At 42.6% G+C, this 1,096,701-nt stretch overlaps 7 protein-coding genes, 2 long non-coding RNA genes, 1 other non-coding gene and 5 pseudogenes across 15 annotated transcripts; 8 read left to right on the top strand and 7 right to left on the bottom strand.

Moving 5' to 3' along the window:
• Nucleotides 1–28,402: 28,402 nt before the first annotated feature.
• On the top strand, nt 28,403–35,549 carry MRPL33 (mitochondrial ribosomal protein L33). Its single transcript, XM_037812638.1, has 4 exons — nt 28,403–28,497; nt 29,344–29,362; nt 31,106–31,212; nt 35,324–35,549. The coding sequence occupies exons 1-4, from the start codon at nt 28,461–28,463 to the stop codon at nt 35,371–35,373; spliced, it is 213 nt and encodes a 70-aa protein (XP_037668566.1). The 5' UTR covers nt 28,403–28,460; the 3' UTR covers nt 35,374–35,549.
• Nucleotides 35,550–37,109: 1,560 nt separating this feature from the next.
• RBKS (ribokinase) lies at nt 37,110–147,044 on the bottom strand. Its single transcript, XM_037812637.1, has 8 exons — nt 146,213–147,044; nt 114,083–114,215; nt 104,954–105,017; nt 103,197–103,259; nt 100,421–100,585; nt 93,658–93,749; nt 87,251–87,439; nt 37,110–37,416 (listed from the first exon to the last, which is right to left on the bottom strand). The coding sequence occupies exons 1-8, from the start codon at nt 146,299–146,301 to the stop codon at nt 37,243–37,245; spliced, it is 969 nt and encodes a 322-aa protein (XP_037668565.1). The 5' UTR covers nt 146,302–147,044; the 3' UTR covers nt 37,110–37,242.
• On the top strand, nt 37,589–41,046 carry LOC119516337. The gene is made up of 3 exons (XR_005213278.1): nt 37,589–38,481; nt 39,276–39,320; nt 39,629–41,046. It is a non-coding gene; the product is annotated as an uncharacterized LOC119516337 (long non-coding RNA).
• Nucleotides 125,351–127,249, bottom strand: LOC119516335 (annotated as a pseudogene).
• LOC119516948 lies at nt 128,251–130,061 on the bottom strand (annotated as a pseudogene).
• Nucleotides 146,651–661,028, top strand: BABAM2 (BRISC and BRCA1 A complex member 2). 3 transcript variants are annotated; one of them, XR_005213277.1, is made up of 12 exons: nt 146,651–146,786; nt 150,086–150,237; nt 197,776–197,852; nt 258,111–258,205; nt 319,588–319,782; nt 339,000–339,074; nt 439,660–439,769; nt 552,214–552,313; nt 556,014–556,084; nt 558,665–558,747; nt 599,321–599,485; nt 628,259–628,389. XR_005213277.1 is itself a non-coding variant. In XM_037812636.1 (12 exons), the coding sequence occupies exons 2-12, from the start codon at nt 150,110–150,112 to the stop codon at nt 660,611–660,613; spliced, it is 1,152 nt and encodes a 383-aa protein (XP_037668564.1). In that variant the 5' UTR covers nt 146,651–146,786; nt 150,086–150,109; the 3' UTR covers nt 660,614–661,028. The 3 variants fall into 3 exon arrangements, 2 of the variants coding, with proteins under 2 accessions (XP_037668564.1, XP_037668563.1); XM_037812636.1 differs by lacking the exon at nt 599,321–599,485 and adding an exon at nt 660,550–661,028 and having other exon boundaries at nt 628,259–628,412; XM_037812635.1 differs by lacking the exon at nt 599,321–599,485 and adding an exon at nt 655,463–658,496 and having other exon boundaries at nt 628,259–628,412.
• A 1,873-nt stretch (nt 661,029–662,901) lies between these two features.
• LOC119516998 lies at nt 662,902–662,996 on the bottom strand (annotated as a pseudogene).
• A 35,897-nt stretch (nt 662,997–698,893) lies between these two features.
• LOC119516415 (wiskott-Aldrich syndrome protein homolog) lies at nt 698,894–703,453 on the top strand. Its single transcript, XM_037812767.1, has 5 exons — nt 698,894–699,066; nt 699,391–699,421; nt 700,230–700,479; nt 702,426–702,555; nt 702,822–703,453. Exons 1-5 carry the CDS (start codon nt 698,894–698,896, stop codon nt 702,931–702,933), a joined length of 696 nt encoding a protein of 231 aa, XP_037668695.1. The 3' UTR covers nt 702,934–703,453.
• Nucleotides 703,454–711,122: 7,669 nt separating this feature from the next.
• FOSL2 (FOS like 2, AP-1 transcription factor subunit) lies at nt 711,123–733,904 on the top strand. 2 transcript variants are annotated; one of them, XM_037812677.1, is made up of 4 exons: nt 711,123–712,127; nt 721,547–721,798; nt 726,285–726,392; nt 728,774–733,904. In XM_037812677.1, the coding sequence occupies exons 1-4, from the start codon at nt 712,029–712,031 to the stop codon at nt 729,290–729,292; spliced, it is 978 nt and encodes a 325-aa protein (XP_037668605.1). In that variant the 5' UTR covers nt 711,123–712,028; the 3' UTR covers nt 729,293–733,904. The 2 variants fall into 2 exon arrangements, with proteins under 2 accessions (XP_037668605.1, XP_037668606.1); XM_037812678.1 differs by lacking the exon at nt 711,123–712,127 and adding an exon at nt 713,163–714,146.
• On the top strand, nt 728,298–728,462 carry LOC119517015. Its single transcript, XR_005213443.1, has one exon. It is a non-coding gene; the product is annotated as a U1 spliceosomal RNA (small nuclear RNA).
• Nucleotides 733,905–805,837: 71,933 nt separating the features above from the next.
• Nucleotides 805,838–942,235, top strand: PLB1 (phospholipase B1). Its single transcript, XM_037813022.1, has 58 exons — nt 805,838–808,420; nt 830,057–830,115; nt 831,134–831,206; nt 832,452–832,510; nt 835,876–835,916; nt 836,490–836,533; nt 839,635–839,725; nt 840,114–840,165; nt 841,884–841,970; nt 846,583–846,645; nt 847,258–847,337; nt 848,279–848,354; nt 849,179–849,283; nt 850,344–850,382; nt 854,954–855,025; nt 855,892–855,966; nt 858,044–858,107; nt 864,996–865,054; nt 866,784–866,857; nt 868,208–868,251; nt 872,071–872,179; nt 881,972–882,023; nt 883,374–883,454; nt 886,208–886,273; nt 886,591–886,691; nt 888,665–888,746; nt 889,739–889,843; nt 889,965–890,060; nt 890,284–890,355; nt 891,338–891,376; nt 891,916–891,976; nt 892,799–892,857; nt 894,361–894,434; nt 898,430–898,473; nt 899,072–899,180; nt 900,582–900,633; nt 901,029–901,109; nt 901,637–901,702; nt 902,250–902,350; nt 903,340–903,421; nt 903,943–904,047; nt 905,068–905,163; nt 905,733–905,804; nt 911,576–911,641; nt 915,733–915,793; nt 916,766–916,824; nt 918,411–918,478; nt 919,494–919,537; nt 919,777–919,876; nt 923,386–923,437; nt 924,489–924,569; nt 926,752–926,817; nt 927,360–927,454; nt 928,817–928,898; nt 930,074–930,178; nt 930,688–930,783; nt 940,291–940,365; nt 941,868–942,235. Exons 1-58 carry the CDS (start codon nt 808,366–808,368, stop codon nt 942,069–942,071), a joined length of 4,371 nt encoding a protein of 1,456 aa, XP_037668950.1. The 5' UTR covers nt 805,838–808,365; the 3' UTR covers nt 942,072–942,235.
• On the bottom strand, nt 928,748–931,122 carry LOC119516640. Its single transcript, XR_005213338.1, has 3 exons — nt 930,918–931,122; nt 930,708–930,770; nt 928,748–928,987 (listed from the first exon to the last, which is right to left on the bottom strand). It is a non-coding gene; the product is annotated as an uncharacterized LOC119516640 (long non-coding RNA).
• Nucleotides 942,236–1,030,390: 88,155 nt separating the features above from the next.
• On the top strand, nt 1,030,391–1,092,273 carry PPP1CB (protein phosphatase 1 catalytic subunit beta). Of its 3 annotated transcripts, none has more exons than XM_037812577.1 (9): nt 1,030,391–1,030,525; nt 1,030,736–1,030,875; nt 1,056,838–1,056,969; nt 1,066,697–1,066,927; nt 1,068,619–1,068,723; nt 1,073,066–1,073,137; nt 1,085,662–1,085,813; nt 1,088,365–1,088,499; nt 1,090,481–1,092,273. In XM_037812577.1, the coding sequence occupies exons 2-9, from the start codon at nt 1,030,824–1,030,826 to the stop codon at nt 1,090,583–1,090,585; spliced, it is 984 nt and encodes a 327-aa protein (XP_037668505.1). In that variant the 5' UTR covers nt 1,030,391–1,030,525; nt 1,030,736–1,030,823; the 3' UTR covers nt 1,090,586–1,092,273. The 3 variants fall into 3 exon arrangements, with proteins under 3 accessions (XP_037668505.1, XP_037668504.1, XP_037668506.1); XM_037812576.1 differs by having other exon boundaries at nt 1,030,447–1,030,584; XM_037812578.1 differs by lacking the exon at nt 1,030,391–1,030,525 and having other exon boundaries at nt 1,030,687–1,030,875.
• Nucleotides 1,044,011–1,048,148, bottom strand: LOC119516949 (annotated as a pseudogene).
• Nucleotides 1,083,601–1,084,168, bottom strand: LOC119516304 (annotated as a pseudogene).
• Nucleotides 1,092,274–1,096,701: the final 4,428 nt, after the last annotated feature.

Below are 1,096,701 nucleotides of genomic sequence, written 5' to 3' on the forward strand. Positions count from 1 at the left end.
GGGAACCCGCCGGAAAGGAGCCGGACCCGGAAAGGAGGAAGAAAACGAATCCTTTGCCCAGGTCCTCCAAGCACGGCCTGCACCGCCGCGCTGTGTTCTGCGCTCGCAGACGGCTGAAAAGTGGAAAAGTTCACTTAAAAGTCTGGAGTTCCGATTTTTCTTCCTAAATAGATCTGGCATCACGGGCCCCGCATTCCACGTGGAGGTCTCCTGCGGACAGTTGGCCGCAGTTCCCACCTTTGCCTGCTGTTAAATCCTCTGCACCTCTTCCACTACCTGGCGCTCCCGAGGGCGCGCGTGCTCTCACTCAGTCCTCACCGCCTCCCTCCCGGGCGCAGGCCGGGCTCACTCGCTCATTCTGTACATGAAGGAAGCAAGGGGAGGGGTCGGCCTCCTTGCCCAGGGTCAGGAGGAGGGAGAGGCCGACCTGGGAGCTGCCTCAGAGGGGCCTGCTCTTTGCGCTCTGCTGTGTCCTTGTCAGAGATCTGCTAGTCACCGCCGCTGGGTGGACTGCAGGTGTAGACAGGGACGCCCAAGTCTGGGACCTAGACAGCCCTGGAGTTGGGCTAAACAGCTCTTGGCTGAGGCTCTGGAGAGGCGAACACTTGACCCAACAGTGGAGTGGGGAGGCGGAGGGTCCACGTCCAGGGGACGTGGGCACCTCCTTCCCCTGCCAGACTTCTGTCCACCTCGGTTTCCCCTTCCTGGCTTGGCAGGCTTCACTTCCTTGGCTGGGAGCAGGCTCCCTCTGGCAGTTGCTTTGGTCTGTATGACTTTTCTGCCCCCATGGTGGAACGTGATAGAGATGTCACGGAAGCAAGACCATTTTTGTCTGCTGATCACAGTCCAGGCCTGTCAGGCATCTCCCAGCAAATCCCTCTTCCTGGTCAGTTGTTCCTTCTCCCGGAAAGACTGCTAACTCTCTTTGTGGATGGGCTTGCCCATGACCCTCTGGCAGCTTCTAGGCCTGACTTGAGGGCTGGCACCCTAGGGTGCAGTCACAGAGTCAGAGGAAGTCAGGTAAGGGCTGGATGCTAATAGCTTAGCTGTCCATGCACTTTAGATTTTATAAAACCTAACATATCCATGTGTCATATTATTTGGCTCTTACAACTTTACAAGTTGGAAAGAGTAGCAGTTTGCAAATATGGATCATGTGGGAAAGGACACGGTTCTGAGTTCAATTCTCAGCGCTGCTACTTACCTTGGGCAAGTTCACTTTTTTTTGTTTTTTTTTGTTTTTTTTTTTTTTAGCTTCTCTTTCCTCATGGATGAAAAAAAGATAATCTCTCTCAGGCCAGGCTGCTCTGCTTTATAACTCCAGGGAATGCTATTCCCAGGGAATGCCATGGCTGGATCCCTTTGGAGTTGTGCAAAGGGCAGAGCGCCTCATATGCCCATCACGAGGATTAAGTGATTTGTATAGTAGCACAAAGCCTGGGAGATTGCGGGTGGTGAACAAATGCTTATCAAGTGAATGAGCTGCTGCCTCAGTCATGATGGCTTCTGACAGGAGCTCTGGGGAAGAAGGAAGTAGTACTGGCTCCCCGTGGTTGGTGTTGCATTTCCTGCCTCTTTTTCTGTCTCTTGCCAACTTACCCTTTGTCCTCAGCCTTGGGGCTCCCAGCAGGCTGGAGGTACAGAGTTATCTGTGGGGCCTGGAGAGCCCAGCCTGGGCTGTGTAATGACCAGCCTTCCGCTTGCTCGAAGTTTCTGCTCGGGGGCTGGAAGCCACGCAGCATCCAGATGGCTAATTGCTTTGTGCCTGTTTCTGCAAATCACAGTGATTCACTGTCCCTGCTGAAAACACACTCCCTTTTCAAAGATTTAATGGTTTCCAAAATTAATTTACTCTCATCTGTTATCCCCCTGTCCCTCTGCACTGTCCCCCCACCTCCTCCCCACCCCCCATCCCCAACAGGATGGAGCTTTCTGCTCCACAAAGCCAGCTTTCACCCTGCAGGGGAGAGTGGAGAGGAGTGGGGCGCACAGACCCCTTTCTGAGGGCAGAGTTTTGGGGTGGAAGCCCAGGAGGGAAGGCTGGTGTCCGTGGCACACTTCCACCCTCCTCCATGCTTTTGGTCCCCCAGCCTGAGTCTGACACCCCCGCTGAACAACTCCAAGAAGCTCCTCATTCCTTCTGCTTTGCTTATGAAACTCCCAAAGATCATCTCATTTTCTATATGCAGGACATGGTCACTTTTGTTTTTGACAGCTTGTTATGGGTCCCTGAGACCTTGCAGCCAGAGCACTGGCTAATAGACCAGAAGTTGAGGGACTTTACCTCCATCTGATACTGACTTGTTTCTTGACCATCTTTGGACCTCTGTTCTTCCCTAGTAACATACGGGTTATAAAATTCCTACCTCTGCCCCCTATTCATTTATTTAATAAGTATTTATTGAGCCCCTCTGTATGCAGGTACTGTGCTAGGTGCTCGGTGTACAATGGTTTAAAACAAAACAAAACAAAACCAAAAACCAGAAAGAAAAGCCACAATCCTTGCCCTTCAGGATCTCACAGCCTAGTCTAGAGTGGGGAAAGAAAAGGCCTGAGGCTGCGGGGCTGATGCTGTCTTAGGGAAGACTTCTCTGGCTTCTTGGAGGATATGATGCCTGAGTTGAGTCCGAAAAGTTGGGAAGGAGTTATCCTGCCATGATTCAACTGGATGGGGTAAGACTGGAATAGGAGGAACAGGTAAGCAGTGGCTACACTGAAAAAGTGTTCTGAGGCCCTGGGTGAGATTTTGCTAACCTTTATTTCTGAAACAAAGAAACAAAATATCTATTATGGATTTGTGAAATTCTGTCTGTAACTCTGTTGGTATTTGCTTCATATGTTTCAAGGCTGTGTTGTTAAGTATGCTTGAATTCCCAGTGATTATATCTTCTTGGTGAATTGTTCCTTTCATCAGTATGAAATGTCTCTCTTTGACTTCCCTAATGCTTTTTATCTTAAATTCTATTTTATCTTGCCCATCAAGGGGGGACTGGTTGATCCAATGATGGTGCATCTACAGCTTGGAGTACTATGCAGCCCTGAAAAAGAATGAGGGCCAGCTCTATATGTTCTTATAGCAGGAACTCCAGCATATATTGTTAAGATGAAAAAGCAGGGTAGAGGAAAGTATGTATTGTATGCTACTGTTTACCCAAGAAAGAGAAGTATCCATCTATGTGTGTGTTTGCTTTTATTTTAAAAGCCAAAGAATAAACTATAACATCAAAAACAAACAAACAAATAAACAATGTGATTTCCTCTGCAGAGGGCAAGATGGGGCTGAGGGGTCAGGGATAGAAGCTAGAGTTTTCTGAATAAATGATTTTATAGATTTGACTTTGGAAACGTGAATATTATACAACAGAATCCAACTAAAAATGGAAATAGCAATACTTAAAAAAAGACAAACAATATTAACTATGTGTCAACTTGGTAGCAAAATGGAATTATTTCATGAGACTTTTAAATGCAGTGATTTGAGGGTGCAACTACAGAAGAAATCTTGCAAAAATATTCAACTCTTTGGTAAACATTTGTTCGTAGTGTAATTGATGTGGTTATTCTGACACTTATATATAGGTAAGATGAAGCAAATAAGCAAGTATGTTAACATCCACAGGATCCATGATTTTCTGCATAAGGGAAAAGAGATAAAAGTTAAAAACTCACATAAGTTAAGCAAAAATCTAAAAGTCCTAGAGGAGGCCACTGAAAAGGCCTAGAAACTATGACCCATCTAGTGGCAATGGGCACCTCTATCCCCCAGATTGTGATTTCTAAATACTACGTTCCACTAAAAGGACCAGGTTCCTTGGGGGAATGGCTCTTTTGGGGACAGAATAATGTACAAGGTGAGTGTAGAAAAATTTGACAAACCAGATGGAAGGAAGTTATCAAAGACTGTTGGAAACTCTGGCTTCAGCTTGAAGAGGCTCCCATTGGCCAGAGATGGATCACTGAAATATCCTAAGACCCCTCCCAGAACATGAGAGGATGCAGGACTTGTAAGCGGCTGCTATGGCTCCATCTCCCCCTCGCCTTCTTGTGTCGCCCGGAAGGTTGTCAAGAGACAGTTCCTCAGTGCCTTCCAGGTTCTGCTGATGTGGGGACTTTCCACCCTGCCCCTGCCTCCCCCCACCTTTTTTTTTAAGTAATCACTTATTTCTCTCTCTCGACTTGAAGAATTTATCTTGAGTCTTGATGTTCTCTAGTTTCAATACGATGTTTCTATATTTACTGATTTCTGGAAAATACTTAACCATTATCTCTTTGGAAAATGTCTTTTTATTTTGTCCACTTTCTCCTGGAACTCTTCCTATGAGAATGTTGGCACTTCCTTCTCATCCCACTTTTATCTCTATGGCTGCGATCTAGGAGACTTTCTCACTTCTATTTTCCCACTCACTAAAGTCCCCTCCCTCAGAATAGAGCTGCAGAATAGAAAACTGCTTAGCTGCCATCTAGAATTGGCTCCTCAACAACAGGGTTTCCCAGAACTCGTGTCTCAAACAGCCCCTTTTGTTTCGGTCTGGGACAAGGATAATAGGGACTGGCACCTGTGGCGGTTTCTTTTTGTTGCCTGTGTAAGTGATAAACTGTCTAAATAAAAAAAGTGGCTTGTTGGATCTCTACTGGGTGAGTCAGCCAGGCCTTGGCCTTGCCTAGCCTCATATATGTGAGCTTGACAGATACCATGTATTGATTTCCTGTTTGGTAATTGAGGTTTTAGTTTTCTTATACTTTCTCTCCCCTATTCTCCCATAGAGCTGTAGAATGATTTTTTAATAACTCAATGGTCAATGTTTATATTATGACTTTGCAAATATTGTTCACCAGTTAGCAATAGCGTAGCAAATTTACATTCCCCATCTCCTATAACTTTGTGTTAACTGTAACTGTAGTTCTATAACTCCTGTAACTTGTAGTTCCTATAAAAAATGTAAATGTAGTTCCTATAACTATAGTTAACAGGGGCTGTAGTTTTTCTTTTGCTTCAATAGCTATGCCAATACTTTCTAAATGCTCTATATGTATCTGTTAAACACCTAGCAACATTTTTTCCAAATCTCAAACGCATCGAATAATCTATCACTTATTTATTTTTTTCCCAGAGGCCTCCCTCCCATACTCTGTCGTCTTGCTCCAATTTGGACGAGTTGATCTCTGGATGTGGGGCTCAGTTGTCATCTTAGGACTTTCTTTCATCAGTATTCTCCTTTCAATTGCTCTTCTGTTTTCTGGAGTCCCTTGTTCCCTCATTTTTGGCTTAGGTACTCGTTTCACTGAATCATATCCTTCGCTAACTTTCTATAAAGGGGTGTGTGGGAGGTAAACATTTTGAATTCTTACATATCTGAAAATATCTCTGTTCCACACTTACGCTTTTCCTTTATTTGGCCAAGTATAGGATTGTAGGATAAAAATAATTTTTATTCATAACTTTGGATGTTCAACAACACTATCCTCCGGCATCCTGTACTGCTCTGGGGATGCCTGATGCCACACAGATTCTTACTCCTTCATGATGACATGCTTTTTCCTCTGGAAGTGGTTAAGTTATTCCCTTATATCCTGGCATTCTGAAATTCACAATTATTGCCTCAATAATTTTTCTCTATTCTATTGAACACTCAGTGGGTATTTTCAAGTTAGAGATTAATGTTCTTCACTTCCAGGAAATTCTCTTCCATTATTATTATTATTTTATTTTATTTTATTATTTTTTTTTAATAATTCCCCGTCCATTCTTTTTAGCGTTTACTGAAGCTCAAAGTATTCAATGTTGGAATTTCTTAAATAATTCTCCAACACTCTTTACTCTTTGTTTTTCATGTCTTTACCTTTTTATTCAAATTTCTGGGACATATTTTCAACTTTATTTTCCTATTCTTTTACTGAATCTTTAATTTTAGCTCTTACATTTTTAATTTCTAAGAGCTCTTTCTCATCCACTGATTCTTTTTTCAAAGTATCCTGTTCTTTTTCATGGATGTGTATCTTCTTTCAGGTCTCTGAGACTAATAATTAAATATATACATATATTAAAAAATATTCTCATCTCCCTATATCATCTTTGTTTCCTCTGAGTTCGTTTCTTCCCTGTTTGTTGGTCTCTCTCTTTCATGTGGGATACTTTCTGCAAATTCCTGGTGATCTCAGGCTGTGTCACAGTGAGAAATCAAAACGACTGGCAACTCGAGAACACTGGAGGTGACAGAAGGCCCCACCAGGAGGTTCTTTCATTGGGAGACCAAGAAAAGTCAATACCTACAGGGCTTTCCTCTGGGGCTAGTAAATTTTTTCCAGTGAAGAATCCTCCAGTCTTTTACCTGGGGGATATATACCTGAGAGTCCCTTTCTTGGAGTGGAATAGGTCAGAATTTAGAATGTAGGTTACCAGGGGATGGGGTAGGAAGGGGGAATGGGGAGTTAATGCTTCAAATATACTGAGTTTCTATTTGGTATAATAGAAAAGCTTTGTTAACGGATAGCAGTTATGGTAGCACATCATAGTGAACCTAATTAAAGGCACTGAATTATGTATTTGAGTGTGTGGCTTAAGGGGGGAAATTTTAGGTTGTATTCATGTTACTAGAATAAAATTTTTAAAAAATCCATGGGACTATAAAGCAGAGAGTGAATCCTAGGTGGTTATATCATGGGCTAAAGCCAAAAAAAAAAAAAAAAAAAAAAAAAAAAGAATAGGTGTAACACAATTTGAAATGAGGAAATCACTTTATGCTTTTTATGTTGTCTCTTTTAGATATCTTCCTTTCTACTATTTTTCACAAAGTTATTTAGATGTAAATATACAATGAGTACTCAAATGTTTCTGTGCCTTAGGTTGATTAAGTTATGTTTCCCTGCCTATTAAAAAAAATTCATCAAGCAGAGGAAAAAAAAAACAACAGTAGGACAGAGGCCTCTACTATTTAGCATGTGGACGTATAGATACTAAATCCCCCTGTTTTCAGTCGGGCAGCTGCCGTCTACTGTTGTGTGTATCCCAGATTTCCAGGAAGCTCTGGTTCAGTTTCTCTAGAGTCTTGCAGTGTCTTGCAGGGATGTAGTTGCCTGATTGTGCAGGGTGGGGAGGAGACCAGGGGCTGTAACATCTCCATATAGCTCTTTGGACCAGTTGCCTGGGTTCCAGCCCACGCTTCAGATTCACTTCCTGCAGCGCCTGCTGCCTCCAAGTCCTGGGCTCCATGGGGGGAATCTGTTCACCTCTTATCCTCAGTTCCCTCTGCAGGACCTTCCTCCATTCTGCTAGTCACTTTAGGTCACCCCAAACTCTGCTGAACTCTCTTGTCCACTGATATCTTCACTTCCATTCTCTGTATTCTCATGGGTTTTTACTTTAAAAAAAAAAATCATTTTCTGTCATTTTTGTGGGATCTTTGGAGGGAGAGGAGATAAAAGTATATGCTCAATTTGCCATCTCTAATGGGAGGTTCATACGCACTTAAATGTTTTCTGATTTTATAAATAGTACATACTTTGTGGAAAATTTAAGCAATTCATAAAAGTATAACAAAGAAAATTTAAAACACTCATGATCCTACCACCCGCAAATAATCAGTATTAACATTTGGGTGTGTGATACAACCACCTACTTTTCTTTTAATACACTTTTAATTTTATAATCGTTTTAGATGTAGAAAAAAATTGCAAAGACAGTATAGAGAGTTCTCATGTACCACACACCAGTTCCCCCATAACTAATATCCTATATTAGTATTAATTGATACATCATTATTAACTAAATCTATACTTTATTCAGATTTCCTTAGTTTTTCCCTAGTGTCCTTTTTCTGTCCCAGAATCCCATACAGCATCCCATGTTACATTTAGTTGTCATGTTCCCTTTGGCTCCTCTTGACTGTGACCGTTTCTGAAGCTTTCCTTGTTTTTGTTGATCTTCACAGTTTTGAGGAGTAGTCAAGATTTTGTTGACTGTCCCTCAGTTGGGATTTGTCTGATGTTTTTCTCATGGTTGGAATGGGTTTATGGATTTTTGGGGGGAGGAAGACCAAGAGATGAAGTGTCCTTCTCAGGACTTCATATCAAGGATACAGGCCATCAACATGACCCATCACTGTTGATGTTGACCTTGATCACCTGGCTGAGGTGCTGTTTGCTTGGTTTTTCCACCCTGAAGTTACTACCCCCATGCCCTTTCCATACTGTACTGTTTAGAAGGAAGTCACCACGTGCAGGCAGCACACTGTTAAGGGGTGGGGATTATGTTCCACCTCAAGGGAAGAGTGTCTACATAAATTATTGGGAATTCTTCTACATTGGAGGGTTATCTAATCTCCCTCACTTATTTACTTAATTATTTACTTACATTAGTATGAACTCATGGAGATTTGTCTTATACTTTGGGTTATAATCCAATACTACTTGATTTATTTTGTTATTCAGATTGTTCCAGCTTTGCCATTGGGAGCTCTTTTCTTTGGCTCCTGTGTCTCTTGACAAACCTCATCATTATGAGATTTTTGAGCAGTTTCTTACTTTCTAGCTCCCAACTCATCTTGCATAGCCCAGTCCTAGAACCAGCCATTTCTCCAGATGCCCTGGTTCCTTTTGGTGGAGAATGGTGTTAGAAACTAAGATTAGGGCATTAGGTGTGCTCATTGTTATGGGGTGTTGTTGCTTCTAAGCCCTCTCAACTGGGAAAGCAAGGAAATAATATGTGTGGATACTAACCCATTTACATATGCATATCTATAAATATTTCTATGTGAACCATATGTATCTATATTAAGTTAAAATGAGTTCATACTAATGTCTTCAACCCTATTCCATTACCACATGGATCGCTCTAGCCCTCTGCCCTTGTTTATCTGTAAACGCCCACTCCAACAGTAAGAAAACTGGCTCCTGCCATCTGCCATCCATTTACTTAATTGTTCAATTCCAGTGCATATATATAGTCAACCACTCACTTTTTAAAGTAGGAATTTATTTTAATTGTCTCCAAACTACTTACTGTAAGTGTCCAGGATTCCATAAGGGACTTTAGGTCACCTTTTCCTTATGGTCCCTCATCTGTTAAATTTGCCAATCTAAAAAGGCACTTGTCACATGGGTGTCCTCTCCCAGTCCTCTCCAGTCTTGATTGTTTTTATCTGACCTCACTCCCATTGAGATCTTTTTCTGGAGGTCCACTGGATTCATCCCAGGCACTCCCTGAGTGACAAATTACTATCCTACTGTTCTGGCTTGCTAATGCTACCTTTTTGCAAAATACCAGAAGTGGATTGGCTTTTATAAAGGGGGTTTATTTGGTTACAAAGGTACAATCTTAAGGCCATAAAGTGTCCAAGGTAAGGCATCAACAATTGGGTACCTTCACTGGAGAAAGGCCATTGGCATCCGGAAAATCTGTTAGCTGGGAAGGCACGTGGCTGGCATCTGCTTGCTCCTAGGTTGAGTTTCAAAATGGCATTTTCCAAAATGTCAGTGTCAGCTTTCAACAGCCGTCTCCAAAATGTCTCTCTAAGCTGCAGAAGCATTGAGCAACTTCTGTCTGAGCTCTTATAGGGCTCCGGTAAATTAATCATGAGCCACGCTGAATGGACAGGGCCACACCTCCATGGACATAATCTAATCAAAGTTATTACCCTCAGTTGGGTGGGTCACATCTCCATGGAAACAGCCTAATCCAAAGATTCCAACCTAATCAGTGCTAATACTTCGGCCCCCACAAGATTGCATTAAAGAACATGGCATTTTTGGGGACAGAATACATCCAAACCAGCACATCCTACCAAGATCCATGTCCTAAATGGCTGGCCAGGCAGTGTAGAAGGCTGCAGTCTCTTCTCTGGGAGAGAGAAGAGGGGTCTCATGTTCTTTCTCACCACGGACAAAGCTGCCCTGAGTGATAGACGTGTGCTCCCATATCACCACATACCACCCTGCCAAGGCCACCCTGCTCTAATTAGTACTTTGGTTTCTCATCAGTTCACTGAAGCCTAGTGAACCAGATGTGATGGTGACTTGGTGGGAAGAGGAGAAAGCAGGAAAACTGAAAAAGCAGGAAGAGGAGAGCGAGAAGGATGATGCGGGAAAGAGTGTTAAAATTAACAATATGTTTATAAATCAAAGTGTATAATAGTTTCTTACATTTGCAAAGAACTTCCACATGCATGGTCTCATTTATGCATTAAATACAACAACTCAAAGAACTATACATTTAGTGCATTTAAACTATATTATGGGTTAAATTGGCTTTTGTGGCTCTAGAACTTAATTAGCAGCTGTAACTTTTGTTTGGAGAAACTTGCTCTGAGTTTCAAGTAATTAATAAATGGAAACCTAGACCATGGGGGAGTTTAGGATTCCCTGGGTAGTAGGTGAAAGCCTTCTACAAGCTGCCTAAAAGAGGAGGATTTATCCCATGGGTGTTGATGATGGATCTCCTCTGTCCCAGCCATGGTGCAGGGCGCTGGGTCAAAGGTGAGTAGGGCATGGTCCCTGCCAATAACGAGGGCATCTAAGAAGAGAGTGATGGAGGCTGCTGAGGATGTGATGGAAGGACTCACAGAGGAGGAGACCTTTGACATGGAATCAGTCCAATGGCCTCTGTGCAGAGAGCAGCATGGATAAACACAACAAGGCACAACGAATAATATGGTATGGACCAAGGGATATTCCTGTGGTAGACATGGGAATTGGGAATTATCACTGGCCTACAAAGAGTCCTCTTTTGGGTCTGAATACACTGATTTTCCCTGGGGGAGCCTCTCCTGCACACACAGCTTTCAGTTCACAGTGACTTGGGTGGGACCAGATACGTAACCCCGGCCGGACAATTCATCAGAGAGACTCATTCAGGGACAGGCACACTATCCGAGCTGGGCCAATGAGAGTTGGCCCTGAGACTTTTGTTAGAACTATTGGAAAAGAAGCGTGCTCTCGCTCGCTAGGGGATTAAAGTGTGGGTGGGTGTTTGCTCTATCTGTGTGCTTGTTTATTTATATGCAAGAGGAAGAGCTGAAGGAAATATACCAAAATAGTAAGATCAATTAATTTTTGGTGGTAAGTATGGTTTTTACACATTTATGCATTGTTTATATTTTCTATAAAATGGTTAATTATATTTATATTAAAATAGACCTTTTCCATTATAAATTATTATGTAAAATTATTTAATATATTTATATATTATAGACTAATGTAAATATGTTTATACTATATATTTATATGTTTAAAATATATTTTTGTATAAATAATACATTAGTACAAAATATATTATTGTATGAATTATACATAAGTGCACTGTATATATCACTGTAAGGTAGAATTTTCACTCCCAAATGCCCATCTATTCCTTCCCTTGGTTTCTGTCTGAAATCCAGCTCCCTACCACTGGCAGGACACACTACTTCGTCCCAGGTGATCCCATTTTATTTTTTCAAAGTAAAAAATTTTTAAGTAAAACATTTAGGACTTAATAGGTTATGTTCGTCTTGTCACATCCCATCAGACCTCCTTACGGCACTGCGTGGGAGGCTGGGTGGGACTCTGACCACAGGCAGAGGGGCTCTAACCCTGGGTGGGTTGTGGCAGGGGCCAGGTGGGGATGTGCCAGCTTTACCCAACTTTCCAGCCTTTGCAGAAAAAGTTCAGTGGGTTCTTGGACCAGCTTCGATACTCTCGGTACCCGAGCAGAGGGACAGATCACCACCTTCAATCACCTGTCACCTGCCGCAGGGCCACTGGCCTCTCAGTGGCCAAATAGGATCAGCCCCAGCCCTGATCTTTCCTGGGTTCCTTCAGCCTGTGCAAGGGAGGATGCCCAGGAGTTTGTACAATGCCTGGGAAACCCTCCCTGACGGTCAGCGCAGTGAGGCCAGCCTTTAACAAAGCTTTACCAAAGTCTTGGGGATTTCAGAAGGCAAGTGGAAAAAGGAAAAATAACAAAAAAACTTAAAAGTGAATCTTGGACATCATGGTCTCTCCCTAAGGGACTTGACCCGGCCATGTTGCTTTCCCCCCTCTGCTCCCAGGGACACAGCTGAGGGCCGAGGCTTCTCTGCCCTGGTTCTTGGTACCCCAGTTTCCTCTGCAGCCCTCCAAAGAGGCAGCCAAACTCTTTCCCTTCCCCATAAACCCCACGGAGATGCCACTTTCCCACTAGAAGACTGACCACATTTTACTACTACGCAGACCCTGGAGCTTCACACTGTCCTGAGTTGCTTTGTCTCCTTTCCAGAATAGGTCCAAGTTTGATCCTTGCATAATCCAAAGACTTGTTAAAATATTTCCCTCCAAACAACAGAGATTATTCCCACAAGAGCAGTTTGCTTCCACCTCCACAGGAGAGCAAGGAACTGGTATGAAAAAAACTCATGCCCTTTTCTCTTTTCCTGCTTTTGCATGTTTTTTTCAAAAATAGGAGAGCCCACTCTCAGCACACCCCATCATGTACCTATTTGGAAACAAAAGCCTGAGCATGAAGGAGGGCCTGGGCGGGGCTGGCAGGGGTGATGGGAGGGACCCAGGAGGGGTCACTGAGAGCCACAGACACAAAAATCACCCGTTCTCCCAAGAGTGGGATTTTGCATCTGGGAGTAAAATGTGGGGCAAGTGGTCAGAAGCCAGCTCGCCGTGGGCGCACGGGCAATACCTGGCCTCTGAACGGCCGTTAGTTTGTCTTTAAAGGAGGTGCCCTGAGCAGACGATTCCTCAGGCCCCTGCCAGCTTCAAATGCCAGCTCCGAAATGCTCCGTAATCAAAAGAGGTCAGTGAGGCAAGGGCTCCGATCCCCAGGTGTGGGTTTCCACCTGCCTCTTCCTGGGTTGCATCAGCGCTGCGGGTTCTCCCACCCCCCAGGTGCCTTCACCTGCCCCCCCCCACACCTTATTAGATTAGTTCTAGATAACATCCTTTTGTTCTTTTGTTATTCCCACGCCCATGGGTGCCAGAATGAGGAAACCTACCAGGAAGATGCAGCTGTGCCTGATGTAGGTAAGATCTGCCCATAAGCTCCTGTGCCTTCCAGGGGAGCTTGTTCCCAAGGGCCCCCGCCCAGTTCAGCAGGCGTTTCTGGGCTTGGCTTCCTGGCAGGGGAGGCTCTCAGGCATGGGGGTGGGGGGCGAGGGAATGTGGTGAAGGCCCGAGGCTCTCAAATCTTCATCTTGGGGATTCATGAGAGATTATTTCCAAGGAATTCTCCAGGGAGGTGTTGGGTGGCATCCAGTGGCTTCCCACCAGCCTCATAATCAGGCCCAAACTTCTTAGCTTGGCATCCAGGATTCTGCAGAGTCTTGTCCCAGCCTTCCCTGCCAGCCCCCTCTTCTCCTGCCTCTCCTCAGACCCACTGAACTCCAGTCATATGGAACTACCTGCTATTGCCCTGAATGTGTTGTGCTTTCATGCCTCTGTGACTAGTTTGTGTATGTTGTTTCCTCTGCCTGGAATGCCCATTGTCACTTCTCTTCTTAAAGAACTCCTATTTGTCCTTCAAGACCCTACTCAAATGTCCGATGCCTCTTTAAAGCCTTCCTTGACTCCCCAAACAGAAGTGGTTGCTCTGTGCTCCCAGGCACAAGGTTCCTTCCCTGGCGCATCACCCAGGAGGGTAATGCTTGTTTATCTTCTTCCTAGGAGCTCCTTCAGGGCAGGGACTGTGTCATTCATTTTTGTAATCCCAGCTCACAGTACAATGCCAGGCCCTTGTAATTCCACAGGCAACGTCTGAAGAAGAAACACCATTTCTTCTGGATTTGTGGTATTTTTGAGTAGCATTAAGAGAATGCTTCTGTTAGCACGGACATTGCCTGGCTCTCCAGACAGGGGCACATATTGGTGAGTCTGTTTTCATCCAGTGTCAGTATAGCACTCCTCAGGTAATTTGATACCTGATTTATTTCTTAGCCCTCTGGGTGGTTATTACTGTTACCATCACAGAACGAGGAGCCTGGGATGCCAAGAGATTAAGCATTTTGTTCATGGCCACAGCACAGGGGTGGCGAAGTGGGGACTTGAACCCAGCTATTCCGGCTGCAAGCTCCAGGCTCTTTTGCCCGCACAAGAGCATCTCTAAATCACCTGGGAGCTTGTTAGAAATGCACATTCTTTGGGGGCACCCCAGACCTTCTGAATCAGAAACTCTGGGCGGGGGGGGGGGGGCACCATCTGGGCTTTGAGCAGGTTCTGATACACGCTCAAGTTCAGGAGCGACTGGCCCAGGCCACAGCTGCTCGGTGGCTGCCCAGAGCCGGGGGGGGGGCGCTCCAAGGCAGGTGCACTCCCCTGGAACCAGCAGCTGCAGGGATGGGAACCTGGCTGGCAGGCAGTGCAGAAAGGGGGAAAAAATGCAAAGACAAGGCATTAGGAGCCAGAGGTCCAGCCCCACCAGTTCTGCAAATATTGGCTAAGTGATTTTGAGCAAGTTATTTATCTTCCCCGGGCCTCAGTTTTCTCATCTGTAAAATGAGAGTGTCAGACTCAGTGATCTCTAATTCCCTTTAAGTTCTATTTGTCTCTCCTTTGAATAATGTGTTGTCTGTGCCGAGAATGGAATAAAGACATAGGATAACTGCTCATTTTTAATGGATTTTCTCCATACTTGGAAATGAATAGCTCCAAATTCCAAATTCTTGCACCAGCCATCCCCTACCTTCTTCCTTAAGTGTAGAAAATGAGACCAAACATTTGAATCAACTCATGAAACTTTATTAGGCAAAAAATAAAAATTAAAAAAAAGTCATTTGATGATGATCTTGATTTGAAAGCCCCTCCACTGCTCTCTGGGACCTGCTCCCCTAAGTTTCAAGGCAGACCCTCTTGCCCATCCAGCCATCTCCTTGCACTTTCCCTGCTCCTCTCCAGGGGGGCTGCCCGATTCACAGGCTCTCGTTTACCCACCATTCTTCTGAGGGGGCAGACTTACGAGGTGTCCCAGGTGGCCTCATGGGGGGCCCCCCCTGCCACACCGAGGCCCTATCCCTCCTGCTTCCGGAGGACCCAGGACCTCCCCACTGTGGGTGGAGCTGTGCCCATAGGGCTCATGTGGGCCCCAGCTGGAAAACCTCCCAGCTACAGGGGGCTGAAAGGAAGGAAAAGCTCCTTCTTGCCCCTTTGATACAATCATGAAGATTTGAGAAAAGCACCCAAAAGGTGATTTGAAGGATTTTACTCACCCAGAAACTGAGTGTCAGCTCGAGGATGCGGTTGAGTACGGAAAACCCAGAGAGACTGTGAGAAGGTGAAGAGTTCCAGAAGTGGGTCAAAGAGTAAGTCGCTTTCAGCAAAACCACACAAGTCAAACAGCTCGAATGTCTGTCAAATCAGTATCATGATCAGGGGAAGACTTCCAGCAGGTTTCCAGCACCCAGGAAAAGCCTAAAATGCAGGATGTCAGAAAGCGCAGGCAGTCCTTGGGTTAAAAGCCAAAGAAGGTAGTTTTTTTTGTTTTTTAATTGTAATTTAATTTAATTTTTTTGTGTGGTTTAAAACAATGCAAATTTATTATCTTATAGTTCTGGAGGTCAGAAGTCCTAAACTCAAGGTGTTGGCAGGGTAGTGACCCTCTGGAGGCTCTAGGGGAAAAGTTTTCTTGCCATTTCCAACTTTTAGAAGCTGCCTGCATTCCTTGGCTCGTGGTCCCTTTCTCCATTTTTAAAGCCAGTTGCTAACACCTTCAAATCTCTTTATTGTTCTCTCTCTCTCTGTCTCAAGATGACCACTGTTTCTGACATCACATCTCTTCTGACTCTGACTCTTCTGCCTCCTTCTTATAAAGGCTCCTGTGATTACATTGGGCCTACCCAGAAAATCCAGGATAATCTTCCCATCACAAAATTCTTAACTTATCACATTCCTTTTGACATGTTAAGTAATATATTCACAGGTTCCTGAGCATCTGGACATCGTTTGGTGGCCATTATTCTGCTGAACACAGGAATGTTTCCAGAAGTTGGCTATTATGAATAAAGCTGCTGTATGTATTTGTACATTCTTTTTGTGTGAATAGAGAGCTTCGTTTCTCTGGGATAAATATCCAGGAGTGCAATTTCTGTGTCAGATGAGAACTGCATATTTAGTTTTATAAGAAACTGCCAATCTAGAGAGGCAGTAATATTTTTTTGATTAAACTCAGTTTTATTGAGATATAGTCATATACCATACAATCATCCATGGTGTACAATCAACTGTTCACTGTACATCGTATAGTTATGTCTTCATCACCCCAATCTATTTTTGACCACTAAGAAAGTAGTTCTTAAACAAGGGCTCTGGGAGGAACAGGGCCTGATGTCCACTCCTGATCAGGTGCAGCCACTGAGACTGCATCTCTCACCTGCAGGTGACTGAGGGAGGCTGCCACCCACGACCTGATCATCAGTGGAACGACATATTAATAAAGAATGTGCATGTGTGCATTTGTTTGCTGTTATAGTTTCTAATAAACCCCTTAAATCAGTATGCATTGTCAGTAGTTATTGATCTCAACGCAGTCCCCTGGAGGCCGGTGTTAACAGCTTCTGTAAATGGCTGTTCTCTTTGTCCATTGTGAGCCCCTCACCACGAGCCTGGCAGTTAGTTCCGCCCGGAACCTGCAGGCCTGCCTCAGTGATCCTGGGACAGCCAAAGGGATGACCCAGACAAAGGCTTCCTGGGACGCCTCCCAGGTGGGTCCCTCTCCTCCTGGACAGTTTCCCCCTGCCCTCATCTCGGCCTGCAGCTGGCCTGCTTTCCTCCAGGACTTGGGTTGAAGGATTCTTCTGCACGTGTTCTGGGTGGATTCACCCTCACACCGCAGCATCTCCCAAGTGCCCTACTGCCTGGGCTATATGACTTCACAGGCCACTGAGCACTCTTTCTTGGTGCCGTCTACCATCCAGCGGCTGGCCAAGTTTGGTTCTTCAGCTGTCCTAAGGTTGCAGGAGAGAAGAGATGTGGCCTTCCATCTGAGGATGTTGATGTAATCTAGCCACGGGCCCTTGGGCAATTCCCTTGACTTCACTCGGCCTCAATTTTATCATCTTTACAGATGCTCTGAGGTCTTCTAGCTTTAACATTTGGAGATTCTGGGGCCCACCTTGGCCAAAACAGAAGGTTTGGAGGTGCTGCACATCACCTCATGCTTGTCCAGGTGGAGGTAGGTGGGAGCATGTGCAGTCAGGACAGTGGGGCCCATGAGAACGTTCCCTGCATGGACCTGGCTTTGAGGAGGGCCTGTTGGCTGGGGCCTGGCTGGAATGGGTGAGACAGCCTCCCCCAGGCTCCCCTTACCTGAGCAGCTGCCTCCCAGGCTGCTACCTAACCCTCCTCCCCAGTTCCCAGAGTGGAGAAGGGAAGGCAGGTGGGGAGCAGCTGATGCAACAGGCAGACACCAGCTCAAAGACTAAGCAAAGGTCAGCAGGACTGGGCCAGTCTGGACTGCGGCTGCAAGGCCCTGCTCTGGGCCGAGGGTCAGTTTCTTCTTCTTGACCCTTTCTCCTTACAACTTCAAGGAGGCTCACTCTCTGATCACCAGCACCAATACTGCTGTTGATACTTTGTGTTAGGATTTATCTACATCTATTCACTTGCTGTGCTCTTTAACCTGTAGACAAAGAAAACACACTTGCCTGCCGGACACACACACATGTGTGTACATGCACATACAATGGGACACCCACAAGTTGGATGGGTGTTTTGTGAATCTGCTCCCACTAGCTCATGCTTCCAACAAGCTCTTCCAGGAGGAAGTGGATCAAGTCAGGAAGATCAGAGAGTATCAGAAGATCCAGAATTTTCCTCTGTATGGCCGAGGCTCAAAATATGCCCCAGTGAATGCCTTTTTCCATTCAGGGACCCATCTATCAAATAGAAAGAAAACCGTGGGCCACTTTCCCGTCTCCCAGAGATCTGAATGATTAGAACACAAGAATTTTTTTTTTTAATCTTTTTTTAAAAAAGCAATTCAGTGAGGGGGATGAGGACAAGGTGCATCCAGTCCTTGAGAAAAAGAAAACTGCTAAATACTGCACTCAAGCAAGACTGACGAGTAACCAAATGTTTTAGTTTCCTTGGCAGTTCAAGCAAATATCATGCAATGGGTTTCAGCTTAAACAATGGGAATTTATTAGCTCATGGTTTTGAGGCTAAGAGAAAGTCCAGTCAAGGTGCCATTAAGGCAATGGTTTCTTCCTGAAGACTGGCGTTCTGGGGCTGGCTGCCGGCGATCCTTGGCCCTGAGCTCCTCTGCACCTGGCCAGGCACATGGCAGCCTCTCCTGGCCTCCCTGTTCTCTTCCTGGTCTGTTGAATTTCAGCTTCTTGCTTCCCGTGGCAGGTCTGAATTTCATTCTCCTTACAAAGGACTCCAGCAATAGGATTAAGACATATCCTGGGCCACACCTTAACTGAAGTAACCTCATCAAAATTCCTACTTCCAAGGGGTCCACACTCACAGCAATGGATTAAGCATAAGAATTTATTTTTTTTCTGGGGCATATACAGCCCCAAACCATCACATCATACCTCCATTACAAATTGCAAAGAACTTTGTCTTGCTAATTTCCTGCTTCAAGGCTGCATATTCCCTGCAAAAGGCTCAAGAAGGGAAGTCTAAGTACAGTTGGGCCTCACTTCACTCATGATTAGCATAATTTATTCCAAGTACTTATATGAGGTGCTAGGGCCCCAGCTAAGGGATTTATATGAATCATCACATTTCCTCCTCCCAAGAACCCTGTGAGACAGAATCCATTAAATCATCTGCATTTTACAGTGCAGAAACTGAGGTACAAAAGTTTAACTTGCCCAAGGTCATGGAACTAGTCAGTGGTAGAGCCAGTGTGAACCCCTGATTTGGGAGTCTATTCTTGTAACCATCTGAAAGACCCACATTTACAAATAGAGAATGTAAGTAGGATAGGAGCCTTCAAATTACAAAAGGATTCACCAGAATAATCTCTAACTCCCAAACTCCCAAACTCCCCTATAGCATCAGTAAATAAAATTAATAATTTTAGTCTCCAAAGTTTGTTTTATGCCCAAATTTAAGGAAAAAATCTTTTGAATATAATGCATAGAATTTCTCTGTGGGAAGGGTCACACTCTTAAACCTTTCATGGAATGCAGTTAATTCTCATATGATTAATTCTGTTAATAATTAATTGTTGATAGACTTATTTTCTTAACAGCATTGAATAAATTCAGAAAGGAGCCTTGGGTAAGGTACTTTATAATCTACGTATGAGTTTTATAGTGCATTTGTTTGTCTATATTCATATATCATCAAGTTTAATTAAATGGACAGACTGAAAGTGCACTTATGGTGTTCAGTGGTAGAGCAGGAATCAGGAGCTTTTTTCTTGCATCAGCCATCAAATTGATTTATAGATGTTTTATCTCATTAACCTTTAAGTTATAGAGCTAATTAGTGGCTCTCAGAACTGAAAAACACACTTGAAGCAATCACATAGCTCTTTAACTTCACTATGCACCAAATTAAAATGGACCAAATTATTGCAAATCATAGAATACATCTTTTGAAAGCCTTTACCACCTTTATTTCAAATGGCTCACTGGAACGAAAATAAAATTTGAACCCTGATTCTCTCTCTCTTTATTTTTATCTTTTTTAAAAAATAAATTAAAAAATAAACTATTTTTTAGAACAGTTGTAGGTTTACAGAAAAATTATGCTGAAAGTATAGCACCCATATAAACTCCCTCCCCCACCACACAGTTTTCCCTATTATTAACATTTTGCATTAGTGTGGTACTTTTGTTATAAATGATGAACCAACATTATTAGCATTATATTATTATCTAAAGTCCATAGTTTTCATTATGGCTCACTCTTTGACTCTTGGGTTGTACGGTTCTACGTTTTATGTTTTGTTTTTTTTTTTTTAATTTTTTCTTGTATTAACATATATACTAACATAAAATTTCTCATGTTAACCACTTTCAAATATATAGTTCAGTGGTATTGATTACATTCACAATGTTTTGCTACAATCACCATCACCCATTACCAAAACTGTTCTATCACCTCAAACAGAAACTCTGTACTCATCAGACAATAACTCCTCATTCCTCCACCCCACCCCAACCTGCCAGTAACCCATAATCTACTCTCTGTTTCTATGAATTTGTATATCCTAGCTATTTCATATAAATGAGATCATATTTGTCCTTTTGTGATTGGCTTATTTCACTCAACCTAATGTCTCCAAGGTTCCTCTGTGTAGTAGCATGTATTAGAACTTCATTCCTTTTCATGGCTGAATGGCATTCATTATGTGTATATACCACACTTGGTGTATCCATTCATCTGCCAGTGGACACTTAGGGTTGTTTCCACCTTTTGGCTTCTGTGAATAATGCTGCTGTGAACAACGGCGTCTGGATCTGTTCGAGTTCCCCGCTCAGATTCTTTTTTGGCTGCTCACTGCATGGCATCAAAACTATTTGAATCCTTCAAAGGTCTTGCTTCACGGAGAGACAAACGTGCGGATTGCTGTGATTACCCCTGTCTGTGGAAAGTGGTCGCAGGCCCCTGGGGAGGTGCTGCTCTGAGGATCGCCTGTGGCGGGGGGTCAGGCGGCCACGTTGGAGCCAGCCCTGTTCGGGAGGCCGCCGTCTTGAGGACGCACCACTGAGCAACAGAGGTATCGTCTTCCTTTTGTTTCCCTTTCCCTGTCCTCGCTACCGGGCACAAGCCCTTACAAAATCGTGACAGGGACCAAGACCCCAAGGCATAAGAAGTTACAGCTTTTCCTCTCTCCCCAGGCTTCTAGGGGAGGATTTTGGGCTGCTTGGCTGCCCATCTTTTGTTGGCCTGATTAAGGAGAAGGGTAGGATGGAATGTTGATAGAAACATAACAAGCTAAATTAATTTATATGAGAAAAGTACATAAATACTTAGTAGGCATGACTCTTCTGTCTGGATCCAGAATGGATTAGGCGCAGCTAACGAGTGGGACTTTGGGTGAAAAAACGGCCACCTCTTCAAGAAACTTAGTAGAGACACATTAGTTTTAGGGCATTTGGAGTTAAACCTACTTGTCTATTGAACAAGACACCATGTAAAGATGGACCTTAAGAAAGGAGAAAGAAAGCTCAGGTTTATTCAAGTTACATTTTGATTAATTTTCCAAGACAGTGATTTTTCTGAATTCTCATGTCTCAGAACAGGACTTTGAACTGTAGGGAGAAGAAGGGAGAGAGCTGTGAGATGCAACATTATTCGGCGGGAGACCTTCTCCTGTATTCGTGGAAAAAGGTGAGGTTTCTTTTGAGGTGATTTCACATGAAGAGCAAACTCTGGGGCTAGAATCTGGTGACACCAAACTTCTAATTTCTTTCCTTGGTTTAGCATGAAAACAGACTCGATGGTTAACATTCAGAAGACTTTTTGCATGGGCTCTTGCTCCTCAAGTGCCTTTTGAAGTATCTCCTGGTGAGTGATTCAGCCTGGCCCCACAGACCCTCCACAGGCTCTCCCTCCCTTGGGGGTGCAGGTGTGTCCCCACCTCTGTCAGATGCCAGGAAACTAATGACAAGCTCCTGGCTACGAGACGGGGGCTCCTGCCCTGGAGCCAGAGCAGGGTGAAAGGGGCAGGCAGGATGCCAAACCACAGCGGCTTGTCAGGTCATCCCGTGAACATGACAACTCGCCGTCTGTCTAAGCAACACAAGGAAACATAGACTCGTTTGAATGTGGCTTTAGGAACCAAGAACTTGCATGATTATGGCGATTTGCCATCGAATGCTCTTCCAAAGCCTCTTAGCGGGTTAAGTTGCCATTCCTTTTTACACTGCTGTATAGCAGGAATGTTGAGTCCAGGGCGTTTAAACCTCTTGGCCAGTAGCAAATGAGAACAATGTCCTGCTTTCTTGTTTCTTGTTCCCTGGCACCTGGCAACTTGGGGCAACTGTGTGCTGAGCAGGATGAACCTTTTAAAGCCGCTGGAGAAGCTGAGGAGACACTCACAAGGCTGTCCCTCTGTGGAGTCTGGGACAGTCAGCAATTAGGCTGAGGACCAGGTCCGTAGGGAGAAAGGAAGAGTGGGAAATTATTATTCCATTGATAGTTATTCCCGGGGGCTCTGTCCAGCACTGACATGTCATGTGGTCACCTCATTTCACCTTAGACTTGGGATCTAGCCCACAAGGGAAAGGGGTCCCTGGGAATGCCATCGCCACAGACAGTCCACTTGTGGGAATCAAGCAAGCAACACTGCCAGACAAGGAACAAAACACCACTTTCAAAAGCACTCTCATGTTCACAATATATTTAAAATAACTATTAGGAAAAAGGGCCTGGCCTTTTGAAGACTCTGTCAGAGATCTTCATCCCAATCTGTTTCTGGGGCAGGATGAAAATGGATATATTTTGGCTGAAATCCTAATTTCAGCTATTTCAAGGTTATCCAGAAAGGCTGGATGATGTAACATACAGAAAAGCAAACACGTATATTCTTTTCCAGACTGGCGCCCCTGAAGACTAGGAATAATGGTTACTGAAATATGAGTTATTGACCCACTCTTTTCAGGCCAGTTAATAACAAACACTCTGTTTGTTCTTGGTAGCATTTAACATGTGCCCGACCTGCTTATATCACCTGGAATTTGGACTTAACCCTTAAGTGCCGTACCGATTGCCTTTAACCATGGGCTGTGTCTTAAACGAAGTATATTCTGAACAGAGGAAAGAGAGGGTGCTAGAACTGATGTCGAGGATGTTAGAAACATGTTTGAGGCAGCTCCGTGGAATCCCTCCTACAGGCCAGATGAGTCTTTTCTGGGCCTGGGGTTTCTCTGGCCTCCCATCCCCCATTTGCTGGCTCCGTCCCTGGTCCTCACCACAGAGACCTCCCTGAGAAGGCTGCATTTCCACGTAACCTTTTAATCTTCACAGATAAGACAACTTAACACGCCCCCAGAGCTGCCTGGCCTTGAGCTCCACCCCGTGACAAGATCAGACCAATCTTGTCCTGGGCGGGGGGCTAGGGGGACTTTTACCTGAAAAGTTCATATCTAATCGTGGTGGTTGCTGGCCCCGCACTGGCCTCGTGCCCCAGCTCTGTAAACTGGACTCTTACCTTGTCCACTCATTTGATAAATATTGACTGAGCACCTTCTGTGTGCCAGGCACTGTACTAGGTCCACGGATATGGCAGCAACCGAAACTGATAAAAGCCCAGCCCTCCTCTAACTTGTGCTCTGTTTTAAGGAATTATCTTGTCTTCCTATTCCCGAGTTTCTACCTTGGTTCCCTCATCAGTAAGTCTCTTCTTCTAGAACAGGGTTTATGAAACATTGAAGTTCTTGTTAAAATACAGATCTTAACTAAAATGAAAAATCTGACTCCATAGCTGAAATCTATGGATTTCAGTTATGAAATTCCATACCTGAAACTCTGCATTTCTAACAAGCTCCCAAACGCTGCTGCTGCTGCTGCTAGGGACACGGCCCAGGTAACACTGGGTAGCAAGGGTGTATGTACAGCCAGCAGCACTGACAGCAGCGTCATCTAGGAGCTTGATAGCAATGCAGAATCTCAGGCCTCACTTTAGACCCACTGATGTAGAATCTGCTCTTTAATGAGATCTCCAGGTGTTGAGAAACATTGTTCTAGAACAATGATCCCAGAAGCACAGACTACATCAGAAGCACCAGGTAAGTACTATAAAGAACCCTGGCCCCCATTCCCACCCACTGAATCATGTTATCTGGTGGTGAGCACCTCAGGTGATTCTGATGGGTAGCAGGTACAGAAAGTTTCATGTTTTAGGACACTTCCATAGGCTCATAGAACTTCACAATAGAAGAAGCCTCAGAGATGTTCTGATGACAATCATCTTGAGATTGATGGGTCCCTCTGAAGTTATCCCATCACACAAGTTCCAGGAAAGAAACTGAGGGCCAGGTTCTTGCCCAAGGTCACGTGGAGTGAAGCCTCCTGCACAAGCATGGGCACGACTTTACCACCGCTGCCTCCTGCTGCCAGGATGCAGTCCAGCTCCCCACCCATCCCAGGAATCCTTCTTCTTGACTAGGACCCAAATCTTTTCCTCCTCCAGCTTAGAGTTTCATCTCATTACCTCTAAACGTCCACACCCTTCAAAGTTGCATTACTTCAGCACCCCAGATGCCATCCTCTCCCTGCCCATGTCACTGACCAAACAAACCACATGCTTAATTGGTTGACTTTCCCCAAAGACTGATACTGTTAGCCTCTTGGTAAAGGTTGCGGCAAGTGAAGTATGTGGGTGGGAAAGGTGGTGTCTGCTGGGCTTCCATTCATCTGTCAGGAAGACAATTAAGCTTCCTGCTTTCAGTCCTCCATTTCAGAGCCTCTTCTTTCATTAAGTGTTCTGCAGCCTTCTGGAAAATACCAGGGTACCTCCTCCCTTTGCTTACAGCTTCAGGACTTCCTCATTGTTTCAAAATTGGCCACTTTCCTCTGTCCCCTCCTCCCCTGGTAGGTGCTGCTCAGTGCTGTTTGCTGTTTAATGAATACAGAGAATTAAACAGACACACCTGGAATTTATGGTCTAAGGGTCTTCAACTGGAGTCCAGAAATCCCTAGCCCAGTATTTTTCAACCTTGGCTGCACATTAGAATCTGCTGGGAAGTTTAAATTCCTGGGGAATTAAAAAAAACCCAGTGTCCAGACTGCACCCCAGATCAATTGAATCAGAAACTCTGGGGGAGGGACACAACCATCAATAGTTTATGAAGCTCCCTGGGTGATTCCAAAGTGCAACCAAGATTGAGGAGCACTGAAAAGTGCAAGCAAGTTGTAGATGGGCACATGTGCGCTTTTCTGGAAAAGCTCATCCGTAGCTTTTAGCAGACTCTCAAAGGGGTTTATGACCATTCCTCTTCCCCAGCCCTGCTAAAACGAAACAGTTTAATGACCAGACTAAGATAATAAAGAAATGGACAGGAAGAATTTACCAATTACTAAGGAAACATCAAGTAAATATAGCTAAATAAATATGCATGAACATGCAGATCAGGGAAAGTGCATATTGTTACTACCAGTGAAGGGAACTTTGGGAATGTGGTTTGGGGGTGGTGGGATGGGCGAGTCATCTCTCTCCCAATCAGCCAGGAAAATGGTGTGATTTCAGTTGCTGCATCTACAGAGATCTGATTGTGTCCCTTGCCTCCAGAGGCTCCTGAGACTGCAGTACCAGGACCAAACTCTGATGTAATATCCTGGGTCCTTCATTACCTAGACCCAGTCACCCTTTCCAGCTTCTCCGTCTCACTTCTTCCCACAGTCTAGCCCCTGCAGAGTGCTCGCTGTCCATCTTTTAGCCACTTTTGTGCTTTTGCTTATTCCTTTCCCTGGGTTCGGGTGGACCTGAGAGGAGCAAGTCAGATTGAAGAGGCAGAGAAAGGTGTGAGGCAGAGTTCCACAAGCCCAGGTGTCAAAAATGTGTAGGGCAGCCACCTTGTTGGGAGGGCTTGTTTTGGGGGAATAGGAGGGTGAGAGATGGAGACTCAGGAGCCCTGGACCTCAAGGGACTTAGAGCCTAAAGTGGAGGGCAGACCAGGGGCACAGGTGCTCTGAGAGAGGTCCATGGAGGGGAGGAGCAGGGATGGGGGTGGATAGGCAGGGGTTGCTGAGGGGAGAGTCAGGAAGGGTCTCACCCAGGAAGCAAGTGACACCCAGCAGGCCCCTGTGAAGAGAGAGCAGGCTGGATAGGAGGGTGAGGCCAGATTATGGAGGGCACTGAGCGTCAGCCTGCCAACACCCACTGCCGCAGAGCTAACCAGGTCGGCGCCCCCAGGGCTCGCCAGCCTTCAGTCTGGCTCCGCCTGGAAAGCCTCTGCCGTCCTAAGCTGTTGAGGTAGAGGGCCTAATTTTGAAGCTGCCCCATCGACTGGTGAAGGTACCGACTCTTTGCAGGGAGCCCCAGCCTTCTCCGAGAGAATAGTCCCCCGCCCCCCACCCATGTTCCCAGGCCCCTGGGACAGGTAAGGAACCAGGTTCAGTGACCTATCGGCAAAAACAGTGGCCGTTGGCTGGGAAACGGGTGGTTAGGGTCGTGTGCACACAGCAGAGGTGGCGGGGCACAGTCTTCAGACACTTGGGTTTGAAGCCCCACAGTAAGTGCTGGGAATACATTGTCTACCCTACATAACAGAGGCTGGGTATAAAGCCTTGACCCAGTGGAGATATTCAGTAAATGTTGTCTTCTTTCTCCATCCACTTCCCTGGGCTCAGAGTCCAGGCTAAACCTTCTCTTCGCCATCAGTAGTCCCCCTCCAAAAGAGGGGGGTGGTGCCTCTCCCCAAAAGGTCTGGACCCTCTGCCAGGCTGCCCTAATTGTTCTGCACTTTAATGAGGCACGGAGGGCTCATTATGTAAATTCAGGAAAAAACTCAAGTCTTGAATTACATCTGTATTAATAAACATTTTAATTAACACCGACTGCCAACAGTGTGTTAAGTGTAAATAACAGGTGGGCGCAGTATGAACTAATGAGGCTAGAAAGCCATTTTCAAGACTGCTTTCTTTCTACTCCAAGAATTTCAAGAAATAGTTCGTGTGATCTCTTTTTAAAAACAAGATTATAAATCTTGAGCCCTGAAACTATCGACAATAGACAAATACTTATAATTTTTGCCATTTTAAACATAAATATTTATTAATAACTTAACATTTGTTTGGTGCATCTCATTTCAGATTCATTCATTCATTCATTCAACAGATGTTTAATAGATGCACAGGCACTGTTCTAGGGATTCCAGGGGTATATCAGTGAGTGAATAAGACAAAGTCCCCACCCTTAAGAAGTTTACATTCTGGCGGACAAAGACAACAGATAAATCAACAAGTAAACAAATAATACCAACTGGTGATAAGTGCTACAGAAAAATATAAACCAGGGAAAGACAGTAGGGGGTGGTGTGTGGTGTGTGGTGCATGTGTGAAGATTGCTATTTTACATAGGCCTCACTGATTAGGTGACTTCTGAGTGACAGGATTTACAGATGGATTAGATACAGGGTATGAGAGAGAGGTGCAAGTTGACTCCAAGGCTTTTGACTTGAGCAACTGGAAAAATGGAATTGCTACATACTGAGATGGAGAAGTCTGGGTGGAGAGTCAGGGAGCAAGTTTTGGGGTAAAGCAGAAATATGATTTTGGGCATGAGATGCTGTATTAGTTAGGTTTCTCTAGGGAAATAGAACTGGTAAATATTATGGAATATATGACTGGCTCGCAGGAGTGTGGGGATGGGCAAGTTCAAATTCAGTAGGGCAGACTGCAAGCTGGGAACTCTTAGGAAGGTTTTCGATGAATTACCCAGGAGAAGCTGGCTGGTTGAAGTAGAGATGGAAACTCAGTTTTCTGACTGCTGAAATAATTTCTCCTTTTAAGGTCTTCAACTGATTGGATGCAAGTCCTCTCATTGTTGAAAGCACTCTCCTCAGCTAATTATAGATGTAATCAGCCATAGGTGCAATCAACTTACTGATGACTTAAATCCATGAACTATCCTCACAGTAACAACCAGACCAGTGCTTGCTTGACCAGACAATTGGACATCATAACCTGGCCGAGTTGACATATGAACTTAACCATCACACAGATGCCAAGCGGGCAGTTAAATTCATGAATCTGGAGTTCAGAGGACAGGTTGGGATTAGAGATATAAATTTGGAAATAGCCTGTAAACTTTAAAAAGCCACGAGGATATAAATCTGGATAGAGAAGAAAAGAGGTCCAAAGACTGAGCCCTGGGTGCGTCTCCATTTCGAAGTGGGTGAGGTGAAGACAGAAGAAACATCACTGAAGTAGGAGGAGAACCAAGAGACTGAGGCCTGGAGGCTAAGTGGAGAAAGTGTTTCAAGAAGGAGTGCTAAGAACTGTGTAAAGTGTTGCTGATAAATTCCTAGTAAAATGAGGCCTGAGAACCGAACATGGGATTTGGTAGTATGGAGGTCACCGGGGACCCTTACAAGTCATTTCTATGGAGTGATGGTGGGGGAGGAGGCAAAAGCTGGATGAGACTCTCGGAGAGAGATACTCTGTAAAACTTTGGTCCCGAATCGTTTAGGAAGGGTTGTTTCCTGTCCCTGAGGCAGGTCAGGTCCTGCGTGGTCGGTTCCTGCTGCTACTGCTACTGATCCCACAGGGCGCTCTCCTGCCTAACGCAGGCGGTTGCGATTATGTAGTGAACCAGGTATGGAAAGCGCCGAATTCCGACCCTGAACCCAAAATTAGGGCCTGGGGCGCGAACCCTCAGCGCCCAGAAAATCGGTCGTAGAAGGGGCGGGAACGGGGACCTCCACCACGAAGGTAAAGGAACCAGTGCCTAAGGAACTAGCTTTGAGGTTTTCCGGAGGAGAGGCGGCGTATTTTTACCGGAGGGGCGTGGTTTTGGGCAACCCCCCCCGAACGTCCTCTTCCGGAACGGGCATGTGCCCCGGAAGTGGTTGTGCGTAGGGGCCGTAGGATAGTACCGAGACTGTATGGGTGCAGTCGCCATGTTCCTAAGCGCGGTGTCCTGTAAGTGGGGCTGGAGGCGCCGGCGGCGAGGGTGGGAGGCCGCGACAGGCAGGCCTAGGCTGATGCGGGGGTGGGTGGGCGACCGGACGGGGCAGGTGCCGCTGCGGACTTCCTAGGCCTTGAAGACTACAACGCCCAGCATGCCCCGCGGCGCCCCTCCCCGAAGGGGGCCAGTGAAGTCTTGAGGGTCTGCGGTGCTTGTTCTCCGTTCACTTGCGGTTCGCGGGGTCTGTCGGTTCTGGTGAGGAGGCGTATGGGGTGCCTTCCCCCCTGTCCTCCATAGGGATGTGCCAGCAGAGTCACTGGACGTCTTACCTGGGAAGGACCGCAGAATTTCTAGCCCACCTGTTTCGAACTGGGAAGATGAGGAACCGGCTCCTGAGAGGGGCAGCGAAGAAATTCGCTGACCCCCCATCAGCGCGCTTCCCCGCACCAGGCTGACTTCCTGGTTAGATTTAGTGTCCCTTCTCCACCTGATGTGATGTTGTTGCAGTTTGCGTTGGTTAACTTATCAAGCAAGAGTTTATTCATGCAAATATTTGCACCTTAGAAGAGGAAGAGATGGAGCAGATGTCATTTTAGAAAGATTTAAAAGGTAGCAACTCCAACTGAAGTGAGATTGTGCAAAACATTGCATCCAGAATTGTGTTGGTCCGATTGGACCTTTTTATCTCTCTTCTCTAAAATCCTGATGGGATCCCTAATACTTAGGAAATGGTCACCTGAGTGACCACTTGTGGCATACTTTAAGAGTTTTGGTTATTACAGACATTTATATGAATTTTACATAAAAATAATGAACTGATATTTTTATTTTCTTTTTCAACCTCTCTTCTCTACAAAAAGTTGCCAAGAGCAAGTCAAAGTAAGTAAAGGTTTTTTCTTTCTCTTTTTTTAAATATATATTTTACAAGTTTATGTTAGATTTGTTAGTCAGCCACTACTAATACATCCTATTAAGCATTTGGTTTAGATTTTCTAAAAGTTGGTTTGAGGATAATTTACTTCTTGATATATTTTAGCCCCATGAACTTTTTCAGAAATTATTTTCCTTCTGTCCATCTAGCTTACTTCAGTGAGCATTCAAATACTTTGCTTCCAGGAGCTCTTGCTGTGTTATCTAGTTCCAGATTTATGTGCTCACTGTCATGTTCCTAAACAAACCATCCCTCTTAATCTGTGCTGTTTGGACTCTTGCCATATTTCTATTTCCTCAAATTGAGGACAAGGGGCTGTTTTTCTGGAGATTACCCCAGGAATCCAGCGGAACAAGTTGTGATTTGATTAAATCATAGAGCCTGTTTTAATGAATTTTGTGATCCTTTATGTTCTTGGTATATAAGCATTTCAAAAACAGCAAAGATGATGTACCAGAGAGACTAAAATTACCAAACTGTTCTCTCAAATTTTGTAGACAAGAACTGAAGTAAACTGGTGTTTGGTGCTAAAAATAGGAAAATTCTAAAGCAGTCTTGCTTACAACACAAGACATGTAAAAATCTTTAAAATTAGGCTTTTTAAAAAAATTAAAGTTAATGAAAAACATGCATTTTAGTGTTTTCCTCTTAGTATCTTTCATTGATTCCCACAGCTCTTTCTGCATTCCGATTATTTTTGTTGACATTCCGTATACCCCCATGTGAAGGAATCCCCCATGCCTTCGGTTTCTGTGAGCTGCTCCCTGCCTCTCATGCTCCTGGTGCCCTTTCTGTGACATTTGCCATATATGTCTTGACTTAAAGACCTTGTGTACACAACTCACCTTCCATACTACAGTGTTAGCTCCTAGAACCTTAGGTAGCTTTGTGTTTCCCATAGTGCTTTCCATAGAGTAAAGCACTTAATAGATATTTGTTGAATCTTTGTTGAATGAATGAATATTACCTATCTTTATCAACAAATAAATATCGTTTGTCTTTTATATGAGGCTCTGTGCTGAACACTGAAAGGCAAGTAATGCACAGATATATAATACAGTCTTAGAGACTTCAAATTCTTTTTGGAATTAGATGAGAAGTACAATAACATGGTCTAGATGGGGAGATAAGACACATGAAAAAGGAACAGTACAAGGTATTAAAAGGTAAGGGCCCAGTGAGGCAAATGTGAACTTTTTGCTTTGGAATGACTATAACTTGTCTTAAACAAAATATGAAAGGAAATGAGGTTTTGTATATTAGCAGTCTAAAAGTTTTAATCCCTTTATTTTGTCCTGTCTTCATTGTACTATTGCTAATGCCCTGGAAGAGAGGGCTCTTCAGAGACATCTGTCTTTACGTTTTCTTGACTGGTCAGTTGAGGTTACTGGTGCTTTTGTATTTCCCCCCTCCTGAGAGGTGAGTGTCGGAGTCTAGTCCTGCAGCATGGCTTGTTTGTTCTTACTGCGCTGTTCCGGTTAGCTCACTACCAAGTCATTCTGTGCATTAAAACAAACTGTTGACAATTGTGTTTTATGGAAAACACAGGCTGTTTTAGAACCAAACCTTCTTAGGGCCAAGTGATCTCCCACAACTGCTACTGCTGTATTGGATTCTCAAAATCTGCCAGCCCCCTGTGCCTGATTTTAGTCTCTGTCCTTAGCTTTTAACAGTTTATTTTTAAATCTTAGAACCATTCTGGTGAAAATGCTGAGCCAGGCTGGGACAGGTTACTGCTTCAATGCCAAGAGAAGCCGACTGCGAGAAAAACTGACTCTTTTGCATTATGATCCAATTGGTAAGATTCAGAGAATTTACTCCACAAAAGATTTAGATGCTTCCAAGGCCTGTTGCTCCATTTCCAAACTAATGCTGAGCATCCCTGGCAATTTTGTGGCCCCTCTGACACGAGAGCATCCATTCAGCAAGTAGGTATTGAGTGTTTACTGTATCGCCAGTTATTGACCCAGGTGCTGGGGTACACCGGGAAGCCAGACAGACTCACTACCCACACTCTTGGCATTTTTGGGGGAGAGAGAAATAGTTACAAACGATGATGAGTGTTATAAGAGAAACAGCCAGGATGCCAAGATGTAGGATAGAGTTGGAGGGAGATGGTGGGGAACTTACTTTAGATAGGTGTAACAGGGAAGGTCTTTCTAGGAGGGAATAGTTAACCAAGGCCCTGAAGGTGAGAACCCAGCCATGTAAAGAGAATAAGTGGTAGTGTTCTGGAAACAGAAAGAGAAGAGTGTTTTGAGAAGGAGTGTATGGTCTCCTGGGTCATTTGTCTGACAGTGACAAGTTTCTGGGTCACATTTGAGTTAAACAGGTATGGTGTCTATAGTTTAGTACAGGAAAATAGGAAATTTGATTTTCCATTTTGTACTGTCTGCTACAGTGCCATAATAAATGGTAATTTTAAATGGTCTCAGGAGATGGGAGAAGTATTTGTGCAAGAGAGACAAGCGTTCCCAAGGCCAGATTGCCTGCTTGCAGACAAAATAGAGTCAGCTCTCGACTGCTATTGGTGGAAGTCCATCCTATTTCTGGATTTCATGTGCAGATTTCTTTCAATTTTGTGCCCTTGCTTCCAAACAGCCCTGTTATAATTGCTTCTTACAAAGACGAGGTCTGTACTAACATGTGGAGGTATTTAAAAAAAAAAAAAAAAGGCTCTGAGAAGCACATTTATCAACTTAATTTACTTGAATTCCATTCTTTAAGAGAAATAAAATGCCCTGCTATTTTTATGGTGCTGGAATTTCTGGACATTCATTATCATAAAAAGGGAATTCTTGGTTTGTACCTAAGGATTAGGAGTCCAGATTTCAGGATGACTCCTCACAGTAGAAAAAATTCTTAGAATGAGAAGTTATGATATGGGATTGGTGTAACCTTTTCCTCCGATTTTTTTGTATCAATCAGCTGGTAAAACCTCAAAAAATAATGACTTTGCAATAAAGTAATTGTTTTTCTACCATTTAGCGCCTTTAGAGTTTATTTTTAGGAGTATTTTATAAGTACTAAATAAATGTTGCATGAATAATCTATGATATTTCAATTATGAAAATGTATTGGGATTTCATCCTTAGTATGGAGGTATTAGGAACTTACTATTTGTCAGATTTAAGTTTTGAGATTGGAAAAGGATAAAACAATAAACACTTGTCGTAAGTTGAAATTGGAGGAAAGATTCATGTATAAATTTCAAGCAGACAATTGGAACTTTTCTGATAAGGAAATGGTCTTAGCCTTGACAGCACAACTTTTATTTTTTCTGAAGGAGAGCATGTTCTGGGATAGAGTGCCTGGCTTTCTGCCCACCTTTGAATGTCCAGCAGGCTTGTGTGATCAAGGTGCTTGCCCTGGGGCCTGCCCCATGGCAGGATGCCAGACAGCTTGGCAGTTCTCCCAGTTTGTTTGTTTATACATACATACATACATACATACATACATACATACATACATACCTCAATGAGTAAATAGTTAGATTAAAGGGTGTTTTGTTAGCCTGCTTTATGATTAGCCTGCTTTATGAAGGAAATCAGGTAAGGAAATGTGGAAAATTTCCTAATGATTTGAGCATTTCCTAGTACACTCTGTGGCCACAGCCAGCCACACATGCCTCTCCCTTTCAGAACACCTTTTTCCCATACATCGTTTCTCATTTCCAAGGAGAAAGGTTTAAAGGCTGAGGAATAAGCTTATTAAACTTTGTTAAAATATACAAAGGCTTATTATAAGGAGAATGAAAACTTGTCAGTTTTAATTCCTTGGATGACCAAACAAGACAATAGACTTTAATTGAAGCAGACTAGATTTAGGTTAGGTCTAGGAAGAGAATTTGCCAGACTCATGCTTCTGTGAATTACACAGCAAATATTTTAGCAGAAAATTAATTTATGTTTATGATTGTGGATAGCAGTGTGTCATTTCCGCTCATGGGAACATGTACAGAGTGCTCATGGTGCATCTGGCAACGATGGTGTTGACCTTTTCACAGGGAAGGAAACTGAGGCTAGAGTGTTAAAGAACTTTGCCCAAGGACTCACAGCTGATAAGCAGCAGAGTCACGGTTTGAACCCAGCATTCCTGACTCCAAGCTCCCTACTTTTCTTTTCTATTACATGGAGCCAAATTAATCTTTCTAAAACTTTTTTTTTTTTTTAATATCAAGACCCTCCTTTGTGGTCAACCTAACATTCAAGGCCCTGGAGCCCCAATGACATTCCTGCCTCCTGCCACCATTCCCTACACCACATGCTATTGTCCTGGCTCAGTTCATCCCAAATGCTGCTGCTTCTGGGGCCAAGCGTGACCCTCTCCACGAGGCCCTCCCTCACTCTCCAGTCCATTCTTGTGGGCTTTCCATTCCTGTGGGGCTTACGGCATTCACGTGGGCCCCTCATGGTGTACTGATATGTTAAATCAGGGACTCTTACACTTTTGTAAACTCCACATAGCCTAGCACAGTTCTGTGGACTGAGACATTCTTTGAGTTAAGGGAAAAAAGGCAGTGAATCAGTCATACTTTTCCTAAATAAAACCTTGCTTTACTAAACTGGTCACTCTTGTCAGGGTCATTTAAATAGTCTCCTGATTGGGTGTCAGTGAGACAAGTTCCCTTTCTACCCATTTTTAGTTCCATGTAGAATAACATGGGGGATGTATTTCTTCCAGTTAATAATAGCATGTGATAGGAGACTATTTGGTTCTTTACCATCATCTTGTAATGCTTTGTTGTCTCCTTGGCATCCAGGAGGATCAGTTCTATTTATATTTAATTTTACATGATTTTAAGTATGTTAAAATATCCCTCATGAACAATGTAATATATGTTTTATTATTTTATTACTATTATGGATAAAATTCTGTTGATTAGCTAATGGTTCTTAACTCTAGCTGCCCATCAGAATCCCCTGAGGAGCTGTAAAAAATGGAGACTTCTAGTCCCACTCTAGATCTTCTGAACCAGAATTAGGGTAGGGATGGAAGTGAGAAGTGGGAATGGATTTTAAATAAGCTCCCTAGCTAATTGTTAACCAGACAGTTTGGGAATTTCTTTGGAGTCTCCATATTGACTGCAGAAGAAGAAGATAAAATACAGCTGAAGTCTCTTCATAGTATGATAGAGACAAGTGAGGAGTAGTTATGTCATAGTCATAGTCCTTTGAGGTCCTGGATCTTCCTGGGTGTGGTGTTTTTGGATTTTTGGCAAAGAGGAATTAGGAGATGTAGGTGGGGGGTGTTAGAGGTTAATGGAGTGTGTTAGAGCATTAGTTAGGAACTGTGAAAACCTTATTTCCCAGCATCCAGTCTCATCCAGGCAGTGAGCATTTTTATTCTGGTTTTATTTCAGAGAATTAGACTCTAATGGTGCTTGCAACAATGAGATTTTGGTTATAATATCAATTGTATTGCCACACTAAAATGGGTGTGTTAAACCATATCTGGAAAGCACAGGGTTTACTGTGTATTTTGTCTTGTCAGCCAGGCTGATTTTTCTGCTCAGTTCTTGCCTTCTCTTTTTCTGGAGTTCAGCTCCTGGTCTGTCCTTCTGCAAGAGTAGACTTTAACTAGGTGAACACACTGTTTTCCACTTTCGCCCCTAATTTTCTTTTTTAATTTGAATATTTCATACTGCTTGAAAATTGACCTTGTGATTTATCAAGGACACCACCGATTGACTGGTGGCCCTCCCCTTGTTTTTCCTACTATTTTCTCCAGTCTGCTCTGGCCTCTGGGACTGAGAAAACTGAGTTTAAGTCAGCTCCATCCTCATGTCAAAGGAATAGTAAAGTAAGAGATAAAAGAAAGGAGAGGGCTCATGGCCTGATAGGTATTTTTAACAAAAAAGGTGATGACATTTTATAGTTTTGCACTATAATCCTGTTTTTCCCCCACAGTGAACAAAAAAGTCCTCTTTGTGGAAGAGAAAAAAATACGTTCCCTCTGAACAATGGATTGAAAAGGAATTTGATTTATAAATGAGAAGACTGGAGGGCGGGGATACTGATTCAGAAATCCTGCAGTGTGTAATAAAAGAAGAGGAAATGCATGGAATCACTGCCTCCTGTGATTTGAAGGCCATTGTGAAGGAAAACAATGCAGTGAAAGGAAGTTCTTCATATTAGGACATATATCACTGCATCACATTTATTTATTTTTCTGGATATTTTATAGCCCTTAATAAAAAAATATGAAAATAGCCAGTACTGTTTTCTGTTAGTGATGTTTTTTCCCACTATTTGAAATTTTAAAAATCAAGCATATTACTAAAAAGTAACCATTGTTTCATATAATAGAAGTTAAAATTTTCCAGAATGAGACTCTGCTCCTCCTTGTCCTTCAGCGAAAAGGCAGAGTCACACTCGAAGTCATCTTGTCCCAACAAAGATGTCAAGGGCGAACAGGAGTGATAAGAAGGGAGCCTTGTATCACAGAAGAGACCAAGAAAACCTCTATTTTTGTGCCAGTATGCTTGGAAAAATGCCATTAATCCATATTCTCAAATCCAGGTCACCAAAACAATACCTAGGATTTTCTAGGAGAGCTTTATCCCCTAGATCTTTTAAAATTTTTATTTTAGTAAGAAGACCTATACTTTACGTCCACACAGCCAACTGCTAGGGCTTCAGGGGCCCGGTGGTACCACACAGCCAACCAGCCTGGAAATCCCTCTGATAATCTGCCGTGTTTGGGTTAGGACCCTTTCCCTACCCAGATCTGTACCCTTTCTCCCTCAAACTGTTTCCCACAAATTTTCAAAATTGTCCCCCTTTCTCCTTTCTTTGTCACGTATCTGGCTGAAGGTAAGAAAGATCTTTTTTGAGCTCTGCTGGCTCATCGTCTACCCCATTTGAAGCATTTGATAGAATGCCCACCATGGCCATAAGTAAGAACCTAAGGCTAGCTCTGAAATAACAGGTGTCTCCTCTCCATTGCTCAATCTGTGTCTCTGGAGGAAATGCAAGAGTAGCTCTCGGGAAGTGGAACTAGGTGGAGACAGTTGTCGAGTCAGGATTTTGGCATTCCACTCAATCAGCTATTTTTTAATGCCTTTTGTTAAAGCTCTGGTTCAAAAGCTGTAACAGGTGAGATCTTGACTCTCCATTTTAGACTGAAACTATACACAGTGATCTTGGGTTACAAGAAAAATCCTTCACCTGATACTAGCTAAGCCAAGGTAAAGGGTCTGTGACATGCATGAATGGCTTTTTTTTAAACTTAAAATTTGATTTAACAAATGACTTGTAAACAAGTTCAGCCCAAGGACTGTGGCCCACAGATGCTGTTTACATTTAAAAACAAAGCCAAAAAAATCAGTTGCTGGTTTTTAAGCATTGAAAGATTTTAACACATATCCAAATATCTGGCTTCTCTCGAAAAACTAGAAGCTTTGCAACACTAAGCTAAAGCTGAATGTCACCTGTCCCCTTAGAAACTGAGCTGTCCAGTTCACAAGCCCCCCCACCCCTATTTAACAGTCCTGCCCCAACTCTGGACATTTGTGTCCACCACCCCTTGGTGTGGTGCACGTATCATGTGACTGATCCTCTGGCAATAGAGTGCTGGTCCCTCAGTAGTGGGACTATTTGTATGGCTCCTCATCATGAAATCCTTAGTTCTGGTTGGCTCTGACAAATGCATGCAAAGCAAAAAACATTATAAGTCAACAAATGAAAGCTTGAGGAGACTGTTAGTAAATGAATATAATATTTGCAAAGAAAGGAGAAGAGGACAATTTATGGTAAACCACCAGTTAAGAGCACTCACCCCAAATACATTTTATTTCCATGTACATTTGTTTTGGGATTAAAAACAATCAAAACAGAGCGAATGGCAGGTCTTTTTTGTATGGGTAAGATGACTGTGTTCCTGCCACCTGGACGCTGACTGCTGCGATGAAATTGGATCTCTTGAGCATTTCTTCCAAGGACAAATTTGGATAGTAAGCCATGTAGAAGGCCAGAGCGCCTACAAAACTGTCACCAGCACCCTGTAATTAAAATTAGAGTTAAGGAGATAAGCATGTGGTCAATCAGTTGCCCAAACTGCCTTAAAAATATATTTCAATACGCTTCTTTATTTAGGATAGTTTCAGATTTACAGAAAAGGTGCAAGGATAGTACAGAGAATTGCCACACCCAGTTTTAACAGCTTACGTTACTATGGTACAGCTGTACAACTAGTGAACTAATATTGATATTTGTTATTATAACTGAATGCCATCCTTGTTTTGGATCATACTTGCTTTTACCTAATGTCCTTTTTCTTTTTCAGGATCCCACCCAGGATCCCATAGTACATTTAGTTGTCATGTCGCCTTAGACTCTTCTTGACTGTAAAGTTTCTCTGACTTTCCATGTTTCTGATGACCGTGATGGTTTTCAGGAGTGCTGGGCAGGTGTTTTGTAGCTTGTTCCTCAAGGGGGATATGCCTGATGTTTTTCTCATGGTTCAACTGGGGTTAAGGTTTGGGGAGGAAGACCACAGTGGAGAAGTGTCATTCTCATCACATCATACCAAGTACATACTGTGACCATAAGTTATCACTGTTGATGTTGACCTTGATCACTTGGCTGAGGTACTGTTTCTTCACTGTCAATTTACTCCCCTGCCCCCCATCTCCATCTTTTCATATTAGTCTCTTTGGAAGCAAGTCACCAAGTGTAGTCCACACTTAAGAGGTGGGGAGTTATGCTCTAAGATTGAGTATCTACATAAATTATTTGGAATTCTTATGTATGGGAGATTTGTCTCTTTTGTCCTAGTTATTTATTTATTCAATCACTTATTTATATTAGTATGAGCTCATGGATATTTATTCTTTAGGTTATAATCTAATGTTATTTATTTTGTTGCTTAAATTGTTCTAGCTTTGGCCATAGGGAGTACAAAAAGTTGGCTCCTATGTCTCTATGACATATCCTGATCCTTTTTATTTTGAGTGTTTGTTTTTAACTTTCTGGCATTACAGGATGTCCCAGGCTCATCTTGAATATTCCCTGCTCCAGCCCTAGAACCAGCCATTTCTCCATAAAAAAATGTCAAGTAGAGACTGGTGAGTGCCATCCAGATGTTATTTGCAAACTAAAAAGAGGAACGTATCTGGTTTCTTTCTTTCCTTTTTATCTGAAGCTCCAAATGTACAGTTGGTGAAGGCCATATAGGAACCCATGGACTTAGAAAGCACCATAAAAACACCTAATGACCTCTGTCTTAAGGCAGGACAATACCTAATCACATGTATGTCTAATAAACGAGTTTAAAACAATTTAAATGTGACTGCCCAATGTTGCTTGAAAAACCATTCTGGTACTAAACAGCTTGCAGGGTCATTCTCCAGTTTTTTTTTTTTTCCCAGTTTGCTGGTCCTTAGACCCAAGAGCTTTCATAACAAATCTTCAGACTATACTTGAGCCTTTAAAAAGAGCCTTGGCATGTAAGATTGTTCCAGTAGCAGCTGAAGTCTTTAATGAGTGATGTGCCAGCTCTGTGATGGGCACCAAAGAAGGAGTAAAATCTACCATGTATGAAGTGCTAAATAGTTTGGCAGAGCTCATAAATGCTGTTGGATTTCAACAAAAAGGATGTGAAGAAAGCCTTCCTGAAGAAGGGGGTTCTTATAGAATGAGACATTATGGAGAGATGGAAGGCCCAAAGAACAAAAGACACCAGAGTGAGCTCACGAGACAGAACCTGGACTGGATCTGGGACACAAACAAAAGAAACCGAAAACACAACTATAAAGAATTTTACTGGGATGTTATTGGGCTGTCTATAAGATGAGATTATTTCAGCGCTAAATTTCCTGAATTTGATAATTGTATTGTAATTTTATGTCCTTGTTGTTAGGAGATACATCCTGAAATGAATTAGGAGATAATCCTGAAATGAAAGGTAAGGAGTCACGATGTCTGCAACTTACTCTCAAATGGTTCAGAAATAAAAAAAGAGTATATTTATGTATTTTGAGAGACAGCAATAAACAAATGTGGCAAAGTGCTAATAATCGTTGAAATTAGGTGAAGAATATATAGAAATACTGCTACTTTTCTCTAAGTTTTACATTTTTTCAAAATAAAAAAATTTATTAAGGAAGTTTTAAAAATCAAAGTTGGTCACTCTGGATTTTCAGGTAGGTCAATTTCTGCCTCTAAATGATTTCTCTCTTTTCCTTAATTCAATTAAATGCACATGTGTGACAGGCCAGGCTGAACTGAATTGAGACGCTCCTTCCTGCATTTGAGAATGCCCATCTCATCGAGGCAGCTTCCTCTACAACTAAGGACGGACAGTGGTACCAGGATGCCCACTTTTCTGGCTGTGATGGAGCTTGCAGGAAACTTGAGGTCTGGGATGTTCATGGCAGCACCGGTGTGATGCATCCAGTGCCCGGGCTGGTGGCCCAGGTCTCAGCGGTGCAGGCTGGGTGCTCTCGCTGCCAGCACTGCATTTGGATTTGGAGTCCTGTTCACGAGCGAGTCTGGGGCTCCTGACCTCCCAGTGATTCTGTAAGCTACCTGACGTATATTCTGCTTAAATCATTCAAAGTTGATTTCTTTTGTTTTCAACCAAGAACCTTGACTAAGGCAACCCCCATGTGTTAAAATTTATGAGAGGTCAGAAATCTTGTCTTCTTTCTTTGACAACTTCCCAGAGTCCAGAATTCCTTAAAAGTAGTATGTGTTCAATAAATACTTGCTAACGGAGCAGTTCCCAGCTGCTCCAGGTGGTTGAGCCATGAGGGAAGCAGTTGGGCCACTGAGTCCCAAAACCCAAAGCAGGAGGAGGTTCCTGGCTGACAGGAGCCATTGGCTCAATGGTGTGAAGGCAACAAGTGCTGCCTGAAAAAGTCACATTACATCCAAGGATGGGAAAGATCCTTGAGATTTAAGAATGAGAAGGGTGGAAAAGGACGGCTTAACCTTCCCAGAGGAATGGAAGGGGAAGGAAGGGAGTGAAATTCTCTTGTTTGCTCTGTATCAGGAGGCAGCAAAGCTGGGTACTTCATATCCACATACACAACACTGACCTCATATCATCTTTACAGTGAGTCCCACTGAAACTTGAGGAAACTGAGTCTGAGAGACCATAAATAATTTGTCCAGGGTCACAAGGTTAGTAAATGGCTTAGCTGCACTTTGAATCCAGGACCAGCTGATTCCAGCTCTTTTCACGTAACACCACACAGGGCAGGGAGACAGGAAAAAACAAAGGAAATCATCAAGCTGAGAAGAATCTCTCTTCCTTTTGACTTTTCGTAATTCTTTGTATTTCTCTTAAGATGATACCTTGTACTGAATAGTTTTTGTTCAGGCTTAGAGTCTGGGCTACTTTTGAAAACTCTGAGGGCAGAGACCACTTCTCTGTCCCCTCTGTCTCTTCCATGTTGCCTCGTCCCGTGCTTTGAGCTGACCTGACCGCTGGTGCTAGTCCCACAGGGTTCTCCTTCTGTGAGCTCTCCCAAGGTGGCCGCATGTTCCTTGCTGAATTACACGTGACTTTCTTTTGCTTTAGTGAAAACGGAGGTTAGGTTGCCATGGCCGATTTACTTGATACTCTCATTGTTGAATCTATTTATACCACAAGGCTTTCAAGTGCCAATAAATTACTTGGCTGTTGATTCGCATCTCCAGTATAACTATTTTTATACATTGGTATGATGTTTTTAAAATGGAAAGTGCTTTAAAAGTGGAAGCTGTATTGTATCACTGTGATTTTCCTGTAAGCAAAGTACTTTCCAATCAATCATTCGTGGAATAATGGATGAGTTCTCATTGATAGAACCTGATGGTTTTAACAAAAAGCGGTGATGGCATAATTCATCTTCCTTTAATAAAAACACCCATGTGGCTATTATCCATTGCCTTCTCACAACGATTTCCTCTTAAGGAAGAGCCATTCTTACAGAATGGATGTGGCATTCTGAAATCCCTGCTCTCCTGATGGTCTTCACACACCTGGGCTCTGAGAAGTTCTGGGCTGCGATATGCACGCAGGCAGCTGGAATATCTATCAGTGAAGTGACAGGACAGCAAAACACACCCCATGGATCACCAGGCTCTTTGTGGGGTGGAGGCTCTCTGTGGGGCTGGTGGGGCAGGGGTGACACTCATGGGTAGATGGCCAGAGGACCCCAAAGGGAGAGTGGGAGGGAGCTCCTAGGGACAGCACCCCAGAGCTGGGGGTGTGGGCTAGGGTTGGGGAGTCACTGTTGTTAGGAACTGAGGCAGTGTGGCCTGGGGGAGGTTGGTTTCTCATTTTCCTTCTAGCTCTCAGAAACAGCCTCTCTACCTGTCCACACCGTCTCCTCCCCCACCTCTTCCCACGGCCCTTTGCCTTCCTGGGGCAATTGATTATGCCCGTGGGTCTGCTCCCTCACTGAACTTAACTCTGCTCGTGTCCCAGTTCCTCAGGGCTCTGCATGCTGGCAAATCCTGGGGCCCCAGCTGATGCACCCGCATGTTAATCCAAGTGCCGGGGGACTACATTAGCTCTTTTTTTACTGAGGTTCTGCAGTCAGGCTTTCTGAGGGGCGTGTTGCATGTTTTCACCCTTACTTTTCACAGGAAGCCCAGGAGACGGGTGTCGCTGGGGCTGCAGTGGATGGTTATATAAGTTTGCACGCACAGAGGTACCCAGCAGAGGGGGTGTGGGTGTGCCTACCAGAGAGGCACTTTATTCTGATTTGCACAAAGCGCCATAGAGGCTAATGGCACCCCTGGGCGATCCTTATTTTAAAGTGGAGGAGATTGGGATTTGAGGTTAAATAACTTGCCCAAGGTAAGAAGAAGAAGAAGAAGAAGAAGAAGAAAATGTGGCAAACGGCAGCCAGGATTTGTACCAAGGACTTGTGTGTGGAATCCAGCCACAGGGCAGGAGGAGAAGCTATTTGGAGGGGTGGGGCGGGGAGGGCTTTTGGCTACTGCTCAAGCGTTGCCATGTCACCAGGGGAAGAGCTCATGCTTTCTGCACTGATGAGGAACGACAGGGATGGAGGCTGAAGACCATGAACTTCTAGGAAGTTCTTCTAGATGGGGCCCTGTGTTCCTCTGTGGGCTTGGGGCAGAAATAGAGAAGAGAATGTGAACTAGAGTTGTCCTGGGCAAGTGTGAGGAAAGGGTGGGGGTGCAAAGGAATCAAAGTTTCAGGAAGGAATACTTCAGAAGAACAACCAGAGAATCTAGTCTGGACAAGGAAGGAAAAGAAGTCAGGAGGGAATGAACAGAGTGGGAGAAAATGGAGGGAACCAAGGAAAGGGGGGCCGAGAACAAGTGGAGGAGAAGAGGTAAGAGAGCTGATTTAGGACGTGCAGCTATGGCTACAGAAGTGGTTCCAGGTGATACAATGTCCTGGGAGTCATGGGGGGTGGGTGGGGGAGAGGTGACTGAAGTGGTGTGGAGAGGAGGGTCACTGAAGCTGTGGGCATCGAGGGACCAGGCGACTCAGTAATGGTTCATCCTCACAGCTCCGAGGCCATCCCATATGCTGGGAGCAGTGGGGTGAAGAGGAAGATGGTGCTGGAGATGCCACAGTCTTAGATAAACAGAGAATGATCAGGAAAGGAGGTTGAGGGTGCTGTCACTGAACTGCAAGGACCTCCAAGTTGCAGGGACTTTTTAGGAGGGTAGAGGAGGGGTGGCTGGAAGCTGCAGTGAATGGGCTTTGGGATCAGGAACAGCTTTCACTTGAGAGGGCAGTAAGGATGCAAGGGAGCTTATTTACAAGGCATAGGGCGGCCAGAGGGCTTCAGCAGAAGGTTCCAGAGGGAGAGAAGAACTGCAAAGTGGATCAGGGAAGAAGCACAGAGTGGTGAGGGACTCTCCTGGGTCCCCTGTATCTCTGACCCTTCCTGTCTCTAAGATGAGGTTCCTTGTCCTCCTCCCACCCCATTCATACTGGTGGACCCCTGGGTTCTGTCCTTGGCCCCCTGCCCTTCTCATCCTCCATAATTTCCTGGGCATCTCAACTACCGTTGTTGTTTCAACTGCTGTGACCATGAGGAGTCCTAACCCAGTATCTGTAGCCCAGTCTCCTCAGTCTTGGGATGCAATCCTGTGCCTGCTCAACCAGGTGTCGCTCGCAGGCATTGCTCACTCAACAGACCTGCACCGAACTTGTGATTCTGCAGGAACATGGGCCGATTTCTACCTTCAGCTTCGGTCTGTGACATGTCCATGCTGCAAACCCGGGGGTCTTCTGGAGGGCACCCTCCTACCTACCTAATCCATCACCAGTTGCAAGTTGAAATCCTAAATATTTCTCAAATCTGTTCTTTCTTCTCAATCCCCACGACCCTGCCCTACTACAGGCTCGCATCACCTTTAGACGACCGTGGTAACGCCTCACTCTGCCTCTGGTCTGGCCCCTCCTTGTCCCTCCTTGTCAGTCTGTCCATATCAGTCTGTCCATATCAGTGCCTACCTCCAGCCCTTTAACAGTTTCTCATCTCTCAATTTTAGGTCCTCGACATATCGTATGAGGCTCCCTCACCCACTTTTCCAGTTTCACCTCTTAACTTCTCCCTACTAGCTTAAGGAACTTTGAATCTGTTCATGGAGCCACCCTGGCTTGGACTTTTTCCCTAGACTAACTCCTACTCATTTTTTAAAAAAAATGCAATTTTATTGAGATAAATTCACATACCATACAAACCATGTGAGGTATACAATCACTGGCTCAAGTATCATCATATAGTTGTGCACACATCCCCATGCCTACTCACTTTTAAAGACTCAATTCAGACATTAACTTGGTCATCACATATTTATTGAACTAGTACTATAGTTCAAAGCTCTATGTGAAGCTTCTTCCAGGAAGCCTTCCCTGATCCCACCAGCCCTGCCCTCCCTGAGGGTGGGAAGACTGCCTCAGTCACCTCCGTATCCCAGGACACTGTAGTGCCCAGCTCATAGCGGAAATGAGCGCTGACTGCACCAAGGGCTGTCAGGAGGATGGGTGGCTGAGAGGTCAGGCTAGAAGCAAACATTGTCCCACGAATGCCCGGAGGAGGGATAGCAACGGGAAAGACTTGTGAAAGTCCTTGTGCCTCACATTCCAGTCGATAGAAAAGTGGGTGAGTAGGAAGGCATGATGGGTGTTAAGCGTGGTTGGGCAGGACACCCATGAAATCCCCAAGGTAAGAACCGTCAGGCAGCAGCCGAGGCAGCTCGCGGGCGAGCATGCAGGAATGATGTCATCGGCGGGCTTCACTCGTTAGGAGTCTGTGCCCACGCTGGGTGAGTCACCTCCCAACTGCCAAGGGGCCCTAATGGTTAAAGCCCTTGCATTCCTCCTCGATGTCTTCACGCATTCCCTCTGACAAGTAGATACCACTTTCCTTTCTTTTCAAAACCTCTCCCTCCACAAAGCTATTCAAAGCCCATACTGTGGACCTGAATTCCTCAGCCAGGCTTGTGGTTTTAGGGGCCAGGAAAAAGGCAAATGGGCTGAAACATGACGGAATCACGTCAATGCACTATTATTTCTTCTTTAAAAAAAAAAAAAAAGAATGTTGCAAGGAAAGGGAGAGAGCTCATGTAAAGCCACCAGGTTCCTTGTCTATGTCCCACCACCACGCTAGGTTCCACCTAGAGGCTCGGCCTGGCTGTCCGCCCTGGGCTTAGGTCAGAGTTCCATCAGGGGAGGGGGTCTGAAGGAGGGCTGCCCATCTGTGGAGGTCACTCATCCCCAGACTGGCCTGGTGGCAAGTCCTGCTTTGCTGTTGCTTCCATGTTGCAATAATGGGGCTTCTGCCTTGTTCCCATTTGCAGGAGGCTGAGGCACGAGCACCTGAAATGGCCTGAGAAAGGAAAAGCCATTCTTTGCCCTCTAGGGGCTACTCATCTACGTGGCAGGAGACATGGACCTCATGAGCCTTGGGGAAGCAGTACAGAAAGAACAAACCAGCTTGGTGTTAAATCCGGCCTCCTCCCCCTTTTATTAGCTGCGTCATCCTTTAGGAATGGTAAGCTCACTGCCTTGCTGCTTAGAGTAAAGCCCCTCTGTCACGCACAGTCACAGAACTGGGTCAAACGTTCTGTAGTTCTCTCAGCTGGGACAAGGCAGGCAGTGCTTTAGAGTCAAACAGCCCTGGGTGGAAGTCCCGATTCTCCCACCTACTAGCTGTGTGACCTCTGGCAAGTTGTTCAACCTTGCTGTGCCTGTTCACTGATCTGTCAGAGGGGAACCTAACTTACAGGGTGATTTTAAAGGTTGAATTAGAGGACATAAATGAGAGGCTTAGAGCTGATGTTGAACAAGGGTGGGTGGACTAGAAGATCCCATTGGGGAGGCCCCTTGCTTTGCAGACATTTTTGGCCCTGGAAGCTCATGAACTGGGTCAAAGGGGCTAGAGGGGGGTTCTAAGGAATAAAGAGGGTCCCAATAGCTGAACCTAGGCCAGGACTGGCTTTGTGTTCCCAGCTCAGAGTGGAAGGAAGAGGGCGGCCAGGAGTGTGTTGGCAGCCGGGGAGGGGCAGCAGTGACAGTGTCCCGCAGCCCCAGGGACGAGGAAGGCTGGCTGGAGAGAGGCCTAGCAGTGGTCATCCAATGTGCTGGGGGCTCTGAAAGTCCCCTGTAGGGGCTAGGGAGATACTTTATGGAGATTTTAGGGGTTGTGCGTAGACTAAAGAAAGGTAAAGTGGAAAAGGGGTAAAGGTCCCTTTGGTCATGCAAGACTGGGAACCTGGTAAATTTTGTGCTTGAATTTGGGGTGAATGAGCACAGTGAGAAGGATGAGGGGCTGCAGGGCAGAGGCCTGGGGCTGGAGGGCCACCTTCTGAAGCAGGTTACCGGGGAAAGCCCCGCACCTCCACCAGCTCCACCCGCACTGCTGCTCTGAAGGAGCACCGGGGTCTCCGCCACAGCGAGCCGGCCCCTGGGCAGGGAGGGGGCAGACGCCCAGGGAGAGGAGGGGGTGCAAGGGGCCGGAAGATGGCAGGCAGCTGAACATGGTGCAGGGGCAATGTGGTTTTAGAGGACATTCCCCTAGCCATGCTGGAGCCTGAAGGTGGGGCCTCTCCTGGCTAGTGAGGGACTCCGGGGCCCCTGGTCCCCCTTCTCTGTGTGACCCACCTCAGTACCCACACGGGGAGAGCAGAAGGCCCTGCCTGGACCCTTCATCCAGGGTGTGCATTCCCAACTGGGCAATATCTACCCTAAAGAGATGAAAACTCATTCCTGGTGGTGAAAAAAACTTAGCTATTACAATGGTTTGTGGCTCTCCAAAGGGCCACGGTATGTCAACAGACAGTAGAACTGGGACATTAAAATTTCACGAGGAGGAGGGCGAGTCATTAGGAAGAAAATGTCCAAGGCTCCTTGGGAGGGGTGTAATGAAAGAAAGTTGAGACACACTGACCCAAGGCCTCTCATCCCAAAGAACTCCCAGTGGCCCAGCCAGGGTCTTTTGGTGCCTTAAGAAGCCCTAACCAGCAATCTCCAAATTGCAAGGCACATTTGGCAGGTGTGGATCGCTCCCTTCTCCCTTCCACTGAGCCAGAAATTCCTATATCTCCCAGCCAACTCCCCTGTTGATCTCAATCTACAGTCTCCACGGATACCAGTAAACTCTGGGCAAGCCCCAAGCCCTGAAGTGAGGAATTGAAAAAGATTTGAACCCATCTGGTTGGGTCTATCTGCTAAGGCATGAAAGTGCAAAGGTTCTCTCTAAGGCAGACAGACGGGACTGAGTGGTCAGTCTGGGAAACGGACCAGGAGATAGAGGTTGCTTACACAAGAGCCCTCTTATCAGTGTATATTTACATCCTAAGGATGAGATCACATTCCTTCCCAGCCTCCACCTTCCTGCCTTCCCTAACCAAGTTAGTTTCTTAGCATCACCATGGACAGTGAGGATCCAGTTTTCTTATCATGATTGTATAAGAGCTGCCGATTTTTATTTTAAGTGAATCTGTAAGAAACATGGCAAATTATTATGTTGTAAATGTCCATGATTTTGGCTTCTATCATTAGCCACCTTAATTTATTACATTTACACTTCAATTATTAAGCTGAGATAGTTCACTTTAAAAATGCCCTGTGATTGAAAAAAAGAGTAACTATTTTCTGGCTCAATGAGATAATTTCAAATGGACACTGTTGGGGACTGAATCATGTCCCCTACAAAAGGCATGTTCAGGTCCCAACCCTGGTCCTGTGGGAGTGAACCCATTTGGAAAGAGGACCTTTTAAGATGTTATTAAAGTGCACCCAAACTGAATGTGGGGGGGGGGGGCCTTAATCCAATGTGGCTGACATTCTTTAAAGCAAAGGAATTTGGACTCGAAAGAAGCCCCAGGAAGAAGAGAGAAGCCGGAAGTCAACAGAACCCAGAAGAGAAAGGAGAGGAAAAGCCAAGGAATCCCAAAGACTGCGGGCAGCCAGCTCCAGATCACGAGAGTCTTTGGGGAGAGAGCCTTGCTGACACCTCAATTTTGCACTTCTCCTAGCCTCAAAACCATGAGCCAATAAATTCCTGTTGCTACGCCAACCCACTGCACAGTATTTGTTCTGACAGCCGGGGAACTAAAACAATCATTATTCCATATTAATCAATTGATATCATTATTATTTCAGATTAATCAACTATATGCAACAAAGTTCTGATATTATTCTTGTTTCTGTCCTTTAAATAGGCACAATTTCTACCCCACTCTACAATTTATTGTTTGATCTTTTTTTAAAAAATGGTTTTATTGGGATATAATTCACATACCATACAATTCACCCATTTAAAGGGTATAATTCAACGTTCTTTAGTATATTCACAGGGTTGTACAGCCATCACCGCAATCTAATTTTAGAACATTTTTGTCTCCCCTAAAAGAATAACACTCACTCCCCAACACTACCCCTTCCCCTCAGGCCTAGGAACCACTGATCTACTTTTGACTCTACAGATTTGTTAAATAGGCACACATTTTTGAGCAGAATTATTTCCTATTATTCCCTAATTAACCAATAGTTTATTATTTCACAATTAACCAATAATTTAACCATAATTAACCAACAAGATTCATATCTAATTTCTCGATTTTTAGCTAGCACTTTGCATGAAAAGCGAAGTTGATGTTGGCCTAGTGATGCAATACAACGGCATTCCTGATGAGCACTGAGGCCCCAGGTTCAGTTTCCTTACTGCCCAGATGCGTTCAGTAGGCAGTCTGTAAAGTTCTAAAATTAAATTAGAAATGTACCAGGTACTCACTATTTAAGAATTTCTATGGTGACATCCTTTGTAAAAGCCAGCCTCTAAGGTAAAATCCACCCATCTCCTTCTCAAACACAGACACATTAATCTGTCTGGTTTGTAAATCTCAATTTCTATAGATTTGACTTGCTGAGGGATTTTTTTAAATCGTTTTTTTTAATTGTAGAATATAACATATATACATAGAAGTGATAACTTTCCAAGTACAATTTAACAAGTAGTTAGAGAGCAAAGTTCAAAGAATGTTATGGTCCTTGGGGATTTTCTTTTGGGTGCTCTCTGCAATGACTAAGGTGTGGCAAGGGACTTGGCTTCCTTCTTGCAGGTCAAGTCTCCCTTGCCTGGGGCTGAAAAGGTGTTTTAGGACAGCCCTTCCTTCCGCTGCTGGTGTGTGACGAGATTTGGGCCGGAGAACTTCGGTGCCCGCACAACACTGTCTACCCTTACCTGTCACCACAAAGCTTTCCTGGCACTGCCATAGAAAGCAGCATGCCCCCAAATGGATATAATTTTCTACTCCCAGGTAGGCACTAATCAGTCAACTGTTTTCCTCTCTTAACACCAGATGAATTGGTGGGGTGAAGTGGCAGAATCTGAGACTTAGCGTTCATCTATTATACAGACAAAAAGGTGGATCAGGCCAGGGACATGATACATGCAGATCCTTTTCCAACTCTCTGCTCTGGCATAAGGCTGGGACTACCAGAATCCCGGCTGCAAGTGACATGACTTTCACTTTTTCATGGCACTTCCTGGTTTAAAGAGCTTGTTTGTAGACGTGATTTGATTTGAATCTGATTTAAACCCATGATGTATGTAGAGTGGGTCTGTCATTTGCACCACGTCCAATGGCTAGCAGATGGCAGAAGGGGAGGCCTCCCGTGAAGGCCAGTCCCATTTAAGCAGTCCTCTGGGGAGGCCATAACATATTCCAACTTGCTCAAAAAGTTTTTCAGCATGAGTGACAAAAGAAAAAATAAATAGGACCTCATCAAAATTAAAAACTTTTGTGCATCAAAGGACTTCATCATAAAAGTAAAAAGACATCCTATAGAATGCGAGAAAATATTTGGAAACCACATATCTGATCAGGGTTTAATATCCAGAGTATATAAAGAAATCCTACAATTCAACAACAAAATGACAAACAACCCAATTAAAAAACGGGCAAAGACTTGAATAGACATCTCTCCAAAGAAGATATACAAATGGCCGAAAAACTCATGAGAAGATGCTCAACATCACTAACCATTAGGGAAAGGCAAATCAAAACCACAGTGAGATATTATTTCACACCTACTAGAATGGCAACTAGTAAAAAAATGGAAAATAACACCTGTCAGAGAAATAGGAACACTCATTTCTTGCTGGTGGCAATGTAAAATGGTGTAGCTACTTTGGAAGATACTTTGGTGGTTCCTCGAAAGCTAAGTACAGAATTACTTAGAAATTCCACTTCTAGCTATATAACCAGAATAACGGAAAGCAAGGGCTTGAACAGATTTTTGCACACTGAAGTTCATAATGGCATTATTCACAATAGTCAAAAGATGACAGCAACCCAAGTCTCTACCAACAGATGAATGGATAGTCAAAATGTGATAGACACACACACACACACACACACAAAGGATTATTAATGAGCTGTAGAAAGGAATGAAATCCTGATACATGTGACAACATGGATGAACCTTGAAGACACGTTGACTGAAATAAGCCAGACACAAAAAGACAAATACTGTGTGATCTCACTGATAGGAAATAATTAGAATAAGCAGATTCATAGTCAAAAATTAGAATACAGGTTACCAGGGGCTGGGGTGTGGGTAGGGAATGGTGAGCCAATGCTCAATTATTACATAATTTCTGTTTGGGGTGATGGAAAAGTTTGGATAATGGATTGTGGCGATGGTGGCACAATATTGTGAATATAACAGCACGGAATTATATATCTGAATGTAGTTAAAAGGGAAATTTTAGATTGTATATATGTTATTAGAATAAAAATCACAAACAACAACTTAGGATGGCACAACACAAAGAGTGAACCCTAATGTAACACACGGACTATAGTTAACATTACAATTATAATATTCTTTCATCAATGGTAACAAAGGCACCTCACTAATGCAAGGTGTTAGTAATGGGGGGGGAGGTATAAGGGACCCTATATTTCCTGCATGATTTTTGTGTAAACCTACAACTTCTCTAATTAAAAAAGTAAAATAAACTTTCTGAAACTTCTCTTTTGGCATACCTCCAAATCTGCAGCATATTTTTGAGTATCTTCAGTGGAGGCACAATTCATCTACGCCAGTGGTTCTCAAACTTGATCTTGCATCAGAATCGCCTGCAGGGCTCATTAAAACACTGATTGCTGGGCTCCACCCTCCAAATTTCTGATGCATTGAATCCATGTGGAGCCTGGGATTTGCATTTTTAACAAGTTCCTAGGTGATGCTGATGCTACCTCTAGAGGCCAAACTTTAAGAACTACTATCCCAAGGAGCTGATTTCTGGAAATAGTGAGTCAATTAAAACCAAGTCTAGTGATTAAAGTGGGGATCAAGCTACGCAATCCACGGCCACTAGCCAAAATAATAGGCAACTACAAAACCAATACTGGCTCTGAGGAAAATGTGAATAAAGGGCTCCCAGCAGGTTCTGACCATGGCGGGTCTGATTGGACTGAATGTGAAGCTTCCCCAGGAGACCACTTTAAAGGGAGAGAGCACACTTTTGGATGTGTGCTAAGAATTCTTCTCGTGACTGTATAGGAACACCTTATACAGTAGTACATTGTGTGGCAGAGATGTGCATTATCGTGAGACACTGTGGGATGTGCATTATCAACCTTTTATTTTCCAGCTGTAGAAAAAGAAACTGTGGAAGTGAACCTCCACATTAGAGAGAACCAGAATTAAGGGATAATCAATATCAGAATTATTTACAGCAGCTGAAGTAGTCAGACTGACATGGCAAGGGTCTTTCCCTGCTGCAAATGTGACAGGTGTGGAAGTTGAGGGGGACATTTTGACTCTTCCTGGCTTGGTTTTTCTGTTGAGATTAGAATAGAAAAGGTGAAAAGAACCTAATTTTGGAATGACAGAGATAAATATGCAATATTTTATGGGGAAAACACCCCAGCTGAAAATAAAAATTCACCACATTAGGTACTTAAGCAGAGAGAGGCAACTCTGGTTTCACGGCAGGGAGAAAGAGGTGGAGGACTGCCTAGATATTGGTTCTAATTTTATTTTCAAGCCTACATTACATTAAATCCTCCTCATACTCTTTAATTTACAGCACATGCTGGCACAAACAGGTGTGCCTTCCCTTCTTTGTCATCAATATTTTTCTTAAATTATGCATTACCCCCTGGAATGAGGTTGTTTGGGACCAAAGACTTCTTGGTTTAGACAGATGAAAACAGAGATGCATCAAAGAGGGCTGAGTGTAAAATCAAAGTGACATGGGGCCAACCTACATCCAGGGCAGCCTTTCACTGCCCCAAAAGGTATTAAAAATGACCCTGGCCTTTCAATATTTAATTAAATTGAAACTTCAGCTCTTAGAAAAACAAGAAAAACCCTACCAACCTTCCTCCCAGAACTGCTAGTCTTCATTTATTGGTACCCTATAAGTCCCTAAGATTATCATGATAACTGCATTATTTGGATTTCCCCTAAAATTGAATCAAAGACAAAAGAAATCATCTGCTTGGGGCAAACATGAGTGTCCAAGGTGCTCTGGTGACCTGGGAGGTGGGCATCAGCCCTGATCTGGACTCATTATGGGTGCAAACGGCTCCAGGTCCAAGTCAGCCGATGGTCTGTATCGACAGAGGCCATTTGCTGGCTCCGTCCAGGGCCTGCTGTGTCTCAGAGTTCGCTCTCAGCCCCTACATTATTATTAACAAATAATGTACACAAGAGACAGTGCGGGACCACACCCCTCTCCTGCACCCCGTTCCACCCTCAACCGAAACCTGAGCCTCACTTGCTAAGCAATCCTCAGCCATCTCTGAAAACCCTTCCTCTATTTTTAATCTTTACTCATCACCCACTCCACCCCTGGGGCGGGAACTGGGGATAAGGTGAAGTTGTTTGCTTTGCACATTGCTTGGCAATTTAAAAAAGAAGATAATCTCATGCGGATTTATAACTGTAATAATTAATGTAACAAAATGTTCCTGAATCAATATGGCCATGTCAAAGCAGCCGTGGTGTTCTCTGGCTGCAACTGACCCTGCCAGCAGCTGTGTCACGCTGACACTTTGCTGCTGGCACACCCTGTTTGACCAGTGATGGGCCAGCCTGAAGAACATGAGCATCTGTTGTCAACTGGGGACTCGGCCCCATTCTGGCAACCTGGGCTGGGGGTCCCTGAAGCTGGGAGCCCCCTGGGCACCCTAAGCCCCCTTTTAGGCTGAGAGGCAGGGCTGGGAGGCTGCCGTGCCCAGCCCTCCCTGCCCTTCTGCTTAGCAAGCCACGGACAAGAATGGCTTGTGGCAAGTTCCAACCGGTTAAAAATCCCATTCTGGCCAAAATGTCTGCGGTGGATTAATTTATTCTATAATTTAAAGCATTCCACATTAATGAAAGAGAAGTGGAATCCTGAGAGCAAGCTAAAAATGGAATGAAAAAGTCCCTTTCTTCAGGCAATATTAATGGAAGCTTTGTATATAAATAACTTTATATATTGGTGAATAAATGGCACTTAAAACTAAAATGCCTGTTAGTGATTCACCGGGCTCTGAAGATTGGCCTTGCCTTCTGTGGTCAGTGATTTTTTTTCTTTTTGACTCCACCATTCTAAACAGAAAACAGTTAATCCAGTATGATTTAGTATCTTACAAAAGATTCCGCTCAAGTGTTTTCTGCCAAATGTTCATCTTCAACAGCTGCTTTTTTATGGCAGTGAGAGGTACTTGAAATAAAATCATTGTTCTCTGTGAAAATTGCATGCTAAATAATGTACAGCTACCAGATTATTAAATAGCAAAGGCATTTGATAATATTAGCACCAACCACAGGTTCCACTTCTGCTGATGCACAAAATTCTGAGTAATTAGTCATTGCACAATATTGTATTTATATCCTTTTTGCTCAAGCTGTTAGGCCACAAAATCAGCAGGCAGTTGCTGTTATAAAAGGGTTCTCTGGGGGTATTTATGTTTCTGCTTCTTTTCAGTTGCTGCTTCACTCTTGGGTCTCTGGCCAGGTTTGCCCTGAGAAAATAAAGGAAGGAACAGAGCAGTTGTTCTGTGGCTCTGAGCTGAAAGCTGGTGTGGACGATTCACAACAAACTGGGCATACCTTGCCTGGAGTACCTGGTAAATTTGTCCATAGCACAAATTCATCACACACTGCATAGCACGGGAAGGAAGGCTGTTCTTCTATGGGAAGTAAGCCAGTGCCTCAGGCACCTGCGGTGGCAAAACCTCTCAACTAGCATTGTGTTGCAAAAGGGTTTCCTTTAAATGCAATTTACTTTAAATGAAGGACAGATTTCTGCTCCAAATGCTCATCTGTAGCAGCCATTGGTGATTCCCCACATAGGGGTGGGAGGTGGGTAAGTTTGCCCAAAGGCATAGGAACCACCTGAGCTTGTATTTAATTTGTAAATTACACAGGAGCCTTCTGGGCCCTTCGCAGAGAATCGCTGATGCTATGAACTGTCTCTGAAGGGAGTAGGTCTTAGCCCTCAGGTGAGTCAGGGCTGAAACAAGTGCTGAGAACCACTGAGGCCCACAGAAGGACCTGGGTCTGACCGTGAAGCAACCATCTCAGTTCTCCCTCCCTCCCTCTCTCTCTGGAAATGAACCACCAGTGTGTCCGGCAAATTCTTAAGAGCACGCAAATCCATTTCCTGACAACCCGCCGCAGGCTCCCTAGCTCAGGCTGCCTTAATCCCTCAACCATCCCAACGCAGCAGTTTCTGGACGGTTGCCCCTGCCTCCAGTTTTGCTAATCCCCAGTTTGTCTTCCCACAGCAGCCGTGATAATCTTTAATCAAGTATTGATCTGATCAAGTCTATCCCCTGTTGAAACCCCTCAATTGACTCCCCATCATTCTCGGGAGAGAGTGCAAATCCCAGGTGTGGCGAAGCAAGCCGTTCACCGCCCATCCCTGCTGCCTCTGCACCTCATCCCTTTCTGCCCTCCCTTGTACTCTAACCTCCTTTCCAGAGAACCACTTGGCAAGGCACAGATGTGCTGGGCTTTCGGGGCTGGCTCATGAGCAGCTGCCTCTGCCTGGACTACCCCTTACCAAGCGGACTCGGCCATCCTTTGGCTTACCTCCCTCCCTCACCCCCTAAACCCAGCCTCCCTGGGCTCCTCGGGCTGGAGGGGGGGGCCCTCCATCGCACCCCCAGAGCATCCTAGGTGCATCCCCACTGCAGCATGTCTTGCTCGTTCTGACCTATGGGCTGTGCTCTCTTCTGGATCTCAGGCTCCCCGTAGCCAGGGATGGGCGGATTTCCCCAGCGTGCCCCTGGTGTCCAGCCCCCTGCTCGGCCTGCAGGAAATTCCAACAAAGTGTGCTGAGTAAACTAGAGGCCAGTGGAGCGCTCCTGACCCCATTTTGTAGTAATTTACCACGGGGCTCTTTCCTGTTGCTTACGGACTGTCTTCAGTTCTGCAGGCTACTTTTGTTTCCTCAATGCTGGAACCAGCAGGGTGCTCTGAAAGTGAGGTAACAGGCAGCCTGGGATCCCGACTGTCATCACCAGCTGTTGCGAAACCCTCCTTAGGCTTCTCTTTGCAGCAGTGTAGTGGACTACAGATCCCCAAAGCCCCCCTTCTACAGGAGACTCAGAACTACTGCATAAAATAGAAACCCCATCATTATTAATGCATCCAAAAAATAGAAAGGAGATTACTCCAGAGGCCAAAAAACAGAGAATGAAAAACTGCACTGACTAAACCGTGGCTGCCTAGGGGATTTGCTGGTCTCCGTAATCTCGTGGCCTGGTTTTTAACGCCCACATTGACTCACAAAGTGGGTTTTGAGGAAAATGGAATGCTGGAACTAAGACTCCTAGATTAGGAGAAAAATGAGCCACCAGCTCAGGGAAATAACAAGGAATCCTGCCTTCACTGAGAACGTGGAACCCTGATCCTGTCCGTATGCAGGTTTGGATTTTGAAATGTATACTCTCAGTGTGTTTCAGAAATCCACAAGTCAATAAATTAAAATAAAAGTATTCCTCGGGCAGAAGCAGAGGCAGAGGTGCTCTGGCAAGAAACACCTTCAGTCTAGACCACCCAGAAGGCCCGCAGATGAGATGAGTTCACAGTACAGACACAGAAAACAAGTGACAGAACAAGCTCCCGTGAATAGAGTGAGCAGACAGAAATAGCAGAATTAGCCCCCACAATTCCAGATAATAGAGTCATCTAAAAGAAACTGTAAATATGTTTAAAATGATTAAAGATAAAAGAAGGAAGTGAAAAATAAGGAAAGAATATGACACTGTGAAAAAAGAATGGGAAGGTCTGAAAAAGAACCAAATAGAACTTCTAGAAATGAAAAATATGGTGTAACAGCTGCTAGCCTAACTTGGGGGAAACGGTGGTGGTGGTGGGGGGCAAGAAACTTAGCACTCAGCAGCCAGTGTGACCTAGGCCAGTTAATGTTTAATCTACCACCTCTGTGTCCTGAAAAGAATATGCAGCTGGACTATGTGGGTATAGAAACCAGACCTCACATGTCTATAGCTTATCCCCTTTCTGAGCCCCCTTAGAAGTTATCAATCTTATTGAAATCTACAAAAAAACAACGTATATCATAAGAATGTCTTTGTCTAGAAAGCCCTTAAAACCAGCTTGACCAGTTAGCTTGATTATGTGGTCAACTTCCCTGCTGAATGCTGTACCTGCCCGGTGAAGAGAAAAGCTGTTCGATTTTTGCTGATTTCTGCCTCCCTGTAAGTACGCCCTAAATAAAGCTCATGTCTCAGAATTTGCCTGGCTTCTTCTTTGGTCTTTCAACTGGCAAAGCCCCCTTTGGGCTGTGACATCTGGTGAGCCAGCCAGGAGACCAAAGGGGCCCCCACTTCCGCAAACATGAACCTCAGGAAGGGAGAGACCCAGGGGAGGATACTGGGGTGGACTGGGACTTTGATGTGGGGAAAAGTAGCTACCCTCCTGGACGAATGGGGCCTGCCGAGGGAACATGGAGGTGTGTGCACCTCCCCGGTGGGACTAACAGATATCCTGCAGCAGGCCACAGGAGCCTTGGGAATTCAGAAAGAGAAAAAGGGCCGTCATATTGCAGCTGCAGTGGGCTGGCCAGTGTTAGAGGCTGTATGTGCTGCTACTGAGGAAGCTTTAGCAGCAAAGGTGGCCATATGCCGCCTGGAGGATGAACTGAAACTGGAGAGCGATATGAGGCTGGCACAAGCTGAGTTAAGCGATGCTTTAAATGAAAGATTAAAGTGAGCAGATGAGAATTTGGCTACGCTTGCATGCTGTTATGCCAACGTGAAAGGGTGCAAGCTGCATAAAGTGCAGGTTAGATGCATTCTAACTTCACTTGACTGGGACCCCAAAGTGTGGGATCCCGTGGATTTCTCCTCAGAGGAAGTGTCCCAGTCAGACTGGGAGGTGGAGGAAGAGCTGAAGCTCACAAGTCCTCTGGTCCGATGCAAAGTTAAATCAGAGCAGCCTGCAGATTCTGTTGACGGAGAGGAGGGTGAAGCAGAACTGGCATCTGGTGAGCCGACAGTGCTTGTCTCATCACGGGACTTCTCTCCAGCAGAGCTAAGGGATATTGGGAATCAGTATAGACAGAAGCCTGGTGAGCCACTGGTGGATTGGTTGCTACAGCTATGGGACGGTGGGGCAGACTACACTCTGCTCAGCAGAAGGGAGGTGAGTAAGTTAGCTACCATTTAATCACCCCTCCCTACACCAGCGGTTGTACTTGCTTGGAACCAGCACGGGAATCCAGTTGCTTCTTCAGTGGCTAATTAGGCAATGCAAAATAGTGTGGCTACAGGAGGGGGACTTGCCATACACCCTGCTGCAGTGGAATAGTATAGAGGAGCTTCAGAATATCTTGCAGGGACTAGGCATGAAGTAGTGTATTTATGCAAAGGAGTCTGTGGGGCCAGATGAAATGACTTTTGCTCAAGGTTTATGTAAAATAATTTTACACACAGCACCTAATCAATGGTATGGAACTTTAATGCCACTCCTTAAGCCTCTAATAGGAAAACCTCTTGTTAAAGTTGCCCAAGAGATTGCAGAGTTGGGGGAAGTGGAGCATCCGCGAAAAAACAAAGCCAGAGTTAGAGCGACTGGGCGAGTTCCCAGAGGGCATGACGGGCAGAACAGAGTATCACGTAAACAAATGTGGGCAGACCTCATAGCAGCCAGCACAGAAACAGGAGATTAATGGACAGGCGAATGCTGTGTTAGTTAAACTGTGGAGTAAATTGCCTAAAGAACAAAGGTTCACTAAGCAGGAAATTAAAACTTCAAAGAAAAAGGTTGCTTCAGGTTACAAGGCATGCGATACGCAAACAGAGCCCTCTGCCCGGATGGCAGAGGAGGTTTGGGAAGCCCCATTTCCCCTGGATTTGGGGTGGGGCCAAAATCCCCAATTAAGAGCAATTTATGAGGGATACTAGGAAATCACAGCCACCATAAAGGAATTAGAAAAAGTGGGCATTATTGTTCCCACTCATAGTCCTTTTAACAATCCAGTTTGGCCAATGAAAAAACCTAATGGTACTTGGAAAATGACTATTGATTACAGGGAATTAAACAAAATAACTCCTCCTTTGTTTGCAGCTGTGCCAAATATAGCTAGCTTGTTGCAGAATATGAGAACTCAATTAAGCCAATTTAACTTTATGTTTAACCAAGCTAATACTTTATTTAGCATATCTTCAGATCCCTCTAGCCAACTGGCATCCACCTTCACAGGGGAAAGACGACGACGGACATTTGCTGTGCTTCCACAAGGAAACCTTCAAATGTGGAAACCCCCAGCAGAGCCTGACTACTCTATCAAGTTCTTGGGTATTGTCTGGTTGGGTAAAACTAAGGCTGTTCCTTCAGCTGTTGTTAAAATACAAAGTTGTACTTCTAAACAGTTAATAGATTTTCTTGGTTTATTAGGTTATTGGAAACTGTTTATACTCTAATTGGTATGAATTTAAAAACCTTTGTACACCCTAATTAAAAAAGGAAAACCATGGGAGTGGGACGTCCCCCAGCAGGCTGCTTTTAAAAGGTCAAAACATCCTGTGGCACATGCACAAGCTTTAAGGGGGGTGGACCCCGATGTGCCTTGCAAATTGGATGTGGCCAGTACCAACAATGGTTTTGGGTTGGGTTTGTGGCAAAGGCAACAGGCTAAATGTGTACCTATCGGATTTTGGTCACAATTATGGAAAGAAGCAGGACTCCAACAGAGCCCATTAGAAAAGCTATTGTGTGCTGCCTCTCATGCCCTATTACAAGTAGAGGGGCTAACTCAAAAGTGTCCTATGATCCCAGAATGGCAATACCCATACAGGGGTGGATCCGTGACACTATAAGCAAGCCCCACTCAGGAAGTGCTCAGCTGAGCACATTAACAAAACGGAAGGTTCACCTCTTGCAGCACAGCATTTTCAACAACAGCCCTTTACACGTAGAAATGGATGGAATTCTAGGGTCATCTCCTATATAGAAGAACAGTTTGTCCCGCTACCCGCTGGCCCTCCCAAGGTGGCTGCTCCTCTGATACCCACCGTTGACGGACAAGGGAGTATACCTGACTCGACTTGGTATACTGACGGGTCTGCACATGGGCAACTGGCCACCTGGACGGTGGCGGCCGTCCAGCCTAGCAGTGGCACCTTCTGGTGGGAGACAGGAACTCTGCAAATCAGTCAATGGGCTGAACTGTGAGCCATATGGATAGTAATTGTTCACAAACTGGGAGATGCTTTAACTGTTTGCACAGATAATTGGGCTGTTTACTGAAGCCTGACAGTATGGATGGCCACATGGAAACAAGAATGATGGACAGTGGTCAGTCGCCCCCCGTGGGGGAAGGAAATGTGGGAAGACATCTGGACTGCTTGCCAGAAATGTCAGGTAACTGTTTTCCATGTATCAGTCCACAGTGCTAATTCCCTGCCAGGTAACATAGAGACAGATGCTTTGGCAAAGATCCGCAGCCTGACACCAGTGCCTCACAAAGCGGCTAAATGGTTGCACTTAAACACTGGGCACTGAGGATATCAGACTTCATGGAAGCTGGCACAGCAGTTCCAACTGCCCATCATCCAACAGGAGCTGAAAGAGGTGGTAGACACCTGCCCTTCCTGCTCTCTGTGATGACACCAGACATTCCCTCACCAGCTTGGGCACAATCAAATCCCCATTACCTGGTGGCAGGTAGACTACATTGGGCCACTCCCTCTGTCTGAGGGTGCAAAGTATGCCGTCACGGCTGTGGACACGGCCATGGGACTTTTGCTGGCTTTTCCAATAGGGAAGGTCAACCAACAGGCCACCATATGTAGCCTAGAAAAACGAAGTGCCTTCTTTGGGGTCCCCATACATGTGGACAGTGACAGGGACCCCATTTACTGGACAGCTAACCCAGATTTGGGTCCCCGAACATAATGTTCTTTGGACTTTTTACCTGCCTTATAACCCCAGCAAGGCAGGATTAATAAAAAGGATGAATGGCCTTTTAAAGGAGCATTTAAGGGATAACAAAAGCTCCTTACAGCAATGGACCCGGCGACCGTATCCAGCTCTGATCAACATCAACTCCATGCCCAGGACAGTGGCTCCTACCCCTGTGGACACAGTAACTGCTGGGCCCACACAGGCCTTATGAATTCAGATAAAGGGGCTGGTTGCCTTCAAGCCGCAATGAGGCAGTAACAATAACTTACTCTTGCCTGTGCCACAAACACTAGAAATTGGGGAAAATAAGGTCAAAGGCCCTGGTCCTGGCCTATGCAACCTTGTTGACTGGGTATCTTAAGCCCACCGGGGGGGGGGGGGGGGGTTGGGATTGCCCAGAACTTAAATATTTGACCTCAGTTTATCAGAAAAATGTCTAAAGTTTTATATATTGTTAACCTTGCCCCACCCCCATACCCCAGGGAACTGTATGTATTACTCTGTGGATACTCATTATGCCTAAATTAACTTTGAATCTGGCCCCTGAAGGTTTTGCACAACCTGTTCATTCAAAAAATGTAACACAAGCCTTAAATCACATGCAAAATCATATACAAAGTATTGATCAATTGTCTGATGATCCTTTAACTAGATGGTGGAACTCACTGACTTGGCCATGGCATCATTTACTAATAGGCCTGTTATCTCTCTGTACTGGAATATTAGTGTGTGTTGCTTGGTATATTGTTGTTGTGGATTATGGATGCAATGCCTATCCTATAGTCAACGCAGATTGCTGTACGGGGTTGGAATGTAACAGCTGTTAGTCTAACTTCAGTGGGGGTGAGGAGTGAGAAACTTGGCACTCAGCAGCATGCATGACCTAGGCCAGTTAATGTTTAATCTACCACCTCTGTGTCCTGAAAAGAATGTGCAGCCGGACTATGTACGTATAGAAACCAGACCATATATGTCTATAGCTTACCTCCTTTCTGAGCCCCCTTAGATGTTATCAATCTTATTGAAATCTACAAAAAAAAAAAAAAAAAAAAAAAAACACACAAAAAAAACCTGTATCACGAGAATGTCTTTGTCTAGAAAGCCCTTAAAACCAGCTTGACCGGTTAGCTTGACTGCATGGTCAACTTCCCTGCTGAATGCTATACTCGCCCGGTGAAGAGAAAAGCTGTTTGATTTTGCTGATTTCTGCCTCCCTTTAAGTACACACTAAATAAAGGTCATGTCTCAGAATCTGCCTGGCTTCTTCTTTGGTCTTTCGACTGCAAAGCCCCCTCAGGCTGTGACATATGGTTACTGAATTTAAAAATGATTTAAACAAATTAGACATGGCTGACAAGAGAATTAATGAAGTGGGCAACAGAACTAAAGAAATAATCCAGAACACAGCACTGGGAGACAGAAAGAAACAGAAATCATGAGGGAGAGTTTAGAAGGCATGAAAAGGTCTGACATATATCTAATAAGAGTTCCAGAAGAAGAGAATAGAGAAAATAGGGAGAGGCAATAATAAAAGAGAAAATGGTTGAGAATTTTCCAAATCAATGAAAGACACAAATATTCAGATTCAGGAAGAACAAAGAGTTGTGGGCAGTATATAAAAAAATAAATTCAGATCTGGATCCACTGTAGTGAAACTGCAAAATGCCAGAGACCAAGAGAATTTTGCAGAAAGTAACACTATTATTCTGTTCAAACATGTTCCTAAAAGCCAAGTTCTGATAGAGGCTGAATTTTTATTTTATCATAAGCAAAGAGCCTACACTATATTTGTAATGTTTCATTTCTTTAAAAAACTATCTGAAATATAAATAGCAATATGTTAAAAATTAACAAAGCTGGGTGGTGGGTCCATTGGCATTCTTCATATTATTCTCTATACTTTCCAGTATAATTGAAATATTTCATAATTTATAAAGACAGAAAGAGAGGAAGGGAGGAAGAAAGGGGAAGGAAGGAAAGAAGGAAAGAAAAAAGGAAGGAAGGAAGGAGAGAGGGAAGGAAGGAAATCTGATGAACCTTAGAGTTACTGCGGGAACTAATGTAAGAAATCAGATTCTGACATGTTAAAACTAAAAGTTAAATCAAAGATCAAGTGGAGGAAAAACATTTTCCTAACTGGAAAAAGGACAATCACGGGCAAGTCCTCCAGCAAATGTTAACCATTATCTTTCTTTTTTCCAATTTCGTTTTTTTTTGACCAAGGAAGAAAAAAGATGTGAAACCTTCAGTTTTTAGAAGTTCTCTTAGGAGGGATGTAATTCACCTAACCTCTGGACCCCTTCTCCCTCCAAATCACACAGCCCTTTTGGGGTTGTACCATAGTAGAGTGCTCTCTTGGCTGTCCCTTTAAACTGTGTCTCACTATGGGAAATTCCACTGATGCACTTGCACACACAAACATATGACATTCATGCCACTACCATACAGTTTTTCACCCAGGGCACATACGTCATCAACATAGATAACACATACCACTAATGTACAACACATGCATACTCTTACAGAAATGGAAGAAAGACGTGCAGCAAGCCACGGACTGCACATCCCATTCCCTTGTCCACCTCCATTGGCAGCTACAGGCCGTGAGGGCAATGGACATAGCTCCAACTCACTGGCCTCTGGAGTTTGGCTCCAGATGGTTTTTCCACCTCCTCACACTTTCAAGTGTCCCCAGGAAACACTGCCACACAATGGAAATCACTAAGAAGATCTACAGGGTAGCCCCAGCATTCCTGCTCTAAATCTTCTGGGAACACACTATAGCATCTTAGGAAAACGGGCAAGGGACTGAGCATGGGCCCACTGCGATATCACACCGAAGTCTAGGAAGCTTGAGGAGAGGGAAAAGTGGGGCCTGTGTGTAGGAAGTGAGAGGAAAAGAAGTCCTAATCCTAGGTGGTACACACCCTCCCACAACCTCCTGCCATCTCTTTACTGGGCTCCTTGGGCAGCAGAGGGCCTATTGCCTGTCACTTCAGTTAGGGACTGTCTATACCCACAGAACACTCTAAATCCAGATTAATTTAGGTTTTGGTCTCTTGACTTTTGTTAAGCCTTAAACAGTTCTTTCTCCTCTATGTCCTACCTCCATCTCCAGGCCCCTCTTCTCCACTATCATCACGCTTCTTTTGGTTCCTGGCCATATTTGAGTTCTTAAGCAGGGCCAGGGACCCAGGTGCCCTGTGGGGACCCCTCAGATGTCTGGCACCAGGCACATGTACATGTACATCCAGTTCTGTCCATGGGACAGTATCTTGGGAAAATAGGGAAAAAAAACAAAAAAACAAAAAACAAAAACCAGACTCACATTTGGCCCTGGTCCAGTTCCTCAAAATGAAGGTGACCTTTCTGGTATGCAGTTACAATTAGATTTTTAGAGTCCTGGGTTTTCAAATGATCACAGGCAGAATTAAGCAAGCAAATTTAAAATACTTAATTCTGCATGATTAGCTCATATGTGATGTGAAATGCCAGTGTGGAAGTAATGTAATAGAGCTAAGGAGGTGGCTCCCAGGCATGACAAGTGTCTTGTGCCTTGTCCATCAGTCTCTCTAGCAATTATCTTGTCCGCTGTCCTTTCTTTACAGTCAATGAACTTCTTTTTGTCCCCTCATCTTTTCTGGTAGCTAGAGTCAGCAAAAGTTTTCATAGGAAATTTTACTGATATCATTCCTGAAGTTGATGGCTACTTCTTCAATCTATGATGCCAATTTCAGAGATGTCACTCACTCTGCAATTTAATTTTTTTTTTGGCCTGGACTTTGCATGAAGGTAGTTAAAATAATCTAAGGATATATATATATATATTTTTTTTTTAATTGAATTTTATTGAGATTGTTCACATACCATACAATATCCAAAGTGCACAATCAATTGCCCATGGTACCATCACACAGCTGTGCAACCATCACCACAATTAATTTTTTTCAATTTTTAGAACATTTTCATTACTTCAGAAAAGAAATAAAAACAAAAAAGAAAACTCAAATCTTCCCATACCCCTAACCCCCCCCACGTCATTACTGACTCATAGTATTGATACAGTACATTTGTTACCATTAATGAAAGAATGTTAAACTACTACTAACTGTAATACAAAGTTTGCAATAGGTATATTTTTCCAGATATATCCCTTTATTATTAGCTTCTAGTTATACTGTCATACATTTGTTCTAGTTCATGAAAGAGATTTCTAATATTTGTGCAGTTAATCATGGACATTGTTCACCACAAGATTTACTGTTTTATGCTTTCCCATAGTTTAACCTCCAACTTTCCTTCTAGTGACATACATGACTCTAAACTTCCCCTTTCCACCAAATTCACACACCATTCAGCACTGGTGGTTATTCTCACAATAATGTGCTACTGTCACATCTGTCCATTTCCAAACACTTAAGTTCAACCTAGTTAAACAATCTGCACAGATTAAGCAACCACTCCCCATTCTTTTGCCTCGTTCTATATCCTGGAAACCTATATTTCATGTCTGTAAGTTTACGTATTATAATTAGTTCAAATCAGTGAGACCATACAATATTTGTCCTTTTGTGTCTGGCTTATTTCACTCAATATAATGCCCTCCAGGTTTTTTCATCAACATGTTTTCTTTTTTTAAAGATGGTTTTGTTCACTCACCATACATTCCATCCTAAATAAACAACTGATGGTTCCCTGTATAATCACGTATTTACGCATTCACCACCATAACCAATATCTATAAAAGGACATCTCCATTTCTTCCACAAAGGAGGAAGAGTCAAAGAAGGTAGACAAAAGAAAAAGAAAAAGAACAAAAAAAGACAGCTAAAAAGCAACAAAAGGAGAGACAGAATTAAACTGAAGTATAATAAAAGAGTCAGACAACTTTACCAATGCCAAGAGTCCCATACCCCTCCCTTATGTCCCCCTTTTATACACATTTAGCTTTGGTATATTGCCTTTGTTATATTAAAGGAAGCATAATACAATCTTTCTGTTAACTACAATCTCTAGCTTGCAATGATTATATTTTTTTCCCCAATACCACCCCATTTTTAACACCTTGCAAGGCTGACATTCATTTGTTCTCCCTCATGTAAAAACATGTTTGTACATTTTACCACAATTGTTGAGCACTCTGGGTTTCACTGAGTTATACAATCCCAGTCTTTATCTTTCCTCTTTCCTTCTGGTGTCCCACATGCTCCTAACCTTCCTCTTTCAACCATACTCACAGTCATCTTTGTTCAGTGTACTTACATTGCTATGCTACCATCACCCAAAATTGTGTTCCAAACCTCTCACTCCTGTCTTTTCCTATCTGTCTGTAGTGCTCCCTTTAGTATTTCCTGTAGTGCAGGTATCTTGTTCACAAACTCTCTCACTGTCTGTTTGTCAGAGACTATTTTAAACTCTCCTTCATATTTAAAGGACAGTTTTGCTGGATATAGGATTCTTGGTTGGCGGTTTTTCTCTTTCAGTATCTTAAATATATCACAACGCTTCCTTCTTGCCTCCATGATTTCTGCTGAGAAATCCACATATAGTCTTATCAAGCTTCCTTTGTATGTGACGGATCCCTTTTCTTTTGCTGCTTTCAGGACTCTCTCTTTGTCTCTGACATTTGATAATCTGATTATTAAGTGTCTTGGTGTAGAACTATTGAGGTCTATTCTGTTTGGGGTATGCTGTGCTTCTTGAATCTGTAATTTTATGTCTTTCATCAGAGATGGGAAATTTTCATTGATTATTTCCTCTATTACTGCCTCTGCCCCTTTTCCCTTCTCTTCTCCTTCTGGGACACCCATGACATGTACATTCATGCACTTCATGTTGTCATTCAATCCCCTGAGACACTGCTCATATTTTTCCATTCTTTTCCCTGTCTGTTCTTTTGTGTGTAGGATTTCATGTGTCTTGTTCTTGAGTACCTGAATGTTTTCTTCTGCCTCTTGGGATCTGCTGTTGTATGACTCCATTATGTTTTTCATTTTTTGTGTTGTGCCTTTCATTTCCATAGATTCTGCCAGTTATTTTTTCAAGCTTTTGATTTCTACCTTATGTTTGCCCAGTATTTTCTTTACATCTTTCATCTCTTTTGCCGTATCTTCCCTGAATTCATTGACTTGGTTTTTGAATTGATTTAGCATATTTATTTGAAAATCTTTAGTTGATTGTTTCATTAAAGTGAAACAATATCTCAACTGTATCTCAACTGAGGTACAAGTTTTTTCCTTCGACTGGGCCATATCTTCATTTTTTCCTAGTGTAATTTGTAGTGTTCTGTTGTCTAGGCATCTGGTTTCCTTAGTTACCCCAATCAGATTTTCCAAGACCAGAATGGGTTCAGGTCTCAGAATGGAGCTATAGTCAGTATCAGGTCTCCCTGAGGGTGTGTCTTAGAATATTGACAGACTTTCCTGTCAGGTCTCTAGCCACTGTGCTTTTCCTAACCTGCCCAGCAGGTAGTGCCTGTCAGCTGACCACTCCCGACTGGTGTAAAGAGATGTGGCCCCTTTAATTCTCGGCTTAGATTGTTTCTGTTTTGACTGTTTTCCCCCAGGCCCTGGGGTCTGAGTTCTGAAGGGAGGGTTGGCACTAGAGCTGTGCCCCACCTCCTTCCTCTTAGGGAAAATAAACCCTCTAGGGAATTATCTTCTGCATTTGAATTACTCCCTTGTCTCTCCGACTCTGTTATCTCCACCCTTGTCTGGGTCAGAGTGCTGTGAACTGAAAATGGCTGAGGCTTTCTCCACTGAGCCACTCAGGTTGAGAGAGAGAAAACGGGAAAGAAAGCCCCTTTTCAGAGCCAGTCCACAGCCCCCCAGTTTTGCCTGTCAGTCAGAGAGAGCACCCAGTCTTCCAGGCTCCCTTTCCCAGGGCACAGGCGTTTTCTGGCTCTCTAAGGCCAGTTGTCTCTAAAAGCCCCTGCATTTTTTTTTTAATTAATCTTTTTTCTGTCAGCCCCAACTCCTCTCCACTGGGAGTGACCTCAGGGTACTTTGCTGCATGTTAGGGGTTTGTCTATGTCTGTAGCTTGTATTCAGCAGTCCACATTTGTTATTAAAACCCCAGTTGGAGCTAGGTTGCACCATATTTGCTTGTTCCAGGAATACTGCTTTCTGCCACAGCAAGGTCTTGCAGCAGCTCAGCCTGCCATGGGGTGAGGGGGCTTCTGGCACATTTCCACAGTTTTTACTTACAGTTTTTATGCTGCGATCTCAGCCATTTCACCCAATCCAGGTTGGTGTATTATGTATGGACAGTCCCAGTTGTCCCCCAGCGGTTGTTCCAGATTATTTACTAGTTGTTCCTGGTTGTTTATTAGTTGCGCCAGGGGACTAACTAAATTCTATACCTCTTTATGCTGCCATCTTGCTGGAATCCCTCTAAGGATATGTTTTAAAATGGAGAACTGGGTTTTCTGTTTCCAAATTTTTAAGAAAGAATATTTGTATGTAAGATTTATTCTTTCCTGAGGCTTATTAAGTGTAGAATTTAAGGAATATAAGGAATTCTGTAGAATTTCTAGTCCCCTGAGAAAAAGGGGGCTTGAGGAGGTGAAGTGACTGTCCCAAAGCCACACAAACTAGTTACCTTCCCAGAAGGAACCCAAACTTTCATTTATGGAAGGCCTGTTATTATATACCAAACATTGTGTTAATCATAAGGTTGTCCCAAAAGAACCCTGGGCTGGACTCTGAGGATGGGTAGGACTTTTCTAGGTAGAGAAGGAGGAGTGTTTATTTTTTCCCTAAACTAAAAAGCTAGTTTGGGAATGTTAAGAAAGAGGACTTCCATTTCACTAGTCTTTTTAGTTAGCAGTTCTGGCCCCGATTTAACGCTGTTTAATGCAAAGATGGCTCCATTATAGGCCCCAAGCACGGTGTGTTTCTCCTCCAGGTTTGGCCATTTGATGACACGGATGAACAAAAGTGAAAGAATTGAAAGCAGAGACTCAAAGAAAAACCTGTACACAAATGTTCACAGCGGTACTATTCGCAATGGCCAAAAGGTGAAAACAATTCAGATGTCCATCTACTGATGATGGCATAAATACAATGTGCTTTATCCACACTGTGGAATATTACAGAGCCATAAAAAGGAATGAAACACTGATGCATGCTACAACATGGATGAACTCTGAAGACATCATGTTGAGTGAAATAAGTCAGACATGAAAGGCCACATATTTATGCCTTGATATGAAATATCCAGAATGGGCAAATCTAGAGAGACAGAGAGCAGATTAGTGGTTGCCAGAGTGTCAGGGGACAGGAGAATGGGGAGTGACTGCTAATTGATACAGGTTTCCCTTTGGGGTGATGACAATGTTTTGGAACTAGATTGAAGTGGTGGTTGCACAACACTGTGAATGAATTAAATGTGCCTCTGAATTATTTACTTTAACATTTTATGTAATGTGAACTGTACCTCAATTAAAAAAAAAAAAAGGATGAGTGGGAGGGAGCTGTACCAGAATCTTTTACATCAGGACTGGGCACAGCCACCCCTGTGGTCCAGCTGCTGGGCTGTGTATGAAGAAGCAGGAATCAAAAGGCAGGAGGACCTGGGTTCTCTCTAGTAATGTACTGAACCAAAGTAGTCCTCCCTCTGCTTAATAGTGGGTGATGCAAGCTCCTGCACATGATACCTGGTACCCCAGAATGATCCAGTGAAGTGAACAATCAGACACATAGTGACTGACCAGTGGAGCTAACCGTTACCGAGCACTCAGGTATGCCAGGCACTGCTTTATGCGGATCATTTCATCTAAGTGAGGCCTCACTGAACTGTACAAATGTCTTTTCAAGATCTGGCAGCTCCTGAAGATCTAGATAAAAGGAACAATTATAGAAATCTGTACCATGACAAGTGACAAGAAGAGTCAGAGCTGGAATGCCAGGTGGAGAGACTGAAGATTAGGCAGACTGCCACCAAATCAAGAAGCAGAGCAGTGTGGTGGCAAATATGCAAATGCTGGAGTCAGGCAGGCAGACAGACAGACAGACAGACCTGCAGTCAATTCCTTGTTCTGCCAACTTTCCAGCTGTATGACCCTTGGCAGGTCATTTAACCTTTGGGAGACTTAGTTTCCTCCTCTGTAAAATAGGCATAAGCCCTGCGCAGAGAGAGACAAGCCCGATGCCCGGCAGGGAGCAGTGCCCAGCTTTCATCACTCACTCTAAGAATCCTCATGTTCCCACAAGTCCGTGAGCATCAAGGCCGGTGGTACATCAGCTATCACCCTCTCTGGCTGCTGTGAGTTTGGGTGCACAAGCAGCACAACCAGTTCACGGCTAAATCAGGACCAGAACTCAGAGCATCACCTGCTCTAAATCTCTGGGAGCAATGATTAAGTTTGAGCCTCTGCAAAACTCTCGAGATATTTCACCAGAAAGGTGAGATAAGCTGATCCCCTTAACTCATGTCAGGTTATTTTCTCCTCACAAAACAGCTGATTTCCAAACATGCACTTTAGGTCATCTCAAGAAGCATGTCCATCTCCTTCCTTGTGTCATCTATGTTCCTCTGCTCCCCATGCTCCTTTCCATTCAGGATTGCTTCAAATGGAAGGTATGTGAACTATGACATATGTGGAATACTAAGTTCATAAACACGAGGCATTGCCCATGGCCTGGTCCCTTTCCCTGCTATTCCAGGTCATCCAATGAACCACAGGCCCAAGAACTGTGGCAAAAGCAAAAGTTTGGAGCCTCCATTAGATGATCAATTGTGAGAATGAGGGCTGAGGAGCTAAACTTAGATAAACAAACAGACCCATTTGGGAAGAAATCTTGAACAAGAGGGAAGTTTTTCCAAAGATCTGCATTGCACTTGAGTGACGAAAAGAAACAGTGCAGCTTTGACATTTATTCTGATATTTCCAAGGGAAACTGTGTAAGAACATATTTTTGATGAAAAATGTTTCTTTAGAAAGATTTAAGGAAAAAAAAAAAAAGAAACTGTCAAAAGCATGTAGTGAAATATCCAGACTTTAGGAGGCTCCAGTGCCCCAGATAAGGAAGGCAATGTGGACTGTTTCTTTGACATCAGGAATCTCTCCATTCAGAATCCTTCTAAGTCAAAGGGCTACTCAGCCCTAGGGTATATAGAGATTTTGGGGGAATGCTTGAGATGTTCTGTGTCAGACGAAGAGCGAATTGTGGCAATACTCTAGTTTCTTTTTCTTTTTTCTTTCTTAAGAGTTCCTACTTGAAAACTTTAAATTGAAAACAAGTTTGTCAAATGATATAAACCATGATAATGGAGATGGGATGAAAAAGCAATATTTTTGTGACTTTGGGTGATGCATCTGTTTCTTGTGGTGTCGATGGAGGTCACTCAGCGGTCAGCTGGCCAATGGCAGGTTTGAAGGATCCAAGATGACCCACTCTCACAGCTGGTGCCGTGGCAGGGATGGCTGGAAGGCTGGGCTGGGCTGGGACTGCCCACCAGAGCACCTGCTGGGGGCTTCTCCAGCACAGTGACCGAAGGGTGGCTGGATTTCTCACACAGCAGCTAAGGCCTCCAAGAGTGAGTGTACCCTTAAGACTGGCTCCTTTTTGCAGATAGACCCCTAGCTCCTAGCACACTCTCTGAGAAATGGTATTGCCCATCTTATTTGCTCGATATGGCTCCACATAGCTTTTGGCTATGCTCCAAAGTCATCACTCCAAATTACTCCAAATTGCAAAATAATACATGAAAAATACAACATTATGGAAAAACTCCAACAATTCAGAAGAACATGGAGTAGAAAGAAGTCCTCCTTTGTAACACCTTCCCCACATCCTATTCCCCTTCCTGTGAATAACACTATCACAATAGTTTGGTGGGTTTTCTCCCAGATTTAAAAACACTCATTTACTTAAAGATAGAGAGTTACTTTTAAATAAATGGCAGCACACTTAGCCATCATTTACTTAACCTTGTCCTACTGGGATCAATCTTTGGTTGATCCACAAGGTGGAAATTGACATTCTTGTACCAATACTTGTATATGTGAACATTTCAGCAGGAGAGACTCTTAAAAGGAGAGTTACTGGGTCAAAGGAAAAGTCTATTTAGAAAACTGATACAAACAGCCCTCTCAAAATATTGTATGAATTTGCCCCAGAATTATATGAGAACTTGTGTTTTTCTCTCCATTTGGACTTCGACATTATCATTCTTTAATTTTGGCCAAATTGATAGGCAATGAAGGGGATCTCCCTATTATTTTAGTTTGCATATTCCTGCTGCCCCATGAGGCTGAGCAGTCTCATGTCTTCATTTTTTGTATTTCTTCTTCAGTGAAGTAATTGCCTATTTATATTATTCTAGAGACATGCTTGATTTTTTTTTTGAGTTGTATAGGCTTCTCATAATTACACATATTAATCATCTGCTACTGCAAATATTTAAATTTCCTGTTGATATTCAATAGTGTATGAATGTGCATAGAAAAAAATCTGGAAGAATTTATACCAAAAGGTTAAGAGTGGTTACATCTAAGTGGTAGGATCCTGGGCACTGGACCTTCTTTATACTTTCTGTGTTGTCTGCTCATCCCCCTCCCCCCTCCCCCGAACACTAAGCATCATGTATTCATTTCATAAGTAAGAACAAAACCCAGTAAAGTGATCAGTGGGGTAAAGGTAATGCTGAAGGCTCTCAAGGTGACTCTGAAAGAGAATTTCCAAGGGCACTTGGAGAAGTGACAGTATCAACAGAAGAGGAAACAGCAGTCACCTGGATAATAAATGCATGTGGACATTAAAAATTGGCCTTATTACTTTATGGTTACCTCTTATATTCCCCAGGGAAGACCTGCCCTTCTAGCTCCTCTCAGCATCCCTTACTTACTGTATCTTACCCACCCAATCCATTCTCCAGCATTGGCAACCAGCAGCGAGGGGCACCCAAACATCTTGACCATAACCGAAGTTTCTGCACAGAAATGTGCAAGGGCTCCATTCAAGGTCAGAGTGACTTCTGAACCACACAGACTTCCCTCAGAAACCCGGCTAAGTATGAACAAATCCAAAGGAAGAATGTGTTGCTCCACAAGAAGGGAGAGGGAGGAAGCCAGAGAGGTGTGCTGGGGAAACACAGTCCCAGGAGAGGCTCGGAGGCCAACCCTGGCCATGCCCAGGTAGAACCGCTGAGCACCGAATCATTTGGCAAGGCTATGGCCAAGAAGGCAACAGGATCGCAGGTCATCTTAGTTGAAAAACACCTCTTAAGATCACCTACATTCACTGGTCCTGATTACTCTGACTTCCCAAGGTGGGGGGGTGAGGATGGGGAAGGTCACTCCAAAGTGGACATATTGGCCTCTCACAAGCCGGGTTTTCACAGCCTGAACTGCCCTTCTGGATGGCATCTCTGTGGTAGACTAAACGAGAGCCTATCTTTGAGTGCAGCCTGGATGGCCACACTCAGGGGTGGGGTGACTACACCAAGGAGAGGATATCGTGGAAGTCTATGGGCAACCAGCGAGTCCCAGCAATCATCTTGCCTTCATAAGTGCTTCCATGCAAACTTTGAGCAAATTATCTCCACTTTCTACTGATGCAATCTCTAATTCAGGACTGATTCTCAAGTCCTAAGTAGTCCCTTGGGGCATCCATGCAGCTGGGCAGACACTATCCAGTTCCTCGTGAGCAAACTGAACACTATAGGACTCAAATTTAACACAGAGAGAGAAGGGGGAGTAAAGTACAAAGGAGATGAATCCCCCACGCCCCTGGCTTTTGTTTACTCTCACCTTAAATACCCCAAATTATGATGATTTATTACAAAGCAAATGCTTCTTGTGAAGACAGATTTAGTCTATGGGTTGAATTCCTGAAATGAGAGTGTTACTGTAAATTCTTGGACTATACCATTTACATGTAAGAAAAGCAATTTCTACATCAAGAATTTTACAGAGCATGTAGGTTTGGGATAATTGTTACTATATATTAACTCACACCAGTACAACTAAAACACTATCACGTGTAAATAAGTGTCATGCTGATGGTGGACTGCTCCTTCAGTGTAATCCTGAGCACAAAGAAGGCAAAGCCCTTCAGGTTGGAAGGAAGAGAGTGCGGCATGAGTGCCCTGTCATTTAAGGCTGAGATTCGGATAACACACAGAGATGGGAAAAGAGACACATCTATCATGACTTCCAAACGGAGCTGAGGACATCTGCAGCTACTGCCACCATCTCACTCTAGTACTTTGGGAAAAAAACGCATGTAAAAATAGAAGTGATATATTCATCTATTAACAGTGAGGCGAAACTGAATATAGCAGCCTGCAGAAATACTGACGTAGAATGGGAAATGGTTTCTCATGGGGCAGGCTGTCTCAAGAGGACAACGGGCCAGGTCATCACTGATTCCCTAATAAGAGATTAGGAGCAGGAGGAAGCGAGACGGGTGCAGACTAACCGAGAGCAAGTAATACCCACCTGACAGAGAAGAGAAGGAGCCCGTCTGTTCAGAAGAAAATGCCTCCGTGGGAGTCCCTCAACTCACCATGTGAATTATCTCCTCTCTGAGATTTACAAAGAGGCTGAAGAGTTTTGTTCAGTGGGCAAGGATTTTAATAATGAGAGTGCTGGATGAGAGTAACGAAGACAGCATCATACTGGGAGTAAAAAAGATGTGAGAGATTCTAGACCCAGAAAATAACTACCCTTGTTTCCTGTCAGTGTCAACTCTGCTCTATACTTGGTAGAGCCATTCAGTGATAGATTTTTTTTTTTTTAAATCACAACAGTCCTTTAATTAGTGAAGTGCCTAGATGGATCTTTCTGTTATTTTTTTTCAACCTTAAAAAAAATTCGAGATATAACTCACACACCGTGGAATCCACTCCTTAAAAGTGTACAATTCAGTGTTTTTTGTATACACAAGATTGTGCAACCATCACCACTATCTAGTTCTAGAATATTTTCATCATCCCAAAAAGAAATTCCTAACTCATCAGCCCTCCCAGTCTCCCTTCCTCCCAGCAATCCCCCATCTACTTTCTCTCTCTATGGATTTGCCTATTGTGGAAATTCCAATAAAAGAAATCATATAATATGTGGCCTTTGTGCCTGGCTTCTTTCACTTATTATAATGTTTTTGAGGGTCATCCGTGTTATATCAGGTTTCAGTAGTTCCTTGAAAAAAAAACTAACTTCATTTCTAGAGCAGTTTTAGGTTTACAGAAAAATTGCCCAGAAAGTACGGCACCCTTCCCCAAAGACACACACTTTCTCATATTACTAACATCTTGCATTTGTATTGATACATTTTCAGTGACTAAAGTCCACAGCTTACACTGAGGTTCACTCTGTGTTGCCAGCTCCACGGGTTCTGACAAATGTGCAATGTCATGTGTCTACCATTACTGATATCCCTCCCCCATTCCCCCTCTCTCTGGCAACCACTTATCTTTTTACTGTCTCTACTGCTTTCCCTTTTCACTATGTTAAATAGTTGGAATCATTCTGTATGTGGCTCTTTTGGACTGGCTTCTCTCATTTGGCAATACACATTTAAGTTTCCTCTATGGTTTTTGTTTTGTTCTGGTTTTGTTTTTTGTGGCTTGATAGCTCATTTTGTTTTATTGTGGATAACATTCCAATGCATGAATGTGCCAGTTTGTTAATCTAATTAATCTATGGAAGAATGTCTTGGTTGCTTCCAATTTGGGGCAATTATGAATAAAGCTGCTATAAACATTCATGTGCAGGTTTGTGTGTGGACATCAGTTTTCAAATCCTTTGGTGATGCAAATACCTAGGAGGCAAATTGCTGGATCATATGGGGATTCTGTTTAGCTTTGTAAGAAACCACCAAACAGTTTTCCAAAGTGGCTGTACCATTCTGCATTTCTACTAGCAATGAATGAGAGTTCCTGTTGCTCCACATCCTTGCTAGCATTTGTTGGTGTTGATGTTTTGGAATTCAGCAATTCTGATAAGTATGTAGTGGTATCTCATTGTTGTTTTAATTTGTAATGCCCTAATGATATATGGTGTTGAACATCTTTTCATATGCTTATTTGCCATCTGTGTCTTCTTTGGTGGGTTGTCTGTCCATCTATTGTGCTCATTTTTAAATTGAGTTGTTTGTTTTCTTATTGTTGAGTTTGATGAGTTCTTTGTATATTCTGGATACAAGTATATTTTGGATAAGATCCTCTGTCAGATAGGTGTTTTGCAAATATTTTATCTCAGGCTGTGGCTTACCTTTTTTTTTTTTTTTTTTTTTTTTTTTTTAATTCAGTTTTATTGAAATATATTCACAAACCATACAGTCATCCATGGTATACAATCAACTGTTCACAGTATGATCATATAGTTATGCGTTCATCACCACAATCTATTTCTGAACATTTTTCTTACATCAGAAAGAATCAGAATAGAATAAAAAATAAAAGTGAAAAGAGAATACCCAAACCATCCCCCCATCCCACCCTATTTGTCATTTAGTTTTTACTCCCATTTTTCTACTGATTTTTTTTCAATTTTTTAACTTTGTTTATCAAAAAATTAAAAACAAACAGGCAAACAACAACCAAAAAAACCCCACAACATTTCAAACAAAGCAATGGATTAAGGAAAACAAATAACCTAAAATAACTACTTTGCTTCCAATATGTTCCTACCATACCCCAAGAAAATTAATAAACCATGTCCAAACAGAGGAGTAAGAAAAACAAATAATCTAAAATAACTACATTGCTTCCAACATGTTCCTTCCATACCCCAAGAAAATTAACAACCCCTAAGAAAACAAAGGAATAAGAGAAAAAAAAAACCTAAAATAACTCTATTGCTTCCAACATGATCTTACTATATCCAAGAAAGTTTACAAACCATAATCATAATCATAATCTGTTCTTATTAGATTATCATTCCCCCTCCACTAATTGGTATCTCTAGGTCCCCTACATTCTACAGTATAAAACATTGTACATTTTTCACAGAATTCACATTAGTGGTAACATACAATATCTCTCTTTTTGTGCCTGGCTTATTTTGCTCAGCATTATGTCTTTTTTTTTTTTTTTTTTTAATCTTCATTTTATTGAGATATATTCATATACCACGCAGTCATACAAAACAAATCGTACTTTCGATTGTTCACAGTACCATTACATAGTTGTACATTCATCACCCAAATCAATCCCTGACACCTTCATTAGCACACACACAAGAATAACAAGAATAATAATTAGAGTGAAAAAGAGCAATTGAAGTAAAAAAGAACACTGGGTACCTTTGTCTGTTTGTTTCCTTCCCCTATTTTTCTACTCATCCATCCATAAACTAGACAAAGTGGAGTGTGGTCCTTATGGCTTTCCCAATCCCCTTGTCACCCCTCATAAGCTACATTTTTATACAACTGTCTTCGAGATTCATGGGTTCTGGGTTGTAGTTTGATAGTTTCAGGTATCCACCACCAGCTACCCCAATTCTTTAGAACCTAAAAAGGGTTGTCTAAAGTGTGCGTAAGAGTGCCCACCAGAGTGACCTCTCGGCTCCTTTTGGATTCTCTCTGCCACTGAAGCTTATTTCATTTCCTTTCACATCCCCCTTTTGGTCAAGAAGATGTTCTCCGTCCCACGATGCCGGGTCTACATTCCTCCCCGGGAGTCATATTCCACGTTGCCAGGGAGATTCACTCCCCTGGGTGTCTGATCCCACGTAGGGGGGAGGGCAGTGATTTCACCTTTCAAGTTGGCTTAGGTAGAGAGACAGGGCCACATCTGAGCAACAAAGAGGCATTCGGGAGGAGGCTCTTAGGCACAACCATAGGGAGGCCTAGCCTCTCCTTTGCAGCAACCGTCTTCCCAATGGTAAAACCTGTGGTAGAGGGCTGAACCCATCAAACCACCAGTCCCCTATGTCTGTGGTCATGTTAGCAACCATGGAGGTGGGGTAGGCGAATACCCCTGCATTCTCCACAGGCTCCTCAAGGGGGCACTACATCTTTTTTTTTTTTCCCTTGTTTTTTTTTTTTTTTTTAACTTGCCCTTCTTTTTTAAATCAACTGTATGAAAAAAAAGTTAAAAAGAAAACAAACATACAATAAAAGAACATTTCAAAGAGACCATAACAAGGGAGTAAGAAAAAGACAACTAACCTAAGATAACTGCTTAACTTCCATCATGTTCCTACTTTACCCCAAGAAAGTTACCTAATATAGCAACATTTCTGTGAACTTGCTCCTACTATATCCATCAGAAATTCACAGACCATAGTCATTCCTGGGCATCCCCAGAACGTTAAATAGCTTATCTGTTCTTCTTGGATTATTGTTCCCCCTTCCTTAATTGCTCTCTATTGCTAGTTCCCCTACATTCTACATTATAAGCCATTTGTTTTACATTTTTCAAAGTTCACATTAGTGGTAGCATATAATATTTCTCTTTTTGTGCCTGGCTTATTTCGCTCAGCATTATGTCTTCAAGGTTCATCCATGTTGTCATATGTTTCACGAGATCGTTCCTTCTTACTGCCGCGTAGTATTCCATCGTGTGTATATACCACATTTTATTTATCCACTCATCTGTTGAAGGACATTTGGGTTGTTTCCATCTTTTGGCAATTGTGAATAATGCTGCTATGAACATTGGCGTGCAGATATCTGTTCGTGTCACTGCTTTCCGATCTTCCGGGTATATACCGAGAAGTGCAATCGCTGGATCGAATGATAACTCTATATCTAGTTTTCTAAGGAACTGCCAGACTGACTTCCAGAGTGGCTGAACCATTATACAGTCCCACCAACAGTGAATAAGAGTCCCAATTTCTCCACATCCCCTCCAGCATTTGTAGTTTCCTGTTTGTTTAATGGCAGCCATTCTAACCGGTGTTAGATGGTATCTCATTGTGGTCTTAATTTGCATCTCTCTAATAGCTAGTGAAGCTGAACATTTTTTCATGTGTTTCTTGGCCATTTGTATTTCCTCTTCAGAGAACTGTCTTTCATATCTTTTGCCCATTTTATAATTGGGCCGACTGTACTATTGTCATTGAGTTGTAGGATTTCTTTATATATGCAAGATATCAGTCTTTTGTCAGATACATGGTTTCCAAAAATTTTTTCCCATTGAGTTGGCTGCCTCTTTACCTTTTTGAGAAATTCCTTTGAGGTGCAGAAACTTCTAAGCTTGAGGAGTTCCCATTTATCTATTTTCTCTTTTGTTGCTTGTGCTTTGGGTGTAAAGTCTAGGAAGTAGCCGCCTAATACAAGGTCTTGAAGATGTTTTCCTACATTATCTTCTAGGAGTTTTATGGTACTTTCTTTTATATTGAGATCTTTGGTCCATTTTGAGTTAATTTTTGTGTAGGGGGTGAGGTAGGGGTCCTCTTTCATTCTTTTGGATATGGATATCCAACTCTCCCAGCCCCATTTGTTGAAAAGACCATTATGACTCAGTTCAGTGACTTTGGGGGCCTTATCAAAGATCAGTCGGCCATAGATCTGAGGGTCTATCTCTGAATTCTCAATTTGATTCCATTGATCTATATGTCTATCTTTGTGCCAGTACCATGCTGTTTTGGCAACTGTGGCTTTATAATAAGCTTCAAAGTCAGGGAGTGTAAGTCCTCCCACTTCGTTTTTCTTTTTTAGAGTCTCTTTAGCAATTCGAGGCATCTTCCCTTTCCAAATAAATTTGATAACTAGCTTTTCCAAGTCTGCAAAGTAGGTTGTTGGAATTTTGATTGGGATTGCATTGAATCTATAGATGAGTTTGGGTAGAATTGACATCTTAATGACATTTAGCCTTCCTATCCATGAACATGGAATATTTTTCCATCTTTTAAGGTCCCCTTCTATTTCTTTTAGTAGAGTTATGTAGTTTTCTTTGTATAGGTCTTTTACATCTTTGGTGAAGTTTATTCCTAGGTACTTGATTTTTTTAGTTGCTATTGAAAATGGTATCTTTTTCTTGAGTGTCTCTTCAGTTTGTTTGTTTCTAGCATACAGAAACATTACTGACTTATGTGCATTAATCTTCTATCCCGCTACTTTGCTAAATTTGTTTATTAGCTCTAGTAGCTGTATCGTCGATTTCTCAGGTTTTCCAGATATAAGATCATACCATCTGCAAACAATGACAGTTTTACTTCTTCTTTTCCAATTTGGATGCCTTTTATTTCTTTGTCTTGCCGGACTGCCCTGGCTAGCACTTCCAGCACAATGTTGAATAACAGTGGTGACAGCGGGCATCCTTGTCTTGTTCCTGATCTTAGAGGGAAGGCTTTCAGTCTCTCACCATTGAGTACTATGCTGGCTGTGGGTTTTTCATATATGCTCTTTATCATATTGAGGAAGTTTCCTTCAATTCCTACCTTTTGAAGTGTTTTTATCAAAAACGGATGTTGGATTTTGTGAAATACTTTTTCAGCATCTATTGAGATGATCATTTGATTTTTCCCTTTTGACTTGTTAATGTGTTGTAATACATTGATTGATTTTCTTATGTTGAACCATCCTTGCATGCCTGGAATGAACCCCACTTGGTCATGGTGTATGATTTTTTTAATGTGTCTTTGGATTCGATTTGCAAGTATTTTGTTGAGGATTTTTGCATCTATATTCATTAGGGAGATTGGCCGGTAGTTTTCCTTTTTTGTAGCATCTTTGCCTGGTTTTGGTATTAGATTGATGTTAGCTTCATAAAATGAGTTAGGTAGTGTTCCATTTTCTTCAATGTTTTGAAAGAGTTTGAGTAAGATTGGTGTCAGTTCTTTCTGGAAAGTTTGGTAGAATTCCCCTGTGAAGCTATCTGGCCCTGGGCATTTATTTGTGGGAAGATTTTTGATGACTGATTGGATCTCTTTGCTTGTGATGGGTTGACTGAGGTCTTCTATTTCTTCTCTGGTCAGTGTAGGTTGTTCATATGTTTCCAGGAAATTGTCCATTTCCTCTACATTATCCATTTTGTTGCCATACAGTTGTTCATAGTATCCTCTTATAATTTTTTTAATTTCTTCAGGATCTGCAGTTATGTCACCTTTTTCATTCATTATTTTGTTTATATGGGTCTTCTCTCTTTTTGATTTTGTCAGTCTAGCTAGGGGCTTGTCAATCTTGTTGATCTTCTCAAAGAACCAACTTTTGGTGATATTTATCCTCTCTATTGTTTTTTTGTTCTCTATGTCATTTATTTCTGCTTTAATCCTTGTTATTTCTTTTCTTCTACTTGGTTTAGGATTGGTTTGCTGTTCATTTTCTAGCTTCTTCAGTTGATCCATTAGTTCTTTGATTTTGGCTCTTTCTTCCTTTTTAATATATGCGTTTAGTGCTATAAATTTCCCCCTTAGCACTGCTTTTGCTGCATCCCATAGGTTTTGGTATGTTGTGTTCTCATTTTCATTTGTCTCTATATATTTAGCAATTTCTCTTGCTATTTCTTCTTTAACCCACTGATTGTTTAGGAGTGTGTTGTTTAACCTCCAGGTATTTGTGAATTTTCTAAGTCTCTGATGGTTATTGACTTCTAATTGTATTCCATTGTGGTCAGAGAATGTGCTTTGAATAATTTCAATCTTTTTAAATTTATTGAGGCTTGTTTTATGTCCCAGCATATGATCTATTCTGGAGAAAGTTCCGTGAGCACTAGAAAAGTATGTGTATCCTGGTGATTTGGGATGTAATGTCCTGTAGATGTCTGTTAAATCTAATTCATTTATCAGATTGTTTAGGTTTTCAATTTCCTTATTGGTCTTCTGTCTGGTTGATGTATCTATAGGAGAGAATGATGTGTTGAAGTCTCCCACAATTATTGTGGAAACATCAATTCCTTCCTTTAGTTTTGCCAGTGTTTCTCTCATGTATTTTGTGGCACCTTGATTGGGTGCATAGACATTTATGATTGTTATTTCTTCTTGTTGAATTGCCCCTTTTATTAGTGTGTAGTGGCCTTCTTTGTCTCTCAAAATATCCCTGCATTTAAAGTCTATTTTATCTGAGATTAATATTGCTATACCTGCTTTCTTTTGGCTGTAGCTTGCATGAAATATTTTTTTCTATCCTTTCACTTTGAATTTCTTTGTGTCCCTGTGTCTAAGATTAGTCTCTTGTATGCAACATATTAATGGTTCATTTTTTTTTTATCCATTCTGCGAATCTGTATCTTTTAATTGGGGAGTTTAATCCATTTACATTCAACGTTATAACCGTGAAGGCATTTCTTGAATCAGCCATCTTATCCTTTGGTTTATGTTTGTCATATATATTTTTCCCCTCTCTCTATTAATATCCTTTATTGTACCCATACCGAATCTCTTTAGTACTGAACCTTTCTCCAAGTCTCTCTGTCCTTTCTTTGTTTCTCTGTCTGTAGGGCTCCCTTGAGTATCTCCAGTAGGGCAGGTCTCTTGTTAGCAAATTCTCTCAGCATTTGTTTGTCTGTGAAAAATTTAAGCTCTCCCTCAAATTTGAAGGAGAGCTTTGCTGGATAAAGTATTCTTGGCTGGAAATTTTTCTCACTCAGAATTTTAAATATATCGTGCCACTGTCTTCTTGCGTCCATGGTGGCTGCTGAGTAGTCACTACTTAGTCTTATGCTGTTTCCTTTGTATGTGGTGAATTGCTTTTCTCTTACTGCTTTCAGAACTTGCTCCTTCTCTTCCGTGTTTGACAGTGTGATCAGAATATGTCTCGGAGTGGGTTTATTTGGATTTATTCTATTTGGAGTTTGCTAAGCATTTATGATTTGTGTATTTATGTTGTTTAGAAGATTTGGGAAGTTTTCCCCAACAATTTCTTTGAATACTCTTCCTAGACCTTTACCGTTTTCTTCCCCTTCTGGAACATCAACGAGTCTTATATTCGGACGTTTTATATTATCTATCATATCCCTGAGGTCCGTTTGGATTTTTTCAATTTTTTTCCCCATTCTTTCTTTTATGCTTTCATTTTCCATTGTGTCATCTTCCAGGTCACTGATTCGTTGTTCAACTTCCTCTAGTCTTGTACTATGAGTGTCCAGAATCTTTTTAATTTGGTCAACAGTTTCTTTAATTTCCATAAGATCATCCATTTTTTTATTTAGTCTTGCAATGTCTTCTTTATGCTCTTCTAGGGTCTTCTTGATTTCCTTTGTCTCCCGTACTATGGTCTCATTGTTCATCTTTAGTTCTTTGAGTAGCTGCTCTAGGTGCTGTGTCTCTTCTGATATTTTGATTTGGGTGCTTGGGCTTGGGTTATCCATATCGTCTGTTTTTTTCATATGGTTTATAATTTTCTGTTGTTTTTGGCCTCTTGGCATTTGCTGAACTTGATAGGGTTCTTTTAGGATTTGTAGACCAATTGAAGTCCTTATCTCTAATTTATCAGATCTACAGCTTTGTGGAGTATACTTTCTCTAACTAACCAGCAGGTGGCGTCCACGAGCCACCTGTTCTCCACAAGCCAGTTCTACCCTGCTTAGCCTTTTTGGTGAGTGGGGGAGTGAGTCTTGTGGGGTCCAATTGGTGTACCAAGCTTGCATGTGTAGCTGGTGTTGCCCACCCTGTATATGGGGCGTGTTTCTGGGCAGTCAGGGAGGGGGGGTGGCTCTAACAATCAAATCTCCCTGGTGATCCTGGAGTTTTAAAGCTGCTGCAATAGTCTAATCCTTCAGTTCAGTCCTGCCACAGTTTGTCTCTGCCACTGACCCACAAGTCCTTGGTATTGGCGTATGGCTCCTGAGACTTGCAAGTGGGTCCCTCTTCCAGGCCGTGCATCCCCTGGTCCTCTGTTGAGGGATGACTGTGCTATGTCACAGGGTGGTTCTGGGCTGCTGGGCTTTGTAGGGAGGCTCCCAGTCTGCTGAAATGATGGCTGAATGGGGCTTTGTTAATTCAGAATGCTCCACCTTCCCAACTCTGGGAGAATCAGCTGAGGTTACAGGGAAGGCTAATGACCACACCCAGTTTTTTGGTGTGTGCCTGTTATTTGAAGCACTTCCATCACACTGGGTTGTCTGTGGCAGCTCTGGGCTAAGGGGCTGGTGATGGGCAGGAGTGTTTCCTGTCCACCAGGATGATGGCTGTGAGCGGACACCCCCCTTTTCTTGGGAAGTTGTGGTGTTTAGTGAATTTTCTCAGCTACTGGATTATTGCCTTTTGTCTCAGAGCTCTCTTAGTTCTGCTCTTGTCTTGACCTGCCCAAATTGCAAGTCTTTGAAGCTTTCTGTATTGGGCTTAGATTTCGCTGATCTCAGCAGTTCCACATTTTCATTTTCATGAGTGTTGTATGAAGTATGCCCAAAGTCAGATTGCTCTGTGGTGTCCAGTCCACGCAGTTTCTGGCTTTCTACCTACTTTCCTGGAGAAGTAACTTCAGTAGAGGATGGCCAGTGGCATCTGGAAAACCTCTGTTAGCTAGGAAGGCACATGACTGGCATCTGCTCCAAGTTCTGGTTTCAAAATAGCTTTCTCCCAGGATGTTCCTCTCTAGGCCGCAGCTCCTCTTCAAAATGTCACTCTCAGTTGCTCTTGGGGCATTTGTCCTCTCTTAGCTTCTCTGGAGCAAGAGTGTGCTTTCAATGGCCGTCTTCAAACTGTCTTTCATCTGCAGCTACTCTCTCAGCTTCTGTGCATTCTTCAAAGTGTCCCTCTTGGCTGTAGCCACCATGGTGTTTTGATTACTGTATCTTTGTAAGAATTTTTAAAATCAGAAAGTGTGATCCTCCAACCTTGTTCTTTTTCAAGACATTTTGGCTATTTGGTGCCCTGCACCCTTCCATATAAATTTGATGACTGGCTTTTCCATTTCTGCAAAGAAGGCTGAAGGAATTTTGGTTGGAATTGCACTTGTAAATCACTATGGCTTTGGCAGACGACATCTTAACAATATTTAGTCTTCCAATCCATGAATATGGAATGTTCTTCCATTTATTTAGTTCTTTGATTTCTTTCAGCAGTTCTGTAGTTTTCCATAAATAAGTCCTTTATTTGCTTGGTTAAGTTTATTCCTAGCTATGTGATTCTTTTTGATATTATTTTAAATGGAATTTTTTTTTGATTTCCTCTTCAGGTTGTTCATTACTAGTATATAGAAACACTACCGATTTTTGCATATTAATTTTGTGCCCCATCCCTTTGTTGAATTTGTTTATTAGCTCTAGTAGATTTATTGTGGATTTTTCAGGGTTTCCTATCTATATAGGAACTGCAAATAAGTTTGCTGCCTTGTTTGTAAATAAAGTTTTATTGTAACATATTACACTCATTCATTTATGTATTGTCTGTGGCTGCTTTCATGCTACCATGGCAGTTTGATGGCAGAGAGTACGTGCATATGGCCCACAAAGCCTCAAACTTACTATCTGGCCCTATACAGAAAAAGTTTGCTGATCCTTGATCTAGTGCCCTGCTCTACCTAACTCAAGTCTCTACCTTCTGCCCCCAGGCATTAAATGATCTCTGTCCCTCTTCTCTACTCTCATTGTGTTTTATCTGAACTGTTCTTATGGCACTTACCACCGTCTATCTTGCATTATAAAATAATGATAGATAAATAGTAATTTATGAACAACTGGTAGGTATTATTCCCCAACCCTTGATGTCTAGGTCCATTTTACCTTTGCCTTCTCCTCAGTATTTGGTACATAATTAGAACTTAATCAGTATTTGTTGAATAAATGAATGAAAACATTTTAGCCACAGAAGTATAGACTCTAGAGTTGAAAGGAATCTTAGAGACTACTCCCACCCCCCTTTTGAAATTGATGTAAAGCGCTCATTTTACAGGTGCAGAATCTGAGGCCGAGAAGTTCCCTGACTTGCCCAAGGTGATGGCAAATGGTCAGAAAGAGCAGGGACTGAACCCCAGTGTCTTGGGTCTTGGAGCCCACTCCACTCTGTCGGACTGCTTCCACAGAAAACAAAGGGCATTTATCTGAAGGAGATGGGGACTTTGGATCTTTATCCTTCAAACCAATTCAATTCCCAAAACCTAAAAATTAACTGCAATTGCTAAGAAGCCAAATGAAAGGGCATGTAACGTATCAAAAAGCTATAATAAATTCCTTAGAGCATACTGCTGTGTTTAAGATGCTGAAAGTTGTCATCAGTCACGATCTATGAAATCCAATCCTTCAGTGTGAAATTATTGAGGATTATTACTACTAATTCAGATTTGAACATTTCCAAGGCTCATTCCTTTATAATTTAGTACCATCCCCAGGCAGTTAATTTCCATGAGTGTTCTGTGGTGGGTAGGGGTTGTTTTCGTCTGACCAGGGTCTACTCTCATATCCTCTGATAACAGTTCTTTGATTTCTTATTTGACACCAGGGATGGGGACCTGACACAGGGGCACAGCATGGGCAGGGACTCCCAGGGACCACCCCCTTGAGGGGGCCTGTCTGAGCTCAAAGCCCACTACAAAGAAAGCAGAGCTCATAGATGGAGAGAGTGATTGCGTGAGCAAGCTTCTGTGGTGTCGTTTAGCCCCAGTATTCTGCTGTACCATTGGATTTTCTGGTTATGTGCACCAATTATGCCCCCTTTCTGCTCAAGCCTATTTGAGTTGTGCTCCTGGTGCTCGCAACCAAAGGAGTCGTGACTGACATGGACACTGAAGGCAGAGGCTAAACTACTTTTGTGTGTCCGTGTAGGCCCGGCATCTTCACGAGGACCCCTCACTTAATTTTAGCAAGAGAAAAATGAGCTTTTTAATTTTTGCTTTAGTTCAGGACCTGGATTAGCTTTAGCCTAATGAATGGTCAACTGATTTCAGAACTATATCTCCAATTCAGGATAGTGCCCTCCTTGACAAGGAGAAAAAAATGAATTGTTTCAGAAATGATTAAACATGAAGAGAATAACAAGACTGAGCATAATCTACCAAATATCCCTTTTAAGGCACTTTTTGAAAGGCAATCAGGATGTTAATCTCATGACATAAAAGAATTCCTTGCACTTACATATTTTGCAAAGCATTTTCATATCCATTACTTCAGTAATTCCCTTCAGGTTTCTTTCTGGATAAATGACCCACATTTTAAAGTTTTTTTTTCTCAGCATAAAAAACAAACCCAAACACATTTTATAATTAACTATAATTAATTAACATAATTAGTTACCAATCAGTTTCTTATAAATAAAAACCTTAAAATTTTGATTCTTCTTCACCTCTGGTTTCTTGTCCCTGAAGTTTACTTATTTTTCTTCTGAATTCCTTTACATCCTTATAGAAATCAGTATTGCCCCAGCTTCAGAAGAACCATGAACCCTTTCCCCCAACTTGTTTCTCTGTCACTCTACACTGTAGCCATGGCTTGTCTAGTCTTGATTTTCCTTAGCATGGCGCCTGCACCAAAAAATGTCTGCGTGGAGTCCCTACTTCTGAACTCCCAGCTCTGTTATTTCCTAGCAATGTGATCCTGAGCAGGCTTCTTGATCTGTAGTATGAGGATACTATAGAACCCACCTCATATAATTGTCGTGAAGATTAAATGAGATGGACACAAAAGAGACACAGGAAGCACACAATATGCGTGGGCTGTTATTATTTGTTGACTTAAAGACTGATGTCTGCTAACCAGCGCTCCCTGCTATTCGCTCCACATGAGACGCTTGCACGACAGGGTTACTTGTATATTGTCTAGAATCTAAGGCCCCGGAGGGCCGAGATTTCTTGTTCATCGTTGTATCCCCAGCATACAATGACTGGCATATAATAAATGCCAGTAAATATTTATTTATGGGATGAATGAATGAGTGAACGAATAGAGGAAGTACAGGTATATTTTTACTGACATCCTGAGTTTTTGGATAAGGAAGCTGGGTCTGAGAGAGGTTAAGTGAGTTGTCTACAGTCTCGCAGTGAGGTAGAGAGGAAGGAAGCTACAGTTCACCTGCCTGGTTGTTCTTCTCATCTACCACACCACCTCCGAGGCCTTTAACTCATCATCCAAAAGCTCAACTGCAGAATCTTAGTCAATAGATAACGATTTTCAAAGGCCATAAATGATCCTTAAATATTAAAACCTACCGTGGTATCCACTGCCTTGACCTTCTCTGTGAGAATGTGCTTCGGGACGGGGTCCGTCTGTGACAGCATCACGCATCCTGCGGCACCCAAGGTGATGACTGCCACCTGGCAGCCCCGCTGCACCAGCACCTGTGCAGCCTTCCCGGCCTCTGCAGGGCCACCAACCGCCACGCCAGTTAAAATCTCAGCCTGCAAGACACAGAAGGGAACAGAAACAGTGGTGAAATTAGTACGCTGGGGCCACCTCCAGATCAGATTGGTATTTCTAGAAAATGTCTCCCTTCTTTTTCATAACAAACAAATCGACCAACGCAGTGGAGAACCTCCTGGATCCTGGCTCAGGAAAATAAAGAAAACAAAACCAGCTCTAAAAGGTTTTCTTGGGACAACTGGAGACATTCGAATACGGCCTGGGTATTAGATGATTGCATGGAATTTTCTTAGATGTGATAATGATATTGTGGTCACTCGTAAAAGATGCACACAGAAGCAGTTAGTATCACTTTGTCTGCAACTTACCCCAAAATGATTAAACAAAAACAAAAATAAATACATATGAGGGAGAAGGGAAGCAAATACAGCAAAAAGTTAACTGTTTAGGTGGAAGGTATATGAATGCTCATTGCACTGCTCTATCATGTTTTCTGTTTATATGATAATAAAGAGTTAGAGAAAACAAAGAAAATTCTATAAAAGAAAGAAGGGAAGGAGGGAGGGTGGGAGGAAGAAAGGAAGGAGCCAGTGATCTTGATATAAATTGCACCTGTACATTTCCATACTTAAAAACCTAATTCTCCGGACCTCTCTTGGGCCATAATGCCTTTGTCATATGATGAGTTCTAGCTTTCCATGTTTGAAGACCACTCACTTCTTCTGTTCTTTTGGTTTTGCTGGAGAAGAGGGATGCAGTGCAGGAGAGGCAAGGCCATGGAGCAGAAAAAGCCATACCCGGGGCTCAGGAGGCCTCCGCTATTTGCTCACCCTGCGACCTTTGCCAGATTGCTTACGATCTGCAAAATGAGGGCTTTGGACAGCAACGGGGTTTCTGAAATAAAAAAGCTCTGGCTGAAGTAGGGGTGAGGGGCTGCAGCCTCTGGCATCTCCAGGGAACGTCTACGGTTCTGAGATAGACGGTTTAAAAACCATTGGACTAGATCACTTATAAGATACATTTTGGCTCAAAAGCTCTGTAACCAATTCTGTGTGTCTTCTGTATTATAGCTTATCTATAAGCCAGTTCTTCCCAGGAATGGGTCTGTTCCTCCCTCGTGCTTGCTCTGAACATGGCTAACCTTTGTTGTCTATAAATAATCCTCCTACAGGTGTCTGTTCATTCAGGGCTTCAGGTTTCCCAGTGGCACACATCACCTTGTCCACGTGCCCCCTTCCCACTATCTGCACAGGCTCTTTCAGTCCGAGTTGGTTAGGTCATTTTAGAAGTTTCGTAGAAGATTCTCATTACTGGGATCACTTATGTCTGTTGAGTTGGATGGTCTAATGCAGAAACACTGATTGCTTGTGGGCTAAAGTTTTTAAAAACCTTTTAAAAAACTATTCTTTAATGAAAAAAAATCTTTAACATGAAAAATAATGCAGCAAACACCTATGTACCTACCACCTAACTTTAACAAATCTTTTACTTTATTTGTGTCAAATATTGTTCTTTAAAGAAATTAAGTGGTATCTTCTGTGTATATTATTTAGCAATGACATTATTTAGTTCATGCTGATATATGTAACTCTACTTCGTTTTTCTTTCCTGCACTCCATATTGTAAGTATTCTACAGTCTAAATACAATCTAGTCTCCTTTTGATGGACACTTCATTTTTTTTCCGTATTTCCCCTTTTGCAAGCAATGATGTATAAATAGAACATTCTTGTATGAGTCTCTCCATGTACATGTATGAGAACTTCTCTAGGGTATAGCCCTAGGAATAGAATTTCAACCTGATTAGCTATTGCCAAATCCACTCTGCAAATTGTCTGTAATGATTTATTACTCCTATGAGCACAATATAAGGATTTCCATTTTTCCGCATCTAACAGTCTATAGTGATTCAGAATCTTCATCCTCTTCTGCAAAAAGATAAGAACTATAGCAATTTTAACTACTATAAACACCACCATCTTATTACTGTCATCTAGGGTTTTAGCTTTATCTTTTTTAAAACCCAAAGTTTAAAATATATAGGTTGATAGTTAAATTTATTGACATATTTTTGTCACTTTCTGTGCATGTCATTTTTTTTTTCTTAAATTCCTTGCCTTCATTTTTTCTCTTTTGAAGTACATCTTTTAATAATTAAATGAAGATCTGTGAGTGGAAATCTCTTTTGTCTTTGAATGTATGAAAGTGTCTTTATTTTGTCTTCATTCTTCAATGGGAGTTTAGTAGAGCATAAAATTCAAGTTGATGACATCCCTCAGCTATTCCAAAGCTATTATCCCATCGATTTTTGGTATTTATACTTGCTAATGAGGAGTTTGCTGTCAGTCTAATTGTCATTTCTTTGTGAGTAATCTGCCTTTTTCCTCTGGTCGTTTAAAAATATTTTTGTCTTCATCCTTGTATAATGTAGTATAATGTATGTAAGCAGAGATTTATATTTATTTACCTTACATGGTTCTTTTAATACACTTTTGATCTGAAGACTCATGCCTTTTTTCCAATTCTAGAAAATAGTTTTCCCTCTAATATTGCTTCTCTCCCATTCCCTTCATTCTCATCTTCTTTCACTCCCATTAGATGTATGTTGAAGTCTCCCAAGCTATTCTTTATTTCTCTATAATTTTCTGTAATGGTAAAAATATTTTTCCTTCCTGGGCTGCTTTCTAGGTGAATTGATCAAGTGTGTTTGTTTTTTTTTTTTTGCAATTCACAAATTTTTCATTCAGTTTCTAGTGAGTGTGTTTTAAGAAACTCTTAATTACTATTTTTAATTTTCAAGACTTCTAATTGGTTGTTTTTCCTATTCATATATTGTGGCTTCATTTCTGCTTTTCTTTAATAATTTCTCTTCCTCCTTTGTAAGAAAAAATTTATTGTGGTAACATATATAAAACATAAAACTTGCCATGTTAACCAATTTTAAGTGTTCAATTTAGTGGCATTAATTATATTCACAACGTTGTGCTACCATCACCACCATCCATCACCAAAACTTTTTCATTACACAAAACAGAAAGTCTGTACCCATTAAGCAGTAACTTCTCATTCCCCTCTTCCCCCAGTCCCTGATAACCTCTAATCTACTTCTTGTATCTATGAATTTGCTTATTCCAGATAGTTCATATAAATGGAATTATATAATATTTGTCCTTTCGTGCCTGGCTTATTTCATTTATGCTTTCAAGGTTCACCCGTATACTAGCATGTAGCAGAACTTCATTACTTTTCATAGATGAGTAACCCACTGTATCCATATATCACATTTTGTTTATCCATTCATCAGTTGATGGACACTTGGGTTGTTCCACCTTTTGACTATTGTGAACAATGCTGTGACAAGCATTGGGGTACAAGTGTTTGTCCCTGCTTCCAGTTCTTCTGGGTATATATCTAGGAGTGGAGTTGCTGGGGATACAGTAATTTTATGTTTAATGTTTTTAAGAAACCAGCAAACTGTTTTCTATAGTGGTCTTTTTCTTTCTAATTAATGAGAAAGGCAATCATACCAATTTTAATGTCTTTTTTACATTGTTCTACGATTTAAATTTCATCTTGGGTAAATTTGTCTTTTATTGTTGATTCTGTTGGATAACTCTCCCAGCATTATGTTTCTTCATTTGCAGGCTTACTTTGCTCACTGTGAGGTGGAGAATCTTCATGTTTCATCTCCCTCCAGGCTTATCCTTGCCTTTCCAGCCATTTTATAGTTGAATCCACCAGGCCGCCGAGGGTCTCTACATCAGCGCTAGGTACTACATTGGCAATAGAAGTTCCTGTTCTAGGGCTACTGGGGATCCAGCAGTCGGCTTGGAGTACTTCCTGGTTGGAGACAGTGTCTCTTGCCTCCTGTCTCCTCCCAGGTGGGAGCTTCAGACAGGGTACAGCCTCAGGCACCAGGGGTAGCAGCTCCCTCCACCTTTTTTCATTAGCAAGGGAGCTATATCCCACCATCCCTGGTTCTTAACAGTGGGCACTGTTCCAATTTCCCATGAGTGGGACACTTTTAGTGTCCATCATCCATAGGAGGTGAACTTCCACCATCTCTGCCTATTTCTAGGCTGGAACACGCACATCCAGGACTGAATGCTTTGCGAGTCTGATCGATTTACGATCTCTGGAGTTATTTATCTGGTTCTTGAGCTCATAAGTCTCTTTTCATTTTCTGTTTTATATGTATTTATCAATGGTTTGTTTAGAGCAGAGGAAGTGTCTTAAAGCACCACTTTACATTATTATCGTGATTAATAGTCATTTGTAAGAATGTTAAGCCATTAAATCTTTCTTTTCTCCCATTAATTTTTAGCTCAATTTCCTTGAAGACCAGAGTTTTTTGTGCATTCATTCATCCATTCATTCTCCAACTCAATAAGCATTTACTAGGTGACTACTGGGTTCAGGTACAGTGTAGCAGACTGTATTTTTCAAAGATGGTTGCATCAATACGTACCACATTCAATATGCTCTCCTTTCACTGTGACAATCTTCCATTAAGAGGTGGGGGTACCAGGGTTCACCTTCTTGCCTCAACCAATATAACGGGACAGAAGCAATGCTGTGTGAGACTCCCAAAGCTACATTATGAAAGTCAGCTTATAACTTCCCATGGCTTCCGCCTGGTGCTCTCTCTAGCGATGCTTGACCTTGGAACGCAGCTACCATATTGTGAGGAAGCCCCGGCCATAGGAGAGGCCATGAGTAGGTGTTCTAGCCAATTGCCCTGTTACACCCCCCACCCCCATCCCAGCCAAACAGTCAGCAGCAACTATCAAGCAAGGGAGCGGAGGCTTCAGGTGATTTCAGCTTTTGACCTTTGAGTCTTCCAGCCAAGGCATCAGACAAAGGCAGACACAAGTCATGCACATTGTGCCCTGTCTGAATTCCTGATGCCCAGAAACTGTGAGTAATGATACATAATTATTGTTCTACGCTACTAAATTTTGGGGTAATTTATTATGCAGCAATAGATAGCTATACACATAATGATAACCGCTGGGGATACAGTAGTGAATAAGACAAATGTCCCTGCCCTCAAAGGCCTAGTAATTTACTGGAGAAGACGGAAACATTGAGCCAGCCGTTTGAGTTGTGATGAGGATGAAGCATGGAAATCTAAGCCAGTTTGGCAGTTGAGCGTAATCTAACCTCTTATTGTGAAATGGTCACTCTCTCTCACAATTCCTTTTTCCTAGCACCATGCCTGGCCATGGCAGTTGCTCAAAAACATTGCATAACCTATCATGGGTTGTTAAAATTAGGCTCCCTGTAGCTGTCTTCTTTCTTGTTTCCTCTATATTCTGAGAGATGAAATTATCAAAAAGGCAGGTAAAGAAATCCTAGAAACCTCCATTTAGCCTTTGAACTCCATGGAAAATTAACTATTGCAGTCCACTAATCACTAACTTTGTCTCTGCACACTGGATGCTCCAACGCATATATGCCCTGTGTCCCAATGTTGGTAAAGAGCTTGGGTCTAAGAATGTCTGGCCTATAAAAAGGGAGAAAAATCGAAATTTTCTTCCTAAAAATGTTTAAGAATGAGTGGTACAATGTCAATATATTGATTGATATTTTAGGCAGATATGTGTATATATATGACCCTCAGATGGACAGGGAGGTGTCCCCTGAGGGAGTGGCCCCAGGGGCCTTTCCATGGCAGCATATAGAGAACCTATATGTGCCCACCAATGCTGTCACGGTTCACAGGGGCTTCACAATAGAAGGTGGTAGAAGCTCCAGGGGTTGTATATTAATTAGGGCTGCCAGGAAAAATACAGATTGCCCAGTAGAATTTGTATTTCAGATAAACAACAAATAATTTAATTTAAATATAACATTTAATCTAATTATTTGTTGTTTTCTGCAATTCAAATTTAACTGGGAAGCCTGTATTTTCACTTGCTAAATCTGGCAACCCTAATGCTAATTAGTCCACAGAATATGGAATAATGAGAAAAGAAAACAAAACCCTGATAGTGTGCGGGCAGGGAAGGACCTAAAATTAACCCAGGTTTGATAAGTGCCAGATTATGGAGCTGGCTCAGAGAATCCTTTGTTTCCCCCTAGGTCACACTAATTTCCTTTTCTCCACACCCAGAAAACAGAAAAATCTGTTTTCACTGTGGGGAAGAAGTCACTTGTGATCAGAGTGATGTGGTTTGTCTTGCCTCTCCGCTTTACCCACTTGCACAAAAGTCTTTTGGTTTCTCAGGGGAAAATCAAATATTTTCATCCTTTACCTCACTTTCATTGCAGCAGAACACATCGGAGAGGGTGTAGAACCGGGCATCCAGGTCAGCGATAGCAGGAGCTGGATTGAACAGCGTTTTCACTGCAAAGGAAAGGGAAAGGGGGTCAGTGGTTATCATTTTAAACATGGTGCATTTATAGGCATTCAGTAGGGGAAAATCCCTAAATGGATTCCTTTCGGCCAAATTTTTTTCCATTAAATTAAAAAATGAAAAGAGTTACAGATGTAGAAAAGTCTGAAATCTCAATCTCCATCTTAGCCTAAGTTCCCATTCCTGCTTATTTTCATTTGTTCTACTTTTTCACTTTACAACATTGTAGCTTCAACAGCAAGTGTCAATATTTACAACCAAGATGATACCAAAGTCAGGGCAAACGAAACAAGAACATTAGAGAAAACTAAAACTATTGTGGCACGAAAGGACACCTATGAATGTGAAGAGGCTGGTAACAATTTTGTGGGTTGGTTTAAGTGCTTCGTTGAGAGGTGAGTTCATAAATCTTTTTCAGGGAATCAAAGAGATGATATAAAAGAAATAATGAAGGGCTCAAAATATCCCTGGTAAGAATAATAAGCTGGGAAGTTCATGCATATGCATATTTTGTGCACCTATGTATGTTTCTCAAATGTATCATAATTACTCATGTAAATGTATACACTTACACAAAAGCTCACATTCTTGGCTTCTGTGAGCAATCTGGGAATATAAAGGGAAGACTCAGAAAGGAGGAGAAATTCAGTCAGAAGCTAAGTACTAGCTCAGACTAGGAGGCCATAAGAGAAAGATGGATGGCAGAAGCAGGGGAAATGAGTGTCACAGCCACTGCAATGGCAGAGTAATGCACTTTTCAGAGGAAGCAAGTGAGGCTCAGGGAGATGAGGTCATGTGTCAAAGGTCATGATTGGGAAATGGCTCCTCTGGTCTAGGGTTTGGTCCTTTCCAAAATAGTGGCCTCTCTAGGCCAGGACTCTCCACAGCAACACATGCTCCCAATCCCAATTCACAAGACTTTAAAATAGCCTTTGGTGTGGAACTTCATAAATATATACATATATTTGAAGTCTAATGATATTACAGCCACAGGAAGCTCCCCTTTGTCAAAACACTTACTTATCCACCAGAGTACTCAACTAGATTGGTTGGTCTTCTTTGTATGCACCCAGGTCCACTGACTTACGAGTTTAGTAGTCCCACTTTACTACAGACTCACAGAATAAAATCTTCTTGTTGCAGTTCTCAGAGTCTCTACAGGAAAATTGGTTCTCAAACTTGCTTGCACATCAGCATCACTTGGCAAGCTTATGATAATGCATGATTTCTGTGCCCTGCCTCAAACCCACAAGGTGGGGTAGGGGTATGTTAAGATCAGGGAATCTGCACACTGGCTCTTAGCTAGCTAGCTTGGCATTCCAAATTCTGGGGGAGCAGCTAATCAGAAGTGGCTAAGGCAAAATGTTCAGTACTTCAGCCGATGAGGCTATCTAGTCTACTTCTGTGGACATTTTGGTTCAGTCAGTGGATCTTGCCCCATGGTTTATAGCTAACACTAATCCCACATTTTTATTATTTTATAGTCCAGAATGTCCAGCCACAGAAATTCTGTGGTATATTTTTGGCTGCTCAGATTTTTGTACCAGGTTATTGCACAGCTTAAATTAGAAGATGGATGTAAAACTGGGTAAAGTGTTGCACAGATGTGAAGAATTATTTGTATTATATTGTCTTTTTACCCCACCCGCACCCCCACTTGTCCACCATCTCTTCTGACTTCTGCTGGAGTCTGTAGCCTGGCAACGGTCACACTGAGAGGTCTTAGGGAGGGCAATTATGCCTAATGGTCCTCATGGCCAAACATTCTCACATACCCTCTTAGTTTTTTTAGTGTTTCGATTAAGTACGGCATGAGAGCTTTCTCCCCATGCTAGCACATTACAAGTTCAATGCTGCTGAATCCTCAGAACCCTGCTCTGAGGCGGGAACGATTGCTGGGTCATCACGGTTCCTTCTCACCGCGGCTCTCAGCCCTCCGGGTAGTTTGCTGAAGGCCACGGGGAGAGTGCGAACGCTGCAGACAGGCCGGGCTTCATTCTCACAGTCTACTACGAAGCAGATGTTGACACATTTCAAAACATTTAATACAGACATTACATTCTTCTGTATATGTGGATATACAGAGGTGTGAAAATGAAATGATTTTTTTCAAGGAATTTTCCTGGAATAGTTACAAAAGGCTGATAAGAATAAAGCTGACTATAGATAAACTGTCATATGTCCTGCAAAGACAATATTGTTAAAACATACATTCTATCTTACATCAAAAAATAAGTACATTGTGAATGAATGATACAACATCTGGGTTTTGCGCTTCCAAATAATTTTGCAGTGGAGGCTGGGTGGGGAGTAATGAGTTGGGGAATGGACGAAAGAAGACTGGCCATGTGTTGCTAAGTGTTGAGGCCGGATGACAGTATATGTGGGTTTACCATACTGTTATCTATATGTCCATCTATTTTGGAAATGTTCCAAGATAAAATTTTTTTTAAAGAAACAATTATATTGAATTTTAAGCATCCATAGCTGGAATGAGGAGTTCTACAACTTAATTTTACCATAAAAATTGTATGAAAATAAATCAAATCATATCTGCCTATATTTCACTGAGGGAAAGCATTCTTACCAACAGTGACTGGATACATAGGCTTAACATTGACTAGTAACTAAATTTAGGGGAAAAATGAAATTGCCGTAAAGCAAGGACTACCCTTATCTTGTGCTACCACAAATAAACAGGACTACTTTACATGGATTAAAGAAACACAAAGAATTTGAAGTTGTAGTTAATCAAAGAAGTATGCAAATTTATAATAGCAAGGCAGGGAAAAAGTGATGTCATCCTGGCAGCAGGCAAAACCAGAGAACACAGAATGTACCATGGGGATATAACTTGGAGTTGCAGAGGTGATTGAGAGCACCAACAGCAATTATTATCAATTATAGTGTAAGACGGACTAAACTCCTGGTTTGAACAGGATACCTGTTTCGGGCACAGTAGTGTCACAGGAACTGGTGAGGGCCAGGGGAGCAGCGGCAAGGGCTAAAGGACAGGGCAAGGCAGCGGGAGCTCTTAGTGGTGTCACCACAGAAGGCAGGGGCTGGGCCGTTAAAAGGCTCTCATAACAAGCTGGGCCAAACAGGAAGAAACTACCCCCTAAGCAAAGTATAAGGTTTGGCCAGAACTGGTGAGAAGCTTGGGGTACCCGAGACCCTGGCATGACAATCTCTCGTCTTCAGGCTTCTTCTCTGGGACTTAAGCAGCTTGACATTCACAGCTCAGCCCACGTGCTGGAAAATGTTATTGTGAAAGCCCAGCGGCCAGCCAAGAAGTCTTATTTGCCAAATGGAAAAGGACTAAAGTGGCATTAAAAGATACTTTGCATCATACCGAGAATTTAATCTCGGCTATCTTATGCCTCAAGTATTCGTAATTGTTCCTGTAATGTTCCATTCACTTTGAAATGGTTACATAGACCAGAACCAACATGTGTAATTTTGCCACAAGCAGCTGCAGTGCCAGCTCTGCAGTGGGCCTCCTTCACAGCTTCGTGACCCAGTGGGGATGGGGATTTGTGTGTGATGTCACAGGGGCTGTCTCTTTAAATCCAAAGCTTTCATTTTGGTAAAGACAGGAAGAGAGTTCTGAGACAGTATATTCAAAGAGGGAAGGATCTTTTTCCTTTGTATTTTCATAACTGATATTTAATCAAGTTATCTCATGTATTTAATTGAAATGTCACTATCTGTAAGTGGTACAGATATGAGAATTGTGATAATAAACCAAAGAATAATGAGGCTTATGATGATGATGATTTTACCATCTCTCTCAAAGATGGACTGAGGTTGACTAGTACACATACAGCTGTCACGGGACAAAGGGCAGGGCCCTCAGTGCTCAACTGATCAGCAGGCTTTGCATATTCCACCCTGTGTTCAGTGCATTCATACACCGTGACATTAAAGAACAGTGAGATCTCCGCTCAATTCTCTTAGTTCCCAGGAGATGAAACTGAGGCCCAGAACAAGGAATTGACTTACTTGTCTGAGCTCCCTCCCACTGGTGAGTGATTGGAACTGAATTCAAAGCCACACTTTATAACAGTTAAACCAATACTCCTTTCATTATACCACTCTCCTCTCATGTGAGAACAGATGCATTACATTAACACACACACACACACACACTCTCTACTTATGGTGTAGAATCTCCGCAGCATCTATGTGGTAACTACAGAATGGGACCAGTTGATTTGACCAGAAAAAGCTGCCTGCCTAGAGGAGTTCCTGGAGGAGCCTGGAGCATAGTGCACAAGTGCTGTGTGTTTTTGTGTTTTGTCATGGTGGTGCATGCCCGAAAACACTCTAGGGACTCTTCTCTATGCCTCAAAGAGCAAAAACACACAAAGCTTGACTACATGCTGGACAATGCTACAATTTATGTGGTTTACTTTTCTAAAGGCTTTAGCTCATAAAGGCTCGGTTCTCTGAAATGGGACATGGCAGTTTCTTTGAAAAGTGTGGCCTAAGGGACAAAACTTGGGTCTTGGAGTCTGAAATCCTGGCTTCCACACTTAATAAAAGTGTGATCTTGGTTGAGCAAATTATTTAACTTCTCTGAGTCTTCACTTTCTTCCCATCACTCTGGGAGAATAATGCCTGCCATATCTTTGTCATAAGGTTTTTCTGAGGATCGAATGTATATGAAATGGCTTTATAAGCTGTAAAGTACCTATAAATGCAAATTCCCATTATTTCCAGTATTAGTATATAAATACAAAAATATAAAAAAGATTCACCAGAATTGCGACGTAGGCACACCGGTGCTTAGTAAAAGTGTGAAGTAGGCTAGTCGGTCTTTGGACTGCCATCACATGCCTCCCTTCCTTGAAGCCCAGATTGGAAGACTGCCTGGCAGGTGATGGGGGAAGCGTTTCTGACATCAGGCTGCTTGCCCACTCGGATGACTCTAGCTGCACCTGTGAAAGGTGAGCCCCTCAGATGTTGCTGCTGGACCCTTCTCTACTGCACAAGCCAGGGAGGTAACAGGACTAGACAAGGACAGAGGAAACAGTGGTTTTGGAGAAGCAGGGGACAGTAGGAGAAAAAGAGAAGTTACCTGAGAATAAGCTCTGACCCACACAAGGAAAGAAGGGAGCATGAGTGAAGTGGCAGGTTGTATTCACATCATCCGCTTAAGATCTGTGCAATGCAGAGAATGCTTACTATACGCATCAGACTTTATCTGTGATGCCCCGAGAAAATGTATCCAAATGCATTTTGGCTTAGAATTCTTTCTGACAGCTTCGAGTCCATTAAAAATACATTAAGTGTCAGTGAGAATTTGCCATGGCACGTTGTTTTCCCAAGAGGAAAGTTTTGTTAAATCAGGATATACATTTAAAAATTCTCCATGAAACCATTTCAGTAACTGAAATTCCATTTATTGCTATATAAAACACTATACACTTTGGGAGAAATCACTTACACACATGTACACACAGACATACACTTACTGTTCTTTTCCTTTTTTTTTTTTTTTTCTAGTTTTACATCTTGATGAGAAAGTTTTGTCTGGAAAAGTCAATGTGGTTCTTTCTACATTTTCTTCTTAATACAAATCACAGAACTGTTGCCACAATATGAAGAAGAATCCAGTGTCTTAGAGTGGCTGCTTTTTATTTGGACTTTTTTTGATCAAATGGAGCTGAGATCAGGATATTATACTGATATTAATTTAAAAAGAGAAGTGGAAGGGAGAAAAGAAAACTGGGATTTACTGAGAGTTATTTCATTATGCTTCACATCATATTTTATTTTACTCCATTCTTAGAATAATTCTGAAGGTGGGTATTTCTATAGGCAGTTTATAGACAAGGCTTGGAAAGATCAGATAATTCTCCCAAGAACACAAAGCTAACCAAGGAGAGAAATGGGATTCCAACAGAAGACGCTTCTCACTAGTCCAAGGGGAAAAGAAACAAAAAGACAGAAACTACCTGGACTTTAAAAAAATCTGTTATTTGCTGGGGGTGGCAGAGGGGGAGTGAGCGGGAGAACAGCTGACTCCGGATTAGACACTGATGACTGCTGAAGCCGGGTGATGGGAACCTGGTTTCATTATACAATTCCACCTGCTTTTGTATATTTTTGAACATTCCCGTTGTTAAGTCAAACCAAACCAAACAGAAGAGCTGCTAAGAGGAAAAAGGCAATGTAGAAAACATTACTTTTATAGATGATCTTTTGTTGTTTGTAGGAAAGGTGATAAAGTTTTACAAACAGGAGAAAGAAGTACTCCTCACTTCCTAGAGATACTAATCAAAATGTAACTGGGCAGAGATTATACATGACTTGCAGCTTCGTCTCTGCTTCCCAGAGTGAAAATCGTTTTACCCCCCTGGGATGTACCTTGGTTACTGGGCTGCTTCAGTGATTCTGGCTACTACTTGTATCATTTCTGCTCATTAGACTGAAGATTTCTACTGAGGGATGTCAGAAATGCAATTCATGTTATTTTTACCTTATCTGTAAGATTTCTAACATTATGAAGAACTACAAGAATTCAGTGATCTCACAGACTGGAGAATGAATATTTTACTACTGATAAAAGTATCACTTTGCTTTGCTTAAAAGGTTATCTTTAATTAAGACAGTGATAAAAGCTTTTACAGAATGAATGACAAATATGGAAAATTACCTCCACTGCTGCGAGCCATTGTCAGAGCTTCCAAAGAAGTTGCTGGAGTTATTTCCAGCTGGCAGATCATTACTTTGGCTCTGCTAATGACACTGGTTGCTTCCCTCAGGTCTTCTGTATTCAAAAGTGAATTTGCTCCAGCCACTATGACGATGATATTCTGGCCTATAAAGAAATTCCACATACTTATATCAAAAACTAAATAAAGTCAAGCAATGGTATTCTGCAATGCTACTATTGTCCTTACAAAATCATTGTATAAAATGTTTTATAAGTATTAATTTTAACATTTGTAAGCCATTCCAGTTAAGTTTTGTGTTCCAAAGGTATCTTTTGCAATATCTCTATAAGAGTCATATTCTGCCAATCACTTTGAGCAAAATCTTGAAAAGATTTTCCTTATCAATATTCTTACATACAAAAATATTAGTTGACAAATGATAAACAGAATACTTTTAAATTTTCATTTATTGTAAAGGACTGGCAAAGATTCTGAATAAAAAATGACAGATGTCATATTAATGAGTATAACTAGGAAGAAACTTGCATAATGCTCACAATGAATGCACCAAAGTTATGCAATCAGAATAGGGGTATACATATGGTATTCTCAAAAGTGATTTTGTAAATCGAAACATATTTTGTAATATCCAAAAGATAGAAAATTGTACTAGACAACTTAAACAAGATTAAACAGAAGCAGGACTAGAGAATCTAATATATTCTCAATGCTTGGACCCAGTCTCTATAATCCCACCTACATGGAGGAGGGGGCTGGTACATCTACCTGTCAGTCAAGGGCTGCACTGTTCAATAGAGAAGTGGCCACTGCGCACCTGAAATGTGGCCCGTCTGAATTGCGATGTGCTTTAAGTAAGTGTAAAATACACAGCAGATTTCAAAGACTTGGGATGAAGAAAAGAAGATAAAATATCTCATTTAAAAAAAATTGTTTACATGTTGAGATGATAATATTTTGGACAAACTGGGTTAAATCAGTATATTGTTAAAATTTATTTTACCTGTTTATTTTTACTTTTAAAAATGTGGCTACCAGAAATTTTAAAATTATATATGTGCCTTGCATTATATTTCTATTGGACAGCACTGATCCAGAGGGATGAGTTGCAGCGGTCCCCTTTGTGCCCCAGGCGGCCTGGGCAGATCTTGGATAGACATGACCTAAAATTATTTCCGAATATAGAACAAATTCTCCCTATCATCTTACGGCAGATGTGTTTGTTGGCCATGAGGAAGACTTAATAAAGCGGGGTTGGATTAGCATAAGCCCAGGCTCAGGACTGGAAGAACTCAAAGGACCCACTCCCTGAAGGACAGCATCCCTCCTGCCTTTTCTCCATCAATGACCTCATTTTCTCTGCTGGAGCTGATGGCTGCTTCCATGCCATTGCCCCCTGAATTGGTATCTCTGGGTTGCCCCTGGCTGCTGAGCCATAAGCCCAAGATGAAACAGCTGCCTGCTGGACATTGCCACACGGCTGGTTCATTTGTGCCTCAATGTTAACTCGTCAAAACTGAACCTATTACTTCACCTTCCCCAGGCTCACCTTCGTTTAAAGGAGCCAATCGTTTCTGGGTATTTGTCCTAACTCTTCTACTACACTCCATACTCTTTGAGGACGATTACTGTGCTCTACAAGCCAGGCAAAGCCTACCATAATAGGCACTCAATATAGAATAATAAATTATATCTTCGCATGGAAACTGAAGTATTTTTTTTCACAGATAAGGAAGAAACAGAACTTGAAGATATTCCTAGGATAAAAAAAGAGGTTTAAAACAAGGAATGAGCTGATGCTGGCAGTAATAATTATTGAAGATACAGCTTGCAGCAATGAACACACTCCATTATTGGATTGAGAACTTTCATTTATTGTCTTCAAGTGAAATACAGTTTTTTGTTGTCATTGCAACTTTGTGATCACTAAAGTAAAGCTAAAAATGCCATCTCTTCTCTAAGAAATGATTTTACGAGACTGCATTATAAGTAAAAGACAATTGTGATAAATCCTGACTTAACGCCTCACATACTGGTTGCCCACAACATGCTAGGTTCTGTGCTAGGTGCCTGAAGAAATGCTTGGTCCTGCTGAATATTAATTCTGATTTTAGAAATATTATGTAGATGTTTTATACTTAAAACGTTTGTTGGAAACTATGAAAGCTTTAGTTGAGGACAAACGGAAATTACTGTTTTTAGAGACAAATGTTTCAAAAATCACAAGGTCTTCTAACAGACTTAGTTGTGATGGCCTTTTGCGATTTGACTGCTGTTTAGAGAGCAGGCAGCGTGGAACACTGAAGGTAAGTTAGAAGTCATTAGTTGCTGCCATTTGCTCCATAGATGGTCTATAAATATGATTCATCAAACCTTCTATTGCACCTATCTATTTACATCTCTTTACCTAGTGTAAGTGAAATGACAGATGAATCCTTGACTGCTTTTAGAGACAAATATCAATTCTTGGCTCCCATTAAGGGTAATGGGACATTGCAGAAAATAAATGCTATTTTGACCTTCATATCTATGGGATGGACAATTTTATATCTGAATAATCAACCTGAGAAATAGATAAAGAGAAATAAATTTATATTAGGATTGGGAAAACCACGCTTTAGGCTTTGTGAGTGCCAATGTGGGAGGCGAGTGGGGCCAGAGGGCCTTAGAGTTACAGTAAAAACTGATGCTTCTGAAAAGGTTTGGAAGTGAATTGTTCATTTTGTGAAATGACACTTCCACATGCGAAACACATACCTTCATTATTGACAATTATAGAAGCAGCTCCTGTAGCAGCATCTTTCGTCTGATATGTAAATTCTAGAAGAAATAAGAAAATTATGATCATATATACACAGCCTGGCATGGATCTGCCTTAACAATTTCAATGCACTACTAATCCTTGGAAAAAGTTTTTAACCTTTAACCATCTGGAATGATAAAGAAAATAAGTAATCAGTGCTAATTTATACCCGTAACCTTTAAAATGAGGAAAAATAGAAGTCTTTACATCTACTTGCACCTTTTCTCTGCATTAGTAACAGCCCCAAATCACCCTCCTTCCAGTTTCCCCCAAATTATTCATAACTGCATACATTTACATTTTTTCAAGACCAACGCAGTTCTTTTCTTCAGTGAAAGAAATGACAGATTTGAGATAAGAGATAAAAGTTCAAATCTATACAGTGAACTTGTTTGATTTTCTTCGTTCTCATAAGCTTTGGGTTTCAAGAGTCATGGCCAGAAGCACAACCATTTCCAAAAGGAAAATTTTAATGAAAAGGGGTGGGTATGGGAGACTAACATTTATTAAAGTACCTACCACTCTTTGCCAAGTGTTGATGCTAGGTATTTTGCATCCTACCTCTTTTATTTTTCTAGCCTGCAGGACGGGCTATCCCTGTGTTCCTGAGGCTCAGGTGGAGGGACGTTCATGCAGTTCATGCAGTTGGCTTGTGAGCACACCCTTGCCTGCCTGCAGAGTCCCTGCTATCCTCCCTCAGCTCTGATGGCTCCCTTGGGATGGCCCGAGGAGGACACTCCTGCTCCTGACTTGTCACAGGAATGGGTCTCTACAAAGCGAGTTCAGGACTGCCCCGCTCACCTCCCTAGCCAGCCATGTGCAGATACAGGAGAAGTAAACAAATAAAAACAAAAACAGTTTGGAGGGCAAACTGTAGGTTTTAAAAGAGATTTTAAAGACATAGTACAGTATAGTGATTAGGCTCGGGGAGAAGTGGTTGTGATACAACATGGCAGGCACAGGGAGGGCTTCTGGTGTGGCTGGCAAAGTTGTTTCTTTATGAGAAAATGGAGGCAGCCCTTCCTTTACTGGAAACTGAGTTGTGCAACCATGGGTGACGGTTAAAAGGGTGCTTGCCTTATAGCAGTTCATCAAGCTTTACACTCGTTTTGTCTGGTTTTCCGTGTTTATGTTTTATTTTATAATAAAAAATGGTTCTTTTAAAGTAAAAAAAAAAAAAAGTCATGGCCTGGCATGTCAACAGAAATGTTGCTCGGGGAGCCGTGGGCAGCTGCAGTAAAGAGCTCTGAACTGGAGTCAGAAGACCTGCGTCCCAGTTCTGGCTCCAGCCCCAGCTAGCTGTGTGTGCTCTTGGACAAATCATGGAGCCTCTCCGGCCGTGGGTTTTCTCTCCTGTGAAATGATTGTACTGGCCTTAGTGGTTTTAAGATTGTTTCCAGCTATGGCATTCGTTGACTTTCTTAAAATATCTTTTGTGAATGCAGCATCTGCTTTCCCTTGTCACCTGCTTTTGAAACATTTCCATGTTCTGAAGGTTTGTAACCTCCTATCATGTCATTCTCATCTGGGAGACATGCATATTAAAGAATGAACCAAAGGACATTTAAACAAGACTAGACAAAGCTGTGCTGAGAAATTCTCTGGCCACCAGGGGAGGATCTTATAATTCTCTTCTATATTCAACTTTTCTTGTAACAAAATCACAAAAGAAAGTTATTAAAAACCAATTTTTTAAAAGATGAAATTTTACCTGTAGAAATACCATTCTGTTTTAAGTTTTCTATATAATCATTGCCAAAAGAATCTTTGCCAACCTGTACCAAAGAAATGATAAACATTAGATCTTTTACACTTAGTAAAATGTTACAATATAGTTTTTAGAATACTTAATACTTTAAAAGGGCATAGCTGTGAAGTATTTTATAAACATTAACTAATTAATCTTAATTTAAGACGGTAGTCTTGATTTCAGCCCGAAGAATTGTTACATATTAATGTTCCACTTATGTCCGACCTAAATTGTGAAGCAATTTAATGACTCACAAGTTTTCTAGCTTTGCTCTCAGTTTTAAAAAATTCAGTTTTATTGAGATATATTCACATACCATACAGTCTTCCATGGTGTACAATCAACTGTTCACAGTACCATCTTATAGTTGTGCATTCATCACCCCGATCTATTTTTGAACATTTTCCTCACACCAGAAAGAATCAGAGTCAGAATTAAAAAAAAAAAAGAACACCCAAATCACCCACCCATCTCACCCTATTTTTCATTTAGGTTTTGTCCCCATTTTTCTACTCATCTATCCATATGCTGGATAAAGGGAGTATGATCCACAGGGTTTTCACAATCACACTTTCACCCCTTGTGAGCTACATTGTTATACAATCGTCTTATTTAAGAGTCAAGGCTACTGGGTTGGAGTTTGATAGTTTCAGGTATTTACTTCTAGCTATTCCAATATATTAAAACCTAAAAAGTGTTATCTATATAGTACGTAAGAATGTCCACCAGAGTGACCTCTCCATCTGAAATCTCTCAGCCACTGAAGCTTTATTTCGTTTCATTTTGCATCCCCCTTTTGGTCAAGAAGATGTTCTCAATCCCACGATGCCAGGTCCAGATTCATCCCCAGGAGTCATATCCTGTGTTGCCAGGGAGATATACACCCCTGGGAGTCAGGTCCCACGTAGGAGGGAGGACAGCAAGATCACCTGCCAAGGTGGCTTAGCTAGAGAGAGAGGGCCACATCTGAGCAACAAAGAGGCACTCAGGGGGAGACTGTTAGGCACAATTATAAGCAGGTTTAGCCTCTCCTTGCAGCAACAAGTTTCATAGGGGCTAGCCCCAAGACAGAGAGCTCAGCATGTCAAGCTGTCAGTCCCCAATGTCTGTGAGAACATTATAGCATTGCTCTCATTTTGATCTGTTCTTGTGGTAATTCCCATTGAGACAGAGCTCTCTACCATTGATATGATACCATATCAACCAGGTATTCCTTAATATTAATGGAGAATCTCGGCTTTTTGTAGTTCACTATAAAATGAGGGTATCCTTGTAATGCCTTGGCTGGTGTTCTGGAACCATCTTATCTTCTTCCCTGAGCTTGAAGTGAGGGGTCAAAAAGGAGGGAATTTTAAAAACCCTAGCTAACTTAGGGATCTTGGTATAGAAGAACTGTGTTGCCTTTGCATCCTAGCATCCATTCCGTCTTCTTACAATAGGACTCTGATTTTGCCTTTGGGTTCCCATTTCTTTTCCATCTGTAGATTACAAGATTAGGGTGGGCAGAGGACCCAGACCTGATCAAACAGTGTGTTCCACCATCCTGGTCACATTCGTGAGCTTCATGAATGGACAAGAAGATTCAGTCCTGGAAATTTTATTGCAACTACTGGGAAAGACAAGTCCACTTCCCCATGAAATTGCTAGATGTAAGACAATGAAGCCTGGAGCTATTGGGGATCACCATGTGGACACAGGACACAAGAAAACAGAAGAAACATAATAGAAAGCAAAAGGCAGAGACAGAGACAGACAGACAGACACCAACAGACCCCTAACGCCCTAACTGACACCTAGGCTGCCTGAAGCCAGCTCTATCACAGAGCTTCTCAGTCACATTACATAAAAGGAATTAATACATTCCTTTTAGTTTTTATTTTTTGCTTAACATAGTTTGAATTAGGTGTCTATTGTATGTTACCAAAAAAAGACTGGCCTAAAACAGCCTCCAAAGCTAGTCAGCTTGGTCTGACCTGAGCCATAATTCAAGTAGTTTTGCTTCGGTCTGGATACTGAGATCAAGTTCCTGCTTTGTGGGTCACTTTTACCTCTAGATCTCTCTCTGTTTCGGATTAGTCCCATAGCTCCTTCAGAACTGGGGCTCATCTCTGGCTGGCCAGCCCTCTCCAGGGGTCAGGACTCCAGGCCTGTGGCTCAAACCCAGAAGGCTATTATTGCAAAGCTTTGAAACCAACTGCTTGTCTTCTCACCTACATCCCCTACTGCCCATTTCTGGCCTCCTTTGTGCTGTGGTCACTGTGTTAGTTAGGACACTCCTGGTATCTTCTGTCCTGCCTCTCTGATGCTAACCATTTGTCTGGATTGCCATGTTGGCTGATGTGGGGGCTTAAAGCTGAATGTACCCCAGGAAAACATGTTCTTAAGTTTAATTCATTCTTGTGTTTGTTTGTAAACCCATTGTAAGTAGCACCTTTTGATGAGGTTACTTCAGTTAAGGTGTGGCCCACCTCAACCAGGATTTGTTTTAATCCTATTACTGGAGTCTTTATAAGAGAGTGAAATTCAGACACAGAGAGAAAGCCACATAAGCAAGAAGCTGAAGGCAACGAAACCTGGAAGAGAAGGAGAGACCAGCAGACACCACCCTGTGCCTTGCCATGTGACAAAGGAGCCAAGGATCGCCGGCAGCTGGTCTTCAGGAAGAAGGCATCATGTTGGTGACGTGAAGCCTTGATTTAGATGTTTTCTCAGCCTCAAAACCGAGATTTAGACATTTTCCCAGCCTCAAAAGCAAATAAGTTCCCATTGTTTAACCCTACCCATATCATGGTATTTGTTCTGAGCAGCCTAGGAAACTGTAACAGCTGGTCCTTGGTTTGACAGCTTAGTTAAGACTGCAAAGTGGAGGGTTGAGAATTGAATTTTACTCCTAAATGCATTTCATTTGTCCTGCTATTTTCAGTTTTAATCAGTTATCAACATTTAAAAATTAAGAGGCTTCACAAAAATGAACACATTTCTAGTAGGTCTTGAAAATTCTGCAGTTCTGGTAACACTGGGTCCACATTCCTGCAAGGCAACCCAGCTGGAACAGAGACGTGAATGTCCATTAGGTGGGACACGCTCTCTAGCTCATCACAGCCCTTGCCTGGCCTACTGAACCAATTTGTTACCTGCTTGGCTCCTGCAGGCTTTGGCACTGCCACCCCTGACCTATACTTCTCTTTTTCTGACCTGCAGGCCTACAGTACTGCAGTGGATTATGGCTCTTTCAAGGTCTCAGGTGCTTGTCATATGCTCTTTCCTTCCACAGAAAACTGTTCTTCTATGGATCTCCCTAGAAAGAAACCTAGAGATTTACTTGGTTTGAGATCCCTAATGAGTGACGACAAAATTGCCTGGTAAGCTTTTGGACTGTTCTAGATCAGGGGCTGAAAAACTTCTGTACAGGGACAGATAATAAATATTTTAGGCTATGCAGGCCGCGTGGTCTCTTTCGCAGCTGCCTACCTCTGCCCTTGTAACTTGAAAGCAACCAAAGACAACATGTAAACAAATGGGAGTGGCAGTGTTCCAATAAAACTTTATCTACAAAAAAGACAGCAGGCTGGATTTGCCCAGTGGACCGTAGCTGAAACCCTGATCTAAGTGCCACTTCTGGTACCATCTTCCTCAAGGATTACTTTTCCCTTTGCTCCTTTTCTAGCTGGAATGCTGGTTAGGCATAATATCAAACAACGTGTAATAATTTATTAGCGAAATTTCTATCTCTATAATGAAGAGGGCCCAACAAAGTGTTTCCATGAGGGGAATTCCCAGATGGAAGGAGACCCTCAATCAAAGGTTTCCTTCACTGAAGGTCAGCCATTTACCTGCCAGGTAAGTGCCAAAGCATTCAATGTATTAGGTCAAGTACTCATACCCCAAACAATTCTTCATTCCCTAACTTCTTTTATATTGCTTAACTCTCTCCCACAGGAAATCAAGGTGTTATATAATTGGGAAAGTATTTTATAAGAATATTGTAAGAATTAAGAAAAGCCACTCCTAGGCATGTGGGGACTTTACAAATCAGATGGTAGAAACTTCTCTCCCCTTCTCTAGAAGTTTGATGCAGACAAAATATGTTTACGGTGAGCATCAAGTGCAGGCTTGATAAACAGAGGTGAGAATATCAATGTTACAAAATGCAGGAATTAGGACTAATTGTTGCAGTGGAAGAGGAACCCAAAAGATATACAGCTTTGCCTTCGAGAAGCTGATCAGACAGAAGGGAAAAAAAGACATACAGAGACAACTAGTATACCAGATGGAGTATCATGTACATAATAGCATCGTTCAGCAAGAAATTCCTGCTCATAGTAACTGCATTTTGCAGGCTTGCTGCAGTTGTATTTTAGAGGTTGAAATAGCTGCCTTTCTTCTTCCTGCTCAGGGAATTACCTGATTTGCTACACCCTTTGGTGATGCTTAAGGTTCCAGATTTATCCCAATAGCAATTTCTTGGCAAACCTGTTGGCTGGTCTTCTAAACTCTATGTGAGGAATGAGAAAAAACAAACAAACTTTGCTTTCACCTTCTTTGGTATTCTCTTGCTAAAAGTAAAAATCTGATAACTAAAAAATAATGGAAAAGTAACAGCATTGCTGACGATTAAGAGAAGACAACTCTAGCTCCATTAACTATGCAGCTAGGTCGTGGTGATATATTACAAAGCAAAAGCCTAGGATGGGAAGCCAATATTTGCCTTTTGTTATGGAAGCTAGAAGCCCTTTCACACTAGAGAGGCCTCAGTTTCCTTATCTGGAAACGGGAACAATATCTTCTGTTCCTTGCACGTTTGTTTGTGAGTATAAAATAAACTAATACCCATGAAAACACATTTGAAACTATAAAGGATTAAATGAAGATTGGGTGCTGTCACCATCATCATGGTCATCATCATGGCAGTGTTGATGACGAGGCTGTCATGCTGCTCTGGTGGCTCCTTCTTTTTGGGGGAAGGGACAAGGCAGCTTGGACCCAACCTTATAAACTACTTTCCTGCCCCCCTGGTTCCCCTGATTCTTTCAATTCTTGCTCTTGCTCCCTATTTTCAAACAGAAGCAGCAGAAGCAAGTGTGTGTGGCTCATTAAAGCAATTTTAAGTGAAACTGCATTAGTGTTAGTATTCTAGTAAAAGCATAACATCTCTATTAATGTTTTGGTATAACCGATATTGGTCACTTATCCTGCTTTTATAATCATTAACAATATAGATGTGAGCCAATCTGTGCCTTGGGAATAATTCTTTAAGATTTAAGTGGATCTAAATCACAACAAATGTAGACAAAAAGTAATAGAGATTTGAGTCCTATTTAAAATGGTCCTCTTTTTCATTCTGAAAAAGTCGCACAGATGACATGTGAAATGCTATACTAAAAGAATGCCGTCTTTCCTATTTCCCCTCCCTCAAAACCTCTTACACGTTCATTTATACTTCTGGATTTACTTAAAACATAATTTGAGAGAAGTGAACACTTCCCAATCTCCTTTGTTTACTTCTGATTCAAATTTAAGCCTCTTTTCCGGTTCTTGGGCAGAAGTCAGAGGGGTAGAACCCAAGCAAAAGGTTTCATTTATTGCCTGCCATTGAGAGCTGAGCGAAAGGCCACTGAAAAAAATCCAGGGGATTATATAAATGGAAGATCTTTGCCATAATAAGGATTATTATAAAGGAAACTTCCCAGGCATCTTTGACTTCTCTGTCTTACTGGTCACATTAAAATGAGAAAAAAAATTTAAATCTTGGCCAGGAGGCAAAGTGGTACATATTGGAGCCAGGAAACCTGGAACCTAATTTCAGTTCTGCCATTATCAAGCTAATTATAATTCTTTACATTTTGCTTCAAATTATTCCATCTGGGCCAGGCTGCAGGGCGGGACTGAAGTGAGTTATCTCTGGCAGGCAGGAAACCAAAAACTGTAGGAAAGCAATGGTTCTCAGCCTTGGCTGCAGATTAGAATCTCCTGGGGGATCTTACAAAAATCCTGATGCCCAGGTTGAACCCCAGACCAATTAAATCAGAGTCTCTGCAGGTGGGATCTGGCAAGCTTCCTAGGGGATGACGATGAGTGGCCAAGGTTGAGGACTGCTGGACTGGAGGAGTTAGCTGGGAGGGTCCGCAATGACTTGTCTGTGCAGAGGAGATGAAAATGGAAAAGAACAATCCTGGTTGGCACTGTGATGGCAAATCAATTAAATGGGAGAAAGAGTGTGACTGGCAGAATCTTCTGGGTGTGGGGGGCACATCAGGGGTGCAACATTGGTATTAAGATATTGTAAAGCCAGAAAGATTTCCTTGGATTGTTTGCTGACTCCAGGCTCATTTTCAAGTAGCCCAGGCTTGCTTCTCTTTTCTGTCTTTCAGAAACTCATATTTGGCAACAATAATTAGATTTCTCTGCCTTTCCAGGAAAATAGACAGCTACCTGAATTAGAAGGGTTAGACAGTCTCACGTTTGAAGGAAGCAAGACCAGATAATTTCCGGAAGGCCCTCCCAGTTTGCTGATTCTTCACCTGGTCCTTTGGGTCCAGGATGCTTGTGGCTTCTGGGCTCAAAATGGGTCACTGCACTGTGAACTCTTTTCTCCATCATGCTCCTCCTGAGCTGCCAATTTTTGATGATTACAAATAACTTCCTCCTCTCTAGTGTTTGGAGGAGGAGGAAGCACTTAAACAAATCAGGTACAGTCCTATGAGAGCTGTTCTAACAGGCTCTTTGCCCTGTGAAACCTTTCATTTTCTACAACATCTGTCTGGATTTTTAATCTCAAGATACCATCTTCAGTTATCACTGGACTGTAGCCTTGGCTCGTGACACAGTTGAATACTGACTACACAACTCTTAACTACTTCAAGTATTCATTATATATGTGTCATTGTACAAATATTGATGTAACTCTTGCTTAATATTCTCTGTCAAACTTGCTTGACAAAGATTTCTCCCTGGTTCAATATAAGATGTTTTCCATGTGACATCAGTCTTACTTCATCACAGCTTGAATTCCACTTTGTTGCAGTGAAGTAATAGGTAAATTAATGTTGCTAAGAAAATCACAGGAAATTTTCTGCCTGCTTTTCTTTTGCTCCATCTGTTCATTTTCATCTTGAGTAATTTCATGGTTTCTACCGGGAATTTATTATCTTTTGAAAAGTGCTACATGGCAAGTTTAGATAATCTGCTTAATAAAAAGTATTTCACAATGGAAAAAATCATGATTAATGGATAACAGTAACTTCTACTAAATAAAGATTTTTTTCTTTTCAAGAAGTCTAAGAATGTTATGCAATTTGTTGAAGCTTAAATGAATGCATATCTAAAGGTCCCAGATTGCCTAAGAAAAAGTGCCCTGTGTATGTTTTAGCTGAATACATGTTATCTTATCCTCCACTGTGCAGAGTCTGCCTAAATTCAACTGTGGGGTAAACATTAGATGAGTAAATCTGGGCCCCTGTAGGTGTATAGAACTTTTGAAATTGCACCGGTGCTAACATAAATCGTCATGCATGGATGAGAATAAAATAAATAGCATGTTTGCTCTAATTAACCTCCTAACTAGAACATATCCCCAAATGCAGCCCTCTGCCTTCTATTCCTCTCATCTCCACTCCTATAGTCTTGTGATTCATTTCCCAAGTTCAGTTCCACAATTCAAATATTTCTATTTTGCTTTATTCTCCTTGCTGAAAATTTAACATTCTAAAATAAAACCAATCTCAAAATCTTGGAATTGGAAGAGACCCCAGAGGACAGTGGGCTTTGACTTAATGGCTACATGAGTAGCCCCAATGCCTCCAGCTGCTGGTGGCGCACTAACTGCTCCTTTATTGCAGCCAGCTTTGGAGCCCCCTTCTTTCCAGGGTGACCTGTTTTTGGTATCTTGCTTCCAATACCAATTCTCTGCTCAGGTTTTCCCAGCCAGGAAATTCTATCATCTTCTTTCCCATTCCCAAGCCCCCTTACGTTAGTACCATCTGGTTATCCCCAAACACTTCATATCTAATCAAGAAGATGCTGGGTCAGGCCTGTAATTTTTAATCCCCCCCTCCTGGTATAATTCCTAGCAAGGCTTTTTGCATATAACAGGCACTCAGTAATCAATTGATCATTAATTATATTGATATTTTAAATTTATCAAGAGCTCAACTTTAGCAAATGAGGGTTTCTTACTTTAAATCTTGTGTTTCATGGGGGATGTTTTTGACCAAGTAGCTACATGAGAATTACCTCATGTTAATCATAAATTAGAAATAAAGCTACACTTCATTAGCAGATGAAGTGATAATTGTATGGCTTACACATCATTTAAAGACTCCTACGGAGAGAAAAGTGCTGTATATAATGGCAAGTGACATTTTTGAGAATTTTTGGTAAAAGTGCTACTGTTCACAGAAGAGAGCTCATTCTTTTTAAAATTTTTTATATTTTTCTCATCCTCTACTGTACAAATCTACCCTAGTTTCATTTAAAAATAAAATAAAATGACCTCTCCTCTTAAACAGGTAATGCTAGCACCTTAAAATTTCATTAAAGATGCCAAAGTTGAAACTTGTGCAGCCAATTTCATTTGATTTATCTTCAAATGATCTGGGTAGGATGGAGAGACAAAGGATTACTGTATTTTTCTAATATTTTCTTTACATAAATACCTAAAAACAGGACTAGGCCAAAAGATCAGTTATGTTTTGTTCAGTGAGGTCCAGATTCATTTCTGATCTAAGATATAGCAATAGAAGAAGAGAATTGAGAGATGAGTAAATCACTAGTTACGAGACTAAGTTCCCAAAAGCTGTGCTGCTGCAGTGAAATCTGCTAAAAACAGGCTGACTCATGCTGATGTTTAGAAGCTGGACTTCAGAAACCCATTGGGTAGGCTCACACTCCAGTTATACACTCATTAAATTCAGGGAATGTGGCATGAAGTTACTTGTGGACTGCTATTTCCCAGCGGATTCAGTGAAGTAGAAACTAACAAAAAGGACAAGGAAGAGCACTCTCCTTTATTCAGATCTTTAAAAGCAATGAACCTGAGTCTAAGCCCAGATTCTTGCCTCTAGAATCTTCTCCGCCATCCTGCACACTTACCTTGCACACTATGGCCGTCTTTGCCCCAAGCCTAGCAGCTTGGACACACTGGTTGGCACCTTTCCCTCCAAAGCCAATAAAAAACTTATGTCCATGGATGGTTTCTCCAGTTTTTGGCAAACGGGAAGTAAGGCTATTACAATTTTAAGAAAAGAAGAAAAAAGGCATATTGGTAACAGAAATCAATTTAAGATCTTTAGAAGAAAGAGAGTTAATCTAATGGAGCTCTAAAGAGTCTCAGCAGAGATGCAAGCAGAATGTTGCTTTAAGATGACATTCAGTAGTTTGCATCATTATTGAGAATGCATCTCCAGACAAAATTCCTCTCTTTCTCCAACAGGCCCTCCACTGCCCTATTGCAGCTCTATTTCAGATGATATTACTAGTCTCTGTACTGCATTAGAATTATTCTTGGGTGCCTCCATCTCCCCTCTTGGGGAACTCTTTGAGGGTAGAAACTCCATATTCCTGCTTCCCAGTGCTCAGATCAGAGTTTTGTCTACAGTGGGATTTAACAAATGGGATGAAATTAATGCATGTTCTTCTATGACTTTATCCGGTCACTTTAATGGGAAGCAGGAAGCATACTAGGATTCTGGGACTCATGCACACGACCTAAGGAGAAGAGAGAGGTTGCAAGTCCAGGCGCCAAAGAATCTTATTTGTTTACTTGAGGCAGGAACAGGGTATTTAGATGGTAGCATCAGGTTTTAGTTCCACTCATCCTGTATACCACATGGTCTCATATGCTGACTCAGAAAGAGCATGTATTTTAAAAAATATATCCTAAACAGCTAAATGTAGTTTAAAATTTTTAATATGGAAAATTAGTAGGAAAAATAGTAGATTGATCACCCTTCCTCCCAGGTAACCCTCACCCATATTCGACAATTCTCAACTCATGGTCAATTTTGTTTCAGTGTATAAAGTCACTGACTTCTCCAAGAGCAAAGGATTTTTACTGTAATGTTATTGCTTAATGATAAAGTATTATGCAGCACAAAGGTAAAAGGTATGCTCCAGGGTATGCGGGGAAACAGAAAACCTCTGAGGGACAGAAGGAGTAGGACTGACTTTAAAATGGGAGAAGAGTCCTGGGTGTGGGAGCGAGTGAAAAAGATAGGACCAAGTGGCAAGAAGACTGGTGGATTGGCCCAAGGAGGTGAGCAGTGGGCAAGATGGAGCAGGTGGAGAGAGGGCAGATGGACCAAAAGGTTAGTTTTGGACAGGAAAGACCAAGAGATAAGGTTTACAATAGTAAGTCAACTGAGAACCTACTCTGCTTTAGCAGCTTCTTTTAGTAGACTAGAAGTTTATAGTAATTTCCCAGATAGGCTGTGATCTAACTGAAATCTATGCCTTAGTATCTTAGAGTAACAGAGCAATGCCAATTCCCATAGGGCACTTGCAGCCTGTTTGCAATGGGCTGACACATGACTGATGCCAAGAACCCATGATTGCATGAATAAAGACCAGGTTCAACCTGCGAACCTCCTTTATGTAGTTCAGGAAGTGTCAATAAATTGGGCTCAACTACTCTATTCCCTAGCAGTGCACTGTCAAATATGGTTATTTTAGATTCAAAAAGAGATTCATCAATAATTTGAAAACATCCCACTCCTCCCCTTGTCAATTCTATTTTTATCTTGGCTTCTAAATGCATTTATAGTACTGATGAAAAAATATACCTCTAGAAGGTTCACTTCTGAAAAAGTACTCAATCAAGAGGAAAATGGTTTTGATGTAATGTTATTATCCTGTCATTTAATTTAGCAATGACAAGTGATTATAAGATTTTGATTTGCATCAGAAATCTTAAACATTTTAGGATTCTGTTATGAACAGGCAATGATGAGTAATCTGTGAGATTGAGTATGTGAATTCTTGGCTTATTGCTGCTACAAACAACATTCATAACTATCTTACAAAGAAAAAAAAATCCAATATGGCTAACAACAGGCCAAATAACTTAATTAGTAAGACTGTCACTGAAGAAACTTACGACTTTCACTATACTTATACTTAGATCTGGTTCACGATTCACTGGTTTGAATCATGTGAATTTTTTTAATCAACTGTGGGAAATCACGAAAAATATATCACCAGTCTACTATTGGGATGTGTATGTGTGTGTGTGTGTGGAAGGGTGGGAGGTAATCAGGGATACGGCATATGTGTGTTTGATGTGGAGCAGATGGCTGGGATTTAAACTCATTTCTAAAAAACTTATATTAACAAAAGCACCACAGCAATTCAGCGATCATTAAAATCCCTCAATCCTTTGGTATTCTGGTTTCTTTTCTTTTCCTTCTGCATCTATCCCCCTACTGTTACCTCCTTCTTCTCTTGATTTTTTATTCTCTTTGTTAGAATGTAAATTGCATGAGGGTAGGGACCATGTCTGTCATATCTGCCATTTTATCCATAAGCGTCTGGCACTCTGTATGAGGTTAACAGATACTTGCTGATTGAGTGAATCTTTGTAAGTTCCCCTTTGTCTCCCTCTGTCAAGTTTGCCCTGTACAGCATCCATTCTGGCTTCCAGGTTGAGGATATGGAGGTGTCTATGAAGGGAAGGAGGAGGAGGAAGCTGGTAGGGATGACTGCACCTGCCAGGCAATAACAATTCCATGTTTTACCAACTCTGGCCCCCAGTCACCCCAATATTAGCAGCATTCCTCTTCCACAAGCAAGAACTCTAGTATAACTCATGCCATCATTCTTTCATTCATGCATGAATTTAACAAATATTAATTCTGTGCTTCCCAATGTACCTCCTACAGGGCAAAATCAACTTGCTGACAATGGGATAAAACCTTACCCTGATGCAGGTAATACATGAGTGAAGAAAACATGTCACAGGACAAGATTAGTATCATCCGATTCATGTTTTTCCAAAGGAAAAAGACGTGTATATGCTCCCATATGATGTATATGAATGCACAGAAAACAAAATGTTAATGGCGGTTACTCATAGAGAGGGTTGGGTTTAGGGAGCAATTTTTCATGGTTTACTTTATATACTTCTGTACGTCTATATAACAAGAATATATTTATGTTCTGGGGTATGCCTTGTCAGTACCTCAGATTCTCCAGGACTCCCTTGAGTGTTTTTCTAGGTACTGCTGTGGTGACCAGTTCTTTGTGGGCTCCAGCTGGCTTCCTTTGGTGCAACCTGACAGAGCTTGGCTGGGTGTGACCCTCTTCCCAGGCCAGGAGCTTCTCTGTTTCTTTGTTACGGCTCTTTGGGTGGTCTGAGGGGTAGCCAACTTGAAAATGTAAAGCGTCTTCGGTTCTTCTTTCTCTGCTTTCTTGCTCTCTGGATCACAGTCGCGAATAGAATATTGAACCTACGGCTTTGTTTTAGCCTCTGTTCTCTGTAGAATTCAGGCAGACAGTTTATTGCTTCTTTAATTTTTTTTAAATAAATGAATCTAAGAGTGGAGAACGGAGCAGAACTTGAAAGTTAGTTACAAACAGGCAGAAGAATTTCTGAAATTATAAATCCTAATTTACTTTGAATTAGGTTTTCCTATCTTTTGTCCCCATTGAGGGTGTGAAATTATATTTAGGTTCAAGGAAGGACCTGCGTGAGGCACCAAATTTAAACACGAGGTTTAAAAGAGTGACAAAATAGACCAATTAAAGTGCTCAAGAGGGAAGACATACACTCTTGCCTCCGTTTAGAGTGGAACATTTCCGAATGAGGGACAGAACCGTACAGAGAAGACCAGGCAGGAGAAATATTTTGGCCAAGTTTCAAACAAATTCATAGCTTAAAGAATGTCATAACGTTTTAAAGATGTACAGAAGGAAACACTGACAGATGTTCACTATGGCCCAACAGTCTTCCCTCTGTGGGAGGCCATGTGGTTGGAGCCCGGGCGTGGGAGGTGGGGGGGAGGGGCTGAGCCCCTTACCAATTGTACTACCTTTGACAGCTTTTCCCTTGTGAACCAGCTCCTTCTCTTGCAAAACAGGTTTAATAACACCTGTCAACTCCTTAAATGCCTGGGTTTTGTGCTCTGAGTTATTTCACTGACAGGTGTTATCAGAACAATTATTAATTGCTTTTAACTTCTTAACAATGAAGTGGTTGTTACAGATTCTCAGAGATTACTCATAGCAGAAGAAGGAGTGACCCGGTGATGTGGGGATGAGAAGTCTTTCAACCAATGAGAACATGCTAATAAACAGCTCCCGCCCAGAGTCAAGGAGTATGTTGCTTTTTGGCTTTTGCATTCCATCTTCCCTTCCTCTGATTGCAAACTTCTGACACACTGCAAGCCTATGTAACAGGGGATCCCACTAGTAATTATTACCCAATTAAAATCATTATGCTTCTTTATTATTCCAACCGTTTGTACTTTTCAACCATTATCTATTCCTTCTCAGCACTTGTGTATGTCACATTTACAAGGATGAAAGTGATTTCAGAATCAAAGTAATGATATCTATTTCCTCTTTGTAAAAAGAACTCAGCCTCCCATCTAGAAATCCTGAGCCCTAAATTGGCAGATGCATATATTTGACTTATTTAAAGAAATGAAATATGAACTATGCTGTAAACAGTTCCTAACTGATTTTGATTTCTAGCCTGTATCTTTTCTTAGCTAAAAAGTCTCTGGCTAGAAAGTCATTCTGTCTGATGATGCAGCTACTCTTGAATTTATAGAAGAGAAAAACAATACACTAGCCAGAAATGGGCAGGCTTTCAGAGTGCCATATTCCTGATCCCTATTTCTTTCAAACTTACTTATGTGTAAACGAGTGTACTAGGCACTGAGAGAGACAACAAAGATGAATATGTTATGGGCTGCTCCCAGATTTTCTCTCCATTCACATCTCTGCTCAACTGTCACCTCCTCAGAGAGGTCTTCTGGGACCACCAGCAGACCCCCATTTCCTGATTTAATTTTTAAGAATTAATTAATTAACTGACAGGAAACACAGGAAAATTCTGACAAATTCTGGATCAGAGACAGTCTTCTAATTACTCATAGTTCTCCCTTTGCCAATTCCCCCATGGGGTGACAGGATGACAGAAGATGTCACCTGGGCCTGCAGAGGGGGTTTGCGTGACTGGAATGGAATCCCGAAATTATGAGTTTCAGAGCTTATATAGAACAGCTGATACAGCTGCTCCTCCTCCCCTGGGGGACAGGGGTGGTGTGGTGGAGAGCAGGACATACTGACCGTTGCTTTGTAATGGACACAAATCCTCCCTGGGGAGGGGAGGGGACCATCTCGAGGGGTACAGACCCTGGAATATAAACAAATGTCTCCAGGGAGATATCCCTATAACTTTCTTCATAGGTCTCTATCTTTAACTTCCAAGGTTTGCTCCCTAGTCAACTGTCTTTTAATTCAGGTGCCAGCAATTTTTGCTCAGAAAGCCCTGAACATGCAGAAACATGAAAACATTCATGAAGCACTGCTTCCCAACAATTTTCTTCATAGCACTTTTCACTACCTGATATTACAATACAGGTTATAAAAAATGTGTTAGTTGTCTAGATCCCCCACCACAACGTAAGATCTGCACAAGGGGCCACGTTTTATATCCCCAGCTGTCCCAATGTGAACACTTTGGTGTACAGTAATTTTTTTTTTAAACAACTTTATACTGAAAGTTAAGTTATACTGAAACACAACATACATACAGAAAAGGGTCCATATCATAAGTCAAAGCTTTTTAAATTTCACATTCTGAACACAAACCGACAACTTGCTTAGGACAAGGAAAATTGCCAGTACCCAATACCTATGTCCCCTTCTCATCCCCACCCTCCAGGGAGACAACTATCTTAACTCCTAATACCATAAATTAGCTTTGCATAACAGTCTTGATTTTGAAATATTTTAGATTTCAATTATAACTAAAATATGACCAGTACAGAGCACTTAGAAAATACTGAAAACAGAAGGAAGAAAAAAAAAATCTGGAGATAATCTCTTTTTACAGTTCCAACATAGGAAAAAAAGCAACCATTTTAAGTGTAGACTTAGATGCATTTTAACAAATGTATACTTAGGTAACCATTACCATAACCAGGTAATGGGGTATTTCCATCTCACCAAAGTTACCTTGTGCCCTTCATAGAAATGGTGAGATCAGGTGTTCTTACTTTGTTCCTGATCTTTAGGGAAGAAATTTTCATCTTCTACCTTTAAGCAACAGGTTAGCTGTAACTTTTTCAAAGATACCATTTTTTTCAGGTTCATGAAATTCTCTTCTGTTCCTAGATTGCTGAGAGATTTTTAAAAAAATCAAGAATGGATGTTGAATTTTGTCAAATGTTTTATCTCTTTTATTCTGTTCAGATGGGGAATTACATCGATTGATTTCAAATGTTAAATCAATATTTCTTTCTTGGTGTAAAATCCACTTATTCATAATGTATTATCCTTTTTATAGACTGCTGGATTCAAATTGCTAATATTTTGTTTAGGATTCTTGCATCTGTATTCATTAGGGATATTAGTTTGTAGTCTTTTCTAGTAATGTCTCTGGTTCTGGTATCAGTGTGTGTGTGTTTTTAAAATTCAGTTTTATTGAAATATATTCACATGGTGTACACTCAACTGTTCACAGTACCGTCATACAGTTGTGCCTTCATCACCCCAATCCACTTTTGAACATTTTTTTTACACCATAAAGAATAAAAATAAGAATAAGAAACAGAAGTAAAAAAGAAGACCCAAATCATCCCCCCCATCCTGCCCCAATCTTCACTGGTATCAGTTCAATGCTGGCCTCATAAAATGAGTTGGGAAGTGTTCCTCTCACTTCTATTTTCTAAAAGAGTCTGTACTGGATTAGTATTATTTCTTTATTAACTATTTGATAGAATTCCCTAGGGAAGCCATCTAGGCCTGGGGTTTTCTTTGCGAGAAAGTTTTCAAATATAAATTCAATTTATTTAATAGGTATAGGAGTATTAATATTTTAAGTTTCTTCTTCTGTTAGTTTTTAAAATTTGTTTTTAAAGACATTTTTCTATTTTTTTCAAAGTTGTTGATTTATTCTACAGTTTTTTTCATAATATTCTTTTATTATTTTCTGTCTGCAGCATCTGTAGTGATTCTTTTTTCATTTCTTGTAGTCGTCTCTCCTTTTTTCTTGAGCAGTCTAGCTAGATTTATCAATTTTATGGATCTTTGAAAAGAACCAGTTTTTTTTTTAAATTAAATTCAGTTTTATTGAGATATATTCACCTACCAAACAATCATCCATGGTATACAATCAACTGTTCACAGTGCCATCATATAGTTATGCATTCATCACTCCAATCTATTTTTGAACATTTTCCTTACACCAGAAAGAATAAGAATAAAACATAAAAGTAAGAAAAGAACACCCAAATCATTCCCCCAATCCCACCCTATTTTGCATTTAGTTTTTGTCCCCATTTTTCTACTCATCCATCCATACACTGGATAAAGGGAGTGTGATCCACAAGGTTTTCACAATCACACTGTCACCCCTTGTAAGCTACATTGTTATACAATCGTCTTCAAGAGTCAAGGGTACTGGGCTGGAGTTTGATAGTTTCGGGTATTTACTTCTAGCTATTCCAATACATTAAAACCTAAGAAGGGTTATCTAGATAGTGCATAAGAATGTCCACCAGAGTGACCTCTCGACTCCACTTGGAATCTTTCAGCCAGTGAAACTTTATTTCACTTCATTTCGCAGCCCCCCCCCCACCCCTTTTGGTCAAGGTGTACTCAATCCCATGATAATGGGTCCAGATTCATCCCTGGGAGTCAGGTCCCATGTAGGGGGGAAGGCAGTGAGTTCACCTGCTGAATTGGCTTAGCTAGAGAGAGAGGGCCACATCTGCGCAACAAAGAGGTACTCGGGGAAACTCTTAGGCACAATTATAAGCAAGTTTAGCCTCTCCTTTGCAGTAATGAGCTTCCTAAGGGCAAGCCCCAAGATAGAGGGCTTGGCATACCAAACTGTCAGTCCTCAATGATTGTGAGAACAGCAACAATCCAGGTGAGGAAGTCCAACACTTCCACATTTTCCCCCAGCTCCTCAGGGGGGCCCTGCATATATATTTTTATTCTCTGTCTAAATTATTTTGAGATGTGTTGCTATTTCACACTAACCTATACAAACCTACCAGATCTCACTTCCTAGTCAAAGTTCCATGTAATTATGGTGTTTGAACAAATGGACTGTACAAATTAAATTGTTTAGAAAATATAGATCCTGCACCAAATAAACATCTCTTCCCTTGGTCTCACGTGGAAGTTGAAGTTTTAAAACACTGTCAGTATCGACCTTTACTCTTTGGCCCAGTTTGCCCCAGTCCTAACCAGATCTGCTTCATTCATATCTCTAATTGAAGCCTGGCCTAAAAGAACCAGTTTTTGATTCCACTGATTTTTCTCTTTTACGTTTTTCTTTCACTGATTTCCATTCTTATCTTCATAATTTCCTTCTTTCACCTTACTTTAGGTTGAATTTGCTCTTCTTTCTTTAGCTTCTTAAGGTAGAAGCTTAGATCACTGATTTTGGACTGGTCTTCTTTACTAATACAAGCACTTAAAGCCAGATATTTCTGTCTAAGCACTGCTTTAGCTGTATCTCACAAATTCTGGTATTCTGTATCTTCATTATCTGTCAGTTAAAAATATTTTCTAATTTTACTTGTGATTTCTCCTTTGATCCATGGGTTATTTAAAGTGTGTTGTTAAACTTCCTAACATTTGGAGGATTTTCCAGATACTATTTTTTTGTTATTGGTTTCTAATTTAATTCCATTTTAGTCAGAGAATATACTTTGTATGATTTTGATTTAAATTTGTTGAGATTTATTTAATGGTCTACCTTGGTGAATGCCCCATGTGCACTTGAAAAGAATGTGTATTCCGCCTCTGTTGGGTGTAGTGATTTGTAAATAGTATTGATAGTGTAGTTCACGTTCTTGCATATCCTTAGTGATTTTCAGTGTGCTTTTTCTGTTCATCACCAAGAGAGGAGTGCCACATTCAGTCAGTTTTTTCTTCATGCATTTTGAAACCGTTAATACATAGAATTTTTGGATCTTCATGAATTGAGCCTTTTTTTTTTTTTTTTCATTCTGAAATGTCCTTCTTTGTACCTCTGGTAATATTCCTTGTCGTGAAGTCTACTTTGTCTGATATGAATATAGTCACTCCAGTTTCACATGAATAGCATTGCATCATGTACTTTTTCCATCTGTTTACTTTTTCTTAATTGAGAGAATTCACATATCATAAAAGTCACTATTTTCAAGTGTACACTTCAGTGGTTTTTAGTACTTTCACAAGACTGCAACCATCACCACACTAGTTCCACGACATTTTCATCACCCCACAAAGAAACCTCATATTAGCAGTTGCTCCCCATTCCTCCCTCCTCCCAGACCCTGGCAACCACTAATTTACTTTGTGACTCTATGGATTTGCCTATTCTGGACATTTCATATAAATGGAGTCATACAATATGCGGCCTTTTGTATCTGGTTTCTTTCACTTAGTGGTATGTTTTTGAAGTTCATCCATGCGGCAGCATTTACCAGAATTTCATTTTTTTTATGGCTGGATAATATTCCAATGTATGGATATGCCACAATTTGCTTATCCATTCATCAGTTGATGGACATTTGGGTTATTTCTACTTTTGGGCTGTTATGAATAATACAGTATGAGTTTTTGTGTGAACATTTTTTCAATCTCTCGGGCATTTATCAGGGAGTGGAATGGCTAGGTCGTAAGGTACTTCTATTTTAGCTTTTTGAGGAACTGTCAAACTTTTCCAAAAGTGCTGCATCATTTTATATTCCTACCAGCAAAATGAAAGTTTCAATTTCTCATCATCACTGTGGTAGGTTGAATTATATACCCGAGGAAAAAAATACATATTCTTAATCCTAATCTATTCCTGTGGATTTGAGCCCATTGCAAACAGAATCTCTTGAAGATGTTATTTTTAGTTAAGGTGTGGCCCAACCAAATAAGGTTGGGTCCTAATTCTATTATTTGAGGCTTTATGAAGAGAAAGCCACCTGGGGGAAGAGATGCTGGAAGGCAAAGGAGAGGACATCACCATGTGACAGAAAAGCCCAAGGAACCCTACGGATTGTCAACCTGCCAGAATGCTCCTGGCCACAGGAGGAAGAAAGCCTTCTAGTCTCCAAGACTGTAAGACAACTTCCTGCTGTTAAGCCAACCCACTGTGACCAATGATACTGCACATCTTTTCATGTGCTTACTGGCCATTTGTATATCTTCTTTGGAGGAATGTGTATTCAAATTCTTTGCTCATTTTAAAATTGGGTAATTAGTCTTTTTACTGTTGAATTGGAAAACTTTTTTATATGTTCTAGATAGCAGAACCTTATCAGACGATTTAAAACTATTTTCTTCCATCTACCCATTTACTATTTTTTTATTTTAGGAATTCTTTTTAACCAAAAGTTGAATATTAATATTACAAACAAACTGAAACAAAAGTGACTTTTTGCACAGTCTATACATGCTTACATAAATTCAAATATATACACATTTAAAACAATTTCCATTTAACATATGAAAGTTCTGAAATACATAAATGCATTAATACTTTCTATAAAACTACAATTAGAATATCAATTTGCTACAAGCATACAAAATATCAAGTGCTTTCTTGGAGTTTTAAGGTATCTCTTTTACAATCTTGCTTGTATAATACAGTCCTTCTCTAATAATCATTATGGACTTTTATTTTTTCAGAGATTTATTTTCCAGGTATATTGTAAGCTCAAGAAAATGGACTCAACAATTATGCAATACAATTATGTCATAGCAACTTAATTGCACACAATTCTTTAAAGTAAGTTTGGATGAAGTTCTCAAACAGTTTGGTATATGTCCCTCAGGGACTTCTACTAGATTTAACAGGAATTATAAGTCCCTTCAACTCCTATTTTGCCTTAAAATGGCCAAGTCTTTGGTTAAAGTTCTATACTTTGGGCATTTATTATCAATTAAAATGGTTCCCAAGCCAACAAATGGTGCTGATCTGTTATTAACTCACAAGATTTCATTTAACCTGGTTCTGATGCATTTATTACAGCATACTATTGATGGTTTCAATGTTCACGTATAGGCAGGGAAATCAATAGGTTTAATTGATATTTGCTAAATTTCTCTTTAAAAATCTAAACTGTACAGTAATTTCCAACAGCCATAGACACTATTCTTCAGTATGTGTGATTATGATTGGAAAGATCTAGAGCATTAAATTTAGTGGTAGCTTATGGTGGTAAGTCAATTAGACTGCACAACAATTCTGCATTAACTATAGCAAGTTGTCTGGTAATTTTTTTTTTTTTTAAACCAGTAAAACATTTATTCATTGCACTATTTCAGTCCCTGCTGGGTTCATTCACAATATTTGTTTTGACAATCCGTGAAATTCATTACACACTAAAAATAACACCATTTATGTACAAATAAATTCATTTTCCCAGTAAGAGCTAATCTTCTTTTAAGAAGATTTCCCACATACTCAAAGTACACAACATCACAGAAAACCTATATTTGGCCTAAATGTCTCTGAATTGTCGCATTACAAGATAGTAGTTCATTGTGCATGATAATCTGATTGAGTTTTGCCCAAATGTCTTCCAAAATATCTTGCAATCCTTTCAGTACAATTACTGCTGGGAATTGAGACACTCCAAGACCTCTTCAAGTGCTCTTTTTCTTTTTCCTTTTCCTTTTTCTGATTGTTTATTCATATTTCCAGAATTAGTCTGCTCATTCAGCATGAGACCAGATTAAGTGGTTCTTTATTTTCAAATTAGGTTGAAACTCCAATAGATGTACTGTACAATTATAACTCTGTGATTTAACATCATGTTCTGAAATGGTTAAGTACCATTTCACATCTTTAGCTGCCTCTCTAGAAAGCACAGGTGGTGATCTTTTAGTTTTTAGTGGAAGTTTGGACCCATCATGTGGAAACCAAGCAATAAATTTCGATAGCGGATGAGTAAGAAAGTCTTGAACTGCCTTTTCTGCAATTTTCGGCAGTTTTGTGGGGTCACTTTCATATGGTTGATAATGTAATATCGCTTCTGTGGTCATCCTGCAGTAATCTAGTTACTCTTCAGGAAAAGAAAATTTCTTAGTGGCGTTACTCAAAGCTAGAATGTAATTTAAAATTACAAGATCTGGCTCTTTAAATCGGGGGGCAACAGGATTGAGTAGAGTCTGTACATCAGCTTCTGAGGTTAATTTTCGTCTGGTGATTGCAGGAGTACTGATCAGAAAGAGTAATGTACCAGTTACCCATTCCATTCTAGACAGCAGTCTCAAACCTTTCAGCACCACCATGTGCTCCTGTTTGCAGAGATTCACTTCCTTCTTGACCAGCACTTCGGACCCACAGTCTTCGGGGGCTGAGGAGGTTCAGCCTGGTGCGGAAGAAAACAAGAAAGCGTGCATTTGGGAAAACCAAGCATCCAACTCTTCCAACAGCTTCTATGCCAGTGATGCCTTAAATTCTCCTCCTCCTATGTCCTTTGGTACCCAACGACTTCTTTCACCAAAATCATTCCTTGTCTTTCAGATGTCTACACATAAAATACTTCTCCATGTTCCAGCTACATTCGCACACCATGACTTAAACCACTTCCTGGTAACAAAACATGGCCTCCCCAAGTAATGCTTATTTAAAAACCCGAAGCCATTCCACTTATACAAGCAACTGTTGCAAATGTGTAAAACAGCAGATACACAAGGAGTACACCAAACATAACTTTATTAGCACATAAAAAGCAGCCATAATAAGGCACAGCAAGAAGAAACATACATTAACAGTCAAAGGGTTAGTGTTGCATATAAATACAGCTTTTCTTTTTTGTAGCCTTGGCAACAGCCATAAGGAATATAAAATAACATTCTGCAGTAGCAGGTAAGGAAACTAAGGAGCACTCACCAGTGGGACAGAGCACATTAACAAAACCCAAGAAAAGAGTTGACTACTTTAGTGCAAATGTCTAGAAAAGAATAGTAAATTCTGTTCAATACTAAGAAGCAAACACCAAAACTCAGGATTACTTTCAAAAGAAGCTGACTCAGGTAGTATTGCATAATATTCTAAGTGAAGAAAAGGTGCTAAGTTATTTACAGATACAACTATTGTACAATTATCTTTAAATCTGTAATTTAGTTCCAGATTTTCCATTAAAATTAACTGCACTGAAATTCTACAAATTGTACTTCAGCAGTTTGGCTACAAGTTTTCAACAGAGATAAATATCACCATCCAAATTATTAACTATACTTTAAAATAATCTTGACATCAGCAACCACTATAGTTGTTACCTGACTCATTTGGGCATCATTTAGCTTCATTTTTTTCATGGCTTACAACGTCATTGTGGGCATAGGAAAAGATCCAACTTTAATGAATCAACAATTAGATTGCACATGTCAAGTTAAAAAAAAATCACATGCAGGAGCTATTCCAAATGTCTGTTTTAAGTTAAAACACTCATTTAAAAAATTAATACTTAGGGCTTTTAAATAAATTTCTACTACTAACTTTTTAAGTCTGAAATTTTAAGTACTACTATTTAGAAAACTTGGTTTACTTAACAGCACCTTTTGCAGAAGAGAAAAGGGCACTGACTATAACCTATATCAACATTTAAGTGAACTGCACTATGCCTTGTGGTCAGAAAATTGCACAAAAAATAATGGCAGTCTTTATTTTTTGGACTTCCAAAGCTTGAGTTATAATAAATACAAATATCGCTACTTCTGGAAGGTTACAGAAAAATTCTTAGAAAATAATAATTTCAACCATTAGTGACACTGTTGAAGTACTCATCCAGTATCAATAATTGGTTCTTCAGTAGGAAATAGAATTCTTCATAGCAAATGCTGCAGAGTTGCTTCACTTGGTTACCATAGCCATTAAAAACCAAACCTTTAGCTAAATTGGCAAAATGTTTTTATAGGCCTCACTGAATACCTGTAACTCTATCCTTGCTTGTTTCAGTAGGCACCAAGTTTATCGAGTAAGTAATAGCAGACTGCACCTGCCAGATACTAGCACTAAGCTTACATATTGTATTGAAAACACCTCACACTTTGTGTACTTGCTATAGGTGAACTGTCTGATGCACCTAAAAGCAGACCTAGTTCATGCCCTTTGGGGACAGCAGAATTGACTTTGCCTTGACTGGTTCTCATTCTAACTGGTAAACCCTAACTTTTTATTGTGATACTTCCCTGTAATATTGATGGCAAAGGGAGCCCATCAATACCATCACATGTAGTGCATCTGCAGATTACCGCATGGCAGATATATATCGCAGGCTAAAAGGAAAAGTCCTATTTAATGATATAGTAAGCAATGGTTCAAAAAACATGTGATAATTGGGATCTTTGTAATGTTCCAAAGTCCTGTTACAGTGGAGGAATAAAATACACACGGGTTGTGCGTATCAAAACTAAAGTTGTGATTCCACTGTTGAATGTGGGCATGCAGGGATCTGTCATAGTGACGGAAGCTTAGAGAGAAGAGGTAGTCCTTTTGTGCGGGTTCCCTGAGCAAAAATGCACCTACACGTTTTCTTTCAAAAAGGACTTCTGCTTCATAACGGTCCATCACTCCCCAATAACAGGGATTACCTGTAATCTGAAGCAAATTGGGCACAAGGCAGTGTAGGTAACTGATCTGTGTATGGACCTTCCAAGCTCCCTGTCTGCTAAAACTGGCATGGCTGTCTCTGAAAGCTGGCATTATTCTACTTCTGGAGTGCAAACATGGAGTGGTTGTGTCCTCTTCTGAGTCACAATTAGCTTGTGGAATTGCAGAACTGCCCCCACTTATTTCAGTCTTTCCAAGAGCTAACTTTGATCCCAGTTTATATAGTAGATTAACCTGTGCAGTAGCTTCAAATGTATGTATTTGTGCATTGGGAGGGGAATCAACTCCTTCTTCAATATTAAGCCACTTTCTTCTCTAAGTCTACCTCCTTCATTTTCTGTAGAAACCAAAGATGGATCAAATGTATTTAAAAAATGTGGTATGTGGGCTCACAGGAGCTGTATGCTGTTTAATCAAATGTCATTCTTGGGCTAAATCTGAGCCAGCAGGGAAAGGGCATTTCTCAATCATTAATTCAAAAAGATGTATTTTTCTTTTATTAGAAAAGAGGAGTTTTGGCTGCTTGTAGTAAGTTCTCATGAGAATACATAACCCAACAGTATCTCGCAGGCTGTGTCTCAGAGAGTGACTTCCTATGGTTCTGCTGGGAACACTACCCATAGCGTGTACCGTTTACGCCATATGGCCTTTCTCTCCATTGAAGTCCACTTCAAGTCTTACCAAACTTTTTATTGGCATCCAATGAACTTTGTGTCTTTGTAGAACAGGAATGTGGACCTGTTCTACACCCCCCACCCCCTGCCATGGAGCATGTTGAGAGGAGGAGTCTCGTTGTACATGTCGTGTTCCCGGGGTGACACCCAAATCATCCTTTTCAGTGCTTATTTCAACAATCTGAGGGACTTCAGTGGCACAGTTCTGGTTTCTCCTGGAAGAATTCTTTGAAGGGCCTAAATCCCAGCTGTAAGGCCACATTTTCTCTTCAGGGACTGCTTTGCTGCTGAGGAGTTGGGTCTCCTACACAGATGTCCTTCTCTTGACAGACAAACATCTGTTGTTGCTCATGTCCACATTTTCACTATGGCTTCCTCCCTCAAGACTGAAGAGACTCTGACACCTGTATTTGAAGTTGTTCCACATTTTCCCCACTTTACCCACTGATTATAATATCGGTGGAGGCATGCGGGGCAGCTTCATCAGAGGCACGTGCGGCCACATAGGACCAGCTCAGATGGTGCAGTCACCAAAAGGTCCAATCCACCCGTTCTGCCTGCTGGCCCTGTTCTGTCCCCTCCACTGCCCTAGCGAGCGCTGCCTTGTTTCCTTCAGACAGAGCCCAGGGACCCCAGCTCCACTGGATGCCCCGCCAGGCCCCTACCCCCTTCCTGGGCCACCTCCCCTTCTTCATCATTTTCCTGTCCCCTCTCTCCCCACCCCCCACCAGAATCCATCCATTAACTTTTTTTTTTTTTTTCAAGTTGAGATTGTTCACATACCATACAACTATCCAAAGACCCAAAGTGTACAATCAATTGCCCACGGTACCATCATACAGCTGTGCATCTATCACCACAATTTTTAGAACATTTTCATTACTCCAGAAAAGAAATAAAGACAAAAAAAGGAAACGCAAATCCTCCCATACCCTTAACCACCCCCCCATTACTGATTCAGTATTGGTGTAGTACATTTGTTACTGTTGATGAAAGTATGTTAAAATACAACTAACTGTAGTATACAGTTTCCAATAGCTATATATCTTTTTCCTATATGCTCCTTTATTATTAACTTCTAGTTTAGTGTCATACATTTGTTCTAGTTCGTGAGAGGGATTTCTAATATTTGTACAGTTAATCACAGACATTGTTCACCACAAGATTCACTGTTTTATACATTCCCATCTTTTAACCTCCAACTTTCCTTCTGGTGACATACGTGACTCTGAGCTTCCCCTTTCCACCCCATTCACAGACTGTTCAGCAAGTGCTAGTTATTCTCACACGTGCTACCATCACCTCTGTCCATTTCCAAACATTTAAGTTCACCCTAGTTGAACATTCTGCTCATAATAAGCAACCACTACCCATTCTTTAGTCTCGTTCTATATCCTGGTAACTTATATTTCATGTCTATGAGTTTACATATTATAATTAGTTCATATCAGTGAGACCATGCAATATTAGTCTCTATGTGTCTGTCTTATTTCACTCAATATAGTGCCCTCAAGGTTTCCTCATCAACCCATTTTTTTTTAAAAGATGGTTTTGTTCACACACCATACATTTCATCCTAAGTAAACAATTGATGGTTCCCTGAATAGTCACCAATTTATCTATATAAGGACATCTCCATTTCTTCCACAAAGGAGGAAGAGTCAAAGAAGGTAGAGAGACAAAAGAAAAAGGAAAAGGAGAGAGAAAAAAAATCATTGACAGCTAGGAAGCAACAAAAGAAAAGAAAGCATTAAACTAAAGTAGAATAAAGAGGCAGACAATCACCACTGCCAGAGTCAGTCCCATACCCCTCCCCTATGCCTCCCATATGCATTTAGCTTTTGTACATTGTTTCTGTTACATTAAAGGAAGCATAATACAATGTTTCTGTTAATTGTAGTCTCCAGTTTGCATTGATTGTATTTTCCCCCAATCCCACCCTATTTTTAACACCTTGCAATGTTGACATTCATTTATTCTACCTCATGTAAAAACATATTTGTACCTTCTATCACAATCGTTGAGCACCCTAGGTTTCACTGAGTTATACAGTCCCAGTCTTTACCTTTCTACTTTCCTTCTGGTGTCCCACATGCTCCTAACCTTCCTCTTTCAACCATACTCACAGTCATCTTTGTTCAGTGTATCTACATTGCTGTGCTACCATCACCCAAAACTGTGTTCCAAACCTCTCACTCCTGTCTTTTCCTATCTGTCTGTAGTGCTCCCTTTACTCCCTTTAGTATTTCCTGTAGAGCAGGTATCTTGTTCACAAACTCTGTCATTGTCTGTTTGTCAGAGAATATTTTAAACTATCCCTCATATTTGAAGGACAGTTTTACCAGATACGGGATTCTTGGTTGGCAGTTTTTCTCTTTCAATATTTTAAATATATCACACCACTTCCTTCTTCCCTCCATGGTTTCTACTGAGAAATCCGCACATATTCTTATCAAGCTTCCTTTGTATGTGATGGATTGCTTTTCTCTTGCTGCTTTCAGGATTCTCTCTTTATCTTTGATGTTTGATACTCTGATTATTATGTGTCTTGCCATAGGCCTATTCAGATCTATTCTGTTTAGGGTACACTGCACTTTTTGGATCTGTAATTTTATGTCTTTCATAAGAGATGGGAAATTTTCATTGATTATTTCCTCTGTTATTGCTTCTGCCCCTTTTCCCTTCTCTTCTCTTTCTGGGACACCCATGACACATACATTCCTGTGTTTCATGTTGTCATTCAATTCCCAGAGACATTGCTCATATTTTTCCATTCTTTCCTCTATCTGTTCTTTTGTGTGTAGGCTTTCAGGTGTCTTGTTCTTCAGTTCCTGAGTGTTTCCTTCTGCCTCTTGAGATCTGCTGTTGTATGTCTCCACCGTGTCTTTCATCTCTTGTGTTGTGCCTTTCATTTCCATAGATTCTGCCAGTTGTTTCTTCGAACTTTCTATTTCTACCTTACGTACACCCAGTGTTTTTATTACATGTTTTATCACTTTTGCCATATCATCCCTAAACTCTTTGAACTGATTTAGTATTTGTTGTTTCAATTCCTGTATCTCAATTGAAGTGTAAGTTTATTCCTTTGACTGGGCCATAACTTCATTTTTCTTAGTGCAGGTTATTGTTTTCTGTTGTTTAGGCATCTGGTTTCCTTGGTTACCCCAATCAGGTTTTCCCAGACCAGAATGGGCTCAGGTCTCATAAAGGGGAAATATTCAGTATCAGCTCCCTGAGGGTGTGTCTTAGAAGACTGATACACTCAGTGAGGCCTCAAGCCACTGTGCTTTTCTGCCTAGCAGGTGGCGCCTGTCAGCCTGTGACTACAGACTGGTGTAAGGGGGTGTGGCCCATGGCTGTTTTCCCCCAGCCCTGGGGTCTGGTTCTGAATGGAACGTGGTAGTAGAGCTTGTCACCACCTCTTTCCTCTTAAGGAAGATACACCCCCTAGGGAGTATCATTTGCATTTGAATAGTCTCTCTGACTCTGCTATCTCCACCTTTGTCTGGGTCAGAGCACTGGGAACTGAAAATGGCTGAGGCTTTCTCCACTGAGCTGCAAAAGGGACAGAAAGCCCCCCTTCAGGGCCAGTCTGTGGCCAAACTCAGTTTCACCCATCGGCCAGAGATAGCACCTGGTCCTCTGGGCTCCCCCCTCTATTCCAGAGAGGTCCTCTGGCTCTCCAAGGTCAGTTATCACCAAAAGCCTCTGTCTGCTTGTTGGAGATTTGTAGCTTGTATTGAGCAGGCACCATTTATTAATTAAAACCTCAGTTGGAGCTGGGCTGAGGTATAGTCACTTGTTCAGAGAGTGCTGCTCTGTATAAGCAAGGCTTTGCAGTTTGGCCTGCCATGGGGTGAGGGGGTCTTGGCTTGGGTCCGAAGTTTTTACTTACAGATTCTGTGGTGCAATTTTGGGAATTCCTCCCAATCTAGGTTGGTGTGTGATGTGTGGACAGTCACATTTGTACCCCGGCAGTTATTCCAGATTATTTACTAATTGTTCCTGGTTGTTTATAGTTGTTCCAGGGGAACTAACTAGCTTCCACTCCTCTCTATGCCACCATCTTCTTTCCATCCATTTACTTTTAACCTATGTCTTTCTGTTGAAAATGTGTCTCCTATAGACAGCATATAATTGGGTCTTGCTTTTTCATCCAGTCTGATAATTTCTGCTTTTTAATTGGAGTGTTGTTTAGACCTTTACATTTAACATTTTTATCGATATATTTGGGTTTAATAGTATTTTGCTATTTGTTTTCTATTTCTCTCTCTTTTTTTTTTTGCATTTGCATTTGCTCCTTCTTTCCTCATTTCCTACTTTGTTTTGGATTAACTGCACTCTAAAATTTTTTAGTTAAAAAAAAAAAATGTGGCTTCAAATCCCAATACTGGGGCTAACCAGGGCTGCTGGGTTTGGTAGTGCATATTATTCAAGCACCAACAAGGGAGTTGCTGAGGGAGCAACGGGCTGAAATCTCAATGTTATTCCTCTTGCCCATCTGCCTGGAAGGGGTGGCTTTTTGTAATTTGTAAAAAATTAAGTGTAACTAACAGCAGCTCTGGAGAAAATTTCACAAGCCTCAGACTGGAGAATATAAGAAGTCTGATAATATCAAGTGTTGGGGAGGATGTGGACAACAGAAACTCATACACACTGTTGACAGTGTGAAATAATACAACTATCCAGAAAACACTTTGGCATGACCTAGGAAAGCTGGCGACGTGGATACCCGTATTCCCATGCCTTAGACTGTACACATGCTACAGAGACACATATAAGAATGCCCACAGCAACCTTACATATAATGGCAAAATAACTGAGAAAAATTATGACAACAGAAGGAAAAAATTGTTGTACACTTATACAATGTAATGTCACATAGTAGAAATATGGATGTTTTTTAAAATTGCTAAGCACTAAAAGCAAGCTCCACAACACCATGCCATTTACATAAAGATTAAAAATGAGCTAGGCTAAGTAACATTATTTAGAGGTTCATGCATAGAGAGTAAAACTATAATATAAAAGCAAACTGATAAACAGGAAAATCCAGAATAGTAAATATCTCCTGGGGGAATAATGTTACATGATTGAGGAGGGGCCTAAAGAAGGCTTTGAAGGCACTGGCAATGCTTTATTTCTTAAGACGGGCAGTGGTGGAAGGCTTTTAGTTTTAGTTTAGTTTTTTGTTTTTCTGTTATCCATTAAAGTATACATGTATGTCATATCCACCTTGTGAATGTATGATTAATTCCCATGAAAAGATTAACAACAACAACAAAAAAGTGAGTCACAATTGCTAACTTTTTTAATGACTTGCTCGGCAAGATGTTAAGGATACCAGTATGCCATTGCTCAAATTTTTATTTTGTACATTAAAAATAAATAATTTCAATCTCTTTGGCTGAGTTGAGACAGAATCTGCCTCTTGCACCAAACATAAGAAATAAATCACTTACAAAACCTAATCTGTTTTAACACTTTCCAAGATGCTATGCATCTCTGAGATGATTAATTTGAGAAGGAAAATGAACATTAAAATTAAATATAAATTTGAGAATAAAAAATAATGTTATGCTAGGGGGAAAGTCTATGCAAATGTCTATAGTTGGAAAGCAAGCTAGGCCAATTAATGAGAAAGTTTTATTTATACTAGTATCGATAAAAATAATCATTTGCCAACCCAAACTATAGTTGGAAAGCAAACTAGGCCAATTAATGAGAAAGTTTTATTTATACTAGTATCGATAAAAATAATCATTTGCCAACCCAAATAGAATTTTAATTAGTCAACTAATTAATATAATACTTATATCAAAAGGATGTTTGGTGGCATTTGTTAAATTAATTGTAGAGTAAGCCTCCGAATGGCAGCCATTCTCCTTTTCCCTTTCTCTGAAACACTGCCTCCACTAGAGTCCCTGCAGAAGGGCCAGTGCTATGGGGCATGGGACCTGTGGGCTCCCCAAGCTACAGCTGAAAGCACCTTGGGTACCTGACCCAAGAGCAGCCAGTGATTTATTCAGAGCCTGAGTCTAAAAGATAAGCTGGGTTCACAACATTCTATTGGAAATCTTTACTAACAAACCTGGTGAGAAGGAAGTAGTTCTTGGGGGGAGCTGAAACGGAATTGATGTCATGGGGTGTAAAGGAGGCCACAAAAGGCAAAACACTGGCAGGGCTGGGAGGCAGCAGGTACTACACTACTGGAGACTACCATTAGATAAGAGAGAGAATAGGATGTGGAGTAAGATATGTGGAGGGTAGCCAAGTCAAGGTAATGATGGAGCATTAGTTTAAAAATCCAAGAACGATCAAGTCTCTTGGGTCCAGGAAAACCTTCCTCTGGATCCTGCACTTCCTGAGACCTGGCTGTCAGCTATTTTTGGGCCACCTTACAAAAAAATTCCCCATCATCTGAGGTAACTTAAATAATTCTCTGCTCATTCCAACCTGAAGAGCTAACCAGTTAAGTAGCACACTGTCTTGGTTGCAGATGTCAGGGTTAAGGTTGTGCTGGAATCAGGGTCCCCCATAGACATTCTATAGTCTGTCTTCTTGGGCAACATGGAGTGCAAGTACGGTGCTGTTTTGAAAAGACTTAAAACAAACAAAGCTTAATCCTGATTAGTACAAATTGTCTAACTATTCTTAACTGTTAATACCACTAACTAGATAATACCCTGTCTCTTGTCTTTATGGCCTTGACATAATATCAAGGAATGGCTTTTGCTTTTAACATAGCCTACAGTACTTTCAAGTTGAGTTACTATAAGATTTTTGGCAGAGTATCTGGTTGAAAACTTAGGTAAGTGAAAACTTGAATCTGTGTTTCTCACTGGAGAATGAAGACTTATTTCAGTAAAAAAATCAATTTTATTTCTATAATACTCTACAGATACAACTTTTTAAACCAGAGTTAAAAAAACAGATGTAAAATGTTTTTGCTTTCATTAGTCTCAAGATATTTACTGATTTCCCTTGTGATTTCTTCTTTTTGACCCATTGATTAATAGTGTGTTATTTCACTTCCATAGATTTCTGGATTTTGTAGTGCTCTGCCTGTTACTGATTTCCAGCTTCAGTCCATTGTGGTCAGAGAAGATACTTTGTATAATTTCAATTTTTTAAAATTTATTGAAACTTGTCTTGTGACCCAACATGTGTTCTATTCTGGAAAATGATCCATGTGCATCCTGGTTTTTTGGGGTGCAATGTTCTGTATATTTCCGTTAGGTCTAGTTCACTTACATATTATTCAAGTTCTGTTTCCTTATTGATCTATCTATTGATGAGAGTGGTGTACTGAAGTCTCCAACAATCATTGTAGAGGTGTCTACTTCTCCCTTTAGTTTTGCCAGTGTTTGCTTCATGTATTTTGGAGCATCGTGGACAGATGCATAGTTATGATTGCTATTTCATCTTGGTGGATTAACTCCTTTATTAATATACAGTGTCCTTCTTTGTCTTTTATACCAGCTTTTGTGTTAAAGTCCATTTTGTCTGATACTAGTATAGCTACTACAGGTCTCTTGATTACTATTTGCATGGATTATCTTTTCTCTACTTTCACTTTCAACTTATTTGTGTCTTTGGGTCTAAAGTGAGTCTGTTCTAAACAACATCTAGTTGGATTGTTGTTTTTAATCCATTTTGCCAATCTGTCTTTTGATTGGAGAGTTTAAGCCATTAACATTCAGTGTTGGTACTGTAAAAGCAGTACGTACTCTAGCCATTGTGTCCTTTGGTTTTTAGGTCTTAAAAAATTTTTGTCTCTCTTTTCCTTTATTGCAGTCTCTTTTTCTGTATAGTTGTTCTTTCGTGATATATCTGAGTCATCCCATTCTCATTTCTGTTTCTGTGTATTTTTAAAATAGTTTTTTTTGTAGTTACCCTAGGGTTTGTATTATACAACATACATCTATACCCTAATGATTTGAAAAGATACCAAAACTTAACTTCAGCAGCATATATGTTCTCTGTTCCCAGATCCCTCCATTTCCCCTCTTTATGTTGGTTTTATTTGCATTACTTCTTTATATTTTATGAGTTCATTAGGAGGAAATATGATTATTTCTTATTCAGTTATAGTCTAACCCTTATATGAATTAAAAGATTAGAGATACATATTGAGGATTCAGTACTATTGGGTTTTGCATTTACGCATTTAGTTAACATTACTAAAGATCTTCACCTCTTCACATTGTTCCAAGCCACTCTCTCCTGTCTTTTCCTTTCAACCTGAAGGACTCCTTTTAGCAATTCTTGTAGGGCAGATCATTTTGTGATGAACTCTTTTAGTTTCTGTTTATCTGTAAATGTTTTAAACTCTCCCTCATTTTTGAAGGGCAGTTTTGCCAGATAAAGAAATTTTGTCTGGTAGGTTTTCTCCTTCAGTACCTCAAATATATCATACCACTGCCTTTTTGCCTCCATGGTTTCTACTGAGAAGTTGGCACTCAGTCTTATTGAGGCTCCCTTGAATGCGACAAATTGCTTTTCTCTTGTTGCTTTCAGAATCCTCTCTTTATTTTCAACATTTCACATTCTGATTAGTATGTGTCTCAGAGCAGTTCTATTATGGTTTATTCTGTTTGGAGTATATTGTGCTTTTTGGATATGTATGTCTTTCATAGGAGTTGGGAAATTTTTGGCCATTATTTCCTCAAATATTCTTACTGCTCCTTTTCCCTTCTCATCTCCTTCTGGGACACCCATGATGTGTATAGTTGTACACTTCATGCTGTCATTCATGTCCCTGAGATACTGCTTATTTTTTTCTATTATTTTCTCCAGCCATTTTTTTTTTGACTGTATGATTTCGATTGTTCTGTCTTCTAATTTGCTGATTCTTTCTTCTGCCTGTTCAAATATGCTATTGTATGCCTCTAAGAGTATTTTTAATCTCCATTATTGTGTCTTTCATCCCCATAATTTCTGTTAGGTTTCTTTTTAAGCTTTCTAATTCTTCTTTTTGTTCACACATTGTCTTCTTAATATCCTTTTGCTCTATATCCACCATTAGTTTATTTGTATCCATATTTTCCTTCATCTTCTTGAATTGATTTAGGAGATTTCTTTGAACTGCTTTGATTAATTGTTCTAAAGTCTGTAAGTCCTCTGAACTTTTAATTTGTTCCCTTGACCAAGCCATATCTTCATGTTTCATAGCATGGCCTGTAATTTTTTGCTGATGCCTAAGAATGTGGATACTTTGATGTGATTATTCTTCTGAAGGTAAATTTCTCCCTCTTGTCTAGGGTTTTATTGGAGATTGGCTATGTGTTAAGGCTCTTCTTTGACACTTGGTCCAACTTGTACTGGGCCTTTAGAATAGCCTAGGTTTGTTCAGATTTTCTCAGGTCTTCTCACCTGATTCTTGCCCTGGATATGTGGTAGAACATTTAAGATTGCCCTTTTAAGTGCAATTGTTTGGCCACCAGGAGAAAGCTTCCTTTCCTCTCTTCCTTAGTTATGAATCCTGATACGTTCTGCTTTTGTGCAGAAGTTTTCCCCCAGTTCCTATGATTTGTTTAATTTCTCTCCCTCACTCAGTGCCCCCTTTTTATTACTCTTCCCAGTTCTGGTGCCTGTCCTGCCTCACAGCAGTTTAGTTTTCCTCTTATTTTTATCTTGAGGCTTTTCTGCCTCCAGTTACTTCCCCGTTAGGGTATCCCACCCTGGGGAGCCAGACTAGGTCAATATAAAAAAGCCTGTTTTTTCTTTAGATGGTCCAGCAATCAGAGACTAGGCTGAATGTGTGCACCTCTTGCCAACAGTTCTGCTGTGGTCTCTTTTATTTCCTGGGGGCCTTTTTGCATGTTCATGCTAGTCAGCCGCTTGTGTCCTGCCCTGGGTTTCTGCTATCTTGGGTCCTTGTGCCTGGATGGGCATGGGGTTCTAACTCGCTGCTGTGAGTGGCTCTGTGGCCTGTATCCATGGCAGGAGGTCCCCGGCTGTGTTGCTTCTGTGTGACTCTTAAACTGCACTGGACTTGAAGGGGAGGGATCTGGACTGGTGGGTCCAGGTCATGGATCCTCTACCTTTTTTGGTGTTTTTTTCCTCCTTCTTCAATTCAGCATTTGTAGAGTCCTCCGCCAGTGTCTGTCATCCTCCAGATTTCCAAACAAAGTGGAATCTGTGCTTTTATTAGCTCTTTCTAAGGAGAGACTTTTCTAGGGGATGTTCTTTGACACAGATAATGACATTATTAGCTTTTTTCTGAGAAACTCATTCCTTATTAGCACTTTTGAACACCTTTTATCTCTTGCTAATAAATTTCAAACCTCTCAAATGCCACTTAAAATTTCACAATAATGTGTTAGTATTTGAGTCAAGAGATTGAATTTTAATTCTGCCTTGGACAGTAACTATGTATTTGCTGGAGACAAATCACTTAACTTTTGCAACCTTGTTTTTCCTAGATTTCTAATGGGCGGGATACAACACAAAAATGAACTCAAAGGTTCTTTCCTACTCTAAAAGTATCTAATTCCATAGTGTTTAAGTTCCCTGACAACACCTTTACTACATTATAAACATCTTTATTACACGGGTTGTTGAGTTTCTGTAGTTTCTGTGATTTTCTCTTTAAGAGTAAATGGAAGTTTTTGTTTTGTCTTTTAATATTTAATGTTATAAATATTTAATATCTTCTAACTGTAATTTATCTCCAATAAATAGTTGTGAGTTTCCTGAGCTAAATTTGTCATTGGTTCTCCACTATAATTATGGAAACGCATGCATATTTTTCTCAAGCCTCAAAACAAAATTTGGGATTTTATTTTATTTTTTTTACCTGGAAAGGACTTGATCACCTTTTAATTATTTGATAACATTAATTTATTTTGGTTTGTTAAGGAATATGATTTTTTTACAAGCAAAAAAACTGGAAAAGGACTGTTAAAGTGTCTGCTTAGTATATAGTAGGGTTAATACATGTAATTTACCTTTTTTTGCACATATTTTCATCAAAGGAACCAAATTTATCAAATCCCTCATGAATTATTTCCTTTGAAATTAGAGAATACAGTACAATTGACAGACACATGTTTGACTAGATACTAATTTAAAAAAATTATTGGTAACTGATAAGCAACTTTAAGACCAATCTAAGGAGCATAAAGGATGAAATATTGGCAAATAGTGAATATTAGGAAAGCATAATACTTTTCAGATCAAGAATACTTTTGACTTTTACTTTCCTGAAAATGTGACTGCAAAAGAGATTTTTCTGTTCTAGATATGACAAGTGAAGAGGCTTTTGGTAAGATAAGTTTGGAGTGTACTGTCAAATGCCAAACACATAACTTTTTCCAGGCACAGCGTAAAATGTTGACTTTTTTTTTTTTTTTTTTTTTTTTTAAAGTAATCTAGATCCAGTGCTTCATCCATTTTGGATTTAAAGGCTTCTAAATTCATTTATTCCACTATTCAATTAAAATCTCTTAAGAATTAAGCAATCATTTCCCCACTTGCCAAGGATTAAATTTAAATGCTTGGGTGAACAAGAGCCTTATCTCTCAAGTCATCACTTTTAATTAGCAGCATGTAAAAGGAAAATAGTGTTCTAGTTGACATCACGGTCTATTACCATGGAAATGCAAACACAGGTTTGTGTTAAGCTTGCCTCAAAGCAAGTTTTAGGGGTACAAAGAGACTGTAGGGAGACAGGAGATATTGTGAAATATGTATCATCTCAATGTTGGAAAGCCCTAGAAGCTCAAACTCTCAGGGTTCTCATCTTGTCTCATGGCTTTAAATACCATCTATACATGTATGTTTTTCAAATTTACATCTTCAGGGTAGACCTCTCCCCCGAACTCCAGACTCATACATCTTAACTGTCTCTTGATCTTTTCACTTGGATATCCAATAGCTTCTCAAACCTCATCTGTCCACCCTGTGCTCCTGATACTGCCCTCCCCCCCACCCATGTTGCTCTGTTACAATCTTCTGTATCTCAGCAAAGGTCAACTTCGTCTTCCAGTTGCAGAGGCCATAGAACTTTGAGTACTCTATCACATTCCTATCTCTTATTCTTCTCTTCTTTTATTCTTAAACCTCCGCAAATTCTGTCAGTTCTACCTTCAAAATATAATCAAAATATGCTCACTTCTTCCTTCTTGTACTGCTTTCAGGCTACCATTGTTTCTTGACTAGATTAGTGCAATTGACTCTGATCTGATCTCCCCACTTCTGTCTTGGCTCCCTTTCAGTCTATTCTCACCTAGTTCCCAGAGCAAGCCTATTAAAATTTAATTCAGATTATGTCATTTCTCTGCTCAAACTCTCCAACAGCTTTTTAATTGCCTTTAGAGTATGACCTTATGCTCTCGAATCACTAATTGCCCTTTCCTCTTCCCCCCCCCCTTCATTTGCCACATTGGACAACTTAATGTTCATTGAACATAACAGACATCCTCCTGCTTCAGGACCTTTGCATATACTCTACCCCCAGGTATCTGCATGGTTTCCTTCCTCTTTTCCTTCAGATCTTTACTAAAAATCACTTTCTCAGTGAGGCTTTCTATGGCTAGTGATCTAAAATGACAACTCCCACCCCCTTTCCTTGCTTTATTTTTCTCTTTTGCATTTCTCTAATATGCTATGTGTTTTACTTATTTCTATTGCTATTCTGTCACCCCTACTAGAAGGCATGCTCCATGAGACAGATTTTGTCTGTGTTGTTCATTGCTACATTCTCATCACCTAGGACAGTGACTGGCATACAGTATAAATTCAATAAATATTTGTTGAATGAATAATTTTTAAAAATGGGTGGGACACATTACAAGAAATAAGTACTATTAAGGAAAGGCATGACTAACCAAGGTCTGAGTCTCATGTCCAAAAAAGTTTGCGGCTTTTTGTTGTTGTTGTTGTTGGCTTCTCATGGAAATTGTCTTGGGAGGAACTTTGAGTTTATTCTCCACAAGAATAGGCTTGATTTCTCTTACCTTTGCAATGTGGAACTTCAGAGATGAGTATTTAGGAAGGAAGAAAATAATGGTATATACAGGTAGGGATCAAATAATGTTTACTCTTTGCCATGTCTCATTTTGCCTAAGCTAATGATTTTTTTTTTTTTTTAATATTACTACATAGAGTTACTATTCATGGTGGACTGAAATTAGAAATGAAAAAAAGTTGCTCATGGGCTGAATTAACAGTGCCTGGCACACAGTAATCTAATCTAAAAAGTGAGGTGGTCTTGGATGCTATCCAAGAGGACTTGGTTACTGAAGTAGTTTTAGTTCTGAAGTGATTCTACACCATGGGTGTCCAGGCTGAGTTAGAAACTTAGGAATACAATAAGGAACAGTAATGAAGAAACTATCCTTAGGCCTGAAAATTATAAATCCTTAATTGTTATTCCCTATCGGCTTACAAAGTTAAACCATAATTGCACAGGCTATAGGCTCTTAAATGAACTGCAGGTGACAAGGGTAATAAGTACTAGCTAGAGTTTGAGGAAGAATGATACAATCAAAACATCACCAGTTAGGAGATTTGGGGTCCAGCCTTCACTCTTCCATCAACTGGCTGTATGATTTGGGGGAAGTTGTTTAACCTCTTAGTTGCTTCATCTGTAAAATGTGGAGGATAGACTAAAAGACCTCAAAGATCCTTCCAATTCTAAGTATTATAAGAAGTTTCAATTTTAAGCTTAATCACTGTGGTAGGCTGGACAGTGGCCCCCAATGATGTCCATGCCCTAATCCCCAGAACCTGTGACTGTTGATGTTAAATGGCAAGGGGAAATTTTAGATGAAATTCAAGTTGCTAATCAGATGACCTTAATATAAAGAGATTATCCTGGATTATCCAAGTGGGCCAGTGTAGTCACAAGGTCCTTAAAATGTGGAAGACACAGGCAGAAGAGTGAGAATCAGAGTGTTGCAATGTGAGAAAGACTCAACCAACCATGGCTGGGTTTGAAGATGGAGGAAGGGTCCAGGAGCCAAGGAATGTAGGCAGCCTCTAGAATCTGGTAGAGGAAAGGAAACAGATTCTTTCCAAGAGTCTCCAGAAAGAAATGCAGCTCTGCTGATATCTTCCTTTTTTAAGCCCAGTGAGACTATTTTAGACTTTTGACCTTCAGGACTGTAAGATAATAAATCTGTGTTGTTTTAAGCCACTAAGTTTGATAATTTGTTACAGCAGCAATAGGAAACCAATATAATCACTATATGTACTGTAACTAGGAAAGTTGGATCCAACTTTATTACTGTTTCTGGGATTTAAATAAAGATCCTATAAGGTGTTCTGTGAAGATCTTCGGAGCTTTATGTAGTCAAAGACCATGAAAAGTTTATATATAAGCTGTGAGAATTGGTGGAGGGATATAAGGTTAATAAATTTTTTACCAATGATTTCAAGTGAAGGGTAGAAACCTGGATATTTTATGAAGGAAAGAAAATAGCACAAGAAGAGAGATTAGACAGGTTATCCACAATGTAAGAGTTTCTTACTTTTCTGAGTCTGTTTACTCATCTATAAACTGAGGAGCTGGGATAAATATTCTAGCCCTGAAATAATATTTTAAAATCCTGAGATTTCCCCCAAAATTAAACTCCTGAGATTCCCCCAAATTTAAACTCCCGAGATTCCCCCAAATTTGAAGAGTAATTATTTTATAAGATAATAATGATTATTTTTGGTGTCTGAGGGTCAGTTCACTAAAAACTTAAGACTAAGTTTGCTAAGCAAGAAAGTGGCTTGGAAATTTAGCTTTTATTCAACTGCAGTACATGGGAAAATTGTTTAATTTTCTTACTCTTCTGCCATTTCACCTATAAAAGTATGGTGAAAATTCAACTAGGTGTATTTTCCAAAAATTGCATTATTTTAAATGTCTGAGGGCTTACTCCTTCATTTAGACAAACTTAAAAATTTTTTTTTGATGATACTATTTCTAAAATGAAATACGTGCCCCATTTTTCTATGAAATTCAATGAGTGCTATAATAACTTTTCTTGAAAAGGGTCATCACTAGAAACACCAATTACTATAGTGGGCTATAAGGCAGTGATGACCTAATAGAGCTGTCAAACTATGGCCTGCTGGCTGTTTTTGTATAGCCTGGGAACTAAGAATGGATTTCGCATTGTTAAAAGGTTTTTTGTTTCTTTTTTTAAAGAACACAAGACCAAGACTCTCTGTGGCCTGAAGAGCCCAAAATATTAAATACCTGGCCATTTACAGGAAAGGTTTCTGACTGTTGCCCTAGGAGAACAAGGTATGTAGGCCTTTTCACCAAGTAGTCCTAGACTAGGTTGAACTTCATGCTGTGTCAGGAAAGAAAGCATGTTCTTGGCAGAGGATCTGACCAAGTTGCAGCTCAGATATTTGTGGGAAAAAAATGAAGGCTACTGGCATTTAAGATTCTTTTGTTGTTCGTTGTTACATACTCCCCTCCCTAACTCTCAGGGTTTCAACAATCACTGTGCCTGCCGTTAGCAGTCTCTTCCTCTTTCTACTCTCCACCTTTCTACTCTGGGTTGGAAACTTGAAAACCTAATTTATAAATATTTAAAGTAAGGTATGACTAAATCAGTCATGTGAAGACCCTGAAACTATTTTCTGAGTAAAGTACAGGAGGTTTGGTGCAGGGATTTGTTCTTATTTTGACTGCACCAAGGCCTTTCTGTTTACTTCCGGGATCTCTGCTATAGTTTGGAAAAGCAAGGTTACAGGACAGATGAGGTCTTCCTATAGTGCTCCTGATTATTTTTTATTTTTACAATATAACAACAACATAATAATATGTGAATCAGGACATATCTGAAAAGCCACTCACCAAAATATTAAACAGGTTAACCTGAGTAGTAGGGCTTTCTTTATACTTTTTGGGAATATCTGAGTTTTTTTTTCTTATAATAAGCACATACTACTTTTATAATCATTAAAAAAAAGCCATTTTCACTTTGGGAAAAAAGAAGATAAACAGGAAGAATTTCCCCAATCTCATCGACCTAAATCAACTATTTTCATTTTGCATATTTTCTTACATTATTTGATCATAGATTATTGTATTCCTGTAAATATTATGCTCATGGTTTTGTATTTTGACTCTCATTTGGGTTGCAATAAGGTCATAAATTTTAATTTTAAGCTTAATCACTGTAGTAGGCTGGACATGGCCCCCCAAAGATGTCCATGCCCTAATCCCCAGAATCTGTGAATGTTTATGTTAAATGGCACGGTCTCCACACTATTAAAAAATAATCTGTAAATATGAAATATTGCAAGAACACCGTCAAGTGGTGACAGTACTTCAAAAAGATGGTCTTTTTGAACTCTGTTCGACTCATTTTTTAAATACAACAAACTGAGACGAGTAATACCCAACTTGGATAGTGTTACGGTTTACAAAGCACTTGACCCCATTTAGTCCTCACAACAACCCTTTGAGGTAGGGACTTTATGGAGGTAAAATGACTTAGCCAAGGTTACTGGGCTAGTTAGGGAAAAGGCTCAGCTCCGTAGTCAAGAAAACAGGAGCAGGTCTTTGAAGGTGCTTCTAGTTAATTTAAGAGGGTTCACTAAACCCTGGACTTTATGATCCCTCACCTGACAGTTACTTTACAAACTCAAATTCTGTCTCTTTCCCACGAGGCAGGCAAGCTCTTGCAGGCTAGGGAAACCTGTAGCTCACACCCAAAGCTTAACACTCTCCATCTCCCAAAATCCAGCGCCAAGGTGCGGAAAGAGTACAGCCCACCCCTCCCCCGAGCCACAGATCCTGCGTACTGACCCCGGACTAACCTGACCAGGTCGGTCATGCAGGAGCCCACCACCACCACCGCTGCGACCTCCTCCTGCCACTGTCTCCCGGGTTCCCCGGATGCGGCCATTACTAACACGAGGTGCTCTCCAACCTGGACGCTGACCTTCGCCCTTTGCTCGACCCCGTAACTAGAGACGCGGCGGCTACCTTTCTTAACGACGCGGGCCTTTGGGCGCCCACCTGAATGCCCAAAATAACCCCGTCTACGAACTGCCCCCTATTCTTCCAGGAATTGTCTCCTTCTTCCGCCTGACATTACAGAGCCCTCTTCATTTTCGAGACTTCGTGCCCCTCGCTACCCATACGACAGGTTCTGAGAAAGGACGCTTCAGGCACGGCGCGGACACCTTTCCGAGCGCCGATGGGGGGGGGGGTAGCAGTAGCGCGGGGGCGCGCACGCCGCCGGCTCCTGGGCCGTCAAGGGGGCGGGGCGTTAGGAGAGCGCGCACGCTCGCGTCCGGTCCGCGGTGCGCGCGCAGTTCGGTGTGTCAGTCGGGGGCGCGCTCGGGTAACCCCACGTAGTCGCCGGTTACCGATCGGACTAAGTTCCAGGTACCTGGACCGGGGCTGGTGCGGGGAGGTTGGATGCCGAGTTGCACAGGTGGCGCCGAGAACCGTGGTTTAAATATGGACAGAGGGGTCGCCTCCTCTTCCTAAAGCGAAGGCCCCCATTCCAAAGATGCCCTGCTCACTCCCCTCACGCTGGTCCTGCCACGAACCATCCCGCAAGGCCAGAGTTGTCTCTTTTTCCAAATCTGGCCCGTTTCCTGGTCGTGGATTAGGCTCAGACTCCTTCCTCTTTCCCGCCTAATGCGGGGGCATACATTTCGGGGGAAGGGGGAGTGTCCCCTTTTAGAGGTGGTCATTCTTTGGATCTGACCTGACCTGTTTTTGTAGAACGTGGGCCCTTGGAGAAACTTCCCGCCCCCTGCCCCCCCCACCCCTCCCCAACTGCCCTCGTGTGCTGTATGACGTGGGCGTGATGCAGCAGGACGCCATCCCTTTCCGTTCCATTGCGTTAGCCGGGCACATGTTTCCGTGTTTGTCATCCCCTCTTAATCGCAAGAACCTGGACAGTGCTTTAGACGTCTGCGTGTTTTCCAGACCGCTCATCAGAGTACACTTAAATCACCCTCTGTAGGAGCAGCAGTCCACATTAAAAACTGTATTTCTGAATTTTCCATGCGTCAAAATCAGGAAATATAAATTGCACAATTAACATTCAAAGGGAGGCTGGCCATCGTATATTTGGCCTATCTGAGATCTCTTAAGAGTGCTGCGATACGTGAAAGTTATTCCTGGGGGGCGAAGGAGGGGTGGTGCCCTGTCCCTACCCCCAACTCACGGCACCTGTGGACCATCGTTTGGCTATTTGGTGACCTCTGATTTTGGAGTCAGTATATTTTTCCTCTCAGAGAAGTCACAGCACCTCAGAGTTGAGACAGCTTTAATACTGAATGAAATCTTGCACTGACAAGAAATAGTATTATGGATATCGTGGAAACAAAGACAGAAATTCATTCCCTCAGGTGTCATTCTAAAATCCTGACAGTTGCTGCATTCGAATGGGTTGTTGTCACCTTTTCTATAGTTTGGTTTTTAGAGCAGGTTTGTTCCCGTTAGCGTTTGACTGGTGAGTCACGTTGGGCAGTTTCAGCAGTAGGCTTAGTTTGTTCTAGTTGTGAAACTACCTTTAATTTGAATTCCTGATTTTATGACTGTTCATGAAACAAGACAAAAAATAAATAATTCACTTTGGTGCTTTTCTCTTTGGTGATTGAAGTTTTAAATGTTTATTTGAGAGAGATCTGGATTTGAATTCTGATCCTTCTGTTTGTTTGCGATCTGGAACGAGTTACTTAATCTTTCTGAGCTTTGGTTTTCCTATCTATAAAATGGGAACAATAATATTAACCAGGAACAACTTAGTTGGAGACAAGTAAATGAAATTGCAGGTCGGAGGTGAGTAATATGGTGCCTGATCCAGAGTAGATGTTCAGAACTTAATGTGCTGGTGCTGTTTCCCTTTTTTTAGAAACAAGAGGTTAAATAATAATCGGTGTTGTGGGGAAAAAACATGGAAGAATAATTTTGTAATGAGAGTGAGATCCTTTTGCTTTTTTTTTTGAGATGAGTATTTCTGGTTTTGCATGTGATCTAGATAAGGATCACTTCGGGAGCTGTGACATCAATAGAAACAAAGGTGGAAATGATGCAGAATAGACAAAAAAATTAGGCTTCAAAACGATAATATGGAATAGTATACTGCCCAAAGACTACTTATAAAATTTATCCATTTCATCTGTAAAGTGGAAATTATATCATCTGCCTTAACTATGCAGGGTTGTGAAGATCAACTGCTGTAATATATTTGGAAGCTTTTTAAAAGTGATAAACTGTTATAAAAAATAATTGCTTTATATGATTGATAATACAGTGTATTAGATGTTTATTACTTTGTGATGGCATATTGGGAGGGTAGAGGGAGCAGTTCATCTGCTAAGCAATCAGAAGAGGAGCTTGTTTTATATTTGCAGAAAGGAAGTGATTTGGGAACTAAAAAGTAGAAAGGTTTTCCTACCTCAAAGATATATCTGGGTGTCATCAATATACAGGGTCACAATTTTATTCTTTTTTTTGAAAGGCCTCTGCAGTCTGAAATAATAAATCAAAGCAGATGCTTGTTTTCAACATTTATTTTACCAAGGACCTGTAAGTTCTCATGCAGTATAATGTATGAAAACTAGAACCAGAATATCAGAACATCCTTTAGTTGTAATTGTAACTAGTGGAAATTAATTTGCCTTTGATGTGGGATTATCCTTTCAGATTGAGGAAGATGATCATTTAAATTGACTTATTCACTTTTGAAAATAGAGGCTTTTGTTTAGAAACCTATTAGGAATTCATGTACTCCCTCTACTAGCTCCTGAGTTTCCAAAGTAATGTAGATATGATTTATTGGTTTTACTTCTGTATTTGCAAGTGGAAGAACTCACTAGTGCCTTAAAGTCAGAGACATTTAAGAGCTTTGTTAGCCTGTGTTGCTTAATAGTATCTGGATAGGTGTATGTTTTCATGGATTAATTAACTAGATTTTTGCTTCATTTTTCAGATACTGTATACCCTACCACAGTTTTGAGGACATATTATCTTCTCTTCGTATATAAATCTCTCTCTAGCTTTTGTCTTTTTATTCATTTATTTATTAAAAAAATATTTACTAAGTACTTAAGATATGCCAGATACTTCTGTTAAACACTGGAATTTAAGACATAGTTTCTCCAGAGGAGAGACCACATAAGCTTGTAATTATAATTCCCTGTGGTGGGACATTTTTTAAGAGAGGTGTGTCAGAAGTAAATAATTCCGAGTAAGTAACAATTATAAGCAGGTTGTGCATGTTCTAGAGTTTTATATAGTATTATTAATCAAGTTCTTACTCCTCGTGGAGGTGCAATGGACAGATTTCTAACCCGGCCCTGTTGTGTTTTTGTATGTCAGGGGTAGAGGGTTGTCAGGGAAGGCCTCTGACCTCAACTAAAGTTAACCCTGCCAGTTGTAAGTAGAATGTGGCAGTGTAGAAAACAGCTTTAGAAAGGCAGAGGGAATTGAATTTCAAGGATTTCTTCTGTTCCTGAAAAGCAGTGGTGTTTGACCCATGCCCTCAGCAGTTGAGAAGCAGGGAAATATTTTTTTCTGGAGGATCACTGGAAGAGGTTGCTATAAAGGCAGGAAAGAAGTTATTTATTCATGCAAGAGAAACTTGTATTCTGTGCCAGATTTCAGGATGCTTGTTTTATCTATTTTCTTTGGATACTTTGATCACTATTCTTTTCTTCTGCTTTCAGTGGTGATTTGCAAGTGAAGTTAAAATGTCCCCAGAAGTGGCCTTGAACCGAATTTCTCCAATGCTCTCCCCATTCATATCTAACGTGGTCCGGAATGGAAAGGTGGGACTGGATGCTACAAACTGTTTGAGGATAACTGACTTGAAATCTGGGTATGTACCAGAACTAGTTCAAGTAATGTGCCATAGACAATTCAACCTTTACTTAAAACTTTTCTCACCCGACTTGTCAAAATGGAATATCACGGAAATCAACAAGCCATGATCTCCTCACTTATTGATTTGATTGGTTTTGTCCAGTTCTTGACCTTTTATGTTTCAAGTTATTTTATTTGCGTTGGACCATTGCCTTATGACCAGAATGTTCATATCTTTTTTTCTGCCATATCTCTTTGTTAACAATGAGCCATGTGGGTTTTTATCAAGCATGTTTTTCATTCATTGGCTTATTTTCTTGTTATGTCTGTTGTAATCCAGCATGTATATATATGCTGTAAGAGCTGAGTTTTGAGATTCTGCATCTGACATCATTTGATAGTCTCTTCTTTGAAAATTACAATAGGTAACCAAAATGAGTCATTGCTCACAATGGGGTCGAAACAGCTAGATCTCATGCCTGGAAATGTTGCATTTTTAAAAACAACTTTTTATTTTGAAATATTTTAGACTTACATAAAAGTTTCAAAAATTCCACAGGAAATTAACATTGCTACAATGGTATTAATTGATCTATTGGCCTTATTTGAATTTTGTCAGGTGTCACACTGATGTCCTTTTTCTGGTCCCACTGAGGATATCACATTGCATTTAGCTGTCATGCTTCCTTAGCCTCCCCAGTCTGTGATGGGTCCCCAGTCTTTGTATTTCATGATCTTGACACTTTTCAAGAGCATTGGTCAGTTACATTGTAAAATGACCCTCAACATGGGTTTGTCTAATGTCTTTAAAGTGTGAGTAAGCATGTTTTTCTAAGAACACTGAAGAAGTGATAGCCATTCTCAGTGCATTATCTTGGGAGTGAGTATGTGATGTTTGTGTGGCCCATTACTGTTGACATTAACTTTGATCATTTGGTTAAGATTGTGTCCACCAGGTTTTTCCACTGCAAAGTTAACTGATTTTCCTTTAGTGGTTGGTATCTTGTGGGGAAAGGCTTTGATACAATGCAAATGTCCTGTTTCTCATCATGCTCTTGTCCACTGAGTTTGGCATCCATTCATCGTTCTAGCTGTTACTCTGGTGCTTGTCTAAGAGTGATTTTCTCTTTCCCTTATTCCTTCCTCATTTATTAATTCCACTGTAAGGAAGATCTTTTCCTTCTCCCCAATTAATTATTTATCCTTATTAATTTCTGTCAGTATGAATTTTTAGATATTTATTTTATTCTGTGGGTTATAATCCAAATGCTGTCATCATTTATTTCATTGCTTGATCTAGCTTTTGTCACTGGGAGCTCTTTCACCTTGGTTTTTCTGTCTTTTTGAGTTGTCTCCAAAGAAATGTTACATTCTTGATTCTCTTTTTAGGCGTTCTTACCTTTCACCTTCTACAGATCTACAGATTGTGTTTTGACTTAGGTGAAAACTTGAAAATAAGGATATAGGCCTAGATTCGCTAGTAGTAAGATAAAGCAGACTAAGTTGGATACTTCTCTTGAATAGTAGGATGCGTTTTTAAAGATATGGTATTATCTTCAGTTTAACTAATAAAATATTTAGTTTTTATGTCTATTTTTTAGGCATTTTCCTACTCTTAGACATATATAACTCCTTTTTTTTTGATGAAGAAAAAGAATGCAGTGGAAAAAACACCAGCAGACATGATAGGAGGAAGGTTTTAACATTACATCTTGCTACTTTGAATCTAAAATTTAACTTTGAATCTAAAATTTAGAAATAACCTTTCATCCTTAGAGTTCTCAGGGATTAGAATTTGACTTTTTAATTTATTTTACTGCTTTGGTATTTATTTGTCATTTAGTCAAGCAAATGCTTAGACAGGCTTCCCAAGCTTACACATGGTGGTGAGAAGTGGGGACTGTGAAGTGGAAATTATGCATATAATTCATTCAGTTTGGATTTCCCAAATCATTATAGACAATCTAGATACAGATTGTGACCTTCTAAATTACAAAGTGCTTTCTTTAGATGGATTTCATGGATGGTGGCATAGAGAGGAGTGGAGGCTAGTTAGTCCCCCTGGAACAACTAATAAACAACCAGGAACAACAAGCAAATAATCCGGAATAACTGTGGGGGGACAAACGTGACTGTCCACTCATCATACACCAACCTGAATTGGGAGGAATGCCCAATATCGCAGCATAAAATCTGTAAGTAAAAACTGTGGATCCAAACCCGGAGCCCCCTTCCCCCATGGCCCGAGCTGCAAAGCCTTGTGGTGCTAGAGAGCAGCCCTCTCTGAGCAAGTGAATGCAGCTCTACTGAGCTCCAAACGTGGACTGCTTGATACAAACTACGAATCCCCAACATGCAGACAGAGGCTTTGGGTGATGACTGACCTTGGAGAGCTGGAGGGTGACCGCAGATTGGTCCTGAAGGGGGCTTTCTGTCCCTGTTTTGGCTCAGTGGAGAAAGCCTCAGCAATTTTCAGTTCCCAGTGCTCTGACCCAGACAAGGGTGGAGACAGAACAGACAGAAAGAAATAATTCAAATGCTAATGGCCTTTCCTTAGGGGGTCTGTCTTCTCTATGAGGAAGGAGGTGGGGCCCAGCTCTACTACCCACCTTCCATTCAGAACCAGACCCCAGAGCCTGGGGGAAAACAGCCATGGGCCACACCTCCTTATGACAGTCTGGAGTTACAAACTGGCAGGCACCACCTGCTGGGCAGAAAAGCACGGTGACCTGAGGCCTCACAGGGTGTACCAGTTTTCTAAGACACACCCTCAGGGAAACCTGATACTGAATAGTTTTTCTTTCTTGGACTGGAGCCCATTTTGGTTTGGGAAAACCTGATTGGGGTTACCAAGGAAACCATGCCTAGACAACAGAAAACTACAACCTACACTAAGAAAAATGAAGTGATGGCCCAGTCAAAGGAACAGACTTACACTTCAACTGAGATACAGGAGTTTAAACAACTAATACTAAGTCAATTCAAAAAGTTTATGGAAGATATGGCAAAAGAGATGAACCGTATAATGAAAACACGGGGTGTACATAGGGTAGAAATTGAAAGTTTGAAAAACCAACTGGCAGAATCTATGGAAATGAAAGGCACAACCCTAAGAGATGAAAGCTACGATGGAAACGTACAACAGCAGATCTCAAGAGGCATAAGAAAAGACTCAGGAACTGGAGAACAAGGCACCTGAAAGCCTACACACAAAAGAACAGATAGAGAAAAATACGAGCAACATCTCCTGGAACTTATGAACAAAACAAAAAGCAAGAATGTATGTGTCAGTGGTGTCCCAGAAGGAGAAGAGAAAGGAAAAGGGGCAAAAGCAATAATAGAGGAAAGAATCAATGAAAATTTCCCATCTCTCATGAAAGACATAAAATTCCGGATCCAAGAAGCGCAGTGTACCCCAAACAGAATAAATCTGAATAGGCCTGTGCCAAGACACTTAATCGGATTATCAAATGTCAAAGATAAAGAGAGAATCCTGAAAGCAGCAAGAGAAAAGCGATCCATCACATACAAAGGAAGCTTGATAAGACTATATGCAGATTTGTATTTCTGTGTGGTTGTGCCCCCCGCCCCCCTTTCATTTCTGCTTTTAGTTGTGTCCTCTCTCTTTTTGCCTTGGTCATTCTAGCTAAGGTTTGTCAATTTTATTGATTTTTTTTCTAAGAACCAAATTTTGTTGATTCTCTCTATTGTTTTTTAATAGCCTATTTCATTTGTCTCTGCTCTAATCTTTGTTACTTAACTTCCTTCTGCTAGCTTTGGATTTAGTTTGTGGTTCTTTTTGTAGATCCTTTGGTTTTAATGTTAGGCTTTGATTTTGAGATCTTTCTTCTTTTTTAATATAAACATTTAGAGTGATAAATTTCCCTCTTAGCACTGCCTTTGCTGCATCCCATAATTTTGGTATGTTGTATTTTCATTTTCATTCCCTTCAAGATATTTCTTAATCTCCCTTGTGATTTCTTCTTTGATCCATTGGTTGTTTAAAAGTATGTTGTTTAATTTCTACATATTTGTGAATTTTCCATTTCTCCCTCTGTTTTTGATTTTGAGCTTTATTCCATTGTGGTTGGAGAAGATGCATTGTATGGTTCCAGTATTTTTGCATTTGTTGAGACTTGTTTTGTGACATAACATATGGTCTGTTCTGGAGAATGATCCATGTGCAGTAGAGAAGAATGTGTATTCTGCTGCTGTTGGGTAAAGTGTTCTATATATGGCTGTTAGGTCTAGCTGGTTTAGAGTATTGTTTGAGTCTTCTGTTTCTTTATTGGTCTTCTGTGTAGATGTTCTGTCTATTAATGAAAATGATGTTTTGCAGTCTTCTACTATTAATGTAGAACTGTCTATTTTTACCTTCAGATCTGTCCGTATTTGCTTCATATAATTTGAGGATCTTGGTTAGATGCATATATATTTATAATTGTTATGTCTTCTTGTTGCATTCCTCCCTCTGTCAGCATAAAATGACCTTCTTCACCCCTTGTAACAGTTTTTGACTTAAAGTCTATTTTATTTGATAATTAATACTGCCATCCTAGCTCTCTTTTAGTTACTGTTTGCATCATATATTTTTTCCTTCCTTTTACTTTCAACCTACTTATGTCTTTGAATTTAAGCTGAGTGTCTTGTATACAACAGATAGTTGTGTACATTTTTTATCCATTCTGCCAGTCTTTGCCTTTTGACTGGAGAGTTTAATCCATCTATATTTAAAGTGACTACTGATAATGCAGTACTTTCTTATACCATTTTGCTGTTCTGGCAAGTCTTACACCTTCTTAACCCTTAATTCTTCCATTAATGCCTAATCTTATATTTACTTATTTGTTTGTATTATACTATTTTGAGTCCCTTCTCATGTTTTTCTAAATATATTTGTTACATATTGGGGGTTAAAATTTAACATCCTAAATCTATAACAATCTTATTTGTTTTGATACCAAATTATCTTTCATAGGCCGTACCTACACTGGTTCTCTGCCCCTCTGATCTCCACTTTTTTTTGTGCTTACTGCAATTTATATCTTTGTACATTGTATGCCCAAAGCCATCTGTTATTACTTCTTATGCATTTGCTTTCTAGCACCTGTAAGAAGTAATAAGTGGAGTTGCACACTAAAAAATACAATAGTGTTGCCATCTATAATTACCCTTATGGTTACTTTTAGTGAGCTCATTGTTTCTTTATGCTGCTTTGATCCACTGTCTAGCGTCCTTTCCTTTCAGTCTGAAGAACTCCTTTGTAGCATTGTTCTTAGGGCAGGTTTAGTGGTAAAGGACGCCTTCAGATTTTGTTTATTTGGGAATGTTTTAATGTGTCCCTCATTTTTGAAGGAAAGTCTTGCTGAATATAAAATTCTTGTTTGGGAGTTGTTTTCTTTCAGCGCTTTAACTATTTTGTACCACTGCCTTCTTACCTCCATGGTTTCTGAGGAGAAATCAGCATTTAACCTTATTGGGATTCCCTTGTTTTTTTTTTTTTTTTTATTTTTTTGTTGCAGCTTTCAGAACTCTCTCCTTGTCCTTGACATTATTAGTATGTGTCTGGGCATGATTCTCTTTGAGTTTATCCTGTTTGAGGTTCTTTGGGGTCTCGAATGTGCATATTCACATCTTTCCTTAAATTTGGGAAGTTTTCTGCAATTATTTCTTTGAATATTCCTTCTGTCTCTTTCTTCTCTTTTGGGACTCCCATAATGCAGGTATTTGTATGCTTGATGGTATCCCACAGGTCTCTTAGGCTTTGTTTGTTCTGTTTATTATTTTTTCTTTCTGTTCCTCAGCCTGAATCATTTCAGTTTTCTTGTCTTTGAGATCATTGATTCTTCTGCTGCTTGCAATCTGCTGTTGAAACTGTCTCAGGAATTTTTCATTTCAGCTATTGTGTTCTTTCACTCCAGTATTTCTCTGGAGAGAGTCCCATATTGTATATTCATTGTTTTTCTCATACCTTTTAGTTCTTTTTCTGTTTTCCTTCATTTTCACGAGCATATTTCAGATCATTTTCTTGAAGTCTGTCTGGTAAGTCTAAATTTTGGTCCTTTTAGTTGATGTTTTCCGGATTTTTCTCTTGCCCCTTTACTTGACCATCATTTCAGTGAATGCTTCCTCTTCTCCCTTTGAAAAAGACCTACCCCCCCTCCCCCAGGTGGTCCCTTGAGTGCCTTTATGCAGGTAGTCCTTTGCCCCATGCTGCTTCAATTTAATGGTTTCTCATACTGGTCCAGCTGTCTGCAGGCTGCTTCTCTGTCCTTATGTCAGACTCTGGGAAGGTGAGCTGCAGACAGATTCCTGGCTCAACCTCCAGCCTTCCACCCAACAGATTAACAGTGACATGCATGCACCCCAGCATGTGCACAGAGGCCATTCTGCTCCCTCTGGAACAGGACCATTGACCCACAAAGGGATCGCAAGCTGGCTCCACCCTGCTTTGTGGAAGGGTGGGGGAGGGGCCAGCAAGGGTGCCAAGAGCTTCAACTATGGCTTTCAAATTTATTCAACACTTGTCAGTTGGTTGATGCAGCCCTTTAGATGTTTTCTATAGTTTTGAAGATGCTTACTGTCCTAAGATTCCTTTGCTGTCCCTGCCTGAGGAGGGTAGGAACAATGGCCACCCTCAGAGCTGGCCCCCAGCAGTCTGAAATAATTGATCATAGGTAGAGTTCTGTGATCACACCACACACCCCAGGAATTTGGAGGACTAGGTCTTTATGACCCACCTTTGTACCAACAGACTGCCAGGAGCTAGAGCTCCAGTCCCCACTGCTGTCTGCTGGAGGCTGGGGGTAGGGGGTGGTAGGTGCTGCAGGGAGGGTGGAACTCATTGGTATTTATTGCAATTTACAGCCTCTTCCTCTTGCTCCTCTCTGGATTTTACACAGTGTTCCACTAGACTCTGGAGTTTCAAAGTAGTTAATGTAGATGGCTTCTGCTAGTTCAATAGTTATTTTGGTGGAGGGACTAATTACTGGAGCTTCCTACTCTACCATCTTTCCATAATCCCCTGTCTTGCTTTTTTTTTTTTTTTTTTTTGACAGCAGGGCTCACTGTTATGGGGCTTTGGATCCACATTTGTAATTTCTATTAAGCCAGATAGGTACACTGTATAGGACACAATATGAGGAAATTAAAAAATGAGACTTATTTTTAGGTTGTAAGAACCAGTCTTGTTACTGTATGTACCCACTTGCCCAATAAGAGATGAGATCTAATTATCTATATTCTAGATTTGGCTCTCAGGAATAGATAGTCAAGAATCTATTCTAAGCAAAAAATACATTTCATAGCAATTGTCCTTTATATCTATTTCTGCCTTATTTAAGACTATGCATGTTCTAAACTGCATTGCTATGTTCTTCATTAATTTGTCTTTATACTTTCTTAAAGCCTACCATGGTACTTTTCATTGAATGACTGAATACATTAGATCTTTTTCTAGAGAAGTTGCTTGGTTTGGGTATTAGAATTGTTTGGACTTGTAGCTTGGGAAAGATGTTTATTGGTTTGGTTTATTGCTTAAATTCTCTTAACCATAATCCTTTTAATGAAATTTCCTGATAATTAAATTGATGTTTTTGAAATTGCAGTAAAGTATATTTCATATTTCAGTACTGGGCTTATTCTTCTAGGTAGAATGTATTTCAAAATCTAGAAGGGCCAATTTGTTAATTTTAGGAGTTTTTCTTTGAGCCTACTGAATGTTTATTAGCAGTTCTGCTCTGGGTTAATTTGATCATAAGCACATGCCATTTGTAAGATGCCATATCTTGTCATTTTTAGTGATTTTTCAGATCTTGAAGATGGCTAAGTGTCTGTTCAGCATTCTGGAATGATTCCTGGTAAATATAACAGAGAGGAAAGCAGAGAGGTCTCGCTGCAACCTGTGGCAGCTGAGCCTTAATATCTTTTTTCAGCATATCACAGTGACTCAACCTTACTGGCACATGGCTGTCTTTGGGGCATCTGCTGTGACATCTCATCCACCCACAACTAACTGTTGCATTTTTTTGCCCATGTTCTGAATTTCATTACTTAGTTAAAAATAGATACTCAGTCTAAGTACTTGATTACTAAATAGATAGAGCAATTTTAAAAGATGAGTGCTGTAAGCTTTGAAGATTGATCTCATTTCGGCTGCATTAGTCTCTCTAGCTGGTGGGGTGAATCTTTCTGTATTAGCCTTGTTTCTTGAGGAAGCTGTAACCCTGGGAGGCATTAGTTTGTATTTGAAGATAGGGCAACTGTTTGCAATTTGTTAACTAGTTATTCACTTGGCTTTTCTATTTCATTTTTTTTTTCTGAACCGTTCCCTGATCTCATTCTCCCTTTGAGTGTCCTTATACTTTTTGCATTTACTATAGACAAGTGAATCCCTAAACATAGTATTATTTTGTATGTTTAAAAAGTTTATACAAATGATATCATACTGTATGTATCCTTCTGCAACTTGCTTTTTTTGCTCAGTATTAAATTCATGAGATGTTTTTATGTTACTTATAGCTCTTTCATGTGAAATGCTAGATTGCATTCCATTATATGAATATGCCCACAATTTTTTATTCATTTTCTTGTTGATAGATTTTTATGTTGTTTTAAATTTTTTATTTTTGACAAAGAATGTTGCACTGAATATTCTCCCACATACACACAAGAAGAAATATATGAGTATTCTTGGGAACAAAGGTTTTTAAACTGGGTCTGTATACACATTAGTATTTGTAAAAAAAAAGAAAAAATTAGAATGGAAACTATCAGAATGTATCACACATGGTAAGAATAATCACTACTCTGTGAAACTTTTGTTTAAATAAGTAAGTGTGTATGTGCTGGGTTACAGTGTAAAATATGTGTATGATGATCAAAAAAGCTGGAAAACTATCTCTCTCGGATGTATTCCTAGGAAAAGAATTGCTGGCTCATAGGGTATATGCATCTTCTATTTTATTAGATATTGCCTGATTGTATCAGTTTCTTTCCACCAGAATGTATGAAGGTTCCCATTATTCTCTATCCTTACCAATACCTGGTTGGTATTGTAAGACTTAGATTTTTGCCAAGCCTAATAGGTGTGAAATGGTATCTCAGTATGGTTTTAATTTTCATTTCCCTAATTGTTAATATGGTGAAGAATCTTTTCATATGCTCATTGGCAATTCAGATTTCTTCTTCTTGGAATTGCTATTAGTTTTCTTTGCCTAGCTTTTGATTGTTTGCATTTCTGAATAGATTTTAAAGCATTCTCTATATATTTTGGATGCTAATCTTTTGATAGTTACATGTGTTGCAAATACCAGCACTCAGTCTGGTGCTATTGATGTCCAGAAATTTTAATTTTTATGAAATCAGTTCATCAGCATTTTCCTTTTTGTTTGTGCTTTTCTGCATATGCACGTATACGTGTGCATAAGAGAAAGAAAGGGAAAGTTTTAACAAATCCTACCCAAAGGTCACACAACTTCCTCTAAGAATTGTTAAGTTTTTCATTTTCTGTTTTTTGTCTCTAGAGATATAGTCACACATCCCCCACCCCCTCCAATATGGATAAGTCCCAGCATCATTTATTGAAAAGGCTATCCTTTGCCTATAGTTCTGCTTTGTTACCTCTGTCATTATGTCAGGTTTTCATCAGAGGTGGATCTGTTTCTAGGCTTTCTGTTCTGCTCTGTTGGGCTCAGTGTTTTTGTGCCAGTTGCACACTATCTTAACTACTAGAGCTCTGTAGAATGTCATGATGGCTTGTATGGCAAATTCTCCCTAACCAGTTTGTTTTAATTTTAAAAATTGTCTTTAGCAATGTATTCTAAATATTTTTGTTACCTCTTTTAAATAGTTGTATAGTATTCCAAATACTAAATTTTTTTTTATTACCTCACTTAAATAGTTGTATGGTATTCCACCAGGAAACATATCATAATTCATTTAACAAAAGTCCCTCCTTTTTTATTATGGTAAAATATGTGTAACATAAAACTTACCATTTTGACCATTTTTAAGTGTACAATTCAGTGATGTTAAATACATTTACAATGTTGTGCAACCATCACCACTATCATTCTTCGGAACTTTTCTATACCCCAAACAGAAACTTTGTTCCCTTTCTTTTTAATTAATTGAGAAAAGTGTTATGAAGGAAAACTAACCTGGTGTAGGGTTAACTGAGAATTGATGGTCAGGAAAGATCTCTCTGAGGAAATGCCATTTGAGTTGAATCATGAAAGATGAGAATAATTCATCATGAAGGACTAGGTGATTTGGTGTAAAAAGGGAGTGTCATGTGCAAGGGCATAACATGAAAAAGCTTTGCATGTTCAAGGATCTACAAGACCTCTGTGTTTAGAGTGTATTGAGAGAGGGTGAGAGGAAATGAGATGAGATTCTACAGGTTGTCAGGGACCAGATTATGCAGAGCCTGGTGGGCTATGTTTGGAATCTTGGATTTTAATGCAGGATGGAATAAAAAGCTACTGAAGGATTTTTAAACAGCAGAGTAACATGATCTGATTTATATTAAAAAGAACACTTAATTGTTATATGGAAAATGGCTTGGTACATGACAAGATAGACTTAAGTTAGCCGGCTGTGGCAGGTGAGAGATGATGGAGTCTTATAATATGGTGGTAGCAATGGAGATGGAAAGAAGTGAATTGATTAGAAAGCTATCTAGAAGGTAAAATCATGAGGATGTTGAATTTGTGATTTGAGAGGGAACCAGAAATGACTCCCCATTTCTTAGTGGGTAGATGAGATGATCATGCCATTTTCTGAGATGGGGAAGATTGGTGGAGAAACTGCTCTAATCTGGATTGATTGCTCTCTTCATCTGCCAAACATCTGTCATTTAGGTCTTCCCTTTGCCTCTTTCCTGTGTAGATTCTATCTTTCTCTTTCTTTTATTACACTTTTGCTTTGTTGGAGCACATACTTCAATAGCATCCTAAGAAAGGGAGATTGATAATTTGGGCAGGTTCAGAAGTCTAGGTTGTACATTATCTGCCCTTTGAATTTTGGAGTTACTCTACTGCCTTCTAGCAGGTATTGTTTTTGTTGACATGTCTGATGCCATTATGATTATCTGCCTGTTCATTTTTTTTGTTAACTCATTCATTTAACAAAAATTCGTAGGATGTCTACTAATACAGCAGTGAACAAATTAGAACAAAATCTGTTATACAACTCACATTCTGGTGTGGTGAGAATGGGGGAGAGATAAAAATGAATAAAATAAGTAAATTTTAAATATATATGCTAGGTGGTCAAAGTGCTATAGAGAAAAGTAAGCAGATAAAGGGGATAGGGTGTAATGGGGTGGGTTTAAGCTATAAGTAAGGTGTTCATTTATGATCTGCTTTTTCTCTCTGGAAGCTTTTAGGATCTTCACTTTATTTCTGGTATCCTGAAATATTGTCCTGTTGTGCCTTGTTGTGGGTTATTTTTCATTCACTGTCTTAGACACTCAGTTGATCCTTTAAATCTAGACACTTATGCCCTTTAGTTCTTGGAAGTTTTCTTGTATCACTTCTGTGATTATTTTTTCTTCTCTGTTTTCTCTTTATTTCTTTAACTGTTGGACTAGGACTGATCCTGTGATGTCCTTTCCCTTTGTATTTTTATTTCTATATTTTGGGAGATTTCAACTTTTATCTTCTAATCCTTTTATTGATTAAGAAATTTAATCTCTTATTTTAATTTCCATTTTCCCCCTTGTTCTGTGATTATTTCCTTTTCTTTTTTAAAATGACAAACGGGAGGCAGGGCAAGATGGCGGCATAGAGAGGTGTGGAATTTAGTTAGTCCTCTAGAGCAATTAGTAAATAGCCAGGAACAACAAGTAAATAGTTTGGAACAACTGTTGTGGACATCCATGACTGAACACATATCATACATCAGCTTGGAATGGGTGGAATGGCTGAGATTGCAGCATAGAACTGTAAGTAATGTTTCACAAACTGCGGAGCTGGCGCTTCTCCCCCACTGGCATGGTAGGCTGCGCTGAAACATTCGCTGTGGAAAAAAGAAGCAAATTACCTGGAGTGAGGGAAAGTAACTCAACCAAGTTCTAATTGTGGTTTTAATTAACAAATCTGGACAACTGAATACAAGCTACAAGCACAGATAAACCCAGAGCAAGCAGAAAAGGAACCTGATGTTCCTCCTGGCAGAGAGGAGACAGGGCTGATGGGGGAAAAACATGCATAAACAAATAAAAACAGAGGCTTTTGGAGACAGCTGAGCTCAGAATACTGGAAAATGGCTGTGTACCAAGAAAAGGGACACAAGAGAACCAGGTACCAACACTGGTTGACCAGCGAAACTGTTGGGCTGGGGACTGGCTCTGAAAAGGAGCTTTCTCTTTTTCTCCTTTTTTTTTTTTTTTTCTCTCATTCTAAGTATCTCGTTAGAGAAAGCCTGAGGCATTTTCAGTTGTCAGTGTTGACCCAGGCAAGGGTAGAGTTAACAGAGTCAGAGAGACAAAGGAGGAATTAAAGTGTAGAAGATAAATCCCTAAAGGGTGTATCTTCCCTAAGAAAAGGGGGCCGTGCCCCAGCTCAAGTGGCTGCCCTCCCTCAGAGAATTCAGAACCCAGGGCCTGGTGTGGGGGTGGGGAACCAGAAACACCTTAAGCTTGGTTTCTGATACCCTTGGCCCCTGGCCAGGACAGAGTCGGCTGAGAAATAAAGGGACCTCACCTCTTTACACCAGTGGGGAGCTGTGAGCTGATAAGCGCCATCTGCTGGGCAGGATAGGGAACGCACAGGGTCTAGAGGCCTCACTGGAAAGTCTGACAATCTTCTAGGTCTCACCCTCAGGGAAACCTGATACAGAATACAGCCTCCTCGTGAGACCTGGGCCTGTTTGGTCTGGGAATATCTCATTAGGGTGATCAAGGAAGCCAGATGCCTAGACAACAAAGAATTATGAATCACATTGGGGGCTACCAAATTAGAAGGCCAAGCCCTCAACTTTGTGGCTTGCCCTTAAGAAGTTTGTTACTACAAGGGAGAGGCTAAGCCTATTTAAAATGGTGCCTAAGAGTTACCCCTAGAGAACCTCTTTTCTTGCCCAGATGTGGCCTTTCTAAGCCAACTCTGCAGGTAAACTCACTGCCCTCCCCCCTACATGGGACCTGACTCCCAGGGGTGTGGAACTCCCTGGCAATGTGGGACATGACTCGTGGTGATGAGCTTGGCCCTGGCTTCGTGGAATTGAGACAACCTTCTTGGACCAAAAGGGGGATGCAAAGTGAAACTAAATAAAGTTTCAGTGGCTTAGAGATCTCAAATAGAGTCTAGAGGTCATTCTGGAGGTTATTCTTATGCATTATATAGATATCCCTTTTTTAGTTTTTAGTGTTTTGGAAAAGCTAGAAAGAAATACCTGAAACTGTTGAGCTGCAACCCAGTAGCCTTTATTGTTGTAGATGATTGTGTAACTGTATAGCTTACACTGTGTGACCTTGTGATTGTGAAAACTTTGTGGCTCCTAGTCCCTTTATACAGTGTATGGACAGATGAGTAGAAAAATGGGAACAAAAAAGTTAATGAATAATAGGGAGGGATGGGGGGTATGGGATGTTTTGGATGTTCTTTTTTACTTTAACTTTTACTCTTATTCTTTTTTGTGCGTGGTAATGAAAATGTTCAAAAATTGATTGTGGTGATGAATGTAAAACTATATAATGGTGCTGTGAACAATTGATTGTACACCATGGAAGACTGCATGGTATATGAATATATCTCAATAAAATTTAATTAAAAAAAATGACACATGGTCTAGAAAAAAGTTAACATAGCAGGTTCTAAGGACTACTGTCCTTAGAATTCTAAGCCTATGTACAAAGTTGGCCCTTGGCTGGCATCTGGAAACTTGGATTTCAGGAGGGTTCCCACCATTCCCTGATAAGAGTGGTTTACAGTACCTAAACAGTTCGTACAAACAATGTGGTTTATGCTAATACTTGCTTCCTTCTGGGAGTGTGAAATTTTGGTTTGTGGTAGGCAGAGGGTGTCTAAGTGCCCAGCCCTCACTAAAAACCTTCAATGCTGAGTCTCTAATGAGCTTCCCTGGTGGACAACATTTCAGATATATTGCTACGATTGCATCCTGGAGGAATTAAGCTCATCCTGCATAATTCCACTGGGAGGGACTCTTAGGAGCTTGGCTTCCTCCAGACTTTGCCCAGGGTTTTTTTTTCCCTTCCCAGATTTTACTTGGTATCCTTTTGATGTAATAAGTCACAGCTGTGAGCATGACTATAAGCTGAGTCCTGTAAGTCCTCCTGGTGTATCACCAACCCTGGGGGTGATCTTGGGGACTTCTGGCACATGTTTTGTAGTTTCATGGCTCCTTCCAGAAAGAAAAAGCAGATCATAAGTGAACACCCTACTTAAAATTTAAACACCACCCCCACTACTCCCTATACCCTTCTCTGATCGCTGTGAGGATGTGCATTGTAATTTAAAAGGCATTTCTTTTTTCCTTAGATTATCTCTTATTTTACCTTTTGTTTTTCATTTTGGTGGCTTTCCTCAAACTGATGATTCTTGGCTGTCCATATCTGTTGAAGAGTGAGACTCTAAAGCATGAATTTGAAACCCTTTGCGCATGACTTATCAACTACTGAACTTCACTGTCGTGTGATCAGGCAGTAACCTGGCTTTTTTATTGAGTGACTACTAGATTTATTTTCTGGAGTTTTTTTCCTCTGTTGCTATAAAAAATATATGCTTATGTGGATGCATATATTCCTGTGTGTCAGCAAGAGTCCAGTTACTGTGCCAAAGAATTTACAAATTTTAAGACTTTTGATGTGTTTAATATATTAGTGTAGTCAATAAATATATAAATATTTATATATTAACTTCTCTTCAGAAAGATACCAGTTTACCCTTCCATGAGCAGTATACAAAGATGCTAATTACTCTACAGTCTTAATAAAATAAGTATTGTAAATTTTGTGAGATTATTTCCTAATTCAAAAGAAAGGTGGAAAAATATTTAATTGCTTCTTTATTTTACCTTATTAATATTTACATGTGTGTGTATGTGAACCAATTCATGCCCTTTGTCCATTTTTCTGGTGGGGAATTTGTCTTTTCTTATTGATTTGTAAAGCTCTTTATATATTATGAAGATGAACTCTTTGTGATATGTATTGCAGATATTTTCCCCCAGGCTTTCAATGTCCTTCAATAAATTAATTAATAAATTTATTATGCAGAAGCTCTTAAATATTATTCATTTTTGAAGTGGTAATAAGTACAAGTCATACAAAAAATAAAAGATATAAAATATTATAAGTAGTAAATAAGTCTCCCTCCTACTCCTTTCCCCTAATTTTCCTCTTTGGAGGCAACTACTCTTACCAGTTTATTTCCTTCTAGAGACATTTCTTGTGCACATAAGCACTGTTGTTCCTTTACACACAAGTAGTGGCTTGTATGTAGCAATGGTAATTTGTTATCGTAATGGCCCTGCTATGTCATGCCTCCCTTTATCTATTCTCCTTTGCAATATGACTTTGCCACTCCTCTCATTAAGAGGTAGTCTGTTTCTTCACCTCCTGCATCTGGGTTAGCTTTGTGACTTGCTTTTACCAGTAGAATGAGGCAGAAGTGATGTGTAACATTTGAGCTTATGCTTTAGGAGGCCCTGCAGCTTCCATCTTAACTTTCTTGGGATCCCTCTCTCTTGGAATCACTATGGTAGGGAGGCTCCTGGTCTAGTCTCCTTGAGAAGATTGCCCAGGCTTCCCAGCGGTCCCAGCTGAGCTCAGCCCCGAGGCCAACGCATTAGCTGAATGCACCTGCATGAGTGAGCCAAGCAAGGGAAGTCCAGCAGGAGAACTAGTCAGCCAACCCTCAGATTGATGAGAAAGAACAAACTGTTGTCTTATCCACTAAATTTTGAGTGATTTGTTATGCAGCAGTAATTGATATAGTAGCAGACTGTACATTCATATTTACTGTATATTTTGAAGATTGTTCCATATTAGTACCTACAGAGCTGCCACTTCTTTTTTAATTCCTGTATAATGTTACAATGTATGAATGTACTATAATTTAATCAGTTATTGATAGACATTCATTTGTATCCTGTCTTGCTGCAGTATGGGTTGTAAAGAATCTCCTTTTAAATTTGTATTTGATGTGCAGAAACTTTTGCTTTTATGTTGTCAAATCTTTCATCTTTTCCTTCATGGAATCTTCTTTCAACATTTTGCGTAATTAATATCTTTTTTACTTTGAGACCGCCTGCATTTTGTTCTGGTATAGTTTCATTTTTATCCGCTAATTAACCTGACATTTATTTTGGTGTATGATATGATGTAGGAGTGGAACTTTATTATTTTTCTAAACAGTCATCTAGTTGTCCCAGTGCCATTTATACACATTTAGTTATACACTAAAATTTTGAAATGCCGTCTTCTATGCTGTGCTGGTTTGAATTATTATGTCCCCCAGAAAAAGCCATATTCTTTGATGCAATCTTGTGGGGCAGACATATTAGTGGGGATTAAGTTGGAATGTTTGGATTACCTTGTTTGCATGGAGATGCGCCCCACCCAACTGTAGGTGATAACTCTAATGAGATATTTCCATGGAGGCGTGGCCCCACCCATTTAGGGTGGGTCTTGATCACTGGAGGCATATAAATGAGCTGATGGACAGAGGGAACTCAGGGCAGCTGTGAGTGACATTTTGAAGAGGAGCTATAGCCAAGAGGGACGCTTTGAAGAAAGCACAGGAGCCACAGATGAGAGAGTTTGAGGACGGCCGCTGAAATTAGACACTTGCTCTGGAGAAGCTGAGAGAGGACAATACCCCAAGTGCAACTAAGAGTGACATTTTTGAGGAACTGCAGCCTAGAGAGGAACGTTCTGGGAGAAAGCCATTTTGAAACCAGAACTTTGGGGCAGACTCCAGCCACTTGCCTTCCCAGCTAACAGAGGTTTTCTGGACCCCACTGGCCATCCTCCAGTGAAGGTACCTGATTGCTGATGTGTTACCTTGGACACTTTATGGCCTTAATACTGTAACTGTGTAACCAAATAAACTCCCTTTTGTAAAAGCCAATCCATCTCTGGTGTTTTGCATTCCGGCAACATTAGCAAACTAGAACATATGCTAAACTCTTGTATTTACTAGAGCATTTTTCTGACTTGCTGTTTCATTTCAATGATCTGTCTGCATTTGCCTTCTGCAGTTACACAGAACTTCAATTATTATAGCTTTATAATATATCTGAATATTTGTGTTCTCACATGCTTGGAGTTTGACTGGCATTGGATAAAACCTTTATGTTTATTTGGACAGAATCTTTACGATAGAGGTCAGTAAACCTGTAAAGGGTCACATGGTAAATATTTTGGACTTAGGAGCCTTGCAGTCTATGTTGCAACTACTGTACTCTGCTACTATAGCACAAAATATATGACAGTACCTAAATGAAGGACTCCGGTGATCCAATTAACACCCACCCTGAATGGGCGGGGTAATACCTCCATGGAAATTATCCAATCAGATGTTTCACTCACAGTTGATTGAGTCATATCTCCTTGAAAACACTCAATCAAAGAATTCCAATCTAATCAACACTAATACGCCTGCCCCCACAAAACTGCATCAAAGATAATGGTGTTTTGGGGGACATAATACATCCAAACTGGCCCATTCCATCCCCTGGACCCCAAAATGACATGATATTTCCATATACAAAATACATTCATCCCATCACAATATTCCAAAAGCTTAAATCATTTCAGTAACAATAGGTAAGTAGAAGATCCCATCAAAATCAGTTACAGGCTTGACCGGTCCTAAAGCAAAATTGCCCTTCTAACTGTGGACCTGTGAAATTTACAAGTTATCTGCTGTCAATATACAAAGGAGGGACATTCATAGGATAAACATTCCCATTGCCGTAAGGAGAAACTGAAAGGAAAACAGGGTTTAAGGGACCAAAACAGTTCCTAAATCCTGCAGGGCAAACTCCATTAGATTTCAAAGTCTAAAGGTCATTCACAGAACAATGTTGCATCCTTGGGGCTTGAGAGAGAGGCTGTCCCACACTTTCCAAGGGCCTTTGCAAAAAAGCTCTTTTCTCTCCAAACGCTGGGGTGAGTGCTCCAACATATCCACACATTGGGGAGACCACCTTTTTCTTGGCCCCACCCTCCTCAAACATCAGGGTGCCACTCGGACTCTGCCTCTCCGGGGCAAAGGCTCTCCCCTCTCCGACAGTGGGGTGGCAGCCAGGCTCTCCCCAGTCCCTGGGGAATGTGCTCCACCCTCTCTGGGTCCTGGGGTGGCAGCACTCTTCCTGAGCATAGAGGCGGAAGGCCGGCACTCTGCCTCCGGGGCAAAACCACCCTTTCCATGCGCATGGGCTGCTCCAATTTCCCAGCCCGAGACCTCTTGACTCCAGACCTCAATCTCCATGGCTCTGTCTTTGAAGAAATTTTTCCTTCAATTTGTTTCTTTTCTGTCTGCTCCAGTCCAGACTATCAATGGTTCCGTTTATACAGATTTTGCAAAAATTCTGTAGGCTTGGCACGCAGTTTACAGGGGTCAGAACCGTCAGACAATAGGACTTTCCACAGATCCTTTCTGGATAACTCCTTCTCCAATCCTGGCTTGTACTGAAATGGCTGTTGGGTTCCATGTTTGGTTAAATCCTCATGTGGGGCTGTAGCTTCTGGGATCTCACTTTTTGGAAACCCAGTTTTTCAAACCATCAATTTCTGGTTTCTTTGTACCCAAGAGTTCAGTTCTAAGTTTATCTCTGTCTGCTTGCATTTTACTATAAGCTGCAAGGAGAAGCCAGGCCACGATTTCGATATTTAGTGTCGAAATCTCATCAACTAAGTATTCCAGCTCATCATTTCAAATTCTGCCTTCCATCCAACACCAGGACTCAATTTTGCCAAATTCTCTGCCGCTTTAAAACAAGGATCGCCTTCCTTCCAGTTTGCAACAATACATTCAACATTTCTCTGCAAAGCCTCATCAGAAGTATCTTTAGAGTCAATATTTCTACCAACAGTCTCTTCAAAGCGATTTATGCCTTTTCTATCAAGTTCCTCACAATTCTTCCATAATTTTCTCCTTATCCATTTAAAAAGCCATTCTAACATGTTTGGTATTTGCAAGCTCAGTAGCACCTCACTTCTCTGGTATCAAAATCTGTTCCGGTCTGCTAATGCTGCCAGAATGTGAAATACCAGAAATGGATTGGCTTTTATAAAGGGGGTTTATTTGGTTACAAAGTTACAGTCTTAGGGCCATAAAGTGTCTAAGGTAAGGCGTCAACCATAGGGTACCTTCACTGAAGAATGGCATTTGGCATCTGGAAAGCCTCTGTTAGCTTGGAAGGCACGTGGCTGGCGTCCACTTGCTCCTAGGTTGTGTTTCAAAATGGCGTTCTCCAGAATGTTGCTCTTGGGGCATTTTGTCCTCTCTTAGCTGCAGCTCCTGTTCCAAATGTCACTGTCTCTTGCTCTGAGGTCCTTCTGTCTGTGAATTCCTTTATACAACTCCAGTGATCCAATTAACACCCACCCTGAAGGGGCGAGGTAACACCTCCATGGAAAGTATCCAATCAAACGTTTCACTCACAGTTGATTAAGTCACATCTCCATGGAAACAATCAAATAATTCCCATCTAATCAACACTAATATGTCTGCTGCCACAAAACTGAATAAAAAATAATGGTGTTTTGGGGGACATAATACATGTAAATTCTTATGAAAAGAACTGCTATAAAGAAGTAATTACATGACTGAAATGAGATAACCTGTAAAGCTCTTAGCATAGTGCTTGGTCATAACTCAATAAATGGTAGCTGTTGTTATTACTGTCATTATTTCACTATATTATTGTTGTTAGGCAGAGAGTCAGAATCACATTGGCGTTTCAGAATAAGGGCTTTCCAAAGAGTGATTGTCCATGCAGTGGTGTAACAGGAGCCATCTAATAAGGCCCAGGCAAGCAGAGCAAGATAGGTGTTCATCACATGTATAACAAGTCACAGAAATCATGGGTCAGAAAAGGAAGGGGAATCCGGATACTTTTGTTTATGGATAACTTTCTGTCCTTGTTCCTTGCTTTTTGGAGAGCTACACATTATCACTGTGGCTGACCTAGACCCAGCAGGTGGATGTAATTTTGAATATTTAATTAGGTTGAAGAACGAATGAACAGAGAGATGCCACCATTTTTAGTGGGTAGAACCTAACGAGTTTCAACAGTCATTAAAGATTGAACACTGGTTGTCTTGAACAGAGACATGCTACAACTATTAATGGAGGGTTGAGGGAGTCTGCATGCCAAGGCCTCTTAAGATGGTGTGCCGAGTAAGGCAGACTCGAGTAGGGAGTTCTGTCTGAAGGTGGAGGACATATGTGTGGGCTGTTGAGCTTTGCTCATGGGTGCAGAGGGACAGATAATACAGGACAGAATTTTGGCTAAGGCGTGAGAAAAGGGCATGCTTATCTAGGTACCAGAGTACAGTAGAACCCCAGTGTATGATGTGGATATTTTGAGTGACATTACTGAGTGCAGCTTGTCCTTCAGGAATTATTCCTTAGGAAGAAACACGAGATCTTTCAACTCTTTATGTCCCCTGCCCATTCTTTTTTCTTCTCTTAGATCTTTACTTCATGTAGCTGCCTCTGGAGCCTTCTTCTGATTATAATAACATAATATAATATAAATAATGTTAATTAGACAGTTCATGGGGCTTTTTGCAATTTCAAAGTACTGTCACAAATGGTCCTTTATCTTTTGTACTTAAGATTTTGGGAGAAAAAGTCAAAGTGGTAACCCAGTGCACCCAGAAATCACTGACCTCGGGAGCTTTTCCTAGGAATCTGTTATCTACCGAATAGTCTGTAGGTGGAAGTGCACAGAGGTGGTTGAGAATTTGGGGCTTTTCTTGGACTGCAGTGACTCCATTTCAGGGTTCCTTCATTTGCCATGGTTTGGTATGGAGGCTGCGGTAGGGCAAGTAGTGAAGGGAAGTAGTTAATGTGTTAAGAAAAAGGGGTAGAAGATTTATTGAATCTTTTCTTAGTTCTACTTCACATTTTTTAAGGGAACAAAAAAATCACTCCTACTATAGTCTTTTGTCCCTTACATTCTGTAAAATTAGGGTTGTATTTTTTTTTTTTTTTTGGACTAGTTTTTGTTTCATTAGGATGACAAATATGCAAAAATCTTTGAGTTTAGAAGATAGGTGAGGCTCTTTTTGTACATGTTAATATGCACATAAATTTGTTTTAGGGCTTCAAATTGATTATTCCTATGGCATCACTTATGTATTAAAGGACTCCTGCCCAAGTAGAACAACCCCTTTTCCTAGCTTTCCTGTTGCTTGAATAAGCTTGATTTTTGGTGCCAGGTTGCTTGAGAAATAATTTTGTGATCTTCCTTCTCAGGGCCATGTTTCCTGAGTAATTTGATTGTCTTTCTAAGGGCATGTTGTGAAAGTTAAGTTTATCCCATTGACCTTGCTTCCCTTGACTTTTTGATAAATGCATTCTTTTTGTTTTCTGAAAGATTTTTTTTTTTTTTTTTAATCTTTTAACCTCTGCTCTTGCCAACTTATTGATAACAGAACTTGATTCAAGTGCAAATTTTGAAGAACATTTTGATGTTCCACTTTTAAGTAGCTATAAAGCCTTCAGAATAATTGTTTTTGTCATTGACAGACTCCTAAGACTTTTTTTTATTTAAAAGCTTATTATTTTTAATTTTCGTGGTCATTAAATTATGAACATATAGGTTCAACTTGGGATTTAGGTAAATAGTGTGTTTTTTTTAATTCATGTTTTGATTCAGATCGTTGGTTGAGAAGGCAAACTAACTTAAGGTTAGTGAAGAAAGCTGAAACTGCTGAAATTGTGAACTTATTTTTGAACTGTAAATTCTTATGAAAATAACTGCTATAAAGAAGGAGGCTATCCTAAGATTCAAGCTGGAACACATAGGGGAAGGGAGAACACATTCATAATTTTAGAAGCAGCTGAGTTCCCTAACACTTATAGAGACTTTTATAGTCTATGGAAGCACGCAGATTTGCCTTCACACTTCATTTTATCCTTATAGTGTAAATGTATCTGCACTCATACTGTTCTGTGTAGGGCTGAGGGAATGGCAGTCTGGGAAGAATAGAGGGAACAAACATCTGTAGACAGTTTGGGCTGTTTATGAGAGGCTTTTAGTAGAGTTCTTCCTATAAAATAATCATAATGTAGCAGTAAAGCAGCTATGGCACCAGATCCTGTCCTTGGCACATCTGGAATATTACCTCATGGAAACCTCACAATGCCATATGAGGTGTAGACATCAGTATCCTCTTATTACAGATGAGAAAACAGTCTCTGAGAGTACAAGGTGGCAGTATCAGGGTTTTTTTTTTAAATGCAATTTTATTGCGATATACTCACACACCATATAATCCATCCAAAGTATACAATCAATGGTATGCAGTATCATCATATAGTTGTGCAGTCATTGTCACAATCAATTTTTGAGGATTTTCATTATGCGAAAATAAAGAAAAAAAATAAAAAGATATTATAAAAATTAAAAAGTAAAAAAAGAAATAAGAAAGAATATCCAAACTATCCCGTACGCCTTATGCCCCCTATTATTTATATATATTTTTGTCATTATTTTATTACTCATCTGCCCATACACTAGTTAAAAGGAGTGTCAGTCACCAGGTTTTCACTGTCACGCAGTCACATGCTAAAAGGTATATAGTTACAGGTTATCATCAAGAACCAAGTCTACTGGATTACTGTTCAACATATTCAGATATTTCCTTCTAGCTATTCTAATACATTAGAAACTAAAAAGAAATATCTATATAGTGCATATGAGTAACCTCCAGATTGACCTCTTGACTCTATTTGAGATCTCTCAGCCACTGAAACATTGTTTCATTTCTTTTCCCCCTTTTGGTCAAGATGGCATTCTCAATCCCAGGATGCCAGGGCCAGGCTCATCTGTGGGAGTCCTGTCTCTCGTTGCCAGGGAGACTTATACCCCTGGGATCATGTCCCATGTAGGGGGGCGGGTAGTGAGTGTATTTGCAGAGTTGGCTGAGAGAAAGAGGCCACATATGAGCAACAAAAGAGGTTCTCTGGGGGTGACTCTTAGGCATAATTGTAAGTAGGCTTAGTTTTTCCTTTGCAAGAGTAAGTTTCATAAGGGCAAGCCCCAAGATCAAGGGCTTGAGTTGTTATTTGGGATTCCCTAATGCTTGCAGGAATATCAGGAATTTCCCAGGTAAGGAAGTTTAATATTTTGACGTTTTTCCCCAGTCCCTCAAGGGGACTTTGCAAATAGTTTTATTTTCTGCCCAAAGTATTCTGGGATGCATCAGGGTATCATATTAACCTGTACAGAATAACAAGATCTCATCCCCATTCTAGGTTCCATGCAACCGTGTTGTTTAAGTAAACTGACCATATGGGTTATATTGGAAAGCATGCTACAGAGAATATAAATTTTGTACCAAATAAACATCTCTTAAATAATGGTCAAAACTCAGGAATAGATACATCTGCTGAGCTTACAACCAGCGAACCTTTACAACAAGCCCTGTTGAACACTGCACTCCTGCATCGTTGATTGCCCTATCTCTGTCCACATTTTATCCCCTGGTACTTAAGCTCTTGAATTCAATTCTGAGCATATGCTCAATATAGTAAGTTTATATTAGTGAGGACTTACAATATTTGTCCTTTCATTTCTGGCTTTTTTCACTCAACATAAGGTTCTCAAGGTTCATTCACCTAGTTGCATGCCTCATGACTTAATTCTTTCTTGCAGCCATTCAATATTCCGTTGTATGTATACACTGTATTTCCCCCTTCCAGTCACCTATCAGTGTACCCTTAGTCCACCTCCATTAATTGCAAATTGTGAATAGGGCTGCCATAAGTACCAGTGTGTAAATGTCTATTCTTCTATTGCCTGCTTTTAGTTCTTCTAAGCATATTCCTGCACCTTCTACTTCCCTACCGACAGTGAACAGTATATCTTTTCTCCACATCTTCTCAAGTACTTCTGTCTTTCTGTTTATTTTTTAAAGTGTTTTATTTGTACACCATGCAGTCCATCCTGAATGAACAATCAGTAGCTCCTGGTATAATCACATAATTATGCTTTCACCAAGTTAGAAGAATAAAGAATAAAAATAAAATAAACAAGGAAAAACAACAACAACAATCCCATAGCCCTCCCTTTTTTCCCTCTCTGTTGACATTAGCTTTGGTGTATTGCCTTTGTTACACCTAACGGAAGAATATTACAATGTTATTGTTAACTACAGACCCTAGTTTTCATTGACTGTATTTTTCCCCATATACCATCCCATTTTCAACACCTTGCAATGTTGACATTTGCTTGTTGTCCCTCATGTAAAAACTTTCTTATATTTCTATGTTTATTCACCATCATTGTCCACTCTAGTTTTTGCTAAGTTATACAGTCCCAGTTTTAGCCTCTATCTTTCCTTCAGTACCAGGATTTTAAACCATATTTCAGAATCTAGAGCTCAGTTGCTTTCCCTTAAATTCAATGCCTGTTTTGTTTGTTTGATTTCAATTTTGTAACCATATCGTAAGTGCCTTTAAAAATGGATCTTGATTTAATATAACTCTCGTGATACTAGGAAAAGTACTTGTCACTTACGATATTTTCTTTGCTTGGATAACTTGATCTTTCAGAAGCTGAAATCACTTCTTTAGCCTGTTTCTCTCTTAGCAGTGTCTTTCTTGCTTCTTTCTCTTTAAATGCTGATGAACACTGTGCAGAAATTAGCATCCCCTTCAGGAGAAGAAGATGGCCATTTACTGATACACAGGCTCCTTCCAGAAAAGAAGCCATTTAAGTGAGAATTAGTGATTGTGCCGGTTTGGATGGATTATGTCCCCCACAAAAAGCCATGCTCTTTAATTCAATCTTGTTGGGTGGAAACTTTTGATTGAATGTTTCCATGGAGATGTGACACACTCAACTGTGGCTGAGAACTCTGATTAAATTATTTTCATGGAAGTATGGCCCTGCCCATTCAGAATGGGTCTAAATTGGAGTCCTATAAGAGAGCTCACAGACAAGATGAGCAGAGCAGCTGAGAGAGACATTCTGGCGAAAACCATTTTGAAACACAACCTGGGGGCAAAGGACCAACAGGTGCTAGCCACGTGTCTTCCCAGCTGACAGAGGTGTTCTGGACACCATTGGCCATTTTTCAGTAAAGGTATCCTCTTGTTGATGCCTTAGTTGGGACACTTTCATGGTCATAGAACTGTAATTTGTAGCCAAATAAACCCCCATTATAAAAGCCAATCCATTTCTGGTATTTTGCATAATGAAAGCAATAACAAACCAGAACAGTGATCCAGATATTATTTATTGTTTTTAGTACAGTATTAGTGGATAGACCGTTGCCAAAACATGGTTAACTCAATGTTAAATGTCAGCTCTCTATTCAGCAGTAAGAACGATAATATAAAAGTAGCTATTATCGTTAATAATGCTGTTGATATAAGTGCTTTGAAAGATATTATCACATTCAATCCCTATAGTAACCTAAGGAAGACAAGATAACTGAATCTCAAGTTAGTTAAATGACTTGCTGAGGGTTGCATAGCTAGGCCATTCTATTTAAAGGAGATCTCTTCTGTTATTCCTTATCCCAGACTGTCATACTAACTTCAAGTTATAATAATTATTATTTTTAAAATTCAGTTATATTGAGGTATATTCACCTACCATACACTTACCCACAGTATAATCAATTGTTCACAGTACCATCATATAGTTGTACATTCATCACTACAGTCAATTTTTGAACATTTTCCTTACTCTACACACAAAAAAAAATAAGAATAAAAATGAAAGTAAAAAAGAACACCCAAAGCATCCCTCCCATTATTCGTTTAATTTTTGTCCCCAGTTTTTACTCATCTGCCCATACACTAGATAAAGTGAGTGTGAGCCACAAGGTTTTCACAATTGCACGGTCACACCATGTAAACTACATAGTTATACAGTCATCTTCAAGAATCAGGGCTACTGGATTGCAGGTCAACAGTTTCAGGTATTTCCTTGTAGCTATTCCAATAAACTAAAAACTAAAAAGGGATATCTATAAGCTATAATTATTTTATGTATTTGTATGTTACCTTCTTTACTGCTTCTCTCCCCTAGTATAAAGCAGAGGCCTCATCTGGCATCACAGCTGTATCCCCAGTGCCCAGTAAAGAACCCTCCACATAGTAGGAACACAATAAACATAAAGCTGGGGATCAGAAAGTAGATTTAATGGTTCTCAGTTCAATGCTATATCACAGTTGCCTGCTAGGGTGAAAAAAAAATATTAGAGGGCATCAGGGAGAAAAAAAAGTGGTTAGGTTTTGTTACTCCCTTCCACTGGACATTAAAAGTTTAAACCTATTGATTTTTTAAGAACTTTTTATTAATGTATAATATATATTCAGATAAGTATACATAACTTAGTGAATTTTTACAAACTGAGCACACTTGTAACCAGCATCCAGAAATACAGAAACTTACCAGCATGTCACAAACCCTCCTCACACTCCCATTTAGTCAGTAACCCCACTTCCCCAGCACCACCCCCCACAACAAGGATGATCACTACCCTGACTTCTAACAGCCTAGATTAGTTTTGTGTTATTTTTGTACTTGATATAAAAGGGAATTTATATTCTACAAAATTGAAGTTTATGCCTGGCTTTGTCCAGTGTTATATTTAAGACATTTTATATTGTTGTGGATTGTTGTCGATAATGCATTCTCCTGGATGAGCGAGGAGTGTTCTATTCTGTGAACGTGCCACTGTTTTTCCATTCTGCCATTGAAGGACAGTGGGGTAGCTCCCAGTTTTTGTCTATTATGGATTGTGCTGCTGTGGACATTCTAGTACCTGCCTTTTGGTGAATGCATGCATACGTGTCTGAACCCACTGAATTTTAAGTTAAGAACTGTTCATTAAGTAGAATAGATATTTAAAAATTATTTCACTCCCACATTGTCTCTGAGAGAGAAGGTGGGGGGAGGGAAGGAAGAAGGGGGTGTGTAAAGAGGGATTGGAGGGAGGAAGAAAAGCAATATGAAGGAGAGAGAAAATCAGGGGAGAGGGAGGAAGGTAAAGAGAAAGGGGAAAGAAAAATGGAGGCGGAGCATTCAACCATTGAAGGAGTTTTCTACATAAGGTGAGATCCTGAAACCCTGTCCCAATCTTGAGGTAGTATTATTTCTTGAAATGCAAATCTTTCTTTAAGCCTCACCTCCCTCCTCTCACACGCTCTTCAGCCTCCAATCCATTCCCTGCTCTTCATTTGCATTGTCAACACCACCATCTCTCATCTAAACTATTGCTGACTAGTCTTTTCATAACTGGTTTAGCTCTTCTCTAATCTGTTTTTCACCTAGCAATCAGAGTGATAAAGCAGATCAGAAAAAAAAAAAAATCTGATCATATCAGTTGTTCAAAATCATTGAAAAAAAATGATTACTATTTGTAGGAAAAAAATACACAGTGCGGTGCTGTAATAAATTACTCAATAATACCAATAATTACATCATTCTTTTAGCCAAGGTTTGAAATGTCATTCAAGTGTCCAACTCTTCAGTAGCTTGAATAATGGGAAAAAAACAGAAAACGAGTCTGAGAATTTAGGTCAAAGAGTAAATCAATGGCAGACAATGAAATAATTGTATGTACTTAATTTCTGCTCCAGTTTCAATAATGAAATTGCATTCCCTTCCCATACTCTTTAATTTGTAGACATTTACAAACCCTTGTCAAATTATCTGTTGCTCTGAGATCTAGCCCATTTGTGGTAAATTATTACCTTGGAACTGTTGCTATTGTAGACAGTTACTTTTTCTGAATCACTTCTAATACTGAACTGTTATTGAAGTTGAAGTTTTAGTCTCAGTCTCCTAACAAATTTATATCTGAATTCTATCCAATAATTATTTTTTAAGTGTTCATATGCAACGATGTTTCACAAATGTAGATGGATTAGATACCCATTTCACAGTGTACTATACAGGTATACCTCATTTTATTGTGCTTCGGGTTATTGCACTTTGCAGATACTACCTTTTTTTTTAACAAATTGAAGGTTTGTGGCAACCCTATGATGAACAAGTCTATAGGTGCCATTTTTTCCAATTGCATGTGTTCACTTTGTGTCTCTGTGTCACATTTTGGAGATTCTCAAAACATTTCATACTTTTTCATTATTATTATATCTCTTATGGTGATCTGTGATCTTTGATGCTACTATTGTAATTGTTTTAGTGCACCATGAACCATTCCAAACTCAGTTGATAAACGTTGTGTGTGTTCTGACTGCTCCACCCCCTGGCTGCTCCCTTGTCTCTCCCCTTCACCTCTGCCAGTTCCCTGAGACACAGCAATGAAATTAGGCCAGTTAATAACCCTACAGTGGCCTCTAAGTGCTCAAATTAAAGGAAGAGTCACACATTTCTCACTTTAAATCAAAAGCTTGAAAGGTTGAGCTTAGTGAGGAAGGTATGAGGAAAGCTGAGATAGACCCAAAGCTATGCCTCTTGTGCCAAAAGTTAGCCAAATTGTGAATGCAAAGGAAAAGTTCTTGAAGGAAATTGAAGTGCTACTCCAGTGAACACACAGATAAGAAAGCAAAAACTGCCTCATTGCTGATATGGAGAAAATTTTAGTGGTCTGGATAGAAGATCAAACCAACCACAACATTTCCTGAAGTCAAAGCCTAATCTAGGCAAGGCCCTAACTCTCTTTAATTCTAGAAAGGCTGAGAGAGTTGAGGAAGCTGCAGAAGAAAAGTTTGAAGCTAGCAGAGGTTGGTTCATAGGTTTAACGAAAGAATCTGTCTCCATAACATAAATGTGTGAGGTGAAGCAGCAAGTGCTGATGTACAAGCTGCAGCAAGTTATCTAAAAAATCTAGCTAAGATAACTATTGAAGGTGGCTACACTAAACAACGGATTTTCAATGTAGATGCAACAGCCTTTTATTGGAAGAAGATGTCTTCTAGGATTTTCATAGCTAGAGAGAAGCCAGTGCCTGGCTTCAGAGCTTCAAAGGACAAGAAAGTGCCACAGCCACCCCAACCTTCAGCAACCACCACCCTGATCAGTCAGCAGCCATCAATATTGAAGCAAGACTCTCCACCTGCAAAAAGATTATGACCCACTGAAGGCTCAGATGATGGTTAGCATTTTTTAGTGGTAAAATATTTTTTAATTAAGGTATGTACATTGTTTTTTTTAGACATAATGCTATTACACACTTAACAGACTATAGTGTAGTGTAAATGTAACTTATATATGCAGTGGAAAACCAAAAAAATTCATGTGACTCACTTTATTGTGATAGTCACTTTATTGTCGTGGTTTGGAACCAAACTTGCAATATCTCTGAGATATGCCTGTATTAATAAGTGTTTCCTATCTTTCTCTGGCCAGTGTTTTCTTGAAAAAAACACATCATGTAGAGAGGATCTGTGATCCAGTCCTGGCTCCACTACTTACATTTTATCAGCTAGGTAACCCTTAATGAGTTTCTTAACTCCTCTGAGACTCATGTCGTCACGTGTTTAAATTTTTTTAAAGGGGGGAGAACTATAAAAACACTCCTCACAGATTTGGGAGGATATTTAGCAAACTCTTTTTTTGCATAATAAAAATATCTTTAGGAATTGCTATTGGCAGTTTTTTAAATAAATACCTTAATTATATCCATATTTATACATATTTTATGTGAGAAATTAAAGAATGTGTAAGTCAGAATAGTATTCTGAGAACCAAAAGAGTTGTTCATACTGGAGGAGATTAGGATTGGGAAGCTGGGTTGATTGGCAGGATTGAAGAGATAACAGGTTTTTAAGCATGTGTGCAGGATGCAGTGGGTTGTTACTTTAGGTGTGGAGCATGAGTGAAGCAGACCGTGTATTTCTAGGAGAGAGGGCAGATGGAATGCAGATTTTGTGAGTCAGAAAAAGTAGAGGCCAGGATATCAGCAGGTAGAAAACTAGAATCCAAATGAAAGGGACTTAAGTCTTAATTGGGGTTAAGGTTTTAGTCAAGCTGTGTAAAGCTGACAGTAGTTTGACAGATGAGGACAGGCAGTTGACAGAGAACCAGTCTAGCAGGTAAGCTGTCAGCAGAGCAGTCCATTAGGTGATATTGGGGGCCCATATGCAGGAAAACTGGTTATTTATGGTCACAGATTAAGATACAAAGTTTGGAAACCCAGCCCTTGAGAAGATGGATTAAAGGATCAGAATGCAACCTGCGACAAGACTGACATGATACAAGCCCAAGGGAATGTTCCTTAAAGACCCCCTGGTTCCAGCTGGGTCTGATTCAGAGCACAGAACTGGTCTGAACCTGGAGGGTTAGAAACATGAAGGATATTATTAAAACATTATAGGTTATGTAATGGAAGTGCCTCTTAAAGTTACAAAACACAAACTTCTCCAAGGTATAAGCAGAAGACAAATTTGTGTACCATAAGCTAATAAAGAGGAAATTGCTCAACCTCCTTAACAGTTGGACAATAAAGGTCTATAATGAGGGTTGAGATAACAAACTTAAAAAAAAAAGTCTTTATGTTCTAGACATAAGTATTTTTTTAAAAATCAGAACAGAGCTATAAGTTTTTCTGCCCCCTCTCCTGTAGCTTTTACCCTTCTTTGATCTGTTTGTGGGGGACAGATGCTAAATTGCATGTTCTCTTATAAGAGGTTTGAGCATACAGGCTCTAACGTCCTACAGCCTGTATGCAGAGCTCATCTCTGCCACCTGCCGACAGTGTGATTTTGCCTAAGTTCCTTACTATCTCTGTGTCTCAGATTCTTCATCTGCAAAATGGGGATAATAAAGATTCCTGCTTCAAAGAGTTGTGAAGATTAAATGAGATGTTTGTATAAAGAACTCATTCCATTTCCTAGTATGGGGTAAACTTTGAATAAATGTTGGCTAGTAATATGATTATTATTTCTTTGGTGATTATAGAAAGCTCCAGAAGCCAAAAAAGTAATAAGTACACTGTGAAAAATAACTGTACAAATGACTTTTAGTCATATTTGAGATGGACATATGGAAATATGTACCTAAAGTACTCTTTTTTTTTTGAGGTTGTTCACATTCCATACAATTATCCAAAGATCCAAAGTGTAGAATAAATTGCCCACAGTACCATCATACAGCTGTGCATCCATCACCATAATTTTTTTTTAAATTTTTAGAACATTTTCATTACTCCAGAAAACAAAGACCAAAAAAAAAAAAAAAAAGGAAACTTAAATCCTCCCATACCTGTAACCACCACCCCCTCCATTACTGACTCATAGTATTGGTATAGTACATTTGTTACTGTTGATGAAAGAATGTTAAAATACTACTAACTGTGGTATATAGTTTACAATAGGTATACTTTTCTCCCTATATGTCCCTCTATTATTAACTTCTAGTTATAGTGTCATACATTTGTTCTAGTTCATGAAAGAGATTTCTAATATTTGTATAGTTAATCATGGACATTGCCCACCACAGGATTCACTGTTTTATACATTCCCATCTTTCAACCTCTAATTTTCCTTCTGGTGACATACATGACTCTGAGCTTCCCCTTTCTACCATATTCACACACCATTCAGCACTGCTAGTTGTTCTCGCAAAGTGATCCATCACCTCTGTCCATTTTCAAATACTTACGTTTAACCTAGTTGAACATTCTGCTCATAAGCAACCACTCCCCATTCTTTAGCCTCATTCTATATCCTGGTAACTTATATTTCATGTCTATGAGTTTACATATTATAATTAGTTCGTATCAGTGAGACCCTGCAATATTTGTCCTTATGTATCTGACTTATTTCACTCAGTATAGTGTCCTCAAGGTTTCGTCATCAACCCATATATTTTTAAGATGGTTTTGTTCACACCCCGTATATTGCTTCCTAAGTAAACAATCACTGGTTCCCTGTATAGTCACGTATTTATGTATTCACCACCATCACCACTATCTATATAAGGACATCTCCATTTCTTCCACAAAGAAGGAGGAAGAGTCAAAGAAGGTAGAGAGACAAAAGAAAAAGAAAAAAGAAAGAGAAAAGAAACCAAACAAAACATGACAGCTAGGAAGCAACAAAAGGAAAGATAGCATTAAACTAAAGTAGAATAAAGAGTCAGATAACATCACCAATGCCAAGAGTCCCGTACCCCTCTTTTATGTCCCCTTCTTATATGCATTTAGCTTTGGTATATTGCCTTTGCTATATGAAAGGAAGCATAATACAATGTTTCTGTTAATTATAGTCTCTAGTTTGCATTGATTGTATTTTCCCCCAATACCACCCTATTTTTAACACCTTGCAATGTTGACATTCATTTGTTCTCCTTCATGTAAAAACATGTTTATGCTTTTTATCACAATTGTTGAGCACTATAGGTTTCACTAAGTTATACAGTTCCAGTCTTTATCTTTCTTCTTTCCTTCTGGTGTCCCACATGCTCCTAACCTTTCCCTTTCAACCTTACTCACAGTCACCTTTGTTCAGTGTACTTACTTTGCTGTGCTGCCGTCACCCTCTTGGGGTGTTCCAAACCTCTCACTCCTGTCTTTTCCTATCTGTCTGTAGTGCTCCCTTTAGTATTTCCTGTAGAGCAGGTATCTTGTTCACAAACTCTTGTCATTGTCTGTTTGTCAGAGAATATTTTAAACTTTCCTTCATATTTGAAGGACAGTTTTGCCGGATATAGAATTCTTGGTTGGCATTTTTTTTTCTTTCAGTATCTTAAATATATCACACCATTTCCTTCTTGCCTCCATGGTTTCTACTGAGAAATCCACAAGTAGTCTTATCAAGCTTCCTTTGTATGTAATGGATTGCTTTTCTCTTGCCACTTTCAGGATTCTGTCTTTATCTTTAACATTTGATAATCTGATTATTAATTGTCTTGGCGTAGGCCTATTCAGATCTATTCTGTTTGGGGTATGCTGCGCTTCTTGGATCTGTAATTTTATGTCTTTTGTAAGAGATGGGAAATTTTTATTGATTATTTCCTCTATTATTGCTTCTGCCCCTTTTCCCTTCTCTTCTCCTTCTGGGACACCCATGACATGTACATTCATGCATTTCATGTTGTCATTCAGTTCACTGAGATGTTGCTCATATTTTTCCATTCTTTTCCCTCTGTTTTTTTTGTGTGTAGGATTTCAGGTATCTTGTTCTCCAGTTCCTGAGTGTTTTCTTCTGCCTCTTGGGATCTGCTGTTGTATGTCTCCATTGTGTCTTTCATCTCTTGTGTTGTGCCTTTCATTTCCATACATTCTGCCAGTTGTTTTTTGAAGCTTTCAATTTCTACCTTGTATTTGTCCAGTGTTTTTATTATACACTTCATCTCTTTTGCCATATATTCCCTAAACTTTTTGAATTGATTTAGCATTAGTTGTTTGTTTTTCTGTATCTCAGTTGAAGTATAAGTTTGTTCTTTTGACTGGGCCATAACTTTGTTTTTCTTAGTGTCGGTTTTAGTTTTCTGTTGTCTAGGCATCTGGTTTCCTTGGTTACCCCAATCAGATATTCCCAGACCAGAACGGGCTCAGATCTCAGAAGGGAGCAATATTCAGTATCAGGTTTCCCTGAGGGTGTGTCTTAGAAGATTGACACACCCTGTGAGGCCTCAAGCCTCTGTGCTTTTCCTAACCTGCCCAGCAGGTCGAAAGTACTCTTTTTTTTAAAAAAAATCATTTTTATTGAGATATAGTCACATACTGTTCAGTCATACAAAGTGTGCATTCTATTGTTCACAGTACCATTATATAGTTGTGCGTTCATCACCAAAATTAATTTTTGAACATTTTCATTACCACACACACAAAAATAATAAGAATAAAAATTAAAGTGAAAAAGAACAATTAAAGTAAAAAAGAACACTGGGTGCCTTTTTTTTTTTTTTGCCCCCATTTTTCTACTCATTCATCCATACACTGGACAAAGGGGAAGGTAGTCCATATGGCTTTCCCAATCACATTGTCACCCCTCATAAGCTACACTTTTATACAATCATCTTCAAGATTCATGGGTTCTGGGTTGTAGTTTGATAGTTTCAGGTATTTACTGCTAGCTATTCCAATTCATTAGAACCTAAAAAGGTTTGTCTATATTGTGCATAAGAGTGCCCACCTGAGTGACCTCTCGGCTCCTTTTGGAATCTCTCAGCCACTGAAACTTATTTCATTTCCTTTCACATCCCCCTTTTGGTCAAGAAGATGTTCTCCATCCCATGATCCCAGGTCTAGATTCCTCCCTGGGAGTCATATTCCACGTTGCCAGGGAGATTCACTCCCCTGGGTGTCAGATCCCATGTAGAGGGGAGGGCAGAGTTTTCACCTGCCAAGTTGGCTTAGCTAGAGAGAGAGGGCCACATCGGAGCAACAAAGATACATTGGGGAGGAGGCTCTTAGGTACAATTCTAGGCAGGCCTAGCCTCTTCTTTGCAGCAACAGTCTTCCCAAGGGCAAGTCCTGTAGTAGTGGGCTCAGCCCATCAAACCACCAGTCCCCAGTGTCTGTGAGCACATCAGCAACCATCGAGGTTGTGAAGCCCAACACCCCTGAATTCTCCACCAGCTCCTCAATGGGGCTCTGCATATTTTTTTCATTGTTTTTTTTTTTTTTTAAATTAACTCTTTTTTTTAAAAAAATTAACTATATCAAAAAAAAAAAAAAAAATAAAAAAGACCATACAATAAAAAAACATTTCAAACAAACCATAACATAACAAGGGAGTAAGAAAAAGACAACTAACCTAAAATAACTACTTTACTTCCAACATACTTCCAAACATACTTCCAACATACTTCCAATATGTTAATATTGATTTCACTGTTGGTAACAGCTGTGAAGATTTAGTACAACTAATACCTGGGATTTTGTTCATGTAGATAAAAATAAAGTTTTGCTTCAAGGTTAAGTCAGTAAGTTTGGCCATAATGCCAAATTTTTAAGACTTATTTAATAATACAAGAAATACCAGTATGGTGCATTACAGACATGCAGGGTCAGAGTATTAAGTCATAAATATAAACTAGCAGAGGCTTCATTTGAAAGGATCACTAGGCAATAAGAATACAGTGGGAAGAAGTGATTTTTAATGCTTACTGATTTAAAACTTTAGAATTGCTAAAAAATTATAGCTGACTGTCATGGATTATGCAAACTGACTTTGCACGATTACTCATAAAGCATGACCCCTCAGAACTGGATCATCAAAGTAATTAATATCATCTTCTAAAGAATGAATCCCAGAATATGTTGGAGCTACATCTATATGAAGATGAAGTAGTGTTAAAAGTTCTGAGCAGTCAGATAATCTGATTTGATAAATTTTAAGCAATGCTATTGTTGTCAAATTAGCAGAAATATTAAAAAACCACATGGAAAGAAATAAGTTGATAGTGTTTGTTACTGTCGTCGGGAAACCAAGGTGAACAGGGAGATTGGGGAGACATCAAAGAAAAGCAGTTTATCTTTATATCCAAGGACTAGCATCAAAAAAATCTTTAGAGCCATGTTTCTCAGACTGTCTGTAATGAAAGATCAGAGTTAAAAAAGTTTCGTATCTTTCACTAAAGATAGTTTCCTATCTTTCAGTTTTCTAGTAATTCATACAATAAAAATGAACTATTAGGACTGAAATAAAGATACAAAATTCAAGGCCTGTTTTTTAAAAAAAGTTCCTAGATTCATCAGACTTTAAATTACTCTTGCAAATTATTGTAATGGAGCTTTCATTCTAGCAGAGGTCTCTTAGTTTTGCCTCTCCTTAAGGATGATTGCAGGTAAACATTTCTCCTCCCCTTAGCTTGAGGCCAGTCCTCTTCTATTGATTACTAGCTCAAAGTGGTTTCTCTGCTGTCTCAATTCCTATTGTGCTTATTATCTTTAACCACAAATTTGGCAATTAACCATGTTACTTGCTGTGTGACTTGTATCTATTGTCTTGAATTGTGATTTAAATTGTCTTCTTTGACTTCCACAGGTTTTTGTCTTCCAAATACCATACAGGATTCTTAATAGTGATTCGTATAGCTGATCTCTAAACTTTTTTGACTATGCACCCATAATCAAGCATGGCTGCTCAATACATGCAAATTTATTTAATTATAAATATGTTTATATAATATAAAACATACATAAAATGCAAATTAAAAAATTATGTTGAGATGAAATAAGCAATTCTGTAAAAGTTTTGTTAATTATAATATGGTTTTTCACCTGTCGTACCTGAAAAAGAAATCTTAAAAGAATACGTAGACCTAAAGGAAGAGATGCAAGGTTGACTGCACACACTATGTCATAAGACTAATTTTCAGTTGTACCCACAAGTTACATGAAAGATTTTGTTGAAACTTTGTCTGGCCTTGCATTTTCGATATCTGCTATCCACAGATTCTTTGCACTTGTCCGTTTCTTACGGGTTTTAGTTTAGTTAAAACTAGATAATAGATTCCTTTTATCCTTTTAACTGGTCAGCTGAAGCATATCACAGTATGCCGAAGGCAACTGAATAAATGAAGGTGGCACCATCAACCGCTCTGGACTGTGGAACTCCCACCCTTTCCTCAGGAAACTTTAACAACTGTTTGGACACCAATTGAGGGTGCCAGGGTCAATTTGTATAGTACATATTGATAAGGATTAATTTCCCTTTCTCTCTGTTTATATGTACATACACACACATGCACACAAAGATTTTCTTCCTTCACCCCAGTGAATTGTCTTACTTATTCACTTGAAGACAGACAGACCACTGACCTGTAGTGTGTAGAACTATACCCATCATAGTTCACAGTTAATGCTTGTGATGGTTAGGTTCATGTGTCAACTTGGCCAGGTGATGGTGCCCAGTTGTCTGGTCAAGGAAGCACTGGCCTAACCATTACTACAAGGACATTTGTGGCTGGTTAATAAACCAGGTAGCTGTTTTATTAAATAATCAGTAAATTGATTGCATCTGTGGCTGATCACATCAACGAATAGACTGTCTTCTGCAATGCGAGAATTCAGTCAGCTGGATTTAATCCAATCAGTTGAAGACTTTTAAGGGAGAAGAGAGAGAACTTTCACTTCTTCTTCAGCCAGTCAGCCTCTCCTGGGGAATTCACTGAAGACTCTTATCAGAGTGTAAGCTCACAGCCTACTCTATGGATTTCTTCTTCAGCTAGCCAGACTCTCCTGGGGAGTTCATCAAAGGTCTCCATTGGAGTTACCAGCTCACTGCTTTCCCTATGGAATTTGTACTTGTGCATTCTGCCCTATGGAATTTGGACTTGTGTATCCCCACAGTCATGTGAGATACTTTTATAAAATCTGATATTTACAGGTATCTCCTGTTGGTTCTGTTTCCCTAGAGAACTCTGACTAATACAGTGCTTAACAAATACTTAAAAATTTGATTTGGAGAAAAGAAATGTGCATCCGCAGTCAAAAATTTCTGGGAAACTTTCTAGCTCACCAAAAATTAAGAAGAATTCTGTTAAAGAAGAGATGAAAATGATTTACTGTCATTGGAGAGGAAAATGTGAACTTGCTTATGCAGTTGGCTGTGTTGATACACAATAGAAAATCCAACGCAAATTACTGTATATTATTAATGATCATGACTAGGCTAAGACATAGTAGGCATCTAAGCAGTGTTTCTCAAACTTGAGCCATCTAAAAGCCTTGTTAAGACAGTTATCTCTCTGCCCCACCCCCAGCGTTGTTGATTCAGTTGGTATGGGGAGGGCCTCAGTAATTTGCTTTTGGAGTAAATTCACAGGGTTTTGTTGATGCTACTGGTCTGGGGACCATACTTTGAGAACCACTGATTTAATGAATTCTTGTTGAATGAATTATTAAGTTACTTTATCCTTCTATCCAGAATATCTTTTGAGCAGTTGTGTGCCTTTATGAGATATTCTTCAAAAATAGTTTTGGGATGAAATTTAACACACAGCGAAAAATACCTAAAACATTCATGTACAACTTAATAAATGTTATAATTTGAACATTTGTGTTGCCACCAGCAGTCAAGAAATAAAATGTGGTCAATACCTGAGGACTACCTGCACCCCATTTGTCTTTTCCCGGTCAGCACTCCTTTCTTCTACTATAGATAAATCACCATTCTGACTTCTATAATAATTACTTTCTTGCTTCTCTATTATACTTCTATCACTTAGTCCCTAAACACAATAGACTTTTTGTTTTTGTTTTTGGACTTTAGTAAATGGAATCAAATAGTATGTATTCTTTCATTCAACATATGTTTGGGAGGTTCATCCATGTTGGCATGTAGTTGTAGTTACTCATTCATTGTTACATGATGTTTTGTTTTATGCCTGTATCTTGCTTTATTTCCCTGTCCTATGGCTGATGGACATTTGGATGTTCAGTTGAAATTACACTAATTGTTGAGTTTGGGGCTATTTCAAAAAATGCTGGTATGAACCTTTTTGTATGTGTCTTTGATAAATTTATGTACACATATCAGCTGGGTTGTTTTGGAAGTAAGATTGCTAGATCGTAGGGTATGCATATTGCCTATATTTAGTTTTATGGATACTGTCAAATAGTTATTTTTTTTTCAAAATGATTATACCAATTTGTACTTCTCCCAAAAGTGTATAGGAGTTTCCAATCCTCTATGTCCTTATTAATACTTGGTATTGCCAGTTTAATTTTAACCATCCTGGTGGGTGTGTTTTGGAACCTCATTGTAGATTTAATTTGCATTTTCCTAGTGACTAATTAGGTTCAGCACTTTTTCATGTTTATTGGCTACTTGGATCTCCTTTTTTGAAGCATTTCTTCAAATCTACTTAGATGCCTTTCTTTTTGATTTGTGGGATTTCTTTATATATTTTGGAAATGAGCTTTTTATCAGTCTATGTTGCAAATATCTTCTCCTATTCTGTGGCTTGTATTTTCATTTCCTCGGTGGTGTTTTTTGATGAACAGATGCTCCAATATTAATGTGATCCAGTTTATCCATCTTTTCTTTTGTGGTTAGTGGTTGAATTTTTTTTATCCTAAGATCTTGAAGATATTCTTCTGTTTACCTTCCCCCCCTCTAAATTATCTTCTAAAATGTTTGTCTTTTGTCTGTCATATTTTTTAATCCACTGGGACTTCATTTTTGCATATGGTGTGAGGCAGGGGTCAAGTTTCAATTTTTTTTCCCTATATTTGTATCCAGTTGAACCAGCACCATTTACTGAAAAGAATTTCCTTTCCTTACTGCTGTGCAGAACCACATATGTCATAAATTAAGTGTCCAGATATGTGAGGATCTGTCTTTGAACTCTTTATTCTCTCTATTCTGTTCCACTGGTCTATTTGTCTATCTTTCCACCAAAATCACTACTTTAATTGCTAAGATTTACAATAATTTTTGTTATCTAGTAGAGCAAGTGCTCCTACCAAATTCTTCTTCTTCAGGAGAATCTGGTCAGTTCTTGGTTCTTGACATTCCATTCCATTCCATTTTAGAATTAGCTTTTCAGGCTCCAGATCAATTTGGGGAGAACTTATTTTTTCATTATGAGTCTTTTAATCCATGAGTATATCTCTGTTCACTTATTTGTGTTTTTTATTTTCTTCTTAATAATAGCTTTCTGCATAGAGATCTTGCACATGAATATATTTATTCCTATGTATTTGATATTTCAATGTCATTTTTGATGATATATTTCTAAAAATTTATTTTCTAATTATTGTTGATGGCATATAGAAGTATAGTTGATTTTTATGTGTGTTCTTTGTCTAACAGCTTTATTAAACTCACATATTAATTCCAATACTGTATATGAAGATTTAAACATTTTCTACATGAACAGTCATTTTATGTGAAATAATTATAGTTTTATTTCCAATCTTTATATGCTTTTCTTCCCCATGGTGGTCTGTATTAACTGGGAACTATAGTGCAATGTTGAATAATCAAATGGTGACAGCAGGTATCCTTGTCTTGTTCTCAAAGCATAAACTTTAACATTTTATTATTAAGAATCATATTCTAGTAGGTGTCTGTAACTAGCTTTTATCAGATTAAGGAAGTTTCTTTTTTTTTCTCATTTGCTAAGAGTTTTTGTAAAAATCATGAATGGATATTTAATGTTATCGAACGCTTTTCCTGAGCTTATTGAGGTAATCATATTCATTTTTCCTTGTATTCTGTTAAAGTGAATTAATGCACATATTGGAAAAGAAGAAAGGCTGAAAATGAATGAGCTAAGCATTTATCTCAAAAGTTAATAGCTTTTTTCCCCTCTGCTGTTAACTGTTAAAAATAGTGTTTGAGCCCATCATTGCTACTGAAATCATATTGTAATTTAAGCTATCTTTTTGTTATAACAACACCTACTAACATGTAAAAATACTCCTTACTCTAAAGTAGAGTTGAAGTTTATCTTTTATAAATGGAGATATGGCATAGAAGCTGGGAATAACAGTTGATGCCACATGAACTGGCAAACACATTTCCTTAAATATTTTAATTTGCAATTTTAAAAACATTCTGGGCTGAGTCACTTATTCTGGTAATGGCATTTTGGAACCATATACTAAGAATATATATACTAAGAATTAAATCCATCACTTTCTAGTAGGGCCTAGAAATAGTTTTTAGACATAGAAGATATACTTGGTATATCCGGAACATCATATGTCCTCAAGTAGATACTCCCCCTGCAGAATGATATAAAAGTATTATCTCACTGCAAATTTTGTTGCCTCCTTTTACCACTGTTAATTCATGAGTCTCCTTGAGGAAGGGCCTGGACTTGATCTTGGGGATTTTGATTCTAATTAACTAGATGGGACACAATTCCCTTCCAAGGCTGAGGGTTGTAAGATTCTGTGAATCAGAAGTTCAAATGTCTTTGCAGGAGCAGCTCCATTTTATGGATTATTTAGATAGCTATTAGGATACCCTAGGTCAATCTTGTAGCTTCTTTACTGCTGCATCCAGTCTAAAAACCATGATCATTTTGAAATTGATTTGGTCTGAGTGAGATCACTGATGTTAGATTTAATTCAGAGAAAATAAATTAATTCTGTAAAGTGAAAATGTAGTGAATATCAGGTAATAATATTTCAGCATAATTGTGACTTAATACTCATTTAGAAGGTCTTTGTGCATATTTTATTTCAGTCACCTGTTATTTTAGGTTGCCAAAGCTGAAGACTTCCTTCTCAGCTGATGTTAAATATTGTTGGTTAAGAACACACGTCACTATCAAGAAAACAGGAAGCTATGTAGGAGAACATGCCAAATGGTAATTTAGTAGTCAGGGTAAAGGAAACTGATGTAGATTTAGAAACCCTGGACTCATCTACTTTGTTCTTTTTGGGTGGATTGAAAAATAGAAATGGTTTAAATTATTATTTTTTCCAGAAATGTTTAGCATTAAATCAGAAAGAAGATATTTTGCTTATATTTTGCATTGTCTTAAAAATGATAATGTTTCAAAGGTTGTAGAAGATCTTTGTATAGCTTTGTTAATCCAGATTAATTCTTGGCTGTTACTATAGTCATATAAAGTGTAGCGTGAAACTGGCAGATGTTCCTCTTTCTCGTGAAACTAATAGAGTTCAGATGTCAGTAAATAACAAGAGGAGTCAAATCCAAATTTTTCTTTCACTATTTATTTAAAGAGTTTGCAAAATAAATCAATAGTGTCAGTATTGTAGGGCTTATTTTAATAAGTTACCAGGGCCTTGTTCCCACTCTTGCATCATTTATTTACATGCATACAATTCTTGTACTTATTACTGATAAATTTGTTTTTCTCCTCATTAAAGCACATGTGCTAGAACCTTTTTTTGGCAACATTTTGTCAGGTTTTACTTTTTGTTATTGTAGATACTTAAATTTAAAAAATAGCATTTGTTTGAAAAAATCTTTAATTCGCAATTTTTACTGGTGGTTTTCTTGATTATTGAGAGATGGTTTAGTGTAGTGGTTAATAGAATACCCTGGAGTCAGGTATCCTAGGTCTGAATCCTAGTTCTGTCACTCATGAACAAGTTACATCATCTGCTATATACCTCATGGAGATATTAATAGCGCCTACCTCAGAGGATTGTTGTTAGTTTAAATGGTTTAATCTGATTAAGAACTTAGAATAGTGCCTGCTACATGGTAATTGCTCAAAAAATGTTAGCTGCTGCTGCTGTTATTATTTATTATGAAAATACAGTAACGTTAGGCAATGGCTTAACGTATATTCTGGACTTCATGTACAACTCTGCAAAGGAGGACCTTTCACAAATAATCACATTTTACTTTTCACAAAGGCGAGGATGAGAGTGTCTTCCCAGTTCCAGTTAGATCAGCAGTTTTCATCATGAAAAGAGCAGAAGACTGATGATTAAGATTGATGCCTTTACTCAGCAAACCTATATCCCAGTACATAGTTGGAGTATTCATGGTCCAGGGCACCAGTGTTAAATGCTGGAGATTTAAAGATGATTTAAAGGTTCCCTGGCCAGACAGACTAAGATGTAGCCAGAGTGCCTTGGAAGTGGTTTCCGATCCCATTGCTCTCACTGACAGCTTGTGAGACTCAGGGTTGTAGTGTCATCATCTATAAAATGAAAATTTTTTGCCTTCGAGTTTATGATTATAATGTATATGCTAAAATTTCTTCAACACTGGGTTCTTAGCACTGTGCTCTGTGCAGTATTAGAAATTTAAAAAAAAATTCTAAATCAGTTCTTGGCATCAGGAATCTGGCTGGGAAAACAAAGCATGATTAGAAAATAGATTAATAAAAAAATACTAGGAGTCATGTATTAAATGTAAAATGTGGGACTCTAGGGAGGAGGGTATGCAAATCTTATTATGCTTAACATTCATTGAGTTAATGGTTAGCAGCAATTTCTATAATAAAGTGTTCGAGTAAACTACCTCCTTTGATGCCATTAAGAATTCTCATTTGATTAATTCCCACTTGTATAATCTGCAGAATGTGGTTGCTTAACTTCCTTTTTTCTCCCACTGTGTTAAACTTTAAAATAGTGCATTCCTACTGTATTGAGGTAATTAGAAATTGGTTAAAGGAACCTTTTTTGCACCATTAATGCCAAGGTTTGATTTTTGTTCTTGTTCATTGCTGTATTCTCAGAACCTAGCACAGTGCCTGATGTATAGTAAGCACTCAGGAAATATGGTTGAAGGACAAATTTGAAATTACATTTTTAATTGTCAGCAATTTTTTTATTAGCTTAAAGTTATTTTATTATTGAAGTTATTCAATTTGGAATATATTTTAAATCTTGGATCTAAATATGTGTTAGGACAAGTTTCCATTATACAAAGATAATTTTATGAAGCCAGGAAACCTCTTTAGTAGCTTCTTTATACTTGTGTAAGGAAAAGGCCTTCTCTAGCTGAATGAATTTCCCACTATATTAGATGACTGTTATGACATCTGACTGCAACTTCAGGGAGCCCTTAAGCTAGAACTGCCCATTCAGACCTCTCCTAAATTTCTGACCCAAAGAAACATGAGAGTTAAATGCTAGAAATGTGAAGTTTTGTGATATCACAAGACAAAGGCTTTTATATATTGTACTTGAAGATTGTTTATCAGTGAATCACTCTGCATTCTTTCCTTCTGAAAAGTTGTGAAGCACTTTAGAAGAAAAAAATAAATCAAGCCTTCATAGCTAAATTTCTTTAGTCATATATCAAAAGGATCTGTTTAGCCTTAGAATATTTTTTTTCTCCAATCTACAGGCTTTATTCAGATTTTGCCAACTGTCTCACTCAATGTCCTTTATAGAAAAATAAAAACCCTAGATCATGTATCTCTTTTTGTTTTATGATGTTGGCATTTTTGAAGACTACAGGTGTATTTATTTTGAAGCATGTCCCTAATTTGGGTTTGTCTATGTTTCCACATGGTTAGAGCCAGGTTCTGCATTTTTGGTAGGAGTAGCACAGAAGTGATACTGTATCCTCCTGAGTTCATCTTATCAGAAACCTCACAAGGTCGACATGTCCCATTACTGGTGATGTTAAGTTTGAGCACTTGGTTAAGTGGTGCCTATCATGTTTCTCTATTGTAAAGTTACTTTTTTTCTTTTGTAATTAATAAGTTATCTTGTAGGGAGATACTTTGAGATTGTTATCCTGTTACTCCTCAAACTTACACCTACTAGTTTTATCAACTGATGATTCTTACCTGAATCAATTATTATTATGATGGTTAGTTACCAGATGGTTCTTTTTTTTTTTTTTTCCATAAACTTTATTTTTGGAGCAGTTTTAAGTTTGCCAAAAAATTCCACAGAAAGTGTAATAGAGTTCCTAAATTACACCCACCACACAGTTTTGCCCATTATTAACATCTTGCATTAGCATGGTTTCATTTGTTATTGTTGATGAACCAATATTGATACATTATTAGTAAGTTGAGTCCATTTAACATTTTTTCTAATTGTAAAATAGTTCAAGTTTGTTATAAAAATCAAAACATTCAAAAAGTTAATCAGAACAAAATTGTAAAAATCACCTCAAATCCTTGCAATCTCTTGGTGACTCTCCTTCTAAAATCTGTTTGCATGCATAGATACACACACACATAGATGTCTTTTTCAGAAGTGAGATCATATAATTCTTATGTGGTTTTCAAATTTTTTTTTAACCCATGCATTTTTTGGATTAACAGAAAACGAATGCCTTGCTTGAGTGCTATTTGAAATTGCACAGTAAATTAAATAACATGAACAAAACCAATTTCAGACATAGGTAATTTAAGAAGGGGAAACATTTTAGTTTACTCTTAAAAGAACCTTCAGGTACATGACATTGGCTTGCTTCCCAGAAACCTGTTTATCCTAGGAAATATGGAAGATAGAGCATAACTGATATTTTCAGTAATTTGTTCATTCATTGGAGAAGCTGAGTGCTGCTTAAGGAGAAAGAGACCTGCCGATGGCAGCTTAGCCTTTCCTCTGTAGCCTTGAGCAATTCTGCCCTTGGCTCCAGATTTGCATATTCCCCTCAGCAAAACAGAAGCCCTGCAGTTAACTGGAGATTATCCATTTTAACAAGTATGCCTCCCACCTTTGGTCTTGGAATAAAAGCTGAATTAACTGCCACTGCCTGATCTTCCCCTTCCTTACACCTTTGTCCTAATTTTGCTGTTCTCTCCTTTTCACTCTGCCCCAGCTGCATTGACCTCCTTTTTCTTCCTCCCTTGTATGTCAAGCTTGTTCTTGCTTTTGTTCCCTAGCACCAGCTGTTTCCTCTGCCTGGAACACTCTTCCCAGAACTTTGCATGGCTGGCCCTTTGTGTTATTCAGGTTTCAGATTTCACCTCCTTCAGAGATCTTCTCTGATCTTCTAATGTAAAGTAGCTCCTATTTTATTATTTTATTTCTGTTTTCTTTGTTCACAGCATTTAGCAATCTGAAACCACCTTTATATATTTGTTTCTGTTTATTGTTTCTCCTTTCCTTGCTAGAATTTAAGTTCCATGAAACTGTAGCTTTTGTCTGTCTTGTCCGTTGTGTGTCCATAACACCTAGAAAAATGTTCAATAAATATTAGCTGAGTAAAAAAAATATCAGTGACTGAATCATTCAGATGGAGAAATGTACTTTTTAACATCCTGAAGCCACTGGAACTTCCTGGTAAGAAACGAAGGTGAAGTGGCAGAATCACAAAAATACTTTCCTACGCCTGGAAGTGTATAAAATAAATAATATATAAAGCAAACAATACAAAATGTGGCCCAGCGGTGAATATAATAATTCAAAAACAAACTAATTTCACACTGAAGAAAGAGTGAGTTATTCAAACAAACTAGAATCAGGTTGTCTATAGACTCCATGTCCAAAAAAGATACTTGATTGTGAATTATGTTTTTCATCATTTAAACCATTGCAGCTTGAATATAGTATAAGAAAAAATTCTTTTTCTGATATTATTGTTATTGTCATTAGATTATACTTGATTGTAGTGCTGTAATTTATGTGTTTTTCTGTAAGTATTTTCTAATTACTAGGCTAAAAAAGATTATACTGTATGGGAAATACTTTAGTACATTTTATAAAATGTTCCCCAAAGAAATTTTTTTTTTGAAAGGAAAAGGAAAATGTGTTCTTTAAACCTATGAAAAATTAAAATTTTTTTTGAAAGGAAAAGAAAAATGTGTTCTTTAAACCCATGAAAAATTAAAATAGGTTTTACTATTCAGTTGCTAGTGCTACTATGTTGTTTAGGTATAAACTGAAATTTTTACTAGCCCCTGGAGATGAAGAAGAATAATCAACCAGAGATTAACAGTATTCTCTGAGAATAGAGGAGAAATTTATTGCTGTTATTTTGGAGCTAGTGATTTATGTTAAATACATTTAGAATCTGAGATAAAGTTTCTGTCTGGCTGTTTTCTCTTTCACATTGGAATGGTTTTGGGGAAAAGTAATAGAAAGTCTAATATAGGATCTGAGCTAGTCTTTTTTAAACCAACATTTCTTGAATCTATTTTCAAATGATGGTTGCCCTTCAAAGTGGCTATCTAGGGGAGTTATGCATTTATTCCAACAGTGCTTCTATCCATTAAACTACTGTGGTAGATTCTTTTATAGAATTGCTTCAGAGCCAGTTTTGGAATTATGAAAGAAAATCAGCCTCCTTGCTTTACTTTACAAATTAAAAACCTCACTTTTTTAACTGAATGAAGACGTACCTTCCTCGGCTGACTTCACATTAATATTTTATTAACTTGTGAATCCAGTCCTGCTGTTCATGTAGTTGAGGGTATGATTTGTAAGATCCTGGAAGACAGTTTGTAAAGTAAATCTGGGAAAAGAACAAGGAACATGGCGTTGTGAAAACAACAAACTGTTTAGACCTTTTGGGTGACCAACTCACCCCCTTTGAAATTTGCATTGTATCTGAAATTGAGTGTAGTGCATTGTGTTCTGCAGATGTAAGTTGTGGTGTGCCAAATCGAGAGGAAGCGCTGTACCTTTGTGGAAAGAAAGAAAACCATCTGGTACCAGGAAAAGGCCAATAGTGGGCTTTTTTGGGTACAAATTTAGTGAATACTAAGATTCTGTTTTTAAAATATGACCATAAAACTACTCTTCTTTTATAATTCTTGGCATCAAAGATTACAGACCTGTTTTGGATGATATCCATAGTTTTAAAAGTTGAGATGTACTTCTTTGAGAGAAGTTGTTGAAGCAGTGATGGTGTTTGTTAGAAGGCATATAAATTTTATCATGTGATTCTATGTCATAGGGCAAGTCTTGACTGTCTTGGTCTACCTGACTATAAGGGCTTTTATTTTGTATAAGCAAGTATTTTTATATTTTATCTCTATGCATCACTTTTTATTTATTAAATATTATAATTAGATGGGGATTTTTGTTTTTAACAATCTTTTATTTCTTCTCTTTCTTTTTTCTAAGTTGCACATCATTGACTCCTGGGCCCAACTGTGACCGATTTAAACTGCACATACCGTATGCTGGAGAGACATTAAAATGTAAGTAAATGATGGCTGTTTTACCCAAAATAGAGTTTACAGTGTTAGTTATCAGACTTTGTGTTATAGTTTTTATTTCCAGTGGTTAGGTATGATCTCCTGAGATACTGATCACTGGGATTTACCTCTTTTCTTATCTATCGTGTAATCTTAGTTCTATTCCAAGTAAGGCAATTGGCAGGGAATAAGTTGCAAATATAGGTATATACAGATATTCTTAATTTTTAGGCATCCATGGTATTTCTTTAATTTTTTTTTCATAGCCAGCTTTTATGTGATGCTTCAATAAACAGAATTTACTGCTTTAAAATACCTATTTAGAAAGTTTTTGGGTGGGAATGACTGCTGATCACCATTGCTGCCAACCCCCTTCTGGAACCACTGCTTTTAAGAACCACTGTCACTAATGCACTCCTGATTGCCACCTGAGCAGAAGAATTCTCCCTCAAGGACTGTTGGCATGGGCTAGGAATGTTAATGTGTCACCTGTTTTAGAGCTGGGGTCAGAAATGCCAGTGGCTACCAGGGCCAGACTAGGAACATAAATGGGGGAAGTAGACAAATTGGAGCACATCACTCTCTTCTTTAGAGGATTGGCTCTGCTGATTTACTTAGAGAAGATGGAAATCTGAATTTTAGCATGAGTTCTATAAGTTCCTGAATGTTGGCTACTTTTTCAAAATTAAATACACTGTGTGTGCCAACATCATACAGGCCAAACCGAATGTATCCGTGGGCTGTGTTGAGCTCCTGGTTTGTGCCTTTACATAGATACTATGCAAGATCTACTGTTGGATTCTGTCACTATCTACACCATCTGTCTAGGTTGCATCAATCCTTCTCCGTCATTATTACCAGTGCTGAAGCTCTAGCCTAGTGTGGAAATGATGAGAGTGTTGATTGGTTAGTATCAGTGATTTCACCAGGAATTGTCTCTCTTGAACCTGTACTTGTGGCGAACAGGGTAGTAAAGTCTCTCTAATCTTGAAAAGAGGATTAAAGAACCTAGATATTAAAAAGGGGACAGATTGGTAAGCAATCTTTAAGTCCATGGACTGTGTGTCCTACACATTATTGGCCAGGAGGAGCCAGATCTCAGTATTTCATAGAAATTATATTAATTTACCAAATGCAACATTAACTGAGAAATGTCTGACATGCTGATTTGGTAACCTGGCAGTATTAGGCTATTATTTAGAATCCATTAAAATATAAAAGATTTCATCTGAGATAGTAGGACAGATTAGATTACTACTTTTTTTTTGAAAAAAAAAACAAAAAAAAAAAACTAAATAAAAAATGATCCAAGTAACTCATTCTCATGGCTAAAAAGTAAATAGTACAGAACAGTTCATATATGAAAGTAGTCTGTCCCATTTCTCCCTAATCATAGTTCTATTTCCTGAGGGAACTACTTTTAAATCTTTTTAACTGTTTCGGTGTTTAGTTCTTCTGGGGCTAATCTCCACATCTGTAAATAATATACTTATGCCTCTGTCATTTTATTAATTTTAGACATAATTACTTTTTGACTTCATGCTCTGATTCATGAGACATTAGCCTAAGTTCACTGTACCCTTTATTTCTTTCTTCTCTGTAATATGATTATGTCACTTTTATTTGTTCTTATATTGGTTACTCTGTAGCTTTAAGAAATTTATTTATTCTTTAAGGATTGCTTTGTATCCTTAAGCATTGTATTACACAGTTAAATGAACAGTGCCTGTAAACATTGTGTGCCTGGCCCACAGTACTATCATTACTTTTACTTGAGCACAATCTCCACGCAATAATGATGAACACCTCATATGCTTCTATTCAGTTTTTCAGCAACCATAGTGTCTCTTGGCTCCCCACTTTGTAAGTTATTAGCCCTTGCTCCTTCAACCCTTCCTCCTTCACTTCCCAGTTTTTGTATTCTGTTCTTTTCCTTTTGCATTGTCAAGGTTGATAACTTACTGGCTGTTCTAAATCTTTAATTGTCTTCATTGTTTTGTCTATAAATGGCTTATTTTGCTTCAATCTTAAATGATTGCTTTGTAGGCCTGCTTCTGTACAATTGTCACTGTGGGATTTGCTTTTATTATTCTCTTGGATATATACTTGTTTTGTCGAGTGTTATGTTGTCATATTTCTTAGTGAATAGGTTACACCCTTATCTTACTGGAAAATAGTCTCAAATAAATGTTCAAGTTTCACTGTTCCCATCTGCACCCCGCCTTTCCCGTAGCCCTTCTGATACTTTTTTATTACCATGGTCACAATCAGATGTCTTAATTTCTGAGAGCTCTTTCTTGTTCTTGGTTACTTTTCCACAGCATCTTGTTCTTATTTTATGAGTTCAGTCTCTTTTAAAATCTTTCAAAGGATAGAAAGTACAGGGTTTTTTGTTTGTTTGTTTTGTTTTAAGTTTTCTTCTGTTCCCTGAATTAGTTGTATTTTCTCCAGGGATTATTTTTGTTTATCATCAGTTTTTACTTTTACTCTATAATCTTTCCTCAAACAAATGGTGCTTTTGGTTGTCCATTTATATTTAAGACAGACAATAAGACACTGATTGGGACTTCTCTATAGGTGAGCAGGGCTTATCGAGGGTATGGGTGAATGGTGGGCCTGCCGTTAGTATGAGGGAACCCTATATGTCACATTTTAGAGTTCACCTGTTCTTGTTCTCCTCAGATCATTGATACTATTTCTTTAGAGAATCCCCTTTACATTTTTCCTGGGAATACAGACCTGCCCACCACGCCATTTTGTAGGGGTGGGTATAGAGCTTTTTTATTCTCATGGAGCTTTTTTAGCCCCATGTCTCATTCTTGTCTCCCTTTGCATTGAATGACTGCAAGTTTTTATGGGCTCACCAGGACAGATGTCAGTAGCCTTTCCCTCACTTGTATTGCAGGCTGAAGCTTTCTGTTCCCTGTATCATTCAGTTCTACTCTTCCGCCTGCATTCTGTCATCTAGAAATGTGTTGAAATTTCTCATTTACTGATTGCTACTCTCTCTTTCTCCTCACCTTGCTGTTGTTTTGGATTTTTATTGTTCTAGTTCTTCACTATTATATAATGAGGGGTTTGTCTCAGAGGGGAGAAGAAATGAATGAGTGTGGTCAGTCTGCAGTTTTGAATCAGAAATAATATGACATCACAAGGATCTTTCCAGGAAACATGTTAGGAAGTGTTTATTAATTTTCTATATTCTCTCATTTCTTAAGATTTATTTTATAGAAAATCTCTTGTAACATTGGTGATCAGGGTTTTGGGACTGGCATTCAACATGTCAGTTAATGATTTTATATGACGCTATTGCTGTATATATTATTACATATTAGGAGCATACTTTAGCCATATTATGCTTTACAGTAAATGAATAATAAAGGAGCTTTGTACAATGGGATTCTTGCACATTTGATTAAAACCATATTCTAGCCTTAAGCAGCCCACAGTCAAATAAAGGAAAAAGGCAAATGATCATAGAAACTGTACTTATAAAAGTGCATTGAATTGGGAGGATAAGTTGAGTATTTTTTTTTCTTCTGAAATTCTTGACTTTATTTAAGAAAGCTTTCTGAAGGATGTTGGGTGTGTGTTTAAATTTAGTGTTGGAACCAGGATGTAGCAGGGGGTGCAGAGCCAGGGAAAGATTTGATTTAACTGGAGGAAAATGATATTACATATAAATTCCTTCTAAGCCTTAGGAGAATATAATGTTTAAGATACCATTTCACCCCTTGCTTTAAAAAATTATCTTAAAAACTTTCAGAATGATGCCCTCTGGGGTACCTCAGTGCTGCAATTTGGAAGCCAAACTGTAAACCACTTTAAATTTCCAGATGGAAATTTTTAAAATGTCTGCTAAAAATTTGATAGAATCACCAAAAATAAATGAAATAACCTAAATGAATTATGAAACCTAAAACCCTGCTCTCTGAAAGTGTAAGAATTGAAAAATTTACATGAAGTTAGGAAATTAATCAATCAAATAAACAAACTCTTTGAAAATATAGGTAAAACTCAAGTGGCCATAAATTGAACCATTTTTACTGGACTCTTTAATCCTTCTCTTCCCATGTGAATTTTTTGATGTCAACACTTACATAGCGAGTAATTTGTATGTTATTTAAGCCATGGCATTTAAGATTTCTTTCACTTACAAAGTACTTATGGTGGAAAACTATTTAAAAATTAATTCTGTTTATAGTTTTTTCACAAATGTTTCTAAGAGTTTATTGAGTCAAATGATGGCATTGATAGTAGTAATTTAGAAGAGTTAAATATTTTATCAACCTCAATAATTAATAAAGTTTCAAGCCGGTTTGAATCAACCAAGATTCACTGAAAAAGAACAAATCATTCATGGCAAGTCATGAATTTTTGAAGAATCTGTTTTTCCCTCTGGGAGAACAGTAAGATTTTGCATTGCTTTAAATTTACTCTCTTAGACTTACTCCTTTATTTATTTATTTATTTATTTATTTTATTTTAAATTTTTTTGTTTATTGAGATTGTTCACATACCATACAATTATCCAAAGAGCCAAAGTGTACAATCATACAATCAATTGCCCCCGGTACCATTGTACAGCTGTGCATCCATCACCACAACTGATTTTTTTTTTTCAGTTTTTAGAACATTTTCATTACTCCAGCAAATAAATACAGACAAGAAAAAGGAAACTCAAATATACCCCTAACTACCCCCCTCCACTGTTGACTCATAGTATTGGTATAGTACATTTGTTACTGTTGATGAAAGAATGTTAAAATACTAGTAACTGTAATTAGTTTGCAGTAGGTAAATTTTTTCCCTATATGCCCCTCTATTGTTTTTTTTTAAGTTTCAGAATAGTATTTAATTTTCAGATATTTATAGTCATCTTATTTGATACCACAAAATAGTGTCCGTGTTATACATTTTACAGATGGGGATATTGTTGCACTCTTCTCACCATACCTAGATTGCAGAATAAATCTGAATGCAGATCAATACATCCCCTTCTTCCTCCTTTGTATATTTACAAACATGCCTACACATAACCCTTGCTATTCAAATTATTTTTATCTGAACCAAGGAACTAAATGCATTGAGATAATTTTGTTTTATTTATAGGAATTCTCACTGTAAACTATACAAGCTTAGGGATCAGAGAATAAATAGATTTTTTTTTTCCTTTGGACAAACTCTCTATCTGAACTCAGAAGCTAAAATTGTTCAGTATTTTCCATTAACTATGCAATAAATAGCAAATCTTGGGTCTACAATTAATGTTCTTTTGTTTCAGTGTATGAAATAGAAGTTAATAATTGCTACTTAAATTTAGTGGTTCAATGACTACAATAACAGATGTGTTTACATATATAAATAGACATTTTCACCAGCACTGCTCCTTACATGCCTTTGCTCTGTATATCCCATGCCTATCTCCAGACAATGACATCTAATCTACACCAACCAATAAAACATAATTGAGAATACAACTTTTTCAGTGGTCTCAAAAAGTGTAAGGGTATTCCTTTGGATTTTCAAAAGAAGTCTGTATTTTCAGACTTAAATTTAATAGTTTTAATTATTCTTAGTCTAATTCCTGTTTTATCAATTAGGAAACTAAGAGTCATCTTACAAGTTAAGTGAGATGACCACATTTATAATCAGCAAGTCAGAAAAGTGAGGCAAGTATCTTCATCTTCTGACTTCTAGTTTTTCAGAAAGAATGCCATACCATAAACCTGAGTTATCCATTTGAAATAGAGTGAAAGAAATGGTAGCACGGAATAGGATGTGATACCAAGTGTGTTTTCTCCTTCATAATGTCACCATTCTGCAATGTCTGTTTATTCCTCTCTGAAATATGGAATTAGAAATAATTTAATATAGGGTTGTGCCTTATGATGACGATGATGATGATAAACTTATATTCAGCGGTTAATATATGGCTTAAAAAATGCATCTTCATCTGATATTATGGAACCTTTCTCCATCTCTCTCTCTCCTTTCTTTGTTTCTCTGTTGGTAGGGCTCCTTTAGTATCTCAAGTAGGACAGGTCTTGTATTGGCAAAATCTCTCAGCATTTGTTTGTGAAAAGTTTAAGCTCTCCCTCAAATTTGAAGGAGAGCTTTGCTGGACAAAGAATTCTTGGTTGGCAATTTTTCTCTCTCAGAATTTTAAATATGTCGTGCCACTGTCTTTTCGCCTCCATGGTGGCTGAAGAGTAGTTACTACTTAGTCTTATGTTGTTTCCTTTGTATGTGGTGAATTACTTTTCTCTTGCTACTTTCAGAACTTGCTCCTTCTCTTCAGTATTTGACAGTCTGATCAGAATATGTCTTGGAGTGGGTGTATTTGGATTTATTCTATTTGGAGTTCGCTGGGCATTTATGCTTTGTGTATTTGTATTGTGTAGAAGGTTTGGGAAATTTTCCCCAACAATTTCTTTGAAAACTCTTTCTAGACCTTTACCCTTCTCTTCCCCTTCTGGGACACCAATGAATCTTATATTTGGATGTTTTATTTTATCTATCATATCTCTGAGGTCCATTTCAATTTTTTCAATTGTTTTCCCCGTTCTTTCTTTTGTTCTTTCATTTTCCATTTTGTCATACTCCAGGTCGCTGATTCATTGTTCAGCTTCCTCTAGTCTTGTACTATGAGTATCCAGAATCTTTTTAATTTGGTCGACAGTTTCTTTTATTTCCATAAGATCATCTATTTTTTTATTTACTCTTGCAATTTCTTCTTTATGCTCTTCTAGGCTCTTCTTCATGTCTTTTGTATCCTGTGCCTTGCTCTTCTTCATGTCCTTTATATCCTGTGCCATGGTCTCATTGTTTGTCTTTAGTTCTTTGATTAATTGCTCCAAGTACTGTGTCTCTTCTGATCTTTTGATTTGGGTGTTTGGGTTATCCATATTGTCTGGTTTTTTCATATGCTTTAAAATTTTCTGTTGTTTTTGGCCTCTTGGCATTTGCTTAACTTAATAGGGTTCTTTTAGGATATGTATGCTAATTCAGATACTTCTCTCTAATTTGTCAGATCTACAGCTTGGTGGCGTACACTTTCTCTAACTAACCAGGTGGCATCTGTGAGCCACCTATTCCCCTCAAGCCAGTTCTCCTCAACTTTGTCTTTGTGGTATGTGGGGATCTGATTCTTGTGGGGTCCAAGTGGTGCACCAGTTTTGCATGTGTAGTTGGTGCTGTCTGCCCTGAATGTGGGATGTGTGTCTGAGTGGTTAGGGAGTGAGGGTGGCTTTAACAATCAAACCTCCCAGGTGTTCCTGGAGATGTAAGGCTGTTCCAAGAGTCTAAACCGTCAGTTTGTTCTCGCCACGGATTGTCTCTGCCGCTGACCCAAAAGTCCTTGGTATTGGCGTATGGTCCCTGGGATTTCTGAGTGGGTTCCTCTTCCAAGCCATGCCCTTCTAGGGACTCTGCTGAGGGAAGGTTGTGCTATGTCACAAGTGCGCGCTGTCCCTCAAGGGAAGTTCTGGGCCACCGGGCCGTGTAGGGGCATTCCCAGCCTGCTGAAAGGATGGCTGAATGGGGCATGTTAATTTCCCCCTTTTCCCACTGCTCTGCCTTCCTAGCTCCAGGACAATTAGCTGTGGGTGAGTGAAAGGCTATTGTCCATGCCACATATTGTAGTGGGTGCACGCATTGCTGGAAACACTTCCTGTCACGCTGGGTTTTTTGGCGCGGCTCTGGGCTGTGGCTCTGGTGCCGGGCAGGAGCATTCCCAGCCCGCCGGGAAGATGGCTATAAGGGGCATGTTTTTCTTCCCCTTTTGGCTAACCTCTGCCTGCCTCGCTCCAAGACAGTTAGCAGCAGGTGCACGGAAGGCTATCGTCCATGCCAGATACTGAGGCATTCGCACAGCCCGTTCCTGCTGCCCTTCATGTGTGGTTCTCGCTGCTGTATCTGCAGCCGCTTTTGGGTTTTTAAAAAAGAACTAGTCCGACTGCAAATGCCAATGCACAATTTCCCCACACTGCAGTGTGTCTGCTGGGTATTGAGCAGGCTTACTCACTCGTTTCAGAATGCAGACTCCTGGTTTCACCACATGGTCCCTGTGGATTTAGCAGACCTTGTCTGGCCGGTGCATTGCTGGAACTGGTGTTCTGGGTGACTTTCTGGCTTTTATATAGTATTTTTCATGGAGGTTTTTTTTGTGCCCTGTCTCTCCTAACTGCCATCTTCCGGAGGTCTGGATCCAGTTTTTACTTACAGATTTTATGCTCTGATCTCAGGCATTCCTCCCAATTCAGGTTGGTGTATGATGAGTGGACAGTCATGTTTGTCCCCCCGCAGTTATTCTGGCTTATTTACTAGTTGTTTCTGTTTTTTTTCAGTTGTTCCAGGGGGACTACTTGGCTTCCACTCCTCTCTATGCCGCCATCTTAGATCCTCCTCCTTTATTTTACTTTTAAAAAATCTTGCAAGGATGATTACATATGTTCTACCCCATCAATTTACAAAAAAACAATTTTTATTGTGGAAATTTTATATAACTTGAAATGTACTATTTTAAGTATTTTTTATGTGTACAATTTAGTGGCATTAAGTACATTGACAATGTGGTGTGACCATCGCCACTATTTTCAGAACTTTTTCTTCCACTCACATGGAAACCTGTCTATTCTACTTTCTGTCTCTATGAATTTACTTATTCTAGATACCTCTTATAAATGGACTTATATAACATTTGTCCTTTTGTGTCTGGCTTATTTCACTTAGCGTACTGTTTTCAAGATTTATCCATGTGGTACTTGTATCAGTACATTCTTTTTATGGCTGAATAATATTCCATTGTGTATATACCACATTTTGTTTATCCATTCTTCTGCTGATGGTCTCTTGGGTTGTTTTCACTGGCTGTGAAACTTGGTGTACAAGTATCTCTTTGAGTCCCTCCTCTTACCAAGAAGGGGACTTGCCCAGTCATACTGTTTAATTCTATGTTTAACATTTTGAGGAACTGTCGAACTCTTTTCCATGATGGCTGTACCACTTTACATTCTTACCAGCAATGCACGACGTTTCCAATTTCTACACATCTTCGCCAGCATTTTCCATTTTTCAATAATAATCATCCTAGTGGGTGAAGTGGGTATCTCATTGTGATTTTGATTTGTGTTTCCCTATTGACTAATGATGTTGAACATCTTTTCATGTGCTTTTTGGCCATTTGTATATCTTCTTTGGAGAAATGTCTATTCAAGTCCTTTGTCTACTTCTTAATTGGGTTTTTTTGTTTGTTGTTATTGAATTGTAGGATTTCTTTATATTTTCTGGATATTAAACCCTTACCAGATATATAGTTTCCAAATATTTTTCCCAGTCTGTTGGTTATCTTTTCACTTTCTTGATAATATCCTTTGATGCAGAGAAGTTTTTCTGGATTTTGGTGAGAGCCACTTTATCAGTTTTTTCTTTTGTGGCTTGTGCTTTTGGTGTCATATTTAAGAAACCATTGCCATTGTCAAAATCAATTGACCATAAATAAAAAAAAGAAAAAAATAATTGATCATATATATTTGAGGGTTTATGTCTAGATTTTCTATTCTATTCCAGTAGTCTATATGTCTATCCTTGTGCCAGTACTATAATATTTTGATCACTGTGGCTTTGCAGTAAGTTTTGAAATTGGGAAGTTTGAGTCCTCCAACTTTTTGTTTTTCAACATTGTTTTGGCTATTCTGGGTTACTTGAAATTCCATGTGAATTGTTGGATGGGTTTTTCTTTTTCTGCAAAAAATGTTGCTTGAATTTTGACAGGGATTGCATCAGATCTGCATATCACTTTGGGTAGTATTATAATCTGAAGAATATTAAGCTCCTCCAATCCACGAGCATGGAGTTTCTTTCCATTTATGTTGATGTTCTTTAATTTCTTTCAGCAATATTTTGTAGTTTTCAGAGTACATGATTTTGCCTCTTTGGTTAAATTTATTCCTAAGTATTTACTTCTTTTGATGCTGTTGTTAATGGAATTGTTTTCTTATTTCCTCTTCAGTTTGTTCATTGCTAGTAGAAACAGAATTCATTTTTGCATGTTGATTTTGTGTCATGTAACATGTGATTAGCTGTTACTCTTATGAAGGATCCCTTGTACTTGGTCAGTCATTTCTGTCTTGCTGCTTTCAAAATTCTGTTTGTCTTTGTGTTTTGACTATAATGAGTCTCAATATGGATGTCTTCAAGTTTATCCTGCTTGGCGATCATTGATCTTGGATGTGTATATTCATGTCTTTCCTCAAATTTGGGAAGTTTTTTGGCCATTATTTCTTCACATAGTTTTTTTTTCCTTCCTTTCTTCTGAGATTCTAGGATGTGTATATTGGTGTGCTTCATTGCATCCCACAGGTCCCTCAGACTCTGTTCAATTTTCTTCTTTCCCCCACCCCCCTTGGCTATATAATTTCTATAGTCTATCTTCAAGTTTATTGACCCTTTCTTCTGCCGGCTCAAATCTGTTGTGACCCCTCTAGTGAATCTTTCATTTCAGTTATTACACTTTGCAGCTCCAGAATTCCTGTTTGGTTCCTTTTCATAACTTACAACTCTTTATTTATATCCTCATTTTGTTTGTTCTTCTTCCTAATTTCCTTTAGTTCTTTGTCCATGACTTCCTTTAGTTTATTGAACTAAGTTATGACAGTTGATTTAACATCTTTGACTAGTAATTCCAGTGTTTGGGCTTCCTTAAGAATAGTTTCAATGAAGTGTTTTTTGTTTTTTTTTCCTTTGTATGTGCCATACTATCCTATTTCTTTGCATTTTTTTTTTGTTGTTGTTGAGAACTGGACAGTTTCAGAAATATAATGTGGGTGACTCTGGAATTTGGATTCTCTTATTTATCGGGTTGCTTATTTAGTTTGTTGAAAGCTAAATGTGTCCATCTGGGACTTTTCCAAAGTATTTTTGCAAAGTATGTATTCCTTGTGTTTGTTCAGTAAAGTTTCTGTTCTGATATCTTTCTGGTCGGCTAGTGACCTGACAAAAATTTAAATGTCTGTCTCCAAAAGGAAAAAAAAGTATTCTGTCTCTTTAAACCTTCTAATAGGCTCGGCTAAAAAGTGCTGATGCAGCTCTATGGCCAAAACTGAGATAAGTCTTTCCACTGATCCTTCAGGTCACCACCACACATCAACCAAAAACACACAACCCCCCAATTTCTGGAGGACAGCATCCCCACAGTCTGCTCTGGCACCATCCAGCCACTCTTGGATAGTGGTCCCCTCACCTGTGAAGGGGCTGAGGAATATGAGATGGCCACTGGTTCCTACATATGGCTCATTTATGGAAGGCAGAAGCCTCTTCCTTCATCAAGCACTCTCCTGGTGGTTGTAAGTGTCCAGTCAGGTGCCAGAGTTTAAAATAATTGATTTCAATTGTTCTTTTTAGCTCAGTAGTTGTTTTGGTGGAAGGATCTACTCCTAGAGCTTCTTACTCTGCCATTTTGCCCCCATCAGTTTTTATAGCTTTGAATCTATTGTATGCAACATCAATTAGGCCATAGTTAATGGTTAATTTTTAAAAAGGTTTGGTGATTGAATTCACCCCTACCAACCAATATAATATCCATCTTTAGATTAATAAATACAGTTTTCTACAACAACCGTTTTTAATGAATGCAGTTTCCTAAAACAAACATTCATTATTACAAGGTTATATAGTTTAATAATTCTTAGAAGTTAACTCTTACAGCAAACAGAAATGCTGTTTGCCCCTTTGAGTAAATAGAAAGAACTTATTTTAGGTTAACAAGAAAATGAGTAAGGATAGATTTAAATTATACTCTATGGTAACTAATATGTAAAAATTCTCTGCCTTTCTCCTTTATCTTTTTAAGCAGAGGGTAATGGCTAACTTAGTGCTTTGCAGTTTCAAAAACTCTGATGTAAATAATTGATTTATCTAAATTTTCTCATCAAATTCAATTGAAAACTTGTGGTATGTGGTTTAAACTATAATGTTAATCAAGGGTGAATTCAAGAATTTGGAACTTACAGTAATTTTATTTCATAATTTTAAGCTCAGTGAAGTTAGACATTATGACTGTTTTGTTGATTAAATTATATCTCCATTCCCTAGCACAATAAAAATATTCAATTAAATACTTGTTGAAGGAACCAAAGTAATGCATGTCTGCTTAAATTAAGGAATCTTAGTATTCAGATTTTTGTTGGTTGAAGTATAATGTTATAAAGAATGTGGCATTCTGTTTCTTGTATCAGTCGTTTGCCATCTGAAATTTAGTCTTCTAGAAGTTGTTATACAAGATATTTGTAATTGGAACATTGCTTTTAACAATTCAAAAGAACAGGAAGACATATAGTACTTTGTAGATTTAGAGTCTATTTCAGTTTTGGTGTTAGTTGTATTTTATTGTGCCCTCTCAAAACAGATTAATGAAAATGGAATGTAACTAAAATTTAAATTTCTTATTTTTTATATCAGAATACAGTACTTTATGAATCTGTTTCATCTGTGAATAAAGGAAACTTAATGCAGTTAATGAGAATGAGAATGAAAGACAAAGGAGAGTGTATATTTCTTCCCATGAATTCATGAACTGATTCCTACAGAATCATCCACAGCCAAAACTGAATAATTGAAATGAAAACGACCCAGTCATTACAGTACATTAGAAATGAGGTTATTATTTCTTCAGCTCTTTTAATAAGTGAAGATAAAACTGTTGGGCAATTGAAGGAGTTGCCAGTTTGTGTAAGATACTCATGGGAAGTGTCAAAGGTTATCTTAATTAAAGAGAAGTCCTTGAATTTCATTATTGTAGAAGAGACAACTGGTACTATTTAAAGAGGATTAAAAAATGGAATTGCAGTGATCAAGGTTGGTTTGAATAATATAGGTGTTCAGGTCTACGATGGTACCACTAGACTGAGTAAAAAATTTACCAGCTATAGCAAAGTTCACAGAGGGAGAGCCATGAACTTCATATACACATACATATATATATATATATTTTAAAAACACGCTAGTCACACTCTATAGCATGTAACTCTTTTTAAAAAATATATTGTATGATTTTTTTAAAAATTCAATTTTATTGAGATATATTCACATACCATACAGTCATCCCTGGTGTACAATCAGTTGTTCTTAGCACCGTTATGTAGTTGTGCATTCATCACCACATTCAATTTTTGAATATTTTCATTAACATACACAAAAAAGAATAAGAATAAAAGTTAAAGTGGAAAAGAACACCCAAAACATCCCACTCCCCCTTCCTCCCTATTACTCATTTACTTTTTGTCCTCATTTTTCTATTCATCTGTCCATACACTGTATAAAGGGAGTGGGAGCCACAAAGTTTTCATAATCACACAGTCACATAGTTTAAACTATATAGTTATACAGTCATTGTCAAGAATCAAGTTCAGTGATTTCAGGTATTTCCTTCTAGATATTCTAATGTGCTAAAAACTAAAAAGGGATATCTATATAGTGCATAAAAATAACCTCCACAATGACCTCTCGACTCCATTTGAGATCTCTCAGCCACTGAGGCTTTGTTTTGTTTCATGTCTCTTCACCCCTTTTCGTCAATAAGGCTTTCTCTATCCCACAAAGCCAGGTCCAGACTCATCCCCAGGAGTCATGCCCCACATTGCCAGGGAGATTTACACCTCTGGGAGTCATGTCCCACATGGGGGGTGGAGGCAGAGAAGCAAGTCCACCTGCAAAGTTGGCTTAGAGAGACAGGCCGCATCTGAGCAACCAAAGAGGTTCTCTGGTGGTGACTCTTAGTCACCATTTTAAGTAGGCTTAGCTATCTCCCTTGGGATGTATTGGGGCTTCAGACTAACCTGCCCAAACCAACCAGATCTCACTCTCCAATCTATGCTCCATATAATTATGTTGTTTGAATAAAATAACCATGCAAGTCAAATTATATATAATGTGTTACAAAAAATATAGATCTTGCACCTAAGAAACATCTCTTCCTTTGGTCCCACAAAGAAGCTGAAGCTTCTGTTCTGCTTGGGGCATGCTGTGCTTCTTGGATCTGTAATTTTAAGTCTTTCATAAGAGATGGGAAATTTTCAGTGCTCCTTTCCTCTATTATTGTTTCTGCCCCTTTTCCCTTCTCTTCTCTTTCTGGGACCCCTATGACACGTACATTCATGTTCTTCATGTTGTCTTTCAATTCCCTGAGACACTGCTCATATTTTTCCATTCTTTTCCTTATGTGCTCTTTTGTATGTAGGATTTCAGATGTCCTGGCCTCAAGTGCATGAATCTTTTCTTCTATCTCTTTAAATTTGCTGTTGTATGTTTCCATTGTGTTTTTTATCTCTTGTATTGTGCCTTTCATTCCCATAAGTTCTGCCATTTGTTTTTTCACACTTTCGATTTCTTTTTTACGTCCCTTTACTTTACAGTGGACCCAGTCCTGGCCAGGCCTAGGGTGTCAGAAGCCAAGCTTAAGTTGTTTCTGGTTTATTTGTTTGTTATCCTCCTGGCCCATTTGAGTTCCCTAAGGAAGGGCGGAGTTCCCCAAGGGAGGGCTCTCACTTGAGCTGGGCCCTGCCCCCCTTTTCTTAGGGAAGATACACCCCCTAGGGAGTTCTCTTCTACACTTGAATTCCTCCTTTGTCTTTCTAACTCTCTTAACTCCACCCTTGCCTGGGTCAGCCTCTGTCAATTGAAAATGCCTGAGGCTTTCTCTAATGGATGGCTTAGAATGAGAAGAAAAAAATGGAAAAAGAGCAAAAGCCCCTTTTCAGAGACAATCTCCAGCCCCTCGGTTTTGCTGGTAGACTGGAATTTGTACCCAGTTCTCTCTGCCTCTTTTTTTTGGACACAGCTGTTGTCCAGCTCAACTGTCTCCAAAAGCTGGGAGGACCCACAGATTCCTGTTTGCTCAGGGCCTATCTGTGCTTGTATGTTGTATTCAGTAGTCTAAATTTGTTAAATTAAAACTGCATTTGGAGCTTGGCTGAACCACCCCTCCCTGCTCTGACAGGGAATGCTTCTTTCTCACACAGCAGAAGTTTTGCAGCTCGGCCTGCTGTGCTGGGGGGAGGGGCACTGGTCTGCAGTTTTTACTTGCTTTATGCTGCGATCTCAGCTGTTCCACCCATTCCTGGCTGGTGTATGATGTGTGAGCAGTCATGGATGTCCCCGAACAAATTGTTCCGGACTTTTTACTGGTTGTTCCTGGCTATTTACTACTTACCCTAGAGGACTAACTAAATTCCACACCTCTCTATGCCACCATCTTGTCCTACCTCCAGCACTTAACTCTTAAAGAAATTATTGTGTTTGTTTTGTTTACACTATTTAAATAGGGATAGGACAAGCAAGTGAGGCAGTTTTTGCTCATGTTTTATTTGTAATCTCTTGTTTTTTTGCCTGGCTTTTAGAGGGGCTCAATAAAGTATTTGTGGAATGAATGAATTGTGTGCGTTCTTTGGATCTGTCAGGGATTAGGTTTGATGAGAAAGTGAGAGAACTCTGAAGTGTTCTCAATTCTGTGGATTCTTTGAATAACACTATGCATCTATAAGAGAGATTACTGAAATATCTTAAGTTATATTGAGCATGTCTGTGGCTGGTAAATCAGTTTGCTAACATTGGTTTCAAATTTGAAATTATCTTTTTTAAAAAAGTTCTGTATTTCATACTAACAATTTATTTTAATCAAGGACTGTTTGGGTTTAAGAAACCTATTGGAACTAATATAAGTTAGAGAATTTGTTTGTGCCAGAGGGCAGGAAATATAGCCAGGCCTCAAAGGGACTAGAATCAGGGCCTGGAAAGCTGGCAGGAACTATAGTAGCCAGCCAGCATCTGTGTCTTTGTTTGCCTGTGTCTTTCTCCCTCAACATATTTGTCATGACATTCATTTTCTTCTTTTTCCCCTAGCTTTCTCTGTTTCTCCTCACATACAGTATAAGTGTCCCGAGTGCCCTACATGGTGACTCAGTTCCAGGCCAATGGGGATAGCCTGTGGTCACTGACTCTAAATTCCTGGTTCCTGGGAGAGAGGGTCTGATTGGCAGCTTGGGCCATGATCCAGACATATGGCAAGGAGTTCTGGGTCATGTGGTATCAGCCTGGTTACCAGGAGCCAGTGTCAACACCTGGGCTGGGCAGGTAGCCAAAGAGGTGTCTGTTATACTATTTCAGGAATTCTTTCTAAAGCGCTTCAAAATAAAGATATAGGCATTTTTCCTTTGTCTTTAACAATAGAAGCAATACCTTTGTTTATCATCTGAGAGGATTTTAAAGCCATTTGTGATGGGGTGAAGAAATCATGCCGAAAAATTATCTCCAAATGTTTTTTTTTTTTTTTAACAGTTTTTATTGTGAAATATAACATATATACACAAAAGTGGTAACTTTCGAAGTGCGATTTAACAAGTAGTTAGAGAGTAAATTTCAGAGAATGTTATGGGTCACAGTTCCACCATTTCAGTTATTTCCTGATTGTGAAGTATAACATACATAGAGAAAGGTGGTAACTTTCAAAGTATGATTTAACAAGTATTTATAGAGCAAATTTCAAAGAATGTTATGGGACACAGTTCCACAATTTCAGTTATTACCTTATTGTGAAGTATAACATATCTACAGAAATGTGATAACTTTCAAAGTATAATTTAACAAGTAGCTAAAGAGCAACTTTCAAATCATGTTATATGTTACGGTTCTACCATGTTAGTTATTTCCTTCTAGCTATTCTAGTACCCTAGAAACTTAAAAACATTTTTTTAAATATAGATTCAGTGTTCTTAATCTTTTGTTAAATCCTGTCTTGTCTGTTGCTACCACTCTGTCATTTGATCACTGTCTCAATCTTCAGGGATATCTGGGCAGTGACCACCCTAACTTGTTCATATTGAAAAAGGGTGTTTTGTGGAGAAGTTTGTTGCAAAAGGTGAAATAGACATTAAGGCTTTATTGATTGAATCTTTTTTTTTTTTTTTTTTTTTGGCTTTTATAAAAGGGGGTTTATTTGGCTACATAGTTCCAGTCTTAAGGCCATAAAGTGTCCAAGGTAACACATCAGCAATCAGGTACCTTCACCGGAGGATGGCCAATGTGTCCAGAAAACCTGTTAGCTGGGAAGGCACGTGGCTGGCGTCTGCTCCAAAGTTCTGGTTTCAAAATGGCTTTCTCCCAGGACGTTCCTCTCTAGGCTGCAGTTCCTCAAAAATGTCTTAGTTGCTCCCAGAGTATCTGTCCTCTCTTAGCTTCTCCAGAGCAACAGTCTGCCTTCAACGGACATCTTCGAACTGTCTCTCATCTACAGCTCCTGTGCTTTCTTCAAAGTGTCCCTCCTGGCTGTAGCTACTGTTCAAAAGTTCACTCTCAGCTGCACTGAGTTCCCTCTGCCCGTCAGCTCATTTATATGGCTCCAGTGACTCAACTTAGATCCACCCTGAATGGGCGGAGCAACACCTCCATGGAAACTATCCAATCAGCCTCATCACCCAAGGCTGGGTGGGCCGCATCTCCATGGAAACACTCAAAGAATTACACTCTTATCAACACTGATAACATCGGCCCACGCAAGATTACATCAAAGATAATGGCATTTGGGGGACACAATATATTCAAACTGGCATAATCACTGAGGCGAGAATGCCCCCTCCCTGATTCCCCTTGTCCCCAGGAACTCCCCTTGCCCTCTTTCCCCTTTGGGGGTATCTCTTGCAGGGCAGCCCCTGGAAGTTCTCCTGCCGAGAGGGGCTGTCCCTCCCAAGCACCCTGTCCAAGCGCCACCCCAGTAAACAGCCTGGTTCACAGCACTGCCATCTAGCAGTTATTTATTTTTTATTCGATCAGCCCCCAAAACCCTTGAACTCACTGCCCTCACCTCCACTGACTAGAGCAGGCCCTGGCCCCAAGCTCCACTCGCCTGCTCTCTTCCCATTTTTCTTTCATAGCACATTCAACTTGCTAAAATATAATGTAATACAATAAGCTGCTACATTATCTTATCCTGCACTATATGAGACCACACTCTATTACATATGATATTACCTTATGCTTTTTGCATGCTTGTTGACTATCTCTCCCCAACCCCCTTGCTAGAATGGGAGCTGTCTGAGAGCAGGGACGTGTCTGCCTCCCTCCCACACCATCCCCGGGGTCTGGAATATGGCAGAAGCTGAGTAAGTGAAGGGCCAGCCGAGGTTGCCTGTGACCTGCCACATCCTCCGGGCTCTGGGCAGGCCCCTGTCCCCACGACGCCCGTCACCCTCGCCCCGGGCCTCTGCCATGCAGCACACACCACAGGTTCTCCCCTTTTGGCTCTCACCTCCCACTCAACAGGAACAAAGGCGAACACCCGCCTTCCCTTCCCAGGCCTGCTACCCCTCCCGTGGGGCTATTCCAGCTCAGGGACACCCCACAGTTCACCCGGGGACCCAGGCCGGAAGCCAGGAGTCCGCCTCACACCCTGACCTTCCAGAGTAAAACGAAGGTCATCCACCCCCTCCTCTGGGTCATCCAGATCACCCAGGCAGTTAGGCCCCTCCCGCTTCCCAGAGCAGAGCACCGTGGGTGAGGTAGAGTCCTCTGCGTTACATCTGCCCCCCACCCCAGGTTCCGAGACCCCCGAGGGCAGGGGTCGGGCCCCGGTGCTGGCCCAGGGGACGCAGGAAGCCCATCCATAATGGGCTGAGTCTATCCTCCAGACACTGCCTGGCTGACACTCTCTCCTGAGCGCCCGTGTCGGGCTTACCACGATCGCTGTAGTCATCCATGAGTATGATTTCCTCCAGCAGGATGTCCGGGGACGTCTCAAGGACGCTGTAAACTGTCCGAAGGAGAGTCGACCAGGCTTGGTTGTAGTAAGCGATGACGACAGAGGTTCTGGGCAAGTTGTCATAATCGTATTTCTTCTCTTTGCACGCGAGGGGAGGAGAAGCCCGAGCGCCGCGCCTCCTCCGCCATCTTCCCGGAAGTCCTCTTGGTCTATTGATTGAATCTTATCTATAAGAATTTTTGCACTTTGGTTTGTTTTTAAATCTTACATTTTGATCTTTGGCCAATAGCTGTTGGCATTTTGTTGGTTTGATAACACTATTTTTTTTTTTAATTTTTTTTAAATTTTTTTTATCTTCATTTTATTGAGATATATTCACATACCACGCAGTCATACAAAACAAATCGTACTTTTGATTGTTTACAGTACCATTACATAGTTGTACATTCATAACCTAAATCAATCCCTGACACCTTCATTAGCACACCCACAAAAATAACAATAATAATTAGAGTGAAAAAGAGCAATTGAAGTAAAAAAGAACACTGGGTACCTTTGTCTGTTTGTTTCCTTCCCCTATTTTTCTACTCATCCATCCATAAACTAGACAAAGTGGAGTGTGGTCCTTATGGCTTTCCCAATCCCCTTGTCACCCCTCATAAGCTATATTTTTATACAACTGTCTTCGAGATTCATGGGTTCTGGGTTGTAGTTTGATAGTTTCAGGTATCCACCACCAGCTACTCCAATGCTTTAGAACCTAAAAAAGGGTTGTCTAAAGTGTGCGTAAGAGTGCCCACCAGAGTGACCTCTTGGCTCCTTTTGGAATCTCTCTGCCACTGAAGCTTATTTCATTTCCTCTCACATCCCCCTTTTGGTCAAGAAGATGTTCTCCGTCCCACGATGCCGGGTCTACATTCCTCCCTGGGAGTCATATTCCACGTTGCCAGGGAGATTCAGTCCCCTGGGTGTCTGATCCCACGTAGGGGGGAGGGCAGGATAACACTATTTTTTGAAACACTTTATTGAGCCCCTCTAAATGCCAGGCAAAAAAGCAAGAGATTCCGGGGAAGGGGGATGCATCTGGTTAATGTTCTTGGACAGGCTCTTGCCTCTGGGTTTTGGGACTTATCTGGCATAGGAACAGTCTGGGGGATTTAAGTTTCTGAAAGTAAACTTAGTGAGTGAAAGTTTTATAGAGTGTTACATAGGGACCTAGGTATTCTTTAAGATTTTCAGGACTATGTCCAAAGGTTTTGAAGTTGAAAGATTTTCCCTTCAGAGGAAAATTTCTGAAAAAAAAAAAAAGATTATGGTTTGGATAATACATTCTTATGTCCTCAGAGAAGCTGTATAAAATTGCTGTTAATTTCCAAGGATTAGACACTATATCTCTAAATTTAAATTAATATTTTTTGAGAATAATTACAACAAAATGAAATCAATCTAAGAACTGCTGTTTAAATGGAACATGCTCTTTAATTAAACAATGGCAAGACGCATGCAAAGGTTCGTAAAGACTGCAAACAGAGCTCCAGAACTTCTACTTTACTGAAGCTACTGGAAATTCAACCAGTTTTGATTCATATAATTTTGACTGCTATTTGTGTGTGTATGTCTGTGTGTCTGTTTTAACATAGTGCATCTTGTATCTCAGATCTATTAATTTGTCTTAGCGCATCAGAATTGTAGTCTCAGAGTAACCTTTTTTTCTTGTTCTTTGTCCTCTAAAAACTTACTTATGCAGTGCCATTTGGAGACACTAAGAGAGTTGGCACTTATGGCCATCAAACAAAAACCTGATAGCAAAACCAAACTGACGGCACCTACCCGGAGGGCCTGGTGGTTTTGTGGGGAAGTTTGTTGCAAAAGCTGAAACAGACATTAAGGCTTTATTGATTGAATCTTATCTATAAGAATGTTTGCACTTTGGTTTGTTTTTAAATCTTACATTTTGAACTTTGACCAATAGCTGTTGGCATTTTGTTGGTATGATAACACTATTTTTTGAAGAATTTCTTGTATTATTTAAAATAAATAATCTGGAAAATGTTAACCTTAGTCATCGCTCTCCTTAAACATTTTCCCTTTACCTTTATATTTTAGTAGACTAAATTCCGCAGCCTGGCATTCAAGGTCAGTCACATTCACCCATCTTTGCCACTCTAGCCTCCCATTCCCCACTGGTTGGAACTCGGGTAACAACAATCCACGTCAAAAGCTGGCACTTCCCAAATGCTCTGCCTTTCCTGCTTCTGCATTTGTTCACACTGGTTTGGCTTCTTGGAATGATACCTCAATAGGACAGACCATGGGAATAACAGAGGCAGTTCTGCATTGTGACACATTTTATTTTTTATTTGAACTCACAGATATACCACTCTGATGGATATGTTCTCTATTTAGGAGGCTCCTTGGTCAGCTCTCTTTTAGTCCCCAAGATCACCTCCAAGGAGAGTAGAAGTTAGCTTTTTTTACTATGTCTTGTTAACAGTGAAACTAAGTAAAAAGTTGGACACCATGTCCAGGAACATAGTATTTTGCATCATGCTGAGAGGCATTATAATTTCCTTGGAAGCACAGTCCATTTTACTTTTATTTTTATCTTTTTAAAAGATTCATTTACTTACTAAGGATTATTATTATCTAGCATTCAGGTATTTTTAGAGGCTAATTAGGGAGGCAGGTCACCTTTGATTTTAGTGAGTTATCTAGAAAATGCTCATTGAATGGCTAATTTTGGGGTTAGACATTATCTTTCCTTTAGATTTTGAGGATTCTTTGCCCTAATGTTTCAGAATATTTTATTTTCTTGGAATTCATGGAATATTATAAATATTTTCAGAATAGCAACTAATATTATTAACTTATATTTGAAAAATTAGTTCTACTTAACAGTATATATATATATGAAATATGGCTTTGAAGCTGATTATATTTTCTTAAAAAATGACTGATATAATTGCTAGACTAACTTATTGACATTTATTTGAGACAGGATTAGGCTTAGTTCTATACATGATCTCATTTAATCATACAAAAACCCTGAGTTAGAGATTTATATCCATAATTTTTTTATATCAGCTTTACTGAAAAATATATAATTTACCTACAATAAAATGCAGCTATTTTTCAGTATGCAGTTCCCTGCATTTTGACATCTGTTGTGCAGCCATACCACAGTGAAGATAGAGAACGTTTACGACCCCCAAAAAGGTATAGAACATTTCCTTTTGTGCAAAAGTCAATCCCTTCCAGCACCGTCTGCCAGATCCCTGAGCCTAATCTGTGTTCTCTGGCACTGTACAATAGTTTTGCCTGTTTTAGAATTTCATATAAATGGAATCATACAGTTTTGGTTTATGTATTTGGTGTATTATTTCTTTCACTCAGTATGATGTTTTTGAGATTCGTCTATATTATTTCTTGTATTAATACTTTATTCTCTTTTAATTGCTGAATAGTGTAACATTATATGAATATACCACCATTTTTTAATTCATTAATCTTTGAAGGACATTTGCGTTGTTTCCAGTTTTGGCTATTATGTTTAAACTGTTATTACATTCTTGTGTATATCTTTTTTGTGGAGATATGTTTTCATTTCTCTTGGGTAAATAGCTAGGACTGGTGTTACTATGTTGTAAGCTAAGTATGTTTAACTTTATTCATATTTGTCAAACTGCTTTCCATAGTGGTTTTACTATATTACATTCCTACTAGCAATTTATGAGAATTCCAGTTATTCCATATCCTTGCCAACATTTGGTATTGTTGGTCTTTTTTTTATTCTGAAGGTTTTTAAAATTAACATTTATTTTTTTTTCAAACTTTTAAGTTAATTGTGCAATGTAGAAAACAGAAAAACACAAGGAACAAAGAACACAGAAGTCGTCCAGGATCACAAGCAATTTACAGTTTGACGTATCCTTCTAGGTCCTGTGTGTGAATACACACGACTAAGCATACATTTTTATGTGGTTGAGATCACACAGAATGGATTATGCTTTTTCCATGTCATCAATATTTACTAATTCCGAGTTCCAGAACCAGGAGTACCGTGATAACCAAGAATATATGATACCAATTCAATCAGGGGAAAAAATGTATTCCTGCCTTTCTTGAGGACAGAAATTTCATGAAAGACAAAAATGGCAATATCCTCTGTAGATGTTGGCAGAAGTACAAATATTGCATTCCCTTAGTGTTCAATTTAAAATGAGACATAAAGCAATAGAGTACAATAAGTATAATGCTTCTAAGCAAATTTATTATCAGCTCTATATTGAAATATTAGTAAGAAGGTATGTTTCCATTGAATAATGTTTTCCTGTGGTACAGCCAAGAGATGCCCACATACATCAGTGGTTAGCATCGAAATGGAGATATGAACACATCTGCATACATTCCTGCCCCTGCACGTCCTTCTGCTCCTCTGCAGCCAACTTAATGAACAAGTCCTGACGCACACTGCTCAGAGGTGGCTTAACAATTCCATGTCAAAGATGCTTCTTTTCTATTAATTTAACAAAAAGATATTTATAAATTTGTTAATTTACTAGCTCTACTTTTTATCATACATTGTCACCTTAAGTTATCTAAAAAGCTAGTTGTTGTAAAATAAAGAATGAACATTATCTGTAACAAACACAGATATTTTACAAAAAATGCACATATAGAACTACTGTTATAATCTAAAACTGTCTTCTACTAGCAAAGTGCCCTTCCTTTGCCCTTCCTTTTCCTTTCCACCATTTCAATGACCAAGTATAGAAATGTATCTGGCTCCGAGAAGTGGCTTAATTAGCAAAGGTCAGTCCTGGAAGACAGTCCTTCCTATAAACTAACACAAGGACATTTCTATAGGGATTATTTTACAACCTCCATTTTTAACATACTTTGGTCATGGACTTGTCCTTTAATACACAGCAATAACTAAAATGTCTGTATAGAACAATGGTCAGACAATCTGAGCTTGTCTACAACTCACGGACATAGAACCCTTCCCTCTGCACTCCCTTCCCTATCCCACCCCACTTCATCACCTACTGCTCCAAGATACCTGCCGTTCCCCAAATACAGCCCTTCCTCTGTATTAACAGAAAAAATATTTAAAATGTTATTTTACACTCTCTCCTTTTAACATGTTATATACTTCTAAGCATCTAGAAAAACTAGATGTTTCAAATAAGGACTTAAGTTTGTCTACAACACACACAGCACTGAATAAACCACACACATGTAATAAAGGATATAATCTGAAAGTGTCTTCTAAGTAGGAGCATTCTGGCCTAGAACCCTTCCCCTTCTCACCTCTGTCAACCCAGTGGTTGCATCTGCAATGCTTAGAGGGGATTTTAACAATTTTGCTTCCACAAGCATAATTCTGTCTTTTTCAGAACAAAGTCTTTCCTATGAATCTTAACACCAAATGTACAAAATGTATTAGTTTACTAACTCTATTTCTGTCATACACTGGCAACCTCTTTAACATTTAGAAAGCCTAAATGATATAAAATTAGGACTCATTTGTCCATTATATGCACAGCAAAGTAAAACAAAATGCACTGAACATATAGGATGATGGTTTATCTTGCCCAGCTACAGACTTACTGGCATAGAGCTGTTGGCACTTTCTTCTCCCTCCTCCCTGAACCAGCACAAACATAATGTGTACTGCTCTGGACTATTCCATTTTCCAAAAGCTGTTTCTTATGGATTTTAACAAAACAATATCTACAAAATGTGTTATTTTACTACCTCTACTTTTAATATGCTTTGTGCACTTCTGAACATCTTGAAAGACCCAGTGTTTCAAATAAGGGCTTAAATTTGCCCACTATATACCCAGTAGTGTTGAATAAACTACACATATGTAACAAGGGCTATATCTGAAACTGTTTTCTAAACAGAAAACATTCTGATCCATAGCCCTTCATTTCCCCAAATTCCTTCTCTCCACCACAAACTCAATGCATGAGTTGCAGGTACATGTGTCACTTAGATGTGGCTTTACAATTCCATTTCTGAAAGTCATTTTCAGAAGATAGCCCTTCTATGAATTTTAATACAGAGTGTACAAGATGTATTAGGTTACTCACTCCATGTTTGTCATATATTAGCAACCTCTTTAATATCTAAAGACTAGGTATTATAAAATTAGGACTCATTTGTCCAGTATTTACCCAATATACAGAGTACAGCAAAGTTAAATGAATACATATAACATATAGGGCAATGGATAATCAGAAATTTTCTAGTATACATTAGTAAGCCACCTTCCACTTCCCTCAAACCAATTACAAAAGTACAATGTTCAGAGGTGGTTTAACAATTCCATTCCCAAAGACAGTATTTCCCATCAATTTTTAAGTTATTTAGTGTTTTTCTACCACCTCTATTTTTAAACACACCTAGCACTTCTAAACATTGAGAAAAACTAGATGCACACTCAGAACAATGGTTATAATATGAAAATATCTTTAAAATATGATCAGTCTGGCATAGGACCTTCTTCTCTTCCACCTTTCAGCTTTCTGCTCTATGTCCTCTAACCCACAGAACAAGTGTGGATCTATGTCTTTCCCAGTGTCACTTCCAGAAGCAGTCTAAATTCCATTTCAAAGTCATTTCTGGAAGACATTTCTTTTCTCTGATTTTTTTTTTTTTGTAACAAATGAACATTATGATTTTCTAACTCTATTTTATTATATGTTGCAACCACTTTACATCCAGAAAGCCTATGTAGAAAAAATTTTCTTTTAAAATGTTGGGGGGTAAGTTGAGAGCAGCTTTTTCATATTATATACACAAACCTTCTATAAACAACCAATAAATCTCCCCAAAGTGTGGTGGGCACTTCTTATTAGACAAATGTGCTATGTTATCCTGCTGTTTCTCTTTACCAATATCAAGCAAGTTCTGGTGGAATGAAGACTAGCCTCATAGCCTTCTAACGTTTTCCCCATCGTTGTCCAGGGCTCCACTCACCTTCCAGGCCTGTGATGACCTATCTTTGTTGGGAGGAGGTGGTAACTTGTCCAGTTGGAATGGAGCAGTCACCCCAGGTCCAGGATCTGCACTGCTCCATGGCCTGAGAGATGGCCGAGTTGAGTCCACGCAGACCCGCCTTCTGGGCACTGAAGGCTCCTGATGGCCCTGGTGCCTTATATTAAGTCCTTAAATCAGGTAGCATAAGGCTTACAACCTCTTTTTTAAACCTGTTTGGCTCGTCAAGGGCCTTTGTGTTTCCTCAGAAATTTTAGAATCAGCGTATCAATGTCTATAAAAATTCTGCTTGGTTGTTTTGAATCTGTAGATCAATTTGTAAAGAATTGACATCTTGACAACACTGAATCTTCCAAAAGCTGAAAATGGTAACTTCTCCATTTATTTAGATCTTCTTTATTTCAGTTGTGTTTTATACTCTTCTGTATACTCTTCAGTGTATGAATTTTGTTAAATTTACCTTTACGTCATATTTTTTGATGCTATTTATAAATGGGATTTAGCAAACTTTTTTTTATAATTCTTTGTTGCTAGTACACAGAAATATGATTGATTTTGTTATGATCTTTTATGCTGCTATGTTTCTAAGTTCGTTATTAGTTCTAGTAACTTTTTTTATAGACCCTTGCATATTTTCTTCAAAAGCAATCATATCACTTGCAAAAAAGACAGTTTTACTTCTCCCTTTCCAATCAGTATGACTTATATTTCTCATTCCTGCCTTAGTGCGCTGTCTAGGCCTTCCAATACAATGTTGAGTAAAAGTGGTGAGGTCAGACATCCTTGCCCAATTCCTGATCTTAAGGGAAAGGTGTTTAGTTTTTCATTATTAATTATAATTTTTAATTGTAGATGCCCTTTATCACTTTGTCCTTTATCTATTTTAGTTTGCTGAAAGTTTTTATTATAAACAGGATGTTAATATGTTAGAAGTTTGTCTCTGTTGGGTTGATTACATGGTTTAGCTCTTTTACTGCGTTAATATGAATAAACTGATTTATTTTCCAATGTTGAACAAATGTTGCATTCCTGGAATTAATCCTGCTTGATTAATATTTATTATGCTTTTTATATCTTGCTGGATATGATTTATTCATGTTTTAAAAGTATATTTGCATCTATATGAAAGGCTATGTACTTTTCTTGTAGCTCCTTGCTTAGTTTTGTTATCAGAGTAATTCTGGTTTCAAAATGATTTGGGATGTCTCATTTATTTTCTGAAAAACTTTTGTGAAAGATTGGTTTTATTTCTGCCTTAAATATTTGATAGAGTTTACCAGTGAAGTCATCTGGACTTGGGGTTTCTTTGTGTGTGTGCATGTGTGTGTGTGTGTGTGTGAGAGAGAGAGAGAGACAGAGAGAGAGAGAGAGAGAGAGAGAGAGGGAGAAAGAGAGGGTCTTTACTAGAAATGCAGTTTCTTTAATAGATACAGAGCTAATAGGTTATTTGTTTAGTCTTAAGTGATCTTTTGTGGTCTAGACTTCTAAAGAATTTTTGCATTTCACCCAAGTTGTCAAATTTATTGGCTAAAGTTACTCATACTATTCCCTTAATCTCTGTAGGATCTGTACTGATGTCTCTTCTTTCATTCCTGATGTTGGTAAATTGTGTCATATTTCCCTTCCTCCTTTCTTCCCCACTAGTCCCCCCTCGGATTAGTCTAGCTAAGAGATTTAACAATTTTATTGATCTTTTCAGAGAACCAGCTTTTGGTTTCATTGACTTTTCTCTGTTATTCTGTTTTATATATCATTGATTTCTCCTCTTTATTTTTTTCTGATAATATCTGCTTCTTAATTGGAGTCTTTACACATTTAATTTAAATATAATTACCTTTATGGTTGAGATTAAATCTATCATCTTGCTATTTATTTTCTATTTGTTGCATCTGTCTTGTATTCCTTATTTCTTCTCTCCTGCCTTCTTTTGGAGTGATTAATTTTTTAGGATTCCATTTTGTCTCTACTCTTGGTTTCTTATTTTTTTTCCCATGACTGTTCTAGTATTTAGATTATGCATTTTAACTTCTCACAGTCTAACATTAAAAATATTATATTATATATTATTATAACCTTTCACTTTTAATGTAAGAACTTTGTAACAGTATACTTCTTTTCCTCCTGACCCAACCCCTGTCGTTCATGGTATTGTTGTCATACATTTAATTTCTTCATATGTCATAAACCTCACAGTATATTGTCTTTAGTGATGTATCTGTTCACATCTTGTCCTATATTTTTTTCTGGATAGATTTTTTTTTATCATTAAGTTTTTTTTAAAAATTCAGTTTTATTGAGATATATTCATATATCATATAGTCATCCATGGTGTACAATCAACTGCTCACAGTACCATCATATAGTTGTGCATTCATTACCCCAATCTATTTTTTGAACATTTTCCTTATACCAGAAAAAGCAAAAATAAGAATAAAAAATAAAGGTAATCACCCTCCCCCACCACTACCCTCCCCCACCACTACCCTATTTTTCATTTAGTTTTTGTCCCCATTTTTCTACTCATCCATCCATACACTGGATAAAGGGAGTGTGATCCACAAGGCTTTCACAGTCACACTGTCACTGTGTACAATCGTAAGCTACATTGTTGTACAATAGTCTTCAAGAGTCAAGGCTACTGGGTTTCAGTTTGATAATTTCAGGTATTTACTTTTAGCTATTCCAATACCTTAAAATCTAAAAAGGGTTATCTATATAGTGCGTTAAGAGTGCCCACCAGAGTGACCTCTCGACTCCATTTGGAATCTCTCAGCCACTGAAGCTTTATTGAGTTTTGTTTCACATCCCCCTTTTGATCAAGAAGATGTTCTCAATTCCACGATGTTGGGTCCAGATTCATCCTTGGGAGTCATATCCTGCATTGCCAGGGAGATTTACTCCCCTGGGGAGTTAGGTCCCACGTAGGGGGGAGGGCAGTGAGTTCACCTGCCAAGTTGGCTTAGCTAGAGAGAGAGGGCCACATCTGAGCAACAAAGAGGTACTCAGGGGGAGATGCTTAGGCACAATTATAAGCAGGTTTAGCCTCTCCTTTGCACTGAAGAGCTTCATAAGGGCAAGTCCCGTGATAGAGGGCTCAGCACATCAAACTGATATTTGTGAGAACATCAGCATCAATGCAGGTGAGGAGGCCCAACACCTCTGCATTTTCCCCCTACTCCTCAGGGGGACCCTGCATATATATTTTTATTCTCTGCCCAAATTACTTTGGGATGTGTCACTATTTCACACTAACCTGTACAAACCTACCAGGTCTCACTTCCTATTAAAAGATCCATGTAATTATGGTATTTGAACATACTGTATGAGTTAAATTGTTTAGGAAATATAGAGCCTGCACCAAATAAACCTGTCTTCCCTTGGTCTCACGTGGAAGTTGAAGTTTTAAAACACAGTCGGTATCATCCTTTACCCTTTGGCCCAGTTTGCCCTAGTCCTAACTAGGTCTGCTTCATTCATATCTCTAATAGAAGTCTGGACTCTTTTTCAGCTGTTTTAGCAGTTGCTGTATACGCTAATACTGACATTCATATCTGCTGAGCTCTATCTCTGAGTTTCAGGTATCACACAGTTACCCAAAGTTCCAGGGATTGATTAGGTTATACACAAAGGGATCAGCATCTCAGAATCTGGAGATAGCCATTACAATTCAGGAATAGATGAGACTGCTGTAAGAGCTTACAGTCTAGGTACCATTATTAAGTGTTCCCCTGATAAGCTGTGCTCTAAGATTCAATTATGAATTTACACATTGTAGTTGGTCCTTATTGGTGAGGCATTATAGTGTTTGTCTTTGTATCATTAAGTTTTTAAAGGTCTTCTTATATTTTGGATACAAGTCTTTATCAGATGTAGGATTTGCAAATATTTTCTCAGTTTGTCTTTTCATTATTTTAACATTCTTTCAAGGAGAGGAAGTTTTGATGATTTCCACTTTACCAAATTGTTTTTATAATACTTTTGTTATCATATGTAAGAAACTTTGCCTCAACCAATGTAACTAATATTTTTTCTATGTTTTCTTCTAAACATTTTATAGTTTTAAGTTTAGGTCTCTGATGTATTTTGAGTTAATTTTTGTATATAGTTCAAGGTATGGCTTGAATTTCATTTTTGGGGGGTGGGGAGGGGTGGTATATGGATATCAGTTGTTCCAGGACAATTTGTTAAAGAAAAAATTCTTTCTCTTCATAATTGCCTTTGTACCTTTGTCAAAAATCAATTGTTCATATACGTGTTTGGCTCTTTCTGGACTTCCTGGTCTGTTCCATTGATATGTATATCTAAATTTATACGAATACCCGTATTTTGATTATTGTAGTTCTATAATAAGTCTTGAAATCAAGGATTTTGTCCTTTTTTTTCCAATGTTGTTTTGGAAATTCTGTGTCCTTTGCATTTCTGTATAAATTTAGAATCACTTTACTCAATTCCTGCAAAACAGCTTCTTGGATTTTTAATCAGTATTGCATTGAATCTGTAGATACATTTTGTAGAAAGTTGACATTTAATGATATTATGTCTTCCATGAATATCATTTATCTTTCCATTTATTTAGATCTTCTTTGGTTTCTCTCAGCAATGTTTTTTGAGTAGTTCATGTATAGTTCTTGCACTTCTTTTGTTACGTTTATTCCTAAGTATTTAATGTATTTTGATGCTACTGTAAATTGTGTTGTTTTGTAGATTTCAATTTCTAATTATTCATTGCTAATATAAAGATACATCTAAGTTGCTGACTTTATTGTTTATCATAATATTCCCTTATTATTTTTTAGTGTATGTAAAACCTTAGTGCCATCACCTCTTTCTTTCCTGATATGGATAATTTGTTTCTTCTCTTTTTTTTTTCCTAATCAGTGTAGCTAGTGGTTTATCAATTTTAGTCATCTTTTCAAAGAACCATTTTTTTGGAATCACTCATCTTCTCTATTGTATTTCTGTTTTCTATTTCATTGTTTTCATTCTGATTTTTATTATTCCTTTCTTCTGCTTACTTTGGGTTTCACTTGCCCTTTTTTCTGGCTTATTTGGGTGGAAGCTGAGTCATTGATTTGGGATCTTTCTTCTTTACAAATATAGGTGTTTAGTGCCATAAATTTCAGTATATAGGTGTTCAGTGCTATAAATTTCCGTCTACATTCTGCTTTAGCGATATCCTACAAATGTTGATATGTTGCATATGCTGGTTTGAATCAATTATTTCCCCCACAAAAGCCATGTTCTTTACTGCGATCTTGTGCGTGAGAACTCTGATTAAATTATTTACATGGAGGTGTGGACCCCGCTCATTCAGAGTGGGGCTTGAACAGTTCACTGGAGTATTTAAAAGAGCTGAGAGTCAACAGAGACACTGATGCATAGAAATGCTTGGAGACATTTGGAGATGCTAGCCCAGAGTATGCCCTGGAGAAGCTAAGAGAGGACCCCCAGATGCTTAGAGAGAAATGCCTTGGGAGAAAGAAACAAGGACATACCAGAGCTGAGAGCCAAGAGTGAAGACAGAAGCCCAGGGACATTTTGGAGAAAGCCGTTTTGAAACCAGAACCTGGGAGCAAAGGATTAGCAGATGCCAGCCATGTGCCTTCGCAGCTGATCGAGGTGTTTTGAATGCCATTGGCCTTCCTTCAGTGAAGGTATCCTATTGTTGATGCCTTAATTTTGACATTTTCTTGGCCCTCAAACTGTAAATTTGTAACCTAATAAACCCCCTTTATAAAAGCCAGTCCATTGCTGGTATTTTGTATATCGGCAGCTCTAACAAACCGGAACATTGTGTTTTTATTTTCATTCCCTTCAAAATACCTTTTAATTTCCCTTTTAATTTTCTTTTTTTGACCTATGGGTTTTTAGAAGTTTTTTATATAGCTCCCAATATTTTCTGGAATTTCAGATATTTTCTTTTATTCATTTTCAGTTTAACTCCCTTACCATCAGAGAACATACTTTGTGTGACTTGAATCCTTTTAAATATATTAGATTTCTTTTATGGCTCAGGATATGATTTATCTTAGTAAATGTTTCATGTTCACTGAGAGAATATTTATTTTGCTGTTGGTTGGTGGGGTGTTCTATAAATGTCAATTAGGTCAAGTTGGTTAAGAGAGTGGTTAAACTGTAATATACCATTACTGATTTTGGTCTACTTTTTGTGTCAGCTATTGATAGATGATACTGAAATCTCTGACTATAATTGTGGGTGTGTGTTGTTCAAGTCTATTATATCCTTGCTGATTTTCTGCCTATTTGTTCTATCAGTTATTGAGAGGGGTGTATGGAAATCACTGATTGTAATTGTGTATTTGTCTACTTTTTTTTTGGCTCTGAGTTTTTTCTTCATATATTTTGAAGTTCCCTTATTAGGTACAGACACATGTAGAATTTTTACATTCTCTTTAATTGATACTCTTTGTCTTTGGAAATATTCTTTGCTCTGAAATCTACTTTAATTGGTATTAATATAAGATGGTACATCTTTTTCCATTCTTTTAATTTATCTATGTCTTTATATTTAAAGTGTGTTTCTTGTAGGCAGCATATAGTTTGATCTTGTTTTTAAATCTGACAGTTTCTTCCTTTTAATTGAGATGTTTAGAGCATTTACATTTAAGGTTGTTATTGATTTGTTGGGTTTGAATCTATGCCATCAGTGAATAAGTGTGTATAGCATTTTGTGAGGGTACACAGTTGGTGTCAACAAATGCCTACATTTTTGTTAATTGTTCTTTGTATCTCAGGGTGATTCTCTGCTCTGTAAGCTATTAATTAACCTTGTATCTCAAGGTGATTACTTGCTCTGTAAGATTATGGCACTGCCAATAGTGTCTTCATATCAGAAAAGAGGGTACTCATACTGTTCAGAGCAGGTAAAGCAGAGATTTTATATTCTGGTCTGACCTCAGAATGAAGGGTACTTTAGTTTTTAGAGGTTAGTGGAAGCATCCTGAATACTCAGATGTGCTTCTGTATGTCCTGAACTAGTCCTTTTTCTTTATCTGGTCCTAATGACATTGAACTGTCTTCATCTCTAGAATATTTCAGACAGAAGTTGGCATAGACTCTTTGGAACATTTTATGACCATTTTAGATGTTACAGGCACTCCAGGTCAGTTCAGGTTGCATGGCAGGCTTTATATGGAATTATCTGATTGCTGATCTCCATTGATTTTCACTGGGTCATTAGTCTGCTTTAGGGAAAATAATTGATACTTTATATTTCTATTCTCCCAGAAGATATGAACCATTTTTTTAAACTTCTGGCATATGACATCATTCATATTTACTTGTGTATATTGATACTTTTTTGAAGTCTCCCTTTGATTTTCTTTCTGTTTATCTAAATTAAAAAGTAAGACTTTTTCTGGTATAAACAACCTAATTCTTTATAAAACTTTTTTTTTCCAAAGACTTTTTAAATATGGCTGACAAAAAGTCTACATGTTTATCTCCTTTTAACTTGTACGTTGCAACTAATATTTTGCTGTATTGCTAATAGCTTTTCATGAAGGTAACAGTTCTTTTAATATTGTTCCCAGGCTGCCTTCAGCTAAACCTCTAATTTTTTGAAATCCTTCTTCACATTCCAGAGTTGGGCAAGATAATCATCTTTTGATTCTTCAGCAAGTTCTGTAACTTATGCACATTAAGAAGAAAATCAGTAGATGGCTCTACCCTTCACTTTTCCCTTTTGATACCATCCACATTAATGCTGTTAGTGATAATTCCATCAAAAAAGTCTTTGTTTTTCTTTTCCCTTTGGCTACAGGGCTAGGTTGTAAAATGTTTTGGTAGGATCATGTTCTTTTGGTAGGAAATTGGGATCATTAAGAAAATAAACAGCCTAACCAAAAATATGGCAAAATTGGGCAATGGGTGCAAAATAGAAAGCTAAATATGACAGAATCAGAAGAGGATTTGGGAAGTTCCAAGGAGTTCTGTAGAAATGGGGATTTCAGATGAAGACCATACAGGTTTAATATGTGAAGGAAATGAAGATGTTAGGGATGACAGTTATAAATGGGAATAGATCTAGCCTGAGAAGATAGAAAAAGAGATTTTTCTTTTTAACATTCTTATGCAGTCTGAATAAAATTTGTTTTTCCCCTCCTTGGGCTTTAGAAATTAGGGTTTTTTCATATTATTTAATTTCTATATGGTAAGCTCTGTTTGATAGTGGTGCTGAAAGTCTCGGTGTAGTTTCATTTGGTGTATAAAAAGATACAATTCTTTGCTCATTAGTTCTCCCTTTGTACTTATGCCTAAACCTCTCCATCTGGAGAAGTGCCAGTTTGCCACTAAATTTAAATAAATAAGAACATTTCTCATCAATAGAGGTGACAAATTTAGCCCCTCTTTAGAGTACTGAGCAATTTATGACCATATGTTAAATACCATAAAACAGCTTTAAAGACTTGGTCCCTGGCCATTGCCAGATTGCACCGTAGGAGTACAGCAGCTCTGCGAGGGACTGGGAATGTTTCCTCCAGCTCTTAGAGGCCGCAGCAACTCACTGATGTCACAGCCAGAGAGTCCTGTTTTCAAACATTCCCTTTATAAAGGTGAAGTACCCAAAGATTCCATTTTGGCATTTGGGTGCAAGGAATCCAAGACTGTTTTTTTATTCTTAAGGGTCAAAATTAGTAAGGAAAGTGTTGTATGGGAGAATGACTAACTTGGCAGCAGTGAGTGCTGAAGGCAAGTCTAGGAATAGGTAATAGATATTCTCCTCATTGTTTTTCTTGGAGCATGAACTGGACTTCCATAAGGCGTAAGCAAACCAAGCATCACGTTTCTAAGTCGTTTTCCTTTTGCCAACTTTTATGGAATTAATGTTAAAAACAATTTTAAAAATTTCATACCAAAGGGCTACCAATTGTAAGGATTTTTTTTCTTCAGGAGTTATGACATTACTTGATGGACTTCAAGTATTAGTTTTTCTTCTTAGCATCATCACAGGTTGTGAATAGTTTATGGCATTCAGTGGGTTCATGGTTGGGAGAATGAAGGTATGTGCCAACAAAGGTGAGTTTTGGGCAAGTAGTGTTCTAGGACATCAGGTGGACTTTTAACACATATGAGGAAACCCCTGGTTCAGGCAGGGGGCAGTGTTATTAAGTAGGAGTAGGCACCAAGAAGCTTTGTGCAAGATGTTCTGACTGCTCTCTCTGAAGAATAACTCTTCCTACAAAAGAAGATGCTGCAATTGGGGCTGTCAAAGCTCCAGGATTTCTAGCCTTCTTGAATGTGTAGGTGCCACCCGAGGACTGATTTCCTGTCATTTCCTGTGTGGTTTGCACTACTTCCTCTTTGCAACAGATCAGTATTTAGGTCATTCATCAAAACTGCTATCCCGTAAATTCTTGGCAATTTGATCTCAGTTTGCAGAAGGCAGCTGGCATACTTCTCTAGGAAGTGCAGCTGGAGAACTCCCATCTCACTCTTGCCTAGGCCAGGAAGCACACTATTGTTACTCATTGCTGCTTTCTTCCTTTGAAAGAACAAAAAACAAAAAACTATGGCAAATTCTAAAGGTACTGTGTAGAACTTTGAAATTACCATTTCTATTTTGTTGGTCTGGGGCAAAAACTTGAGTGATCTTTCACATCATTTATGAGTCTTTTCTTCTTGTTTTCATGATGCAGTAATGTGCATTTGTAGAAGTTTATCCCCCTTAGCAATTGAAGTTGTGTTTAAGCCTGCAGGGAGCCATGTCAGGGTTTTTTGTTTTTGTTTTTGGCTTTGAGTGCTAAAGACAGTCCAGTTACATAGGACAGGCCAGGTCATTGCCCAGTTATTTCTTCTCTATGTTTCTTTCCCTTAACAGTGGGATTTTTCTGCTAGGGAATAATTCCTTTTACCAGCATCCATTAAGACTATTTACTTTGGATATGACTTGAGTATTTGCATGTGGGTTTTCCAACTATATGCAATATGGCGACATTTAAAACACATTTCTTTACTATTTAATGTTAAAGTAAAAGTGCCATTTTAGTTGTTCCAATTTATCATGCCATAGTGGGTGAATTTAGAAAAGTGAGTGATTTTCCTCCTTTCTTGAGTTTCACAGGGCACTTTTTGGCAACTTGATTTTATTTTTGTAGAATGAGAATTGCCTTTAGCTCAGTTCAGCTAAGAGGAGAACTTATTTCCAAAGAGAATAGAAACTCAAACATGAATTATTTTAAATGATGTCCTTTTCTACTTGATTCTTCTTTATAAAAACTCTATCTTCCGTAAGGTTCAACAGCATCATTAGTGTAGTTCTTGGCCCCTGTTCTGTTCTGGTCCCCAAGACGAATGAAGGGAAAGGAAAGATAGCTTGTACTGCTTTACAGAAAATAGTGCCTTTTTTGAAGGTGGATTTTATGTCACATTTATGGACATTAGGCAGTATCATCATAGAAACAGGCCAAATCCTGGTATGCATTAAAGATGTGTGAAGGAAGAAGTTTGGATTCCAGCCATGGGAGGATTTGATATCCAGATTATTTATGTCAAATCAAATCTGTGGTCCCTGATATAATGCATTGTTAAACTCTAAGGGCAGGAACTTTCTGTGATCTCTAAGGCCTGTTGCAGTGTGTGACCCACCCAGTAGAAGATTGGGAAATGTTTGTTCATTAAATGAGTGAAACAAAGGCACTGAAAGATTATGCCTTATATGGAAAGCCTTAATGGGAGGATACCAACTGATTTTGGGGATCTTTCAGTGGGACAGGGAGATATCTGAAGGGTTAAAAAGGAACAGGGTAGCATCTGTATTGAGGAAAGAGAAAGAGAACTATGAAAGGTTATATACATTTACAGGTTGATGTGATACTTAGAAAGAACCTGGAAAAAGAATCACAAAAGTTACTTGATTTTTCCTATTCTAGCCAAAGGTGAGCAGTTTTGATTTGTAAGCAACAACTCTTAAAAGATTAATCTCCAATTACAGAATGATGAATATAGTATATTGAGAAGAAAAGGATAAATGGAATTTATCCTGAGTAAAATAGGGCTTTTAATTCTGTCCTTGGGTTGGATTTGATAAGCAGACCATGAAATGATTAGATGTAGAATGTGTTCCTTGATAGTATTCCTGAAGTCTCTCATGACTAAAGAATGAATGCTGCTTGATTTCAAAATTTGGTCATCCTAGTGAAGAACAAATTGCAAAATCATTTATTCTCTAGTTAAATTTTTCTTTATTCTGTTATCTTGTTTCTCCTTTTTCTTTTTTCCTAAGTGTAATTTCACTACATTTGGGTAAGACAGGTTCCCAAGTAACCATACTCAAACATTGAGGTTTTCCACTTACGTTAGCAGGGCTGGCCATCTCCTCTAGAAAAGAAAGAAAATAATTTCTGCTTATCTCAGATCATACTTGTCTTCCCTTTCATCCATTCATCCATTCATTTATCCAGTCATTATTGAGCACCTACTCGGTCCAAATTCCGAAGCACAGTTATCTGGGGACCTCTGCAGTTTGGCACCATCGTAGCCATTCCAGCATTCTCTTTTCTTTTACTCCCTTTTCTACTGAGATTACTTAGACAGTCTGTTCCTAACCGTCCTTTTCAACTTTATCTATGACTCTTCCTTCTGAACATTTGTTCCTGCCAATGTAGTCTGCTCATTATTCCTTGGGCACATAATTTGCTTTCAAGCCTCTAAGTTTTACTATTTCTGTTACTCCTGCCCACAACTACCTTTGCATGTTTCTCTATTTATCTAAACCTACTGTAGATAGCACTGATGATAGGCATTTTAAAAAACAGTTGAGTAGAATGAGGATGATTTTAGAATGAAGGGAGTAGCTAGTGAAATAGGAGACTGTGGCATTGTATTTTCCAAAGGCAACCATTACAGTCTTCTGTCCCACATGTTCTTCTATGCTGTGACCTTGCCAATCCTCCAGCAAGAGTTGGAGTATGATTTCCCTCTCCTAGAATTGGCGTGGGCTTGTGGCTATTTTGATCAATAGGGTCTGAGGCCGTGAGGTAAGAAGTCTGACTGACTCCTTAGAGGTTGCCATGCTGTGAGGTGGTCACACGAAGAGGCCACGTGTAGGCACTGCAGTTGACAGTTCTTGTCTTTGAGTTGTCCCAGCTCAGGCACCAGACATGTGAGTGAAACCATCTTTGACCCTTCAGACCAGCCTGTATTCACTAGCTGAATAACCCTGAGTGATCTCAGATGAAACCATGAGGAGCAAATGAATAAACCTGCATTCTATCTATACTTCTAACCCAGACAATCTGCGAGCATAATAAAATGGTTGTTATTTGTGAAGTCCCTAAGTTTTGGGTGGTATGTTAAGTAATAATAGTTGGAACAGAGATGTTGAATAATGAGGGTAGAACAAGAACCTGTAGAAGTGGGGGAAGAGATGGGAATAGGGACAGAAATAAAGGCATTCAATCTCCTGAGGGAGGAGGAAAAGACAAAAGGGTTAAGAAAGAAATGGGTAAATAGTGAGGAGAAAGGGTGGGGAATTCACATCTCATGATGTGTTATTTTATGTATGTATGTAGGTATATATATGTGTATATTTATAGATATGTGCAACCATCACCACAGTCAATTTTAGAACATTTTCATCACTCCTAAAAGGAAACCCCGTTTGCTTTAACTATTGCTTCTCTATACCCCCTAGGTCTCCTTACCCCCACCCTGCCCTAGGCAACCATTTAATCTATTTTCTGACTCTATAGATTCCCCTGTTTGGGGCATTTCATATGAGTGGACTCATATAATATTGTGCCTTTTGTGACTGCCTTCTTTTACTTAGCATAATGTTTTCAAGATTCATCCATATTGTACCAGGTATCGGTACTTCATTCTTTTTTATGGCCGAATAATATTCCATCATATGGATATACTACATTTTGTTAATACAAATGTCCATTGGTTGATGGACATTTGGAAGGTTTCCACCTTTTGACTACTGTGAATAAAGCTGCTATAAACATTTGTGTACAAGTTTCTGCATGTTTTCATTTATCTTGGGTATCTACCTAGGAGTAGAATTGCTGGATCATATTGTAACTCTATGTTTAATAGTTTGAGGAACTGCCAAAGTGTTTTTCCAAGTGGCTGTACTATTTCACATCCCCACCAGCATGTGAAACACGAGAAATTTGTATTTCTCCACATCCTTCCCAACACTTGTGATTTTCTGACTTTTTGTTCTAGCCATCCAAGTGGGTGGGAAAGTGGTATCTCATTTGTGGTATTAATTTGCATTTCCCTGATGACTAATGATTTTGAGCATCTTTTCGTGAGCTTATTGGCCATTTGTATACCTTCTTTAGAGAAAGATCTGTTCAGATCCTTTGTCCGTATATTAACTGGGTCATTTGTCTGTTTAGTATTGAGTTGTAAGAGTTCTTTATATATTCTGGATACAAATCCCTTATCACATATTTGCTTTGCAGATGTTTTATCCATTTGGTAGTTTTCTTTTCACTTTCTTGATGGTGTTCTTTGGAACATTAAAGTTTTACATTTTTGTCAAGTCCAATATATCTCTTTTTCCTTTTGTTGCTTGTGCTTTTGTTATCCTGTCTAAGAATCCTTTGCCAAATCCAAGATCATGAAGGAAATCCCTGTGTTTTCCTCTAAGAGTTTTATAGTTTAACCCTTACATTTAGATCTTTGATATATTTTGAGTCAATTTTTGTATATAGTATGAGGTAAGGATTCAGGTTCATTTTTTGCATGTGGCCATTCAGTTGTCATATTATTAATAATATTATTTTTTCTTTTGGGTGGAGTTGGTGTTGAGGCTACCTACCAAGAAGTGGAAGGTCTGGAAGGGGCCTGCCTGCTTGGTGGAGAGGATAGAAGACAGTACAGATTGCTGGCCCTCAACTCTTTTTTTTTTTATCTTCATTTTATTGAGATATATTCACATACCACGCAGTCATACAAAACAAATCGTACATTCGATTGTTCACAGTACCATTGCATAGTTGTACCTTCATCACCTAAATCAATCCCTGACACCTTCATTAGCACACACCCAAAAATAACAAGAATAATAATTAAAGTGAAAAAGAGCAATTGAAGTAAAAAAGAACACTGGGTACCTTTGTCTGTTTGTTTGTTTGTTTCCTTCCCCTATTTTTCTACTCATCCATCCATAAACTAGACAAAGTGGAGTGTGGTCCTTATGGCTTTCCCAATCCCATTGTCACCTGTCATAAGCTACATTTTTATACAATTGTCTTCGAGATTCATGGGTTCTGGGTTGTAGTTTGATAGTTTCAGGTATCCACCACCAGCTACCCCAATTCTTTAGAACCTAAAAAGGGTTGTCTAAAGTGTGCATAAGAGTGCCCACCAGAGTGACCTCTCGGCTCCTTTTGGAATCTCTCTGCCACTGAAGCTTATTTCATTTCCTTTCACATCCCCCTTTTGGTCACGAAGATGTTCTCCGTCCCACGATGCTGAGTCTACATTCCTCCCCGGGAGTCATATTCCACGTTGCCAGGGAGATTGACTCCCCTGGGTGTCTGATCCCACGTAGGGGGGAGGGCAGTGATTTCACCTTTCAAGCTGGCTTAGGTAGAGAGAGAGTGGCCCTCAACTCTTTGCCTTTAATTCTTATGAGGAAAGATAGGCAGAGGCTTGGCATTTCATCAATACGTGTGATGTGTTCTGTCTTTTTCAGTAGAGTTTAATGTGTAGTATATATTTTCAGTAAAAATGTAAAGGTTATTCTCCCCAGAGGAGTGCCTTGGACCCACTGTGGCTCTCTTTTTATGAGTTCTGAAATTTAAGAGGGCTTGTTAGGATTTTGAATAGTCCCAAACTGCTTATGGTTTTATAAAATGGAAGGGATTCCACCATGAGAGTGGAGACTTTGATTTTAAGCAGCAACTTTCTTGAGGGCAGAGGGGAACAAATCTACGGTTGTATGTATGAAGCTTTTGTTCACATCAAGGACTCAGCAAGTGTTGTTAATTGAATGGCAGAATTGCTTCCATAAAAGTAAAAATTGTTTTCTGTAGCATCCAGCAGTCTGGCCACTAGTTTATTGAAGGATTTTAATCTTAAGAGTCTGGAAATCCTGCAAGTTTTAGATAGTTTTCCATTTAGTGAAATGAGATATCTAATTTGTTGTTGAAATCTTTTAATTAATGTTTTATGAGGAGAGATGCTGTAGAATCTCATTAAAATCTATTACTGGATAAAGGAATGGTACTTTCATGACAGGATAACCATGAGATATTAAACCTTTATTCATATATTATATGTCAGAAGACAGAATAATGTCCTTGTGTGAGAAAGGGATTATACTATATTTCAGTCAGTCTCTGTTAGATGCTTTTATTTCATCATTTCTTATTGTTTTATTTTTTTTTCTAATGTGTTGGAATGACCTTGGCACTTCTGAGATGTGATTTGTTTTGCTTTTCTCCCGCCTCTTCCCTGAAAGTTGCAGTACTTACATGTAGATAACTTGCTTTTACAGACCCTGCTTGATTTGTTTCTTTCTGACTTGTGTAGATTTCCTGGCAGGGGTGTGACTGTCTTTGTCCTTGGTTATCATCAACTCAAATTTAAGTTAACACACAGAAAAACTGCCATTGTGATGCCATTGCTTTAAAAAAAAAAACTGCTTATTTTTGGTTATTAAATTTTTTTAAAAATCTTTTTTAGTATTTTCATTGACTGTTGACTAGAGCTTTGTGTGCTCTAAGTTGTTTTTACTCTGGTGGTAATTTAATTTTCATTTTTAATTAATTGTTTCTGAAAAGCATATTCTTACATCTATTTTTGAAGAATTTTAATTTAATTATCCTTTTTTTTCAGCATCCTAATTTTTTCATTCATTTCATATTTTTCCCCGCATTAATTCTATTTATTATGGGGCTTAGTTTTGTCCATTGTTAGACATGTTGTTTGGATCTGTCGTGTGTGAACTCAAAGGATCCTTAATACTGTTTTTTTTTTTTTTTAAAATCTGTCTTGATCCAGCTGCTGGGTATTTCAGAGCTATTTGATAGTACAAAGCATTATTCAGTTTTTTTTTTTTTTCTTCATGAATTCCAGTGGCTAATGCTTGGTTTTCACAAAGTTTATGAAAGCGGGTGGACTTTTGCATGATTTTCCAAGCACTGTTTTGTGGGAGCTTCAGTTTGATGCCCAGTCTCAGATTGTCCTTTGTGTACAGTTTGATTCTGCTGCTGGTGTTCTGGTTTGTGCCTGTGTATGCAGTCAGCAAATGATACATTGTTAAACAGTGAACTCAGAACTGAAAGGATTCATGTGTTTGTGTCCTCCCATCTAGCATTATGTGGTTATTTCTCCTGATTTCTTGACAAGTGTTGTTTGTCTATTTCAATCTGTACCACATCAGCCAACTATTCCTTAGATTTCTGCTTTTTATGGCTAGAAATTAGAAGTATTTACAATTGTATAGTGTTCCAGTTTTCCAAAATATTGCTTATATGATTTCATTCCATCCTTTCAATAACTTTCTGAGGTCTGTCCATTCCTGCTTTTCATATTAGGGAGGCTCACAAAGGTTAAGTGACTAACCTAAGGTCAATTTACCAGAAATGAGGGACCTGGGACACAAATCCAGGGCTTCTCATTCCAAGCCCAGTCAGTGCTTTTTCCACTGTCACATGCTAGGAAAGAAATGTCATCTTTATTGCCATGCAATAATAATCTGCTTCTCAGTAGAAGAACATGAGAACAAGTCATTGTTAAAAATCAGCAGCTCATGGTGAGAAAGATATGCAGGAAATGAGAACAAGCGATAGCATTGCTGAATAGGAAGTAAACAAAGCATCAAATGCAGCCTTCTGCCATACATCAGCTCGGCAAGGTGGTGGCCATTTGGCTAATATCTGATTGGCAAGTTAACAGAAAAGCTCCCACTATTGTGTGAACATCTCTTGGACACTTGAGAAGTAACAACTTGTGGTCAGTTGTTTTTTGTTTTGTTTCTGAGGGCGGAAGTCACAAGCAGAAGTTGGTGAAAATAGGGTGAGCAGTTTATCAGATTTATGAGATATAAAAGTTCAGATGTCAGCTTTGCAATATTGAGAATAGTCTTAAATGCTGTGCTTTACTGTATATGTCTTTAAGATTAGTGAGCAAATGATCTTAAGTTATTTTCTGGGCCCTGACCTTAACATGGTTTTATGATTCAGGTCTATTATCTGGCCTGATACATCTTTAATTGTCTTAATTGTATCTTTAGTTTCCTAAAGTAAATGGCAGTTTTGAGCCATTTTCTAAAATCATTTGGATTTTTTTTTAATATGAGGAAGTAAACTTAAGGTCAAAATAATAAGATAGACTGGATATGTACAGATAAATTCTTCAGGCATCTGTGAGTAAAAATACTGGGTTCTTCTTTTTAAACGTACTTAACATTTATTTCAAAATAAAATTATCAAAGGATTCTTTAATCTCAGCATACCCTTTAAATACTAAGTACTCAATTTTAAGGTGCAAAACAAAAGGATCTGATACATGGGATATGCTCAAGAGCAAATTTAATTAAAATAGAATATTTCTTTGCTCAACCTAGTATTCCTGTTGCAATACCTCTTGAGAGATATGAATTTGTGAGAACTTGTGTCATACTAATAATTAACTGACATGAAAGAACTATATTTTAAGAGCTAAAGATAAAGACTGTTTGATGTCATTGAACCTACTACTTATTGTAGCAATTTCTTAGTTGTAGCCTTGGTAAGTAACTATATAGCTACTTTTAGTAATTGGAATCTTATCTCATGAGACAGCATTATAATGCTCATTCAACAAATATTTTTGTCATAGGGACAAAACAACTTTATTTCCCCTCTTCATGACTGTTTCATGGAATTGAAAGGAGTTCTCAGCAGAATTCTTGCTGGAATTAATTAGCCATACCCACATTCCTTCAACAGTGGTAACTTAAAAAAATAGAATTATTAGAATTACCAATTAATCATCAAGATGGAGAAATTGTGGATAATGGCAGCAGATTACAGATAAAAAACAAACAAACAAAAACAAACAAACAAAAAAACATGGTCCCAATATTTAAAGAAAAGAAAGGAAGGATATATTCTTAAAATTACAGTTTACTGTGATATTGATATTGGGTAGGATTCAAAAGCTGATTGCTAAATAAATGTTTTGATAGCATTTAAAAATTTTATATCTTTAGTAGCCAACATGGGTTATTTAGAAGTAAGTCATACCAAACTAATCATTTCTTTTTTGATGGTGGATCAGCTGGCATAGGATATCATTTCAGAAGAACTTTTGACAATTTCTTTGTTATATCTCTCTTGGTATTTTAATGTTTTGTACCAAAAATGGTTAAGTAGATTTGCAGTAAGTTGGATAGTCATTGGAAAGACTCTAATGCAATAATTGAGGGTTGTATTCTTGACTATGTTTTGTTTAACATTTTTGTGAATGATTTGGATATACTTATTCAACTTGTACAGGACATAAAATGTAAAGAGACAGCTACTATGATGTATGACAAACAAAATTTAAATTTATCACCAGAGACTAGAATATTGGATCAGAAACAACAGGATGAAATTTAACAAGATTAAATTGTATAGGTAGAGAATAACCATTTACATGAAAAAGGACCTGAGATTTATAGTTAAGTCAATCATTTGATGTGACCCTGAAAAAGCTAACACAATCTTGTGCTGCATTGACAGAAACATTGGGTCCACATCATAGAATGACATTGTTGTGATGTGCCTGTGCCACAGTAGCCCGTAGATCAGGGTCATGTTGACATACGGGTCTCACAGTGTAGGGGAAATATTGACAGACTAGTGTGTGCTTGACAGAAATCATGACACATAGGCAATGCTTGAAGAAACTAGGATTGCTAATTTTAAAAATAGAGAGGACTGGAAATGGAGGCTCAGGAGGTTAAGTAAATTGTCCAAGATTATTTAATTAGTTAATGGTAGATGCAGCTTTCAACTCCTAGATCAAGGTTCTTTCTCCTAATCATACTTTATTCTTTCTGAAGTCAAATGTGACCGCCAGGTAGAAGTTAATAGGAAGTAGTTTCGATTCTGCACACAAAAAAAGAGGTTTTAGTACTTTGGTGTGTCCTCAATTATAAGTAATTGCTTTGGGAAATAATGAGGTCTTTATTATTGGAGGAAATGAAACAGATATTGTGTAACTTCTTTATGGGAGATATGGTATGTTTCGAGGGTTAATTCTGAGCTATATGAGAACCTGAGCTAGATGACGTAGGTGGAGGGCAATCAACCATATCCCTGTTTATACCTGTTGTCCTGATTAATTATTAATAGTGCCCTCTTTCCTACTCTGGGTGTTCCAGTTTACATGATAAATTATATGGCTGCCCTGCTTATTAGCTATTTTCCAACTCTGTCAGTATGCTGAATGAAAATTATTTCAACATAAAATATATTGGTGTATAATCTGAGCTCAAGCCCTGGTAGCAATGTGTGGAGCCTTTGCAAAAGTCACTTAATTTTTTTTTAACAGAAAATTTCAAATGCTTACAAAACAGAGAGAATGGTATAATGAGCTCCTGTGTATCTGCCATCCGGCTTCACAGTTACCAACTATGGGGCAATCATGTTTCAACATGCATCCTTTATCAATGTTCTCACCAGAGTGTCATTTCTTATTCATAAATTTTTCAGGATGTATCTTTACAAGATAAGGATTATTTTTTATACATTAGCACACTTTAAAATAATCAACATTAATTCTTAAATCTTTAATTACTAGTCAGTATTCAAATTTCTTTGCTTGTCACACATACAAAAAACATTGTGTTTTACAATTTGTTTGGGTTCAGATTGTTTATTGTTGCAATAGATATGTAAATCTTTTAGGTCTCTTTTATTTTCAACCCTCTCCTCTGCCTCCCTTCTTCTTTTCCCCTCTTTCTCTTTCTTTTCTTTCTCTTCCTTTCCCTCTTCATATTCTTTCTCCTCCTCCTTTTTGCCTTTTACCCTCCTCCTTCTTTCCTTCTTCTTAAAATTATTTTTGAAGAAACTGGGTCATTTGTCCTTAGAACTTTTCACAGTCTGGATTTTGATGGTTTCACCCCCGTGGTGTTATTTAACATGGTCCTTTGCTCCTGTATATTCTGGATGAATTGGTAGTTAGAGCTAGAGGCTTGATTAAAACAAATGCAGACTATGTTTTTTTTTCTTTTTTTTTTAAGCAACAATACTTCACAGGTAACATTGTATTCTTTCACTAGGAAACGTTATTCTGGTTATCTTTTGATGTAGCAATCTTTAGTTGCAAAAAAGGTGATAGTTACTCATTCCTTCATTTATTAGCTGGACTACATCCATAAAGAGAAGTTTTTCCTGATCCACTATTTGGTAATCCTGAGTACAGTTACTTAGAAGGATGGCATAAATGTTTGATTATTTTCCCTTACTTTCTGGTTTTCAAAATAGTAAGTAGGTTCCTTTATGTCTTCCAAAGATCACTGGTGGTTTTTGGAAGTATCACTATTAACTATTAACTCATGCGTTTTTAAAATCATGTGATGTATTTTAGTCCATTGTACTTAATATTGTTATTGATGCTTAAATTGACCCATCTTTGATTAGTAGGGGCCTCTTCACAGTGGCTGCTGAGTCTTTTGATCTGTCCCCCAAAGTCTTTGACAGCTTCCTTGCTTTCTGGAATGACCAGATATTCCCAGTTCATCTTTTTCACTCTGGGTTTAAGGCTAGCCTTTTTCACTCTTTTATCCCCCCTGAGGCTGTAACACTTGTAAGAAATTGCTGCACTTTGCAAAATTGTCTGGCTGTTTCTAGTGAGTTTGCTGAGCCTGATACTTCCAGGGCCCAAGGTACATTTTGGTTTGATTAAGTTGGTATATCAAGCTGCTTTAAGAGTTGACCCTTTCCACTCTGTTTTAAGTAACTTTCTCAGTCTTTGTTCCTTTATTTGCCTTCTGGGCACAGGCATGCTATGCTGCCCGCCTTTACTAGTCTTAGAAGCCCTTCCTTGCGGCATGGATCTTTAGCATCCCAGCGTGAGTGCTGCCTTTTTGCAGAGCTGTCACTGAACAAGGATAACTGCTAGAGAAGTGATGTCAGAAAATCACACATGGCTAAGGTTGGATATTAAATCTCTCATTTCTCCAGAAGAAACATACATTTCTCCATTAAACAGTCAAACTTCCTGCCTTATTTGGATTCCCCAAACAGCAGACCCTGAGACCAGGATCTGTGTGCAGATAGTTTTTGGAGGAGGTCATCCCTTGGAAGCCCTGTGAAGGAGTGAGGAAGAGAATTTAGGGAGGGGAAAATGCCAAAGAGGGTGCCTTATGAGTGGGTTATTACTGTGGGCAAATGGGGCTAAGTTCCGCGTGCAACCCCTCAGTCTTCTGGAAGTTATTTCAGAGTTCTCCCAAGGAAGAGCAAGGAAGATGTTTATAAATTCGCTCCCCTCCTTCATTCTTGGGGTCATTCACTTCCAGGCACTCCAGCCTTTTCTGTACTGGCCAAGGCCACCTCTAGTCCAGAGAATGCTCCTATGCAGACACATGCAGGTACTTGAGCTATGATGGCCTCTGGTTTATAGCAGTAGTTCTTTCTTGGGGTGGGGTGCGGGAAGGGGATGCAGACAAGTGGTGGTAGTGGTGGCTTTGCTTCTCCCCCAGGGACATTTGGCAATGTCTGGCATTTTTGGTTGGGGATGGGGGGATGGAGGAGAGTGTTGTTACTGGCTGGCATCTAGTGGGTAGAGGCCAGGGATGCTGTTAAACATCCTGTGATTCACAGGGCAGCTTCCTACAATAAAGAATTATCTGGTCCAAAATGTCAGCAGTGCCTGTTAGAAACTCCAGTGCCCAGGAATTCAGAGCTGCGTGTGACCTCCGGGTACTGAGGGGCTATGCGTGGGGCAGCCAACAACACCTGCTGGGCCTTCGTAGATAGGCCTGGCATTCCTGCCCATCTGCTTCTGCTCTTGTTATTCCCTTCATGTCCTCATATTCAAATCCTTTCCATTATTTCACTTTTTATAAAAAATGTGTTAGTGTTTTATAAATATTTCTTTTTCTCCTAATCTTTTTTGTTGTCTAACACCTAGTTCAAGTGCCACATCTTCAATGAAGCCATCTCTTACAATTCCATAATAATTCCCCATTTTTGAAATTTCTGTGGCATGCAGTTTGTCCATTTCTTATGATACTAATCAATTTTTACCTTGTACTGCTGTTTCTCTCAAATTGTTATTTTAAAAATAATTGCTATACTATAGAAAAGTGAAAGAATGGGACAGTGAACATCTGTAAACCCTTCTACATTTATCTATTAATATTTTACCATATTTATTTTCTCTTTCTACTCACACATGTATATGTATCTATAGATATAGATGCATATTTATATTTTTATTGATATCTAAAGTAACTTTTTGCAGAACCATTTGAAACTAAGCTGCAAACTATGACAGTTTGTCCCTAAATACTTCAGTATGAATCTCCCAAGAAAAAGACATTTTCTCCTATGTAATCTCAGTTCCATTATCATACTCAAAAAATTGAACATCGATACAATATTTAATATTTCATCCATATTCATATTTCCCCAGTTGTCCCATTAATGTTCTAGCTTTTTCCTCTCTGATCTGTGATCCAAGGAAGGATCGTGCTCTGTATTTACTATTCATATCTCTTTAGTTTCTTTAATCTAGAACAGTTCTCCTTTTTTTTTCTTTTCGTCATTCATGGCATCAATAGTTTTGAAAAGGCTAGAACAGTTGTTTTGTGGAATGTCTCACAATTTGGTTTGTCTGATTGTCTATTCATGATTGTATTCAAGTTAAACATTTTTGTCAAACTTTCTAAATAGGTGATGTTGTGTCCTTTCCAAAGCAGCTCATCACAGGGCACAAGATGTTGGTTTGTCCCATTGTTGGTGCTGCTAAGTTTGACCACTTGGTTAAATTAAGGTGGTGTCTGCCAGATTTCTCCATTATAAAGGCACTTTTTCTTCATTGTAATTAATTAGTAATCTATGGGGTGATACTTTAAGACTGTATCCTGTTCCCCAGCAATCTTTTGCCTAAGGGTTTTAGTGTCTATTCGTGATCCTATCTTGAACCAATTATTTGTGTTTCTGTTTGTTTTTATAGATGTCTTACTTCTATGATCATATCTCCTAGATTGCAAGCTTTGTTGGACAGTCTCTTAACCTTGTTTCTGTCACAGGCACTAACTAGCGTATTGTATATGCTGAATAGTTTTTGTGGGATTGAGTGAATTAATAAGTGAAGATTATCTTCTTATAAAATGAAAAGAAGTCTTCTTTTATACACTATTTTAGCCCAAATCTTTATAATCACATATTCTTTTTCTTAAGCTTCCTAAAGTATAGGACAATTTGTTGCCCTTTTTGTCCCAATTGCTTTAACATTTCAGGATTTTTTCAGTCTCCCTCAAATGGCCATATTTCTTTTTCTTCTTTGTAAGTATGAGAGTGCTTATTCTGTACCTTTAAACCAACCTTTTTGTACATCTCTTTATGATATTTAGTTCATAGAAAATGAAATAGAAGCACATAATATTTTAGAGGAATGGTGTGTGTGTATAAAAATCAAACTTATTTATTGTCTTCCTTTATTTTTGTTTTCCTAATTTTTCACTGTTTCATTGCAGCAATCATTACTGATTTGTTTAAAAATTATATTTAATTCCTAACTACTTTTAAAAACTACAAACAGAATCATTGAAAGGTTGAGAAAGCTTCCTTTCTTTTTATGTAGTGCAGTCATTAAAAATGAATTAGTAATAGATTTCATTAATGAAACGGCTTGTGAATATGTATTAGAAAATTACTAAGACTAAAGTTTTCTCCAGTAGAATATTTATTGCTTAATAAGGTAATGCTAATTCGTAGCATCTGGCTTAAAATGTTGTTTTTTTATGCACTGAAATAAATATACAAAAATACAAGGTTAAAGGTTTATTTAAAGCACTTGTAACATCTGAAGATGGGACATTATATATCCTTTTCCTAATTAATCTAAGTTGCTAAGAATCATCATCATAGCATATTCCTTCTGATATACCCAAGCATTATGTAACTTAATTTCCTGAAAACTGTCTTTTGTTAGAGACCACTGAAAGAATGGGACATTTTTAACCTGAGAAAAAAGAGAAGATTAAAAGAAAAGGTGATATTCATCTACAGATAACTTAGGGACTACCTTGTAGAAAAATGCTGATTTTGGGTAGAATTAGCATTAATGGATAAAAGTGATTTGTAGGCATATGTTTTTGTTTGTTTGTTTGTTTTCAGTAAAAGAAAGAACTTTTTCCAGCACCTAATAACTGCCCAGCAACAAAATGTGCTGCCTAATGAAGTAGTGAGCACCCTTTTACCTGGAGGTTTTTGTGGATGGATGATCTTTCCTTCTTACCCTCCCTTCATTCTCTTTGTTCCTTCCCCTCCCAACCAGTTGTTCCCCTGGATCTGTGCCTTCCACCAGGTCACTACTTGCTACATGTGGCTGCTGTCAAGTACTTACTTAAAATGTGGTTAGTCTGAATTGAAACATGCTCTTAAGTATGAACTACTGAAAGACTTAGCATTAAAAAGAATGATCTTTTTAGATGATCTTTAGATATAAAGATGATCTTTATATTAATTACATTTTGAAATGATACTATTTTGTGTATTGGTTAAATAAAATATATTATGATCAATTTGACCTGGAGGTTTCAGTTCCACATAAGAAGTATCTTTCTCTCTTTTTATACTCTTATCTGTCTCACTGGTTATAACTAAAACCCCTAACATACCCAAAGAGTACACATATAGCAACTACCTGAGAACTCTGAAAAGTAAATAATAACAGATGTACCGAGAAGGAAAAGCAAAACTTGAAGAATGACCCATGGGGAGGTTTGTTCTCTGTATGGGTTTTTTCCACCCCTCCCATATCTCTTGGCTTAGACTCCAGGGCAGTGTGAATCCTGTAACTGTGAAGGGGGCATGGATAGAAAAAGCTCCAAGAAAAACCTCTCCCGGGCCAGAAGACCAAGAAGTGCCCAGGGACCTGCAGGATGGAGCTCTTTGAACTCTCTTGGTCCTAACTCTGGAAAACTCCAGGGATGAAACTGGGTGCTTGCGGCAGCCTCTCAGGCTCTTTTTCTTTCACTGCTTAACTCTAAGGTAGACACAGCCATGGGAAGTTCACAAGAGCACGGGGAGGCTAAAACTCCTGGTTTCTAGCCACAACACCAGGAAAAGGGGTCCCTGGGAGCCAGACAGTACAGGGGAAATCGCAAAGAGGATGGAGCTGGAGAAAAGGATCCTTGAATCTGTGTATGAAGTTTCAGGCTTTCAAAAATAAAACCATAGGCCCAGATTGCCTCTCTGGTAATTTCTAGCAAATATTTAAGGAGGAAATAACAATTCTACACTATATCCTCCAGAAATTGAATAGGACACAGTATTTACCAACTCATCTTATGAGGCCAGCATTCTCCTGATACCAAAACAAGACAAAGAAAGTACAAGGAAAAAACAAATAAACAAACACAACAACAGCTATAGACGAATATCCCTTGTGAACATATCCCTCATTTGAAGAGAGATGCAAAACTCTTCAAAAAAAAAAAAAAAATTAGCAAATTGAATCCAGCAATTATTTTATTATATAAAAATAATTATACGTCATGATCCAGTAGGTTTTATCCTATTTGTTGAGAAGACTATCCTTTCTCCACTGAATTGCCTTCACATCTTTATCAAAAATCAATATTTATGTGGGTCTACTATTGGACTATTTTGTTCTATTGATCTGTGTGTCTATTCTTTTGCCATACCACACTGACACAATAGTAACTTTTAAAATTAGGCAGTGTTCAACATTTGAAAATCAGTCATTGTAATTCTCCCTATTAACAGACTAAACAAGATTAACCATATGATCATATCAATAGTTGCAAAAACAATTAGGCAAAATAAAAAATCTGTTATGATAAAAACTCCTAGTAAACTAGGAATAGAAGGGAATTTCCTCAATCTGATTAAGGGAACTACACAAAGCCTACAGCTAATTTCACATTTGATGATGAAAGACCAAATGCTTTCCCCTAAAGGTTGAGAACAAAGCAAGGGTTTTCACTCTCACACTTTCTATACAACATTGTACTAGAAATCCTTGACAGTATAGTAAGGCAAGAAAAAACATATGGATTGGAAAGGAAGATAGAAAACCACCCCTTTTTATAGCTGTCATGATTGTCTATGTAGAAAATCTCAAGGATTCTCCAAAAAATTCATAGAGCTAATAATAAGCAAGTTTACCAAAGTTGCAGGGTAAAAGATCAATGTGCAAAAATCAGTTGTGTTTCTTTATACTAGCCATGAACAATTGGAAACAGAAATTTAAAAAATAGTACCAATTGTAATATATCTCCTACATACACACATACACACAAGTAAAGAAAGAAAGCCAAAAGAACATATCCCTCATTTGAAGAGAGATGTAAAACTCAGGCATATATCTAATAAGATGTGTTCAGGTTCTATATGCAGATGAAAGGAATTGAAGGCAACTTCAATAAACAGACAGACATACCACGTTCTTGGAGTGGAAGAGTCAAAATAATAAAGATGTCAATTTTCTCTAAATTGACCTACAGCTTTAATACAATTCGCATCAAAATTCCTGCAAGGACTTTGCTTATATGGACAAAATGATTTTAAAATTTATTTGGAAAGGCAAAAGAATTATAATAGCTGAATAATTTTGAAAAGGAAGAACAAAGTTGGAGGAGTCACACTGCCCAATTTTAAGACTTACTGTCGAGTCAGTGTGGTATGGCGAAAACAGAACAAAATAGAAAGTCTACATAAACGATGGTCAGTTGATTTTTCATAAAGATATGAGGGAATTCAGTAGAGAAAGGAAGTCTTCTAAACAAATGGTGTTGGGAGAATTGGACGTCCATATGTGAAAAAAAAGAACCTTAAACTGAGTACTCAAAAATTAACTCAACTCACATTCTTAAATTTCAAACTATAAAACTCTGAGAAGACAGGTAGGAGAACATTTTTGTGACTCTGGGCTAGGTAATGAGTTCTTAGATACGACATCCCAAAAGCATGATCTGGATAGGAAAACCAAATTGATAAATTGGCCTTCACAAAAATGAATTTTTTTGTTCTGCTGAGGCACTGTTAAGAAAATGAAAAGACAAGTCAGAGTGAGAGAAGGTATTTGCAAATCATACATCTGACAAAGGACAACTTTTAAGAATATATACAGAGCTCTCAAAACTCATCAGTAAGAAAACAACTGAATAAAAAAATAGCATCAGATTTGAACAGAAACATCACCAGAGAAGAGATGTAGATAGCAACTAAGCACATGCAATGATGCTCATTAGTTATTAGGGAAATGCAAATTAAAACCACAGTGTTTTAATTTGTCAAAAAACGGAAACAACCCAAATGTTCTTCATTGGGTAAATTGATAAACAAATTGTGGGACATCCATAACCCTGAAATGCTAGTCAGCTATAAAAAGGAACAAACTATTGATAACATGCAACAACTTGGATGAATGCCTTACAATGAGTGAAAGGAACCAGTCTCAAAAGGTTACATACTATATGGTTCCATTTGTTTGACATTTTGGAAAATGCAAGATTGAAGGGCTGGAGAAGAGATCAGTGGTTGCCTCGGATTAGGTATTGTGGAAAAGTTTAATTACAAAAGGGTAGCCTGAGGAAGTTTCTAGGGGTGATAGAATTGTTTGATATCCTAATTTTGGTGTTGGTTACATGAATCTGTGCATATGATAAAACCCATACAACTCTGAATAAAAAAAGATGAATTTTACTGCATAGAAAATTTTAAAAAATAATTAAAAATTTAATTTCACCTTTTTCCTTTTCCTTTTTACATGTGGCTACTAAAGTTTAAAAATGTATTTGCGACTTGCATTATATTTCTACTGGACAGCACTGCTTTAATTATTAGAAATGCAAAGAAGGATTAGATGTGGTCTCATCCTTTGTAGAGCTCCCAGTCTAGAGATAGGGATCTGATAGAAGAAAGTCTTATAAACAGAGGAGGCAGATTTAGATGATTTAAGTTTAGCCTCCCCACCCTCTTTTCCATCCTCTCTTCTACAGATAGTTTTTGAGGTTCTAATTTCTGTAAATTACACTAACTCTCAGATGTGATAATTCTGTACAGTCTCTTCCTTGATGTTGGAAAAAAAAAATTCTGCTTCTCAAGGTAAAAAGTATGCTGTACATTGGAATCATGGAAGGTATTCCCGAATTTGTAGGCGAAGTAGTGAAGCATTTGTTAAGTTCCTTCATGATATCCTTGTGATTAATGTTCAGGTTCCAAGTATTTTGGGTAGATATTATTGTTTGAATGATTACACAAAGAGGTATTAATGAATTGAATTGTGGCTCCCAGAAAAGGGAGATTTCCAGAGGGAGATTTCCTAGCCAAACTGTTTTTGACTTGAAGCTAGGAGTGCCAACCCCAAATTGGAGTAGAATCTAACAATACTATGATATGCTGTAAATAGAGAGGTAAATGTAACAAGATTGAAATGTAATAGGGATAAATTTAAAAATCTTGTATTGGATTCTGAAACTAAACTGTCCCTTTTTAAAAAATGAGAGATATATGGCTTAGCAGTTGTACATATATAAAATTCTTGAGGCTTTTAGTTGACAGGAAGCATAATATGAGTCAACTTTGATGTGGCTGCCAAAAAAGCTAATTCAATTTGCAATGGTATTAATAGAAGTTTAGTATATAAAGTGAAAGCATGAATTTTCTTATTCTATTCTGTACTGTTTAGAAGCATACCTAGAATTTTAGGTTTACTTCTGGATATTATCCTCTAAGAAGTATAGATAAATCAGTTCACATTCAGAGAAGAGAGAGCAGGATGATAAAGGAAACTGAGACCAAGACATATGAGAAATAGTGAAAGGAACTGGGATATTTAGCCTAGCCAAGAGCTGACTCAGCGTGAGGTTGAAGGGGAGGTTGTGAGAACTGCATTCAAATAATTGATGGGCTATGATACTGAAGAGAAATTAGACTTGTTCCATAAAATCCTAAAACCAGCAGATAGAATTTTCAGAAAGAAACATTAAATTTCAGTGTAAGGAAATACTTTCTAAGAGTTAGAGCTCATTAATCATGGAAATGTTACCTCTCCAGGTTTTTTTAAAACCTCTGTTGTTTGAACCTATTTTTCATTGAGAATCTCTTTCATCCTAGCATTTCCAAAGATTTCTTGTCTGACTCTCACTTCTGAAACCTGGAGTTTCCAAAAATGATCATTTAATGCAACAACTGGTAGGAATAATTCTTCTTTCATTGGCCAAACTCCAGTTATTTAGCATTTGAATTGTTTCTTTGAAACTATGTGTTCTAGTTTGCTAATGCTGCCAGAATGCAAAACACCAGAAATGGATTGGCTTTTATAAAAGGGGGTTTATCTGGTTACAGAGTTACAGTCTTAAGGCCATAAAGTGTCCATCAACAAAGGGTACCTTCACTGGAGAAAGGCCATTGGCATCTGGAAAACCTCTGTTAGCTGGGAAGGCACGTGGCTGGCGTCTGCTTGCTCCCAGGTTGCGTTTCAAAATGGTGTTCTCCGAAATGTCTGCATCAGCTTCCAATGTCAGTCTTCAAAGTGTCTGTCTCAGCTCCAGCTAGCTATGAGCTCCTTCTGTCTGAGCTTATATAGTGCTCCAGTAAACTAAACAAGGAATTATCACCTACAGTTGGGTGGGTCACTTCTCCATGGAAACAACCTAATCCGAACGTTCCATCTTAATCAACACTAATATGTCTGCCCCCACAAGATTGCATCAAAGAACATGGCTTTTTCTGGGGGACATAATGTATACAAACTGGTACACTATGTTTTCTAGGCAATTATTATGAACTTTAAGAAAGACAAAGGAACACAATATTTCACTGATGAAGAATAAAGGAAGGAGTCTGTGAACAGGCTGTTTCCTTCTATAACTGGGGAGCAGGGCACATGGTCTACACTGCAGACCTGGTGACTGGGCATTCCTGAGATGGTGCTGATACTTTCTAAAGATTGTCTGTTGCCAAGGACCAGCATGTAAATACTATCTTGTACATGGAATTCATGGAACTTCAGGCATATATTGTATTATAAAGCTTTATATATGTGTATTTTCAAATAGAGGCACTTCTATCCCATTGGTTCCACTAATATATCCTAGAAAATTTCAGGGGAGTGATGAAAAATAAAGCTCAGAAGTACCATTTTGTTGTTAGGTGGTCATAACATTTCTAACCGGACTATGGGTTTTCTTTCTTTCCTTTTTTTTCCTCACCTCACATCACCTCTGATCCTATTTTTATTTCTTTGTTCTCCTATCTACCCTTCCCTTTTATGAAAAGTTAAAGTAAGTGTTATCCAAGGAATCTGTACTTTGTGTTCATTTCATCTCCAGGTTGAAATAAAAGTAAAGTGATGATATTGGTCTTCTGTTTGATTTGTGTTGGTCTTTTCTCCACCATCTTAGCCTTGAGGTCAGGTACTATGTTTTGTACTTCCTGTATACCTCCCCAGATGTCCAATATGCTCATCTGTGCAGAGTGAGCTTTTAATAAATGTTCTTGACTGATTTACTGACTGTTCTCCATAGCAAGAAAACAATGCCTCTCCATAGCAAGAAAACAATGCCACATTTTATTTCAAAGAAACTATAGAGTATTGAGGCAAAGTGTTTCCAGAGTTCTTTGAGGTTGAATGTACCATTTGAGAAATTGTGAAGAGTTGAGATTTTGAAATATGTTTAAACTCACTGCCTTGTTTTGAAAAATACTTGTATGATGTTTTTACTATATGTAATAAAGTAAACTCTCTCTCTTTCAAAAAATCTTTTGAGTTGAGGGTGTGATGAACTAAAGAAAATGAGATAGATAAATTTGTTAAACGTCTTTTCCTGTTTTTTTTTTTCCCCAAATTTTACTGTATATTCTGATACTTTTGGCTGCTTAATTTTTTGAAAATCAATTAATATTTAACATCTCCAAGACTCTCCTGTAAAAGGACTCATTTGGCAAAACTTCTTGAAAAATGATAATATTTTGGCTATTCATCTTGTAAAAATATTCCTTTCTTTTTAAAAGAGCTCATTGCAGAATTTCTTTATATGGAGATTTCCTAAAATTCATTTTCAAAATGACATTATTTATTAAAATTAAATTTTTCCCATAACCATTCAGTAAATGCTGTCTAATTTATTTGTGTTTAAGTTCAGATTTTCTTAAAGTGAGACAAATTTTTGGATCAGATTACAAAGCAGTTTATAAGATATAATTCACATACCATGCAACTCATCCTTTAAAGTGTACAATTCAGTGGTTTCTAGTATATTCACAAAGTTGTGCAACCATCACCACTGTCTAATCCCAGATCTTTTTCATCACCACAGAAAGAAACCCTGGCCTTGTTATTAATTGCCCCCAATTCCCCTTTCCCCAAACTCCTGGCAACCATTAACCCACTTTCTGAGTTTATGGATTTGGCTTTTCTTGACTTTTCATATAATGGAATCATATAATAATCATAGCGTGTATAGCTTTCTGTGTCTGGGTTTTTTTTACTTAGCATAATGTTTTCAGGGTTCATCTCGTGTTGTAGCATGTGTCAGTACTTCACTCATTTTTATGGCTCAATAGTATTCCCCTGTATAGATATATGGAATGAGTGTATTGATCCATTCAGCAGTTGTTAGACATGTGGATTGTTTTCACATTTTGGCTGTTATGACTAATGCTGCTATGAACAAGCTTTTGTGAGGACATATGTTTTCAATTCTCTTAGGTATATTCCTAGGGGTGGAATTGCTTGGGTCATATGATAACTCTATGTTTAATATTTTGTGGAACTGCCAAACTGTTCTCCAAAGTGGCTGCAGCATTTTACATTCCCACCAGCAATGTCTGAGGGTTCCAGTTTCTTCACATTCTTACCAACACTTAACGCGTGTATCTTTTTAGCCATCATAATGGATATGAAGTGGTATTACATTGTGGTTTTGTTTTGCATTCCGCTGATAGCTAATGAAGTTGAGCATCTTTTTATGTGCATGTTGGCCATTTGTATATCTTTTTTTTGAGAAGCGTCTATTTGGATCCTTTGCCCATGTTTTAATTGGGTTGCCTTTTTATTCAGTTATGACTTCTTTATATGTTCTGGGTACAAGTCTTTTATCAAATATATGGTTTGCAAATATTTTCTCCCATTCTGTAGGTTGTCTTTTTACTTACTTGATAATGTCCTTTGATGGACAAGCATATGTTATTCCTTACAGTAGATTTTCTCAGTACTTAGATATCTAATTCATAAAATAGAATTACTTTCATTATTGAATATTACTTAAATATATTCTATATGTACTGAACTTTGCCCTGTCACAGACATGAACCAAGTATAAGAATATTTCTATTCTCTGAATGCTTACGGTATATTTAGCTGTTGTGTATTTGTGGTCCTGTTTATGTGTCTTGTGCTCCCTAAGTGTAAGCTGCTTGAAGATAGACATATTTGTATTGATACAGTGTTTATCATAGCACCTCAAAAGTAGTATGTGTTTATTAGGAATTTTTTTAATGAATGGAGCAGTACATCAGTATAACGCTATTTACAATTAAATACTTAGGTGAATGGTATAACCAATAGGTACCATTGAATTTCAGAAATAACAATGATCAGTGTGTACAGATTTATTAAGGAAGCCTTCATGCAAGAAAAGGTGGTTAAGGTGGTTAAGTGTGCCCTTAAAGAATGGGTCAGGACTGAACATAGGAAGAGAACACTTTAACTGGTTGCATAGTATTTGGAGGGCAGTGAGGAGATTGGTACTGGTTTGTGGACAGAGAGAAGGATGAATAGATAGGTAGGAGCATCAGATTTTGGAGGCCTTAAATGCCAATTTAAGTTTGTTCTTACATCAGTTGACATTAGAGAGTCATTAAAGTTCTTTGACTCAGGAAGTTTTTGTGAAGTAGTACTTTAAGAAGATTTATTTCGTGGTAGTAAGCGTTATTGGCTGGAGGGAGACTGCTGCTGGGAGACCATTTAAGAGGCTATGGTAATAATTGAGTTCTTTTAATCTGTGAGCTCTGTAACGGCAGGGTTCTTCATTTCTCCCGCTCCTGCTCCCGCTCCCTCACCATTTGTTGAATGGATGCATGGATGTAGGCACTAGGTGATATGGGCCTGGACAGAGCTGTTAGCAGTAGGAGATACTCATATGAGAGACATTTTGGAGGAAAAACTGAGATGACATATTGTCTAAGAGTACAAAGTGAATTGTTGTAAGGTAAAAATGATACCAAAGGTTTAGCATGGCGATTAAGAAATAACTGTGCCATCCCTAGAAACAGGCAAGTCAGGCAGGGGAAGAGGGGAGTGAGAAGGGACAGTGATGACCATGTTTTTAGACTTGCTATGTTTGACATTGAAATGCCTAGTACATGGTTAGAGATATAAGAATTCAAATGAGAACTGAAGCCTGATGGTTGAAATTTGGATATCACCTGTATAGAAATTATTGCTTGAGCAGTAAAAACAGAGGTTGTGTTCATGTACACAAGCACACGCGTTCGTATATACACACAATGTGCCTAGATATACTAGACTGGATATTCTAGACTAGACTACATGTACTGGACTAGATAAACTAATCTACTTGTTTATATTAACAGAAAGATGAGGACTGATTGTGGGGTGAGCAGAGGAAATAAAATGGAGCTAAAGAAGGAAACAGAAAAGGAACAGAGAGATAGAAGAATTTAAAACACAAATTTGCTAATGAGACTTTGTAATGTTTCTTATGTTTCAAAATGATAGTAGTAATAACAGCACTGTTACTCCTGTGTCACTTATTACATAAGTTCTGGGCATGCTGTGTCCTTTTATCCTCACAACAAATCAGTGGAGCCAGTAGTATTATATCCCCCGTTTACTGATGAAGAAACTGAAGTTAGTTGAGCTAATAAATAATGAGGAGACCTTGTGGATACAAAGCTAACTTTTGAAAGCCAAATGTTTTTTTCATTATAAAAAAGTATGTATATTTAATTTCTGTGAGGGAAGGACCATGTCTTTACACAATCAGTCCTCAGTAAAGACTTATTAATTATCATGATGGTAGTGATTAGACAATAACAAATCCTATAAAAATCAGCATGTACTTTGGGTGTGGATGTTCCTAATTTTCTGTTTGGATATTTATATTTATAATGTGTTAGGAGATAAATCTGTTTTGATTGCATGTTGTGGATGTAAATTTAAGAGAAGATAGCAGTTCTTTTAAATAATTAATTATTCAGAAAGTGCTTTTCAAAAATTTTTTTGTAAACTAATAACTTGTTTTAGAAGTTTTTCTGCTGCATTACTAAGAACACTTGTACTTTAGCAAGGAAATAAGAAGATCCTGTTACTGTCTTTTATTTCAGGGGATATCATTTTCAATGCCCAATACCCAGAGCTGCCCCCTGATTTTATCTTTGGAGAGGATGCTGAATTCTTGCCAGATCCCTCGACTCTTCATGTGAGTACTGCAGGCTCCTTTGGAGTGTCTCTGTTTGGTGAAAGGAGAACAAAATTGGCTTTTGACAATTGTGTAACAGATAAATTTGCCAAACGTGAATTTCTTCTTTTTCCTGTACTGTAAAATAAGTACAACTTTTTACCTGCTGAAATAGTCAAATAAGAGACTGTTTTCATTGCAGTTTTACTTTCAGACTATTTTGAATTAATGAAAGACTTTTATTTTATTATTTTATTTATTTATCATTTTATTTTATACTTTTATTTTAAAGAGACATATTAAAAATGTTTTTTGTTTCAATGTAGTATTTCATGCCTGCAATCAATTTTCTAATGTTTACTGACACTTCATCACAGGGCTTGTTAGGAGTGTGTTACTTGGCTCTTCAAGAGTTTTTTCTTTTTGGTATAGAAGTGAAAGGGGCAAATTTGGACTTGTATCAGCATTATCTCAGTACTATTATCAGAGGGTAAAGATCTGATTAAGTGTTCTTAAGCAAGACCAAAAACTTTGTAGTTGAAATAAAATGTTTCTGGAATTAAAGCAGGAATATTCACCACTGGGGAAAGGGGGGGAGTGGTTGTACTTGTCAGAACACATGCAGTTTTATATAAAAATTACATGTTTGCATGGCTGGTAGAGAAAAAAATATGTGCCATTTCATTTAAATGGTTCTGACTAGACAAAATATCTCTTCCTTTTCCCTTTTCAAATGCAATTTTGCTATACTGTCTACACTATAAGAGGTTTTACTTTTGTTCAAAACTGTGTTCTTAGTTTTTTTTTTGTTGCCTCAGTAAAGCTTTGTAATTAAAAGTTTTGATGACTTTGAAATCTTGCCTTTTGATTTTAAAAGAGGAAGTATTAAACAGGAAGTTTTAACCCAAATGTGAAGAATTTTCTTACATTTGAGAATAAAGCTGTAAAATACTGTTGGCAAGAATAGGGTAGGTTTGTTGTAGATTTTCTAATAATTGCACATAAGCTATTACTTCAGTTGCTTTTTAAAAATTTGTAAGTTAAAATATGGCCTCTTCTGTTGCTATGTTTTATTATTCACTCTATTTTAAAACTGAAGGGCATACCTGGAAGCAAATAAGGCAGAAGTATCACTGCAGACCATTCCTGTATTGAATGTGCCCAGTGGAGGGTAGCATATCCTTAATGCCAAAGGTGCATTACAGACTAAGTGCCCAGGAATTTAAAGAAAATGTACAGAAAAGTTTGTAGTGGAGGCTCCATTGTACCCCTATGGTGACAGAGGTTCTTGAAGAATGGAGCAAAAATGGGGAGTGTAGCTGAGAGTATTTTAAGTAGGGGGAGTGAGAGAAAAAGGCAGATTTGCCAGAGCTACAATTTGTGTGCGTGTGTGTGTATATATATAGTAGAAGAAGGTACTGATAGGTTTGCTGAAATGTAAGTTAATATGAGAAAGGACTAGAAAAGAAGTTAGAAAGATAATTTGGTTCAAGATTGTGGAATGCATCAAATGCTAGGCTAAGAGCCATTAGAGAAAGTGATAAAGGGAGACTGACAGCCAAGTGGTCAATGTAATGAAGGAGACACTGAAGACCAGAATATAGTTTAGCCAGCTGTTACAAAATCCAGGGGTGAGAGAAAGGGCTTTGAGTTAGGGTGATTCAAGAGGGAACACTGTGATGGAAAGAATAAGAACTTTTGTTTGGAATTGCCTTCAAAATTGATACTGTGTACCTTTACTACTGGCAATTATTATTAGAATGTAAAATTTAAAAACTGGGAAACACCTTAAGGTTTGTTTTATTCCACTCCTCTATTTTAGTGCTGAGGAAATTGACCTGGAATTACATAATTCTACATCAGAGCTGATATTATAACTCCACTCTTTTTATGTTTAATCCCCTAGTGAAGTTATTGTAAATGTTTTTGAGAAATTAGCTGAAAAAAATAATAAAAAAATCAAACCGCTAGATCTAAAAAAAAGATTGCAAATCTAAGGGAACATCCTCTCTTTAGTGATAATTAATCTGAGGCCCCCCAGAGGCTACACCGGGGCTTTTCCCTGAGCACCGTTTACCTTTGAATGACATTTCACTCAACTGTTAATAGATTATAGTTTAGTTCTTATATTCAGTTCAGACTTTCCCCGTTTCCTCAAGTGTTTAGAGCACAGTCACTAACAACTTGTCTATACATGGTCCAATAGGGGGGTTACATATTTCATCACCATGGAGTGGAAAAACAGAATGCCTAACTTCTCACATTTCCCCCCTCAAGTACTCCTAATTTCAGAAGAGAATGGATAGGTACCCTTAGAATCTGGGGATATAGTTCAAAGTGGTTCTGCAGCAAATATGGAATTTGTTTTGAAGTTTCTGAGTTTTATCTTAAAGATTCATGAACACTTTGCATTTGATGCTATAATATATTTGTGTTTTTAACATAAAATATATTGAATTATAAATATTTGAGAAAAAAGTGGACCCTCCAGTGTGTCCCAGTTAGAGAAATAAGGTTTTAGAGGATATATTTGATCTTATATTTATTCAATTTATTTATACCTGTTTCTTTTCAAAACAGGTTTGTGGTAGCTTAAATAGTAGATACACATAAGGTTAATAGAAATATGTGTGGTGCTCTAATCCTTCAGATGAGGCCACCTCTTTCTAAACTTGGGCTCTTTATTCAAGGAGTTGAGTTCTATGAAGGAACTTGAGATTCTCAGATAAATGGAAAATACTGGAGGGTCATAGATAATCATGAAATCATTTTAGTTGGGACCTAATGGTCCAATGGTTCTTGATTCTGGCTATACTATACATTAGAATCATTTAGGAAGCCTGTTAAAAACACAGATTACTGGACCCTCTCAACCTACTGAGTTAGAACCCTCAGGGAGCCCAAGAATCATTAAATTTCCTAAACAATTTTTACCTGTTAACCTGTGAATGACCATTGGGAACCATGGATTGTGTTTATCTGTTACAGTAACTTACCCAAGAGAAAGCTATTTTGCCTTTGCTTAACACTGTTTCCAAGGAGATATCATTTTTATTTTAGTGACAACTCTATTTATTAATAACAACTTTATTGAGACATAATTCACATACCATAGAATCCATGCATTTAAAGTATACACTTCACTGGTTTTTAGTACTGTATATTAATAGAGTTCTATAACCATTACCACTATCACTTTTAGAACTTTATGTTTAACTTTTTGATGAACTGTCAGTCTATTTTCCAAAGTGACTCCACCACTTTACATTCCCACCAGCAGCATAGGAGGGCTCCAATTTCTCATATCCTTGCCAAAAATTGTTCTTATCTTTTTGGTTTGGGTGTGAAGTGGTAATCTCATTATAGTTTTGACTTCCCTGATGGCTAATGATGTTGAGTGTCTTTTCATGTGCCTCTTAGCCACTTGTATATCTTCATCGGAGAAAGATTTATTTAGATTCTTGGCACTTTTTGTCTGGATTGCTTGTCCTTTTAGTGTTGAGTTGTAAGGCTGTTTCATATATTCTTTATGACTTATCGGATATATGATTTGCAAAATTTTTCTCCAGTTTTGTGGGTTGTTTTTTCACTTTATTGATTGTGTTCCTTGAAGCATAAATGTTTTTAATTTTGATGAAGTCCAATTTATTTTTTTTTTTTTTTTGTTGCTTGTGCTTTGGGATTTATATCTAATAAACCATTGCCTAATCCAAGGTCATGAATATTTATGCCTCTTCATGGAGTGGGGTGTTTTTCTTCTAGAAGTTTTATATTTTTAGCTCTTATATTTAGATATTTGGTCCATTTTTAATTAGTTTTTTATAGATGATGTGAGATAGGGACCCAGCTTCATTCTTTTGCAAGTGGATATCCAGTTGTCCCAGCTATTTGTTGAAAAGACTATTCAACCATTTGTTGAAAAGTGTATTCTTTGTTTATTGAATTATCTTGGCCCTCCTATCAAAACTTAAATGACAAGGTTCCAGTTGACCAAGATGGCACCTTGAGACACTAGTGTGCTGTTCTACCATGGAGTCTTGAACAATTAGCAAAAACTATCAGAGCTGTCTTCTTCAGAACACCAGAAAACAGTCAAAGGGTTGCAGTAACTGGGCGCATGCCGAATCAAGGAAACACAGCTTTAAAAACGGTATATGAAGCTCATGGTGCCCTTCCTGGTTTTTCTGTCTTACCTTACCTGGGTGCCGTGTAGAGTCAGCCTGCACTCCTGTTGTGAGTCCCGGGTCCTGTTCTGGAGGGAGCAGAGTAATCCATATACACATGTTGGGTGGGGTGTCTGTATGTCATTGTCAGCCTAGTGGGTAGAAGCCTGAAAGACTGAACCAGGACACTCCTCTCTAGCTGGAGCATCCCAGAACTTGCTCTGTAGGCAGAAACAACTTGCCGAGAGCTAAAGCAATGTAAGAAACAATTAAGTCAAAGTGGCCTGGGTCAAAGAATTATCTGCATTAAGTTATACAATAGGGTTCCCAGGAGGGTAAGTTATACAGTAGTTACCCAGGAGGGGGAGAAAGTCTGTTTTGTAGGGAGTTGAGAGGGCATTCAAATTCCTGTGACTAGGGGAATTCCTAAGGCCATGAGCAAGCACAAGCCCAGGAAAAGCAGCAGGCTCAGATAAGACAGAGAGGACACTGCACTATGCATTCGCCTCAGGCTGATCTTGTTGGTAGGAGGGCTAAGCTCTGAAGGAGACTGCTAGTCAAAGCAGAGCCAATTTGCAAAGACTATGAAAGGTACATTTTGCTTTGGTTTCTTTTTGTTAGCTCCTGGCACTCACAAAAATCTCTGTCATCTCACTAGCTAGATGCAAACTTAAGAAACAGCACAGGGACTCAATCCAGAGTTGACACTTTAAAATATTAAAATGTGCAGTGTGCAACAAAAGATTACAAGACAAAGAAACAAGAAATGATGGCTCATTATAAGGAACAAGATAAAAATCCAGGAATCTTCAACAAGGAAGATCAGACTTTGGACATACTGGACCAAGGCTTTGGAAAAATCATCTTCAATATGCCCAAAGAAATACAGGAAAACAAGGAGAAAGAACTAAAGGATATAGGAAAATCAATGAATGAACAATTTGAGAATTTCATTAAGGAGAAATTTTAAGAAGTTTCTTCTACCTTTTTTAAAAAAATGAGTTACTTGATTTGGCACTTGCCAATTTTTTGCTAGTTGTTCAAAGATTCTGTAGGGAACATAACCTTAGAGTGGCTTAGGTCACTGTCTTTACTGACCTGTAATAAGTTTTTAAATCAGGAAGTATGAGTCCTTCAACTTTGTTCTTCATTTTCAGAGCTGACTTGGCTATTTGGGGTTCCTTGAGTTTTCTTATTTTTAGGAAAATTCTGGGAGTTTTGAACAACAATTTCTTTTAACAGTGTTTTTTTTTTTAAGTTTTTTTTTTTTTTTTTAATTTTATTGATATTGTTCACAAACCTTACAATTATCCAAAGATCCAAAGTGCACAGTCAGTTGCCCATGGTACCATCTTATAGCTGTGCATCTATCACCACAATTAATTTCTTTTCCAATTTTTAGAACATTTTCATTACTCTGGAAAATAAATAAAGTCAAAAAAGAAAACTCAGTTCCTCCCCTACCCCCATAGTATCGGCATAGTACATTTGTTACTGTTGATGAAAGAATGTTAAAATACTGTTAACTGTAGTACATAGATTGCAATAGGTATATTTTTTCCCTATACACCCCTCTATTATTAGCTTCTAGTTATAATGTCATACATTTGTTTTAGTTCTTGAAAGAGATTTCTAATATTTGTACAGTTAATCATGGACATTGTTCACCACAAGATTCACTATTTTATACATTGCCATCTTTTAACCTCCAACTTTCCTTCTGGTGACATATGTGACTCAAAGCTTTCCCTTTCCATACATTCACACACCATTCAGCACTGTTAGTTATTCTCACAATAATGTGCTACCGTCACCTCTGTCCACTTTCAAACACTTAGGTTCACCGTAGTTGAACATTCTGCTCATAATAAGCAACCACTCCCCGTTCTTTAGCCTTGTTCTGTATCCTTTTAACTTATATTTCATGTTTATGTGTTTATATATTATAATTAGTTCATATCAGTGTGACCATGCAATATTTGTCCTTATGTCTCTGACTTATTTCACTCAATGTAGCACTCTCAAGCTTTCTTCATCAACCTGTTTTTTTTTAAAAGATGATTTTGTTTACCTGCTATACTTTCTGTCCTAAGTAAACAATTGATGATTCTGTGTTTAGTTACATATTTATGTATTCATCACCATCACCACTGTCTATATAAGGACGTCTCTGTTTCTTCCACAAAGAAGGAGGAAGAGTCAAAGAAGGTAGAGAGACAAAAGAAAAAGAAAAAGAAAAAGAAAAAGAAAGAAAAAAAAATGAAAGCCAAAAAGCAATGAATGGAAAGACAGAACCAAACCAAAGTAGAATAAAAGAGTCAGACAACATCACCAATACCAAGAATCCCATACCTCTCCCCCATATCACCCTTTTATAAGCATTTAGCTTTGTTATATTGCCTTTGTTACATTAAAGAAAGTATAATATAAAGTTTCTGTTAACTGTAGTCTCTAGTTTGCATTGATTGTATTTTTTTCCCCAGTACCACCCTATTTTTAACACCTTGCACGGTTGACATTCATGTGTTCTACCTCATGTAAAACATATTTGTACATTTTATCACAGTTGTTGAGCACTCTAGGTTTCACTGAGTTATACAGTCCCAATCTTTATCTTTCCTCCTTCCTTCTGGTGTCCCACATGCTCCTAACCTTCCTCTTTCACCCACACTCTCAGACATCTTTGTTCAGTGTACTTACCTTGCTGTGCTACCATCACCCAAAATTGTGTTCCAAACCTCTCACTCCTGTCTTTTCCTATCTGTCTGTATTGCTCCCTTTAGTATTTCCTGTAGTGCAGGTATCTTGTTCACTAATTCTCTCATTGTCTGGTTGTCAGAGAATATTTTAAACTCACCTTCATATTTGAATATATGAAGATATATTTGAAGATATAGGATCTGCACAGCTCCTGGAAACCTCACAGGAAAATCTGTCATTCCTCTAACATACACTGTGAATATAATCCCATTCTGAGACCTGAACATGTTCTGGTCTGGGAAAATCTGACTGGTGTAACCAAGGAGACCAGATGCCTAGACAACAGAAAAGTATAATCTATACTAGGAAAAACAAAGATATGGCCCAGTCAAAGGAACAAACTTACACCTCAATCAAGATACAGTTGAGATATTGTTTCACTTTAATGGCACAATCTATTAAAGATTTTCAAAGAAATATGCTAAATCAAATAAAAAACCAAATCAACAAGTTCAGGGAAGATATAAAAGAGACAAAGGCTATAAAGAAAACACTGGATGAACAAAAGGTAGAAATTGAGAGTTTGAAAAAACAACTGGCAGAATCTATGGAAATGAAAGGCACAACCAAGAGATGAAGAACACAATGGAGACATGCAACAGCAGATCTCAAGAGGCAGAAGAAAACACTCAGGAACTGGAGAACAAGACACCTGAATTCCTACACACAAAAGAACAGATAGGGAAAAGAATGGAAAAATATGAGCAACATCTCAGGGAATTGAATGACAACATGAAATTCATGAATATACATGTCATGAGTGTCCCAGAAGGAGAAGAGAAGAGAAAAAGGGCAGAAGCAATCATAGAGGAAATAATCAACGAAAATTTCCCGTCTCTTATGAAAGACGTAAAATTACAGATCCAAGAAGTGCAGCATACCCTAAACAGAATAGATATGAATAGACCTATGCCAAGACAGTTAATAATCGGATTATCAAACATAAAAGACAAAGAGAGAATCCTGAATGCAGCAAGAGAAAAGTGATGCATCACATACAAAGGAAGCTTGATAAGACTAAATGCAGATTTCTCAGTAGAAATCATGGAGGCAAGAGAGAAGTGGTGTGATATATTTAAGATACTGAAAGAGAAAAGCCACCAGCCAAGAATCAAGTGTTTTATAATATTTAGAGAGAAGTTTTGTACCTATTTTGTTAAATTTATCTCTAAGTATTTTCTTCTTTTTGATTTTATTTTAAATGATATTGTTCCTTAATTTCTTTTTCCACTTGACATCATAACTATAGAAATACAATCAAATTTTATACATAAATCTTCTCTCCTGGAATCTTGGCTCTAATTTTTGTGTTTTTCTTTTTATTGACCAAACACCTATTTACAAATTTATGTTCTTTATCTTTTTGCTTGTTTGAGATAACGGATTTGGGTGAAGAAGCTGGATGATATCCTATTTTGATATTGAGATGTGATTATATAATAGTGACATTGCTTTTCCCTTGATTATGTAAGCTGAATTTAAAGCATTTCCTAGGATAGAAATGGAAGCAGCATTGAAAAAAGCTTATAATATTCCTGGGATCTACTTTTAGCCTCAACACTTATCAGTTTTAGTGTGTTTGTTAAAAATATGTTTTATTGCTTTTCACTGTTTATGCTAATAATTAATTCATGAAACCATTTTAACCAACATTTATTGAATGTTATGTGTAAGCAGAGAGTTGGTTCTGTAAGACTTTACTAAGTATGCAAATATCTCCTTCAAAGAATAGGGAGGTCAAAGTAAGCATGATGTGTTTGGATTTTACTTGGCAGGGCAGAATGTTTCTTATGGAGGATTATGGAAGATTGGGCTTGAATAGGTGGAGTAGAGCAGTATTTTGGAGGGCCTTTGTGATGGCTGAGCAATTCCTGAACATCTTTAGAAATTAGTGATCTGTTACTTAGTTTTTGTCTTGCTTTGAGGTAGAGTTAGGAAAGGTGATTCCTGAGGGTTTCTAGTAATTATGTTTGCATGAGTAGTGGAATGCTAAGAAAATATTGTAAATGACTTTATAGAAAATAGGTGAACTCAACTTTGGTTTGAATGGAAATATTTAATATTTCAGTAAATAGATGTCACTGAAATGTAGGCAGCCCACAGTACATTCATGGAGACGGTATTTTAAAGTAGAGCAGTGTAAAGCAACATTTTCTCGTTGTGCATGCTCTTTTTGCCATTATCTGTTTAGGTCCCAGAGGAATGTGAAAAATAAGCAGGCATGAAGGGTAGATTTCCGGGTGCTGTGGAACAAGTGTCAGTGAAGAGTAGATGGCCTTTAAGTTATCACTACGTGGGTCATAAGTTATTATTGATTGCACCTGGCAAGTTAGGAACCTATCTTCAAATTTTTTGGTGCCTTCTCTCTTCTGTTTAATTTGTAATAGATCTTTGAAATCTATATCACAAATATGAGACTTTGAGAAGACTGGAAAGTTCTTCTTGCAAAGAATATTGGCTCTCCTAGGAAGGATTACTCTTATTCATGCCTGTGCTAAAGGAGATTTATTTGCGATTGAGCAAGAGTACAATTTCAGCTCCTGAATTTTCCCAGGTCAGTGTTCACTGTGTCTACCTGACAAGTTGTTTTGAAATTTCAGGGTTCTTTCTCTAATCAGTAATATAGATGAGTTTTCAAGCTTTATTAATATTCAGATCATCTGGGAATTTGTTAAAATGCATATTCTCATTAGCATGTTTAGGATGGGGCCTGAGATTCTATATTTCTAATAAGCTTCCCAGGTGTTGCCAGTGCTGTGGCCCCTTGGCCTGAGTTTGAGTAGCAAGGATGATGGAGAATTGGCATCTTTAACAAGAATTGTGCATTTTAGCACAGATTCACAAAAATGTTTGCTTATGTTTAACAATATTTGGCATTTGTTCAAGCACATTTAATACTATTTTATTTGAGAAAAGATAGTGTGATCGTCTACCCTTTTTGTTTTTAACTTAAATTTTGTTTCAGTAAGATGTACCAGCACAGATTAAAGCGCCCAGCCAAAATGATTTAAGGTCATTTAAGAAATTGACTTCATTAAATAACGATTGAACACATTTTCCCTTTGCTTTTATTGTTGTTAACTATAAGAACTATCAAGTTGTTGGGGGTTGGGGAGCAACATCTTTTACATAATCATGGTTAGAAAAAATCATTTTTCTACTGCATTACTCAATGTCCTAATTCATACAAGAACCCACAAAATATGTTTCTGCTTATGTTTAGTTTCAAGAAAGGTTTTGCTTCTGCAGATGAATTTGTGTGCTTTCTCTTGTCCGAAAATAAATACAAGGCAACTCACATTTCCCTTTTGGCCCAGGCTGCCAGAAAGCTGCGAGTCAAATGGATTGCTCAAGTGTTAGAATTTTGAATTTCATGGGCTTAAGAATGTCTTCTCTCTCTTCTTCCTTTATGAACTCTTTTTAGTTTTATCTTCAAATGCCATTTTCTTATAAAGCATTTTAATTTGTGAACTACCTTAAATAATTTTAGAACCAGGCACATTTTATTAAATTTTAAATAAGTATGACAATGAAGGGAAGTTTTCTAGGACTTATTCTGAGGAACTTTCAACTTTTATCTCTTTTCTTTTTATTTCAGATTATAGCTTTACTTTTTTTGCACATTATATATTTTCTTAGAAAGTGGTACGAAAAATCACTTTATATTTCAAATAATTTTCCTATTCATTTGAATCACATTTTATTTTTACAGAAAATAATTTGTTCTTAAGGTAATTAAAATAAGCACTTTAAAGGCCAACATTTTCTACACAATGTTTTTCTTTGGTAATTCCTAATAGAGATCATTCGTACCAGTTCATTTTTTTTTTTTTTTTTTTTTTTTTTGCATTGTCTTTATTTCTGTATAACCACTGTTCTGGCCCCTTTCTCCCATCCACCATGGCCCTGAAGAACATCCTTTAGAATTTTTTGTAGCAAAATTAGTGAAAAATCTCTGAATTTTGTTTGTTTGTTTATTTAAAGATTTCTTTAACTCTTATTTTAAAGGATAGTTTTCTGGATATGGAAGTTTAGTCACCTCCTTCTCCTCCTCCTCTTCCTCCTATTGTTCCCTAGTATATAATGTGCCTTTTCTTCCTGGCTTCTTTCAAGATTTTTTGAATCTTTGGTTTCAGCTTCTTGACTGGTGTGCCTAAATGTGGTTTTCTTTTAATTTCCCCTGCTTGGGATTTGTTGACCTTGTTGGATTTGTTAAATTGATGTTTTCACCAAATTTGGGACTTTTTCAGCCATTATTTCTTTATGTGTGTTTTCTGCCTTATTCTTACTCTTCTTTTCTTGCATTCAGAGTACACATGTATTAGGCTGATGTTGTCCCTCATGCCAGTGAGGTCCTAAACAGTTTTCTTCTCTTTTCTTTGTCTTCTTCAGATGGGATTATTTCTATTGCTCTGCCCTCAGGTTAATTGACCCTGTCTTCTGCTGTGTCCACTCTGCTATTAAGGCCATCCAGCAAATTTTTTCCTTCTGTTGTTCTTTTCACTTGTAGAATTTTTATTTGGTTCTTTATAAAATATTTCTATTTCTCCACCAAATTTCCCTTTGTATTCATTAATTAAGGCCATGGTTTCCTTTAAGTCTTTGAACATCTTTATTATAGAAGATTTAAAGTCTTTGTCTGCTAAAGCCAACATCATGCCCGTTTCACTGTTGGTTTCTATTGAGTAATTTTTTTTTCTTGATTATGGGTCACATTTTCTCTTGTTTCTTTGCATGTTTAGTAATTTTTTATTGTATATTGAATATTGTAGGTAAATGTAGAAGAACTTGATTTTATCTTTCTTGAAGAGTGTTAATTTTTGTTCTAATAGGCAGTTCAATTACTGGCTGGCATCTTGAACATGGGAAGACTCAGTTTTATTTGTTTTTAGGACTGATCCATTAAAAAGCCCAAGGTATATATCATGCCGTTCCAGCTTGGTAGGATTCAAACCCCAAACTGTCTCCCTTGTAGATCTTGTCAGGGCTTGGTTTTAGGCTATGTTAGGACAAATCTAGAATAGGCCTTAGTTTATGCCAGGGGTTGGCGAACTATAGCCCATGGGTTAATTATTGTCCACAACCTGTTTTGAAGTAATCTGCAAGCTAAGAATTGTTTTTATATTTTTTTAAAGGGTTGTAAAAAAGAACAACAGCAAAGAAGAATATACAACACAGGCAGTATGTAGCCCACAAATTCTAAACTATTTATTCTCTGAGCCTTTATAAAAAAGGTTTGCTCATAGAGTGGGTTTTTATTGTCATTATTGTTGTCTCAAATGTGTGCTTTGTGTTAGTGAGTTGTTAATGAGCTCTCTCCACTCTGGACCTTTAATATCTCCTGCCCTATTCACCTCTAGAATCTCTGTTTTGCTCTCAGCAGCACAACGGCCACTTTCTTGTAAGTCTCTTTTACCAGAGAGTAAGCCTCATTTAATCTTGCACTGGTGTGTGCAGCCCAGCCCTTGGCTGAGATTTCAGGGACATCCCCTCCTTGTAGAGTTTTGAACCCTCACTCTCTGCATCTCCAGCTTCTCCACTGTTCTCCCCAGCAGATTCTGGGCACTTCAGTAGCCGTGAACTCCAATGTCTGCTTCCTCTGTTCAGTGGAATCTATGTGGTCTTTGTGCTCTGGTCCCTGTGCTGTGGTGGGGAGGTTACCTTCACACAGACGGCCAGGATGAGCATAGATTCACCTCCTGAGTTTCTTTTCCCTGGTTATCACAGACCCGAAAATGGTATATAATGCAAGTAAATTTCATACAGTAGATTTTATTTTTTAAATTTTGTCTGACAGTCTATATTTTAACCATGATTTTAGCTCATTTGCATTTGTTTTAATAACTACTGCATTTGGATGTATTTTTTATTTTGTGTTTATTACATATTCTGCTTTTTCCAAGCTTTTTGTTTTCTTCTACATTCTTAATTGAGCTAAGTTTAGCCCTACTACTCTTCTATGAGTTTGAAAGTTTTACATCTATTTCTAGTCTTTTTGGAGGTTATGCTTAGAATTTTAATATACATAGTTGACTTAATAAAGTCTAAATTTAATCGGTATATCTGCTCTATTCCTGATCAATGCTTAGACTGTAGAATACTTTAAACTGTGGTTATCTCCTTGCTGTCTTATGTGTTACTCTTGTCCTTTTTTTTTTTTTTTTTGGTTTCACCTTGTTTGTGTACCCTCAGTTCTCCTGGAGTATTGCAGTAACTTTCAAACCACTCTCTAAGCTTCTTGCTTGTCACCCTACACTATTTTTCACATAGAAACAAGAGCACTTTCAAACATTCTACGCACGCTCCCACTCAGGACCTTTATATAGTATTCATTATTTTCATTCATTTCTGCCTGGAACTCTCTTTCCCCAGATACCTGCATGACCTGCTATCCTCCTTTATTCAAACAACATTATATCAGAGAGGCCATCCCTGATATTCCTATACAAATTAATAACACCCTCTTCTAGAGCTCTGTGTTCTTTACCATGCTTAATTTTCTTCATAGCACTTTATCACCATTTGATAAATTTTTGGCTGCTTGTTTCTTTGATAACTGCCTCTGCTGGGGTGACCAGCTACCAGGTTTGCCTGAGACTGTTTTCCTGGGATGTGGGACATTTAGTGTTAAAATTGGAACAGTCCCAGGCAAACTAGGGTGGTGGGACACCCTTGTGTCTTCACTGGAATGGAAGCTTCATGAGAGAATAGAATTTGTTTTGTTTACTACTCTATCCTAGTATGTAGAAGAGTGCCTGGTGTGTAGAGGTGCCCAATACATGTTTGTTAAATGAACAGTTTTCCTTTAAGGTTCTATATTCCAGAAGGGACTTAATGATTTACAAAGCTGGGAAGTATGCTTTAGATGGAAATTTCAAAATAGAAGGAAAAAAATCCAGATTTAGAGAAGCTTGGGGGACAAAAAACCGTTAACATTATTTCTAAAGCAGTGATTTTCAGCCTTTGTTTTGTAATACCTTGTGGTAAGTCCAGCTACCTCAGAGAGTATTATGAAATTCTTTCTCCCAAAAGTCATAATGATAATTCACTTTAATTTAAAATAAAGTTGCGTAAAGGAGGAAGGGTGGATCATAAATTTAAATGAGAAGAGGGTGTTGCAATTATAACAAGATTGGAAACCGTTGGTATCTGACTTCCTGGTTTGAAGAAGGTGAGGGCGATTTAGTGTTTTGGACAAGCATCTTCAGGCTAGTGAACCTATTGCAATTGCATATACTGCTCATTGGTTGTCTGACTGCTTTCTTGGCTCTGTTCTGCTTGCATGGGATGTAAGTGTAGAGACAAGTATTGTGCTAACACTTGTCATTTCTCCTTCTCTGTGCTTCACTGCTGCCTACTGAAAGACACCTTTTGAATGTGTCTTTACAAAATAGTCCCCATTCCTGTGTACATGAAATATATGCTAAGAATGTACTAAGCTGAGGTGAAGTACATGACATACCATTTAAAAAATGCCATCCATATATGTGTCTATTCCTAGTTACTTTCAAGTGCCTCAGCCTACAACTTATTTTAAAATAGAATGCTATGTCATTTTTCAGATACCTATTGAATGCCTCATGTGATACATGTAAAAGACTTAGCTTTAGCTCTCAGGCTAGACATAGGGCTCAAGACAGATAAGTAAATAGAATTGCAGCACAGAGTGATATGTGTAGAGATAAAGGTATATGCACAGGGCACTCTGGGAACTTACAGGAGGAACCCTCTAACCAGATCCATGTACAGTAAATGTCAGGGACTTACATTTTTATCACTTGATTGTTTATAAATAATATCTATTTTTATGTAACTGTTTTACTGAAGAATGACATACATACAGAAATGTGTAAATCATAAATGTACATTTCCAAAAAGTAGACACACCCATGTAACCAATACCTAGATCAAGTAAAAGAACATTTCTAGCATCCAGAATCCCCACTCATGTCCCTTTCCAGTACCATGACCACCTTGCCCAAGAGTAATTACTATGCTTACTTATGTCATCATTATTTTTCTTTTTTTTTTAAAAGATTATACAAATGGAATCAATCAGAATGTGCTTGTTTGTGGGTCTGGCTTCTTTCACTCAACATTTATTTGTGCAATTTACTCATGTAGCTTTTCCTTGTTGTTAGTTATGCTTCTTGCTATATAGTATTACAAGTATGAACATACCTCTGTTTAGCTGTTCTACCATTGGTTGGCATTTATGTTATTTTCAGTTTTTATTATAATGATTAGTGCAATGCTGAGCATCTTTTGTTTCCTTTATTAGAAAAGTTGTGGGTTTACAGAACAGTCATTCATAAAATGCAGTTAAATACAGGGCATACATGAAAAACTCACAGCCAACATCATACTCAATGGAGAAAGACTAAACAAGGCAAGGATGCTGACTGTCTGCTGTTATTCAATATTGTGCTGAAAGTTCTAGCCAGAGCAGTTATGCAAGAAAAAGAAATAAAAGGCATCTAAGTTAGAAAGGAAGAAGTAAAACCTTCCCTGTGTGCAGATGACATGTTCCTATATACAGAAAATCCAGAAAATCCACAACAAATCTCCCAGAGCTAATAAATGAATTCAGCAAAGTGGCAGGATGCAGATCAACACTGAAAAATCAGTAGTGTTTCTAAATACCAGCAGTGAACAATTAGAAGAGGTAATCAAGAAAAAAATTTCATTTCTAATAGCAACTAAAAGAATCAAATATCTAGGAATAAATCTAACCAAGGATGTAAAAGACTTGTACACAGAAAACTACAAGAATTGATAAAAGAAATCAAAGAAGACCTAAATAAATGGAAGGACAATCTGTGTTCTTGGATTGAAAGACAAAATATTTTGTTTATTCATTTGTTGATGGATGCTTGGGTTGCTCCCCTCTTTTAGCAATTGTGAATAATGTTGCTATGAACATCAATATGCAAAAATCTGTTGGAGTGCCTGCTTTTAATTATTTTGGATATATAGATGTGGGATTGCTGGGTCATACGGGTATTCTGTACTTAACTTTCTTAGGATCTGCCAAACTGCCACCCACCAACAATGAATGAATCTTCCTATTTTTCCACATCCTCTCCAACACTTGTAATTTGCCCTTTTTAAATAAATAGTAGCCATTCTAGTGAATGTGAAATGGTATCTCATTGTGGTTTTGATTTGCATTTTCCTAATAGCTAATGATGTGCCCAACACATTTTCATGTGCCTTTTGGCCATAACTGTGAGGGTTGCTGTCTGAGCTCTCAAGTTGATTCCATTGATCTATATGTCTATCCTTGTGCCAGTACCATGCTGTTTTAATTACTATAGGCTTGCAATAAGTTTTAAGATTAGGAAATATGAGTCCTCCAACTGCATTCTTTTTTTTTTTTTTTTTTTTTCCAGATGGCTTCGGCTATTCTGGGTCCCAGGTATAAATTTGATGATTGATTGGTTTTTCCATTTCTGCAAAGAAGATTGTTGGAATTTTGATTGAGATAGCATTGGATCTGTAAATAACTTTGGTAGACTTGGCATCTTAACAATATTTTGAGATGTTCCTGGGGTAAAAGCAGCTGCAGAGGTCAGCTCATCTCCCTGAGGTTCTCCCCTCTCTGAATTCTCAGCCCCTCTATTTCTTATTGCTTCAACAGATCTCGAATGCCTTTCAGTAGATCAGATAACCATTTAATCTGGCTTTCCAGTTGTTCTTACCATGAGTGCTAGTCCTTACAGAGCTACTCCATTCTGCCTGGAAGCAGTCGTCAGTCGTATTACATTTTGAGAACATATAATTTTACTCTTTCCTTTCAAGGAAAAAGTACAAAAAATCTTAGTTGACTATAAAACAACATGTGCCTTGTAGGTAAGAGAACAGAAACTTCTGGCGCTTACTAAAAGTTTTGGACACCAGTGTGCTTCTCTCTTTTTAAATGAAAACCTGTATTTTAAGTTCCAGTCGAGTTGTCTAAGGTAGAAATAAGGTAACCGGAGGTGAAATCTGTGGTTCTCTTAAGTTGAATGCAGCTTGTGTTCAAAAGATCCATCAATGTATGACCCAAGTCAGTGTGGAGAAATTATTGGAAATTTGGTTGCTGAAGTGGTTTATGTAAGATGTATTCAGAATTCTATTTGCACTTCTACCATTATCTATCTATTTTTACTTATCAGTCATGTAAACATCTTTATGGTATAGGAAGAAAGTTAATGTTACTCTTTTTAAAATGTCTTTCATTAGGAGATGCAGTGGAAGGCTCCTGGTTTAAAAACAGTAACTAATGATTTTATTTCTTCCTCCTAGTGGTCTTATTATAACCAATGTGGATTAAGGCGAGGAGTATTAATATCTATACCTATGCACACACACAAATAATTTTGAAGGCATGTGTTAAAAACAAGGCTTTAAAAGTGTAGTTGTAGAAAAACAGCATCTTTAAAGTATAAATGAGGGGCATTTAAAATGTTCACTCTTACAAGACAAATGAAAAAAGGGAAACCAAGTTAATTTTTGAAATCTAATTGTAAATACAACATTTGTAACAGACATTACCAGTTTTAATTTACTGAACTGATTTGGAAAAATTCTTTTGGGAAAATGAAGTACTGAACTGAGTGTAAATCCTTGTAGTTGAAGAATTTGCTTATCCGAAAGAGCTATATAAGGATCAATTTTGAAGATTATCCATTGTATTTGGTTGGTCCCCTCTATTTCTTATTCTATTTTTATTACCTCCTATTCTCTCTACCCCACCCCTCAAAAAGTTGGATTTCTCCATTATAATAATGCCTTTTTATTTTAACAACATAGGAAATACAGGCAAGTAACAAGAAAAATAAATCTATAATCCTCCAAAACTTATTGATGTGCATTGTTAACATTTTAGTGTGTTTATTCCCAGTTATATTTTCTATGTCTGTATCCCCTGCATATATATTCTCTAAAGTTTTCAGTTATTTTTTTCACTTCACAAATAAAAGTGCTTATAATATCATAAGCACTTTTATTTGAAGCATAATAAAATGTATTTGAAGCACCTTTTACAATTGGTTTCTTTTCTTTTGACCTGTCTTTGATTTTTAGTACCTGCCAGGAATATAAAAGATGTATCTTAAACCAGTCTTTTTTCTTTATTTTTAACTTTGATTCTCATAGAAAGTAATGAACCCCACTTCTGGTTGTTGACTAAATGAAATGGGGATTACTTGTAAATTCTTAACTCCCTTTTCCCTTACCACAAATAACTAGTAATTGATTATGGTTAATAACTTATGAAAAGAAGTCTAATTAATTCATTTTAAGTCCAGGGTCCATGAACAAGCATTCTACCTATGTTTCTCTTGGGAAGATAAGGGAGAAGTGAAGGCTTTAAAAGGAAAACAGTCATCAAAATTATTTTTAGATAACATGTACAACCTTGAGTAAGACACCTAGAATCTATCTTTCAAGAAGATTTTGGTTTCCACACACACACACACAAAAACCCCACAGAATTTGAACATATAAAGCAAATTATATTAGCAAATTGCTATGTAGTGTCATAGTACTTACACAGGCTTCCATAGCATGAGTATGCTATCCAGGAATTGTTTACCTTTATGTCTCCTCTACACTCCTGAGAGTACCTTGAAGGCAGAGACCATATCTTACCCATTAGTTTTCCTAACACTTATTTGTGGTACTAGGTGCCTAGTGAGTACACAGTTTTAGTTTCCTAGCTGCTAACAGATACCATACAATCAGTGGTTTAACAACAGGATTTTATTGGCTTGTTTCAAAGGCCAGAAGGCTTGTTTCATCCCAGAGTCAGTATCTTCTGGCTGGCTGGCAACCTTGGAGTTTCTCTGGTTTTTCTGTCACATAGCAATGTACAGGCAGCATCCTCTCCTTTCTTTTCTGGGTTCCCTTGACTTCCAGCTTCTGGGTGCTCCTTGAGGCTGCTTCGTCCATGCCCAATTTCCTTTGCTTATGAGGACTTCAGCTATATTGGATTAAGGCCTTCCTTCATTCAAATTGCACACACCTTATCTGATAGCGTCTTCTCGGGTCCTATTTACAGATGGGTTCACACCCATGACCAAGGGTTGGGTACTGCACATGCCTTTTGTAGACATGATTCAATCCCCAACAGTTAGCTAATTGCATCTACAAACATGTGTTGTGTCTGTACTATGTTTAAGCCTTTGTATTAGATGCTATCAGAAAGATGAATGATACATTGATGTCGTTACACTTTCTTCAATACATATTTTTTAATATCTCTTATATATCAGAAACTGTGCACCATGCTCACAGCTCAGTAGCAGAGAAAATCTAGCTGCAGACAACTTTGATATAAGGTGTAAAAGAAAAGTAATAACAAAACTCAGATGAAAGAGAAATTTACTTTAGGAAGGAAAATCACATAATGATTTGTATCTGTTAGAACCTGGTGGGATTTAAGTGACAGTAAATGTAACTCATACTGGCGTAAGTGAAAAGAGAACTTACTGATTCTCATAATGGAAAAATTCCAGGGGTAGACATGGGGCATGACTGGATTTAAGGCTCAAACAATGTCATTAGGGCTTTTCTCTGCCTTCTCATGCTTGCCTTGTTCTTAGGACCTTCAGAGCATCTCCCAGTACCTCATAGCCAACTTCACAATGGCAAGTCTCAAAGAAGAGAAAATCTGATTTACAAAAGTCTTAAAATCGAGACTTGTTAGTCTTCACTGGCCTCAGCTGGGCCATTGTATCCATGAACCAATCAGTGTTGTTCTGGGGATAGGATGTGCTTATTAGCTTAGCTTCATATGTGTGTTCCTAATTAGGGATAGAATACAGTTTCAGTAGAATGATGTATCCTAAATATGAAGGGATGGAATTTCAAATGCGAAGAGGATCTCTTCAGAATTAGTAAAAGTAGATATTAAGTGGTAAAAGCAAAATTAACCTTCCTTCCTTCCTCCGTTTTCAGGATTATAACTTGATTAGAATTTAAATTACACAATAAAAGGTGTAATTACTCTTTCTTCCTTTCTTTCTCTTGCTCTCTCTCTTCTCCTACCTCCCTCCTTCTCTTGCTCATTCTACGCTCCTTCCCTCCCTCCCTCCTTGCCTCTCTCCGTTCCTCCCTGTCTTTCTCTTCTGTCTCTAGAATTAGAATTATGCAATAAAAATGTTAATCTGGCAGAAGATATTGAAATAAAAAAAATAATTAGAAGGAAATTTCCTTGAGGTAATGGTAGACTTTGTAATTTGGACTAACCCTCTTTCTAAAGACAACTAAAAGAGATGGGCAAAAGATAAAAATTAAGTGACTTCTTAAGCACCTCCCAGACTACCAAGGTATGGAAGAATTACTTAGGTAGAATATAGGAGAGATCAGGAATCCAGAAATGTAAATCTAGGATTCAGAGTCGCATTTGTCCTGAGGGCATTTGTCTTCCCAGAAGAGGTGGATCAGAGATTGAGCCCTGGTGTTGATAGCCTCATGAAGTTTGGGGTCAAAACTCTGAGCCTAGGGCCTTTCAAGGGTAGAGATCCTAGTATATAATCTAGAGCAGAGTATATCCCTGTCTCAAGTCATCTGGGTTGTCCAGAAAATTATTAAGCCCTGAAACTGGATTAAGGTAATTCCAGATTACTGGTACTCCAGGTACCTGGTGGAGCCAATGAAAATCTTTGCAGGAGGAAGACATTAACCTAGGCCTCAAAACATTATTTTTTAGAAATAATTTTAAAATATAATGTCTAGCACACAATCATAATGACCAGGAACAAAATGAGATAAGACACCCTGAGCAAGAAGATAGAATAAACAGTAGACAAGAGTATCAGACTGATGGGGACCCCTGATATTGGAATTATCAGATATAAACCATTAAACCCTTGTGCTTTTTGTTTCCAAGGAGATAAAAACCAAATGTGAAATTTTCAGCAGGAGTTTGCAAGTATAAAAAGTGACATACTACATTTGCAAAAAGAATGTAGGTAAATAAATTCACTCTATACTCATCTATAGATTCAGTGCAATCCCACTAATAATCCTGACTTATTTATTTATTTATTTATTTTGGGTGAAATTTGGCTAGCTGATTCTATTGGACATTCATAGGACCTAGAATAGATAGGACTATCAATTTTGAAGAAAAAGTTGGAGGACTTACTTGACTGTTTATCCAGACTTATAAATATACAGTACTTAAGATAATGTGCCACTATGGGGGGGGGGATAATATTTTCAATAAAATGTATAGATCAATTGGCTATCTATATATTTTAAAAAGTTTAGATTGGCTGTTGCCTCATACCATACACAAAAATCAATTCCTGGTTTAATTGTAGACCTGAATGTGAAAGGCAAGAAAAAAAAAATCTCATAGAAGAGAGTATAAGAAAATATCTTTATATCCTAGTGTAGGGAAAATCTTTTTAAACTGGGCATCGAAAACTAACCTTAAAGGAAAAGATTGATAATCTTTTAAAATTAAGAATTTCTCTTCTTCAAAAGACACCATTAAGAGAGTGAAAATGCAAAGCACAGAATGGGAGAAGAAATCTGCAATGCATATAACCCACAAAGAGCCAGTACCCAAAATATATAAAGAACTCTGACAAATCATTAAGATATAGGTAACAATTAAAAGAAAAAATGGGAAGCAAGTTGAACAGGCACTTCATTTAAGATACCCATGTGTTTCAAAAAAGATGTAAAGAAAAAAAAAAAAGAATTCAGAAAAGATATCCAAGCATTTGAAAAATATGCAACCTCTTAGTTGTTAGGGCAATGCAAATTAAAACCAGCATGGGACTACACACCACCAAAATGTTTAAAATGAAATACAATGATGATAAATATTTTTGAAAAGTGTGTGTAGAACAATGAAAACTCATACACTTCTGGGAGTGGTGAGAGTAGTTTGACGTTATTTAGTAAAGTTGAAGATATGTTCCTCCAATAATTCTGCTTTTAGGTATATTTCCAATAGGAAATATAACCAGATGTATGTAAAACAATTTTGATTGCAGCATTATTCATAATAGCTTCAAACTGGAAAACAAACCCATATCTATCAACAGTAGACTGAATAAATTGTGATATGATCATATCATTTAATTTCATTCAGCAATGTCGGTGAATGAACTCAGATATATGGTACAAGAACATCTCAAATATATGGACACAAGATGTCAGAACAAAAGAATGCATATGATATATTCTATTTATAGATTCTATTTGTATTTATGATTCTATTTATGACACAGGTATAACTAAATCTATAGTGTTTAGAAATGCATGCATAACTGGTAAAGTATAAAGAATACAGAAAATGATTATCATATATATCAGCTTAGTGATTATCTCAGATATGGGGTGTGAGGGTGGATGGTGATTTGGAAGAAGCACAAAGGAGACTTCTGGGATTCTGGCATTATTGCATTTCTTGAGATCTCTGGAGGTTATTCCACAGGTGTTTTTATGTTAGTGTTCATTGAGCTATGCATTTTTGTTTCATGAGCTTTTCTATATTTCTTATATAATGTTTTTTAAAGTGCCAAATATATTTAACATATAAAAATTAATCAGCATAATTCGTCATATTGGTAGAAAAGTGGATAAAAAACCACCTGATTTGTCCCAATAGATGCAGAAAAAGCATTTGAAGAAATCCAACACACTTTTATGATAAAACATCACAAACTAGAAATAAAAGGGAATTTCCTCAAACTAATTAAGGGAGTCTATGAAAAACCCATGGCTAACATGATACTTAATGGTGAAAAACTGGATACTTTCTTCCTATGACCAAGGCCACTTCTGTTCAACATAATACAGGAGGTCCTTGCCAGGGCAATTAGGCAAGAAAAGGAAATAAAAGGCATCCATATTGGAAAGGAAGAGGTAAAATTATTTGTAGATGACTTGATCTCGCATGTAGAAAATCGTAAGTAATTAACTAAAAACTATTAGAAATAATAAATGAATTCAGAAAGGTTTGCATGATACAAGATCAATATCCAAAAATCAACTGTATTTCTATATTCAAGCTGAACAATCTGAAAATGAAATTAAAAAAAAAATTCCATTTATAATAGCATCAAAAAGGAGAAAATACTTAGGACTAAATTTAGCAAAAGAAGTGTAAAACTTCTACTCTGAAAATTACAAAATGTCATTGAAAGAAATTTAAAGGAGATCTAAATAAATGGAAAGTTATCTTATGTTCATGAATTAGAAGACTTTGAATTGTTAAAATGGCTGTACTCCCCAAATCAATCTATAGTTTCATTGCAATCCCTATCAAAATCCCAGCTGACCTCTTTGCAGAAATTGATAAGCTGATCCTAAAATTTGTATGGAAATTCAAGGGACCTGGAATAGCCAAAACAATCTTGAAGAAGAACAAAGTTATAGGACTCACTTCTCTGTTTCCCAATTTACTACAAAGCTACAGTAATCAAGACAGTACAGTACTGGCATAAGAATACACACAGAAATAAATGGAATAGAATTGAGATCTAGAAATAAACCCTCACATTTGTAGTCATTTGATTTTCAACAAGAGTGCCAAGACAATTCAATGGGGCAAGAAGTGTCTCTTCAACAAATGGTGCTGGGACAACTGTATATCCAATGCAAAAGAATGAAGTTGGAACCCTACCTCAAACCATATTCAAAAATGAACTCAAAATGGATCAAAAACCTAAATATAAGAGCTAAAACTATAAAACTTTTAGAAGAAAATATAGGTATAGATATTCATGATCTTGGTTTACATATGGTTTCTTAGATATGACACCAAAAGCATAATCAACAAAAGAGAAAATAGATGAATTGTATTTCATCAAATTTCAAACCTTGGGTGCTTCAAAGGACACTATCAAGAAAGCAAAAAGACAACCCACAGAATGAGAGAAAGTATTTGCAAGTCATATACCTGAAAAGGGTCTGGTATCTAGAATATATAAAGGACTCTTACAAATCAGCATTAAATGGACAACCCCATTACAAATATGCAAAGGATTTGAATTGACTTTTTTCCAAAGAAGATACACAAATGGCTAATAAGCATATGAAAAGATGCTCAACATGTATAGACATCAGGGAAATGCAAATCAAAACCTTGATAAAATACCACTTCAAAACCACTAAGATGGCTAGAATTAAAAAGAAGGACAATAACAAGTATTGGTGAAAATATGGAGAAATTGGAACCTTCATACGTTGCTGGTGGGAATGTAAAATGATGAAGTCATTGTGAAAAACAGTTTGGCAGTTCCTCAGATGTCTAAACCAGAAATTTTATTCCTAGGTATATACTTGGAGAAATGGAAATGTATGTCCATGCAAGAACTTGCACATGAATGTTAATAGCAGCATTATTCCTAATAGCCAACATGTGGAAACAACCTAGAAATGCATCAGTTGGTGAAGGTATAAATAAAATGTGATCTATCCATTCAGTGGAGCAATCATTGACCATAAAAAAGAGTGAAGTCCTGATATATGCTACAACGTAGAGGAACCTTGAAAATATTTTGCTGTGTGAAAGATGCCAGGAACAAAAGACCACATATTGTATGATCCCATTTATATGAAGTGTCCAGAATGGAAAAATCTATAGAGAAGGAAAGAAGATCAGTGGTTGCCAGGGGCTGGGCTGAGGGGGGACAGGGAATGAGGGTGATGAAAATGTTCTGTAGTTAGCTAGTGATTGTTTGCACAACTTTGTGAATATACTAAAACTCTGAACTATACAGTGTAAAAGGTGAATTTTATGGTATGTGAATTATGTATCAATACAGGACACTAAGAAAAGCAAACATGAATTCTAGAGTGAAAAATAACTGAAATTGGAGCCTCAAGGGTGGGTTTAAAAGCAAGTTATATACAGCTGGGTCATTGTGCTGGAAGATAGGTCAGAAGAAACTATCCAGAATGAAGCAAATTGAAAACAAATGGACGGGAAAGAAAAAAGAGATGGTAAGATGATAATACAGAAGTCTCATATATATATATATATATATATATATATATATATATATATATATATATATATATGTATATTTATGTATATATATATATATTTTTTTTTCTGTTTGTTACAGTCTCTAGTTTATGTTGATTGCATCCCTCCCCCAATGCCTCCCCATTTTTAACACCTTGTAAGGTTGACATTTGCTTGTTCTCCCCCGTAAAAGAACATATTTGTACATTTTATCACAATTGTTGAATACTCTAGATTTCACCAAGTTACATAGTCCCAGTCTTTATCTTTCCTCCTTTCTTCTGGTGTCTCACATGCTCCCCACCTTCCTCTCTCAACCATATTCATAGTTATCTTTGTTCAGTGTATTTACATTGTTGTGCTACCATCTCCCAAAATTGTGTTGCAAACCACGCACTCCTGTCTTCTATCACCCTGTAGTGGTCCCTTTAGTATTTCCTGTAGGGCGGGTGTCTTGTTCACAAAGTCTCTCATTGTCTGTTTGTTAGAAAATATTTTGAGCTGTCCCTCATTTGAAGGACAGCTTTGCTGGATATAGGATTCTTGGTTGGTGGTTTTTCTCTTTCAGTATCTTAAATATATCACACCACTTCCTTCTTGTCTCCATGGTTTCTGCTGAGAGATCCGCACTTAGTCTTATTAAGCTTCCTTTGTATGTAATGGATCACTTTTCTCTTGCTGCTTTCAGGATTCTCTCTGTCTTTGACGTTTGATAATCTGATTATTAAGTGTCTTGGCGTAGGCCTATTCATGTCTCTTCTGTTTGGAGTACGCTGTGCTTCTTGGATCCGTAATTTTATGTCTTTCATAAGAGATGGGAAATTTTCATTAATTATTTCCTCTATTATTGCCTCTGCCTCTTTTCCCTTCTCTTCTCCTTCTGGAACACCAATGATACGTACACTATTGTACTTTGTTTCAACCTTGAGTTCCTGGAGACGTTGCTCATATTTTTTTCATTCTTTTCTCCATCTGCTCCTTTGTGTGTAGGCTTTCAGGTGTTTTGTTCTCCAGTTCCTGAGTGTTTTCTTCTGCCTCTTGAGATCTGCTGTTGTATGTTTCCATTGTGTCTTTCATCTCTTGTGTTGTGCCTTTCATTTCCATAGATTTTACTAGTTGTTTTTTTGAACTTTCAATTTCTGCCTTATATATGCCCAGTGTTTTCTTTACAGCCTCTATCTCTTTTGCAGTATCTTCTCTAAACTTTTTGATTTGATTTAGCATTAGTTGTTTAAATTCCTGTATCTCAGTTGAAGTGTACGTTTGTTCCTTTGACTGGGCCATAACTTTGTTTTTCTTAGTGTAGGTTGTAATTTTCTGTTGTCTAGGCATGGTTTCCTTGGTTATCCAAATCAGGTTTTCCCAGACCAGAACAGGCTCAGGTCCCAGAGGGAAGAAATATTCAGTATCTGGTTTCCCTGCGTGTGTGTCTTAGAAAATTGCTCCACCCTGTGATGCCTCAGGTCACTGTGCTTTTGTGCCCAGCAGGTGATGCCTGTTAGCCTATAATTCTTGACTGGTATGAGGAGGTATGGCCATGTTCCCCCAGGCTCTTGGGTCTGGTTCTGAATGGAAAGGGCCCCACCCCTTTCCTCTTAGAGAAGATAGACCCCCTAGGGGGAGGTCATTAGCATTTCAATGGTCTCTGTCTCTGCTTGTGCTGTCTCCACCCTTCTCTGAGTCACAACCCTGGAAACTGAAATTGACTGGGGCTTTCTCCACTGAGCCATAAAAGAAACACATAGTCCCCTTCAGACCTAGTCCAAGGCGACCCTCCGGCTCTCCCAGGTCAGTCGTCACCCAAAGCCTCTGTCTGTTTTTTGGGGATTTGTACCTGTAGTGAGCAGTTCACACCGCTACTTAAAACCCCAGTTGGAGCTCAGCTGAGCTATATTCCCTGGCTGGGAGAGAGCTTTTCTCTGGCACCACGAGGCTTTGCAGCTCGGGCTATGGGGGAGGGGGTCTCACGACTTGGATCTGCAGGTTATACTTACAGATTTTATGCTGTGATCTTGGGCATTCCTCCCAATTCAGGTTGGTGTATGATGAGTGGACTGTCTCATTTGTCTCCCCGCAGTTATTCTGGATTATTTACTAGTTGTTTCTGGTTTTTTGTAGTTGCTTCCACTCCTCTCTATGCCGCCATCTTGCCCAAGCCCCTCATATATGTATTTTAATTGGAATCCAAGAATAGAGGAGAGAGAGAATGGGGCAGAAGCAATATTTGAAGAGATAAAGGCTGAGCATTTTTCAAAACAAATGAAAAACATAAATCCTTAGATTTGGGAAGTCTAGTTAATGTTAAGCAGGCTATCGATAAAGAAAGTCACTCCTAGACACATCAATGTGAGATTACATAAAACCTAAGACAATGAGAAAAATCTAGAAATATCTAGAGAAAACAAAAGACTATAATGATATCTTTACTGGGACAAAAGAAGACTATCGTTTTAGAATTCTTTAGCAAAAATACTCTTCAAGGATTGAAGTGAATTAAATACACTTTCAGGTAAACATAATGGAGAGTTCCTCATTAGGACACTTTTACTAATTCTTCAGGTGGAAGAAAAAAAAATCTCAATTAGAAGGTCAGAGATGCATAAAGGAATGAAGAGCCAACAAAAACACAATAAAAAGAGACAGCAGTAAAGATGGCATAAAAATTATAAATTATCCAGAGAGTGTTTCAACTAGAATTGTTTTGTACCTTTTGATGGGTGTCACGGGCCAAGAGGGCTTTTGTAGCTAAAGGACTAAAGAAAGCACTGGACAAGTTCTGAGATATGAGCTTTTATTATGGGGCTTACCTACAGGGTGGGAAGTCAAGTCAATTGCCCTGAATTCAAGAGCTTCTCTGAATGGATTCAGGAGCTGCTCTGAATGGCAGTAGGTTCAGAGCTCAAGATGAATATACTCATCCCTTGGCGAGGGCTGAATAAGCTGGTTATAAAGGCTTAGGACATTCTAATGGGTATGAGAGTATAAGGAGGGAGCGGGGGTCTTGCAACTTAGGGAGTGATTGATTATAATCAACAGGGTGGAGGGGAGGATTATAGATTATTTTGTAGATAATAGTATCTCAGGAAGTCTCAGGAAGGAGGCAGTTTTGGGTATAGATTACATTTAGCACCTGATTTTACAGGGAGAATAGGTCAAACCTTAACTGACCTAGGTCATGCAAGCTGCTGTGTGCAGTCTTCGGGGCCCTTGGGGAATGCCCTGGGCCTGGGGTTCCCACAATGAGTGTTGGTATTTATGTTCTCAATACACTTCACAGAGGCAAATATTAATGTTAATTTCTGTTTCCTGGTGTTTGCTGATTTTGGAGTGGGGAGGTGGGTGACTGTAGTATGACATTCAAACTTGGCTTTGCAAGTGGATAACTTAATATTGACCACATCTACCTTCCTTATTTCAACTTTTCTATTTTGTGTAGCTGTGTGTAGTGCTGTGATTTTTTCATGGGGGCATTTGTAAACATATTGCTGGCTGGTTATTCTGATTTTATTTATTTTGTGGTAGGGCTGGGACATGGCCAATTCTAATGTATAACTAGTTTAAACAAACTAGGGTAGTGAAAAAAAATATGAGCTTTGAGGTTAGACAGATTGGAATTCTAGTCTCAGCTTTACTGATTACAAGTTGGATTGTGGTGGCCAAGATACCAAGATACTTAGCATCTATACCTTTATTTATTGATAAAACTGGGAAGATTAGTACCTATTTCACAAGGCTGTTGTGTGGAATAAAGGAAGTAATGTTTGAATGTAAAAATCAAAGCAAAACTAGAGGTGCTGAGGCCAAAATGACTAAGAACAACTTATAACCATAACCAGAAAGGACTTAGAAAATAGTTTGTATTTTCAAAGAAGTCCTCTAGTTTCTCTTTATAATTTGAAGTGGCTTAGTTTGGTTTTATAATTTAGTATAGAAGTGAGTTTTTTTAATATCTGTTGAAAGTCTTTAGGTTTGGGATTATTTTGTTATACTTGAGTTATCTACAGGGATGGGCACATTAAAAAGGAAAAAAGTCTTAGAGCTTTTGAACTTAATTCTAATGTATGTTTTCTCCCAGCACTTTTAAAAAGCAAAATATCCTTAGCCATTAAAAAACATTTTTCAGAGAAATTATCTCCATCTATCTGAGAATTTTATGCCAAAATACAGCCCCCATGCAAGCTTTGGAGAGAACCAAGATATTTAAACCTTCGAAGTAAAGTGCCAGCTCATCCCTTACACTAGTCTGATGTAATCCTTAAACCACAGTGGTTTGTAGCCTTAAATTGACAATGATTCAATAGACTGTGTATACATTTAAGAAATGTTTTTAAGTTGTTGGGATTATGAGAATACCATAGAAGCACAATATTATTATAAGCAAAACATTCAACACATTTAATACAGTTTCTTGAATGTGTTTCAAGAGTGTTTATGAGGCAGCCAGATTGAAAAGTAAAAATCTGGATTATTATAGAATTTTTAAAAGAAATGCAGCTAATTACTTAATAGTATCTAAAATAGTCTACTAGAGATCACAGACACATTCTTAAATCCAGTCCTTTAGGAGATTAAAAAAATTGATAAAAATAAATTTATTGATATAATTGTATATTATGATAAATAATGTTATATAATTTATACACAATTATAATTTTTTATTTAAAGGTATATTTTTAAAAGATTTATATATTTTATTAATTAGGAGATGCTTGCAGGGTTGACATAAACTTTAGTTTAGTCATGCCCTGAGGCAATTATAAAAAAATTAGTCCCAATGAAGTTTGATTTTAATTACAAAGTAATTTTTTCTGTTAAAAGTATTAAGCTCACCATTTGTTTTACTTTCAGCCCCTCCAACGTACTATCCCTAAACCCAAATTCGCAAAGTTCACCCAGATTAATTGAAAGCATTTCAGAGCCAGGAAAAGAGGAAATAACTATTTCAAACGTTTGAATTAATACTTTTATATTGATATATGAATAGAACAGAATTGAAATAATTTTTGGAATAGCCATAGAGTCATAGATTACATATGCATCTTTTCTAGTTCATAGTGAATGAATTATAGGCAGCCTCCATAATTTACTGAGAAAATCTGTATTATTGACGTTCAAATGTTTAAGACTTAAAAGCAGACAGTTGACATACATACTATCTCTCAACCAAATGACTTTAACTTCCTGAAGGCACTGGAGCCTAGGCTCCATTTCTTATATTTTGTTAGTTTTTTTTTTTTAACCTTACTCTTTATAACTATTAAAACTGGGGTTCAAATTTTTGTGCTATTGTACAACATGCTCTATGAAAATTTATGTTTTCTAAGAAGGCAATGCAATATAAAATGTTTATAGCATGTAAGATAGAGAATTAATGAAGGTTTTGAATATTGACAAATTCTTTGTTTAGCCAGGTTAAAAAATGCCATGTCATGACTGTAAATTTGTATCTAACTGTTTTTAAAAAATGCAATTATTGAATTGCCTCAGTTTAAAAATCTTTGTATTGTGGAGAATTTCAAACATATACAAGAGTAAAATGTATTGTATAATGACTCTCTAAGGATCTATCACCAGCTTTAACAATTGTCAATTCATAGTTGATCTCGTTTCATCTATTCCACCATCCACTTACCCTCGAGCATATTATTTTGAAGCAAATCCCATACATTATATGATTTCATCTGTAAATATTCCAGTATGTTATCCAAAAAGCCAAGGAATCTTTTTTGAAAGCGTAACCAAAATACCATTATCTTGCCGAAAAAAATGAACAGTAATTTCTCAATGTCATCAGATAACCGTTTTCAGATTTGTAATTGTCTGAATCAGGATCTGTGTGTTGTGATTAGTTATGTATTTTAAGTCTCCTTTGATTTATAGGTTTTCTTCTCCATTTTGTCCCCCATCTTCGCAATTTATGATTGAAGAAGCTGGGCCATTTGTCCTACAAAATTATCTCAGACTATATTTTGCAGATTGCATTTCCGTGGCACATTTTAACATGTTCCTTTGTTCTTTTGCATTTTCTATAAATTACTGGGTGGATATATGTGTCAATTTCTTGCATCTTCGGTCACCTGGTAGTCACAAACCAAAAATAACTACATAACCCTGCCTCTCGCCCCGGCCCCATTGTAAAATATATGAAATAGCTGACATGGAGACTATGTGCTTTATTTTAAAACTGATATATAGAGGCACCTTAAGTCTTTATTTAGATAATTTTGTATAATGCATGGCTGAAGATTAAAAATGGCACAGACATGAGTTATAGCAAAATGAGACAAATCTGTTATAGGAAGTAGAAAAGAATTATCAAAAGCAACAGGATTATAAACAAACAGGAATCATTTATTTTATGGACAGATAGACCTATTCACTTTAAAAAAAACTAATTATATCACAGTTATAGAAAGTTGCAATACAACATGTTCTCATAATAATGACCTTGATTCATCAGAAGAAGTGGATTATATTGAATATGGTTTATTGTAAACATTAGTAACAACAACCAACGAGTCAGCAGTTTGGCTCTTTGAAAGACTGAAGCATTAATACATTATGATTGGAAAATGTGATAGTGTGGATAATCTGCCATCCCTGTTAATATATGTAATATGTACATACTAAAGATGAGTCATGTATTAAAATTAGATAAATATTACTTTATCGTGAATAACTGAGGAATAAGCTATACTGGTTAATCAAATATTCAGGCTCAAAAAAATTTACCATATAGCCATATATAGATCACCAACTGTTTTAAAATAATTTAATTTTGATAAAATACATTTTACACTAACAGTAGAACATTATTTGATCTTTCTTTGATGATTCAGAAGCTTTTAAGGGACTGTTCATAGCATCAGAATTATTGTTATTAACCTTGATTATCATTATATTTTAGCTGCATAGTAAAGTTGATTAATGCAGTTCCAAAGTAATGTTAGTTCCCAGAGAATTATCACTGAATTAAAAAAGCTCAGGTAGACTTTGTGATTGTGGTAGTCCCTGAGTCATACAAAGAGACTTACAGGAACCAGTATGTATGCATATATGTGCACGGTTGTATACATAGGTATGTGTTTGCCTGTATGCCTATGTGTACATATTACTCTTAAGTTTATAAAGTGTATTGTTAAATATATTCACGTATATATTGACTTGTGACATGTGTAGCCATTACCAGTACTAAGGAAGTTGCAAATTGAAGGAATTTGATCAAAATTTACCAAGAGGAAATTGGCTCCGAGGCATAACGATTTTGGCTGGAGAAGATAGTGATCCTGGCACAGTATACTCTCCATTTCCTTGTGAGAGCTCCAAGATTAAAAGAATTAGCTACATAGAGGCAGATGCTTGGTAGTTTGCTGGAAGCCCAATTATAAGGTTTATGAAAAACAGGAAGATCAACAGCTCATGTAGGTTTTTTGAACTGGGAACTGATTTAAATGTGCTATTTTGTACCCTTCATAGACCTTGTCTGTTGAGCCATGATAATTTGATTTTGTTTTTTATTTCTGTTTTTCTTTTCTTTTGACATTCTTAAGTGTGCTAGCCTTTAGATTTCACAGATTACCAAAGAGCATTTTGGAAAGAAATTATATCTTCAGTGCTTTTAAGATAATATTTTTAAACTATTCAAACTTTTAATAATTGATGACTATAATTAGTCATATTGCAATATTGTATTTTCAGAATTGATGTCCAATTTTCTTTTGCCTGCTTCTACTCAAAACCACAGATTAGCCTGGCTTCCAGTCGCCAGTATCTTTATTGACCCTGGAAATGTTTTTGGATCCTTTGATATCCTTAATTTAGTTAATAAAGAATTGAATAGTGGTGATCATTCACTTGACAAATAATTTGAGTGCCCAAGGTGAATGGCCCATAATGTGTAGCATAGTACTTGCAGAAAGAGAGTAAGATACTGTTCTTGCAGTTTGTGGTATAATAGAGGGAGGTGATGTGATGTAGTGGGTCACTGCATCGATTCCTCATGAACATTAGTCGGTGTGTGGAATCAGAGAGCTTTCTTTTTATCTTTAATTTTCAATGTCTGAAGAATTTTAGCTATTCTTTCTGCTGTATTCTGTTTATATGACGCCAATAAACACCTGATGCATTTATCATAAATGAAGGAAACACAGAAGGAACTAAACAGCCTCTTTAGGAAATGTCCTAAAATCTTAATTCAGGGATTACAAACTCAGATGCCTAACAGAGCCAGTGAAGCACCACACATGAGTGAAAACTGTAGATATAAAACTATTGTGATTGGTGGGGACTGTGACCTACTGACGTGTGTATGCTCTGTCTAAAAATTTTCAAATAAAAAATTTGTGTGGGCCAAAGAAAGCATGTCAGCAGGCTGAGACCACCAATTTGCAACCCCTCCTTAATTCCTTCACATTAATGGAGCCAGTGACAAAAATATTTGAGAGAAAGGATGATGATTTAAAATTAAATGCAAATAAATACATCCAATTTAAAAATATCACACCATTTAGTAAGCTATTTTGGTGCTTCGTTCTGGGGCATAGGTGACATTAAATCAGGAAAATGGGATCTCAGGAGGACCTGGAAGATATTACAGATATAGGCAGGTGAGAGGGTCAAGTTTAGTAAAATCCGCCACCATAGGAGAAACAGAAATTAGCAAGAATGATGTTGGCTGTCCACAGATGCAAATGTTTCTTTTTCTGGGTAAGGGCAGCCCTGAATGCCAGGTGTTAATCATTACTATGAGTAGCTCAGAGGCCTGGAGACACATTCTGTTGCTTCCTGGGAAACGTGTGGGACATCTCTGATGGAAAGCTCTAGTGGGTGGTCGTTAGCTATCATTCAGTTAGTGTATCTTATGTGAGAGCTTAATGAATTTATGTGAAAATATTTGGGTCTCTAATCACCATGAGAAAATCTGTCAGAAAGCACATCAATGTTTAAAAGTCTAGGTTTCTGCCTTGCTGTCTCTATCTGAATGCCTGAAGGTGACTCCAAGATCACAAAACAGTTTCTTTAGGGTCCAAGGAGTTGGTTTCTTTCCAGGCCTACTGAGTCAGTGTTTCTGTTTTTTTAAGATGCTTCCATGGTTATTTTGTTGATAACCAGGATGAGAGCTATGGCTGTAGGTAGGAAAGGTTTCATACACATGCTGGAAGTATCGGCTTCCTTGATCAATGATAATTTTGTAGTAATAGTCTTCTCCTAAGTTACTCCAAACTATTAGGGGCTTTTTTTTTTAAATTTTATTTTTATTTTATTTTAAGGAGTGTTTATTGCTGAAAGAACGCCATTCCATTTGATGATGGCAATAGAAATTGATAGGTTGGGATCTAAGGGCTTTGCTAAGGTTTTTGAGGAGCTTCATTGGAGGTGTGTATCTTCTTGATTAGGCTATTTGGATGGTACTGTTTGAAACAGATACTTTTCTATGGCTGACTGTGAGGAGTATCATAGTTTTAAAAGAACTGGTGAGGAATGGCTTTGAGAGCTTGAGAGGATGGGAAGTTTAAGACGTGAAGGGTAATTAAGCTGAGGGGTCCCTGTGTCCTGCTCAATTGATAAATGGTACAAAGGCAGTCACTGTGGTTGCTTTGTGGGGGCCCATTTTCAATCTTTCTGGAAAGAGAATGTGAAAAAGATATAAAGGTTTACTGCTCAAAGGCACACATTTCAAACATGGAATAGAGCCAGCATTCATAAAGTACTGTGGTACTGTTGTACGTGCTGAACATGCTCCAGTGTGTAGAGGAAAGGTGAAAATATCTCCTGGTTAAGGGACCATGAAGCCGATGAAGACTTCTTCTCTAAGCTCAGTGCTATTGAAGGGCCGGGGTGCTGCTGGTTGTATACAGTCTCAAGACACACATTAGTAAACAAAATGTCCTTATCTAGTCTGGAACAGTTCTTCACTTTTCTCCTTTACAGCTTTCAGTGGGGATATTGGCTTTTTCAGAAGTCTTGCTGTATTACTGCATTACTGTATAATTGGTGTTTGGAAATGTCTGGGATGGACACCATCTCAGATACTTATTTCAGTTCCATTTTAATTTAAGTCCATTGAATAAGTTGTAATGTACAAGAGTAAATCCTTCCATAATTCCTTCCTATTTTTTTTTTTTTCTTAAGAGAAATTATTATAGTCATTGTTGGGTTAGTGGAAATAGATTAATCCTCTATGTAGATTTTCCCTCCAGATAAATGTAAAAAGATACTCTAGTTTTGTCTCTGGCAGAAAGCATAGGATCCAAACCTAATCTATACTTTGAATTTAAGGGCTCTTGAATAGTTATATGGCCTAAGAGTTCATGCATCCCCTTACTCCGTCCCATGGAGGAAGTGAAATGATGACTTGGTGTTTTGGCATTTGGCACTCTTATTTTTTTTTCATTCTTTTTTTTTAAGTGACAGAATACCTATTTCAAAGTGACTTAATAAAGGAAATTCATTGGCTTACAGAGCTTAAAAGTCCAGAGGTAGATAATTACATGGAACTTTGAATAGGGAATGAGATCATGTTGGTTTGTACAGGTTAGTGTGAAACTCCAATACATCCCAAAGTAATTTGGGCAGAGAATAAAAATGTATTTGCAAAGCCTCCCTGAAGGATTGGGGGAAAATATGGAATTATTTAACTTCCCCACCCACCTTAGGAATTACTGATTTTCTCACAAGCATTGGGAACTAGCAATTTAGAAGGCTGAGCCCTTGATCTTGGGGCTTGCCCTTATAAAGCTTGTTACTGCAAAGAAGAGGCTAAGCTTACTTATAATTATGCCTAAGAGTCACCCCCAGAGAGCCTCTTTTGTTGCTCAAATGTGGCCTCTCTCTAAACCAACTTGGCAGGTAAACTCACTGCCTTCCTCCTTACATGGGACATGACTCCCAGAGGTGTAAATCTCCCTGGCAATGTGAGACATGACTCCTGGGGATGAACCTGGACCCAGCATCGTGGGATTGAGAAAGCCTTCTGGACCAAAAGGGGGAAGAGAAATGAAACAAAATCAGGTTTCAGTGGCTAAGAGATTTCACATGTAGTTGAGAGGTCCCTCTGGAAGGCATTCTTGTGCACTATATAGATATCCCCTTTTAGGTTTTAGTGTATTAGAATGGCTAGAAGGAAATAACCTGAAACTGTTGAACTGCAATCCAGTATCCTTGATTCTTGAAGATGATTGTATAACTATATAGCTTACACAGTGTGACTGTATAATTGTGAAAACCTTGTGGCTTACACTCCCTTTATCCTGTGTATGGACAGATGAGTAGAAAAATGGGAACAAAAATTAAATGAATAATATGGCAGATGGGGGGGGTGGTATGTTTTTGGTGTTCTTCTTTTATTTTAATTCTTGTTTTTATTTTTTTATTTTTTTGGAGTAATGAAAATGTTCAAAAATTGATTTTGGCAATGAATGCACAATTATATGATGGTACTCTGAACAGTTGATTGTACAATATCGATCATTGTGGGGTATGTGAATATCTCTCAATAAAACTGAATTAAAAAAAAAGAAGTGCAGAAGTGGGCTTCAGATAAAGCTTGGTCCAGTGGCTGAAATAACATCATTTGTGGACCTAGGTTATTACCATTTCTTTACTTCTCCAGTCTGCCTTCCACTCTGTTGACTTTATTCCTTGTCTTTATATAGTAACCACCCAGAAGCACAACTCCCCTTTCCCTAGTGAATACAAAATTGTTTCTCCAGTTCAGGCTTTGTATTTTCATACTATTGGAAGAAAGAAAGCTTTTATTTCTCAGAAACCCCAGCTGATGTCTTCTTCCATCTCACTGGCTTTGATTGGGTTTTGTGTCCATTATCTGTATCAATCATTGAGGCTATGTACCTAGGGAATTTTGATGGGACTAGGTAATCAGGATTTATACCTGATGCTTGAAGTGGGAGTTCTAAATCAAAGCCCTTGCCTGAGAATGGAAGGGCTGGTTTCCCAAAGGAAATTTGGGTTGGAGTTACCCGAAGGAGGGGCAATGGATGTTGGACATTAAACAATAGATATTTGCTAAATGTGGGTTTAGGCTGAGGGCATTACATGGACCTGGGGCTAGGAGGTGGAGTTTTCAAAGGGAAGGGTAAAGACACTGAAAGCTCTTACTATCCCATGTATTGTTTTTCGGGGATTTTTTTTTTCTCGTTGTTGATTGTCTACTATGCTTTGCTTTTTCTTTCTTGCTCTTTTAGCTCCTTGTGGCTGGTATAATAAGTGGAAACTGGGGCAGCGTCCCTTGCAATTGGAGTTTCCCCTGTCCATTTACACACAAATTGTGTTAGGACACTGGTAGTTTTAAGACCAACTGGCCAGAAAGGCCCAAGACTGGGATTCTGACCAAGAGGAGGAGGATCTGCCAAATACTGCAGGTCTGGGATTAAGTCCAGAGAGCTCGGCTAAGATGAGGAGAAGCAAGTTATGTAGTATAAATCATTGTAGCCCAGGAGCTGGATCTAGTTTGGGAAGCCATCTACGGCAGAGGTCAGAAACCAGGTGTCAGAGCCTGCAGGTGTTTCCCTAGTGAAAAAAGAACTTCACTGAAGCTATTTGTTCTCTGCCTTTTCCATACTGACCATTTCTCTGTGATTATCATAGTCAGAAGGAAATGAGAATCTACCCTGAGGTATGGTCCTGACTGAGGCAGGAAAACAGTTATTGTCTTGATATGGGAGACTGGATAGGACACCTATGATGTTGTGTCTCACCTAGGGCTATAAAACAGCCCATGTCAGTGGAGGATCAATAAGTTTGAATGATCTTGGCCGTGACTTAAACAATTTGCTCCAATTTGAGGTCTGTTGGCAGAAATTTGGACTCTTAGCTTTCTAAGTTTGAAAGACTCCTGAAGACATTTTCTAATGAAAAGTGAAATTCTAACAAAGTGTTTGCTTTAGCTAAATGGTTGCAGTTAATTTCTTGTAAAGAAACATAGAAGCACACATTAACTTAAAATAAGCGCACACTGTTATTTCTTGTAGTACAGCCAGGAAAAACAGTAACAAGCTGTCTCCTTTAAAATCACATCCCTGGATGATATTCGAGCAACCTGGAAAATTTAAATAAATCCCCAGGAAAAACAATTTGAGTTAAGTTGGAAATCATATTTGCTAATTTCCTTTCTGCTATTGCAACGTTGCTTTTTATTCTTAGGGTGTTAGAAGCATTGACTGAAAAGGTGTGTGGCTTCATGGCTTAGGTGAATATGAGCATTCATTTCAGAGCTACAGCTAACCTGGGGCCACAAAAAGTTTTTTTAATTTTTTTATTTTTTCATTGTTTTTTTTTTTTTTAGTTAACTATTAACTATATCAAAAAATTTAAAAACCATACAATAAAAAAAACATTTCAAACAAACCGAAACAAGGGAATAAGAAAGACACCTAACCTAAAATAACTACATTACTTCCAACATATTCCTATTTTACCCCAAGAAAATATAAAGACTATAACCCAGCAAAGGAATAAGAAAGACAGATAACCTAAGATAACAACATTTCTGTGAACTTGTTCCTACCATACCCACCAGAAATTAACAAACCATAGTCATTGCTGGGCATTCCCAGAACGTTAAATTGACCCACAGTAACTTACCTGTTCTTATTAGATTATCATTCCCCCTTCATTAATTGCTATCTTTCGCTAGGTCTCCTACATTCTACATTATAAACCATTTTTTTTACATTTTTCAATGTTCACATTAGTGGTAGCATATAATATTTCTCAGCTTTAGCCACTGAATACAGGTTGCAAACCACCATTATTTGCCACAGTGCATTTGATTGACTTCCTAGACACAGGTGGGTGTGAGAACTTAACCTAACTGTACTTCTGGGAATACTTTATTGGCCCATATTAATATCAGTAATGGCCTTAAATTTGTTGTCCTTAGTTATTCATTTGCATGTCAGAGATTTACTTTTCTTTCCAGTTAGCTTCCATGTTTCTCAGAATCCACTGGGTTTTCAAAGATTGTTATTAACAACACCTGTAGACATCATGGCAACAGTAGGCTCTGATTACAAGAGTGAAGAGAATTACTAGAATATTTGCAAATAAAGTCACTGAGGATCACAAAACTACTCTAATTTTCCACCTTATGTATTTTATCTACAGTTGTGATATTCTCTGCCGTTCCATCCATCTCATTTTGTTCGGAATCTTTTCAGGAATAAAATCTGAAACATTAACTATAAGGTAGTTAACAATATTGGAGGTGCTGTGATGTCTTTTTTCTTGGCCCAATGACTATAAATATATGAAGGATAGATATATGGAAGAGGGAATAGATTTGCTCTGTCTGCCCCCAAAGTTAATTTCTCTTAATTCAACTCTTCTCGCTACCTACATCCAAATTCATGTTACGTTAATTATACTTTAAGAAATTAAGAAGTTGCTGTATTTCTAGAAATTGTGAAAAATTATATATTTAAAATAATTTTATCTGAATTATTTTAGATGATATATTAGAGGAGTTATATAAACATAAGTCAATCCTAATGTGCAGTGAAGAGATTCATTGCTGATAATACTTGATCCTCTTATAAGTAGGTCAATAGCAAATTTACTTTTGTTGTTATTGTATATATATTCTTTAGATGAAGTGACAGTTAAAAAAATTATGTTAGAAGAATAAAAAAAGTTATGCTGATTCACTTACAATTCTGTTAGAAATCTAAAATATCATTGGTTATTTCTTAAATATTTCCCATTTAAGTGAGTGTAACACAAAAGAGTTTTGGTTTAGAGAAGCATAATAAATTTCTATAGCTGTGACCACTACATTGTAGCATATTACATTAACTTTCTGGAAATGATCTGTGGTGCTTGGAATTGAAGAAACAGTAAGTTCAAGATTAGTTTCAGCATATTTATTTAAGGTTAAATGATGCAAGATTTGTTCTCCAGAAGGCTATGGAATTGGCTAATGTTTTGTGGTTGGTCAGAAGAGACAATTGAAGTCTGACCTCATAAAATGTATAAACGGCAAGTGGAATTTCTTGAACTTTGAGATTGAAAAAGAGTTTAGAATGAAATATCTGAAGTATTCTATTGATTAAAAGTTATATTTTCCTATTATGAAAGTGTGCATGTGTTATGTATGTAGACATACACAAATATGCATGTACAAATATATACATGCACTTAGAATATTTGGAAAATATGGAAAAATAAGAAGAAGAATTAAAAAATTAACTTCTTAGTAGCTCCGACCATAGATATCCAGTTAACATTTTCTTCCAGTTTCTGTGTGTTCCGGTTTGCCATTGTTGCCAGGATGCAAGACACCAGGAATGGATTGGCTTTTATAAAGGGGGTTTATTTGGTTACACAGTTACAGTCTTAAGGCTATAAAATGTCCAAGATAACACATCAACAATCAGGTACCTTTACTGGAGGATGGCCAATGGCATCCAGAAAACCTCTGTTAGCTGGAAAGACACGTGGCTGGAGTCTGCTCCAAGTTCTGATTTCAAAATGGCTTTCTCCCAGGATGTTCCTCTCTAGGCCACAGCTCCTCTTCAAAATGTCACTCTCAGTTGCTCTTGGGACATTTGTCCTCTCTTAGCTTCTCCAGAGCAAGAGTCTGCTTTCAACAGCTGTCTTCAAACTGTCCCTCATCTGCAGCTCCTCTCTCAGCTCCTGTGAGTTCTTCAAAGTGTCCCTCTTGGCTGTAGCTCCTCTTCAAAATGTCACTCTCAGATGCTCTTAAAAATGTCACTCACAGCTACACTGAGTTCCTTGTTTGTCAGCTCATTTATATGCCTCCACTGATTTAATTTAGACCCACCCTGAATGGGTGGGGTAACACCTCCATGGAAATTATCCAATCAAAGTGATTACTCACAGTTGGGTGGGTCATATCTCCATGGAAATATCCAATCAAAAGGTTACACCCTAATCAAAAAGATTAATCAATCTGCCCCACAAGATTGCATCAAAGATAATGGTGTTTTGGGGGCCACAATACATCCAAACTGGCACACTATGCATGGAAGATTTTTGCTGTGGAGGTTTGGAAGAGGATGGGGGTGATCAAAGTTGTGATCATAATGTATAGGCAACTTTATATCTGTCTTCATTTATTATTTTAATGAAGATATTTTCTATGCTATTACACAGTATTTTGAAATGGAATTTTATTGAGATATATTCACACACCATTCAATCAATCCAAAGTACATAAATGACTATTTTTGTCTAGAAAGCTTTTTCCCTTTATTTTTGGTTGTTTTCTTAGAAAGGGAGGTTTAGAATGGGATTTCTTAGGGAGATTGGGAATGAACCTTTGGTATATATATTATTATTATTATTATTATTTTTTAGAGTATGCAGGCAGAAAATCTATTAAGAACGCATGTGAGAGAACGTGGGCACTCACAAAGACAACAGGGGTGAGAGGCGAGAGGCCCTGGCAGTGTGGGGCAATTTGCTTTTATGGATTAACTTTACTTACCCCCCTTCTTTATTTGGGGCACTTTCTCCTCCCTCTCTTCTCTCCAGGCCAATGCCTGGTGGTAGATAGTGCATTTGGGTGGGTTGGTTGGCTCCACCCTTCTCTGTAGATGACTCAGTTCAGTGGAGTTGTTTGACCTCCAGGTGCTGTTCATTGCTGTTTTTTTCAGAGATCTCTTTCTCCTTGAGGCCTGACCACTTCTGGGAGTTTGCCCTTTGCCCAGCCAAGCCAGTGCCCTAATTCTAACCCTATCTCATTTCCGCCTCAGAGATTTCCAGCTCCCTTGATCTTAAGGGAATTTGGGTGGATAGTTCATCTTCTATAGCTGCTTCAAGCTGTCAGTGGTTCGCAGACCCTACTTTTGGGAGCGTAGAAGTCTCTGGCTGTGCAATTGAGGGTGGCAGGTTGAGCATGGGTAACAGGAGCACAGCCTCTGACAAGCAGAAGTTTGTTGTGAAAGGCATTTAATCTGGAAGAAAACTATGTGAGATACCCAGTCTGAACAGAAGCAGGAGCAAGATGGAGCTCAGGGTATTTTTTAGGGTTTTTAGGAACACTTGTTGTTTGGGGCTTGGTAGCCTATGATGAAAGGGCTAGGCTCATCCTTGGGAGTTATGTTCCATGTTGCTAGGGAGACTTACATCCCTGGAAATCATGTCCCATATAGGGAGAAAGGTAGTCAGTTTATTTGTAGAGTTTGAGAGGGAGAGTGAACAAGAAAGAGTGAGAAAGAGCGAGAGAGAGCGAGAGAGGGCACATTTGACCAACAAAAGTAGTTCTCTGGGGGTGACTCTTAGGCATTAATTATAAGTAGGCTTAGTTTTGCTATTACAGAAATAAATTTCATAAGGGCAAGCTTTTAAGATTCAGGGTTTGACCTATTAAATTGGGAGCCCTTATTGCTTAAGAGAATAGCAGGAATTCCCCAGGTGGGAAAGTTTAGTAGTTACTTGTTTTTCTCTTGACCTTTAAGGAACTTTGGAATAACATTTTATTTTCTGATTAAGATTTTATTTTTTATTCTATATTCCATGTCAAATGAAGCTGAATTAGGCTGTTTTTATGATCTGTAACTTTTCTAAGAATAACTAAAACCATGACATCACAGATCAGTATTGAGATATAGCATGGACAGTGAGAACATTGTGAAGTTTTTAGGAATTTTATACAATTTTTTAAATATATGACAAATTTGAGTTTAACAGAAGGTTAGAAAATTATGGTAAGACTTCCTAAACTCTTCCTTCCTTCCTTCCTTCCTCCCTCCCTCCCTTCCTTCCTTCCTTTTTTTTTTTGTTTTTTTTTTGTTTTTTTTTTTGTGTGTTTTTTTTTTTTCATTTTTATTGAGATTGTTCAGATACCATACAATTATCCAAAGATCCAAAGTGTACAATCACTTGCCCCTGGGTATCCTCATACAGCTATGCATCCATCACCACACTTAATTTTTGTTCAATTTTTAGAAACTTTTCATTACTCCAGACAAGAAATAAAGTGAAAGATGAAAAAAGAAAAGGAAACTCTAAACCTCCCCTATCCCTAACCAACCCCCCTCAATTGTTGACTCCTAGTATTGATATAGTACGTTTGTTACTGTTTATGAAAAAATGTTGAAATACTACTAACTGTAGTATATAGTTTGCAATAGGTATATAGTTCTTCCCTATATGCCCCTCTATTATTAACTTCTAATTGTATTGTCATACATTTGTTCTGGTTCATGAAGTGATTTCTAGTATTTGTACAGTTGATCATGGACATTGCCCACCATAGGATTCAGTTTTATACATTTCCATCTTTTGACCTCCAACTTTCCTTCTGGTAATATATATGACTCTGAGCTTCCCCTTTCCACCTCATTCACACACCATTCGGCGCTGTTAGTTATTCTCACATCTTGCTACCAACACCCCTGTTCATTTCCAAACATTTAAGTTCATCCTAATTGAACATTCTGCTCATACTAAGCAAGAGCATCTACATTTCTTCCACAAGGCAGGAGGGAGAGTCAAAGAAGGTAGAGAGGCAAAAGAAAGAGGAAACAAAAAAAATGACAGCTAGGAAGCAGCAAAAGGAAAAATAACCTTAAACCAAAGTAGAATAAAGAATCAGACAATACCACCAATGTCAAGTGTCTAACATGCCTCCCCTATCCCCTCCTCTTATCTGCATTCACCTTGGTATATCACCTTTGTTACATTAAAGGAAGCATAATACAATGATTCTATTAGTTACAGTCTCTAGTTGATGCTGATTGCATCCCTCCCCCAATGCCTCCCCATTTTTAACACCTTGCAAGGTTGACATTTGCTTGTTCTCCCTTGTAAAAGAACATATTTGTACATTTTATCACAATTGTTGAATACTCTAGATTTCATCAAGTTACACAGTCCCAGTCATTATCTTTCCTCCTTTCTTGTGGTGTCTCACATGCTCCCCATCTTCCTCTCTCAAACGTATTCATAGTTACCTTTGTTCAGTGTACTTACATTGTTGTGCTACCATCACCCAAAATTGTGTTCCAAACCACACACTCCTGTCTTCTATCACCCTGTAGTGTTCCCTTTAGTATTTCCTGTAGGGCAGGTGTCTTGTTCACAAAGTCTCTCGTTGTCTGTTTGTCAGAAAATATTCTGAGCTCTCCCTCATATTTGAAGGACAGCTTTGCTGGATACAGGATTCTTGGTTGGTGGTTTTTCTCTTTCAGTATCTTAAATATATCACACCACTTCCTTCTTGCCTCCATGGTTTCTGCTGAGGGATCTGCACATAGTCTTATTAAGCTTCCTTTGTATGTGATGGATTGCTTTTCTCTTGCTGCTTTCAGGATTCTCTCTTTGTCTTTGACATTTGATAATCTGATTATTAAGTGTCTTGGCGTAGGCCTCTTCATATCTCTTCTGTTTGGAGTACGCTGCGCTTCTTGGATCTGTAATTTTATGTCTTTCATAAGAGATGGGAAATTTTCATTAATTATTTCCTCTATTATTGCTTCTGCCCCCTTTCCCTTCTCTTCTCCTTCTGGGACACCAATGATATGTACATTATTGTACTTTGTTTCATCCTTGAGTTCCCGGAGATGTTGCTCATATTTTTTCATTCTTTTCTCCATCTGCTCCTTTGCGTGTAGGCTTTCAGGTGTTTTGTTCTCCAGTTCCTGAGTGTTTTCTTCTGCCTCTTGAGATCTGCTGTTGTATGTTTCCATTGTGTCTTTCATCTCTTGTGTTGTGCCTTTCATTTCCATAGATTCTACTAGTAGGTTTTTTGAACTTTTGATTTCTGCCGTATACATGTCCAGTGCTTCCTTTACAGCCTCTATCTCTTTTGCAATATCTTCTCTAAACTTTTTGAATTGATTTAGCATTAGTTGTTTAAATTCCTGTATCTCAGTTGAAGTGTACGTTTGTTCCTTTGACTGGGCCATAACTTTGTTTTTCTTAGTGTAGGTTGTAATTTTCTGTTGTCTAGGCATGGTTTCCTTGGTTATCCAAATCAGGTTTTCCCAGACCAGAACAGGCTCAGGTCCCAGAGGGAAGAAATATTCAGTATCTGGTTTCCCTGCGTGTGTGTCTTAGAAAATTGCTCCAGCCTTTGATGCCTCAGGTCACTGTGCTTTTGTGCCCAGCAGGTGATGCCTGTTAGCCTATAATTCTTGACTGGTGTGAGGAGGTATGGCCATGTTCCCCCAGGCTCTGGGGTCTGGTTCTGAATGGAAAAGGCCCCACCCCTTTCCTCCTAGAGATGACAGACCCCTCAGGTGGAGGTCATTAGCATTTCAGTGGTCTCACTCTCTGCTTGTGGTGTCTCCACCCTTCCCAGAGTCACAGCCCTGGAAACTGAAAATGGCTGGGGCTTTCTCCACTGAGCCAAAAAAGAAACAGATAGTCCCCTTCAGACCCAGTCCAAGGCAACCCTCTGGCTCTCCCAGGTCAGTCGTCACCGAAAGCCTCTGTCTGTTTTTTGGGGCTGTGTACCTGTAGTGAGCAGTTCACACTCGCTACTTAAAACGCCAGTTGGAGCTCAGCTGAGCTATATTCGCTTGCTGGGAGAGAGCTTCCCTCTGACACCTCGGGGCTCCGCAGCTTGGGCTATGGGGGAGGGGGTCTCCTGACCTGGTTCCGCAGGTTTTACTTACAGATTTTATGCTGTGATCTTGGGCATTCCTCCCAATTCAGGTTGGTGTATGATGAATGGATGGTCTCGTTTGTCCCCCCGCAGTTATTCTGGATTATTTACTAGTTGTTTCTGGTTTTTTGTAGTTGTTCCAGGGGGACTACTTAGCTTCCACTCCTCTCTATGCCGCCATCTTGCCCGAGAGCCCCCTTCCTTCCTTTTTTAAGATATATTCACACACCCTATAATCATCCAAAGTATACAATCAGTTGTTCACATTGCCATCATATAGTTGTTCATTCATCACCCCAATCTATTTTTTGAACATTTTCCTTGTACCAGAAAAAGTGAAGATAAGAATAAAAAAAAATAAGAGTAAAAAAAGAACACCAAAATTGTCCCCACCCCCCCACCCTGTTTTTCCTTAAGTTTTTTGTCCCCATTTTTCTACTCATCCATTTGTACACTGGTTAAAGGGGAATGGGATCCACAAGGGTTTCACAATCACATTGTCACCCCTTGTAAGCTATATTGTTATACATACGTCTTCAAGAGTCAAGGCTACTGGATTGTAGTCCTAAACACTTTCTATGTAATATGTTGAACTATTTTAGCACTTCACTTTTACAAGGTGAAAGAACAAATCCTTTGTAACAGTTTTTCATTAAGAGGGAGAAGACTTGTCTTCTGAAATAAAGGATAAGTGTTTTGGTTTGCTAAAGCTGCTGGAATGCAATATACCAGAAATTGGTTGGCTTTTTCAATGGGGATTTGTTAGGTTACAAATTTACAGTTCTAAGGCCATGAACTTGTCCAAAATAAGGCATCAGGAGGAAGATACCTTCTCCGAGGAAAGGCTGCTGGCATCAGGGATTCCTCTGTCACATGGGAAAGCACATGGCAACGTCTGCTGGTCCTTTTCTCCTGGGTTCTGGTTTCAGTGGCTGTCTCAGCTCTTGTAGGTCCTTCTGGCTTCTCTGGGCGTTTCTCATCTCTCTGCCTTCTCTCTCTCTGTTTCTGCCTTTTATCCTCTCATAAAGGGCTCCCAATTGAAAGAACCTAACCAAAAGGTCCTACCCACAATAGGTCTGCACCCACAATAATGGATTAAAAGAACATGGCATTTTCTTGGGTACATAACAGTTCCAAACCAGAACAATAAGGTTAACATAAACATTAACAAATATATTATTCTGATATGACATAAAATTTTTATTGTTTAGACAGAGTACTCAGATGGTTAAGAAAAACTTATCACTTTTCATTAAGAGCAGACTGACATTATTTTAACAAGATATGCTTTTTTAAACTTTTCACAACTTTTTATATCCATCTAGGGCTTGTAGTTAGCAGTGACAACAAACAAAATTCACTTTCACCTTAGGAATATGTTAGGTCACCAAAATTAACACCTTGCAAGACTGTGTTTTGAGGCAGTTGGAGATCAGTAAGGTTTGCTGCTAAGGCATTCTTGAAGATCTAGGGATTATTTTGAAACCCTTGGGGCAGCACTGTCTAAGTGAGCTCAGTGGGAATCTTATTGTTAAGTCCCTGCCATTTAAAAGCAAAAAGGTATTGAGAGCCAAGGTGAAGAGGAATACAAAAAAAATGTGTCTCTAAGATCTGGGACTGAGAACCCGACTGCAGATGGCGGCTACTCAGCAGGCTCCCTCCTTTATTCCATACAGATGGGTCTGTTTGCTCAGTGATCTCCTTTGGGATGCTCAGAGGCCTCAATATAGTAGGGGCCTCCTGGCAAACAGGGGGTTAAACACTAGTAAACAGTAGTTTACTAGTTTTAAGGTGGCCCCCAGGGAGTGAAGAGGATCCCTCCCTAGAAGGAGGATGGGGCATTCAGGGACAATGAGAAATTGATGGGACGCTAGAATGTCCTCAGGCCGTCAAAGGAGAGGGGTAGTGAAGGTCTTAGTTTTGGCTTTGCCGTCAATTCCCGTAACTAGGCAAGTCCCAGTGGGGGTAGGCCCAGAGTGGCAGTTCAGGACAGAGTGGCTCTAATGTTAATTAAGAAATTAATAATCTTACCTGCCACATCGAGTGTCACCCAAGGCTCCTTTAGGTTGACGGTCAGATGTGAAGTCAGGAGAGCCATAAGCAGCCTCGGATACACTCAGTCTTCTTCACTTGCCGTGTGCAGGGCTCCGGGGGCCATCCTGCCCCCATTCAGTCCCTGGGCCCAGTGCTCATGCTGGTGGCACCTTGCGCAAGGCCCTGGTGGATCCCGAGGTCGAGGGTCGTCTTGAGGTTTCTGGCACCCTCTCTGCCAGTGGCCCTCTGACCCACAGTTGAAGCAAGGCCCTTGAGGCTTGGAGCCATGATTTGGGTGCCCTTGACGGGGCTGGGTGCTTTAAACAGAAGCTCCAAAAAGCTGAGCCTGTTCTCTGGTCTTCTGCTTACCACTCATTGCCTTCTTTTCCTCCTTGGTCTTGTCCCGATTTTTAAAGACAGAAAAGGCAGTTTCTAATAGGTCATTAGTGGGAGTTTGTGGGCCCATGGAGAGCTTTTGCAGCTTTCCCCAAATGTCAGGGGCAGACTGGCTGATGAAATGGGTGCCCGGCAAAATCTGACCTTCCCAGGAGTCTGGACATGCATTAGTATTATACTTCTCAAGGGCTTCCACTAACTTCCCTTGGAACAGGGCTGGGTTTTCCTCATTCTCCTGAGTGATCTCTTTTAGCTTATTATAATTAACTGGCTTGGTAGTACATTTTTTATGCCTTTTAGCAAACAAATTTTAAAAGGGGATCGTCACTAGTTTTCCTTTAATGGAAATTGAGACACGGGCACAACACAAGCCTCAAGTTCTTCTCAGGTCCTTGTTTTGATAGAGAGCCATAAACATCTGAGCATAGGGAATTTCTGACTACTTTCCCATCTTTTACAGACTGGAGGATAATATTGCAATTGAGAGTCCCATTGGAGGGCTTTGCTTCCCTATCTTTTAGCTTATACTGACTGTTGGCATTTCCCATTTTCTCTGGAAAAGGAATTAGAGGAGCCTCACTAGTGCCAGTGCGTGTCAGAACTGGGCATTTCCCTCTCTGCAGGCTCAATCTCTTGTGAACATGGGGAGTACAGTCACCAGGCATCCCTGGAACACCTTTCCTGAGAGATGGCTGAACCTGTGCTTCCGGGGGTTTTCTGGGGGCCTTCTCGGAAGAACTCCAGGACAGTGCTCTCAAGGAGTCCTTCCTCTCTGCTGCCCAATCTCTTGGGAACACAGGGAGTAAAGTCACCGGGCATCCCTGGGACATTCCTCCCCAGGAGATTTCTGGACCTATGCTCTTGAAGTCAGGGGCCCATCCCTCCTGAGTGAAGTCTAGGATGCCTGCTTCTGGGAATACCTTTGTCCTCTAGGTTTCCTGTTTCCTAAGGGCTAAAAAGTGATCATGCTCTAGAAGAGAGGCTTTATATTCGGCTGCAGTGGGTCTCAATAGAGACTAAACGATCAAGGCCTAGAGGGGAGACACTTCCATTGGAAAGTACCCAGTTCTCTTGAGCGAAAACCAGAGGTACCTCCCTAGAATGTCAAAGGTAGTACCTTGTTTGATACAAGAATCCTTAGCCCAGAATCCTGTGTTACAAAAGATGGAATGTCTCAGAAGGCATTGACAGCCAGGCAGAGGAGAAAGAAGGAGACCCTCATGAAGCCAGGGGAGAGGACTTCTGTCGAAAAGGTGAAGAGAGGAACAGATTCAGCAGGAGGAAGGGTCTGAGGGGCCAGGAAATCTTAGGCAAGAGAGGATCAAGAGATGGTCCCAGAGGGGAGGAAAGGAGAGTGTGGGAAGTCTTACAGAACTGAGGCAGGGTGGGGAGATAGAGAGAGAGATAGGGAGGGAGAGAGAGAGAGAGTAAAGAGAGAGGGAGATAGAGAGAGAGAGATAGATGGGGACTTGATTCGGCTTCCATTAGTCGCCTGATTGACACAGGGAGAAACCCCCAGTCAGGTCCCAGGGCAGTATCACCCCTCACCCTGAGCTTCCTTGGATCTGCACTGTGTGGAGACTGGCTCCTGCCACCTCTGAGGAGGGAGCCAGAGGCTCAGAGTGGACTGAATTTGTGTTCTGGGGGAGCCAGATCAGAGCCCCTGGATTCCTAGAGACACAGAGTTGCAGGAGGACATGGGAGATAATAACAGCGAGCCAAGCAAGAAGAAAAAGCAAAGCACGTGGTGAAGCCTCCCGGTCAATAGCCATGACTTACCAGTCCAGATGGTTGGGGAGAAGTGTCTCCTGTCTGGCCATGACTCGAGAAGGAAATCAAGAGCACAGCCCAGCATAGAGTAAGCAGGCGGGAAATTTATTAAGAACACATGTGAGAGAACATGTAGGCACTCTCTCAAAGAGAAGAGGGGTGAGAGGCGAGAGGCCAATATATATTCTTGATAGATATGTTCGGAAGTGTCCGTTAAATTCCATCCTCACCAGTATTAGCGATTTGCTTTAAAATAATTGGCTAATTTAAAATGCAAACTTTGTTTCTTATAGTTTTTGCTCAATTTTCTTCACTTGTAGGGAATGCGGGTTGAGGGGCAGGCCAAATCAGTAGAGTCCCATGAGAGCAAACAACTGTTTCTGGGGCTGAAAGAAAAGCTGCCAGAGGGCCTGTCTTGGAGTAAAAGTCAGCCTTGTGAGTTCATAGTAAGACACTGATCCAAGGGGAGCTAGCTGAAACATGGGAGGCATGGAGTGGAACTACAATGAGTGTGGGCACAGGGTGGGCAAAGCCACAGGTGATCAGAAGGAATAGAAGGTTCAGATGTTGGCAACATATGCAGTTCTGTTGTGGTTCCTTCTGCAGGGAAAGAGTAGTCTTCTTTGGGGAGGAGATCTTATTGTATAGGTGGGGAGTTGGGGAGACTAACTTTTTATATTCTTTTATGCTATTTGAAAAAAAATTCTTATACCGTGTGCATATATTACTTTTTTAATTAAAAGTAGTTCATTAAAAGTGAGAAAATTTACATTTCTTTGAATTTTAATAAGGCCATATACATTTCATAGATTGGTCATCAGTTTTGATTTCCTTTTATTATATCTAAATGCTAGACTGCCATGTAAAATGCTGAAGTAAGACGTTTCAGATAATTTTTTTTAATGTTTCTAATTTATTCTGGTGTTTTATCCTTTTATCAATTGAAATTTTTATTATAAGATTTATGTTTTCCCTTGGAGGATCCCCACACCCCCACCACTATTAGACAGTAATGGTCTGTTCTAGTTTGCCAACGCTGCCAGAATGCAAAACACCAGAAATGAATCGGCTTTTATAAAGGGGGTTTATTTGGTTACAGAGTTACATTGGCCATAAAGTGTCCAAGGTAACACATCAACAATAGGGTACTTCACTGGAGGATGGCCAGTGGTGTTTGGAAAACCTCTGTTAGCTGGGAAGGCATGTGACTGGCATCTCCTCCAAGTTCTGGTTTCAAAATGGCTTTCTCCTGGGATGCTCCTCTCTAGGCTTCAGCTTTTCTCCAAAATGTCACTCTCAGATGTTCTTGGGGTGTTTGTCCTCTTTTAGCTTCTCCAGAGCAAAAGTCTGCTTTCAAAGGCCGTCTCCAGAATGTCTCTGTAAACTGCAGTTCCTCTCTCTGCTCCTGTGCATTCTTCAAAGTGTCCCTCTTGGCTCCTTCTGTCTCCGCTTATATAGTGCTCCAGTAAACTCATCAAGGCCCATGCTGCATGGGTGGGGCCACACCTCCATGGAAACTATCCAGTCAGAGTCATCACCCACAGTTGGGTGGGTCACATCTCCATGGAAATACTGAAAGAATTACAATCTAGTCAACACTGATAAGTCTGCCCACACAAGATTACATCAAAGATAATGGCATTTTGGGGGACATAATATAGTCAAACCAGCACATGGTCCCAAGGGCTTATTTGCTGATTTGCTTATTTTCCTTGTTCATCTTTCCAAAGACGTGATGAGCCCAGTACAACTTTTTTCACTTAGTGGCATTCTTGTGTATGTCTAAATTTGTCTCAGCGTTGCTGAAAAAGCAAGGTTTTGGGTAATTAAGGAGTGAGTTTGGGGTGAGCTGGGCCTCTGAAGATGTTATCCCTTGCTATCTTTCTGACATAAGGAAGCACAGATAAGGAACTTGTTGGGTCTGTGGAGTCATTGATTTGGGAGTATAATATTTGTGGTGGAGTGTGTTTTTGAGAGAGAAATATGGGAAGGCTGAGGGCCACAGGAGCAGGAGCAGCCTTCACAGCAGGCAGCCTGGACAGGGAAGCCAAAGTATGGAATCCAGAATTGCCACCATGTGCAATTGGTCATGACAACAAAGAGGCAAGTGCCAGTTCTTTGGTTAGAAACTGATATTTTAGTGAACTGAATTGGGTGGATGAGGGGAGGGATGGCAGATTTCCATTCTACACTGTTTTAATTGTTATTTACACTTGAGTATCAGCAGTGTCATTAACCCTCTCTTTTTTGCAAGTCTTTACAATGAGCTAGCTTTATATCTTCCCTGATGTGCTTCATAGCTTCTTTTGCTGTTGTCTGTTTTCTTTGTCTGTATTTTAACTCTTGCTCTTGATACATTTTTTCATTCTTCTTTGTTGAACTTCCTTTTCTATTCTCTTTTCTTCATTAATATTTTATGTGCTCTATGCCTACTCTTCATGACCATCCTCATTTCAGATTTCTTCCTTTATGCATTAAAAAACTTGAATAGCATAAGAACTTTATGAATAGAGAGAGAAATATTTATTTGTCCCCCCTTCATAAAGAAGCCTGTTAATTTACTCTGTCCATCTTTCCCTGAAGGGACTTTGGATATTTTTCTCTACCTCCTCCTCAAGGGAGTGGAATGCTCCAATGTCCTGCATTGTTAGACCTGTTTTAAAAATATTTCCTGCCTTAGGAAGTGACCAAAACTTTGTGCATCTTCTGTGTTCTTCCCTTCCAGGCAAGGTGGTTGAACTGAAATCACGTAACAAGTAAAAGTGATTATGTAGTAATAGTAGAGGAATTTTTATCTTGTTGAGTGTGTTGGAACCTCCATTGTTGGAGATGTTTTTCAGTGAAGTCATTTCCCAATGAAGTGTGCATTGAATGGCCAAGGAGGTCAAATGCATTTCCATGTACTGGGAGATTGCATCTTAATGGAAGGTGCTGGTTAGCATGTCTTTACTATGTATTTAACAATTAGGTTGAATCACTTGAAATGAATTCAAATTGTTAAGAGATGCTTGCCAACTTATAATGCTTTCATAATTATCTTTCCTTATTTTGTGGACACAGGCTTGCAACTTGCCAAGAAACTCAAGAGAAATGATAGAATTAAAAACGAATAAGTATAAATTGAGGCAACTAAAACCTTTTCTTTTTGCTTCAATACTGGAGCATGGACTAGAAAGGAATGCTTGATCAAGAAATGGAATATTATATATTTTTCCTATTTATAAGCACTTGATTTCTGAAGTAAATGCATAGCAAGCTATGTAATGATCATTTTAATTTATGTACTATATTATCATATTCTGATGGTACTTTGAATGTGGCCTTAAGTAGCTCAAAATGAATTTTAGGCTGTTGAGGCCAAGAGATTTCTAGGGAAGATTTTGTACACTCTTCTAATCAAATCATTTTCATAGTAAGGGCCCTCTTTTTTCTCTGTCTAATGCAAAAGCCCTTACCTTTCTCCCTGTTTATCATTTTCTTTATTTGAACATCGGTTAAGACCCACTTTTTTCTTTCTATAAAGCAAAGAGCATTTAATGATCTCCCCATTGTCATTTATCCCTGTAAATCAACCTATTCAGTAGAGCAAAGTTGTTACTATCTTTTTTAAGGGATGCATTTCTTTACTTTTCATTTGTTTTCTTTTGATAGAAGCCATGATGCTTGGTTTGTCCTTAAAGTAGTTTAATGTAGTGCAATGGTTTAAGTGTGTATAGACCCCTGGGGATCCTTGAGACCTGTACATGTGAGACCTGTCTGCAAGGTCAAAATTATTTTCACAATAATAATAAGAAATTATTTGTCCTTTTAAATTGTGTTAATATTTGCACTTGGAGTAAAATTAAGACAGTGGCATCAAACTGTACTAGCAGTCATTGTAATTTTTCAGTGCCATGCATTCTCAGTAAAAAGGATGCCGGTTCACTTAAGATATCTTTGTTTAAGTAGTAAAAATTATTAATTTTAGTAAATCTCAACCCTTGGGGGTATATCTTTTCCATATTTTGTATGACAAAATGGGAAGTACCCATGCAGGACTTTTACTACATACTGATGTGTGATGGTTGTCTTAAGAAAAAACATTTGTGTGATTATTTGAGGTGCAAACTGAACTAGCTGCATTTTTCTTGGAACCACTGTTTTTTGTTTGACAGAAGGACAGATAGAGAATAAAATCAGTTTCATAGTAAGGAGCCTCTTTTATCCCCTGATCTTCATTTCTTTTATTTGAACATTATTTAAGACCCATTCTTAAATAATTCTATAAAATTAAATAATTTTCTATAAAATGTAGGAGTGTTTAATGATTTCCTCATTGCATTAAATGGCTATTTAAACTTGGGTATTTAGCACACATTTTCTTAAAAATGTACCAAGTTAGCTTGTTACCTCAAGGAAAACATCTGACAGTATTTGTTGCCAGTGATAAAATTCAAACTTTCAGTTTGAAAGTGAAAATGAGAATTTTGGAAAATGTATGTTTACCACTCTGAACTTGATGGCTTCCCATTATTTAAAGATTTTTTTGATGAGATCAGTTATGATATTATGAATGTGATATTTTGATATTTTGTAAATGAATTGTGTCAACATTTGGAAGATTTGCATACCTTGTTGAATCAGTATTTCCCATATGCCTGGGATAGTACAAAATCCTACCTGAGAAAAGATCCATTCAAAGTGCAGGATAGATGAATGGAATTTAATGTATGGGTATAATATGTTTATTGATTTTGTTTCAGATTCCACATTGCTGCTAACCTTTAAGAAAGTACTACTTGTCGAGTTTTGGTGTAGTATCCAAGAAGAATACTCACAATTATTTGAAAAGGCTATGAAAATAATTTTTCCTTTTCAAACTACATAACTGTGTGAGCTGGATTTTCTTCATATGTATCAGTCAAAACAACACATTACAACAGATTGGATGCAGAAGCAGATATGAAAATCCAGCTGTCTTTTATTACTCCAGACATTAAAAGCATTTGCAAGATTGTAAAACAATGCCATAATTACTATTTTTTTGGAAAATAGTTATTTCATTAACAATTTTGTTTCTATTATTGTGTAACTTATTATTTTTAAATGAATTAATAAATATTTTTAAAATTTCTTGTTTTATTTTTAATATAGCAAATATCAATCCATATAACCTATGTATTCAGAAGGTCTTTGGCATCATCAATAATTTTAAGAGTGTTAAAGGGTTCCTAACAGCAAAATGTTTGAGAACCTTTGGTGTAGTGCTTAAGTGCAGGGACTAGGAGCTAAATTGTTTAAGTTTGAAACCCAGCTCTATTGTTTAATACCTCTGTGACCTTAGGCACATTACTGAACTGCTTTTTTCCTCTGTTTCCTCTTCTGTATAATGGAATAATAATATAATTTATCCTATAAGGTGTTATAAGGTTTAACTTGAATATACAAAAAGTTCTTAGAACTTACATAGCACATGGCAAGTGCTATATAAGTATTACCTAACTGTTGAACATTTACAATTTACTGGTGGTGTTTTTCTTTTTTTCAGAATTATTATTATTTTTTTAATTAAAGAAGTTGTAGGTTTACAGAGAAGTCATGCATAAATAAAATAGAAGTTCCCATATACCACCCTATTGTTCACAGTTTTCATTAGTTATTACATTTGTTATACTTGATGAAAGAACATTTTTATAAATGTATTATTAACTATAGTCCATGATTTACATTAGGGTTCACTGTTTGTGTTTGCAGTCCTACAGCTTTTAAAAAATTTTTATTCTGTTAACATATCCAACCCCAAACTTCCCCCTCTAACCACACTCAGACACACAATTCAGTGCTGTTAACCACCTTCACAATGTTGCACTACCATCCACCACCAGAACTTTTCCATCCTCCCAAAAAACTCTGTACAATTTAATCATTCACTTTCCATTCCCTACCCCTTTCCTACCCCCAGTAATATTTATTCTGGTTTCTGATTCCATGAATTTGTATATTCTAATTATTTCATATGAGTGAGATCATAGGATATCAGAATTCTTCTTAACCTAGCTCTCCAGGTGACCACCACTAATTGCTTGGAGTTGGTGCTCAAGATTAAATCTGAATTTTCTGCTACCATAGCCCCAAGAAGTGTTTCTGGGATCCTAGATTTATGATAGGAGGGGCTCTGCTATCATTTTTTTTTTTTTTTGGTATTATAATTTTTTATTAGGGAAGTCATGAGTTTACAGAACCATCATGCATAAAATACAGAATTCCCATACACTGCCCCACCACCAAAACCTTGCATTGCTGTGGAACATTTGTTACAATTGATGATAGCACTTTTTTGTAATTGTACTTTTTTAACAGTCGTTGCCTGTGTTACAATTGGTGAAAGGTTATTAAAATAATACTATTAACTATCGCCCATAGTTTAAATTAGGTATATTTTCCCCATATACCACTCTATTGTTAATACCTTGTATTATTGTCATACATTTCTTATAATTCAAGAAAGAACATTCTTGTACAATTAACTGTATAATCCATCATCTACAATAGGTTTCACGATGTTATACGGTCCTATATTTTATCTTTTGATTTTTATTCTAGTAATATATTTGACCTAAGGTTTCCCCTTTTAACTACATTCACCTATATAACTCCGTGCTATTAATTATACTCACAATTATATGTTATCATCACCCCCATCCATTTTCAAACCTTTACAATCAACCTAAATAGAAATTCTGTACAAATTAAGCATCTACTCTTTCTCTACCACCAATTAATCCCCTGGTAACCTATATTCGGGATTCTAACTCTGTGAGTTTACTTATATATAATCAGTTTATATATAATTCTATTTTCTGGTAACATATTCTATACTTTTTTACTATAAGGTTACCTCTTATAATTAGTTCATATAAGTGAGAGCATACAATATGTGTCGTTTTGTATCTGACTTATTTCACTCAGCATAATGTTCTCAAGGTTCATCCATGTTGTTGCATGCATCGGACTTCATTCCTATTTTACAGCTGAATAATATTCTGCTGTATGTATATACCATACTTTGTTTATTCATTCATTTGTTGATGTATATTTGGGTTGTTTTCATCTTTTGGCAATTGTGAATAATGCTGCTATGAACATTGGTGTGCAAATATCTGTTCAAGTCCTTGCTTTCAGTTCTTCTAGGTATATACCTGGTTGCAGGATTGCTGGGCCATATGGTAATTCTATCCTTAGCTTTCTGAAGAACCACCAAACTGTCTTCCACAGCAGCTGCACCATTTTACAATCCCGCCAGCAATGAATGAGTGTTCCTATTTCTCCACATTCCCTCCAGCACTTGCAGTTTTCTGTTTAATAGTAGCCATTCTAGTGGATGTAAAATGATATCTTATTGTGGTTTTGATTTGCATTTCCCTAATAGCTAGTGATGTTGGGCATCATTTTATGTGCTTTTTAGCACATAATATCCTCTTTGGAGAAATGTCTATTAAAGTCTTCTGCTCATTTTTTAATTGTAGTGTTTGTCTTTCTATTGTTGAGTTGTAGGATTTCTTTATATATTCTAGATGTTAAACCCTTATCGAATATGTGGTTTGCAAGTCTTTTCTCCCATTGAATAGGCTGTGTTTTCACTTTCATGACAGTCTTTTGATGCACAAAAATTTTTAATTTTGAAGAGGTGCCATTTTTCTATTTTTTCTTTTGATGCGTGTGCTTTGGGGGTAAAGTCGATGAAACCATTGTCTAACACAAGATCCTGAAGACGTTTCCCTACATTTTCTTCTAGGAATTTTTTAGTCCTGGTTCTTATATTTAGGTCTTTGATCCATTTTGAGTTAATTTTTGTATAAGGTGTAAGCTAGGGATCCTCTTTCATTCTTTTGCATATGGATATCTAAATCTCCCAGCAACATTTGTTGAAGAGACTATTCTTTCCTAGTTGAATGGCCTTGGCAACCTTGTAAAAAAAGCAATTGACTCTAATTTGATTTCATTTGTCAACATAGCTAACTTTGTTCCAATATGATGCTGTTTTGACCACTGTAGCTTTCTAATATGCTTTAAAGTCAGGAAGTGTGAGTCCTTCAACTTTGCTCTTCTTTTTAAAGATGTTTTTCACTATTTGGTGCTTTTTACCCTTCCAAATAAATTTGATAATTGGCTATTTCATTTATGCAAAGTAGGCTGTTGGATTGGGTATGTGTTGAATCTGTAAATCATTTGGGTAGAATTGACGTCTTGATGATATTGAGTCTTCCAATCCATGAATATGGAATGTTCTTCCATTTATTCAGGTCTTTCATTTCTTTTAACAAAGTTTTGTAGTTTTCTGTGTATAAGTCCTTTACATCCTCGGTTAGATTTATTCCTAGATATTTGATTCTGTTAGTTGCTATTAGAAATGGAATTTTTCTCTTGTTTTCTTCCAATTGTTCACTGCTAGTATATAGAAACACTACTGATTTTTGAGTATTGACCGTGTGTTGCCACTTTGTTGAATTCATTTATTAGCTCTAGGAGATTTGTTGTGGATTTTTCTGTATTTTCTGTATTCAGGATCATGTCATCTGCACGTTGGAAAGGGTTTACTTCTTCCATTCTAATATTGATGCCTTTTATTTCTTTTTCTTGTCCAACTGCTCTGGCTAGAACTTCCAGTACAATGTTGAATAACAATGGTGATGGTGGGCATCCTTGTCTTGTTCCAGATCTTAGAGGGAAGGGATTTAGTCTTTCCCCATTAAGTGTGATGTTAACTATGGGATTTTCATATATGCCCTTTTTCATGTTGATAAAGTTTCCTTCTATTCCTAGTTTTCTTAGTGTTTTTCTCAAGAAGGGCTTCTGGATTTTGCAAAATGCCTTTTCTGCATCAATTGAGATGATCATGTGGTTTTCTTCCTTCATTCTGTCAATGTAGTATATTACATGAATTGATTTTATGTTGAACCACCCTTGCATACCAGGAGGCTTGCATACCTGGCTCTTCAGTGCTTCTATCAAGGAGATTATCATTGCCTTTTCCCTACCCCCCACACCCAGTTTAGAAACTCATGCCATCAGACAGTAAGACCCACCACTCCCTCCTTGTTGTTTTTATCTAGAGACCCCTCAATAATTCCCCTGATTCCTTGAAGATTTTAGCATATAGTTAAATGTCACACTCCCAGCATTCCTCTTGTCATGGTTTCTGGTGGTTTTAATAACCATATAAATGATCCTTCAACTCCCTGCCAACACCCTCTTGGTCCCTGGTTTCCTTTCCTCCAGTGATCTTGTCCTCTGCGCTCTGCCTCAGCCATTCATACCCTCGGTGGTACACCAGACCTGACTAATACCAGTTACAGATCACCTCCGTCATTTCAGTCACAAACACCCCATTCTCTGATGGCACCTTCCTGTCTTTTTAATTCATTCTTTTTAGTATCTCAACTCCAACAATTCTTGCAGTCCACCAGGTCGTGCAGCCCATTTGTCCTACCATCCTTTCACCAACCTTCCCTTCACTTATGAAATTACTTTGCTTTTAACTTGGCTTGGAGTCCACAGTCCATGATTATAATCATTCTTTTGCAAACCCTTTAAGATCTATTGCCTCTCCCTCCTTTGTACTTGTCTGGCAAACTCCGACCTTGTTAACCCTCTCCCCCTCCCCGCAAAATTTGCACCAGGTAGCTAGAATTTATGTTAACTGGCCTCACTTCATTTAAAATCAACCTCTAACTTCAGTGAGACTTTTAGTGCTATCTAGAATTCCTACTACAAATCTCCAGTCCTTTTATTCTTCTAAATTACTCTTCTTAATGACTGTTGTAGACTTTACTCTTATACTTCTGATAGCTCTTCTTTCTCATTCTCAGTTGATCAACTTCCTTCCTATTTCATGGAGAAAATATAAGCAATTGGAAGAGAACTGCCACAAGCTCCCACCACTGCATAGACCTACCTGCATTCAGATTAATTTAATTGGGCTTTCCTTCTGTTCATTTCTATGGCCAACCCTCTAGGAGATCCTATACCTATTTCTCTCTTTGGTATTCTCCCCTTTCTCTCTCTTGCATCATCAATTTTCCCCTCCTTACAGGACATGCTCTTCAGGATACAAAACATCTGAACAAAATTTTCCTATGATCCCCCCATAGCTACCAGTTTGAATTGTCTATACTATCAATAGCTATCTCTGATTTCTTTCTACCCATTCTCTCTTGAACCCTCAACAATCTTGCTTTCACTCCATCAAAATAGTACCTGTTGAGGCATTATTGACCTTTATATTATTGGATGACCCAGTAATCAATTCTCAGGCTTTATCTTACTCATGTTATCAACAGCATTTGATGCAGTCACTTATTTCTTATTGAAGTACTTCCTTCACTTTGTTAAGAATCAAAAGCAGTGATTCTTTGCCAGATGCACTGAAATCACCAATTCCTGAGACATCAGGGTTTCAAAGAGAGAAAGAGTGTGTTGCTAGGTGGGAAGGAGGAGGTCAGAGGGCCTATCAGCCTAGAACTCTGTCTCCCCAATTCGAAGGAGTTCAATGTTTTTATGGATTCAAACAAGGAGAGATGGAGTCATTACCAGTTCAATAGCAAGTATAAGCAGAAACAGTTCACAAATGGAAAGGCGTGGAACTGTGCTGGAACCAGGTCTGAGCTCCTTCAGGTTCCTCCATTAGCTTTAGGGGGTTGTCCTTGTAATTACAAGTTTCTAAAGGAAAAAAAAAATGGATAAAAGGAGTGCAAATGAGGGTCAGTCACCAGGTTTTCACAATCACTGGGTCACAAGATGAAAGTTCTACAGTCATCATCAGAGATCAAGGCAGCTGGTTTACAGTTCAGAGATTTCAGGTATTTCCCTTTAATATGCCAGAAAGTAAAAGAGGAATATCTATATAATTATTCAGTAATCACAATCATCCCCTAAATTCTAAACTCTTGGTTACAACTTGGTTTCTGGGATCCATGCTATGTTTTTCTCAGTAGCATCTATCACCATCCAATATATTTAATTGCTTATTTATTGTTTACTTTGGCCCACTAAAACATAAGCTCCTTTATAGCAGGGTCTTGCCTTATTTTCTTCACTGCTTAGCATAGAGGCTGACACTTAATAGGTATTTGGTGAATGAATTAGTGTAAGCTTATCAAATTTGATGTGGTTATCAGATCTTCCCTATTCCCAACTTCTTCCCTGGTTCTAAGATTGCACAGCCGTTTCCTTTATTTTTTTCTCTAAACCTTGCATTTCCTCGTTGTGTTTTCCCTTGTCTCTACTCTATCCCTATCTTTATAGGCCAAGCTATTATCATTGTGCTTACATTTCTGTGGGGCTCTAGTGCTTACAAAGCATTTACTTATATTTGATATTACAGATACAGATGGTCTGTGGGTATGAGTTGAGTAACTTCAGCATTAATGCTGAATTTAGGTGAAGATTGAAAAAAACTTAAAATTATAAAAGAATAAGAAATAATTAAAGTCTTCCAGGACTAAATTTATGTCTTCTAGAATATTTAGGATTCTTGTTTTATAACTACCCTTCTTTACTCTTTATTGTTTCTGCCTGGGATTTAAGAGAAAACATGAAGATCAAAGGACCCTAGTTAGGAGTAGTGCATTCCTCTTAGCTTTTCATCGATCCTTCCCTTTGTATCCATATGTGAATATTACTGGATTTGAATGAAAATCCATTTTGACTTGTCTTTTATTTATGGCTTCTACAGAATCTTGCCTCCTGGAATCCTTCAAATCCTGAATGTCTCTTACTTGTGGTGAAGGAACTCGTGCAGCAGTACCACCAATTTCAGTGCAGCCGCCTGCGAGAGAGCTCCCGCCTCATGTTTGAGTACCAGACTTTACTGGAAGAGCCACAGTATGGAGAGAATATGGAAATTTATGCTGGGAAAAAGAACAACTGGGTGAGCTAAAATAATTAATTGAGATGTCCGTTTATAGTAAACCCTAGTCATTCCCTTAAATGAACATGGTTTAGGTAGCGCATATACTTTCTCATAATTTAGAGTTTAAATGTTTATCTGCTTCATTGTGTTTCTCAAATATATCACCTGGGAAGTCTGTAAAATTCAGAGGCTCAATTTCCAACCCCAGATATTCACAAATCAGGGCCAGAGCCTGGGAACCTGCACGTGGAGGTTTCCACAGGTAGCCCACAGTCCACATTTTGAGACACTGATGAGTTTCTCCTTTTTTTCAGTGTAGAACTTCCCTGTTATCCCAGTCAGGTAAGTGAAGTCAGTAACTCTGGAGGTAGCTAGCTTATGTGGAACCTTTTATAAATTCCTTTTATAATTTCCTTGCATTGTATGGTCCTTTTAAAATACAAGTAAGTTCATCTCACTCCTCTGCCCAAAACCTTCATGTACTTTTTCTTTTTTCTCTTATGGTACAACAAGCCAAAGTCCTTTTAAGTGTCTTTAAAAGTTCTGTAGTCCCATCACCACCATCCTCCATCATAACCTCTCTCAGTTCATCTCCTGTCTTTGTCTAACTCAACTCCAGCCACACTGGCACCAAGTATGCTTCTGTCACAGGGTCTTTTTGTAGGCTCTTCCATTTTCTGGCAAGTTTCCTCCAGATACCAGTGTGGCTAATACTCTTCCTTCTGTAAGTTTTTGCTCATATGTCATCTTTTCAGGAGTACCAAATGTTAATACTCCTTTCCCCCCTTTTTACACAACTTTTTTGAGGTATAATTTACATGTCATATATTCACCAGTTTTAAGTATACAATACAACGATTTTTAGTAAATTTGCCAAGTTGTGCAGAGACTACTTGTATACATTTTTAGAATATTGGTGGACGCTGATGGTTAAGTATGTAGATGGACCTATCTGAAGGTTGAGGAGAGTGACTGGGGCAGGAAAGGGAGAGCTGGTGTTCCAGTTTGCGAAAGCTGCCATTATACAAAATACCAGAAATGGATTGGCTTTTATAAAGGGGATTTATTAGGTTACAAATTTACAGTTCTAAGGCCATAAAAGTACCCAAGCTAAGGCATCAACAAGAGGATACCATCACTGAAGAAAGGCCAATGGCATCCAGAACACCTTTGCCATCTGGGAAGGCAGGTGGCTGTTGTCTGCTGGTCCTTTGCTCTCAGGTTCTTGTTTCAAAACGGTTTTCTCCAACATGTCTCTGGGCTTTTGTCTCTCTTAGCTTCTCTGTCTCAGCTCCTGTGTATCCTTGCTTGTTCTCCCACGATGTTTCTCTCTAAGCATCTGGGGGATCCTCTCTTAGCTTCTCCAGGGTAAACTCTGGGCTTCATGTCTTAACTTAACATCTCCAAACATCTTTCTTTCTGTGTCCAACTTCTGGGTCTGTGTTGGCTCTTGGCTTCTCTCGGGGGCAAACTCTGGATTGCGTATCTTAGCTTCTCTCCAAAATGACTCTGTCAGCTTCTCTGAGCTCCTTCTCTCTGTGAGCTCTCATAAGGACTCCAGTAAACTAATCAAGACCCATCCTGAATGAATGTGGTCACACCTCCATGGAAATGTTCTTATCAAAAAGTCTCACCTACAGATGGGTGGGTCATATCGCCATGGAAACAACCTACTCAAAATGTCCCACCCTAATCAAAAGACTAATAAGTCTGCCCCCACAAGATTGTATTAAAGAACATGGCTTTTGTGGGGGACATAATAGATTCAAATCAGCACAACTGGGTAGAAGATAAGAAAACCTGATAAGATGGAAGATGAGGAGCCCCTTGAAATTCTCTAGGTGGAGAATAGGGATTTCAAAAAAGCAGGTGCAAGAAATGTGAGGTGTGACATTTAATGATTTCTACAGGGCACTCTCTTCTCTCTGCAGCATCAAAGGATATTCAGACCATTGTAGTACTAATGTAGAAGGTGCAATATTTTTGGGATATGATCCACTCACCTCTACTTTCCCTTTGTCCACAAGCTAAAATAAATAGCTTAGTGCAGGGGTTAGAATGCTATGAATCTGACCCATTGCCTGTTTCTAAATAAATAGGTTGTTTATGTGTTTCTAGATTGTCCGTTTCATCTAAGTTGTCTGATTTGTTGGTATACAGTTGTTCATAATATCCTCTTATGATCCTTTTTATTTCTGTGGAGTCAGTAGTAATGTCACCCCTCTCATTTCTGATTTTATTTACTTGTACCTTATCTCTTTTTTTATGTGTCAGTCTGGCTGTCAATTTTATTGATCTTTTCATAGAACCACATTTTGGCTTTGTTAATTCTCTCTATTGTTTTTCTATTCTCAATTTCATTTATTTCTGCTCTAATCTTTGTTATTTCTTTCCTTCTGCTTGCTTTGAGATCAGTTTGCTGTTCTTTTTCTAGTTCTTCCAGGTGCACAGTTAGGTCTTTGATTGTAGCTCTTTCTTCTTTTTTAATGTAAGCATTTAGAGCTATAAATTTACCTGTCAGCCCTGCCTTCACTGCATCCCATATGTTTTGATATGTGTGTTTTCATTTTTATTTGCCTGAAGATATTTCCTAATTTCACTTCTGATTTTCTCTTTAACCCACTGTCTGTTTACTAGTATGTTAATTTCCACATATTTGTGAATTTTCCATTTTTCCCTCTGTTATTGATTTCTAGCTTAATTCCATTGTGGTTGGAAGATATATATTGTATCATTGCAGTATTTTTGCATTTATTGAGACTAGTTTTGTGACCTAACATATATGGTCTGTTCTGGAGAATGATCCACGTACACTTGAGAAGAAAGTTTGTTTGCTTTGTAAATTTTGAGGCTTTGATGTTAGGTGCATATATATTCATATTTCTTAAATCTTCCTGTTGAATTGTCCCCTTCATCAGTACATAATGACCGTCTTTGTCCCTCATAACACGCAGCTTGACAGGGAGTGGACCCTGTGGTGGCCTACTGCTAGAGTAGGGGATGGGTGCCAGTAGCTCCTGTGCAGATGGAGCAGTTCACTGTTTTTTAGAGAAATCTGTCAGTTGTTTCCTCCTGCTTTTTCCTGCATGCTGTTTGGCCTTCGGAGTTTTGCAATAGTTATTTACCACAGTTCCTACCTGTTTAATTGTTGCTTTGGTGGAAGAACTGAGTCCTGGAGCTCCCTACTCCGCCTCTTCCCTGGAAGTACTCTGAAAGCTACTTTATTTGAAATAGGGTGTTGCTTTTCTTTCCAGGAGCAGTTTTGAAGGACTTCTTAGGATAGAAAGACAGATTTCAGGGTATCAGGAAGGAAGCTGGAAAAGAGAAAGTAATTTAGCAGATTTAGATAGTGGAGGAAGAAGGAAAAAGACACATTAGGTATGATGTCACCAACATGGTAACATAAACAGCTACAGAAAACCTCTCCCCAGAGTTTCAGTGGGAAAAAGGACAATTCTCACTTGTTTGGTACTCTAGAAGAAGGTATAGACTGGAGAAGGATCCCACAAATGCTGAATCAAAGAAAGAGAAAAATATCAACTTGCTGTTTTGGCTGAGAAATAAGATGACCCAACTGTCAAAGCAATGCCCTGAAACAAACCTAGGTCTTGCTGGCCAGCAAAAAGCAGAGCACTCCTGGGCCGGCTACTGGCTGGGGAAATTGAACTTCTAAGTCCCCCAGCCTGAGGTCTTTTCCACCCAGGAGCCTAGGAATCACCAGACACATTGTGCCCACAGGTGGGGTCTCAGCCAAGGTGCATAGTACCCATCCCCTACCCCTGGAGTCAAAAGCTTCCAGCACACATGGAGAACTGTGGCCCTGACTGGATTGTTGCCTGGTTGGGTTCCAACCTAGTGGGCTGCCACAGTCAGGGAGAGGCAGTGTTGTGGGGAAGAGGTGGCCCAAGAGCACCATCTGCTGGGAGGACAGGGAAAGTGCAGTCTCTTTGCCCAGCTTTTCTGCCCAGCCCCTAACAGACTCCCAAAAAGGGTGGTACCTCATGTGTGAGGTCCCAGTCATAGTTTGGCTGAGAATTAATGACAAACCAAGTGACAAAGGAGACATTCAACACAAACCCAAGCAACTACAAAATCTTAGATGAGTGAGGGAAATCGGTTTTCAGAATAACCTTATCGAGATTATCAAATGCCAAGAAATCAGCAAAAAAATCACAAAGCACATGAAGAAGCAACATATCGCCAGACCAAATGACCAAATTTAAAAGCTGGAGGAAACACAGAATTTGGAACAGCCAATCAAAGATGTGCATTAAAATCTCCTAAATAACTTCAGTTAGTTGGCTAAAAAGATAAAGAATATCAAGAATACACTTGAAAACCATAAAGAAGAATTTGAAAGAAAAAATAGAAAAATAGATCTTTCAAAAATGAAATATACTGTAAATCAAATTAAAAATATACTAGAGACACACAACAGCAGATTTAAAGAGGCAGAAGAAAGAATAAGCAAAGTAGAGGAAAGAGCAACTGAATTTGAACACACAAAAGAACAAATGGTGAAAAAGATAGAAAAATTTGAATTGGTGCTCAGGTAAATGATTGACAACACAAAGCTCACAAATATAAGAGTTGGTGCCCCAGAAGAAGAAGAGAAGAGCAAAGGGCTAGGAAGATTATTTGAGGAGATAATTGGGGATAATTTCCCAATCCTTATGAAAGACATAAATATGCAAATCAAAGAAGCCCAATGGACTCCAAATAGAGTAAATCCAACTAGACCCACTCCAAGACAAATACTAATCAGCCTGTTAAGTGCTGAAGAGAAACATCAAGTGCTGAAAGCAGCAAGAGAAAAGTGAATCACCACATGCAAGGGAAGCCACATAAGACTAAGTGCTGACTATTCATTGGGCACCATGGAGAGAGAAGGCAGTGGCATGATATATTTAAAATACTGAAAGAGAAAAATTGCCAGCTGAGAATTCTTAATCCAGCAAAGTTGTCCTTCAAAAGTGAGGGAGACGGGTGTAAATCTCCCTGGCAGTGTGGATATGACTCCCAAAGATGAATCTGGACCTGGCATTATGGGATTGAGAACATCATCTTGACCAAAAGGGGAATGTGAAATGAAACAAAATAAAGTTTCAGTGGCCAAGAAATTTCAATTATATTCGAAGATCACTCTGATGGGCATTCTTAGGTACTATATGGATTAATTCCTTTTAAGTTTTAATGCATTGGAATAGCTAGAAGTAAATACCTGAAACTATCAAGCTGCAACCCGGTAGCCTTGACTCTTGAAGATGATTGTATGGCAATGTAGCTTACAAGGGGTGATAGTGTGATTGTGAAAGCCTTATTGATCACACTCCCTTTAAACACTGTGTGAATGGATGAGTAGAAAAATGGGGACAAAAACTGGGTGAAAAATAGGGTGGAAGAGGGGGATGATTTGGGTGTTCTTTTTCACTTTCATTTTTTATTCTTATTGTTGCTTTTTCTGGCATAAGGAAAATGTTAAAAAAATAGATTGGGATGAGGAATGCACAACTATATGATGGTACTGTGAACAGTTGACTGTACACCATGGATATGTGAATATAGCTCAATAAAACTGAATTAAAAAAAAGTCATGGAGAGTTTAAAATTTTCCCAGATAAATGAATGCTAAGAGAATTTGTTAACAAGAGACCTGCTGTACAAGAAATACTAAAGGGAGTTCTGTCAGCTGGGGGAAAAAGAAAAAAAAAGACTGGGGGGAGAGAGGTCTGGAGGAGGGCACAGAATTGTAGAATATTATTAAAGGTAACTTAAGGATAAAAAGAGAGAGAGAGAGAAAATAGATAAGACAAATAAAACCAAAGTTTGATTGAATCAATAACTGCCTTTACAGTAATAATTTTGAAGTTAGTGGATTAAAAGACCCAGATGGGCAGAATGGATTAAAAAATATGGTCCATCACTATGCTGTTTAAATGTAAATATGTCAGAAGAGACAAGAAAGGACACTATATATTAATAAAAGGGGCAATTCACCAAGAAGAATTAACAATCATAAATGTTAATTTATGCACCCAATTAAGGAGCGCCAAAGTACCTGAGGCAAACACTGGCATAACTGTAGGGAGCAATAGATATTTCTATAATAATAGTGGGGATTTCAACATACCACTCCTTTTTTTTTAATCTTATTTTTTTTGTGGAGTATAGCATATGTACATAGAAGTGATAACTTTCCAAGTGCAATTTAACAAGTAATTCGAGAGCAAATTTCAAAGAATGTTATGGGTTACAGTACCATAGTTTCAGTTATTTCCTTATTGTGTAATATGACATATATGTAAACCAAAAATACTATGAATTATGGTACCATAGTTTTAATTATTTTCTTATTGTGAGGTATAACACATATACAAAAGGTTATAACTTTCAGATTACAATTTAACAAGTAGCTATCAAACAAATTTTAAAGAATGCTAGGAATTACAGTTCTATCACTGTCTTCTATAGATAGAACAACCAGACGAGGATCAATAAGGAAATAGAGAACCTAAACAATATGATAATGAACTAGACCTAACAGACATATATAAATTGTTGCACCCCAAAACACCAGGATATACATTCTTCTCAAGTGCTCATGGAACATTCTCCAGGATAGATCATATACTGGGGCCCAAGAAAGGTCTTAGTAATTTTAAAACGATTGAAATTATTCAAAGCACTTTCTCTGATCATAATGGAATGAAGGTGGCAATCAATAGCCACTGAAGAACCAGAACTTTTAAAACTATATGGAGGTTAAAGAACACATTCTTAAACAATCAGTGGATCAAAGAAGAAATTGCAAGAGAAATCAATAAATATCTGGAGACGAATGAAAACAATAACATAACATATCAAAACTTATGGGATGCAGCAAAAGCAGTTCTGAGAGGGAAATTTATTACCATAAATGCATACATTAAAAAGGAGGAAAGAGCTAAAACCAACAGCCTAATTGAATAATTGAAGAAACTAGAGAAATAGCAGCAAACTAACTCTAAAGCAAGATTAAGAAAAGAAATAACAAAGATTAAAGTGGAAATAAATGAATTGGAGAACAAAAAAATCAATAGACAGCACCATTAAAACCAAGACTTGGTCTTTGAGAAGATCAACAAGATTGACAAAACATTAACTAGACTGACAAAGTGAAAAAGAGAGAAGATTCAAATAAGTAAAATCAGAAATGAGGGGGGTTGTCATTACCATGGATCCCAAAGAAATTAAAAAAAAAATTATAAGAGGATGCTATGAACAACTGTTTGCCAACAAACTAGACAACTTAGATTAAATAGATAATTTCCTAGAAAAACATGAACAACATATACTGACTCAAAAAGAAATTGAAGACCTCAACAATCAATCACAAGTAAAGAGTCAATCAGTCACCGAAAACATCCCTACAAAGGAAGGCCCAGGACCAGATAGCTTCACGGGAATTTTACCAACATTTCAAGAAGAACTAACACCATTCTTGCTCAAAGTCTTCCAAAAATTGAAGAAAAGGGAATCTACCTAACTTATTCTGTGAAGGACACATCACTCTAATAACAAAACCTGATAAAAATACCACAAGAAAGGAAAACTACAGACCATTCTCTCTAACTAATATAGATGCAAAAATTCTCAGCAAAATGCTTGCAAATTGAATCCAACGGCACATTAAAAGAATTATAAACCACGACCAAGTGGGGTTTATTCCAGGCATGCAAGGGTGGTTCAATACTAGAAAATCAATCACTGTAATACAACATATTAACAAATCAAAAGGGAAAAATGTTGATCTTAATTGATGCAGAAAAGGCAACTGACAAAATTCAGCATCCTTTCTTGGTAAAAACACTTTAAAAAATAGGAGTTGAAGGAAACTTCCTCAGTATGATAAAGGGAATATGTGAAAAACCCGTAGTCAGCATGTACTGAGCAGTGAGAGACTGAAAGCCTTCCCACTAAAATCAGAAATGAGACAAGGAGGCCCACTGTCACCACTGTTAGTCAACATTGTGCTAGAAGTTCTAGCTCAAGTGGTTATGCAAGAACAAGAACTAAAACACATCCAAATTAGAAAGGAAGAAGTAAATCTCTCATTATTTGCAGATGTCTTGATCCTACATTTGGAAAATCCCAAGAAATCTACCACAAAGCTACTTGAGCTAATAAATGCAGCAAAGTGGCGGGATACAAGATTAATGCGCAAAAATCAGTGTTTTTATACACTAGTAATGACCTGAGGAGGGAATTAAGATAAAAATTCCATTCACAATAGCAACTAAAATAATCAAGTATCTAGGAATGAACTTAACCAAGGATGTAAAGGACCTGTACATAGAAAACTGTAAAACATTGCTAAAAAAAATCAAAGAAGACCTAAATAAGTGTGTTCATCGTTAGGAAGGCTAAATGTCATTAAGATGTCAATTCTACCCCAACTGATCTACAGATTCAATGCAATACCAAGCAAAATTCCAACAACCTACTCTGCAGATTTGGAAAAGTTAGTTACTAAATTTATTTGGAAGGAAAAGGGGGAATAGCCAAAAGCATCCTAAAAAGAAAGAATGAGGTGGGAGGACTTAACACTTCCTTACTTTAAAGCTTATTATAAAGCTACAGTGGTCAAAGCAGCATGGTATTGGCACAAAGATAGACATATTGATCAATGGAATTGAATTGCGAGTTTAGAAATACATCCTCAGATCTATGGTCCACTGAACTAGAACAGAATAGTCTCTTTAATAAATGGGGCTGGGAGAACTGGACATCCATATCCAAAGGAATGAAATAGAACTCCTACCTCACATCCTATACAAAAATTGACTCAAAGTGGATCAAGGGCCTCAATATAAGAGCCAGTACCATAAAACCCTTAGAAGAAAATATAGGGAAACATCTTCGAGACCAAGTGATAGGAAGTAGCTGCTTAGACCTTACACCCGATGTACAAGCAATGAAAGAAAAAAAAATAGATAAATGGGGACTCCTCAAGATTGAACACTTCTGTGCTTCAAAGGACTTTGTCAGAAAGGTGAAGAGGCAGCCAACTCAATGGTAGAGAATATTTGTAAACCATATGTCTGATACTGGTTTGATATCCAGTATACGTAAAGAGATCTTACACCTCAACAACAAAAGGACAAACAATTCAATTGTAAAAGGGGAAAAAGATATGAATAGACATTTTTCCAAAGAGGAAATACAAATGGCTAAAAAGCACACGAAAAGATGTTCACCTTCATTAGCCGTTAGGGAAATGCAAATCAAAACCACAATGAGATATCATCTCATACCTTTAAGAATGGCTGCTATTAAACCAACAGGAAAACTACAAATGTTGGAGAGGATGTGGAGAAATAGGAACACTTATTCACTGCTGCTGGTTATGTAAAATGGTACAGCCGCTATGGAAGACAGTTTGGCAGTTTCTCAGAAAATTAAATTTTGAGTTGCTCTACAGCCTGGCAATTCCACTACTCCCTATATACCCAGAAAATCTGGAAGCAGGGACATGAACAAACATATGCACAGCAACATTTATAGTGGCATTCTTCACCATTGCCAAAAATGGAAATAATCCAAGAGTCCATTAACAAGACGTGGAATATACATGCAATGGAATATTATGCATCAGTAAAAAGGAATGAAGTCCTGAAGCATGTGATAACATGGATGAACCTTTAGGACATCCTGCTGAGTGAAATAAGCCACACACAAAAAGACAGATATTGTTTGATTTTACTGATGTGAACTAACTAGAACATGTAAACTTAGAGTTTTAAAATGTAGAATATAGGGTACTAGAGATAGAAGCTAGAGAAGGGGGAGTGGTTACCTAATATGTATAGAATTGTTAACGAGGTTGAACTTAAAGGTTTGATAATGGATAGAGATGTTGGTAGCTCATTATTGGGGTTATAAGTGATAGTGCCATATTGTAGGTGAATCTGAAAGTGGTTGTTTAAAGTCATGTATGTAAATAAGTTCTTGCATGAATTACTACAGATGTAAAAAATAAATAATAGAAGGATTCATGGGAAAAACATAGCTATTGCAAACTATCGACTTTAGTTAATAGTAATATTTCAGTATTCTTTCATCAACAGTAAAAAATTTACTACACCAATACTATGGGTCAACAATAGTGGGGGAAAGGGGGTATGGGAGGATTTGGGGTTTTGTTTTTCATTCTTATTTCTGTTCTAGAGTAATGAAGATGTTCTAAAATTGATCATGGGGATAGATGGTCTTTCATTCCTGGCTGTGAGGATATAGTACATATTCTGGTGCTCTCAGTCAGCCATATTTAGCAGCGAATGCAAGCAACCTCTCTCATAATCTCGCTTTAGTTTATGCTGCTTCGGGGTTATCCCCTAATGGCATTTGACTTATGGCCATCCAGCGATAAACTTGTAGTCACTTATTTGAAAAGGATGTAGCATGGTAGTTGAATAAGTACACTCCAAGGACTTGGCCAGATTTATTTGTTTTTGGTTTTCACCACAACGGAACTATTATTGAATTGAACGTGATTTAAATAAATGAACTCATGACAGATTTTCACATTTTTTATGTTTTTATAGTGGGATTTTGTTATATTGAATTTTTACTTGTATATTCATGGATGTACTTAGAATCTTGCTCACAATAGTTCATTCCTCAGGTTTGCCTCATTCATAAAAAGTAACTGTTTGTGTATGTGTGTGTGTGTTTGTATACCTAAAATTGCTTTGTATTTCAAGACTTTAAAGGTGGAGATGATAACTTTTTCAATCTTACTGACATTAATAAAAACTTTATTATTGTTTTTCAGTAAATAGAGAGTAGAAAAACCTTTAGCAGTAGGCTGCATCAAGTGGAAAGGACCTTGTTTTCTGGAAGCTTATGAAAGCTTATGAAATCTTTTCCGTTTACTTTGCCTACATTTTACAAAGCAGCACATGCAGGAAGGACTAGCACTGTACCATCCACTTGTGTTTTGGGGGACACTTGCTTATTCTGAAATATTGGGTGCTTTGTCTCATTTCTCCAATGGCTGTTTGCATGTAGGGAGCATCTCTTGCACAGTATTCTTGGCATGAAAGGAATGTACAAGTGGCTTCAAACGACCAGCTGATTTGGACTTTTCAAGCCTTCTCTCCATGTATTAAAAGGAAAAAGATGAAAAATCCTGTATTTGAAGTGTTCCTCAAGAAGAGTCCTCAGATTTTTTGACTTTTGGGAAACATACTTTTGACTTATTCTGTTCCCCAAAAAGGTTTCACATTTTTCAATTATCTTCAGTGAATTTCTGGTACTAATTTATTTACTGCAAAGGACTGTGGATATGGTGCTGATTAGATCATGTACGCACATCAGCCAAACAGAATTCTTCCCTGAGAATTTGGAGTTAATGTTGAGAGAGTGAGATCAGGCTCTTTTTGAGTAACGGGACCTTTTTCTCTCATATTGTCTAATATAGAGAAGCAGAAATTGATAAATGCAGAGAAAATTGGATGAACCACACAGAGGAGGAGAGATAAGAGACAAAGAGAAAATTCTGTGGGTAATTGGAATCCTTGGACCTGACTCTGCTGAATTTGTATTCCTAGGTGTCATGCCATACTCCATATCCTTCTAATCAATTTTAATAAATTATCTTTTATTTGCTCAAGTTAGTTTGAACTGGGATTATGTCACTTGAAACTAAGAATCTTGACTAAATTATTTCCAAAGCGTATTTTGTTTAATTGTTTGTCTCAAGAAGACTTCAAGCAATTCAAAGACAGAGACTGTATTTTGCCTTAAGCGCTCCATTATTTGGCGCAGTAGGTGCTCCGAGAATTTTTTTAAAATTCAATTTTATTGAGATGTATTCACAAACCATACAATCATCTACGTGTATAATCAGTTGTTCATAGTACCATTATATAGTTGTGCATTCATCACCACAATTTTTGAACATTTTCATTACCACAAAAAAAGTATAAGAATAAAAATTAAAGTAAAAAAGAACACCCAAAACATCCCATATCCCCCATCCCTCCCTATTATTCATTTATTTTTTGTCCTTGTTTTTCTACTCATCTGTCCATACACTGGATAAAGGGAGTAGGAGTCACAAGGTTTTCACAGTCACACACTCATGCAGTAAAAGCTATATAGTTATACAATCATCTTCAAGAATTAAGTTTGACAGCTTCAGGTATTTCCTTCTAGCTATTCCAATAACTAAAAACTAAAAAGGGATATCTATATAATGCATAAGACTAACCTCCAGATTGACCTCTCGACTATTTGAAATCTCTCAGTCACTGAAATGTTATTTTCTTTCATTTCTCTTCCCCCTTCTGATCCAAGAAGGCTGTCTCAATCCCATGAAACCAGGACCAAGCTCATCCCCACAAGTCATGTCCCACGTTGCCAGGGAGGTTTATACCCCTGGTAGTCATGTTCCACATCAGGGGGCGTGCAATGAGTTTGCCTGCAGAGTTGGCTTAAAGAGAGAGGCCGCATCTGAGCAACAAAAGAGGTTCTCATGAAATGTTTTTTGAATGAGTTAATTAATGAATTGTGAACATCTCATTATACACACTTCTAATTTTAGTTCTTAAATTCCTTTTACTTAATTTTTTGAGTGGGTAATATACTCATATCTTTCAAAAATCAAAATATCTAAAAAGGTATATAGTAAAAAAAAGTCTCCCTCCCATTGTTGTTCTGTATGCATTCCAATCCCTTTATTTTCCTGCCCCAGATTAACACTCTCATTAGTTTCTAGTGTAGCTTTTCAGAGTTTCTTTATGCCAATACAAGTATAGCAAATACAAGTATATGTATTATTTTTCCCCTTTTAATGCAAATGAAACATATTGTACACTTCATTTTGCACCTTGATTTTTGACTTTCTGTAACTCTAGAGAGAGAGCTATATACATAGCTGTTTTACAGTTGTACCCATTATTACATTGTATAATTGAACCATAATTTATTAAATCTGAACTCTATTGTTTGACATTACAGTTGTTTCTAATGTTTTGCTATTGCAAACAATCCTGTAAGAAATAGTCTTACACATAGGCATTTTGCATGTATTCTAGATAGATACATTGATAAGATAAAATAAGTAGATAAGACAAATAACTGGAAGTAGAATTGATGGGACAAATACTGTGTTTATAATTTTATTGCCAAAATGCCCTTGGTAAACTTTTTATCAATGCATTAACCCAGCAGTAATCAATAGTATTGTTAATAGTTTATTAACATATTTGTAGATTTCGGTCAGGTTCTTCCTCTACTATTGACCAACTTACTCCTATTGATCTAATCTACAAATAATAACTATAAACTGTGAAGAAAATATAAAGCCATCTGCTTGAAGGCATTGGAGAGTGATCAAAAGCAGGCAGGTACTTTATGGATGTTGGTACTTGGAAGAAGGGGATGCATTAGCTAGTTTCTCATTTTGCCCCAGTTAGCATGGCCAAAATCCAGATTGGAAAACCCACAGTCTTGTTGGCTTGGAGAACAAGAGGACAGAGTTCAAGATGATCACAGCAACTGGAAAGGCGGGGGTGGGTGGGGGGGATATCCCAGGATGTTAATTATACATATACATGTAGGACATACAAATGAATTTGCCAAGGAACAATTTCCAGATGTAGTTTTTTGGTTGTCCAAATTCATTTGAAGAATCACCCTTACCAGATTGTAACCCGGCTAAGTTATAGTCACTCTTGAGTGTTTCTTAGGTTTTAGTTATCTAAGATACATGAGCAGTCAATTTCAGATAAAAAAAAAGATTGTTTATTGACAAGAGAACAATCTCCCAGAGAGGAAGTAACATTTCTTCTGATAGAAATGTTACAGTACAGCCTGGGTTTGGGATCCATTCTGCCCAAGATGTTTACCTGTCTCTTCTAAAAGGAGAAGAGATCTGTGACAGTTTCTATTGCCAGAAGAAAAGCTTAGACCTAATAAATTGCCAAAATGCAGTCTTGTTAGTTTAAGTTGCTTGCCAAGAGACTATAACTTGAAAAGAAGAGGGGATGCACACAGGTATTGCTAATGCTGGGGAAATTGCCATTAAGGCAGTTGGCAGAAATGCTGACATTTTAACAGTCATAGGTCAGATAATTTTCTACATCTCTCCAAGAGAAAATGTGACCAAGGATTGGCACACACACACACACACACACACACACACACACGCACACACACACACAAAATCAAATTATTCTGTTCACTTGGCTGCATTTGAATGTCTCATTTCAGCTTACAGGAAAGATTGCTATGGAAGCAGTCTTTGATATTTCAACAGAGTAACCGTAAATTGCTTTGAATAACTGTTGAAACTACAAATTTATAAACAAGGGACAGCCATCGTCTGAGGTAGAATTCAGAAAGGATTTTTCACTTGTATTTTCCTCTTCATATGTTGCTTGTAAGTTAACTTTTACATTAAGTTATGTTTTTAAATCACCATTTACTCAGTGTTACAGAGGAAGATTAGCTTACAGGTGGCAAGGAAAATCAGTGGCAGAATTGAAAGCTGAATTCTTGAGTCTTGGTTTCCATTGCTATTAGAAACAACTGCTAATTTCTTTATTCTTTCAATTGAAAAACAAAGAATGCACAGTGGCTGGCTATAATGTGCTATTTATGGTTTCCAGTTGATCAAATTCTTTTTACAGTCTTAATTTTGATTTTTTTAGATTATGAACTTAATTGTGTAAATCAGCATGTTGCCAATAAACACAGATTTATATTAGTCCAGGGATCAACATCTCTCTGTCTCTTTTTAAAAAAATAAATTTAGTTGTATAAATCAGCCTTTTGCCAATAAACACAAATTTATATTAGTTCTAGCTTTGAGAAGGGATAAAGTAAGGATTGTCTGAACATTTTTAAAAGAATGCTGGTCTAAAATAACTGGTAGAATAGAAATATATTGTACTAACTAAAATAGGGCAAAAGAGCTAAAATGCGCTGTATGGACTAAAATAACTGGTTAGTTCAAATGAGGCCAAGTGCTAAATATGTAAATATCTTTCCTATTACCTTACATGTACAAGTCTTTCTAATTTTTTTAATCCCACGTTTCACTCCTTTTGTTGTTTTTTCGAAACAAAATATAAGAGTCATTGAGTTTAATAAACGAAAAGTTTTGAGGCCGAGATTTTATATTAGTAGGTAGAAATCGCTGTTTATTGATTGGTAGGTGGTTTTCTTCTACAAATTGGAAATGAAGAAGAGATTAATTGAATTTGGCTTGTTATTGCCTGTCCAGGCTCTTCTAACCACATGGTGGTGTTTAAAGATCTGTTCCAACTTCCTTAGCAATGACTTGACACATGTAAATACATGTAATAGCCATTTTAGTGTTCACCAATTTTACCCTTGATTCTGTCCAGAATGACTGTCGCACATCCTTTAAAGGTCTATAAATTGCTCCCTATCGAGAAGAGAGTTTCTAGGTGACCCTTAATATTTTGCTTGTTTGCTCCAGCAACACTGGCCTTCTTGCTGTTCCTTGAATATACAGACATGCTCTTGCAGCAAGCCTTTTGCCCTTGCTGTTCACTTTGCTTGAGATGCTTCTCTTGCAGATTCATGTGGTTTGCTTCCTTTTCTCTTACGTATATTGGCTCAGTTGTCTCCTTGTCAGATTACTTTAAATCCCCACCATTTGAGGGTTTTGAGCAAAGGAGTATCATAATCTGATATGTTGAAAGGATCACTCTACTGCTGTGATGAGAATAAACTGCAGGCAGACAAGGGCTGAAGCAGTTAAGAGGTGCTTGCAGTGCCTCAGGCTGGAGGTGGTGATAGCTCAGACTGGGGTGGTGGTTGTGAAGGTGGCAAGAATGGTTGGACTGAGATATTTTGAAGTTAAAATCATCATTATTTGCTGAGACTTTGAGCATGGGGTGAGAGAGAAAGATAAGAGTCAAGGAGGATTCTAAGGTCTTTGGCTTGAGAAACCAAAAAAGTGGAATTGCCGTTTACTGAAATGAGGAATAAACACCGAGGAAAGAGCACAGAATTGGGAGTTGAGTTTGGTCATGGTAATTGGATAAATGAAATTTGAATTAGGAAAAGGTCTGGGATGGAGTTATATAATTTGGGGAGTATTCTGGTTTGAGTCTGTTTTGTACCCCAGAAAAGCCATGTCCTTTTAATCCAGCCTTTTGGGGACAGACCTATTGTTGGATGATACTTTTTGATTAGGTTGTTTCCATGGATGTGTAATCCAACCCATTCAAGATGGGTCATAATCACCTTACTGGGGTCCTCTATGGAAGGATAAAAGATGAAACTGAGAGAGCTCAGAGACCCTTAGACAGAATCTCAGAGACATTTTGGAGAAAGCCATTTTGAAACCAGAACCCAGGAGAAGAAGGACCAGCAAACGTCACCATGTGCCTTCTCATGTGACAGAGGAACTCCTGATGCCATCAGCCTTTCCTCACAGAAGGTATCTACTTCTTGATGCCTCAAGTTGGACATTTTCTTGGCCTTAGAACTGTAAATTTGCAACCTAATAAATCCCCGTTGAAAAAGCCAACCTATTTCTGGCATATTGCATTCCAGCAGCTTTAACAAACTGAAACAGGGAATCATCTGCATGGCAGTGGTATTTAAATTCTTTAGTGTGGATGAGATGACCTGAAGAGTGTAGATAAAGAAAAGAGCTCTTGAGGTTACATTCTGGTATACTCCAATGTTCAGAGGAACCCACATAGGAGACTGAGAGGGAGGCCCAATGAGGTAGAGAAGAGCCAAGAGAGAGTAAGACTCTAGAAACTAAGTGAAGAATGTTCTAGGAAAGAAGGAGTGATCAGCTATGTCAAAATGCTGCTGATACAATAAAACTAAATTTAAAAAAATGCTGCTGATAGAACATGTAATAAGATGAGGATTGAGAAATGACCTTTGGATTTGGCAGTAGGAAGGTCATTGGTGACCTTAATGAGATGTTTTGGGGAGAGATGGGGAGGAAAGGGCTCAAGTCAGCCTATTAAAAGAGGAAATATAGACCTCAAATATAGGCTAATTCTTTACAGGAGATTTTTTGTTAAGTGGAACAAATGTGATGGGAGCTGAAAGGCCATGTGGAGTCAAGGAATTTTTTTGTTATATTTTTAATGATGTTTGTATATTGATAGGAGTGAGGAGTAAAGAGAGGAAAGTTGGTTATACAGGAGATAATAGGAGAGACCAAATGGGGACAGTTGTTGGGAACATGTTCTTTTCTGATGAGTGTTCTTCCCTATCGAACTGGATACAGAACTAGGGGAAGACTTTTCTGTTCTCCTCCCCACATCCCCGTAATCCCACGGGGCCACGTGCCTCTCTTATAAGCTCCCACATAACTCTGAAATGTTAAATGTTGCCCCTATACTTACCCTTTCATGGTATGTCCCCTTGTACTTAAAAACTGTCTTCTTTTAGGTCTGTCTGAGTCTTGGTCCAAAGAACCACACTTAGCAGGGTATGCTAGTTCTAGAGACTTAGTATAACACCATAAACATACCTTTCTGGATTATAACAGAAGGCAACGATTGTATTAAGATCATTCACAAACCTTCTCATCCCCCCCACTGCCCCCTCCCACCATGCTGTTTGTGGGTCATTAGGTGACCCTTAACTCTTCCCTCAAGTATTGGGTTGTGAGCAGCCGGAACATGGTGGTGTTCCTTCCTGAGAACAGCTGCTCAGCTCTGAGGTCGGTCCTGTTTCTCATCAGTGTGGCATTCCCAGTGGTATAGTGGCTCCAGTGACTCCGGCTTGCCTCAACTTTGATCCTTTCCTTTCAGTTCTTTTGTTTCTGCCTTGTTTTACAGGGTTAGGCTTACTGTGATGAAGTGCTCTGTTCTTAGCCTGAGGGTTAATGTAAGTTAAATGATGTTGTAAACAGTAAAACAAAGAACAAAAAACCTTGCGGATGTTAGTTGTTATCTTCTAAGTTCAAGGTTTCTGTGTTTGTCTGTGTTTTCAAGGTTTTAGGTCAGAGTTTTAAAATTAGGGCCAGGACTTTGAAGTCAGTTGCTAGGATGCTTGGGGAAATGAAGGTGACTGTTGGGACATCATCTGTAAGAGATGTGCAGGCATGCTTAAGTGTGCAGTCATCCACTCATCCAGGTTTTTTTTTTTTTTTAATGCTTTCTGTGTTTAAAGATACATTTTGGGGAGTTTAAGTTGCTGATTTTTAATGGGGGAAAGTCGGTAGACATATTGACAGCTCTTTAATAGTCACAATATGATAAGCATGGAGAATCTACTCTTTAGAATAGTTTTAGATCATCCACAGAATTGTTTGTTCAAGCAGATGTCATAGTGGAAACTAATATATCAAAATCCCACCCTGAGCTGCACACTTGTAATGAGAGAGGGTGAACGACCCAGAGCCTCACCAGCTTAGCACCTATCCTTATCACTTTTGCAGAGGATCCTTGGAACCCCTATATCTCTGCACAGTCTAGTTGGAAAACCCCTCCTCTAGACCATGACTCAGTTTAAAAAAAAAAAGTGGTTCTCCAGCCTTTCCCATCATAAAAACTAAGAGGGAACCTGTTTTCTTTTACATGAGGTTTATCTTTTAAAAAATAAAAGCTATTATGTAGAGCTTCATTAAATGTTTTAAATTGTCAAACCTCTGTACATCTTTCATATAAAGATTTGTTCATAGAGGAAATTACTGGAATGTATTAGCTGATGATGTTGATGAGCTGCTAGGAGATAGGAATCTTATTTGGGGTGCCAGCTGATATACTGCTTTACATAGGTAGAAGGTTGACCTTTGTATGTACCTCCAGATAAACTATAAAGGATGGCAATACATGTCATCAACTTTGTGGGTCATTTATCAGTGAAGTGGTCTGACTGTTTTACATGAATCCAAAGGTCAGGTCTGTCTCTATTTGGATTTTTAAAATAATAGTCTTATAATCATAGATTCATGTATTCTTTTTATATTTTTAAGAAACAAAAGTAATACTACTGCATTATAATTTTACTGCACATTTAAAATGCAGATTTAAAAAATTCTTATTGTGTTTTTTAGTAACTAATAATTAATAATTCTTTTCTGATCCTCCCCTACTTCTCCAATCTTCTTTTCTTGCCTGATGTAAGGGAACCCAAATTGAAGATAGCTGCATCTTGAACAGGTTGAACTTGTGGCCTTACTGTAATTGTCACTTTCACAATCTATTTTTGATTCTAATCTTATTATACTTTTCTTTCTATAGACTGGTGAATTTTCTGCTCGTTTCCTTTTGAAATTACCAGTGGATTTCAGCAATATTCCCACATACCTTCTCAAGGTAAAAATGTATGGTTATCAGTATGAGAATATATATGAGCTTTTTAAGTGATTATTTAATTCTTAATATTTGTAGGGGTGGTTTCTGAGCATTTTGTTCAGATGATAAAATATATTAAAAATATTTATTGCATGAAGATCCATTGAGTTATTTTGTTACCTACAAGCTAAAATAGTAGCCTTAAAAGTTACTTAGAAATGAGCTTATACTAGATAAAATTAGCATACTTTTGGAAAACATGATTTTTATTTAATAATCTTATTGGGATGTAAGACTTTCGTAGAAATTGTCTAATATGCTCTCTGTTTTTAAGTAGAATTGCATATTAACCATGCTATATGCTAAAGGCCATTAAATTGTCTTTACTTATGTCAGCAATTGATCTCAGACACTTGAAAAGTTGGATTGTCCCACAGAGACTTGAATCTGTTTAGGCCAGTGTATATGGCATTCTCTTTGGCCTAGGGAGCAGATTTTTGAGAAGGGATCTGCAGATGTTATGCAGATGAGAGATGGAATCCAAGTGACCAAGCTATAGTCAGTGTGAGAGAAACTGAATGGACCAGGGAGCAAGTTCTGAACAGGAAGCCTTCAGACCAAGGCCCAGGTTCATCACAGAGAAGGATTTTGGTTGTGACTGAAGGTTTGGCTGACTGCCTTCAGCCCTGGTCACTTACATCCTGTGGGGTGTGAGTAGGCCAGGGTTGGTATGTCAGTCCTCCAGCAAGGCATGAGGTGGCTTTGTGCTCCCCAGGAGGTTGCCGTAGACTGGAAAAATATATTCCTTCCTTTCCGCTTTTAGAAGAAAATAAAGAAAAAAAAAAAAATCATAATCCCATCTCCTTCCCCAGTGATTCCCTCTTCATTCAGCAAATGTTTATTGAATACCTTTGCTATATCAGCAGGGTGCGCCATGCTTGGAATATAGAAGTGAACAAGAAAGATTTTTTTAATCCTCTGCTCTCATGAAGGTTACCATTTAGCCAGGAAGACACATGTTAAAAATGTTTATGATTGTTGGGATGCTGAAGTGCAGGTGCCATAGGAGTGTCTACGTGGGGGTCAGAAACAGGTTCATGGGGCAGTTTATGCTGAGATCTGAAAGACGAGAGAGTTACCTGGGTGAAGAAGGGATGACTGTTCTGTGTGAAAGCCCTGAGGTGGGAAAGAACAGAGCTTTCAAGCAGAATCTTTTGCCAATACCAGTCTTCTGATTAGAATGTCTTTTGTCCTTTCAAATGAGAAAAATAAAGACACTGTTGCCTGTTTTTTTGTGGAGGAGTACTTACTTTAAAAAAAATTTTTTTTATAAAAACAATATATGTATTGTAAAAAATTCCCTTAATATACAGAAATATGAAGGAGAAGTAACAAATGACTGTAAATCCTATCACCCACAAAGGATCGGTGTTACCATTTCAGATGCCTCATTCCAGATGTCTCTACGTGTATGATAGAAGAATAGATAAATATAGTGATAAACAACTTTTATAATGATGAAATTATTTTGTACATGTTTTACAAAAGAATTAATTTGAACTTTAATTTAATAGAAGAGAAGAAAATTGAGGGAAAATTGAAGGAATTACTGAACTGAAGATAAATATTTCTTCCCCAAAAGAGAGAATATTTTATAAAGGTTCACTCTAAAATTTAAAATAGATTGTGAAAAATATTAAAAGGTTATAGACATTATCTTTGTTTTACTTCATGCATAGTATTTTAGACAGGTTGTATTGATAACCTGATATAAAATCTTGACTTGAGACTTTTACACTGATAACGTTTACAATATTTATATACTATACAATAATTTTCTATTGTTTAGTTTGAGAAATCTGTATAAATGGATTAAATATTCACCTCTACTCCTTTTATCGTAACTTCCCCATATCTCTATTATTGATTGATTGATTTCTTATTTGGCTAGATTTCACTGTTAAACATTTTTTCAGAAAGACCTCATGGATATCCTTTTCCTTCAGTTCTTATTTGTGGTGTTAAATGACAACCTTGCTAGGTATACTATTCCTGGGTCATTTTCTCTTTTCCTTAGAACTATGTAGATATTGTTTCATCGTTTAGTGGTATTTAATATTTTTTTGGAGAGGTATAAAGCCAACCAAATTTTTCCCCCATTGGTTGATTTGCCTTTTCTCCTTGGATGTCAGAAGTTTTTTTTCGTTTTTTTTTTTTTTTTTTTTAATTTATCCCTAAATTTTAACCCATTTCTCACTCAGCAACATTCAGGATTTATTTACTTCCATGCTGGTTTCTCTCTTTTTAGGAATGATTTTTGTATTTTCCCATATTTCCATCTATAGTTATATACTTTTGGTCTAATGTAAGAAAACTTCTGCCTTCCTAATTTGATGTTCAGAGAGATAATGATATTTATAGATGTCTGGAAAGAAGATAAAATCTTTGAACAAAGGGCCCAGCATAATAAATCATGTTAATTTTAATAATGACTGGAAGTATGGTAAGGCAGAATATAATAGACTATAGAAAAGATTAGGGAACATTTTTCATACATTCAACCTAAGGGGGAAAATTTTTCTTTTCCACTAAGTAAAATATGGAATTTTTGTGCCTCATTAATCTTTCATTTTGAATTTCCAGTTGACTAGTTTTCCACTCTTTACTCAAGAGTTGTAAAGTCCAAGTGAGGATGGCGTTCAGCAATTTATATAAGTTTCTCCAAACCCCTGTTGTGGAAAATATATGTATTACATCTGTAATTACTAAGTATAATGAATTTGGTTCTGGCAATTACTATTCTCTATTAGAATAGCAAGCAGTTTCCTTGGAAACCCTTATAACTCAGACTTGCTGACCTCATCCATTTGTTCCAATTAAAACTTCATTTTGGCTTGTTTAAGACCAAATTCAGTAGTATGTGAATGACAATATACATGTAATCACTTTAATCCACGGTTCACAATAACATTCTCTGTTTTGATGTGTTGCACCTGGTCATGTTGAGTTGTCTTCTTGCTTACTTAAAATTGATGTTGCCTGTACTTATGTTCTTGAGGGTCAAAGGAAAAAAAAATGCTTCTTGACTCATAATTGATCTAATTTTGTTTATTTTAATTTCATATTTCCAAATTTTATGTTTTAAGAATTCTAACTCTAGATTATTATAGTCTTACTTTCCTTTCCAATCACTTAGTTGAAAGGTGGAACCTATTTGGCAAAATTGGAAAACTTCCACCCCCCAGACTGCTAGGAATGATTTCTCTCCTATACTTGACATGCCTGTATTGCAACACTGTCTGAATCTTTTGTTCATGAAAAGAGAGTAAAGCAACAATGACGAAAAAAGAGAGACATCTTTGTGTAACACAAAATAATGTCAAAAAGTTCCTAGCAGCAGTGTAATAATTTTAGGATAATAATCAAGATGGTAGAGTGAGATGCTTCCTGAATCTGTCCCACCACAGAGCTTTGAATAGCCAGTAAGAGCTTGCAGAAACATTTCTGAAAACTCCAGGAAGTAGTCAAAGGACTGCAGTAATAGGGTGAGCACCAAAAACAAGAAAAAGTCTACTTAAAAGTGGTTGGATTTCTTGGCACCCTGGCTGGCCCTTCCCACACCCTTCATCCACTAGGCATGGAGCCGCCTTTGCTCCCAGTGTGGATCCCCGATCCCAATACTAGAGGGAGCAGAGTAACCCTCGTGCACATAGTGGGAACATGTATGTCTGGCCCAATCTGTCTGGTGGTGGCCTGAGGGACTCACCATCCCAGAACTTGCCCTGTGTATAGAAGGTTGTTCACAGGGCTGAATAGAATGTTGGGGGAGAGCAGTCAAGTTGTCCCTTGCCTATGGCAAGGATTGTTGGCTGTAAGAAATACGTTGCGGTGTCTAGCACCATGAGGAAACTGTTTCCTAGGGAAGAGGGAACATTCCATACTGTGTAAAGGGGGGAATTCCTAGGGCCACACTTGCATGCCCAAGACAAGAGGCAGACACAGAAAGGACCAGGGAGACACCAATGCTTTGGCCTGGAGCCATTATCAAAACTCCTTGTGTGGTTGAGCCCTAAAGGAGAGCACTCTCACAAGTCAACCTGCAGAATGGGAAAGGTGTTTCTGTTTTTCCTCTTTTTTTTCTCCATTAGCTCCTGGCATTCAGGGAAAGCTCTGTCATAATGATAGCTGGATACAAGTTTAAGGAACAGATGCCTCAGAGTCTAAATTCCAGTGATCATACGCTAAAATATTAAAATGTCCAGTTTTCAGCAAAAGGTTAAAAAACATACAAAGAAACAGGAAAGTGATGACCTAGGCAAAGAAGATGAAAGCATTAGAAACCATCAATGAGGCAAATACCAGGCAGAAAGAGAGACTTTGAAAAAATGGTCTTAAATATGGTCAAGGAGCTAAATGAAAACATGGACACAGAATTAAAGGAAATCAGGAAAACAACAGATGTACCCAAAGAAATATTAGTAGAGAGATGGAAATTATGAAAAGGAGTCAAACAGAGATGAAGACCACAGATACAGCAATTAAAAATTCCCTATAGGGATTGAACAGCAGATTGCAGCTGGCAGAAAAAAGAATCCATGAACTTGAAGACAGTTGAAATCATTCAGTCTGAGGGGCAGAAAGAAGAAAGAATGAATAAAAGTGAACAGAGCCTGCGAAACCTGTGGGACACCATGAAGCTTATCAGTATATGCCTCGTGGGAATCCTAGAAGGAGAAGAAAGAGAGAAAGGAGCAGAGAGAATATTCAAAGAAATAATGGCTGAAAACTTCCCAATTTTAATGAAAGACATGAATATACACATAAAATATGTTCAGTGAACTTCAAACAGGATAAACCCGAATAGGCCCATGCCTTGGCATATTGTAATATAACCTTTTAATTCCAAAGATAGAGAATTCTGAAAGGTGCAAGAGAAAAGCAATATATCACATACAAGGGAACCTCAATAAGATTAAGTGCTGATTTCTTGTCAGAAACCATGGAGGCAAGAAGGCAGTGGGGTAAAATAATTTAAAGTGCTGAAAGCAAAATATTGCCAACCAAGAATTCTGTATCTGGCAAAATTGTCTTTCAACAATGAGGGAGCGACTAAAACTTTCACAGATAAACAAAAGCTGAGGAAGTTTGTTGCCACGAGACCTGACCTAGAAGAGATGCTGAAGAGAGTTTTGCAGGTTGAAAGGTAAGGACAATAGACAATAGATCCAAGTCATATGAAGAAATAAAGATATCCATTGAAGGTAACGATATGGGTAAATATAAATGTCACTACTATTGTATTTTTGGTTTGTTATTCCACTTTTTGCTTCCTACAGTATCTAAAATGCAAATGCATAAAATGTAATGATACATCAGTGGTTTTGGACTCCTAAACATGTAATTTGTTACAACAATACATAAAATACAACAGAGGATTATAGGAACATAGTTCATGTATACTATTGAAGAAAAATTGGTATCAAAGCAAATGAGATTGTGATTGGTTTAGGATGTTAAATTTAATCCCATGGTAACTACAAACAAAATATTACAGAATATGAAAGCTCATAGAGGCAGAAATTAGAGTACAGGTTGCCAGTGCAGGGAGTTAATGTGTAATGGGTGTAGGTTTTTGGTTTAGGGAAATGAGAAAGTTACAGTAATGGTAGGCAGTGAGGGTACCACATTACTGTGAATGTGGTTAATCCCATTGTATGATGTGTTTGGGAGTGGTTGAGATGGCTAAGCTCGCATTGTATATATGTTCCCACAATTTAAAAAAGAAGAAAGAGCAAGTAAGACAATGACAAAGGCAATGCGTAATCCTGGATGGGATTTAGAAAGGGAGGAGAAATGGCTGAAAGGAACATTATTGGGACATATAAAAAACCTGGAATATAGACTGTAAGCTCTATATCAATGTTCAATTCCTTGACATTCCTTAAGTGATAATTGCACTTAAGGTGGTTGCATAAGTGAATATCCTTGTTTTGAGTCAATGTACATGTCAGTTTTTTTTTTAATTATTAGTTTTTTCTTTATTAGAGAATTTTTGGGTTTACAGAACAACCATGCATAAAATACAGGATTCCCATATACCACCCCACCACCGACACCTTGCATTGATGTGGAACATTTGTTACAATTGATGATAGCACATTTTTCTAGTTGTACCATTAAGTATGGTTTAACTTACGGTTCACTGTATAGTATAGTTCCATGGATTTTTAAAAAATTTTTATTTTGTTACCATATATACAATCTAAGATTTCCCCTTTTAATCATATTCAGATATATATGTCAGTGCTATTAATTGTGTTCACAATGTTGTGCTACTACCATCCATTACCAAAACATTTCCATCATTCCAAATAGGAACCCTGTAAATTTGAAGCCTCAACTTCCCATTCCCTATCCCTACCCTATCTCCTGGTAACCCATATTCTAGATTCTGACTCTATAAGTTTGCTTATACTACTTCAAATCAGTTAAATCATATAGTATTTGTCCTTTTATGTCTGGCTTATTTCACTCAACACAATGTCTTCAAGGTTAATCCATGCTGTCTGCATGTAGGAGGACTTCATTCCTTTTTACAGCTGTATAATATTCCATTGCATGTGAATACTACATTTTATTTACCCATTCATCCCAATTGTGTAGTTTTTTATTTTACTTTCATGATAAAGTCCTTTTAGGTACAAAAGGTTTTAATTTTGCTGAGATCTCATTTATCTTTTGTTGCTTGTGCTTTGGGTGTAAAGTCTAAGAAAACATTTCCTAACACAAGGTCCTGAAGATGCTACCCTACATTTTCTTCCAGTAGTTTGATAGTTCTGCCATATCTATATATGGAAACTATATATTCCATTTTTAAACAACTTTATTGAGATGCAATTTATATACCATAAAATTCAGACACCGTCAGTAGACCGTTGCTTGGTCTTCACCCTGATCCAGTTCTTGAACATTTCCGTCATCCCACAAAGCTCCCTTGTGCCATCTGCAGCCAGTCCCCCACCTACCTCAGCCCCAGGGACCACGGGGCTGCTTTCTGTCTCTAGAGTTTCCTTTTCTTTTTTAAAAATTGATTTCCTGTAAATAGGTCTTTTGTGTCTGACTTCTTTCACTTCACATAAGGTTTTGGGGTTCCTCCAGGCTGTTTCATGAAATGGCAATTCATTCCTTTCTGTTACTGATAATGCCTTCTTGTATAAATGTACCACTGCTGCTTTTTTGAAACCAATTCAATCGCTGGTGGACATACGGGTTGTTTTCAGTTTGAGTTTTATGAATAATGCTGCCAAGAACCTTCGTGTATAGTCTTTTTTTAATGCAATTTTGTTGCAATGTAATCACATAACATACAATATTCAGTATTCAAAGTGTACAATCAGTTGTTCACAGTATCGTCATATAGTTGGGCTTTCATCACCACATCAAACTTTGAACATTTTCATTACTCCAAAAAATAAAATAAAAATTAAAATAAAAAAGAACTCCAAAACATCCCATTCCCCTCCTCCCCCCATTGTTCATTTACTTTTTTAAAATACAGTTTAATTGAGATATATTCACACACCCTACAGTCATCCACAGTGTACAATCAGTTATTCACAGCACCATCATACAGTTTTGTTTTCATCACCACAATTTTTGAACCTTTTCCTCACTCCAAAATTAAAATAAAAGCAAAAAGAAACCTAAATCTTTCCATCATTTCCATCCCACCCTATTCTTCATCTAATTTTTGTCCCCATTTTCCCACTCATCTGTCCATACACTGTATAAAGGGAGTGTGAGGCACAAGGTGTTCACAATGACGCTGTGCAATCTACATAGTTATACAGTCGTCTTCAAGAATCAAGGTCACTGAGTTGCAGTTTGACAGCTTCAGGTGTTTCCCTCTAGCTATTCCAACACACTAAAGACTAAAAGGTGCTATCTGTATAATGCATAAGAATACCCTCCAGAGTGACTCTCAACTCCATTTGAAATCTCTCAGCCACTGGAACCTTATTTTGTTTCATCTCTCTTCCTCCTTTTGGTCAAGAAGATCCTCTCAATCCCACAGTGCTAGGTCCAGGCTCATCTCCAGGAATTATTTCCCACATTGCCAGGGGTATTCACACCCCTGAGAGTTACATCCAATGTAGGGGGGAGGGCAGTGAGTTCCCCTGCCAAGTGGACTTAGAGAGGAGGGGGGCACGTCTGAGCAACAAAGAGGCTCTCTGGGGTGGGGCGGGGGCGGGGAGGCGGTCTCCTAGGCATAATTATAAGGGGCCTCAGCCTCTCCATTGCAGCAACTAGCCTCATAGGGGAAAGCCCCCAGATCAAGGGCTTGGCCCACTAAATTAGTTCTGCCATTTATATTTAAGTCTTTGATCTATTTTGAGTTCATTTTTGGATAAGGTGTGAGGTAGGTTCCTCCTTCCTTTTTTGGTATTGGAGATCCAGTTTTCTCAGCACATTTTTTGAAGAGGCTGTTCTTTACCAGTTGAATTGTCTTTGCCACCTTGTCAAAATCAGTTGTCCATAAATGTGAGGAATGATTTCTGAGCTCTCAATTTGATTCCATTGGTCTATATGTCGTCCTTGTGCTAGTACCATGCTGTTTTGTTTACTGTAGGCTTACAATGAATTTTAATAGTAGGAAGTATGAGGCCTCTAACTTCATTATTATTATTTTTTAAGATGGCTTTGGCTATTCTGGGCCCCACTTATAAATTTGATGATTGATTGGCTTTCCCATTTCTACAAAGAAGATTGTTGGAATTTTGATTGGGGTTGCATTGAACCATTAAATTGCCTGGGATTTTATTGACATCTTGATGATATTTAGTATTTCAATCCATGAACATGGATGTTTTTTAAGTCTTCTTTGATTTCTTTTAGCAATGTTTTGTAGTTTTCTGTGTTCAAGTCCTTTAAATCCTTGGTTAGATTTATTGCTAGATATTTGATTCTTGTGATTGTTACTGTGAAGGAAATAGTTTTCTTGATTTCTTCTTATGATTGCTCATTGCTTATGCATAGAAACACTATTGGTTTTGAGATATTGATCTTGTACCCCATCAGTTTGCTGAATTCGTTTATTACATCTAAGAACTTTGTTGTGGATATTTTAGGATTTAGTGTATATAGGAACATATCATCTGCAAATAATGGATGTTTTACTTCTTTCTTTCCAATTTGGATGCTTTTTATTTCTTTTTCTTGCATAATTGCTCTGACAGGAACTTCCACTACAATGTAGGGACAGTGGGTATCCTTGTTTTGTTCCTGATCTTAGAGGGAAAGCTTTCAGTCTTTCACCATTAAGGCAGTTTGAACGGTGGGAATTTCATATATGCCTTTTATCATGTCAAGGAAGTTTCCTTCTTTTCCTGGTATTCTAAGTGTTTTTATCATGAAGAGGTGCTGTATTTTGTCAAATGCCTTTTCTGCATCAATTGAGATTATTGGTGGGTTTTTTTCCCCACTTTGTTTTGTTAATATGGCTTATTACATTAATTGATTTTCTTAATGTTGAACTAACCTAGCCTACCAGGGATAAATCCCACTTGATCATGGTGTATAATTCTTTTAATATGTTGTTGGATTCGGTTTGCTAGAATTTTGTTGTGGATTTTTGCATCAGTATTCATAAGAGATATTGGTATGTAGTATTCTTTTCTTGTGGTGTCTTTATCTGGCTTTGGTATGATGGTGATGTTGGCCTTTTAGAATGAATTAGGGAGTGTTTCCTCCTATTCTGTTTTTTGGAAGAGTTTGAGCAGAATTGGAGTTAAGTTTTCTTGGAATGTTTGATAACATTCCCCTGTGCACCCATCTGGTCCTGGACTTCTCTTTATTGGGAGGTTTTTGATGATTGATTCATTCTCTTTACTAGTAATTGGTTCCTGAGATCTTCTGTTTCTTCTTGAGTCAATGTAGGTGGTTTGTGTGTTTCTAAGAATCTGTCCATTTCATCTATGTTATCTAATTTATTAGCATACATTTGTTCATAGTATCCTCTTATAGTCCTTTTTATTTTCAGTGGGGTTGGTAGTAATGTCCCCCTGTTAATTTCTGATTTTCGTTATTTGTATCTTCTCTCTTCTTTTCTTTGCCAGTCTAGGTAAAGGTTTGGCAATTTTATATCTTTTCAAAGATCCAGCTATTGGTTTTGTTGATTCTCTCTGCTTTTTTTTTTTTTTTTTCCTATTTCATTTATCTCTGCTGTAATCTTTGTTATTTCTCTCCTTCTGCTCACATTGAGTTTAGTTTATTGTTCTTTTTCTGATTCTTCCAGTTTTGATGTTAGGTCTCTGATTTGAAGTCTTCTTTTTTAGTGTAAGCATTTAGAGCTATAAATTCTCTCTCAGCACTGCCTCCACTGCATCCCATAAGTTTTGGTATATTGTACTTTCATTTACATTCTCCTGAAGTTATTTCCTAATTTTGCTTCTGATTTCCTCTTTAACCCATTGTTTGTTTAAGAGTATGTTGTTTATTTTCTACATATTTGTGAATTTCCCATTTCTCCCTCTGTTATTGATTTCTAGTTTCATTCCATTGTGGTCGGAGAAAGTACTTTCTATGATATCAAGATGTTTGATTTATTGAGACTTGTTTTTTGATCCAACGTATGTTCTATTCTGGAGAATGATCCATGTTGTGATGGTTAGATTTGTGTGTAACTTGGCCAGGTGATGGTGTCCAGGTATCTGGTCAAACAAGCACTAGCCTAACCATTACTGCAAAGACATTTGTGGCTGGTTAATAAATCAGAAGGCTGGTTTATTATCAGTCAATTGACTGCACCTGTGACTGATTACATCAACAAAGAGCATGTCTTTTGCAATGAGAGAATTCAATCAGCTGGATTTAATCCAATGAGTTGAAGACTTTTAAGGAAGAGAGAAAGAAGACCTTCACTGCTTTGGCTAGTCAGCAAAGCGTTTCCTGAGGAGTTTATCAGACACCTTCATCAGAGTTACGAGTTTGCTGCCTGCCCTGTGGAATTTGGACTCGTGCATCCCCACAGTTGCATAAGACACTTTTATAAAATCTTGTATTTACAGATATCTCTTGTTGATTCTGCTTCCCTAGAGAACCCTAACTAATACACATGTGTACTTAAGAAGGATATGTGTTCTGTTTTTGTTTAGTGAAGTGTTCTATATATGTCTGTTAGGTCTAGTTGGTTTAGACTATCATTCAAGTCTTGCGTTATTGATCTAATGTCTAGATAGTCTATCCATTATTGAGAGTGGTATGTTAATGACTCCTTCTATTAATGTAGAACCATCAGTTTCTCACTTCAAATCTGTCAGTATTTGCTTCATATATTTTGGGGCGCTGATGTTAGGTATATATATGTTAGTAATTGTTACATCTTTCTGTGAATTGACCTCTTCATCAGTGTATAAAGGCCATCTTTGTCCCTTATAACTGTTATGGACATAGTCTGTTTTGTCTGATATTAGTATAACCACCCCAATTCTCTTTTGGTTTTACTGGCATGATATGTTTTTTTCCATCCTTACACCCTCAACCTACTTGTATCTTTAATTTAATATGGGTCTCTTGTAGAGAGCATGTAGTTGGGTCATGCTTTTTTATCCATTCTGCCAATTTCTGCCTTATGACTAGAGAGTTTAATCCATTTATATTTGAAGTCACACTGATAAAACAGGACTTTCTTTTGACATTTTGCTATTTAGTCTTTGTAAGTCTTATACCTTTTTTGTCCCTCAATTTTGTTAATACATACTTTTATGTTTATTTGCTTTTTTGGTTGTACTATATTGAGTGCCCTCTCATTTCTATCTGGATATAGTTGTCATCTGTTTTCTTTGTGGTTACCATTGGGTTAAAATTTAACTTACTATATATATAGCCATCATATTTTATTTGATACCAAGTTAACTTCAATAGCATGCACATGTACTTTTCCTGTATCCCTCTGTCCCCCACCATTTTTTTGTACTTGTTACCGCTTATGTATTTGTACATTGCATGTCTAAAAACATAGATTTATCATTACTTTTTATTCATTTGCATTTTATCACCATAGTAAGAAAGAAGTGGAGTTACATACTGACAACAATGCATTATAATAATATTGGAATTTAATTACTCAAATGATTACGTTTTCTGCAGGTCTTTCTTTATGTTGCTTTGAACCACTGTCTGGTGTCCTTTCCTTTCAGTCTAAAGAACTCCCTTTAGCATTGCTCATAGGGCAGGTCTAGTGGTGATGATCTCCCTCAGCTTTTGTTTATCTGAGAATGTCTTAATCTGTCCCTCATTTTTGAAAGAGCCATCGTTAACTGTTTCTCTGTTTGTCCTGTACTCTTTTGTTGCACTCAGTATATTTTAGTATTTTAAAATGTTAATCCCAATTTATTCATTGAGATCTCTAGTTTCTTGGTTTTGTAATGAGCTGGTCATAAGACAGATTTTCTTGAATTTCAGGCCTCTTATCAGGAAGGTCTGCCCAAGGCAAATGCAGGGTTCAGAGTTTTCCCTTTCTAACTGGGCTTCTGTCTTTTCCTGGGTTTTTGCTTGTTAGTTATTTTGCAGTTCCTGTTTACTGGAGTTTTGTTGTCTCCTCTTTTTCCTAGGAGACAGACCTCCCTGTCCTAGGTGTTTTGACGCCAGCAGGCCCTTGTCCTGGACTGTCTGCCTCTATAAATTTTCATACTCCTTTCATTCTCAAGCTTTTACCTGGAGGGCAAATTCTGGGAGAAGGGTACACCGGAGAGGACTTTCCCAAGTCAGTCTTTCTCAGTCAAAACAGGGCCAGGTATCCATGAAAGGGGTGCAGAATGGCTCCAAGGTGCCATTCTTCCTCCAAGGATCAGGAAGGTCTCCACGAGCTTCTATGATGACACCCCTGAACTGAGCTTTCGTGCCCTGCCCAGAAAATGCAGCCCTTCAGTGTGGCATCTTTAATTCTCCACCGTTACTGCCCTAAGGAAGTGTGGCATCTCTAAGTCTCCACTGTCGCTGCCCCTGCCCTCGTCCAGGGAACATTGGAACAATGGCCAACACCACCTTTTTCTGGTCAGGTTGAAAAAATGGCTACTCTCAAAGCCAGGCCCACAGAGATCCAAATTTTCTAATCAAAAGCCATGATCAGTGATTTGCCATGTCCACCCATGTTTTTGAGGCAGAGGATTTTTATGTCCCTTTCTGTCACCAGTGAGCTAGACAGGGGATGGTACTATGAAATATGTTGACTTAAACAATGGGTATTTATTAGCTTACAGTTTTGAGGTCAGGAAAATGTCTAAATCAAGGCATCATCAAGGTGAAGCTTTCTTCCCAATGAACAGCTGCTGGCAATCCTCGGCTCCTCTGCCACATGGCAAGGCACATGGTAGCGTCTTTTGGTCTCTCCCTTATCTTCCAGGTTTCATTGATTCCAGCTTCTTGCCTCTATGGCTTCTTTCTTTGTCTGAATTTCAATCTCTTATAAAGGACTTCAGTAATAGGATTAAGGTCTATCCTGATTGAGTAGGGCCACACCTTACCTGAAGTAACCTCTTCAAAAAATCCTTCCTACTGTGGGTTTATATCCCCAAGCATGGATTAGACTTAAGAATATGTTTTTTTGGGCTACATACAGCTTCAGACCATCACAAGGAGTTTAGTAATATGCTGAAATTCTCTGTTATGGAGTTTGTGTTATTTTTGTAAATGTCCTATAAGTTTGAAAGTATTTCAAAATAAAAAGTTTAATAAATTTGAATTAAACTCCCTGATTTCATAGAATCAGCATACTCTTCATCAGCATGAAGAAATGCTAAGTTAAAGTAGAATCTGATGTGTAAATATTGAGATAGCATAGAGTTTCAGCATGTGCTGTACTGATTTTCTGTGGTGCAATTTCATTACGTTAAGATGAAAGCCATCATCAACTCATAAATTTATATTACCAAGTGTACCTATTTTATCCACTAAGAGAGCCCATTAATGTTATAGTGAAAAAGGCATCAAATTTTCATTGATTTGATTTGGTTTAATACTATATTCTAAGCGTATATGGTTCTTATATGTGATGGGTGAATTCATTCTGAATATGAAGCCTAACTTCAGAATCTGGATTTTACTCTTGATTAAGGTAAATAAAAGGATTATATAAATCATTTACATAGGAATTCTGTCAGTGCAGGGTAGAAACCCAACACAAATTGGTGTGTACCAAAAAGCAAAATAAGTATAAATCCTCTGCTTCCCTAGCAGGACACAGGCCCCAGATTTCATTGTCTGTAGGTCAGGCACAGGTCAGTTTCTCCACATTTCTCCCACTTGGTGTCTGTGGGGCGTATTTGGGGTCTGCAGAATGAAGGGGGGTTGCCGAGCTGGTAAAAGTGTAAGTATTCACTATAGTTAGTAACTAAAGATTGTTATATAATTGCATACTTTCTGTTAAGGAAGAGCTAGTCATCAGAGGATGCTGTTCTTTATTTTCTTTAGTGTGTGCTATAAATTGACTTATGTGTATTCTTGTCTTTATTTTTATCCTAAGAATTATTAAACCTAAGACTATGATGCTTACTAAGAAAACATTTTTTTTCTTTCTGGAAAATCACACTCCATAGTGAGATAACTAAGGAAGAGGTTCTAGTTGTCTACAAAAATGCTTATCATCTGAACAAGAATTACTCAGAAACTAAGAATACAGTATTTGGAGGGAGGGGAAACTTACTTGTAAACATGATGTGTGTTGTAATTATCCTCTTAAAGTAATAAGCCAACTTTACACACAATATAGTGAAGTTAAAATCCTGTAGTTAGGAATCCCTGCAGCAGCAGCATTTGAAGAAATATCTAGGAAAATCTCTGCATCTCATGGATCTGGAAGGTAAATAGCAATTATTTCCTGCTGATCGTGGATATGACAACCATAGCCTTTCAAAAAACCAATGTAAAAAAAGTTTACTTTTTTCATAAGATAAGAAAGGATCATAATTTTTATATAGTTTAAATAGTTGTTGGAGTGTCTCTTAAAGTAGGTACCATTGAGCCCCAGCCCAGGCCGGAAACAGTGCTGTGACCAGTTTACTAAGACTGAATGAAGTTCTTGGACTTCTAGTTTCTACAGGAACCTTGTTGGCATCATTTAACATCACACAGCGAGTCCATTCATCCTTATGGAGTGCTTGCTGCAATTTAGTTCCACTGTAGAATCTGAATCTTGATAGTATATGGAAATGAATTAAGGGAGAAAAAGCTAAAAATAGGCCATCTGTATCAGGAGATGAGGCTCTCATCCTTCTTTTGAAGCCACTATAGGTGTATTTATTAGTTGGGGCACACTGAGTACAGGGTAGTAGCATATAGGTCACTGTGCCAAACAGAGGTCAGCTTATTAAGACAGGTGCAGTAACCTAGCACAGGCAGACAGATGTAGTGATCTATCCAGGTTGTAACCACACACTTGTCTAAGGAAGTCACTAACATGAGAAGAGCATCAGAGGGTCCTTGTGTGCTGACGTTATCCTGTATAGATGCTGACTCCTCAGACTGACATTGGCTAGCAAGTTCACCTGCTTATAGTCAGTCTGCTTTCTGATCAAACTTAGGTTGGCAAACTCAGATGCTCACACTTGGGGGTAGAGGCGACAAGAGGCGCAGGCAGGCAAGTAATAAAAAAGAGTGAATCTGGAGTGATCCAGTATAATAGAAAGGGGTGAGAACTGTAAAAAACTAGCATGTGTGTGCTTTATTTAAGGCAACAGCTATTACTCAGCTAGAGTTGTCTCCATGTGAGAGTATGAAACTAGTGCTGCCAGATACACAGATGTTATTAAAAGGAGCCCAGAATCTTAGTGCTTTTTCTTTTTTTAAATATGAGAAACACCTGCTTTTTAAGTTATGGCAATGGATAAATATTTTTAACAAACACTATGCAGGCCAGACAGAACACCTCTGTATTGGCCATGGCCTGTGGGTTCATTTGGGACCCTTCCCCTAAAATCTAAGAGTCTGATAGCCAGGTGAGCAGCAGAAAGAGTGATTTGAAGAGCATCTCTGGTACAACTCTCCATAGCACAGGGTGGCTGGTCACTGATTACTGGAAAATGACATCAGTTGATTGATTGATACCATTTTACCTTTAGATGTAGAGACCCAGATTCTGAACAAGGGGACCCTTCTGTTCTTCAGGCTACTGAATCTGTGTCCAGGGCCACTCACTGGAAGATGGCTGATGAATAGATTAGGCCCAGGTGTTCCAGGGCAAAGAAAATAAATTTTAAAATTATCTCTTGACATGTATGCTCTTGTGTCTTTTGTTGTGATGTGTGAGACACCAAAATTCTGTTGGATGCTTATTCAACTTGATTGTGGTCACTTGAAGTCATAGAGAACCACTGAGGTGACTTGGTTCCCTGTGATTATTGTAGGAGGCTATTTTGGAGCCAAGGAAAATTTGGGGAGATTGTACCCATTCTACAGAGTCTTCTCCAGGGAATCTTGTAAACGGGGGCAAGGAGTTACCAGGCAACAGGGGCTACATTTAACCTTGAATGATCCTGGTTAATGCTAAGTTGGTTGTTCTCAACTTGGGCTGCTCTGGTACCCTGACCCCACCCTATTAAATCAGAATTGTGGAGGTGTGGCCCATGTATCTTTTTATTTTTAAAGTTCTTCAGGTGATTCTAATGTGCGGCAGGGTTGAAAACTTTTCCAAGTAGAAACCATAGAGTTGATAAACTGGGATACAAATGGATTTATTGGCATGAGAGCATGTCTGAAACTGTCCCTAATGCCTCTAGCATCATTTACAAATGAGTACTGGAAGTCATTAGCTTTGAAGGGTGGGAAAGGGGAATAGAACTAACTTGTTTTGAGTAAAAGCCATTTGCCTGGAACCAGGTTAGGTGCTTTATGTACATTATCTTATTTAAAAATTTCAACAACTCTGTGGGATAGGATTCCCCCGCTCCCTTGATAAGGGCTCTGGGTGTGCAAATACATTAAAAAAAAACTAGTTCAGTGAGCTACTAGTGGAATTTGGATGCAAGTCTCCCTGGCTCCAAAGCTAGTGGTATTTCCAACCCACCACTCTGCAGCAAGAAACCTCTGCATTACTATAGTATTTTAGCTTTAGTAGTGGAAGTGGGAAGCCAAGACTCCTTAGGTCTGTCTTGAAGGAGAGAAAATAAATGAGTAATAAGAAAAGACCTTGAGTTGATTTGAGGGCTGCAGTGTCTGTGTTCCAGTACGAACTTGTTTGGAGTTTCAGAGGGTGCAATGCAGATATGCTCTGAGCTTTGTGAAATGCTGACATGGCTCGAACAAAGAAAGAGGGTCACTGAATCAGGTGAGAGTGGGAGTTGCAGTTCATGAGGATTCTAGGAACAGCACAAACAAGAGAGAAAACCATCAGGAAGAAGAGAAGTTAATTGGTGAAAACGGAAAACGGGTGAAAGAAGAGGGAGATATGGGGAGCCTCAGATGGCCTTTTGTGGTTTTCAGTCCCAAGTTCACGTGACTGGAAATTGGAAACTACACTGCTCTATAGTGATACTGAGATTCTTTCCCACGGTAGGAAAGTTTAATTGTGTTAATACATCAAATCAGAAACCAAAATGAAGAGGCCAAGTAGGCTTGCACATGGGAATACTACTGGAGAAATTAGGGGCTGAGGAGATGGGCCATAGACTTCTTCCCTTTCCTTCTGATTTACACTATTGGATGGCATTAAGGGGGCAGCTCAGTAAGACCCAGTGGATGACAGGAGAACTGAGGTAACACAGCTCCTTCTTTTCACCCTGCTGTACTGTAAGCTACTGCTAACAGCCGTAATGGAGTGCCCAGAAATGGGCTTGGCTTGGGTTTTGAGTAGAGGACTGTGCAGAATTCCTAAGTATTGTTTTTGAGTTAAAGTGATACTAAAATCTGTAGAGGATTAGACAAACAAACAAACAAACAAAAATACAAGGATAATCATTGTCCCCAATTCCTTATGATATAGTTGATAAGATCAAGTTAAACAGTAATTGAAAACCAGTGAAGTACTAACTTGTATACTACATGTAGAGTAGGCATCTTTTTTTAAAAACGGTATATACTGTTATGGATTGGAATGGTTGGAAAACCTTTCTGACTACGTTTGGGCATAAGCTAGACCTCCAAAGAGGAGGAGCTTTTGAAGGCTGGAAGGGAAAGAAGGGCAGCTCAGATGTGGAGGATTCTGTGATCAGTGCTGGGACTAAGCAGGCATAATTGATTTGGGGAGTAGATAGTAATCTAGGCTTGAAAATAAATTTCCTGCAAGAGACTAATGAGAGATAAAACTGGAAAGACACTTTGGGAAAGTCCTACGTGCTAGGAGAATGATTTCAGACTTCGTTAAGCAGGTAGTCTTTACGCCCTTCTACATAGACTCTCAGGATACTAGTTTCCTATTTTATTTCCTTAGCTTCATTCCTTCCCACTTCTAATCCCCTGTAATTCATTGCCAGAGTAGAGTACTTTAATCTTCTCTTGAAACCAATAATGACTTCTTGTTGGATATTGCTTCCAGAGCCCACCCTCCCACGCTCTTAATGTGCTCTTAATCTGAAACAGGCAGCTTTCCTTCTTGTCCTGCCAGAGTTCTGAGAATTCCTATTACCTTCACTTTGCTCATACACTTTCTCCTAGCTCTGGAAGCCCGTATCCTTCAGTCTCTTTCTGGAGAATTTACTTATTTGACATAAGAGGAGAGTGAAGCCCAAAGAAGTTCAAGTTGCTTGTCTGAGACCTTAAGTGTCTAGTGGGAGCTGATGTCGGAATGTCTAGTCTTGATAGTTTATTGGCAGTTGGGACTAGAGAGAAGAAAAGAGGGGAAAAGGGTGCTATTGAAATCAAGGTGAGCTTTTTGAAAGAGGAAATTTAGTATACAACCATGCGAAAGCCAAGGTCCAAAGTTGGAGGATCCAGTAGAAGATAATGGTCATATGGGTAGAAGGCCCAGGAGCCCAGTCATAAGCTACAGGTTTTAAGATGTTCATGAAAAAGAGAATGTTCAAATGCCATTGAAAAACAATAATAGAACCAAGAAAATACATTTGATTTGGCAAGGAGTTGGTGAGATTTGATTTGGCAAGGGTTGGTGAGAGTAGACAGAATATTTTCAGTAGAATGGTCAGGATAGAAGCCAGATTGTTGGCGTCAGTGAGGATGTGAATGATTAGGAAATATACTCTGTGGATATTTGACAAAATGAGTTGTGGAAATGGCATGTGAACTTAAAAACTGGAATGATCAAGTAAATTTTTGAGAGGAAATAACTGAAATGATAGTGTAGTAGCCAAAATAATCATATTTTGGCTTTTTGTGAAATAGTGTTAATTTATGGTATACTTGAATACAATAATCTTACTGATGTTCTCTTTTTGAAAAGTTTAAAAAGCTGTTACTCGGGAAAATTCATTTCAAATGATGCTATTATTCTTTCTTATAGTAAGGGGAAATAGATAATGGCATGAGTTTTTTTTTTTTTTTTTTGTTAATTTCTTTTTTTTTTTATTAAATTCAGTTTTATTGAAATACATTCACACACCATACAATCATCCATGATATACAATCCACTGTCCACAGTATGATAACATAGTTATGTGTTCATCACCACAATCTGTCTCTGAACATTTTCCTTACATCAGAAAGAACCAGAACAAGAATAAAAAATAAAAGTGAAAAAAAACACCCAAATCATCCCCCCATCCCACCCCATTTGTCCTTTAGTTTTTATCCCCATTCCTCCACTCATCCATACACTAGATAAAGGGGGTGTGATCCACAAGGTCTTCACAATCACACTGTCACCCCTTGTAATCTACATTATTGTATAATTGTCTTCAGGAGTCCAGACTGCTGGGTTGGAGTTTGGTAGTTTCAGGTATTTACTTCTAGCTATTCCAATACATTAAAGCCTAAGAGGTGTTATCTATATAGTGCATAAGAATGTCCACCAGAGTGACCTCTCGACTCCATTTGGAATCTCTCAGCCACTGAAACTATTTCGTCTCATTTTGCATCCCCCTTTTGGTCAAGAAGATACTCTCAGTCCCACGATGCCGGGTCCACATTCATCCCCGAGAGTCATACTCTGCATTGCCAGGGAGATTTACACCCCTGGGAGTCGGGTCCCACGTAGGCGGGAGGGCAGCAAGTTCACCTGTTGAGATGGCTCAGTTAGAGAGAGAGAGGGGGCCACATCTGAACAACAGAGAGGTACTCAGGGGGAGACTCTTAGGCACCATTACATACAAGTTTAGACTCTCCTTTGTGGTAATGAGCTTCATAAGGGCAAGTCCCATGCTCGAGGGCTCAGCACATCAAACCGCCAGTCCCAGTGTTTGTGAAAACATATGCTAGAGGATCAGCATCTCAAAGTTTAGAGATAGGCCTTACACTTCAGGGATAGAGTTAACTGCTGTAAGAGCTTACAATCTAGGGACTATTACAATTATTGTGTCCACGTTAGGCTATGTTCTAAGATTCAATTCTGAGTTTACACATTGTAGTTAGTCCATATTGGTGAGGCATCATCCCTCTCACCATGTTTTCTCCAACACTTTTACTCCTATATATATATTTTCCTACAATTTTATAGAGTTATATTCACATACCATACATTTATCCACAGTGTACAATCAGTTGTTCATGGTATCATCATAAAGTTGTACATTTATCACCACAATCAGCACTTGAACATACTTATTACTACAAGAAAAATTGTTTTTTTTGTTTTTTGTTTTTTTTTTTAGCAATAAGAAAAAATGATAAAAAGAAAAATAACATGTCATACAATACAATATACTACTAAGGACAGCAAATAACACCACTACCAAGAATCCCATATTACTCCCCTATATCCCCTTCTCATATACATTTAGCATTGGCGTATTGCCTTTGTTACATTTAATGGAGGTATATTACAATGTTACTGTTGACCATAGACTCCAGTTTACTTTGATTATGTTTTTTCCTGAATACCATCCCTTTTTCAAATTTCTACATGGTTGACATTCATTTGCTTTCCCACATGCAAAAACATTTTTATATTTGTATATTTAGTAACAGTCATTGGCCACTCCAGTTTTTGCCACGTTATACAGTCCCAGTCTTTATCATCTATCTTTACCTCTGGTGTCATACATTCTCCTATCCCACCTCTTTCAGCTTTACTCACAGACATCTTTGTTCAGTGTACTTACAATACCGTGCTACCATCACACAGTATTATCCTGTCTATTTCTGGATCTATGCAATCAATCCTAAACATTCTGTAGTCCTTCAGCATCAAATGGCTGATCTCTGCCCTCTTTCTATCTCCTGGTCATGGCATGAGTTTTTAAAAAGTGTGTGTGTGGCAATCATATTTTCTGATTTGTCATTAAAGATTGAGTTTTAGTAAATTGACAGAGTTGTGAAATTTCTCATTTTTCTCCCTTCCTGTGGGAACAGGGAAGGAGTTTGCATTCTGTGGACCTGGAATAGAATTAAGTTGTTTAATCTCCCTGAAGTTTTCTTTTTAGAACAATTCTTGCATTGTCTTTTATTATTTGGAATTGTTTGAAAGTCATTTGGTTTTACCTGTCTGCTAGGAAAGAAACTTGTAATTTTCCCCACATTTTCTCTTTATTTAATATCTGGCAAGCTTGTTAGGGATGATATGTACTGGTTTTAATTGTTTTTCAGGAAGCATAAGATAGCAAACATTTAAACTAATATATAAGTGTAAAGTCAAAGGCTGAACTCACAATGGTTTTTCACTAAAACACAGATTAAATGATCCCTCAAAATTTGAGACCTCTTAGTTTAGGGAATTTTTTAATCCAAGAAAGTTGCACTTAGTAAGCAGCTTTTAGAAATAAAGGCTGTTTTAGCACACTTTTGAAATCTGTCTTTAAAGCAAAACGGTTGTCTGGTGCTTGAAAGATCATAAAGAACTCACAGGGAACCGTCATCTTCTTATCGTAAAGGAAATAGTTTCTGTCTAATCAAATAGGAGTGGGCATGCTTTTATAAATGTAGGAATGTATACCTGGAAGAAAGTACCATAAAAGGAGGGTGATTTTTATTTCTGTAACATATCAGATTGATCATTGCTAAGTTTGAGCCAAAATTTACATTTGAGACTTAATCACAAAGCAGTGAGATGGCCTAAAAACTTATTCTGCCATCTTAATCCTATTCTTTCATTTAACGGGGGACCTGTGACTGCTTTCGGTTCATTGCCCTTGTGTCCCCACCCCACTCCCATCCCCCTTGTAGCAGACAGCCTGGCTCCTCTAGGGAAACAAGGCTTCTAGGAAAATGCACACTCTAGATCAGGGTTTGGCAAACTTCTATAAAGGGCAAGATAGTACAGTTTTAGACTTGCAGGCCATATGGTCTCTGTCACAATACTCAGCTTTGCCCATGAAGCACAAAAGCAGATATAGATGATATGTAAATGAGTGAATGTGGCTGTATTCCAATAAAATTTTATTTTCACAACAGACATTGGGCTGGGTTTAGCCCTGTGGGCAGTAACTTGCCAATCCCTGTTTTAGATTATGGAGGAGAATATTTTTTCCCAAAGACACCTGGTACATTATAGATAGATAAGTAAAGGGATTTGGCTTTTTGAATGAGTAGTTTTATTGTAGCATGGTTTCTTTGTTTATATTTTACTAGCTCCTTCAAATTTGGTAGTGTCCCTCTGTCCCTCTTTTCCTTCCTTCCTTTCTTCCTTCTCTTATTCCATTTTCTCTCTTTTTAAAAAATAATGTTAGTAAAGTCTTAGTATTGCCAGCTGTTAAGGTGAGGTCAGTTATACACACCATGCAGGGTTGCTGGGAGTATTAAATGAGATAATGAATGTGATTACAGTTAATACATTTCTGAGCTTGGAGTAGGTATAGAATAGAAACATGTTTGATTTGATTTAGTCATTTAATTTTCATTTTAAAGTATTGAATTTATTGTGAACTAGGTAGAAAGTAAGTATTTTATTGAAATTAAGATAGAATTATATTCACTGATTTCTCTCTTTTCCTCTCTCCTGTGGTGAAAGACAAATTGGAGTCAGATTTGCAGGTTGTAGAAGTTTATTTGGGACATCAAAAGTTTTGATTTTTATAGCCATAAAAAGGAAGTTAGCTTGACTACTGTTGATTGCACAGGGGCTTGTCTATCTTATAGGGGCAGGTTTAGGGCAGGTGGACTTTACTTTTTGTTGGGTCAACTGTAATGAACCAGGGGCTTGATTGGCTATCTGGGTCAGCCACCTTGGTGGGGATTTCCAATTTCAAAAGATATCAAGAGGAAACTCAAGAGCAAGTTCGAAGAGGAAATAGGGCACTGATGTCTTGACTCTGAAAGTTACCCAGGACTTTCTTTTTATCTATTTCCCCCTTTTTGCACATTCCCTGGGTTATGAGTGCTTGACCAAAGATGTTGTTAGTGGATCATTTTAGGGACTCATGTGCTACTAGACGGCTGTCCTTAGGACCACCAGAGCCCATCAGAGTGGAGGGAACATCCAGCTCTAATCCTATTTTGTTTTTCAGTTTCAGAAGCTGATTGTTAAATTGTAATCAGAGACCCCTGAAAACCCTCCTCAATCTTGTTTACAGGTTTTAAAATCATGAGCTGTTGACCTGACATTGTTTGTGCTGGCTTTTTAGCATAGAGATCAGCCAAATTATTTCCTTTATGTTCTTCAGTGTTTTTCCTTGATTGAGCTTCTATTTTTATAATGGCTATTTCTCTTGAGTATTTTAGAGACTTAAGGAGGTCATTTACTAGGAGGCCATTTGTTTATGGGAGTCCCTGCAGATGTCATGATCCCCTTTGCTTCCAAAGCATGCCAAAGTCATGGACTACAGTGTGTAAAAGCATATCTTTAAGTGCATGAATGTTCACTCTTTGAGATAACAGTTTATTTATAAGCTCTGGTCAAAGCTGCTAATTCAGCCATTTGGGCTGACTTAGCCTCAGGTAAGGGTTTATATTCAGGAGGTTCCTGGGAAGTAGTTATTGCGTAGCCCCTTGGTAATTACTATTTTCAGTCCTAAGGTAGGATCCATCTACGTAAAAAATAAGATCTGGATTTTGGTGGGGGGTGTTTCTGAGATCTGACCCGGAGGTAGAAAGTTCATGAAGGTGGGACAAGCAGCCATAAGTCTCACCTTCCTCTGGGAGAGGAAGCCTGGATTGAGGGAATTACATCAGTGGATCGTAATATAGGAAGGGGTCAGTAAAAGGATTTCATATGAGGTCAATCTGCTGGCAGAAAAATGTTGGGTGTTTGCATTCAGAAGAAAAGTTTGTACTGCATGGGACACTATTAGATGTAGCCTTGGGAGAGCCTAAGAACGCTGTTGGCTGAAGTCTCAACCAATTTAGCTGTTGCAGGGACAGCCCTAATGCAAGGTAGATAGGCCTTTACAACTGTGTCAAGGTTTAGACTAATAAGTCATAGGTTTCTGCTTGTCTCCATGCTTCTGAGTTAGGACTCCCAGAGCATGCCCATCTCTTTCATGTGTAAATAGGAAGAAATTCTTATCATAATTTGGAAGTTCCAGAGAAGGTAGCTGTGATATACCTGTCTTTAGTTAAATAAATGCCTTTTTTTTCTGCATCATCAGTCCAGGGGACAAGTTCTAGAATACTAGTTTTAGTAAGGTTGTAGAGTAGGGGTGATGCTGCTGAGAAATTAGCTATCCATTGCTGACAATAGCCAGCTAACCCTAAGAATCCTCTAAATTGCCTCTTCATGATTGGCCTAGGGAAGTTTAGAATGGTGCTGAGCCTATCAGGAGTTAATCTTTTCTCCTCCTGAGATAGAGCATGACCTAAAAAAACATATAGTCCTTTGAAAGAATTGTAGTTTATCCTGGGATGCTTTATGTCCTTATTTGGCCAATGCTTCTAGTAAGTAAAGGGAATCTTCCTCACAAGCATCCTTAGTTTAGAACAAATTAGTAGATCATCCACATACTGGATGAAAGTAGACCTCTGTGGGAAGTGTAAGTCTCAAAGATCCAGACTGAAAACCTAAGAGAAGTAGGAGGGAGCCTCCGTAAATCCTTGAGGCATGACAGTCCAGGTATATTGTTGATTTTCCCAGGGAAAGGCAAATGGGTACTGACTTGCAGGATCCAGAGGGACACTTAAGAATGCTGAGCATAGATCTATGACAGTAAAGGAGGTGGAATCTGAGGGGACAGAAGACAAGATGATATTTGGATTAGGAACTTCTGGAAATCTCAGGATTGCTATTTTGTTTATAACCCTTAAATCTCGGACAAACTGGTAACAACTTTGTCCTTATCTCTTATCCGCAAATATGGGAGTGTTACCTGGGGTAGTGAATGGCACAAGGAGTTTTTTTCTGATGAAATTCTCTGCTATCGGTCGTAATCCTTCTTTAGCTTCTGATTTAAGGGGATATTGAGGCAACTTTGGTAAAGCTTTAGTTGGATCTTTCTGGACCTTTATAAGTTCAGCTCCAAGTATTTTACCCACATCATTGAATCTTCGGCCCACAAGATCCCTGGTACTAATTGCAGTGTTTGGAGGAGGACTTGTGTCAGGAACTGCCAAACCAAACTAGGGTAATCAAAGTCAGCTTTTCAAAGAGGCCTCTGGAATTTCAAGGAATAGTCCCTGAGGCTTGCATTCTATTTTGCAACGTGATTTGCTTAATAAATGTTTACTGAAGAGGTTAATTGGTGTGCTTTCACAGAGGAAAAAATGGGTGAGTATCTTGTAAGGGTCCTATAGTTACATTCAATGACAAAGGGCTAATCTGTGGATTGTTTGATAGTACTACTATGCTAACAGTTTGGTCACTCTGAGAAAGAGATCCTGGAAATGTAGGGGTTAATTATTGAGAGTGTGGCCCATGTATCAATTAAAAATAATTTGAGTTTCCTCTTCATCTAGTCCAAAAGGGACTCCCTCAGAGCCTCCTGAAGATTGGTGTGTTGGGAAATCCAATTGACATCTTTACCATTTTTTCTGAAGAGCCGGACTTTTTTTTCCCTATTGTCCCCTTTGTTTGCAATACCTACATATGTGTTTATTACAGTTACTGGCTGGATAGGGCAGAGGGGCATTTAGTTGCTTGATTTGCAAAGCCATGAGCTTATGTTTTGTAGAATCTTGTTTTTGTTCTAGCACCCTTTCACAGTATTCTGCCAAGTGTTGTAGTTCAGAAAATAGAGTTATTTCTCCTGTCTAGAGTTCAAACTCAAATTTTCACTTGCCTCAAATTTCAGATGTAACTTATGGTAGTTCTGACAATAGTGTATTTTACTACTAAAAATGAAGAGCAGTCACAGGTAGCTCCTGGGAACTTTCTCCTTTTGATTTTCTTGTACTGTTTTATAGTTTATTTTGCTTTTATTTTTTATAGTGTGCTCATGTTTTTGTTTTCTAAGTTAAAGTTTTAGAATTTAGCTATATCTCAAGTGATTATCAGTTATACTTTTATACCATGTCCCCACTTATGTGACAGTCCTTCAACTAGTCTATTCTACTACAAACCATGTTTTGGTAACATGAATTAGTTCATACATGATTAGTAAAATAGTGGAACCATGTCAGTATAATGCGGAAGTTGCTGTAGTTTAGAGTTGACTTTTGCTATCACATTAATGTTTTGTACTACTGAATAAGAGCAGTTGAACACACAGTAGAATAATACAGATGAACATAGCAAGCCGTGGAGGTCTGTTTCATTGTACACAATGTCCATTCACTCCAGATCCTTCCACTTGGCTCAGTTTTGCCACATGCTCTGTAATTATGCATTTATTAAATGGTTTTCCTCTATCTTTGTGGAAAAGAAACAAACACACAACAGTGAGCCAGAGCTACTCATCTCTGGTATTATTACAGATTGTTCAAAACCTGCTTCTTTCCTGCAAGTTCTGCTGATGGTGGCTCTCTTCTTTTCCCATTGCTTGGGTAGCAACTGAGTGTGGTGAAGGCAACAGGAATTATTGAGAGTAATCATTAGAGGTGGCCATTTTTAAAATCTGGGGATCCTTTTCTTGATGATGGTATTTTCTCCACCCACATCTTGAAGGCCCTGACTGGTATTTGACAGAGATAGTGTGAGTTTCTGTCATCTGCTAACATAAAACCATTTTCATCAATCACCAGACCTACAACTTAAATAAAAGCAAAATCTGGTAAGGGGCATGAGTTGACTACACAGACAATAGTAATGCAAATCACAGTAATTTAAGTACCATAAGAGAAGTACAGAGTTTTTTAATAGGTTGGTGAAAGAAGATTAATCTGGCTGGGAAAAATCTTTATGAAAGATTGTTAGCATTGATAGAAGCAAGAAAGAAAGGAGTGTTATTTTAGGCAGTAGCAATAGTATATTTTGAGAAGAGTGGAACAGTTTGGCTAAATCATAGAACATAGATTTGGGAATATGAGAAATAAGAAAGGAAGGGCAGTTTTGAGACATGATGATACAGACAGAGCTTTAATTACTTGACTAAGGGGTTTAGTGATTGTTTTTGAGAAGGGTAGTACTATGATTGGGATTGTATTAAGGAAGAGAAATATGGCAGAAAGCCATATATAAAATGATTAGGAAGGAAGTGAAAGGGAATGAGGCTGGAGTCGAGACGCAGACCTGACTGCTTTCATAGTCAGAGCTTGAGGTATGTAAGGCTGAATATTAAGGCTCCAGCTACTCATGTTTCAGACTTGCTCACGCTGTCACACACTTCAGCTGAGGTGCTTACTCACTTAGCTCTGTGATCAATCTGGAAAAATAAGGGAGAGGAAGGGGTGCACCCAGAACTTTCTAGCAGTGTTACCCAAAATGTGTTTGTTTTGGTCCGTGATGAATTAAGTACAAAATTAGACTGAACACTTTGACAGAATAATCGTTTGTCTGTCAAACCTAATGATAAAAAATTGGACTTGTGATTTGCATGTATTTTTAAATTTTCTTTTTCTAGTAACATTTTTAATGTAACAAAGTCATTGGTTTGTGATGGATTGGGAAACAAATAAACAAACAATAATTGGTCCTTCACTGTGGATAGCTTGAGAAGCACCGTTCTAGCCCACCATGTACCTTCTGTGTTCCCTGGCTGCCACTGCCTCACCTGTCCTGGGATCCAGCAGCATTTTTCAGTCTCCCTGTGGTTTCTCAGTTTTGTTCTATTTGCTGAGCAGGTTTTGCCTTCACTATTACATAATGTCTTAACCCCATTTTTGTTTTTTTTTCTTTATAAATGCATTCGCAGGATTTGGAGTAGGATGCATGCAGCCCTTGATTAGAATGCCCTTTAATATAGAACTGGGAGAGAGGATTTTTTTTTCTTTTATAAAATATTTTGAAATAATTGTTAACAGCATGCTTATACATTGACTAGTTTGACAATAAAATAATGTCACAGTGATACCCACCCTCTCCTCTCCATTTTTCTGAAGATCAACTTTCTTTCATGAATCCATTTATTGCAACTTTGTTTCTACATTATGACCATATTGTTGGAATTTGTGACACCCACAAACAGGATTACTTGATGAAAAGTTTTTGCTGTCTTGATGCATGATGGGATATAATGTAGGTTTTTCCAGCTTTGTGCTAACACTGGAAAGTACTTTGAAATACCTTGGATGTTTCTTTAACATGTGAGTGCTTCATGAAAATACTCTTTAGCATAAAATCCTGGCATATTGATGGTGGTAGTATTCTTAGTCTGTATCCCACAGGCCAGCACTTCACAAAGTTTGGTCCCAAGACACTTGGTATCCCCAAGACACTTATAGAGGGCCTGGGAGGTCAAAACTATTTTCAAAATAAAATTAAGAATTTATTTGCCTCAGTGGTGTACAGTGTAATTTTCCAGAGGCTAAATGATAAGTGATGATGCCATCACTCTGATGGCCAGTGGCATGTTTGCTTGTGTGTTCTTATGGTTTAAAAATGTCTCAGTTTTTACCAAAGCCTATTCAAGAAGAAATAGATAACCTGAATAACCTTAGGCCGATCATAGTTAAATGGTTAAATACTTACCAAAAGGAAAACTCCAGGCACAGATGACTTTACTGGAAATTTTACCAAACACTTATGGAAGAAACAGTAGACAAAGTCTTTCAGAAAGTTGAAAAGGTGGGAATACTTCCTAACTTGTTTTATGGGGACATGACTACCTGATAGCAAGATCAGACAAAAATATTACAAAAAAATAAAACCACAGTTTAGTATCTCTCATGAACTTTGCAGAATATCATTTCTTTCCAAATTGATGTATAGATTCAACACAATGCCAGCAGGCTTTTTTTTTTTTTGGTAGAAATTAACTATCTGATTCTAAAATATATTTTGAAATGCAAAGAGCCTAGAACAGCCACAAGAACTTTGAAAAAGAAAAAAATTGTGGGACTAATACTACCTGATTTCAAGACGTATTATAAAACTATAGTAATGAAGACAGTATGGTTTGGGCTAAAAATAGAGAAATAGCTCAATATAGAACAATGTAACAAAATAAGAGTATCCAGAAATAGACTGACATATATATGGGCAGCTTATATTTGACAAAAATGCGAAGGCAATTTGGAAGAGAAAGGATAATGTTTTCAACAAATGGTGCTGGAACAATTGAATATTCACACCAAAAAAAAAAAAAAAATCTTTGATACCTTGAACCATATACAAAATTTAACTCCAAATGGATCATAGAAGTAAATGTATAACACTTCTAAAATAAAATGTCATAATACCTCAATAAAGCTGACAAAATATATTTTGAAGAATCTCAGTTTTACTTTCTAATACACCAAACCAACAACAGATATTACACATAAACAAGAGCTCTTTGGGGTTCTCAGTGCTTGTGAGAAGGGATCCTAAGATCAAAATGTTTAAGAACTGCTGCTATAGACTTTATAGCCTGTTGTATTTTCTAGAGTATTAGGAGAAAAGTATAAACATTTCCAAGATTGTTTCATGGTTAATAAAACTTCTCCTGCATTATCAGTAAGGGAATTAAATTAAACAGGTTAGTATAAGCTCATACTATTTTAGAATAAAGCTGAGGTCTTCACAAATTGCTCATTGAAATCAATCCTACTTATAACCTGCCAGCATCTCAGGCTTATCAAAGATAACATCTAAGTAGGTGCTTTTGATGAATACTCAACTGTAGAAACTGAAGTGCTTGTCCCTTGAGTTTCTTATGTCTACCATTCTGTTTTATGATTCACAGCCACCTACTTATTCAAGGGGTGTGTGGTTTAATGTCACTGCTGGCATATATAGAGAGGAACTTTGGTCAAAATCTTGCCATTAACAGAGAGGGGCAATGCTGCATAGATTTACATTTAATTCTCACAGCACAGTGTGTGTCTATGGTTTCTCTCTGCCTAGCATTTTTCTTCCCCTTCTCTTGCAAGTATGCCTGCCCATCTTTTCCCTTCTCCATGCATGTGATTCTGGTAGGGCTGCCCATCACAGTGCACCTTCTGCCTGGCAGCGAGTGGTCCAAGGGCTGCTAGATACATGATCCAAGCGGGCCAGTCAGAGTCCTTCCCAGGAGATTTTAAAGCAGCACAGGCTTACTCTTTGCGTGATGTTCATAAGCTGGGATAAATGGGATAAATTGAGTCCAGGACTATCCACAGCCGCCTTCCTCACCATGTGGAGAAAGCCTCCATACCAGCGCTGACCAGTAGAAATATCATGTAAGCCACATGCGAGCCATGTTGGTAATTTAACATTTTCTAGTGTCTGCATTAAAAGAACTAAAAAGAAAAAGGTGAAATTAATTTTAGTAATGTGTTTTATTTAAACATTATATTCAAAATATTTCAATATCTAATCAAAATAAAAATTGAGTTATATTATATTCTATTTTTTTGTACTAAGTCTTTGAAATCTGCCTCTCAATTCAGACCAGCCAAATTTCAAATGCTCCGTAGCCACATCTGACTAGCGGCTATAGTATTGGACAGCACAATTGTATACAAAGGGAGTGAAGGAAACCAACATGGAAAAAGAAGCAAAGATGAGAGGCAGAGATTTAGAGAGAAAGAGCACTGTCGGTGGTGAGGTTTGTGGTTTCAGTTCTTGAGGTCTGAGGAGCTGCCTTGGCTCCAGGTCCTATAACTGGCTGTTCTTTTGAGACCTTGAGCCTCACCATATTTTCCAGTATAATAATCGGAACCTTTTCTGCTTAAGCTTCTGTGAGTTTGGTGCCTGTCATTTAGAAAGGTGTTATTATCCCCCATTTTTTAAGATGAGGAATCTTAAGCTGAGAGAAACTAAATGGCTACTCAGGTTTATCATAACTTACATAGATGGGCACAGATTTCCATCCAGATGTACCTCATTTTGAAAGCCCATGCTCTTTCCTCTAACTGAGATTGCCATGGTAGCTACTTCTGGAGCAGATTCTTTTCTCTGCCTGAAGGGATGGAACTTTATTCTCGAGGTCTAACATAGCTGTTGCTAGTTTCTGATGTAATGGAATTATGAAAATACTTTTTTTTTAACAGGAACTTTTTAGAGCGAATCTATGATTATCCTATCAACATATTTTACCTCTATCCCTATGTAAAAAGTGACTTCAGGAAGTCACTTGGCAGTGAATGGAACCCTGCATATCCTGTGTCACATGCTGCCTTGTAGACTGGTGGGGTAATCCAACCCTGTTTTGTTTGAAATATACTGTAGCCTGTCCAGGAAATTTTATTAGCACCTCTAAACAATTGCGTCATTAAATAGCAATACTTATGAGCTCAGTTAAAGCTGAGTAAGTCTGTTTTCGACCCTGAATAAATTAAGCAAGTTCTCATAATAAATTTAGAATGATTTAATCTTTGCTAGTTGCCATAACTGCTGTTGCAAAAAAGTGTTTGGAGATCAACATGAGACTCTTCTTTTCTGATATACAGAACTATCTTTCTGAATGATTATAATATTCTATAATATTCAGTTGATAGTTGAGCCATTATAGAAAAATTGTCGCAGACCCAAAATGCTTGAAAATTTACATGAATGAGGCTGGGGTTTATGCTGGGGCACCCAGGCAATATCTAATTGCAGAAGAAAAGTTTACACTTGAAGGCATACAGCTAAAAGCTCAACTTAATTTATTTATCTGACTAGCACACTATCAGAAGTTTCATTATTGGACTATGACATAACAAATAAAGGCAATTTAAACATTAGTAGGTAGTGTAATATCAAGCTACCCCAAATTAAAATTTACAAAGCAAAAGTGCTGTCTTATATTGTTTAACGTTTAAGGACTGAACCTACTACCACCATCACATTCTCTCACTTGAAAATTCCATCTATACCCCTTTTCAGCCATGAATTAAAAAAAGAAAAGATAATAGGTTCAGAGATTCACACTGAGAGCCTTCCTGTTCATGATCCTGTCATCTTGCTTCTCTGCTTTTTGCGCTCAAGTACTACTGCTGGCAGCCAAATCTCAGTGCCATAGGAACTCTGCTCATGAGATCCCAGCTACCCCTGCATCTGGTTCTCCTTTAATTTCTCTTCTATATTTTCTAAGCCTAAATCGTCTGGTTTTTTCGTTTCTTAGAGAGGAAAAGGAAACTACATCCATGCATACATCCAGCTTGGAGGGACTTGGCTTTTACAAGGGGGTTTGTCTTTTAGAATTCACTAAGCTACAGATTTTTTTGTGTGTGGTTTCTGTATTTGTATTTTCTTTTACATTAAAAATGTATAATAATAATAATAACAATGCATTGAATGTGGAGAGTTTTAGGGAATTCTATTTTTCTCTCCATTTGCCCTAGTCTCACCTTTTGTTAAAAAAAATCCAGGGTTATGAAATCTGTAATATTGTAAGAAAATCTTTTTCAGACACATCCTTGGAAAGGGGTCCATCCATCCATGCAACAAATATTTATTGAATTATTATTGTGTGTCATGTACCGTGCTTGCCGCCGAGGATACATATGGTGGTAAATGAGATAAATGCCATGTGTCCTCACTGTGCTCATTAATCATATCAGTGATACCAAAAGTTAGAAAGCCGTTTATCCTCTAATATGCTGTTTGGGGATACTAACCGGGAGATTTACATATAAACCTGATGCCACTGACATGCTTCTTGGTAGCCATTTATCAATAGGTAGACTATTATTTGTTGCTGCATGTTACCCCAAAATTCAGTGGCTTAAAACAATAAATATTTTTTATCTCATGGCTTCTCTGGGTGAGGAATTCGAGTGTGATTTGATGGGAGGTTCCAGCTCAGGGTGTCCGTGTTGTTGCATGTGGGATTTGGGCCGTTATAGCAGTCATCTGAAGGTTTGTCTGGGGCTGGAGGGTGCGCTTCTGAGATGGCTCGCTCACATGACTGCTGCAGGAGGGCTCTGCTCCTCACCACTGGGCCTTTCTCCGGGCTGCTTGAGTGTCCTCCCAGCACAGGGAGCAGAGGGAGCTGGCTTCCTCAGGGAGAACATAGGAGAACGGGAAGCTGCAGTGCCTTTTTTTTTTTTAAATTAGAGAAAAATCATGCATAAAATACAGAGTTGCCATGTACCACACTATTATTAACACCTTGCCTTAGTGTGGTATGTTTGTTAAAATTCATAAAAGAACATTTTTACAATTGTGCTATTAAAGGTAGTCTATTGTTTAGAATGAGGTTCACCATTAGTGTTGGAAGTCCAATGTTGTTTATTTTTAAAATTTTCATTCTAGTTACAGATAATGCAACCTAAAATTTTCCCTTTTTAACCTCATTCAAATATATAATTCAGTGCTGTTAATTATGTTTCAGTGTAGTGCTACCATTACCCCCATCCATTGCCAAAACTTTACAATCAACCTAAATAAAATTCTGTATGATTTTAACATTAATGCCCTATTCCCTACCCCCACCCTGTTAACCTATATTCTAGATCCTGACACTATGAGTTTGCGTATTCTAATTATTTCATCTCAGTGTGATCATAGAATATTGGTCCTTTTGTGTCCAGCTTATTTTACTCAACATGATGTCTTCAGGGTTCATCCATGTTATTGCATGTATCAGGACTTCATTCCTTTTTATGGCTGAATAATATTTCATTGTATGTTTATATCACATTTTGCTTATCCATTCATTGGCTGATGGACACTTATGTTGTTTCCATCTTTTGACAATTGTGAATTATGCTGCCGTGAACATTGGTGTGCAAATATCTGTTCAGGTGTCTGCTTTCGATTCTTTTGGGTATATACCTAGAAGTGGGATTGTTGGGCCATATGATAATTCTATACTAACTGTCTGAGGAACTGCCAAACTGTCTTCCACAACCAGTGCACCGTTGGGCATTCCTGCCAACAATGAGTAAGTGTTCTTATTTCTCCATGTCTTCTTCAACAGGATGTGTTGTGTTCTCATTTTCTTTCATCTCAAGATATTTACTGATATCCCTTCTGATTTCTTTTCTGGTCCATTGATTGCTTAAGAGTGTGTTATTTAACTTCCATACATATGTGGATTTTCCAGTTCTCTTTTACTGATTTCCAGGTTCATTCCACTATGGTCCGAGATATTTTCCATAATTGCTGTCTTTTTAAATTTGTTCAGACTTGTTTTGTGACTGAACATGTGGTCTATCCTGGAGAATGATCTATGTCCACTTGAGAAAAATGTGTCCTACTGTTTTGTGGTGCAGTGTTCTGTGTATGTCTGTTAGGTCTAGTTCATATATCATATTATTCATGTTCTCTGTTTTCTTATTGATTTTCAGTCTAGATATTCTACTTATCGATGAAAGTGGTGTATTGAGATCTCCAGCCATTATTGTAGAGGTGTCTGTTTCTCCCTTTGGTTTTGCCAGTGTTTGCCTCATGTATTTTGGGGCAAGTGGTTAGGTACATAAATATTTATGACTGTTATTTCTTCTTGGTGGGTTGACCCTTTTATTATTATATGTTTTCCTTCTTTGTCTCTTATAAAGAAGGACTTAAAAATCCAGCTTTTGACTAAAAGTTAAGTCTATCTCATATTAACATAGCTACCCCAGCTATTTTTGATTACTATTTGCATGGAATATCTTTTCCCATGCTTTCACTTTCAATCTATATGTGTCTTCGTGTCTAAAGTCAGTCTTTTGTAAACAACATATAGTTGATTTTGCTTTTTTGTCTCTTCTCCTAGCCTTTCTCTTTTGATTGTGGAGTGTTCCGGTTTGCTAATGCTGCTGGAATGCAAAATACCAGAAATGGATTGCCTTTTATAAAGGGGGTTTATTTGGTTACAAAGTTATAGTCTTAAGGCCATAAAGTGTCCAAGGTAAGGCATCAACAATAGGGTCCCTTCACTGGAGAAAGGCCATTGGCATCTAGAAAACCTCTTAACAGAGTGGGAAGGCATGTGGCTGGAGTCTTCTTACTTTGCTCCCAGGTTGTGTTTCAAAATGGTGTTCTCCAAAATGTCAGTGCCAGCTTTCAATGGCCGTCTTCAAAATGTCTCTCTAAGCTGCAGAAGCACTGAGCTCTGTCTGTCTGAGCTTTTATAGGGCTCTGGTAAACTGATTAACACTCATGCTGAATGGGCAGGGCCATACCTCCATGGGAATAATCTAATCAAAGATACTACCCACAGTTGGGTGGGTCACATCTCCATGGAAACAGCCTAATCTAAAGATTCCAACCAAATCAACACTAATACATCAGCCCCCACAAGATTGCATTAAAGAACATGGTGTTTTGGGGGACATAATACATCCAAACCAGCACAGGGTGTTACTACTGTAAAGGCAGTACTTACTTCAGCCATTTTGTCCTTTGTTTTTTATATGTCTTACACATTTTTTAATCTCTCTTTTCCTTTATTGAAATGTCCTTTTCCATATAATTGATCTTTTTTTATCATACTTTTTTATTGTAGACTATAACATATATACATAGAAGTGATAACTTTCCAAGTGCAATTTAACAAGTAGTTAGAGAACAAATTTCAAAGAATGTTATAGGTTACAGTTCTGCAGTTTCAGTTGTTTCCTTATTGTGAAATATAACATATATACAAAAAGGTATAGCTTTCAAATTACAATTTAACAAGTAGCTATAGAACAAATTTCAAAGGATGCTATGTGTTACGGTTCCACCAGTTCACTTCTTTCCTTCTAGCTATTCTAATACCCTAGCAACTAAGAAAAAGAAAATTATATAAAGATTCAGTATTCATCATCCTTTTTGTTAAATTCCATCTTTTCTGTTGCTATCCCTTCTCTAGTTTAATCACTTTCCCAATCTTTAGGGATGTCTAGGCAGTGACCATTCTAATTTGTTCCTGTTAAAAAGGGGTGTCAATTTTATGAGAAAAGGGGACACATCAACTTGAAGAGGCTGTTGCCCCTAGGTTTTGGGATTTAGCTGACATAGGTAGGAGTTATCTGAAGAATTTAATTTTCTGAAAAATAAACTTAGTGATTTAAACCTTTATAGAGTCTCAGGTAGGTATCTGGGTATTCTTCAAGGTTTTTGGAACTACTGTTGACTTAGACTTATCATACTGTGATCATTTGGCATAGCAAGGTGAAGCTTGCATAGGAGTAAACTCCAGGACAGCCTATTGACTCTGAATTCTCTTAGCCACTGATGCCTTATTTTGTTGCCTTTCTTTCCCCACTTTTGTTCAAAAAGGCATTCTAAATCCTCGATGCCAGGGTCAGGCTCATTTCCAGAATCCATGTCCCATGTTGCCAGGAAGACTCATTCATCTAGGGGGTCCTGTCCCATGTCGGGGGGAGGGTGATGAATTTATTTGCAGAATTGGACTTAGAGAAAGTCCACATTTGAGCAACAAAAGAAGTTCTCTGGAGGTGACTCCTAGGCATAATTATGGATGGGCTTAGCCTTCCCTTTACAAGCATAAGTTTCATATGAACAAGCCTCAAGATCGAGGGCTTGACTTATAAAGTGCGGGGTTCCTAAGTTCACATAACATGTGTTATGTCCACGAAAAAGATATAATTGATTTCTTGGTATGTGTCTAACTGATCCCTTTCTCTTTTCTGTTTCTGTATATTTTAAAAATACTGTCTTTGTAGTTAACCTGGGGCTTGTATTACATATCCTACATCCATAACCTACTAATTTTAAAAGATTTTAAAAGTTTAGGTGCTAAACTTCAGTGGCTATATGTTCTCTGTTCCCATATCTCTCTGTTTCCCCTCTTTATGTTGTTATTGTCCCATATTACTTCTTTATATTTTGCATATCCATTATTATGTACCCTGCCTTTTTGGGGAATATGACTATTTCTTAGTCAATTATATTTTAACCCTTATACGATTTAAAGAGTAGACATTTGTTGAGGATGCAATACTATTGGGTTTTAAAATACTATCTATCGTAGTACTGTTGGGTTTTGCCTTTATCAATTTAGTTACTTTACTGAAGTTCTTCACTTATTCATACTGTTTCAGGTCACTCTCTTTTGTCTGTCTTTTCCTTTAAGCCAGCAGAACTCCCTTTAGCAATTTTTGTTGAGTAGATCTTTTGTTGACAAACTCTCTAAATTTCTGTTATCTGTGAGTGTTTTAAACTCTCCCTCATTTTTGAAGGACAGTTTTTCCAGATAAAGAAATTTTAGCTGACAGTTTTTCTCTTTCAGTACCTTAAATATATCATGACACTGCCTTCTCCATGGTTTCTCATGAGAAAGTGGCACTTTGTCTTGTTAAGTTTCCTTGTATGTGATGAATCAGTTTTCTCTTGCTGCTTTCAGAATTCTCTATCATCGGCATTTGACATTCTGATCAGTATATGTCTCAGAGTGAGTCTACTAGGGTTTATCCTGTTTGGAGTAAGTTGCACTTCTTGGACATCATGTTTTAGTTTCCTTGACTGCTCAAACAAATACCGTAAGTTGGGTTGGCTTAAACAGTGGGAATTTAATTGCTCACAGTTTTGAGGCTAATAGAAAGTCCACATCAAGGTGTCATCAAGTAGAAGCTTTCTTCCTCAAGACTGGTGCTCTGGTGCTGGCTGCTGGCTATCCTTGTTCCTTTGTTTCTCTGACATATGGTGGTGCACACACAGGGACTTCTCCTGGCCTCTCTCTTGTCTTCCAGGTTCTGTTGAATTTTGGCTTCTTGCTTCCCATGGCTTTCTCTCTCTTATCTGTCTTAATTTCATTCTGCTTATAGAGGACTCTAGTAATAGGATTAAGACTCATTGTAATTGAGGTGGGCCACATCTGAACTGAAGTAACCTCATCAAAAAGTCCTACTTACAATGGGTCCGCACCTTCAGGTATGGAGTAATCTTAAGAATGCATTTTTCTGGGGTGCATAAAGCTCCAAACCACCACAGATGTGTGCATTTATTTCTTTGATAAGAGTTGGGAAATTTTAAGCCATTATTTTCTCAAATATCCTTTCTTCCCCCTTTTCCTTCTCTTCTCCTTCTGAGATTCCCATGATGCCTATGTGGTATGCTTCATGCAGTCATTCGAGCCACTTAAGACCCTGCTCAATTTTTTCTATTGTTTTCCCCGTTGGTTCTTCTGACTGTGTAATTTTGATGCCTTCTTTTCTATTTTGCTGATTCTGTTTTCTGCCTGTTCAAATTTGCTGTTTTATGCCTGTAGTGTTTTTTAAGTCTCTGTTGCTGTGATTTTCATCCACATAATTTTTTTGTCTCTTTTTAGACTTTGTAATTCTTATTTGTGCTCACTCATTGTCTTATGAATATCTTTTAGTGCTATATTCTTATTTAGCTTATTTCTATCCATATTTTCCTTCACCTCCTTCAATTCATTTGGGAGATTTGTTTAAATTTCTTGGATTAGTTGGTCCAGAAGTCTGTGTCTTCTCTGACATTTTAATTTGTTCCCTTGACTGAGCCACATCTCCTGTTTCTTAGCTTGGCTTGTAATTTTTTGCCGATGTTTAGGTATCTGATTGTTTTGATGTGCAACTCTTGCCTAGTTTTATTGTAGATTGGCTTTGTGTTATGACTTTTCTTTGATGCTTTGTCCAGCTTGTTCTGAACCTTGAGAGTAGCCCATGTTTAACTGTTTAGATTTTCTCATGTCTTCTGCACTTATTTCTTGCCCAGGACATGTGTTACAACTTTTAAGATTACCCTTTTATGTGCAGTTATTTCACTTCCAGGAGAAAGCTTCCTTTTCTCTGTTCCTTCTCTTGGAATTCTGATCCATTCTGTTTGTTTTCATACAGAATTTTCTCCCCAGCTCCTATGATTTGTTTAACTGCTCTCCTTCACTCAGTACTTCCTTTTCATTTACTTTTCAGTCCTGGGACTTGTCCTGCCTTAAAGCAATTCAGTTTCCTTTTTTTTTTTTTTCTGAGACTTTTTTGTTTTCGGTAACTTCCCCATTAGGGTATACTGCGTTGGGCATCCAAATGGGGTCAGTGTTCAAGCAGACCTGTTTTTTTGTTTAGGTGCTCTAGCAATCAGAGATCAGGTGTGTGCACCTTTTGCCAATGCTTCTGCTGTAGTCCCTTTTGTGTCCTAGGCCCCTTTTGATCACCAGCAGCTTGGGTTCTGCCCTGGTCTCTGCTGACTTGCGTCCCTATCCCTGATATGCATGGGGTCTTTACTTGGGGCTGTGAATGGCTCTGTGGTCTGCCTGCTGCCCCTTTGTGACTCTTATGCTGTGGGACCAAGGGAGGTGGAGGAGTCCAGACTGGCAGTTCCGAGTCGTAGATCTCGGTGTTCTTTTTTCTTTTTCTTCGATTCAGCATTTGTGGAGTCCTTTTCCAGTCTCTGCCATCCTTCAGAGATTCAAGCAAGTGGGATTTGTCCTTTTATTAGTTGTTTCTGAGGTGAGACTTTTCTGGGGGATGTGCTATGCCACCATGTTGATTACATCCTGTGGTGTCTTTTATGACTCCTGTCTGAAGTTACACTCTCACTTCATCTTTATTCACTTCCTTAGGAGTCAGTAACAGAAGTCCAGTTCTCATTTAAGGGAAGGGGAATTAGGCTCCACTTCTTGAAGTTAGGATTTTCGGTGAATTTGTGACTTTAAAATCACCATGTGTAGTAAGTAAGTAGGTAGACAGGTAAATAGAAAGATACAGATGCAGGACTCTGAGAGCTCATGGGCATACTATTGTACCTGGGTAAGAGGGCTGTTTACTGATCTCAGCCTTTCTTTTCAGCCATACCAAACATTTGGCCTGAACACATCTTATTCTTTCTTGCTTTTGTATCTCCCTCAATCTAGAATATTTTACGTTTGTTATGGATCGACTCAGGTCCCCCACAAGGTTGTGTTCAAGTCCTAACCCCCAGTCCTGTGGGTGTGAACTCGTTTGTAAATTGGATCCTTGAAGATGTTGTTAGTTAAAGTGAAGCCAAACTGCACCAGGGTGGGCCTTAGTCCATTATAATTAGAATTTTTATAGCAGAGGAAATTTGGGCACAGTAAGGAATAGGAGATTGGAGGAGACAAGTGACAGAGGTAGAGATTGAATTATGGACTGCCAGCAAGCCACCACGAGAGTGCTGCAGACTTCAGAGCAAGTATGATCCTGCTGACACTGTGATGTTGGACTTCTGGCTTCCAAAACTGTGAGACAATAAATTCCCGGTGTTTAAATCAACTAGTCAGTGGCACATCATTACAGTAGCCCTGGCAAACTAAAACAACATTACGAGTTCTACCTGTTGAAATCTTACCCGTCAGTTGTAGCCTTATACAACTGTCATTTCCAGGAGGAGTGAAAGTTTGTGTAAAGATCTTGAGGTAGACAAGTTTGATTTCTAGTCAAAGAAAAACAAGATTGTAGGGTGTGGAATGCCATCAGAAAGGGTTTGAACATTGTTTAGTGCAGACTAAAAAGTCTTTTAAGGTTTTAAAACAAGCAAGATACAATCAAAGTGGTACCTTAAGATTTTACTGGGATGGTATGTGGAGGCAGGGAGCATAGGTTAAAATGAGTGCAAAAGTCTAGAAATGAAGTGCTGTAGTGGTAGCAGTCCATGTGGGAAGAAGGGGGCGATGTAAAGAGTTTAAGCAAAGGGGAAATTTTAGGTTATATATATGCTATTAGAGTGAAAATTAAAACTAACAAACATAGGACTGTACAACACAAACAGTGAACCCTGTTGTAAATGGACTGTCATTAAAAGTACAATTATAAAAATGTTCTTTCATGAATTGTAACAAATGTACTATACTTAATGCAAGGTGTTAATAATGGAGTGGTATATGGGAATTCTGTATTTTATTCACAATTTTTCTGTAAACCCACAATTTCTCTAATTAAAAAAATGTAAAAAAAATAGTTTAAGCATCGTATACAATACCAGTCTAAACTGGACTAACAAGGAATACAACAGACTTCTGATTATGTAATAGCCCGCAATTATTTTTATGGGTATTGCATTCCAATTTTCTTATGCAATATTTACAGTGTGTATGTATAGCAAGGGCACAAAATACAGGTTCTAACAATCTCAACTGTAAATCAGAATCAAGTCAGGCAGTGTAACATTTGTGAACATTTTTGGCCAATTCAGGCAACCTTTATTAAGAAGACATAAAATACTAAGTTTTTAAACTCTGTGGTGGGGTTTTAAATTCTAATATTTAATTACCTCCCGCCCCCAACCCATGATTAAAGATTCTGCCAGGGCAATTTCATATTGGTTTTATTGTGAAGGTGGGGAAAACTCTTATATTACATTTTGAAAAAAACAAAATGTTTTAAATATTGTATGAATGTGATGAGAATTTCAGAAGATTATGACTACAAAAGATTATGATTCAGGACTCGGGCAAGATGGCGGCAGAGAGAGGAGTGGAAGCTAAGTAGTCCCCCTGGAACAACTACAAAAAACCAGAAACAACTAGTAAATAATCCAGAATAACTGCGGGGGGACAAATGAGACCATCCATTCATCATACACCAACCTGAATTGGGAGGAATGCCCGAGAACACAGCATAAAATCTGTAAGTAAAACCTGCGGAACCAGGTCGGGAGACCCCCTCCCCCATAGCCCGAGCTGCAGAGCCGCGTGGTGCCACAGAGAAGCTCTCTCCCAGCAAGCGAATACAGCTCAGCTGAGCTCCAACTGGGGTTTTAAGTAGCGAGTGTGAACTGCTCACTACAGGTATGCAGCCCCAAAAAACAGACAGAGGCTTTGGGTGACAACTGATCTGGGAGAGCCGGAGGGTTGCCTTGGACTGGGTCTGAAGGGGACTATCTGTTTCTTTTTTGGCTCAGTGGAGAAAGACCCAGTCATTTTCAGTTTCCAGGGCTGTGACTCAGAGAAGGGCGGAGACAGCACAAGCAGAGAGTGAGACCATTGAAATGCTAATGACCTCCACCTGGGGGGTCTGTCTTCTCTAGGAGGAAAGGGGTGGGGCCCTTTCCATTCAGAACCAGACCCCAGAGCCTGGGGGAACACGGCCCTACCTCCTCACACCAGTCAAGAATTATAGGCTAACAGGCGTCACCTGCTGGGCAGAAAAGCACAGTGACCTGAGGCATCAAAGGGTGGAGCAATTTTCTAAGACAGACCCGCAAGGAAACCAGATACTGAATATTTCTTCCCTCTGGGACCTGAGCCTGTTCTGGTCTGGGAAAACCTGATTTGGATAACCAAGGAAACCATGCGTAGACAACAGAAAATTACAACCTACACTAAGAAAAACAAAGTTACGGCCCAGTCAAAGGAACAAACGTACACTTCAACTGAGATACAGGAATTTAAACAACTAATGCTAAATCAATTCAAAAAGTTTAGAGAAGATATTGCAAAAGAGATAGAGGCTGTAAAGGAAGCACTGGACATGTATACGGCAGAAATCAAAAGTTCAAAAAACCTACTAGTAGAATCTATGGAAATGAAAGGCACAACACAAGAGATGAAAGACACAATGGAAATATACAACAGCAGATCTCAAGAGGCAGAAGAAAACACTCAGGAACTGGAGAACAAAACACCTGAAAGCCTACACGCAAAGGAGCAGATGGAGAAAAGAATGAAAAAATATGAGCAACGTCTCCGGGAACTCAAGGATGAAACAAAGTGCAATAATGTACATATCATTGGTGTCCCAGAAGGAGAAGAGAAGGGAAAGGGGGCAGAAGCAATAATAGAGGAAATAATTAATGAAAATTTCCCATCTCTTATGAAAGACATAAAATTACAGATCCAAGAAGCACAGTGTACTCCAAACAGAAGAGATATGAATAGGCCTATGCCAAGACACTTAATAATCAGATTATCAAATGTCAAAGACAAAAAGAGAATCCTGAAAGCAGCAAGAGAAAAGCAATCCATCACATACAAAGGAAGCTTAATAAGACTATGTGCAGATCTCTCAGCAGAAACCATGGAGGCAAGAAGGAAGTGGTGTGATATATTTAAGATACTGAAAGAGAAAAACCACCAACCAAGAATCCTGTATCCAGCAAAGCTGTCCCTCAAATATGAGGGAGAGCTCAAAATATTTTCTGACAGACAGACAATGAGAGACTTTGTGAACAAGACATCTGCCCTACAGGAAATACTAAAGGGAGCACTACAGGGTGATAGAAGACAGGAGTGTGTGGTTTGGAACACAATTTTGGGAGATGGTAACACAACAATGTAAGTACACTGAACAAAGGTAACTATGAATACGATTGAGAGAGGAAGGTGGGGAGCATGTGAGACACCAGAAGAAAGGAGGAAAGATAACGACTGGGACTGTGTAACTTGGTGAAATCTAGAGTATTCAACAATTGTGATAAAATGCACAAATATGTTCTTTTACGAGGGAGAACAAGCAAATGTCAACCTTGCAAGGTGTTAAATATGGGGAGGCATTGGGGGAGGGATGCAATCAGAATAAACTAGAGACTGTAACTAATAGAATCATTGTATTATGCTTCCTTTAATGTAACAAAGGTGATATACCAAGGTGAATGCAGATAAGAGGGGGGGATAGGGGAGGCATGTTAGACACTTGACATTGGTGGTATTGTCTGATTCTTTATTCTACTTTGATTTAAGGTTATTTTTCCTTTTGCTGCTTCCTAGCTGTCATTTTTTTGTTTCCTCTTTCTTTTGCCTCTCTACCTTCTATGAATCTCCCTCCTGCCTTGTGGAAGAAATGTAGATGCTCTTGCTTAGTATGAGCAGAATGTTCAATTAGGATGAACTTAAATGTTTGGAAATGAACAGGGGTGTTGGTAGCAAGATGTGAGAATAACAGCGCCGAATGGTGTGTGGATGAGGTGGAAAGGGGAAGCTCAGAGTCATATATGTCACCAGAAGGAAAGTTGGAGGTCAAAAGATGGAAATGTATAAAACTGAATCCTATGGTGGGCAATGTCCATGATCAACTGTACAAATACTAGAAATGACTTCATGAACCAGAACAAATGTATGACAATACAATTAGAAGTTAATAATAGAGGGGCATATAGGAAGAACTATATACCTATTACAAACTATATACTACAGTTAGTAGTATTTCAACATTTTTTCATAAGCAGTAACAAACGTACCATATCAATACTAGGAGTTAACAATTGAGGGGGGTTGGTTAGGGATAGGGGAGGTTTAGAGTTTCCTTTTCTTTTTTTCTCTTTTCATCTTTCACTTTATTTCTTGTCTGGAGTAATGAAAAGTTTCTAAAAATTGAACAAAAATTAAGTGTGATGGATGCACAGCTGTATGAGGGTACCCAGGGGCAAGTGATTGTACACTTTGGATCTTTGGATAATTGTATGGTATCTGAACAATCTGAATAAAAATGAAAAAAAAAAAAAAAAAGATTATGATTCAGCCTGAAAACATAACCTATGGAAATCATCAACTGTGCAGAATGAGCTCTTCCAGATGACAGATTTTACTAAGAAAACCTGCCAATAAAATATAGAGAATGCTAGAAGAAAAAGAATCCCATTGACTTTCAACATATGGCCCTGACACTGACATATCTTACAGTTTTTAGTGAATAGGAACCCAAAATAACTGGGTTGATAAAAACTAAAAAAGTGAATGCATGAATTTAAAAAATTCTACTCTGATTTTTTTCACTTTTATTGCAGAGGATGTTTTTAATGGAGAGTTAATGTGTATGTGTATGTGCATATATATGGGAGTGGTGAAAGATACCACCACTTACAATGTAATCTTAATTACATTTTCATCTTCCAGAAAAATAGAAACTCTTAGCAAACCAAAAATAAAGACAACTGTCTATGTAAATTAAGGCATTAGGAAGCTTCATCTGTTATCCTCATTATTGGTTCTCTCAGCTATATCCTCCCCATATTTGTTCTTCTCTTCCTCTATTCTCTCCAGCCACCCCTTCTTTCTATCCCTGTCTGTAGTTCAGCCTTATCAGCTGCTACTTAAAAAAGGAAGGGGTCTTAGGAAATTACCTGGCTTACTTCCTTGATTTTACACAGTTTATGCTATATTTCTGCATGTCCTTTGATTGTTCTTTCATGTATTAATTTTCACTTTGATTCAATAAGTATTTATTGAGCAGCACGTATATCCTAAACACTGTACTAGAAAAACCTACAGTTTACAGGCCAAATCCTGTCTGATGCATTTACAGATGTCTTTGGAATACAGTAGATCTAAGAGTTATAGCCAGTTAAGCTTTTTCCTTCCCTGAAATGAAACTGATTCAGATAGGCATTTTTTCTACAGAGCTCTTAGTTTCCTCTCAATTCCTTTAAGATTGCCACCACCATGTGAATTGTGGTGCTAAATTAGAGCAGGATTCACTCAGGGATCTTTAAGCAGAAGATAAATGCAAACACATGACACTGTCAGCACTGTCAATATTCCAGGTTTGCCACTTACTAGTTGTGTGCCTTGGTTTCCTCATCTGAAAAAAAATGGGGGTATATTGACCTACTTCTGAATGGCTCTGAAGATTAAATGAGTTAATGCATGTAACTGCTCAGATCAGTGACTAACAAGAGCACTTGGTTAATGTTATCTATTTTCATTGCCATTACCATGATTGTTGTAAAAAATAATTGTTAAAATAACAGAACAAAAATTTACTAATTACTGTGATTTACACAACAAATCCAAGCCTGGATGTTATATGGAATAAACTTAAGACAGACTGAGTTTTAGGCACATTTTCAAATAGCTTCATTAACCCTAGCTATAATCAAATTACCTTTTCATTCTAATTTTCCTTTATTTCTTTAAGAAAACTTTTTAAGTTATTATCTCTGTGAGCTCACTGCTCTAAGGCCCCACTTTCTCTTTTTCTATGGAGAGAAGCTTCTTAATCCATCTCCCACCTTCAATGGGTGAATTTTGGCAATCTTCAGAAGTCTCCAGGCAAGTTTTTATTTTGATCAGAAAAAAGAAAAAACATTAAAACATTAGATCACGTAGGAAGCATCATTCCTGACTGTCCTATCCCCAGTTTCAGGAAAAGTTTGCTTACTCTTGCAGTCTTTGAATTACCTTCTTTATGAACATTAATTGTTAACAACTTGGTTCTAGGCTGACAAAGATTTTTTTTTTTTTTTTTTTAGTTTACACGTTCCTCTCTATATATGGACATTTCAAACCTCCAGTGCAAAAGAAAATAGTGTTTCATATGTAAAGTTATTAAATTATATAACCTGGATTTGTGTGCTTTAGTTTTTGTAAGTTATGCTTAAAAAAAAAAAAGTGTTAAATCACAATTAAGTTCTGGACAAGAGTTCCAACTTGGGCTTGAAGTCAGATTGCTTGTGTCTGAACTGCACACACTAAGTAGGTAACTTTGTCAGATTACAAAACACATGTAAGCCTTAGTTTCCTTAATTATAAATTAAGAATAATAATATTTATCCCCAGAATCACCCTGACTCCATGTGCTATATCCCAGTCACACACAGCCTTCTCCCTCCCTCTGAAAGCAACCATTGCCTTGACTTTTAGAAGGAAACCCTTGAGTTGCATTCTTTATGGTTGCATCACCCCAATGTGTATCCCTAGATAATATAGTTGTCTTTTATTTTATTTTTAAACTTGTTATTTTGAAATAATTTCAAACATACAGGGGAGTTGCAAAAATAATACAAAACCAATACAGAGAACTCCAATATACCTGCTGCCCAGATACTGAGATTTTCCAATTTTTAACATTTTGCCACATTTGTTATATCATTCTGTTTATCCATGTATCTATATATCTGTGTGTCTATCTATCTATCTACCTACCTTTCATCTATCATCTATCTGTCAATCATCTATTTTCCAGACATTTGAGAGTAGGTTGCATAGATCATGATTCTTAAACATTTAATTCTTCTATGTACATTTCCTAAGAACATGGATATTTACTATGTAACCACGTTAAGTACAATTGTCGACTTCAAGAAATTTAACATTGATATAAAGCTTACAGTCTGTATTCCATTTTTTTCAGTTGTTTCAATAATGTCCTTTTGGGTATTTTCTCCTCCATTATTAGATCCAGTGCAAGATCATGTACTATATTTAATTGTCATTGTCTCTGTAGTTTCTCTCTCTCTCTTTAAAATCTTGGTAACATATATAATACATAAAAAAACCACTCCCAAGCGTGCAGTTCAGTGGGATTAATCATATTCACCATGTCGTGCTTCCCTTTTTTCTTTTGTTGCTAATCTTTACCAAAACTTTTCCGTCACCCCAAATAGAAACTCTGTATCCATTAAGCTTTAACGACTCATTTCCTCTTCCTCCAGCAACTGGTAACTTGTATTCTACTTTCTGTATCTATAAATTTGCATATTCTAATTATTTCATTTAAGTGGAATATACAATATTTGTTCTTTGGCGTCTTGCTTATCTCTTTAACACCATGTCTTCGTAGTTTACCTGTGTTGTAGCACATATCAGAACTTCATTCCTTTTTATAGCTAATTAGTATTCCATTGTACATATATACCATGTTTTGTTTCTTCATCAGTTGATGGACATTTGGCTTGCTTCCATCTTTTTGGAAATTGTGAGTAATCCTGCTGTGAAAATCGGCATACAAATGCCTGTTCCAAGTTCCTGCTTTCAGTCCTTCTGTGTATATATTGAGAAGTGGATTGCTAGGTCATTTGATAATTCTGTGTTTAACTTTCTGAGGAACAACCAAACTGTTTTCCATAGCTCTACACCATTTTACATTCCCACCAACTATACATACGAGTTCCTGTTTCTCCGCATCCTTGCCAACACTTGTTATTTCCCATTTGTTAAGATCATAGCTATTCTAGTGGACATGAGGGTGATACCTCACTGTAGTTTTGATTTGCATTTTCCTAATGACTAATGATGTTGAGCATTTTTTCATGTGCTTATTGACCATTTGTAAATCTTTGGAGAAATGTCTATTCAAATCCTTTGACCATTTTTAAATTGGATTGTTTGTCTTTTTGTTGTTAAGTTGTAGTAGTTTTTTATATATCCTGGATATTAAATCCTTATTAGATATATGGTTTCCAAATATTTTCTTCCATTCTTTGGATTGTCTTTTCACTTTTTTGATAATGTCCTTTGATGAGTAAAAATTTTTAATTTTAATGGCATCCCATTTATTTATTTTTTCTTTTGTTGCTAATGCTTTTGATATAAAATATAGCCCAGTTTTTTGTAATACATTAAACTTGTTTTGTTGTTTAAGCCTCTTGATCTACAGATTTCTCCTCTGTTGCTCTTTTCCTTACAATTATTTTGTTGAAGAACCCAGGTCATTTGACCTGAAAAGTTTACCTAAGTCTGAAATTTGCTGATTTGTTGTGCAGTTTAGCACGTTCCTCTGTCCTATGTATTTCCTGTACCTTGGCAGCTGGATTCAGAAGGTTAATCATACCTGGGTTCAATTCCTTTCGTGGTGGTGTGCTCTTTTATCAGGAGGCACATAATGTCTGTTTGTCGCTTTTTCTTGGGATGTTAGCAGCTGTTGGTGCTTAATAGCTAGATCTTTTAATTCTTTGGGGATTGCAGAATGGCGATACTATAATTTTATCACTCTTTTCACTTATTAGTTGCTTGCTGTCATCTATTATTTGGTTATCCAGTGGTATACAGTTCATATAGGAAAGGCAGAATAAATGTTTGATTCTTTAATTTGCTCAGTTTTCAGGATAATGAATTGGTCCATCATCTTTTTAAGTTGACTGATTGTTTATATGTTAAACTCATTTTGGACTCATGACTTTAAATATATTTGATGTGTTTCAATTCATTGCAGTTTGTACCCTCATTGAAATTCAAATTGTCCTGTCTTTAGCCAGAGGTTGCCTCATCAAGTTGGCTCCTGAGACCTTTTGATATGACCATAGTAGTCTTTGACATCTGGTATGACAAGATGTTTAAAATACATTTCGTGTATTTCCTGTCCCAGCTCTGAATCCAACCATTCTGCCAAGAAGCACTAGTTTCTTTTAATGGGAAATGCTATTTCAATATTACGCTCTAGGCTCTTGGGATTCTCAGTTCTACAGAGTTGATTATAGTTTCTAGGCCATTTCAGGGTGCAGAACTAGGAATTATATATTCAACATGTTTAAGAAACTTTCTTCTTGGGAAATTTTGGACATATACAAAGAGAGAGAATACCACTATTTAATCCATTACCTGGTTTCAATAATTATAAACACATGGCTACTCTATTTCAACTCTATCTCCTTCCACTTCTGATTCCCTGTACTGGATTATTTCAAAGCAAATCCATACAACATAAAATTTCATCGGTAAAAACTTCAGCTCATGCTTAATTTTTCATGCCTTCCACTGTCTTCCCTTCCCTTTTCCTCTGAGGTTGAGTCCTTTGTTGCAGACCTCGCTCTACCATTTACCAGCTGTGACTGGAACTCAGTAATCCTCCAATCCTCCGTCTTCTCAGTGAGGGGCTGTTCCAGGTGATCTCCACGGTTTCTCATACCTTCTCCATTCTTTTTTTTTTTTTTAATATAAATTTAATATTCTTTAGTTTACTATAAAATGCCTGCTCAATGAAAAAAATGTGAAGAGTATAAATGTCTATGATAGAAATGAAAAAAGCCCTGAAATACCACTCCCTAAAAATGACCATTATTAATTGTATGATATCTGTCAATTCAGACTTTCTTGGTAATTTTCTTAATTAGCTTCTTTTAATTAACCATGGATTGTAGGTCCACCTCATTCTTTAAAAAATAAGAGGTTATGTAGGATTCCATTAAATGTATCATAATTTAACTAATGTCCCAGTGCTAGATATTGAGATTGTTTTTAATTTGGGGGAGGGAGGTTTTTTATAAAGAATGCTGTGGTGAACATCCCTGAGCACATGTACGTATATCCAATTATTAATCCAGCATTGCTGGATCAAGGAATACTGAAGCTTAAAATTTTTTATAGATAGAGAATGGGAGAGAGATAGAGAGGGACACAGAGAGACAGAGAGATAGAGAGACAGAGACAGAGATAGAGAGAGATTGACGTTTTTCCAGAAGATTGCATCAGTTTGTATTTTGTGTAATTGTTATGACTGGTGCTTTTAGGCTTGGTTACGTTTGGGACAATTTGCTGGGACCATTCATAGAGGGTAGATATGGCTTATTTTGTGACAGATTGCCCAGAATTTGTCAGCCTTGGCACTATTGCCATTTTGAGCCAGCTAATTCTTTTGTTGGAGTGGCTGGGAGGGGAGAAGGAGTCTGTACTATGCATTGCAGGATGTTTAGCAGCATCCCTGGCTTCTATCCACTAGATGCCAGTAGAACTGTTCCCCCCACTTTTGGTTGTAAATAGCCCCTGTTTGTAAACCAGTGACTTTCTTTTCTCTATCTTTGTATCTATAATGCAAATATGTTGGTCAAATTTAATTCTTAAATGGTCAAATTCTTGAAAAGTAGTGAAGTATTTTCTCTTATGTAGGGAGAACAGTCTGAGTTCAATTCCTTGGGCAAGACTATAGGTATTTTTGCCTTATGCCTTTGACAATAAAGAAATCTTGTGTGAAACCTGAATATATTGAAAACTTATTTATGAAGCACAGGAATTTATAATATTCAATTTTCATCATTCTCAGCCTAACATGGTCTTTAAGGCAGTGTTGTCCTACCTGTGCCTTTTCTATGTGAAGCTGGATGCCAGAGTCAGTTTTCCTCCCTGTCTTCTGTCGTGCATCTGAGGATGCCCCATTTTACTCCAGTAGTGATGGCTCTTTGCTGCTGCTTTATATTGCCCTGATTTCTGTCATGGTTTCACTTGAGGTGTTTTTGTTGTTGTTTTTAATCCCCTGACTCCAAATCACAAATGAATTCAAAGAGCTTAATCCTGGAATTTTATACCAGCTGGAAAATTGGAAATGTGGTGTTTCCATTGGAGTTGAAGCTGGTTACATTGATAGAGACCAGATCTTGAATGAGTTTTAGAGAGTAGATTGCATTTTGTCAGCTTTACTTTTCAAATCTGCTTAAAGGGTGGTGCGTGAAGAAATAAAGGATCATTTATCTCCACATCTTAACTTTTGCGACAGGAGCCATGACAACAAACTCCATCTCCAACTCTGATTTTATCTCTAGGACTCTAGTACCTGCTTCAACTAAGTTCCTACCCAAGGCTTAGGACTGTCTTAGTGAATAGCCAATTAGAAACTTTGATGGTTGTTAAATTGGGTGAATTGATGTCCTTCTGATGGGCCAACTTGGCCTTCAGATTCTCCCCACTGTTGTTAGCATTCACTTTAAGAAAACTTGATGGACTGCTGTGCTGGGTGGCATGACATTTATTTATTTTTATGTTTATTTATTTATATGTAAACTCAAATTAAACTCTTTAGTTATATGTAAATGCAAATTGAACTCAGGTTAACATCTCATAGAGTTATACTGTGTTCACTGTAATCTCTACTTTAATGCCACTGACATCATTTCTATTTCTTCATTCAAAAAATATAGAGTATTATAATTCTGGGAGAAAAGGGTCTAGGACCAAGGCTTTAGGAGCAAAATCTGAAATTAGCCCTTTTTAGATTTGTGTGTGTGTTTATGATTAAAATGGGATTTTTACTTCTCTTACTCCTACCTATTGATAAATCTTCAGTAGACTGGTCTCCCTTTCTGCAGACTTTTGCATTCTCTTCTTTTGACAGGCCTCCCTGGCATTTGTAGGGGTGAGGAAAGATACACAGTCAAGTACTTATTGGAGGGAAGGGTCACCCATACATGCCAGGTGCCTGTTCACCACCCAGAGACTCTCCATTGATTGGGTGAATTTGAATTTTCAAGCTCCTGTTTGAAATGTAAATTTTCCTAGGGAATGGTAAGTTTCATTTATACTTTTAATGTATATTTTATTAAATAGATGATCAAGTCAGGTCTTAAAAATCTAAGATTTGGGGAGACTGGAAGCTTTCTCATTTCAAGGGCCCTTGAGAACACATCTGTATTGAACACTGAACATATTCTATACTAAAAAGTCTTTAAGCAGCCAGTTGTTATCCTTCCCTGCCCCATCTTTAATCCGCAGTGCACCCGATACAGCTAATACAAATGCTAACAAGCAAGCCTTTTTCCTTGATCACAATAGAAACCGGAACTTGTAGTGCATGCTGGAACACAATTGTCTGGGCTGGACCACACCTCTGTTTAAAAGCTGAGATGGCTGGATTTTTTTTTTTTTTTTTTTTTAAATGCAGATTGACTTGACCTTCAGGCTGTTAACAAGTTAGTAAAGGAGTTGTGCAATTTGGAGCCCCATCCCTGTGGCTCCCCATTACATAATGGCATTCCCTTCTAGGCAAGGAAACTTTGTTCTTAGGAAAGGATGAAAGTAAAGTTAAATTTGATCAAGCATTACACCTTCCTATTACCCTCTCAAATTTTAGCTACTATATACAATATTTTAAATATAATGAACAAAGCTGAGTGTGAGTGTGGTTGAAAGAGGAGAGCTGTGGGCATGAATGACGCCAGAAGGAAAGACAGAGGATAAAAGCAGGGACTGTATAACATAGCAAAACGTAGAGTGGACAATGATGGTGATTAAATGTAAAAACATAAGAAAGTTTTTACATGAGGGAGAACAAGTGAATATTAGCATAGCAAGATGTTGAGAATGGATGGATGGTATATAGGAAAAAATACGATCAGTGCAAAGTAGGGTCTATAGTTAACAGTAACATTGTAATATTTTTCTATTAGTTGTAACAAAGTCACTGTACCAAAGTTGAATGTCAATAGCGGAGGTATAAGGGAAGGGTATGGGCTTCTTGTTGTTTCTCCCTTTTTATTATTTTTTAAAATTCTGTATTCATTTTATTTTTTTCCTCTTCTTTCTTTGTGAAAGAAATGGAAATGTTCTTATATAGATTGTGGTGGTCAATGCATAAGTGTAATTATACTGGTAGCTATTGATAGTTCACTTAGAATGAATTGTATGGCTTGTGAATAAAACTGTTTAAAAAACAAACAGAAAGATACAAGTGCTGGAGAAGATGTGGCGAGAGACTTATACCTATTCGCTTTTATTAGGGAAGTAGAACCGTACAGCCCCTCTGGAGGGCAGTGTGGTGGTTCCACAGGAGGCTAAGTATAGGGTTGCCATATGAACCTGCAACCCTGTTATTTGATATATACTTGGAAGAACTAAAAGCAGGGATGTGACTAGGCATTTGCACACTGGTGTTTTTGGCGGCAGCATGCACAGTTTGCATTGGATAGAGGTGGCCTAAGGGTACATCAATGGATGAATGGAACGGCAAAGTGTGGTGTGTACGTGCAACAAAATATTGAGAGGTTGCAAGAAGGAATGAAGTTGTGAGGCATGTGACTAGGTGAATGAACCTTGAGGACATTATATTGAGTGAAATTAGCTAGAAACGAAAGGACAAATATTGTAAGGCCTCACTAACATTAGCTAACTATAATGAGCAAACGCTGAGAATTGAATTTGAGAGCATAGGTTATCAGTGGATAGAAAGTGGGCAGAAATTGGGCATTCAACGATACAGGAGTTCAGAATGTTCAGAAGGCTTATTGTAAAGATCCCTAGATTGTAAGCTCTTATAGCAGTCACATCTATTCCTGAGTTTTAAGAAATGTTTATTTTGTACAAAATTTATATTCTCTGTAGTGCACTATCTAATTTAACCTGTATGGTCAATTTATTTAAACAACATAACTACATGGAACCTAGAATAGGGAATGAGATCTAGTTATTCTGTACAGATTAATGTAATACCCTGATATACCACAGAGTACTTGGGGCAGAAAATAAAAAAGTATTTGCAATGTCCCCTTGAGGGACTTGGGAAAAATGTGGAAATATTAAACTTCCCCACCTGGGGAAGTCTGCTATTCTCACAAGCATTAGGGACTCCCAATTTATTAAGTCAAGCCCACAATCTTGGGGCTTACCTTTATGAAACTTATTCCTGCAAATTAGGAGCTAAGCCTGCTTATAATTATGCCTAAGAATCACCCCCAGAGAACCTCTTTTGTTGCTCAGATGTGGCTTCTTTCTCTCAGCCAACTCTGCAATTAAACTCACTGCCCTCTCCCCTATGTGGGGCATGACTCCCAGGGATGTAAGTTTCCCTGGCAACGTGGGACATGAGTCCCAGGGATGAGCCTGGCCCTGACATTGTGTGATTGAGAATGCCTTCTTGACCAAAAAGGGGAAAAGAAATGAAACAAAATAAAGTTATCATAGCTAAGAGATTTCAAATAGAGTCGAGAGGTCATTCTGGAAGTTATTCTTATGCATTATGTAGATATTCCTTTTTAGTTTCTAATGTATTAAGATAGCTAGAAGGAAATACTTGAATCTGTTGAACTATAATCCAGTAGACTTGATTCTTGATGATGATTGTATAACTATATAACTTTTATGGTATGTGCTGGTTTGGATGTATTATGTTCCCCCCAAAGACATATTTTTAAATACAATCTCGTGGGGACAGATTTCTTAGTCTGCTGATTAGGGTGGAAATGTTTGATTAAATTATTTCCATGGAGATGTGGGCCCTACCCATTCAGGATGGGTCTTAATTAAATCACTGGAGTCCTGTAAGAGGGCTCAACAGACAGAAGGAGCTCAGAGCAGCTGAGAGAGACTTTTGGAGAGATGCTTGCTTGCTGACACTTGGAGATGCTGGGAGACATTTGGAGATGCTAGCCCCAGAGTTTGCTCCAGGGAAGCAAAGAGAGACAAGCCCAGAGACATTTGGGAGAAAGATATTTTGAAACCAGACTCCAGAAGTAAAGGATCAGCAGATGCCAGCCATGTGCCTTCCCAGCTAACAGAGATTCTCCAGATGCCATTCGCCTTTCTTCAAGTGAAGGTATCCTCTTGTTGATGTCTTAGTTTGGACAATTTTATGGCTGTAGAACTGTAAATTTGTAGCAAAATAAATCCCCTTCATAAAAGCCAACCCTTTTCTGGTATTTTGCATGATGGCAGCATTAGCAAACTGGAACATGGTGTTACCGTGTGAATGTGAAAATCTTGTGACTGACATTGCCTTTATCCAGTGTATGGGCAGATGAGTAAGAAAACAAAGACAAAAATATATATAAATAATGGGGGAAGGATAAGGGGTATGGGATGTTTTGGGTGTTCTTTTTTATTTTTATTTTTTCTTTATTTTGGAGTAATGAAAATGTTCTAAAATATATTGTGGCTATGAATGCACAGCTATATGATGATAGTGTGAGCCATTGATTTTTTACTTTCAATGGATTATATGGTGTGTGAATAGATCTCAATAAAATTGCATTCAAAACAAATTTTAGCTACTATTAAAATAAAACTGCTCTGTATGTGTGTGTGTTTGTGTGTCTTTTTAGGGGCCTTCATGTGCTTTTCTTCATCCTACGAGTTTTCACGTTTTATGGTTTTTGACAGCTATGGAAAATCATTTTAGCTGATTGTTCAAACGCTACATACAATATTTGGTACTTGTGCTTCAGAAGTCCCTACAGTAGGCAGTTAACTCAAATTGACTGATCTTTGGCATTTATGAATCCTGTAACCCTTATAGAATTATTATTTTTACTTCATTTGAAAAAGACTCTTATTGCCATATTCTCATGTATTTTCTTCATTTATTGTAAAAATTCTGTTTTTTTATATTATGTAAATTGCATATTGTAGATTATTAGATTTAATTAAAATCTTTTGAGGTAGAAAATTTCATCCCTGTTTTAATAAAATTTTAGACTAAACTTTTTTTGTGGAAATAATTCTTGTGTAAGTAGTTCAGTATACAGTTTAGATTAGTTAATGCTAGATGATCATTTAACATTTTTAATAGAAATCCCTATAGTCTCAATTCTTTCTTTTAACTTTGTGTGAGGGTATTTCTACACTGTGAATTCTTCAAGGACAGAGTTCATGCCTGATTCATTTTTGTATAATCAGTACTTAATTTAGGTGATCAGCAAATGTTTGTCAACTTGACATATTCTACCATTAATTGGAAATTAGCAGTGGGAATAAATGACTTAGAAAATTCTAAAAAGATTCTCTCAAATGCTGTCTTCTTTTGTTTTCAGAGGCTGAGCAGACCTTGCAGCATTTAGGTATTGGAGACAAATACTAAAGTTGCCCCAAACTTTGTCTAGTTACTGACAATAGAATTAAGTATAATTAATAAGAGTAGAGAGACTGGTTAGTTATGAAAATACCTAGATGGTTGTAACACTGAAGCACAACCCCCTATAGTTGAATATCTTCATTTAAATTCAATTTTATTGTGATACATTCACATACCATACAGTCATCCAAAGTGTACACTCAATTGTTCACAGTACCATTATATAGTTGTGCATTCATCACCACAATCAAGTTTTGAACATTTTCATTACCCCCCAAAATAAAAATAAGAGTAAAAATTAAAGTAAAAAATAACACGCAAAACATCCCATCACCCCCCATGCTTCTCTATTATTCATTTAGTTTTTGTCTCCATTTTTCTACTCATCCGTCCATACACCAGATAAAGGGAGTGTGAGCCACAAGGTTTTCATGATCACACAGTCACACCATATAAGCTATATAGTTATACGATCATCCTCAAGAATCAAGGATACTGGATTGCAGTTCAGAAGTTTCAGGTGTTTCCTTCTAGCTATTACAATACACTAAAACTACAAAGAGATATCTATATAACACATACAAATAACACATACAAATGGCCTCTCGAGTCCATTTGAAATCTCTCAGCCACTGAAACTTTGTTTTATTTCTCTTCTCCTTTTTGGTCCAAGAAGGCTTTCTCAATCCTACAATGCCAGGTCCAGGCTCATCTCCAGGAGTCATGTCCCACATTGCCAGGGAGATTTAACACCCCTGGGAGTCATGTCCCACATAGTGGGAAGGGCAGTGAATTTACCTGCAGAGTTGGCTGAGAGAGAGAGAAACTACATCTGAGCAACGAAAGAGGTTCTCTGGGTGTTACATTTAGGCACAATTATTTGTAGGCTTAGCCTCTCCTTTTCAGTAAGAAGCTTCATAAGGGCAAGCCCCAAGATCGAGGGCTCAGCCTTCTAAGTAGGTAGTCCCTGATGCTTGTGAGAATATCAGTAATTCCCCAGGTGGGGAGGTTTAATATTTCCACATTTTTCCCCAGTCCCTTAAGGGGGCTTTGCAGATACTTTTTGTTCTTTGCCCAGGTTACTCTAGGGTGTATTGGGGCTTCACAGTAACCTGTACAAATCAACCAGGTATCATTCCCTATTCAAAGTTCCATGTAATTGTGGTGTTTGAATAAATTGACCACACAATTTAATTATAAAGTGTGCTACAGAAAATATAGATTTTGCACCAAATAAATATCTCTTCCTTTGGTCTTACACAGAAGTTGAAGTTTTAAAATACCCTCCATATCGTCCTTTACCTTTTAGTCTGATTTACCTTAGTCCTAACCAAGTCTGTCTTATTCCTGTCTCTAATTGAAGTCTGATCTCTTTTTCAGCCTCTTTAACATTTGCTGTATGGGGTAATGCTGATATTCATAGCTGCCAAACTCTGGCTCTGAGTTTCAGGGACTGACGAGAGCTCAGCATCTCAAAATTTAGAAACAGCCATTATAACTCAGGAATAGATGTAACTACTGTGAGAGCTTACACTCTAGGAACCTTTGTTATAAGCCTTCTCCTAATAACCTGTGCTCTCAGTTTCAATTCTCAGAGTTTGCACATAATTTAGTACATTCAATTGAGGCATTATAATGTTTGTCTTTTCATTTCTGGTTTATTTCTCTCAACATACTGTTCTCAAAGTCCATTCACATAGTTGCCTACCTCACATATTGTTGCCGCTCGATATTCTGTTGTATGTACACACCACAGTTCGCCATTCCATTCATCAGTTGATGTACTCTTAGGCCACCTCCATCCATTGCGAATTGTGAATACTTCTGCCATAAACATCAGTGTGCAAAATATCCATTCATGTTCCTGTTCTCAGTTCTTCCAAGTATATACCCAGTAATGGGGTTGCAGGACCATATGGCCACCCCACACTTAGCTCCTGTGGAACCACCATACTGCCCTCCAGATGGGCTGCCCCATTCTCCTTCCCCACCAACATTGATTAAGTATATCCCTGTCTCCTCATTTTCTCCAGCAATTGTATCCCTGTGTTTATTTTTTAAACAGTTTTATCCATACACTCCCTCCTAAATGAACAATCAGTGGTTCCCAGTATAATCACATAGTTATGCATTCACCACCACAATCTATATGAGGACATTTCTGTTTCTGATATTTCTTCTCTTTCTTCAGTTCGGCATTTACAGGGTCCAGTCTATAGCCTCCTCCAGAGTTTCAAATAATTCAGAATTGTCCTTTTTTCATGTAATCTCTGGAGAGAAGTTTTCAGTAGCTGCTTACATTGCCGTGTTGATGACGTCCAGGACCCTGAATGTCTTTTAATAGCATATCTAAGTCAAGTTTTTCCTCCTTAAGGACTAAAGTTTAAAAGAGAGGATTAGCGCTCTTTGTTCCTATACGCTTTATGAATTTAAAATATTTTTATAGAGTGTATAAGATGCTATTAAAATTGTGGTAACTTTTGGCTTTTACTTCATAGTATAATTAACCTTGATTACAGACTTGAGAAGAGGTAGTGTACAGAGAAGTTGTTTATCTCACAAAAATTTTTCACATAATGTTCTAAGAATAAAGGCTGTTCTTTTTGAAGCAATTTAAATCTAAATAAATGTTATTTCAAAGAAAAGTCCAGGCTTTTTTTCTTTTTTTTTTCTTTAAGGACAGCTATCTTTGGCTTTGATGAACAAAATTCTTCAGCATAGATTGTTGTGAACACCCCAGAATGTCTAGTAATGCCTTATTTGACCATATCTCTTCAATTCCCTTCCTAACCTCCCTCCCGCTCCTTCTACCCTACCCCAAAGAAAATGCTCAGGAGATACAACAAAGGCGCCGCATCATGTTATCAGACTTCCTGTCCTTAGTACTCTCGAGTGCCAACTCTTGAGAAGGTAGGACAGTATGAAATGTGGTTTTCATGAAATCCACTATTATGTCAAGCAGATGAAATACTAACAGAGGAGTCAAGGATGACAACTAGATGTTTGTCTTGAGTCCTGGGGTATATGGGGGTGCTGTTTGCTTAGGTGGGGAGGATAGGGATTGGGTGGGTACACGTTTGGGATGGGGTGAGCAGGTTGCAGGATTGGACATGTCCTGTCAGGCATTCAGGAGGCGATGTCCAGCGATAAAGTCTGGAGTTGAGAAGGGAGGTTGAGGTGGAAATATGAACTTGGAAGTGTTTCGCATGAAGGCCTTGCTTACAGCCACCGGAATGCCTGAAATCACCCAGGGAGCAAGTGTAGAGAGAGGAAGGCCCCAAGTCCTGAGGAATATTTAGAAATCAAGTAGAGGAGGAGTTAACCAAAGAGACTGACTAAGGGCAGGTGGTGAGATGGCAGAAAAACCAGGAGAGTCTAAAAGCCAAGAGGAGACGTTCCAGAAGTGAGCTTGGCAACTGTGTCTAATGCTGCCGAGCACAGACTGAAAGGAAAATAAAGGAATGTTGAAAGTATGGTGGTCAAACTTGCTTGTTTTTAATTCATTTGTTCATTAATTTGTTCACTCTTTAGTTAGTTCATTTTTGAACAATTGGTTCTTGACTTTATTTTATCTGACTTACAGTTATTCATATTTGCAGCAGTTAACCAATTTTTCATCTCTTTGTGTTTGTGTGTGTGTGTATCAGTTGGTGACATAAAAATTAAGATATGCTCTCAAACAAATCGGGGAATATTGATTTCAACTTCTCTGACAACTTTTTAAGTTTGATACGAAGAAATTTGCAGAGAGGAAAAAAAACGGAGATAAAAATAATTTCTCAGAAAGCCATCAGGTGTGCCAAAGTTTCCTCGAAAGACTTTTAAAAGTAGCCTATTACATGGAAAAACAGAAATTTCAGGATAGTGGATATTTGGGAAAGGGCAATAGGGAAAGGAATGTGAGGGGATGCGGGCTATACACGTGTTTCCTTTCTATTTAATGTTGTGTTTTTTTCATCTGCATGGTGGGCAGTTGGTATTCATTATATCAGTATCTGGACTGTTTCATTTAAGGGAGAAAAAAAATGCACACTTGCTCATAACTCTCGAGAAACCTTTTAAAATTTGATGACTAATGACAGTGTTTCTTCATTTTTCTTTTTGTTGTCATACAAGTCAGAAAGAGGTGACATAAAAGCTCTTTGCTTCTTTTGTTAGGAAATGTAGCTTACAAAGGAAAAGCTTTATGATTAACTATCAAATTGCATTATTAATCATGTTATTTCAACTTTATTCTACATAATAAAAAAGTACATTGTTTCATTTGATAAAGTATGACCATTGTGAATCTTTTAAAATAAAATATTGAGTTATAAACCCTTGGTCAGGTATCCTTTCTTCACAATTTCTTTCATGGGAAATTCAGAGTCTAATTACATTGTTTCAATTTACAGTGCTTATTAACAATGTAATTCTCCATAAATGTAAGCCCTACCTTTAATTTGAAGTAAGGGTGGGTGGATTTCATTTAATTGATTGAGAGTGTCAAAAACATTCGAAGGTACACTGTTTTTGTGTTCTTACATGGACCTTTTTTGACAAGGGCAGAATTTTCCTGATGTTTTATTGATAGTGACATAAGCAATAAATATTATTCTATACCATTTAAAAAATATATTACTCAAAAAAATCAATCTTGAATCTAGGCTTGTAGTTACTTTTGTATCATATGTATGTATATATTCCTACAGATTTAGTGTACATTTATTTTGTATGGTGAATTCTTAAAAAGAAACTACAGGATCTCATTATTTAGGAAACAATTTAATCAATCCTTCCATAAAGTGAGTAATCTTTCTATAGGTTTAAATTTTAAAATTAGATTTTCAAGGTAGTTAACATTGAGTAATATCTTTTATCCTATGTGTAACATGGTATGGCTCTGAATAAGATTCGAAACCTCTTTGACCTTCAACCTCCTCTGAGGTTCTGCCTTAAAATTCTGTGGTGTTCAGTTTAAGAATAACTGTACCATACAGCACTTTAAAGAAATTGTTCAGGATTTGTGTATCCTTAAACGAAAGCAGTATCAGCACACTGGGTTGGGGCAGGAAAGGAGGCAGGTTTGATCTCAGTAACCTCCGTTTATCTGTCTGTTGGGCAGACTACTTGGGTGAAGCCAAAGAATCCATGGACCACTTGTCTCTACATAAGGGGGGAAAATCTCCAGAATTAATGGGAGAGATGGTGTTGCTTTAGATGAGGGACCAGCCGGACATTAGCTTGTTGTGATGATGGTTGTTGAAAAACATGTGAACAAAACGTAATGACATTATGAGTCCAATCTGTGCCCTCAGGTTGTCAGTGCCCTACAGACCACGTTGTTCAGAGCACGGTTCAGACAGGTAAAAGAGAAAAGAAAATTGCTTTTAAACCACATCAAATTACCTAGGCATTCTCTCATTTTAAGTAGCCATCTGCAAGCATATTAATTTCATTATTTCAGTGAGCTCCCTATCTGATTTACTAGTGACTTGATTTAGTAATCATTTGTCAGGATACATCTTCTCTGGAGATATACTAAGCTTGGAGCATGGAAGGCATCTTTTCCTCTTCACATGGTGTTAAGTTAGGAAAGTGTTGTGGTAACAATGTGAGCACAATTGTCTAAGAACATTAAGAACCTTAGTCTGGATCTTTTGTAACCATAAAAGGCAATGTGTCATGCTTTCCTGTTTTGCATGGATGAGAAGGGAGTAAAAAACACCAAAAGAATTTTTATTGCATAGAAATATTTCCTTCCTAGCAGTTGTGAAGCAATAATGAGCGTAAGAAACAATCTTCATATAGTAGGGGAGGAGGGGGCAGGGAGACACAGTCCAGACGTCTGGTTCCAGCCCGAGGCCCTCTGCGGGTCTGTGTAGTACCTGCCAGAGCAAAGCACCTTTCCGTGCGTCTCTCACCGCCCTCTGAGGTAAGCAGGGCAAGTCGTAAGGAGCTTCCTCTCTTCCAGAAGAGGAACTTGTCAGAATTGGAGGTGCAGGTCATTGGTGAAGACAAGCTAGAGCCTAACTCCCCTAATTCCAGTCTGTGGATAAGACCAGAGAAGGTGCTTTCTGTGAAGCAAATTACACAGTGCAGAAAAAGAAAGCATTGCTGTCAGTGTATCCAGCGGCAACTTGAACACCATAGACGGGCGTCACTAAATAATATTGATGCACCTCAACTGTTGATTTGAGAACAGCTGAAAGTGGTTATTAAACTTCACATTTCCCAGCAGCCTAATTACATTGGACCCCTCTTCCAGTTCTTCATGCTACTCCCACTTCTTTCCTTACCATTTCCATCATTTCAGCCCTAAAACAATTTAAGTTGCTGAACATTTCTGTCCTATGAATCCCTTTTTAAGCCAAATTTGAAGAGATCTAGGGTTTCTTTAGTTTGTTTCAGGCCCATTTCCTTTCAGTAGCCCAAACTTGCTTTAATCTCTGGGCAGGAAAAACCATATGGTTATCTAAAAGATAAAGGAATAGGTCTTATAAAAATGTTTTTCTAAAGATGCTCTTACAGGTAGTTGTTTTTTAAAAACAATTCTGTTCTATGTATAAGAATTAAGGTAGTAATGGATAATATATTGTGCCTTGCTAATAATGGGTTAATAGCAACAAAATGGAGACAACTTAGAATTGTTAATTTTCTTTGAAGGTGAGGAAACTTGTCAACACTAAACAATAATTACTCCCTAATATTTCTTGTTATGATCATGGCATATTACTGTGGTGGGGGAAAAAAAAAACAACCAAGCCGTTCACCTGATACCAGTATTTTGAAAGTGAAGAGCAATTGTTTTTCAGCATAATGCATTTTTCAGTTTTAGGTTAAAAGTCTTGAATTTCCAGGAAGACACTAGAGTGCATCTCAGTACAATGCAAATAAATATGTAGTGTTAGTTCTCTGATGTGGTTGAGAATTGGCATTGGATAGCTATAAAAGAAATGTTTCAAAGATAAAAGAACAAAGAGCAGAAATATTGGAAGAGAGAACATTTTATGTCATCTGAATTCTGTTAGTGGTTGAGAACAGAAAGGACTGTGAAGTCCCAGTCCCAGCTTTGTTACTGACTGTGACCTGGGGCAGGTTATTTAACTTATTTGTACTTTTGTATCCTTTTCTCTAAAAATGAGTATAATACTTACCTCATAGTCTAGTTGTAAGTATGAAATGAGATAATGCATGTAATGCACTTCGTGTAGTGCCTAGTACATACTATATACCCTTGGAAAATGATAGTTGAAATATGTGATAGTTGTTATTTTCGTGGTACCTTACTTTTAAGGCTTTCAGAGCATTTTACCAGTAGACTCTAAGCTTGATGGACCCAGTCAACATCACAGTGCCTGGAAATACTGCTCTATGTCTTGAGACAAACACCCTCATTCTTAAGTCATTTCTCTGCTTTTTTATATAACGTCACCCTCTTATTCTAAGTGAAAACTGATTCTTTCCTCTTCTGTAAAGGTCTCACATTCACCACTTACTCTGGTTCATTAAGAAAGGAAAATATCATTATTTGTCCACCTGCCCCACTGTCTTCAAATATGTCTTCAACCCGAGGGCTCACTCCCATCTTGCTGGGTGGCCTTAGTACCTGCATCCTATGTTTTCTCCATTCCCTGCCATCATCCTTATCAGTTTCACACTGTAAGATGATAACACATTCATTTTTCTTCAGCCTTCTCGAATTTTTGCCACCTCCATCTCTAAGTCCCCATCTCTCCATTTTTGTTGTACCTTGTTCTTTGTCATCTCTGTTCTGCTCCTTAGATCACAGCATTTTCCTCCTCTGTTTCCAAAGTCCTGCCCTGCTGCCTCTCCCACTCCCCCATGTCTTTGCACCTGGAGCTGTGCCTTCAGCCATTCACTTTTAGACACTCCTGATTCCCTGCCCAGGTTTGTCTGGAAGACCTGCTCCTTCCATACCATCTCCAAGGCCCTCCTAACCACCTGCTCTGTCCACCTGTGAGAGTTGCTGTATGCTTTTCCCCTTTTTGCAATCTGATGGTAGAACATTTTTAGAAGAAACCCCCCAGAACCATACTGATCTGACCCACTAAAATTTTGTGATTCTAATTTCGGTTGGGCCCGGATTGTGGCTTGATAGTAATTTCTTGACAATTCTTGAAATGATTAGTAAGTATTTTACATTCTTCCTGTGCTTCCAGTCCTAACTAAGCCTCCCTTCCTCTTGGGAGATGGTCTTGCCTCTTGCTTTACTAAGATGGCTGATGTTACTCACTAGTGTGCATGTACTCTCACAGTCCCCAGGAGATAGATAAGCAAAATGCCACACTGCAACATTGTACCTGTGAGGTCTGATTCAGCCTTTAAGTAACCAGGCATCTAACTCTCCTCTTTGTCCCAGCTTTAAAAATGGACATCTTTGAAATAGTTGATATGTCTTTACATATTTGGTTATACAGTCATTTGCATTTGTTGAGTATAGTGTTCTGTGTTAGGTAGGTAGTAATAAAAAAAAAAGAGAGAGAAAACAAAACACATAACTGACTCTCTCTTTCTCTCGAATTGATAATGAAGACAAACTACCTAAGTTAAATAAAACTTCATTAGCAATGAATGGTTGACCTTAAAGGTATTTTTGACCTTTCTTGTGGTACAGAGTAAAGTGTGGCTTGAGGGGTAGCATGGCTGTCTTCCCCTCTGACTCTAAGTTTGTGATAGCTGTTATTATACACATGGGTGACAACAGAAATTTTACACTGTGCTAAAGACTTAGAGGTCTATAGGCAGAAAACTATTTGGAACTACAAAATTGATTAGAATAACCAGCCAGGAAGGCCCCTGAAGGAGGTGTTAAGAGGGAAGTCAGCAGATCTTGGAAGAAAGAGGTATCATTTGGTGAGGTTGTTGCCATCTTAGGGGTGTGCTTTCTTAGGAAATATGAGGGCAGGTAGGGCAGAGCATTTGCCTTATACACAGCATTTGCATATCACTTTTTTTGTGTTGAATAGTATTTGAAAGTAGAACTTGGATGGGGTCTATGTATCAGGCAATTCCTTTCCTCCTTTCTAGAGTTGTGGGTATTGAGAGAGCCAAGGGGTGGGTGGAAGAGAAAATGTTTATCATGCAAGTGCCCCAGGTTTTCTTCATTTGGGGTCCTTTCTGGATACATGGTGTTGACGCCTGGTACATGTGCTACCAGGATTTTAGTCGTAAGCCTGGACGTTTAAGCCATTAAAAGAACCCAGGGAGTCAAGGTTTAGTCTGATAGATGGGGGAGAGTAGTTTAGATGGCTCATAAAAATGGGGCTTGAGGAGCCCTTCTTCCTTCTTGGAGTCTGTTAGGGAACCACGATAAAGAGAGAAGCTTAAATTAACCTTAATTGTCCCCATTTTTGATACTCTCTCAGACCTATATAATTCATTTAATAAGACTGTGTATTCAGGCATTTCTAGTGTCATTTTACTTAATGTAGTGTTAGAAGCAAATGCAACTAATTTCTTCTTCATTTGAGCTTTAACAAAATAAAAAGAAGATGGCTCTCACAGAATGAAGAAAAACAGCACCAGAAATAAAAAAAGGGAAAAGGTTACCAATTTATTTTTACAAGAAACAAGACTTTTCAGCCTCCTTATAGTGTGCATTTCCTAACTTGAATATTGCTTTAAAATGTCATTTTTAAGCAGACATAGCGTAGGAAATGGTTGTAGATGCTAAATTTCAGTCTGGGATGAATAGAGCGCTACTTATATTGTGTTAAAAAATACATAAATATAAATTGTTTTCAGGTGCATATTAAGGTTTATTGGGCAAAGAGATAAATATTTTGTCTCTGTTAATATTTAACTCAAGTAACAATAAATCTTTTAGCCCACTGAGACGAGGCCATTGCACAATACATAGTACATTATAAATGTATTCTTCCAAAGTGATTTATGCTTCTGGCTTTTATGCCCTGAATTTCAAAACCCCGTAAAGAATCATTTTAGAGAAATGTCATGCTGACCTGTGTTGAGGAAGAGGTGAAATTTGCTTACGTGATCAACTTCATACTAACTTGAGTTACAGAGATTTTGCCTTTGCAGATATATTTGAATCCTTACATATTGTAGATACTCAGTAAGTGCTTGCTAAATGAACGAATATTTAGCACAGCCCATTACTTGACTGAGGCTTTAATGATCTTTCTAAAGTTGGATATTTTTAGCCGATACAAGATGCAGAGTTTATTTCTCGTGTGTCATGTTATGATCCTTCTTCCTATTGTGGTGAACACAAAGAACCTTAGTGTTTCTGGATCATCACATCATGATCATTACCTCAAGATCTTCTCAAATTACTTGTATTTATTTGAAAAATTCATATCTATGTCTTTTTAATATATGGCAGTTTTAATATTTTGGCATCTCCTACTCATTGACTTATCAGAGAAGATTATGTCTTTATTTTACTTTAAATGAAGAACTGTTTTCAGAGATGATTTCCTTAAATCCATCTGCACTGAAAAAATGTAATTAATCTGACATTTTGTAAAGGTTTCATTGAATTATATTCTTGTCTTATGCTTTGCAGGAATAAGAACATATACATTTTCAACTAAGATTAGCTCTAGGATGTGTTAAAGCAAAAAAAATTATAACAGCACATATTTTATGATCAATATATTTTAATTAGTCAATTTTCAAATGAGCTTGTCCATCTGTAAATTGTAGACAGGATATGCCCAAGTATGGAAAAAAATATGATTTAGAGCTTAGACAAATAGAAGAAAGAATTTTGAATATATCTGTGTAAATCTCCCATCCAAGAATGGGCTTATTTGTATACGACCCAGTCTCATTGGCAACTTCCCGAGTATAGGGAAAAACTTGATTCAGGCATTAAAAAACAAATACCCCTTTGAGCTCAATGAACAGGTTTTTTTCTTCCTAAGTTAATTTAATTTTATTATTTGTTTATTAACCACACTGAGTTAATTTAGACTCCGATGTAAACATGCTTCCATCTTGGGAGAAAGTACAGTGTTTAGTTTATAGATGGACTAGTTTATCTGTACTTGTTTAATGCTTGTGTACACCTGTTTCAGGGTTAAAAATTTTTTTTAAATCTAACATGCCATAAAATTACTTTCCTGGGTTGACTGAGGTAATATTTTATCTAAAGGAAGGAGAATGTCCAAATATGTTTTCAAGGGTATTATCTATTTTTCTAATCCTATAATTCTTTTATTTAACTACTACAAAACTGCCCTGAGGACCAAATTAGCAATATAAGAACTTATTTAAGATGTACTTTTCCCCTCTTCAAATTAATAAAATATTCAAAATATTCAAAAAGGTTCTTAAGGTCAAGCATGAAAATTTCCTCTAAATCTACAGTAAATGTTTTTTCTTTGAGTCTAATGTAGTTACTTGAACTGTTTCTCATGACTTCATATATCCTCAAAATATCTGTATTATCAACTGTCAGTCACATATCTTTTGAATTAGGAAAAACAAAACTTAACCTGGCTTTCCTCTGATCTACCATAGTACTCCAGCAACCTCCCAATCTATTTTTGTTCAAAGAATACAAAATTAATTTTAATATCAGTTTAAACAAATCCTGATTAGCAGAGAACCAACCCGTCTGTTTGGAAAAAAAAAATCAACCCTATTCCTAGAATTAACTACAGATTATCTGCCTGTACATTTTTCCCCTTTATGGTTAAATAGGAGGTGACTATGTAGATGGTTTACACCCTTCACTGTGGAGACTCATGTTTTTCAGGTATAGGAAATTGTATTTTCCCCCATCCATTTTCTCTACTCTCTTTCTCTAGAACTCCAATCAAATGGATATTGGACTCTGGAAGTGATTATCCCATTGTTTTCATCTTTTTTTCTTTTCTTTTCTTTTTTTTTTTTTTTTTGAGTTTGCTTTCTGGGAGATTTCTTTGACTTTGTTTTCAAATTTTCTGTTGAGTCTTTCTAAGGATATTAATTCTGGTGGGTTTTTTTTGTCTTTTTTTTTTAAACCATATTTTTTGTTTTCTGAGTTTCTTCTTTTTGCATTTTGACTTTCCTCAAAAGCCTGGTGGTTCTTGGTTGCCTATGATATTTAAGAGTAAAATAGTTACAGGTTGAATAGAAGCTGTGTGTGTGTGTGTGTAGTGCCACTGAGGGCTTAATTGTGGGACAGTCAGGCAGCGAGCTGTCTTTTTCACTAGGACATCCTCTAATACCAGTATCAGTATGTCTTTTTGTTTTTCAGTTTCTCCAGAGAGTAAGTTTTTGGTCTCTTGCCTGGGGCAGAGGTAGGTGTAAGATCACATAGGCCCAGCTGCCGGCAGTCCAGGATCAAGGACAGAAATGAGTTCCATCCTTACAAGTAGCAAAAGGCAGGTCAGACAGATTTCTATGAATCCATCAGAGAACTAAGGTCATAGAACAAAACAGTCACCCCTGAATCTGGAAGGAGGAGGGACCTTCAAGGAGACACAGGGCATAGACAAGTGTTTGCTTGAGGCAAATGCCTGGATACCCGGGGAACATTCAACAAGAAATTTTAAGGAAGGGCTGGAGGCCGAGGGTGAGCTCGCCTGAGTGTGAAGCTTCTGGGGCTAGCAGTCAGGGGGGCGGGGAGAGGGGTTTTCAGATTTTCATAAGCTCATACAGACTTTGAATCAGTATACCTCTTTTCAGCCCTCTGAACCTTAACTTCCACAGAACTTAGCCTTTGTCTTGCCTTTTGGGGCTTTCTCAGAGTGAGTAGTTTTGCTCCTCATCAGTATTGTCTTCTGCAGTTTAATTTGTCATCTTTAACTGGAAGTCTCCATCATGCTATTTTATTAACTGAAAATAACTTGTTACAAAACAAAATGTACGGTATACATATGTCATAGTCAGATACATACATAGATATACATACATACATAGGCATATACATACACATAAATTGTAGACTTGTGGGTGATTTTTTCCTTCTATTTCTATTTTCTGTTTTTTTTTTCCGTAATGCTTCAAATAAAAATGTTTACAATGATTCTCAACAAACAGAATAATTATATACCTGTAATTATTCGCTAGTACTTAAAAGATTCTCATTTTTGGTTTGTTTTCTTCCAGCTTGTTCTCATTTAGATGTTTAGGCTCCTAAAATAACTAGTGTTCTCCTATTTGGGTATACTTGCCATTTGGGTACATACGGTGGTGACTGCAATAGTTCTTTATAGCAGGACTCCAGTGCTTGCCTTAAAGCTCACTACTGGGACCCCTGCCTAACCTCAGGCTTAGAGTTGACCTGCTCTAGAGCTGCAGGTATGGATGAAAAGGACCCTTGGGCTTCTGCATTTATAGTACAGGGTGGTGATATGGATCCCAGGAAATTCTGAGCTGCTCTAAGGTGGTGGTTCTCAACCTTGGCTGCACCTGGGGAATTTTAAAGGTTCTATTGGCTAGGCTGCAACCCAGACCAATTAGATCAGAATCTCTGGGAAAGGGCAGTTTCTAAAGCTCTTCAGATGATTGCAATATAGTGGTAAGGTGTGAGCCATTGCTCTAAAGGAAACATTTAAATGTTCCCACTCATAAGTAGCCCTTTGGATCTTCAGGATCAATCTGGACAAGTAATCTCTGTACCCACCATAGTCTTATATGTACCCTGTGGGATTCCACAGCCAGGTCATACCCTTTGATTAACAGGCCATGTTCACTGTGTGTGTATGTGTCTGCCCTGATGGAACAAATCTTAAGCACTGAGAGGAAAAGCACCTTCTCTCTTTTGTTCACCATTGTATCCCCAGTGTCTAGAACAGTGCCTGGCCTACTGAGGTTATCAAAAGATATTTGTAAAATTAATGAATTGAACTTTTTTCTTTTTTTCTTTAATAGAAAAGGGGCAAAGACTGTTAAATGGTCAAAACACCATTCCACATTCTTTGATTTTTAAGAACTATTCTTAAAAAACTAAGTTTCTGTGATTCAGTGAGGAAAGTCCTCTTCCTCATTCCTGCTACACAGTGCTGTGATGGAAAGAAATAAAATTTGGAGGATCAAACCTATGGAGAAATAGCAAACATCCCAATACAAAAGTGAAACTCTTTGTGAACCAGATTCATTTTTTCATTCGACAAACATGTCTTAGCCACGTCCATCTCCCAGGGTACTGTGCTAGATATTGGAAATCCTGAGGTGAGCATAACAAAATCCCTGATTTCACTAGGTGATAGTTAAAAACACAACTTTAGAATCTGATTTGCAATCTTTTCTAAATGATCAGTTATTGCACTAGAGTCCAAATGATAGATTTCTAGATATCATAGTAGATGATGAAATCCATAAGTTTGAAGTTGACGGTAAACAACCTGATGAAAAAAAATGGATAGTTCTTTTTATTATCCTCATTTTACAGATGAGGCAATACTTTCAAAGGACATTGAGTAATTTTCCCAGAGTCATAAGTCAGTAGTGGCTCAACTGGGACTTCAGTTGAGGTCCTCTGACTCCAAATCCAATGAGTAAGAAGGCTTAATGCTCCACTTGTTACGTAAAGGCAGAGTGGGTCTGATTTTGTACTTTGTGCATTGAAGTTAAATACTGTTAAAAAATTTAGTGATAATAAATTAGTTTTGACACTATTAATATTTCTTTTGAAATAACCTAGTTATCAGTAATAAGCTCTTTGGTGGTGGTGGTGGTGGTGTTTTTGATGCGTTAGCATTATTTTATAGAAAGATGTGGGGATTTGAAATGTTATTCTGACACTTTTCTTAAGCCCTCAGATGAGCTGGCAGAGCCACAGACTTAATATATTAACGGGGTTTTTCAGTCTCTAGGGTTCAGATGATCTTGGAATAATTTTCACCTGTCTTTGTTAACAGGAATTATACTTATAATTTAACTCCTAATACAGGAGTAAAAGGTAGTAATCAAGAGATGGCCAGATGGCAGAGTGCTTATATATGACACAAAGAACTCAGGTCCTTGAGAAAGGCAAATTACCTCTTGTAGTTTCTATTCTAGCTGTTGTTTCCATGTCCTTATTGTCTTTTCTCTGCCTATCAGCATATTTAATTCTACACTTCAAATAGGTAGGCCCACTTCTGGCTCAGGGTCACTTCAAGGGGGGTATACTCCTTAAAATCTCTCTTCTTTAAGATAGAGATATTTTCTGGTTTCCCTTTGGAAATATTCTTGTGAAAATGGTATGGATAGTCAACCAAAGGGCCCTTGGCAGAGTAGAGTGATTTTGTTATCTGGAATTAGAGGCAAGAATTCAAGTCCTAGTTTTGCCATTGACTGTTGGTGTAACCTTGGAGCAAGTTTCTTAGCTGAATAATATTGACTATCACTGTTTTTCAAATACCATTATATTATTTTCCTCATTTCTGAGTCTTAATAATATATTTTCATCTTGTTATATTTCCCTCATAAATTTAATGTTTTTAAATTTCAGGTTTTATGCAAAACAGGAAAGCTGATTTGTTTTCCTATTAGCTCTAATATCCATCAGAACCTCTTATTTTCCAGCCCTAAAACAATTAAATGGGACCTTGTGCCAGTTTGGACCTAGCTTTGATTAAAAATGATGTGAACAAACACGGAGCCTTTAATAGGAGAGTCTTTTAACCAAATGGATGGATGATACTTCGGTGTTACAGCTTCAGGGTTTCAAGTGCTTTCCCTTGAACTTTGCTTGCCAGGAGAAGGGGAAAGAGTAGAGCACTTCAGTGATTGTAGGGATGGAAAAGAGTAGAGAGCTCTGTGCTGAGAACTAGGGGCTCTCAGTTCCATTTCTGGGGTGATGCTAAAAACATTGAGGATGTTAAGATTGATGATCCTCAAGGCTCCTTCCATCTTGAGATTTTCGTGAGTCTGTGACTGAATGTCCAAGAAAGGTCAGAAAATTTAAGTGAACTGGAAGTAATAGTGAATTTGGAACTTTTTTTTCCCTCAGAGTCAAAGAAGTATAAAGGTATAAAAGGTAAATAAATACAAACTTTTTATGTAGCACTATCCAAAATTACCTCCTACCTAAATGATTACAACCAGGGAATATGGAGTTAAAGTGAAATATAACTTAGTTTTTTCCTTAATCAAACTTGTTTTGTTAATAAACACATCACAGGAAATATGCATATATAATAATTTCTTTAATTGTCTTACTTTTAAAATGTAGCAGCCATTCTCTGGGTCTGGCATTTTCAGTCTGGCATGTTGCTTAAAATCAACTATAAATTTCAGCCCATATGGGTAGTTAAGTAGCACTGATTATTATAAAATCAGCATGACTATAATATCAAAACCTGTCCAGGTCATTGTAAGAATAGAAAATTGCAAATAAAATGTAATATTATATTTAAAAAGTTAATAATCCATCATAACCCAGTGGAATTTTTCTCTGGTATATAAGTTTGGTTTAACATTGTATGTAATTCACTGCAATTAGTGTAATTAACTGCATTAATAAAATAAAGGAGAAAAATCATATGACCATATTACTAGATACAGAAAAAAAATATTTGACAAAATTCAACACCCTTAAAGTAGGGCAGCTGCTGTGGAAAACAGTTTGGTGGTTCCTCAAAATGTTAAACATAAAACTACCCTATGACACAGCAATCACACTTCTAGGTATATGCCCAAAAGAATTGAAAGCAGGGACTCAAACTGGTATTTGTGCACCAGTGTTCATAATAATATTATTCACAATAGCCAAAAGGTGGAAGCAACCCAGTGTCCATCAAATGATATGGTGAATGGATAAACAAAATAAGGTATATACGTACAATAGACTATTAGCTGCAACATGGGTGAAGTGTAAAGATGTAAAGATGTAAAGTTGAGTGACATAAGTCAGACATGAAAGGACATATATTATATGATTGCATTTATGTGAAACACCTATAATATGCAAATTCATAGAGACAGAGAGTACAAGTTACTAGGGGCAGGGAGGAAGGGGAATGGGGAGTTAATGCATAATAGGTACTGAATTTCTGTTTGGGGTGATGGAAAAGTTTTGGTAATGGATGGTGGTGAGGGTAGTAAAACATTGTGAATGTGATTGATCCCACTGAATGGTATTCTTGAGAGTGGATGAGATGTGAAATTTTGTGTAGCATATATGTTATCACAATTTACGAAAAAGAGAGAGAGTCTACAGAGACAAGACAAATACAGTATATGATCCTGGACTGGATCTAATGATGGATGACAGAATGCCCAAAAGGACAATATTGAGAAAATTGAAAAAATTGGAATATAGACAGAATGCTTTATCAATGTTAAATTTCTTAAACTTCATAACTGTACCTAATGTGGTTACTTAAGTAAATATCCATGTTCCCAGGAAATAATACTTAGAAGAATTACGTATTCAAGGAGCGTTAGGTATGCAATCTACTATAAGAAAATAGATAGAAAGATAGATAGAAAGATAGATAGATAGATAGATAGATAGATAGATAGATAGATAGATAGATAGACAGCCAGCCAGACAGACGGACAGACAGGTAGATATAACAAATGTCACAAAATGTTAAAAGTTGTTAAATCTGGGTATCTGGATGGGAGCATATTGGAGTGCTCTGTGTTGTTTTTGCATTATTTTTGCAACTTCTCTGTAAATTGTAAATTTGAAATTATTTCAAAATAAAAAGTTTAATGAAATAAACATTCAATACCCATTCATGATAAAAAGAAAAAAAAAAACTGTTAGCAAACTATGAGTAGAAGTAGAAGGGAACATCCTCAATCTGATAAAGGCCATCTATAGAAAGCCTATAACTAGTATCACACTTAATGGTGAAATGTTGAAGGTGTTTTCCCTAACACTGGATAAAAAAACAAGAATGTCTGTTCTCAGCACTTCTATTTAACATTGTACTGGATTTGCTAACCAGTGCAAGAAGGCAAGGAAAAAAAAAAAAAGACATGTGGAAAGGAAGAAGTAAAACTGTCTCTGTTTGCAGACAACATAAATGTCTATGTAGAAAATACAATGAAATCTACCAAAAGTCTTCTGGAACAAAGAATGAATTTGGCAAGTTCACAGGATACAAGGTTAATATTAAAAATAATTATTGTATTCTTATATGCTAATAAAGAACAATTGTAAAATATAATGAAAAAACAATACCATTTAAAATAGTATCTAAAACTTAGAAATTAATTAATTAAAGATGTGGAAGATATCTACACTGAAATCTATAACATATTGCTGGGAGAAATTATAGATATAAATTATAAATGGAGAGATACACAATGGGATGTTGCCCAGGAATATTCATAGTACCTCTAGGATGTTTTGAAGAATAAGGTAAAATAGGTTCTCCATTCTCCCAAAATATTTGGTACCTAACCAGTCAGACTTAGTATCTCTAATCCCCCACACTCCCACATGTATGCGGACGGGCACATGTGCGTGTGAGTGCGCACATACACGTACACAGTACTCTAATCATCTGTACTTACTTGCACCATGCTCACTGGCCTGTGAACTCGTTAAATGATCAGGATCATAGGATCATGTTGTCTTTGTCTTCACCACCTTTTCAGCATCTGGTATAATCCCTGGCACATGGGCACTGAGTGGGCTGTAGAATCCCTGCTCTTTTGCTGGTGTCATCTTTGGGTCACTCTTCATGGTTACCATCAAAATATAAAATAGCAACTTTTGAGGAACTTGCTGCCATTTAGTTAAGGTGTAATGTCCCCTAATGCTTAGTTTAAATCATTAACAAATATTTGAATTATTTTGACCCAGATTTGAAGAGTAACCATCCTTGTCCTTTAGATTGTATGCTGCTTTACTGTCACAAGGCACTTTATGAAGAATGTTTTATATGTTCATCCGAACAATTCCATGTGGTAGGCAGGGCAGATAATTTTTCTCTTCTCAGAAGTGGAAATAAGAGAAGTTCAGCAACTTGCTCAGTGTCTCATATCTGGTAAGTAGTAAAGCTAGGACCTGAACCTGTGTCTTTTTATTTCAAAGTAATTTTTCTTTACTGCACCATACTTCTCACTACCAACTCAGTTGATATATTTCCTCTCTTTTAAAAAAGCTGGCATGTCATCAGCATAATGTCAGCACTCTGCTAGCATTCCCTGCATGGCCAGACTCTGGCTTTGGGGTCAAGAGCCAGGTTACCATGTAGACCTATGAGGGGAATAAATATAGAATATTAATTTCCTTATGGTTTCTTGGTTCCTTTTCAAGTTTTAATTAAGTCTGAATTTAGTTTTATTGTGATTTAATCATTCCTATGTCCATCTACTTGTTCATTCTTTTATCCATCTAGCAAATGTTTATTGAACATCTGTTACATATTTCACAGTGGGAGAAACAGGTGAGAAATCAATTTTTATAATAAAACAAAAGTCCAGACTACCTTGTAAAATATTTGGATCTAATATGAGAATCAAACATTGGTACTGCTGAGAGAGAGGGAGTGTGAGTGTATTGGAAACCAGGGGGCTAGGAGGCTACTTTATGAAATGAGAACCGAATTCTTATCTGTCTATAGCCTGGTTAAGGGACACACTGTAACAGCCAGGAGTGTTTTCTAGCATGTTCAGGGCAGACCCAAGGTGGGTTATCAACATGATGGGCTGGCATCTGCTCAAATTTAAATCAGATTTGAGAAAGTTTTTAATAAATCAAAAACAGCATCTATTCATCTATCTATCTGTCTATCTGACTAAAATTATGTTTAAATTCAGTATTAACATCTGTTATGAATATAATTTATGGCCACTTCAATAAATGCTTTATTAATTCAGAAACTGTTTTTGTTTTGTTCATGGTCGTGTCTGGCCCAGTGCAGGTGCTCAATATGTATTCATTGAATTTGAATAAATTTATAGAAATTTAAAAATTTTAAATATTGATAAACGATGAAGATTGAGTTAGTCACAGAATATAGTGTTTTTAAGGCACTCATGTTAGTCTGACCTGAGTGTCCAATTTTTAAAAATAATTAAGCACCTTTCCAAGTAAACAATGAATGTGATGAATAACTGGCTATGTTATTACAAGTTAAATGTAGGTTAAGTCTTAAAATTGTAGAATGGTAAAAAGAGAAGAAACTTAAAAATCAGTCCTCTCATTTATTTTTTAAAAATTAATGTTAATGTTTTAAAGAGGTAATGCATTTACATAATTTAAAAGTCAAAATATGTATAAAGGTATCCAATGGACAAATCTCACTTCCATCCCTTCTTCATTTATTCCTTTCCATTTCCAGTCCCCAATAAGTAGTCACTTCTATTGGTTTCTTGTGCATCCTTCCAGAATTCCTTTACACAAATACAAGTATATGTTGTTGCTCATTCTTTCCCTTACACAGGAGGAGGCATGGTGTATAAACTTCTCTGAATCTTGATTTTTTTCAATGTATCCTGATGATTTTTTTGTACCATTATATAGCTGCCTCTTTTCTATTTTTTTTTTTCCACAGATGCTTAGTAGTCTATTATTTGGATGTATCATGGCTTCTTTAATTATCCTCTGTAGACACATGGGTTGTTTCTAAACTTTGCTATTAGAAACAGTGCTGCAGTGAATAACTTTGAACATGCATCATTTCCTATGTGTGCTGTTATATCTATCTGTAGGACAAATCCCAGAAGTGGGATTGTGGGGTCAAAGGGTAAATGCATTTGTAATTTTGATGAGTATTTCCAGGTTTCCTCCATAGCAGGCCCCTCATTTTATAGGGGAGGAAACAGGCTTTGGGAGTTATCATCCGTTAGGAGTGGCAAAACTTGGACATTCCTCTAAGAGGTTTTTCCTGACCAAGTCTAGGACAGGTACCCTTTGTTCCATGCTCTGATAAGATCCTATCCAAAAGACAACGTACTGCCTTGTGAAATTTTTGGCAATTAGGTGCTCTTCTTGAATAAGCAAAAGAAGTCAAGAGCTGTGCAGATTGCTAACAGAATGACTGTCCTCTTCCAGAGGGAGACCACCAGAAGCATGCTGGTGTTGATTTCCAGGGGACCCATTCCAAGGGATTGCAATGTCAGGAAAGAATTTCTGAGGAAATGTGAGAAATTTTGCCAACAGAATCAAGTCTTGTGTGTGAGGAATTCAGCACCCTAGTCAAGCAACCTGAAGTTCAGAACTGAGCTTTAATTTTAGTAGGTATCTAACATGAGAACTGGTCATGCACTGGGCCACATATGCTATCGTTTGCATAGGATAACTGCAGTCTGATGCTCTTGTGGATAGTGGATAGTTCAAGGGCCAAGTCTTTATTGAATACTGGCTGCCAATAACAGTAATTAAGAAATCAGATCATTATTGAGCACTTACTCTATGCTAAGTATTTAATGTTCCCAGTAATCCAGAGAAGTAGGCATCAGTGCCCCCTTTTTATAGAAGAGAAATCTGACAATTAGGAAACTTAAGTAACTTTTTAGGATAAAAAAGTAAGTTTGTATTCAAAGCCAGATTGCATTCAAACCAAAGTGTATCTTCCTAATCACTGCATATCTTTAAAAACCAATTTACTTTTGTAACATTTTTAATTTTGATAGTTTGAAGCCAGTTTGTAATTTAAATGTTTTTCCTTTGGTATTTTTGCCAACTTTTCCAACATATGTGTTTTAGTAGTAATATAAAATTCTGTTAAATCAGTATTTTATTAAATCTACATAATAATTTAGAGAACATTGTCATCTTTACTATATTTAGTTTTCCCAGCATGGAGCAAATTATATTTCTCCATTTCTCCATCTTTCTTTAATTCTGCCATCAGACTTTATGCCATCTTTGAATAATCCTCTAATTTTCTGATTTAAATTAATGCCCACTTATTGAATTTTTTGTGTGTTATAAATGCAGTCTCTCTCATTGCGTTTTCCAGCTGTGGGCGATAGTACATGAAATTATAGTAGTTTTAAATCGATTTTTTCCTGCAACTGTGCTGAAATTATTTGTTAACACTAGTCATTTTAAATAGATTTTATTGAGTTATACAATCATATAACTTTAAAACTTGATGATATAGAATTATGCCATATATTAAATATATTTTTTCTTTCCTTCCTATGTTTATACATTTTAGTTCTTTTTTTTCTCTCTAATGCCTAATTGCCCAGTGAAGTAACTACCCTTGCTTCCCTAAGAGTTAGGAAATTAGATAATCATATTACCCTGTGAAAGTTGCTGTCAGCACATCAATGGATTAAAGTATAATGTGTGACATTCTCTTTGGAAGATGAAATGGATCCCAGGTAAGCAATAGGAGACCCATAACCTGTTTGATTGTATTCATGTTTGTGAAGAAAGAATGTATCAAAGTAAAGCTAGGGAAAATAATAGGAAAAAAGAATATTATAGAGTCAAAATTTGGCAATAGCTGTTCCAGCACTGTACAACATAAAGTTTGCTTTCACTGGTGAGCTTTGAATAATCTGAAAGTGGCGATAGATGCAGGAAGATATGGCCCCCACAGACTTTAAGCACTCTTGGTTTTCCCATTGGTCCCAATGACAGGGTTATCCCTAGGTTGAGATTGGTGTATCAGGCCCTTTAAAACACAGTATGTCTGACTCCGCTTATTCTGATCCCTTGCTTACCTAGCAACCCACACAGCTCTTCCTCAGAGGAAGAGAATACACTGATCTTAGGGGCTTGGAGTATTTCATTCCTTGTGATGGTGGTTTATCATTACAAATGGGCAAAGGATGTACTAGCCTTATGAACTTAGAGTATTTCAGAACATAATTAATTTCCCATAGTAGACTAATGAGTTAGCCTGAACTCTGCAGTTGGTATGCAGACAGAATTTAGCCTAGCAGGCCCAGGCCAAACCCTAAGGTTTAGAGGAGAGAGAGAGAGAAAGGAGGGACAGAGAGATGGCAAATGTGGCAACACGTTAAAAGTTGGTGGATTTGTCCTGTAAATTTCAAATTATTTCAAAATAAAAAGTATATTTAAAAAAGTAGTGGCAGTTGGAAGGTGAAATGGAGATCTGCTTTTGTTTCATTTCAAGTCCCTTTGTCTTTAAGGAAAGAGCTAAGCTATAACTTGGTCATTCTCCAGATCCAAGAGGAAATGGCTTGTAGCAGTTGTGTCTTTGTAGAGCAGATGTTTTGGTTGGAAAGGCTATCAGCCATCTGACTCATAATAAATCCTCAATTCCAGTAAATTCTCAGTTTTCAGTTACAGTAGGTAAGATGCAGGAAAACAATGTCTTCCACTTAGGGATCTTTGAACTTGTTCATGTCTACTACTCCCTGGGCATTACAGTGTATGAGAGGATGGAATACTGGTGGGTTAGAGCAGCCAGTTGTTTTTGAGAGACCACTGTAGGTAAACCAAAGCCACTGCCCTCTCTGACATAGTAGTAATGAAAAAAAAAAACCTAACTGCATTGAGTTTTCCTTTAAGTTCTTATGATGCTATTATTTCTAAGTTGTAATAATTAAATGTGAATGACATATAAACTGCCTAATGATTTCTTTTTTGATGGGGAGGGGCTTCCTTTTTCCTTTTCCATAAAACCTTAGAAGTGATTATATTGTCCCTTATATATCTTTCATTTTAGAATATTTGTCTTTTTGGGAAAAATTGCTCAATACATATAAGATTCTTGAAGCTCTAAAAATGCCCTATATCCAGTCTTACAAATGAATAAATCAGAATTGCAGAAGTGATATTAAATCCAGTCATATTTTGTATTATGAGCCTGGTTGAGAAAATTCTTTATACCCTTATTAAAATGGCATCATTTGGCAACCTTTTTTTTTGCTAAATCAGCACAGAGAATGTATTTGTTAAAAAGTTTTATTGTGGTAACTTTTTTTTTTGGTGAAACAAAATTTCACATTTTACCACTTTCATATTTACAATTCAGTGATATTAATTACATTTACAATATTGTACTACTGTCACCACCATTTGTTATCAAAACTTTTTCATCATCTCAAACAGAACCTTTGTATCCCTTAGCGATTACTCCCCATTCCCTCTTCTCCACCCCTTTACTCTCCACCCCTGAGCCTCACTCTAGGTAACAGGTAATTTACTTTCAACTCTGTGAATTTACATATTCTAGGTATTTCATATAAGTGGAATCATAAAATATTTGTCCTATTGTGTCTGGCTTATTTCATTCAACATGATTTCTTCACAGTTCACTCGTGTTGTGTTGCATGTATGTATCAGAACTTCATTCCTTTATATGGCTGAATAATATTCCATTATATGTATATATCATATTTTGTTTCTCCATTCATCTTTTGATAGATACTTGGGTTGCTTCCACCTTTTAGGTATTGTGAATAATGCTGCTATAAATTCAGAAACTTTGCTGAATTCGTTTATTAGCTCTAGTAGCTTTCCTATGGATTCGTTGGGATTTTCTATATATAGGATCATGTCCTCTTAGAATAGAGGTAGTTTTACTTCTTTTTTCCAAATTGGATGTCCTTTATTTCTTTTTCTTGCCCAAGTCCTCTGGCTAGGACTTCCAGTCCCATGTTGAATAGCAGTGATGGAAGTGAGCATCCTTGCCTTGTTCTTGGTCTTAAGGGGGAAGCTTTCAGTCTTTACCACTATGTTGTTAACTGTGGGTTTTTCATAATTGCCCTTTATTATGTTGAGGGATTTCCCTTCTTTTCCTAGTTGTCCGAGAGTTGTTTTTTTTTTTTAATCAAGAAAGGGTGTTTGATTTTGTCAGATGCCTTTTCTGTATCAGTTGAGATGATCATGTGAATTTTTTCCATCATTCTATTAGTGTGGTATACTACATTGATTGATTTTCTTTTGTTGAACCACCTCTGCATTCCTGGGATATATCCCACTTGGTCATGATGTGTAATCCTTTTAATGTGCTGTTGTTTTTGGTTTGCCAGTAGTTTTTGAGGATACTTGCATCTATATTCATAAAGAATTTTGGTCTGTAATTATCTTTTCTTCTGATATCTTTATCTTGCTTTGGTGTTAGTGTAATGCTGGTTAGGGAAGTGTTCCCTCCTATTTTGTTTTCTGGAAGATTTTTTCAGAATAATTGATGTTGATTCTTTTTGGAACGTTTATTAAAATTCACTGGTGAAGCCATCTGGTCCTGGAGTTTCCTTGGTTGGGTATTTTTTGATTCCTTATTCAATGTCTTTACTTTTTATTGATCTGCTGAGATTTTCTTCTTGAGTTCTGGGTAGATAATTTGTTCATTTCATCTAGGTCAACTGATTTGTTGATGTACAGTTCATATTATCCTCTCATAATCCTTTTTATTTCTGTAAGATCAGTAGTTATGCCCCCACTTCCAATTCTAATAGAACATGTATTTTTATTTGTTGGTCACTTTCAAATTTTTCATCTTCTGATCATTCTTTTTTACTATCCCTTTTCTTAGTCTCCTCAATCTGCTTTTATCTAGCGGTCTATTTTTTGTAACAAAATGAGAAGCATATCATAATCCTCAGCTCAGAGATGATTACGGAATTCAAGGTCCCACTGCTGGATCATGAGGCTGCTTCAGGGAGCACCAGTCCCCCTCCTTCTAGTCGGAGGCCTGACTGTTTTTTGTGAGCTTCTTAGGTGATCTGTTCCACCAAATGAGGCATAAACAGTTAGGGAGCAGGACTCCTAGCATTTCCTAACATTGATCTTTGACTTTTCTTATCCAACATCAAATTATTCACCAGTAATTTATTAAGTCTCTACTATTTATCTTTATACTCCTCTCATGCCATTTGTTCTTTCCATTTTTAGCCTATTCTCTCATTTGACATAGTACATTAAGAAAGCATTTCTTTATCTTTATATATTCTAGGGCACATTTGTAAATGTTCAGAATTGCTGAGGCATCTCTGGAATGAGGGAAAAGGTAGAATAAATAGTGCCCCTGAATTTACCCACTCATGAAAACAGGCATGTGGGAGAATAATGGCGAGAGGTAAGAGGCAAAATATTCTTACTGTAACATAAAGAAAAGAGAGCAGAAATAGTTGAAAACTTGTCTCATTTGCCTTTCTCTCTTCCACAATGAATAGCATGGTGCCTTGTAGGGGGAGCTACTGATCTACAGTGGCAAAAGCATGGGCTAGGAGCTAAAAGACTGAATTTGCTTACTGATGCTCCATTTACTAGTTAAGTGGCTCTGGGCATTTTGCTTAATTTATTTGAGAAATTTTTAAATCTGTCAAATAGAGATAATAACAAAATCTATCTCAAAGAGTTGTTGACTGTTTTAAGTTGAATTGTGATGTGTTCCACCTAAACAAAAATAAGCCTTATTAAGCAGTGTTGTGTAAGAAGAACTGCTCACCTAGGTTTGTCTGCTTTAGGCATTAAGACTTGACTCCAGGAATCAAGCAGTGGGTATCCTGTCCAGTTGGTAGCTGTGACAAACCTGGTGAAATTTCTTAATTCGGGGCTTTATAAAGAAAACAATATTTGGAGGAATTACTGAATGCATGCTTTGGTTTGAAAAATATGCATATTTATTATTCAACTAAATATAAATATATACTGTAAAACTTTAAAGCCTATGTAATGGGTTTCTGGTTTAAAATTCTAGTTTCACTCTTTCCTTTCAGTACTGGCTAAGAGAACAGGTGTCTTCATATGGTCTAATCTCGCTTTTATTTTCTTTATTTTTTTCTCATTCTTTTTTTTTAATAATTCAATTTTATTGAGGTATATTTACATGCCATGCAGGCATACAAAGCATACAATCAATTGTTCACAGTACTACCATATAGTTGTGCGTCCATCACCAAAATTAATTTTTGAACATTTTCATTGTCACACACACAAAAGTAATAAGGATAAAAATTAAAGTGAAAAAGAACAATTAAAGTAAAAAAGAACACTGGGTGCTTTTTTTTTTTTTTTTTGCCCCTCGGTTTTCTACTCATCCATGCATACACTGGACAGAGGGGAATGTGATCCACATGGCTTTCCCAATCACATTGTTGCCCCTCATAGCTACATTTTTATACAATCATCTTCAAGATTCAAGGGTTCTGAGTTGTAGTTTGATGATTTCAGGTATTTACTGCTAGCTATTCCAATTCATTAGAACCTAAAAAGGTTTATCTATATTGTGCGTAAGAGTGCCCACCAGAGTGACCTCTTGGCTCCTTTTGGAATCTCTCAGCCACTGAAACATTGCATTTCCTTTCATATCCCCCTCTTCGTCAAGAAGATGTTCTCCATCCCATGATGCCGGGTCTAGATTCCTCTCCAGGAGTCATATTCCATGTTGCCAGGGGTATTTATACCCCTGGGTGTCAGATCCCATGTAGTGGGGAGGGCAGTGATTTTATCTGCCAAGTTGGCTTAGCTAGGGAGAGAGGGCCACATCTGAGCAACAAAGAAGCGTTCAGGAGGAGACACTTAGGCACAATTATAAGCAGGCTTAGCCTCTCCTTTGAAGTAACAGTCTTCCCAAGGGCAAGTCCCGTGACTGAGGGCTCAGCCCATCAAACCACCAGTCCCCAGTGTCTGTGAGCACATCAGCAACCATTGAGGTGGAGAAGCCCAACACCCCTGCATTCTCCCCCAGCAATGTTCACATTTTTTTTCAATTTTGAAACAATCTCACATTTACACTAGAAATATAAGAACAAAACACTTCTTTTCCTGAACCATTTGAAAGTAAGTTGCTGACCTTTCCCCCAGGATACTTTAGTGTGTATTTCTTACAAACAAGGACATTCTCCTACATAATTACAATATGATCATCAAAATCAGGGAATTAACATTGTTACCTTTCTACCATCTAATTCTAAGACCCCATTCAAATTTTACTAGTTTTCCCAATGATGTTCTTTATAGCAAAAGAATTCAGTTTAGAACCACATGTTGCATTAAGTTATGTCTCTTCAATCTGTAACTGTTTGTCAAGTTTTTCCTTGAGATTCAAAACATTTTTAAAGATTCTAGACTGTTTAAAGTCGATACCATGAAATGGGCTGGTTTAAACAATGCGAATTTATTAGCTTACAGTTTGAAAACAGAAAATGTCCAAATCAAAGCATCATCAAGGTGATGCTTTCTTTCTGAAGACTGGCTGCCAGCGATCCTTGGCTCCTCTGCCACATGGCAAGGCACAGAGCACCATCTGCTGCTCTCTCCCTTCTCTTCCAGGGTTCGTTACTTCCAGACTCTTGCTTCTATGGCTTTCTTTTTCTCTCTCTGTATTTATTCCATTTATAAAGGACTTTAGTAATAGGATTAAGACTCAACCTGACTAAGGTGGGCCACACCTTAACTGAAGTAGCCCCATCAGAAGTCCTATTTACAATGTGTTCACACCCACAGGAGTGGATTAGACCCAAGAACATGTTTTCCTGGGGGTACATACAGCTTCAAACCACCACAGCCAATTATTTTGTATATTGTGTCTTGGTTTGGGTTTGTCTGATGCTCCATAATAAGTGGATTCAGTTTTTGCATCTGTGGCAAGAGTATCACAGAAGTGGTGCCATATTCTACTCACTGCCTTTTCTCGAGTGGCACACCCTATCTATTTGATGCCTTACTGATGATATGTTCACGATGATAACTTGTTTAATATGGTTTCTACCAGGCTTCACCACAGTTTTACTTTTTTCCCATTTGTATTAATAAGTGTATTGTGGGAGGGTCCTTTGAAAATATATAAATATCCTGTTTTTCACCAAACTTTCAATTTATTTATTTAAAGCCATATGGACTAGTGATTTCCTATTTCATTTAATGGATTAGAATCAGTTACTGTCATTATTCATTTTGATGCTCAATATTATTTCTGTATCTATATGTATTAAACAACCATGTTCACACTGATATCTCTAATTCCAATTAAACCATTGGGTTCATGCTCCTTTTCTCTTTATGCATAGTTGTAACTTCCTTCTCTGAAAGTGATAAGTCTGGCTCCCCTTATCCTGAATATATTATGTGATCCATCTTCCTATATGTAACCAATCTCCCATTGCTGCTATGCGCGCACGCACACACATACACACACACGCACACACATACGTGGGCACCCTCCTCACTCCGCTTGGGTTCTGACATCCTGCATTAGTTTGCCCTTCTGTGTGGACATACTCCTTATCCTGCTCTGGACCAGTGGAGACTCGTCCTTCAATCCATCCTTCTGAAGCTGTTAAAATACTCTTTCTAAAACACAAAACTGATGGTGTCATGCCTTGTTTATAATCCTTTTACCCATTGCCCTTAAGAAGATACAAACTCCTTAGCTTAAATGCATCATGTTTCACCTTTCACCACTCCTCACTACCATCCAGTGTCCCAGCCTTGCTCAGTAGTCTTGAATGTGCTGTGGCCTTTACACTTCACGCCTTTCCATGTGCTGTTCTCTCTTCCTGCCACTCTCTTATACTTTTTGTTCCTTTCCATCATTTGGATTCCTCCTAACCAAGAGTATTACTTTCTCCTTGAAAGCCTGTGTGATACCCAGCCTTGCCCTCTCCTTGGCCCCCCTTACTTTGTCCTGCCATAGAATTCCATGCCCACCTCTCTTCCAACACACCTTTATTGGAACAGTTTTAACCTAATGGTCAGTTTACTTGTTTCTGTCCCACTTGACTGTGATGGCTTCAAGGGCATGTAGTCCTAGTGCCTCCCAGATGGTGCCTGACACATGGTAAGGCATTAGTAAATGTTTCTGGGAGGAAGGGAGGGAGGAAGGAAGGAAGGAGGAGGAGAGGGAGGGAGGAATCCTATATTAATGAATCCTGAGATGAGCTCCAAAGGGAGCTTTTCTTCAGCATAATAGGAGAATGAAAGTAATTGAAGACAGAAAAAAAGAAAAAGGATCTGCAACATAATGATGCTGCCCTGGTGGCATAAGAAGTAGTGGGTCCAGCCATGGTTTATGGGGCAAACCCAGTTTGATTTTTTGAGGCATTGGGAAGGTATGTTGCATTTGTGTCATTTTTTAATATATTTTTAAAGAAAATTCTCACATAGTTTGTGAAACTTGATTTTTATTATTATACGGGTTGTCTTATATACTTCTCAACATTCGATTCAGTAAGTAATAGATCCAAGAAACTCAACTAAAGGGCCCAACCTGTTCTGCTATCTTAACTGCATTGTTTCTTGCTTATTTAGTATCTTCTTCTTTCGGTAAATTGAAGCCACATTCCAGTGAGAACTAGAAATGTTAAGCTGTTTATAGCTTCCCTGGAGAATTGCAACTTGCTAGGTTGCTTCAATACTTTCATCATCATTTATGCATCGTGAAATGTCACAATTTCTGTTCACAAACACAAAATTGTAAATGTTCGTCAATTGCTCCATCTTAAATCTGTCATTAGTTTAGAAATTAAAGGGATATTTTTCACTAAGCCATGGCAGTGATAAAGTCTAAATCAGTTTATAGTTCTAAATCTGGCCATCAGCACTTCTGTAATTACTAAAGTTCTAACAAAGCCACCCACTCAATAATTAGGGTAAACCCAACATTTATAGTTTTTCGTTTATGGAGCTTTTAATATAACACATTCTTCCTCATTTGAATCTCTCTTCTTCATACTGCCTTGGAGAGACACTTTTGATATTTTCTTCATCTTTGGGATCTTACATTTCACATTTCATTTTTGCTTCATGCAGACCTCATTTAGTATGTGACAAAGAGTTTTCAAAGCAGATTTGGAAATAGCAGAACAATGTAGTGGGAAAAAGACTGATGCAGGAATCAGGAGTCATGGGTTTTGGTTTCAATCCTGGGACTAATTAGCTCTATGCATTGGACAAGTCACTTTCATTATCTCAGTTTCTCCATCTGTAAATCTGTAATTTTTAGATGTTGGTATCAGTGGTTACAAACTTTATTTTTAATATATTAGAAACATTTTTGCCAAATGAAATCTTTCTCCTGCCCTCCAGTGTATAAAATAGGTAGACTAGTAGCCACTCCGCTGCTCCACTGCAGTGGAGGCCGAGAGCCTGGAGGCCTGCACACTTGGTTTCCCTTGGGCTGCTCTTATGACACGTGCCTTTAAGCTGTACATGACTCTTGGGTCACCTCCACTGACTGGACCAGGTCTCTAAGGTCCTTTATACTTTTAACATTCTGTGATTTGATTGAGCCCTTATCCTGGTCTTTCGGTGGCTCCTCCATAGCAAACGGATGTGGCCAGTAGATGGATATTTGAGAGGTACCTTAACATACTTTTTAGCTTCCCTCATGATACTTTCCTCTATTTTACCTCTGGGTTTTTGGAATATGCTACAAGAATACTGTTATTCTTAAATCCTAAAAGTCCTAATCTTTGCATAAGATGCCTTCCCATCTTCTAGCCCAGGGAAACATCACAGTTCTTCTGTATTTTCCTCCTGTTTAATCACAAGATGACACCTCAGCCCACTGCTTTTCAGTTCTCTTCATCGTCAGACCCCTTTCCTTTTCCTTAACTGCAGTCTTCTAAGCTAGGGCTTCTCAAACTTTCATAGGCATACAAATTACCAGGACTTTGTTGAAATAGCCCCCAGGTGTAGCTGATGTTGTTGGTACCAAGGCTGTAGGCTTCAGCTGCCAGCAGGTCACAAATAATATGCCACATCTCCATTTCAGTTCTGGTACTGGTCCTCTGTCTCTATGCATTTTGAACTAGAGAGCCTGAAAAAAGGAAGAGGTAGAACTATCTTCATTTGGAAAATATCCAAGTTTCACTACTTAACATCATGCAAAGCAGGCCACGGGAAAAATTGCTGGGGAAGCCAGAGCCTTTTTCTTCACCTTTTACCACTTTCAGAAGTTTTGCATTTCTCCCCTTCCTGGGAATACTCTCCTGCTTCCTTTATCTCCTCCCTTATCAAAGCCTAATGTCAGGGAAGAGTCTGATGAACTGATTTTTAATACATGGAATAACTTTCCATGTCAGCCTTTCCTTATAGGGCTTTTGAAAATTAATCATACACTGTCTTGTGGGATCTGTTATGAAGAAGAAAAAACAAACATTCCTTCTCTTCACATGTTTATATATTTCTCTTTAAGGGGGAGACTAACTCTTGCAATTCTTTTTTTCCCTTATTGTACTTACCACAGTGTCTTGCACACGGTAGGTAAATCATAAATGAATATTGACAGTGACACCACGTAGTGTGTTGTTACAACGTTTATTAGTTTTAGGTGTAGGAGATATCTGTTAGAAATGGCAAAAGATTGTTCTTACCTTTCTGTACTCTAGAATTTTGATCCCCTAGTTAAGTATATGAACGTGCATTTTCCTCTTCTCCCAAGGGACATCTCAACCTGGAGGAAAATGGCTCATTCTGCCCAAACTTCCACAAGTGAATAATATTTGGAAAGTCAAGTCAATAATTTACATAAATGTCTGTTCTTCCTTGTAGGGAAGTTTGCTTGTGAAACCCATTTTTCGGATCCATAGTTTGCTGGCAAGCAGATGTCGTCATTCTTTCATATACTCATTCATGCATTTGTTCATCAGATAGTTAGTAGGTGCCCATTTTTGTGGCAGGCCCCATGCTGGGCACTGGAAGTACAAAAATGAATGAAGCACAGTCACTGTTCTTAAGGAACTTAGATAAGTCATAAGTGCTTGTATGTAAATAACTTTCATACACAAAATAAACCATTAAATATTACTATGCAAAGGGTATAGCCTAAGTCCTGTGGGATTTCAGAGGGGAAACCGTGACATCGGATGGTAAGACCAAGGCAGTCTCATGAGAGGAGAGGGCATCTGAGTTGGACTCTAAAGAACAGGTCGAATTTGGAGCCTTGGAGTTGGGGGATGCAGGGCTGGGCGAAGGTGCTCAGGATAAGTGGCATTAGTAGAAACAAGGTGGAATAACAGGATGAAGTGTGGGAACCTGCTGCAATTCCGGCTTGTCAACAGAAGCAGTGGAAATGAGGCTGGAAAGAAACCTTGGAGGGGCTTGAATGCCAGGCCACTGTGGATGGTGGGAGGGCTTTTGAGGCTGGGAGAAAGGTACACTATTTACAGAGCTTCTCAGAGCTCATTTTCTCTGCAGAAACCCTTAACTTCAGCCAGTTTCAGAGGGACATGGCTCCAAGCCTCTCATTTTTCTGAGCTCCAATTTGCCCTCTAGGTTCTGCTGATAACAATATGCAAATCATAAGATCTCTGATTTCTTTCGAGAGAGAGTCTCTGGTAGGTGTGCTTTTTTAACACCTGTGATTTGTGATTGTCTCCAGTTAATGAAGGTGTGGTGCCAGGTAACTGAAATAACTTGGAAATAACCAATTGCCTAGTTGCCATGGGCACCAGACAGTCTGAGCCAAGTGGTCTGCTGGGTGGATACAAAATTGTTATTAACTACTAGGGCGCTTTTCCCTTCTTTCCTCATCCACAGAGCCACCTGGGAAGAATCCTAAACCCCACAGCTCAAAGCAACCTGAGAGGAGAGGAGGGAAGGGTGTAGCTTCAATAGTAGGAAAAATAGCCTGGTGATGGGAAGCATATCAGACTGGGGGTCTGGAAGGAGTAAGAGAAGAGGAACTGATATTTATTGAGCACCTTCTTCATACATTCTCGTATTTAATTCTTATAATAGTAGACACCCCGCTGTTCCATAGCTACCAGGTGTCTGCGCTCTGCTGGGGCTGGAGTCAAAAGTAACACACTGCTTGGAGTATACAGTTATTTGCAAAAGCAGTGCAAGCCTATTGCTTCCCAAAGTGCCCACTTTCAGCATATCATATGAAAAGAACAAAAACATGTAAGCTCTTTGCAAGAAAAAATTTATTTAACTAAAAGATCACCATATTTGTGCAGTTCTTAAGTTGCATGACAAACTTGCAAAACATTTCATGTATTCAAATGGCATGCTGCCAGGGATTTTCTGCCTTCACCATTGGCACTTCTGTACTTTTCGTTCATTGGGTGAAGTTGAGGAGGGCTGTAGAGAAGGGAGTGCAAAGTGTTCTAAGGCTCAGTATGGGTCGCTGCGCCATTTGAAGTCTGCCAGGATGAGAGGGAAATAGCTGTAGTGGCCTAGCTGTAGCTAGAGCCTGGTGGTGCAGGCAGATTACTTTAACAGCGCTTTCTTCTGGGATGTGTGGAGGTATGAGGCTCATCTGTGTCTTAAAAGTCCTTTCTATCATCTGCTTAGGGACAGGCATTCCATATTGTATAATGAATATTCAAATAACCCAGGGCTGAAAGTGACTTTTTGGCACTTAATTGTTTAGATTTTGATTTGGCATGGTTATCGTTTGTATTAGTTTAATAATTGACAAGCGCAAATGTTAGCTGTAAATGAAGGAAAACCACTTCAAACCAGCTTAGGCAGAGGGCAATTTAATAGCTTTCAAAAGCCAGGAGTAGGTTGAATAGTCACACCACAGCAAGAGCAGGGAACCAGCTGAACAAAGAATGGCAGAAAAGAAGCGGGGAGTGAGGCTCCGACTCTCTCCTCTCGCTTCTCTTGGTGCATTGGCTTTATTCTCTCACAAGCAGGCTGCTCTCTCACATGGGTGGGAAATATGACTTCTGGCAGTTTCTTCTGGACTGGCCTGAACTTGGCTCCCAAATTCACAAATCCTGAGGAAAGGAGTTGGCCAATCCCTGGACCCATCAGCTGTTTCCAGAGGGTAGGAAGAGGGCAGCCCTTTCAGGAGCTATGATGATTGGGCTCTTGGGTGGCGAGTAGAAGAACGAGGGGCTTCCCTGGAGAAGACCGGATGTCAAGCAAGCAATATCACAGTTGTCTCCTACAGCAATGCCACTTTAAATGTCTTTTTGTCTTTTACAAAGAACTAGGTAAACTATTTAGGTAAGAACTTGATCCATCTTTTCTTGAAATTATGGGGGTATATTAGGGGTATGGTAATTGGTGCTTATAGCTGTTTTTAGCGTGCTTAAATTAAAAACGCTATCATGTTAACTCGTTTCATTGGGCTCTTGAATAAAAGTCTGGCACAAGGTTTTTATTGGTAATTGAGTATAAAATCACAACTCAGAGATGTCTGGAGATGGGGTTCAATATGGTTTGTAAAACAATTACAAAACTGATGCTTTGAATGAGCCCTAAAGAAACTTCCATCCAGACTCATTAAAAGGACAACTGTTAGGACAACAGGGGATATTCTACACTCCCAGATTCTCTCTTTCAAAACCCTAATGAGTAGAGAAGGTGGAAGAAGTGAGGGAACAGTATTTGCTTCCAATGAGAATCCTGGCAGAACTACAAAGACTTTCCCTCACCTAGCCTCTCTGGCCTCCAGGAGAAAAGGTTCCATTTCATACAACCTTTGGAGTTAAGCTTTGGCTATTTAAAGACAAATTGGTGGTTCTCAAGGATATCTCTGTTAGCTCTAATAGCTGATGGGACAGTATTTGACTAGCTAAATCATGGCCATCATTATTTTTAAAGAGCCAGGGTTACCCCAAAGTTTATTTGTGCAATATGTGTTGCAATTTACGTTTCTAAACAGCAGCTAGAACCATGTTAATGCTAAGTACGTTTCACAAGCAGATTCCTGCATAAATGAGAGCAGTGGAATGATCTTTGTTTATGAAAATAATAAGCAATATTAAAAAGCAACAACAACAAAAAACCTAACTCCATACCATATCATGACATCTAGTAGTAATGAACTCAAGATGTCACTTCTGGGAAACATGGGCAGGTGGCAACAACTCCCTCCTGGTGTCCTAGACTCACCCTGTAAGAGCTGGCTATTTCAAGAATGCTGCAGTTATCCTTTCCTAACCTGACAATCAGCTCTTATTTTCACTGAATGCAGTCAGTCAATCATAGAATGTGCCTACACATACATGATTGAAGGACACCTTAGAACTCCAGGGTCCTCTTAGTGATGCCACCTCCCTTCTTTAACTGAGTCTGTGGAAAGATGTCAACTGAATGCATTTTATTTGGTAGAATGGCCTCTATACCCTGTAGTCTTTATGCCCTTATGAACTTTAATTTCTTGCTCCATAGTTTCTAAAAGTAAACATCAAAACATAAAAAGTATGTACTTCTCAATCTGTGTGTTTTGAATATCCATGATGTGTCTGGTACAGGCAGGATAGTCTGTTCTGGGTAATATGAGAAGAAATGGTTCCTGAAGTTGCTAATGGTCTTTTGGAACATATAGGACTTAGATACTAAGTTGAAAACAAGTAAATGTTTAGTAATTCTAAATCTGATATCTTGTCTGCATATGAGTCTTCAAGTTTTTAATGTCTTTCTTTTAGCACTGATACTAAGTCTCTTCTGTGTGCTTGAAAGCATGCTAGGGGGTATGGCATTGTGGATTAGACACAGGTTCTGAGTTGATGTACATGGGCTCCAAACTCATCTTCGTCACTTATTCGCTGCATGACCTTAGGCAAGTTATTTTAATATCTCTGAGCCTTAGTTTTCTCATTTGCAAGTGTGAATAATAATAGTACTTACCTTGTAAGGTTGTTAGGAAGATTTCATAAAATAATGTTTGTAAAGCACTATGCAAAGTGATTTGAGTAAACACTCCATAAATCTCAACTGTTATTATTAGGCATGATAGGAAGTAGAAGATCTATACCTTGCCCTCCAGAAATTTGCAGTCTATTTGGGATATAAAATATAGTCTTCTCAAGCATTATAGAGAATTCATAAAGCCATGTGGTGAAAACTACCGAGGGCAGGCATAGAGCAGATTGTAGTTGAAAGAAATCCTAATGGAGCAAGGGAATATGAAGTCAGAATTAAAAAAATTAAAGCCACATGGGTCAAGGAAAGGAGAGAATGAGCTTTTTGATAAGGGGAATGGTGAGTACAAAGGTGTTACTCAAGATCCAGGAAAATACATGGGGTGGGGGGGTGACCCAATTTGTCTAGATCAGGCAAGGAAAATCAGCGTCCTCTCTTTATATTTGGAGAAACCAAATCGGAAGTAACTCTCTTAAATGCTGCTTTCATTAAGGATAACGACATATCAAAGGAATTTTTCACCAAAGAACTCAGTATGTGGTGGAGATAGGTCATAGGAGGACCTTGGGAGCCCTGAACCCCAGTGCTCAGTGCCTGGCTGCGTGGAAAGCAGGCGGCCCAGGGCTTGGGAGTGACACCAACAGGCCAAAGAGCCAGCCACAGGGCACCTTTCTGTTGCTCTTCCTCATCTGTTCAGCTCAATTTTACTCCCTTACTTTTAGATTTCTTTGGCTTTCTGATCATACTTCTTGCCTTGGCACTTCTCCATTTCCCAGCATTTTCAAGAAGAGCAAATGACCTGATTTCCAAAATGACCAGTGTCATTATTCCACTAAGCCCCCTTAGCAGTGAGACCATTGTCTTATTTTCTATGTATGATTTTCCCTGTTCTTAAATATTTCTTCTGCTCAGGTTTCATTCCTTTCCTGGTATCTTCATTGTCATGTTTCAGTGTTTACAGATACAAATTTTGATTGGGGCTGCTCATGCCAATATACAACAAAGTGAGTCAGAAGAGTTAAGTATTGAGAGACCACTGCTGATTCTCCAAAAGGCCGTCTTTGACCACCCCTTTTAAAACTTTTATTCTCTCCCCATTCTCTATCTCCTTTCCTTGCTTTATTTTTGGTTCATAACATTTAAACGTACTGTATATTTTACTTTTTTTGTTAAATGAATGAATGATAGCATAATGAGAGTCTTGTTCTCTCCTACTTGAAAAAATGTGACTTTGAAAAATTCTGAAGTTATTGAGTCTACTAGTGATAAATCTCTATTAACAAACTATTGGGGCCTTTTTAGTATATTTTAAAATAAGATTTTGTTTTGGAAATTTTAGTTTGCTTACAGCTTTTCAAAAACTCATCTCTTAGGTATTGAGGGTACTTACCCAGACCTGATTTTTGGCCACCCTAGAAATCATTATTCCCAAGTCTAGCTTAATGCTGTTTTTAATACAACTCAAATTGGTGCTCACTTGATTTTTGGCATACTACCTAATCACTTCTTTATAGTCATGCCTACAGACTGGTCATAGCCTTGTTGTGAGCCTTTTTAAATTGAGAAATACAAGGACTTTTTTACAGTTTTTCTATGTGACCTGTGCTTTATGATATTTATGATTCGGCTAATGTCTACCAGCAGTTAGTTAATTGGTAGTTTGTACCTGCATTGGCACTTCTGATCTCAACATATAGGGGCCTGTTAAATAGCTGCTATCTTTATTTGGATAATTAGCATTTCAAAGGAGTACAGCATAATGATAAATTGTACTTGTGTTTACTTTCATTTCCAAGGCTAATTGTTTTTTCCTATACCCTTTTGATATTTGCAAAGAGCCCCAATTGAGAATAGTTGTAAAAACAAATTCTTATGTAAACAGAAATGTTAGCTCTTACTAAAAGGTGTATCCTTTGCTGATACATGGGTTCTGATTTGAGTTTTTTTTTAAATAAAATCTTAAGTAATCAGAGACTTAAGGAACCAAAGAACTCAATAATGCGAATCTTTGTAACTTGAAGCATTTTCTATTTTTTCCATTAGTTTTATGTTATGAATCTTGAAATCCCAACTATTCCTCAGTTTAGAAAAGCAAGTTCAGTGATTTACTTGATCATTTACTCATTCTTTCAGTCATCTATGAATTAATTCAGCTTTTTCAACCAATTTGCTATTTATGTACTATGTTCCAAACACTGGGGATGCAAAGGTGGGCAGAAAAGCTCCCACCCTGCCAGAAACTCACCATCTAGTAGATATTTCATTATAAGCCATCAGTACCCCTTTCTGCTCTAGTCATGTGCTAGGCCAAATCCACTGTTAAATTTCAGCAAGATATCATGGCCATTATTTATTGCCTCACCATATGTATGTCAGTGTTTGACATACTTATAAAGGCAGGAAAGCAATATTCTTCTCTAGCTTCAGCAGATTTTGCATCTTTTCCTCCATTTTAGCCTGTTGCAGTTTCAAATGGCATGGATAGAAAGCACTGAAAATGTGTACTCGTGCAGTTTTAAATGTCCCCTGCTACACTATAACCACCCTCTGTTTTCCAGATGCTGCCATTAGTGGTTACAATAATCATCTGTAATGTTAGCTTCTAAGAACCATGGTACAAGAGCTTCTTTTATAATTTCCCAGATGGGAAGGAACACATGCACAAGCCAGTTAGAGTTGCAGAAACTGGCAACAATGCTGTTGTGGATTTATATTTTTGGAAGTCTTTAGGCTTATTTAAGCACTCAAAGCCAAACTTAGGTATCCATTAGGAATCAAAGCCCAATGCAGGGAAAACTCATATGCCACACCATGAGAAATAAAATATATTCAAGTAGTTCATAAAAGGGACTCCTGGAAATAACTGTTTTCATATTCAGAGTAATGTTTTGTGTACTCTGCAGGATGCCAGATGATGAATGTTGATTCTAAAACCAGGGTCATTCCATTTGTTTGGAGAATTGTCTCTATGAATTTCTGTTTTTTGCTTGAATAGTAGCAAAATAGGAAGTTAAAAATAGAAAAGGGAAATAATTATAAATTATCCATAGGCATCTGGAATGAAGCTGTTCATTAAAAAGGTTTTTCAATGGCCCCAGTTTTTTGCAGTGAGTTCTTGCAGGTTTTTGTGACTTATGGTTAGAGTCTCCAACCTCGACTTTGAACAAAGAAACTCAGTTCTTGGGGGAAGGTATCTGAAAGTCATTTTTTTTTCTTTTTTATTGTCTTTCGTGAGGTGATCAGTTTAACCGTAAAGAGGACTACTTCTGCCCTTAGGTCATATTATGAACTTGTCCTTATGACTGTATTTCCAAGCCCAACTTCAACCTTAATTTTAGATGTTGTGTGCGTTTTATAGTCATGTTATATAACTAAGTAGTTGGTGTTTATTGAGGATCTTAAGTATTTAAAAATGTCTCCATCATTTTACAGAAATGAGGAAAATTAAATGTTGAGTACTTTATCATCTGTAAAAGAGCAAGAGGTTGTAGGTAAGGTCAGATTCCCAATCTCAGCTTTCCTTTATTCTGGGGAACTTGGTGTGTTATGAGGGAGTCTGCACTGAGCTTCCAGTCATCTTTAGTAAAGCAGATTCCTGAAAATCACTAGACTTAGAGAATAAGTCTCAGGGTTTAACACTCATTTTTTTCTGTGATTCAGTCATTCATTCAGCATGAATGATTGCTATGTGCCAGGGATTGTGCTAAGGCCCTCCTCTCCCCACAATGTTGATTTGGAAAAAATAAAGCCATCCTCCCTATAACACACACAAATATATTCCAGATGTCTTAAAAACCTACATGTAAAAATAAAATTATGAAAGTATTTGATAAAAGATTAGGTAAATAGTTAAATAATTTCTGAAGTCAGGAAATATTGACCACATTTAACTATTAAAAATCTAAATTTCCTGTGATAACAGAAGAACCCCCAAACAAAGTAAAAAGTCAAAAGCTAGACTCAGAGAAAATATTTATACCACATTTGATAGACAAAGGGTTAATAAACCTAATAAACAAAGAGCTCCTACACATTGTTCATAAAAAGACCAAGAATCCAAAAGTAAAATTGGCAAAGGATTTAACCAGAAAATTTATAGAAGAAATGTAAATGGCCAATTACAAAGTTTAAAATTTCTCGGCCTCATTCACTGAATCTAAATTGAGATATGATTTTCAGCCATCAGATTGCCAAAATTAAATTTTTTTATTTTCATTCTTTATTGTGAAATAAAACATATATACAGGACAGTAATTTTCAGGTATAATTTAACAAGTAGTTAGAGAACAAATTTCAAAGAATGCTATGTGTTACAGTTCTACAATTTCAGTTATTGTGAACTATATCTTATATACAGAAAGGTGATAACTTTCAAGGTACAATTTAACAAGTAGTTATATAGGTAATCTGAAGGAATTTCATGGGTTACAGTTCCACAATTTCAGCCATTTCCCACTGTAAAATATATATACACACAATGGTGATAACTTAAAAAGTATAATTCATCGAGTAGCTATTGAGCAGATTTCAAAGAATGATATGGTTTACAGTTCCACCATTTCAATTATTTTCTTCTAGATATTTTAATACCCTAGTATCAAAATGTATTAATATAAAGATTTGGTATTCATAATCCTTTGCTAAATCCTATCTTGTCTGTTGCTACCACTTCCTCTCATTTAATCACTTTCTCAATCTTCTGGGATGTCCAGGCAGTGACCACCCTAACTTGTTCATATAGAAAAGAAGTGTTGACATTATGTGGAAGAAGGATGCATCTGATTGGTGTTCTTGAGGAGGCTGTGGTCTCTGGGTTTTGGGACTTATCTAGCAAAAATTAAATTTAGAAAAGAACGATAATAGCCACTTTTATCCGCTTATTCAAGATGAAGGGGAATAGGTTGCCTCATACTGGTACAAATTCATGGGTCCAAATGTAAATTGCTGCAAAATTTTTGGGAAAATAATATATTAAACTCTATTAAAATGTAAAATGTTCATAACCTGTGACCCAACAAGCTCACTTTTATTTACTCTTAAGAACTGTAAATCCCACTACTGAAGGATATGTGTACAATGATATTTATTGCAACACTGTCAAGTAGCCAAGAACTTCAAACAGCCTGCAAGTCTGTTGCTAGGGGAATGATTTAATAAAATAAAATAAATCCATGCCATGGAATATTATGTGGCTATTTAAAAAGCAACTGGTAGAGTAATGTGTATAATATGATTCCATTAGGGAAAAAACACAAAAGGTTAAAGAACTGTTTATATGCAAGTGTGTTATTGTGGGTATATGTTTTTATGAGCATAGAGAAAGATGTTTGAAGTTACAGTCACAGTTAATATGGCTACCCTTGAAAATTAGGGTGAAGTGGAGATGGAAGAGCTTTTCTTTTGTAAATGTCTGTACTGTTTGACTTGTTATATAACAAGCCCAAATTTTGTAATATAAAACCAAAAAAATTGAGAATGTAAAAAGGGGTGTTGCGGGGAATGACCAAAGAGACAGGAGAAGACCAGGAGAGTATGGTGTCTAAGAAGCAAGACAAGACTGTTTCTAGAAAATTGTAATCCCCATGTCAAATACTGTTCAGAGATGAAGTGAGATAAGGACAGAGAAGCTTTTGCTGTGTTTAATGGGTGCCCTTGGTTGGAACAATCTCCGTGAACTAGAAAGGTCAGAAGCCTATTATAGTGGGCCAAGGGGTAAATGGGAGGGAAGGGGGCAAGATAGGGGTTGTAGACCATTCTTTCAAGCAGCCTGTGAAGGGGAGGAGAGAGGATCCAGAGGACTATGTGAGTCCAGCAAGATTCTTTCCTTTCTTTTTTAAATTTTTGTTTATTTCTTTAAGATGCGAGAGGCTTGTGGTCCTTGTCCCTGTGTATACAGGCCACACATATGCATCTTCTAGACATGATGGGAGGCAGAGCCAGGAGACTGTGGCTGTTGGAGCCAAGCGGGAAGACTGTGTGGAAACCAGGAGCCGGCAAAAAACGGTGGGTGGGAGGCGGGGAGTGTTGTTGGATTTAGACGGAAGGAAGGACATGGTTATCTCAGGTTCTCAAGGCTCATGGGCAATAATTCTTAAAGTCCAGGTTAGGAGTATCTGGGATGGACACTGAGCCCTCCTGAGGACCTGTGAACTGATCCAGAACTGTAAATCAGTTCTTACCAGTACATATGGGTAAATGTTGTGCAATTCTATTAAGATTTTTAAAAATATATACTTGACTTGGGGCCACTACCAATCAAAAATAAATTGTTAGGGGTTACTAAAAACTTGGTATTCACAAATTAAAATCAACATGATACTAGAATTTATTTTAATTGAGTATTTTATTCAGAAGTGCTTGGCAATATTTGTAAAGTACTTGCACATAGTTGTAAGTCCCATAATCTTTTTATTGAGTTTATATTTTCTCATTTTTACTGTATTTTTTATTTTTTAACTTTTCACTGTAGTAATATGTATATGACTCAGTATTTCCCATTTTAACCACTTTGAAGTCAATTAAGAAATATTAATTACATTCACAATATTGTGCTACCATCACCAACCACCATTACCCAAACTTTGTCCTCACCTCAGACAGAAACTCTGCACCCATTAAGCAATAACTCTCCCTCCCCCCTGGCCCCTGGTAGCCTGTAATCTACTTTCTGTCTCTATAATTTGCTTGTTCTAGGTATTTCATATAAGTGAGATCAGGCAATATGTGTCCTTTTGTGTCTGGCTTATTTCACTCAACATGATTTCTTCAAGGTTCATCCATGTTGTAGCATGTATCAGACCTTTGTTCCTTTTTATGGCTGAATAATATTCCATTGTATGTATATACCACATTTTGTTTATCCATTCGTTTGTTGATGGAATCTTGGGTTGTTTCCACCTTTTAAGTTCTACAATTTTGATTCAGGATACTTCATCAGTATGTCATTGGTGTTGGCTTGAGTTGGTTATGATATTCAAATTGCTGCTATCCTTGCTTTTTAATTATAAATTTCAATAAGTTTTGCTTTATCATATCAGGTTAGTTTATTGTGGGTTGTTTGGTAAATCACACAATGTTTGGTGATGCATATGTGCACCAACAAATTTTTTTTTTCTTAAAATATTCTTATAACTAGACTTTTAAGAAATTTATGCTTGTGGTTTACATATGAATCATCCATAATCATTTTCTTAAGGTAGATGTGTTCATATGCCCCTGCCATTTGCTTGTTCAGTGACATTTTGTAGTGATATGCTTCCTGGAAATTTTTGCTATTTAAATGACATAAAACATACTATAAAAGTAGATCTAATGAAACTACTGGGTATCTTAATGTTTCGTTGGTGTTTTATAATGTAAATCATGTTTATGACTCATTATTCTTATAAAATAGTAAATCATAAGCCATTTGTATATTGCTAGCAACATGTTTACTGCATTTATTAACAATGTTTTTGTCTAATTCTTTCTCACCAAGTTCCTTACATGCCAGACTGTACCTGAAAGGCCTTCTTTGTTTTTCCTCAGAATGTGGGAAAAAGTCAGATAGGTGGGCCATAGGGTCTTTTGCCTCACTGTAGTGAACTTTGGTCAGAAAGCATGAAAGCCATGATTCAAGGGGAATGACTACGTATGTGGCAAAGATGTGCTGAGGTGCTAAGGTGAAATACAGATTACTCATACCCAGTGGCCTCAATGCCAGTGAACTGTGAGCTCATCACAATAAGATGTTATGAGAGCAGATGCCAATGACATTGTGTTTTTCACTTCCTGTTTAAGGATGTAAATGAAGACCCTGGAGAAGATGTGGCCCTTCTTTCTGTCAGTTTTGAGGACACCGAAGCCACTCAGGTGTACCCCAAGCTTTACTTATCACCCCGAATTGAACAGTAAGTGCCAAGTGTCAGGAACTTCTTGAAGCCTGCCACTTATTCTTGTTAGCCAAACATATCTTGCTATTTCTTTTGCCACTCTTGAATTCTTAAAATTGCTTCTTTATTGACTTTTATCATCTTAAAAAATGAATTGTAGTTGGAGTTTAGATTGTGGAGTAAATTAAGTTAGTACTTGCCATTGCAATCTTTTGGTGAGTCATAGAGTTGTGCAGTTTGTGAAATGAATATAGTACCTTTGTAGAGTGAGAATAGGTCAAACTGCGTCTGAAATCATGAGTCCCTCCTAATGTTTCTTGGGTTATAAGGTTATGAATTAAAGAGGGCTGCTGAGCAAACACCGTCTGACCCAATTTCTTAGATATTTGTAAATGTTATAGTTATTTGTAAAAATACTACTAGTCTCTTTAAAATATTAAGCAAAAACTTATTCAGAAGTTAGTAAAGACTATCAAAAGTAGATAGCTTAAAAAGATGATGTGTTTGAATTTTATTTTTCTCTGTCTAAAAAGCTCTAACTTTACACAGCATTCAGGCTACATGGTAAAAGTAGTTTGATATCACACTTGTGTTTTAACAGGTAACTTGACTCATCAATAATGAATTTTACAAGGCCTAGTCTCATAGCGTGCTTATCGTTGGCTTAAATACTTTAGTAGCTTATTCTACTTCAAAGGAAGCTTAGGTTCATTGAAAATGAATTGTAAATAGACGTGGTCGGGCACTTCTGACAAGACAGATTTTCATGAGGAGAGAGAGTTTTTACAGACTCTGAAATGTATTTGTAAAGTTCTCTGCAAGTCCTTTAGTCAGGATTGGCTGATTTCTGTCTGCAAGTAGATCTAGTCACCGTCCAACATTCATATACAAAGCCATTTTCACCCCTTCTGACCTTAGTTGCTCTAATTCATGAATCATGGACACACCGTTTCACAAGCTGATATAAGACACAAAGTGTTCATACTCAAATATAGACGACTGTGAGCCTCTATATAACAGGTATACTCTCGTTTGTTTATCTATCTATGACAGCACCCAGCACAGGATTTTGTAGTAGCAGGCGCTGAATGAGTGCTTTATTTTTTAATTGAAAATATTGATCCATATCAGTAAGAGGTCAAAGGATGCCAGAAGCAGTATAGCAATATAAAAAGCAAGGATTCTTGAGTCAAGCAAATCTGATTTAAACCTGCATTCTGCCTTTTACCAGCTGGCACAGTATTTGACATCTCTGAGCTTGTTTCCTCAGCTGTAAAATAGTGATAATAATACCCATTTCATAGTGTTGTTTTGAGGATTGTATTAAATGCTGTTCCTAAAGTGTTAACCACAGTCCTTGCCACTATAGTGAATGCTCAGCAAGTAGCAGCTATTAGTGTTATTATCATTGATGTCGTTCATGAGGAGAGTGGGTAAATGAGTGGTTAGCAGGACAAATTAGAGCAGAGAAGGAGAAGACAGGTAAATAAGTGAACAAATACTAATTCTAGAGTAGCCACTCAGGAAGTACTTGAGTTAAATTCAGAGAATGTTAAAAGAAAAGAGTTAATGAAACACTCACAGGATGTGGGTAATGAGAATATTTTAGTTAAGCTGCAGCCAAGAAATTTCCCAGCTTAGAAAAAGTTTTTCTAGCAGCCAGGTTATATTCATTTGAAGTGACTACAACTAGTTTGCAAATAAACTTGCTAATAAAATATATCTTATTCTAAAAATGGAATATATGATATGAAATATCATTATTGAAGGGCATATTTTTAAAGTTATTTTCTATTTCTTAAATCTAGCTTTGTTCAATTTTTTTTTTTTTTTTTTTTTTTTCCTCCTTTTATGTTAAGAACATAAACTGGTTAAGAACTGGCTTAACCTTCCAGTAGTTTCCTATCACTTCCCCTCATGTAACCTGTCCTACAGCCGGACCTGATTTCCTGGAGTCCTCTAATTTCACCCAATCTCTTTTACCTCTGTGCCTTTGCTAAAGCTTTTCTCTCTGCGTAAAATGCCTTTCTCCAACCTTCTTTTCCTGTTGAAATAGTCTATATCTCAGGCCTTATTCAAATGCCATTTCTACCGACCATTTTCCCAGAGCACAGTCTAGCTCCTGTGCCCTGAGCTGCTGTAACACTGAATATATATCACTATTATAATCTGCCTACTATAGCTATAGTTAGTGATGTACATTTTTTATCTTTTACTAAATTGCAAGCTACTCAACGGCAAGGAACAAATCTTTTTGTGCCTTTGATGCCTTGCACAAATGCAGTACAGAGTAAACTACTGCCTGATTGGCAGTATTCTAGGTTAATAATTTTTACAAGGAAACTTGAAAATGGTGCATTGAGAGATTTTTCCTGGTTCATACAAGTTCACTTTGGAAAAACCATCTTTGTAATGCCAAACAAAACTACCGAAAGTTGTTACATCCTTAAGTAGAAGTTTTGAAAATGAGGTTTTAGAGAAAGGTTAAAATAGAAAGTGATAACATTGGGGCATGATTTTTTTTTTTATTCATTTTATTGAGATATATTCACATACCACGCAGTCATACAAAACAAATTGTACATTCCATTGTTTACAGTACCATTACATAGTTGTACATTCATCACCAAAATCAATCCCTGACACCTTCATTACCACACACACAAAAATAACAAGAGTAATAATTAAAGTGAAAAAGAGCAATTAAAGTAAAAAAGAACACGGGTGCCTTTGTCTGTTTGTTTGTTTGTTTGTTTGTTTCCTTCCCCCATGGGGCATGATGTTTTAAGGGCTTACATATTTGCTCAAGTTGTCAGTTTCTTTGGTTAATTGTTATAGAGTTTACAGCATTGAACAGAAGTCATGCCATTTTAGCAAGGCCACGATCATGAGATATGTTTAGAGAACTGAGTGAAGTGGGGTTGGGGCGATCTCTGATATTGCTTTAGGCTCTCATTTGTTTTCTGTGTTTTCACACCATCCTTTCAATTGTTAGCTGTTCAAGGATTGTTTATGCTCCGACTTGGAGATTTCTTTCAGCATTCATGGGAAAAGCATCCCATGTGGACCTGCCTAAAGAGCCCAGGGCCAGACTCTGGCCTTGTCATTGGCTTGTGTTCCTTTTGGCTTCTGCTGTGGCTTTCTAGGAAGTCCCAAGTCCCCTCAGTGCATCTGACACTCAGGGCTCAGAGGAGACCAATAGCCTTATCCATATTAGGTAAAAATTGGCAAGAAAGGCTTGCATTCCTGCCATCTGCTCTCTGTGGTCATGGAGAAATATCTTGACCCTGGGAGAAACCCCATTCCAGTCTGGCTGTTATCTCTCCCAGCTTGTCCATGCAGTGGGTAAGGATATTATGCTTATGTTAACTAGTCTCACAGATAGACAAAGAAAAGGGCTACTTCTGGGTCTTATCATCACACATAGGAAAAGGGATCAATTTGTTGTACCCTAAAGATTTCTGGGGACATGGATTTCAAATGCCCCCAAATTAGACAACGCCTACGAAAGGTAACATCTGACAGTTACTCTGGGTAGAAAACTCCCAAGTGTATTATAATTTGGTGAAGCTCTGAAATGCAGTCCCACTTCTGAAGTTTGTCTGTCTATCCGGGGTCCTGGAATAGTTCCTCTGGAGTCTCTGGCAGCCCTGTCACACGACTGCAGGCCTTTTTGGTGTTTAGATGCATATTGTTTCCTGGTCTCCCACTACACATGTATATGACTTGCAAAGTAAATGCCTTCTTAGAAGAACTTTGTGTTCTTCTTGCACAAGGGACATTTATGAAATACACATATCTCAGGCCCTATACATTTGTTTTCCAAGGAACGAAAACCACTCAGTTGAATTAGAGAGAAAAAAGTTATGCAAAGTAGATTTGGGTTGAATACTAAGAGAGGGGGAAAATTGTTTCTAAGCCAGCTGCCAATTTTTTTTTTCTTTTCCTGGCAGAAAAGCTGTGAATTTTCAGGTGTATTATCAGAACTAGCATTAAACATGATCTGCCTTTCCCTCCTTCCCAGTGAAACCAAAGGGTAAGTGGGAATAAGAGGCAGCCTGGTCCTCTTCCCTGAAAGGTGTGGCCCTTTTCTTTGGCTTGAGCCAGTTCTGGGAGTGGTTTGGAGAAAAGCAGCTTTGTCACTCCCTGTGCTGTTCCCACTTGGATTAAAGGAGGACTTCAGCCCCTGAGGCAGGCCAGGTGGCATCTTTCATAAGTACAGAATTTGTTTCTAGAACTTTTTGTTGTTAAGTTGCAGTGCCCCCTGGAAATAAGGACTCAAAGCTTACCATCCCACAAAGGCTCCCCATTAGTGGGGCTTGGGTGCCTGAACATACACATGCATTTATTCTTTCAGGCAACAAGAATGCAGTGAAAATTGACCAAGTATAAGGGTCTCTGCTAGTTGCTTTAGAGGGTAATTAAATAAAAGAAATTTGTGGCCTGTGCCCTTAAGTTGCTTATAATATAGTAAAGGAGATATGAACAAGTATGGCGAGTTGTAACTTGTGGTTTAGTAGAAAAGGCACAGTAAAACTTGGCATCAGAAGCCCTCTGTTCTTCCACTTATTTGCCTGGCAGTCTTGGCTCAAGTTACTTAACCTCTTTGACTTTATTTCATCTTCTGTGAAGGAGGATAAATCTGAGTTTCTGTTTTATCTACTCCAAAGGGGGTATATTTGAAAGTGCCTGCTGTAGTGTTTGGCATATAGTGGCTGCTCAGTTGGTGCTACTGGAGCTGCATATATACCCAAGAAAATACTAATCAAGCACTGTAAGAGTTCATGGGAGGGCAGGATCACATTTTCCTTCCACTTGGTGGTGAGGGGGGCTTTGGGAGAGTTTGGAAAGCCTGGTTCTTGCAAGGTAATGTGGCCTTTCTAGAGATTAAATATGTTATGCTGTAACAATAGTAAATATGCATTGGTTTAGTACTCTAAAATGTTCAAACTGTTTTCCACTTTATCAAACTATTTGATCCTCATAGTAAGTATTCTTAGCATGTGTTTTATAATGTATTTCTTTTTCTCTATATCCTGATGTTCTTAGACCCTTCTTGGCTCCTTTACCATATCTACTTCCTTTTCTACCTATTAAACTACATTAAATTATGTTTCCTGTGATTATATCCCTAGACCTTGTTAGTGGCTTTATCTCTTTGTGGATGACTCCCAAATCCCCATTTGTAACCCAGCTTTTCTCCTTGCTTATAGATCTGTTTTTCTGCTGATGGACATGTTTTTGTGTTCAGTTGACACCTCAAATTAAAAGTGTCTGTTTTGGATGAGTGTGATGGTAGCACAACATTGTGAATGTGATTAACACCACTGAATTATATATCTGTATATGGTTAAAGGGGAACATTTTAGGTTACATATATGTTACTAAAATAAAGATTAAAAAAAATTCAAAGTGCCTGAAAACAGACTCATCATTCCCCCAATAAACTAACGTTTTCTCATTACTGCCCTATTTCTAGTCACAATAATCCCATTTCTCAGGTCCCCAGGTGCAACATTGCAAAGGTGTCTACCACACTGGAATCCTGTCTCCACAATGTCTCTCATTTTTGTCATTTCTTCTGTTGTTGCCAAGTTCGGTCCTTTGTTGCCATGTGTCCTGATTGGCCCTTTAATTTGTGGTTTCTTCCTCTTTTAGTCTATCTAGCATAAGACTGTCAGATCAGTCTTCCTGAAGTAAGTTCCAGTCATGTAACATCCTTGCTCAAAACCTAGTGCCCACTGAATTAGCTATGCATCTCCCTCTGGGATTCCAAGTGTTTTATACTGGGTGCCCAGTTGAACTTTTCAGCTTAGTCCGGACTAAATGTATATCCCATTGTTTAGCCAAAAAAATGTGTGTGTGGGTGTGTGTGAGAGAGAGCAGAGAGAGGTGGGGGGGGAGGAGGAAGAGAGAGGGAGAGAGAGAGGGGTGGGGGGTAGTAAGGAAGAGGAGAGAGAGAGAGAGATTGATTTCCTGAACACATTGTGTATTTTTTCACTTCTGTACCTTTGCTTGGGCTGCTCCCCTTTCCTACAGGGTCTGTCAAAGTTCTCTCCATCCTCTTAGACCTTCTCAGACACCACCTCCTCCATGGAACTTTTCCTTACCAGACTACCTGCTTCTTTGTCAAGATTGCACTTTTCCCCTCCCATGTTTGTGCCTTTCTTGTCATATTGTCTCCTTGGACTGTAAATTCCTTAAAGGGTTGAAACCAGGGCGTATTCGTCTTTGGATCCATTACAGTCTAGCACATGGACCAGCAGTCAATAAATGATTATCAAATTGGCTTCATTCCCGTGGTTTCCTCTCAAGTTACTCTCCCAGTACTGAGTATGAGTTACTCTGAACCCTCCAAACTTGCTTACCCAGTTTTCAGTAAGTGTGCTTAAGCTTCACTGGTCAGTTTTCAAAGCATCTTGAGTGTTTATTAGGTCTCTTGGTTGAAACACTATGCTGTCAAACTGTATTCCCAAAGCCCTGGACCGCAATTCCATTTCTTTTAATTCTTGATGAAAAATCCGTGGAAGGAAGGTAGCTTCTTTCCTGAATTACAGTTAAAGTGGCAGCTGTGAGAACAGGTGTTCCTCTTGTCCCCTGGCCTCTGTTTCCAGTAGTGAGGGCTGGTGAGCCACAGCCCATTCCGGGTCCTGCTGATCCTGCCCTGGTCCCTGGCTGAGTCCAGCCACCACCCCACTGGTGGGACTCCCTGGGAGGGCAGGAAGCTTCGACACTGTTGGGTCTCTGCAGCAGCAGGGACATGTGGTCTCCATCGTCACTCCTTTGTGCTGTGCCAGGGTGCCTGGCTAGCGGATTAGTTTCCCATATGGTCCCTGGGTCATGTTTCTGCAAGGTGGAGCTTTGTTGTGTGGGAGTGGTTTATGGGCTGAATCCTGGGAGTGGTGAGGAGGATTTTGATCTCGGGTAACCTTGTGTCTACTCCTGTTGTGACCTCTCCAGCCTCCCTTCCCCTGCTTTACTCCAGTGTCATGTACCTGGCAACAGACATGGTCACTTGGAACTTTTGGGTACAAAGGCTTGATATAAGCTGAAACTTAACTAAAGGGGTTAGGGAAAGTTGGGGGAAGCTGAAAATTAAAATACTACAATGTTTGTATTAATTGTTGAGGAAGGATATTAAATTCAGATAAATTGGAAAAAAAAAGAGTGTTTTTTTAAGCAGTAAACAAATTAAATATATTGTGATTTTATTTACATTTGATACTGAATTCCAACATCTTAACAGGATGAAATACAAAATTTTTCGTATTAGACGTTAAAATATTTTTTAGAATAATTAGAAAAACTTTATAGCTAAACAGATTTGAAAAAATAATCTGTGCTTTTTTTAAATCCTATTAATCTTGCCTTTTAAAATCCTATACCAGTTGTCTCAAAAAAGAGACCCCATGTTTTTCTTAGGGTGATTTTGTGTCAGGATTTAAGTAATAGGACATCATAGTAAACATGGTTTAATTTAGCCTTATTCATGCTTACTTAAGTCACTGAGATAATCCTATGATAAATATTGTGCTCCTGAAGGGTTTTTTTCCCTTGATAAATATACAGTCCTGAGTTTGCTACGGCAACCAGCTGTCAGGAGATGTGTATTTGGTTTTAGTAGAGCAAGCTGTCTTAGCCTCTGGGGACTTGAGATGTTCGTTTTACTAGCCTGGGAGCAGGGCCAAAAGGGTTCTTCGTGACTTAGAATGGAATTCTGCAAAGTAAGTTCAGCAAGTTTTCATTAGTGAGCTTGGCCTTTTGTATTGCCTGTGCCTCCCAAAAGATCAAGAGCTCAGCCTCTGCCTTGAAACATTACAAAAAACCCCAAAAAACAAACAAACAAACAAAAAAAACCACACAGAGTGGAATTTAGTTGGGGGGCGGGAATCATTCAGTCCCCAAATATCATAATTTTGGAAACATGCTAGTATAGAATTCCCACCTCCTCAGCTGCCTGGATTAGTGATATCTCAGCATTTTTATCTAGCTTCCTTTTTAGGGAGAAAATACACATTTAGAAAGAAGATATGTATAAATCTGGAATAACTCAAATCTCACTGGTACATGTTTCTCAAACTTGTTTGACCCTTAGATTTATTTTGTGTCTAAGGCACTTCTGTGCCTTATTACTCTTAAATGCTGTTCCCCTCTCTACAGCATGATGATTAACTGAAAACTCGAAGATATATGTCTTCATTTAAAAATCGGCCTACATTGGGCCATGTTTTAGGTGGGAGCAAAAGAAATTAGAAAATGAAAGAGAAAATGGCTGAGAATGTTTCAGAACTAATGGAAGACAACAATTCTCAGATTGAAGAAGTACAATGAATCTCAAATAGGCTAAATACAAGGAAATTGACACCTAGACACATCAAAATGAAACTGCAGAGCACCAAAGACAAAAAGGAGATTTAAAAAGTATCCAAAGTTAAAAGACAGATTATTTTTAAAGAAACAGTAGATTGACACAGATCTCTGAAAAACAGATTAGACCCATGGACTTTTCCCCAGAAAAATGTTCAGACACAAAAGTTTAAATACAGTTTTTGAGAATTATACATCCTCTCCTGAAGCCAAATCATAAACTTCATTTATGGGTCCTTGTTCTAAGGTTTAGCTCTGCATTTTAATGCCTTCTATACAGTTTCATCCTGAAGCTTCACTGAACCTTCACATTTAATGTCTAAAGTATAATTTATCATTTAACACTGCCCATCTCTTACCCCCCAAAACCTACTCTTCTCCTATTTTTCTTATTTTCATTAATAGCTTTATTATCATTCTAGAGACCCTAGCCCGTTTTAACCATCCTCTCTCCATTGTTTCCCACATCTAAACAGTTGCCAGTTGATTTTGCCCCTGTAGTATCTCTTGCATTCATCTCCTCATCTTTTCCTTTAATCCTATTTCAAGCTGCTATGTATCTTACTCTTACCAGATTAATCTTTCTAAAGCAGAGCCTGAGCACGCTTTCAGTGCCTCTTTATTGAATAGCTCATGCAGGAAAACTGCATATTACATTGTCCTGTCTGAGAAGCCTCAGTGCCCACAGCTCTCTTTATTGTCCTAGAAACCTGACAATAGGTGATAAAACCAGGGTTATGTACTCCTGGAAATTCTCCTTAATTTGGTGGGGCTTAGCTACATTTGTTATAGATAGATAGACAGACAGACAGACAGACAGACAGACAGACAGACAGATAGATAGGGAGGGATAGCGAGAGTCATGTCATGTTTTATGTGGTATTTCTAGATGTCATTGAAGCAGGACTCTTTAGTTGGCTGTATTGCTAGGTGTCCTTATGCACTGCATCTTGATTATTCCAGTTTTCTACAAGGATTACCTATTATTGTGAATGTGCTTTGAATGACATTCCAGTAATATTCTAGTTTGTAGCTGTTGAAAGTTTCCTGTTCTTCTTTACTCCTCCTTGTGGTTTTATATTATACCTCTATCATTTGAGATAACTTATCTGAACTATTATCTTTCAACTGGACTACTGAAATAACTTTCTAACTGTTCTCCTCAATGTACTCTTTCCTCATTTTAATCTGTTAGCCACATTTCAGGCAGAGTAGTCTTTAAAAACACAAATCTAAATCTCATCATTCTTTTGCTTTAAAACAAAGTTCATTACTTTTCCTCATAAATGATTATCCATAAACTTTATCCAATTCACTGCATTTTCCTGTATCTATCAAGCATATTTCTTTTACTACCTATATCTAGTCTGTCATCAAGTTCCAGCACATTTTCTTTATTCTGCCTTCAAATCTAAACTCCTCCAAGACTTGATTTCCTGCTCTCCTGTTGTTTCAGTTACCTTCCCTTTAATCCATTCTATGTTTGGACCTCGATCTCTGTGAAGCTCGTGTGGTTCACAGCACTTCTCCTTCCATGGTTCTGGCTCTCAGATGTTCCACTATTTTCTCATACCAATATGTTTCTATCTACACAGTGATCTGGGAATTGTTCTGTTATAGCAATAAAATATCATTTGATTAGTTTTCAGAGCAGACTGTGGATGTGGATGGGGCATATGTCACTTGGGCTTTAAAAAGAAGGTCGTTCTACCTCATCTTCTTCCTAAAAAGTATATGATGACTTCCGGGGAGGAGGTGGAGTAGGGAGCTCCAAGACTCACTCCTTCAGAAACAGCCAGTGGGCAGATAGGAACAGTCTGAAACAACTGTTTTGGGGCTCCAGAGGCCAGGGGAGCACTGTACAACATCCAGGGAAGAGTGGGACAAGGAGGCTGAGAAACTGCAGTGAAGAACTGTGAATAACTTGTTCCACAGCTGCTGCTGGCACCCGTCCCCCACTCTCAAGGTGGGCTGACTGGGGACAGGTGCCTGGCTGTTGGCTGCAGAAGAAGAGAAATGGGAAAGTCCTCTTCCCCAAGAATGGGGGAGGCACAGCTGGGCACTGGTCATGGCTTTCAGTCAGCAAATTTGGATCACCGGGTCCCATCTCTGAGCCACTATTTGAGCCCACCCAGGACAGGGGCCTCTGCAGCCATTGTTTCAACCCTGTCCCCAACAGGGGTGGAGCTAGTGGAGGTTTAAAGACACAGTGCCTCCTAAGTCTGTGGGGAACAGTTTGCTGACGAGTGCTGTCTGCTGGGCAGGCCAGGAAAATGCAGCTTCAGAGAGCTGTCAGAAAGGCTTTTTGGCATCTTTCCTGACCTTCTCCCCAGGACTCTTTGGAACTGTCTGCACCCACTTCCATGTGTCTGTGGCCCTGTTTTGGCTGGGAAATACTGACTTGGGAAAGTCTTCTCTGGGGTGACCCTCCTCCAAGAATTTACCCTCCAGGCAAAAGCAGCTAGAGGCAATGAAAGGAGTGTAAAAAAAGCTATGGTGGCAAAACAAAACAAACAGAACAGATCAAAATTCCAGGAGAAGGAAGAGAGGAAAGGAAGATTTTCTTCTGGGGATGAAACAATTGCACAAATTGTGCAATCTTAAACATTGTACCACATATCCAGTTAAGAATCAGATGAAGAAGAGATGAAAAAAATCTGATCATTTAAACAAAGACAATTCTAAAGGTTCATAATAAGTTGAACCAAGTGTCAAAAGGAGCCCTAACATAAAGCCAATCAACAGTAAAACCTTAGGCAAGAGAGAGAAACTGAAATTCAAAGTAAATTCATCAAGATCATCAGATGCCTAGACATCAGCAAAAAATTACAAGCCATACTAAGAAACAGGAAAATATGCTCAAAGGAACAAATTAAAACTTCACAGGAGACACAGAATTTGGAACAACTAATCAAAGATGTTCAAACAAATCTCCTAAATCAATTCAAAGAGATAAAGGAAATATGACGAAAGAGATAAAGGATACTATATATAGATGAGCATAAAGAATTTGAATGTATGAAAAGAAACATAATGAATTATGGGAATGAAAAGCAAATAGGAGAAATAAAAAATACACTAGAGGCATACAACAGCAGATTTCAACAGGCACAAGAAAGAATCATCAAACTAGAAGATAGGACAATCAAAATCTTACAGACAGAACAAGTAGAGAAAAGAATGGGAAAAATTGAGAAGGGTCTCAGGTATTTGAATGACAGCATGAAGTGCACAAGCATATGTCATGGGTGTCCTAGAATGAGAAGAAAAGGGAAAAGTGGCAGAAAGAATTTTGAGAAAATAATGTCCAAAAAATTTCCTAACTCGTATGAAAGACATAAATATACATGTCCATGAAGTGCAACATACTGCAAACAGAATATATCCTAATAGACATACTCTGAGATACGCATTAACCAGAATATCAAATGCCAGAGACAAAGAAAAAATTCTGAAAGCAACAAGAGAAAAACATTCATCACATACAAGGGATCCTCAATAAGACTAAGTGCCAATTTCTCATCAGAAACCATGGAGGCGAGAAGACAGTGGTTTGATATATTTAAGGACCTGAAAGAGAAACACTGCCATACAAAAATTCTTTATGTGGCAAAACTGTCCTTCAAATATGAGGAGGAGTTTAAAATATTCACAGATAAGTAGAAACTGAGAGACTTCATCAATAAGAGACCTACCCTTCAAGAAATACTAAAGAGTGTTCTGCAAGCTGAAAGGAAAAGACAGGAGAGAGAGGCTTGGAGTTGAGGATAGAAATGAATATTATTAGTTAGGGTAACTAAAAGGGTAAAAAGGGACAAAAATAAAATATGACATGTGTTCTAGTTTGCTAATGCTGCTGGAATGCAAAACACCAGAGATGGATTGGCTTTTATAAAAGGGGTTTTATTTGGTTACACAGTTACAGTCTTAAGGCCATAAAGTGTCCAAGGTAACATCAGCAATTGGGTACCTTCACTGGAGGATGGCCAATGGTGTCTGGAAAACCTCTGTTAGCTGGGAAGGCACATGGCTGGCATCTGCTCCAAAGTTCTGGTTTCAAAATGGCTTTCTCCCAGGACATTCCTCTCTAGGCTGTAGTTCCTCAAAGATGTCACTCTTAGTTGTTCTTGGGGTATTTGTCCTCTCTTAGCTTCTCCGGAGCAAGAGTCTGCCTTCAATGGCTGTCTTCAGACTGTTTCTCATCTGCAGCTCCTGTGCTTTCTTGAAAGTGTCCCTCTTGGCTGTAGCTCCTCTTCAAAATGTCACTCACAGCTGCACTGAGTTCCTTCTGTTTGTCAGCCCATTTATATGGCTCCACTGATCAAGGCCCACCCTTAATGGGTGGGGCCTCACCTCCATGGAAATTATCTCATCAGAGTTATCACCCACAGTCGGGTGGGGCACATTCCATGGAAACACTCAAAGAATTACAATCTAATTAACACTGATAGGTCTGCCCACACAAGATTACATCAAAGATAATGGTGTTTGGGGAACATAATGCATTCAAACCGGCACAACATGTAAAAACAAAAAAGGATAAAACGGTTGAAGTAAGTACTGCCTTTACAGTAATAACATTGAATGTTAACGGATTAAACTCCCTATTGAAAAGACAAAGGTTGGCAAAATGGATTAAAACAGTATAATCCAGCTATATGCTGTCTACCTTAGATCCAAAGACACAAATAGATTGAAAGCTTAGAAAAAGATATTCCATACAAACAGTAACCAAAAAAGATGGGGGGCAGCTATACTAATATCAGACAAAACAGACTTTAAATGCAAAACTGTTGTAAGACACAAAGAAGGACACTATATATTAATTAAAAGGGGGCAAGCCACCAAGAAGAAATAATAATCATAAATATTTCTTCACCTAATCATGGTGCCCTAAAATACATGAGGCAAGTACTAGCAAAACTGAAGGGAGAAATAGATACCTCTACAATAATAGTGGGAGACTTCAAATCACCACTCTCATAAATAGACAGAACTTCTAGACAGAGGGTCAATAAGGAAACAGAGAAATTGAATAATATGATAAATGAAGTGGACCCTACAGACATACACAGAATATTGCACCCCCAAACAGCAGGATATACATTCTTTTCAAGTGTTCATGGATCATTCTCCAGGATAGAGCATATGTTGGGTCACAGAACAAGACTCAATAAATTTTAAAAGATTGAGATTATACAGAGCACTTTCTCTGACCATAATGGAATGAAGCTGAAAATCAGTAATAGGTGGAAAACTGAAAATTTAACAAATAGATGGAAATTAAACAACACACTCCTAAAAAATTAGTGGGTCAGAGAAGAAATTGCAGGATAAATAAGTAAATATTTTGAGACAAATGAAAATGAGAGCACAATATATAAAAACTTATGGGATGCAGCAAAGGCAGTTGAGGGAAATCTATAGCTCTTAATGCTTACATTAAAAAGAAAGAGCTAAAATCCAAGACCTAACCGCATACCTGGAGGAACTAGGAAAAAATGGCAAACTAATCCCAAAGCAAGCAGAAGGAGAGAAACAACAAAGATTTGGGCAGAAATAAATGAAATTGAGAAAAAAAATAGAATTATCAAAACCAAAAGTTGGTTCTTTGAGATTAATAAAACCGACAAACCCTTATCTAGACTGACAATGAAAAAAAAGAGAGAAGTGCAAATAAATAAAATCAGAAATGAGAGGGATTACATTACTACTGACCCCACAGAAATAGAAAGGATCATAAAGAATGCTACGAACAACTGTATACCAACAAATTAGACAACTTAGGCGAAATGGACTAATTCCTGGAAACACATGAATATACTACACTGACTCTAGAAGAAGTAGAAGACCTTAACAGACCAATTACAAGTAAAGAGATTGAATCAGTCATCAAAACCTCCCAATAAAGAAAAGCCCATGATCAGATGGCTTCAGGGGTGAATTCTACCAATCATTCCAAGAATTAATATCAATCCTGCTCAAACTCTTACAAAAAATTTAAGAGGATGGAACACTACCTAACTCATTCTATGAAGCCAACTTCACCCTCATATCAAAGTCAGATAAAGATACCACAAGTTAAGAAAATCACAGTCCAATTTCGCTAATGAATTTGGAAGCAAAAATCCTTAACCAAATACTTGCAAATCAAATCCAACATTACATTAAAAGAATTGTGCACCATGATCTAGTTGGTTTTATCCCAGATATGCAAGGGTGGTTCAACACAAGAGAATCAATTAATTTAATACACCATATTAACAAATTGAAAAGGAAAAACCACATGATCATCTCAATTTATGCAGAAAAGACAATAGACAAAATCCAGAAATCTTTCTTGAAAAAAACACTTTGAAAGATGGGAATAGAAGGAAACTTCCTCAACATGTTAAAGGGCATATATGAAAAACCACAGGTAACAGTGTACTCAGTGGTGAGGCACTGAATGCTTTCCCTTTAAGATCCACAAGACAAGGATGCCCACTGTCATTACTACTATTTACACTGTGCTAGAAGTTCTAGGTAGAGCAATTAGGCAAGAAAAAGAAATAAAAGTCATAACAAATTGGAAAGGATGAAGTAAAACTTTTACTTTGTGCAGATGAAATGATCCTATATAGAGAAAGTTCTGAAAATTCTACAGCAAAGCTACTGCAGCTAATAAACAAGTACAACAAAGTAGCAGGATACCAGATCAACATGCAAAAATCAGTAGTGTTTCTATACACTAGTAATGAGCAATCTGAAGAAGAATCAAAAGAAAAATGCCTTTTACAATGGCAACTAAAAGAATCAAATATCTAGGAATATATTCAACCAAGACTGTAAAGGACTTGTACACAGAAAACTACAAAACATTGCTAAAAGATATAAAAGAAGACCTGACTAAATAGAAGGGCATTCTGTAATCATGGATAGGTAGACTAAATATCATTAAGATGTCAGTTTACCCAAATTGATTTACAGATTCAATGCAATCCCAGCCAGAATTCCAACAGTCTGCTTTTCACAAATGGAAAAGCCAATTATCAAATTTATTTGGAAAGGTAAGTGGCCCCGAATAGCCAAAAACATCTTGAAAAAGAAGAACGAAGTTGGAGGACTCACACTTCCTGACTTTAAAGCTGTGGCGGTCAAAAGAGTATAGTACTGGCATAAAGATAGATATATTGACTAATGGAATCAAACTGAGGATTCAGAAATAGACCCTCACATCTATGGCCAATTGATATTTGATGAGGTTGCCAAGTCCACTAAGTTAAGACAGAATAGTCTCTTCAACAAATAATGTTGGGAGAACTGGATATCCATATGCAAAAGAATAAAAGAGGACCCCTATCTCACACCTTATACAAAAATTAACTCAAAATGGATCAAATATAAATATAAGAGCCAGGCCCATAAAACTCCTAGAAGAAAATGTAGGGAAGCATGTTCAAGACCTTGTGGTAGGCAGTGGTTTCTTAGACTTTACACCCAAAGCAGAAGCAATGAAAGAAAACATAGATAAATGGGAACTCCTCATAACTGAATACTTTTGGCTTCAAAGAACCTTCTCAAGAATGTGAAAAGACAGCCTACATGATGGAAGACAATATTTGGAAACAACATATCTAATAAGGGTTTCAAATCCAGAAGAATAAGAAATCCTACAACTCAATAATTAAAAGGCAAACAACCCAAATTAAAAAATGGGCAAACAACTGGAATAAACATTTTTCCAAAGACGAAATACAAATGGCTAAAAAGCATATGAAAAGATGCTCATCATCACTAGCTGTTAGGGAAATGCAAATCAAAACCATGAGAATATTTCACACTTACTAGAATGGCTGCTATTAAGAAAGAAAACTACAAGTGTTGGAAAGGGTGTGGAAAACTAGGAACACTCAGTCACTGCTGGTGGGAATGTAAAATGGTGCAGCCACTGTGGGAGACAGTTTGGTAGTTCCTCAGGATGCTAAGTATAGAATTGCCATATGATCTGGCAATCCCACTCCTAGGTACACCTGAGAAGAAATGAAAGCAGGGACTTGAACAGACATTTGCACACCAGTGTTCATAGCAACATTATTCACAATTGCTAAAAGATGGAAGCATCCAAGTGTCCACCAATGATGAAGAGATAAAGTGTGGCATATATATACATATGATGGCATATCATTCAGCTGTAAGAAGTAGTGAAGTCCTGATGCATGTGAAAACTTGGATGAATCTTGAGGACATTATGTTGAGTGAAATAAACCAGACACAGAAGGGCAGATATTATATGATCTCACTGTTATGAACTAATTATAATAAGCAAATCCATGGAGTTAGAATCTAGAATATAGGCTACTTAGAGATAGAATGAGAGTAGAGAGTGGAGAACTGACGCTTAATTTGTGCAAAATTTCTGTTTAGGTTCATTGTAAATGTTTTGAAATGGAGAGTGGTGGTGGTAACACATTATTGTGAATGTGCTGTAATTAACAGCACTGAGTTGTGTTTGTGAATGTGGCTGATAGCGGAAGTTGTGGATCGTGTATGTTACTAGAAGGAAAGTTGGAAGATAAAACATGGGACTGTATAACACAGTGAACCCTGTTGTGGACGATGGACTGTGATTAATAATACAACTATAAGAATGTTCTTCTTATACTCGTATATATGTCAACATGAAGGTGTTGATAATAGGGTGATATATTGGAAAATATGCCTAATTAAACTGCAGACTATTGTTAATGCTAATATTTTAATATTTCATCATTTGTAACAAAGGTACCACACCAATGCAACGTGTCAACAATAGGGGTATACGGGAACATTGTGTTTTTTACATGAGTTTTATGTAAACTCACAACTTCTCTAATCAAAAAATAAAAGTAGAAAAAAAAGCATATGGTAGATTATGTACATAGCATGGTTCCAAGGTAATTACTTACCTAAATTAATAGCCTAGTTCTTGATTACAAGTGTTGGTGTCAAAAAGGTAATGACTAAGGTTCTTAATGTGTAAAATTCATATATAAAGTGGAACTCCTAATAGTTTTGTTACTGGAGGAAAGATCCAACACCAATGTTGTCATATATTACTGTATGAAGTTTTATTTCAGGACTTGTAATTTGATCCTGGTATGTCTGATTTGGATTCTCATAATACAGGGAAGATGATTATGTTGGAGTTTTTCTGTATTTGTTAGAATTCAGACAAACTGTTTTTCACTAACAGCACTAATGACTTTAATGAATGGAGAAACCTCTAGTTCAAAACAAGAAATGATGAGTTAGCATAATATTGTAACTAGGCCCATAACAGGGCATGAACATCCTGTCTGTGAACATTGTCTCTTATAGACAGTGTCAACAAAATAGAGGTCATTCTTGAAAAAGGCTAAAATCTAACTCGCCGAATTTCAGCTGAAGCAAACCATTTATTTGAAGCAGTTATACATCAGTGGAAAATTTATTTTCTGACAAGATTTTTTTTTTCCTACATGCAAAGAACTTTCCCCTCCCACTTTTTAATCCGTTCACTCCCAACTCCACCCCAGTCTTTTACAAGTGTGATGTAAGATTGGGTTACTTTGTGCCAAGTTTTCATCCTGGAACAGATTTTTATAACCATATTTCTTTTGGAAAAGGAGTTTCTGACCAAATGGTGATAACACTTCCAAGATTTCATTTCCTCCTCTGACCTAATACTTTTTTCCTAAATTTAACTTTGTCAGAGTTTAACATGAACAATTTCATATGTGACTTAAAGTTTACAAATTGATTTTGAAAGCTTTTAAGGAATCATTAACAGTAATATCCTATATGGCTCCTTGAAAAAACACAGATTATAGAGCATATTTAAAAATTTTTGTTTTTTTTCTGTTCTTACAATAAGGAAACCCTTTAAAATACTGGTGTGTAGATATTAGATATTTGTACAATTGATCTTTATTATTTCTACTCTATTGGATTACTCACCAGAGGCTGGTCATTTACATTTTGCAAACTGTTTCTGAAAGTGTAGATAAACTTGGCCCTGTTTTGTCTTGTTCTATGGGGAGTTTAATGCTAAGAATTCAATGGTAGAGTCAACCTAAATGATTAGCAGTAGGAGAAAGGTATGACACACTTTCAGCACAGAGTGATGTAGCAAAGAAGAATTAGGTAGATTTCTGTGTACTCACATGAGAAGATTTCTAAGTTGAAGGAAAAGAGCAAATATCAGAATGACATGCAGAATCATACTTTTTGTGTTTTAAAAACAGCCAGATGTCAAGACTACAGTATATATTTTCTACAGGCAAGTGTGTGTACATGTGTGGGTGTGGGTTGCTGAATTCAAATAATGGCAAACACTTAAGAGCACCTCTGCATTTAAGTGCTCTGTATCTATCTGTGAACTCACTGAATCCTCACAATGACCCTGTGAGTTTGGTTACTATTATTGTCCCCATTTTACAAATGATGAAACCAAGGTGCAGAGAGGGTTAACACTCATCCAGTAACATACTTAAGTGGTGCCACCATTTGAGTCTAGGTGGTTTGACTTTAGCAAGATTGAAGGGAGAGCTCAAAGGGAACTTTGGCCTTATTGAACCTAGACATTTTAAATGTGAAATTAAAATTAATTTGTAGAAAAAAAGTTTTAAAGAATCAGATTGGAAGAAACATACTGGATCTTACCAAAATCTACAAAATCTTTGATGACTTAACTATTTTTGTTGTGGAAACTTTGTTCCACATATAATGAATGCTATTCTTTGTGGGATGCTGAATATTTGGTAATTGCCTGAAGTACTCTGGTATAATCCTTCTCATCTAATATGTGGTTTCTCAACCTCAGCATTATTGGCATTTGGGGCTCGATAATTCTTTTGCATATGTGTGGGGGGAGGTAGATGGTGTACCCTGTGCACTGGAAGATGTTTAGCAGCATCCCTGGCCCCTACTCACTAGGTCTCAATAGCATGACAAACGATATTTCCAGGCAATGCCAAGTGTTCCATGAGGGGCAAAATCATCCCCAGTTGAGAACTACTAATCTATTATCATCATCCTTCAGAAACCTTTAAGAACCTATTTTTCTCAGGCTAAGCTTTAGAAACATCTTGCATTGATAAAATTAAACTGTTTTCTTTTAATGTAATGAAGGTTGTTATCCTAGGTCATGCACAGCAATTCGAAACTAAAATAAAATCTTGTGCCCTTCAGTACTATCCAGTTTTACCTTATTCCTGTCTCCCCCTTACCCTAACACCTGTAGTATTTGCGTATGTTGTGTGGGCTGCAGAGCCACCTTGCTCTTAGATCTCTTTGATTCACTGTCTACTTCCTATATAATTTCAGGAAGTACGGTCACAGCTTTCCCCTATACTCATTCTGTGGTGTGAAACTGTCCTGTGCAGTGACATTGGACATCCTGGGCCATTGCCTGCTGGATGTACAGCTCTTCGTAGTCCAGATCACCTCGTGTGTTGCCACACATTTCTATATGCCCCCTGTGGGGATGGTATCACCCCACTGAGAAAGGAGGTATAAGATTATTTACCTTCGCGTTCCAGATTGTAAACTGAACGCCTTGTTTATTTGGAAATCTTATTTCTGTTCTTAGAAGAGATTTCTAGGGATCCCAAGAATACTTTACTCTTATTCTGTGGTTGCCTGGTCCATGGGTTTCTGATCAGGATCTTTTCCCTTGGAATATAGCATACTGCAGAAATGGTGTCACATTGCACAGTCTGGAGTCCTGGAGGTTTGGCATCCCTCTTCCCTGGTGCCCTTCCCTGATATGAGGCTCTTAGAATTGGCATCCACAGAGTCACTTGCTTTGGCTCACAATAAAGTTACCAGGATTGTTTTCTGTTTTTCAGGCTTACTAATTTTATCAAGTGTGGGCAGCCCCCACTAGTAAGTTGCATTCCAAATCAAATATGTATGTTGGTTGTTTGGACTCTGGGACATGTTTTGCCATGGGAACCATTTAGTACATAGTTAGGTTACTGTGGAAACAAGGATGCACTGAAGGAGTCCATCAGTCTGTAGTGCCTGTGACATGCATAACCACATTTTGAGGGACAGAACCCAACCTATTTTCTCCCTCTTTAGTGGCTGTCAATTGTACAGTTTGCCTTATTGGGGGTTAGAGCACAGAAGCAGCAGATAGGACAGGTTCCATTCACCTAATAAAAGGCCATATCCCGAGGAGCTCCAAAAGCCCAGTCAGATCATCTCTACAAAACACAAATGCAGGGCTAACAACTGCTGAGCTGTCACTCAATTCTGGGTTATTAATTGGAAGAATAGTCAACAACTTGCCCTTATTGCTCGTGAAACCCACTCCAAATCCTAGAGCCCGGAGGAGAACGGGAACCAGGGTGAGTTCAGAGCGGATGAAATGCCTTCCTTTCTCCCTCATGTTTCCAATTGTCCTTACGATGGTGACCATCTCTGTCAGTAATCTGTGTGGGCCCCATGTCACCCAGAGAAGGCCGACCAGTTCAGACAGAACATAAAGCCCGAACACTACGCTTATTACCCCATGATCTAGGTTCTTGAGTATTAATAGCAAGGCATTTCCCTATTATATGTCCCTAATCCCTGTAAAGATAGGAGCTGAGAGAACACTAGGCCTATTGTATTGTTCTAAAGGCAAGGTGTGGAAATGGTAACAGCATTATTATAGCTGTGTTTTTTATTGAGTCTTTTTGACATGAAGCTGAGTATAACTTAAACATTCATTGGGTCTGTTTAGAACCAGAGCCTGCCCTGTGACCTTGGCATGGCAGGTTATTGTCTACAAGCTGAGTGCTGGGTACACAGTACTCAGCCCTTGGGTGTTGCTTCCTTGGAGTCTTCACTTGGTGTCCTCTTGGTCTGGGTGCCATCTTCAGTCCTCCTGTCTTATCATTTCCCTTTGGGGCTTCCTTATTTCAGCTCTTTATTTCCTATCTTTGTGTGTTTAACTTTACATTTATATTGTGTTTCATACTTTACAAAGTGTATTCTCAACTATTATCTTTGCAAGCTAGATAGGGCAGGTGTTGTCACCCCTATTTTCCAGAGTTAAAATTAATACTCAGACATCTTAGGGGTTTGCCCAAATTTCACAATGACTCTGACAGTTCTGGAGCTAGGACACAGATTCCTGGGGCCCAGTTTCCTCCTGCTCTTTCCACACATCATGCTGCCTGCCCATACTGCTTGCTGCCTCCTCTTGCTCTGCTTAGTCCTTGGGGGATTTTTACTTCAGTGCTGAATATCTCTAGTAGAAAACTGAGCTTCCCTCTCTGGCTGCTTTAAGAAGTGTTCTTGGCACTTTGGCCCTCAACCTCTTACCTCAGCAAATGAGCACCTCAGGACAGGCTCCAGCCATAGCTTATTTGTTAGTGAATTGGTACCTTTGCATATTTTATAAAATGATTTAATACTTTCAGGTATGCATCTTGATGGTTAATGGTCAAATTTTGTTTTATATAGTGTCTTTTCACCAGAAGCATGTATTATCCTCCATCATATATGAGAAGCTGACTGGTTACATCACTTGACTAAAATCTTAATAAGAGCAGAAGAGGGGAGAAGGGAACTAACTTCTTTGAGAAACTCTTGTGAACCAGACACTGTGCTAGGTTCTTTACATACATGGCCTTTGTTTCATCCTTGCAACAACACTCTGAAGTAGGTGATGTTGTATGTTTTACAGATGATGGAACTGTAGTTCAGACAAGCTAAGTAACTTCTACCACAGGTAACAAATAGAAGGAATATTAAAATTCAGCCTTCTCTGATTTCAAAACTCATAGTCTATCTACTATACAACTCGGCTTCCTCTTGGGCAAAGATGGCCATTCTGAAGGCTTATAGTAACAAGCAAAAGAATGCCTTAGCCTGTGGTGATGCAGTGGGGGGGAGGGAAAGCTGGAGTACAGCCATTTCTTTTTCCTGACAGCAGGAACACTTAACTCTTTTATCTCCTCTAAAGAGCATGTGAAAGTACTGTTGACAAATGTTGTGATGTAAGTTTGAACTTGTAACTAAGTTGAAACTAAAGTCAGCTAACCAAGAGCCACTTGTAGTCAGTTTAGTGGCTGAGAGTTCGGAGGCATCACGCACTGCCGCACAGTTAGGAAGCTGGTTTGAAAGAGTGGTGCTCCACTCCCGGAAAGGCAGCGAGATCTGGGGAGAGAGGACCAGCCCAGAGGCGGGAGTGCTGTGTTCTGGCCCTGGTTTCCACTCTAACTTCAGCTGTGTGACCCTAGGTTGGTAAGTCACCTCACCTGTAAAGTGTGGGAGCCGGACTGGATGGCCTCTCTCGGCAACTGCAGCTTCATTGTCATCCACTGAAGTTTCTTTATCACTTTAGCAAGAAAAGAACCTTCAGTAAACAAGAACAAGGGAATGATGAAAAACCTCTTGCTACTCAGTGTCCTTATCAATTGTAGTTTTTGATAGGGAACCTAGAGTTAACAGCTCCCAGGGGTCTGATTCTTTAAAGGAAAAGAGGGGGACTCAGAAGGCAGTGTTCTGATTAAGTTTGTGGGCAAGACAGTAACAGTGCTAATGATTAGTGGATAATGTCCAGAGTCTTTAATTATGCCTATGATTTTTGACTTTACTTTGTAGATTTGAGTTTCTAAGGCAAATAAATATGAGCTTTTAAAATTTCACCTGGACTCTATGTCTGCAGACCTTTTAGCTGACTTGTGGTGCCTTGTTTATGTGTGTGCTCCAGCCAGGTAGGCTGCTCTCAAGGTGTGGACAATTAAGAAAGAAGGGTAGTGGCCTACTTTCTCACTGTGCAGTCAAGTTTCTCTACAGAGTGAGCTAAAACTAATAACTGAGGAAAACTATATTTTAGATCAAGGTCATTAAAAATAATGTGGTCTCTTCCTTAATAAATTAAAATTATAACATTTGCTACTTAACCTAACTCTAGATTTCCCTAAGTAGAAATTTGGTTTGATGCTCTTGGGGAAATGGCCTCCTGGCCTTTCTTGGAACATGAGACCCCTTTTGGTATTGGTGGTCTTCACACAGATTTTTCTCTTTTCACGAGCACTGAACAACTCACCAGAGACTAGGCAGGTGTGTGTGCTGGGACAAATGGGCTATTTGTGTGGCTCTGTGAGTAAGGGATAAACCTAATTCTTCCAGGGGCTGTTTGTGTTTTTGTTTTTTGTTTTTTATTTTTTTAAAGAATTTTAAAAATAATAATACAATTGAATCTATTATGTTAGAATATATAAGATACACTTTCTGTATAGGTATGTTTTCATGAGGCCTTTTAGCTATAATAAACTACCCATAGTACCTCTCCTGTATGCTCAAAATTTCCACCCTTGAAGTTTAGCAACTCACCTCTTAAAGGTTTAAAACTCTTGCTTTAAACAATTTATAATGAAGATCCATGTAGTACACCTGTAAATGTCTGCATACTTATTCTCAGTGGTCCATAAGCTGTCTACAGAAAAATTTTCTTTTATATTTCCATTTCCATAATAATCTTTAAGAAATTAATATGCTATATATTCCTGAATTAAGAGGAGGTGTTTTCTAAAATTATCCCTCAGAAAAGAAGGAATTAGCTTCTGATTTGTTATAAATCCTCATGTGTGGGACACACCCTCAATGACTTTAGTTTGAGCAGCCAAATATTGTTTGAGGAAAACATGTCTTGAAGCAGCATCAGTTCATGCTACTTCTGGATGCTTATTCAGGTCACCTAATATAATCAGTTGTTTTTTTGTTTGTTTGTTTGTTTTTTTAAAGAGGTCAAGGAAGTTAACAGATGTTTAGTTATTATTCCTGAGTATACAGCTTCGTAATTTTAAGAATTAAATGTCTTGTAGACAAGGTTTTTAAACATTGTATTAAAAAGACCGTTAAGTGATTTTGTTATAAAGATCATGAATATACACCTACAGGGTGAATGAGAAATCTCACTGTCCAAATGTTTGCAAATGGCATGTCTTATACCACGTTCAGGAGCAGCATGTTCACACCCAGATTCAGAGATAATATAGCTCAGAAAGCTTAGATGAAATGCTACATTAGATGACTCAGAGTTTTTCTAGTGATGGCAAAGATACGAATGTCAAAGACAGAGGAAGAACTGTATTAATGATGCTACTTAATGAAATATGAGAATAAAATAATCATGTCAAATATGATTTTGATATATATGACTTTAAACATATATGTGTGATTAAATATAAGTATGTATTTAACTATTTTATCTATGTTGCTAAACAGTTACATATTCAAGTTGTCAACTCTTTAAACAATGTCTTCTTTGGGAACGCAGAGACTCACCTGTCTTATATTTGGAATCCTTTTATATTTGGGTGTATGTGTGGTGAGCCCCACAACCAGCCAGGCCCTAATGAGGAACTTGGGAAGCCCAGCAGCACAGCGTGGTTCCTGTGGGCTGATGAGAGAGGGGCAGGGGTAGGCCTTTCATGTCAGCAATGCCTGGCACCGAGGGGAACGACGGCAGAACAAACTGGAGAGAAGGCTCCGCTATAGTTTAGCAAGAGAAAGGTGATGGAGGACTGGGCAGTCACATACCCAAGAGCAGTAAGACGTGAAGTTCAGAACTGGTATGCAGTCTGGACTATATTCATGTTCATTTCAGCAAAACATCATCATCCATCTATTAATTTAGTGTTTTAATTTTAATTTTATATATTTGTATTTAATTTATAAATTTGTTTTGGTTTTATAGTTGCAGGAGAACTCTCACTATAAGCATAAGGAATTCACGCTTAGGTTTTATGTTTCTAGATAATGTTTTTAGTATAAGGTTTTCTACTTTTTAAAATAAGTCAATACTGGTAATTTATGGGAAAAAAATTTTTGCTTGTTTTAAAGGGGGCCACATGTCACTCAAGCCTTAGAAACACTGTTCTAGAAAGCATATTGCTTACTTTTCTCTCTTTTTTTATTGTAGGTTGAGTTTTTTTTAATAGCAGCTTCTTTGAGATATAATTCGCATACCATAAAATTCACCCATTTAAACTGTATAATACAGTGTTTAGGCAACACTAACTATGAATGCATTCACAGTCAGTGGGTGCGTGCTACATGGCCTGATTGGTTTTTAGTATCTTCATAGAGTTGTGCAGCCATAACCATTATCTAATTTAGAATATTTCCATCATCCCAAAAAGAAACTGTGGTCTACCCATTAACAGTTCCTCCCATTTGTCCCCCACCCCCACCCTACCCCCCACCCCCGGCAACTACTCATCTACTTTTGGTTTCTGCAGATTTGCCTATTCTGGGCATTTCATGTAAATGCAGCCAAATAGCACATGGTCCTTTGTGTCTGATTGCTTTCACTTAGCATAATGTTTTCAAGATCAATCTATCATTCCTTTTTATGGCCAAATACTATTCTATTCTATGTATACACCACATTTTGCTTATCCATTCATCAGTTGAATGACGTTTGTGGTGTTCTATTTTCTTTTTGTCTATTATGAATAATACTGCTATGAACATTCACATACAAGTGTCTGGGTGACGTGTTTTCAATTCTCCTGGGCCATAGTTTACCCTTAAGCCTGCCTCAGAAAGGGATTATGCACTTTTCGTTAGGAATCTATATTTTAAAACAAATTTAAACCAATTTAAACCCTCCAAATTTATACAGAATTCTAAATACCTTGGAACTTATGTGTTTAAAATCTGGATTGGTAGGAGCTAAGTTAATGTAGCTCATGGAAATTCTCACTTCTGGTTTGAAAACACTTAGATTTTTCTGTAAACCTACAACTTCTGTAATAATAATAATAAACATTTGGGGAAATGTTTCTACTCAGGTCTTTTGATACTTACCTCCATCTGAAGCCTCTTCTGTTCAGCCAGCATGTATAGGAGCCCTGACCCAGCTCGTAGGGAGCTCAGGAGAAAGCAGCGGAGAAACAGGGACAGCTAGAAAGCACAGGGTTCTGGAGTGCAGTGGATCACCAGTTCTCAAAGGAATACATGTCGATACTGGTATGTATATTGGGATTTAGTTCTCATAAATGTGAAATGCTAGTATTTAAATTTCTTAAGTGTTTAGAAAACATAACAACTTAGTAAAATTAAATGTTTTATTTTTTATATAGAAAAATGAATGACTCTCTTACATAACACTCTTCGACTCACTCCTTTTACTGCAGCCCCTCTTCCCATTTACCCACGAACTGCCACGTCAGATGCAGCTGGGCCTGCTGGGCTTGGGCACTTTCTTGTGTTCAGCTTCCGCGAATGATGCTTTCAGGAAAACTGCTGTCATCTGGGCAGCTTCTTAGCTCTGGCCAGTGACCTCCACACCAGCTTTGATTTTTCTCTCATACACCCCTTCTGCAGGAAGAGATCCCTCAGCTTCAGGGGATCTGTCCACCTTCCCAAGTCTTCCCTCAGCCTTTTTTGGCTTGGGTGCAGAGAGGGGAGATGGCAGGAGCTGAGTGGTAAGGAGTATTGGAGGCATCATGGGCCTGAGAGTGAAGGTTTCTGGGGTACGTGGTTAGGGAGGCAGGAATGGGGGCAAGGGGGTGGAACTGGACATGGCCAAGGATGGATGGAGCTGCCCACCCACTCTGAAATAATGCTGTCACACCAACAGAAATACCTGTATTTTTAGTTTGTGAAAAGACACCAGAATAACAAAAACCAGTATTGTAATCACTAGTAAATTTCTCTGTTGAGGTGAGTGAGGAAGGGAAGGCATCACAGAACAGGTAAGATTTTAACTGAGTCTTAAAGGATGATTGAGGGGGACAGGGGGTCACCAGCTACTAGATTTTGAGTCCTGATTACCTATCCAGTTGGTTTGACTTTAAATGTCTGTGTGCAACTAAATAAGTATTATTATACCAGGAGTTTGGCGGTAGGAAGATATTTCCTCCCTTGTTCTGCAAAGCCATTCTCTGCTCCATTCAGCTCCAACTCCTCTATCCCTGCTTGACTGTGTAATAAAACCTTCCAGAAACCATTTGAGCAGTTTGCGTGTTATTCTTAGTGGGTAACACTTTGATACATTAGCACCTCATAACATTTCACTTGGATTTTTTTTTTTTCTCCCCCATGACTTTAGCATTTAAGAATGAAAAGACACATTTGGATTTTGGATCCTATTTCTTGGATGCGCCTCCTATAGAAGCTTATTCACAAATGGCTTTTTGCTCATATTTTTTCTTCGATGGGCATTAAATCGGCTCATTTGAGATTTCCATTGCCATATAAATAGTTTTGTTTGCCACACCTGTTCTCTGAGCTGCTATTTGTTATATTTGAAAATGCAAAGTTTATAACAAAGACTTTTGCTTTCTAAAAGGCTTTTCTTCTGCCTTATTCTATTCAAATACATGTGGATTTTGTAGTTTAAGAGCACAGTTTTTCAATTCAACTTCATTTTGGTCAAGACTTTGGAATTAGTAGTCCAAATCTTAGGCAGTTAAATTGCTGTTTAATTGCAATTGTGTTAAAAAGTAATTAATACATTGCAGCTGGTGTTAGTGTCTTTGTGCCTCTACATCTTTCTTCAATGTGCTGAATCATAATTTTGCTGTTCTGTTAGATGTCTTTCTGGAACCCAAAGCACTACTTCTCAAAAATGTGGTCAGTGAACCACCTACATCAGACTTGGGAAACTTTTTTTATAGGTGGATTCCTTGAACTCAGCCCAGACCTACCAAATCAGAATTTTGGGGCCTTGGAAATCTGTGTTTTTATAAGTTTCATAGGTAGTTGTGTATGCAGTAAAGTTTGAGAATTTCTTCCTTGAAGTTGACTCAGCACTGATTTATTTGGGGGTCATTACCTAATTTTCTCCAGGCACATACATAATTGAATTTTGAACTTTCTATGGTCTATCTTTGATTTGAATTCTGTGACGAATGTACTTTTCTCCTTGTAGGAAGGAATAGGTTATGTCTTCCCAGCTAATCAACAGAGTTGCAGAGAAGGTTAAACTCCAACAATCGTTACCAAAGTCCAAGTCACTGTTGCCTCTTATGCTTATTGGAGGCATAATGTTTCCATCAAGATTGCCTAATATATCATCAAGGGTAACAGACCTATGTATGATGCTTCGAAATCACCTTCCTGGGTCATAGATGACTGCTTAGTACATTAGACATTAGAATATAGCTAGTCGAGCCTCTGGAGCCTTATAATAATAATAATTAACTTAATGATACTTTGTACTTTGCAAGTGTCTTTAAACTGAAGGCCTTAAAGTGCCGTATTAAAGAAAGTAGTCAACACCCTGCCAAGAGAGGTCAGTGTTAAGTTCCTTATTTTACAGATTAAAAAACCAGAAGCATTATAAGAGAGTTTAGCTTAGATGCTTCTCTTGGATAATGGCACATTCACTTAGAGAAACAGGAATATTTCAAGGGATAATTGAGATTTTTAGGGTGGGGGGTGGGGGCAGGTAAAGAGGATGGAGTCTATTCTGGCATTCCAGGGCATAACCTGAGGGAAAACAACCATTCTTGGTTATCTAGTTAATGCCTTTAATAGCTAGAGGTGTTTAGCTGGGAAACGTCATTTTTCTTATAAGCATTTCTGTGCCTTTCTTTTACCTGACCTTCTTTATCTTTTAATCATTTATAGATTCAGAGAATGTTTTGTTTTGTTTTGTTAAAAAAAAAAAAAAACAGACTTCTAGAAGGGAACTTAAAGGTCATGTAGTCAGCCCCCTTCATTTTACAGGACAGGATACTTGAGACTAGAAAAGGTTAAAGAAAAGACTTGCCCAAAATGGCCCGGAAAATTTGGGTATGGGAGATATGCTGACATTGGAACTATTAACAGAATTGTGTGTTTCATTACATAGCTTTTCTCAAATGACCTAGGGTATACATTCAATGAATGCAGTTTAAATTTGAATATAGTTCCAGTCTTTCACAGACCCTACTTGAGTTAACACCGTTTTTTTCTTTCCATGTTTCTTCTTTTATATATATTTTTTAAAACCTCAAATCTGGGCACTATAGTATTTCCTTGCTTTTAAATTTTCTTCAATTTACCTTTTCTGTACTCTTCTTATCATCTGCCTTCTCTCTCTTTTACTTCTATAAACTAATACTGTTGCAACTTAAGTATTCTAGAAAATGAAACTGAGTAAGTTAAAAACAAACAAACAAACAAAAACCCAAAGATCAACACTTTAAAAGAAGCAAGTGCTTTGGAGACTGTAGAACACTTAAGTTTTTTTTTTTGTTTTTTTTTTTTAAAGCACTCAACAGCTATAGAAGTAAATGGTTCTATATTTTCACAGCCTTCAGTCTGCCTTTGTTCAGCTGCAAATGTATGTATAAGTAGCACATATGGATGATGTATGGTGGCTTTTTCCTTAAAAATAAAATGAAGAAGAGTTCTAAGATACCATATTAAGAATTTGAAGAGAAAAGGACAGGAAGCTTATTTGTTCTACAAATGATTGATAGAGAGGGATCATGTCCTTAGAGAGTACACCATATTTTCATGCAAACAGATGAGAATCCTGGTGATTTATGCAACATTGATCCTCATTTTCATACTAAAACAGCTGAACTACAGGTGCCACGGAGAGAATAAATGTAAATGTGTTTGGAAAAATGGAAAGGGATATAAAAAAAGCCTTGGGCTAATTAATTCTTATTCAGTACAGCTCAGTTCTATAGATATTTATTGGGAATCTAAAGAAAATATTTATTGTGTACTAGGGCCAGGTACTGGAGATACTGAGTTATACGGAAGAAAAGAGGTTGAGGGACAGATACACTACACCATGTAGTTCCCCATGCTGACCACCAGGTGATGCAGTCAGCCATAGGCAGCTCAGTTGCTGTTCCTAAGGGTTTCTGGTTAGAGAGTAGGAAGTGGAGGAAGTGTGAAATTAGTTGTTGTATATGAGTAATTCATAAAATGGAGTACCTATATTTTAGGCAAAATGCTCTGCCTCTCTTCTCTAGGTAACTTTACGATCTTAGACCTGCCCTCTCTATCTGAAAAGAAAGTTAGAGTAATCTGACTAGATTTGTTTCTCAAATAATGCTAGTTATTAATAACTTCTTTCTTATGATGGTTGCAAAATTATTTTGGGGGTGAATGCAGATATATTTTTTCTGACTATATATACCCAGAGTTAAAAGATTTAACATGAGAAAAGTTTTCCTCTATTTTCTCTGCCTGCAATCTTGTCTTCCTAGTTAATTTCTACTCCTGCTTCAAGATTCAACTTAAATGTCACTTCCTCTTCTAAGCCTTGCTTGACATCCTTCTACCAGATTGAGTTAAGAAGACTTTCCTTTTTACTTCTGCATGGCTCTTTATGCTCTATAATAATTCTTGTCACGTTGAATGAAAATTATTTTCTACTTATCTCTACTAACAATCAGAAGATTCTCAAGACCATATATTATTTGTATATTATTTACATTTTTATACCCACTGCTGAGCACAAAACGTAGCTGGTATTAAACACAGAATAAACAAGTTATAAATATGCATGAATATTTGTTTTTCATTGTCTTATTTAAAAAATATGTATTAAGTTGTTAGTAGCTCCTGAGCAGTCTTCCCCAGAATTAAGCTATCAGGAGTCACCCTACAAAAGAAATAATTTTAGAAGACTTGTAGGAACGAGTATTTACCTTAAGATGTAAAAGGTTGTAGTATTTATTCCAAAGATCCTGTAATACATAAAACATACCTTACTGTAGGTTGACTCTCAATGCAACAGATGTATGGAATTTTACATTTGGAATTTTAATTTTATTACTTATTTGGAATGCTATTTTTATTGTCTTAAAGCATAGACCATTTAAAAAAAAATGAGTTTAAGTAGTCTAGGTAGGTGTTTGAGTAGTAGGCTGAATTTGATTCTGTATTACTAATTTTCAAGTGGAATTTAATGGAAAAATGTGATTCACTCCATGTCAGTTGATCAAAATCTGTTTCATAGTCAACTTTTCTTTGAAGTGGATTCTGTATTTCTCTGTGGAAAACAAATGTATTGGTGTATAATTTTGGAACTTCTGTGAGAATGAAAATAGTAAGCTTTTTCTACTTAAGGAACATACAAGACTTTTTTACTTGTAAAAGTAACATCCCAATTATTTCCCTATGTATGGAAAATTTTCATCTCTCTAATATTGACTGGGAATGTTTCTTCTGGGCAATTAAGAAAACTTAAAAAAAAAAAAAGTATTTCATTACCTTCAACAAATATTTATCAAGTGCCTGCTATGGGAAGGTCATATTACCAGTGCCTTGGGGAAAAAAACCACTTATCCAGAGCCTTGAACCCTGGACTCAGAGAAAGGGAAAGTCTGAGTAGCTAAAGAACCTATTTTAAAAATACTCTCAGCTATTTAGTTTTATATTCTTCTGGCAAATTTTGTTAGCCTATTTTTGTTAGCCATAGCATATACGAAACAACAACTTAAAAGCAGGCAAGCTTTTAAAATGGATAGACATGCTTTGATAGCAGCAAAAAGCTTATAGCAAACAAAAGACAGGATATAAAAAGCAGTCAAAACCCCAAAACACAGAACACTAACTGATGTTCCCAGTGATGGTCCAACATCATCCAGCAAGTGAGTTTGTACCCAAATCCAATTCTGTTAGGCAAATTATTTAAGGATGTGGAGTGTGGGGCCATGTAGGCCTGGGGTCTAATCTTAGCTACACCACCTACTAAGGAGATAATGATGGGTAGTTTAGCCAACATTTGAGCTGAGCTTTCCTTCTGTATATTAGAAATATCATGAAAACAACTTAAAACATTGGAAAGATACCTGCTACAAATACAACAAAAAGTTAACATCCTTTCTGTATAAATTGAATGCAAGAACATTTAAGATTACAGTGGCATGGAATAGGGAGAAGCTGTTAAAAGTTCAACAGCTACTGCTCTTTCTTCCCAGTGAGATTTCTCGTAGTCCTCATCTCTTAGGGCTGGCAATAGTCACACTTACACTTGTGTCTTCCATTTCTTGGCCCATTCTGCTCCATGCCCCCTTCATTTTAGGGGAGTCAAATTCTTACTCTTTTAGCATTACAGGTAGTGGGTTTAACATAGCTCCACTTCTTGACCCTACTTGCCTAATGCAGCTTTGCCTATATTCTTGTTATTTATTACTGCACAACTTACCCTTCGAATTTTTACATCAGGATTGTGGGTGTTGCTTTTTCAAGTACGAAAAAAATTTACAGTTGGCAGAGTAGGAAATCTTAGTTTATTCTCATTAATGCCTTCGTCCTTTCTTTTTCTTTTTGAATTTATCACCAGTAGTTTAAGCTGTCTGGCAGCCTCAATTCTGATTCAGTTCATGCCTGGAAATTTTACTGGTATGGAAAACATTTTTGGAGCTTTAACACCATCCACAAAATTCTCTTTTCACTCCAGTGGCTGAAAGAGAAAACATTTGATCTGAAATTCCTGTGTTCTGAGGGAATTTATTTAAGTCAAGACAGTTCAACAGTTTGGTTTTTTGTTTTATATTTTTGTTTTTTTAGAAGAAATTTGAAGTGTATTTGTTCATTCATTCAACCAAACCTTTATTTAGCTTAGTGTCTATTATATGCCAGACACTCTACTGTCATTGTCTGTGGCTCGGGGACAGTGTGGGATAAGGATGAAGCTGTCCTACCCTCAAGAAGAATACCATCTATGCAGAAGCAAGCCCAGAAGCAAATGAACAGAATACAGTGTGGTAAGTACTAGAGTGAAACTAGGTACTCAGAAGCATAGGAGTCCAGAAGAGAAGGCCGTGTACTCTGTCTGCTGGGAGGTCCAAGAAGGACGCACAGTAGGGTGGCATCTGAATTGGACCTTAAAGGAAGAATACGATTTTTCTAGGAGATCAAAGAGAGGAAGGTGAGGATGGGTGTTCCAGGGGACGCGTGAACCAGAGACAGAAGCAACGGTGCGCCTGGCATTTTCAGGGCACCACAAGTGAGTCCGTGCAGATGTGTAATGATGATGCGCCCTCATCTCCTGGCTGTGTCTCAATCTGGAACCTGCATATAAAGTTAGGTAAAAGGAGAACATTGTTGGGTTTTAGTAAGTTCTTTTTTGCTGGGCTCTGCATCCTCCTTTGCACAGAGCTTATTGAATGCTTAGGCTAGAGCAGATGCCCCCCTGGGTCCCTCAGACACCTATTCAGCCATGGTAATATCTCTCTGGAGACATTATTTCAAGAGCATTTTCTTCCAGTTCAGTCAGCCACAGTGTGGGGTGGCAGAGGCAGCAGTTCAAAGGAGACTACACAAGTGTCCTTTACCATACTCACCATCCACACATTCTCATCCTCATGCATTGCATTCAGCCACACAAATATGCCCTTTTGTATTCCATCCCATTGTTCTAAATATTGGGTGGCTTTTTCTTTTTCTTTCTTTTTTTTTTTTTTTTTGGCACAAATGCTAGCATGTAGCACATGCAAATATTACACATTTATTCAGAAAACGGAAGTAAGTGAACACGGAAAAGGACACAAATTATTAAAAATAGATTTAAAAAGTGGGTAGACAGGACATAGTAATGAAATAGTAAGTGTGGGTCAGTGAGCAAAGGATGTGATTTGATAGGCATTCGAAAAAGACAGTGGGTGATTGGGCAATGAGAAGAGATTGGAAAGTTCAGAAACGTGGTCTAAGATACATCAGAATCTGGTACATGAAACATTTCTCTCATGTTTTGTTTTGTTGTTGCTGTTTTAACTTAGGATTGTTTAGTCAAATTTCTCAAGACTAGTACAAAGTTAAACTATTAGGTGAGGTTCTCTGATAATTAATTAACTGTAGTTTCTAAGCATGATGATCCTGAGTTTTCCAATTGTGCATAGCCAGCTTTGCAACAGATTTCCATTAGAAGAAAGGTACACATCTGAAAAATTGTTATTTAAACCAGGCTGACATCTTCAGGGAATCATGGGTAGGCAGTCTTCTTTATAAACGGCTTATAAAGCATTTGAAGAATGCCCTGTGGGGCAGAGAACACATGCCCACCCATCGCTCTTTTTTAGGGGGTGGGGAGGGAGGGCACACTAGTTGGCATGTTCTTGTTTTGAGCTGCTTGAACCCCAGGGCTGCTCTGTGGCCTCTGGGGTTCTGGGATGGCTCTAGGGGTCTAGGTCAGTGCTGAGTGAAGCCAGTGATCCACTCAGCTTGAACCAGCTCCAATCCAAATGACTCCTGAGCTTTGGGAGTGGGGACCGGGACAAGAGTGGGGCTAGGAGTGGGTAGAAAGCAGAATTAGATAGAGGCCCTCAATGGTTCTCCAGATTATTTGCCTCCTTTGTAGAGAGTCTCTTGTTTGGTCCAACAGCTCAAAGTATCTCAAAGGTCCTTCTTTTATTCTGGAACTGCTTAGAACCCAGAATCTCCTTCCTCTTTTAAAGTAAGAGTTAGCCAGAGCTGGTTCCCCAACTCTGTGGCAGACCTGTTGAAGATCTTTTCCTTAAACCTCTTGAACAATGCCGAGGCCCTGCATTCACAGCAGGGGAGCACAAGGCTTTTGTGGTTAAATAGTCTTGCACTGAAGTTACTGAAAGCCAAGCTGGCACAGCTGAAGCTAATTTAACCCTTATCTGTTGGATGAGTTACTATTTCCATTTTGCAGTTGGGGGAAACTGAGGGATGAGATCTTTATTTGATTTAAAGCTAGAGATGAACTCTAGAGAGATCTAGAACTAAACATTTAGACATCCTTTTGTTTGCTTTCAATTTCAAATATATTTCACTAGATTATATTCTTTCCTGTGTCCTCAATATATTTCTTTAAATTTTAGCTTTTGCAGCCTCTCTTCAGACCAATTACTAATTGCTGAAATGAATACCAGTGATTTTGAATGAAGCCTTTTGAATTTATGGTCAAGTGGCTAAGAGTTACAATTGTTTAAATAGAAACTATTTAGAAACTTTGAAAGGTCATGCTCTTCCTTTTTTTCTGCTCCCTCTAGCAGGCTTTTAGGCGAAGGTGACAACACCCCCACCTGGGAGCTCTGTAGTGTGTGGCTCACACCTGGGCAATAAAGGTAGCGGCACCTGAACTGGACTCCACTTTCTGCAGAAGGACACAGAGAACTTAGAACTTGTGTAATGGTTGAAGTGTAGACTCTGAAGTCAGATAGACCAGGGTTTGGATCCCAGTTCTTCTACCTACCAGTTGGGTGATGCTGGGCAAGTTCCTTGACCTTTCTGTTTCTCAGTTTTGTCACCTGTAAAAAAATGATATTGCCTGCCTTATAGCTGTCCTTGCACTGGGGAGTGTGACTGGCTTGCCCTTCCACACGCAGTGAGCCCCCGGTGTGACCGCGTGGGCCCCTCTGTGCCGGGCTCCTTGCTGTTCCTGCACTGCCTCATTTAATCCACCCCTCCCCCAGCCAGGTAATCCTCTTGCTTCTATGACTAGAACAGTATCATTTGAACATTTGAATTTTTAAGCATCTTGACTGAATATGACACTGCATTGGTGACATTTTGATAGCTGTCATTGCATGGTTTAGTTCCAGCATCTTTCAGCACATTCAGAAGCATCAACCTTTACTTGTTGGGGCTTCTCCAGCAGCAATTATAGCCACAAATGAAGAAAAGCTATACATGTTCCCATAAAATATCATCAAGATTTGTGTCACAGGCCTCTGGTGACATAGACTTGTTTAACTGCTAGATGTTAGCTTTTTTCTCCTTTTGATAAAATTAAACTGCGGGATAACCATTCAATCATAAGTATAAGAATAAATTTTTCATACATAATTCTGTAGGGAATTGAAACTGGTACCAAATATATTTATGAACATTTTTTATTCTGGGTGTTTGGACACATGGAGGGGGGGTCACCCAAAGAAAAGAGGTTGGAATTGTCTTTTTTGGCCAGCCTGTGGCATTTTCTTTCTGGTGAAACCCTTGTTCTTCACTGCACACCTTCCCCAGCCTGTAGCTACCCAGTTTTCTCAGTGACCTTCTTCTGAATGTGAAGCTCCAAGCGCCAGAGCTGTTCTTGACAACCCTGGAGGTGGACCAGGATGAGTCTTATAGTTAGTTTTAGTAACAGTCCCAACAGGCCACTCTCAACATAATTCTGTCAAATGTGGCCTGTTGTGATACATGGAGTCAGTCAGTCCCTGGCTATCCTAGGAGACTGAAGAGAATCCAAGAGCTACATGCCCATAGGCCATTGCTAGGGATAAAATTACAGTTTTTCTGGACTTGAGGCAGGTCAAAGAAAATGCACATGTGAAAAAATCACATAACTTGGAGTGATGACTAGGGCATTGCTCCCTGTGTGGATCACAAGGTGCTGGGAACAAAGGGCTGGGAAGGACACGTAAGGCACAGTCTCCCCTGCACTGACCATCCTGCTGAGCAGCAGCCACAGTATATTTAATAAAATGCCAGTCTTGGACAGTAATGCCATGAGAGCAGTGAAAAACTGAGCACATTGGTCCTTAGAGAAAAGGGATAGAAATCGGATGGTGAGCAAGAGAAGTTCTGAACAGCCAGAAAGGGAAAGAATGAGGCAAAGTTCGATGCCATTTTGACACAACATATTCCTGAGAGGGAAGCCTGTGTATTCGGGCTGAGCTGATGAGCTGGGTCAGAGGGCTCACACGTGGAGTCACGTGACCCAGGGCCATCAGGTGACATGACCTAGGGTTATGGGGCAGAATTGAGGCCACCTGCCCTGGGAGGCATTTCCCTTGGTGCTGCCCACTGAAGATTGCTCTGCCATTCCTTCTAGCTTCATCTCTAGGCCCATAGCTACTGACGTCTACTCAGCTGGGGAGGCAGAAGCTAACGGGTGATACCAGAGATTAGAGAAGAGTTTTCCCATGGAGACCACTTCTTAACAGAAACTTGTAGACTCATTGACTGCTTACAAGGGATGCACAGTTCCTATGTCTCTCTCTGTCACAAGAAAACAGACTCCTTCTACTGATTGTTCTTAGTTTCTTGGTATCAAGGATCCTAGGGATGGAAAAAAAATGCTAATCCCTCTTCACGTGTGACGTGTGGTCACCATACATGCAAGTGGTAAAATAGAATTTTGGCAGAAACCTGTACAAATAGAGCAAGGCAGTTCTGTGTGTACAAGTGGGGTCTCTTCCTTTCTGTGTTGTTCTTGTTGTGTCAAACATAACTGAATGAAAGACCCCAACCCACCCCCCTACCCCACACCCCTCACTGAAGTTACTGGAGTGCTGTCTGGCCTGGAATAGGCCTGTTTCTGGGCCATTTCTGGGCTATCTGAGCACTAGAAGCACAAATATAAACCTAGGGCACATGAGGACACAAACAGGCCACGGATTCTGTCAAGGGCTCTATCATGTTCCAAATGAGCAGATGTTTATCCCACAATATTATTTTTTTCTTCTTGGGATTTGTCCAATGTATTAAAACAACAACAACAACAAAACAGTGTTTACACTGATTATTCCCTTTTGCTGCCTTTGCTTGTTTTTTGCTATTTTCTTTTTTCCATACATTAAGAACTATTCGTGTGAGGAAATTCTGCCCAGCTGCTTTCTGGAACAGACTCTTCCATAGCTTAAACCAGGAACCCTTTGTTCTTGGATCTGAGAGGAGCTCAGATTGCATGATCACATGTATCTTGGCACTGCTTCCCTGAAGTTTATAGGCCTTTTCAAATCCATTTCCTTTTTTCCCCAAAGATGATCAGCTTCCACAACTTTTCTTAAAGTAAGTAACTCCAGATCCCTTCAGTGTTTCATAAGTTTTCCCCTATGGTTCAGTCAGTATTTTATTCAGCAAACATTTATTAAGCATGTACTAAATTTGGCGGGTACTGTACCACTGTACTAGAAAAGAAGGAGAAATTAAACCCTTTTCTCATCCATTGATTTGTTCATCTTTTCTTTATTTATTCATTTTCTTCATTTAAGGAATATTTTATGTTTCAGCTCCTCTGTGTACCAGGTACTGTGCCTGGGTGCGGAGGAATAAGTGATGAGCAAACACAGACATGTCCTTGCCTTCAAGGAATTCCCAATATAGTGGCGGAGAGATGTGGAAGGAACTCATTGTGATTCAAGGCGATACATGTTATAATAGTAGGGTAATCATGGTTCTTTTGAGGAGTAACGACTCTGCCTCTGGCATCAAAAATAACTTCACAGAGCACTTGACATTTGAGTGTTCTAGACAGAGAGGACAACATATATAGAGACAAGGAGGTGTGAAAGAGTATGTTCAGAAAAGGAAATTTGGTTCAGGGTTATCAGTATCTAAGGAGCAGAGGTTCAAGAATGCAGAGTTGAAGCTGGAAAAGTCAGTTGGACAGCCTGGTTGTTAAGGGCATTTTACATGCCAGGCTGAAGAATCTGGATGTTGTCATAGAAAACAGAAAGCCAGTGACGGCTTTGAACAGGGAAAATACAGACTCAGGTTTCGGTTTTATAAAGATCACTGGACTACATATAGGAAGCTGCTTTGAGCAGGGAGTAACTTGAGGTGGGAAGAGCAGAACTAGGAGGCTGTTACTACGGTCTGGGCAGTGACACAGGGCTGTGGTGGGACCAGAGGCTGTGCCAGTGGCTGAGCCTCTTAGCCAAAATAGGGACTATCATGGGAGGAGCACTTCTGGGGACTGGAGGAGAGGGATAGGTGCCATAATAGTAAATTTGGATTTGTACTAATTTGCTTTGGTTTGTGCCCTGGAGGCTGATCTGTATATAGACCGCACCAAAATGAGCTTTCTTGCCCTCTGGCCTTTTGCAAGAGATGAGTGGGTGGGAGGAGAGTGAGTGGAGTATTTTTCCCCATGGCTCCCTTCCTGCTTTGCACTTGGGGTGGCCTGGGGGGTGGGGGTGGGGGTGGGGGTGTAGGGAGTTCTCTCCTGCAGCTACAGTTCTTTCTGGTTCTGGCCCAGGGATAAATGATGACTTCGCACTGTTGCTAGCCTCAGGGTGCTTCTCTATCCCTTATTAGTGTCTTTCAACCATCTCCACTACTTCGTACATAATGCCTTCATTGAGCTCTCTTCAGTCTCCTCGTTTGGGGGTGCTATCTCTTTCCTGCCTTTCCCTGACCCATAGAGACATGATGAGTTTAAGGTGCCTCCTGGACATCCAGGTGGAGATACCTAAGATATCCCAGAAACAATGGGTAATTTAGGACTAAGAGCCTCGGAAATGATAATATATAGATGGCTAAGTGATTTTCCTGCACTGTCTCATTTAAACTGCATTTCTGCCCAGTGAGGTGAGCACCATGACTTTCTTCCTCATTACTGATGATGAAACAGGCTTAGAGAAGTTAATAATTTTCCCAAGACCACATAGCAGATGTTAGAGCCTAGTTTTTCTATTCAGTTTATCTGAATAGGTGAGTGTTTTTACTAATACTTGGAAAGACTTTCTTGGACCCCATCCAAGAAAAACTGACGAGCCCAAGGAGACCAGTGTAAAGCACTTTCACCTAAAAGGCATTCCTGTGGTCTAGACCCAGAAGATACTTTTAGAGAAGGTCCAGCACACAGTTGAACCATTTTATTATAAAGGACCAGAATTGCCTGTGTAGGGCGGACAAAATACATTCATTCTTTAGTTAGTATAAAAATTGTATTCTCTGTTCCAAATTAAATAATTCAGCCAAATCTTATTTTCTTGGAAGGCCATCACCCAGAGTACATTTGGTACTTTTATAAGCTGTGGCCCACTACTTCTGGAAATCTGCATGTGACTTGGTGTGATATGGGAGTTTGCCCAGTGTTCTGTGTAGGGCCAATGATTACTTCTAGTGACTATGAATTTTTTCCTTTTGTTTATTCAAAATTCTCCTCCATTTTGAGGTTTTGAAAGGCGAAGGGCATGTAAAAATGAAGTGGTTTATGGCCCAAGGACCTCATTATGTTTTTTGTCCAATGCATTGTTGAAAGTTTTCAGCATATTTATGATTCTCAGATGACAAGTAGCTTACTTCTGAGCAAGTTACTAATATCTGAAACATGTTTCTTAAATAGATTTGAAGGGCCTGCCCGTAAGTGGGCTTCAAATCAGACCTGAAAAGGTGGTGGATGGTATTTGTAACATATTTGTAACATGTTTCCCATCATTCCTTTTAACTTTGTGTCCTATTTGGGCCTAGATCTAGTAACTTCCCCCAAGGCCCAGGATGGTTAGTCTTCACCTCTGCTCCCCAATTAATTCTACCAGCCCTTCAGAAAGGCAGTGATACTGGTAGGTAAGGGTTCAGTCTGCTTGCACAGTCGGTCATTGGTTTGCCGTTTTTTATCCTTCTTCGTGGTGTCACAGGGATTCGGAGCAACCTGATGAGAGCTGTGGGTAGCTTAGCTCTGACAGAATATCTTTGTGGGCTTCTCAATCTCTTACCACTCACATGAAGACCTGGCTAACTCTATTTTATTAGGGAATTATTTAAAACACTAGTAAGAATTATAGGTCAGCTTTTTTAAAAAAAGGCTCTCTGAACCACAGTTTAGAATGTTATTTCAAGCTGTAGTAACAAAGTAAGCCTGACACATATTGCTTTAATTGTTGTTGTAGGTGTGTTTGGTTAAGGGGAAAAAATCACTTCTATTTTTAAAGACATTTATTTTACTCTTTCTAAGTATAGTCAATATTGGTGGCATTGTTCCTTGTATAGCTATTCTGGAAGATAATTTGACAATATGTGTTGAAAACTTTAAAAATGTTCATACCTAGTGTTCCAGGATTTCAGTATGTTAATATAATCGTAATGTGGGTGGAGTCGATTTAGCTGACAAGCATTTATTCACATCTTTATGTTCTTTTTGACCTCTTCAAAGAAACATCTAAATGTCCAGTAATGAGGGGTTAGATAATTATGTCATGGCCAATCAGTATAACAGAATCCTGTTCAGCCATTTTAAAAAATAATTATTGGCATGGGAACACATTTGTAGTATAGGGCATTCTAAAAGCCTTAATACAGTTTTAAGCTTCAATAATTTCAGAAGTATGGATGCTTCAGACTTTGAAAGAACATCATTTGAAAATTTAATAATTAAGTCTTTTTTACTTATTTAGCTTGGTGCATTTTGGATAATAAGTTTTATTTTTTTAGTTAATATTTGTCAGAGAGACAAAAAATAAAAATATATCTATTTGAAATTAATGTGTATTTAGCATCTTAACCACAATAAATATTTTAAAAAGGTAAAGTAGTGATGATTTTTGTTTAAAGCAGGCTTTTTAAATTGATTCTGATTATGTAAATATAATAATTGGAAATAAAAAGGAAGACTATACATCAAAATTAATAATGTTTCTCTCTGGGATGGTGGGATTATGAATTGTTTTAATTTTCCTCTGTGTTGTCTCTATTTTTCAAGGTTTCCACAATGAACATGTACTAATATCTGTTCAGAATATTTTGACCAACTCTGATACCCAGAGTGTCAGAATTTGTGTATGTGAAAAACTAGGCATGTTAACTTTATCTACCAGTTGCCATTAAAGTAATTAATTTAGCTATTAGTGCAGAAAATAAAGAACAATTAAAATATAATATTCCTTCCTAAAATAGCAGAAAGCTATGCTGTAAACTTTGTAGATTGATAATAGTGTCACATTTTTAAAAAGTTCTTCTTAAATGTTTTTGAACTGCAGCAAAATCATAGAGTGAATAACTATAAAAGGAGGATTAGAGGACTATGTAGTTATTGCTTTGTGTTTTATGGTTCTGAGAGATTAAATAGAGACTCATGAGTAGAGGAAAAGACTTTATAAGAAATTCATTTCTCCCTCACATTTTTTAAAGTAAGTAAAAATTGAACAATATAAAAGGATATACACCTTTAAAAATTTTAAGTAAAGAAAACAGTAAAATGAGTATAAATGCAAAGCAGGGATCCTCCAACCCCAGACCCCTGGCCTTCCAGTTCCCTTCCCCAAAGACAGCCACTGTTCCTAGTCTGCATATCTTTCCAGGAATGGATACATTACATGAACACATCCTTTCTGGCCTGCCTGTGGTAGCATACTGTTCAGTGTGTCTTGGAGATCATTCTGTAGGAATCTATGTAGCTCCATTGGGTGACTGTAATGTAATTTTTTTTAACCAAATCCTTATTTATGGAAGTTTGGATTGCTTCAGTCTTTTGCTCCTCCAGGGAGTTAAGCATGAGTGTCTTTGTACATACTCTGAGGAGCACTATTCTAATAGTCACATGTGGTGCTGGGGTTCTCACACTCTAATTGTACTTGATAGTTTCAAAGCACTTTCCTGTATATTACCTCATTTGCCTCATTCTATTTGGAATGCTCTGCCTTCAGAAATGGTTAGTTCTCCACTGCTGGAGGTCATCAGTCAGCTGCATTCCTATGGTTGCTTTGGAGAGATGAAGCACTGATTTGTTGGCAGGTGTCTTCTGGCTGTGGAGTGGAGGGGTGAGGATTTCTTTCCTGCTACCCTGTCCAATAGATCTTTCCATAATAAACATTTTTTTTTAACAGCTGGAGTTTTCTTATTAATACTAACTGAAAACAGGAGGAAAAGGAGGGAAATCTCATTGTATTCTAATCATTTCTCATCTTATTGCCCAATACCTGTTTTTAATTGGACTGTTGTGGTTGAGAATTTCATTTACTCCTTGCTTGGAGTACCTCCCAATTCCATATTAACTAATAAATTACATCACTGATACATAATTTATCAATGACATAAATTTTGTCAATGATTCTCCTCGGTATGTGTAGCACCTAGTGTATTTTGTGATTTTTACGTCATGTTGATGAAGATTATAGATTGGGACCTTATGTTCGTCAGCTTTTAAAATTAATTTCGTTTTTCTTCCCTTTGGGTAACTTAGAAACAATGGCTACTGATTTATTTTTGTATATAATTTTAGAACAAAGGGCTTTCTTAACATGTAATACACTACTCAGAGTTTAGTTCAGAAATGAGATTAAAAGGGAAGAGAAGTGAGAGTAACTCAGGAAATGTAACCCCTCATATGTTTTGTTTTGTTTTGGGTGTTGCACAAGTGTGTATGTGTGTGTGTGTGTGTGTGTGTTTCTGTGGTTGCATTTTCCAGCATACTATCCTTAAAAGAATTGACTGTTGCTTTGTTTCCTGGATCAAACAACATGGTCAGATGAGGGCTTTGAGGAGCAATATTTATGGCACTATACATGGTTTTGTTCTCCCTGTTTTTAATTGCTTGATACTCATTTTGTTAATTTTTCTCATCAAAAGGAGAAGAACAGGGTCTTTGTTTTTTTATTTAAGAGAAGTTGTAGGTTTGCAGAAAAGTAATGCATAAATAATACAGAGTTCTCTATTATTAGCACCTTGCATTAGTGCAGTACATTTGCTTCAATTGGTGACAGAACATTTTTATAATTGTACTGTTAATTTAGTTCATGGTTTACTGTAGAGTTCACTGTTTGTATTGTACAGTCCTATGGATTTTTTTTCCAATTTTTATTCTAGTAACAGATAAACACTAAAATTTTCCCTTTTAACAACATTCAAATATATATTTTAATGTTAATTACATTCACAATGTTGTGCTACCATCACTTGCATCTATTACCCAAACTTTCCCATCAACACAATTAGAAACTCTGTACAATTTAAGTATTAATTCCCCATTCTCTACACCCACCCTGGCCCCTGAAAACCTGTATTCTAGTTTCAACTCGATGAATTTGCTTATTTTAATTCTTTCACATCAGCAAGATAATACAGTATTTGTCCTGTTGTTTAACTTTTTCATTCAACCTGATGTCTTCAAGGTTCATCCATTTTGTTGTGTGAACAAGAACTTTATTCCTTTTTATGTTAAATTATATTCCATTGTGTGTATACCACATTTTTTTAATCCATTCATCAGTTGATGGACACTTGGGTTGCCTACATCTTTTGACAATTGTGAGTAATGCTGCTAAGAACATCAGTGTTAGAATATCTGTTCAAGTCCCTGCTTTCAATTCCTTTGGGTATATACCTAGAAGTGAGATTACCAGGTCATGTGGTAATTCTATACTTAACTTTCTGAGGAACCACCAAACTATCTTCCACAGTGTACCATTTTACATTCCCACCAACAATGAATGGGTGTTCCTGTCTCTCCACATCTTCTCCAAACACTTGTAGCTTTTCTTTTTTTTCAAAGTTGCAATTCTAGTGGGTGTGAAATGGTATCTCTCTGGTTTTGATTTGCATTTCCCTAATGACTAGTGATATTAAGCACCTTTTCATGTGCTTTTTGGCCATTTGTGTCTCTTCTTTGGAGAAATGTCTATTCAAGCCTTTTATCCATTATTTACTTGGATTGTTGGTCTTCTTGCTGTTGAGTTACAGGATTTCTTTATATATTAAAGAAATATATTTCTTTCTTTATTATAGAAATTAAACTCTTATTGGATATGTGATTTCCAAATATTTTCCATGATTATGTAGGTTGTCATGTTACTTTCATGATATGACATGCATAAAATTTTTAATTTTGATGAGATGGCACTAGGCATCCTTGTCTTGTTCCTTATCTTAGAGGGAAAGCTTTCAGTCTTTTACTGTTAAGAATGATATTAGCTATGGGTTTTTCATATATGCCCTCTAGCATGCTGAAGAAGTTTTCTTCTATTTCTAGTTTTCTAAGTGTTTTTATCAAGAAAGGGTGATAGATTTTGTCAAATGCCTTTTTCTGCATTAGTTGAGATGATCATGTGGTTTTCTTTCCTTAGTTCTGTTAATATGGTGTGTTACATTAATTGATTTTCTTATGTTGAACCTCCCTTGCATACCTGGGATAAATCCCACTTGATCATTATGTATAATTCTTTTAATGTGTTGTTTGGATTCTGTTTGCTAGTATTTTGTTGAGGATTTTTGTATCTATGTTCACAAGAAGTATTGGTTTGTAATTTTCTATTTTTGTGGTATCTTTATCTGGCTTTGATATTAGAGTGATGTTGGCTTCATAGAATGAATTGGGTAGTGTTCTCTCTTCTTTAATTTTTTGGAAGAGTTTGAACAGGATTTGTGTTAAATCTTTGTGCCAGTTCGATGTATTATGCCCCCCAAAACACTATTATCTTTGATGCAGTCTTGTGTGGGGAGACATTTTAGTGTTGATTAGATTTTGAAATCTTTTGGGTGTTTCCATGGAGATGTGATTCAATCAACTGTGGACAAGACCTTTGGCTGGGTAATTTCCATGGAGGTATTGCCCCACCCATTCAGGGTGGGTCTGAATTAAATTACTGGAGCACTATATAAGCTCAGACAGAAGGAAATAGCTTGCTACAGCTAAGACGGACACTTTGAAGAGCACACTGGAACTGAAAGAGGAGCTTCAGCTTACAGAGACATTTTGGAGATGGCCTTTGAAAGCAGACTTTTGCTCCGGAGAAGCTAAGAGGGGACAAACACCCCAAGAGCAACTAAGAGTGACATTTTTGAGGAGCTGAAGCCTAGAGAGAAATGTCCTGGGAGAAAGCCATTTTAATAAAGGAGAACTCTGGAGCAGACGCCGGCCACGTGCCTTCCCAGCTAACAGAGGTTTTCTGGACGCCATTGGCCATCCTCCAGTGAAGATACCCAATTGTTGATGCATTACCTTGGACACTTTATGGCCTTGAGACTGTAACTTTGTAACCAAATAAACCCCCTTTTATAAAAGCCAATCCATTTCTGGTGTTTTGCCTTCTGGCAGCAGTAGCAAACTAGAACATTCTTCTTGGAATGTTTGGTGAAATTCCCCTGTGTAGCCATCTGGTCCTGGGTTTTTCTTTTTTAGGAGGTTTTTGATTACTGATCCCTTCTCTTTAGTGGTTATCGGTTTGTTGAGATCTTCTATTTATTGTTGAGTCAGAGTAGGTAGTTTTTGTGTTTCTAGGAACTTGTCCATTTCATCTAGGTTACCTATTTTGTTGGTGTACAGTTGTTCATAGTATCCTCTTATTGCTTTTTGTTTCTGTGGAGTTGGTAGTAATATCCCCCCTTTAACTTCTGATTTTAGTCATTTGTATCCTCTCTCTTTTTTTTCTTTGTCGATTTAGCTAAAGGTTTCTCAATTTTATTCATTTTTTTCAAAGAACCAACTGTTGGTTTCTTTTTTTATTATTCATGATTTTTTTTTTATTCTCTATTTTACTTATCTCTGCTCTTATACTTATTATTATTTCTTTGCTTCTGCACACCTTGGGTTTAGTTTGCTCTTTTTGTTTAGTTTCTCCAGTTTTGAGGTTAGATCTCTGATTTAAGATCTTTCTTACTTTTTATTGTAAGCCTATAGAGCTATAAATTTCCCTTTCAGCACTACCTTTGCTGCGTCCGTAAGTTTTGGTATTTGTGTTTTCATTATAATTCACCTCAAGATATCCTGATTTCCTCTGTGAATTCTTTGACCTACTGATCGTTTAAGAGTACATTGTTTAATTTCTGCATATTTGTGAATTTTCCTTTCCTTCCTCTATTATTGATTTCTAATTTCATTCCATTGTGGTTGGAGAAGATGCATTGTATGAATTCAGTATTTTTTAGCTTATTGATGCTTTTGTAATCTAACATATGGTCTATCCTAGAGAATAATCCATGTGCACTAGAGAAGAATGTGTAATCTGCTGCTCTTGGGTAGCATTCTATACATGTCTATTAGGTGTAGTTGATTTAGATTATTGCTCAAGTCTTATTTCCTTATTGATCGTCTTTCTAGATACTTTATCCATTATTGAAAGCGGTGTATTAAAGTCTCCTGTTAATGTAGAACCATCTATTTTTCCCTTTATATCTGTCAGTGTTTACTTCATATATTTTGGGGCTCTGCTGTTAGGTGCATATATATTTATAATTGCTACATCTTCTTGTTGAATTGACCCCTGACTGTCTTTGTCTCTCATAACTGTTTTTGACTTATCATCTATTTTATCTGATATCTCTTTTGTTACTACTTGTTTGGCATATTTTTTCCCATCCCTTCAGTTTCACTTTGCTTATGTCTTTGAATTTATGGTGAATCCCTTAAATAGCATATAGTTGGGTCGTGCTTTTTCATTCATTCTGCCAGTCTCTGCCTTTTGACTGGAGAGTTTTAGCCATTTACATTTAAAGTAACTAGTGATGGAGAACCCAAGATGGCGGCTAGGTAAGACAGGGCAAAAAAAACACCTCCTTGAAAAATACTATATAAAAGCCAGAAAGTGACCCCAGAGCACCAGTTCCAGTGATGCGCCAGCTGGACAAGGTCTGCTAAATCCACAGGGACCATACATTTGGTGAAACTGGGATCTGCATTCGGAAACGAGTGAATGAGCCGGCTTAAAGTCTGGCGGCCATGCTGCAGTGTGGGAAGACCATGGGTTTGCATTTGGGGATGGACTAGTTCTTTAAAAAACAAAACAAAACCTGGGACCGACTGTGGATACAACGGTGAGAACCGCACAGTGAAGCATGGCAGGAGTGGGCTGTCCCAATGCCTCGGTGTCTGGCGTGGAGGATAGCCCTTCCCACACCCGCTGCTGATTGTCTTGGGGATGGGGGGCAGAGGGGAGCCAAAAGGAGAAAGAAACCACGCCCTTTGCAACCATCTCCCCAGCAAGCTGGGGATGCTCCTGCCTGGGGCCGGACCCAAAGCCCAGAGCCGTGCCAAGGGTCCCAGTGTGATGGGAAGTGTTTCCTACAGCACCACGCACACGCCACAATATCAGCCGTGGACAGTGGCCTTTAGTGCACCCACAGCTAATTGTCCTGGAGCTGGGAAGGTGGAGCTGTGCAAAGAGGGGGAAATTAACACTCACCATTCAACCATCTTTACAGCAGGCTGGGAATGCCCCTGCACAGCTCGGCAGCCCAGGGCTTCCCTGGAGGGCTGGTGTGCACTTGTGACGTGGCGCAGCCTTCCCTTGGTAGGGGTCCTGGAAGAGCATGGCTGAGAAGGGGGACCTGCTTGGAAATCCCAGGGACCCTACGCCAGTGCCAGGGACTTGTGAGTCAGTGGCAGAGACTATCTGTGGGGGGACTGAGGTGAAGGCTTGGACTCTTGCAACAGCCTTAAATCTCTGGGAACACCTAGGAGGATTGATTATTAAAGCTGCCCTGCCTCCCTAACCGCCCAGACACACGCCCCACATTCAGGGCAGACAGCACCAACAACATACCTAAACCTAGTGCACCAATTGAACCCCACAAGAATCAGATCCCCACACACCACAAAGACAAAGTTGGGGAGAACTGACTTGAGGGGAATAAGTGACTTGCAGATGCCATCTGCTGGTTAGTTAGAGAAAGTGTATGCCACCAAACTGTAGATCTGATAAATTAGATATTGGTATTTTTTAGACCCTATCAAGTAAAGCAAATGCCAAGAGGTCAAAAACAACAGAAAATCTTAAAACATATGATAAAACCAGACGATGTGGAGAACCCAAACCCAAACACCCAAATCAGAAGATGAGAAGAGACACAGTACTTGGCACAATTAATCAAAGAACTAAAGACAAACAACAAGAGCATGGCACAGGACATAAAAGACATGAAGAAGAGCATGGCACAGGATATAAAGGACATAAGGAAGACCCTAGAAGAGCATAAAGAAGGAATTGCAAGAGTAAATAAAAAAATAGAAGATCTTATGGAAATAAAAGAAACTGTTGGCCAAATTAAAAAGACACTGGATACTCATAATACAAGATTAGAGGAAGTTGAACAACAACTCAGCATCCTTGAGGACCACAGAATGGAAAATGAAAGAACAAAAGAAAGAATGAGGGAAAAATTGAAAAAATCGAAATGGTTCTCAGGGGAGATGATAGATAAAATAAGACGTCCAAATTTAAGACTCATTGGTGTCCCAGAAGGGGAAGAGAGGGGTAGAGGTCTATAAAGAGTATTCAAAGAAATTGTTAGGCGTGGAATATGACTCCCAGGGAGGAATGTAGACCTGGCACCGTGGGACGGAGAACATCTTCTTGACCAAAAGGGGGATGTGAAAGGAAATGAAATAAGCTTCAGTGGCAGAGAGATTCCAAAAGGAGCCGAGAGGTCACTCTGGTGGGCACTCTTATGCACACTTTAGACAACCCTTTTTAGGTTCTAAAGAATTGGGGTAGCTGGTGGTGGATACCTGAAACTATCAAACTACAACCCAGAACCCATGAATCTCGAAGACAGTTGTATAAAAATGTAGCTTATGAGGGGTGACAATGGGATCGGGAAAGCCATAAGGACCAAACACCACTTTGTCTAGTTTATGGATGGATGTGTAGAAAAGTAGGGGAAGGAAACAAACAGACAAAGGTACCCAGTGTTCTTTTTTACTTCAATTGCTCTTTTTCACTCTAATTATTATTCTTGTTATTTTTGTGTGTGTGCTAATGAAGGTGTCAGGGATTGATTTAGGTGATGAATGTACAACTATGTAATGGTACTGTAAACAATCGAAAGTACAATTTGTTTTGTATGACTGCGTGGTATGTGAATATATCTCAATAAAATGATGATTTAAAAAAAAAAAAAAAATTGTTAGGGAAAACTTCTCAAACCTTCTACACAATATAATTACACAAAGCATAAATGCCCAGTGAACTCCAAATAGAGTAAATCCAAATAAACCCACTCCAAGACGTATTCTGATCAGGCTCTCAAATACTGAAGAGAAGGAGCAAGTTCTGAAAGCAGCAAGAGAAAAGCAATTCACCACATACAAAGGAAACAACATAAGACTAAGTTGTGACTACTCAGTGGCCACCATGGAGATGAGAAGGCAGTGGCATGACATATTTAAAATTCTGAGAGAGAAAAATTTCCAACCAAGAATACTTTATCCAGCAAAACTCTCCTTCAAATTTGAGGCAGAGCTTAAATTTTTCACAGACAAACAAATGCTGAGAGAGTTTGCTAATAAAAGACCTGCCCTACTTCAGATACTAAAGAGAGCCCTACTGACAGAGAAACAGAGAAAGGAGAGATATAGAGAAATTTAACAGACATGTATAGAACATTACATCCCAAATCACCAGGATACACATTCTTCTCTAGTGATCACGGATCTTTCTCCAGAATAGACCATATGCTGGGACATAAAACAAGCCTCAATAAATTAAAAAAAAAAAAAAAATTGAATTTATTCAAAGCACATTCTCTGACCACAATGGAATACAAATAGAAGTCAATAACCATCAGAGACTGAGAAAATTCACAAACACCTGGAGGGTTAAAATGAGGGGGAGATGAAAACATTCCTGGATAGTCAAAAGCTGAGGGACTTCATCACTAGTAGATCAGTCCTATAAGAAATGCTAAAGGGAGTTGAGCAGGCTGAAAGGAAGGGACACTAAACAATTGACTGAAACCACACACAGAAATAAAGATTTCCAGTAAAGATCACATGGTAAATATAAATACCAACACTACTGTATTGTTGATTTGTAACTCCACTATTTACTTCTTACAGGATCTGAAATACATAAAGTATAATGATAAATCAGTGGTTTTGGACTCAATGTAAAATATGTAATTTTTGACAAGAACTGCATGAAGGTGGGGGAATGGAGGAGTAAAGGAACATAGTTTAGGTGTCCTATTGAAGTTAAGTTGGTATCAAAGAAAAACAAGATTGTTATAGACTTAGGTTAAATTTAAGCCCCATGGTAAACAAAGAAAGTATCGGAGAATATGACCATAGAGATGAAAAGTGGAGTATGGGTTATGAGAAGTGGGGGAAGGGGCAATGGAGAGTTAAGAAATGAGTGTAGGGTTTCTGTTTGGGGTGAAGGGAAATTTCTAGTAATGGGTGGTGGGAAGGTGATCGCATTGCAACATTGTGGCTGTGATTAATCCCACTAATGGAAAGCTAGGGAGGGGTTGGAATGGGAAGATTTAGGCTGTATTTATGTTTCTACAAGTGAAAAAAAAAGTCTAGATAGATAATGACAATTAAATGCCAAGGATGATCCTGGATGGGATCTGAGGATGGAGGGGAGGAGGCTCAAACAGACACAGTTGGGACATAAGAAAAAAAGAAGGAAATATAGAATTTAAGTTTTGTATCAAGGTTGAATTTCTTGAATTTCTTAGCTGTGCTTGATGGGAATGCATAGAAGAATGTTCTTGTTCATGGGAAATGTATATGTGAATTATATTGTTTGTTCAAGGATGTATGCAGCTTGCTCTCATATGTTCAGAAGACAGAGCAATAGATGATGGATGATAGGGAGGGAGGGAGGGAGGGAAAGAAAGAAATGGTGGTGTGACAGGATGTTAAAGTTGGTGGATCGGGGTATCGGGGGAGGGGGGTTGGGGTATGCTGGAGTTCTGTGTATGGAGTTTGAATTGTGTTTGCAACTGTTCCTGTAAGTCTGAATTTATTTCAAAATAAAATTTAAAAAAAATAAAAATAAAGTAACTGGTGATAATGCAGGACTTTCTTCTGCCATTTTGCTATTTAGTTTTTGCAAGCCTTTTATCTTTTTGACCCTCAGTACTTCTGAATGCCTGCTGTTACAGTTTGCTAATGCTGCCATTATGCAAAATACCAGTAATGGGTTGGCTTTTATAAAGGGGTTTTATTTGGATACAGATTTAAAGTTCCACAGCCATTAAAGTGTCCAAACCAAAGCATAAACATGAGTATACGTTCACTGGAGAAAGGCCATTGGCATCCGGAAAACCTCTGTTAGCTCAGAAGGCATGTGGCTGGCATCTGCTTGCTCCCAGTTTGCATTTCAAAATGGTGTTCTCCAAAATGTCTCTAGACTTAGCTTCTCAGGGCAAACTCTAGGCTAGTATCTTCAAAACATTAGCAAAAGCCTGCTTTCAGTGGCCATCTCCAAAATGTGTCTCTTAGATGCAGCTGCACTGAGTTCCTTTGTCTGTGAACTTTTTTATAGGACTCCAGTGATTTAATTAAGACCCACACTGAATGGGCGAGGCCAACCTCCATGGAAATAACCCAGTCAAAGGTATTGCCCACAGTTGGGTGGGTCACATCTCCATGGAAACAACCTAATCCAAAGATTCCAACCTAATCAGCACTAATCTGTCTGCCCCGACAAGACTGCATTAAAGAACATGGCATTTGGGAGGACATAGTACATCCAAACCAGCATACCTACTTTCATATTTATTTTATTTTATCTGTTGTACTGTATTGCATTCCTTCTCATTTCTTTCTAGATAAATTTTTCATATATTTTCTTTGTGGTTACTATGGCATTAAAATTTAGCCTCCTAAATCTATAATAATCAAATTTGATTTGGTACCAACTTAACTGCAGTAGCATGGACAGACACTGTTCCTAAACCCCTCTGTTCCCCCACCTTTTTTTTGCACTTGTTACCAGTTATATCTTTGTACATTGTGTGTCCAAACTATAGATTTATCATTACTTTGTTTTCATTTACTGTTTAGCACCTATTGGAAGTAAGAAGTGGAATTACAATACAATAAATACTGGCGTTTATAATTACCCAAATGGTTACCTTTACCAGAGGTCTTTGTTTATACCAGTTTGATCCACTGTCTTGTATCCTGTCCTTTCAGTCTGAAGAACTCCCTTTAGTATTGGTCATAGGGCAGGTCTAATGGAGACAAGCACTCCCAGCTTCTATTCATCGGGGAATGTCTTAATCTCTCCCTCATTTTTGAAAGCAAGTCTCACTGGATATAAAATTCTTGGTTAGCAATTGTTTTCTCTCAGGACTTTAAGTATATCAACCCACTGTATCCTTACCTCCACGATTTCTGATAAGAAATTGGCACTTATCTAATGGTATTCCTTTGTATATGACTTGTTGCTTTTCTCTTGCAGTTTTCAGAGCTCTCTCCTTGTCCTTTACTTTTGACAGTTTGACTATCATGTGTCTGGGCATAAATATCTTCAAGTTTATCCTGTCTGGTGTCTGATGGCCTTCTAGATGGGTATATTCACATCTTTTGCCAAGTGTGGGAAGTTTTCTGTCATAATTTCTTTGAATATTTCTTGTGCTCCTTTCCCTTCTTCCTCTTCCTCTGGAACTTCCATAATACATATGCTTGATGGTGTCCCACAAGTCCCTTAGGCTATTTTTGCTTTTTTCTAATTCTTTTTTCTTTCTAGTCCTCAGCCTGTCTCAGTTCAAATTTCTCATCCTCAAGTTCACTGATTCTTTTTTATGCCAGCTCCAATCTGTTGTTGAAACCCTCCTGGGAAACTTCATTTCAGTTATTGGAGTCTTCAACTCTGTTAGTTCTGTTTGTTTCCTTTTTAAACTTTCTCTTTATTGAGATTTTCATATTGTTCAGTCATTGTTTCCTGATAATCTTTGTCTTTTTCCTCTGTTTTTCCCTTCATCTTCTGAGCATATTGAAAATCATTTTTTTAGAAGTATTTGTCCCTCATGTCCACAGTCTGGTCTTCTTTGCTGATGTTTGGATTTTTATCCTCTTCCTTTGGATGGTCTTATGATCTTTTGTTGCACACTTTACATTTTAATATTTTAAAATGTAAACTCTAAGATTTAGTTCCTGAGTTGTTTGTTTTTTGAGTTTGTATCTAGCTATGATATGACTGAGATTTTCTTGAGTGCGGAAACTAACAAAACCAAACAAACCAACGCAAAAAAATCACCTTTCTCAGGTTTGCAAATTTGCTTTGCATTGACTGGAGCTCTCCTCCAGCCTTCAGCCCACCCATCATGGTGGTCAGCCCAAGGCAAATGTAAAGTGCGGGTCCTCCCCGTCTTTTCTGGCCTTTTGGCTTGTGCTTGCTCGTGGCCTTAGGAGTCCCCCTGTTTACAGGAATTTGAATGTTCCCTCTACTTTCTCCCTCTCTGGGGTGCTCTCTTGTAGGACTTAAAATAGGTAGGTCTTTGCTCCAGGGTGTCTGACTTAATTGTTTGTTCACTGCATTCACTGCCTCTACCTGCTTTTGCCTGGGGGGCAAGTTCTGGAATAGGGGAGGGGCAAGCCGGAGAGGAGTTACCTCAGGTCAGTCTTACCCAGCTGGAAGGGAGCACAGGCCAGCTCCTCACTGCCCTGGGGAGGCGCTAGGGAGGGCTAGCAGGGGTGGCAGGAGCTTCTCTTTTGGCTCTTTGAAGCTGCATTTTCTTGATTTGGCAATTGCACAGTAAATGCAGCCCTTTAACTGTTTTCCATAGTTTTGAGAAAGGGTCTTCAAGGCTCCTCTGCTGCATCTGCCTGGGTGGGGGTGGAGGGAGGTGTGGTGGAACAATGGCTGCCCTCAGAGCCTGGCGCTCAGTGATTTGAAGTAGCTAATCAATAGCAGTATCAGTTATTGGCTGCACACCTAGATCTTCAGGAACTAGGACTTTATATCCCATCTGGCGCCAGCAAGCTGCACCAGGGCCTGGGGTTGAGGACCTCACTGCTGCCTGCCTGGGAGGCTGGAGGGTGGGCCACGGTAGCCACTGCCAGGAGAGCACAATCACCCATACTTCCCGCATTTACCAGCCTTTTCCTCCCAATCCTCCCCAGATGCTACAGTGTTCTACTAGACCCTGAAGTTTCAAAATAGTTGACTCAAACTGTTCCTGCCTGTGTAATAGCTGTTCTAATGGAGGGACTGATTCCTGGAGCTTCCTACTCCACCATCTTGCCACAATTCTGAGAACAGTTTCCTGAAAGAGTTTGGAGAATCTCCTCTGAAGGGTTTCAGAGAAGGGAAGAAGCATGTGCGTTTCATGGCCCCCCACTCACATTAAGCCCCAGTGCACCCACCCTGCATACATCTGCTTTCTTCTTTTGCTTCTGTGACTCCTATGGACAAGAAGAACACTGCAAGTGGACTGGCCTGGAGGTCTGGGTTGGTGGGACTCTGCCTAGGCCTGCCTTTTTTGTCTCCCGGACATCCTGGAGCTGTCCTTTCTATCAGCTTATACTCTCCTGCAAAGAAAACCTTGTCTCAACTAGTACGGTTGTATTCCAGGCCTACAGGACTCTGTGTGCGTGGGGGTGTGGGGGTGGGGGAACAAGGGGTTCAGGGGGGGGCCGACAATGAACAAGTGTTCCTGTACCCTCTTATTGAGTAGAAGAAATATCGAGTTATCAAGTATCAACAGAACATTCCAAATATGTTCCCTGGGACTTGACAATTTAAAGCCTCCTTTAGAATCTAAAGCCTCATTTTAATTAGACCTGTGGGGGTTGCCCTGATACAGGTTGCCATTTACTTTTGACAAGACCCTAATTAAGCCAAACCTGTCTAATGATGTGTAAATAAGTGACTGTTTACTTTAGTGGATGCACTTATCCCTGAAGTCCAAACTTCTAGGCCTCGCAGTTTAGCTCAGGATCAGACAGGCTGCCAGATCACCCAGACCCAACCAAACAAACCCAGACAATGTGGGGAAGGGATGTTTTAATTAGCTGCTGGAGATGTCCTAGGATTCCAAGTACTGCAGCGTGTACTTGGAGCCTTTAAAAGCAACTGCAGTGACCCAGCACAGCTCCCCATTTGCTGAGTGCAGCAGGGAGCAAGGTTTCTGGGTGCAGCTTTCACACATGCAGACTGCTGACTTGTGTGGGGACCATGGCATCCGTGATCTCTGACTAGGTCTTGATGTTCGAGCAACGTGTTACCTGTCTTTCTATTTGATTTTTCAGTGCATCGTTTGATAATGTACTGCCAAGAAATCAAAAACAGCTCTGTATTGCCAATGAAAATTTCTGGCAGCTTAAAGCATTTCTGTGGTACAGGTTGGGACATGACTTTTGGGTTTGTGAGCCTTGGATATAATCCAGAAGAAAACAAAAAATGAAGACAAGATTGAGAAATAGGTTTTATAAAGGTTAAGAGAATTAGGAGAATGAAAAGAAAGATAAGGTTAACCATAAACTCCTTAAGTATACAAGTATTCAAGTGAAAAACAAGCATAAAAATTACGGAGGGACAAGATCCCTTGTTTTAGACTAGAATGGTGCCTTCCAGCCAATTTGTCTGAGAAGCACATTTCTCTAGCGAGTCTTGATTTTCCCACTGATCTTCATAATCATATCAGAAATGTGATTTTTCCATAAGACTGAGTTCTAAACCTTTGGGAAAACCTGTTCACCCCCATTTATTCAAATTGAACAAGAATTTATTGGGCACTTACTATGTGGCAGGCACTGCTCTAGGCACTGGGGATGCAGTATTGAATGAGAGAGATTACATTCTAGCTGGTGGAGACAGACAATAAAACAAACAAGTGATGTGGAGTAAAAGCAGGGAGTGGGAATAGGGAGTATGGGTAGGGCTGGGGAATGAGGTTGCTATTTTGGATGGGATGGTCAGGGAAGAACTTCACTGAGAAAGTGACATTTGAGCAGAGACCTGAAGGAATTAAGCAAGCAGGCCCCACGGATATCTGGATGCTATAGGGAGAAGAATCTGCAAGCACAAAGGCGAGATGGGAGCAGCTGAGAGTGACCGAGGTCAGCAAGGACCCCAGTGTGGTTGGAGCAGCGTGGATGATGGGTGTGGTGGTGGTGGGAGAATCGGTAACCAAGGTGCTGATGATGTGCGGCCTGATGACCACTAGAAGCTCATTGGCTTCTAGTGATGAGAATGAAAGTCATTGGAGCATGTTAAGCAGAGGATTGATGTGATCTGACTGGCATTTTAACAAATTCTGACTGTTATACTGAGAATAAGATGAAAGGAGCAAGGGAAGAAGCTGGGAGACTAGTTGTGAGGCTACTGAAAGAACCCAGGTGAGAGGTGATGGAAGCTTTGAGCAGACTGATAGCAGCAGAGGTTGATGGGGAGTGGCTGTTGTAGATATATTGAGGTGGTTGAGGGTTTGCTGATAGATTATATGTGGAGCAAAAGAGAAAGTGATTTCAAGGTTAGTTTGTTTGGCTTTAACCTGTTCAATCTGAAGAATGGAGTTGCCCTTTACTGAAACTGAGATGATGTGGGAAAAGCAGGTTTGGGGAGGAAGATCAGGAGCGTAGTTTTAGATGCGTAAAGCTTGAGATGTCAATTTGACCTCTAAATGAATATGTCAAGTTGGCAGTTGGATATATGAATCTGGAGATCAGGGGAGAAGTGTGGCCTGGAAATATGTATTTTGGGGTTTTTGGTATACAGGTGACATTTTAAGCCATGGGACTAGATGGGATCGTGTAGCCAGCAAGTGTAGATGGAGAAGAGAACAAGACCAGAGTCTGAGCCCTGGAGCATCCAACCTTAACTGTCCCAGAGCAATGATGACTGTCAAAGTCAAGGCTCAGCAGACTTTTCTATAAAGGGTTATGGGGGAATATTTTACGCTCTGTGGGCCAACCACAACTCTGCCAGTGTAGTGTAAAAGCAGCCAAGGACAACATATAAACTAATGAACATGGCTGTGTCCAATAAAACTTTATTTACGAAAAAAGGCCGAATTTAGCCCATGAGCCATAGTTTTCAGACCCTGGTGCATCCCAGCACTTGTCTTTATGCCAGGACCTTCTTCTTTCTTTCTTAGACCATAGGACTTTATTTTGTATCAGGACTTCCTTTTGTTGAGACAGCCAGAATGTGTAATAGACCCAGGCTATAACTTCACCACTGTTGGTCTGGCCAGCCAGACAAGTCCTAAATTTTGATATTTTACTTTCAGATCTCTGAGTTATTATTTTTTAATTGGCTTATTGAAAGAGAAAACATTACTGTAGATATGAAGATGTATAATCAGTGGAGGTCGGTACCAGAAGAAAGAAGCACATTCGTAGCACAAGAGATTTAGGTTGCATATGAGTAATAAGTTTTTTGATGGTAAAGATTGCTGAATAATTCACCCAAGATATCTCCTGGGATGACTACCTTAGAAGATGTTATTTTTCTTTTTGACTTTGCTTTTTAAGGTTGGTTATTCAATTTGGGGGTAGTTTATTTGCATTTTATAGTCTTAGGACAGTGAAATAAAAATATGGCATTGTGTTGTTCTCTTTTTGACCATTATTGTAATTATCTGTTGATTGGCCCTTTTTTGTTCGTTGATTGGTTGGTTTAGTGGGAGGGATTAGGAATATATTTCCAAAGAATAGCCATTGATATGTAGAAGATCCATGAAACTGCTTAGGGAACCGTAAGTAATAATCACAAATGTTGAGTAGTAAAAGTTTGCCGTAGACAAAAAATGTAGGATTTTTTATCCTTCAAAAAAAAGACTATTTCTGCAGTCTTGTCTCATGTCATTTTTGAGAAATCAGTCCATTAAGATGGCTCTAAAATAAGTGAGTTTAATACTATGGAGTTGCTTGTCTAAGCAATAAACGTACATCAGTTCACAGTCATTAGCTAGATATACTGATGCTAATGATGGCGTTCACGAAGACTGGGAGGAATAGTTTTGCTGATCTGGGCTTCTGCTTGTGGCCTCATTATTTTATGGCCTCAATGGGTTCAGTGATTTTTGGAACCTTAGAACCAATTTTGAACTGTTGGTGAAAGAACCATTGTAAATCTGCTTTGGGTTGCATAGCAACTTCCTTTTTTTCTCTATTCAGTATTTCTTTTTTTTTACCCACAGCCACAAGTTTTCTTGGAGAAAGCCACGTGTGGGAGCCCCCAGATGTTGTCTCAGGCTCCAGGAGATTGTTCCCAGGAATCTCTCTTTACTTTTGGAGAGGATGGGATATATAGGGATGTGCCAGAGTTGATAACTTTCCTCTTGGGGACAGATATTCTCACCCTGCAAGAAGATGTTGAAAGGTGTATGTGGAAACACATTCCCAAGGCACCAAGAAGAGTTGGATGGTTATACTACATTTTAGCAGAGCTGCTCTCCTGAGGATCTCAAGGTTTCTGCTAAAATATGTCACACACAGAATCATAGCCCTACAGTGCTATGGGGAGCCATCACTAGTACCCGCCACCCACCACACAGGTGAGCAAACTGCAGAACAAGATATCCTCTCCATGTTCAGAGTCACAGGGCCTAGCAAATGGCAATAGTAAGACTAGAATTGTGGAGGGTCAGTGCCAGAAAGGATTTGGAGCATCTGTATGTAGGTCAGGGGTTCCCAGCCTTTGAATAGAGGACCGAGTTGGGGTGAGAGATCTGCTATGGAGTTATTGCAAAGACTCTGCAAATTCATATGTACACCAACTGTTGTTTGTGGACTAAATAAATAATGTCTAACATCTGCATACCGTTCCTTTAAAAATGAATGTAGACTGTTGTGATGCAATTTTCTTTTCAATTGTTATTGAATTCAATTTTGTCATTCTAGAGTTTCTCGGTGCACAGATCCTTGAAATACAACTGCTGTCATTTGATGAATCTGGGAGAAATTTTTAAGTGTTAAAAAGTCTCTCTTGCTTGAAAAGGATTGAGAAGCACCGGAAAGGATTTGGTGCTTCTCAATCCAACCACCCCCCCCCCCGACCACTCTCCCACACACACACACACACACACACACACTTATTTTACAGATTAGGACATTGAAATCCAGAGGAGTCACCTGACTGGCTTACAGTTGCTGAGTTTGTCAGTAATAAAGTTGGGACTAGATCCTGGTTCTTTTGAATCTAAAAGTGTGTTGTTTTTTTTCCAAGTATGTCATTAGTGGTTCCCATTAATCTAAAACATCTGTATAGTTAGGAAAATTTGCAAACTATCCTTCTTCTCTTAAGATAAGTGGAGACCATATAATAATGAGCTATGAAGTAAATAAGCAATGGCTGCACTATGTGACAAATGCCTGAGTTTACTTTAGAAAAGGCTGAACATTTCTTCAACCCAGGAGCCATCTTATCATGGAGCTAATCATGGGTTCAGACAGCAGCTAAACAGGCTTGACAGGTGTTCCCCCTGTTATAATTCTTCACGCAGATTTTGCAGACACACTGTCAAACCAGCCACACAGCTTTTCATATTACTTTTGTATAGAAGATGCTACACAAAAATCAAGTACGTTGATTTGTTTGTGAGAGCTGAGGGCAGACACCAACATCAGTTAACCAAACCATAGTGGAGTAAAAATTCATCTCCTGTTTATGTTTGTGTGTGTGTGTGTGTTTTCCATGGCTTTTGTTTTGTTTTGTTAAGAACAGAATTTCTTTTCTTGAGAAGGCTTACTATCAGGGAGTCACAACGTAGTTATCTGCTCATAGAGGCACACATATAACCCTTTCCTTCATGCTCTTTTTCACAAAAAAACTGATTTCTAGGCTGTTGAACAATGAAAGTTTGCATTTGGGCATAGGACATAAGGGTGCACTTACTCAGCTGGATTAAAACTCCTTTTCTATTATCGGCCTTCTTTTCTAAATGAAGTTAATCTCTGATTTATTGTGAAAACCTTAACCAAAATTCCAGGACCATCATGAATTTCCTGGACTGCCTTCTTTTACTGAATTTTCCAGGTCAAACCCCCCCCCCCCCCACCTCTCTCTCTCCCCCTTCTCTCCCCTCTCTCCCCCCTCCCTCTCTTTCTCTCTCCCCCCACTCTCTTTTCTCTTTCTTCTCTCTCTCCCCCACGTCTCTCCTCTCTCTCTCTCTCTCGCTCTCTCTCTCTCTCTCTTTCTTCAAGTAGATTTACAATTCTACACACATTAGAGATATTTCCTATTAAATGAATCACTGAATAAAGTGCACATACTACTTTGTAAGATGGCTTTAATTAAGTCACTTATTTTCTTGATTTCCTATCTCAATAATTTTCTTTCTTAACTCATAATGAGATGGAAAATGTTTCTGTCTCTACTATCCTGAAACATTTGTGCTACTCTCCCATGTATATTGAGGCTGAAAAGAATAAACAGGGTTATTTAAATTATGGGTGGCTATAATCTATTTATATTGAGAAATGGGTCTTTGAAGAGGTTAAAAAAAAACATAAAGGCAGGTGTATAAGATGCTTGTCAGCTAGAAAAACCCCACCCAGTTTAGAGTTACATTAATATGTCAGAAACCCATTTCTGATCATAGCATATTTATATCAGAACAAAACTCCAGAGAGAAATTCTTTTGCCTGCAGACTGAGCCGTACACCTGAACTCCAGGTGGGGGTGTTTGTGTTTGGTCTGTTTCTAGGTGGGATGATCTCATGTTCTGTCCTTACCGCAGAATTGTGCAACATTGATACACACCTGTGTTTTGAGCTTTAAAATCTGTCGTGGTTATATATGAAGTAATTTAAAATAGCTTCATGGATGGTCCAGAATGCACGTCTTCCAGAAGTATTTTTGGGCACAGTTTAGGAGCTGACTTGAATTTCTGTGACATTAAGCTTTAGTTATATTGAAAATATATTAGGTCTCTGATTCCAGCCTTTTCTTGAAGACCTCTCTCCGACCCACGTGGGTGCACAGGGACTCCCCTGGGCAGGGTCAGCGCATGGGGCTGCATTATTATAGAGGAGAATGGGACAGACTACTCAGAAGGCAGAGCGAACTGCCTGGATCACCACATTTCTTTTTTCTTTCACAAATATTTGAGTTATTTGAATAGTGTTTGCCCTTTTAAATATGTGTTACTCATAACAGTTATTGTAAAATGTGACTGTTTAAAATGACTTCTAATAGAATTGGTCTCAGGTAGAATATCACTGTTTTCTTTACTTAAAACCTGACAAATAACCAACTTATAAAGCATCAAGGTAGGATTTTGGTGTGAAAAGGAGTGAAAGAAGAAAGAGTTGAGGCCTGGACTTCCTAGTTTTAAGAGTAAGTGACTCATGAATCCAAATTAATGCACTTCTGCCATGCTTGCAAACCCATGGCTAATTCCTACCTCAGCCTACTGCCATGTTTTCAGGGAAAAATATTGATGTGGTAGTTTTTTTTAACGTCTTTGTTTTATTTTAACTTTTTAATAGACCATTTCAAAATGAAATGCTCTAGTATAATGCACCTCATGTGCACACCACTGAGCTTGGGTTATCTGTGTCTTGTTTGATCCGCACCCCATCCACTTCCCAGCCTCAGCCCACCACTGGGGTGGTGGATTTTGAAGCCAATCCCAAAAGACATGGTAAGAATGTTTGGTTTTATGAGGACTTGACTGTCACACATTTAGCAAAAGGAAGATGAGAAGTATATGCTAAAGAAGAGAAAAGAAAAGAGGAAAAGGGGGATGCTAGGAATCAGGTTGGAGAAAATGAAACAGTGGAATGGGGAAGGGTGGCAGCCGATCCCGATATTCTGTACTGTTTGTTGTAACGTTACGTGTCACTTGAGGAATTCAGCACTGTTGATAAAGGGGGAAATAGGTTTTGTTTGTGCATGTCACTGGCAGCTGTGGCGTATGAGCCTGGACTGCCGCATGTGTTCCGTCAAGTGCACTCACCTCTCTCGTGAGCGCCTCTGCAGCTCAGCCTGCGCGTAGCGTAGGAGACCGGCGGTAGCCGAGGACAGTGGCAGGAGGCAAGCGATCAGAGCTCCTGGGGACCTGTGGAGAATGGCTGCTAGAATGAAGCATCTTGAGGACAGGACCCGTGACTGTTTTGTGTAGCACTGCCGTGGCTTGCTCAGTGCCTGCCCCTTGTTTGTTGAATTAGTAGATTCTCCCATCTGTAGAGCTCTCATTTGAGTGAGTGGAGGAGTGTGGAGCCCTTTTGACGTGCGGTTTCCTTCCATAGTTTTTACAGACAAAGCAAGGGCAGACGTTGTTTTCCCAAATAAAATTGTAGAAAATATTGAATTGTTCCTTATCAGACATCCTCCTCCTACCCCCACTCCACAGAAAGGGTCTGGTTTACTTTTAGTGTAGGAAATAGAATAGAAATGACTTGGAATTTTACCTTAAAGAAGGTATTATGGGCATCCTCTACTATTAAAAGTCAACCAGCTCTGTTGACAGATGAGGGAGGTTAAGGAGGTTTAGTTAACAAAAAAAGTAGTCTAGGAAGAAATATGAGGAAGATGGAGAGATAAAAAATTAAATGAAAAAAAAGGGAAGAGTGCCCATGCTCCCTCTTTCCTCTTGATTATTTAGGAGTTTTAGGAAAGCCATTTCATGCTGGTTACAGCTCGCCTTGGCTTTAAGAAGGTAAAGATTTCACTCTCAGCATTAGTTCCTGTGTCACAGAGTCACAGGAACAGTCCATGGTATGCTTTGAGTCTTTTAGTGTGTAATCTAGCTAGCTGGCTAGCTAGCTATCAACCTACCTACCTACCTGTTTAAAACCTGATAAACTATCTTGGTAATAGCCTGTGGCTTTTACCAAAAGAACTGAAATATACTAGCATGCACACACAAAATGTAATTATTAGCATTCTCTTCTATAGCAGAATCACTGAATTAATTTTTAATAAGATGCTTCTCTATTACCTTTGTAATTAAAAAGGACATTTTTTTTGACCCGGGTAGTAGATATGTATGAATTCTTTGGGTTGCTTGGTATAAGAAATAAAATGCACATCTGCCATCTATTGCTCATGTTGCTGGGTTCATAAGTGTCAGCAAATTTTTTTAATGAGGTAAGGTTGATTTTGAACTAATGTTCCTTAATTAGCTGTCTATGGTGATATCTGTTTATTTTTCCAGTTTATATCTGTCTATTACTAATTATTCCTATTTTCATTTTTAAGAGAATGATGGCTGGGCTGTCCCTGGCACTCTTGAAGTGAGTCTGTTGCAAGCAGCTGTCCTGCAGATAAAACGTTTCATAGTGCTGTCACAGCCACTAGCTCTCACAGTCTCTGTTGTCTAAAGCTTGTAATGTGGATTGAGATGGTTGACTTGGAGAAACTCAGAAAGCTAAGACTTGCATAAGATGATACAGTGAATTGCAAACATAGACTAGATCCTGAGTGTCTTACTTTCAAGTTTAATGTTCTAATTTCTAGACCTGGTAGACCCTGAGATGTGCACTGGGGTGTGAGCCCCGACAGGGTGTTCCCAATGCTTCCTCCCCTACCATAATTTCCTGGTAGACATCACTTTCCCTATTCTTCTTATGAATGAACTCCTGACAGTAGCATAATATCCCAACCCTCCAACTGGCGTGACACTTAAGAAGCACTGCTGATGACTTCCTTAAACTGTCTTGTATTCTTTGTGGTATTTAAGCTTGAGGTTGATTTACTCTGAAAACTACACACACACCTACAGTTCAAGGGCTTAAAAACAAGCTGACTACAATTTTAAACTATTACTGAGAAATGGATAGGGCCAGAATCCAATAATGGATCTGAAATTACTGAAAATAATTCTTGGATGACAGAGGGTAGAATTTGGCCTGTGTCTTGTAAACAGCTTCCTGTATCTTGTAAACAGATTCAGTCAGATGCTAACACTTATTTGTCTGAATTGTACATACTTGAGACTGAAATGGGAAGTGGACAGAAGCCATCATGGGACTGGACTTCACCCAAAACAGGCCCTGGGGCCCTTTTGGTGCTGCCATCTAGATATCAGGGGATGATCTTTTCAGTGCTTTCCTTCCCTAGAGCTCCCTAAAGTCAAGGAAGCAAATCCCAAGTTCCTTAAAACCCCTTAGTGCCTCAGTTACTGTTAAAGTCAGTAAACATATATTTAATATTTGTTTTTTATCTGCTTAATTGTAAGTTAGCATTGAACACAGACAGACTGGAGTTTCAGAAAGGGTTTTATTTGCTTAACTGTGAGTTATTTCATTAGAAAAAGATTTATTTCTTGTTTTCCTATCAATATTCCAAGTATCATGGATTTGCAAATAAGTATACATTATAAGTTTTACTGCAGTTTTTTGGGCAGATAAGACATTCACAAGAAACAAAGGACACAACACCATATATAACAAAGTGTTAAGTTGTGTGATACAATTAGAGTAAATGATACCGATTAAGTATTGCAGGCAGTGGGAATGAAAGGAAAGAGATCACACAGGCTGAAAGCAGGCACGTGGTAGTTATACAGAAAATATTTGTTGAACAGAAAGACAAGAGAATACGGATAGGCACAATAGAAGGAAAAGTTTACATCGTCTCTTTGCAAAACCATTGTTTTTGTTAAGCTAAATTAAATACGATTACAATAGCATCAAAATTTGAGTTACTTAGGGATAGATTTAGCAAAAGATACACAAGACTTATATGCTGAGCACTGTTAAAGAGAAATTAAAGAAGATCTAAGTAACTGGAGAAATATACTGCCCGTGGATCAGAAGGCTCAATATTGTTAAGATGTCAGTTGTCCTCAAGTGGATCTATAGATTGAAGGCAATCCCAGTCAAAATCTCAGGAGACATTTTTGTAGGAAGCAACAGCTGATTCTAAAATGTATATGTAAATGCAAAGGACTGAGACTAGCCAAAACAATTTTTAAAAGAACAAAGTTGGAAGAAGTACGTACACTACCTGATTTCAAGACTTACCTCAAAGCTACAGTAAAAGGGCAGTGTGGTATTGGCATAAAGAGAGAAAAACCTATCAGTAGAGCAGAATAGAGTCTAGCAATAGACCTACCCTTATGCAGAAAACTGATTGTTGACCAAGGTGCCAAGGCAATTCAGTAGGAAAAAGGATGATCATTGCAACAAATGGTGCTGGATCAATTGGATAGCCATAAGCAAAAAGATGAACTTCAATCCTTTCCTCACATCATATACAAAATTAACTCAAAATAGATTATAGACTTACATGCAAGAGCTAAAACTATTAAAAATCTAGAGGAAAACATAGGGAAAAATCTTAGTGACTTTGGGTTTGGCAAAGATTTCTTAAGTATGACACACACAAAAATCCATGAAATATAAAAGAGAAAAATGAATAAATTGGATGTAAGCAGGGTAGTTGTGGGAAAGGGGAATTACAAAGGGTAAGAGGGAACTTTGGGGGATGATGGCTATTTTCATTATCTTGATTGTGATGATGGTTTCTTGGATGTATACATATGTCAAAAGTTATTAAATTGTACAGTTTGAAAATGTACAGTTTATTGTATGTAAGTTATTCCTCAAAACTGTAAAAATGTATTGATTGCTTGATATGGTATTTTTCATGTGCCTGATGACATAAGTCAAGAAGATATTTCCAGTATGAGCTCAGTGTCCTGTTGATGTTGGCAGGAGATTATACCTCAAGCCAGGTAGAAGAGCTAAAACACTCATACTTTGTGGGTCTCTATTAACTTGACTGGGTTTCTAGCTCCTGTTTTTAGCTGAAGTTTGCATTTGTTTCAAGGAAATTGCTTTTTTATTTTTTTTTTAATTTTTGGTTTCATATCCTGTGGGTCAGTTTTCTTTTAAACAGTTTTATCCACACACTGTAAAATCCATCCAATGTGTCCAGTCATTGGCTCTCAGTATAATCACAGAGTTGTGTTTCCATCACCACAATCAATTTTAGAACATCTTCATTACTGCAAAAAGAAAAACCCCATGCCCCTTGTACCCCCATATTACTGACACTCAGCATTGGTGTGGCACCTTTGTTACAATTGATGAAAGAATAGTATAATATCACTGTTTACTGTTGTCCATAGTTTGCATTGGGTATATTTTTTCCCATATACCATCCTATTATTAACACCTTGTAGTAGTGACATACATTTGTTCTAGTTTATGGAAGAACGTTCTTGTATTTGTACTATTAACTACAGTCATTGTCCACAGCAAAGTTCACTGTGTTATACAGTCCCATGTTTCATCCTCTAGCTTTCAAGGAAATTGCTCTTAAGTTCTGTTTATGGTACCTATGGAGAATAAATTAGGCACATTCTAAAATTATCCTTTGATTAGATTTTAATTTGTTTGAGAGAGAGGCTAATACTTCTGCACCCCTGAGCTCGTGTTCTTGGGGCGTTAGGCAAGGTGATGGATGTGCACACAGTGCTAAGTGGGCCCAAGTCCACCCTCAACTGGAAGACTGAAGGCCTGATCTCTGGCGCTGGCCTAGACATTTAATAAACCTGCGACCTTGGCAAGTCACTCATTGCTGAGCCTCAGTTTCCTCTTGTGTAAAATGAGACTACTAATAATACCTATCCTGCCTACCTCCCAGAATTAATGCGAGAGTCACGTGACAGCTCTTTAAAAGCCGTAAAGGGGCATAAACATGCAAAGGGGTTGTTGTTATTTCTGCTTCCGTCCTTCCAGGAATCTCAGAGTTCACTTATTCATTGCTCAGGAAAACCAGAGGAATATAATCTTTGCAGTTTACAAGAAGAAACGCAGGGGCATGTCATGCTGTACCTTCTGTGTAGAAACAGATGATGTCACTAAGATTTATGACACTGTTGCCATGGACATTCCATCCTGCTCCTTCAAAAGCAGTTTTCTCTCTCTTCCCTCTTTTGTTTCCTCATTTTGCTTCATTCATTTATTCAACAGCTATTAAGCTCCTGCCTGGTACCAGGCCCTGTAGGCAGTAGGAATAAAATGAGGAAGAAGACATAGGAGCCACTGCCTTTGAGGAGCTGACATTCCAGTGGGGGTTCTGGTACGGTTTGATAAGTGCTATGAGAGGAAAGTAGGGGTGCTCAGGAGCACCTGGAAGGAGGCTTAACCCAGATATGGGGAGTCAGGGGAGGCTTACTGGGGGAAGAGATATCCAAATTGAGACCTGAGGATGAGCAAGGATTAGCCAGGCAAAGCATGGAAGAGAGTTCCAGTCAAAGGGAACAGCACGTGCAAAGGCCAGGAGGAGAGCTTAAGGTGGCTGGGGATTAGCGTGTGAAGGCCAGGTGGGGAGAGGTGGATTGGAGAGTTTCTCTGAGACACATCACGTTGGGGCCTTCTAAGCCATGCTCAGAGCAGCAGGGAGCCATGTGAGGAGTCGTGATGGGATCTGCCAGTTTCCTGACTCTACAATAGGCCTCCTCTCCTCAGCTCCTGAAGTTACTTGTGAAGCCCTTTGGTGGTCCTCAAGATTAGGAAGGTTGCTGACCTCTTTCTAGGCAAGAATTTCTTGGATAGAACTTAGTTTACAGTGACCAAACTGACTTTGTTTACATTGTTCTTCTGCCAAGAAAACAGAAACCTCTCCAAATAAACAGTGACTTTCAGTGTTTCCCTCACAACTTGTTGTTTGGTTGCAACATAGACAGTTAAAATGGGAATCTTATACCAGGAGAATGTTGTGCTGTGCAAAGATGACCAGAAAGATTTGAATACTATCAAAGTCTCTGGGTTCAAATGCAATGAGGTTTGTTTTTTGTTTTTGTTTTTGTTTTTTTAAATAGCAGAACAATTAATTTCCTTTTCCCTTTTCCCAAATGCTACATTAGCATTTTTAACAAAAACCTTGGGGAAGGTATGCTAATGTTTGCAAGTCACAAGAATACCAATAAGAATGCTTCTGCAAGAAACATTTAGAACTTGAGTTATCCTAAATGGGGAAGAAAATTCTGCTTTCTCACTTGCCATAGAAAGCATGACTTGAGAGAGTTTGCCTGCAGGGGAGAAACGGCTCCATCAAATCACCTGGGCTTCCGTGTCCAGGCCATCTTGGCAGCAGAAGTGCGTCTGTGGGACATCTGAGTGAGGCACATGCACCTTGCGTGGCTTGCGGGGATGAAACATACTGGACACTCCACCCAGTGAGCTCGGCTGCCACAAAGGCAGATGTGAGAAGAGCCTTCATTCTTCAAAGGAAACCTGTGACTAGTGCAGGTGATCCTTAGCAGTGGTTTCCCATCTTTCCTTCTCAACTTCTGTCTCATGGATCTTGCAACACCTCAGAACACAAAGCTTCTGTTCCCCAGTTTCACAGCAAAGAAGTAGTGATATGGGGGCTCAGTGATTTCCCCGCAGTTGTAGAAATATCAGTGGTGGAGCCAAGCAGAAACCACAGGTTCCTGCCTTCCCCCTTGGGCTTCCTTCACAGTCCAGGTTGCCACTCAGACTGACTGGCTATTTCATCCCAACTTCTAGTCACACTGGAACCCTGAGTTCTGTGTATCTATGAAATCCTAAGACTTATGGAAAGCAGCTCTCCCTCGTGTCCTCCAAGTCGGCCAGCGTCCACTTACCTCAGTTTTTGCTTGTTTGTGCTTGTGTTGAACTTTCCTGTATCTTTCTGTCTTATTGCTATAAGTTTCTTTGGACAAGTCTCTCACTGTACTTAGGTAGGTAATAATAAAATAAAATCTTGACAAGATTTTCCCCAGGTGTCAAGGTAGATTTTTGTTCATTTTTATATCCACATTTCTGCCTGGGAAATATTCCTATGATGTCAGAAGGCCAAAGCACAAACAGGGTGGGCCCTATACCAGCAAAGTCCTGGATTCACACTCACGCAGCTGAAGGATCACGGTTTCCGTCAGGGCGGGGACAGGAGAGGCTGTCAGGAGGCCCAGGGCCCTCCCAGTGCACCAGTGAATTATCATTGAACAAAATGCTAGCGTCCGTTCCGATTACACGTAAACGTTGTACCTTTCGGACATGAACAGCCTGTCTGTGCAAAATCCGGCAGTCGGACATAAAGTCTCAGGAAACATGTCTGATACAGGCCGTCAGTCAGCTTGCCGGCAGAAATGAGAGCACCAGGTTGAACATAGCACGTTTCTCACACAAAAGTTGTTGAAAGTTCAAGTCTGCTTAATATGGAAGTAGCTTTGGGCAAGTATAATGCACATATATGAAATCCTTGCACATGGAAACAAAAAACAGTCTCCGTGCAGAATCCCGAAGACAATGCTATGTTACGAGATGGTATGCTATGAACTGCCATATTTTATAAGCAAGCAGCAACTTACTTATAACAACCCCCACTATGATAAACATCGTGTTTCTCACTATAGTGCATAATTAGCCCAAAGTTAAAGCTTTCTGTCAAAAAAAAAAAATGGTTTTTGGTTTTGGTTTTTTAGGTTAATGATGGCATTTAGACCCAGAGACTCTGGTTGACAGTGCCCATCTTGCCATTGCCTTGATGTGTGTCTGTGAACTTGTCACTGACTTTTTTCACCTCAGTTTTTTCATCTCTAAGTTAGCACGTCAGCTTACCAATGAAAATGTAAGTTCCCGGAGGGCAGAATACACTATACTTCTGCAAAACATCATGTTGGGGGAAAAAAACACATTCTTTTGAGTCACACTGACTCTTGATTCAAGGCACAACTTTACTACTTGCTGATATATGTCCTTGATCAATTTATTTCACCTCTCTGAGCCTATTTCTTTATCTGTAAAAATGTAGCTAATGATGCTCAACTTGCTAGGCCAATGCAAGAAGTAAAAGAAATATTGTATGTGAAATCACAAAACAGAGAGCTACAGAAAACATCAGCTTTCCACTCAAGGGCAGCTGCCTAATCATGGTATCTTTGAACTTAGGTTGTGATCATTATTGTGTACAGGGGAGAAGAGACAAATCCAAGATTTTTCCCTAGGTGGAAAATCAATAAGAGGGCTCCATATAAAATTGGGATCCCAAATTGCTATACTGAAATGAATTTATTCTGTAGCTGGGGACAGCAAGGAAATACTTTGATGTTGAGTATAAGAGGAGAAAAAATAGTCTTGAGAAATCACAACCACAAAGCAGCTCTCATGCAAGTTTTCTCAGGCTGAGTTTATGTTATCAGAGTGTCTGAAAAACTTCAAGCCAAGAATTTTCTGTAACATACTTTTGGATTGTTAGTTCCCAAGGTTCCTGGCAGAAGCAAATGCAAATTATCCTTTGAGGAATACACCTGCAACTAGTCCTCAAAGAATTCCCAGGTAAAGTTCTAATAAACAGGAGCTCACTTCTTAAAACACACAAAGAAACAAGGCACTATCTGCAAGAACCAGCAGAAATAATGGCAGAATCTGATCAACAAGGGCTTCAAGAATTGGAATTGACAAAACAGAAAACAAAATAAGTACTTTTAAAGAAATAAAGTGGGTGGGAGTTAAATATGAGTTAGAAACAAGTGATTATAAAAATGAACAAGCAGATATGTAGAACAAAAAAGAACTAAGAGAGAAAAATAATAATTGAAATGAAAAATTCAGTGAATGGGTTAAGCATCAGATTAGATTCACTTGAATTAGTGAAGATAGATTTGAAGAAATTATCCAGCATGCAGTACAGAGACACAACGGAAAATAATGAAAATTAGGATAAGAGACATGAAGAAAAGAATAAGAATGTCTACCATACATCTAATTGGAGAAAAGAGAGAAGGGTGAGGAAGTTTTCAAAGATATCACAAATAAGAATGAAAAATATTACTCTTTCAATTCAAAAACCACAGTGAATCTCAAGTAGGATACATCATGTTGAAATTGCAGAATATCAAAGGCTAGAGCTTAAAAGCAACTTGATCCATGGACTCTTCGGGGTCTAGAAATAGAACTGTGTTTTAGTATAATGGGTTTCCTTTTTATTCCTATGTGCACTTTATTTTATACATCTAAAAACATTTTTCTGAGAAACGGTTTGTAAACTCAAAAAGGTGAATAGTCCATGAATAAGAGAAGAAATGACAGATTATCTAGAAAGGAATAACAATTAAACAGTTAATTTTTCAACAGAAATGGAAATTATAAGGAAGAATATCCTCAATTAGTTGAGAGAAGAAAACCACATATGCAACAAAACTATCTTTCAAGAGTGAATATGAAATAAAAATATTTTAGGACAAACAAAAACAGAGACAATTCTATCAACAGACTTTTACTTAAGGAAGTTTAAGGGATATACTTTAGGAACAAGAAAAGTGAGCCCACATAGGAGGTCTGAGATGCAAGGTGGAATGGTGAGCAAAGAATATGATTACATTGCTGGTGAAATTTGTGCAGATATTTACTGTATGAAGTAATACATGTCAATAAGACATTTAAAAAAGAATTAGTACATCTGTCAGGTTGATACAAGTTAAAGTAGTCTAAGGTCCATATATTGTTTGGAAAGAAGATTTAGATTTAGATTAACTAGAGGTAAGTTGAGTATCATGGGAAATTTTTTAGGGTAATTATTGGGAAAATATAAATACTAAATGAAGGAAAATGAACTTAATAAGGGAAAAATGGAATGAGGAAAAGAATCTGCTTAATTGAAAAGAAGGCAAGAAAGGAAAATAAAAGCAAAAAGTGAAACAAAAAGGACAAAATTAGAAGGTAGAAATGAAAACAAATAGTAATCACTGTCAATGTCAGTGGATTAAACTATCCACTTAAAAGTAGATTCGCAAACTGGATGGAAAAAAGCTAGCGACATGCTGTTTAATAAGACTGATCAAAAACATTTAGGGCTTAGAAAGTTTGCAAGTAAAAGAAAGGAAAATAAATGGATCAGGCAAATATCATTCAGAAGAAAGCTGGTGTAAGTTTATATCAATCTCAATACTGAAGATAAAGAGGATTACTATATAATGATTGTAATAAATCCAGAAGATATGATTCTAAACATATATAGAAAAACGTCAAAAGCAAAACTTAACACATCCACCATCAGAGTGAGTTTTTAAACATCTTTTTCAGAGTTAATAGGATAGATCAGGAAAATCAATCTCTAAGGATATAGAAAACTGAAGCAAACTAAACAATATCTAGATAGAATGTCATACTCAGCATTTGGAAGATACATATTCATTTCAAGCACTATAGATTTTTATGAAAATTGACCACATATTAGGCGACAAAGCAAACCACAGTGTATGGTAGTGATTGAAATAATTCAGAGCATGATTTTTTTTTACCACAATGCAAATAAGCTACAAGGTGATAACAAAAAGATAACTGAAAAATCTCCACATGAAATTCCTGACATTTTCACAAGAATTAGGGACTCTCAATTTAATAAGTCAAGCCCTCAATCTTGGGGCTTGCCCTTATGAAACTTATTCCTGCAAAGGAGAGGCTAAACCTACTTATAATTGTACCTAAGAGTCACCCCCAGAGAACCTCCTTTGTTGCTCAGATGTGGTCTGTCTCTCAGCCAATTCTGTAAATAAACTCACTACCCTTCCCCACTATGTGGAACATGACTTCAGGGATCTAAGTCTCCCTGCCAATGTGGGACATGACTCCCGGGGATGAGCGTGGCCCTGGCATCATGGGAGTGAGAATGGGAAGGAGAGAGGGAGGACTTGTACCCATGAGGAAGACACAATTAGTAACAATTCTGTTTTATACTTCAGGAAGCCCAGGCACAGAAAGCTTATGTCATTTGCCCACAGTCACAGGGCTAGTAAATGACTGAGCCAGGATTCAAACCCAATCCAGGCCTCCAGAGTCCAAGAGAATACTGTGGAAGGCAGGAAATATTATGGAGAACAATGGGATTTGAAAATGCCCGGAAATGTGAAAAAAAAAAAAAAAATAGGATTTTTAGATGTAAGGGGTGCTATTTTGGTTTTCTCATATTCATTATAATAATTTGGGCATTGTATGTTAAATCTTTCCTGTTTCTTGATTTTGGCCATTTTCCAAAACTGATAAAGCTGTGTGATAAAGTGATACTTTCTTAAGGTGTTTAGCTGTGCATGATGAACCATCAAAGTGACAATACTTTAATAAATAATATATTTTACTTTCATGAAATATATTTTCATAATATAAAAATAATATAAAATAAAATAAATATATAAAATGAAATAAAAAACATAATATATTTTACTTTCTGCATGTCAGTTCCAAGACAGATATGCATAGATGACTTTATCAGAGAAATTAAGGAGTGAATTTTTTTTTTTGTTCTAGAAGGTTTCTTCATTTTACAGTAGCATCCTCCCCTATATGTTTAAAATATGATTTGACATCTTAAAAATAAGCTTACATTCAACTTATCAGAAATGCATGTGTTACATGAAGTGGCCTTGGCGCTTCCCTCTCAGGCTGCCCCCACTGCCATCCTGGTCCCTCCAGAACCACAGCATGAAGAAAGGAAGGAGGCGAAGCTCAGTAACCAGGACTACTTGTCAAACTCCCGCCACAGACACCCCCACCCACGGCCCAGCTGCGAACCTGCAATGGCCCCCCAGGCCCAGCTCCTTTCTCCCGCGGGCTCCTTCCTGCTCCAAATCCAAAGCAGCTGGGCCCCCTCCTTGCTTTTAGCATCAATGACTAAATACCAAGCTCTTCTTTTGACCTTCAGATATTAGAGTTTATCGTTTGCTGAAATAGTTTTCATTAGCATCAGTCTTCCCTCAGGCCTGTAGGTAAGCAGAGACCCACAGTCGCATCCTCAACCTTTGACCTTGACCTGCAGGATACAAATGGGGGCGGGGGAGGAGGAGAAAGAAAAGGAAGAGAGCCTTTTTATGTCCTAAATATGATCAAAATAAATTCCAACAGTAACAGTGCTCCCCCCTCTCTCCCCTTTCTCCCTCTCCCCAGCCCCCTGCAAAAGAAAACCTAATGCAGGCCCCTTGTGGGCTCTCAAGACACAGGCCAGAGGGTGTGGATTGAGAGACAGAGGTATAATTTTGGCAGCCGGACTGAGAGGGGAGCATTCTGACCAAGGCAAGCCCTGGGGCAGCCAGAGCAGGAGAGAGGAGGGGACTGGGTCTCCAGGGTCCCCTCAGGGCCACCCCTCCTGACCGCCCTGGCCCTGCAGCCTCAGGAGTACCCATGTGTGCATAAGATTATTCAAAGATAGATTTTCCGGTTTGTTGGTTCAAATTTGTTACCTGTTACCATGGTCCTATCCCAGCATATTTTCCAGTGCCTTGTTCTCTCATTTCTTGGGTGTTTTCATAAGGCAGTGCTAATCCCTTTGCTGGGTCAGCATTGAGGGCAAACAATTGATTTTAGAAGCATTATGCCAGTTGGTGTAATCCCAGAAGCCAGGTGGCATGTGTTCCATTACATGCTGAATTGACTTCTTGGCCGACACACATCCTCTGCTCTCTCATTACATGCTTGTAGCAAGTTGCATGTCTTGCATGCAAATCCTTGGCTAGGCTGGCACAAGTAAGTGCACCTAGCTCTTCCTGCTCCCAACCCGTATTTTCTGTTCAGGTGGCTGTGGGATTTTTGTGTTTGTTTAGCAGATTACAGCCTTTGTTTCTAAATTTTAAAAAGTCACAAGTGATTTTGTACACTGCTATACACCGAAGACCTAGAAATGCACTCGGCAAATAGCACTCGGTAACTTTTTTGAATAAATTATTATTTTGTATAGTCTTCTGTAGAGACTTTTAGATCAAGATTCTCTTCCCTTATCTTAGGGAGAGAAAACTGAGACACGCAGTGGTCAGTGCCTCACCTCGTTCTCAGCAGAGCAGGGCCGTGAAACCTCTTGGCTTTTGAGACTAATTGCTGTGCTTTGATTTATCTCTTAGGATATGAATCCATATCTTCTGATAGGAATCTGTATCTTCTTGTGTTGAGAACTACTGAGTTGTAGTTCATGGGGAATGAATGATTTTTTTTCTCTAGCCCAGTTGTTCTGGGGCTGGGTGAGTAGAGAATGAATACAAGGTTATCTTTCAGGTACTCCACACATACACACACATACATTTTAGATATATTAGAGTATTGGGGAGATAAGTGTTTCCAAACACACCCACCTCACCACTCTGCAGCCAGGAAAGACTGGGGTCTAGCATTCAGTACAAGGGTGGGCAAGCAAGGAGTCAGGGCCAGGGAGGTCTGCTAAAGCAGGCCTTGAGTGACTCACCTTTGAGAACTTCTGCTCTAGGTTTTGCTGGTTGGGGTGACACAGGTCAGACTGATCCAAGGAAGAATGGTGCTGTAAGCACATTTTATCCCTGGCACAGCCTCTGTATCATCTACTTCCTCTCTTCCAGATTCTGCCTACCACCACTTTTCCTACCTGTTCCCATCCTCATCCTCCACCTACCCCACTCCCCCAGTCATCTCGTTTTGTTAGCACATTGTTAAGAGATTAGTTGTTGATGATCTTGAACAAAAACTCCTTCTACAGCTCTGTGAATTTTTAAGGTGTGCTCCCTTGGGGTGATAGAACACCCCCCAAATGACAGTAGCTAAGGTAATAGCCATTCCCACTACTCTCTTTCCTCTCATGAGAAAGGAAAACAGGAAAACCTGATGACATTTCAGAAAGGCTGCCAGTTAGCTCCTTAGACAAAAGTTGATTTTCCAATTCAGTTGGAAGGTCTGAAACTATCACTTCTTGGCCTTTTGGCTAAGATCACATGTAGAAGGTGTGAACCAGTTCTGACATTTCAGTCCCCACACTCTTCTGGGGATCCCAGACCACTCCGCAAGACCATGACTAGACCTTGAGTGGACTCAGCATTGCCCCACCATGTGAGCAATGGAAGAGGGAAACCAGACCAAGCAGCCTGGGCTCACAGCCGTCTTGCTCGTGCTGCTTTTGGGGGCTCCAGGACCTGTTGGATGCCGGACCCTGCCTGTCTGCTTAGACCTGTGCACTCGCCTGAGCTTTCTGCTCTAGCAGACCTCTCTGGCCCTGACTTCTTGCTTCCTGCGCTGGTACTAAATACCAGACCCCAACCTCTCCTGGCTCCTCTCCAACACTGATAGAGAAAATTACTCTGACTCTTCTTTTGTTAGTTACCTCCGTGTTTCATCTTCCCCATAAAAACCCTATAGTTTGTCTTCCAGGGCTGTCATTCCATTATCACTCCCCTCTCCTGGGGGCACTGTTCCTGTCAAAGTCAGTGATTTTTTTTGCCCCTTTTTCCTTTTTAATTTCTTAGATGTTTAATTACTGAAATTTTCAAACATATTTTTGAAAAGTAGAAAGTATAATGAACCTGATTTACCCATACCAGACTTCAACAGTTATCACTACATGGCCAATCTTGTTTCATTTATTCTTGTTTCATCCATTCTCCTCCCCTTTGGATTATTTTGATGCAAATCCCAGACAGAACATTATTTCATCTGTAAATCTTGCAGTATGTCAATATGTATCTCTAAAAGATACAGACTTTAAAAATATATAATGATAATAACATTTTCTCACCTAAAAAAATAATGTTAGTTCCTCGGTATCTTCGAGTATTCAATCAGTGTTCATATTCCCCTGATTGTCACAAATTTTTAGCTGTTTGAGTTAGACTCCAAATAAGGTCCATATATTGCTATTGATCAATATGTCTTTTAAGTCTTTTAAGTCTCCTGATCTTTAGAAGAATTCCTCTCCATCGGGGGTTTTGTTTTGTTTTGTTTTGTTGTTTTTTTGTATGTGTGCTTTAATCTTTGGTTTTTGGTCTTTTTGTGTGCACTTTATTGTTGAAGAAATCCAGGCATTTTTATAATCTGGATTTGCTGATTGCATCCCTGTGGTGTCTTGAAACATGTTCCTCTCTCCCTCATATATCCCGTAAAATCAGTAGCTAGATCAAAGGTTTGATTAGATTTAGTATTGATTGTTTTTTAAGCCACTTAGTTTTTCCCAGATCTTACCCTCTGTCTCAACTATATTTGGTTCCACTACTCTCTCCCTTTGCAAAAGTTGTCTGAGTACCTGCCTTTGTGGCCTGCTCTCCTTGGACCGTGTTTTTACGGACGGAGGCAATGGCCTTTTTCTCTACCATGCCAGCCACGTGCAGGTGGTCTACGTAACTGGAGAAAGGATAGTCTCCTGATATTCTTCCTACCTCTGAGATAGTTCTTATTCTATAAAGCTAAGTTATTTGTTAATGGTATAGCTGTTGTTTTCTGCACAAATATATCATCACAGAATTTGAGAATTGAAAATAATCTTTGATTTTCTAGTCTAATTCCTTCATATTTACAGACAAGGAAACTGAAGGAGCTTCCTATATCTCCTACACCACAATGAACAGATGACTCAAATTACTACGTATAATTTACTGTTCTTGGTGATGCCTACCATCTAATAATATGGCACTTTCTTCCTTTTTTTTTTTTTTTTTTTTGCATTGCCACTTATTTTTAATGAACTACACAAACCATTAATTTGAAGAATTGGAAAAAGATAAGAGCAGAAGAATTGGATAAAGGAGATAAAAAGAATATAGATTTTCCCCCTAATGTGCTACTTAAGACAAAGGATGGAGAGGGGAAGATTTGGGGAAAACTTTTCCATGTCAAGTGGGGACACCAAGGGGAATCCTAGAGTGAAGGAGAGATTGGAGTGTGGGGTACCATCGGTTAGGGTGGAGGTGAGGAATGAAACCATGGGCACCCCACCCGGCTGTGCGTCGGAAGCCCTGCTGACGGGAAGGAGGCAAAGTTTGTAGAAGTGGGGGCTGGATTCAGAAGGTTATTTATTCTTAGAGAAAGGCCTGGAAGGCTCTGCCCACAGAGGAAGGGGGTGGAGAATGGGTGAGACGATGTGTCAGGACAGTGTATAGCACGGAAGAATGGGCCTGGCTCAGCCGTGCTTTACACCTATAGACTGGTTATGCCAGGGCCAGTGCTACAAGAGTTCGAGCCCAGAAGATAAAACCGATGAGGTTGGCTAGGCAGCAGTGTCCTAAGCCAAGGCTGAAGGAAAGGTCCAGAGCTGTGTGGTCCCATTAGTTGTCAGTAAAGCAGGTGAGGAATAGAGAGCCACTAGTGTGTTGGGTTCCAGGCAAGCATCAGTGTGCAGTGATTGGGAGTCTGAAGAACCTGGACCTGTGAGTTTCTGGCTGCAGTTTAGTAACCATTGTCAGGAGGTTTGGAACAAAATGCTCTGGACAATAAGACCTAACTAAGTGCTAGTTGACTAGGGCTGGCACTGAGGCAGAGTGTGGGTAAAACAGGGTAGTTCCTAATACCTTGTTATTTTGTATAGGAAATATGAAGAACCCCTATTCATACTGTACATGCTAATGAAAGTGAGCTGCTAGTCACAGGTAGCCCCGTAACCTCTCTGCTAAATGCGTTGGATGTGCCTTTTAAGGAAGGAAATGCAATACACGTTGTCATTCTTTTATTTATCTTCTTCATGGTGAGTTTAGAATCGTGTTTCCAAACAACCTTTCCCATCTACTTGGCTGTTTATTGACAGTGAACAACACTAAAAAAAGAAAAGGCAGGACAAGACTTTGGAGCTTTTCACTAAATTCTTTTCCCTCATTAGTCACTGCTGGGTCTTGTGTACTCATCTTTCATGAATCATCATTCACCAATTACATCTCACTAAGTCCAAGTGTCTCCCCATTGAAATACGTTGGTCCCTCGTTATTCTCTACTAATGGAAGGCTAGGACAGCTAATTTATTAGAGAAGTGGGTGAAACATAATGTTATTGAAAGATTAACCCTCTTCTTCTCTCCCATTAATAAAAGCAGTATGTATCTCAGAGGGACGAAAAGACCTTGAGCTATCCATTTGTAACCATACTATGCACACCTTCAATTAGCCAGAGGGATAGAACGCATATTAGTAGGCGGCCTGGGAACTTACCGGAGCAATTACCCGGCCTCGTCATCTATAAATAATAGTTGCAATAAATTCCTCTTCTTGTTCATTTAAATGAAACAGCCAATCAACATTCAAAGAATAGATAGCATCACTGACCTTTCCAAAAATAGACTAACACTACCATAGTTGTCTTTTGTTATTAAGAACTTTAGACTGTCTGCAAGTGTACCAAGTGTTTTGTTTTGTTTTGTTTTTTGAAATGGGAAAGGAGAGTAGATTTCTGTAGTAACCATGGAGCTGTGTCTCCTTCAAAAAAAAAAAAGCAATATGCTCTTATTCTGTAGTAAAGTGTCTTTGGGGGGAGATTTAACTATAAGGGAAGATCCTAGTGTGCAACATGATAACAGAAGTAAAAAGGTGCCCAGATTTTGGAGATGAATTTGAATTTCATATTCTTTGGTCCTAATATCACATAATGATTGTTTATACCCAAAAATACCATATGGCTGATGTGGACCCTCTCTCTACATTTGTTTTCTGCCTCATGCACACATTTCCATATACATATATGGAGTTTCATGTAGGATGCCAAGAGAGATGATGTTTTTGAGGAAGCCAGTGCCCACTGGAAGAGGACATGGAGGTGGCTGGGGTGACACATGGTGCTCTAAACCTCTGCAGGCTTTAGTTTGGTTTATGGCTTTAGTTGCCATGAAGAGAACATTTAATTTTGTTTGATAGCTCTTCTGTTGTGCTTGGAGGGATTTTTAATATTAAGAGAAATAAAAAAGAAAACCAAAACCAAGTTTAGCCAGACTCTTAAGACTTGGCTTTATCAGGAATTTTATCTCCATTTTGTAGTCTCGACTAATCATCCACAGCTTCTTGCCAGAGATTTCTTAAGTCTTGAGACTTACAGAGACACTGGCAAGAAACTGCTGTGCAAGAGCAGGAACAGGTTGCAAAATGAAGACAAAGCCTCTGGCAAGACTCTGGAGGATTAATGAAGGCCAGGCCACAAAACGGAGACAAAGCCCTGAATGGGGAAAGGTCGCTGTGGACATAGTAGAACAGACACACGATGTTCCTCTACTTGGGAAGCCGTGTGGGATGAGCTGCGGGGCCCAGCTGACAACTGGGAACAGCAAGCCAGGGGCATCCTTTGCCAGAGGAAGTTAAAAGCTTTTAGAACTGAGAGTGCTAGAGGTCCCTGAACAATCTCTGGATGCAGTTCACACCTCCACTCAGATAAGGAGTGTGAGACCAGCTAGAAAAGCACTACTGGGTCAGCTGCTGAAAATAAATCCTAGGAAAGATACCAGACAGATTTTTGTTTCAGAGTAAAGCTTGTTGGGTGCTTATTGTGTTCCTAACATTGGATTATTTTAGCCTTGTTCTATAGCAGTCCTTAATTTTGACCCACCCTCTCCCTGCCTGTCTCCTCCCCCATCCCACCCCTTCCCTTCTTTCCTGTCCTCCCTTCCCCTTTTCCCCTCCCTCCCTTTCCTTCCCTTCCTTTCCCTCTTTCCAGTCACTTCCTTTCTCTTCCTCTCTTAAAAATATAACTATTCTCTCAATAGCTTTACCAAGGACTGCTGATATTCTTACAATAATGAGTAAGACGCTCCCCAAAGGATAGAAAAATCTACTTTAGTTCCAACATCTAGTTGCTTCAGAAACAGCTGGGTGAATTGGATTTGCTAAAGTTGGACTCAATAATGTTGCTCTAGTTTATATGATGAGAACATTTAAGTTGGGGCTTTTGTTAATTCAGTACATACTCTCTTGGGGAGAGTAGGAAATGGCATTATTTAACTAGTCCATAGTGTATCTTTGAATATGCAAAACATATTGAACCTAGGAGTACAAATAGTCAGAACTCTCATCCTTTCTTAAGGAAGGATGGAAGCAGGGAGAGAGGGAGGGAAAGAAAAAGAATTAAATATAATAAAATCAGATAATAGTGCAGTATAAAGCCTGTAAAACATTGCCACAATACAAATATCTTCCTTGAGTGCTTCAAACTTGGAAAGATTCCTCCCATTTTTTGTCGTAATTGATTAAGACAAATTACTAGTGTATATTTTGTACCTTAAGCTCACCTGTGTCCTTAACACCCCTACAGAAAGAAAACATTCTTATAGATGAATCATTGTGGGACACATCCTGTCTTGTGAATAGGGTGAATGATATGCCAAAATTAATGCGCACCAGAATTATGAAAGCCAAAATGAAGTGTCAGAGTGAGCTTAGGTGACAGGTTACACTTTGACCTTTATAATGAATTCACTTAATTTACTTCTTCTAAGTCTCTGAACGTGTTCTGCTAGGGCTGCCTTATATTTTAGGGTCTGGGTCTCTCGTGTCAAAACATTATCAATTCCATTAAAAAAAGAGCTCAGTGCTAAAGGATGCAGAGAAACAATTTTGGTCTTCTCTAGCAGTTTTAAAACAAGTAACAACATGAGTATATTTTATTTGCTTTAAAATCTATTCAATTTAATTTCCCATCATCCCATAGCCTAATTTATTCTATTATCTATACACATCAATCAATCAGTAATTTTAGGAAGAACCTCGTGGATGCATATTAACTAATTCCTGCACGTGAATTTCTACTTTGTGTGGGTATGTGTGAGCATCTGTGGACCCTCGTGGGTAGAGAGTTGCGTTCACTGTGCTCCTGGTTAGAAGCTCATTATCATCATCCTCCTAGGCAAGATCTTGCTCTTGTTTTCTTTTTTTTTTTTTTTCCTTCATTTCCTCATCTCCACTCTATTCCCATTAATAATGTCCTTGGATATTTCTGTGCCCTTAAAAATTCAGAGAGTGTTGTTTTGTGGATTTTACATAAGTGATGTGTTTAGTTTACATAAGTGATATACTAAGGTTCATATTCTATTTCTTACATTCCCTGGGCTTTCTGTCCTTTAGATCCTTCCATTTACATCTAGGTTGTTGAATGTGGTTGCCACGTGGGGTTCCATAGCAGGCATCCACCGCAGTTACTTCTTATTCCCCAAGGAACGAACGGCTAAGTTGCTTTCGGTGGACATCCTTACAGCACTGCCATATTGCCCTTCTGGAGAGGCTGGACCAGTTTACAGTCACACTAGCAGTGCTTGAGGGTGCTCATTTTCCCACAATAACGCCAACACTTGATATTATCTGGATTTATGATTTTTGCCAGTCTTATGGTACTTGGCTTTAATTTGTGTTTCTCTGATTACTACTAGGCTGATAATCACTTTATTTCCTTTAGCCGTTTAAGTTTCCTCTTCTGTGAATTACCTATTCGTATTTTTTTGCCCATTTTTATATTGTTTCTTGTCTTTTTCTTATTTATTTGTTGGCATTCCTTATACATTCTAAATGTTAATCTCTTGTTTTAGTCTTGGCCATTATCTTCTCCCTGTAAGTTACCTATCTATTAATTTTGTCTCTAATGTCCATCTTTAAATAGAGATACTGATTATATTTTCCACTTAAATTTTAGTAGCTTTCTGGGAAAAAATATAACTTCGCTTTTGCCTTGAGCTAGAAGTTGGCAGTAAATGCTATGAAAATGGTGATGTTTGGGGGGAGACCTTAGAAAAGCCAAGAATGACCCTTACTCTCAAACAGAAGCAGTATACAGAATGCATTTTGTAGGGACTTTCAAGGCAAGCCTAAGCACAGTGGGCTCAATAATTATCCACAGCATGCACCAGGGCTGAGTCATACGTGCAGATTGCACTGGCTCTTTGGAATATCTTTTCTCAGCATGCTCAGGAGCAGGATAATTTCAAATGCACAGATAAATGCAAAGAGATCAGTCATTAAATCCTAACTCAGTCTAAATTTTCGCTCAGTGGGAAATTGTTGAATATAAGGATCTTGTCTTACTGTATCACAATAGTAGCAACCTATTTACTTTATGCTGAGTGTTTACTCTGTGTCAGGCATGTTCCTAGATCTGTAATTTATTTTCTGTTCATTATACACAACAACTTGATGAGGTAGTTGCAACACAGGTGTAAGTTCACCAAATCCCATTTCATATTCTCCCAATCTGGGCACTTAGAAAACTGTATCTCACAGCCCCCTTGGGGTCAGCCTGTACCATGTGACTGCATCTTACTAATGGCATGTGAGCTGAGGTGGCAGCATCACTTCCAGGTTGGGTGGTAAAAAGCCTCTGTGGCTCTCCAGTGACTCCCTTCTTCTGCCGGCCTGGATCACTGGGTCATTGAGTTGAAGACAGCTGCCCAGGACAGTCATTTGTGTATGCAGCAGACTTTCCATGAGCAAAATATAAACTTTGTTGTGACAAGACACTGACATTTTGAGGGTTAATTGTTACTGCAGCATTGCCTAACCTATTCTGACTAATAAGGTAGTTACTACTATTACCTCCCACTTTGCAGATGAAGAGACTGAGGCACGGAGAGGTTAACTTGCCTGAGTTCTTCACATACTAAATCTGACACCAGAGTCCACAGTTGTAGCTTCTGTGAATTACTTTCTGTGAAACTAATGTGATCTAAAATTTAAGCTAGGTTCCAAACCTTTTGTAGAGGATGGAGTGAAGTTGGGTAACTTTGCCCAATTTGATCAAATAGGCATTACCAATTTGTGATATGTATGTATATCTGACGTACAGCCATAATGGATGAATATAAATGTATTCCTCCTAAAGGGTTTTAGAATAATTTGACTAGTTCTAGAGGAGTAAATGTTTTACCAACACTTCAACTTTAAAATCTTAAAAATTCTAAGTGCTGTTTTTCTTTTCAAATTAGGCAGTTCATTCAAAGTGTTCCGAGGAAAAATAAAGTAGGACTCAGTAAAGCTTTCATATAAGACAGACGTTAAAGGAAGGATAAAGTTTTGAAGACCAGAGGGGTTTCCAGGTGAAAGACTCTTCAGTGAACAAATTCATTCATTCTCCAATATTTGTTGAGCACTCGCTGTGTACCAGCCACTCTTCCAGGTGCTTGGGATACATAGCTGAACAACTCCTAGCAAATAACTGTGTCCTCATGGTGCTTACCTTTTAGCAAAGGTAGGAAAGAATAGGGCAGGTATTTGCCAAGCTGCCAGGTCACAAGAGAGGGAATGTGGCTCAGAGGTAGATAGGTATGTACCCTGGGGAACCCTGAATGCCAGCTGGAGGAACTTGTCCTTGATTGAGCAGGGGATAGAGAACCAGGAGACTCCCAAAAAGGGAATGACATGATCAGAGCTAGGACTAAGGCTCTCAGTTGGACAACTAGAATTCAGGAGTATTGGCAAAACCAGAATTGGGGAGTAACTGAAGTAGGGAGGACTGGAATCCTCTTGGAGTCCTAGTTTTTCTTCCTAGTTCTTGATGACGATGACAATGATGATGATGATGATAACAGTGATCACCATGATGATGATACTGATTGATGAGATAGTGAGTGGGGCTGAAAGCCCATGGGTGCTCCACTTGCCCACTGCTCTGTTTGCCAAGCCATATGCCCTTTTTTAGGGCCGGGCCAGTCAGGAGAAAGGGGCATGTGCCAGTCTGAATGTATTATGTCCCCCCAAACGCCATTATCTTTGATGTAATCTTGTGTGGGCCGATGTATCAGTGTTGATTAGCTTGTAACTCTTTGAATGTTTCTGTGGAGATGCGCCCCACCCAACTGTGGGTGATGACTCTGATTGGATAATTTCCTTGGAGGTGTTACCCCACCCATTTAGGGTGGGTCTGAATTAAATCACTGGAGCATATAAATGAGCTGACAAACAGAAGGAACTCAGTGCAGCTGAGAGTGAGATTTTGAAGAGGAGCTACAGCCAAAAGGGACACTTTGAAGAATGCACTAGAAATGAGAGAGGAGCTTCAGCTTACAGAGACATTTTGCAGACAGCCTTTGAAAGCAGACTTTTGCTCCGGAGAAGCCAAGAAAGGACAAATGCCCCAAGAGCAACTAACAGTGACATTTTTGAGGAGCTGAAGCCTAGAGAGGAACATCTTGGGAGAAAGCCATTTTGAAACCAGAACTTGGAGCAGACGCCAGCCATGTGCCTTCCCAGCTAACAGAGGTTTCTGGATGCCATTGGCCATCCTCCAGTGAAGGTACCTGATTGCTGATGTGTTTCCTTGGACGCTTTATGGCCTTAAGACTGTAACTGTGTAACCAAATAAACCCCCTTCTATAAAAGGCAATCCATTTCTGGTGTTTTGCATTCAGGCAGCATTAGCAAACTAGAACAGGGCATCTTTTCATTCCTTTTCCAGTGGGGGCTCCTTTTTATTTTATTTTACACACACACACACACACACAATTTTATAATATAAAGATTCCTTATATGCCAGCAGCAGCCTTGATTAAGGACCAGAGCCAGAATTTGACTCCAATCCTACCTGACTGCAGACCTGTGCTATTACTTTCTTACCACTATTTCCTGCTGTGACAACTACCCCACAATTTCCATTACTATGAAGGAGGAAGGGGAAAGAATAGCTGCTGACATCCCTTGAGTGCCTGCTGTGTGCCAGGCACAGTGTTCAGTGATCTATGTGCATCATTTCTTTTATCTTCATGCTCTCCCTGTGAGGTAGGAGCTGGTATTATCTCTTAAGTGGCAGAAAGAGGATCGAAGCTGGTCTTTCAGACTCCAAATCTGTTGACATAACTGCTATGCCAGTGCTCCCCCTGTGTACTTAGTTAACAGAACTGCTGTGCTATTAGAAATCAAATGAAACAACAAAAACAAAATTTTAAAAAGCAACAAGCTTGAGCAAGGGATAGCAGCAGGTCAGTACTCTGTCACAATGTTTCACTTGATTTGCAGCTTGAATGCTGGCTTGAGGGAATAAACTAAGGCTAAATAAGAGGACATTGTAAAAGTAAATAAATATTTTTGTGAAATATCTGATGATGATTTTTGGGTACTTCCAAGGGAATTTATATTTGATGGTATAATTTCAGGTCTAATTTCACTTCCTTTTCCTTAATATGGGCATAACTAGGTCACTGCCCATTGTTACTTGGATGCTAACTCTGTGATTTAGATTTCTGGTTTCTGCTGTTATTGTTCTCAGTTTTGCCTTGTTTGGGTTTTGTTTCTTTGCTTCACAAATGGAACAAAGAGAGGGGATACATTTTTCTGCAGGCAAAGGGTTAAAGGTCGTGTTTGTGTGTGTGTGTGCGCCTGTGAATAGTTTCCCTGGGCAGGTGATGAGATGCTGGCAGGTACTAGTTCCCTGGTCCAGAACCGCCTGGTTACCATCCGATCAGACTCAGGGTTGGGCAGAGTGATACCAGCTCAAGGTGCTATGTCTGTAACGGGCCATTTATGTTTATGGAAGTTTCCTAACTGGGTGTTGCTATAAAAAAATTAAGCACTAAATTGTTCAGCTTAGTTTATAAGTAATTTAGGACAGTGATTTTGAGACATTTTTTTTTTTTAATTAGTAGAATCCTCCCCTTTTCCAACCCTAATTTGTACAACATAGACTCAGAACTCAGCCTGGCAGGACTCTGCTTGCCTTTTTTTTTTTTTTTTTTTAATGTCCTTTCTCTCACATACCTACTTGAGCACTCACCCTTTTCTCCTATTTTTCGGACCACTATCTAAGTTCCTAAACAGTTAAATCTTAACAGTTATATCCTCAGAATGTTTGCATAGAGTTTGGCAAACCAACACCAGGCTCTGGCATTGACAAGGGGACATGGACTAGCACCTGCTGACAAAGGGAATCTGGCTGCATCAGTTCCCAATGAACTGACTGCAATTTCACCCCTCTTCTTTGCTCCTTGGGACCGTTCTCCTCATGGGAGATTGGAAGCATGGGACAGGTGGTTCTAGTCGCAACTTTGTCCTCATTGACTTTTTGTTCTCAGGCAAGTCTTTTCATGTGTCTGGACCTCAGTTTCCTGAAATGTGCAATGGTGGGGCTAAATGAGGTCTGAGGGTTGGTTTCAAATTATTTGCAATAATAATTTTTGACATTCATGGCCAGGTCAGTCGGTTACAGTTGCTGTCAAAGCCCATTCCCACAGCTCGGCATCTTTGGTTAAATGTAGGCAAGCTGGGTGGGTGTGTCCAAGGCAGGAAGTCAACGTCTCCCTCGCTCCTGATTCTTCCTTAAGAGTGGGGTAGAGTAATGATTTCTTTGTTTATCTCTGAGGCAATGTTGTTTTCTATAGTAGCTGCATTGGGTAGAGGTTAGGATTTCCTCTTACTGATCTGCTAGGATTGATGTCCCACAAATTGGGGCTGGGGACTTTGACAATAATAGAGACTTTGGCCTGATCTTCAGGTTCTCTGTGAAAGGTGTGCGTGGGGGGTGGGAGAGCTAACCTTGATACAGAACAGCAATAACTTTTAAGATTCTAGACACTGAAGTATAAGCATTGCCAAATGAGGATGGGGGAGGTTGTCAGATTAGTTGAAAATGATGTGTATACTATAACTGTGTTGTTATTGTTTTCACTTATTCACTCATTCAGCATTAATTCACCGAGCATCCGTGGGTCAGACACTGGTCCTGCCACTGAGGGTTTTGTATTCTTCAGGCAAAATGCTGAGGACTTTTTGTTTTTTCTTAGACATTTGGTCTGCAGTTAGGAGGTAGAGATTTTGTTGACTGTGCTACATTATCCAACCCGAGGGACTGGGATGTAGACATGGTTTACCTGAGATGCAAATTCTAGCATAGTTTTCCTTTTTGGAAATAAAATTATTTAGTAAAATAACTAATCTTAAACTCTAGGGCTAGACATCTATATTTTGAAGTAACTGATACAGAGAGAAATTTTTAAAAAGGCAAATGTCTAGGTATAATTAGATACCATACTCCTATACCTTTAACTTTTCTAATTTCTAAACCTGCAGTTCCATTTCCATAGTGTCTTAAAGAGCTCTCCGTTCTTTTCTTGCGCTTGATTCCTTAAATGTAGAAATCCCTGGGTTTATACATAGCTCACTGGCTCTGTGACTTCCCACATGGTCCTTCCATCTCTCCAATGCTCAGCCTCTTGAAAATGAACAGCCTACAGGGTGAGCTGGGGTGGGGGAGAACCTCCCCTCCTCACTTCTTCTCTCATTACTTTCCTGTCTTTTATTAATTTCTAAGGTATTGAGCACCTGCTATGTGCCCAGGACGGAGCCAGGTTCCTCTGGCTACAAAGATAAGAAAAGACATATTTCCACCCTTGAGCTGCTTCCGGCCTAGGGAGGGAAAACAACATGTAAAATAGTAAATTATGCTACCTGTAGAAAGTGCTCTGTTTGCATTATAAATAAAGTGCAACAGAATAACAGAAGAGAGTGCTAGTGACTTCCTGTAGGACTAGAAAAGAAGGTTTCACAGAGGTCCGATGACAGTTGAAGTAGATATTGAGGAAGGCCTTGGGGTTTGCCAAGTGACCAAGGTGGTAGCAGGAGACAGTGTTCCACCTGCACAGTTCAAGAAAAGAGACGCCAGAAGCACGTGCTCCAGTGACTTCGTTTTTTTTTTGTTTTTTTTGTTTTTGTTTTTTTTCAGTGAAAAAGGAATCCTTTTCTGTTTTTCCCCTTAGGAGAGAGAGTTATAAAATGCAGGAGGAAGGGAAGCAAACGCAAGGACAAGCAAGCCCCCCTCCTCCCAATAGTAAGTGCCAGTAGAAGCTCCTGGATTAGGTGTTCCATGAAACTGAAGTTTAGTCATTAAACACTTTTTGGCCAGTCCCTTAGAAATGAATCTCCAAAAGAATAGGAAAAAAGTATTTCTTCAGACCAGATTTCTTGAAATGATTATATTTCTTCTAAACAAAACATTCTAAACATTTAAGTAGAACATTTACCAGAGATTTTGGAACAGAGATGTAAAATGATTTCACCCCAAAGTTAACGCTCTATTGCTTGTGAAAATGAAGGAGTGGTAAAGACAATTAGGATATTTTAAATCTGGTTTCAGAATGCAACCTATAAGACTTGGTTCTCCAAATTTACCATGATACTTTTCTTAGACCGATACTAAAATGAGTTTATATTCCTTGAGCAAATAGCAGCCGAAAGGAGATAAACCTACAGAAGGGACACAGATTTCATCCTAGTATCATCTGAATTTCTGGTTGATCAATGAAAGAGAGGGTAGTCATGTTGATTTTGGAAACTCCAAGAGATCAACTGCTGTCATTATGTTGACTTAGGTTGGGACTTAAAAATTTTTTTATTAAAAATGTGTCAAACATACACAAAGCTTGAGAAAATAGTATAATGAACCCCAGATAATCGTCCCCCATATTTCATAACATTTTGCCATACTTCATTTATCTGTACCTTCTCCCTTTATCTATCCTTCCTTCCTTTTTTTTCTTTTTTCTTTTTTGAAGGAGGGCTTGAGGCTGTTAAAATTAATCACAGATATTATAAGTTCATTGAAAATATTTCATATGTATCCTTAAAGTAATAAAGAAAAAATATTTACATAACAGCCACCCACTATCACACTGTTTAACAAAGTTAGCAGTAATTCTTTCATGTCATTTAGACTCAGTCCACATTCAGATTTCCCCATTTGTCTAAAATCTGTCTTTTTATAGTTGGTGTGTTCAAATCAGGATCCTAATATGGTCCAGAGCCTTTGTTATTTCTGATAAATCTTTTCATCTAGAACAGTTCTCACTCCCTTGATTTTGTTTCCCCCCTTAAAATTGACTCAGGAATCCACATCAGTTGTCCTGTAGAATGCCACATCTTCTGGAAGTGTCTCCGGCTTCCTCCTATGTCCCCTTTATTTCCAGTGGATTGGAATACCTTAAGATTTTTTAAAAAGCAATTTGCCTTGTGTTTTTAGAAAATGTAAAGATGTGCACAAATTAAATTCAGCCATGTGATTTGTGTGATTCATTCATTCAACAACCATCCAAGTGCCACCCGTGTCCAGTGCCATTCTACGTGCTGGATTTGCTGGATTATGTTCTGTTTTCCTGCACCCCTTTTGTTCTGGTGAAACTGAACATTTCTTTTTTATTTAATTTTTTGAGTAGGTAATACATTCTCATGGTTCAAAACTTAAAAATTATAAACAAGCAACAGTGAAGTCTTCATTTCGCCCTGTCCCACATCAGACCAAATCCCAGATAACTGTATTTTTATTTTCTTATATCCTTTGGAAATTTCTTTACACTGTTAAAAGCTAATGTGACTGTGTAGTCTAAAAATACGTTTCTAGTTCATCTTTACTGTCCACATTAAAAGTAATTTGTTTTCTGTATGTTCATTGCTGATATATAGGAATACGATTGATTTCTGCATGATCTTGTATCCTGCAACCTGGCTGAACTGACGTATTACTTCTGCAAGCTACTTTGTAGATTCCTTAGGATTTTCTCCATAGACAATCATATCACCTACAAATAGGCACAGTTGTATTTCTTCCTCCTTTCCAATCTGTATGCCTTTTATTTTATTTCCTTGCCTTATTTCACTGGCTAGGCCCTCCAGTCCTATGCTGAATATGAGTGGTGAGAACCGACGCCCTTGCCTTGTTGCCAAACTAGGGGGAAAGCACTCAGTCTGTTACCATTAAGTGTGATGTCTGCTGTAGGTTTTTGGAGCTGTTCTTTGTCAAGTTGAGCAAGTTCCCCATTTCTATTCCTTGTTTTCAGTGAGTTTTTAATCATGAATGGGTGTAACTTGCTTTTATTTCTTCTATTTCAGGTGATGACTGAGATATTAATTTTTGGTTTTAGATTGATTCTTAGATCTAATGAGAATAGTGGTGTTCTTTGCTGGCCTATATAAAAGGACTGAGTGTATATTGCTTTCTTGAAATTAATTTGCCTTGACCTCCCAATTTTTATTGGCACTAAAATCCAAGCCAAAGAAGATTTTTTACCTTGAAGGATGTTAGAGAAATTTATTTGGTTTATTTTTTTAATTTCTGAGTAACTATTTAAAATAATAAAATTATTCTTTCATCATGGTTTTAGTTGCTTTACATGACAGCAGAAATACAAGATTTGAAAATGAAGAAAATAGTAAATTTAAATAGAGTAGTCATTTATTTTATTTATCTGGTATTGTTCATGTCTCATTTCCTGGTCTGGTTGTTCGATCAGTTGGAACCCATAGCTTGACGATCAGACTTCTTTGAGACTGGCTCCCAGAGGCAGTGTGGGCGATATAAATGATCTCTCTCTGTAATTCACTCAGTCCACCCAAATGCTTTTTGAGTGCCTACTTTATGCCATAGATTGTTCTAGTCATTGGAGATAGAAGAGCAGGCAGCAAAACAGACAAGAATCTCTGCCCTCATGGAGTGTCCTTGATTCAGGCAAATAACATTGGCAAGATAAGTCTATCCTGTAACTACTGCCATCCCCAGGCACTCTTTGCAGGCTCCATGTTGCCAGTACTAAAATAGTGTGATCCAGAGAAGAGGAGAATTCCAGAGAAAACAATTTGGGATATGAATTCATGTTATTGTTAAGTCTATAAGACGAATGTCAAGAGAAATTTAATAGATACTTGCTAAGGTTCTGGCCTTTGCAATTCTTTCTTTTCTTGGTGATTTTATAAGCTATTGATCTTACTAACTTCTGTAGGGGGTGGGAGGAGTTGGGACAGGTGAGTCTAGAGCAGAGTGGTTAAGAGTAAGTACTCCGGAGTCAGGCAGACTTGTGGCCTTCATCTTTAATAACTATTGTGTGTCCTTAACCAAACTACTTACCTTGTCTGACCTCAGTTTCATCGTCGTAAAATGGGGTGAATAATTATCTCTACTTTTTGTGAGGATTGAATGAGTTAATGTCTATAAAATTCTTAGCATACAATAGGAACTTAATGTGTTAGTTGTTTCTCCTGCTGCTGCTGGATTCATATATTTAACAATAATTTCTGTAACTCACATACATTCAAAGCACTCTACTGGACATTTGGGCTGACGCATACATATTCAGTCTTAAAAGAGTGTGCTAGTTAACGTTCAAACATCCCATATGTTTGAATACATAAATGAAAACTTCCTTCTCTTACACCCATCCAAGACCAGTCAGTCTTGGGTTCTTACCGTCCCCACCCCTTCCTCTGGCTCCTTATCCTGTCTTCCTCCCTCTCCCTCCCACTGTTTCCCTCTCTTCTCCCCTTTTTTGGTAACAATCAAGTAGGAAAACCTGTTTCTACCCCTCTACTTTTGCCTCCTCTCATGCGAATGTATGCCCTCCTTCCCTTTCTCCCTTGTTTCTCATTTTCAGTTATTCGTAGCTCTTCTAATTGTATTTTAGGCAGTTTTTCTCTTTGATTGCTTCCCTTTTCTCAGGGATCCTGGAACAGCCATGCCTCATGTTTTTCTTTCCTTATTCCTCAACGGCAAAGGACCACGATCGTGACTAAGCCATCTGGAGACACCTCCATCCAAAGTAATTTTTTTATTAGTGATATTAACCTCTACAGCCTTAGTGGTGTCCAGAATTCCTTAATAGAATCCCCATTGAATTTTCTACCTCTCTCCCCATTTTCCTCTAATTAAACCTTATTTTCCTCAAATAACAGCATGAAGATAAATTAAAAGCACTGACAGCTTTTTAATTGCTACATTTCGAAAGAATTCACTTCTATTATTTTGTCAATGCAAATTTACAGTGTTTTTGCCACTTTATGAATTTTAAAAAGCTTTTTTGTGTTGGCCTGATAGTCCAACCTCTATTTATAACATTATTTCTGAAGGAAAATGCATTCCCCCAAACTCTCACAAACAAGCCAACTCTGGGAACAGAATTTGTGGATAAGTTGAGCACTCCCTGTACTGAACTTTCCAACTTGCAGAGGATTGCAGTCCTTGCAGGTATTTTGGAAAACCAAACCAGCCCGTAAGTGCAGTATTTGGTTCATCCTCCTTGGAAAAAAACAAACATCTAACTAGAGTTGCTATGACAACTCTGTTTTCATGCAGTAGAACAGACTTGTGGATCTGAAGTTAAGGTTGATGAAACACATTCACGTTAATGACAGAAACCGTCATTGAAGATCTTGGAGAGTATTGATTTCATTTGCCCCCTAGCTTCCTTTCTAATTTATTCACCCAATAAGCATTAAACACCTATTGTCTGGAGACCATATATAAGCCTATGAACTATTCACTGTAATAATAAAAACAATATCAAACCCTCTCATGGAGAATAAATTCCAGAATAAATTCAGAATAAATTCCAGATGACTTACTGTCACTATCATAAGCTGGCCCCTGCCATCCCCTCCAATCTCTTCTCCTCCCACCGTCCCTTGTGCCTCCACCTTGGCCTCATTGGCCTTTTCTGTGCTTCACACACACTAGGCTCATCCTGCCTCAGGGCTCTTGGATTTGCTTTTCCCTCTGTCAGAAAGACTTTTCCCCCCAGATGTTTACATCTCTGGCTCCACTTTATCGTTTTGGTCTCAGTTTGAATGTATTTCCTCAGGGAGGCTTTCCCTGAATGTCCTAAACCTCCCCAAACATATAGTCACATAGACATTATGACATTTCGTTCCCTTCTTGGCTTTCCTTCTCTTCAATTATTTTCATTTTATTCGTGCATTGTTTGTCTTTTATGAGAATATAAATTCTAATATAAATTATTTGTCTTGTTTGCTGGCATATCTGTTAACATTTGTTGAATAAATGAAGAGTAGAGCGATTGAATTTCATGGTAGTCAAGAAGGACTTCATGGCCTGGCACTTACTTGTTATGGAAAAGGTGAGGGATATGGTTGAGCAGAAGTAATGGCCGAGGGCTTTTGATGTGCGAGGAATAATCTGCCGCGAGTGCCGTGTGAAGGTCAAGAATCATTTGCTCGGCAGGAGCGTGACTGAACGCCTGCCTGCCCTGTGGCTCAGCGGCCAGCTGGACAGTGAGGGGGAAGGTGGCTGGAGGGGGGAAGCTCCCGGTGTTCAGGAAGCAGCTTGAGTTTGCCCCAGAGGGATATGGGGATGGATTCAGGAACAGCAACAGTAGGCCTAAAACAGAAAAAGCAGAATGTCTAGCATGTTTAGGCAATTCTCCATTTCAAGAACATGTCTCAAGTTGTAGAGTCTCAGGGTTGGGCTGGGGCAGTGGGAGCCAATTAGACCAGTGGCCTAGGAAATTTGAAAAGAACCTTTTAACTTCACTTTCCTCCAGGGCAAATTGGTGTTTCCGCATTGATTAAAAGTGTGATTTTTCAAGCATTTGGCATAAGGTAACCATTAAGTGAAATGGTTTTTTTTTTCCTTTTTTTTTAATTTGGTCTAAATGTTAATTCTTTCTTACAGAAGAAACAATTAACTAAGTACAGAAGTATTAGAACTCAATAATAATAATAAGTAATATTAAAAACTATGTGTAAGACACTTGCTAAGTACCTTACCTGATCCTTTAATTTAGTTTTCACAATAGCCCTGTGAGCCTTATTATTAGCCCCATTTCACAGATGAACAAACTGGGGGTTAGGGACCTATTAAACAATTTGCCCCAGGGTCAGTAACTAAGTGGTTGAGTTGGATTTAAAGACAGATGGCCCATCCCATTCCAGAGCAAGGACTTTTAACTTCCTCGTTTTACTGGCTCATTCACACTGAAAGCCAATTTTTGAGAAGTTTTTGTTTCAGATCATGTTATCTGTCTACATATATTAATTTGGGATGCAGACTTCCCTACTGCAAATAAATTAATTGATCAGTCTACAGATATTTCTTGCTTGCCTACTGTGTGCAAGGTATGATAGAATATTAACATTAATTGAAAAATCAGCTAGCCAGTTATATATTTCATTGCATTAAAGAAAATTAAGCTTATTGAACTCAAATTTTCTTTCCCTATAATTTTCTCTGTGTATAATATAACACAGGATCTTATGGCTCTAATATAAGCATAAGAATTGGAAGGATAAATAACAGGGTGGTTTTTTTTTTTGGTAATTTTTTATGTTGATATTTAAACTTAGAAAAAAATTTCAAGAATAGAGGAACTCCCTTACACTTTTACCCAGATTCACCATTTGTTTACATTTTACCCCATTTGCCTTATTCTCTCTATATTATATTTATATATGTATGCATATTTTTTCTGGATCCATTTTAGAATAAGTTGGGGACATGATGCCACTTTATCCCCAAATACTTTAAAATGTATTTCCTAAGAACAAGGGCATTCTTTTACATAATCACAGTACAGTTACCTAAAACAGGAAATGTATCATTGACATAGTACTATTATCTAACCCACAGTCCATAATTCTAATTTTGTCAATTGTCCCAAAAATATCCCTTTTAGCTATTTTTTTTTTAACCCAGGTCCAGGATCCAGTTCAGTATCACACATTGCCTTCACTTGACCCATGTATCTTTATTATTCTTTAATCTGGAGCAGTTCCTCAGCCTTTCTTTATCTTTCTTGACCTTGTCAGTTATTTTGTTCCTCAATTTGGTTTTGTTTGATGTTTCCTCATGATTAGTTTCAGTTTATGCTTTTTGGACAGTGATATCACAGATGTGATATGTCCTCAGTGTATCATATCAGGAGGCACATGATGTCAGTTTGTCCCGCTAATGGTGATGTTAACTTTGATCATTTGGTTAAGGTGGTATCCACCTTAACTCTAAAGATACTGATTTTCTCTTTGTAATTAATAAGAAATTGCTGGGGAGCTACTTTGAAACTATGTAAATATCTTCATCAGGCTTTCACCGACTGATTTTTACATCCATGATGATTTTCTAGCTCCGTCTTTCCTTCTACGTTATTAGTTGGTTTTCTATTGTAAAGAAGATCTTTCCCCATTTATTTATTTATCCGTTAATATATTTGTGTCAGAAAGGACTTACTGCTTGTTTTATTCATTACTATCATTATTTGTTTTGTTGCATAAAGAAAGATAACCTGACCTTACTGTCTGTCCTTCAAAAAACTTTTGTATTTTGAATGCTGTATTAGATTTTTATTGCTGCCATGACAAATTCCACAGACTTAGTAGCTTAAAACAATGCAAATTCACTTTCTTACCGTTCTGTAGGTCAGAAGTCCTGAATGGGTCTCATCAGGCCAAAATCAAGGTATCAGCAGCTGTTTTCCTTTCTGGAGCCTCCAGGGGAGAATCCATCTCCTTATTCATTCTGACTGTTGGCAGAATTCAGGTCCTATGTCCTTGCTGGCAATGAACCAAGAACCACTCCCAGCTTCTAGAGGCCACCTGCATTCCTTGGCCCATGGCCCTCTTCCTGCATCTCCAAAGCCAGCAGAGGCAGGTCCAGTCCGTCTCATGCTTCACATCTTTCCTCTCTCTCATTTCACCCATTGTCACATCTGTTTGGCCCACTTTTCTGCCTTCCTCTTCCACTTTTAAGGACACATGATTAACTTGGGCCCAACCAGATAATGCAGAATAATCTCCCTATGGCAAGGTCCTTAACTTTAATCACATCTGCGTTGTCTCTTTGGCCATGTAGGGTGACAGTCACAGGCTCTGGAGATTAGGGGCACCATTGCTGTGCCTACCACAAATGCCTACCCTTGTTCAGGGCATGTGCCAGGCACTGATTTCTGTTCAATCAGAGAAAAAGTCAGGCAGAGAATTGCAAATGAAGAAGCTGTTCAGTGGAGATTGTTTTCATGCTTGGTTAAAAAGAATAGGCTTATCATCAAGAATGGGTGCTGAGGGGAATACGCAGCAGTAACAGAGCCTCAAAAACAGTGCTTGAAGGGTTGGACAAACTATATTGAGGAGCCAAGCAAGCATGTGGGTCTTAATGTCCAAGAGGAAGGTGGTGCTACTGGCTGCAGAGACTTCAGAGCACCTAGAGCACGTGAGAAAAAACCATATTGGACAAGTCATGGCTCAGTTTTCCTGTTCCCTGAATTTAGGACTTGAGACCTCCTGCTTCTGATAAGGTGCCTTAAGCAACTAGTCAGTATTTCTTAATTTTGTGGTGGGAAAGTTTGTAAATTAAGACTGTATCTTTCAATTGTTAAGTGATTTCTTTGTAAGTTTCCTTTAATAAAACATACTCCTGGCCTTCTTAATCTAAGTAACAACCTGCCTGCCCACACCATTGCATGAGGCCAAAGTAGAATGATAGAACTAGAAGGGATTTGAGAGGTATTTGGTCCCACCCTCATAGTGTAGATGAGAAAACTGAACACCAGAAAAGCTAAGTTATTGTTAAAGCCCTGCAGCCCTGGTCTGTGGTGGGAGGCAGGGAGGGGGTGGGGGAAGCGGTGGTAAACTGTACAGGCTTAGGAATCAGATGGCCTGGTTAAATCTGAGTCTGTTACCTAACCTGCTAAATGTTCCTGATAATCTGTAAACTATATCAGCCTTACAGGAATTTTTATAAGGATTAAATAAAGATAATAAAAGAAGCTTCCATTTCAATGCCTAGCTCATGGGAAGTGTGCAATATGTATGAGCTATTATTTCTGTTTCTTCTCAACAGTGGTACAAGTCAGATCAATAATATAGAGACCATAGGCCTTGGGAGTAAAGAGACTCAAACCAGACCGAAACCATGAAATACTCAGTACTTCCTTCATTTTGTCTTTGCCATTCCCATTTCACACTCACCGGCCTGAGTTCAGTACCTTGTATTCTCTTGTGTTCACTTATTTCTCTTTCCTACAAAGGTAATATGTGCCAATCATAACTTTCCAACATCACTGAAGTACACATGGTAAGATGTGATAGCTGTGTCCCACTATAGCTCCTTACTGCGCGATGAGCTCCTCAGTTCCCAAGTGGGAAGTGGAGTTAGAGCCCTCTCCGTTTGGCTTTCCCTCAGATAATGTATGGATTCTATCCTGTCACCACCACTGCCACACACACACACACACACACACACACACAAACACATACCACCCTGGCCAGAGGAAGTTCTCTGAGGACCTAGGCAGACCCTGCTCTCTCTGACTGCCTCCCCCTTTGCCTCTGCTTCTTTCTGTTCCTGGCTGGGCTAAGAGTGGGAGGAGGTGGGGAAGCTTATCCAGTGCTGTGTCCTCCTTCTTCCCCACCCTGTGGGCTTCTCTGACTTGGGTAGTAACTGCCCTTGGGACAGTGAGCCTTAAGGCTTAGCTTTAATGAAAGGGCAGAGGGGAATGTGGATTTAATAGTAGTCCCTGTTGGATCAGTTTGGAGGCTGTTGTTGTTGCATTAATTTAGCCACAAAAATGGTATGATATGTCACATACTATTCTGCAACTTGCTCTCTTCCCTTTATATACTTCATTCTCTTTTGTGGCTACATAGTATTCCATTAGAATTTTCACTATAATGTATTCAACTCCTCAATCAACAGATATTTAAGTTGTTTGAAATGTTTTGTTCGCATTTGTGATTTGGTCCTACCTGTCTGAACTTGTCGTTTGTTCTCTTCAGCATTTGGCACCAGGCCTGACCCTCCCAAGGAGGCTCATTTCTCTCAGAACAGACCTGACCCACGCACCGAGGCTCAGGCAGTCGGTGTGCTCGCTGCTTGGGCAATGAGTGCGCCCAAAGCTTCCTGGTTTGAGAATGTGATGTGAGTGAGCTTAAGAGCCCCCTTCGCTCTGGAGTGACCCTGACTACTAAGCTAGTTCCTAGTGAAAAGAGAAAATACCCAGAAAAGCGAGTTGGCCTGAGGCGGCCCCAGGCTGTACTGAGAAGCGTCTCCTTCTGACTGGGAAAGGGAGGTGTTACTGGGAGCCCGGGGCCGTGGGGCCTTCCTGAGTGGCTGGAAGCTTTGCAGGAGGGCCTGGTGGGCCCCTGAGCCTGGAACACTGATATTCAAGGTTTACCAGGTAACCCAGAAGACGTGGGTCCTCCCTGCCTTTCTCCTCTAAGGTGATAACATCTACACAGAATTCTGTGGGATTTTGGGTTTTAGAGAATATCAGGACCCCTGAGAGTGAAGAGGGCCTCGAACTGAATCCTTACACCAAAAGGTCCATTTTACATGGTTCTTCTTCTGCCTGAGTATATCTGGGTGAAATTGTTTCAGGTCCACTGATGCCACTGATGCAATAGTGATGCATTCACACACCACGGAGTCCATATTTAGTAGCTGTGCTTCAACCATACAGCTCTTTACAGGTCATGTTTACATTGCGTGCTGTGCTATTAATATTGCTCTAGGAGTAAGTTTTGAGTGTTTTTGTTCTGAAAGCTTGAGGAAACAGTAGTAATCAAACTTCTGGAGCAACCAAGAAAATGGTTTTCAAAAAAATTATTAGGCCAACCTCAAGTATGTTTGGCCAGTTAAATTGACATTGTCCTTGTCTGCATTTGCTGGAAGCTGTGATCTTTGTTCTACGGTTGCTTGGGTGCCACTGTGTTCAGAAGGCAAACATCTCTGCCCTCTTAAGTGATCAGGCCCCCCCACCCCCACCCCAGACACAGATCCCCAAGTCTAAGCTGCAGTGAAGGTTGCCTCCGCCCGGCCCTCCTGCTGCTTCCCCTGAGGCCTGCCCTGCGTCTGTGCCTGGGAATGTGTAGGCCCTTGTTTACTGTCATGGCTGTTTTGAATTGTCTATTTTAGAGACTTTGATAAAAATAGTATTTAAATTGATGGGTATTTTTTAAATAAAAGATACAGGTAAATAAATTATGATATTCAGAAACAGGCTCCCAGTTTTGAACAGATGGGTATTAACAGAACTGAACTCCCACTTTCTCCATTAGTAAGTAAACAATTTATTTAGTAAGATAAAATGTTTTTTTAAATGATAGGAATATGTTGAATATGTCTTATTTTTGATGAAATACTGAATTTGCTTATAACCGCCTCAATCTCTTACCTCTCCAAATTCCCAGATGTCCTTTTCCGCCATCTTTATCCCCAACCCCCCCAACTCCCCCACCCCCCCCACCCCATCTGCTCCTGAAAGTGGCTACTCCTGCTTTCCAGGTGGGTCCTTGGAGCACCCTGCCTGGAGGGGTGGTGGTTCGGTGGAGGGGCATAGTGCCCCCATCCCATATCTGTGTCCTGCTTTGGCAAACTGATACATCCTGTGCTCACAGTTGTGGACATTTCCTGGGGCAGCAGCTGGCACCAGGAGCCTGGCACCAGGAGCCAGGCCCCAGGGCTTGGCCCCTCAGCCTAGCAGCAGAATGTTGAGGAGAGAGAGTTTCTAAGCAAGCACCTGCCTGCAGCCCCTTGCTTTGGTTCTGTCCTTCCTCCATTCGTTATCTACTGCCTTGACTTTATCATATCGTGCAGCTATGGTGTATATGTTGGGGCGGGGAAAGAGAGATAAGAGAAAGGGCAGGAAGATCAGTGGGCAACTGGGAATGACAAGGGTAGTTTGGCTCTTGATGGTAAACCTGGGGCCAGGCTAAATGTTGCTAAAATTAGAAGAGCAGCAATGCAGCCTATTCACTGAGGAGGTCTTTAACTTCTGAGGATAGAGGACTTCTCCTTCGGTATGTTTGACTCAGTGATCCTATACTGGGGTGGGTGGAAGGGGGCTTGTTGGTTAGAAAATCTGCCCTTTTAGTCCATTTTGAACTAGCTCTAGAGTTTTTTTCCCAATGGCACATTTCACCACTTGAAGATTCTTATACACTCCCCTAGGACAGGGATGGAAGGGGGAATTTCCTCCTGCCACCCCTTCCCCTCTCCCCAGGAGACTCCTGGAGGGGTGTCCTGTCCCTTGGGGGCGCTGGAGCAGGTGACGATGAAAGGTCACTGCCTCAAGTCTCATCAGCTACAGCTGCTGTTCAAGAACAGGCCAGTTCCCAAAATTAACCAAAATGTCTTGTGACAACTCCATGTAAACCAAACAAAAACAATGATAAAAATACTTGGCTTCATGTTATGAACAGTTTAATTTACCAAGTTAGTCACAAAAGATAAAAATCAATAAATCAAAAGTACTCAACCTCTAACTAACATTTTCTTTCGTGATGAATATTAGCCAGCTATTGTTAAACATTAACTGTGACACACATCCTGAGGGTGTATAGTTGTGATTCTCAAATATTTTGGAATGGTGGCACCTTATTGTTGTCTGTAAATGGGTTATACATTGGACCCCTGTTTTTAATTAAAAAAAAAAAGAAAAGAAAAAGAAAACTTTAACTCTGCACAAGCTCTCTTGTGATAACTACAGTTATCATGGGTGTCATAGCATCAGGCCAGGGAATTGCTGCCAGTAAGATGGCTTCTGCTTTTAAATTTTTGCCAGGGAATTCAGTCTAAACTCTACTCTGGCTTTCTAAAAATGTGGTGGCTTAGTGCAGTGAGCTGCAGTTTGTGGGACCTGGAGTGGTCGTCTCTCTAGCAGTGGCAGATGCCTAAGGAATGGTCAAGTCACCGCCTCTCCTGACAGCCCCGAGTGCTCACAGAACTCTGAAGGTTTGACTCACGGAGCATCAAGAAGCAAACATTCCCATCCCAAGTACAGGCCTAGCCGAAGGTTAACAGTAAGACTAACATTTTGTTGCTTCATTTTCCTGTTAAGCTCTGAGTTGCTGATTGAAGCAGAATTCCAATGTTTTGACACACCACCACATTGTTAACACGATAGGGAGGATTTGATTATGGGAGAACAAGTCCAAAAACGGTAAATTGACCAAAAAAAAAAAAAAAAAATTCTGGGGCCTTGCTTCTCAAGGCAGCTTTTGTGGTTGCATTCCTTTATTTGATGTGGTTCCCTCCTTCTCCTGTGCCAAACAGTGCAATGTGGAAAAAATGATGAAGTTGCAAAAAAAAAAAAAAAAAAGGAATGGTGCAGGATATGGAGTGAAGTGTTTAGTAACAGGAGAAAGAAAACAGAGCTTAAGGATCAAAGCTCAAAAATACCTGTTTCTCTGAGCAGGAAGAAAAAAGAAACAGGGGTCCTTTCCCGGCGCTTGGGTGAAGACTGGGCTCTTTGTCAGCTGGCGCCTTCCAGGCCACCCCAGGCTGAGGGCGGTGGAGACACGGGAGGCCACGGGTCACCTGCAGGTGGGAAGAAGCAGTGATTTGAGCAAGAGGTGAGGCTGAGGCCCCGGAGTTCCCGGGAACAGCAGGGTTGGCAAGAGTGGGCCCCAGGGAAGAGGGGCAGAGAACAAAGGCTGCCTGCCATCATCAGATCATGGGACTGAAAAGGTTTGACACCAGCAGCCTTGGAGGCAGGTCCAAAGAGAATAAGTGGGTTCCCAAAGAGGGAAAAAGATTCCATGCAGGAGCAGAATTCTGTTTATTTACAATTTTAAGGCTGGGCAGCTTTTCTATTGTGTGGTTTGTGACCACTCGAAGTGACATTTTCTGAGTTTTGAAATTGTCTCTTTTTGCACTGTGAAAAGAGCATATATGATTCATCTTAATATTTCTGAAGATCAGTCACCAACTAACAGCTAGTATTTTGGGTGGGAGGAAGACTTTTGTAGGCAGCATTTTCACCTAGCAGCGAAGAAAAAGCATCAGAATATGCCTCAAATTTCATTCGAGATCATATAAATAGCTCTCTCTTACCCAGTTCCCATCCAATGTCATTGTGAGAACTCCCACAGGCCTTGAGTTGCCTAATGTTCACCTTGCCCTTGCCCAAAAAACCCTGATGCTTGTGGTTTACCTGCCGATCAAACATAGTTTCTAAGATGTTCGACCAAAGGGCCTGGTTTTTATTTTTGCTTAACTAATCAAGATCTTTCTAGCCTATATTTCTTCCTCAGTATTTTTCCTACTTTCAGCATCTATAGCCGTCAAATTTTGCTTTTCCTATAATCCTAGATAAAGAGTTAGTAAACTGTGGCCGAAAGGCCAAATCTAGCCCACAGCCTATTTTTGTATGGCTGCATTTTAAAATTTTTACATTTTTAAATAGGAAAGAATCAAAAGAACAGTATTTTGTGGCATGTAAAAATTAACTGAAATTCAAATTTCAGTGTCCTTAGATAAAGTTTTATTGGAACATGACCATGCTTATTCATTTACGTATTGTCTGTGACTGCTTCCATGCTACAGGAGCAGAATTGAGTAGTTGCGACAGAGACCATATGGCCACAAAGTCAAAAATATTTACTACCTGTGCTTTACAGAAAAAGCTTGCCAACTCCTGTCCTAGACCTTCCTTTCCACAGTGGCTATTTCAGAAAGGGTATATATATATTTATTGACTTTTAATGCCTATGTGGAAATTTGACTCCCATATCTTTCCCTATATTCATTCGACTTTAATATTTAGGTATTGATGCCTAATATGAACCCAGCACTATTCTCATTTCTGGTGATATAGCAGTGAACAAAATAGACAAAGCCCCACTCTTGATGAATTTGCATTCCAGCGTAGGGTGGGGGGAAGAGGAAAACAATTAACAAATACAATTTGTAGAATGTCTTATGGAGATATGTGCTGTGGAACGAAATACAACAAAGAAGAGGGGTTACTGGAGATGAAGGTGGGTGATTTTAAATCAGTTGTTCAGGAATCCTCACTAAGAAGGTGACATAAAAGGAAGACCTGAAGCAGGTGAGGAAGCAAGCCCTGCAGATGGACAGGGAAGAGAATACCAGGCAGAGAGAATAGCAGAACTGGGTAATACCCTGAAGTGGGAGCAGCCCCACTTCTAAATGGAAGCAGTAAGACCAGTACAGATATGGGGGTAATCCAGATGAGAAATTATGGTAGCTTGGACCAGGCTGATTGCTTGAAGGTGGGGTATGAAAGAGAGGAGTCAAGATGACTGAGGTTTTGGTCTGAGGAACCACCAGGTTGGAGTTGCCATTTACTGAAATGGGATGACTGCAGGAGCAGTAAGTTTCAGATGCAGGATTCGGCTGTGAGCAGCTCATGTTTGAGGAGCTATCAGACATCTAGTGGAGGTGTTGAGTAGGCAGTTGGCTGTATAAGTCCTGAGTTCAGGAAAAGTCTGAAGTGGAGTTAAAACTTTAGCAGTTGCCAGTGTAAAGACATTTTATCAAAGAGACTGGCCGAGGTCATTCTCAAACCATAGAGTTTTCCTTATCTCCAGTGTATCTCTCACTCTATTCCTAAGCAGAACTTTTTTTTTTTTTTTGGCCTCAATTTTTATTCTCTGCCCATGTCGCCATTAGCTTTGCATCAGGATCCACCGTCACATCCTCTTACTTCCTTTCCAGGCAGATGCCGTGTTACCAGTACAAACCCTGGGCAACCCTAAGAATGAAATATGCTTTTCTCATTGGAGCAAAAAGATGCTCGGTGCGGTCCAGGACCCATGCATGGTCTGCTGTCCACACTGAGTTCCTGACCCAGGTCCTGGCCTTTGATCCATTGCCTTGCCTTGAAAGTAGTATCTATGTCCTCCTTATTTCCAGCCCCAGGCTTGATGGGACTGCCTTCTTGCCTGGCTCTCTGGTTACCTGCATGGAACCACGCTTCATTTGCCCATGTATATACTTAGCAGTAATTACCTTGTCTCTAGCTGTTTCCATAAATGTCTTCTCTCCTCTCCTAGACCTTAGACTTCTTAAGAGCATGTCTGTGTTTTCTTTACTTTCTGTTGCCCACAGCACTCTTCAAATAGTCAGTGACCCACTGCCTTGAAAACGGAAGGCAATTTTGCATTTATTCTCCCCCTCCATTCCCAGTCTCTGCTGTGTGTCCACAGAGTGAGGTGCAGAGCAGTGTTTCTTCAAAGTGTTGTGTGAGAACCACCTGCATCCGCATGATACTAGAGAACTGGATCAGTGCAGGTTCCTAGGTCTCATCTCAGACCTGCTGAATCTAATAAATTGGCTTCTTTGGGATGGGGCCTGGGTATCTGAGTTTTTAACAAGCTCCCCACATGATTCTTAAGTAAATGAATTTGAGAACCACTAGTTCAGGGAAAAGATTTCAACCTCGGTTTCCTCATCTGTGCAAGGGGTAGTATATTAACACTTGCTACCTTGTAAGACTGTTGTAGAAAATCACATGAGAAGCACTGTGGAAACACATTGTAAAGTGCTATGCACCAGTATCCTGGCTGATTGGATCTGGATTTTGTGTGCAGCCTCTCAGCTAAGCTTCCTGCATGAAGCAGCCTTGGGCAGTTCATGCGCCTGAGCCTGCAGTAAATACCAGTTAACAGGAATCTGGCCGTACCCTTTGCTGTGCTCATAAAGCACAGGGATTTTTCTTATTCTCTGCATTTTTCTTTGACCATCATTAAAACCTGTGTTTAGTGAAGGGGGAGGGAAGTATAGATTTAGTCTACAGTTCCTATTTTATGCACTGAGTTTTTACAGTAAAAATGTTTTAAAGGTAATTTGTAGGAAAAGTATGCCTGTGTAATGGTAAAGTAGTAAAGCCGCTCAGTAGAGCTTCAAAGTTGGAAATTTACAACAAACTCACAGAAAATGCACTCATTCCTGAATACAGGTATTTGAAAATAGTTTGATGTCTTAAAGAAATTGTTATGGAATCAACTGCAGGTAATAGGCCAGTGATCAAGAGGCAACAAGAGGAAGAAAACTTTCCTCTCCCTTTGCCTGTTCATGTCTTGAGTAGCTGAGCATCATTTTACATAGTTCATACCAAATCTGAATAAAACATCTGCTAAGTCCATTGTTCTTTTTTGGGTTTCCTTAAAATGCTTTTCCACATGCTAACAAAATCCGGATGGTGGACATCTGTTAAGATTACTGCCCCTTAAAGGCTTTTTGAGATGTTAACAAATTCTTACCAAAACACATTTCTGAACAAAAACCTGGTTAGTTTTCATGTTATTAGGCATAGTCTGTATGCAATGACAGTATTCCCACCTCTTGTATTTGTTTAGATTTGAAGTTTCCTTGCTTACATTCCTCCTCCTTTCAGCTGGAAAATGTCCACCCAGGCCTCTGCCCCTTAAAATTCTTCCAGGTTTCCAGTTGCTCCTTTGCCTGGAATGAAAAAGGCACAGATCTCTTTAGTTCAGGACCTAAATAAGTTTAATAAATGTTCCTAGAAACAGCTCAAGGGCTCAGTCAACCCAGGCATCTGCCTGAAACACCCGAGCTGGAAGGAGCCTATTGAATCTGGTACATGTGGAGCCAGATGTCAAGTCTGCAGATAAGGATTTAGAAGTTACAAAGTGTTATCTGAAGACCTGCAAGATTTAGGTCAGAGACCTGGCTTTAGATGCCTCTCTAAGTTATTCACCAGTCTCTGCCTTTAGAAAGGTTATGTAGCTTCTCTGAGACCCCCAGGCTTCTCATCTATAACATGAGATAACACCTCTCACAGAGGTTGGTGTAAAGAATCAATGATATCGTATAGGAAGAGCACCTAGCATACTGCTGGGTACATAGTGCTTAATAAATGGAATTATTGTTCAGTACTTCCTTCTGTAAGAATTCATTTTGCCAACCAAATCCTTCTTATTGTCTTTAAAACCCTTTTCATTTATATCATGCCTAAGCAGAGAACAGTTGATCAAAATTATCCATGTAATATGCCTTCATATTTTAAAATTAATCTATTTAATACTTCCACAACCTTCCACATTATTTAATTTAGCAATTTCAACTTCTTTAGACTTTGCTCCAAAGAGGAGCATTTTCTGAGTACTTGATTGTATTTATTGTTGTCTCAGAACATTCCCATTTTTATATGTCCCTCTGAAAGTGGGAAATAAGAAATAGAACATAGTACTCTAATAAAGTCCTGGCTTACACTGTGAAATGTGCTAAATGGAAAGATAAGATGAGTCACAAATGTCATGTAGCCAGACCTATGGTGATGCCTTAGAGCCTATGGCCCAGCATAACTTCCCCCAATTTATTTTTCCTACTTATATACTTAACTCATCATCATGGTCACCTATCTTATATTTTTTTCCCCTCCTGTTCTTCTCATGGAGATTTTTCCATATTGGATTACATCCAGATTATGTTTACCTGAAGGATTGAGAGACCCTTGAGATGGCTCAAAGTTGAATTTATAAAATGAGATGAGGGCTAACAAGTCTAGAAAATGCCTTACCAGGAAAAAAAAAATCCAGTTAGGAAAAAAAAAATTCCAGAACCTCTCCTTAATTTATTATTAATGCCCTTCTGGGTTTAATCCTACCAATTTAGCTTGTTGTGATATGTGATATCTTAAGGTGAGAAAAAAGTGAGGTGGCAGGGTGATAAACTTTATGGATAAAAGCTTTGAGGATAATTATGGCCACTTATACTGCTGTGTCAGTAGAGGAATTAGGTTTTTTAAAATTCCATACCATCTTTCTATGAAAGAATTCCTAATGAGAGAGGACACAGACTTTGGAAACACAGAGGTATGGATTCAAGCTGGGTAATCTTGAACAAGATAGTCAAACTCTTAGAGTCTCAGTTTCCTCATCTGTAAGTTGGGCAAGTAAGATCTACTTCGTAGGGTTCTTGTGAGGTTTAGAGTTAGTGAAGTGCCTAGTACAGTGCCTGGCAAAGTGACTTTTGTTTTATTTTAATGGCTCTCTTGGCAGGCTACCAGGAAACATAGCCTGGTAGTATGGAGAGCCCCAGATTCTTTAGGTCCTTGGCATTCTTCTACCTTGAAGGGCCTTATCAGTGGTGCCCTAGTCACACATCAGAAGGGGCAACAGGGGTCCTTACAGATAGGCCTACGGTTAGTGTTAAGTTGAACTGAAGGCATACCTTTCCTTAGAAGCTGCCTTTGCTTGGGAGCTAGAGGCAGCTTGTCTCCATTTACCAGGCAGGAAGTTCCCCACTTCTCCACTTGGACCCCTAGCATTCTCCTGACTCAAACAGTGGAGGAGGTGGCCAGGTCAACTCCTTCGCCCTCAGAAGCCGATTCAGGGGCACACGAGACAGTGCCACACACAGACTCTTGGACATAGAACACCCAAAGAAGAGGCATTCGAGAATGAAGTCTCTCTTGGACTGCATGGTGCCGTTTTAGTATTAGCATTTCTCTAATTGTACTCTAACCCTTTTAACACTGAGAGAGAGGAGGCTCTCTGGGAGAAGTAGAGTTACCCCCACTGCACTGAAGAGAAAATTGAGTAGAACCACAGAAAGAAAATGTGGCAGAAGCAAGAATTATAACTGAGAGCCACGGGCCCTTCTGGTTTTCTCCAGGACCAAATTATGTTTTCCTCAGCCAACATGACAGGGAAGGGAGGTGCTTTTCCATAATGGGTCAAATTTGAAACCGCATTGTCCCAAGCCAAGCTTTCAGACAAGCTTACTCCCTGCATTATTCCATATCAAAATAGTAAAAAAAATATTTCCTTTATGCTGTCATGCTATAGCCAAATCAAGCCTTGAATATTAGAGACACTCCGAATATTAACAGACAGCAGAGTGACAAAAGGCTCTATTTGCAGCATTTGTATGGGAAGGAATATTGTTACTATGTTTAATACAGATGGTTCTTACGTTTGGCTTTTAAAGCCAAAAAGATGACCTGGAAATGGTTTTCTGGTTACCTTTTAGTCTATTTAACTAACTCCATTGTCGGAAAGCTTTCTCAAGCTCTGGCCTTGGCCTTCTAATTTATATCCACCAATTCAGTTTCATTTCTAAGAATTATCAACTAATTTCATGTTTCATTTCAGTCCATAAAGAGATAGAAAGCACTTGCCCTTTTCTTCTCCCAAGCCCAGCCTGAGACCCAGCCACACCCCTTTACTTTTCCTTTTTACCCCTGCTTTCTCACTGGTCCGCTCTCGAGATCGGAAGAGTCAACGCCAAATGGTCCCTTTCATCTCCTCCTCACCCTTTTCCCGAGCCCCAGCCCAGCCATGAAGTAGGTAAGTCAGGCCCTGCCTTCTCTCCAGCCAGCCCCGCAATCTTGGGAATATCAAGTGAGCCCTGGATCCTCTGCCTAGGGTGAGTTTTCTGTTGTACTTGCTCAGTCCAATATTTTTGATTCATTACTGTTAAATAAGTAGTGATCACAAGTCTAACCTCCTTCATCTTGTGCCCTTTAAAAACATAATCGTTCTTTTATTTCATGGCACTTGACTTTGTTTATTCAGTGTGATCAGGGCAGCTTTCAGGCTATAGCAAGTCTGTTAAATATTTACCCATAAGGCGGATATTTATACATGAATCAGCAGCACTTATCAGTGTGTGCCACTGGATGTTAGGTTCAGCCCTTGCAAGCTAAGAAACTACTGAATTAAATACAGGGTGAAATACGCATTCTTTTAAAAATAAACTCTGTTAAAATTGTCCTTCACAGTTTCTGAAGTGCTTTACACATAGAGGCTTACCTGCATGCTACCTAAGTGATTCACAGGTAGACAGGACAGAGTAGTTGGTCCATCATGGGCAGTCTGAGTGTGTGATGGTAGGGGTGGGTGGTACTCAGTTTTGAACAAAATTGACAGGAATGGTTGCTCCACCACTATATGGGAAATTGTAAAGGGAGGTGAGGTGTATATCGGGGTCTCCTGTAAAGGTGGTGGTGGTCCGAGTGCCTCTAGGAGTCCTTTTCCCTCATTGGAATCCTGACCCAGCTGCCAGCCAGAGGCACTGTTTCTTCCTGTCCCTACAGCCTTTCCATGATGAAAATCTCCCCGCGCTCAGGCAGGCACCACATTTCACCAACAGTGAATGTGCCCACTCCGCGTTGACTTCCTCACATTGCCTGAGATTTTGTTTGTTGGGATTTTTCATTCCCATAAACAAAGTCTTACTGTAATAAACATTTAATTCATTTCTATCTGAAAAATTATCTGGACTCTGGGGACAGGCAGACATGAGTTCAGCACTCAGCTTTACCACTTTTTAGTTGTGTAGGCCTGAGGAAATTTCTTCCACTCTCTGAGCCTGGATTTCTTCCATAAAATTATAGTGATAATCCCCACTTTGTTGAACTGAGGAGAGGATTAACTTATAGGTAATGTGAGAAAGCACCTAGCAGCAAGTGTTATTTCTTGATTATCACAGAAGCAGGGTGCAGAAGGCAGGTTAACCGTCTCTCGGGTCAGCAGCTCAACTGCTGGTCTCAGGATTTCTCCACACCTCTGCTTCTGACCATCATTATAGGTAATTTTAATTTAATGGCTGTATTTCAGAATGACGTGATCTAAGCAGAGAGAGAGTCTAGTTCAGAGTATTATCCACAGATTATTTTCATTCCTTGTCTGCAGGTTAATGAATGATTAAGTACTTATTCTGTAATATTTTATGTAGGTCAAAGTCCATTACAATCTATTCCAGCAAACTGTCCACATATTTTATTTTTTGGAATCCTGTTATGCCAAGGATCATTCCTTTAAGAAAGCTATGAGTAGCCTGGATCTTGGCATTCTTTATGCCAAGATATTCTACACAGATATTTGACCAATAACTACAGAATATAAATATTGGATTTATTTTTCTGGTACTGTACGATTTTTTTCCTAACTGGTTTTCCATCCTAATGGAACTGTTAGACCCTTCCAGGTAAATGTGTGCCCTCTCTGTACTTTGTGCCTGCAAAAGATGGGACAAATAGCCTTCCTCTGGTGCTCAGGAAATCTTAGGAATTTTCCTAGCCTACTTCAGAGTTTAGGTCAAATCTAATCCAATGTCTGCTCTAAGAGTAGCCAAAAGAAATAATGATCTTGTTTATTCCTTGCAGTTTGCAGAGTATAGATGATTCATCAAAGTCATGCTTAGTCAAATGCTCTTATGATTTTCTCACCGTCAGAGTTGTCATGCTCCTAGGTATCATATGTGCAGAAAAGGCCAACAGTGAATGTGTCCACTCCACATTGACTGGGATTTTGTTTGTTGGGATTTTTCATTCCCATAAACAAAGTCTTACTGTAATAAACATTTAATTCATTTCTATCTGAAAAATTAATTTTGGAAATTTGTAAGCAATAGAGAGACAGTGATGGGTATGGAATCCTTTTAGTAGTTTTATATCTTTTGTTCCTTGTATCATAAACTCTAGGCTGAGTCAATCTGTCTTAAATACTTCAGGAATGATTTTCAAGGCTGTTATTATAACACCTTTTGCTTCCATTTACAACCTCATTACTGTGGGAAGTTGGAAAATAAATAATCACAGCAATAATGGATTTTAGGGTTCTTTTTACATCCTATATTACAGAGAAGGTTTAAGGGGATTATAGAAATACATACATTAAAACAAAGTTAAACATTAAAATAAGCAAAACAAATTAGGAAAAAATAAGCAAAAAATTAAAATAAGCAAAACAAAAAAGAAAATGAGTAAGAGAAGCTGAAATCAAAAGTAAGGGTGATATATGAAATGCATGCTGTAAGTTCTGAACAATTTTAATATTCATATGCTGGATAATTTAAACTGAAGGGAATCCCCTTGAAAGTTTCTGGGAACTATTTCTGAATCAAACATTATATCTTAGTGCTTGGATCAGTGGTTATTGACTGTACCCCCTTGTTTGGATGATTTGAACATCAGTGTTTCCTTGGATTAGAAGTTGAAAACTTCTTGCCCAAGTTGGCCCATAGACATGGGAGCAGGTAGCACAATATTTCAAAAAAATTTGAATTAGTTACACCATTTGAAAAATGGGAGGTTACATGCAAAAATCCAGATTTCTGGCTTCTTTAGAAAAATTAGAATCTGGTTAGACTGGGCTTGCATTCCCACCTGTCAGCAACCAGCTGGAGCAAAGCAGGGATGAGCTCATCCCACTGTGCATAAAATCTCCAGCTCATTACAGTTCTCACCAGTTCTCTCTGTTCATTTGCATTGCCTGCCCAGGCTGTGTAGACCCTAGAGTTTGCAACCCCTGCTCTAGACCACCTGCTTCACTTTAAAAATTAGGAAACTAAAGCCCAAGGAGGATACCCAAAATAATAGAGCTGGGAAGCTGCAAAACTAGTCTCTTTATTCCCAGTACATTTGTACAATGTTGCATCACTTTATTTTATTTAAGTTCTGGTGTTTAATGAAAGACTTTCCTTTGTCCGACACTGAATTAGGTATAATGAAGAGTATAAAACCATGTGTGTTTCATTAATACACACAACCCCTTAATATTGGTAAAGACATTTACACTTGTCAATCAAATTTGCCAATTTGTACTGTTGTGTGATAAGATCATTGTTATTGATGTGTAACATCAACATGCTTATTTAACAAAATAGATTAAAGTGTAGAAGTGTAATCATAAAACAAAGCCCATGTTCCAATTATCAATAATCTAGGCGCTTAGTGGCCAGACCTTGGTAGGAGAAGTCAAGTCTGTGGTTATCAGTTCTTAAATTACTTGAGCCCTAAGAGAAGTGTCCCTTGTACTCTTGTCCTTTCAGTGCACTTGGAGGCTCCTCGGCACTTCATATCCCAGCTTTTCCAGGAGGAGGATGTCTCATTGACTATGTTCCTCAAGTTTGCCACCTGCTCACCAACAAGGTAAAAGCACGTCCCTTGGCTTCTCCATCTTGCGAGGCTTTCCTTCTTACTCCTACATACCACGTGCCCAGAGTTATCGTGCATATACCCATCCTCCTCAGTCTTAGTTTCAACCTCCATCTAGCACCTTCCTTTCCTACTTTGAATTTACAGTTTATCTGTTTCCCTCCCTATTTCTTTGCCCTCCTTCCTTTTCTAAGGATTCTGATGTCCTGTTCCAGTCTTATCTTCAACTCTGATCTTTATATCTGGAGATTTAAACGTCCTCTTTCTTGAATCTCCTTTATGACCTAAGTTTTTGCTAGATCTTGTGCCTTCTTATGGTTTTAAATTTTAGAACCCATTCATCTCCCAGTTATCTGGTGTGTGTGTGGGGGTGTGTGTGGGTGTATGTGCACGCATGTGTTTGCCATTAATTGATACCAGTATAATTCTTTAAAAAATCTGCCTTCATCTCTTTCTGCTTTTCTGTACCTCATTTTCAGTAGTCAGTTTTTCATTCTCTGTCATGTCTGGTAGCAGTTTTCTAGAGTCCTTCCCCTAGAGGCAAGATTTCTGGGTCAGCTGGTCTTACACCCAAGCATATCAGATTTTCTGCAGGTTTCTGTTAGCTGCATTAATGAGCCATTACATTGGCAAGTAGCTGAGTTTACTTTAATGGTTGTTGTCAGCTATTTCCAAAAAGTATGAGAATATTCATGTTAATGTCACAACAGTGTACACATCTGAAAACTGGAGGCATTAATCCACAAGTAACACTGACTCTCTTCCCCTCCCACATGGACTGTGATGCAGTTTGTTTAATTGCCAAAGTGCTGTTTTTTTTTGCTCCTATTGACTTATTCACACTGGCTTGGAAAAATAGATCTTTTGTTTGTCTCTTTCATTCAAGAGATACCTCATCTCTATATAGAAAACATTTTTAAAGTACAATAACATTTCAAAGGCTTCATTATTATTTTTTAAATGTCAGAGAAGCTAAAATCTGGCAACTCCGCAGTCTGTGGGCCTGGCATAGATTCCAGGGGATTTAGTGCTCATGGAGCGGTTACTCCCCATTGGACCATAGCCCCCAGCTTCTGCCCTCCTACAGAACTGATCGCAGCACAGAATTCTTATTTACATTCTGGGGTTTTGCCCTGCCTTCAAATCTATGTCTCAGTATTATAGAGAAAAATGCAAATTTGGTCTTCCAGAACTGAAAAGAAAAGCCTTTTTAAAGCTCTCCAATTGAGATTAATTTCTAGTCATACGTTTTCCACAAAAAATTATAATACCATTTTCCCAGAAATATAAGAATCAGACCGTTTTTCTTATCTGGTTCCCTTTCATCAATTTTACTTGTCTTTCAAAATTGGTTTTCTTCTGTTTGCCATGAATGAGGACAGTATGGGCTGCTTTGAGAATCAGTCTCCTCAAATGAATTTCCATAATTACGTTGGAATCTATCTTTATAGCCTGTTTTGTTGTGGGTTTCTGTTAAAATGGTTTTCTGTTTTTGAAATCAAGTATACAGAAAGAACTGTTTTCATTCCCTTAAAACAAAGCCACTTAAGCAAACTTATCATCTGTTTTTCTTTTCCCAAAATAACATTTCTGATCCTGCATTAAGCTTACAAAGTAAGCACTGTTTTTATAAATTGACATAAACCTCTATTATATAAATAGAATTGTCTTACTTTTAGAGAGTACAACACAGCTATTGGTACTGATTGTGTCAAGCTTATTTCAATCACTTTATCTCACGCTTTTGTTATTCATGGAAATTCAGTGTGGCTACAGCCAATATAAATAGTTTTAGGGGTCTCTCCCTCCTGTTTCTTTCAGCCTTTATGAGGAGGACATTGTAAGGAAAATTTTTTCGTGTTCAGAAGCTGAAAGATAAATGACTGTCTTGCAGATACGTGGCTTAACAAGTTCACAATTTTTTTTTTTATTAGAAGCTGTCATTTGGTGATAATAAGGAAATTAAAAAAGGCAAAATCAAATGTCCTGTTACACCACTCCTGATTCTGAATATTAGGAATATAAAAAGAATTAAGCAATATCCTGCCTTTTCAGTAGGATTTGTATACAGCTCCAAATAACCAAATAGCCCCAGTTGACAAGAGAATGATTGAATTGAAAACTTACCATGTTGGAGCCTCTAATGAAATAAATTGATTCAGACCAGGATTCTAACAGATACTAAAGCCAGTAGATGAAAGGTTGACTGGGAACTTAATCTTTACCTGCTTCAAGAGGTACACCCTTAGACTTCTCACTAAGACAAAGGGAAAACATCTTTACAAGGGGGCATTCTGGCTCTCACCACCTTAACCAAGTAACCAAACTCACTACCAGCTATGAAGTGTTTGTGCCAAAAATATCTAATCTGAATCTAATCACACTTTTAGCTCTAACTTCCAGTTTACAGGAAATACAGGGGATAGAGGAAAAAAGAAGGAAACAGTCAGGGAATCTAGATGGCAGGACATTCTACAAGACAACTAGTCCAGGCTCTTTGAAAAGCCAATGTCATATGTACATGCAGACACACACACACATATTCGTATGTAGACACACATACACCCACACTCAACAGGGTGGTATTATTTTAGATTAAAAAGCTTAAAGGCATAAAAAACAAAAACAAATAAAATGTCTGACCCTTGATAATTGTCTCCTACTGAAAAAAAAATGGTTTGGTAATAGTCACGGATGGTAGCACAACACTGTAAATGTAATTAATGCCACTTAATAGTATACCTAAAAATGGATAAAATGGCAAATTTTATGATGTAAATATATGTATCTACAATTAAAAATAAGAAAATTGACAACAATTGGGAAAATTTGAAAATGGACAGGGTACTAGATGAATTCAGAGAATGTTAAATTTGTTGGGTGTGATAATGGTATTGTGATTATGCAGGAAAATGTCCTTGATTTTAGGAGATGCATGTATTTGGGGACAAACTGTCATGCTATCTCTAATTTCCTTTGAAATTTTTTAACAAGATTGATTGATAGGTTGTGATATAGGTGGGTAGGTAGATCTCTGGATGAAGCAACCAGGCAAAGCATTCACAGTTGTTGAATATAGGTGTTCATTTTACTATCCTTTCTACTTCTGAATCTCTGAAATTTTTCATAACAATACATTAAAAATTTCCTACTTCGAAAGATAAAGACTGGGACTGTGTAACTTGGTGAAATCTAGAGTATTCAACAATTGTGATAAAATGTACAAATATGTTCTTTTACGAGGGAGAACAAGCAAATGTCAACCTTGCAAGGTGTTAAAAATGGGGAGGCACTGGGGGAGGGATGCAATCAGCATAAACTAGAGACTGTAACTAATAGAATCATTGTATTATGCTTCCTCTAATGTAACAAAGGTGATATACCAAGGTGAATGCAGATAAGAGGGGGGGATAGGGGAGGCATGTTAGACACTTGACATTGGTGGTATTGTCTGATTCTTTATTCTACTTTGATTTAAAGTTATTTTTCCTTTTGCTGCTTCCTAGCTGTCTTTTTTTTTCTTCTTTCTTTTGCCTCTCTACCTTCTTTGACTCTCCCTCCTGCCTTGTGGAAGAAATGTAGATGCCCTTATATAGATAGCGGTGAAGGTGGTGAACACATAAATGTATGACCATGCAGGAAAAAAAAAAAAAAATTTACTACTTCACTTCTCAACTTTGGATTCCTATTCCAGGTACAATATGTGATTCAAGGATACCACAAAAGGAGAGAATATATTGCTGCTTTCCTCAGTCACTTCGGCACGTAAGTTCTTCTCTAAGCCATTGTACCAGCGATGCCCTTGCTTCCTGGTGACCGTAAGGTGGGGGCTGATTAAGAAAATAGCTCTTAGTTCCCATAGATGATACCCTTTGGGTGCCATTTTGATTCTTTGTTCTGTTGCATACACTGAAGCTCTCTGGAAGATGGTTTTTCTTAGCATTATTTTAGCAAATAATAGAGTCATGTACCTTTCCTGGAGCAGCAGCCTGAGTGGCCTCAGAACACCGTAAAGGTAACAGCACCTGCTTGCTGTCTGAGGCTTTACACAGTTTGCCCAGCACTTTCACCTCCGTCAGTTCACAGCATCAGGTGAAGCACACCAGGCAGGTATTGTTGACACGTTTTACTAAAGAAAGTCCCGAAACTTTGAGAAATTCAGTAACTCAATGGTGGGAACCTTGTTTCTCTAGGACTCAGTTCTCCTGACAGAAGTCCCTTTGCCATGCAGATTTGGGAAGAAAATCTAGCATTAGACACTAAAGATATGACTCACACCTGAGATTAGGAGTTGGAAGAAGGCACCAAGAGGGAGAAGGCGGTGTGGAGCCACAGTTACGAAATGGGCACATCCTCCTGCTGCTGTCCCCCGTGCACCCTTTTCTCCAGGTGGCTGGTGGTTGTGCTCCTCTGCAGCTTTGTTTCCTTACTTGACATCAGAGGACTTCACACGCTCCACTCAGGGCTTAGCTCAGTGGGGAGAGAATGTATTTTCCTCACCATCTCCTTGCAAAGGTGGAACATACTACCCCTTTGGGGTGGCAGAGCACCAAAGGGTTCTGGTGGTCTGTTTCTATCCTACCTTACTCCAGAGAAGGTTTATAGAACATAAATATGTATTTATACAGTAACAAAATTAAATTTTTAAATAAGTACATGAAGCAATTAGGACAAAAGGAAAGTGAGAATTGTAAAGAGAAGGTGAAATCAGGAATAAGGTCTGCCATTCCCTGGGATAGTCTGACAAACTGTGGCATACTTATAAGCAAAATTTCTGACTCCTAAAAACAATTTCAAGAAATTTTCTCCTGGCCTGTTGTGGAATTTTTCATTCCTCCAAGATAGAAGTGCCAATGTCCAAACAGTATGCCCGTTCTCCCGTGAGTCTATACCTAAGGTTTTTTTTTTTTCAACTTCATTTGTAAATATTTTGAGAAAATACGTTTGGATTAGAACAGTGGTTGATAAATGACATCACTGGTGTTCTAGTTTTTGAATAAAATTTTTTTAGTATGCGTAGTTGAAATGAAGAATCTAGCATAGTGACCTCCAAACTAGAGTCCAGCACCCCACATTACACAATCCATTCTACTGGGGTACAAGAAAAATATGAAAATTGTGTTTATGTTATTTTTATATCTCATTCTTTTTAAATGTTTGTTTTGTGTATGTTTATTCATATAATATAACATGGTAATAGTTGTGTACAACTACTACTAAATTATACACAAGTACTACTATATTCCTGTATTATATGAATAACAATAAAGAATATGAGCTTGTTTTTGCTGATGGGATGCAGGATCACAAAGTTTAGATATCAGTGTTATATTGGGCTAATTATAAATTCATAACAAGAACACAAACTGGTGATTAGAATTGTTGACTTGAGTCGAAAGATCTGAATTATACATCACTCGTCTTTGAGCAAATCACTTAGCCTTGGCTACGTCGCCCCTCCTACTTATACTGGGAGGTCCTCAACATCAGTGGTCTGATCTTGCCCGGGGAGATGCCTAAGGGCCTCTTTAGATGCCTAAAGACCTCTTTGATAGAAGAGAAAGAAAATTGTTCCTGTTCCCAGCATGCAGGTAGTATTGTCATGTTACAGTAATATGCCAGGCGTTCTGCTCTTGAGGGAGATGCGGGAGGTTGCCCGGCAGAACTCTGCCCAGCCCTTTCGTGGTCAGCAGCTGTCCTCCCTGACACAGGAGGCGTGTATCTCCCTTCCGAACCTGCAGCTGCCAAGCCAAGGTGGCTACTTTGTCTTGAATCCAGCGGGGGTGGGGGGGGGCGGGGGGGGGTGGGCAAGGGAACACCACTTCTGAGCTCTGTGGAAGAAGTCATATATAATCCTAAACTTAGCAGTATCGTCATTACTCATTATGGTTAGTATCCAGCAAAAATGAGCTTTAACGATTACTGTCCAGACAGTTTGGCAACATTTGCCCTCATAGTGTCATTGCTGCCTGATTTCTTAATTTGCCCTCTTACTAATAATTAATAGCTAACACAGGATTTTATGGTTTATCTTACTGTTTTCACACCCCTGTGATAGAGCTTTCAAGTAATTTTATTCCTGCTTTACAAATGAAAAAACAGCAACTCCAAGGGCTAAGTGATTTGCCTGAGGTCATAATAGATAATAACAGGCAAAGTTATGACTGAAACGAGATGCTGACATTCCATATCCCTTCCTCACCTACCCCACTTGCTCGCCTTAAATGTATTTTGGATTCAATACCTCTGACTTTATGAATATATATTCTTCACTTGGTTCCAACTCTTTTATACCTTATTTTTATGAGAGTTTTTTGTTCGTGTGTGTATGTTTTTATTATATAGAGGTGTCGTGGAATATGATGCAGAAGGCTTTACAAAACTCACTCTGCTGCTGATGTGGAAAGATTTTTGTTTTCTTGTACACAGTGAGTACACTTTTGCTCTCAGCATACATTTTAAAAATGTTCTAAACCACCTATAAGAATAAACAAGACAACCTTTAGTGTCCTGGCTGGGTTCCTTTTACTTTAGCATATGTATAATTTTGGGGTGGTTCTCAAAAAGAGAATTTCTCTAGACCAGTGGTCCTCATCCAGGGGTGATTTTGCCCCCCAGGAGACGTTTGGTAATGTGTCTGGAGACATTTTTGGTTGTCACAGCCAAGGGGGTGCTACTGGCATCTCGTGGGTACACATCAAGAATGCTGCTAAACATCTTACAATGTACAGGACAGAACCCAGCAACAACCTGATCTGAAGCGTCAGCTGTACCAAGGTTGAGAAACCCTACCTAGGGTTTTGTTGTTCATTTGTTTCAAAGCAACTTTCCAGTATCAGGTCTTAAAACTTTCAGGATTACTCAAAACATGCTTGCTTTGATCATTTGGTTATCATCCTTATTAAAAGAAAAATCTACAATTTTGATAATATATAATACATAAATTAAAGACGGGACAATATTCTAATGTATTCCTCACATTACTTTGCAGGATTTTTCCACAAAATAGGCATACTTACATGTTTCTTGTGTTATATTAATCTGTCAATCAATCATGGACCTGTTCAACTTGCAAGTCAACCAAGACCTTTAGTCTTTAGTAATTTGGTATGCAAAATGGCCAGTCTTCAAGCCAGGATTGGGTTGATTTCACTCACTATATAGAACTAGCCTATACCTTAATAAGCCATTTCAGACAGAGCAGCTTTGGCCTAGTTAGTCAAGGCATCAGACAGTCAATACTGACTTTGAGAGCCTTTTGTTTCCCAGCAGATTTACCTTCTTGGTTGTAATTTGCTTAGGCTAAAACAGTTTTTTAAATTAGTTTATCTTACCTGGTTTCGCACTAACAGATGTAAGAGAATAAACCCAAAAATGTACAGAGGAAAGCCTCTAATTGAAACCATACAAAGTATAATCCACACAGAGATAATTGAGAGTTGGCCCTACTTTTAAGGAGTTGGGCCTCCCTGCCCTTTAGGTGTTCCCCAACAATCACTGCCTTGAAATGCACTGCTTTGTGTTGAGCTCCTACTCAGTAGCTATTTATAAATTGGTGCCATCTTTGCAAATGCTTCTGAAAAATGCAAGCATATCACTTTATATTACTTATGTGAACAGATAAACAGGGTTGGAGAGGTAAAGATTTTAATCTGTGTGTGCCTCTGAGTAATTCTGTGACCTTGTTCAAATCACTAGGGCAAACCTCCCTCTTCTTAGGTGTCCTCATTTGTATACTGGGGCTCTGGTTGTCAGAGCCCTTGAGACACAGGCATATGGCTGAACCTGGGAGCCGGGGCCAGTGGAAGAGAAAGCCTCACGATAAGGCCTCCTGGCTCCTTTGCTCGCGATCTTCCATGTCCCTACTAATCTAAGCTTCATCCCGATGCTTCCAGCCACCACTTTTGATTCTGACCTCATGTGCCTCTGCTTTGGCTTTGCATTCTGAGTCTTAGCTCCTTCATAAGGTCTCACTTCCTATTCACCACATCCACTTCACCTCCCTGCCTTGAACTCAGTGTTTCTGTTTCTAGTCTGATAACCGACCCCCAATCCTTTTTGCATCCGTGGTTTTTTTCTTATGACCCCGGACAGTTGCCTGGCATGATTGTCCTCCCTACCAGAGCAGGACAAAAGAGCATTCACCTCGCAGACAGCGCCTGCTGATGCTCTTCAGTGCATTCCATGTCATAGTAATTCTTGTTGCTTTTTAAGATCTGTTCCCCATAGAATATTTTCTCCATGGTACCATGTGTCCAATGTTTCTCACAGCTTATTCACCACCTTCCTATCTTAGCTTTTCCAAGTCAAACATGCAAAATTGAATCCCAAAGTCATATTTTCACTTCATTTTGAATTACCTTCTTCAGAAACATAGACCTCCCAGGCACAGCTACAAGGGGCCTTGGGATTTATTTACTTTACTTTTTCCAAAGTGTTTCTTCAGGCTTTTATTCCTTTTCTCTCCTTGGCTCTTAGTGTCGCTGCCCAGGGTCTTGGCTCTTCTGGTGGATAAGACCTAGTCTGGGAATCAAGAGGCTTTAGTGCTTCTTCCTGCTCCATCAACTAATTTACAGCCTATATTTTAATTAATTATTTCCATCCTTTTGCTTCTTTCTTATCTAAAATGTAGGACTTGCTACATCAGGGTGAAACTTGGTTAGATCCCATGTTTTATTCAGTCTTGCAGTTAAGCATCTGACACCTTCCTTTGAAAGCAGCTGCTTGCTTGGTTATAACACTCAAAGGACTACTTGTTCCCTTTTTTCTTTCTGTGAAGATGGGAGGTGAGTATGGTGTGGCAGAGACTCAACAAAGGACCTTGCAGTAAATTGTTCTGAGATCTCAAGAATGTGAAAAAAGAGGAGGGAAATATCTGGAGATGGAACCATCTTTCTGTGGGAGGTTCCACTACTTGGTAAAGGCTGACAACCAAACAGGCCACCAAATAGAATCTCTGCTTTCCCGTCCCTCTCTGCTCTCCCCAGACTCAGGAAGTTGAGTCTGAGTGAATAGGGCAGGTGCTGGCAATAATTCTGGGCATTCAGGATGCTGGGGAAAGAGGCCCTCCTCTCTTGAGGCAGACGGCTCTGGCCTCAGGCTTTGTGAGTGTGCGGAAGCAAGAATTCTCTCAGGAAAATGAGTCTCTCAGGAGATATGCAGTATCTCCCATTACGCTGGTTCCAGGAATGGGGCCTGACTGTGGCCATGATTCTGGCCATGGAGATTTTCCATCCATCTCTTCCTTCCTTCCTTCATCTATTACCAGCATGTCTCAAGACTTGGAACTCCAGCAGGACCAGGGCTCCCATCTAGAAACTGTTTTATGGAAGGTTTCCTGGTAATTATCTAGAATTATTCATAGTGGTTGTGTAGGTAAATCCACATGTGCCAAGTTGTTTTTGCCTCTGGAGGTGGATGTTTAAGCCAGCTGTGGTGGCAAGAGAACTAGATAACGAGGCACAGCAACACAGCACAAAAGCAGCCTCTGGGGAAAAGGCTGATTCTTTTTCATGGGTCCCAGTCAGCTGCACTGTAAGTAGGCTCACGAGGAGGCAGCTGCCAAAGGGAGCAGGGTTGCTGCTTGGGAGGGAGTATAACTGAGGTCCGTCACTTCCGAGGCAACGTGGAGAGAATCTGACTATGGGAGCATCTGTCTTTTCCCATTAGCTGTAAATCCTTGGTAAATGACCCTTTGAGTCTCCCAGCCTGGACCAGAGGCCATGTCTCCCTGGTAAAATGCCTAGTAGACCAAATTCAACCATTTTTGCTGCTCCTTTTCTTATTTTCTCTTCTCTGCCCCACCTCCACACTCCCATCAACTCAATTTAACGGAGTTTACTGAAATAGACACAAAAGGGGTGTTTGGTGAGCCAATGTTGGTTTCTGTGTGTTCACCAGGACTTGCCTCACACATAGTGCCCGTAAGACAGACCTGTCAATCATGGTTGTCCTCACATATGTAAATAATTGGCACCGTAGCCTAAGAAAAGAGAATTCACAATAGAGGAGTTTTTTTCCCTCGTTGTACCTCCTGTAAGGCAGGTCACAAGTATGTTACACGTTTGCGACAAGCTTGTAACACATTTGTGCACTTGCAACACCATATTAACAAGGAATTTACATGCCCGTGCCGCTGTGTGGATGCTCTCTAGAAGGCCTGGGGAACCTCTCTTTGGTGACATACATAGACAGCAGCTAAACTGATGGTGGCATTCAAGTGTGCAGACAGTTCATTTAGATACTTTCTAGTCTAGGATACATGAGTTCTGGCAGGTAATATATCAGCTGAGAATCCCAGCACAGAAAAAAATCTTTATCACTAGGAACAAATGCTCCTGGCTGATGGCAGAGTGGACAACGAGATACAACAAGAGCTGCACTCATGAGTGCTGAGCCCAGCATCATGCCCTGTTTAGAAGAGGCACCATCAATCCTGATTGGGGTGTGGATGACATTCAGTCAGCAGCAAGGTCATACAGGAGAGTCTCACGAAAGCTTCAGGACACTGAGAAATGGGAACCAAAGCAATACAGGTGCATCCCTGATGAGCTGCAGGTGACCCCACATGTGACTGAGATACCTTGCCTGGGTTATATACTCGAGAACATGGCATCACCAAGTGTTAAAATGTATGTTCTGCAGCTATACTCCTGGGGTGTGAGTGATGACGCCATACTCAGTGACACACTTTGGGTGCCACCTCCTGCCCGTGAGAGCTGCCTATCCATCCCAGCTCCGTGACACCAGAGGCCAGTACCAGCTCTGCGTCAGCCACGTGAGAGGCCGGTTCCAGCACTGCCTAGGCACTGGGATACCATGGATGAGATCCTTCCAAGGGACTGGGAGAAGTGGGACCCTCCCTGTTAGCAGGGTCAGCTTGAGCTACCTCATTACGTCTTGCTTGAGGAAAGAGGCACATTTAATGATTATCACACAGGTATGCCGCAGTGACATGGACTGGAGGGAGATACACTAACATTTCTCAGTGAGATGACCCCTGCCCACCACTGTGGTTCAGCTGGAAGAGGCCTTAGTCTGCCACAGTGGCATAAAGTTTACAATGGTCCTCATGGCACAACTCAAGAAACTAACCATAACACTTAACCAAGTTTGCAACACAGATATGGAGTCTGATGTGACCAGTGAGGGCCTGCTTGCGCTCAGAGGCAGCTCCAGTCCTCAGCATGGGCACGTTCAAGATGTCCATTCAGCAAAGGTGTAGATGTTGAGGTACCTGGAGGAGTTACCAATGAAGGGTCTGGCTGGAGGCCCAAGAGGATTGAGGCATTGGATGCAGCCTCAGTCCAGTGTTGGCCATGCCATACCCACAATTACTTCCCAATGCAGAAGTACCTTCTGCTGTGCATAGTCATAAATGTGAAGAATAGTGATGACAGGTGCTTTCAGTGGGCTGTGCTGTCAGCTCTGTACCCAGCTGCCCGTATGGTCACTTCTAAGGCCCACGTGGGTGAGTTGATGTTCAAGGGAATATGCTTCCCAGTTAAGGTTACTGACATTGACAGGTTCGAGTCAGAACTTAAGTATTGCCATGAACATCTTCAGCTAGAACAAAGTCCCACACCCAACCCTGGGCTCATAGATAGAGAGGCTGCACATCATCATGTCTGGATAGAGGACTTAGGTCCACTAGTGAGACATAATAACCGCAAGCACAATGAACTTAAATATACATGTCATTGTTGCCTGCACAGCTTCTCCAAAGAGGGACTCCTAGGTACCCATGTCAAGGATTGCCAGGAGATATGGGGAAAGGTGCAATGCATATTGATGCCAGAAGAGGGTAAAAACACCCTCAAATTCCAGAACCGTACCAACTTAAAGCATTAAAACCTCCAGTCAAGGGCACATCCATGAACCCAGACCAGAGCCACATGAGGTTTACTGCAGAACAGAAGCCTTGTGGCTTGTTGTGTGGCAGTGCACTGCGACAGCCATGCCAGTGAGTTTGGGCTCTACTGTGGAGAAAACACCGTGGAAGGGTTCTTGCGATGCCTTCAAGTGAAGTTAGCCAATATCTGCCAGCAGCTCCACCATAAAATTCATATGCAGATGGATGATAATCATAGGAGCAGCTTTGCCTAATCTATGAAGTACCACATCTGTGGTGGAGCCCTAGTAGAAGACAAAGAGCGAGATGAAGGTCATGTTGCATCACAAACAAATATTGCAGAGCAGCCCACAATGCATGTAACCTCAAGTTGCAGATGTGTCCAGACAGGATGAAGATGCCAGTCATATTTCACAACCTCAGAGGCTGTGATGTGCACCTAATCATGCAGGCACTTGGCTCCACGGAGTCCACTGAAGGCAAGAAGACATCATGCTTACCCAGCAACAAGGAGAATTGGTGCCAGCCAGCTGCAGTTCAATAGCCTGCCATTCCTGGATGATTCACGGACAAGCTTGATGTGTCCATGGCTAGATGACCTCAAGGTCACTACCACCCATAGCAGCGAGATGAAGTTCAAGCTGTGGTGCTGCCAGAGCATCTATCCTTTGAGTTCAGTCAGTAGCTTCAAGAGATTTGGCAAGGCACAACTGCCACCCAGAAAGGCTTTCTACAGCATGCTATTGTGCAGTGACATCCATGAGAACAACTATAAGCATGCTCAGTAAGTACGGGAAGTCTTTGACTCAAGATGCTTGCATCCCACTGTCCTGCTGCTTACTGCTGTCTTTGAGATGTTTTGCAGCCTGGCACAGTGGCACTATGACCTGGGCCCACATGCTACATCAGCCTGTGTGAAATGTTTTGGATTGCTCTACTGAAAAAGACCAAGATCCGACTGGAGAAAAGATTAAAGGTTCATCTAGGCAGAAAAGGCTTCTGTGCAAAACCTTCTCAGCCTTGATAGTATCATCCAGTTTTTGGCCCATCAAACACATCAGATCATCATTCAGCATGGTGACCACTGATGATAGCACATACACCCACTCTGAAGACCCGTCACTGTTAAAAGTGGGTCCTGGGCATACTGTGTCCCAAACAGCCACTTAGTGTTCAGTTAAACTGCTCAATGATATCCTGCTTGCAGGGCTTTCCAACTTAGCTGCAATGCATGTGCATGTTATGCTTGGCCAGAAACTCTAGATGATGCCCAGGAACTCACACCCAGCTTGGGCTGTAAAAGCTGAAGCCTCATCAGTGGGCCATGCTTTTAGACGTGGCTTAATGCTACAGCTACGTCAGCTGAATCTTTTGAATTAGAACTGCTGCCTACATAAACCACAGGTAAGGCATACATATAGGTTTTGTGACCAATGCAATCAAGTGGCAAGTATCGTAAGTCCACTTGGTAGACTGCACTTGGGTGATATTCATCAAACATGGGGCATAGAATATAGCTTGTTGGTGGCAGGTAGATGTACCACACAGCCTGACATTTCAGCCAATCACAGGCAACTTGCTCTGAGACTTTGCCTGTATGGCCAGCTTCTTAACTGTAGCTATTCTGTGCTGGTAACCCTTGGAACTGTAGTTATCTGAGCTGGCTTACTCTCCATCATCATGAAAGATCATTCCAGCACACCAGTGAGTCCCAACAGGCAGCCAACACTTCAACTGGAAACTGAGCACACACCTCGTAGTTAGTTGGTCCCAACAAGATGTTGCTGGCAACGGGAAGGTCATCTTGAAATCCTGGTTGTTCAAGCCATCTTTGGTCCATACCCTCATTTTCTGTGCCAGCAGGCCAGAGTTGGCTTTTTTGTTGTTGTTTTTTGTTTGTTTATTTGTTTCTTGATGTATTGGCCATCTTCCAACATCACACAGTAAAGTTCTTTGGGAATTCTAATGTTTGATGTTTGCATTGTATCTATACATGTGCACAAAAAATGCCAAAGCAGCAAAAACTTGAACCTCACTACTCAGGTTGTGTTGGCATTGTAGCCCAAAACTGCAGTGCACAGATGAAACACAGTTTTTTCAGATTACTTGGTGAGTTTGCAGGTGAAATGGCCCATCGTGGCCATCCCCACAACTGTGAAGGCCATCTCTCCGTTCTTTTCACCATCTGACGGCATCTGAAATCTGAGATACACGGCCAAGAGGATCAAGTGTTTTGCCCTTGACCAGGACCTACTCATGATTGTGATGTGATGTCTTGGAAAGTTTGCATGGTGTGGCCTTGTTGACAGAGCTCCTCATTAATCCAATTAAGGCACTTGGTTTGTTTTTAAGACCATTTGGCCCGTTCAGCTTGTAATTGTTCCACAGCTTTATCATGGTACTCACACTCTGTCGGCCTCTGAGCTGTGCAGTACTGAGAAGAGGTAGTTCTTTCTACTGAATGCTAGGGCATTCACAAAAGCCCCCAACAAGCAGTGAAATTGAGGCTTTTTTTTTTTTTAACTTTTTATTTTGAAATCCTTTCAAACTTAGAGGACAGTTACAAAGATAACTGTTACTGCAGTCCTTTAACTGTTTTCTGGAGCTCGGAGAAAGTTTCTACCTGTTCTTGCTGATTGTTTAGAGTTCCTGTTGGGGAAATAGAGTTCTGAAATGTCTTATTATGCCATCTTGATTGGGATGCGAATTGAGGCCATTTTACTTCATGATACCTACAGGTATGATGCCTTGTCAAATGAGCCTGTCCTTCATTGCTATGGCCAGGGTCACATCAACAATCACCATGCCTACAACATAGGAAGTGAAGTTGAACTTGGAGACTGGCCATCAATGACCATCTGTAGCCCATCACCAGGCCAGAGTAAATGGTGCCAAGGTATAGCGCATTAACTAGCATTTTTTCATCAGTACTTGGAGAAGATACGTTTCATTACTTGCCACAACAGTACTCGCTGCATGTAGAAAGATTCTTCCATATAGGGTTAGGAAATGGCTTCAGTTGCTCAGTGGTAGTAGGCTGTTTAGCCGTGGGTGTGGTGTGGGGTCAGTTTTATAAGACTGTATTGCCACCTGTCAACCCAAGACCCCCAGTGATCCAAGGGGTCCAGTCCACTGACACTCATGATGTGGCTCACTCTGTTGAGTCAGACAGCCAGCTGATATTCTGTTTATCTTCTGTGGCTACATGGGGTCTCAAGGGGTAGGGAGAGAGTCCATGGTTTCTTTTGCAAAGCTGATAGGCACAAAATAGTTACTTTTGCCTCCCAAAGTTTGGCTAGAAGTTTTTCCTGCTTGCTCTTTCTGGTAGTGGCCCTGTCTTTCCCTGCAGCCACTTTTTTAGGGTCTTTTGGGGCGGCATCTTTAGTAGTCAGTGTCTCTACCTCTTGCAGTGGAGCAGTCACACTTGCCATCTCCTGGATCTCTTCCCACATCCTTGATCTGTTTGTCTTGGGTTCTGTGTGTGCAAGCTTGTCAAAACTGACAATACTTAGTGGTGGTCAAGGCTACTGTATGTGAAGCAGTATACACACCATATTGGTGGTACAGGTTACCTGTGGCACTACTCAATGCATGCCTGACAAATGGGTCAGCCTCAAGGTCAGCAGCCAACTTTGGTTGATTTTCTGAGGGTATCAGCAGAACCGTGCCAGCAACTACTGAATACAGCTGCAGTGTGGCTTGCCCTAGAGTCTTGGTCAGACTGCACCAAGTTGCTTTTCATAGTGATGAAGTTGACCTAGCCAGTGGTAAGGGGATTTCCCAGATACTGCCTGGTTACCCACCAGTGACCAGCACAGCTAGCCTCTCATTTGTGTCCTGTACTGGCATCTACTACTGGCTCTGTCACCTTGGACTTTGCTATTTCCTGTCCAATCTAGGCAGTCCTTGATTGCTCTGTTCATGTGGTCCCATGTCATCCATGGTTTCCACTAACATCATTTTGATGGGCTCATTACATTCTGTTTCTGAATTTGTGCAGTCAAGTATTGTCACTTTGTTGGCAACCAAAGCCATCCACCATCTAAGTCTAAGATACTTACAGCCCCTACGTGTGAGGAGACCCAGAAGTAGAATCTGTTTGATTAGTAAGAGTACATCCCACATATTTCAGCACCATATATGCAGTGGGCTGATCACTCTTCAACAGTAGCTTGCTAAGCTTTGTCTCAGCCAGCAGCTGGGGAACTGTGGCCCATTCTTCCCATGAGAGAACCATGTCCTTCTCTTGAAGGCAGTCCTCGAAAGGCAGTCCTTGCAGTGAAAGAGGGCTACTCACATGCCTATTTGCACAAGTCCTTCAAGACTGAGTTGTGCTATTGCATTAAGACCTAAAAGCTTTGCTATACATGGCGACCAAAGAAGGCCAACTCTGACAGCATGTCCTTTTTGGTATTTTTTGTAAGGGGCTTTATAACTGAGCAGTGATCAATCACCATACAGAGTGGGTTCACCAGCAAAGCAACCATACAAGGCTTGGAAATAAACATTCAGCACTTGCTCAGGTTGTCTAGGTAGACCTCAGGGTCAGCCTGTATCTATGGTGCATTTGGTAGGTTTTATGTCACATATGGGCCAAAGGATCACAATGTTTGATGATGCCTCAGTAAGTCAAAAAGGAATACTGTTTTTCCACAGCCAGTCTGGCCACAGATAATAGCTGAGTGTGGGTCTTTGGGAATCAATAGTGTGCACAAGAATAGAGTGTGCTGATCAAGTGGCCATTTTCAATGTTTAGCTGGTCATCCATAATGATGTACAGGTAGATGTTCAAAGCAGTGCCATTCTCTGCAGTTTTTGTGATCCAGGGGTGACACCCTCTGAAGTTTATCCAGTGCACTGGCTGCTGCCACAGAGCTGGTCATCTTCAATTGTCCTGAGGTCGAGCCATAGGCATACTTGCTGGAGAGGAGCTGACACAGGGAGAAATCTGCCAGGGCTGGGTCTTTTGCAACTGTTGCCACCTTGGGATGTCTTTTGCTGCTGGGAGAAGCTGCAAAGAACTTTTTGATCTCTCCCAGTGCAGGTTGGTGTGCATACCCTGAGAATACAGCTAACTGGGAGCTCCTTCAATGCTCACCTTGCCCTTGGGTTGTAGAAGGCCTCTATATCCCAAGCAAAGGCTGCAGCAGAGACCTCGAACAGCATCGGCATTCCCTTCATGCTGCAAGCGGGCATGTTTACACTGATGCTCTACAGAGTGTCACTTTTGTTGACTGAAATTTTATGGTGCCTCAAGACCCTATTGTACAGGACAGCAAGGTGTCCTGCATACCAGTGGCAAATCATTAGGGCCAGCTCCAGCTGGGTGACCATAATCATACTCCAGACTGATGTTGTCAATGGTGTATCTGACATTTATGTCATCAGGGACATCACTCAACCTTTGTTATTGCAAGTTAGCTCATGCTGGAGCACTGAGGGTACTCTGGTAGAAGGGCGTGTGGTTCTGCAGCAACTCAAAATTGAGCAGTATGGAGAAGCGGTTCCCAAAGGTGCCAGAAATTGCATTGTCTCTCACATTGTTTGTTGTAACATCTCCAGCTATGACTCAGAGGTTTGTGATGTTTTTGCCCATTGAGGTGTCAATCCCCTGATAGTGGCCATTAGCCCTCTCCTCAGAGGTTTCCAAAAGGTCACTACAGCAGTAGGAGAAATCCAAGTCATGGCCACTCCTGACCTCATTACTGCTGGTCTTAATTGTTGTCTTCACCACCACAGCCCAGCCAAGGTCCTGAACCACCATTCTGTTGGCATCAGTTAAGTGCAGAGTGATTGTGAATTTCAGGCAGGCAATCCCAGGGATAATGACATCATAGGCACTGAGGTTGGGGAACCAGACCAGAAGTGGCTGGTTCTGATCGATTGTACCCAGGGTTCCTAGAGGCAGCAATGTGGGTTAAGCTTGTGACCATATTGACTGGAAGCCATGGTATGTATGCTAAATCGAACTGACCACTGATTCTTCAAAACTCAAAGGCATAATGGCACACTTTGAGTTAAATGAATTCAGGAAGTCCACAGAGAGGCTTGACACCAACTCAGCTGAAGAAGAAACTAACCTCACTGGCACAGCTGTCCTTGTGATAGGCACTGACGGCCCCATGGTAGAGCCTTCTATTGATGCCACTGCTAGAACCACAACAGCATTATAAGAGCTGATACAGTCGACCGTCAGTGACCGTTACAATGCCTTGGCAAAAGAGGGCTATGATACTTTGACAGAAGATAGCCAGCTGCCACCCAAGTTGTTGAAGATTTGAGCTTGATGACACCTAGCGACTGTGGTTGAGGGTCTTCCCTGGAATGAATCTCATAAATCTCTGTCCCAGCAAACCCCTCATGCTATGAACAATTGCTGCTCATTACCAGGTGAATGTCATCCACATGAAGCTAGGATTCACCAATTGGAACAAAGACTGGGATAAACAGCTGCCACCTAAGTTAACTACATCTCTCCAGGAAACTAACACTAAGGTGGGTGGAAGGCTGCTGCGGCAGAGAGCACTGAACTGCAGGACTTGGGACAGGGCACAGCTGAAGCTTCAGATGCAGTTCAAGAATTGGAGACCAGATTGACATTGGCAGGTACCAGTATTGTTAAGATTCTCAGAACCATGGATGACCCTCTATAAATCTCCAGAGCTCAGGGGGCTAGATACAGCAATGCAGGTGAGCTGACCAACACCCTGGCCAAAATTTTCCAAGCTGGGTGAGCACATCACCTTGAAAAAAGAGGAAGCTGCGAGTCAGAAGAGATGGATGAGTTCACCAGATTCCATATCACAGCGCTTATGCAACCTAGAAGAGGAGCAAGCCATCTGCCGGGAGGAGCTTCCTCAGTGGCTCTCTGCTCTCAGGCTAACTGAATCTGACAGGCCAGATCCTTAATGAGGGACCAGATCCTCAATGAGGACGTGAGGCTTGCCAAGCACATCTGCACCCTCTTTCAGGAGCAGGGAATCATGACTGCATCTGTCCTCACAGTGATTGGAATGACCGTCGCGACCTTGGTGCTGACAGGGTAACTCCTCCACTCTCTCCTCCTCCAACACTGTCACATAAGGGGGCTCCCTCAAGGAGTGGCTGAAAAATCACCTGAAGGCCCTTAGAAGTGCTCTTGCCACACTGGCCTTAGAAGTGCTCTTGCCACCTAGCCAATATGTAGCAGCATGTTGCTTGGAGCCACATAAAGGCCAATCTCAAAGACAGAGTCCACCTTGGAGCCAGCATACTTACAGCTTGATAGTGCTTGATCGCCCAAGAGAGGTCCACATGGAGAAGATGGCCTCTTCCACATTGGCCAAGAACTGCTTCTGGATGTTAAATGCTGTTCTGTCCCCAAGAATGTTTGTTCTTGTCTGAGCTTGTGGCCCCAGGAACACCTGCACATAGATCCTGACACTTTGATTTAGCTGTGCAACCCATGGCTGCATGAATCCTTATGCTTTATCAAGGACAAAGGTACTCCAGGCACTATCTGCCTTCAAAGAATCTAGCTTGATGATGTCTACATGTAAGACCTCGTTTGTTGTCTCTTTTGTGAAAGATATGCATGCTATGTTGTAACCCCCATCTCCCACAAGGAGAATGATATCCATTGTTGGTCCAGTAGTTATACACCTGCCCCAGACCTTGGTTTTGGCCCTTAACATGCCAGTCAGTATGTGGGGACACTCCATACTTGCCACAGATTCACTCATGCCCTCTGATCATGTGGGTTGTTGAAGGCCACCAGGCCTGATCCATGTGTAGCAGGATCCATATTTCTACCAAGAGACTAAAAACCTGGCAGTGTATGTGGTAAAATACAGGGCCCACATCAAAGGATTGGCAGTAGCAAGATGGCCCTCTGCTGATACGCCACAGCCTCTCTTTGAACACATATGCCGAAATTGACTTGGTTCTGCCAGAACTGCACTGGCTGGCTGTTTAATGCCTGCATCTGCTGGTCAGATGCAACATTAGGTAGCCAGTACTTTTGAAACATGTTGGGGACCTGGGTTTTGAAAGCCCCCACACAGTCCCTGCTTGAATCTGAATGCTGGGCTGGGTTAATTGTGTGACTTCCAGTACATCTGGTATTTTGCATCCCCATTAAAACTAAAGGCTCATGTATCCATAATCGCAACTGTGTTTTACACACTGATAAGTGTTCGAGGAAGAGAGGCAGTGGGCCTCCACCCAGCCAGTGACAGGCAGGCAGGCAGTCTGCAAGTTGGTCCCCACCTTGTTACCTGCCCAGTGGGCTAGTAGTATTGGGCCACAGGAGATGGACTCATGGCATCGAGCATACCCCTAACTTTTCCTCGGGTCTTTTGAGCTTCATGCAGACTTGGAGATCAGTCTTGCCGGAGCGTAAGTAAGGTCACTGGTCTGGTAACGCTTACCATCCTGGCTGACCAGGAAGTCAGGCTCTCAGAGGGGCTGCTCACCCTACTCAGGCTTAATGATAGGGCAGGAGGGCAATAGCTCGATGAAGGAATTTATGAGGGCAACCACCCTGTGAACTTCACGGCCTCAAAAACCCTTAATGTGCACCTCAATCAGATAAACACCGCAGCTAGTATTGCAAATGGGCCCCCTCCACAGCTCTGGCAGAAATTGGGCTTGGGTGCCATTTGCTCAGCAACTCAGACACAGTTCTAGTCAAGCGCCCTGCATTCAGATGCCTCCAGGACGGTACAGTGAGCAAGTTAGAGGTTATTATTAGAGACGATAATGGAAAACTTCTTGACAATCACAGTCTTCCAATGTCTGTGGAACCCGAGGTAATTGGAAAATGAGCATGTATGGACCTGATGCCTGCTGTGAGGACAATAACAATATCTCTGACTATACCAAAAAGATCTACTTCTACACTCGTGAGTTCCAAAGGCCATTAATAGTATGACTGGGACCTTCAACACGGGCAACAACTGAGTCACAAATGTGGCAGACCCTGCCACAGACTATGACACAGCCACCAAGGTCTACGTGGATGCCTGTTCTTAGGCCACGGTAGCCCAAACTGAAAACAACACATTGCTACTCAGTGATACTGCAGTTCCCATGGAGATCATCAGCTGGGGTGGGGGCTACAAGATCATACGGACAGCAAACCCCACAGCAGCCCAGGACACAGTCACCAAGACTATGTGGAAGTCTGGGTAGCCTCTCATCAACTTTCGGCTTCCGAAGACCCCACTTGGTCTCTATGTGGGCCTATATGGCAGGAGCTAGGAGTGCACTTGACATGTCCAGTCTGATTGTCCAGGTCCCAGTTGTACTGCAGAGGAATCCCTAGAGCCCTGCATCAGCACTGTGGGTCTCTGCCTTGATTATAATGATATAGGTGGTCTCACAAAGGCCATCAGTCCCAGCAGCAACAGCATCTTTCCAACCACCCAGACCCTAGTGATGCCAATCACTGGAGGCAGCAATAGGCTCCAATGAGGTGCACTAGCAGGGGTCAGCCCTCATCATTCTAGCTGGAATAATTGGAGCACCTGCTAGTTCCTTAGAGATTTAAGCAAAATCAAGTGACCCATGCACATGGCAGGTTCCTAGTTGTGGCATTCTTGTTAGGAAAAATACACACTCTGCCCCCCTTACACCCTAAGAACAGAACATCCAAACTCATCTCTTGCTCGCACCTCTTCTTTCCCCATCAGGGGTTTCCCGTTGAACTTTTCATGTAGGGTTGCATACCAGTCATATGAGATGAAGCAACCCATTGCATCCCACATTGTCCCCTGAGGCCTCCACTCAGCCCACCCTGACAGGTCATTCCTACTGGCTGCAACATATATGCCAACTCAAATGCTAGAGACTGAGCAAGAGGTGCAGGCCACCCTGTACAAAAAACACCACTGTGGCATCAGTATTGTAGATGCCACTGTTGGGGCTCTAGTCACAGCCAGCTTAGGGATGGGCGTTGGTAGAGTGGGGCACCTGTCCACCTTCATTGCCACACCAGTGGGCCTGGGCCTTGAAATTGTGGTCCTGGATTGTAGCGTTCTCGGAGTAGCTGCCAACAAAGCCAAAAAGCACAAGGAAATCTGAGCTCTGGTCGACAAGAAGCTGAGCTCAATTGCAGACCAGATGTCTTCCACCCCAGTTGATGGGGAAATCAATGAGACCATGAATTGCAGTTCATCCTCAGTGAGATGAAGAAAGGTAAAAGGATGAATCAGGAGATTTGAGCTGGCACCAGGAATGTCTCAGTAACCATCGAAGAGGAGACAAAAAGAGATGAGACCTGGACAGGTAGCATGAAAAAAGTTGGCTGTGCAATCAAGTGCTCAGGTATCTGCTGGAATGGCATGAACAACCAAGTTGACCCGCCCCTGGTTTTTTTATCCTCTTCCTTTAAGGAAGTCTAGAAATCTCCAACCTTTATTTGCCTTACAACCTAAAATGACTCATCACACAAATGTTTTACAAGCTTGTCACCTACTTGTTACAAACTTGCATCTTGTCTTATAGGACGCTTGACTAGGGGGAAAAAGCTTCTCTATCAGGGACAATGGGGAAAAGCTCCTCTATTATGGGATTTCTTATCTCAGGGCTGCGGTGCCAATTATTTATGTAGGTGGAGTACATATGCCACCATGACCACAACTGATGGATGGGTTTTTTCTGTGTGATGCGTGAGGTTAGTCATGTTGAACACATGGAGACTAACACTGGTTCGCAGTGAGTGGGCCCCAGACACCACTTTTATATCTACTACTGCGGTCCTACTAAAACTAAGTAACTCAGGCTTGACAGTAAGACATTTATGGTCTAGCACAAGGGTTTGCAAACTATAGCCCATGGACCAAATCCTGCCCACAGCCCTGGAGTTAATAGTTTTTACATTTTTAAAGGGTTGTTAAAAGCAAATAATAAGAAAAGAAAGAAAAATATGCAACAGAGATGGTAAAAGTCCTGCAAAACCTAAAATATTTGCTATCTGACCCTTTAGAGAAAAACTTTGCCAACCCCTAGTCTAATTGATGAGACAAAAGATCAGATAAAAGTAAAGTACAGTGGTATGCAAATATTCCACAAACTTACCTACCATATGTGTATATAAAGTAATATATGTATTAGACAGAGAGAAAAACAGAGAGAGAAACTGACACCCCCCCCCCCCCACCCCATCCCCCTTACTGGGAATCTAATGAGATAGGCAAATGATAAGGAAGTAAAATCACAAATATGTACATTTCAGATAGTGACAAATACCATGATGGAACAAAGCAGAGGGCTGTGATGGGCACTAAGAGGGGGATGTCTTTAGGAAGCCCAAGGAAGTCCTTTCATAGGAGGTGACATTTCAGCTAAGATCTTAATGAGCAGCCATTCAGAGAGCCAGGGGAGGTGATTACAGAGAAAAGAATCAGCTTGTGCAAAAGGTATAAGGAAAGAGCTCTGCATGGACCAGTGTGGGTAGAGTGCAGTGGGCAAGGGGGAGTCATACAAGATGAGGTTAGGAGGATAGCCAGGGGGATCAGGTAGTACCTCACAGGTTGTCTGTCAGTTAGGATTAGGATTAAGTAGTAATAGACACATGAAAAATAATGGTTTAAGCAAAACATTCATTCATTTCGCTCTAATGTATGGGAAGCCCAAATGTAAGCAGTCCAGGGCTGGAATGACATATCCAGGATCATCCTGGACCCAAGTTCTTTCCAGCTTTACACACTACCATCCTTGGGGTGTGGCCTTCTTGCTCACAGTTCCAGAGAGCTGTTGGAGCTCCAGCCATCACATCTATAATCCAAGCAGCAGAATAAAGAAAGAAGGAAGAAGGGTTCCCTTCTGAGAAGTCCCATTCACCACTCTGACTATATCTCATTGTTCCAGAACTTAGTTCACATGGTCACAACATGTGAGTTAGGAAGGGCTGGTAAATACAGTTCTTTAGCTGGAGCAGCAAATGCCCACTAAAAATTTGAGTTCTATTACCTTGAATGAGAAGGAGAGAATGGATGTTTAGTAGGCAACTAGTGATTTCTTCCAAACCAAGGCAAAGAGTTTGGATCTTATTCCAGGTAACGATCCCATCAGAAAACAGATGGCACATCATGTAGGTAACTTGGTTGAGTTCAATGGAAGAACTGTGTTCAAAGGCATGCGTAGGAAGGAAAACCAAAAGTGGGGAGTCATTGCCACCTCTAGGCCTGCAAGGACAAGAGGAGGGTCTGCTGGGGAGGTCTTTAGTAGAGGAACGTAGCTGGGGAGGTCTTTAGTAGAGGAACGTAGCTGCTGCTCTCTGTCACCCTGCAGGGAGGGAGTTGGGGGAATAAATACCCTGACTTCTCTCTCCCCACCTGCTGGTCTCCAGCCTGGACCAAGCCCAGAGAAACTTAAACATCTGCAAGTCCAACAGAGGAGGAGAAACTAGCGAAGGAAGTTGAGAAGGAGCAAATGGAGTTGAGGAAAATTGGAAGAATATGCTGTCACAAAAGCCGAGACAGGAAAGTGTTTCAAAAGAGACTTGGGGATCTTGACAAAATTCCCCTCAGTGGAGTGGTGGATGCTGAAACCAGATGGGAGTGGGTTCAAGACTGAATGAACATTTTTAACTTACTTTAGAAAGAAAAAGTGAATGAGGATGTGAAAACAGAGACAGCATGTGTAGACAAGTTTTCTTTAGAATTTTGGATATGAAAGGAAACTGAAAAATGGGGCAGTGGCTAGAAAGGGATTCATTAATTTAGTCACGTATTCTATAAATATTTAATATAGCAGGCATTGTTCTAAAGGCTAACGAACAGCAGTGTACCAAACAGAAAAATTACCTGCCTTTATGGGGTTTACATTCCAGATGAGAGAAACAGACCAATCATGAATACGTAATATGACAGAGAAATTGGTTGAGAGAGATTTATTTATTCATTTGTTTGTGTCCTTTATAAACCACCCCTCCTCCTTCGTTATTTTTAATGAAGGGAATAAAATAGCATAGCTGTACACTGATAGAAATGAGAAGTAGATGTAGAAAAAATGGCCATAAGATAGAGGAACAGAATCCTTAGTTTACTCAGTGTGGTAAGTGCTAGAGTCGTTGGTCTACTGGAGTTCACAGAGTGAGATCGGTGTAAACTGGAACAGTTGAGAAGGCACCGTGGAGAGGGGAGGGGTTGAGCCGAGACCTGAAGGCCTGAGGGTTTCAAGTCTCCTCTCTTTTTTTTCTTGCTCTGTCTAGCCAAAGGTTGTCAATTTTGTTGCACTTTTCAAAGAACCAACTTTTGGTTTCATTGATTTTTCTCTATTGTTTTATTTTCATGCTAATTTTTTTAATTCAATTTTATTGAGATATATTCATATACCACACAGTCATCCAAAGTGTACAATCAGTTGTTCACATTAGCATCATATAGTTGTTCATTCATCACCCCGATCTATTTTCGAACATTTTCCTTGTACCAGAATAAGTGAAAATAAGAATTTAAAAAAATAAGAGTAAAAAATGAACACCCATCATCACCCCACCCCACCCTATTTTTCCTTTAGTTTTTTGTCCCCATTTTTCTACTCATCCGTCCATACACTGGATAAAGAGGAGTGTGATCCACGAGGCTTTCACAATCACATTGTCACACCTTGTAAGCTATATTGCTATACATACGTCTTCAAGAGTCAAGGCTACTGGGTTGCAGATTGATAGTTTCAGGTATTTACTTCTATCTATTCCAATACATAAAAACCTAAAAAGGGTTATCTATATGGTGCATAAGAGTGCCCACCAGAATGACCTCTCGACTCCATTTGGAATCTCTCAGCCACTGAAACTTTATTTTGTTTCATTTTACATCCCCCTTTTGGTCAAGATATTCTCAATCCCATGATGATGTTGGGACCAGATTCATCCCGGGAGTCATACCCTGCGTTGCCAGGGAGATTTACACCCCTGGGTGTCAGATCCCAGGTAGGCGGGAGGGCAGTGATTTCACCTGCCTAGTTGGCTTAGCTAGAGAGAGAGAGCGAAGGGGCCACATCTGAGCAACAAAGAGGTATTCAGGGGCAGACTCCTAGGCACAGTTATAAGCAGGCCTAGCCTCTTTTGCAGTAGCAAGCTTCATAAGGGCAAGTCCCATGATAGAGGGTTCCGCACGTCAAACCTCCAGTCCTCAGTGTTTGTGAGAACATCAGCAACCATGCGGGTGAGAAAGCCTAACACCTCTGCATTTTCCCCCAGCTCCTCAAGGGGGCCCTGCATATTTTTTTCCATTGTTTTTTTTTTTTAAATTAACTTTATCAAAAAATAAAAAAATTAAACAAAAGCAAACAATGAAAAGACAACATTTCAAATGAAACCAAAACAAAAGAATAAGAAAAAACAATGTAAAATAACTACATTGCTTCCAACATGCTCCTACTTTACTCCAAGAAAATAAAGACTATAACCCAGTTCTGTGAACTTGTTGCTACATACCCCCCAGAAATTAACAAACCATAGTCATTCCTGAGCATTCCCAGAACATTGTTTACCTATGATAACGTATCTGTTCTTACTAGATTATCATTCCCCCTTCACTATTTGCTGTCTATCGCTAGGTCTCCTATATTCTACAATATAAACCATTTATTTTACATTTTTGCAGTATTCACATTAGTGGTAACATACAATATTTCTCTTTTTGTGCCTGGCTTATTTTGCTCAGAATTATGTCTTCAGGGTTCATCCATGTTGTCAAATGTTTCACGACATCGTTCCTTCTTACTGCTACATAGTATTCCATCATATGTATATACCATACTGTGTTTATCCACTCATCTGTTGAAGGACATTTGGGTTGTTTCCATCTCTTGGCAGTTGTGAATGTTGCTGCTGTGAACATTGGCTTGCAGATATCTGTTCGTGTCACTGCTTTCAGGTCTTCCGGGTATATACCAAGAAGTGCAATTACTGTATTGAAGGGTAACTCTGTATATAGTTTTCTAAGGAACTGCCAGACTGTCTTCCAGAGTGGCCGTATCATTATACAGTCCCACCAACAATGAATAAGAGTTCCAATTTCTCCACATCCTTTCCAGCATTTGTAGTTTCCTGTTTGTTTAATGGCAGCCAATCTAATTGGTATGAGATGATATCTCGTTGTGGTCTTAATTTGCATCTCCCTCATAGCTAGTGAAGCTGAACATTTTTTCATGTGTTTTTTGGCCATTTGTATTTCCTCTTCAGAAAACTGTCTTCTCATATCTTTTCCCCATTTTATAATTGGGCTGTCTGTGCTATTGTTGTTGAGTTGTAGAATTTCTTTATATATGTAAGATATCAGTCTTTTGTCAGATACATGGTTTCCAAATATTTTTTCCCATTGAGTTGGCTGCCTCTTCACCTTTTTGACAAATTCCTTTGAGGTCCAGAAGCTTTTAAGTTTGAAGAATTCCCATTTATCTATTTTTTCTTTTGTTGTTTGTGCACTGGGTGTAAGGTCCAGGAAGTGACCAGATTCTAATACAAGTTCTTGAAGATGTTTCCCTACTTTATCTTCTAGGAGTTTTATGGTACTGTCTTTTTATGCTGAGGTCTTTAATCCATTTTGAGTTAATTTTTGTGTAGGGTGGGAGGTAGGGGTCCTCTTTCATTCTTTTAGATATGAATAACCAGCTGTCCCAGCCCCATTTCTTGGAAAGACTGTTATGTCCCAGTTCAGTGGTTTTGGAGGCCTTATCAAAGATCAGTCGACCGTAGATCTGGGGGTCTATCTCTGAATTCTCAATTTGATTCCATTGATCAATATGTTTATCTTTGGCCAGTACCATGCTGTTTTGACTACTGTGGCTTTATAACAAGCTTCAAAGTCAGGGAGTGTAAGTCCTCCCACTTCATTTTTCTTTTTTAGAATTTTTTTAGCAATTTGAGGCATCTTCACCTTCCAAATAAATTTGATAACTAGCTTTTCCAAGTCTGCAAAGTAGGTTGTTGGAATTTTGATAGGGATTGCATTGACTCTCTAGATGAGTTTGGGTAGAATTGACATCTTAATGATATTTAGCCTTCCTATCCATGAACAAGGAATATTTTTCCATCTTTTTTGGTCCCCTTCTATTTCTTTTAGTAAAGTTATGTAGTTGTCTATGTATAGGTCTTTTACATCTTTGGTTACGTTTATTCCTAGGTACTTGAGTTTTTTAGCTGCTATTGAGAATGGTATCTTTTTCTTGAGTGTCTCTTCAGTTAGGTCATTTCTAGTGCATAGGAACATTACTGACTTAATTGCATTAATCTTGTGTACTGCTACTTTGCTAAATTTTTTTTATTAGCTCAAGTAGCAGTGTTATCGATTTCTCAGGGTTTATGGATGTAAGATCATATCACCTGCAAATAATGACAATTTTACTTTTTCTTTTCTAATTTGGATGCCTTTTATTTCTTTGTCTTGCCGTATTGCTTGGGCTAACATTTCTAGCACAATGTTGAATAGCAGTGGTGACAGTGGGCATCCCTTTCTCATTCCTGATCTTAGAGGGAAGGCTTTCAGTCTCTTCCCATTGAGTACTATGCTGGTTGTGGGTTTTTCATATATGCCCTTTATCATATTGAGGAAATCTCCTTTGATTCCTACCTTTTGAAGTGTTTTTATCAAAAAAGGATGCTAGGTTTTGTTGAATACTTTTTCAGCATCTACTGAGATGATCATTTGATTTTTCCCTTTTGATTTGTTAATGTGTTGTATTACATTGATTGATTTTCTTATGTTGAACCATCCTTGCATGCCTGGAATGAACCCCACTTGGTCATGGTGTATGATTTTTTTAATGTGTCTTTGGATTCAATTTGCAAGTATTTTGTTGAGAATTTTTGCATCTGTATTCACTAGGGAGATTGGCCTGTAGTTTTCCTTTCTTGTAGCATCTTTACCTGGTTTTGGTATTAGATTGATGTTAGCTTCATAAAATCAGTTAGGTAGTGTTCCATTTTGCACAACGTCACAGGTAAGCACAGTCCCCAAGGGAAGCTCTGGGCTGTGGCGCCTTGCAGGGGCGTTCCCAGCCCACTGAGAAGATGGCTGTTGGGGCCTGTTAATATCTCCCTTAATTGGACCTCCACCTTCCTAACTCCAGGACAGTTAGTTGCAGTTGTGCAAAAGGCTACTATCCATGCCAGCTACTGAGGCAGGTGTCGGGGTGTGGAAAGCACTTCCTGCTGCACTCAACTGTGCGGCATAGCTCTGGGCCATGGCGCCATGCAGGGGTGTTCCCAGCCCGCTGAAAAGATGGCTGTAAGGAGCGTGGTAATCGCAGACCTCCACCTTCCTAGCTCTGGGACAATTAGCTGCGGGTGTGCGAAAGGCGATCGTCCACTCCAGATACTGAGGCAGGTGCCCAGGGCATGGAAGTCACTTCCTACAGTGCTCAACTGCGTGGCTCTCGCTGCCGGATCCACAGCTGCTTTTGGGGTTTTTAAACTAATCCATCTCCAAACACCAACCCCAGTTTCTCCAGACTGTGGCATGGCTGCTGGTTCCCCAGCAGCCTCACTCACTGATTTCTGAGCGCAGACTCTTGGTTTCACGAAGTACACAGTCCATGTGGATTTAGCAGAACTTGTCCAGCTGGTGCAACGCTGGAACTGGTATTCTGGAGCACTTTCTGTCTTTTATCTAGTGTTTTTCACAGAGGTGTTTTTTGCCCTGTCTCTCCTAATCCACCATCTTCTCTCTCCCGCTAATCTTTTATTATTTCCTTCTTGCTGCTTTCAGTTTAGTCTACTCTCCTTAAGCTATGCACCTAGGTTATTATTTGAGAACTTTGTTTTTAATGTAGGCATTTATAGCTATAAATTTCCCTCTTATGTGTTTTTGTGGCATTTAATCTATTTACATTTAAAGTAAAAACATATACATTTAAAATGATTACTGATAAGGAAGCACTTGCTTCTTATTGCTACTTTTGCTATTTTGCTGTTTGTTTTCTGTGCGTTTCATATCTTCGTTGTTCCTGAACTCTTCCAATACTGTCTTCTCTTGCATTTGATTTTTTCTAGTGTTATCATTTTGATTCCCTCTTCATTTCCTTTTCTGTATATTTTTTGGTTGTTTTATTAGTGGCTACTCTGGTGATTACAATTAACATTCTAAATTTATAACAATCTAGTTTGAATTGATACCAGCTTAGCCTCAACAGCATGCAAAAACACTGCTTCTATATGGCTGCATTTCCACCCCCTTTATGTTGTCATCACAAATAACATCTTTCTATATTGTGTGCCCATTCACGTAGATTTATAATTATCGTTTTATGCATTTGTCTATTATATCATATAGGAATCAAAAATAGGAGCTACAAACCCAAAACACAGTGTCCTAGTTTGCTAATGCTGCAGAATGCAAAACACCAGAGATGGATTGGCTTTTATAAAACGGGGATTTATTTCGCTACACAGTTACAGTCTTAAGGCCACAAAGCGTCCAAGGCAACACATCAGCAATCGGGTACCCTCACCGGAGGATGGCCAATGGCCTCCGGAAAACCTCTGTTAGCTAGGAAGGCAGCTGGCATCTGCTCCAAAGCTCCGGCCTCAAAACGGCTTTCTCCCAGGACGTTCCTCTCTAGCAAGCTTGCTCCTCTTCAAAACATCACTCCCAGCTGCACTCTCTTCCTCCCCCCCGAGTCAGCTCATTTATGTAGCTCCACCGATCAAGGCCCACCCCGAATGGGTGGGGCCACGCCTCCATGGGAACATCTCATCAAAATTATGTAGCTCCACCGATCAAGGCCCACCCCGAATGGGTGGGGCCACGCCTCCATGGGAACATCTCATCAAAATTATCACCGACAGCTGGGTGGGGCACACTCCAAGCAAATCCAACCAGCACCAAAATGCCTGCCCCACACAAAACCACAAAGATAATGGCATTTGGGGGACACAGTACACTCAAACCAGCACACACGGTAATACTGGCTTTTGTATTTATCTATACAGTTATCTTTTCCAGTGATCTTTATTTCTTCATCTGATTTTGATTTACTGTCCAGTGTCATTTCATTTCAACCTGAAGGGTTCCCTTTAGCATTCTTATAGGGCAGGTCTTCTAGTGATAAACTGTCTCGGATTTTGTTTATCTGGGAATGTCTTAATTTCTCCTTCATCTTTGAAGAATTTTGCTGGAAATAGAATTCTTAGTTGATAGTATTTTTTCTTATGGCACTTTAAATATGTCATCCCCCTGTCTTCCTGCTTCCAAGATTTCTGATGAAGATTAGCTGCTAATCTTCTTCTTTCTTGTCACTTCTTTCCTGCTGCTTTCAAGATTCTCTGTCTTTGCTTTTCAACAAAGACATATAATGTTTCTCAAAGTGGATCTCTGTAAGTTTATCCTGCTTGGAGTTGGTTGAGCTTCTTGGATTTGTGGATTCTTGTCTTTTTTGGGAAGTTTTTGATCATTATTTCTTTAAATATTCTTTCTACCCCCTTCTCTGTCCCTTCCTCCTTCCCCTTTTCCTCTCTTCCTCCCTCCCCCTTACCTTTCACCTTCCCTCTCAATCTCCTTCTTGGACTCCCATTAAGGATATGTTGCATGCTTGATATTGTCCTGCAAGCCCCTAAGCTTTATTCGTTTTTCATTATTTTGAGATGTTAGGGTTTCATTTTCATTAAGCTCAAGATACTTTATAATTTTCATTGTGACTTTTTTTCTTTGACACATGAGTTCTTTAGAAGTATGTTGTTAAGTTTCCAAATATTTGGGAATTTTCCCAATTTCTTTCTGTTAATTTCTAATTGGATTCCTTGTGGTCAGAGAACGTACAGGTATGATCTCAACCTTTTTAAATTTATTGTGACTTGTTTTATGACCTAGCATATTGTCTATCTATGAATTACTGAAGATATTGAAATCTCCAATTACAACTGTTATATTGTCTATTTCTCCTTTTAATTATAAAATTGTTACTGTGAGATGCATATACATTTATAATTGTTATATCTTCCTGGTTTTATCACCCCTTCTTTATTATGAAATGTCCCCATTTGTCTAATATTTCTTGTCTTGAAGTTTATTTTATATGATATTAATATAGCCGTTTAAGCTCCCTTATGTTTAATATTTGCATGGTATGTCTTATATCCTATTGCTTTAACCTTTTTTAATCTTTAAGTCTAAAATATGTCTCCTGTAGATGGCATATAGCTGGGTTTTGCTTTTGTATCAATTTTAACTGTCTCTGCCATTTATTGGAGGGTTTAAGCCATTGACAGTTAATGTAGTTATTGATAGGGTTGGGTTTAGGTCTGCTCTTCTGATTTGTTTTCTGTCGTCTCATTTCTGTGTGTTCCACTTTTACTGTCTTATTTTGTATTAAACAATATTTTTAGTATACCATTTTCATTCCTCTTTTGATTTTTTAACTAGATTTTTTAAAGTTATTTTCTTAATGGTTTGTTCTAGGGATTGTAGAAACCATTTTTAACTTAACATGATTTACTTCAGGTTAATAGTGACTTAATTATAGTAAAATATAGCAGCTTTAATTCTTTTCCTCCTTGTTTGTGCTATTATTGTCATATATATGTTTTTTCCTGTTTTCTTCTTTTCATTTCTTTAGAAAATATGAGACTGTATGTAGAAATAATAGAAAAGGCTATACACAAAATAAAAACATTTTCTTTGTATTTTGCTCTGTTCATTATTCCAGTGTATCTTTGCAGGACTTTGGTGTGTCTGTTACTCAATTTCATGGTTGTTATAGGGGATGCAGAGGGATATGGCGGGATTTATTTGGCCTAGTGAATGATGAGTTTCTTACTCTGGTTTTTTATTTTGTTTTTAATGATTAAAGTTTATGCAGATTTCCTCATGTTCTTCTTTCTGTATTTGTCTTCATCCATTTATCTATTTCTAATTATCCATCCGTCCATCCATTCTTTTTGACATTACATATTCTTCTTTCTGTATTTGTCTTCATCTATCTAGCTATCATCATCTATTATCTATGTATCTATCTATGTATGTATCTATCTATCTATCCACCCATCCATCCTTCCATCCATTCTTTTTGACATTACATGAAATCCAGAAAACAGTTATTTTGGTTTCAGAGAGCTCAGTTTCTGGTAAAACTTATTTTGTTTGAAGCCAAGGGAAAATTGACTGATTTTTATGCACTATAGCTTCATCTTTAAGAGGCAAGTCTATCGTAGTAGTAGCCACTCACTTTCAAAGCAGAGTTGTACAGACTTTTTTCTCTTTGCCACAGAAAAAAAATGTTTCATTGTTTTGTTGTAGGATATTTAGCATCAACAAAGAAGATGACTACTAGATAATTCAATAAAACCAAAACTGTATTGTTTGTCAAAACTTGCTTACTTTTTTAGATTCAAATCACATTTTTATCTAAATGAATATGTTTGAAGAGCAACTCAGAATTTTAAAATGATTAAAATTAGGAACTCCAAGCTATGTATTAGAATTCATCCCAAACCAAATCTATGAATAGAATAATATTATTTTAGAGTTAGCATGTTTACCTCAGATCAGGCATGTGTAAAGATTCATGATTTAATTTTATCATTTCTAGTAGTAATAATAGCTATCAAAACAACAGATCTAAAATTGATCATGAACAAAAATTGAAAGCAATTTCCTATATTGTTTGAAATGATAAAAGAATATTTTAAAAGGTAAAGGAAAATGTACTTTACTTTCTAAATAATCTTTAATTATAACATCTGTTGGATCCTTCATATACTTTAAACATTTTATCAGTTTTTTTCCTTGAAAGTGGTTAGCCTTGCTAGGCAAAACAGTTTTCATCTTTTGATTACACATACAAGCACACCTGATTACCTCACATTTTATCTTGCTTTTCCATCTCAAATACCTGTAGTCTATTAGCAGTCACTGTCAATGTTTTTGACTTGAATTGAAACTTCCAGGAAGTCTTTTTTTTGTCATTTTTGACATTTAAGAATGTATTTCATTAATCTTCATTTGGGAATATTCTCTTTATTATAATACATTGACCCCTTTGTAATGATCTTAAAGGACTTCTTGTAAAGAGGCTGTAGATCAGATGCACAATACCATGCAACTAATTTTTCCCCATACCCTTTTATTTATGTTGTATGATTTTTTTTCAGTTGTAATTATTGGATTATAATAATTGCTAAAGTGAGCTTCTCTGATCAAAGAAAGGTCATGAAAACTTTTTTGGTGGTTTTGACTTGATGACTTATGCGGCTGATAGCAAATAGCAAATTGTAACCAAAGAAGGCATCTTTGCAGTGAGAGAAAGGAAGCTGTTTACAAAGAGTAACTTTTATAGTATTGATCTAATTTAGTATGGCTTTTTCTTAGAAATTAATGTTAAAGTATCATTGACATTGGTATAGCAGGGGCATTAGGTTGGTGCAGAACTTTTTTGCTATTGTTGAAGATAATAGTAATAATAATAGCATGCATTGAATGTATACCGTGCTCCAGGTACTCTGTGTGTGTGTGTGTGTGTGTGTGTGTGTGTGTATAACTGTAGCTATTTAATCCTCTCAACATCCTGAAGATAATTCTTAGTATTACCCCACTTTACAAATGACAGAACCATGGCACAGAAGGATTAAATATGTTATCTGTATGCAACAGAGCCAGGATTTAAAGCAGCAACTATTCCAGAGCCTATGTGTTAAACTGCATTACTATAATGCCTTAGATAATTGGTTGGCAGTATCCTCAAGTAAGTGTGATGAATTTAGAAAGCCTTCAGAGTGTCACAGAGAACTGGTAAGCCCTTGGGACAAAAGTAGATGGTCCAGTGTCCAACCATGCACAAATTGGAGAGCTGGAGAATGACTCATCTCTGAGGAACATGAGTGAACATCTCACCAGAGACAACATTACTGATCTGAAGGCAGCGAGGCACAAAGCTGGAGTTGTTTCTCAGTGGTGGTGACCAGTTTTTTCCAATCAACATTAATCCCTTGCCCCTTCCTCTTTGTGGCCAGTGGCATAAATGTGCTAGCCTGAGTTAGGGTTTCACCCTGTGATCATAGAAAGAGCAAAACTAAGTGACTTAAAGAATTAACCAGCTGCTGATTATTGGAAACGAGATTTAACCTGATTAGGCACGGTGAATGTTGTCAGTTGTAGTGCTTCAGCATACAAACTCCATACCAACTTACAAAGTCAGATGCCTACAGGAGCCAAATGGGCAGAGTAGATGTGGGAGTAAGCCCAGTTCAAAGAAAAGAGGGAGTTGTGGAGACTGTGACATGCTTTTGTTTTTTGGTTTTGCTTTCTTTTTTTCTAACTGACTACAGTCCAAACGTTTTTGTGGACTTTATCCAAACTGAGGGCCTGTGACTCCTTTTCAAGAAAACTTGTATTATGGAAATTTCAAACACAAAAGTAGAGAGAAAAATACAATGAACTTTCATGTACTTATCACCCATATTGTACTTTTGTCTATCTTGTTTCATTGATCCCTCCCTCCTTTTAAATTTTAATTGTTTTGATTTTCTGGAGCATTGTGAAGCAAATATCAGATATATCATTTCACCTAAAAATACTTCCAAGTGTCTGTCAAACAGATAAGTATTTTTAAAAAGATGTAGCCACAATACCCATATTACACCTAATTCTTTAATATTATCTCTCTTTGTTCAAATCAGGATCAAAATAAGGCAGAACCCATGAATCTTGAAAGTCTTTCTTTAGAAGATTTGTGGTCCCAAATAATGGATATTGCTACCTATCTTCTTTCCCCGTAGCTTAGTTAAGAAAACATGGAGTAAAACTGGTAAAAATTCCATGTCACCCATGGGCCTATAGAAAGCAACATCTTATTTGTTTATCACCTTACAGACTCAAAGTGCTTTTAATTATCTCATTTACAATATGAAGCATCCAGTCCCTATGCCATTTTTGAAGAGAATTTGCAGCACTAGAATGAACAGAGGTCGTCTAGCTCAGGGGTTTTTAACTTTCTTTGTGCCAGAATCCCCGTTGGTGATGCCTGTGGACCCATTCTCAGAACAGTGTTTTTAAATGCTGAAAATAAAGTATAAAAGACTCTGTTCTAGTTTGCTAATGCTGCCAGAATGCAAAACACCAGAAATGGATTGGCTTTTACAAAAGGGGGTTTATTTGGTTACACAGTTACAGTCTTAAGGCCATGAAGTGTCCAGAGTAACACATCAGCAATCGGGTACCTTCACTGGAGGATGGCCAGTGGTGTCCGGAAAACCTCTGTTAGCTGGGAAGGCACGTGGCTGGCATCTACTCCAGAGTTCTGGTTTCAAAATGGGTTTCTCCCAGGATGCCCCTCTCTAGGCTGCAGTTCCTCAAAAATGTCACTCTTAGTTGCTCTTGGGGTGTTTTTCCTCTCTTGGCTTCTCCGGATCAAAAGTCTGCTTTCAACGGCCGTCTTCAAACTGTCTGCAGCTACTCTCAGCTCCTGTACATTCTTCAAGGTGTCCCTCTTGGCTGTAGCAAGCTTGCTCCTTCTGTCTGAGCTTATATAGTGCTCCAGTAATTTAATTCAGACCCATGCTGAATGGGTGGGCCAACACCTCCATGGAAATTATCCAATCAGATTTATCACCCACCATTGGGTGGGTCACATCTCCATGGAAACACTCAAAGAATTACAATCTAATTAACGCTGATAGGTCTGCCCACACAAGATTACATCAAAGATAATGGTATTTGGGGGGACATAATACATTCAAACTGGCACAGACTCCAAAAGAATCCAGTTATATTGAAATATTGTTATTAAATGTAAAAAATTGTGAGATAGAGTTGTGAGAGCTTCCTTGTTAACAGGTAAATAACAATATCCAGTGGGAAGTCTGATAACCGCTGTAATTTTGAAATAGTAATGAGCATAAATAGTATTTTTAAATATGAAACACCTAAAATGTGTTATAAAAATCTCTGTGATTTTTGTTGGTACCAGAGTCACAGGTATTGCTAATACTGCTGTGGAATGTTGCCTACATTCATATTTGGAGGATATGCTAAATTTCAGATAAAAGTTAGTGAAAACAAAGATACATTTTTCCCATCCAAGTTTTCAGATGCCCTAAATGTTAACCAGAGACCCTTGGGGGTGCCGGGACCCCAGTTAAGAATCTCTGAAACTCCATTACTTAGACGGGTCAAAGAGATGAGCACCTGGCTCAAGGTCTGCTTGATGTTAGGAAAATAGGACTAGAAACCAGGTTTCTTAAAACCCAGTTAAGTATTTCTCCTATATTTGAATGGCTTGGTTCTAAGACCAGTAAATACTTTTACAACGGTGTATGTTCAGTACTGTACAGCTGACATCTCAACACTAGCCTGAAGAAGTCACGAATGTTCAGCAAAAGGAAAATAGCCAGAAAATGTTACTCGGTTTTAAGGTTTAATCACTTTTTCATTTACATATTGCGTACCTCCTAGCTGACTACATGATTTTAAGTCCGCAAGACATTTTATTTTTTTTTCCATCTTTTTTGAGGTACAATTTACATACAGTAGAATTCACCCTTTTTAAGTGGAAACTAATGATTATTGACAGCTGCAAACAGTCACCTACCCACTACCACAATCAAGGCACAGAACATTTCCATCATCCTAGAAAGTCTCCTCGTTCTTTTGAGGTGATCCCGTCCTCTGACCTCCAGCCCAGGAGCCACTGTTTTCTGTCACTATAATGAGTTTATTCTATTATACAATTTGTAGAAATTAATAAAAATAGCATCATACAGTATATAGTCTTTGGTGTTTGATTTCTTTCACTTTGTGTAACGTTGTTGACATTCATCCATGTTATTGCTTGTGTCAGTATTTCATTGTTGTTTAGTGCTTAGTGGTTTTCCATTGTTCATTCTTTTGTTTATCCATTTACCAGGTGAGAGACATTTGAGTTCTTTCCAATTTCTGGCTAAGGATAATGCTCCTATGAACATGATTCAAGTGCAAGTCTTTGTGTAGACACATGTTTTCATTTCTCTTGAGTAAAAACCTAGGAGTGGGAGTGCTGGATCATATGGCAAGTGGATGTTTAACTCTGCAATATACTACGGTACTGTTTTCCAAAGTCGCTATAATGTTTTACATTCTCACTAACAGTGAATGAGAGTTCCGTTTCTTTTGCACCCTCTCCAACAATTGCTTTGTCAGTGTTATTACTTTTAGCCATTTTAGGATGTATAGTAGTATCTCATTGTGGTTTTAATTTCCATTTCCCTGATGACTACTGATGTTAAGTATCTTTTCATTTGCTTATTTGTCATTCATGTAAGTTCTTTTATGAAATGTCTGTCAAATATTTTTCCTGTTTTTAATTGGATTGTTTATCTTGTTTTTTAGCTATAAGAATTTTTTATACATTTTGGATACAAGCTCTTTATCAGTCATACATTCTGAAAATATTTTTTCCCAACTGTGGCTTGCCTTTTCCTTTTCTTAACTGTGTGTTTCAAAGAGCAAAAGTTTTTAATTTTGATGAATTCCTTTCTTTTATGGGTCAGGCTTTTTGTGCCCTGTTTTAAGAAATTCTTGCCTGTATTGGTTTACAAAGAATTTCTACATTGTTTTCTTCTAGAATGTTTCTTCTAGAATGTTTATAGTTTTAGCTCTTAAATGTGGTCTGTGATCCTGTTACAAGTTAATTTTTGTTATGTGGTGTGAGATGAGGGACATGAATCTTTTTTTTTTCCTTACTAATACAGTTGTTCCAGCACCATTTGTTGAAAAGACTATACTCTCCCCATTAAATTACCTTGGCATCTTTGTCACAAATCAGTTGACCGTGGAAAATTCACAAATATGTGGAAATTAAACAGTGTACTCGAAAACAACAGTTCGGTCAAAGAAAAAATCACAAAAGAAATTAGGAAATATATTGCTGTGAATGAAAATGGGAACACAACATACCAAAACTTATGGGATGCAGCAAGGGCAGTGCTGAGATGGAAATTTATATCTCTAAATGCTCACATTATAAAATAAGAAATATCTCAAATCAGAGACTTAACTGCACAACTGGATAGCTAGAAAAAGAAAAGCCAATTAAATTCATAGTGAGCAGAAGGAAGGAAATAAAGATTATAGCAGAAATAAATGAAATAGAGAATTTTTTTTTTTTAAAAAAGAGAGAGAATCAACAAACCAAAAGTTGGTTCTTTGAAAAGATCAATGAAATTGACTAAATTTTACCTAGACTAACAAAGAAAAAAGAGAAAGGAAGCAAATACCTAAAATCAGAAATGAAAGGAGGCACAATACTACCAACTCCACAGAAATAAAAAAGATTATTAAGGATACTAGGTACAAGCATATACCAATAAATTAGATAAGCAATATGAAATGAACAAATTCCTAGAAACACACAAAGTACTTATACTGACTCAAGAAGAAGTAGAAGATCTCAACAAACCAATAACTAGTGAAGAGATTGAATCAGTAATCAAAACGTCTCAAAAAAAGAAAGCCTAGGACAAGCTGGCTTCACAGGTGAATTTTATCAAACACTCCAAGAAGAAATATCACCAATCCTGCTCAAATCTTTCCAAAAAAATGGAAGAGGAGGGAATGCTCCCTAACTCATTCTAAGATGCCAACATCACCCTAATACTAAAGCCAGATGAAGACACCACATGAAAAGAAAATTATGGACCAATATCCCTTATGAATATGGATGCAAAAATACATAATACTAGCCAACCAAATCAAACACCTTCCAAAGTAAATGGAAGGACATTCCATGTTCATGGATTGAAAGAATAAATATTTAGATGTCTAGTCTATCCAGAGTGATTTACGAATTCAACACAATTCAAATCAAAATTCCAACAGCCTACTATGAAGAAGTGGAAAATTCAAGCATCAAATTTATGTGGAATGGTAAGGGGTCCCAAATAGCCAATACCATCTTGAAAAAGAAAACACAGTTGGAGGACTCGCACCTCCCAATTTTAAAACTTATTACAAAGCCACAGTAATCAAAACAGCGTGGCACAGGCACAAGGACTGAGATACAGACCAATAGAATCAAATTGCGAGCTTAAAATCAACCTTCACATCTATGGCAAATTGATTTTTGACAAAGGTACCAAGTCCACTCAATTGGGAAGGAATATTATCTTCCACAAATGGTGCTGGGAAGACTGGATATCCATATGCAAAAGGTAGAAGGTGGACCCCCTACCTCACACTATATGCAAAAATTAAACTCAAAATGGATCAAAGACCTAAATGTAAGAAACAAAACTATAAAACTCCTAAAAGAAAACATAAGGAAGTTTCTTCGTGTCTTTGTATTAGGCAATGGTTTCTTAGACTTTACACCCAAAGACGATCTACAGAAGAAAAAAATAGATAAATGGGTCTTCATCAAAATTTAAAACTTTTATACATCAGACTACCTTCATCGTGAAAGTAAAAAGGCAACCTACAGGATGTGAGAAAATATTTAGAAACCAAATATCCAACAGGGGTTTAATATCCAGAATCTATAAAGAAATCCTATAACTCAAGAATAAAAATTTTTAAATGGGCAAAATACTTGAATAGACAATTTTCCAAAGAAGATGTGCACATGGCCAAAAAGCACATGAAAATATACTCAACATCTTTAGTCATTAGGGAAATGCAAATCAAAACCTCAAAGAGATACTACTATTTCACACCCACTAGGATGGCTACTATTAAAAAATATGGAAAACAACAAGTGTTGAAGAGGATGTGGATAAATAGGAACACTAGTTCATTGTTGGTAGAAACATCAGATGACACAGCTGCTGTGGAAGACAGTTTGGTGGTTCCTTGGAAAGTTAAGTATAGAATTACCATATGATCCAGAAATCCCACTGCCAGATGTATACCCAAAAGAATCAAAAGCAGGGACTCAAACAGATACTTGCACACCAGTGCTTGTAGCAGCATTATGCACAATTGCCAAACGATGGAAGCAACCCAAGTGTATATCAACCAATGAATTGATAAATAAAATGTGATATATACAACACAATGGAATATAATTCAACTGTAAGAAGGATTGAAGTTCTGGTACATGCGACAACATGGATGAACCTTGAAGACGTCATGTTGAGTGAAACAACCTAGACACAAAAGAGCAAATATTATATGAACTCACTGATGTGAAATAATTAGAATAAGCAAATTCATATAGTCAAAAACTAAAACACAGGTTACCAGGGGCAGTGTTGGGGATAGGGAATGGGGAGTTAATGATTGATTGGTACAGAATTTCTGTTTGGAGTGACTGAAAGGTAATGGATGACGATGATGGTGATGGTAGCACACCACCATTAACATACTTAACAGCACTGACTTATATATATGTACGTAAAAGGGGAAATTTGAGGTTTTATATCTATTACTAGAATAAAAATTTAAAAAGGAAACATAGGACTGTATAACACAAAAAGTGAACCCCAGTGTAGACCATGGACTATAATTAATACTACATTTATAATAATATTCTTTCATCAATTGCGATAAAGGCACTACAGTAACGCAAGGTGTTTTTAATGGGGAGTGGGGATATAGGGAATACCTGTGTTTTCTGCATGGTTTTTCTGTTAAACCTACAACTTCCCTAATAAAAAAAATTATATAAAAAAAGTAAAGAATCAGTTGACCATATTGAGGGTAGATCTATGCTTTTGCTTTATATAGTAAATCTTGATATCAGGTAGTATAAATACTCGAACCTTTTATTTCTTTTTTCAAAATTATTTATGTTGTTCTAGTCCTTTGCCTTTCCATAAAATTTTAGAATCACAAAAGATGTGATTGGGATTGCATTGAATTTGGGAAGAATTGCCATCCTAGTACTATTGAGTCTTCCAGTTGATGAACATGGTATATGTTTCCATTTATGTAGCTCTTTAATTTTTCATAGCAGTGTTTTATGGTTTTCTTCATATAGGCTATACATAGCTTTTGTTTAATTAATTCCTAAATGTGGTTTTTACTATTGTCAATGAGTTTTTTTTTAATTTTCATTTTCTAATTGTTTGTTGCTAATATAGAGAAATACAATTGATTTTTGCATATTGACCTTTTGTAAATTCCTTAGGAATTTTCTATACATGATCAAGTTGACTGCAAATAAAGACAATTTTACTTCTTCTTTCCAAGGTATATTTTCTCCCTCCCTCCTCTCTTCCTTCCTTCCTTCCTTCTGGAAGCTTCCTGATCTGACCTATGCACAGTTCTTTCATTCATTTGTTCATTAATCCTTCGACATGTATCAAGCCCCTGCTCTGGTTCAGTCACTGCTGAGACTGGAGGAATGCCAGGATGAATGGTGGCTGCCCTGAAGTGGCTCACGTTGGGAGAGATGAACATATAAAAACAGCAATGAAGCATAACTTCAGGTGCACTGCTGGGCACACACCAATATCATGGGAACAAAGAGGAGGGACGCTCACACCGGTAGGGCAGGGTGTTTACAAGAGCATTTCAGGCAGAGGGGCTGGCATAAACAAAGGCCCTGGGGGAAGAAATGGTAGAGTGTATGTGAGGAACTGTAAATGGTGTAGAATTTCTCAACTGTCTAGCAGATACCAGGGAGTAGTGAGAAGTTAAGCTGAAGAGGCAGTCAGACGCCAGAACACAGAGAACATTGTATATACCAGGATGACAAATTTGGACTTTGTCCTGAGGAAAGCAGCAAGTTATTGATGAATGCTCAGTAGAGATGTGTCACATGTATTTGTTTTTTAGAAATAGACTATTCTGGTTTTATGTAGAGGATTATTTGGAGTAGGGCCAGGTGACCTATTTAGAAAGTTCAGGCAAAAGATTATGGGATCTGAACCAGAACAGTTATAATAGAGAGATGGAGTTAAGGAAGATGTTTCAAGGAAGCTTAGTGACTGATCCCAAGTAGAAGGTGAAGGGCTAGGAAGAACTAGTGTGATTCCCGAGTTTCTTCCGTAGGCATCTGGGTAGCTGAAGCAGGGATTCAATTAGGAAGAACAGTCTTTCAGATGATGAGCCCAGCTTGGGATATGTTGAGTTTTAGAAGCCTGTGGACATCCAGGTGAAGAATGAATGAGTGAAAATTACATGGAACAAATGTGTGGCAGAGGATTTTACCGGCTTAACCTAGAATCCTAGAGAACCAAGGTTGTCCCCAGTCCAGCTGGTCCTGAACGGTTTGCACTGACTGAACCCTTTCGTTCAGGGCTCAGACTTCCCACTGGACTGGATCTGCTTTGGAACTAGAAACCTTGTTTCCTCCCATAGAAATGGTCCAAGTTCTTTACATGTCCTGACTTTTGTTGTCCTGAAGTGGGCTGTGGGGAGTGACTTCTGGACTGTGAATGACTCTTGGCTAAACTTAAGCCATGGTTTAGGGGGATAGCAAGGCAAAGTTCACCTGTAAGCAGGTAGCTTATTGGCAACCCTTCTTCAGTCTCAGTCATCTTGGTGTTTTATTTTCCATCAAATCTGTTCTCAATCAGGGGTTGCTGAAATGATAAGAAGTGACCTTTAGTGACAGGGAATAATAATAAAAATGCCACTAATAATGTCATTTATTGAGTGTTCACTATATGAGAAGTACTGTACTAGGTACTTTACATTCATAATTCTATATAACCCTCTCAACAGCCTGAGGAAGTTGCTGCTTATTATTCCCATTTTACAGATGAGGGAATTAGGGCCCCTAGAAATAAAGTAACTTGTCAGAAGTCCCGTAACTAGTAGTTGAAGAAAACAGCATTTGAACTAAGACCTTCAGATTCCAGAACTCTTGTTCTCAACATTCCACCAAATCTTCCCAGTCCAAGTGCTGGGACACACTGCTGGGTTGGGGATCGGCTATGGAAAGGTTACTGATCTCTTCAGTCCTGGGGAGAGCAGGAGCCCACAGGTCAGTAACCTCTGCCAGCCCCAGGCAGTGTTCCCAGGGTGCCATAAAATAGTACCATTTTGGGCGTAAGTGCTATGATATGAAAGAGGTTGGGGAGTACCCTACAACACTACACTGCATCTCAAATAACAATTATAGGGCCTGGAGAATCCCACCCCCAGTGTACACAGTGGGTAGAGATCCTGCTTTCTAGTTCCTTTCTGCAAATGAGGCACTATGGGGGTCCTCCTACTTCTAATGCACCACAGCTGGGAAGCTGTCCCTTTGTACTGCGAGTCTTTTGAACTTGCCCCAGTGTTGAAAATGTGGATTAAGGATTCCATGTCTCCAGGGAAACCATGGAACCCAGTGATCAGCAGACAGGTGAGCCTAGTGAAGATAATTGCAGAAAAGAATCTATCAGTGTGATTGCAGCCAGGGAACTAGCAGCCCCACATTTTAAATGCCAGCCACGCAGTAATCTTTGATCTAAACCATTGTGTCAGTTCAGCTTTGTTTCCCAAAGAAGATGTATATTTAATTTGATTCATTTTTCCAGTTAGTCTCTCAGGTTAGACATCAAGTTTTATTTAACTTTGGTTTATAGACTTTAACATTTGAAGAGATAAGGCTTGCCATTTTATATACTCCCAGGTGCCACTGAGTTTCTGTTTCACTCCATGAACATATAAGCCTATTCTTTGTGCCAGGCACCATACTGAATGGTAAAGTTACGGGCAGAATGGGTCATGGTCCTTTTCATAAGAAACTCACAGTCTGATGATTCTCTGAGGCTTTTCCCAATGAACATTGTCTTTTTTTTAAATGTCTTTGTGCTACTATTCTCTCTCACTTTTTTTTTTTTTTTTTTTTTTGCTATATACTTTGAAACCTCATATGTATTACCATCTATTTCCTATGTCAGACAAATTAAAAGAATTCACAGAGTTTTTCCTTAAGCTCTTGTTTGATCAAAACCTCAGAAATGAGATGTGGTCTCAACAAACATCTCCAAATGACGTAGTCTCTGTTTTATGGTGGAAGAGTGGAGTGGGCCAAAACCCTCAATTCAAACTGTCCCACCACAACCAGACAATGAGAAGGTAGAAACCATTTCAATGAGATGGTGCTTGAGTACTGTATTTACAAGAAGATGAAAACATGCTCAGTTGGTCTCTAACCAAGGGGACAGAATACTTCAAAAGACCCATTCTTCTGGGAGATGTACAGCCGGAGTTTGCAGGCACAGTGGACTCCACACAGAGTAAATAAAAGAAGACTACACACTCTAATGTTCAAAGAGAGTTTACTCCAACATCATTTGTTTCCATTATTCCAGAGATCATGGGGGCTATAAAAAACCAACATACTCAGAAATAATTGCTTCTTGATTTCAGCTCTTCGAGTTTTAACAACTAGAAAGTCCTCTGAAACAACCCAGATTAACTTTGGTGCCTGAGAGATAGCATTAGTTTTTAAGCTACTTATGACCAAGGGTGTGCTCATTAGTGTTTACAGTACTGGAATAGGACTAAGGGCCTCAGATTCAATTTCTGATCTCACTGTACCCTGTGAAGTGAGTTACGTCAGCTTCAGTTTCCCCATGTAAGATAATAATACAATTAAATAGATTGGTGCTCATCTTATTTTCCTGGGTGGCAATGGTTCAGCTCATTTCACAGAAACCTTGTCGGCTTTGCCTGCAGTACAAGGGAATCCAAACCATCAAACAAAAGGGTTTCTCACAAATCCTTCTTGGATAACTGCGTTTGCAATCCTGACTTCTGAATCCATAGTCAGCTACACTTTCCATAGCAAAGGGTTGTTTGGTTAAACCCTCATGTGGAGCCCAATTCTCTGGAGACTTTCTTCCCAGAGGCTCAGAGAAGTCCCTGATAAAGCCACTTCTGGCCCTAGACTCAGAGCACACTATCTAGATAGGCTAGGATTTTTTTCACATCATCCATTTATTGTTCCTTTGTGCTTAAGAATTTAATTCTCAGCTTCTCCCTTTCCACTCACATTTTATTATAAGCTGCAAGGAGAAGCCAGGCTGTACCTTCCTCAGCTAACTTGGAAATCTCAGTTAAATAGCTAAGCTCATTGATTACAAATTCTGCATTCAATCCAACGTTAGGGCATAATTCAGCCAAGTTCTCTGCCACTTTATAACAAAGATGGCCTTTCCTCCAGTTTCTAGTAGCACCTGCATCATTTCCTTCTAAGGCCTCACTGGAAGGACCTTTAACGTCCATATTTCTATGAACAGTCTCTTCAAAGCAGTCTAGGCTTTTCTTTGAAGTGCCTCACAGTTCTTCTAGCCTCTACCCATTTCCCAATTCCAAAGCCGCTTCCACATTTTTAGATATTTGTAATAGCAGCACTCCACTCTTGGTCCCAAAAACTGTGTTAATTTCCTGGTTTCTATAATAAAACCACACACTGTGGGTTGACTTAAGAACAGGAAGTTATTGGCTCGGGCTTTCCGAGGCTGGAAGGCCTGCTGCCTCCCAAGGTCTGGCTGGCCGGCAGTCCTTGGGTTCCTTGGCTTTGCCGTCACTCAGCAAAGTCCTCTCCTTTCTCTTCTAGGCTCCTTTGACTTCCAGCTTCCTCTCCTCCACATGCCTTTCTCTCACTATTCCTGAATTTCTTCTGTTTATAAATTGCTCCAGTAATCTGGATTAAGACCCAACCTCTTTCAGTTAGGTCACACCATAACTAAAAATAACATCCTTAAGAGATCCTATTTAGAATGGGTTCATACCCACAGGAAAGGACTACGATTAAGAACATGTTTCTTCTGGGTACATAACTCAACCTGCCACAGTGTTCTTAAAGTGAACTGAAGGACAGAAAATTGCAAAGTGGGGGTGGCTGCTCCAGTAACTCCCTCTCCATGACTCCTGGGCATTTCCAGCTTTGGGAAACAGGAAGAAGGTAAAGCTTGGCCAGAATTCACTAGCGTGTGCAGACTTGTTCACACAGACACAGACACACACACACACACACACACACACACACACATACAGACGTCACACATATTCCAGTGACAGCACTTGAGGAAAACAAAAAGGAGCTTCCCCTCCCCCCCAGCGTATACCCAAATACACTCTCTCAAAGAATGTTACTTTTTAAAATGTTTTACTTTATTGTTTGACTAGGCAATTATTCACCTAAGTAAATACATAGGCTATATGAAATTCGCTCTCACCCCTGCTCCATCCACCCTGTTCCTCTTCTTATCAGTTTTATTAGTTGTTTTTTTATAGTTCCTTACAGAGTTTCTTTATACAAATAAAGTTAAGTAAATACCAGCATACATTCTTAATTTTTCTTTCTTAAAGGAAAAGTTGCATGTTACGTATCCTGTCTGCACCTGCAACAAGCACTTTTGATGTCTTGTTCCTATGAATGTGCAACTCCTAACCTCCCTCGATCCTGATGAGAGTTGATACGAAGGCTCAGAACCTCGGAACAACTTTGCAGCTCTTCTACATTAATGAATTTAGGTGGGATTTATATTTATGCTTCTGTCAATCCCACTTTATTATTGGAAATGCTTGTTCAATATCAGTGATAGTACCTTCCATTATTTTAAATTACTTAACCCATTTATCATCTCTTTTAAGCTGATCATCCTCAAACAAATCAATCTAGGGATCAGTAGAACAGCTATCATCCTTGTTTTTAAAGTCAGCAACCAAGGTTAAAAGATTGGCACCAGGTCACACATCTGGTTCTAGGAGCCATCCTTTTTACCTAATGCCACTTCACTTCTCTGTTTTTCAGAAGCTTTCTATAATGTGGTTACTACATCTCCATATTTACCTTTCAGTTTTTCGTGTGTGTGTATGTGTGTTAGCTTTTTATTTTGAGATAATTGTAGAATCACATGCAGTTGGAAGAAATAATGCAGAGAGCTCCTGTGCACCCTTTACCCTGTTTCCCCCAATGAAACATCTTACAAAGCTGTAGTACAATGTCATGACCAGGATATTGACATTGAGCCCATCAAGGTGCAGGACATCTCCGTCACCACAAGGATCCCTGGTGGTGACCTTTTAGAGCCTCACCTCCCTGCCTCCCACTCCCCCAGCCCTGATCCCATTACAAGCACAAATACACAAACACACACACATTAGTGGATTCTGAAATGGAGATTGTATTGGGCAGAAAAGCATAACAGCTGTAAGAAACACCCTGAAATCCCTGTGGCTAACACAGAAAAGGTTTAGCAACACTTTGCCCCAAAAGTTTAAAAAGACATGTACAAGAATGTTCATGGTAGCATTGTTAGTTGTGGTAAAAACTGGAAAAAAAACAAATGTTCATCAGTGAGGGAATGGGTAAATATAACAGAGTTGAATTCATCCAATGGACTATTATACAACTGAGAAAATGACAGACTACACACAATAAAGATGAAATCTTAGAAACCTAACATTGTTTGAGAAAAGCAAGTCACGGGATATACAGTATAAGATAATTTTTATGTAAGAAGCTCAAAAACAAACAAAAGCAAACTATATTATTAGGGATACAGAAATCTGTATCAAACCCTGTTTTTTCAAAAGGCAAAGGAATGAGAAACAGGAATTTGAGGATAGTGGCTCCCTCTGGGGAGAGAGGCAGGAAGATGGGGTGGGGCTCACGGGTGCCTTCAGCCCCATGCTTTATGTTCTCCTTCCGAGAGGGAGCAGATTCAGGGGTATTCTTTTTTCCCACTTTGTTTCAGAACTTGTATTCTTTGGTGTGTATCAAATATTATATAGTAACTTTAAAAAGAAAGAACTCAAACAGTATAATTATTAGTGATAAAAATAGATCTTTATTAGTTAGAAGAATGGGACAAGCAACAGACCCATCACTTGAAAAGGTGACTCGGCAGCCACATTACTTGGTCTTCCTACACGGTGCTATAGAAGGGCCCCCCACTTCTGGGCTGGCTCTGTCTGAGGGCACACATGTTGCTGGCCTCCCAAGTTTTACTCACCCCCATGCCCTGCTCAGAATACTTTCTGGTTCTCCTGAAGTTTCCATTAACTCGGTTACCCTCCCCCAGTGACTCAACTGTCTCCAAAATCCTGGTGTGTTCCCTGCAAGAAATCTTACAGTGCTACATTGTGATCCTTCCCAATGAGAGGCCAGCTTTACATATCCAAATTTATTGAATACTGCCCACTTAAAACTGTCTTACACCTACAAAGACATAAGCATATCCAACACCTCAGCACACCAAGCTGAGGCGTGTCACAAACAAGAGAAATTGCTCTATAGTTATCACCACAGGTACATGCCCAACTTCCAAGGCAACCTGATGGCTTAATAAACACGCCAAATCTCTTTTCTCTTAAAATGAAAACCGGAAAGGAATCACTGCTGTCCATCCAGTATCCGGCTGCAGGCTAACATGTCTGAAGATAATCAACCCAGAACAGCCCTCTGGGTGCTTGTTTGCTCCTGCTCTTCTCCCTTCCCTCTCCTCCTCCCCAAGCTCAGAAGTGTCAGTGTTTGCAGTCTCCACCCTCTGTAGGCTTCTGTGCCCTCGGCCCTGGGAATGAGTCAGCAACTGGATACATACCCTCATTTTCAGGGAAATGGACCGAGGTTATCAAAAGCCTAATCTGCCCAACCACAGATAAAATCAAGGTGCTTTATTATAGCAACCAGATAGCTCGGCAGCCATCCTCTGGAACATACAGTACAACTCCTTTGGGAAATACCTAGCTGGGGAGTGACTTGGTCTCCTGAGTGAAATGTTCACTTCTCAGACAGCAAACCCTTTGTAAAAGGGAAACAGACTCTTTCAAAACTGGGCGGTGACGAGAAAAAAAGGGGCCACTCCTGTTTTAATGTTTGTCATTTTGGTGGGGATTTTGTTTAGCTAGGCTCCTACCTTATCTGTCTTATTTAGATTTATAGCTCCAGAGCCCATAAAAGGGAGTCCACAGATGTGAACATGGGCTGTGGAAGGATTCAAAACAAACCTAGCCTATTCAGTAGGGATAATCTTGAAACACTTTAGGTTTTGTTATTGTTATTGTCGTTTTTTACATCAAAGATCCCATCAGGGGCTCTAACAGTACTTAGTAGTACTTGGCTGACTATACATATTATAAAAATGCCAGAAGGGTTATTGCAATGGCATTATTTATAACGTGTGTGCTGTTTTCTGTTTCCCTGGATAACAGGGTCAAGTACACTATTATAATTCAATTAAGAATTATTTCTGGAACTCCTGTCTTGGACCAGGCACTGTGTCAGATACATGAGTAAGATATGGTCCCTTCCTCATGAAACTTAGAATCAGCGAATAGTTAAATTGTCCCTTGGGAAAGGAAAGGACCAGATCTAGGAGCAAACTCTTTAAGTGGCATTGTCTGGCACACACATGTCCATTCCATGTCCTTTATGCTTTAGAGAGGGTTTTGGCCACTGCTACTATTGGTCATGTATTTTATTGTGCTTAAACCATAAACCAGCTTGGTCTTCTCCTTCTTGGGCCTGCTGTCTACCCAGATGGCATGATTATTCCTTTAGTATGTTCTTACTGTCTTCTGTTTTATGGAAGTAAAAGAGTCTGAATAGTAGTTGTCATTTATGGAACACCACTGTCTATGAGGCAGTCTCTATGCCAGAAACTTTATGGACGTTATCTCACTTACTCACAACAATCCTGCAAAATAAGAATGACCAGTGTCATTCAACAATTGAGAAAGATAGGAGGCAGCTTGCCTAAGATCACAGAGGTGGTAAATGGCAGAACCAGATTAAACCTGGGTCCCAAATGTCCAGTTTCAAATTCTGAGCTCTTTCTGCTCTGTCTTGCTTTACCTTACTCACACAATGATCGAATGCTATTATTCCTTGATCTTTATAGTGATGTGATTTTGTCCCATTGCCCTGGGATTCAGTTACCCAGGGGTGCATAAACAGTGAGTGGACATATACAGAGTATGTTCCAGAGCCCTGGGGCGAAAACAGGATGTGGAGCCCCTTATTTGAGTTTCCCAATGTAGAAGATGTCCGCCCATGAACACACAGTTGGGTCTCAGTGGATTGCTTAACTTGTCTTTCAGTGTTTGAGATCAAAGGAGGCAGCTGTTTCACACGTGTGGGATTCTCATCAGAACACAGGCCCAGAGCCTTAAGCGTTTTCACCCATCATCCCAGTCAAGGAGGTTTTTTCAAATGCAGGGGGGTTGAGTGTGTTTGGTTTGGTGGGCCTGAAGCTAGGCGGGAGCCACCACCACCACTTCCTTCTGCATCAGGGGGAATGTTCCTCTAAGGCCTCCTGGCCCAGGCAGCGAACCAGCATGACCTTCTCCCCTCACGACTCGGGCCCACACGGGGATGGCTGTGCCTCCACCTGTAGTGATGTGACTCAGTCACAGTCTCCAAGTAGTTGCTGGTTTCCCTTTCAAAGAAAGAAATGTCGAGAGATCAGCCTGTCAACACATTGTGGAGGAAACAAATCTCTTGAAGGTCCATGCTCTTTACGGCAAGCGTTCCATTGTTCCACTGACATATAGAAGCCGAAGCAATGCCATCATATTGGAAACAGATTTTAGATAGATCCAGAAAGCACATTCCACCCCAGCCTTTATGAAGCCATTAGTTAAAAGGGAAAAAGCCTGCCCATTGGGTCACTGTCCAATCTAATATTGGAAGATACCACATAGAAGTTTGAAATGGCAGGTTTAAAATGAGTTCTCAACATCTTCTTGACCAAAAGGGGGATGTGAAAGGAAATGAAATAAGCTTCAGTGGCAGAGAGAATCCAAAAGGAGCCGAGAGGTCACTCTGGTGGGCACTCTTATGCACACTTTAGACAACCCTTTTTAGGTTCTAAAGAATTGGGGTAGCTGGTGGTGGATACCTGAAACTATCAAACTACAACCCAGAACCCATGAATCTCGAAGACAGTTGTATAAAAATGTAGCTTATGAGGGGTGACAAGGGGATTGGGAAAGCCATAAGGACCACGCTCCACTTTGTCTAGTTTATGGATGGATGAGTAGAAAAATAGGGGAAGGAAACAAACAGACAAAGGTACCCAGTGTTCTTTTTTACTACAATTGCTCTTTTTCACTCTAATTATTATTCTTGTTATTCTTGTGTGTGTGCTAATGAAGGTGTCAGGGATTGATTTGGGTGATGAATGTACAACTATGTAATGGTACTGTGAACAATCGAAAGTACGATTTGTTTTGTATGACTGCGTGGTATACGAATATATCTCAATAAAATGAAGATTAAAAAAAAAAAAAAAAAAGACATAATGCTGAGCAAAATAAGCCAGGCACAAAAAGAGAGATATTGTATGTTACCACTAATGTGAATTCTGTGAAAAATGTACAATGTTTTATACTGTAGAATGTAGGGGACCTAGAGATACCAATTAGTGGAGGGGGAATGATAATCTAATAAGAACAAATAAACTATGGAGGGTAATCTCAATGTTATGGGAATGCTCAGGAATGATTATGGTTTGTAAACTTTCTTGGATATAGTAAGATCAAGTTGGAAGCAATAGAGTTATTTTAGGTTTTTTTTTTCTCTTATTCCTTTGTTTTCTTAGGAGTTGTTAATTTTCTTGGGGTATGGAAGGAACATGTTGGAAGCAATGTAGTTATTTTAGATTATTTGTTTTTCTTACTCCTCTGTTTGGACACGGTTTATTAATTTTCTTGGGGTATGGTAGGAACATATTGGAAGCAAAGTAGTTATTTTAGGTTATTTGTTTTCCTTAATCCATTGCTTTGTTTGAAATGTTGTGGGGTTTTTTTGGTTGTTGTTTGCCTGTTTGTTTTTAATTTTTTGATAAACAAAGTTAAAAAATTGAAAAAAAAATCAGTAGAAAAATGGGAGTAAAAACTAAATGACAAATAGGGTGGGATGGGGGGATGGTTTGGGTATTCTTTTTTCACTTTTATTTTTTATTCTTATTCTGATTCTTTCTGATGTAAGGAAAATGTTCAGTAATAGATTGTGGTGATGAACGCATAACTATATGATCATACTGTGAACAGTTGATTGTATACCATGGATGACTGTACGGTTTGTGAATATATTTCAATAAAACTGAATTAAAAAAAAAAAAAAAAAAAAGAAAAGAGAAAATTTTTCTTTACTTCTAACTTGAAATATTATTATGTATGTGAGTCCTTGAGATAATATTTTTTATTTTCTGCTATTGCTTTTTTCCTCCTTCCCCACCCCTTTAAGCAAACACTCTGATAGGTGTTTGTGTTAGTTTGAAGCTGTTACGTACCCCAGAAAAGGTCATGTTCTTTTAATCCATTCCTATGGGTGCAGACTTGTTGTAGGTGGGAAGTTTTGGTTAGGTTATTTCAACTGAGATGTGACCCACCCCATTCAAGGTTAGTCTTAATCCTTTTTCTACTGGAGTCATTTATGAAAGGATTAAAGAAAGAAAAAGCCCAGAGAGGAATATGGAGAAAAAGCCCTGGAGAAGCTAAGACAGGACTCACAGAAGCTCAGAGAAGAAGCCACTGGAACCAGAAGCTGAAAGCAACAAAACCTGGGAGCGAAGGACCAGCAGACACCGGCCATGTGCCTCCCCATGTGACAGAGATGGCCCGATGCCAGGAGCCTGTTTCAGAGTTCAGTTATCATCCTGTTGATGCCTTAATTTGGACATTTTCATGGCCTAAGAACTGTAAATTGTAAGTTAATAAATCCCCACTATTAAAAGCCAAAAAAAAAAAAAAAAAAAAATGAGTTCTCAAGTTTCATAGTACATATACTCAAGGTTGGTAATTATTCTTAAGTTTGTGACATATATGCCAATCTCTGAAGCTTAATCGTCTCCCGCAGTCATTCAGTCAATTCTAGATACAAAATGGGCATTGACATTCATTTAGCATATGTGTAGAGACAAATAGAGGACAGATACCACAGATGCACATTTTGAGAGGGGAGGGGAACATAGAGTTATGTGGACGGGTAGAGAATTCACAGAATTCTTTTGAGAAAATATCCAAGAAGTGGTCATTTTAAGATTCCACTTTGGAGGTAAGATGTGGTAATGCAAAGAGGAGAAAAGAGATGTGTTCTAGTGTTTAAACCAGTTTATTCCTCACAAGAGCAGCAATGGGGGTCTGTATTTGGAACCGTAATTCAAAAAGCCTAAGAGAATCCATTCACTCACCATGATAAAATTGTATGAGCTAAATGGTTTTTTTTTTTTGCTTTGGGTTTAGAATTGTGTCAACTTGGTTTAGTAATGTGGATATCTCATGGGAAAATGGTTGTTAAGGCAAATATCCTTTCAAATGTGTAGCTTTGGGAAGGGGTGGAATGGGGGATGGAACCCCATATAATAAAAGGGATGACCTTTTGCTTAGCCAAAGGTTCAAAGATAAGAGGAAGGCAAACTTGGCTCAACTCAGGGATTCAGACCTCAGTATAAGTTGGAACAGTTAAATGAAGGTGTTTGCTCCAAAGGGCTGAAAATGGGAGAGAGATTTGGTCAGTCCATCAGCAAATGGTTATTGAGACTCTCCTGCGTCAGAAATACAAGATGCTACAAGATGGTTCCTGCCTTCAAGTTGCTCGTTGTCAAGAAGGGGAGCCTGAAAGACCCAGAAAGCCCTCCGTGGAGTGGGGGCTCCCAGAGTTCTGTGGGAACTCGAGGGAGCAGCTCCCTCTACCCGGGAAAGCCAGGGAAGGCTTTGCAAAGATGCCATTTGAACTGGGTGCTGACAGGGCTGGAGCAGCACGTGGACTGAGGAGTTACAGGTGATGGGGAGGCCAGGTGAGCCAGAGCCACTCCTTACTCACAGGGCCCACGCTCTTCCTGAGGATGGGAGGTGTAGCGCCCTTTCATCACAGGAAGTTGTCTGAACAGCCACACTGCTTTTGGGCCAGTCTTCTGGAATGCCACAGAGCTTTCTTACTCTGGCTAAGCTCAAAGATGAGAGCTAACATGGGCACGTGGAGCTGAGGCAGCAACTTGGTTTAGGAGACAATTCTTCCTTGATTCCCTGGATTGAGCATCTCATGCGCCATGCAATTTTAATTTAATGGCAAGACAGACTCCGGTAAACAGGCTTAAAACCTTGGAACCTTGGAGTCATGTTTAATGTTTCCTTCCCTGCTAGCCGCATTATCCATTTGGACACCGGGTGCTATAGTGCAGTGTAGTGTGGCGGTTCCATCCCTGACCACCTCTGAGCCTTGAAAAGGTCTGTGCCTGAGCACCTCCCTGCCTTTCTCTCCCTGCCTGCTCAGTCTGAGTCTCCAGGGGCTGGGGAGATGCTGCACCTGCATATTCTAAACCCAGCCTCGTAGCTAAGTCTGACGTACAGCTGGCCTTGAGAACATGTATAGTGGAAAGAACGCTGGTCTCACAGTCTCAAACGCCGGACTGAGTTCAAAGCTTCGCCACACGCTGACTCTGAGGCGCTGCATCCTCATCTAGGAGATGGGACTGATACAAATGCTGCATACCTCACAGGGTTTCTGTGAGGATCAAATAACATAAAAGCACATCAGAAACCATTACAAGCTACAGAACTAGAAGGTGCTATCCGTTCCTGTTTTTCCCCTTCCCACGCCTCCGCCCAGGTGTGTATCCAGTCACCTCACTCCGGGGCTATTCCACTGGTCACGCACCCCTGTCCTGTGTCTGGCCAGCAAATTAATCTCATGAAAATACCAATTTCATTTGATTTCTTTTCTTCTGAGAAGCCTCCGTTGTCCTCTTTGAGCAGACAGGCTCACTGTGGCCATCCGGCTTTCTCTCGCCCTCAGCCTTGGCTGCTTTGTTGTCCGTCACCCCTCTCTCCCTTGGACCTCTGTGTCTGTCACATCAGCTCTTAAAACCTGTCTCTAGTTTTTCTCTAACCTGATCACTCCCTACTCCTACAGCACTTGATCTGAACAGCATAGTTCTGAGGCCTTAACATGTATTATCTTGGATGGCTCTTTAACTGTCCTGTGTATTTGTTTCATCGTTCTGCTTAATTTGCTCATGAAGGTCCAAGACTATGTCTAAATCATTTTTTAGATTAATGGTGTTATTTGCCACCCCTAGTACAGTGTTCAACACTCAGCAGGGGCTCAACAGCCACAGGCTGGCGTAGAAGAGATGGTGGTCAGAGCACATTGGCATCCATACGTCACTTTCGTGTACAGGGTCTCTTGTTGTCGTCACAACCCTGAGACATAGATTGAGGTGTTCTCCTCACTTTGCAAATGAGAAAATCAGGACCTAGAGAGGTAAAGAAACTTCACATCATGAGGATGAAAGGAGAACGAGGGACACTGTGTCTCTGAGGTGAGCCAGCGAATGGCAAAGCCTCCAAGTGAAGGGCATGGAAGTAGGCAAGTTGCCCTCCTTGGGGCACCCAGGATTTGGCCAGGGCTGGGAGCTGAGTGAAGACCTGGCAGGAGCTACCACATGTGCTGTGGGAGGCGCTCCAGGCTGAAGAGCAGAATGCAGGTGACTCAGCTGCCAGCTGGGCTGCAGCTCCCCAGGGCACCACCCCCTCCCCACCCCCACTCCAGGGGCCTGCTTGGTTCAAGTCAAGCGGAGAGGAGGCCCGGGGGGTCGGGAGGGGTTTAGGTGACTCACCCTCTGCCCTGGTCAGATAAGAGCCAGCAGTGGGCTTTACTGCCCATTTCCTGGGGAATTTTTGGATGGACTGTTGATTTCATCTGTCTATTCTAAAGCACCCCTGTGCACTGGGAGAGATTGTTTACCCAGCGTGCCATCGCGATAAGGCTGAGTAGTCTGATCTCTTAAAGGAGAAGCTGAAACAGCAATGGAAACTTTTTAGACCTAGAGGGGTCAATAATTCCATTCCTGACCAAACACTGTGGAGAATCCCTTCCATTCTTCTCTGGCGGAAGTCAGAGTAGAGATTAACTACTTTTATATTTCAGTCTTGCTACCTAACTGCTGAAGGTAGTAGCTCCATGCAGACAACCTGCTCCTGCCGCTGGTTGAATTCATGGTCTTCATTGTCTAACTGGGACAGACCTGGGGTGGGGCTGGCGAGAGCTGGCAGTGCCAGGCCCAGAAAGGCAGCCTGAGGGTTGGAAAGCCACACAGCAAATGAGTTGAGTGCCAAGGCCGAGTTGTATATCTAGAGAATTGAAGGCATGGTGAAGGAGCAGCTACAGGGAGGGCAAAGGTTCATATTTAATACATATGCATTTATTAGTATGGCTGGGTCATTTGTCAAAAATATCATAAATTTATAGTTGGGAATTTTTAAGTAGGTAGAATTACTGATAATCTCTCTTTCAACAGCCAATGAGCATCCCTCACTAGAGGAAAAATGTAGTCTTTGATTAATCTTTAGCCTGAAATATTCAAATTCTAGTTTTAATAGCTTTTAGGAATAGCTTTCAAAGGATTCATTCTCCACCCATTCTCCTGCCCAGGTCAAAGGTCAGAAGGAGTAAACCAAATTTTTAAAGAAACATTTGATGGACCCTTTCTCCCTTCCCCAAGTCTACCAAATTTTGATCTCAAAAAGGGGGGGGGGGGGTTGCTAATATGACAGCAAGATTTGTACCTTCACAAGTAAATATTACAATTTAGCTGGGTAACTTGTGAAAGCTTGTTAGGTCGATGTGACTCACTTGCGTAGATGAAGTTATTTTTAGAGATGTAATTTGTACTGTTTAGAAAAGAATAAAGAGATGGTAAAAGGCTGGCTCGCTCATTATAGTTTACAGAGCTCATGAACCCAGCATCCATACAAAAGATGACTAAGCAAGGGGTCGGTTGGTGCTTTCTCTTAGAATTTTACAGACGTGAGTCATCCACTTTAGTCTGCAGACACAGCACTGAGGTACCTGTGACTCAGCCCCCATTTAGAGGGACACTAGAATTCAATTCTGATACACTTTTGTAGTTAAGCAGTGAGGAAATTACATACCAAAGCAAGATATGCCTTCCTACCATGCAGCCATCTGATGCTTTTAGCAAGGAGTGATTTATCTTCATCTCTGGCCTTTGAAAGAATCTATTTGTGATCCATGCTGGGTAGGAGGCCCATTCAGTCCACTGCCGCACGTTGCCTTGCTGCCTCCTTCATGCTTGCTTCACTGACCCAAGTGCACAGTTGTCCTCAGTAGAAATCTCAGCTGCATCCTTTCCGCATGAAGATATTTGGCATTACAGCCCACTTCCTTTAACCAAATACATGTGTGTGTAAGTAAATACACACCCACACACATTTATACATATACATATATATGTAAATCTTGAACCTAAAATTGTAGTTTTCATAAGCTGGCAGAAATAGCTTTCAAAGTCTACCTCCCCTCCACAATCCACCCATGTCAGGGATTAGAAGAAATACAATCATATTTTCTTAAAGTATTTTCTTATGGTTTTTTAAAAGCCATACCCACAAACAGGCATATACACTTATGTATATACGCATTGATAAGCGTTATCTCTACTGGTAAACAGACTTGTCAAAGCAAATGGATTGTTCTCTCTGCAGGGCTGCTGCTTTCTTCTCAGGCGTGGGAATCTGGTGGCCAAGTGACCCCCAAGGTTCAGCCTCATGAGGATCCCACCCCCCACCCCCATTTTGTCTAGTACGCACCGATTACACAGCCTGTTCGGAGTTAAGCCCTTTGAACATAATCTGCCCTCTAAAGGACACAGAATATGTTCCTTTGCAGTTTGCAGGCATATCAATCAATTATTCATAACCAATTAAGATTTTTTTTTTAATCAGAGAAACATAAACGTGGTTAACAACACTAATACTCTGGAAAGCCATAATGAAAAACAAGAGCACCCTGCCCCAGCCCTGCCTTTCTGTATCTGTTGTTCGGTGCTTACCTCTATAACTAACTAGAATAGTCCCATCTCACCTGCTATGTCAGTAGCACTGTTACTAAGAATGTCCGGGCACAGGGAGGTTGGAAGTTTGGAATGTCATCAGAGTGAAAAGCCTAGCCTGTATCTTCAAGTCAAGCCAACAAATATCTCAGTCTCTCCTGCAGACAAGCCCTGTGTTAGACCCTGCAGTCACAGAAGTGGGGAGTGGACACTGAAGGAGTTTGCGGTCAGGTGGGGACAGGTATGCACACACTAACACAGATACTGTGGAAAGTGCTTTAATGCAGGCGTATAAGAGGGTCAATGGATTACAAAGGCAGAGGCAGATTCCACTTTCTGTGGTTTTATAGAAATACCCTTAGAGCTGGGTCTCTTCATGTGAATAGAAATTAGCTAGGAAGTATACTTATGGACTGATGGTAGTACATTCTGAAGTTTGGAAATAATTCATAAAGCTGAATTTTTAGGGTGTATGAGTCAACAGAGCAATGAGAGATGAGGCAGGAAAGAAAGGTGCTTGATTAGGAAGATCTTTGTATGTGAAAAGATCATGATATATCCTGTGACTGATGGGGAGCCTTCGAGGGATTTTAAACAGTAGCATGGCATTATCTCAACTACCCTATAAGTCTGTGGCAAAGTGGAGGATGAAGTCAAGTGGGAAGAAGCCAGGAGTAAGGAAACCACTTGGGGTTTCAGGCAAGAGAATATGAGGTACCAAAACAGTGGGAGTAGGGAAGGAGAAGAGAGAGAGATTCTAAAAGCTCTTCAGAGGTGGAATCAGCAGAACTTTACAAGGTGAAGGAGAGGGAGGAATTCCAGATTACTGTGCAATTCCTAGCTAGGGTGGCTGAATAAATAGCGGAAATTTTAAAAGAGGACCAGAATTGAGGGAAAGGTCATGAGTTTGAACATACTGAGATGAGGTGTTTATCTGATAAGCAGGTGGAGATATTCAGTAAGTAGCCAAAAATATAAGACCAAAGCTTGGAAGACTAGTCCTGGCTGATACTGATTTGTGTGTGATCCATGCAGAGGTGGCAGCTGAAGACACTGGGGCTGGTGGAATGCCCACAGGACAAATCTGTAAGATGAGAGGGCTGAAAACAACTCTGAGGAAAGTCAACATTTGACAGTAGGCAGGAGAAGATTCCTGGATGGAGACTAATAAGCAGCAGAAGAAGGAGAGAAGCCAGGAAGGCAAGAGAAGACAGCATTTAAGAAGACAGGAGTGGCAAGCGAGACGAGAATGAAAAGTGTTTGCCTTGGTAATTAATGGTCATTGCGCTCATTGATGGACGTAGTAAAAGAAACATCCATACGTTAGAATAGGTGGAAGCCAGCTATTAATGAGGTACAGAATTCATTGACAGTGGAGAAGCTGAGCCAACCCCGTTCAAGAGTTTGGGGAATTGGAAGAGTGAATGGGCAGTACCTTGCAGGGGCCTGGTCAAGGAGGATACTTTTTGTGTAAGAGATTCATTGACATGAGAAGGAGTCAGTGGAGGAGAGGTTGAAGTTTGAGGGAAAAGAGACAATAATTGAAAGAGCAAAATCCTAGTGGCGGCTTATATCAAACCTGGAACACAAGTCAAGGATAAGCCTTGGACAAGAGGGAAGTCAGGCTCTTTAGAAGCAGAAGGAAAGGTTGTGAACAGAGACTGATGATCAGTAAGTGTGTGGGGAGGTAGGAAGATCCAGAAAATGGAGACATTTGCCCTTGAGTGCACATTTTCACTAGGAGGTTGAAAGCAGAATTATCTCTTGAGAATGAGGGTTTCAGGAATAGAATTAGGGATTTTAAAGAAAGGGAAAGTTTTGGAACAGCCACCAGAGTTGGTACAGCAAATAAGGGATTGTCCTAGCTCCAAGGTGCGTCGGCCGTGTCTCGCGGTAACTGTGACCAGGGGCTTTACCTCAGTGCTCCTCCAAGTGTGGTCCGCTGACAGCTGCTGTTTCCTGACTATGCAGAGACCCTACAGAAATGAGGAGTAAACATTTAGAAACTTTTATAGCAAATTGGCATTGCTGTGACATCCAAGCACATAATCATTTTTCTAGTCATTCAGTTTTATTTTATTTTATCCAAGTATCAGCTCGTGACAGATTAGAAATTAAAACAAACAGAACTGGCCTTTCTTCACCTGGAAGAGCTTGAGAAGCACAGCTCTGCAGCCCTGACACAGATTCCCTCGGCTCCTCTGTTTAGGGGCAGTGGCCTGTGGTCCTGCTCTTGTCCTGTCGTCCCATGACCAGCACAGCCTGTCCAACCACAGTATTTCTTGGCCATAGAGTTCGGCAACTCCTGAGCAAAACGTGGAAGACAGTGGAACACTCAGCTGGTGCCACTGGCCAGCCTAAGCAGCATCTCGGAGCCACTGTAGAGCTGGCCCTTTGCTTTCTCTGCCACCACCAGTGAGTAGGCAGCTTGGGAGGCGAGGGCTGGAAACATCCCTAACCGGAGATTTAGTTGGCCAGAAACCTCAGGGCAGTGCAGCGGTGATGCACAGCAACAAAGCAAGGCGTCAGCTTGCTTTAATTATCTACTAAATAAAAATGGCACATTATGAAACAAAGGCAAAGAAAACAAAACCTGAGCGGAGGCTGGTCTCTCTTCCTCTGAACCCCAGGAGTGTATGTTGCAGCCTCCTGTTCTGGTGCCTCTCACACTAGATTGTGGTGGTTCTGTTTACAGACTCCCTCCTGACGAGGCCTTCGGGCACAGTTCATTTTTGCTTCATCTCAAAATCTCCTAGCTTTGGCACAGGGGTTAGTGTTGATGGGGGAACCCAAGGGCTTTTAAATGCGCATACAAACACACTTTTCTTCCTTGACTTGTGACCTGCATTTGCTCCTCCTCTCAAACCTAATCATAACTGATTTTTAAATAGTTAAAATCCCATAGGTCATTCTTTGCTGTGCTAAAATTTGCTTTAACTCTCACTGGTCAAGAGTCCCCTGGTCAAGAAAGCTCACAGCCTCTTTGAGTTTCAGAAAAGCAGCTCTCCTCTTTTTGTACAAGTGTCAAACTGCCCTCCTCCTAATCAATTACATACGTGCACATATGTGTATTTACAGAGAGATGTACCTGCCTGTGTGTACATATTGCCAGAGCATTCCTTCGGACCCAGTTTCCCGCACCTCTCCTCCTGACCCGTGCTGGTGTCGGCTTTGACACTTCTTTGCTAGGGTAGATTTCACTTTAATTTTTCTGGGAGCTAAGGTTGAGCAGATGACTTAGCAGGTTGAAGATTTAAAGAACCAAACCTGTTTTTCCACAGAACCAGTGAATAAGATATCTAAAATGAACCAGTTGACCTATAGAAACAAAGAGACTTCCATCCCTGCAAGTATTGGTACGGGGTCATGAGTAAGGTGGGGCCGGCGAGCAGAGCTGGCTCCGAAGAGCAGCCAAAAGAAGGGGTTAATTCAGGCTGTGCTGAGGTGTGACCAGGTTTCAGCTTCTTGATTTAAAGCCCTTTGGCACTCTCTTTTTTTATTTCTAATCTGCTTCTTTTCGTCAGTCTTTAAGTGCTCTGTGTGTATGAACTTTAGCTTCTATATTCAAACCTTCATCTTCTACCCGCAACCTGAGGGGCTGTGCCGCACCCTGTTTGGAGGGGAAGGCTAGATAAGCCTCCCTGAGCTGGCCCCACCGGCTTTCAAGAGTGACATTTCTGTCCAGGAGACCTTGGTTAGTCCCTATGGGCTAGAACGAGGGGTAGAATTAAGGTAATTAAGCTGGAAATCAATGTGTAGGGCAGATGGAAAAGGAATTCTTGGGGGCAGAGAGAGATTATTGAAGTACTTCAGGTGTGAATTGGTAAGTATTTGGAGCTGGACTAAAACGGTGGGCACGGGAGGCCTAACGCAGTCGTACTTAGATTTAACCAAAAACATATTCAGCTGTATAAAATAGGTTGATATTAAAAAATAAATTGTCCCGCTTCTGTTATCCATGGCGGACATCGGCGTGTGGCCCCAGGGGCAGGACAGCGCCTTGAGGACTGTGCTGTGCACGTGTTGTACTCCACCGCAGGGAGCCATTTTAGAGATGGAAAATGGTGATTCTCAGGGTTAGAGCTTGGCAGAATATTCAATCCTTAAATTACCAAAGGGAATCTGTAATCTGATATGTAGGTGAATGGGGAGCAAGCTGTGGCTTTAATTTCAGACACATAGGTATGATCCTTCCCTGGTTGATAACGGAACTTCCAAACGGCATCAGCACCACTGGGCTTAGAATCTAAAGACCTGACTTCAAGGTCCAACTCTGTCACATAACTGAAATTCTAAAAAGCCACTTTCTGTTCCTGAGTTTCAGTGTTCTTGTCTGTAAATGGGATAATATGCCCATCTCGAAGGTTACACGGATGACCAAATGAAACAGTATTTGTGAAATCATATCGTGTGGTGAGCACAGGTGAGTGGTTAGGGAGGATATGGGGATTTTGAAGTCACCAGAGGGTATTAGAGGGTATGGAGTGGAGCTGAGGGGCCAAACCTTCAGGGTGAACAAAACCCTCAACTGCACTTTGGGGGTGAGGGGTGCAGACCAGGAAGTGGATGCAGCGAAAGAAAGGGGAGTAGCAGATCTGTACAGTGTTATGGAAACTGGGAGAACAGAAGTGAGAAACATGTCAAATACCATTAACACCTCTTAGATATGACCATAAAATGTTCTCCCAGTCAAAAGGAAGTAAACAAGGAAATTGAAACATCAAGATTGAAAATTCTTACAAGTCTGAGATCATTGTACCCTAGAGCTTAACTTGGTCTGAAAGCCAAACACATCATACTCCTCCTCAGTCAGTTATGGCTGTGCAGGTCAGTCACTCAGACTTTTGAGCTTTCTTGATCAGTGGTGGAGAACTGGCTTGTGTGTAGCAACCCCTGGCTCAGATGATAGAGAAGTGCCTCTGAGTAGAAGCTCCTTCCAGAATGTCAGAAACAAGCCGTGACTCTCATTTGAAGTGCTTGTGATGAAAGAGCCTGGGCCCTGCAGCCAGATGGAACCACCCCGTGTCTAATCTTGCCCCATCTCTTCTGTCTAATCTTGCCCCATCTCTTCTTCGCAGCTTTGAGCAAGTTCTCTGGCTTCCCCCAGGGACAGGCTTGCTCCTTTGTAAAAAGGGGCAAGAATCATTTGACAGAAAGCACCCAGAACATTGTAAATAGTGGATAAATGTTGATTTTTCTTCATTTTTCTTAAGTATTTTGTTTGTTCATTCCTATTAGAATGATAAACAAAACAAAACAAAAAATACCCTGCCTACCCATTGCCTGTAGTAGGAGATTTTTCAGATTTGGGTTAAGGAAGAACCCAACATCCTACTGTTAAAGCAGCTATTTTTGTGACAATTGTTTTGTTCCTGCAGGGAGGTTTACTGTGTTGCAAGTGGCATGGCACAATGTAGCTCACTGGACTTGGGGTCCAGACCCTGGAGTTCTCTGTGTGGCCACTGAAGCAGTTCACCACTCTGTACTTCAATCTCCTCATTTACGAAATAGATAGATGGTTTCCAAGGTCTCTTTTTCAACTGTGGTTTATTGAGTGTATCCTCTGTTATGACAAGACTCGGGGATTTTCTAAGTAAATATGTCATGTAACTGCAGTTCAGCCCTGCCCTGTAAGCACACCTATCCAAAACACAGCCAAGAGGGGAGTAGACAAAAGAGGTGTTGCAAAGTCCATACGTTTTACTCACAGGGAGGCTTCCAGGCCTGACTCTTATTATACTAAGAAGCTTGTGAGCTAGTGCCCACGTGCCTAGAAGCTCAGCCACCCAGGGAAGTTCTGTGGTCCACAGGCACTCCACTGCTGTAAGAATTCTCAGGGATCGCCTAATACTTTGGGGGTGGGAGGAAGGGGTGGAGGGAGCTGAGAGGTTATGGAGTGCAGACACTTAGCTTAGGGCTAGCATGCCCTGTTAGGCCTTGAGGTCACAGCTCTATGCCCACTCTGAGAAGAGATAGTCATAATTCTGACTTTGAGTCATTTAGAAGGGGATATGGAAGAAGTAAATGTGAAGTCTATCTTAGAAAGACTTCAATCACAAACAGAAAAAAAGAAAAAAAGTTTGGGAGTTTCCAAGAATAAACCCTTGGTTATCTGGAAAGCTCCACCATCAGGAATAGTTTACTGGTGTGAATATGCTTTTCTTAGGATGAACCTGATCCAATACCTTCCCTTGACAATGACCTTGTTCCTGTCATTTCGGATGAGCAAGTCGAACAACCCATTTAAGTCAAGGGCTTGCCTCAGCATGCTCATCTTTTGTTTACATAGTTTATTCACTTTGTGTTAGATGGGAGAATAATACGACAATTCTAAAGCATCAATTTAGGCAGCAATCCTACCTTTATCTCAAATGAAATTTCTAATCGGAATTGCTACCAAAGAAGAACATTAATTGATTTCCATTTTCCCCATCCCCCATCTGTTCTCATAGAAGAAATAATGACCAAGGATCTGGCCAAAAAGCAGCAACAAAACAAAGAAACCTGAGTAATTCGTAGACCAACTGTGCAATTGTTAACTATACAAAGTTGATTATATTTCCAGTCTTCTTTCTTCAAAGAACACAATCACTCACAAACAAGTAGTTTAGCCACAAAAGTCCTTTACCTTAGAGGAAGTCCCTGTGAGAATGGGGATAATAATACATTCTCAAAGCCCGAAGGAAAAAAAATGACTGGCCAAGTTTGTTTGTTTGTTTGTTTGCTTGTTTGTTGTTTGTTTTTTGCAAAGCAATAAAAGTGTTTATTTGGGATCGTAGAATTGCAATTCAGGGAGCCCAAACTTAGGTAGCAACCCAAATTGTGACCCATCTGACCAAGTTTTGATCAGGCTTCCTCTGTATTCAAATGTTTTCTAGCCTGTGGTCAACTTTTGCAGCAGGACTCCATTTGACCTATTCCTTAGAGCTGTGATTTTTTACATGAAAGAATAAGATTGTAGAATTAAAAATGAAGAGTTCCCTAGAACTCTCAATTTGCCTCAAATAAAAAAGATAAACAAAACTAAGTTGGAAGCATAAGTGAAAGAACATAGCTACTTTTGATTTGTGGGTTGTATTTTCCCAGTTGGAAGTCAGGTTTGGAAAAATAAATTATATAGACTCAGGTTTGTTTATTTTTTAATTGCTTCTAAGAGAAAAGTGAGTAATAATAGGTACCATGTATAAATACTTGCTACGTGCCAAGTGTTCTACATATATTCATTATATCCTGTAAACCACCCAACATTCTTGCAAGGTAGGTATTATCCCATTTTAAAGATGAGAAAACCTAGGCTCACAGACTTCAGTAAATTGCCTGAGGTCACCCAGGTAGGAACTGGCAGAGTAAGAATCAAGCCCAGATCTGGCAAATCCCAAAGACCATATTCTTTCCACTGTACCATCCTGTTCTTGCTTTCCTTCAGGTTCCAACCTTTATTTATCAAGCACTTTCTGTATGCCAGACACTGTACTGCAGGCTTTATGTGGTTTATTTTCAACCCTGGAGGTTAGAGTTATTTCCATTTTATGGCTGAGAAAAGAGGCTCAATTAATCTGCCAAAATTACACAACTACCTAGTGGGCTGGCACCCAAGTCACCCACCTCCAAAGCAAATACTCTTTTCATCTGAACACTCAGCTCCCCCAGGTAAGCTACACCTGCCCCAACCTCCAGACTGAGCTGAACCTAAGGTGACCAAAGAACACAGCACCTTACCCTCGAACAGTTCCAGGGAAAATCTCCCACACCACCTGTTCACTCGACTCTCAGTTAAATACCCCCGCACAGTATAAATCCGCAACAGAGAATGCTTTAGAAAGCATAATGTGCAAATCGAAAATAAGCCAAAGAGGGTTTTTCTGCATAGGGAATGACTTGGCAACCAGACCTTCTAACCCTGTCCTGTGAGGGAACTTGTGATCACTCTTGGGGGCAGTGGTTTCCAAGCACTGCCAGCTATTTGACTTAAACTGTGTCCCACCCCAATCTTCCCCTCAACCCCAAGCCTTAGGCCCTACTGTATGAATTGTCCACATAAGAAGTCAGAGTCATTTGAGAGAAAAATGAGGACTCACCCACGTACCTGCTAATGGCAAATTATCACACTTTCCACTCTTACATTCAAGAGCCTCCCTTGAATATAAGGGACACGTAAGTCTTAAGAGATGTTTTGTAGATGGTTAATTCCCATACTGAGAAGTGAATAACCGCTCTCTTCTAATAATAAGAAAACTTCTTTTTTATTTATGCATTATGCTTTCCAGAGCATTCTCCATTTTGGATTTATGCTGTGCTGGAGCATTAAAATTTTAAGAAAATATCTGACCCACTGGCGTGGGCAGTGTGAATTATTTCCCATAGAAATGTTCAAGGGTAACATTTCTCATAGAAAAAAGTCCACACTCTCTTTAACCGGGACCCTCTGGTACCAGCTTTCTCTCCCCCAACCTGCATTCCGTCCACCCCGCTCACCCCCATTCACGTGCCCTCACTTGCCTCTGCTGTGCCTGCTCCCTACTGTTCCCTGAGCCTGGGTCTCCCTGACCTCTCTCCCTCCTCCCAGTTGTGGTCCTCCCATTGCAATCGCCTGTCAAAATGCTGGTCATCTTCCAGGGCCCTGCTCTAGACCGTCTCATGTAATAAGCCTCCCTGGATGCTTGTAGATGGAATGTATCTGCCCACACCTTGCCCCACAGCGGACGCTGCCTCCATTACAGCCTCCCCCTCGCCTTGCTTCCTGGGAGCACGGTTAAGCCTGGGCCAGCACTGCAAGGGGGGCAGCTGGGCCTTCCGCAGCTTGGCCTCCCCGCTAGCGTCTGGCGCGTAGTAGATGCTTGGGAAATGTTTGTCAAATTGGATGCATGTTGCTGTTGGTGCCTCTAACTTATAAAGTTCATGGCTAGATCCTTAAAAAAACGCTAGATTAGTTTGAGGAATTTTTTTTCCTCATAAAGTCCTATTAGTCATCCTTTACACTGGAGTAATCACAATATTTCAAATTTAAACCTGCCTGGTTTGTTCTAATGTTTCAAGGCTGGAATTGAAACTGACCAGTCCTTTTCTTTCTAATCTTCTACTTCTGGCACATTGTCCGTGCATTTTTGAAATTAAAAGCTTGTGACTGTGTAAGGACTTTGCCAAGTTTTTCAGTGCCAAGAATTTTGCATTTGAATAAATTTTATTTTATTTAAGAATTCTTTTATTCTTGTATTCAAAATATTCCCTAATTTAGCCAGATTTCTTTTTTATTCCTCCCAGGCCAGTAATTTTGTTTATTGTGACTGAATTCTTTTAAAGATAGAAGTTAAAACAGTACCTTATGCTATTTATGGTATTCTCTTATTAGATTTCTTTCTGCACCTAATAAAAGCATGTTTTCTTTTCTCCTTTTGTACATGTCTGGTTCAGTAAGCATTTCCTCCCTTTCATAATCAATGCAGTTACTGAATTTGCATTGAATACCTGCTGCGGGTCAGCCCCGTGCCACACAGGCAGAGGATGTAGAATCAAGACAGGTGCACTTCAATTGTCAGCAGTCCAGCCAGGAAGAATGTTCGTTGGTCTGTATGGACAGAGGGAATGGAGATATTGCCCAGGGACTGAGTAGGCAAGGAAGGCTTCCTGAAAGAGGGTGGGCTTGGACTGTGTCACAGATTTGGGAGCAATAGCAAGTTGCAGGCACTGAACAGGAGCCAAGCCTAAGGAGGGTATGTGTCAGTGCAGCAAGGGGCCAGAGTCCACGTGGGAGACATATCCAGAGGACACAGAAACCAGGTGGCGTAGCAAGGCAGGTGGCCCAGCGTGCAGCAAACAGTCCACCTCCAGAAGTGTGGGTCCTCAGTTCCAGGGTGGCCCCTGGCATGTGGACTATGCCCGCTGACATGTGATCAGTGAGGGAGGGGATGAAGCAAGGGGAAGGCAGACAGAGAAGCAGTCGGGGCAAGGAAGGACGCCCCCAGTCCCAGCCTCAGCCGCTGGTATTCTCCTTTCGTCCTGGTGAGGGCCACCCCCAAGTGAGCCCTGTGGTGGGAGCATGCAGAAGTCTAGGACAGAGGCATTTTCCTAACAAGCTGAGCTTGATGAGCATGAACCCAGATAAACCCAGAAAAGGAAGGAGGGCCCTCCAAGTAGGGAGGGCAGCTTGGCCCCAGAGCTTCCTGAGGCCACCATCTGCTTCCTTCATCTTTGGGTCACACCATGTCTCACCACGTGCACAAAGCTCCATGAAGTAGTGGGAAAGAAAGAAAGAAAGAAAGTGAGATTGATAAAATAGGGCAGGTTATGAGTTTTCTGAATTGAATATATATGAAACCAAAAGAGCCAAATAAAAAGTGGAAAATTGTTATTTCTACACAGTATCGAATGCTTTATTGACTTCCTCCCTCTCTATGGAATATTCCAAGACTCCAATTCCAGTTCAACTTTCAACCTCCTGGATGCAACGTGCAGTCCATCTCCCCCACAGAGCTCTAACCTCCAGCAGTCTCCCCCTCCTCTGCGTGCACACCACGCACAGCCTCAGCCGGCGCCTTGCGAGCTGCCTGCTGGTACCTTCTTGCCCCTTCTGCCTCCTTTTCCAGACCATGAGCTCGGGGCACGGGCAACTCACTCTTCCCAGCACAAGACCCTCCAGTTGTTTAGCCAGTTTGGGAGAGAAAGAAGAGAAGACAGGAGGGACCTGGCTGAACAGCTTATTGTGCCAACCTGACGGTGCGTTCTCGTGAGGTTCTATGCACCTCATAGCAATATGTTAATTCACTAGATTCTGGTTTTTATGCCCCTTTTTCTTCTGTTCGTTTCATTTGTCTTTACAACTTTGGTATTGTGTTGTTGTTGTTTTTTTCTGAAAACCATTCAACTTTCCTGACCCTTAGTTTTATAAATGTCCCATTTTTTAAAAGAATAGTTATTTGAAAAAATAAAAAAGCGACAAATACAGCGATCGTATAAAACATACCTGTGTGCTTTAAAGAGTAATAAAACAAGCACACCGCTGACTTAAGAAGTAGGATGTGAGGCTTGTGCCTTAGAAGCCCTGTGCCTGCCCCTCCCAGAAGGAACCACTACTCTGCATTCTGTGGTCACTGTCCCCTGGATTGTATTGATAGCTTCATTGCCTATATATACTAAAAAAAATATATCATCTTTCTTCTATTTTTGCACTTTGTGTAAATGGAATCATGCTGATTGTATTCTGCTGCTGTGAATATTAATGCCCCATTTTGTAAAACCTTCTAAAATTATAAATATTTAAAGCTTACAGAAATGTATAAAGAATGCTAAAACAAATACCTGTGTATCCCGCTTAGTCAAATCTTCAAAGCCATTTTGCCGTAATCACTTCTCAGGTTTTTTTTTTTTTTTAAACTTGTCAGGGTTTGTTGATTTTTAAAGAAATAACACATTGTCAATTCAGTTGAAGGTCCCGAATGCCCTTTCCTGACCCATTCCTGGGCCTCTCTCCTTCCCCCTTGCCGCCTGAATTTGGTATTTCTCATTCCCATGCATGTTTTTATTCTTTTTCTAACACAGACATTCATAAACAGTATGTAGTATTGTTTGCATGCTTTTGAACTTTGTAAGTGTATATTGAATATTGTTCATCTCTAACTTGCTCTTTCCACTCAACATTATGTTCTTGAAGTTCATCATTGTTGGTACATGAGGCTCTTGCTCATTCATTTAAACTGCTCTGGGGTATTCTATTAAATGAATATACCGCAATTTATTTATCCAGTCTCCTGTGAATGGAGATTTAAAGTGTTTTCCAATTTTTGTCATAACAAGCAATGCTATAGCAAGCCTTTTCCTACATGTCTTCTTGTGCACGTGTGGTGATTTCTGAGTTGAGTTGCTGAGTCGTGGAATGTGTTCATCTTCGTTCTTACTGAGCAAGAGGTCACAGCAGTTTATGTCCTCGTTAGTGAGTGAGAATCCCCCCTGTTCCACAACCCTGACAACATGTTTTTTAAATTGCTTTCAATCTAATAGGTCTGAAATGGAATCTTATTAAGATTTTAATTTACATTTTCCTTAAATGCTTCTTTTTTTTTGAGTTTGCAGATGAGAAAATCAAGTTTCAAAGAGGTTAAATATATTGCCTGGTAGGAAATGGTGTGGCCAGGATTTGAGTCCAGTTTTAGTTGACTCCAAAGCCTGAGCTCACCTTTTCCCACCATACCGTGCTCTCTCATTCCATATTAGGAGTGCTTGCATTTACAGCAAAATTCAAGAACCTTCAGGTGTCAGGTTGTTCACATTAAAACCCCAAAGGTAACCTGTTCCCATGATCAGAGCACATAAAAGATAGTGAAAAAATGAACATAGATTTCTGCAGATTGATAAATTCATTTAATAAAATCTGGGTAATATTTAGTCTCCCCTGTCACTTAAATGAAAGGCGGTGATGATAAAAGGAGTCACCATTTGATTTTAATACCATGAATAGAGATACTTCTGAATTGGAAAACCTTCTCTTTCTTGCAGACAAGTATTTTGGACATGTGGTGTTTAATTTTCTAGTGGTGAGAAACCATGCCTCTCAAAGATTTAGTGTATAGTTAGTTACAATTGGGGTGGTCAGTAAATAAGTGGCAGTCTTCCCGTACTGGTTGTGTGCCCACTGTGAGGGTTGCCTGGGAATGAGTTGTGTCCAAAATGCTCTTAGGAAGAGTCAACCTCAGATGGAATCATCGTTACAGGGTGAGTTTACAGCGAGTCAACAGGGGTTAAAGCTATTCCATAATGAGACCTCGAGGAACTGGGGAGGCCTAAGGGGTCTGGAAATGGGAGCATAGCTATAACCACCGCAAAGTGAATCCAGGAGTATCTTCCCTACTAACCCAAGAACACAGGAAAAAAGCTTGGAAAAATATAGTCAGAATGTTTGGAGAAATGAAATAATGGCTGACTTGTGAATAATGATGAAAATATTTGATGATGTGACTCCCAGGGAACCAATTATGGTTAACCCCTCACTTGTCTGGCATTTTCAAGGATTGAACTATCCCACGTAACTGAATTTTCCAGAAAACTAAAACTTTCCTATTTATATGCCTCAAATGCTTTTTAACCATGCTTCGTGGTAATATTTCTGAAATAGATTATACAATTATCCTGCCTTCCTGAACAGAAGCTACAAGAAATAAATTAACATTTCCATGGGTGCCGCTGACAGCATGTATGAGACCTGATCAAAAGAGGTTTAAGCAGGAGGGACTTGCAGTGTCCTCACAACAAGAAATCCAGAGGTGGGCATCCAGGGATGATGGATTTGGCAGTTCAGTGATGCCAGGCTCTGGCCTGCCTTCTCTGTAATTCTTTTGACTTTCCCCTAATGGTCACAAGATGTGTGCCACAGCTCCAAGCCTCCAGACCTCACATGGTAAAATCTAAAGCACCAACAAAGCAGGGGCTTCCCCTTGCATGTCTTTAATCAGAGAGGAAAATACATCTCAAAAGACCCCTAAAGACTTCCCCTTGGATCCCATTGGCAGGGTTGAGTCACCTCTCCATGCTTTGGTTTTAAGGAAGACTGAGAGAGTAAATATCCAGAATTTTCAGATTCTAGAGTGGGAAGAGGACTCTGCCCATAATTTCTTAAGAAGGATGGAGAATGGCTGTTGGGTAGGCCACCAACAGCGTTTCCCACCTTTACCAAGACTGGAGAACAAACACCACTTTGTGTGGCAATAGCCTGAGAGATCATGGAGCAACTGTGTCCCTCCACTAAACGGCCCCAGGCTGGGATTCTTTTTGGCCTCATAAGTCTGCTTTTATTTATTCTTCTTTCTCTTTCCTTTGTGCCAGACTGCTAGTTATCACTACTTGCTATTAATTTGCTTTTTACTCATCTTGCCATAATTAGATATGTTTTCTTTTCCTGGAAAAATCATGTAATCAAACTTGTTAGACTAGTGCCCGAAATGTTCTGAGTATGTGGCATTTCTTTTGGCTCTTCAGGGTCGTTTTTCCATTTTTGAGAATTTGGGATAAGTAAGGAGTTTCTAAAGAGTCTTATGAATTTTAGATACTACTTTAATGAAATCTTAATGGTGAACGTATAAGCAAAGGGGACAGTTATGTTTGTTTAGAAGGGAAGCTAAAATGGCATCTGTCCACCTGAGCCTCAGCCTGGTTTGGAGAGAGACAGTCAAGCTTATCGGTGCATTCGGCTCCCTCCCAAAGCTGCAGGATGGTTTTGGCATGGAGAGCTCCCTGAGGTCTGGGACTGCGACCAGTGGACCGGCACACAGCAGCCACTGTCCGGCAGGAGGCTAGGAAGGGCTGCCGCCTGGGTGGACGGCCGATGGCGAGAGGCAGAGAGTCCTGTGACTAAATCCTGGGAACTGCCCAGGTGGTGCAGAATTGGCTTGTTTCAACAAGTTCTTGAAGAAAGTAATGCTTCAGAAATGGTTGTTTGAGATTCTACTGAACAAGTAGGGACCATCCCTTCTGTGGATAGAGAGCTGACCAACATTCAGATTTAGAGAGGAAGAAGAAATAGGAAGCAGTTGTCAAAATACTACTGACGATGAGTAATTGAACCAAATGGAATGACTTCTCCAGGAATACAAACCTGAGCCACTAGGGAAGTTGGAGTCTAAGGAAGCAAATGGTTAAAATATGCATTTCTGCAGAAAAGACTAGGCGTCCAAACTGCTTCGAACCCAGGGGGTTCCTTTAGGGCAAGTTAGCTGTTTGAAGGCCAAAAGTCCTTATTTCTCTCTGCACCAGAAAATCGTGCCTTAGCCTCTAAGCTCAAGTTAAGTGACAGAAACATTTGGGAATAAGGAAAACCAGTGTTTCAAAAACTATTCCAACTGCTTTGTACCATTCAAATCATTCTTACCAGAAGAATGCAAAGTATTTCTCATAAATATCTTAGTAGTTAACTCATTCTGATGCATAAACATTGTTAAAGAGGCCATCCTTTTGTTGACTCCTGACTGACAGAGATGGGATACAACTTAGTTGAGCAAGAAATTTGTATCTTTTCAATTTTATTTTCACATGTGAATTTAATAAGTGAATTGCTGATTTTATGTCTGCAGTGCTCTGACCCTTCCTGCTCCCCTAGTAATGCAGCCACTGCATGCACAGAAGAGGGATTCAGATTTTATTATTGGTTTCGACTACACGTAGTTAGACACATCTCCATGGACAAATAATCATATATCAACACTTTGGTCATGGTACACATCAGCATATAACTTTTTTTTAAATTCAATTTTATTGAGGTATATTCACATACCATGCAGAGCATATAACTTTAAAATCAGAACTACTCACTTGCCTAGGTAAATAAATTTGTACTTATATTTTGGGTTGTTTCTGATGCTAACTGGGCATTTAGGAGGTCAGAGAGGGTGATTCACAGCTAGCTGAGCACACCGTTTCGCACAGTATCAAAATGCTAATACCAGTAGCTCATTTTCTACAAAACAAAAGACAAGAATGAAAAATAGAATACATTCTAAAGCCTAAAAAGCCAGTGAATTGAGAACCACATGGACTGTGGTATTGTCTCCATTACTTTTGATACTGAATGGTGACTGTTTACTTGATATTTGTGCCTTATTTCCATTTAGTTCTATTATTTAAAATTGTTGCATTTTTAAAGGGACGCTTATAAGTTAAATACTTTACTGCTATTGATAATTGGTTTGGTGTTAACCTGAATCTTGTTTTATATTTTGTAACTTGTACATAATATAAACATAGTTGAAGTCAAATTAAAGTCTGGATGAATAAGCATTTTTTTCAAAAATTTATTAGGGGAAATGAAATGGGTAATCAGAAAAAAACGATAAACTTGAAAGTGACTGATGATGGTCCAGATCATGCTTTGTATATGAAAGGATTCAAAAGAGAGTTTCTGAATTGAATTTTTTATAATTTAAATGTGTTTGTTTTCATATTTTATATTGTTCCTACATGTATTAAATCTCTGGCTTTGGCGCAAATAGACATGTACTGAGACTGCCTTATTGAAGTACTTGGAAAATGTGGCAGAAGAGGGGACATTCAAAACCTTGACACTTTTCTTTGGTTGCAGTGTGATTCATATGCAGAAACCCCCTTCAGCATTGAGTCACTACCACTGGATCAAACATACACAGAGGTCAAAGAGGTCAAAAATCGTCTGGAAGATTTTTTGGTTTTTGCTTTTTTGTTGTTGTTGGGTCTTTTTGTTGTTTGTTTGTTTGTTTAAGGCAAACCTAATTTTTTCCTTCAAGAAGGCATATTGGGTATTTACAAGGCCTAGCCCAAGTCAAGAGTTCACACCAGACTGGGGTGGTGATAAATGTATAACTATCTAGTATGTATTTTTTAAATACATTTTTCTCATGTACCAAAAATATGAACCTTGTACACCCTTCACAACGGAGACTTTAGTTTATTAAATTATAATGGTGACACAGGAGTAGGTGTGAGCAGGTTTTACCAGCAACCTTGAGGATGGGAGGCACTGGGCCGCAGTGGGAGGAGCTTGGGATTAGAGCCCCGCCTCTAACTATGACATGAGCAAGTTGATAAACCTCTTGAAGTCTCAGGTCTGCTCCTCTGTTAAATGGAGATGGTAAAAATAATGTATGCCTCATGGAGTTATAAGTATCTTTAAAAGTACTCTATAAAGATAGAGAAGTCTACACATATTTTTATTTTTGATAAATGATTGTGCTTGTTCTTTGTCCTAGAAGTTCACACAGACACACATATATACCTTTAAGAAGGTGCTCTTGAAACAGTCTGTATCTTTAAAGATGGTTTGCCTCCACTAAAAATAGCAAATCATGTTGGTATTAAAAATTGGATTAAAGAACCCCAAAATGAAAAGGTAATGAACATAATACATATTAGCAGCAAGGATTATGTTCAGCCTGTACTTATAATAGCATCTACATGTAGTGCTCAATGAGTCCCTGTTGTATACATTAAGAACCTGTCACTACTGTAGTAAACATCGTATTTATGAGATAATACACATGGGAAAAAAAAAAGAAACCGCTGAGTATCAGACTTCACTGCTTGATTGGAAGTAGAGTGATAACATTTTAAATTTTTTCTGGTGGTCCAGTCACCATATCCTATAAAATAGAAAGGTTATCACCTGTCCCCTCTATCCCCTTTCCAAATCCATTCTTCAAGGACAGCCTCAGTCCTACCTCTCCCACCAAATTATAGATGAGAAAGACAATGCCCAATCCTTGAAGAGCTTATGGCATGATAGAGACTTAAGACAGGTGCAGAGCCAACTCCACTGTGGAATACTCGATAAAGTAAGTTCAGCTGTCTGGGGGCACCCAGCCATATGTCCACCCTAAGCTTCTATAACCATTTCATAGTATTCTTTCAGCACTTCCACATCAGATTTAGCCAGAAAAGTGTCTTGAGATGCGTTTAAGCCCTAACTGTCTTTTCCTTTCTTCTTTCTTTGCAGTTGACCTGCCCCTGTTTTTCCCTCGAGACCAGCCAACCCTCACCTTCCAGTCTGTCTATCACTTCACCAACAGCGGACAGCTTTACTCCCAGGCCCAAAAGAATTATCCCTACAGCCCCAGGTGGGATGGCAACGAAATGGCCAAAAGAGCAAAGTAAGTGAAGCCATTGTTATTTACTACAGAAAGGAACCTTTTATCTGTTCCAGGGGTCGGCAAGCTATGGCCCGCAGGCTAAATCCTACCCTGTGCCTATTTGTGTTGATAAATTGAACACAGCCACGTCCTTTTGTTTACTTTTTATCTGTGACTCCTTTCATGCTGCAGTGACAGAGTGAGTAGGGGTAACAGACCAATGGCCTGCAAACGCCTGTTTGCTGTTTGGTCCTTTGCAGGAAAGTTTGCCAACTCCTGATCTAGACCTGTATCTGAAAGTGTTTCCTTTTCTTTCTGTTTCTGTTGTCCTCAGAAACGGCCAGGACTGCTCTTTTCTTTCTTAATGGATTAAAGGATTTATTAGAAACCTCCCCTCTATTTAAATTAGAGAAAGTACTATATGGGAATTAGATCTATGGATAAATAGTATCAATGGAGGAAATTTTCATATTTAGAAAAAAAAAAACGAAAGTTTTAGGTGGTAGTAAGCAAATGGAATTTCTGCTTAGTGGTCAATACATGGACCCAGTACCTAGTTTTTATAGGGCGCTGGAATCGCCATGAAGAAACACGTTCAATTGCTTCATCACACCTCCGCAGCAGGTACCATGGCCACTGCCCAAAGTAAGAATTGCATGTTCCTTGATTGAATAAATGGCTACAAAAATAGCTTAGAGCCAGTAAAATCACTCTGGACATAGTCTGAGAATTTGTAGAGGTTAAGGTTAGAATTTGGAGTTTAGAGGTGCAGCTATTACTTGCAAACCTCTCTGTCCATTGTGCACGGCAGTCAACCTCAGTGATGCAGAATGAGTAAATGTGGAAAAGAGGCTGAGTGGTTTTATAGGCAAGACTTTAGTATCTGGAGGAGCAGTCTTCACAGACCATGGCCTCCTAGATTGATACAGCAGTGGCTCAAAATCACAGTTTCCAAAAATAAATTAGAGAATGCCGTGTGGTTGTCCCTTTGGACAGCCATGTTCTCACACCTGTGATACCAGCTGAAGGATGAGCAGATCCAAAGATGCACACAAACCAAGAATTCCTATTAAGCATCCTCTCCATTCATGCGTCAAATGTTTATTGAGCATCTACCATGTTCCAGGCCTCGTGATCTGTGCTGGGGATAGAGTGGTAAACACATGAGAAACTGCCTGTGTCTTCGTGGAGCTTATAGCCCAGCAAGGAGATTAAAGCCTTTGTCTTACCAAACTTCTGACAGTTTTACTAACAAAGCCTGGCCTTCCTGGACTGCAGTGCTCTTGATTAGTCGGACTTCTTACCCCAGCCTCCCCCTACCCACTCCCAAGACCTCCCTCCTCCTCCCCACAGGGCACTGCCTTCTGGCATCTTCTATACTTTCTAGTCAGCATCTTCACTTAGAGCAGGCTTGGGGCTCTTCTAAATGCTGACAGAGTAGCTTTTTTCTTTTTAGAAAAACAGACCTCACCAGATTCACATGTGGAATCCAGAGTTGTTATCTGAAACTTCACTGTGCCTTCTCTCCCTGTATTTTCCCTTTTTTCCATGATGCCCAAGTCTGAAATCTATCTAACAAATAAAAACATGTACAAGTGCAACTAGTAACAATGATGATGGCTTACATATATTGAAATACAATTGAAAAAAAGGAATTATAAAGTATGTTTTATGTTTGAGTGTTGCAATTGTTTAATTTTCTGGGCTTTCCCCAAATATACATAAGATCTCTTCTTAGAAGATGGGCTGTTATTTGTGGTATGTGCTGTGGAGTCTGAACCAGACGTATCTTTGTGGTTTCCATGGCAAAGCTGTCTTGTTGTGTGTGTATGTGTCTGTGTGCGCCTGTGCATTTTTCTTAAGTAGACATTTTAGCCTGTATGAATTGCGTCTTTAAGGAGTTGCAGACCACAAGCCTATGATTTCAGTTTAGGAATATCGTAAGTGAAGCCTGTTTATCTTAGCAGATGGGTTCGGAGTTTCAAGAGACATTTGCTTTATGTTAACACCAGTCTGAAGAAAACATCTGAAATAACCTTAAAAGAATCTGCTTTCTACTGTAGCAAAGATGGATCCATTTTAAATGTAATAAAAGAGAAAGCCAGCAGCTCATGCTAGAAAGAAAAAATAGTTTAAAAGCTCCATTCCGAAACTGAACAGAGTAACTGCTCTGGGCTGTGTCAGAGGCCAGCTAATGGATAAACACAACCAGGGAACTGTCCTGCAGTGTAGACTTGAGATTGGTGGAAAAGGCTGAAGAGAAAGGACAGAAAGAGAAAAAGGTCAACTGCAGCATTCCTAACACGCCCTGTTTCTTTGTCCTGTGAAAACATTGTATGTACAGAGTGCGTAAAAGGCTATAATTCACTTGGGCAGCCCTGCCCATGACATAAACACTCTCATGGTTTATGAACAGCAGTGGAGCTTTTTGAGTGGAGTCAGCTGTTTATTCCCTCCTGTAGAGCAAAATTCTAAACACGTGAACTTAGAAAGGACATTTCCTGGCACCGACCAGGTCCTTTGCTGCCACTCGTGCTTTATGCTCTTGGCCATCCAGCAAACCTTCTCTCTTATAAGTAGGATACCCTATAGTGGGTGAGCACAGCCTTTGGGGTCTTGTAGGCTCCAGTCTCTATTGCGTCTTGTAAATACTGTAAGCTGTGTGGCCTTGAGCAGGGCTGTTAACCTCTCTGAACTTCTGTACTCCCCTCCCAATTCAGTAGGCTTAATGTGAAGGGTCAGTCAATGAATTTGCATATGACAGACCCTTGGGCTTAGCTCAGCCCTTTCCTTCACCCTCTCTACCCACTCAAATCCCTTATCCTTCAAGCTTCTTCTGTGAGTCTTTCCCCATCCACTTTCAACCTGCAGGCAACTCTTTCCCCTCTTAGCAGTCTTATTTGACTGTTATTCTTGTATTGCTCTGAAATATCTTTTGTACTATTGTTTGACTTTCTCATCTTCATTTATGTCTCATTGCCTTAATCAAATTGTGACTTCTTTGAAGGGAAAGGTTTTGCAAAAATATCTCTTTTTTATTGCAGTATAATTTAAGAATATCTTTTGATGAGTTTTGTTGAGAAGTTCCCTTCTACCCTATTCCAATGAGTCTCCTCACACCCACGGCAACTGCTGTCCTGGTTTCTATCATAATCTTAGTTTTTGCTGTACTAGGTACTTCCATAAATGGAATAATATAGATTGTACTCTTTTTGTACCTTGCTTTCATTCAATGCAATTTTTAGATTTATCTCTTATGGCATATGTTAGTAATCCATTCCTTTCTTACTGCTGATAGCATTCCATTATACAAACATACCATCATTTATTAACCTGCTCACCTGCACGTAGACATTTGGGTTGTTTCCAGTTTGGAGCTATTGTGAATAGAGCTGCTGTGAACATCTTGTACAAACCTTTTTATACACATACATTTTCCTTTCTTTGGGTGAATACCCAGGAGTGGGTATATGTATGATTAACTTTATAGGAAACTGACAAGCATTTTCCAGACTGGTCATATTATTTTACACTCCTACCAGCAATATGCAAATGTTCCAGTTGTTGCACATCCTCACCAACATCTGGTATTGTCGGTTTTTTTAATTTTAGCTATTTCGAGGGGAATGAAGTAATACCTAATGTTTTTTTTAATTGTTTGGGTGGTTTTTTAAATTTTTCTTGTGGTGACATATAGATAACATAAAATTTCCTACTTTAACCACTTTCAAGTATATAATTCAATGGTATTAATTACATTGACAATGTTGTGCTACCATCACCACCATCTGTTATCAAAGCTTTTCCATCACTCCAAACAAAAACTCTATACCCGTTAAGCATTAACTACCCACCCCACCTCACCCTTGCCCCTGATAACCTGTGATCTGGTTTCTGTCTCTATCAATTTGCACTTTAGGGGTATTTCATCCCAGTGAAATAATACAATACTTGTCCTTTCATGTCCAGTTTATTTCACTCAAGATTCTTCCATGTTGTTGCAAGTATCAGAACTTCATTTCTGTGTGTGTGTGTATGTGTGTGTGTATGCTATGTTTTGTTTATCCATTCATCTGTTGATGAACACTTGAGTTGCTTCACATTTTGGTTATTGTGAATAATGCTGCTTTGAACATTGGTGTGCAAATATTTGTTTGAGTCCATGCTTTCAATTCTTTTGGGTAAATACCTGGGAAGTGGGATTGCTGGGTCGTATAGTAATTCTGTCCTTAACTGTCTGAGGAGCTGCCAAACTGTTTTCCATAGCAATTGCACCATTTTACATTCCCTCCAACAGTGTTCAAGAATTCCCATTTCTCTGAGTCCTCATCAACACTTTTTATTTTCCATTTTAAAGCAATAGACATTCTAGTGGCTGTGAGGTGTTGTCTCTTTGTGGTTTTGATTTGTGTTTCCCTAATGGCTAATGATGTTGAGCATCTTTTCCTGTGCTTATTGGCCAGTTGTATATCTTCTTTAGAGAAGTGTTCATTCAGGGTCTTTTCCCATTTTTAATTGGGTGATTTGTCATTTTATTGTTGAGTTGTAAGAATTCTTTATATATTCTGGATATTAAACCCTTATTAGATATAATTTCCAAATATTTTCTCTGATTCAGTAAGTTGTCTTTTCACTTTTTTGATAATGTCCTTTGATGCACAAAAGTTTTTAATTTTGGTGAAGTTCCATTTATCTATTTTTTCTTTTGTTGCCCATGCTTTTGGTATAAAGTCTAAGAATCCATTGCCAAATACAAGGTCCTAAAGATATTCCCCTATGTTTTCTTCTAAGAATTTTATAGTTTTAGCTCTTATATTCAGGTCACTAATCCATTTTGAGTTCATTTTTGTATATGGCGATCTCATTGTGTTTTTAATTCCTATTTCCTGATGGCTAATGATCTTGAGCATCTTTTCATGTTGTTGATTGACATTGGACATAAACTTCTTTTGTGAAGTATCTGTTCAAATCATGCCTATTTTTAACTGAGTTGTCTGTAGTTTTATTATTGAGTTTAAGAGTTCTTTATATATTTGTCAAATATATGTATTATGAATATTTTCTCCTAATGGGTGGCTTGCCTTTTCATTTTCTTAACAGTGTCTTTTGACAAACAGAAAAATTTTAATTTTTATGAAATCCATTTTATCAGTGTTTTCTTTTTATATTAATGCTTTTTGTGTCCTAGGGATTGTCTACCCCAAGATCATGAAGAAATTCTCCTATGTTTTCTTCTAGAAGGTTTAGTTTTTGCTTTGACAGTTAGGTCTTTGAGCCATCTCAAATTAATTTTTGTGCAGAGTGTGAGGTGGAGGCTCAAATTCATATTTTGGTTTATATGTATGCAGATACTCAGCACCTTTTGTGAAGACTTTTCCCATTGAATTACCTTTGCACCATCAACAAAATCAATTGATTGCCTATGAGTGAGTCTATTTCTAGATACCCTGATCTGTTCCGTTGATCTTTTTGTTTATTTGTACACCAATACCAGTAATTCTTGAAAGCAGGTCATATAAATCCTCCAACTTTGTTCTCCTTTATTAAGATTGTTTGGCTATTTTAGGCCCTTTGAATTTCCATATAAATTTGAAAAGTAGTTTGCCAATGTCAACCAAACAAACAAAAAAAAAACCTGCTGGCATGTTGAGGATGGTCTTGAAGCTGTGGGTCAACTAGGGGAGAATTATCATTTTAACAACATTGTATCCTCCAAGTCATGAACATGGTTTATTTATGTCTTCTTTAATTTCTTTCAAAAATGTTTTGAGATTTCATTGTAGAAATTGGGTACATTTTAAAAATGTTTTTGCTGCTACTGTAAATGGTATTTTTAAAATTTTATTTTCCAGTTGTTTTTTGCTAGTATATAAGAATACAAATGATTTCTGTATATTATCCTGATGTCCAACAACCTTAATAAATTCACTTATTATTTCTAGTAGCCCTTTGTAGATTCCTTAGGATTTCTAACATAAACAGTCGTGTCATCTGTGAATAGCTGTACTTATTTCTTTTTCAATCTTTATGGTTTTTTATTTCTTTTTCTTGCCTTCTTGCACTGACTAGGACCTCCAGTACAATATTGTAATAACCCCCAGTCTTAGGGGGAATATATTCACTATTTTTCCATGATGTTAGAAGTAGGTTTTATGTAGATCTTCTTTATCAGATTGAAGTAATTCTCTTTCTATTCCTACTCTGCTAAATGTATTTTTTTAAATCCACAAATGGCCTGTTGAGTTCTGTAGAATCCTTTTTCTGTATCTGTTGAGATCATACGGATTTTTTCTTTATTCTGTTAATGTAGTGAATTACATTAATTTTTTTTTAGTTGAAACACACCCCATAGCCACCAAATATACATCCCCCCTCCCCACTTCCCCATTCCCTGATAACCTCTAATCTATTTTCTGTCTGTATTTGCTGTTTTAAAAATCCCTTAAAAGTGATGCCCTTATGTGTCAACAATAATAATTTTTTAATGGTAGACCTATCTTGAATTGCAAGGATAAACACGTCTCAGTCATGATATAGTATCTTTTTTTATATTATTAGATTTGACCTGTTAAAATTTTTTACTTCTTTGTTCATGAGTGCTATTCATCTGGAATGTTTTTTTCTTGTGTTGTCCTTCTTTGTCAGGTTTAACAATTATCAGCACTTATAAAATGAGTTTGGAAGTTTTCCTTCATCCTCTGGTTTCTATAAAAGTTTATGTACATTTGTATCTTTCCAAATGCTTGATAGAGTTTTCTTTATGGGAAAAAATTCAATTTCTTTACTACATTTTTTTACTTTTTCTTGTACTTGTTTAAGTTGTCAAATCAGTTGGTATAAGATTGTGCATAATATTCTCTCATTGTCCTTTTAATATCCGTAGCAGTGTACCCTCATATATTCCTTATATTGATACTTGTGAGTTTTTCTTTCTTGTTTTTCCTCCATCAGTGTATCAATTATCAGTTTATCATTTTACTAATCTTTTTAAAGAAGCTACTTTTGGCTTATTAATTTTATCCATGGTTTATTTTCTATTTTATTAATCTCAGCTTTTCTTTATTTTTTCCTTCCCTCTACTATTTTCAGTTTAATTTATTCTTTTTAAAACTTCTTAGAGTAGAAATTTAGTCATTAATTTTAAGCCTTTCTTGTTTTTAGTATAAGCTTTAAAAGCTATAAATTACTCACTAAGGTTTGCTTTAGCTGCGTCCCACAAATTCTATATGTTGTAATTCCATCATCATTTTGTTGAAATATTTTCTAATTTCTCTTGTGATTTCTCTTTGATCCTTGGGCTATTTAGAGGTGTGTTGCTTAAATTTCAAGAGTTTGGGAATTTTTCTAGATATCTCACTGTTACTGATTTCTAATTTAATTCCTTTGTGATGAGAGATCATAATTTGTATGATTTCAATCCTTCAAAACTGTTGAGAATTATTTTATGGCCCAGCATGTGGTCTGTCTTGTTGAACATTTCATGTGCACTTGCAAAGAATATGTGTTCTGCCATTTTTTAATTAGTACAGTATCCTATATACATATTAAATAAGTCAGGCTACTTGATAGCTTGATAGTGTTATTCAGATCTTCCATATCCTTACTTTTTTTTTTAATTCAATTTTATTGAGATATAATCACATACCATACAGTCATCCAAAGTGTATAGTCAGTTGTTCACAGTACCATCATAGAGTTGTGCATTCATCACCCCAATCTATTTTTTGAACATTTTCCTTCTCCCAGAAGAAGTTAAAATAAGAATAAAAAATAAAAGTAAAGAATAACACCCAGAACACCCCCCCCCACCCTATTTTTCATTTAGTTTTTTGTCCCCATTTTTCTACTCATCCACTGGATAAAGGGAGTGTGATCCACAAGGCTTTCACAATCACACTGTCACCTTTTGTAAGCTACATTGCTATAAATCGTCTTCAAGAATCAAGGCTACTGGGTTGCAGTTTGATAGTTTCTTACTGTTTTTTATTTCTGTTTTTGATGGGGTTTTTTTTTTCTATCTATTCATTGTATCACCTACTGAAAGGAAGTGTTCAAATTTCTAGGTATGACATATGTCATCATCATCCCTGGAGGAAAAGAGATTTTTAATTAAAAGATAGCAGAGTCAGCACTGAAACTTTCACCTGCACCCCAGTAAACAGTCCCCTAACCTCAGTGTCTTATCCAGCGATTTTGAAGTTCCAGGCTGTCCCCCATCCACGGGCTGCCATCCCCTATGACCATGCCTTATTGTGGGCAACACAACCAATTTGAAAAGTAGAAAAATTTCATCCTTAAGAATTTATCCACAAAAAACTAACCATCACTTAAAAAAAAAAAAAAAAAAGATGAAGAAAGAAACTGAACACATTAGTGACCTTGGTATCTTGTGCACAGTTTAGACCTGTCTAGAAGAATGGGTCAGATGACTTTTGTAATCCTTTCTAGTCTAGTAAATCTATGAATAGATGGGATGGTTTTTTTTCATGGATTTCATTGTAAAAAGCATTCAGGTTCATCCTAGAAGCCTTCGAATATAATTTAAAACCCCAAAACAGCTACAATAAATGTCTTGTCATACATTAAATCCATTATATAAATAGAATTATTAAAGACTTTTACAAAATACCTCCTAGTCAGTACCTGGGAGTAAGTCATCATGAGTCTTTTAAATCCATTTGTTGTTTCTCTTCCTGACTCAAGGTCAGAAAGAGATTATGTTCTTTTTATCTTTCTTTCTTTTTAATTAGAAAAAATTGTGTGTATAAGAACAATCATGCACAAAATACAGAATTTCTATACACCACCCCACCAACAACAAACTTGCATTGGTGTAGAACATTTATTGCAATTGATGATAGCCCATTTTTTAAATTGTAGTATTAATTAAATACCATAGTTTAACTTTAGGGTCCACTGTTTGTATAGTATAGTTCCATGGATTTTTATAAATTTTTATTCTGTTAACCATATATACAATCTAACATTTCCCCCTTTTTAATCATATTCAGATATGTGTTTCAGTGCTGTTAGTTGTGTTCATGATGTTGTGCTACCATCACACCGTCCATTACCAAGACAATTCCATAATTCCAAATAGGAACTCTGTACTTTTTAAGCCTTAACTGCCCATTCCCTATCCGTTCCTGTCCCACAGTAACCTAAATTCTAGATTCTGACTTTATGAATTTGCTTATTCTAATGTTTCAAATCAGATGTTATGTTCTTTAGAAACCTATCTAAACTCTCCCAAAGCAGTCCATAACTTCTCCTCTTGATCATCACCATGTATAGTTTTATCATTTGTCATTTAATTGTCTTTGCAGTGTAGTTTTCTCTTTCAAGAATTAAAAAAAATAAGTGTGCATTGTGGACTATTTCAATAGCTTTTCATTATTAATACCCTAATATTCCCAAATACACTGATTTAGTCTTCTAAATAAAAAAATAAAAATAGATGTTCTCCCTTGATTCAAGAGAAGGGATGGTAGATATCCCCACCAAATTTGCTACCCATCTCCACCCCCTACCGCGGCCTCCAAGGCACCTAGAACCCTGGACTCCGTGGAGCACAGGTGGAGGTCCCGTTTCTCTAGGGAGGACTTCACAGTGCTGTCTGCAGGGGCCCCAAAGCCTGAGAATCCTTTGAGGACTGGGAGAATTCTTTTGTGGACTGAGGGGTGTTCATGGAGTGTAAGTGGTTATAATCGAGCCAATTCTCTAGGAATTAATCACTCACTTCTTCACTCCTTCTTGGTAGCTCCTTAAAGTAGCGCACATTACCCTTTGGGTCTGTTAAGGTTTGTCCCTGGAGTTGGGCCACTCCATAGTCCCTGTGCTTGGTAACCAGGCCTGGGGAGCCAGGTGGCCTAGCTCTGCAAAGCGCCCTCCTCATCACCCCCTTATCCACCTACTCAGTGTTAGGGCATGTCCTGACAGGGAAGGACTTTGTGCCTCTCTCTGTGACCTGCAACCCATCCTCCCTCCCCCACCCCTCCCCATATGTCTGCATCCCTGGAACCAGCACCCAAGGGTAAGGGCCCAAGGAGGAAGGCAGGAATTGTGGCCAGTTATGATTGCTCACCCACATCCCCACTCAGAGCGGAGCTGCTCTGGCAGGAAGGGCAGCTGGCAGAAGGGAGAGGGCTGGGGTAAGCAGAGCACTGGGGCTGGGCCCCCAGGAAGCTGTGCCTGAGGGGCCCATCTGGGGTCAGACCCTGTGACAGACCCTGCAAGCCCAACTGCTGCTGTGATTCATGGATTTTCTTTTTTGTTTTGCTCTGAGTTTCCTAGGAATAGTTCCCTTTAAAAAAATCCCAACCTCATTTCAGCTGAACTGCCCTCGGGAGAGAAGAGGGAATTTTCCAGACCCTGAGTAGGATGGCTTGGGCAGTTGGAGCCCCCTGAGAGGAGCCTGTGATGGCAAGCTGACCAGGGACCTGGGGGGGGCTGTGGTCAGGAGGCCTGCGAGTCACCCTGTACCTCGGGGTTCCTGGCACATGCAGGCTCTCCTGTGCCTCCTGGGCACTTTCCTCATGGCATTTAGAAATGTAGATACTGTCGAGAGAAAAATAAACCAAATAAATAACATGGAATTACTGGATCCTTGCACTCAAAGAGAATCATTTTGAAAAGTGTCTTTGAGGGATTTGGTTTGTTTTTCCTTTTAGAAGAGAGAGCAGAAGAGATGGGGAGGAATCCAGATCTGCCCTACATCCAGGCATCCTCTCCAAATTGTGTAGGGCAGAGAGAACCTGTTATTTATTAGAACCTGACATCTGTTGCTGTGAAACGATAAGCTCCACTGAAAAGCCCACCATCAATTACTGCTAATCCAGCCCTGGGCCGAGCGAGCCCCTGCCGCCATCCTTCCGGCCCCCCCCCCCCCCACAGCAGTTTACCCCATCCGCCCCCCTCGTTTCACATCCTCTCTCTCCTCCTCCCTCCCTGGGCCCGTCTCCCCTGGCCCTCTGTCTGTGTTTTCCTCCTGCTGGCTTCATTTGGTTCCACCACTCTCCACCGCCTTGCTGGATGTTTTAAGATAGCGGAGCTCCCTGCTCTCCTCCATGGAAAAACGGGGTTAGGGTTTGCTTTCTGACTTCCGACATGCAAGCCAGAAGAACGGCACTGAAACTGCGTATTGGGAGGCCATGTGGGGTGTGTCACTGGGAGGTCAGCACACCTCTGTCAGGGAAGTGAGCTGAGCCGTGTCTGCCGTGAGCACAACGCGAGGGCGCAGAGCTGGGTTAGAGGCTCCCCTGCCAGCCACCAGGAAGAGATTCCCGATAGCAGCTAGTTACTTATTTGAGAGTTGTGGTCACATATTTTCTCCCTTGGAAAAATATACAGATGACTTATTGAATCGGAAAGCAAAGTGTAAAGGAGCAGGTTTGGGATTTTCATAATATACCAAAGTAGAAACATCCATTTATCAAGGGAATCAAGTTGCTTTTGAACTATTGGAAAAAGAGATGAACCGTAAGTGAAGAAATGGAAAGAATAACAGAGGGGAGTTAGGAGACCAGGGTTGTATCTTGGCTTCATTATCCATTTGCTGTGTGATCTTGGGAAAGGCACTTCACCCTTTCTGGGCTTCAGTACCCTCATCTAAAGTAAAAAGTCAGTACTTGATGATTGCTAAGCTTGAATATATTTCTGGATTTTAAGTGAAAAACCATGTTTAAGGTAGCTTAGCATACTTTTTTATTCGTGTTTAAAAGTTCCATCTCTGTTGCCAGAGGTTGAACACAAATTGAAAACATTACTGAATGGAATTGAGTTCTGTGTACGTGATGCTTTTCTGTACAACCCGTATCTGATATCTATAGAACACTTCAGTTGCAGAACGTGCACACATATGCCCTGAGCACACACACCCAGGAACGTAATTCTAGATGTAATGCATTTTCAGATGTCAATTGAAACAATTTCTTGAGAATTAGGCTTGACTCTTCAGATGTGTGTGTGTTGGTTTCTGACAGGTGCCACCAGGGCAGGTCAGAGCTGTCATGTGTGATGCGGAGTCCAGCCAAGGCAGGGGGCCTAGCTGCTTGTTTCTAGTCACTTCTCATTAAGGCAGGAAACTCTAGAAGAAAAGGAAGCATCAAAGCATGATCAGGACTGTCTGTTCTGTGCAGATCCCTAATGAGAAGCAGAAGCCTGGCTTTCTGCGAAAACGGGACTCTCACTTGTCTATTATCAGATCATTCAGCACAGGGACCACTATGTAAATGAACTGGCTCCATCACTTGTTAAAGTAGAGGATCTACAAAGGTAAGCAGAAGTGGGGAGGAATTGGGGCAGTTCCCCCTTCGTCAGTCATCTGCAAAATCCACAGCCACCAGCAGAGCTAAATTGGGTGACCAAGGCAGGAACACATCCTAGAAAGGTGTGCATGACATTGGAGGCCACTCAGCATGGGGAACAGGGAAGGAACTTTAGAGGTCATCTAGTACAGCCAAGTATGAGTATAGTAAGCATTAACCTCTGTGGTAGAAATTAAATGAAATAATCGATTAAAAAAATAAAAACACTTTAGCACAGTGATTGTTCTAGAGATGGTATTGAATTCATCATTTTTATTTCCTGGACGAACTTGTTGAAGGTCATCAGTACCAAGACTAGAATCCTGTGCCCCTGATTTGTAGCTCAAGGCCCAGCCTGGGCCATTGCTGACTTGGCTGGGTCTTCTCTCTGCCTGTTTCCTGGCTCCCTCGCCCTCCTGTGGGAGCAGCACTAGGTAAGGGCTGGAGGCTGGCGTGCATACCTGCACACACATCCCCATCCACCTACCCAGGGCATCCTTCTTCCTCGCAGCTCACCCAGGAGGCTGAAGGCCACTGTGCCCATGGAGAAAGCCAGGGGTATCGTTGAATAGAAATACCTCTTCTGAGAGTCTGAAGACTGGGAGTCTGGGAACCTTTAAGAAAAGGTAAACGTTCCTGTGTCTGAAACTTTTTATTAGGGTCTGAAGGCAAAAGAGGAAGAGGAATATTGTAATGGAATAGAAAATCTGTTTTTACATCCCCAAAGGAAAGAAATCACTTTAGAGCTGCCTCAGAACCAGTGGGGAAGCTGCATGTTGGGAAGAGGACAGAAAATTCCAGTGACTCCTGTCTTCCAGACAGGCAAAACCTCTGGCACTTAGTCATGCCTGATGGAAAATGGAAGCCAAGAAAGCAGAAGTGAGTCCATGGTGATCTAAGGTAGCCCTTCTTCCAGAGAAATGTCTGAGTAGTTCATGTGGGCCCTCGTGTGCCTTGGCAGGTCAGAACTGAGGTGCCAGTATGAACCTGCGGCCAATGAGAGAACAGACTGTAGAGCAGCCATGATGGTGACCATCAGGACATAAAGATGGTTGCCCAGAGTTTACCCCAAAAGCATCTGCTAGTAAGTCTCCATGGTGGGTATGTAGCTGCAGTTAACTCATTGTAATAAATCATTCAGCAAACATTAAAGATCCCATTATATACAGAGTGTATACAAAGTACCAGGGACCACAAAACACACACATGCACATACAAGGTTGTTAGCCTCCAGCTGCTGTGCTACATCCACCCATATTTTGAAGAGCTCCAACCACAGAGCCTGCTGATTGATTTCTGGAGTGATCCACCCCTGGTTGAGATTCCATCCTGACAGTGGGTTCTCCATGGCATTTGACCAGAATTTCAAAGTGGGTAGCTCTGGAACTCTTCTTAAAAATCGAAATCAAAAATTTCCATTACTAATCATTTGGAGGATGGGATAATGTTTAAACTGTCATTATTCCAGCTGTCCAGAAGAGTGAAATTTACATGAACATACATATGAAGGCTAGACTCCCTTGTTCTTCTTTAAATAAATGATAATGGATCATCCAGTCAATTCTGCTCATCTTATAGATAATATTAGATAAACGATAATTATTATTAAGTCTTACTTACAATGCCCTGGCATGACTCCAGATGCTTTTACTATTGTAACCTCTGCAATTCTCATAACAACCCTAAGATCTAGATGCTGCTTAGTGTTTGCTTGAGACATCTGGACACCATCACCTGGCCAAGTTGACACATAAACCTTACTATCACACTGCTATCAAACCTGTCTTACAGATTATGAAGCTAAGGCCCAGCAAACTGCATTGATTTGCTCAAAGTCACAGAGTAACATAGTGTAGGAACTGAGAATATATCTTGGGTTTCCCAAATTTTAGACTGGCTTCTGCTCTTGTACTACACTGCCTCTTTTCCTCAGGCCGATTGCTGAGTTATTCCAAATTCCTCAGACAATGGGCTCAGCTCTCTGTCAGGAATTGCAGAGTGTCTAGGCTCCTAGCCTTTGTTGGTATTCAATGTTGGCGTGACCCAGTGTGGATTTGTAGGTGCAGACCCTTTGATGAGGTTTTACCCAGATCACCAGCACTTTTCCCATTCATTCATTCATTCATTCAGCAGATAGTCACTGAATTCCAACTAGGTGTGAGGCACCATGTTAAGTGATGTGTATGGCACGGTCCCTGCCTTCACTGAGCTGCAGGAGGGATGAAAATGCTAGATAAATAACTCTTTTATGAGGTAGAGACAAGTGCATTACGCAGGTGAGGTGTGGTGGGAGTCAGGGGAGAGGAGATGGTGTCTGCTCTCTGGCTCCAGGAAGCTGCTTTGGAGAATGGGTCTGATTTGAGTGTGCAGAGATGGGGGAGGACACTCCTGCCAGAGGGAACAGAGAGCCCAGAGACCCAGAGGCAGGGAAGTGTGGGCGCTACAGGTAGGCCAGTGTGCACGTGGTGGGGGGTGGGCGGGAGTGGGGTGTAGCAGTAGATGAGGCAGGAAAGAAAGAAAGATAAAAGGCAGGCAGATGAGTTCCACAGAGTGGACGCAGCATGAGCTCTGGAATCAGACCCACCAGAATCCAAATCCTGGTTCTACCTTTTTTTGTTTTGTTTTGTTTTGTTGGGTTTTTTTGTTGTTGCTGTTTTTAACTCGGGGGGCCTTGGATTTCTCATTTGATCTGTACTTGAGGGTGATGAGCCTCCCTCAGTGGGGGTTGTGAGTATTAAGTGGGACAATGATTGTAAAATGCCTGCCGGATTGCGTTCAGTTAATGGTGGCTGTTGTCTTTGACTGCCATGCTAAGACATTTGATCTTTTTTCTATAGGTAATAAGGTTTTTCTTAAACTAACAAATTACATATTGATACAAATGCTCTGCCTTGGTGCAGAGATGTAGATCATAATAGATTTCTTCTTTGAAATGTTAAGAAAAAGTAGTAAAACCTCAAGTTGAAGTTCTATGGTCACGCTGGTGGAACGCTATAAAGGAAAGGTCTCCGGTCCTGACCCCTTCTTTGCTACCCCAGTGCCAAGGGCTTTCAGAGACCCCCTCCTCTCCTCTAGAGTTCAGGTTGCCAGATTTAATGATTAACAACATATAGTATTTTAGTTGAAGTATGTCCTGTGCAATATTTAAGACATACTAATACAAAAGCGCTTCATTGTGTATTTGAAATTCAAATTTGACAGGCATCCTGTCCTGAGGGGCGGCCAGGATTCAGAACAGTCTGGGTGCCTGTTTGGAGAGGAGGCCCCCACCTTCTCTTGGGTGATGAAGGCGCCGTGCGGCAGGCTGAGGGCAGTGCCTTCAGATGGCTGCCCAGGTGGAGACTTTAAATGCTGACGCCCCCCGTGTGTGCTTGGGGGCAGGAGTGGGGGTGAGGGGGAGAAAGGGGGAGAGGGATGTCGCAGCAGCTGCCACGTATCCCTGACCTTCTCTGCGTCTGGGCACGAGCACACATCAGCCTCGCTGGCTCCCACTTAAGGGTCTCATGGAGGATTTTCTTTTCTTTCTTCAGAACATTCTCACAGACAATTGGCAGAATGAAAATGGCCTTTGTGGTCTGATAACTTGTCTCATGGAAAAAGAGCAGGCTTTGGGGCAGAGTGCCCTCTGTCACAGTTTCTTCCAGGGACGTGGCTCAAAGTGGGGTCATCTGGTCTCCTGTGGAGAGTTGGGTGATGTGAGTGACTCCAGATGCTGAAGCAGGCTGAGAGTAACCGACTCAGTGCGCCCCTCTCCCGGGAATCTGAGGGCCCCGGTGCCAGAGCTGAAAGGGACCTACCTGGGAGATGGCCCAGGACTGTCCTGTCCCCTCTCTTTAAAAGAGAATGAAACACAGGAGGCCTAGACAAGGGCCTTGCTTGGCCACGGTCACACAGCCATTCGGAATGTGAGTCGGAACTAAGTCTGGATCTGCCGTCTGCTGCCTCGGGCTCTTCAATAACAACATAGGGACTTGAGAATTCTCCACAGCCTTGTCTGGTGAATGTCTGAATCTGTTCTCTGCGTTCCAGGATCAGTCGTCTCCAGACCTCCACCTTGTGCGTGTACTTTGGCGCTGTCCTCCGCTTTATGCTCTGATGGCTCCTCTCCTTCAGGCAGATTTGTTACGTTTGCCCCCAAGAGTGAGACCACCATGGTGGAGAGCTGAGGGCACTTTCCAGTCCAGCCCACCTTGGCCCACCTCATTAGCGCCAACTTGCTGACCCTTTGCCTCACCCTGACCTAGTGTTCTGCAGTTGAGCTGGGAAAAAAACCACCTCAGAGCAGATAGCTTTTGACCTCAGTTTCAAGGGAATAATTTGTCCACATAACATGACGTGAGAATTAAAGCTGGGCTTAGGTGCGAGCATAACAGCGCCCTGGGGCTTAAGAGTGACTTTGACCTATTCCTTCCAGACCAGAGATTATCCAACTGCCAGAGAGTTCTGAGAGGAATCACTCTATTAAAGGGTGTCGCCGATGAGGGGGTATTAACCGTAAGACAAGCCTTACCAGGAAGCAGACCTGACTGGGGAGCAGACAGCATGTGGAAGCCTGGGGCAGCGATCATGGGATCTTCCTACTCTTTTTATTTTCTTGTTCTTGCCACAACCTGTCATGAGACCAAGAAAACTGTTTTGGAATGCTGAACAGCCAAAACAACCTGTTCGCAGCTGTGGATGACGAGGGTTTGTCCACATTGACCATTTATGTTCTGTTAGGTGTTTGACGAGCTGCTGACTGGAAAAAAAAATGAATTACTGTTTTCTTCTATTGTTCACAGACAAGTGTCAGTGACTTTCCAGTTCCTTGTTTCCCTTTTTTCGTAGCCCTTACCAGAAATACTTTAAACTGTGCCTGAGTCTAACTGGTGACAAATATGAGCAACAAATACTTATAAGGATACCTCCAGTGGTTACATTTCTGTGAGTTGAACCTGATATGTAGGTTGTCTTTCCAAATCCTATTTACAGATTTTTTTTTTATAAGGAAAGTTGCAGGTTTACAGAAAAATCATTCAGAAAATACAGAATTCCCATATACCCCCACCCTATTATTAACACCTTGCGTTAGTGTGGCGCATTTGTTCAATATGATGAGAGAATATTATTATAATTGTACTATTAACTGTAGTTCATGGTTTCCATTGGGGCTTACTTTTTGTGTTGTACAGTCCTATGGTGTTTTTTTTTAAAGTTTTTATTCAAGTACCATGTATACTACCTCAAATTTCCACCTTTTAATCATATTCAAATATGTAATTCAGTGTACAACCTGTGATTTCCCCCCCCTTTTTTTTTTTGGCCCTCTCTGAGCAGACTGCTACCCTGGTGAAGTTAAACGCATCAGCCAGTCTCCGTGTGGCTGGTAGAGTGTTTGGACCTTCTCCACCAGTGGTGCGGAGGCCTGTGCCAGTACCTCTGTCCCTTCCACCAAGCCAGGCCACTGGCTGTGACTGTGAGGGTCACTCTGCCTTTTCTCCTCTGCAAATGGGACTGGACTTGATAAGGGGTTGGCAAACCACAGCTCAAGGGTCATATCTGGCCAGCTGCCTATTTTTATAAAGCTTTATTGGAACACAGCTACACCCCATCTGTCTGTTTGCCTTAGTCTCTGACTCTAGCTGGTGGGATAGAAGAGGAATAGTTAAAAGTGGCAGGGTAGAGAGGTAGGCTGTGGTGAGAAAAGCAGGAATGGCTTCTGGAGATGCCTTTTTAAAAAAATGCAGAGGAAGAACTTATCTTTTTAACCTTTTTCCCCCAAAGCCAATCCAAACAGAGTTTGCAACTCTGTGAAGTTCTCCATATTCAGGTTCATGAACCAGATGCAGGATAGATAACCGAAATGCAGAGTTGATTGGTCCTCTTATCTGGACCACACTAGCCTATAAAAACCTTTTTGCAAATTCTAAAAAAAAGAGGCCCCATTTGGGTCAGTGCAGAGTTTGACAAATTCCTTTGGGTAAAGAAAAGGTGTCCCTTTCTCTGGGCACCTACCCCTGCCAGAGCTGACACAGAGTGAGCAGACCCAGGCGAGATTGCAGCTCCCACTTGCTCCCTTGGCCTGCCTGATACCTGGTGCATTAGAAGTGTGCAGGGGCCTCCCACAGGGGCCTCCTCTTGCTGCCCAACGCCACGGTCCCTTCTGCTTGACCTTGGTTTCTCAGACCACAGTCCATTTGGGGACCTCCGGAGGGGCTTAGGGCAGCCCTAGCAGACTGGCATGGCCCTCAGCAGGCAGTGGGTCTGGTGGTTGTGGACACACAGCCTTGGTCCCCTGCAGCACACATATCAGCCCTAATCTGGTTTAGGTGCTTGTTTTGGAGCTCCTAAGCCCTGGCTCTTCCTTGCCAACTTCTGACCTAAAACTGGCTCAGCTTAAGGAATTCATGTGATTTTCCACAGTTATATCTCAAAGGCAGTATGCTAACAGTGCAGAGAAATGTATTCAGAGGTCTGGAATAGACGGGCTCACAGGGGCGGGGACTGACCTCACCCCTGAAGCGTGGGGTCGCACGTTGCCCAGCATATACAGTGGTGGCATTCCACTGGACACCCCCCTCGGCAGGGTGTGTTGTCAGGATGACTTTGAGAAGGCTACCAGGAGCTCCGTATGGGTGGTCAAATCTAATTTCCTCCTCTCAGTTCACATTGGAAATTGTATTTGGGCCAGCTATGTGGGTACATTTTGAAAGATCCCTAACCAACCCTTTCCATTGCACAGCTATCAGTGGTTCCCATCAGAGGCTAGGGGATTGAGAGGAAAGAGAGGCTGAGAGCCCTCAGAGTAGCCTAGGACTTAGTATACACATCTTGACCACTTCTTGGGTCTAGTGGCTCCTGGGGACAAGAGGGAATGTGGTTTGTCACTGCTCTGAGCCCCTCACGTGCACAAAGCCCTGGGGATGAGCGTGCTTCCCCGTGTGACCTGGGAGGAGGCGGCTGGAGGGTGAAGGGCAGTACCCGTCCATCCCTGCCGATACGTCCTTGTGGGCCCAGGGGAATCAACACTGGGGGAACAGCCATGTCAGTTAGCGTGGGACCCCGGGCCCAGGACCCGAAAGAAGGATATCGTCTGTTAACAAGTATCGCTGAGTGGAAAAGCTTCCCACTCCAAATCCCCAGGCTCATGGAGAGGCCCTCGCTACTAGCTGCAGAGGCTGTGGCCAGACACGAGGCCGTGGTGGCACTCAGCAGAGCACCTGGCCAGCGCACTGTGGCTGTGCCCGGAGCCAGGCCCTTCCTGCTGCGAGCTGAGCCCTCCATGGCCATGGAAGGCACAGACGACCCTCCAGGGCTGGCAGCATGCGTGGGCAGGGCCCTGTGTCGCACCCGAGTCCCCCACAGTCTTCGCCACACGCTTGGTCCTGCTTTCTCCTATGTACGGTGGGAATCGAGTAATGGTGTCTGTTTCACACACGTGAATGCTGTTGGGAGTCAAGTGAGGTTGTTTTAAAGGCATGTCATAAACTGTAAAATATCGAGTATCAAGTTAGCTCATTTACTTACTCACCAAATATTGCATCCTACCAGGGGCCAGGCCCTCTTAGAAATAGAAGCTATTCAATAAATGCGTGTTGAGTTAATTTGAAACAGAAGTTCCTCTGTGTTTGTTTCTCTGTGTGTGGACAGTTATACGACGGGAGTGGAGGGATGGGAGCAAGGGAAACAAACACAGTTTGCGCTCCTCCCGTGCGCCTGGCGGGTTGCCGCACAACCCCCATGCCAGTGAGGACGGTGGACCCAGTTGAGAGAAATAAACCGAGCCCCAAGGAGGTTAAGGAGCTTTCCCAGAGACACGCAGGTACCGAGTGATGCATCCGTACTTGAATTCAGTTCTCTCTGATTGCAGAACCCGTCGTCTTTCCTCTGGGTCCTGTAGGGAATGTTTGCAGGGGCTTCTCACCACCACACCAGGAGGCCCCCATCTCTCGTCCAGCCTTCTCCCCCCCCAGGATCCCCCAGATCAATGATCCAGGCCAAATCTAAGCCAAAAAAAAAAGGGCACCCCTGGTCCTAGGAATCGTGTGAAGCAAAGGAGAATAAGGCTGTCTCCGCGAGCCACACTTCACGTTCATCCAGGCACAGTCTCTAATGCGAGCTTGAAAGCTTTCTCTGGAAAGCCCCTGTGAGGAAAATCTCATCCAGACAGTGTATTCCTGGAGGGTGTGTGTGTGTTTGTCTTTTCAGGCCTAAGTCTACCTACTAGCTAGGGCCCAGAAATCACTCTGGAGGGTTGTTGATTTCCCTAGGAGATCAATCTAGAGCCTTCCTCTCACTCCCTGGAGAGAGGACACTCATGGAGTTCCCAGTCCTGGGTGTTGGTTCCCAGCTCAGCAATCAGTGCATCCTTTTCTCAAGTTTAGCAACAAGTATTTATTCTGATAATGTATGGTCAAAAAAAAAAAAATTTTTTTAAAAAGGGAGTTATTGTCTGGCTTTGTCTCCAAAAACCAGTCCCTGCAATTGACCGTTGTGTACATTTAAAAGTAGATTTTAGAAGGAAGGCTATTCATTCAGTCAGTCAACAGAAAATTAAGCATATTTTTGTGTCAGTGAGGTACAGCCCCAAAATGTGAACACAGAAGCCTCAGGTGTCTGTATTCCAGAGGTATTTAAAAAAGAGAATCTGAAGAGCTGCATTTAAGTCTGGACAGACCCAGGTGCCAGCAATACCCAGGGAACCCCTGCCGTGTGCTCAGGAAGGCACCTGGCCCTGGGGCCCAGCATGTGCAGCTGAGGCCTCCAGCTGCCTCCTCGTTCCGTTCACAAGTCCTCCCTGAACCTCTGCAGGGTGTGAGCCCCCACGCTCAGCCCTAGAGGTGGAAAACCTGCACACAAGAAGCATTAACCAGCATCCCCAGGCAGTCCATGGAGGTTTGTTTTATACCAGAGGGCAGAAGTGGGACCCATGGGTGCAAATTCCAAGAGGACAGATTTCAGTTCAGGAGAAGGAAGAACCTTAGAACTGTCAGACATGCCTTTAAATAATGAGCTCTCCAACACTGCAAGTATTCAGGCAGACCGATCCCAGACAGGATCCTGAGGGTCCCTTCCGACTGCAAGTTTCTCTGGTTGGTTCCAAGTGAGTGGCTTAGCAGCCTGTGCTCTGGAGCTTCAGAGGCAGGACAAATGGCTGTGCCCAGGATTGGTGGCAGCAGGCTCCGTGGTGGGCTTTGTGATTCTGCCGGGCCTCTTGGGTGGGTAGGTTGAGGGTAGGTGGGAAGGCCCCCAACATGTTGCAGGGCCCAGGGCCAATCAATCCCCCTGCAGAGTAAAGCGCTCCTACTTAGCTGGCTCCCAGGGTTGCAAAGGAGCATTAATTATCGTTTGTTATATACTTTAAGATCTGCCAATGAAAGGCCTTGTGTAATTACAAATTATTATTATTGTCATTAAAGGTGTTAGACATCTGGCCCGGTAGGTAGTGCCCTGGCACGGCTCTGAGAAGAAAGGAAAGCAAGTGCCAGGCTATTCCAGTTGTTCCAGAGCAATAGCAGTGAGAAGGAGCAGGCCAAGGGGCTGGCTCATGGCTGTGAAAGCAGAGCCACTCGGCTCCCACGCAGGCTTAGCTCGCAGCTCTGTGCTCTGGCAGCCAAGGATCGAGACATCCCCTGAGGGCCAGGGCCCTGCTTAGGTTCCTTCCTTTACTCCTGTAGGATCAGCCCATTCTTAGCGCTGGAGCTATCCATGAATGAGTGGACATTTGGTTGTCTTCTGGTTTGAAGGATGGAAGGAAGGTGGCCAGGGCCAGGGCTATTCTTTTGAGGTCCTACCTTGAATCTGGAAACAAGGCTGGGGTAGATATATAGGAGCCGCAGGTGAGTGCAGCACTTCCGACGATGCTCACTGAGGCTCTCGAGTGACCCTCCAGCAAAGCACAGGAAGAGGTCGTTTGTTAAATTCCTGCTTCCACTTAAGAGACTGTCTGGCTAACGTGGTTGGATTGATATAAAGCAATAATAACAACAACAACAACGGATAATAGTGTATTAGACCTGGAAGTGACCTTAAAAACCATCCCTTCACTTTACAGATGAGGCATCCGGGGCGCTGAGAGGCAAAGGGCTTGGCCAAGGTCCTTGAGCAAGTGAGAAACAGGGCCTGGGTCACACCTCAGGCCTCCCCGTTCCTGGTCCACATCTCAACTGTGTCAGAATCTAGCACTTTCCGGAGGTATTACTTCTCAACAACCCCAGGAAGTTGTCAAGATGCCAGATGACCCTAATTTTTAAAGACCCTTCTGGGCATCTTTTGCCTCTTCTGGGCTGATTACTCAGAGAACATTCCTGGTGCCTCTGTGTGCACCGGTGTGGATGCACATTCCCTTCTCGCTCTCTCTTTTCCTTCTCCGGACACTTGAGTAGCCTCATCCTTCGTTAGGGGCCGTTAGTACTTCCAGGAACCACGTGGGCCAGTGAGACGGAGGTCCCTTGTTAGCATGTCATAATTCTGCAAAAAGTCATCCAGTAGTGTCCCTCAATGAGCATCACATATGCCAGTCAACACCTCCAGACTTTCAGGGGTTTTTGTAAGAACAGATGTGGGTGTAATGAAGTTGGCAGTAAGTAGCTGTAGAAATTCATGACTGGGCTGTTGGCTATTCCAGTAGAAGTTTTAATGGAGGGGATGAAAATACAGCTAAAATGCTGTTTGAGAGGTGGGACTGGGAGAGAGAGTCAAGCACATCAAAAACTTGTAGAAACCATCTGTTGAGGAAGTGGAGGGGTGACTCAGTGTCATACAGCACAGCCCGAGGCTCCCGACCCAACCAGTGCTCTCTCCGCTGGGAGTCACAGCAGCATGGAAAGGACATGCACCCTGGGGCCCTCTAGCTCCGCATTCATACGCAGCATCGCCACCTGTTAGCCACGCACCCCCCCAGAAAAGTTCCTTTGCCTCCCTGAATCCTGCATTTCTCATTGGCAGAAACAGATCTTATATCCCTACCACCTGCTAGTTGGTTTGTTAGGAGAAGGAAATGTAAGGTGATACCTATGTGACAGCGAGAGCCTGGGGTCCAGCCTGTAGCAGGCACCCCTCTCCCTTATACCCATGCCCTCCAGGCCTTTTTGTTTTTTCACCACAATCCACAGGAAGACAGTGTACAAAGCTTCACAAAGCTGTTTTTTCCCTCACTACCCAGGCTGCCCTCTGATACTGTTCTGTGCCATTTTATTTTCATGCTGGTCAGGGCCCACTAAACTGATTTCACACCCCCAAATGGGGTGTGCAGCTGGCATTTTGAACAAGCCTGCCTTCCCCCATCTGCCTATCATTTAGCCTGCTGTGTCTAGGCTCTTCTTGTACCCCCTCTTTCCCCCCACCCTCTGTATCTGGCAATGGTGTGCACAGGGCCCTGGGTATGTGCAGAGAGGAGCAAGCCCTGGGGGTCCTCAGCAGGTGGATCTCCTCCTCCTGGGCTCCCTCTCCACCCGCACTGAGCACCCAGCATGATCTGAGAGGACCCGTCAGACCCTCCACTTGCCAAAAGTCCTGCCTCCTGCCAGCCTGCCATGGACTTGCCCCCACCCCAGGCCAGTGCTGCTTGCCTGAAGGGCCCCCTGTCAGAATTGCTCCTTTTTCTAAAGACCACTGTCTGCAGAAGGCCATTGCACCCAGACAGCAGGTGGACCTTGGCCATCGTCTCCCATTGACTCGTTTCTTCTTTTGGAATTACCAGTATCTGGGAGTATTCTCTTCGGCTGTAGGGCAGGGGGGTGGGAGTGAAAGGAAGAGGGATGGTGGTCTTCCTTGCTGCCTCTCCCTGCGGATCTTCAAGGGCTGTGTGTGAAGACCTAGCGAGGAGGGCAACACCTGAAGGGCTCGGGTGACCCAAAGGCAGTCCCAGAAGCCAGCAGGCAGGGTGGCCAAAGGGCAATCTCCAGCAGCTGGAGAGGATGTGAGCCATGGCCTCTAGACCCTGAGAGTCTAGTGGGAGAAACCAAATTTAAAACCAGGCAGACAACACTTAATAGCCCTAGAGAGGCCTCCCTGAGAAAGAGAAGATGGTTTTCTGCCTGTTTGTTGTCTAGCCTGGCAGAGGCTGACGCCTGGCAATGCTGAGTGGAAACCTTGAAGTACAGCCCCCAGGGAGGGCTGCTGGCTGGGACCTGGACCCCACATCAGCCAGGGCCCTGCACCCCGTGTGGTCAGCTCTGCTGGGACCCTGAGCACTTCCTCTTTGAGGGCCATCCTTTGGTTTTTCCCCTTTGGGTGACTAAGAAGTGGAGGGTGATCTTAGTGGTCTTGGTGGTGACTCACCCCCAGCAGCTTGTCCCCAGCAGCCCAGCACCGGCAGGTGAGCTGCATGTGTGGCCCTCCTCCTGCAGGGACAGCAGGGGGTCCTGGCACTGTGCCCAGCTTCCACGTGGCCATCGGCAGGAGCCTGTGCCAAGCTCCTGCTCACGCAGTCCTGGGTAGAGCAAGCAGAAGACACCAAGTGCCCACTGCCGAGGCATCTGCCACTCAAGGCACGCTGGGCACAGAAGGGAGGGCTTGAGAGCCCATTGGGACCAACCCGCCTCTCCCTCTCACTGGGCCAGTGGTCACACCCCCACCCCCTGGCTCTCTCTATTCATACGTTTGCTCTAGGGGTGCCAAGGAACAAAGAAGCCTGTAGCCCCTGGGAGTAAGTCCCGACCCCTGCAACATAGAAACTGCCTGCAGGCTGCTCCGGCCCCAGGGGAACTGGTCAAGCTCCTCATGGGCAAGGAGGCCACACTGCCTAGGACACAGGCCAGACCCCAGTCTCAACGTCCCAAACTCAAGGCAGACCATGGCTGGGCCCTAGTCTGGAGGCCCAGTGTGCCAGGGATCCAGTGCAGGACAGATCGACTCCAGCTGAGCACAGGGCCTCTGCCTGAAGCTGTGAGCCTGTGCTGCTATGTTCTCCACATGCTATCAAGCCTTTGCATCTCAAGTGCATTTGTTTCCTTGTTTTGCAAGTTTGGACCCCTGAAAACAAACCAGGCCTGCCACCCAAGCGCTGGCGCCTTTAGCAGGGCTGTGTGCGTGAGCCAGTTACAACCACTTGTTTGTTTCTAAAGCCCACACCAGAGAAAGAGGGGGGGGGGGAGGGAACACCAGGCTGACATGGCCCAGGGCATAACTACAAAATGAGCTGCTGTCATGCCAGTCACTTGCTCACCAAGGCACTCATGTTGGATGGGTGTCGTCACAGGCTTTGGGATGGCTTGGAGCACAGGGCATTGAAGTCCAACCAGGACTCTCTGAGGATGTCCTATTGTTAGGCTGGCCCTTTGACACCAGGACAGTAACCCCCGAGTGAGTCAACATTAGTGGTTCAGGACAGCACGGGCAAGGCGAGACCACGAGGCATGATTAGCGGGGCTGGGCTTACCCTATGGACAGGCCTGCTTTGATTTTCAGACCACAATCAGTCTTCAGATGGCTGATTAAAAACATGTGCCAATTGAAGTCACAGCTGCAGAAGAAAGCTGGAAACAGAAATGGGCCTTCAATATTTGGGAGCTTGCTTCTATTTGCAAATATGACCTCTGACTTGAGTTAAGTGTCCTTGATTTCCTGACAGCGGGGGTTGTGTCCCTGAAACACTTCTCCTGCCCCACCCCACCACCGCAGTGGCCCGACTCTAGCAGACATCAGAAGGCTCCTCTTACGATGGTCCAAAGAAAAGCATTTTTGAATTTCAGAAAGAGATTCCTGAGCCCTGTGTTGGAAGAAAGCCTTTGTGTAGACTCTGGCAAAATAAGGGTCCCGAGTAAATGACACTAAAAGCAACCAGACCCCAGGGTCTCCTCTGGGTGGCCGTGCTCTAGCGGGAGGAGCTCTGGCCCTGGGGTCCGGTGACACTGTGCAGCTCTCTTAACTCTCAAAGCTTCTGTTCTCTCGCCTGCAAATGGGGAGGGTGGCTGCAGCCACAGCCCGGTGCAGTTAGCACCAACTTTGCAAACCTTTGCCCGCTCCATGTGATTCCATTCTATGTGACTCCCCCCTTCTTTGGGCTGTGTATTCTCAGTTTTTGTTTTCCTTTTTTTAAAGAGTCCGATTTTCAGGTATCGAGTTCATGGATTTTTGTCTTTTGAAAAGATTCGTTGAATAAATGCAGGGCTGCAAATCCAGCAGGGAAGACGCCTTTGCTGAGACCTCATTGGGTGGAGGTTCCCAACTGCCTTCCCCCGAGGCCTGAGGGTGTCCCTGTGGCTCCCTGGCGTAGCTCTCCCCAGCTTTCATTGGTTCCTTAGTTTTCCAGGCCTTACTCCTCCCACCCTGTTGTGAACTCCCAGCTCCAGGCCTCCTCTCAGAGGAATGGCAGCAGGTAGGGGGTGGCCGAGGGGACAGGCCTTCCCTGCCTCCCCCGAGCGGCCTGTGGCCCCGCTGAGCACCTGCCCGGAGCTAGCCCCGCCCCGTTTGGGAACCGCTATCCCAGCCATTGCAACCTGGGCTTTATGCACACTTTCCGTGGTCCTCGTCACCTCCCTGGGTTTAGCAGATGAAGAACCAAGACTCAAAGAGATGAGTTGTGTGCAAGGCTCACATAGCTGACACCTCAGAACCGTAACTGGGTAGTACTTGGAGATGAACATGCACGAATCTTCATTGTACAGGGGAGGAAACTGAGTCCCAGCTCCAAGTGACAGAACATGTGGCTGCAGAGGAGGGGGGGCCCGTGCGGACAAAGAGGTCCTGGGGTCCTTGCCCTCTGCTCACCCTCCTCCCTGTGACCTGGGTGAGAACCCATGTCTTCTGCTGCGTGGTTCAGTGCTTTTTCCTCTCTCCCAGCAGCCTCTGCTTTACGATACATGTCAGTCCGGGACAGCAAGTGATCTGTTTGAGGAGGCCTGCTGACGACACTCTGCAGCAAATGCAGAACGGTGTGATCCTTAAACATTCCTCTCATCCACAGCTGTGGCCCCCGCCTCTGCCAAGCCTGTCACCAAAGCCACACACAAGGCGCGCACGCAGCAGGTTTGGGCAGAAGACAAGCCAAGGGCGTGGCAGTGCCTCTAGCTGCAGAGTTCATCCGTAGATACCACAAGGATGCCACAAGCAGCTTGGGACCGAGTTTTGAGACAGGCGCTGTGTGCCAATGACCTTGGCTGAGTGTCCAACCCCACGAGTGGCCAGCTGTGCCTCTGACTGCCAGGTCACTATGATTAGTGCACAGGGCCTGACCCAGTGAGTCACAGGGAGGAGGCTGAGCAGAGGGCAAGGACCCCAGGACCTCTTCGTCTGCACAGGGCCCCCCTCCTCTGCAGCCACATGTGCTTCTGGCCATTCCTGAGGACACAGAGCCCCTCACCCTTAGACCCAGCTTTGTCCCACGGTGACAGTTGGCATCTGTGGAACGAATTGTGCCAGGCACCGTGCCAAGTGCTTGCTTGGACCATCTCATTGGAGCCTCAGAAGAAGGCCCATTCTACAGGTAAGAAACTAATCCTAACAAGGTGGACCACCTCTCCTGAGTGACGCAACTCATAAGGAACAGGCCAGAGCCCGTGCCACACCACCTGTCCTCCACCTGCAGCCGTGCGCACTCGAGCTGATGGTGCCTTAGGGATCTTCAAGCTCGGCTCCCTGCTTTCGAGATGACAGAACTGAAGCCAGAGAGTAGAAGATGTTTAGCCCTGGACCCAAGGCCCAGAAAAAGTGGGCCCACTGAGCACTCCAGCCCCCTGAGGCCCAGTCCCAGGCCTGTCCCCTCCCTGCCCTGCCCACGAGCCAAGGCCCTCCCAGGAGCCTCTGCCGCACTGACGTCATCGAGCACCTGCCCCATCTTGGCCTAGGATCTGTTCCTTAAGGTTTATTTTGCTAACCTGAGACTAGTGGATGAGAATGAATTGTGAGTTTACGAAACCCTGAGCAGAAGAACTAAGATCAGTGAAGAGGGTCAAACCCTTATTTTGTGCTAAGGCAATTCTGAGCTCTGATTTGGTCTAAAAATAAGTTCCCTTCCAACGGGAGTAGAGTGAGGAGCTTGACCGACGCGGAGCCGTCTCTCCCTGTGGCCCCACGTGGCCAGCCAGGGGGAGGTGAGGAGACCTTGCCCCCCACCCCAAACCACACTTACGCTTTCAAAGCTCATCGTGCACTTTGTCTTTGGGTCAAAGATTTTTTTAAAAGATGACAGATAACTACTGCTGTTGGCAAGCTAAACTCTGGGCAGCTCTCCATTTTCTCCGATAAAAAGTGAAATAAATGAAAACAGCACTTAAAAAAATCTGTAAATGGGTAGGAGCCAGTTGTCATATCACCCTCCCTCCCCCTCCCCCCACGGCCTTACTGAGGAGCCGAGTTTCGAGGCGCTGGCTGAGAACACCGCGTCTTTAGGTAACCTCTCCACACCGCTTCCCACCGCGTCACAGCTCGCCCCGGCAGGGAAAGCCCAGGACCAAACAGGGAACTTTAGAACTTTCTGAAGGAGGAAAGAGCGTGACTTTAAAGCCTGCTCCCCCTTGCCAAGACCGCTTTTTCTAAGGAGCTTGCCTTGTCACAGCTTTCTGGGGGGATTTTCCGAGGAAACGCCAAGCTGATGAGATTGGCCTCAGGAGCCGGTGTGACTGACCTGAGGAGAGAGTGGGAGGGTCCCTGCGGGCCGCCCTGCTCACCATCAGGCCCGTGCCCAGCGCCTGCCCTGGCCGCAGCCGGCACATCCATGCAGCAGGCACCTGCCGTGGGGCCCACCACACGGACCAACAATAGCCCCCCCAGGAGCCCTCGGGTGTAACTTGGGGATGGGGCTCCACCCTGCCCTCCTTGCCAAGTGGGACGGGGGGATCACACCCCAGTGAGCCCTTCAAGCTGTCACACCAGCACGGCGGATGGGCCACCAGCCTGTCAGTCTCAGACACTCTGACCAAGGCCACAAGGCCTAACACAGCTGACACACGCCTTGCTGGAGCGACAGCAGTGGACGGAATAGATATGTAAGGAACGGATGGCCCTCTCGTCTGCATGGCCGTGCATGGTTGACAGTGCCCCTTCCCACACACTGTCCCCTGCAAATTTCACTTCAAGATGGGCTTGTCACCCCAACCCGCTGTAGGGGAAGCAGAGCCCAGGGCTTCCCTGTGCCCTGCCTGGCCTCTCCCTGGGCCCAGGGCTCTCTCCACCACATCACAGTCCCCTCTTTTGCATTAAGGCTCCTTGGTGCCTAGTGAGTAGGGACTTTGAGGTCATAAGTATCAGAGAAGGTGACGCTGTGGCTGCCTCGGGACTGGGCTGCCCTGGACATGGATAGAGGGGATGCTTTATCTTTCTTTCTCACTAGTTATTGGCATAAATCTGGGAATGGACTAAATATTACATTATCTGCTTTCTGCAATAGCTCTCTCCCTCCTGAAACAGCATGTAAGGGACATGCTTTGGCAGCTTCTTGCAACACGGTGGCCATCAGTAGTTACATGAACTGAGGCACAGGCCTCCGCTGAGTGCCTGAGGTCACGGAAAGGAGCCCGTGCTCCCCGTTTTCTGGGGGTTGGCAGCCTGGCCCAGCAAGTCAGACAGACATACGCCCCGGAAGATGTACAGAGGGGGTCTGTGTGCAGGGAGGGAAGCTTCTGGTGACCAGGAAGGAGTGGATGGGATCGCGGGCATTTGGCCTGAGCATGAATAAAGCCCAGAGGTGGGAAATGGCCTGAGAAAGAACAAGAGGTCAGAGTGGAGGGAGTGTGGGGCATTTTAGATCTGGGTTCCCGGAGGGCCCTTAGGGGGTCTGTAACATCCCTCCAGAGTGTGTGATGTGTGCAGTGGGGGGTTTACCTGCACTTTTTCTGGGGAGAGAATCCTAACCTTTCATTAGCTTCTCAAAGGGGAACATGGTCCCAAAAATGTAATGGAGGAAAGGATAAATGGAAAAAAAGAAAAAAATGAGTGGGAACCAGATGGTGAAAACAGTCGAGTGCTAGGCTGAGCGTTTGGGGAACAGCAGGGATCTTGGGGTGCACTAAGACTCTAGTTGCAACTGTGGGGTTGGGGGTTTTAAGATATTAGAGGCTTCCTGCAGCGGTTTTGTTGAAAGGTGAGGAGAGCAGGAGCCCGGGCTGTCACCCAGGGTAGAGGACCATCGCGGAGGGAGAGGAAGAAGTTTCCGGCTGAGTTCCAGGGACAGCGCTAGGGAGAAGGGGAAATTGGTTGAGAAGGAAACAGTGTGAATTGGCCAGCGCACTTTCACATGTGTAGCATTAATGAAAACTTCCATGGAGAACACCCTGGTTTGAATTCCAGAGTCATCCAGGTGATGAAGTCCCGCGGGTGGTTGGAAATGTGGGACTGGAAGTTTGGGAGCCAGTTTGGGGCTGGAGTTTGGGGCATTCTCTGCTAAGGGCGATGAAAGGCTGAGTGACCACTCTGGGGGAGCAGGGAAGGAGGGGAAACGGGAAGGGAGGAGCTCCGAGGACAGGTTTCCTCTGGGAGTGGGGAGAAGAGGGACCTGGGGAGAGATAGGAGACCGTGATGGGCAGTGTCACAGGTGACGGGGAAAGCAGATGTCCAGAGAGGGGAGCTGGCGTTTTACAAGGCCACTGAGAGGCCATGGAGGCCAGGACCGAGCATGGGTTGGCGCCTTCCCATGGAGAGATGTGAAGTGGCCCTCCCGGTTGACTTGGAGACAGTCAAATGGCACCACTGATGGCGTGGCGCTGTGCCAGAGGTGCCCGCAGGCTATTGAGCTGTGATCCCTGGTACAAAATATGCCTCCTGGGCAGTTTTCTGTTTCCTCAATGAAATAGACAGCAGGGGCGCCGCTTGGCAAAGTGCAGGGGCCATCGCTGTCCCCAGGGTGCCAGGCCTTCTTGGTCGCCCTCCCCAGGCCTTGTCACTGTTGAGGGCAGGTGAGAATGCTGGGCCAGCTGCTTGTGGGTAAGTGAGGGGTGACCTCAAGCGTGGGCGACCCGGGTGTGGGGCCGCCTCTACCCTCCCCGCCTTCTCTCTCTCTGGGCCACAGGGCCCTTAGCTCCGCTCACAGCAGGCTGCTCCGGGCCTCCAGGCCTGGCTTCTGCTTCTCCTTTGCCTGGAACACCCACCACACCTGCTCCGGCACCTCCTCCACCAACTGCCCCAAGTGGGTAACACCCCATCTCCCCTGACTGGGGCCCCCAATGCCTCCATGACATCTCCTCGAAACTGAGGTCTCCTCCCTGGCAGGGCACACCTGGGCCATCCCATGACCCCTGGCACTCCAGACAGTGCCTGGTGGGGTACACCCAGCATGTGCACAGCTCTTCATCAGAATGGGGAGCCCTACTTCGACAGGTTATAACTCTGGGTGCCAGAAAGGCCAAATGATCTACCCCGAAACTTATCACTAGTCTTTGACCAGGGAAAGTTCCCATGGTCCCTAGCCTGGCTCTCTTTACATTAGAGCAAACCACAAAGATGCTTAGGAATAAACAGAGACTAGAGGGCATTTCAAAATCCTTTTTCTTAGACTCTGACTGTATGAAGTCAAAGATCTGAGTGAATGATGTTTCAGGTCGCGGGAAGGACTGGGTGGTTGATGTGGTCACTCTCTGCTAGTCGTTTGGGTCGGGCCTCATGTTTGGCTGGGAAAGGGGCAAACAGCCCCTGAGCTGGGAGGGTCCCTCTGGATTCCCTCTGCCCAGCGCCCCCACAGATGGCTGATGAGAATCGGCAGCCAGGAAGGCTGTGTGCAGGCCCCTTAAATAGCCATGAGCAATATCACAGCAGTGAACTGCACAAACCTCCCCTGGAAAAATCCAGAGGGTTTTGCATCAGCAGGGAAGGAAAAGCCAACCCAAGATGCATGAACAATAAATAACAACTGTTCTGAGTTAGGGAGAAAGCTCCAAGTTGCAGTTTTTTCAGCTTATTTGTTCTAACCACATTTTTTTTCTCCCCCTCTTTCCCACCAGGGCTTATTTCAAAACCTTTGTCCCTCAATTCCAGGAGGCAGCATTTGCCAATGGAAAGCTCTAGGAAACACCAGTCTTGAGAGGCGGCCAGCCAGACTGCCGTGTCCACGTGCAGGTCAGCACATGTGGCCGCTTCCTGGAAGCAACTTGGAGTATCTTCATGGTGGTGTTTTGCTCACATCGCAGCTTTGAGCACCCCAGACAGCCCAACTCTCCTGGAACCCAAACCTGAGCTGGCTGGTGGTAACCTGAACCCTAGCCCCCCACCCCCACCCCGTGATCTGGTTGCTCCTCTCTTTCCTTCATTATAGTTTTTAGTTGGAAGAAATAAAGTCGCATATCACAATGCAGCATTTTTCCAGAGAAAGATGTCACATATGCACACCCTCTTATTCTGAAGCCTTTGTCTCTGAGATCTGCTTTAAGTTTTAAGATTAAATGCCATTTTGTGTTTTTTTTTTTACCCTGAAACTAGTGTCTTACCTTTGTGTTTGTGTGTGTGTGTGTGTGCTTTTAAGCCCCAGCGTTTCCCATTTGGGGCAGTCCTCCATTGGGAAAGAAGCTGCCTGGGTGGATCTGATCACCCAGTGGTTTCAGCCACCCAACCATCCGGGCCCGGGGACAGCGGGGCACAGCACAGACCTTGCGTCCCTACCCTCCGTCCCTTGTGTGTGCGCCAGGTGCACGGCCCACCCTGACCCTGGGCACAGCACACGTTAGCTGGACGCATCCGTGAATCTGCCCTGCCCTCTCTCCTCAGCCCCTCTCCCGGGCTCAGGGGGGATCTCTCTTTGGTCTATGCAGCACCGTGAGAATTATCCTTGAAAGACATAGGCCAGGGGTCATGGGTTATGAGGTATGTATCCTACAGCTGTGCTGGGGCCTGGCCGCCATCCAGGAAATTGCTGGGAAGGACACCCCAAGCAAGTGCCATTTTTCCCAGACTTACGGATTATCGGTACTGGAAGGGGGTCCCAGAAGTTGCTGTTTCCCCCCGCTCCCCATCACCCTCCAACCCTTGCTGCTCCCTTCAGTGTACAGAGGAGAGAACGGAGGCCCGAGGGGAAGACTCTCAGCAAATCAGGGGCCAATCTGGAAACGGGGACCCAGGTCTCCGCACCCCACCCACAGCTTCCCTTGACTTCACACAAGTTGACTTCAGTCAACTTGACCAGTCACAGTAACACTTAGAATTTGGTTTAACCGTTTTCTACACTGAAAACTTTCACCATAGGGAAGTAGGACCTGCTCCCAGAGGTGAGAGAAACAAGCAGCCGGAGCTCTTACCAACACCACTGCCTTCCCTTACAGGGTGAAGCCCCCGCCCCGCTTGTAGGGCAGGCGCAGGGTTTAACCGGGCTCTCGCCACTGTTCCCTGGGTCCCCCCTGTGGCTCTGTGGCACCCAGTTCCACCACATGAGCCTGAGAGGCAACAGTGAGCCAGACCTCTCCCTCCAGTGTCCTCCAGCCATCAAGGAATGTTCTCAGGGAGCTGGGACATGGCTAGGACAGACCTGCCAGAGTGACCACCAGCTGGGCTTGGGCCGCTGGGTCTAACAAAGCCCTCCAGGTGATGGTGTGAGTGAGCGGTGGTGACCCCCGAGCCCGCGGCCCACCCTGGAGTCTCCAGGCCCTGGCAGGCCGACTGCCCCCTCCCCCTCTGGCCCTGGGCCTCCCACTGAGGCTGTGACATGGTCACTGGAGATGCCTGTGGCCGCACTCCTCCCACAGAGGGGCATGGTTCGGGCTCCGCTGCCCTCACAGCCAAGCATTAAGTCAGGGATTCCCTCAGACTCCGGAGGGGCTTCCAGCTCCAGTTCCCGCAGAGGGGGCTCGTGGTCGCGGGACACAGTGAGTGTCGTGGGCCGGGCCCTGGGCATTCCAAAGAGCCCTTGAGTAGGGACAGCACCGTGTCACAGGTGGTGGGATCTGGGAGAGCCACCCCCTGCCCCTGCTGACTCTTGGGGCCCTGCAAATGCCCAGGCTGGCCAGACGGCTAGTGACGCCCCCATTCGCCTGCCAAGCGGGCCGTCTGAAGTGGGGGCACCATCACCCCCTTACTTCAGCGCACCCTCACAGCAGACTCATGCAGTCGGCAGGGGAGGGGGATGCCCCGCTCCTCAGATGAGCCCCGACCCCGCCCGGACCCCTGGCCCCAGACCCAGTGCCGTCCGTGTGTCCACAGCGCTCTAATCGGCAGGCTGAAATCTCTTTTTTCCTTCCCAGTAAAGGATGCTGTACTATGCATAGGTTTGTGGGAAGGGAAAGTATATTGTTTCTACTTTTTTTTGCTTTTTTTTAAATGAAATTTTATTGAGATATATTCACATACCACACAATCTATCCAAAGTAAAAAATATGGAATGCTTCATGATTTACATGAAGGGGCCACGCTAATCTTCTCTGTATCATTTCAATTTTGGTATATGTGCCACTGAAGTGGGCACTTTGATTTCTTTTTAAGGACCAATTTAGTCCCTACCACCGTTATTCATATGTGTGGGAGTAGCGGGGGGTTGGAGTGATTTTCTTAGGGGGGACTAAACAACAGAAAGTGACAATAGCCGCTTCATACTCCAAATACCGGGGTTCAGACACCAGTGTTGGTGTGACTTTATCTCTACCCCTGACAGCAAGACTCCAGGAGCAGCAAGTGGCACTGATAAATGCTCAAAGGTCACCTGTATTATTTTACCTGTTGAGCCTGCCATTGAGCAGTGTACCTGCACATGGAGATCTGCGCGGGGCTAATTAGGAAGTGGCTATAAAGTGCTTTGAAGATGGAGGGTGCCGTATATGAAAGCACATTCTTATTACCTTGTAAATCCCGGCTACAGCTTAGTTGGCCCTTGGCATTTAAGTTGAATCTTTAGCTCAGCACAGACAAGAACAAGGGCTCAGATGGGTTTCCCGCCAGTACTTGGATTTGGTCGGGGTATCTGCTGCGGGCCTGGGGGGAAGCACAGGGGAGCCTGATCACCGGCGTTCGGCCTTCCTCCCAGGCTCAGCTGCCCGAGGACCCAGCGTCGACAGCCAGATGGTGCCCTGTGAGAGCCCATTTCTGCTCAAGGATGAGAGGCTCTGCCTACTTAGTGGCTGGTAATAGTTAGCAACCAGTTCTCAGGTGTTAAAGAAAAGGGCCCTGATTTGTAGCGTGTACCAATTTCTGTGGTGTAAATACTCCCGCCATGCCCGATTCCAGTCACAGGACACAGGTGGGAAGAGGGAGGGTCACAGAAACATGAGCCTGTGCTCCAGTGTGGGACGGTGGGCAAGTTGCTTCATCTCGTTGAGTCTTATTTTCATCGTCTGTAAGATGGAAATAAATGATGTCTGCCTCCCCGGGTTGTGAGAACTAAACCAGAGAAACCCTCAAAGCACAGAGGATGGTGCTTGGTGCACCGTAACGTTTGATAAATAGTAGCTGCTATTATTGCAGACCAGAAAAAAGTTTTTCTGATGTTGACTTTGGCCTCCTTCTAAAGAGTCAGAATGGCCCTGTTCAAAAGTCCTGCCAATGAATGTGGCCTTTGGAAGAGTGACTCGGTCTGGATTACCAGGAAGACAGAACGATTAGTCATCCTGTGTTTAACGAATGAGAGATTAGAAGTATCTGTGGGAGTTCCCCACTCCCCACACTGGGCCTTGCTTTAACTCTCGGCGAGACTGCAGGCCCCGGGCAGTGCAGAGAGCAAACAGCCCCCGGTGGCCTGGTTCTCTGCCCGAGCCCAGGCTTCCCCACAGGCAGGGAAATCAGAGCAGCCGGCCACTCCGGCCTCCGCCTCAGTTTCGGTTCCTGGTGGCTGCACACTCTTGTTTTGGAGTCACGGCCTTGCAGGAGAAACGACCGCATTTGGTTTGCCTCTTGCTGGGGCCTGTGAACAGAACTAAACCCAGAACCTGCCCCGGGTCATGGGGACTGGCCCGTCCCACAGCTCTTCCCACATCATCTAACAGCAACTGAAATCTAATTCTCGCCCTCTCCATCTCCCTTCCTTATGATCCACACCACGTGAAGCCAGGACTCTCTGCTTCTTTCAACTCACGTTATTTGGCTTCCCAAATGGAGAGGTGTTTATTGAGCACCTGCTGTGTACAAGACCCTGTACATGAGATGCATGTATGTGTTTTCGCCATTGTTCCCCAGGAGAAGGGGGCAGGGAGTGGCTGGGATTGCCGAGATGACCCGGAAGCAGGAGTCAGACCCAGGCCTGTTCCTTCCAAGGCCAGACTCACTTCTGTGTTTACGTGTGCCCAAAAAATAATTGGGAGTCAACATTATATATGCCTTTAGGAATATCCTTATGCGACAGAGATGTACAAATACCAACTTATTTTCAGATGGTTGAGCCAGACTCAGCTACAGTTGAAAAGAAAAATCAGACTTCAAAACTCTTACCATATTCTCAGATTAAAGTCCAAAACACCCTTGGTTAAAGTAATCTCTGAGGAAACTGAGATGAAAATAGTTGTTACAATTAGTTGAGAAAATTGCTGAGTTGTTACCAAGACCATATGGCAACCGGGGTTCCTGAACTAATTGCAGGCTAAAACTGAAATAACTCTAAAGGCCTAAAGAAAGTGTAGCCTTCTCCATGGTATGCTGCTTAATGATTCTGGGATTCCTGTGGAAATACCCCACTTTACAGATCTGAGAGGTCATGCTTGGGGTCATCATCAGTCATGGCTCTTCATGCCCATAAAAGCAGCCCCACAAGCAACCCAGGAATGACCATAAATATCCTTCCCGATGGCCCCTGGACTGCTTCATGCCAGCTGCCTCTGCCACACCCCGGGAGCAGCCACATGGCCTGGGGAGGGCGAGGCAGGCACTCACATCCCTACAGAGCAGAGCCCACCACCCCGTTCTTCGAAACCCCAATGGAACAGCATCCCTCCACAGAAGTCTTATTCCAGAGATTCTCTTTGGGACATGCCCTTGAGTCAGTTTAGGAGTTGCCAAGAAAATCTGTCCCTTTTCTCCATGATCACACTTTTGACCCCAAGCAGAATCCCTCAGCTCCAGCTAACTGTTAGCTGTTTGTGCAGGTGCCACCAGAGTAGAAGGTGGGAGGCGGGTACCAGAGGCCCCATAGAAATAAGGTGGCGGTGGGTGCTGAGAGCGAGGTCTGCTCTTACTGACTCCATGTTCGATATTCCAGACTCTGTTTCCAGAGACTTCAGATACATTGATCCCAACCCCTCAGAGAACTCGGATGGGGCCCACTGCAGAGCCAAGGGGAGGAGTCCCGGCTCTGGTGGCAACTCCTGGCAAGTCCAGGAATCAACTGAGTAAGACAACGTCTGCAGAACAAGAGTGCTGCTCCCCAGGGGCCGACTTCGAAGGAGTTGTAGTCGTGGGGGTTCAAGCTTGGGGAGGGATTGTACCTGGAACCCATGACACAGCCCAGCTGGGGGCTGGGGTCACGCCCAAGGACAAGTGGTCTGGGCAAGTGTCGGCCTCTCGTTCGGAGATTCCTCCTGGGAATCTCAGTGGTGCTTCCCATTGCTGCATGCGCCCAACACACGGAGTCAGGGTTTGTCCTGCATCAGTGCCCACTGGATGTGAGCACATAGCTGGTTTCAGCTGCAGTATCACTGGGGGGTGGGGAGGACTCCTGCAGACCCCCCTGTGGGTCCCAGCTTGTGTGAGCTGGAGGATTGCACAGCCTGACAGCAGCCTCTGTCTGCCTTGCCAGTCTTTCTGCCCACATTGCATCCCAGGCTGCCCTCTGGGTTGCTCCCCATCTTCCCTAGCTGCCCAGGCCCAGTGGGCACCCCACGTCGCCCACGCCACATGCCGCCAGTCGGGCAGCCTTCCTGACGTAGCCCTGCCCCTGGGGCGCGACCGCCTTGGCAGAACTCCCAGGTGCAGACCCACTTCAGGAACCCAAGCTCCCGGGCTGGTGGTTGCAGCTGAGGTCCGAGCTCTGGAGCCGGCGGGTCAAATCCCGGCCCCACCACTCACTCCACGTGCGAACTTGGGGAGCCACCTGGCCTGCTTCCTCCTCTGCAAAATGGCGCTATCAGCAGCGCCAACCTCATGGGGTTCGCAGGAGGGTTCCCTGAGTTAGGACATGCAAAATGCTTAGATCAGGGACTGGCACAGAGCTAGGACTCAAAAACTCCTTATTATTTTTATTGACTTTTAGATTTGGCACAAATTGGTCCTTGCCCTTTTTTTCATTCCTTTCCTTTCCACATCCCTGTCCTAAGCTTCAACTGACCAAAAAAAAAGTCTTTTCTGCCTCTGCCTTACAGATTCACCTTGTATCTCCAACACCCCACCAGGCGCATCCCCTCCCTGGGCCCCTGAGTGAGCCCCTTGCTGGGCAGCACAGCCCTGGGTCCCAAACGCTGCACTTCCTTCAAGCTCCCAGGACCCCTTGTTCTGAAAGGTTTTGCTAAGTTATTACTTTATAAAAATGAAGGTTAATTATTTCCCCCCTTTTTAACCAATGACGTATGTACTTGCCCATTAGGGGCCCTGGTGAGTTCCAGAGCCCCTGGTTACCACACTGAGTGGGCATGTTTCCAGCCCAAACTCCAACACTTTCTTAGCCAGGGGCTTCCTTCTCTCTGGGAAATATGCAATAAACATTGCACTTCTTTCAAAATCGTGAGCACCAAGAGCCCCAGGTGGAAGCCAGGTCTGCCCACACCGGAGGGAGTGCCACAGTCCACCTGGAGGAGCAAGAGGGGTGCAGTGGAACCCCCATAGCTGGAGCAGACAGCAGCACCCCTCTCCCCTGGCCCTGGGGGCAGGGCCCACTCACTCACACGTGATGACCCTGGTCTTGATGGGCCAGACAATGGGGAGACGGTTCCAGGGCTGGGGAGGGTGGCAGCTTCCGTGGCCCAGAGACCTGGAATTGCGTCCAGCGCACCCACCCACCCACGGAAGGGGCCAGGCCTGCCGAGGCACCTGTGCTGCTGTCCTGGAGCCAAAAGGCCTGGGTGAGATGGCGCTAGTGCGAGCAGGACCCGGGTGAGCCCACACCTCCAGGCTCTGACGGGTCAGGAGGGGCAAGCAGCGACACAGAGTAGAACAGACACGCAGTGCCAAGGCCAGTGCCCATCCATTGCACGGTGTTTATCGAGCACTTTCTGTGTGTGCGGAGGTGGGGCTGCTTCTCGGGAAAGCAGGCAGTGCATCCCTTAGGCACTGGGCACACATCCACCGATGTCTGCTCCCAGCACTGTGACTGTACAGCTAGGACCAGCCCTGACCCTGAAGGGCCAGGAAGGTAAGGCATGTCTACGCCCCTGCCGCCCACGGGGAAGGCAGAGGTAAGATACTGCTCAGTTCAGCCGAGGCAAATCCAGGGGGCTTCCTGGAGGCGGGGCCGGTCAGGCACAGACCCACGCCGCAGCCTCTTGGCCTCACGAGTACGTTATCCCTGGAGCTTTGTGGTGGTAGTTTGGCTTCCTGGTGATCTCAGCTGCTGAGCAGAGGAGCACATGGCACCTAGTTCCTCTCAGGCATTCGGTTATTTATTGAGCACTTCCTTAGAGCCAAGCACTGGTCCAGGCACCGGGGATAGAGCAGTGAATAAAGCAAAACTCCCTGCCATCCTGGGGCCTCCATACCTGTCAGGGGAGAGAGAACACAAACAAGATACGTAGTAAATTGTACAGTATGTTAGAAGGTAAGAGTTTGGAGAGAAATAAAGCAGTGCAGGGGAAGGGGGAATGGTGCCTTTAGCTAGGGTAATCAGGGAAGGCCTCACTGAGGAGGTGACATTTGACTGGAAGAAGGCAAAGGAGCAAGCAGGGCCAGGGCACAGCGGTTCTCCCGCTCCTCCCTAAAAAAACCCATGGAGGGGCTCCTGGGCCCCATTCCCCAGCCTGAGAGTGTGTTTGCCTGAATCCAGAACACCCAGAGGTGACGGGCAAAAGCAGTGATGGGAGAAGCTTCGGCTGAGCCCTAGCAGGCTGCTCTCCCACCACCAGGGTTATAACGCCCCCAGTCTTGGGGTCTCTGTCTGTAAAAGAAGGAGCCCCCTCCACAGGCTGGTTAGGGAGTAACACAGATCAGGCTCGGGGGGCTCTGGAGACGGTGACACGGCACAGCTGCCTAAAACACAGCAGTGCTGCCACGACCACCGCTTAACACCGAGTCCCCGCAGCTGCCAGGCTGGGAAGGGGTCTGGTGGGGGTGCCCGGGGGCGGTGGTGGAAGGAAATACCATGGCCTGCAGGGGGCATGGTGCTGCCACCACCCTGCCTCGCTCCCCAGCCCTCAGCCACCCCCAGCTCTGACCTCAAGGCCGAGGGAGAGCAGGGACAGGTGAGGTTGAGGCTGGCCGCCTTCCAGGGCAGGCAAGCGGGGCCCCGGGGAGCCTGGGGAGTACCCACAACAGGTCCCTCCGAGAGCTCCGCTGCCCGGTCCTGCACCAGCCGGAGCCGGGGGGCCTGGAGGCAGGCTCCCCAACAGCCAGCAGCAGGCCTCCAACCGCCCGCCACTCCCAGGAGACCACTGTCTCCTCCATCACAGAAGACGCCGAGAGCAGACACCGCCGCAGACCCCCTGCCAGCGGCATGTCGCGGGTGGAGGCAGGTGTTCAACCCAGTCCACGAGTATTTTAATATTTTGTACCTCTTCTGTGGCAAGAAATGATATCCCGGCTGAGGTCTGAGGAACAAGGGTCGATTTCCTTCCAGTGCTTTGTCCGATCCATTTTTTAACATGCTTGAAAACAATATAAGACAATTTTGTACCATTTTGTTTTTCACTCAACGTCATCTCATGAGTATTCACCACCTTGCCATAGTCTTCACAAACAGCTTTAGCGAGTACCTCAGTATTTCTCACACCATTTCCCTTAGTGTCTTTCATTTGACTGATTTCTTGATTTTCTCTATTATAAGTAATTGCTTATAACTGACTGTGGGAAAGGCCCTGGGGCGAGACCACCAGAAGGTGATCTGTTAGCAAACTGCAGGGCCGAAGAGGGGATGGCGGGTGCTGGTTCACACCGGAAGACTGCAGAGCAGGGCAAGCTGGAGAAGGCGGTGGAACATTCTGGCCAGGGCAGTGGCAGCGGTGCTGAGGCAGGTGCCTGTGGTGAGGCAGTGGAGGGGTCTCCACGCTGAGCCCGGTGTGGGGTGAGGAGAAACGAGGTGGCGGGGGGTAAGCCTTTGGCTAGCACAGGCTTCCCCAGCCAGGCCGAGGGTCTGGCTGCTCCAGGAGGAAACGGGGAGCCACTGAGGGCTTGTGACCAGGGCAGGGGCAGGATCAGGAAGGCTTGTCAGCCTGGGGGTCGGAGGTCAGCCGCCAGGGGGAGGGGGCACATCTCCCCTGGGGTGGGAGGGGCGGAGCAGGCAGAGACGGAAATAAGAAATGCTTGGAAGACAACTCCACCAGCTTTGAGACTGAGGGGTGCAGAAAGCAAAGGCCAGCAGCCCAGCAGACCAGCAAGGGTGGGAGAGGCCTGAACCTGGGAGGAGCTGTGGGGCCAAAGAGAGGGACGTGAACAGTCACCGGGCCAGCCCAGGTGCTGCAGAAAATGGTGGGGTGGCCCTTCCCCTGCCCGTGTCTTGCCAGCCAGGGCTGGTGAGAGGCACAAGGGGGCTCAGCCTGAACAGAGCCCAGATCCCCAGAGGCTGCAGGCAGCAAGCTCAGGACCCCAGCACCTGCCTGGATAGTTGGGGCCATGGCCAGAGGCTTCCCCTTGCTTCCCCGGGGAAGGCCCCGGCCTCAGGAGCCTGCTGCTCACACAGGGCCTCATCTCTTCTAGAACACCTGCTGTGCCCCAGGCCCTGGGCCAGGCACTGAGAAATGAGCTCGAAGGGGCCCCTAGACAAGCACCTGCATTCCCAGGAAGCTCTGGGAAAGAGCGAGCTGTGACTGAGGTCAAAAGGGGCTCTTGGGATAGCTTCTGGCAAGAGGATCAGAAACGTAACTGGGATCCTCGAAGGACCGACGGGCTTTTGATTGGCAGACCCGGGGGACTTCCAGGTGGAGAGAACCCTGGGGACATTGGCTGGACAAGAGGGTGGGCGTGCGGGTGCAGAGGCAGCGTTCATCATTGTCACCACTGGCTGGGTGGCTGCCACATGGAGACCCTTGCCCGCAGCATCTCTAGCCCTCACGACGGCCCTAAGAGGTAAGAATTTTTATCCCTGATTTATAGGCCAGAAAACAGAGGCTCCAAAGAACCAGCCCACGGTTCCTAACAGGCATCGTTAGGACTAGAAGGTGACCCGTTGGTCCCCAACAGCGGGCTTTCTGTTGGGGACACCTCTCACCAAGCCTCAGCTTCTGGGGGTGGAGGGTGCCGAGCGGGCAGCCTCAGCCACAGCCACGGGGCCCCAGGTGTCAGTCCACTCTGGGAAGGCCACGGTGTCCCCATGGGCATCTCTCTCATCTGTGGCATCTCTCAGGGTCCCCAGAGACCCAGAGAGTGGTAAAGGGCCTGGGGCGCAGCCCCTCCCTGGCTCCCCATCCCGTCCACGCCCTCTTGGCACCCTCTCGGCCTCCACTGCCATCCCTGGGCCTCCCCTCCTGCCATTCTGTGGAAAGGTGGGTGGGGGCTTCACCCTGGCTGGGGGCAGCCTTTGCTCTGGTGGTTACCGATAATCACCAACCATCCGCACTTCATCGAGACCATCTGGGCCAATGTGCGCACTGGTGGGTAAACTGAGGCCCAGAGAGGGAAGGGACCTGCCGTCAGCCGATGCAAAGTACCATCTGACCTTGCTCTGAGCCTGCAAAGAGGGACCTGGCAGGGTGGGCCCCATCGCCACAGGGTGGGGTGGGGTGGGAGGGAAGATCTCAGAAGCCCTGTGGCAGGGCAGGAGGGTCCTGGGTCTGGAGGGGCGAGAGAGGGTGAAAACGCAGCCCCCCATCTGTCCACCAGCCTCAGGCTGCAGCCACCCAAAGTAGCACCTTTTTCTAATCCACTCGTGGACGGCACAGAGACCACTGGCAGCCCTGACCTGGGTCACCTCCCCCCGTTCCTGGGAGGGCTCCCGCCCGGGTGGCGGCTGCAGCTCGGACTGGGGCGCTGGGCAGGAGGGGCTCCGGCGCCGGGCAGGGCTGGCCCGGCCCCCGGGCTGATTTCCTCTTTGCTCCCGCCTGGAGCTCCCGACTGGGAGCTGAGATTCGCCTTCTGTTTCCAGAGGCTGGCCCGGCCCCCGCGGCTGTTTCCTCACATTGTGCCGTCCCCACGAGGGCCCCTGGCACCTGCTCTTGGCTCCTGCCTCTTCTTCCCACCCCCAGCCAGGCCCGAGCCCACGCAGAGCCCCACGGAGGCAGCCGCTGCCCTTCCAGGGCGCTGCCACACCTGTCCAGCCCCTGTGGGCCGGTCGGCTCCCCTGGGCCTTGGGCCTGTCTGTGAGCCCTGCGGGCCTGGTGACCGCCACCCAAAGGGCCATGCTGGGTCCCAGCCCACCGAGGCCAGCGGCGTGGACGGCTGCAGCAGAGCGCCGAGGCCTGGGCTCCCTGTGCCTCGGTGTCTGTGTCTCGGGCATCCACCCCCTGAGCCCCCACCCCAGTGTCCACCCCTGGATGCCATGAGCTATGGACACGGCAGAAGTGACTCCTTCCCTGTGCCAAGGACTGGCCCTTACCTCCATAGCCGTGGCCTCCCCCTGCACCCCTCGACCAGCCCAGAAAGCCCCCAGAGGGAGGGGAATTTTTTTCGGAGTGGCTGGGGCCAAGTGGTCACCCCTCCGACCTTCCCAGGGCAGCACAACCCCAAGCCACCAGCCAGTCCTCCATGGGCTCCGGGCACCCCCTGGGGCTGGCCCAGCCCCCTCCTCCATTCTGGGGCTGAGAGCCACCCTGGCCATGGGACCACGGAGGGGGAAACCAAGCCTTGGGTTTGCTGTGTCCCTTCTCCCAGGGAGCTCAAAGCACTTTAACAAGCACTAATCCCCTTCATCCACCCCGCTTGTTGTCTTGTTTGTTCTCTACATTTTATTACTCTTCTGATTTGCTGAGTTGTGTTTCACCCTCGGGCATCCCGGCAGGGGGAGTTCCCAGCCAGGGGTGGGGGAGGCCGAGGACTCCATCCCAGCAGCCGGGCCTGGGCAGCAGGCAGCCCTCCTTCCCCCGAGCTCCCTGCCTCCGCTGGGATGGGCTTCGCTCGGAGCCACCCGGGCAGCCCAGCTGGGGCGAGAGAGCACCGCACAGGCCGGAGGGAGCCTGGGGTCTCCCGGCCGCTGCAGGTCCCTTCCTCTCCGAGCCTTTGTTTTACTAACACATCGAACGGGGGTGTGGTGGCTTGGCGTTGTGCACCCCAGGAAAACATGTTCTTCACCTTAATCCATCCCTGTGGGTGTGAACCCATTGTAAACAGGACCTTTTGATGGGGTTATTTTTAGCTAAGGTTTGGCCCAACTGAATCAGGGTAAGTCTTAATCCTATTACTGGAGGCCTTACAGGGAAGCCACAGGGAAAAGCAAGAAGCTGGAGTCAACAGAACCCAGAAGAGAAAAAAGACACCACCATGCGATGGAAAAGCCAAGGACCAAGGAGCACCGGCAGCCGGCCCCAGAACGCCACGGTCTTCGGGGAGAAAACATCGCCTTGCCGTTGCCTTGATTTTGGACTTCTCCTGGCCTCGAAGCAGTGAGCCAATAAATCCCCACCGTTTAAGCCGACCCGTGGCATGGTATCTGTTTTAGCATCAGAAGATTTGATATCTTGTGAATGTCAAATCAGAGCCTGTGGACATCCTCTGTGGACGTCACAGCTCTGTGCAGACGTCCAGGGCACCGCACCCCATCCACAGCAGGAGGGCTGGGACGGACGGATGCCGTGTGCCCGCCCGGGAGCTGGTCCTGACTCTGAGGCGAAAGGAGCACACTCCCTGCCCCACACACAGCCCCGAGACGGAACGCCTTGGCCAGAGTGACCGCAGCAGAGGGCAGGGGAGGAGGACGGGTCAGAAAGCATGGCCCAGGGAGCCACTCAGCCTCAAGGGCCCCAAATAGACGGCCTGACCTGAAAGCACTTCCTTCCAGAGCCACAGCCACGGGCAAATGCGTTATTCCTGGCCTCGCAGTCGCGGCCCTTCAGAGTGTGTCCACGTGGGGAAATGGAAAACATTTCCGCATTTCTCCGGGCAGGAGAGACCAACCCATTCCTCCTAAACAAACAGTTGTGATAATAATACAGGTCTACTGTCCTTGCCCCCAATTCCGAAATCCCCAAAGCTCTGAAAACTCAAAGTTTCTTAGAACTTAATAAACCCGTCCTGATCCGATAGGTAACCACATAGTGTTTATTTTCCTTGCTTAGAAATATCAATGCAGAAATATTAATGTTTGATTGTGGGGTGCTGCCCCACACCTCACTGGATTAGGTATGATATTGATATATGCATAATATCACCTTCTAAAGATCCTGAAACATAAATTCTGAAATACATGTGGCCAACGGTCTCAGATAAGGGGACATGGACCTGCCATAACCAACACTCAGTGGAGGCTTTATCACGCCCCAGCCACTGTGGAAGCCCCTCGCACCCATCAGCTCGTGCAATCCCAACAACCCGAAGTGTTTCCATTTTATGGATGAGGAAACTGAAGCCCAGGGAGGCTACAGAACTGTGCTAAAATCACCGAGTTAACTAAGGGCTGCTGTGAGGATTTGAACCCTCGGAGTCTGGCTCCTTTTGCTGTGAACCTCACACTGCAGAGATGAGGTAACCGAGGCCCAGAAAGGGGAAGGGACTTGCTCAAGGCCCCCAGCAGATCGGAGGTGGTGCTGGGCCTGGGTCCTGCCTCCCGCCCACACCCCCCTGTGCTGGGGTCCTGAGGGGCTGGCGCATCTCTCAGCGGCAGCCTGGGAGCTCCCGGCCTGCCTGGGCTGAGATTATCTGGCCTCTCTGGGAGGAGTTTAAAATAGAAGAAGTTCCCCTGGAAAGTTTCAAGATTTCACTGGATTGAAACCAGATGACCCTGTGCACACAGACCCCACCAGCAGGCGAGGGGCCGGGCGTGAGCTGTGTTCCCCATGCCTGTTCCCAGCGGGCCAGGAAGGGAAAGCACCTTGGGGTTCTGAGGAACCAGCGGGGAAGGGAGCCCACGAACAAGGGACGAGGGACGGCGGGCAGGGAAGGCCTCGGCGGATGGGAAGGGGGCAGGAGAGCCGCGTCCCCGCCACCCTGGCTGGCTCCATCTGTTTCCCAGTTTCTGAAGACAGACAGAGAACTTGGGGAAGCATTCACCCCTCCTCACACTTTCCCAGCATTTGTTTATCCCTCCACTTATTCTCGCGCTACTTTACTCCTTTATTTGTGCATCATGCTCCTGCAGCAGATGTGCAAAACGGGCTGCATGTGGAGGGCTGTGTGGGAAACGCTGCAGACCCGAAGATGAAAGAGGCACTGTGCTGCCCTTTGGAATTCTCCAGACACTCTGACTAGCCTTCCCAGCAGCATGGGTGGCTTCTGCTGGTCCGCGGAGAAGAGCAGGTCAGGGAGGGCTCCGCAGAGGAGGGTTGAGCAGGACCCTGGAGGGAGGGAGAGGGGTCCCAGGCCAGGGCACAGGGCTGGTCACTCCAGCCGGCCGGCGCAGTGGGCGGAGATGGGTGAGTGGAGAGCAGGGGCAAGCACCTCACAGTCCCATGGGGGTTGACCCGAGGATGATGGGGAGACTCCAGGCTGGCCCAGGAAGGCCCCTCTCCTCGCGGGGGACGGTGGTGGTGATCCGAGCAGTTTCCACGTCAGCCTCTCACACTGCGGGCTCCTCTGGGGCAGGGCCTGTCCTTGTCACCTGCGTGGGAGGCTCCAGGAAGAGACTGCTGAGTGGAACAGATCCCAGGGCCACGACAGTCTCCCCTGACCTAGAAATCAAGTCCACTGCTACTTCTAGAAGGATGAGACCATCAGGGAAATTTGAGCATGAACTGAATATTATGATACTAAGAAATCATTGTGAACTTTGTAACCAATTGCTAAGACGTGGCATTGTGGGCATTGTAGAGAAATACTGGTGATCTTGGAGAGAGAAACTATTCATGGGTAAAATAGTACGATGTCTGGTATTGTTTTAAAATACCAAGAAAAAAGTAGGATGGGAAGTGAAATAGATTAGAGAATGTTGCTGCATCTTGAAGCTGAGTGATAGGCTCATGGTGGTGGGGGGTGGGGGGGCTTATTCTCTTTTTTTCTTCTTTTGTTGATGTTTGAACAGATCAAGTGGCAAGTAGAGGCAGGAGTGCAAGAGTTTCTGGAGCTCTGAGCCCTTGGACCAGAGTGAACATGTCTGTGGGCAGTGCCACCCTTGGAAGTCAGTGGGAGAAGGGACCCTCTGGAGCTGGGAGAGTGGAGCCCAGAGAGGCCTGTGGCAAGTGCTACACAAGTCAGCAGACTCAGGCCTCTGCTCCGAGGGTGGTACCCCAAGTTGGCCACGTGGCACTCCTGCTGTCTCCAATCCCCATATCCAATCACTGGTCCTGTGTATGCCACCTCCAAAATCTCTCTCCAATCCGCCTGCCTCATCCCATCCTCTTGCCGCCTTGCCCCAAGTGGCTTGTTGAAGCCACCTTTATCATCTCTTGACTTGCCTACTCCAACAGCTCCCTGGGTAGGCCCTTGCCCCCTCCCCATGCCAGGCCCTCATTTAGCAGGAAGGAGCGCTCGGCTCTGGGCTGGGTCACAAGTGCTGAGCCCGACTGTGGACCTGGTGCTTTGAGAGGCAAGGCCCTGGCTCCCGGGCTCCCAGACTGGTTGGGAGAAGGCGCGAGCAGTGCCCAGGTTGGAGGTCCACTTGGCCCCGTGCTCTTAGGAGTGGGTTTTAGCCTCAGCTCTGCCAGAATGCAGAAGACCAGGCTGGATGACGGCTAGAGACGTTGAGAGGCTGGCCATCCAGTGGCTGACCCTCCCTGCCTGAAGGCCCGCACTGGCCATGTCTCTGTCCCCTCTGCCACCCAAGCTTGGCCTGTGAGTGGGCCCCCACTGGGCCTGGCCCAGCCCACCACCCAGCTGGCCACTGTCTCCTGGGGACCTTGGCCCCTCTTTGGGTTCCAGAGCCAGGGTCGCAGCTGGGCAGCTGGATGGCAGGGCCTCACGGAAAAATGCTGTCCCAATTAATGACGGCGGCAGGAGGGAGAGCATGGAGAACTTGAAAGGGCCCACGGAGGCAAACCTGCCTCCCCTGCAGCCGTCCAGCCAGCCCGAGTCTGGTTAATTGGGAACGCATTCCTGCTGATTCCTTCCATCTCCACCCAGAGGCTTAATGAAGAAAACGACTTTTCCGAGCCTTTCCAGCCGCCACACGCAGCCTGGGCAGGCCCCACAGCGCCGCGAAGGCCCGACAGCTTGACTTTCCCAGGGCCCCCCCCACCCGGCGCCGGCCCAGGAGGCAGCTTCTCAGTCACGCAGCAGCCTGTGAGGCCGGCTCCGACCTGGGCCTCCTGCCAGGGGCGCGAGGAAGGGGGGCCTGGCTCGGACACGGCCCCCAGCGCCCCTCACTCTGGCCCCTCTTCACCTCCGAGTCTCCCGGGGGCTGGCAGCCCAGCGCCTGGAGGCCCCGCCTGCCTCCACTCTGGGGGCCTCAAAGAGCCGTTTACAAGGCTGGTCTCCTGGTGATGGAAGAATGGAGGACAGGCTGGCGAGAGGAGAGGGTGGCCGGAGGCAGGGGCAGAGAGGGGCTGCCCGGGGCTCTGTGGCTGTGGAGTGACCCCCAGTGGAGCAGGAAACTTTGTCCCACCTCCACCAGGCACTGGACGGGCAGAGGGGCAGGTGCGCAGTTGCTGCAGCCTTGAAGTGACAAGTGATGGCTTCAGGGACAATGCCGGGGTCTGGAGGCCCAGTGACCAGCCCAGCCCGGATGCGCCAGTTTGTCCAAGCCCTTTCCAACTGAGATCCGGGAGCCCTGGCCAAGGACAAAGCAGGCCCTGCCTGGTTTCCTCCCAGGCTCTCCCAGAGACCACCCACGTGGCTCTATCCGCTCGGGTTATTCTCCCGCTCTCAGCTCAGCCAGGGAACCCAGCGGCCTGGGGGCTGCCCGGGCCTTCCTCTCTGGGACTGCTCGGCCAAGCAGGAATCCGGGCTGTGGGGAAGGAGGTTGGCTTCGAGCAAGGGAAGTAGCACGGAGCTGGAGAAGCCCCGCCCCCTGAACTGGCCTTTGACCCCAAGGACACAGGATTCTCCCACCGGGCCTGGCTTTGCACAGGTCCATCCTGGTCTCCCCTGCACCCTGGGGTCTGCTGCAGAGCCCCTCACGTGCATGCTGTGCCTGCCTGCCCCTGAACTCATCTCTGCCGGAACAAACCCTGCACGCCCAGCTGGGAGGAGACCCCTCCTCTGCAACTCACAGCACATCTCCCGGGCACTGGGTCCCAGTTCTTGGCATGTGGGGGGCCAGGAACCCAGGTGCTACGTTCTGACGGTCCTGGGTTCAAATCCCAGCTCTGCCACTTCCCAGCTGGATGACCTTGGGCAAGAGACAGAAGCTCATTTATAAAATGGGCATAATGACAGCGACGTCACAGGTTGTTTACAGGGATTAATGAGATGTGTATGTAGCAGCTTAGTCAGGAGCTTGGCACACAGCAGGTGCTCAGTCAGTGAACATGGGGGGGTGGTGGGGGGTGGTCATTGTCCCGTTATCATCCCTGGTAAGAGTGTACCTTTCTGAGGATGGTTCCACGCCTCTGTCTCCCACCCCTCCCGCCCCCAGCACCCCGGGGAGGAAGCCTGACTGGTGCAGAGCTGGTAGGAACTTAGTTCTGGTGGAAGGAAAGGGGGCCCCTCCAGGGTACGGGAGGGCCGTGCCTGTGCCCAGCAGTGGGTGGACCTGAGTGAGATGACGCTGAGCTGCTTTGCCCACCCCCGCCCAGCTTCAAGCCCTGGCTCCTTCCGAGGGAACCCCAGAAATGAGCGCTCAGCCAGGGCCTTCCCGCCTCAGCTGGGACTGGACTGGGGACAGAAGTTGTCTTGTGAGTCCCAGTAGCTTCCGGTGGGTTCTCTGAGCAAAGGGAGCATCCGGGTTCCTTTCCACACAGCAAACATTCCCGGATGCGGACTGCCAGGCCCATGGCTAATGTGGCCTCGGACAATCCCAGTCCTCTCGGGCCTTAGGTCGGCCGCTGTAGGCTGAGCACGTTGTAAAATTCCTACTTCAAAGGGGTGTTAGGACACGAGATAAGAAAGCACAGAACCTGGGACAAGTACTCAACAGGTGTGCGCTGCCCGGCCCCTTCCCCTACCTGGGCATGCTCCATCCCTCGTCCGGTGGACGGCAGAGCAGACTTGGGCCCAAGGAAGGGGGTGCCTCCCCAGGCTGCTGCCGTCTTCCCGCCCCGTGTGGTCGGCTCAGGGCCTGGTGCTCTGCAGCCGGGAGGAGGAAGACAGCCGGCGGGTCAGGCCTACACATGCAGGGCCCCGTCCGGGTCTGTGCCGACCCAGGGCCTGGGAGCCAGGAAACCCGTGTGCCTGGGCCGGGTCTGGGGATTCCTTCTCCCCTGGGGCCCCAGCCTGGCTGCCTGCCCCGAGCCTTCCCGTGAGGGGGTGCAGCCCCCGTGCCCCAGGCCCCCCGACAGGTGCTCTGAGCAGAAATGCCGCTTCTGGTTTAGCTGGCGGAAGGAAAGTGACGTCATGAGGTAAACCGCAAGGCCTGGAACCACGAGGCTGGGGGCCCGGCCATGTCTGCTTTTTAGCAAAAGGCTCTTGTGCCCAGAGGGGCAGGGAACGGGGCCATTCTGGTCACAGTGTGCCCGGGAAGACAGGGAGATTTTCACACCTGGAACTGCAAGAAAGATCGGGTGCCCCCGCAGGGCTGGGCAGGGCGGCTTCCTGGGTGGCTGGGGGTTACCCTGCCAGGGCCAGCACGCGGCCCACGAGGCCTCAGGCCCGGCCCTGGGTGCTCTCGGTGGAGCAGTGACGGCGATGAGGACGTGATATCGGCAGGGACGAGACGGCTGAGGCACACCCGTCACCCTGTCAAGGCTCCACAGGACCCGGGAGGCAGGAGCCCTGTCCCGACCCCGGATGAGGGACAGGAGGCCGCTGGGCCTCTCATGGGGGCTTCCAGAGCGTACTTGCTGGCAGCCTGGGCGCCGGGCTGCCCGAGGCCGCGGGGGGCCTCCTGGGCTCGAGCCCCAACCCCCACCTGCTCTCTGTGACCCTGGGGGCCCCTCTGCCAGCGTCAGTCCCTTCCTCTGTCTGCTGAGGAGGAAACCCACTCTGCCCTGTGGTGAGGGGCTGCAGAGGGGGAGCTGTCACTCGGTTACTGCTTGCAGCAGGTGTCTCTGGAGAAACTGGCTCCAAAGTGGAGGCTTGGGCGTGGGTCCAGGTGGGCTGGCGAGGGAGGCACCCACCTGATCGCGGCAGGAGGGAGTGGGGGATGTGGTGGGAGGGACTCTGTGTAATGGGCTCGGTGGGGAGTTTGAGGGCAGAGAGAGCTGTCAGGGGAGGCCTGGGCCAGGCCGGGCCTCACTCTTCTCAGACAGCTCAGGGCTCCACACCCCACTCCAGGGCCACCTCAGCTGGGGGTGGGGGTGCCCAAAGGAAGCTCTTGGTGTGTCTGGGTGTGCTGGGGTGGAAGTGTGGGGTGGGTGCAGTGCCCCCAGCCAAGACTTTCCGGGGGTCCTAGGCCTGCTGTGACCCACCCCAGGGCCTGCAGGGGTGGGACCAGAGAACACAGAGTAGGGGTGTTCTCTTGCCCAGCTGCAATGCCCCCACCCCTGCCCCAGACCCCCAGCCCGAACTGCTCCTCTAGGAGCCTCCTGGCTTGTTTCTGATGCCCAACATTTCTTTGCTGGTGTCCCAGCTCTCTGGGCTAAGGCCTCCCCTTTTCCGTTCTTTTCCTCTAAAATGCAAATAGCACAAGGGACAGGCAGCGCCTCAGAGTCCCAGAGAGTCCAAGTGCAGAGGGATGTCCAGGCACCTAGTACAAGGACCTCCTTGTGCATACTAGGACACTGAGGCCAGAGCGGGGTAAGGGCTTGTCCACAGCTGCACAGCGAGCTGACGGCGGTGCCGGAGCCAGAGCCCAGGGCTCCACAGGCTCGCTGCGGGGTTTCCCCTTCGTCACTGCTGTCACCATCCTCCTGTGAATTACCCAACAGAGACTTCCCAGACACCAGCAGCAACGAGGCAGAACAAGCCTGGGCCAGAGGGCACTGGCTGGGCACAGGTGGGTGGCAGCTGGGGAAGGGTCCTGGGGAACCAGGGGCCAGGGGAAGCTGCCAAAAAGAGACTTGACCTCCTTCACCACTTTCCCGGAGCTGGCTTGGCACATACATGTGAGGATGAGTCAGAAGCAACCGCTTGACCCCAAAAGTCAAAGGGTACCGGGTTGGTGTGACAATGATGCTTTTCTGACTCACGGCCCAGGACGACACAAGAGCCCTTCAGGACAAGCTGGAGACTCCACCAGCCCGACCAGGTGCTTGGAGGTTTCTCCTGCCAGCTGCTCCGAATCTGCCCACTCCCTGTCTGGTTGCTCGTGACTTTAAGAAGAGGGCAGCGGGCTGCAAGCTGCACTGAGGGCATCCAGACTGCAGGTGCCCAGGTTAATTGTGGGGCCCTGGGAGGTTCTCATACCTTCTCCAAACCTTGGTTTCCCTGCTGTACAAAGTCAGGTCAGATGGTCCCTGGGTTTTGCCCCTGTTCTGAGAACCAAGTGGATTGGAAAGAAGAGCCGAGGGGTGTCTAAGCTGAAAGGATGTCAAGATTCCTGAATTCCCGAGGAGGCCACTAGGCAAGTCTGGGGCCAGGACCCTTCCCACTGCATCAGCTGCCCAATGTCTGTCCCTTGCAGGAACCTCCCCGACACCTCCGTCACCCTGCACCACCTTTGCCAGCATCACCCCTGCCCCACTGCTACCACCACGTCCTGATGTCCTCCTCCACCTCAGGGCTGGGGGCTCCTTGCATTCCTTCTTTCTCAGAGCAGGACCGTTTGGCCCTAAGAAGGCGGGTGCTGGAGGCAGGCGGCCTCGCTGCTCCGATGGCCCCAGATTGTTTCTTCTCGCATCCTTTAGTTGTCCAATACTAATCGTATCTCCCTTAGGGTTTGGGGGAGGCTTAACTAAGTCAATGCTGTAGAACAAGGCCTGGCACAGAGGAAGCTCTCAGTAAACGCTATCATTCATTCATTCATTCATTCATTCATTCATTCTATCCTGCCTGCTTCCAAAAGGGTTTGAGATGACTAATAACGGAAACCATCATATAATAGGCCTTTAAAGTAAGGTTAAAAGAACACAAGCCTAGGGGTGAGGATGAGAGGGTTATCCCAGACCCTGGGGCTAAGCAAGTGACTGTAACCAGACACAACTTCCGGCAGTCCCGTCCACATGGTAAATGCCGTTGGCCTCCACTGCCTTTTAATAATAAAAGGAAGTACAGCAGCTTCCAGGAGATTGGATTTTTCTGTTCTGAACATTAAAAATGACACTGAACGTCTGCATCAGGCAGTGACTCCCTCTCTAGCCCCCTCCCCACCATCTGGAATCAACCCTGGAGAAACTGCGGGTCTCCTTCTCCCCTTCAACCCATTCCATTCCCTGCCCCACCCTCCACCCCCATGCCCCAGACCCTGATGGATGCTGGGAGCTGGGAAATCAGAGCCACTGCCCATCAGCTCCTCCAGCAGGAAGACGCTTGAGGGAGCCAGAGCTGGCTGCTCTCGGCCCCAGTGGGAATTTGGGGGAAAAGCCAAGTTACTGGGTCCGTGAAGGGTCCCCTTCGAGGCAGAGAGTGAACCCCTTCCCAAGGGGCTGCTTCCCAGCACCCAGGTGCCCTGGGGAGTGGGGCCGGGACCTGACCTGGAGAAATCCCGGGGCTGCCCACGCGCTTCCCCTTTTGGAGGCCGAGGACTTCTCAGCAGGCGAGAGGCAGCAGGGGCAAGGCTCTCCGTGAGTCACTTCACTGGAAAGATGCGGGGACCCAGTGGGGATGTGTCTCATTACATCTCCAAGGACTCCGGGGAGCAGCGAGTTCCCAGATGTGGCCTGAGACCATGTCCACGGACGTAGGCTTCTCCAGACCATGGAGCCTCCGAAGGCCACACGCACACACACACGCGCACACACACATGCACACTCACACATGCACACATGCACACGTGCACACACGCGCGCGCACATGCACACACACCCATGCACATGCGCACACACACATCATGCACACACGCGCACACACACACACGCATACGCATGCACACACACGCGTGCACACACGCAGCTGCCTGGCTCAGGGAATAGTGGGACTCTCCTGCCAGTCCCGTGAGGCTCTGCTTCAGTTGTGAAATCCACGGGGAGCCCCCAACTCTCAGCCACCTCTTAGCTCAGGGCTTCCAACCTGGGCTTTGGTGGGAACAACCCTCCACTGTACCCTCCGACTCTCCACTGCACCCCCTTCACAGCAGGGTGTTTCCCACGGCCCGAGGTTTGCATCCTCAGCTACAAGCCTCGTGTGGGGAGGAGGAAGCCCTGCCTGCTTTCCTCACCGCAGAGAGCAGGCTGAGGGGCCTCTTTCCAAGTGCACCCCCTCCCAGGGCCACCCCCCACTCCCCCACCCTGCTCATTCCCAGAAATGAGGCCCCCCTGGGAGCACAAGAGGGTGACAGGCATCTGTCACTTCGGCCTTCCCAGGATCCAGCCCCCTTTCTTTCGGTTGGTGACACCACCTGGATTTCTGGCTGGGTCCACGTGTCCCGATGGGGCTGGCCTGGCTCAAGGAAGCATGTAGCCCAGCCCTGCCGGTGAGGATACCCCCTGCCCCGGCTGGTTCCCAGGGATGGGCCTTTACTGGAGCTACTGAAACTTCCTTTCCACTGGAGTTTCACATGGCTGATTGCGGGCAAGCGTGAGCTCTGGGCCACCAGCTGGAGAGACGGTGCTGGGGCTAAAGCCAGCTCTGTAGGAATAAAGCCACCGATTCGTGACACTTTGAGAACACTTGGATCCAGCAGCGGTTGAAGCAAGAAACAAATCCTGGGCTTGCCAGTTACCTGAGCCAGTACATTCTTTTGCACTTTAGCAGTTTGAGCAGCGTTCCTATCTCTCACAGGGAGAGAGGCCTAATACAGAGATGAAATGGGTAGCATGGTGCCTGGCTGAGAGGAAGCCCTCTATAAGTGGTATTATTATTGTGTTGTTGTTGTTGATTTCCTAACTAGGCTGTGGACTCTCAGGAGCAAGGGCCGCGTCTCTCCTGCAGTGTCAGGCTGGCTTCCTGCAAGCTCTGGGCAGAGCTAGCATGCAGGATGTTTGTTAGGGAGTGTCCTTGGAGGGACACCTGAGGACAAGGGGGAAGGATGCAGAATGGGGCACAGGTGCTGAGCTGGGCTGCAGGCCCAGGGACAGCCTCGGCCGGCCCGCGGGGGGCCACAGAGCTCAGCCTGCTCCTCAGAGTTGTCCCGTGTTGGGCCGAGACGGTCAGGCCCTCACACCCTCGTCTCCAGCCGTCCTGGGATCTGGGGGGAGCGGATCTTGGGAGAGGCAGCTCCTTGGAGCTGAGGCCATGGGGGCCCGTCCGTCATCCAAGGGGGGCCCCAGGCAGTGCATCCCAGGTGGATGGGGCAGAGGGAGAGTGGCCCGGGGTGGGAGGGGGCCAGGGTGATGGAGCCCCTCAGGAGAGGTGTGTAGTGATGGTGTTGGGGGTGGGATGGGAGTGGGATGGAAACGCCACCGTGGGGCTGGGGGTGGGGGAGCAGTCAGGTTGGGGATGATGGGGGCATGGGTTGTGGCCTCGCCCAGTGACTGGCACTTGGTAGGTCCAAGCAAAAGTTTGCAGAGTGAACTAGTGGTGGATCTGGTGCTCTGGGAAACCATTTCAATCAATTCTCTTTAAACTGTAGCTTCCCAGGGCTAAAACATTTCTCTTCCTTTCTTCTGCTGATTCCTTCAGAAAAGTGCAGGCCTGTGTGCTGGGTGGAGTCTGGGGCTGGTAACCCTTTTGAGGCTCCTTTGTTCGGTCTCTACTGCAGGCAGCTGCAGTGGCTCCCAGCCCCACCCCTCCCCGCGTCCCAGACCCAAACAGGAGCCTCCTGCAAATGCTGCAGGGATCCAGGACCCAGCCAGCCCCTGCCCCAGCGCCTACCAGGAAGCCAGGCGCTACCTCTTATCAGATGAGAAACCAAGGCCCAGAGAAAGGAAGCAGGTTATTCAGAGTAACAGCCAGTGGTTGAGCCCGGAAGTGGGACCCACTTCTCCCTTCCTGCTGCTCAGTGCAAACCCGCAGCTCAAGCTGCGCTCCTCCGTCTGCTGCGGGTCCCACCCATGACTGCATCTGGCTTCAGGCATCATTTGCCCCCTCAGCGGGGAGTCCTCATGGCATAGGGGGTCATGTCAGTGGCTTGGCTGAGGGCCCCCCGTCACAGGTGAAGGTAACTGCGAAGTCAAGGCCCCTGAGGACCACAGGGTTGTCAGTGGGGGTAGAGCCCAGGCTGGTGGTCCTGTTCTCCCTAAATCACCACTTCCTTGGGTTTACATAGTGCCCTTGGTTTTGCTTCACTTTATTTTATTTCCAAATGGTCCTAAAAGAAAATAGCCCAGGAACTGACCTTATGACATCAACTGCACCATAAACATCTTGAGGGCAGGCTGCCAGCAAGGAGGGACGCTGGTGGCATGAAAAGCAAATCACTGCACTCATGGCTTTATAACCCTTTATAACCAAGGCCGTCCTCTGGGAAGGGTGGCTTCTGGTATTTGAAGGTCCTTTTGCTCTGCAAGCGCCTGGGTGGGCTGGATGTGCAGAGAAGTCTCTAGAGGGAGGGAGAAGAACCTGGGGAGGGCACAACAGGGAGGGAAAAGGGACAGGAGAGGAGAGGGAAGGCGAGACCCCGTGAGAGGCTGAGGTTTGGGACTTTGGGGTTGTGCAGGGGGAAGGACCGATGAAAATTTCCCAGCAGTGAGGGGACTGAAGGGCTATGAGTATGCTATGTCCAATTAGAAGCTGCTTTCTTTCCCTTTTCTGTCCTCCCCATCCACCCTGCAGTAATGACCCACCCCAGGGGAGGGAGACGGATTGGGGGACAACAGTGCAGGGGGCAGGGCCGTGCCTGGGCTAGCTCAGTGTGTCCCAAAGAGGGAAATGCAGGCAAAACTCAGCCCCCACCGGACCCCACCCCGCTCTGGGGACCTGAGGAAATCCCTGGGGATTTCACGCTGCTCTTGCCCCGACCACAGGGGCCTGGGGACCCCCCTGACATCTGGGTCACACCCACATTTTCTGATTTGCTCCTTTCTCCATCTCTCCGTGGGAACTGCTCTTCTCCCCATTTCCACCAGGGCACCGGGGATGCAGGGAGGTGACGTCACTTGCACAAAGCCCCTAACAGGTGAAGGTGCAGCCGGGCTTGACACTGCAGCCTGTGCCTCCAAAGTGCAGCCTGTGCCCCCCACCGCTGCCCCCCCACTCAGCCCCAGCCCCTCCCCACACACACCTGGGGGAGCGAAGCCCAGCATCTGGGGGCCTTCGCTGCCTTGGGTCCAAATCCTGCTCTGTTATTGTCATCTGTAAAGCAGGGGTTTCGAGACACATGCCAGATAATCAACATTGTCATCATTATCACTCGCCACCCACAGCCCCGGATGGCAGCCTTCCACGGGGAAGACCCATCTGCTGAGGGGTCTCTCCGTTCCTCCTCCTCCCCGCCCTGTGATAAGGTGTTTTGGCAACCAGCCTCCAAGTCCACCCCAGCTTTTCCTGCATGTTCTGTCCCTTGAGGAATGAGGGTCCTACCCTGGGGAAGGAGAGCCCAGGCCAGGACCCTGGGGAAGGCCTGGGAGGGGCTCTGGGGGGCCGAGGTCTACGGCCGGAAGTGGGCAGGATGGGGCGTGTGCCGGTGGCCGGTTGCTTGGTTTCCAGCACAAATGGGGAACTGCGGAGACCACCCCCCGACCGCAGGCCACGGACCTGTGCCCTGTCCTAGCTCTTCCCCCGCGGAGTTCCCAGGGTCAGGACGAGGCAGTGCCTGTTCCTGGCTCCGAAGGCCTGGCCATTCCCGCCTGCCAGGCCTGGAGGCCCCACTCCCGTCCCCCTTGCTCCCCGCTCCTGCCAGGGCTGCGGGAGCCCAGGCCCTGCTTGGTGTCCTTTCCCCTTCCCCTCGGTGCCGCTGGCACCTGCCCAGGCTCCAAGCAGCCAGTGGCCCCACAGTCCCCGGCACCCTGGGGATCCAGGAGGGCCAGCACAGCACCCGCGTCCCCCTTCAGGAGTAGGCCGACCCCAAAGGCTGCCAGAAGTCTCTGGAAACCAGAGAGGAAGGGGAAAGACACTGGTTCCGGCGGTCAGCAGGGTGGGCCAAGCACATTTCTCGAGCAGTGTCTGGAAGTGCCTGGTCGCATTGCTCAGGGAACATTTAGTCACTCAGTTCCAACAACAACAACAACCATGATTGTTACTCGAGGCCACTCGCTCTGACCAGGCCGTCTCCTCAGTGCTTTTCGTCTGTGAACTCAGCTAGTTGACTCGGCCCCTGGAAAAGCTGCCCCTCCCTCGGCAGCACGTCTGGCCAGCCTGAGCCCCGCGCCCCCTTGCTCCCCGCTTCCAGAAGGGCCGTCCACTTCCTGCTCTCAACTCCGCACCTGATCTGAGGCCAGGACAGGACAGCTCTCTCCCGGCCCCACCCTGCTTGTTCCATACCGGGCTATTTCACCCTCGCTGAAAAGGAAAAGAACCGGCTGCCGCTTGGGGTCTTCTCATCGGCTGAGCCACCCTCTCCCCCGCCGTGTTGCCACCAGCCCTGGCACAGGCCCAGCCAGCACTTTGCCTCCAGCAAGGGAGACGGCGGCTCCAGCAGCCTCACGGTGGGCGTCCTGACCTCACCCAGGCCTGTCACCGTCACCTTTCCTTCAGCAAGTCGCCCCCCTGGACCTATCTGAGCCTCAACCCCACCTGGAAGGGCTCCGAACTTTAAATCCGAAATTCTAGCCTGCACCCCCACAACTGCAACTTCCTGTGCACCCGCCTCTCCCCATGCCTCCCGGGGACCCCCTCTACCGCTTTTCTCCCACTTCTCCTCCTTCCTGGCCCTCTGCGGCCCCGGGCCCCTCCCTGCTGTGATACTCTCACGCGAGTTCTGTTTCTGCCCCAGGACAACAACGGCAATGTCTAATCAAGACAATAAAAAAGGAAATTCCAGGCTCTCCTCACTTATGAATGCTGATGTACGATTGCTAAAGAAAATAACACATTGAATCAAGCATTGTATTTTAAAAATTAACATGGTTTATTCAGGGACAAGCAAGTATGATTTAATGCTGCTGAACTTTGCACTATATAATTCATATTAATAAGCAAAAAAAAAATCTAGATAGATGCAAAAAATATATGTTTATAAAATTCAACATCCATATCTGCTTTACAATCAGTACAATCGGAACGTGATTAAAAATTTACGTCAAACCAATAGGCAGCATCGAGTGCGTTGCTGCAACACCAGGGATCTGGCTATTAAAGCAAGGAAGAAGAGGATGCCAGGGATTGCAACTGATACGTAACGTTATTCTGGAACCACCAGCCAATGCTGTAGGTTAGAGGCAATCGCCTAGAGCTAATAATTCCCCAGCTGCCATAAGCCACCCAGCACCTAGATCTTAGTTTTCAACATCATTCTCCACTAGAGAAATAGCTGGAACAGGGGTAATACAAGATGGGATTGGAACATCTTTTTATGCCAAAAAGCAAGGAAATGCTCAAAGGATGCATCCAGCAGCAACAGGGTCAGCCCGAAGGGGTTCCATCTGGCTAAATATGGGACAATTTGGGCATCAGAATAAACAGTGGTAGTAACAGAAATCAGCCTTCTGAATGCACCCATCCTGATTGCTTTGCTTTCCTTGGCTGCTCAAGCAAATACCATGCAATGGGCTGACTTAAACAACCATGACTTATTAGTTCATGGTTTTTAGGGTAAGAGAAAGCCCAAATTAAGGCATCATCAAAGCGATGCTTTCTTCCCAAAGACTGGCGTTCTGGGGCTGCCTGCTGGGGATCCTGGGTCCTGTGCTCCTTAGTCACATGGCCGGGCACATGGCGGGCTCTCCCGGCCTCTCCCTTCTCTTCCCGGTTCATTGAATTTCAGCTTCTTGCCTCCCATGGCTTTCTCTCTCTGTGTCTGCTTAACAAGACTCCATTAACAGGATTATTTCCCATCCCAATTGAGGTGGGTCACCCCTAACTGAAGTAACTTCATTAAAAGGTCCTACTTACAATGGGTTCACATGACAAGAATAGATTAAGTCTAAGAACATGTTTACGTTTTTTTGGTGAACATATAGCTCCAAACCACCACATTGATACAAGTGAATGAATGCATGAATGAATGCAGGAGAAAGGAAAGCTCTTCCTTCCCTGAGAATGCCAACCAATAAATGCAAAACGAGTGATAGAAACAAACGATCACCATTTGGCAGCTATCCTTGTGGTGACTGAATAAGCAGGACTCATCAAAGGCTGCCAAAGCTGGTGGGCAGAGATTTGATGAGGATAAGGATATTGGTGAAGTCTCAGAGGCTCTCCCCACCACAGTTACCGAATACAAAGTGAGAGAAGGTGAGTTCATGGTGGGAAACCTGGCAGACACCCACCTGACCTGGTGATCGAGGTTAGCATCTCCATTGGTGGGACGGGTCGATCCGTAGGCTCCCACTGAGAAGAGCCCAGCATTGCTTCTGCCATCTTCCTGCCAAGAGTGCATGGCCTGAGAGTGGACAGGCTGAGGGACAGCTGACAGGACCAACGGCCTGCACTCTCTAAGACTGTCAAGGTCATGAAAGGCAGGGAGAGATTGATGACCTGTCCCAGACTGAAAGAATCCAGTGAGCTATGACAACTAAATGCAAAGTGTAGTCCTGACTTGAATCCTGGACCAGAAAGGCAAGCCAGGCATTGTTGGGACAATTGGAAACACTTGGATGAGGTCCGTGGATTCAATGGTGGCACTGAACTCATTTTGATTCCCTCACTTGGAGGGTTGGAAGATAGTGATGAGGGAAGGGTGTTGTTTTGGGGAAATACAACTGGAGCATTTAGAGGTCATGAGGCATCATAATCTACAACGTGTTCTCAAATGGTTCCAGGGGAAAAAAGATATACAGAGAGAGATGATGATGGTGATGATGATGATGATGCAAATGTGATAAAATGTGAATCAGAATCTGGGGGGAAGGGATATAGAAGCTCTTTCTAGTGTTTTGAAAATTTTCTGTAAGTTTGAAGTTATTTCAAAATAAATTAAAATATTAATGAATAAACATATCAACCTGGTTAGTTGAAGATCAGGCTTTTGACCCTGTCCCCAGGCTGGCGCCATGCTGATGGCTTCCATATGTCACTGAATGTGTGGTGCCCAATTCCCAGGAGTCCCTTTACTTGTCCCTGATCAACTGCATTTTTCATTCCTGAGACAGATATTCCAAATGTTTACCAGTGGCCTCAGGCCCCCATCCATCTGCTTCTCCATCTCCTTTTTTAAGATCTTGAAACCTCCTATTTTTCAGAGAAAATATGGGCCATCATAAAGGGTCTCCCCAAACTTCCCTAGCTTGTCTCTATATCCATTCTTAGCACTTATTCTCAACGCACTGAAGTATGGTTTGTCCAACCGAAACTTTCTGACAGAGCATAAGGCTCCCTCACAGGCCGCCCTGGGTGAGGGGTCAGGTCCGTGTCTTTCCACCCATGGAGACACCTGCCCGGAGACCGCCATCTTCTGGCTCCACTCTGAAGAGGTTGCGCATTAGCCCGGCTCCCCAGCTGTCATCTGAGACTTCTCTTCACCTCTCATCTGTTTGAATCCCTGGTTTCCTAAATCATCCTCTTTTTACCTTGTTTTGGGGAAGAACATCATCTTAACAGCTTCCTGTAAAAGGGCCCATAGAAGGGAAATTTTTTTTTAGACTTTGCATGTCTGAAGGTTTCGCACATATGAGATTTTGTACATCTTCGTACCCTGACACTTGGTTGATAGTTTGAGTAAAGAATTCCAGTTTGAGGATTATTTTCCCTCATAATTTTGAAAACATAGCTCCATTGTCTTCTTGTTTTCAACATCGCTGTTGAGAAGTCTGATATCATTCTAATTGTGATCCTTCACTTATGACCTCTTTTCTTTCCACTCTGTGAAAGTTCTTAGGATCTTCTCTTTTCCCCCATTCTGAAATGGCACAGTGATGTTTCTTGGGGTAGATCTCTTTTCTTTTGTGGTATTAGGCCCTTTATGGGCCCTTTCTTCCTGACCACCCATGTGTTCTAGGAATTTTGCCTTGTATTATTTCTTTGATTATTTTCTCCCCTCCAATTTCTCCATTCTCTTTTTCCAGAATTATTAACAGGCAGATGCTGGACCTTTTGGATTTATTCTCTTTCTTATCTTTTGATTTTCCCTCATTTCCATCTTTTTACCTATTTAATCTATTTTCTGGGAAGGTTCCTCAACTTTATCTTCCAACTTTTCTATTGGATTTTTAAAAAGTTTTTCTCTCATGCTAATTTCTAAGAGCTATTTCTTATTCTCCATTGACACCTTTTTATATCACTTTGTTCTAATTTCATGGATGCAACAGCTTTTCTTATTTCCCTGAATATTATAGGTCATTTAGAAAAGGTTTCTTGTGCTCCTCTAATAGCTTTCTTCCACCATAGTTTTCTCTCTTGTTAGTTAGAGGCAGACATGCATCAGGCTCCCAGCGAGCACTTCTTCCCCTGTATCCCAAGGTCCCTCACTTTAGACAGCTCCCTGTACCCTATATATTTCCTTTCCTTAATCAAAACATAGCTTAGCAACCTGCCCACCACTTCTCAAAGAAACATCCAGACAAAGGGCACTACAAATACAATCCCAGGGAGCAGGGACCTCATCCTTCCCTCTCTCCATTTACGTCAGGGCTTTATTGCAAACAAGGGGTTTGACAGGCATTTTTGGTGACTGAGAAAAGCCAATGAAGGAATTACTTTAAATGGGGGGGACCTCTCAGCTCCCTTCCTGTGCCACCAGGTAAGTTCCCTCTCTCCTTGGGGAAGCAGGTGTCAGGAAACAGCAACACAAAGGAGCTGACTGGAACCAGCTTAAGAGAGCCAACTGTCAAGTTTTCAGGAATTTGGTAAACTGGTTGATGTCACAACCAGAAATAAGCATGGCAGGAGTACTTACACCCCAGAAAGTGTAAATGCTACAATCAGGATATTTTGTCTTCTCTTTTCTTTTTTTAGAGCCAGTTGTTAAATCTTTAGCAGTTCCCCACCAAAGACCAGTGTCCCTTCCTCAGTGCCTCGTGTCCTAAGCCTTGGGATTGAGGAGCAGGACAGGTGAGTGTCGTTGTTTCAGTATCGGTGGGGATTTACCCTCTGAGTCTGGGCTTGCTGTTGAATACCTCCGCAGCTTGCTACATTACTAAACTGATCTTACTTTATGCAGTTGGGATCATGGCTTATTGTGCAAACAAACACAATCTACCTTCAGATGACCAGCTCGGGGATACGCTGGTTTTTATAATCACAGTGGCTGCATGGCAGGATACCAAGGAGTCAACCACAAGCACCAGTGGCTCCTGATCAATCCCAGGAAGCAAACAGGTCTCCTACAAAAGGGCCGACAGGGGACCGTCCTGTCCACTGAGCCCTCCTCAGTGCTGGCTGCCTGCATCGATCGGACTGGCTGCTCCCGTGAAGACAGCTTGAAAGGCCGGGATGTCTTGGTTCTCCTGAGCCTGGATGTGAGCCCATTCACACAGAGGCCAGAGGAGTTTTGGAGCAAAGGAAAAAAGAGCAGGAGAGAATTGTAGGAAGATGAGAGAGGAGAAAGACCAGGAGCCACCTGGTCTTGTCACCAAAACAGCTGTTGAACTGGCAGGAACTGTATGTATTAACTAGCTTGAAACTCTGGCGTCTAGTGAAATATGTGCAACATCAAGGGAAGAGCTAGAGGAAAAAGCTGGCAAATTGCGGTAAAAATTGGTAAATGTCACCCTCTTTGCACTGGCTACCATCCCCCATTTGCTCAACTGCAATTGTTTCTTAGACTTTACACCCAAAGCATGAGCAACAAAAGAAAAAATAGATAATGGAATTTCATCAAAATTAAAACTTTCGTGCATCAAAGGACTTCATGAAAGTAAAAAAGACAACCTACAGAATGGGAGAAAATATTTGGAAACCACATATCTTGTAAGGGTTTAATAGTCAGAATTTATAAAGAAATCCTACAACTCAACAACAAAAGGACAAACAGTCCAATTAAAAATGGGCAAAGACTTGAATAAACATTTCTCCAAATAAGATATGCAAATGGCTAAAAAGCACATGAAAAGATGTGCAACAGTATTAGCTATTATGGAAATGCAAATCAAAACCACATATGATATCATTTCACACCCACTAGAATGGCTACTATTAAAAAAAAAATCCAGAAAATAACAAGTGTTGGAGAAATATGAATATTTGTTCATTCTTGGTGGGAATGTAAAATGGTGCAGTAGCTGTGGAAGACAGTTTGGCAGTTTCTCAGAAAGGTAAGTATAGAATTACCACATGACCTGGCAATCCCACTTCTAGGTATAAGCCCAAGAGAATTGAAAGCAGGGACTTGAACAAATATTTGCACACAGATATTCACATTGGCATTATTCACAATTGCCAAAAGATGGAAGCAACCCAAGTGTCCATCAACTGATAAATGGATATACAAAATGTCATATATACATCCAATGAGATATTATTCAGCCGTAAAAAAGAAAGAAGTTTTGATACTTCTGACAACATGAATGAATCTTGACATCGTGTTGAGTGAAATAAGCCAGAAACAAAAGGACAAATATTATATGATCTCACTGATATGAAATAATTAGAATAAAGCACACTGATAAAGTCAGAATCTAGAATACAGGTAACAAGGGCTGGGGTGGACATAGGGAATGGGAAGTTAATGTTTAATCAGTATAGAATTTCTCTTTGGGGTGATAGAAAAATTCTGCTGATGGATGGTGGTGATGGTAGCACAAAAGTGTGCATATAATTGACACCAATGAACTATACACATATATATATATGAATGTGGTTAAAAGGGGAAATTTAGGTTGTATATGTTACTAAAATAAAGTTTTTTTAAAAAAAATAGTAGGACTAGTACAACACAAACAGTAATCCCTAAGGTAAACTATGGATTATAGTTAATAGTAAAATTATAATAATATTCTTCCGTCAATTGTAACAAAAGTACCAGAGTAATGCAATGTGCTAATATTTGGGAGGGTTTATGGGAACTCTGTATTTTCTGCAAGATTTTTCTGTAAACCTACAACTTCTCTAATAAAAAAAATATTAAAGAGAAAGAAAGAGCCAGAGAAAATATCATTTAAGTCAAAAAAGATTACAAGAGACAAAGAAAGATATTATATATTGATAAAAGTTTCAATCAAACAAAAAGACATGATGATTTTAAACATATATACAGCTCAGGACAGAGCCCCAAAATGTAAGAAGCAAAAATTGACAGAATTGAAGGGAGAAATTGATAGTTCTATACTAATATTTGGATACTTCAGTACACCACTTTCATTGATAGTACATCTGAACAGGAGATCAATAAAGAAAGGACTTGACTATCCAGAATATATAAAGAACTCCTACATCTCAACAACAAAAAGACAAACAACCCAATTAAAATATGGGCCAAGGATTTGAATAGACACTTCTGCAAAGAAGATTTTCAGATGGTAAATAAGATATGAGAAGATGGTCAACATCATTAGCCACTAAAGAAATGCACATTAAAACTACAATGAAACACCACTTCTCATCCACTAGGGGGGCTATTATTTTTAAAAACTGAAAATAAGATGTTGGTGAGGCTGGGGAGAAACAGCGACTCTTGAACCTTGTTGGAGGGAATGTAAAATGGTGTCTCTGCTGCGGGAACAGTTTGGTGGTTCCTCAGAAAGTTGAGGATAGAATTACCACACGAGCCAGCAATTCCCCTCCCAGGCGTGTACCATGAGGTACTGAAAGCAGGGACTTGGACAGATACTTGCACACCGATGTTCATCGCGGCATTATTCACGGTAACCAAAAGGTGGACGCAACCCAAGTGTCCATCGACAGAAGAGTGGAACGTTCTTCAGTCGTGAAAAAAGAAAGAAACTGCCAGGACATGAGACAACACGGATGAACGTTGAAGGCATCGTGGTGAGTGACATCAGTCAGACACAAAAGGACAAGTATTTGTGTGATTTCTCAGATTCATAGAGACAAACTCAGAAGAGTGGTTACAGGGCTGGGGGAGTTCTTACTAAACGCGTATGCATTTGGGTTTGGGATGATGAAAACTATCTGGAAATAGTGGTGAAAATTAGTTTTGTCAATGTTCTTAATGCTGAAGAATTGAGTACTTAAAATGGGTAAAATGATTTTTATGTTATATATATTTTACCATCATAAATATTAAAAAGAAAAAAAAAGAGAAAGAGAGAAAGGAAGAATCTGTATACAGGGGCTCCAAGTGAGGGGACTGCTGGGGTCCTGCTCCCTGCCCCCCCCCCAGCCCCCCGCTGCCCTCCTTCCTGCCCCCTCAGCGGCTGCTTCTGCTGTTCAACCAGCCCTGGGGGCAGCGGGCTGGGGAGTGAAGCAGCAGGGAGCAGGCAGGAAGGTGCCGCCTCTGAACCCCACGCCAGCCCCTCTGGACCGTGACTGACTACCATGGAAGATGCCCCTGAATGTACCCCGGGACTGGGGGTTTGAGGGCCGGGGGCAACAGCTTCCAGGAACACTGGGCAGGTTTCGGCACTTCTGCCCTGCTCTGACTTAACTTCTCTCTGTGCCTTGGTTTTCCCATATGTGAAATGGAACTCATCATCCTCAAAACACCCCTGCAAGGTATTAATTACCATGTGCAAGAGGCTTTGAGATCCCTGGATGGAATACAACAGTGCTAATAATGGATAATAACACTCTGCCCTTCTCCCGGGCCTTTCATCCACGGATCTCAAAGCCTTTAACAAACCTTAATTAATTCTCACAACACCCCAGTGCGGGAAGCTGATGGCCATTAGCTCTCTTTTACTGGTGGGGAAACTGAGGGGAGCCAGGAGACTGGCTTGAGGCCACACAATAAGTTGGCAGTCCTGCGAGGTTAGAACTCACAGCCCCCGGCCCCCGGGAGAGGCTCAGACGACTTGGGCTTCCACCAAGCCCGGCAGTGGGCAAGGAGGCTGATGGGGCCACAGCCGAGCTCCCAGCCTGCCGGGGCGCTGGAGGGGCCACCAAGGGGACTGTGACCCCCCGAGCCCCGGGGAGCCTTGGGAAAGCAGGAGGCCCCTAGGCTGGGCTGTGCTGGCCTGGCCTGGGCTGGTGATCTTTGTGCCCTGTAAGAGGCACCGTGACGTTATTTGGTCTCATCCAACCCGTGAGATAGGGTGTATCGTCCCCAGGCCACAGGTTAGGAAACGGCTGGTTGATGAAGCTACCATTGTTCTCACCTACCATGGGCCAAGCAATGTGCTTCTGCCAACATTGTCACTAATCTGGACCACAAGTCATCCAGGTAGCGTTCGGTATTATAAACCCCGTTTTAGAGAGGGGAAACTGAGGCACGCAGAGGAAAACGGACTTGTTCAAGGGCATGACCTTGGACGAATCGCCATTCTTCATCCGCCTCTCCATTCCTCCCACCCCCAGCCCCTTAGAGTCTTCCCAGCCCCTGACACCCTCCCAACCCTGAGTCCAGTGAAGTCACGTCAGGAAGGACTTTGAAACGCTGGGAGGCAGCGGCCCAGTCCTCCCATGGGAAGATGCAAAGCCTCCCCCCCGGGAGCAGCGTCATCGCACAGGAAGGTTCTCAGGAGGACGGAAAGCACAGGGTCACCTGGGCTGACCGGCTCACCTGGGGACAGCCGTGGGGCCGCCTTCTAAGGGCCTCTCTGGGGAAGACTGTGCTTCCTGGACATGGGGTGAGTGCTGCCCCTTCCCACCCGAGCCCAGGGCCGAGTGCCTGCCTCTGTCCCTCCTCCCCAGGGCCGGGTGTTCCAAGGCGGTTGACCGAGGTGGGCCCTGAGAGTCCCTGACAGTCCCTGCTTCCTGACCTAGAGTCACACACCCCAGAACACGGTCTGTTTTTAAAGACTTCCCCTGCATGAGTTTTAAGAATCTCTAGAAAGCAGATTTGTCCCAGTGCAGTGGCAGGACGTCGGGACCGTGTGGGGTTGTCGGGAGTCCTGGCTCTAGCTGCTGGCCATCTCTCAAGCTTGCCTTCCCACCCCTTGCCTCGGTTTCCCTGTTGGTGAAAACAGCAGTGGCGAAAGCCAATGGAGTAATTTGGGTGGGGTGGGGGCAGGGTGTGGGTGTGGGTGGGCGTGGGTGGAGGGGTGTTGGAGCCCGAGGAAAGAAACGCAGGGAATGGCAAGATCAGCTTCTATCTTGGCCAGGGGGCAGTGAGCAGAGAACACAGAGCTTCTAGAACAGAATGGGTGGGGTATAGGGGATGGGGGGGAAGAGAGCTGGGCTGATCTTTGGGGAAAATGCTTTTCATTCATGGCCTGTTCAGTCTTGATAGAAATAAGGTGCAATATTTGCATAGCTTTTTATTTAAATTTGCAAAATATTTTCTCTCCCATACTGTCTCTTTCAATCCTTCCACCAAGGGAGGGGCAGCCACGGGGAGTGTGACCCCCTATTACTATTACTGCTACAGATGATTCAGTATTATAATGAGGAAAATGAGGCTCAGAAAGTTTACATAATCTTCTCAAGAGCACACAGGCCTCCAAACCAGGTCTCCCACAGAGACGGGCTTCTCTAGAAAGTTCTGCACCAGAGTCCCGGAACCAGCACGTCCTTGGGTTGGGGGTGTGGTCCCCACGTGCCCCGGCCGAGAGCCTGGATCACAGAACCCCACTTGCTGGGCCTCAGGAGGGGCCGAGGCCCCTTGGGGTGGGGACCCTGATGGCGAGGCCAGGGTGAGGCTGGCCGTGGGCGGGGCCGGGCAGGCTGGGAACGGTGTGACCCGGACGCGGCGGTGGGGAGGCCCCTCTGTGCCCGGGGGTGCCCTGGCCAAGGTTCGGTGCCCGCCCTGCTGGCTCCCCACGGCCACTGCTGGCTGGCAGCTGCCAGGTGGCGACGTTCGTGCTCTCCCAGCAGATACTCACCTGAGAGCCTGCTTGGGCCTGCCCTCCCCACAAAGTGCGGTAGCAGCTCCCTGGGGCAGAAAACGTCTCTTCTGAAAGCAAGACGAGAGTTTAATTAAGCCCTGAACGCGCACGATTGAGCCTGAAATTAGGGCAGTGTAGGGGAGGGGAGAAGGCGGTCGAGCACGGGGGTTTGGGGCCAACCCTGCCCCAGCTGAGCAAAACAACCCTGCGAATAGGACGGTGACAGGCCCAAGACCTGGCAACAAAGCCTCTCTCACTGGGTGTGCAGAAGGCCATGTACCCTTTCCCCCATAACTTGTGTATTGGGTGGGTTTGGGGTTGGAGAATTTGGAATTTGGAAAAGTAAAGAGGGGAACCCAGAAGTAAAGCTCTGAGGCTGGATCCCTGGGTCCCTGGGCAAGGGGACCCCTCCCCACCCCTGAGCGGAAGGGGAGGAGGGGGTGCTGCCGGCCGCTGGGCCCTGGGTGAGCCAGTCAGGCCGCACCGGTGTGCCCGGGCTGGGGCCTCAGCCTGGCTCTCCCCAGCGGGCAGAGCTCATCTGCTCCCTGAGGAGGCAGGCGGCAGCCTGGCTCGGCCCCTGGCTCCAAGGTCAGAGCAGCTGAGACTGGCTCCACCCTTGGCTGCAGGCCCTGCGTTTGGGCACCGGGTAGTCCTGAGTGGGGCACTGGCTTCAGTGCCTCTCCGTCCTGCCCCCACATCTCCCTGTGAACTGCTGCTGAGAAAGTCAAAGCACAGCCTCCTTGTTTACCTGGTAATTGATCCTCTTTTGCCCTGCAACTTGGGTTTGGTCTAATTTGCCAGGGACTAAAGGGAAGACGAGGCGGGCAGGCAGGCATGTTATCTCTTGTCTCCGGGCAGGGAGGCGGTTGCAACAGAGCCCCTGAGTGCGTGTGGAAGTGCACGCGTGCAGCAGAGGGAGGGAAGGGGCTGTCTGCAGGCATGCGTGCCTGGCCGTTCTTCCCTGCGGGATCTGGGGGGCTTGGGGGGTGGGAGGTGGCAGGTCGTGCTGATTTCTGTCACTGAGGCACCTCTCAGGGGACCTGAGGAGAGGGAGTGGACCCAGCAGGGCCTGGGTGGCAGTGCCCTGCTGACCAGCCTCCTCGTGCTGGACGGCCCTGAAGCTGCTCTGATACCCACAGCTCCTCAGGCAGCCACCAGATGCCTGTCCCACGGGCCATCTCAGCACTCGGTGCGGGTGGACTGAGCCGGGAGGGCCAGGAGCTGGGTGGAGGTTCCTTGAAGTCCAGAGACTCTCTGCTAAAGAGGCCAAAAAGGGGTCCCTTTGCGCGTGGCCATGGCAGAGCCTTGGGAAGCTGCAGCCGAGGTCCGGCTTTTCCTAACCTGGGCCTTGTGTCGCCATGGCTTCCCCTTCCCGGGACAGACGGGAAGCCCTGGCACAGCTGTCCCAATGCTCCCCGAGGGCTCCCTGAGGGCTGAGGGGTGGCAGGCAGAGAAGCTCAGGGTCAAGTGAGATCACAGAGGTCATTCGGGGTGGCTTGCTCATGCACCCAGTGCCCGTCTCCCTTCCACAGCGTCCCCACCTCGATTAGTCTCCTGCAGCTGCCATAACAAAGCACCACAGCGTGATGGCTTAAAACAACGGAATTCTATTCTCTCACAGCTCTGGGGGCTGGTTTCTGGGTGCAGGCAGGGCCACTGCCCCTCCGGAGGCTCTCAGGGAGGCCTCTCCTGCTGCCTCCAGCTTCCTTGGCTCATGGCTGCAGCTCTCTCCGCCCTGTCTTCACGTGGCCGTGTCCTCTGTGTAACCCCCCTCTGCTCCACTCTTCTAAGGACACTTGCCACGGAACTTGGGGACCCCCAGGTAACCCAAAGTGAGCTCCTCCTCTCAAGGTCCTTAATCACATCTGCAAAGACTCTTTTCCCAGATAAGGTGCCAGTCACCAGTTCTGGGAATGAGGACCCGGGCGTGCCTTTTTGGGGTTCACCCCATGGCCACTCATCAGTGGCTTGGACACCCCCAGTAGCATGAAGTTCACCACCTCACGAGTGAGCCCGGTCCGCGTCCAGGCAGTTCTAGTTATTTTAAAGTTCTTCCTTGGGTGGAGCTGAAATTCAACTCAACAGGAACCTCTGCCCGTCAGCCTGAGTTTTGGCCTTCGGAGCACATAAAATCCATCTAAAGAAATAAACTCTCCATTCCCACTACCTCTGCCCCTGATTACAAAATAAAAGCGAAGTCAGGTTGGTCCTGACGTCAGGGAAAGTGCACAGACCCTGGAGCCAGGAGATCTTGACTCACTGGTGCCTCAGTTTACCCTTCCATAACACCCGACGGGTGGCTGTATCACTGTTTGCAGGAGATGCTTTTGGGAAAGGGAGGGTACCCTAATCCCATGCTGGATGTTCACAGTTTACCACGGTTTATTAAAAGCTCTGAGAAGTCTTTTTCCAAATTTGGAAAAGACAGTCCTTTTATCAATTGATACTTTTTACTACCCTGCAAAACCTCCGTGCTTCTTTGGGAGATGCTGGTCTCCGTGAGAGCTGGGGGGTCTCTTCCAGCTCCCACGATCTGTTCAGGTCAAATCAAACGGTTGAGCTCGTCTTTGGTTCTCACCACAGCCTCGTTGCTAAGTGTTTCCTTGTTGGTAACAAACTCCTCACCACAGGCTGAGATACAAGATTCTGGAAAAATCAGACACCCCTCCCCCAAGCTGCAGACCGCCGGCCGAGGTTCCGGGGTGGCCTCTCCGGGCCCTGACGGCTGGGGCTGCAGCTCGGGCCCTGCTGGCAGGGGACCCTCGGCAGGAAGCCAGGAGGAAGGAGCTTTTCCTCTCCCTGCTCGGAGGACCGGCTTGGTCCCTGGGATTCAGACCCCACCCCGGCCTCGGGCTCACGTTGCTCCGCCTCCCTGGGCAGGTAACCCTGCTGCCTCCCAGCCTCACTCTTCCGGGAGCTTTTTTTTCTGAAGGTCTAGACTAAATCCCTCCCGGCTTTGCTGGGAAAAAACCCATCTCAGAGAAGTGGGATTTTATGACATGGGAGTGAGAGAGGAGAACACCTGGACCTCACAGGGGCAAGACGCAGCCGTTGTGGGGAGGAAGGGAAGGGCCTGAAGAGGGTCCCCAGGGGAGAAGAGGGGAGGCTGAGGATTCCTGGTGGCTGGGAAGGATGGGGTGGGGGCTCCGATTCTGGGCCCATGGGAGACACGGGACCACGGAGAGGAAAGCTGAGTTAGGAGAACGCGGTGGCCTGAACCAGCTGTCAAGTTCATGGCCCTGCCCCCTGGGTCATTATCCTCTCCATTCTTTAAGACCCCCGGAAGGGGCAAAGCAGCCTCAGAGCCCACCTCGTGGCAAGCGCCTGTTACACAAGTTTCATCTGCAGGAGCCGAGGCTCCCCGCCCTGCCAGACACAGCTCCAGGGACTAATTTGACCCAAAACCGCGTGCCCCAGCTGCTTTCACACGTCTATTATTTAACCCTCACAATCTCTACAGTTTCCCAGGGAAGAAAACTGAGGCTCAGGGAACTTAAGTCTCTTGCCAAAAGTCAAGAGGGAAAGCGAGGAACAGGACCGGATCTGTTTGACTCCACAGCATTCGACTTTGTTTATTAGTAAGAGCCTCCGAATCCCGGTGGCATGGGAAGTTCTCTCTGCTCCCCTTGTCTGGCTGGATACAACGGAAGGACCCTGTAAGTGGGGTGCGAGAACACCCACCCCCTGGTGCCGGTAAAAGCCTTCCAGTTACCTGGGCGGGGAATGTTTGCCTTCCGTGAGTGAAAAGAAAGGGAGGTGATAATAAATCAATACCCAGCCCTCACAATAAGGCCCTGTGTTTGCACTCAGCTGCAGTTTGTATTCATTGGCTAAAGTGCCCCTGGGCACGTCCACCAGGGCGGAGGCCAAGGCACACTTCCCAGGGGAGGGGGCTAGCCCAGCCCCTGCCTTTCCGCCTTAGACTTCACCTGGAAAATGAGGCTCCTGCAGGTCTGCTTCCGGGTGCCCAAGACCTGAGACCCGAGTGAGGGAAATGAACCAGGCTCCCGGGGCCGTGGGCAGCGGAAACAGCGCCATGCTCTTGGCATCAGGAAACTGGGGTCTGTCCCAGCTCTGCCTCTGATGCCCTGGGGGACACCCTCTTCCCTCTCCGAGCCTCAATTTCTCCATTTGCATAATGGGGGGGGGGTTTCTACCAAATGAGCTCTCAGGTTCCTTCCAGCCCTGACGTTTACAGGCCCCTGTAGCTACTGCTTCTCCTGATGTTGCTTTATGCTCCTAAAGCTTAGGAGGCAGCCCAGCTGTGATGAGTTGGGGGGCAGGGGTGGATAAATTACTTCCCCAGGACCCACAGCTGAGGGGGAGATCTCAGAACTCCAAAAACCCAATCTCTTTCTCCGTGGCCTGGCTGGACACCTGTTCCTGCCTCCACTTCCCCAGGCCCTTCTTTCTTTCCCACTTTCTCCAGCTCTCACGTGTATGGAATTTCCCAGTTTGCATGACATCTTCAGAGCCGTCATCCCGCTCGAGCCTTGCCACAATCCCATGGCCCCTTGGCTATCAGGCAGCAGAACCAGGGCTGGAACCCAGGCCTCTTTGATCTAAGTTCCTGGCCCTTTCTGATGCATTGAGCTATGCCCAGAATCAGCATCCTTAGCCCCACTCTGCAGATGAGTACACTGAGGAATATGCAGGCTAAGTGACTTTCTCGAGGTTACACAGCTCCAAGTGGCAGAGCCAGGCATCAAAGCCTGTTCTTTTGCCTTGCAAACCTAGGGCTGTTTCCGGAAACATCACAGCTGCCTCAAAAGAAAAAACCAGCAAAGTCCATTCCTTCCTACCTCCCCTTGCTTCCTTCTTTCCAGGGACACCCCCTACCTTCTCAAGTGCTCACATGGCCTGGGCAGGAAATCGCATGATGTGCTCGCTTGTGAAGATAACAGGGCCACCACTCCCCAGCTGGGCGTCCTCAAAGGTGTGGGGTGCAGTCAGAAGGTAAGTCTGGGGTGCTGGTCCCACACAGCAGCCCACGTGCCCAGGAGCTTACAGCAGCTGACCTACCTGCCACCCTAGGCCTGGGTGCCCAGGGAGGGGTGTGCTGCTCTGTAGGGGGTGGGCAGCGGCTCCTGGTCCTGCCCGTGGGCAGTACTTGGAGTCTGTGCAGGGCTGCCCTCCCCATCTGAGCATGCCGGGGACAGCTGGAGTGGGGGTGGCATGAGCCGCCCGGGTGGGCTTATTGCGTGGGGACTCTTCCTCTGCAGGACACCTGCCTTCCCGTCACCTGGCCCCACTCTGGCCCCTCCTACCTCTCCTGGACTACAAAGGCAGCCTCCACCTCTGCCTCCATCTCGGTTTGCCCCAGCCACAGGGTGATCAGCTTAAAGCTGGCTTTTTCTATGTCCGATGCAGCCCATTATGTGTGTCCCTTGGATCATTAAAAAAAGAAAAAAGAAAAATCCCCCTCTGAGGGGAGCAGACAAAATTATTTGGAAAACTCAAGCTTAATGCAGAGCTCAGATCTTCCCGCTTCTCAAAAACTATCAACAGTGTTTCGGGGAAAATTGTATTTGCTTCAGCTCTCTGTCCCACTCTCATATGGATGTGTGGGTATGGGGGTGTTCAGGAGGTGACATTTTTTGGTAAATGTGTCAAATGTAAAACCTACAAGCTGTAAAGTACACAAACCATGTGCTCAGTTTGCTGAGTTTTCACACAGTGAACACACCTGCATTAGCTTACCTGGGGCAAGAAACATAGCACAGCCTTGGGCCATTCCAGTTTCTACCTGGCTCCAACACAGGCCACCACTCTCCTGGCTTCTAATTCCATTGCCATTTAAAATATACATTTTGGGAACAGTGAATACAATAAGTGCTATTTTGTGTCTGGCTTTCTTTGCTCAACAATATGTTTGCTACACACACAAACATACACATACACAGATATCTTGTGTATATACATATGTATATATGTGTATGATTACATATATACATGAGTGTGTATAATTGACCTTCCTTTTCTAGCTGAAATAGTTGAAAAATAAATCCAAAACATCATGCCATTTCATTCCTACCCTCTCAGTATGAATCTGAAAAATTTGGATAATATTTTACATAAACATAATGCCACAATTCCACAAGGCAAGATTAAAAATAATTCCTGGGTATCATTCAATATCCGGTTCAGATCAAAAATCTCCAAATTGTGTATTTTTAAAAGAAATAAAGTTTAAAAGAAAGAAACTATATTTACAAGAAAAACTTGCAGATACAGGTGAGGCTCTGAGCCCCACACCGCTCCTGGCCTCCTTTCCTGTCTCCCCAGAGATAACAGTGCTCCTAAAGTTGGAATGCATTAGCCTTGCCTTTGGAATGAAATCCAAACCCTTCCAAGCTCTTCCACTATAGATTCTCGTGTCTGGCACAAAACACACAGAATTTTAAGGGTCAGATGATTTGGGCCCCCATCTGGTTTCTGAATCCCCTTTACAACATTTGCCACGCAGCTCTAACCTCTTTTTGAACATCTCCTGGAAGCTTCCGGTGATATTTTCAGGTAGTGCTATCTTCCCTAAACGGAGGTCATATCTATCTCCCCCCACACCAGCATCCACCTTTGGCCTTAGCCTTGTCCTTTGGGGCCAAACCAAATAAGCTGACTCTGCTTCCACAGGGAACACCTTCAGGTTTTGGAGACAGCTCAGGACCATTCTCTCTCCCCCCCACCACCCACCTGGATAATTAATTTTAAAGCCTCTCCTTCTCAGTCAATCCGATCAAATTACTCTGGCCTTTATCTCCCTACACTTCCCAGAATCTGGGCCTTTCCTAACACCGTCTGGTCTGCAATCTCCCCACCTACAGCTGTTGGCATCCCATCGGGCCCCTGCGGCCAGGTCCACCTGCCATCGCCTTCAGAAAGCTTTTTCTGATGTGCTCGATCTGACGATCTGATATGTTCTCACCTCGTGGCTGCCTGGTGGTGCTGACGTGTTCTGACTCATTTTAAAGTCATTGGAGAGTCTGTCTCATTCCTCACCGGATTCCAGATTCTTTGAAGAGAGGCACTTAAAAAGAAAAAAACCTCTCTGTCTTCCTGGAAACGTCTAGCAAACCGTAGGTGCTCCTTATCTGCTCACTGATGCATTCGTGAGGACCCTTTTAGTTGCAAGTGACAGATAAGCCAACTCAAACGGGCTTAAAGCAAAAAGGGAACTTCTGGATCCAAATGACTGGGAAGTCCAGGAGCAGGACCATGTGACATACGACTGGGTCCAGTTGTTGGATGCACCAGAAACTTGGTGCTCTCCATTGCTCGGCTCTGCCTCCCTCCAGGCTGGCTCTATCTAGGCAGCCAGTGGTAAAGAAGGTTTGTTTCCCAAGGGTTTCATACACCTTCATAGGCAGCCTTGGGTCATATACACCATCCCGGGAAGTGGGGTGTTCCGTTCGGCCACGCGGCGGGATGGAGCGCACAGGTAGGGTGAACCTGCGCCACATGTGTGTTATCCTTTATTCTTTTTTTTTTTTTTTACATTTTTATTGCTCCAAAAAGAAAAATCCCCCACACCCCCCTATTATTGACACACAGCATTGGTATGGTGCAAATGCATGGTTGATTTCTGAGCTCTCAGTTTGATTCCATTGGCGTATGTGTCTGTCCTTGTGCCAGTGCAATGCTGTTTTGTTTTGTTTTTTTTTAGATTTACTAAGTTTATATTACAGATGTTCATACAACCAAAAGAAAAAGTAACAAACAATTTAGAAGAAATAGTTTCATCTAATATGGCAAAGAGTTAAAATCCATATTACATAAAAAACAATACAAATTGATTTTTAATCAAATTATAAGAGCCCAACTGATAAAGGTTATGAACATGCAACCAGTACTCAAAGAAATGCAAATGGAAGGCAACAATGAGGTATGAGTTTTTCGGTTTTTTTGGTTTGTTTTTGCCCCCATTTTTCTACTCATCCATCCATACACTAGACAAAGGGGAGTGTGGTCCATATGGCTTTCCCAATCACATTGTCACCCCTCATAAGCTACATTTTTATACAATCATCTTCAAGATTCAAGGGTTCTGGGTCACAGTTTGATAGTTTCAGGTATTTACTGCTAGCTATTCCAATTCATTAGAACCTAAAAAGGGTTGTCTAAAGTGTGCGTAAGAGTGCCCACCAGAGTGACCTCTCGGCTCCTTTTGGAATCTCTCTGCCACTGAAGCTTATTTCATTTCCTTTCACATCCCCCTTTTGGTCAAGAAGATGTTCTCCATCCCACGATGCCGGGTCTAGATTCCTCCCCAGGATTCATATTCCACGTTGCCAGGGATATCCTTTATTCTTTTCAGCTAGATCGCAAACTGCCTCTGCCTTCTCTTGTGCTCCCCTCTCCCCAGTAAATGCTCGGCATACCCCTGGGGCCGGGCTGACGGAAGGCTGGGAGACCGTGGCCGGATCCTGGGCCGGAGGGGGCCTGCCTGGATCCGCCGGGTGTGGGCATGGAGTGGGGGCAGAGGGAGCAGGTTCTCCTTGTTCAGATCTTAGAATCAAAAAGGGAAACGAGGGAAGTTGCCCTGTTCCTCCTCTCCGGACCCAAGAAGCATTCCTACCAGGGTAGCTTCTGTTCTGACTCATAAAGATGTTTCTGAATAATAGCACTAGTCACTTTATCTCTGGGATGAATCTGGCTTAAACTTAGTTCTGGGGAAGTCCCCTCTTCCTGTCCTGAGTCCTACTCTAGGGCAGTGACTCTGCCAGGGGCCACGTGCAGGTATACTTCACAGCCAGAAAAACCTCGATTGCTTATGCTTTCTTTAAAGTCTGCATAAACTTAACTTTCATGTGCTCTAAATCAGTCTTGGGCAACAAAAATTGTTGCTGTGGTTTGCTTAGTTCCCACCGCTCCCTTACCCCCCACTATGAGGGATAAGAATAAAGTGCCCTCATCATAATACAGCATGATGATTTATTCTTACATACATGCATACACGTGTAGCCATTGTCCAGATGGAGAACATTCAGCTTTAATATTAGTGTTATAATCCTCTCTAGTGCACTCATTTCTTGATTTCCTTGTTTCTGTTTCTTCTTGCTGGTGTCCACCCCTTACCTGAAATGGGAATCATGTTGCGGGAAAGGTATGGGGCGCATCTCTGAATACTAAGCTGGGAGGGTCCCCATTAAGCCAGTCCACAGGAGAGGAAGTCCACAAAGCCTCTGCAGCTCTTTCCCTGATGCTGGAAAGACAGGCAGTTAGATTAGGGGATCCGCATATTGGTGACTTTTAAAGGAATGGGGTGTGTGGTTTGAAAAAGCTGAGGGTGGAGCTACTGTGATGTTCAGCCCCACTCTGATGTGACACTCGCCGATTTACTGTATTTTCCTCATCCAGCGAGGCCATGAATGGTAGTGCAGTCTGGGTTTCATCACAGCTCTGCCCTAGTCCCATGACCTGAGTGCCCTCCTTCCCTCCACCCCACCCCTTTCACTAGCCACCCTTCTTTGCCCCTCTCTGTGTGCCCCCTGCCTCCTGGCAGGTGGGACTGCACTGATGGGGTCCCCCCTGCCCTTTGGCAGGAGATGGGGGGAAGCGATAGAGAAAAGTCCAGCATTTCCTCCTGGCTCCCTCCCTGCTCCAGCAGTGTCTCTGGCAGTAGCTGCTTCTCTCCACAGCTGGAGCCCCCCAAAAGCCTGTGTTCCACAGTCCCAGAGCTCAGTATTCTTCCCCTTTCCTTTCCACCCTAGGGCTGGACCCTGCCCACACCTCTTCAAGGAGCTTCTCCGTTCTCTTCCTTTGACCCATCTGGGGTGAAGTCTGTCTCCTGGTGGATCCCTGGTGGATCCACAGTCATTGATCGAAAGATGCATCCAGCGTTCAGAAATGTTAAAACATCAACAAAACGTATGGCTTACGACAGAGAACTGATGGCAGTCACGGTCAGGCATGATGACTAGAGGGCAGGGCTTCAAGATGTGGCGTTTGCTTCTAACCTTGTGAGGGTGGGAGTGTGGGTAAGGGGCAGGGGGCTGGGTTTCGAGTCAGGTAAGCCGAGTTCCAGCTCAGGTTCCGGCACCCACTGGCTGGGAAACTTGAGTAGGTGGCTTTGCCACTCTGTTCCTCGGCCTCCTCTTGGGCACAGTCACCCTGCCGTCCACATCCCTTGCAGGTTGTTGTCGGTGAGGACAAGTGGGAGCATGTCTGTGAAAGGGCGCTGTGAATGTCCAGCACTCAGAAGTGTGCCCACTGCAGCCTGAGTGGGGCAACACTTTGGGAGTTGAGTCATCTCTTGGTGTCACTCTAGGGACCAAACACTGGGCTGGACATATGAGGAAACCGGCAAAGTTGTGGCTGGCAGGTCCCGGAGACCCAGAAAGGCAGTGAGCAGACGCCCAAATCACCCATCTCTCCCCATCCCTCTCTGTCCCTTCTCTCGCTTGACATGGCCTCTTTCTTGAACTGAGCTATGGGGGTGGGTCTGTTTATTTATAGGAGAGAATTAAGAGGCGCCCCTAAGTGTAGGACAAAGCCATGAAGCAGGTGAAGTCCATGCGTTCAGGAGGTAGGAGAGAAACAGGCTGGCAGGAGGCAGGGAATTCACTCCGTGTCCTGGGTGAGAGAAGGAGGGCCTGGAGTAGCAGAGGCCCTGCTGAACCCTCAACTCGGTCACTAACCCGCTACAACCAGTTCCCCTGGACACGTTACTTAATCTCACTTTCTTCATCTGCAGCTGGGAAATAATGCCCACCTCACATGGCTGTAGACCACCCTTGTACAACACTCCCCGTGGTGCCTGCCTCTCGGTAAACGCACAATAAATGGTGGGCTCTATTTTCCTTGGGATTTGTTATTCCAGGCCTCTCTAACCCGGCGACCCTGCAATGATTCCCGACGGGGGGGCGTGGTAAGCCAGGCTTGGAGACGGAATCCTCCACTTGGCATAGACGGTCCGGGGAGGCTCCAGCTGGCCCCGGCGGGCAGTCCCGCGGCCGGGACAAGGCGCAGCTCTTATGTGTCTGTCGCTCCGAGGACTGCAGGGGGAGGGCCGGCTGCGGAACGCAGAGCTCCCGGAGGGCAGTGAGAGCCAGCGCAGGTTCTGGAGCGGGGGAAGGCCAGGATCAAAGAGCTCTGAGGCGGGACGGGGGCGCACCAAGGAGAGGCTGCCGACTTGCATCAGCACAGATTCCGTGATGTTCCGCAGACGTCTTGGGGCTCCTGGGCTTTACGGGAACCCACAAGAAAGGAAAGGGCCGAGGGTGCGGGCAAGGCGGGGGCGGGCGAGGGCGCGAGGATGCGCTCGCCCGCCAGCTCCCCGCGGCGCCTACCCCGACCTGGGCACGCCCGGGACCGCGGAGGCCACGGAGGAAGCTCCCGCTCCCCTTCCCCCTCCTCCTCCCCGCATTACTGGAAGGATCGTGTGGGACAGACCCAGAAACACCCGGATTTTCGAGCGCGGGGTGGGGGAGGGCCCGGCAGCCGCTATCACTTAAACGAAAACCAAAAGTGTGTCTGTTCACGCTGCTCCGACACGCGGCTGCGCGGGGGAGGGCCCTGGGCGCACCCACCGCCCCTCCACTTGTAGACCTCCAAGATCTCGCTAGGGCGCCTGGGGGCCCGCGGGGAGGGGTGGAGAGGCGAGGGGAAAAATGTCACGATTTCTTCTTTGGCACCTCCCCGCCCCCACTTCGAGTTTTCTGGGTTTAGCTGCTGCCGCTGAGGACAGGGCTGGTCCGTTTTACGTCAAAGGACTGCATTTACTCAGTCCTGCTGGGAGCGGCGCGTAAACACCCAGGCAGACCAGAACGCAGGGATTAAAAAACACACACACGCACACAAAACACCCAGCACCCAAGGCTGGCGTGCGCGTCCAGCCGCCCCACCCCCACCCGGGCCCGCGGGGCTGGGGACTCCGCGTGGAGCGCGGCCGCGGAGGTGCGAGGAGTCTCCGGACCGCCCTCCTGCTCTGCGCGCGTCCTTGGGGATGGAGCTCTGGACAGAATGTGTTTTATGGTCGTAAACAATGACCCCGAGTATTGTTCGGGATTACCGTATCTCGGGGCCATTGGGGCGACCAGATGCCGCCGGCCGTACCGGAAACGCCTGCGCTTTATATAGAGTCCCGGGAAAGCTTCGAATTCCCGGCTCTATTTTTCTTTCCTAGCAACACCTCCACTTCACAGATCAGGAAAGTGAGGGCTGGAACTGTGGTGTGTCAGAGCTCACAGCGTTTAACAGTCCGCTAAGGTCCTCTCAGGGACCCTGTGGAGTGCACAAAGCGCCACTTAGCAGTTGGGTAAACTGAGGTTCAGGCAGAGCCTGGACCAGAACCCAAGTTCCTTGACTCCTAGAACAGTGTTCTCCGGCCACATTCCATCATCTCTGCCAAGCACCGAAGACGCTCCAGCGCTGACAGGGGCCTTAGAAAGTCACCTGCCCAACGCCTTCAATTTACAGAGGGAAACAGGCCCGGAGAGGTTCAGGGACTCTTCCAGGGTCTCACGGCTCGTAAATAGCACAGTCAGGCGTTCAGACTCCAAAGCCTGTGCTCTTGCGCCGCACCTCTCCCCGCCCCGCCCAGCAAGGCGGGAAGACCCAGGAGCCCCGACTACCCGCGCCCTGAACTTCGCTCCAAACTGCTTAAGACAATGTTGGGGCACACCCTCTCGCCGGCCTCCCTCCTTCTCTCTCTCTTTTTTAATCGTTAACAGTCTGGAGTTTGCCCAGTTCCTCCTATTAGATGCGCTCTAATTGTGCGGTATGGAGGGCAGCCGGAACGTCTTGACAGGTTAATTTCGTCTTCAAGTCTACTCCTAACAAATTAACTGGAGGGCCGGGGGACGAAAAGAAGGAAGCAGTGGGCAGCGCGCCACAGAGGGCAAAGCTGGCGGCCCGGCCCCGGCTCGCGGCGCCGCGCCCCGCCAAGGCCTGGCCGCAGGGCGGCGCGGATAGCCTGCACGCCCAGGGCGCCGGGACACCGGGCGGCGCCGCGAAGGGCGCCGAGCCACCGCGCGCGGCCGCGCCCTCCCTGCCAGCGGCTGTGCGCGCCCGGCTCCCGGCCTCGCGGTGGCGCCTCGCGAAACCGTCCGGCTCGCTCCTCCGGGCAGTGATTCTGTTTTCAGACACTGCGCGGCGGCCCCGCACCCCGGCCCGGGCCCGGCGGGGACCCGGAGCGGCGCGCTCGGGAGCGGGCGAGGGAATCCCTCTCCCTCCACGTCACCCGAGAGCGAGGAAACCCGCACTCACGTCCTCTAACGCAAATGACCATCTTTGGCAACGTGCGCCAATGGAAGAGACCAAGGGCGCTCGGCCTGGGGTGGGGACAGGGTGGGAAGAGGACCCGGGAGTCTCGGCTTCCCGCGCCGCCGGCCCGCGACCGAGGCCCCGCCACCTCCTTCCACACTTGCTTTGGGGCGGGCAGCTGGCGTCCGCGCGGCCCGCCGCCTCCCGCTTCCCTTCCTCCTCCTCGTCCTCCTCTCTCCCTCCCCCTGCCTCCTCCCCGGGCGCGCTCCTCCCTGCAAGGTGGAGTCTGGGGTTGACGTGAGTGAATCCACATGGTACGGGGGCTGGATAATAAAGAGTGTGGAGTTGAACTCGTGCCACTGTAGTGAGTCATCTCGGGCAGAGCGCAGGGGCTCCGAGCGAGCGGCGCTTGGCGGGGAGAGAGAGGGAGAGGCGCCGGCGGGCAGAGGCAGGGCCCGCGAGCCGACGGGCGAGGCGCGGGCGCCGGGAAGCAGTGCGGGTGTCTCCGAGAGTGGGCGCCGGAGCCCGGGCCGCGTCCCTCGCCTCCCGCCGGCTGGACCTGAAGTTCACGGGCGAGCGTTCCCGCCGGCGCGCCAGGGGCCCCGGCGCGCGGGCTGCTTTGCTCCTGCTAGCCAAGTGTCCAGCGGCCCCGTAAGGCAGGAGTCGGGTCTAGCCACAGGAAGTTTACGCTCGGGCCCCTTTTCTAAAAGGAGGAAATAGCAGAAGTTTCTCCACCAAAGGACAGCCTTTCTTCTCTCTCTCTCTTTTATTTTATTTTTAGTTTTAGTTTTTGATCTCTCTGCAATCAGGGGCCCCCAGACCCGGCAGGCAAGGCTCGCGGGTCTTCCATCCTTTTTTAATTTCCAGTTTTCAGTTTGTACGTCGGTCCCGGCGGGGGCGGGAGGGCGCGCGCGGGGGAGGGACCGAGAGGCGCGCAGACTTTTTAGGAGGAACCGGGTGGAGAGCTGGTCCCGTGGCGCTTCCAGAGCGGCAGAGAAGTTCGGCGACAGGCGCTCGGGGGGTCCTGCCTCGCTGCAGTCGCCGCCTCGCCCTCCGAGCCCGCGCCCGCGCCCGCGCCCGGTGCCTGGAGGGAGAAGCGCGAGCGCTCAGGCCAGACCCCGGGGCGCGGCCGGCGAGCGAGGGAGCGCGCAGCAGCCGGTGCGCGGCCGCGACGAGGGCGGGGGAAGGCAAACACCCTGTTTCCTCTCGGGCTCCCACCGCGGATCATGTTCCAGGATTATCCCGGGAACTTTGACACCTCGTCCCGGGGCAGCAGCGGCTCTCCTGCGCACGCCGAGTCGTACTCCAGCGGCGGCGGCCAGCAGGTAGGTGCCAGCCTCTCGTGCACCTGGCGGCGCGGGCCCTCCTCTCGCCGCCACTGCCTCTTTTCCTTTCTTTTCCTTTTCTTGTCTTTGCGAGGAGATACTTTCGGCCCGCCATTCTAGTTCGGGATTCTCACCCTGCCCTGTTCTCCCACTTTTTTTAAGTTGCAGCAGGGAGAGGGCGTGAAGAACCGACAGATCTTTCCCTCCCCATTTTATCCATCATATCCAGGCTAGCTTCTGTTCTGGAATTGAGGGTCCCCTTCCCAGGAGCGTGTTACCGCCTCTCCCAGAGAACATCCACAACCCCCATCCCCGCCCCCCACCTCCCCTCTCTCCCCGTGGTGGACAGACGAGAAAATCGGGACATCTTTGCCTCTCCAGCTACCGGGGGGCCCGTTCCTATGGGAGAGCCCTCTCCCTCCCTTCCCCCTTCTCCAGCAGCCTTGTTTCTGGACATGGTGGGGCTCTTTCAAGTAGTCCAGAGTGAGGGCGAGAGTGGCAGCTCTGGGAATCAGGTGCGAAGGTCAGGCAGGAGGAGGCCAGCCTTGATTGGCTGGGGTGGCTGCCTGTGTGCCCCGCACCCATCTCCTGTAGGGATCCCTGGCAGGAGCCCGTCCTGCCCCCAGAAGGGGCGCCTTGAGGATCTGGGGGTTCCCTGGGCGAGGAGGCCCCGCAGATAGAAGTGGAGAAAAGAGACCTCACTTAGGCTTCTGGGTAGTTCTGGAAGCAGAAAAACAACTTGTTTCTAAAGCAGCCAGACTGGTTTGCTCTGGAGGGATTGTGTGTGTTCTCTGCGTGTCTATAAATACCAGTGAGTGCCACTGGGGTGGTGGTGCTGGGGTGTCTGTCGGGTGGGGTTGGCAGCCAATCTACAAGCCCCAAGACAACCTGGAGCCCACCTTGGGCGGGATCTGTGAAGTCTTGGGCAAGTTGGGTAAAGCAAGACTTGCTGGAGTAAGGCTGTGATCTTGACCTCTAGAAGCCAGCCAGCCAGGAGGGGCTGGGGTGGGCTCCCAGGGAGGGGTGGACCCCAGGGCGGGGGTTGGGGGTGGGGTGGTGGGATAAAATGGAAACATGGCTCTTGCTCCAACCTGAAGCAGGATACCTCCCTTATCCTGCGAGTCCCCAAAATGGCTCTTCCTTGTCTTCCCCACCTCCTCTGCTGCCCCCATAAGCACCCACTGTAGAGAGCTTAGTTTGGAATCTGCACATTGAGAATGCAGCTGGGACATCCTTAATAAGGAACTGAGGTGATGAATTTAAAATCTTATCCGAAAAGTGATTCATCGTGTCTGCTTTCCAGCCATATTGGTGGTTTTTACTGAATTCAAACATCACTAGGCAGTGGCTTGGAGTCATTGTACCCATTTCCTCAGACCCCCCCCCCCAAATGCCCCTCTCCTCTTCCCCAGATCAGAAAGGGATCTTTTAATTTCGTCTCTGCTGCTTTAGCTGCCCTTTCTGTGGCAGTGTTATTTAAATGTTCCATTCCCGCCACCTGGCTTCAGAGCCTGGAGCCTGCGTGGGAAGTCAGTCCGGACATCAGTGCCCCGACTGAGTAATCTGTGTCACTGGGGCTTTGAGCCCAGGATGCGAGCGGAGGCAATTCCCTGTTTTGGAAGAAAATCAGACAGGAAACCAGTGCTAGGAAGAAGGAAGAGAGCTCACTCCGGCGCAGTGTAATGGGGCCTCATTACCGAAGCAAAAAGCAGCTGTTGGCCAACTCCTAGCATGCTGTAACACATGAGGATTTTGCAATTAGTAATAACCAGTGCACAGAGTTCTCGTCTGCATGCCTGCCCGTTCCACCCAGCAGTGTGCGGGAGGCTCCTTCCAAAACAGAGGGATATGCCACTTTCAGCAAGTTTGTCTGCCCGCCTGATCCTGAGTGGATGGGGGGGGGGGGCGGCGATGGCAGGGTTTTTTCCATCACCTCTCCAGCTTGGAGCAAAGTTGACTTGAGACACTTCAGTTGTTTCACAAGTCTGTGCTGTGACTCCACCCAGTCTCAGGCTCAAGGTAACTTTATTACGTACCAGATAAAACCTGTAATCACTTTATATCCCTCTGCTTCCTTGATGGGGAGACTTTCATGGCGGTTGGTGGCTGGGCCTTCCTCCTTTATGGCTTTTTCTCAGCAGACCCAACAATGTAAGAGCCTGGTTTTTCCTTGGGGAAGGGAACATTCTCTTTTCCAGGGGTCCAATATTTCTGGTCAGTTTTTGGCTGTTTACTCAACCCAGAGCTTTCCTTTCCTCTCCTCTCTAGCTTCATAAGGTTCGATCGTCCGTGAGTTCCAATGACATCTGGAGGAGCTAGATAACTCATCTTAAAAGTGTCTGTTCTTGAATATGGCTGGAACTTGAAGCATGAAAAATATTTCCTGTTCCAGTTATAGTTTTAATCTCAAAGGTTGATCGTTGGTGATTTTGTTTTGTCCGTGATGGGTGCAAACATCTCCCCCTCCTGGATTTTTGTTTTGTTTTGTTTTGTTTTTCTCTTGTTGTTTTCTGTCTCCTAACTTTCCTAGGAAAACATCTCCTAGATATGTGCCCTGCCTGCCTGCTTGGCCATTACGGTCTCGGGCCCTGAGTGTTACGCAATCTAGCCGGTTACACAAACACAGGTCATTTCACAACTTGTTTTCATCAGCTGGGCCCATTTTTATAAAAAAGCAAAACAGAAATAAGACCCAGAACTTTTCCAAGGCCTGCCATTTGTCTGTTTCTCAGATAACTTGTGAAAATAAATCAAAGAGGATATTTCCTTTTTGGAATCAAGGAATACCAGACTAACTCTCTTCTTTTCTCCAGCAACCACACCCTCCCAAGACACACGCACACACAAACACACAAAATTCCCCAGAGTGAACTTTTGCCAACTGTACCAGGCTGGGACATTCCTCACATCAAAGAACTTTTACCAGAAATGACTGTGATTCCCAAGTCAGCCCCAATCCTACCTCTCTAGTGCCCCCTAGGGGACATTAATGGAAGAACCACCTTGGGAATGTATTTTTCCAGCCTCAGAGTGTTGTTAACTTGGTTTGTTTTTGGAATTCTTAGGAGTTTTTCTTTTTGATTAGGGACAAATAAATGCCATATATTTGACCATGATTAACTAGTAATAACGACTTTACTTCTAAATATAGTTTCCTTTTTAAAATTTTCTTTTGCTCTAAATAAAGCCTGATTGAGAAAGGGTGCTTTTATCTTTTCCTGTTTTGATGCCTGTTTGTTCATAGGGTGCCTGCACAGTGTCTTCAAATTCCTAAGCCTTTCACTCTCGATGTGTTTGTATTAGCACCCTGGGGTTTGCTTTCTGAGGGGAAGGGGTTCGGAATTGGTGGCGAAGTGGGACATGTATATTAAGGGTCTGGTGTTTTTCCTTTTTTCTTTCTTTTCTTTGGCCTTTTTTTTTTTTTTTTCCCTTGGCCTTGATCTTAACAGATGTTGTAGATTAGGATCAAACAAAATGTTATCCCAGGAATCTGTCTGTTGCACTGCTTCTCAATGGTGGAAGTCAGCATTGCGTTTTCTTCAGCGTGAATGGCTGAAATAGCAGTCATGTATGGTCTGAGTGGCGGTTGAATTTTCCTATCCAAAACCCTGAATGTGAATGCATTTCTATTGCTTTACTTCTTCCTGCCGTGGTATGCAAGATGAGTGAGAAGTTAGGAGGTTTGCTTTTTATTTTCCCTCTTAATCCCAACACACCAGATTTGTAAGTCCAGATGACTGTTGAATTGGTTCCTTGAGGAGACTAAATGATTACTTGATGGGTGTGGCTGTTGCCAAGACTCCGGAAGGTCTTGCCATGCCCCTCTTTGGGAATTGTCTTCAGGTAATTCTTTTGAAAACCCTCCCTGCTAGCAAACCTTTGTGCTTTGACTGCAAATTTGATTTTTCTTGGAAATTACCAAAAGCTCTTTGGAACCAAGTCTGCCAGACGAGGTCTGGGTGATCAGTCTGGGTCCAAAGCAAAATGCAACCCCAAGCCCTGCTGGTGCTCATCACAGGCGTCAGGCTGGGAGAGCGTACCCCAAGACTAGGCACAGCGAAGCAGCCTCCACTGAGGATGACCTCTTTGCCTTCTCTGCCTTAGATTTTTTTTTTCCCTCTGTTAAACAGAAATAAAGATACTGATTTGGAGAATTCAGGAAGCTAACTTTCTGGTCTATTTGTAGAAAGAAAGAAAAAAACCAAAAGAGCCCCATTACTTTGTGGACACGTCTCATCCATGTGGTATCTTCTGGCGGCCACATTTCAAAATGACGGCAGCTGCGCTGGTTGAGGCAAATGCATCTGTTACTGTTCCAAACCCCACTTGGCAAACTCCATCCTCCAGCAACTTGCTTGCCGGGAGTGGGAAGATGCCAGATTCCTCTCGGCCCGGCACTCCAGCCCTGTCTTGTGACACTGGGGCTTCTTTCCCCACGCTTACCCATCTGGGATTCTGCGGGAAGATGAGCTGACATGCCTTTCCTATCAGTTGCAGAGCGGCCCCCGGTGTGGTGGGGTGCAGAAGGGGTTCACAGATTGGTGGAGAGAATTCTCCAGGGCTTCAGGGTGAGGCTTCTGGTCAGAAGGGCCCTGGGGAGTCTCCTTCCTTTGGAGGCCCTGGGAGGAGGGAAACAGGCAACTTGGAGGATGAACCATTTCAGCCACTTTTAGTCTTTCCCCTGCTTTGCCCTGGCAATTAGGTGAGGGAAGATAGAGTGGTTCTTCCAGGCGAGCCTGGGAGAGAGAAGAGGCTGACGGAGGCAGGCCGTCCGAGGTGGTGTTCGTATCCTGTAAAGTTTAGGACAGTCAAGAGTTAGCAGTAGCCATTTTCATTGTGACAAACGTGGCATTTGCTCGGATAGGTGGGACCACGTGACTGCCTGGTGGGAAAGGGACTGTGTGGTGTCCGCTGCAGAATCTGTGAGGAGCGGTTGCGTTCCACAGAGACGGCTTTGGAGAGTGTCCAGAATTCAGGAAAAATCTTGAGCGTTGGGAGCACACTGGACCTCAACAGGGATATTATGGGAAGCGAGAGGCGGCCCTGACCCTTTCCTCTCTCCATGAGCCAATCTCCTGGGATGTCAGGATTGGCCTGGCCTGTTTGGGAAATCACAAAAGGGGGTCTTAAAGAAAAAGAACCCAGTCCCTTCCCAGACGCGCACAATCATCCCCGCCCACCTGGGGACACAGGTCACAGAGCCCACAGGGGCTCCTGCCTTGACTGATGGCCCAGTCAGGAATCATTCTGACTGGGAGGGTGCCGGCCCTGACTCCCAGCTTGGGGGCCCCAAACCCGAGGCCAGATCCTTCTGCAAAAGGCCGCAGGTGTGACCCTCATTTCTGAATCCTGGGCCCTGCTGTCCAGTCCAGAGAGGTCGTTTTCCCAAATCAGCAGCTGCTGCGCTGCAGAGGCCTCTCGACCCGATGACGCTGGGGCGGCCCGGGCAGCCCTGTGGCCTGAGCCATCTTTCTTACAGGCGGTGGGGAAGCACATGCGTATTTCCTGAGCAGCCCCGTGGCCACGTGGTGCCAGTGGTAAAGGAGGTTCTGGTGCCAAAGACCAGCAGCCGGGCCTGCAACCGGGGTTCAGACTTCAGCCTCGGGGCCTGGAGATTCAAACTGAGGAGCCAGAGTGATCCCTGGCTTCTGTTCTGATTTATATATGTATTTTTTTCGTTTCTTATTTGTTGTCTCTATTCTCTTCCCTCTGACTTGAGCATAGCAGATGCGAATGAACTTCCAGGACAGGAGGTCAGCAAATTATGGCCTGAATCTTTTGGTAAATAAGGTTTATGGGGACCCCGCAGGCCTGTGTGTTTACCCACTGTCTCTGGCTGCTTTCATAGTACAGTGGCCGAGTTGAGTAGTTGTGACAGGGACTGGGAAGTCTGAAATGTTTACCACCTGGCTCTTTACAGGGAACGTCTGCTCCAGGAGGTTGATGGGGGCCACTGTGTTCTCTTTCACACATTCTTACCCACCCAGGGGTTGACACAGGGCCATCGGGCATTTGGAGGCCGCACAGCCATCGGCTTATTCAATCCTGTCCCTAAGGGAGGAGCCTCCGGGGGGGACGGACAGCACCTGGGAGCCAAGTCAGGACCTGCCCACGCTCAGCACACCTGGAGCCCAGCAGAGCTCCAAGTGCCCTACTGCTCACAGCTGGGAGACCCTGTCTTGCTTTCCGTTTATAGTGAACTCATTCACAGAAAACCATAATCTAATCCCTAGCGTGACATTTGGCTGATTCTGGGGTTCTCTTGGTATCTGAGAATGCCAGGCTGACTTCTGGGGTCCCAAACTGCTAACCTCACCACTTCTCTCCCACCCCCGTGCCACTTTGTGAATAATACATTCAGAGCCGAGGCAGGGCACATCTGCCAGATCTAATTTAAACTTCTGCGTGTCTCCCAAAGAGCCTCTTGGAGACAAAATCATTCTTCACCCATTCTTCTCCCCGGTGCCCCCCGGGAGGGGGTGTTTTTTCCTCGTGGTTGGGAGCCAGCGTGTTGGCCAGGTGGCGATACCCCCATCTGAAGCGGGGTGTACATGCGTTTCCGAGGTGGTTATTACCGACTGCCCTGTTTTTACTGCTGTTTGTTTTGTCTGGACCAAGCTGACTGCTGCAGGGAACCTGGCTGGTGTGCACTGGGAACGCCTTCTGTAGACCTGCTGTCCACCGGGCAGGCGGCTGGAGGCCCCAAGAGGGCCCGAGAGGCACCCACTTCCTCCTAAGTGATCTCTGCTCCCGGCCTTTTGCCCAGGCCTCAGACAGTAGTGATTTTGTGTGTTGGAATGGGGCCTGCATTTCTTGGGTGCTTTCCTGAAAGGAAAGCTAAGAGATCCCCCATGGGAGTGAGGGTTCACATCAAGCCATCCTTCTGGACGCCTTGTGTGCGCTTCGAACCCGGGCCGGCCCACTAAGAAAGAACCTGACTTGGGAAGAGAGAGAGAATAAAAATGTTGGGTGCTTCCCTGGAGTGGGAAGCTGGCGGTTCTCCCAGGAGCCACCCCACACAGACACATAGAACAATGATGAGATGATGATGGTGATGAGGATGATGTTGCCATCTTCCTTTTGTTTGGAGTGGTATTTCGCAACCCTGGCTGCATGCTAGGATTCTCCTTGAGAGCTTTTAAATAGCACTTTTATCAGAAACCCATCCCAAGCCAGTGATTTCAGAACTGTAATGGTTGGGCTTGGCCTTGATGTTTTCTAAAAGCTCCTTGGAATGTTCTAATGTGCAAGGGTCCGTGGTGCTTTACAGACTGTGATCACGTCTTAAGTAGCTACTTATTTAATCCTCATGCAGTGCAGTGACTTTGGGAATCCATCCTGGATGATTCGTCGAGGGCATGGCACTCAAACCCAGGCTTCCTGACTCCCGGTGCCGTGCTGGGCTCCGCCCTCCTCCCCACCACCCCCAGGACGTGGTGCTTCTGCACACGCCCATCCGTGCCCACGTGTGCGCATGTGCTCTGCCCTCTCCCAGCCACACCTGGCCGTCCATTCCTTCTCCTTGAGCCTTCCTTGTCCACACGCGGCTACTTCCTTCTAGTCAGCTTCCGGTAATGCTGAGTTGCCTTTGCTTTCGGATGTCCAGCCCGGCATCCGTTGCTCCGGCAGCTCTCCTCACTGACTCCCAGAATCCTTCAACTGGGTGGCATTCCTCAGGAAACCCCGGAATCTGTTGTGCTGGGTAACTTTCCTCACAGAATCCCAGAGTCTGTTGTCCTGCATAGCTCTCTCACTGTTTGCCCTTGACCTGGGGCCAGGGGTGGTCTGGGAGTGGAAGGAGCTGCAGTCCACAGCTCAGCCCCAGCGAGGTGCTCTAAGCTTCATGTTGCGCCCACAGCAGGAACCCTGATGTCACCAGGGGCACCTGCCAATCCTGGTTGGTCCGACGGGGTTGGGGTGGGGAGTAGTGGGAGATGCTATCGCCAAGCCCCAGGGCTGCCCACGCAAATGCCAGTGGGATTTCCTTTGGGGCCAAACGCTTTGCTGAGAGGGAAGGTTCAGCAGGGACCCATGGCAGAGCTGGCAGATGGTCTCGATGAGAAGCAAGCAATGCAAAGAAGTGTGCGCAGCACCGTGCGGGGAAGCTCTGGCTTCACCGTCGGGCTAAACTGGACGTGAATCCTGACCCCAGCTCGGATGAGTTACCTTATCTTTCTAAGCCTAAATTTCTGCCTCTGAAGTGGAGATAACGGTAGATCTTACGTCAGAAAGAGAATCAGTGATCTAATCTATGTGAAACACGAACATGGTGCTGGCCCCTTACTCAGTGCTCAGTAAGTGTTAGCTGTTATTATTGCTGTCATTTCACCCACCAGGTTAAGGAAGGAAGTTTGTGGAGAATCCTGTTGTAGAAATAGGAATCGTCTAGGGCTGGGGGTTCACCTGACTTCCCTTCGGTGCGGCCTCTCCCTGAAAAGCTGAAAGCCTGGGGGATCCTCCCCTTCTCCAGTAGCCGCCCTGAAGGAAGGTCAAGCCCAGGGCCAAGGAGGCCAGCCCATTTTAGTTTTTGCACTCTGTCATCATCTTATATTTTAAATAGAATGCTTCCTGCAGCCTGTCCCAGACAGATCTGCCACGTGCTCTGGGCACAAATTAAGAGACGGGGAGAAAGCTCTGCACTAGCAACACCGAAGTTTCCCCCGACGTATCTGTGAACACAGATCTGTAAATTCACAGGGAGCTGGACGGTGCGTCTGCCCCAAGCCAAATGCAGGGGACATGGGGCAGGGAAGAGAGATAAAGCCAGCCAGAGGCAGCCTGGCCGCAAACGCCACCACTTCTCAGTCTCAGGGGCTGGAGGACACCTTTTCAGGGAGCTGGGCTCACGCTGATGGGGTCCTGGACCCATCTTGAGCCTCTTTGGAAAGTAAGCTCCCTGGTGATTTTTGTTATTCCGGAGCTGCTGGTGTGAGTCTCCTCAAGCTGTCCTGAGCTGGAACCCTGGGGAGTGATTGGGGCATGATTGACAGGTGGCTCAGGGGCTCTGGGGGCCCAGGTGGGAGGCCTGCCCTCCTGCAGATGTGGGCACCGCCAGCCTGCGGGCTGCCGAGAGGGCCAGCCAGGTGTGAGCAGCAGGGAGCCACATCTCTCTTCCAAGTCATTTGGGAGGTGACAGCGTCCTCCTTGAGCCATCTGGGGAGGGAGTTAGTTAGTTCCCAGGGCCCCGGTCAGGGAGCAGGTCTGACGGGAGGGGTCCCGGGAATGTTTGGCACGTCCCCCTCCCCCTGAGTCTTGGATGCGCAGGGCCGGCCCGGGGCTTGTGCAGGAGAGCCCACCCGTGTCCTGCCCTTGCCCTCCGGGCGCTGAGCCCGCTTTCCCCTGCTGCTCACCTCGTGGATCTGCTTGTCCTTGTCCTGCTCTGCGTTTACCGGCTCCCTCGTGTCTTCTCCTCATTTCAGAAGTTCCGGGTCGACATGCCTGGCTCGGGCAGCGCCTTCATCCCCACCATCAACGCCATCACCACCAGCCAGGACCTGCAGTGGATGGTGCAGCCCACGGTCATCACCTCCATGTCCAGCCCCTACCCCCGTTCGCACCCCTACAGCCCCCTGCCAGGCCTGGCCTCCATCCCCGGGCACATGGCGCTCCCGAGGCCTGGCGTGATCAAGACCGTCGGCACCACCGTGGGCCGCAGGAGGAGGGACGAGCAGGTACAGCTCCACCTTTGGGGCTCAGGAGCACACGGGGCTGTTCTGCAGCCTGGCGGGGGGGCGGGGGGCAGGGTTAATGTTCTGGGGGTGCTGGCGAGGGGCCGACCAGGAGCACCCGAGGATGACGCTGGGCTTTGTCATCTCGCCTGGGCCCCTTCGAGTCTCTGGGTCTCGGTTTTGCCGACTGTAAAATGGGATGAGATCCACTGAGGGAAAAGGCATGTGGTCAGTGGTCAGTGCGGGCAGATGGGAAGGACTGTCGTGACGTCCCTGCAGCAGTGACTCGGGACAGGTGTAGGAGCCATGGCTGTGAGCTCTTTTGGATTCACCTTAGTTGCCTCCCCCAAATCCGACCCCAGGCTGGGTCCCCAGCAGACCCAAAGGGCCAGACCCCAAGCCAGCCCTGCCCACCTTCCTCTCCATCCTCCTCCACGCCCCAGCCTGCAGTTGAGGCAGGAGCCCGTTTCAAGGGCCTGGAATGCACGTTCCCCGAATGCAGTGACTTTGGGGCCTTGGGGGTCTGCTCAGATGCTGTTAGCCGATGGGAGCTGCAGGTGGGAGGTCAGAGATCAGCCTTTTTCCCCCAAAGGGCTCAGCTTTGAGAGGGAAACCAGGAAAGGACAGGGCCTCTGCCCTCGAAGTTGTCCCCATCAGCCATGAGCCAGGGCAGTGGTGAGCCATTGCTGTGGGAATCACACACAAGTCCAGAAAGAAGGGAAGGCAGCCTTGAAAGATGACACAACCCCATCCAGTCACACCTTCCTGGGGTCACTCTGCGAGAGTGGGACAGCCCGGACTAGAACTGGCTCCCTGGCTTCCCTTGCTGTGCTCTGTCTACACCGCACGCACCATGAGACAGGGAAGGGAAGATTCTTGAGCAGTGGGATCCCTTTTTTGCAAATGAAATGTTAAGAAGGGGACCTGCTCCAGGCACAGCATTGGCATCTGTCCCTGTTTCCACCTCCACTCTGGGCTCTCTGGGGCCCACAATTTTCCAATACAGGAACCCGGTGGATCACCGCAGATCCGGTGCTAGTTCCCAGGATACTTAGAGGTACACAGATCATTGCTCCAAGGAACCGGAGGCTCTCGCAGGGGCCTGGCTCCTCTGAGAACCATGCTGGGCCTGTGGGTTCTCTTCTGCTCATGCCAGGGCCATGGAGCAGGTGACCTGGGAGGTCGCCTGGGGCCTCCGCTGCTGGGGCCATGGCCAGCACCCCTCACCATTGCTCCCCTAACTGCAGCTGGAAGTGTTGCCGCAGCCGTGACCCTAAAGCCGTGTATAACTCTGCTTCCTCGGGGAGTCCTCGGTGCAAAGCTTTAGTCTTGATGAGTGGGCATCTCCCTGGATGGAGCTGACCCCTGAGTGGGAGCCAGGCTTTGAAGGGACTTTTTGGGCCAGCAGGGCAACAAAATAGGATATCTTCTGGGCCTAAGACACCACATTTAGAAGTTTAGATCTGGAAGGGACTTTGGAGACCATTATTTCTGGTTTTCCCTCCCCAACCAGTTCACAGACGAGGAGACTGAGGTCCAGAAAGGAGACGGCCTGCCCAGGGGCACACAGCAAGCCAGTAGCAGAGCCTTTGACCCTCAGGCCTGTGGTTTTCCCACTGCACCACTGACGTGTGCCCTACGACAGGCCATCTGGAGAATTTCCTTCCTTTTTATCCCACATCAATTGGGAGTTCAGACAATCCTCGGCAGCTCTGCGGGAGCCTGTCCAATGGCGGCCTAAGCCCTTGGCTCTCTGGGTCCCTAGCCCTAGGTCCCTCCTCTGAAGCCAGCTCCCACAGTGCTGGACGTGCCCCGTCAGGGAGGGCCTCCCCGCAGGAGCCAGCCTGGTGCCTCAGCTGTCCTGCCCGGGACGCTCCCTCTGAGGCCCGTGGCGGCGAGGGGAGGGCGTGTGCGGCTTGTGGGCGGGCCCGTGGCAGTGCTGACACACTCAGGCCGTAACCGTGTTGATCTCACCACCCCTGAACACTTCCTATGTCGACAGCTCCCACAAGTTGCCCCACACCTCGCCGGGTGGGGGCGGGGAGAGGAGCAGCCTCAGGGCCAACCTGGAGGCCAAAGGCAGCCCAGGGGGAGGGAGGCCGGAGTGGACCAGAACCCCTCCCTCTCTCCCCCCCCATCAGTGAGAAATCAAGGTGGGGGTGGGGGTCCTTGCTGGGCCTCAAGGGGAGCCCTGGCAGCCCTTTCAGTGGTGAGCCCTGAACCCTGGACGGCAGCAGGGCCTCTCGGTCACTCCACCGGGTTGAGGCCAGTTTGGGAGCAGCGAGTCCTCAGGGCTCTGACAAATGGCCACAGACCCTGAGCCGGGCAGCCGGCCCCAAACGGAGCAGGAGGCAGGAGCCCGTGAAGGGTGGGCCGCAATGTGATTGGGATGCTTTCAGGACTCAGGAAAAGCATCAGAGAGGAAGTCTCTGCATTGCGCCTTCTGTCTTTCTAGCACCTTCTAGCGTAGAGGAGGCTTTCACACAGTGTCCCGTCCGGTCAGCCCAGAAGCTTTCTCTGAAAGGCAGGCACATTTTCCAAATCCCGTTTTCCAAATGGGAAATTGGAGGCTCAGGGAGGCTGAGTGACTCGAACAAGGCCACGCAGCGGTGATCACTGTGTTTCGCTCCTGGTCTGTTGGATCTCTCTCCGCTCTACTCTGAGAATGTGGAGCCTTTGTTCTTCCCCGCAGGATTTCAGAGCCCGGGGCTGTGGGGGCGGCTGGCAGAGGGAAGGGGAGCCGGGACCCAAATGCGGGGCTCCGAGATCGGGGTTCTGAGAAAGCATGTCATTTAGTGAGCTGAAGGCTGGCAGGGGCCTACTGGCTGGGTGGGCTTGTGGTGTCCCACCTGGCACCTCCACCTGGAGGCCTCGGTGGGGTTGAGTGACTCGGCCCGGTGGGACCTGGGGGAGTGAGGGAGGTGGGGGAGCATGGGAGGCCCATGCTGGGCTGCAGGAGATGGGGAGACAGCTGCAGAAGGGGCTGAAGCCCTGTGAGGCAGGGACCTGTGGTTCCCAGAGGTGCCTCGGGCCACGCATCCTAACTGTTGGAGGATTTGAAAGTCAAAATCCTGCCACCCTAGCACTCACTGGGCACTCTCATGCCAGTGTTTGGAGAATTAGGGGCAGGGGCCCTGGTTCCCTGGGGACACAGGGTCGCCTCAGTGAAGACGGACATGGGCTTGTCCTCTCTGCTGCAAGTGGCCTGCTTTGCTCTCCAGGACCTTGCGGTGGCAGAACTCCAGGCTGTGGGGAGTCCCCGGGCCTCTGACCTGGACCCCGCCGGGACAGTGGCTCCCTTCCCCGTGGGGGGCTGGCTGTCGGGGCAGTACCCCTCAGTGGGGCAGCTCTCTCTCTACAGAGTGGCTTCGTCTCTTTTCCCATGTGTTCCTTGAGGACAGGACCCCATCTGACCTCCCTTGGTGGCTTCTGAGCCCCTGTACAACACGCAGCACAGGGCAGGTGCAGTGTCTGTAACCGGATGCGATGGTCTTTCCTTTGGGATTGCTCCTGCTTTGACCCATAGCCATCTCCTGTGTCATCTCCGCCTGAGAGGGGCCTTGGGCTCTGTGTAAACAGGACATCCTCCCTGCTGGAGGGCAGACTTTGCCCTCCGGTGTGAGTTGGGGTGCGCCTGGCAGGTGTCTTACCACCCTCCTTGGAAGGAGCTAGAGTGTGAGCTCTTTGCAGGTTGGGGGTGGTGGTCTTTGCTTGATTCACTGATAAATCCGAAGCCCCTAGAATTGTGCCTGGCACACAGCAGGTGTGCACGGGTTGAATGAATGACTGTGTACGGTGGGCAGCAGGATTTACAGGCCTGACCCCACCCCACCCCACCCCGCCTCGCACGGCCTGTCCAGCCTGGTGCTGTGTGTCCTCTGGGTGGAACCCTGAGCAGCTGCCCCTCCAGGGCTGGCCCAGGCAGGTGGGGGTGGAGCGGCTCCCTTGGCCCACCCCTGGCAGCAGAACCCCCTCCCTCGGACACCTCTCAGCTGTGTGGGGCTCGGGGTGCAGCTACTTAACCAAATGAGGATAATGAGGCTTGCAGAGCAGGCAGAGTGCCTGGGAGGAGCAGCTGGCCAGGGTTTGAGGAGGCAGCTTAGGTGGGTGGGGCCAGGCCTGGCCGCACGGGGGGCTGGGGGGTTCTCTCCTGGGGAAGCATTTCCAGCTTTTTCTCTCTGGCACTGGCCCTGAGTCAGGGCCGACAGGACGAATGTGGCCATCGGGCCTGGGCCAGTGAGCCCCTGGCCTGCTGCTGCTCTGTCCTCCCTTTAAATGTGGGGCATCGCCCTCCGGGGCACTGTCAGCCGGGAGTGCCCAGACGGGCAGCTGACCAGCCGCGAGCCCCGGCTGTGCTCCTCTCGCCCTCCTGCCTTCCCGCCCCCTCGCCGAAGGCCTTCTTGCCCTACTTAAAATACAGTGTTTTTTAAAAAACTGCGTGTGGACCATTCACCCCAACCTAATTATCATCTTTAACCTTGGCCTCTAGCTGTCCCCCGAAGAGGAGGAGAAGCGTCGAATCCGGAGGGAGAGGAACAAGCTGGCTGCCGCCAAGTGCCGGAACCGGCGCCGGGAGCTGACGGAGAAGCTGCAGGCGGTGAGGAGCTCGTGTGGGGTGGGAGCACCGGCGGGTGGGCTGGAGCGCGAGCCTGGGGCTTCTGCCCTCCCACCCCCCTTCTTGCTCACTTGTGGGTACAGATGAGTCGGTGGAGATGGAACCTTTGGGTGCACAGGCCAGCGTTGGGCGCTTTGAGGAAAGAGAGGGGGTCACCTCTGGCCCCGCTTGCGCCCCGGGAGGGACCTGGACCACCTGTGTGGCCCAGCACCCTCTGTCCCTCTGTGCCCGAGCGGTCCCTGCCCTCAGATCCGAGGGTGTCTGCACCCCTCGTCCCCAGGAGCCAGGGCTGCGCCACCAGCGGCCCCCCAGCTTCCACCAGCTTCCCCTGGCTGGTGCCCTCTGGTTTGGGCAGACACACCTTCCGTCTCAGCTCCTTAGTCCCTGCAGGGCTCTTGCTGTACCTGGGTCCTGGTGGAGATAGGTCCACGGGCCACTCGAGTTGTATTTTCTTGGGGTTTTCTTACGTCCTTCCTGGCCAGGAGGGTTCCCCAGCTCTGCCCTGAGCCTGGAGCTGTGACCTTGGCACCCCCACTTTGCTCTGAGTCACTCTCACGCTGCCTGATTGCCCAGCCCCGGGGCCCACGCCCCTCCCTGCCCGCTGCGGAGGCCCACCTGGCCCGCGGCACGTAGCAGAGGCCAGAGCCTGGCCCCGCAGGAAGGGCCGTGGGCCACCGGGGGAGCCGAGAGCCAGGACTGCGTGTCCCGGGTGGGGTGATCTCACGGCGAGGAGAGGGGTCCCCGTAAGGAGCAGCCGGGAGTTACTCCCCTGCCCCCTCATTTTTATTTCCTTCTCCCAGGTGCCATCCCTCTGCTTAAGCTCCCCTTTGTCCATCCCGGACCCCTGGCCCCTGGGTATTGGACAGACAACATGTGAATTCTGGGATGCTCGTAGTAATGTCCCGTAGATGCTTTAGAGCTACACAGGGTGAGGGGCGCCCTTCGCCCCCAGGTGAAGCTGAGCCCACGGGGGCCCCTCAGGAGAGCCTTCCCCGTCGCCCACCTTTCTCTGCCCTCTGTGTCTGCTCCGGGGGCTCCGTGCCACCCGCCCAGGGCAGCCCTGCCCTCGAGGCACCCCCCGCCCCCGCTTTCCTCCCCCCCCAGGAGCCTCCCCCGCCCCCGCCCCCCAGGCCCCGCAGCCACATCCTCCACAGGAAACCTCCGTAAGCTCATGACGTTCGTCAGGCCCTTGAGACAGATGGAAACTTTTTTTTCACTCCGGAATACGCTGTCCTCTGCTCGGTGAAGCTCCTGCCTGCGTCTCCTCCTTCCTGGACAGGGATCCGGGTTGGGGCCCCGTGGGGTGGCTGGGGATGCACAGCTCTTCCTCCCTCCCTCCTGTGCCTGTAACGGGCTTCCCCTGGCTCCGAGTAACAGAAGGCGCTGTGCTCCTGTCAGGGTGACCTGGGCTGTGGGGCTGCTCATTGCCAGGCAAGGGGGCTGAACTGGCTGCACCATCACGATTTCTAGAAATTGGAGTAAAAGAGGGAAGTGGGGCTGTGATCCTCCAGCAGGTATCAATGGAGGCTGATTACCTGCCAGGCTGGGGACACAGATGTGCACGACAAGGTCTCCTCTCTCCGGGAGCTTAAGTTTAGAGTTTGTGTGTCCGTGGGAGGGCTGGCATGGGGACAATGAGGAGGAGAGAGGGGAGGAGCCACTGCTGTGCTCCTTTCTCCTTCCAGATCTCACTATCCCTCGCCCCTCAGGGCACCCAGGGCCAGTCCTGGGACCGGGCGAGAGAGAGTGGCAGAGCAGGACTCACACATTGGGCTACCCTCCTGCTTGCTCTGTGACCTTGAGCAATTGGCTGTACCTCTCTGAACCTCAGCTTCCCCACCTGCGAAATGGGGATGAGGATAACACCTGCTTTAAAAAAACTGCTGGATACTTACCTGGCAGGGGAGAAGCCACCATCACGAAGGTGGATTTCCCCAGGCAGGCCCTTATCCATTGCACTCTGTATGTGCTGACCGCTGCGATTTTCCCAAATGTGGGAAATCTGACTGCATAATTTGTGGTAGTGGCGGACTGCATTCTTGCTTTCCCCGGTAAAAATAATGATGATAATAATAATAAAATGAAAAAAAAAACTCTTGGAACTGGATGAGGTGATGCCTGTGAGGTGTTTCCCACGGGGCCAGGCACAAGGTCAGGGGTCAGTTGTGTTATTCCAGCCCCCCTGGAGGCACCCTGAGCCTGGGAAATTCGGAGGAGCCTGGAGTCTCCAGGTGGCTCAGGACCCATTCCCAGGTGTGTGCCCTGTTGCCTGAGAGCATGGCTCGTCTTCCTGCTCTCCCCGGGGTTCAGCTGCCCTGCTAGGCCCCCAGTGTGCCCCTGACCCTCCTCTCCCCCTACCCCAGGAGACGGAGGAGCTGGAGGAAGAGAAGTCGGGCCTGCAGAAGGAGATTGCCGAGCTGCAGAAGGAGAAAGAGAAGCTGGAGTTCATGCTAGTGGCCCACGGGCCTGTGTGCAAGGTCAGCCCTGAGGAGCGCCGGTCGCCCCCGGCCCCCGGGCTGCAGCCCCTGTGCGGTGGGGGCAGCGGCGTCGGCGCCGTGGTGGTCAAGCAGGAGCCCCTGGAGGAAGACGGCCCTGCAGCCTCGTCGGCGGGTCTGGACAAGGCCCAGCGCTCGGTCATCAAGCCCATCAGCATCGCGGGGGGCTTCTACGGGGAGGAGCCCCTGCACACCCCCATCGTGGTGACCTCCACACCTGCCATCACCCCGGGCACCTCCAGCCTCGTCTTCACCTACCCCAGCGTCCTGGAGCAGGAGTCTCCCGCCTCGCCCTCCGAGTCCTGCTCCAAGGCCCACCGCAGGAGCAGCAGCAGCGGGGACCAGTCCTCGGACTCCTTGAACTCCCCCACCCTGCTGGCCCTGTAACCCGCCATGGGGGGCTGCTCATCGCCACCTCCTTCCCGGGGACCAGCACCTTCACGCATCTTCCGGGGTCCTGAGGGCCAGAGGGGGACGCTGCCAGAGAGTTTCCTGGCTCTGGGGAGATCCAGGTGGGATTTGACGCTGAGGCCTGGAGGACCTTGGGGCTGTCTCTTGGGAGCCCGAGGCCTCCTCTGACATTCACCTTGCAAGTGGATCCTGTTTCTTGAAAAGCCCTGGAGACCCTGATTTGGTGGACCTGACGGCCCTCTGGTTCTGAAGAGCCTGGTGCTGGTCCGGACCGTTCCTGCCTCTTTGCTACCATCCTGCTCTGGAGTGACGGTGTCCTTCCCCGCCCCCACCAAGCATGCTCGGCACCTTTGGGTTTCACCCACCCCTGCCCCCACCAGCATCTGTTTCGCTCCCTCTTGGTTTTTATCACATTTGCCATGACATTTCATCAGGGTGGTCTGGATATTAAAGCCTTCATTTCTGGAGATGGGGCAGCAGGTGACTCTTCTGCTCGGGGGGGACAGTCAATGTGCAATACAGACTTGCCCTCACCCTTCCACTTCCCAGCCCTCCACCGTCTCCAGAACCATCGACAGGGCTCCCCAAGCCCGCAGGGAGGAGCTGCTGTCCCGGGGAGGCGCGGAGGACACTTCCTTCCCCCTTGGAGACAGCCACTGGAGGAGCAGCTTGGCCAGAGGACAGGGTGTGAGTGAGACAGCCGGGGCGCAGGGTGGATTTGCTGAACGCCTAATTACCAGGCCAGGAATAGTGCCAGCAAAGCCGCACAGCTGTCCTCGCCAGCTTCCCTTCGCCCGCTGTCTTGGGCAGGGCGTCTCCTGTAATTATGGCCTCGCCGTTCTGCCCCTGGACCCTTCTCTCAGACCGGGGCAGCGTCCCGCCCTGGGACCCACACCTCGCTCCACCCAGGCCCTGCCCTCCCCCCACTCTGGCTCTCAGGGTGACGCCACCCACGGAGAGTTAATGAGCGTGGGCACGGACCCTCCCCAGATGGCTGCCAGGGGCCCCTCCCGGCGCCTCAGAGGAGCATTTGCTGTGGATGGAGAGGCCGGGGAGGGAGGGGCAGTTTTGGGGGTGGTATTTGCCGCTGACACTGTCCTGGGTGAGATGCAGGGCCGTTTCTACTCTCTGTGATGATCTGCTACCTGGGGGATCTAGTGCTGTCTGTGTTTCGCCTCCTCCGCCCCTCTCTTCTCTTCTGTGCACAGCTGGCACGGGGCCCTTGCTGGGCCTCGTGTCCAAGGCCTGGCTGTCGGCTGCTTCCCCCAGCGGGGGTTACGGGAAGGGGTCCCCCTGGCCTATGGTACCGGCCCAGCTCGGGACGGGCCTGGCTCCCACCCCTCGGGGCCTTTGCCTCCCAGGCACAGCTCCTGCTGTCTCCCTGTCCAGCGGGACCCTGGGAAGTGGCCTCTGGGCAGAGTTGGCCTCTGCCGTTCACTGCTGAGGGAGGCTCCGCCGTGGGTGATTCAGCTCTAGAGATGGTTGTCTGATCCTAGAAACCTGTGTCTGTGTTAGTTCAGTCAGCCCAGTGAGGGATAGATTTCAAAATGAGACGCGAGCGAGCAGGGAGCCATTCCCTCGCTCCAGCCCCTACGATGGGGAGCAGCCGGGACCTGCAAGTCCCCGTCCCAGGATGGCCGCACGGAGGGCAGGCCAGGTGGAGAGGGGGTTAAAAAAGGTTTTTGTTCAAAATGTTCTAGTCTTTATTCCCCACATTCCTTGGCTGTGAGGCTGCCCTTCTGGTTCCCAGAGGCTCTGAGAAGGGATTTCTCCATGACATTGGGTTTCTGGCTTCAGATTTATCAAATATATATATATAAACATATATATTTCCTATATATATGTTTCATATATATATTTAACACGCATATATATTTAATATATATATATTTCTTAAATGGAACTTTCTGGTCTTTCGTTGCTAGAAGTCTCTCCCTCCTCACTGGTCACTGTGTGCAGCTCTGTTCCCAGGTAGGTCAGTCTGGGACTTGGGGTCAGGCTGGACATTCCTGAGCGAGTTTGGCTGCAGTTCAGGTTTCAAGCAGCGTTGGCTCTGGGACCAGCAGCAGGGCGGGCCCCAGCCAACCCGTGGGCTTTTGCGAGGCCTCTGAGCCGCGATCCCATTCAGGACGCCCTGGTGCTGCCCTGGGAGCCGTGTCTCAAAGCCCGAGGTGATGAGGGGAAGACGGAATTCACACTGAGTCATGAGCATATCCTCCGTTTACTACCTGCTGGCGAGCTCTCCCGCTCCCCCCACATACACACACACACACATGCATGCACACATGCACACACACCGGCACGCACCCTTGCTCCAGAATCACCCGACACCGGGCCTGCCGCTGTTTCCTTCTCCTTGGCTCCCCTCAGGGAGCAGCTGGAGCGGGGGTGTCTCTGCTGGGGTTGGGAGCTGCTGCGCTTCCCCCACACTTCTGGCAGTAAGGCGGCCAGGGTGGGCTCCGGGTGGGCCGCGGGCAGCTCTGGGGCAGCACGGGGCAGGCAGGCTCTCCCTGGCCGGCTGGTGTGGCACGCCTGGCCCACTGGCTGGCCTCTCTGGGAGCGGTCCTCTCCCCGGCCCGGTGGCTGGGGACAGCTGCTGACCCAGGAAAGGAAGGCAAGCCTGGGTGAAGCTGAGGAAATTGCTGGAGCCGACTCCAAGCGGGGAATTCATTGGGGAGGTTTTCAGAAAGAGTCGAGAGTTGTTCTGTCTGTGCGGAAGGCCAGACGTGTCCCATCGCATCCTGTCACGCCAGCCTCGAAGCCCAGAGCCACCAGAGGCTGCTGCTCCTCTTTCTCGGGCTTTGGCACCAGTGTGAGAGTGGGTTGAACTCTCTGGAGCTTTGAGATTTCCTCTCCTTTCCTCGATGGACCACTGCTCCTTGCAATCTCACTGTTTAACTTTTAGGTTGATTTCCTTCCCCGATCAGGTGCCTGCGTTGTCCCTTTAGGAAGGAAAAGGCACCCGCTGGATGCCAGGCAGCATTAGGCACTTTTGTGAACCCTCCCGGGGATGAGGCTGAGGGATCTGGCACCCCCTTATCAAGGCCCCCCACGTAAAGGATAAATGCAAGCACTTGCAGGTGAGAAGGCCGTTCTCATTCTCTCTGATCCGAGGCAGGACTGCCTTCAGTCTGAGATTCCCCTGCAGATCCCCCCACCTCCAAACACCCCCTCTTTTCCCTCCACCCCTCCATGTGCTCCTCAGATGGTTGGAGGGGTCGTGAGTCCTTGTAGAATTTGTGGACCAATAGGATACAGGTGTGTATAACTTTCCTTTTTAAACTTAAGGAAGGGGGTCTTGCTACTTTCTGCTTGTTCAGTCTTCTTGGCATTCATCTTAAAAGCCAGCATCTCACTATTTATTGACAGGTTGGTGTGTGTGAGTGTGTGAGTGTGTGTGTGTGTGTGTGCACTTCCAGGTGTGCGCATGTCCTCTGATAGCTTTTTTAAAGGAAACCCAGTCATCCAGCTACTAATTTGACACCTTCTCATGCTTCTAGCGTTTGGGCCAAATATCAACTGAGGGTTTAATTTTCCAATACCGACAACATGCTCAGGATGGGCCGGTCAAAATTTTGAGGGGGGCATGGGAAGCAGGGGGGAGAAAAATCTACCTTTATTTTATTATTTATTTTAAATGTTTACAGCTTCTTTGTGTTGTACCAAGCCTGGATAGAAACAGATAGCATTAAATAATCACTTCCTCTCTCCCCCTCTGCCTTATTTCTTTATTTTTTTTTTTAATCTCGGCTAATGATGCTTTTTGTTTGTTTGTTTGTTTGTTTCTAAAATGATTGGTGACTTGTGCTGTATAAACTGTATAAAAATGTTCTGTTTTTAAAGATGGTTTGTCATTCCTCTGGGGACAGGGGTCACCAAGAAGTCTGTATTGTAAGAGGACACAGCAAAAAGATCCTGTCCTGTTCCCCCCAAATTATTTTCTCTGTATGATTAAAGGTTTATTCCATTTATTTTGGTTTGTGGTTACTTGATATTGAGGAAGAAAATATTTGATTTTGTATAGAGACTAGGTATCTGGGTGTCTGTTCTGTGGTGGGAGATGTGTATATAGTATTTTGGTATATAGTGGGAAATCACAAGCTTTGTGCATCTGTAGTTGAGAAATGTCAACGACGTGGACCGAACTCTGCTCTAAGACCCTGGAGGCAAACCTGTTGCACGAGGTTCACATAGCTGGGTGGGGAAGTTAATGACCTTGCTGATCACCTTTGTTGTTTTTTAATTGTAGTGGTGGAATGGTCCCATCCGAGAGGCTTCTAAATAGTCTCTCAGGGCAGGACTGTGAGCCCAAAATCTTTGTATAGTTTTGAAAATTGAGGAGTAGCTTTGCTCTGAAGCTGCTCTGACGGTGTTTGTTGTTGTTTCGTTTTGTTATTTTACTGTAATTCAAGCCTACAGTATTTGCACTAAAGAAAGCTTGTTAGAAAAAGCTTGCTGCTATGGAAGAAAGAACATATTAACCCCTCTCCCTGCTGGTTTTTGTTTTGTTTTGTTGTTTTTGTTTTTGTTTCGCTTTTCCACTTTCAATTGAGTAGCATTTTGTAGAATAAAATGAATTAAGATTGAAGAGCCTCTCTGGTTGGTTTGTTCCCTCTTTTTCTCACCTCTCCTGCCCCTTTTCTTTTCCCTCTATCACCCTCTACCAGCTGCTTAAAGATGGTGTCTTTGGCAGGGGCAGAGCAGGGAATGGTTCTCCTGAAATCTTTTTCTGCAAAACCGTGCGGTGGGCTGCCAAGAGGGGCATTAGATTTTCCCCCTTTCAGGCCTCCTGCCTCTTCCCCTCACCCCCACCCCATCGCACATCTCAGGGCCTAATTCTCAGCCACTGCCAACTCCTGCCAAGGTGCATCCCTTCCTGGGGGTGTTTTGTTTGAACAGGTTGACTCGGGAAACCCAGCAGTCTTCAAAGAACTAATGGAAGGTATCGCTAAGGAAGGTGTGGTGGTCAAATGAGATCACATGTGGGAAAGGGCTCTGAAAACAACTGGGGCTTGCAAATAAGCAGAATGATCACATCTCTATAGATCTCCCTTTTGAGTAGACACAGGTTGAGGTCAGGAAAGCGCATAAGTGTCAGCCCAGGCCCCGCATCAGTCGCCTGATAACATCTGTTCCGTGCTTTGTCCTCGCGGTGTAGATGGCAGGGAGCAAACCTTGCATGAGTTAATGCCCCTGGTGGCTGGCAGTTGGTTGAGAAATTCCACCACCAGCTTCAAATCTTCGGGCGAGCTCAGGGGGCCTCATTCTCCGGAGGACCCAGGGGCACTGGCCTGGGAGCCAAGGAGCCGTGACTCCCAGGCCTCTCTCCACTCTGCTGTTGAGGTTTTGAGAAAGCCGTTTACCTCTCTGAGCCTTAGCTTCTTCCTGTGTAGACGGAGAGGGATACTGGTCATCTTAGAAGATCATGCACAGAGGAGAGAACGTCTCCCTTTCTTTTCAAGTGGGCGGGGGCCCAGGGAGGGGGACAGTTCAGAAGTGTCAGCACCGGCCCTCAGACTGTGGCCTCTTCTGCCCAAGTGGGCTGGGAAACACAGGAAGAGTCTGCGTGTTTTAGCAGTACCTGCCCTTCCTCGAGCAAACCCACGTGTTTCCTTATGGTATGGGACGGTCGGGTTTCTGTGGGCTTTTGGAATGACACTGTCCAGAGGGACGCATGTGCTTATGTCTCCAAGCTCACCTCTTGTGACCAAGCCTTGTCTTCCAGTAACATGTCATAATCCACTTCGTTTGTTTAAATTTCCACCTTTCCACCCATCTGGCAAGTAGAGAGGTTGACGGTTGCCAGCAATTGTTAGATGGTGGAGCTATCAGCCATCCTGCTGCTTGAACAGTGGTAAATGCCTTCAAAGCATTCAGACGACTGTTCGGTGTTATTGAGAAAAAACAAGGGGCGCCCTCCACTCCGTTCTCAGCCCTGGCAGGGCCCATCGGGAGACTTGCACACTTGGAAGGTAATCCTCGAGATCTAGGCTATCATGGTCCAAACCATCCTAGTGACCTGGGTTGATGGGGAACTCCTACGGTTGGAGTTTCAAGGAGTGAGCAGGAAAGATGCCTTGGGGAGGGGTTTCTGGGACAATCCCCTTTTGCTGGGCCTACAACTCCCCAAGTGACTACAGCTCGGTCACCAGCCCATCTCCGTTCATTAGACCGCCCTGTGTAAGGGAAAATGGATCTCTTCAGGAGCTAGTCTTCTCCACCATGTTCAGCAACATTTGTCTGTTGGGCTACCGAACAAGACCCTGTATGTGAAGGCATGTGAAGAGGTAGGCAGTGCTAGAACAGGGAGGAAATCTAGGTACTTAAACCCCATAGACCTTAGTTATAAAGTCGGCTGGTGCAACTGGACTTGAGCACAGTCTTTGGAATCTGGGCTCCAGTGCTGTGTTTGAAACATAAGGGTGTGATTTTCTGCACATTTAAAGGGTGGACGGGATGCCTGTCCGTGGGTAGCCCGGCCCCTGCTGGCTGCAGGCCAGGCCCACAGCCGGCAGGCGCTGGAGGGGAGGAGGGTCGTGGGCACCTCTCTAGGCCAGCCCAGGGCAGGGACAGGCACCTGATCCGGGACGCTGCCGTTGCATCTGCCCCTACTCTTGTGCAGAAATCCCCACTCCTCCTCCACCAAGACGACAAAAAGACTGTTTCCTGTGAAGCTGTGAGCTGTTAGGACGGGTCCACCAAGCCTTGTTTACAACCAGCCTTTGCCTTGGCAAAACCTGCGTTGGGTGGGGAGAAACGGTGACCCTCGACTCTGCCGTCTGGCCGGGATCCTCCGCTTTTCCTGGTGGACAGACGGCCGCGGTGATGCTCGTGGCGCTTTATCCACATTCTGTGAGTTGCTGTCTCTGGAAAGTTCCACTTATTTAAAGGAAAAGATAAATAAAACCTGCTTCAGTCGCCACCTCTGGGACTTAGACTAAATGACTTAACAAGTCCTTATGTAAGCAAAGGGGAAACCAAAATATAAATACTCAGCACTGCCGTGGTTTGCGATGGTGTCTCTGAGTCCAGACTGGGGACGTGGCCCTGCTGATACATGGGAAACCTCACTCCTTACCTGAATGAGGTGCTGTGGGCCTCTAGATCTGCGGCTGCTCTGCAAGGTAGCTCTGCCTTGCCCTTTAGGACATTTAGAAGGAGTTCGGTATTATTTAGGTAATATTTTTGAGAACCCCGATGACTCTATATTCTGAACCAAAAAAAATAAATCATGCAACAGCATGGAAAAATAAACTAACAACTATTTTAGGACTTCATGCTCCTTTATGTGCCTCCATGTGCAGGTTCTCTTGCAGTAGCCAAGATACAAACGTTACTGAACGTGTTGAAAACTGTCAGCTCCAGAAGGGATTCCTTTTCCCTTACACAGAGGTGTCTGGTACGGGTAAACACAGCCACTACCTTGTTCCCAGGCGTAAGGCATGCATTTGTTTCTCAACTAAAGATGGAATAAACCTGAAAATTCAAACCTTGTTCACTGATGAAAACACACACCTTTTTCTTGCTGTAAATATGAAAGAACCGCATTTAAAACACAAGTGTGCAGATGGAGCCCAATTCCTCACATTCTTACAGGTGTGAGGGAGAAAATATCTTATTCATTCACAAAATACTTTGGATCCAGACCAAGTACATGACACTGGGAAAAGCTTTTTGGGACACAGAGTTGTATAAGACACTATTTATGCATATATTTTACATGGCATCTCTTTGCATCATGAGCAGATGTTTTCATTTGAAATATCAATTAGCTACAAACTAGAATCAGCCATTGGGGAGTTTGCAAGCCACTAGGACTGCAGGGACAGGGAACGCACACAGACGTGTATGCAGAAGACATGCCATGATTTGGCAGTCTGCAGCTGACTGCTACTGCAGGGCGGGTGAGGGGGCAACGGGGAGCTCATGGAGGAAAGGGCACTGGGAGGATGAGTGGGACCCCAAAGGCCAGATGGAGTGCAGAGCAAGCGTGCCTGGCAGAGGGCACAGGGAGAGCAGAGCCCGGGTGGAGAAAAGTGTGGGACCTGTTTGGGGATCAGAGAAGAGTCTCGAATGGCCAGGACATGGGTTGATTTAGGGGATGATGGAAATTTAAGCTGAGATCTTGAGGGCCTGGAAAGACAGGCTTGAATCGTTGTCAGTCTGTCGGTCAACACGCTGTCAAGTGCCCTTTTGTGCCAGGCACTGTCCCCGGGGCTGGGGAGACAGAGGTGACAAAGCCACAAGCGAGCCTCCCCGCCCCCACCCCTGGGGGGGGGATCTAATAACTTCAGGTTCACTGAGTGTCTCAAAGAAGAGACAGTCTCGTGGGTGAAGGTGCCGCTGGACTTCCCCTGGTCTGGAGGTGGTCGGGGAGGGCTTCCCAGAACAAATGGCACTTAAGATGGGACCCCAAAAGTGAGCAGAAATGTGTGCTTTATTCCTACACATTGGGACCTGCAAAGGGGTTCTGAACAGGTGAGTGGCAACCACCACAGTCACTCTTGGGGGGGCGTAATGGAGTAGGTGTGCGGGGAGCAGGAGGGAGAGGAGGGGGCTCTGCGACAGCCCGGGAGAGGCCCAGGGGAGGTAGGGTGGGGAGACGGCTCTCCTGGGGAGGCTGGAGTCCAGGGTGCCTGATTCTGGGAATAGAAGCCTGGAGATCTGAGCAGGAGCTGGGTGGGGGCCGGAGAGGCCCACCGAGTCCTGAGCTCGGTTTCAGGCTTGTTAAGGCGAGTTGCTCGGAGGATTTGCAGGTGCAAATGTTGGGCTCCAGGTAGACCTGGAGCTTGGTGCAAGGCTAGGGTATGAGACCCAGATGAAGAATTATCTTCTGGAAAAAAATCACACAACCTTGAAGATCGGTGCTGACATCATGTTTCCAACCTGCCCTTGGCCTCCATGCTGCCCGGGAGCCTGTTTGGGGTTTTCTGGCCACTTGTCTCTCCTGTCCCCCAGAAGGGGTGTTTCAGACTGCCTCCTCTCTTCTCAAACCTTGTCCCCATCCTCTCACTTTCCATAGATGATGTTGTCTCTCACTTCACAAAAAGCGGAGGCCATCAGACCGGACTCTCCTCGACCTCCCGTCACGAAATCTGCCACCTGTCACATGGCCCTGCCTTCCCTCCTTTACCTGCTACTGCAGAGAAGGGCCCCTTCTGCTCCCCAAGGCTCCTCCCTCCACCCGGCTCCGGGTTGCAGCACGTTCCTACTTCTCAGGAACCCTCTTCAATCAGTTTCCCCCTCTTCTTACTGAGTCATTGACCTCTACCCCTCCAAGGACCCCTTCCCAGAAATATTAAACAAGGTCAAGTCTCGCCCAGCTTAAAAATGCCCAAACCTTTCACCTTCACAGACTAGAGCCTTCAAAGTGTTCTCTTTATTTACTGGCTCCACTTCCTCATCTCCCACTCTGCCTTCCACCCACTGGAGTCTGCCTTCCACACCCACCATCCTGAGACTCTAAAACTGCTTGTGACTAAATCCTCCAGGCACCTTGCAGACTTGATCTTACTTGACCACTGCACAGCAGTCAGCGCTGCAACCCTACCCCCTTCTTTGGAATGCCATTTTCTTTTGCTTCCCTCTTCCTGCCCTTGACTCTCTCTTGCCTTATGCCCTGTATCGGTGCATTCCACCACCATGTCCTGTCCATTTTGCCTCCTAAATATGTTTCGAAGCTTGCCCTTCTATCCAGCCCCACAGCTACCTGGTACAAGGGCCTGTCTTCTCTCACCTGGATACCTACACTCACCTCCAGCCTACTCCCCACACTGCCACCACACAGGTCTTCTAAAATACCAAACCACTTGCGTAATTCAAAACCTGTTGTGGAGGTGTATCAGTGAGGACTACATTCAGGTGCCCAGATAAACCAAGGAAACGTTCAGAAAACCAAATAAACAACCTCGAACACTCAAGGTTTCACTCTCTCAGATAAAAGTCTGAAGCCAGGAAGTTGAGGGCCGGAATGGTGGCATCATAAAATTGCCGGTGGCCAGGATCCTTCCAGCTTTCTCTCTGCCATTCCCAAAAGGTGGCCCTATTTTCCACTGTCTGAGGTCTAGCAAACCTTAGTTGTCCTGTTTGCTTTCCAAGAAGCAGCCTGGAGGCATTGGAGAAGGAGGGCTCCCCATCCCCCTCTCTATTTTGACCCTTCCCTTTTATGGAGACTTCCCCAAAAAACTTTATGACACTTCTCTTTACAGTTCATTACCTAGAAGGAACTTACAAAGTCAGAGCTAGTTGCAAGGGAGTCTGAGAAAGGTAATCTTTTTGGTAATAGAATTGGGGGTTATATTACTAAGGAAGAATGGATGCTGGGATAAGCAACTGGCAGATTCTATCATAGTCTGCCCTTTGGACACCCCAAAATTCATATGCTCCCCTAGACCCTAAACTCTACCCCTTCCTTCCCCAGAGGAGGCAACCCCACAGCCTCACCCAGAGCAAGGTCCAGGGTCATGTGATGATGTGTGGGCCTCTCACTGGGCTTCAGATTCAGCTCCTCATGGTCTGACAGTATAGACACTAAAAGAGTCTACCCCATCCTCAATGTACCAGGGGAAAAAGGGACAGGATAACTATAATAAGGTGAAGACTCCTTTATCAGACTGTGGGGTAAAATTTTTGGTTAGCCCATCTCGCAGCCCTTGCTCCACTTTCTGGAGAGACTTCTCTTGTTCATTGTCATCTGTCTCCGGGCTTTTCCTGCTGGAGTTTCTTCCTGGTCCATAATTCCCATCCCCTGCCCCAGCGATCTTGGGGTGTTCAAAGTCTACTTCCTGCTGTTCCAGGTTCTGGAGCCCAGGGATCGCTTTAGGATTTAACTATGAAGATATGACAGGCCATAGTCAATGCAATTTTTAGGTTCAATGCATTTTCCTTAAAGACATCGTAGGTTTCCAATCTGTCTGCTTCTGGCCAATGTCTAGTGCAAGACCATAACTAAAGATCTGGTGTAAGCATCATTTTAAAGCCACGTGGGAATCCAGGATGCCTGAAAGGGTTAAGGTTAGATGGTCGCTGGGCCTGACCACACCAATTACCAAGTTTACTTTGCTGTGATGACCTCTGGATGGAGGCATGAGGAAATCTCCTCCCAGGGCCCGAGAAGGGCCACCTCTTCCTCCCTCGTTTTACACACCTCACCTCTCTGGGACTTCAGCCTGGGACTGGAAGACTAGGACACATCCTGACTTCCTCCACACCTGCTCCTCTCTCTCCCCCTCCCCGCCATCCTCCGGACTCAAAGATCAGGGCTTTCTCTCCTTCCCATCCCTTCCTTAGGCAAAGCCTTAAGACCAATTCTGTCCAGGCTGCTCCTTGATATCTTAAAGAGGGAGTTAAATATCCAGAACATTCTCTTTCTTAACAAAGTCTGTCTTTTAAGACCACTGTCTGACTGAGAAACTCCTGCTGTGAGTGTCATGTTAATTATCCCTTTTTCTGCATTTTTGCTTTGATAATCCTAAACCACTTCCAAGGCAAGCAGATCATTGAGTCAACCAGGGAGAAGGTCACATGCCCAGACACGCAAAAGAAAAAGGCACTTGATATTTTTCAAAATCGGATCCTGCTTGCGTCATGAAGGACTTCCCGTTTTGCCAAGGGTAAGTCCAGAATGTGTAAGAGGGCCCTTCCAGGTCAGGCCCTGCTCACTCTCCAGCCTCAGCTGCTCCAACATCCAGCCTCACACTTTTCGCAACTGTCACACTGTTCTTCTCTCAGTTCCTTGGGCGCATTTTGCTCAGGATCCAGAAAAAAGCTTCAGTCTAGGCTGGAAAGTTCTTTGCCTTTCCTTTTAATGAACACCTGTTCATCTCTCAGGTTTCTACTTAAAGGTCCTCACCCTGGGGAGGAGTTCCCCGGACCTGCAGCACCCTCCTGCCTACAGCACCTCGCCCTGTGGTCACTAATTGTTTTTGGTGATGTGCTGAGGGCCTGACCCCACTAGAAACATAAGTGGCAGGAGGGCAAGAAGGATGCCCGCCCCGCCGGTGGGCACATCCCCAGCCTTCACCCGGCTCGGGTCATCCTGATCTCCCAGCTGCATTGGAAGGATGAGTTTCTAACATGTAAATCTGCTTTAGAAACTCTTCAGTGGGTCCCTCAGGTAAAAGCCCAGCTCCTTTGCGCAGCTCCCAGGGCCTCGTGTCACCTGGACCCGTGTCCGCACACCTGCATTCCTGAAACGTCTTTCCACGTATGGAAGGGGCTGAGCCTCCCGCCCGCGAGCCCTCAGGTGCACTGCTCCTGCTCCCCACACAGACAGCACTTACTCATCCTCGTCTCCCGCCCGAGAGGTTGGTGGATGGACTGTTGAGTTGTTCACTCGTCTCCGTCCCTGGTGCCAGGAACTGTGCCAAGTGTGGAGGGTGGAAAACAGGCCCAGACCCAGACCCCTTCACCACCACATTATCTTCCCTGCCACCCCCTGCTGAGGCGGGGTTAGGTGCCCCCCCGGGATCCCCCGGCATTAAAATCACTGTCTACTGTCTGTCTCCCCTGCTAGCCTGGGAGCTATTTGTTGAACGTATCAATGAACCTTTAAAGTTCTAGGCTAGGGGTAGTTCAGCAAAATAGGAAATGGGCCCCAGAAGCTGTGGGCAGGACCACAAGGCAAGGTGGGCAAGGAGGGAGAGGGAGGGTCCCGTTTCCGTCTCCTTCCTCGGGAAATGACAGAAAGTGTGGCCCAAGGAACATTCTTGGAGCTGCAGAGAGGGGAGGGCGGCGGAGGCCTTTTGTCTCCCTCTGTCCATCCCTGGTGATGTTGCAGGGCTGGGCTGGGTCTGCTATGATAGGAGAAGGGCCTTCCAAAGGACCCGGTTCTTCTCTGGGAACAGAGAAGCTTTGCACACTCCAGGGCACCATGCAAGAACCCCACAAGCTTCCTAGGCACAGAGATGAGAGGGCGGGCTCGCTTGCCCCCGGACACGGCTGCACCGAGAATTAGGGCTCAAAAGCAACGGTGAGTAAGTGTGAATGGGCTTGGGAGGGCATGAGATGGGTTTGTCTACCCGAGAGGCAGTGTGGTCAAATGGAGACCGGGAGGGCTGGCTGTGTGTCCCTGCTCTGCTGACTGACGGCCGGGTCATCTGAAGCAAGTCGCTTTAATCTCTAACTAAAAGTAGCAGCCATCATGTTTGAGCACTTACTCTGCACTGGTTTGAGAGCTGCCCTGTGGCCTAGATGCGGGAGCCCAGGTCTGAGGGAGGTGGCTTGGCCAAGGCCCAGCTGTCAGCAAGAGCCACCAGTGGCTTCCTAGCACCTGTTAGCCTCAGCTGACCGTGAAAATGGTAACATCCCCCACCTGGGTGACTGCGGGCATTAAATGGCCCCTGTGTGAAAGGTCCTTTGGACAGTTTTCATAACTGCTAGCATTTCATTGAATGGAAGATTAGAAAGTTGCTCCATAGAGGTTTTTAAACTCTTGGAAAGGAAGGTTCAGTTTAAACTCAAGGCAGTGTGTTGTTGCTGGGCTATGAGAAAATATTCAAATCCGTAGTCTTTTTTTTTTTTCAGTCAATTTTTTAACTTTATAAAAAAATTTTTTTAAAATTTCCAAACAAAACAAAGCAAAGGAATAAGAAAAACAAACATCCTAAAATAACTTCATTACCTCCCATATGCTCTTATCATACCACAAGAAAATTAACGAACCATAGTCATTCCTGTTTTTGTTAAACAATATGATTTTATCCACTTGCTTTGGGAAAAAAAAAAAAACCTTCAAATAATGTCCAAACCCAAAAAGTACATAAAAATGACCCAAGACACTTTAAAATGGTGGATTTGAAGATCATGTCTAGTATTCCAGCTGGACAATTAGTCATTAACCATGTCTGATCGTGGTAAGGCGGACGATCAGTCTGTGCGTGCATTTGTAATTAAAGAGAGCAGGAGATGGTGAGTGGGTTGCGGGGCCCTCCAGGCTCTCCTCTGTCTCACCCCATGTCGTGGTCTCCTGGAGACAGGCCAGGTCCATCCCCACCCATCCCCATGCTCCGAGCCCAGAGCCAGGCACACTCAGCAGTGAGAAGGAGAGGAGGAGCCCGTGGCACCCAGGCAGCAGCTCCCGGTTCTCCAGGCTGAGGGCAGAGCTGACCTGGAGGGGCCCAGCAGGCAGTTTCCCAGCCCCGCACTTTGAAACCGGCCCTTCACAGGCTTAAATCCCTGCTTGGCCACTCATTTAGTAGAGTGACCTTGGGCAAGTCATTTAGCCTCCATGAATTTCCATTTTCTCATTTGCAAAGTGAGGATTATAATACCTCTGTCATAGGGTATTTTAAGGATTACGTGAGCTATGTCCTTAAAGTGACTCAAACCCAGTCAGCGCTGCCTCATGGCTACTGTGGGCCTCACTTAGCCATCCTCCTTGTACCACCTGGGAGCTGCAGCCCAGAGGGTCAAAGCAACTGAACCAAGGCCACACAGCCAGCCGCAGGGAGAGCTTCCTACGGAGCCAGAATTTCCACCCCTTCCTTCCTCGGTCAGGCCTTTTCTGAGAATCCCTAACAATCCGAGGAACTGAGAGTCTAGCACTTCGCACCTTCATCTGCTGCCCCCCCCCACCCCCATTTGGCAATGGCCTTGGAAGATCTCAGGCTGCCACTGTTCCCAGCTCAGCCATTAACTCGCTGGACAAAATGGGAGGGTTTGGCTCAGCTCCCCAGCTCTGGGAGAGAGCTGTGTTCTGAACGGGCCAGCTCACCTCTTCCTCTCCCTGAGCAATTTCAGGAGTACTGAGCCCCTGGTCTGCCTCTCCTGCAGGCAGAGGAGGTGCCCAGGTGCCCCAGCCCCACCTCTCCGGAGCAGAACCAGACCTGGTGTTTCCCTGATTTTGAGATGCTGACCCCCTCTTCTCAAAAGTGCGGCCTGCCCTAGGATCTCCTGTGCAATTAAAGGGAATTAAAAGTGATTCTATTCTGAGAATTTCAGCACAGTGAAGCCACCGAGAGCCCAGCCGGGAAGGCATGTCTGATGTCCCCAGTCTGCCTGTGCTGGGCCAGCGGAGGCCAGGGTCCGTTCCCTGCAGCCCCCACTTCCTCCTGGAGGGCTTTGAGGAGGGCACACTCCTGCCAGTTCTTAAGACCGAGCAGGAGTGTCCCGGGCAGATGGAGGGGGCTGCCCTTGGTCTGGCCGGGCCGGAGGGGCTGGAGGCAGGGAGCCTCTGCGAGGCCGGGGCGGGTCATGGGAAATGTGCACGGGCGAGGGAAGTGCACGGGCTGAGGTTTGATGGAGAGGGAGGGTGTCTGGAGTGGATGCGAGATGCCTGGGAGCAGGTGGGGGGCCGGGGTAGGGTCGGGCCCAGGGCCCTGAGGCAGACAGGGAAGGGGTGGCTAAGGGAGCAGGAGGGGGGACAAGAGCCCTAAGGTGGTGCCTCCCCCTCCGGGCCTCCCCTGGACGTCTCTGCCGCAGGAATGTTGGGGATGTCAGGTGACCGCCGGGCCCCCACAGTGCTCGCTCACCCTTCTGAGATGACTTACGCAGAGGTTTGGGCTTTGTGGGTCTGTTGGGTGATGCTGAGCCGAGTGCCACGAGGACGGGATCGCTGCCTCTTTTTATCTTTTCTTTTGGATTAATTAAAAAGTTGATTTAAATCACACAAGTAATTCATGAATATGTGCTTATTGTAAAATAATTAAAACAATATACAAATGTGTCAGCCCCAGTGCCCTCCCCAGAGAATACCAAGGTCAATAGTTTTGTGAGTTTCTTTCTTTATTTTCTCTCTATACAAGTTTATTTAGCGGATTTTTGTTTTACATAAATGGGATTAGCCCGTAGGCATTTTCCAATGTCTTCCTTTTTTTTCAGTTAATAATCAATTGTGGGCAGAACAAGATGCACTCATCTTGATCCCCCTAACCTGTGGCTATGTTAACCTTGCTTGGCAAAAGGGAGTTTGCAAATGTGCTGTAGTGAAGGATCTGGAGTCGGGACGCTCAGCCGAGACCATCCAAATAGCCCGATGTCAGCATAAGCTTCCTTCTACGAGGGAGGTAGGAGGGCAGCCTCCGAGGGCGAACAATTGGGAGATGCTACGCTCCTGGCTTTGAACATGGAAGAAGGGGCCACGAGCCAAGGCCTGAAGGCGCCTCTAGAAGCTGGGAACGGCGAGAGAAGAGATCCTCCCCTCAGAGCCTCCTGAAGGAACCAGCCCTGCTCCCGCCTTGGCTTTAGCCCAGTGACACTGACCTGGAGCTTCTGACCTACAGAACTGCAAGACAGTGAGTTCACGGTAATTTCTTACAGCAGCCGTGGAAAACAAATACAGCGTATGTACGGATGAGATAAACAGCAATGTTTATGGTAGTAAATAGTAACATTTATTGAATGCTGACAGCCACACCACTCTAATATCACATAAGCTGTTATGTGTGTTAGCTCGTTCCATCTCCGTAGTAACCCAGTGACTTAGAAACATTATGATTGTAATTTTGCAGTTGAGGAAACTGAGGCACAAAGTTCAGAGTGGCTGAGTAACTCGCCCAGATGCACACAGCACATAAGTAGTGGAACCAGATCGGACTTTGCCCATTTTTCTCTGAGGTGGTTGTCTATTCTTGGTGTGCAGTGTTGATGGGTGCTCTGTAAGCAGTTCCTGATAGAAGGAATGAGTGGGAGCAGCTCTTGGGACTCCTGGAAGACCATGGGCCAGGTGGGGACAAGCCTGGAGTCTGGTTGTGCCTCACCTCAACTCAGTTGGCAGTACAAGCCCCCGGGGGAAAACCAGAAACCACGTGGGATATGGGCCAGCAGGATGGGGAGTGGGGAGGGGAGGAGCCATGCTTTCTCTATTCAACTGAACACGAATCCTGGGAGACTTCCTGGAGGAGGGGGTCTGTCTGATGCACTTGCTCTTAACTCTTAGGGAAACTGTGGCAGACAATTTTGGAGCTCCAGGTATCCCACAGACAGTGCTAGGATTCTAGAGTCAAAGCCCTCCACCCGAAATTCCAGATTCCAGGTTCCAGACACCCAGACGTCCCAAGAGAGCCCCTCCCCAATGTGCCAATCTGGCCGGGCCAGTTGCTGTGCAAGGGAGGGATGGCCCTAGGCTCGGCCAGCTGTCTTCTGGATGTGGGTAGCTGGCCGACACCCACATGCTGAGCTGGGGCTTGCCTGGACCCAGCCCGACAACTCATTTCGGTTGCTGTGGCAAAGGGGACAGGTGGCTGCCCAAATCAGTGGGAGCGCCCCAGTTACCTCACAGGAAAGGCAGATGATGACAGTCTCGAAGTACTCAGCTCTCAGAGCACAGAGCTCCGGAAAAACCTTCTCAGGTCAGATCCTCAGGTTGCTGTGGTCCAGACATTTAACCTCTTCCACCCTTTCTTGTCCTCTTCCCTCTGTGACAGGAGGAGGATGAGACGCTGAGCCACAACTCTAACTTGATGCAATATGGCACCTGGAGAGAGGAATCAGGGGCCTGGAAAGATGCTGAGAACATAGCTCCCACAAAAGGCTGTAGACGCTGGGTGTTAGAGTCTGAATATCATGCAGTTCATTCTTCCCACCCAGCAATCCAGTAGTTGAATTTCCTGTATAGTATTCTCAGGGAAGAATGGTGGACCAATCTCTGCTTGAACTCCTCCAGTGACGGGGAACTTACTACCTTTCAGTGCAGCCTGAAACATCCCCAGGAAGTTCTTGCTGCTGGAGAGTTTAGTCTTCCACGGTCCCTCCCCACAGATGGCCACTCCCTGTTCCTCATGGCTCTTCAGATATTTGAAGGCAGCTAATGGGCCTCTTTTAAGAGGGAGATCTGTGGGGTTTAGCAGGAGGAAAGAAATCTGGCCCTTTAAAACTTTAGGGAAGGTTTGCCCTGACTTTCAGGCCCACCACTTGGAGGGGCTTTGCTTTCCCGTCTCTGTCCCTGTGGACACATATGGGTCTCGGCAGCAGTGTGGTGGGCTTTGGGTCCTTCTGACCTCCGACCCCAGAAGCCCACGGCTGAGTCGCCGGGGTCTCTGCGTCACCAGGAACTGGTGACAGCACAGGCTGTCCTGGAGAGAGCTCCGGCCTTGGAATTTGACCACCAGACTTACACTTCCCAGCTGGAATCCCTTAAGCAAGTTGCTTAAGCACTCTGATCTATAAGATAGGGAAATATCTTATTGTGGTGTTGTGAGGATCAAATGATATCCCAGATGGGAAAATCCTTTGTAAACCAACGTAGGCTCTACACATGACTGACGGATTCAAATGGTAAGTGAGGGAGTTTGTAGAGCCTTGAACTTCTATGTCCTGAGCCTTCCTGGTTGGTGGATGGCTGGGGCAGAGCTGGTTTTAGGAGGCCTTTGGACTCTTCTTCCAGCCCTACAGCTGGTCCTGGCACCCTGAGGGGCTCCCACTGTGGGCCCACACCCCACATGGCCGCCTGCAGGATCCCTCTGCCCACATGCCCAGGAGAGGACTCCGGGCCCAGTGCTCCAGGACAGGAGAATGGAGAGAGCCCAGCAAGATCTGGACTGGGATGGAGGTGGACCCTGTGGGCTGGGGTCAATTCCCTTCACCTGCCCCCCACTTGCCCTCTCCCCCCCAGGCTCCAGGGTGCCCACCCAGAGCAGCACGGCATCTGTGTTCACCATGGCCATCATCACTCCCTACCCAGCTTTTAACTGAATTTAGAATGAGGCTAATTCTAATCTCCCAGGTGGGCTGGGTTTCATTGAGAGAAGCAATGGAGGGGTTGGGGATCTCATGACAGTGGGAGACTTATGCAGTGAGGGATCTGGTCTGATCCTACCCCGTCATTGAACAGGTAAGGGCCTGGGAGGGAAGGCTGGCCCAACTGGCTGGGGCACCAGCCAGGGTTTGCCCTCCTGGTGTCCTCCGCCTCCTGGGCTGGCTCTCCCCAGGCTGCCTGCCACTGTCCTTGCCCTCCGAGCAGACCCTGTGCCTCCCCAGGCCTGTAGGCCATGGCTGCATCTGGGCTCTCTGGGCAGGCCAGAGCCCTGTGACTGGGAGAGGTGGCTGCCACCCTCACCCTCCTGCTGTCACGGAACACAAAGGCCAGGAGCCTTCGCAAGCGTAAACACGTCCCCACCTGCCTAACCCCGATCCGGTTTGTCCTGACTTAGCAGAAGCACCTGTGAGGCGCACTTCCCCGGTGGGGCTGGGCTGGGCAGGGCAGCCTGTCCTTCCTCGCGCCACCCGGTGCCTCAAGGGTGGCTCTGCTGCAACCGGGGCCCCTGGGGAGGCAGGTGGGGGTGCAGCCCTCGGGGACGGCAGGCAGCGGCGCCCAGCTTTCCTAGGGGTTTGCAGGGGAAGAAGTGGGCAGCCAGCTTCAGTGGGGCACATTCCCACCCCGAGTGGCAGGGCCGACTCCCCGGGGGCAGCAGCACAGGCTGGCAGGGTGTCTGCCCAGGTGTGGGCCAGGTATGGGGCAGGTGCTGGGCCAGGCCCAGGAGGCCTCCTCGGTCCGCCCATCCTCTCTGCCCGGGCTCCTAGCCACGCAGCAGGGACAAGTCCCCTCCCTCACCTGCCTGCGGGGACATGGAGCAGGAGTGAGATAATGTCTGCAGTGCTCAGCCCTCCGCCAGGGAGGCCCTCTCTAAACAGTCTGTTTTTACTGCCTAGAGCTCAGCCTGGTTTTCCCAGGCCGGGGAGGGCTTGCTGCTCCCTGACCTCCAGGGACATGCAAGAGGGGCCTGGCGCGGGACCCTGGGCCTGGCCTTGGCCTGGCAGTGGGTGGGGGCCGGGCCCTCAGGGGCCACAGGCCGGGGCGGGATGAACTCCTCACAGCCCATGGTTCAGGGTTCAAGGGGCCGCCGCCCCTCCCATGTTCTGGTTAAACCGGGAAGCTGGGCGGCTGGGCAGGGCCCGGCCTGGGGAGCTGGGTGTGCCCGGGGGAGTGGCTGCGTGCAGGGCGACAGCTGCAGGGGGTGGGTGGGCTTGCGCAAGCGCTTGTGTGGCAGCATGCTCACCTTTTGTTTTTGTTTTTTTAAAAAAACAAATGCTCAGCTTTGGGAGGATAGTTCCAAGTATTTAAAAGACCTCATGCTAATACGTTTATAACCCCCACATCCATTGCGTTGGGAAAGATGATGCAAGTGTGTAGGATGTCCGGCAGTTATGAAGTGGGTGGAATGCTGGAAATATAACTGGCCCCTTGTCTCCCTCCTTTACCTGCCCTCCCCCCACTTTCAAAGGGAGGGGACTTGGGAAATCCCTGGAGCCTCGGCAGGGGGCCTCCCTCATCCATTCTCCGGGAAGTGCCGTGGTTGGGGGCACTTCTCGCTCTCCGGCTCTCCGCAGGGAAACGTTGACTGCTGCTTGGCGGCCTGTTTTCCTGCCCAGGGTGAACCATCTGTGGGCAGCACCCCCTGCTAGAGGGTGGGGTCCCCGGACCCACTTGGTTCTCGTGGCTGTGAACTGAGGCCTCCCGCAGCAGCTCACGGAGTTTTTGACCAAGTAATGCCCGAGTGAGCCTGAGCCACTGTCAGGGACTCACGTGTGCCCCTGTGCCCGTCTCTGTTGGATGGCAGCTTCGTGCGGCTGGAACCCAGAGTGGGTCTGTCCTCACCGCTGCTGACACACCTGGGTTTCCGCCTGGGTCTTCTGGGCCAGGTCCTGCTGGCTGGGCAGTTTCCAGTCTAGAAACATTGGCCTGTGGGATGGCAAAGCCATGCAGAGACCTGAGAAGAACAAGGAGAGTCTAAAGCCACTCCCACATCTCAGCGGGATGGACTCAGAGTCAGCAGCTTGGAGGGACAATCTGGAAACACCAGACACTGCTACCCTGAACAGAGGGTGTTCCTCTACAACCTCTTTCCACAGTGAGCCCGTCTGCTAACTTCACTCATTCAGTCATCCTTTCACCGGGCAGCTGTGCAGCTCACCGTGCTAGGCTCTGGGGAGACTGACAGAGCAAGCGAGCCTGGGGGACCTCTTGACAGCACAGTTCTGCTCTGTCCCCAGCCCATATTGCTCTCCTGAGCTGCCCCCCTCACATCACTCTCCCAGTCTTCCTTGGGCAGCAGGGGGACCAACTTCTCTGCTGACACCCGGCAATGCTGGAATTGACCTTGGGATAAAAGGCAAATCTCTCGACGCTCCCCCCCACACCCATCTCTCCCCCTACCCCTCTGCCCAGCACCCCCCATCCCCTGCCCAGCTCTCCCCCCAACCCCCTGCCCACCTCTCCATATACTCCAGACCCAATGGCCCCTTTCAGGCTGTGGACACCTAAGCTCTTTCTCCCTTGAGGGTATTTATTTGTACATGCCATTCTGTCTGTCTGGGATGCTCTCTCTTGGCTGTTATTCTTTGCGGTTCATCCTAAATATTACTCAGCCCAGAGGACCTTCCCTGAACTCATTGATATGAATGAACCCCTCCCACCTGCTATTCATCTCATAGTTGCCTATTCTTTGAAACACTTATCTCAGTTTGTAATAATATATATGGAGAGAGTGTGTGTATGTGTATGTGTGTGTTTGGGGAGGGGATTGTATCAAAACATGTAGCTCAGATTTGCAAAACAGTGCTTCTTTATTTCCCACAACTATCTCTCCTTTCTTCAGAGGAAGAACCTTAAATAAGCCTATTCTAGTAGCTCAGTGTCTTCTGATTTAAGTCTTTTTCAGGCAGCCTTATCTTTTCAGGGAAACACTCAGGTTTTCAGGTTTCTGCCCTCTCCCTTCCCTTTGCTCTCACTGACACCTGTGCACAGGTGGAGGCTCAGGTACGGTGCTGGAGGTAGGGCTGGGCTGTCTTTCTCAGCAGGCCCCCATGACCTCTGGAGGGTGGCCTCTCACCTTGGTGCTGGGCTGGCTCCGTGCACCCAGCCTCTCCTGCTGCCTGTCCTGCTGTGGTTGGCCAGGCCACGAACCAGGATGGCTCCAGGAGACACAGCTCTCACCTCAGCTCTTGCAGCCACGCCCTCGGCCTGGCCCCTGGTTTTGGGCTGTCCAGCCTCTGGCATTGAAGTTGGCAAGTTTAAAAGGGACCACAATGTTCCTGAGCCTTACTTCTCCACCACCAACTCCACCTTCCATATGCAGCGCGTAATAAGTCACCACCACGCAAGTGGCTCTCAGGTCAGACGATGCGCCAACGTGGGTGCTAATAGAGAAGATGGGGGCCAAGTGCCCAGGTAGAGCAAAATTTAAGTAGAGAGCGAGTTCAACCCTCTGGAAAATCTGAGCTTCCCTTCACCCCAATGCCTCTCCCAACTCCAATTTCTCCTGAACTGTCTGCAAAGTAAGCAAGATGTCGGGCATGGTAGCCAGATCTGGAGAACTGCTTCATCCTCTGCCTGGGATAGAGGCGAGGGAGGGCAGACCCAGCATCCTTGTCAGGGAGAGTCATGTGGCCAGCACAGGCCAAACAGCTCCAGACTGAGGGCCCCCCGGGCAGCCCCCTCGCCGACCCAGGTCTGCGTGTGATGGAGGAATTACACGGCCACCTTGACAGGCACTTATTAAATGTACAAGGTGGTGCCTGAGATCCCCACCATGAGACCACAAATAGCGCCAGGTGCCCTGAGAGTAGGGTCACAGAAATGCCTGTCTGTTTTGTTTTGAGACTACATAGATACTGTATTAAGAAATTAAGTTGTTTGTGTTCTGTTCATGAGTAAAGTTCATTAGGTTTTATGTGGTAGCATATTTTGCTATTTGTTTTTTACCGAGTTATGAGACAACTGCGAGATGCATAAATCTTTGGATGAGTTTTCACAGATAGGTACACCTGTGTATCACAAACTCCGATTAAAATATCGTATATCTCCATCACCCCAGAAAGTTCCCTTGTGTGCCTTCCTGTTAATCCCCACCCCAACCCACCCTGAGGCAACCACTGTTCTGATTTTTATCATCATCGATTAGTTTTGCCTGTTCTAGAACTTCATGTGGACTCATTTGTGCTGGCTTCTGTCTGTCAACGTAATGTTGTTGAGGTTCTTCCATGTTGTTGCATCCATCAGTGGTTAGTTTGTTGTTATTTCTGAGTAGTGGACCATCGTGTGACCATGCCACCTGTTGATGGGCATTTGGATTGTTTTGAGTTTGGAGCTATTATGAATAAGGCTGCTACGAACATTTTTGTCCAAGTTTTTTTGTGAGCATGTTTTCATTTCTCTTGGGTAAATACTTAGGAGTGGAATTGCTGAATCATAGGGAAAGTATGATTAATTTTTAAAAGAAATGGCTAAACAGTTTTCCAAAATAGTTCTACCATTTTATGCCCCCCACCAACAATGCATGTGAGTTCCATTTGCTCCATATCGTCTACAACATCTGGTAGTGTTGGAGTTTGTAAGTTTAGCCAGTCTACTATGTGCAAAACAGTTATTGCACTGTGGTGTCTATTTGCATTTCCTGATTAATAATGATGTTGAGCATTTTTGCATATGCTTATCAACCATTTGTAATCATTTTTTTATGACTTGTCTTTTGCTGTCTTATTTATTAGAGTTTTTGTCTTTTTTATGATTGATTTGTTGGTACTTTTGATATATATCCTGGATACCAGATATATTCTGGAACTTTGTCAGATATATGTTTTGAGAATATTTCTCCACAGACTGGCTTGCCTGTTTATTTTCTTAACAATGTCTTCTGATGAACAGATTTTGGCAAAGATCAATTTGTCAATCGTTTTTGGAGTTTGTTTGTTTATTTTTTATGTTTTGAGATTTTTTTGTGTGACCTGTTTAAGAAATCTTTGTCTTCCCAAGATCATGAAGATTTTCTTCCCTGTTCTCTTCTAGAAGCTTTATAGTTTTAGGTTTTATGTTTAGGCCTATGATTCATCTCAAAATATTTTTTGAGTATGAATTGAGTTAAGGGTCAATGCCCACTTTTTCCCTATGAAGATCCAGTTGTTCTAGCACGATTTAAGAATGCAAAAGACTTTTCTTTCTCTATTGAACTGCGTTGGTGCCTTTGTTGATAATCAGTTGACCACATATGGGAGTCGACTTCCAGATTCTCCGTTCTGTTCCACTGATCTCACTATCTATCCTTATGCCAAGACCACCCCATCCTGATGATTGCCGTTTTGCTGCAAGTCCTAAATCAGGTAGTGAAAATCCTCGTGGGATACAATATTTTTGAAACACCCACTCATCCTCCCCCAGCATTTGTCCTTTGCCCTTTTCACCTCTCGAGCCTATCTGGGTTGGTTGCCAAAGGGAGGCAGACACAATAAGAGGCAGGCAGGGAAATGTGGCCTTCCTGGTTTTAGTTTTCTAACCCCAAGTCCTCAGAGGAACAGAGACACAAAATTTGGGGAAAACAGCAAAATAGAGAGTGGCTCACTCTCTCACTTCCAGCCAACAACCCTTCTAAGACGAAAGAAAAATCTCCAGGGCTGGGTGGAGAGAGGAGAAGTTGGGGGATTAGAGAGAGAAGTGGACACACCCCTATGTCTTGGGATCAGGTCCAGAGAGCCAGAAAGACCTCGAAAGGAGGAGGAAGAGAGAGCAGCCTTGCAGGGAAGTCCTTGTGCCCTGATGGCCAAGAGCAGTGAGACCCTCTGGGGAACCCTCGGGGGTCCAGAGAAAGCTGAGTCCCAAAGGAGCTGGAGGGACAGGTGACCATCAGGAAAGCCACCCTGATGCCTTGGCTCTCTATGAACCTCCTGGAAAACCAATCCCTACACCAGGGAAAGAGAGGAGGATACTGAACGGACTGTGATTAATTTTCTGCTGCTCTGGCAGAGAAGTGTCTCAGCCGAGTTACAGGAAGGGAATGAAAGCAATACCTCTTCAACACCTGAATTTGTTGCCTAGGGTTTATTCTGGCTTTATATGAAACTTCCAGCAAGCGACATGGAAGTAACTAAGTCCAATGTGAATAGAAGCGACGACGGGTGAGAGGACCCCTGTGTTCCGATGGGGAGAAAGCAGGGGGCCTCCGGCCAGGCCATGTGCCCCCTCACGTGTTGCAGCCGCTGCCTTTGGGAGGTCAAAGAGCCATCAACCAGTTCACCCTCACAACATGTTCTTCTGAGTTCTAGCTCCTCTGTCCCCAAATAGCTTAATACCGTCCTTCCGTTTTTAATGCACCCCTCCTGTCTCGAGCCACTCAAAGTACATCACAGACTGCTCCAAACAGCACCCCACGAGCTGTGTGAAACAGTTTGGAGGTGGCCCCACTTCCTACATGGGAGTGGTCATTTGGGGAATGAGGACACGGCCTGGCCTGGGTTGCAGAGAACATGGGGTGGGGTTCCCTTGTGCCTCACAGCCCTGGCGTTATTTTCCGTGCCGTTTATGTCTGGACTACACCCATCTTAAGTATGGGGAAACTGGTACTCAGCCCCATTTATTTATTAAATGCCAGGACAGTCTAGTTTGCATGTTGTTTTACTTATCGTAGCAGGTTCTGTTTGCACCCTAACTCCATGAATGTAAAACAGAAATTTCAAAGCACGTTGAATTAATGCATTTCTTTGCTGTGATCCCATTTCCACCAAATTTTCAAAAATGGGACCCATGGAAAATAGAAAACAGACCGAAACATTTACTTGACCAGCCTATGGATTGGGGTGTGCAGGAGATCATGAACACATGTGCCCCCTGCAGGTTGGGCCCCTGGATCAGATTCCCAGCAAAGAGGTGTTGGGTTGCGGCCAGGGGTCCCCGGGGCTCAGGGGCAGCCCACGCTGACAAGGCCATTAGCACCCAGGGCCTTGGCAGCGGGGAATGGTCAGAGGACTTCTGGCTCATGGCTAAACAAAGCCCGGCTCTTCCCTGGGGGCACAGGTCCCTGGAGTCTCTCTGTGCCCAGCAGAGTGGCCCTGCTGGAGGGAGCACTGAACTCGCTCACCCTCCCCAAACCACCCGTGACGCGCCTGAGCCTCTTGCTCATCCAGAAGTCACCAGTCATGTTTCCAGGAGTGTGAGTAATTCCAGGAGGGTGGGGGAGGAGGGGAGGACTCCACGGTGGGGGTGGGACGATGCTGAGAGGGGTGATGTGGCCTGAGTGAGCCGGGGGACAGCAAATGCCCTCAGCTCTCTTACTCCACAGCCAGAAGTGCTACTGCTTTTGAAAAGGGTTGAATCCTTATTTGTTCAAAACGGGGGGGGGGGGGGGGGGGGTGCACGTATGTGTGCGTATGTGTGCACGCATGTGTGTTGAATGCTGACAGCTAAAGGAACCTGGCCACAAGGCGACAAGGCCGTCTCCCTCCGCTTCTAGCCCAGAGGAGGGGTTCCAAAGGAGCTCCTTTTTGACTCATTAATCAACTATGAACTCACGCGTTTCACACTTGACCCCATTCGGTCCTGCAGGGGGAGCGGGTCGGAAACGGCTATTTCCATTGAAGGGCCAAGGAGCCCAGGGTCCGATAGGCCCCGCGGGTAGCTAGGGTCCCACCCCTGGGAAATCTTGGGAGGGGATTAGACCCCAGGCTCCCGGCCTCCAGGCTATGCCAGCTTCCCTAAGCGGGGGCTCTGCCAGGCTTTGGATTGGTTTTCTCCCCAGGATCAGCTTCCACAGCTTGGCTGAGCCTGGCCCCGGCATGGATGAGGGTTGGGGCCCCAGAACCCTGCAGAATGACCACGGGTCCCCCCCTTTCCTACACCTATGCTCACACAGAGGTCCGGGCAGCGGTGCTCCTGGGCGAGGTTCAATTCCAGGTCATTTTGTCCTCCTGCTTTCAGAGGAGAGCCCTTTCCAAGGCCACAGTGAGTGGAAGAGCCGGGAGCCGGCGCGGAGGGTGGAGAGCGGGTGAGGGGTCTGCTGAGACCGCGGGAGGTGACCGAGGACCTGTGACCCACGTCAGAGGAGCTAGACGCCGGGGTATTTCTGCTGTGGGTTGGTTGAGGGGCCTGGCTTCCTCACCCAGGGCCTCGGGGTCTTTCGTTTCTGAGCTCACCCCTTCCCAGAGAGCCATGGGAAGGCATCCCAGGTCCCAGGAGAGGAAAGCTTGAGGAAGCTTGCCTGGGAGGAGAACGACAATTCGTGGGTGCCCGCCCTATCCCGGGCATTGTGCTATGTTTTGAGTGTATTATCTTTTTTGTATCTTCACAAAAATTCCCCATGAGGCAGGTATTATTATCTTCATTATAATGGTGAGGAAACCGAGGCCTAACGGGTTACATAACTTGGGCTGCATCACCCAACTAGGAAGCTAAGGAGGCAGAATTCAAATCCAGATCTGAGGGCTCAGGGCTCATTCCGCTCAATCCACCAGCCTTAGCAAGGCTACAGCAGCCCAGAAAACAAAACAACCTAGACCCTAAACCACCTCCTCCAGGACCCTAGGCTCAGATTGGGACCAGAGAGAAAGAATTGGCCATGGGACTTCTTGAGGCCAGAGCATCTTTAAAAGATCCTCTCTGTGTTCCTGGCACCTGCACACAATAGGAGCTGAGCACATGTTGGTCAAATGACTGAAGGAAGTGCCGAGAGCACTGCGCCTCTCCAATAGGCGGAGAGATTGCACAGTTTTATCTTTGCAACCAGCCTCCTTCCTCCTGTAGAAACTTCCTGTTTCTGAGGAACAGTGATTTTTACAGATCCCAGAGGGCATCCAGTAAACCCAGTGGCTATTACCAAATAATTCTGGTTTTGGTGAGCTCAGCGGGTATGAATCAGAAGCAAGCCGAGTTGCATTTCCCTTGAAATGCACCCAAGATTAAACGTTAAAGGGAGAAGCAAAAAGTATGTTTGGGAATTTTCTGCCAGCAAGGAAATACTGGCAGTGCCGGTGCCCAGAGCTGGGCCCAGGTGGTACCCCCTTCCTCGCGGGGTGGAACGGGAGCTGCCGTGGGCCGGGGCGACGCTGAGGCTGCTGTTGCTCCGTGGAACCGTCTCGTGGCATCCAGGGGCCCCGTCCTTGTGGGTCCCGCCTGGATCTCCTATTTGAAGTAGAGTTTCAGCTCGAGGAGCCCTCTGGAGAGCCCACTGCGGCCTGAAGGAGGAACTGGCTGCAATTCTCCGGAAGGAAGCCCTGCTGGCTTCCCTGGAGATGTGGGAGTCTGGGACAGGGAGAGGCCATGGGAGGCCACAAAACCAGAAGCCCCCAGCCCTGACCCTGCGGAGCTGGGGTCTCAGCCCTGCAAGGGGCTGGACAGGGCCGGCGGGAATCTTGGCTGCTTTAAAGGGCATCCTGTGAAACTGGCCAGAAAGGGGCTATAAAAACACGTGGAGAGTGGGCAGGAGGTCCTGGGGAGCACTCGTGGTGGCCGGGATTGGTTTGGGGGTGGTAAAGAGCTCAGACCGTCCGGGCTTCTGACTCCGACTCTGCCACTTACTGGCCGAGGGGCCTTGGCAAGTCACATCCCCAACGGACCCCCAGCCTTTCCGTGCATCAGCTAGAGAATCATAGCTCCCTCTGAAGGTTGAAGGAGGATGGTGTGGGACGATGTGTGACAAAGCACAGGCCTGAGCCCTGTGGGAGCCAGTCCCCTCTCCCGGAGAGCCTGCAGTTAGCCTAGCAGAGCCGGACTGCCCCTTCCAGCCTCAGGGCCTTCTCCTGAAGAAGGAATCTGCTCACATGCTCCTCCAGGGTCCTTGCTGCCTGAGGAACCATCTCAACCCCTTTCGGCTCAGGCTTTGCCGACCTCTTCAAGCTCATTTCTCCCCACCTCTCCCTTCACACTCTAAGGAACTACTTAGAGCCCCCTTAGCCCCCACGCCCTGCTGTGTCTGTCAGCACGATGTCTTCCCTCTTCCTGAAACTCCTGCCCCTCCCCTTGGCTGGCTCCCGCCCACTGTTCCTATGTAACTTGCCTCAGACATCCCCCACACACCCCCGTTCCCCTCTCCTCCCTCCCCAGGGAAGTCTCTCCTGACCCCTCCCTCTGCAGGGAGCCCCCTACTCTGCATTCCAAGGATCTATCCCCCCCGGGTCACCAGCTCCCTGAATCCCGTCCGTCCATTCTCTCTCCCTCCACAGGGCCTGTCTAAGCGTCCGAGACATCATCCCAGGTCAATAAACGTGTGCTGAAAGAATTACTGAACGGATGACTTCTGGGTACCAGGGGCCTGTAAGTGAGTCACAGAGCCCGAGTCACAGTGTCTGGTACCCGCCCACTGACTGGGTACCACCCTCCCCGTGATGACGCCATGGCTCACCCTTGCTTCTCAGAATCACCCCGGCCTTCTTTCTTCTCCTTTTGCCCCTATCTGCTTCCCACCCCCTCCTCCTCCTCCTCCTCCTCCTCTTCCTCCTCCGGGGGCGGCGCATCTAAATCAGGCAATGCGTGCTCAGGCGTCGTGCAGTAGCACCAAGATTTTCATCGTTATAAGGCTCGTGGGTAACTACATCGTGGGTGATTCTGAGAATCATGAGTTGGAGCAGTAGGTGAGAAGATGATGAGATTCCTGTGGGACAAGGAAAGTGCTGCAAACACTGGGCCCCGGAGCTCTCCAGCTGACTGTGTAGGAGGACGGAGGGGGGTTTCACTGAGGCCTGGACCAGGAGAGGGACATGGGGGGTGAGAGGGTGGCAGAAGGTTCTGGCCTCCTAGAGCCTCCACATCCCACAGCACCCCTGGTTCTGGCATGGGTGGGGAGTGGGCGCCACCCTCCCCCCCACTCCTGCCCGACTGACCACAGCCCCCGGGGAGGGCAACCGTCTCCCCAGCCCAGCCCGGATGTTCAGGCAGGACCCCCGTCGGCCTCTCCAGCCAGGAGCCCTTGCCCACCCAGGGACCTCCCTCACTGCCTCTCTCATCCCCTTTTCTCTCCTCCAACTCCTTCTTTCCTTTTTCCTACGACAACCCCTGCCCCATTTCATTAAATGCCACGGAGGGGGGTCTGGCATGAGTTATGCAGCAGGGCTGTTCAGGATGTGCCTCTGCCATGCACTTTTCCATGAGAATGAAAAACCAAATTAGGACCCTTCTAGAAAATCGAAGTCTAGAGGATCACGAAGAGAAGAGATGGGATATCCATGGTTCTCTAAAAAATTCACAAAACCTGAATCATATCAGAATGAATACCATGGCATGCATCAGGTGGAAAATGTATGGTATTAATTGCCCCCAGAGTAAATTAAGCCAAGAAGGGGAGGTAAATCCAAGGATACTTCTTGGCAGGTGCTGAAGGGGCAGAGGGGTGCCTGCCGTCTCTCCCCTCACTGTGAGCCCTGACACAGGGCTGTGTAGCCATCTCTCTATCCCCAGTGCTCAACAGTAGAATGACCATATAACTTACCATCCAAACCCAGGCACTTCAAGATTGAAAGGGGGGCATCAAAAATTAATAATAATTAAACAGTAGTCAGGACAACAGCTGAAATGTGGGACTATCCTGAGCAAACCAGTGTCTGCTCTCTGTCCCATGAATAGGTGTCTGTCGAAGGCGTGAATGTGGGAAGGAATGTCCGTAACAGGTTGAGGCTGCTGACAGTGGGACATCATTGATGGCCATGACATCACGGTCAAATAGAAAAGCCAGCTGTGTGACCTCGGGTGAAGCCACTGCTGTGTGTTTTAAAATCTCTTTGTTCTTACATGACATCAAGGACTTCACAACAGATAGAAAAGCTGGGCCCAGGCTGGAGGCCCCTCAGGGCTGCTTGGAGCACACCCCGCTGTGGGAGCCGCTCACTTGGGAGCCATGCTGACTTCATGCTAGGCACCGGGCTGCCCGCCTTATGTTGTTCTTTAGCACATTTAATCCTCACACCAACCCTGTGAAGTGGTGGGGAGCCAGCTGAGGCACAGAGAAGTTAAATCATGTGCCCAGGGTCACCCAGCTGGCCAAGAGCCGAGCTGCACCCAGGCCCAAGTCTGGGCTGTTAAGACTCCACCACCCTGCCTTTTGTGCAGCCTTCCCTCTGGGAGATACTTAGGACAGACGCCCAGGTGTCCAGTCCAAGAGGCAGGCCTGCTCTCTCACCTGTGCTGCACCTCGTGTGCCCCGAAAGCTCAGGCCCATCAGCTGCAAAAGGGTCGGTGGGTCCCAATGGGAACAGAAGTTTTGACCTCTGGCAGGCCAGCCTGCATCCCATTGCTGGGCGGAGTCTTGGACTGGGCAGTGGCACCCTCAGGACCCCTGGCCGGACCAGAACATCGAGAGGTGGGCTCCCGGCGGATGGCAGGCATCCTCATTTCACAGGTGAGCAGAGCACGCTGAGAGCAGAACATGACAGAGTGGGAGAAGGTGGAGAAGGCAGGTGCCAGCTCCTGGCCCAGGGCTCTGTGTGTCCTTCCACTCTCCTCTTTCCTGCCCTCCCCACCCCCTGGCCTGGGAGGGCTGTGGGGTCCCCTGGCCTGGCCGTTGCCCCTGAACTTGCCTTGGCTGGAGCTCAGTTCCATCCCAACAGAAGAGCAGGCCTAGCGGTCAGAGGACTGCAGCCCAGGGTGGGCTAACCCCCACCGGAGACCCCGGGGGGCAGCTGGCAGGGGCCCGGCCAGGCTGAAATGGAGGAGAGGAGAGGCAAATGCCAGGCCCCCTCTGCCCGCATAGGATTCCCAGGTCCCCGATGGAGAGGGCAGGCCCCACCTGCTCAGGTGCTCCCTCACAGGTGTATGGGGACTGTGAGAACAGGTGCCTGGGGAGCTGGGTCTGGGCCAGGAAAAGTGCAGCCCAGACTCGGTGAGGGAGGGTGGTGGGCGCCCTCCCCTGCCCCTCCTCTACCTGCCTCTGCCCTCCGGTCCTGCCTCGGGCCCTCAGACAGACTTTGCCCTCTGGCAGCCGCTCCGGCCAGCCCAGCACAGCTCACCGGCGCCCTCTAGCGCCTGCCACTCACGGCCCCGTTGTGCCCTTGGGAACCCGGCGCTCGACTGAGCCAGGCCTATGGACTTACAATTTACTGGTCAAACTGGGATACCTCTGAGAATGAGAGGGGCTCTGGTGCTAATAATGCTGGGCAATGGACATCAAATGGGACTGTCCCTGGCAAGCCAGGGCATCTGGTCACCCCACCTGGGTGGCAGCCTCTGCCCCACTGTAGCCCCCAGAACCGTCTCTGGAGCCTCCCTATCAAGTGAGATAATACATGTGAAGTACTTAGCAAGGGAGGCCTGGGAGGGTAAGTGAGAGTATTAGTCAGGGTTCTCCAGGGAAACAGAACTGACTGGTTAAATAAATATTATGAGGTTTATTACGGGAATTGGCTCACGCGACTGTAAGGATGGGCAAGTCCAAATTCCACGGGGCAGGCTGCAGGCTGGGAACTCCAATGAAGGTTTCGATGAATTCCCCAGGAGAAGCTGGCTGGCTGAAGTAGAGAAGGAAATTCTTCTTTCTGCCTGCTGAAATCATCAGTTCTCCCTTTAAGGCCTCTAGCTGATTGGACGAAAATTCTCTCATCACCAAAGGCAATCTGCTTTATTGTTGGTAGATGAGATCAGCCGTAGATGCAATTAACCGATGGAAGATTTAAGTTCATGAAATCCCCTCACAGTCACAATCAGGCCAGTGCTTGCTTGACCAAACAGCTGGACACCATGTCCTGCGCAAGTGGACCCATGAACTTCACCATCACAGTGACCATGAATACCCGAGCAATAAACAGCTGCCAGCTGCACTTCATTGTAGGAATCTTCTGTTTGGTCTAGCTCTGGGGCCTGATTCCAGATGGGAGGACAAGAGAAGCTGCATCCCCAAATTCCTTGTGAGGCTGGAACAAGGACTTGACGTTCCTAGAGTCTGGCAGTTCGTGGGGCTCAGCATGTACTGACTGGAAGAGTGAACCCAAAATACCAACCTGGGGTTAATTGAGACATCCTTCCTTTAGCAATTTTGGGTCTTGCTAGGTAGTCCAGAAGGAAAACTGCTCCGCCAGCAAGAGAAGGATGTTTTGGGATGACCCCTCTCCCTGCTGGCTTTGCAGATGAGCCCTGCACGTCCCCAGCTTTAGAAATGACAGCCACACTGCTGGGCATCCTTGATGACGACTGCACCTGTCCTGGCCTCCACCCCACCTGTCCCAGTGCCCCCCTGTTTCCTCATCACTGCCCTCGTGTCTTCTGGGGGAAAGCTGGGGTGGGGTAGTTGCTAGTGGAAGGCCCAGGTAGTCAGAAGAGGGAAGGCTCCTCCTGACCAGAGAGTGTCGAGAAGACCCTGCAGGGTGGGCACAAAGATTTCCACAGGTGGAGGAGGAGGTGAGGGCAGCACAGGCCCAGGGGTCAGCTTGGGGGCTCCCATCTGAGGTGGCCTGAGCAGTGTGTGCTTATGTACGTGCACATGTGTGCATGTGTGCAAATGTGTGTGCACACCTGCAGGTATGATTCAGGGAGACATATAAAGTGACTTTGGAAAATCAGGGAGATTTGGGTGCTGGGCAAATATTTTGAGGAGTTCTCCTCAGAGTAGGGGGAAAGGGGCAAGTCTGGTGCCAGGAAAGGGGAGAGAGATTTGAGTTGGTGTTTGGGTTCCTCAAACCTGTTTGCACAGCTCCTCGGCGTCCGGGGCCAGGGAAGGGCCTGTTTGGAGCTGCACGAGGCTGGGCCTGGGGCTGGCTGGGCCCACGCGGGACACCGCGGTCTCCCTGATACCCCACTGGGTCATGGGGAGGCCCTGGCTCTGCCCCCCGCCCCCCATCCTCGCGTTCCCCACTCAGCCCCTGCAGACAGGGTGCAGAGCTGCAGTCACCCTCCAGAAGGCCACCTGTGGGCCTGACCCTTCAGGCTCAGGCCAGGGAAGCACCTTCCTCTCCTCAGGGCCCTGGTGCTGACCGAGGCTCCCTGTTCCTGCTCATGCTCAGAGCTGCGCACATGTGTGTGCGTGCACGCACACACACACACACACACAAATGGCTCTGGAGCACATTTAAAAAATCTGGGTTTGAGACCAAGCTCTGACATTTACCAGCTATGTAGCCTTGGGCAAGTCGAGCCCTTTGAGGCTCAGTTATCTCATCTGTAAATGGGGATAATAACATTTAATGGTCCCAATCTCATGGGGTTGTCATGAGGTCATGAGGGCCCCATGAAATGACACACAGGAAAACCCTTTGCAGAGGATGACACCAATGGAAGGGATGACGGTTGCTTTTTCATACCACACATGACCCAAAGAGCACACTCATGCAAGAATGAAGCACACAAGTTCTGGGTGCTGCTTCAGTGCCTGGCACTGGCACTGACTCACTCAATATGCATTTATGGGGCATCCTGGGTCCCAGGCACTGTTCTAGGCACTTGGACTGCAAAATTAAATAAACTGGGTGACGATCCTTGCCCTATCGGAGGCCACCTTCTAGGGGACGGACTGCCACATACCCTAACACACTTGCGTTCACCTCTGGGCTCATGCTTTGCCCTCTGTGCTGCATCTGCCAACTCTTGCCTGAAAGATCAGGCCACCTAGGGGCTCTAGGATTCTCTTCCCAAGTTTCTCACAGCCATCGGGACGGCCTGGCAGAGGCCCTAGAGTGGAAAAACAAGGTCATTGGATACTTTAGGAATCCAGGGTGTTGTAGCAAGAGGACGACCCAATCATCAAGTCTAATTGCCCATTTTACAGATGAGGAAATCCAGGCCCGGAAAGGTGTAACTGCTTTGCCCTAGGTTGCACAGCTGGTCAGGAACAAGGCTATTCATTCACTGCACAAGTGGTTATCGAGTCTTACGCCATGTCATTCTGTTCCAGGCACTAGGGATAAAGACTCTGCCCCAGTGGAGCGTACATTCTAGTAGGGGAAGATGTAAGAGGACTATGGGAACAAATAAACTAATTTCAGGTGGTGATGAGTGCCAGGCAGGAAACCTTCCAGGAGAATGGGATGAAGAGCGGCCGTGGGCTTACCTGAGCTGGGTGGTCTGGGACGACCCCATGTGGAGGTGACACTGGAGCTGAAGCCTGAATGATGAGACAGACTGGTTACTTGAAAATCTTGGAAAGGAACATTGCAAACAGGCAACAGCAGCCACAGAAGGCCAGCACATAGGTGTCAGAAGAGCAGGAAAAAGGCAGTGTGGACTGAGTGTGGTTCAAGAGGAGGGCGAGGGGTAGGTCAAGAGGGGCGGTGGCTGGGGTGAGGGTAGGACGGGGTCTCTGGCACTGCAGAGCCACTGCTGGGTGTTGAGTAGAAGAGGGATGTGACCTGGTTCTGCCCTTGAAGAGGTGGCTCTGGCCGCAGCAGCCTTCCATGGAGAATGGCTGTAGGGAGCAGGGGAGGATGCAGGGAGACAAGCAAGGAGGCCATTGCCGGAGTCCAGGCCAGGGAAGGAGATGGCGAGCACAAGGATGGAAGCTGGGGAAGCAATCAGATTTGGTATTTATTTTGAAGGCAGAACCCACAGAATTTGCTGGTAGGTGGGAAATGGGGAGGGTGGTGAGTTTAAAAGAGGAATCCAGGACAACCCCTCAGTTCTTGTCCCTGGCAGTTGGGAGAATTGTGATGTCATTAACTGGGATGAAAGTAGGGTGAGAAAGTGGTTGGGGTGGTGGTGGTGGGAATCAGGCTTCTGCTTCACCCTGCCAATTCGAGATGCTTAGTGGATATAAATGAGTCTAGAGCTCAGAAGCGGTGAGGGCTGGTGATAGAAATTCGGGAGCCATCAGTGTCTATGGATCCTGTGATACCCACTAGAAACCCAGAACAAGACAGTGTCCCCCAAAGGAGGGAGCAGTCTACTGTGCCCGATACTGCTGGGAGCTTGAGTTACAGGAGAACAAAAGGCGGTGACTGCAGGCCTCATCTCTGGAGTGATGCGGTCTGAAGCCCCACTGGGATGGGAGGAGAGAGCAGAGACAGAGCCTGGGCCACTCCTCAAGTTCTGCTGTGAGTAAAGGAGACTGGGGGTTAGGGAGGGTAGAAGGAACTAGTTTTCTTAAGTGCACAAGATTAAAGCACAGTTGCTGCAGACGGAATTACCCGGCAGTGGAGGAGAAATGGATGTGGGCCGTAGAGGGGACCATCGCAGGCCAGGATCCTTGCAAAGGTGAGAGAGCCAGACCCCAGGGATGTGGCTCTTCCACAGTCTCAGGAAGGAAGCAGGGATGTGGGACACAGCACGGAAGAGCCTGGTGGATGCAAGAAGGTTGAGGAACCAAGCGAGGACATTTCTGTGGAAGTCGCCTATATGGCAACCCAAGGACACTGGAAGGACTGGAGAGAGCCCCTCCATCCCCTGCACCCAGAGGGAAAAGAAGTCATGAGAGGAGAAAACAGGGCTTTGGGCCCTTCCTGGGGAGAGCAAGAATGTCCAGGAGCTGAGTCATGGTGGCTCTGTGTGTGTGTGTGTGTGTGTAGGGATCCTCTGGTTCTACAGAGCTCGGGGTATTTGGGGATGCTTTTGTTGGGCTTTTCTTTTTATCTGGGGTTTTAGCTAGCTTTTCCCATCCAGTGATTCCAGCCTGCAACCCCTTTCATTCCCCAGAGGTGGGGTGCAGCAGGGAAAGTTGTGGGGAGCGTTCTGCTCACCTCCTTTCCAAGGTTGAGGCCTTTCTGGGCCCCAAGACTGCACTATCCTCAGTGCCCAACAGGTGGCCACACCGCACTGCTCTGGCCACCTCCAGGGGTGAGTAGTGCAAGAGACAGAGGATTCCTGGAGGGTTACGGGATGGAATAAGGTAGAGCAGGGCTCTGCCCCCATAGCCTTCCTCACTCCAACTCTCCCCAAGGCCACCTGGCAGCTGAGCTGGCATTTCTTGGTCTGGGGAGAGGTGAAGATGTGGAGCATTTTGCCATTTCTGTTCTTCAAGGAAAGAGTCTAGTGCCTCGTCCTCACACTCCGCCTCCTAGAAGACCAGAAACCTCCAGGGGCCGGGTCTTCACGAAGGGATCTGATCCTGAGTAGGTGGTTCCCTGTGCAAGTAGCCCCATTTGCAGGGTGTACCAGTTTGGATGTATTATGTCTCCCAAAATGCCATGTTCTTTGATGCAATCTTGTGGGAGTAGATGTATTAATGTTGATTAAATTGTAATTCTTTGCTTGAGTGTTTCCATGGAGATGTGACTCAATCAACTGGGAGTGAAACGTTTGGCTGGATAATTTCTATGGAGGTGTTACCCTGCCCATTCAGGGTGGGTGTTAATTGGATCACTGGAGGTACTTTAAAAAGCCACACAGGCCCAGAGGCTTGCTACAGCCAGGAGGGACACTTTGAAGAATGCGCAGGAACTGAGAGAGTATCTGCAGCTCACAGAGACATTTTGAAGACGGCCATTGGAAGCTGACACTGACATTTTGGAGAACGCCATTTTGAAATGCAACCTGGGAGCAAGTGGATGCCAGCCACGTGCCTTCCCAGCTAACAGAGGTTTTCTGGACGCCATTGGCCATCCTGCAGTGAAGGTACTCTATTGATGCGTTACCATGGAACTTTATAGCTGTAAGACTGTAACTGTGTAACCAAATAAGTCCCCTTTATAAAAGCCAATCCATTTCTGGTGCTTTGCAGTCCGGCACCATTGGCAAACTGGAATACAGGGGGAGAGCCTTCCTGTGGGGAGGAGGAGGGATGCTGATGTGTTTTGCTCTGGGGACTGGCAGCCAAAAGGGAAAAACATTTCTGGTGAAGGAGGATGCTGCCTTTTGTCATCAAGATTGGACCCCAGGGTTGTAAAGTCCACAGGGTCCATCTTGTTCTATCATCACTGTACACACGAGCCCCCTCCTCAGCAGTCGACATGGAGCTCCGCACCTTCCGCTGTGCACGAGGATGGAGACTGCACTGCCTTGAAAGACCATCAACCCTCAGGTGGAAAGACCTGTGGTGGTGCCCAAGCGTGGAGCCTTGGCTTCCTCATGTATGAAATGGGGTAATAATACTTGCACCAGCCCAGCTGATAAAGCTGCTGTGGGGATCCGTGAGGTCATAAATGTGAAAGTGCTCTATAAACTCCAAAGCACACTCTACAGATAAGGAATTGTTTCCATCATCATTCTTATTGCCTCCCTAGATCATCAGCTTCCTTGGGAGGCAGCTCTAGTTGTCAGAGAGTTCAGGCACAATAGTGAAATAGCAAAGATTACACTTGGAATCACCCGACCCCCTACATATGCTTTGCTACGTCCCTCTCCTTTTAGCAGCTTCATACCCTATCCCAGCCCCTTGTGATCTTGAGCAGTATTAACTCCTGCCTATATCTTATTCCTTGGGGACTAAGGTGCCACCTCCTCCAGAAAGCCTTCCAAGATACTTCTTCCCTCTCCCCTTATGTAAGCCAGATGGGATCTTGGGAGCTGTGTTAGACAATGAATATATAGATGGAAATGATTAAGACCTAGGCTTGAATTCTGCTGTACTGTGACTATCCTTGTGACCTTGACAAAACACTTAACCTCCCTGAGTCTCAACATCTCTCTCTAAATTAATGGTAGTGTTTTGTATGATTGCGTGGTATGTGAATGTATCTCAATAAAATGATGATTAAAAAAAAAAAAAAAAAAAAAAAAAAATAAATTAATGGTAGTAAACTATTTAACAGGATAGTAATGCAGATTAAACGATATAACATAACCAACAGTGCTAGAACCTAGAGGATGCTCAATAGCTCCTTTGAACTCTCATGGCCCCTGATCTGAACTTTCAGCCTTGTATTATAGGTATTTGTGCCATTTGTTCATCTCACAATCGTGTCATTGAATATGAAGGCACTAAGCGTGATGAAGAAAAACTGGAACGAGGTAAAAGAGAATGGGTGTGCCTGTTGTGTTGCTCTTTTACATAGGGTGGTCAGAAAAGATCTCTGCTAAAGGTACCATTTGAGCAGAGAACTGAGGGAGTGAGTGATGGAGACACTGGAGAAGAGTGTTGAGGATAAGTGCGAAGTCCCTGAGGCAAGAACGTGCCTGGTGTGTTTGAGGAACAGCGAGGAAGCCAAGGTGGCCAGATGGGAGGGAGTAATGTAAGGGGACTGATCCTGGAAGAGCAGCAGGGGCTGAATCACTCAGGGCCTTTGTTGCCCACTGTAAGAATCCCCCTGGTGAGTGGGGAAGCCAACGGAGAGTGCTGAGCAGAAAAGTAAAAGAACTGACACAGGCTTTACAAGGAGCTCTCTGGCTGCTGTGTAGAGAATCAACTGCAGGGCAGCAGACGGAGCTTGATTCGTGCTACTGCAGTGATCTAGACAGGTGAGAATGGCGGCTTGGACCAGGAAGGCAAATGGAGGTAGAAAGAAATGGCAAGATTCTGAATCTATCTTGATTTGAAGGTAGAACCAAGAATGCTTGCTGGGGAATGAGAGAAAGCTGATGCCAAGGTTTTTGTGTGAGTAACTGTTAAGATGGAGTTTCCATCACTGAGATAAGCAAGTCTATGGGAAAAGCAGACTTGAGTGGAGCTGAGTGGGAGTCAGGTTTTATGTATCATTTCCCGTGCTCTTCATTTGTTCCTGAAGAACCAAATTCCTCTCTTATATTATTTTTCTTTGGTCTGAGAATTTTCTTTTTCATTTCTTGTAGTGAAGATCTGCTAAGGGTGAGTTCTTTTAGTTTTCTTTTATCTGAAAATATCTTTATTTTATGTTCATTTTTTTCTTTAAAATTTTTTTATTGTGGTAATATATATATAACATAAATGTCCTATTTCCATTGGTGTATAGGTACCTGTTTAAGTCCCTGTTTTCAATTCTTTGGGGGATATATGTAGAAGTGGAATTGCTGGATTGTATGGTAATTCTATGTTTAACTTTGTAGGAACAAACTGTTTTCTAATTTTACCTTTGTTTTTTGATGGATATTTTGCTGGATATAGAATTCTGGATTGAAAGATTTTACATTCAGTACTTTAAAGATATTGATCCATTGGCTGCCGACCTCCATTATTTCTGATGAGAAATCAGTGATAATTTGAATTGCAAAACCCTGTATGTCGTGCTTCCTTTTTCTCTGGTTTCTTACAGGATTTTCTCTTCATCTTTAGTTTTGAGCAATTTAATTTTAATAGCCATAAGGGAGGTTTCCTACTGTGCTTCTTGAATCTAGAAATGTATGTCTTTCACCAGAGTTGGGGAATTTGGGGCCATTATTTCTTCAAATATATATATTTTTTCTGTCCTATAGTCTCTCTCCTTTCCTTCTGGGGTTCCAATTACTACATTTGTTAGACATTTTGATATTGTTCTTCAGGCCTCTGAGTCTCTGTTCGTACTTTTCCCCCAGTCTTTCTCTCTCTGTTCTTGAGATTAGATATTTTCTACTGAATTAACGTCAAGGTCATTGACTGTTCCTCTGTTATCTCCCTTTGTTGTTAAGCCTAACAAGTGAGTTTTTTATTTGAAATATTGTATTTTTCAGTTCTAACATTTCCATTGGCTTTTTAAAAATAGATTTATTTCTCTGATGAGGTTTCCTACTTCATGACACATAGTTATAACAGCTGCTTTAAAATTATGATCCACTGAATTCCAACATCTAGGACATCTTTTTTCTCTGAAGAGTAGGTTGCAGTTTCTATTTTCTTCATATATCAAATAGTGTTGAATTATATTTTGAATATTGTGATTGTTAATTTAAGGAGACTCTGGATTTTGTTACATGGCTCCAAAAAATGCTGGGTTTTTTTTTGTTTTGTTTTTGTTTTTGTTTTTGTTTTTAGCAGGCAGTTAACTTGTTTGGATCAAGTATAAACTGTCTCTTGGGCCACTGCTCAAGTTTCAGTTCAGTTATTTCACAGTAATTTGGACTGCTGGAGCCTGCTCTTGCCTGCATGCCTGGTTCAGGAATCGGCAGTTGGTGGCTCTTCCCCATAGGCGTCGCTCTTTCTGGATTCTCCCCACCTCACTTTCTAATGTCTGGTTACCTCAAAACCCTGTCCTCTGGATCTTCAGCCTAGAAGGACTGCAGGTTTTCTATCATAGTTTTATCTGCTCTGCAGAACCCCTGCTGTGGCCTATCCTCATGCTAAAAGTCATAAAAAGTGGAAACTCATCCCATGCATTTCCTTTTTTGTAAGTATTGACTCCTCTCCAGAAACTGCCTGTTTTTGACATTCTCCTGTGCCTTCAGGTAGTTGTTTTTTATATTTTGCTCAGAGTTGATAGTGGTTACTGACACGGGTTTGTCTAGTAGTAGCTTACTGAGCTATCCTGGAAATAGAACTGTCAGGAATTTTGTTTTGGGAATGTTAAGTTTAAGATGTCCATTAGATATCCAAGTAGAGCTTCTCATTAGTGGTTGGACATATGCACCCAGAGTTCAGAAGAGAAATCATTTAACATTTGATGGGGTATAGATAGTACATAAAGCCAAATGAGTGGATACAGTCACGTAAGGTTTGCGTGTAGATACAGAAGAGGGATAGTCCCAGAACCAAGCCCTGGTGCACACCAGTGTTTAAAGGTCAGGACGATGAGGAAGAATCAGCAAAGCTGTCTGAGAAGGAGTGGCCAGTCAGGGAGCAGAAAAACCAAGAAAGTGTGTTTTCTTGGAATCTAAGAGTAATCAACTTTATCAAATGCTGCTCAAAGATTAGATAAAATGAAGATTAAAAACTGACTATTGGATTTAAACACAATGAAGTTCATGAGGGAACCTGAAACTGTTTTGTAGACTTTGTAAAGTCAGAACCCACTGAAATGAAGTGAAGAATTAGAGTCCAAGAGTTTTGAGTAATCTTTCAAGGAATTTTACCATCAAAGAGAGCAGAAAAATGGAATAGAATCTGCAGGGGGATGTGAGGTCAAGAGACGATTTGTTTTGACTTTTGACATTGGGAAAAATGACACCATGTTGGTAGGCAAGAGTCGGGAGTAGCTGGGAAGGAGCAGCTGATGTGTCAAGAGACAGAAGGGGGCAGGCTCCTGTGCACAAGTAGGGAGGTTGTCCTTAGATCCTGTCATGGGCAGCTCATTCATAGCAACCGGAGGGAAGGGCGGAGACCCTGGTGGGTATGAGATATGATGGGGAGGGGGTCTAGGATGAGCAGACCCAGGCTTGGGGGACGTCAAAAGAGGCAGCGGGAAGAGTCAAGACAATTACAGAAGCAGAGCTGTTTCCCTGATGGCAGCACGCACTACGGATCGTAACTTGGCTGGGGCCAACCCCACCTCTAAACTTTCACTTTACTAAGTGAGTGTAGACATATCCTTTATTCCTTAAACCAGTTTGTGTTTTGCCTAGAAAGAAAATCATCTTCAGTGTTAAATATAGTTGAAATAAATATTTCCAAAAATGAATTTTCATAGGGCAGGACATTATCACTTTTAAGAAATGAGTACAGAGTAATGAGCCTTCATTTTAACAGACAGACCAGAACTTCTGAGTCCAAAGGGTTATTGCCATACTCTAAGGTACTTCTGGGGGACTATTCCAAAAGAATGTTGGTGCACCTCAAAATGTCTTGGGACTCTGTTTTTGTTCATTTCTGAATTGCCTTTAAAATCTGAGTTACTTATTTTGAATACCCTCAAAAATGACAAATCATGGTTTTTGTTGGTGGATTTGGTGTTGGAAATAGACAAAGGCTTCTTGGAGCAGAGTTTGGTAAATACCGTTTTAGGTCAAAACCTGTTCCACAGAAAGCCCAATGTAATCCAGAGCATCACCATGGAAGAGAAACCCGCCACTCTCCAAGCCTGTCCTTTTGGAGTGGAAGGCCATCTCTTGAATTTTTCTTGATAAGCCTGATCTGACCTTGTGGAATATTTTCAGTTAGTGAAATATGCTGCTAATGTCAAGAAAAACAGTTGGCATGGGCTTTACTTCTTCAGATGTGTAGGCTCCTGAGGGAAGTTACATTTTCTACTTTGGGGCTGTATTTCAGGTTCTCAGTGGAGACCCTGAAAAAAACTCAGATATGTGAGACAAGATAACCACGGAAGGGTCTCTTCCGCTCCATTTTCTTCATGAGTCTGCATCTTTAGGTAAACTAAAGTGAACAGCAGGCATTTTTACAGCTAATTTTCCTGAAAACTTTGAGTAAATCTAGTTCCCTGGAAGAAACGCCTCAGGGCAGTGTGTAGATGTGTGAAATGAGAAGAAGACTGGGGGTCCGAGTAGGTGGGCTCAATCTTGGCTCCTCCGTTTATTAGCCATGTAACCTTGGATGAGAAACTTACATGAGCCTCAATTTCCTCATCTGTGAATATAATAATTAAGATTCTACCCAGCAAGATTTAAAGGGGAAAGTTTTATGAAAACATCTAGCAGCATATAGTAAAGGAATCATCTTGCTCAGGTTCAAATCCTGACTCTAGAATTGGAGGCAGGGCAAGATGGCAGACTGGTGAGCTGTATGTTTTAGTTACTCCTCCAGGAAAGTAGGTAAAAAGCCAGGAACTGCGTGGACTGGACACCACAGAGCAATCTGTCTTTGGGCATACTTCATACAACACTCATGAAAACGTGGAACTGCTGAGATCAGCGAAATCTGTAAGTTTTTGCGGCCAGGGGACCCGCGCCCCTCCCTGCCAGGCTCAGTCCCGGGGGAGGAGGGGCTGTCAGCTCCAGGAAGGAGAAGGGAGAATTGCAGTGGCTGCTCTTATCGGAAACTCATTCTACTGATTCAAACTCCAACCATAGATAGACTGAGACCAGACACCAGAGACTCTGAGAGCAGCCAGCCCAGCAGAGAGGAGACAGGCATAGAAAAAAAACAACACGAAAAACTCCAAAATAAAAACAGAGGATTTTTGGAGTTCTGGTGAACACAGAAAGGGGAAGGGCGGAGATCAGGCCTTGAGGCGCATATGCAAATCCCGAAGCAAGGCTGATCTCTCTGCCCTGTGCACCTTTCCTTAATGGCCCTGGTTGCTTTGTCTATTAGCATTTCAATAACCCATTAGATCTCTGAGGAGGGCCGTTTTTTTTTTTTTTTTTTTTTTTTTTTTTTTTTAAATCCTTTTTGCTTTTTCTAAAACAATTACTCTAAGAAGCTCAATACAGAAAGCTTCAAAGAATTGAAATTTGGGCACCTCAAGTCAAGAGCAGAACTAAGAGAGCTCTGAGACAAAAGGCAATAATCCAGTGGCTGAGAAAATTCACTAAACAACACAACTTCCCAAGAAAAGGGGGGTGTCCGCTCACAGCCACCATCCTGGTGGACAGGAAACACTCCTGCCCATCGCCAGCCCCATAGCCCAGAGCTGCCCCAGACAACCCAGTGTGACGGAAGTGCTTCAAATAACAGGCACACACCACAAAACTGGGCGTGGACATTAGCCTTCCCTGCAACCTCAGCTGAATGTCCCAGAGCTGGGAAGGGGGAGCAGTGTGAATTAACAGAGCCCCATTCAGCCATCATTTGAGCAGACTGGGAGCCTCCCAACACAGCCCAGCAGCCCAGAACTGCCCTGGGGGGACGGCACTCACCTGTGACATAGCACAGTCATCCCTCAACAGAGGACCCGGGGTGCACAGCCTGGAAGAGGGGCCCACTTGCAAGTCTCAGGAGCCATACGCCAATACCAAAGACTTGTGGGTCAGTGGCAGAGACAAACTGTGGCAGGACTGAACTGAAGGATTAGACTATTGCAGTAGCTTTAAAACTCTAGGATCATCAGGGAGATTTGATTGTTAGGGCCACCCCCCCTCCCCGACTGCCCAGAAACACGCCCCACATACAGGGCAGGCAACACCAACTACACACGCAAGCTTGGTACACCAATTGGGCCCCACAAGACTCACTCCCCCACTCACCAAAAAGGCTAAGCAGGGGAGATCTGGCTTGTGGAGAACAGGTGGCTCGTGGACGCCACCTGCTGGTTAGTTAGAGAAAGTGTACTCCACGAAGCTGTAGATCTGATAAATTAGAGATAAGGACTTCAACTGGTCTACAAACCCTAAAAGAACCCTATCAAGTTCAGCAAATGCCACGAGGCCAAAAACAACAGAAAATTATAAAGCATATGAAAAAACCAGACGATATGGATAACCCAAGCCCAAGCACCCAAATCAAAAGACCAGAAGAGACACACCTAGAGCAGCTACTCAAAGAACTAAAGATGAACAGTGAGACCATAGTACGGGATATGAAGGAAATCAAGAAGACCCTAGAAGAGCATAAAGAAGACATTGCAAGACTAAATAAAAAAATGGATGATCTTATGGAAATTAAAGAAACTGTTGACCAAATTAAAAAGATTCTGGACACTCATAGTACAAGACTAGAGGAAGTTGAACAACGAATCAGTGACCTGGAAGATGACAGAATGGAAAATGAAAGCATAAAAGAAAGAATGGGGAAAAAAATTGAAAAACTCGAAATGGACCTCAGGGATATGATAGATAATATGAAACGTCCAAATATAAGACTCATTGGTGTCCCAAAAGGGGAAGAAAAGGGTAAAGGTCTAGGAAGAGCATTCAAAGAAATTGTTGGGGAAAACTTCCCAAATCTTCTAAACAACATAAATACACAAATCATAAATGCTCAGCGAACTCCAAATAGAATAAATCCAAAAAAACCCACTCCGAGACATATACTGATCACACTGTCAAACACAGAAGAGAAGGAGCAAGTGCTGAAAGCAGCAAGAGAAAAGCAATTCACCACATACAAAGGAAACAGCATAAGAGTAAGTAGTGACTACTCAGCAGCCACCATGGAGGCGAGAAGGCAGTGGCACGATATATTTAAAATTCTGAGTGAGAGGAATTTCCAGCCAAGAATACTTTATCCAGCAAAGCTCTCCTTCAAATTTGAGGGAGAGCTTAAATTTTTCACAGACAAAGAAATGCTGAGAGAATTTGCTAACAAGAGACCTGCCCTACTGGAGATACTAAAGGGAGCCCTACAGACAGAGAAACAAAGACAGGACAGAGAGACCTGGAGAAAGGTTCAGTACTAAAGAAATTCGGTATGGGTACAATAAAGGATATTAATAGAGAGAGGGAAAAATATGGCAAACATAATCCAAAGGATAAGATGGCTGATTCAAGAAATGCCTTCACGGTTTTAACGTTGAATGTAAATGGATTAAACTCCCCAATTAAAAGATATAGATTCGCAGAATGGATCAAAAAAAATGAACCATCAATATGTTGCATACAAGAGACTCATCTTAGACACAGGGACACAAAGAAACTGAAAGTGAAAGGATGGAAAAAAATATTTCATGCAAGCTACAGCCAAAAGAAAGCAGGTGTAGCAATATTAATCTCAGATAAAATAGACTTCAAATGCAGGGATGTTTTGAGAGACAAAGAAGGCCACTACATACTAATAAAAGGGGCAATTCAGCAAGAAGAAATAACAATCGTAAATGTCTATGCACCCAATCAAGGTGCCACAAAATACATGAGAGAAACATTGGCAAAACTAAAGGAAGCAATTGATGTTTCCACAATAATTGTGGGAGACTTCAACACATCACTCTCTCCTATAGATAGATCAACCAGACAGAAGACCAATAAGGAAATTGAAAACCTAAACAATCTGATAAATGAATTAGATTTAACAGACATCTACAGGACATTACATCCCAAATCACCAGGATACACATACTTTTCTAGTGCTCACGGAACTTTCTCCAGAATAGATCATATGCTGGGACATAAAACAAGCCTCAATAAATTTAAAAAGATTGAAATTATTCAAAGCACATTCTCTGACCACAATGGAATACAATTAGAAGTCAATAACCATCAGAGACTTAGAAAATTCACAAATACCTGGAGGTTAAACAACACACTCCTAAACAATCAGTGGGTTAAAGAAGAAATAGCAAGAGAAATTGCTAAATATATAGAGACGAATGAAAATGAGAACACAACATACCAAAACCTATGGGATGCAGCAAAAGCAGTGCTAAGGGGGAAATTTATAGCACTAAACGCATATATTAAAAAGGAAGAAAGAGCCAAAATCAAAGAACTAATAGATCAACTGAAGAAGCTAGAAAATGAACAGCAAACCAATCCTAAACCAAGTACAAGAAAAGAAATAACAAGGATTAAAGCAGAAATAAATGACATAGAGAACAAAAAAACAATAGAAAGGATAAATATCACCAAAAGTTGGTTCTTTGAGAAGATCAACAAGATTGACAAGCCCCTAGCTAGACTGACAAAATCAAAAAGAGAGAAGACCCATATAAACAAAATAATGAATGAAAAAGGTGACATAACTGCAGATCCTGAAGAAATTAAAAAAATTATAAGAGGATATTATGAACAACTGTATGGCAACAAACTGGACAATGAAGAAGAAATGGACAATTTCTTGGAAACATATGAACAACCTAGACTGACCAGAGAAGAAATAGAAGACCTCAACCAACCCATCACAAGCAAAGAGATCTAATCAGTCATCAAAAATCTTCCCACAAATAAATGCCCAGGGCCAGATGGCTTCACAGGGGAATTCTACCAAACTTTCCAGAAAGAACTGACACCAATCTTACTCAAACTCTTTCAAAACATTGAAAAAAATGGAACACTACCTAACTCATTTTATGAAGCTAACATCAATCTAATACCAAAACCAGGCAAAGATGCTACAAAAAAGGAAAACTACCGGCCAATCTCCCTAATGAATATAGATGCAAAAATCCTCAACAAAATACTTGCAAATCGAATCCAAAGACACATTAAAAAAATCATACACCATGACCAAGTGGGGTTCATTCCAGGCATGCAAGGATGGTTCAACATAAGAAAAACAATCAATGTATTACAACACATCAAAAACTCGAAAGGGAAAAATCAATTGATCATCTCAATAGATGCTGAAAAAGCATTTGACAAAATCCAACATCCCTTTTTGATAAAAACACTTCAAAAGGTAGGAATTGAAGGAAACTTCCTCAACATGATAAAGAGCATATATGAAAAACCCACAGCCAGCATAGTACTCAATGGTGAGAGACTGAAAGCCTTCCCTCTAAGATCAGGAACAAGACAAGGATGCCCGCTGTCACCACTGTTATTCAACATTGTGCTGGAAGTGCTAGCCAGGGCAATCCGGCAAGACAAAGAAATAAAAGGCATCCAAATTGGAAAAGAAGAAGTAAAACTGTCATTGTTTGCAGATGATATGATCTTATATCTAGAAAACCCTGAGAAATCAACGATACAGCTACTAGAGCTAATAAACAAATTTAGCAAAGTAGCGGGATACAAGATTAATGCACATAAGTCAGTAATGTTTCTATATGCTAGAAATGAACAAACTGAAGAGACACTCAAGAAAAAGATACCATTTTCAATAGCAACTAAAAAAATCAAGTACCTAGGAATAAACTTAACCAAAGATGTAAAAGACCTATACAAAGAAAACTACATAACTCTACTAAAAGAAATAGAAGGGGACCTTAACAGATGGAAAAATATTCCATGTTCATGGATAGGATGGCTAAATGTCATTAAGATGTCAATTCTACCCAAACTCATCTACAGATTCAATGCAATCCCAATCAAAATTCCAACAACCTACTTTGCAGACTTGGAAAAGCTAGTTATCAAATTTATTTGGAAAGGGAAGATGCCTCGAATTGCTAAAGACACGCTAAAAAAGAAAAACGAAGTGGGAGGACTTACACTCCCTGACTTTGAAGCTTATTATAAAGCCACAGTTGCCAAAACAGCATGGTACTGGCACAAAGATAGACATATAGATCAATGGAATCGAATTGAGAATTCAGAGATAGACCCTCAGATCTATGGCCGACTGATCTTTGATAAGGCCCCTAAAGTCACCGAACTGAGCCATAATGGTCTTTTCAACAAAGGGGGCTGGGAGAGTTGGATATCCATATCCAAAAGAATGAAAGAGGACCCCTACCTCACCCCCTACACAAAAATTAACTCAAAATGGACCAAAGATCTCAATATAAAAGAAAGTACCATAAAACTCCTAGAAGATAATGTAGGGAAACATCTTCAAGACCTTGTATTAGGAGGCCACTTCCTAGACTTTACACCCAAAGCACAAGCAACAAAAGAGAAAATAGATAAATGGGAACTCCTCAAGCTTAGAAGTTTCTGCACCTCAAAGGAATTTCTCAAAAAGGTAAAGAGGCAGCCAACTCAATGGGAAAAAATTTTTGGAAACCATGTATCTGACAAAAGACTGATATCTTGCATATACAAAGAAATCCTACAACTCAATGACAATAGTACAGACAGCCCAATTATAAAATGGGCAAAAGATATGAAAAGACAGTTCTCTGAAGAGGAAATACAAATGGCCAAGAAACACATGAAAAAATGTTCAGCTTCACTAGCTATTAGAGAGATGCAAATTAAGACCACAATGAGATACCATCTAACACCGGTTAGAATGGCTGCCATTAAACAAACAGGAAACTACAAATGCTGGAGGGGATGTGGAGAAATTGGAACTCTTATTCATTGTTGGTGGGACTGTATAATGGTTCAGCCACTCTGGAAGTCAGTCTGGCAGTTCCTTAGAAAACTAGATATAGAGCTACCATTCGATCCGGCGATTGCACTTCTCGGTATATACCCGGAAGATCGGAAAGCAGTGACACGAACAGATATCTGCACGCCAATGTTCATAGCAGCATTATTCACAATTGCCAAGAGATGGAAACAACCCAAATGTCCTTCAACAGATGAGTGGATAAATAAAATGTGGTATATACACACGATGGAATACTACGCGGCAGTAAGAAGGAACGATCTGGTGAAACATATGACAACATGGATGAACCTTGAAGACATAATGCTGAGCGAAATAAGCCAGGCACAAAAAGAGAAATATTATATGCTACCACTAATGTGAACTTTGAAAAATGTAAAACAAATGGTTTATAATGTAGAATGTAGGGGAACTAGCAGTAGAGAGCAATTAAGGAAGGGGGAACAATAATCCAAGAAGAACAGATAAGCTATTTAACGTTCTGGGGATGCCCAGAAATGACTATGGTCTGTTAATTTCTGATGGATGTAGCAGGAACAAGTTCACTGAAATGTTGCTATATTATGTAACTTTCTTGGGGTAAAGTAGGAACATGTTGGAAGTTAAGCAGTTATCTTAGGTTAGTTGTCTTTTTCTTACTCCCTTGCTATGGTCTCTTTGAAATGTTTTTTTATTGTATGTTTGTTTTCTTTTTAACTTTTTTTTCATACAGTTGATTTGAAAAAAGAAGGGAAAGTTAAAAAAAAAAAAAGAAAGAAAAAAGACAAAGAAGGAAAAAAAAAAAAAAAAGATGTAGTGCCCCCTTGAGGAGCCTGTGGAGAATGCAGGGGTATTCGCCTACCCCACCTCCATGGTTGCTAACATGACCACAGACATAGGGGACTGGTGGTTTGATGGGTTGAGCCCTCTACCATAAGTTTTACCCTTGGGAAGACGGTTGCTGCAAAGGAGAGGCTAGGCCTCCCTGTATTTGTGCCTAAGAGTCTCCTCCTGAGTGCCTCTTTGTTGCTCGGATGTGGCCCTCTCTCTCTGGCTAAGCCAACTTGAAAGGTGAAATCACTGCCCTCCCCACTACGTGGGATCAGACACCCAGGGAAGTGAATCTCCCTGGCAACGTGGAATATGACTCCCGGGGAGGAATGTAGACCCGGCATCGTGGGATGGAGAACATCTTCTTGGCCAAGGGGGGGATGTGAAAGGAAATGAGATGGGCTTCAGTGGCAGAGAGATTCCAAAACGAGCCGAGAGATCACTCTGGTGGGCACTCTTACGCACACTTTAGACAACCTTTTTTAGGTTCTAAAGAATTGGGGTAGCTGGTGGTGGATACCTGAAACTATTAAACTACAACCCAGAACCCATGAATCTCGAAGACAGTTGTATAAAAATGTAGCTTATGAGGGGTGACAGTGGGATTGGGAATGCCATAAGGACCAAACTCCACTTTGTCTAGTTTATGGATGGATGTGTAGAAAAGTAGGGGAAGCAAACAAACAGACAAAGGTACCTAGTGTTCTTTTTTACTTCAATTGCTCTTTTTCACTCTAATTATTATTCTTGTTATTTGTGTGTGTGTGCTAATGAAGGTGTCAGGGATTGATTTAGGTGATGAATGTACAACTATGTAATGGTACTGTAAACAATCGAAAGTACAATTTGTTTTGTATGACTGCGTGGTATGTGAATATATCTCAATAAAATGATGATTAAAAAAAAAAAAAAAAAAAATCCTGACTCTACTATATGACTTCAGACAGGTTACTTAACCACTCTCTGCCTCAATTTCTGGATAAAATGAAGATTAAAATAGCACCTACCTCATAGGTTTTGTATCAATCTGGGTTTAGTGTGGAAAACAGAAACCACTCCAGGTATCACAAAACTGTCTTATCTACTGTGGACCCTTCATTTCACTTCACCAACAAAGCGTAACTAAATGACCTAAGATATATATGTATAGAATGTTCTGGATAGCTCTAGAAGTATACATAAGAAATTGGTGACTGGTTTCCAGTTGGGATGAGGGGTAGATTGGTTGAGAAGGGAATCACTGTGTTTTACCCTGCAGTGAGAAGGGAATATATTCTTCCATTCCTTTAAAAAGATTTTGTAATATGTCCACATGCTACCTATTCAAAAGCATTTAAAGAAAAATTTAAAACTTTCTGATGCATTTACTGATTCATTATTGGCATTTGATCTCAAGACGAACCCACCCTGGGGGCCGAGCTGTGTGAGCTCATGCAGAAACCAGAGTTTTAATGCCCACTCAGGGCTCTCATCACTCGTCGGGGGCAGAAATGGGCTTTTGACCAAACAAGTTCCAACGTGAAAGGTGAAAGGCATAAAAGGTAACTCTGCCCCAGCTCCAGCTCCAGCTCCAGCTCCTTTTAGAATTACACCTAAGCCACCTGCCCCAGCCCTCAGGGAAGCAAACAAACATTGAGTGCCTTAGTTATCTCCCAGAGGCCCTTAAGGAGCAGCTGCTCCTGGGGGCCGGTTCCTGCCCGGAAGGACAGCTCAGTACAGTTCTGCCAAAGGCCAGGTCCTCCTGTCTGAACTTGGAAACTACTAAATAACTATTCAATGGGGTAAGTAATTCAGGAACCTGGGATGGCACAGATGCCGCTGCTAACTCTTAGCCCTAACTCTGGGTGAGAGGATGCAGGGGCTGCCATGGGAGATGGAAGGGTCCAGAAGCAGCCCTTGTTATGGGGTAGGCTCCAGAGGCCTCGGGCTGACTCCTGGTGATCAGTGTGACAGTGTCAGCACGGGGACTGTCATCATGGGGAGGTATGTCGGCAAATGGCAGGACACGCCGGGGGATGGGGCAGGGCCTGGCCCCCAGAAGGGCCATCTGTGTGAATCGCAGGGAAGCTGAGGCTGGAGCCAGCCCGTGTCCTGAGCCCATGGTGGGAGGAGATGGAGGGGCTACACCGGCCCTCTGGAAGCACTGCCTGCGGCGGGACTGGGTGTGGAAGTAGACAGGGAGGTACACAGAGGTTTCGGGCTTCCTGGCCTCCTGGGCTGGGGGGTGGCGTGGCGAGTCACTTCCAGGCAAGTGGATGCCACGGATGAGAGTCCTGTCTCCAGCAGGGTGTCTCAAAGCCGGCCTGGGCTGAGCCACCCGCTTTGAGGGGCTGAGGGAGCCAGGCAGGGCCTGATGCCTCCTCTGGAAACCCCACGCCATGGCTTTCCATGGCATGGTTGATAGGAGCCACGTGAGGTCCTTTTATAATGGAGGTGGGCATCTGTCATCCCAGCCTTGGGAACAGGCCTCTGGGGCTTTGGCTGAGCCCCTTTGGCTCCTGCAAGTGGATCGACAGTGCCTTCCCGAGAGAAAGCTGGGCTCCTCCTGAGCACTGCTGCTGCCACTGTTCCTGCCCTGGAGGGCCCTCCCGGACCTGGCTGTCACTTTCTCCCATAAGAACTGGACTTGGTTGCTATCTTGCTCCAAGCCTGCCCAGATGAAATTAATCTGAGACTAGATTTGGCCCATGGAGCAGAGGCGCTACTCCTCTGTCTTAACCCAGTGGCTTTGCAACAGTTTTTCACCAATTTAATATCAGATTCTGTGCACTCACATATATGATTATATATATATATATAAAAACACATGTAATTGAAACAAAAGTTTAATGAAACAATTTGTATTTAGTGACCTATAATGCATTCTGATATTTTCTACTATTGTTTTTTAATGCTAATTACAACCGACCAAATTGATTTCATAACCCACTAATGGATTCCAACCTATTGTTTGGAAAACTCTGCTCTAACCGCAGAAGCTAATCAGCTCGGGTCTGATTCCCACGGGTGCTGAAAAGCTCTAAGGCCCGCGACATCTCATGCACTATTTATTGCCATGGTGTAGCTACCAATTCCCACAGAAGTGCACATAGGAACTTTAGAGCACATTTAAGTGCATGGACAGCCCGTCCTTGACCTGACCCCAAGCAGACCCACTTTACTGCACGCTCACCCCTCCAGGCCCTCAGCAACCTCCTCAGCTAATCTACTGCCCCAGCCTCTGCCTCTCCTGACTCAGACGGGGAGGCCCTTGAAATTAAACTCTAGATCATAGAGTGTCAGAGGTGAAAGGAACCTTAAGAATCATTTAATACAACCACATATTCGATGCTTCACAGTGGTCTCCACTCTCTGCTTGCACTCCGCCAGCGACAGAGAGCTTACTACCTACTGGGACAAACTCTTTCATCTGTGGACAAGTGATCAAGCCAAAATCTGTCCTCCTTGGCTTCCATTTATTAGCTTTTGAGTCAAAATTAGTGGTTCATTGTGTGTTTGGAACAGCTCTTGGCACCCTGTAAGCACAAGGTAAGTGCTACTAGTGTTATTAATTAGCTGTATTAGTGCTATTAACAGCAGTGATGAATCTAGCCTTTCTCACACAACTGTCCTTCTCACGTTCAGAGGAAGGAATCAGGCTGCCCTGGGTCCTCTTTTTCAAATGTTGAACGACCAAGTTCCGCTGATGCCTCCTCATGTCCTGCACAGCTGGGTCACTGCCCTCCAGGTGCAGGCTGGTTCTTGGCAGGTTGATGCGTCTCTGAAAATGTGGCTCTTCACAGGTGCTCCCCACACTCCCCCGCAGGGGACCAGGGCAGAGGACAGAGAGACTCACTCCCGTGACCTGGGTGCTTGGCGGCTGACAATGCTGCCCGGGGTTCTTGGACGCCCACGTCAGAGCAGGGAGAGGCGTGTTTTAGTTCACTAGAGCTGCCAAAATGCAGTATACCAGGGATGGGCTGGCTTTTAACAGTGGGGGCCCATTAGTTCACAAGCTTACAGTTCTGAGGCCGTGAAAATGTCCAAATCAAGGCACCGACAGGCGAGCTGGCACTCCTGGACTCCTCTGTCAATGGCAAGGCACATGGCGGCGTCTGCTGGTCCTTCTCTCCCAGCTTTCTCTGCTTTCAGCTTCTGGCTGCTCATCTGTGGCTTTCTTTCTGAGCTTCTGTGTGTGTCTTCTCAGCTTCTATGTCCTTCTCTCTCAGTTTCCATGTTTTCTCTCTATTTCATGCTCTAATAGAGGATAAGAGGATTAAGACCCACCTGGAGCACCCCTTAGCTGAAATAACCTAATCAAAAGATCCCACCTGCAATAGGTCTACGCCTGCAGGAATGGATTAGCTTTAAGAACATGATCTTTTCTGGGGTCTGTAAAACTTCCAAACCATCGCAGTGTGCAAGTGCAAATACTGGAGGAGTGGAAGGGTCCATCCCTCCTTCCAGAGTATACTCCTGTGGGAAATTAAGAAGCTGGCATTTTGGAAGGACTTGGGCCTGCAGGAGGATGAACAGTCCATCCTGGTAGAGCTGAATATCCAGTATCCAGTGCTGCACCAGAAATCTCAGATTCAAATAGCCACTGGGTCCTGCAAGATGCTAGCTGGGAGCCGATCCTCAGCGTCTCCGTGCCCCGTCCAAGGGAGGAAGAGTTTACTCTGCTCTAGCCAACTACTGTTCTGCAGGAATGTAGACCCCAATGTTTCTAGATTGCCCAATTTTTCAAGAGAAGCCAGAAATCTGAATTTTAAAATACGGAATTACTCCATTTTAAAAATATCAACTAATTCAAAATTGTTTCAAAATATCGCATGAGCCAATAGTGTCCAGTTAAACAAAAACACAGAGGCCTCGGGACCCCTTTAGAGAGCTGGGGGGCCAGGGGAAGTGCAAGCCTGGTGATGGACCCTCACCTTTTAATTCAGTCCCTCCAGACAGACAGTTCTCAAGTCACTGCTGGAATCAAGACCAAATAAGGGAAAAGATCCAAGTTATCTGAGGAACCACAGGGGGCTTGCCTGAGTCTCATCCTTGTGGCAGATGGAGAGAGCAATTGAGCCTCGAATGCAGCGTCAGGGAAGGCTGTGAACGGAATCCATCCTACCACCACCGCCACTGCCACCACTGCCACCACTGCCATGGGTCAGAACACCCAACTTGTAAGCTACCTACCTGCTAGTTGGAGAAGGAGGAAGTTCCAGTCGCTTTGGCTTCTGGAGTCCCGAGTGACTTCAAAATCTCCTCCCCAATGGCTGTTTGCTTATCTGCAAAGTAGTGACAATAAAAATGCTTTTGTATATTTTCAGAAGAAAAATATGCAATGAGAGTATAAAATGTAGAAGTAGTTATTTATCACAAAATTTTAGAATCATTATGGGATTATAATATACAGGTTTTTAGAGCAGGAAGCACATTTCAATCAGCTAGCCAGCCAAATATGGTAAACTGAGGCAAAGGGTAATTTGCCTCAAGTCTTCTTGCCTTTTTAATGTAAAAATTGGGAGACTCAGCAGCCATTTTGCAACCATGAGGGAAAGCAAAAAGAATCATAGAGAGAAGTTTACTGAAAGTCAGAGCCCTGACATATTGAGCAGCTGAACGCTGAGCCACCTCCACTTATTACCAGGTCATCGGTACCTGCAGCTGAAAACATCCTGGTGGATATAGGCAGGAACTGAGCTGTGTGCACGAGCACAGAGGGGAAGATGGGGGCCGGATCTCTTCTACAGGGCTCCCTAAGAAGGAGGAGTGCTAGGCCCAGGTTCAGGCAGTGACAGTTGTCCTCTCTCCTTCCCCCACAGAGGCCACTAGGGGGCTTATCAGGAAATTCCATTTCACTCAACTCAACCAACCTTTAGTGTTGGCCAAATTCTTTTTGGAAACAAAAGTTTAAAGGGCTTGGTGCACTGGAGCAGTGCTAGAACGTAATAAAGCTCCCTCTAGGAAGGTCGTTGTGCTGGTTTGGATGAATTATGTCCCCCCAAACGCCATGTTCTTTAATGCAATCTTGTGGGGATAGACGTTATTAGCATTGATTAGGTTGGAATCATTGGATTAGGTTGTTTTCATGGAGATGTGACCCTTCCAACTGTGGGTAAGACCTTTAATTACGTATTTCCATGGAGGTGTGGTCCCACCCGTTCAGTGTGGGTCTTAATTTAATCACTGGATTCCTGTAAGAGCACACAGACAGAAGGAGTTCACTGATGCAGCCAAGAGAGACATTTTGAAGACAGCCATTGAAACTAGACTTGCTACTCCAAGGTTTGCCTGAGAGTAACTAAGAGAATACCCCCAGATTCCTAGCGAGAAACATCCTGGGAGAATACCGTTTTGAAACACAACCTGGGAGCAAAGGAAGACGATGCCAGCCACGTGCCTTCCCAGACAACAGAGGTGTTCCAGATGCCATCGGCCATTCTTCTGTGAAGGTACCCTATTGTTGACGACTTAGCTTGGACACTTTTGTGGCTTTAAGACTGTAACTTTGTAACCAAATAAACCCCCTTTATAAAAGCCAATCCATTTCTGGTATTTTGCAGAATGGCAGCATTAGCAAACCAGAACAGTCGTCTTCCCCATGAAGCCTGCCCTGCAGTGGCAGCCAGGTCCACCCCGCCAGCCCCACTCAGAGGGGTGACAGGTACAGCAGCCGCAACAGCCTCACACCTTGGAAGTGGTCTCTGGTCCCACCCTGCGTCATTTGGGAGAGGAGAGGCATTGCCTGGGGCCATAGTCAAATGTGCATTGGACAGCGTTGGCTGTGGGGAGGGGGCTGTGTGATGGTGGTGTGTCTGTGTTCCATCCTCAAGAAACAAAGGAGAATTCTGGAACAGCCTGAGAAGACCACAAAGGTCAATGTCAGCTCTCTCACCTGGGAGAGAAATGGAGGCTGGGTGCCTGGGAGTGTTGGAGACATGGAGCTGGGACTGGATACTCTCCCTCTACCACATTCCAGAGCCTTCTGTGCTACCCTCTTGTGTGTGGTGGCTTCCTTGGACTAGCACCTCCTTGGGTCCCTGTGCAGGTGATATATAAGTCTCCCCAATCTCTTTGGCAATCCTGACTCTCACTCATTCCCAGCCCCCACTTGCCCCAGTGGAATCTCTCCTGGGTCTCCTGGGGACCTCCAGGGAGCCTGCTCATGGACGGTGAGCAGTCCCTCACCACTGCTGCCCTCTGCCCTCCTCACTGCCCCCAACACTCCCAACTCCTGGGAGCCACCCCGCTGGACAACTCTTCTGCAGTGGGAAGAGAATGGCCTCCTCCCTCTGTTTTGCATGTGGCATGGGATCACCCAGCTGGGACAAGTGGGTAGAGGGTGGGTAGTGAGGTGGCTCTTTCAGTCACTCAGTCCCTTCTGGGAATCTGGCTTCTCTCTCCAGGCCACTCCCCACTCCCACCCCCACTTACCAGATGTGTCCACTCTGCTGTGGACTCAACTCTACTGGGGTTTTTGTTGTTAGCTTTTTAACCCTGGAGGCTCTTCACCTTCTATAAACCAGAAGACACAAATCGATTCTTGAGTGGGAGGAGTGTCACCTACTCCACAGGACACACGGGTCCAACTTTAATTACATTCATTCATTCATTCATTCACTCATTCAACAAATATTTATTGAACACCTATTATATGCCCGGCTGAAACATGTGTCTTGAGGTAATAGAGGGACAAAGCAGAAAAAGAGATGGGTACAGACAGGGGAGACGTATACAGCCAAACCTCATGGCGAGTCAGACCAAAGCCAGGATGGCACTGGCCCCTCACACTTAGCTCCTGAGCTCCTTCTCCTACCTTGGGAATGTGAAAACCCAAGCTGGTTTGGGGGGACTTCAGGAAGGTGAAGGACAAGTTGATGAAAGAATCAGGTGATGGAGGTTTGGGGCTGGGAAGACAGGGAGAATAGAGATTCTCAGACCGAGCTTGGGATGTCAGGAGAGGGAGCCCTCACTTTACTTCTTTGCTGCACCAATGGAAGAAGTTTAAATCCTAGATCTTAGTCTAGATCCTAACTTGTGGTTTCATTCATGTCAAGACATTTTTCTTGAGCAGCTACTATGTGCCAGCACCTGTTGGGAACTGGGAGTACAGAGAGGCAGCCCCCTTCAGTGAGCCCCACACCGAGGGTAAAAGACAGGGACGAGCGCCCACACAGGGGGAGGCACAGGGTGGCGTGGGGCCTGGACAGAGCAGGGGCATCCAGGAGAGTAGGGGGCAGGTCACGGTGGTTTTTAATGCCAAGCAAGGGTTAGCTAGCTGGAGAAAGATGGGTGGTGAGTGAAGGCCTTCTGTGGTAAGAGATTCACGCCTGTGATTCTCGAAAGTGCCTGGCACATTTGGTAGAACTAGAGCATGAGGCGTTGGGGGTGGGCTGGGGTTGGAGTAGAGGGTAGGAGAGGGAGCTGGAGAGGTGAACCCCAGAAATGTCCTTTGTACTGTCTTGGGACTCTAGGGAATCCTCCAGGCTTGGGAGGCTGCGGGATGGCTGGTTAACTCAGCCCTCACTCAGCTTTCTAGTAAGATCCACTCCCCTTGGACAAGGCTCATCCTGTCTCTTTTCCTGGATAACACCCCTGGTCAGTCCATCATTTTGGTCTCATCCTAGAGGAAGGGGACTGAAATAAGAAGACTCTCTGCTTTGCCAGCCTGAGCAGATTCTCCTTGCTGTGAGTTGCTTTGAGATGCTGGGACATCTGTTAATAGACACCTACCGTCCTGGGGAAAGGACAGTTGGGACAGGACAGTTTGGGCCCATCCTCCTCACATATTCCGATATAGGCAGGGCTCAGTGGTGGCTGGGGAGGGGCATCCCAGGAGCCTGCCTTCTGTTGTTTAAGGAACTTCAACACTAACGTCTGCCATGGCTGGAGGCGGCCCCATCTGGGGTCAGCTGGTGGGAGAGGACATCAGGAGCCTTGGGAAGGAAACACCCGAGAGAGGGATTGGCTAACCCAGCCCCCTGGCCCAGCCCAGGGCCCAGATCCTCAGGGTGGCTCTGAGTGTGCTGGAAGGAGAGGTTTTCTCTTCCTCCTCGCCTTATACCTGGAGGGATTCTGGGCAGACTGAGAGCAGCTGTTGCTTTAGTGATGTCCACAGCAGGGGACAGGGAGCCCTGACTGTGTGATTTCAACAGCAACCCCCACAGCATCAACCAGCCAGTTTTCTCTCTCGAGGGGACCAGCCTGGGCATTGCTGACCCCTCACACTCAGTAAGACCCTTGCGGGAGATTGGATTCATGGAGGAGCAAACTCCTGAGAAGCTGGAGTGTGGACTCAAGCTATTTGCTTATTTATTTATTGACTCATCCATTCATTTTTTTTAAACTAATCTTCCAAAACATTACATCTCTTGGAAAAAAATTGTATAATACAGAAATCTCTAAAGCAAAAAAAAACAAAAAATTTTTTTTGCCTTGCCTCCTAAAAATTTCCTCCATTCTGGGGACAACCATTGTTAGGCATCCTTTCAAAAGTTTTTGCTCTGCACATATAAAAATACAGATATAATTTGGTTTTGACCAGTCTTGTTTCATGTTGCTTTGCACAAATGAAAACATTCTATGTAGCAATTCTAAATCTCACTTTTCAAAACAATCTCAATAATGTTATCTTGGGCCTCCTACCACATCAGCACATGTGGCTCCACCTCACAGTCCTTTCGGCACCATTCGATTTGCAGAGCACAAAGAGCTAGGGTGTGTCGAGTGCCCAAGCTGGTGAGGCAGGAGCCATCGGTTACATACGGCACGGCTCCTTCCTGGGCCTTTGTTGGTGCCATCTCCGCTCCCCCAGGCCCATCCCTGCTCCAGGAGGGTCCCAACGCCCCAGACCTGCCTCTCGCTGTTCTCCTTGTGCAGGAGGAACCAGAAGAACCAGGAAGCAGCCAAAGGGGTCCAGTACCCTGGGATCAGACTCTGAGCCACTCTTGCCGTCCCAAGGCAGGGGCTTGGACGAGGCCTCTGGTGGCTTTGGGGCATCTCCAGCCACGGAGAAGTGCTTTTCTTTCCAAGACAGGTTATTACAGGTCGCTCCTCCCTTCCATTCAACAAATACCTTTTGTGTTAGACCAAAAGGGGTACAAAGAGAAGTTCCTGCTTTAAGGAAGTTCTTACCTATAACAGAAGGCCCGTCTGGATGCCGTCAGAGAGGCTCAGCTGGTGAGAGTGACAGGAAACAACCTCCTGCTAATAAACATCCCTCGGGTACCCCCCGGGAACCAGGTACCAGCCAAACACTTCATAGACCTATTTCATTTACTCCACTCCCATCCGAGGTAGGGATCACCACCCTAATTTTATAAATTGGAAAACAGGCTGAGAAGTGCCTTGCCTGGGGCCACACAGCTGGAAAAGGACAGAGCGGGGATTAGAGTCAGATGTCTCCAACTCCAAAGAGTGTGCGCAAATGCCTTCTGCTCTGCTGTTGTCTAAACCAGGTGGAGTCTGAGATGAACCTGGAGGGTGGGACAGAATGTGTCAGATGGAAACCGGAGGAAGGCATTCCAGGCTGCAGCTATGGTCCACACAAAGCCAGGGAGGCCAGTGAATGTGCGGTAGCTCAACTCAAAGGGGGTCTTTTAAGGTAAAGTCAGAAAGGAAGGTTTAGGTTCATAGCAGAAGGCCTTGAGAAGCTTCCAGAAGGCCACGGGGATCACTGATGGTGGGAAGTGGCTCTGCATGGCAGCACTGGGGAGAATCCCAGTTAAAAAGAAGAGGAAATGATGACAGAGAAGGGAGGAAGCAAACAAAGATGGTGGGAAAATGGGGCCTGCTGGAGGTGTGGGCTGGAGCAGGAAACGAGGAAAGCAGGAGGAGCTGACCCCCATGTGGGTGGGGAGAGTTCTTGAAGAAACGCTGCCCAGAGAAGCTTGTCCTGAGCTGACCAGGAGGACAGCGAGAGGCTGGGCAGGAGGCTGAGGGGAGGAGGAAGAAAGGGGCTTGCAAATGGCCAAGGTGAGGAGTGACCTTCTGTTGACTTGGTGAAGGGGTGGGGGCGGGCGATGAAGACGGGACAGGGCCTGGTGAGGTCCGTGGCGCCAAAATTCAAAGCTTTTTGGCACACCCGGCTCCGGCTCTGGTGTGCTGGGTCTGTGTGTCCACGTCCCTTGGTCAGGGCTGAAGCTGCCTCCCAAGGGGAGCTTGTTCCCAGAGATGGTATCTGCTTCCGCTCATCCCAGGCATCATTGGTCCTGGGCCGCTGGCTGTGCACAGCCCGAGTGCCCTCACCCAGGCCGCCCCATCTCCACCCTGTCCAGTCAGACCTGCCGGGCCAAGCCCCCATCTGTCATGCTGATGGCGGACCTCCACGCCTGGGGTTCACTTCTTCAAGACCCAGCTGGAGAGTCACCCCTTGCGAGACCCTTGCCCTCTGGCCCCACCCCATGCTTTGCACTTGGGGGCATCGTGCATATTTATGTGCTCTTTCCTCTTTCCCACTCACCTACCCTACTTTTTTTAGTGTGTTCATCTTATCTCTCCAAAAAGATGATAAGATCTTTAAGGGCAGGGGAGGGAGGCCAGAGGTCCTGGAGCACAAGGCCCCAGAAGAAAGTCTGACAAGGGGGCTTGGCTTTGCACTGAGGGAGGAATTGTTTTATCTCTTGGCAAAGGAGAAAGGAGGAGGGGAGATCCCCGGTGGGAAGGAGAGTCCTCTTTGAGTCTTTACCACAAGGTGGGTGGCCTTTATGTTCCTTTTAAAATGCTGCCTGCTCACTAGGACAATTACAGGGAGACCTGGAGCCGCTTAGTGGTGGGATCTTATTGGCAGAAGAAGCCAAGTGTGGCCGGAGGAGAGAAGGCTCCTTCTCCCTTGGGCGGTGGCACAGCTTGGCCGAGGCAAGGTCTCTGAGGCCCAAGGGAGAAAAAACCTGGGACTGGGGGCTGCTATTCCAGAGGCCCTCCCCGGGCCGGGCTCCTGGGCAGTGCCCACTCGGGCACACGGGGTCTGGAACCTGGGATGTTTGGGGCTCTGGTTGCATAACACTGTTGTTCTCAAATCTCCAAATGGGGCAAGTAGGTTTGCAGCATGAACCCAAAAGAGACAAGAGAAGTCCCCTGGTTGGCACCTGGTGGCGGTGCAATTCACGCTTGTTGAAGCAGAGTATACCAACCCACGTAAGCAGGGGAAGACACAGGGAGCCGTCTTCCGAACGAGCCGGACACGGCACACACAGGATGGGCCTTGATTCCCTCGCCAGCCCCCTGCAAACATTTCTTTGGACCCGGATATTCTTCAACCCCAGGCAGCTCCCACAGCTTTTCTGGTCATTCTCATGTAACAAAATACCTAGCCCAGTGTAATAACAAAACTCTCCACTCCACTCCCTTGAAAACATCTCCCCAGTTCAGCTGGGGACGCTCCAGGGGAAGCTGCACCCTTCCCTCTTCACATCCTCTTCCCGAGATTCCACATTTCCAGCAGGCTCCCAAATGCTGCTGATCCAGGCCAGCTTCTGGGGAGGAAGACTAGATCCTCTAAGCTCCATTTTGATTCTCATTTCCACGTTGACCATGGGGGTTGGTAGGTAGAGTGTTACCTGAGAATCCAGGTGCGAAACAGAATGGTTCCCTGGCAGTGCAGGAAGACTGGGGCTGGGGCACAGTGGACAGCCTCTGCCATGGGTGAATCCAGCCCACGTGACAGCTGCAGAGGGTTGGCAGAGCTGGCGAGGCCCTGCCTCCAAGGGGCATGCTACTGTCTCCATCATAATTTAGGCAACAAATGGCCCGGGGGCCCCCAAGGGGAGGCAGCAGTTCTGATCAGGCTGAGCCCAGCTGTAGAGACCCAGGGCAGGGGCGGTCAGCTGGGGAGGGGCTCTGCCTTGAGGCAATCACCTTCACTACCAGGAAGGGGGTCCCCCCAGTAAGACAGGATAGCATGAACCCAATATTTTTCCCAGTGTCCTTTCTGTTTATAACACTTACAGGCATCTTTATCAATGGGGGTGGGGGGTGGAGCAGGGGGTGTCAATTAGAATTGTTTTGTATGCAAGGCCACATGTTTATTTTGATTTTTATGTTGTTTCTGTTCCAAAGTTCATTCAAAGTGTTCGGCTTGATGTTACAGTTCAAACAGTGGGGCCATGTCCCATTCTACTTGGAGCTTGCAAATTGGGTCTCTGATTTCAGGTTGGGCCCCATTACCGAATCAGGCAAGAGGGCTGCTGGTACATCAGCTTGGAGATTGGCTCCTGAATCTTGTTGGAAGGTAATTTCTAGTCTGTCCAGCAAAACTCCTTTTGATTCATCTTTTTTCTGCTAATAAGACTGAATCAAAGTCCAATCCCTTTTTACAGGGAAGGCCTCAGAAATTGCTTTTGGAAAATTCCAATCTATTTTCTGAGCTCTCTTCAAGCGTTCTGGCTTAGCGTGTACAATGGCATCTCTTAAATATTTTTTTCCTTGCAATTTTAGTGAGATATAGTCCCATACCATGCAGTCATCCAAAGTGTGCAATCAATTGTTCACAATATCATCATATAGTTGTGCATTCATCACCACAATTTTTGAACATTTTTGTTACTCCAAAAAATAAAAATAAAAATAAAGGTAAAAAAAGAACACCCAAAACAACCCATTACCCCATCCCCCCCTACTTTTAGATTAATTTCTGTCCCCATTTTTCTACTTATCTGTCCATACACTGGATAAAGGGAGTGTGAGCCACAAGGTTTTCACAATCACACAGTCACACCATGTAAGCTACATAGCTGTATACTCGTCTTCAAGAAAAAAGGCTACTGAGTTGTAGTTCGACAGTTTCTGATATTTCCTTCTAGCTTTCTAATACACAAGAAACTAAAAAGGAATATCTATATAATGCATAAGAATAACCTCCAGAATGACCTCTCAATACCATTTGAAATCTTTCAGCCACCAAGACTTTATTTTGTTTCATTTCTTTTCCCCCTTTTGATCAAGAAGGCTTTCTCAATCCATGATGCCAGGGCCGGACTCATCCCTGGGAGTCATGTCCTGTGTTGCCAGGGAGATTTACACCCCTGGGTGTCATGTCCCATGTAGGAGGGAGGGCATCCCTTACATTTGACTCTGGATTAGTCCATTCTGCTTTTTTCCCATTGATAATTTAGCATCTGATGCTTCTATCAACAAGTGAACTAGTTGGCAGAGATCCATCAAGCCTGGTTTATAAGGACTAAGAGAATCTAAATTCTGTCAAGTGCTGTCTGTCTTGTCAGGGTTTGGGAAATCTTTGACAATAGTTTTTAGTTCTCCCTAAGACTGGGGTTTAAACTCTATGGTAGAAGACATGGCTGATTCTTGAGCAGGGGATATTTTGAAAGGAAACTGATGTTTTGAAGTGTCGAGGGGCTCATTGAGAAAAGGCAAGGGATCCAGTCGAGAGGAAGGAGGAGGCGGAGGGACAGAAGGGTTGGGATCAGCTCTGATGGAAGAAGTGGAGGAGCAGGGAGGGTGTAATGACTAAGAGGAGCTGGAAGATGGGGGCTCAACAAGGGAGGCACTTTTATCCCAGACGGTTTTATGCCTTTGGGCATCACGTTCCTTGTTAGCCTTGACCAAAGAATTCTTTAAAGAAGCAATTTTAGGATCAGAATTTCATTTAAAAGCTTCAGTGTACCAATCAAAATATGCTGCCCCTTGGCCCCGAGGAATTTTATTCCTTTTGTGTCCTAAGATACCTCTTAAATGAGCAGGTCTAGTTAAATTAAATGTTCCCCAGAGTGTCCACTGAAGGCCCAAATCGTGCTTGGTGACCTCCTGCCACTTAGAGAGACATAGGAGCTGTAGTGGCAATGGCAGTACCTGTAAGGAGCAGGGGTTTTTCGTAGAGGGGGAGGTAGGTTAGATTGAGAAGACCCCTGGTTACAATCAGTCCAAAGTGATGCCACACAAATGGCGCAGCCACTGTGGAAGACAGTTTGGCGGTTCCTCAGGAAGCTAAGTATAGAGTTGCCATATGATCCAGCAATCCCACTCCCTGCTAGGTATATACTCAGAAGGACTGAAAGCAGGGACATCAACAGACATTTGCACACCTATGTTCATAGTGGGAATATTCACAATTGCCAAAAGATGGAGACAACCAAAGTGGCCATTGACCAATGAATGGATAAAGAAAATGTGGTATATACATATGTTGAAATATTATTCAGCTGTGAAAAGAAATGAAATTCTGATGCATGCAACAACATAGATGAACTTTGAGGACAGTATGTTGAGTAAAGTAAGCCAGACTCAAAAGGACAAATATTGTCTGATCTCACTGATACAAACTATTATCAGCAAACTCATCAAGTTAATATCCAGAATATAGGTTAACAGGAGATAGAATGGGGGTAGAGAATGGGGTGCTGATGCTTAATTTGTGCAGAAGTTTTAAGGTTGATTGTAACTGTTTGGAAATGGATAGAGTGATGAAAGCACATTATCAAGAATGTAATTAAAAGCACTCAATTGTGGGGGGGAGAAAAAAAAAGACAACTAGACAACTTTGCTTCCTGGGTCCTTGACTAAATGATCAGCCACCTCTGAAGCCAGACCCAATAATCCGAGATTCCCAGAAGGCAGAATATATCACACATATTTATCTACATTGAGACCAAGACCCAGGATGAATAGTGAGGAGGGGAGGAGAATCTCATCTGGTTTTATTGGTGACCCACAGCAAAGTTCGTCCTCAGAGGATGCCAGTCTGGAGACAACTCTCAGGTCTGTGTGTCCAGCTTGAACAGCAGACACACAGGAACTACACCTGCCTTCTACTTGATGTTCCTCCTCTTGAAGGCAAAAGAAGACTCAAGGACACAGGACAAAATGAAGGGACAGGCAGAAGCGAGTCACCAAGGATGCAGCCCCAAAGGGGGACATTAACAAAATATAAATACCCCTGATTTGACAAGTGAATACAACAGCCAAGGAATTCAACACAAAGAGACCAGAGTCTGGGGCCAGCGCTGACTTACTCTGTTAACATAGGGGTGCTGTCCATAAACAGTGAAGCGTGAGGGGCCTTTGTGGGCACCACACCTGGTCAAGAACTGAGGTTCTCAGTGACAAGCAGGCCAAGCAGGATCCAAATCGTGGCACAAAGATTACAGTAAAAAATAAAACCAAGAGGCCCCAGCCCAATCCAGATGACAGAATGAGGTGCTCCAGGGCTCCTTCCCTCCACCGGAGCTTTGAACTACCAGCATCTTTCTCAAAATCCCAGAAAGTGGTTAAGGGATTGCAGTAATGAGGTGAGTGCCAAATCAAGGAAAAGGCTACTTAAAAGTGGTAGGATTTCATTCCAGTGCAGACCCCAGGTCCCAGTTCTGGAGGGAGCAGAGTAACCCTCGTGCATATACTGTGAGCATGTATCTCTGGCCCAACCTGTCTGGTGGTGGCCTGAGGGACTCACCGTCCCAGATTTTGCCTGAGTGAAGGCGGCTCACAGAGCTCTCCTACAGAATGTTGTGGGAGAGCAGTCACGTGGCTGCTTGGGACAAGGAATTGCTAACTGTAGGACTTACGGTGCAGTGCCTGGGACTGTGAGGAAAGAGGGGACATTTGTACCTGTGTAGTTGGGGGAATTCCTCAGTCCAAATGTGTACGCCCAAGACAAGACACATGCAGAAAGGACAAGGGAGGCCCCTACCCTTTGGCCTGGAACTATCCTTTAAACTCATTGTATAGATAAGCCCTGAGGGAGTGCACACATATAGGTCAGTCTTCAAAGACTGGGAAAGGTGTTTTATTTCTTTCCTTTTTCTTCCTTTTTCTTTCTTTCTTTTTTTGTTGTTGTTAGCATTCAGGGAAAGCTCTTTCATAACAGTAGTTGGACACAAGCTTAAGAAACAGATGACTTGGTCTAAATTCCAGTAATAACACATTAAAATGTTCAGGTTTCAACAAAATATTACAGAACATATGAAGAAACAGGAGGTGACAGCCCAGGCAAAGGAAAAGATTAAAGCATTAGAAACCATCAGACCTGGGACATTCCAAAGACTTTTTAAAAATGGTCCTAAATAGGGTAGTTTATAGGAATTCTGTATTTTTTGCATGATTTTTATGTAAACCTACATCTCTAATTAAAAAAAAAAAAAAGTTCTACGTATGCTCAAAAAAAAAAAAAAACTAAAAGAAAACATGGTCAAAGAACTAAAGGAAATTAGAAAAAAGACAGTTGAACACAAAGAAAATATCAATAGGGAAATGGAAATTATGAAAAGGAACTAAACATTGCTGAAGGCCACAGCAGCAGAAATTAAAAATTCCTTAGAGAGCTCAACAGCAGATTAGTGCTGGCAGAAGAAAGAATCAGTGAACTTGAAGATACTGTCAGTGTGATTAACAGCACTGAATTACATTTTTGAATGTGGTTAAAATGGGAAATTGAGGTTGTTTGTATGTTGGTTTTAATAAACCAACAACATAGGACTGTTCAACACCAACAGTGAACCCTATTGTAAATGATGGACTGTAGTTAATAGTATAATTACAAAAATGTTCTTTAATGATTTGTAACAATCTATCACACTAATGCATGGTGTTAATAATAAAGAAGTAAATGGGAACTCTTTATTTCATGCATAATTTTTTCTGTAAACCTACAACCTCACTATAAAAAGAAAGACAATTGAAATTATCCAGTCTGATGATCAGAAAGAAGAAGGAATGAAGAAGGATGAACAGAGACCGAGGAACTTGTAGGACACCATCAATCATAGCAATATACACTTTGTGGGAGTCCCCAGAGGAGAAGAAAGAGAGAAAGGGCAGAGAGTACATTCAAAGAAATAATGGCTGAAAACTTCCCCAATTAATAGAAATTTGCTGTGAATATGCACATCCAGGATGCTGAGCAACTCCAAAATGGATAAACCTAAATGACCCATACCACTCCATGTTATAAGCAAACTGTTAAATGCCAAAGATAGAGCTAGTTCTGACAGCTACGAGAGAGAAGTAACGTGTCATGTACAAGGGAGTCTCAGTAAGTTTACGTGTCTGTTTCTCATTGGAAACCATGGAGGCAGAAGGCAGCAGGATGACATATTTAAAAAGCTGACAGGAAAAAATGGCCAACCAAGAATTCTATAGAAAGCAAAACTGACTTTCAAAACGAGGGAGGGATTAAGACATTCCCCAAATCAATAAAAGCTGGGGGGATTTATTACCACTGGACCAGCCCTACAAAAGATGCTAAAGGGAGTTCTGCAGGTGAAGGAAAGAAGAACAATAGACAGTAGATCAAAGCCCACATGAAGAAATAAAGATGTCCAGTGAATGTAACAACATGGATAAATATAAATACCAGCACTGTTGTATTTTTGGTTTGTAACTCCACTTTTTACTTCCTACAGGATCTAAAAGGCAAATATATAAAATGTAATGACATATCAATGGTTTTGGACTCCTATGCATATGTAATTTGTGACAAGAACTACATAAAGGTGTGGGGATAAGGGGTATGGGAACATAGTTCTGTATGCTATTGAAATTGTTAAGTTGGTATCAAAGCAAACGAGAATGTTATAGATTTCAGATACTAAATTTAAGCCCCATAGTAACAGAAATTAGAGTACCAGGTTACCAGGGGTGTGGTGGGTGCAGGGGTAGTAGGGGGTCTGTCTGGAGTGAAGGGAAAGTCTAGTAAAGGACGGTGGTGAGTGTACTGCAATATTGTCAGTGTGACTAATCCCATTGAATGGTGTGCTTGGGAGGGGCTGGGATGAGAAGAATTTATGTTGTACATGTGTTTCCAAAATTATATATAAAAAAAATAGAGAAACTAAAGAGATGGTAACAACTAAATGCACTATGTGATACTGGATGGGATGTAAGAATGGAGGAGAAAAATCTCAAAGGACATTATTGGAACTTAAGAAAAAATTGAAATATAGAATTATCAATGTTAATTTTCTTGAACTTGATAATTGCACTTAAGATGATTATATAAGTGAATATCCTTGTTCATAGGAAATGTACATGGAAGCATTATGTGTTTAAGGAGTATGATGTGTGCAACCTGGTCTCAAACGTTCAGAAAATAGATAAATAGATGATAAATAGATGGGGAGTGGGTGGGAGAATGATATGGCAAAGGTGGAAAAATGTTAAAATTGGTGGATCTGGGTACCGAGGGTGGGAGGGGCTGTGATGGAGTTCTCTGTAAGGGGTTTGTATTATTTTTGCAACGGTCCTGTAACTTTGAAATTTACTTCAAAATAAAAAAGTCAAAAAAAATAAAACCAAACTTGAGACAAAATTAGCAAAGCCTGTTTGTGAACTTGCAGCAGCAAGGAGACCATCTGCAGTGACTGTCACTTCATCGGGGGCTCATATGGGGTGGGCCTCTGACCTTCAAGGACATTTGATGTAGGTGATGTAATGGAGTGATTAGCAAACTCCTAGAGTGGGCAGGATGTGATTCTGTTCACCAGTTCACTGGAGGAGCGACTCGAGTAGGGCTGGGTTTTATTCATCCACTCAGCTATCACTGAGCACCTAATATTGTCGGGCCCCGTGCCGGGTGCTGGGGACCCAGCGGTGAACCATACAGTCCTTGCATCCTTGACCTCACAGTCAGACAGACAGATAGAACAGACTTGAATAAGTGATTACAAGAGTGCTAAGTGTTGGAGGAGAAGCAGAGAGGGCCAGGAGGGCACGAGACAGGGGAACGTAACTTGCCTGAGCCAGAGAAGACATTGTAGGAATAATGAAGGAGAGTTAGTGACCCGAGTGGTGGGACGGGGATTGGCACAACACAAGAGTTACAGGCAGAGGGAACGGCATGTGTTAAGGCCCTGAGGAGGCAAACAGGCCAACTTGTTCAGGGAAATGAAAGAAGTCCAGTGAGTCTGAGGTTGGAGAAGACGAGGAGAGGGGCCTGAGGCTGGGGGAGAGGAGAGTCTCATCAAGGCCTGGTAAGCCACAGGAAGATGGGTGGGCTTCCTCCTGACAGCAATGTGTTCTATACAGGTGTGTGACATGGGTTTGCCTTTGAAAGATCATTCAGGCTGCTGTGAGGAACAAAGAAAAGGATTGGAACAAGTAAGAATAGACACAGGAGCAGCTACTGCAGCCATTGCAGGTAAGCAGTGATGGCGGCTTGGGCCCAGGTTGGGGCAGTGAAGGTGGAGAAAGGAAAATGGTTTTGTGAGGTGATTAAGCATCTGGAATTGATGGGACCCAGCTGCTGGTGATCTCTTGGGGCTGAGGAGAGAGAGTTTTCAAGGCTCGCCCTGGGATCTATCTACAGCCAACATCGCCATTTCCTGCAGGAGTGCAAATGAATGGAGGGAGGTTGCGTGTTCAGTTCTTCACTCCTTGAGTTTGAGATGCCTGTGAAACAACAAAGTGGAGACCTGGCGTCGGTGAATGAGTTTATGGGATCTGAAGCTTAGAAGAAAGGAACTGCCTGGAGATAGAAATTGTGGGACTCACTGACTCATAGGTTTTAAATGAAGCCATGAGTGCATGTGAGATCATTTTGAGAGAGAGACGTAGAGAGGAGGGTCCAGGCCAGAGGCTGAGGGACTCCAGCAGCAGAGGAGCAGCTGGCAAAGGAGGCTTTTAGGAGTCGAATTCTGTCTCCCAAGAAGGTACATTGAAGTTCTAACCCTCAGGACCTCAAGGGTGACCTTTTTTGGAAATAGGTTCATTGTGGATGGATTGTTGAGATGAGGTCATACTGGAGTAGGGCAGGTCCTTATCCAGTGTGACTGGGGTCCTTGTGGTAAGAGGAGAAGAATCACACTCGGGGGAGTAGGCCACGTGACAACGGAGGCAGATTCTGCCGTTATGCCGCTACCAGCCTCAGAACGCCAAGGACGGCCGCTACCACCGGAAGCCAGAAGAGGCAAGGACGGATTCTTCCCTGGAGCCATTGGAGAGAGCATGGTCCTGAGGACACCTGGGTTTTGGACTTCTGGCCTCCAGAACTGTGAGTGACTAAGTTTCTGTTGTGTTAAGCCTCCCACTTTGTGGTCATCTCTTCTGGCAGCCACAAGAAACTAAGACAGAGGCTGAGAAGGAGCAGCCAGAAAGGTGGCAGAACCAGGAAACCAGAAGCACGAAGCCAAAGGGAGTGTTTCCATGAATAGGGGTAGAGGTCAGCAGTGTCGGATGCAGCCAAGATGACAAGTAAGATCTGAGAACCTTGTTGCCCATTGGATTGAGCAAATTGCTGACCTTAGAGCAATCCGTGTGGAGAAGGAGAGCAAAAGCTGCGTTGAAGGATGGGGAAGAGTGCATGAAAGAGGCGCTGGTGATGTGACAGGGAGGAAGGATTGGGTGGTGTGACTGCGGAGATGGCCACGGGGACCCAGGTAAGGGAGGATGAAGTTCAAGAGCTCGGAGCCCCACCCTGATTAAGACAGTGTAGATCTGAGTCAATAGGGAGCAACAATTGGAAACTTGGCTCAAGGTGACTTTGGTCAAGAAGCAAAGACGAAAGTGAGAGGAAGGTGGAAGGAGCCATCTGCGAATCCTGAGGAGACTGCACTGAGGTTCCGGTGGCTGCTCTCTGGAGATCCAGCCACTGGGGCCCACCCCGCTGTGTGTTCCTGGCCTCCCATGCTCCTAGGAGGCTCCTGAGGGTTAATTAAGGAGAAAGGAAGTATTGTGCATTGGGTTAAGGGAACTGGCTTGTGGAGGGACCAACCAGGATCAAAAGTCAGGCCCTACCACCTGCTATCCGTGTGATCCAGGGCAAGTTTCCAAACATGCCTGTAGATAAGGCAAAGCCTGTTTTTGGAAATGTTCCAGTATGAAAACATGTATGGATTAGAATGGAGAAAATATGGATTTGTAAATTCATTTTCCTCAAGGTGTCTCTTCTGGGTGCTACCCCCTAGTTATAAACAAGGCCCTCCCTGAATCCCTGTAGGAAGAAAGGAACAACGGGAGCGCGGAGGCAGAGGTGCTCAGGGACAATCGGCAGGATGGAGAGGGCTGGGAGCCTGAGGTGGCCCAGCTCCTCAGGGGCGGCTCCCTGGGCCGAGCTCAGCGCACACCTGCTCAGCCCACATCAGCCTCACCTTAGCCTCACCTTAGCCTCTCCCCGCCCACCCTCACGCCACTGCCTTCTCCCCAGGCAGGGCAATCAAAGGTAAACAGGGGGCCTGCTGGGGTAGCTGGCAAAGCAAACAGTCTTGTGCATCATTGCTAAAGCTATGAACACCCACGTGCCCAGCCCTGGAAGCAAGCCGGTGATGCTGTGCTATAGCAATCCCCTGCCCCACAGCCAAAGGCCCAGAGGCCCTATTCCCCAGCGGTGGTGTAGGCGGAGGTGGTGTAGACGGAGAGGCATCCTCAACTGGTAAGCTGCCTGGGGCTGCCCAGGAGGGGCTCCTCCTTCCCCAGGTCGCTAGTTTGGGAAAGGCCTTCTGTGCCTTTTGAATTTCTAGCTCCGAATGTGGCCAGGGAGGCAACTGGGCTCAGGGCCGAAGGTTTGGCTCTGGGAGCTAGGAGTTCCCAGGAGGGTCAGAAGCAGGTGAGATTCCTAGGGAAAGACCGGGGGACTTTGGCAATTCCTGGGGATTTGAAGAACAGATCACAGCTACCATAGACAACTACAAAGGGAATTTAGCCCAGGAAATTAGCCTCCAGAGCCTGAGTTCCTGTGGGATCTGCTTGGTGGGCAGAACACCCAACTTCACACCGCTTCTCTCCCCAGAGCATTCAACTGGCGACAGGGCACGGGTGAGTCAAATGCCTGGGCCAGGGGTCTTGGCTCTAGAAGGGTCAGGGAAGAGCCTCTCCCTTGGGTGCATACCATCTCCTCTGCCAGCCATCTCCACGGGACCCCTCTCTGGAACAGAAATGGGGTCAGGCTCTGAGCTTTACGTTGGCATCTGTTATGTAGGGTCTATGGTACATCTCCACGCTTGAACTTGGCCAGCCCTGGACAGTGGTAGAGAGGGTGAGAGTTCCGGACTACACCCTTAGTAGCTAATCCTCTTTGGGTTTTAAGTATTTTTTTAATCTATAAAACTGGACTTCAAATACCCTTGCTGCCAGTGGCCACGGTGATTCTCCCTACATGGTGAGTGGGAAAGAGCACCGGACTCCAGTTGGGAATCCAAACCCAGATCAGTCCATAGTCTCAGACAAGCCCTTGCATTTCCTTTGCCTCAGTTTCCCAGTCTATACAATGGGGGTAGAGGGCGAGGGCTGGACTTGATGGCTGCTAAGGCTCAGGAGCTCGCTGACCAGTTCCGATCCAGTCCCTGTTGCTTTTCTGCCACCAGGAAGGGAAGAGGGGCTGGCGGGTAATGGCCAGGTGCCCACCTTGCTGGGAAGGAGTGGAACATCCTGCCCAGTTTTCTGGTCCCTCTGAGATGGCACCAAGGGCACAGGGAGGGAAAACTCCTCTGGTGCTTCCACCAGACGTCACGTTTCCTCCACAGCCTAGCGGGTGCCCTGAGCGTAGACGGTGTGTTGGTCAGGGCGTGGGGCTCACTTGGGCTCAGCACCCAGGAGGGATGCTCACGTTGCCACACCCCCACCAAAGGCTGCCCCCCACCCCCAGCAATTCAGAATCAAGAGCCCCTGTGGGGGTAGAATACTTGGATCAGAGCCTCCTTTGCACAACCTACTAGATGGGTGACCTGGGTGGTGGCTCTGAGCCCCCTGAGGAATGCGGCTGGGATGAAATGTGGCAGCGTTTATGAGTGACCAGCAAGGCACGTGGCACAGATGTAGATGCTCGGTGAGTGTTGTTTACATCCGAACCTGGTTGGAGGTGCAGGAATGAGTGACAGTGACCTGGGGCTGTCCCAGACCTCAGGCCCCAAGGAGGCTGACCTGTTTATTCTGTGTGCATATGCATCTTATCACCTTCCATGGGTGCTGCGAGGTAAAAAGAAGGCAGGGATATACGGTGCTAACAGATACCCAGGCAGCACTGAAAGGGCGCTTTGGGGATGGAGAGTCTGGAGATGGTGGGACCGAAAGGAGACAGAGGGACCGACAGGCAGAGGAGCTGTGCGACTTGGAGACTGTCAGGGCTTGTGGAGCAGGGGCCTCACCCATCATCCCCCTCAGCCGTACAGGCTGGTAGAGGTGGGGGGAGCATCCCATATCCTCGAAGCCAGAAGCTCACCTCACCCCTCCCCAGCTGCCATGTGCGTTTTCTTCACTCCCAAGTCAGAGACAGAACTCAATCTGTCCATCTCACAGATAAGCCAACGGAGCACAAGAAAGAGGAGACGTGGCTGATCTGGACCTTCTGCCCACAAATCTTGGTGCTCAGGGACTGATCTCTGGGCCCCAGAATTCAGCCCTTCCCCACCTACTCCTTGATCTCTGAGGGAGGAGTCTCAGCCCCTTCCCCAGTGTGTGTGTGTGGTGGCGCTGGGGTGAGATGGCCAGGCTAGCCCGGCTGTCGGCTGGCAGTAGCCTGTCCTGGCCTCAGGCAGCATGCAGGGTACCTCCAGCTTGTCTGTGACAGCAGAGATGGAGCCCCCCAGATCCCTCAATGCTGGGTGCCAGTGGGTGCTCATGGACCCTGGCTCCACTGGAGGAGTGGAATCACCCCTAGACCAAACCAGTTCGAATCCCTGAGGGTGGGAGGCCCAGGCTCAGGCCCAGGCCCGGGCACAGTTTTAGAAACTCCCCAGGTGGTTCCAATGTGCAGCCGGGATTGAGAACCGCTACGCGGGAGAATGATGAGACCTGAGAAAGTCCAGGACCCCCGTGAGCCATCCCGCAGCAACTTCTCCGGTTGTCTTTCTCAAAATACTTCCATAGTATTAGAGCAACATGCCCCTCTCCTTTTCCCCTAGTTCTCTATCCTAAAAATGTGATTTTTAGCTCATATTACCTCCTTTAGTTTTGTTGAGCTGATTTTTTTCTATAGTAGTCCTGGTCTCTTTCCTTTCATCCACTTATTTCGTCGTCCCATGTTTGACGAGTGCCTGCCACGCTGGGGACATAGCAAAGAGCAAGACAGGCCAGGCCCCCACTCTCATGGAGCGGTCGTTCTGTGGGCATCGGAGTTGTCATTCGTTTTCCTTTTATTAATAAGGCTGCAACATTTGAAAATTGTACTTTTTTCCCCTAGAAATGCATTTTCTTAATTTTGTCCCTTACTGTTTCACTTCTTAAAAGGCTTTCCTTGTCTTTAGCATCTTGATTGTAGCAAAACCTCCGCCCAAGGGAAGCTAAGGCAGCTGAGCTACTTGCAATGGGCAGTGTTTCACATGTGTACACCCAGGTCTTGTGTTGTGTACACAAAGGAACACTGGAGCGTCCTAGCCCAAGCCTCCTTTTCCTTCTGTGACTGGGAAGAGTCTTGGAGGACACAAGCTTGGTTAGGCCAGTTGTGCATTTGCCCTGGAGAATACTCACCCAGTGCATGCTTATTCGTTGAGGGCCTAGTTTGCACAGGACACTGGTTTCCTGGGTATGTGTCAGGGGTGCCAAGAAGGCAGGCAGGGAAGAGCCCAGTCCTCTCCCTCAGGGTGCGCACCAGGAACGCCAAGGACTATGTCCATGGAGAAGGAGTGTGCAAAAGAAAGCTGTCTGTGGTGAGGGCCAGTAGGTGCTCTCCCCAAAAGTCCACAGCAAGAAGTATCCCTGTGCCTTGGGGGATAGAGTCAGCCTCAAAGAACAGGTAGGCCTCGAGCTGAGCTTTGAGGACCCAGGTAGGCAGAAGGAGGGCAGGAAGACCCTCCAGGTGAGGGCTTATCCACAGCTGCAGGCTTGTGTGGCCTCAGGCTTGTTTCATCATTTCTCATCTCAGTGGCCTCCTGCATCCCACTTTCTTCTTTGCAGGACCAAAAGATAGACAAAGCTGTGATTCAAATCGACAGAAGACACTAGGAAACCCCTCAGCCTCTCCTTGACCTCAGTCATCCCACTGGATCAAGACTGGAGCTAGATTACAAAGGCTTTAACTGATACACAGATGAGGCAGCCAAGGAGTTGGAAAATTCACTAGGATTTCGTTTTGCCTGCTGTTACCTGAGTCTGACAACTCTTCCCTAATCCAACAGATCAGAATCTTCAGACAAGTAGAGCATTCTGTCAACGAGCAGCCTTCTAGAGGAGTTACTAGCAACAAAGAAGTGGCTAGGCAAGCAACTGATCGTGGGGAAACTGTAGAGAGTCCAGGCTTGGGGTCAGTTACTTCAAAGGCTCCTTTCACCTCTGAGTCTCTCTGAGCTGATGATGTTTCAATCTCCTCTGTTTAATATTCATATGTGGAGACACTTTCTCTTTGAACATTATTGATAAAATAAGCAGTTTGACAGATTCAAATATCCTTTAAATCTAGGATAACTTTGCAGAAAAACTGAAACTGGGGGCCAACAATTTCCAGGCCTGTTTTGGAATTGATTAGGGTTTTTCTGAGATGGAAGTTGCTCTAGTTCCACCTCTCCCACAGTTCTGGGGTGTAGCTTCCCTCTTCCAGCTGAGTATCTTCCATGAAAAGGTACCCAATGGGTCCTGATGGAGGTGAACGTCTACTGGTGATCACTCCCCTTCCCTTGGCCAGAGATCACACATGTGTTTTGAAAGAAGACCCTTTAACTTACTCTCTGCCCACAACCACTAAAAAATTTGACTGTACTTATCTTCCTTCCCAAGGCCCAGAATCATTCACAGGCATCACTTCTAGTTCTAGAGCCAGGGAATTGGATCTAGCTGCATCTTTAACCAAAGGGAAAAACAAACCTGTGTCTTCTTATCCATAAAGTCTAGGGATTTCTTTGTGGTTCTCTACTACTTTCTAAGGTAGTGGTTTTCAAATTATTTTGAACATGACCCACATTAAGAAACACATTTTTCATCATTACTGATAGCTGAAACAACAGTTTCCTGAAACATTATTTTACCCTTACTGTATGCAATGCCTTGACTTCTATTCTTTTTCATTTTCTTGCAATGGGATGATCATCTGTGGAATTAAATTCATGGGATGATAATGGGTGGTAACCTCCAGTTTTGAAAAATACTCTTCTAAGGCCTGTGCTGCTTTATTTCATCTGGGCCTTGTTGGGGCTTGGTCTAGCACCCCCTTGTGGGTTATTGGACAACAGCTAACACTCAGCTTTTTCACATCACCAGGAGGCCTTCTGAACAGGGCATGGACTTCTGTCCCTAAAAGCAAGAATTTATGGGCCTGGGCCTCTCCCAAAAGGAATGTCTGCTGTTGGTTGCCAAAATGGAGCCCCTTCTCTTCTCTAGGACAAAACAAAAATCAGAGAACCAAAGTTTATGGACAAGTGGTGAGTTTTGCTCTTGTTTCTGTGCTGCCCGTAGACATAGATAGTAGGTACATATCAAGCCAGTGTATGTAAAGCACCAGTCCCAGTTGATGTCCAAGAAATGGTGGTCTACTCCCTCCCAGTTGATGAGGCTTCCTTAAGGCATTGATGGGACTCAAAGATTTCTTGTATCTGAGAGGAGACACAGCCTGTCCTACTAGAGATGCCTCACAGACATTAAAAATATTTTTAAGTCATTTCTCAATTTTTCTAGATGTAAAAGAGGTTAGAGGATGGCATGTGGGCCAGCCCTGCTGGGCCATGGTGGTTGCACAGAGAAGAGGAAGAGATGGGAGTGAACATGTGGATTGTAGAGCTGGGTTTTTCCTGCCCATTTCCTATCCCACTACTCACCCCACTCCCAGCTGGCCCATGCATGACTGGGGACTTATGAACCCCCGTTCAGTTCAAGCAAGCTCAGTGAAGCTCCTCAAAGCTGCCTGGTGGCATGGAGCTGGGTGGGCTCCTGACAGCCTTGTCAGTGGGCAGCAGCTTTGGGTCTCTCAGTGAACTTGGGAGCAGTTTAATGCTGATAGCGAGGGTCTCGGTGCTCAGGAGTGTCTATACCCACATGGCCCCTGTGGTATTTTCTCCATTCTTTTCTAGGGGTGCCACTCTCTGGCAGGCTCTGGAACCAGCCTGATGGCCCGAGACCCCACTGCAGCCCTGAGGCCGAGCCGAGCCCTTTGGCATGGCCAAGTCAGTGGTCATCCACAAGCTCCATTTTTCTGAGCAGACAAGAAAGGAAGATGTCCTAAAATCAGGGAGCCAGGAACTAAGGGCACCCCACTTGATCTTCCCTTTATCCTCAAGACAAGAGTCACAACCATGATTTTTAAAAATATGAGGACAATGTCCAGCAGCCGGCAGATCAAGGTCTGAGTTTGGGTAACGGAAACCAGCTCCAGACTCTCGGGTCTCAGAATTCAGGCTTCTCAGACTTGCTGTCTCAAGGATGGTCAAAATGCCAAGATGTTTTGAATATACTTGTTAATATTAACCAAAGGTAATTGCACCTTGATATTTATGGAGGAAAGGCCAAATTTCAGCCTCAAGTGTATTTTGCCTCCCAGGAGGATTTAAATTTTAGCTCTGCTTGCCCACTTTAGACCCACCCCAGCATGCCCGACTTAGTTTGCCCAAAGGAAACTGCTGATTCCGTCAAACTCGGTTCCACGCTCAGCCCCCTGTCCTGCACCTTGCCACTCACAGGCAGACAATGCATGTGCGGTACATGTCAGCCCAGCACTCCCGGCCCCCATGGGTTTAGGATAGCAGTGGGGGCAGAAACAAACCTTTCTCAATTCTGCAGACCAGGGAATCCAGCAGCACCCCCTGAGACTGGTGGGAACACATTTCAGACTGAACAGAAGAAACCTCACGTTTGGAGGTGGCGTTACAGTTTATGAAGTGCTTTCACTCCCTTCATATCTCTTCGCTCCACAGCTTCTAGGTGACAAAGCTGAGGCCAACTAGAGCGACCCACCTAAGTCCCCACAGCTGGGACTGACTTGGAATCCCAGGACCTGGGCTGCCCGGACCTGTGCCCTTCTCAGCAGCCCAGGCCCCCGACACTGGCAATTTCCAGGCACACACCAGCAGGGAAGGCCATCCCAAAAGGGCTGTGTGGCCCTGGTCTTTTAGTGTCCGTCTTTGACCCACCTGCCTTAAGAAATCTTTCGCCTAAATGTTAATGTGTATCATTTACAGGTAGTCACTGCCCCCTTTCAAAGGTGAACACAGTAAAATTTATGACAGGTGCACTATCAGCCCACGTTGGAGTATAAAAGCAGGAGGAAGCCTCAGCCTATCCACCTGCCCACTCGGTTCATCCGGACACCAGAGGCACCTGGGGGATCCAGGCATGGAGCTGTGGCCAAGTCTCTTCCTCCTGGGGCTGCTGCTGCTGCCAGGGCAAGGTAAGTGTGCGCCAGCCTGGCTGGTGCCCCACCTTGCTCGGGCGGGGAGTCTGGGCATGGAACATGTCCTTTTGATGAAGCACGAAAGGCACGGCTGGAACCCAGGAAGGCTGGTTTGCCTCCTGTTGGACGGAATGCCCGGCATGCCCACAGGGAGACTGAGGTTTAAGAGCCCCAAAGGCTGTGGGGCGAGAGGCGGGTGTCGGGGTGGGATAAGTGCAGACGGCAGCTCTGCCGTGGTGGGAAAAGCCACGGGTGTCGGGTCCTGGAGACGTGGATTCCAGTTCTGGTTCTGCCAAGCTGCGTGGCTTCGGGCAAGTTCTTCTTGCCTTCCTGGACCTTGATTTTCTCATCCTTAAAATGGAAATACTCCTACTGCGAAGCACATTTTGATTATTACTATTTGTGGGCTTTGCTCGGTTTCGTTTTTGCTAAAGGGACTGAGGAAGGGAGGTTTCACAACGACAAATTCTCAAGGTCTGCCCAGATTCTTTAATTACATGGACTATCCTTTTGGGCCCTGATTGAAACGGGTGAGCTGCCAGCCAGGGCACTGAATTTCTCCTACATTAATGATTATGGGGGTGTCCCTCTGCCACATTCCCTCTCTGCCCCTTTCTTCCCACCCCTGGTTCTTCCTTTCTCCCTTTGTTTAGACCATGGAGGGCTTTACAGATAAATGAGTTCAACCCCTTTCACCCCCTCTAGCTGAGCGGCCCTAGTGCCAGAGCAGGAGGGCACCTGCCCTTGAGCCCCCAAAGGAAAAGGAGGAGGCAGGGGACAGGACATGGGCCTGAACTGGGACTCGAGCACCAGTCCAATTACCTCGGACAAGTAAGTTGCCTTCTCTAGGCCCCAGGGGCCTTGTCTGAAAATGCAGAGGATGGTAACACTGACGACACCGACCACGACACTGACCACTGGCGATTGTAAGGATCGAATGGCACAGTGTGTGGGAACCCCCTGGGTGGACTCCAGAGTGCTGGGCAGATGTTAACCCCGTGCCGGCTTTGGGCAACAGTCTCAGGCCCTTCTACTTGGACTAGGAGCTCTTTCCACTCTCCCTCTGCCTTTCCCTCCCTCCTTCCCTCCCATTATTTTCTTGGGAATTACGGAAGACATTCAGAAAAGTACATTAAGATTTACCTACAGTTTAATGAAGAGCTATAAAGTAAACGTGTGTGCCACCAGCACCCAATCAAAAAATCAAATGTTGTAGAACCCCGAGAGGCTCTACCGTGGCCCTGTCCAATGCTGGCTCCCTTCATCCCCGAGGAAACCACTATCCTGACAATGTGATAAGGATTTCCTTGTTTTACTCTTTGTTTTTATCCCCTGTCTATGCATCCCTAAACCAAGTAATTGTTTTGTCCATTTTTTTCTTTAAACTTTAGATAAGTGGAATTACAGAGTACTTTTTTCTTTCGCTCAATATTATGCTTGTGAGATTCACTCATGTTGACTTTTTAGCTATATTGTTCATTTTTAGTGCTTTACAATAAACGCCTCTACTCCTACAATTAATGACCATACCACTATAGTATATTTAGTATATATAGCATTGTGCTATCCTTCAACAGCCAATTACAATACTACAATTCACTCTACCACCAACAGATGTTTGGGTGGTTTCCAGATTCTTGCTGTAAAACCAGTGCTGATGCAAACATTCTCGTGCATGTGTCCTAGTGCACGTGGGCCTGGGATTCTCTGGGGTATATACCTGGGAGTGGAATTGCTAGCCCGTAGGGTATGCGCCTGTTCACCTTCATTAGATACAGCCAGGCCGTTGTCCAGCCCGGCCCTACCCATGGGTACTCCCTATAGCAGTGCATGAGAGCTCCTGTTGCTCCACGGCTTCAGTAGTATTTGGTATTGTCATTTAAAAATCTCATTATGGTTTAATTTGCATTTTCCTGATTACTAATGAGGCTGAGGACCTTCTTACATATTTATTGACCATTTGAATTCCTCCTTTGTGACATGCCCATTCTAAACTTCTTCCCATTTTTTTTCTATGCGTTTGCATTCTGCCCATTGATTTGTAGGAGTTCTTCATCTATTCTGCACCCAAGCTCTTTCTTAGTTACATGTATGGTAAATATCTTCTCACTCTGAGGCTTATTTTCCCATTCTCTTTATGGAGACTTTTGATGGGCAAAATTCTTAATTTTGTGGAAATAAATATGGAGATCTATATTCATCCAACTGAGAGTGAACAGAGACTTTATTCAGAGCAAAGGAATCAGCCACTATCATTTGCATTTGGCAGCGACTCAAAGGCAAGTAGGGGAGTGGGAAAGCTTTATAGTAAACAAAAACAAAAACAAAAAAAAGAACAAAAAAAGAGGGGGCTGGAGGGGAGAGCTTCAGATCTGCTCTGACTGGAGGTTGTTGGCCTGGGATGTTGGAGGCAGACTCGCTAGAAGTGATTGGTTTGGAGAGCATATCTGGTTTTGGCTGCTCCTGAGTTGGAAGCAGGGCCACAAAATAGGGAAGGTGACAGTCATTGACCAAATTCTGACCACTTGGGGCTGATTGCTGCAGAGGTTAGGTTGTGGGTCAGAGTGATCTGGCCATGATCTGCTTGTGTGTGCAGTTTCTCGATCCTGCCCTTTGGACATTCTCTTGCTTGTAAGAGTTTGACCAGTTCAGGTAAGGCTGGAGATCCAGATCTTCACTGCCTGGAGACTGATCAGTTCCCTCCATAATCAGTGAGATCCTCTTAACCTTCTTGTTGTTGAGTCATCATGGTGATCAAATAACAAGATTGTGACTATGCGGTTAAGACTCTTGATAGAATGCAATGAACCAACACCATGACCACTAAGATAAAAAAACAGAACAATTAATAGCCACTGTAAAATGTTTCAGAACCAGAAGCCTAAATAGCCCAACCCAGGCCAGGAGAGCAAATGCCATAGTCCATTAGACAGACAGATGACTTTTTCCTTCAGGCAACACCTTGACTGTTTCATGGATCCAAGTACATCAAGAAGTACTAGAAATACACCACTATGGGAAGCCAATAGGAATCTACTCATGCCGAGTTGAAGCTGAACTGTGTTCCATTTAGGGCAGAAGAATGGATCACTAATAAATTTCCGTCAGAGTTAGTGATAAGTTTCTTACAGTCCTTGCCATTTGTATAATTCCCATGTTAGGAGAACTCCTCTAATTGATCACATAAACAAGTAATTCCCCTCTGCAGAATGTGTGGATAATCGAGGGTGGCCTTGTTTTGAAGCTTGTACCTGAGACAGAATTTCCAGCCTGAGTGACTTACAAAATTGGGGTCTCTGTTTCCAGACAGGTTTGGGGACACTATGCCTAAAATCCTTGAGAAGTTAATCTGAGACAAACAGGACACTGACCTCAAAGGAAGTAGTATCCAGTAGGAGCACATGGAGATCCAAAATAAAAAGGAATTGTCACAACCTGAGGTTGGAGTCAAGGTCTTACTTAAGCTGGGTTATGTATTTGAATCTCTGTTGGTCTCTTCCAGGTGTCAAATAATAGGCTCGTTCTTCTCCAAAGTTTGTTGAATTCAAATTTAGAATTACCTGGGAACTGAATAATAGATTGTAATAATTGGCTCTTTTTCTGGGAGAAAGGGACACTAACAAAGTCAGAGGCTGATAATTTTTAAGGTAATTTGTCCTTGTATGTGCAAGTGTAAATGCCATCAGCTGTAATTCTCTATGGTCTTGTTTGATGAGACTGGAATTGCCCAGAGGCTTCTATCCTGGGGGTCTGGTGATATATGACATATCCAGATTGAGGGCAGAGGCTACTGTTTGGGATCATCTAAGAATGGGATTAGAATTACTATGTTCTAACCTCACCATTATAATAAAAGAGAAGAAGAAAAGTCTATAGAAAATGGAAAGAATAATTAATAGAACAAACCAGGAAATAAGTAGGAGTCTTGGTCCAATGTCTTGGGCAGAAGCTGTCCACCATCCAGCTTGCTCCTAAAGTCTTGGGTCAGCCATCTACTTTCAAAGATTGACTGCTTCTAGTGGATCTCTGAGAATCCTCAGTTTGAGGTCCTCTATTGGATAGTCTTCCAATGGTGTGAAATATCTAAAATGCTGCTTTATTGGTAAAACATGAACCTAAGGACTGACTCCCTGGAATTTCACTGCTGTGTTTGTTGTTAGCAGTACCTGTTACGGTCTCTTCTGATGAGGTTCAAGAGCAGTTTGTCTCTAATATATCTTCCAATAGATGAAATCTCCTGCTTGAAATTCATGAAGAGGATGTTAGTAACATGTTGTGGGAAGGCAGCTCCAACCTGTTGGTGACAGGACTCGATATCGTCAGTGGGTCCCCTTGCAATATTTTGCCATGTCTGCATGTAGTAGGGTAGAATCTAATATTGGAGGTGAAATCCCTAAATGTATGGGCCTCCAGTTACCAATTCATAGCAAGATAACCTATGTGTCCCTGAGGGACGGGACTGTCTGGCCATAATGACTGGTGGGAATTTTTTTGGCCAAGAGATCTCAAGAGTTTCTGAAAGTTTTGCTAATTTTAATTTGTGTACGCCATTAGTTCTTTCAACCTTTCCAGAGGACGGTGTAGTTTTTGAGTAATGAGTAATGCCTTACGGAGTTCTTTTATAGCGCTTTGCACAAAGTGTGTGTCTTAGTCACTTAATGCAAAAGTTGGTATGCCTCATGTTGGAAACACAAAATCAAGCAACTTTTTACTGACCATAAGTGTTGCAGAATTTCAGCAAGGGAATCCTTTAACCTGTCCTGAAAGTAGACATAAAATTATTCAAATGCCATAGAAGGTGGAAGCTGGATAAATCCTTCTGAAGGTGTTCAAAGGACCCTTGAAGCTTTGGTTCCTGTCCGTATCTCACCTTTACAGTTTTTCCAGGATGATGTTGTTGGAAGTTGACACATGACCCTCAAATAACCTCAGCTGTGTTTGTCAAGATTCCTCACCAGTGTTGATTTAAGACAGTAACTAATTTGTGCATACCACGATGAGTATTTTCATGGATAAATTTAGCTAACATTTATTTGCAATCATCTGGTAATACTGTGCAGCTTTCTTGGGAGTGCCAGGGATTAGCTGAATGAAAGAGACAACCAAATTTTTCCATTCTTCCTTTTCAGAATCTGGGGCTAAATGCTGATATTTTGTAATGGCCCCTTTGAATCCCTCCAGGGATTTGTCCTTTGAGAGTTTCCTTAGAATCATAACCATGGTTAAGGATGCCTGATTGGCATACTGATTTGCTAGAGTATTTCCTTTATTTTCCATATTATCTCTTTTCACATAGACGTCAACCTTTCTAATAGTCACTTTTCTAGGAAACAGGTGTCCATTTTAGAAGTTTCCTAACTTGTCCATTTTTTTCAGGTTTTTTTGGACATAAATTTGTATATTATTTACTGTTAACTTCTTGATGTCTGTAGTTTCTGTAGTCACACCACCCTTTTTGTTTCTGATATTGATTATTTGTGACTTTTCTTTTTCTTTGATTCATATTGCCAGAGGTTTTTCCACTTTACTAATCTTTCCAAAGAACTAATTTTTGGCCATATTAATCTTCTGCCTCATAAATAAATATTGCTGCACAGCAATTTACTGCAAATCTTAGAGACTTGGCACAGCAGCCGTTTTAATGTCCTGCAGTTCAGTGGCCCTGCGATATGGGCAGCTCAGCAAGGACTGGCTGTCTCCGTCCCACATACTGTCACCTGGGCTTGACCTGAAGGACCCACAGGGGCCTCACTCACATGCCTGGGGATCTGGCACTAGCCTGGACTTCCTTACAGGGTGACTTAAGCCCCCAAAAGAGTAAAAAATAGAAGTTAAAAGGCATTTTAAGACCCAAACATCTAGAAATCGTGTGGAGGGTATAATGGGGTAAAAAGCAGGATGATCCCCTGAGAGTGGCTGGAAAGAGAGTCCCAAGCAGTATGTCCTTGGTCCTCCTTTCAGGGCCAATCCTCACCCAGGAGGGTGTAGGGGCGGACATGCCGTGGAGCCTGGCTCCCTCCACTACCCCGTCACCTCCCCGGGCTGGGAAGCGGAGCTAAGCCGTGTTTCCCTTCTGGGGAACTGCTGAGTTCAGCTTCCAGAGGGCCCAAGGAAGGCGGACAGCCTCTCCGGCAAGAAGTTGTCAAGGTGTACACATCAAAGTTCCCTTTTCAGGTGGCCACTAAACTTTTCCCCAATATCGGCTGCCTGGGGGTGGTGGGTGACTTGAAGTTCCATCCAGTTCCGTGGGTCTGGGCCCATCGCTATGTGGACTGTGCAGTGAAGGGGGTCCTTGGTCAGGGGAGATGTCATCTGGAGGCGGGATTGCCACTGTGGGCAATGTGGTGAGGAGTTGGGAGCACTGGGGGTGCCCTGCCTGTCACTTGCCTAATTGTGATGGCCAGAACTTGTTGGGATGGGAGATTATATCTTCATAGTCTCTACATTCTCCAGAGGGAAACATGACCACAGGTGTAGAAAGTGGGTCAAAGGGAAGGACAGACCCAAAGGGTGGCAGTAACCTCCAGTCCCCACACCCATGTTCTGGTTTGCTAATGCTGCCATTTTGCAAAACACTAGAAATGGATTGGCTTTTATAAAAGGGGTTTATTTGGTTACAAAGTTACAGTCTTAAAGCCATAAAGTGTCCCAGGTAAGACATCAACAATTGGGTACCTTCACTGGAGAAAGGCCATTGGCATCTGGAAAACCTGTTAGTTTGGAAGGCATGTGGCTGGCATCTGCTTGCTCCTAGGTTGCATTTCAAAATGGCGTTCTCCAAAACATCAGTGTCAGCTTCCAATGGCCGTCTTCAAAATGTGCCTCTCATCTGCAGCTAGCAGTGAGCTCCTTCTGTCTGAGCTTTTATAGGGCTCCAGTTATCTAATCAAGGCCCATGCTGAATGGGTGGGGCCATGCCTCCATGGAAATTATCTAATCAGTGTTACCACCTACAGTTGGGTGGGTCACATCTCCATGGAAGCAACCCAATCCAAAGGCACCAACTTACTCAACACTAATATGTCTGCCCCAACAAGATTGCATTAAAGAATATGGCTTTTTTCTGGGGGACATATATATACAGACTGGCACAACCCATGTGGAATGCCCAACACCTCCCAATGCTACATTTGCCATTGCCTCCCTTCTGTATCTCCCGGAATAAGAGTGGCTTTGGCACCTGTTTCCAGAAGTGCCATAAAGATTTGCTCACTGCTCCCAAATTGCACACTCACTGGGGCATAAGGCCTTTGGTCCCCAGAGGTGGGGTGGGGACCGTGGCCCTGCCCTAGGTCATTTTTAATGTAGTCAGGTCTGAGTAGAGAGGCTTCTCCCAGGGTCCTGCATCTGGCCAAAGAGAGAGGTAGAAGATCTGCAAATGCCACCTCCTCCTCCACCACCTGGATCTGGGGATTATGGGAACAAGTTAGGGCAGAGGTAGATTGTCCCCACCAAGCCTACAGCCCCCCTTCTAGTTTATATTTTCTCATAGTTCCCCAAGGGAGATCACATCTGTGGTGTCCTTGGGGACCCCTTGCTCTAGTAACCATGAGAACATAGCTTGGCGAGTGGTGGTTCTGAGAAGAAGGGGCGGTTGCTATCTGTTTCATGGGTCTGAGAGCTGTCGCATTACTGAGCAGTCCCCACAGCGACCACTCCCTTAGCAAGAGAGACAACCCCCCGCCAAGTGGGAGGGTACAGTAAACACAATCACATCTCCCAGGGGAAGCCCTGGGTTGAGCAGCAAAATCAGCTTGTCTTCCCACTCTGGGCCCTTTCTAATAAAATCATCCATGTCCTGTTGCAATATGGGGATCTGGGGAGGGCCTAAATCCCTCTGGCAGGGGTGGAATACCCACGTGCTAATACCCTATTGTTGCAGCATAACCACGGTTTCCTCCTTGTTACTCCAAAGCCTAGTTGGAATTCCAGGGAGGTCCCCCAGAGAGGGGCATGCTCATCTGACTCCCTTTAGGACCCAGACAAAGGTGGGGACCACACTGCAGCCAGCCAGGCTCAGCCACGCTCCCTCCCTGTCGCCTGCTTCCCTCTCTTTGGCTCCAGCTGGCTGAGCGTCTGTTGGAGCATGAGCCTGGCCGTGAGGTGGCTGAGACTTCTCCACTCAGCTTGGTTAATCAGGGCGCCCATCGCCCCTTCATCATAAAGTCAGGACAGCCACAAGAGGAGCCGCTCCTGGCTTCTGCCCCTATCTACCTTTCATTACCTCTCTCTCCTTCTCCATAACAGCTCACACCTCCATTTTCACCTCCAGTTCCCCATCTTCAGTTCCTAATAGCCTCCTGAATAACAACCGCTCTCACACTAACCTCGGAATCGGTCTGGATGGCCTTGGTGCATGGAGTTTGCTTGGTTCCAGAATGAGAACAGACCGAGAAGCCATGAGCCAGGGGAGTGTTTTTTGGGCAGTGGAAGCCCCAGCATCTCTGATCTCAGCATGGAACCAATTCACCAACTCCCTGGCATCTGTGGGGGGATTTTCAAAGTACAATTGATTGCTGCCTCTCCCCCAGAGAACAGACACAGCACGCCCCAGGTCCCCCAGCCGGGGGTCAGCTCCTCTACCAGGTTGTGAGGGTGGGACTGGCCCCTCAATTTGCGCACAAAGCTGTGAATTCTGTATCACTCAAGATGCCCTTGTACCAAAGGAATGCAAGGGTGATAAGACAAGTTGCTGAAAATCAGCCCACCTCACGTTTCCTGGTGTACCCTGCTCACTGCGCCCAAATCTGTGGAGCAGATTTATTCTGAATCTCAGAATAAAGAGTTCAGAAGGGGTGAGTAAACCCTTTGTCACTTATACAGCACAAGAGTCTGAAGCAGCAGGGGAAGGAGCCCCATCACAGCCAGCCTCCCAGGGCGGCTGAAAACTGCTGGTCTGTGAGCATGTGAGGGGGGTAGTGCTGGTCTGTGAGCATGTGAGGCTGCTAGTTCCCAGTTCCCAGGTTTAAGGTCTGGCCAGGGCTTTCATTAGACTTAACATTTCCCCCAGATTCTGGAAGGGCACACGATAGGAAAGGAGATGGGGGAGCAGAAGCCTGGAGGATGGCCGCTTCGCATGTGTGTGACTCCCCCAGAGAAGGAGGTTGGGGTCCATGTGGCCTGGGCAATGGCCGCTTAACAGATGTCTGTGATTTCCCTAATGTCCGCATCCTCATCTCCCTCCAAAACGATAAAAGAACAGTAGTACATTCAATTCCATTTACTTCCTCCTGACTTATATTTATTCCATGTAGTCTACATATTTTTAACCCCCACAGGACACTATCACTATTGCTATCTTATATAGTCAATACTCATTTCAATTTATTCACAAATACTACTTTTTTTTCACTTCATTCTTTCTTGCATCTCTGACCTTCCATCTGGGTTCATTTCCTTCTGTCCAAAATACATCCTTTCAGATATTTTATGGTGTAGGTCTGTGGGTAGCAAATACTCAGATTTTGTTAGTCTGAAAATGCTTTTATTTCACCCTCATTCTTTCTCTGCGAAAGGGCGAGATTCATAATTTTTTCTATTAGAAAAGTTGTAGGTTTATAGAAAAATCATGCAGAAATGCAGAGTTCCCATATTATCTTCTCCATCTCACCACCAGTTTTCCCTATTATTAACATTTTGCATTAGTGTGGTAACTTTGTTACAATTAATGAAGAATTATTATATATTATTTACTATAGACCATAATTTCCATTAGAGTTCACTCTTTGTCTTGTATAGTTCTATGTACAGCATATGAACAACCTAAAATTAATCGTTTTAGCCATTTCCAAGTGCACAGTTCAGTGATGTTGCATGCAGCCACAGAGTGGTTTCACCCACATTCTTAAAATATTTTATTTCTCAGTTTAGAATTCTAGATTGGCAGAGTTGTGTTTTTTGTGTGTTTTTTCCTCCTTTCTTTCAACATATTCAGTGTAACATGACACTGTGTTCTGGCTTCCTTGCTGCTTTTGTGAAGTTGTCTGTCAATCTGTCACTCCTTTAAAGTGGTCTCTTTTTTAAATCTGTGATTGCTTTTTAAAGAATTTCTTTTTGTCTTATATTTATCAATAGTTTTGCTATGGTGCAGCTAGGAATGGTTTTCTTTGAATTTATCTTGCTTGGCACTGATGTATCTTGAATCTGTGACTTGATATCTTTCATCAGTTTTGAAAACTTCTCAAACAATATCTCTTAAAATATTGACTTCGCCCCATTCTTTGTGACTTCTCTTTCTGGAATACTAGTTGAATATTTGTTTGACTTTCTCACTCAGTGCACCATGTCTCTTACTCTATCTTTAAATGATGCCATTTTTTGTCTTTCTATACTGTGTTCTAAGTCATTTATTACGAAATCTTTCATATTATCTTTCAGTTGTGTTTAAGTTTATATAAGTTGTGTTTAAGCTTTATATTTAATATATACTACATATTATATATATTAATTTTATATTAATTTATATTTAAGTTTTATATTGTCATTTTTATATTTATCTTTAAGTTTATTTATCCTTCAATTGTGTCTAATTTGCTGTCAAATCTGATCACTGAAGATTTTGAAAATCGATTTTTTTATTTCTAAAATTTATATTTAGTTCTTTACCAATTTGCAATGCTACTTTTTTATAGTTTTGAGTTCCTATACATATACTTGTTTGTCTCTAGCTACTCAGAGTTCTTGAACACTTATTTGTGAGATTGTTTGAGATCTAGGATAAAGGTGCTTTTAAGATAAACTGAACCATCATCTTCATATTATAGCTGAGAAGACAGACTCAGAAGTTAAGTCACTTGCCTGACATCCTCCGGGAGCCTGAATTCAGTCCTGAGTCTGAGTCCAGAGCCCCCTGCGTTACAACAGAGCTGGTGGGGGAAGGGGGTGTAGAATAATCAAAACCAGGCTTTTGTTTAAACTTCAGCATGGGCTCAACAAACAACACCCGTGAAACAGGTTCCTGCTTTGAAAGTTTGGGTTTATAAAGTGGAAACTTCATTATCTCAAAACTGCGATTGGCAAAAAGCAAGCTGGCAAGAAACCACTGTCTATAGTGAAACACTATTTTTGCTAGAATTTAATTTTCCTCGGGTTGTTCATAAGTTCCCCAGGAGAATGTCATGCCTGTGAATAAAAACTCGTTGCCTTGGCAATGCACCCATGACAGGCCTGTCAATACAAAGTCAACGTTGGGTGCTTGGTGAGCTCTTCCTGAGAAGAGAGGATGCCTCCACCTGCATTACAACAGGTAAACGTAGCCAACTGTTTTTGCTTCCTAACCTGCTCAAAGCAGATACTATGCAGCAGTCTGGCTTAAACAATGGGGATTTATCACCTTACAAGCTTATAGTTTTGAGGCTATGAGTATGTCCAAATCAAGGGATCATCAAGGCGATGCTTTCTTCCTGAAGACAGGCTACTGGCAATCTTGGCTCTTCTGCACATGGCAAGGCCCATGGCGGCATCCGCTGGTGTCTGCCTTCTCTTCTGGGTTTCACTGCTTTCAGCCTCTTGCTTCCCCACCTTCCTCCTTCCTCTCTCTGTATTCATCCCATTTATAAAGGACTCCAATAACAGGATTAAGACCCATCCTGAGTGAGGTGGGCCACACCTTCACTGAAGTAGCCTCCTCAGAAGGTCCGACTTACAGTGGATCCACATCTACAGGAGTGGATTAAATTTAAGAGCATGTTTTTCTGGGCACACACAGCTCCAAACCACCACACCAGCCTTTGTCGTGCAAGGGCTCCGAGTCCTCCCTGGAGATTGCTGGCCCAGTTGTCTAGAAATGTCATCTTACCGAATAAGAGTGGAAAGGCACCTTAGAGAACTCTGGTGGCCCAAGTATTTCAAGTTATCGACAAGGCCCCTGCTCGGGTCACATCTAGTTGGTGGCAGACCCATCCCTGGGACTCTGCTGTCACTTTCTTCTCTGCATCAGGATGCCTCAATCCCCACTTCCCAGCCCAGCTCTTGCCTCCAAAGTCCTACTCTGAGCAGAAAGAATAGGTACAGGATTTTCTCCGGGGGCTCAGGAGTTCTGCTTTCCCACGATGTTATTATACCTGGTAGATTTGGGGGACTTTATCGTCAATCATCATTTTCATCAAGTTACACTCGTGCTTCTGTCAGTTGCTGTCTGAGGACCGTCTGAGAGCCCAAGCAGGGCTGAGCCCGGCTGGTGAATAATAAGCGTAAGGAGCCCTCTGGGGAGAGAGCACTGATCTGCATAAAATCACCGGAGAAGAATTAAGCACCAAAATAGGCAGCACTAGCTGTAGAAGCAACAGGATTCAGAGAACTGAGAGACGAATGTGGGCTGGAGACGTTTCCCACGGGAGGGAGGCTCAAGATCGGCACTGAAGGATGAGTGGGATGGAGATAAATACAGGAAACAGAGAGGGCATTTGGGGGGCGGGAGCAGCAAGGAGACCCGCAGGCTCTGCAGGGCCTCAACACAGAGGGTCTGAGGAGCGGGGAGCAGACCTGCCCAGCTCGGGAGCAAGGTTGGTGTTAGGAGGGGATGAGTTAGACGGAGGGGGACTTTGAAACCCAGTACAAGAACAGAGATTATCATAGGGCCTTTTGACTTAAAGGGGCTTCTAGAATGATTTAATCTAAAACTTTTGTTTTACATTTACAAAAATTGAACCCTAGAGAAGTTGAGTGACCTGTCTAAAGTCACATAACCAGTCTGGAATTTGGAATTGTTGTAGAGGGAAATAGGGAGCTATTGAAAGTTCTTCAGCAAGAGGGTGGCATAATACAAGTGGTGTTTTGGGCAAAGACGAGTGTGCCATATTCAGACTTAACAGGTCATGGGTGGAAAGAGGTAACACACTAGCAAACAGAACCTTAGCTTGTAGAGAGACGCTCAGCAGTGTGTGGGCTGTATTCTGGGAAAGGTGAGCACCTTTTCTCCTGCCTTAAGCCGCCCTTTCTCTTGCACTGGGGTATCTCTGTATAATCTCATCATATTAAAAGTTGTGTCTATCCAAAGGCCGTGCCACTGTAATCCTCTGTCATTCCTGGAAGTCCCGGTGATAAATCTGGATTCACTGATGGGTTAGGGCACCCGAAAAATACTGGTTGTATACATACAGCAAAAAATTAAATTGCCAATTTCTGGGAATTCGGGGTAAAGAACAACACACTAATAAACACTTTCATAACATCCTTTCAAAAAGATTTTGTTCTTAAGGGAAGCATGCAAGACTATGTCAGGGAGCAGTGAGTGCCACACATGGCCCTGTTTGGAGAGTTTGCTAACCCGTCTGGATCTGTTTCCTGAGGCAGTAAACAAGATGATCTCCAAGGTCTGCCAATCTCGAATTCCTGGGCACTCTAGATTTTAAGATGAGGATTCAGAGGTTCTCTGGCCCTGGGTGTCACTTCCCCTGCCTAGCGTGTGGTGTCCAAGCACCATGCTGACAGAAGAGAGCTGGCTAACGTCCGTGCTCCCCGGAGCACTGGGCATTCAGGGTTAGAGCCGAGGCAGGCTTGGCTCACAGTGCTCTAACTCAGCACCCTCAGCTTGTCCCGTGCAGGTCCGAGATCCTGCACGTGAATGAGAACGCAGCTATGCACAGGTGATGGCCAAAAGGGCTGCCACTGCAGGACTTGTTCACAGCCCCAAACAGGGCAGGGGATGAACACCGGCCACCCCCGGTCCTACAGCTCCCAGCCAAGGAGGAGACCGGCTGGGTGGGCGGCGGTGCTGGCTTGCCATCTGCCCACTCATGGCGGGGTGCTCTAAGTGAGCTTGTGGAAGTCGCCTGGCCACCCTGAGCCTTTAAAATGCAATAGGGTCATAAATCTTGACCCTACTTCTCCTCTAGGGTTGCTGGGAGGACACTGCACTTTTCAGAGAGCCCAAGCATTTAAGGTGCCCTGAAAAGTGGCCTCAGTCCCACGTGGGGGCCACCCAGAGCAGCTCCGGCTTGTCCCCCAGGGAGACGTCACCCCTGGCCGGGGCCAGCCCTTGGCTATTTACAAGCCTCACAACGACTCCAGGAGGAAGGCCGGGAAGCATCCTCTCCTCATTTTATAGAGGAGGAAGTCAGGGTTCAGAGGGAGTATTTAAATGTTTGATGAAGGTCACAAAGTGTCTGTCTTCCCTCAAGGAAGGGGAGTGGTGGAAAATTGTGTCGTGCACCCAGCATGAGTGGACAGACATGAAGGAAATCTGTTAATTAAGAGAGCACGTGATGCTTTAATTTTGCTTTGGAAATCACCCCGCCCACCCCTGGCCAGCTGCTGGGCTGACACACTTCGGGTTTCCTCGTAGATGTGTGCTTCTCAGCCTTGGAAGCACAGGCACATCACCCAGGGGGCTTTCAAAACTGCTGATGCCCAGGCCCCACCCCAAGCCAATTAAATCCAAATCTCTGCATTTGGAGACTAGTATTTGGGGTTTGGTGTTCTCGTAGACCCCCGGGGATGGGAGTTTGAGGAGGTGGTTCCCCACAGGATACTCAAATATGTCTTTGCCTTCACCAAGGCTCAAGGCTCTGTTGTTCCAGGACCCCAGTGGTCCCAGCTCTGTTCAACTTGTCTCTTGAAGTGTTTGTTCACAGATGCTGTTCTTTTTCATTCCCTTCGGGGTGGAAAAATACTTGTGTTTTTCCTGACCTGAATTACCGAGGCAGTTGTTCAGGGAGCTCAAATCTCTTCACAGGTCCATGAGCTCAATGCCAGAACCACCTTCCAGAAGGGAAAAGGGCACTCACCAAGTCTTGTTGGATCCCTCGGTGCCAAACAAGCCCTTTGACAAATTCTTCCTCAAATCCTGGGGGTGCTATGGGAATAGGCAAGACGTTTTCATCCCACTCACCTGGTAGGGAGCACAGAAAAATGGAGTAAGGGTCCATGTCACTGCAGGAGTTGGTAGGGACAGTACTGAGAGGTCCTGAGTTTCTGTCCAGGTCTTCATGTCTGTCACTTAAATCTGGTTTCCAGGCATAGCTTCTGTGCGACACCCCAGAGCAATAATCATGGGTGGCACATCATTGAGTTAAAAACATGAACTCCTGAGGAAATCACAGAAGACTGAGGCTGGAGGGTCTTGAAGATGATCTATGCCAATCTCTTCTCTGATGCTGAAATGATAATAATATGTAATCACATCTACCAACTACTGTGCCTTTCTGTGTGTCAGACTTGCTGTTGCTTGTTTTCCTACACTTAATCCTTGCAACAACTCTGCAAAGCAGGTATTATCAGCCTCATTTTAGGCGGGCAGGGAGATGCCCAAGCTCCTAACCTCTGCATGGGGTGGTCCTCCAAAGCCCACCAAGATCCCCAGGCTGCATTTGAACCAGAATCCTGGGCAGCCCATCTCTGTTTGGAAAGTTCCAGATGTTCTGTCAAGAAGCAACTTGTCTCCACTGTTCTAGTCCTGGTTTGGGGGCACACAGAACAAGGCCAGTCCCCCTTAGCATCCAGCAGGAAATTCTCATCGGCTCTCAGCTCTTCTTTTCCAGTCTTCCCATCTGTGTTTATTTATATTACCTGACTGTTTCAAGTTCTACCCATGCTATGTTCTTTTCCCCTCTTTTCTTGCCTTCTTTTGGATTAAATATTTTTATTGTTCCAGGTCCCACCACCCTACCCTGCCCAACATTCGCTTGCTAATTATGTTTATTGTGATTATTTTGTTTAAGCTGACAACATCCATGCTTGACTTATTAAAGTCTAATATAAATTAGTACTTTTACCACTTCCCAGATAATGGAAAAACCTCAAAACAGCTTAACTGCATTTACCACCCCACCCCTGCCTTTGATAAATTATTTAAATTTTATATATATTTTATTTTTAGTAACTTTTTATTTGGAAGCAATAGAAAATTTACAAAACTTTGTAAAAATAAAAATGATACAAAGCACCCATACCTTTTACCAGATTCACCTACCAGATTCGTGCATGCGCCCTCTCTCTGTCTCTCTCTGTCTCTCTCTGTCTCTGTCTCTCTCTCTCTCTCACACACACACACACACACAGATAATACAGCATAATTTTTCCAGAACCATCAAGTTACCAAGTCACCATAGTCCAATACTTCAGGCTGTGTTTCCTAAGAATAGGCATATTCTCTTATATATCCATAGTATAGTTATCAACCTTACAGATTTAAATCGATACTTTCTAATCTACCATCTGTAGTTGAGTTTTATCGGTTGGCCAAATAACATCAACAACAATAATAATGGCATTTGACCCTCCAGTGCTAGACTGAGACTAGAGTCTTTTATTGTTTTTAGTTGTGATGGCTCTTCAGCCTCTCGATTGGGAACATGTCCACAGACTTTCTTTGTCTTTTATGACTGATATTTTCGAAGAATACAATTCCCCTCCATTTAAAAGTTCCTCATTTCGTGTTTGTCTAACGTTTCCTCATGATTGGACTGAGGCCATGAAATCTTGGCTAAAAAACCTTCATAGATGATGCTGCAGTCTCCTTGGGGTGTCATATCTGGGGGCACATGCCCATCTGGGATGTCAGTGGATGATGTTAATTTTGATCACCTGGTCAGGGGACTGCCTGGTTTTCACACTGTGTCATTACTGGGTTTTGTTTGGGTTTGAAAATCTCCTTAGTAACCAATAAGCAGTCTGTGGAGAGACACTTTAAGATGATCTAAGTATCCTGCTTCTCATCAAGATTTTCCCTAGGTTTGGGATCCACTGGTATTTTTGCCTGATCTGATCTTTACTATGAGAGTTGTAAAATGAATTTCAGCTCTAACACTCCCTCCATGTTTGTTAGTTGACTCTTAATATTCTGAAGTAAGCAGGAGGCCTCCTTTCTTCCCCATTTATTTATTTGTCTCACAGATTCTTCTTTTCCATGGTTTATAATTCATTATTATATTTAAATATCTTGGTGCTCAAATTGTCCCAGATTTGGCTGGTGGGAATCCCTTCCATGTGGTTCCAGCATCTTTGTGGCATCTATAATTTTTTGAGTACTGCCTTATTTTCTGGTATAACAAGATATTCCAGACTCATCTGATGACTAACCTGTCCCAGCCCGAGAATCAGCCATTTCTCCAAGGAAACATGACTCCTCTTAGTAGGGGATGGTCTTGGAAACCAAGATCTGGGCACTCAGAGGACTCATTGCCATTGAGGTGTCTGCAACTTGGTGCTTTCAACATATATATATATATATATATATATATATATATATATATACCCCCATACATACGCATGTGCAGATAAGCATATATAGATATAAATATACGTGTTTTAAAAATCATGAATTCACAGTAACTCCAATATACTCCATCCACAAAGGGTTCTTTCCTTCCATATTTATATCTTCCTTCCTCCATAGTGAGAACCCAAAAACATCAATATATTGACTCATTGGTGTAATCCTATAACATGTCTAAAATAGTCTCAGAATTCTGAATTTCACTATGTACCATGACAAAAGCAAACTACTAAAGATTTGTCGCAATTCTTCTCCCCACTTGCCCTTATGGCTGTAACTTTCCCAAGACTGAAGGTATGTAGCCAAATACTGTGTTCATACATTGTTTGGATTATTTATTTAGTTGTGTTTTTTTTCCCTTCCCTTCTTCCTTCTTCCCTTCCTTCCTTGGATTATGAGACTTATTTAAAACACAATTAAGTTCATTTTGTTTCCTTGTTTTGTTTGTTTTTGCCCCGTCCCATTCCTATTAATTTTATTTTTGGGATATGTAGAATACTAACATAGTTTCCAAAGGTGTGCTAAGGTAGCATCAGTGCCTTCTGAATCCCTTCCACTCTATTTCCCTTACCCCTTATAAGAAACCAGCTTCATTGTTTTCATTTATTATTTTGAAATAAGTATATTTTTCTTGTTTTTTTTCCTTCTTTTTAGCACAAAAGGTAGCATACTATTTATGTTGTTTGTGCTTTGATTTTATCACTTAATATCTCCTAGAAATTTCTCACTCCATGTCAATTCATAGAGATCAAAATCATCTCCTATGCTTGGACATTTATGTAGTTTCCAAAATTTTGCAGTAATACTATTAATAACCAGTGCATGTGTATTTTTGTATTGTTGGAAGTGTACATTTGGGATAAATTCCTAGAAGTGGGATTGCTGTGTCAAAGGAAAATGTATATGTTGCTTTTTGTATATTGTGAATTCCCCCTTAAAAATGGGTTGTACCATTTTGCATACCCACCAGCCATGTAGTACATATATTTTAAACCCCACAATACATTATTTTTATTGTTTTATATTAGGGTGGGCAAATTTTTCCTGTAAAGGGCCTGATAGTGAATATTTTAGGTTTTGTGAATCACGTATGGTCTCCATCACGTATTATTCTTTGTTTTTTTACAACCCTTTAAAAATATCAAAAAACATTCTAACCTAGAGAGCCATACAAAAATAGGTCTTGGGTAGATGTGTCCTGTGGGCAGTAGTTTGCCAACCTGTTTTATACAGTCACTATTATTTTGGATTTACCTACATAGTTCTACTTCTTTCTGTTCTTCTTCATTCCTTCTTACATCTCCATGCTTCTATCTGGGATAATTTCAGCACTTTAAATATGTCTTTCCACCGTCTTCTGGCTTCATTGTTTCTGATAAGTCAGATGTTAATCAAAATATCAATCTCCTGTACATGAAGCGTTGTTTTCCTCTTGCTGCTTTTGAAATTTTTTCTTTGGCTTTAGATCCGTACTTTTTTATTCTCTGTGTGTTAATTCTCAAAGGTTTTGGGTTTCTTGGTTTGGTGGCTTAATATTTTTCATCAAATGTGGGAAATATTCAGCTATTATCCTTTCAAATATGTTCTCCCCCCCACCCCCCGCCTTCTTCTTCTGGGATTCATATTACGTATATGTTTGTATCCTTGACATCATCCCACAGGTCTCTGAGACTCTGTTTATTTTTTTTCACTCTTTCTTCTCTGTATTTTTTGTCATTGTTCTATCTTCAAGTTTACTGATTCTTTCTTCTGCTCTCTCAAACCTGCTATTGAGCGCATTTAGCAAATCTTTCATGTCAGTTTTTGTACTTTCCAACTCTAGAATTTTCATTTTTTATATTTTCAATTTGTTGAGTCATTGCCTTCATATTTCCCTTTAATTCTTTAAACTTAGTTTTTAAAAATTATTTACATAATCTGCTTTGAAGACTTTGCCTGCAAAATCTGACATCTGGGCCCACTCAGAGTCAGTTTCTATTGACTGTTTTTTTTTTTTTCTGAGTAAGGGACACACTTTTCAGTTTCATGGCATGTCTTATAACTATTGGTTGAAAACTGAACATTTGCAGTAAAATAATGTAGCAATTCTGGCTTCTGTTTGAGTTCTCTGAGGATTGTTGGTTTGTTTTTTGGTAATTTTCTGAATTTAAACTGTAGAATCTGTCTCCCCACATTATGCAGCCACTGATACCTCTGCTCAATTGTTTTTTTAATTTTTGTTTTTAGTCTGGTATCATAGGGGTCACCCCTGAATCTGTGTGGATTAGTGGTCAGCCTATGATCTGGTCAGAGGTTGTACTCAAACACCTTGAGCCAGTCAGACTTTCACACTTGCTTGACCCATCTGTCTGTAGGCTGGGGAATGCATACAAAGTTGCAGCCAATTCTCAAATCTCTCTTGGCCTTAATGTTACACAGGGAATGTTCAAGTCTTCCCAGCACATCCATAGGTTTCCAGCCAGCTGGGGATATGTGGAGAGCGTATCTCAGCCCTTCTCATGTTCTGGATTGCCTCATTAAATTTCTGATCAGTTCATGTCTTGCCCCAATTGGGACCACAACACTGGGCTAGCAAAGATGTGGATTTTCCCTACTTATTCCCACATTAATCCACCACTTTTAGCTGGTCTATTGTCCATTTGTTTATTTTCCATTGGTTTTTGCTCATATGATTTAGTCTCCTGGTATTTTTTTTTCCTTGAAAGCCATTTACTTTATAAGAAAAATTAGAAGAATAATTTCAGCTCTGGATGGTGATATCTTCCTCCATAAAGGCTTTACTTTTGCTCATGGCAGGCACACCTAGGGTAGGAGCAGATCAGTAATAAACGTGATTACTGTGTAAAGATACTGTGAGCCTATAAATTCCTGTTGTTAAGCCAACCCACTGTAAGGTATGTGTTTTAGTAGCGGGAGACTAAAACAATTACCAAAATAGTCTAAAATCTTGGCCTTGCTAGCTTGCCTTCCCCACTACTCTGAGTTCTTGCTGTCTTACAACCCACCTGTTCAAAGATGGGTTGCGGTTCCTCACCGCCCGTGGCAGCCCCAGGCCTGTCTCTGAAGCCCATCTGCCTCCCGTCCTGCACTCCTGCCTTTCCAGCACCCCTGCCTGTCGCCCTCTCCACCTTCCCCACCCCCGTGGGACCCTTTCTCTCCAGCTCTCTGCAGGGAATTCCAAGTGGGCCACTGAGATCCGGAGGCAGGATACCGTCGTCATTCCTGTCGTGAGCTTCCATGGGGAAATCAAAATCAGTACCTGAGGTCCTGGTGGAGAGTGAAACAGAAATATCCTGCTGCTCCTTGTAAATGCAAGATAAATTATTTTCAGAATCAAAAAGTGAAGCTGCAGTGGAAGGCAAAGGAGGAAAAGAAACCGAGCCCTCTTCCCCAAGTCGGGCTTCCCTTTGGCCTTGCCCAGTGCAGTCTAGGGGCTCTCGTGTGGAAGGCTGTTGCAAGGAATGTCCATCCTGGGCAGAGGAAGCAAGGGACCTGGGTCTCTGATTAAATAGCAGTGTCATAAAAGTATCACGTGGCCGTTAAAATAAGCATCAAGATTCTGTAGTAACAGGAAGAGCGCGCAATGCAAGGCAACGTGCAGGACACAAAATCGCACCCACGTTGACTACAACTGAATAAGAAGTATGCCCGAATGAAATCACTTTCGATTGAAGGGGTAGTGGCTTCATGGGTGATTTTATGCTTCCTTTGTTTACAGTGCTGTCATTGTCACGATACTATTGTTTGAAAAGTTTAAAAATGTTTCATGTGAAAAGTCATTAGCATGCACATTTAAAATGGTCCACTTTCTCATGTAAATTGTACTTTTAAAAAGTTAAAAAAAGATAAATAACTATAATAATGTTTTAGAAGATTGGCCAAAGGTAGGCTGGATGAAGATGGTCTCCGCCATCCCCCCGCCTGCCTTTCCTTCCCCTTTCCCTCCTGTTCAGCAAGAACCCCTGACACCGCCTGTCCGGGTGTGTTGGAGTCCCATGGTCAACTCTTCTCCTAAGCTCACATCATCCTTCAGACTCTTCTTGAATGCCCTTCGCCTTCCCTGCTTTGTCCTTGAACCCTTCCCTGAGGGTCTACTCTCTGCTAAGGAACCAGTAAAGGAATCTGTGATAATGGGCCCATGAGGGATGTGGGGATATTACTAACCTCTCCCAGGTAACACTTTTGCTTGTCAGCCTGGAGCCTTTGCCGTCTTAGGCTGCACTAATGGAAGTCCAGTATCCCAAGCAAGGGAGCAGGTAGTTTGTGGGATGGAATCTGGGCTTTCCTAACACAAGGGCAATTACTGAGCTGGACACGTAGAGGGGCTGGGAAGAAGGGATCTGACTGAGAAAAAGTTGCAAATTGGGGCGTGATTCAATTCCAGTTAAACAATCTGAACACCTCTTGTTTTCTCTTAGGGACCCAGGCCCTCTCTGGTCCTGGAAAGAACACATTGGAAAAGCAGCCACGGCCAGAGGTGAGGGCTTTGTACTGGTGGGAGGGATGGTGTGTGTGTGTGTGTGTGTGTGTGTGTGTGTGTGTGTGTGTGTGTGTGTTTCTTCTAGAAAACTATAAGTTGGCATTCCTCACTAAGGCCTTGAGAGAACGGGCTGGATAAGCTGCTTCCCCAGGGACAGTCCGTAGGGGCCGTATAACCTCCTGGAATTTGAGGCCCCTCATCCCTGCAGACTGAGCAGGCAGTTCTCAGAAGTGTCCAGAAAGGATTGTAAATGGACTTGTTATCTCCGTGAACCTTGAAGCAGATGTTGGGAATTATCCTAAAGTATCTGGGTGAGGTCTTCTCATAACATCCACAAGATAAATGCTTTATCTCTTACTGTAATCAGTAATTCAGGAGAAATTCCCTTATCTTCTGGTGATAGGAGATGTGGCCAAGTACCTCATTTACTTGTACATTTATGATCCTCCTTCCCAAAGCCTTCCATGTTATTCACAGAAGCAGAAGACACTCTGGACTGGTAGGAGCATCTGAGGAGGCCTGGGTGGTCTCGAGGGACCTGAGCATAGGCCACAGAACACCTCCCCTGCTCTCAGCAAGATTCCAGAGTCCCTCGGGCTGCAGACATGCTGGTCCATTGGGGACACCAGATTCTCCCAGTTTCAAGTTCACCCAGATTACAGCAGCAAATAAGCATGTCTGATATGCCTGCTTTTGTGTAAATAATCAAGTTAAAAGAGAGAAAACATATAAATATAATAGCCTAGAATTGATTTTTATTCTCCTCCATCATCCTCCCTCCCTCACCACTCCACTAAGACATCACCGATGGCACCTGCCGAATCACTGTCCATAGACATGCCTCCCCCTTTACTAGGTGAACTGGGTAAGTGGTCAGAAAGCACAACTATGGACAAGCGCTCCTTCTGGATTTTGAGCTTAGACAGAATGAGTACAAAGTCATTTCTAGACCAAGTTTTCAAGACCTGCAATATTTCCACTCAAGGCAATTGATGTTTCTGATGTTTGGTTTCAGTTGCCATCCCTGAAGCATTTTCCTCTGCACTGCAAGCCAGAGAACTCAGGATCCAACGTGCTTTCGAAGTCAGGTACGTAACCACAGGCCCTGAGCAGGGAAGGCCGGGTGACTTCTCTCTGACGTGCCCAGCACGTCTTACACTCCTCTTGCAGCTTTGTGGAGTTCACGTCCTCCATTGTCCCCATCCTTTGTCCTCACACCATCTCCCATGGTCCCCCTCAGTCACTTCTGTGGAGGGACACAGCCTGACCACTCAGAGATACCACCACCAAGGGCCTTGGCTTCCTGGGTGAGGGTGACCTTCGGGGCCCCGGGAGCTGTGGGTTGGAGACTGGTCCCTCACGTGTCCACCTCAGTCCTGAAACAGCCACCGTAGCTGCTCTGGACTCTTGTTTTTTTTGTTACAATGGGCTGGGTTTGTCTTTCAATCTTTCTTGAGCTGGTCGTCCTCCCAGCTCTGCCGTAGGAAGGGCTGCCTTCTAGGCTGGGCTAAGGGCTTCCTTTATGTTTGCATTTCACTCACTTAATCAGAGTTTCCCATGACACATGCTATTCTTACTCTTCTGCCATATAAGGAGTTTAGAGAGGAAAATGGACGTGCTTCTTAGGAAATGGCTCTCTTAGGAGGTTTACATTCAAGTGTCCGCGAGATACGACCAGGGCAATGGCAGTGCTTTCTAGGGAGACTTGATTTCTAAAAATGCTGGTGACCCAGGAGGGAGAGGGGGGCTTCCATGCGGCTCCTTTCCATGTGCCTTGCAGTGGATGTTTCTGTGTGTCCATGGGCTTTGAGGGCTGCTTCCAGGCAATCTTCAAGCTAAGGGATCCTTTTTGTACCCAGGTGTCTTCATTATATTATTGGTGGCCTGGAAGTGCAGGGTCATGAGACAGAGGGAAGCCAGAGGGGCAGAAAGAGGGTCAGGTGAGAGGGAAAATGAAGCCTGGGGGACTCGCTGTATTGGGAGAGCCTGAGTCTCGTTAAGTGTGTCTTCCAGAGAGGAGTGAGTCTGTCTGTCTGTCTGTCTCTCTCCTTAATTTTTATTCTGGGAACATATATACCACCTGAAATTTCCCATTTAACCACATTCAAATACACAATTCCGTGGTGTTAATTACATTCACCATGTTGTGCCACTGTCACCAGCAAGTGTCTCTCTCTCGAGCAGGATTCCCTGTGCCCCGAGTGACAGCCCGGGCTTCAGAGTCGCCCTTGGCCGCCCACAGCTGGGGACGCGGGTCTGACCTCACAGCAGCCCTGGTCTAGGTTTTGGGGAGGGTAGTTCTGACCATCCAACATGGGTTCTTGTCTTCACAGTTCACTCTCTGAGACCTTCGGATATTAAGGTTGTGGCAGCCATCGGCCATCTGGAAACTGTGAGTGTTTAAAGGCACTAGGGGGTGGGAGGTGGGATTTGAGACGGAAGATCCTTTGAATGAGCGCGTGCTACCCAGGTGGGCTGTTTCATTTCGGGAGAGTTGGATAAATTCTAAAAATCCAAGGAGTTCTGAATCTCTTTTTAAATCAAATGAATGACTCCCTTTACCTCAGGTTGAGGAAACTTTCTTTTTCTTTTGGAGGTCACTATCCACTGATAAGTTAAATCAAAGATCACACAGGATTTTAAAAGGAATCACTTTAACTTTCTATTTGTGAAATTTAAAAAATATATGTTTCCTTGCCTGCTTTGTAAATTTTTGTAAATACACCAATCTTGGTTAATAAATTTTAGGTGGTATATTCTATATGGATGGCCAGGTAAAGGAGAAAGAAAGATAAGAAGGGAAAGACAGAAAGAGAGAGGAGGGAGAAGCATCTGGAGAGAAGAGGGCTGGAGAGCAGAGGAGAATGGCAATGTGTTTCTCCAATCCCTGCTTGCATCTCCCAACCCACCCGTCTTGGTCTTTATAAAGTGGCAGCAACCTTGCTCTCCCTGAGGTCCCAGCACACCCCCCCAGGCAAAGATAACATTTCCGATCAGGTGCCTGCTCTGTCCGAAGCCCTATTTGTACCTCCCACACCTGAACTGGGGTCCCCTGCCCCAGGGCCTTGCTCCCAACCCCACTACAACTTTTTCTTCCATCACCCCCCCCACCTTCCCCACTGCAGCCTGTACCCCCAGCAGCCTTCCCCTTCCCCCAGGCTGCCGCTCAATGGAAGGTCCAGCCACCCACTCCACTCCCAGGGCCAGCACCCTAACGCACCCCGGACAGCCTGGACCCACTCCCCCCTCCCCCCCTTCACGCATACCCGACTTCCACCTCTCTGGAACTTGCCTGGGAGGTGCTGCCCAGTCAGTCAGTGCCTGTTCCACAATGTTTATGACCCACAACCTGTTTCTCTGGGGACTAAAGACATTTCTACTCCTTGATCACAACTGTGACAGGTGTGAAGTGGGAAGAGGGTATAGCCGGAAGGAGGGTGCAGAGGTAGGAGACAATATTAGAAAAATGATCACGGGCCCAGTGTGGGATCCGGCAGGCAGAACTCCCCCATCCTCGTTTTATTCCATTTGCGCTGGTGACTGTAAAACTGCAGGTGTCGGTGTGCATTGATGGTGGAGGTTTACTCCTAGGTAAGATGTGGAAGGAGAGAGGGACATCAATGAGACAGGCGGCTTCCCGGCCGGAGCGCAGAGTGCGGTCCGTCTGCGCATGCGCTTATTAACACGGCAGGGCCGGCGGGGGAAATCTCCGCCCAAAGCCAGGTTTCCGAAGTGGAACCAGCGCCAGGACTCACCCTTTGGTCCCGCCTCTGGAAGAGCACCGCCGGCTCATCCTGAGTTATTCAGGCCCAGAGCCCCTGCGTGTCATTCAGCGCCGAGCCCGAGGCCAGCAGAAGGCAGCGCCGCCGGTTTCCCAGCAACAGTCATCATCACCTGAGGGCACCTCTGCCTTCAGGATGAAACCCCAGAGCTCGGTTTCCCGGGGACCTTCCCCCTCTGCCTGCCCTGCGTGAACTTGGCCTGGTTTGTTTTAAAAAAAAATAATAATAACCAGGCCAGGGCAATATAATGGAAGGCATTGAACTATAAAAGAGAAGTCCATAACGCGGAGGCTTTTGCATTGTGTTCCTGGAGATTTCAGTAACCAAGATGTAATCACTATTCGTGACTGTAACTGGCACTTATGGGTTGAATTGCCACCAACTCTGTTTTCCTAATAGAACTTTAAAGATCAGATTTGTGAAAGTTTGCAAAAGCTATTTTCAAAATAACACTGATGCATGTCCAATATAAGAAAAAAATTGAAGGTGTACATAGATTAAAAAATAGAAGAACCTAATTCACATCCCCTGTTCCCCTGCCTCAGTGTACATGCACACACACACACATACTCCCATATACAGAGTGTACATTTTTTTTTTTTAAAGCTATATTCTGCTGTATACTATCTGCAACTTGGCTTTTCTCACTTAACAAGCATTATAAATATTTTTGCCTACCGGGGGGGTTGCCCTACACTATACCAAATTCCTTCAGGGCAAGGCCTGTGACTTGTTTAGCTTTGTGTGCTCAGTGCCAAAGCACCTGCCCCAGGGCTGGCATCCAGCAAATGAACAGTGTGGAGAGAAAATGGGCTGGAAGCAGGTGGAATTGGGGAGGGGGGTGTTTGCTGTGTTTGTCCCACCTTCCCTCCCCAAGCCCCTCTGAGATCCTCAACTTCCCCCCCACTCCTGCTTCATTCCTGTTGTTTCCCCTCTTCTCTCCCTCCCCCTTCACCACCCCCATCAAGCTTGTTCTGAGGGAAGGACCCCCACAGCCCTCCAAGTGGCAAACTTCTCAAATAGAGAATGCCGTGTTGTCCAGCACTTTACCAAAGGGAAAATCAGACATAAATTTTGTTTATTCAAAACTTATATATTCAGTAAATATTCATAGAGTATCTGCTTCATATCAGGTGCTTCTCTAGGTCCAAAGAATAGCCTCAAAAACGAAACAGACAAAAATCCCTGCCCTCGTGGTGCTTATGTTCTGGCCAAGACAGAGAGATTGTGAAGGGTCACAGTAAAACAATCTCTTCTGTTTCTATGTAGAATGTTGACATTATTTTATGATGCATTTCAGTCTAAGCTCTCCTGCCCCTGTTTTCTGTCCTGGGGAGAACATCCACACCTGCTGTTGCTTTGAGGTCTGACAGGTGGGCTGCCGAGGCGAGCCTGGCATTCCTCCCTCCTGCCCAAGTAACATGGGGTAGATTTTGTCTGTCTCTGGGCTCTTAGGTTCCACCCTAGCTGGTGGGGAGGGAGGGTCCCGACAGGCGGCATGGGGTCTCACCAGAGAGGGCTCTGTGGCCCTTCCCTGGCTGGACTTTTTTTTTAACGATAGAAAAAATACTGTTCACTGGTTTATTTTTCCAAATGAGCAATAGGCTATTTACAAATAAGCAGATCTCCAATGCCATGTATTAGAATGGTAATCCTATCATTGTTTGAAATCTAAATGAAAAAAAAATTCATTAAGGCACATTTGACCTATGAGTTTAAAACAAACTTTCTGATGTAGTGACAGATTCATTTTACTTCTATCTCCCTCCTCCCAAACACATGAGCACAAAAATTGTCAAAGAATACTTAATATTGAGTAAAATAGTAAGGAATGTAAAAATTAAGGAGGGGAACGCTTTCAAAAGGAAATGTCTGGAGATAAGTTTACTGCAAGTACAACATACTAAACAGTGAGTGCACACTCCTGATACACATAAATACTAATAGCTAACAGGACACCTCGGGTCTTTTTCAGCATGCAGATGCGGCGACAGACAACCTGGAGAAGCAAAAATGGTAACTTCCCTGGAGCCACAGAACGATAGAGCTGAGAGGAGCCTATAGTCTGATCTAATCCCCTTGCTTTACTGATGAGGAAAATTGAGGGCCAGAGAGGTCCGAGGCCTCCCTCAAGAACCCCCTGGAGCAGGTGGCAGAACGGGGTCCAGCACCCAGCCTCCTGCTGCACAGGGCCTGCGAGTCACTGGGGCTGCTCGGGCTGCATGGGGTGGAATGGGGAAGGCAGAAAGCCCGAGCTCTTGCTTCCCACCCCCTCAGCCTCCTTACTCTGTTCTCCAAGGATGACGCAGGGCTTGGACCAGGGTTGGTCAAGTCATCCCCCACTGGGGCCACCATCGCCTTCCAGTGCTGGGGCCAGACTGGAACGGATGGCAGGAAGGGGGAAGAGGGTCGGGACAGAGCTGTTTGCTCCACTTTGGTGACTCCATTGCCACCTGAGAATAATCTCAGAACCAGAGCAAGGCTGACCCTAAGTCTGTAGGAAATAGATCACAGTAGCTAAGGGACAGAGATGTTTGTAGGTAGGTGACTTATCCAGCCTGACACTTGCATGGCGGTGTCTCCTTGCAGGACAGAAGACAGGCCACAGCAGGCTTGCATGGGAGTGGTGGCAGGTGAGTTCCCACAATCCTATCGTCCCACCCCTCCCCCACAGCTGCATTTTGCTAATGAAGGGGATACACTCCATTGGCTACTTCATCACCAGAGCCTGAAGAGGAGGGGCAGGCACTGGGCGAGATCCGATCAGGGGGCCCAGGTGTGAAAGTCACAGAATATCCATGGAGGGTCTCTAGGCAAAGAGAAGCAAACAGGCCTTGGGTTAAGGTCAGGGGACGGGGGAGAGGGGCCAGGACCCCAGGGCTGGGTTGTAGCACTTCAGCTGGGGAAACTGCCCACGGGGCACCCCTCGGGGAGAGGCCCCAGGTCTAATTTTCAGTCTATTCCACTTGGTAATAACTCCACCTGTAAACTGAATGTATCAGTTGGTTCAGGAAAGCGAAATCAGCCATAAAAAATAAAATAAATAAATGAAAAGTCAAGTATAATCCCACCATCCAGAGATAAGGAGTGTTAACATTTTGGCCTTTTTATATATAAATGTGCTTATGAATACACGATCTGTAACCTGGTTTATTGCACTTTATGTCAGGGGTGCTTTTTGACTTTCTAGTAAGTCATCTTGAGACGCCTGGGTCCTTCAGCGCCAGCCGAATTAGCCTAGTGGGTGTTAGAAAATCAAGAACAAGAAAACCACCTTTCACTCCATAGTTAGAACGAGGAGACTCAGACAGCAAAGCAAAGACCCCGCTAAGCTGGCGCTCTGGGGGCGTGTGATGGACAAGGGGAGCAGCCAGTGCCTGTCGGTTCTGCCGGGGTGGCCGAGGCTCCCTGCAAGGGAGGGATGGCTGAGCGCTGGCCCCGCCCCAAGCCGCAAGTCCCCGCCCCCAGCCGCAAGTCCCCGCCCCCAGCACGCACAGTCCCAGCCCCCAGCCGCAAGTCCCCGCCCCCAGCACGCACAGTCCCCGCCCCCAGCAGCAAGTCCCCGCCCCCAGCACGCACAGTCCCGCCGGGATCGTGGGGCCTGACGTCCAGCCCTCCCACCATCTGCTGGGCCGGTGAGGGGTTGCTGGGGGTCCAGGCAGTGGGAGGGACCCCGTGGAGACCGTCAGGGGGTTCCAAGGAGGAGGGCCCACGTTGACTTGGTGGCCTTCCCGGCTGAGCTTAGGTCTGACCCCCTTTACCTTTAAATGGCAGGAAAAAAGTTTAGTGGTGAACTGGGGAGGGGTTTGGGAAGGTGGGTGTAGCTTACGCCCTGAATCCACAAATGCAGCTGCTTCTTTGCCTGATTCCTAGACTTGTTTTTTCCTCGCCCACTCTGGAAGGAGAAACCCTTCCTGCCCCTCCTTAAGCACAGGGTGACCACGAACCCCGCCAGCCCAGTGGGCAGAGAACGTGAGCCGGGAGGGCAGGCCCTGCACCCGGGCGCCTGCCCGCAGGGGCAGCGGCTGAGGAGACCCAATCGTAGCTTGTGGGAGGGGGGCGAGACCCACCCCTCTTGAGCTGCACTGACCTGGAAGCCCACCTGCGGCCCATTGAGCAGAACCAGCAGCTGGTCTTCCGAGGAGAAAGTCTTCCAGGATGTGCGTGTCGGGCCTGGCTGAACTCAGCCCACCCACCTCCCATCCCACCAGGACCTCAGAGCTCCAAATCTAGCCATGCCCTTGCCCGCCACAGCCATTTTGCAGATGGGAAAACCGAGTTTTGGTAAAGAGACTTTCCCAAGGCGACTCGGGCAGTGAGTGCAGAGCCGCTGTGAGCCCAGGAAGTGCAGCCCCCGGCCCGTGCACTTGGGCTGCCCCCATACCTACAGGGCACCCAGAGAAGCAGCACAGACAGACCAGGACACTGCGGGCTTAGCGGGTGATGCATGTGAAAAGCATAAGATCATGTTTGATTCCAAAGGTGCAATACAGTACAAATATGTTTAATTTGAAAAGCAGTTCTCCTTCAAAGACCTATCACCAGGTGTTCTATTCACCCTCACAGACCATTCCGACAGGAAGGAGGCAAAGTGGCGCTCTCTCCCTCTCCCCCTCTCCCCTTCTTCCCCTCTCCTGCCTCTGCCTCTCTCCTACTCTCCCCCTTCCCTCCTCCTTCCTCCCCCCTTCCCTCCTCCTCCCTCCCCCCTTCCTCCTCTCCCTCCCTCGCTCACACACACACACACACACTGTCCTTGAAGTCTTCAGTTTGCCTCAGAGCTTTCCATTTTCTCTGCAGATGTGGGAAGGGCTCCCTCTGCAAGCCTGCTTAGGGGTTAGAAGATGAAGCCCATCAGTTTGGGTTAAGGGTGAGGAAAATCGAATCACACAGGAATTGGGTGGGGGTGACCAGGTCTTGGTTTCCACCCCCACCGCCTGCTGCCCATACCCATTCAGCTACCCAGGGGGGCTCTACAGGGAAGAAGCCCCTCTAAGTCTGCCTTCTGGATTCGGCTTCCAGAGAGCCCCCAGGCCCTGCTGGGTGGGGCACGAAAGGCTGGGAGCGGGCTGGGGCTGGAGGCGTCTCCCTCCCACAACTCTCTCCCCCACTCTGCCCTCTTCCTCCCTTGGGAGCAAGACACAACTTAACTGCTCCTGACAGCACTATTTTTAGCAGTCCTCTGGCTGTCAGCACTGGGACATGTTCTCTGTGTGTTCCCCAGAGCTTTCCCGCCCCACTGTCACTCTCAGAAGGAGGGAGGGGGACTGCGAAGCCGCCCGTGCCCCTGACCCAGCACCACTTTCTCTAATGAGGCAGGAGTGCCAGATGCATAAAAGCTTTGTTGTCCTAGAGGGCGCTGGTTCAACTCCCAGCAACCCCAGTTAGCTGTGGGCCCTCCGCGGGTTGCTTAGCCCCCCTAAGCCTCAGTTTCCCCTTCTCTAAGATAGAGATGGCATTGCCTGAACCATGGGTGTGTGTGGAGGCCTGAAGGAGAGGCAGCGTGTGAAGTGCTTACCCCTGGGCCTGGACTGGCCCTTGACAGGTGCTGGTTTTGTGTCTTAGCTCTGTTCACTTCCAGGGGCCTGCAGTGAGGCTGGCTTCTTGGCCAGACGCAGAATGAGAAACCAGACCTTGGAATGGGGGCAGTGACCCCTCACCCTCACCCTGAGGGGTCTGTCTTTGGAGCTGACCTCCAGCTGACCAGGCCGGGGCCTCAAACTGGCTCTCTCTTTAGTCCTTTCAGATATCATCGGGCATTTCCATCCGTCTGTTCTGACACCCGTGTGCCCTCCTGGGGAGAGCACTGAACCCCACCACGGCTCTGAGTAAGTTTGCTGTCTGTCTGTCTCCAGGGCTGCAGATTCCTGCTGGTCTGGGGCACGTAGGTGGGAGGATTGGGGCTGGACTGGCAAAGTCAAAGAGGCGTAAAAATAGAGTCTTTATTAAGGAGAAGCTGAAATGCTTCTCCCGTGCTGATTTCAAACTGGCTGATGGGCCTCATTTTAAACCAGGTCAGTGCCGCCCTTCCGAAGCCAGCGGTGGTCCAGTGTCACCCCCCACTCAGAGCCTGGCACCCGGCAAGGGTGAGGGGCAGGCTTCCAGCCCTCAGCTGCAGCCATGCCTGCATCCCAGAGGGGCCGAATTCCGAGGTTTAATAATCTTGCAGAGGAATGTTTAACCGATTTTTCTTTCTACTCTCCTCCCTTGGCACAGAAACTTGTGGGTTCAGGCCAAGGAACTGGTGAGAAGCATGAAAGAGAACCTGGTAAGAATCCATCTGACTCCTGGCATGGTTGGGGCTGCTCCAGTTTGCTGCAAGGAAGTCAGAACAAACACACAGCCTGTCCTCTTCAAAAATGTCTTTTCCATGGTGACCCTCTGGAGGTCATTACGAACAGCATGAGTGCTTATGTTTAGAAGGGTTTTCTGTGTGATCCTGCCATATGTAGCAGATGGACAGACAGCTTCTCACCTGGTAAGGTGGTCGAGGGCTTGGGTTGAGTTTGAATCCTGACTCTTCCACCTTTTAGCTAAGTGATGTTGGGTAAGGCCCTTAACCTTTCTGAGCCTGGGTTTTCTCACTTATGAAACAGAGATAATAAAAGAACCTGCATTACAGGGTTTGGGGAAGATGAAGTGAGGTATTGAAGGTAGACAGCTTAGCTCAGTGCCTGGCACAGTCAGTGCTCAGTAAAAGGCTGTGGTTGTCACTGGTTTCACTGGTGATTACTGTTATGAGTTACGATATTGATTTTAGCTCTTAGGATGGAGGCCTCTATAAACATAGAGGCTGGGTCTCTGGCTCCCACTCTCCTGACTGTTCAGATACTCTTTACTCGGTGACTTACATAGGGTTGTAGTGAGCATCCTCAGATCTTTTGTGCTGTCCTTACGGGCAAGCGTCAAATCAAGGCAAGACTTGCTACCAAACGAGCAGGGAGAAGAGAAGCTGCCGTCTCAGGCAGCCGAGCATGCCTTAGAGACTCCCAGCGTTTCAGATGAGGTCAGCTCAGATCCTACAGGACAGTGACAGATGCAGGACTACACCATAAAGAATTGGTTTCTCCCTAACAGAAGTCCAGAATCTCCGAGCGAATCATATGATTATTCTGGAAAGAAGCTGGGAGGCCTGTAATCCAACCCTTAATTTTACGGATGAGGAAACTAAAGTCCCAAGAGGTCCTGTGACTTATCCAAGTTCACAGAGTTAGAGCCAAAATATCAAGTGTGGGATTCACTGTCCAATGTTCAACAACACTTGTTTCCTCTTAAAAAATGAACAAAACCCAAAAGTTAATTTTTTTATTATGCAAGTAATGCACATTTATTATAGAAAAATCAGGAAACACAGATAAGCAAAAAGAATATTAAAATCGTCCTTAAACCTAATACCCACAAATAATTGCTATCACCTTCTTGGTGCATATTCCCTTCCACATGTTTTCTAAGCACATGTATCCATATGTATTTTTTAAAAACAGAGACACTAGCATATGTAGATGCTTTTTATAACCTGCTTTCCTCTCTCAATGTATTAATATTTCCCATGACAATAATTGCATTTTTTAACATCATTTTAATAGTTACAGGGTGTTTCATCTTATGAGTATTCCACAGTTTACACAACCAACCCTCTATTTAGACATTTATGCAGTTTCTGTTTTTTGTTCCTAGGAACAAGGCTTTATCGTTGTACCTAAATGTTTGCACGTATCCTGAAACATTTTGGGAAATGGAATTGTTGGATAAAGGGTATTATTCCCTTTTAAATAAAGCCTTTTGATATATTTTGCCAAATTGCTTTCTAGAGTGGTTGCATCACTTTAGACTCCCAGTATACACTTCTTCTTTTGGAAAAAAAGATCCATAAACATGATTTTTGGTGTGTGGGTGTGTGAAATTGAAACACACGAAAAGAAAGATGTTCTTTTGCTGAAAGGTCTTACTGCTGTCTCTTTCTGACACTGTTGCCCTTTTCTTCAGCAACTGGATTTTCAAAATGACTGGAAGCTCATCAATATATTCTTCAGCAATGCAAGTCAGTGTCACCTGGGTCCCTCTGCCCAACAGGTAAAGCGTGGGCTGGGAGGCCAAGGGATTACAAATGTGTGGGGGTGGCGTGGGGTGGGGGAGTGAACTAGACTCGCCTAATCTCCTCCGGTCAGGCTGGGCTGATGTACGTATTTCAAAATTAGGGAATTTATATGGATGGGTGGATGGATGGATAGAGATACTTAGGAACTCCAGGAAACATGCACAGGAACAAGTGTTTTTAACTCATATACTTCATATCAGGAACGGTAAATTGAGGTATAGATAAGCTGAGTCAATATTCTGCAACTGAGGAAAATCAGGTCCCAGTTGTTAACATTTATTTTGCCTCATTTAATTCCAATTTCATGTGAGTACTGAATTTAGGAAATAAAGCAGGATGCAGACTCTGTCATCGTAGCCACAGATGTGCAGACTCTCACCCATAGCCATGACCTCTAGTTGTACTGGGAAGGCTGCTGTTTATCTAGATAGACTGTATCTTGGCTTTTTCCTGGACACAGGACATGAAACATGTGGCTTCATTTATTATTCACATAGGTGACCATCTATGACCTAAGTATTTACTGGAGATCCTGCAGGGTGAAAGTGTAAGGGGTGGCTCAGAATCCTTGGCCAGGTTTTGTAAATGGCACCTGGCCTTTTCCTGAGGGGTCTGCAGTTCACTGCCTGCCCACCATCCTCTCAGCCACTTTCCAGGGCCTCTGCCGGGCTATGATGCTGGCATGGGTGATGCCAGAGGTGCTGCCCCTTGTCTTTCTGGGCCCCTCTTTCACAACGTAGACTCTTGCCCTCCCCCAAATGCCCCGTGGCCCCACTGACTGATGGCCCAGCATCAAAACTCCCATTCCTTTAATGATGTCGGACCAGGGGAGATGCCGATGAAACCTGCCTTCCCCAACCACCAGCTCTTCCTGCAGATCTGGGTTTGCAGCATACAGATCATGAAGCTTTATTGTTCCAGTTCACCTTCTGTTGGTTGACTGTTTTCTCTGATGCCAAGTGAAACTCACATACCCTGAATATTCTCTGCCCTCCCTCTTTTGGTCCTTAGGCACCCCAACATGGATTCAGGAATGTGTGAATTCATGCCTTCAAGCGTTCAAGCAATGTTGAGGCCTTGCTGTATTCCTCTGTCTACCCATCCACTCAGCCCTCCATCCCACCATCCATTCATCCATCCAAAAGTTATGATATTTGTGTACAAATTAATTCCCTCTTATTGTAGGCACAGCGTATGCTCTTGTATTTATCATGAGTTTGTTCATGCCAGCCTTTGTTTGATTTTTTCGCATATGAATGCATTCATGGATGCTTACTCTCATTCATGAGTTCTTTCCTACATTTTGTCTTGCATTCAGGCAGCCCTAGGTGAATTTTGCATTCTTTCATGTATTTGTATCTTCAAGCATTCTTGAATACACAATGCGTTTGTGCATGTATTTATTTTTGCATAGTTTACTTTTATTAAATTTATGCAAGCAATACACAAATGCATTCTCCTTTTCAAAAACTATAACATAACAGTGAAACCAAAAATAGGCTTTGATCACCACCTTCAATCCTGTTTCTCTCCCTCCATTTCTAAAGATTGCTAACTCTATGAGCTGCTGTATGTCTTTCCTAACTTTTTCCATGTCTGTGAAGTCCAGTTCTATTTCACATGTGTGTATACAAGAGAGAGGGAAATATTTAACATTAATAGTATCACACTGTATATACCACTGAGCAATTGGGCGATATTTTTTTTCACACACCAAATATTTTCCAGTTCTAGGCATATTGATACAAATGGATTGAGTTTATTCCTGTTATTTGCTAAAGAGCAATCCTTTGTGTAAATTTACATCTTACTTTGCCATTTCCCTACTGATGGCCCTTTGGGTATTTCCAGTTTTTCACTGTTATAAACAATGTGCCATGAACAACCTTTTTCTCTTGCTCTAACATGTGCAAGCATTTTTCTTGATACAGTGATTTTCAAATTGTTGCTTGCAGGTACATTCATGGGTCAAAAAAAGTCAGTTTAAAGGATTGCAAACAAAATTGTAAGAGATTAGAAATAGGGTGGAATAAATCATTAAAGTTTATTGCATGTAGTAAGTAAAGTGTTAGTTCATAAAATTTTTGCTTCGTTTTTGTGCAGATATGTATCCTGGGTTGCAATTTCATCCTGTGAGTCATGCTCAAAATAAGTTGAAGAAAAGTGCTGAGAGTAGCTTCTTAGATGTAGACGTTAGTCATGGGGTGTGTGCACTTTTAATTTTAGTAGAGATTGCCTAATTGTCCCTCCAAATTAGCTAAACCTATTTATATTCCCACCAGTGTCTGCAATTACCTACAACCTTTCCAATACTTGTTAGTATCAAACGTAATGATTTTTGTCAATATGTGAACTTCCCATAGGATCTTGTCATATTGACACAGATTGAATTTATCTGCACTTTTTTTAAATTCAGTTTTGTTGAGATATATTCACATACCATATAATTATCCACCATGTACAATCAACCATTTACAGTAGCATCATATAGTTGTTCATTCATCACCCCAATCAATCTTTGAACATTTTTGAAAATTTACTCCAAAAAGAGTAAAAATAAGAATAAAAATAAAAGTGCTTTGAGGGTCTTCACCTTTCGTGTATACCCTGTATTGCATAATAAGGAAAGAGCTGAAACTGTGGAACTGTAACCCATAACAATTTTTGAAATTATCTATGTAACTGCTTGTTGAGCTGTGCGTCTGAAGTTGACGATGAGTGCCGTGAAAGCAGAACAGACGGGCAATGAGGACGTTTCTAGACAGAGTTCCTAAGATTTCAGAAGGGAAGATGTGATGCTGAAGGTCATGGAGAGATCACTAGGCAGAACCTGCCGGGGCGCTTTACTGCCGGCCGTGGTAACGGGCCAGGGTGACCTGGCGCCCCAACGACAGAGCAGGGCTGCGGGGAGTGAGAGACATGGGACACTGCGATCTCTCGTTGCTGCAGTCCCAGCCCGGTGACTGGCAGCTGTCTCCAGAGTCACTGCCTGTGTCCCCCGGGAAACAGAGCAGTGACTTGGCCTCCCTTGTCTTCCTGTCTACGCCAAGTCACCTCAGGGGACAGCCCATCTGCAGGCAGCCTGGAGTTGGTCTTGTGAATTTTATTGTTGTTTGGTTATTTTCACACTGTAAAGATAAGCCAGGGTCGATTTTTGAGGAGCTCAAATTTGTTTGTTTATTTTCATTACCTGCAAGGAAGGGGAGAGTGTGTGTGTGTTGGGAGGGTAGGTGATATGTTAGAAGTCCACTCAGTCTCTCTCGCTAGGACCCTTTTCTTACTCGGGTCAAGCGGATCAGGGCCAGGCCTGTAAAATAGCACCAAGTGGAAGACAGTTTGGCAATTCCTCAGGAAGCTAAGGATAGAATTACCGTATGACCTGGCAATCCCGCTACTAGAGATATACCCTGAAGAACTGAAGCAGGGACTTGAACAGATATTTGCACACGGATCTTCATAGCATCTTTATTTGCACTTGCCAAACGATGGAAACAACCCAAGTGTCCGACAACCATTGGATGGATTAACAAAATATGGTATACACGCACAATGGAATATTATTCAGATGCAAAAAGGAATGAAGTTCTGGTTCCTCAACAACATGGGTGAATCTTGAGGACATTATGTTTAGTAACATAAGCCAGACACAAAAGGACAAATATTCTATGATCTCACTGATGTGAACTAACTATAGTAAGGAAACTCATAGAGTTAGGATCTAGAATTTAGGTTACCAGGGGATAGAATAGGGATAGAGAAAGGAGAACTGATGCTTAATTGTGCAGAATTTCTGTTTAGGTTGATTGTAAAGGTTTGGAAATGATGGTGATGGTAGCACATTATTGTGAGTGTAATTAACAGCGCTGAACTATGTATGTGAACGTGGCTGAAAGGGGAAGTTTGGGGTCGTGTATGTTCCTAGAATGAAAGCTAGAAGATAAACCATGGGACACTATAACACTGGAAACCCTGTTGTGGATGATGGACTGGGGTTACTAGTACGAGAATGTGTTCATGAATTATAACAAACATATGACACTGTTACAAGGTGTTAATAATATGGTGGTATGGGGGGGAAATACGCCTAATGTAAAATAAAATAATAAAACAAAACAAAATAAAATAAAATAATAAAATAAAAATGAAATACAATAAAATGTAATGTACTGGGGGAAGATCCAAGGCCCATTCGGGTGTTCTCCCTTTGGGCCTGATTTTCCTCAGATGAAAGTGATTCCATCAGCCTTGGGAAATAAGCCCAGTCTCCCATCCCGCAACATGGCTTCGGAATTGCACCAGGCGTGTTTTACCCTGTGCTGACCTTGCGTTCCCTCTTTCCTGACATGGAATTTCTCACTTGGTGGAGTTCAGTTTTTTCCTGGTGGATGATGGGTCTGGGAGCCCAAATGAACACAAAACCAGGAAGCTCCCTACCCTGGTTTGTGGGAAACTGGAGTCCAACTCCGACCTTTGCCACTAGCATCTCGGTTAGGGTAGGGGCCAGGCCCCCAGGAGCCTGTGCCTCCTGGGCCTCCTGGGTTTGGGGCTCCCTGCCTCCCCTTGCTCAGCACCCTCCTCCTCTCACAGGAAAGACACTTGATGGGTGGCCTGGAGGAGCTGATGGCAACGCTGGACTACCTGCACCAGGAGGTGAGGCCGCGGCTCCACCAGCCCCATGGCACCCCGGCCTGAGCTTCCGAGGGTGGGAGGGCCAGTGTCCGGGCTTGCTCTCCAGTGACCCTGGTGTTTCTGAGTGACTTCGGGGGCGGAAGCGGGAATGTAGCGGGGTTCCTCATGAGGACTCAGGAGCCTGCTCTTCCCTGTGGCTACTCTCTGACCGAGTCTGGAGCAATGCTGGCTTGGAGGGGCCTGGGAGCCTTCAGAGCTTCCCTCTTGGAGCAACCCTGACCTGATGGGCACTGAAGGTCCTGGGCATCTGTGGGGCACCTGTATGCTTTTGCCTTCCCATGTGCTCCCCTGGGTGGGGGCTTCTTGGTGGGAGCCTCAGTCCTGTTGCCACCTGCTGGCGCGGTGGGGAGGGGGTGCTCTGCCCCCAGGAGGGACAGTGGGTGATGCTTTCTGGAACGTCACAGGTGGCAGCTCTGGATGGAGCCCGACCCAATGCCTCCCTCAAGAGCTTGGCTGTTTAGCCAAGGAGAGGTCCGTCATGCTCAACCAGACCCCAAACTGGGTTCCAACGGGGGTTCCTGCGAAGCCTCCAGGAAGTAATGGTGACCCTTCTTCTCCCTTGTGTTCTCCTAGGTCCCCAAAGCATTTGTGAACCTGGTAGATCTTTCTGAGGCCATGGGGGTCTCTCACTGGCATCAGGGATCTGGGCTCAGGTAAGAAGAGAAGCAGAAGGACCAACACTTGGTGAGCGGGTTCCGGGAGCCAGGTGCTCGGTGGGGCAGTTCACTTGCATTGCATCCTTTAATCCTCCAGCTTAATCCTATGGGGAAGCCAAAGAAATGGAGGCCCAGAGAGGTTAAGTAACGTGAGCAAGATCACACAGCTAATGAGTGGCAGTCAGGATGGGGTGGGGAGGGGGTGCTGTCAAGTATTGTTGGACTGAGTTCAAGGATAAACCATTCAATTGACATACTGCCAAATGCCTTACCCTGCCAGAATGATTTTAGAGTTAAACAACAGTTTTCGCTGAACATTTCTAAGTGGAGAAGTGTTGCTTCTGGAAATCAGAAAGAAAACAATTTCGCCTGAATGTATTTTATCTTCTCAGAGCTTGACTCCCATATATTTTGGAAATTTTTCATAGAATTTAAACTCTTTGGGCCCAAAGCCTAAGCTTTCTGGCTTTGCCCCCAAAAGAGACGTTCCCATGGAAAATGTTAAGGCAGGGGCAGCTGGAGATGGAGGGAATGGAAAAAGGGAGAGCAGGACAGTAACAAGGGGATAGGAGATTTTCGAGAAGGAAGGAAGGCGAAAGGAGTACAGAGCCGGGGAAGGGAGGATTAGGTGTGGGAGAAGCAGAGGTGGGGAGGGGGCGTCCCAGGAGACGGAGTGATGGAGGCCACTCCCCTTCCACCCCACCCTTGAGGAAGGGGCAGCGGGAACAAGCCCTCCGCAGTGAGCCTTCCCACCCTCCTTTTGTTCTTCCCAACATTGGCTGCCTGCCTTCTCCTGCCCCCTCTAGGACTTCACCTTCTCCTTCCCAACTCCCGGGGCAACTCCCAGAGGCCACCAGCCCCTTCCTCCCCCAAGGGACAGCTGGATGGCCGCCAGCGCTGCATCCATCTCTCTCATTTCCACTTCTTTCCACCTGCAGCCCCCCAGCAGAACACAACAGCTGCTTGCAGGAGACTTCAAAGCTGTCCCGGGCCGTGATGCAGTGGTCCTATCAGGCAAGCCCACTCCGGGAGGCCGGGCTGATGGCGCACAGGGGCTGGGGCCATCTGGGAGGAAAACAAGGGTGGTGGAGAAAGGCAGCCCACCTCGTTAAGTTAGCTCGTGGAGGACATGCCAGCTGAATTCAGGACTAACCAACCACCAGGAACCAAGGAGATCTACTTGGGGTTCACTTCCCAGTGGTGATTCAGTCTTCCTAGAAGTCAACTTTATGTACGCAGTACTGGGAGCGGGGAGGGTACTGTAGGTAAAAATAGTGAAGAACTTTGCAAATTCATTCTGAGATGCCCTTGGTGATGGTCACTGCCTGGGCCGCTGCCCGGGCGGCTGGTGACCTGGTTGTGCCCAGGCTGTGCCTGTCCTGAGAGTCAGAGCCACTGAAGATACGTGCATTCTAGCTCACAGAAAACACTGGGGGTGCCTGCAAACAGCTCAAAGCAGGGTTCCCACTGACATGTATTAACGTGGTGGTTTTCTGAAAGAAGAAAGTTCGATTTGAAGTTGGCTGGGACGTCTCTCTCCGGAAACCACACTCTTGTGTGGCTGATGGCACATCTCTCCACAGAGCTGAGCCCTTGAAGAGCCCACAGCTGGAGGCCGGGCTGGCTTATGTTTCTTGAGCTTCCCCAGAACTTATTTCTGGTCTCTTTCTCTTATTACCTGACTGCTGGGGCTTCAGAGGAAAACTGAAAAATCCAATTCAAAGACACCCAAAGTGTGAGGCAGCAGGGAGCTCCTGCGGACTCCCAGCGGGGATGGGCACAGGCCCTGCCTGGCTCCCGCACCCGGCTGTTTCCACCTCTTTGCTCCCCTTCTTCAGGAAACCTGGGGAAAGCTCCTGGCTTCCAGCAAGTACAATGAGCAGGAGCTCTTCACGGTCGTTTTCCAGCCTTTCTTCTTCACATCAGCCCCGACGACACTCCCGGTGAGTGGGGGCTTTGGGGGAGATGACAAGAGCCCAGGTGGTGGGGCCTGGCGCACTCCCCGGTCCCTGCTCCGTCTTATGCTCCTCACCTCCGCCGAAGCCCCAGCCTAGCTCAGCCTCACTGCACCCAGGATACGTAGTCTCAGGGGAAACGCTACAAAATCCTCTTATTCTTTCTTGTAAAATTCCCCTACTGGCCTGCCTAACTCCCATGAGGCAGGCTCTGCGAGGGAGGGTAGCCCGGCAGTTGAGAGCGTGGAATCAAGCCAGACAGCCTGGTTTCAAATTCAGGCTCTGGCAGGGGCCAGCTCTGTGACCTTGAGCAAGTTGTTTGAACTCTCTGTGCTTGGCTCCTCATCCGTAAAATCAGGATCACTATTAATATTCCCAGCCTGAAAGGTGACGGCAAGTTCAAATGGGTTAATACCTATGAAGACCCAAGAGCTGTGTCTGGGGCTTGGGAAGCACTTGGTACCTCTGAGCTATTGTGCTCATTTGGGGCAGCGTTTCTAGGGCACCAAGTCACACCCCTCCCTGTGCACTCTCCTCTCCCAGGTTCGGGCCGTCCTCCACCCTCCAGATCAGTGGGTAATGGCCCCTTGCTCCATTGGTGTTACCCAATCATGTAGCACTGTGGGTGGGTCCACGCTCGAAGCCATTGAGCTTTCAGAAGCCCCCAGGCCCCTGGATCTTTGTCCGTTTGGGGTCATTGTGCCACCTCTGGGACTTAAAAGCTGTTTAAAGCAGTGGTTTCAAAGGAGGAGGAGGAATATTTGTTTCCCATCTCCTCTTACTCAGACCACATCCACATCCCTCCCCTGTCAACCATTCCCTCTGCCATTTAGTTGAGTTGCATAGATCCCCAAGATAACATGGAGCAACTGGACATTTGACCTGCCCCTGCAGGTCTCTAGGCCCTCACTCCAGAGAGTGGTCCTCTAAACACCCACCATTATTGATGGGGATGGGAGGGGCTGAGGGAAGCTTTCTAAGTGTGTGGCAGGTCCATCACATCCTTTGGGGCATGGGGGTCCCTTCCTTATTTGTCCTTCTCTTCCAGGATGCCACCACACTTGCCTTGAACCTCTGGAACACTATGGTGAGTGGGTCCAGGTCCTGTGAGGCTGCTATGCCAGCCTGGGGTGGGGGAAGCAAAAGAAGGAGGGGGAGGGTCTGCACTCTGCCCCCTGCTCCGACGGAGGAGCTGCAGGACGCCGAGCCAGATCCCAGGACAATGTCCCTGGACCATTGGGTGGTGGCCCCACTCTGACCACCGAGGAATTTTACCTCCTCATCCCCAGGACGGTGCTGGGGGCAAGCCTGGGCTTTAGCGTCATGAAGACCTGGGTTCAAATCCTGCCTCCACCTCTCGCAAGGTGTGTGAAATCAAGGTCTCAACTCCCTTTCTGCAAAACCTAGCTCACATCCCAGGCTCGGGGGTGTGGGGATCAAAGGCCACAGCCTGTGATAAGGTGTAGCATGTTCCTGGCCCACGGCAAGCTCTCAGATGTTGGCCTTTTCAATTGTAGTTAGAATAGGCTTTCCCCAGGTTCCCAAGGTTCCCCAGGGCCCACTGGGATCAGTCAGGGGACAGAACGCTCTCTCCATTGCCGAGAGCCTTTCCAGGGCTCAGACAAAGAGACCTGATTTTGCCATTTATTTTCTCCATCCAAGCTGCCCTATTTTTAGAATTCCAATGACAGAAACTTGTTTGTCTTCCTAGAAAAATTTCTCTCCATCTCCCCAGCTGACGCTGCATACCCCATGCAGCTGCCTTTTAGCATGTGTCAGCTAGGGCAGGATGGAGAGCTGGGGAGCAGGGAGCAGCCCCAGCCAGCCCACATCGGGGGCACCCACTGTCCTTTGGAGAAAGCATTTGATTTCTTTGAACAGGGACGGTTGTTAGTGGGCCTTGCCCTTGGAGGGGATATTCTCCCAGAAAACGTGGCAGCTGATCTCCCGGCAGGAGCTGCCCACCCGCCACCCCCTCTCTGGGGACGTAGGGCCATTATCCCAGCTCAGCCCAGCCTCTCTTCCTCTCCTGCTTCCCCCTTCTCCCTGGTAATGAAAGGGCACCTCCCCTGCACTCCGCCCTGAGCTAGAGACCAAGGAGGGCACAAGGCGCAGCTGGGAAGGGTTGGGCCACCCGGAGGAGCGGGAGTGACTGGGAACTCAGCTGGTCAGGGTGTGCTGGGCTGTGCACGAAAAGCACATTGTGCAGCAAGATCAGGGGACCCTGCAAAGGCAGGATTTGAAATGGCTTTATAGGGTGTGTTGGGGGATCAGGGAAGGCAGCCCCAGGCAAGAGGACTTTGTGAGCAAAGAGTGTGGAGAAAAGAATGAGCCAAATGCATCCAGAAGGGACAGTGAGGAGGTGGGGTGCTAAGAGAGGAAACTAGGACCAACTAGGCCCAGTGAAGGAATGAAGCACCTTGAACGTCAGAGAGGAGAAGCTGGAGAGAGCACCTCCAGGTGAAAAGGCTGGAGATTCTGGATTCCTCTTTCTCTTTCTCTTTCACTCTCACTCTCTCTCTCTCCTTTTATCTTGCATTAATTGTACTGGTGGTGGCAGCAGCTGTGATAAGAACCGCCCCCTGACTGAGTCCCTGTGGGATGTCACCTGTGCAAACAGGTGCCCGGCAGGCCCAGGTCCTTCTAACCTAGCTGAGGGACAGGTGAGCGGCACACAGAGGGCAATGGAAGGTCTCCCACTTCAGGCCGAGGACTGGAGGACAGTGAGTGCCTCGGAGGCTCAGAGAAGGAGGCTGTCTGTCCTGGGTGGGCAGTCACCCCGACTCTCCCCAGATCTGTCCAATCACCCACAAGGTCCTCAGTTTCCCAACGAGAGTCCCTTGAGGTTCCTGCACCCCAGGCCAGTGAGGAGGGAGTGAGGCAGGGGATCCCCCAAGCGTCCCTGTTCCCTAGTCTCCTCACAGGCAAAATGCCAACCCCCACACCCCCAACCCCCGCAGCTGCTAAGAAGCATGTCAGCTCCCACCAATGTGAATAAATCCACCAGAAATTTAGAATTTAACATGTAAGTGCAAAGGGCTCTGGACAAGGAGCCAGAAAGCCCTCACCACTCCTCTCCAGGGACTGGGACCCATCGCCCGGGTCTCGGGACATGGGGGTCTCTCTCCCGGCAGTCCCTAGAGCCCATGTGGCTGTGCACGGGCATGTCAGCGTCTGCTCTCCCTGCCTGAGCCCCAGGATGTGTGCAAACACTGAGGCTCGTGGAGGAAGAGCCCACACCCCTGCAGGCCATCGCGGGCTGCACCGTTTCTGGAATACTCCTGAACCTCCCAGCTGACCTGGAGATCCCGGTACAGGGCCCAGTGGGATTGTTCTGTCTGGAATATGATTCATTCTCTGGGCCCCTTCTGCCTCCTTTTTAGTAATTTTAGGTAATTCTCAGGTAACAGTAGTTTTGCCCGGACCCACTTTTAGGGAACCTGATTCCTGGGTCATTTCAGTCCGACCCTTGATGCCAGGCCCTGTGGAAGGTGCTAGAACTCCAGGGTAGGAGAAATAAGGCTGCATCTGCTAAGGAATTGCTCACAGTAGAGTGGGAATGCCCCTCCGGAGAGAATTTTTAAGGCACCACACCCCCCACTCTCCCACATTCTAGTTAGTTTCTCGGAGGCAGGGGAGATGGACAGAGGAGATAAATGCAATTAAAGAAGCAAAAGTGGCGTAAAGGCGCAAGGACCAAAACCAGTTTTCTCTGTGTTAAAAACGGCACATGTGTATTTGTGCATGGCACCAGGTGGCAGGAGAGGGGCCCCTGAGGGGTTATCTGAAATCGCCGTGTTGTTCTCCATCCTCTGAGGATAGAGGAAGAGGGAGCACGGGGCAGGTGTACAGGGGATTGAGAGGAGCAGGAAGGAAGGAAGTGATTAATAAAGAGACACTGAAGACAAAGTTCTTAATGGAAGTGGGTTTGCTTGGAGAACCTATTGAATTTCCCTCTCTGTGTTCCTTTAAGAATAGGCTCTGCTAGGTCCATTCCACCAGGGTCACTTAAAGGCAGCTCTCGCGACATTTCTTTCTAGAGCCTATGATTGATTAAATTCTTAAAAGATCTGAGAGGGGAAGCTGGAAGACCAGACCGTCACCTGGCCACCAAGCCGAGGACGTTAAACACTCCTTTTCGGAGCAACCCAGAACGTTCTGGGTGGACCCTCCCATTGTCTGATCATCCACTGTCAGAATAAAACCGAAAGGCAGTTGGGGGACCCAGTTAAAGGATTGCCACTTCTCTTTCAAATGGTTAAGTTAATTATACCCCTTATCTGGCTGCCTTTCCATTTGGGTTAAGAGCTTGTCCTGAGAAGGGTCAAGTTCTTTCCTTGGCTTCTTGTTTACTGGAGCACAGATATTGGAATAGGATATTGCTGAAGCATCTGAAATGCTGGTGGAGGACAGCAGAGCTGGCGGCTCAGCTGGAGAGGGTGTCCATCCTGTAGCTCCCGCCTCTGTGTCCCCTTCAGGGTCCTTGGGAGGGGACGGGAGGGACAAAGGTGCCCCGGGAGCCCAACACCTGCCCAGCAGGGCCAACAGCAGAACAGGAGAGAATAGCATGTGAAAAGGAAAAACTGTGATTTCTTAAAGCCATTGCATTTTTATTTAAGACTTTTATGTATTCATAATGAATATTTTTAAATGATAAAAGGAACTTTTTAAAAAATCCCTCCTCCATCTAATTCTTCACCGGCCTTTATTTTCCTAACTTCCCTTTAATCTGCTAGTTTTCCCTGCTGGTTTACCCTAAACTTTTTTCCGTGTTGTTTAATAGCTTTCCTCCTATATCAGAGCTGATATCGTCACCACTCATTTCTGAGTTTCTAGACGTTTGAGATGTTGGTGAGCGTGGGGATCGTGCTGTGTTCTGTGTCGCTGTGTCACTGTGTCTCGGGAGAAGACCTGGGGACTTGGCCCAGGACCCATAACTTGCTCCAACGCAGCTTGTGTTTCTGTCCTCGGGTAACAGAGGGTTTTCCTTCTCTGCTGGATGTGGGTTTATGTCCACAAGAAGAAGAGAAACACTGGGGACAGGACCATATGCTTTACACAAAAATCACCTGTTTGGCCTTCCTTCCCATACCTGTGCCCTCTCTAAGGAACTGCACAGGCAGTGTGCCGGCCCCAGAGCTGGCAGCAGGGGAGGGGAGGGGAGGGGAAGCCAAGCTGGATAAAAGCCCCTGGACGGCCAGGAAGCCGCGCGACCCACTGAGAGGCATTTGGCTGGACCCAGGACACCGGTGCTCCAGCCCCCGCTCTGCCCTGGCTGACTGCCCTCCACCTCCTCTCTAGGCTCAGTTGCCTATTCTGTCATATCTTGAGAGGTGGACTAGAAGGCCCCTTCAAAGTTGAAAAACCAATAATTCTTTTGACGCAGTGGTTCTCAAACCTGAACGTGCATCGGAACCACCTGTCGGGCTTGTCAGAAACCACATTGCTGGACTCCATCCCAGAGTTTCTGATTCAGGTCTGGGAGAGGCCTGGAAATGTGCATTTCTGATTAGTTCCTGGGTGATGCTGATGCCCCTGGTCCAGGGGTCACACTTGGGGACCACTGGTCTAGTGAGGCTTGCTCGGTGTGACCCTAGAATGGTGCTACCGGCACAAGACCTTTCCATTCTAAAGGTCCCTCATCACCTCCTTTTCTAGATGGAGCCAGCAGGACAGAAGGATGAGCTGTTCAGTGCAACAGAGAGGGGGCCGGTGAAGTGTCCCACCCAGGTAGGCAGGACTTGGGAGGGGAAGGGATCTCCTGCTGAACTGGGGGATGGGATGGGGCTAACAAGTGAGCTTTGTTGTGGATAGGAGTCTTATCCGGCTGAAACAGTTGCCCCATCAGAGCCTTAGGTCTGTTCCCCTGGGCCTGGGCGCAGCTTTGCTGACTTGGCAGACTGGGGTTTTTACGTCTGGTTTGGCAGAGCTGAGGCCCCCTCCACTCCTATGGAACAAAGCCACGGCTCACCTGGCCCCAAACGCTGCTCCCCTACATCTTCTCTGGGCCCCTTGCCCTGTGCCCCAGAGACCAGGGGAAGGAGGCAGAGATGTCTGAGCATCTAGTCATGAAGATGGTCACCTTTTTCTTAAGGAAGTGCCTAATATATAGTCAGTATATAAGTAATGTTGCCAAATGAATGGATGAGAATATAACTGAACAGAAATGAATAGAATTCTCTTAATCATTTAGTGTTAGTCAAAATTTTGTCCTTTTGGGATGGATTGGTTTTTTGTTACTAGGAAACAAGAACCATATAATTCATCCTGTTTCCCTTGTTGCTTTGGCTGCCAAGAAGCTTAAAATTAAGTGCTCTGCTCCCTGAAATCTATGTGCTTAGCCTGGTGTCCTGACCCTCCAGGGCAGAGAGCGAGAGAAGCTGACTATTGCCAATGGGAAATTTCAAAGCACTGAGGAGCTCCTTCAAGGAACTAATGGGTGCACAGAGAGGAAGAGACAGAGAACTATTAGGTCATCATTTAAAGGGTGATATGAATCTCCCAAAGAGGCCAATGGCATTGTTGGATGATAAAGCCAATCATTAAGGGATACAGATCTCTGGGTCCTGGTTATAACACATCACCTTCTTCTGCAGGAGAACCCCTATCTGTTCACCTATAGGAACAGCAACTATGTCCCCAGTTCATCAAAACCCTACAAGAAGCTTCAGGTATGGAAAGGTCTTTTGTGATTGACAAACGTCCAAACGAACTATGGGCTGTAACCCTTGTCAACCTCCCCACATGGTTCTTTACGTCCCTCCCGAGCCTCTGTGGGTGCTGAGGGCTGTGGAGGTGGGAGCGGCTGTGACATCTGAAATTCAGGAAGGGCAGGCTGGGGGAGGGGAAGGGCCAAGGGTGTGGTCGTCCCCTCGGGGCCTGCTCAGCATCTCCTGCTCCCCATCGTGGTGACAGAAGACAGGAGTCTTCAGACACCAGCCACCTCCCAAATCCCTGTCCAGTCCTTTTAAGCTCTTTTGAGGCCACAGTCTGACGATAAAATTAAGGAAAGGCAGAACAATGCTGTGAAGCCTGAAAGCAGACAGTGGGGAAACCAAGGGCCTCACCCCTGGCAGCGCCTCCTGCTTATCTGGGCCTGGCTTGTTGCTTATCTCAGGAGCCTCCTTCTGCCCTTCCTGTCAAGATCAGCTGGGCATCCTGCTCTCCTCGAGGAGCAGAGACACACGTGGATGTTGATGTTTTTGTTCTCACAGTATCTGGATTGAGACAAATTCGATTCTAGCAATGTTCCTGCCTTCTGATTGTAAGCAAGGGTGAGATTTACTCCAAGTGCAGGAGGCTAAGTTGATGGTCTGACACTCCAGGGTGAAAGCCTCTTGACATATAAATGTGCTCCATCCTTCCTAACTAATATCATAACGGTGATGGTATACCTGAGAGGTGGCTTGGCACCGTGAGTCAGGAGAACTGGTTCTGGGTCCAAATACAGGCTCTTCCAATACTTGCTGGCTCTGTGTCAGTGGGTGAGTACTTAACCTCTCTGTGCCTTGGTTTTTTAAAAATCTTGGATATGGTGATAGTCATAGTCCTACCTCGTAGATTGGACTAATTTAGAAAGTATAGAGCACATGGAATAGTATCTGGCATGCCATGAGTGTTGCTATCAGTGTTGCTATTATCATCATCAAAGAAGACAGAAGTAGTGCATTCCTTCAAGATACATTTTTATTGAATACCTACCATGTATCACTAGAATGTAAGCTTAGTGAGGGCAGGGACTCAGAGTAGGTGCCTAAAAATTATTTGTTATGAATAAATGGGTAGATGGATGGGTGGATGGGTGGGTGAGTGGATGAATGAGTGACTAGCAGGCACAGGGAACAAAAACAGAAATAAAAGGCATTATTGTCCCAAGGAACTCAATTTGGTAGAGAAAGAGACAAGTCAGCCAGCACTTGAAGATGTTGTGATGAGTACTGTAGTGAAAGCTTCCATGGGGTCTCCTGGGGGTGCAGGGGAAGAGGAACTCAGCCTGAGGGAAGTCGAAGAAGGCTTCCCAAAGAGTATCCCAGACTTCAGCCTTGAAGGAAGACTAAGGCAGAACCAGGTGGGTGGGAGTGTGGGAAAATGGAGGCAGGAAAAGAAAAAGGAGAGTAGAGGTAACTGCTTGGGCAAAAGCTTGGAGAGGTGGGAGAGCACAGCAAGTTCGGTCCAGGCTGCTGGTTTAGGATGTCTGGAGGCCTTTTAGGCCATGCCAGGGAGATTTTGTGCTGATGTTAATACAGAGTAGTAAGGTATTTGTTCAACCAACAACTATTCAAACTGTGTGCCAGGAACTGGTCTAGACTCCAGTGATACACAAATGAATACAACAGACAAAAATCCCTGCCCTTGCAGAGACTGTGGGCAGGGGGAGGGTGAGAGTCATATTTACAGTGAGAAAGACCACTCTGAATAGATTCAGAGGCCAGAGGAGGCAGCTCACAGGCCGGACAGCAGGGATGCTGGGGAATACCACGATATTCCAGCCAAGATATGACAACGGCCTGAACTTAGGCTGTGAGAAGGGACGGGAGAGGAAGGGCCAGATTTGGGGAGCATCTGGAAAGGATATTGTGGACAATTGGATGTGAATGTTGAAGGAGAGGGGAAAGTCTAAAATGAGGCCTAGATTTTTATCTTAAGTGAGATTTTTCAAGATAGAGACCCCATCTCTCACCCACTTTCCTGGGTTGCAAGAGCCATCTCCTGCCGCCACCTGATAATTCCATGTGCATCTCATTCCAGGAGCGGGAAGGAGCGGAAGTCAGATGTCCCGACATGGACCCCTCCAACTCGATTCCTACCTCAGGTACACAGCTTGCATAGAGTGATTTTTTAAAACTCATCCGAGTCCTGAGCAATCGTACCATGACAAGGGCTTTCCACACACTCTGAAATGCTTCTGGGAGGTTGTTGAAGGACAATGGAAATAGCTCTGCAAGTCTTTGTAAGGCCAAGCTTGTGTTTGAGTTATTCTTCAAAGAAAATATGATAGTAACATCATTATCAGCAAGTTTTTATTGAGGGCTAACCATGTGCTGGGCCGTGTTCTACAAAGAGCCCAATGTCAGTGGAGTGAGTTGATGTCATCATCCCTGCCTTTAAGCTTTGACGAGGCTACTTTGTTCTTCAAAAAGCAAAGCAAAAATAACCAGAGCACTATCCCTCTGAGTCATATGCGGAAAGCACTCCAAGCCCGCACTGGCAGCTCATTGCACCACCCACGTGTCATTCTCACCGCCTCTCAGTGTTTCTGACACTGACTCTGGACCATGACAGTGGGACTCATGGCATGTCCTGGGCAGAAGTCGGCAACCTTCCCAAGAGGAGCTGCTAAGGGGCTGGCCCTTTCCCTCTGGGCCAGCCAGCATGGGAGTGATGCAGGGGCGTGTGACCTTGGGAGGTCTGGGAGGGTCTCACGGTGACCAGCATGGCTGAAAACACCCCCTGAAGCGTTCTTCTTGCAATGGGGCTACATGTTCCATGGCTGGTCCTGGAGGGGCACTTGTTTGTTCATTTATCTCTTCATTCACTCATTCATTCATTGGATAATTGTTGAGTAACTCCAACGTGCCTTCTAAGAGTTTGCATTCCAGTGGATCTACTGCCTTTCCTGGCCTGAGGATTATAAAAGACAGAAAAGTGAGTTAACAGATGTCATAAGGCCTGGAAGGAATCTTCCAGGGATGAAATCTGTATAGTCAGATTGTCTGAGGACAATATTTCCTTTTCCTTGTGCTGAGTGTTAGTAGAGCAAACAAATATTCTGGCTCAACCTGCCGTCCACTTGTCTTCGCTCAACATGCTCCAATTAAGCTGAATGACTGGGAAGGGAGTTAAAAAATCTTCTCACCAAAAGTTTGGTATGTAATTGGCTCTTATCATAAGTTGCAGAATAATGGAATAGGTGAGATCGATCTTACATATATATATATATATATATATATATAAATACGCGCACACACACACACTCACACACACACACACACACATGGTCTTTAGACTTCTTTCCCCCACACTTGCTGACAACTCATTCCTTTTGGTTAGTTTTACTGGCAGGACTTTAGCAGCAGAAATAAATTATCAGCTTCATATGTAGACCCTCCCTATAGCAAAAACCCTTACTCAGAGATACGTACAAAGCATCTGAATATGTTTTGATAGCCATAATCTTTACAGTGAAAAAATATGTATCCTCTTTTTAATCTTATCATTCTGAAAGTATGATCTATGAAGCATTTCGTAATCTGTGTAGATTACGTTTCGGGCATAATGATGATAACCAACCAATCCATTGGAGCATATCTCAACGTCTTAAAGGCTCGATAAAATGTGAACCCCTTCTTTATCCCTGACCCTGAAGATTATTTGTTTATTGGCACTTGACAATGTAAGAACAGGAACTCTCGAGACCTTGAGATCTGAGATACTCTGGTGATAGAAGCTGTTCGAATAAACAGATGGGTAGATTTGGGCTTCCCCGCTCTTATCAAGTGGGCATAGGCCCAGCACCTTCGCTCTCTCCCGCTGGGTGGGAGCACCTGTCATTGGATGATGGGCCTGCTTGTCTGAGTCCCACCTCAAAAGTGTATTTAGAAAACCCGGCCACAGCTAACTGGGCAATAATGAAAAATATTTCATTATCATGCCGTGATGTATGACTGGATATTTTAAGTACTCCTATGGCTGATGGACTAGGCAAAAAGACTTTGCACCAGCCCACATTATTATTTTCGTTTAATAATTATCGTATTTCCAGGGAGGTCATTCACTCTTCCGGGGATCATCTTTGCAACTTCTGATCAAGATGAAGCACCTGGTATATGTTTTATAAGAGTGGGTCTTATTATCTTTATACCCCCAATGACTCATCAAATGACAGATGCCCAATAAATGTTTATCAAAATAATCTGAATTGCTGTTTCCAATTTGCCAAAGCATCAGAATTAAAAGAGATCTTAAAAATCAACTAACCCAAAATAGCTTCCATTAGAACCACTTTTAATAAGACTTCTATAAAATAAGTGTTTTGCCTTCAGAGTTACTTTTAAAAACTTTCTTTGTAATCCCCCTTTCTAGTGTTTCTTTCAAACCAATCAGCAGATACATGGATTGAACCAAGAGTGATGTTTGAAAATTGAATACTGCCTGGCATGAGCAGGACATGCCCCTGCAGCCTGGGACCCTTCCACTCGTTCCACGCCGGAGTCTATGGGCAGTGAACCTCTTCCACCCAGCTATGGACCCTTTGGGATGAGATATACGGAGTAGTTAGTAGTAAAGAATAGTATCACAATTGAGAGTTTTGGTGGTTGATGGTCAGTAAAGAATAAAGGCTTCTAACTTTTTCCTTGCAATCAATGTGCACGTGCATTTTGCCAAGTGCTATAGGCTCTAGGCTTTGCAGCTTTGTAAATACTCGTATTATTTTATATTACTAAGTGGTCCTTTTCCTAACATAGCTGGAACGACTAAGAAAAATACGTTGGGCCTAGTGGCTGACAAGGTTTCCCCTAGTGAGAAGAGGAGTCACTTTTTGCACATAAAAGAATGGCAAATAGGAGCCAGAAAGGGCACGAATCATTGGCTCTCTATTTCTCCTTTGAAGTCAAGTTGCTGATTCCATGCAGGGGGCAAAATTCATAGCATTTGGAAATAGGGATCCACAAAGCTAATTACATACTGTTGTCACCGGTAGTGTAAAGCAGAAAAGATGATTCGTTTACTGTAAGCTATTGACTCTTTTCTAAACCCTTAATGTCATTTATTGGGCCCTTTTGACTAAGATGAGCTCTTCAGAAGCCCATGTGACAGCACTGGGTGAGCCTTGTCCCTGAGGGTTTCACTCCCTCCTGAGCTAGAGTGTGACTTTCACTGAGGCCCCTGAACTGGTTCCATGGACCCTGCCTGTCCATGGGTCTCGCCTTGAGCAGGGAGGATTGGTGCCCCACTGGGAGCAGCAGCCTGCCGAGCAACTTCCAACTCACCCCAGGATACTTGCTGGAATAAGAGTTTTCCTGCCCCACAGTTTCTATCACTTAAAGCTTTGAGAGCCACGAAGTCGCTGTCACAGAGCCACTTATTTAACCTTTAACTCAAGATATTTACTGAGCTCCTACTATGTGCAGGGCATGTATTACTTCATATAAATTCACCCCAAAGCACTCCAAAGGCAGAAACAAGGCTCCAGCCCTGTGCCAGCCATTTACCTTCATTTAAGTCCCTAAAATCAAAGAGCAAATGGCCCCGGCAGTGTTAGCTGACAATTGAGAGAAAATTGGCTTTTCAGATTACAGCCCCAGGTGGCTTAAGTTGTTAGGGCACACAACAAAGCCCAAGCATGCCTAGTCTTTCTCGTGGTGCAGCTTTTCGTACGCAGTGGACAGTTTCCTCCTTCTAGGCTCTGGTGGACGGTTGTCTTGCTATTCGTGATATTTCATCATGGTTTGGATGGCCTTCTGTTAAGAGGCTCCCTCTGGGGAAATCTTGATGAGTTCGTGATGTGTTTATCAACCTTCTTTCAAGGTGGTGGACAGTTTGTACCCAATAATGTTTAATCAGCCTACAGAAATGTAATCTTATCACTAATAGTTCTTTTTCCCAAGAAGAGCAATCGCTAAAGTGCTTTGCTGTGTTTGCAGGCTGTCTTTGTCTATATGACGACATTAACAAACTTCAAATCAAGGTCTGCAAGATATGAAACCATTGAAATGGGTCAGGCTTTATCTTAATAAAATCCCAGATAAGTGAAACTCCTCCCTCAAGGTTTGGTTCATTTGGGGTTTTTAATCTCTTGCAGGGAATCCTTCAGAATGACTAATAGGAGAGCCCTCCCCCTCAAAAAAAAATATCAACCTATCTACACATCTACACACGCACAGATGCATGGACTCTGTGTGTGTGTGTGTGTGTGTGTGTGTGTGTTTCCTTTCTGTTTGATACAGACTTTGAGACAGAAATGGTGAATTTCATCTTCCTCTAACAAATTGTAGTGTACTTTTTAAAATCATGTTTTATAAATTGTGGAATATAACAAATATACATAGATGTGATAACTTTCTAAGTACAATTTAACAAGTAGTTAGAGAGCAAATTTCAAAGAACGTTGTGGGTTACAGTTCTATAGTTTCAATTATTTCCTTATTGTGAAATATAACATATGTGCAAAAAGGTGATACCTTTCAAAGTATAATTTAACAAGCTATAGAGCAAATTTCAAAGAAGGCTATAAGTTACAGTTCCAGCATTTCAGTTCTCTCTTTAACAAGTTGTAATGTGCTTTTAAAACAAATCTATCCATCTCTTCCACATTTTACCAGCCCCACAGTTCACAGTTTTCCCCTAACCTTGGCATACTAGCTAGTGTTCACTATATTATGTGATTTGGTCATGGCAATAAAGTGATTGACTGTCATCAACTGAAATGGAAATAAACCACCCCAGAATTGAGGGAGGTGAGTCCTATTTTCCATTTTGTTGCCTTTTTTTTTTTTTTTTTTTTTTTACATGTGTGTACATGCACAGGGATAGGTGGGGGTGGAGGGAAAGGGCTCTGAAGAAAGACAGTCAGTGACTCCTAAATGTAAGAGGCAGGGCTGCCAACCCACCTCCAGGCTTTGCAATGGCAGCTACCACTGTTTGATCCAGGGACCTGGTCTTTTCAGCTACAATTGCAGACACTGACCATTGCAGTAGCTTTAAATGTAAAGTAGTGTCTCTGTTGAAGGGTCTCACAGTGTGGTCCCTGGGCCAGCAGCGTCAGCATTACCTGGGAACTTGTTAGAAATGCAAATTCTTAGACCTTACCTTAGACCTACTGAGTCAGGAACTCTGGGGATAGGGTCCAGCAACCTGTGTTTTAGCCAGCCCTCCATCAAGCCTGCTGCACACTCAAGTTTGGGATCCGCTAATCTATATATTTTACATACACATATACACACAGCCATGTGCATATTACTTTGCTTCCTATTGTAGGAAAAGGCAGCACTAGGGACTTTTACTTTTTCAGTGACAGCAAAGCCTGGTGGGAATGACAGTTCCCCATTGGTAGGCAGTGTGGGAGTCAGGACAGATGTCCCTGTGGAAGGAGAGGCCCCTGGAGATCCCTTTGAACATTGTTTTCCTTTTAGCCTTCCTAAGCAGATATAATTATTCAACCACAATTTAAATTTTGATGTATGCAGCATTCTAATAGTGTCAAAAGCATCTTGTTCTCTGTGTTACACTGTTTCACTCCACTTTTATATACTGTCTTGGCAAAGAAAGGCTGTCAAAGAAGCCTCTTGCAGACAAGTTTCAGTTTACCCAAATCTGAAGCCAAGGTCTGTTGATATCATGAGCTTCTCCTCCAGGGGCTAGGCCACTCCCCGGTGCAAACTTTAGGCTTCCTTAGATGCTCGGAAGTTGTTTTGACAATTTAGCACAGCATTGCATCATTAGAGAAAATGGAATACGCATCTAAGAGGGGAGAGGGAGCCATGGAAAGTCATGGGAGGGAGTGGGGAGAATGGGGGGTGAGCTTATGATTTGAGGGGACCCAGCAGTCTATGGCATAAGGAATTGTAGGTGTGGTTACCCAGGGACACATGGATGCAAACACGCATGTGTGCAGAGATAGGCCTAGGACAGGTGTATATGTGCAAATCATTACATATAGAGCAATATTCATGGCAATGCCCTAATGTGTTAGCCAGGCCTAAAAGGCCTGTGGTCCCTACCTACCTCTCCAGTGTTACTTTTTGTTAATCTCCTTCATACACTCTTTGCTTAAGTCAAACTGTACCACTAGCCGTCCCTTATAGACACTTCGTGCTTCTTGTGCATTAACCTTCATTGTGCATTTTCCATCTGCTCCTCCTGCCTTGATTTCCCTCCTCCTCCTTTCATCCTGTCCTGAGGCTCAGTTCGGATGCTGCCTTCTCCGAACCACTCTTGGGCTCCAGAACTTCATATCCCCCTCAGAATGTTCATCACTCTGTATGCTATGTTATAACTATATATGTTTCTTATTTCTTCCTTAGACTGGGAGCTTCTTGAGGGCATTCTTCATTTCTGGTCCATCTTGTAGTCCCAAGAGCACCCAACCCACTGCTGGGTGTCCATTAGATTTGGCATTTGAGTGAATAGATGTTTTGCCACATCACAGAACACGCTGAAACTCAAGAGATTAAAAGATAGACTCGGTGGTAGAAAAGCATTAGAGAAACTGAACTCGTTTTTTTGTTTTGTTTTCTTTTTAATAGGATGATATACTATTTCAACCCAAATATCATGATCCTGGAATAGATTAAGTGTTTGTTGCATCCCCACCACAGTCCCTTCTTTATTCCCAAATCGCATAGCCAAGGTCTATTTGGTGCCCTGACAGGGGCTTCTCACCTGTGGCATCAGAAGGCATCAGATCCCACCAAATGCCAGCAGAGGGGTCCCCTCTTATGGGTGGGCTCACCTTTCAGCTCTCACCCGTGTTGGGGCACCCTCAGCTGCCTGAGTGGGGCGACTGGCAGTCGGGCTCCACGGCTGGTGCTGCTGAACCTTGTCGGCAAGGATGGATTTTTAATATCTACTGTACTAGCTGAATTGCTATTAAAAACTGACCTTCCATTTTTCTGGAAGATCTTCATTTGTTTTCCAAGGAGATAGGTCTGGTGCTCTCCCAGAACCCAAGTCTTCCATTCATTGCTGCTTTTCTTCTCAGTTCACAGGCTGAAGCCAGCTGACATCAAGGTCATCGGAGCCCTGGGTGACTCTCTCACGGTCAGTTTCTCTGATTTTTAGAGGGAAGGGGCAGGAGAGAGATCTTGATTAACAGGAGAACCTGGACAGAAAAGTGGAGGGAGAAAATTTCACTCCTGTCTCTGAACAAGCTGTCCTGGGTCCCATCCCTGTGTCCTTTCCATTCCACCTGCTCATCCTGGAATCCAGCAGCATTGCTTCCCACCTGAGTTCCCCACCTGCACGCCAGCCTCATCACTCCTCTCCCAACACAGGGATAAGGTGCCTGCCAGAGGGGTGGGACCCCAGGGGGGCATCGGCGGCAGAGGTGACCCCACCCCCAAATTACACAGCCTTTCAGTGGCGGGCAGGGTTGGGCTAAGTTGGGGCCTCCAAAGATCCGGTGCTTCGGTTTGTCTGGGTGGAATCTACAGGAAGGCACAAGGAGAGGAAGGAAGAGGTGATGAGATGGGACTAGTGCTAATGGGGGGAGGACGGGAAGGCGGGTCAGTGGGGGAGGAGAGGGTGTGAGAGATGGTCAGGCCCACCACTGTAAGTGACCCCTGCAAGGAGCTCTCCATGGAGAGTGAAGTGAGGCCCTTAGAGCACCCTGGTGTGGGGTCCCAGAGGTTCCCAGACATGAGCTTCTGTTCAGGAGTCACTCATGGCAGGCGAGTCCAGCTGCTGCTCCCTGGGTCACTAGACTTCAAGGCCCTCAGCGGAATCCTCCCAAACCTTTCATGGCAGCAGCCTGTTCGCATTTATGTTATCTCACTCAGTATCCTCACAGCAAAATCCTGGGAAGTCCGGCATTCCTCAAATATGCCCCATAAAGAAGGGGGCACTGGGAGAGGGGAAGGGGGTCCCCAGGCCCACACAGCTTGCAAGCACTGGGGCTGGGCCCCAGAACTCGGGGACCCTAGGACCGGAATTCTGTCCCTGCACTGTAGCTGCCTCCACCATGAACCCTCGTAGGCTCTTCACCCCAAAGACCCCGCCGCTCACCACCTTCAGGGAAGGACAGGCAGGCTGACCCCTGGCTCTTCACACACTGCTTAGCTCAACCGCTTCCTGTAGGGTGTGGTCTGAGAGCCCCTCGGGCCTCCTTGGAGATACGCTCAGGATAAGGACTCAGCGAGGGTCAGCTTAGCTGCTTGGGTTTCCCCGGGGGGCTGCCACTTCCCTGGGGGTCAGCCCTCACCCCCAGGCTGCCCGTGAAGCTGGTCCTCAGCATGACCTTTGGAATGTCCCTGCTCGGGAATAACATGCTTCCAGCCACAGACATGCACCTGTAAAGCGTGTCCATGTTGTCATTTAAAAAGACCCTGCTATTTCTTCAGCCTGGGGGTGTGTACAGGAGATTTTGTTTTATCACTATTTTTTACACTGTACGTATGTGCAATGTATTTCTGTCATAGGGTTGTGATAACGTTTCCTTTCAGGATCTATTTCCTGGCTTTTAAAAACAAGGAAGACAGAACCCTGAAATGCGTCCTTCTGAAAATGCACGCACTGTCTAGTTTGCAGAGCACTTTGCCTGCTTAGCTGCACTTGATCCTGGTCTGGGCGGGGTTTCCTGGCAGGGCCGTGAGTGGCACCCGGCCCCCCCAGTGGGAGCGCTCACACAGTGCTGAAGGGCGGGTGCTATCCAGACTCCAGGTTCTAGAGAGGACCCAGGTGTGCCCGGCCAGGACGAGAGCACAGAGCGGAGACAGGTGGGCCGAGGTGGGGCCGCAGCCAGGAAACTCACTCCCCTCTTCTCCCCTCTCAGGCAGGTAATGGGGCTGGGTCCAAGCCCTTGGACGTCCTGGACGTTTTGACCCAGTATCGAGGCCTGTCCTGGAGGTGAGCGAGTGTGTGGCAAGGCCCTTTGCTGCAGGGCAGAGGAAAACCCCTGAGCCTTTTAGAAAACCACCAGGTTCTTTTCCTTAACAAACTTCTCAGTTTAATTGGAGGAAGGTGTTTATCAGCTTCCCCAAACTACTACATTCCCCAGAAGATGAGCCGAGCCTGAGCAGGGAGAGTTTGGAGGAGAAACCATGTAACATTCGGGTTGGAAAGGCCGCTCCATGTTTCATTTCTCCCTCCACGACGTGGAACCTCAGAACCTGGGGCCGTGGCCTGAGTGATGGGCAGATCCCGGCCTTTGGAACCAGAGTTGTGTGTCTGTGGCTTTGGGCAGGTTATTTTGCCTCTCTGAGCTCGACTCCATGTCTTCAGTGCAGCTATAATAATATTGCCTGAGCATTGCAATGAGAATTAGAGGAAATTTGAGCACCCAACACACGTCTGACACAGGATAAGTACAAATGATAACTGGTATCATTATTAAAGGCCTTCATTTTTCAGATGAGGAAACCAGGCTCAGAGAAGGAAAGTGACCTCTCCGAGGTCACACAGCCAGATGGTGAAAGAGCAAGAAGTAGAGCAGATGGTTCCTAGAGCTTCATTCAGCACTTTCTCCCATCACGCTCGAGCTTTGCCTCTGTGCTTTGAATGCCTGGTTTGCACCAGTCTGGTGTCTCCTCAGCCTGGAATCTGGCATCTCTACCCAAGTTCTGTATCCCAGGCGTCCTCCCTCATGCCAACCCGCAGAGTAAACTTCAGTTTGAAAGCCTTTGAACTGTTCCCAGCCGGGCTTGGCACAGAGTGAGGGGACATGGAAAAGCACCCAATCAACTCTGGAATGCTGCATATTTGCGTGCCCAGAAACCCTTCTAACTTTGATCTCCTGTGAATTGGCTTGGGAGATGGCTCACTATCTACAAGACACCCTTTAAAAGCAGCCAAACAAGGAGGGAAAGATCAGAGCAAATTTTTACTCTGTTTTCAATCACAGTAACGCACAGCTGCAGCAGCTGGGGGGTGGGAGGATGGGGGGTGAGCTGGGCTCTGCATCCAGAGAGGGGCCACTTTCCCACGGGAAGCCAGGGGTGAGGGGCCCCCTCGTCTCCCTGCCCCAGGGCCAGAGCTCAGAGCTAAAAGGCAGAAGTATCAGCTGCAAAGCTTTGATTAGTTTCTTTGTTCAGGTGTTCTGGTTTGTAAGGAGAGGAGTTACTGTCTTCGGGCTGGTTTCTCATTTCTTCTACCGACATAGTGAGTAAAGGGCAAATGCTGAGCTCACAGGAAAAGAAAGTTCTTTCAGTATCCCTGGATTTTTAACTTTCTTTTGGTGTTGTTGTTCCCATAAAACAGTGTCGGCGGAGACGGAAACATAAGCACAGTCACCACCCTGGCAAGTGAGTCTGGATTTACTAGGGGTGCATTAGGGGTGGGCTGAAGGGAGTTTGGGGTGCTTGGTGGGGCATCTGCCTGTCTCCGCGGCTCCCCCTGGAGGCGGCATCCGACAGTAGGAGCAGCTGTGCTCAGCAGGGGGCGCTGCTTCCCCGAGCTGCCGCCCTGACTCTGCTTCTTAAACCTGCTTAAAGCCTTGGGGGGTTTTTTTTGTTTTGTGTGATGTGTGTGTGTGTGTAAGAAAGGAAAAGAGAGCCCAGGCCAAAGATTTGGAAACCCACCTCAGAGCCCGTGTCAGGAGGGGAGCTGGGTGCCAGCTGCTCACTCACTGCACGCTGCGCGTGCAGGAACATTGCACTGGTGTGCGTGGCTTTGAGAAATGCTGCGACTGCAGCAGTCAGAGGTGACGTTACCTCGTTCAGGCTGTGCAAACAGTCTTATTGGGGGCTCAACATTTTCCTCAAATTGCTTCCCTAATAAGCTATTTGGAATTTTTTTTAAAACCTGACTATATTTTCTGAAGGGTCTGGTCTTATTCACCTTTTTATTCTCCTTAGTGCATATTACAGCACCGTTCTTAGAGTACACGTGCAATAAATGTTTAAATTGAATTCTTTTCCCCTTACAATCATCTGGCTAATGATTTTGCCTGAGAGGAATTTAATTGGCCCCATTTTCATTTACTTTTCTTGTATATATCCCTTTGTAATATAGCTTTAGAAACTAAGATGTTATTTAAACTCTAAAAGTCCCCAAGAGTTTGTTGATAGGAATGTCTCAATCTCCACATAGGCCGAGCTAATCAGACTTTGCATTTCAAACCACATCTGCTCTCCTTTTGCTATCTGCAAATCTGGTTGAATTTAAGTAGGTACAGCTCTGTGTCACAAGTACACCCTGTCTTCTTTATTTCTAGGTCTACACATAAGAGCTGTAAGTAAGCTCTTCTGCTAGGAGGTGGTTCAGGATGCTTTGTGGGTGGGATTCGCTGTGCTGGGGAGCCACCCAGCACGTTCCACAGCTTGCTGGGCTCCCTGTTCTCGTGCTGTTAGAAATCGTCTCACTCAAGATCTTTCATCAAAGTGATTTACAGGGATGAGACAGTGTCACCCCTCGGACGGACTCCCCTGACACTTAGCCCAGCAATTGAATATCATCCATTCAGACTCTTCCTTGCTAAATCGATGTGAGGATAGCTTTGACTATAGATATTGGGTTGGAAATAACTACATGGACATTTTTTAGGAAAATGAACAAGAATGTGGAGGCAGAACAGAACTTCACCTGAACCCCCTATTCAGTTTAATCCAGCAAATACTCCAGTGCTGAGTGCTGGGGTAGTGGGAGAATGGGGCAAGGCCCCTGCCCTAATATCTTCACTAATAATTACAGCCATGTACAAAGTAGAGGAGAAAATAAATAAGAAGGATCTAACTGTTTTCTGAGAAAGAACTTGAACAACTAGAATTAATCAGGTAAGGAAAGAGAATGGAACGTTCCTGGCAGAGATAACAGAAGGCACCAGCAAGTTCGTGCCCTGTCGGATGTATAGTCCTTTGCTATGACATTCCTGATAAGTAGCCAGCTAGCCTGTGCTACATTCCTCTAGTAATGGGAAACCTACCGACTCCTAGGACATTCCATTCCATTTTCACATGCCTCTGGTGGTTTCACAGTTCTTCCTTCTATAGAGTAGAAATGAGAGTAATTGCATCATCCCTGGGTATACTGTTCCCCAAGAAGGAATGAGCCCAGTCTGTCTGTGTTGCATAGTCCCTGCATCCGTGCCCGGTTCTCGAGAGCATCCTGCTGGGGACAGGGTGCCCTACAGTCCTACAGGCACCTGATGCCCACCCTGTTCCAGCAGATTATGACACAGGGGGAGAGTGCCTGGTGTCGGAGCTGAGGGGCCAGGGCTCTAGTCTGGATTCCATTCTCAGTGGCTTAATGACTAGCCCGGCTGAAATTTAGTTTATTCCTGATTCAGCCCATGAGTATTTATCGAGCATTATGTGAGGATCTTGGATATATACACTCCCTGATCTCAGGAATCCTCAGCCCAGTTGGGAAGATGGAAAAGTGAAAAGTCAAGTGTAGATTCAGTGTGGTAATGGCATCAAAAATGTATAGGACTGAAAAGATCGATAAAATTGACAAGCCTTTAGCTAGACTGACCAAGAAAAAAAGAGAGACAGAGAGAGAACAAACTACTAAAATTAGGAATGAAAGAGGGGACCTTGCTATAAGCTTTACAGAAATAAGAATTATAAGGGAATACTATGAGCAATGGTGTGCCAATAAATTAGACAATTTAATGAAATGGACAAATTCCTAGAAAGACATAAACTACTGAAACTGACTCACGAAGACACAGAAAATCTGTATAGATCTATAAGAAGCCAAGAGCTTAAATTAGTAACATTATTAACTTCTCACAAAGAGAAGCTCAGACCTAGATGGCTTCACTAGTGAATTCTATCAAACATTTAAAGAAAAATTACAACCACTTCTTCATGAACTCTTCCAAAATACAGAAGAAGAAGGAGTGGTTCTCAAATCATTCTATGAAGCCAGGATTACCCTGCTACCAAAAACCAGACAGAGACATCACAAGAAAACCAGAGACCAATATCTCTTATGAAAGGAGACATACAAATACTCAACAAAATACTGGCAAACCAAATCCAGCAACATATAAAAATGGGTTATACACTATGACTGAATGGGATTTATGTCAGGAATTCAAGGTTAGTTTAACAGCCGAAAATCAAAGTAATACACCAGATCAATTAAAGGATTAAAAATCACATGCTCATCTCAGTAGACACATAAAAACATTTGATAAAATCCAACACCTTCATGATAAACACTCAACAAACTGGGAATAGAAGGAAACTTCCTCAATCTGGTAAAGAGTATCTACAAAAACACAGTTAACACCATACTTAATAGTGAAAGACTAAATTGTTTCCCTAAGATCAGGAACAAGACAAGGGTGTATGCTCTTGCCACTTCTATTCAACTTTAAATGGGAATCTGGGAGGTTCTAGCCAGGACATTTAAGCAAGAAAATGAAATAAAAGACATCATGATTGGAAACAAGAAGTAAAACTATCTCTATTTGCAGGTGACATGATCTTGTGTATAAAAAATCCTAAGGAATCCACTAAAAACTATTAGAACTATTAAACAAGCTCAGCAAGATTGAAGGATACAAGCTCAATATACAGAAATCAATTGTATTTCAATATACTTGCAATGAATAATCCAAAAATGAGATGAAGGGAAGAATTCCATTTACAATAGCATCAAAAAGAATAAAATACTTAGGCATAAATTTAGCAAAAGAAATACAACAATGAAATACAGCTCTGAAAATTACAAAGCATTGAAAGAAATTAAAGATCTAAATAAATGGAAAGACATCCCATGTTCTCATGGATCAGAAGGGTGATGAAAATGTTATAAAGATGCTTGTGATGGTGGTTGCCTGACTTTGTGAATATACTAAAAAACCATTGGTATATGAATTGTATCTCAAAAAAGTTATTATATATTTAGAAAAAAAGAAAAGTACATGAGACAGGTACCTAATTCTGACGCACATTTATAACAGTAATTTATTAAGCATCTACTCTGTGCTGCTGATGTAGATAACACATCACCAGCTGAACATTTTATTTTAGTACCGAGTGAACCTTCTTAGGTGACAGCTGTGGGATGGGGGCTCTGCTTTGTCTCCAGCACCCACTGGACCTTTTCAAAGGAACCTGAAGATTGCAATCGATAAAATTACCAAGTACATCTCTTCCTTGTATTTCTAGATATCCTCCAGGAATTCAACCCTTCCCTGGTAGGCTTCTCTGTTGGCACAGGGAATGCGAATCAACCAACAGCCTTCCTAAACCAGGCCGTGGCAGGAGCCCGAGCTGAGTAAGCAGGGGAGCCTTAGGGGTTTGGGGGCGCTTGGCCTGGACTGGGGGACTTGGCTGCAGAGAGGGATAGGGGCAAGTTGGTCCAGGGGAGGAGCCTGAGAGCCGAAGGCTGGCCTGCCTGGGCCCTGCTGTGGCTGTCCCTTTCTGTCTTGCTCAACCCAACTGCCACCCCAGGGAACTGGTCACAGCTGACTCGGATGCTAGTGTCATATGCTTTGGCTCATCTATAAATCTCATATTCCTGTAAGACTGTGATTATGAGAGGGCTTTGAAGATCACAGCTCACTCTGTGAGTCCAGTTACCATCACCCATCTGTTTGTGCTCTGCTTTTAGAGTCGTGTCCTCCCTGCCTTCTGCAGACAGGCTTTTTGGGCAGCCTGAGTCATGGGACGAGTACCTGTCCTGGGAGGGGAAGCCCCGAGCCAGAGGCCTGGCCTTCTGCCTGGCCTCTCCTAGCCTCGGCCTGTGAAACGGGGTGAGATCCTCTCCTGGGCGGTTATGAGACTCCAACACCATCCTGGATGGGAAAGTTCTGGCGAGCCATAGGTCACAGATCCCTGGTGGGTCAGGATGGTTGTCCAGCCATAAGGCAGCAGGGCTCCAGGACCCACCTGGGGAAACTTCCGGAGAACATGGAGATCAGGATGCCATGGGGCCTGGACTCTGAATGGCCGGCCCCGGAGAGCAGGCTGCTCCACGGTCCTGGGTCCTACAGCTCTGTTTCTCTAAAAGACTCCAGAGCCTGGTGCTTCTTTGGGTTTATTGCCTGGTCAGAGAGCAAGTGAATGCCACGATCCATCTAGAGAATTCCATGAAATCCACCCAGGTTTACACTCAGTGACATTTAGTGTAATCACAGAATTGTGCATTCATCACCACAATCAATTTTAGAACATTTTCATTACTCCAAAATGAAAAACCCCATGCCCCTTAGCAGCCACCTCTCAGTCTCTCTATCCTTCCCCAGCCCCTAATAACCACTAATCTAATTCTGTCACCATAGATTTATTTATATTTACATTTTATATAAATGGAATCTTACAATATGCAGTACTTTTTGTCTGGTTTCTTTCACTTAGTGAAATGTTTCTTTTTAATTATTATTATTATTTTAATTAGAGAAGTTGTAGGTTTACAGAAAAGTCATGTAAAAAAATACAACTTTCCCGAGAAACCCCCTTATTGTTGACACTGCACTGGTGCGGTATCTTTGTTACAACTGATGAAAGAATATTGAAATAATACTATTAACTGTAGTCCATAGTTTACATTAGGTGTATTTTTTCCCATGTACTACCCTCTTATTAATACCTTGTAATAGCATCATACATTTGTTATAATTCATGAAAGAACGTCCTTATACTTGTACTGTTAACCCCAGTCCATCGTCCACAATGGTTCACTGTGTTATACAGTCCCATGTTTTATCTTCTTTCATTCAAGTAACATACATGACCTGACACTTCCCCTTTCAACCACACTGACACACATAATTCTGCACTGTTAATTACACTCACAATAATGTGCTACAATCACCACTATTCATTTCCAAACCTTTAAAATCAACCTAAATAGAAATTCTGTACAAATTAAGTATCAGCTCCCCATTCTCGACCCCAGTCAATCCCCTGGTAACCCATGTTCTAGATTCTATTCTCTATGAGTGTCCTTATTGTGATTAGCTCATATCAGTGAGATCATATAATGTTTATCCTTTTGCGCCTGACTTATTTCACTCAGCATGATGTCCTCAAGGTTCATCCATGTTGTCGCATGCATCAGGATTTCATTCCTTTTTACAGCTAAGTAATATTGTATCACACACACACACACACACACACACATACATATACACATCACACTTGGTTAATTATTTCTTTGGTTGATGGACACTTGGTAGCTTCCATCTTTTGGCATTTGTAAATAATGCCTCCATGAACATCAGTGTGCAAATATCTGTTTGAGTCCCTGCTTTCAATTCTTCTGGGTATATACCTAGTAGAGGGATTGCCAAGTCATATGGTAATTCTATGTTTAGCTCCTGAGGAACTGCCAAACTGTCGTCCACAGTGGCTGTACCATTTTACATTCACATCAGCAATGAATGAGTGTTCTATGACTCCACATCCTCTCCATGTTTTATTGTAACAAAGATACCGCACCAGTGCAGTGTCAACAATAAGGGGGTTTCTTGGGAAAGTTGTAATTATTTTTTAATCGTCACCATTCTAGTAGGTGTGAAATGATACCTCATTGTGGTTTTGATTTGCATTTCCCTAATAATTAGTGAGGTTGAGCATCTTTTCATGTGCTTTTTAGCCATTTGTATATACTCTTTGGGAAAGTGTCTATTCAAGTCTTTTGCCCATATTGTAATTGGCTTTTTTGTCTTTTTATTGTTGAGTTATTTCAGAATTACTTTATATATTCTGAAGATTAAACCCTTATTGGATATGTGGTTTCCAAATATTTTCTCCCATTGAGTAGCTGTCTTTTCGCTTTAGTGACAAATTTCTTTGATGTGCAAAAGTTTTTAATTTTGAGGAAGTCCCATTTAGCTATTTTTTCTTTCATTGCTTCTGCTTTGAGTGTAAAGTCTAAGAAACCACAGCCTAACACAAGATCCTGAAGATGCTTCCCTACATTTTCTTCTAGGAGTTTTATAGTCCTGGCTCTTATATTTAGGTCTTTGATCCATTTTGAGTTAATTTTTGTATATGGTATGAGGTAAGAGTCTTCTTTCATTCTTTCGCATGTGGATATCCAGTTTTCCCAGCACCATTTGTTGAAGAGGCTATTCTTTCCCAATTGTGTGGACTTGGCAGGCTTGTCAAAAATCAATTGGCCATAAGTATGTGGGTCTCTTCTGAACTCTCAAGTCAATTCCACTGGTTGATATATCTGTTCTTGTGCCAGTACCATGCTGATTTGACCACTGTAGCTTTGTAATATGCTTTAAAGTCAGGAAGTGTAAGTCTTTCAACTTCTTTTCCAAGATGTTTTGGCTAATCAGGGCCCCTTGCCCTTCAAAATAAATTTGATAATTGGCTTTTCCATTTCTTCAAAGTAGTCTGTTGGAATTTTGACTGGGATTGTGTTGAATCTGTAAATCATTTTGGGTAGAATTGACATCCTAACAATATTTAGTCTTCCAGTCCATGACCACAGAATGTCCTTCCATTTATTTAGGTCTTCTTTGATTTCTTTGAGTAATGTTTTATAGTTTTCTATGTACACGTCCTTTCCATCCTTGGTTAAATTTATTCCTAGATATTTGATTCTTTGAGTTGCTGTTATAAATGGGATTTTTTTCTTGATTTCTTCCTCACCTTGCTCATTACTAGTGTATAGGAACTCTACTGATTTTTTGCTTGTTGATTTTGTACCCCACCACATTGCTGAATTCATTTATTAGCTCTAGTAACTTTGTTTAGTTTTTTGGGACTTTCTACATATACAATCATGTCACCTACATATAGTGAAAGTTCTACTTCTTATTTCCAATTTGGATGCCTTTTATTTCTTTATCTTGCCTAATTTCTCAGGCTAGAACTTAGAGTACTGTGTTGAATAACAATGGTGACAGTGGGCACCAGTGTCTTGTTCTGGATCAGAGAGGGAAAGCTTTCGGTCTTGCACCATTGAGTGTGATGTTAGCAGTGAGTTTTTCATGTATGCCCTTTATCATGTTGAGGGAGTTTCCTTTTATTCCTCTTTTTCTAAATGTTTTTATCAAGAAAGGATGCTGGATTTTGTCAAATGCCTTTTCTGCATCAGTGGAGATGATCATGTGTTTTTTCCTTTGTTTTGTTGATGTGACGTATTACATTAATTGATTGTCTTATGTTGAACCACCCTTGCATACCTGGAAAAACCCCACTTGATCATAGTGTATAATTTTTTGATGTGCTGTTGGATTCGTTTTGCAAGTATTTTGTGGAGGATTTTTGCATTTATATTCATAAGAGACATTGGTTTGCAATTTTGATGTTGGCTTCATGGAATGAGGTAGTGTTTCCTCCTCTCAATTTTTTGGAAGAGCTTGAGTAGGATTGGTATTAATTCTTCTTGGAATGATTGGTAAAATTCATCTGTGAAGACATCTGGTGCTGGGCTGTTTTGTTGGAAGGATTTAGAAAAATGATTCCTTTTCTTTGCTAGTAATTTGTTGATATCTTCTCTTTCTTCTAAAGTCAGTATAGGTTGTTTGTGTATATCTAGGAATTTGTCCATTTCATGTAGGTTTTCTAGTTTTTTTGGCATACAGTTGTTCATAGTGTCGTCTTATGATTCTTTTTATTTCTGTGAGGTCAGCAGTGAACTCCCCCTTCTCATTTCTGATTTTATTTGTTTGCATCATCTCTCTTTTTTCTTTATCAATCTAGCTAAGGGCTTGTCAATTTTATTGATCTTTTCAAAGAACCAATTTTTGGTTTTGTTAATTCTCTCTATTGCTTTATAGTCTCAGATTCATTTATTTCTCCTGTAATCTTTTGATTTCTTTCCTTCTGCTTACTTTGGGGTTAGTTTGCTGTTCTTTTTCTAGTTCCTCCAGCTATGCAGTTAGGTCTTTGATTTTAGCTCTTTCTTCTTTTTTTAACGTAAGCACTGAGGGCTACTCAGCACTACCGTCACTGCATCCCATAAGTTTTGAAATGTTGACTTCTCATTTTCAGTCATCTCAAGATATTTACTGATATCCCTTGCAATTTCTTCTTTGACCCATTGATTGTTTAAGAGACCATTATTTAATTTGCATATATTTGTGGATTTTTCAGTTCTCTGCCTGTTATTGATTTCCAGCTTCATTTCATTATGGTCAGAGAAGATGCTTTCTATGATTTCAGTCTCTCTAAATTTATTGAAACTTGTTTTGTGTTCCAACGTGTGGTTTATCCTGGAGAATGATCCATGTGCACTTGAGAAGAATGTACACCCTGCCGTTTTGGGGTGCAGTATTCGGTACATGTCTGTTAGGTCTATCTCATTAATCATATTATTCAAGTTCTCTGTTTCCTTATTGATCTTCCATCTAGATGTTTTATCTGTTGGTGAGAGTGGTGTATTGAAGTCTACAACGATTATTGTCGAGGTGTCTATTTCTCCCTTCAGTTTTTCCAGTGTTTGCCTCATGTATTTTGGAGCACTATAGTTAGGTGCATAAATATTTATGATTGTTATTTCTTCTTGGTTGATTGCCCCTGTTATCAATATATAGTGTCCTTCTTTGTCTCTTATAACAGCTTTTGACTTAATGTCTATTTTGTCTGATATTAGCTCTTTTTTGGTTACTGTTTACATGGAATTTCTTTTCCATCCTTTGACGTTCAAACTATTTGTGTCTTTGGGTCTAAGGTGAGTCTCTTGTAAACAACCTATAGTTATTTTATGCTTTTTTTGTCCATCCTGCCAACCTGTGTCTTTTGATTGGGGAGTTTAATTCGTTAACATTCAGTGTTATTACCGTAGAGGCAGTACTTCCCTCAGCCTTTTTGTACTTTGGTTTTTATATGTCATATATTTTTTTGCCTCTCTTTTCCTTTATTGCAGCCTCCTTTTCTGTATAGTTGACCTTTTATGATGTATTTGATGGATCCCTTTCTCATTTCTGTTTCTGTATATCTTTAAGTACTTTTTTGTGGTTACTCTGGGATTTATATTATACAACCTACATCTATAATCTACCAATTTGAAGAGATTCCAACTATGCCTCAATAGCATACAAGTTCTCTGCTCCCATTTCCCTCTGTCTCCCTTCTTTATGTTGTTTTTGTCCCACTTTACCACTTTATATTTTGCATGTCCGTTATCAGGAAATACGCCTTTTTCTTCTTCAATTGTGTCCTGATTCTTATATGAATTAAAGAATAGAGTTGTATATTGAGCATACGGTACCACTGGGTTTTGCGTTTACGCTTATAGTTACCCTTACTCATGATCTTCATTTCTTCACACTACTCCAAGCCCCTCTCTCCTGTTTTTTCCTTTCAAGTAGCAGAACTCCCTTTAGTAATTCTTGTTGATGAACTCTCTCAGTTTCTCTTTTCTGTGAATACTTCAAATTCTACCTCATTTTTGAAGGATAGTTTTGCCAGATAAAGAATTTTTGTCTGGCAGTTTTCTCTTTCAGTACCTTAAATACATCATACCACTGCCTTCTTGCCTCCATGGTTTCTGATAAGAAATCAGCACTCAGTCTTATTGAGGTTCTCTTGTATGTGGTGAATCGCTTTTCTCTTGCTACTTTCAGAATTCTTTCTTTATCTTTGGCATTTGACATTCTGATTAGTATGTGTTTTAGAATGGGTCTATTAGGATTTATTCTGTTTGGAGTATGTTGCGCTTCTTGAACATGTATATTTATGCCTTTCATAAGAGTTGGGATGTTTTCAGCCATTATTTCCTCAAATATTCTTTCTGCCCCTTTTCCCTTCTCTTCTTCTGGGACTCCCGTGACACATAACTTTGCTTGCTTCATGCTGTCACTCAAATCCCTGAGAGACTGCTCAACTTTTTCTATTCTTTTCTCTCTCTCTGTTCTTCTGACTATGATTTCAATCATCCTGTCTTCTAGCTTGCTGATTCTTTCTTCTGCCTGCTCAAATCTGCTGTTGTATGCTGTTGTATGTATGTTGTATGCATCCAGTATATTTGTAATCTCTACTCTTATGCATTTCATCCCCTTAATTTCTATGTTTCTTTTTATATTTTCAAATTCTTCTTTATGCCTATAATTGTCTTCTTAATATCCTTTATGTCTTTATGTATATTTTCCTTCATCTCCTTGAACTGATTTAGGAGATTTTTTTAAACATTTTTGTTTAGTTGTTCCAACTTCTGGGTCTCTCTGAAGTTTTAACATTTTCCCTTAACCGAGCCATATCTTCCTGTTTCTTAGTAAGGCTTAGTATAGTGTCTGATTCTCATGATGGCTTAACTTTTAAGGTCCATTTCTCCCTCTTGTCTAGGGTTTTAGTGTTGATTGGCTTTGTGTTTAGGCTCTTCTTTAACACTTGGTTTAACTTACTCCAGACTTTTAGAATAGCCCATGTTTAATTGTTCAGATTTTCTCAGCTCTTCTTCATCTGATTCTTGCCGTGGTGTAGCAGTGCAATTTTTAAGATTGCACCTTTTGTGCAATTGTTTCAACTCCAAGAGAGACCTTCCTTTTCTCTGTTCTTTCTCTGGGAATCTTGATCCATTCTGTTTATTTTTATGCAGACTTTTGTCCCCAGCTCCTATGGTCTGTTTAAATTCTCTCCCTCTCAGTACCCTGTTTTCCTTACACTTTTAAGTTCTGGGACCAATCCTATCTTACAGCAGTTCAGTTTAACACACACACACACCCTCCTTTTTTTTCTGTGAGACTTTCCTGCCTCCAGTTTCTTCCTACCCTGGGGAGCCAGATGAGATCAATCCAGAAAGGTGAGTCACTTCAGAAAAGCCCATTTTGCCTTTAGGTGGTCCAGCTGACTGAAACTGGATTGCTGAGAACAATTCTTACCAGCCTTTCTGTGACGGTCTCTTCCCCCCACCCCCTGTGGGCCCCTCAGCAGCTCATGGTCCCCCTTTGGTGTCTGTGGACTTAGGCCCCTGTGCCTGGATATGGGTGGAGATCAAACTCGCTGCTGTGATTCTGTCCATGGTGAGAAGCACCCAGGGCTGTGCTGCCTCTGTGTGGCTCCCAAGCTGCATAGAGTGAGTGAAGGGGAGGGGAACAGGAGCTGACCAGTGATCTGGGATGGACTTCTCCCACCTGAGATTTTTGTTTCTTCAATTCAATGTTTGTGGAGCCACTCCCAGTTTCTACCATCCTCCAGAGTTCTAAGCAGTAAAATTTGTCCTTTTATTCATTAAATCTCTGGGAAGGCTGTTTCAAGGGATGTTTATATTGCCATGTTGATGATGCCCCATCCCTTTCTGTTTCTTAATCTTATTTTTCTTCCAGAATAACTGGAAACCTCATTTTAGTGCCAGAAAAATCTGGATCTCTTCAACCCACTGTCTAGGTTTAAAGGCTGCCACATGGGGATGCCTGTGTTTTGTTTCCTAATTCCCTTACAGCCCTCTTCTGGCTTGCAACACCATCCTGAGACTACAAGCCACCTGAGTAGATTCCTCATTTATCCTCAATAGGAAAGTTGCCACAGACTTTCCAAAGTAGAACCTGCAAAACCTTATAATAGGTTTTATGATGTCTTGTCTTTTTCCCTTTTGGCCCAGATTGGGGTGATATACTAGTGATTTACTGCTTATAGGTTTTGACTTACTTTAATATTATCATCATTTTGCTTTCTCCAAGCATATATCAGCAGATGGTATAAGAGGGGAGGTAGTTCTGAGCATTATTAGATCAGGAAGGCATGCAAGAATGAAACCTTCGAATCGAGAGCACAAAAGGAACAAAAGCTGGGTGCAATTCATGTCACCCTGGATCTCTGCTCCTGCTTTTCCCAAGGACTTCGGACTCTCATGCAGGGATCTCATTTGTCCAAGCACATCATGGGTGGTAGGGAAGAGGTGAGGACTATTATTATTACAGATTAAGAAGCTATGGTACAGAGAAGCTAAGAGACCTGAACAAATGTATCCACTCAACCACATGGTCTGCCCTGGAACCCCTCAGGCTTTATTCCAGGTCACATAATCACCCTTTTACATACATTGTGCCTTCATATTAATTGCCCCTTGTGCTCTGTACAATAACTGTGAGATGGACAGAGCAAAGGGCTGAATTCCCATGTTTCATGAATGAGAAACTGAGGCTCAGAGGAGTTGAGTAATCTTCCCCAAACTCTGGTCTATGAAAGGAACAGCTGCCCTGATACCTTCAGATTTACAGATGAGGAAATTTGAGGGTCAAACAGATTAAGTGATTTACCCAAAGACCCCAGCCAGGTTATCTGTTACCTAGTCTAATATGACCATGATCAGACCAGTTGGACTAATACTTATGAGGGTAAAAGGATGACAACTGATGTTTCCTGCCAAGCACTGTGCCAGGGGTTTATTGATGATGATGGTGGTGGTGCTGGTGAAGATAGAAGTAATTGAATGGATGCTTACTCTGTGCCAGGCACCGTTCTAAGTTCTTTACTTGGCACCTCATTTGATCCTCCCAGTAATCAATGAAGAAGGTATGCTGACCGTCCCCAGGGTTAGGAACTTTGAAGCTCTCAGAGCTGGTCAGTGGTAGAGCCAGAATTCAAACCTACGATGTCTGGCCCTGGCTGTGGCTCTTACTACAACTGAATGGCTTTGCCCATCTTATTTACTGCTCTTGATGACCCTCTGACTAGATAGGGGTGTGGTTGTCTCCATTTTTGCAATCTCTTTAAACTGAGCATTTAAGACACTCTCCCAGAGCTGGCAAGTCAACCAGGTGTGCCTGACTCGACCAAATCACCTTGAGGCTGAGGGGCTGAGGTCTTGGCAACTATGGAAAGGGGCACTTGCATGACATGAAATACTCACTCGCAGACCTTCTGTCTGCCCTGATCAAGCCTGGCTTAGAAGAGAGAGAAAAGTATATAATTGAACATGCCAGTTGGAAAGTAATCGTATTAACAGTCACCCCCGCAAGGGCACAGTTCTCTGCCCTTCCCACAGCACTGGCCACTGCCCCCCACCCCAGCAGAGCCCAAAGGGGGCAGGAGCTCTGTGGGCCGTGGCTTTCAGCCAGTGTTCCTGCAGGAAGCCCACCCAGGGCCTCCTCTGCTACCTACCTGATTCCTGCTCTCCCTGCCCCAGTCCTGCTCCTCACGCAAATTCTTCTGTGTGTGCCCGCAGGGATTTACCTGCCCAGGCCAGGAAGCTGGTGGATCTGATGAAACAAGACACGGTGCGTCTGTGGGAGGCTCCATCTGGGACCACGCAGGATGGAACTCCCCAGAATAAGGAGTGGGCAGGAGAAATCCACGGAGATGGGGAGGGTCAGCTGTGGGGCCAGGGGAGGATGGGAGCCAGGCCAGGTTTCTGGCAGACATTTCTAAAGCCTGAACCTCTGCCCCTCTGAAAAAGAGGTTCACATCCATCCATCCATTCAGTCAGTCAGTCAACTATTCAAATATTTATGAGTCAGGCATTGGTCTGGATGCTGGAGTTTCTCAGAAGAATATAACTCAGTCCTGCCCTAAAGGAGCTTATAAGGGGAGCCCGACATGAGAATGAAAATGATAAAAAGCTGACATGGTATAAGAGTGCAGTGGTGGCACAGAAGGGACAGGCTCTGCTGCTTAGGAGGGCCGGGAGGTGGGGTTTGAGGAGGAGATACTGGAGCTGGGTTCTGAAAGATGAACGTGAGGTTCTCCTTCAGATGAAAGCAGGGTTCGCAATTCAGACTTCTTGGAGCTAATCCCAGGTGGATAAAATAATGAAAGTGGAGGGTGGGGGATTAGTTATTTTGCATGTAACTGAATAGACTAAAAGTCTATTGTCTGGAGGTTTTTACATATAAAGTTTCTCCCCTTAAAGGAAAAAAAAAAACTTCCGGATCTTTTTGCCTGTTTCTTCTTCCACCCTCTTTTGGAAGTGTAGGTCAGAGAAGGCGAAGCTGCGTAGGTCTGGGACAATGTAAGGGGCTTGAGCCACAGTTGATGACATGTGTTTGGCCACTGTCCCTTCCACTCAGCCCTGGATCTTCAAATACTTCTGCAGGTCCCTCTTGGAGAAGGCATTTGCCAAAGGTGGCAAAATCCGTTCAGAACACACGCTCAGATCTGATTTCTTCATGGGAAGTTTTAACTAGTAATGACGAGCTGAGTTCAGAGAGCTCCCTCTTAATGGAAGATGGTCCTGTCTCCCTTAGGCAAAGTTAGAATTCAAATTTTTGAGGATCCTAGAACAAATGGGTTCCTTTGCCATAACTAGGATCTGCCTCCCCATTTCCCACCCCCTTCCTTGCTGTGCTGGAGATGGGAGAAAGGAAGCCTGGTGGCCATCGGTATCCACTTTCACAGGACATTTGAAAACTCTGACCTGGAGGTCAGTGATTCCACCTTAAAAAAAAAAAAAATGGAACCGTTCAGCATCTACCAAATCCATCTGACCTTGGGACCCCACAACAACCAAAGAACAGAAAATACCGATGTCCACTAAATTCTCTGCTGGGGAGTTATTCAGCACTGCTTGTATTTTCCTTGACTTGACTCTGTGCCAAGGCTCTTACTTCCTTGTTTCCTGTTCATTTCAGAGGATAAATTTTCAGGAAGATTGGAAGCTAATCACCCTGTTTATAGGAGGCAATGACCTCTGTGATTGCTGCACTGACCCGGTAAGCCTCCAAGCCCTTAGCTCAAGACCTCCTCCCACCCCAGGGAAGGATTCCAGGGCCCAGGTTGCCGGGTGGGGGGCAGTGGAGGTGGGCTGGGAGTCTGGGCTCCCGGGTTGGCTTGGATCCAGCCTAGGATTGACCCCGAGATCGAGGGCAGTCACCTCCAGGGAGTGCTTCAACAGGACAACCAGGACTGGTATTGAGATTGCTCCTGATTGGATTTCCTATCAGGGGAGCCTGATCGTAACACTGTAGAAACCAAGATAACGTTCCCAGTGATCTAGAAAAATCACACCCATCTTCATAGTTAACCATACATCAGCTCCTCTCTTCAGTGTGCAGGAGCCTCACACCCGCACCTCTGAGCTGTAGCGTGTGTGGGGAAAGTTGCATTCCTAATGCCGGCAGTTAGGCACGGCATCGTGGGTGATGGGGAGCCCGAGAGGAGACTGCTTCCCGGGGGGTGCAGCACTTCTTCCTGGAACCCCAGAATCTCTGAGTTGGAGGAAACCTCATGGACCATACTGCCCATTCTCCCATTCTCTTCCACAGAATCTAGCTGTTGAATATCCCAGTGCTGGGCAGCTCATGAGTTTTCTGGGTCGTCCTTATTAGTTAAATGGAGACTGTATAGAAACCCATCATATATATGGCTGATATTATGGCTGATATTATGTCCATCAGCCATAATTTACTTAATCAAATTATTTACTTAATCAAATTATATTTTAGTTTTTGTGCGTGTGTTGAGCCCGAATTAACCTCCCTGTTACCTCCACCTCTTCTGTCAGTGCAGAGCATAGCTGCACCCTCCTCTGTATTCAATTCAGCTGACTTTAAAATAACAGTAGTTGTTTACTTTTTAAATTTTAAAAGCAGTACATTGGAGAAACACATGAAAGTACAGAGAAAAAAAATTATCTGTAATTGCAACATCCAGAAATACCCAATATAGCCTTCTTAACATTTTGGTAAATCTCTCTCTAAACATCCATCTTTGTATATACATCCGTAATTGTTTCCCTGGTATATATTCTAAGAAGTGAGGTTTTTTGTTTTTAGGCAAAAAGCTATGCACATTTCCCCCAATGTTTTATTCTGAAAATTTCTGAATGTATGGAGAAATCAAAAGAATTGTATAGTAGATACCTATATATCCACCATCTAGATTCCAGAATTGTTAACATTTCGCCATATGAACTGAAACCATATCTACCCATCCACGTGTCTTATTTGTTGGTGAATATGCACATTTTTAATGCTTTGGACACATATTGCCAAATTGCTCCCAGAAAGTTTGTGCCCATTTTGCGTCTTTCCCCACACCCTGCTGACCACCGATATCATCACACTTTTTAATAGTTGCTCATCTGATAGGTGAAAAAAAAATTGCATCTTGTTTTCAAAATTTGCATTTATTTGATTTCTAGGCAGGAAAAACCTGTTTCTTGTTTAACGCCTATTTGAACTTTCCCTTTTGTTAAATTCTAAGTCATGGCTATTGGCCATTTTCTGATAAGGTATTTCTCTTTCTCTTATTGGTTTGTAGAAACTCCTTATATTAAGTACATTAGCCCTTTGTCAAATATGTTGCCTATTCTAATCTTTGCTTCTCCGGTTGGTTTATGGTATTTTCTGTTGAATGGAATGTTTTTCCGTGCTGGCACCATACGCTGAGCATGTATTATATGCCAGGCCCCGGGCTGGGCATTAAGCAGTGACAAATGATGCATGGGCTCTGTGTGCAAGGAACGCACTCCGTCGGGGAAGGGAGACACAACAATGCACCAAAACACGATGAGAGAGACATCACGATGTGGTTCTAGCGATGCACATGGAAGAGAGATTTAAATTCAGAATTGCCGTGGGAATTTGAGGGGTGGGGAAGGTCATCAGAGAGGTTTGCACAGAGCAGGACACTTGCCAACTGGAAGACGAGTCGGTTTGTCAGGCAGAAAGGGTGCCAGCAGGGTGAAGGAAGTGGTGAGTCTTGCTATGGCTTCGGGGTGCCAGCCCAGAGGGAAACCCTGTCCCCCAGCCCCCTCAGTGGCCCAGGTCAGGGGTTTTCAAGCTGCCCACAACAGAGCCTCAGGGTTTCTGGGGCAGGGAAGGGACGCCCTCCACCTCCTCCCCTTCCCACCCCCAAGAACTTTTGTCTTTTATCCGTTTGGTGTATTGGGGTCCTGAGTTTGGTTTCACTCAGAGAAAGAATTCCATTGCTTAAAAAAATTTTTTTAGAACCACTGGCATCGAGATGAGGAGAAATAAGAGTAAAAATGTGTTTATGCTCTTGGGGGATCCCAGGACCCTTCCTCTCCCATTATCTCCGAGAGTGACTTGTTTAGGGTGTGGGTCTCCACCCTTTGGAGGCTCTGAAGAAAAGAGGTCAGGCCACAGGACCAGAGACTATTCAGGCTGCCAGGGATCTTGTAGGTCATCTGGTCCAGCACTCCCCTTTTATCAGGGCCCAGAACAGTGCCATGACCCATCACGGCCCCACAGGTAGCTCACATGTGGTGGATCCAGAGCTCTCCACACCAAAAAGGAGCATTTCCCCGGGTCACAGCCATACTGAGCCAGGCACCGTGAGGTGGGTTTGGAGGCCGGGGGCCCCCCACGACAAGCCCTGTGGTTCGATATTGCCCCCTCTGGCTGAGATTCAGGAAGGAGGGAAGGCAAGAAACCCAGTGGCCCTGTTCTTTAGGGAGTCCGGGTGATGAATGGAGTTACAGAGACACCCCCTCTTCCTGCAGGTCCGCTTCTCTCCCCAGAATTTCACGGGCCACATTGGGGAGGCTCTGGACATCCTGCACGCTGAGGTACGGGGCTGGGCCGCTACACTCGGCACTGCTCAGCTACAGTCACCCCCACCTTGGGCTCAGAGCTGGCTCGCAGGCAGCTCTGGCTTCCTGCTGAGACCCCCTTGGCAGGTCACCTTTGCCCCTGGGTTGTCAATCCTGGTCCCCGGCAGCCCAAACTCCTCATGTGTGGGAGAAGGGGAGACCCACGGGAAGTGGGAGAGCAGGGCTGAAGGCTATGGCGCTGATGTCCAGCGGGAGGAGCAGGCCCTGAACCCAGGTGTGAGCCCGGGGCTACCTGTCCCCGCGCCTCCTGGGCACTGACTGCCTTTCCGCAGGTCCCCCGGGCCTTTGTGAGCCTGGTGACAGTGCTGGAGATCATCAACCTGCGGGAGCTGTACCTGGAGAAGAAGGTCTATTGCCCCCGGCTGATCCTCAAGTGAGATGGACGCTTCTCTCCCTGTTCCCCAAAGGCCACGGGCCCTGAGCAGAAAGGGGCTCTAATTAGTCAGAAAACCCGTGGGTGAGAGGTGCTGAGACCACCCGTTTTCTAAGGTGAAAAGGTCTACTGGAGAGACTGTCCCAGGGTTTCTGGGACCCCTGCAGAGGCCTCCGCTCCCTCCCCTCAGGTGGTTCATAAAGAGCCCCAGACCCTCCTTGTGTTGTCATGGCAGCCATCGGAGACCCTCCAACCCACCAGAGAGGGAGGAGTGAAACACTGGAAATGGGCTCAGCTGGGGGCAGGGCTCAAGCCCAGGAGTCCTCTGGACACAGCTGGGACCCCCGTTGGAGGGTGTCTGGAACGTCCCCGCCCCTCCTGGAGGCCCATCTCCAGGGTAGAGGGAGCCCCTGGCTGGCCTGATGCCCCAGGCTGGGTATCCACAAAGATGAGCACCGCTGTCGCTTGCTGGAGGAGTGGGTGCTCGAGTTAGAATCAGTGGGGTCCAGGGAAAGGGTCATCCCGGAGAACAGAGAGCCATGGTTTCGGGAAGGCCCCAGGGGGCCGTCACCCCTCAGCCTTCAGAGCCAGAGATAGCTGGTCTCCCACATATCCCTGACCCCCAGAACAGGATGTCCTTCTAACCCAGGCCTGGACGTTTTCCACGGCTTCCCTTCCTGCCATTAGCCCAGGTCCTGGCAGCTGGGTCCCCGAGTGCCCCCCACCCAGCTCTGTATAAGCCCTGAGCGTGGTGATTATTCATGCCCCACACCCCCCCACCACCACCAGCCTCTGAACCCTGCATCTGAGTCACTGCTGGCCCAGTCCAGCATAGGGGCTCAACAGCTGGGTGCCCTAAAATTCACAAGGTCACAAGGGTCACATTGGCTCTTGGAAATGAAGAGGCATCTTGGCTGCATCCCTGATGGGCCGGGACTGTACAGGTCCCCTGGGGAAGGGCTCACCGAGGCTGTGAGCAGAGGGAGGGTGGCTCCGGGTGACACATGTCTGTCACAGCAGCGGGCGTGAGGTGTGCTATTCTCAGCTGCTGACTCACCCCCGCTCCCACTGTCTCCAGTCACTGGGCCACGCGGGAGGTACAGGGGATCTGTGCAATTTCAGAACAGTTCACCAAAAAGTCTTTTGCTACCCATCCCTGTAGGGATTTTTAGACTATTAAAATGAAAGAAAAAGAAAAGAAAAGAAAACAACAACCCGAAAGATTCAGAGGAGGCATTTGCTGGGTTCTTTCTTAGCTCTGAGATGACCAGACCTCTGGCTCAGGGCTACCTTGACCTGCCACCTCCCAGGAGCATTCTGCACCCCCTGCCTCTCCTGTGTTTGGGGTCTCAGTGGCTGTGCCTCCCTCAGCACTGCTGTGTCTACAATGAACTGTCCTCACGGTCACGTCATCCTCCGGACCAAAAGCCCAGTTGTGCCAGGTGGTTGGCCAGGTTGGAGCTGCAGACTGCAGAGCTCGGGCTCAGAGCCAGGCTGCCACGCGCGGCATCCACGTGACCTTGAGACTGTTACTTTCTCACTCTGAGCCTCCATGTCTTCATCTATAAAATGGGGATATTGAGTATACAACTTCTGGAATGTCTGAGCAGATTGAGTGTATTAATTTCTGTGAAGTCCAACCCAATGCTTGGCACAGTGAGCCTTTGATGTATGTTAGCCACTGTTGTTGTTGTCACCATTATTTAAAAGAGGTTGGGCCTCAGACAGCCACAAGGTATCTCAGCTCTGAGAAAGTCACCCACTGCTTCATTTCCAAGAGCAAATCCAGGTCTGGGGTATGGCCTTTAGTTCATCCAGTACAGTCACCAGGCCAACCAGCCAGGCCCTCGTGAGCACGGATCCGATGATGCCAAGTTAGAAGTAGATTCTGCTCTGAAGCCCCCGCCTCGGTGCCCCGCATTCCTAATGGTGATTTTGTTGGGGGGGGGGCATCTCCTGGGTCTGGTCTGCAGGTTGCTGTGTGGCTGTGTCCTGCAGTTTGATGATAACTCAACAGAACTCAACGCTGTCATCGAAGTGAATAAAAAATACCAGGTAAGCCGGGCTGGGGCCCTGAGACTGTGCAGGAATTTCTGTGCACTCTGATGGCTTGTTTAGAAAATGAGTAAATGCTCAGATAATTCTGACCCTGAAATGGTGAGCAAGTCCCACCAATTGACAGGTACCCCCGAGGCAGAGGGGCCATTTTCAATTTACCCAACCCAAGCTGCAGAGCTGAGTAGCCCAGCACACCTGAGTCCTTGGCTCTCCCGTAGAACAAATGTTTATGTCATCAACAGAGGCAGTTGTGGGAAGGCCCTGGGAAAAGAAAGAGTGCAGCGTCTTCTAAAGCGACTGCACTGATCTTCCTGGGTACATACACCTGACTTCCCTGTCCTGCCCAGGGCCTGGCCCCAAATGGGGGAGACCCTGGCAAGCATTGAAACAGGAGAGTCTGGCAGAAGTGGGAATAAGAACTGGGATAACAGGTCTCCCTGTAACTGAGCCCAGGGGTAAGCTGTGCAGGTAACAGCTGGGTTACCCTCATAGATGTGAGCCTCTCAAGGAGGTACACGCGTGTTCACATGCTCACACACACACCATGCACAAGTGATACAAACCTGTAAACCTGCATTAAATATTGTTGATTCACCTTTGATTATCTGAGCTAATAGAGGACAGAAATAGATTAAATGTAAGGATTAGCCAAAATGTCATTTGACCAAGTCATTTCTCCCATCCCACTGAGTCTTAATCAGTGTTTAAAAGGGAGTCAGGCTGGTAGACTTAGGTTTTCCCTACCTTCCCTTTACCCAGAGTAGGTTAAATATATGCAACTGAAGCAGGGGTTGGCGGGGGAGTGCAGAGATAAAGGCTGATCTGAAAGTAACTAGCTGGTTCCTGATCACCCAAGATTCTGCTGACGATTAACCTTACCCCAAGGTCAGACAATTATTTAATTCTCTGCTGGAGTGAGAAAACACAGAAAGTCCCAGTAGATGCAAAGAGGACGTTACCCCCGACCCGATCCCCTTTCCCTCTTTCAGGAGGGGACCCACCAGCTGGTGGAGAGTGGGCGGTACGACACGAGGGAAGATTTCACGGTGGTCGTGCAGCCATTCTTTGAGAAAGTGGACATGCCAAAGACCTCGGTAAGGAAAGAAAACGCCCTAGAGGAGTGGACCCCGCAGATGGCCCGCAGCTGCCTCTGAGGGTTGTTGCCGCTCCCGGCGTCTCCCTCACCCCACCCCTCTTTCTCTGCCCCGCGCCCAGGAGGGCCTGCCCGACAGCTCTTTCTTCGCGCCCGACTGCTTCCACTTCCAGAGCAAGGCCCACGGCCGCGCCGCCAGCGCCCTCTGGAACAACATGGTAAGACGGCCGGGGTGGGAATAGTGTATTCTCCCTCTGATAAGAAAGACTCTGGAAAGCCTTTGGAGGAGCTCCGAGACCACCACTCTGGCTGTGCGCCCCGAGGTCCTCCCCATGGTGGTGCCAACAAATCCCACTTCCTTTGTCCCTCCCCTCCGGCTCCTCCCCAACCTGTTCCTCACCACCTCTTTCTCACTCCCCGTCTGCCTGCTTTTTGGTTTAGCTGGAACCTGTTGGCCAGAAGACGTCACAGCATAATTTCGAAAACGAGATCAATATTGCATGTCCGAGCCAGGTAGCGTGAACAGCATGTCCTTGCGACGCCCTCCATTTAAAATGTCTTTGCTGGGTTGCGGCTCTTACCGAGGCTTCTCAGCTCGTTCCGTCCAGGTCCTCGCCCTGCCTCCAGCTCTGTCCAACCGCCCTCCCCGTTCCAGACTCCAGGTCTGAGAGGGGTGATGGCCCCCAGGGAGGGAGGCCTGACACTGCACCCAGGGAGCCTCAGCGCCAGCCAGGGCTGGACGCAGCTCTCTCGGGCAAGAGAGAGGAACCTGCAGCTACATCCGGCTCCCTTTGCCAGGGCTGGGGCTGGGGAGAACTTAGAGGAGGAGGGGGCAGAAGGAGACCCTGCCTTCATGGAGCCGCTGCCTCCATGGCTATATGGAAACCAGAACTGAAACTGAGAATAATACCTGGTTGCCGGGGAGGGGGGTAGGGGTGGAGGGTTGGAAGCCAGAGCGAGGGATACAGACGTTAACCCAGAAGGCAACGCAGAACCAGAGCCCCGTCTTCACTGGCAAATTATCAGACAGATTCTTGGAGCTCTGCAGCGCTGTCCTCACCTCTATAAATTCCCCCGTATTCTCAGAAGGGTGCCAGGCCCGATGCTGTGAACCTCTGCGCTGGGCCCGTGTGGGGCAGAACCTCAAAGGGCCTGACTCTCCTTGCAGGGCGGGAAGGAACCCAGGCCGCTGTGCGGGGAGGGGAGTGGAGAGTGGTGCCTGTTGGAGGGAGCGGGGTGGGGAAGGGGGGTGATGCAGATGAGATGTCTCAGCCAGCAGGGTGGGAGGCCCAGGGAAGACACACACGCTCCCTGGGAGCCGCTACGGGCTTTGTTCTCAGTCTCGGTGCTGAGAAGGCCCTGTGCCCATGCCCCGCTGGGAGAGGCGGGCTTGGGAGTGTGGGGCAGGGGACGAGCCCAGTGCCCCTTGGGAGTTGGCGCGGGGAGCAGTGCTGAATGTGCCGCTTTGCCCCCACCCCACCCCCCTTTCTCGCAGGTCTGGCCCTTTCTGAGCACCTACAAGAACAGCGTGCAGGTATCCGCTTTTGCTTCCTCGGGGGGCTCCCCAGGCAATGCAGTGGCCTGCCCCTGAGCTGGGGCTAGCCCAACAGGGCAGGTGGGAAAGTGAGCCAGAGTTCTGGGTGGGCCGCCATGGGAGGTCCACCATGGACCCTGTTAGGGCTTTGATCCCTTGAGGAGGGTAGAGGGCAGAGTAAGCTGCTTGGAGAGCAGCCTGGGTAGGGTCCTGCCGATCAAATCACAGCTCCGTTGAGGACAGAAGTGCAGACCCCTGTCCCCCTCAGGGAGGTGGGCGTGCTGGTGAAGCAGCAGGGGTGGTGTGGTGGAGGGGAGGGTCACTGAGGCCCTGATGCCCACAGTGGGGGGAAGTGGGATCTGAGCTAGATTAGTGGCAATCAAGCCTGGCTGAGATTCACGCAGGAGGCTTTCTAAAATGCCCTTTCTCGGCCCCTCCCAGGGGCTCTGCAGTTTGTCAAGCTCCTTGGGGGAGTCTGGTGCCCAGCCAGCCTCTCTGGTCCCTTTCAAACCTGAGATGCTGGGACTCTACACCCTTAGGGTCATGGGAGCTGGCTGTCATGCAGGGACAGGACTCCTTCTGCCTCAACCCCCACCTCGGGTAAGCCCCCCAGGACACCCCAGGACTGGGACCCCTCCACCAGGACCTGCATACCAGTAAGAATTCTGAGCAGACTTTTAATAGGCTAAATGCTACAGTTGTGCCCTGTGCTGGCTTCCTGTCTGGGGTGGCCCTCACTCTGCACTGTGACATCATGCCCAGCAGGCCCCAGGTGCCCTCCTGCTTCAGCTGAAGGAGCTACATGGGCTCCCCCACCAGGAGGCCAAGCCCTGCAGAGCGGCCTCACTGAACCCCAGGGGTGCAGGGGTCCAGGGAGTCCCTCGAGAAAGCCAGCTCTGCACATCACTCCTGTGGCCCCAGGCTCTGCAGTCACTGCTGCCTGTAGGGTCTGGAAAGTTCCCCAGACTTGCGAACTTGGGGACAGGAAAGGCCCAGCGTGATTATTCCTCTGATGCTTGGTGGAAATCCAGAACCCAGCTCTAAATGGTCGGAGCATCAGGCCCTGCACCTGCTCTCTTGTGGTCCAGGACTCATCTGGCTTGTGCTCTCAGGCTACCGTGACCCCCACGTGACCACTGGGCCCTCCAGGGATGGGATCCCATTCTGTCCACCCTGCTCCCTCACTCTGCCTCTCCGTTCTCCCTCTCTGCGCCCTTCTCTCCATGTGCCCCTCCTCCGGATCAGGGATCAGTTTATTACGTCTCTCCTACAAGCTCTGCCTCCATGGCACTGTGGGTGCTCAGTCCACACGGCCCAAATGTGCACACGGGTGGTGTCTCTGTTGGTGCCTGAGGCAAGAGTGCCAGCCCCCAGGGGCAGCGGCCTTCCCAGAGACTCAGGTATGTCCACTTGTCTTTCCAGTGCACGCGCTGAGACCCGCAGATATTCGTGTTGTGGCTGCTCTCGGAGATTCTCTCACTGTAAGGACCTGGGGCCCAGGGCCAGTTGGGGGTGGCTGGGCCAGCTTCCGGGCCCTGACACGGACAGGAGAAGGCACCACAAGTCTCTCCTAACGGGAGGAACCGACAGGGCACCACTGGGGACGATACCGTCATACAAGGAACCCAGTCCGGTGGGCTCTGAGGCCCTGCCTGCCTCTCCCTCCTGTGTGTAGGGACGGTTCTTCTAAACTGCCACCGGTCACTGAGAAAAGGTGACCTCTCCTGCCACTGCCTTACTTTACCTCTAAAACCTATTGCTCTTTAAAGTCATAATCTTTTGGTCACGCATTTAAAATGAGAGAGGAGCTGAAGCTAAGCAACTTCCTACAATGATTAGCCCTTTGCAGTTTTGATAAACTCTTAAGAGAAGGGTGCCTGAGGATGCTGTCTCTCCAGCATCATTAAGTAAAAGTGACTTTTTTAAAAGTACTAACAAAAAAGTATTGAGCCCTTTCTGTGTACTGGAAACTGTGCTAAGTCAGTCCATCTCTCCCAGTCTTCTCAAAAAGCCCGAGAGCACTATATGGGCAATACAGCTGGCCCATTTCACAGATGAGGAAACTGACGGTCAGGCAGGCTCTGTAATTACCTCCAAGGCCTGGGGCTGCCCTCCGGCCTCCTCACTCCAGGGCCTGCCCTCCTGACCTGTGCATCCTCCTGCCTCTCTGTCCTGCCTCTGTCCATCCCAGCACTTGGCAATGATTTGACTTTGCAGCCACTTTCTCAACCAGGTGTGCCGGGGAAATCTTTTTCAGGTGTGAACTGCATTGATTCAGATGGTGGAGATTTTGAACACATAACACTTTTTTTAAACATATGCAAAAATATGTAATTTTGACTCAAAAAGAATCATCCAAATCTGCCCATATGGGTGCTCTTTTCCCTTTGGGATTTTGCTTTTTCAGTCAGCTCAAACCCTCACATCTGTTTCTTTTTTGCATCCACACAGAAAGCAGCAAGGACTCCACAGTTACAGAGAAAGCTCTATGCCTCACTTCCAAGAAATGAGTCTATTTTACTATCCCAGAATCACGCCTTTTGGGCAACAATTCTGCGGCTGTGAGAATATCTTACAGGAGGCCCTGGAAGGAAGAGGAAGAGAAATGTGAAATTTATGAGATACCCATGCCCTGCAGTCCACTCAACTCCACGGGTTCTTTCCCCTGCTTGTAAAGAACTTAGGAGGACCGTGCTATAAATGTCATTATTACCAGTCTGTCACATGTGTATATATCACTTCAGAGTTTTCAAAGCAGTTTTTACAACTCTGATCCAATTTGGTCCTTATCTCATAAGATAAGGACCTGTCCTTGGTTCATGCAGCAGGAAGGGTGTACCCAGAGAATGCAAACCCTGGCCCAGGGCTTCCTCACACCACAGCAAGTGCCTTGGTCCCCACCTCTTGGGAAGCCAGGTGCACTCACATTTCTCTTTTCTCTCCAACTTGTTGATTTTCCTGTGGATTTTGGTCTGTTTTTAAAGGCTGGCAACGGCATTGGCTCCAAACCAGATGACCTTCTGGATATGAGCACACAGTATCGGGGACTGTCGTACAGGTAACATCAGCCTTTGACTCTCCTCCCCCACCCCACCCCGTGCTCACCCCAGAGACTGGACAGGGGAGTTCTGTCACCTGTCAACGCATAAATACCAAAGAGCAAGGACTGGGTCTGGAAGGAACTTTCAGAAGGAAAACCCAAGCATTCCTGCAACATGTGAAAATGGGGTGGATAGAGAGGGTATTTTACTGTTGTTAACCTGTTTTCTTTTTCTTCTCAAAATTGTGCAGAGAAAGTAAACCAGGCTTTTGGGTCAGCAAATCAAACATGAAATGTACCCAAAAAGCACCAGATCTCTGACTCTTTGCTTGCCCTCCTTGCCTGTGTACACACGTAGCTGTGCCTGCATCCCTGCTTACTGTCTTACATCGTGCAGCGGTTGCACCTCTGCCTTAAACGCATGTGCACACTGCACAGAGAACCTACAAAACCCAAGACACACTTCAGGAGGAATTAATTGGGGCAAAATCTCCATCCACGGACATGGCTCAGCACATCCTACGTGCCATGCTAGACTCTGAAGCAGGGTGGGCGAAGAGCATATACGGAAAGCACAGGCAATACTCAGGCTCGATTGGCAGGTGCTGTTTAACGGTGGGAATATGGAAGAGGGAATAATCCACCCCACCTGCAGAGATGGGGAGGCAGGCTCGCCAGAGGAGGTGGTACTCAGGCATGGTTTGAAGGTTTAGCAGTTGGGGAGGTGGGCGGGGTGAGAAAGATAGAAGCAGAAAAGCCTGGGGTGTGTTCAGGGAGGGGCTGGGTGTGGATTTTCTAGACTCTGTCTCTTTCCTAATAAAATTCATGTGTACGTCCGTGTGCTTCTGAGGAACTGGCGATGAGCTCAGCGTTCCTTTGTGACCCAGGAAGACAGCTAGGACACGCCAGCCACAAGAGGGCAGGGTGCTTGCGAGCGTTCACGCCAGCACTTGCCTTCAAAGTGGGTATTTTACTGTTGTTAACCTTGCCTTCAAAGTGGATTTAAATAACATTCCTTCCCCCCAGAAGGTGGGAAGGAGCAGTGTGGGGAGGATCAGGTTTTCCTGGTGGGAAGGAGGCATCGCCCAGCCGGTAGCAATCCACGTTGCAGGTCCATGGCATGAGGACATCACTGTCCGAGGACCCCCAGGTTGCCAGGTGTCCTTAGCCGGGTGGGGGGGTCTCTGTAGGCTGGCCAAATCCAAACAGAGTCCTGCCTGCCGACCACACTGACCCGAATATTACCAAGGCTGCGAGAAAAAGAAAAAGAGAGAGAGAGAAACCAGAGCTTATTACAGTCAAGGAAAAGCGTGAGGTTGTGGCAGCTGCACTTACTCTCCACTAAGGAGGGCAGTGACCTCGCAGCACAGGGTGGGAAAATGGGGCATGAAGTAGATCATGACGGGTGACAGAGAAGCCCCCAGTGGTGGCGCAGTCTGGGGGAGTGAGACAAGCTGCCCAATTTTACACCCAGTTCACCTAGATGGGTCCCTGGATTCAAATACAGATTCTTCCACGCAGTTTCGCTCTGCAGCAACTGGAAAATCCAGTCACGGTTCCGTTTCTTCCGGCACGTGAGACCCATAAGGCTTAGTGATTGAATCTTTTCGTCCTAACTCCAAGTAATATTCAGTGGCTGCTGTCACTTTAAGCCCTTTATTTCTCCTAAATTTTACAAACACCTGCCCCAAGACCCACCTGTGTTTAAGATGGAAGCTCCAGGTCAGAGTCCGCGAGACTGCTTGGCGTGGCGTAGAATATACAAGTGTTTCTCAAAGTGTATTCTGTGGAATGCCAGCTGTAGGCAAGTCCCTGAGGAGGGGGGGATTCCTTGGTATTTGTTTAAGAAACTACTATTTCTTCTGTCTGGGGAATTTGCAGTGCATATTTGCATATTAAAGCCTCTGGGAGGTCCTGCAATGAAAAAAGTGATTTAAATATGTTTAATCCAGTGTTTCCCCGAATTCCAGAGCTCTTTCTTTTTGCATAATACCTATTAACATCCCCTGGGAAATGTCCCTGTGGTAGACTGATCTGAGAAAAGCAATTATCTGGCACCTTAAACCTTCTAGGTTGGAAATCCCAGGCAAGGAATGATTCCAGGTAAAAGAATGGTAAGAAGAGTGGAAACAGGAAGGGCAGAGAGTGGACCTCACAGGGTTGGGAAGTGGACCTAGTATTCTTGGGGGTGGGGGGGTGGGGAGGGTGGGCTGTGTTTCCGATGCCCTTTGACCTGGGAGAATTGTAAACCAAGAGAAAAGGTCCAGCTGTGGCCACCCCAGAGGTCTAAAGCACTGCCTATTCTTCAGTTGAAAGTTTGCTTGTTTGGGATCATTCAAAGGGCCAAAATAAAATTTACTGACCAAAAACTGTTTTTCTTTGTCATATTAATTAGGAGTTCAGTCTCACATTGCTGGAACTCCTTTAACAAATATTTATTGAATATATACTCTGATTTTCTCCACGCCCTATGGGTGACAGTGGGTAAACAAAGCTAGCCGCTGAGCTCATAGTATATTCTAAAACACATTAATCTAAAGGCTGTGACACAGATTCTCTTTTTGATGTGGGTCTGTTTTCTTTCCAGTTTTGCATAGTTTTGATCAAAATAAGGGCTTAAATACTTTTGTTCCTCCATATTTATATGTGTAATCTTCTCACTTCTCGCAGAATTTTTCATTCCAAGATGGGTTCCATGAGAGATTTGGGTACATGTTGATCTTGATCAGCCTCTACCCTTGTTTTAGAACAAAAACACCTTTAGACAAGAAATTACAATAGAAAGTACCAGATGTATGTGTGTTTATATGTGTCTTTGTGTTTATGTGTTTACAGAGGGGCAAAGGAGGTAGGTAGTCAGGACATTGTGGTTAGAAGGGGTGTACAGATATGTAATTTCCTTTCTTTTCAAGTATGAAATGTTCCAATTAAGTGCAGAAAAAAAAAAAGAGCAAGAGGCAGTTAAAGCAGCAGCTTCATGCAGAGTTGGAGAAAAATCAGAAGCTCAACCAGGGCCCAGCCACTGGCCAAGTTAGGTCCAGACTTGTGATGGGAAGAGGGAGAGGGAAACCTGAGTGGGGTGGGGGGGTGGAGGCGTCTCTCCACCCCCTGGGGCCTCTTGCTGCTGGGCCTTGGACCTAAGCCCTGGACCACCCAGGACCACCCTGATAGCAGGGCAGTCAGTCTCCTTCCAAGCATTCCTGGAATGCACAGCCTCTGATTGATGGCCTGGCCTTGGAGGAGGCTCTCCTGGTGGGCTGGATGCTGAGGCTGTGTCCTCAAAACAAGGGGCCTGGAGGAATGTGCTGGGATCGAGGAGGGAGGTGCAGAAGAAAAAATACAAGTAAATACAAGTATACCCAAATATCAGAGTTTGTTAAAATAGAAATATTTCTCTCCTCACCACCTACATGGCTCACTCAATTTAAAGGCGTGAAGGAAATGATGTCTTTAGAGTGTATCTTGAGGTTAGATTGAGGCCCATACAACTAAATTAGATTTGATGAAATTATATTGGTGGCTGGGAGGCAGTGGGAGGCCAGTCCCCTGACCCTCCCAGGAGAATTGCACCTGATCACTGGACAGAGAAGCTTAATACTTTCTAAAGGTTTCCAGCTTAAGCGCAGTGGATTTTAGTCTCCTTTAGCAAGATAATTGATCTCCATACAGTTTCCTAATCTGTAAATTGTTGGGAGATGGGAGTTCGAGGCTGGGTACATGTCTGTGCTCAGTTTTGTGTTTTCCTTTCTGATTTAGAGCGGAACAAGGAAATGGCTAATGGCTCTCTTTTGCCTATATATTCCAGGTTTAGGGGGTACTGACTTGTCAGGGAATTCAGAATTTTCTCAGGATTCCTCAGAGACAAAGGAGATGAGTCTGGCACTCCTTGCAGATGCTGATGGTGTGGACACTAAGAAAGAAGGGGGCTGCTTTTTTGTAAAGTGAATGCATTGATTCTCTCTCTCCTCTCTCTCTCTCACTCTCTCACTCCCTGGCTTGCTCACTCCCCACAGTTCAGGAGGGGACAGCTCCCTGGAGAATGTGACCACCTTACCTAGTAAGTAACTCCCAGAGGCTTGGGTCTGTCTGCCTGTCCGTCTGACCCCTAAGGCTGAGGGCCCCGCGCAGTTAAGAAACGGGCAAATCACCTCTCCCTCATGGGCTGCCAGTGAAGTAGGTGGAGAGGCAGCGGCCAAGCAGCCTTCGGGGCTGGAATAAACACTGGATTTGGAAGCAGGAGGCCTGGGGCAAGCCCTGGCCCTTCTGTGTGCTTACCAGGTGGCCTAGAGCAAGTTTTCTAACTTTCTGAGTTGGGTTCCCTCAACTGTCAAAAGGTTTCTTCAGCAGGCCCAGGGGGTTGCCGAGTCAGTCAGATGAGATGGCAAGAGGTCCCTGTGCTGTGAATTATAAAGTGTTGATAAGCTCTTGCTGCCTTGGGCCCTACCAGAGTTGCAGACACCCACCCTGGGCAGCATCGAATCTGTTCCGCTCAGAGGGCCCCGGCTCGGATCAGGAACCCACTGCCCCTCCCTGCTTCGGGGGCCGCATGAGGACAGCACAGCCCACATGGGGGGCCCGAGACCCCACAGCACCAGAGAAGACGCCCTGCCTTCCAGCTGAGCCCTCTGAGTCCTGTCCACTCCCTCCTCTTCCAGACATCCTGCGGGAGTTTAACAGAAATCTCACGGGCTTCGCAGTGGGCACGGGTGATGCCAGTGACAGAAACGCGTTCCTCAATCAGGCTGTTCCGGGAGCAAAGGCTGAGTACGGCATTGACCCCCTGGGGTGGGAGGGGGAGGCACATCGCCCCCTCAGGGTCATAGTCCTGGGCTCTGGGTGCAAAGGGGACGTGCACCCATTAGCAGGAATGACTTGAGAAGATCTGGCTCCACTCCCTTTCCAGGGAGGCTAGCGAGGCTGTGACCTTGGAAAGAGCAATGCCGCTAGAGAGGTTGAACTCCTGGCCTGGCTTCTGTGCACAGCCCACCAATCACCCTTCTCCGTAACAATTAACACGGCATAAAGGTGCTAGAAAGATCCACTTGCCCCAGAGCCTCGCAAGTGGCAATTGCCCAGAAAGATCAGGAAGGGCCAACCAGGGACACAGCCTCAGGGGACTCGGGCACAAGTCATGTGCTGTCTGTAGCCTGTTATGGCGCTAAAGAGAAATGAAGTAGAGGAGCCCAGAGGGGGCTGAACGGAAGAGCCACCCAGCCTCCCAGGATGAGCTCCAAGAGGCCCTTGCCCTGCTCCTGGAGGCACTGGCAGCCTGGGTCTCCTTGCTGCCTGCAGCTCCCATCCCAGCCATCTGAGCCTCCGTCCCACTGCCCCTTTCTCACGCAGGCCCACACCCTTCTGGCTGATGGGCACGACCCCCAGACCTGTTCATGGCCTGGGAAGATTCTTCTTGGTAAAATAAACAGCTGGGGACAGAAGCTCCCCCCACCACCATGTTCTGGAAAATCACTGTGCTGTGGATTCATCTCACCCCACACCTGTAACAGAGGATTGAACTGGTGGGGAACTTGGGTGCCCGAGATCTGTTCCTTCCATGACTTATAAACCCAAGCATGTGTACAGTGTGTATTTATTCCCCACCTCTTTCTAAAAGACACATTTAGGCACGTTTGTAAATAAATTACATGTATGTACGAGAGAAAACTATAGCTATGGGGCAGTCAGGGAGGGGGGATAAGAGGAAGCAACTCTGTCATCATGAACATTTTTATGGTTACTGTGTTTGAGCATCAGTTTGAGCTTCCTGGCAGCCCAGTGAAAAAAGGAAGCAAGCTAAAGTGTTCATAGGTTTGATTTCACAATATGTGCCAGTCCTTCAAAAGAGACAAATGGTTCCCTAGCATGAACTCCTAAGAGAAATTTTGCATTTGGAGTCCCAGAGGGGAGAACACAAGCAACAAATATTATTGGTGGTACCTTAACTGCAGCTTTAGCATGAAGATACAACTACCTTTTCATGTTTCAAGTGGTTATTTGTTTTAATAACTTTCCAGAAGGGGCAAACACCAGCTTGTAGCATCTCATCTCTGAGCATCCGGGTCTCTGCCAACTCATGCAGCTGAGACGATGCTGTGGCAGCCTGCAGTGCAGGCTTCTGGGGGGGAAACTCTGGGCACTTCTCCATAAGGCACTAACTTCTCTCCTCAGGGAACTTGTGAGCCAAGTTCACACTCTGGTGCAGAGGATGAAAGACGACCAAGTGAGTCAGATCTATGTTTATTTATAAAGATTAATTTCCTAACCCATTAGAGTTGTCCCCAAATGGAATGGTCTGCCGTGGAAATCTGTGAGCTCCTGAGAGGAGGGGCCATCAGGCAGCGATGGGACAGCCCCTGCTGGAGGCACTCTGGAGGAAATGATGTCAATGGGGGCAGGTTGTTGCTGGTCACAGTGACCTTGAGAGTCCGTCCTGATGCTGAGATTCTGTGGTCTATAAATAAACCTCTAAAATTTCTTCAACTCTGAGATTCTGATTCTATTATTTCAAGTGGGCAAGGAAGCCAGGAAGGGTTGAATGGACTTCCGGAAGCTACAGGTTTTTGTTGGTTTATTGGTTTGTTGGAAATCATCAAGCGTTTTCCTCCCTCTGTGTAGAGAGTAAATTTCCATGAAGACTGGAAGGTCATCACAGTGCTGATTGGAGGCGGTGATTTATGCGACTACTGCACTGACTCGGTAATGGGGCGGGGTCCCTGCCTCTCCCTTGCTCCTGACTTGCAGTGACAGGCCTTGGAGATCCTGTCTGAAAAAAAGTCCCTAAGAATCAACCCTCAGAGAGTCCAACTACGCACACATGCACACACACACACTCCCTGCCCGGGATCGTCAGGTTTCTGGCTCCACCATCATGACCCAGGTGGTATGAGGAGGCAGATATGTGGTGCTTCTGCTCCCCACTTTTACACCTCCTGAGAATCCAGAAAGAGAAAAAATTGTCAACCCCCAGCAGCCGGAAGAAGGACCCTCCACTTTCTGCTTGTGAACTAAAGCTCTGGCTGGAGGTTCTGGTCTTCTGGTAGACCCATCTTTGACCATAGCGAGTAGTCAATTGTTCATCTCAGGTTCTGATGGGATGAACTGGTCACAGCTGGAAATGGCAGGGAGAATGAGTCCTTGGGGCTGGAGCCAGAAGGGAGGCCTTCATCTGCCCCACTGCCCTCCTATCCTAACCAGCTCCTCCTCTCCCCGCTGCCTCTTCCCAGAATCTGTATTCTGCAGACAACTTTTTTGACCATCTCCGCAATGCCTTGGACATCCTGCATAGAGAGGTGGGTGGGAGGCTCCTATGAGCTGGTAATAGCTCAAGCATGGTGGGGGGTGAGGGTGGGCAGGGGGAAAGAATGGTGGAAGTCCCTCCTCCCCTGAAGGAGAGAGCCAAGAGCATGGGCTCCTTCCCTTTCCAGAGGTCAGGGTCTGCCTCTAAGGAAGCATCATTCCAGTTGGAATTGCAGCCCAGAGGGCTCCCAGGCTGGAAGAAGGGAGGGCGGGTGCTCCTATAGGCACCCACCCTGCCCCAGGTCGTTCCCTGGTGGCGGCAGCTGGTTGGGAATTCCTCTCCATTGGCCCCAGCCTGGGCCCTGCATTGTGAGCTTGAGGGGGGTGCCTAGAGCAAGCCCCTCTCTGATCCTACTCCCAGCAGCAACCCCCTGGAGTTGTGCACAGATTGTGGGGCCTGATGTGGTCACCCCATGTAGACTCCTCCCCAGAACTGCACTCCGGGGGTGACCCTATAGCCAATCCCCTCTTCTTGGACACTAAGGTAGTTTGAGGAAGAAGCCCCTGGAGCCCCTCTCTCATCTGCAGCCTTGCCCTTAGGTGCCCAGAGCCCTGGTCAACCTCGTGGACTTCCTGAGTCCCAGCGTCTTGCGGCAGGTGTTCCTGGGGAACCCAGACGAGTGCCCTGTGCGGCAGGCCAGGTAGGCAGGTGCTGGCTGCCCCCATGGAGAAGTGCTCACCCCGGGTCTGGCTCACAGGCAGCTGTCACTCCCTGGGGTCTTGGTGGCTCGTTCTGCCCAGCGGAGACTTGCACCAGGACCCACCCCCCTCACCCCCCCATTACCTAACCTCAAGGTGTAGGAAGGGAATTCTGTAGTGCTGGGGGAGGCAGAGGAGCAGACAGGCGGGGCCGGGAGGGAGGCAGGTGTTTGAGAGAGAACGTAGCCCAGACCATGAAAGGGGCAGCACAGGGGGACGTGGACATCGGTGGTCAGCCTGTGACAGAAGGCCAGGAAACATCACACAATTCAGAGGCGTAGCTGCCTGTATGAGGGAGAGGGGACCTGGGGAGGGACAGAGAGGAACTTCAGACTGGAAATGCTGTGTTTCTTAAGCTGGGTGCCAGGTTCACAGCTGTGTGTTTTATTATTCCTTATCCCTTATACATACATTTATTTAATCAATGCTTTTACAGCCTTTCTGTGCACGAGGCACTGTTCTGAGACCTTTCAGGTGATATTTCTTTTAACATTAAGTACATCTTATAGGCATGAAATATTTCATAATAAAAAGCAAAAGGGGTCCCCAGGGGGAAATAATGTGAACTAAGGAGGTGTTTGAGGGCTTGAGTGTCAAAGGCCCTGAAACACCAGCTGCAGTGCCGGAGGAGATATTTTATTTTTAATTGAGCATTGGATTTTCATGGTCTTAATTCACTTAATTCAACATGCCTTGTTCCAAGCAAGGGCCTTCAGTCCTGTCAGGAGAGTGTGCTCCTTCCCCCCGGCTCCTCCCTGGGGACTTTATCCAGTACCTGTATGAGGCCACACACCTGACCCCAGGCACCTGCCTCTAAGCCAGGCTGGGCCAGGCTCGAGCCAGCTGCCCCCCACCCCCCACCCTGCACCCAGAGCCAGCCCCTGACCAGGGCTCTGGCGGGGGGCCCTCCTGCCTCCCCGTCTTTGTGCAGCATTTTGTGTAACTGCGTCCTGACCCTGCGGGAGAGCTCTGAAGAGCTGGCTGCGCTGGAGGCCGTCGCCCGAGCCTACCAGGTGAGCCCCAGCAGGGCGCCTTCCTGAGGAGCTGTTCAGGGACCTTGGGGGGAGGCCCTGACCTCTGCCCCTGCTGGCCGCAGTGCCTCAGGGCTGGAGTCAGCGCAGTGGAATCCAGGGGGCTGTGCCCACGTGACGACGACACTGCTCTTGGCCTCGAGAGGGCAGGAGCCCTGGAGGCCCCTGGGACCCCCTTTCCCTCCCCCACCCATTGGAGGCCCAGCCATCCCACCCAGCCCCTCCAAACCACTCCCTTCTCTCCCGCCCTTCGCCCCATAGGTGGGTCACAAGCAGGGAGTTTGCAGGGCGTGCCTCCCCAGAATCCCCGCCCGGCCCTCGCGGGCTCGGAGCTCACACTCCGCTTAAAACCCAAACCAGTTCCCTGGAAAGAGGTTTGCAGTCCAGGGAAGGTCACGGTCAGCATCCCCCCCATCACCGCCTCGCTCTCCACCCCCGCCCCTCCTGTGGGGTGCTGGGCCCACCGAGGGCCATGCTGAGGGTGCCCGTGGGTGCGTCCCCAGAGCAGCGTGCGGGAGCTGGTGGAGTCCGGCCGCTACGACTCGCGGGAGGACTTCTCCGTGGTGCTGCAGCCCTTCCTCCAGAACATCCGGCTCCCCGCCTTGGCGGTACGCTCCCTCCCTCATCCGGGATCCCCGGGGGACAGCCTGCCATGAGGGGGTGGGCGAGATAGGAGAGGGGGCAGCTGTTCCGGGTGCCGTCGCCCTGAAGCTCTGAGCCGCGTTCCCCGAGGCCGCGTGATGGGGGCTCCCTCACCACTGACGGCAGCCTCCGTCTTAGTGCACACCTGCTACATGCCCAAGGCCCCGCACTTCCCCAACATCCAGGCTTCACAACCGCCTTTGAGGTCCTAGCATCATCCCGTCTCACAGAGGGACTGACGTGTCCTTCCTAAGGCCACACAGGTAATAAGGCAGAAAGAAGCAGGCTTTGAACACAGTCCACACCCCAAGTTCCCAACGTCCTGCCACACGTGGAGCCTCTCTCGGCACAGGACCCTGCGTTTAGAATGGAGTGTTCTCTGCATTGTCCCCCCAGCCGTGCTCTTTCCTGGGACCCCCACTTTGAGCAGAAGAGTGGCCCGGGACGAGGACTGAGTTCCCACCACTCCAGCCTCCAACCCAAGGCCCTCACCCAACTGGAGGGTGGTTGAAAGGAGAAAAGCTTTGTGCACCTCCAAGTGCATCAGGAGAGAAGAGGCTGGGGCGGGGGGCAGGGGGCACTGGCCCAGGGATGGGCCCTGCCCTTTCCTTTCCCAAGGCCCCAGTTCTTCCCACACAACCACGAGGACCAGCAGGCCGAGGGCTGAGAAGCAGCTTTCCCCAGCTGGCTGGCCAGGCTTCCTGGGGATCAGGACTCATTCCCTTACCCATATCGCAGGCTGAGACATTACACGAACATACTTAAAAATAAACAGGACTCGTTTTTTATTAAAACAGGAGAACTGTGGAACCAGAAAGGAGGGTGGGGGCCTGGGGTCCCCTGAACCTATCCTTCTGCTCCCAGCCTGAGGGCCAGCGGCTCAGAGCACTCTCAAGGGGAGGAGGGCATGAGTGGTCAGTCCCAGGGGTGGCCGTGGCTCCCTCGGGATCAGTAGGATCCTGAGGAAGTGTGTTTCCCTCCTACAGGACGGGCGTCTGGATACGTCTTTCTTCACCCCAGACTGCACCCACCCAAGTCAGAAATTCCACTCCCAGCTCTCCAGAGCCCTCTGGGTCAATATGGTAAAATAAGGGGGTGTCCCTGGTTCCCTGGGGTTCCAGTCTAGGGCACCAGCCCCTCCCTGTCCCTACAGAATGGGGCCTTGTGCTTGGCCTCCCTCTGCAAGCGAGACGTAGAGGGGCGGTAGTTGGCAGAGCTGTAGAACTCTGTAGAATTGAAAATCTGGAGTCCATTAGGATTTCACTCGGTGACGTTCAACTACCCCCTCTCCTCTAGATTTTGAACTGTGATGAGCAATCTCTCTTCAGGAATGCAAGGCAGAAACCTCACTTTATTCAACATTTCTATGTGTCAGCAGCTGCGCTAAGCAGTTCAAGTCATATTACCTCATTGAAGCCTCGCAACAGCCCTGCAAGGGGGAACTGTGATGATGAGTTTAGAAGGATGCTGAATCCTCAAGAAGCTGAGAGAATGCCCAGTATCCCATGGTTGGCAATGGTGGAGCCAGGAGTGGCAGCCAAACCCCTAAAATCAAGTTCTGAGCTCTCCCCACTGCAGTAAGCTGCCAGGGAATGCTCACTTCGGTGGAAACAAACTAGTACACCCGAGCCTTTCTTTCCTTCCCCGGCAGCTTCAACCACTCGGAAGGAAAACGGACACCCTGGACCTGACAGCAGACCTACCCCTCTCCTGTCCCACTCAGGTGATAAGGGGGGCTGGGGGCTCCTCTCCACAGACCCAGAGCTCAGACCTTGCCCTGCTCACTCCGTCCTCCACCAAAGCTGCTCGCTACCCTTCTTGCCCCTTGCCTGGGGGCAGCTCTCTGCGCTGGTGGTGGGGGACGTGGGCTTCAGGGGATGGAAGGAGCTTGATGAGTATGCGGAAGGGAGAAGAGGGCGCAGAGCAGTTATTTCTTTGGGAATGGGAGAGGCGGCTGGGAGAGGCCCGCGCCGAGGGACAGGGTCAGGAGGAGAGGCGGATTCTTGAGAAGGGGAATCAAGAGACCAGAAGAAGGCCCAGGAGGCTAATTTTCTCAGCAGAGTTTGGGGCAGATGGGAAGTCTGACCGCAGGTTGGAGGAACCAACGGGGAGCCAGCCGGGCTGAGCTGTGGCGAGAGATCGCAGAGCTGTGGGGGATTTTCCAGCGGGGTTAGAGACAAAGGGGAGAGCAGCACAGGCGAGAGCCCTAGAGGAGGGAGGAGTTGCAGAACAGAGAGACTGGCCTGGTGAGAGCTGGGACGAGGACACAGCTCGGGGCTCCTTTTAAGGAGGAACATGTGAGTGGTTGTTAAACTTGATTTCAGGCTGAGCGTTGGGGCAGATTTATGTTTCCATAGCCTTTAGTTTCCTTTCAAGGCCCCATCTTATGTTTTTAAACCAAATAAGGTCAAGCCCAGAGAGCCCTCAACAACAACAAAAGCAGAAGGGCCTGCCCCCATCCGGAAAGCGCGTCTCCCTCCTGGGGAGGCTGCGTGACCCTCTCCCACCTCCCGGCTGAGCAGAGGCCCGGGGAGGAGAGCTGCAGCTCCCCGTGTGTCCGCTGCGGCTCCGGAGACAGTGGGTGCCCCTGCCCTGCCCTGTGCTCCTTGCCCTCCTCGCCCCAGTCTTGGGGTGTACCATCAGCCTCATCAGGGGAGCAGGAGTAGTGGAAGAAGGACGGGGAGGTGCAGGAAGGTGGTGGAAGCTGAGGGCTCCGCTGCCAGGCCTGGCGCTTAGAGCAGGAACTCGGACAGGGCCCCTCGGATCCACATGGTCAGATGCCGGCCACAGGGTGGGGCAAGGCCTTTCCATTGAAACCTTTTCATCGCTGGATGATGACATATCCTGGGGGAGGCAGGGGAAACTCGATAGTGGGGGTGTCTGGGGACTCAGAGGAGTCTCTATAGCATAGAGAAATGTTTCAGTATTTTAACCACCTATATGGCCATACTGAATATCAGCCATGGGAGACCCTCTCCAAACTGCTGACTCTCCTTCCATCAAATAGGAGAAGTAATAATCCATATCATGGAGCCATGGTTTGTGCTCTCTCCCAACAAACATTTATGAAGTTTCGGGCTGGAGCCTCAGCACGGGGTCAGGGCGAGCCCTGTCACTCCAGGCCTCAGGAAAGCAGGGAGCTCCGAAAGGTGACACTCCCCCAGCATCTCAAGCTGCAATGGGGCTGAGTTCCTCCCTTCTGGACAGAGCCACTGGTGAGCAGAGGAGAGCAAACCCAGCCTCCTGGTGAGCGGAGGAGAGCAAACCCAGCCTCCTGGAAGTGGTGGCAGCCAGCCCCGGAGAAGCGGTTACTGGGCAACCCTGGAGCCTGCTCCCAAAGGGTCCATCTGTTGGCCAGCCTGGCCACGCTCCGCTGGTCCCATCTGCTCCCTTCCCCTGTGCCCGGGAGCTCTAGAAAAGCCCCTCAGCATCTCGGTGTGAGCTGAGAAGGGCCAGGCAGCATGTATTTTGGTCCTAGCTGTGTCTAAACATAGATGCAACAGGCAGGACCCAGTGGGAGAGGAGACTGGAGTGAACGCAAAGAGCTGAGTTTTCCCTACCTCCTTGTCTCCTCCCCCAACCCTGGTCAAACTGCAAGTTCCTTCTGCTGGGGCCGTTTAACATCACCCCAGGGATGTCTGTGGCCCTCTGAAGTTGGACAAATGACTTTACAGCCAACTTTTGATCAGCTGCACGCGGTCTGTGATTGTCCTTTCCCCTGCCTTAACGACCTCGGCCCACTCCTCCCGTAGCCCGGGCCATGCACACACACACACACACACACACACACACACACACACACACTGCAGCTCCTAAGGCTGTGAAGACACCGTGGGATGATCTGCCTGGTCCCTCTTCAGCTCCTGTTCTTCTTGACCTCTCTGAAGCATTGTCCAAGTTCACCCGCTTCTCCTTGAAATTCTCTCCTTCCTGGACGGTGTGGCCACTAAACCACCTTGCGGGTCTCTTTTCCTGGTTGCCACCCTTTCTTGCCTCATTTAATGACCTTCCTTGTTCCTACCGATCTCTAAAATGTGGATGTTCTGCAATTTTAACGTCTCAGCCTCTCTTCTCTCCCTCCACATCGCCCCCTCACTCTGAGATTTGTCCACATGACCTCTCAATCCGATCTGTGCCTTCATTTCTTACTTCTTTCCCAAACTCCAACTGTGTTTCCAGTGCTTAAAAGATGTTTCCACTTGGATGCCCTCTACAGTGTAAGGTTAAGCAAAAGGTAAACCAAACGTCTGAGAGAAAAAGAGAAGTTGGAAATAATCCCCCATGGTATTCCATCCAATTTTATATTATGAGAAAAAGCAGATGTTGGTTGGATTCCCTTCCACTCACTGTACTGTTTGACAGTGTTTCTATTTTGAGTTACTTTGGGGAACACCGTTATCCTTCCAATACTTAGGGCCTCTGAATCTCCTGCCCTGCCCTGACCCCACCGTCATCTCAACCTCACCAAGCATTCATTCGAAACACTCTTTTTCGAACCAAGCAGGAACTAAATAGGAACTCAGTATTTGTCTTCCCCAGCTCTCTGCTCCTCGGGACTCCTCTATTTTTGTCACAGTCATTGTCCTCACAGCGCTTTGGGCAGGACCCTGTGGTCACCCAGATAGGATTCTTTGTAATGCCCTTTCCATTCCCACTGCCACATCCTGTTCATATCCTCTCCACCTTGTGTGTTAAAGGTGACCTAGCCCTGCCTTCCCAGCATGAAGCAACAGAGAATTAGATGACATAGAGGAGTGCAGCGGGAGCGTTGGTGCTCTAATGACCAAGCTGTCACTCGGTCCCCGAGTTCTCCCCCCATGCCCTCCCCGGCGGCCCCACAGCGGGCTCCCTGTGAGCTCAGCCCGCCCTCGGGGCAGCACTTCTCACACTTCCAAGCGGCTACCCACGCACGGGTTGTGCCACCAACATGGAAGGTCCCGAACCAGCAGGTTCTTAAGGGAATGGAATCGGAAAAGACCAGAGGCCGTTCTCTGTCCCCACCCCACGCCACCAGCAGCCTCCTCTGCACAGCTACCCATGTCCCCTGCGGGCCTCTCCCTTTCAAATGTGGCCCTGGGAAGCTGGTGCCCAGGCCTGACGTGCACCACAGAACAGAAGAAAATCACCATCCTTCAGCGTGGAACTTGACTCCTCTAACACAGCTGAGATTCCCAGTAGCCACTGACTCATGTTGCTGACTCACGTCAGGTGGTTGTTCAGGCTCTACCCGGACACGGGACACCCCTGCCCCCCAAGGCACGCCACAGCTCTTGGCACAGCTGTAGCCACTAGGATGTTTCCTTGTAATGGCATCCAAGCTGCTTCGAGTCTGGTTTACTGACACAAACCTAGCCCTCGAGAGCAGGGAAGACTGACACGAATCCCCCTTCCAGGCAGCCTGCTTCACTCCAGGCCCTAAACCACTCTGACTCACCCAGCACCACAGGTCACGGGTCAGGAGGAACCAGCCCCGGGCACCCTGTTCCGCCTCTTGACCATTGGCCTGTTCTCACTGTCCCGGCCCAGGCCCCTCCCCACTGTGTTCCCAAGGGCCCTTTGGCTCTGTCGCCCCTCCCGGGCCCTTTCCCCAACCCTTGGCTCTTAGGACCAAATGGACTCTCCGGTTTGATTCTGGGCACTCCCAGGAAGGCAGAGTTTGTCTTTGCCCTCTGGTTCTTCCTGTGCTGGTCACTCTAGGCAATCGCTGCACCAGTTCCAGCCCCCAGCCCTTAAGCCCAGAACAATGACCAACACGCTCCCCTTTGAGGGCCCTATGTCCCCAGACCTTGCAGCCTTTCCTCAGCAATTAAGATTCTTACTGGACACTATTCTTTGGTGCTTCACTGTCTCCTAGCTTCTCCAGTCTATCCAGCTATCTGCCCGACTAGTTGAGGTCTTTTTGTATCTTCCCCTTCTCCTAGCAGTGAGTACTGTGCTGTGAACACTTGGGATGCTCAAGAAACGTTGGTCAGTTATTCAAAGGTGCTCCCAGATCACCTCATCTGGTGGTGAATGCTCACGGGGTGCTAAATAACATTAGCCTGAGATCATCCTAATTAGCCAAGCAGGCAGGCCCCTGAGCCCTCTTCTGCCTTGCACCGATGCAGATGGTGCATGGGGCACTTCCTTGGCCCTGAGTGCACCTCTCTGAAAGGATGTTCAGGTAGGAAGCCAAGAGACGTGTCTGGTGTCCCAGGGAGCCAGGGTCTGTGCTGGTGGCTGAGGCCTTTGTGTGTGTAAACTTTGTCCTCCAAGGTGACAGCTGAGTCCCTCTCCCTCCTCCTTTTTTTCTGACCAGCGGGGCCTTCTGTTGGCCTGACCCCAGTGTAAGAAATGGAAACAGGCAAGGGGCCTGTGAGGTTGGGTTCCGGCCCCTGCACAGTGCTCACTGCTTGGTCTCTAACCCAGAACAGGTCCATCTGCACCCTGGGCCTCAGGTGCTCTCACCTGTAAAATGGGGGCATTCAGGGGCTGCAGAGTCAGATGCCGACAGGGCTGGGCAGGAACAAGGGGTGTGAACGGGGTCAGATAGGAGACAAGAGGAAGTGGTTAGGCCAGAACAAGAGAGTCCGCCCTCCGAAAGCATTTGAATTCTTTCTTCTTCATTTTTAAACACCACAGTTGGTCAAAAGAACAGAAACCAAAGCAAAACATCTCCTGGCTGGATTCAGCCTGGGCAGTCAGTTTTCAAATCCTGGAATTGATCTCTAAGTATCCCTTCTCCAGCATTCCGGTTCTTCCTTCTTATTCCATTTTATCCCCAGATTTTTGGGCTGTGGCCCTTCTAACCCCATAAACACATTTTGCGAGTGTGTGCAGCCCTGTGCCATTTTGGCATTTCCTGACCTGAGTCTTATAAACTCGCTCTTGCTGTGCTATTAGTTTCACATTTTCTCATTAGCTTGCTTTCCCCTGTTTCTCCTTCCGTTTTTGACTAAAAAATCACCTGGAACTGGATGGACTCAGATTCTTGACTGGGCTTGTGTGAAAAACTGATTGTGAAACAGATAGGTGAGTAGGAAATAAAGAGGATGTTTCATGAGAAAAATGACCAAATATATGAAGTCGACTTGAAGGGAATAAAACACTCACTTCAAAGGAAGCAAAAAGAAAGAAATAGCAGATGTTGAAGTTTACTGACAATCATGACATTTTTGGAAAAGAGAAAAATGGTGAAATGTGAATCCCTTGGCCAGAGAAATTACAAAGGAGAGAAAATGGTAAATTTGGAGGATTAGGGAGTTGTTCGATTGCTAGGGCAAAAACAAAAGCACGGACCCGAACTGAACACTTTTTAGGGCTTTTATTGTGCAGCCCCAGCCAAAGCTGTTATGTAAAATCCTCTAGGGAATGAATGAGATCGTGTTTATATAGTATTTCTGTTTAAATGCAGAAGAATCATGTTGAATTGACAGGCTCCTTAGCGCTTAGTGTTCCTAAGCAGTCTTAGATGCTGTCAGATAAACTCTCCCTGTGGTTTCTTTTCTCTCTTAGAATGAGCCCTTCCTGAGGACCTTCCGAAACAGTAACTACACGTACCCCACCAAGCCGGCCATTGAGGTAACCCCCTCCCCACTCCCTTCTCTGAGGGACAAACCATTCCCACCTGCGGGTGACCCGGGCCTGGTGCTGGTCCCAGAGAGTTAGCTCAGGCAGAGCCCTACCTTTCTGACATGTGGTGGTTGGGATGCACAAACCACGGGGCCCCCAAATTGTCCTAATATATTCACAAGTGCTTACCTGACATCAGCAACCAACCAGAGGAAATGCCCATGGATCAGTTTTCGTTGACTTTTGCAATCATGTGCTCACAGACATGGTTTCTGAGTAGGCACCTCAGCCTTTCGAAAGGGGTTGAGGAAACAGCAAGGCGTGATGCACCATCGAATTCCTGGAAGGTGGAAGCCACACAGGAAGGAGCCTCAATTCCAGGAGCTGGGCCCAACGGGAAGCCGTCGCATCTCCAGATGGGCCCCCGGGGCTTCTTTGGTTCAAGTCCATGCTTCTGTCTCTGGGGAACCCCAAAGGATTCAGGGTCCATGGTTCCAGGGGCTGTAGGGGACTCTTGACTACTCTAAAGATGCCCCGGAGGGTCCTGGCCCACCCCAGGCCTTGCAGGGACGGCCTGGTCCACATCAGCTCTGTGGGTCACTGGAGAGTTTCTCGCCACCAGCCTCAGCTGAGCCCCTGTGGTCAGATTCAGAGGGGGAGTTAGAGAAGTATCAGACATGGCCCTGCTCTCTAGGAGCTGGGAGTCACTGCACAACTACTTTCAGAGCACCTGCTGTATGCCAGGCACTGTTCCAGGGGATGGAGCAGTAAACCAGACAGACGGGTCCCAGTCTTTGGGGAACTTACAAAGTGGGGGGTGCGCTGAGGGAGGGGGGCATCTAATAAATAGCTAAACAGAAGAAGTAACAAATTCAGATGAGTCATGCAGGCCAGACCTCTTGGAGGAGGTAAGATTTGAGCAGCGACATGCATGACATAAAGGTGCTGGCTGGCTGTGGGGCCAGAGGGCAGAGGCCCAGGCAGAAGGGTCAGGGAGCACAGAGGCACAGAGCAGCCTTTGAAAAAGAGAAAGAAGGTCAGAGTGGCTGGAGCATGGGAATGAGGTAGAGAGTAGGGGAGATGAGGTCAGAGGGGTGGGCAGGGGCCAGAGCACGCTGAGCCTGAATCTCTCAATTAGAAGGTTGGCTTTCAGATGAGTGAAGAGAGGTGGGAAACCACTGGAGGCTTTAGAAGGGGGTGACATGTTCTAGATCACATTTTTGAAAGCTCACCCTGAGTGCTATGTGGTAAATGGATTATAGAGCAGCAGGAGTGAATGAGGAAAGACCTGTTAGAATCCAGCGGAAGAGTTGAAACCAACTCATGGGCAGCTGTTGAAGAGCTGATCGATGCCAACCTCTGGAGTACAAGCAATAACAGGTGCTCAGTGAGGGGAGATCGAGAGATACACAGATATGGTGAGAAAGGAAGTGGGACAGGAGCTGAGACCACAGAAATAGAGAATGTTAATGGATGGGACGAAGCAGGAAGGGACCACCCTGAGTTTAGATACAGAGGCAGGAAAATGTCCTGGCTTTGGGGGCAATGGGAGAGGCTAGAAGGCCAATTGCCTAAGGGAGCAGACGGTGGATATTGGGAAGTGGGATGGGAGAGCGGCAGATGATGAAGGATGGGAGAGGAGCAGGTGATCAAGGGCCTCAAAACCCGACAGAGGAGCCCTGACCTGTAGGCACTGGGGAGTCACAGGTTCTTTTTTTTTTTTTTTTAATTAAATTCAGTTTTATTGAAATACATTCACACACCGTACAATCATCCTTGGTATACAATCCACAGTAGGATAACATAGTTATGCATTCATCACCACAATATATCTCTGAACATTTTCCTTACGTCAGAAAGAACCAGAACAAGAATAAAAAATAAAAGTGAAAAAAGAACACCCAAATCATCCCCCCATCCCACCCCATTTGTCCTTTAGTTTTTATCCCCATTCCTCCACTCATCCATACACTAGATAGAGGGGGTGTGATCCACAAGGTCTTCACAATCACACTGTCACCCCTTGTAATCTACATTATTATATAATTGTCTTCAGGAGTCCAGACTGCTGGGTTGGAGTTTGGTAGTTTCAGGTATTTACTTCTAGCTATTCCAATACATTAAAACCTAAGAGGTGTTATCTATATAGTGCATAAGAATGTCCACCAGAGTGACCTCTCGACTCCATTTGAAATCTCTCAGCCACTGAAACTATTTTGTCTCATTTTGCATCCCCCTTTTGGTCAAGAAGATACTCTCAGTCCCATGATGCTGGGTCCACATTCATCCCCGGGAGTCATGTTCTGCATTGCCAGGGAGTTTTACACCCCTGGGAGTCGGGTCCCACGTAGAGGGGAGGGAGTCACAGGTTCTTATGCAGTAACTGGAATGTCAGGATGAAAAGCAGGTTTGTGTAAACTGGGCTAGTAGCAGTGTGCAGGAGGGCTGGTGGGAGAAAAGCTGCACGGCTGGGGTTATGCCTTCATCCAGCTTCTCTGGACTCCCTCAGGCTCACATTAGCCCAACGGAGGCTTGTCCCAGGTAAACCGGTGACCCAATCTATTACACGTGAAAAGGCAGGTGTGTCCTGTCAATCATACATGTATTCATTTACTGACAATTGTTTATTGGCTGCCTAAATGGAGCAGGCGCTGTGCAAAGTGCTGGGTAGACAGTGGTGAGCAGAGGGGTCTGGGCCTGCCCTCTTGGATCTTACAGTCTCATGTTTCTGCTTCTGCTTCCAGAAGTTAAAAAGCCAGGCCTAGGAGGGAATTTTTTTTTTAATACCTCGCTAGACCTTGCACAGACAGGCAACATCTACATTACCTGGAGCTTGTTAGAAATGCAGAGTCCTGGGCAGTACCCAGACCTCCTGAATCAGAATCAGAAATTCAACAAGATCCACGGGGGTGGGTGGGGGTGGGGGTGGGGTGGGGGTCCTCTGTTACTTGTGTTCCCTTGTGATCGATGAGGATGAATGTGCTCAAGTTCCAACCTGTATGTGTGAATCTACAGGGAAAGTGATTGCCGCTTGCTCACCAACTATCTGAGATATTTCTAAAGTGCTTCTGGCTGGATAACTTTTTTTTTAAATTGCATTTTTTCTTGGGCATTTGTCATTTGCACCAAAGCCCGTTCTTGATTTCAGTAGTGCTCCAAACAAAAGGAACCCAGCAGTGTGATTAAGTGAGAAATCCCTTGGAGTAAACTGAAGCACATTGTAATAAGCAAATTATATTTAAAAGAAGCAGCATTCTTGGTCCCTTGTGCTGTGGATGTTTTAACAAAGCTTATCTTAAGTATCAATTGACTCAAAGGCCACTGGCAATCAGACACCTGGAGAATAAAGCAGTCAACACCTGTCCGTCAGGTCCACCTGGGGACGTGTAAATATTTGGGACTTCAGAGAAGTGGCTCTCTCTCCCTCCAGCTGTCCGCAGTAGCCATTTCTGTGCCCTGGGCTTTCCCTGCCCCTGCACCTGGAGAATGTGCTCAGTATTCCACAGACTCGGGAACTTGGCTAAGGGTATCCAGAGTGGCAGGCATTCATTTATGCACATGTGAAGAAGAGGTAGTTCTTAAATATGCAAAAAAAAAAAAAGAACATGTGTATAGAAAAGATACGCAGAAACCAGGAGATTTGCAACTATAAAAATTTCACGTAATTTTCCTAAAAAATATTTTAAGATTGTTTAGACCCTAGCATGGTAATTAGTGTCAAGTAGTTTAATGATAAACACCACCAAAACCCACATTCAAATCCTGTGTTCCTTGGGAGACCACCTGGAGCTTACCTCACCCTTTGCTCCCCTGCTTTGGGGTGGCGAGTGCAGGTAACTGGGATGGGAAAGGCTGTGAGTGTGTGTGTGTGTGTGTGTGCGCGCGTGTGTGCATTGTAAGTTGTCCATAGGAGTCAACTACACCCAATCCTCCTTTCTAGTTTCCCTCAGTCCCCCTACAGCAAAGAGCTCTTACCCACACAGGATCCCCTACCGTGGTATATTTCTAGACTCCTTTAAATTTCCTTAGATAGTTCATCCTGGGCGGAAGCTAATCTCCCTGCACCCTGAGCGTTGACCATGGTTCTCTTCTTGATTTAGAACTGGGGCAGTGACTTCCTGTGCACGGAGCAGAGCCCTTCTGACGGCGCGCCCACCTCGGGTGAGTGGAAACCTCCCCACCCCTTTCAGTGCAGGGCCTTGCATGTCAGGGTGGATGGAAAGCCCTACAGGCACACCCTGGAGCCTGGGCTGCTGAGAGCAAATACCCTGCAATGGTTGGGTTTAAACAGTGGGAATTTATTTGCTCACAATTTTGAGATTAAGAGAACGTCCAAATCAAGGTGATGCTTTCTCCCCAAAGACTGCAGCCTTCTGGGGCTACTGGCGACCCTTGGTCTTTAGCTTGTCACGTGGCAAGACCCGTGGCGGTGTCTCCTGCTCTCGCCCATCTCTTCCAGGTGCCACTGATGTTCAGCTTCTTTCTGCTCCCTCTGCGGCTTTCTCTCTGAGTTTCATTCTGCTTATAAAGGACTCCAGTCATAGGGTTAAGACCCATCCCGGGCCACACCTTAACTAAAGAAACCTCATCAAAAGGTCCTACTTACACTGGGTTCACACCCACAGGAATGGGTTAGGTTAAAGAGCATGTTTTTCCGGGGTGCATAGCTCCAAGCCATCACTCTAGGCAGTGAACACCTGCATCCCGCAGCCTGCAGCCACGGCTGAGCTCCTGCGCAAGGGGCCCAGGGCTTATCGCCAAAGCACACTTCTGGTGCCCATGTTGTCCCAAGGGCAGCCCCTCCAGCCTCCCTGCCAGTGAGGTAGGTATGGCCAGGGACTGGAGTCCTAACTGCCTATACTACATCATCTCTGCCCCTGGAACTTTCCCAGACCACCCCAGTGTGAACTGGGCTCCTCTCAGGATGGAAAATAGGCATCAAGCCGCTACCTTCAGTGCTTTGGTTGTTCTGAATGAATGAAGAGGCAAATTTGCTAAAGCCTTAGATGAGAAATAAGTGGCATGGGGACCCGTGGGATAGAGCAGAGTCACAGACTTCGGTAAAGTTTATACTTGAAGAGGAGACAATGCCCACCCCGCAACAACAACTTTCTCCTGGCCTGTCTCCCCTAGTTCACAAGCTCCGACCAGCAGACATCAAAGTAGTGGCCGCCCTGGGTGACTCTTTGACTGTGAGTACTGAGTCGTGGGCCAGGGATGGGTCCCTCTTCTGCAGCGCTGGCTGGGCACTCAGCATTTAGCCATTTATTGAGAGCCTACCTGCATGAGGCACCACTGAGGCTCTACCAGCCAACTGAGAAGGCCCTGACCCCCCTTCCAAGGTCCAGCTCAAACCCCCCTCTTCCGCGAGGCCTGCCCCCCTCCCCAGGTGGAGGCCATCCCACCTTCCCTGCTGTTCCCAGGCATCCCATGTGGGCGTTGGGGCACTTGTCCTGGTCCACCTGCCTTGATCTGGGACTGCGTCTCCATCTGCCCAGGCTCATAGGGTGGGAGGACTTGTCCACACTCTGCCTGACACCCCCTGCCCCCCATTTAAGGATGCGTGCTTTGGGGCAGAGGTAGCTCAATTCCTGGCACATTGCCTGACCTCAGAAAAAGATCTGAACTAGCCAAAACTATTTAGCCACTGCTGTGCGCAAGACAAACTGCTAGCGATTCAGAGGGAAAAGAACTAGGAGACACAGTTATAGCCTTCCAGAAATGTGTCTAGTTGGAAAAACAAGAAACTTACACAGACGGAGGTACATAATCGCATGGGGGACATGCAGGGCTTTTAGAATAGGGTCAAACAAACAAGTCCCCCACGTGTGCGAATGTGGAGAAAGCTGTGGAAGGGTGCACACCAGGCTGCGGGCCGCCGCTTAGCTCTGGCCAGGCGGGCATGTGTTTACGGGGCGAGGGGGACCTAGAAGCAGTGGCCAGGTGATTAAGGTGGGGGGAGTCACTAGTTAAAAAAAATCTTCGTATGGCTTTACCAGTTATGGCGAGTATATGTTGCTTTTGTAAATTTTGAAGAGGAATTTCTTCCCTTTTTTTTCAAGCTAGAGATTCAGAGAAAGCTTTCTAGAGGAGAAAGGAACTGGTGAGGGTCTTAGGAATAGATTAGAGATTTAAGGGGCTGGAAGGAGGGAGTTCAGCATTGCAGGGAGGGTGGGGGGGAGTAGAGGCAGGCCTGCCCAAGGCCATCCTGTTTCAGAAACAGTGGGCAGCTCCAGGTGCTCAGAGCAGAAGATTTGGGGACCAGGAATGAAAGAGCAAACCAGGGGAAGAAAAGAGGAAACCAGATTACAGAGAGAACAGAACGTTGTTGAGGGTTTGACCTTGAATTTGTAGATAAGGGAGACCCCCTGCAGGGTCTGAGTGGGGGAGGCGTGAAAAGGGAGGGCACTGGGTGGGAGGAGAACAGGACCCCAAGACCAGGCCAGGAAAGAGTCCTGGGCCTTCCCCACGGCGAGGAGGTGAGGCCTGGAGCAGAAACCCAGCGAAGGGATGAGACGGGAGGGATGGGTGCTGGAGGGGTTGGGAAGGGAACTCAGCAGGACTGGGTTACTGGCTGCAGGTGGGGAGAGGGGAGAAGAATGTGTGGAGATGACCGAGGACAGCCTGGGTCTGGCAGCCTGGGGAAGGGTCAGTGCGTTTTCAGAAAAGCAAGTCCAGCTCGCGTCTGCTGCCCAGGGCAAGTGGGGGCCCTTTCCAGCACCCTCAGCCGGCACCCGGGCCCAGCACCGGCCTGGAACATTCTCTGTGCCTTTCACAGGCAGCCGTGGGAGCCCGACTAAGCAACTCCAGCGACCTCCTGACATCCTGGAGGGGACTGTCCTGGAGGTGAGGGCATTTTTTTTTTAATTCAGTTTTATTGAAATATATTCACATACCATACAATCATCCGTGGTATACAATCAATTGTTCACAGTACGATCATATAGTCATGCATTCATCACCACAATCTATTTCTGAACATTTTCCTTACAACAGAAAGAATCAGAATAAGAATAAAAAAGAAAAAGAAAAAAAGAACACTCAAACCATCCCCCCCATCCCACCCTATTTGTCATTTAGTTTCTGTCCCCACTTTTCTACCCATTCATCCACACACTAGACAAAGGAAGTGTGGTTCACAAGGCCTTCATAATCACACTGTCACCCCTTGTAATCTACATTATTATATAATTGTCTTCAGGAGTCCAGACTGCTGGGTTGGAGTTTGGTAGTTTCAGGTATTTACTTCTAGCTATTCCAATACATTAAAGCCTAAGACATGTTATCTATATAGTGCATAAGAATGTCCACCAAAGTGACCTCTAGACTCCACTTGAAATCTCTCAGCCACTGAAAGTATTTTGTCTCATTTTGCATCCCCCTTTTGGTCAAGAAGATACTCTCAGTCCTGTGATGCCGGGTCCAGATTCATCCCCGGGAGTCATATTCTGCGTTGCCAGGGAGATTTGCACCCCTGGGAGTTGAGTCCCACATAGGGGGGAGGGCAGCGAGTTCACCTGCCGAGGTGGCTTAGCTAAAGAGAAAGGGCCACAGCTAAGCAACAAAGAGGTACTCAGGTGGAGACTCTTAGGCACAATTATTTGCAAGTTTAGCCCAGGTGATGGGCATTCTTGACTCATTCCCTAGAGACGATGCTCCCCCAAAGAAGCATGTGCTGTGGTTCCCCTCTTCACTCCTCTGGAGAGGGGGGCAGGTCCCCATGGGCCCAGGGTTAGGTTTGTCCAAAGGGCAGGGGACATGCCATGCCAGGGGCAAAACCTCCAGTTCTGATTCATAAATAGGACGACTTTTGGGGCGGCAGGTTGGGGTGATTTTAACAAGGGTGCTCTCTCTTCCTCAGCATTGGAGGGGACGGGGCCTTGGAGACCCACACCACACTGCCCAGTAAGTAGCACCACTACTGAGCATCATCACCATAGCCCAGGCAACCCCTGGCTGAAGCCAGGGTCCTGCCCTGGAGGAAGGGAGAGGAAGGTTCTCTGCAGGGAGGGAAGTCAGCCAGCCCTAGAAGACCCAGAACCCTTCTGCTCCACACCAGCACCCCAATTCCCCACACCCACCCTAGTTCCCACGGGCCTCCTGCTGCCTCTCAGCTGTGTTCTCCACCTCTTCCCTCTTTAAAGACATTCTGAAGAAGTTCAACCCTCACCTCCGTGGGTTCTCCACTGGCACCCGGGAGGAGACAGCGGGACTGAATGTGGCCGTGGAAGGGGCCAGAGCTCGGTGAGGAGCCGCCGGCTGGGGCCAGACCCAGAGATCAGGGTGGGAAACAGGAGGCGGCGAGAGGGCTCGTGGCTGGGAGGTATCCAGAGGGGAGCACTTTCTGTGCTGAACCCTCAGCATGTGTCACCCCGTGTGGTCCTCACACCTTTCCAGGTGAGCTCTATTATAATCACCCTAAGGCTCAGGGTGTTTCCGGATCGGCCCAAGGCCGCCCAGCACATTCATCAGAGCAGCCAGGATCTGACCAGGGCCCCCCACCCCCAATCCCAGAGCCCTTGCTCTAGCCACTGTGCATCTAGGGGCACTTGCCAGGAAGCCCCCCTGGCCAGGACCCAGGGTGTCGGTGTCATCTCCGGGACCGCAGGACCCAGCAGGCAGGGCCACTCACACCAGGAGAGCTCAGGGCACAGCAGTGACCCGGTGGACATCCGCCCTCCCACACCTCGGGACTCCCAAGTCTTTGATGCTGAAAAAGCTGTAATTTGAAACCAGGTTGCTGGGTGTTAGGCCTCCAAAGAAGCACAGTGGTTGTTTGTTTTTACTGGGATTTCTGTTGTCGACAATTACAGATCGTTAACGCTGTAATGCCTGACGGAGTTCACTGATTTTCCTTATGGAGCCTGCTGGGTTCTGCTTTGTAAAAGGTTTGCTGCGCTCTCATCACCAGGGAAACGGCCCTGGCTTGACTCACGCGGTTTCCCGCGAGCATTCCTTTCAACCGCGGCAACGTGGGCCCCACAGTTTGAGTCTCTGAGCCACAGGAAGCAATGGCAGTTCCTCAACATCATGTGCAGGAAGAATTTATTTTTCTGCAAAAAACAAGGCTTCACGGAGCCATTATCTCAACATATGATCACTATGATTATTATCATTAATTGTTCTGATGCAGCCCAGGCTTCATTAGCCAGGGATTGATTCCTTAATCTGTTCACATTCAAGCCCTTTCCCCCTCTCTCGTTTCACTTCTCTCACTGCCTTTTCTATTTTACTGCTCCTCAACATTTCCACCAAGATGGAGTCAGCGTTGGTGGAAGTAGCTGAAACAGGCAGCTTCTTAGTGCTTCTCGGGTCCCGTGTTAGGGGAAAGGAGAGTGAAGCCATTGATTTAAGTCATCAGGTTGGAGAACTGTTCTATGACTTTCCCCTCCCAACACTCTGTCCTTCATTAGCATGAATAACACTAATGAATTCTCACCCAAAGAGAAACATAAACACCATAGCTGAGCAACTGAGGCAAGGGCCTCTGTGCCCACATCCCAGCTCCAAGACTTGCTGGCCCCGTGACCTTGTGCAAGTCACATAGAGTCTCTGGGTCTTGGTTTCCTCATCTAGAAATGGGGGTGATAATAGTACCTACCTCTCAGGATTGTCAGAAGGATTAACTGAAATGAAATAATTTATAATGAATTAAATGAAATAATCCTTGGAAAGCCCTTGGTACAGTACATGGTACGTAGTAAGCATGCAAAAACAAAGTTTGTCATAATTAGGATATTTTGTTTCAATTTATTCAACATCTCACTTTCCCAGATCAATCAGTGAGCAAGAATTCCTTGAACACCTGCCAAAGGACTGAGCCCTGTGGTGGTTGCTGAAAGGTACAAAGAATCGAAAGGCGAGCTCCTTGCCTACAGAGAGCCTGCAGTCTAGTTCAGGAGACTAGACAAATAGGGGATCATTTTTGGGAAAGTCAATGTCCTGTGTAGTAATACTGCAGACCAAAATAATTTGGTATTTAGTCATTGAGGACAATTAAGAGAACAGAAAAATGTAAGGTGTGAACTGGGCAGTTGAAATATGATGCAGGCCTGGAAGAAACCCCAGAAATCATCTAGTTCAACCTCTTCACTTAAAAGATGGAAAAACTGATCCCGAGCAGGACTTGGTAACTTGTGCGAGTTCCCACAGTGAGTCGGAGGCAGGGCTGGCAGGGGAACCTGGCTTCCCTGATCCCCAGTCCAGGGGTCTTTCCACCAGAAGGGAAAAAGGAAATGGAGGAGACAGGGGTGAAGGAGCCCGTAGAGAAGGGCTCACAGGGAGTTGGGGCTTGGTCTGAGCCTGAAGGAAGAAAGGAGGAAGTGGGCATCCCTAACTTCCTCCCGGCCCCATAAAGGCTCATCACCCGTGCAGTCCCTTAATCCTAACTCGAAGCTATTAAAAGGTTGTGGGCACTTCTGTGGTCACTGCAACCAGGACAGGCTTTCTTTGTACCTTTCCGATGCACCTAGTAATAGCAGTAGTGGGTGGGATACAATTGGAAATGTGCACATTTTTCTTAATCAGAAACAAGGACAGAATGGTACCACGTGGGCTGGCTCCCTGCCCGGCTCACCACGGGCATGCAGATTTAAAACTGCCATCCTCCCCAGTGGCTGCTTGCATGACTTCCCCTGGGGAATCCCCTTTGCTGACATAATTTCTCATATACGTATCTTTAAAAAAAAACTACCCAGCTCTGTTGAGGTATACTTGACATGCACTAAACTGCATATATTAAAAGAGCCCAATTTGATACGTTTTGATATATGTGAACACCTGTGAAAGCATCATCATGATCAAGATAATAAACCTCTCCATCACCCCCAATAGCTTCCTCGTGCCCCTTTGTACTCTCTCCCTCCCACCCCTCCTTGTCCCTGCCTCAGGCAACCACTGATCTTTCCATCACTTTAGTTTGCGTTTTCTAAAATTTTATATAAACGGAATCATAGAATATGTGCTCTTTTTTTTTCTGTCCTGCCTTTTTTGGCCCAGCAAAATTATTTGGAGATTCTCCATGTTGTTGCATTTATGAGTAGTTCATTCCTTTTCGTTGCTGAGAGGTTTTCCATCGGCTGAGTGGTTTTCACATCTCTTATCAAGAACATCAATGGGACTGTTTTACTTACAGTAGACTTCGCTGGGATGAAAGGAGAGCCAGTCCTGTTCGTATTCCTCTCCCCATCCCATTTGGTTAGAAAACCATGAAAAAGCAGGGAGATGGGGAAGGATGTGGAAATCTGAAGTAACCAGATAGAAGAACAATGCAGCAAAGTTTGAAGGAGTCAGTAAGCCTGGAAACAAGAAAGCTGGGAGATAATTTAGGGCTGTGACTTTTTTCCAGATATACAAAAGGTTATTTTAAAAACATAAAAACAGGGAACAGAATAAGAAATGAACAGGTTCAGCTTGCAATGGAAGGGCTTGAGGAAATGTAAGGAATAATCCCGGTGGGAAGGTTGTGTGGATGCCGATCCAGGGGTGGTCCCAGGGCTCCCTCGGGGGACACTGCGGCTCCAGATCAGCTGGCGGCAGGGCCTGGGTCCATGCGGCCCTGCGTCCGTGACAGCAATTTGATTGCTGCTTGGCTGAGATTTCTGGGGAATCGAAAGCCTTCCAGTACATCCTGAAGGACGACACTTTATACAGCAGTTTTCTTCCCGAAGCAGCTCTCCTTCCAGGACAAAATCCCACACCTTGAGATTTGCTCTTGAGCCAGTTCTGACTTCCCATCTCTTCCTCCTGCCCAGGGACATGCCGGCCCAGGCCCGGGATCTGGTGGCACGAATGAAAAACAGCCCCGTGAGTACCACCGGGGCCACCCGAGCCCCCAGAGCCTCCTCACCCTGCAGGCCCTCCCACCCAGAACCCAGGGAGGCAGAGGTGGAGCAGAGTCGGCGCAGGGTGGAGATGGAGGGGGTCCTGGGGCTGCGGCTTCTGGCAGCTCCCCACTTTAACCAAGAGTTGGCTGGTGGAGGCCTATTATGTAAAGGTTAGGTTCTAAAAATAGCTTCTTGTTCCTCCCCTCTCCCTCCTTCCCGCACACACCGCCCCTCTGAAACTTCTCACTAGCACTTTATTTCATGCTCTGTCTTCAGGCCTTGGAATTCTGCTGCTGGCAGGACTCCTATTAGGTGGTGGCTGAATGGGAAGCAGGCTCCCAGATTGACCAGACTCCCGGGGCGTCCCCGGCCCCGCACCCTGCACCCCACCTCTCCATCCCCTCCACCTCCTCCTCCCAGGCCCGCACCCCACCTCTCCATCCCCTCCACCTCCTCCTCCCAGGCCCGCACCTCACCTCTCCATCCCCTCCACCTCCTCCTCCCAGGCCCCACACCCCACACGAGGTGGAGGGGATGGAGAGGTGGGGCAGCGGGTGTGGAATTGGGAGCGTGCACGGAGAGAGGGGCCGCCTGCACGGTGGCGCCCGGAGCGCAGGGCCGTCTAAACGCAGCTGCCGTCCCGGAGTCCCTCGGGTGTCCCTCGGGCAGTGGGAAGGGCCCGGCCTCCCGCCTCCTGAGCGGGGCTGCCTGGGCCTCCACCTCGTGTTGTCTCCTGGCCTTCACCGGGCTCAGGGGAGTGTGGGGCCCAGGCCCTCTTTATTTCCCCACGACTGCAGCTTTCTGAAGAAAACTCCAAGGAAAATAGCCTCCCCACCGTGGAAACCCACATGCAGGCACACAAGCCACGTTCTCACTGGGGAGCCCCTTGCCAGGCACCAAGGCGGGTGTTGGGGGCCCCCGGGTGCGTTCCCCCCACACTGTGACCTAAGGAGAATGACCTGGGGGGGGGGTTGGCTTGGAGAGCTCTTCCCCCACCCCAAGCCTAAACTCAGGGTCTTCTGTCCCCCCAGGAAATCAACCTGGAGAAGGACTGGAAGCTGATCACGCTCTTCGTTGGGGGCAATGACTTGTGTCACTACTGTGAGAACCCGGTAGGCCCCTGGCCCAGCCCATCAGGGACCCAAGAAGGGCACTGCCACCTCCGTCCTTATCCGGGCAAACGGCCTGACCCTCCCCACACCGCTCTCCCAGGGGAGGCTGCTGGGCTCATCTCGCGGCCTGGGAGCGGCCCAGGCACTCGGCTCAGCTCAGGAGGGGGGAGGCCGGGCCCTTCCCACCGCCTGAGGGGCCTCGGGGACAGCAGCTGCATCTCTAGACAGCCCTAGGCGGCCCCTCTCTCCGTGGGCACAAATACTGCTCCCAGGAACCCAGAGATGCTCGCGATTCCCCCTTCCCCCCCACCCACTGGGGTCCCTGCCCGTTTCCTTTTGTTTGGTCTGGGAGGGGGAGGGGATGCCAGGATGTTTCCTGGGCTCTGTGACCGTCACAGGTGGGGAGGGATGCATCCGAGGCTCCTCCAGGCTCGTGGGGACCCCTACCCACGGCCGGAGAGAGCGTGCCTTCCCCGCGGGGGCTCTGCACCTCGGGCCTCTTCCCCTCTCTTCTCTCCTTTGCTGCCCTGACTCTAGAGGAGGAAGTGACCCAACCCCAGGGGCATTCAGATGTTGTGTCCTGGGTTCCAGGATGCCTTGGAAGCCAAAGGCGACCCCGGAGCCTCCTGTGGACACCTGGTGTAGGGGGACGCCCTCTGCTAGCCCCCAAACACACATCCTTCATGCAGACACGCAGGCTCATATTCCTGAGAGCATCTTTGTGTGCAAAGGACCTGGAGGCCGCCGCCGGGTTTGACTCATACCAAGTTGTAGGAACAGGATAGACGAGTCCGTGTCCATCATGCTGCACAAACCCAGACGAGACCCTGGGCTCAGACCTCCGAGGAGCCACAAGTTCACTTTTGCCTCTGCGGGGCTGGGCTGTGCTCTCAGGGTCTCCCCACAGGGTCAGGAAGGGGCTGGGGGCTGTAGCTGAAGGGCCACCCTGGTTGGATCAGCCACAGCTCCCATTACTGGAGCTTCCAAGCTGGGAAGAGGCCAGAACAGGACAAAGGAAGCATGTCTAAGGAGTTTACAAAATCTTTAAATTGATGTCTGAGAGGAAACTGCTCTTTTCCATCCATCTCTTCCCCTCCTTGCCCCTGGCTTCTGTGTTCACACCGTCCGCCATCCCAGCACTGAGAGGGATTTGAAGCTGGTGCCCAAGTCCTAACTACCCTAAGGGGGCAAGTAGAAACTCGCGGGGACACGAGGTCTCCTCTCCTCCTGGAAGTCCCTCTTAACTCTTAGCACAGACTGTCTTCTTGACCATGTCCTTCCTGCTCTGAACCCCTAACACCCCTTTGGGTGGCTGTGGGCAGAGGCCCCGTCTGCGAGCTGGTGGCTGTGAGCACTTTTTCTGGGCCCAGTGCTGGATTTGAGCCCACAGCACCTGGCCTGGCCTCAGACCTTTGTCGCCAGATGAAATAATGGACTCGCTGAGCTCTCGCTGAGCTCTTGTTGAGTGTTTGGCTGCTGCTCCAGAGGTGCCTCCACCCCCTCCTGCAGACTTGCATTCCTCCGTTTTCAGAGTGAGAGCTTCAAGTCACCTCTGTGGGGCTCCATCCCTCCCCACCCTGTGATATCATCTTCTTTGACACCTTCCAAGGAGTCTGCAGCCATATCCAAAACTCTGTGACTGTCTTCCTCGTGCTGTAAAGCAAAGCCCTGAGATTAGTCAGCAAGCATTAACTGAGCACCTACTTTGTATCCCACACCATGGGCGCACATCTAAATCAGCCTCCAGTTGGGGAGGTGGTCACAAAGGGTAGTAGAAGTTAGGGGGATGTGGGAGAGGAAAGTTTTCCAGGCCGTGGGACCAGCCCCGTGGAAAGAGAGAGGGTGGCCATGTGGGGCACCGGAAGTGGCTAGAGAAGGATGAGGTGGGGCGATGGGCGGGATGGGCTGAGAGACGAGGCTGGAGACGGGGCAGGGTCCAGCACGGTCCGAGTCCGCCTTCCGTATATTGTGCGGAGCAGGGTTGAGGTGGGGATAGGATCATTCATGGTGCCTGGTAGGGGTCAGAGGATGACATTTTTCAAGAGATTCTGTCCGTCAGCCCAATGGAAGCCCTCTGCACCTCGGCACCCTCTCTGCCGTCCCCCCAGGGCACCTGTCTGCGCTTGTCCTCCTCTCAGAGTGGAAGCCAGTGACTGAGGAGAGCCCCCTTCTTTCCCGACAGGAGGCCCGCTTACCCGGGGAGTACGTGCGCCACCTCCAGCAGGCCCTGGACATCCTCTACGAGGAGGTAAGAAAGCACGTCACACGCTCCCGGGTCCCATTCCCTGCCAGCAACCTGCCTGTCTGCGCCTCCTGGGGGTGGGGGGCCCCTCCCTGGACACCCAGAGGGGTGGGTTCAGCGAGACACTCACACCCACCACGAGGGCTGACTGGATGGCGCGGGGGGGAGGCGGCTGCCGAGTGCCTCTGCTGAGGAGGTTCTAACTGGACTAGAAAGCGCGTGGCGTCCTGACAAAGAACGTGCCTCTCGAGCCAGTTTTCCTGAGCTCACAGCCGGGACCATGGCTTACCAGACACGTGGCGTTGGGCCATCTCCTTCTCTGGGTCTCAGCTTCCCAGTCTGTAAAGTGGAACAGTAAAGACGATTCAGTGAGACACTACATGTCACCTCCCCTCTCTGGGCCTCAGTTTCCTCAATGCTAAGATGGATGGTGGAGAGGAGGCTGGATTGTAGGCGAACCTCCAGGCTGCCTCCAGCGGTAACGAGTGCCCTTGCCGCCAACTGCCCCGTGGCTGATAAAGCCCTCCCCCTCCTTCTGCTTCCGGCAGCTTCCGAGGACCTTTGTCAACGTGGTGGAGGTCATGGAGCTGGCTGGCCTGCAGCAGGGCCAAGGCGGGAAGTGTGCCATGCCGCCGGCAGCCCAGTAAGTGGTCAGGTCCCAGCCCGGGGCGAGGGTACGTGGGAAGAGCAGGGCTTGCAGACCCCAAGGGACGAGCCCAGTGCAGGCAGAGCCGGACAGTCCTGTGTGGAGGGGCCTGGACCGTCACCTGGAGATGCCTCTGCATCATCAAATGCCTACTGTATGCAAGTTAATTTCCCTGGACTCCAGTTTGCTCTTCTCCAAAGCGAGGGAAACACACCAAATGATCCATAAGTTTCCTCGGTGTCATCTGTGATTCCCCAGTCCAGCCCTGGCCAATTGCTGCCAGCTGAGAGGCCACACGGGGCAGTGAGCTTTCAAGACAGCTACATTTGGCCTCAAATCCCGGCTCTGCCATTTAGGAGCTGTGGGACCTCGAACAAACCATGTAACTTCTCTGGGCCTCTTACTCCTTACCTGTAAAATGGGAATGATAACCCCTTCCTTGCAAGGTAGATATGAGGTCTAGAGGAAAACACATGTAAAGTGCCTGGCATGTGTGCAGTAAATAGTAGCTTTTATTGCATCCTTGATAGAATTGTCCTTGAAAGCCAGGCTTGGCGGCAAGACAAGGTTTCCTCTTGGGGGCTGGAATTCATCAAAGCTCAGCTATGGCCCTGGCAAGAAGTTATTGCCGTTTGAAGCAAGAGGGTCGCCCAGAGATTTTATGGCTGCTGCGATGGGGGAGCATTCCATGCAGAGCTGAGGATTTGTATCTGGGTTCAGATGAATTTGCTGTGGTTTGTTCCCATTTGTGCTAGGAACCTGGACCCTGGGTGGAGTAGCCAGTGGTGCAGGGATTTGAATGGCTCCCCCAGAGTCCTGGTATTGCACACCACCTTGTCCCTGGGTGTCAAGCTGACAGGCCATGCCCAGCTTCCCAACAGACTCCCCATCCTGGAGCCCTAAGAAGGATCCTAAGAAGCTGGAGGCAGAGCTGGGAAGCCTTGGGAACTTGAGGAATGACCCCACACCCAAAAAATGGGCCCTGGTGGCAGTCTTCCCACAACACCAGCCCCCTCCCTGCCCTGTCCTTCTCTGGAGAAACCCGGAGGTCCCAGGCTTGGAGAGAGCAGCCGGGGGCAAGGGGAATGGGCAGCCTTGCCCACCGGAGATTGGAGCGTCCCCTAAGCAGACACAGGCATCAGGAGGCAACGCTTCAACTTTCTCTCTAAACAAGCGCCTGCTGGTCCTTGCCCCCCTGAGTTACGGCCCTGTGACCCGGGCCTAAGGGTCAGCCAGGCGTGTGTTGTGGGGCCCCTGGGCGTCCCCCGCCCCAGCCCTGTGGGGAGCAGCTTCCTCTGTGTGTCAGGACAGAGTCAGGCCGCCCAGGGGACCCTCACCCCAAGATTCTTTGTCTCACAGGAGCAACTGCACTTGCCTCAAAGGCTCCCAAGAGAAGTCTCCGGAGATGCAAGAACTGAAGAAAGTGAACTGGAACTTCCAGGTGAGCCCAGATGCGAGCCCCCTTCACTCCCAGAGCAAAGACTCAGGAATCAGGCGTTCAGCTGGGGTTTGCTGACAGCAAGGCCACTCCTTAAAGGCAAAGAACTACCCCTGAAATATTTATCCAGGCAAAGCAAACCCCAAGGCTGTTGGGGGGTGGGGGGAAGGATAGAAATCCCAAAGGGGAGGCTGGGAGAATCCCTGCCTCCAAGCCCTGGGTCAGCCCTGAGCTGGGCAGAGAGTAGACGCCATGGGGTGGGTCCATCTCCCACCCTGCACCAGGGACCACAGGTGCCATCTGTCCCCCAGGGCAAGCGGGGAGGATGTTCACATCCTATTGGTCTCCCGGCCTCGCATCTCTCCTCTTCCTTCCCTCTCCCCTCCTTAAGAACATATGGTTCAGCCCCACTCTACTTTCCTACCTAACCTCGACCCCCAGTTCTACCCACCCTCTACCCACCCTCCTCCTCTCTGCTCCCCCAGCACACTCCTCCTCACGTCTATCTCTGCTCTTGCTGTTCCCCCACTTGACATTCTCACCCAAGCCTTTCTTCATGCACAGGGCATGTCTTATTTCCTCTAGGAAGCTTCTCCTGACTAAGCTATACCCTTAGATATCGCTCCATAAACTCAGTTGCACTCAACTGACCCTAAAGCCCTATATGGTTCTCTAGTTTTTGATGTCTTGTCTCATTTTCCCAGCTAGATGATAAGCTCCTTGAGAATAAAAGAATATCTGGTCTGTCCCTTTTATATTCCACATGTTGCTACTTTATAAATCCAATGGCCATGGACGTTCATCCCCCAAAGTTCATCCCCCAGGCATTTGGGGGAGCTGATGTTGACATGCTCCCTATTTGAGTAGATCTGAACTGGAGATGCAGGTCAGATCCAGCCTTGCAGAGACTTCAGAATGGAACTGGGTGGAGTCGACCAGATGGCCAACTTCTCCAAGCAGGGGCTATTGGGTCCAGCTCTTCTCAGATCTGAGATCCCATAGGGCCTTGGAATGTGGGTTCAGAGTCCACAAATGCATGGATGCACTCTACAGTACCCTGTTAAGTCACCTCTGTCTAGAGAGGTTGACCCCTGCCACCACCAACCCAAGGCGGCAGGCAGAGAACATGTCTGTCTGGCCTTGCAGGAGGGTTGAGCAGCCTCTCTCCCCACCCACAGAGCGGAGTCTCCAGTTTCTACTACCACCACCAGTACATGCAGCGGGAGGACTTCACTGTTGTGGTGCAGCCCTTCTTCGAGAACACCCTTGTCCCACTAAATGACGTAAGCTGCTATTTCTGGGATTCTCATGTGTAGAATCTATTTTATCTTAGGTCATGTGTTTCCTTCTCTAAGTGGGCTTTTTCTGACCAAAAGTCTCTAAGAGGAGTTCCAAGAGTTTGCTTTTCTGTATTTCTTCCTTTTTTTTTTTTTTTTAATGGCTGGAATTTGGATATCCTTGGGAAGAAAAGGAGAAAATCAATGGTGGCCACACTCCCCAGACCTAGTTGGATTGGGACACAATGGAAAGCTTCCTAAATCTATCAGTATCTTCTTTTTCAACTACTAGGGCAGAGACACCAAAGGAAAAGACATGGACTGTGGGTGGTTACAATTCATGCCCACATATTTTTGTTTTTAATTTCCCAACTCCGGGAGTTTCTCCGCTAATATCTGAGCTGGTTGGGAGCAGAGTTGAAAGGGTGTAAAGAGAAATGCCTGGGGCTCCTGCAGGGAGAAGGTGGCAGTGAGACCTTTCCCCAGGAAAGTAATTCTCCTGCCTTTGGTCACAGAGAGGGGGCGTGGACCTCACCTTCTTCTCTGAGGACTGTCTGCACTTCTCGGAACGCGGGCACGCGGAGATGGCCATCGCCCTCTGGAATAACATGGTGAGCAGAGGGGGCCGGGTGGGCTTGTGTCAAAGGGGACACCCCCAGATGCCGACTCCAGTTCCCACCACCACAAACCTTCCGGACGACAGGGCTCCTGTCTCCCCAAAGCCCAAAATGGTGGCATGCCTTACCAGTCCTGACAGATTATTTTCAAAAGGCCTCCATGCTTCAACTGCTTACTTTGTGGCCTTGGGCAGATGATCTCTGCGGCCATCTGAGTCAACATCTGTAAAACAAGATCTCATGGAAAATTCGTTGAGATCAGTTATGCCCAGCGCCCAGCACAATAATTAGCATTCAAGAAATGTCAGCCCCGCTACCCTTCCAGCAGTCCAGTCTCAGTTCATTCCCGTTAGTATTTCTTTATTTCTATTATTATTTTTTTCTATCATTTCTTTGAACAAAAAGCAAAGAGCTGCACCAGGCTGTTTCCCCAGCCTGCCACCTATTCTAGTATCCTTTCCGATGGGGGAGAGGGGGGCTTAGGAAATGCAGGAAGAGCCTCGGGATCACAGGGACACCTGGCCCTGTGTCTCCTTTCTGCCCTTTACAACTCGCACTCACAACTGGACAGTCAGCTATGTTCACACAGAGCCTGACCAGTCACCCTGATAACTGTATCCTCTTGTGCAGAACAAATGAAACGCCTTCCCAGTCCAATGGCTTCTTTTGATCTAGGCTCAGTGGGTAACCCAGTCCCCACCCCAGCTCCCCAGCTCCCATGGTGACAGAACAATCTACACTCCCATTCCTTTTATGGCACCTTCAGGCCCACTGTCTCTCTGCCAACCACCGCTGTGCAAATATTCCCACATCTGTCAACTCATCCAACACGTCCAGTATCTCACCAGGCTGACTCACAATATTGACTTTCTCCTTAGCTCTGCCACCTCCTCCTCTCCAGCAACTTCTTGTCAGCAAAACATGTAAGGAGGCTTTATCCTTGCCTATTTAATTGCAGGCTCAGCTTTCCTGTACTTTTGTTTTGCTGATGTTTTCCTCCTGTTGACATCACATATCTGCCCACTCCGAAAACTTTCAGCATACTCTTTCAGCCCAGGACTCTGAATTGCCATCAAAATCTCTGAGTTCCTTCCGCCTGCCCAATCTCCACAGTCAGCTTTTTTTAATCAAAATGTGCACAGTGTATTTCCTGAAAGCAGTTTTGTTTGTATTTTAAGGCCAGTTGACTTCACAGCTGAGTCATGTGACTTCATTCCCTTTGTCCTTCCCAGCTTTTCCATCAGGGAAGGTCTACCTGTCCCAGGTGGTTTTCAGAGCCTGCTTAAAGCTGAGACCCTCCAGAGTCTCCTGAGGCTCGATGGCCATGTTGATTGACTCGGACCTGAGAAGGTCCAGTACTCTGTTCCTCCATGATATAACAGTGTGGGTCTAGCCTGGTCTTTCCCACTGACTCAGGTGAGAGGCTTTTGTCTCATAAAGGCAAGTGGGAGGGGGTTAGATATGAAAGCAAAAGGTGACGATTGCCCCGGAGCCATACTGGTAACAATACAAGACTGCCCATGATTCCCCAGCCGTTATTCTCCCAGCCATACCCTGACTTTAAAAAATAACAACAGTGAAGCAAAACAAAACTGAAATCAGAGTGTCTTATCCTATGCCATATAATTTGGGAAAAATAATTACATAGTCCAATGTTTTCATCCCAAACCCTCTCAGATATTAAACTATGGCATTATGGTGACATTTCAGATCATCTCCTTAGTGGAATTTCACTCCTAGAGACATAAAATAAATAATAGGCCATCAGAGCTGGAAAGATCCTAGAGGACGTCTAGCCAGGACTCTCTGTAAATAAAATTTGGAGAAACGAAGCAGCAATTTGCTCAAAAGCCTTGAGTGGCAGGTGCGGGATTAGAACCCAGGGTTCCCACGTCCTCCCCCAGGTCCAGCCACAGCACAGCACTCCCTGCTCCCAAGCTGATGAGCACATCCACAGCCAGTGATGCCTCGTGGAGTCCTACAACCCAGCGTCTGCAGGCTTTGGCTGATGTTCCCAGGGTGCCCTATTATGGCAGCAAAAGCACTTTAAACTGTGTCATCTCACGTCCCTCTTGTCTTAATAACTTACACCCCCTTTTCCGGAGACCTTTGCAGAACCAAAACTAGAAATGCCCGCAGTGCCAGGGAATGTTTTCCTCTTCCTTTTCCTTCTTTCATCTTCTCATAAACCATTTATCCTTCTTTTTTTTCTGATGCCTATTCCTCTACCGCTGTTGCTCCCTGGTCTGTCAGAAACCCGCCCTCAGCTAACACTCGCGTCTCCCCAGGCACTGGGTGACAGCTACAGGCTCCTACGGCCTCCCTGTCTCCAGGCTCACAGCCCTTAGAGCAGCAGTTCTCAGCTCTGGCCGCATATTATTATCATTCTGGGACTTATATATATATATATATATATATATATTTGAGATTGTTCACATACCATACAACTATCCAAAGATCCAAAGTGTACAATCAATTACCCACAGTACCATCATACAGCTGTGCATCCATCACCACAATTTTTTTTTCAAATTTTAGAACATTTTCATTATTCCAGAAAAGAAATAAAGACAAAAAAAGGAAACTTAAATCCTCCCATACCCCTAACCACCCCCCCCCCATTATTGATTCATAGTTTTGGTATAGTACATTTGTTACTGTTGATGAAAGAATGTTAAAATACTATTACCTGTAGTATATAGTTTGCAATAGGTATATATTTTTTTCCTATATGCCTCTCTATTATTAACTTCTAGTTATAGCATCATACATTTGTTCTAGTTCGTGAGAGAGAGTTCTAATATTTGTATAGTTAATCATGGACATTGTCCACCACAAGATTCACTGTTTTATACATTCTCATCTTTTAACCTCCAGCTTTCCTTCTGGTGACATATGTGACTCTGAGTTTACCCTTTCCACCACCTTCACACACCTTTCAGCACTGTTAGTTATTCTCACAACATGCTACCATCACCTCTGTCCATTTCCAAACATTTAAGTTCACCCTAGTTGAACATTCTGCTCATAATAAGCAACTGCTCCCCATTCTTTCACCTCATTCTATATCTTGGTAACTTATGTTTCATGTCTATGAGTTTACATATTATAATTAGTTCATATCAATGAGATCCTGCAATATTTGTCTTTATGTGTCTGTCTTATTTCACTCAAAATAATGCCCTCAGGATTTCTTCATCAACCCATTTTTTTTAAAAAGATGGTTTTGTTCACACACCATACATTCCATCCAAGTAAACAATCATTGGTTCCCTGTATAATCAGGTATTTATGTATTCAGCACCATCACCACTCTCTATAGAAGGACATCTCCATTTCTTCCACAAAGAAGGAGGAAGAGTCAAGGAAGGCAGAGAAACAAAAGAAAAAGAAAAGAGAAAGAGAGAGAGAGAAAAAAAAAAAAACACGACAGCTAGAAAGCAACAAAAGGAAAGATAGCATTAACCTAAAGTAGAATAAAGAGTCAGACAACATCACCAATGTCAGGAGTCCCATACCCTTCCCCTACCCCCCGCCCCATATGCATTTAGCTTTGGTATATTGCCTTCGTTATATCAAAGGAAGCATAATACAATGTTTCTGTTAACTGTAGTCTCCAGTTTGCATTAATTTTATTTTCCCCCCAATCGCACCCTATTTTTAACACCTTGCAATGTTGACATTCATTTGTTCTAACTCATGTAAAAACATATTTGTACCTTTTATCACAATCGTTGAACATCCTAGGTTTCCCTGAGTTACACAGTCCCAGTCTTTATCATTCGTCTTTTGTTCTGGTGTCCCACATAGTCCCAACCTTCCTCTTTCAACCATATTCACGGTCATCTTTGTTCGGTGTATTTACATTGCTGTGCTACTATCTCCCAAAATTGTTTTCCAAACCTCTTACTCCTGTCTTTTCCTTTCTGTCTGCAGTGCTTCCTTTAGTATTTCCTGTAGAGCAGGTATCTTGTTCACAAACTCTATCATTGTCTGTTTGTCAGAGAATATTTTAAGCTCTCCCTCACATTTGAAGGATAATTTTGCTGGGTATAGGATTCTTGGTTGGTGGTTTTTCTCTCTCAGTATCTTTTTTTTTTTTTTTAAATTCAGTTTTATTGAAATACATTCACACACCATACAATCATCCATGGTATGCAATCCACTGTCCACAGTATGATAACATAGTTATGCGTTCATCACCACAATCTATCTCTGAACATTTTCCTTACATCAGAAAGAACCAGAACAAGAATACAAAATAAAATTGAAAAAAGAATACCCAAATCATCCCCCCATCCCACCCCATTTGTCCTTTAGTTTTTATCCCCATTCCTCCACTCATCCATACACTAGATAAAGGGGGTGTGATCCACAAGGTCTTCACAATCACACTGTCACCCCTTGTAATCTACATTATTATATAATTGTCTTCAGGAGTCCAGACTGCTGGGTTGGAGTTTGGTAGTTTCAGGTATTTACTTCTAGCTATTCCAATACATTAAAGCCTAAGAGGTGTTATCTATATTGTGCATAAGAATGTCCACCAGAGTGACCTCTCGACTCCATTTGAAATCTCTCAGCCACTGAAACTATTTCGTCTCATTTTGCATCCCCCTTTTGGTCAAGAAGATACTCTCAGTCCCACGATGCCGGGTCCACATTCATCCCCGGGAGTCATGTTCTGCACTGCCAGGGAGATTTACAACCCTGGGAGTCGGGTCCCACGTAGAGGGGAGGGCAGCGAGTTCACCTGTCGAGATGGCTCAGTTAGAGAGAGAGAGGGCCACATCTGAGCAACAAAGTCTCTCTCAGTATCTTAAATATATCACCCCGCTTCCTTCTTGCTTCCATGGTTTCTACTGAGAAATCTGCACATGGTCTTATCAAGCTTCCTCTGTATGTGATGGATCACTTTTCTTTTGCTGCTTTCAGAAGTCTCTTTTTATCTTTGACGTCTGATAATCTGATTATTAAGTGTCTTGGCATAGGCCTATTCAGATCTATTCTGTTTGGGGTATGCTGCACTTCTTGGATCCATAATTTTATGTCTTTCATAAGAGATGGGAAATTTTCATTTATTATTTCCTCTATTATTACTTCTGCCCTTTTCCCTTCTCTTCTCCTTCTGGGACACCACTGACATGTACATTCTTGCTTTTCGTTTTGTCCTTAAGATCCCAGAGATGTTGCTGTATTTTTCCATTCTTTTCTCTATCTGTCCTTTTATGTGTAGGCTTTCAGGTGTCTTGTTCTTCAGTTCCTGAGTGTTTTCTTCTGCCTCTTGAGATCTGCTGTTGTATGTTTCCAGTGTGTCTTTCATCTCTTGTGTTGTGCCTTTCATTTCCATAGATTCTGCCAGTTTGTTTTTCGAACTTTCAGTTGCTACCTTATGTACACCCAGTGTTTTCATTATATGGTTCATCTCTTTTGCTATATCTTCCCTAAACTTTTTGAATTGACTTAGTATTAGTTGTATAATTCCTGTATCTCAGTTGAAGTGTAGGTTTGTTCCTTTGACTGGGCCATAACTTTGTTTTTCTTAGTGTAGTTGTAGTTTTCTGTTGTCTAGGCATGATTTCCTTGGTTACCCCTATCAGATTTTCCCAGACCAAAACGGGCTCTTGTCCCAGAAGGAAGAATTATTCAGTATCTGGTTTCCCTGAGGGTGTGTCTTAGAAAATTGATACACCCTGTGAGGTCTCAAGCCACTGTGCTTTTCTGCCCAGCAGGTGGTGCCTATCAGCCTGTAACTCCAGACTGGTGTAAGGAGGTGTGGCCCATGGCTGTTTTCCCCCAGGCTCTGGGGTCTGGTTCTGAATGGGAGGCAGGTAGTAGAGCTGGGCCCCACTTCTTTCCTCTTAGGGATGATAGACCCCCTAGGGAGGGGTCATTAGCATTTGAATACTCTCTCTGCCTGTGCTATCTCCACCATTGTCTGGGTCAGAGTGCTGGGAATGGAAAATTGTTGAGGCTTTCTCCATTGAGCCAAAACAGGAACAGAAAGCCCCCTTCAGGGCCAGTCCACAGCCACCCTCCAGCTCTCCAAGGCCAGTCTTTACCCTAAGCCTCTGTCTGCTTTTTGGGGATTCATAGCTCATATTGAGCAGTCCACACTCATTAATTAAAACCCCAGTTGGAGCTCAGCTGAGCTATATTCACTTGCTTGGAGGGAGCTGCTCTCTGGCACCAGGAGGCTTTGCAGCTTGGGCTATGGGGGGAGGGGTGTCCTGGCTTGGATCTGCAGTTTTTACTTACAGATTTTATGCTGCAATCTTGGGCATTCCTCCCAATTCAGGTTAGTGTATGATGAGTGGACAGTCACATTTGTCCCTACCAAGTTATTCTGGATTATTTACTAGTTGTTCCTGGTTGTTTATTAGTTGTTTCAGGGGGGCTAACTAGTCTCCACTCCTCTCTAGACTGCCATCATAGATCTCTCATCCTGGGACTTTTAAAAACCACTAGTGCCTATAACCACTTTGGAAAACTCTTTGGCCTGCCCACACAGCTGAACATAAGTTTTCCCTGTGACCCAACCATTCCACTCGTAGGTATCTCTCCAACAGTAAGGCACACACACATTCACCAAAGGACACGTACAATACTTTTCATAGCAGCACGATTCATAATTGCCCCAAACTGGAAGCTCCCCAAATGTCCATCAACAGTAGGACGGATAAATAAATTGTGATAGAGTCATACAATGGAATACCTTAGAGTAAGGAGAATAAAGAAAACTCAACAATATGCAACTATATATGTAAAAATATATATATACACATTGCAAAAACAAACAGGAAGTCAGTACTATGATTACTCTTATGGGGGGGGGTGCTGGTACTAGAAGAGGGCAATGGGGAGGTTTTGGGATGCTGGCAATATTCTATTTCTTGATGTGGGTACTGGTTAATGGGTATGTTCCCTTGATGAAAATTTACCAGCTGTCTGCTTAGGATTTGTTTTGGTTTTCAACAACAAGTTCACTTTGATTGCTTTTAATAAAAGGTTGACTTTAAAAAAATAATAATAAGGATCAGTGTCTGGGCCTCAACCCCACAGATTCTGATGCACTTGGCCCAGGGTGGGACCTGGTTAAGTACTTTTTAAAAGCTCCCAGGTGACTTTAGTGTGCAGGGTTGCCCAGCCACTGCCTTGGATCTGTTCTCCCCAGGGCAGCCACAGCAGTCCATATTAATGAAAATTTGACCAAGTCACTCCCTGCTTTCAAACTTCCAATACCCCCAACCACCAACGGAGAAAGGGCAGGCCCCTTAGTACCACCTGCAAGGCGTTCTGGACTTGGCCTTGATTTGCTTCTCCAGCTGCCGCTCCTCCCACCCTCTGCCTTGCACTTTGCAGTCTGTGAACACTGAACCACACCCAGTTTCCCACGCCAGCCAGGCTGCTTCTGCTTCTGTGCCTTTGCTCCTGGTTGTCCCCTTTTCTTGGATTGCTCTTCCCGCCTTCTTCTCCTGGCTCACTCTTTCCACCTCAACACTCACCTCAGGCATCACCTCCTGCAGGAAACGTCTCTGACTTTCCAGAGCAGCTTAGTGGCCTGCCCTGCTCCACCACACCCATCCGGGTCTTCTCGTTTGCCACCTCGTGGTGTCCATAGTCGTTGGTTTCAGGAAAAACAACCCCGTTTCCTGTGGCCAGCCCCAAGCCTTCGCCCCCTGAGCTTCTCCACTCACGTCTGTGTGACTTCAGTTCATCCATCCATTTATGCAACAAATGTGTCTTGAGCACCAGTGGGTGGTAGGTGCTGTTCCAGAGCTGGGGATACAGCTGTGAAAAGGAAAAGAACATCGCTGCGCTCACAGCTTCCAGTCTAGTGGGGGACAGACAGTAATAAACAAATAAACCAAAACAGCGATTTCTGACCACATCCAGGTGACAGTAACAGTGGGGGACAGGGAGACCTCAATGAGGAAGTGACATATGAACCGAGAACTGAATGTCAGGATGGAGCCAGAGTGTTCCAGACAGAGGAGACGGGACCCTCAGGGTGAGCGTGAAGTGTTCGAGGAACAGAGAGCAGGTGGGACCAGAGGGAAGCAAGCAAGGCCAGAGAGGCAGGACAGGGGAAGGAACCAGTAGAAAGAGAAAAATTGACGAGATTATCAAACCCTTGTAACCATAACCTTCCTCTGCCCTGGTTAGTTCCTGGGTTCCTGGAATATCACTGAGAATCAGCCAAACTGACCTTTCACATCCAGTCTGCCACTAGTTGATTGTTCTACAAATAGGCTTGAGTGTCCTGAGCTCTGAGAACATAGAGATTATCCCATCTTACATATTTAAGCCTCCTCCTGCTCACGCATGCTCTCATTTCATTTCCTCATTTGGTACTCACAATAACGCTATTGTGAGATAGCACAGGATTTAATGCCCTGTCCCTTGATTCTTGGGGAGGTTAAACAGCCTGGATAGCACCCCGGAGCTCATAATTGGCAAAGCCAGGGCCCCAGCGACCCGCCCTGCCTCCGTGCCTGCTGCGCTCGGTCCAGTCTCCCTGACGCCTCTCCCAGCACCCAGCAGCCTTTCCTCCTCTAATTGCGTTGCCAAGGAACGGGTGTAAAAGGCTTTGAGACAATAAAACTGCAATCATGGGCCGGGTGTGGTCACTAATTCTGATCGAGTACTTTTACTTCCTTCATTGGCAGAACCCAGAGGTCAGTTGCTGGTGAGGTCAGGAACAAACAGGAGAGCGGATTATGAGATGGGTGGAGGCTAAAAGTTGAGGACAGAATCTGTGCATAGGTGAGGGTGGGGGGTGGTGGTCCATTCTCTTGAATTCTGACCACATCAGGGGCAGGCTCGTGGGCCAAATATCGTTGGGAGACGGGGTGCAGCAGCTTCAGGCTCATTCTCGGATGGTCCCTGGGTCAAAAGTATTAAGCAGAACTGCTCTGAAACATAATTACTCCCTGGGATGTCTGAAGCAGACTTTTCCATCTATGTGGAATACTCACTAAGGTGTTCAAGTGAGAGAGCGCCGGTTTCTTAAGGTTGACAAGGATGTCACAGTAACCAATATGTCTCCATATTCCTGAAAGTGACTAGCCCCACACACTTCAAGAAGTTGGTAAATAGGATTATTACCATTTTATAAAATTGAGAACACAGAGTGTCTGTAATCACAGCCAACCCCGGGGGAAGCCAAGAGATGGAAGTCTGGTTCCACCTCTCTGCAAACTTGGCTGTGGACTCTGGACCGGTCAGCCTTTCTTCAAGCCTCAGTTTCCTCACTGGGAAATCAAGGGGGACAGAGTCAGGGTCCTGCCGTGCTCTGACAGCCTCTGACCTGTCACTTGTCAGCCAGAAGTTGGTTCTAGCTCCAGCGCTGGGGCTGTTGGCCTCTGCCATGCATCCTGCCACTTTGCTGGTTGCAACCCACCCTTCCAAAGGGAGGGAATCTGGTGGGAGATACCTCCTCCTCCAGAGAAGACTCTCCCAGTCTTGGAGACCATCACGTTTTCCTTTTTGTCTCTCCAGCTGGAACCAGTGGGCCTTAAGACCACCTCCAACAACTTCACCCACAGCCGAACCAAACTCAAGTGCCCCTCTCCTGTGAGTAAAGGGCCCTGCCTGGCCACTGTGGAATGTGGGGTGGATGCTTGTGAGGCAGGATGGGGGGCAAGATCCCCCCAGATGAACACACAGACTCCCTTGGGAGACTTTCTCACGGTGCATCTTCATTCCGTGCCACCGTTCTCAATCTCTCCTCTCCTTGCTGCCACTGAAAATTCTTAGTTCCTCAGAGTATGAGCAGCTGTGGAGTGAGGGGAGGGTGAGCTTAACCACCCCAGTGGAGGAGAAAAGAGGGAAAGCAGACTAGCCAGCACTGGTCAAGTGTCTGGAGCCACCCACTGCTTCTCACCGATACCTCCTCTCTCCTAAACACGCATGGGGTAGCCCTTCCAGGCCAGGTGCTGTACGAGGAACTAGGGGTTGAGGCTCAGAGGTAAATAAGACACAGTGTCTGGGCTCAGGCCATCCAGCCATCTCCCTCCTTCCACCCCAGCTGGCACCTGCCTGGCCCGGGCCCTGCCCACCCTCACCTGGACCACCTGCCTCTCCAGTCTCCTCACTCCCATCTCCACCCAGCCCCTACCTGCTGCCAGACACAGATGGGCTGGCAGAGAAAGTCACTCCATCTCGGCACACTGCTCAGAATCCTTCCGTGGTCCCCAGGGCTTATTGACTGGAGTCCAGGAGGGAGGCCAAGCTCCCTCTGTTGCCCGTGATGCTCTGGCTCCTGGAGAGTGGACTAGCACCCCAGACACATCCCACAACTGCCCGCATCCACGCTTTCACATCCGCCATCTGCTCCTCCTCAAGGGTCACCCCATCTTTGCCTATGGACACCCGTCACATCCTTCAAGGCCCAGATGTGGCCCCTCCCCACCATCCCCACCCCTGACACACACCTGGGTTGACGTCCCTTCTCTGTTTGCACCTCCCACAAGGAACTGAGCCCTTCTCCTGGACAGTGAGACAAGGTGTCCCGTCTTAGCCCTCAGAACTCCTAGCCCAGAGCTCATAGCAGGCGCTCAGTTATGTTCACTGAGAGGAAGAAACACAGAGAGGTGGGAGGGAGGGAGAATCCAGGGAGGCAGGCCAAGTACCTCCTCTGCCAGCCCTTCTCCTTTGTTGGTTCTTTAACCTTCTCCAGAGCTAGCTGTCTCTCCACATGTACCCTCCCTGACCCCTGGGTCCTCCTGGGATGGGAGGGGGAATAGTTGCCCGGCAGTGACCCAGAGGAAACAGAGGTGGGGGCTCCATGTGGCTCCCAGCCCCCCCGTCCACTGGCCACCTAGTCAACAGGAGAGGAGGGGCTGACGAGGAACCAAAAGGAGGTTAAAGCTGGGTGGGGAACCACTGCGGACACCTGTCCTCGCTTGGAAGGTCCAGGCCCAGTGTAAAGGAAGGAGCTGCACAAATCGGCAAGACCTGGGGAAACGGGCAAGGTTATTATCCGACCTCTGGGATGGGGACTAGGCCAGCCTTAGGTGGGCAGGAGGATGGTTCCGGAGCCCCTAACCTCTGACCCTCCCGCTCCCCCTCCACAGGAGAGCCCCTACCTCTACACCCTGAAGAACAGTCAGCTATTTGCAGACCAGGCTGAAGAATCCCCCAAAGTGCTCTCCTGGGCCGTGCCGGTGGCAGCCGTGGTCGGGCTGGCCGTGGGAGTCGGCATGGCGCTGGTGTGGAGAGCCATGAGGGGCCGCCGGAGGGAAGACGGTCCGATGAGCCTGAACTCCATGAGCTTCTAGGCCCACTGTGCGCAGGCAACCAGCCTGAGACCCCCAGCCACACTCCCCACTGCCCCCACCTGAGCCACCCCTGGCTTCAACACCTGGTGACCCGGGGAAGCCCGAGGGGACAGTCATGACTTCTTGGGGCCTGGGGCTGGCAAATAAAAAACAAATTCAGACTTGATAAGGGAGACTTTATTCCAAAGGATTGTCATAGACAGAAAGGGGTGGTTGCAATAGGGGGAGGGGTCTGTTTTGCAATAGGGAGACCCCTCTGACCGTAAGGGTCACACACATATCAAAAGTTAAGCAAGAAGGATTTTTCCTTTGCAGAGAAGAAAGAACCAGGTGTAGGGAAGTGGGATGAGAGGTTGGCGTGATCGGATAGAAGGTCTGAGAATATTTTATGCTGAAGCAGCCTGTTTTCTAGGAGATGCACTTAAAGTTCAGGGGCCTGGAGGAAGGAAAGAAGCTTACCCAAAGTTTGGTTAACAAGCATTTGGTTCCAAATGATGGGAGGGGACAAGCAGTGCAGCTAATCATTTATGAGGCAAAGAACGGGAACACGGGGGGGTCTGTGTGTGGCCTCCTCACAGGTAAACAAGGGGGCATCCCCTAGTCTTATCTTGTCATCTGGGGAAAGGGGTTCCTCGCAGGGACAAAAGGGTGGAGGGTGTTTCTCAAACTTTACCACTTTCTAGAAACACAGGACTGGGTAAAGTTAAATAAAGATAGTCAGGCCTGTGCTCCTGAAATTGGCAAGTGGAAACAAAGGCCAAAAGCCATTCTATTCTTGGGTTAGCTTGCCTGAAGCGGTCCGTTCCATCTGTCGTGCAGTGCAGGTGTGGGAGCTGGGTCCCTTTCACGTCCTGTCGCAGCCAGGGTTGCCTGAGTGATGGAAGATTGCCTCAGTCCCCGAGCTGCTATGTCAGAGGTAGGAAACCGTGGGTCACTGGGTGCTGGCTGGAGTTTTGGAGCTGACTGGTCACAGTTCCATCCAGCCAATACTGATTGAGCACCTGTTTTGTGCCGAGGACAATGCAGGGCATCACGGTGGCCAAGAAGCTACCTGATGATGTGCAGTTAAATACCGGGTCATTGGTGGGGAGTTGCATCTGCCTTGCTTTAGAGAATAGAAGCGGTTCCTTGGGGAAAGTTTCCTGGAAGAAAGTCATTTTGAAATGTCATTTAAAAAAGAAAAGGATTAGGTCATGAATACCTCACAGAGCTTCAATCTGATGTTCTCAAGGTGCTAAATTCAGGAAAGAATTCTTGTTCCTACCTTACGAGGTTTCTAAAAGAAAGCTAGAGAGCATCTGGGGTCATTAGGAAGCTGCCATCTATTTAGCCCCTAGTAGGGGCAAGGCCCTGAGCCACTTGTCTCTCCCAGATTCTGTCTTTCATTCTGCTCAAAACACAGATAGGTAGATATTATCACCTGCCTTTTAAGTACCTCCCTGATCCCGAAGCCTGGGGTGCCAGTCAAAGACCCTGACTTAGAATCCCAGGTATAGCACTTAAATGGTGTGGCTTTGAAGCAAACCCCTTCACCAGCCTGAGCCCCAGTTTCTCAGGTTGCTCATCCATAAAAATAAAAGCCCATGTTGTCTGTTTCACAGCTGAGACATGTGAAACTGCAGGTGCGGGTGCTTTGTAACTCCAAGGAACTGCACAAATGAAAGTGAGCTGTGTTTCCTCTGGGAAGGACCTGGAACTGCTGGGGAAGAGGGGCTGTCCAGAGATGCATTTGGGAACTGGGGGCAGTGATGTCTGCACCGAGACTGCCTGCCCTTCTCTCCTGAGGCTGCAGCCTCTTCTCTCTTGTTGGCAAAACGGAAGAGACTATCCCGAGAGCAGAGGTCCAATCCCAGGGTTCTGTTTCTACACAATGGGACCTCATACCTGCTCCTACATCCTCCCGTGGGCTGAAAAATGTGGGGCCTGCATTACACATGCCTTAAAGAACCCCCAAACATCCTGCTTTTGTGACTGGCTTAAAACATTGTTAACAATCAAGAAAATCCATTAAATCCAAGCATTCATCTTTTATTGTTATAATTATTGTTTTGATGATTAATTCTCAAGTTTCCACTCCTCTGGTAGATCCTGCTTCACAAAACCATGGAATTCATAACCACAAGTTCATCTGCACTGGGGTTGGGGGTTCAAATTTACCCAACCTGAGCAATCCAGGAATCCTGGACTGAGAAATTAACCGAGAAAATGGTCCCAGGCTGGTAACCAAGAACACTTGGCAGAAACCAGTGAAAGTCCTCTCTGGAGAGACATAAACACAAGCCAGGTCCCAAGTTCCCACCAAATATACGTCAAAAAAAAAGCCAAAAATTTCTCAATACATGAAGAGCACCCACTTGAACCTAGTGGTATTACCCACATGGGAAATGTGCCTTCTCCTTTTCCTTCCGAAATGTTCAGTCTAGTTAGACAGTACCGTGAATGAAACCACAAAATCCTGAGAAAGCCGCACTGGGCACTCCCCACACAGACATCTGGAATCAAAGGAAGGAGACGAGTGTGCATTGAACTTGGTCAAAAAACCTCCATAAAGGACATGAAATATAACTGGGCTCTGAAAGATGGAGATGATTTGGTAAGAGGCTGGAAGGAATGGGGCCACTGAGACTGGGAAAGCTCCCTGTGGATGGAGGATGACGGCACCCGGTGGGGACAGGGGACAAGAAGAGAAAATGAGGATGGATAAGGCAGACGCAGCCAGATTGTGCAGATGCTATGGAAAGGACAGGAGTTAATAGTGATTATAATGGTTGTAATATCAGATTATATTTGATTTGGGAGTATAATGTTATTAATGAAAAGATTAATACAAACAAAATTAATACTAATAAAAGTTCACCTTTACTGAGTGCTTGCTCTGTGCCAGGCACTGCCCTGCACAATCCATTTCACATGTCCCCGTTATCATCCCCTTGTTACCGAGGAGGAAACCAAGGCTCAGAGAACAGGTAACTGGCCCACGCTGGAATTTTGTGACATAACAGGACATTCATCATGAATGCTAATATCCAGGATATGGGAATAGCACCAAAAATATAAAATAACAGATGATTCCAGCAGTGAATTGGGCCAAATCACCAATAAATGTAGGAAAAAAAACTAGAAAAGGGGGTATTATCATCACAAGGTAATGATGGTCCCATGAGTTTCTAGGCTCGCAGCTGGTCCAAAGAACTTGACCACCTCCAGCTAATAATCTATGATTTTAAAAATTAGCTAAAGGGACTAAAATTTATTTTGTCAGAATATGTGTATATTTGGAATTATGGCAGTAATCAATCTTTTAATAAAAAAAAAAAGAAACACTCTTTGTAAATGAAAATCAGTAGACACAACACATAGTATTAGACCTACAATATGTTATGTAACAGTATCATTGAAGGAAGACTAAAAAATAAATATGTTCGGAGAGATCAAAGACCAGAAAAAAGGAATTTAAGGTATGAGACAAGAACAAAGCATTATTTTTAAAAAGGCAGGCAGATTTGCAAAAGAACTAAGAACCCTGTAGAGCTTATGGAAATAAGTAGATTGCCATTAAAGAACAAAAAACTTTAGTAGATGTGTCCAAATAACAGATTAGATACCTAGTAAAACAACATTTCTTGAGAGTTGAGTATATCAGGCACTGTTTATAGCAGAAAGTCTGCATTAACTTATTAATTCTTGTAACAGCCCACTGAAGTGGGCACAGCTCTTATTCCCATCTTACAGAGAAACTGAAGCACATTCTCTTTCTTTTCAGTCTTTCTTAAGAATTAAATGAGATTTAGAAAGTGGTTTAAATATGGGTTTTCAATACATATTAGCTCTTTTTTTCCCTTCCCACATTGGTATTAATGTGGGAATATTAAACTCCCCCTCAAATTTGAAGGACAGTTTTGCCAGATATAAAATTCTTGGTTGGCAGTTTTTCTCTTCTAGTATCTTAAATATATCATACCACTGTCTTGTTGCCTTAATGGTTTCTACTGAGAAATCTGCACATAGTCGTATCAAGCTTCCCTTGTATGTGATGAATTGCCTTTTTCTTGCTGCTTTCAGGATTCTCTGTCTTTTTTTGTCTTTGATGTTTGATAATCAGATTATTAAGTGTCTTGGTGTAGGTCTGTTCAGATCTATTATGTTTGGGGGTATGCTGTGCTTCTTGGATCTGTAATTTTATGTCTTTCTTAAGAGATGGGAAATTTTCAGTGATTCCTTCTGCCCTTTTCCTTTCTCTTCTCCTTCCAGGACCCCAATGACACATACATTCATGAACCCCATGTTGTCATTCAATTCCCTGAGACACTGATCATATTTTTCCATTCTTTTCCCTATCTGTTCTTTTGTGTATAGGATTTCAGGTGTCTTGTTCTCCAGTTCCTGAATGTTTTCTTCTGCTTCTTGAAATCTGCTGTTGTATGTCTCCATTATGTTCCTCATCTCTTGTGTTGTGCCTTTCATTTCCATAGATTTTGCAGGTTGTTTTTTCAAACTTTTGATTTCTTCCTTATGTTCACCCAGTGTTTTCTTCGTATCCTTCATCTTTTTTGCCGTATCTTCCCTAAACGTTTTGAATTGATTTAGCATTAGTTGTTTCAATTCTGTATCTCAGTTGAAGTATAAGTTTGTTCCTTTGACTGGGCCATATCTTCGTTTTTCCTAGTGTGATTTGTGGTTCTCTGTTGTCTGGGTATCTGGTTTCCTTGATTACCCCAATCAGATTTTCCCAGAGCAGAACTGGCTCAGGTCTCAAAATGGGGCTATATTCAGTTTCAGGTTTCCCTGAGGGTGTGTCTTAGAAGCTTGACAGACTTTCCTGTGAGGCCTCTAGCCTCCATGCTTTTCCTAACCTGCCCAGAAGGTGGCGCCTGTCAGCCTGTTGCTCCCCACTGCTGTAAGGAGGTGTGGCCCCTTTAATTTTTAGCTTAGGTTGTTTCTGGTTTGATTGTTTCCCCCCAGGACCTGGGGTCTGAATTCTGAAGGGGGGGCTGCACTAGAGCTGGGGCCCCACCTCCTTCCTCTTAGGGAAGATACACCCCCTAGGGAGTTATCTTCTGTATTTGAATTACTCCTTTGTCTCTCTGATTCTGTTAACTCCACCCCTGTTGGGGTCAGAGTGCTGTGAACTGAAAATGGCTGAGGCTTTCTCTACTGAGCCACTCAGATTGAGAGGGGAAAAAAAAAAGGGAAAGAAAGCCCCTTTTCAGAGCCAGTCCATGGCCCCCAGTTTTGTCCATTGGCCAGAGACAGCAACTGGTCTCATGGGCCCCCTTTCTGGGGCACAGGTGCCCTCCAGTTCTTTAAGGTCAACAGTCTCCAAAAGCTTCTGTATTTTTTATCAGCCCCACTTCCTCTCCACTGGGAGCAACCTCAGGGTACCTTGCTGCTTATTTGGGGTTTGTCTATGTTTGCAGCTTGTATTCAGCAGTCCACATTTGTTAATTAAATCCCCATTTGGAGCTAGGTTGAGCTATATTTGCTTGCTTCTGGACTGCTGTTTTCTCCCACAGTGAGGTCTTGCAGCTCAGCCTGCTGTGGGGGGAGGGGGCTCCCACATGGTTCCACAGTTTTTACTTACAGATTTTATGCTGCGATCTCAGCCATTCCACCCATTCCAGGCTGGTGTATGATGTGTGGACAGTCGTGGTTGTCCCCCAGCAGTTGTTCCAGACTATTTACTAGTTGTTCCTGGTTGTTTATTAGTTGTTCTAAAGGACTAATTAAATTCCACACCACTCTATGTTGCCATCTTGCCCAGAACTCTGTTTTTCATTTTTAAAATTTAATCAAAGAATGATTTTTTAAATAACCAAGGGGAAAACAAATGTTTTAAAAATATGAGAAAATATACAAAGCCTAAGGATGCATTATAAAAAACCTTGTAAAGTTGAACAAGTGTGAACCTACAACCCAGTAATTCTGTCCTTAGATATAGGTCCCAAAGAAACATTTGCAAATGCGACTCTTTAGAGAAATGTGTGTGAAAATATTCATGAATGTGTTGTTCATCAAAACAATAAAACTGGAAACAACTCAAATGTCACCAATAGCAACTGGGAAGATAACTCGTGGTATATCATACAATGGGAATATTTATATAGCAGTGAAAATGATTAACAATGGGTAATTCAGCAACTTGAGTGAATCTTACATAGGATTTTGAGCAAAAAGAAGTTAGTCTTACAAAGAATACTATAATATGGTTCTATTTAAATATGTAGAAAAGTGCGAAATTAATAAAGTTGAAGTAGCCATTATCATAAAAACTGAGGAAAGTCTGTCCCCTCTGAGTGAAGGAGGGGGTTGCAATTGAGGTGGAATGCAAGGAGGGCTTCTAAGATATTAAAATTGTGGTTTCTTAACCCAGGTGATGGTTACACAAGGTCTTGATTGATTACTATTTTTTTAATTAACATAAATATTTTTTCACGTTTTTTTCTGTTTGTCTATTTCATTGTATTTTTTAAGTTAAAAGAACTAAGGAGGAAAGGACACAATGACATAAGTAAATTAAATTGCTTATTTACTTATTTAGAAAATGACAAGGAGCTTCCCGTCAGCTCCCCTGACCATTTGGAAGAGGCTCTTTTCAGCTCTGAGGCCTGAGAAAACCTCCACTTTCCCTGCCAACGTGGAAAAGTTGTTCCCGAGGGCCACGTACAGAACCTTAGCAAGTGTTCACCACAAAATCATCAATCAACGTGAAGTCAATGTAAGTCACAGTTCACTGGACACAGCACCGTGGATCAGGGCAGGCCCCACAGGCAGCCGGCCCGGGACTCTGCCTCCCAGGAACAGGCCAGTGTGGCTGCAGCCCCTTAGCAGCGAGAGGCTGTTGGGTGAGCAAGGGCTCCCCAGGGTCCAGCAAAAGGAGGCAACTCAAGTGTGCAGCCCCTGCATCTCTGTGCAATGTTCAGAGGACTTATCGCTATAAGCTCAGCCTCAAATCCCTCCACTTTCCCCACTGCTTTTCCACTGATCTGGCAGCCGGCACCGCGACACACCAAGGGCCAGGGCCTCCCTGCTGTAAGAAAGGAATAAGTTTCATTTTCACATAGAGACAGCATGGAATAAGGGAAATGGAGGCAAAACCAGTTTAAACAAGCCCCAGACAAAGAGAAGAGAGAATCTGCCTGATGTAAAGAGACATGAGGTAGTATCAGAGGCGGGAACTCACAGCAAAAAAAATAAAAATAAAAATTTGGGGGGGATAGGCTGATCAGTTCAAAATCTCAATAATGAGCTAGTTGGCTCTCTGGGATTGGCTGTACAAATTAAAATCTCAAAAGATGATTAGTTAGTGTTCTCGGATAGGCTGTAACCTCTGTAGTACCCAGTCAATGGGGAAACAGGGGAGGGACTTGCGAATTAGGAGTAGGAGATTTAAAGATCGCCATTCTCTTCCTCTGGCGCGCCAGCCTTCCGCGTGTTTGGCTGGACGCCCCATCTTGCAAGATTGTAAATAAATTCTTTTCTCCTCCAGAACCGAGAGAGCGTTTATTCCCTTACAGGTACCGCTTTATTTCCGACACCTGCCCCCCGGGAGATGCCCAGCGTCCACCCCTGTGGGCCCCAGCTGCGGTGTCCAGTAACAAGCCTGCCGCTGTCAGGACTCTTTCAAACAGAGCTGGGGGAGTGGGCACAGGAAAGGAAGTGAGGAGGATGAGAAGAGGAGGAGAAGAGATGGAGGCTTCCTCTAAATATATTCCACGTGGGTGGTATTTCAGTCATTTGAATTTCATTCTTCACGATCAATTAAAGCCTCGAGCACAATCAGACTCAGGGCCTGAAGAGTCCACACTGACCAGGGAGTGGGGGAGCTGGAATCACACAGAAGTGAAAATGGGTTCTAATTCTGAATTAATAGTAATAACCAGACTTCTTCTACTGTAATAAAACGGGGATGATGCCTATCTAAAAAGACTGCTGGTGGATCAGAGAAAAAGTGTTTGCAAGGGGCCAGAACAGAGCAGGTGCTTAATAAATGGGAGTTGTAATGAGAATCATCCCATGTGGGCTGAAAGCTGTGTCGAGGAGTCCTGACATCCCCACCCTCTGCTGTGTACTGCCCACCCCAGCTTCCCTTAAGTTTTCAACCTAAACCTAGGATAAAATTGATGACTGTCTACATTTCTAGCAAAGGCTCAGCCTCACGCAGGTGCCTATGGGAAGGCAACCCTGGATGGGACAACTGAGGTGGCAGCCCTGGAGCCCACACTCAGAGGTGGGCAGGGCGGCCATGGGCTATGCTATGGGTGCTCCTTTAATGAGCATTATTAAATTAAAATTTGAATTGTCTGTCTTTAATGATATCCCAAAAAGGCCTTATGAAAGAGGCTGATAGTGCAGCCTCCTCTCACATGCTATACTCCTGGGTGGGCCGGAAATGTGGGGAGCACCTGAGCAAGGCTAGAACTAGCTCCCAGTCCCCAAGCCAACCCTGGTGGGTGCTGCCACCCCAATAGCACAGTTCCCCCACCTAGACCCGGGATCAGCCACATAATTTTCAGGCCCCCCAGGACAAGATGAAACTACGGAGCCCCTTGTTCAAAATTTGCTAAGGATCTTAAATGGCAGCAGCAAAGCAGGGAGCCCTTCGGAGGCTGGAGCCCTCTGTGACAACCCCTCGAAGCCAGCCAGAGCGCCAGGCTCTCACCGGACCCCTGTCCCGTCTGCGGGAGGGGACAGGAGGCAGCAGAGGACAGTGAACCGTCGGAGAGGAAAGCACCCTGAGCCACCTGCAGGGGCCAAGATGCTCCAACCTGAAGGGAGAACTTCCAAGGCAGCTTGATTTTTTCCACTCTCTGGAAAAACAGTTCAGAGCACACCCCGTGCTCGGAGAATCGATGATAACGTCATTTTGTGTGGAAGCTCAATTAGACGTCTCTTTCCGGCTCTGTTTTCGTAACTGATTTCACACAGCAGGGCACACGATTGGGCTCTCTTTGGGTCTGCAGTCCCCTGGGAAGACAAGCGAGCATGGCAGTTTCCTAACAGGCCCCCGGGGCAGGCGTCCGTCCATGAGGCGCCGCTGGTGCCTGCGAAGCCGGCCCTGGAGTGGGCATCGCCGCCTGACTTCCAGCTCCCAAGGCCGGTGTGCGGACCCGAGGAGGCCTCGGGGAAGCGCAGAGCCCCGCCTGGCGCACAGCGTGCCCCCGGTAACTGCGAGGCCCATCCGAGTTAACCTACGAGGCTCCTTGGCTTTCATATTTTACTTGATTGCTTTTGTTGCTCTGCCAAATGCATTTTTCCCCTGCTGAGTTGATATCTATGCTGTTTCTAGGGCAGAACAACTTTACCAATATGTGGTGTACCGGTTTGTATACGTCATGTCCCCCAGAAAAAGCCATATTCTTTGAAACAATCTTGTGGGGCAGACATATTAGTAGAGATTAAATTGGAAGGTTTGGATTAGGTTGTTTCCATGGAGATGCGCCCCACCCAATGTGGGTGATGACTCTGACTGGATAATTTCCATGGAGGTGTGGCCCCCCCATTCAGCGTGGGCCTTGATTAGTTTACTGGAGCACTATATAAGCTCAGACAGAAGGAGCCAGCTTGCTACAGCCAAGAGGGACACTTTGAAGAATGCACAGTAGTTGAGAGAGGAGCTGCAGATGAGAGACAGTTTGAAGACGGCCATTGAAAGCAGGTTTTGCTCCAGAGAAGCTAAGAGAGGACAAACACCCCGAGAGCAACTGAGAGTGACATTTTGAGCAGAAGCTGTGGCCTGCAGAGGAATGTCCTGGGAGAAAGCCATTCTGAAACCAGAACTTTGGAGCAGATGCCAGCCACATGCCTTACCAGCTAACGGAGGTTTTCTGGACACCATTGGCCATCCTCCAGTGAAGGTACCCGATTGTTGATGTGTTACCTTGGACACTTCATGGCCTTAAGACTATAACTTTGTAACCAAATAAACCCCCTTTGTAACAGCCGATCCATTTCTGGTGTTTTTTATAAGGGCAGCATTGGCAAACTAGAACACGTGACTTCATTGATTCATTGATTCATTCATTCAAATCAGTCAGCCAATGTGGTTGAGCCCCCTTGCCATCCTCCTGGTGTAGGAATTCACAGACTGTTGTAGAGATCTCCACACTCTTTTGATTGTGTACCTGCCTTAGCAAAAAAATTTTAGCACATGCACCCGAATATAGAGATGTTTATTTCTTACAGACATGTATAAATATCAAAACATTCACAAAAATAGAAACTACTAAAGAATAAGATAAAGATGAAATAAATTGTTTTTGCCTTTGCTAAAGTAGTAATAATATTCTGGGGGAGAGCATTTTGATTAAATATGTTTCACTATTTTTTTTAAACCTTGATTTAAAGTTTTGTAATGCAAATATTCAAAGGTTTGGTTTTAGGTTAAGTGTATTTCCAGATGTGACTTCAAAGGTTAGCATAGCTGAAAAGACTCGTCACAAAGACTGGTAGCATGGAATGGGCTGTTGGCTGTGTTAACTAAATCATGATTCTCATTCAATTATGCAAAGATTTTTGTTGAAATAGCACTAACAAAATAACCTTCTCCCCAATGTCACTCTTTTAAAAAAAAAATAATTGTAAAGCAGTATATTTTTCTATTTTTAGCAAATGGGTTCACAGCCCAGCGATACACTTCATTTTGAAAACTTTTAAAAGAATAGAAAAAAATCTATTTCCAAGCTTTTTCTAAAAATGTACACAGATATGAGTTTTTATAGATGCAACTCATTGTTTTCAGCTGAATAACAGCAAGAGCAATATTCCCAAGTATTTGTTTACTAAATCAAGCCTCCACCTTTGTTTTTAAAAGCACCCTCACACCCTGTACTGCACAAGTTACTTTCAAAAAGCAGGTAGTTCCTTTCCTTTACCATGAAGCGAGTTTATTTTTTTTCTAAAATAGCTGCTGGATGACATATTACTGTGAACCAGTTGTCATCACAGAAAAGGTCAGCAAGTTTGAAGCAGTTATCTATTCATTTAAAAATATACATAATTCGTCTTCAATCTTGACAGCTTTTACAAGCACTTTGCCAAAATACTTGCATGGTGAAAAGTATCCCCATATCATTACAAAACATTGTAAGGATTCCACTTTACTTAAAAGTCTTGTTTTTATAACAGTTACCACATTGATGAAATTCTGTCACATTTTGTGCATGTCTGACTTTGCTGCAGTAGTTTGCCAATGAATAATATGGTGAAAGTGCTATATTTGTACTCCCAGAAATCTTTTTATTCCAGTCAAAACAGTAATTCTATATTAGTGAAGATACTTCCACCATTTTTTCCAAAGCATTGTTTTAATTGAAGAAGTAATTTTCTTTTGAGAATATATCTTCACTGGTATATTTTTCTTTCTTTAATGGTTTATATGCACACACATAGAGCAGTTCTATGTATATTTCATAACAGAAACAATCCAACAAATATGATAGGCTAAGACATGGGGTTTTTAAAATTTGTATTTTATCCAGCTGCCCAACACTTCATAATGTGTTCTAATTCTGGACAATATTTTTTCTGCATCTTCCAACAGTAAGTGCAGACAAGTACATATTATTTTGCATCCTGTGGTTTTCCTTGTTTCGTTTTAGTCATTATGGCACATGGCTCTTAGAAACCTAAGGAAGGCCTCTATACATCTATCATTACATTTAATGAAATTTTGTGAGGTGTTGAATTCAGAACCCTATGACTTCAAACATTGCTTTTTAGAAAATGTAGTGTTTTCTCTACATGTACTGAAAACTTACTTTTTAAAGTTTTATTAATCCTATGGCTCCACATCATTAGTCTATGCCTGCACTTGGAGAGGGGTTTATTATTACTAGGGAGGGGTGCATGTAATTCCATGTCCAATATAGACTTCTTGATCATTTCTGTTTTTGTCTTCTTGTCAGCTCTGATTAGATCACGGGTGTTTTTATCTCATAATGTGGTTGTGAAGAGTCCTAATTGTCAGAGGACTGTCAGTTCTGCCATTTTTCTTGTTGCTTTAATTTGTCTGACAACAAGTCATCAGATAGTTTTCAAATTCTGGTTCTATTACTTGCTAAAAACTGCATGGCCTTGGAGAATAATCACCACAGCATGTTAAAAGTGTGTGAGTGACTCACGTCTGTGGCCAACTGACTTTCGACAAGGCTGTCAAGTCCACTCATTCAGGAAAGAATTATCTCTTCAAAAGATGGCTATGGGAAAACAGGATATCCACATGCAAAACAATGAAAGAGGACCCTTACCTCACACCATATACAAAAATCAACTCAAAATGACTCAAAGACCTAAATATAAAAACCAAAATTATAAAACTCCTAGAAAAAAACCCAGAGAAACATCTCCAGGTTTGTCAGACTCTACATCAAAAGCACAAGCAACAAAAGAAAAAATACATAAATGGGACCTCATCAGAATTTTTTAATTTGGGGTATGAAAGGACTTCATCATAAAAGTAAGAAGACAATCTACAGAATGGGAGAAAATATTTTGAAACCATATATCCAATAAGCGTTTAATATCCAGACTATTTAAAAAAAATCCTACAGCTCAACAATAAAAAGACAAAAAAATATTTTAAAGTGTGCAAAAGACTTGAACAGACATTTCTCCAAAGAAGACAGACAAATGGCCAATAAGCACATGAAAATATGCTCAACATCATTAGCTATTAGGGAAATGCAAATCAAAACCACAGTGAGATACTATTTCACACTCAGCAGAATGGCTACTGTTAAGAAAAAAAAAGAAAAAACAACAAGTAGTGGAGAGGATGTGGAGAAATTGTTCATTGTTTGTGGGAAAGTAAAATGGTGCAGCCACTGTGGAAGACAGTTTGGCATTTCCTCAGAAAGTTAAACATAGCATTGCAATCCCATTTCCAGGTATATACTCAAAAGAATTGAAAGCAGGGACTCAAACAGATATTTGCACACTGATATTCATAGTGGCATTATTCACAATTGCCAAAAGATGGAAGCAACCCAAGTGTCCATCAACAGATGAGTGGATAAACAAATTGGTGTATATACACATAATGGAATATTATTCAGCCATAAAAAGGAATGAAGTTCTGATACATTCTACAACATGGATGAACCCCAAAGATACCATATTGAATGAAATCAGTGTGATATTAAAGGACAAATATTGTATGCTCTCACTGATATGAAATAATTAGAATAAGCAAATCCATAGAGTCAGAAACTAGAATACAGGTTACCAGGGACCAGGGTGGGGATAGGGAATGGGGAGTTAATGCTTAATTGGTACAGAATTTCCAAATGGGGTGATGGGAGAGTTTTGGTAATGGATGATGGATATGATAGCACAACATTGTAAACATAATTAGCATTGAACTATGTATTTGAATGTGGTTATAAGGGGAAATTTTAGGTTTTATATATGTTACTAGAATAAAAATTTTAAAAAAACATAGGACTGTTGTGCTGGTTTGAATGTATTATGTCCCCCAGAAAAAGTTATATTCTTGGATTCAATCTTGTGGGGCAGACATATTAGTGGGGATTAAGTTGGAATATTTGGATTAGGTTGTTTGCATGGAAATGTGTCCCACCCAACTGTGGGTGATGACTCTAATTGGATAATTTCCATGGAGGTGTTACCCCACCCATTCAGGGTTGGTCTAAATTAAATCACTGAAGCCATACAAATGAGCTGACAAACAGAAGGAAGTCAGTGCAGCTGAAAGTGACATTTTGAAGAGGAGCTACAGCCAAGAGGGACAATTTGAAGAATCCACAGAAACTGAGAGAGTAGCTGCAGATGAGAGACAGTTTGAAGATGGCTGTTGAAAGCAGACTTTTGCTCTGGAGAAGTTAAGAGAGGACAAATGCCCCAAGAGCAACTGAGAGTGACATTTTTGAGGAACTGCAGCCTAGAGAGGAATGTCCCGGGAGAAAGCCATGTGGAAACCAGAACTTGGAGCAGACACCGGCCATGTGCCTTCCCAGCTAACAGAGGTTTTCTGGACGCCATTGGCCATCCTCCAGTGAAGGTACCTGATTGCTGATGTGTTACCTTGGACACTTTATGGCCTCAAAACTGTAACTGTGTAACCAAATAAACCCCCTTTTTTAAAATCCAATCCATCTCTGGTGTTTTGCATTCCGGCAGCATTAGCAAACTAGAACAACTGTACAATACAGTGAACCCTAATGTAAACCATGGACTATCATTAATGGTACAATTATAATAATATTCTTTCATTAACTGTAACAAAGTACCCCACTAATCAAGCTGTTAATAAAAGGGAAGGTATATGTGAACTTTGTTCTTTCTGCATGATTTTTCTGTAAACCTGCAACTTCTCTAATTAAAAAAAAATATATATATGTTTTTAAAGTGAATGAGTGAAAGGTCACTTTCCACCTCTCCATGCTGGGTCCTCCCTCAAAGAATCGTCCATGTGGTATGTGACATGACGCATGTTTGAGAGCACCAGGGTCAATCCACAAGTAAAACATTAGGAAGGTTAACTGCTTGCTTATTTTTAGATTGGAAATACATATAAATAGAAAAGTTAGTATTTTCCTCCCACACCCTAATGGCTCAATCCTACATACCCCAGTTTGGGTACCAAAGAACCACAGTTATCCCTACAGTCCATCATTCCAACCCTCTTGCAATCCAGTGTGTGCTCTCAGGCGAGAGAGAACACTCTGAGGGTAAAGCTGGTCTCGGATGCCTTCTGAGCCCCGGGCATGGCCTTGGGCATGTCCCATGGTGTAGGACACCCAGACAACACACAGCCATGGGGCACGCCCTAGGTGGTCATAAATAGATGAGCACTACCAGGTTAGAAGAGGAAATGACATATAAACAAATGTAGTGAAGGCCACAATAGACGTAGTCAAGGACCTGCCCAAGGCAGAGCAGGGTGAAAACACGAAGGCCTCACGGAAGAGGTCATGGGAACTCTGAGCCAAATTGCGAAAGGGTAGAATTTCATTGGGAGGGAGAAAGCGCATGGGGCAAAAGAAGGAGATGTGCAGTGGCACAGAGCTGTGGGCTAAAGGGTGAAATGCGTGGGGACTATTGAGACATTCAGAGCTGATCAGAAGGAAGGGAAACTGGTTTCCATTAAGGGCCTAGGCTGTGCCTGCCTCATAGTGACAAGGGCTGTGTATTCTCAAAAGGGAATGGGGTCTCCTATTTGTTATCCTCAACCTTTGGATCTGGGAAATGGGGAAGAAACTTGACAGGCGTGCTCAGCAGTTGGAGTTCATCCAGGAGAGTTTGACAGCACCTTAGAGGCAACAGGGGGATGTTTTAAGCAGTGACTGATGTGACCAGATACCTTCCACAGCACTGTGGAATGCACGCTCAAATGCCCGCCAAGTTCCATCAACATCACACTCGCCTGGAGAGCTTGCTAAAAATGCAGATTCCTGGGTGCCACCCCAGATCTTCAGGATCAGAATTTCTGGGGGTAGATACAGAGAGTAATTTGTATTTTAACAAATTCTCCAGCTAACTTTTTCCCTGTATTTATCCATCATCCCCACTGCCCCACCAGACCCCAGATGATTTCCACGCACATTTAAGTTTGAGAATTGCATTATAGGGAGGGGTGGGGAGAGGTCTGCCTTTGCTTTCCTTGTTATCAGTGATTTGACCGGGAACTGCAAGGCAGGGAAGCCCAGGAAGTTGTCCTGGCTGCGCCGGTGGGAACAGGGAGTGTTCCAGCTGGAGCCCAAGCAAGAGAACCACAGCAAAGCCATCGCCCACCCTGGCCTCGTCCAAAGCACCTGCCCGCCTGGTGAGGGGTCTCTGAAGGGCAGAACCAAGATCACATCCTTTGTTCCCTGGAATCGAGGGCTTGGGGGCCTCGGGAACTCATTTTAGGGGAAACCAGCCATTTTCTTTCCAACTGGGCTTGGGCTGATTGCTCTGGGGTTTGGGCAGCTTCGAGGTGGGGGCAGGCTGCAAACTCTCCTGCAGGGGGTGGGCAGCCCCAGTCCACACCTTAGAGGGGAGACAGGGCATCCTGAATGGGGAGAAGAGACAGGAAGGGGCAGTGTAGAGGAGGAGGAGGAGAAGAGGGAGCAGTGGAAGGGGCCGACTAGGACTGAGGGGACCTGTGGCCTCCTGGGGAAAGGGGGCTGAGGCCTCCCCGTCCAGGGGGCTTTGAGTGAGAGGGCCTGGGAGGAAGCAACTTCCCTGGCTTCACTTTCTGGCTCCTAGAAAACGCCTTGGGACAAATACTGGCCTGGCAGTTTATGTGGCTGCTAATTTCCCTCCCCCTCACTCCTTCACTTTCCTCCTGTTTTCTGTTCTCTCCCCTCCCACCTTGTTGGCCACTTGCTCCTCCCACCCCACCACCCCACTACCCCACCACCCCTCCCACGTACACACCCAGGAAGCCCGTGCACATCAATTATCCACGGAAACCTTTTCCACACAAACCACGGGTATTAAGCCCCTGACATTACGGCCTATTCCAGAAGGCTCTGCCCCTCAGGCCTCAGGATTGCCTCCACATCGTGGTTGTGCCCCACACCTCCCCCCACATCCCCGCCACCCCCACCCTCAACACTTTTCAGCCATCCACATCTGACTTCGGGAAGCCCCTTGTCCTTGGGGTCTTCTCCAACTTCTCCCATCCAAGACCCCTGATCCCTTTCCAGTGTCTGAATTCGCTCATCACCATGAGCAGGCTAATTAGACTGCATGTGAACACCCACTGATAGATTTGTTGATTGATTGATTGATTGACTGATCTCACCTTCACCTCTGGACTAACACCCAAAACAAACTCACACTTGCTGCCGCCTCTGAATTCCTGTAGCCATAAACGAACCAACCACTCCCACGTGGGCTTCTCACTTAGCTTTCCGAAGATCTGATAGTTTACCTGTGTTTTGTACAAAATCTCAAAGGAAATGGAATTGTATCGCAGCTGGTAGCTTCATGTAAGATTTCCCTTGTTCTTGCCTGGGTCAATCACCGGGATTTTATTGACATAAACTAAATGTAGGCCCTTTCTCCCTTTTGGGCTAATTGGGGATACATGTCTAAGTCCTTCTGCGCAGCAACCACTTGAGAAAAGCCTAGTGGATCCAAGACGGGCCCCCTTTCAACCATGGCAGTGAATTGGGGTCTGTTCCCGTAACTCCCATGGGGCATGGAGAGACGGATGGATGACTAACGCCCCCGAGTTAGTGTTTTCTGTGACCCCAGCTGGGTGGCGAATGCACGCACTTCTTGAATGTACGGAGTGTGGCCTTGCTCTGACATACCAACCAGCATGTGCCCAGAGCACTCCCTTCTAGAGTCCCTGGGGCCTGGCCGGGTTGGGCAGGGTGACTGTCCAGCACCAAGTCAAGTCAGAGCTGAGAAGAGGTGACAAGTGTCAGGCTGGAGAAGCTGAATCGAGACAGATAGAGTGAGTGGGTAAGCAGGAGATGCGGCAAGGGGCCTGAGGCTAAGGAGATGACGGACTGGGCAGAGGCAGAGAGCAAGGGGGACTAAGAGGAAATGCTTTGAGATGGGGGCATAATGAGAAGAGTGTGGGTGGTACACATATGGGTGGGGAACCCTGAAAAGCCAAGCTTATTTTGCTTCCCAGGGAAACTGTCTTCTTGGAGGTTCTGCCAAAGCCCTGTCCTTTCTCACCTAAGTGATGTATGTCAGGAGGGGCTGGAGTTCCCCGAAAAAATTAAGTACGCCCAGTTCATGGGGCATATTTATGCTAAAATAGTATTCCTTGCTCATCCAAAATTCAAATTTAACTGGGCATCTTGTATTGTTTGCTAAATCTTGCAACCTTAGGGGGGCAGAGAATCAAGTTTCCTCATGGAAGAAAATATGTGCATGAGAATCCCACCCTGACAGAAAGCTCCCACCCAAGCAGTGAATAGTGGGTGTAGACAGAGGGAGAAGAGAAAAAGCAAGGAAGAAAGCGTTTGAGGAGAGCAAGCAGGAGCATTAGGAGATTGGAGAGAAAACAGCAGAACCAGGAAAAGAAAGAAAATTAAGTGAAAGCAAAGATGCAAGGACAGAAAAGTCCAAGGGTATTGAGTTACTCGTAGAGGGCATCAGTAAGCCCAGGCTTCAACTCCAAGCACAGTAAGTGGACACTCTCCCAAAGGGAAGAGGGGAGCCAGCAAAACAAGTGAGGCCAAACAGAACAGCCAGAGACCTGGACCAGATGGCTGGACAGCCTCAGCATCGCTTGGGAGATGAGGGACAGGGGCTCCAGAATCAGGCTGCCCCTTGTAAACCTCGGATACCTCTGCTTACTGACTGTGTAATCCTGGGCAAGCTATTTAATCTTCTTGAACCTCAGTCTCTCAGCTGTGAAACGGAGATTAAAAACCAGAACGCGTTTTATACTCCAACCTTTACACATGTGTCACTAGAGCCTTGTTTTACCTTTCCTAGAATTTCATATGGACGGAATCATAGAATATGCAGGCTTTTACATCTGATTTCTGTAATGCTTTCAAGATTCATCCATGTTATTGTGAAGCTCAGTAGTTCTTTCTTTTTCATTGCTGAAGGGTATTCCGTTGTGCAGCTATACTGTAATTAATTCATGCCATTTACCTGTTGCTGGATGTTTGAGTAGTTTCCAGTTTTGGACTATCGTGAACAAAACTGCTATCAACATTTTTGTACAAGACTTTGCGTGTACATATGTTTCATTTCTCTTGGATGAATACCTGGTGTGCCAGTTTGGATGTATTATGTCCCCCAAAATGCCATTATCTTTGATGCAATCTTGTGTGGGCAGAAGTATTAGTGTTGATTAAATTGTAATTTGTTGATTGAGTGTTTCCACGGAGATGTGACCCACCCAACTGTAGGGGAACTCTGATTAGATAATTTCCATGGAGGCCTGGCCCCGCCCATTCAGCATGGATCTTAATTAGTTCACTGGAGCACTATATAAGCTCAGACAGAAGGAGTGAGCTTGCTACAGCCAAGAGGGACACTTTGAAGAATGCACAGGAGCTGAGAGCGGAACTTCAGTTTATGGAGACATTTTGGAGACGGCCTTTGAAAGCAGACTTTGGCTCCGGAGAAGCTAAGAGAGGACAAACGCCCCAAGAGCAACTGTGAGTGACATTTTGGAGAGAAGCTGAAGCCTAGAGAGCTGGGAGAAAGCCATCCTGAAACCAGAACTCGGGAGCAGTCACCAGCCACGTGCCTTCCCAGCTAACAGAGGTTTTCTGGACACCACTGGCCATCCTCCAGGGAAGGTACCCGATTGTTGATGACTTACCTTGGATACTTTATCACCTTAAGACTGTAACTTTGTAACCAAATAAACCCCCTTTCTAAAAGCCGATCCATTTCTGGTATTTTGCATAACAGACAGCATTAGCAAACCAGAACACCTGGGAATAGGATTGCTGGGTCATATGGTAAGAATAGATTTAATTTGAAGATAAACTAACCAACTGTTTTCCAACATGGTTGTACCATTTTGCACGCCCACCACTACTGAATGAGGGTTCTCCTTCTTCCACATCCTCGCCAATGCTTGGTATTGTTAGACTTTTTAATTTTGAGAGCACAGATTGTGAAATCTTGACTGCTACCATTGTGAAAAGATTATAGAAAACTATTGAGTGATCTGAGGAGACTTCTGTTCAGTCTGCAATGTGTTCAATTTAATTGCTTAGCATATCTACTTACAATCACATTGCATAGATTCAGTTAGTCTCAATTCCTTTGCTGAAGTTCTAACTAAGGAGCCCTAACAAGATGTTTTTCTATAAAATCACCTGAAATCAAGGGCAGCTGGAGGCCTGTGGGCTCACCACCATGGTCCCCAGGCTGGGGGAGAGGGTCCGTTCTGCCTGCACACCCACCTCATGGCAGAGAAGGGGGTGGAGGGTGGGAGTTTCAGCCTTCAAATCAGGGTGTTGACACTCACCCAGAGCTTTGTCTGCAAGCACCGGCTAATGGGAAAATTATAGGATTGGAGTCAGCCAATTTCTTAACCTTTCTGAAGCACAATGTTTTCATAAGAAAAATGCTGCTAAAGCTCTAACTCCTCCAGATACCTCCTTGACAAGTTGTAAGTGCTGTTGGAATGGTAGCTTATACTTTCACTAGCAGCAAAAATACACACACACACACACACACACACACACACAGATAGGGACCTTCTTAAAACAAGTCAAAGAGCAAATATAAACTCTCCTTCTGAGCTTGCACAACCAAGTTGGAGGTGATGGTTTCCATGGCAATGGGCAGATGAGGAAGTTTGCTGGAGGAGGGGTCCACCTCCCCACAACCCTATTTGACAGAGGAGAGGGGGAAACAGGGCAGCTGAGATGGAGCCCGGGATAGGTGAATAGGATATTGACCCTCTTACCCCACGCTGGCAATTCTGACTCGGGGTTTGAGGTGAGCTCCAGGAGTCCACATTTTACCAAGCATCTCAGCTGATTCTGAAACACAGCCTGATTTGAGAATTATAGACCAGTGTTTCTCAGAGTGTGTCCTCAGACTGACATCAGCAACACGTGGGAGCTGTTTAGAAATGTGAACCCTCAGGTCCCATCCCAGACCTTGTCAGTCAGAAATTCTGGTGGTGGGGCCCAGCCATCTGTGCTTCTGAAAGTCCTCCAGGGAATCCTGACGCCTGCCCAAGCATGAGAACTGCTGTCAGTAAGGACGCCAGGCAGAGGATCAGGGCATGTGGCCAGTCCTCATGACCAGACCCTGTACTGGAGCTGCCTCCCCACACCGTGCTTCCTGCCAGATGGCACACCTCTGCCCACTCCTCCCCACATCGGCTATCTCGGGCATGACATCGGATCCACTGGCTTCCAGAACCTGTGCCCTTCCCATCTAGAACATTCTGCCCCCTCCTCATGGCTGTACCCTGTCCTGTTCTCACTTAAATGCCAGCTTAGCTCTCTGAGCACTTTGTTGGTTAACTTTTCTAAAGAGTTGCTTTTTTTATTAATAAAATAAGCAGTGACAAACTGCTGGTAATAAATCTGTCAGGGCTGGGACGGAGTGGCCTGCCTGAGGTCTCTGCTGGATGGTGGATGAGCCCCACGGCCTGGGCAGCGGGGTCCAAAGAGCAGCAGATGTGGGGCAGATGGTCTGCATCTGGGACCTGGGCTGCTGACCTCGAGCAAGCCTCTTCAAGCCCCTAGTAATACCTGTCATGCCAACCTTCAAAGGAGGTGTCAGGAGGATACATGCAATGAAATACTATGCAGCAGTAAGAAGGAACAAGGTCCTGAAACATATGGCAACATGGATGAACCTGGAAGATATAATGCTAAGTGAAATAAGTCAGGTACAAAGGGAGAGATATTATATGTTACCACTACTATGAACTATCTAAACAATGTAAAATCAGTGTCTTATAATGTAGAATATTGGGGACCTAGGGATAGACAGAAGCTAGTGAAGGGGGAATGATAATCTAATATGTTCAGATATGTTAATGAGGGTGAATTCAAAGGTATGGGGATGGATAGCAATGATGATTGTTAATGGGATTATAAGCATTAGAGCTGCATTGAAGGAGAACGGGATTGAAAGGGGCTGTTTAAAGACATGTATCCCACAGATCAGCACTACAAATATAGATAGGTTCTTGCATGATATATCTCTAAGGTATGACACTGGTACAGAGAGTTGACAACAGAGTAGTATATGGGAAAAATCTACCTATTTCATAGTAGGGACCACAATTAATAGGAATACCTTACTAGTACCACACAAATACTAAGGACAAGTAATTAAGTGCTGAAAGAGCTATGGGGTATTTTGGGTCATGATAATTGTCTAAAATGGAGTGATGAGGATTGTGCAACTAAGTGATGATAATGTGAGATAGGGATGGATTACTGTTGACAGAACACATGCTATGTGAACTTAGGAACCCCCTACTTTATAAGTCAAGCCCTTAATATTGAGGCTTGCTCAGCTGAAATTTAGGGTTGTAAAGGAGAGGCTAAGCCCACCTATAATTATGCCTAGGAGTCACCTTCAGAGAACCTCTTTTGTTGCTCAAATGTGGACATTCTCTCTTTAAGCCCAACTCTGCAAATAAATTCATCACCCTCCCCCCAGCATGGGGCAGGACCCCCCAGGTGAATGAGTCTCCCTGGCAACACGGGACATGGATTCCAGGAATGAGCCTGACCCTGGCATTGAGGGATTGAGAATGCCTCTTTGACCAAAAGGGGAAAAAGAGAGGCAACAAAATAAGGTTTCAGATGCTAAGAGATTTCAAACAGAGCCAAGAGGCTGTCCTGGAGTTACTCATATGCAAACTTCAGCTAGATATGCCAAATGACCACAGTATGATAAGCCCAAGTCAACAGTAGCCCCAAGAACCTTGAAGAATATCCGGATCCCTATCTGTGACTGTATGAAAGTTTCACTCTCTAAGTTTATTCTTCAGAAACTTAAATCCTTCAGAGAGCTCCTATGCCAGCTAAGTCCCAAAACCCAGAGGCAATAGCCTCTTCAAGAGCACCAACCAGATGTGTCCCATTTTCCCATAATCTTGACACCCCATTCAGCATGAACAAGTTAGGGTGGTCACTAGACATCCCTGAAGATTGGGAAAGTGATTAAACTAGAGGAAGGGGTAGCAACAGACAAGATGGAATTTAACAAAGGATTATGAATACTGGATCTTTATATAATTTTCTTTTTCTTAGTTGCTGCAGTATTGGAATAGCTAGAAGGAAAGAACCAAAATGGTGGAACTGTTTGCTCAAATGTGTTTGCTCAAAGGTATGGGGATGGATAGCAATGATGATTGTTAATGGGATTATAAGTATCAGAGCTGCATTATTCTTTGAAATTTGCTCTATAGCTACTTGTTAAATTGTAATTCAAAAGTTATCACCTTTTTGTATATATGTTATATTTCACAATAAGGAAATAACTGAAACTGAAAAAAAAATTATTCTTAAAAAAAAAGAAGACGTATTATGGGCTGTTTGAAAGTGCACATTACTGTAACAACAGGAGGTATTTAGTATTGGTACTTCATGGCCTAGTGTCTTTCTGTCCATGTCACAGGCTCAGGTTGGGTGGAGTGAGGGGATTTTTGTTTTTTGTGAGCTTTTTTTTGGGTGCAAATAAACTTTCTTAAAGGTTGACTCTACAAACTAAAGTTAGAAAGTAGCAGTGACTCACTGACCGCTTCTCCCCATCCCCACACTGAATCAAGAGTTCATGTGAGTAAACCGGCCTATTCGGCCTGTTGTGAGGCTACAGCCATGATTGGGCACCTCTCCACAGACCAGGCCCTCCCCCCCAGGAAACAGCCTGAGACCTCAGGGCGAGCCGAAGGACGCTGGGAGGAGGCACCAAGTGGTGGGTGATGGCACCCACTCTGGAGTCAGATGACACTGATTTGAGCCCAGCCCTGCCACTAAGATGGTGGCAGGCATAGGACCTCATCTCTCTGGGCCTGGTGCTTCCTAAAAATGGGGATAACAGCAGCTACTTCATAGAGCTGATGTGAAGATGAAATGTGAAATCACTGTAAAAACTACTAAAGCCCTGTGTGAGTGTAAGCTGGAGGCAGTGGAACTGGGGATGGTGGAGGAGGTGCCAGGGCGCTAGATGGGGGGCAGCTGCAGCACTGACAGAGGCAGCTGAGGTAGTAAAATGCAGATGGAGCCAGAGCTGATGGCAGTTGTGTATGGCTGGGATTGGATTCTGTGGGAGAATAATTGGGTTCTTTCAAAATCACCAAAAGTAATGTCCGAGCAAGAAAGGAAACCTTGAACCTCAAAGAGCACAGATCACAGCAAAGACCCCTAACAGAAAGGTCCAGGTGACACCTCCCTGGATCCAGGAAGGCTTTGGTCACAAAGGATGCTAAGTGGAGGCTGCAGGGCACCATCTCTCCTCTGCAGGGATGCCCCAGGGTTCCAGCAGAGGGAGGCGGGGAGAGCTGGCTTCTTTCTGTCTAGTCCTGGGTCCCTGGACTGCAGCGCTCAGCAGCCTGCAGACAGGGGTTGGGGACAAATCTCTTTTTGAGTTCCAACCTGCAGTCATCCACTTTCTGCGAATCTCAGAGACGTTAGGTCCAATGAGCAGATGATGGCAGGCCAGCTCTTAGGAAAGATAAAGGGCCTCCCTACTCAAAGTAGGGAGGACCTGCAGCACCTGGGAGCTTGTTAGAAAAGCAGAGTCTCAGGCCACACCCCAGAGCTTCTGAATCAGAGCCTGCATTTCAACAAGATCCTCAGGTGATTAATATGCACATTAAAACATGACATCATCAACATGGCAATGTAAGACATCCCCTTAAAAACCCTCCCTAGAGATTTAGCAAATAAAGACAAATCCCAATTGCTTAGAACTCTGGAGGATGGTAGAGACTGGAGAACAACCCCACAAGCACTGAATCGAAGAAACAGAAAGATCTCAGGTAGGAGAATTCCATCCTAGGTGCCAGTCAGTTCCCAGTTCCCCTTTCCTTACTCAGTCCTGCATGGCTTCAAAACATACAGCCTGCGCCCCACTCACCATGGACTGACAGTGCGGAGCGACACACAGCAGCGAGTTAGAACTCCAGGCACAGGGACCTAACTCCACAGAGAACCAGGGTAGAACCTGAGCTACTGAGGAGTGCTGCATACAAAAGGGCCCTCAGGGGGAAAAAAAGAGAGACCTTCATAGAAAGCTGGTAAGAACTGTTGTGACCAAATCCACTCTGGACTGATAAAGGAAAAAAGAGAAGGAACGAGAGGGGGACATTACTACTGACCATACAGAAATAAAAAGGATCATAAGCGGACACTATGAACAATTGTATGCCAACAAATTAGACAACCTAGATGAAATGAACTAATTCCTAGACACACACGAACAATCTACACTGACCCTACAAGACATAGAAGACCTCAACAGACCAATTACAAGCAAAGAGAATGAATCAATCCTCAAAGAACTCCTAACAAAGAAAAACTCAGGACTAGCGTTTCTTAGACTTTACATCCAAAGCACAAGCAATGAAAGAAAAAATAGATAAACAAGGCCTCCTCAAAATTAAAAACTTTTGTGTATCAAAGTATGTGGTCATGAAAGTGAAAAGACAACCTATTTAATGGGAGAAAATATTTGGAAACCAAATATCTGATAAGTGTTTAATATCCAGAATATATAAAGAAATCCTACAACTCAACAAAAAGACGAACAACCCAATTTAAAAATGGACAAAAAACTTGAGTAGACATTTCTCCAAAGAGTATATACAAATGGCTAAAAAGCACATGTAAAGATGCTCAACATCACCAGCTATTAGGGAAATGCAAATCAAAACCACAATGAGATATCATTTCACACCCACTAGAATGGCTACTATTTTTACAAAAAAAAAAAAAAAAAACCAGAAAATTACAAGTGTTCAAGGGGATCTGGAGAAATAGGAATATTCATTCATTGCTGGTAGGAATGTAAAATGGTATAGCTGCTGTGGAAGACAGTTTGGCACTTCCTCAGAAAGCCAAGTATATGATCCAGCTATCCCACTACTAGGTATAAACCCAGAAGAACTGAAGCAGGGACTTGAACAGATATTCGCACACCGATATTCATAGCAGCTTTATTCACAGTTGCCAAAAGACGGAAACAAACCATGTGTCCAGCAACTGATGAATGGATAAACAAAATGTGGTATGGAATATTAGTCAGCAGTAAGAAGGAATGAAGTTCTGATGCATGCAATGACATGGATGAAGATTGAAGACATTATGCTGAGTGAACTAACCCAGGCATAAAAGGACAAATACTGTATGATCTCACTGTTATGAACTAATTATAATAAGCAAACTCACAGAGTTGTAATTTAGAATATAGGTTACGAGGGGATTGATTAGGGTAGAGAATGGGGAGCTGAAGCTTAATTTGTACAGATTTTCTATTTAGCTTGATTGTAAAGGTGTGGAAATGGAAGGTAGTGATGGTAGAACATTATTGTGAGTGTAATTAACACCACTGATTTATGTTTGTGAATGTGGTTGAAAGGGGAAGTGTTGGGTTGTGTATATTACTGGAAGGAAAGTTAGAAGATAAAACTTGGGACAGTTAAACAGTGAACCCTATTGTGGACGATGGACTGTGGTTAATAGCACAAGTACAAGAATGTTCTTTCATGAACTATAACAAATGTACAGTATTATTGCAAGTTGTTAATAATGGGGTGGTATAGAGGGAAAAAACACACCTAATGTAAACCATGGTCTATAGTTAATAGTTCTATTTAAATACTATTTCATCAATTGAAACAAAGGTACAACACTAATACGAAGTGTCAAAATAGGGATTATATGGAAACACTGGGTTTTTTACATGAATTTCTGTAAACTTGCAACCTCTCTAATGAAAACAATAATAATAGTGTTAAAAAAATCTTAAGGGGCACTGATATAGTGTCATGGATGGAATCATGCCCCCCACAAAGACCCATTCCTGCCCTAATCCACAGTCCTGTGGGTAAGAACCCATTTGTAAATGGGATCTTCAAAGATCCTATGAAGACGAGGGCAGGTCGAGTCAGGGTGGACCTTAATCCGCGATGACTGATGTCCCTATAAGCAGTAGGAGAGAGGAGATCAATCGTCATGTGAACAGGGGTGGATCCTGAGTTACGGATCATTGGCGAGCTGCCTCCAGAGCACTAGAGACTTCAGAGAAAGCATGGTACTGCCAGCACCTGGATTTTGGACTTCAGAAACATGAGACAATGAATCTCTATTGTTTTAGCTTACTGGTCTGTTCTATTTGTTATAGCAGCTCTGGCAGACTAAGACACATGGTTTGCTGTGTCCAGACTTACAGGGCCTCTTTGGTCTCTGGTGTTGTTTGTCACCATTCCTGTTCATTCCACAGTTACTGAGTATGCACTTGCACCAGGCATTGTGCTGGACACTAGGATAGGGCAGTAAGCAACACAGACAAAAGTCTGGGCTTTGCAGAGCTTATGGTGATGACTTCAAAAGGATCAGACACCAAGGCCATGGTCAGAGCCAGTCTTCTGGGGCAGATGCTGCCCTGGCTGTACTTGGGGAGATACCCAGGGCACTGGACATTCCCCGATGCCCTCCCCTATTGACAGGTCACCAGGCCATGGAGCAGCAGAGCCCAGCATGTGGCTAAGCCCACGGCACTGGAATCAGACGGACCTGAGTCCAAATCCCAGACCCAGCACTCAGGGACTGTGTGACCTTGAACAGGCTATTTACACTCTGAGCTTCAATTTCTGCCACTGCAAGACGGGAGAGATCACAGCTCCTCCATCAGAGGGTGGGTGTGGGGATTAAATGAAGAAATGGGGAAAGGCGCCGGGCACAGGGCTGACCACATAATAAGTCTGCAGTAAACATTACCCCAGTTATTAGGTTTAACATCATCAATATGTAGAAAATCCACATGCCCCTGGGGAGGCAGTTCCTGGCACAGTGCTGGCTGAGGCACAATGGCTACGGCTGGTCCTGAGTCTAATCCCAGGAAAGGGCCCTGGGGTTGTTCCCAGCCTCCAGTGCTGCCTCCCGACCTGTGCTTTGTAGGGAATGGCTGATGGTCTCCAGGGCTGCTCAAGGAGCCTGGGTGATGTCCTTCCCTTCAAGTCAGAGGACTTAAGTTCCAGTTCAAGGCCACTGACTACGTGATTTTACGTCCCTCTGCTGTAAACTGGGGGTGGCCATGATTCTTTCCACACAGGTTCATTGGGTTAGATTACATGGGGTCATCCACTTGAAGGCATTTACGTATGTGAGGGGTTTTCATTACTGAGGGAGAGGCAGCGAGCCCCAGGAGAAGAAGCTGAAGGGCTGTGAACCAGCTGGAGGAGGCTTTCAGAAGGAAGAAGCCCCAGAAGCTTCTGGACAGCCAGGCAGGCAAAGGTGATGAGGGAGAGGAGTGAGGCCAAGTCCTGCGGAATGGAGGAGCCCATTCGTCCTCAGCTGCAGGGTTCAGGAAACAACAGCAACCAACAGCTGAGCAGTAGGCTTCCAAACCTCCAATTGCTCACTCAGAAAATACCAGAAGGTGACCTGAGGTGGAGGAGAAGGCTCTGAATTATTCAGAAGGCTCTAAAAACATATGGAGTGCAACAGAGGCCATTCATTTATTCATGCCCTCATCAGGTATTTTTGGGCTACTGAACACGTGTCCAGGCTTCTGGTTAGCATAACCTATGCAGCCTGGTATCACTACCTGAAAACTGCTCTTTCCCATCAACAAGAGGTTGTAAAAAGCTTTCTGTGATGGCAACCAGAGATATCTCCAACATCCTTGTTCATTGCTGTGTAATCATACAGTTGAGCAGATATAAATGTTCTAATTAATAAAAATCATCATAGGAGGGAAGTATGTCAGAAAATGAAGCAAAGAATGCTAGAATTTTCCAATTAAAAGGCTGGTGGGACCACTGTCCCCAAGACTCAAGCCTTCTCGAAGGCTTGTCTTGTCATTGCTGGCAGTGTCTAGTGCATAGCTGGCATTCAATACACTTGATAAGTCAATTATCATAGTAACAACTCTGGGAAGACGAATTCTCAGTCTGCCATACTGCCCTGGAAGGCGGAAAGCCAATAACTGCAAGCAACAAGCATTTATTGAGCACCTATTATGGGCTAGAAGCTCAAATGTAGAAATAAAAAGACATTGTACCTGGCCCAAAGGACTTTAAGATCTCACATGGGAATCAACATCTAAAGGGAATCTAATTACACAGCACATGGCAGGTTCAACCATAAAAAGCTTGTTCGTCTCCATCTCTTCAGTACCTGGTATACAGTAGGAACATACTGAATGTAGAATTTAATTGCTCAGAACTGAAGCTAACTGCCTCTCCTTCCTCATGCCTTCCTCCCCTCCCCTTTTTACACTTCCAAGACTGTCCCACCCCAAAGAGGCCTCCTTTATTCTTTCCCACCATTTTATTTTCCCTATTTCTTCCAAAATTCTCCAGGTGCACTTTACCAGCCTGCGTGGTAAAAAAACAACTGGGAATCTTAACAGTGCTAAAGAGTTTCTGATCCGCGTCAGGATGACATAACACACGTCACCTACCCCTTACGCACAGCACTTAGGATCATCTAAAGCTTTATAACCTGATGCTTCCTTTTGAATACGGTTGAGCTCAAATGCAATTAGCTGCCCACAGGTGCAGGCACGCTGGGCCGTCTCCAGCCCCCCAAGCAGATGGGACGCAGTGTCAGGCGCCGGCCAGCCAGGGGCCCCACGGGGGTGTTATCTCCGAGGTCCGGGGGTCTCCGCTTCCCATGGCAGATTCTGCTAAGAGCAGCAAACTCAGCTCAAACTGCCGGCGGGCAGGGGGCACGTGCACACTAGGCTGTTGGAAGCTGTGGAATCCAAACCCATGTCCTCATTAGGAAGCAGGAATTTTAGAAATTCACCCCTGCAGAGGGGAAGGAGCATCGGGTCGTGCGAAAGCAGTGGCATAGAGTGGACGGCACAGAGTGGACGGCACAGAGTGGGTGGCACAGCGTGGAAGGCCGGTCCCCGTGCCTGAGCCCACAACCCCGTCCCCCCTTCTCCCCAACTTGCACCCAGTGTGAGGCCCCCCTTCCCTGATGGGTGCTGTGGAGGATGTTCAGGCCCCAGCCTTTCCTGAAATCACGGAGGACATTGTGTGACTGTGCCCCGGGCTGCTGGCCCCAGGACTGAACTTGAGCTCTAGGATAGAGTACCTGGCGTAGATTCACTCTCCCTGAAGGGAACAAAAAGGAAAGAAAGAAAATGTGCCTCAGGCTTTCCAAGTGAAAGAAATACAGAGGACTGGCCCTCCCCAAGCCTCGGTTTAAAACAAAGCCGACGGAGACGGAGACAGGCTAATGTGCGTTCAGCCCCAGGCTTTTCAAACACCAGAGGGTCCTGAGTCCCCTGTGACATCTGCTGCTGGGAGGAGGGAGCGGACAAGGAGAAACCAAGAGGGACCCTGTCCTCTGACGCAGGTGCTTCATCTTCTGTATCCTCAGGACTGAAATAGTATTTGTGAGGAATGCATAATGAACCCCGTTTTTCAGATGAGGGCCAGCAGGGTGACGAGGATTACCCAGATTCACACAGTGAAGCCAGGACTCAGATCCCGGCTGTGGATGGTAGACTTATAATGAACGCCCGGAAAATTCATGATGTTCTTGGAAATTACCTGACCGATAACCCCCCCCCCCAATGTTGCTTCCGACAGCGGAATTGGGGTCCAGGCATTGCTTCCCGCAGGCCCTGCCACCATTCTCTGTCCTGGGCTGATCCCAGGCAGGTGTGCAGCCCACACCCACCAGCCGTGGGCTCTGGGGTTCCCCTTCTGGCCACCCGTCTGCTGCAAATGTGTCCATCCACCTTCTTTTAAATCAGCCCGCCGCCCGCTCTGGTTCCTGGGTGGCTCTGGTTCGGAGGCCTGGAGCCCCTGTCTCACCCCTGCTCCAAATGTGATGGATGTTCAACCTGCCTACCCTTGCTTCTCACCAAGGCCAGGAGACGCCCCTTTCTGCATCCCACACCTGGACACTGACAAACCCGGATCATTTGTCAAACCCAGTTACTGACAAGGACACAGTAACGTTTTTGGCCACCGCCTCAGAGTCCATGTCCTCAAATGGGCCGTCCCACCCCCCACTACCTCTTCCCCTATTTCTCACCTCACTGCCGCCTCCACCACGTAGAAGCCAGTGTGGCTCCTGCTGCAGCCAGCCTAAGCCATGACCGTACAGAGGTGGTGGCTGGGACCCGGCTGCTGTGGGCTGATGCAGTAGTTAGCATAAATGTGCAGAAAATACGACATGTGGAATATGACTAGCACTGCCCGCTGGTAAAGACAGAATTACAGTATGTGATCACTGCACTGGGACAATGAAGGATTTCTCACCAGTAAGTTTTCCTCAAAGTTCCAGCCCTGAACTCATGTAAAATTGATATCTCATTCGTCTTCTCACCACTGGAATGACAGAGCTGGGAGGTGGAGCTGGGAAATGAAAGGCTAAAAGCCAAAGCAATTGACAGCGCCTGTGGCATAACATCCATCCACACCCGCTTTGAGGATGTGATCTCTAGCATAGTCATGGCAAGGGGCTGGTGGAAAATGGGTCATGGGCAGTATAAGAGGTGCGGGTTATGCCATGGAATGGGAAGAAGCTGGATTGCTCCTTGACAGTGTCTGCTCATGGAAGGCCACTGGGAAGGGCATTCCCAAATAAGGGGCAGGAATCAATGACTCCCTGGCAAATGGGCATCTGGGAATCATTGGCCTGTATCCGAGAGCACAGGAGAAGGCTGCTCAAGAGCCCGGGATCTGCTCTTGATGTGCCCAAAGGGGCCTGCCCGGCCCAGGTGCTGGCCGTGCCACCCGCCTCCCCAGTGGAGCCGCCCCAGTTCTCCACCTGTTGCCCCTTGCTGTCCAGGGCCCCTCCTTATGATGGGCTCTCTCCTCCCAGGATCAGGGTGCACGGAAAGGATGCCTTTGGGGCCTCTTCAAAGCCAAGGCCCCAAGAGGCCAGGGCTCACCTCACCAGCACCCCAACAGTTCTCACTGCAGCTCTGAGGGGCCACCTGCTCCAGGTCACTCCCCTTTTCGACTTTCACCCGAACAGCAATTCCCAGAATCACCTGGGGAGAGTGTTAAAACAGACCACTGGGATCCAATTCTAATTTAGTCCACCTGTTAGAGGGACTCTAAGAAGCAGCGTTTTTCTGGTAAGTTCCCAGGTGGGCGAAGCTGACGCCACTGGTCCCACCTCACCTTGGGAACCACGGTGCTGGAGAATTCCTGAGAGCGCTTGGAGTCAAGGTAAGGCTCTGCCAGCACTCCTCTGGCCTATAAAACTTAGCTGTCCAGGCCTGAGAAGGAACTAGAGAGGAAAACATATGAACAGCCCCGCTCTCTGATTCATCACAAGGCCCCGTTCACTGCGAGCAGAGGCCTGGCTGTAATATTGCCCTTGAGTTTGGGGAAAATGAACAAATAAATGAGATGTTTATGGCACTTTTAATAAGTGCCACCCAAGACAAACCTTACTGAAATCCACGCAGCCGCAGAATGCAGGTTCTTGGCCTCCCGTGTAGTTAGCAAGGCCGGCGGTTGAGGGGGTCCAGAGAGTTGACCTTGGGGAGATGGGGACAGGCAGCCCCACCTGGGAATGGTGTGCTCTGGGGTTCCTTTTGGGGCCTTGCTCAGAGAGTGGTTGTTCTGTCCGGAGGCAGACCCCCAGGCCTCGCTTTGTTTACAAAGCGAAAGGAATCTGGAACTTCAAGCCCTGGAGAGAGTGACTCAGCAGCCTGCTCGGCCGGCACTGGGCTTGAGATGAAGGGCCGTGGTCTGGCCTCGAGGCGTGCCCCTGGAACCAGACCCGTCACCTCAAGTCATCTCACAGTGTCACTGAATCTGTTGCTTTTTCTGTCAAGGAAAAAACGAACAAACAAACCTGTTCTGAGTAATTCATGAGATTATCACAAATGGCATAAAGATGCTCTATGACATTTGTATTCATTAGCATTGTTGTTATTTTTTTCTAGGACAGAATTCTTTATCCAAAACAGCTTCACTGCTCTTCTGGGACACTTTCCTTAGCCCCTCTTTCCTCCCATGTATTTTTTTTTTTTTTTTCTGCTTATTCCTCAAGCACTCGCAAAGCCCCTTCTCCTTACCAAGCATTGCCCCAGATACCATTTGTCCAAAAAGGAAGCAGACAAGGTTCTTGGTCTTCAAGAGTGCTCAGCCCAGTGGGAGTGACAGCAAGTGTCAAATAATCTTACTCCAGCGGGATGTAATGGAATATCTATTCTCCCCTTCTTCCTTCATAACAGAACTCCAGATTTTTAGTTTGGTATAGGAGCACCCAGGAAAAAGATGATCATATTTCCCATCCTCTCCAGCAGCTGGACGTGACTATGTATCTAAGTTTCTGGCCGAAAATATTTAAATGCAAGTGGTGTGGGGGAGCTGCCAGGAAACCTCCTTAGAAGGCAATTGGCATGTGCTGTGCACTTTCCCTTTTCTTACCACTTCCTCCTTCCTGTTGCCTGGAATGCATGGCTGAAGCACCTACTGCATATTAAACCATAAAGATAGGGGATGCTCTTGGGATGGAAGAGCGGTGAACTGAAAGGAGTTTGGATACCTGACAGCTTTGTGGAGTCTCTGTACCAGCCCTGGGTTGCATGTCTCCAGAACTCATTTACGTGAGAGAAAAGTAAACTTTCATCTCATTTAAGTCACTATTATTTTGGGTTTTCTGACACATGCACCTGATCCTGACTAATTCAAGGTCAGATTGCATGTGGCCTGAGGACTCTGGACTTCATTCTGTAGGCAATAAGAAACCACAGGCAGTTTATAAGCTGTGGAGTCACCTGAGGTGGAGAGAAAAGGGAAGAAGGGACAGGCATGACCCAAGATTTAAAGAGACTGCAGACACTTATTTCTGCTGACTTGGAAACTGACTTGGAGGGAAGGTGAGCCCATAGTTTGAGGCCTGGTGAAGTGACCGCACTGCATCATGTTGAAGATCCAAAGGGAGATCACGGTATAGAAGAGAATCTTGAGAGAGTGGTAAGGACTGGAGCTATAGATTTGGAATCACTCATGTAAAAGCAATCACTGAAACCCCCAAAATAGGTGAGGTTTCCTGAGAGAGGGGAAAGTAAGCCAGAAAAGCTCACATTTGAAGGACAGAAGGAGGAAGCTGATTCAAGAAAGAGAGAACAGTGGGCAGGGAGGTGGAAGAGAGGAAAAGAGAGCATTTATGTCACAAAAGCCAAGGAAAGCTAAGATTCGTGACATGATTAGGCATCTCTCAGAAAGCAGCAGTGCTGGAGAGGGAGAGGGGCATTGTTCAACAAATCCCAGCTGGATTGTTTTGATAACAAAGGAGTCTCTGAGTTAGAACCTTGGGCCAGACTGAATCCGATCTAAATTGGATTTTTCAAACCCGGTCAAAGAAAATGTCACGTACAGCAAGACTGGACCTGCATGATGATCAACAGAGAATCCATCAAGTCACAAATCAGTTTATGGACGAAGGTAGAAATTTGGGAACGCAGAATACAAAGTGCCTGCAGCTTGCTGGAGAAAATGCCAGGGAAAGAGAGTTAAAAGTGAGAAGGTTCCAGGAAAGAAGCTGCACTGTCTGAACACTGCTCGGTCTGCTTTGAGTTAGCCCGGGAAGGTGGCCTTCAACACTTGATCCTTCTGTGGTCACTTCAAGAACTGAGGCATGTGGAAAAAAACAAAACATTAGCTTTATGTCTGGAAACAGAAGTCCTCTCAGGGAAGAAACCATTTTCCCATAGAAAACCTTTGACATGGAAGGTCAGACTGAGAGCCTGGGTTATCAGGAGACAAACTAACAAAAGGGAAAGTTAAACTGAGCTGCAAAGTGTGAGCTGGAGGGGAGTGGGTGGAGGACAGTGGCTCTGCAGAGACACCAAAGGACTTCCAAGAACAGAGGGGCTCTCGTCGTTAACTGTCCTTTAGTCTGTAATGAAAATGTTCTCTTCCTGTCTCCTTAAACTTATTAAAGTCAGGAGCCTTGGGTAGAAATTAAGGAAAAAAGATGAATTCCTCTTTGGCACAACACCAGAGTGACGACAGGGGACAAGGCCCAAGGCGAGAGCAGTGAACAGGAACTCGTTGGACACAGGAAGCTGGAACCCGAGGTGACCAGGCCAAGGGGAGCAGGAGAACCCCAGGCAGCCTCTGGGGTAGATTACAGAAAGAACTGGCTTCTCAACAGCTGTGCTGGGGGTTGGGGTTATAAGACCCCATCCATCTTTTGAGGGCTATACCACTTCTGTCCTCACTCTGTCTCAGACCTGTCACCTTCAATCCTACGTAACAAGTTGTAAGGATTAGGGGTGGGGGTGGGGAGTGGGGGATTGGTCCACAATGTGAAATGAAGCTGAGGGATCAAAGAAAGGAGAAGAAAGGAAAGGTCAACAGACTTGCAAACCAGCAGGTCACTGGGGATGTTGGAAAGAGAATTTCAGCAGGAGTGGGGCCAGAATGGTGCAAGCGATGGTGCAGACTATGCACTGCAAGGGGCAGCACAGCCTTAGGCTACCTCTCCCTACCCAGTTGACATCGATGGGATGTTCATTGCAATTTCCCAGCCAAAAGGAGAGCAGTGTCTTGAGGAATGGGTCCCTTTTCTCAATTGGCACAAAGACTCCTCATGGACTGGCAGCAGCCTTGGTGGGCACAGAAGGCAGACGGAAGGAAGCTTAAGAATGAGCGGCTAGCGCAAGTCAACAGCAGTCTTGAAAACTTAAAGAATGCCCAGATCCCTATCTGAGACTCTCTAAAAGTTTCACCCACTAAGTTTATTCTTCAGAAACTTAATTCTTCAGAGAACTATGCCAGCTAAGTCCCAAAACCCAGAGGCAATAGCATCTTCAAGAATATCAACTAGTGCTGTTGTTGTCACAAACATTAGGACTGGCGGTTTGATGTGCTGAGCCCTCTATCATGGGACTTGCCCTTATGAAGCTCGTTACTGCAAAGGAGAGACTAAACTTGCATATAACTGTGCCTAAGAGTCTCCCCTGAGTACCTCCTTGTTGCTCAGATGTGGCCCTCTCTCTCTCTCTAGCTAAGCCACCTCAGCAGGTGAACTCACTGCCCTCCCCCCTATGTGGCACCCAACGCCCAGGGTTGTAAATCTCCCCGGCAATGCAGGATATCACTCCCAGGGATGAATCTGGACCCAGCATCGTGGGATTGAGAAAATCTTCTTGACCAAAAGGGAGATGCAAAATGAAAAGAAATAAAGTTTCAGTGGCTGAGCTATTTCAAATGGAGTCGAGAGGTCACTCTGGTGGACATTCTTATGCACTATATAGATAACACCTCTTAGGTTTTAATGTATTGGAATAGCTAGAAGTAAATACCTGAAACAATCAAATTCCAACCCTGTAGTCTGGACTCCTGAGGACAATTGTATAACAATGTATGTTACAAGGGATGACAGTGTGATTGTGAAAACCTTGTGGATCACACTCCCTTTATCTAGTGTATGGATGGATGAGTAGAAAAATGGGGACAAAAACTAAGTGAAAAATAGGGTGGTATGGGGGGGATGATCGGGGTGTTCTTTTTTACTTTTATTTTTTATTCCGATTTTGATTCTTTCTGATGTAAGGAAAATGTTCAAAAATAGATTGGGGTATGAATACATAACTATATGATGGTACTATGGACAGAGGATTGTACACCAGGGATGACTGTATGGTATGTGAATATATTTCAATAAAACAACTTAAAAAAAAAAGGATATCAACTAGATGTGTCCCCTTTTAACATGAACAAGTTAGGGTGATAGACATCCCTGAAGATCAGAAGAGTGATCAAAGTAGAAGAAGGGGTAGCAACAGACAAGATGAAATTTAACAAAGGATTATGAATACTGAATCTCTATATAATTTTCCTTTTTTTAGTTAGCAGGGTATTAGAAAAGTGTAAGAAAGGAATAAGTTTCGTTTTCACATAGAGACAGCATGGAATAAGGGAAATGGAGGCAAAACCAGTTTAAACAAGCCCCAGACAAAGAGAGGAGAGACTCTGCCTGATGTAAAGAGATATGAGGTAGTATCAGAGGCGGGAACTCACAGCAAAAAAAAATAAAAATTTGGGGGGGATAGGCTGATCAGTTCAAAATCTCAATAATGAGCTAGTTGGCTCTCTGGGATTGGCTGTACAAATTAAAATCTCAAAAGATGATTAGTTAGTGTTCTCGGATAGGCTGTAACCTCTGTAGTACCCAGTCAATGGGGAAACAGGGGAGGGACTTGCGAATTAGGAGTAGGAGATTTAAAGATCGCCATTCTCTTCCTCTGGCGCGCCAGACTTCCGCGTGTTTGGCTGGACGCCCCATCTTGCAAGATCGTAAATAAATTCTTTTCTCCTCCAGAACCGAGAGAGCATTTATTCCCTTACAGGTACCGCTTTATTTCCGACAAAAAGCTAGAAGGAAAGAACCCAAAATGGTGGTACTGTAACCCATAGCATCCTTTGAAATTTGTTCTATAGCTACTTGTTAAAATTGTAATTTGAAAGCTATCACTTTTTTGTATATATGTTATATTTTGCAATAAGGAAGTAACTGAAACTATGGTGTTATAACTCATAACAACTTTGGAAATTCCCTATGTAACTACTTGTTAAATCATACCTTGAAAGATATTACCTTTTTGTATATATGTTATATTTCACATTAAGGAAATAACTGAAACTGTGGAACTGTTACCTATGATATTCTTTGAAATTTGTTCTCTAACTACTTGTTAAATTGCACTTGGAAAGTTATCACTTCTATGTATATATGTTATATTCTACAATTAAAAGTATGATTTAAAGAATAAAGAATAAGTGGCTAGTGAAGAAATGAAAGCCATGTATTTGGAATCCCTCTGTGGGGAGATGTGTTATTTATCAAATGCTATATAACAAATTACTCCAAAATATAGCAGCTTAAAACAACAAACATCTATTATTTCACAGCTCTGTGGGTCAGGAATCAGAGCAGTTTAGCTGAGTGACTCTGGCTCAGGGGCTTTCCTATGCTGCAGTCGAGTCGGCTGGGGCTGCAGTCATCTGAAGGCTGCTGGGGCTGCAGGATCCACTTTCAAGCTTACTCTTGTAGTTGCTGGCAGGCTGAGGGCTTCAGCCGCTCGCCATGCCGTGTGCGCCTCTCCACAGGGCTCCCACCACGGGGCGGCTTGCTTCCCCCACTGCCTGTGATCCGAGAGAGAGAAAAAAAGAGAGGGGAGGGGAGGGGAGACGAGGGGAAGAGAGGGGATGGGGAGGGGAGGGACGGGACGGGATGGGGTGGGGCAGGGAGGGAAGGGAAAGGAAAAAAAGGAAAAGAAAGCATGCCCAATATGGAAGTCACAGTCAGCCTTTTTATAATCTAATGTTGGAAGTGACAACCCATCCCTTTTGCTGTATTCTATTCATTAGAACAGGTCATTAAGTCCAGCCCACACTTGAGGGGAGGGAATTACACAAAGATGTGAGCACCAGCAGGTGGGGCTCCTCGGGGCCACCTGGGAGGCTGCCGAGCACAGGATATAAAGGCTCAAGCACTTTTTCAGGAGGCAGCAAGATCTTTCTCTCACCCTGGGGGTGAAATCAAGATACAAACAGAATTTGGGGACAGTTCTCAGCCCCCTTTAGCAGGAACCAGGCTGTGAGGTGGTGGCTGGGCAAAGAAAGATGGTGGACGCAATGGCCCTTGGCTGCCCCTCAGCAGGGGGCCTGACCATCTGCCTCCCAAGGCTTTAGCTCCAGTGCCCCCAAGCAAGTTGTCTGCATCTACCCAGGGTGGGGATGAAGAAAGTTCATGAACACCAACAAAAGGCTTCTAATCCAGAGTGAACAGCCCATGGGAAAAGATAAAAAGGCATTTAAGGAAAATAAAGAGCCTCACAGGAAGGCTGTGTTTCTGCTTTCTGTGTGGGCAGAGGCAGTTAGGGAGAGGTGGGGAGGTAAGAAAACTCTTGCCAGGTCAGCCAGTAACAGGCAGGACCTGTTTCCAGCACCTCCAGCAGCCAAGGCTGCCAAGGCCCCAGGATGGCCAGGCTCAAGGCTGTCAACTCCCCTCAATATCCAAGCGCTCTGTGGAGAGTTTACCCCTCATCCCCACTCTGAATAAGAACCCAAAGGACTACACTTCCTTTTAAGTTTTTGGAGCACAGGGAATCACAAGGATGAAAGGAGAGGTGTTTTCAACTTGGAACATACATTAGGCTGCAGCCAACTCTTCTGGATTATTTTAGAGGCCCCTGGAATTTCTGAACCTCTCCTGAGTTCACTCGAATTTGTAAATATTTATCAAAGGCCTTTTATGATGATGGGTCTGCTCCAGATCGTGGGTTGTCGCAGTTGAAGAGGGCCAGGAAGGGACAGTACTGGGAGGTGGGCCGAGCGGGTGGGCTGGGTCGTTGGAAGGTGCCGTGCCAGAGGTTGCAGTTGAAGGCCAGAGTATCAGGGAACAGGATGTGCAGTTAGCATGAATCCAATGCCAAAGCCAAGGGCAGACACTAACAAGAGGTCCCAGCAGAAACACACATAAGACTCAGAATCTGAGTGAGAGAGCCCGGGCTAACGCTCAGCAGTTCCAAGTGAACAGGGGAAACGTGCAGAGCCCTGGCCAGACAGAGGCCGGGAGCCAAAATCCATTCCTGAAAGCAAGGGTGATGTCTGACTTGCTCACCATCATTGACCCAGCACTTGGCACAGTGATAAATCCAGGCACTCAAGCCAGGCAGAAAAATATAGGGGTGCGGCCATCCATGTCGATACCCACAAATCACAAATGGGATCCCAGGTGGGCATGAAGGAATAAGCCAGGAATTGTCCTCAGACCCAGAGGATGGGAAAGGCAGCTCAGGATCCAGAACGCATCTCTGGGGCCATGTACCAGCACAGCCAAGTGATGAAAGCTGACTCCACAGCATTCTTAGGATGAGCTGTAGATTGAATTAACTCCAGGAGTCATCATTTAAAGCAGCCTTCCTAATTCTGCTGGACCAAGGACTGGATCCGTGTCTGTCTTGCTTACTGGGCTTCCCTCAGGCCAAGCATGGGGCCTGGCATAAAACAGGTGCTCAGTAAATGTATTGAGAGAGGCCTGCTCCTAGAGAAAGGTAGGGGTCTGCAGGGGCAGAGCACAGGTCCAAGACCCCCAGAGAGGCCTCATGGGTCAATATAGAAGCAGAAATTTTTTTCTACCAGGTTACAGGGTATCAGGATGAGCCAAAAAAGCTCTGAGTTCAGGGTGAGAGCAAGCAAACATGATGCTGACTTTCTATGCCATGCACGAGTAGGATAGAGGACTGAAATGACAACTGTCATCCAGCTTTCCTAGGGCCCAGTCTCCAGATCTGCAATCGTGTAGGTGGAAACCATGATGTCAACCTCAACACAACTTGCCCCTAACTTGGTGGGTGGCCTTGGGCAAGTCATTTGATCTCTCTCTCTTATAGCCTCAAATTATTTCCTTGTCTGTAAAATGAAAGCGCTAGGCTAGAAAGAAGACCCTGTGGTTACCTTTCTTTTCTAATATTTTGTGACTCGATTACTCTGGTCATTTTTAAGAAGATATGGATTAGGATTTACCCACCATGAAGGAATGCAGTCACTCATCAGGTTTCAAGGAGAACTGGAGTGGGCCTAGAAGAAATACCATATACACACCCTCTCCTTTCTGTTTCCATGGAGTCTGGTTCTCCTGGAACTCCGTGTCCATGGAAGATGGTGAAGCATATTTGCTGTAGGCAGTTGCTTATGTTTCCTAAACCCTCTGGAGAAGAGGCAGCATGACAAAGCAGAAAGCTTGGATTTTAAAACAAGAAGACCTGGCTGCTGGTCCCAAACCAGCATTGCTGGTAAGCCATCCTCCAAAGGTGTCCATTTGCTCATCTGCAGTAAAGATAACACCAACCTCACAAGAGTGTTGGAAAAACAAAGGCCTCTCCAAAACATGAAGTGCCAAGCAAACGTGTTGTCTGATTAGGAGAATCCATACAATACAGCTGGTGGGACATGAAAGAACGTTGGGGCAAATCGTTCACAGGTAGGAGGCACAAAATCCTCTTAAAGATGTGTACTTTCTAGAAAATTAAGTTGAAGGCTGGACTTGTGAGTCTCTCTGTTACGAGGCAATGTGGCATTGCTGTTGAGTAAAACTGGACTCAGAGAACCTGGATTGCATTTCCAACTTGGCTATTCACTAGCTGGGTGACTGGGTGCACATAGGCTCTCTAAGTCTATTTTCCCATCTATATAATGGGAATAATATTCTGGCCCTGCCTACTTCCCAAGTTGTCACAAGGCTCAGATGAGGTCATGCTTATAAAAATGTGGTTCGCTATAAAGGCCCACCCAAACATTGAGTGCTGGGCACCTGGCCAGGGCTACTGGCAATCCAACCTGCTGTGTCCTCCTGCAATGCCATCTCTCAGGGTAGACAGAAGAGACACACCTGTGTGAGATGATTTGTGGGCAGCTACAAGGCTTCGTCTGTCCGTATAACATGCCCCTCTCCCCTGGACCAGAATCGTTCCCTTTAGCATCTCCTCCGGAGACCATTCAGTTGTGAAAGAGCTCACACACAAGGGTGTCCAGGCAAGGGGCAAGTAGGGTTAGAATCCAACCCCACTTAACCTACCAAGTCCTGTCCAAAGGATGGGGTGCTGTCATCTAATTCCCACAGAGGGTCTGCCATGTGGACAAGCACATCCCTTGCCTGGAGATTAGAAAACAAGTGATCAGAGTTAAAAGGAACAAATGTCACCTGGAATGGGAGGGTCACTTTTCCCCTGCCTCCCATTGGGAAATGGAACCTGGCTCTTAGGAAATTAAATGCCAACCAGTGAAATTTCATGTGTGTGTGTGTGAGAAAAAGAGAGAGGAAAGAATGTGTGTATATGTGGGCATATGCACACTTGTGTGTGTATGTGTGTGTGTGTGTGTTTGAACCTTGGTCCTTGAGGGCATGGGGGGAGGTGGTCTGGTGAGGCACATCTGGAAAGCCCACTGTTAGCCGGGGGAGTTGGAAGACATGAACGAATTCTGGATAAGAAGCGGAGTAGAGAAGAGTTCATTTGGTTTCTGGAAGGAAGAGTCATGGAAGGTAGTTAGACGCACACAGTGTAGTCTGACCTGATCCTGCTGAGAGTCAGTCCTTCCAGCTTGGTCTATAGGGGAATAACTAGAGTGTTTGCTCTTAGATGACTCTATGTGAGTCCTCAGCTGTCCTCCAAAGCACTCATTCCAGCAACATGGTACAAACCCTGAGCTCCACTGGGTAGCTTCTGTCAATATGAGCAAGCAGTCAGGGCCATTTCAAGGTCACTCATGGATTTGCATCCACGTGGGCCCCGGTGATGCCCATGCTCCAGCTTTTACTCCAGATGAGACACCTCATTGTTTGGGGCTTGAGAAGCTTCCAGGGAGTTCTGGGAACTGGACACTGGGCAAGTGGTTTAACAGAAGACAACAGATATGGCGGAACTGTGCCATGCCCGGGAGGGAAGGAGGTGCTCCCTCAGGGAAGGCAGCACAACAGCACAGGGGCGTAGCTTCCCGGGGACCGTCTCACAGCACCGAAGATGCAGAACTAAAATCCCATTCTAAAATTCATTCTAAATTCACTTCAAACAACGTGTGTTGCCTACCTACCGTGGGCAGACACAGTGATTAGTGTCTGATTACATCCACGATCTTGTTTCATCCGTGATTCGATCTCTCCACACCCCCTTCCTGGCCGGGAAATTTGAGGGTGCTGTGCTCAGGCTGGATATCCCAAAGTCTGGGGTAGACGCAAAAAATGACGTGACACAAGTTCAAGGAGTTCCAAGAGTGGGCATCTGGGTTTCGGCCGAGCCCACAGCACACCCAAAGCAGCAATCACGGGGGGCTGCACAGAGGAGGATGCCAGGCTACAGGCCCCAGGGGAGGTGCCTCCTGCCAGGTCTACGAGCATGGAGGGAGCCATTTAGGGCAGCAATTCAAACACAACACAGACCCATGAGAAACTACTGAGAGCTCCTGGGTGTTGTATTTGCTCTCAAAGGCAGAGGTCTGGGCCCGGGAAAATGAGCAAGCGTGGAAAAAAGAGGAAATACATTTGGAGGAGGGATGATTCTTGAGTGTTAACACTGAGGCAGGACTGTGGGGATTGGGGAGCAGGGCTCCTCCGCCCCTTTTCTATTTCCCTGCAATTCTCTAGAGCTTCACAGCCCCCAGTCCCGTTCTTGAGGTCGAATGGATGGACCCCTGACCACTCAGGACCACAAAGTCCTATCTGAACTTGGTGCATCTCTTAATTCTCCAGCCTCAGTTTCTCAACTGTAAACTGAGCCTCCCGAGGACCAAATGAGATAAAAAGCGCCTGGCACAGAACAAGCATCTGGTAACTGGGAGGTTTTCACGTTATTTTCCTCTCAAATGGGAGAGCAAGGAAAAGAAAATGGCCGGTTTGGAGCCTGAGCAGCCCTGTTGTCTTTCCTAAAGGACAAATTTGGCACTCAGTCCCTGAGGACATCAGTCTTTGGCACGTGATATTGAGCACAGAGAACTGGTAGCCACACGGCAGGGCCAGTCTGTCAACCACACCCCCTCCCACCTCACCTCCCGGGACTCATCCAATATTGATGCAGAGTATAATGTTTTCCTAACACAACACCGCTGCTTTGCAAACAGGATCCTGTTCTTTTCTGATCTGAGGACTTTTCACATCCCTTAAATGGCAACAGACCTAGTAAATCTTGTCCCTAGTTGAGGGCAATCTTCCTGCCTGCCATCCTTTTAATACTAGCAGGAGGCCTGGTTTTAGATTTTTCCTAATGCACCTGGCTCCACCAAGAAGGGCTGGAGAAATGAAAACAAGCCCAGGAAGTGCCCCCTCTGTGCTGGTCACTGTGCACACACAATCCAATTTCATACCCGCAGGAACCCTGAGAAAGGCAAACTGGGTTCCTTGTCAATGGAGCCCCGGGGACAGAGCGGCCTTGGCCACTGAAGGAGCTCGCATAGTGAAATGGCAAAGAGCTCTGGGATCCATGACCCGGGCTTGAGTTTTAGCTTTGAACAAATGACTGCTGGAATCTTGGCAAACCACTCACCTCTGAGAGCCTCCATTTCCTAAACCATAAGGTGGAGCCAGTGCACCCCTCCTCCCCCACCAAAAAAAAAGGTGGCTGTGAGGCTTCAATGAGGCACAGCATTGCCGGCGCCTGGTGCACAGTGAGACCTCCATGATCTCAGCCACGTCTGGGCTGTATGGCCACAGCCTGGCTCTGCAGGTGAGTGCCAACACAAGAGCCGTCGCGAGCCCATGGCTCCCAGGGAGGGGGCAGGCATGAGGGCAGGTACGGAGAGCTCTTGGCAAAGTGCCTGCTCCCGGCAAGGCCTCAGCACACAGAGCTGCTGTAACGATTAGCACTACTTTGAGTTTCCCCACTCAGGGTCTGAGCTGTCTGGACTCACGTGGCTCCTCCACGACACACGCAGATTGGGTAGAGGGAGCCAAGGCACCCCCATGTCACACTCACTGGCCCAAGGGTCCTGCGTGGCTCCCTGTGTCCGGTCCAGGCCCCAGAGCCTGGAGGGAAACCTGCTTCCCAGCCCGACTCCCATGTGCCCTCTGGGTGGAAGGCCTTTATACAGCAAAAGCCCAGGGCTGGATTTAAGAAGCCCTTTACCGACCTTTAGAAAGCACTCCTTGGGAGAACAATCCTTCCTCTATCCGTAGAAGGTGCTGATGCCAAGGGAATGTTTTCATTTGGTTATTCTCCCTGAGGAGAGCCAGTTATTTATGGTGAGGGTTGGTCTGAGCACCTCGGGGCCAGGACGGAACACTGCTCGGGGAGAGGGGAGAGTTGGCTTCCTTGGGGTTGAGGTTGACAAAAAAATTGCATGTCTACCATATACAAAGCGTGGTGTAGGGAATATCAAGCTGAAAAAAGATGCAAGTCTTGATTTCAAGATAGTTTCTATAATACAGGAGAATAAACACACAGTGGCTAATTGAAAGGAACAGGTCATCTAAAAGGAAAGCAGACCCCTTGGCCTTCAGGCTCTCAGTGGTAAAAGTTTTTGTTTGGGAGCAAAGGCCTGACGGGAAAGGGAGGGAGCCAGGTGCAGCCATTTGATCCTCGGCACCCCCACCCCCACTCTAGATAGATCAGGAGAGGAAAGAGGATCCCCACTTATCTGTAACACACCCCCTGAGTGGCCGCACCTGCCTGCTGGCCATTGTAACCCAGCTGCCTTATCAGGAGCCCGGCCTGGCACAGCCGGTGAGGGGCAGTATAGCAGGGAGGTGGGAAAGGTGGTTCAAGGGCCCCAGTGGAAAATGGGCTGCTCAGACTGTTCATAAACTGTAGCTCAGTCTTCTAGGAGGTCTCCCTACTTCAATCCATGCTACATAGGACTTCCACCATTCCCGCCTTTCCAAAAGCCAGTTTGGAGCTCGTTAATGTTGGCTTATCCCCTGCTCTAGAACTTTCAATGGCCTCCCACTGCCAGGCTCCTATTTAAACTCCCTGGCCCCACATCCAGTGCCCACCACCATCTGAATCCTGTTTACCCTTCTAACTTGACCCCCAGACTCACACTGGTCCCCCCGCAGAACACCTTCCCCTGGCTCCACCTGTGAAGTTCTGCCCCCTCTTTCCAGTCAGCCTCAAATGCCTTTTCCCACATGGATTGACACCCAGACTTCCCCTTCCTACCCCCATCCTCACTCCCTTCCTGAACAACCTCTACCTTCTCTGACTTGCTCTGCGTGTTACACCTGTCTGGGATCATTTGCTGTGCTCCACCGAGTGCCTGGCTTCTCTTATTCCACTGATTTGGAAGCTCCCTACGATCAGAATCTCTGTATTCTTCCTCTCTGTCTCCCTTCCCTGGAGCCCCACAGGGTAAAGGCATCCACAATGCTCTAATCCCCTCCGTCCCCGTCCTCTCCACAATCAGCAGCCCCCTCTCCTGACTACCAGTGGTCAGGGCACTGCCAGCCTGCTCAGAAGAGACGTTGTTGTTGGGTATCAGCAATCGCATGGATTAAACTGCTATGGAGACCTAACTGAGCCCTCACTCCCCTTCTTACCGTGGGAAGCTTGGCAATCATTTGTTATCAGCTGACTAGAGAGTTTCCTTGGGCATTCCTTCAAAATGGACTTTTTACAACGAAGTTTCCTGAATCAGGGAAGCTTTGTCTCACTCGGGTTTTCTTGCAGGGCGCCTCCTATGGCTCTCCTCCTATGCCTCTGATTGCACCTCCTCTGACTTCTCTTCTCATCCTCTAGCCCCCCAGTTTTTTCAGCCCTCAGCTCTCTTCCCTTCTTGATGCCACCCCCCCCCTCCTTAGAGGATTGGCTCACTGCTACAAAGTTGTTGACCCAAAAAACTCCAAATTTCGGTTTCCTAACTCCCAACAGCCCTCTAGGCATTGGCATGATTGCAGTTAGCATCTCAGAGTCAGCAGGCTATCACCCCCAAAATACCACCAACTCTCTATAGTTTTGATTCTTATGTTTAGGTCTTTCATCGAGTTTGAGTTAATTTTTGTATATGGTGTGAGGTAGGGGTACGCCTTCATACTTTTGCACATGGACATCCAGGTTTCCCAACACCATTTGCTAAAGAGACAATTCTTTCCCCATTGAGAGGATGTTGTACCCTTATCAAAAATAAATTGGCCATAAATATGAGGATTGATTTTTGAACTCTCAATTAGTTCCACTGGTCTATACATCTGTCTTATGCTACCATCATGCTGCTTTGATTTCTGTAGCTTTGTAATACATTTTAAAATTGGGAAGTTTGAGCCCTCCAACTTTGTTCTTTTTCAAAATGGTTTGACTATTTGGGGTCCTTTACCCTTCCAAATAAATTTGATGACTGACTTTTCCATTTCTGCAAAGAAGACTGTTGGAATTTTTATTGGGATTGCATTGAATCTGTAAATCGCTTTGGGTAGAATTAACATTTTAACAATATTTAGTCTTCCAATCCAGTCCATGGACACAGAATGTCCTTCTATTTATTTAGGTGGTCTTTGATTTCTTTCAGCAATAGTTCATAGTTTTCTACATACAGATCCTTTTTATCCTTGGTTAAATTTATTCCTAGATATTTGATTCTTTTAGTTGCTATTATAAATAGATTTTTTTCTTGATTTCCTCTTTGAATTGTTCATTACTGGTATATAGAAACACCATTGATTTTAGGGTGTTGATCTTGTACCCCACACTTTGTTGAATTTATTTACTAGCTCTAGTAGCTTTGCTGTGGATTTTTCAGGATTTTCTGTATAAAGGATCATGTCATCTGCAAATAAGGAAAGTTCTACTTCTTCCTCTTCAATTTGGAGGACTTTTATTTTTTTTCTTGCCTAATTGCTCTGGCTGGAACTTCCAGTGCAACACTGAATAACAATGGTGACAGTGGGCATCCTTGTCTTGTTCCTCGTCTTAGGGGAAAGCTCTCATTCTTTCACCATTGAGTATGATTTTAGCTGTGATTTTTCTTATGTGCCCTTTGTCATGTTAAGGAAGTTTCCTTCTATTCCTACTTTTCTAAGTGTTTTTATCAAGAAGGGTGCTGGATTTGTCAAATGCCTTGTCTGCATCAATGTGATGATCATGTCTTTTCCTTTCGTTCTATTAATGAGGTATATTACAGTAATTGATTTTCTTACATTGATCCACACTTGGTCCTTTAATTGAAGCCATAACATATCTAAAATATTTGCAACTCTGTAGGTTGGCATTTATTATTCCATTTTACAGGTGATGAAATGAAAGGTTAAGTCATTTCCTAAGTCCACATAGCTAGCAAGGAGCAGGCAAGGATTCAGCCCCAGGTCTGTGCATTGTATAACTGCATAACCGCCACGCCACACTATCAGCACCTGCTGATTGGATTGAACTGAAGTGTGAGGGTGAAGTAGATGACTTCTAGCTCTCCCAGCAAAGTCAATGAAAGAACCACTGCCTGCTTTCTCAGGCAGTCATGGGCTGTCTGCTGGGCTGTGGAGGACGCACACTTTGATGTGATCATTTGCCTTCTCCTCCCTTCCCCAGAGCCTGTCCCCATGTCTGCCCTGTTTACACTCACCTCAGCAGCAGGCGTCATGGGACCTCTCTGACCAGGAACAAAGGTGCCTGGGGGGCTGGCCTGTTTCTTGCAGCTGCCCATCGGGCATTGCTGGGCCAAGCCCTGGCACTAAGAGCCTGCCCCCCCACCCCCTTCAGTGGAGGGAGACAGAGCGAAATACCTCGACTTCTCCCTTCCTCCCACCAGCAGCTACTGACGTGGAGTCTGACGGGGCCAGGCTTCCCGTGATTCAGAGCAGAGTGGGAGGTGGGCAAAGAAGAGGAATGGGAGCAAATGGGCCCAACTGGTGTGTCTTTGCCTTTTCTCGACCCAAGGACCTGTGTGAGGGCTCCAGAAGCCCACCTTGAACGCTGGAGGCGTTAGTCCAGACTTCATCCCCCTGCCCCCTTGGGTTTTGACTTCTGAATATTCAGAAGCACTTGATTCCCTTCCATATATTCCCTCTCCCGCCTCCCTTCCTCCTTCACTCACTTGACCACCCTCCACATGCTGGGCTCTGGGATGTGGGAGAATGAGGACTCACACACTCAGACGGCCACATGCCCAGACATTTGCAGGGCAGCTCCCCAGGCACCTCCGTAGAAGCAGGTGTGGGCAGTGGTAGCACAAAGGATGGCACGGTCAGCTCTGCCTGGGGTGGCTGCAGAGAAGCCCATGTTTCAGCTGAATCTTGAAGGACGTTTCACAGCGAGGTAAGCAGAAGATGGGTGTTCCAGGCAGAAAGAATAGCGTATGCAAAGACATGGAGGCAAGAGAGAGAATTATAAGCCCATGGGGCAGAGGGTGCAACGACATGGGAAGGATGGGGTGACATCCGGTAGGCAGGGCTAGCTGTTGGGGGGCCATGCTAGGATATTTATTTTAAGAGCCATGGAAGGGTTTTAATCAAGAGCAGAAGCTTATCAGGGCTGAACTTCCACAGCTCCTGCTGGCTACAGGAGGCAGGAGGGCCTGGAGGCGAGGCAGAGGCCTGACGACCATAGAGAAAGCTACTGCGGGCCTCCGCACCAAGGAAAGTGAAATCAGCATCCCTGGGAGGAATCCGCAAGGGCCGTATGATAGTCCAGGTTTAATCATTTGCAAAAAGAAAATAAAACCTGTTTGGGAAAAGTTGAACATTTTTCCAATAAATCACTTGTCAGGGGCCCAGGTTGCTAAGCTACAGGGAAAGTGGAGCAACCTCACTGAAAGGAGCCTTGGGGGCGGTGCTCCGCGTCAGTGAGCCACTCCCTTCCCCTCACCCAGCCCGGCCTCTCCCTGCGGGCTGCTCTGCCTCCAGGAAGGGCCCCAGAGGACCAGGGGATCAGGGGATCTGGGGATCGGACTGGACCAGGCCACAGCAGCTCAGCTGGAGAGGGGGCTGCAGGGGCTGGGCTGTGTCTGAGGTGCGGGTTAAAACAGCCCAGCGGTGAGCGGGGACCAACACGGAACTCGAGGCTGTCACCTGTGGGTCCCAGGTGCCGGGGCCTGCGCACCTGCTCTGTTGTTCCCCTCCACCTGCCTGCGGCGCCTGCTCTGCCGTCAGGGCCACGGGTTCCCATCACCCTTTCAATGTGTTGTTGGGCCAATGAGGTGTGGGGGGGCTCTGGATCTCTATCAGTCCAGGTTTGCCCTGTGTAACCAATGTGGCTTTCTCAAAATTTTCCCCTTATCAAATGACTTGGCTACCACCACTTGTGGCTTCTTGAATAAACTCAGTTGATGGGGAGTGGAAAGCATTGCAGCGCAGTGAGAAGTCCAGTAGTGAGGGCTCAATTTACTTTCCAAACTCTTGTATCTGCGGGTTTGCACCTGGAATTCGAGCTTGAAGCCACACATGGCCTTATGCTCCCAGTGTCGGGGCTGGGGACCAGGGGTGGCCAGGAGCCTCTGGGAGCCATTCCTTCAACTCTGTTGCCCGAAACTAGGCCTGGTGCTTGCAAGATCTGTGTATTTGCTTTATAACAGTTGCTTGGAGACAGAGGAATCTTCTACTCTCTGGGTCACACTGGGCCAGGTGCTCCTGGAAGTCAGTGTTTGGGGAGTTGAAGACACTGCAAGCTGCCCCCCAGGAGCACTGGGAGGACTGGAAGAGGGGCAGGGGCCATGGAGTGAAGGGCAGGACTCTAGGGGTTGTGGCACATGGGGTGGCATTTGGTGAGGGTTGATGGAGTCAGGACCCGACTGAGAAGAGAAAAGTTGACACAAGAAGTAGACTGAGTCACAGCGGCAGCAGTGAGTAAATCCAGGCTGGAGGTAAAGGGAGCTGCCTCTGCTGGAAAATGACCCAGGCAGGGAAGAGCCACAAGAAATGGATCGTGGTCAGCATTAGTGCGAGTATGGTGGTGACACAAGGCCAGCTCTTCCTCAGTCCTTGCAGATCTCCCCACCCCCCTCCTACCCCCCTGCTCACCCCAACTCAGTCCCCTGCCCCACCACCACCCAGACCCCCAGACCACCCCACTGTCCCATCCCAATTCAGACCCCGGCCCCCTCTTACTGAACATAACTTTCCTACTCACTACGACCTTGCCCGAGATCCTTAACCTCTCCATGCATTGGTTTCCTCCTCTGTAAAATGGGATAACAATAACCCCTATCTACTAGAGTTGCTGTAAGGGTTAAATAAGTTAATTTATGGGAAGTGCTTAGAACAGTTCTGGTGCATGATGATGACTCAGCACTAACTATTATTATTTTCATCATTCTCATCATTGTCTGCCTTTTATTTCATACTCCAACTGTGAGAATAATGACTTCCAAAAAGTATGAACCAGGAACTCACACCTCTTCCATAATGAGGGAAAACAGGCTAAGGGAGGTCAAACCCTGGTCTAAGGCCACATGACAAGTGAGCATTGGGCCAAGATTCAAATCCAGGTCTGTCTGGCTCTCAGGCTCGAGCCCTTTCCACTGTCTCACCTCTCATCCCTCTTGGGTCCTCGTGTCCTCCATACAGCTGCATGTGGGGCGCGGTCACCGGCTGGTGGGAAGAGCAAAGCCCTGGAGTCAGAACACCTGGATTCCAGGTCCTACCTGCTGGCCATGTGACCTGGACACAGCATTCCACTCTCCGGACCTCGGTTTCCCCATGGAAAATGGGTAGTAACCCGCCTCTGAGGGTGTGGTGAGGAGGATGATGCTTTCCCAGGGAAACACCAACACAGAGCTAGCTTGTCCAGACAATCAGAAAGACATCAGATGGTTCCAAATCTCCTTCCACCTCACATGCCTCTCTCGTAGGTTTCTTCTGGCTCCAAGGCTTCACCCCTTGCCCCGGACACTGTCACACCTCCATTTCCAAAATATCTTTCTGCCTTTTGGTCACTACTGTGCTTATGTTTCCTCTCCCTGGAAATTTCCATCCATTCCCTAGATTCCAATCCTGTCGGCAGTTGGTGCCTGGTTCTGTGCCTGCCCCGGTGTCTCCTAGGTGGAGAAAAAAAAGCACTGTCTTGTGCCAAGGACATGCCCCAGGCAAAATGAGGGCTTGGGTGGAGCTGGTCTTTGGCTTCTCCCCTTTGTACCCCCAGACTGCTGTGGCCTTCTTCATCCCAGCCCCTGACATCCAATCCTTGGGTTTGTCCCCCTCTAACCACACCTGATCTCTGGGCAGAATCCGAAATCCCTTACCACTCAGGTGAGAGTGACAGGTAGCAACCAACACCTCCCAAGAGCGTTTGCTTTTTAATGAGGGTCAGAACCTCCTGCCTGAGCACTGACATTGCCCTGTGGAGTTTCACTTTGGTGCATCTCCAAAGGGAGGACGCCTGTTTTCCGAGCACGAGGCCTTCCCTGGAGAAGCCTCCCCAGGCAGGTCACTGGGTCCCTACTATGTCAGCCAGGCCCTGGCGACGTCTCTTGAACACTTCCTTGCTGTTTGGGCCGTATCCTGGTCATACCTGCCACACCTATGATACCTGTTATCAGGGCATCTTAAGATGTGGCTGGCATTCATCTTAAGCTCTCAAAGAGCTCTGAAAATGTTCATTAAAGCAAGGCACTGCCTAAAAGAGCAGACTTGCAGGCAGCAGCCTCCAGCTGAACGTGCAGTTCCCTTTACACTTGTAAACCTCCATCAAAAACGAAAGTCAAGTTTTCTGAAAGTCCATGTCAGCACTCTTCTGGCTAAGAATGTGCCCCAAGTGGTTTGCACCACAATTTAGTTACATTCCTAGCTGATTTCTAACAAACATTCTCCTTAGTATTCCATTTGTATTGGGCACTTACATTAACAGAGGGGATCACACCCCAGCTCCCAATCCCAACTTTCTAGCTGTGTGAACTTGGGCAAGTCCTGTGAACTTCTGTCTCAATTTCCTCATTTATAAAATGAGACAATAGTACCTAACTCTGGGGATTGTTGTGAGCTCTGAATTAATTACTACCTACCTCAGCACACGGAGGCACTCAGCCGAAATTGGGTCCCTGCTCCCTTCCTCCCCCACTTTCCCAACCCTTTGCTACATATGACTGTAGAGAACTAAATAGAAAGATACATTCACTGCACTCCAGTACCATATGTTCTGAAAGGAGATACATTTGACTTTTGAAAAGCACAGGCCTGTATTCCTTTTGTTTGAGGACTTTCAAATGTTCAATTTCCTCCCTTTCTACACTTTACTGGGAAAGAGTGGAAGTGAAAGGTGAACGGAAGCAAAAGATGCGAGAGCTGTGTCTGCTGACCATGGGCTGGATGCACCGAAGTAAATAGACTGCTTTGAACAATGAGCTTATTTGCGGTCTACAAAGTGGGATCTTAGCTTGATCCAAGCAGCAATGGATGGGAGGGAAACCTGCAAGGTGTCCTCCTTTGGGAGCATGTGGCAGTGGAATGGTCAGTTGGTGTGAGTGGCCTTCATCCCAAGAGCTTAATACCAGAGAAATTGTGTACAGCTCATTGTGCCCTTCTCTAACCTGCTTTGGGTGACCCTGTCCTCCTAGAGTCAGGCAGGCAGGGCAGGTCAATGGCTCCCAGTCACTAATGGCCTTTTAGATTCAGGGGCAGAACCAGGAGATCAAGTGCCCTGGTGAAATCCAGAGAACAAATTAGGAGCTACGTTCAGCAGGCAAAGCAGGATGTAGGCGACCAGGGGAGAAAACAGAGTTGCATACCATGGAGGAGGTGCCCTGATTGGGGGACGGCTGAACGGAGCAGTCAGGGTCAGCTGATCTGAAAGTGCCTGACTGGACCAGATATACAGCGGGAGCCAAATACCTGCCCTGGGAAGGGAGGGGGACAGAGGGAAGAAGGTCAGGGACCAAGAAATTGTGGAGGCTGAAAACAAGTAGAACAAGAACAAGCCAAGGTCAGAACTCAATGTCCACAACTACACTGCCAAATCCAAGCACAAGTGAAGCAAGGACCGAGTCTGTGGGACAGTGGAGAGGGTCGTCCAGCTCCAGCAGACTGGAAATACCATAAGGGTGGTGGTCCCGAGGGCCGGGGTCTCGTTGGCTTTGCCCAGTGCCGTGAGCTCAGCCTACAGCGGTCTCTGACAGGCACACGAAAGGGACCATGTAATCACCAGCCGTCCTTGCCATTGTTGAAATTGGCAGAAGCCAATGAATGAACAAAGGGAGAGAAATAGACTAAACAGAGTAAACTGTGTGCACAACATCAGAAAGGGCTTTTCTCAGCGGGTACCTCTACCTGTCTCCAGGGGCTGGTATATAGTGCCTTTAGTCTGACACACCTCAGCCCTTCCCCTCCCTCCTTCCTTACCTCCCCTGTCAAAATGCACCCATTCTATGTTTCATTCCTTCAGGTCCCAGTGAGATGATAAAACATTTTGAACAAAGATGTTAATGATTTATTGTGCTACTGTTCTGCTCTTCTCCCCCTTTTATACCCACCTCAAATATCTCATCTCTTTGAAACCTTCTAGAACCACTACCCCCTGGCTCCTGCTAGAAAATCTGTCCTGATCTCTGAATTCCATTGGCATAGCCAGGCAGGCCGTGGTCTCTTCCTTCTCCTGACCAGGTGTCCCTGGAGGGTGGGAGCTCCAGCCCATCCCACAGCCTCGCTGATGTTACCCTGCCTACCGCCATGTGGTCCCTGCCAGCCCCCACCTCCCCACTCTGCCCGCTTCAGCCCTCGCCACCTCGGCTGGCCTTGGCTTGGCCTGGCCACTGCCCTGTAACAGCTCTCCTCCCCAGCTCATCACACACCCGGACCTGCCCCATCACCTTGGGGAAAAGCAAATCGGAGTCTTCTCCCAAACTGGGGTGTGCTGGGTCCTGTGGTGGGCAGCATAACAGTCCCCCAAAGATGTCAGATCCTGATCCCGGGAAACTGCAAATGCTGTAAGGATAAAGGGTCTTTGCAGATGTGCTGAAGTGAAGGACCCTGAGATAGAAATGTTGCCCTGGAATATCCAGGTGGGCCCTAAGTGCAGTCACAAGTCCTTCCAAGAGAGAGGCAGAGGGAGAGCCCACCCCCACTCTGGAGAAGTCCATGTGAAGACGGAGGCCGAGATTGGACTTGTGCGGCCCAGGAATGTCAGCAGCCACCAAAAGCCGAAAGGGACGAGGAACAGATCCTGCCCCGGAGCCTCCAGCAGGAACGCAGCTCTGCCGCCCTGTGATTTCAGCCCAGGGACACTGACTTGAGACGTCTGCCCTCCGGAACTGGGAGAAAAATAATTTGTGGTATTTGTAACTACATCCACAGGCAGTCACCTCAGGCCCCAGGAGGGTTGACCGTGCCCTCCTGGTTTCTTGTCACACCTAGTTTGACAACTGTCTCATCTGCCTCACTCCTTAGGTTTCTTCCAACCCCTTTCTCTAAGAACCTGGAACAATAACCGATGTTTGTTGAATGCCCACCACATGCCAGGCACTGAGCGAGGAGCTTCACAAGTCCCACGTCCCTAAGCCTATGCCCAGGAGATGGGTGTCGCGGCTAACGGAAGGTAAGTAACTGGCCCAGGGTCACCCAGCAAGGAACTCAGGCCTGTCTGGTCTGACTTTCAACCCTGAGCCTGCAACCCTGGTCCCTCATGGCCCAAGGGAGGGCTTTCTGGATTTTACTGACACTCCATGTCCAAGTGTCTCTTGGCAGAGGCCGATTGATGTCTAATGCAAATGAGTGCCTTTTATATGCTGAACTTTTATATGCACTTTTCAGACATTATTTTATTTCTGTCTTCCCAACAACCCCATGAGGGAGGAGCTATCATCATCCCTTTTTACAGATGAGGGAGTTACCGTGAGTGGCAGGCCCGGCACAGGCCATGGCCTCAGGGTGCTCAGCCGGTGTCGTTTCCTCTGCCCCGCTTGGCTTCTCCTTTGCAATAGTGCACGGGGCCATCGCTTCGCTTGGCCTTGGTTCCAACATCTGAAAGGCCTTCCTTCAAGTTTATGGATGGAGTATGCCTGTTAGCTTCCAGAGAGTTCAAAACACCCACCGCTCCACAAAAATATTCCACTGCCCAGATATTCACAAACACCCCCTGCCCACATTTGCAAAAATCTCTCCACCTGCTCCTATCCATACCCTCCTCCTCCTCCTCCTCATTAGAACACTTGAGAGTTACTCTGCAAAATTAATATGCTAAAAATATCTGCAAAATATAAATTTTTAAGACATTGGCCATTATAAACGACAATGAATAAAAATTGGGAAAGAAGAGAAATGTTACAGATTTCACCAAAATATGTATCTTAAGTGAAGTCTTTTAAAAATATATCTTAACGGAGGCGGGTAGAGGGAAGAAAGCCAGGAAAGAGAGAGAGAATGAGAGGGAAAGCAAGATTCTCTGTATTTATAAACTCTGAATGCCTAAATTGATTTACTTAGAATCAGTGGTGATCCGCATGCCTTCACAGAAAACAGGAAAACCTAATTGAAACAGGAATACATACGGCATGGCCAGCTGACAGCAAACTGCCTCCTCTGGATGTGAATTAGGTTTTCCTGGATTTCTGGACCATCTTGGCTCTTTTCAGGCTTTGGGAAGGAAGAAAAGCCCAATGAGAGGGAGAAAGAGCTCTCCCTGGTTCTCCACAGAAGTAGAATAATGAAAAGAGAATGGGGCCAGGGGCTGGGAAACCTGGGTTTCCATCCTCGTTCTTTTGCTCATTTGCTGTGTGTGCCGGTTTGAATGTATTAGTCCCCCAAAGCGCCACTACCTTTGATGCAATCTTGTGTGGCCAGAAGTATTAGTGTTGATTAGATTGTAATTCTTCCATTGAGTGTTTCCATGGAGATGGGACTCACCCATCTGTAGGTGATAACTCTGATTAGATAATTTCCATGGAAGTGTGGCCCCACCCATTCAGCATGGGCCTTGATTAGTTTACTGGAGCACTATATAAACTCAGACAGAAGCAGCGAGCTTGCTACAGCCAAGAGGGCACTTTGAAGAACACACAGGAGCTGAGAGAGGAGCTGCAGTTTACAGAGACATTTTGCAGATGGCTGTTGAAAGCAGACTTTTGCTCCAGGGAAGCTAAGAGAGGACAAATGCCACAAGAGCAACTAAGAGTGACATTTTTGAGGAGCTGCAGCCTAGAGAGGAACATCCTGGGAGAAAGCCACTTTGAAACCAGAACTCTGGAGCAGATGCCAGCCACGTGCCTTTCCAGCTAACAGAGGTTTTCCAGACACCATTGGCCATCCTCCAGTGAAGGTACCCGATTGCTGATGTGTTACCTTGGACACTTTATGGCCTTAAGGCTGTAACTTTGTAATGAAATAAACCCCCTTATAAAAGCCAATCCATTCCTGGTGTTTTGGGAAAAGGCAGCACTAGCAAACCGGAACACTGTGTCATCTTGGACAAGGCACTTCCTTTCCTGGGCTTCAAAAGTTTTTCTCAACTGCAGAACATTCCTATGGAACCTTCAAAATCTAAAAGGATTTTTTTTTTTTTAATCAAAAGTGAATCAGAACTTGTTGTCACAAACATTGGGACTGGCGGTTTGATGTGCTGAGCCCTCGATCATGGTACAAGCTCGTTTCTGCAAAGGAGAGGCTAAACTTGCATATAATTGTGCCTAAGAGTCTCCCCCTGAGTACCTCTTTGTTGCTCAGATGTGGCCGTCTCTCTCTGTCTAATTGAGCCGCCTTGACAGGTGAACTCACTGCCCTTCCCTCTACGTGGGACCCGACTCCCAGGGGTGTAAATCTCCCTGGCAATGCAGAATATGACTCCCGGGGATGAATCTGGACCCAGCATCGTGGGACTGAGAGTATCTTCTTGACCAAAAAGGGGATGTGAAATGAAACAAAGCAAAGCTTCAGTGGCTGAGAGATTTCAAATGGAGTCAAGAGTTCACTCTGGTGGACATTCTTATGCACTATATAGATAACACCTCTTAGGTTTTAATGTATTGGAATAGCTAGAAGTAAATACTTGAAACTACCAAACTCCAACCCAGCAGTCTGGACTCCTGAAGACAATTATATAACAATGTAGATTACAAGGGGTGACAGTGTGATTGTGAAGACCTTGTGGATCATACCCCCTTTATCTAGTGTATGGATGAGTAGAAAAATGGGGATAAAAACTAAAGGACAAATGGGGTGAGATGGGGGGATGATTTGGGTGCTCTTTTTTCAATTTTATTTTTTATTCTTGTTCTGGTTCTTTCTGATGTAAGGAAAATGTTCAGAGATAGATTGTGGTGATGAACGCATAACTATGTTATCATACTGTGGACAGTGGATTGTATATCATGGATGATTGTATGGTGTGTGAATGTATTTCAGTAAAACTGAATTTAATAAAAATAAATAAATAATTTTAAAAAAATCAAATTTAAAATAAATAAAATCCCGTAAACAACTTCATAAATAGTTCGAAAAGCAGAGAAGGAAAACCCACCCTTAATCCTATTACCATAAAAGCTTAAATATGTTAAAAAAAAAAAAATAGAATCACAACTGTGTTTTCCATCTTGTTTTTGCTTTTTTGGCCTCACGGTCACCTCATCAACTAAGAGAATGAGGTAAAGAGATGGTGGCCACTGCTGAACATGTACATTTATCCACACGGCCGACGCTACACACACAGACATTTAGTTAGCAATCTCCCACAAGAGCTGTTTCTGGCACCCAAATCCCAGGCTCAGTGGACTGCCCTGGTGGTGCCAGTGGGAGCAGGGCTGCGAGGGAGGAGGTCCGTGGTGAACCTCTTTTATTGCAGGGCTCCCAGAAAGCCAGACCTGCCATTAACAGCATCCTTAGCCAAAGGCCGAGTCAACAGTCACCTAAAGTCAGCCATGCTCTTCCACAGGGAGGGCATTCACCATTCATTTCTCCAGCATTCCTCGCTCTGCAACATGAGAGCAGACGTGGGGCTCCCCCAAGAAATCACTCCAGCCTTTCATACAAAATCACTGAAGGCTGTGGGCAGGATTCCCAATTATGTTTCACCACTGTCCCAGGCCACACTTTGTCCAGGGAGAGAAAACCAGACACAGAAAACAGAGAGGCCAGGTTCTGAGGCTAAGAAAAAGGCCTCTCTGCTGCCATTGCCACACAGCTACAGGTGGTATTAACACATCCGGAAAATGTTGCCCAGAAGTCTAGAATGTAAACTCATCAATAAGCATTTCTTCCCTAAATATGTACCACAGGGTGTATCAAGCTTTCACCATATCAGTTTATTCTTGTTAGTTAATGTGCTGCTTCATTATTATGTTAAAGCTGCATCTTATGTATAGGTCTTGAAACCCTACTAGCTGGCAAATTCTGCAAAGGCAGAAGAAGTTCCAATTGTTTTGTTTCCAGGCCCAGCAAGGTGCCTGGTGCAGAACTGAGCCAAGACAGGCAGACTGCCTTCACCAGGAAATCAGCTGCCAAAGCCCACCTGCCCGTTCCTCTTCATTCTGCAACTCACAAAGTTGCCCTACCTTACCCAGGTCTAAGACTAAGGGGGGGCATTGAGGAAGTGTTTCTAGGTTCCTAAACAGTCCAGACTGGTCTATACTCCATCTTAAACTTTCTGAATAATGATTATTAATAGCTAACATTTGCACACAATAGGTGCCAGGCCCTTCCAAGTGTTTTATCTTACGATACAATCCTTATGGCCACACTATGAGATAATGACTTTCATCATTCCCATTTTATATATAGAAAAACTGAGATCCAAAGTACATAGCTAAGAAATGGTAAGACCTGGGAATCAGATCAGGGCTGGCTGACTTGGATTCTGTTTTAATGCCCAGAGCTGCTTCCCAGAACAAGTCTGTAGATTCCCTGAGAACACAGATCTGGTCTTTTACATTTTATAGAACTTAGAAGAATCCCAAGCAGAACTTAGAGGAATCCCAAGCAGTTGTGGCCTCTTGGCACCTACCTGTTAACTGACTGACGGATGGGAGATCCCAGCTCAAGGCAGTCAAGCACCAGAGATGAGGATGACAAAAGGTTAGAGAAGGATCTGGCAGAGGGAGTCTGAAGAACTAATGAGAGCCAGGCCATCCAAGGGATAGGAAGTGTGGACGCAGAGAACCCTGCTAGGCAATAACTCAGAAGGTTCCAGAAAGCCCTGGGCAGGAAGGTGGTCTCCTCCCCTCTAGGTAGGACTCTCCAGGAATAATGAGGCATCCAGACAAAGCAAGGGCACTGGGGTGGCTTTGGGGCAAACTTAATTCAATGCCCCATCATTGGTCACTAAGGAAGCAGGGTTGCTCTTTGAAGAAGACGCCTAATCTGCTCTCCTACCAAGACCTAGTTGAGAATAATTGACAGAGCTCAACTGTTCCTACACTTTGGGAGGTCTGAAGAATTTTCTTTCCTCTTCTTGGACTAAAATTGTGAAAACTACAGCCCCGTTTTCTTAATGGCTTATGTTTCAAATTTTCATTTGTAAAAACATTTATTTGGAAGTGAGAAGACATTTTTCTATGAAAGCATGTTATTTACAAGGGGTAAGATCTCAGGCCAGTCCTATTGCTAATGATACTGAGACCAATGGAACATATTGTTACTGCCAAAAGTGGGCTCGTGACATCAGCATTTCGAGATGAGAAAGCATTTATTGCATAGTCAACCAGCAAGGAGACTGGAGGACAAACCTCAGATCAGTCTCCCTGAGCAAAATGGGGTCTAGGGTTTTATACTGTCTGAGGAAGTGGGCTAAAGGGAGTGAACAGGATTGGGTGAGATGACCATGGGCTAGTCCAGCTGGGGGAAGCCAGGCTTAAGGGGTGGGATTTAGCAGAGCATGCTCTGTTGCAAATCATGCTTGGCCTTAAAATGGAGGCTTAGCATACACAGGGGCTAGAACCTCTCAGAACCGGCTTTACCAGGTGCCAAAGGGAAAGGAAATGGTAACTTTTCTTGCAGAGACACAAGCTTTTTCTGAATAAACATGAGGGGGTGGGAGCTCAAACCAAGAAACCAAAAACTTTTTCAAACCAGTGAGGAAGGGGTTATTTCAGTGGAAATGGGGTTGGTAAGTGGCAGTTTCAGTATCACCTACAAATAATCACATGTTCATATTTCCAATTCTAAATCAGCAAGGCAGGACAGGTTGCCCTGAAAGCAGAGACTCCTAAAAATGAGAGAGTTGGCTGTTCTCTTATACTCAATGATTGTCTGAGTGGGTTTGGAGAGGAAAACCAAATCTGAGGGAATGGAGTCATGCTACCTTATCAAGGAGGTCTTGTCTGCAGAAGCAACATGTTTTTCAGCACTGATGTCTGCTGGCTCCAGATGGAACAGATGAGAGTGTACATCACACGCCTGGCCTCCTCAGGGTATTGTAAATTAGAAGCAGTTTCCGCCATACTCAGCCTATTAAACCCTGAGGCAAAGAGATCAATACTCACCTCCCCCCAGCTCCATTCCAAGACCCTGTTCTTCATCTACTACTCCATGCTGAGAGACGGGGTTGAAGAAGGAGTGCCTCCAACAAGCTCCTTAGTTATAAAAAATAATCACTAAAACAACTCCTACTTTTTTTTGAGTACTTACTTTATACCAAAGCAATACATGTTTTCATTTATCAAATTCTCAGATCACCCTGTGAGTAGATTGATTATTATCTTACTTAGAATGTGAGGAAGCTGAGATGTAACTTGCTTTAGATCACACAGCTAATACATGAAAGAATCAGGGTTCAAACCCCAGGCTGTCTGAAACCCCAGGCTCCAGGCTATTAACTATCATGCTGTATACTGTTTTTTGTGTTTTTTTTTCTAGAAAAGATCAAAAAAGAGAACACAAAGCAGAGTTTTCCGAAATGATAAACTTAAATGATGATATAAGCATATTCTAGATCATCAGACCATCTGATTTGTAATGAGTCCTGCCACACAATTTAATTGCTCCCTGTTGTGTCTGAGCATGATTGATTTCTAGCCAAGAGGAAGCCAAAAGCCACGAGGGCACCCTGAAGGAATGAGGGTTTTGCAGTAGTTTGAACAGAGCTTGATCACGGGAGGGTTGCTTCACCATGCAGCTGAACAGGATGCCAAGCTCAAAAGGGCTTGCCTCCTAAGTGTCATCCTCACATTGGAAGCAGATACATTACACAGATTCCATCTTTCCATATCCAGCATTGCACATCATGTTGACTCTTTATATTGAAAAGTAGCTACTGCTCTCCTCTTCAATAATTGTTAAGAAATAAAGGCCCCCCTTAGCTTTTCTTCTTTCTTAATGCTGCAACGCGTAGTCACACATATCCTTTAGAATCTTCTCATTTGCTCAGCTAAAAGAAGAAACTTTAAGATGACTGAAACTGGCTAGTTCAATTATCCCATGTTAAGTAGCATGCCAAACTTGTTATTAAAAAGGCAGAATCACAAAGTTTATGTTTATTACAACATTAGAAAAAGTGGGGAAAGGGAAATCTAGAAAAAGCAGTACAAACAGGAAGCACAAAATGAAATTATAGAAATAAATCCAAATGTCAGTAATCACGATAGATGTAAATGGATTAAACTGGCCTATTATAAAGACAGAGAATGCATGGAGGCAAGGATACACAGCGAGGAAGGAAGGCGAAAGGATATTAACATAGGCTGAGGGCTTCCTATTTGCCCAGATTCTGCCAAATGCTGGGGTAACAGGATGCAGAGACATGGTTTCTGCCCTCTTAAAACTTTCATCTAGAAATAATTAATATATCATGTGACAAAGGTTGTGAAATACACGATAGAGTAGGGGAAGATGGGAAGGAATGATTGTCTGAATCAGGAAAGGGGAAGACAAAGGAAAATCCACTTAGGAGGAGTCACTTGAGATGGTTTTAAAGGGTGAGTAGGAGTTTACCAGATGGGCGAGGTGCAGAGGGGAGGGGACTAAGGAGGAGGGCATGCCGGAAGCCAGGGGAATGGGAAATCACAGCAGGTACAGAGGTCTCTAGCACGGTAGAATGACATTGAGACAGAAAAATTAAATCATCTTCAATGGCAATGATTTCATATTCACAAAGCTTTGATTTTTATAGCACATTTGAGTTACCAGAAAGAACTGGAACAGGTTCCTCTCCAGCATAAAACCAAAGCCACTGGAAAAATAACACTAATCAGAGGGAGGGATGGCAAGAGTAAAAAGAGCTAACAATTTAATTACTCTGCAAAGTTCAGAGCAATTCATTCTGGTGATGTCATTGTAGCTTAGGATAATTGCACATCCCAAACAATCCCATGACTGATACCCTCTGGCTGTCACAGAGAAGTTTAAACAACAACGTCAGCAGCAGTGTTGAGCCTCTGGTGAGAGCAAGCTGCCTGGGTCCCTCACTTTTCATAGCCTCAATTTGACTGGTTACACTTACTGTAAAGGGGATAAGAAGGGAGAAAGAAAAACAAGCGTGGAAACTGTTCATATTAAAGCCATGACCCAACACCTCCATTTGATTTCAGTTGGCAAAGGAAGTGGAATATCCAGTTTGACAAAAGAAATCAAGAATGGTTGCACAATGCGGTTCTGGAGCCGGGAGAGTCCTTTACGTAGTTTTGGTTTCTGCCATGACTGGTAATTGGCTCAGTCATGAAGAAAACACCTTAAAGAGCAGCCCCAAAGCCTTAGGATCGACGTGTGCACTTTAAAAGGGACTGCTTTTTGACTTTCAGACAAAACGGTGTCTCTTGAATTTGGATCCCATTTAGGCTGATTTTTTAAATTGAGGAAGTGTCTAATATGCAGTGGGAATTGGCACCTTCCTACCTATTTTTTATTTTAGTGATGAAAACTGGAAAGTGAGAAGGGAAGGCAGGAAAGGAACATGAAGAAACAGGTTGGAGAGATGTGGGATGTGGGTGGGGAGAGAGGATATTATTCCGTTTTCTGTGTTTTGTTTTGTTTGTTTGTTTTTTCAAAAATGTCCTTTTCTGCAAGTGAAGTCTGGTGTCTGCTTTAATCACAGCAGAGAGTATTTTCCAAACCAGGGAAAGTGGAGGAACAGAACTTAAACCCTGTCTCCTATTTTCTCTCAGACAATGTGTTTGTCCTGGGCCCCGCCAGGAACTCGTTTCCCTCCCTTCTCTGGCTTGCGTCTTCTTTCTCCTTTGTTCATTCCTCAGTTCATTTCTTGACCAACACAAAATGGCAGAAATTGTGCAACCAAGTCCTTTCTCAGATGCTGCTTTATTATAGTAGTTCAGCAAATATTTATGGAGTGCTTGCCATGTGCCAGCACTGTGAACAAAACAGACAGAGATTCCTGCTGTCACTGAGCTTACCTTTGAGGGCGTTTGGATCTCTGAGCTGAGATCCAAATAAGTAAAGGAGTCAGCCCAGGAGAGAGCGGCTGGAAGCAAGTTCCAACCAGAGGGAACAGACCAGTGCAAAGGCTTTGAGAAGCGTGTCCTCTCGATGCCTTCCAGGTAAAGGAAGGACTTTGGTGAACCACTCTTGGGGTTCAGTCACCCACAGATGGGGGCCACTTGTAGCTGCTTGGCCTGGGCTGGAGACAGGTCGAGAGAGAAAGGAATGCCCCGTGCCAAAGTGGAGAAGTCCAGGTGATGCACAGTCTCAAATTCCATTCCAAGTTAAGGAGAGGGGTTGGACTCAATTCCATTAACATTTGGGGGCACGCTACATTTTGGGTGGAGATGTGTGGTGCTTTCTGAAGATCGATCTGGCAGCTGTGTGGGCAGAGGAGCAGAGAGGGGAGGCTATTGCCACAGTCCAGCCCAACCCAGGTTGGCACCAGAGGAAGAGAAAGAAGAAGTCTCTCTAAGGAAGGCGGAACGGGGTATGGGGTATTCAGGAGAAGATCAGCACTTGGAAGAGAGGGACATGTGGTTGGAAATATGAATAAGAGAAACAAGTTTAGGGTAAAATGGGTTTTGCCCACAATAAAAGAGGGATTCCTTAGATCTGCCAGAAGCAGGGAAGTTTGAGAGAACAGAGGTGAGGCTGGCAGAAGGGAGTGGGGTAGAGCCCAGGGTTTCAGTAGCAGCAGGAGAGAACCTCCTCATTAGAGGCCCAGAGAGGGAGAACTGGTTCACTGAAAGCGGAGGCGGCAGATGGTTGTGGAATAAATAAATAATTTATTAGTAATGTGCATCTTTTACTACTCATATAAAATGTCAGTGGCTCATTGACAGAACATACAAACGTGCAATAATAATTAAATTCAATTATCTTTGATATTTTGCTACTTTTCTTCATATAAAAATCCTGGTTTTACAACTTTTTGAATTTGTTCATTGATTTGTCAAAATAGAAGGATAGAACATATTTTATTCAACAGGTTTTTTTTAGCTTGACTTTTAAATGTGCAGACACAGGGTATGCAGGTCTCCATTTGTGCTCCTGTCCCCCAGCCCGCAATGTAAGGGGCAGCCCAGCTTCCTGAGGAGTCCCAGCTTGCAGAGGCCAAAGACAAAGGATACGCTGAGGAGCTCCAAAAGTAAAAATAAAAATCCCAGGAGTCCCATTGGGCCATCATTCTACAATTAGTGCCCTTAAAATGAAAAGTGCATCAGAGGGAAAATGAGTCAAGCCCCTAAACTTGGAGCTGGAGACATTTTATGAGTCTTTTTTTTTCCCAAAGTGAAGGAGTGGAGTGGAGGCTGGGAGGGGGGAAAGGGGCTCCAGTGATAAGTCCTGTCTGCCTCCGAGTTTTGCCCCTCTCCAGGTCAAGGCAGACCACCACATTCCAGTGGCGATGGAGAACCACCCCTGGCCTCTGGCCCCTCACTGCAGCCCCTGAGGCCAGGCATCTGAGCTGAGAGACTTCACGGCCGCCCCGTGGGGTGCCACGGACCCTGGCGATCCTTGCCCTGCCTCACGCACTGCAGCCCCAGGGAGCTGTGTCTCAGGAAGATGGTGGCAGGAGTGGGCCACAACCATAGCTTGGGACTGGGCACTAGCTAGTCCCTAACACTTCTATGCTAGTAAGAAAATGACATCCCCTCCTAGCGGACAAAATATAAAAGGCTTCCTTCCTCCTCCCCACTGAAGCAGCCCTGGGCAGGAGCTCAGCTTGGCTAGAGGAGCCAGGGCTGGATTTTGGCCCCCGGTGGCCCGTGTGGCTGGGCACGTGGCACAGGACACACCTGCACTGCCATACGTGCAGCAGGGAAGGTGGCCCAGGTGCCCCAATCATGGTCCATGCAACCCACAGCAGAGATTCTGAAATCCCATTCCATGCAGCCCAGGCTCCAGAGGTGCCTCGGTCCCCCACCTAAGTCACACGTCAACCACAGCCTTAAAATTTTTTTTCAACTCCTGATCTGGACCAACCACACCACGGTGTCTGGAGGCACCAGGAGAGGAGATGCACAATGCAAGGTGAAGGGACGTCTATCCAGGAGCAACAAAAACCACTGGCTTTTGTCCCCTCTCCTACCAGGCGTGCTCATCTCCTTGGCCCCACGAGGCACCATAATTTACAATTACTTAGAATTTTTCAAAACCTTAGATGGGGGTCTCCCTGGTAAATCCAAATTACTGGGCTTTCATGAAGTCTTTCACATGCCCAAACAAACAAACAATATTTTTTTAAAGTCCACACTTGAAAACTATTCTAGGCATACTCCACTGTAGAGTGTAGCCAGCAAAGCAACCACAATATATTCTCATTTTCCTGACTAAATTTAGAAGCAAACATCTTCAGAATCTGAAACTAGATAGCAAAGGTCATAGGACAATGAATAATACTATGCCATGTTTGTGGTTAATTATATTTGGTTCCAAAAAAAGTCATCCTAACCTCTAAATAAAAATTGTGTGTGCAGTTATTTCACTTTGAAATGTCATAGGGCTGCTTGGTTTCAAAAAGAAAACAGAGGAGTACAAAGACATTTGTGTAATTCTGAAAGAAAATATTTCTGAAGAGAATGTAACGTTTAATTCTTTATTGCTTCTCTTTGTCCTGCAACTGGTTTATAAATATGCAATGCACAATTCTTTGTGCTACTCAAATTAAAGGATCAGAGTATTTTTAGTCCTTTCAGGGGAAGAAAACAAGTAATTTAGATACAGAAAAGATATGACTGCTTCCCAGCAGCTACTAAATCTGATGAACTATGTTTAATATTTTTCCATGAAGAGATAACCTGCACTTTTAACTACAAACAGGATATGTGGGTTTTATCTACCCTTAACACTTCAGACCTCAAAAGTAAAACGTTTCTGAAATATGTGAAGGAAAGTCATTTGTCTATCTAATTTTCATTTCTGGTGTAATTAAAGTATGGAACTTCCTTGAGCATGAACTTACCTAGTAATATTCCAAAAAGACAAAATAATTGATCCATGTTAATAGTGATGATGGAAATGATAGCTCTGGGCAGCCTGGTATATGCTTGCTTGGGACTTGGGCTGTCACCAAAAAAAAAAAAGACACTGACATCAAGACCATTTTGCCCTGCCATATCTGGGGAGATCAGAGAGGATTTTTCCTCTAAATACTTTTTCCTATTGCTCTAGCATTTGCACTCTTGCTTTTTCTTATGGGTTTAACAAACCTTATCAGACACCTACCAAATGCCAGATGCTACACTAGAAGTTAGAAATTCTTAGCTATCAAGGAGCCCAGTCTAGAGAATTCAGACAATAGGAACACTGTGTGTTGGGAATTGAGTCATGTCCCCAACAAAAGCCGTGTTCAGGACTCAAGTGCTGGTCCTGTGGGTGTGAACCCATTTGTAAATAGAACCTTGAAGATGGTATTCGTTAACGTGTGCCCAAACCAAATGAGGATAAGCCTTAATCCAAGATGGCTGATGTATTAGTCAGGGTTCTCTAGGGAAACAGAACTGACAGGAAATATCTGTAAATATTATGAGATTTAGATTAGGGATGGGAAAGTCCAAATTCTGGAAGGCCAGCTGCAAGCTGGGAACTTCATGAAGGTTTTCAATGAATTCCCCAGGAGAAGCTGCCTGGTTGAAGTAAAGATGGAAATTCTTCCTTCTCACTGCTGAAATCATCACTTCTCCTTTTAAAGCCTTCAGCTGATTAGATTAAACTTCTCTTATTGTGGAAGATACTTCACTTAGTGGATTGTAGATGTAATAAGCCAGAGGTGTAATCAACTTACTGATAATTTAAGTCCTTAAAATATGTTCACGGTAACAATCAGGCCTGTGCTTGCTTGACCAAACAACTGGACACAATAACCTGGCCAAGCTGACACATGAACTTAACCATCTCAGCTTAAGTCCTTATCAGCAAAGGAAATTGGACATGGAAGGAGAAGCCATGGGGAACAACCAGAGGCTGGAAGTTAACAGAAGCTGGAAGAAAAAGAAGACGTAGCATTGTGTCAGAAAAGTCAGGGAACCCCTAAAATTGCCAGCCAGCCAGAAGATACCTACCACAGGAGAAAGCAAGACTTCTAGCCTCTGATAACATGAGCCAATAAATACCTATTTTTAAGCCAACTCATTGTATAGTATTTGTTTTAGAAGCCAGGAAACTAAAACACTGTGTGATATGGACTATGCTAGAGGTGTGCCCAGTATAGCCCAGTCCCAGATTTCGAGTCCAGAAGAGGGATTCAGTTTCTTTATCTGGGAGATTTCTCTCGGGTCCATTCAAACTCTAAAATGTATATGATCCTAGTTGATGATACTGGGATACATATTATATCAGATAAGCTGGAGAGCTACACTGTATATAACCCCAGTATTTCTATCATGTTGATGCCAGAATAAGTCTTAGTATCTCCTGGCTTTTAAGGTTTGCCTTATGATATTACTCCACTTAGAGTCCCACAATGACATTTTATCCGTGGGGTGATGTTGGAGCAAGTAGGTTTTGAGAATTCAGTACTCCTCCGATCCACCCATATTGGGTGGATAATGGCTTTGTGATAGTACTTATGTTATTTGCTTGCCACAGATTCAAATTCTGAAAGCATTTCCTTGTCTCTGATCCTTTGGAAATGAATACAATGAGTCTGTGATACACTCCTCTCTTCTACTTCAGAAAAGAGAGGTCTTACAATGGTTCTCTCTTGTGGTTTATTGGGTGGCTCCTCTACCAGGGAATGAAGCTCACCCCAGCCACAGCCTCTTGGTTTACATCATCCAGTTTCATGAACATCAATGATTCAGGAATCACTCTGTTCTTTACAGCTCTTCTGTTGACCACTTCTAAATAAGTAGAACCATCCTCCCGCTTGAATTGTAAGACTAGTGTTTGTTATTGTTGTGTTGTTGTTTTGATCTGTCTGGTTTGGTTTGAAGAGGTTTAAAGCAAAGTCAAAGCAAAATGAGATGAATTGTAGATCATGAAATGTAATGAATTCCATCTGGAGGTGAGGGAGGAGAAGAGCTGTTTCAAACTATACAGTGCCCCCTCCCACCCTCACCCCATGCACTGCAGCATTTGAGAATCACTGCAATAAAGAGCAAGAAGGCTTGAATCTGGAACCAAGGCTCCATTTCTGTCACCAACTCACCCACTCCTCTGTGATCCTGGTTTGCCTTCTGGTAAATTACACGAATCTATTCATCTGCATATTTTGTGTTTACATAAATAAAATTTAAATTAAAAGAATGAAGTATATAATGAAAAAGCTACCATGGAAAAAAAAGTATTTAGCTGTCTACTATACTTGCCCATAAAGTAGACCGTAGAGTGGGTTACATTCCATTCCAGTGATTAGGATGGGTTCTGTCAGTAAGTCTCCCCAACCCCCTACCCCGTGAGGAAATGACCGATTCCAAGAGGATAGAGTTTCAAGTGATGCCTGCTCTTGGGGGTGCAAATTAGGTGGGTTACCCAAACTCCTGGGACAGCTCCTTTTCCCCAGGTAGAGAGCTGACGGCACCACAGCAGAGCCAGGAGGTTCAGGCCCAGGGAGGGGAGAGTGTGTAGCTGGGAGGCATTTATGGGCTGTCAGAGATCCCTTGGCTTTGGTACTTTCCAACCAATTACATGAGCTCATCTCAGTCCAGGCCAAGGGCACTTGCTCCTTGGCTCTCTCTAGAAGTCTCATCTTGTCCCCAGCCCCAGCCCCACCCCACCACCCACATTGAGACAAGCCTTGTTCTCCCAAGTGTTCTAGAAGGCAGCAGCTCCTCACTCCAGTCCCTGTTCCCCACTTGAGCCAGCCTGTCTCTTTTGTTAGCTCAACCCACTCTGCCAGCACAGAACATACCCGGCCCCCAGGTTCTGTCTAGAGCTGCCCCCCACAGTTTGCTCCTCTTTATTTGACTCTCCAGCCCCACAGACTGACAATGTTAATTGTTATAAGGCTGGGGAGGAGTAAGACAGATTGCGAATTTACCATTTGCTTGTTTATTAATGAATAAACGAGTTAAAGTGGCTTGTCTGAGGTCCCCCAATAAATAAGCGGCCAGACTGGAGCTAGAGCAAGGATCAGCAAGCAACAGCCCTCAGACAAATTCAGCCAGGAGCCTGTTGTCGTTGTTGTTTTTGTTGTTGTTTTGTACCAGGAGCTGAGGGTGGTTTTTATATTTTGAAAGGGCTGTTCAAAGAAAAGGAAGACGAAGTATATGTCTTGGTATATGACCCCCGCAAAGCCTTACATATCTACTTTCTGGCCCTTTACAGAAAACGTTTGCTGACTCATGTTCTCAGTACTCATGGCTCAGTGTTGGGGCTTATGGGTTCTGTAGTGTGTGTCCAGCTGGAGCCACCTTCCTGACCTCCTGCCCTTCCCCGCACTCACTCTCCCTCGGGAAGGCACAGGAGTTATAGGATCGGTGAACTTGAGAGAAAGAACTGAGCTTAAGTCAGCTCTGAGCAGAGGCTGTCTTCCTGGATAAATTCTGGTCCACACTCTGCCATTCAGTAGAGGGCCCACAACATATCACTCTGCTGTAGAACCGTAGCTCAGAAGGTAACTGACACCAACCCAGGCTCACAGAGACAGTTATATAAGCCCAAATTCAAATTTCTTCCATTTTAATGGTGGACGCGACTAGCCAGCAGATGGACCCTCATGTCAGCAGATCAGGGCATTTGCTAGAGCACACAGGAACCAGCTGTATTTACAGCAGAAAGTCCGAGTGAGAGGAGTTAGGTAGATGACTTGTCAAAGGGATCCCCTTGCCAAAGAGACCTGAGAGCTGAAATCCTTGGGCCAACACCACATCTCCCCGAGAGCACTACCAGCTTTTGGCTTCTCAGTCTTCTGTGTTCCATGCAATAGGCCTAGAGGCTAACAGAACCTTCCCCCACCTCTTCTGTTCACCCTCTGTTCACCCAAACAATTGGTTGGCTTTCCACTTGCTAAATTAACAGTCCCATTCCAGTGCTCTTCTCCCTGTGCTTACCCCCCAGGTCTGCTTAGTGGAAGTTACGGGTGTTCCCAAAATCTTCAGTTACATTCTGTCTCCTGGTTTACTCCCTTGGTCAATTTGTCATAATCTTTCTGTGTGTGCATGTGTGTGTGTGCGCGTTTCACTTACTGATTTAACTCTAAGGCAGCAACGTGATTTCCTAGTTCTAGTTTTTTTGAAGATCCCAGATATTTCCAAAACGGTATTTTTGAGCTTTTTTAAAGAAAATGTTTACTGTAATTGTTTTTATTATACTTTGAAACTTAGCTACTTGAATTCAAGCACTTAAGCAGTTTTTCCTGATCTGCTATTGTAATAATTTACAAGACTGAGCTAATGATGACAAATACTAGTAAAGACTCTCAGTAGAACTCATCTGTTCTTTTAACTCTGTTAAATAGTCTTGTGCAATAAACCCAACACCTACTTAAGATATCTGATTTGTTTCCAAAGAAGGTGGAGAAAGCTATTTTACTGCAAAGTAAAGAAATAGCAAGTTGGTGCCTCTGACAATGTGTCACCTCGATCAGAAGCCTCTGTCCCAACTCTCTCCCCTCCCTTTCTGCACAAACAGGGCTAAAGCACAGCTGGGGCACAGGAAGATATAGCAGTGAAAATAAGATGGACAGAAGATTCCTGCCCTAATGAATCTAGTTGGAGGAGGCAGACTATAAACAAACACACAAGAAAAATACCACTGATTGGTAAGTGCGATGCAGACAATAAAACTGGATAACCTAGTAGAAAGCGGCAGGGTGGCTTCTTCAGATGGGTCGTCGGTGAAGGCTTCTCTGAAGAGTGATGTTTAAGCCGAGAACTGAATGACAAGAAGGAGCCAATCCGAGGAAAGTGAGAGTCAAGAACATTATGGGAGGAAGGAGGCCCAGGGCGAAAGTCCAAACGCAGGAATGAGCTTGGCGTGTGCAGAGGAGAGAAAGAGCTAACGTGGCTGGAGTGAGGAGAGCAGCATGAAAGGAAAGGAAGCAGGAAAGTACCAGGTTGTGCTTGGTTTTCTGAGCCAGGCAAAGGTTTGGATATTATTCTGAGTGCAGTAGTAATTTACTGGATGGTTTTAAGCATGAAAGTTCCATAACCTGGCTTAGAATTGCTTTGACTGCTTATGGAACATGGATGTCGTGGGACAAGAGGGGAAGAAGGAAACAAGAGGTGTGGTGCAAACAGATTGGAAGGGGAGTGAGCGTTTTTAATTTTTAAAACTTTGTGGTTGCTTTGTTAGATGAGGTAAAAATAGACCCCACAATTAAAAAAAAAAACACTTTAAAATAAGTCTTCCATAAAGAGCACAGGGAGAGAGAGAGTTGGCTCCGGGGAATTGATTCACGTTAATCAGAGTTATAAGAGACTGATTAATAAAGTACCATAGCCATTTATTCATTAACTGTGAGAGTTATAACTGCCAGGCTGAATTTCATGTCTGTTGGTTAGCACATACTCTTCCCAGTAGTAAAATCTATTTAGGAAACCCAATTAGAGTGAGAAGGTTGAATGTTAAATATGGAAGCTGAACAAATCAAGTTGGATGTTTTTGAAGGGCTATGTTTATTAAGCAATGGCAGCCTCATACAGCCTTTTTTCACTGCAAGGACATAAAGTCCCAGCGGGGCAAATGACTGACTATGTCAGCCGGGCAGGCCAGTGTTGGGGAGACACTGGCAAATTCTCACTCTCAGGCTCTCCTCTATCTAAGTCTGGGCCACTGTTTTCCAAAGGGTGGTCTAAGGGCCACCTACATTAGATTCGCCTTAGCTATTTATTAAAATGCATTTATCTAGGCCCCATCCCTGACCACTGAATCAGAAGCTCAGATATCGGGCGGGCCTGGGAATCTGAATTTCAACTAGCTTTCCAGGTAACCGTAATGCACACTACAGTTTTGAAAACCACTGCTAGCTGTATAACTCTATGCCGGTTACTTAACTAATCCAAGCCCCAGTTTTTCTGTTAAACAGGGGTAATGATAGCTCCTATCTTATAGGGTTATTATGGGCACCAAATGAGTTAAGACGCGTAAATCCCTTAGAACAGTGTTTGCCTGAGTTAGCACACAATACCGGTCTTTGTCGTCATTTTTTGGCCTACCACATTCTTGTTGGCTCATGGATTTGTGTTTTCATCAAACCAAGTTTATTAGTTACTGTAGTAACAAAGGTCATTTCCTTGACAGAGTTTTAATAGCATCTCCCAGATTATTACTTTTTTATTGATGATATTTCAGGGTTTCTGCTTCTTAAGGTTAGAAAAGAGGGTATCCTAAATATTTCCAAATCACTGTAGCAGCATGGATTTATTTTTAGGAAGGTTTCCTGTAAGCAACTAATTCACCCATGGGCTTTGGTTTAAAGCTTCCCTTTGATCTCAAGAGTTTGGGCCATCCTTGCCCTGTCTTGAAAGGTGGGCAGTATTTTACTTTGGGGCTAAAAATTCTCTGTGCATTGCAAACAGCAACATGCCAACCTGTTTAATGTCATCCTCCCCCACCCCCCAAATATCGTCACTTGTTGTGAATTACCCTCTTATTTACACATTCTTTTAAAAAATTAAAAAAATGTACAAGTATAGTCCTCTCAACTAGTATTGGGCAAGTGATAGCAATTCTAATTAAATCAGGAGGAATCTTCCTGTGCTGATACATTTGGAAGTGGAGCCCCACATATCATGCTCCATAACTTATCGGAGTTTGGAAGTAAACTTAGGACAGCACCATTCCTATCAACTCTTCCGTCATCTGAACGCTTCAAAGTGGTTTATGAACATTAACTAAACCCCAAAACATCCTTATGATGTGGGTAATTACCCTAGACAGCCTGCATTTTAGATGGGCTCGCTAAAGGGGGAAGAAATTAAGTGAAGTTAATTCCCCAGGTTAGGCTGATTCAGCAGCAAAACCACCCAGGGAATTTTTCATCATTGAAATCTAAATAGAGTTCTGCATGCGGTTTCCCCAACGTGAAGTATAACATTTAAAACTGAGGTGTTGAAAAATGAATCCATTTTTACAAAAACAAAAATTGAAAGTCTAACCTGCTGAAGAGAGAAGTTGTGGTTAGCCAGGGTCTGGCTACTGGGTTCCTGATGTTCAACCTGCTCCCCACCCCTAATCTATGGTGTTTGGTCCCGCCCCTCATTTTTACTTCCTGGTAAACTGCGGACCTACATTCTGCTGTTGGCCAGCAGTGGGGGAAGAGTCGTAGTTAGTGTTGCAGCATGGCCTGGTGCTCTCAGCACTCAGCCATGCCTTCCAGACCCAGACGCTGTGCCCTTTGGCACTGTCCCATTCCAGCCTGGCACTGGCTTCTGCTAAACATAGCCCAGCTCCTGGGTCACCAGCTGGCAAGGCGCTGAGCTATTTTTAGCCAGGTCCAGAGCTCAGGGCAATAAATCTGGATAGGTAGCTAAGATTCAGCTCCAACGTTTAAAAAGCAATTTCCATCGTTTTTCTCTTGTTGCAATTTATCATGTCTTCATGTTAGACTTCTTGGAAAATATGGATAAGAAATAGGTAGGAACACTTAGAAAACAGAGCAAAAAGAATAAAATTAAAATTTCCTGTGATCCTACCATCCAGAGATAACCACTGCTTACATTTAATGTTTTTTTCCAGTCCCTTCTCTGTTTATGTATATATACAATTTTTATAAAAATATAATCATATTACATTTTGTAGCCTGTTTTTCATTTTTAATGCAATTTTATTGAGATATATTCATATAACATACAATCCTCCAAAGTGTACAATCAGTTGTTCACAGTATTGTCATATCATTGTGCATTCATTGCCACAATCTTTGAACATTTTCATTACTCCAAAAAAATAAAAATTAAATTAAAATTAAAATAAAAAAGAACATCCAAAATATCCTATTCCCCTCCTACCCCCCCATTGTTCATTTACTTTTTAAAAAATACAGTTTTATTACGATATATTCACATACCCTACAGTCATCCACAGTGTACAGTTATTCACAGCACCATCATACAGTTGTGTGTTCATCCCAGAATCAATTTTGAACCTTTTCCTTACTCCAAAATAAAAACAAAAGCAAAAGAGAACACTCAAAGCTTTCCATCCCCTCCATCCCACCCTATTCTTCATCCAATTTTTGTCCCTATTTTCCCAGTCATTTGTCCATCCACTGGATAAAGGGAGTGTGAGCCACAAGATTTTCACAATCACACAGTCACACTGTGCAAGCTACATAGTTATACAATCGTTTTCAAGAATCAAGGTCACTGGATTGCAGTTTGACAGCTTCAGGTATTGCCCTCTAGCCATTCTAACACACCAAAAACTAAAAAGGGATATCCTAAAAAGGGATATCAAATGGACCTCTCGACTCCATTTGACATCTGTGAGCCACCAGAACTTTATTTTGTTTCACCTCTCTTCCCCCTTTTGGTCCAGAAGATTTTCTCAATCCCATAGTTCTGGGTCCAGGCTCATCGCCTGGAGTAATTTCCCGCATTGCAAGGGGGATTCACACCCCTGAGAGTCATGTCCCATGTAGGGGGGTGGGTAGTGAGTTCACCTGCTGAGTGGGCTTAGAGAGGAGGGGCCACATCTGAGGAACAAAGAAGCTCTCTGGGAGAGACTCTTAGGCATAATAACAGGTAGGTGGAGCTTACTTTTAAAACACTCTTTATTAAGCTATAATATATACAGTAAAATGTACTAATCTTAAGTGTACATTTTGATACAGTTTGATAAAATTATATATTTGTGTAGCACCACCAGGATCATAAAGAACACTCCAGAAAGTTCTCAGTTGCTCCAATGCCAGTCAATATCCCATACCCCAGCGGCAAATCCTAATCTGACTTTTATCACTTTTGACTAGTTTTGCCTATTTTTGAACTTTATAGCAACAGAATCAGACACTATATACTCTTTTACGTCTGCCTTCTTGCCTTCTTTCACTCATTATATCTGTGAGATTCATCAATGTTTCAGTATGTAGTAGATGTTCTTTTTTTTTTTTTGGCTATATAAGATTCCACCAGGTTAACAAACTACAATTTTTCAGTTTCTCTGTTGAAGAATACTTAGCTTCATTCCAAATTTTGGTTATTAAAAATAAAAATGCCATGAACCTTTTGTCCGGGTCTGTTAGTGGTCACACACACTTTCTTCCCTCAGATATGTATCTAGGAGTGGAACTGCTAATTCATAGGGTTGGTTTAGATCTGGCTTTCACAGATGCAGCCAGTTTTCCAAACTGGTTGCACATTTTTACAGTCCTACCAGCAATGTGTGCACATACCCATTGCTCAATATCCTCAACAACACTTGGTATTTTGAGTCTTTTTAACTTCAGCCATTTTGGAAAATATGAGTTGATACCTCATTGTGTTTTCTCATCTGCATGTCCCTGTTTACTGATGAAGTCGAACACTTCTTCAGATGCTCATTGGCCTTTTGTACATTCTCTTCTGTGAAGTGCTTGTTCAAATCTTTTGCCCATTTTTAAGTTGCTTTTTTTTTCTTGTTGGTTTATAGGATTCAGGTTCTCTGTTGAAAAAATACATATTGCAAATATCTTCTCTCAGTCTGTGACTAGCCCTGTGAAAAACTTCTTAAATTTAATGAAGTCCAATTTATCACTTTCCTTTTATGGGTCAGGCTTCTGTGTCTTGTTTAAGAAATCTTTGCCTACTCTAAGGCCATGAAGAGTCTCCCATCTTTGCTTCAGAAGCTTTAATATTTTATCATTTAGGTCTATGATCCATTTTTTAAAAATTCAGTTTTATTGAGATACATTCACATACCATACATCCACTGTGCACAATCAACTGTTCACAGTACCATCATATAGCTGTGCATTCATCACCCCAGTCAATTTTTGAACATTTTCCTTGCTCCAAAAAGTTTGAAAATAAGAATAAAAATAAAAGTAAAAAAGAACAACACCCAAAGCATTCGATTCCCCCCATCCTACTTCATTTTTCATTTAGTTTTTGTCCCCATTTTTCTACTCATCTGTCCATACACTGGATAAAGGGAGTGTGAGCCACAAGGTTTTCATAATTTCATAGTCACACCATGTAAGCTACATAATCACGCAATCATCTTCAAGAATCAAGGCTACTGGGTTGCAGTTCGATATTTCAGGTATTTCCTTCTAGCTATTCCAATACACTAATAACTGAAAAGGGATATCTATATAACACATAAGAATGCCCTCCAGAGTGACCTCTCAACTCCATTTGAAATTTCTCAGCCACTGAAACTTTATTTTGTTTCATTTTGCTTCCCCATTTTGGTCAAGATTTTCTCAATCCCGTGATGCCAGGTTTGGGCTCATCCCTGGGAGTCATATTCTGTGTTGCCAGGGAGATTTCTACCCTTGGGAGTCATGTTCCACACATAGTGGGGAGGGCAGTGAGTTCATCTGCCGAGTGGGCTTAGGGAGAGGGAGAGAGGCCACATCTGAGCAACAAAGAGTTCCTCTAGGGGAGACTCTTAGGCACAATTATAAGCAGGCTTAGTCTCTCCTTTGCAGTGACAAGCTTCATAAGGGCAAGCCCCAAGATCGAGGGTTTAGCCTACTAAATCTTTGTTAGTCCTCAGTGTTTGTGAGAATATCAGTAGTAACCCAGGTGGGAAAGTCCAACATTTCCACATTTTCCTCCAGTTCCTCAGTGGGGCCCTGCAAATATATTTTTATTCTATGCCCAAATTAATTTGGGATATATTGGGATTTCACACTAATCTGTACAAACGTAGCAGATCTATGATCCATTTTAAATGAACTTTTTTTTATATAGTCTGAAGTCAAGGTCAAAACTTTTTTTTTTTTTTTCATAAGGATATCCAATTGCTCTAGCATCACTGATTGAAAGGACCATCTTTTCTCTCACATATATGTGTGGGTCTGTTTCTGGAAACTATCCTCTGTTCTACTGGTTTGTCTATTCTTGTACCAATGCCACACTATCTTAATTATAATTTTATATTCAATGTTTATATAAAATCTTAACATATTTAATCTGTCAACTTGATTCTTTCTTTTTAAGATTGTCTTGGCTATTTTAGATCCTTTACATTCCTATATACATTTCGGAGAGAGCTTTATAATTTCGATCCCCCTTGTATTAGTTAGGGTTCTCTAGGAAAACAAAACCAACAGGAGGTATCTGTAAATATGAGATTTTATAAAAGTGTCTCACACTACGGGGGGGGGGGGCAGTGGCGCATGAGTCCAAATTCCATACGGCAGGATGCATGAGTACACATTCCATATGGCAGGCGGCGAGCTGGAAACTCCGATGAAGCTCTTTGATGAACTCCCCAGGAGAGGCTGGCTGGCGGAAAAAGAAATGAAAGTTCTCTGTCTTCTCCCTTAAAAGACTACAACTGATTAGGTTAAATCCAGCTGATTGAATTCTCTCATTGTGGAAGACACTCCCTTCGTTGATGTAATCAGCCACAGAAGCAATCAATTGACTGATGATCTAATAAACCAGCCTTCTGGTTTATCACCAGCCACAAATGTCCTTGCAGTAAGAGTTAGGCCAGTGCTTGCTTGACCCATGAACCTAACCATTACACTCCTCCCCAAGAGAAAAAAATAAAACAGTTGACATTTAGGATTGACTCTATAATTTAATTTGAAGGAGATTGGCATTTTAATACTGAATTTTCCAATCCATGAACGTGAACATGATGATGTATCTGTCCATTGATTTACATCTTCTTTAATAATAGCCTGCTTTTATTCACTTTACAATGTATTATGCATATCTATCTGTCATTAAATATTCTTCTACAATGATTTGTAATGGCTTCATAATATCCCATGATACGGAAATACCATAGTTTATTTAACCAATCCCTAATCATTAGACATTTATTTAGTTTCTCCCTGTTATGAGCACCCTTTGATGGTGATCATTGTAGAGACACATCAGAGCAAATGGACTGCTATAAATAAGGATACTAGGGACTTTCAAGAACAGTCAAGGGTTTGTTCTCTCTCTCTTTTGCTTTCTCTCCTATGACTCTCAAACATACATCAATACACACACTCACCCAGAAGGTGTTAAAAGATGCTTATGTACTGACGCAAAGTAAAGTTCTTTCTTTTCATTCTCTGAGTAGTTTAAATATTGCATTATGCATGTTTCAAGGCTCAAGCAAATCCCATTCTATACCTGAAAATTTAGATTTTTTTAAACTCAAAATAATTTTATATTCATTTCAGCCATCAGAGAAAACTCATTTTGAGCTATTTAAAAATCATAATTTTGTGACATTGTGCAAGTCAGTTGCTCAGGCCCAGTGGCAAACAGGTGGAGAGGAAGAACCCTTCTCGTTGGTTCACCATGGCCTGCGTTAGGTTCTAAAGGAGACTTCCCTCTCACCTGCCAGGCAGGTGTCATTATCCCTAATTTATAGGCAGGGACACTAAGGTCCGCAGAGCTTAAGCAAACTGCCTGAGGGATATGGCTTGTAAGTGATGGGGCCAGGATGTGAGCTCCCATCTGTATGATTCCAAATCCCCGGTCTTGCCACTCTATCAAGGAACCTTCCTCATTCTAGTGAAAAAAGGGTATATCACATTCTTTTCTCCCATGAAGTTTGGGTCATAATAATTGAAGGGGAAAATCAAACTTGGAAAACTAATGAAGCAAAGATTAGTGTGGAAGCATCTTTGGCTCACCAGTGTCCTTCACCTCTCCTCTAGTTCGTGATTCACCCATTTCTATTGACCCCATCTCCGAGACCAGTCTAGATGCTTCCTCCTCTCCATTCCCAGTGCCACCGTTGGAGCATAGCCTCAGCCAGCCCAGTCCTGCCCAGGCTGCTCTGATACCAGACTAATTGACTTAAACCACATTGTATCCTGCTGCTTCTCAGATCAAACGTTTTGAGAAGGAACTATTCAAGACTTCCTAAGGCAATCACTTCCTAAGTGGTCCCCCTGCTTCTGCTCTTGTTTTCCTCCACCCCTGGGTGATTAGGTCATGCCTCCATTCTCAGCCCACCACGGTGTCCCATTCCACTCCAGTGTCCTTGCCATGGCTCACTCTGTCTGGTTCTTTGCTACTTCTCACCCATTCCTCTTTTTCTCCACCCCAACCTCTCTGAACATACCAAGCATGCTTCTGCCCCAGGACCTTTGCATGGTAGTTGTCTCTGCCAGAAATAATCATGCCTTTCCAGGCCACCCTCAGATATTTGCATGGCCAATGCTCTCACTTTCTTCAGATGGCTGCTTATAGGTCACATCCTCAAAGAGAACTTCCCTGACCACCTTATCTAAGATAGCATTCTTCTTTTCCCCCAAGTTCTTACCCTGCTTTGATTTTCTTTATGGCACCTACAACTACTGGTGCATGTACGTGAGTGAACACACACGCACACACATTCCCACAGTATCCACCTCCCAGGAAGACCAACCATCCTGATGGCCAGGACTTGGTGTGTTCCTGGGACAAAGTCCCTACCAAACCAGGAAGAGTTGCTACCTGTCCCTCCCCTACCAGAATATAAGCTTGACGAGGGAGAGGACTTTTGTTTTGTTCTCTGTTGTACCCTCAGTGTGTAACACAGTGCCTGGCACAGAGCAGGTGCTCAATAAATATTTACTGACCAAATGAATATACAACTAGTTTCCTGTTTCAAATGGCATCAGGTTTAAAGTGGCTTACCCTGCATTCCAGTTCCTTCTTGACTGCCTGTCTTAATTATCCCACCTTGTTTCCTTCTGCTCCTTCTGATGCACCTTTCTATTCCCAGCAATGCAGCCTCCTCACTCTTTCACAAACTTCACCAGAAACAACCCCTTGGCTCCTCTACCTGACTCAGTCTCTTTGACATGTTTTGTTTTATTTTCTGAGATTTATATCAGTGAAAAATGGGGGAGGGATGCATGGTCAGTATCAGAACTCCCTAGGACAATTTCAAAATATATATTCCTCCATCTCCAACCCTGAGATGATTATAAATGACCCTCCATGGGACGGGTAGGGAGGTGGGGGATCAAACTTTGGCATTTTGAAAACTCTCCCTAGGTTATTGTGATAACAAACACACCTACCTCATTTGAAAGTCACTGATCTTGATCATACAATACTCCACAACCAGCTCAAATCCCTTAGTTGCATCACTTCTACAAAGACCTTGCTTGGCTTCATTGCCTCCCCCGCTTTAGAATTCTAGAAAGCTTAGATCTGAGCCACACCCCAGAGCACTAGTCATATAGACCTGACCTAAGAATACAGACAAATCAGGATTCCTTAGGTGTGAATGTTTGTCTGGCCAGGGAGCCCTCTTAGATGTGCCTACCCTTTCCCTGGCTGTGGCTGCAGATGCCCCTTCCTTCCCTCTCATTCCTTGACTGTCCCACTGCCAACATCACCCACAGTCTGCACCCCCATCACCTTCCACCTTCCAGGCCCACTTCCTTCCATCCACTGCCCTAGTCAACCCCTCTACTCGCTTTTTCTCACTTCCCACAAGAGTGTCCCAGAGCTGGCCCACCTAATTACCCCTCTAAGTCACCTTGCCAGTTACTTCAACCAGGGCTTGGAAGTCAGCCTCACCTGGTGCCTGGAGGGAGGTCACCTAAAGCCCCTGAGCCTTCATTTCCACATCTATCAAATGGGAAAATCCTTACTTCACAGCATTTCAGAGGAATTAATTGTGATAACATCGGGGAAAAGTCCCAGCACATGGTCCACTCGGGAACTTCTAGCCGGAAGCCTTGCTTCTGCCAAAGGGGCAATACCTGTCCCGTAAGCACTGGGGCATGGGCTCTCCGAGGCGGTTTGGGTTTTGCCTTAAAGAGAACATCATTTCCAGAAGGACCTAACGTTCCTAGAGCTTGGGATTTCTCATCCCCATTCTGTGGGTGGTTTATCGAAACCTAGAGTAGAATATGAGGGGCCAGAGCAGCCTCTTTTTAGCAGTTAGGGAGTCCTTCTCTGAGCTGGTGGCACTGTAAAAGCATTTCAGGGCAAAACCGGAAAGTGCTGTGCTAACCACTGACCAGGTTGCCTTGGAAGACCAGGGAATAAAAACCAGAGATGCGGAGGGGCTTGGGGATGCAGGGATTCCTGCACAGGAAGAAGAAGGAAAGGAAAGAGTAGCATCTTTCTCAGTGCAATGGCTTCCAAGTAGAAATCCGAACTACAGAGAGATGGGAGGGAAAGCGGGGTGGGGGGGAGACGGAGGGAAAGAAGAGCCGTGGCAGCAGCAGCTCTGGGGCTATGAATCAGAAGTTTCAAATTCAAGTTCTAGTTTTGCTATTAAGTCAACACAATGTAATCTTCTAGATATCAACTCCCTCAATTGCAAAGTGAGAGAAAAAGTAATCATACCTTTTAAAAAAAAAAGTTCCTGGCAAAATGTGCTCACTCCCTTTTTTTAGTTCTGCCCTATCTTTTGCTTTGGAAGCCAAATCCCCAGACATCACTAACTGTCCCAAGCCCATTCCACCCCCTGATGAAAAAAGCCCACCCCCGTCCCCCCAACTCAGGTATAAGAGCCTCTCTCATTCTCCAAGCTGCCAGTCAAGCCTTTGCCTCCCATATAGGGCCCAGGTGTGCCTGTGAATTGGAACCAGAATTATCTTCACGCTTATTGATCAGGGTACTGGAAAACACTGATCGATGTTTTTGGTCATGCCAATTAGAATCTCAATGGATTTTCTCCATAAACGTTGTTATAATTGGTGGTTAGATTCCGAATCACCATGGATACTCTTCTACAGTTACATTAAGGATTAAGTTGATTTTGCAGACTGCTCTGGGAATTAAACCACCACCACGGCCTCTGTGGGAAAATATATTCTGTGTTCCAAACAACTGACCTTTTGGAATAGATCCAGTCCCTAAGCTGGAGACAGTCTGTACAATATTAGGTTACATTTTGGGCCCCGTGTGTGCGTCTCAGAATCAAAGGCTCATTAGAGCTGGAAGTAAAGCTGGTGATCATTTATTAATGAAAATATTATATAGACAGTGAAACCAAGGTTCAGAAAGACAGAGTGACTTGTCTGAGATTGTTCAGCTACTGTGGTCTCCTATCTCCAAGCCAGTGCTTTTCCCACTATCCAAAACATTTCATGGTCATTAAGTACTTGAAGGTTGGGAAGATCATGCCTTCTTCAGCACAGAATAAAACACACTAACTGCTTCATAAATACTTAAGTGGTTCATTATTCACTTTGCTCTAGAGGTCTATTCATTGTAAGATTTCTTTAAATAGCAAATCCCACTAGGTATTTAAATTAAAAATCCATCTACAATAGACTTGATTTAAATAATAATTCAGAAAGAGTATCTGTAATCAATGTTTTCTACACCAAAGAATGTTTCGGCATTGGAGTTAACCCCGATGAGTATTTTTCTCAGCTCACAGATGCATATGGTTTTAGTTTTAGGAGATACAGGCTATCAATTTTAATGTGGTCTTTGGGGAGAGCTATTCATTTTATAACTACGGGAGAAAATGGAATAATGCTTTGTTTATGTTATTTACCCAAACCAACTGGCACTGAGACTTATAAAACCATTCAGAAGTAAATCTTCTCCAACTGAAAAGGCAAATCATACATACTTTGGATATACTATGTAAGGAGGAGAGCAGTCTTCATTAGAACAAAACATTTAAATTGTTTTATTTGAAACAAGCCTTCACATTTTGTATACTTTTCTTCATCAACAGACACATTTAGTTATTTCCTGATACCTTGTTCCAGTGAGCAGGATGAGAAAGCCCTGAAAAAGAAACATTCTCATATACCTACATTACATGGCTTTATTGTAACAAACTAGGACTGACCTAAATAGACAACTGATCCTGTAATCTAATTACAAGGAGGGGGAAAAAAAAGGCTACAGTTCAACTCTTCAAAAATTAAACAGTTGTCATTTGTGGTGGCTGTCCATCCACTTGTAACTGCCTTAGAGTTAACAGTTCCATATAGCGATTTTACTCCTTCAATTACCTAGGCATTTATTTTGCAAACTGTATATCCTGAAGGATACCCTAGAGAGTTGGGGTAAGATAAAAAATGCTCCACTGAGGGATTGTGTGTGTGTGTGTGTGTGTGTGTGTGTGTGTGTGTTGGGAGTTGGGGGTGGGGAGATTATTGACCAAGCGCAGGAGAAGAGGCATTTGGTTATACTTGCTTTATAATTTTTCAGGCTAAAATGAATGAGGACATGGCCTTATGGCTTAACTGAGAACTCTGGGGACTTGACCACTCTCTCAACTGTGCAATGACACAAATCCAAAGCAAAATCTTAAGGAAAATCTTGGCTCTGCACGGGTACACACCCTCAGCCTGCCTTTGTATTGAGAAAGGTGGCCTCTTACTGATGTTCTCGTCTGGTTTCTCAATTTTCTTCAGTTGAGCTGACCACAAAAGTCTGATATTTGATATAAAGAATGGATGACCTCCAGGATTCCTAGCAAGATTTAGAACTTACTTCCACTCAAGACTTATTAAGACTTGATTGAGAGGACTCATATGTATGGAAGGACAGTGCAAATCATGTCCATTCATTCATTTAAAAGCTGTCTCGGATTAAGCCAGGGCGTTAAAAAGCTGTATATCACAACCTTTGCATTTTGCCACCTAATCCTCCTCACTTCCACACCCTATTGGCTGTTGGCCAATATTGAGAGTCATTATAAGAAAAACAACTCCATGAAAGTCTTTGCTGTGCATACCTTAAGGAGTTACAAAGCTGCTATTCACTAGTTTCCAAGTGTCTTCTTTGTGTACAATCGCAGACACATCTCTCTGGTCTTTTCTCTCATCTCTCTGGCTGGGTCCCGCTGAGCACTGTTTGCCTTTATCTACCAGGCATCATAGTGTCTCAGGCCTTACCTGCTAGTAGGTACAAATAAGATCACATTTTTAGTAAACCCCAAGTCATGATGTTCCCAACCCCTTGCCATCAGGAAGTCCAAATAAAGATCAGGATATTGACATGTGTGACCCAAATGTCTCCTTAAGCCCGGTAGTATGCTGGCAAATATTTTATCTACCCTGGAGCAAAAAGCTATGGTTCATAGTATTTGCTGATTTCATTGGTATAATATTCCCATTATACCAGTCTCCTAGGACTGCCATAACAAAGTCCCATAAACTGGGTGTTTTAAGACAACAGACATCTATTGTCTCACAATCACCGAAGTCAAAATCAAGGTGTCAATAGGGCCATGCTGCCTCTGAAAGCTGCAGGGGAGAATCCTTCCTTGCCTCATCCTAGCTTCTGCTATTTGTAGCAGTCCTTGGCGTCCTTGGCTTGCAGCGGCAGCACTTCACTCTCTGCCTCCATCATCATGCGGCCACCTTCTCTCTGTGTATGTGTTTCCTTTCCTCTTCTCATAAGGACACCAGTCTTACCAGATCAGGGGCTCCCCTACCCCACTATGACCTCATCTGCAATTTAACTAATTCCATCTGCAATGACTCTATTTCCAAATAAGGTCACATTCTGAAGTACTAGGGGTTAGGTTTCAACATGTCTTTTGGGGGAACACAATTTAATCCATAGCACCCACCATGGCCAATTTCAAGTTACCAGTGTGATGTTACTGAACACAGGGTTGGGAAGAGATGCACAGTCGCATATCATTATATAGTATTTCCACCATTCAGAGGCAATAGAGCATAGATAGTAGTAAAATGTAGGGAAATAATTAGGAAGTGATGAGTTTTGGGTTTTCATTACCTTTGTTTTTAGTCTAATTTATTTATTTGTAAGCCTAAACAGTTTAATTTGTAATAATGGCTCTGTTTAACAAATGGTTTGCCAAATTCCTGGAAGTTTAACAATCAGCTCTCACGAGGCAGTGTAAGCTGGCTCCAGCACACCCTGATCTAAGCCCCACTAGGTTGGAAGTTCCAGGAGATAGTTTGTCCTTAGGTCTGCTGGATTAAGAACCCCTGTCTACCAAGGAGCAGGACTTTAGCCCTGTCTTCTTCCTGAGTCTTCCCACATGTCCAGAAAGAGTTGGTGGCAGTTTTCTACAATCCAATCAGAACCACTACCTGCTGGTCCTCCGCCCTGAGGTCTCTTGGTTTCCATGTGTGGGTGTGCTCCCAGCCTCCTGCCCACCACAGCACCCGCATCCAACTCACGTCTCCTGCACTGCGGGTGCCCCTCTCATGTCTCTGCACCCAAGCTGACGACCTCCACTTAGTGCAGAGGCCACTGTGCACGCTCAGGCTAAGAGCCTCCTGGGTTTCAGTATCTGCCGAGCTGGCTTCTCTCTCCCTGGCATCCACCCACTCTTGAACCTCATGGTGGCTCTGACCGTCACTGTATCTATTGCTGCTGCTGCCTGTGGCATTGGTTGTTTCCTCCAGTCTCCAGGTCTCTACCCCTCTCCTCTGTCTTCTGCCCTCAATCTCAATCTCACATCCATAATTTCAAAATCCAAATAAGCCTTGAAAGCTGACTTTTATAGAAATGTGGTGCCAAAACTCATTTAACAGAGTAGGATAAAACTGAAGGTGAAACATGATCACAATTTCATCAAATGGGTATACAAATGAGATTACAGGTGTTTTTAAGATGTTTCTTCTTTTTCCAAATTTCCTTCAATAAACATATTTTACTCTGAAAAAAAGAGGCTACTATAAGGGCCAATCTGACCTAAACTGGTGTAAGGCTAATTGCTGCCTTTATTTATCTTACTTGATTGACTATTCGTATGATTTGCTTGAAAAATTAACGTTTTAGATTACAGTGCTCAGAAGCAGCTGGAGTGTTAATTAATATGGAGTACATGTACTATCTCACATCCAAAGTCTGAAGAATTCTGAATACTTACATACTTATTTTAGAGGGAAAACCATGTAAAAGTTGGTTGCCCCCCCCCCCCCAGGGATATCACTCATTCATTTGTATAATAGCTTCTTCTTTCCCAGGCTTCCAAGGCATTGGAAAACCTGGTGGGGGTGAAAGAGGGGACAGTTATAGCTAGTACTCACAATCTCTCTCTAATCCCTGTGACCCCCAGAACTCTGTGCTGAGATGAGCCTCTCTTCTGCTCCACTTGTGATTTTCTCTCAGATGCTCACTCTCTCTCTGTGCAACCCAGTTTCCTTTAGGTATCCCTTGTCCTTTAAATATGTCTACATATATCTGAACCCTCATTGAGATTCAGGAAGTGGTACTCAACTCCACAAGTTGGTATACTCAAGTCCCAGCTCCAATTCAGTCAAAACACCTATTTCCACTTGCAGCTGATCCTTTCTTTGGTTGCTACGGGCTTAAAGTCGTATTTGTGGCCTACATACCTCTAGCAAATCCATGGACCTTACAAGCATTCTGTATACAATACTGCTGGCTTCGTCTTATCTTTTGCACTCAGTTTTCTTTTGTTCTATTTTTCTTTGTACTCATTTTTAATTTATCCCACTGCACGAATTTGAATGTTTCCTCGAATCCAATCCCTTCTTCTGGAATAAAGCAGGGTACAAACAAATATACTTTAATAAACAAGATAGAATGATGAGGCACCATTTCTTCATCTTTGTCTGCCTCAAGGTAAACTGGTAGCTCTGAGAGTCTGTGAGAGCTAGACTTCAGACAGGACAATGGCCACAGCTTGTTGCCAGTTCTCCTACGTTCACTGCCAATGCAAAAGCTAAATCCTAAAGGGAGAGGGAGCTAGGATAAAAAGCATTAAGGAACCCTAGTTCTGTAAGTCAGCTGGACCATTATAAAGCACTTAGTCGAAACATGCTCCCCCCCCCCCCATGAAAATCTACAGTTTCTATTTTCCAAGCTTGTGACATAGTATATGCATGCTTAAGTGTCTCAGCTCATGTTCACTGAGAGGGAGTATATCATAAAGGTTAGGAGTGCAGGTTCTGTCACTAGATGACTGAGTTCAAATCCCAGACGCGCCATTTACTAACTTGAGTGATTTGGGTATAGGTATTTAACCATTTTGCTGCTCAATTAATACTATCTACAAAATAGAAATAATAATACCTACCTCATAGGGTTGTCGCCATAACAAGTGTGCATCATTTAAAATAGTGCCCAGTACATGCAAGGACCTCAATAAATGTTAGCTACTATAGTGACATACAGGTGGCAGATGGAGTCATGACCTTGGGCTAGAAATTGTCTGAATTTTTGGAAAAAACAACGGAGGAATGGGTAAAGGCCTTTGGTCTGGCCACCTCCTGGAACACGCAAAACAAAACAAAATAAAACAAAAAAACAAAAACAAACTCTGGCTTGCCGAGATTCTTTTCGTGGCTACTCTCCCTCCCGAGCCTTTCTAAAGGCAGTTTTATGTGGTGGAATAACAGCTGGACAACCAGCTGAGCCTTCTTTCTCCTTCTCCCTCATCTTCTACTTGGTGGGTGCTGCAAAAATAAATGTTCGTTTTTGTGGGAGATAAACGTATAAAACAATTACAACCTAAGAAAATTAAGCAATATAATGGAGGCATACCAAAAAAAAGCACTGTGGGAAAATAACATCCACACAGTGGATGGAGATGGAAGATACGTGAAACCTCAGCTTAAAAGGGAGAGAGGTACCCATGTAAAGTGTTATTATTGCTGACCCGTTCAAGACCCACTTCAATACTTATTTCATCCAGGGACAATTGGAGACCTGGCCTCGTGAAATTGTCTGCAATGTCCAACTTTGCCAGCACACTAACCTCTTCTTTCTACCCACACGAGCAAACCAGGGTTTCAAACATGGGTAACCGGAGCCTACATTCCTCGGTTAACGGAATTAAGCCGAGAAAAGAAAAGCAAGGCGGGAAGGGAACACACCAACAGGACCTGCAAACCGGCGGGCAACCCCGAGAACAGAGAAGAAGTGGGGGAAGGGCCGCCCTGCCTACGCGCTCTGCGTAATCGGAGCCTCCTCGGCGCAGCAAATCCCGAAACCCTCCCCGGCGCCTGCGCAGCTGCGGCGAGTCGGCGCAATTGAAGTGGAGGGAAAGGGCGACGCGTCTGCGCGAAGGCGGTTGCGGCGGCAGCGGGAGCGAGTGTGTGTGTGTGTGTGTGGGGGGGGGGGGGGGGGGGGGCCGTGGCTGAGCCCAGTGCGACTGCGCAAATTCCGGGGCGGCGCGAAGGGCGGCAGTGCGCCTGCGTGGACAGCTGCGTGGCGCGGTGGCGGGGAAGGGCCTCGCGGAGCGGCGCTGCGGGCGGGGCGGTCGGTGGCGCTGGTGAGCTCTGCGGCGTTGGGCGGTGCCGACGGGAGGAGGCCGGGGGCTGACACGGCCCGGTGCGTGGGGCCCCGCTTGTTTATTTATTGATTTATCCCGTGTTTCTCCGAGTGTGCGCGCGCTCGCACGATTTGGTGGGGAGGGGTAGAGGGGAGGGCCCGGGAGAAGGGGGGTGCCGGACCCTGGGTCGAAACGCCGTGTGGCTTGTAGGTGAGAGAAGGCCGAGCCGTCGCCGCAGCCTCCGCCGCCGAGAAGCCCTTGTTCCCGCTGCCGGGAGGGAGAGCCTGGTGCCGACAAAATGGCGGACGGGGAGCTGAACGTGGACAGTCTCATCACCCGATTGCTGGAGGGTGAGCGCGGGGCCCGGGCCGGCGGGGCTGGAGGGGGGCCTCCATCATCCCTGCTGCTCCCTGAAACTGGAGGGGAGCGGGGCGGACGGGCAGAGGCAGTCGCGGGGGAGGGGGCGCAGAGGCTTGTTGGCCCGGGGAGGGCCCAGGAGGGTAATTTTCCCCGCGGACCCTCGGGGACGGAGGGGCGCTACTCCGCGCCTGCGGTAAGACCGTCTGCGGGGAACTGGCTTCTGCTTGCTGTGGTGTTTGCCTCTGGCGACCCTTTCCAAGGAGGGAGTGAGGGTGCGTGCTGGGGTGCACTGTGTCCGTGGAATGTGTTTTTTCTCGGTTTTCTTTGTAACTTGGCCTTTGGCTGTCTCACGTTGTTCCGGTAGTGAATTTTATATATTAAAAAAAAATTTCCTTAATACGGGTGTTTAATCTGTTGTTCTGCATTTTTGTATTACGCTGGAGAATGAACTCTGCTAGGGAGAGGGTGGAATTAGTGCGAGTTAAATACCATTTATTATTTAGCTTTAAAAAAATGAAGTGAAACAAAATCTTTGACCGAGTGGAAGTGTCCCTCAAGAAATCTGAAGTATGTAGATAACATTCGTTGAAGGGATTGGTCTTTGACTTTGAGAATTTAACAGGTTTGACCAGAATTTAATTTCGGCACAAAGTTAGAGAGGTCTGTTGTAAAGCCTCCCTTGCATTTAAAAGGTATTTACAAGTCTTAGCAACGTTTGAAGTTCTGGGCCCTTTGTGTTTTTATTGAAAATTTTACATTGGTGTGAGAGAAGAATTGGGGGAGAAGGGAAGAGGCGCAGAAGCCAGGAATTAAACAAATTGGCTCATTGAAGGATATTATTCAAAGTTAATCACAGTCTTTGGCCAGTGAGTCCTTTACCCTAAAATTTGTGTCATCACGCATTGCTTTGTGAGTGTGTAAAGAGAAAAGTTCTAAGTAAGCCTTTTAAAAATTTAGACTCCTCTTTGTCCGATAGAGTCAAAGTATTGTCTGAGTTATTTTCTTTCACATTATCTGAAGATAATTGTTTACTGCAGTGAAGCAGTATGTACTTAAATTTGGAAAATCATGGAAGATTATTCAACTAGTGTGTCGGTATCTGAAACATCATCAGTTTTGTGTGTACTTATTGTGTAACTAAATACAGTGTACTTGCTCCTGACGTGAAAGCCTTCCAAGAGCCTAAGGCTGAATAGGAAGCGAAGTTTTGCCAGGAGCTTTTACTTACCTGTTCCTTGACTAGCGAGATATTCCTGGGAGGCCCCCTGGTGCCTGCAGTCAGTGTTCACTACTTGGAGTTTGTGGGCTTGTAATATCTTGCTGGGTCTTAACTGTGAGAAATTTGTTGTGAAAAAGATTGTATAGTTTTTGTAATTGTGCGTTGTTTTAAAAGAAATATAGTTATTCTAGAACTCTAATATTTTGTTAATAACTGGGGAAGTTTTACCCTATCAGTGTTTTCATATATTTGAAACTTTGCTGGTAAATGCAAAAAATTTTTTTACTCTGATGTTTGTATTGCAGTTTCTTCACCTTTATCTGCCATATGTTTATATGTAGTAGACCTATTCTTTTAAAAATATTTTTTTCTGGAACCTTTTAAGTCAGACCCACCTTTTTATGATTATTTATGCTTAGGAAACTTAGTAGATTGTCATGGTTATTGGAAAAAAGATATGGTGGGACAAGTAGTTGTTTAGTGTTTGCAAATTGAACTTCTGGTTCTGTCTGGGGAAAATCTTTTCTTTTCCCCCACTCCTCCTCCTCCTTTTCTTTTTTTTTGTAAGATTTCTCATCCAGACACATTTGTCCCTTTATTGGCCTCCTCACTGCCAGGCACCAGGAATCCAAAGATAAGACTAGTCTCTTCACTCATAAGAGCTCCCAGTCTAAACAAGTGATTCTCTGGCTTTTTCCAGTCGCCTTTCTGTTCATATGTTCAACACATTTCCATCAGTAAAGAGTTTCATTACTTGTTTCTTAACCTCGGGGGAAGCATATTTCATTTTACAGTACCTCCCTGAGATTCTTAAAATTCTCCAGGCTTCCACTCCCCCTTCCAATCTAGACCCATTAAAAAACTTATCCAAAGTAGATCTGGTTTTTCTAATGAGTAATTGTTTTTAGTCTTCAAATAAGATTTTTTGTCTTCCTTGATTTTTCAGTAATGTTACATGCAAATTAAATTTAACTCAAATTTAAGTTACGGTATTTTGTATAGCTGCCTATAATAATTATTTAGGTTTGTTTTTTTTTTTTTCGGTATGAGAGTGCAAGTTAAAATTTGGCCAGAATATCTATACCGGGGTAAAAGTTTCAGCAGAACCTGGTCTCATTTTTAAATGTTGGCTGTAGTTCCATAACATATTCTTGATTCTTTTTTCTTTTTGACTATATCAAATAGGCAGCTACAACACAGTTTTAGCAGCTACATTTTATAAGTTGCTTTGTATTTTTCTCTTTTAGGTGGGCATACTGTATACCTGTCATTGCTATATTATTTTCGAAGAACCTTTAGAACATTTTAATAAAATATTTGTATGCTATTATTTAATGCAAAACAGTATACTGATGTGTTGTTTGGACAGTGCACTTGCCTCCAGTGTATTTTCATGGGTGGTTTTATTTAGAACTCATACCACTTTGTCCTCTGTAGTGACCCTGCTACTTACTGCATTCTTGTGGCTTATCATAGTGCTCTGACTCATTTCTTTACATTGAAGCTAGTTTGTGTGGGTATCCTGGAAAACCCAGTAAAAGCTTTTTACTTGGTGATTCTCAAAGGAATGAGGATGGGAGAAGTACAACACAATCACCTGGGGAGCACTTTTCAAACTATGTATGTTTATTTTGGAGCTGATGGAAAGGGTAGAATCTGATGTGTTTGGGAAGTTAGTGTAGAAAATGGCTTTCCAGTGATTAAGATAGTTCAACCTCTGTTCCCATCCATAGACTTACCCAAGTGTTTAAAGTCTGGGTTCTCTCAGTTGATAACTGATAACTAATATATGTCTATGACATACATGGTAATATGTATATAACTGTGTGTGTGTGTGGGGGGGTGTTTGGGATTTGCTTTTTTCTGTTTATAAAAATAAAATACGCTTACTGTAAAAACAGAAGTCCCCCATAATTCCACAATCCAGAGATAACATCCCTGTTGAAATTTTGATACATTTTTGTATTCACATAGTTTACATAATTGGAACGTTCTTTATGTAATTTTATGAGCTAATTTTTCATATAGCACTGTATCATGAATATTTTTCCTTGTCATTGAAACCTCTTCAGAAGTACACAAACTGCTTGCTTGCTGTGTGCTACAACAGTTTTCCTCAAGTGTCTCTGTGCTGTAAACTTGAGCTTGAATGTTACAATTTGAGTTGGAGAGTATTATTGTGTTTGTATTTTTCACCCACTAGTGGTTTTATGAAATCTTGTGTTACGTGAGCTTGTGTGTTTTTTTAATTATCACTTCACCTCAACTTGTCAGATCTGAATTTATGAAACTACTTTGATCATTTAATGTATATTTCTGTTTACTTTCTTGTGGATGATGTGCTCTAAAAATTTGATTAGGCTAACAACAAACTGGAAATTTTCCTTTTATGGCTCTTTTTGGAGGTTAAAAAAATGCACTTGAAAACCTAAATAGATTACTGAAACCACATTAAAGCCCTTTTCTTTCCTGGTTTTTAAAATAACATTTATTGAGATGTAATTCAGATTACCACACAATTCACCTTTCTAAGGTTTATAATTCATTGGGTTTCATATGTTTACAGCATTACACAGTCATCACTGCAATCAACAAACATTTTCATCATAGGATCCCCCCCCCGGGGGGGAGGAGGGGCATGTACCTATTAGTAGTCACTCCCCTTTTCTCTGCCCCTTCCTTTGAGCCCTAGGCAGCCATTAACCTACCTTCTTTCTCTATAGATTTGCCTGTTTGGACTTTTCGTATAAACTGAATCAGACAATATGTGGTGTCTGGCTTCTTTCACTTAGGGTAATGTTCATCCATGTTGTAGCATGTATCAGTACTTAATTCCTTTTCTTGCCTAATAATATGCCACTGTATGGATATAATACTTTTTACTTATTCGTTCATCAGTTGATGAACATGTGGGATGTTCTGACTTTTTGGCTGTTATGAGTAATGCTGCTGTGAACATTCATGAACAAGTTTTTGTTTGATGAAATGGGTTTCCATTTTTCTTGGGTATATAGCTTGGAGTGGAGCTGCCAGTTCATGTAATAGATATTTTAAGCTTCTGAGAAGTTGCCAGACTGATTAAAGCTCCTTTTTCGATTAAATAGTTTAATTCTGAGCCAGCTCTCTAAAGGTTGGGCAGCTTGAGGAAAGTGCCAGTTGCTGCTGACAACCTAAACTTTCATGGGAAAGGGTTATGTGTAAATCCAAGGCCAGACCTGATAGAAGAGAGCAGGTTGGGGAATAGGGGAGATCATCTCAGGGATATTTTATGACTATTATCTCTTCTTTTGCTTCTAGAATGAGATGCTAGAGGAGGTATACAGGTGATGGTATTTTTTTTAACTAATTCAGAGATTAAGGTTGTTTTATTTCCATTAGTTCTAGCAATTGAGGGAACTTTGAAAGTTTGAAGCAGTATCCCAGAGGTGTTTTAATTTGCTGTTTGAAAGGACAACTGGAGGGAGCTTTTCTGGTAAATGCTTAAGGGTTCATTGGTATTTAGAAGTCTATTCAAATTTGAGGCTAGAGATTTAGAATTAGGATTTTTTTCCCTCTCATCTTGTTCTACACCTTTATCATTTAACGGTGTGTATTCTCAAACAAATATGATGGGGTTAGATAATGTAGTTTTAGAGGAATGTCAAGATATTTGGAAATATTAACTCAAATCCCCTTATTTACAGAAGCAAAGGTTATCCTGGAAGTCTTGGAATATGGGGAGAGAAGGAGAAGAAATAGTTGGTAAATGTCAGTAGGTTTAGTGGTGGTGGTGGTAGAGGTGGTGAATGGAGACTCCCAATTGAGTCGTCTGGGATTTAATTATGATTTTGGATACAAATTTATGTCCTCAGCAGTGACCACTGCTTCTTCAGTAACAGTAAATAGCCATTTCATGACTTAGTGGAAGAAATAGAAGACCAGTGAAGGTAGGGAGAAAGAGATCAAGGTCACAACTCTTCTGTCTTCTTTTACTCCCTCCCTCTTACCCCCGAGATTAACTCGGGGTTACCTCTGAAGTTGTGATTATGAGTAGGTAAAATGTGATTTTTGTTTTTATACTTCATTCTCTGGTATACACACTACAGCAGAGACTTGCCATCTATTTAGTGATGAGATAGGAAATGCCTTAATGGAAACGAAGTCTTCATTCCACAGTAAGATGCAGAAGACTAAAAATGCAGAAACTCATTCTGAAGTTAAATAAGTATAAATAACTGGTATCCAGTCTTTTCCTGGTTTGATGGAAGAAGGAAGTTCAAGTGTATGTAAGTATTTGTCATGCAGTAGAAAAAGTTATGTTGGGATACTTAATACAAACTGCCAGTTTTATTATTCTTATGGCAATGGTTCTTGTCCTTTATTCTGCTTCTGCATTATTTACATGTGTAGCACAATAATTTATGAGGGTATGCATTTGTGTGGGGTGGTAAAACCCTCCTCTTCCTGAAAACCACCAACCTTAGGGCCCTCTCCCCAAATTTACTTGCATCTATGCAAGGACAAGTAGAGGTATTTATGTTATGTGCACAACCTAGTGGAAACATTGCCTTTGGGTCTTGATGCATGGTCACACTGGGTGATTTGGAGGTTTTGACACAGCTCATTTTACCATAAAGGAATTTTATTCCCAGAATGTTAATCAGAATATCCCTGAATAAGAAAAGTTTCCATCTGACCAATTGCTGACCAGCACACTTTGCTGCTTTGAGCACTTGTCCAACACCATTTTAAACTTCTCCCCAATGTTTTATTTAGCAGTTATAACGGTACATTTTTTATTTTAAACAGTAAATTGAGAAGGAAACTTTGTCGGTACTTGTAGGTTTCGTGTATGTTTTTTGAATATTTATCAAATAATTCAGCCAAACTAAAAAGAGTAAGAGACTTGCAAACCTATAAGTGAAAATAAGGTGTAGATTAGACCATGACTGAAAGTTATATGTTTTATGAGTCAGACCCCAACCCAATAGTTGAATCATAAATAATAATCAGGAGTTTACGTAATTGTTTACTCAAGAACAGCCAGTAAGTATGATACAGTAGGAGGCCATGTTGTATTATGGTTAAGCAAACAGGTTCCTACCTGGATTTTAATTTCCACTCTGCCCCAGTTGCTCCTGCATATTGTGGATGACCATAAGTACCTACTTCATAGTGTTTCTGCTTTAGTTTCCTAGGCTGCTCAAGCAAATACCATGAAATAGGTTGGGTTAAATGGTGGGAATTTATTAGTTTATAGTTTTAAGGCCTAAAAGAAAGGCCCAAGCAAGGCATCATCCCCAAGGCGATGCTTTCTTCCCAATGACTGGTGTGCTGGGGCTGGCTGCCGTCTGTCCTTGGCTTGTTACTTGGTGGTTTCTCCTGGTCGCTTCCTTAACTTCCAGGTTCCATTGATTTTTGCTTCTGTCTCCTTCTTCTGTGACTTTCCGTGTGTCTGAATTTCACTTCACTTATTAAAGGACTCCAGAAAAGGATTAAGACCCATACTGATTGAGGTGGGATGCACCTTCTTAACTGAAGTAACCTCATCAGAAGGTCTTACAGTGGGTTAACACCCACAAGAATGGTTTAAGTTTAAGAACATGTTTTTCTGGGGGTACATACAACTTCAAACCACCACAATATCTATAAAGATTAAACAGGCAAAACACTTCAAATAGTTCTTTGTATGTAATAAAACCTCAGAAAATGTTGCTGTCAAGATTGTTTAGTACAAACCTGGGCTAAGAAATAGGTAATAGAGAACTCTTTATACTTCTGAGCCCTGGATCTTCCCCATACTAATTTTTGAGAAGGCTATTGCTGTGAGTACATAACAGATAAGGCATCCCTCACATTGTGTTAATTGCATACATCCACCCTTCTCATATATTTGCACGTTTGTATGTATAAATAAAACTTTTTTTCCTACTCCCATCATCCACAGTTTGTGATCTGGTTTGACATACCATACCAACATTGATGCTGAGGAGGGAGGAAAGTTGTAGGCAGAATAAAGTTGTAGAAAGTAATTTAAGTGATGTATGCTTTCTTTTGGCTAGGGACTAGGGGTAGTGGATCTTGAGATTTTATTTATGTGAGAAATTATAACAATTTAAAAATATATAGTCATTCAGTTAAACTGTCCATTACATTTTAACATGATTTTTTTATGAAAAATAACTTCAAAACAAATTAGTGAGAAGAATGCTATTATTTCACATTTATGTAAATCTCTTTCGTGGACAGCTGAATTCTCATACCTACTTTACTTCAGTCTGTTTCAGTACATAGTTTTGGTTGAAGTTGTATCCAAACAGATGGGTAGTTGGAAAAGGGAGGAGCATTTTAATAGTCTTTTTAGATAATTATGGATATTCCTCTCAATTCACCAAAAATTGAAAAGTGGTAGTTTTTAAAAGTGGAGTTTCTAAAAGGTGCATTGCCACATGGAACTGAAATATCAATGAACTTTTGGTTCTCTTTATTAAAATTCATTGATCTTCTTACCTGTGACTGTAACATGCATTGGACATTTGGAAAATAATGATTCAATTGAGTTCTGCTGATGTCCACATGCTGACTTTTTTTATGCAATATAGAACAGTCGCATTTGTTCATATCACAACAAGATCTTATTAGAAGATTCCTAAATTATGGAGAAGCTGTTAAATTCATAGTGCTAAATACCGGGTTTCCAAAATCTTAATTTTCACTTGAAAGCTTGGATTTTATCACTGGCAACAAATACTGTCACTAGTTTTCTTTGAAGCAGCAGGCTCACTTTGTTCATTTTCAAGTCAGTGTCTTTTAAGTACCTACTCTCTTAAGTACCTACGTCTGGATAAGCATAGTTTATTAGTTGTGTTTTCTATTTAAGAAAGAATTTTTCCATTTAAAAAAAAAAATGTTTTGTAGGGGAAAAGGTAGCTAGATCAGCTTAGAACTAAAACAGTCATAGTGTGCGTTTCCTTGAGATAATCACTGTTACTTTGTTATGCAACACAAGTGCGCTTTGTAGGCACTTTCCCTTTCATCAGACAGAATATTAAAAAGATGTATACTTCAGTGAAACCTAACTTAAACCACAGACTTTAATTAATAGTACAAGAATAAAAATGTCCTATCATTAATTGTAACAGAAGTCCCACACCAATGCAAGGTGTTCGTGGTGGGGTGGTATATGGGAATCCTGTATTTTATGCATGTTTGTTCTGTAAACCCACAACTTCTCTAATAGAAACTTTTTAAAAATGTGTACTCAAGAGAATAATTAAAAGAAAACAAAAAAAATAATAAAAATGTGTACTCAAGAGCAGGATTCATAAAATTGATAATTTTTACTGCTTTATCAGGCGCATTTTTTTTTGTTTGTTTGTTTTTTCATTTTTATTGAGATTGTTCAGATACCATACAATTATCCAAAGTTCCAAAGTGTACAATCACTTGCCCCTGGGTACCCTCATACAGCTGTGCATCCATCACACTTAATTTTTGTTCAATTTTTAGAAACTTTTCATTACTCCAGACAAGAAATAAAGTGAAAGATGAAAAAAGAAAAAAAGAAAAGGAAACTCTAAACCTCCCTTATCCCTAACCAACCCCCCTCAATTGTTGACTCCTAGTATTGATATAGTATGTTTGTTACTGTTTATGAAAAAATGTTGAAATACTACTAACTGTAGTATATAATTTGTAATAGGTATATAGTTCTTCCCTATATGCCCCTCTATTATTAACTTCTAATTGTATTGTCATACATTTGTTCTGGTTCATGAAGTGATTTCTAGTATTTGTACAGTTGATCATGGACATTGCCCACCATAGGATTCAGTTTTATACATTTCCATCTTTTGACCTCCAACTTTCCTTCTGGTGACATATATGACTCTGAGCTTCCCCTTTCCACCTCATTCACACACCATTCGGCGCTGTTAGTTATTCTCACATCTTGCTACCAACACCCCTGTTCATTTCCAAACATTTAAGTTCATCCTAATTGAACATTCTGCTCATACTAAGCAAGAGCATCTACATTTCTTCCACAAGGCAGGAGGGAGAGTCAAAGAAGGTAGAGAGGCAAAAGAAAGAGGAAACAAAAAAATGACAGCTAGGAAGCAGCAAAAGGAAAAATAACCTTATATCAAAGTAGAATAAAGAATCAGACAATACCACCAATGTCAAGTGTCTAACATGCCTCCCCTATCCCCCCCTCTTATCTGCATTCACCTTGGTATATCACCTTTGTTACATTAAAGGAAGCATAATACATGATTCTATTAGTTACAGTCTCTAGTTTATGCTGATTGCATCCCTCCCCCAATGCCTTCCCATTTTTAACACCTTGCAAGGTTGACATTTGCTTGCTCTCCCTCATAAAAGAACATATTTGTACATTTTATCACAATTGTTGAATACTCTAGATTTCACAAAGTTACACACTCCCAGTCGTTATCTTTCCTCCTTTCTTGTGGTGTCTCACATGCTCCCCATCTTCCTCTCTCAACCGTATTCATAGTTACCTTTGTTCAGTGTACTTACATTGTTGTGCTACTGTCTCCCAAAATTGTGTTTCAAACCACACACTCCTGTCTTCTATCACCCTGTAGTGCTCCCTTTAGTATTTCCTGTAGGGCAGGTGTCTTGTTGACAAAGTCTCTCATTGTCTGTCTGTCAGAAAATATTTTGAGCTCTCCCTCATATTTGAAGGACAGCTTTGCTGGATACAGGATTCTTAGTTGGTGGTTTTTCTCTTTCAGTATCTTAAATATATCACACCACTTCCTTCTTGCCTCCATGGTTTCTGCTGAGAGATCCGCACATACTCTTATTAAGCTTCCTTTGTATGTAATGGATTGCTTTTCTCTTGCTGCTTTCAGGATTCTCTCTTTGTCTTTGACATTTGATAATCTGATTATTAAGTGTCTTGGCGTAGGCCTATTCATATCTCTTCTGTTCGGAGTACGCTGCGCTTCTTGGATCTGTAATTTTATGTCTTTCATGAGAGATGGGAAATTTTCATTAATTATTTCCTCTATTATTGCTTCTGCCCCCTTTCCCTTCTCTTCTTCTTCTGAGACACCAATGATACGTACATTCTTGTACTTTGTTTCATCCTTGAGTTCCCGGAGACGTTGCTCATATTTTTTCATTCTTTTCTCCATCTGCTCCTTTGCGTGTAGGCTTTCAGGTGTTTTGTTCTCCAGTTTCTGAGTGTTTTCTTCTGCCTCTTGAGATCTGCTGTTGTATGTTTCCATTGTGTCTTTCATCTCTTGTGTTGTGCCTTTCATTTCCATAGATTCTGTTAGTAGGTTTTTTGAACTTTTGATTTCTGCCGTATACATGTCCAGTGCTTCCTTTACAGCCTCTATCTCTTTTGCAATATCTTCTCTAAACTTTTTGAATTGATTTAGCATTAGTTGTTTAAATTCCTGTATCTCAGTTGAAGTGTACGTTTGTTCCTTTGACTGGGCCATAACTTTGTTTTTCTTAGTGTAGGTTGTAATTTTCTGTTGTCTAGGCATGGTTTCCTTGGTTATCCAAATCAGGTTTTCCCAGACCAGAACAGGCTCAGGTCCCAGAGGGAAGAAATATTCAGTATCTGGTTTCCCTGTGGGTGTGTCTTAGAAAATTGCTCCACCCTTTGATGCCTCAGGTCACTGTGCTTTTGTGCCCAGCAGGTGACGCCTGTTAGCCTGTAATTCTTGACTGGTGTGAGGAGGTGTGGCCGTGTTCCCCCAGGCTCTGGGGTCTGGTTCTGAATGGAAAGGGCCCCACTAGAGAAGACAGACCCCTCAGGTGGAGGTCATTAGCATTTCAATGGTCTTGCTCTCTGCTTGTGCTGTCTCCACCCTTCCCAGAGTCACAGCCCTGGAAACTGAAAATGACTGGGGCTTTCTCCACTGAGCCAAAAAAGAAACAGATAGTCCCCTTCAGACCCAGTCCAAGACGACCCTCCGGCTCTCCCAGGTCAGTCGTCACCCAAAGCCTCTGTCTGTTTTTTTGGGGATGTGTACCTGTAGTGAGCAATTCACACTCGCTACTTAAAACCCCAGTTGGAGCTCAGCTGAGCTGTATTCGCTTGCTGGGAGAGAGCTTCTCTGTGGCACCACGCGGCTCTGCAGCTCAGGCTATGGGGGAGGGGGTCTCCCGACCTGGTTCCGCAGGTTTTACTTACAGATTTTATGCTGTGTTCTCGGGCATTCCTCCCAATTCAGGTTGGTGTATGATGAATGGATGGTCTCGTTTGTCCCCCCGCAGTTATTCTGGATTATTTACTAGTTGTTTCTGGTTTTTTGTAGTTGTTCCAGGGGGACTGCTTAGCTTCCACTCCTCTCTATGTCGCCATCTTGCCCGAGACTCCCCATCAGGTGCATTTTTAAGTGAAACCGATTTTTTTTTACTGCAAGTGGGTGGCACTGAAGAACGCATGACTACCACTACAGTTTGGTATCACTGATGTAATTTGTGTTAAGATGCCCGCAGTTTACCTACCATTGCTTTTGTGTGTGTGTGTGTTTTCAAAGATTTTTATAACCATAATATTCTAAGTATAACTTCATCCTACATTTAAAAAAATCCATCACCGTAACATCCAGAGTGTTTTCATCCTTTCTTCTTCATCCCAAAGAGCTACTGAAAATTACCCAGAAGGCATTTGTCATAAGTAATGTTACCTGATTTACAAAATTCTTTCCCAAGGAAAAGTTCAAAAGGTGGTTATGTGGATAACCAAGCAATACTTGAAAAATCTGACATCTTGTACTCAGCATTCCTGTAATTAATGAATGAGTCTGACTTGCCCAAATATTAAATAATGAAACAAAACTGTGTAAAATGTACATATTACTTTTTAAAAGATGTTAAACCCATATTTATTTACTAGCACTGTTAAACGTTACACAAAGCATTCAAGTGGCAAGTAATTATAATGCAAGCCCCTTACATGGCAATTCAAATTTATTGAACTACTGGTGCTAAGTTATACAAAATTGTACCACTTTAATTGAGGCTTTTAGTTTACATTTGGCCACCTCAGAGTAGTTATAACATTAGGTTGGTCTGTTTAAATACTGTGTCTCTCCCTGTTGGATAGACACACAATCTTTACACTCAAACGTTGATGAATACAAAGCAACAAGGCATTGTTAAATAAAACCGCAATTGTTACTGCAAATTAGGCCTTGTGACCAAGTACACAAGATAAAAATTACTTCCCACATCTGCAGTACTTGTCCACCATTTAACATCTCAACCAAAACGTTACACATGTGAAACAATCACTTACAGACAAAAGTGTTAAACCTGTGTATTTGGTATTGCAGATACACTTATGCACGAACAAGCAAGAGATTCACAGTAAGAATCTATAGCTGTAGAAGCCTGAAAATGATTTATAAGGATTGTTAAGTCATTAAAAAATTGTTTGAAAATATACACTTCTTGTTGTAGGAGCCCCCCCCCCCACACACACACACTGTACGCACAGCTATAAACATTGTTCCCTCTGTAAACAGAAGAAACATATAATAAGATTTGAAAAATCTGGACATTTCCTTCCCAATAGATATTAAAGGCAATGTCTTTAAGACATTTTACTGAAAAGACTATCATATTTTAAAGACAAGAACACTGTCTCCACAGGTTTTTCAAAATTAAAAAAAAAAACAAAACAAAAACTGTAGCTCCATTTATCAAAAGTGCTTATTTTGTACAGTACAGTGATGATGGCCTTGAATTTCTTAAAACAAAATTGCAGTAAGCTACAAGTATCAAAGAAGTGAAGTTATCTGGAGTAGTCAATTTAGGAGCTCTTTGGACTTTCTTTTATTAAGCTAAAGCAGAGCTTTTAGGATTTACAAAGTTTTTGGGGTGTGTTGAAGTCCGCAGTACACGATTTTCTCCCATGTGCAACATTGGGGGATGAAGAATGTCTCTTAAGCAGTAATTCTGGATGTAGTCTCTGGTTTTACCAGTTGCAGACTCGAGAATTATTATATAAGTAAAAAATCTCTCTTGTGATACTGGAAAGTGATTAGAATGTGCAAACCGATGTAGCTTTAATCCGCATCTTAAAGGGTACCACCACACGAAAGTCCACTTAAGATGTTGGAAGTTTCACAAAGTTGGCATACTGTCACTGTTGAATTGGGTGACAGTTCTTCAGACCTGGCTCAGAGCTACAATGCATTTAGTATGTTAAGTAGCTGACATGATGTCTTTTTGCAGGCCTTCCCAGGCACTGGAGTTTTTCTGTTACTTTGCCATACTAGGTCATAAAAGATCTTATAAAAATTTATTTTTGATTTTGCAGAAGATTCTTAGAGTGCACGGTTCCATTGTCTTTCTAGATTTTGACCATCCTCCTTTCCTACAACTCTTTCATCCTCCAAGTCACACTTATTACCACCCAGAATCATTGGAACATCATTGGTGTCTTTTACTTGAAGAATCTGTTCTCTCAGATCTTATAAATCATTAAATGTGGACTGTGCTGTGATGGAATAAACTAATGCACAGCCTTGTCTATTTTTCATGTACGCATCCTTCATTGCTGTAAATTGTTCCATTCCTGAGTATCCAAGATTTCGAGCATACACTGTTCTGCATCTGCTTCATCTTACTTAGTATAAGAATCTTCTATTGTTGGATCATGTTTTTCAACAAAAATTCCTCAAACGAACTGCACATCAGAGCAGACTTGCTAACACCTCCTGAGCCAAGAACGACTAGCTTATACTCACGTCTGGTGCATAGGTATGGTCAAAATATGGTACCTCTTGCTCTGTCACTGGGTCTGCACAGCCTCATGTTCCCTCTGGGTCACTGCTCCCGTTGCCATGGCTATATTGCCACTACTTCCGCCGCTTCTGCTGGTTACACGCCTGATTCTGGGCCCTGCCATTGCTTTTGTATCATCAGTGCAGATGTCCACACAGTGAGAAAGGGAATCACACTTTAAGAACCACTGGGCTAGGGCACTCCTTCCTCTATTCCTGAAATATCTAGCACCCAACTTTCTGTCATTTTTTTTCTCTATTCTTTTCTCATACTGGCTATTTGTTTACTAATGTTCCTGGGATGGTTTTTTTTAAACATACGGTTGATTCACAGACCTCTTTGAGAATTCATGAAAGCCGTCTTCCTTCTCAGAAAAATATATGTGTTTATGTAAATACACAATGTTACAGACAATTTGGGCAAGTATACAGTTCTCCTGAGGCCATTTGTGGGCTCTGAACTCATTAATTGTTCCTATTAGGAAGATCTAAGGTGAATTGAAATGCTCACAGCTGCCTAATTCTTTCACTTAAAACCAAAATTCCACTGTTTGACCAGTTGTAAAAATTGTATTTTTCTTCCTTTTTGTTACTTTAAGCAGAGTTTCAGGCCAAGTATGAAGACATTCCTGGGTTAAAAATTAGGAAATCTGGATTTAAATTAATTTGACCATTAATTGGTATGTAACCTTGTGTGATTTTGGGGGGCGGGGGGGATAGGTGGGATAAGTGGGAGTTAGAAGGCAGTTATAAGTAAGAAATTGCTGGAGAAAATAGCAGATGGTTATTGAAAGATGAAATTTAGTATATATACACATATGCATAGGCATACACACATAGATATATACCCTTTTTAATTTAAAAGACAGATCTGCATTGGAAAAATTTTTACACAAATATGGAGTTCAAAATATAAGGTTGAGTACAATTTTGTTGCTAATGAGAAGAATGGAATCCTTTTTTTGGGGGGGATAACATTTTCTTAAGTAAGGTTCATAGTTAGTGTTCCCTGACATCAGAATTGATAGCAAGTCATTTGATGCTGATCTGCAATGAGATTTTACATATTTCTTCTTAGAAGAAGTCTTTTCATGCAGATACGGTCAAATGCGAATATCAGTCCACAAGCCTATGCTTTTAATTGAGTATATCTATCACTTGCAGGGCATTTATAGAATTCTGTAAGATTCTTTTCTTGATATTTGCCTTTTAACATGTCATTATACGCAGATTAATGACTTCCATAAAAGATTAAATGAAAATTCCTCTACTGCACAATTAAATGAATTTTAACATTCTGTCTGGTGGTGGCCTGAGGGACTCGCCGTCCCAGAACTTGCCTTGAGTGTAGAAGGTGGCTCACCAAAGTCTCCTAAAGAACATCTGTGGGAAAGCAGTCACGTTGTGCTGCCTGGGGTAAAGCACTGCTGGCTGTAGGACAGACGATATAATGCCTGGGACCATGCAGAAATCGTTTCCTAGGGAAGAAGGGACATTTGTATCTGTGTAAACAGGGGATTCCTAGGACCAAGTATGTGCCCAAAACAAGAGGCTTATCCAAAAAGGATCTGAGAGGCCTCCGTGCTTTGGCCTGGAGCTACTCTAAACTGACTGTATGGATAAGCCCTGAAGGAAAGCACTTGAACAGGTCAGTCTGCAAAGACTGGGAAAGGTGTTTCCCTTTCTTCTTTCTCCTCTTCTTCCATTCGTGGAAGGCTCTGTCAAAACACTAGCTGGATAAAGCCTTAAGGAATAGAGGCCTCAGTCTACATTTAGCGATAACACATTGAAATATCAAAATGTCCAGGTTTCAACAAAAGGTTACAAAACATGTAAAGAAATAGGAAGTGATGGCCCAGGCAAAGGAGAAGATTAAAGTATTAGAAACCACCAGTGGGGAGGATCAGATCTGGGATGTTCCAGATGAAGACTTAAAAAATCATCCTAAATGTGTTCAGAGAGCTAAAGGAAAATATGGAAAAGTACTAAAAGAAATCAGGAGAATGCTATAGTAGATTAATAGAAGATGGAAATGAAGAAAAGAAACCAGGCTGAAGAAAGAACCAGTGAACTTGAAGATAAGACAATTGAAATCATTCTGTCTGAGAAGCAGAAAGAAGGAAGAAAAGTGAACAGAGCTTGAGGAATCTGTGGGACACTATCATGCATACCAGTATATGCATTGTGGGAGTCCCAGAAGGAAGAAGGAAAAGAGAAAGGGGCAGAGAGAATGTTCAAAAAATTATGACTGAAAAATTCCCAAATTTAACAAAAGACATAAATATACACATCCAAGGTGCTCAGCGAACTCCAAACAGGACAAATCCAAATAGGCCCATGGCCTGGCATGTTATAGTCAAATTATCAAATGCCAAAGATTTTGAAAACCGAAAGAGGGAAGCAACGTGTTATGTACAAGGGAGCAACAATAAGATTAAATACTGGTTTGTCATCAGAAACCATGGAGGCAAGATAGCAATGGTGAAAGCAAAAAAAAAATTGCTACCCAGGAATTCTGTGTATGGGAAAGCTGAGGGAGAGATTAAAACATTCCCAGATAAATAAAAGCTGAGGGAGTTTGTTACCACTGGAGTGGCCCTACAAGAGAAGCTAAAGAGAGTTCTGCAGGTTGAAAGGAAAGGACAGTAGATGAGAGCTGCCAGCGAGGGTAACAATGGGTAAAATATAAATGCCAGTACTATTTTATTTTTAGTTTGTAACGCCACTTTTTACTTTCTACAGGATCTAAAAGGCAAATGCATAAAATGTAATGATAAATCAGTAGTTTTGGACTCAAAATGACTAAGCATATAATTTGTTACAAGAACTACATAAAGGTGGAAGGATGGAGGGCTGTAGGGCTATAGGAACATTTTGTGTATACTATCGAAGTTAGTAACAAAGCAAATGAGATTGATATAGATTTAGCATGTTAAATTTAAGCCCCATGGTAACTATAAAGAAAATATTGGAGAATATGCAAGCTCAGAGACAGAAAGTAGTGTACAGATTGCCAGGGGCAGAGGAAAGGGAAACTGAGGAGTTAAGGCATAATGGGTGTAGGGTTTCTGTTTGGGGAGATGGGAACGTTTTAGTAGTGGAAGGAGATGAAGATTACTTTGGTGAAGGAGATCATGATGCTCCTACGAAAGTTGTGTGAGTGGTTAAGTCGTGGTGTCTAGCCCTGGCAAGCTGTTCCTCAGAATTCTTTATGATCATTTGAATTTCTAGTGTGTTCCCCCCAATCAAATTTTGTGTGCCTCTCCCTCCTCACTTGAGCAGTCATGCCGTTGTTGAAGAGCAGCCAGTACAGGAAATTCTTGAGAAGTTACGACCTTTGAGAGGAGGGACACGCCCAGTGTGAGCTCATCAGTCACCTTGGCTTTTTTCCTGGAGACATTTCCTGGTTTGTGGCATAGAATAATAGAGGCCAAACAAAAAATAGCAGTTTTACTGGGCTAAGGAGGCAGAGGTTGAAGTCTGAGGCTGCCAAAGAGGTTGAAACTTAAACGGGTAAAATTCAGGAAGGGAAGGAGCCACATAGAGGCTAGTCTCAAAATCTAGTAAGGTTCTCCTGAAGTCACTCATTGACCAACTTCTAAGTTGCATGTGTATAAGAGAAGATTCTATAGAAACCCAGCTAAAAACATCAGTTGTGAACCTAATGTTCTGAGCCGAGATTTCAGCAAATATTGGTGCCAGGGAGAAAAAGGTTGAAGTTCAAATCCTTCCAAGTCAGAAGGCCCTCATTATACCCTGTGTTTTTCATTGAGACCCCTTTAGGACAGCCCTCAAGACAATCTAAGTGAGTCACTGGTTCTTTTATTTGCCTCTCTGAAAGAAAATGTCATTGAGAGACTCTACAGTATTTCATCCAGTGAAATACTATAGGACATGCTAACTAACAGAACTAATTGACCAAAAATCAAGAGAAAAAAATAGAAACAAATCCACAGGGGATTCACTTATTAGAGTTTCCATACAAGGACTTTAAAATAACTGATTATACTCAAAATGAAAGAGGAAAGAATGGAAAATTTTATAAGAGACCTGGGAGCCATTTTAAAGTCAAGTGGAAACTCTAGAGCTGAAAAAATACAATAACTAGAACAGAATTTGGTAGTTGGGTTTAATAGCAAATTAGAAACAGTAAAATACTGGGTTAGTAAACTGAAAAACAGCAGTAGAAATTATCCAGGGCTAAGAGACAATAAATGGAGGGAAGATACAGATGAGACGTGTGTGACAATGTTAGACCCATGGAAAGGGCTAACATTGGATAATTGGATTCCCAGAAAGAGAGGAGATGGAGAATGGGATTTAAAAATTTTCCAGGACTGAGGAAGATACCAAAACACAGACTGAAGAAACTCTGAACTCCAAGCAAGATAAATACAAAGAACATCATATGGACACCCATCATAGACTGAAAACCAAAGAAAAAAAGAAAATCCTAAAAATTGGCAGAGGAAAAAAGTTACTGCCTTCAGGGAAACAATACTAGAACCATGACTGGTTTATCACCTGAAATTACAGAGGCCAGAAGACAAAAGAATGACTTAAAGTGTTGAAGGGAAAAAAAAGCTAACAAATTCTAGACCCAAAGAACGTACCCTTCAAAAAGTGAAGGCTGTTTAAAGACAAACTAAACTGTTGGAGTTTATTGCTGATGGTCTTACTCTAGAAAAATTTAAAGGAAGTTCCTCATGTTGAGAGAAATATCCCAGCTAAGCGCAGAGAACAGAAATAAATAAAACATTAAGAATAAGTGTGAGTAGATGTAAATTAATACTGACTTTTAAAATAATAATTATGGCTTGTGGGGTTTAAAATACATGGAAGCAAAGGGTGGAAAGTAGTAATCAGTCAAAAATGCATTTGTAATCTCTTAGAGAAACACCTGAAAGAAAAAGGAGTGTAACTAAAAAGCTTACAGAGGAAAAAGTGGAATAATAATAATAATAATAATAAGAGTACTCCAAAGGAAAGCAAAAAAGGAAAAATGAACAGACTGGACAGATAGAAAACAAATGACAGGGTGGTAGACTTAAATCCAGCTTAGTCATTATAGTAAATATAAAGGATGAGACGTTCAAATTACGACAAAGCTCAGAAGACCCCCAACTATATACTTTTTACAAAGGACACATTTTAAATTTAAAAATACAAATGGGTAAATAAAAAAAAGGGGAAAGTATCATGCACACATTAACTAAAAAAAGCTGATTTGACTATAATAATGTCAGAAAAAATAGACTGTAGGGCCACAAGTATCACTAGAGGTAAAGAATGGCATCGCGTAACGCTGAAAGTGTCATTTCAACAGGAAAATGTAACAATTCTAAATATGTATTTAATAATATAGGTCTAAAATGCAAAAAAGCAGAAGTTGACAGAACTAGGTTAAAATAGAAAAAACTACCATCATAGTAGATTAACACACCTCTCAGTAACTAGTAGAACAAGCAGGAGAAAGATGAGCAAGAATCATAGATTTGATAGCTAACTTGACCTAATTGACACACATAGTACACAATACTTCTCCCAGTAACTGCAGGATATACGTGCTTTTCAGGTACATATGAAACATTTACTAAAATATAACATGCTGTACCTTAAAGCAAGTCTGACTTGTTAGAAATGAAATTGCAATGTATGTTCTATGGCTACGGTGGAAATAAGCTTAAAAGCAGTTACAGATACCTTGAAAATCCTCAAATATTTGGAAAGTAAAAAATTGTGCTTTTTATATAACTTACGGATGAAAAAGTGATGAAAATTATCAAATATGTTGAACTGAAAAAAATTCATTGTGCCATAATTTGTGCATTTGCAGCTTAAAAGCAGTGCTTAGAGGGAAATTTACAGCTTTAAATGTGTAAGATAAAAAGAATGGTTGAAAATCTAATCTGTCTCAAAACAGTATAAGAACGAGCAAAATATAACCAAAGAAAGCATGAAAAAGAAGACAGAAATTAATGAAATAAAAAGCAGGTTTACAATTAAAAAAAAAAAAAAACCTTAAATCATTGAAAAGATTAATGAAATTGGTAAACTCCTGAGAAGACCGATAAAAACAGATTAACAGTATCAGGAATAATAAACGAGCCATCACTTTTAAAGGAGACCAAACAGATGGAATAAATAAATGTAGTATGTAATCCTAGGGTTTTTTCTGTACTTAAGGGGAAGAAGATGCTATAAAGGACATGATAGGGACAATTAAGAAAATTGTAGTGTTCTTTGGATTAAAGATACATAGCAATGTTAAATTTTTTATTCTGAAAACTTGAACTGTGGTTATATAAGAAAATGTTCTTATTCTTAGGAAATAAATACTAATGGTAAGGGTGATGTATGCATCCTATTCTCAAATGGTTCAGAAAAAAGTAATATGTATATTTTTAAAGAATTATAAGTAGATACACCTAAATAAGTGCTGATAAATTTGACAACTTAGATGAAAAACTCAACTTGGCAAAACTGATACAAGAACTAAAATTAAAAATCTTGAGTAGTCTTATGTCTTTTTTTTTTTTTTTTTTTTTAATTTGTACTTGAGATAATTCCCAAAAAGAAAACTCTAGGCCCAGATGACTTCACTGGTGATCATAAATATTTAAAGAAGAAATTAAAACCAATTTTATAGAGTCTGTGTAAAATATATACAGAAAATATGAGGTAACACTTCCCAACTCGTGTCATGAAACCAGGACAACCTAATACCAAAGTCTGACAAGGAAAGGAGTCTCTCTCGGGAATATAGCCACAAAAAAATCCTGAGCGAAACACTGTCACAATAAAAATTCCTAGCAAACTAGGAATATAAGTGAATTTCCTTAAGATGGGAACAAGTATGTGCAAAACTATAACTGTCATACTTTGGTGATATATGGAATTATTTCCCCCCCTGAATTCAGGAATAAGACAAGGAGGACAGTATCCAGGATTCTCCTGGAGGCAGCTTTTCTCACAGATAAGACGTTTGTATGCTTGGAAAATCCAAAGAAATAATAGAATACAGAGTCAGAATAGGATACAGAGTTAGTATAGAAAAAGATTGTATTTCTGTGCATTAACATCAAACAATTGGAAAATGAAATCTTAAAAACAAAACATATTTACAGTAGCAGCGTGCCCCCCCCCCCAAATCAGTTTAACGAACATTGTGCAAGACTGCTACTCAAAAATCTACAATACTGAGAGAAATTTACAGCCTTAGAGAATCATGTTCATGGATGGGAACACTCAAAATTGTTGAAGATGTCAATTCTCCCTAGGTTTACTTACTCACTGAATGTACTCCCAGTTAAAATCCCATCAGGTTTTGTGTGTGTGTGCGTGTGCGTGTTTGTGTGTGTAAATAGACAAGCCTATTTTTAAAACGTATTTGAAAATGCAAAGAGCCTAGGTTAGCCAAGGCAATTTTAAAGATCAAAACCAGGATGCTTACATAACAGATAGTTAATAGAAAACTACAGCAATTAAGACTGGTAATAATGCGAAAACAAGACAAATAGAATACTAGGCCACCCCTGTAATTCAGCAGGGAAAGGGTAATCTTTATAATAAAAGGTGCTACAACAATTGGATATCTAGGTAGATACAAATGAATCGTGAGCTTTACCTCAAACCATACAGAAAATTAATTTGAGATGCGTTATGAAATGAAATGGAGTGTTAAAACTATAAAGCATCTTAGAAGGAATTGTGAGGGGGGGATATCCTTAGGAAAGGCAAAGATTTCTTAAGCCTCAACAAGTACTAGCCAAAGAAGAAAGATTGTTTAAATTGGACTTTGTTAAAATTAAGAATTTCTCTGTTCATCAGAAGGCAACATTAAGAGAGGAAAAAAGCAAGCCTTAAATGAGAAGATACTTGCAATGTATGTATCCAACAATGGACTCGTCTAGAGTGTGTGAAGAGCGCCTATAAATCAGTAAGAAAAAGACAATCCAGTTTTAAAGAATGGGCAAAAAACTTAAAAGGAATTTAGCACAAAAGGATATCTGAATGGCCTGTTAAGCATATGAAAAGATACTCAAAATTGTTGGTCAGAGAAATGCAAGTTAAAATGTCAGTGAATATCACCATACACCCAGCAAAAGGGCTCATTGACCCAGTGTTAGCAAAAGATGTAGAGAGCATCGTTAGTGGAATTGTAAATTGGTCTAAACACTTTGGGTGACTGGCAGTATCTACTAAAGCTGAACTTTATGATAAAGCTAAATCTTCCCCTGTGACCCAGCAATTCCACTACTAGGAAATGTCCCCAAGAGAAATGCACATGAATATTCATAGCATTCGTAACTGCTCCTAACTGAAAATGACCCAAACATCCACCAGCATTAGAGTGGATAAATATATTGGGATAAATATTTTTGGCTAATTCATTCTTATGATGCCATCACATATCAAAACTTAACCTTTGGAAAAACCTTTTGCTTCTCTGCATTTTCAACTGAAGATGTCATTGATTATATCAGTATATTCATACAATGGAATACCTCAAATGATTGCTGAATATAATATGAATGGATCTCACAGAATAATGAGCAAGAGTACATACTGTATGATTTTAATTATCTAAATTTTAAAAGTAGGTCAAATGAATCTGTAGTGAAAAGAAGTGAGAATAGTAGTGGCCAGGGACATTGTTGACTGGTTAGGTGGGGCACAAGGGAGCCATCTTAGCTGCTGGAAATGTTTTGTCTTGATCTCAGTGGTGGATCCTCAGGTGTATACATAAGTAAAAATCATTGAGTTATGTATTTAAGGTCCATGTATTTTATTTTATGTATGCAATACCTCAACATTTTTTCTGAACAGTAATAATATGGTAGATATTTGCTATAATAGGATTTTAGCTGGCTTGGAATTATTACTTGCTGAATTTTTTTTCTGGAAATATTTTGACCAAAAAATTTTATGTGGGAAATTGGAGAGGATGCTAGCCTGCTATAGAGGACCTTGATTTTAAATCTTCTGCTTTTCACTCCCTGTAGTCTTGTAAAATGTGGGCCCTATTCTCCCAAACACTGGCTGATTTGTTCTTAAGATTTAGTCTCTAGTCAGAGTCTTATTAAACTTTGGAAGAACCCTTCACTTCACTGACAGCATTTCATTGACTCTTAACATGTCATTTATTAATAAAATTTACCGTTATTTTATGTAATGGTAAAACTGCTGCCAATTATATTTGTAGGAAGCTGTTGATTGCCAGGTATCTTGCAACTTCAGAGTTATTAATTGGAAAAAAAAGTGCATCTTAGAATCAGTGAAATACAAGATGTTTTTCTGCAGTGTTTTTTGTCAAAACAAGATTTCCCAAAGGAAATTTTTAGTTTCTGTGGATTAGTATGACTTGAATGTTAGTTAAAGTATACCACAGTGTAACCTAAATTATGTACTTGGAGATCAAAATTAAGCAGTTAGGTAATTTAAAGAGAAAACAAATATGGGATAAATATTCACTACTGTAATTTGAACATTTTAAATTCACACATTAGTCTTTTGACTTCCTTAATCATGATTACCATCAAATTGCAACTAAATTTTGGTAATCTAAGAAGTTTTTATTACTGGATGTGTTAGGGTTCTCCAGGGAAACCTAGAGAATCAATGAGAGATATCTCTGACTATAAAATTTATAAAAGTGACTCACGCAGCTGTGGGTATGCACAAGTGCAAATTCTGTAGGGCAGTCAGCAAACTGTCAACTCCAAGGAAGATGTCCAATGAACTCCTCAGGAAAAGAACTGGCAACTTTGATGAACTCCTCAGGAAATGAACTGGGATCTTCGACAAACGTGTTCTATGAAATCCTCGGGAAAGGAACTGACAACTTCCACGAACTCCTCAGGAAATGCTTCGCTGGGCTGCCAAAGAAGTGAAGGTCCTCTTATCTGTCTGGCTTATGAATCTTCAACTGATTAATTGGATTAAATCCAGCCAGCTGCATTCTCTCATTGTGGAAGACACGCCCTTCGGTGAGTCATCAGTCACAGCTGCAGCCAGTTGACTGATGATTTAATAAACCAGCCTGTTGGTTTATTAACCAGCCACAAACATCCTCGCAGCAACTGTTAGGCCAGTGCTTTCTTGACCCGACAGCGGGGTACTGTTACTTGGCCAAGTTGACACATGAACCTAACCATCACACTGGAGAATCACAACAAATTGTGAAAAAAATTTTAACAGCCAAAAATGTTTTTTGTCTTATCCATTGTTGTTATCTCTGACCAATAATACATAATAGGGCTCTTAAATATTTGTTGAATTAATAAATTTTCTAAATAATTATTTTCAGCTATGTAATTATTTGTCATCTGTAAACGACTAGAAATCTTTAATCCTTTGAGGCAAATACCCCCCCCCCCCAAACACACACACACACACTTAAACTAAAATTTTGGACTTGATGATAAAATTACTTATTTAGTCATCATTTCCCAAGTTTAAAACTGATGCCAAGCTTAAGAATTGTTCCTATTATGGGGAAATAAAACTAAACTAGTATTCTAAATACTTCATAAAGTATAAAGTTAGTGTCTTTTTTGATCTCAGAAAAATCCAAGTGTGCATCAAGGTAATAATTGATGTTTGAGAGCTAGTACTAATGTAGAGGGATGCTAAGTTCCCACAACAGAAGCAGTTCTGTTGATCATTATTTTGAATTTCAGGAATGGTTTAATTAATTAGCATGTTAGCACTAAAGTACATTTGAACGTTGTCTCTGCTTCCTCTTGTGTCTCCTTTTTTGTTACTTTTGTTGTTGATATATTCATGGAAATTAGTGATTATCCAGAACCTAAGGCAAATTAGGCATTAGTTCTTAAAGAACTTCATTAATGCTTTTCATTTTTCTTGAAAAATAATTTTTATGGACATTTGTGCTCAAATACGTACTAATTACAGGCAGGTAACTTTGTTCCAGGTATAAGAGAGCATTGGTAAATATTTGAGAGAGTAATATTAATGAAATATATCAGATTAGGTTTGTGTGTGTCTTTTTTTAAGCCTGTCTGGTTGACATGAGAAATTGTAGCAATTTTTAGCAAGAAATGTGTGGACTCAGTTGTAAAAATTGGAAATGGGACGTATAAGGGAGTATATAGAAAGTCTGTTTGTTAAAAATGCTTTTTACTTAGGATCAAATGAGAGCCAGTTGTATATTTAAAGATTAAAGGGAAAGAACCAGTGGAGATAGGAGAGGAAATGATTACAAAGTTCCGTTCTATAGGGCAAGTAAGGAATTCCCCTCCCCCCATTCACCATTCCAACCCACTCCATCCTGGAAGTTACTGGGGAGCTATTTTATGGACATTGCTCATTCATGTTAAAAATGCTTTACTCCATCTAAATAGCCTGAGAGTTTTTTTTAAATATAATGCTTTATTGTGAACATAATTTTAATTTTTAATTTAATAAAGAAATATTTGGTACCTTTTAATATTTGTTTTAATTAGAAAATGGAGGTTATGATTGCTGAAATTCTTGAGAGTGCTCGTAGACCAAGTATGTGTACGTATAAAGCCAAATCAGCTACTACTGTCAACTACTTAATCTTTCTTTTTGCATAGCTACTGTTTCTTAGTGATGCTATTCTGGCCTCCTCCTAGATGTAGAAGCCAGTAGGCCAAACCCTCATAGATGCTGTCTCTGAAACCTTTTCAATCTAGTAGTCTCTAGGCATCAAGTTAGACACTGAAAAGCAAAGAAGAGGACTGCATTTTGGTGGCAGCAGGCTTGAGTAGCATCATCAGGAACCAGCAGCAATAGAGGGAGAGAGACAGACAACAAAGCCATAGAAGAACCTCACTGTTAGCCATAGGACACAACAGGGTATCTAGTAGACGTTTGCTGCCTTTGTGGCTTTTCATATCTTCAAAGTATGGGCATGACTTTTTAAAGGATTATTATAACATGGATACATTATAGAAGACTGACCTTTTTTTTTTTCACTGTTTAATCAGTACGAGGATGTCGTCCAGGAAAGATTGTGCAGATGACTGAAGCAGAAGTTCGGGGCTTATGTATCAAGTCCCGGGAGATCTTTCTCAGCCAGCCTATTCTTTTGGAATTGGAAGCACCATTGAAAATTTGTGGTATGTACATGGGTAAAGTTGGTAACAGTCTCTTTTGAATCATTTAGGTTTTTTTTCCATATTTACATTTGAGAATGATCTGGAAAAAATGAAATATTTTTGTATAAAAGATTTAAAAATTTTATCACATACAATTATATAAAACTGAAACATTCATAAAATAACAGACAAGAAGAAAATATTTTCTACGTATATAACAGCCATTCACATTATATAATTTAATAAAGAAATATTTGGTACCTTTTTATTAGAAATAGTTATTAGAAATAAGGAAAAAACAATACAATAGAAAATGTCAAATATAGGAAGAGACAGATCGAATTCATGTGGCTAATAAATACCACATCTTCAGCCTCAGTAGTAATCAGGGAAATTCAGTTTAAGCCCCCTTCCAAATCAGATTGCAAAAAATGTCAAAGATTGATTACTGGTGTTGTAGAGGATGTGGAGAAATGGGCATTCCAGTACACTGGTTAGAATGTAAACAGATACAGAATTGGGGAAGCTGGGGTCAGTATAGCAGTGTCCATGGTTGTCTATGGATGTGTGATCATTTTGATTTATTTTGAAGATGATATTACTTTGCAATTTGTATTTGTTCTTTTAGGCCTTACAGTGGCTTTTGGCCAAAAGCAAAAAACTTAGGACCTTAAGTAGAGTGATGTCATTGTGACAGCAAGAAAAATTGTTGCACAGGAAGTAGAATTTTTCTGTAGTTCACATAAAACCAGCAGGAAGTGTGGTATAAATACTGAATCATACAGCCTTTGATTTGATAATGCTGATGCCCTCTGTAATGGTTATTAGTGTTTATGATGTATCTTTTATGGGTTTACCATCATCTTTTTCTCAGTCAAGGATCATTTGCTTTATGTAAAGATTTTCATATACTGCATGTTTCTTAGTGATCCACATTCAGCACATAATCTGCAGATGCTTAGCGTGCTCTTTATTTTTTATTTTTTTTTTTTTTATCATCATTTTATTGAGATATATTCACATACCACGCAGTCATACAAAACAAATTGTACTTTCGATTGTTTACACTACCATTACATAGTTGTACATTCATCACCTAAATCAATCCTTGACACCTTCATTAGCACACACACAAAAATAACAAGAATAATAATTAGAGTGAAAAAGAGCAATTGAAGTAAAAAAGAACACTGGGTACCTTTGTCTGTTTGTTTCCTTCCCCTACTTTTCTACACATCCATCCATAAACTAGACAAAGTGGTGTTTGGTCCTTATGGCTTTCCCAATCCCATTGTCACCCCTCATAAGCTACATTTTTATACAACTGTCTTCGAGATTCATGGGTTCTGGGTTGTAGTTTGATAGTTTCAGGTATCCACCACCAGCTACCCCAATTCTTTAGAACCTAAAAAGGGCTGTCTAAAGTGTGCATAAGAGTGCCCACCAGAGTGACCTCTCGGCTCCTTTTGGAATCTCTCTGCCACTGAAGCTTATTTCATTTCCTTTCACATCCCCCTTTTGGTCAAGAAGATGTTCTCCGTCCCACGGTGCCAGGTCTACATTCCTCCCTGGGAGTCATATTCCACGTTGCCAGGGAGATTCACTTCCCTGGGTGTCTGATCCCACGTAGGGGGGAGGGCAGTGATTTCACCTTTCAAGTTGGCTTAGCCAGAGAGAGAGGGCCACATCTGAGCAACAAAGAGACATTCAGGAGGAGACTCTTAGGCACAAATACAGGGAGGCCTAGCCTCTCCTTTGCAGCAACCGTCTTCCCAAGGGTAAAACTTATGGTAGAGGGCTCAACCCATCAAACCACCAGTCCCCTATGTCTGTGGTCATGTTAGCAACCATGGAGGTGGGGTAGGCGAATACCCCTGCATTCTCCACAGGCTCCTCAAGGGGGCACTACATCTTTTTTTTTTTTTTTTTTTTCCCTTGTTTGTCTTTTTTCTTTTTTTTTTTTTTTTTTTTTTTAACTTTCCCTTCTTTTTTCAAATCACCTGTATGAAAAAAAAAGTTAAAAAGAAAACAAACATACAATAAAAGAGCATTTCAAAGAGACCATAGCAAGGGAGTAAGAAAAAGACAACTAACCTAAGATAACTGCTTAACTTCCAACATGTTCCTACTTTACCCCAAGAAAGTTACATAATATAGCAACATTTCAGTGAACTTGTTCCTACTACAACCATCAGAAATTAACAGACCATAGTCATTTCTGGGCATCCCCAGAACGTTAAATAGCTTATCTGTTCTTCCTGGATTATTGTTCCCCCTTCCTTAATTGCTCTCTACTGCTAGTTCCCCTACATTCTACATTATAAACCATTTGTTTTACATTTTTCAAAGTTCACATTAGTGGTAGCATATAATATTTCTCTTTTTGTGCCTGGCTTATTTCGCTCAGCATTATGTCTTCAAGGTTCATCCATGTTGTCATATGTTTCACCAGATCGTTCCTTCTTACTGCCGCGTAGTATTCCATCGTGTGTATATACCACATTTTATTTATCCACTCATCTGTTGAAGGACATTTGGGTTGTTTCCATCTCTTGGCAATTGTGAATAATGCTGCTATGAACATTGGCGTGCAGATATCTGTTCGTGTCACTGCTTTCCGATCTTCCGGGTATATACCGAGGAGTGCAATCGCTGGATCGAATGGTAGCTCTATATCTAGTTTTCTAAGGAACTGCCAGACTGACTTCCAGAGTGGCTGAACCATTATACAGTCCCACCAACAATGAATAAGAGTTCCAATTTCTCCACATCCCCTCCAGCATTTGTAGTTTCCTGTTTGTTTAATGGCAGCCATTCTAACCGGTGTTAGATGGTATCTCATTGTGGTCTTAATTTGCATCTCTCTAATAGCTAGTGAAGCTGAACATTTTTTCATGTGTTTCTTGGTCATTTGTATTTCCTCTTCAGAGAACTGTCTTTTCATATCTTTTGCCCATTTTATAATTGGGCTGTCTGTACTATTGTCATTGAGTTGTAGGATTTCTTTGTATATGCAAGATATCAGTCTTTTGTCAGATACATGGTTTCCAAAAATTTTTTCCCATTGAGTTGGCTGCCTCTTTACCTTTTTGAGAAATTCCTTTGAGGTGCAGAAACTTCTAAGCTTGAGGAGTTCCCATTTATCTATTTTCTCTTTTGTTGCTTGTGCTTTGGGTGTAAAGTCTAGGAAGTGGCCTCCTAATACAAGGTCTTGAAGATGTTTTCCTACATTATCTTCTAGGAGTTTTATGGTACTTTCTTTTATATTGAGATCTTTGGTCCATTTTGAGTTAATTTTTGTGTAGGGGGTGAGGTAGGGGTCCTCTTTCATTCTTTTGGATATGGATATCCAACTCTCCCAGCCCCATTTGTTGAAAAGACCATTATGGCTCAGTTCGGTGACTTTGGGGGCCTTATCAAAGATCAGTCGGCCATAGATCTGAGGGTCTATCTCTGAATTCTCAATTCTATTCCATTGATCTATATGTCTATCTTTGTGCCAGTACCATGCTGTCTTGGCAACTGTGGCTTTATAATAAGCTTCAAAGTCAGGGAGTGTAATTCCTCCCACTTCGTTTTTCTTTTTTAGAGTGTCTTTAGCAATTCGAGGCATCTTCCCTTTCCAAATAAATTTGATAACTAGCTTTTCCAAGTCTGCAAAGTAGGTTGTTGGAATTTTGATTGGGATTGCATTGAATCTGTAGATGAGTTTGGGTAGAATTGACATCTTAATGACATTTAGCCTTCCTATCCATGAACATGGAATATTTTTCCATCTTTTAAGGTCCCCTTCTATTTCTTTTAGTAGAGTTATGTAGTTTTCTTTGTATAGGTCTTTTACATCTTTGGTTAAGTTGATTCCTAGGTACTTGATTTTTTTAGTTGCTATTGAAAATGGTATCTTTTTCTTGAGTGTCTCTTCAGTTTGTTCATTTCTAGCATATAGAAACATTACTGACTTATCTGCATTAATCTTGTATCCCGCTACTTTGCTAAATTTGTTTATTAGCTCTAGTAGGTGTATCGTTGATTTCTCAGGGTTTTCTAGATATAAGATCATATCATCTGCAAACAATGACAGTTTTACTTCTTCTTTTCCAATTTGGATGCCTTTTATTTCTTTGTCTTGCCGGATTGCCCTGGCTAGCACTTCCAGCACAATGTTGAATAACAGTGGTGACAGCGGGCATCCTTGTCTTGTTCCTGATCTTAGAGGGAAGGCTTTCAGTCTCTCACCATTGAGTACTATGCTGGCTGTGGGTTTTTCATATATGCTCTTTATCATGTTGAGGAAGTTTCCTTCAATTCCTACCTTTTGAAGTGTTTTTATCAAAAAGGGATGTTGGATTTTGTCAAATGCTTTTTCAGCATCTATTGAGATGATCAATTGATTTTTCCCTTTCGAGTTTTTAATGTGTTGTAATACATTGATTGTTTTTCTGATGTTGAACCATCCTTGCATGCCTGGAATGAACCCCACTTGGTCATGGTGTATGATTTTTTTAATGTGTCTTTGGATTCGATTTGCAAGTATTTTGTTGAGGATTTTTGCATCTATATTCATTAGGGAGATTGGCCGGTAGTTTTCCTTTTTTGTAGCATCTTTGCCTGGTTTTGGTATTAGATTGATGTTAGCTTCATAAAATGAGTTAGGTAGTGTTCCATTTTTTTCAATGTTTTGAAAGAGTTTGAGTAAGATTGGTGTCAGTTCTTTCTGGAAAGTTTGGTAGAATTCCCCTGTGAAGCCATCTGGCCCTGGGCATTTATTTGTGGGAAGATTTTTGATGACTGATTGGATCTCTTTGCTTGTGATGGGTTGGTTGAGGTCTTCTATTTCTTCTCTGGTCAGTCTAGGTTGTTCATATGTTTCCAGGAAATTGTCCATTTCTTCTACATTATCCAGTTTGTTGCCATACAGTTGTTCATAATATCCTCTTATAATTTTTTTAATTTCTTCAGGATCTGCAGTTATGTCACCTTTTTCATTCATTATTTTGTTTATATGGGTCTTCTCTCTTTTTGATTTTGTCAGTCTAGCTAGGGGCTTGTCAATCTTGTTGATCTTCTCAAAGAACCAACTTTTGGTGATATTTATCCTCTCTATTGTTTTTTTGTTCTCTATGTCATTTATTTCTGCTTTAATCCTTGTTATTTCTTTTCTTCTACTTGGTTTAGGATTGGTTTGCTGTTCATTTTCTAGCTTCTTCAGTTGATCCATTAGTTCTTTGATTTTGGCTCTTTCTTCCTTTTTAATATATGCGTTTAGTGCTATAAATTTCCCCCTTAGCACTGCTTTTGCTGCATCCCATAGGTTTTGGTATGTTGTGTTCTCATTTTCATTCGTCTCTATATATTTAGCAATTTCTCTTGCTATTTCTTCTTTAACCCACTGATTGTTTAGGAGTGTGTTGTTTAACCTCCAGGTATTTGTGAATTTTCTAGGTCTCTGATGGTTATTGACTTCTAATTGTATTCCATTGTGGTCAGAGAATGTGCTTTGAATAATTTCAATCTTTTTAAATTTATTGAGGCTTGTTTTATGTCCCAGCATATGATCTATTCTGGAGAAAGTTCCGTGAGCACTAGAAAAGTATGTGTATCCTGGTGATTTGGGATGTAATGTCCTGTAGATGTCTGTTAAATCTAATTCATTTATCAGATTGTTTAGGTTTTCAATTTCCTTATTGGTCTTCTGTCTGGTTGATCTATCTATAGGAGAGAGTGATGTGTTGAAGTCTCCCACAATTATTGTGGAAACATCAATTGCTTCCTTTAGTTTTGCCAATGTTTCTCTCATGTATTTTGTGGCACCTTGATTGGGTGCATAGACATTTACGATTGTTATTTCTTCTTGCTGAATTGCCCCTTTTATTAGTATGTAGTGGCCTTCTTTGTCTCTCAAAACATCCCTGCATTTGAAGTCTATTTTATCTGAGATTAATATTGCTACACCTGCTTTCTTTTGGCTGTAGCTTGCATGAAATATTTTTTTCCATCCTTTCACTTTCAATTTCTTTGTGTCCCTGTGTCTAAGATGAGTCTCTTGTATGCAACATATTGATGGTTCATTTTTTTTGATCCATTCTGCGAATCTATATCTTTTAATTGGGGAGTTTAATCCATTTACATTCAACGTTAAAACCGTGAAGGCATTTCTTGAATCGGCCATCTTATCCTTTGGATTATGTTTGCCATATTTTTCCCTCTCTCTATTAATATCCTTTATTGTACCCATACCGAATCTCTTTAGTACTGAACCTTTCTCCAAGTCTCTCTGTCCTGTCTTTGTTTCTCTGTCTGTAGGGCTCCCTTTAGTATCTCCAGTAGGGCAGGTCTCTTGTTAGCAAATTCTCTCAGCATTTCTTTGTCTGTGAAAAATTTAAGCTCTCCCTCAAATTTGAAGGAGAGCTTTGCTGGATAAAGTATTCTTGGCTGGAAATTCCTCTCTCTCAGAATTTTAAATATATCGTGCCATTGCCTTCTCGCCTCCATGGTGGCTGCTGAGTAGTCACTACTTAGTCTTATGCTGTTTCCTTTGTATGTGGTGAATTGCTTTTCTCTTGCTGCTTTCAGAACTTGCTCCTTCTCTTCTATGTTTGACAGTGTGATCAGTATATGTCTCGGAGTGGGTTTTTTTGGATTTATTCTATTTGGAGTTCGCTGAGCATTTATGATTTGTGTATTTATGTTGTTTAGAAGATTTGGGAAGTTTTCCCCAACAATTTCTTTGAATACTCTTCCTAGACCTTTACCCTTTTCTTCCCCTTCTGGGACACCAATGAGTCTTATATTCGGACGTTTCATATTATCTATCATATCCCTGAGGTCCATTTCGAGTTTTTCAATTTTTTTCCCCATTCTTTCTTTTATGCTTTCATTTTCCATTCTGTCATCTTCCAGGTCACTGATTCGTTGTTCAACTTCCTCTAGTCTTGTACTATGAGTGTCCAGAATCTTTTTAATTTGGTCAACAGTTTCTTTAATTTCCATAAGATCATCCATTTTTTTATTTAGTCTTGCAATGTCTTCTTTATGCTCTTCTAGGGTCTTCTTGATTTCCTTCATATCCCGTACTAGGGTCTCATTGTTCATCTTTAGTTCTTTGAGTAGCTGCTCTAGGTGTGTGTCTTCTGGTCTTTTGATTTGGGTGCTTGGGCTTGGGTTATCCATATCGTCTGGTTTTTTCATATGCTTTATAATTTTCTGTTGTTTTTGGCCTCGTGGCATTTGCTGTCCTTGATAGGGTTCTTTTAGGGTTTGTAGACCAGTTGAAGTCCTTATCTCTAATTTATCAGATCTACAGCTTCGTGGAGTACACTTTCTCTAACTAACCAGCAGGTGGCGTCCACGAGCCACCTGTTCTCCACAAGCCAGATCTCCCCTGCTTAGCCTTTTTGGTGAGTGGGGGAGTGAGTCTTGTGGGGCCCAATTGGTGTCCCAAGCTTGCGTGTGTAGTTGGTGTTGCCTGCCCTGTATGTGGGGCGTGTTTCTGGGCAGTCGGGGAGGGGGGGTGGCCCTAACAATCAAATCTCCCTGATGATCCTAGAGTTTTAAAGCTACTGCAATAGTCTAATCCTTCAGTTCAGTCCTGCCACAGTTTGTCTCTGCCACTGACCCACAAGTCTTTGGTATTGGCGTATGGCTCCTGAGACTTGCAAGTGGGCCCCTCTTCCAGGCTGTGCACCCCGGGTCCTCTGTTGAGGGATGACTGTGCTATGTCACAGGTGAGTGCCGTCCCCCCAGGGCAGTTCTGGGCTGCTGGGCTGTGTTGGGAGGCTCCCAGTCTGCTCAAATGATGGCTGAATGGGGCTCTGTTAATTCACACTGCTCCCCCTTCCCAGCTCTGGGACATTCAGCTGAGGTTGCAGGGAAGGCTAATGTCCACGCCCAGTTTTGTGGTGTGTGCCTGTTATTTGAAGCACTTCCGTCACACTGGGTTGTCTGGGGCAGCTCTGGGCTATGGGGCTGGCGATGGGCAGGAGTGTTTCCTGTCCACCAGGATGGTGGCTGTGAGCGGACACCCCCCTTTTCTTGGGAAGTTGTGTTGTTTAGTGAATTTTCTCAGCCACTGGATTATTGCCTTTTGTCTCAGAGCTCTCTTAGTTCTGCTCTTGACTTGACGTGTCCAAATTTCAATTCTTTGAAGCTTTCTGTATTGAGCTTCTTAGAGTAATTGTTTTAGAAAAAGCAAAAAGGATTTAAAAAAAAAAAAAAAAAAAAAAAAAAAAAAAAAAAAAAAACGGCCCTCCTCAGAGATCTAATGGGTTATTGAAATGCTAATAGACAAAGCAACCAGGGCCATTAAGGAAAGGTGCCCTGGGCAGAGAGATCAGCCTTGCTTCGGGATTTGCATATGCGCCTCAAGGCCTGATCTCCGCCCTTCCCCTTTCTGTGTTCACCAGAACTCCAAAAATCCTCTGCTTTTACTTTGGAGCTTCTCGTGTTGTTTTCCTTCTATGCCCGTCTCCTCTCTGCTGGGCTGGCTGCTCTCAGAGTCTCTGGTGTCTGGCCTCAGTCTATCTATGGTTGGAGTTTGAATCAGTAGAATGAGTTTCCGATGAGAGCAGCCACTGCAATTCTCCCTTCTCCTTCCTGGAGCTGACAGCCCCTCCTCCCCCGGGACTGAGTCTGGCAGGGAGGGGCGCGGGTCCCCTGGCCGCAAAAACTTACAGATTTCGCTGATCTCAGCAGTTCCACGTTTTCATGAGTGTTGTATGAAGTATGCCCAAAGACAGATTGCTCTGTGGTGTCCAGTCCACGCAGTTCCTGGCTTTTTACCTACTTTCCTGGAGGAGTAACTAAAACATACAGCTCACCAGTCTGCCATCTTGCCCCGCCTCTATCGCGTGCTCTTTAAATACTTTTTATTCTCTTTCTTCACATGGCTTATTAAATCATGTGCTTGGTGCTCCTTGGCACGGCAAATGACGTATTAGCCAGGTAAATGTTTGTTGAGTAGATGAATAAATTAGCTTTGAGTATCATTTACTTAAGAGGTAGTAGTTTGGAATTGTGTGGAAATGATTGATCCCTTCTGTGATGTTAAATGAAGCAAATATAGTTATTTATAGGTGATCTTAAAAATAATGATTTAAAATCTCAAGGAACTCTTTAAAATGCTTTAATTTAGAAATAATTTGAGTATAATAGAAATTATTTTTCTAACTTCTTGCTGTTTGTCTTACTATTTGGTGTAACAACATTACCTAAATTAAATTATCAGAGAATAAGACTAACTGTATTAGTTATCTACTATTGGGCAACAAATTACCCCCAAAGTCTGTGGCTTTAAACTACAGCATTTATTTATTTATTTCTTATCTGACAGCTTCTGTTGGTCAGGAATCTGGGAGCAACTAAACTGGGTCTTCTGCTTCTGGGTCTCACAAAGCTGCAGTCTGCTGAGTTGAGCCAACATTCAACTGGGGACGGATTCAGTTCTTGTGAGCTGTTGACTGCAAACTCCCTCAGTTCCTTAGTACATGGACTTACCCATAGGTCCGCTTATAGCATGGCAGCTGGCTTCGTCAGCACAGGCATAACCAAGAGGCAAGAGAGAGTGCAAGCAAGACAGAGGCTTTTGTAATCATCCTATCTCTTTTGCTGTATTGTTAGAAAAAGACAGTAGGTCCTGCCCACACTCAAGGGAAGAAGATTGATTACACAAGAGAATGAACATTGGGAACCACTTCATTTGAGCTGCCTACCATCGTCTGCATTTTCTAAAACTAACTTTTTCTATTTTTAGGAGATATTCATGGACAGTATACAGATTTACTGCGATTATTTGAGTATGGAGGTTTCCCACCAGAAGCGAACTATCTTTTCTTAGGAGATTATGTGGACAGAGGAAAGCAATCTTTGGAAACCATTTGTTTGCTATTGGCTTATAAAATCAAATATCCAGAGAACTTCTTTCTCTTAAGAGGAAACCATGAGTGTGCTAGCATCAATCGCATTTATGGATTCTATGATGAATGTAAGTAAAAATAAAAACTTCAAAAAGTAGTTAATGGAAAAATTCTGTAGTAATTTTCCAGTTCAGGAGAGTTCTTTTGGTTTTTTTGTTTGTTTTGTTTTTCCCAAAATATGCTTTATTAGGCATAGCCCAGGAAGAGAGCTTTTAATGGAAGAGGAACCTGAAACTGGGAAATGTTTTAATGAATTAAATTGGTTCCTCAGGCTCTCTCTGGTCATAATAGTTTCAGATCGACTGCAGCTTACCTCAGGTAAAGGGGCCCTCTTTTAATTAGTTTATGTAGCAAAAAAAGGTATTCTTTTTTCATCAGTAAGAAATCATTTATTTGCTCTTTTGTAACAGTAGCATTTCCAAGTGCTATTGCTAAATTTCCCTAACTACATTCAAGTTTGGTCTTGTAGTTTTGCTAGATAGAATACGGGAGTGAGCATGTTTAGTTAATTGCAACAGAATAAATTGCAAAGATTTGAATTACAGTGAATTTATTATTTTTCCTGCCCAATTCCCCATTAGGCCTTTTTTTCCCACCCTTAGTATTAGTATAGTAGAGTCCTGTTCAAACTCTTTGATTCATACAATCCTATACTTGAAAAATGTTTGTGGTATATGCCAGCACCATTCTAAACACCGGCAATGCAGCAGTGGAGAAGACAGATGATCTCTATTCTCATGGAGCTTACATTCTAATAGAAATGATTCTACATTTGATTTTTATATTCCATTTTTATTTTTGAGGTATAGTAAATGGTTTAGAGCGTTTAGAGCATAGAAAGTAGGTGGCATTTTAACTATAGCCATCTTCTTAAAGCTACGTCAAAAATAGAGGTATACTCTTAAAGTTGAAATCTGGGCTTGAATGGTCAACCTTCTTGAGGGTATAAATGACATCAAATGAAATTATGAGAGCAGCTTGTAAACTCTGTTTTGAGTTATTCTTATGAGAGGCAGGCTACAGCATAGAAACATAGGAAACTAATACTTGTGTTTTTCATCTCTACCCTGGGTTAGTTATTGCAACTTACTGCCAAATTCAGAAATAATGAGGAACTATAAAAAGATATATACTTGAGGCCCTCTGTTGTAGCTATTTAGGCTAGGCTATGGGAAAATTACTGCCTTTGTATCTTTATACTATAGTGCCAAGTTGTATTTCATTCAAAAGTGAGTATCATTTAAATACTTGGAAATTCTCCTTTCTTGAAAATAAGTTCACACTGTGTTACTCAATGCATTGGAGTCAAAATGGACAGTCTCCAGAGGCATTCCTTTCCTGTGTGCTTACTTATTTGGCTAGGTATTTACCTAGTTCACACATTGAAGGGAAAAAAGAAATTAGTCTGTTCAGCTATTCCAAAATTGCTATATTATACTGAACTTAAAAGACAAAATTTTGCATTTATTTATTTTATAAAACAATGGTCTTTGAAGTCTTTACAGCATTACTGAAGAGTAGTGAATATTTGTTATATTTGCTACCTTTTTTTTTAAAAAATACAGATAACTGATTATAAAAAAACAGTGTTAGATAAACATAAAAAAGAATAATGGAATCATTCCTTTTCCTTCGGTTTGAAAGATAAAAGTTTTAGATTTACTCATGCCATGATTAAATATATAGATTAATATATTAATGTTTATGTATAGATAGTTTGCTATTTCCTATTTATTCTATCTGCTTATTCTTTTTACAGGCAAACGAAGGTTTAATATTAAATTGTGGAAGACTTTCACTGATTGTTTTAACTGTCTGCCTATAGCTGCCATTGTGGATGAGAAGATCTTCTGCTGTCATGGAGGTAGACTAGTAAATTTGCCTTATGGATTTTTCTTATTGTGGAAACAAAGTAGTCCCTGTGTGAAAACTCAAGTGATTAAAAGTATTTTAAACATGGCTGAAACTTCTTTTAGTAATTGCAAATTTAGGTTTATTAAAAAATATGAAAACTTAGTGCTTATCTTTAGAGAATTTCAAATATAGAGGATAAATTGAGTTTTGTTTGAACAAATTTTTTCCTTTTTCTTCTTTGACTCAAATTTTCACGGATACCTCTTGAAGGAAAGATGAAATCTCCCTGCCTATATTAAATACCTTTTATAAGAATACAAATATAATTGAGTTTAATATTTACAGAACATGGCATATGTAATATGTCTCCTTTAGTCCTAAAAACAGTTTTTTGATTGAATTGTGTTACTCCATGTGACCTGCAAAATAAGCTTGAAAATATAAAAATTCATTTGAAAAGTTAACCTACGTGTCTAGCGTTTGGCCAGATGCCACGAAAATACATGGGATAATATATGACCTGGCTATCTTGCAGAACCTAAAAACCTATTGATAAAATTTATATTTATGAAACAAATATTGACTCCAAAGAGGGACCTGATTCTCATTCTTCAGGGAAAGGAAGAAAGAATTGTTGAGAGCATTTAGGAAGCCTTGGGTTTTGGAGGAGAGAGAAACTTCAGAAAGGTGAAAAAGATGTGAGACAGTGTTTCTGCATTGTCTGATTCAGGGACTATGTGACAACTGGACCAACTAGAATGTTAAGTACACGTTGGAGAATAATGGGATCAGAATATAGAGAGATTTGAAGACTCTGCAAAGGAGTTTGTGTTTTGTACAGAGAAATAATTTAATGAAAATAGTGTAAAAATAGTATATGTGAAAAGAATTGAAGTGGGAAAAGGCTAAAAGGATAGATGCACTTGTCTAGGCATGAGATAATAAATGGTTTATTCTCTGACAACATAATTCATTATATAGACTGAAACATACTCCAATAGATACTAAATACTTCAGGAGTTCTAGCTCTTGCATATTTGTTTAGTTAAAGATAAAAATGTAACAGGAAGGAAACTGTTCAGTTCCTTTCCATGTGTTGTTACTTGGTTTGCCTACCAGAGAAAAACAATTGTTTGTATTTTAAAGATTGCGAAGTATTTTCATGTGCTTTTTCTTGTTTATTCTTTTGTTGGGTAGTGAATCATGTCCCCCTCAAAATGCATGGTCCAGTCCCAGCTCCTGGTTTTGTGGGTGTAAACACATTTCTAAACAGGACTTTTGAAGATTTATTAGTTAAGTATGCCCAAATTGAATGAGGGTGGGCCTTAATCCAATAGGGCTGAAGTCCTTATAAGCAATGGAAATTGGACACGGGGCAGGAAGCCACAGAGAGCCGTCAGAGGCTAGACCTCAACAGAACTCAGAGGAAAGGAAAAGACATAACCATGTAATGGAAAAGCCAAGGAACCTCAAAGATTGCTGGCAGCCAGGGGGAGATACCATCCCCAGGAGGAAGCAAGCCTTCTCCCTTCTGAAACCGTGAGCCAATAAGTTCCTGTTGTTAAGTCAACATATTGTATGGAATTTGTTTTAGCACTTAGGAAACTAAAACAGATTTTTGGTACCAGAAAGTGGGGTGCTGCTATTGCAACTACCAAAAAATGTGGAAACTGCTTTGGAATTGGGCAATGGGTAGAGGCTAGGAGAATTGTGAGGTGCTTAATAGAAAAGGCCCGGATTTCACTGAAAAGACTGTTGATAGAAATGTGATGTTAAAGGTACGTCTGATGAGGCTTTAGAAAGAAATGATGAATGTGTTATTGGAAATAAGAAGAAAGGACATCCTTGTTATAAAGTGCCAGAGAACCTTATGGTCTGATATGTTGAAATGGGAACTTTTAAGTGATAAACTTGGATATTTAGGTGAGGAGATTTCCAAGCAAAGTACGTAAGATGTAGCCTGGCTTCTCTTTGTAGCTTGTAGTAAAATGCAGGAGGAAAGGGATAAGCTGAAATTAAACTCTGAAGCACAAAAGGAACCAGAAATTGATGATTTTGCAAATTCTCAGCCTATCCAGATAGTGTAGTATGAGACTTGGACCAGAAGTGGCTCTATCAGGGACCTTCCTGAGCTTCCAGGAAAGGAAGTCCCCAGAGAATGGGATTCTGTATTGGTTAGGGTTCTGTAGGGAAGCAGAATCAACAAGAGATATCTATAAAATATAAGATTTTATAAAAGTGTCTCATGCAACCGTGGGTATGCACGACTTCAAATTCCACATGGCAGGTAGCAAACTGGCAACTCCAGTGAAGATGTTCAGTGAACTCCTCAGGAAGTGCTTCACTGATTAGGTGAAGAAGTGAAGGTCTTCTGTCTCCCTTAAAAGTCTTCAACTGATTGGATTAAATCCAGCTGATTGCACTCTCATTGTGGAATACACGCCTCATTGATGTAATCAGTCACAGCTGCAGCCAATTGATTGATGATTTAATAAACCAGCCTGCTGGTTTATTAACCAGCCACAAATGTCCTTGTAGTAACTGTTAGGCCAGTGCCTGCTTGACCAGATACCTGGGTATCATCACCTGGCCAGGTTGACATACCACAGATTCCATGGGAGGATTTAACTGAACAAACTTTGCTGAGGAGGGTCTGGCTGAAATGGATCCAGTCAGCCATTTTAGTGGAAGTCAGGATTAGAAATGCATTTATCCAGGAAGGATTTTTGGAAAGTTCTATTGTCCGATGGTTTTGACTTGCTTGTACTGCATACAGAGCCAACAAGGTTTTTGAAAAAGTTTTTATGAGCAGAACCACTGAGAGCCAGGACTGGAAGAAGTAGAGAAGGGATAAATTTAAGGAAAAATGACTTGAAGGAATGAATGATGGAAGCAAAGGTCTGGACTGAAAAGGTCTCCGTGGGCCAAGAGAGCAGGCCCACCCATGTGTGTGGAAAGAGGAGGTCCGCCCCTGTACTTGGGACAGGCTATCTGTCCCGGCACTTGGAGTGGTGGGCCTGGCGCCCTGTTGTTCAAGGAGAGGGCTGATACCCCAGTGCTCAAGAGATGATGGAACCTGTGCCCCATCATTCGTGGAGAGTCTGGCAGCCATTCTGATGGCTCAGAGAGTGGGTCCTATATCCCAGTGGTGGGGAAAGGTTGGGGCTGCTGTTCCAGGAGGTCTGGAGGACAAAACATTGATCCACAGATGGCTCTCAGACGTTAAGTTCTAAAGGAGATTTTCCTGCTGGGTTTCAGCCTTGTTTGGGACCTGCGACCCCTGTTTTCCTTCCAATTTTTCTCTTTTAGAATGGGAATGTTTATCCTGTGCTTGTCCTACCATTATATATTGGATGCAGATAACTTATTTTCTAGGTTTCACAGTTCCTTCATGCAGGAATTTTGCCCCACAATGGATCACACTCATAGCCAGACTCTGACTTTGTACCTAAGATTGTTACTGAAATGGCTTAAGGCTTTTAGGATGCTATGATGGAATGAATGTGTTTTGCATGTGGGAAGAACATGTCTTTTGAAGGTCCAAAGTATGGACTATTGGGGATTGAGTCATGTCCCCCACAAAACGCATGTTAAGTAGTCCATGCCTGGTCCTGTGGGTGTAAAGACGTTTGTTTGTAAATATGACCCTTGAAAATGTTGCTGGTTAAGGTGTGCCCAAACTGAATTGAAGATCGGTTGTAATCCAATATGGCTGAAATCCTTATAAGCAAAGGAAATTAGACACAGAAAGGGAAGCCATGAGGAACAGCCTGAAGCTGGAAGCCAGTGGAACCTAGAAAGAAGATGCTACCATGTCACTGAAAAGTCAAGGGACCCCAAAGATTGCCAGCTAGCCAGAAGAGAGCAAGCCTTTTAGCCTCTGAAACTGTGAGCCAGTGAATTCCTATTGGGAAGCCAATTCATTGTATGGTATTTATTTTAGCAGCTAGGAAACTGTAACACCTTTTGATCAACAGTTTGTGCCCTATGAAGATAATGAGCATTTTGGAGTGGGATGTTAAGATTAGGTAGTAAGGAAGAAGTGACAGATTTGTCAGGGAATGGTTGGAAGGAAAGAAAAAATGATGTGGTTTCTTTCCTTGAGAATATTTTTTGAAATAGAAGGGAATTTCGTAGCCCTAATATGAAAAAAAAAATGTAGAGAAGACACCTTAATCACAGTGCTCTATTTTGTTAGAGTGGGATTCATAATAACTCAACCAGACAATATTAAAAGGAACACTTGCGGTGTCTCTAATTTTATGTAGTTAATCTACTTTGATTAAATGCTTTTTAATTGGGTGACTATTAGGAATCTAGATGTCAGTCTGACTTCTTGACTTTATTTATAGGACTTTCACCAGACCTGCAATCAATGGAGCAGATTCGGAGAATTATGAGACCCACTGATGTCCCTGATACAGGTAAGTACATAACGAATTTGAATTAATGTTTTGTTATATAATGTGATGTGTTTGACACTGCAAATCTAATTATGTTTAGTGGAAATGTGATTGGTTTATATAATAAATAATAGAGCTCTTTTTTTATAGTCAATAAACTAACTAGAGATTACTTTATTTGCAATAATATAAAACATTTCACTTCCCACAAATCATTCTCCAAAGTGCAGAGCTTTATTTCAATGACATAATATGGTTCTGTCAAATATATTTTATCACAGAAGATCTTGCTATTGATTCCCTAAGAGTCCTAGCTTTCCAGATTCTCTCATTCAAATTAGCATTGGTACGCCCTTCAAATACTTATTAAATTGGTCAAAAAGTTTTTTAATTAAAATAGTCTTTTTTTAAAATTAGTTTTCTGCATCATTATAATATTTCAAACTTGTAGAGCTTTTAAGGTTCTAGGGAAGTATATTTTGAAGGTTGACTTTTCAGACATACAGAATAACTTCTTAGATGAAGTAAGTCAAAGGCAAATAAATTCCAGTTAAGGATAAAATGTTAATTAATAAAAGAGTATAGTAAAATTTTATAAATAAATGGAAAGCGCAGTTGTCATTTAACCAGACTTTTCTCTTGGCTTTAAATTTGTTACTACTCATATTTGAGTACCGTTTGCATGTACTAAGGTATCTAATCATGGCACTCAGAGTAAAATGCTGTTAAGGTCTGTTGAATGTATTTAAGTTGTGCTTCCTTTGTTCGACTTCTACTTGAAACGTCACTACTTTCATCCTACTAAAAGCATCAAAATATAAGCAAAACGGCCCTCTCCCTAGGTTCTGCCTTAACAAGCTTTCCTTTCTGTACTTCACTGACCCACTGTTACCTGTGTAATCCAACCCATCCTGGATGTGTTGTATTCATCAGTTCTTTACAAACTTGAACATGTCCAACATGAGGATTGCTTTAGATGATGAATTGTATGTGGAAAAAAGTCGCTTAACTGATAAGAGGCTTGTTCTTGATAATTTTGTGAAGGGGAATCTATTGTACCTCAAATATGGGTTGGACTGGATGATCACTAAGTTTGTTTCCCACTGATAATGAGATTCAAAGATTCTTTGGAAATAGAAGCATTAAAAAATATTGGACAAGTGCCTGAGCAAAACATGACTAAACTCTAAATTAGACTGGAAAGAACATGCATTTGGGTACTTTTCAAGTGTCACTGGATTGATTTGCTTTGTGTGCTGAGAGCCTGATGATAATTACTGTAAATGCTGCTCATGGCTAAACAGCAACCATTATAAACAGTTGTATAGATTCTCTGGTGTCAGTAAGCCATCTGAAATACTACATGTTGTAGTACCTTGCCTTACAACTTAAGTCTATAATTAAGTGTTGATTATAAAAAGAAAAAAACATGGGTTTTACCACGGATTTTGATTGTGTTTATAGAATATATTTAAACCTAATTGAAACTATTTCAATAGTATTTTATTTAAAATGATATTTTTAAAATAAGATACAATATAAATACATATTTCGAATCATTACATTTGTGCAGTTTCTGTTGATGGTGTAGTTCAAATATAAATCTTTGGTTTCAAGTGTGACACTGTAGTTTCTCTTTTTAACATTTTAGTGGGAAGATACTGAGATGCTAAAAATGGTCATTTTGAGCTTTGATGTTCTTTATAATCTTCAGAAATTTACTTTATAAATTAACACAATTCTTTGAAACATTAACCTAGTTAATTATGATGATTGCTCATTAGGAATTGAATTACAAAGCCTTGAACCTTGACTTTGAAATTATCTTCAGTCCATGAAGGTTGAAGAATTCCAGGTTGTTGTCACTACTAGTATTTCATTTTTTATGCATCCCAGAATGTCCTGTTTCTCAGATAATTGCTAAAACAACTACCTAGTTTTACACAGTTTTATTGTCACATTGAAATAGTAGTTTCTTCATGCCATGGCTTTCTGCTCAGTGCTTCATCTATGGAAATACACTGGAACATATGAACATTATAAAGCACGAAGTGTGTGTGTGTTTCAGGTTTTAAAAAATCAGCTTCATCCAGAAAGGGTTTGTGAATCAAGAACAGCTCTCCTGGGGGATTTTTTAAAACATCACAGCAGGAGTTCTTAGGAAGTATCAGTGATAGAAATTAATAGCACATTGCCACAAGGGTTTTTTTAAGCAGTTCACCTATAAAGCTGTATGGCTCAAAACTAAGAATTCCTTTCCTGCTAAGTTACAAACATTATAAAGTTAGGGTCACCCCCCAAAAATCTTAAAACTGACCCATTCTATAAAAATATCTTCCCTTAGCACTGACTTCTCACTGTTCCTTCTTTCCTCAGCACCATAGAAAAATAAAGTTGATCCTCGTTATTTACAGATTCTGTATTTGTGAATTCACCTACTCTAAAATTTATCTGTAACTTCAGAATCATTACTCATGGTACTTTCGTGGTCATTCACAGACATGCACAGGGCAGCAAAAAATTTGAGTCACCCAATGTGTGTGCATGTTCCCAGGTTAGGTCAAAAAAGACGCTGCTCTGCCTTTTTGTTTCAGCTTTCATATTGTAAAAAAAAGTATCCTTTTGAGGTATATCTAGGGCTATGTTTTTCACATTTCTTGTACTTGTGATTTCATGACTTGAAGTGTCCCCCAAGTGTAGTGCTGAAGTGCTGTCTCTTGTTCCTAAGTGCAAGAAGGCTGTGATGTGCCTCACGGAGAAAATACATTTGTTAGATCAGCTTCATTCAGACATGATTGTATATAATAGTGTTGGCCATGGGTTCAATGTGAATGAATGAACAGTCTACATAAAATGAGTGGTCTTTAAACAGAAACACACATGAAATAAGGTTATGTATTGATTGGTTGATAAAAGCATTACAAGAAGCTCACAGGAACCTAATCCCTGTATTTTCCCTAGAAGCAGTGGTTCAGTATTTGGCAGTTCAGTGTTCATGGAGACATGGAACATAACCACCGCAAATAACCAAGTTGATATTTCATTGGAATTGTATTTGATCTACAGATCAGTTTTAAGAAGGGAAACATTTTCTATTGAGGCTCAAAGGATTTTTTTTTTTTTTCCTTTTTTTTTTTTAATCATTTTATTGAGATATATTCACATACCACGCAGTCATACAAAACAAATCGTACTTTCGATTGTTTACAGTACCATTACATAGTTGTACATTCATCACCTAAATCAATCCCTGACACCTTCATTAGCACACACACAAAAATAACAAGAATAATAATTAGAGTGAAAAAGAGCAATTGAAGTAAAAAAGAACACTGGGTACCTTTGTCTGTTTGTTTCCTTCCCCTATTTTTCTACTCATCCATCCATAAACTAGACAAAGTGGAGTGTGGTCCTTATGGCTTTCCCAATCCCATTGTCACCCCTCATAAGCTACATTTTTATACATCTGTCTTCGAGATTCATGGGTTCTGGGTTGTAGTTTGATAGTTTCAGGTATCCACCACCAGCTACCCCAATTCTTTTTTTTTTTTTTTTTTTTTTAATCATCATTTTATTGAGATATATTCACATACCACGCAGTCATACAAAACAAATTGTACTTTCGATTGTTTACAGTACCATTACATAGTTGTACATTCATCACCTAAATCAATCCCTGACACCTTCATTAGCACACACACAAAAATAACAAGAATAATAATTAGAGTGAAAAAGAGCAATTGAAGTAAAAAAGAACACTAGGTACCTTTGTCTGTTTGTTTGCTTCCCCTACTTTTCTACACATCCATCCATAAACTAGACAAAGTGGAGTTTGGTCCTTATGGCATTCCCAATCCCACTGTCACCCCTCATAAGCTACATTTTTATACAACTGTCTTCGAGATTCATGGGTTCTGGGTTGTAGTTTAATAGTTTCAGGTATCCACCACCAGCTACCCCAATTCTTTAGAACCTAAAAAAGGTTGTCTAAAGTGTGCATAAGAGTGCCGACCAGAGTGATCTCTCGGCTCGTTTTGGAATCTCTCTGCCACTGAAGCTTATTTCATTTCCTTTCACATCCCCCTTGTGGTCAAGAAGATGTTCTCCATCCCACGATGCCGGGTCTACATTCCTCCCCGGGAGTCATATTCCACGTTGCCAGGGAGATTCACTCCCCTGGGTGTCTGATCCCACGTAGGGGGGAGGGCAGTGATTTCACCTTTCAAGTTGGCTTAGCCAGAGAGAGAGGGCCACATCTGAGCAACAAAGAAGCATTCAGGAGACTCTTAGGCACAAATATAGGGAGGCCTAGCCTCTCCTCAAAGGATTTTTTAAAAAGTCTGACAGAGGAGACTAATTAGGTCCTTGGCTTTAGTAATGATGAACTGATTCTAAAATATATTTGGAAAAGCAAAGGATCAAAAATTGCCTAGACAGTCCCAAAGAATAAAAATAAAATGGGTATACTAGTCTTACCAGATATAAAGACTTATTTAAAAATTCTAATGGCAGAGAACTGTGGCAAGATGGTGGAGTAGGAAGCTCCAGGAATCAGTCCCTCCACCAGAACAACTATTAATCAGGTACGAACTGTCTGAATCAAATACTTTCCATTTCTGGAGTCCAGTAGAACATTATACAGCATTCAAAGAAGAGCAGGAAGAAGAGGTTGGTAAAATACCATAAATATCAGTAAATTGTTATCCCTACACAGCGGTTACTGTTGCTCAGCCCCCACTCATAACAGCAGGCAGCAGTGGGGGTCCGGCCCCTGGTGTACCTTATTGGTACCAGAGAGACATAAAAACCCACTTCCCCAAGATCCAGCAGGTGGGGGACATGGGCTCATTGCCGAGCACTGTTTCTGACTAGCTATCTTGGGTCCCTGGGGACCCTGTTTTGAGGGCAGCCATTGTTCTAATCCACCCCAGACAGGTGGCAGAGGAGATTTAAAGACAGCATGCTTCCTCAGGGCTGTGGAGGACAGATGAAGGGATTCATTGGCTAGGCAGTGTCTGAGTCGAGAGAATGCAGCATTGGGGAGCTATGAAAGAAGCTTCTGGCACTCTTCCTGACCCCTTCCTGAGTCCCCCTCTCCAAGACAGAATGTAGCCCACAAACTCTCCCCTTGTGGTTCCCTGGCCTTGTTTCAGCTGGGAAAAACTGACTTGGGGAACTTCTCCCCAGTGTGCACTCTCTCCCAGAGTTGCCCTCCAGGCAAAAGCAGCTTGAGACAACCAAGGCAGTATTAGAAACAGTGAGTCAGTTAGCCTGGAGCAAAGGCTTACCTGCCTTAATTCCTTTTGTGGAAGACGGGGGAGAGGGAGATCTGTTTCCTGGAAAGTATAGAGGACATTCAAACTCCTGTGAACAGAGGAACTCCTAAGACAATAGCAAGCCACAAGCCCAGAAAAGTCAGGGAGAACCCGTGCACTTTGCAGTCACCTCGGGCTGACATTTTTGACAGGAGTCCTGAATGTTGACGAAGAGAACCCGCCAACCACAAAGCCAATTTGCAAAGATGGTGAAAGGTGTTTTATGCTTAGATTTGCTTGGTATTGTTAGCTTCTGACACTCAAGAAAATTTGTCATATTACCAGCTGGTTACAAATTCAAGAAACAAACCTCTTGGAATAAATTCTAGAGTTAACATGTTTAAATAATAAAATGTGCAGTTTGCAACAAAAGGTTACCAAAAAAAAAAACCCCAAAAAACAGGAAATGATGCCCCATCCAAAGGAAGAGGGTAAAATCCAGAAAACATCAGTGAAGATGGCTGGACTGTGGACCTGTGGACATAGAGGACAAAGACTTTAAAAATGATCTTCAGTATGCTCAAGGAGATGAAGGAAAATACAGAGAAAGAACTGAAAGATTTCAGAGAAACAGTCCATATAGCACTAAAGGATATCAGGAAAACAGTATGTTCATGGAGAGGAAGGAAAATACAGAAAGAACTAAAGGATATCACGAAAACAAAGAATGAAAACTATGACAATAGCAATAAAGAGAAATTTTCAAGAGGGACCAAACAGAACTACTGTAGTTGAAGACCACAATAACAAATGAAACATTCCCAGTAGAGTTTTAGCAGCAGATTGGAGATGGCAGTTGAAAGAACTAGCAAACTTGAAGACAAGATAATTGAAATGAGTCAGGCTGAGGAGCAGAAAGAAAACAGAATTATAAAAAGCAAAACTAGCCTCAGAGACTGCTGGGACATGATCAAGTATAAGAATATATGCATTGTAGGAGTTCCAGAAGGAGATGAAAGAGAGAAAGGGACAGAAGGAATATTCAAAGAAATAAAGATAGGGAATTTCCCAGACTTAGTAAAAGACATGAATATGCACATCCAAGATTCCAGAGAACACCAAACAACAACATAAATATGGAGACACATTCGCACACCTCATACCAATCAATCTGTCGAATGCAAAGGAAAAGGGGAGTTCTGAAAACCACAAGAGAAAAGTAACATGTTTATACAAAGGAGTCCCAGTTAGTTAAGTGCTAATTTCTCATCAGAAACCATGGATTCAAGAAGACAGCAGATTGAAATATTATAAAGGGCTGAAAGAAAACAGTCCCTAACCAAGAATTTTAATCCAAGATTTTCTTTCAGAAATGAGGGAGAGACATTCCCACATAAACAAAAACAGGGAATTCATCAACAGTAGACCTGCTCTACCAAATGTGCTAAAGGAAGTTCTTCAGACTGGAAGGAAAGGAAACTAGACAGTGTTTTAAAGCTACATACAGAAATAAAGACCTCTGGTAAAGGTAATCATCTACCTTTATAAAAGACTTTTGTTAACACCCACAGCTAACATCGTCATACTTAATGGTGAAAGATTGAAAGATTTCCTCTAAGATCAGTAACAGGAAAGGGATACCCACTGTTATTTAGCATTGTACTGGGAGTTCTAGGCAAGAAAAAGAAATAATAGTCATCCAAATTGGAAAGAAAGAAGTAAAACTTTCCCTTTTGCAGATGACATGATCCTATATACAGAAAATCCTGAAAAATCCATAAGAAAGGTACTGGAGCTACTAAATGAATTCAGCAGAGTGACAGGATACAAGATAAATGCACAAAATCAGTAGTGTGTCTATGCACTGGTAATGAACAATCAGAAGAAAAAATCAAAACTCCTTTTATAGTAGCAGCTAAAAGAATCAGGTATCTAGGAATAAATCTAACCAAGGATGTAAAGGACTTATACACAGAAAAAACCATAAAACATTGCTAAAAGAAATCAAAGAAGACCTAAATAAATGGAAGGACATTCCATGATCATGGATTGGAAGACTGAATATTGTTAAGATGTCAGTTCTACCAGAAGTGATTTACAGATTCCAATAATCTTTGCAGAAATGGGAAAGCCAGTTATCAAATTTATATGGAAGGGTAAGGATCCCCCAATAGCCAAAGCCATCCTGAAAAGAAAAATGAAGTTAGAGAACTCAGCACTTCCTGGTCTTAAAACATATTACAAACCCATAGTAAGCAAAACAGCACGGCACTGGCACAAGGATGGTGTTCTAGTTTGCTAATGCTGCCGGAATGCAAAACGCCAGAAATGGATTGGCTTTTTTTTTTTTTTTAATCATCATTTTATTGAGATATATTCACATACCACGCAGTCATACAAAACAAATCGTACTTTCAATTGTTTACAGTACCATTACATAGTTGTACATTCATCACCTAAATCAATCCCTGACACCTTCATTAGCACACACACAAAAATAACAAGAATAATAGTTAGAGTGAAAAAGAGCAATTGAAGTAAAAAAGAACACTGGGTACCTTTGTCTGTTTGTTTCCTTCCCCTATTTTTCTACTCATCCATCCATAAACTAGACAAAGTGGAGTGTGGTCCTTATGGCTTTCCCAATCCCATTGTCACCCCTCATAAGCTACATTTTTATACAACTGTCTTCGAGATTCATGGGTTCTGGGTTGTAGTTTGATAGTTTCAGGTATCCACCACCAGCTACCCCAATTCTTTAGAACCTAAAAAGGGTTGTCTAAAGTGTGCGTAAGAGTGCCCACCAGAGTGACCTCTCGGCTCGTTTTGGAATCTCTCTGCCACTGAAGCTTATTTCATTTCCTTTCACATCCCCCTTTTGGTCAAGAAGATGTTTTCCGTCCCACGACGCCGGGTCTACATTCCTCCCCGGGAGTCATATTCTACATTGCCAGGGAGATTCACTCCCCTGGGTGTCTGATCCCACGTAGGGGGGAGGGCAGTGATTTCACCTTTCAAGTTGGCTTAGCCAGAGAGAGAGGGCCACATCTGAGCGACAAAGAGGCATTCAGGAGGAGACTCTTAGGCACAAATATAGGGAGGCCTAGCCTCTCCTTTGCAGCAACCGTCTTCCCAAGGGTAAAACTTACGGTAGAGGGCTCAACCCATCAAACCACCAGTCCCCTATGTCTGTGGTCATGTTAGCAACCATGGAGGTGGGGTAGGCGAATACCCCTGCATTCTCCACAGGCTCCTCAAGGGGGCACTACATCTTTTTTTTTCCCTTGTTTTTCTTTTTTTTCTTTTCTTTTTTTTTTTTAACTTTCCCTTCTTTTTTAAATCAACTGTATGAAAAAAAAAGTTAAAAAGAAAACAAACATACAATAAAAGAACATTTCAAAGAGACCATAACAAGGGAGTAAGAAAAAGACTACTAACCTAAGATAACTGCTTAACTTCCAACATGTTCCTACTTTACCCCAAGAAAGTTACATAATATAGCAACATTTCTGTGAACTTGTTCCTACTATATCCATCAGAAATTAACAGACCATAGTCATTTCTGGGCATCCCCAGAACATTAAATAGCTTATCTGTTCTTCTTGGATTATTGTTCCCCCTTCCTTAATTGCTCTCTACTGCTAGTTCCCCTACATTCTACATTATAAACCATTTGTTTTACATTTTTCAAAGTTCACATTAGTGGTAGCATATAATATTTCTCTTTTTGTGCCTGGCTTATTTCGCTCAGCATTATGTCTTCAAGGTTCATCCATGTTGTCATATGTTTCACCAGATCGTTCCTTCTTACTGCCGCGTAGTATTCCATCGTGTGTATATACCACATTTTATTTATCCACTCATCTGTTGAAGGACATTTGGGTTGTTTCCATCTCTTGGCAATTGTGAATAATGCTGCTATGAACATTGGCGTGCAGATATCTGTTCGTGTCACTGCTTTCCGATCTTCCGGGTATATACCGAGAAGTGCAATCGCTGGATCGAATGGTAGCTCTATATCTAGTTTTCTAAGGAACTGCCAGACTGACTTCCAGAGTGGCTGAACCATTATACAGTCCCACCAACAATGAATAAGAGTTCCAATTTCTCCACATCCCCTCCAGCATTTGTAGTTTCCTGTTTGTTTAATGGCAGCCATTCTAACCGGTGTTAGATGGTATCTCATTGTGGTTTTAATTTGCATCTCTCTGATGGCTAGTGAAGCTGAACATTTTTTCATGTGTTTCTTGGCCATTTGTATTTCCTCTTCAGAGAACTGTCTTTTCATATCTTTTGCCCATTTTATAATTGGGCTGTCTGTACTATTGTCATTGAGTTGTAGGATTTCTTTATATATGCAAGATATCAGTCTTTTGTCAGATACATGGTTTCCAAAAATTTTTTCCCATTGAGTTGGCTGCCTCTTTACCTTTTTGAGAAGGATTGGCTTTTAAAAGGGGGTTTATTTGGTTACAATGTTACCATCTTAAGGCCATAAAGTGTTCAAGTAAGTCATCAACAATCAGGTACCTTCACTGGAGGATGGCCAGTGGTGTCCAGAAAACCTCTGTTAGCTGGGAAGGCACGTGGTTGGCATTTGCTCCAGAGTTGCTGGTTTCAAAATGGCTTTCTCCCAGGACGTTCCTTTCTAGGCCGCATCTCCTCTTCAAAATGTCATTCTCAGTTGCTATTGGGGCATTTGTCCTCCCTTAGGCTGTCTTCAAACTCTCTGTATTGATGTTTATAGCAGTATTATTCATAATTGCCAAAAACGATGAATAGATAAACGAAGTGTGGTATATTTACATATGGAATATCTTTTGTCCCTGAAAAGGGATGGAGTTCTGATAAATGTGACAGCATGGATGAACCTTAAAGACATCATGTTGTGTGAAATAAGCCCAATATTAAAGGATAAATATTGTATGATCTCACTGATAAGGAATAATTAGAATAAGCAAACACATAGAGTCAGAATCTAGAATATAGGTTTCCAGGGGATGGAGTGGCGGTAGGGAATGGGGAGTAAAGGCTTAAAATGTAGTTTCTGTTTGAGATGATAGAAAAGTTTTGGTCATGAATGGTGGCGGTGATAGCACAACATTGTGAACATAATTAACAGCACTGAATTATATATTTGAATGTGATTAAAAGGGGAAATTTTAGGATATATATGTATTACTAGAATAATATTTTTTTTACTGGGAATATTTTATTTAGTAATTTTGCTTACAGTTGAAACTCTGGAAATTCAAAATTAACATCCTTGCCAGTGAGCTTCTTACACGTACCAGAAAAAAGTTTCAGCCTTGTGTTCTACATTGTTCTGCTGTGCTTTGTCCAAATGAACCTTTATAAGCTGGCTGCCATCCAGTTTTACATGGATTCTCTTGCCCACAGTTTCACTGAGAATTCCGAGTCTTGAAGGATTGCATCACGCACAGCTGTCAGAATACAGCTCCTGGGACACTTTTGCTTATTTTTTGTATGGCTTTTTTCGAGTTGGCTTAGGCAGAATTCTCTGAGCAGTAAAGACAGTGTGCTTTCCACTGAACTTTTTCTCCAATTCAAATACTAGCTGGACTTGGATTTTCTGGGAAGACTTCAGTTCAGGAACTAGAACAAAGATTATAATAGCTTTCCGACCACCACCAACTTCAATTTCCTTGGCTGCTGTTATATTCAGCTCCCTTAACAGAGCCTTTAGGTCTGAGTTCATCTCGAGCTCAAGAAGAGCCTGAGAAATTCCAGGCTCAGATTCCTCTGCCTTTTCCTCATTGGGCTTTGAACTGAACATAGATAGCCTTTTTCTTGTTGAGCACCAGCCTAGGAAGAGACCAAAACCTCACAAGAACTCATCAGATATCAGCAGAATAAAAATTTTTAAAAATCCATGGAACTGCACAACACAAATAGTGAACCGTAAGTTAAACTATGTACTATAGTTAATAGTACAGTTGTAAAAGTGTGCTTTCATCAGTTGTAACAAATGTATCATACCAGTATCATACCAGTTCAAGGTGTTATTAATAGAGCGGTGAATGAGAACTCTGTATTTTATTCATGATTTTGCTATAAACACTAAAAAAAGTGTTTCTTGCTAAAAAAAAGTGTTTCTTGCTAGTGGCTTTTTTGCTAAAGACTGTTCTCAGCAACCAGACTGTCAACATGCCAGAAAATGTCAACATTTTGCTGAAGGGATTCATGGTTATTGTGAAGGGCCTCAGAGAGCTGTGTGTTGGGACTTCAATCACACCAATGTAGAAGGCTGTGTCCTTGGAAAGAAAAAGAAGCTTCGGGTCAACAAATAGTGAAGTAGAAACTGGCTACTATTTGCACTGTGTGTAGTCACGTATAGAACATTATCAAGGATGTGACACTAGGCTTTTGTTACAAGATGAGGTCTGTGTATACTCACTTCCCCATTTCTGTTTTTCAGTAGAATGGGTCTTATTGAAGTTGGAAATTTCTTTGGGGAAAATATATCTGCAGGGTTCAGATAAGGGCAGGCATTGCTTGTTCAGTATGTGAAGCCCAGATGAATGAGTTAATTCTTGAAAGAAGAAATGACATTGAACTTGTACCAAATTTAGCTGCTTTGATTCAGCAAGCCACAACAGTTAAAAACAAGGCTATCAGAATATTTTGGGGTGTTATCTGTATCTCTGAAAAAGGAATGGTTCACCAGGCTAATGAATAAGATTTAAGAGTTGTCCAGCTATGGGAACCAGACGACGCCTATTTTTGGTGTCTTGAGATCTATAGCTTGTATTTTTAAGTTGCTTAAAACTCATCTTTTGATTTAAGACTTTATTTGGGGGTGGGGGGGTGGGCTCCAGTGTTTAAGACAGTGTGCTATTGGCTAAGAATTAGATAAAGTAGACTGTTGGAGTAAACTACAGAACCCAGAAACAAGACAGTGTAGATCTATAGAGAAAAGATAGACTGTTCAGGAAATTATTTCAGAAACTAAACACAAAAGAGGAACAGCCTTTTCCACGTACCTCGTTGTGCTTGGATTGAGCCATACAGATATTTCTTTTATGTGAAAAGGATTGAAAAGCGCTGCCTTAAGAGGCCAGGTAATTGTGTGTGTGTGCGTGTGTATGTGTGTATATGTATATGTATATATATATATATATAAAACAGTGGGATCCTGGTGGGCAAGTGGCTGTTACCGATTTATTAAAGGGTAAGAGAACAGGAGAATTGAAATGTAATAAGGATATACTTTAGCTTACAGATTTTGTTTTGTTTTGTTTTTTGTTGCTATATTTTTATTCGTTGAAGGTTTGCTCTGTGATTTGCTATGGTCTGACCCAGATAAAGATGTGCAAGGCTGGGGAGAAAATGATCGTGGTGTTTCCTTCACTTTTGGAGCTGATGTTGTCAGTAAATTTTTGAATCGTCACGATTTGGACTTGATTTGTCGTGCTCATCAGGTATGATATATGAAACTCTTGGATATTTTAATATCTGTTAACATCTTCATACAAGTCTTCTCATTTTATTTTTGAGGAAAATGAGATCTGAGAAAGCTGAACACTGTGTGCAAAGTAAGTAGGAGAGGCAGAGCCAGTACCTGGATCTGACAGTAAACAATCGAGTGATTTAACTTTTCCTCACCCTGTAAGAGGAAATTTTTCTGAAGAATATATCTTTTTGCAGTACATTGCAATTTTTTCAGTGCTTTTCTGAAATTTTCTAGACAATGTTAGGTCCAATTTTGATTGGTCTTTAAATATACTGTATGGATAACAATCAGATGAACTGTATGAGTTTTGTTTGGATTTGGTAAGAACAAACCACATTTTATAAAATGACAGTTTTTAAATAGTTGGGGAGATTTGAGTAACTGGGTATTGGGTCTCAAGGAGTCATTGTAAATTGTTTTAGCTGTGATAATAGTGTTATGTAAGAAGAATGTCCCTGTATTTTCAGAAATGCATACTCAAGTATGTGGAAGTTAATTATGTCTAGGATTTGCTTTAAAATACATCCCCTCATAATAAAATAAGGAGTGAGAGGATAAATGAAACAAATATAGCAGAATCCTAGTAATTATTGAATCAGGGTCATGAGTAAGTGGAAGTTTATTGAACTCTATCTACATTTTTTGTACTTTGAAAATTTTCATTTTAAATATATGTATATACAGTTCAGATATTTATTCAAGTGTCCTCTTTTGTGACTAACAAGATTGTGTGCTCTTTAAGGAGAGAACTGATTGTGATTTGTTCATCTTTGAATATCTTTTGTTTTGTACAGTTAATGAGATATTGTAGCATGCACTCACTCACTATTGAATAAATTAATGAATAAACAGAAGTTTTAACAATTCTTCAAAATACCAAGTCCCCATGCTCTGTAAAGCAGTTGTTATGAAGTACATTGATAATGAAAGGCGTTTAAAAACATAAGTTAATTTGAGCCACTAAAAAGATTTGAAATTGGTAAATATAATACAATGTATATATTAGATTTCTTGATGTTTCTTTGTTAAAGGAAAATAAATTAAGAATATACTGTTCTACGATACTTCCTTTTTCTTCAGGGCTTTACTGGAGAAATGACATGACACTTGACTGTGTCTTATCTGTTTGTGTGACCCTGTATGGTAAACAAGCAGGACTGACTTCTCATTAGTTGCACATGTTGTATATATCTCATGTCTCTTCTTAGCAGGATTTCCTTTGTGGTTTAGTTGAAGTCATGTTCCCAAATCCTTTGTTTTTAGCAAAATTGTCTTTTAATTCATAAGCATTGTTTTTAAGAGATAACATGGCAGAGTTCCCAAATTTCCTAACTGAAATACTTGCTGATATCAGTTTCTTCAGCTATATCCTCATTCATTGGTCTTTTCAAAACTTGGTTTTTTTAAAAGAGGTAGCTGAAATTCCTTAGTTTGTATAGTCGTTTTTTCTCAGAAACCTCCAAAGTCCTATTCTGCTTATTTTTAAAAATGTTACCTCTAAAATTTAACAGACTTACAGTAGAAAAAAACACACTCTGTGAATATTTCCTTAAAAAATTGTTCATTTAATAAATGAATGAGTGAATGAGCAAACAGAGAAAAATGTACTTAGTGCCAAGCACTGTGCCGAGGTGGGGTAGATAAAACCTCAGTCTAACAGAAAAGTTTAGTATCTAAATTGTGACATGTGGTGATTATAACAGAAGCAGCTATTGAGCAGATATTGAGGTAGGAGTTATAGGAAAATTAGATGATTTTGAAGGCTCTTCCTTGTATTAGCAAGTATTGTAGGAGAATTTTGTTCAACATAGGATGCCTAAAACAGACTTTAAAAAGTCATCTTGCCTACTGTAAATAAATATAAAATGTTTACATATTAGCTACGTCTCAGATTTATAGATCTGAGAAATATAAGTCACGGAAGAATTGATAACGGATTCTGGAAATGATGGTAAATCAAAAAGGAAAATAATTACATCTATAAAAATTCAGTCTATATAGGATCTAGTTTTAAGGATTGTAGTCTGTAAATTAAGCTAAACTTAGTAATGTTTTTGGTCTGTAGCTATGTAATAGTAATAGAAAATTAGATTACAGAGGAAGAGAAAATGTTCGTGGCAAAGAATCTCTTTCATTGGTTTCTGTTCATTGAATTAAGGATTCTGCGGTTGGATTATAATGCCACCTTCAAAGAAGTAGCTATTTGTGGCCCACCTCCCTGTAAACTTTATACCTATTATAATATTTTGTTTCTGTCCTGTAGGGAGTCTTGGAAATGGTGTGATTTTCAAACCTTTTAGTAATAATTTATTTTATTTGATCTAAATTCTTGCCATTATAGAAAAGGCAGACAATTATAATATTCTAGCAAGGTTTAAAAATAAAAATCACCATTTCAAAAACAAAATAGGTATTCTTTTAGGTCTTTGTCACATAATTAATGGATTAATTAATGGATGGATGAAAGTAACCTATAAATAAGTTACAGTGTGTTTTTCTTTTAACATTTCCTTTGACAGGTAGTTGAAGATGGGTATGAATTTTTTGCTAAGCGACAATTGGTAACCCTATTTTCAGCCCCAAATTACTGTGGTGAATTTGATAATGCTGGTGGAATGATGAGTGTGGATGAAACTTTGATGTGCTCATTTCAGGTATGACATAAATAATGTTTTGTAACAGTTCTAAATCTAATTTAGAACTTTTGTCAAAATAATTTTTCTTTTAGATTTGTGATCTTTCCTCAAGCAAGTAAATAGATTTTATTCAGAAGCAATTATTGTTCATATACTTACTAGAGATTTCTGTTTTCAGTTACAAATGTTCCAGCTTTTTGGAATATGTCAAATATGAGGGCTTAAGGGAACTTAAGTTATATCAGTTTATCCTTCATTCAGATGTTTAAATTGTTAAATTCTTGTATGACCCATTGAATAGTGGCTTACCTACTAAAAGTATGAATACGATGAATAACTTAGGGTTTTGTTTTCTTTGTAGAGTGAATGGGTGAGACAGACAATGGGGAGAAAGAGAATTAAATTATAAACTCAGATGAGAATAAAGTAGACTGTTTACCTAAGAACAAAGTTTATATGTAATCTTAACATACTTACTTAAAAACATGGGAAAAATTATATAAAAGAGGCCAGCTCTAGCTTTAATGTGCTGCTTACACATCATTTTTGTTTACTAACTAAAACCATTTCAGAACTTTGTTTCTGCAGTTATTTTATGTCCTTGACAAATGTACACGATTATAGTTCTCTTTTTAAATGTAGAGAGGCTTTCCCCATCCCCCTTTCACTTTATCATATTATACCATTTCCAGCCACTAGTATAACTGAATGGCACATGGTTGACGTGACCAAGCCATATTCTTTGACAGTTGACATAGTGGGAGTTGGAATTATTTTTACTGAGGCACCATGATGCTCTGAAGTTTTTTAGGAAATACTTCATAAATCTCTTTCTACATTTTCTCTGTAAAATCATAAAACTTCCTCTTCTGTCGAAAATGTTAGGTTAAAGATCTGTTAAAATCTTTAAAGAATGACTGTCATAAAGTCAGGTAATAACAAATGTTGGCGAGGATGTAGAGATATTGGTGGCAGGAATGTAAAACGGTGTAGACCCTTTGGGAAAACAGTTTGGTAGTTCCCCTGAAATTAAACCCAGAGTTAGCATATGACACAGCAGTTCTGCTCCTAGATATCTGCCCAAGAGAAATGAAAACGTGTCCATGTAAAAACTCGTACGTCAGTTCATAGCAGCATTATTTTTAATAGCCCCAAAGTGGAAACAACCCAAATGTCTATCAACTGATGAATGAATTAACAAAATATGGTATATCCATACAATAACCTGTTATCTGGCAATTAAAAGAAATGACGTACTGATACCTGCTACAACTTAGATGAACCTCAGAAACATGCTAAGCAAAACCAGTCATAAAAAAACACATATTGTATGGTTCTGTTTATATGGTATGTCCAGAAGAGGCAAATCAGTAGAAAAAGAAAGATTAGTGGTTTCCTGGGGTTGAGGGCCTTGTGGTTAGGTGAGGGCTAAAATAAGATTATGGTAGAGGTTGTACAACTCTGTAAATACACTAAAAAACCATTGGCTTATACACTTTTGATGGGTAAACCTTAATGCTATGTAAGTTATGTCAAAGTTTTTTAACCATCTATTTACATGAAAAAGTAGGGTTTCAAGAGTGTGTGACTTACTGAAGATTACTCCACAAAATAAGTAGTGCCAAGGTTATGATTAGAAAGCAAAGTTTTTACTCGTAAACCAGAGTTCTATTCCTCACTATACACTAGATTGAAAACAAAATTATTTAAATCTAAGGATCGGGTAGTTGATAGAGTTAAGTGTACTCAAGCTTTTGTTATCGAATATGAATGCAAGGACAAGTAGAATAATGGTATTGGGATGTTTAAACATTTGCACACTGTAAATCTGAGAAATGTTTGTGGAACTTTGCCACTTTGTCCTGCATTTTAGTACACTTTTGCAATGCCATATATTGAAAAACTATTGTAACAATCATTTTCTTAAGATCCTGGAAATCTGTTATGTGACTTATTGCACTTGAAAGAATAACATTGTTAATAAATTATTTACTTTAAGATATTGAAGCCATCTGAAAAGAAAGCTAAGTACCAGTATGGTGGACTGAATTCTGGGCGTCCTGTTACTCCACCTCGGACAGCTAATCCACCGAAGAAAAGGTGAAGAAAGGAACTCTGTAAAGAAACCATCAGATTTGTTAAGGACATACTTCATAATATATAAGTGTGCACTGTAAAACCATCCAGCCATTTGACACCCTTTATGATGTCACACCTGTAACTTAAGGAGACGGGTAAAGGATCTTAAATTTTTTTCTAATAGAAAGATGTGCTACACTGTATTGTAATAAGTATACTCTGTTATAATATTCAACAAAGTTAAATCCAAATTCAAAATTATCCATTAAAGTTGCGTCTTCACGTATCACAGTTTTTAAAATTGAAAAGCATCCCAGTTAAACTAGATGTGATAGTTAAACCAGATGAAAGCATGATGATCCATCTGTGTAATGTGGTTTTAGTGTTGCTTGGTTGTTTATTTGGGGCTTGTTTTGTTTTTTGCTAGAATAATGGCAAATACTTTTTTAGGTTTTTTTCCCTAAACATTTTTTAAAGTGAAATGTGGGCAGGGCTTTACAGACATTCACTGACTCTTTTTTTCCCTTCCTTATCTACTTATGTTCCTATTTGCTCTCAGTAATAAAATTTACACCTCATTACGTTAAAAATGAATTCTAGAGATTGACAGTTTAAAAAAATTTGCAAACTGTCCCCAAAACTTTACACTTTGATAGTGAATATTTTGCTTTATACAGAAATTGCCATTGATTTAGATTTGTGCACTATAGTTTTTAACTTATTGATGCTCTATTGTGCAGTAGCATTTCATTTAACTTTCAGATAAGGCTCATATAGTATTACCCAACTAGTTGGTAATGTGATTATGTGGTACCTTGGCTTTAGGTTTTAATTCGCACGAAACATCTTTCGGCATGCTTAACTGTCTGGTAACACCCTCACCTACATTGGTTTTGTTTTTTTGAGGTTTTTTTTCTTTGTTGTTGTTATTGTTTGTTTTTAGATCAACAGAACATGAGAATCCTTTTTTGACCAGCCTTGGAAAGCTAACACTATCTCTTTTTGTCCCCCTCTATAAGGATGTATTTAAATGAATGCTGGTCAGTGGGGCATTTTGTCAGCTATGGATATTGGGTGCTTAAACTGTCTAATATGGCCATGTGGATGTTTTATACAATTGATTGTAAGGCTTATGTCACTAAAGATTTTTATTCTTCTGATTTTTCATGATCAAAGTTCACATGATATTGTATAGACATGCTTTGTAGTGAACTATAGTAGCAATAATTTCTGTACATGATCAAGAGCTGATTCCAGCCTTTCTTTTCCTGTTCTCTTTTTTTTAAGGGTTAGTATTAACAAATGGCAAGGAATAGAAAAGTCAACATAAAGATTTTAGAAGGGGAACTTACAGGACATAGACTTGTGGTTCTTTGGATGTGACACTATTGGTTGTGATTCTAAAAGCTTTTATTGAGCATTGTCAAATTTGTAAGCTTCGTAAGGATGGACATCAGATTTATAATGCCCTTCTATATGTACTACCATAGATGTGAAATTCTTGACCTTAATACTGTCTTTGAAAATGTTAAATTGAGAATTCTGTTAACATTTTATGAATTGGCGCGTTGTATTACTGCAAGAGGTATTTGATTTTCAGCACAGTGCAAAGTTCTTTAAAATGCATACATCTTTTTTTCTAATTCCATTTTGTTTAAAGCACATTTTAAATGTAGTTTTCTCATTTAGTAAAAGTTGTCTAATTGATATGAAGCCTGACTGGTTATTTTATTCTTTTTTGCTCATTACGTCGCGACATTTAAGAACACATTTTATTCAAATGGCTATTATGTCCTTGGAAGTACATTGAACTGATTGTTTTCTGAAAGTATTCATGAACTGTATGATGTACTGGGTTAGGTCACAAAGGGTTTTATCTGGTGTAATTTGAATATCTTTCTACTTAGAATGTAAGTAGAGCAATTTTAATGGAATTTTAGACGTGAAATTCATTTAGTATTCATTGAAGTAGGTCTAGAAAATAAACCTTAGGCTGGGGAAAGGGTAGTCAGTCTAATTAGTCTGAGATCCTGTGGAGTGAGTTTTGTAATAATTCTCCAAGTCCAGATGGAGTATGAAGAAATAGTTATTAATTTCTTAGTAGAAAAATATCCTGTAATTCCTATGTCACTAATTTTATATTGTGCTTCCCCTCCACCTTTTTCAATGTAATGATTTTCTAAATGCAGACTTTTACAAATGCAAATCTGTAACCCAAATGTCATGACATTCAAAGTCATTAAACACACTAGGTTTCTGTGATGTGATACATCAATCACATGGATCATGAAGCATGATTATTGTTAACTTTTGTTCTTGAATGGAAAGAATCAAATTCAGTGGACTCTTTGCATTAGCAGTCATTGTTTTAATTTTACCCAGAGACAGATTGGAATCACATCAGCAAGCTAAGTTTATGCAGAATTTTGAGTCTTCATGTACCCTAGCCTGGCCAACTACCCCCGTCCACATTGCTGTGTCCCTTTATTGCAAAGAATACTTAAACACTCCTGAAGTTATATTTTAAAACTGAAAAATTCCAGCAAGTAGAAGCTTAAAAGGTGATTAATCTGAAGTAAGTCAGACTGTTAAGGGGGAAGTATATACCTTGCTAAAAATGTTTTTAGAGAAGGAAGATGGTCAGGCTGACTTTGCTGTTGCCCCCCTGCCCTGTTGCCACTTTCTCTATCTCATGGCCACATCTGAATGGGCGCGGAATTTTTTTTACATTAATTCGCTTTACAAAGTTTCTTCAACAGAAGTGAAACATACACAGTGTAACACTTTGATCTGTTAAAATAGGATTTTACTTATATACTTGAATGCTAGAATTTCTAAACAAGTTCTGTGATTAAAAAAGAACAAATGTCAAAGCTTGTTTCCTTCAGCTACCACCTCCTACATTGTCTGTATATTAAGCTTATACCATAAGTTTAATTTCTCTTTGTAATTTACTTTCTTTCTCATCTAGGTTGCCAGTATTTTATTAAACCTTACTTTTATAAAAGTGGCCATAAACCTTTGCTTCTTTCCTCTTTGGGATTGTAGCCAGCTTAATATGGTTATATCTTACGTGTAATCCAAAATGTTTTGGGTATCTATAGGGTGGAAAATCACAAGTGAATGTATGTGTGAGAGAGACAGAAAGAGAGAGATTGAGAACTAACTGCCTGAGGTTATAGATTTCTCTTTCGTTTCTGATACCACATGCAAAAAGCTATCCCTGGAGGGTGTCTCGCAAGCCTGGCCAAGTAAAATGTGTGTTCATTTTTGCAGCTGCTGAACCTGAATAGTTCAATAGCTTCTACAGGCCAAAATTCTTTCCCAGCAAGCAATATGTGACATCACAGCTAAATATCTGGAATGATCATATATTATTGTATACGTTTATTGAAAGACAAACTAATTTATGGTCTATCATACACTGAAACACTGATACTGACAAAGTTACAAAGACCAAATATAGTAGAACAGAAAGGAAATAGTCCAGAAGAGTCTTTTATGTAACAAGTTTACTAGACTTGGGTAAACACGAATGTTGTGTCCCTTGTGCTTATTTTAATAAGGATTCCTGAGAAGGCAGGGTATAGGCAGTGGAATCATGTAAGAAAGCTTGTATTTGGTAGAATCCCTGAAACTACTCAATGTATCAAATTAAAAATTCATAAACTACTTAATTACCTCAGAAAAACTTGTGTGAGACCCAAGGTCTAAAGCATGTATAGCTGTTGTGTGGTGTGTGACTTCAACAAGAAGTTTTAGAAACACAAATCCTTGTCTCCTGGGATAATTAGCTCAGATTTTGTAGCCCATCTCTATCTAGAGCCTAGTAACTGCTGAAGTTAAATTTGATCAGTCATATCAAAGATCTACATCAAAATCTTTGTTACTATACTGTAAAGCCTGTTCTGAATGGGAGGCCTAAAGTGAGTTCCCTAAACTCTTTGGGTATGGTCACTTACAGATTACTGCAAGTTTTGATCTTTGCTGTTTTTAAAAGATTAAATTACTCCTTCCACAGATCCATTGGTGTGCTGGTTGTTGTTCAAAATTTTGTTAATTTGGAAACAAAAGGCATTAGGCCTAGATCAGTCTAATTGTATGTGGCTAGAATATAAGCTTAAATGGACAGAGTTTTGTTTTGTTTTGTTTTTCTTCACTGATTTATCTCCACTTCCTAGAGTGGTGCCTGGCACACAAATAACTTGTTTAGTAAATGGCAAGTGAGTTTCCAAAATGAATATTCATACTACTATTTTGCACCTTGACCTTCTGGAGAAATTTGCCAAAAATAATATGGTTCCAGTTTTCCTTCATCCTAACCTAACTGCTTTTGTTTCTTAAGACAAAAATGCTGGAATAGCCTCAAGAGAAAATTGGACTGGGTCTATACTGCCAAATTAAATAGCTTCAGTATGAAAACTATGATCCTTAGTTGGTAAAAGCATAGAAGTCAATGTAGCAGTTACATGAAGCAACATATTGCAGGCACAAGGGAGAAGTTGCCTCTTTTGTTCAGAATTAAACATTACAAGATCTTATTTTTTCTTCCCTTTTCTATAGTCCAGATTTTCTGTTTTATTGACCTTAAAGTCACCATTGTGAGTTCCTTCCCTATTTTTTTAGTAACATTTTGTCTCAGATTTCACCTGATGAATATGAGCACTTCAACCAGTAATTGAAATTTGAAAGTGGAGAGGCATCCCATTTAACAAATAATACTATGTCACAGAAGTAAGGATGGGAAAAGACACCAACCCAAAGAAATTTTCAGTAAGGAACAAAAGAAGTGAGGTTACAGTGGAGAAAACTGTCCTGGACAGAATTTTAACACAGTTCTCTCCTTTTATCTTGTTCTGATTGATGATTCTATTCCTGATACTTCTCAGAGATGGTGGACTGGATGGTTAAGAAGAGGCCAGGCAAACTCTACAAATACACTCATTACCCTCCCCCTTCATGGGATGTGACTTTCAGGGGTGTGGTCTCCCTGCTAATGTGGGACATGACACCCAGGGATGAGCCTGGCCCTGGCATTATGGGATTGATAATGCCTTCTTGACCAAAAGGGGTGGTGGGGGGGAATGGAACAAAATAAGGTTTCAGTGGCTAAGAGATTTCAAATAGAGTCGAGAGATCATTCTGGAGGTTAGTCTTATGTAAGCTTCAGCCAGATATTGCAAATTGCCACGGTATGCTAAGCCCTAACTAACACTATGCAAGAAAACCCAGGGCTCTATCTAAGGCTATAAAAGTTTTACTTATTACATTTATTTTCCAGAAACTTAAAACCTCCAGATTGTTCCTATGCCAGATAAGCCCTGAAACCTAGAGGTACCAGTTTCTCTCAGAACATCAACCAGTTGTGCTCCCCTACCCCGTAATGTCAACACGGTCCCTTTTCAACATGAAGCATTTAGAATTGTCATTGCTCAAATATCCCTGAAGATTGAGAGAATGATCAAATGAGAGGGAGAAGTTGTAACAGAGCAGTTAGGACTCAACAAATCATTATGACTACTGAATCATCATATAGATACTTCTTTTTTGTTTCTCGTGTATTAGAACAGCCAGAAGGAATACCTGAAATTGTGAAACTATAACCCATACTATACTTTGAAATTTGCTCTATAACCACTTTTTAAACTATACTTTGAAATTGATCACTTTCTTGTACATATATTTCACAATTAAAAATGTTAAAAAAAGTAGGCAAAGGACTGAAGACAGTAAGTTCAGAGGCTGTTCGGTTAAATAAGTGCTTATGGAGTTACCATCATGCTTCAACTTGCAAGGGCAACTGAAGGAGGCAAGAAGGGAACTAACAAAAAAAAAATGCCTGCTATGTGCCAGTCCACTTCTAGATGGATTACGCACAATATCACATTTATCTCACACAGTCTTACAAAGTAAGTGGTATTGTCCCCCATTTACATTTGCTGAGGCCTACAGAGATTTAAGAGTTTTGTCCAAATTCACTCTGCCAGTAAAAGGGTAGTGCCTGAATTCAAACCAGGTCTGTGATTCTAAAGAATGTTCTCTTTGCTCTGCACCATGGGTCAGAAACGAGAACATTCATGAAACCCTCACTGATAGTAACCCTTAAATGGAGGCCAAAACTTCCAAGCTGCCTCTCTAATA

Source organism: Choloepus didactylus, chromosome 20, assembly GCF_015220235.1.
Source record: "Choloepus didactylus isolate mChoDid1 chromosome 20, mChoDid1.pri, whole genome shotgun sequence".
NCBI lineage: Eukaryota > Metazoa > Chordata > Mammalia > Pilosa > Megalonychidae > Choloepus > Choloepus didactylus.

What these genes read in the sequence shown, in the direction of transcription:
- PLB1 (XM_037813022.1), top strand. Translation starts at nt 808,366, where the DNA reads ATGGAGCTGTGGCCAAGTCTCTTCCTCCTGGGGCTGCTGCTGCTGCCA. An exon ending in GCTGCTGCTGCCAGGGCAAG is followed by an intron (nt 808,421 to 830,056) that starts GTAAGTGTGCGC and finishes GTTTTCTCTTAG; the next exon opens with GGACCCAGGCCCTCTCTGGT. An exon ending in TTGCATGGGAGTGGTGGCAG is followed by an intron (nt 836,534 to 839,634) that starts GTGAGTTCCCAC and finishes CTCTCTCTTTAG; the next exon opens with TCCTTTCAGATATCATCGGG.
- MRPL33 (XM_037812638.1), top strand. Translation starts at nt 28,461, where the DNA reads ATGGGTGCAGTCGCCATGTTCCTAAGCGCGGTGTCCT. An exon ending in TTTGCATTATGATCCAATTG is followed by an intron (nt 31,213 to 35,323) that starts GTAAGATTCAGA and finishes TTTCCCCCACAG; the next exon opens with TGAACAAAAAAGTCCTCTTT.
- PPP1CB (XM_037812577.1), top strand. Translation starts at nt 1,030,824, where the DNA reads ATGGCGGACGGGGAGCTGAACGTGGACAGTCTCATCACCCGATTGCTG. An exon ending in CATCACCCGATTGCTGGAGG is followed by an intron (nt 1,030,876 to 1,056,837) that starts GTGAGCGCGGGG and finishes CTGTTTAATCAG; the next exon opens with TACGAGGATGTCGTCCAGGA. An exon ending in AGCACCATTGAAAATTTGTG is followed by an intron (nt 1,056,970 to 1,066,696) that starts GTATGTACATGG and finishes TTCTATTTTTAG; the next exon opens with GAGATATTCATGGACAGTAT.
- FOSL2 (XM_037812677.1), top strand. Translation starts at nt 712,029, where the DNA reads ATGTTCCAGGATTATCCCGGGAACTTTGACACCTCGTCCCGGGGCAGC. An exon ending in CCAGCGGCGGCGGCCAGCAG is followed by an intron (nt 712,128 to 721,546) that starts GTAGGTGCCAGC and finishes TCCTCATTTCAG; the next exon opens with AAGTTCCGGGTCGACATGCC. An exon ending in GCAGGAGGAGGGACGAGCAG is followed by an intron (nt 721,799 to 726,284) that starts GTACAGCTCCAC and finishes CTTGGCCTCTAG; the next exon opens with CTGTCCCCCGAAGAGGAGGA.
- BABAM2 (XM_037812635.1), top strand. Translation starts at nt 150,110, where the DNA reads ATGTCCCCAGAAGTGGCCTTGAACCGAATTTCTCCAATGCTCTCCCCA. An exon ending in CTGGGAAAAAGAACAACTGG is followed by an intron (nt 319,783 to 338,999) that starts GTGAGCTAAAAT and finishes TTCTTTCTATAG; the next exon opens with ACTGGTGAATTTTCTGCTCG. An exon ending in TTTTTGTTTTCTTGTACACA is followed by an intron (nt 558,748 to 628,258) that starts GTGAGTACACTT and finishes CTTTCTTTGCAG; the next exon opens with TTGACCTGCCCCTGTTTTTC.
- RBKS (XM_037812637.1), bottom strand. Translation starts at nt 146,301, where the DNA reads ATGGCCGCATCCGGGGAACCCGGGAGACAGTGGCAGGAGGAGGTCGCA. An exon ending in ACAGAATGGTATTTCTACAG is followed by an intron (nt 103,260 to 104,953) that starts GTAAAATTTCAT and finishes TATTTCTTCTAG; the next exon opens with AATTTACATATCAGACGAAA. An exon ending in TATAATTGTCAATAATGAAG is followed by an intron (nt 100,586 to 103,196) that starts GTATGTGTTTCG and finishes ATTTCTTTATAG; the next exon opens with GCCAGAATATCATCGTCATA.
- LOC119516415 (XM_037812767.1), top strand. Translation starts at nt 698,894, where the DNA reads ATGGCAGAGCCTTGGGAAGCTGCAGCCGAGGTCCGGCTTTTCCTAACC. An exon ending in GCAGAGAAGCTCAGGGTCAA is followed by an intron (nt 699,067 to 699,390) that starts GTGAGATCACAG and finishes CACTCTTCTAAG; the next exon opens with GACACTTGCCACGGAACTTG. An exon ending in TGCTCCGCCTCCCTGGGCAG is followed by an intron (nt 700,480 to 702,425) that starts GTAACCCTGCTG and finishes CCTTCTTTCCAG; the next exon opens with GGACACCCCCTACCTTCTCA.